Here is a 992,517-nt window from a genome sequence, read left to right as displayed (position 1 = left end):
CAATCCAAAGCCTAATGCTTCTCTCTCGTCTTTTTTATTTCCTCAGTACCCATGAATCCACTCCCTCTCAGTTCATCACGTTCTTAGAAACTCACTGAATGAGCAGAATAAATTACATGCGCTGTTCTTTCACAGAAATTTTATTGAGTAATTTGTCAGCCAGCTCATCTTTCGCAAAAATTCACAGGTTGCTTTCACAAATGAGAATGAATTAACTGCATTAATGTTTCCCTCCTTGTCTAACAATAACATTTAAACCACACTTATTTATTTATGGTTCTGTTTGTTCTGCTGCTTCATAGATTGCACTGTATAAAGTACAGGCCTAAGGAGAGCTACATCTTTCTAAACCCCTTTATTTCAGTGGACTTGGAAGGGGAATCAGTGTTTAGGTTTACGCTGTTAAATACCTGGGCAATGATGTAACATAGAGGCATGATATTACTAGTTTTAAGGCTTACGAGAATCTAGAATAGTCAACAATTTATCGTTTTCAAGCCTGGGCCTATGTTTCTTTTCCTAGATTCACATCTGCCTTTTTTTTTTATAAAGGTAGAAGAACGTGAATTGAATCCAGAGTAGCACTTGCATGACCAGAAAGTACTTGCCCGAGGGACAGAAGAGCATCAGCTGCCATTTTCCCCTCAAGCTTTGCACCCCACTGTATTCCATTCTTTTCCCAAAGGTCTACTTAATCCTCAGTGATAGATTTTCAACTGGGAAGGGGTGCTATGAAAGATGAGGGAGGTAAGATCAATTTCTACCAGCTGTTCCTGGGGTCCAACCCAAGTGCAATAGTGGAAATCTAGAACACATTTTTTTTCACAGAAGATGAAGCTACTTGACACCAAATCAGACCATCCGTCCACTAAGGTCAGTATTGCCTATCAGAGTGGCAGGGGGGCCTTCCGGGTCTCCGGCAGAGGATTTTCAGGTCCCCCATGGCCAAATAAATTCCATTCTGGTTCATGTTTCACATATATGTGGATGTGTTAAAGAAGGCCGAAATGTGTCAGTTTCAAATAGAAATATGTTTTGTTTCTTTAAAAAATGTATTCCATTTTTAACCTTTATTATTTTTCAATGACATCACAGTTTGTAGCACCTTTCATCCCAGCCTTCAGCTCCCAGATCATCTATCTACTAGTAATGTTTGTGCAGCATCGATTAACGTGAAAGTTAGTAATGTCACAGAGGGGTAATTTTAAGCATCTGCCCACTTTATTAAAAACGTACACCTCATTTTCCCGCTAAAAGCTTTCAGTATAAGTCTGGTCGTTCAAATGATGTCATCCTATTGCCAGATGTTAGATTATTTAACCCTATTCTCCCGCCTCCGTCCTTTTTAACCACAAAGCAGCTTGAATCGGGAAGCAGCCAGAATTCTTCTATGAAGTGAGCGCCTTCCTTAAATTACTCTACGACCTTGTGGACAATGTTCACTGGTGTGGAGGAAGCATGGTAGCTTTTACTAACTTGGCTAGAAAGTGCATGGAAAGGCAGATAGATTCCTTTGGCCGCACAAAAATGGCTCTTTTATCCAGAATTAAGCTTCAGTTTTGCTTGTGTATGTCTGAATGGAACAATTGTCCATGCCTGGTGCATTAGAAATAAGACCATTGGAAGGTGTTCAAAATGTAAATAGATGAACATCTCTGATTGGTCTATAATAAATGGGCTAAAAGTAAACAGATCATGTATTGTTCCAAAGTACTAAATGGTTTGTAGTAAGAGGTGCAAATTCCTAGTTGCTTTCAAAACAGAGGGATATGCTGGCACAAGGCACACTGATTACACTTGACACCCACAACCATTGTGGAGGCTGTGCTGATTGCAGTTCTCATCACTGCACTTCAAATGGACTCGCAAGATCAGCAAGGTGGTGTGGTCCAAATCAATAACTGTAACACTTAACCTCCATGTTACTTGATATCCCTTCCTATTGTTGGCTGGGAAAGCTGCTGCCAGGTCTTAAGCCTGCTGCAGTTTCAGGTATCCACCCCAACCACTGTGTCGTCATATATCTCTATTTTGATGCAGGAACTGCTTAACCTTTTCACTGCAGCCTGTCCTCTTTCATTCCAGCATGTATTTGTATCGCTACATTCATTTTTAAAAAAAATTCTTCTCATAATTTATATGCCAAATAATGGCTGTTTAATTATGCAAATGAAATGTAATGGTTAGTTTCAATTTATCCCTGTTTGGCATGTTCTCTCGCTGTTTCTCCCCCTCCCTTAATGCAGGATTAATGTTGGGTCAGCAAGTTAAGCTCACAAGTGTTGGTTGACCTCTCCACTGGGAACAATTACGCTGATGAAAAGTAGTTGTTAGAGCTGACAGCCTTTGCAATAGAGAGATGCTCGTTTGCAAAACAGATTGACAGTATACTAAGCAGAAGCAATTGCTCTGTGTCTTCACAATCAGATTCTCGGATGGAAGTTTGAAAGTGAAAATGGAAATGTAAGATAGCCTTTCTCCACTTTTTTGCCATTGAGAAACCCCTGAAACATTCCTCAGGCTTTGAGAAACCCCAGAAGTGGTGCAGTCGTGCAGAATATGGCTGGGAAGCATAGCTGTGTACATGCCCACTGGTGCCCCCCTCCCTTTCCTACCCCCTCCAGGCCCATCATTGGCCATTTGTGTAGGAGGGGTGGGTGGGTCAACATGACCATATATGGTTATACTACCCAATAAATGATCAACAAATTTAAAAAGTGCATTTTAAAATAATTAACTCCCACCTATTCAGGAAACCCTTTCAGGGCCATCAAGAAACTCCAGGGTTTCATAAAACCATGGTTGAGAAACCCTGCCGTATATGGTCATATCACTGATAAATGTTTAACAAATCTTTAAACTATATATTTAAAAAATTAACTTCCATCTATTCAGGAAACCCTTCCAAGGCCATCAAAATGACCCGGGGGTTCACAAAACCCTGACTTAGAATGTCTGATGTAATGTAAGGAATACGTGCCAAAATAACTGAACAAGCGTAGAGCTGAGGCAAACTTGCCCTGCTATATACACCTGCTATGAGGTTGTGAAGGTAACATGGTTAAGCTTAGCCCTTAAGGAGGAGCCAAGTTAATTAAGGGGAGAGAAATCAAAGATGTCAAACATATGAAGTTATACTATGATTTAAGCATTGCAGGGTTGTGCAGAAAGGGGAAAATATTTTTGTTGAGAGGTAGGTATTGCCATTTATGTCACTTCATGTAAGTAAGTCACATTTTGTTTGAATAACTTATAATTTGAATGAACTTATGTTTAATTTTGATTGAAGCAGTATATTCAATGAGTAATGAATTGTGGAATTCCCAGCTGGTGGATATAGTGATGATCATGAGCATAGATAGCTTTAAAAGGAGATTAGATGGACCATACTTCCAAGAGGTCTGTATCAGATAGGAACAGTGACTTCTGCCACTTCTTATGTGAAAGCCGCTTCTCTTTCCTCAGTTATCCCCAATAGGTAATTTGAAGGGCAGACTGTAAGCAGTAGGATTGTCAGCAATGCCTGTTGTTCCCCATCCATACAGTGCCAAGACTAGAGAAATCAGTAATCAATAAAGCTGTCCCCTGACTTACTCCACTTCGATGTGTTTGTGTAGTCCACTCCTTTCTTGTCCCTGCACTTGTACGATCCATTCAGGACAGCTTGCATGGGGTGCAAACAATCCACATTCTCCTTGTTCCTCCTCTTTCCCTGCACATGCACAACAAGCTTTCCTGCTTATAGCAGGATTTCATGGAGGTTAGGTTAGTCATTGGCGGTTAGGGTTAGGTCCATCATCAATGATAACAAACTGGAACCCACATATTTAAAGGCAGTATTAGTGCTGAAAGTCAATATCAGGAGACGGTCTTGGCCCCTTTGTCCTGTTTGCTGGCCTTCTGGAGCAACTGGTTGGTTACTGTGTGAAACAGGATGCTGAACTAGATGGACCACTAGTCTGATCTAAAAGGGCTATTTTTAACATTTTCATGTGGGTTAGATCAAGCTTCTTCATCCATAGTTTTGTGAAACTCTGGGGTTTCTTGACAGCCCTGAAAGGGTTTCCTGAGTGGATGGGAGTTAATTAATTTTTAACATATTTTTTAAATTGTTAAACATTTATTGGGTGATATGACCATATGTGGCCATGTTGACCACCATGCCTTGAGTACGCATGTATGCAGCTATGCTTCCCAGTCATATTCTGCATGATTGGGCCACTTCTGGGATTTCTCAAAGCTTAGAGAATGTTTCAGGGGTTTCTCAACAATGAAAACGTTGAGAAAGGCTGGGTTGGATCTTGAAAAAGCTGGAAGAAACAATTACCTAGAACCATCAGAGGACAACTGATACTGTTAAAGATGCAACAGTGAATACGGGATGAAGTCTTCATGTAAGGTGTTCTGTAGCTCATCAGGAAACATCCTCAATAATAGCATGGTACTGATTCCATGGAGGCACATTTTGCGGTGTAGGAAAGTTTTCAGAGAGGGCCAAGAATGTTAACAGTCCTTACAAAATGGGTTGGTTATAACTATATTGCTGAAGTCTTAAGAACACTCTCCAAGGAGTAAGTCTTACTTTCTAAAACACAGCTTGCTTCCAAGAAGACCTGTTTAGGATTACTCCAACAGTGTGGCTGGAATACTAGTAAAATAAAAATAATAGTACATGTTTTACATTGCTCCCCATCTTCTTCCCAGATACGATCTCTGTAACAATTGCAACAAGCTTGTCAAGTAGAACAGAACTCCTATTCATCTCCATGTTGCAGATAAAGACTGAAAGATAATGGCTAGCGGAACGCCACTCAGTGAGTTTATAACTCAACTGGGATTTGAATCAGGGACTACGCAGTTCATGGCTCAGGCTTCTAATCCCTATACTATTCTAACTCTCCATCATTATTACTGCACATCCTTTGTGAGCCAAGCTGGGTAAGTCCTTTCTGCTTTACCGCCTCTCTACTTTAATCTCTTTATTAAACAACCGATGTTGCTTGTGTGGGTTTTCTGGTCCCGGTGGAGATGTCCCTGCATCTGCGTATCTAGAGTTTGTCTGTCCAAAGAGGTCCAATTTATCAAGATAAATCAGTGGTAAATTAAAACTCAGGCAAAGGGTTTAAGATGGACGGATGATAATTACATTCATTAACTCAGCTTTTGTAAGCTTAACAGAATGAAGATCCTTTAAAAAGCCAGACTAGACAGAAATCATTTTTCAAAAAAATATATATATACAGACTAGGCAAATCCTTACAAGAGTTGAACCAGAAATATTTATTGCATGGAAAGAGTACATCTTTGAAGGTCTTCCGGAAGGGTGTGAAGACCTGTCTGTTTGAGAGAGTCTTTGAATTAGATTAATTATCTGGATGGTGCTGCAAAAAGAGAGGGGGTGAATGTGGCAAAAATTAGATATGTGATTTTAGTGTAATTTTTTATTGGATATCTCTGAGTATTCAATAAACCGGCCTGGGATAATAAGATGTTTTACAAAGGTAGCCCAAATGATCTTTAAGCGACCCTATCTTTTTGTTGCAATGGCTGAACAAACTTAGTCTGGCATAAGATCCGTGGGACAGAGCCCGCAATAGGAAATTTCTTTTAAGTTAATGAAATTGCAAAGCGATTTGAAATATTTCAAGGATGTATTTAGTTTTTTTAATGTGACTAATTTTGTCCAAAACTGTAATTACAGAAGTGAAGAATTCAATATTTTTAATGTTCTAAAGTTATATTTGATATCCAGATATGCTCCAAGACCTATTGTGACCATATGAGATTGTGCCTGTCCAAATAACATTCTTTTTTTTACTGTAAAAATAACATTGACTGTTTTCAAGGTGTTTTTTTTTCCTTCTCAGATAGCAAGAAGTAAGGTACACATGCTAAGTTAGTCCAGGGTTCAGCAGTTTATGGCTCTTCCTCCCGCTAATATCCAGTATTTTCAGGGGACTCCTACAACCATGTCCCTAAAGCTGGGACACAAGGAAGGCTCTATGGGGGTTCAGCAGCAGCAAAGAGTGGCCTGGGAAAGAGGGCAAAGAGGAGAGGAGTTATCTGGCCCGCTGAAGTGTCAGACCAGAACTGGAGGGACGGCACTAGAGAGAGTAGGAGGCGTCAGGTGTTTAACTGAACCTTCTCCCCTCTCAACCCAGATAACAGGGAAGCTCTATTTCAAAATACAACAACATTTAATCCATGGAAGGGTAGGGCCTCAACCCCAGTGCATGACAGGTATATGCACAATTTTGCTTCTAGAAAACAAAGGCATTTATACTTCACAGTTTTATATATATGCCAAATGGTGCAAGATTATATGAAACTAAGTTACATATGATGCATTTTCTGTTGTAAAATGAGTAAAATAAGTTTGGTTTGTAGAAGAGTATAAATATTCCTTATATTTTAATTCTTCTCAAAGTTTCTGCTATTGTCCTTTTCTTTTTTTATGCTTCTGGTACAATGTCTAAAGGGGAAATCCAGATATATTTCATTCAGAAGGCTGTGTCCACCATACTTTCATATTCCAGCTATAACTTTCACAGTAGGGTGGAGAGATGATACACAGGTTCCCTCTTAGAAAGTGTCTGATTTTTACCTCTGCTGTGTTATGGGCTTTCTCTATCTTGATGGCTTGAGGCAGAGATCAATATTAAAAGCAAGAATTCAATAAAGCATGTGAGTAAATGAAGGTATAAGCTGAGGGCCTGCAAGGTATTGTGAGAGGAGGATGAACAATTGGAAATTTCACCCTAGTTATCAAAATCTTCCCTTCAAGTACAATTTGAGTTTCGGGTGCTTGAGATGGCTAGTTTTTCACCTTCCCTTTTTTTCCTTTAAAAATGTTTTGTTATTGTCAGCCATTGAGTTGTGTCCAACTCTTGGCGATCCCATGGCACAGATGTTGCTACGATCCCCAATCCTGCACCATCCTCCGTGTAATGTTATGGCCGGTGTCTATCCCGTTCATGTCATGCCACCGCACCCTTTGTCAGCCTGGTTTCCTTTTTCCACTGACCAATTTAAGGCCATACGCAGGTTGGGACCCACATACCTGAGGGGCCGCCTGCCACCCTATGTTCGCTGCAGGGTTTGACGCTCTGCGGGTGAGAACCTATTGATCATTCCTGGCCCTAAGGGAAGCGTGCCTAGCCTCGACCAGGGCCAGGGCCTTTTCGGTCCTGGCCCCTACCTGGTGGAATGAGCTCCTAGGTGAGCGGGCCCCTATGGGATTTGCCAGCTTTCCGCAGAGCCTGCAAAACGGAGCTCTTCCACCATGTCTACGGTTGAGACTGGGGGCAGCAAACCAGGGACATCACCCCCCCACCCCCGGGGAGTCAGGAAGTGTACATTGCTCTCTTCCATTATGTCCGTTATTAGTAAGGGGAGGGGTGGGGATTTCTGCTGCCATGTTGGTATGTTTAAAGTCTTAGTGGGGATTTTAATGGGTTTTTAATGGGGTTGAGACTACTGTCACCCGCCTCAAGCCTATAGGAAGAGGCGGGAAATAAATCGAATAATAATATTATAATAATTCTAGCATAATTTCTTTCTTCACTGAGTTGGATTGCATGATATGGCCAAAGTAAGTGGGTTCTGTGATTTTGCCATATCATTTTGATTTTGATATATCAGACTTTATGTAGTAATTTCCTTGTTTGTGACTAGGATTGGGTGCTTCAGTGGCCGAAGCACCCAACCCTATTGTGACTTCTACTGTCCATGGAACCCTCAGGAGAATTCTCCAACATCAGAGTTCAAATGAATCAATTCTTCTCTTGTCTGATTTTTTCATCATCCAACTTTCACAGCCATAAGTAGCTATTGGAAATATGATAGATCTAACTAATCTACATTTGGTAGTAAGGCTTATGTCCTTGCTTTTCCATTTTTGGTTCAACTTGTCATTGCTGAACAACATTTTATTTCCATACTGCAATCACAACACACATCAATTTGTGATCCAAGAAAAATGAATTCTTGAATGCATTCTATCTCTTCACCATCAATTGTTATTGCAACATGTGTGTTTTTTGCAGTGGTCATTATATTTGTCTTTGTAGTGTTTATGAAAAGGCTCAATTTCTTACTTACTTCATTGACCTTTGTAATTAGCTGTTCTAGGCTTTCCTTGATTTCTGACAGGAGGTTAGAAGAAGAAGAGTTGGTTCTTATATGCCATTTTTCTCTACCTGAAGGAATCTCAAAGTGGCTTACATTCGCCTTCCCTTTCCTCTCCCCACAACATACACCCTGTGAGGTAGGTGAGGCTGAGAGAGCCCTGATATTAGCCCTCGGTCGGAACAGCTTTATCAGTGCTGTGTCGAGCCCAAGGTCATCCAGCTGGTTGCATGTGGGGGAGTGCAGAATCAAACACGGCTCACCAGATAAAAAGTCCGCACTCCTAACCACTACATCAGGCTGGTATCAGTATACCAAAGATTATTTATATTCCTTACGCCAATCTTAATTCCAGTGTTTGATTCTTTGAGTTCAAACTCATCATGATCTCAGCATACAAGTTAAACAGGAAGGGGGAAAGAATACAAACTTGGTGCACTCCTTTCTCTGTTTTGAACCAGTCAGTGTCATCAAATGGTGTGCCTACAATAGCTTCTTGGTTTGCATAGAGTGACTGTATCAGTTTGATGAAATGCACTGGCGCCCCCAATTTTGCAGGGCTTTCCAATATTTGTTGTGATCCACACAATCAAAAGGTTTTTTGTATTCAATAAAGCAGATATCCTTCTGATATTCCTGCGACTTTTCCAAAATCCAGCACAAGTTTGCTACGTGATCAGAAGTGCCATACCCCCATGGAAAGCAACCTTGAACATCTGGTAATTCTCTTTCAATGGTTGTTGCTATGCATTGTTGTATGATTTTGAGCAGGATCTTACTAGCATAAGAAATGAGGGAGATTGTACAGTAATTGAAACAGTTTTTGAATTGCTCTTTTTTGGTAGTGGGATGACCAGTTATTAGACTTTCTAGCACAAAGCTGTAATGGTTTTAATTGCTACACATCTCAGCAGTTCCACAGGTATGATGTCAATGCCTGGGGCCTTGTTGTTTGGCAATTGTTGCAAGACTCATTCAACTTCTTCCCCAAGAATGGCCTGTTCAAGTTCTGTTTCTATTTCTTTTTCATTTTAAAGAGATATAGTCAATTTGGTTCCTGTTTAGTCCATTTGGTGATGTCTAAGTGTATAGGCGATGTTTATGCTGTTTGATCCAAGATTTCATGATGCGAAACTGATTTTCAAGACAAACCGTGCCAGACGATCACTTGCATCATTCTCTTCTCCAAGTCCGAAGTTGCCAGTAATGTCTCTCTCTGCTTGCATGCCAACTTTTGCATTTTTATTTATTTATTAATTTATCTTTACATTTCTATCCCGCCGCTCCCACAAGGGCTCGCAGCGGCTAACAATATAAACCCCCCAATACATAAAATCCCAATGGCCAAAACCCCCAATAAAAACTTATCAAAACTAGTAATTAATCTACGCATAACAATCCAAACACGGCGGTAAAAACGGGGAAGGATCCCCTTCCTACCAAACACTAACCTCGGGATGGATGGGAGCTGATGACCTCAGTCTGCCTAGTTGTCCTGCAAGATTTCAAAAAGTGGGGCGGGGGGCCAGATGTTCTCTTGCGTGCCAGCCTCAACCATAGACCTAGCGGAAGAGCTCCATCTTACAGGCCTTGCGGAATGCCGAAACCTCCCACAGGCCCCATAGCTCTTCTGGGAGCTCATTCCACCAGGCGGGGGCCAGGACTGAGAAAGCCCTGGTCCTGGTCAAGGCCAGGCGCACTTCCCGGGGGCTGGGAATGACCAACAGATTGGACCCTGCAGAGCGTAAAGCCCTGCGGGGGGCATAGGGTGACAGGCGGTCCCTAAGGTATGTGGGTCCTAGACCGCGGAGGGCCTTAAAGGTAAAAACCAGCACCTTAAACCAGATCTGGGCAGCCACCAGCAACCAATGCAGCTACCTCAGCACCGGCTGGACGTGGGCCCTCCAGGATGTCCCAGTGAGGACCCTAGCAGCTGCATTTTGCACCAGCTGTAACTTCCGGATCAAGCCTAAGGGCAGGCCCGCATAGAGCGAGTTACATTAAAGTCACCCATTATGTAAATGACATCCTTCTTGAGTACTTGTTTTAAAGTGTCTCGAATGATGGTATAGAAGTCTTCAATTTCCACCTCTGTTGCAGGATATACTTGGAAAGGTGTGATATTTAATGGCTTGGCAGAAATTCAAATTGTCATAATTTGATCATTGATCGCCAAAAAACTTTCAGCTGCTCAAGAAAAATGTTTGCTTACAATGAAAGCCACACCATTCCTTCTTATAGGTTGTGGCCTGAATAGTAGATGGTAAAATCCTTCTATTATCTGTCCAATGTAATTTACTGATCCTAAGGAGGTCAATGTTCAGTGTGATCATTTCTCTTTTCACAAATTTCAATTTCCCTTGAGTCGGTCCTCTAATATTCCAAGTTGCTATTTGGTGCATCTTCGTAAAACACAGACCCTTAAGGAAGTCTATCTGCTTTCAACATTTCGTTGATTTGGAGCATTGTCAGTTCTTGTAATTCTATTCCACCTCCCTCCCCATCTCCTGGCCAAAGATGAGTGGTGGTGGGGAATCTGCATATGTGTTTTGGGAGGACTTTGGTTACCCCTGCCCTTCCCTGTCTTCTTAGCCTTGGGTAAGTTGCCACCACTCAAACTCTGTCCTGTTCTTCTGCTATCTCTGGTGCAGATAAATGATATGTGCATAAGTGGAAGCTGTAACAGACATCCTCTTCCTCTGCATGCTTGTTCACCTTAGCCCAGTCAGGAGTTTTTTGTCTGTTCCAACCAGGCTTTTTCAGTCAGGGTTTTGTGAAACCATGGGGTTTCTTGATGGCCTTGGAAGGGTTTCCCAAATGGGTGAGAGTTATTTTTTTAAACTTTATTGGGTGAGATGACTATATATGTTGACCCACCCACCCCTCCCTAAATGGCCAATGATGGTCCTTGAGGGGGTGGGAAGGGGAGGGGGCCTGGGTGGGAATGTATGTATCAATAAATATCTCAGCTTTCCAAGTACATGTTCAACAACTGATGCAACAGAGGTGGAAATTGAAGACATGCTTCCCAACCATATTCTGTACCAGTGTCCCAGTGGTAAAAAGATTGAGAAAGGCTGTTCTGTGTACAGACAAGCAACCAGATGATCTGGGTGAGATCTCCCATTCCCTGGTTCTTTGGCTTCCCACTTTCATAGAGTGTGTTACGTCTTCTAATGCAGACTATATCAACCCTTTGACTGTGGAAGAACCCCTGAAAAATGTTCCAGTCTTCAAGGACCACTGGAAGTGGTGACATGCCCTTCCAGAGAAGTGGGCATGGAAATAAGATGCAGGAGCCAGCCAATTATTCAATTGTTCATTCACCATTTGTGAAGAAACCGGGCCTGTAGAGCAACAGGAGAAATGGGCTTTGGTGACATCTAGTGAGGTCAGTGGCCATCCAAATTTCTGGGAAATGCCATGTAACCCCTGGAGAGCTCTTGTGTAACCCCAGAGTCCCCCAGAACCCTGGTTGGGAATCCCTGTTCTAATGCTTTCCCTTCCAGCTTGGAGAGTTTCACCCTGACCTATCCTGGAATTTGGCTTCAGTTCCTGTGTGTGCTGCCTTGCACCTTTTTCCAAACATACCATGGCACACATCAGCAATTTTCATGGCCTTAATTCTGGATATCAAAACAGCATTGTGTTTTGCTTCTTCCTGGTGGATGGGCAAATAGTCTATTGACCTGTCACCATAACTAGGAAAGCAGTCTCCTCCCTATCTGAGTTTTCCTGCTCCTTGTACATCCCATTTGCTGAAATAATTAAGAGAAATCAAAGGAGATTGCCCAAGGTAGCATATTGATTTACTTCCCTTGAATACCACATTTCTCTTCCACTCCACTTTATCCTTACAACAGCCCTGTGAGGTAGGTTAGTTCTGGGAGTATGTGACTGGCTCAAGGTCACCCAGCAACCTTCCATGACAAAGTGGAAATTCAAACCTGGGGCTCCCAGAACCCAGTCCGACACTCTTAACCACATACACACCACACTAGCTGACTAACATACATTTTCTAAACATGCTGTTTCTTTTAATGGTGATGGTAAAAGAGGTGTCCTTCTGCAGATTTTAAAATCAAAGTATTCATTGGGAACCGGAATATAATCTGTGTACGTTGAATGCTTTAACAAGCCTTTGCAATCATTGTGTGAAGGAATCACATGCGAGCTGTTCCACTCAAACAATACTCAAAGTCTAATAAGACTTTATTCTGACATTTAGACCAGCACATACTTTACGAGAAAGAAGCTATCTTTGATCTCATTTTCATTGATAAGAATTCATTTTGGACAACATAAAAGATGCATGGCTTAATCCGTTTGCCTAGTAATTGCATATTTTTGTCTGGTGGAAAGCATGTTCAGGAGAAATGGAGGGCATTGTCAGAACTAGCAGTGCAAAAAAGGGAAGGATTTTCTCCTTTATGATAAAATTATGCCTTTTCATTTTTAATGAAGCTCAACTCGATTGTTACTGGGCTTCTGTCACAAATAGTCTTCACTTGTTACAAAATGTAAACACCAGAGTCATGACAGCTTCCAAAATAATTTAAAAATAGATTCTGTATTTCGTCTGAGTCAATCTATTCTGTTTTATTAAACTGTGTTGAAATTTACCAGCCTTACTAAGCTAAATAGCAGTTCTATACTGAATTGTTTGCTCATTCTTTTTTTTTTAAAGATTGCTTATTCACTGAAGTAAGTGAACGTTGCATTATTACTATTATTAAGAAATACATGCCAAAGCTGAACTATAAAACTAGAGAGTTCCAGAGAAAAGAACACCATTCTTGTATAAGCCATCCTATTAACCCCCCTCCCCAACCAAATCTTTAATTCTTGGCTGGTGATCATGGAAAGCAAATGGGTTGACTCTAAATTATTTCCATATTTCAGCCCATCCCTGAAGTGACTTGTAAATGGATTTTTCATGAAGCAAAGTAATGAGCCTTTTGCTTTCAACTGGAATTTGAATGCAAGGATTTTGTCTCACAGCAGCTTGATTTAGTTAGCAACCTACTTTTTGATTACAGCCAGCATTTCAAGATTTCATGACTGTGTCATCGGGTGACTGTTCACCCTTCATCAAAACATGAGGAGTTGACTAGGAAGCACGGTATGAAATTCTGCATCTTGCTTGACTGTTTATTTACCTTCTCTGGCAGCTCTGAGTAGTCTCATCTCTGCCACAGGTCTGTTAGCACAGATATATATACCAGAAGATTAGAGTGGCCATTTTTCACACTGGAAATACGTTTGGAATCGAAGAGTTTGCACGGAAACTGAAAAGTAGGTTGTATATAAGAGGAAAGGTAATTTTGCTCTGAGAGATTTACAGTGCAACCCTAAATAGAGTTGCATCCTTCTAATCCAATGAAGTCAATCAACTTAGAAGGGGGCTGCTTGGGATAGTACTGTCTGGCTGCAATCATCTGAACCTGGGAGTGAGGCCATTGAATAAAGTGGGATTTTGTATATTAAGGTATCTAGCTGGGATAGTAATCTATGGCTGTGTTATAAAAAGAAAAAAAAAGATTTAATCACTCTTGCAACTTTCTGTTTGTTTATTAGTAGCAAAGCCAGGGTCTAACTCAGGCTTTCTCAGCCATGGTTTCCTGAAACCCTGGGTTTTCAAGTGTATATCTAACTAAGTGAATATCAGCTGTCCCAAGCTGTTCCAAAGTAGGTACTTGCACACCTCCTGGGCCTGCAGAAATGATTATATACTACATAAGAGAGTGAAAAGAAGATGAAAATGTTTTTTTTTCCTCGGGGGCACCAGAACCCCTTTCATTCACAACAGCCATTGCTACAATCATTTTGGAGAAGATGCTTTCCGTCCTTACAAGCTCTCCAGTATATAAGAGCGGAAAAGAAGCAAGCCTCAAAACCAGGAGAAAATTCCTGAAATGAGGAATCAAGGGGGTGAAATAGTTTGTGATGGTACTGGAACTGTCGAAAGGACAAGGAACAACGAAAACAGCCCTGGTGAAAACACCCTTGAGGTTTCTTTCGTGCAACAATCATGGTGATCTTCAGGATGCTTGTAGCAAACTGTAAAGTAGTCGGCTCTCAAGCTATTATGAAACTAAGTGTTCTCAAATGTATTATAAAGTGGAAGCCTGAATGTAAGGATAAATCAAGTTGATTTCTCTCCCAATAACTACAAAAAGGAGATGAGAGTAGATTTATCTAGGGATGCTCAGAGCTCCTGACACTGGTTTAATTACAGATTCTGTGTCCATTAATCAGGGATTGACTGAAGACTTTGCAAGTGTATACACCGCTAAGAATGTCCCTTCTACAAAGCCTCTAAACAACTACTTAAATCAAACAAATCCTTGTGGGCTGATAAGAAGAAATGCAAGTTCAAGATAAGGATTTTGCCTGCCAAAGCCACTAAAAGTATTTTGATTTATCTCCATGTTCATAGGGGTCGTTTTCAAGGGCTTTGTCAGCTCTGCATTAAACTGCTAGAGGAACCACAGGAGTGTTGCTAGTACAAAGCGTAAGGCTTCTGAAAGACGCACAAGAAAGCGCCATCCTGACCCCCGTATCGAGCAGAGCTTTAAGCAAGCAAAGGAAAGCCCGAACACAAAACGCTGCTGGGGAGTTGGGTAATACCTCGGATTTTTTGTCTTCCCATTCCTGTCTCCCTCTATAGAGAATGGGAAAGAGGGTGGAGAGTGGAGCTCAGCTTGCTGCCTGCTCAGGATCCAGAAGGATGGGACCCCAGTTAGCACAAGGAAAAGGAAAGAGGAGGCTGCTGAAGTGCAGATCCAACACCATGCAGATTTTTTCCCCTCAGTCCCTAATTGTCTGTTCTTGGGAGGAGTACTGAATGAATGCTTGTTCTGCTTAGGAGCCAACAGGGGGAGTGCTTTCTCCAACTTCTCTGTCTCACTAGATGAAAGGGGGAAGGGGGGGACACTGAGGTATCACGGTTTACTCGTGATCTGTTGGCACCAGTTGTAAAAGTATAGCTCTTCCTGCTACATATGCCCGCTTTCTTTAAAAAAAAAAATTGGCCCAGCCAATTAAACACAGTGAAATTTAGTGACTGGCATGCCGGGTGTTTGAGAACAGTTCCATAGGATTTTCTTGGCAAATTTTTTACAAGGTAGGTTGCCGGGTTTTTCCTTCACCCTCCCCGTTGCTTTGGAAAACCTTCACTGTCTCAATTTCATCATGTCATGCTGATGTTAAAAGCGCATGAGCAGAGAGGCCCATTTTAAACCTGGAAACGCTACTGGGGACCCCAGCAAGGCTTTTACCCATTATTTCTTTACAGGGTTGTTTTCTTGTTCTTTGACTATTTGCAGAGACAGCCAGAGTTGGTGAGGGAGCTCTCCCATTTACAGTCACTAATTGCAGGCAATCAGATGATGAGACCCTGGTGGATAACATGAGCTTTCATTTCTAAAATGGTTGGGCTGAAAGGGGAAGGGAAGGGAAGAAGAGGGGCAGCCTGCTCTAAGCACTGTGGTTCTCTCCACTGGCATTGCCCATTAGGAGCCAGGGTAGCCAGCTAGAGCTGTGCTAATACACTTTTTCTGCATTTCCCTAAAGAAAGGTGGATATTAATACCATTTTCTATCATCACTTAAATCTTCTTACAAAGAGTCAGACTACAAATGTAGGGCCCATAGGCACCTTTAAGGCCAACAAAGTTTTATTCAAGGTATGAGCTTTTGTGCGCATGCACACTTCCTCAAATACAATGTTGCGGAAGAATAGAACACCAGAATCGGACACTGGCATCTTCTATCCAACATTCCTAGGTGCAGGACAACTCCCATTTTTGCAGGGAGGAGATCCAGAAATTTGAGAGATATGCTAGTTAGGAGCCAACTTAGATCCTCTCCAGTAGCACGTAGAGGAGTAGAGGGTACAGCCTTCCCTGCTGGAAATCATGCATGTGGGAGATGTTCCGTTTGTGTTTTAAGACTTAAAACAGATAGGTTCCAGGATTCTTTGGGCAAGAATGCATTTTATGTTAAATCATATGTAAATTGTAACACCAAATCAGTAATTTATGGAATTTCCTGACCATGTCAAAAATTCCATGTCAGATACACTAGTAGAAGTATTAAAACACAAATGTGAGCATCGCAGATGCATCAGACTATGAAGAAAAAACGTTCCTCTGGTCAAACACTGGATTGAACTTGGGCATCAAGAGAACCAGCTACGCTTCTGGGTGTTGGAACAGGTCCAAGTTCCTACGGTTCAGCAGATCAGATGCCTAAAAATGAGAGAACAAAAAAAGGGTGATATGTATGCTTTGTTAGTAACTGAGCATGCACATCAATCATTGAGCAGACTACAAGCCTCATAAATGTGACGGTCCCCTTAGAGCTAGTTTGATTTAGTTGGGAGTGCGGGCTTCTAATCTGGTTCGATTCTGCGCTCCCCCACATGCAGCCAGCGGGGTGACCTTGGGCTGGCCTCAGCACTGATAAAACTGTTCTGATCGAGCAGTGATATCAGAGTTCTCTCAGCCTCACCCACCTCACAGGGTGTCTGTTGTGGGGAGAGGAAAGGGAAGGCGACTGTAAGCCACTTTGAGACTCCTTCGGGTAGAGTAAAGCAGCATGTAAAAACCAACTCTTCTTGTTCATCTTCTTCTAGATGGGCATTGCACTTGTATCATTTGTGTTCTGCTAAGGCCCTGTGAATCCTTAATCTGGCTCTGGTGTTTCAGGACCCACAAATTCTTAAACTGGGGCTGGCAAATATGTCTATATAAAAACTGTTGTCCTTTGACTTTTATAGTAAACCTCTCATGAGAACTGAATGTGTTTATCTGTTTCTCTCCTTAACCAAAGCAATTCCCTGATCTTATAGCATCTTTCCAGAATTTGCTCACATCTCACATATCTTTTTCCTGACCCCAAAAGCAAGCAAAAGTTTATGTATCTATAGTAGTGCAATCACACATTTTAGTGAAATCAACTATTCTGATTGTTACTGAATATTAATTTAAATCAGTCTTGTACTTCTGTATTATGCTTTTTTCTTTTTTTTATAAGACTATTTACTTGATTACAAAACATAATCTAAGATAACAACCAAAATTCTAGGACTATAAACACACCAAGTGCATACCTTCAAGGAGAGATTTAACATTGAGAGGGTGTGTATTTATATGAATAGAGAACTGTTTGTTTACTTTAGCCTTAGGAGAAAACTATACATTTGCATTTTTGTTTCCCAAAGCATTACAATGTTTATTTCTGCAATACCAAAGCATATTTTATATCTAAAGACAGCGTTATGATCCTGGGCTATATATGCGTAAAAACTCCTTATATGCAGAACAAATCCAGAATTTAAATGACAGTTGTTGCACGCTTGCACACTCACACGACGACAGCAAAAATACCAGCTGTATTAGCTGGATAAATATCCTGTGGTTAATTTCTGTATTGCATTTACTGCTAAGCATTCAGATATTTGTAAGACATCTTTAGAATTTTTTTTTTAATTTTCATCCCAACTTTCTTTCAACTAACCTGCCTAACAGGGCTATTGCAACAGCAAAATGGGGAGGGGAGATCTTATACTGAGTTCCCCTCCCCATTTTGCTGTCGCAACAGCCCTGTTAGGCAGGTTAGTTTGACAGAAAGCAAATCGTCCAGTATTGCCCATTGATATTAATGGCGGAAGTGACAGTCAAACCCACTGTAGTGTAACACTACCCACTGCAAGAACTATTCCGCAGTGGAGGCAGTGTGCTGCCACCGGGTGTCCACTCTGGGGCAGGTTGCCCCAATCCTTCCTGGTTCCAGACGGGAGAGCATTTTGCCCGCTACACTTGGTTCACCCTGGATTTATGCCTCTGGGCAAGGTTCCACCTCGCAGTGGAGCTGCCTGGGGGCATGGCTTTGTATTTTTAAGTACCTTTTTAAAAGTAAAAAGAAATGCCCAAGGGAGCTTAACCGTTCAGTGGAGCCACCTGAGACATTTTTTGTCCTTTCTGGGACACCGTATTCATGGCCATGGGTGGGGAGGAGCTGGGCCAGGGTGGCCCAATTCTTCCATTCCTGACAGCCCAGGCCCAACATAGGCCCCATCACTGCCCAAGGCAAAAAAGGAAATGTTGAATTATCCACATTCCTTTGCCACAGGATTTGAGTTGGGCCAGGACTGGGATGGGCCTGGCTCAGCAACGACATCATACGGAACTGGGAATTTGCCCTGACACCGGATGAGCGGTGAGTCGGGGCAAATTCCCACTATAAGAAAAGGCCCCAAACACTGTTCTTCCATACAAAATAGACCTGCATGTTTCTGAAACCTCTTAATAGGTCTGCTGTTTCAACCTTCTTAATAGACTGTAGGAATTTCCAGTAGCCATGCATTTGTTTTCAAGGTAAGCTAGAACTTGGCTTTGCCTTCCCATAAGGAGCAAGGATATTATTTGAACCGATATGCTTATCTCTGCATGATTAGATAAATACATATGTTCTTTGTGGCAATGGGCCAGCATGGAGGGAAGAAAATTGCTTAGCTCACAATTTGAGCAATGGGGAAGGGAACAGAAAGTGTATTCTTTTGCGCTGCCTTTGAGAAGCGTGCCTGCTTTTCATCAGAGAAGCTTTTTTTTTTTTTTTAATGATGCATCCAATGCTCTGTGAAAGGAGCCTGCTTCCTTGTGCTATGAGGGAGGTAGAATTAATGTTCTATGGAAAGCAGCCCATTTTCACACAGCTGAATCGTCAACAGTGATTCTATTTCTGTTCTCTGGGGCACAGTGCTCTAGGGCAATTTCTTTTTAAGCCTGAATTCTTCTTCAAAGGTTTGGGAGTAATAAACACACCAGATCCAGATATCTGAGGGAGTCAGTAAAGACTCCATAGGAGAGGCGAAATGGGGGAGCCCTCCACGGCAGTAGAAAGACTCGGACTTCAACCTAACTCTGAAAAGAAGAATAGGGATGTATATCCTGCTTTCCTCTATCTTATGGAATCTCTAAACAGCTTATAATTTCTTTCCCTTCCTCTCTCTGCAGCAGGTATTTTGTGAGCTAGGTGGGGTTGTGAGAGCTCTGAGAGAACTATGAATGGCCCACGGTTACCCAGCAAGCTTCATGTTAGTTGTTGAATGCATAGTGCAGCCCTTTTCAATCCTTTTATTGATGAGAAACCCCTGAAACATTCTTCAGGCTTTGAGAAACCTTGAAATTGGCACAATTGTGCAGAATATGGTTGGGAAGCATAGCAGTATACATGCCCCTCCCCTCCACACCCCCTCCAGGGCCATCATTGGCCTTTTGGGGAGGGGAAGGGCAGGTCAACATAACTATATATGGTCATATCACCCAATAAATGTTTAATACCTTTAAAAATGTATATAAAAAATTAACTCCCACCCATTCAGGAAACCCTTCCGGGGCCGTCAAGAAACCCCACGGTTTCATGAAACCCTGGTTGAGAAAGCCTGGTGTAGTGTATGGCCATAGGCTGTAATACTATAAAACATTAGTAGCATAAAATAAGTACAAAATATACAATATAAAATGCAAAATTCAGATTAAAACAAAGATATCACAGAGGAAATTTCATGTGGAAGTGTGGAGAACCAAACCCAGTTCTCCAGATTGGAGTCTGCCACTTTTAACCACTATACCACACTGGGAAGGAACAGAGGTCCTTTCTTTAAAACAAGATCCTAAAGTGCAGCCATCCCTGCCAGGCACAGACTGCAACTCTGTTCTTTACATTACCTGAGATCAGCTCTGGCTAAAATATCCATCTGGGTCTAGCACTTGTACCACTTCTTGCTAGCCAGACTTTTGTTTTCTCAAATACAATGCTGACATGTACTGTTAGACTAGTAGTCTATGTTGTTCTGCTTTTTTCTGTCTGGCTGTGGCTCTCCAGCATCTTGGTCCTTGTCTTTCACTGCCTGGTTCCATTTTTAATAACATATGCTACTGAATCTAGATATAAATGCTCAGTAACTGAGCTTAGCTCCTGTCAGGGATGAGTTAATAGAATAGAAAAGTCTTTACCCACTGGTGAATGACTACAGTAGAAGGGGCCAGGTGAATCTCCTTTGGGGGAGAATTCTAGATTTTTGGTGTTACAACCAAGAAGGTCTTCTCCTAGGCCACCACTGTCCTAAACTCCTATAATCAGGGGCACCCAAAGCAGGGCTCTAGGAGGTTACCATAGTGGTTGGATAGGTTCACAAGAGAGTAGGCAGTCTTTCAGGTATGCCAATCCCACATCAACACCATCACCTTGAATTATACCTGAAAACAGTCTTGGAAACCAGCGTAGATGGACCAAGTAGTGATATGCCCCTGCAACTCATTCCAGTCAATGTCCTTGCAGTATTCTGCACCAATTGAAGTTTCCAAACACTTTTCAAGGACAGTTCTACACAGAGTATTATGATGTAGAAATAATTATGATGTAGAAATAAGTTTTAACAGAATTTCCCTTTCAGGCATTACATCTGACCATGAGTGCAGGGACACCATGCAGCATGTGATGCTCCCAACAGTTATTTTGGTTTTGAGTATATCTATTTCAATTTAGGAACACATGTTCCAGAACTGAGAGTTCTGGGTAATGTTGGCCAGAGTTGAAAATATGTGCTCTACTCTTTAGCCAAATTTAAATCACAATATTGGGATTATAGTATGCAGCACATTCCCTCTGTATGCATAGTCAACGATAATGCCTAAAAAATGCAAAGGGTTAAGGCATCTGGAGACATTCTTCAGGAGCTCCAGAAAGACTGGGACAGAGAAATACTGTGCCTTGATGCAACCTGGTATGTTCTACTTATGGTTGAAGAAGTTCTTGGAATTGTCTGCATTTTCCTGGAATCCACAGGGAGCCCTCACCATCTAGAGCCAGCCAAACTAGACAAGACAGCCATTCCTGAGTTTGTTCTGGGGATATGCACCATTTTGTAGAGCGGGTTTCCACCAGAGATCTCCTTTTAGCAGCTCCATAGAGCTTTTAATCTAACTAGAACAGTGCCCAAAAGGCTTGTTGGCAAATAACTCCCCTCAGCACCCTTTCATGTCCGGAAAAAAGCATATAGGGAAGGCTGGAGTGGTCCCAAACAGAATTGGGCCCTATGGCACTGATCAAAAGAGTTGCCTAGCGGGAGCCTATTCTACAAAATGGTGGTGCATGGCAAATGTGGAACCACTGACTTGTCTAGTTTGGCTCTAGTGCCTCTGTAACATAATAGAGTTTCACATCAATAATAGACTTGCACCATGCAGGCTAATATTCGTCATTCTAGCTGAGTATTGTGGGATTTCCCAGGATGAAGTCTCGCAGTCTAGTACCTAAATGGGTATAATACTGACAGATCCCCAATAAATTGCTTGCTTTAGGTACTAAAAGGCTAAACCCTTTAATCAAAGCCCTATGAATGGCTTTCAATGAACAGTGTTATATTCAAAGGACTTACAGTGAGAAAATATAATACTAATTTATTCTTTGTCTTGGTTTCATTTTTGGCAAGCCACCAAGGATCCTTGGGAGCTTTCAAAATGCCGTGTCACCCATAAACCTATATTTCTTCTAAATCTATCTTCTTGACTGTTGACTGAAATTTTTTCTTCCAAATCAGCAACTTCATTCACTGCTTGAGCCCTAGCACATGGAAATGTCCCTTTAGTCCACCTGGCAGTTTTACAGGCCTCTCTATATATTTACCTTTCTCTGTAAATCTGTATGAATGTTTTTCACAAAGGAATGGGCTTGTGTAATTTACTGATTGCTGCTGTAATTGCTAATATGGCACAGTAAAAATTGGGCTTTTACATGGTAGGTTTCCCCACATTTTCTATGTCCCAATCTGTAGTGGCATCCATTTGTCTCCCTATACCACCAAGAGCTTTTCCAGTTTTGTTGTTATGTGCGAAGTCGTATCCGACCCATTGCGACCCCATGGACAATGATCCTCCAGTTTTAGAAAATGGCAATTGAATATTGTTGTAGTATTATATTGCCTCTAATATATTCAATCTATCAGGTTATCTGAATTCTGTTTTCATTTTTTTTAAATTCAGCTCTCTAGTCTCTTTTGTTGCAGAGAATTACATATTCTCTTAAACCTCTGCAATAAAAGGAGATAATCCAGGTGTCCCTAAAGTGTCCCCAAAACTACCCCCAGGAAAGAAAGTTGTAGGATGCAAATGGGTCTTCAAAACCAAGAATAATGCAGAAGGAAAGTGCAGAGATGCAAAGCAAGAGAGGTTGTCAAAGGGTATTCACAAAAGTATAGAGAAGGCTACAAGGAAACCCAGTAGTGAGACATACCTCAATAAGAGTGCTCCTGAGAATAGCAAAACCAAGGAAGACTTACTTACTTACTTACTTACTTACTTATAGTTTGATGGTTTATAGCTGGCTACTTCCAGACAGTGAAGTGCCTATAGATAAAAACCACATTCCTTCACAGAATAAAGGAAAATGTATGCATGGACCAGCCACCTGGATTTGTACAATCCCCAAACAAGCAACTAGTATGCAAACTGCAAAAGAGTATATATGAGCTGAAACAAGCTGCTGGAATGAAAAGTTTCATCAAATGCTGACCAAAGAGGGATCTGAACAAGAGAAATGAGAAAAATGCCTGTACTCCAGATGCAGAGACAGCAATTTGATTTACATTCTTTCTTATGTTGATGACTAATTGTTTGTTATGAAAATGAGGAAGACTATGATAATCGTCCCAGCATCTGACCAAGGAAGTGGGAATGAAAGAATTGGTTAATCTGGGAATACAAATAAAGGGAGAAAGACAGAAGTTATTTCCTCAACCAAAACCAGAGAATTCTAGAACTTCTGGATTGTATGTATGAGAGAATCTAAACCAGTGGAGATGAACTACCTGAAAAAAGAAGGGTTGGATTTTGTGCCACACTTCTCACTGTCTGAAGGAGTCACAAAGCGGCTCACAAGTGCCTTCCCTTACTCTCCCCACAACAGGCACACTGTCATGTAGGTCAGGATGAAAAAGCTCTGAGAACTGTGACTAGCCCAAAGTCACCCAGCTGGCTGGCTGTGGGAAAGTGGGGAATCAAACCCAGTTCTTCAGATTAGAGGCCACCACTCATAACCACTACACCATGCTGGTTCTGATGAACTTTTAAATGACAACAAACAATACAGGGAAGCAGTTGGGAATGTCATACCCACACCTGCTCCACCTCCGGCTGGGCCTCCTGAGGGTGCTCCAGAGGTTACAGCCGATCTAGGTCTGCTGCCCAGGACCAGCACTCACGAGGCACCACCTGGACATCTGCCCAGTGAAGATCAGGTTGGGGATCGGGGCCAGCCCAATGCCCCAGAGGATGAGCAACCTGGTCCCAGCCAGACTGCCACCCAGCTCTGTGTCTGCATATGTAAAACCCCAGAACAAGACTCCCATCAGCCCTGAAGACTTGCCAGAACAAACATCTCTTTTTTGGAGCAGCAACCGGTTGCAAAATAGCTGGGGGGGGGGGGGGTTGACTCAGAGAGAAAGTTTTCCTACCAATTATTTATATGATGATGAAGTAAATGGAGCATAGCCTTTTTTCAATGAGGATTGTTTGGAGAAGAGTTTACAGAATGTGATGATTTGATACGTTTGTCCCCTGGATAAAGTGTGTATGAAACAGAAGGACCCAGTATCTGTTGGGGAGTTCTTCCTGGTATCTCCTGGGTGTCCCAGTCAGGAGTTTCCTGGATTGTATTGGAAGATTCAACAGACACAAAGTCTGGAAGTTAAAAGATCATGCTCTTTTTATGGGACTCATTCTGTGATATGCGTGTTAAAAATATGTCAGTGACAGATGTGTTATATTTTTTTTGTATATGTGAATAGTGGGTGTGGTTGCTGTTTTGTGTCATTCATATTTAGATTTTGTGTACAATTGTAGTGAGATTTGTTTTCTACAAGTGAAGAATTATAGTGATACAGTATTTAATAATTATTGGTGTTGCTTGTACATTACACGTTATATATTTTTGGTTGGCCTTTTTGTATGTTGGGCATTTTGTATTGTCTTAGCGTGTCTTGGCACGATTTGTTAGACTGTCATTCCACAGAGCAGGCAACTGCATGTTCCATTCAAACTCTGCTTTTCACAGACTGCTTTTCCTCACATTTCTGGATACTAGATGTGTGTCTCCACCGCTCTTTATCTTTACAAGGAAGGTTAATTAACACCTTCAATTATCTGTATTCCTTTTTAATTGCTCAATTAATCAGTGGAAATACCAAATGCAAAACAGCATCTCACAAAGTTTTATAAAACAAAAAATGTTTTCAGTAAAGTTTAGGAAAAACTCTGTTCTTAAACTTGATACCGTTTATTCAATGGAAATGATTGAGATATTAATAATCTTCCATGTTTCTGTAAGTCTCTTTTTCATAATAGGTCTGTTTCCATTGCGGGCAGATGCTGTTTCCATGAGTATTGCTGTGACAATATGGACATTTTGCGCAGCCCATGTTAATAAGTCCCCCTCACCCAGGCGATGGATTCATGCCAACTCTGCCCCCCGCCCAAGCAAAATCCTGGCAAATGGATTTCTCCCCCACAGATCCAACTAACCCAGACCATGGAAGGAGACGTGAGCCTCAGCTGTGGATACTGCAGGAACCTCAGGCTGGGCACAGGAGCATGCCTACAGGCTCAGAACCCTCACAAGTGGTGGCCACAACAACTTCGGGCTGGGCACAGCTGAGTACACAAAAGGTCCCAAGAGAAGGCAGGGTTGCAGCAGCGACAAGAATAGCCCAGTGGTCTCCACCACAAGTGGGGTAGCCCTGGGCAGAGCCTGTAGTGAGAACCCTCCAAGGGGTCTCCCGCACTCCCAGCTTGCTGGCTGCAGTAAGCCCCCAGGTGGGCATGGGAGAGAGAATACCTGCCACCTCTTGGAGCTGGCTTGGTCAATATGGTGAGAGGAAGCAAGGACAGAACAGGCAGGGTGCCATGACAAGGCAGAGGTAATCAGAAGCCTCCTGGTTCATCCTCCATCCAGGTGAGGCTCAAGGCTGGATGGGCTTGACCTATGAAGTGAAGGAGGAAGCCAGGAGGAGGATATCTACAGCAGGCCAATGGAGGTACCAGGAGCGAGAGAACCAGGGAGAGGAGCCCCAATGGGGAGGCACAGAGCACAAGACATGAGGGGGAGGACAATAAAAGGAAGATCTTGTCAACAGGCCAAAGAGGAGTACAAACCAGCAACCTAGGCTGCACAGAAGAGGAGTACTAAAGTGTACAAAACCCTCTTCCCTCTCATCCTGAGACCTGGAGTTCCCCACCATGGTCATGGTCAAAAGGTGGCATTTCCTCAGGGGCAACTGTGCATCATGACTCTCTTTGGAGAACCAGTGTGGTGTAGTGGTTAAAAGCATCAAAAAAGCATCCCTACTGCACATGCAGCCTGTTGGGTAATCTTGGGCTAGTCACAGTTCTGATAGTCCTGTTATCACACAGCAGTCCTGTCAGAAGCTCTCTCAGCCTCCCCTACCTCACAGGGTGCCTGTTGTGGAGAGAGGAAGGGAAGGCGACGGTAAGCTCCTTTGAGACTCCTTCGGACAGTGAAAAGCAGGGAATAAAAACAATTCTTTTTCTTCTACAATGCAACAATTGATTACGGACACCTAAAACATACAAATCATTCTGTTCGAAATGCCTTCTAAAATGGAGCTGCTTTGTATGCCTCCCTAAATGTAAGTAGTGAAGACTCCCTCCATACCCACGTAGAGGACAGGGACTATCAATGACCATGGTGAATAAAACTCCCCATATTGGGAGGCAGAGAACCTCTGTAACCTAGTGCTAAATAGCAACATCAAGGGAAGACCTTGACCTCTGTGTCCTGCCACTGGCCCCTGCAGAGCAGCCGGTTGGCCTCTGTGTGAAACAGGATGCTGGACTCGATGGACTACTCGTCTAATCTAGCAGGGCTCTACTTATGGTCTTACCCACTATAGTAAACCTTTCCAAGAGACTTGACCTACCACAGAGAAAACCCGAGATGTAACTTGCTGGAGGGACATTCTAAAGAGAAGCAAAAGGCTTTCTGAGGAATGCATCTGTTTGATAAGCTGTTTGATAAGCATGAAGGTCCCAGGCCATGAAGAGCTTTAAAGATAACCAACACTTTGAGTTGGGCCCAGAAGTAAACAGATAACGAGTGCAATTGATGTGAAGTGACAGGTTCCCAACAGCTGACCCCTGAGAGGAATCTCACCCCTGGATTTTGTACAATCAAAGCTTCTGAGCCATCTTCAAAGGCAGCCTCACAGAGAGCACATTGCAACAGCCCTGGTTCTTTCTACTTCTCAATTATTTGTACTGGGACTTAATAGAGCTTTTACTGCAATAAAGAGCAGCCTTGAGACGCAAGGCTGATAATTTTTAACGCTTGATGCCGAGAGCATCTGCTCACCTTTGGCTCTGGGCTTTCTTCCCTCAGTGCATGCATCTGCAATCAATATCTATATTTCCTCACTGTGGTGTTTTTAGTCTCTGACTAGATTAAACGCTTGACCGAGTGCACAGCTATTCAGAAGAATCTCTAATATTCCACGTGATTGAAGATTCTGCCTTTGTGGCTTCTGTATTCCTGAAACCATCCGATATTTTTTTTGTTTTTCATCGGTTCTGCTCAGAGTTGCCAGCATCCTTGTTAGGTCCTTCCCTAAGTCAGAAAAGTAGCTATCATCTCTTCTCTGGAAATGAGAGGCACCACAATGGCACTTGCAGAAGCAGAGGAAGGGTTGGTTTTTATACCCCACTTTTCACTGCCCGAAGGAGTCTCAAAGCAGCTTTCCCCTCCTTTCCCCACTACGGACACCCTGTGAGGGAGGTGGGTCTGAGAGAGCTCTGACAGGACTGCTCTGTGAGAACTGCACTATCAGGACCGTGACTGGCCTAAGGTCACCTAGCTGGTTGCAAGTGGAGGAGCAGGGAATCAAACCTGGCTTGTCAGATTAGAGGCCGCCGCTCTTAAGTCTTACGCCAAGCTGGCTGTGAGATTCAGTACTATTTATTTTAATATTGGCTGATCATCAACCCCAAAATTTAATCCAAGTTTCTTAAGTTACTCTATTTTTAACTCATTGGTTTTATTCACTTGATTCTACATTGATTTTGCTAATCTTGAATTGTTTAGATCAGGATTTTTGTTCTAGGGCGGTTGTGTAAAGTTTTCCAGGTGCTGTCAAGTTTTCCAGGTGAGAAATGACTAGAGGCAGTTTGCTATTGCTTGCTTCTGTGTAGCAGGAGACCTTAATAGTCTCCCAGTCAGGTACATACCAGGGCTGAACCAGCATCGTGTAGTGGTTAAGAGTGGCGGCTTCTGGGTTTGATTCCCCACTCCTCCACATGCAGCCAGCTGGGTGACCTTGGGCTTGCCATGGCACTGTTAAAGCTGTTCTGACCGAGCAGGAATATCAGGGCTCTCTCAGGCCCACCTACCTCGCAGTGTCTCTATTGTGGGGAGAGGAAAGAGAAGGTGATTGTAAGCCACTTTGAGACTCCTTTGGGTAGAGAAAGGTGGGGTATATAAACCAGGTCTTCTTCTTCTTAGCTTCCAAGATCTGGTGAGCTTGGACGAGCCTGATTGGACTTAGCCATCTAGCTCAATGATATTTTGTCTTGTCTAAAAGCCCACGAACTGCTTAGACAAACTTGTTAAAAAATGAAAATAAAGCCGCCTCGAGCCTTCGGGGGGAGGCGGGATATAAATATAATAATAATAATAATAATAATAATAATAATAATAATAATAATAATAATAATAATAAAGCATGTTACAGTAATCCCTTTCCCCTTCTTGCTTGTGTAGTTGCCCATGTTCTTCTCTCTGTCAGGCTCTCAAACTCTTTGCTACACCCACACACCCATGCACAGGTTGAAATCCTGTCCTTACCGGTGAATGCTCACGGCATATTGTAGCAATCAAGAGCTGCTGCAGAGACATATCCCACCCATTGCTACCTATTAAGTAGCACCAGCTGGTCAAAACTGATCATTAGTAAGCAATGAAGTATTCAGAAGAGAGTCACTTAACACCATGTCTTTGAACTGCTCTACCTTAGCAACAAGGTTCTGTTCTCCCTCTCATTAACCCGAAAGAATGTAACTGATAATTAATGTAGGTGTGGGTGTTTTTCTTCCAGAATAGAGTCAAGGCAGCTTTCACCCCATGGTATACGACTACATAGGATTTTGTACCCCTTAGCCAGAGATATTATAAACTAAGTATGTACATCAAGCTGTCTCAACCAGGGTTCCTTCACAGCCCTGGAGGGGTATCCCAAATGGGTGGGAGTGAATTCATTTTTAATATATATTTTAAGATTTGTTAAACATTTATTGGGTGATATGACCAGAATACAGTTATGTCAGCCTGTCCCCCCTCCCTAAATGGCCAATGATGGGCATGGAGGGGGTGGGAAGGACGGGGGCCTTGGGTGGGCATGTCCACAGCTATGCTTCCCAACCATATTCTGCACAATGCTGCCACTTCTAGGGTTTCTCAAAGCCTGAATAATGTTTCAGGGTTTCTCAACCATAAAAACATAGAAAAAGAAGTAGAAAAGTTGGTTCTTATATGCCGCTTTTCTCTACCCGAAGGAGTCTCAAAGTAGATTACAATCTTCTTCCCTTTCATGTCCCCACAATAGACACTCTGTAAGGTAGGTGAGGCTGAGAGAGCCTGATATTACCAAGGCTGATGCACATGGACTTGAATGACCCAGGCTAGCCCAATTTCTGCAGATCTTGGTAGTTAAGCTAGCCCTGGTTAGTATTTGGATGGGAGACCAGCATTGAAGTCCAAGATAGCTACACAGCAGATTTGTGTCATTTTGTCAGGTTCTGGAATTATTTGTGTCCATTATTCAGTGGCTGTTTGTCAAACGTATGACCCCAACATTTCAGCAGAGCTGATGCTGCCAGCCCCCAAGATTCAAGTAGACTGGATAAAGGGCTCCAATCTATGGGTCCCTGAGCAAGGGCCCCCCACCCATTGTTTTCTATGGGGGGGGTGGAAAGCCATGCTTTCTTCAGACCAAGAGCAAGCAACCATTGTCTCCCAATGCAAACAGAACCAGCATCAATCCAGAGAATCCCAGCAAAAGCACATGTCGGCGTGGTAGACCCAACACATTCAGATAATCCAAACCAACTGAAGCAAGGGGCAAGCCCAGCAAAACCAATCTGGCAAGTTCTGTCTAAAGCGTGAACCCATTTGCCTGTGAGAGCTTCCTCCCTCCCTCTCTCCTGTTGCCTGGAAAACCAGAAACAAACAAACAAAATACATACATTTGGAGCTTTAAAACACCAAATCAAAATATTCCCATATGCAGAACTGTAAGTAAAAAACATCGACAGTTACAGAAAATAATATCTATAGAAAATGGGCAGTGCTAAAGCATGCACAAATGAAACAAAACTCCATATTGGTAGAGAAAGCGCTAGATAGTGGAGAGAGGAACCATAAACCATCAGACCTTATAAACATACTTGAAATAAAAAGATGGCGACCTGCTGACCAACATAATGCATACTAAATCTAAACAGTAAACCATTAATTGCCATTCAACTTCCTTTCTGTCCTTCCGTTCCCTAACAAGCAAGCTGGTGCAATTTCTTAGCTATCTGTTCAAGGATCTAGGAAGATTGAAGAGGGAGAACTCTCGCAGGCTGGTGAGCCTCTCAACCCTCAAACTCCTGAGAATTAGTAGGATGGAGATAGTCCTTTGGGGGCCTCAAGGCCTCCTCAGAGCAAGAGAGCCTGAAAGAGAAAAGGCTAATACAACCCAAAAAGAAAGGCTGATCTAAAAGGAAAGCTTCTTCCAGAACCAGCTTGGTGAAGTAGTTAAGAGCTGCAGCCTCTAATCTGGAGAACCAGGTTTGATTCCCCACTTCTCCACATGCACCCACTTGGGTAACCTTGGGCCAGTCAGTTTTCTCAGAGCTTTCATAAAATGTCTGTTGTGGAAAGAGGAAGCTAGGAGATTGTAAGCCACTGTAAACTCCATCAGGCAGTAAAAAACAAGGTACAAAAAACCATATCTTCTAACTCTGGCTTCCTTGTAGCCTTATCTTCATTTTCCTTGGGCAGTGGTGGTCCCATAGTGACACACCACTCTTCAGAGGACGAGTCAAAGGCATGACTTCATTTTCCCTTCATTCATAATGTACTTTGGCACCCAAGGGACACATAATATCTTTCCAGCATCACAAAACAACACATTGGTCTGGGCTTTTCTTAGGGAACTTGAGACTGATCTTCTTGGCCTGGTGACCAGTCCAAAACAGTTCCTTTCATCCAAGCTCTTGATTTAAAAGATGGCCTTTTTACATTGTTTTCACAATCTACTCCCAGCCTAAGGACAGTTATAAGGACTGTTTAGGCTTTTAAGAGAATGAACCTAAGCAGGTCTTCTTAGAAGTAAAGTGCCATGTAATCAGTGGGGCTTACTCCCAGAAAAGTGCCCTTAGGATTGCAGCCTGAGTGTGTTATGATGTGTATTCTTTGTGCTTGTGTGTGTGTTTTAATGGTTTATGCTTTTGTATATGATTTTATGTTTGAAATGCCTTGAACGGGTCTCTGAAGAAATAGCATATACATTTTCTTTTTAAAAAATCAACCCTTAGAGGAGCAGCCACTGTGAGGATGGGGCCACCACATATTTTATCACCAGTGTAACACCCTGCCACTCAGATATATGCAGAGGGTCTTCTTGGGTGCACAAAGTATGATTTGGTACTGAAAAAAATAACACCAGCACCAAGTATCATGAAACAGAAAAGAGAAAGATTCTTACTGAAGTTCTCTGTTGCATATATCCAGCCTGTGGAAATAACCACTACCACCGTAGTAGTAGTAGTAGTAGTAGTAGTAGTAGTAGTAGTAGTAGTGGTAGTAATTTTATTTATATCCCACCCTTCCAATGCTCAGGGTGGGTAACAACATAAAGCAAAAGTTAAAATGTAGACATTATAATTTATGCTTTCAACTAAAATCCCAATGTGGAGGTTGTGGCTGGAGCCAATCTTCAGCATTCCTTCTCCTAGTGGTGAGGCCAACCTTATAAGGTAGATGTTATTTCTGGCCTCGACCAGAAGCCTGGTGGAATAGCTCCTTTTTCATACCCTGCAGGGCCTGCAAGACGGAGCTCTTCCGCCAGGCATATGGTTGAGGCCAGGGCAGCTCTCCCACTAATCCATCAGAGGATCCCCTCCAATATTGAGATCTCTAACATCAAGATCATTGTTAGATCTATTGTATTGGTGCCACCCTCTTCTGAACATTATTCTCTCCACCAGGCTGAACTTGGGGGGAACTCAGGTACCGAAGATCAGAACTGTGACCACCGCCGCTATATATGTGACTTGTTGTTGATGTTAATTGGGGTTTTTATGGGGATTTTATTGTGTTTTAACTATTTATGTTGTAAACCGCCCTGAGACCTATTTGTAGAAGGGCGGTCTAAAAATTAAATAATAATAATAATAATAATAATAATAATAATAATAATAATAATAATAATAATAATAATAATAATAACTGCTTTAAGCCCCGCAGGGCTCTGATCTCTTCTGGGTACTCATTCCACCAGGCTGGGGCCTGAAAAGGCCCTGGTCAAGACCAACGTCACCATGTCTTAAAATTTCTCCAGATGCTGGCATTCTGAAACTAGAATTAAACATGGAGTAGATGTCTGAATATTACAGTGATCCTTTGAGCAAGTGGGTCCCAGGTAATGAAAAGCATTAATAGTAAGCACCATTTCACTGTCTAGAACAGGGAAATGTATTAGCAGCCAAAGTAAAGATCTTAAAACGGATAAGTATGAACGTGAGGGTTTATTTCTGATAACTAACACGGCGTCACATTCTGAACTAACTGTTTAATGGACAGACCCATGCAAAGGGAATCACAATAGTCCAGCCTCAAAATTACTGTGGTGGCTGGCATGCAGAATTCCGAAATCCAACCTGCAGTTAGAAGGATCAGAAGCCGGTAGTTAATGTGAAAGACCTGGAAAGCCACTGACAGTCATAGCAGGCCATACTGACCAGTGGTCTGGCTCAGCAGAAGGACATCAGTGCGCTATACGGAGCTGGAAACAACGCAATCCTACCCATTCCACCAATGTACTTTTCTGAAAGAAAAGAATGTAGCCAAAACTCCCACCTTCACAGAGTCAGAGAGAGAGTGTCACCACATCTCTCCCTGGCAGAACAATCCCATCGAGGTCATCTTCAGGATCTTAATATGAACTATGGCACATGCTCCTATGTTCAGCGTATGTTGCTAGGTTTACCGTACACGACAGTAAGATCCATACTGAAAAAATCCCTCGTCATCTATACTGCTTGTTGACTGTCAAAGTCAAAATAAACTGGGCAGGCCTTCCCATGAGCACATTTCATTTATTCAAGGCATTGCGAAAGGGAGAACAGAAGTTCATCTGAATGGATTTACACGCTGTCCTGTTTGCAGAGAGAGTCATTTCTTTTTAATATGGTGTCTTTGCCAGAAGGGGTGACGGTGAAGGTGATTAGAGAGAGAGAGAGATGATGATTGCTAATTAAATGTAAAGACCTTGCTAGCAGCTGACTTTGTTGCATGTTTATAAGGCAAGGAAGAATATAGTGCACAAACCAGAAAGTCGCCATCTTCCTCTTCATTTCTGATCATGGACTTTAATTGTGATCTGTATGCCACCTAGAGGTAAATGCATAAGATGCAGGGGCCATCTACAGCTATAACATTTAAGTGGCATCTCTCCAATGAGGCTCATGGACTTGCTACACGTTATACACAAATGCACAGAATAAAGACCAAGTGCTCTTTTTTTGGGGGGGTGGGGATGGATTTCGTTTTAGAAGAATAGCAAATAAACAGGGAAGGGGAGCAGTTCCTTTATCTGGCCTGCTTCTCGACTCACAGTAACCCCTTCCAGGAGTACTTGGAATATAGGTATATACATTCTGTGTTGGTAAAAATGTTATTGAACAACGAGAACCCTAAGGTGTTCTGTTCATACTGCAGAGTTTTGTCCTGTTTTGTCCTGTAAAATCCATTGTCTTATGGTAGGGTGATTTTGACGTTGGATTGTTTCCCCCCCCCTCCTGTTTTATGGTTTTGTTAATACACTTATCTTTTTTTTGTTTTTTTTAATGCTCTGGTCTGTGACAGTTTAAATCAAGATTGATTGATTATATACATTTGAGCAAAATGTATAGTCCGCTCTTTAAAACAATCTGCTATATCAGTGCTAATGCAAAAGTTACACAGGCCAGCAATATCTTAAAGACCAAATTTTTTCAAACTTTGGTGAGTCAAAGTTTTTTTGATCAAATGCCTAAACAATTCACCACTACTAGGACACATCAGGGCCAGTTTATCCATGTAGCACATGCTACAGCTCCCATGCTTCCAGGAGCACCATGCAGTGCCTTCTCTCCCCCACCCCAATGAATCAGTGCCATAGCCTCTCTCTTCCCCTCTTTTCCCTCTTTAAGGGCACTCAGAGTGACTCCCCTTTCTACTGTGGGGGCCCCCTCTGCCCCCAGTCTGGCTGTTCCCATCACAATTGTACTCTGCTAGAGCCCCAACAGAGTACAATTGTGACGGGAATAGCCAGACTGGTGGAAGTGGGTCCCCCACAGTAGAAAGGAGTGAGCTGGCTCTGGTGTTATGGGCCCCATAAATCCTTAAACTACTCCTGGGACACGTGCTGATTCTGCTTGTTTTCAAATATCTGCAACCCAGTCCACATTACATTGTCTACTGGGTGTCCTAACTAGTGGTCATATTTGACTTACAACGTGTAATATGTCTTGAGTCCCAGGGAGAAAGGTGGACACACACCCAAGTCAGCTGCTAACTAGGTCTATACATTTATTTTAACCCTGTAGACATGTAGATAGATAGGTTATAATGGTCATCATTTGTCCACAGTCAAGGGCTTCAGTCCAGAAGAAGCTTTGAGACCTTATTGTAGGATATAAGTTTTCATGGGTTGATGCTCCCTTTGTCAGATACAAATAAGGCTTCAGGCAGACACAGACAGCTGAAGCATAAGACTACTGAACAGGAGAAAAAGTGAGTCTTGAGTAGTATTGTAATGACAAAATATGTAAAATAGTCCCACAAGGCCTGCTTTGCCTAGGTGATTTAAGAATGCTCTGCAGTTGTCCTGGGTCTCCACCTAGCAATCTGATTCTACTGCATTCCCAACTATGCTTTGCTCTCAGGAGGGTAAGTACCTTTTCTCTGGGTATTCCTGCTGCCACCAACAGATCTTGGAATATCTCATGCTAAACTGACCAGTACACTAACTAGCCTATTGCTTTTTAAGGTTCTTAGTCCCTGTGTTTCCTGCTTGAACCAACTCATGGTTCAAGTGGAACTTTCTCATGGTTATGGAGAACAAACATCCAACTCTTACAACATAAGGAGTTTAATAATGTGTTGGCATGTTCAACAGTCAAACAACTGGTTGAGCAAAGATACAAAGAAAAGATCCTCTGTGACTCATGCTACTCTTAAGGTATGCAATTTACTCTTGCTGTTCTGCTGTTCAAAAATCCTGAGAGCCAGTTTGGTGTAGTAGATTTCAGAAAATAACACTGAATCATAGCAGAGTATGAAATAATTATCACCCTCTAGATGGTTTCAGCTGGTAGCTGTGTCAATCTTCAGTAGAACAACTAGAATTGAGCCCAGGAGCAACTTAGAGGTAAACAAGGCTTTTAGGGAATAAGTTTTCGAGAGCCGAAGCTCCTCCCTGATGAAGGGAACTTTGACTCTTGAAAATGGATACCTTCAAATTCTTGGTGCCTAAGGTGCTACTGGGCTAGAATCTTACTATCAGTTTGGTGTGGTGGTTAGGAGTGTGGACTTCTAATCTGGCATGCCAGGTTCGATTCTGCACTCCCCCACATGCAGCCAGCTGGGTGACATTTGGATCTTGTTTATAGAAATTTGTAATATTGTGTGTTCTAATTCCATTGCATACCTCTGGCATTGCAAATAGTAAAGCAATAGTAAAGTGGTAGTAAAGCAATAGTAAAGTGGTAGTAAAGCGGTAGTAAAGCGGTAGTAAAGCAATAGAAAAGTGATAGTGAAGTGGTAGTAAAGTGATAGTAAGTGATAGCAAAGTGGCAGTAAAGCAGTAGCAAAGTGGTAGTAAAGCAATAGTAAAGTGGTAGTGAAGCAGTGGTAAAGCGATAGCGATGTAGAAGTAAAGCGATAGCAAAGCAATAGCAAAGTAGTAGTAAAGCAATAGTAGAGTGATAGTAAAGTAGTAGTAAATCGATGGTAAAGAGATAGTAATGTAGAAAAGTGATAATAAAGCAATAGCAAAGTAGTAGTAAAACAATAGTGAAGTGACAGTGAAGTAGTAGTGAAGCAATAGTAAAGTAGTAGTAAAGCCATAGCAAAGTAGTAGTAAAGTAGTAGTAAAGCAATAGTGTGGTGGTAAAGCCATGGTAAAGTAGTAGTAGAGTTGTGGTGAATCAATAGTGAGGCAATAGTAAAGTAGTAGTAAAGCAATAGTAAAATGATAGTGAAGTGATAGTAAAGTGATAGTAAAGTAGCAGTAAAGCAATGGTGAAGAAGTGATAGTGAAGCAGTAGTAAAGCAGTAGTAAAGTGATAGTGGAATAGTATTGACCTGATAATAAAGTAGTAGCAAAACAATATTAAGTTATAGTAGAGAAGTAGTAAATTAATAGTAAAGTAATAGAGTAGTAGTAAAGTGGTGGTGGTGGTGGTGGTAGTAGTAGTAGTAGTAGTAGTAGTAGTAGTAGTAGTAGTAGTAGTAGTAGTAGTAGTAGTAGTAAAATGAAGCTGTGTGGCTTCATCTCTGTCCCCACTCCTGTTCTCCGCCAGGAAGAAATACTATCTAGCACTTTGTGTCTCTCATCTCTGTCCCTGTTAGCTCTTGTCCTTTGCCAGTTAGGTCTGTTAGCATATCTTAAACACAGCATACCTTAAACACTAGAGTACTGGTTCAAGTGGGTAGCCGTGTTGGTCTGAAGTAGCACAACAAAAATTGAGTTCAATAGCAACTTTAAGACCAACAAAGATTTATTTAATGTGTGAGCTTTTGAATTCAAAAGGACTCATTAGCTGTTTTAGCAAAGAATTATCATATGGCATACTTTTGCGTTATATCGGTATGCTTATGATCCTTGTTCCGTTTAGTCTGAGGAAGTGTGCATGCCCTTGAAAGCTCACGTCTTGAGTAAATCTTTGTTGGTCTTAAAGGTGCTATTGGACTCAATTTTAGAGTACTGAGTACTTGTGAGAACCAAGGAGTTCCTCCCCATAGTTTTCTCTGACAATCTTTTACCAGTTGAAAGGTTTTTGTAACCATTTGAAGCATGCAGCTCCAAAGCTTGAAATATTTTTGGTGAATTCTAGAGTGAAGGACATTTCTCCATATTGACTATTTTAATGTAGGGCGATATTTATCTCTTCTTATTGAGCCTTTTCTAAATTACAATCACCAGTTAGCCCATTATGATTTTTCAGCAATGCCTCCTGCAGGATGTAGGCAGATCAACTGAACTGCAAAGACTGACAATTATTCAATTCACCTTTTGATGGGGTAAGATTTGACTGGATGGGCCAGTTGGTATGTCTTCAGCTGCCAAGATTTATTCAAGTATGACTCAACAGAGTTTGACTGCCTTGGTCATGTTGCCTGTTCTAGATGAGATCCTGATTTGTAAGCAGATCCGGAAAAAATGCAGTGAGATGAGATAGCTAGGACCTCCAATAAACAATGCAAATAAGGCCTGGCTTCCAGAAATTTGAAAACAAGCAGAACCAACAAATGCGTCCTAGGACTGGTTTACACCATGGAAGAATAATTTGGTCATTAAGGTTCTACTGCACTACTTGAATTATGTTCAACTTCTGCAGACTAACACAGATACCCACAACAACAGTGACTACATGCTACTAGGGTTGTTAGTGGCCCTATTGTGGATTTCCCCCCCTGGATATTAATCCACCAAATAGCATTGAAGCAACTGAAGAACTTACTAACCAAAGCTAATACCTATGATACAGTATTATGCTGTGGAAGAGCCAGTCAAGCAGAAGCTAGTTTAATATGATTAAATGTCTTCTACTCTCTACCCATCTTGTCCTAGGTACGTTGATCAGAGACAAGCTATTTGCACTACAATCCTAAACAGAATAGAGAGTGCTTAGGGCGATTCTGCTGATTTCTGAAGCAGCAAGAATTCTTTAAATTTGAGGGTTTTTTCAATGCCAGTCTTTCAATTCAGGGGGAAGAATTTTGCAGAGGTGGAAATGAGGAAAGAACAGCTCCATTAGATAACATTCTGAGTTCTAAAGTATGCCGATTAAATATACTCGCACTAGGTATGCTATTGTGCTAAGCATTTCATTTAATTGTATGTTGCTTTTTAATTCACTCATAAGTTAGAGCATTTGCTAGGTTGAAGGCATATTGCCAATTATTCACTCTTCTCTGTATTTGCCGGCATATAAGATGACTGGGCATATAAGACGACCCCCCAACATTTCCACTCAAAATATAGAGTTTGTTACATTACATTACAGTACTATGGGCCACTATGGGCAGCTACGTCTATCCCAACTGAAGTGCACCCGGCGTATAGGACGACCCCCCCACTTGGAGTCCTGTTTATCAGGGGGGGGGGAGTAGTCTTATATGCCAGCAAATACTGTACATTGATAAACATGCTTGGATTGTACTAGTGGCCAGCATACGTATGGAGAGAGAATAAAACTGTTTCAGCTGTTTATCTGTGACCTCCTAAAAGCCCAGTTATCTGGATCACTATGTTATGATAAGGATGGCGCATGAAATGCTTGTAGTGTTCTAAGAAGCTGTATGTCTCAGTTCTTATGCAGAGGAAACTGACATGAGATTGTGCACAATGAATGCCAGAGGCCTTGATCACATAGAAAGTATAACCAGCAAATATTGCTTAGACCTTAGCAGGAGTGTTTTAAGGAATAGCGGGGCCCATAACACCAGAGCCAGTTTGAGAATTCAGAGGGCCCTAGCAGAGTACAATTGTGGCAGGAGCAGCCAGACTGGGGGCAGAGGGCCCTCCACAATGGAAAGGGGTGATCCTCCACATGCCCCTTATTTGGAACATCCACATAAGGGGCGAGAATCCTTGCTCCCTGCCCCCTCCCTCCTCCCCCCACCCCTCCTTACCTGCTTGTATGTCTGCTGGCAGAGGCAGGGCCAGTCCAGCGTGACACAGTGCTGTGCGTCACTATGCTGGCCCCGCCCACTCCAGTCTGCCGAAGCTGCCCCCCTCTCCAGAAGGCAACGCCAGAGCACTGAGCGTGCCTCAGTGATCTGGCAACACTGCCCATCTACTGGTGTGGTCCCTGGGGCCAGGACTACGGAAGTCATGTCCATAGACATCCGTTGGAGAGACTGTGCCAGTAGATGTTCCACATCTAAAAGCGGCACATAAGAACCAACTCTTCTTCTTCTCCTCCTTCTCCTTTGTCTTCATCTTCTTCTGTAAACCAGCCCTGGACTTTAGTGTAATAGGGGGAAAAGGTCGAGAGATCTCCAAAATTGTGATATACATCATCAAAACCATAGCAGATGCATTAAAAGTAGTCAGATAGCTTCAGAGTAAAGGTAAAGGTATCCCCTGTGCAAGCACCGGGTCATGTCTGACCCTTGGGGTGACGCCCTCTGGCGTTTTCATGGCAGACTCTGTACAGGGTGGTTTGCCAGTGCCTTCCACAGTCATTACCGTTTACCCCCCAGCAAGCTTTACCCAGAGTACAACATGTACCCAGAGTACAACAGAGTACCCCCCAGCATTTTACCCAGAGTACAACATGACAATTCAGAGTACAACATTACAGTTAGGAAGCACAGGTTTTCTCTGGGTAAGGATTCTAATGGCTTGTGAGAAATGAATAACAGATTTACACAAAGATCAATGCAGCAATCAGGATGCTGTGGTTATGGGACTTTAGCAGAGGACAGTTTCTTTCTAATTTGCCTGCGATAATACCCAGCAGTGGTGATCTCAGGCTTTGTTGAAAAGAGAGAGGCCAAGGCTGCATTGAGACCCAGAATGCCTCCAAATGAAAAGGGCACTTATCCTGGATATCCTAACTATTCTCACTCTACATTTAACAATATAGGCAAGAGGGTAAAGGTCTTTTTAAAAACATGTGCCAGTTTAAGAAATCCTTCTCACATATGTCATTCAAAGGGAACCATGTATTTCATTCCAGGAGACTTAACCATCTTGGGCCACTATGGGCTTAGGATCAGAAAATATAACAGCTTATTGTTGGAACATATAAAACTGGTTCATAATGAGTAAAAGCATTGGTCTTTCTAGCTCAGCATTATCGTCTCTGTTAGTGGCTCTCTAAGATTTCTGACCAGAAATTTTAACCAGAGACTTAGTCTGGGTGCTGGAGAAAGGGAGGGAGTGCCCGGGTTTGTAATAACTGAGTTTTAATAAAAATTGGTTTTAATAATTTTAAATCAAAGTATGTTCCCCAAGGACTCAGGGTGGCATAGAAATTAGAAGAAGAGTTGGCTTTTCTCTACCCGAAGGAGTCTCAAAGCGGCTTACAATCGCCTTCCCTTTCCTCCCCCCACAACAGACACCCTGTAGGGGAGGCTGAGAGAGCCCTGATATTACTGCTCAGTCAGGATGCCTGGAGCCTGGCATCCCTACACCTCCACGGGATCCAAAGCCAGAGAATCCCTCCTCCAAAGTAGCCCTTTTCTCCAGGGGAATTGATCTCTGTTCACTGGAAATGACTTTCCATTCCAGCAAATCCCCAGGTTCCAACTGGAAATTGGCACCCTACAATCTCTCTAGGGCAGGGGTAGTCAACCTGTGGTCCTCCAGATGTTCATGGACTACAATTCCCATGAGCCCCTGCCAGCAAACGCTCATGGGAATTGTAGTCCATGAACATCTGGAGGACCACAGGTTGACTACCCCTGCTCTAGGGCACAGTGCCACAGAGTTCCCCCCTCCCAAGCAAGTTCTTTCATCTCCAGGAGCCTGGAGATGAGTTGTCATTGTAGTGTCCCCCCTCCAAAACAGCCATTTTCCCCTGGGGACCTGGGCTCTATAGTCCAATTCCAGGAGATTTCCAGGCCGCACCTGGAGGTTGGTGACCCCTGAGTCAGGAATGTTCCTTGAGGTTTGGAGGTGGGGTCCCAAGAGTCCAAGCGTGGACAGGAACATTTGCCATGTAGCCAGTCCCCAGGAAGGCTACAGTGCAGGTGTGCATCCCAGCACCCATTGTTTCCCTGGGTACAATGGGCTTTGCCTCTAGAAATATTTTTATGCGACTGCTAAAATCCTGTGCTTGTAATACTTTCTGGCCTATTGGTAACTTAGCAGCCCAAAAGAATCAGGAGTTGAGTACTTAGCAGGATAGCCTGAACTACCATGGTGGGTCTTTGTCCTTACGTTCAGTTTAACAATAGATTTGGAATGCCACTGGCAATTGAAGAAACCAAGTGGTTTATATTTTTTTCCCCTTAAAGCCTGGAGGAGAACAATGCTGGCCTGTCAGTCACCAACAGAAATGTGTCCCCTGGAAATGAAATAACAGATCTCTCTCTCTCTTTCTTTGAAAAAGAAAACCCACAAGCAAACACAAACCTATCAGGAAGATCGCGGCAGCGCATTGAAAGCAGAAAGCCAAATGTTTTCTTTTCAGCTGGGAGGTTCTGTGAATGACTTCTCCTCCTCTCCCAGATGAAAGAGAGAGAAATGAACTGGGAAAAATAATCACACAGACATGTTCTCATGAATGAAGTAGATAAATAATCGGTTCGTGTGTATAAGGGAAACACAGGTATTCAAAATATTCAGAAACACCCCCATGGCTGGCTGTGCTCTTTTTCTCCACTGCAGTGCAAACGGTGGCATGATTGGAAGGTGGGCAGCCCTTTGGATGTAAAAAGCACTTTGCAATTCACCCAAAGTACGCATGTTTCCCTACAGCAGGCTCTCCTGTGAATACGTCCAGGCACAATGTCTATGGCAAGGGTGACCTCCTTGCTTGGAAGAGGCAGGATGTCTGGCAAGGCACAGCATCTGGGGATTTGCTCACTCCTTCGTCTCTCACACTTACCTGTCGGTATCTTTCCTCCTTAGAAAGACACGGGCAAAGGTGGATGCTGTGCCATACCTGTCATAGTTGTGTGAAAGCAAACGTACTTTTTCGGGCGGATACAACTTGTCATGCAAAACGGGCAGCGATTTCTTTCAAGAAACAAAAACAATAAGAAAGCAAATGAGAATTTTAACAAGAGAGAAGAAGAGCTAGGTGCTTTATACCCTGCTTTTCACTACCCAAAAGAGTCCCAAAGCAGCATACAATTGCTTACCCTTCCTCTTCCCGCAACACATGCCCTGTGAGGTGGGGGCGGGGTGAGAGAGCTCTAATAGAACAGTTCTGCAAGAACAGCTCTGAGAGAACTATGATTGGCTCAAGGTCCCCCAGATGACTGGCTGTATGTGGAAGAATGGGGAATCAATTTGGTTCCCCAGATCAGAGGCCACCGCTTTTTACCACTACACTACGCTGGCTCTCCACAAGATGAAAAGTAAAAATATATGCTTAGAGTGAAGAAAAAATGATGGATTATAGCTGAGTGATGATGCGTGGTGGGGAGCGACCCAAATTTGCCGTGCAAATAGAGATGAAGTGAATGGCATCCTATACTCCTTCACTAGCTCAAGGATCACAGACTGTTTAAGGCTGAATACTCTCCAAGGAAGAATATCTTGGTTAGGGTGCTGTAGCTGTTGGCTAGAGAGAGCAATCATGTGCAGTCTTGGCAGCATCTAATAGTGCAGGGGTGGCCAAATTGTGGCTCTGCAGATGTCCAGGGACTACCATTCCCACAATCCTTTGTCAGCCTGGTGCTGGCTGGGGCTTATGGGAATTGTAGTCCCTGCACAGTTTGGCCACCCCGTTAGAGTGCCGGAGTCGAATCCGGGAGACACAAGACACAAGCTGCCGTGAGCTCATGGGGAAGGGTGGGATATAAATGTAAAAACAAACAAATAAAATGAATAAGAATGGCAATGAATTTGAGAGGATGGAGGGATTGGCAGAGGACAGGGTACTCAGACACTGTTGCAGCCCCCTTTCAAGATGCTTCCGGTTGCTTCTGTCGTGAAGTCGCCTTTTCTCGATCCCATACAGAAGCCAAGAAAAAAAATCTGCATCTTCTAGGGCTCTGCTCTCCTTTATTACTCTGTTCTGCTTGCATTGCCCGTTTCTGCCTATATTTCTTTTGCAAGCCCTGTGTTTCTCCTTCAGCTGTTTTAACTGAGCAGGGGAAGCAGGTGCTTTAAGGGTGGAATTAGGACAGGAACATCTCTCCCTTTAACCTGTTGCCCTATTAAGGCTTCCCTAACCAAAGGGAAATGCTTAGAGCCACCCACTGGGATGTTCCTTCACAGAGCTCCCAGGCAGTGTAGCCTCGCGGACTCGGCAACAGCATTCTGCTCATTCCACCTTATTTATTATTATTATATTTATTTATTATATTTATATACCGCCCTCCCCATATGAGCCTCTTGTGGCGCAGAGTGGTAAGGCAGCCGTCTGAAAGCTTTGCCCATAAGGCTGGGAGTTCAATCCCAGCAGCCGGCTCAAGGTTGACTCAGCCTTCCATCCTTCCGGGGTCGGTAAAATGAGTACCCAGCTTGCTTGCTGGGGGGTAAACGGTCATGACTGGGGAAGGCACTGGCAAACCACCCCGTATTGAGTCTGCCATGAAAACGCTGGAGGGCGTCACCCCAAGGGTCAGACATGACTCGGTGCTTGCACAGGGGATACCTTTACCTTTACCTTTTATACCGCCCTCCCCAGAGGCTTAACCAAGAATGGCTTGAATATTACAGCTGCTGGCAGATATCAGGCTGCAGCTGCCTGGTGGGCCCAGATGAGCGTGACATAAATGAGAATGTGGGGAGCATAAAACAGTGTAACCTCCATGGGAGATAAAGCTGTAGCAACCAATGCGGGATGAGCCATTCTGCAAAAAGGGGCATCCTTTCATGAGTGACAGAAACAAACTGCGCCGTTGAAAGAAGTGGCTATGCTGAGAACCCCTCCTTTTCTTTCATTAGCTGCAGCCAGGCATTAAACTCTCGCTGCCCAATACTGGTTTTTAGTTTACCCCAAGCCTTGTAAAAATGAAATCACCTCCCAGACATTTTTCATAGCTGTTCATGGGAGGCAAAGTCACACTGCAGGCAAAGGACTGTAGGAGGATGTGGATCAGTCACCGGAGTTAATAATTACCCTGAATGGTTAGATTTACTGTTGTAGATTAGAAATCTTGAACTCCTAGAAGAAGTGTGCGTTTTGGAGAATGCAATCAAGGGGGGTGGGGTGTTGACAGCCATTCAGCAGGAACATCAGGAGAGCCACTGGTTGGCCACCCCTGGTCTAAATTCTCTGAGTTCTCTACAGCAGGGGTCCTCCAGATGTCCATGGACTACAATTCCCATGAGCCCCCGCCACCATTTGCTGGCAGGGGCTCATGGGAATTGTAGTCCATGGACATCTGGAAGACCACAGGTTGAATACCCCTGCCCTACAGGATCCAGAAAACCACAGCTACTGATACCTCTGCTTCTATATCCATTTTTTTTACTGGGGTAATTGGAGGGAGCTAACATGTATGTGGCCTTTACGTTTGAACTTTCCAACCCTGGCTCAAAAATCTGTGTATCCACGGGCACTATCTTCAAGTAATATTTCTGGGGACAAACAGAGAGACAATTTAAGAACAGCTGTTTGAGTGATGTATAAATGGTGAACTGAATGGTCAGTATGACCAAGGTAGATGTCGATGACCAATGGGATTCTTTTAATCTATAGTCGATAATGTATTGCTCTCCGAATAGATGTATTATGAGAATTGTAAATACAAAACAGTGAAGGCTAGGTTTATCCCCTTACCACTGAGTGGCCTATTCCATGCTTGAGTTGACCACTTTTACCAAATGATCTGCTTTTTATTTATCCTTGTTACAACTGGGAACTCTTTTGATCTTGAGGAGGCTCAATTGCAAAGCTAATTTCCTTCCCCAAGCTCTTTGCACACATGGAAAAAGGGGATTGATCTCAATTAGACAGAAGTGCAAAGACAACAGGCTGGGTTCTGAAAAGGCTTACAGTCAGGTAGTTGAAGGGTGAGCAATTTGCTGACTGTCTCCTAAAATGATCCTGGCTGTAGAGTAATGCTAGAAATCAGCTCTTGTGTGGTCAGAGGACTGAGATCATCTCTGGGAGGGAATACTGAATATTTTTGAGACTAAGAGGGGAGAAAAGGTCAACTCTAACAGATAAGTGATTGACATGGGAACAAAACATCAGTTTCTTTTTATTTGGCTGTACTTCCTCCTCCCTATAGTGTTCTCATTGATCCAGAGCGTATTCAAAGCTGTCAATCATATTGAAATAGGTTAGTGTGTTGCCATGGTCGATGGTGATGCTTCTAAGCCCAGGTTTTTATACAGTTATAATTTCAGGCAATGAGATAAGCATAGGGCCATTCATCAGCTGTCAAGGAACTGCATAAGACTGAATCTGCCTGGTTGTTTAATAGATATCAAAATCAGTTCACTGAGAATGTATTCATTATTTATTCCAGTTTCTCCAACATTTCCATCATCAGAGGCCTTGGGCAGTTTACAACTTCCTTCAAGAATCTATCAACTTTTACAAATACGTTAATTATATTCAGTCCTGGTCATGAGTTAAATTTTGCAAAGCAAAACACCTATTTTGCCACAAGGTTTATTTGTTCCTTGAAGACGGCAGCCCCCCACCCTTATCGAATAAGTATTGTTGGGAAGTATGGAAGAGAAAAGGAGAATAATTCAAGTAGTGAATGCGAGGTTGGTAATAACTTCTTCCTGTTGCTGAAAAAAATGCATTCTATCTGAAATTATAGTAAAGGTAAAGGTAAAAGTATCCCCTGTGCAAGCACCGGGTCATTTCTGACCCTTGGGGTGACGCCCTCTAGCGTTTTCATGGCAGATTCAATACGGGGTGGTTTGCCAGTGCCCTCCCCAGTCATGACCGTTTGCCCCCCAGCAAGCTGGGTACTCATTTTACCGACCTCAGAAGGATGGAAGGCTGAGTCAACCTTGAGCCGGCTGCTGGGATCGAACTCCCAGCCTCATGGTCAGAGCTTCAGACAGCATTTCACTGCCTTACCACTTTGCACCACAAGAGGCTCTTTGAAATTATAGTACTAAAGACAAAAATTTGATCGAGCCTCCCAAATGACTAGTTGTTATCTAAAATAGATGGTTTTAAGATGCGGGAATTGCTGAATTCTAGAAGATGGAGTAAGCGGGGTAACAAATGGGATTTCCATCAATGTTTATGAGGGTATTCCCTATAGAAGAACTCTCACAAACACCAAATTGAAAATAAGTAAAAATAATCTTTATCTTAAATATTTTAAAACTAAAACACACTTTCATGTGTTAAACTAACACACACAAGAGGGAAAGACAGAGTTGAGATGGTGTAATAGGGGATAATAATTTGGAGGGGGGGAAGAAAAGTTATAGCTAACTTTCACAGCATGGTGAAGTCCAGTAGAAGAAGCAGCAGGATGACCAGCATACTGAATGCACACATGGATCCAAGGATATGCATAAGAAGAATGAGAGAGTGTATTTCTTAAGTACCCAATTTTGTATCTGGAGCCTAGCGCCAGGCTGCTAGCCCCTAAAACAATGGACTTGATTGACTGCCAGTATGAAGTAAAGACATGGAAACCATGTGATGGTTCCGGTATGATTGAATTCTGACATGATAATGAAATGGAGAAAGAAATGTGAATGACCTTTCCTTTCACCGTTATAGTGCTGAAGTGCAGAAGTTCTCAACTTCATTGAGCTTGGACACTTTTGGAATTCTGAGAACAGATAGTCAATACCACAACAGAATGGCTTCCATGGAGTGGAACCAATCACAAAATGGCTGCCATTTTTACATATAATCACAAAACATTGAAGGGTTTTGCAAAATGTTAGGAGGTTCAAAGGCAAACATATTCCTATAATGGATGCACTTGTTTCCAGTTGGATGCTCCCTGAAGACACAAAGGGCTTTTTTGAAGCACCTCTTACTCCAGTGTGGTAGAGGGAAAGCAGAACAGGAAAGAAATGCTTTGGGAAATAAGCACGTGAGTGGGACCCAAGGCACCTATGGGCACCATGTTGGGAATCACTGCCACAGTATAACATCCACACTGGAGGTTACTGTGTCTTTTCTGAGCACTGTATCCCACTGCAGAGAAGGTATACAAGTTCTGACAACAAGTTATCAAAAACACAAGAGAAAAGGAGAATTAACTGAAAATGAAGGGCCCTTAAACCAAATGTTTGCCATTAATTTTAGTGCACTACATTGAAAGAAGTATTCCTATCTAGGGATGGTCACAAATCAGCTTTTAAATGATAGTTTGTGATTAATTTTGGTTGGCTTGTGGTTCATGAAGTGAAGTTTGTGACTGGTGAATGAAACTTCCAGAAGTTCATGGTAGTTCATGTTGCTTTTTGTATGGATACATTTCCAGATAGACTATCTCCACTCAAACAAAAACAAAATGTTTACCAAATTTCAAAGCAACTGGAAGGTCGGTGGGGGGAAATCTCCAATCTTGGAAACACCAATAGATGTGTTTAGCTTGCATTTTTTAACTTGCCCCTGACATTACCCCCAAAATCACTTTCCTGGGGCAACTTGGGGGGGCGCATAATTCAGACTTAAGTCTAATCTGCACATAACTTGGAGAGGTCCCCTGCAAGTTTGAGGTCTCTAGCTTGCACAGATTTCATTCTGTACACTCTTGAACTGTGTTTGTCATCCACCCCCCCCAAAGAACACTTTCCTGGGGGCACCTTCTTTGGAAGTGAACCTCATATATCCATTCCCCACCAGACTTGGAAGGCAGATAGAGGTGAGTCATTTGGAGATTCCCTATATTTGTCTTTAGTATGCCAGGCGGTATGTGTTCTACCATATCACAAACTGAACCGGTTCATTTGGTGGCTAAAAGTTAGTGGTTCATGAACCGGGCATGCTACAAATCACGAATTGAACATTTCCCCAGTTTATGCCCATCCCTATTCATATCAGATACCAAAATGTTTAAATATTACAACAGAATTTTGATATGATTGTGTGAGTAATTAGGGCTACAGTCTCTGGGTGTATCTGATGCAGATGTTTCCCGTAGCATCTTTTGACTAGACGTATCAGTTCACTAGGATAACTTGAGCTTTTTTAAAGAACACAGCAGCACAGATCTAAGAATTTCTTTATTATGTTGCTAACACTGTTTAAAAAGAAGCCCACCTGACAGAACCAGATGCCAGATTGAACTGAAAGGCAACAAGCTTTATCAGTTCATCAAAGAGCAGTTTTGTCAATTGACTGAAACACATGTAGTTCCCATTCATCCCCTGCTACGCTGATAAACAGCTACCAGGACTCTGTTGGGAGATGCATTGCCTGTCACTGCCAGAACTTAGAGGAATGGTAATGGGAATTCATGTTTCAAGTTTGGGATGACAGCATCTGTAATGCTGGCCGGGGACTAGTTGTTGTTTAAGAGAGTTGAAGGTGGTGAGAGAGGAAATACCATATTGTCAACTCTCTTTTACCCCTGGCAAATAGGTTTTTGCAACTCTACATATTTTATTTATTTTATATATATTTCAGTGTTTATACCGACACTCCCCAAATGCCTCGTGGCAGTTCACAAAGAAGTTTCCCCCCAATAAAATCCCATTGTATTGTTTTTATGTGAGGTTTTTTATTTTTTTGTGAATCACCCTGAGCCGGCTTTACCCGGAGTGGCGGTCAAGAAGTGCAAAGATAAAGGAATTTAAAAAAATCATCATCATACAATTCCCCAGTTAAAATCATTTAAAAAAATCAGTGGCAACCATCCCCTGGTGACGACCTCTCCCTCCTACCCTTGGTTCAACAGACCTCTTGGAATAAATAACTCAGGAGGACTATCTCAGAGGAAGCGAAGGTCTTGCATTTCTATGCGGGGCCCAGATCTTCCTTGTCCTGGCCTCAACCAAAAGCCGGACAGAAGACCTCCATTTTGCAGGCCCTGCAGAACTGTGAAACTGGCTTGAAAAGAGTGGGACAAGCAAATGTGCATGTGAACCACTGGAAGAGACATGTTTTTGTTGAACCGCCTTCAACTGTCTCCAGTTTCATTTCAAATATGTATGGGGATTTTTTTAAAGTTTATAGAACGTTACAGCCCTAAGGGAAATTGGCCAAGGTTGGTTAACTATCGCCTCATGGAAGACCTGGGACTGAACTGCTTGTTTATGTTAGTATGTTTGAGTCTTTGCATAAATGAGTTTTAGTCCTAAAGAATTAGAATCTGTTTGCATAAGACAGGCCACCTGCTTTGCTGCTCATTGCTAATGGGTGGAATTACCAACATTGCCTGTGTTCTCCGAGTGACCACATTTGTGATGCGGGCTTTTTATTTAGTGAATTTCTATCTAGACCGTCTTCCTATACCTGGTGCCTAAGATGTTCCATAGTACAAATTTTAGAATGTATGCAGTAAGCAGAAAATGCCAAAACCTCTGGAATAATTTGAAACGTGCAGGAGATAAATTCCTTTTTCCCAGCATGAAAAGGAGGACTATCTCAGGGGAAGCGAATAGACTCAGGTGGGTAGCTGTGGTGGACTGAAACAGCAGAACAACGTTTGAGTCAAGTGGCACCTTTCAGACCCACAAAATGTTTATTCTGGGTATAAGCTTTTGTGTGCATGCACACTTTCCCTGATACATTGAAAAAGATGTCACCAATCATTACATTTGGGTAGAGGGTGAAGAGGGTGTTGCCAGGAAGGGCCAATTAGAATGAAGAGAACCAGCTTGGTGTAGTGGTTAAGAGCAGCGACTTCTAATCTGGCGAGTTGGATTTGATTCCCCACTCCTCCACATGCAACCAGCTGGGTGACCTTCTATCAGTCCTGTTAGCAGCTGTTCTCACAGAGCAGTTTGTCTCAGATCTATTATTATTATTATTATTATTATTATTATTATTATTATTATTATTATTATTATTATTATTATTATTATTATTATTATTATTATTATTATTAATTACATTTGTATACCGCCCTCCACTGAGGCTCAGGGCAGTTCACATATACCCTGCTTTTGAAGGGGACAGTGCCCCCTTTTAAAAAATTCCCCGGCCTTCCCTTTATTTCAATAAGAATGTCACTTTTGTCCCCTTTTTAATAAAAAGTATATACTTGCTGTAGCGTTAGCTTTTGTTTTGTTTTACCTGCACGTTAATATAGGCCAAGGAGAATTTGGGCCTAGGGTGCAAAAGGTCATGGAGCATGGGCAGTTGGTAAACTTGCAGCTGCATGAGCCCCACCCCTCAGTTCTTCAGAGAGAGAGAGAGAGAGAGAGAGAGAAAGCCAGAACTTTAAACTGTTCATTTATTTGCAAGTTTGTAATGGGCCCAATCACCAGATATGAAATTTTGTTTTCTGTTTAGGGGCTGGTTTAGGAAAGGATTTTTGCGATTAAAGATATGGTTAAAAACCCTTTTCCCTACCTGAGTTCTTCTGGCCTACGTCCACACATTTCTGTATAGGTCCTGTCACTGAAGAATAATGGTAAGCTCAATATGTTTATAAAACTTTTCCTTATCGTCTTCCTTTCACGAATACAGAATATTTAACCCCCCTCCTGTTTTTGCCATCCCAATGTATGGTCAGCTGACACAGAGCTCTTTCAAGCCCCCCTACTTCCCAGGATGTCTGTTGTTGTGGGGAGAAGAAGGGAAGGTGATTGTAAACTGCTTTGAGACTCCTTAGGGCAGTGAAAAGTGGGGTAAAAAAACAACTTTTCTTCTTCATTATTATGAAATATAAATGTCATTTAAAAACCTCATTAGCCAAAATCAAAGCCCCTCTGGAACATAAAGTTGGCAGTCCAGTCCAGAAAACTTTCAGGGATGTGATCATTCTTGGCTTCTGAGGATGACACAAGATGTAAAGGGTGGGGGGAGATGGTATTTTTCCACACTTCCAGTCTGAAGGACCAGAGCAAGCTGAGGGAAGATCCATGTGCACATACCCTAAAATATGGTATTCATTTGTTTTCATTTTTGATTTCCAAAATGATACATATTTTGTTTTAGTAATAAATTGGGTATTTCATTTTTACAATAAATTGGGTCCTTCTAGCAAAGGGGCGCCTCAGATTCCATCCCATTGCCCTCCTGTCCAGTTCATCCCCATGCTGCACAATCATAGTGGCTGAAGTTTTTTTTTAATCTGTTCTTGAATCATAGAATTGGAAGGGATCTCATGGGTCATCTAGTCCAACCCCCTGCACTATGCAGGACATTCACATCCCAATCGCTCATCTACTGTAACCTGCCACCCCTTGCCTTCACAGAATCAGCCTCTCCGTCAGATGGCTCTCCAGCCTCTGTTTAAAAATCTCCAAAGATGGAGAACCCACCACCTCCCGAGGAAGCCTGTTCCTCTGAGAAACTGCTCTAACTGTCAGGAACTTCTTCCGGATGTTTAGATGGAATTTCTTTTGAATTAATTTCATCCCGTTAGTTCTGGTCTGTCCCTCTGGGGCAAGAGAGAACAATTCTGCTCCATCCTCCATATGGCACCCTTTTAAATACTTGAAGATGGTTATTAGATCCCCTCTCAGTCGTCTCCTCTCTAGGCTAAACAGACCAAGCTCCCCCAACCAGCTGGGTTTTCTTGAGTATCCCTTCTCTTTGCAGTGTCCATTCCACCTGTCCATTGAGAAAAATAACATTTTCTCAAGCCAGTCTGGTGGTAGTCTGGTGGTAGTCTGTATCCAGTATAGGCAGAGGACTGAGGATTGAGTGCAATGGCCGAATCCCATCCATTTTCATTACGAATTGCTTGTACTTCACAAGAGTGTCTGTAAGATCGTCTTAGCCTGGCTTGATACGTAAAACTAATGGCCAATATTGTTGCCAGCTATTTTTAGCTGTGGAAAGATTTGACTTCAATGAAAAAACTACTCACATGGGAGGCATCCCCTCCTGATAGTTCAAACATTAGGAAATTCCATTTTTGTTAGACTCAGTACCCCTATAAATGAAGTATTTTTCTATGTTTAATTTACTGATTTTTTAAATTGGAAAACCTAGCTGGAAGCTGGCAAGGAGGGGAAACAAATTTGCAGATTTTTAAATATGTTGCTTCGGTAGCAGCTGCCACAGGGCACAGCCCAACGATGGTGCCCCTCGGCTATACTATACTATACTGTACTGTACTACAGTGGTCCCCAACCCCCAGGCTGCAGCACGATGCCGGGCCGCGAGGGCCTCAGCAGCGGGCCGCAGCTCCCTCTCCCCACCCCCACCACCCGCAGCGATAAGCTCGCCAGGCCACAAACAAATCGGCTTCTTGCTGCGGGAGGGCGCGGGAGAGGGAAGCGTGGCTGCCGGCGCAAACACGCATGTGCGGACCTGCCACTCATGCGCGTTTGCACCTAACGGGGGCGCAAACACGCACGCGGGGCAGTTTCACACATGTGCAGAGCTGTCAAACATGCTCGTTGTAGGACTGCAAACGCGTACATGCGGCAGGTCAATGCATGCGCGTTTGCGCGGGCCCTGGGTTGCCCTCTCCCCCCACCCCTTGGTAGCGGTCCACAACATAAAAAAGGTTGTGGAATGCTGCTGTACTGTACTGTACAATACTATACTATAAGTTGAATAGTATAGCACTAATCCGATATAGCACTTCAGTGTCACATTGTTTTATCTCTATAGCAGAATTTCTGCCCCCCCCCACCCGCTCCGAAAAAGTTAATAGAACACAGAATATTGCACGGAGTAGGGGGAGCAGCATTGTAGGAAATGTGATGGACATTTTAAATGACACACCACAACAATTCAGAAGCACAACGAAGGGGTAGATAAGAAAGCAATTCCCTTAAAAGAAGCTGCACTACACTTTGCTAACCAAACACAAGGAGGTTTGTATGAAGAGGTAAACAAATAACTCTATCAGACGGTTACTAAAATGGGTCTGTCTGAAATGAAAGAAAAATTCAATTAGTGGCCATGCATTTTGAACATGACCAGTGATTGGTCCAAAGTCATGCACTGAGTTTCGTTGTTAACTGGGGATTTAAATCTTGGCATCCCAGATCCTGGTCCACTACTGTAATGCCACACTGACTCTCGTTTAGAAAACAACTGCTATGTTTGTATGTGACATTTGTGTTCCACCATAGTTATACAGATAGAGCCTCTTGTGGCGCAGGGTGGTAAGGCAGCAGAAATGCTGTCTGAAGGTGTCTGCCCATGAGGCTGGGAGTTCAGGCCCAGCAGCCGGTTCAAGGTTGACTCAGCCTTCCACCCTTCCGAGGTTGGTAAAATGAGTCCTTCTAAAGTACCCAGCTTGCTGGGGGGTAAACATACAAGAACCAACTCTTCTTCTTCTTCTTCTAAACGGTAATGACTGGGGAAGGCACTGGCAAACCACCCCGTATTGAGTCTGCCATGAAAACGCTAGAGGGCGTCACCCCAAGGGTCAGACATGACTCGGTGCTTGCACAGGGGATACCTTTACCTTTTACTATAGTTATACAATTTCAGTCCCACCTTCCAGATCCTTAAGCATTCACGAACAATAAATAGCCTGATCCTGTACCATGAATGTTTGCTTTGAAGTAAGTCCCACTGAATTCAACAGGACATATTCCCAAGTAAATGTGCACATAGATGACAGTCTACAGACCTCTCTTGAGATGAATGCAGTATGCAACTCTTTAACATCAACTTCACAGTCACGTCCCCTTTAATGCATCTGCATTGGCCCTTGATACTTTGATCGTGTAATAATAAAAGGATTCAATTCTCCAGTCCACCCTGTAAACTTTGATTAGGCTTTTATTGAATTAAAATTCATGACGCTATCTTGACTGCCTCGTGAGATCTGCCTCACTGTTAAAAGTGTGAGATAACTGTTTGCTTGGCAGCTTAATAGAGCTAAAGGAAATAATCAATAATAAGCATGGACTGTGAAATGATTAGATGGAATTTTGCTGGCACAAACCAGCCTCCTGAATGCACTGAGGTTTTCGGAGTACCACATACTGTAGGATTAGGAAGCCCATTTATCTCCACCCAGGCATGTAAAATCAAAGCATTAATTGAACCAGGTGGGGCCTCTTGTTTTGTGACTTGCATAATAGGGCTGGTTGGGGGGGGGCTACCTTGTCACTTAGTCTGTTACAACAGGCAATCATAATAGTGTATTTCATAGACTAGCTGTCAAGAGAGATTTTACAGCCACAACTTAATAAGCAATCAGTTCATACATATATACACAGGCTCAAAAGCAGAGAACATCTTATGGCACATACGGTAAAGGAGGATCTGGATTCAGAACTACATATGCAAATATCATACCTTACAGGGTGTGTGTGTGTGTGTGTGTATGTGTAGAACCCAAGGCTGCCTTGTTCAAATTTCCTATGCTGCTTTGATTGCATTTTTATATTGCTGCTTTCTGAGAGCCAGCCACATCTAGGGATTAAGAGGAAGGGCCTCTAATCTGGAGAACTGGGGTTGATTCCCCACTTCTCCACATGCAGCCAGCAGGTTGACCTTGGGCCAGTCAGAGCTCTCTCAGCCTCACCTATATTAGATGAAGGGTAGTCTTTGAGACTCCTTTGAATAGTAGAAGAAGAAGAGTTGGTTCTTATATGCCGCTTTTCTCTACCCGAAGGCATCTCAAAGCGGCTTACAGTCGCCTTCCCTTTCCTCTCCCCACAACAAACACCATGTAAGGTAAGTAAGGCCAAGAGAGCCCTGCTCGGTCAGAACAGCTTTATCAGCACGTGGGGAGCCCAAGGTCACCCAGCTGGCATGTGGGGCAGTGCAGAATTGTACCTGGCAACCCAGATTAGAAGTCTGCACTCCCAACCACTACACCAAACAGGGTTAAAATAAAACAACAACCTTCAATTCTGATATATTTTATCTTTATTGGGTGAGATTGCAAGGTGTGAACAAGATGCACTCAAATGGTAGAGTACATGATTTCTACTAGTATGCAACCTATGCTGTTCTGAAACCCACACTGTTTTTGATGGCCCCTGTTCTCATAACCAATTTCCAGATGTACAAGGGGCCACAGAAGGCAGAGAGAAATGAAATGATCCATTTCACGTGTGGAACTCCTGTTCAAGACTCTTAGAATTCAAAGCCCTGTGCTTTCTTAATTTTACCTGTTCATATTTGAAGACTATTGGTAGCATCCTTATGATGACAGACTATGCTACTTCAAGTTTCATACTATGATGCAGCCTTTCTCAACTTTTTTTGTCATTGAGAAATCCCTGACATATTCTTCAGGCTTCGAGAAACCCCAGAAGTGGCGGGATCATGCAGGATATGATCAGAAAGCATAGCTGTGTACATGCCCACCAGGGTACCTCCCCTTCTCATACCCTCCATTATGGGAGAGGGTCGATGTGACCATGTATGGTTAGATCATGATAAATGTTTAATACATTTTGGGTCTATCTGGTGAACAGTGGCCATAATTTTACCCCACCAAATCACCTCCATACATTAAAATTCCCCAAATACCATAGTTTTTATTTTGGCCCATTTTAATGTTCTTGAAGGGAGATGTGCCAATTACATCTAAATACTTAGACCGGACGCTTTTTATATTGCTTCTGTTCTTGTTGATGAAACTACCTTCAAAGGAGCAAGATTTTACACACAGTCATGCTCATTAAGATTCTAATACTGGTCTGGTACTTTAATAATGATTTTATTATTGTTGTTAATTGTATGAATTGCAAAGAATTGCAAAGAACTATGATGATGAATGTTGGCTGCAGAGCCTTATAGGCACCATCAGGAATTCATTCTGCTCAGAAGTAGCTGAAGCAGGCCTGTAGCCACAGAGGGGTTGACAGGTGATGCCCCACCTATCAGCTTTCCTCCTGCTGTAGAAGAAGCCTAGACCAATGTCCCCTTCCACATGGAGAGGCTTCCTCTATTCTGCAGTGCACTGGCTGGCTGGATGATGCCTGTTGCCTGCAGTGGAGTCTCCTTTGTGTGGTGCTCTGGGCTAGAAAGTTTTTTGCCTTGAAAGCCTCCTGCTGATTTTTCACTGTTTTGACTCTTCTGCAGCAAGCCTTGTGCAGCCTGCTTTGTACAACCTTCCTTTTTCAGTAGAGATTGATGTTTCCACTGTCCCCTTAAGTAAAAAACTGCCCCTCCAACAAGACATTTCTGACTATGGGCCTGTGCTGAAAACGTTTAGGGCCCAAGGCCATGAAGACCAGCTCTCCCATTATACCCCCTGAGAGCATTAAGATGTAGGGACCAAAATACGCTTAGGGTCCCCAGCCCGAAAGAAAAGTGTCCTCAACCAAGGCCCTTTCAGTTCTGGCCCCAGCCTGGAGGAATGCTCCACCTAGTGAGATCAGAGCCTTGTGGGACATTAAGTTGTTCCGGAGGGCTTGTAAAATAGAGCTGTTCCACTAGGCCTATGGTAAAGGCCTAAAGATAGCATCAAATATTTTTGACCTCCCTGCACAAACCCACCCAAACGCAGGCGCTGAAGATCGTACCCATGTCTTCCTCTTTCCATTCTTCCGAATAGGAGACAAATCATGCAGATGCAAGTTTACATTATTATATACTTACGTAGTATGTTTAACTTGCACAAACCACCATGAGTCTTGGGGGAAGGGCAGCATATAAATATAACAAATAAATAATATGTAACAGGCAATATTTTAAGTTGAGTTCTGCATTCGTTATTGGTGATATTGGTGACTGACGTAACACATTGTCCTCATGGTTACAGGGTGGGATATAAATAGTTTATTTAAATAAATACATAAAACAATCAATTCTACTTTCCTTTTAAAAGCCACTAAGAACATCAATCCTTCTTTTGCTTTGGCAGGCCTCAGTGTCTCAGCTATGCTGACAGTGATATTTTCTGAAGAATGAACTGAAGCAGAGCTGTCACATCAAAAATATGTTCATTGGCCTTTCTAAAAGGGCCCCGTGACCTTTTTCCTCAACAGTCCTGTGGCTGAAATATCTTAAAGTGTGAATTATGGAACTGAAGGCCATCATCTTTTTCTGCACTAGAAGGATTTGTAAATGAGTCTCGGAAAGCTATATAGTAAGCAAGAATGTGTTTTCTTCCTGCTGGTAAGATCACCTCTGCCAGATAGAGTCACTGTGTCCTTTATAAATTGCATAAATACCTACCAAGACCTCTGCAAAGTCATGTGGAGTTTGTAAACTGGCCCTCTGGAGCAGCCTTTCTCAACTTTTTTACCCTTGAGAAACCCCTGAAACATTCTTCAGGCTTTGAGAACCTCCAGAAATGGTGTGATCGGGCAGGATATCATTGGGAAGCATAGTTGTGTACACACCCATCTGTACACACCCATAGTTGTGTACAAACCTTCCCTTTCCCCCTTCCATGCCCATTGGCCATTTTGGGAGGGGCAAGTATGTTGCCACGGCCATATATGGTCATATTCCCCAATAGATATTTAACACATTTTAAAGATATAAAAAAATGAATTAACTCCCACCCATTTGGGAAACTCTTCCAGAGCTGTCAAGAAACCTCAGGGTTTTACAAAACCCTGGTTCAGTATGCCTGCTTTAGAGTCCTGTTGACCCATTCGCATCCCTACTGTAATCAAACTTAAATATGTGGGTTCAGAGGTGGACATGGACACCAGTAGTGATTTGCGCTCTTTATTAGAAGTGGAACTGAAAACTGAACCAACCAAGCCCTCCAAAACATATACACAAGTCACACAATAGATCCTCCCGTAAGTGTGCTCAACTGGTCAGTTCCCACTTAAACTGACTGGATCCGGAAGTCGGGATCTTGACGCACGTTGGTCCTGCCTTGGACCTCAAGCATGGTCTTTGGCAGGGCTACAGACACAAAACTAACCACGATGCTCTGGCAGCTTGCTGGTGACTTTGAGCCAGTCACACGCCTCGAACCTAACTGCCTCACCAGGGCTGTTGTTATGATAACACAGAGGAGAGAAGAATGATGTAAGGCAATTTTGGTCCTGACTGGGGAGAAATGTGGGGTGTAAATTAAGTAAATAAGTGAGGATCATCCTCAAAGCCCTAGATCAGGGGTAGTCAACCTGTGGTCCTCCAGATGTTCATGGACTACAATTCCCATGAGCCCCTGCCAGCAAACGCTGTCAGGGGCTCATGGGAATTGTAGTCCGTGGACATCTGGAGGACCACAGGTTGGCTACCCCTGCCCTAGATGATACTCATCCAGCGGCCTCATACAAATATTGAAGAGAATGGGCATCACCTGATGTCCCTTCCAATGTAATAGTTTTCATTACGCCCATTAACCTTTCAGTCACTAAATATTCATTTATCTATGAAACGTGCATGTGAACCAGTCCTTGGTCATATTAGGATCGGGGTTAAAAAAAATGCACATTGATTTGGCTATGCTGATAAATCCAAGCAAATTTAAACTTAATTCAGAAAAATAACGCCCTGGGACAGAAGTAAAACAGATTCAAAGTATACAAGCTGTTCTGGATTCTATTTCTGCTTTAGGATCAAGCTCACATTTTAGAGGTGTTCTGAGGATGATAGAAAGACAAAGCGTTTGCTGTCTTTAGCATGGGACTAAATCCCATGCTAAAAGTGCTCTTCTGTCAATGCGAGTTGTCTCCATTCTTCCACTGAAACAATTTGCCCTTCCAACTGTTGATGGATTATCCCATGCTGGGAAGACAAGAATGAACACAGCCCACCCTGGATTAAAGAGCTCAGCCCTGGGAAGTCGGATTGTCTACACAAATGCAGCTTTACAGCACACGTTGAGTGCCATGACACTACCGGTCTTCAGCCAAATTTTTCATAACGTTCCGTTTCCTACTGTTGTCTGACATCACTGGAATAGCATTGGCGCTTGGGAATTCAGCAGTGATTTCTACAGTCCATGTCTGAAGCCCATTATCTCTTGGCATGCTTCCAAAAACCTTTGCACCGACCTTCTAGAAATAAACTGTACATCTGCTTACATGGCAGGTGTAGCAAGACAATTTTCTAGCTGTGGGATGATGTAAAGTCTCAGCAATTAATAGAGAAACTATGGTAGCTGGTAAAATTAGAAAAATAACTCACTGCAGCTGAAACAAGAACAAACTCTTTGGACCAAGACTGAAGCAATAAATAATCTCTGGATGGATATCCATGTGCTTATATAAATTAAGCTGATACAGTTTGTCTAAATTAATGGGGCATGCATAAGATGCATTTTATTTAATTGCTGAATAGTAAACCAGTCCTCATATATAAATCAAATAAATGAATATTTTTGTATTATTTATGTAGATACGTACCTATCCACGTTTAGAGGAGAAAACGTTTTAAAGCATTTTTACCACTTGTTACCTTTGGAGTAAGGGCTGTGGGTGCACATTTCCCTGCCCCCCTCAGTTTTTACTATCCGAGTTCTCTAAGGTCAGAGCAGTGTTAATAATTATGTATTATTTACTGTTCTATCTGGATTGGACACTGTAGTGTTACATGAGTAACTCTATGTGATTTGATCATTGCGGTTAAATTTAATGTCCAGCCTTTCTTCTGCAATGACTTTTTTGCTCAATCCAACCAGCTGAGGGAAGTTTATCTCATATGGCCACAGACCCAAACACGGTTTTTAAAAAATTATATATTTATGTTGCAATCTACTGTTCAGATTTCTCTAAGCTGAAATACTGAACATCACCAAATGGATCCTTCGGAACCAATTCCTTTCCTTTGTATGTCACTCTGGAAATGTGGAATAGTATAGCCCGATCTCTTGTGGTGCAAGGTGGTAAAGCAGCTGACATGCTGTCTGAAGCTCTGCCCATGAGGCTGGGAATTTGATCCCAGCAGCCGGCTCAAGGTTGACTCAGCCTTCCATCCTTCCGAGGTCAGTTAAATGAGTACCCAGCTTGCTGGGGGGTAAAACGGTAATGACTGGGGAAGGCACTGGCAAACCACCCCGTATTGAGTCTGCCATGAAAACGCTAGAGGGCGTCACCCCAAGGGTCAGACATGACCTGGTGCTTGCACAGGGGATACCTTTACCTTTTATAGCCCTATCTCAGAAGGTAAACAGGGTTGGAACTTGGATGGGAGACCACCAAGGAAGACCTAGCAGAGGAACGCAATGGTGAACCATTTCTGCTTCTCGCTTGCCATTAAAATTGTTGGGTATTTTGTATATTAGAAGTAGCAGAGTTTAATATAGATGATGAGACCAGGCATGGCAATGTTAAAGTTTTTACTAGCACTATTAGGGTTGGGGAACTGGAATGAAAAACAAGAAAATGCATAGCTTCCTATAACTCATGATGGAGCTCTTGACTGTAGCTTTTACATGGTGGAACACCAGGATGGATCTCCCTCTCTGCCTAAAGCAGCGTAGAGCAGGGGTAGTCAACCTGTGGTCCTCCAGATGTCCATGGACTACAATTCCCATGAGCCCCTGCCAGCAAACACTGGCAGGGGCTCATGGGAATTGTAATCCATAGACATCTGGAGGACCACAGGTTGACTACCCCTGGTGTAGAGAACAAAGGGAGGAAGGAGAAATCCTTCTCTTCCACTTACAGTTGCATACGTTGGAACACGACATGCAGACAATGGCATAAACTCTTAACATACCAATAAATAAATCACATGAGCCACTTTGCCTATTCCCACTAGCAACAAGTGTCAATGAACAGTTAAATCTTTTTCGGACAGTCAATGGCTTGACTCTGCTAAAGACACAGTCTAACTAAAACCCTACCCTAAATCAGCTGCCGCTTGATGACACTTTACACCAGGCGTAGTCAAACTGCGGCCCTCCAGATGTCCGTGGACTACAATTTCCAGGAGCCCCTGCCAGCGAATGCTGGCAGGGGCTCCTGGGAATTGTAGTCCATGGACATCTGGAGGGCCGCAGTTTGACTACCCCTGCTTTACACACACATATGTCATCTATATGGTCAGAGCTCTCAGGTACCAAAAGAGCTAAGCCGTATATAATTCCATCACCACCTCTTTCCCCATATACCTAAAAGAGAGAGAGATGATAAATCAAGTCCAGGTTAGGTCCTTTTTAGTCTCATGCTCCAGCTACATTCCTCAGGTAAACAATTATCCAAGGAGATAGAAGAAGTTAATTTTTATCCCACTCTTTTTTTAAGGAGCTCATGACAACTTAGAAGAAGAAGAAGAGTTGGTTTTTCTACCCCGCTTTTCACTGCCCAAAGGAGTCTCAAAATGGTTTACAATCGCTTTACACTTCCTGTCCCCACAACAGTCACCCAGCGAGGTAGGTGGGGCTGAGAGAATTCTGACAGGACTGCTCTGTGAGAACAGTTCCAACAGGACTGTGACTAGCCCAAAGTCACCCTGCGGGCTGCATGTGAGGATCAAGGTAGTAAACCTTGCTCACCAGAGAGCCAGTGTGGTGTAATGCTTAGGAGTGTGGACTTCTAATCTGGCGAGCTTGGTTCAATTCTGCACTCCCCCACATTGCAACCAGCTGGGTGACCTTGGGCTTGCCACGGCGCTGATAAAGCTGTTCTGACCGAGAAGTATTTACAGAAGTGTTGGATTCATAACTATCTATGTAGATATGAAGAGGGAGATTAAAGATAATGCATTATAGAAGACCCAGGTGCTTCTGGCCATTTTTTACATAACAGGAAAATGTTTTTAATGCTTTCAAATCCCATTCTAAGCTCTGAATTGTTGTTACTTTATGGCTACATTCAGAGTTAGTCACGTTTTCAAAATAAGGAAGATATGTAGATTGGACATTTGAGTATCAGAACAATAAAAATATTATGAACAGCTACTGACAGTTCTCATTTCATATGGGGGGGGGGAGGCAGAATCCAAATACTTCTGTCTACCAGAATGAAAAGATCTCTTACTAATTTCAATGGACCAAATTTCCCAGAAAATGTGCATAAACTATAATCCTGTACTTTTGTCTTGTTTTAATAACAGGGCCTTTTATACCCTAATTTTCACTACCTGAAAGAGCCTCAAAGCAGTTCACAATTGCCTACCATTCCTTCCTCACAACAGACACCCTGTAAAGTAGATGGGACTGAAAGAGCTCTGACAGGACTGTGATTAGCTCAAAATAATCTATCTGGCTGAATGTTGAGGAATGGGGAATCGAACCGAGCTCTCCAGATTAGAAGCCACTGCCCTTAACCACTACACCCAGCTGGCTCTCAGAGGAGACCATCTACAAATTACTCCTAAAAGGGTCAGACTGGTTTACCTATTAATGCCTATTAATGCCTTGCTGTGGTATAGACCGGCTGCCCTTAAACAGCTATTCCGAATGTAGATAGAAACTCCAATATTCCAGTATTCTCAGAGGACAAGTATTGGCATGAAGCAGAATTATGTAAAGCTGAGCTTCTCTTTGCTAGGTCAAATGAACAAGACTCCTCCTGAAACAAGAATGACTGGATAATCCTCAAATAATCTTGCTGATTAGTTCTTTGCTTGCAAAACTGACAGGAGGCCATGGCATCAGTCACTATGAACTGGTGTCTTATAATTAAGACAGCAATTAGAGAGAGAAAAAAAATCATGCTGACTTGGAAAAGCTTTTTCCCTAGCTGTAAAGGGATTGTAGTCACTGTTGGCTATTATTCATTCAACAGCATCCTAAAAAGCTTTTCCACATATCTTCACGCACCATTTACAGATTACATCCAACGTGTTCAGGTGAACCACGCCAAAGCTTGCCTGGCAAGGAAGGTTAGAAGGAGGTGGTTGGTCCCAGTTGTGGCTGTGACAGGCTCCATCCTGCCTTGCTTCCTTGCACAGATTCTTTAACCAAATGTGAGGGGGAGAGAGAAGCTAAAAGTAATTAGGTTTAGGCTCCAGTCCTCTGGACCTGGAAACAAAGGCCACTGGATTCAGTGGGACTTACTTCTGAGTAAACACCCATAAACTCTGGAGGTAACATGCTCAACAGTGCAATCCTAAACAGTATTCTATCCAGCTTGGTCTAGTGGTTCAGAGTAGAAGACTCTAATCTGGAGAGCTGGGCTTGATTCCCCACCTGCAGCCAGCTGAGTGCCCTTGGGCTAGTCACAGTCCTGATACAACCATTCTGTCAGAGCTCTCAGACCTCACAGGACGTCTGTTGTGGGGGAAAGGAAGGGAAAGCGATTGTAAGCCGTTTTGGCTCCTTTGGCTCCTGAAAAGCAGGGTATAAAAACCAACTTTTCTTCTTGTCTACCCTTCAAAGTGCATGTACTTCAGTGAACTTACAGTAATATAACTATGCTTAAGGTTGCACTGTAAATTTCTTAATACTTTACGGGGGCAATTGTAAGAACATATTCCCTAAGTAGACCATTATGCATACATTGGATAATGCACTTTAGAAATCCAGCTGCCAAAGCACACTGAAAGTGCATTATTCAACATGTACATAATGGGCCCTGCTAAGGATTGCTCCCCAAAGCAGAGTAAAATCCTGTATTTCTAGGGCAATTTAGGACCAATGATCAACGCATCTATGTATTGTCTCTCATTTCCCCAGGACTTTACCGTCCAAGGAAGGCAAGGGCATGCAAATACGTAACTGGATGACCACAACTATATTACTTCTAGTTAAGTAGTGGAAATACAATGCAGGAACTGTTTTGTGTTTGCAAGACTACCTGCCTTGCCCACTGGGTTTCTCTGAAGGAGCATGAATATTATGCATGAAACAGACAGTATAAAAGGAGCTTACAGTAGAATGCATTACTGAGTGAAACGCAACGTATGTAAGCAAACAATCAAGTGGTAGAATAGAACAGAGCAATCCTAAGGAGGGAGGCCAAATCGGAATAGGGATCCAACTGACCCCTGTGCTGGCCTAACACAGAGGACGCGACGGGCGCTGTGCTGATGAGTCCCACCAGTGGAAGCACCACAGCCTCATGTGTAGATGTGGGCATCTTAGGGAGCATGGCAGCAGTTAGGTGGCTTCCAAAGTGTTTTCAGCATGCTGCAAAGCTGCACCTGTAAAAACGGCATCATAGCCCATTGATAACCATGGTTACTTCCAATTCACTCCCCCGCACACAGCCTCAACACATCCATGGGACCCCAAGAAGCTCAGGGTGCGACTAAGTGCACATATAATCAGCACACTCTCCTACTCCAGCTGTGCCCTTTCTCAGGACCCGATCACAGGTGTCCTGCCCTACAAATGGTTCCAGGAGGTTGCCCCCGCATCCCAGAGGGACAGCACATGGCGGAGAATGACATCTGACACTCGCTGCCGTGATGGCTTAGAATGAATGCATGTGCCCCCCCCCCCACCACCACCAGTGGCAGGCATCTAGCACCGCGGGGCAAGCCACTGGAGGGCGTAAACTGCAGGGAAGGCAAAGTCCATACTTTGTCCCAGATCTCAGCCCACACAGATACACCAGGCCCACAGCTGGGATCCCAAGGAGCAGCTGTGCATCTAGTCACCTCTAGACTAGATTTCTGTAACTCGCTCTACACCGGCCTGCCTCTGGGCTTGATCCGGAAACTGCAACTCATCCAAAATGCGGCTGCTAGAGTCCTCACAGCTACACCATGGAGGGCTCACATCCAGCCAGTTCTGAGGCAGCTGCATTGGTTACCGGTCGCCTTCCGGATCAGGTTCAAGGTTTTGGTTTTGACCTTCAAGGCCATCCGTGGTCTAGGCCCAGCATATATGAGGGACCGCATTTTGCCCTATATCCCCCGCAGAGCTTTACGCTCTGCGGGGGCTAACCTACTGGTCGTTCCCGGCCCCAAGGAAGCCCGCCTGGCCTCGACTAGGGCCAGGGCCTTTTCGGTCCTGGCCCCAACCTGGTGGAATGAGCTCCCAGAAGAGCTGAGATCCCTGCAGGAATTACCAGCATTCCGCAGGGCCTGTAAGACGGAGCTCTTCCGCCAGGCTTATAACTGAGGCAGGGCGGAAAGAAGATCAGCCCCCCCCCTCACAAACTGGAGGTAGAGAGCGTCACCCCCCTCCGTAGTTGAGGATGCGGAGAGCAAATGAGTAGATTACGCCATCGCTGTTGCCATTACTGTAAATTATCGGTTTTTATTGTCATTTTATGGTTTTAGGGGACGGGGTTATGTAAGCCGCCTCGAGCCTTCGGGGGGAGGCGGGGTATAAATATATTAATATTACTATTACTATTACTATTACTATTACTATTACTATTACTATTACTATTACTATTACTATTAATATTAATATTAATATTAATATTAATAATAATAATAATAATAATAATAATAATAATAAACAAGTAAGCAAGGCACTAATTTCTCCTGGGCCTACCACAGCGGCATCAAGACATCTTCCCCTCTTGAACTGGTGAGCAGACACACATGGATGGTTCACTGGGCAGGTAGGTTCCTTGGAGCCTGCCTGAGGCAGCTGCTGGGGGAGGAGGTCCTCTGTGACATCTATGGACTAGGCTGCTCACCTAGCCAGGTGGCAACAACCCCCCGGGCCAAAGCCCTGTGGCGGCTGGCAACCTATGCATTGGACGATTCCACATGATGGCCAAACCTTTCCTCATGCAGGAGAAGTATGCCTAAAAGGTGCCTCCATTACAGGGTGGCATCATCTCAGGTGAGGAGGGTGCAGAAACCACTGCCTGGAGGGCCCCCTTGTGCCATCAGCCATGCTCACCATACTAATTCAGGAGCCCTCTGTTGCCTTCTGGCCAAGAGGCAATTGAGGCCAGATGCAGTAAAGATGTGGCAATCATAAATGCCACCCAGGAACTTGGCAGTGGTCACAGGAGGCCTGAACATTGAGGCAGTGGAAGTGGGGGTGATTGTCTTATACTTGCAGCTCCTCCCAAGGGGGAGGGTTGTGATAAGGGTTATGTGGGTGCAATCAATGCCCTCGCCAGAGGATGCAAATCCTGTCCTGATGAGCACGCAGTCACCTTCCTTTATGCTCCTGAAAATGCACCAACATGAAATCCGGAAAGCAGTGTAGGCAGTATCTAGCCAAAGACTGTGACACCTTAAGCACCTTTTCAACAATTCACTGGGAGGATCGAGGTATCAGGAACCATGGGTTGGAGTGGATTTTCTGCAAGATGGAGATGGCACGGGGAGCAGAAGCTTGGTCTTGGAGAGCTGGCCCAAACTCCTTGGACAGACTCAGAGGTTTTGTTAAGTTTTTAATGAATCCTTAGTCTTATAATTTATTTACGTTTATGTTTCAAACTAGGCCCATTACTGAAATGGAAATTTCAATAATGGGCTTAGTTTTATTAAATATATATATCTGTATCTCAAACTTTAATGATAATGGGTTTTGGCTATGGAGTTTTGTAGGAGAAAGAAGGAAAAATGGTTCATTCTAGTGCATACAGATAACAAACAGGGACAGATGGAATGTATGAACAGTTAGCTTTTTCTCACTGCCTCATCTAAATCCTTCCCTTACAACACCTCCTGACCCACATGCAGTGTGGTATAGTGGAGAGCCAGCGCGGCGTTGTGGTTAAGAGCAGTGGCAAGCTGGGTTTGATTCCCTATTCCTCCTCCACATGCAGCCAGCTGGGTGACCTTGGGCTAGTCACAATCCTGATAGTGCTGTTCTGACCGAGTCAGAGCTCTCTCAGTCTCCTCTACCTCACAGGGTGTCTGTTGTGGGGAGAGGAAGGGAAAGTGATTGTAAGCTGCTTTGAAGCTCCTTTGAGCAGTGAAAAGTAGGGTATAAAAATCAACTCTTCTTCTTCTTCCAAGGCAGAGGCTTCTTGGCTCTGCAAGGGGACCCTCTTCTCTCTTTTCCATCAACAGAAAAAGTGGTCGGGTCCATCTCTTTGTGTTCTTTTCAACTTTGGCTTACACAGAGTTTTACATTTCTGCTTTGCTTGTGAACATTTGGAAGAAAAGTGAAAGTGAGCAAGAGAGAATGAAAGCATGCACAAACTCCACATAGAATGAAAATGCCAATGAAGAATTGGACAAAGTCTCAGGAGAATTTTTTAATAACAGAGAAAGAAAACCAAAGAAGGAAAGGAAATATGAGGCAGTAAATATGAGGAAGGCCAAGCTTGCTGACTGGTGAGCACTGCCTTTTGGCAAGATGGAGAGGCTTAGCTTAAATGTAGGGTTATCTGTTTTGGGCTCTAGCCGTGGTTTTTCATTGGGGGGGGGCAATCATCTTCCCCTTGGTTGAATGCAGTAATTGGCCGCTTACGACTGGTACTAACAACACAACATGCGGTTAGTAAGGGATCTCTCAATCTAAACATTTACTATAAAATCAAGCACACAATCTATGTTAACTGTTTTTGGGGTGGTCCTAATGAAAGGTATTGAGTGGATGCTGTTCTTGTTTTTAAATTCTGATTTTAGACCAACGCAGCTATAAACTTATTTCAACCTTTACCACACCATCAATATCTATATAATGCTCCATATGGCCTCATTTGTGGATAATTCAATCCAGAGAATGAGCAGACAGGGCAGATCTTTTTACAGATCTGAGAAAGTCTGCAGTGAAATCTGAAATCTTAAAAAAAAGCATACATCCAACTTTTCAGGATCCAACACATGATAAAAAGAGCACCTGTAGCTTTAAGAAACGAATATTTGAGCCAGCATGCTGTAGCGATTAAGAGCAGCTGCCTCTAATCTGAAGAACCAGGTTTGATTCCTCACTCCTCTACATGCAGCCAGCTAGGTGACCTTGAACTAGTTATAGTTCTCTCAGAATTGTTGTCGCAGAGCAGTTCTCTTAGAACTCTCTCAGCCCCACCTACCTCACAGGGTATCTGTTGTGGCGAGAGTAAGAGAAAGGTGTCTGTGTGTCACTTTGGGACTCCTGGTAGTGAAAAGGATATAAAAATAAGCTTATATTCTTGATTTCTGTCAAGAAAAGGTGTGTGTGTTGGGGGTCAGAGCTAGGCTTCTAAACATATTTTATTAAATAATAGGAACTTACAAAATGCAAGTAAAAAAAACCCAAAACAATATAGCCAAATAATCCTCAAACAACAATTCCCCATACCCTAAATATGACCTGATCTGGATAAGCCAATCTAACATGATCTTATCAGATCTTGGAAGCCCTGGTTAGCATTTGGAGAGATCTCCAAGGAATGGGAAACCTCCGAGGGTCACCACACAGAGGCAGGCAATGGGAACCCACCTCTGAATATCTCTTCCACTGAAAATCCTACAGGGTCATTACTAATCGGCTGCCCCTTGACAGCAGTTTCCACCATCACAGCTACCATATCAATTTATATAATTCATTCAATACATATTATCTTCATATAAAATCTGCATGCCTACTTTACCACTGTTCACTCTGAACCATTACTTCGCATACCGTTGAGAATCACAAGCTACTCTTCAAGTTCAATGTTGTTCTCGTACTCAGGGAACAGAGATGATCTTTGAATAAATAATGACTTTAAGTTTTCTTAAGTTTCCTTCCTGTTCATATTTACATGCTGCAGTTTTCTCCACCACCATAGTTTACCAATATTTCCTCAGTCAGATTTTGATAGTGTTGACTTTTGTTTCCCATGGCCTGCAATCAATAACCCCCAGATTCCTTAAGACATGACCATATTTCTTATGCAATGAGTGATCCATTGGGCCAAATGAGATTAACCATGGTGAGCCTTCTACTCTACAGGCTATGATTTCACTTAGTACTTTATATAGTCTCCTCAATAATTGTTTTATACCAGAGCAGGTCCACCCTATAGGGTAGAATGAACCTTTCTCCTTAAGTAGAGATTCAAATGAGTAGCCGTGTTGGTCTGAAGTAGCACAATAGCACAGAATCCAGTAGCACCTTTAAGACCAAAGATTTATTGACCAAGAGTGCTTGCTCTCGAAAGCTCTCACCTTGAATAAATCTTTGTTGGTTTTAAAGGTGCTACTGGACTCTGATTTTATTGTGTTTTCTCCTTAAGACATTGGTCTGAGATGTTCTTAAATACTTTTGCTCATTTAACAGGTATAGTGCAACCTAAGCATTAATTTCAGGCTACACTCCCTTATATTAACGAGCCTATATGTCTAAGATATTTTAATAGATTTTCCCTCCCCAGTCTTTGGTGATTTCTTGCATTAAATCACTGTCATCTTTGCATGTATATTGGCTCCTTAAAATGTGATTCTAGAAGAATCTCATGGAGTTTTGCTAATAGTTTTTTGGGCAATTTGGGGTATATCATTAGCTTACCAAAAATGTCTACACAGATGTCTACTCTTTGGGCTCAATTACAGATACAGTTTTGAATCTGCTGTTGCTGCAATAATATCAAAATATTATTTCTCATCTTCTTCCTTATCTGGCTCTATGAACAATGTCTCCCTTCTTTCAGGAACTCTATGATTCAGCTGAAACCAGCCCACTCCTACAAAACACCAGTCCCCGTTTTATTATCTCTAAAAAGGAATTGTCACTTCATTTGGCTTAATTTGATGTTTTGGGCACCCTTTGGAGCCAGGCCTGACAGCTGACACCATATGTCCTGCTCTCTGCAGTCAGGCACAGTTGGGTTTTTGCTTAAATAAGACCTTAAGTCCTAGACTGGAAAGGCTTAGGAGGCTGGGGGCTAAAAGATTGGGGGTTTGTAGAGCAGGAACACAGATAGGTTGCCAGATCTGGGTTGGAAAACACCAAGAGCTGGGAGTAGCTGGGATTTGGGGTGGGGGCGGGAACATTAGTGGAGAACAATGCTGTGGAGTCCAGCCTCCGAAGCAGCCATTTTTTCCAGGGGAACTGGTCTCTTCAGTATGGAGAGGAGTTATAATTCCAGGAAAGCCCAGGTCCCACCTGGAGACTGGCATCTCTAAGCGCAGAGCACAATACTTGCACCTATTGGACTGGTTGGTCCATCAAGGCTGTCCTCCCAGGCCTCAGCCTCAACCTCAGTGGAGAAGTGATTGATCTTCACTGTATTGTAAAGTACTTGCAGGAGCTCCTGAGAATGCACTTCCGTCTGGCCATGATCCTGCAAGGAAGTACCAAATTAAATGCTCTGTTCTGATTCTTTCGTTAGGCAGTATGCAGCCAGTCTGGCACTGCACCTCTGCTATGCCACCTTGGCCTGCTGCCACTATTTCTGCAGAGTGAGAGTCCAGGTGAGAATTGGGAGCTATCTCCAGAGCTATCTCCAGCTGGCAAATTTTCCCTTTCAAGTTCTGGGAGGGTGGGTTTTAAACAGGTAGCTTGCCAACTGCTGCACAGTAGAAGAAGAGTTGGTTCTTATATGCCGCTTTTCCCTACCCGAAGGAGTCTCAAAGCGGCTTACAGTCAGCTTCCCATTCCTCTCCCCACAACAGACACCCTGTGGGGCGGGTGAGGCTGAGAGAGCCCTGATATTATAGTTTTATCAGTGCCGTGGCGAGCCCAAGGTCACCCAGCTGGTTACATATGGGGGAGCGCAGAATCGAACCTGGCATGCCAGATTAGAAGTCCACATTCCTAACTGCTACACCAAACTGGCTAGCTTATGCATTTCTTAGAAGGCCCAGGAAACAACTGAAAAAAGATTGTCTCTATGTTTTTTTTAAAGCTTTTATTTCATAAGATTTCCCCCCTGTGTATAGCTATATTTTACTGCTCTCATGTCTGCTCTGAGAGAATATAGGAAAGGATGCTGTCTAGAAATGTAATAAATAAATTTCTGGTTTTGGGACAGAATAAAAATTGGTAACATTACCTTTTCCCCTTATTCAGAAGAAGCTCATCATGAGACATCTCTCCTTATGAGGAACTCATAAACTAAGACTGCAGGGATTGATGTTAGCTTTTTAGCAATTTTAATGTGTTCATGTGTTTTTACTCATTTATAATGCTGGTCACTGCTCCAAGATGATGGGTTCAAGAGGGGCAGCTTATAAATCTGAATTATAAATAAAAATAAATAAATTATCATCACTAGATCTACAGGATAAATGCTTTTGAGCTTGCTTGTCTCTCTCAATGAAAGCAATTCACTGTTTTAAAATAAATTTGGTTGGAGATGATACCTCTGACCATGTGCAGAGTGCTTTGAGCCTCTGACAGGAACAGGTAGAGGGGCCAGAAATCAGGACTGAGCACAACAGAATTCTGTAGCTGGAAAATGCAATTTTTAAAAAATGCTTTATGAAAGGCAAAGGAATCACAAAAGCAATCCCAGATTTTTGTTCTGGGCTCACTGTCCTTGGTGTGACAACTTGATACTTGATAACTCTTATCCAGGCACAAGATCTCATCTATCTGCAGCATTTAAAGGAACCAAAATGTCTGGAAATAGGCACGGGATGCTTTCCCCTCGGAGTCAAAAGACGGTATACTGATTAGGGGTGACAGCCTCCAGATGTCGGCTGGAGATTTCCACCACAAAGACCCGTTCACCTGGAGAAAAACTCCATGGCATCATACCCCATTGAAGTCCCCCCCCCCCCATGTCCAGGTACTTCCCAGCCTGGAGCTGGCAACCCTAATCTTGATCCTTATCGGTGAGAAAAGGGCATATCACATTCTGGTGCTGATTTGGGCCGAGAGCAATGCATTCTGGACGGACTCTTTGGGCCATTCCGCACGAGTTCAAAGTAGCAGGAGTTTCCCCCGCAACTTTCTATGCCGAGCTGGGTCACTGGAAGCCAATTCTAGGGCTGGGCTCCAACGAGGCTCGCGTTAGGCCCCTTGTCCCGACACGCCTGCCCGAACGCGCTCGTTTCTTGCCAGCCCTTCCCCGCCTCTTTCCCTGGGCAGCGCCGCCCCTTCTCCGCGGACGAGAAATAAAGGGACGACACGCAGCTCCCGCGGGGTAAAGAGTCGCGTTCAGGGCTGCCTCCTCCTCGGTTCCTTTCTCAGCAGCAGCAATAGCAATGCTGGCGAAGCCCGACGTCCCGGCGCCGCCGTCTTCCCCCTTGAAAGGGGGGCGTTTCCCTGCAGGTAAGCCGCCGATGCTCGTGGCGTCCCCTCTCCGCGCAGCCCAGGTAGGGCTTGAAGGCCAAGGCTGAGGAGAGTGGGGGAGCGCCGTCCTCCTTGGGAGGTACCGCTTTTTGAGCTTCCTCCGTCTGGTAGTCGCCCTGCGTCTAAAGGGAGCCACGTCTGGAAGACTTTAGGGGGAAAGTTAAGAATTGGGGCTGAGGGAGCGCATTGGCGCCCTCCTGGTCTACTCAAGCTGGCTACTCAGGCTGGTTTCCCTTGCTATGCTGTCGTGCTCTCCTGTCACGCTTTAAGTCGCTTTCAGGGTGTCGTGAGGCATTTCTGCGCACTTGCTAGAAAAGGGCATCCTTTCCAAATGTCTGCTCTGGCTCAGTTATGCGTGTTGTTTCTCTCAGGCGCCTGTGACGGGCTTGTTTTGGCAGAAGTTCTGCACCGCTGGAGCTCCTCCCTTTTGGAAATTCCCCAAAAGCAGCTGTAACAGGGCTTCTTTCTAGCTTGGTAATGCCGCTGTTCTTTCCTGGAACTAACCTTCTGGCTTCAAAACATTAACATGTGGTTATGCCTGTATTTGAGAAGTTAACCATGTTTCTTGTGGGTTAGAAGTGGGAAACCACTAACCTGTGAACTGTTGCCAGGCCCTGTGGTTTAGTGGGTTTATATCTGTGGAAAGGCTGTTGTAAATCAAGCTCAGTAGCCATAAAGTCTTAAATTATTAATATGAGACATTGGGGGATTATCTGAATCACAGCAGAGAAAAGTTTGCTCTGGCCAAAAAGAGTAAGCTCAGTTGTAACTATTTGAGGTGGGGGGGGGGTGTTCCTTGGGATATAGAAAATGCCTTTTTATTTAGAGGAGCCTGGGATTGTCCTGTGCCAAAATGTATGTTCATTTGTCAGGGGTTAATAAGATGTGCTGGGGGAGGGGGCTCCATTATCAAATACATGATGGTTTTTCATCTGTGTCCATTCCTGTGCTTCAAAAAACAGTTCTCTGAACACAAGTTCTTTTTTTATAAATGATACTTTTCTCCTGCTTTTTTCCAAAGTGACACAAACTCTTTAATTTCTCAGTGTGAGTTAGCTTCCAGCTCAATGCTGCAAATCAGGTGAATTTGGTCCTCCTAGGCTAGCTTGTGCAGTTTCGCCTTATAGGACTGTTAAACACAGCCCCAGGCAGTAGTTGTTTTTCAGAACTAAGCGGTCAGAGGTGGGGCTGAGGAGTGGGGCAGAAGCTCAGGCCTCACGGAATGTTTTGCCCTGACAAACTGATTATGTTTGTCAGCAGCCTGGAGATTGATTTGGGTTTTAGTCAACTAATAGGTTATCTAAAGCTGTCACAGGAACGTATACTTACTCAGAAATAGCATCTAGAACAGGGGTAGGCAAACTGCGGTCCTCCAGATGTCCATGGACTACAATTCCCAGGAGCCCCCTGCCAGCGAACGCTGGCAGGGGGCTCCTGGGAATTGTAGTCCATGGACATCTGGAGGGCCGCAGTTTGACTACCCCTGATCTAGAAGAAGAGTTGGTTTTTATGCCCCGCATTTCACTACCCTAAGGAGTCTCAAAGCAGCTTAAGATCTCCTTCCCTTCTTCTCACCACAACAGACACTAGGGCAGTGGTTGTCAACCTGGGGGTCGGGACCCCTTTGGGGGTCAAACGACCCTTTCACAGGGGTCGCAGCAGGGGGAGCAGCTTGGCTGGGGGGGCCGCCAGCTACTCCAGCAGCTCCTCCAGTGCAGCACAGGACAGTCTCCCACCAGGGGCTCCAGGTGGTGGCGCAGCTCGACGGGACAAGAGGCAGAACTGAACTGAGAAACCCCAGGGGGGGAACCAATTTATATACAATCATGAACAATGGATCTTCACGCCATTAGTCAGTTTTGGTTTAATTTCTGTGAAAGAACACATGTATAATTTTATGGTTTGGGGTCACCACAACATGAGGAACTGTATTAAAGGGTCACGGCATTAGGAAAGTTGAGAACCACTGTTCTAGGGGATCTAGCCCTGTCTTGGTCAATTACATTGTAAGCCAAAATTCCGCCTCAGTCCCTGGCAGGTCTACAGACACAACAAATCATTAAGAATATAAGAACACGTAGACAAAACTTTGCTCCTCTTTGTGAGATTTTATCCAGCATGTCGTCAAGTTTGAGGATTATGTTAAAACTACCTTCAAAGCCCGTTCCTAAGAACGGGCCCTGGCCCTTGGCCAGGCAGCTTCAGGTGGCTTTGGACGGCAGCTCGCAGCCGCATCAAGTGGGGCAGGCAGGGGCTGAGCGGCTCGTTAGCAGGGCCGGGACAGAGCTCCTTACCAGGCAGTCAGCAGGCCAAGAGGCCCTCGTTAGCAAGCCCTCCACCATGACCCTTTGCCCAGGGCCCTCTCCCCTTACCTGCTGCTGGCTCCAGGCACTGAGGTGTCTGAGAGCAAAGAGGCTAGAGTCCAGGGACACAGGGCGAGAGCTGCAGGGGCAGGGCCAATCAAGGCAAAGCTGGCTGCACTCTGATTAGTCCTATTCTAACCTGGACAGCCGGGCACATCCCACCCCCTAGGCTTTTTCATAAATATATAGAGGAACAACAATGGATAAGGATGCGTTTCAAGACAAGCAAGTTCAAGGACCATCAATTGTTGAAGTTGAGAGTTTAAACATGTGTTGACACTGATTTTGATTTAGATGCCAGCCATGTTGGATAAGAAAAAAAACATCACACAGATTACTCTAGATAACAATCCAATGGCAAAGCTGGTATATAGTAGTGCCTTCACTCAAATGCTATTTTTATTATCAAATGTTGCCGAGGGAGCAGAATTGCAGTGAAACTTTAATGGTCATAGCCCTATGGTAATATTAATATGCTGTAATCCTTCAAGCGTCTCTACCAGAGCAGGTCAGTATTATCTCTATATTGCACAGAAGGGGGAACTAAGAGAATGATGTGTCTGGGGATGGAATGGCATGTTACATTTCATCCTGTGGTCCTTAAACCTACATTGTTGAAATACTGTTCTAGTTGGTATGTTATTGTTATTGTTATATTGATATTGATAGTGTTCTATGTAACTGTTCCAAAATGTTTTATGTAAACCACCCAGAGCCGTAGGGAAGGGTCGTATGAAAATCTAAATTAATTAATTATAGTGCTGTTACTGGGGCTTCAGTTTAATGGGGACGATTAATGGCGGAGGTAATTAGTAGCGTAATGGTTAGAGCCATGGACAGGTTCCCAGAATTCTAAAGTGCACTCAGCAAACTTCATGGCACCTTGAGCTCTATCTAACCTCACTCAGAGTTGTTGTGACAATAAAATGGAAGAGAGAGGAGATGCATAAGCTGCTTTGGGCAGAAAGGCCAGGTAGAAATGAAGGCAATAAGTTTAATCTTCAAAGGCTTGGTCTCCATTGCTCTCTCCCCCACCTCCACACACTTTCTCCTGCGCACTTTCAGCAAATTAATAATATTTTTTTACGTCTGTGGATTTCAAAACTATGTGCTGAATGTATTTCTACCCCCAGGCTATTGACTGAGCCCATGGCAGAGTCTCAAACCAAGGGATTTCTGAACTGTTAGTAATTGTGCTGTACTACAGGGAAAAGAAACTTTTAAAATTATTAATCATTAACATGCTTATGCCACTTGTCAAGTTTTGGAGAGCCGTTTCCAAAGGTGGCAAACAATATTTAATAGTTGGTTAAACCCTCCCAAATGAACAGTTAAGAACTCGATATGCAAAAATTCCAATGGGATTTTAAATCAGTGCTTGGAAATATCGCACTTGGAACCTCACCATGGCTTTCTTCACAAACCTCCTATGGAAGAAGGTTGCTGAACTTGAGTTCAAAGTTATAATCTTTAAAGTCCTTTACAATGTGGCACCTGCATATTTGAAGGAGCATTTCTTTCCATATGCATCAACTCCAGTCACCAGGCAGCTACCTGTTGGCTTTTCTACCATTTTGGTTGGCCCATCAGGGATCAGCCAAAGTCTGGTCCTTTTCCATTGTGGGTCCAGCTCTGTGGAATGGGCTCCCTGAAGAGGGGAGAAGGGCCCCCAATCCTTGGATATCTTCAGGAGGTGCTGCAAGGCCTGCCTGCCAAGGCTTTTGAGGGGATTTGAATACCAGGCATCTTTTAAGAGGAGAGGGATTTGAGGCTTGTTGTTGTATCTTAGGTTGAAGACTGGGGTGTTTTAATTATTATTGCAAGTCACCTTGCCCAAGGCGAAAGGCTTGATAACTATTCTAATAAATAACTGGCTATTTCTGTACCTCTCCCTATAATTTTAAGGGAACATATTGTATTTGCACAGATTGAACCTAATTTCAACTATGCTTCAAACAAAATGACCTCACACAAGCCCTCTTCTGCCTCTTAACCTGATACTACACCAAGAGCCAGCTTGGTGTAGTGGTTAGGAGCATGGGACTTCTAATCTGGTGAGCTGGGTTTGATTCCCCGCTCCTTTTCCACATGCAGCCAGCTGGGTGACCTTGGGCTCTGATAAAGCTGTTCCAGCAGTGATATCAGGGCTCTCTCAGCCTCACCCACCTCACAGGGTGTCTGTTGTGGGAAGACGAAAGAGAAGGCGACTGTAAGCTGCTTTGAGACTCCTTTGGGTAGAGAAAAGGAGCATATAAGAACCAACTGTTCTTCTACTTTAAAAATTGAGGAATATTTGGATAATTTTATCTGAAGCATCTTAACATGCTGTTAAAACTGAATGTCTTTGACATTGCTGAATGCTTAAATTGTTGTTGCTAGGTCATCTGTACCTTAATTGGTGCTAACGGGTTGGTGACTGACAGGCATGTTAACAGGACCTAATTGACAGTTAATAGAATGCAAATACATGACAGGATTTCTGCATCTTTAGGGACAAGAGGACCCTTTTGTTCTGGACTACCTGTAGTAGATAAATTATATGCAGCAATTTGAAGGCATCACACAACAAAATGCTCGTGGTATCTTTGGATATCTCAGTGTATTTATCATTTGTATACTGCCCACCGGGCTCAGCGTGGTTTTCAACAGTGGTTAAAACGTATTGTATTAAAACAGCAAAATGCTATTCATACATAATAAACACAGTGATTCTTCCCCCCCCCCCGCCATATCTTATGTAACCAGTTGGTTGTGAGTGCGATCTGGCTGCAACATCTGTCACCCATTGCCAGGGTTGATTCAGCTGATCTGGCTGTCTAGGCGGGTGTCCCCTGCCTCCCTCTCTGCTCCACGTACGTCCCTCCCAAAGCTGCCTACTCAGTGAAATAGGATGAGGACCCCAGATAGGAGTGTACTGCTGCTTTTTGGCCAAAGGTATACAATACGATGTTACCAGTTTTTAGTACAGGAAAACTACCCTTGTTTCCAAAATTTAGTTAGAAAGACACTTGCAGCCACCAGCATTCGCAAATTAAATACCCTTTGCATTTGCCTGTTCTGTTTGCATTCTGCATTCTGCTTCGGCTTTTTATCATTGTAAAGCAATTTCAAAATCGGAGTAAAAAAATCTATCAAGGCACAGGGTACTTCAAAGAGAACTAAACATTCTTTCTGAAACATTTTCTCCCCTATCTTTTGGATTCTTAACCATGTATTTTCATGCTAGAGTTAACTTAAAAGTTTTGAATAAATCTCAGCAAGATGATTTGTTAACGCTGTCACTAATTCAGACCTTCACACACCATCACTCTGCTTAGAGGTCACTGTAGCTTTGTGTGATACCTCTGTGCAGGGGTAGTCAAACTGCGGCCCTCCAGATGTCCATGAACTACAATTCCCATGCACCCCTGCCTCTGTGGAATGATACCTATATAAATACTGCAATTACTCAGGCCTTTCATTTTTTAGGCATCCCATCCCCCCATCAGTTCTGGCTATGTGATTGTGAAGGTGGTGTGTACCACAGCAACGTAAGATAGTAGAATCATAGAATAATAAGGTTGGAAGGGATCTCATAGGTCATCTAGTCCAACCCCCTGCACTATGCAGGACATTCTCAACCCTGTCGCTCATCCACTGTAACCTGCCACCCCCTTGAGCCTTCACAGAATCAGCCTCTCTGTCAGATGGCTATCCAGCCTCTGTTTAAAAATGTTCAAAGATGGAGAGCCCACCACCTCCCGAGGAAGTCTGTTCCACTGAGTATCACAGGTAAGTTATTTTGAGAGGGTACAAAGAAGAGCCTGCATTCATGGACAAATGCCTTGTGAAAAACACAGACAGCATGAACCAGCCTGCAAAAGAAACACGTACAAAAAAAGTCTGTGTTATTGTAGCAAAGGGAATAGTGTTGGACTGCTTACTGTACTTTCAAATCTGATGTGTGCCAGAATATGTGGAAAGGGAAGTTCAAACGTTGCAACATAGAGGACATGAGGATTTTGCTCTGGCTGGGTCTCTTACTTCATGGCTTGTGAAATACCTTATCCTATTTTCCCATCTCTCCTATAGTCAAAGCTGGAGGTATGAGAGTTTCTAAGAAGCTGGAGAATGCACCTGTTGAAAGGAGTCCCAAAGTCCATGGGAGAGAAAGGGCCAGGTATGTGCGTTGTTGAGACTTGTGTGTTTGTAATGTTAAGAGTTCAAAAAGAAAGCAGTCTTCAAATTGTGAATGGTGCAATCACTGTATTACTGTGGCAAGTAATGCAGCAAAAGGTAACGCAGTATCTGTAGTGCTAGAAAAACATCCATGAGAATGTTTAAAAAAAACAACAAAGTTTGTTAGAAAATGCAAGCCAGACTTTCTGGCTTTATACTTCTTTTTTGATCAGGAGGGCACTGTGGCTGTAGAGGTAACCAGAGTTTTAAATTGTCCAGCAAGCTAGAATGTTCTACTATTGCAGCCTGTTCCCCCCCAGTCCACTGTCTGCCTGTGCTGTTACCTCTATTGTTCGATTTGTCTTGATATTCTGTTCCCACTGAGATGCTCTGTCTTGCTTTCGGCCTGCATAGCTTCACTTGTCACCCTGTGTGAGACTTCAGAGCCAATCAAATTGATCCTTCACAAATTGGGTGGTGATCCGGATACCAGTTTTTAATTACCATAGTAGCTAGACTGGTTCATGGCATCACAGCAGTTCAGCCACTGAACGTAGCTAACAGGCCTGGAGGGGAGAAAATGTCCTGTCTCTTTAATTGAGACAGCTGCTGATGTTTTTTGTGGCATGGAGTAAACAATGTCTGGTAAGCACCTCATCTGAACCCTCATTTAAAGAGACAGGACTGTCTTTCTCCAGGTGATCAGAGGCCATAGTCATAGACATGAGTAGAAGGGATTTAGTACTTTGGGGCAAAGTTCTATATTCTCGTGTAGTTGCCCCAGTGTTTGATCACAGCGCAGTTAATAAATATGTATGCTCAGAAACAATCCTACCGCACAAAATAGAATGCACTCCCTAGTTAAGGGTGCCTAGGATTGCAGATGTAGTAGCTTTTGTATTTCAGCACCCAACAGGGATAGGTATGTGGCAGCAGATGTTGCAGAGTGTTGTGACAATGGTGATAAAACCAAGCTGTGTAAAAATAATATAGGGCAAAATCCTATATTATGTAAGGCTTTGCTTTTATCAGAGAGGTGGTATCTAAGAAATTCAACACTTCTTAAGCAGTTGCCCTTAACTGACAGTGTTGAAAAATCTTATTTTTCTCCAGAACAAATGTTTGCTATATATGAGAACATCACTAAAAATATAATAAACATGGTGGGCTTCAACTGCTTGAAGTATTTCTGGAATTGGGCTGTGCTCAGGTTACTGGGTTTTTTTCCATGCAAAATGAATAAGTGAAACACCTGGAGAACAAAACCCATAAAGCAGTTAGCACTGGAGTTAAACAACACAGTAAAGGCACAGGTGGATTCAAATCAGCATAGTTGCCTGGTTTAGTAATTGCTGCCTAGTAAAGGTAATCCTTGGTCTCTTTATAAGTTTGGTATTTACAGAACTGCTGGTTATCCTGGGATGACCATCTTGATTTGGTTTTCTTTAGTCTTGATATGCCTGCATCTTCAATAGGTGAAGCAAATGTTTGAGTCACCCTTTTCTCCTAGAAGAGGTAACTTATGTAGCAAGAACAGGTACTTTGTATAGTAGTGGTGAAGAAATAAAAAAAATCTCTCTACATGTTTCTTGGGCTTCTTCCCCCCATTTCAACAGCAAGTATGAAGGAGGACATTTTAAAAATCTTTCTGGAATGCAATATTGTACTTTCAAAGAGTCTGAATTACCTAGTGGCTTTTCTTCTCACATTTAATGTGTTGCACTCATTGATTTTAGACATTGGCTTGGATCCCATGATAAATATTTTAACAGAAGGTGCTTCCACCAGCAGAACAGTAATGCTTTGCTCCAGGCCAAAATGTTCTCCAAAATAAAAATCTACTTCCCAAAGTTTACTGTAGGATCGAAATGTGATTTGCCAGGGGGATATGTTGCCTGGCTCCTCCTGTAACTTGTAACATTGGTATTGTTGATCAGCAGAGTTCCCACTCTGACAACCATGCATAGAACACTGAATGAATGAATTGCAGAACCAAAGCTACCCTGCATATTGGATGGAGAGAATTCATCAGCAAACATGTTGTTTTTTTCCCCCCCAAGACCAAACCTCTGGCTTAACCCTTTTTTTCCTCTTTCGCAGTACGGTTAGCATTGCAAAAATGCAAAGCATGAGCATCTTGTTAGCAGATGCATTGGAGAAAGTAAGTACACATGAGTAGACCTCCACTTGATTACGAATCTGTGTCAAACCATTCATGTATGCATACAAGAGCTGTATCAGAACAGGTGTTAAAAGACATGTATAACGTGTGGGAAATATCAACAATTTCCCCTCTCCTTTTCACCATGTGAAAAGGGAGAGGTATACAGAATACTTAAAGCTGCCTTTAACTTGGAAAATATTGGAATGCTATTTTCATCCGATGTGCAACATGCTGGAACAGGACTTCTAATCATCCCAGCACCTCTCAAGCTGTGCTCTACATTTAAGCCCTCCACAGGATGTTTCCTGCCTATTCAGTATGAATAAATAGGACCAGCCCTTACTGAGGCACCTGAAATACTGAAATGTTGCATCAGGAAATAATTTTGCTGCTCTGCTTCAGACAGCAAATGCAGTTGCCCTGTTGAGCTACCCACAGACCTTGTCTTTTGCCTTTCTCATCTGCACACAGCCATCGCAGAAGGGCACGAAGATTGTGGATTCCAGAGCGGCTGTTTAAAACAGCTTGGAGATGAATGTTTCAGAAGGAGCTGCTGCGGGGTTGGCTGGAGGCACAATTTGCTCCTTTAGCAGTAGGATAAATAGCTGGCCTGAATTCAAGAGAGATGCTGCTGCTTAGACTGAGGGTACTGGCCATAAGGTTATGCACATGTATAAGGGGAGGTAGAGTAAGTGTGACTGTTTTTTCTCTCTCAGTCATCTCCATAATGAGCTCTTAGGCTTGGCCTACATATTCAACCTGGTGGTGTAATAAAAGCCCTGAGGCACCTGAATGTACCTCTTTAGAATAAAGGTGGAGGCATGGGGACACCTTCCAGTGGTCAGTGTAAAACAACCTTTTGACTGTGGAGAAATCCCTGAAATATTTTTCAGGCTTCAGAGAGCTTCCAAACTAGGCCCAAAGTGATTTGGCCACACCTCTTGAGGGCTGAGAGGGAGGGAAAGGAGGCAGTTTTGAGGCAGGAGTAGTCATCCAGACTCCACCCCCTTTCCTAGGCACAGTAACTATAGGAGAACACCTCCCCCAAAACAATGGAAGCCGCCGGTTCCCTGCTTTTAAGGCAATGCCGGGAATTGCTTGTGGCTGAGTGCATTAAGGCAAGATATAGGGGAACGGCTGGGGGGGGGGGGACTGGGCAGTTTTCACGGAGCCCCAGGGAACCCTGGTTGGGAATCCCTATTGTAAAATCTCCCTGCCGGAAGAAGTAGTCATAGCTGATCTAGCATTGGGAGAGCCAGCATGGCATAGTTAATGGTCATAGTAGCAGACTAGGATCTCAGGTTTAAGTCCCCACTCTGCCATGGAAGCTTGGTTGATCTTGAGCCAGTCATTTGTCCCTCAATCTAACCTACCTCATGCTATTGTTGTGAGAATAAAATAGAAGACCACAATGTAACAAGCTGCTTTGGGTCCCCATTGGGTATAAATAAACAGGCTCTAAACTTGTAACTGCTGTGGTGGATGAACCATCTGTTGCATGTTGTCTGTCTGTCTTGGCTTAACTTGAATTTTTATTTTGTTGTAAGCTGCTTTGTTATCCTGAAAAGTGAGATACAAGTATTCTAAATAAATCCTGCTGCATGTGTTGATCAGACCTACAGTGAGATCCCAGGCAGCCTGTTTGTAGTTCAGTGAATTCACATGGTCTGTTTTATTGTTTGCAGTCTTCTCTTATGTAAGCATTTCTGTTCTGGGCATGGTGCACTTTCTTGCCCAGCAGTTGCTGGAGAAAACATAATTTTGTCCACAGTCAGAATGGCATTTATATTCTGGAGGGATGTCTGGAACACATATGAGAGGCTAGCATGGGCCATTCCTAACGCAGCAATAAGTATAACACAAATTCTGTGCTGCCCACCTTTGATTGCTGTTTTGTGGTGCCAACACTTGTATTTGGCATGGAAACAGACAGCTCATGAGGGGCTTTGAATGACTCCATTTTAAATGGACAGAGAGCTCTTTAGTTTTCAGTGGTGCTGAGACCAAATCCAGCAAGGCTTTTTATGGGAGAGGTGGCACAATTCACTTGAGAAGAATGTCCTGGAGTGCTGTTTCAGTCATGGGTGAATTGCTGTCCACATACAGGAAATGCCAACATAGGCCTTACACTGTGGTCAGTCAGAAATGTGAAGGAGCAGTCTGGAAGTGCGATGAGAACAAGGGAATCAGTGGCTGCTGACTCTAGAATCATGTAGCACAGAAATAGGCAATCTAGAATCTGCATCACAGCTAAGCATCCTTAACTTTCACAGAGGGTTCAGACTTGCAAAGCTGGTGCCACCCAGGTTGTGAGTTGCAGTTGGGACACATGTCATGAGCGGAACATTTAGACACGGTGTGAAAGGGCTGTGGTTTACACCAGCGGTCCCCAACCCCCGGTCCGGGCCATGGCTCCTCCTCATCCTCCTCCCCGGCTGCTGCCTCAGGGTCTGCCCTGCCACTCTGCTGCCGTCTCACCTTTGGTGCTCTCCAGCAGCTGCCATGGCTGGGGCTCCCCCTTGGCATGGCACTATGCAGCTGCTGCTGGCAGCGCCACCCAGCGGGTGGCGGGAAGTCGAGTGCTGGTGGAAAAGCAAGCGGAGCAGGGGCTCAGGTGGCAGCAACGTCCCTTGGCAAAAGACTACTGCCCCTGGGCCTCAGTAAAATTGTCAATCATTTACCTGTCCCGGTGATAAAAAGGTTGGGGACCACTGGTTTACACCATGAACTGGCATGTTGTGCTGGAGGCTCTTCTGTGATGCATGAAGGGGGACAGGGAGATGATAAGTTTTACCACAGAAGAGCCTATACACTGGAGGATAAGTCAGAACAGGGAGTATCTAAGCTTGGTGACATGAACTGTCCTGTGTTAAATCCAGGATAAGAAAAGGAAGACAACCTAGATGCTGTGGCCTTCTTTGGCTTATAGTTGCTGATCCCATCCATGTGGAGGCATTCAATGTAATTAAATTTCCTCCATTCTTAGTTTTGGTCTGTTCTTTTTCTTTTGCCCTCCTCCTCAGGGGTCCATTTATCTTATGATTAATTTTTGAATCTCAGAGTTTCTAATGGAATTTGTGAAGAAACACATTTTTGCTGAGTTAAAAAAAACAGAACAAGCTGGGAGGAGGGAAGTCCATTTGGTTTCCAGACTTATTCAGCCCATCTTCATAGAAACAATAATAGTTGGAGATATACCGGCTGCCAAACCAAACCAGAATTTCCCCAAGCCAGCGAGTTCAGATCTCCCTTTCTCCCAGCTGTGACTTGCCAGGAGAAGGTGGGGGGGGGGGGAGATTACCTGGAAATAGTAAAATGGCTGGCAGCCATTTAATTCTATCCCCCACTTCCCCATGCTTCAAAATCCAGTAAATGTTGGGAGCTACAAATTCATGCCGAATTTTAGCTCGTGAACCAGTTTGTGCTCATCCCTACTAGAGAGACTTCAATGGGAAATTTCTGGAGACTTCAGGAAAAGCCACTCTATCCCAGCCAGACCTGGTCAATGAGTGGGGAAAAGACAGCTGATGAAACTAAGGAGGATTGTCTCTTTGATGCTGAGACAGCTAAAGGAAGTTCTAAGAGAAAGGAAACTGTGGAGATTTGCAGCTTCCTAAACTAAGGCACCAGTCTTATATTTTAACATCTTATAGGACATGTATATATAAAGAAACAGAGGAATTGCATTTTACCCATGTCTTTTGAATCCCTTGCTCTGTCTGTTGCTGTACTAAAAGTTGTGAACATTTTCTTGTTAATTAATACTTTATACATTTTGATGCTAGTAGTGGTTCTTTGTAGCATGTAGACCTCCACAGTCTTGAACACAGTATTGTAAAAGGGGCACCATGGAAAGGCCAAAAGGTGGCAAATAACTATTCCTCCAGAGTCTCACAAGACAGTAAACTGTCCCCATGGTAACTAGGCACTGAGCAGTGAGAGATACAGAGGCAAGGCCTCAGATCTGGGAAGGGAAGCTGGGAGTCCTGACCTTCCAAGTGTTGAATTCCTTTCAGAGGTCATAGGGCGGTGGCAAGTTACTCAACTGAGGAAGAAAAGCTTTTCTCACGTGTTGGGGAAACCACGGAGGGGAAGGTGGAACAGGACCTGTGGGTCAGAGCAGGCTCATTCCTCCACAATTTGGTGGTAGCGGTGGGTTAAGGACAAACAGAACTTGATTGGCCAGGGATTATGAATTTGATACATGCACGTGGAAGTTTTGCTTTTTTTTTTAGGTTGACTGGCGTGTGGTCAGATCAGATTAGCTAGGATAGAGTTAGTAGAGCAAGTGAGAATATTTAAGCTGACAAAGCAAGAGTTGCAGGAAGAATGCCAGAAGAAGTGGATACATTGTGAGAACTGAACTGGTGATGAAATGAAGGCTCTTCTGCTAAACAGAAGCAGGTCAATAGGGGGGACTGAGCACTCAAGCCAGTAAGACAAGGTCTTACTCAAGGAGCTAGAGCTGTTGAAGTTGCGTTTGCAAGCAAAGAATGAGAGAAAGATCCAGTGACTGAAGATGCAGCAGGCTTGAGAGGGAGCAAAAGCTGCAGGGGAGAAGGGAGAAAATGTATGTATTTTTTATTTATTCAGTTTTTAGGCTGCCATTTTTCAAAAAGGTCTCGGGCCAGTTTACAACAGTTTCATAAAAACCCCAAATACAAACTACATATAAAACCCACGTATTTATCTGTTAAAAGTATTCTCTCCGTCCATAGTTATTCCCCAACGAGCCAAGACACACACAGCCAATGAAGTTTTAATTTCTGACCTGGCTGGGATGGGGCCAAGCAGCCTGGGCAGGATCCAGGCGGGGGGACTAGGCAGGGAGCCCTTGGCCTGATGGACGAGTCCCTGGAGGAGGAGCAACAAAAGGCACAGGAGCAGTAACTAAAACATGACCTGGAAACAATGTACCCACAGGCCGAGCGAAGCAGGGAAATAAGCTACCCCCAAAGATTGTCTTCCATACTAGGAAGAGGAAGACCTCTCAGTATAGCTTTCAACTTCTGAGAAAGCAACTGTGCAGTGGGGAATTGTGGAAGCAGACTACATGTCCTGCCTCTGTAGTGTTCCAACCAGGGAGCCGGCTACAATAGCATTCCTAGTGTGGAGGAAGGAGGAATTTTTAAAGATTTCAAACCACAGTTTTTAAAAGGTTCAAACGCGGGGCTGATTACTTTCAGAAGTGGTTTTGGGGCTTATTCCCACAACAGTTAATGGTGCTAGGCCAGTTAGTGGTGCTAGACCAATTTTATTCCACCAAACTCCCCAAGGAGCTAAAATGGCTGATAAAGAACAAAGGGCAAAGATTCTAAAGATTCCACTGAGGCATCAGAAACTGCCGATCAGCTGCTGTTAAACAGGGAGGACTGGAGGACCTCAGTTGGGAAGGGGAAGTATCCCAGAGGGTTGGGAAGGTAGATGCTCATCCCAAAAGGGAAGAGGTTTCTGCTCAGGCAAAGGTTAAGAGAGCCCCTGATTTGGCTATTGGAACAGGCCCCAGGTTAGAAAACTGTGGAGGGTCCAACCACTTGCTGTCTGTCTTTTCTAGTTGTAAGCAGAAACCTTTAAATACACCAGCTTCCCAGAATGTGAAAGAGAAGCAAGTAGCTATAATTAACCATGAGTGCCCCTTTACCACTATGGAGCCAGAGGAAGCCTGGGGTAACTATGTAGAACCGGTGTGGCTGAGAGACTGGTTGGTTTTGGGACATGCTGACATGAATTCCTCTGATCTGAAGTCTGATTCTAATATTGTACCTTCTGTGCCTAATACTGGCATTCTGGTTCCAAGGGGATTGTGGGATGCTCAACTTTCTGTGGCATGGATGTCTCTGGAATGGAGAAGGCTGGTTGACCACATGGAAATGGAGGTTACGAAGGAGCTCCCCTATCTTGTGTTACATGGCCAGGAACTCCTTGGTGGCCAGTACTCAGTAAGTGTAGTAATGTGCAGCCAAACCCTAGAAGGGGGATGGAGTGAGAAAAATAGCTCCTCCTCCACTGGCCAGAGGAGAGGAAGTAGCTCATGTTAAGTGCTACAGGGTGAAGTCTCTTAAGGCTGCTGCGTATAGCCCCCAGTCAAACTGAGAAAATCAATGGGACGCTAAAAGTGATGCTCAAGGTGTATGTTGACACTCACCCCCCAGGACTCAGATGAGAAAGTGCAACAGTTATTGGTTGCCTATAGGGAATTTCCTCAAGAGTCTATGGGGTTCTCACTTTCTGAGCTCCTGTATGAGAGGAAGGTCAGGGGACCACTCGATCTTGGAAAGGAAAGGTGGGAGGAGGAGATTCTGAAGGCAAAGAAGTCAGTGGTGGATTATGTCCTGCCCTTTAGAAAGTGGTTGAAGGGGATGATGAGTGTTGTCAGGGAGGATCTGGCAAAGGCCCAGGCCATGAAGCAGCTGGTATGAAGACAGGTAGATCTTACCAGAGTTTGCAGTGTCTTATGATGGCATTGCACTTATGAGCAAGGACTTGGATTGACACTTGGAACATTTGGCATTAAAAGGATGCTCTTCTGCATGGAATCTTAGGAGGGGGAGGTGTGAAGAAATGCATTTTTATTTGGAGGTTTGAAATGAGCAAAATCTTTACTCTGAGTTTTAAAAGGTTTCCCCCCCCCCCTTTTCTGGGCAGAGGGAGAAATCAGTTGAATGGCTTTTCAGATTTAACCTCAGCCCACCTTCATTTAAATGCTAACAGGTCTAGGTCAAGCCCCCACCAAGCAAGTAACGGATATTTGGAGGAATTAAAGTCTAGAGAGACTTCAGGAAGGAAATTTCTAGAGACTTCAGGAAAAGCCTCTCTCCTGGCCACACCTGGTCAGTGGGTGGGGAAAAGAGAGCTGATAAAGCTTGTGGAAACAAGGAGGAAGGTCTCTTTGGTACTCAGACCATCAGAGCAGGCAGAACTCCTAACTGAAATCTGGAGGAGGCAGCCATTAGCTGTATCTTGGCCTGGACAGCTGAAGGAAGCTTCAAGGTAAGGGAAACTCTGGAGATCTACAACTTTCTAAGCTAAGGAGCAGGTCTTATATTTTAACATCTGGTAAGACATGCATAGAGAGAACAGAGATATTTCATTTTACCCAATCCTTTTAAATACCTTGCTCAATCTATTACTGTGTTAAAAGTATGCTTGCGAACATTTTCTTTTAAACTTTTGATGCTGGTAGTGGTTCTCAGTACCACATAGACCTCCACCATCTTGGACACACTATTATAAAAAGAGCGCCAGGGGGAAGGCTGGCAGTTGGCAAGTAGTTATTCCTCCAGAAGTACACAAGGCAATAACCTATCTCTGCGGTGACCAGGTGCTGGGAAGTGGGTGATGCACAGGAAAGGCCTCAGATATAGGAAGGGAAGCCTACTGACCCTCTCAGGTGGTTACCTGAGAAAGAAACGCCTCTCCAGGTGTTGGAAAAACCTTGGAGGGCTGGGTGGACCAAAGCCTGCAGGCCAGAGCAGGCCTGTTCCACCACAAATACTTTATTTTATAAGAGCTATGAACACTGTGGAATAAGTTGGATACAAATCTAATTAAGCTTGAGCCTTCAGGGAAGGGTGGCATACAAATCTGAATATAAATAAATTAAAGGTCTTTTGTGCTAGGTTGGATTTTAATGCTTATGATTTATAGTTTTTTTATTCTTTTTTTTTTTTAATCTTACAGCTGAGGCACAAATTTCCAGCAGCAGCCACACAAGGAGCACATCAAAAGCCGCGGCCAACTCTGGAAAAGATTATACCGCCCAAAAGAATGTGCATTATTCAGCAGCCTCGGAAATGTTAAAGCTGTAGAGTAAAATATTCATATATCTGGCAGACTTGCTCTTAACAAAACAGCACTTATCTAAGCAAGCGGTAAATGGACCGAATGTCTTGTGCAGTTTCTAATTCATATTTTTCAGGCAATAAAATCAGCGTATATGTTCTGCAATTTTTTTCTTTGTTTTTTTTTTCCAAAGCACTATTTTGCAAGAGGAGATTAATAAGACTCTCTCGTATGTCATTGTTCCCAAAGCCTTCTGGAGGGTTATAACTTGGAATAGGTGGGCCATTTCTTTAAGTGGTATCCTTAAGACCGTTTATGCACTGGGAACTTCACGGACCCACCCCCCTGTCAGGAGCACAGATCAGGGGCTGATGAGGTGCACCAGGCCACCTGCTCCCCCATGTGGGTGCAGGAAGAGGTGGGGCAACCTGCCATGACTAAAACTCCAGCCTGCAGCCCAGCATGAAACCTCCAGTGCATAAACGGTCTAAGAGAGGCAGAAGCTGTCACACTTCTTATGAGCCACAAAGCCTGATGCAGTTCACCACTTCTGTTTCGACTTAATGACAGATTCATAACATGCCTACTTTGGGATCCCAGAAAGGCAGCAAAACCAGAAACTATGTGGGGATATTTGTAGGATACATATACATTTGCCTTGTACCATACCTGGGAACATTTTCACATCTGAGAAAGTGGAGGAAAGTAGGACAGTTGCTGAACTTTCCCAATTTCTCTCTCAGTAACATTTGAAGAATGTCAGCTTCATCTGTCTTGGTATAGGGGCCTTCTGCATGATTGGGACCAGTTCATAAGGGACTTGAAATGTCATGAGCCCATACTCAACACCTATGTGGAGATTCTCCCAGTAGGCATAGTCACCATGTTGTCTGCAAAGGACGTGTGGAATTTATCACCTCTAATGCATATGAACCAGAACCCTGAAAAACCAAGATTCAGAGTGATATGAGAAGAGGAAAACCAAAAGCATTGACAACATGGGAGCCATACCTAGCAGGAAAATCCTGAGTAGTTTGTACTGTTGATATTCATGAGTTGGCAGCTCTGCCTGTTCCAAACCAGAATATCTGTACAGGCAAATACACAATATCCGTGTGCTTGGGAGTTCACTACTACCTTGGAAAATGATGCCTTCTGACAGGGAAGCACTTCCCCTAATAATAGAGGGCAGTCAGTGGTTGCATATTTGTGGAAAGGCACTAGTATCTTTAACACAGGAAGAGTTTGGCTTTCAGTGTGATTCATGATTAAATCTTTCTTAAACCTTATATACTAATATCGTATGGGTTTGCTGTAACTGGAATGTATTTGCCTACATTAATCCTTGTCTTTCCTAGAAAATCCACAGTAACACCATGGCTGTGACACCATGGTGGCTTTGAGTATGTAAAAAAAAAAAGCCAGTTCTTTTCCTACCAATATTTAATCCTTAGGTGATAACTGCATATATTGTATTGTTCTGGACAGGGAGCAGTGATCATATGAAATTTAAAGAATTTCTGGTATGACACGACTTTAGCTAATGTAATTAGTTTAATACAGACCTTATTAAAATAGTCTGATTTACAGAAGGCACTGAAAGATATTCCCACTATAGCATCATATATCAAAAATTGATTGTAAGTTCCAATTTTTGACACAGGCTATTTTGGTATTGTAATAGGGAGTTGCTCTAGTTGAAATTCTGACACTCCGAAGGAAGAATTCTGAGAAACTTTGCTGAAGAAGTCCTAATAGGATGAGATGAGGAGATGAAATCCAGACACTCATTTTTCAAAGCTTTTTATTATTTTGCTTCAACTAATTTATGTGATTTCCAACCCCGTATCTTAACTATGACAGTGCGGCAAAAACTGGGATTTACAATCAATTCATTCTCTATTGATGCATGATATATGAAAACGTGTGTTTGTAATACAATATTATTGATGTGCTTTAGTGTATAGTAGGGAATACCTTTCAGAGCTTCCTATAAATACAGACTATTTTAATAAGGTCTAGATCAGGGGTATTCAAACTGCGGCCCTCCAGACATCCATGGACTACAATTCCCATGAGCCCCTGCCAGCGAATGCTGGCAGGGGCTCATGGGAATTGTAGTCCATGGACATCTGGAGGGCCGCAGTTCGACTACCCCTGGTCTAGATTGTTTCCATAACGCTTTTTCAGTATGATCATAGATACTAGTTCCCTACATTGTGATCCATGTCTTTTGATTACTGTAATTAGCATATGAATTAGTTGGCACAGGTGAGATCTCATAAACAGGTTTTTATGGCTGGTCAGTACTGTATGTATTTTCCTATCCAGTGGCTTATGACCGGGAAGTTATGTTCAGATGGCTGTGACTAATGTAAGATAGCGAAAACCATTAAATCAATGGACTTCCCAAGTTACGAGGCATTGGAAGATAGCAGAAACCTTCCGAGGTTAATTCAAATGTATATGCGTGTCCATGAAGAATTCTTGTGCCTTCTCAGGATTTGATAGACTTTTCACAGTGAAACAGTGAAACAGTGAAATGCCCTTGACTTCAGAGCTCTTCACAACCTTACATACTGGACCCCATCTCTATTTTATCAGAGTTCATGACTCTGACACTTTCAGTTTGATAACAGTCCAGACGGGCGTCTCATGCCTTACACATTTCTGACCATTCCCCAAGATTACTTGGTATGCCTTTCAGTACTCTGCAAGATACCTTTGTTCTGTCACATTTCTGTCTGCCTATGCTTACCGAAATATAATTTTTGCTACATTCTGTAGTTTAAACTTTTTGTAACTGAAATTTGCCAGCACTTCTTTTTGTTTACTAGAGAAATAGACCCTATATTCTAGAGGAATATTTTAGAGCTTTAGGATGCTTTGGGCTGATCCTGCGTTGAGCAGGGGGTTGGACTAGATGGCCTGTATGGCGCCTTCCAACTCTATGATTCTATGAATAGAACCCTATATTCCATGTTATTTATGAATATATTTCATTAAACCATCTTCTGCAGTGCTCTTTTTGCCTGACTCTTGAATTTTATGAAGTAAATTATACAAAAATTGGGGGGAAAGGGTTTGTTTGGTTTAAATATATTGCATTAGATATTTTTACTAGTTAGCTGCTTTGTCTCTGAAGAGGTGGCATACAACTATCCTAAATCAGTTTTCATTGAAATTATACTAGTATACAATTATACAAGGGACAGCTTGGCATAGTGGTTAAGAGTGTGGACTTCTAATCTGGCATGCCAGGTTCGATTCTGCCCTCCCCCACATGCAGCCAGCTGGGTGACCTTGGGCTTGCCACAAGACTGATAAAGCTGTTCTGACTGAGCAGTAATATCAGGGCTCTTTCAGCCTCACCCACCTCACAGGGTGTCTGTTGTGGGGAGAGGAAAGGGAAGGGGATTGGAAGCCACTTTGAGACTCCTTTGGGTACAGAAAAGCGTCATATAAGAACCAACTCTTCTTTGTCTTCTTTGTCATAGTCTGTAACTTTGTATTTGGAGAAGCAGCATATACGTAGTTTCCTAAATTGGACCTTTTTGATGTAATTTACAATTTTAAAAATCATAACATCAATTATGAATGTAAAAAAACTGTGTTGCAAATTGTATTAAGGTCAGAACAATATTGATCACAATTGTTGTAGCATAAGCGTTTGTTACACAAACCCAGGCTGTTCACATTTTATTTAGTCCATTATATATTTTATTACATTCTGAAAACTATTTATTCTTCTATGCCACTCTCTCACGATTGGATGTCTCAGAGCAGTTTACAACATGGCATTGAACAGTATAACAATATAGAAGCCAGAAACATAGAATTGAATTAATTTAAAATAGTTAAACATTTAAAACCGCTATCCCCACAATGGAGCAGAAAGGAGGATGAATGTGGGAGGCCCTGATCAATGGTATCATTACTGGCCCCAACCATAAGCCTGGAAGAAGAACTCTTCATTTCAGGGCCCTGATTTCACCAGGGAGCCAGAGTTGAGGCCAAGCGTATTTCTTTAATGCCAGGCATCACTAGCAGATTTGCATTTGCTGATCACAGGGCTCTCCAGGGGACGTGTTCAGGTAGGTGGTCCCTTAGATCAGGGGTAGTCAACCTGTGGTCCTCCAGATGTCCATGGACTACAATTCCCATTTCCCAGCATTTGCTGGCAGGGGCTCATGGGAATTGTAGTCCATGAACATCTGGAGGACCACAGGTTGACTACTCCTGCCTTAGATACACATGGCCATTTGTCTCCTCCAGATGCTTTCATCTGCCCAAAAATGTTTCTGCCAGAATATCCCTTCACATTGCAAAGGACCCCTCAGCAACCTCTAGGATTCATACTCTATTCATAAAGGATAATAACCACCATTGTTGTGCCTCATTCCATGGCATTTTGGATGCCCTAATTTTGTATCTACACATTATAGGGGAATGCCAGCAATATGAAGACATACAGTCTTTCAGATAATGGCCCACTATTCTTGATAGTCTCTGATGACCCAAGGTGCCATGGAATTTTTGGTTGTTGTCAGCTATTTAGTCGTGTCTGACTCGGTGATCCCATAGCAGAACTGCCACCATGATCTTGAATTCCGCACTGCCTCCGCCATGCAATATTCTGGCCGTCTATTCCGAGCGTATCCATTGAATACAGTTTGGAAACCATAATCTAATGAATACTAATTTCCCAGTCCTCATTCAGCCATTCATCTATGTATAGCTAATGCTTAAAATGGGTACTGTCATCTGTGTTACTAAACTCCAGTTCTCCCTTATCTTGATAGGCCTGTAGAAACATGTTTTTGACTTCACAATTTAATTTTCCACATCTCTTCTTAGTACTTCCATGTCAAAGAATAGTATTACTGATATCCAAATATATTGTCCAGTTATCCCCAGTGTGTCTGTTGCCATGGAGTCTGCTATTTGTTTCCTGATGCCTATTTGCTTTCATCCTCAAAGTCAGGAGACAGTCCTGGCTTCCTTCCACCTCACTGGACAAGGAGGTGTTTCAGAAAAACTCTGGAGGCATCACATTAGTTTCTGACTCAGAAACAACTTATCATAAAAGGATGTTTGAATTTTGTGATTGACCCCAGGTTCCCACCTTCTAAAAGTGCTCATAAGTTTAACATTATTAGGCATCTTCCATTCTAAATTACAATACATGCTAGAAGAAGAGTTGGTTTTTATATGCCATTTTTCTTTATCAGGAGTCTCAAAGTGGCTTACAGTCGCTTTTCTTTTCCTCTCCCCACAACAGACATCCTGTGAAGTGGGTGAGGCTGAGAGAACTCTGACAGGACTGCTCTGTGAGAACAGGAGTGTGACTAAACCAAGGTCACCCAGCTGGCTGCATATGGAGGAGCGGGGTATCAAACCCAGCTCCCCAGATTGGAAGCCACCACCCTTAACCACTACACCACACTGACTCTACTACTATTCATTATGTCCCTTCCCCCAAAACAGTGATGTTGTGGAAAACCTTCACATTTATTTATTCAATTATACCATTTTTCTTGCCAGTGGTCTTAAAGGTGCAATTGGACTCGTTTTGTTCTGTCTCTTATGTCTGTCTCTTTACGATCATGTCTGCACACTCACACCCCGCACAGTTATTTAGGATAGCTTGATCCCTTACTGCCCTCGAAGGACACCAAAATACTAGCCAATCGGAAATTATCTGTGAGGCATTTGCGAGTCATTTCTCAGTCAAAATCTCGACTCTCTGCCACGACCTCCCTCCAACCTTAGACACAGAAAGTGAACTAGAGGCCCCTTGGCTGTCTCTGGAGAGAACACTGAGTTACTTCAAATGACTCTCACTAGCTGAAGTGGACAGGGATGCTAACAGCAATGAGGCCAACCACCTGGCCTATAGACCCATGCCCATTGTGGCTCCTGTAAACAACCGACATAAGAATTGGGGGTCCCCTCCAGGAAATAATCAACCTCTCCCTCTCAACGGGAGAATTCCCAGAAGAATTAAAAGAGGCAGTGGTGTGCCCACTGCTGAAAAAGCCAATTCTGAACCTACAGGAACCTGACAACTACTGCCCCATCTCACACTTAGCATTTCTGGGGAAGTTGGTTGAAAGGGCTGCTGCAGACCAAATACTGGAGGAAACTCCAGCCCTTGACCCATTCCAGTCAGGTTTCTGGCCTGGCCCTGAGGTAGAAACAGCGCTAGTCACCCTGATGGATGACCTCCGTGGCCAGCTGGACCCAGGTCAGCACTGTTTATAGTATTAGATCTTTCAGCAGTGTTTGACACAGCTTTATTCTTTAATAAAGGAATTTATTAAAATACAGTGTTTCTATTTGGATTGTTGATCTTTTAAAAGTACTGGACTCTGATTTTGTCAAAGTTCAAGGTTTACCCAGATAAAGGTTTGCCATTGCTGTCATGATGAGCTGACCATTATAGCTAACTTTTTTGCCACTAGAGGGTAGCATATGCCTACAAATTATACAGCTGAAGTCCACTCAGTTGCCAGAATGGAATTTCCGTATAGTTGTTTTCAGCTCAGGAAACAAAGTACGGCTGCAGCATTTAAGGGAAATGGTAAATATTTTTAAGCTGTAGGAAGCAAAACCATTAGGACAAACAAATGAAAAACTAACACTGTGCACATCTTCATGCACTCAGCCCAGGAATTGATATATGCATTATGTAACTCTCTTGATAAAACAAAAAGAGATAATGGGAAAGGTTGATAGCTCTGCCCTTGAACTAAAATAAGCAACTGTTGGACCCTTCTGACTTTATGGTTCAGCTTCTTTTAAGACCTTCACAGTTGATACCATACTCTCACGATAAGGACTTTTTACTGTGGTACCTGTGTTCTGACATGACATCTTCAGTTATTTTGGATGGGTGGAATCTAAAGATGACAATTTGAGTGTGAAGTATGGAGTGGGGCTGTGGAGATAGGGGAGGTAAAGTTCCCAGGTCATGAAGCTCTGAGAAAATTGGGGATAGAACCTGTGGAGGATGGGGGCCTCAGTGGGGTACAGTGATAGAGTCCACCCTATAAAGCTGCCATTTTCTCCATGGCAACTGATCTCTGTAATCTAGAGATGAGCTGTAATTTGGGGGAATTAGTTTTGATTCAATGTGTTTGGGCTCTGAAATTAGGACTGCCTGAAATGTCCTTCATCCATGTAGTGACATTTTAAAATAGTTTTTGCCAAATTCCAACTCCCTTGAAGCAAAGAGATCAGTGGAAAAACCCAAACCCTTGAGAACATTACTGTGTTATTTATATTGAGGGTAGAGGTCAAAATAGCAGTGTTCTTAAAGGTTAAATGACAAAATATGCAAACAGCATGAAAAGATACATTTACATCACTGACTGCAATCCAGTGCACAGCCATTCTAATTAAAGCCCTTTAATATCAATGAACAGATGGGGAAAATTCGACATAGGATTGCACTGCTGGTCATACGTGGTCAATCAACTGGTGCAGCTATAATTTTAAATGTCTCAGATGACTGGCATTTCTCACATGCTGATTTGATTTTGAAGCTTGTTCTGCTGGATCAAGGTGAGCTTATTCATTCCTAAAATGCCTGTATTGTTTTTAATAGTTAAGTGAGTTAACTGAGCAGATTGGAGTTAGACATTCTTTTAGAATTCCATGGGTCTGATTCTTGGATGGATGGAGGCAAGTGAACTGCAGCAGGACTCATGCAAACTAAATTATGGCCTTTGTTATAAAAGGAGCACCTTTTATTGCTGAGACAGTGTCTGTTTTGCTCATTCTGATGTGCATTATTCTGGGCCTCTCTCATATTTAGCTGTTAACTATCTACATTTTGGTTCTGCCTTTCCTCCAATGAGATTGGGATAACAAATACTCTGTTCTTCCTCTAGTTTGACCTTTGCAAGGTTTTGATGCACCCACTGCTCTTGTCTTCAGCATGGTAATTGTGCTGGCCAAGAATATTGCAACAGAGTGCTCTTCAGCCTTTTCAGAATTTAGACTCTTCAGCTGTAAGCATGTGGCATCATACTGTTATGACAGGAAGAGTGGGCAGCAGACTTATGACTCCAAAAGAGATGGAGGCAGAAAATACAAGCTGACCTCCAGGAAGTATACACTAGCAAATGACAAGCCAAGGATCAGAACCAGGTAGGAATCTTTTCCCCAGCAAAGTAACTTCGCTTCCCTGTCCTCCAGTTCCTCTCAAGATGGCATGCAAAGACAAGCAGAAGCCACAGTGTCATCATTCTGTATACAAGTGTGTTAGCAGCAGGTCTGTTCAAAAGGAAGGGAAAATATAGCAGCCCTGGGGGGGGGGGGTGGCAGATCCATGATCCACACAAGGATCTTTTAACCTGTATACAGAGAACTGCTGCTATATCACACAATAATGTTTATTCGAAAAGAAAGACTACATTTGAGATATATCTACTTTTTACATAACTAATCCCCCCTCTTCCCCTGTATATATAATGTAAATGAGTCACATTTAAATATGATATAAACTGGAGGATAATGAATTCCAGCTTTCCGATTGACCCAGTGAGACACACGCAGAAGCACAGTTTGGTAAAAGTAGGTTTTCAGAGATTCAGGTGGGTAGCCATACTGGTCTGAAGTAGCACAACAAAAATTGAGTCCAAGAGCACCTAGAAGTCCAACATAGATTTATTCAAGGCGTGAGCTTTCGAGTGTCTGAGGAAGAGGGCATGCACTTGAAAGCTCATGCCTTGAATAAATCTTTGTTGGTCTTCAAGGTGCTCTCGGATGCAATTTTTGTAGGTTTTTAAAGACAGGGTGAGGACTCATCGGCTCTTTTCTGGATAAATACATTTGCAGAAGCTGGGGGAATGGTGGACTGTAGGCCCTGGAGATCAGGTGTTTGGAACCAGGGTGAGAGTGCAAAAGGTAGCCCAGGACTGAATGTACCCTTGTTTGTTCATTGGCCTAGTAGTGATTCCATTCCTGTTGGCCCATGACACACATCGGCCTGAATGGCTGCGTTACTTTTGTCCTTTACACCTTTTCCTAAGAGATATTAGACCAAGAAGACCATGGGAACTGAAGCCACCATTAACCTGTTCCTTGGGCAAGGCTTCGTTTGCTGAGGAAAGATTGGTAGCTAGCTAAGGTCACAAGAGCCCAGGCAGCCTCAGGAGCTGAACAGAGACACCGGAGGAATCCCTACAAGTGATAAGGATTAATTTGCATGGTAACCAGTGAGTCACACAAGGAGGTGACCAGGAATGGGCTAAGATAAGGCACAGAGCAGCCAGAAGACTGCAGTAGAGGGGCTGCAGAAATTCCAGAAAGTACTGAAGGTTACAGGAGCCCTGGTACACGTTCCTATCTAGTATTAGAAGCTAAGAGAGGTGGCAAAAGGGGGGGGGCGGCAAACCTGAGATTTCCACGCGATAATTTATCTTACTGGTCTCTTAAAACTGTTATTCCTTGTCCTGTGCTTTAATGCATTAGAAATGTAATAAATAACAAATCCATCTGCCTTGAGTTTGGCTTTATGCATCGGGTGGCAGTAAAACCTTCTTAAAGTTTGCTTTTGTTGATGCATGTCCAAGTGCCGCTCGAATGCACGCAAGAGGTTTACATGGTTAGTTCCTAAGTTAGGACAGCTGCTTCCTCTGTTTGTACCAAAGCCATGGTGAAACTCTGTGTTTTATATGCTCTGTAGGATTAATAATTCCAGTCCAGTGGTTTTAAAGGCTTCTCGGGTGAGCTGGGAAGAACATCGACCTTGATGCATGACCGTTTAGAAGGCCTGTGTCAGCAATTGACAGGGCCACCCTTCCCTTGCGAATGAATCCAGGCCTAGATTTGTCTCCGTAGGGCAATATAATCTAGAGAGGGCATGGTCTGCGGTTGGCTTTCCTCCCCTGCCAGAATGATACAAGGACCATTGAACTGATGGGTCAGAAGGAATAGTGCAATCATCCTGCAACACAAGCCCGCCTGGAGTTTAACATCTGTGTGCAAGTGTGATGTGTTTTGCAAGAGTATTTAAATCAAAACAATTAAAAAAAATCAGGGTAAATGCTTTTTTAGAATATGCTGCGGCTACTTTATATTTCATATAGAAGTCACCTTTCCTGAGCGCGGAGTTCATTGCTTTTACATCAAACTAGAAACATGTGGGCAGCCCTGTGGTGGTGGTGGTGGTGGTGGTGATGCTAATAATATACATATACGTACGTACGTATGTATATATTTGTTTGTTTATTTGTTTGTTTGTTTTTAACGCATCCTTCTGAAATGATCAGGACAGGTGACAACAGTAAAGTCCACATACAAGTTAAAAAAAGAACATTAAAACAATTACAATATACAAAGGACCCCCCCCCTGATCTTTTCAGATCCGCAAGGGAGTGGTGGGATATAAATCTAATAATAATAATAATAATAATAATAATAATAATAATAATAATTATTATTATTATTATTATTATTATTATTATTATTATTATTATTATTATGGCTTCTCCTATAGCAGCAACAAAAATTTTCATAGAACACATAGAACGCAAAAATTGTATTGTAATATATATATATTTTTAATTTCAACATAAGTACAATTTGCCAGGTGCCCCCAGATGTCCTCCCAAAAGTGGGACAATCTGGTCACCTTAATGTACACCCAACCATATTCTGCACAATCGTGCCACTTCTGGGGGCTCCTTGAAGCCTGAAAAATGTTCCAGGGGTTTCTCAAAAATAAAAAAAGTTGAGAAAGGCTGCCTTCACTTAAAAAGTAGAGTTTTCCCCTCTCCCGCATTTGATACCATATTCCTTTTTTTAAAAAAAGAGAGAAAGAGCAATCAAGAATACTTGTCATATTTTCTTTCTGTGCTGTGTGTGGCCAGGTTCAATCTTGTCTGGATGGTTCTGTTTTTTAAATGTGACATGGGGGGGGGGGGAAACATGTCTTTGTGGAATCCCTTGAGCTTTCTGACAATAATTAGTTTCACAGTAACCACCCAGCAGCATCAAAAGTGATTGACAAATAAATTAACTCTGACAGAAAGCAGCCTGAGATAATCAAAAGCAGATAGCAATTTTTGTCAAGCAGCAGACAATAAAAAACGGAAGAAAAACTCCTACATCACATACAGGAAAATTTCCCTGTCCTACTCTAAATCAAGAGCTCTCTCTACTTTTACAACATATCCAGTTCTGTCCTGTACCCAACTGTTGGCTTTAATAAACTGTGATCAAGCTTGTGTTCTACGTGGCGCTCATTAGCCGGAATGGATATGCTACTTTGGTCTTTTACAGCCTTTTCTAACAGATACTGAGCCAAGGGGAGCAGAATCACTACTGGAGAAATGAAGCACATAAGTGTACATTGAATCGTGCAGGATGCATTTGGGGGAAAGTTTTATTTCTAGGGCTGTCGTTTCCCAGGTAGGGGCTCAGCACATCTGGCCCCTGCAAGCCCCACCAAAGGCAAGTCAGCAAGTCTCAAAGCTTGTCTGCCAAGTTGCAACAGGGCGTGGCTGTGACAGAGTTTACTCAAGAATCAACCAGCTTGAAGGAGCCCAGCTGGCTCACAGTGGCACTCTCAACAGCAGAGATCAAGCCAGCTGGGTTTCTACCAGAGAGGATCCTGGCACTGAGAGCCAGGAGAGCTCTGAGTGGGGCGAGGGCAGCAGGAAGCACTGAGGAGGCTGGGAGGTGGGGCAGCCAGCTCTTTAAAGAAGGTCAGGGGGAAGAGCCAGTGAGCTCAAGCAACTACCTCAATGGCCTATGGGTTGTCAGTCCCCCGGACTGGGTTGGGGAGAGGGGACTAGCTGGGCCCAGTGTTGGCCCTCCTTTAGGGAAGCATTTGAAAGGCATGCCAGGAGCAGCCGTGGAGGAAGAGCCAGATGTGAGAAAAGGTACTAGGTAGATGGATATGGGGATGCTGGGTGAAAATAGCCTCCCTCCTCTTCTTGTTCTGCTCTGTGGCTTTTTCCTGGGCACTTGCCCAACTAAAAGCGATGCTAGAGAGTGAGATAGCTCTAGTCTCAGGCAGGGCTCCTGAAACTTAGCCCCCCAACCCCAACCCAGTTGCTCCTGATTCCATTTATAGTTATTAAGGTGACCAGATTTTAACATTGGTAAAGCGGGACACCATTGACCGGGGAGGTTCTTGATTAAAATTCTGGTCTATATGGAGCAACAAAAAGTTTCATAGAATGCATAGAATGCAAAAATAGTATTGTAATATATATTTTTAAATTTCAACATAAGTACAATTTGCCAGGTACCCCCAGATGTCCCTCCAAAACTGGGACAATCTGGTCACCCTAATAGTTATGTAACTACAAGTGACATTGCTTGATGCTCTAGCATTCACCCAGAACTCTCTTCTCTCTGTTGTTAACTCTCTCTATATATGAATTAGTTGCTATCCACAGGTCTTACCAACTGCTTTAATCCCATTTTAGCTATACTTATTACTCTGTTACTTATGTGTCTTGACTCTAGCTAGCCCTTCCTGGCCACTAACACCCTCCTACATAGAATGCTTGAGGAAGTCTGTTTTTAATGTATCTGAAGATGTGTGCTTCTACACAAGCCAAGTTCTCGCTTTTATGCAGAATTAAACTTTGTTGGTCTTAAAGGTGCCACTTAAACTTAGTTCTCACAACTCTTTTTTTGTTTGTATGCAAATTTGCTGCTATTCACAGGTCTTACCAACTGCTTTAATCCAGTCTTATCTATACATGTTAACTGGTTACTTATGTGTCTTGACTCTAACTAAGCCCTCCTGGCAACTAATCCTCTCTCTAAGTATATGTAAGGTTTGAGGAAATCAGTGTAACTGTGCAGGCAAGCAAAGGCTTATACCCAGAATTAAATTTCAATAGGAAGAAGAAGGGAAGGTGATTGTAAGCCCTTTTGAGACTCCTTTGGGTAGTAGAAAAGCGGGTTACCAAAAAACAGCTGCTCTTGTTCTTCTTGTTCTTCTTGTTCTTCACCACTGGATTCAAGCTCTGTTCAAAACTCTGTGGTTAGAGTTTCAAGTGAATGTTAGTGGTTAGTTAGCAACATGATCACAGAAATGACATAATGATGCCAAGTGACACCATTTTGGTGTGTCTCCTTCCCCCAGCTATTCTATTTTTGAAATGAATTGAAAGTTATAATTTCAGCAACCAAAAGTATAGAGGCCCTATATGTTTTTGTGTTCTGCTTTAAGACTGTATAACTAAATACATAACAAATGGAGGCCCTATACTTTTACAGATTACTATACCTGGGAAAATAAGCTTTCAGTGGGTCTGCAATCATACTTCCCTAGGCAGACTTCCGCATCTTAGAGAGAATTTAGCTTGTGAACATTCAGTCCTTCCTGATTCTATCAGAGGCCTGCTCTGCAGTGTACTGATTGGCTATACTTTGTGACAATCATGAAGCCACCTCCATCCCACCACAATCTAGCTGTTGTCAACTGATGCTTGGTTGACTCTTGTGGCAATCATGGGGCCATTTTCCTCTATGCAGGGAGAGGGTTTTTCCCCTGAATTAAAATAAATAAATAAAACAAAACAAAAAACCCCACAGCTTGCCATTTTAAGAAAAAAATGCTGTATAAACTGTTACAAGAATAAATGAGCCTGTTGACTAAAATATTTAATGAAGGTCAGAAGGAATTTTGGGGAAGGACAAAAATTCACGCTGAAGCCAGCATTTGTGTAAGTGGAAATAAATGAAACGAAAGCAGTGAGAAACGGCACGTCCTCTCCAGAACGGAAATATATGCAGGACATTCTTGAGAATATGAGATCATGGGCATGGTCAAAACATTTACAGTTTGATGATAAGGAAATCAGAAAGAGTTGTGATGCATATCACCAAAACATTAAGATAAACAATTATTTAAATACATAAGAAGGAGAAACACAGCCAGATGATAGGTGATGAAGTGGTGAAAGATTACTAAAGGAGGATAGGAAACTTACAAACAGCTGAATAATTTTTCTTCAGGGTAGAGGACAGAATACCAGAAACATTATTTTCAGGGAAGTATCTGGAACAAAAGAGAGAGCCAGTAATTACAAAATTAAATATTGGGGCTAATGGACAAGTCACAGACTCCACATGACATACATCCTACACATATAAACCAAATTGGACTTCCATGTAAAATTGTTGCTCTCCTTATAAAAATAAGAAACTTGTAAATAAGATATGTTGGAGTTCTTTAAAATGTGTCTCATCCAATTAGGCCCAAACTTGACAGAAGCTATGATTAAATACAGAATTATTAAGCATAAAGAAGAACTCCCATAGTGGAAAAGTGATTTGAGTTGGAAAAAAAAAAGGAAGACCTCAGCTCCTTGTGAAGCTCTTCAGAAGTGCTAACAAGTATGCAGATAAGGATGATCCAAGATATGTTACATACTTGGATTTCCAATCTTTGTTCAGACAAAGTCCTAAACTAAAAACGTATGGGTACACTCAGCTTCCCCAGGATTAGAAAAAAACAGTCAACCCATGGATTTGTAAATGACTAGACAACAGGAAGATGTTAGGAATACCTAACCGTTCTCACAAAGAAAGCCCTGGGATCGTCAGGCATCTACACTAATCACAAAGGATCTGGAAAAGAGGAAGATCAATGAAATTGGTCAGTGATAAAGAATACATAATTTTTTAGTGTTTTAAATATTCAAAGTGTTCAACATATAAGAAAACATAAAGCAGTCACAGGGAGGGCAAGGAATCCTCAATGTCCATATATACTCTTGGGATGTGAACTGGCACTTTGCTTCTCATTTACCTTGAAAGCCCCTTTCTGGGTTCACCATATGTACATAACTCCTACAAAATACACACACACTGAGGCTACACTCTCTCACTCAAGTACTGCCAGGGCATCATCCTTCATTTGAAGGACTATGCACCTTCAAATATGCAAGAAATATGCAACTAACAAGGGTTGCTGAATGGCAAAACATTAGTAAAGGTAAAAGGTAAAGGTATCCCCTGTGCAAGCACCAAGTCATGTCTGACCCTTGGGGTGACGTCCTCCAGCGTTTTCATGGCAGACTCAATACTGGGTGGTTTGCCAGTGCCTTCCCCAGTCATTACCGTTTTACCCCTCAGCAAGCTGGATACTCATCTGGTTTCAGGTGCCTCTTGTGGCGCAGAGTACTAAGCAGTAAAAATGCTGCCTGAAGCGATGTCCATGAGGTTGGAAGTTCGATCCCAGCAGCTGGCTCAAGGTTGACTCAGCCTTCCATCCTTCCGAGGTCGGTAAATGAGTACCCAGCTTGGCAAAACATTACAACATGCTAATTGAAAATCTCTCCTGTGTTTTGATGTGTTTTAAGCAGTTTGCATGCTTCTTAAGTAGGAAGTGGTGGATAGGTCAAAGTTGATGTTGATGGCAGTGGTATGAAAGGCAAATTTACTCTATGGCCTATTAGGAAAGTGGCTGATAATAAAACAGCCAAAATTATAATGCCCTTGTATAGATATGTGAGACTGATTTGGAATACTTCTGGCACCAGGTGCTATATTAAAATAAGCGTTTCCTGAGTATAAGAACTGCCAGACTGGGTTACTAATATTTCCTAGCTCAGCTGCTGCCGCCAGTATATAATATATCACAGAAGCACCCAAGAAACTGTACCGTTTGTAGTGAGCTGTTCTCTCACATTCAGCCCTAATTTCTAGCAAAAAAGAGAGAGAGAGAGAGAGAGAGAGAGAGAGAGAGAGAGAGAGAGAGAGAATCTTTTGACTGGGTATAAATGCCATGCCCTTCATACAATAGATATTAGTTTATTTAATACATGATTTATATACTGCTGGTTAACAGTGGTTATTTTTTATTGCTTTGGGGCAAGGTGATCAAGCAGGTGAAGGCCAAGCGACTCCAGATACTCTTGGATGAAATGTCTGCCTTTGAACCATTTCTGTTTGGTTTCAGGCAAAGCTATGGGGCTGGGACTACCCTGGAGGCATTGGTAGATGGTCTCACACTGGCAGGCAGAGAAAGGTAATGCCTCCCTGTTGCTCCTTCTTGATGTGTGTTTATGTGTGTGTCTTTGCAGCTCTTTACACCGTAGATCATGCCATTTTGCTTTGTCCCCTTGAACAGCAGGTTGGAATATGTGGAATGGTATTGCATTGATTTTGCTCTGTGGTAGGATGTTCTTAAGGTGCTCACAACAAGGTTGTTGTCATTCCCTTCTTTAGAGGCAGTGCTGTGACTATCAAAGTAAGAATGTTTTCTATGGTGGTGAGGACAGTATGGAATAGGTCACCAGCTGAAGTAAGATCTGCCTCTTCTCTTGTACAATTTAGGAGGCAGTGTAAATCTGCATTGTTTAGACGACCTTTTTCTTGATTTGGTTTTTATGGTTGTTTTGTTGTGATCATATTTTTTATAAGTTCCTGGCCAGCGTTAATATGCGTGTTTGTTTGTAAACCACTTTAAGCAATGAGAGAAAGTTGTGCAGAACTATAGTATAATTAAAACAGGTTTCTTGTTGAAGCCATAGACCTCGGCAACTATAAGAACAAATAACATAAGAATTCAACAGCATGCATCATATACTAAAATGAGGGGGAGGCTCAAACCTCATGAAATGCTGTCAGAAACTGGATGATCAAATGGATCAACATATAAAAGCCTTTTGTGACACTCAGCCCTTACTGGAGCTGAGAAATCATCTTATTGAAGGCCGCTCAGATGTTATCAATTCCTTTATGGCACTTGCTTCTTTGCTGAACCCCTAGTCAACAACCTTTAAAGTTACCACCCATGTTGCACAAGGGAAGTTTTGATAGACACCTAAGGCAAATTCTTTGTTCAATTCAAAATGATGTCAGATTAACAAAATCGGCCTGTTCTGTCCAGTCAGTTCTCCAGTTTTGCTCTTATTATAAACCCTTCTTGAAAAGGAAGACATTCTTTTATATCTTTCTGGGAGGAGCTGAAACTTTCTCTCAGAAAAATGACAAGAAATTATGGGAACTGATCACACAAGTCATGAAGACTGGAAATCTCAATAACCTTGCCTCAGTTCAATCTTGGCACAACTATTTCTCCTCGCTCTATGACCATTCTACCTCAGATTTGTCTCCTCCACTTTTTGGCGATGATACGCATTTGGATCCTCTTCCCTCCTGAATGTATACAGCTGACTTTGAAAATCTCAGAATAAGGAAATCACCCAGACAAGACTTAAAAAAAAAAAAAAGATGTTTAAGCAAGCGGCAGGCATCAAGGGATCTTGAGACTATAGATCAGGGGTAGTCAAACTGCGGCCCTCCAGGAGACCTGGGAATTGTAGTCCATGGACATCTGGAGGGCCACAGTTTGACTACCCCTGCTATAGATCATGCCATTTTGCTTTGTCCCCTTGAACAGCAGGTTGGAATATGCGGAATGGTATTGCGTTGATTTTGCTCTGTGGTAGGATGTTCTTAAGGTGCTCACAACAAGGTTGCTCTCATTCCCTTCTTTAGAGGCAGTGCTGTGACTATCAAAGTAAGAATGGCAAAGTAAACAGGCCCCCACCAGCAGGACACTTTCACAGAGGAGCACTGTGCCCTTCCTCGGGGCTGCAGTGTTTGCATAGGCATTGCATACCGCCATTCTCCACCCACAGGGGCACCCTGGGCTGCTGGTGAGCCTCCCCCACATGGCAAGCCCCCACCACTAGCAGCAGGGAGGGCATGGGTTGCTTTCTCCCTCACCCCCCCATGTGGCACCTAGGGCATGTGCCCTGCCTGCCACCCCTAGATATACATCTGCTCAGTGGGCTGTAACAAGAGACGGGAGTGTTCTATTCTATCCATGAGATTCCACTTATGGTATTTCACTGCTTCCCTAGAATTTGATCAATAACAAAGACAATTGATCAGTTCTCTCCAATTTTTACCTTGCCTTTTACCTAAAGATCTCAAGGCAGTTTATGTGATCTACCTATCCCTATTTTATTTTCACAGCAGCCCTGCGGGGTAGCTTAACCTGAGAGAGAGTAACGGGTCCAAGGTCACCCAGTGTGTTGCATGATTACCTGAGGATTTTAACCCATGTTTTCCAATACTTCTACTACACGACATTGGCTCTCTGCGAGCTGATGGAATATCAACCCAAATTGTTACATTACCTCCTCCTGTGGCTTCATGTAGATTGTGAACAACCAAGGGACAAGACAGATCATGGTGTCATCCAAATAAAGTGCTACCTCATCCAGTCCCCATGGTTAGTGGCATCACAAGCTGTTGGTTTAGAAACAATGGGGCTATATTCCTATCATGCTTCTCCCAGTGTGCCTCATCCACTAAGGTACCTAAGATTGTTTTTGTCCCCAAACCCAAGCTGGAAGTTAGATGGAAAGGGATCCAGGTATGCAGTTTCATCTGGGAAACTGTAGAATTGACCTGCTTTTACATGTTCTAAGATACTGCTGAAACATGGGGTGAAGACGACTGCTTACTGGGGCGATATCCCATGGCGTAATGTTCCATGTGTATAAACAAATTATTTTTTCGCACAAGAGGACAAGTTTCTTCCCGTTCTTGATTAATGGCTAGTAGTAAATTGCATTGTGTACTTTCTTTTTACCGTATTCTGTGGTTCTACAGCCATTTATTTTACACAGCATTTATGGGCTTACTAGACATCAGAGCTTGGACTCTGAAACTGATGCCTTTCATGCTTTTTGAAATTACGTGTTACAAGCAATAACTGCAAGACTCCTTGAATAATTGTAAGCTGCTTTGAACCACTAGGAAAAGTGGGATATAAATATTTAAATATATGAAAAAAGAAATATGTGATCCAATTTTGATATGGTTAATTCTTTGCGTTATCAGATTGGAGATTAAATCCAAGTGTAGTAAGTCAAAAGTCAGCAACAGTGGTTAAGATTTCCGTGTAAGAGAAAGGGACGTGTATCTAAAACGTCTACTTGTATTCATTATGCACTTGCATTATCTTCTAAATTAGTATTTTAGTTTTGTTTTAGTTGTACTGAAAAGAGAATTTTCCCATTTTGGCATAGAGCTTTTAACTCCCAAACATCTAAATTCACTGGGGAAGAAGTCAGAAAGAAAATAAACAAGAAACGGATGTTTCTGTCTGATTGCATTGCTTTTTACATTTTGTAATCCAAGAGTCTCAGTGGAGCTATAAATTAAATCAATAATCACGAAAATATTGAAAGGGACACAGTGATGGAGGGATGAGGCTGCTATCTAATATATAGATTCCCTGCTACCGTGACCATTCTTAGAGCTCATCAAAGGATTCTGGATAAGTGAGCCAGATTTTATATTTGTCAGAGGTATTCCTGCATCACCTTGTTCAAATATGTGTATTCTCCTAATCCCGCCATTAAATTCCTAGAAGGCCATCCCAGTTTGCATTTATTTATATATTTGATTTTGTAACTGTACCTATGGTATACACCCAGGGTTATTTATTTTTTATATTTGATTGAGTTAGAAATGCGAGTCCTTTTTGTCACAATATTCACACCCACACACAGGTTTGAACAAAATAAAGTAAATATTTAAAAAACACAGAAACATACTATAAAGCAGCGCAAACAAACACTGTTGTGAAGTTAAAAACTGGATCCACGATTTTTATGGAAATGACTTTGAATCTCTTGCAATAGAAATTAAACAGAAACACAGATTGGGGCAGGAAATGTCCAACAAGTGCATAAAACAGGGATTCCCAACCAGGGGTCTATAGACCCCTGGGGGTTCACAGGAGCTCCTGAATGGGTCTGTAGCCTTTTCCCTACCACATTAATGGACTCAACCAGAAGCTAGGGAACTGGCCACTTCCATTTCTCCCCCTCCCCCCTCACAAGCCCAAGTGAGTCCTCTCATGCTTCCTGCAACTGGGAGGGGGCGGAGCCTGCACACTTACTCCCTCCTTAAAGCACCTCCTGGCTCTCCCACCTCAGCCCTCCTCAAACCTGCTTGTTGTGCGGCCAGGTGGTGGTGCCGAGACAGAGGGTTAGCCAAAGTCCAGAGTCCAGTCCAGGAGGTCGGGAGCCAAGGGAGACAGAGTTCACAGCACGGGGGATGGAGAGCAGAGTCAAGCCAAGCTGAGGTCGATAGCCAGGGAGAGAACGGGGGTCAGGAACGGGGACATGGTTGAGGCCACGTCAAGGGTCTGGAACTGGGTGCACAGTCAAAGCCAAGCTGAGTGTCTGGAACTGGAAGTTCAATGAGCAGAGCTTTGCCATGGCAAACCAGAGCAGGAATCATCTGGAAAGATGGGCAGGGTAATGCACTCATTGTCCCCATAAAGGACCTTGTTCCAACGTCCTCCTAAAATACGCAGAACTGTGTGGAGCAGCCCACAACCAAAAGGCCTGCAGCTGGAGCTAATCCTTATCAGAGGAAGGAGTTGCAGCTGGGCCCCATCGACCTTGACAGCGAGCTGGCAAGCATCCTGACCTTCTGACAGCTGTCCAAATAGACTGCTGTTGCTGTTGCTGCTGCTCTGGCGAATGCCCAGGGCTTGGTCTGATGCCAGTGGTGCTGCTCCTCTGGCAAGTCCCTGGAGCTCGGTGGGGTCTTGTCCCGGGGCTCGACATAAGACAGCAGAAAGGATTGCATCTCAACCTGGCTGAGCCCAGGCTGCTCGTCATCTAGGCCAGGGTAGTCAGCCTGTGGTCCTACCAGCGTTTGCTGGTAGGGGCTCATGGGAATTGTAGTCCATGAACATCTGGAGGACCACAGGTTGAGGATCCCTGATCTAGGCAGTCTAGGACTGGATCTCCTGATCGCTCCAGGAGCACGCTGAGTGACTCCTCTGAAATTACCAGCAGTACAGCTGGTGCTGGCCTGGCACTTATTACTGCAGGTAATGATGTCACTTTCAGTGACATGTCACTTCCAGGGGTGTGGCAGGGAGGCGTGGCCAGCTGACATCACTTCTGGGCCTCCTTGAAGCCCGAAAAATTATTTCAGGGGGTCCTCTGTGATCAAAAGGTTGAAAAAGGCTGGCAAGGAAACTTGTACAAAGTGAAGGATATGGAGGAGGCCCAACCCTAAGAATCTTGATTGACTCTGCTTTAGAGCCCAAGCAGCATTTCCGATTTTCAAGTTTGAAAAGGTTTAATTACATCTTTACTAATTAATTACATTCAGCGAGATGTGCAAATTAGTTACAGTGATCGGTTTCATTTTGCATTGGCCATATGTTTCTCCATTCTGAACAAGCTACCCAGTCTTGTTTTAATCACTGAGAGGAATTAGGTAACGTTTGCTTAATTGCAGCTCTCCCTACTGTGATGGAAGATGGTGGTGTTGGAGGAGAGTTTTAAGGATGTGGGCCATGAAAAAGACAAATAAGTGGGTTCTAGAGCCAATCTAGGCTGGACTAAATCAAATTCAGCCTAGAAACTAAAATAACCAAAGTAAAGCTATACTTTGGTCACATTATAAGAAGGCAAGACTCACTGGAAGATACAGTAATTCTGCAAAAATAGAAGCCAGCTAGAAAAGCTACCTGCAGACTCTGAAGTGTTTTCAAGGGTAGCCCTACATAAAGCAATAGTTCCATCTGGAGGAGACTGTCGCATGGATCAATGTGGCAAGGTCTAATATGAGACCACGGCAAGGCTGTTAATTACATTTATTATTATTATTATTATTGTTATTGTTGTTATTATTATTATTGTTATTATTGTTATTATTATTATATTTTAACTTTTATCCCACCCTCTCTCGACAAAAAACAAGTTTTAAAGATCATTAATTCATAGAGTTTCCATGAGTTGGAAGTGACTTGACAGCACTTAACACATACACAAGTATCTTTCAATGCCATCCTAAGAAAATTTTCCTGACAGTGAGCCCCATGGAGTAGGCCAGGTTCACTCAACCAGGGTTTCATGAAGCCCTGAGTTGTCTTGATGACTATGGAAGGGTTTCCCGAATGGGTCTATATATCTATTAAATTTAATACATTTATCAGGTTATATAAACATATATGGTCATGTTGACCTACCCACCCCTCCCAAAAGGGCCAATGATGGGCCTGGGCTCCTGGAGGGGGTTGAAAGGGGAGGAGCCCAGGTGCTTGTGTACACAGCTATGCTTCCCAACCATATTCTGCACAATCTTTGTACTTCTGGGGTTTCTTGAAGCCCAAAGAATGTTTCAGGGGTTTCTCAATTATAAAAAAGGTGGAAAAACGTGGAGTAGACATTTATTATATTATTTATTTATTTAGACTTTTTTGTCACCACTTTGCAGAAACTTACTACATTAAAACCATATAAATAAATTAAAAACAATATAAAAGCAGGTAACATAAAATAGCAACATTATAATGTTAAACTATTAAAATATGTGGCTAGCATCATACCACTAACAAAAACAATCTCATTTATTTTTGGATGACCTGCAGAAACTAGAAGGCCAACAGGGCATTCCACAGGGGAGGGGCTGCAACTGAGAAGGCCCTTCACTTGTTGATAGCTAACCAAGCCATCCTAGGCACCTGCAAGAGACACCTAGAGGATGACCAAATGGAGCATGGTGTGTGTGTGTAACAGAAGAGATAGTCCCATAGGTATGAGATCCCAGATAGTTAAGGAATTTAAAGGTTAACAACAAAACCGTGAATTGGATCTAGAGACCAATTGGTAGCCCAGTGCAAAATTGGACTAATATGAATTGACCATGATGTTCTGGTCAGTAACCTGGCAGCTGAATTCTGAACCACCTGCAGTTTCTGAAGCATTCAAGGGTAGCCCTATGTAGAGTAGCCTTTCCCCTCCTGCCTTAATGGACTAAACCACAAGCTAGGGAACCAGCCACTTCCATTGCTCCCCCTCCTAAGTACAGGTGAGTTCTCTTGTGGTTTCTGTACCTGGGAGGGTAAAGCAGTCTATTCCTACCATAAACTACCTCCTGTCTCCCCTCCCCCCTCAGTTCTTCTTGAGCCTGTCTGTTGACACTGGCAGTGATGTCACGTCTATGGACATGTCACTTTGGGGGGGGGGTGTGACAGAGAGGTGTGGCCAGCTGAAATCACTTTGCGGGCTCCTCGAAGCCTGAAGAATCAGTTCAAGAAGAAGAAGAAGAGTTGGTTCTTATATGCATCTTTTCTCTACCCGAAGGAGTCTCAAAGCGGCTTACATTTGCCTTTCCTTTCCTCTCCCTGCAACAGACACCCTGTGAGGGAGGTGAGGCCGAGAGAGCCCTGATATCACTGCTTGGTCAGAACAGCTTAATCAGTGCTGTGCAGAGCCCAAGGTCACCCAGCTGGCTGCATGTGGGGGAGTGCAGAATCAAATTTGGCTCCTCCATGAAAAAGGCTGCCCTATCCAAATATGTACCATATCAACATGGGTCTTGGCTACAACAGCTGCTTAAAGTCAAATGACCAAAAAAGGGGCAATAAATCAGCCAGTTTTCTCCTTAAACCCAGCTGTCTGCTTTAACAAAGTTGTTTACTGTAGTGTTCGTTTTCCAGAGAATCAGTATTTCCATTTCTTATACATTTGCAAAACATCAGGGATTATTTACATCTGTAGATTTTCTGGAAGAATCCTCTGGTGTTTTCTCCTAATCAAAATCACTTGGTTCTAGTGAAACCTTGTCAAGAATTCTTATACTTGTGGGCACTTATTCCCATAAGTCCTGTCAAGACAGGAATCCTCAGAATATCTGATATGAATGTATAGGTCCTGTTACTATTTCAGTCCCCACATGCTAGACTGGTTTAGCACAGTGATCAAGAGACTGAGCAGAGAGTCTGATGTACTGGTTTGCGTGTTGGATGAATAGGACTTGGGGACCAAGGTTCAATGCCCCACTCTGCCATAAAGCATAATGGGGTTATTGGAGTGAACAACGAAGCATGCCTGGACATAGGGGAACACTACATCACTCTGAGCCTCTTGTGGCGCAGAGTGGTAAGGCAGCCGCCTGAAAGCTTTGCCCATGAGGTTGGGAGTTCGATCCCAGCAGCCGGCTCAAGGTTGACTCAGCCTTCCATCCTTCCGAGGTCGGTAAAATGAGTACCCAGCTTGCTGCTGGGGGGTAAATGGTCATGACTGGGGAAGGCACTGGCAAACCACCCCGTATTGAGTCTGCCAAGAAAACGCTAGAGGGCGTCACCCCAAGGGTCAGACATGACTCGGTGCTTGCACAGGGGATACCTTTACCTTTACCTTTACCTTACATCACTCTAAGCATGTATTTTTCCTTGAATGAGATGCTTCTCTTAGAATCACAGAATCGTAGAGTTGGAAGGGACCTCCTGCGTCATCTAGTCCAACCCCATGTACTATGCAGGACCCTTACAAACCTTTTGCTCATCCACTTTGTCTTAACCTAGGAGCTGCCCTCTGAACCTTTCTCTCTCTTTCAGCCTCTCACACCTTCCATGGTGTCAGAGACCTGAGACTTGGTCATCGCTCCTTGTGCCTTGAGCAATACCCAGCCATGTAGGTCCTCAAGGTTAAATAAAGAAGACCTTTTCAATATATAAAAAGGTTTATTCAAAGAATAAAAACAGATATCACTACCTATTACAGTCCCTATAGCTTAGAAACAGAAAACAAGACAGCTAACTGTTCTAAGACATTAGATACCTGGTATGAGGTGACACATTTTCTTGCAGTATAAGAATCCAAGCTGGACCATAAATTCACTCATTGCAGGTCATCATTATGAAGAATGACATATAAAAACACACCAGCATGGCATGAGCATAAAATTAGCATACTTTCCCCCTTTCTTCTTTCTATTCTTTAGCTGGTGATTGGTGGAGCAGGTTGTCCTCTCAGCCAATACACTGCTGTGTAGGTGCCACTGGATTTTTTTTGCCTTGTTTATGTTTCCACTCCTGCCGATTGGTGACAGTAATTTTGGCCATGTGGATAGTCAATCTCTGGTTTCTAAGGTCTTCTTCTGTCTTTTTCAACCATGTTTTCATTCCCCCTGGTCTACACCCTTATTATAGACTGTGCTTTGGGGGGGGGGTTGCCTTCAGGTAGGCCTTCGGATCCAATCAGGAATCTCTCTTGATGGAACTTTCCAGAAGACTTTAATAACGGATCCTAATCGCCCCCTCCTATCTGATTGTACAGCTGAGCACAGGTTCTTATGGTTAACCAATTACTTCATTCCTGAGTCCAGTCTTTGGAAAAGGATGGTAGCTGCAGGAAAGCTCAAATCATCAAAGCCTGAAAGCTGGACTAGGCTCTGTCATGTTAACCCTTGAGGGAAGTTAGAGTGCATTGCCTCACACATGGAGACACATGTCTCTCCTGTGGAGACAATGCCCTCATACTCCTGCACACACGATGCTGGACAAGCTGGCCACTTGTGATAGGGAAAGTACTCCTTAGATTAGGCTTCTTTCTCTTCTTTTGACTGCAACCTGAATGCCAACTGGATCTTCTTGAATAAATGTGCATTTATCTTATTTGGGGGATGGGGGTGGGGAATTTACTGCACTCATTATCAGGCTCCTATGACTCAGCAAAACTCTGTTATCTTAACTAACCATCCCAACCTTGGATTGGTCACTTCCAACTAGCCTGTTTCACGGGGTCATTGTGAGAATAAGTGGAGACTACAAGAGTCAGGCTAAAAGTGTTTGACTCTTACCTCTTCTGGAAGCTTATTAAGGAGCCATAGTCAAGCTGTGTCATGGATCACTGTGATCACGAAGCTGAATCTAGAGTGGGGAATCAGAGAATCATAGAGTTGGAAGGGTCCTCTAGTCCAGCCCCCTGCAGAATGCAGGAAATTCACAACTACCTGCCCACCCACAGTGACCCCAATCTGATCCAAGAAGTCAGAGGAGGGAGGAAAAAATCCTTTCTTTTCTTGAAGGGGTGTGTGTGGGGGGGAGGGGACACACACGAAGAAGGCACAAAAAGAAATCCAAGACTAACAGAAGTTGAGAGAACTTAGGGGCTTCTCCTTTAAGGCTTCTCCTTGTCACATGACCACCTGTAGCCAATCACGGGTCCTCTACCACGCAGGAGAGCCCTGATTCAAAATAATGCGATTTTCTGAATATATTCAGTCTTAAAAGCACAGGAAGATATCGCACAATAAAGGTAGGGTCACTCTGGATCAATCCTTCTTGCTGCAGAAGGAAAATTTAAATCGCCCCAAATCCAAACTGAAATCGCATTCTGTGTAGAGGGCAGGGACTGAATCGACCTGGGGTTGGAATAAAAGCTCCATGCAGTTTACACCCTAGTCAGTCTGGTCTGGAGGAAATTCACCTTTTGACCCCAAAGAGGCGATCAACATTTCCCTGGGCATGCAAGAAAGGGCCACAAGAGCCAATCTCAGATTTCTGTGCCGAATGCTGATAAACATAAAATGCACTCTGGGCACCCCCCACACATCGGCTTTTCTATCAGGATGGTAGGATCCATCCTTCCCCCCCTCCCTGAATCAGATACTTTACACCCAGAAACACATGCTACAAGCCCAGCAGTGGTGCACGGTCAGGGGGCCTTTATACTTACACAGCTTGTGACCTGCAAGAATAGAAAGGGCAATACGTATGCTCTGTTAGCAACTAAGCATGTGCATTGCTCACTGAGCATGTATGCGGGCCACAAGCCACCTAACTGGGAAGGTCCTCTTAGATTTTGGGGCTTTGTGCTTGTGCATCCTGCCAGGGTTCAAGAAACAAAGAGGATAATACCGGCCAATCTTTTCAGCCAAATCAGTTGCTTCCAAAGTTTCAACTATACCTGGGAAGGGTGCCCTGCTGTTACTTGTGCAGCACGAGTAACAGCCAGTTGTGCCCTACGAATCATAATGGCTCTGGTGCTACAGGCCCCCAGAATCCTTACACCGGGCCTGTTTACACCAACGAATGCCAGAAGGTTCACATCCCCCAACACCTCACCATTCCTGACCAGTGTCATCTCCATCTTGTTTCAATCCTGCTTTAGTTTGTTTGTCTTCCATCACTTGACCACAGCTGCCAGCCTCCCTTTCCTTGAACTCCTTCTCCCCTGCCTTTGCCTTTCCCCCCCTCTCAATGCATGCAAAGCGATTTCCTTGAAGTACGCATCTGAAGAAGTGCGCTCTGACTCACAAAAGCTCATGTTGGAATAAAACTCTTTCAAGTTACCACTGGACTTCTGTTTTGTTTTGCCAAGCATTGACCTGGGACGGAGCCTGGCCACCTCTCCTAAGGGGCAGAAGGAGACAGTGCACATCTGTAAGCAATTGCAAATGTTTTATGTTCTCCAGTAATGTTGCCAGCAGCAATTGGGGAGAGCAGACAGCAGCGGACTGTTCCTTTCCTGTGCTACATGCACACATCCATCCCTTTGCTGACTGTGGAAAGCTTGTTTGCTGTCATGGATCAGTGGTCCTGCACCAGCTAAGTAGCAACATTTTATTTTTATAGATAAAGTCTACTACTCATCCCCTTTTTTCCGGATTAACTGGAGCAACAACAACTCAGCAGTAAATAAGACGCCCCTAGCTATCCTTCCTCTTGTCCGTTTTTTAAAAACGACAAAAGATAAACGAGGAATTAATACTAACTTGCCACTGACCCATAAAAATGAAGGACAGTGTTTGATGTATTTCCTAGATCTGTTCTTGTTATACAGTAAATCTTGTGCATTTCTTGAGGCCTTGGAACCCATTGACGCTTTGTGACCTCTGGTATCGTAGATCTATTTGTTTCTGTTTTAATTTACATCAAAAATATGACTCTCCTCACCAGCTGGTTTTGAACGTGGCTCACAAAGGGGTTTTTAACACAGAAAATGTAAGGAGCTGCACGGAGGCGAGTTTGGACTCACTGAAAGTAATTTTTTCCTCCCATTTCTGTAGCATAATAGTAAGGATTTATTTGTTATTCTCCCTTCCAATGCTTCAGAGGTGTGTTCTGCTCATAGTGCAGCATGCATACAGAATTTACCAGTAGCCTGATTTCAGAATCACCCCCCACCCGTCTAGGAAAGGCATATACCGAGGTCAGGTTTCTGGTGAATTTCACTCGGCTGCCACACTTCTCGAAAACACGTTATATATTTCACACGCCTACCGAAAATGAATGTATAGATGGAATTATTGGAGACAGAGAATACAAAACAGGAATGGAAAGCAGAGAAAGGTTAGCACAAGGGGCATAATAAAAGCAAAATCTGATTTAGTGAAACTTTATATTCTATGACATTATTATTATTTTAGTTTGTGCTACTCTTGCTAACCGCTTGCTTTCTTGTGAGGAAGGCATATGACGGAAACTCAGAGGTGCTCAGAGGTATATGACTATTTCCCTGGGAATTAAAAAATGGAATTGACTTCTGAGTAGACCTGCACAGAATTGCTCCCTATGTCTAAATTCATTTCGCTTTCTCCAGCTTCCCGTGACCTATAGCAGGGATCCCAGCTGGGCTATGGGGAGCCCCTAGAACTACCATTCATCTCCAGACTCCAGTGATCAGTTTTTCCGGGAGAAAATGGATGTTTCAGAGGGGAGACTCTCTAGCATTGTACCCCACACAGGTCTTCCCAAGCTCCAGCCCCAAATCTCCAGGAATTTCCCAGCCTGAATCTGGTCACCCTTCCCCTCTTGCCCTCTTCCAGTGGCCCGAGGGGACCTGGCAACCCTAAACTAGAGCCAAGTAAAGCTGGATGAAGAACAATAATTATTTGCTAGAGTCTGACCGACCCAACAACACCCATTGGTCCCCCCTTAGACACCCCTCCTTTACCTTCCTGGGGTTTTTGTCTAAGTTGTCATTCTATTTGAAGCCATTATTGGATGATGATTGATATGTTATTATGACTGTGTTATATGTTTAGGCTGCTCTATGTATTAACCCTGCAATGTTTTATGTGAACCGCCCTAAGGCATATGGGAAGGTGGTATAGAAATCAAATAAATTGATTTTATTTATTTATTGTGTAGTATTTATACTACTTTTAGCCAGACTTTTAAAACTGAGACTCAAGGCAGATTTCTCACAGAGACTTAAGGGTAAATCAGTACAATTAACCATAAGCAATGCAAATAGGATTAGGACTGCAGAAATCTGAAACTAAGCAGAAATCTGAGCTGAACCAAAGCATAAGTATTAACATGACCCATGAAATAATGCAGATATTACATAATAGATTAACACATATAATTACAGGTAGTGGATACTAGAGACAATGATATAGTCCACAGTCCCTTTCTTTTATTTATTTGTTTATAGTTTGATTTATAGACTGCCCCCTCGGTCTAGCCATCTCATGATAGACTGCCCCCTCGGTGTAGCCATCTCTATGTTAACTTGCTTCTCCTGCACTGCCTATGTAAAAATGCCCACCTAAATAATTCAGTTTTGCATAATTGTGGAATGTCAGGATAGCGAAGCCTTCCCGACGTCATTGGGGAGGCCATTCCATGAGATTGGGGCCACAACAGAGGATGCCCATGTATGGGCAGTGGTTGACCTTACTCCTTTTTAAGCTGACACCTGCAAAAGGACCTGCTCAGATGAGTGAGGCTGTCATGATGGAGCATAGGGGGAGACCCAGATATGAGAGTCCAAGGCCATGAATAAGTGATACCCAATCCCTTGGCTATTGGGTATCCCAAGCTGATACCCTGAACTGAACCGGGTAACTAATGGGCAGGCAATGGACAAACTGCAGAATGGGAGTAATATTCATGCTCTGCCTAGCTCCTGATAATCCCAAATTGCAGTACTCTGCACCAACTGAAATCGGTGCAGTCATGGGGAGACCTGTGTAGAGTACCTTACAGTAGTCAAGTCTCAATGCTACCTTGACATGGATCCAGCTAGGCAGATGAGTCCAGTTTGGGGAAAGGGCCATCTTCTGGACTAAACTGAATGGAAATAAAGTTATTTTTGCAGCTACATTAACTTGCTTCTACATTAACATGTGTTGTCTACATTCTAGGGTTGCCAGCTCTGATTTGGGAAATACCTGGAGACTTTGGGGGTGGAACCAGGAGTGGGTGAGATTTGAGGCAGGGAGGGACCTCAATAGAGTATAATGTTATGGCGTTCACTCTCCAAAGCAGTCATTTTCTCCAAGGGAAAGTGATCTTTTTGGTCTAGAGATGAGCTATAACTCCAGGGGATCCCCAGTTCCCACCTGGGGACTGGCATCCCTACAACATTTTCACTAGACTTAACTAAACTAAAGCTACCAGGGCTGTCTCTGTCTCATAGCTCAGCCTGAAAAGGGTCCAGAACAAATGACTTGTCCAAGAAGACCTACAGTTGGTCTGCTTCTGAGCTTTGAGTCATTTTTCCCTGAGAAGGCAGTGGGTGATAATTGCGGTGATAACTGGCTGCATCATTTTTCTGAAGGGATAGTTTTTAAAGGTGTGGACACATGTCCGCCTTTTGGAGTGGCTGAATTAATGACTGATTTAGGATAGATACCAAAGGTTCATTGGTGTGGTTCATACTTGATTTTAGCCGCCAGACCTTAAAGGCTCAGAGCAACAGATTAAGTCCATGCGTTAACAACAGAAAAAAAATATCCAGAGCAGGGCAAGTACAGCAGAAGCTCTGATAAGATAAAACCGGACTCTTGCAGCCCCTTAACCTATAACAAAAGTTGTATTCTAATAAAGCTTTCATGTACCAGAATCCACTTCCTAGCAGCTAAAGGTAACATCTCTAGTTCACAGAAGCTTATGCTGGAATAAAATTTAATTGGTACCTGAAGACTCTTGTTTATTTGTGCTGCTACGGAGTGACACAACTACCCTGATGGAATTGCAAACAAAATATAATCCACAAAATTTATTATTCAGTTAAATCCGAGTTGTCAACCAGATTTTAAAACTCTTGTGACACCATCAGTAGTACTTACAACCAAACAATCAACAAGGAGTAAAGGGTCAAAATAGCTTGGAATCAGAATAAGACACCTTTATTAGCATGCAAAAATACCCAGTGAAGACACCAGATTAAAAAAACACATCCCTTCCTCCCTGTGGTTATGATTATAAATGTTGGTGTGAAATTTTGCTTTCATGTTTTTTATTGGAAAAAGTGAAGCCTGACTCACAAAGGTTCATGGTGAAGTAAGCTTGGTTAAAAGTGCCGCTTGAGATCAATTTTATTTGGCTACAATGGATTTCTGTTTAACTAAGAGCCAGTTTGGTGTAGTGGTTAGGAGTGTGGACTTCTAATCTGGCATGCCGGGTTCGATTCTGCACTCTCCCACTTGCAGCCAGCTGGGTGACCTTGGGCTCTCCACAGCGCTGATAAAGCTGTCCTGACCGAGCAGTGATATCAGGGCTCTCTCAGCCTCACCCACCCCACAGGGTGTCTGTTGTGGGGAGAGGAATGGGAAGGCGACTGTAAGCCGCTTTGAGCCTCCTTCGGGTAGGGAAAAGCGGCATAGAAGAACCAACTCTTCTTTTTCTTCTCTACAACAGATAACACACCCTTCTGAAAGCCTTATCAACTAGAGTTAGGAAATATTCTCTAAACGTATTCTTCAAAACTGTCTTTTTAATCAACTGGGTTGGAACAGTCAAGGACAGATTGAATGTACTTTTAAGCTTCTTCTAGATCTTGGGTGGGCTGATGTCCAAACCTGAAACTCCACAAGTATTCTGCAAGAGAGATGAAGCTGCAGGATTAGTGCAGATGGATGAGATCTCATGGTAGAAAGATCTACAACATCATCACTTCCACAAATGTATTCTTCAACCTTTAGGACTATTGGCTCTCTTTCCAGTTGTGTTTAAAGGAACCAAAATCATGAAACGGTGGGAAGCTTCTGTATGAACATGCTCCCAAGAAGCAGCTGTATCTAATGAAAGAAACGATTGTTCTAAACTGTACGCTATTCTCTCTGATTATACCATAAAAAGCTAGAAGGCAGCTGCTTATACTGTACCAAAGCTGGTAACAATTTGCCATCAACTGCAATGAGTTCTGACCATCACAGTCTCTTGTATGGCATGCAATAGGCTGGTATCGCACAAGAATTCTATTAAAATAGTCAAAGCAAATATACATAACTTTTAAAAAAGAGGCACTGCTAGCCATGCAATCCTAAGAAGAGTGCATCTTTCTAGGTCCCTTGAAGTCAAGGGTATTTGAAGCATGTAACTCTGCTCAGGGCTGCACTATAAATTATGTAACCAGAAACCATAGTAGAAACCAGTGAAAATATATGTCTAGAAACAAAGATGGAGGAGGGGGGAATACTTTCTGAACTCTCAAGCTGCCTTTTGCTGCTGTCATTCCTAGCTCAAGCGCTGGCTGGTGATAACTTGAACAGATCTCTCCAAAAACTTCTGAATCGTTGCAAGGGAAATTTGAGAATCTGAAAGCAGACACAACTCCCATTAAAGAAATCTTGGAAAGCTTTTTGGCTCAGACAAATTATCTGAATAAATCACTGGAAGAAGCAGAGGGGGGAATCCTAAATGGAAGAACAGCTGCGGATTCAGATCCTCCCAGGAGGAAGCTACTGAAGATAGCAAAGTCTCTCTTTTTTTTTGTTTAATGTTGCCATCAAAAGTATTACAGCACTGTGGAGACAGGCAGGATTCGTTCAGAATCAAATTATAGCTAAAAATATCCGGATTCCAGGCTTTCCTGTGGGGCTCATGAACCTAAATCTCACTGATGTTTCCTACTCCGATGGTACCCCAGGTCTGTACTGTATTCCTGTTCTCGTTTATTTTACATGCCATGGACTGTTCTTTCATCATTGAAAGGTAGCAATTTCCCTGACCAGTCTGCTAGATTTGGAATCCTCATTGTGAAAACTCTCAGGTTTCAGACGCAATACAGTAAGAGGCCAGATGCAAGGCAGTCTAGTCACCTAGAGGCTTAATCAGCCTGCTAGCAGATAATTTATTCTCTTAAGAAAGTTGTTTTAACAACATTAACCCAAACTCAGTTGAACACGTGTATAAAAGGCAGCCAGCAAGGCTGTGATGGTTGGCATGTCAGATTAAGATCTGGGAGAGGTAGATTCAAGCCTCTGTCATGGAAGCTCGCTGGGGAGGGTTGCTTACTTCCAGGTGCAATTGATCTTTAGATCAGAGATTCCCAATCAGGGCTCCCTGAGAGCTCCCAGGAGCTTCCTGGCCTTTCCTGTAAACCCTGCCTTAATGGATTTGGCCACAAGCTACTCCTGGCATCAACATGAAAGCAGAGAACCAGCCACTTCCATTAACCTGGGGGTGATGTTCTTGGTGGTAACAGTGCCTGGGAAAGGATGCAAAGCCTAGACCTCTATTCCTGCCTCAAACCGTGTTCTTTCTCTCCCCACTCAGTCCTCCTCAGACGTGGCAGGGCGGCGGGGCCAGCTGACCACTTCCGGCCTGGTTCCTGCACAGTCAAAAGGTTCCTTCAGGGGCCTCCTGCACAGTCAAAAGGTTGAAAAACACTGCTTTAGATGGTCAAGGAAGGCTGAATCAACCTCGAGCTGGCTGCTGGGATCGAACTCCCAGCCTCGTGGGCAGAGCTTCAGACAGCATGTCAGCTGCCTTACCACTCTGGGTTCTCTGTCCCTGTCTCTGTCTCTCTCTATACACACACACACACACACACATGCTGGCAGGGGCTCATGGGAATTGTAGTCCATGGACATCTGGAGGGTCGCAGTTTGACTACCCCTGCTCCAGAAGCATTAAGCGCCTTACCATAACTAAGAAGTCTGCAACGCCACCTCTTACAACTATATATATACATTGTGCTTGCTTTTGTGCTCTGCTTGAAAACATGATTATTGCCGGTATTTCATAGCCTTTTAGCCATTGTTCACAACCCCACTCTCGCCCTGTATATAATTCTGCAGACTCAGGCTTCATGCCTCTGAAAGCCTGCACTTCAATAAAACAGTTACTCTTTTGAGATGCTGCAAGATTCTCTTTCTGTTTTACTGTGGGGTTGTTATCCTGAGAGACCTGTCTGCTGCCCCCATGAAGAAGAAAGCCGAAAGCACTTTAGACACACCCTTTTGGGTTGATCATTGGTCTAAGATAGGGACATGAAAACTTTCTCAATGACTGATAACTGCTCTTCTATTGTTTATACAGGATCTCTTAAGGACAGAATGAAAGGAAGACCAGGGAAGAGCTTTTCATCTTATCAGGGATTCTCATGACTCTTTCAGTTCCGATTCAGCCTCTTAATCCGTAAGCAACTCAGTGGGTCCTTTTATAAGGTAGATGGTCTTGTAAACACTCGTTTTGCTATTCCAGAACAGCAATCTCAAGCTGGTTGTCAGCAGTACTTTTTCTCTACCCTGCAGCTCATTCAGAGCGGAAGTATCATACAATCATATAACATGTTAGGCTTCGCATGGACTGCCTATCCAAAGACTGAGGTAGTGAATTTAAGGTTGGCGAGTAGACTAAAGATCATGTCTCTTGCGTTCTTAGGTACGGACAGAACTTGTGTAATGCACTGAGTGCTGGACTTTGGCTTGCTTAGCCCTGAGTTCAAATCCTTGACTGGCAATCAATCTCACTTTGATGAATCACTTTCTCTCACCTAAGCAGTACAGAACTTTTATTAGGCATTTAGTATAGCTCTCACTGAAGCCACCTGATAGGGTTACTGGGAAGGTAAACGAGGGGCGGGATAGTAGTTGAAATATCTGGAAGAAGGGCAGGACGTAAGTATGATATATTCTGGCTACAACTAGACATTCTCAAATAGGGGTTCTTTTCATCTGCTTTCAAGACTACCACCACTAAATTTGTGTTATTTCTAACTCACTTTTCCCATGTGGACTAAAGCAGGCTTAAAGGTAAAGGTATCCCCTGTGCAAGCACCGAGTCATGTCTGACCCTTGGGGTGACGCCCTTTAGCGTTTTCTAGGCAGACTCAGTGCAGGGTGGTTTGCCAGTGCCTTCCCCAGTCATTACCGTTTACCCCCCAGCAAGCTGGGTACTCATTTTACCAACCTCGGAAGGATGGAAGGCTGAGTCAACCTTGAACCAGCTACTGGGATTGAACTCCCAGCCTCATGAAAGCTGGCTTACTTGATTTAATTAAAAGCCATCATATGATCATGTTGTTGTTAGGTGCGAAGTCGTGTCTGACCCATCGCGACCCGGTAGACATAAAACTACAATCACGACATGCTAAAAATAAAGGAATCATGGCCATTCTTTCCTTCCCTTTAGCCAAGACAGAGTAAAATATAAAGTCTGTTCAAGACTACATACATATTACATAGCAGCTACGTGATGTTGAAAAGAGCCTATTGTGGTGCAGTGGTAAGGCAGCGACATGCTGTCTGAAAGTTCTGTCCATGAAGTTGGGAGTTCGATCCCAGCAGCTGGCTCAAGGTTGACTCAGCCTTCCATCCTTCCGAGGTCGGTAAAATGAGTACCCAGCTTGCTGGGGGGTAAACGGTCATGACTGGGGAAGGCACTGGCAAACCACCCCGTATTGAGTCTGCCATGAAAACGCTAGAGGGCGTCACCCCAAAGGTCAGACATGACCCGGTGCTTGCACAGGGGATACCTTTACCTTTTATGTGATGTTGAAGAATAGTGTTCATTTTGATGCTTGCCCATAAGTGAATAAGGCACAAATATTTATTTATTTTCTTAGATGTTTATGCCACCTTCCCATACGGCCCATACTCATGATATAACCAGGAGTTTTCTTTTTTCTTTTTGTTAAATTCCCATACAATGCAACGTTTGATTTTCAGCATTTGGTTTTGTGAGCATTTGTGAATCCACAGTCAACTACCAGGATTGTTTGGCTATGCAAAGCTTAATTAAAAGTAGTGATTTAAATTTGTGATTAATTGTTGAAATAATTATCTGCATAATATAACTGTGCCAGTGTTTCAGTTACATTATTTGCTGGTGATACCTTTAGGCCTCAGTGGTTAAGGGGAGTCTGAGGTGGGAACGCACATGAAATTACTTTATGATAAAACCATCTGCCCATTAGGTTCAGTACTGTCTACGCCAGGGGTAGTCAAACTGCGGCCCTCCAGATGTCCATGGACTACAATTCCCAGGAGCCCCTGTCAGTAGGCAGGGGCTCCTGGGAATTGTAGTCCATGGACATCTGGAGGGCCACAGTTTGACTACCCCTGGTCTACACAGATGGGCAGTGGGTCTCCCAGATGGCAGGTGGTGTTATTGTTAGGTCTCTTAGGGTTGGGTTCTTTGGTGCCCCAAGTGGCCAGTCTCTCCCGGTGCAGCCAGTGCTGCACTGCGGTGGGGGTGAGGAGAGGCGTGGGCATCAGCACAGCTCTGCACCTGCATGCGTATGCCCGCCAGTGTGCTGATGCCTGTGCCTCCCCTCCCCCCTGCAGTGCGGTGCTGGCTGCGCCAGGAGAAACTGGCCACTTCGAGTGCCGAAGCACCCTGGTAGTCAATGGTGGGAACACACATGTAGCTGCTTTATACTGAATCAGTCCATCGATCTTAAGATTGTCCACTTAGACAGGTAGAGTCTCTCTCTCACCAGCTACATGGTCCTTTCAACAGATATTGAGGATTTAACCCAGAACCTTCTACATGGTCTGCCCTCCCCCTCAAAGAAACTGAAAACACTGCACTATAAAAAGCTCAGGCTACCACTTGCAGGAGGTGGGGCAGCCCTGATTTAAGCCGTGTCCCTTAGGGACATCTTTGGGTAACCACCATGAGGAATGGTCCCTCCCTGCCTACTGCTGATTGGAGATGCTTGGCTTTTTAAGGAACTTCCATTTGCCAAGCATCGTTTGGCAACAGACTATTGGGAACAGAAGGACTGGAGTGAGGCAATGCCTAGGAAGCAGGAAACAGCTTCAGTGGTGCTTTCATGAGAAAGGAAAAGCAGGGCAAAGGAAAATATCTCAGAACTCAAGTGAAGATATAATGCCACTTAGAAGCCAGTTTGGTGTTGTGGTTAGAAGCGTGGACTTCTAATCTGAGGAGCCGGGTTTGATTCCCCGCTCCTTTTCCACATGCAGCCACCTGGGTGACCTTGGGCTCGCCACGGCACTGATAAAGCTGTTCTGAGTGAGCAGAGATATCAGGGCTCTCTCAGCCTCACCTCCCTCACAGGGTGTCTGTTGTGGGGAGAGGAAAGGGAAGGCGAATGCAAGCCGCTTTGAGACTCTTCTTCATCCTCTGTAGCTTCATTTTCCTGCAAGGGAATTGATCTCTGTAGTCTGAAGATTAGAGCTCCACTAAACATTATGTGCGGACCAAGTTGGATTGGGGCATGTCTTGACACAACTCATAGTACTTATAACGTCTGGGAACAATATTTCCCAAGAGTTGTAGGGTCAGTTACTGCTTACAAGTATAGCATGATGGGAGGGGCTTCAGCTTTCCTGATCTGTTTTTATAAACTGAAAGCCCAGGACAGGGGCTGTTTTACCTGTTATTGGGTTTCACGTATACTAACTGCAACATCTGAATCCATGGAATGGAGCAAATTATTATTAGTATATGGAACTGTGAAATTATTATTATTATTATTATATTTATATTTATACCCCGCCTCCCCCCGAAGGCTCGAGGCGGCTTACATAACCCCGTCCCCTAAAACCATAAAATGACAATAAAATCCGATAATTTACAGTAATGGCAACAGCGATGGCGTAATCTACTCATTTGGTCTCCGCATCCTCAACTACAGGAGGGGGGTGATGCTCTCTACCGCCAGTTTGTATGGGGGGGACTGATCTTCTTTCCGCCCAACCTCAGTTATAAGCCTGGCAAAAGAGCTCCGTCTTACAGGCTGTCTTACAAATGCTCAATCAAAAGCAAAAACCTTAGTTTGTATTGTTTAATATGCCTAAAATATTCAGAATTATATTGTTTAAAAGCAAATTATTAAAGCAAAAGAGAGGAAGTGAGCTTCATCTTATTTTAAACAATGATCAACAATGTTGGTGTTTTATACATAGCTTTTTCCTTAAGTAGCAGGGTTGCAAGTTGAACAAACTTTGAGTCCAGTGGCACTGTATGTCCAATTCATGTGCATCCATATTTCCTCAGACACAATGTCATGGAATGAAATTAACCATTCATACTTAGACAAAACATAAGCAGTAAATTAACATACAGCAGAATGAATGTTTAACAGATTCCAGAGACAAATATGAATAACAAGTTATTTGGATTTTTTTTGGATTCAATTCCAGGGGATTGAATTTCAGGGGGAAACAGTGGGCTCGATAAATGTCTAAATGAAAGAGGAATAAGCAAATATATAATCTATAGTGTAAATTGTGAGTCATAGGTTAGTATCACCTGCTTGAAATTATCACAATGATTTCATTCTGGCAAACGTTTTGAATTCTCCGAGTAATATTGAAGCAGTAATGTTCCCATTCCTGTAAAGATAAAGATCAGTAACAGTGCATGCAAAAATCCTGCAAACGTACCTTTTTTAAATCATGACAAATGGCTCGGTAAAGTTATAATAAGAAAGTTATAATAAGAAAAGTACATAAAACAAATGGGCTTTAAATAGTTGGAAAGTTGTGTGAATAATTTTTCAACAAGTCTTTTAGCTGAAAACAAAGTCAATGAAAATATTGGTTAAGTGAAGGCAGACTGTAGCCCATCAACCCTGAATGTCATAACAACCGTTTAAAGATTCCTCCAACAAATATTTTTATTTTTTTTGCATTATATATCAAAAAATACCTCTGAGAATCTCCTTGGTTTTTAAAAACCCCAACAATTTCACACCTCTGTGATACTGTAAACCCCTCAGGTAAAAAAAAACCCAAACCCAAACAATACTAATGATTGCGTGACACGGTGAGCTGTACGCCTGCAGAGCATGCAAGCCAAGTTATAGCTGGTTGCAACACGCAACACAAACAGGGCAGGTGCCCTTTTCACCAATAACACGGCTCCGTTGCTATAAACTCCACACGTCCCGCTCAGAAGCAGGCACACAATCCCCAGCCCGCAGGGCATCCGTCTAAAGCACCAAGAGTCACAGGTCGGCCAGCCTGGCCAAAGCTTTATCCTGCCGCCCGCCTGATGACTCCAGGCAGCTCCCTGACGCCTTCGGCCGCCGTGCCCCCAGTCGCTCCCCTTTGACTTCTGGCTTGATCCTGCAAGGGGAGGAGGCAGAAGCAAAGGCCGAGGCCCTCCGCCGGGCTCGCCCGCCAATCCTGCTGAGCCCCTTGCAGCTAATTGGTCCCAGATGGTTTGTGCCTCTTTCCAAGCAACAGGAACTTTGCCCGCTCGCGGGAAGGGGGGAGGCTGCGAGCAGGAACGGGGGGGGGGGGGGGGAGGACAAGGAAGGGGTTGCCACCGTGGGCCGGCCGCGCCCAATCGGGTCTCGGGTCGAGCTGAGGCGGGCTCTAAGCCCAGCCCAGCGCTTGAGAGCAGCAGAGCCGGGGAAGGGGAAAGGGAAGCGGCGCGACATCCATTGCAACCTGGCGGCTCCCCTCCCCCCACCCACCCCAGCGTGAGCTCGGCTGCTGTGGGAAGGCGGCCGGAGGGAGAAATGCGGAAGGCGGGGACTGCTGCCGCCCGCTTCCAATGAGCTCATCCGGCTCGCTTTGCCTGCCTGCCTGGCGCTGCGCGGAGAGTCGCGCTCGGGACGCACCCCGAGGGACCCCGAGGGAGCGCCTGGCAGGCGCCGCACTCCCGGCCGCGGCGGGTAAGTGGTGCCCGCTCCCCGGGGGGCGTCGGAGGGGGGCGCGGGGAGGGGGTTGCGGGGACTTCGCCCCGCTTGCTTCCCGGGGTGGAAACAAAGTGCGACGCGAAGTTTCTGCCTGGGGAATGTGCATGGGCATGTCTGCCTCCCTCGGCGCTCTGGCGGCACACTTTCTCCTCACCGGCGCGCCCGTGGCTGGGTGGCTGGGTGGGCGCAGTGAGGGGCGCGCGGGGGCGTCGGCTCGGTGGCCGAGTGCCCTCCGGAGCATGGCGGTGGGGTGGGAGAGGGAGCTTCCCGGGGTGGGGTAGGAAGTGCTGGGAGTCGCCGCTGCCACCCGGCAGCCTGCAGGAGTGAGACGGTCTGGAATAGCCCCGTTGCGCCCACTGGCTTGTTTTACACCGAGTGACCTTAGCAAATGGGTCCGCTGGCGGCGGTGGGGCTGGGGGAGAAGCCTGGGAGCAGACGGGAGCCTTCAGCGCCTCGCTTGTGAGGCCGGTGGCCGCCCGAAAAGGTGCCTCCGAGGGGAAAGGCGGACATGTGGTGTGCGGTGTGCCTTGGCCTTCAGAAATAGATGGCTTTGGGGGATGGGGGGGTTGCTTCGTATTTGATGCTTCCGAATAGGCGTTTCTGCAGAGGGAGGAAGGCGTGTGTGATCATATGTGACCCATTCTTTTGGTGCTTGACAATTGGTGAGCGTTTTGCCCTTGGCTTTTGCATATGTGAGGCAACCGTGGGAGATGAGCGAGGTCTGTGGGCTGCCAGACGGAATAGCACGAGGTTTAAACTCTTAACTAGTCAGTTCTCATTTTAACCAACGCTGAAATTTGGAAAACTTTGCGGAGGGCCTCTGAGCATGTGGAATGTATTTCCCTCCGCAGAATGACAGCAAAAGCTGGGATTAGGGGAGAGGGAGGACTTTGATGTCAGAAAGTGTAATTTCCTGCCAGGTTTATGCCTTGTAGCTTTCTCTTTGGAATTAAAGGGTGGTGGTATTTGGCTTGGCCTGTATTTCCCACCTTTTGAGATCGAAGTAGTCAACATATCTGCTTGTTTCTAAAGGAACCCAAGTTTTTTGATACTGTCAAGAGATTACATTTGTTTACCAAGGACAATGTGCTAGATTTTTGTAGGACAAGACACATTACTTTGACAGTTCGGGATTTGGTGAGGGGTGACAGGCGCTTTAGAGTCTTTCTCCAACTCAATGCAAATGTTGAGTTGGCATTAAAGAAACCTAATCAAAACATGATGTATTTCTTTTGTCTTTTCTTCCCCTCTTTGGGAAGTGTTTTGATACTGAAGGAAACCAGGAATCTGTAGTGGGAGGTTTGAAAGACTGCAAAGTCAGATGGCATGTTCCAGCCTTGGATGGGTTGGCTCTTAGAAGAATTAGAAAGGATGACCGTGAGAGAGGAGCTGCCCAGAAAAAGGGTGGAGGAATGTTACGGGACAGTATGTGAGGGAATATTCAAGGTTAGTCACTTTCTCAGGTAATCATGGCCTTAAGATTAGAGCCCTGAGCTAGGAAGAGATCCAGGGGCATTCTTCCTTTGATGTTGCATGCTCATTTGCTTAAAACTATTGGAGTACGCTTTTTAAAAAGCAGTTATTTCTCTACCAATCTCTCTCTATTGTTTCCCTTTTATTCTTGTTTTCTGCTTGTGGCGTGCAGTTTGGACATGCAGTGGTTTTGAGATAGGTGCTTCCAAATTGGTCTCTGTGATTCTTCCTTGTCTGGTCTGACCTGTGATTAGTCAGCATGGTGTTGTGGAGAACCAGGTTTGACTCCTCACTCCTCCACATGCAGCAGGTTGGGTGACCTTGGGCCAGTCACAGTTTTCTCAGAGCTCCCAGTTAAGGTTGTGCGTGGCAGTGTCTGAATCGTCCGTGGGTTGTGTGTGGCGGTGTCCAGATTTGCCGTTCCAGGCATGGGGGTACGGCGCTGGCTGCATCAGCCTCAGACGGCCCATTTGGATTCCGCTGTGCACAACCCTACTGCCAGCTCTTTTTCTTCTGAAGCTACTCAATAGGGATTGGTGGAAATCTATTTGACACTATTTGACAGGTTTATACGTTTTTTGTAAGTCATTTTTAAAAAATGACAGCATATCCTCTGTATTTGCCAGAGGAAGAGGGACAGACTGCCTTAACATAGAAGATTTATATTATGACAGTTCTAAAAAAAAGACTAACATAGCCTGGGTATAAACGTAACAATAGTGTATCGGAAGTAATTAGCAGTTTGTAAGGTAAGTATATTCTCAGTCTTGAAGGTGGTGTAGTTTACTATGCCTATCAATCTATTTTTTTAACATTCAATGGCGGATGAGATGCAGGAGAATAAATTGGTAGACTGGACGGGTCAATTTATTGACTACAATTCCACTTTGTGATCTACCACTAGTTTTTTATTGTAAGTAGGCTACGAGTAAACAAAGAAAGGTATAAAATCTTCTCTATTTGCATGGATTTTTATTACTATTTTTACATGAAACATTCAGAGCTGTAAATCCCATATTCGTTGCCCAAAATGGTGAATTCTGCACTAACTCCCCAATATTCTGCTACCTCACTGTCCTGCATGTGTGAACAGGCCTGGTACTTAATATACAACCAGTTGCTGGTTATACATGTAAGAGAATATGTTCCCATGCTATAGAAAGTGTGCTACTATGTTGTGTTAGGTGGAGATTCAGCTGTCCTTGACTTTTCTTGGGCAGATAACTGACAAATGAACAGAAAATAATTGGATCTAGTTTTGATAGTGTGCTGAAAAGTTATGTGGTTGTTAGAGACTAGCAGAAAAGCCTGCTGTAAAAAAAAAAAAAAAGACAACGGGTACTAGATTCTCTCCCCCCCTCGACCTGAGCAGGTCTACCGAGGCCTCGAGAGGCTGCAGTGGCCCTTTTTGGGGTGTGGGGAGCATTGGTGGGGGTCATGGTTTCCCTGCCCCCCCACATGCCAGCAAAGCCAGAGCGCATCCCTCCTTCCTCCCAGGCCCTGGTTGTCAGCTGGGTGATGTTCTGGATGTTCTACTTGATTGGCTGTTTGTTGGATGGAGGGCCGATCAGTTATACAATGAGTCCCAGCTCCTCCCACCACCCCTTTCCTGTTTTATTTATGTTACAGATACAGATACAGATACAGATGGGAAGAAGGGAGCTCAGATTGCTGCCCCCCCATTTCTTTTCTGTTATGTGGCAAAGGCAGGAATAGCCTTTGAAAGGAGAGTTTTCTGCTTGACAAAAGATTGCGTGTAACTACTTTGCTAATGGGGCATTTGACATTTCTTTCTAACTTCAGGGCTCCTTTGATTGCTAGGAGGCCAAGAATTTGCAAGTGCTGGGGAACTGCTTGTTATTGTATTTTTAAATGTGACTTACTCATCCAGTCACAAAAAGTCCTGTGAGTGGACTAGACGGTGAATGTCAATTGTTTGCGAAGTTTATTTGTCAGCCAAAAACTCTTTGGGTGTCTTTTTAAAAAACAAAACCATGGCATAATATCCAGCTTGTGGTAGAAAAGGAAATAAATACGGTATCTTATATCCTTCAGAATTTCCTCTGGAGTGTTGATTGCGGTTTTTGCTGCCAAATACGGATCTATTCTGAGACTTCCCTAATTGTTATGATTTGACTATCAGTAGTGGAGGAAAATGGGTGTCGTGATACTTGTTTACAGTTGTTATAATATGAATAAACAAATGCCAAAAATGTCAAAATTGTTCTCAGTATGTCATGTAAACCTATAGCTTTGCCAATGCATTTGGAGCTTTACTTTGCTTGACATTATAAACTGCCAGTTGTTCTGCTTTCTTGGTTTAGCTAACCACTGGAATGTCCAAATGATGATAAATTAGGTCCACTCCAGAGCCAAAGCATACTTGGTTCTTATCCAAACTTGCTAACTTCCCATAACTGCTTGTAGGAAAGAGACATTGTGTGTCCTTAGCTGGAGCCTTGTATAGCTGGTGCCATGGCAACTCTGAATTGCAGGGCATCACTTAAAGCCAACCAAGGAATCTTTACTGAACTGTATGGCTTTTAGGATGGGGTTTAATATGGTGCAAATGTCTCCTTCTAGATTATTTTATGGTGGGGAAGCACAGTGCACGCTTGAATTTTTAAAATTCTGCTTCAGACTCTGCATCCTGTATGTGTACAGCCTACAGATGAACTGGTGTAGAGCTTTAAAACACAACTTCCCTAGACCTTCTGCAGGGAATTGTAGAGTGCAGTGGCCAAGTGTCAAAATACCTTTGGCATGAATATCAACAGTACACGTCATTATATTTCTTGTTTAAATTATTCCTAGACAGGAGGCTCTGAAGACAATACACAACTCGGTAAACAATACACATTCTCTAAAAATAAATCAATGGAACCTACAATCCAAAACCAGCATCAGTAACAGCACAAAAATAAAATAAAAGTAGCAATAGCAGAAGTACAGTGCAGCAGGTAAATCATGAATTGGTAATGTTTAAAACCAACAGTGTATATAAAATCAAGACAATACTCCCTAAGGAGGCATCTCTGCAAGATCTGCTTAAGAGATGACCAAGGGAATCTTTGTTGCAGGTGTAGTATTCTTATTCTCCTCCACCCTAGGGAATGAATGTTTGAGAATGTCATGAATGTATGCATACAGGAATATCTCTAAATCTGTTCCCTACTCCTGCGATGTCAAATGAAGCAGGCATATTTTCCATATCCTTCCTACGGACATACAGAGGTCTATCAGATGACTGAGCAGCTGGCTGAGATATGGCCATCACTCATTTTGGCTAAGGTGTGCTCCAAAAGGAACTGGTCTAATGGCTGTTCTTGCCTTGGTTGGGGGGAGATGGAAGTCTTCCTATGACATGCAGAAATCTGTCAGTCATTTGACCACTTAAATGGATCATGGATCGTTCTTGTAGTCAGTGGTGAGAAGTCAGAAATATGTCTAGCAGAATTCCATATCAAATCAAATTTGTAATATAAAAAAATAAGCCCTAAGTTTCTAGTCCTCATGGGAGTTGACAATGTGGCAAATTCTAGAAAGGTTGGTAATAATGTATGCTGGTTGGTAGTAAGAAGTATGTTGACGTCTTACTGCTATGTAATCTGCCTCGTTATATGTTTATATTTTATATTAACAACTAAATGTTATGTAATGGTTGATTGTTATGTTCTGTGTTCTTGATGTTGGCTGAGCTGAATATAAGTTTCAGATACTTAAAAAGTGAATTTATATGTATGTCCAATTCCTTCCCTCAGAAGCCAGATTTTCCCTCTGTTTTTCTTTTCCTTTTTGACTGTGCAACCCTAGTAGTCTGTTTTCTTCTTTCCTGAAGAACTTTGGCTACCCCACCCTGTATCAGTATGGTATTTTACTGCTGGCTCAGCCCAGGAATCTGAGAGAAGGGTGGGATCACCCTTAAATCACTGAAAATGGCACTTGAGACATTTTGAAGTTCAAAATTAACAAAATATTTTATTCAATAGAGGGGAGAGGTCAGGTGACATCAAAGGTTGAAATTTCTACGATAATTCAATATAGGTAACTTTGAAGTAAAACCAGGATACACACAGACTCTTGTATTTCAGGCTAATGAGAGTTTCTTAAACTATTGATTATTACTTACATTTTTAAAATTTAGAGGCCTTTATTCCAGTGTTCCCCCACTTTTTAGCAGGCATTCTTTCCAGTACCCAAAATTTTTCTCTTAAAACACCAGACCAGTGATGTTTGCGCACTTCAGAGCTAACTCAGTATTTGTCTGGGTAGGGGATTTTCTTCTCACTTCCCCTGTCCTTGGCCTGGATGGGAGTCCCCATCTGCCTATCTACTCATCCTTGCCAACTTTGCCCAGGTCTCCTGTCTGTATTAAAATACTCTCAATCAGGGCTGAATTTTGAAACTCAGTACTTGAGTCGTCTCAGCTAGGACTGAAATCACACTGAATTCTCTTCAGCATTCAGTTTAGAAGTCTTTCTCTGTTCAGCTGATGCTAACCAATCAGATGTCTTGGAACAGCCTGTCACTCGAGGTTCCCTGGCTCTATGAAGAATTAATCCTTCATAGTCCTTCAGTGGTTTGTACAGTTTCTTAAAAGTGCAGTCTGTCACAGTAGGTTTCACTATTGGCATGGGAGCTGATGTGCCCTGTTACATAATTTCTTTTAAAAAGAAAGGCAAGCTAATAAATAAATAAATAAATTGATAGAAGACAAATGTTTAATAAGGCTGAGGTTTAAGGACATGTTTTGAGGCGTTGATGTTGGTGTGTTGACATAGAGAATGAAAAATAACAAGTTAGAGGCCTTTTCTTCTTGCAACATGGGGGTTGCTTGTTAGTTCTTATACTTCAGTATCTTAGATGCATATACTGAAGGTTTGGTAAAAAAATCAAAACTGAACTAAAACAGTCTGCAGGGCCTCCAAAAAGGAGCTCCTTCACCAGCATTTGTTTGAGGTTGACCGAAACTAAACAATGCTGACTGGGCCCCGAACCTCCCTCCCTTGAACCCATACGGTGGCCAACCATGGCTCTGTTAGATTGTTTACTGTTAGAATGTTATTTTCTCTTTTTATTGCTATTATTATTATTACTATTACCTTTATTTGCTATAGTCATTGAGTTCAATGTATTATTTGTTTACGTTCCATGTGAACCACCCTGAGACTTAGGGGAGGAGGGCATAGAAATGCAATCAATTAATCAATAAAGAAACAAACAGTAGGCAATTACTTGATTAAAATTTTGACTAGAGCAGGCTTACAATGTAGTTCTAAGCAGAATTATACCTTTCTTAGTTCATTGACTTCAGTGGATGTAAGAAGAGCCCTACTGGATCAGATCAGTGGTCCATCTAGTCCAGCAGCCTTCTGCACACAGTGGCCAACCAATTACTACTGAGGGCCAGCAAGAGGGCATAGAGACCAAGATCTTTCCCTGATGTTGATGTAAAAGGGTATACTATGCCTAGGGGGTTGCACTGTCAGTATATTCGGATGCAGAATAGCATGTGCCAGATAGACATAGGACAGATGAATTAAGTATCCTTGGCTTGGATCCAACACTGTTTTTCCATGGGTAAAATAAAAGTTGCTCACAGAGTTTTTTGTCTCTCCCGTTATGGTACAGTCTAAAGCATCTCCTGGGAAATAATACCTAGTGTTCTGTCCTCCGAAAGTAGCATTAATTCCTGAAAGGATCCAACGCAAAAGTTACCATTGGCTGGAGGAACTGTGGACTGAAGGCTAAGTGACTGATGATACAAAATGTTTGTGACAGGGAAGCTGATCTTCTGTGCTACCTCAGCAAAATACTGTCTTTTTCTTTGATCACGTTATCTTTGAATTTTATTTTCACATCTCAGCTGAACATACTGTGCTTTGATTATTTTTGCCATGGCTTCATAAAGGGGACGCATTCTGAAAATCTTGCTTTATAATTCCAAGTTTTTGAATTGAATGGATAAATAATTTATGCTGTTTGTTTTAAACTCCATTTCTGTTCCTGTTCTGTCTAGGCTAAACCTGTTCTCCAGGATTAACGTTATGTAAAATTCATAAAGTGTTATAAATGATTTGTGTTCTGATAGCTTTGTATCTTGCCTGTGTCCCTGGCAAAATTACAATACCACAAGGCTAAATCCATGTTTGACCTGAGTAGTAAATTATTTTATATTTAATACCCAAAGTTAAGCACTTTAGGTTTGTGGATTGCAATAGGAAATATTTATTTAGATTTCTTTTAAATCTTGCTTAAGTATTACTATACTGTTTTTTTCTCCTAAAATGGACGTGCAGAGGTTAAAGAAAGATAAATGTGCACTTTATGCTGGTCAAATTGTGCCCTATATACTGCTGATCACTTGCTTCTTGAGAATCACTAAGTGAAGATGAGAGTACTGTTTATGTCTGAATTTGTCTGGTTTAGTTTGTATTTACTGGTAGTTCTAATTGGAGTTTTTAAATTGTGACTTATATAGGATTTTATCATTATAACGTTATATTTGTATTGTGTTAAAATAATTACAAAACTCACCATTTCTATTGTTAGCTGCCATGAGTTCCACAAAGCAGAAACGTTTTTTTTCTTTTTCTAACAGTAAATAAATCATTTACAGTCTTGTATTTTAAAAAATTGTAAGACCCTAAAGGCTAATGTCACCATATAATTGTACTCACAAGAGAACCAAAGAGTGGTCAAAGATGGTTTAAAGCTCTAGTCAGTGATCAGATGTGTGCCTGGATAATTTGGATACAGGCAGACCGCCGAAATTTGTCCATGGGAAGTGAATTGAATGATATCGTAACCTATTCCTGATCCTTACTCAATATGCTGCTGCATCTGGTCATATAAAGTGATGCTTGTCTCTTCGCTAGAATAAAAAACTGCATTCCTCCCATTTCAAGCTGTGATTGCAAAAATGGGGTTTTTCTAAGTATAAACAATTGGTCCACAGTAAAGCTCCTTTAGGTGAGTAATACACATAATTATGTGGAAGAAATTAGGACTACTTTTTTTTCCTTCTCTTTCCCATCCATCATCCAGGTTACCTTTATTTTCTTCCCTGTCTTCTGTTTTACATTATCATGATCATCATCATCAAATAATAATTTCATTTAATTTAGAAATAGATCCAGATATACAATATAAAATTCGATAAAATTGCAGTTACATAGTTTAAAATAATTTAAAATCTGATGTCCATTTCATCTGAACATCTCATATTTCAGGGGATGGGGGTGTGGTGGCCCTGTAGTCGTAAATGGGTGGGTTTGGGCGGAGAGACCAGCAGATGTTGACATTTGTTCCTGGCTTCAACCCAGCTGGAGGCCTGGCAGAACAGCTCTGTCTTGCAAGCCCTGTGGAACACTTTAAGGTCCCCCAGGGCTCTGATCTCCTTAGGCAGAGCATTCCACCAGATTGGGGTCAGGGTCCAAAAGGTTCAAGGCCAATTTTAGCAGTTTAGGCTTTGACTGCAGTTCCCTCAGAGGGAAAGGTGGTTTCGCAGATACTATGGTCCCAAACCGTTTAGGCTTTAAAGATAATAACCAAAATCTTGAGCCAATGGAGCTGGGAGAGTACCGGTTGTATATGCGCTATCTTTTGGGTCCCAGTTGGGACCCACACAGCTGTATATTGAAACAGGTTAAATTTCCAGAGCAACTTCAAAGGTAGCCCTATGTAGAGCGAATTCCTGTGATCTAGGCTTGAGGTGACTGTTGCATGCATCACTGTGGCTAAGTCGCATACCAACAGGTTAGGTGCCAGTTAGGATCCCTGGAAAAGATGATAAAATGCCTGAAGTGCTACATGTGTCTCCTGAACTTTTGTATATGAGATATCCAGGAACATACAAGGCTCTTGTATGTTGTTAGTTGGACCCTGTCAAGAGTCAGAAGTGGCATCGACTTACCTGGGATCCTGAATCTTGACTGGATTCAACTTCAGCTGACACTACTTGAACCAATCTACCATGGCCTCCAAACATTTGGCCAAGGAATCTGGGCTTGAAATTAGATCAACATAAATAACTGGGCATCACTCGCATATTGGTAACTCGGGACCAGCTGAGAGGTGCAAGTAGATGTTAAATAACTGCACACAGAGAGAGAACCTCTGTATACCAAGGGTGAGGGGGAGACTTGCTGGTTGGTGGGCCTAGTTGTGATGTGGGGAATCCTCAAGGTCTTGTGTTGGGCTACTTATTTTCCTCTTTGTTCCCTTCACCATGCTGTTTTATCTCACCCTGCTCCTGAAAACGCCCATATCCTTATCTTGCTTCCTTTACTCCTTCCTACCCATTCACCAATCTAATTTGGACCCATCTATAACTATTGTTGCTGTTAGGTCCGAAGTCGTGTCCGACCCAACACGACCCCATGGACAATGATCCTCCAGGCCTTCCTGTCCTCTACCATTCCCCGGAGTCCATTTAAGTTTGCACCTATTGCTTCAGTGACTCCATCCAGCCACCTCATTCTCTGTTGTCCCCTTCTTCTTTTGCCCTCAATCGCTCCCAGCATTAGGCTCTTCTCTAGGGAGTCAGTCCTTCCTTCTCATGAGGTTGCCAAAGTATTTGAGTTTCATCTTCAGGATCTGGCCTTCTAAGGAACAGTCAGGACTGATCTCCTCTAGGACTGACCGGTTTATTCGCCTTGCAGTCCAAGGGATTAGCAAAAGTCTTCTCCAACACCAGAGTTCAAAAGCCTCAATTCTTTGATGCTCGGCCTTCCTTATGGTCCAACTTTCGCAGCCATACATTGCAACTGGGAATAGCATAGCCTTGACTAAACGCATTTTTGTTGGCAGGATGATGTCTCTGCTTTTTAGGATGCTGTCTAGATTTGCCATAGCTTTCCTCCCCAGGAGCAAGCATCTTTTAATTTCTTTGCTGCAGTCCCCATCTGCAGTGATCTTGGAGCCCAGGAAAATAAAATCTGTCATTATCTCCATTTCTTCCCCATCTATTTGCCAGGAATTGAGAGGGCCGGATGCCATGATCTTTGTTTTCTTGATGTTGAGTTTCTAAAAAGTGGATAACACTGAAAATCTTGTTCATCGCTAAAGTGCTACTGGACTCAAATCTGTTCTATTGCAGATTGACACAGCTACCCTCTGAAAATATATCTAGTTTATATCTTTTTATAGAAAAGTTGAGTTTATTGAAGTCAGGAATGACAGGTTGCACTAGACTGAACATCTCTTTGAATATAGGGCTAGGCTTGTGCGCTTTGGCCACCAAAGTGGCATTCGAGCCCGAAGCGGCCAGCACCATGGCACGGGGGACGCTGCCCCTCCCTCCAAGTTGCGGCGCTGGCTGCTTCGGGCTCTGATGGCTGCTTTGGCGGCTGAAGCGCACGACCCTATATAAAACTGTGTGTTTGATCCACAGTGCATTTCAGTAGTGTCCTGTGGTTAGATTCCTGTGTGGGTCTGGCACAGCTGGTCAGGTGCAGCCACATTTTAATTGGGGTAGGTGTGTTTCATAGAGGGACATAGATTTGGGTTTAAGACATCTTTATATTATATTCAGATATTTAAAGATATACGTAAATTGCAAGATTTTTAAAATCTTAAAATCAAAATACTGATTTTTACTCATCCTCTCTGTTGTTTTCCCACATTTCTGCTTACACTTGTGCGTGTTTGTCCTTTGGCTTGGAAGAAACTGTCTTCCTGTTTATAAAAGCTTCCTTGCCTGGAGATTATCCTTTAATTTAGACAATATCCTTAACTGGCTTGCAAATACTTCCTAAAGTAGACTATGTATTTGAAGAATTACCGTTGAGAAGTTATGGTGGCCTTGGGGAAAGAATGGGCGGTCTAAAAATCCAAATAAACAAAAATACAATAATATTCCACAAAAAAGATTGTGGAATACTTGTATTGGAAGCTGAATGGGTGCATGGCTCTTTTAATCTTCCTGGTTGTGCTTATTTTTGCTGTGCTTGCTTCCTCGTAGCCATAGTAAAGATTGTAGTTCATGCAGTCCATGCAACTTGCCTATTAGCTTGTATTGGAAGACAAGCTTTTTTGTTTGGAGTGCTGGCAGCCTTCATAATTTGTGTAAGCTTAAGATTCATCTGTCAGCTTTTCTTTCCTACTGTATTTGGCCAACATCCACCTGTTGCTTATAGGCTCCAGCTTTGGTGACACGGCTGCATATATTTATGTTGATATAGTAGTTCGGTCTTAGTATTCTGTGACTGAGCTTTCTTGTTTTCACTTAGATCAGATTTTCCATCATAGTCTTCCTGTTTTTGCATGGATGCCACGAAGATATCTGCTTCTGACAGCTTGTGATCAGCACTTTTTATACTACTGGTTTGCTTCAGGAACACCTAAAGTTCCCCTGTAGCTGTAGAATTTTTTTTACTTCCCACACTGCAGCTTTTTTACATTTAAAACCACATTGAGTTGCTGCTGGAAGATTCAGAAGTAGATCCAAGAGTGTGAGGAGAGCGTATTTGAATTGTTCATGGGACCAGAATGATTGCTACTTTCTTCTAAGGCAGAAACAGCTGGTAATTCTTTATTATTGCATACTCACAGCATGGCTTTTTCCAGCATGAAGTGTGCTTTGGGAATGATTAAAGGGGTCAGTCAAGGCTTGGGACGCAGGCAGCAGCTGTAGAGAAACTTAGATTGGAAGTGGGGAGGTAGAATTCAAATGCTACCTTTAGTGCCACTGCTCAAAACTAGTTCAGAGTCCCCTATGGCTGCTTCTAAGTGAAAATCAATGTCAGGATTATGGATCTCTCATGTAGGTCTCTCTTCCCTCAATTCCCCCAAGGCAGTGACTGCATTTATGTTTGGAGTGGAAGGAAAGTCTAATAGGCAGCCAGGTGTCAAGCTATGAAGCTTGGGTTGGGAGGAGATGGAATTGCTCTGTGATCTCGTCAGATCTCAGAAGTTGAGCAGGGTGGGCCCTGGCTAGAAGGGGAGACCTCCAAGGGATACCAGGGCCATGATGTGGAGGCGAGCCATGGCAAACTGCCTCTGAATGTCTCTTGCCTTGAGTTGAAGAATCGGGTCATGTAGTTGTCTAGTTACATTTTACTTGTTGTATGAGACACACCGTTAGCTTGGTGTCAGGATTAGATGATGTGGAGTTGCTATTTTCTTACTACAGAATAAAATGGACAAAGAAGTGGATGTTTGTGCCTCCAAGTCAAAATTACTTTGGAATTAGATTCAGGTGGGTAGCTGTGTTGGTCTGAAGTAGTAGGACAAAGTCAAGAGTCCAGTGGCATACGAAAGCTTATACCTTGAATACAATTGTGTTAGTCTTAATGGTGTCACTGGAGTCTTACTTTTGAAATAGGTTTTTAATTGCTATTGAAATTCTACTCTTTCTTAAAAATTTTCCCATTAGATGAGGATGTGAGCCAGACGCTTATGCATAAGCAGAGAATGTGTGCTAACATAACTGTTATAAATATCTTTTGCGGTTTTCCAGGGCAAACTTTATTTCAGTAATTTGTGCCTGGAGATGAAATGGGACCCTCTCTAAAAACCAGGTTTCTTGTCCTTTACAAACATCAGCTACTTGCTAATTTTGTTGTCTTGTGTTCGTATGGGTTTTAGATGGCAGACTTATAGCAAAAGAGAGTAGCATGGGGGGGAGCCGTTAACAAAAAGTCAAATATCTAGATATAGCAAATTGCTCCAAGTAGTTCTGTGAGATAGCCTTCTCATGGGGACTAGAGGGAAACCTGTACGTGACATGGAACTATGGTATACCAATTTAGCAAGCTTAATATTGTCTATTCCAGGTTTCTTCAGTCATGTTGAACCTTTCTGGAGCTTCTGCAGTTTTGACAAAGTAGTGTGCACCACTATAAAATGGCTGCAGTGGCAGGTGGGACCACTTTCAAAATGGCTGCCACACGTTGGGAGGTTGCAAGCCTTCTATGGAAGCTGCTGCTTTCAAACAAGTGATTCCTACAGATTCTTCCATGTCCTCTTCTGATGCACCTCCTGCACAAAGCACACAAGAAAACTAGGTTCAGTTCTCTGTGCGTCTACTCTACACAGCCGTTGGGGTACTTGTTTGGGATGTATTTTGAGCAGTCAGCTGTTAGGGAGTGTCCTAAAGTTCCCTCTTTATTTCCTGTTTTCGAGGACCCATTGGATTTTATCCCTAAGAATCAAGTGGGCACCCTGGTGGGGACTTCTGGTCTATTTCTGACTAGCAGTGATTGTCAAGCAATAGACATCTTTCCCCCATTAGCTAGCCAAGATCAGCCTGGGGTTGAATTTGAGGCTGTTCTGCATGAAAGCATGTGTGTTTCCATTGAGATATGGCCCCACTCTGACCCCTGGGTTCTTATATTTAAATTTATCTATATTTAAATTTATTGACAGCTGCTCTCAGACATAAAGGCTCGAGGCGGTTCCCTCTTCCCTCTACTTCTTGGGTTTTGAGTAGTCAGAAACTTTCCAGCTTTGACAACAGTGTTCAAATACATAGCGGCTTGCTGTGAGATTTCTGTTGCATATCTCTAAGACCAGCAAAAATGTGGATGGGTTACAGGGCTTCTCATTCCACTGAGGGCATTAATTCCTCTGTGCAGAAGCACTTTAAGCTGTCACATGCCATCCAAAGGCAAGTCCACCACATGCTGTGCTATGTGATGGCATTTTAAGAGTATGACCAGATTCCTCCTAAAACAAATTTACTAATGAGGAGCCCACTGAGTGTTTCCCATAGGCTACTTTAATATGTAAGTTAGAATCATAGAGTCATAGAATAATAGAGTTGGAAGGGACCTCATGGGTCATCTAGTCCAACCCGCTGCAATATGCAGGACACTCGCATCCCAATTGCTCATCTAGTGTAACCTGCCACCCCTTTGCCTTCACAGAATCAGCCTCTCCGTCAGATGGCTATCCAGCCTCTGTTTAAAAATTTCCAGATGGAGAACCCACCACCTCCCGAGGAAGCCTGTTCCACTGAGAAACCACTCTGTCAGGAACTTCTTCCGGATATTTAGATGGAATTTCTTTTGAATTAATTTCATCCCATTTGTTCTGGTCTGTCCCTCTGGGGCAAGAGAGAACAATTCTGCTCCATCCTCCATATGACACTCACCATTTTAAATACTTGAAGATGGTTATCAGATCCCCTCTCAGTCGTCTCCTCTCTAGGTTAAACAGATCAAGCTCCCCCAGCCTTTCTTCATATGTCTTGGTCTCCAAACCCCTCACCATCTCTGTTGCCCTCCTCTGGACACGTTCCAATTTGTCAACATCCCTCTTCAACTGGGGTGCCCAAAACTGGACACAGTACTCCCAAGTGAACCAGAGCAGAGTAAAGCGGTACCATCACCTCCCGTGATCTGAACACAATACTCCATTTGATACAGCCCAAAATCCCATTTGCCTTTTTAGCCACTGAGTCACACTGCTGACTCATGTTCAATGTATGGTCTACTAAGACTCCTAGATCCTTTTTGCACATGCTCCTGCCAAGACAAGTGTCCCCCATCTTATATGGGGGTATTTGGTTTTTCCTACCTAAATGCAGAACTTTACATTTGTCCCTATTGAACTTCACTGTATTTAGTTTAGCCCACTTCTCGAGCCTATCAAGATCATCCTGTATTCTGTTGCTGTCTTCAGTTGTGTTTGCTACCCCTCCCAGTTTAGTATCATCTGCAAAGTTGATTTCCTTTGAGTCAAACAGAGAGGTCAGTTGGTTGTCTGTTACTTTTCCATATCTGACTTTGAAGTGTGACGCTCCATTTGGAAAGTTTTATAGCATATAGATGAATACTCTTGCTTGGACAGTGGAGATGCCAAATCATCTTGTGCATTTTACACTGCTAGAGTGCTCAGTAGCCAAGGGTGCAGGAGTGGTTTAATGATTTGCAGGGCCCATAACACCAGAACCAGTTCAAGGATTTGCAGGGCCCTAGCAGAGTACCGTTGTGATGGGAGCAGCAAGACTGGGGGTGGAGAAGCCCTTCGCAGTGGAAAGGGGGTGTCACTCCAAGTGTTGGTAAGAAGGAAGAGGGGGAGGAGAGAGACTATGGCCCTGATCCACTGAGGGAATGCACTGTGCAGGGCCCCTGGATGCCCAGGCCCATATCACATGCTGCATGTGCCACATGGATAAAACTGGCCCTGCAAGGGTGGCTTTATATGCTGAAAGTTAAATGTGAGCACATGCACACATCCTGTGAATACCTGAATGAGAAAGACTTGTATATGACAGAGATGTACCAGAACTGGCTGGTGGAATAAGCATGTGTGTTAACTTCCATTCATGTTTGCTTAATTAAAGTGTTGCATTCCACATCTGCAGGTATGGGATACAACCGAAATCCTGGGAAAGTTGGCTCTGGCAGTTAAAAGTGCCGCTCAAAGAAATTTTCAGCATGCGAAATGTAGGAGGTTGGCTGTGTGTGGTTTGGTTATTTTAATTGAATGCAAGTCTGTCAGGAGAGAAGCTGGAACTTGTTAGTAACTCATGAAACACCCTTACAGAGAGGCGTGTTTGTATAAGATTGTATGTGAATGAGATCTCTGTATTGCTGGAGGTAGTCTTTGGCAAGCCTTATTTGCTTTGAGCATACATGTGAAACATTTTGTGTGGCATAGGACTGTGCCTCCCATACTGGTTTAAAAAAATGCTATACAGTACAGGTAAGAGTCTTTATATGCCAGCTAATTACAAACAAAAAATATTCTGAAGACACACTGGTTTTGATTGGGCTTGCCTTGTTTCCTTTGAACCCCTCCAGTGTGAGGTTTATACATGCTGGCTTTAGTAAAAAAAATAAAGACCTAATAAGGCTTTCAAACAAAACTGCTTGTTAGCATTGAAGTTATCAGACAGATAGCTGAATTTAGGCTCTGTAGCTATCATCATAGATCAAGCTCTGTTTTAGTGGAGTTGTGAAAAAGACCCAAGGACATAATTGATATTGGAAATTAGTTGAGAGTATCTTGGGTAGTCTTTGAAAAATTACTGACTCCCTCCAGGTACTTGCTTGACAAAACAAAAGGCAGTATATTTGTGGTCTGGTACTTTTGAGATTAAGACTATAACTTCAAAGAGCAAGCCTTGAGTGCTTTTAATTCCGTAATCTAACCTGTACTGTAATATTAGTCCCTATCACATTCATTAACCTTCAACTCCTTAAAAAGTAGATTTGGCACAGCAGCAACATTTTCTCTTTCTGGAAAATCCTAATAGCTGCTGGGGAAATATACGTATTATGTATGAAAATGTAGATAGTAAAAATGAAATTATGTCCTTGTTCCTAGCCTGACTCCGTTCCGGTTTGGGAGCCTAAAGGTGAGAAAAATGCTTAAAGCCAGGGAGTTGCATAGTATAAAGCAGGAGACCGGCAGCTTTTCGACTTGCACATATTCTGTAGACCCCTACTTGTGAAAGAAAGTCACGTGAATTAAAAAGCGTGTTTTATGTTTGGTCTTGAGCTTACAGTCCTGTGCATGTTTACATAAGAGTTAACTGTACTCTGTTGGCGTTGCTTGAATGAGCATGTATATTCATCAAACTGTGATAGCTCCTGAAAAACTGGTCCATGACTGATTCAGTTCCAAATTATCTCAGTAAGATGTAGGGTGCTCAGTGGGTCCACAGTGAACAAATAGTTCCTTATCAAGGCAGCACTGCCCCTGTCTGGCTAGAGCTGGTGTCATGGGAAGGAATGATCTTACATGATTCATAGCTTCCACCAAGCCATTGGTTGGAACCAAGCACCCTACTAAATCTATGGGTCCTCCTTAATGAAATGTCCCCATAGAGACATCCAACCTGGACAAGATCTATATGTAATGCCAATCTCTGCTGCTATTGTTCCTAAATCCTGCTAATTTGTTAATTTTTATACTGTTGATATTTAATATTGTTTTATGTTGATTGTTCTTGGAAGGTCAGCCAGCATGAACTTCGATGCTGTTCATGGAGACTTATGGTGGTTTGTGAATCGATACGTTTTCAGACGAACTGTATCCATTCAATTAAAATGTTTACCAAACTTCAAAGAAAACAAGGAGGTTGGAATTCTCCAGCCTTGGAAACACTCAAGTTCGTTTCCAACTAGTCATGTTAGTTTCAAGATATTTTTGTTTTTTTTCCTTTGCCTGTATTCCCTTTCCTGGTTCTGCTGGGGGAGGTACTAAAGTGAACGGAAAGATTGCCCATTGGAGTTAATGAGAGACATTTGAAGACCCATTAGAGATAATGGGACCCAGGAATGGTAATTGACTTGCATGGGCTTCAGTGAAATACATTTCACTTCTTTGCAGGGGCATAACTCGAATACCATAAATGCAATCTTCACCCAACTTGGATGGCAGATAGAGGCATGTCAGGTAGCAATCCGTGGCATCTCTATCATACTGGGGGTGGGGACATTCTACCACATCATGAACCTCACTGGTATGTTTAGCCTCTAAGTTTGTGATGGTACATGATAGACGAACCAGGTATGCCACAAACATACACTTTTTCTGATTTGCACCCATCTCTATCATCATCATTATTCATAAATTACCAAGAAGATGAGGAACGAAATGGAAAGATAGGAGTAATGTTTTGGCAGCTACCTACATGGTTCAGATCCTAATTTCATTAGCCTGATGCTGCTGTTCTCACTTAAAGTTTACAAAAATCTTGTACTTTAATTGGTCTGTATATCTGCTAATTTCCATAAATTGTTAAAACTTGAGACAGTACATTGTGTGCCTGTTTCCTTTTTTAAAAAGGATTCTGTCCTAGAAAAAAATGGATTTTAAAGAACTGTAAGGCTGCTTTTTGTTTGACAGATCTGTCATGCACACCCACATGTCAGCTGGACTAATTTTTCCATCTGAGCTGTAGGAATGCTGTAGTATATTTGCCGCTAGTAGCTGACTGACTGTATCCAAAACAGTCAGTACTTCTCTTTGTCCAGTTCTCATGGAAGACTTGTATCGGGTGCTGTGCATTCACGGTACAAAGCATAAGAAGACAAGGTAAAGGGAGCCAGTCTTTGGGTGGCCAGGAATTACAATCAGGAGGCCTTCAATGAAAGTAAGTGTAGCTAGGATCACAGTTTTGAAGCTGCAGGTTCTTATCCCATTTTTCAAAATGATTAACTTAATTTATAGCCTATTGTTCTCACCAAGGCTTGGTGTACTACAAAATATGAAAAGCAATTCAATTAGTCCTCAGACTCCCGCTTAAACAATGTAGGAACCTGCTTTTTGTGATGCAGGCTTTCTCAACAGGGGTTTTGTGAAACCCTGGGGGTTCTCGATGGCCCAGAAGGGTTTCACTGATTGGGTAGGAGTTAATTAATTTTTATAATGTTTAAAAATTTATTGGGCAATATGACCTTATATGATTATGCCAACCCACCTACCCCTTCCAAAATGATCAATGATGGGGCTGGGGGGTTCAAAAGTTTGCAGTCATAAAAATCCTTGCTGGCCAAGGCTCGTCACGCATGGTAGCAACTGGAGTCCGAAGAGGTAAGTTTTAATTTGGATGTGTTGGGGAGGTGGCAGGGGGTGACAGAGCAGCAGATGCCTGCCCCAGCCCTATTCCTAGCCTAGCAGATTGTGGCTGCTGGGCCATTTCTGGAGTTGGAGGGTAACTGAGCATGATGTCACATCTGGTGGGAGTGTCTGGGTATGTAACTTCTGGTGACATGTGAGCTCTGGGGGTGTGGCCTGCTGACATCTCTTCCAGGGTTCCTTTAAGCCTAAAGAATGTTTCTGAGGTTTCCCAATGGTCAAAAGGTTGAGAAAGGCTGTGCCCAATGGCATGAATGGAAGGGTTTTAATTATCAGCAGGGCCGGCTTCAGCATGTCCTGAGGTGAGGCTGCCCAGGCCAGGTCTTCCGACAGGGTCCACTGCTACTGACTACATGAGTCTTCTGCCTATTCATCCTTCATCCTGTTTGCTTGCATGCTCTGCCATCCATGCTGTCTGGCGGCATGCACTGCTCAGCATCTTCAGGGAATTGACATGTGGATGGTGCAGTTGTTTGAGTGCAGGTGGTGAAAGGGATTGTGAAAGAGTGTGGGGGGGGCGAATACACAGAGTCAGAGGATGAGAAGGGACGTATGAGAGGGGGCCTGGTGGTAGGCAGAGGAGTGGGGCGCACTCTGCTCCCCCCCCCCAAATCCTGGAACTGGTCCTGATATCAGTATAAAGTATTTTGGTTCTTTCACGTAAGCACAACAAAAGAATCCGAGATACTGACTTCAGGTTGTCACACTTGATCTACAGATCTCTGTATATATACTACCTTCTAGTCCTGCTGGGTGAGCTAGAACTGTCTACCAACCCCCACAAATCACACGCCTACAGACTGTACTCCGTTCTCTAATCCCTTTATCCTCCACCCACCTGCTGTATCCAGAATTGCCAAGCTTACTTGCTTAATGTTCTGTAACTTCTGTTACTTTGGGATCGGGCGTGTCTGTCATTTGCATGGAACGTTATGCATGGAAATAACAGACAGGAAAGAAGCTACCTTGTTTTAAGAGGAAAATATTAGAAGTTAATAAAAGGTAAACAGTATATATTCTGCTTTCAAGTAGCGTCTGTTTGATATCTTTTAGGTGATACCTGTCAAAATTGATTTCTGGCTAAGCAGAAAGTCAAGACGTACTTGTGTGACTGTATACCTGAAGTAGCCACAAGTCTATTAGCTTTGTAAAAATTTAGGACATATGATATGTCCTAGTTCCTATGTATGCCTTGTATACAGATGTAGGTGGTCTCATTAATAGATTTACTCTAGGGATTAACTGTTTTAAAAATGAATTCTTAACTTTTGCAGGAAGAAAATATAAGGACCCAATTTTGCAAGCTCCAAAAGTTTTAAATGCAGCTACAATAGCTGTCCTTGGAAAATCTTAATTAAGGTGCCCTAATATATCATGAGAAAATTGTGGATTGTGTGATAGGGAAATACAAGATGCAAGCTGTTTATAAAGTAGGTAGTGAACTTAATATCAGTGGAACTGGATCATTATTTGTTGCTTCAGGGCTGCAATCTAAAGTATATTTAAGTTGTATCCTATCCATCACATTTCTATCCTGCCCTTTCCCCAAGTAGCTCAGAACACCAAGTTAAGTTTATGGTAAAGTGGGGATGCAAGACCTCGTCTACCGAGCTTTAATATTGTATTCTATGATTTTAAAGAATCATAGAGTTGGAAGGGGCCATACAGACCATCTAGTCCATCTCCCTACTGAATGCAGGATCAGCCTAAAGCTCATTAAGTTAGCTATTTTATGGACATTAGGCTTACTTCTAATATGATTGAGGGTACACCTTTCTGAGTGGGGAGAAGGCTGTGTGTCATACATGTTCTGTCTTGGTGATATTTGAGTGTGGGAGGTGGGCTTGGATGCAATCTGACTGGGGATACACACGGTTTTGTATATTTGTGAGGCTTTATTTCAGGCATTGGAGAAGATACATTGGGCTCTGAGAATGGCCACTTTACAGCCCATCCTTAAACTGAATGTTAGTTCCTTTGAGAAGTTCGACACACACAATATTTGATGTAATAGGCACAGTTGATGACTTGAGGCTCAGTTACAACAAACTCAGACAAAAAATTGAAAAAAGCTCTGCTTTATAACTCGCTTTGAGTACCAGTGGGAAGGCATGAGCAAAAAGTATAGTACACTTATGAAAAGAGAGAATAGATTTGTGGTGACTGTGTATGTAGTTTTATGGGGGAGGAGGGAAAACAGGAAGGAGGTGAAATTTGAAGTTAAACCTTTAACATGAGGTAATATGGGAATGCTTTTGATGCATTTTTGGAGTGAGATGTTCAGTTAAGTGGTGCTGGCATTGGAAGTGTTGCATAGGCTAAAGTCGACTGTGATTCTTCACAGTATCTGCTGCCATAATTGGTATCTTCTACCTTCGGATTCCTTTGAGAATTCATCATACCCTAAGCTGGTCTGTCTTGCCATCACTCACTTCAGATTCCAAAAGGAATCCCAAATAAGAATGTCGTAGGCTGACAAAAAGCACAACCGCCTGTCAGTTATTGAATCTACAAGCTTTGCTGGGTGTATAGGGTTGTTCTGTTTAGCTTTCCTACTTTTTGGTATTAGGGTACTGTGATTTCAGGAGAGTAGATTCATGTTCCCATTGGGCAACCTTTTCCAACTGTTTTACCGTTTAGAAGCCCCTGAAACATTCTTCAGGCTTCGAGAAACTCCAAAAGTGACATGATCTTGCAGGATTTGGTTGGGAAACATAGCTGTGTACATGCCCTTATGGGGCCCCTCTCCTTCCCACCTCCTTCAGACCCAACACTGGCCTTTTTTGTGGGGGAAGGGTGAAACAGGTTGATGTGACATATGTGGACATATCACCCAATAAGTATTTAACATTTTTTTTAAATGTAAAAATTTACTTCCACCCATCCAACAAACCCTTCCAGGGCTGTCAAGAAAAATCCTGAAACCCTGGTTGAGAAAGCCTGTCATAGGGGAACAGTGCACTGCTGGTGACTACTCAGCATTCCCTGCAACTAGGAATTCTGCTGTAGGTTTATTTTTGAAGATTAGCTACTTGTGTTCCAGAAGTTCACAATTATTTTAGTTGAAGTGTTTATACTTTTTAAGTAAGGCAAAAAGGCTTATAAATGGCTATATATATACCATTAAAATATAATACGTATACATATGTTTGGCTTGAAAATAAAGAACACATTAATTATGCAGTTCTTGTAAATCATGACATTTATTTAGAGGAAATATAGCACTGAATATAGCATTGCTTAAATCCCATCTCCTCACCACTGCCTGCTGCAGCCACAAATATTCTCCAAATGCTGCTTCTGGGTGACAGGAATCTGCAGGGTGGAGGATTTTAGGCAGTACCTAATGACACGTTTTATTTGTTATATATATCTATAGCCAGTCTTTCTTACTGATACCTGAGGCAGATTATCTATATATTCTTATGACGTACTGGCCCTCTGATTGGCCCTCGGAGAGTGAGGGGAGACTGGTGCAATGAGGCCCAGTTTGTGGCCTAGGAGCTGCCCCCCCCCAGCCTGCCAAGGGGAGATCGGTAGCTCCTAGCCCGCTTTTAAAATGGCTTTCATCGCAGTGTCCTCCTTCCCGCTTTGAGACTCCTAGTAGAGAAAAGTGGCATATAAGAACAACCTCTTCTTCTTTTGTTGTTCTGACTGAGCAGTCCTGTCACAGCTCTCAGCCTCATGTACCTCACTAGGTGTCTGTTGTGGGGAAAGGAAGGGAAGGTAAGCTTCTTTGAGACTCCTTTGGGCAGCGAAAAGTGGGGTATAAAACCAACTTGAATTTAAACCTGATGTAAATTGAGTGTTGGCAAGGGAAAGAAATGTCCCTGTTTACCTTTTCATGACTAATATCAAGTTGTAATCTAGGTGAAACCAACTTTGTGTGCTTAATTAGCATGATAGCGCAATACTGTCCCCAAGATATGGATTTCCATTGTGTTACATAAGCGTGTATAATGGCGTAGCCCAAGTTGCTGCACATGTATGAATTCACATGTCTAATTTTGTCTTGCCTGCGCAAAATTTAAGTTCAGCCTTTAGATATCTCAAAGAATAACTTCCTTTGTTATTAGTTCTATGGAGAGTGGTCTAGGGCTAGGCGTCTTACCCATTAATGCAAAAAAGATGAATAGAAAACAGATTTTGGAGATCATATCAGGGGTTTGGGCAGGAGGAATGGTAGGAAAGAACTTGCACACATTCATCCTTTATTGTCCTTAAGTTACATATCTTGCTGTGGATAGTACTAGCATCTTCTGCCCCCTCCCCAAGAAAAGCAGATAGTTTGGCATAGCGCCTACGACGCAGGGCCTGTGACTTTACAGAGAAATAAATGTCCTTGGAATTATCACCACATAGTTACTTTCCAATCAGGACAGGTTTGGCTACCCTCCCGGTACCTATTTCTGTATTTTTAAAACACTGTGCAAAAAAAAAAAAAAAAAGGTTTCAGGGAGGGTCATTTTACATTTGTGTGATAAGCTGTCCTGCTTAGCTATGTAGCACAGAAGGACATTTCTGAGCTCACCAAAAATGGATGTGGGAGTTTGCATCCTGCATTGAAAGGGACATAGACTAGCCCCCCCCCCTCCTCTCCTGTCATTTGGATGGGAATATGCTTTCTGGTGCAATTTCCCCCCTCTTTGCCCCTCTGTGGCACAAAAAGACCTTTGTGCAAAAATCCTTTTAGGCTTATTTCAAAGCTCAGCTTGAGGAAGTGTGCCATGCAGAAGAGAGACTCCTCTGATCGACTGGACATGACCGCTTGCCATTCCGTGGAACTGGCATTTCTGTACAAAAGAAAAAGAATTTGTTGGAGCTGGGTCCCTTTTTTGAAGTTCAGCGATGTGTATTTCAAGAATTCACAATACTGTGCTTCTTCTAGAAGGAGCGTTTTTATCGTACAGCTTTGTGGGTTGTTTTTTTTTTACTACTTTTATGCGTTTTATCACTTTCCTGTTATCTGTACATTTTTTGTATTGGTGAAGATCAAAGAAGACTCTTTATCACTTTCATTTTTAATCTGTTTCAGCTGCACCAAGATTAGTAGAGACGGGGCACTAAGAGACTGTTTTCATTCAGGCAATGTAGTAGTTTATAGGAGCAGTCTAGCTGTCTTACCATAGCATCTTCAAACAGAGCTGCTTTTGCTCACAATAATTCGGCAGAAGGATTGTCAAGCTGTCACACTGCATACAGCAGATGCGCAAAACATTGATTTAAATACATAAACACACCCGTCCTTCTGGAAACTACCAGTAGCCATTTGGATAGTTTGTTTAGAGTCCTACCCATGCTTTTTTGGTGGCACAGTAGGATAATGTGCTTCTGTTCTGTTGCAGTGGTATTGGGCCTATCTGGGAATTGACAAACTAATTCCAACAGACTTCGTTTCGTGCCATGGATGGTGTCCATCCAGGAGACAGTTTGCATTTTTATCTATGGCTGCCCTAAGGGATATTCACTATTACCAGGAGGTGAATGTCCAGTATCCCTGCAAAAATGCAGACAGAACACCAGCTGGTTGCATTAAGATTTTTCAAGCTAAGTTTAATTCATTTAGGCTAATACATTAATTCTCTAGGGAAGGGGTCATTTCTCAGTGGTAGAGCATCTGCTTAGCACGCACAAGATCAATCCCTAATCAGAAGGATCAGGTAGTAGTTAATGTGCAAGACCTCTAGCTGAGACCTTGGAGAGCTGCTGCGAGTTATGTACTGACCATGGTGGACCAGTGTTCCAATCCTTAACACTATTTCGCTCCCTTATATATTTGGGAAACAGCCTCCTGGGAGGAGACTGTCCAGGGCCCTGTCCATCCAGGTTCACCCTGATTGGCCCTCCCCCTCCAGCTCCCACCCTCCCTCTTTGCCTGCTAGAAGTCGTGTGGCTGAGGCCTCCATTGTCGCCCACAAGGAGAGAGACAGCGACAGGGCTTTGTGGCCTGCAGGTACGCTCCTGCTGGGAGGGAACCGGAGAGGGGGGGGGGAGTTTACAGCCTCCCTGTGGGCCGCAAAGCCCTATTGCCACTGGTGGGGGGGGAACCTCCCGTGGCAGTGTTGCCGTGGGGGGGGCTTTCTACTCCCTTTACCCCACTTTGCGGGCCAAAGGGAGCCGTGGCCACCCTCTCATGCCCTCCTGCCTGCCGCCCCTTTCAAAGCCCATATTTAAAATGGGCTTTAATACTAGTTAAGTATAAAGCAAATTCATTCATTCATTTATTCACTTTCATCATCCTTGAAATTATGGGCATGATATCCTCTTTCGATTGGATGATGTCATGATCATTCAGGGCAGGACAATACAAAAAGCTATACAGAAAGAAGTAGCCCTGCTGTGGATATGAGTTGAGTGCTATCAATTTTTGCAAAGGTGGAGCACACTCAGTGGGTTCACGGTATTCAGAAGGACAAGCCACCCAGCATATCGACCACAGCAAGTAGGTATTAAAGACCCATTAACCTGTTGACCTCTTCTTGCTTTTCTATAGAATCACAAATGATCTTCACACATTTCAGGTGTCTGGTAGTGGAGCAGACAGGTATCTTCTCTTTGCGAGGACAGATGTGTTCCTTCCCACCTTCTCCTTTCATTGACAGAGTAGTGAGATAAATCAGGTTAGGCCACAGAAAGCAAATGTGATCTGCATGATGCCACATTTACAAAGGAGACATTGATTTTTTTTCCAGCACAGTGGGATGTCAATTGTGTCACTTTGAAATATCCCAGGGGACCCTGAAATATTGACTAGAGGGTTGATTTGTCTTCCAGAAAGACTTCACTTGTCTGTTTGAATATTGAGTGGCAACATCTTTTGATTCTAGGCTATGTAGAGGAAGAGGTTAAAGTAATGCTTTCTTTTTTTGCATATTATCCACCTTGATAAATTAAAATGCTAACTGCAGAGCCATTGTGTGGTACTGTAAAAAAAAAAGCAAGTGTTGAGCTAGAAGCTACAGTTCATCAAATGTTTCCTACTATTAAGTGTTGATAATGTTTGAAGACACACAATGTAGACAGCTACTTTGGCTACTCTCTTGAGAGCTACTTGTGATCATTAAGCTATAGAAAATTGTGATGTGGAAAATTTCTATGTGGAATTTCTCTGTGGCATCTCCTAGTGATAGAGATTGCGGTCATGGAAAACGTCTGATGTCACAACATCTGTGAAAGTCTGTTTTGGGAAATTTCACTGAGAATGCTGACCTCAGCATCAGTGTCTCAGAAATGGGGTATATTGTCCATTTGGAAAAAAGCTATGCTTCCATTTGTGCCCAGTTTAACTTTATCATTTCATTACTTACTGAAGATATGCCTCCCATCTTTTTTGTCCAAATCCATACCATCCCAGAAAAATGTCTCAATGTATCGTTGACATGCATAAAACTTTGGGAATCTAGCCATGGAGAGCATGTACAATGACAAAACCAGTGTTACTGTTTGTGGCCTTCTAAAGCTATCAGAGGGTATAAGGCCTGTAAGTCAACTCTAAATGGGTGGTTCCGTAAATGTCAGGGCTGCAAGATTCAGTGTCATTAAGTTCTAGAAGGATTTATGGCACATTGCATTTGCAAAATGCAATTGTCATGTTTTGTGGCAATTCTCAATATGGCAACACCAATTTATAGAAAAAGAACTTTCAGTTTTTTTTAGGAGAGACATACTAATGGCTACATAGGTTCTTGTGTTGCTGAAAATTACCACATACAAAGTTCAAGACAATTATAGAGCTCAGTTTGCCTCCCCCATTGCCATTTGGTTTCACACAATGTGTGTGATTGTACAGAATGTGTCCCCTTCTCTTCAAAGAGAAAGTCCGATTTACAACTTAGCACGTAGAGCAGGAAGAACAGACAAAATGTGATAAAAAGCCAGATGACCCCAGGGGGGCGGAAAGCACAGAAGGTGCTTGGAAAAATGGGAGGAGGGAACTCAGAGGAGCAGAGAGGCTTCACTGCCTGGTAGGCATCATGGGACTCCAATCAAAGTGAAATTTTATGGGCCAGGGGCAAACATGAAAATTGGTATGAATTCATATGTAGAAGGTAACTGGAGAGCTTTAGCATGGGCCACCATTTCAATTTTTTCATGAAACATTAAAAAATTGTGCCTTGAAGGAACCAAGAGACCTGGATATGTGGGGAACTCCCTTCTCTCCACTTTTGGCAGCAGGAAGTCGAAGTTTATTATCATGGAGGGGAGGCATTCCCCCATCTTCCTTTGTCTTTTCATCCTACCTATGGAGTAGGTGTTGACCTGAAGCAGCAGAACAAAGTTTGAGTCCACTGGTACCCTTACGACCAGCAAAGTTTTATTCAAAGGATAAGCTTTCGCTTGCATGCACACTTCTTCAGATACAATGAAATGGAAGTTCAGAGGAGGGGGGGAGGGGTGCACAAATGAGCATGAGTGTGAGTAGTAGTAATATTCATAGAGTAAAAGAAGAGTCCTAAGAACTACTATAATTAGTACAATACAGATAAACTGAAAGAAGATGCAGTACATGGATTAGAGAAACTAAAGAGGTAAGAGAAGTTGTACGTTGAATAAAAGACAGGCGCAGCATCTGTCACAGGTATGTTTGCTTAGGAATCTTGCCTCCCACCTCCAGATCTGGACGGGATAGAACAGTGATAGGCTAAAGAAATAGGACACATTCTCTGAAGTGTGTTTGGGTAGGGTGAGGGGGGACGACGACTTAGAACTGCTGCTAATACAGAATGGGGCATTTAATCCAAAGTGATAGAATTCCTCAGGAGTTACTGCTCCAGTTGGGTAGGTAACATGTGGTGGGGAACTAGAGTGAACTGTAAGTGCAAGAAAGGACAAAACAGCTTGCAGTAGAAAATACAATTGAGCAGAGGGATCGAGTAGGGAACTGAGAATGTGAGAGTAATTGTGAATATTGATCAGCTAGATATATAATATCCCTCATGGCATTGGACATTGCAGAAGTAGGCCGGAACAGTCAGTCAGCAAACACATGGTGAGAGAAATTGGTTACTGATAGCAGAGCAGCGATGACTTACTAAATGTAACAACAGCGAGATCTTTGGGTAAAATAAGGTAGTGGTAGTTTTTGCTTCATCATATTAGGATGAAGAATGCTTTTCATTAGTGTATCTTCTCCTTGTCTTCATTTATGCATTCATAAATGTTAAATTACAAAGAGAAGCTTGGCATATGTACGCTTTATTTTTTTCACCACTTGGAGTTCTGATAATAGTACTGCTAACTATTTTAAAAGAACCTCTTGTGGCGCAGAGTGGTAAGGCAGCAGACATGCGGTCTGAAAACTCTGCCCATGAGGCTGGGAGTTTGATCCCAGCAGCCGGCTCAAGGTTGACTCAGCCTTCCATCCTTCCGAGGTTGGTAAAATGAGTACCCAGCTTGCTGGGGGGTAAACGGTAATGACTGGGGAGGGCACTGGCAAACCACCCCGTATTGAATCTGCCATGAAAACACTGGAGGGCGTCACCCCAAGGGTCAGACATGACCTGGTGCTTGCACAGGGGATACCTTTACCTTTACCTATTTTAAACGCTTGTTAACTCTGTATACATTCCTGATGATAACACACTTTATTCTACTAACTGCCTGTGTACTCAGTTGCATCTGTTCATCTGTGTACAAAAGTTTTGTGAATAAATTAGGAAGAGTTAATAATGTGATATTTCAATAGTTTAAATGTTCTAATACTATATGCTAATATACCACAGGGTAAACTGTTTAATTATCATTTTTTATACTTGCAGAGCTCTGTGCCTATGTGTTCCTATAAAGCAGTATATCCTGATGACTTATTCCCAAATACTTGTTAATACAATAAGCACTGTGAAACAATGGATTTAACATTTCATATTTTCAGGTTTGTATGCTTGCAGGTTATATCTAATGTGAGGGATGCCGTCTGTGTAGCTTTTATTGTTATTTGGGACTTTTAAAATTGGGAGCACTTAGTGTCATAATTTACAGAGGAGATTTGAGTTTATTGCTAATGCTGAACAAGAAATAAGCTGGCTCTCTAGAAATTGCAAATTTGACCTCAAGTAACTGTTTGCGGTGCTAACACAGATGCACATGTGGTATTAAAATCTATTGGACTGTTTCTCAATCAAAACATTGCCCTTACCATAAGAACCTAGAAGGTATCTTTTGTAGCTAGAAATGTTGATATACAATTTAGGTAATAGAATATTGACTTGTGGTGGGAGACATGACAACTGTTAAATTGTTTACCCCAATTCCTTGATATTTAGTTTTGGTTATAAGCATGGCCTAGAAGTTCCCCATTCAAACCACTTCAGCTATGGACTTATTGGATGGCCATAAGAAAGCTGCTGCCATCATTTCTGACCCTGTATCTGAAATATGTGCCTGATTTCAGTGTTAGACATGTTACTGGAATATTGTATGTGAAATACTTTGAGTCATTGGGAACATCACTGTATAAGTACAAAGAAGTAATATAAAATCTGTATGAAAAGAATGCCAAAGATCAATTGTAATGTGATTGTTGCCATTTTTGTTTGAGTTTTAAACATTTTGATTTATTCTGAGAAAGTATAGTCTCAACTAATAAATAAATATATCACCATGTTTACTTCCTTATCAGCAGTGTTCTCTGTGTGAGATATTAGGTTAACATGATAGTATTCATTAAATAATTTGTCCACCTAGTTATAAGCAAGTTTACTTATAAGTATATTCTACTGGCTAAATTGGGGCTCCCTCTCAAATAATAGCATCTTAAATCTAGCCTAGATGACTATAAATACTACTGAAGGTAACTATGCTTACTAGTGTTTTCTCCCAAGGATATCCTCTGGGTGAATTCCACTGTTCCATCAAGGAGGCAGGACTCACTGAAATTCTTCTTCCTATTTGAGTCTGGTGGGAGTCACCCAAGCTCAGTTCATTTCCTGCCTTGCACAGGGAGACAGCTAGTTAGGCAGCGGGCAGCCTATCTTCTATTTCTAATCTAATCTTTACCTAAATGCTATTCTACTTGTATCTAAATTCTAAATTTCCTGACTGAACGCTATTTCTGGCGATTCAAGCTAGCAGGAGGAGACTGGGGAGAGACAAGTCTGTAAAGGCACTCTCTCCGAGAAACAAAGGAGCTCGTGGCCATTTTAAGCCTTTAGGGGTTCAAGTAGGAGAGCGGCAAAGAGGAGTCTCAGAAGATGTTCTATCAGAGATGGAAATGGAGGCTCGAATGATTGAGGGAGAAGCAGCAAAGCTGGTGGGCCCATCCTTTTTGGACTGTCCCTTCCCTGACCAATGAAGAGGCTTCCCAAATGGCGGCAAAGACATGGAGAGGGGAAAGATCGGCCAGGAAAGCTATAAAGCACACCGAAAAAGACAGTGGCCATTTTGGATCTGGTGGAGCTGCCGAGCAACAAAATGCCCCTGACGACATTCCTTCGGAGGAGAAAGACACACTAAGCACCTCCGGGCAAAAATATCTTTCTGGCTCCTTGTTACAGAAAATAATAAAAATGGTCAGAGCAGAATTAAGAGAAAAAAGCACTCATAAACACCATGAGGTGGGGAGGTGCAGTAGATCCCCATCACCAAGCTGCTGCTGAGACTGTGAACAGGTAGACCAATAGGAAAGGTCTTAGAGAACCAAAGCAGCCCAAAAATGAGTGTATTACAGTCCTTCCAGAGACAGCATACAATCAAAGGGGTAGGGATCCTCAAAAGGGGATAAGGAATTTTTATCTGATGAAAAAATTGTGGAGAAAATGGAACTACCGGAACAAATTAAAAGGTTTTTCAGCCCAGATGACTACCAATACTTATTGTGGAGAAATATGGTAGCATTAGATATTAAGCAGTCGTTAGTGGAAGTGGAGGTGAATCCCAAATAAAAGTAAAAACTTGCTGAGGGTAATGCAGAATTTTTTCCTCTAAAAGATCAATTCCCAAAGTTGTTTTCTTTGCTCCTACATTTTGAGAGATTATATAGAGTGGAATGTGTAAAACCAATGGCAAATAGACAATTACCTTAGTCAGCAAAGAAATTGTATGCTATGCCTAAATATGCCGAAGAATTATTTCAAACGCCATTATGGCATTACAAACATGGCTTATCAGAGGAAGGTGAATGGTCTGTAAAGGACTATTTAGATAGAAAAGTAGACTATGCTTTAAGTAAGTCCTTTGATGCAGTGGTAATGGCAACAAAAGCAACCTCTATTTATTGTGGCAGGGGTTTGCATACAATGGATGTGCAAGGTGGACCTGGAGACCGGAGACTTTCGGAAGGTGTTCAAAGAGTTCTGAAAGTGTCATTGTTAGCTTATACATTTCTAGACACTTCTATCTTTACAGCTGGAGCCATGGCAACGACATGCAGTAAGACAGACACTTTGGCAAACAGATCTAAAAGCCAAATCGATTGTGACTGCGTACCCATTTTATGGTGCGAAGTTGTTCGGGGAAGCATTGGAAAGGGTGTTGGTGAAAAAGAAGGTATTGCCTAGGACCTTGAGAAGGTCAGATAGGAGGTTTCAACTGGGTTCATCTTCCACTTTTAGAACTCAGAACACACTGCCTAGGTTTCACCAGGAAGGCAACAGTCCTTTTGTGGAGGTTACAATAACAGGAAACCCAATTATGGTTTCAACAAAGGAGACAAGTAAGATAGAGAGCAGAAGCAGCCAAAACAATGACTGCTTGGCAGTGCTGGTGGGAGGCAGGTTAACTTTATTAAAAGATCGGTGGATAGGAGTAGAGGTGGACAGATAGTCACAGGAGATTGCCCACAAAGGTTATGCAATAGAGTTTCGATGCTTCCCACCAGACAAATCTGTAAAGTCTACAAATCCAAAATCAAAAGAGAAAAGTTTGGCAACAAAATTGGCACTAGAAAATTTAATTCACATTCAAGCTATAAAAAGGGTGCCACAGGAAGAAATGAAACAGGGAGTATATTCAATACTTTTTCTAGTCCCAAAGCCAAATGGAGATTGCAGGGCGGTGTTAGATCTGAAATATCTAAACAGGTTCATAAAGACAAAGAGATTTTAGATAGAAACATTAAGATCAACAAGAGAAACAATTCAGATAGGAGACCTGCTTACTTTCTTCGACTTAAAGGAAGTATACCTACATGTGCTGACATTGGAAAAACACAGGAAATATCTCAGAACTAGGAGTTAAGCCCACTGTGCTTGAAATACAGCGGGCACTAGGAGGCTCTCCGCGCCCCCTCCCAGGCCAGCTTGCCTGTTTGGTGGCCGGGAAAAGAGCTCTTTCCCCAGCTGTGAAGCAGTCTGCCCCCCTCCCAACCAAGCCTCTCCCCACCAGCCTGCCTGTTTCACAGGCGGGGAAAGAGGTGGGCCGGCACGGTGGCAACGCGCCGGCTCAGCTCTTTCCCCACCCGCGAAGCAGACTGCCCCCCTCCCCACCCAGCCTTTCCCTGGCCGGCTTGCCTGTGTTGCGGGCGGGGAAAGAATTTACAATTCTACATGGAAGGTCTTCGTAAGGTGGTGTAGGAGCAAGAAAGTGGAATATTCAAGACCAAAAGCCAAAGAGATGCTGAAATTCCTTGAAGACGGAGTGAAGCAGAGATTAAAAGCAGCAACCTTACAGAGACAGGTGGCATTAACATCAGTACTGCCATTAGTAATGGGAAGTATTTATTGAGACATCCACACATCAGGTTCCTGAAGGGAGTGGTGGTGACAGAAAGTGCTACAAGTACAACAAAATAGTTAAACGATGATCCCGCCCAGAAGAAGGAACACAGTACGGGGAGGTTCCAGAAGATGTCCTCACCTCCTCAGAGGGACAACAACAATTAGATACTTACCTTCCCGCTTCATCGTTGAAAAAACAAAACAGAAAAGGAATCAAAGAAAAAGAGTGAGAGAGAAAGAAGCAAGAAGAATTACGGAGCCACGATTGGGTTTGCCATATCTGCCATATGTATATGTCATATATGTTCACTAATTATTTCAATTTCTTCTTGTTATCTGTTGAATGGTTAAAAGTTTAATAGTTAAATGTAGAAGCTGCTGGAGTTCTCAAACTGAGTTTGGGTGACTCCCACTGGACTCAAACAGGGATACGAATTTTCGTAAGTCCTGTCTACCTGATGGACCAGTGGAAATCGCTCAGAGGACGTCCTCTTTTTCCCCTCAGAGGAGAAGGACTCTTAGAATCATACAATAGAGTTGGAAGGGACCTCATGGGTCATCTAGTCCAACCCCCTGCACTTACTTCACAGTAAGTATCTAATTGTCATTCTCTTTTATGATTTGTAGCAGTGTTAAGGCTAGGGAATGCACAGGTTTGGTTCAGTCGGAGTACCAAACTGTAGTTTGCTGTTGTGTGAGCAATTTCTGTCCTCTCATGCAGTTTCTCTTCCTCACGTAATCTCAGGATAATAAATGAGGCTGAAACTTCATGTACAGATATGAGACTACTCATAATTAGTGACTCACAACTATTTAGAAATAGTTGACATTTCTGATCTTTTTGTTCCAACAAAGTCCTTTTAGGAATATGGAGGATTTTCTGAAACAAGGCTGCTGAGTATAAAACAATGAAATTCTTTTGAGTTATATCTAATTTCTATATTGTAAATTGGTATAAGCTTTCATTTTTCATTCATATGGTATTTAACTTCAGAAGAATAATGTAAAAAAATCTGTAATTCTTTAAAACTTACAGTGGCAAATGCTGATTCAAAGAAAGGCATAACTAAGCTGGTGTGCCGTTCTTTATGCTACGCTTATGATAAGGACTCTGCTAGTATGGTATTTCACAATTTTTTGTTTGTCTGCCATATTTTACTTATATATAAGGGATTTTGAAGCCCGGACTTCTATAAGGAACAGCTTTCAGGGAAGGCTAGAATACAAATGATTGAATGAGCAAGCTGATTTTGTAAGTGCTTTGTCTGCCGTAGCTATCTTTGTGGTTTCTACTATACAGATTGAAAACTGGTACTTCTAGGCTATATTGTCTGTATTGTCTTTAGGCTTCAAATTGAACCATCCTTGCAAAAAATAAACATTTGAAACAAAAATCTAATCAGTGTCGTAGCCCCAGCATGAGGGAGCCATATTTTTTATATCGGGATCTTTATCAACCGGTTTATGGAAGGGTTTTTTTTAAGGGAATTAAATATGGTTAACCTATTTATTACAATGTTAAATTATAGTACAGCATGAATAAGTAAAAATAGGAAGCAGGAGGGCCAGTGGACTGGTAAAGGACAAGAGTAGGATGTTGAAACAGGTGGCTAGTATAGCAGAGAGCTCAAATTAAAGCTTATTGTTTATCAGAAGAGCTGAATTTCTTTACATCGTTTTAAAAGAGAGAGAACAGTAAATTGGACAAGGGCATTATGTACAGCAGCTGAAATGCAACTGTTTTAATTTAGATTGAGAGAGTAAGAAATTCACAATAAACTACTTCTACTAAACAAAATATAAGTAGTAATAACCACTATTGGTTGTTTTTTTTAGTATTTTACATGGCAGGGAAGGCAACCATGGCATAAAAGTTGGTAAGCTAGTTTGTGTGGGTTTGTGAGAGAGGTGCAGCTTATTGCAAAACTACTCTTAAATTTTCTTTGGCACTGACATCTGGGATTTCAAGAAATGTCAGGTATAAAATATTATAGGCAGGAATATGAGGCAGAGGCTATAAAGTATAAAGCTGCGTTAATCCATTTAAGAGTTACTGAAAGTGCCCCAGTGTATTTCATGGTATTTCATGGACATTAGCTAAATTCATTCCATAATTGTAGCTGATCCAGCTTTACACCCTTGTTATTAGAACATTTTAAAAGGTGAAAATGGATAATGCAGATTTGGCTGCATGTATCCTGCTTTCAGCTGAAATCATTTATTTGAGAGAAGAGATGGTTAAATTGGAGGAAGACTTTAAACTCTGTTCAGTACAGTGTCTCTAAAGACTGAGGTAAGATGTTTCACCAAGGCTAAATGTGTAGTAATTTGGCTTGTTGCTGGTTTCACACTTGTCATTCCTTCCCTTCACATGCTGAGAATCACAATTAAATGCCAGCTCTGGTTATGCCTGACATACAATGCAGGTGTACATATCAAGTGGGGGAAAATTAACTCTGGTTGATTACTCTGCAAATTTCCCCCTTAACTGCAGTTATTTCTCCTGTCAGAGTGCAGGGTTCATTTTATTCACTATTGAATACCACAATATTGAATAAGTAGATTGCAAGGCTGGGCATCGGGGGGGGGGGGGAGAGCTCCCCCCAAAAGATAATAAAATAAATAATGCTAAAACTACCCAATGAATCAATGAATACCTGTTAACAATGGTACAAGACAGAAAAATAATAGAAAAAGTGTTGTAATTAAAAAAAAGAGAAAGTGAGAAATAACTAATCAAGCTGTTTGGTGAAGGTTCTGGGATGTAGTGTACTCCTCCCCTTAAAAAAATCCTGTCTGGCTTTAAATCAAAGCCACTTAGACCAGGGTTTAAATCAGCCCCCCCCCCCACTTACTAGATATTTCCTAAATAAAAGTTTATATATTTTACTCAAAAAATTGGATGCTAAAATCATGAAGGCAAGATGATTGTAGAGATTCAAATAAGCTCTATGTTAGCAGTTGCTTAAATAGTTAATTAAATATTTTTCTATAGTAGAAAATGATATGATACATTGTTTAGCCTTAGTTAATGTGCTTATGATCCCATGAATTTTCTGCCTTAGAACCTGCAACTGTTACGAGGTTTATTCAGAGTTGTTGGTTGGAGTTGATGATAAGAAGATGCTGCCGCATTTTTCTTATCTTTGTATTACCACCTTTTCTACCCAATTGAGTAGAATACACACACAGACCCATTCCGCACACATAGGATAATGCACTTTCAATGTGCTTTGGCAGCTGTATTTTCCTGGGCGGAACAGGAAAATCTACTTCTAAAGTGCATTGAAAGTGCATTATCTGTTGTGTGCAGAATAGGCCACACAGACACAGCCAAATGAATGGGCCAACGAGAGTGACAGGACACCACACAAAGTAAAGTCTTCATCTGCTGACAGAAGACAACAATAGAGGGAGACATATGAATTTCCTTGGGGAAGGCAGTTCCAGACTTTGGGCATGATGTTCAAGAAGATACCTTCTTGGTTGCTACCTGTCTGACCTCAGATGGTAGAAACTAGGGGTCTACATTTGGATCTACCCAAGCTGAAAATATACCCCAAAATGCCTTATCAGTATTTTCCTGGTATATTTCAGATTCCCAAATATATCTGGATTTTTCTCGGGAAAACAAACAAAAATCTCAAGAAAATCCCTGTGTAAAGGGACTGCTAAAGACCACCTGAGGAACAGCTGTGCCAGGAGGAGCAGACTGTTTCCACCAGCTTGGCTTGGAGCTGGCTTCTTCTGTAGCCCAGTTTAAACTAGTACTGGCTACTAGGTAAACCAGCTCATCTAGATGGATCAGAGGGAAATAACTGCAGAGCTTGTCAGTCCTTATTCCCCAGTATCAGCTTGTATGGTGACTGACAGTTCCTTCTTTTCTTTGTAATATAGCTGTTCATACATTCATAATATAACATCATAAGTTTAATTTTGCTGTCAGTTCAGATTTCATTTAAGGTTCTTAAAAATAAGCCCCTTTCAGCTTCTGTAATAAACGGTTTACAAATTTTAATGAGAGCTTTTCATCCAGAGAATAGGCATACATGGACACTATGTTCTATAATATCTGAAATTTAATTTTAGAGATTTAAGCACTGCTTACAAGTGAGCATTTGAAGTAGCATTTGAAGTAGGACCAACGTGTATTATTTGTACACATATATATGTATATTACTAGACTATATTTTAAAACATCTAGACTTTGTAAATCGTCTTGGTACATATGATTAGATAAGTGACTGTTTTCAGACCCGATTTAAGGTGAGGCTATGAGAATCTCTGTAAACTAGTAGTTCACATGAAGAATTTGAGGTTGAGTAGGAAAAGTTGTGAAGACGTAAGATAAATTCTCCCATAATCTGTTGATTAGGTATTTGAAGTGGGGAGAAGGATTGTGTCAAAGTTTTCCACCTAAGATTTGGCTACCTGACTCTAATATTGGAAACTGTGAGCAAGCTTGAAGATTTGAAGTGGAAATGCCAAAATTTGCTTCCTTTTCAGCTAATTGTTTTTGAAAGTCCGAATTGTGGGGAAATGGGTAAAATGTTTCTCACTGTTCCCAGCAACCTTATCTGTCTTTCTGTCTGTCTGTCTGTCTGTTCGTCCGTCTGTCTGTCCATCCCATCCATCCTACATACTGCCCAGCCCTGTGGCTCAGGGTGCTTAACGTGGAACAACAAAGAACAATACAGTATAACTCGGTAGTAACAGTGATCGCAGGGAGAACATAGTTTAACAACATATCTTCTCTCCCCCCGTCCTGGGCAGGCTTGCTGAAGCCTGGAGGGGCTGTGGTGGGCCTTCTCTGGACAGGGAGAGTGCTGCCAGAGATTGTGGCCTTCTGTCCCCCCAATACACCGGCAAGGCCAGGGCTTGCCCCCCTTCCTTCCCAGGCCTTCTCTCCTCCCGCCCCAGGAGGCCTGCTGATGCCTGGAGATGCCGCAGCATTAATGTACCAGGGCCTCCCAGAGGGCCATATGTCCCCTATTGAGAATGGCACTACTAGAGCAGCAAATGACTGTCTTAAACAGCTTTTGTCAAAAATATATACTATCTTTTCATTTGCTGCTTGGCAAGTGTTGTTCTGTAAAATGTTTTCTAGCATTTCTTACCTGGTTAGTTGAGATAGGTTCAGATTTAGTTTGGAATCCTTGGCAAGTCTTTCCATTATCCTGCACCATTTCCAGTATTAAAAACTCCATCATGACAGACTTTTCATTATCTTTCAGTATGTGTCTGACCAATATAGCCCTTTGAAGTAGAAAAAGAAATCTGACATCACTTTCTAAGTCCTTTTTTTTAAATCTGACCACCATATTTAAAGCAGTGACATGAATGCAGTGTCATAAACCAGGGTTAGTTGTTTGTTTGTTGATGTAATGCAGCCTTTCTCCACTTTTTAACCATTGAGAAATCCTTGAAACATTCTTCAAGCTTCAAGAAACCCCAGAAGTGGCACGATCATGCAGAATACGTTTGGGAAGCATAGCTGTGTACATGCTCACCCGGGGCCCCTCCCCTTCCTACTCCCTCTAGGTCCATCATTGGCCGTTTTGAGGGGCTTGGAATCCCTTCCAGGATTGTCAAGAAACCCCAGGGTTTCACAAAACCCTGGTTGAGAAAGCCTAATCTAATGCTTTAATTGTGTTTTGGCTTTCCTTTATCAAAGAAATAGCATGTTGTCTCATGTGATTCAAATGCAAATTAGGTGTATTGGATTCTGTCTATTTTACAAGTCATTTCTGTGCAGGGATGAGATGAAGATTGACATGTTCTTTGGAAATGAAACTTTAAATGTAATGATGCCACTGCAGGCTAACTGATCCGTTTATTAATATCCTTAGTAGGTGGGATAGCTTCTTATTCTTCAGATAAATTAATTAAAAAGATGCCATTATTAATTCATTAAGGTGGCCATCTAACTACTCATCCTACAGTAAAGTTTTAAAACAAAAAATTAGGCAAGCCTGTTGAATGCACTGGTCTGTTCTATCAGTAGACTGAAGCTTAAGTCTTCCATTGATATTGTGAAGCAGGTGGAAGCCAGACTGAAGGACCCATTGTATATAGGGTATACCTGCCTAGCCTGTAACTTCTAATAAAAGGTAGAAAGTATAGTCAGTCACATGATTGTGTTTAGGGGGCAGTTTGTACCTGCCCAAAACAAGAGTATGATCAATTGTAAATAAAAGGTATAGCACTTTCTTTTAAGGAACTACTTTTAAAAAGTATTTACAGTTAGGTGCTAGTTCTATGATGGAGCATAATCTTAAGTTTAGGGATAGCAGGGGTGTGTGTGTACATACAGGGTAGATCCTGATTTTGGATTATATAATCAAATTCCAAAGAACTCTTTAATGCTAGTAATACCCTAGCGAGCATCCTTTCTATTATATTTTGCATGCTCTTTAACTGCTAAATCCCATAGATCATCTGTGCAGGTTTCAATATAATGAAGCATTTGCTGTTTTCCAGTGCTGTGGTATTAGTCACATGGCTGTCATAATCTGTTGTTACTTAAAATAGATTTTGATTTATACAGGATATTAACATTGACATGATGGGGATGTGTGGTGAGATATAGCTGAGTGTCAGATAATAGAAGTTATGCAATCAGGTCTTGTACTTCATAGAATGCTCTTACAAGTTATCCCACAATATAAGATTTAATTTGTTCATGTGCACTTCTTAATACTGGTAATGATAATAATACATTTTTATTTATAACCTGCCCTTCCCTGAAGGCTCAGGCCAGGTAACAACTTATAAACAAACAATAATACAATATACACATTAAACAGTAACATTATCATCATAATCAATAATTAAATTAAAACTGATTTCCTAAGCCGCCTTCTCTCTTTCTGATGAGGTGGTGATATAAACATAAAGGGGTGATAGCTTAGTTTTTAAATGTACTGGAGTTTGGAGCAGAGAGATCAGATTTCTGGGTTGACCTTGGCCGCTACCACAGGCCTTGCAAAACTGTCCGAGCCCCACAGGGTCCTGATCTCATCCGGGAGAGCGTTCCACCAGGCTGGGGCCAGGGCTGAAAAGGTCCTGGCCCTGGTTGAGGTAAATTTAACATCTTTGGATCAGGGACCCTGAGCAAGTCTTGCTCCCTTGATCTTAGTTGCTATCATAGTTTGAGAAGCCATGTCCCACTACAGCAATTCCTTTAGCATGACACACCAAGTGAGCTCTTGAGGATGACTTTGTGATCTTCATTCAGTAGACCATAATACCTGGACCCTGCAACACAGAAGTCCTTCAATAATAAGAGTAGAAGTGAATTTATTGGAAGATGCTATGTCCAAGATGTGCTAAGTTCTGGGGGAAACTTACTGTTTAATTACTGGGGGAAGTGTAAATGCAAGATAAAACCTTTGCTTATTTAAAAAGCTTCTTTAAACATATTTTTTCTTGGGCTTAACACTCAGGTTTGGCAGTCACATAAGCCTGTTGTGGATGAGATTAAAAAACAGCAGCAACAATTTTTCATTCTGTCGTTCATTTATCATTTGGAAATGCATTGTGGTGATTTATCTAAGAGATCTTTTCTCTTAGATTTTACTTCAATGATTATTTTAGTACCGATTGACTTATTTGAATCTGTGATTTTATTTGGAAAATTCCTTGGAATCTCCTATCTGAGGGGTCGGGTGGAAATCTTTTAAACTAATGACTTAATGAATTTTACATTTTTATGGAATACCAAAACAGTTAGGAATTTTACATTGGTCTCTAACCCACAATATGGGCAAAACTTGACTCCAGACTAAGCCCTTTTAAAGCTCAGGGGAGAAAAAGATGATTTTATTAGTTTGGGAAGAGATAAGTGGAATGTGCATTCCAATCTAATGTGAATAGTTTGTTGTAGAGCAGAAGAGGGGAAAAGGATTTCAGCAGTATTTTTACCTCCATTTAAGATTTTCAGACTCTGTCATGGGTCTTTTGCTCTTTCCCGTATCAGTGCAGCATGTCCAGCTTTTGACAGTAAGCACTGTGTCTAGACAGGCTTGGCAAGAACACTGTTCTTCTAATAAATTTTTCATGCAGAAGCACTCCGCGCAATTAGGTGCAAAAGAATGGAATGAACACAAGAACAAATGGTTGAAATAGAATAATTAGATTTCCAGCTGGCATTTTTCATAGGTGCAACCGTGTTGGTATGTTTCAGTCAAAGTTTTTGACATATTAAATATCATGCATGTTGTGATGCACATGATTTCATGGTTGTCTGCCTTTGTAGACATAGCACAGAAAGACCACAGGTAGTTTTTATGTTACACCGTTCCTCTTTTACTATTTGTGTGATTGTGTATTTTGTAACTAGGCATTTGTGGCAAACAAGACTGAACTGAAATATGTTCCATTACATTAAGCTAAGACTAAACCCACCCTTTTATTTAAAACACTGATGATATCATTTTAACTGTGGGTGTATGTGTGAGTATTTACTCAACACCTGTTGCAAGTCTTAAGTGAGAGATAAGAGATCTCTAATTTGGGAAGAGTAAGAGAAAGCAAGCTGTGTTGGGAGTAGTTCATGGAAAAAATAATAGGAAAAGGAGATGCTTAAAATATTTGAAGCCGTAGATTATAATGGAAAAAAATGGCAGGAGGCGTGATTCTGCCTCCTCCCAGTTCTTCCCCCTGAGTGGTGGGAGCGCTGAATAAAACTCCTGTGAAATGTTTTCTTTGGGAATAACTGAAATGATTTACTTGCTCAAAATGTGTAGGGTAAAGATTTTTACGCAATACAAATCTGTAACATTATATGAAAGTTGGACCATAAGGAAGGCCGAGCGTCAAAGAATTGAGGCTTTTGAACTCTGATGCTGCAGAAGACTCTTGTGAATCCCTTGGACTGCAAGGCGAACAAACCGGTCAGTCCTAGACGGGATCAGCCCTGACTGCTCCTTAGAAGGCCGGATCCTGAAGATGAAACTCAAATACTTTGGCCACCTCATGAGAAGGAAGGACTCCCTGGAGAAGAGCCTAATGCTGGGAGCGATCGAGGGCAAAAGAAGAAGGGGACGACAGAGAATGAGGTGGCTGGATGGAGTCACTGAAGCAGTAGGTGCAAACTTAAATGGACTCCGGGGAATGGTAGAGGACAGGAAGGCCTGGAGGATCATTGTCCATGGGGTCGCGATGGGTCGGAAACGACTTTGCACCTGACAACAACAACAACAACAACAACAAAAACATTATATGAATCACAGAATCATAGAGTTGGAAGGGTCACACAGGTCATCTAGTCCAACCCCTTGCTCAACGCAGGATCAGCCCAAAGCATCCTAAAGCATCCAAGAAAAGTGTGTATACAACCTCCTTAGGCAGCCTATTCCACTGCTGAACTACTCTGACTGTGAAAATGTTTTTCATGATATCTAGCCTATATAGTTGTACTTATAGTTTAAACCCATGATATATAATATTTTCAATAAATAGTTTAAATAGCCACAATGAAGATGCTATGTTATCTATGGTTTCCTATGGTATAAAGTTGAGTTCTGTGTATTGTTTTGTGGACTTCAGCAGGAACACCCTTCATTTCTTACAAGCAAATTATATGTTAAACAGATGGCAGAAATAAGATGCATGTGATGAAGTAGCTGTTTGCAGCTGATGTTCCATAATACTGTATATAGTTTTATTTGCACAACACAAAGATACTCACACTTCGGATTTCATAATTATGCCAAATAGCACTGTGTTATCTGCTAAGTGTGCATGCACATGAAAGCTTATACCTTGAATAAAACTTTGTTGGACTTAAAGGTGTCGCTGGACTCATTTTCTGTTCTGCTGCTTCAGACCAGCATGGCTACCCACCTGAAACCATCTGCATGTTAAGAAACTTAAAGTATTTTATAGTTGAGAACCATGCTGCATAAGTATAAGGCTTTTTGCCCCAAACTTTTCTGATTTTCCTAGAGAGACATTTTTTGGTTCAAAATTTCCAGAAATTGCTCCTAGTTTGCTGAGCACATTGTTGATCCAATCAAGCCAGAGGTGGTTGGAAACTGCGCAACCCTCATGCATCAGCAGCTGCCCCAGACCAAATGGCAATGGATCTTTGTGGCAGGGGTGCGATGCCATGTGTGTGGCAGAGGCCCCAGGACACTCATTGACCAGTATAACTGCAGATTGCTGGCACTCCCCATGTGGTGGCAGCTAACTAAACATGTAGGCTGCCGGGTGGTCCATGGCAGAGGGAGGCCTGACTACTAAGTCACAAGTTTGATTACCAGACTAAACCCTCAATATGTGAAAGAAACTGCCAAAATTCCCTCCATGGGCCAGAGCATTGTGTGTGCGTGCGCACGTGTGCAAATATGGAGATGCCAGCAGAGGTTCAGTTGCACCCTGCCATGTGCCAACGTCGACCCTTGCAGTTATTCTGGACAATGTCTATGAAGCTGCAGACTGAGCTTTAGAGCTGTGTGACCTCGACTTGGAAACTTGAGCTGGTATGAATGAGGCTGTGGTGGCTCCCAACCTCCCAACCAGTGAGGCTGCCATTGAAACAAAGAGGTTCTGCTTGACTGCTGCAAATAAGGAAGCCACAGTCAGTGGCTTCACACACTCACCCTCCCAAGTAGTCTCCTGTTTCCTCGTTTGCACCAGCTGCTCATGGGCTGGACAAGAGCCCTGGACAGGCTGGTACGTGCTGCAGAGCCTAGGACACTCAGCGACCAGCATAACTGGAGACCGCTGCCCTCCCCTTGAGATGATGATGTCTAGATCCAAAGTCTATTGTGAACGACTGACCCTCCAGCTGTGGAACTCCCTTTGGAAGCTTGCCAAAGCTCAAATAATTAATTTTCCTATAAAGCAATGTACGATTAAGGGCCAGTTTTAAATGGCTGCAGTATAGTTTCAGTTTTGAATCATTTTTAGCTCAACGCATCTACAAATAACAATTCCCTTGCCAACCAGCATTTAGTCTATAGTTTTGTACTTTGACCAGGACCTTCCTTCACAAACCTAGATTAATGTGTTATCTTTAAACCGCCCGTGGCGCCACGGGCGCCACGGACTAAATAATTCGCTAAGGGGTGTAAAGGTGGGATTAGTCCGTGATGAGGAAGGGTCCGGATAGGACCCTTCCTCACGACAGACAATCGCGCCTGCCGATTGGTCCCTCCGATTCCCAGGTCCAGGAACTGCGAGCCGCGCGCAGCGCGGTTCGCAGTTCCTCCCGGCCTGACGCGGTGAGAGGCGCGAAGCGCCTCTCGCCGCGTCAGGCCGCCAACCCAGGAGTTCCCTGCCTGGCGGGCTGACGCGGCGAGAGGCGCAAAGCGCCTCTCGCCGCGTCAGCCCGCAGCCAACAAAAGAAGCTCACCGCCGCTGACCAGCCCGCCGACCAGCGCGCCGACGACATCGGTAAGGCCCTAGCGCCCGCTGCATTCCCCTGCAGCGGGCTTGATTACTAGTCTAACTATATTTCTCTAAGGAAATGGTCAGTCTTTGAAGCAAATTCTGTAGTTGACTGTAATTCAGTCCTTCCTTCATCAGTGGATGCTGAGGGAAGCAAAAGAGCATTGGAAAATTATGATAGTTAGTTGACCTTTCTTCAGTATTAAATCCCCCTTCATTTACAAGGCTGTTATTAGTGGTTACTTCTTTGCTGAAGTAACTCTATAATCTGCTGGCTTTTCCCTTTCTTCAAAATCTTGCCACACCAACTTTGAGGGTGGAACCCAATGCTTTTAAGTTTGAAAAGGAATAGTATTTTACCACAAATGGAAAATGGTTTCAGTTATTTTTTCTCATCTCTTAAAACTATTCCATATCCTTCTTGAATAATACGTTCAGTGGTCTTCAGTCGTCTTTCTGCAATGAATACTAACAGTCTAGATTCTTTAAGTGTGATGTTCAGAATCTTAACTCTGTTCATGTTGTATTAATCATTGCCTGCTAGAAGAACAATCTAATAAGCTGGGAACCTGCAGAGAATTTTGGGGTGATGGTGAACAATGTAAAAATTATACCACTCTTCAGTATTCTCGTCCAGGGTTTTCTTAATTACTAGCAGGTGATTGCCCCACCCTTTCACTCAGTTCTCAACATTCTGTGCTTTCGGAGCTTGTTTCCATTTTCATTCTATGTCTTAAATCAGTAGGCTGTTTGACCTGGAAAAAGACAGCAATATTACAAAAAATGATTCTTGTTTGATATTAATTAAAAACAAATAACATTTAATTGTTGCAACTATATATTTACTCACATCAAACATTATAACCAAGTCCAAGTATACTAACAGTGTCACTAAATGATAGATAAAAAAGCAAACAGGCTTCTTACTCAGATGAAGATCCAGATTCTCAGATCTGAATAGATTACACAGAAAAAGAATAAATGCTCAATAGGTTCTACCAAAGACCAATCACAGATTGTCTGTCTGTCTATATTTGCATTTTTAGGCCGCCTTTATTGAACCAGTCAACTTTGGGTAGTTCACAACAATATATATAATCAAACATATATAAAAACATACTTATAGAGACAATAATAGATTAAAATACAAAATCAAATGATACAAATTCTAAATTCCCTGCCCTGTAGATCATCTATGTAAGACAGCAAGTGGAAGGTAATTCATTATTACAAGAAAAATAAATCTCTGAAAGTATGGTACTATCATATGATAGAAATAACAATGTGATATAGATTAAAATATGAATATCCAAAGTACATGGGCGAACAGACATGCCAATTTAGAGAATATTTAGTTCTCCTCAAGTTGTTTTTATTCTTTTTCTTGTGGTTAATTTACAAAGTCATTTTTCAGCATACCTGAGGAGTTCCCAGCAATGTAGAATGCTACCTTGTCTGTGTGTGGTCTAGGTTTGCTCCTTTTATCATCTGTGCAAGGGCCAGCAAGAAATCTGTAGGGCAGAAGCAAAACAACCTAAGAAGAAGAAGAAATGTGTTGCTTATTGCTTATTTAAACGGTTTATTCAACAATCTGAACTTTTTATTGATAACTGAAAGGATTATACTGTAATTCGGTTAATTCAACAGAAAACAAACCGTTTCAGATGATCATGTATTTCAGAAAGTGTTGTAATTTTCTTAAGGTTGGCATTTATAGAAATGTACCTAACCAGTCGAACCACTTTGTGTGCCCAAGTTAAATATTCTTTTTCTCTGTGCCATGGTTTATATTGGGTAATAGGCCAAGATAGAATTCTTAAAAAAAAAAAAGTTTTGACAGTTGATTTTTAAAGCTTCCCATTATATAGAAGTTACAGACGAAACTGATCGTATAGATCAAATTAGTGCCTTAATTTATAAGTCTACATGAATGTGTTGGAATTTAATACATTACATTAACATATAGTAAGATTTTACATTTTGTAAATTTGATGGGAAAGACTCATTGTTTTTTATCTACAGGAAGAAGTGGGCTGTCATACCCCTCAGCCTGTGTCACAGGGTTGTTATGAAGGTAAAATGGGAGAAAGATCATATATATACCCCTGAGCTCTTTGGAGTGTTAGAGACCGATTATGTACAGCCGTGGTTGTACCTGGCCATCAACAGTTCTGTGCAGCAGGGCAGCATGCCCTGCTGCTTCTCTTATACACATAGGGGATGAAATCCCCCGGCACATAGTCCATCCGGGAGTTGTGCATGCACACACACACACATACACCTCCAGGGCAGACAGGGTTTGGCATGTTGCGCAGTGGTGGCAGCAGGAGGGGATGTCCCTGTATGACAGTGGGATAGTGTGGCAATGCTACCCCACCATGACACCGCAAAGCCAAAGAGGCAACGTCTGAGGGCAAAGAGGCTAGAGTCCAGGGCTGGAGGGTGGGAGCCGTAGGGGCAGGGCCAATCAGGACAAAGCTGGCTGCACCCTGATTGGCCCTATCCCAACTTGGACAGACACGTCCCACCCCTAGGCTGTTTCAGAAATATATAGAGGAACAACAATGGATAAGGATTTATATCATCCTTTTTCTCCCAAAGGAACTGAAACTAACTTAAAAAAAATAAGAAAACACACAATATAAACAAAGCAACATACTATATTTTGGCAGCCTATTCTCACTTCTATGCAATTACTTCTTTATTGATATTCTGCAAGCATTTATGAAGGAAATCTTAATCTTTCTGTCTTTTAGGACCTAAAATTTAGGTCATCAGATCAGTTTGTGGCAACTAGCAATTATCAAGCAGTTTTCACCCAAATTTCCAGTTCAAATAGTATTTAATGACACTTCATATAGGAAAAAGTCAGTTTATTAGATTGTGATTCTGCTCAAAATAACAAAGGGAGAAAAAAAGGATTGCCACTGTTTTTGCAATGAGAGGGAGCCCAGTTCATCCAGTATGAGCATTCAGCAACTTAGAAGGTTGGTTCTTTGACCTTTAAACAGTAGGATTTGAATCTAGGAACTCATTTGACATCTTATTAAGTATGACTGTCTGGGAACTCTGTATGTAGTACTGTTGAGAGTACTCTGTTCTTAAAATAGTTAAAGTTTAGAGCTGCAACATGCAAATATGTAGATAAATGTTAATAATTATATTAACTTTAAAATATGGTTGAGTGATGTTTCTTCTAGCATGTCTTTATCATTATTAGATAATCACATCACAACTGGCGTAATATTTCAAAATTATTGCTTCAGGCATATTTCTGTTGTGGGAACTATGTTCTGGAAACCAAAGTGGTATCTTTTAGTCTTCCTACTTACTCAAGTATAAAACTGATTCTGTATAAAATTAACCATGCAGGTATATGGCAAGGTTTTAAAAAAGCAACAAAACTTGTCAACTGCTTCTAGCCATAAGCTAAAATAATGAAAGCATTCAGGAGCCTTCATTGGGGCCCTCTGATGATGGTTTATTCTTGATTTAATGAGGCCAATTTCTTGCTGTAGCCTTCCCAGCAATCTAGGAAATGATTTGTGTGACAATTTTTTATATATCAAAATGTAAATATTGCTGATAGTCACAGCAGATTCTTCCTTCCACTGGGGGCCTGAAGTGACTTGCTGTATCCTTTTTTTAAAATCCATTTTATCTTCTGCACAACTTGGTGAGATAGGTTAGGCTGAGAGAGTGAAACTGATCCACAATTACCCAATCAGGTTCCTTGTCAGAGTGGGGATTCAAAACTGACTCTCCCAAATCCTAGTGTAATACTCAAACCAGTACAGCAGGGGAGGTCACAGTGTGGCTCTCCAGATGTCCCTGGACCACAATTCCCAGGAGTACCTGCCAACATGAAGTCAATGGACATCTGGAGAGCCACAGTTTGGTCACCCCTGCACCACACGATGCTGGCTTTATTCCTTCGTATTAAGATATCCTAATAACACTGCAGCATTTTTTTCAGTTTCATATTGGAAGCTCTTCAGGCACTAGGGTAGGCAGCTCTGGGTTGGGAAATATCGGGAGACATTGGGGATGGAGCTAGGAGTGGGCGGGATTTAGGCTTTGGAGAGGGACCTCAGTGGAGTATAATGCTATGGAGGCCACTCTCCAAAGCAGTCATTTTCTCCAGGGGAATCTCTTAGTTTGTAAAAGAGCTATAATTCCAAGGGATCTCAAGGTCTTATCTCGGATCTGGCATCCTTGTCAGGCACCCTCATCTATATTCTTATTCTTTTCCTTTGAAAAGAGACCTGCATATCCTTTATTGATGCTTCTTCCCACCTGTAATCTGTAAGAGATCTTGTAGGTTATACTGTTTTTCCAGTACTTTTTGATATTAGGGTAGAAGTCTCTCATACCATCCTTGTATGTATATGTAGAATGGTTACCGTCTCCCCTGGCTCTAGGACTTCATTCGTGATGAGTGGTTCTCACTGCTGTTGCTAGGGACAAACTTCTTCCTCTTCCTGTCTCCACCGCTGGAACCACTCTTCGTCCTTCACTTATGAAGCCGATGCAACATTTGGCAGATGTGTTCTGCTGCATGTGATGGATGGAGCTGACACTGTCCCATCTGGGATGAATTGATTGCTCTTTCATGTCCTAACAGAGATGGAGTCCTAGAGCCAGGGGAGAGCAACCATTGGTTACTCACCATGACAGGTCCTTCTCCCACCCTATGTGTCGTCTGCATATACCACATCTGTTCCTCCAAAATTATATCACTATCTATGTACCAGTCTTTATTTATGATCTGCCTTTCTCTCAGACTCAAAATGGATTATGGAAAGCTAGAAAATCTTATATACAAAATAAAATAAGAATAAAAACTAAGCTGACATAACACTAAATTTTAAATGTAGTTTCTTTTAAAATTTAGCTTCTGAGTCATGTTGAATATCATTTTGTTAGTAAGAGAGAAATATATAGCTCTTGTCAAGGAACAGGGTACACTTCTAAATGAACTGCCTTAGGTGGAGGTGTCACGCTAGAAGAAGAGTTGGTTTTTATACTCTGCTTTTCTCTACCCTAAGGAGTTTCAAAGCAGCTTACAATAGCCTTCCTTTCCACACCCCACAACAGACACCATATAAGGTAGGTGGGGCTGAAAGAGTTCTGAGAAAACTGACTGGCCCAAGGCCTGTGGAGAAATGAGGAATCAAACCTGGTCCCCAGATTAGAATTCACTGCTCTTAACCACTGAACCACACTGACTCTAGGCCAGTGGTAGTCAAACTGTGGCCCTCCAGATTTCCATGGACTACAATTCCCAGCGTTGGCAGGGGCTCATGGGAATTGTAGTCCATGAACATCTGGAGGGCCACAGTTTGACTACCCCTGCTCTAGGCAGTCTCCAGATTGCGTGGGGGGGGGTACGAAAGTTGTCTGAAAGAAGGATAGAGCACTAGATTATCTGACAGGGAAGGTGAATTTCAAAAGACCTTTGAAACTACAGCAGTTTTAGGGATGGCTCCCTTTTTCCTCTGCCATCTCATGTTTTCCTAGGACTTAACCAGATGTATCCTCTAGGAAACTCCAGCTAGTGCAAAACGCAGCTGCCAGGGTCCTCACTGGTACACCTTGGAGGGCTCACATTCAGCCAGTGCTGAGGCAGCTGCACTGGTTGCCAATTGCTGCCCGGATCCGGTTCAAGGTTTTGGTTTTAACCTTCAAGGCTTTACGCGAGTTGGGACCCACATACCTGAGGGACCGCCTATCACCCTATGCCCCCCGCAGAGCCTTACGTTCTGCGGGAGAAAATCTGCTGGTCGTTCCTGGCCCCAGGGAAGCACGCCTGGCCTCGACCAGGGCCAGGGCCTTTTCGGTCCTGGCCCCTACCTGGTGGAATGAGCTCCCGGGAGAGCTGCGGGCCCTGCAAGATCTTCCATCATTCCGCAGGGCCTGCAAGACGGAGCTCTTCCGCCAGGTTTACGGTTGAGGACGAGGCTAACATCTATGCCCCCCCCAGGGACCCGGGACCCAGGACCTGGGATTGAGATTGGGGATTAGTACCATCAGTATCCCCTCTCCACCTGCTTGTAGTAGGAGGGGGAGGTTGATTAGCCTATCTTGCCAGGTTAGCTTGCTAACCGATAATGTTTTATTGTAATTGTTGCTGAGGGTTTTTAATGGATTTTATTGGGGGTTTTAAAATGTTGTAACCCGCCACGAGCCGTAAGGGAGTGGCGGGCAATAAATCGAAAGATAATAATAATAATAATAATAATAATAATAATAGGGGCCTGCTTTTAAAAACAGGTTTGATGAGCGGCAAAGCTGTATGACTCAGCTGGCTGAAGGGAAGGGATGTTTTCTGTTGTGTAGCAGCACTTCCCTTTTGTCCCACAAGTCCTCCCAGTGGAGAGTGTGAAGCTGCTCCTTTGCTGGGGCTAATATGAATGTTTAATGTTTAACTGCTGTTTTGGCATGCTGCCAATGGTTGATGAATGCAGCGGGAAAACACACCAATGGCAGCTCTTTCAAGTTCCACAGCACGCATGAATAAAATATAATGGGTCACCCCTGCCCCTGAAAGAATTCCGTTGCTGGATTTCGAAGGTCTGCTGTGCCTAGCAGGGGTATGGCAGAAAAGCCTAAAATCAATGTCTATAACAAATGTGCAAAGAGAGACAGAGAGGTTATAAAAAGGGAGAGTGGTTATGTGAGAGATAGGTTTATAAAAATCTATGCTGCTTTTTTTTGTTACTTTAGGTATGACACTTCAGATGCACAAGTGGAGATATGCATGGACAATGTATCTGTGCCTAGTAAGAACAGCTAAGGCAGCGGTTCTCAACCTGGGGGTCGGGACCCCTTTGGGGGTCAAATGACCCGTTCACAGTGGTCGCGGCAGGGCGAGCAGCTTGGCCGGAGGTAGATCTGTCAGGAGCAGCAGAAAAGAGCGAGGTTGGCATGGTGGGGCAAGAGGCAGAACTGAACTGAGAAACCCTGGGGAAAAAAACAATTTACATACAGTCATGAACAATGGATCTTCACCCCATTAGTCAGTTTTGGTTAAATTCCTGTGAAAGAACACTTGCCTAATTTTAAGGTTGGGGGTCACCACAACATGAGGAACTGTATTAAAGGGTCACGGCATTAGGAAGGTTGAGAACCACTGAGCTAAGGTATGTTCCTGACTATATACTATGTAGAAAAACACACGATTTGTGCTAGAACATTAGCACAAGGTTGATTGGAGAAAGGGCATATGTAGGGAGAATGGAGTCTCTCTTTATCTTGTGTTGACTCGCTCATTTATATGCATCTGTGTATAGGCAAGGATCAGTTTGACCATAAGTAGGAAGCTTTTTCTAACGTGTCCTTAACTTTAATTTTGTCCTTGGTGATCCGTTCTGGACAGACTGATTGGAAGAGAGAGGGCTTTTTTAGAAAGCAAAACCTGAGGTCTATATATGACTTCTTTTTAAATACATTCTAACATTACTTTAGAAAATGATAATTAAAGCTTGGTGTTTATTTTGGAAAGACATCTTTGAAATTGTTGCTTATTTGATCAGTCGACACATATAGACAAGGTAAAACTCCCAAGATATTTAAATATAAATGAACAGAAAAGCCTCACCTTTCTCCTGGCTTTTGTTGTTGTTGTTGTTATTATCATTCCAAAGTGTTTGTTTTATGTAATGCTATTTTATGAAAAGTGAATGCAAACATTTGCACTTCTGAAGCAACCACAATGCTGGGGTTCTGTATTATACAGAAAACTTCTAGAGTGCTTGCAAAGACTTCTGTGCCAGTGATGCTAGAAAACTGGCTTCAAATATAACTGTTCTGTGTTATACATTAGCTTCGGCTACAGTTGAACTCTACTGTCTTGAGTGTGCAGATCAAGTGTTACAAGGAAGGTAGATGTCAAGTTCCCCAAACATGCTAAACCTTTCGTAGTTCAAAAATTTCAGTTTTTAAACCATAGCCTGGAACTTTCTGAATGTACATGTTTACAACACATTTTGACTATGGGGGTTCTGTGCTGTACTTCTTGGTTTTCTCTACCCATAGTTTGCCATGTTACCAGCGTCTTGTCTCAAAACCATTAATTTGAACCCAGTTTGTTGCATCTTTACAGAGTTTTTTTTTAGAAATCTTGGATTATGTAATTAATATCTTGAATCTAGCCTTTCCAAAGGAGTTTGTCTGTGCTTATTGTTTCTCTTTGCCTTGGTAGTATCTCTTTGTTGTATATTATACATTTTATTAGAAACAATTACATGTGTGTATAAACAATAAAAACGCTTCAACAAAACATGGACCCAACAAAACATGGACCCATGGACATTGTACACATAGAAATAAAAGTCACTGAGGCAATCTCTGTGAGGAGAAAATTCTACAACTTCATTGTATTGTATAATGCTATCTAGAATGTCTACCTTAATACCTCAGTTAGGGCAGAGTTTCCCAACCAAGGTACTGTCCAAAACTGCAAAGGCCCCTCAGTGGTACCATGGTGTGGGGGTTTTCAAAATGGTGGCTGGGAAGAGCCCTCCCTCTTCCTGCCATTTCCAGCTCCAAGCGAACAGGAAAGAAAAAAGTTTTAAATGTTAAAAAAATCTACCCTTATTTGGGCAAGTTGATTCCACCTCCTCCAATGACGGGCCTGGAGGGGGTGGGAAGGGGAGGGGCCCTGCCCATTTAAAACTTCATTGACTGAGTCTCCTCTCACTTCTGGGAGGGTGTGGCAGGGAGGCGTGGCCAGTTGAAATAACTTCCTGATACATTGAAGCCTGAAAAATAATTCAGCAGTACATTCACAGTCAAAACGTTGAAAAAGGCTGGGTAAGGAAGAGCAGTGTGCGAATTGAGAAAGGCCTATCATTGTAACATTCGTGACATCCAAAGGTTTGGTTGACTTGTGCTAACTCATTTTCCCTCTCCTCATGTCACTCCACATTTTGGTGAGAGAGCTGCAGCTCTTGAAGGGTGCAGAAGAATGGAAATTTGTAATAAAGCCATGGATACTGCAAAGTGGATGATTCCTTGAAACTGAATGAGCAAAGAAAGATTCTGGGGTTGGGAATATTTCTGAAAAGGAACAGCTATAGAAACAAAAGAAAAACTTGGGACAAGAGGCAACTTTAGATTTTCAAAGGATTGGCAAGTTCTTCCTTCATAGACTTCCATCTGATAATCACATCATAAGTTTTGAAATGCCACTTTGAAAAAATAAAGATGTTTAGGTAATCAGTATTTTTAAATGGTGGTACCTGTTAGAAGAAATCTTTTGTTGAACTTGCACTACATATTTGCCAGGCTCCTTCTTGCAAACCAGCTTTTCTTTTATTTGAGTATCTTCTCAGTACTTTGTTCTAAGCTGTTGTGTTGCTACTTCAAAGTCACCTTCCAAGCCTGCATTCTGCATGGAATACCAACTAATTATTCACCACATGTCCTGATCTCACAGTAGATCAGTTAATATTTTCATGTTAAACTATAAATCATTGCCCCATCCTGTTCAGAAATACCCTTATTGTAGATGCTATTTATTGCCAGAGGTTCCCCCCTCCCACCAACAGAGCACATCTGTCAGTCTCATAATTTAGGGCATGTAGTAAATTAAGGATAGAAAATAATTTCCTGTGTCCAACTTGTAGAGAGCTGCTGATGCAGTACATAGAGTGATTGTCTATATATCTAGTTGTTGTTTTTTCCTTCCTTGGTTTCAAAACGGTTCACTTATCAAAATGTAAGACACAGAGTTCAGACCATATAATTTCTTTTGGAATACAGTAACTAGAGCAGCCTTTTTCAACCTTTTTACTGTTGAGGACCCCCTGAAACATTCTTCAGGCTTTGAAAAACTTCAGACGTGGCATGGCGACACTAGGTCTTTTGCAATTGGTGGTTGGCCCTACCCATCAGGCAGGCCATACTCTGGATCTCATTTTTGGCACAGGGCTAGAAGTGGTTCTGGTTGCAGCCAGTGTCGTGCCATGGTCAGACCACTATGCTCTGAAGGCCTGGCTAAGGCTGCCATTCCCTCCTCGTTTGTGTGTCAAGCAGATTTTAGCCCTCCCACGGAGACTTGTGGATCCAAATGGATTTCTGAATGCTGTGTGGGAACCAGTGCCTCCTGGTACTTCTCTAAATGGACTTGTCAGCGACTGGCATGACAGAATGTAGGCAGCCATTGATGAGATAGCTCCCCGATGTCTTCTCAAGCGGGTTCCCTGGTATACCTAGGAGCTCTGCAAGAAGAAAGAGGAACTGTGATGACTAGAGTGAGTTTGAAGGAAGACTTGCGATTAAGAATCCAGAACATCTTATAGAATGCAGATGTAAGCCTATGAGATGGCTGTGAAGTCAGTAAAACGCAACCTTTACTCAACTGCCATCACATCTGCGTACTCACGCCCAGAACAGTTATTTAGGATAGTTTGATCCCTCACTGCCCTTGATGAAGGGCACCAAAATATTAGCCAATGCGATATTAGCTGTGAGGTATTTGCGAAGCATTTGGCAGACAAAATCTCAACTCTCTGCTCCTTGGCCGTCTCTGGAGAGAACACTGAGTTACTTCAGACAACTCTCATTAGCTGAAGTGGACAGGATGCTAACAACAGTGAGGCCAACCAGTTGCCCACTTAGACCATTGCCCATCGTGGCTCTTAAAAGCAACCGACATAAAAATAGCCCCCCCCCCATCTTGTTTGCAAGATAGTTCATCTTCCAGAATTCTCAAGGCAATACCCCTGCACCTATGCAGGCTGGCTGTGGGCATTTTCTTTCTAGCTCAAAAACTCCAGAGTGCCTCCCCCCCCCCCGCGCTCCTTTTGTAGCAGGTGAATGTCCAGGGTTCCCACTCAATGCATCAAGTGTTCTGAAGACAGTTATTCCCTTCCCTCAGCCCCATTTTCACTGCGACAAGGACAGGAAAATTTATAGCAGTGCTCTGTACTCATCATTTAAGTGAAGATTAAGTAGCATGTTCTGCTGCAGAATGTTACTTTTCAGGCTTCAAGAGCCTATTTTCTTGGGAGGCGAGCCTCACTGTAAACTGGGTTTTCATTGATCATTGTGCTTGTGATCCCTTGTTATGGAGTCTAAGGCACTATTCAAAAAAGGTTCCAGGTGTGGAATGAAGATGATGCCCAGTAACAGCATGAGCTCTGCCCCCTGTGTTTAGGAGAAAACGTTGGCACTTGCCCAATTTGTCAGCACTTTACTTCGAAGACGCAGATGCATAGGGCCTCTAGAGCAGGGGTAGTCAACCTGTGGTCCTCCAGATGTCCGTGGACTACAATTCCCATGAGCCCCTGCCAGCAAACGCTGGCAGGGGCTCATGGGAATTGTAGTCCATTGACATCTGGAGGACCACAGGTTGACTACCCCTGCTCTAAAGTTAAGACTGCACAATGGGAAAAGGCTTTTTTTTGCCTCAGGTCCATCCAAAATTATTCTAAATTTTGGGCCTACTGTTTTGGGTCTGCTTGCGCCTGGCTCTGACTATTGAACCATCAGTTTGTTGGTTTCAGTGAGTCCGACTGTCAGGATGACTGTTTCCTTCAAAGAGGGCGTCATCAGTTCCTTGGAGGCAGAATCTAGATGGCCATATTCACCCTCTCCAGTACCATCAGCTAAGGTCCGATTTCATTCGGAACCTCCTGCGAAGAAGCATAAAAAGTCAAAGCACAAGGAGAAGACTAAGGCAGCACCCAAATCAATAGTATGTACTGTCCAGTCCAAAGATCCGGAGCCTGACCAAGATGGTATTCTGGTCCTTCCTGGTCCCTTGTCTCCTCACCTAGCCTCCCTTGCTGATTCCTTCTCTGACACAGATGACAATCAGCCTAGCAACCCTGTAGGACAACTGCTGCCATCCAAATAGAGGCCTTTGTCATGACAACTGATGGACCTGCCTCAACACTCTTACCATCATATTTTAAACTGGAGAATTCCCAGAGGGGCTGAAGGAGACAGTGGTCTGGCCTTGAAGAAACCATCCCTGGATCCGTGGAAGCCCGCCAACTACCACCCTGTCTTGCACATAGTGCTTCTAAGGAAGGTGATGGAAAGAGCTGCCATGTACCAACTAACAACATTCCCCGAAGAAGCTTTGGTCCTAGACCCAGCTCAGTCAGGCTTCTGACCTGGCCATGGAGTTGAGACAGCACTGGTTGTCCCGATGGATGACCTCCGCCATCAGTTAGATTGAGGTGGATCAGCACTGCTAATACTACTTGATCTCACAGCAGCGTTTGACACAGCAGATCACGAGCTACTAGCTCGCCTTCTTTCCAACACTGGGATCTGATGGACAGCCCTTAAAAGACTCATCTCTTTCCTCCAGGGTCGCAAACAGAGGGTAGCAACGGGAGAGAACCAATCACATTGCTGGCAACTCTACTGTGGGATGCTGTAAGGAGCAGTTCTCTCCCCAGTCCTATTTAACATCTTTCTGCTTCCTCTTGTCCAGCTGATAAAGAGATTCGGACTGGGAAGTCATCAGTATGCTGATGACACCCAGCTCTTCCTCATGATGGACTCATCCCAGACTCATTAGCCATATGTCTGGAAGCAGTGATGAGCTGGTTCAAGCAAAGTCATCTGAAGCTTAACCCTGCAAGGCGGAGGCCCTGTGATTCGGTAGGAAAGGCCAAGTAAGGAAGCATGACCGCCCAACCTGGATGAGGTGCAGCTGTCAGTTGCACGCTCAGCCAGGAACCTGGGTGTGATCTTTGATACCTCCCTCTCCATGGAGGAACAGATAGCAAAAGTAGCACGGTTGGCATTCTTTCACCTGTGCAAGCCAAGCTACTTGCGCCCTACCTGGCCCCAGAACACATAACAGGGCTAACAAGCAGGGAGGCACAGGATCCCAGAGGCTTTGCTTAGAAGCAACTGCAGCTTGTGAAGTACCTTTAAGTATTGGGGCAATTCCAAAAACCATTCATATAGCAGAAATTTTAAACACAGAAGCAGACAGTCTGAGCAGAGTCTGTCAGACCAACTAAATGTTCAGTGACGCAACTTCTTTGGGGAATGCATTCCAGAACCCTTGGTCAGGCACACTTTTCTAGTATTCCCCCCTTCCCTCTCCTGAACAAGATTAGAGAGAAAATGATAACAGATTGAACTGCTCCTTTCTGGCTCACCAGACCTGACAGACAGGGACTACATCCCATTTCTCCCTCTCATATCTCTTGATGCACTGCATGCTTCTGCATAATGATGTAGAGGATTTGGTCATAGTGGCTTCTTCTCCCAGAAGTTCTAGATATTCTACTACAAACCCATAAACTTCAATTATATATTCATATTCTGCAGAATCTGTTCCAGTGAGAGACTTAACCCACCTCCTTTGTTGAGAAACTCTCTAATGGTCCCAATGTGGGACCGCACAAGAAGCTAGAAGATGAAAACAGAGTTACACTTTTCTGTAACGTGTTAATTTATGTCTTCTATTCAGACAGACATTTCCTCCCTCCTACCCCTCTGATTTCTCACTGGGCCTGTTGTGCCATGATGGGGGCTTGCATCAACTTAGAAGGAACGGAGGGAAGGGGGTGCCTGCAATGCATTAGGCAGAAATCTGTGCTCTGAAAGGGGTAGAGTGCCTCAAGTTTGGCGTTTTTGGGCAAGAAATAATATGTCTGTGATCTGCCTGTACAGATACAGTCCCAATTTGTGCCTACACAGAAGATGGCTTCCCCCACCTCCCACAGCCACTTTTCTGGATGGTGGTGTCACCCTGTGCCGATCTTTCTAATCCCTAGTCTATGATTGAAATGCGAAGGATGTACAAAATGCACCTTAAGCCTGAAAAGTCCATTGGAGCCATGTTATAATTACTTGTAGTGGAAGGAACTGTGCCAGTATGGCATGCAAATTCAGGTGGGATAGAATCTTCTGTAATAGAGCTTCCATTCTCAAGCAATATAAGTTTATACTGTATAGCAGGGGTAGTCAAACTGCGTCCCTCCAGATGCCCATGGACTACATGGACGCTGGCAGGGGCTCATGGGAATTGAAGTCCATGGATCAATAACTGGTTGACCAATCGTACCTAGAGGGTACTTATTAATGATTCAGCATCTTCTTGGAAAAGAGTGACAAGTGGAGTACCCCAAGGATCTGTCCTGGGGTCTGTGTTGTTCAACATATTTATAAATGATTTGGGTAAGGGATTAGAGGCTAGATAGCCATATGACAGAGAGACTGATTCTGTCAAGGCAAAGGGGTGGCAGGTTACACTAGATGAGCGATAGGGAGGTGAGTGTCCTGCATAGTGCAGGGGGTTGGACTAGATGACCCATGAGATCCCTTCCAACTCTTATTATTCTATGACATCTGGAGGGCCGCAGTTTGACTACCCCTTATGTATAGTGTGAATACAAAACTTAGGGTGTTTTCATGTATGACAAGAAAGAATATCTTTTGAGCCTTTTTGTACGCTGTTCCTATACATCTTGGTTAATGTGCCCTAGCAAATTGAGGATATCAGTTTTTAAACTGAATATATGTTCTGTTGGCTGCTGGACGTAGCCTTGAGTTTCCCCTCAAAATGAAAACTGCTCTATTCAAAGCACTGGTTTGAGAACATGGAAAAGGGAACAATGGAGATTAAGAGGGCAGTGTTTGCAAGAGGAAGTAGCAACAATGAAGTCTCCTAGTAGTTTTTGGCTGGAATGTAAGAGATGTAAATCACAGCTGTCTCATTATCTTACAGTACTTGCACAGCTGTGGGGCTGAAAACATCAAAGAACGCTGCTGCTTCTTTGGGTAGAAAGGGTATGCACAACCCCGTGAGGAAAAATTTGATCCTGCTTAGAAGTTATTATGCCTAGTATGCGTCTTGCAGACATGTAATTGTTAACGTACGTTAATTCAAGAAAGCATTAAGGCTCCCTACACCTTGGGGATAGATATGCTTGTGCGTTTTAGAAGTTGCCCACCTACCTTTTAAAACCAAGGATAGTAATTTTTCTGTGAGCTAATTTGGAAAAAAAAATACATATTGTTCTGGTTTCTGAAGTATAAAAGGTATGTCCTGTATTTCAGTTTATTGCAGTTAATAGCCATTGCATGTCTTGATCGGAATGGCCCCAGCTAGCATGGTCTTGTCAAAGGTATGTACCAACCAGAGAGGAAATTCAGGGTCGCTACATGGACGTAGGCAATGGCAAGCAACCTCTGTGTGTCTCATCTTGAAAGCTCTATAAAGTCAATATGAGTTGGCTGTGAAGTCAGCACTACACGCACACACATGCATACACACAATACATATGCCTGATAGTGCACATTTAGGAAAATTTCCTGTTAACTATTATTAAAGTGCCATTTAAGTAAGCAACCTCTCCTCTTCTTGCACACATTTTAGAATAAAGGGTTCATGAAATTTATGTTTCTTGTATCCTGTTCCTCTCTTTGAATACTTCCAGAAGATAAGTGGATGTTCCCCATTCTCAGGGGTTGTAGCTTACTAGAAGAGCATCTACTTGGCATGAAGATGGTCCCAGGTCGAGTCCTCAGCATCTCCAGTTTAAAAGGATTGGATAGGAGGTGATGTGAAAGGCAACCTGAGATCCAGTAGAGCTGCTGGTGGCCTTAGACAATACTGATTTTGATGGACCAAGGGTGATTCAATGTAAGGCAGCTTCATGTCTTCATGAGTTCTGCAGACTTGGTGGCAGGCTTTCTGGGGACCCTGTTTAAACAGATCCAAGATCTAAAAGTCTGGGAAGTATTGAAGATATACTCCAGATATGTGGTTGGGGCAGGCTTTCTCAACCAGGGTTTTGGGAAACCCTGGGATTTCATGACAACCCTGGGTTTCCTGACTGGGTGGAAGTTAATTATTTTAAATATATTTTTAAAAACTGTTAAACGTTTATTGAGTGATATGACCATATATGGTCACGCTGACCCACCCACTCCTCTGTCCAAAAATGACCAATGATAGGTTTGGAGGAAGTGGGAAGGGGAGGGGCCCCAGGTGGGCATGTGCACAGAGACAACTCCAACAGTGCCCTTAACTCTTCTGGGAGCTCATTCCACCAGGTAGTGGCCAGAACTAAAAAGGCCCTGGCCCTAGTCAAGGCTAGGTGTACTTCTTGTGGGCCAGGGACCACCAGTCTGTTCAAACCCGCAGAGTGAAGTACCCTGTGGGGGGCATAGGAAGTTAGCCAGTCTCTCAGTTACATTGGGCCCAGACCACAAATGGCCTTTAATGTCAGAACCAATACTAGATCTGGTATACAACTGGCAACCAATGCAGTTGATTCAAGACTGGCTACATATGAGCTCTCTAGGAAGCTCCTGCAAGAACCCTTGCAGCAACATTCTGTACTAGCTGCTGTCTTGGAAGAGTTGAGTTTCAGGCAACTCTGCTTGAGCCAGACTGTCACCATCTCCAAACAACTGGCACATGGACCTGGTGGGGGAGGGAGTTGGGACAGCTGTCCAAAAGGAGATAGAGCTGGGTGTCATCAGCATACTGATACCTCAGCCCAAAACTCTGGGCCAGTTGACCCACAGGATGCATATAGATGTTGAATAACATGGGGAGAGTACCAAACATTGCCTGAAGGAGTCTAAAAGTGGATACCAATCACCTTCCATTCCTTTCCCCACAACAAACACCCTGTGAGGGAGGTGGGGCTGAGAGAGTTCTGACAGAACTGCTCTGTGAGACTATCAGGGCTGTGATGAACCCAAGGTCACGCAGCTGGCTCCATATGGAGGAGCAGGGAATCAAACCTGGCTCACCAGATTAGAAGCTGCCACTCTTAACAACTGCACCATGCTGGCTCCAGGAATTTTCCAGGGAATGTTTCAGGGATTTCTCAACAGTAAAACAGTTAAGAAATGCTGGGTTAGGGCAAGGCTTAATTAAAGAGCTGTAGATCAGAGAAGAATGAAAACCTTAAGACATGACTTAGTTGAGGGGATTGTAATTGAGGGGGGAATGAAGTGGGCTGAAGGTTAAGTCAGGGGAAAAGTTAAGAACATAGAAATAGGATTTTAGGAAGCAATTTAGACACTGTGGTTCCTCTAGGGGCCATGGTACCCACCAGCACTTCACCTTGTGTCTAACAAGTGTCTTCAGAAAGTGGGTGGAGCCAGGTGGTAATTTTTGTCCAGCACAGTTTCTGATAGGCTATTGGATGCAAAGTCTTATTGGATTTCATTCTTATTGGATGCGAAGTGTAAAATAATGTTGCTTTAGTAACAGCTGTCACCACCATTGGTTTTATTCTCTTTCTCACTACTCTTTTGCACTTTATTTTTAAAAGTAGCCTTCTCCTCTTTGACTTCTTCTGGGTGTATGTATCGCTCCACCTTCTGTGGCAGCCACTTTGTGACTGCTCAGCATCCTGTGTCAGAAATCCAAAGGTGCCTGCAAACTGAATCAGGATGGGGGTCCCCTACTAAATACTATGTGTTGGATCCAGGTTGGAGCCATTGTAAATAGAAGTATTGTACAGCAGGGTTGTACTAAAACCTTCTGGTTTTTATCTTATATTACATTACCAGGACAGTGTGTGTGTGTTTTTTTTAAACATGAGAGTGTATTTGCAAAAAAATGCATCCCTCACTTGTAGTCTGAAATTTTTAAATCTCCTTTCTCGAATTCTGACATCTGCTTTTGCGGGAGAAGTAGATGAAAAATGATGATATTCCGTGGATGATGTCGTAATACTCCAGAGGGGTGGGAAGATTATTTTCATTTTAATATATTTTACTTTTAAGTGGTCCAGGGCACTAATTTTTAAAAAGTATCAGATGGAGCTTTAAATGCCTACCAACAACAGAAATAAAGCTGTTTTCAAACTATGTACCTATGTCCGGTGCGTGGTATGAATCGGTAATTCCTGCAGGAAAACATTTTTTTTCTTTTGAAAGAGCATCACCTCTGGGGAATTTTAAAGTGTCTTTGTTACACACCGTACAGGTGGTTCTTTTAGTTTTAGGATAAGGTAGGAGTTTTAAAACGTATTAAGGCATATTTCTTTCAGTAGTCAGTTCATTGTCCCTTACCCAGCTTTCTGTTAATTCTTGATAAATACTGTGGAGTTGTAGCTAGTGTTTAAATTTTCCTGTCTTGATAAACTCTGGTCAAAAGCCAAACAATCGTGCCCAGAGAGTGCCTAACAGTAATTTATCCAGGTTTAGCCTCATAACCTTAATTATACGAGGAATGTAGAGAATGTTGTATGCTGTTTTTCTTTATAACAGGACAGTAAACCTTGAGCTACTTGGTTCTAGTATTAAAACATTCCTTCTAGCTTCAGTATGTGCTTTAACAAATACAACAAAGTCATGTAAAAATAAAAGTAAACCCCCTCAATGTGTTTTGAATTAATCTTCTATTATCTGGTTTATTTCAACTTGTGAAAAAATTGCCTGTGCGGGTATCCTTTTATACGAACCATAATTTAAAACTTTTATCCCCTCTCTCTTTTTTTTAAAGGGAAAAGAACAGTGTTAAAATGTTAAAAGCAGTTCTGAAGAAGAGCAGAGATGGTGCAAAGGCCGGCAAAAAGGAATCTGGTAGGTCTGTTCACATGTTGGTGAGCTATAGATTTAGTTATGACTGTGAAAAAGTGTTTCTTAGGCAAAGTTGAACTGACCCATGTTTAGTTAAGGTGGAAACACCTAACTTAGCATAACAATGCATTGTTTAATTTCCATAATATATGCTTTGGAATATTAGCTTACTTGTTAGTTAATCCAGTCCAGTGCAGGCAAGGTCAGACTTCACGAGTCATATATCTATACTAATAATATTCATTAAAATTAACTTAAAGAGTGAGCAATGGAGCAAGAGAACAATGTGATCTTATATCAAAGACTGTATGTATGGACTGTATAGATGTCTCGTAGAATTTAGTTTTGCCTTCAGAATTCAACTTTCTGGCAATCTCTTTTCATTATGGCTGTGAATAAAAGTTGAAGTATCTGAATGCTGCTAGTTGTGGGTGGCAGGTCTGGCCCCAGCGCCTGTGGATACCAAGGCAGCAGTGGAGGCCAGCCAGTGGAGGGCACGGAAAGGGAGGCAGGGGCGGTGGCGGCTTGGATGGTGAGGTACCCCGGTGGGCGAGAGGGGGGATGAGGATGACAAGGCGGGGGCCAATTAGCAGCGGAAATGGAAAGGGGAGGGTGGGACAACACTGAAGAGACCATAGCGCATTTCCCCATGTCTTATCCCTGGTTGCTCACTGCTTGCTCACTGCTGGGATGCACGGTAGAGGGTGGTAAATCCATTTTCCTGGATTTACTGCATCACACTTTAAAAATGGCCGAATCTCAACCCGTCTACTGGACAACTTCGGGATGGCAGCATCGACATGAGAACAGGGCTCTAAGAGGCTGTCCAGGAAAATATTCCTCATGAGGAAATGACCATGAAGTTCCTACTCGAAAAAGATCCCAAACGTATTATTTGATCAAGCCACAATACAGTTTAGCAATTCTAGTGCTCAACTATACTTTCATTCTGGGAAAATTTAGTCATAGAAGTGATTACTGAGTCTTATCATGACTAAAGGTTTTGCTTAGAAAGATTGTATTTGACCATCATAAGCTGAAACTGTTTTCAAAACCACCTCATACCTCCCCCCTCCCCGGGATGGTCAGATTATTTACAACTGGAAAAGGTTTTAAAATGAAACTGGGGACATCAGTTTCTAAACTTATCCTGTAATTGGAAAATATATGGCCCTACATCTGCCCCTTTTATGGACCCAAGCACCCCAGTTGCTAAAAGTGTTGTCAGAGCCGATATGACCTAGAGAGGGGTAACATCACAGAGTCTTTGAATGGAAATAGCTTCACTAACCAGCAATACTGATGTTCATTTCTAAGTATATTTTATTTCTGATTGCCATCTGACTTTTACAGAGTTCTAATTGTTAAGTATAGCTGTTATATGAACCTTAAAATAACTGAAATATTTGCCAGAGGTAACAGATCTGCCACCTGGAAAAAGAATTGTTGAATAGATTTAATAATAATTACACATATTAGCGTGTCTGTATGTGTATATGAAATACTATTTTTGCTGATTACATATATAAACAATGTTTAACTATATATATACACACACACACACACACACACACACACACACACATACATATATACATATATACGCGCACACACAGACTGTTTTTACTAATCTTTAAACCGCTCCTGTGGAGTGGATTGAATAAAAGGGTAAGGGCTGTTGGGAAGGAGTTAGGGCCGGCCCTGTCCGGGATAAAAACTCGGAGGGGCCAATCAGGAGCCGCAAAATGGCTCCTGATTGGTCCCTCCGAGTGTCTATCCAGGGCCGAGCAGCCAATGGGCTCCCCATTGGCTGCTTTGCCTGGCCGGGGACTCAGCGCACAGACTGGACTGCCAGTCCACGCGGTGAGTCCTCCGACCAGCGTCATCCTCCTCCGGCTTCTCCCGGCTGAAGCCACTCTTCCCCACCCAACCATACTTGCCCCTTCCACAACTGCTCCTTCCCCCCTTCCTCCTGCCCTTTACCCTCTCATGCCACCTTTACCCTCTCATGCCCTTTACCCTCTCATGCCACCCTCTCATTCCTTCCTTCCTTCCTTCCTTCCTTCCTTCCTTCCTTCCTTCCTTCCTTCCTTCCTTCCTTCCTTCCTTCCTTCCTTCCTTCCTTCCTTCCTTCCTTCCTTCCTTCCTTCCTTCCTTCCTTCCTTCCTTCCTTCCTTCCTTCCTTCCTTCCTTCCTCATTTTCTGTCTCCTCTTTGCCTCTCTCTCTCTGCCTCTTTCTCTCCCACTTGCTTGCTCGCTTTCTCCATTACTCCCTTTCTTCCTTGCTTTCTCCCTTTCTTCCTTTCTTCCCCCCATCCATCCGCCCACCCGGCTAGCGCCCGCTGTATTTAGCCTACAGCGGGCTTTATATCTAATTATATATATATTAGAATATATATACTAAATAATATGACCCTTCCTATTCAATACCATACCGGATTTATTTATAGTAAGGTTATCTTCAGTTTAGATTAGCCAAATATATTAAAATCTCAGTTCTGGAAAGGGTAAGAATTATTTTGCCAATAATTGTTAAGAATGATCTAAATATAATGAATAATTCTCTAGGCTTAATTGAATTTTAATTGCTCATGCCAATCTCCACGTTCCAGTCAGAGATAATATTAAGGAACCTCAATCATTTCCAGGTAAATATTCAGTGTATGTGAAGTCATTATAATACAATATTTATAAAATATATAAACATTAGGAACTCCATGCGTTAACTTGCAGTCTGGGACTTTATACAAAAAGATAATCTTTTGGTACATGGATAGAATAATTTACTGGCAGTAAAAGTTTACTGGTGTAGGCAGAAGGAATTTTCATCCACAAAACTCAGCTTCCTCACCTGCCTCCTCTCACTCCCCCTGTGCCCCTTAAAGTACCATTCTCAAGCGACAGGGGATCCCCCGCTCCACCCTCTGGACAGCTGGAAGGAAGATTTAAAAGTATGCCGCAGGGGATGGGAAATCGATGGAACTGCCCCACATTTCTTCATTTTGAAACTGCTCATGTTTGGAGGCAGAGCCCCTTAAATTGAAGGCAGATTAGGACAGGGGAAAGCATCAGACTCTACTTAATGGCACAGTAGGATATAGGCCATTGTCATTATTACAACGGTTCATATGTGAATGATGCTTTATAAAGTTCAAGAAAATAGGTACTTGACCCCAAAAGCTTTCAGGCTAACATTTTAGTGGACCAGCTTCTTCTAATAGCCCCTCTTTTGACCCACGTTGACCTATTTAAATAGTTTCCTTGATAAAGCAAGGGAAAGCTTTTTAGCTTGTGGCTTTTTATTTAAAACATACATCTGACCCTGGCCTTTCTTTGATGGTGCTCTTTAAAAGCAGGTATTTGGACTAGTTGCAAACTAAGTTATTAATGCTTCCAATGATGTGCTTCCAGTGTTTTTTTTTTTATAAGCTTGAGATTTCAAAACCGTAAAATAGATTTTGACATCTTAAAGCTAAATAGAAAAATCCATTTGGCCCTTTTTGTGTGTGCAAGCCTTTTCTTGATAACCTTTGAAATTTTAAATGAAAAGAATTTCTTGGCATGGGAATGTTCAGAATTGCTAGTTTTAAATGTTGAAGTTGCTCTGGAACCTTTTCAAGTTTCAGTTTGAATTTTTGGTCATTCTTCTGAATACATCCCTCAACAGAAGATCCTTTGTTTCACACTTAAACATAAGGGCCTGTTTTTGATTTATTCTATATTGCTGTGCCGATTTTCTGTGGTTCTTGATAATTATAAAAGAGTTTAGTACAGTGGCATTTTTTGCTGACCAAGTAGGTATTTGGTGTGGTATTACAGTATTCAGGGATTGTTTTTTACAGACTTCTAGTGAGATGTTCAAGCACTAAAACTAGTGTTTCAAATTGAGATTAACCACAAGGAATAATTACATCCAAAGGTCTAATAACTTCTAGTGCTGGAAAACTTGGTGTTTCAAAAAGTTATCTTCCACTTAGAATAAGCTTATTTTGCTAGTAGATAGGCAAGAGTAAAATTTAGAGGTTGATTGTATTACAGGAGCATTACTTGTATGTGGTAGCGTTCAAGTGTGCAAAATATTACAGTGAAGAAAACATTGATAGTTTTAGTCGGAACATTGCCATCTGGGGAGAGGCTATGGCTCAGTGGCAGATCATCTGTTTGGCATGAAGAAGGGCTCAGCATCTCCAGTTAAAAAGGACCAGGCAGGTGATGTGAAGAATGTCTTGAGACACTGGAGAGTCAATGCCAGTCTGAGTAGAGAGTTTTGAACTTGATGGAGTATTGGTCTGATTCAGTATAAAGCAGCTTCATGTGTTCATTTGTCTGAGGATGATTACAGCATTCAGCATTGATGGTTGTACCATGGAAACAAATTGGAGACAGCAGAGGAAGAAACATATGCTTATTACTATTTGCTGCTCATTCTTTTTGCAGAATTTTTTTAGTGCTTGCTTAGTGAAATATTCTAACCATTCTTGATAATAATGTTTGAAACTGCTCACAACATAAAACATGGCTGTGCTAATCTGTGCTTTAGTAACCTTGAGGCTAGATTACTGCTACTCACACTACATGGGGCTAGTCTTGAAGACTATTTAGAAGCTGGAGCTGATGCAAAATTTGTTATCTAGGACTTGTTGCTGGGATCTTATTGCTCCTATTCTATGATCCCTTTACTGGGTGTCAATAAATTTCTAGCCCATTTCAAACTGTTTATGCTCCGCTTTAGAGCCATTCATGATCTGGGCCCCAGGACTGCCTATCCCTGTCTATTCATGTATGGCAGTTCCAGTCTTCCTAAGAAGGTTTATTATTTTTTAAATTTATTTTATAATTCAACTTTTCTACTGCTCCTGTCAGACTGGCCACTGCCTCTGTTGTCTAAGACAGTAGTCCCCATCCTTTTTGTCACCGGGGACCGGTTAATGCTTAACAATTTTACTGAGGCCCGGGGGGGGTAGTCTTTTGCCGAGGGATGTCGCTGCCGCCGCCTGAGCCCCTGCTCCACTTGCTTTCCCGCCAGTGCCCCGACTTTCCGCTGCTCACTGGGGGGCGCTGCCAGCAGCAGCTGTGCAGTGCCATGTTGAAGGGGAGCCCCAGCCATGGCGGCTGCTGGAGAGCACCAAAGATGAGCCAGTGGCAGAGTGGCAGGACAGCCTCTGAGGCAGCAGCCAGGGAGCAGGACGAGGAGGAGCTGCGGCCCAGTACTGACTGATCCATGGACTGGTACTGGTCCCCGGCCCAAGGGTTGGGGACAGCTGGAAGACATATTATCCCAGGGTCTAGGTCCAGACTTTTTGAGTGACTGCCTCCTGCCACTGAAATAGCCTCCCAGATGTGGACAGGGTAGCTTCTTCTAGTTGCCTTCCCAGTCTTGGAAAGTTTAATGGACCTTACTGCCCCAATTTGTCCAAGCACTCGTCAGCACAAGCCAATCCTCACAAGATTGAAAAATATTACAAAACATTTAGACCATGCCCATTTCATGGCTTCAGTAGTAGTGATCCAATAGCACTTCTGGCTCCAAAACACAGCTTTGATGGTGGAAACAAGATGCAGGGCTGAGAATCTACCTTTTGGGGGGCTGTTTCTCTTCTCACAATCTGCTAATATAATCTTGATGGATATAAAAAAAGATCTGCCGGGCAGTGGAATCGGGAATATCTTTTGGACTGCATTGGGACTCTCATGCTTTGAGAAGCAGCATAAGAGTGGCAAAGTCTAATCTGAAGAACCGGGTTTGATTTCCCAGTCCTCCACATGCAGCCAGCTGGGTGACCTTCGGCTAATCACAATTCTCGTAGGGCTGTTCTTGCAGAGCAGTTCTGTTAGAGCTTTCTCAGCCTCACCTACTTCACAAGGCGTCTGTTGTGGGGACAGGAAGGGAAAGGTATTTGTAAGCTGCTTTGGTACTCCTTGGGAGAATGAAAAGTGACGCTTTTCTTCATACCGAGACAGCATGGATTCACCACGCTCTTTTTATCATGGCCAGAATCAATTCCAGCGACCATTCCAAAACCATAATAGGCTTTTCAACAGTCCTAACCAAATCCTCCTCAACCATTTCAGTCCCCTCACAAAAGGGCAAAGGGGCCCGACATCTACAATTCCACCAGAATCCTCAAAGAGAATAACGATCCCAGAAACAAAAAGGCGGGGGGATGGTGGAGCCCACTAAACAGCTGATAATGAAAAGCTGCCTGCGAGGCTTGTGGGGAAGCATTTAAAAGGCATGGCTCGCCAAACAGCTGATGATTACAGGTGCGCCAAGCCCTTTAAATACCTCCCCAAAGCCTTTAAATGTCTCCCCAAAGCTGCCTGAGGGTTTTGGGGAGGGATTTAAAGAGCTTGGCATTCCTGTCAATATCAATTGTTGGTGTGGTTCATCTGACCCTACACAGTGTTCCTCACGTACACCTCATGGCTTGGAGGATACTGCTATAAATGGCTTTTTCCAAAGATGTACATGAGGTTTTGGTACAAAGTGATAAGCCTTCATGTAGGTACTCTTATGATCTTAAGTTGTTATGTTTCAAAGGTCGGGTACTGCTAGGGGTATTTGCCCATTTACATGCCCATTGAATATGTTTCTTGAGTACCTATAATCTCTGTTCTGAGTACCTATTATTTCTGGGCACGATCATTTAATTGGTTCAAACACATTTGGTGGCTATGGCCGCCTTTCATGTCAAGGAGAATTTTCCATTTTTGCCCAGATATTTTTGATGGGTCTATTTATATGTTTCCACCAACTCCTTTATTGATTCCCCAATGGTTATTGCAGTTAATTTTGGCCCAGTTAATGAGACCATTGTTGAACTTCAGTTTCCTAAGCCTTTTTGTCAAGAAAGGCGGTCTTCCTGGTAGCCATCATGTCCACCAGACCCGTGAGTGAGCTGGCAGCCCTGTGGGTTGACCACCCCATTCCTTAAAACAGTGATCCCCAACCTTTTTGAGGTGCGAAAATGCAGCGCATGCGCGATTTCAGCCACGCATGGCGCATGTGCGCATGCGCGGCCCGGCCCTGATTCCCTCTCCCCCCCCCTCCCGCAGTAAGAAGCTTCCCGGGCTGCAAGCTTGCGGCCTGCAAAGTTTTTTACTGTGGGGGGGCGGGGAGAGGGAGCTGCGGCCCGGCGACATGGCCTTCGCGGCCGCGGCCCGCGGGTTGGGGACCACTGCCTTAAAGCATTTAACAAAATTAGTCTTACATCCCATGTAAGGGTTTTTCCCCAAGGTGGTTTCTAAATTTCATTTGACCTGGAGTTCTTTCCATCCACAACATCCGAAACACCTAACACTAATTAGGTGTTAGAAGAGCTGTTCTTTGTTTCTTAGAAAGAACAAAGTCTTTTTGAAAGGATAAAACACTTATTTGTTATTGGGGCCCCAGAAAGGGGAAAGGTGCCTCTTCCCAGTCTATTTCTAGATGTGCTGGTGACAGTACTTTCCTACTATGCAGCAGCAGATAAACAGGGGCAGTTGGTTGGAAAGTACATCCCACTAGGTCAATGGCTGCATTAGCTGCATCACACAGAATAGTGTCCCTGCCCAACATCTGCAAGATGGCTACCTGACCAAGGAAGAGACACTCATGAAACATTATGCATTGGCCCAACAAGCTAGAAGAGACACTAAGGTTGGAAAAGCAATTTTGCAGTCATTGTTATGCATGAAGATTAGTAGCTCGCTAATGGTCCCAATGTGGAATTGCATTAGAAAACAGAAGATGAAAACAGAGTTGTTGTTCATCTATGTCTTCTGTGAGGACACACATTCCCTCCTGCCTTGCTCTGAGGCAAAAAAACCCTGAGTGGATAGAGTAAAGAAGGGAATCAGTGTTCAGGATTTTCCTGTAGTTCTGTATTTTGTGGTTCTTATGCATAAATGAATTTGTGGCAGTGAAGGGGAACTAACGGGAGGAGGCAGCACACTTGTGGAACACGTGAACCATGTGGTGTGAAAAAACTCACATGTGTTGGCTCCAAAAGGTCAGTTGCCCCATTTTAGGAGTTGTAAAACTAGGAACAAAATGTGTATGGCCAGTCTACACAGAACAGTGAAACACTGTTTTCCCCCCATGATTCTGTGCCATATTGATTTAATTCTTACTGCTTTTTATTTCAAAGTTTCTGTTAATAAATTTTTATCTTCTCTCCCCTTATCAGTTGGTGTTCCGCAGGAGTCTGTTCTTGGTCCTCTTCTTTATACACTTTATACTCTCCCTCGTGGTAAGATTATTGCTTTATTTATGCAGATAACATCCAGTCTTATCTTTCTTTTTCCATCTCTTTCATCATTAGTTCATTGTAATGTCTCTAACTATAATGCTGTAATTGCCATGTGGATGTCTGACTATTTTCTTATTTTCAGAGTTCAAAAGTGTTCGGTTTTCTGGTCTACTTCACCTTCTTTTCCATTAAAAAAAACCCTTTCCCTATTTCATCCTCTCCTGAAACACTCAGCTGGCAGATACTAGTTTTGATTTTCCTTGTTTTCTGTCAAGTCTTCTCTTAAGTCTTAAAACGTTATTTCAACTACAGTGAAGATTCTTTTTGCTGGGACAACAGAAACTTTTGGTTTTAAGTTCTTTATCACCTATGCCTGTATTCTTTTTACTATCTTCTTGTTCCTTAACTTGTGCCATTTGTTTCTGTCCAAACATCTGCCCATTTTATATATCTTGATCATTATTATAACCATTTCATTATTTTTGTTTGATCTTAAGTGACTTCATTTATCACGTTCATCTGAAGTTTTAGCTGTTTCTTTGAACTTGTATGTTACTTAATGATTTTTCTTCATTTTATGTTTTCTGATGGCTTTGTATTTACTTTGTATTCCTTATTTGACTAATGCTGATATTTCATGTGCTCTTTAAGGTATCCATTCTTCTTTGTTTGCGCCTCTTTGGAATTTTTAATGTGCACTTGATTCTCCTTGCTTCTAAAGAAGTTTTTCATGATAACCTTTTTTGTTTCTTTCCTCTGATGCTTTTATTCCCCTCTTCTGGTTTTCCAGATGGATCAGAAATCAATCTTCCTGTGTGTAAATTATTGTTTCTCATAACCTTTTACATCTGTTGCTCCTAGACTGTACACCTGCAGGCAGATGTTGTCTTTTTTGTACAGTATTTAACAGATTTTAGGCCCTTAAAATAAATAATAAATAAAAATGTGTACAATCTCATGATTGGTAGTATCATCATTCACTACAGATATAAATTCACTTGTGGGGTATTAGTTTATAATACAGAGGAGCTTAGCCCAGGAGGGGAAAATAAATAAATAAAATAAAAATAATTGCCTCTTTATTGGTTATGAAGATGTGCAGGAAAGTTCAAATACAGAAAGTAATGATAATTTAAATGTATACCAAGAGAAGTTTCTTGAAATGCTTTCAGTTAGTCAGAGCCTTATTTTCAGGTGCTTATTAAGACAGAAATCTTAGGACTGACCCGATAGATTTTTGAACAGTATTTTCTTTGTTTCGGAAAAACTCATTGGCAAAGTTTTAAAAAATGCTGGTATTCCCTGGACTATAGAGAGGTTTGTGAAGATATTTAGCTTTTATACAGCAGTACAACTGGTATCAAATTGGCCTCACTCTGTGGAATTAAAACTCTTTTTGTCACTATTTCTGAGCTGTGAAATTAAATTATGCAAATTTATTACAGAATTCAGATGTGGGTAGCACTGATTGCAGACCCACCAATCACATCCAATTCTGAAGCAACCTTGCAGTTGTTTTTTAAAAATGTTATAGAGATCTCATGCATAGTAGTGACTTTTGAGGGGAGGAGTTAGTCTAAAATAATGTGGCCATAGTATACTAATCTGGGGCGAGGGGTCCTAAATAACATAAATCAGCAGATTTCAAATGGCTTCTATTCTGCTAGCCCGTATATCACAGGTCATGCTCAGAACAGCCTCATTGTGTCCCCTTATCCTTTGCTCAGTCCATCTCCACCTTCGGTACCCTCTCACCATTACCAGTTATCCCACATCTGAGGGGATGGGATTTGCCGTCAATCCAGAAGTCCTTGCATTGCCCCCCTTTCTTATGAAATCATGTAAAACCAAAGATAGCAGAATACACACACAGTAAAATACAACAGAAGCAATGCCCTCTCAACCCAGTATATGTTCTACTTACTATTCCAAAGCACACTTGAATGTAGCTGATAATATGACTCCTGAAAAGCAAGAGATGGCTGAGAAAGAATTTGGACAAGGGAGTTCCAGAGCCCAAGTTCTATATCTTCAAAGCTTTCTTCCCTGGTTATCACGCAGCTGTTTTTTTTTATGTAGCACAGGCAACTGGAGCAAGAATTCTTTAAAATTTTCGCATATTAGCAGGTTTATATGGTAGAAGATGGTTCTTTGTTATGTCGAGTAGAACTTAGCATATGCGGAACAATATGCATATCAAATTAGAAGGTGGTAGAGAGCAGGATTACATAGAATTTAGTAATGGGGGGGAGATAGGTCATGTCAGATGCTTCTTTCATAGTGTAGAATAAGGATTTTTCATTTATACAGTAATATTTTTCTTTAAAGGTGAGTTGTAAATATTTATCTTGCTAACTTGTTAGAGATGATTTGCTCATTTACTTTAGAATTTGATAATTAAACTCTTATAAAATAAATAGGTGTGTGCAGAAACAACAAAACTGATCGATCAGAACTCTTAAAAAAAGAAAAATTAAGGCTATTTCAGAAGTAGTTTTCCAAACATCTACTCTGATGGTTAAAATTTGAATAAGTTTTCTTGTGGTTCTCTAGACATTATTTTTAGTTCTCTTTAACATTTGACAAGATGGTAAAGATAATCAAACAACCAAAATACAGCAGATCACTCCATCATAGCTTCTGTTCTTGTGAACAGTAGCTTATGTTCTTGAAATTTAGTTGAACTTCATGTCTCATTCTTTATTTGGTTTATCTTCTCTGCTACCATCTTTACCATGAATAGTTAACACTCACATGAAGCCCCAGAAAAAGAGCAGAAAAATTGAGGTGTCTATTCCTTTTTCCCCAAAGCACTTTTTAAAAAGCACTTCTTTGTTTTTTAAAGGATGTTGGCAATTTTTGCATTGAGGAAAAAAAGTATCCTCTTATACTGTAGACATGTACAACATTTTCAAGAATGATTGTTTAAATCCATTATAGCAAAGTTATTTAATAATAATGTTATTAAAAAGTTCACTGTTTCCAGGATTATAAAGTTTAGTATAATATCCAGTTGATACTCCTTCTTATTGTGACTATGAATGAATTTCTATTCAAATAATATTTAAAAAAAACTTCAGCTTTTATTTTTCTTACTTATTGGATGACAAAAATTAATTATACATGGGTTATCGTGGCATTAGGTGCAGCACTGAAGATTTTCTCAACTATTGGATATATTGTAAATGGGCTATGACTGTGCCCAACAGTATAATTATATATGCTAAATTATTTAAAATTATGTGTAACATATGACCATCATATGTAGCTCTTGATGATTTTGCAACTACTGAAGTCTTTGATGGCTTGAATGGCTTGTTAAACACTCTTTGTGCAGCATTCTGTGTTGAAGAAGAGGAATTGGTTTTTATAAACCCCCTTCTCAATTCCTGAAGGTGTTTCAAAGTGACTTATAATGGCCTTTCTTCCTCTCCCCATAACAGACACCCTGTGAGGTGGGTGAGACCAAGAGAGCTTCTGACAGGTCAGAGCAGGACTGTGAGGTACCCAGGGTCACCCAGCTGGCTGCAATTGAAGGAGCGGGGATTAGAAGCTGCCACCCCTAACCACTACACCAGTGGTCCCCAACCCGCGGGCCACGAAGGGCTTGGCGCCGGGCCGCAGCTCCTTCTTCCCTCCCCCCCAAGCGAGAAGCTCGCCAGGCCGCGAGCAAATCGACCACCAAAGTGGCCGATTAGCTTGCGGCCCGGCAAGCTTCTTGTTTCGGGAGGGGAGGGAAGAGAAGCTTGCCGAGCTGATTTGCTTTAGCGGCTGATTTGCTGGCGGCCCGGAGGGGCCAGGAGGGGGAGCTGCGGCCGCCGGCATGGCATGGCGCAAACGCGCATGCGCGGATTGCCGCACACGCGCGTTTGCGCCCCTGCCAGGCGTAAACGCGTGTGCGCGGCAGTCCGTGCATGCATGTTTGTGCTGGGGCTGCTGCGCGTGTGCGGGCTCCCGGGCCGCCCTCTCCCCCCACTCCGGAGCGGCGGTCCGCAGCAGGTGAAAGCTTGCGGACCGCTGCACTACACCACAAATGTGATATTGGTTGATAGAATTCCATGCTAGATAGCATATGACTGATTTGAAATGCATTTGGCATAACTAAAACCAAAAGGGACAAATAGGTTTGCTTGTATATATAGTCTTATTTTGGTTATTTGCTATAGGGAGGGGGAGGAAGCGAGGTTGCATGTTTGTATGTATGAAAGAGATATTTCTTTTCAATGGTGAACTAAATACAAGAGCTTTTAAGGTCTTGAATTTCTTGGGTAACACATTTTAAAATATACCAACTAGCAAGTCTTTTGCATTGTAGTTTCCTAAAAATAGCTGTCCATTCTTGTAGCATCTCTGACCCCAGTTTATAAGGAAGTGATCCTCTATTTTTAGCAGGGTGTGAGAGAATTTAAATTGTATTACAGTCACAGTGAAAAATGGCAAAATCTGCTAAAAATGTGGTCGGTTGCCAAAATAATGACTACTGCTGATATTTGACTAATACGTAGTTAAAAGTCTGAACTACAAGAGATACTTCCATGTGCGGTCACAGTGACTTTTCTGACAAATACCAGATGCTTAAAATTGATGTTTGATTTTTTTCCTCTCTCTCAGAGGCTGAAGTGTTTCACATGCACAGAAAAGAATCCCATGTTAAGATTCTTGTCTTTGAGGCAAGCAATTAGTATGCTAATAATCTGAACGTACTAACCTTGTTGCTAAGGTTTTCTCAAGACATGTTAGTGAAGCTTCAGCTTGAAAGCTGTGCAAATACTGGGCTGGAATGTGCATAACCTTCTTTCCTCTTTTCCTTGTGTATGTTGAGAATTTAAGCTTTTGAGAGCACAAGGTCAGGGATTGTAGTGTTTTGAATGGAGCATTGCTTGGAGGTTTGAGCTAGGACCATCTCTGTGTGCTATTTTTGAGGTACACCTTCTTCCAGGATGTTGTTAGTTTGATGGTTGAAATTCTGTTCTGTGGAAAGTGGAGCTGAGAATGAAATAGATGATTCTTCATTTTTTTAAAGGAAAAAAACAAAATTCTCATAGCAACTTTTTATGTTTACACTTTACCCTTTCCTCCAAAAGAGAGCAGAGCAGCTGCTTAGCCTTACCACAGCCCTGTGAGGGATTGAAGCTACCCTTCACACCAGTCGCAGGCTCCACAATTTGGATCAGGACTGTGGCATTGAGGAAGAGAGTAGCAAGGTTAACCCTCCCCCGGCCCCTGAACTCAAGAAAGATGGTCTGGAGCAGTGGTTCCCAACCTTTTTATCACCGGGGACCACTCAACGCCTTTTACTGAGGCCCGGTGTGTGGGGGTAGTTTACTCCTCTACTCTCATGGTAATGTTTAAACATCCCTTCAAAATAAGATACAGACACGCCACAACCATGAACATAAGGAACATTTTATTTTCATGGAAATTTTAACTCATGACAAGGACAAATCAATGGGAACCCTGAGCTTGTTTCTCTGCAACGAGATAGTCCCATCTGGGAGTGATGGGAGACAATGACACCCAAAGTGTGTTGTAAAGGGCCGGGGGGGGGGAGGGGAGAAGGTGTCCTTCGGGGCCCGCCTCCAATTAGTCGAAGGACCACATGTGGTCCGCGGCCCACAGGTTAGGGATCGCTAGTCTGGAGGGTACCCAAAAATGGCATCCATGTTCCATCAGCGAGAAGAGGGTTTTGTCACTGCTTTTTTTTTTTTAAGTAACAACCTGCATTATGAGCTACCAGATACTAGAGCGCCTAAGATGTACCTGCTCTAATTGCCTTGTGTTATCTTGCTGCCAGAGCAGACAGGCCTTTGTGCAGTAAGTAATAGGACATACCATTTGAGTTATGTGTTACGACTGGGTGTTTAGGAGGAGACAAAACAAAACTTGGCAAAGAACTATGTGTGGGGGCAGGAAGAGATTTCTATAAAAACCCATCTTGGATGACTCTATTCACCTAGACTCCCACTTACAGAATCGTAGTGCAAGAAGGGAGCATATTTAGTTTCCTTACTCCTGGCGAACTCCTGACAGCTCGGTAGTATCTAGATATGTGGAAAGGCTTGTTTCAGGAAAGCCCCTGGCCAGTAGCCAAGCACTGAAAAAATGGGTGCGGTTAATTGTATTTATATAAAAGGAAGTAGACATTCTAGATGAGAATTGCTAATTCGGAAAGAGATTGTCTGCTTCAGTCCCTTTTAACTTGTGTGAACTAGTGCTTGTTTTAAGAATATAGTTGTGTTCCATGCAAACTTAGTAGTACTTTTATAATAACCCTTCATTTTAACATAGCTTAAATCTAGGTTCAGCGGTCTGCATGCATTGCTTGTAAAGCACAGTAACCTCATATTGTGGATGTTATTGTTAGGCCAGGAAATAGTGGGTTGCTTCAGGACTGGTTTATCCATATAGCACATGTAGAACCTGCTACGGGACCCGAGCTTCCAGGGGCCCTGCATTGTGCCTCCCCCCCCCCGCCCCATAGAACAGGGTTGTAGCCTCTCTCCTCCCTCCTTTTCCTTCCCCCTTCCTGAAAGAGGTATCAGAGTTTCACAGGGCCTATAAAACAGCATTCTTCTGCCAGGCTTATGACTGAGACCATGGCAGTCTGAACTTATACAGGCCTCCCTCCTTGTGTTTGGCTCCCCCTTTATTTTTATATCATCTCTAGGTTGGGTAGTCAGCAGAGTGCATTTAGGGATGGTGAGGGGCGGAGGACTGGTTTTTAAATTGTGTTTTATTATAACAGGTAACAGAATATTTCACTTTGAGAAAACGTCTACTTTGGGAGGTGGACTCTATGGCATGATACCCCATTGAAGTCCCTCCTCTCCTTAAACCCCACATTCCTTAGTCTCTTCTCCCCAAATCTCTAGATATTTCCAAATCTGGAGATGTCAGCCCTGGTTGTCACCTATGGTTGTCATCTATGGCAACCTACGTGATTGCCTAGATCCGTGGTTCTCAACCTTCCTAATACTCATATTTATTTATTTTATTTTATTTATTGTGGTGACCATAAAACTATGCAGGTGTTCTTTCACAGAAATTAAACCAAAACTGACCAATGGTGTGAAGATCCATTGTTCATGATTGTATATAAATTGCTTTTTTTCCAAAGGCGCTGCTGGAGCGGCTGGTGGCTGAACACGGGCGCCTGCAGGAGGAATAGCAACAGTGGCGGTGCCCCCCTAGCCAAGCTGCTCACCCTGCCGCGACCCCTGTGAAAGGGTCGTTCGACCCCAAAGGGGTCCCGACCCCCAGGTTGAGAACCACTGGCCTAGATGTACCTAGTGAATGTGCAAAGTGTTGGTTTTTTCCCAATAATTTGCAATTTATTCATATTAAAACTTTTTTTCTTTCTAATAGGTGATTCATGTTCAGAAAGTGCACTACAGATAATTGCTTCATCTGGTCACAGTGCAGACATTCCCGGTGGTGTACAGCCTCTATCTGAAGATGCCTACAGAATGAACTTAACCAAAGGAGTCTCTATGTCTTTGCCATCATCACCTTTGCTGCCTCGTCATGCTTACTTGATGCAGTCTAGAGCAAGCAAAAAGTCTCCAGGTAGTTTTTAAAAACAACTTTCTCCATTTTCGATTTTGAAACAATAACTTTGCACTTAGTTCACGATGTACTTCCCAAACCAGTGGTGTTTGCCAACCAACAGTTTTACTGTCAGTCACATTCTGTCATTTTTGTGGTTCATCTGTTCTCATGCCGATTTTCTCAATGTTGCGGGGCGTGTACTGCAAAGGGATGTGCCTCCTAGGATTTAGCTGGCAATATGCGGGTGATCAGGACATTAACCATTATTGCAACTCTTTGGCTATGTTTAGAAAAATATTTGTTTGGGAAATTAGACACATACCTGATTTAAGTTTTTTTTTTTTTTAAAGATCTCCCTATACTGCTTGCTGGATGAACAAAATCAGGGGCAAAATGAATTCTAGATTTCCTGTGTATGTGTGTGCATTCTCATTCACTCTCAGGATGAGGAGATATCAGCAAAGGAGGGGAAGCAGAAAGGAAAGCCAAAAACAGCTGCTTTGAAAGCCTGAGTTGAAAATGAAAGGAAAAATCAGTTGTGAGTCTTGTGCTGCAAAGCTCTTATGGCAGCCTTTTGCAATTTTTTTACCCTGAAACATTCCTCAGGCTCTGAGACATCCCAGAAGTGGCACAGTTGTGCAGAATATGGCTGGGTAGCATAGCCACACACCTACCTGGGGGCCCTCCCCACTCCCTCCAGGCCCACCATTGGCCATTGGTGGGGGGGGGGAGGTCAACATGACCAAATATGGTTATATCACCTGATAAAATAAAAAATATATTAAAATTAATTAACTCCCACCCCTTCTGGAAACCCTTCCAGGGCCATCAGGAAATCGCAGGATGTCATGAAACCCTGGTTGAGAAAGCCTGTCTTAAGAGCACAGAAAATTCCTTTGACTTACCAGGCAGTTGCCAAGATGATGGTCATCATTGCCTTCGGTAAACTGCTGAGTGCTTTTGTTCCATAGTGTTCATAATATATTCTGAATATCTAGCCTTCAAAATACGCTTTTGCCTTTTGGGCTTCAATATTTCATAAAGCATCTGTCAAAAGCTCACTTAAGTCAACTCTGCCTTGTGCCGCCTGTTGCACAATACCAACTCAAGCATCTTTTTTCGGTAGGTTATATTTTTCATAGCAGTGATATTTTTTTTAAATGACCTTTTCTAAAATGGTTGACGCTTCTTCCCCTAAATGCATCAGCTAGCTTCATCAACCAACCCTTGAAATTATTTCCAGTATACTTTTTTAACAAGCAGAAAAAAAGAATAATCTGTGAGATTTCCAAGAGATTCTTGCTCTTTAGGCTATTCTCATTTTCATTAACGGGCAGGCATAATATAATCCTTATAGAGCATCCAGTGTACATCTGTCTTAAGTGACATTTTATGCTAGCTCTAGATCACAAAGAAGGTTCTCTTCCGTTTTGAAATGTCATAATAGAAGGAGGAAGGAGTCTAAAAATGCAGAATCTTCTTATTCTAGTATGATCTGTGCTCTTAATTGTCTACACAGATATTCTCAGGGAGAAACCAGAATATTTACTCAGTATGAGAATACCGAAATATTGCATCATTACTATTTAGTAGTGACTCTGGTTATACAGGCTAACATCTCAGAACATGGTATATCTAGTTACAGTATTTGCTGGTGTATAAGACTACTTTCCCCCCCTGAAAAACATGCCTCCAAGTTGGGGGGTCGTCCTATATGCCGGGCGCACTTCAGTTAGGATAGACATAGCTGCCCATAGTGGCCCATAGTATTGTAATGTAATGCAACAAACTCTATATTTTGAGTGGAAATGTTGGGGGGTCGTCTTATACGCCCAGTCGTCTTATACGCCGGCAAATACGGTAGTTTTTCATGTATTTTTTGGGCTGCTTAATAACGAGTATTTACCAGGGGCATAATATGACAAAGTTAACTTTTCAGTCCTGTGAAATAAAAAGCATTCATTTACAAAAGAAGTTTGACAGTATCTTTTCCCCATTAAAAAGCATGCTTTAATATATGCATTTTTAATTACTTGTTCTGTGTATAGAACAAATCTTATGGTGGTTGGTTGTGAACTGTGAAAGGTAGTTGGCTTCAGGCATTTGCTATTGGTATTTTGTTTATGAGCGCTGTGTGGTTGGTAATCAGTTAATTGATTCTGCATCTGCGTGTTGCCTGGGTGAGCATCAAGATATGCACATACTTGTTCAGACATAGATTGGTATTTGCAAATGCTCGCTTTATCAAAGAAAAAATATAATAGCAATATAACTGTGGCAGCGTGGGGGGAGAGGAGTGTGAGATTTTGAATGGGGAATCAGAAGATGAACAACAGATGGAAGAGGGACAGGATGTAGAAGATATGTTGAAAGTAGGGAAACAGGAGGAGCAGGAAGGGTGTGTATTTAAAGTTGCCAACCTCTAGGTCAGGGGTAGTCAACCTGTGGTCCTCCAGATGTTCATGGACTACAATTCTCATGAGCCCTTGCCAGTGTTTGCTGGCAGGGGCTCGTGGGAATTGTAGTCCATGAACATCTGGAGGACCACAGGTTGACTACCCCTGTTCTAAGGCAGTGGTTCTCAACCTTCCTAATGCCGTGACCCTTTAATACCATTCCTCATGTTGTGGTGACCCCCAACCATAAAATTATGCAAGTGTTCTTTCACAGTAATCAAACCGAAACTGTTTTTTCCGGGGTTTCTCAGTTTAGTTCTGTCCCACTATGCTGGTCTTACTCTTTTCTGCTGCTCCAGACAGATGAACGCTCTATCTCAATCTACCTCCCACCCCGGGCATGCTGCTTGCTTTGCTGTGACCCCTGTGAAAGAATATTTGACCATCAAAAGTGTCCCGACCCCCAGATGGAGAACCACTGTTCTAGGGTTACAACTGGTCTACATGTGACTGAAATCAGTTCACTGGGAGATAATGGAGGCTTTTGAAGGTAATCTCTATGGCATTATACCCCATTGAGGTTCCTCCCCAAACCCCACCATCCTCCGGTTTCACCCCCAAAATCTCAAGTATTTCCCAGAGTGGAATTGACCACTCTAGGTATGTTGAAATAGAAGAGTAGCAAGATTGGCAAATGGGGAGGGGTAAGAGAAAAAGCAGCAAATACCCTTTTGTTGACTTCTTGACAGATTGGTTAAGAGCAGCGGCTCCTAGTCTGGTGACCCAGGTTTGATTCCCCGCTTCTCCACATGCAGGCAACTAGGTAGATAATGCTGTTCTCACAAAGAAAAAGAAGGAGAGTTGGTTTTTATATGCCGCTTTTCTCTACCAGGTGTCTCAAATCGCCTTACCACCACCTTTCTTTTCTTCTCCCTACAACAGACACCCTGTGAGATTGGTGAGGGTGAGAGAGTCCTGATATTACTGCTCGGTCAGAACAGCTTTATCAGCACTGTTGGAATCAAGCCCGGCTCATCAAATTAGAAGCTGCCGCTCTTAACCACTGTACCAAACTAGTCCTGTCACGGCTCTTTCAGCCCCACCTACCTCACAGGGTATCTGTTGTGGTGAGAGGAAGGGAAGTCGATTGTAAATTGCTTTGAGACTCCTTTGGGTAGTGAAAAGCAAGGCTCAAAAACTAACTCTTCTTAACTCCCCCACAATTCTTAATTCCCCCTGTAGGCACATATTTTGCTTTTTTGGGCTTCTCGGCAGAAGATGGAATATCTTTTTAAAGTATCTCCTGAATTAAGAGTATTAAAGTACATAGAACGAGATTACAGGATCTCATTGTGGTTAAGGGAAAAGTATGGCGTTTTCAAGAAGAATTCAGAACCGTGATGAAATTTGATCCTAGCACCCCTTAGAAACCAATATTAAGAAGAAGAATGTCAATTGTTGAAGGCTTTCATGGCTAGAGTCAACTAGCTGTTGTGGGTTTTTCAGGCTCTGTGGCTCTGGTCTGGTAATTTTGACCGGTAACTGTCTTCAGAGGTAGGACATGGCAAGATGGAAATCTCTTCACCCACTTTGGCATAAAGAGAGAGATTCACATCTTGATGTTTTCTACCTCTGAGGATGCCGGCCATTGTTACTGGCAAAATGTCAGGGACCAAAATTACCACAACAACCGTAATAATTGAATGTGTATATGTATATACATCTGTGTGCGTGAGCTAAATTTGTAGCTCATTGGTAGCTCAGACTGTTCTAATGTGAGAGGAAGTAACTTTTAGTTTTAGTAATTAGAAATTGAGGTTTTTATTAAGAACCCTCCTCTTTTCCATTAATAGTATTGTTAAATTAAAAGAACATTTCCCATTAATTGTACCGTGTACTGCTTTGTCTACAAGACAGAATATGCTTGAAGATACTTTTCATTTAATTGTTCATTCATTTGAATGTATTTTTCTGTTTATTATTGAAAATTTTGTTTTCGTATGAACAGAATTCTCTATGAGTACAAACCAGCCTACATTTTGTGAATATATTTTAAAATCGGGAATCAAAGTGGATTTGAGAATCTTGTTGAAGAGGGAATCCAGATAATGTTAATTGTGTGAAGATGCAACATTTCAGTGTTGTTAAGGCTGATAGGGAAAGAGGATGGAATTCATACTAGAGAGAATTAGGTGAGCTGAAAGTATGTTCTTGATTTCTTCACTGTACTAAAGAGGTCAGTAGCATGACATCTGTACCTGACCTATATAAGAGAAAGAGGGCTCTTACAATACGTGGATAAGCCTTCAGAGAAAATTACAGTATTCTCTTTACAACTTGCTTCTCTTAAAATAGTTTGCAAAATTCCAGGGGATATTGTAAAATATAGGCCATTGGTTCTCTTGGACGACATTGTGTTCGCACTTCCTTTCATCCCACAAGTGTAAGATGAAAAAAATCTTTTGCTTTTATTTGAGTGCTGCTCAATGTTGCAATCAAACAGGATGAGGGAAATCCACCCACATAAGAGACAAAGCATTACAGTTCCTGTTCCTGCAAATAATTCCTCCATCTCAAAGGTTTCCATATGTTAAGTCTTTTAGGAAATTAGGGACTGTTCATGTGCCTGTAGTTAATTTTATAAAGACATACTTACATAGTCCTAGAGACATTGCAGTTTCTGAACCTTGCCAGATTATCTTGCAAAGATCTCTAGAGAACAACATCTGGCATATGGAATTGAATTCTGACTGAATGTTCTTTTATTTATTAACATTTATACCCTGTCTTTCTGCTGCAAAGAATTCGAAGTGGCAGGAGGGGAGGAATTGACCCAAATCTTCTCTCCCTTCTATCAGCTGAAATTTTCCACAGCAAGCCAACCCAAAGTCTTGAAACTAAACTCTGCTACAATCCCATAGTATGGTGGGTAACCCAGACTTTTTGGGATATAAAGCCAGAATTCTTTTGAATTTTGTGGCTAATATTGGTTTGGGGAAGGGATTAGGAATATGGAAGAGAAATGGGAGGAAAGAATAGAACATACAATGAGTAGCTTTCCAAATATATGGTCGTGCTCTGGAAAAAAATCAGCAGAGGAGGGAAAAGGTTACTGGTTCTGCCTGGATCTTTTTCTCCTTGTTGTACTTTGCCTCTTTTTCCTGTTTTCTCTCACCTTGCTTAACTTTGTTTAACCTCACCTTTTCTTCCCCCAGTTTTTTGTGTCCATGGAGAGGCCAGTGAGATGAATGAAATGAGGAGGGGTGGTGGAGGACTGGGACAAAGGATAAAACATGGGAACATAGAATACTTTCACTCACACTGGACACACACATCACAAGAAGGCTGAAATATAATTGTCAATTTATTTAAAGAAAAGAAGGATGTGAACAAATTTAAAACTTGTAAAAGACGAATTCAGCACTTCATCAGACACTATAGAATTATAGGCTGGTGTCAGCATAACTTGAGGTGGGGCAGCTGCCTGGCCTGGGGCTTCTGGTGGGGCCCACTGCCATTAGCCTCTTGCTCACAAGCTTGCCCTTCCACCTACTGATGTACCCTCCCCCCTTCTTTTTGACACTTCACCATGTGCACTCCCTGCCACATGCACCACCCAGTATCATTGGGGAAGGTCATGCAGAGGGGCATGTTTGAGAGCCAGTTTGGTGTAGTGGTTAGGAGTGCGGACTTCTAATCTGGTAAGCCGGATTCGATTCTGCGCTTCCCCACATGCAGCCAGCTGGGTGACCTTGGGCTCGCCACGGCGCTGATGAAGCTTTTCTGACCGAGCAGTAATATCAAGGCTCTCTCAGCCTCACCTCCCTCACAGGGTGTCTGTTGTGGGAAGAGGAAGGGAAGGTGACTATGAGCCACTTTGAGTCTCCTTCAGGTAGAGAAAAGTGGCATATAATAACCAACTCGTTGTCGTCGTTGTCGTTGTCGTTGTCGTCGTCTTCTTCTTCTTCTTCTTCTTCTTCTTCTTCTTCTTCTTCTTCTTCTTCTTCTTCTTCTTCTTCTTCTTCTTCTTCGTCTTCTTCTTCTTCTTCTTCTTCTTCTTCTTCTTCTCCTCAGCGGTGGTGCTTTTGGCACTGATAGCAGCATTTCTCACTTACATGCTGCCTGCTGCCATTGGTGAAAGAGCACCCAGAAGGACTTGTGGCAGAGGAAGGAAGGTGTCAGTGAGGAGGCAAGTGGTGGTAGATAGAAGAGGCCAAGGGCTTCTGGGAGTCTCTGCCCAGCCTTCCCCAAACCTGAAACCACTTTTGGTAGACCTACTCTTGGCCACAAAGATCAGTCCTTTGAGTTTCTTTCTGGTGACTTTAAATCTCTGCAAGAGCAGTGCAGAGACCCGTGGCACCAATGATTTTATTTTCACATGAGATTTTGGAGGAAAGAGCTTCCTTGACTAAAAGTGACAACTTGCTGCAGACTTTTGATTCCTTAAGTAAAGCACGTGAAGCCCAGATGTATTTCCTGGAATAAGGTTTAGTGTTCGGTGGCTGAAATAAGAATCCTAAGCAGGTTTGCTCACAATCCTACTGAGATCCTTATCCTTACTTTTAATAAACTAATAATTTTAGCTTTAATCCAGCCAGACTTTAGTTCTCTTTACTTTCATTTGTATAGAGGATTAAGCAGTTGCTTAAAGTTTGAATTGGATTTGGTTGGAATTTCAAGTGTTAGTTTGGTTTCATCATTTATTTTGGCTTAAAGAAAAGGTCCAGCTATGGGCCTTATGTCAATAATTTCCTTTGAGTTCAGGCTGATTGTTTATTCTGGTTAGTGTGTGTGTGTGTGTGTGTCTTTCCCCATAGTAAATGACTGAAATCAGGATTTGGGGGGCTGTCCTTGTTTTTATTGCCTCTCTTTTGGTGCATCTCCCTCCCTACTTCAGATAAAATGAGCTAAATACTTTTGAAGTTGGAGGACAATGAACGACTTTGAAAAATTCAGAATGGTTGGGCTCCTTAAGTGCTCTGTAATCCTTTAAGACTTTTCATTTGTGAAGATCCTTTTTCCCTCCCTGGAGTTGCATTTTGTTGTTGAAACCCTGAAAGCAGAATAGATGCAATTCTCATTTATATTAATGTGGTGGTGTTTATCTCTGTCCTTGAGAAATGCTTGTGATTAACTTTCAATCTAGCTGATAGAAACGGTGACCTCAGCATTTGAGTTTTACCTATTCCTATAGCTATGAGAAATATTTTAAGTGGGCACTGTGTACCTTCAAATGACACAAGTGAAGGTCTTTCCTTTTGAAAGTAGACATTTCACCATTTCTGGTTTATTAATCTGTTCTTGATTTAGAATGCTTGCCCATTATTGTTCTCGTATACTGTATCTAATTATAGTATTGCTTGCCGTAAAGAGAACAGAACAATTGTCTTTTTAAAGGATGTGGTTTCTGTTTATATGGAGTACATTTTGGTATTGTTTTTATTCTTAGCAGGCCTTGCTATTGCCTTTATTTATGTTCAAATAAAATACTGAAATAGCACCCTCTGCTGGTATATTAAGCTTATTTTTAAATGTACATATCACTTTAGTTTCTCCTATAACCTTTCACGTACACTTCTGCAATGTGAAATGTACAACCAATAAAACAGAACGCTTTCCTGAGCGCTATAAAAACAATTAGGATAACCTTCAGCATTGCTAAGGGGTCAATTTTCACAGAATGCACCCTGCCACCTGAAAGCCAAGAACTGAATGATGTTACGATGTCTACTCATAATCTCTTAGTGCAGATGGTCATTCTTAACCATCTATTCCCACAGCTCTTCTGCATCAGTAATTTTGCTGATCAGTCTTTCTGAACTAGCTAACAACAAGGATAAAGGTGTGGTTTTGTGTATGTGATAGTGATGACCTCAGGTGGCTTATACCGTAATGGAAAATTGACGGACAAAGGAGTATTCCTACTATAAAGGTTTATCTGTTTGACAGCCTCTTGTGCATTAGGAAACCAGCTGGGAGCTGGCTAATAAGAACTTACCTATTAGTTAGCCCCAAATAACACTTCGTAGTTTTTTTTAGCCTCGATTTATCCTTTTGATTATGCAAAGAAATTTAAATGGCTAGAGAAAAAAAACAAGAGGTGGCCTTACCTGTACTTGTCAGAGGAAAGGGCGGGGGGGGGGGCACAGTGAGTTGGATCCTATCAGTTTTTGCTTTGACCTGACCTGAATAGTCTTGTCAGATTTCGGAAGCTAAGCAGGGTGGGAGACCTAATGTGGAGGCAGGCCATGGCAGATCACCCCCAAACATCTCTTGCCTAGCAGCCAGACAAGCTTAAGATCTCCTGATTGATACTATGTACATGCCATATATGATGAATAAATAAATGAGTTTTTACATACTCCCTCCAAATTATGCTGGGAATCATGGAGATGGAGGTTCAGGGAGAAAGGAAATTGGGTGAGATCATCTCTTCTTGCGTCAGTGGAAAAGCTGGTTGGATTCAATCTACTATTTCTTTAATCCCATCTCAGAGATTGCAATATTCCCGGACTGACTGCATTAATGATGTTAGACTTTACTCCAAAGCACCCTTAACAGCAAGTGGAGTTTGAATCAACAAATACAGCATCCCTTTCCCCATGCTTTGGGTGCATGAATATAAGGGTGAAAATACGATTCTTTTTCTTTTTGGTGACTTCTGTTTATCGGGTGAACCATGGATTTTTTTCTTTGGAAGCCAAGCAGCAACTTTAAAAGAGACAAACAAACTCAAGGTAAGGTGTTGGATTTGGGAAAGGAAGTCACAAAATCTGTATAGCTGTACAATTTTTCTGTTTTATTGGTTGTACATTTCACATTGCAGAAGTGTACATGATAGCTATACAATTTTTCTGATTTTGTAAACTGCTTATTTATAGTCCTCCTTTCTTGCTTCAGGGGCTCAGGGCAGATTGCAAACAGTGGTAATGCAGTAAGAAGAATATGAAACTTACTATAAACAATGCAAAATTGGGTTACTAGAACTAGAAAGCAATAGAGCAAAAGGCAGGTAATGATATAATAAGCAACAGTACAATAAACTGTTATTGTACCCTTGTTCTTTATAAGTGCCTTCCTGAACAATTCTATTTTACCAGAAGCTCTTTGTGCATCTCCTATTGTTCTTATAGAGTGAAATTGCATAGACAAAAAAGTTCCCCAGAAAGCAGACTTCCTTTGAAGTAGCTCTCCATTGGATATTTAAGAAACAAGTGGTGGGCTGGTACATGTGTAAAAAGAAAAGAGCTGTGTGTAAAATAATTTTTAATATTGAACTTGAACTGGCCATATTTCAGTGTGCTCCATAATTGCCCCTCAAAAATCCTCAGAAATGTTGTCCTCTGATTTCTTCCATATCTCTAATCCTTTCCCATGATATTCAAGTACTATGATCACAATCCAGTCTCCACATGTGTTTGTTCCTATAGAGGACTGCAGCTTTATTAAATGCAAAGTTGTGTGTCTTACACTTGTGACTTTCACTTGGGTTCCAAACATGTTGTGACAGACTACGTCACACAGCATTTTTCCCTCCATCACAATACAATTTCACAACCACCCTGTTGCACTGGGGTTCCCCCAGGAAATGAAAAATAACAGATTAAGTCATTTGGCACACCACAATAAACCCACCCAAGCCTGGATTGATAACTGAGGTAAACTAACATGATTGTTGTGTTTTTTTAAGGAGTAAATCAAACCAAAATTTTATTTCAGGGAAAATCATGCACAACAAAGTAAATACTTAGAGTTGTGGGATGTTAAGCTTTGCTTCAGGAAAACACTTAGACAGCTTTATAACATATCAACAAAATTTCTCTGAGGCAACTCAGAGTGTACTAGACCCAGCAAACCTCCATCATAGGTGAGAATGAGGAGTGCAAGCAACATTGGAAAGCTGTGATGGAGATAACTGTTTTCACTGAGATCCTATAGAGCAAGGGTAGTCAACCTGCGGTCCTCCAGATGTGCATGGACTAAAATTCCCATGAGCCCCTGCCAGCAGTTTGACTACCCCTGCTGTAGAGGAAGGAATGGAAACTGAGCTTCTGTGAGATCCAATCTGTGATTTCACAACTGAAGCCCTGCCAGGAATAGAAGGAGATAAGAACTAGGACCCCTTGGGCTTCAGAAGAGGCAGGTCAGGGCTCAGAAAATGGACAAGTAGGCAATTTGGGATTAAGCATACTGTCCTGGTTAGTGTAAAGGCTGACAAGGAGAGTCACTAAACAAGGGATTCCGAACCAGGGGGTCTGTGGACTCCCAAGGGGTCCACGAGAGCTCTGGAGGGGTTTCATAGCCTTTCCATTGCTACCTTAATGGACTCAGCCACAAGCTACAGAAACAGCTACTTCCATTGCCCCCCTTCTCCCCTCCCAAGCATGAGTGATGTCTCGCATGGTTTCTGGGAGGAGGCGGAGCCTGCATGCTTACTTCTGCCTTAAATGGCCTCCTGTCTCTCACCCTCTCAGTCCACCTTGAGCCTACCTGTTAATGCAGGTGGTGGTGTCACTTTTGGTGGTATGTACCTTCCAGGGAGTGTGGCAGGATGGCCAGTTGACATCACTTCCGGGGATCCTCGAAGCCTGAAAAATTATTTCAGAGGCTCCTCAGATCAACCAAAATAAGACTGTCATGCATAAATCAGGATTAGTGGCCATTGTAAATGTATTCGGGTTCAAGTTTTTATTGTGATAGTAAGCTGCCTCCTCTGCATGCATTCTTGGAGTCAAATTGAGCAAAATGATGGTAGATCTATGATTGAATTTCCAACTAGTAAATATTAGCTTTCCCTCCATAACCTTTTAACCTTTTTTCTCAGGGCCTTCTCTTTAATCTCAAATGTTTCCCTGGAGCTGCAGTTTGTACTGCTAGGGGAGCCATATAAATTATACACATTTTTCATCCAGATGCTGGGCTGGTATGTTTGAGGTCTGGAAAATGGCATGGATTAAACGAGTTTTGACCCAGCTTGCATTTGTCATTCTTGCATGGGATCAAATTACAGATCTCACAGCTCTGCCTAGTTTGCCCCCGAAAAAGAGCACACTGAATTTTGTGAGGGGTCATACAAATGTCCAGTGGTGTTGTAACATGTTAATGAGAAGTTTGGTATTTAGGTTCATCATTATCATAGCACTAGCAAGAAAGCCCATTGCAACCAGGAATGCAATGGGTGTTAGGACCCAGGGGACACCAGCAGGTGCAGATCTCTCTCTCTCTCTCTCTCTCTCTCTCTCTCTCTCTCTCTCTCTCTCTCTCTCTCTGTCTCTCTGTCTCTCTCTCTCTCTCTCTGTCTCTCTCTCTCTCTGTCTGTCTCTCTCTGTCTCTCTCTCTCTCTCTCTCTCTCTCTCTCTCTCTCTTGCCATAGCAGGTAATCAGGGCTCATTAGCAGGGCTCTCTGTGTCTCTCTCACACACTGTGGCTCCTGCAGTGTCTGAGAATAAAGTAGCCAGCGTCCAGGGAAGGAGGGTGGGAGCTGTAGGTGCACAGCCAATCAGCACTGCTGGCTGCACCCTGATTGGCCCTATTCCAACTCTGACAGCCAGGACACTCTCCACCCCCAGGGCTGTTTCACAAATATTAAGAGGAACAATGGATAAGGATAATTGAATGAGGGAGAATTGTCAGAGGTTTTTCTCTAAAACATGAAATTCTACACATTGATACTGAACATATTGATTAGGTCATGCCTATGCTTGTGCAGGTAGGGCTATGTAAATTTGTGTGGCTTCCTGTGGGAGTGAATGTTAGCTGACCTTCCAGTTTGGATAACCCTACTGCTAGAGCCCTGCTGTTAGCCAACTTGGCTAGCCTAGCTTTTAGAAAGTATTAGAAAATAGAAGCTAGAGAGAATAAAAACCAAGGAATCCAGCATTTAAAACCTTAGGACTTTTATGGAGTCCCATTTACCAAAAAGAAACAACAACAAAACTCTTCATAGGAAGCCAGGAAGAGGATTACTTCATGGAGAGAGAAAAAAGAACAACTTTTGGGAGCTCCAGCAGTGGCCGCAAAGAAGATCACTCCAGTTAAGAAGCTGAAGCAAAAAAATCCCGTCTCCCCTTTCAGATGCCTTGGTAGGTGGTAGAGGGGAAGCATTGCAGGCAGTAAACCTGGAAACTATGTAGGAGCAGCCCAAGGTTTCCCCTGACAGTTGGGCCTTGGAAGCCCTGGAGAGAGCAGCAGAATGTGACGCAAAGAGAAGGGAGCAGCTCAAAGCCCCAGGCTGGAACTTTCTCAGTGTATGGATCTCAGAGGCCCCAGTGAGAAGAAACCAGAGAGAGAACTTGGCACAAGCTGAACATGCACAGAGTACTGCACATTTGCTTGGATAGAACCATGGCCTTCAGATGCTCTCTTTGTGTCACAAAACAATCAAACCTGAGTAGAAAAATATCATTGCCTTCTGAATGAAACAATGCATTGCCAAACTTACGGAGCATAAGGAAGACCACCATCCATTAAGATCACAGCACACTTCACCAGCGCTGTGATGAAAATGGAACCCTTTTCAACAAGAGCCTCAGTAGAAGAGATTTGCAAAGCAGCATTATGAACATCATTTGCAACATTCATCAAACACAAACACATCGACTAGCCGGCTTCTGTGGAAGCAGCCTTCCGCAGAGTACTACAGCAGGTGATCAAGACATGACGGGGAGAAGTAGAACCCACCCCCCACCCAGAAGATCAGCTTCTCTCCACTGAAGGAGAATGAAACATTGGACTTACCTGAAGGTTTTTTCTCTTCAGTGTGGCTAAGTTATCCACTTTCCTCTTGGACACGGACAAGAAAGAGGTGTGGCACGACACTGTACCAGGACACATACAGACCATTTCATGCCAGACTGCAGGCTGGAGTTTTAGTTGTGGCAAGTTGCCCCACCTTTTCCTGAACCCACATGAGGGAGCATTTGGCCCAGTGTGCCTCATCCGCCCCCAATTTGTGCTCCTGCACGGGAGCTGGGGCAGTGAAGTTCCCAGTGCATAAACGGGTCATAGAGACACAGCAGTGCTTGAAAATGGCTGAAGGATCAGCTGATGATCACTCCCATAATAAGCTATGTAAATTTGCATAGCCCTACCTGAGCAAGCAGAGGCATGACCTAACCAAGTTAGATGACTTTGCCCCATTGAAGAGAAGAAACCTTCAGGTAAGTCCAGTGTTTCGCTTGTAGGCCCTTTTCTAGATAATTTACCATTGATAGGTTTTCACCTATATTCAATTTCTCTTTTGTTCTGGTTGTTTTGGTTGGCAGGCTAATAGACTTCAACAGTTTTCAGTTCCAGTTGCAATATTGACCATGTTTGTAAGAAATGGTAACATTTATATTACTTCATTTCTCAAGTTGCATTTCATGTTCTTAATATAAAGGAAGTGTAGTAAGAAATTAAAGTGCCCCCCCCCAGATTTCATTAAAAAACACACACTATAAAAGCCCACCTCTACCTCTCTATACTTGCCACATGCTTGTCATTGCAGTACCAGACAAGCAGCAGAAAACCAGGTTTATTGAGTTCCTATTGAACTTCCATATATAAATGATTGCTTGTCCATGTTTGGTACAATGAGTAATAAGATATGCAATAGCTTGGGATTTGTACTGTACTGTGACGTATAGTATGAAAGGCACTTGCATTCTTGTGTTGGATTCCAAAATTAATGACATGCTTAGATAATAATATACCAATCCATGATCAAGGATTAATAGTTTTTCTTTATGCAGCTTCTAAAAATATGCAGATCAAGGTAGACTGGTACTAGCAATAATGAGTAGTGGATGTTAAATTGGGAGGGGGGTTTCTCCCCTATATAATGAAGAAAGGCTTGCCATCTTTAGATTAGTTAGTGTTTAGCATAAGACAGGAGGGAGGGCTTGCATTTTTAATAATAAATTTACTAGCTGTCTGGTTGGCTAATAGATTAAAAACTGTTTTACTTTACACCTTGGGAGTAACATTTGAGTTCCGGAGCAGAAAAGTGCTACCATAAAATCTCCATGTACTTTTAAGAAAAAAAAATGTTTAATAACTCAAAGACAAGAATGTAAGAACACAGTGTTCAGTATAATATGAATTCAGAGTACAGGAGGATTATGGATTATTTAATTTTTAAATCCTCTTTGGTTAATTCCAGCTTGTCTTTCATGTTGTATGTGTAGGAGTTTTTGGGTGGGGGTGAGTGTACTATGAATATTAAATACTTCTAATAGAATTCTAGAGTGGTAGGAGTTAAAGGACAGTGAATCTCAATACAGTTCAGTTTACCCATATGATGTAGTCTCTAATCTGGAGTTTGATCCCCTACTCCTCCACTTGCAGCCAGCTGGGTGACCTTGGGGCCAGTTACAGATCTCAGTGATCTCTGAGCCTGACCTACCTCATAGAGCAGTGTTTTTCAACCTTTTGACCATGGAGGACTTCTGAAGTATGTCAGGCTTTGAGGACCCCCGGAAGTGATGGCAGCTGACCACACTCCCGGAAATCATGTGTCACCGGAAGTGACATCATTTGACTTTCACACATTGCAAACCTGGTTCTCTGCCTTCTTCCTTGCCATCAAGGCATGCAGCAGGAGAAGAAGCAGGGGGAAGGGCTATGGGCTATTAAGAGCCTGCCTCCCCTCCCTCCCCCCGCCATCTTCCCCACACAAACCCTGGATCCCTTTCTTTTCCAAAGCTCATAGTTTTAGGCAGAAAAACAGAGCCTTCCAATAGTGGTGCAGGAAACGAACATTCTCCAACGAGCATAAATACTAAGAAGCAGGCTTGACGAGGACTGTGGGCCAGGGAGAAACAGTAGGCAGTTTAAGTTGGGAATAAGTATGCAAGCTCCACGTCCTCCCAGCCAGGAAGACCATCAGTGGACTAAACCAGGGGTATAAAAAAACAACTCTTTTTCTGCTACCAAAATAAATCCTAAAAGTTAAGGAGGGACAACTCCTCTTCTGCAACTGAACAAGTAAGAAGTTATGACTGATACCCCACCCCTTAGTGGACAAAGTCTTTTTTGTGGTATTTTGTTCTGTTTTTGTACACTAATCTCCTTTTTAAGTGTGCCTTTTGAGCGATTTATGGTTATATATATTTGTAAATCTGACACACATTTCCCCAATATGGTTGCCATTAAGCATAACCAAAAACCAACTGTAAAGATCATTTTATGGGGAGTGCAACTAGCTCTCTCGTTCTGATAGTCACTGATGATTAAAGGAGAAATGTGGGACTTCCAAGAGTCAGATTGAGGGACGGGAGGGTGGGCTTTCTCATTCCAGTGGAATACAACTGTCGTATCGGCTAGGATTCCCACTAAACCCCGTTGCAGTGATATAATATGACCCAACCTGGGAGAATGAGCTCCCCATCGAAGTCAAGGCCCTATCAGAACTCAAACAGTTCCTTAGGGCCTCCAACAATGGGGACTTTCCCACAATTGGTCCCTCTACCAGGCAACCTGACATCCAGTTGTCCCTGATGGTTGCTGTTACCCCTTAAATTGTTCCAAATTACCTATATGTTGTGCTGTTAACCGTTTATAGCTTTCCTGTCCATACCGTTCAATGTATTTTCCCCACTCCCTCACTGGTTATGTGTACATCGCCCCAAGATATCACAGTGCAGGATGGTATATAAATTACACGAATAAATAATAAATAAAAGTAAATAATGAAAAGCAACACAGGCTAGTACATTTACATCAGCGTCTCACTACTTTTATATTGACAATAAACTATGCTGGTAGGACACTTGCAGCATAAGGAGAGCATTTGAACTGTACTGAGGTATGGTGGGAGAGACATTGCATTTAGCCTAAATCCTGCAATAGTGTAATTACATTTGGGAGAGGCCAAGGCCTAGTGGTAGAACAACTGCTTTGCATACAGAAGGTTCTGTGTCCAGTCCTTGGAATCTCCACTTTAAAAGGACCAAATAAGAGGTGTTATGAAAGACCTCTACCTGGGACCCTGGAACACCCCTGCTAGCTCAGGGGTAGACAAACTGTGGTCCTCCAGATGTCCATGGACTACAGTTCCCATGAGACCCTGCCAGCAAACACTGGAGGGCCACAGGTTGACTACCCCTGTAGTAGTCTTTTCCAGTATAAGACAGCTTAATGTGTTCACGTGTGACTTCTGTGAAAAAGGGGACATGTAAAGAACAAAATAACAAAATACTATTTGAGTCAATAGAAAGCCTGAACATGCTCCTCCTCCCCACCTCTACCCCCCATTGAAGGGCAGGACTCCAGTTATTTCTACTGCCAAAGAGTAATAATTAAAAGCTTCAATTATTCTGCTGTCTATGTTCTTATGACGGTTAGCAGACACAGCTCCTCTCTGTTTTGGTACTCATCTCAGATGTCTGCACTGATAGGGAACAAAGCAAGTTATTAAAATGCAAATCTATCAGAATGTAATGTTGCACAGCACCCCTCCAGTTTTAATCTTTGCAGTAGAGATCCTGGAGCATGGTTGTGGTTGGAGGAAGCTGGAGATGGCAAATAGATTTCTTCCTTGTCCCAGGGGTTGTGTAGTTAGGGATTTCTCTGTGGTATGTAAGGCTTTAATCTTTGTCCTTGTTCCCCTCGTTTTCCAGTCTAAAATTATTTATTTAGACACCTCTCTGGAGAACCGTGCACAAAGTGGCTTAAAAATAATGAAAACCTAAAACAACACAAGTCATTAACCATTAAAAACCCATCCAGAGCTTTAAAGCCACGTATAATATTGTGAAGTTTAAAACAAATCTCATAAAGCAGTTCAGGCTAGAAGCGAGACTGTATAGAAAGATGAACCCCTTAATTAAAATCTTAGGTTAAAATAAATGCTTTAGCCTGGTGCCTACATAGCAGCCCAACAAGCCTCAAGTTGGAGGGCATTGTTCAAGCAAGAGGCCACCACTGAAAAATCCCTGCCTTTTCTTAGGTTGGACGCAGTAGCCAGGGCTTGCAACTGGAGTGCTTAACAAGATAGGCGAAAACAATCCTTATTGTTGCCATAAGACCATATCCAAGAGGATATACATGTGTATCTTCTAGAGTGAGACTTCAATCTATGAATCCTATTTGTCATTGTTTTGTTTAGATGTGTGCAGTTCTGTTCTGGTTTGGTTTGGTTTTTTTAAAATTCAGGTATATTGAAACACCTCCCCCCCCCAAAATAAAAGTATGTATGTATGTATGTATGTATGTATGTATGTATGTATGTATGTATGTATGTATGTATGTATGTATGTATGTATGTATGTATGTATGTATGTATGTATGTATGGGGTTTCCCAGAAATCCCAGATCCCAATACTGGTGTGGTAATTGTATTCTGGATTTTTTTTGGAAAATCCAAAATTTGGGGAGTTAAACAGACTGAGAAGAAAAAAAAATGCATCTAGAAGCTGTGCCAGCAGGGCCAGCCCATAGTTGGGTTTATGCTGCAAAAGAAGCCAACACCAAGCTCTCAGCTCCTGCTGCTGCAGCTGATCCTCAGCTAATCCTCTCTTGCAGCTCAGTTTAAACTGAGTTCTAAGAGGAGCCAGTCCCAGCCAAGGCAGCCCAGAGCTCTCAGATTCCACTGCCCCAACCAATCCTGAAATCAGGCCAGAATCAGCTGTGCTCGGGGGAAGCAGACTATTCCCTGTGGGCACAGTTTCTGCTGTGCAGTTTTTTCTCCTTCTTGGGTCTGTTTGACCCCCCCCCCCCAAGAATTCAGGTTTTCTGAAAAATCCCAGATTCAAATATTACACCAGTATTGTGATTCGGGGTTTTTTGAAACCCCAAGATTTTTTCAGTTCAATATCCCTGAATCAAAAACAAACAAACACACACAAAAAAACAGAATATAATGTTGTTGTTATTGTTGTCAGCCATCCAGTCGTGCACAACTCTTGGTGATCCCATGGCACAGTTGTCACCCCGATCCCGCACTGTCTCCCTCAGCCTTGCAGTGTCCTGGTCAATGTCTACCCTGAGCGCGTCCAGCCATCGCACCCTTTGTCAACCTGGCTTCTTTTTGCCATTGACAAATCCTAGCATAATTGCTTTCTCTATTGAATTGGATTGCATGATATGGCCAAAGTAAGTGAGCTGGAGTTTCGTGATTTTGCCTAGCAATGATACCTCAGGCTTTATGCGTTGTAGTATTTCCTTGTTTGCAACTTTTGCTGTCCATTGAGCCCTCAGAAGCCTTCTCCAACACTAGAGTTCAAATGAATCAGTTCTTCTCTTATCCGATTTTTTCATTGTCCAACTTTCACAGCCATAAGTGGCTTTTGGAAATATACTAGATCTAACCAATCTAACGTTTAGTAGTCAGGCTTATGTCCTTGCTTTTCCATGTTTGCTTCTAACTCATCATTGCTGAGCAATCCAGAGCAATTTGACCTTGCATTTCCATATTGCAATCGCCACTCACATCTATTTGTGATCCAAGAAAAATGAATTCTTGAATGCATTCAATCTCTTCACCGTCAGTTGTTATTGTGACATGTCTGATTTTTGCAATGGTCATTATTTGTGTCTTTCTAATGTTTAAGAAAAGGCAACATTTCTTGCTTACTTCATTGACCTCTGTAATCAACTGTTCTAGGCTTTCCTTTGTTTCTGACCAGAGGGTGGTCATCAGCTTACCAAAGATTATTTGTATTCCTTCATGCAATCTTAATTCCAGTGTTTTATTCTTTGAGTTCAATCTCTCTCATCATGATCTCAGCATACAAGTTAAACAGGAACGGGGGAATGAATACAGCCTTGGCACACTCCTTTCTCTGTTTTGAACCAGTCTGTCACCAAATGGTGTAAATACATTGGCTTCTTGGTTTGCGTAGTGCGACTGTAACAGTTTGATCTAATGCACCTGGCAACCCCAAATTTTTCAGGGCTTCCCAAAATTTCTTGTGATCCACACAATCAAAAGCTGTTGTTTGTAGTCAATAAAGCAAATGTAGACATCCTTCTGAAATTCCGGTGACTTTTCCAAAATTCAACTCAGGTTTGCTATGCGATCACGAGTGATTACACCCCCATCGAAAGCCAGTTTGAACATCTGGTAATTCTCTTTCAATGGTTGTTGCTATGCGTTGTATGATTTTGAGCAGGAGCTTACTAGCATGAGAAATAAGGGCTATTGTATGGTAATTGAAACAGTTTTTTGATTTACTCTTTTTTGGTAGTGGGAGGAACACAGATCATTTTCAATCCTCTGGCCAGTTATTAGTTGAATAGAATTACACTCCCCCTCGACAAAACAATGAAGAAACAAGCTGCAAGAGGAGCCATTCCCAACGGAAGTGGTGTGGAGGTCACTGCCCCAGGTGATCCTGTCTTGCAATTCAGTTTAAACCAATTTGCAACATGAGCCAGCCCAAGCTGAGGCTGACTTTTCTTGTAACCAGGTTTAAACTGGGCTGCAGGAGAAGCCAGCCAGCCCCAAGCTCATCCACCGGGGGCTATTCTCTGCAGCTTCTTTAAAGTTTAAAGGGCACGTCGAAGCCCGACAAACAGCTGAGAGGCAGGAGCAAAGTTTTCTGATCTACTGGCAATTCCCAGATATATCAGGGATTTTCTCGGGATTTGTTTTCAATTTACTTGAGAAAACCTGGATACATTTGGGATGCCGGAATATTGGTATTTTTAGGATTTATTTTCTGAATGCACACCCCTAACTTTGTTCTTTTCAACTTGGCAACTGTGGAGATCATAAAATCTAAGAATGTATTATTGTAGTACACATCTTTGTTCTTCTGTCTCTCATCCATTTCCCTCGCAAAATACTTGTTCCGACGCTATAGGCATCATTTAAAAATCTCATTAGTTGTCTCAAGCGATTGATTCACCTGGATTATGAAAGCCTTTTCTCTGGGTACTTTTATCTATACGGACTCAGCTTGCAAACCTTCTAAGTGCTGGGCATATGAAATCATGTTTAGTGAGGCTTTGCAAGGTGTGCTTATGCGTCACGTGAAAATTAGTTGAACTGTGTTCTGTGGTGACCTTGTGATGACCCTGTTGCCTTTGCATGTTGATTGGTGCCTTCCCATATAGGTGCTGGGAGTACCAGGTTTTGGTAGCACAGAAGGTTAGGACAGTTAGCACCACTGGCCTAATAAGGCAGTATGATTGACTTGTTCACATAAAACAGTTTCCATTCTGTTTGACGTTTCTCTCTCAAGGACCCTTAGATGGCACTGTTGGTCTCATTGTGGTGTTATTGCAGTCACGACAAGTTCTGTTATGCATTTGATAATTCCTGTGATTGTTGCTGCCTTCTGTAGTGCATGCTAACACAAATAATTTAAATATGTTGAATGAAACTAGCAAATTAGGCCGTGATTTGTGTACATTAGATGAAACATCTACCATCCTCATCATACACCCACAGTGATTGAAAGAGATTATTATAAAATAGAGAAACGTTTTTATTTAATTGGCAAAGATGCTAAGAAGAGGAGGAAATGAGAACAAAAATGTATAGAGAAAACCTCCAGAACATCTTTCTCTTCTTCCCCTACATCATGTTGTGTATCAGTTGCTCGGGCATATATATACAATAATATCAAACAGCCAGGACTGAAGTATTTAGAGTGTTAAACATTTCAAGCTGTGTCTCCGCTATAATCCTTGCCCTCTCGGCTTCAAAGATTATGTTAGTAAACAGGGTTATCTCCAAACTGAGGAGGAAAACAGAAAGTTCTGCCTAGAGAGGCCACCTCAGAGCTGTGTGGCTTTTGAACATGTCAAAGTTTCCCTCTCTGCATATGCCAGAGGCTGCTTCAAGAACATCGCAGCAAGCAAACTGCTTTTGTTCTGCCTCAGAGTTTACATTCCAAAAAGTGAGCCTGACTAGACCTTTCTCTTACTGCCTTTCCTCCCGCTCCCCCCCCCCTTCCACTCCCCGACAACAGATTGCAAGAGTAGAAGTACGAGAGAGTTTGGTGTCTTTACAGTAGCACTCATAGTGGTGTACTGTCTGCATCAAGTCGTGTGTGTTCGGGTCCTCTGTGTATATTCTGAAACTTGCTTTCCACCTGGAAAAATATTAGAGATTTTTCCCATTTCAGGTCCAGTCAGGAAGCCCAAGTATGTGGAAAGTCCCCGGGTGCCCGGGGATACAATCGTCGTACCGGTGAGGAAAGTGTCAGAGCCGGCAGAACACAGTCAGAATGGTAAGTGTGTGTGTTTGTGTGTGTGTGTATGTGTGTGTGTTTTGGAGTGTTTCCATTGGATGTCTGACTAGGAAGGGAAGCAGCTATTAAAAACACTGTGAATGGAGCACTTTTCAAGAGAGTGGTCGTGCGGATTCTATGATACAGATTGTTATGTGCTGCGTCTGGCAGTCTGCAATTTCAGGACAGTGTATATGTGCACAGCGAGCGGAATTAAGTGTCAGAGCGGCACTTTTAGTGTGAGGGGCCTGTTGGATTTAGTTTGTGAGCTTGCTTTCGGGTTTTCTCAAGTGAGTGTGTTGTTGTTTTTGCCTTGTTACATTTCTGGTCTTGCCATTGCAGGGTTTTTTCTTTTTTTTTTAAGCCTGCTAAATGAGACAGCAATAACAATAGATGTCTGTGTTTGCCAAAGCTGGTAACAGCCTCGACCCTGGAGTTAATTGGTATTCTTAAAAAGTTCCAAGATCATTAAATTTGACTACCGCATAAAGTGCAGCTTCAGTGAATGTGTGTGCAAAATAACAGTCCAGTTGCTCTGTAAGTATTTTTTACGGCAATTAGGATTTTCATATTCACTGGGAGATAGATAGATAGATAGATAGATAGATAGATAGATAGATAGATAGATAGATAGATAGATAGATAGATAGATAGATAGATAGATAGATAGATAGATAGATAGATAGATAGATAGATAGATAGATAGATCATATTCAGTCTAATTGACATGAACAAAATAATCATATTACTTCAAGCTAAATTGGATGTTTCCTAGTTTTCTTGTGTTCTGAATATAAGGCCAGATGGCAGACATTTGCTAGAAGTACAAACTTCTTGTCTACCATCCTTTCTTAGTTTCTTGTTACAGGGAAAAGTATGGCCCTGCTTCTGTGTCAGTCCAATGTGCGCAACCTAAATTTTGTTATCTGATCTGTTATTTTTTAATGAAACTTAGAAGCCAAAGAAGCTACTCTGTTCCCTTTACATCCTGATTTGCACAGCAGTAGTTTAAATGTGTTGCCTTTTAAAGTCTTAAGTAGTTTCAAGTTAACGCATTTGGTATCTTGAGAGGTAAGTTTATCCATACATGGGTTAATAGTCATTTTTTCTTTTCTGCTGTTGAACTGTGAACTGTTTTTACTTGAAACTTGGAAAGGGATAGTTACACGTAATAGTTGTGTAGGGGATGCTCTACTCTCCCATCACTTCTCATGCCTCACTGATTAGTGACTCTCCTTTTAGCAAAGTGAATCTAGGGTTTCTAAGCCAGAGAGGTTACTACAGACCATCTCTGAAAGGCCAGAATCATCAATAACAGTTCCCTAGGTTGGGCAGTTCAAGAGTCTGCACTTCTTTCTCCCATTTGGGAGCAAATTTTGTTGCTCCTTGGCTACGGCAAGCCTGACACACGATACAGTTTAATAATTAAAACAACAACACTAGAGAGATGGCAGAGCAGTAGGATTATGTAACCTTTTCACCACTTTGTGGCTGATTAATATTAAGAAGAATGAAGTGGAAGTATTTCTCACCAGTGAGAAAGAAATAGCTCTCAAAATGTGGGGCTCTTTTAAAATTAGGGAGGTGTCTTTGCATTTATACTTATTCAGCAGTAAGTGACATTATCACATGGTGGGGCGCAGTGCACGGTGGTGGATCGGGCAAACATAAGATGGTGGAACCCTTACAATGCCAGGCAGGAAACTGTCATGAATTTCCTGGTTGTGCTAAGTCAAGTAATGGAATCCGGGTTTACATTGTGCTATTTTTGTATCCTACTTTCTCCCCCAGTGAGGACTCAAAGCAACTTACAGTGCAAAACACACACACAAAACCAAAAACAAACAGGAGAACACTTCTGGATAAACAACAGGTCTAGGCTAAGACCAAAGGAAAAGGCCCTTGTAAGGCCAGAAAGGCGGAGTATAAATTTTGAAAATAAATTGGGTTCATGCTCAACAACTTGTGCCTCTGCTGCATCTCCAGGCCTCAGAGCAGATGAAACCAAACTCAGCAAGATCTTGTTCAGCTGCTGCTAGCCATTTAGCAGGCTGTTTGTGTCTTCCCCTGCCATTCATGGCTCATACTATGCTTCAGAGTTTTGATATTCACAAAGGCTTGATACCCATAAAACCCTCTTAAGCTTGTAACTGCAGCCAAGTCCATATCTGCTGCCTCCTCTCGTTCTTCAGAGACTAATGGTGGCAGGGGGAGAGAGGTAGCTGTTGCAAGAGCATGCTGGATCTTCATCCTGATTGGACCTTCTGCCAAGAAAAGAGCCACCACTGCTTATTCACTCTTGTCCAGTTCAAGTGGCTTTGTAGGTTATAGGAAACTTACTGGCTTGCTTGTTCTTGTCTGCTGATCAGCATAGAAGTCCATAATTGCTATGTCTGCAGGCTTGAGCATAGTTGTTCCGAACACATAGAAATGCTGGATAAAAAGATGCTGCTTTTAAATGTGAAATAGCTTTAGCCATTATGGTTTCTGATGGACTTCATTGCTTACAAAGGCTGAGAACTGGAATGTATTAATTATTATTTATTAATTTCATTTCTATACTGCCCCTCCCTGCAAGCGGGCTCAGGACAGTTTATAATAAAAACACTATTAAAAATCTGTCCCCCTCACAACAACCGCTTATACACCCTCTGCCAGTTACCTGGACAGTGATGGGATGAAATAGAAGATGATCTAAAATTATGGGGGGAGCCGAGGAGGAGGATGGAGGCCCGTATAACTTCAGACAGCCATGGCCTGAAATGTAGGCTTCATGTGCCATTTTGCAGGGCCTGCAGAACTGTAACAACTCCGGCAGGGCCTGGATTTGTCCATTTAATTTATTTAAACTTGGTTGTAAAATAGTGAGGCATATGAAGCATGTTGCATAAATCATCATGTATTAAAATATAAACTATATGTGAACTAATTGCAGGGCCGTTAACAGGGGCCCGTTGATGTTGTTTTATTTCCCACCTCCCCCGGAGGCTCAAGGCGGGTCACAGTCAAATAAAATCCCCAAACAGTAAAAACTAATACACATAAAATAGCCTACCAGCCAAGGTTGCAGCAAAAAAACTCATCTTAGACTAAATCCCACATCCCATCTATAAGGGAGGTGGAGGGATGCTGCTGGGGCTCGCTACCGCCATTTTATGAGGGGGGGGGCATGATCTCCTTACTGCCCGGCCTCAACCGTAGACCTGGTGGAAGAGCTCCATCTTGCAGGCCCTGCGGAATGCTGGAAGTTCCTGCAGGGCTCGCAGAGCCTGCAGTTATATGTGTAAATCCATGGTTAGAAAATTAGAAGAAAACTTCCTCTATGTTTTATTGTAAAATATCACACTGTAGCATTTGTTTCTGTAAAAAGGAAGTAGATACATTATCTTATTAGTGAATTAAAGGTAAAAAGGTAAAGGTATCCCCTGTGCAGGCACTGGGTCATGTCTGACCCTTGGGGTGACGCCCTCTAGCGTTTTCATGGCAGACTCAGTACAGAGTGGTTTGCCAGTGCCTTCCCCAGTCATTAGCAAGCTGGGTACTCATTTTACCAACCTCAGAAGGATGGAAGGCTGAGTCAACCTTGAGCCGGCTGCTGGGATCGAACTCCCAGCCTCATGGGCAGAGCTTTCAGACTGCATGTCTGTTGCCTTACCACTCTGCGCCACAAGAGGCTCTTAATTAGTGAATTAGGTAAATATAAACATTGGTTCTTAGAACCAAGTTAATGTTTCACTGTTTCTCTGATGACTTCTGCATATTGTTATTTTTTTAACAGCATTTTTGGAGAACCTCGTGGCTCTCTGTGTGCTTGATAAACACCTTTTGAACTTGTGGCTACAATGCATAGGAAAGAGGGGGTTGGAGGTTACCAACATTTCTGCTCAAGCTCACACAGTTACCCTTGGAACTCCTGTTCCTGTTCCCACAAAATGGCTTTTCATGCAGGCCTCATGATTCGTGGAGGGGTGTGTGTGTCAATGGGTACTACTACTTTATCCATTTTTTCAGCAATGGAAAAGCCAGTAGAACACACAGTGACAGGGAGCCCTATCTACACCCTCGATTATATGTTTCTGCTTCCATTATCCTATTGTTGTCCATTAGCTGTACTCATGGAAACTGCTGTGGCCACATTGGTGACTGCTCGACTTGCCAATACATTTGTCCAAACAAATATACTTTGGGAAGAATGGGATTGCTTGCTTGAGGGTGGAAATAGTGTATGAACTCCTCAACTACTCCAATAAAGCTTTTGAAGGCAATCTAATGTTTTAAGCACGGAATAACATTCTTCTGTCTTGTTTATTCAGAAATATAAACTTTTGAATTTGATTCTTAACTGTGGTCCATATCATGTTTTGAATTTAACATAATCAGCTGTGTGTATTGAAGAGTTTGTCAGCTCAACGAGTTTCCCCTTTTTAATATGCTGTTTAGCTGCTTACTGCTGTCAGCTTTTAAAGCAATTTATTGTCCCTACTGCTTAGTTTGACAGAGAACATAAAGGCTTAGACTCTTGGGAAATACCAAGAATGCCCTGTTTTTCTATTCACATTCTAAAGAAGGCATATGCATTTTTTACATGTTTCATTTTATTTAAAATATATTACCTGCCTTTCTCCCAAACATCTCAGGACCCATGGTGAGTAAGAACAATATAAAAATATTGCAATAAAACAAATATTCTGTTCAGGCTGCTGTCAACGCTCTCCCGAATAACTGTGTCTTAAAACCTGGCCAGCAGAGGTGCATGCTGAGGCCTCATAATATAACCAAATTTATTTATTTTATTCTAATTTGAGGCCATAATCTGCAGTTTCCTTAGCTGTGCATAAATCCAGCTCTGGCTCTCAGGAAGGCCAGGAGCATAAGAACAAGCTGACCTCTGCTGGAGGGGGGGATCTTTCCACAGCTTAGGGCAGCCACTAAAAAGAACACACTTTAGATCAGCGGCCCCCAACCTTTTAAAGGCCTGGGACCAGCCTGTGGGGTTGGTGGGAGAGCTAGGTCCAGCCACCACACATGCACGGCAACTCTGCGCAAACGCGCATGCGTGGAGCTGCCGTGCATGGCCGTTTGCACCTGCCGGCGGCCGCACCTCCCCCTCCCCCCCACAGCGCGGCGTTCAACATGCCGTGAGCGAATCGGCTGCTGAAGTGGCCGATTCGCTCAAGGTCCGGCGAGCTTCTCGCTGCGGGGGGGAGGGAGGCGTGGCCACCAGCGGCCCAGTGCAGAGGCTTTTGCGGCCTGGTACCGGGCCGTGGCTCAGGTGTCGATGACCCCCACTTTAGATAAATTGGATTCTGCCATTAGAATCTCTGCACCAGAACAGGCAGGAAGAGATAGTCCTTTAAGTATATGTATATTCTAAACTGTAAGTCAAGTATATCTTACGCTAGCACAGCATGTGAAAGTTGATAATTCCTGTTTGTTTTTTTTAATTTCATTTACACTCCACCATTCCATGGAGGCTCAAGGCAGTTTACAAAAGCTTTAAAATATACAACAAATCAAATATTTAGGCTTTAAAATTTTAAAGATCAGTAATTAAAATTAATAATCAGCCCAATTAATTCAACGCCTACAGACATGACCTCTTTAAGAGGAACTCATAGGTGGTTACTGAACAGACGGGGGGCACGTGGAGTCCTTGGGGTTTGTATAGGGGTGGACTTTCAAGCAGGGAAGTCAGCATCTTGGTGTTATTTCTCGGCCTCAACTACAATGGATGATAAAGACCAGTGGGAGGTGTGGGAACTATTATAGCAGGGATTTTGTGGAATAGCTGAGGAAGAGCCTCACTCATGATAGTTTATATTTGGTTTCCATGAAAATTGGTTAGTTGAGGGTAACTGTAGCAACCCACAGGGTCTCACAGTATGCTTTTTTAAAAAGTAGTATGAATAGGATTGGTATCCATGGTTAGGGATGGGCACGATCCCGCTCACAAACAAAAGTTCATGACAAATTTGGGCCAGTTCGTGGCACAGCAACCAGCATGAACATTCCATGAACTTTTATGCTGCCTGTGGTGGTTCATGAACAGATACATTTCTGGACAGACTGTCTCCTCTCAAACTGTTTATGAAACTTCAAAACAATGGGGGTGGGGTGGGATTTCTTCAAGCTTGAAAACACTATTAGGGGCCCTCCAAAGCTTAACAGAACTGCTGGCTGCCAGTAACAAGAGTTTCTATCCTGCTCTATGGGATCAGAAAGCTATATATACCCTCAGCCGAGATCCATACCCTCTACTTGATTTATTTATTTCTGATGATGATTGTGATCGCCTCTCCCTGCAGGGGTTTGGGTATTAAGTGGACTCAAACCTCTAGTCACTTTGTCTCTCCACTCATGGGAAACAGCGGAGGCTTAACTACTGGGTGCTTTGGCTGAAGAGTCACATTTTATACCTTCCTGTGAACACCTCTCTGCTGCTGTGGTTGTCGTGTTAGGTAGACTCAGGGCTCCATACCATTGTGAAGCAAAGCACCTCTGATGCCTTTCAAGGGTTAATGTGAATAATACCAGGCTTATTCCATCTCACAGGTGTTATTAATTGGGCCTCTCTGCCTAAATGGCCCTTATCTCCAAGGCCAGAGCTCAGAAATGTGATAATTAGCTTTTCTTGAGAAGCTGTAGTCCACAGGATGGGAAGGGGAAATCAGGAGTGATGAGGTAGCTTTCTAGAGGGTTCCAGCAGGAATGTGTCCTGATTGTATTGTCATCATCACCTGATGCTGTTTGGGCAAGAAACTATAATTGGACTAAAACCCTGGAGAAGAGAACTAGCTTGAATTCTGATAGACTGAAAGCCTAGACTGCAATATACTTATATTGCAATGGACAACAACATAGAAGAGACATAAGTTACAGTTGTTGACTTTTGGGACTTTAAGTTTGTATCACCTAATGTAGGTTTCAAATGTGTTAGATAATTAAGCAAGTTTTCTTATTTTTCTTTTGCTGTGTGATTCTAGTGTGGTGTGTTAAAGGTAAAGGTATCCCCTGTGCAAGCACTGAGTCATGTCTGACCCTTGGGGTGACGCCCTCCAGCGTTTTCATGGCAGACTCAATACGGGGTGGTTTGCCAGTGCCTTCCCCAGTCATTACCGTTTACCCCCCAGCAAGCTGGGTACTCATTTTACCGACCTCGGAAGGATGGAAGGCTGAGTCAACCTTGAGCCGGCTGCTGGGATTGAACTCCCAGCCTCATGGGCAGAGCTTTCAGACGGCTGCCTTAACACTCTGCGCCACAAGAGGCTCTAGAGTGGTAAGTTGCCTAGAGATAAAACTTGGTGTAATGGTTAAGAGTGGTAGCCTCTAATATGGAGAGCCAGGTTTGATTTCCCTTTCCTCCATATGCAGCCAGCATGATGACCAGTTATAGTCCTGTTAGAACTGTTCTCACAGAACAGTTTTGTCAGAACTCTCTTGGGCTTGGACTCCTTGACATCCACCCTGGCTGTTGGTCTGTAGCCTCTGCACGACTTTGCAGATTTCCATTACAAGAATTTTCCATTTAAGAGAGCAACGCTGCCTTTTATTTGTGGGTCACAGATACAGGCTACTTTATAACCCCTTTATTGCAGAAGGATGCAAGCTGGTGGTGATGCCCACCTGCCAGCTCTCTGCCAAGACCCTGACCCAAGGGAGAACAGACAGCTCCAGTGCAGAGACTAGCCCTTGAATCAGTGGGATTACTTGTCCCAGGCTGGCACAGAGCACATTGGTGGTGTGCTGGAAGGGCTTGAGTGCATGCACCATTTGGAACAGAATCAGACAGTCGGAGCTGATACTGAGCTTTCTGTTCCACATGTAAGATGGTCATGGAAGAGATGACATCCTGTGGTGTGCCCCACCAAAAGGACAACCATGGCATAGGTGTAGTTCCTCATTCCCTTCCCCATGTATCTCACACAGCAGACGGGCATACTAAGCTGCATGAAAAGTGGGCAGCCATGCATCAGCAGGTCTTGAGCAAGGGCCATAACTTGAGGTGGGCAGCTTCCAGGTGCCTTTGACAGTGTTCCTCCATATTTAGAGTCAGTTTGGTGTAGTTGTTAGGAGTGCGGACTTCTAATCTGGCATGCCAGGTTCGATTCTGCACTCCCCCACATGCAACCAGCTGGGTGACCTTGGGCTCGCCATGGTGCTGATGAAGCTTTTCTGACCGAGCAGTAATATCAGGGCTCTCTCAGTCTCACCCACCTCACAGGGTGTCTGTTGTGGGGAGAGGAAAGGGAAGGCGAATGTAAGCCGCTTTGAGACGCCTTCGGGTAGAGAAAAGCGGCATATAATAACCAACTCTTCCTCTTCCTCTTCTTCTTCTTCTTCTTCTTCTTCTTCTTCTTCTTCTTCTTCTTCTTCTTCTTCTTCTTCTTCTTCTTCTTCTTCTTCTTCTTCTTCTTCTTCTTCTTCTTCTTCTTCTTCTTCTTCTTCTTCTTCTTCAAGCCAATGGAGTCCAAGGACAAGTCTTTAACTTTCTTTTTGATAGAATCTTGGCCAATTCAGAGAAACAATATTTGTTTGCCTAGAGAACAAAAGTCAAACTGGCAAACATTCTCTAATCCACTCTTTGGGAAATATTCAGGGTAAAAATTAAATTTGGAGTAATGTGGATAAACATATACATGTGTGCTTTGTTGATGTATGCTTGTAGACAGGCAGATGGGAAACCCCGAAAAGTAATATCGTGCCAGTCTCTGCTATTTGTATTAAGTAAATAAAGACAGGAACGATACTTGAACGAAAGTCTCCTTATGGATATCTTCTCTCTTAATGGGATTAAGGAATGGCAGACTGCTTTCTGTAGGGATTTGATGCTGTGTTTAATAAAGACCCAAATGCCTTGAATCAACTACAAGACATTTGGCTTAAAAGATGGAACACCTCCTTATTTCTTTTTGATAGATACTGGGAAAACTGTTAAATCTCTGCTATAGAAGGCCCAAGCTATTTGGTAGTATATCTCAAGATTAAACAGCTGTCTGCTATGGGCAAGCATATTGTATTTGATTAATTTCTTCAAGACTTGATTGTTGAGATGTCTGTTAGGGTTCCAGTTGTCTTCTTAGAAGGCTCTGGCCATTTTAAAAATTAGGTAATGTTCTCATTTCTGGATGCTACTTGCATTCTATACATGGGAGTTAAAGGGGGAAATATACAGGTCCTTCTGACCAATTCCACACGAGCAGAAAAAACTGGGCCAGAGCTAATCCCCGCATCCTCATGACTTCAGATGGCCCACTTTAGGCCCTCCATTGTGTCATGGGAAGCGAACGTGAATATTGCCCTGTTCCGTTTTCCCTGTAGGCAGCATTGGCACCCATGCTGGGCCAGGATCCTGGCAGGGACAAGAAATGCCCCATTTGGTTCTGTGGTGTCAAGGGGCTGAATGGGGCATTTAAAATTTTTTCACAAAGGTGAGATTGTGTTGTTACACAATCCAACCTATGTGCAATTTTTTAAAAACCCTCCCACCCACCCCTCATGCGGTGGAATCTTCCTGTCTCTGCTGCGTCATGGGGACACAAAAATCCAGGGTGAACAGATTCTGCCGCTAAAATCAGTCCCCCATGGGGACACAGGAAGCGGTGGAGGATGCTGCTCCACTGCAACGCACCATTAGCAGCTTGGAGTGGCACCACTAGAGCGGAATCAGTCTCTTGCTTGACAAAATCCTTCTTGAAATTTTCCTGTAGAGCACTGATAGATTATTTCATGAATGTGTGAAATCATCTGAGGGATGAGGTTGCTCTAAAGCAGTGGTTCTCAACCTGTGGGTCAGGACCCCATTTGGGGTCGCCTGGCCCCTTCTGGGGGGTTCCCAGGTGTGTTGCCGCTGTGACAGCAGTGCCCGGTGGCGGCAGCAGGCAGCAGGTGGTGGCTGCCGCAAGCGGCGTTGTGCAATGGCGGCCACAATTGGTGGCGGGCGGTGGCAGCCGCAAACAACAGCCGGCAGTGGTGGGAAGTGGCTGGTGGAGGAGGAGCCCTGGCAATGGAGTCGCCAGCTAAAAGCGGTTGAGAACCACTGCTCTAAAGAAACCAGAGTGATTTCCATAGGCTGATTTCGGTGTATGCTGAAATCTCTCCTGTTGGAATGAATAAACTTAAACATTTTTACTTTTGTACCAGTGTCCTAGTTTCTAAACTGTTGTATAGCATTTGGATGAATGTAGTGATTGATGAATGTATCCAGCTATGCTCTTCACTCTAACAAAGTGTTTTTTTCCATTGGTGGGAGAGGGGTGGTAAATTTCCGCTTATTCCTCCTCTCATTGCTGACCCGCACTTTGCCCCTTCTTCTGTTCCGAAGAGTATGTTGATCCCCCCAAGATGGTTTTGGGCTCAGTATAGTAAGCTGCAGCAAAGACTGGATTCAAATCTGTCTTTATTACTTTGTGCAAAATATTTGACTGTTGTTCTTCATATGTTATCTTTCTGCTTTTACAGAAACAAAGTCAGAGAAAGAATCGAGCTGCTCACCGGCAGCTCAAGAACTGATGACAAGACTGGGATTTCTACTTGGAGAAGGCATCCCAACCTCTGCCCATATCTCTGTAGAAGAAAAACATGAAACTATGGTATGCTTCAAGAAATAGTTATAAATAGCAGTTTGTGATGCCAGTATCTTTGCTGCTTTCAAAATATTTAATAACAAACACATCTCTATATAGTAACTCTTCCTTATAGAAATATATATACATTTGACTTTTGCAGCGAGAGCTGAAAATAAATGAAGCTGTGACTTGATCTTCCGTCCCTTACAAGGGAATTGTTTAAAACTAAGATGGATAGAATTATGAGAAGACCATTGCTTTAAATCTGATGCTTATAGTAACTGGAAGGATTTTTAAAAACACGCTTTTGAGTATTTCTTTACATCCACTGTTGTTCTCCGTGCCAAAGAAAGGATCACAGACAAATGAAGGATTTGGTATCTGACCTGGTTGACCAGATTATTTGCTTTCACTTTTAAGGTTAGGGTTGACTGGCAATCCAGATCTTGTTGCCTCTTTGAACAGGAATTAATAGGGATAGTTCACTTGCTTGTCTTGTGGGTGTTTTTGAGTGAGGGTACCACAGGCCTTTCTGCTTGGAGCAGGGGTCCCCAAACTTGTTGAACTGGTGAGCACTTTTGGAATTTTGAGAACATGTAGTTGATGCCACAACAAATTTCCTGCTGAGGGGAGGGGGCTAATCACAAAATGGCTGCCACAAGAGCCTGGTCAAATAAGAGGAGGTTAACAGGCTCCAAGCCAAACCCTTTCCTGTGATGGAAGCATCTATTTCCAAATAAGTGTGCCCTGCAAGCACAAAGATGATGCCTCGTGGGCTTTTCTGAAGCATCTATTTCTCTAAAGTGAAGGAAAAATAGCACTATTTCTTTCCACTGGGAAACACATCAGTAGGCATCATGCATCTGTGTACATCATGTTGGGGTTCATAGGACTGGTTGACTTCCAGGACACTAGGACTCAGCAAATTATTTGGCTAATGTCTTGGGGAAGGTACACTTTATTGTCGGCAAATTAATAGAGATAGTATATTTCTTTTCTATTCTGGAGCAAATCAAAGTGTTTCTAAATCATATTTGTGCATGCCTTCGCATTTGAATAACTGATGAAATATAGTCTGCATTTGACCACCATCCTGAATAAACTCCTTTTTGCATGGCTGCTTTTCAGCATGGTGGTATTTTCCTCCACCAATTTCTTGCTTGAGATATAAGACATTGGGTAGAATCCTACAAAGCATTACCGTGTACAAATAGAAGCACTAAAAATAAATTTGTCAGGCTACTCACACTAAGTTGAAACTGTTTTATTCAAACTATTGCTCATGCATAAAGTATAGCACAATTTCTTTTTAATTGTGTCAGTACTGTAATGAAGCGTTGCAGTAGGCCTTGCACCACTATTTGTGCTACCAGATCATCACTACATAGATTTTCCTTCCTGCTCACCCTTTGTTGGATCCATCCTACTTGAATATCTAGGCCATGGATTCCCAACCAAGGGTCTGTGGATCTTTGTGTGTCCACAGGAGCTCTGAAAGTGGTCTGCAGGAGTTCTGAAGTGGCATGGTTGGGTGGGGGCAGGCTGTCTTCTTACCTCTTACTCTTCTTTCCAGCCTACATGAGGCAGAGCCCCCATAGTAGTAGTAAAGGTGGGGGGAGGGAGCAAAAGGAAGGCGAAGGGTGCAGGCAGTGATGTCACTTCTGGAAGTATGGCAGGGGGCTTTGCCAGCTGACATCATTTCCGGGGGTCCTCAAAACCTGCATTTTTTTTTCTGGGTCCTCCATGGTCAAAGGGTTGAAAAAGGCTGTGGTAGGCTGTTGGGCACAGTAGCCCCTTTCCTCCCCTTTAAGAGTCTCAAGAAATCATTTTTGGAAACATTCTTGGGATGGTTTGGGGCTGGGGGGGATATTTAGGTTTGCTTTTTCCTTGAATATTAAAATTGTCTTCATCACAGCTAGAAATGCGATGCTCAGTGCATTAATTCTTTTTGTTTCTCTTCATGTTTGTAGTGTGCAGTAGTGAGCCAAGGAGTCAGTCCCTGTTCTACGCTAACCAGCAGCACGACATCACCTAGCACCGATAGTCCCTGCTCAACTCTGAATAGCTGTGCAGGCAAACCAGCAGCCAACAGAGGTAGTCCCTGTGGGACCATTAGCAGCCCAAGCTCCACATTGGAAAGCAAGGATAGTGGTATTATCGGTAAGCAGGTTTCATTCCTACTCGTGGAGCGACTTGCATCTATCTCTTTGTAGCCTGCTTTTCTGCATCAGCAGGTGGGCCAGTAAAAGACCCCCAGGGGTGCGTAAAGCTTTAGCTCTCTTATTGGATTTTCATTAGTACTTGGCTCTGATTCCAAAATCTCCATGCTCCAAAAATTCTTCCACTGAAATAAGTATGTCATTCTCAGTGTTTCTTTTCTCCTATTTCAGTACCAGATTTTCTATAATGTAAGGTCTTAAGATGGTGGCGCTGGTGATTTTTCTAGTTGATGGGAGAAGATGGAAGAAAAACAGATTTAATTAATAGGCTACATATATATGCATGGTTAACTTCATGCGAAACTGGGGATTTATTAAATATATATATAGTAGCTGTAGGTTGGTTTTCTATGGCTCTAGTCTTAGTTTCTAGTTAACTGTGTATAAGGGGAGTGATTTGATTTGTTAGAAATTGGGGATTCAAACTCTTATACAAGCTACCATGCCCTGGGGGTTAGGCAAAATGAAGGCATGTGGAAGAAAAATAGATATTTTGGATGATATGTTTTTTTTTCCTGTGAGCAACCCACCTACTGTTCTCAAGGGTATTATGGAAACTTATAGGATGTTCTAATGAGTGACATGGTTGATTAAAATACAGCACTCCCTCCCATGCACTTCTCTATGGATCCTGAAAGAGGGTAATGAATCTGAAGGCTAGCCTTCACAGCATGCAGTTCAAACTTGTGTGCATAGGGGAGAAAATGGAATGGAAATGAGAATGAACTTGCACACCACTAAATTATGTTCAGTCCATATCTGTTGCTTATAGACCCAATCCTTCTGTGTTAATTTGGAGTGGGAGTGGGATTCCTCAGTAGCTTTTTGTGAGCACAGTGTGAATGGCTGCAAATGCAAATTTAAATAGCATTTAAAAGCTCATTCATGGTAGAGTTTAGCAAGTATATCTTTTGTAATACTTTTGGCAGATTTTGCCAAATAGCTGGTCCTTCCATACTGCTTAAGTAGGCTTGCATTGTATTTCCATTCCTACTCTGTTATTCTGGGCCAGTAGGCCCTTTGAGAAGGGGACTGCCCTTTCCCTCCCTCTCCCACACTTTCTGCTGGCTCAGGCTTCGTTCCTCCTTTTTTTAGTGTTTTATTGCTTTAGTTGAAATTGTCTCTGCCTCCACTGACATAATAGAGTTGAGGGCAGATTTTCATCTTTTGGAGTGAGCTAAGTAAGAGAAAAGTCTGGGCTAGTAGCCAAAGAGAGGGGGAGAGAGTAATTTGGCGAGATTCTTTCCCCTCAGTATGAGAGTGGAAAGTGGAAATCTTCCCTGATCCTCTCCTCTCCTCCCTCCCTCCCCCAATTAGTAAATCAGAAGCGACATTTAGTTCATTACATATCAAAAGGTCAAGCTTTTTCTTTAATAATTCTGTCGCAACAAAGCCACTGTAGAAGCCCCTCATCTTTTGTCTGGTTTAGAGCCTTATAACCTTTACAAGTGTTTTGAGTTGTTAGGATCCTTAAAATAGGAGGTTGTGCGTAAATCGTTTCTCACGAGACATTGATAGTAGCAACAAATAGTACGCACATGGTGGCTGTCCAATATGCATGATTGCTGAAACTGCTCCACGGTTGCTGTCAACAGTACAGATCTCTTTATTGGTGATAAAGAACTTCACTAGTCCCCAGGGGATTTCCAAATACAAGTCAAAGTTCTGGTTTTGAGTCAAAGCTCTGAACTGGGGAGGGGCCGTGGCTTGGTGGTAGATGCTGGCTTTGCATACGGAGGGTTTCAAGTTTGGTTCCTGGCATCTCCAGTCAAATGGACGTGAAAGATTTGTACCCAAGATGCTGGAAGAGCCGCTGCCAATCAGAGTAGACAGAAATGACCTTGGTACACAAATAATCTGATTTAATAGCCCGGTGCACAAAACAGCCTTGTATGTTCACTACAATGCGCAGGCAGGGAGAGTGGGAATGAGAGTGCAGGACATGCCTCTATGCCAGGGGTAGTCAAACTGCGGCCCTCCAGATGTCCATGGACTACAATTTCCATGAGCCAGCATTTGCAGGGGCAGGGGTTCATGGGAATTGTAGTCCATGGGCATCTGGAGGGCCGCAGTTTGACTACCCCAGCTCTATGCCATCACTTGGCCATCTGCAGGAGCGATTGTGCATAGGAAGTGTCACATGGACTCTCTCCATGATAATCTGCTCTGGTTTTGGAATTTCACTGGTTGCAGGGAAGGGACAATTGCATAGCCACTTACTCTCCATGGTTGATCAGGCGATCTTGCAGAGGCAGGAACTGGGACCAGTGTGCCTGCTTCTACTCTTTCTCCTCATGCAGTCATTGAACATGTATAGCTGTTGTATGTACCGGGCTAGTATAATGGCATTCAGACTGCTTGGTAACAGGGTATATGGAAGACATTTGAACTTGCCTGTATTCAAAGCTTGAGACCTTACTCCAGGTTCCCCTGTCTTCAAAATTTAGGTGGGCAGAAGTTGGAGTGTTGGACTTGTATGGCAAAAGTTGTAATGATCTCTAAAGCAGTCTAATTTTCCCCTTTCTGCTGTTATGTTATGTAACGGAGGTTTATTATTTTAAATTTTAATACGTTTATTGGATGTTATGCTTGGTTTAACAATTTATTAGCCTTCTTCAGATGTTTGTGTTTATGAAAGATGGATGTCAATGTTTGAAATAAATCTGTTTGTCTTGAATGACCTTGCCATCTTGCACAATTGGTCACATAACAACACCTCATACCATCGCCAGTATTCTGTTACTCAGAATTTATTGGTTTTCTTTCTTTTCTTTTTAGCAACAGTGACAAGTTCGTCGGAAAATGACGATCGCAGTGGATCCAGTTTGGAATGGAGTAAAGATGGTAGTCTCCGAACTGGTTCGCATCAAGGAATTATCCACGAACGAAGGACAGATAATTGTTCCCCAGTTGCTGAAGAGGAGATAGTTGGCTGTTCTGAGAGTTTGCCAAAAGTAGAAGCATCTTCCGGAGATGGTCCTGTTACTTATACTCAGAGTTCCAGCTCATTAGTCATGCCTCGGCCCAATTCTGTTGCAGGTGAGGAAAACTTGAGAGGAACTACTGAGTGTTTTCTAGATGCTTAAAAGAAAAGGAAGAAAAAACTTCACAGTGCTTGGGTAGAAACCATGGCTCAATGGTCGAACATCTAGTTAACATGCAGAAGGTGCCAGAGTCAGTGCTAGGCATCTCCAATTAAAGGGTCTGGCGGTAGGTGATGTGAAAGAGCTTTGCCTGAGACCCTGGAAAGTGGTTGGGCAGTCTGTGTAGACTAGGCTTTTTAAACCTTTTGACTATGGAGGAGCCCCTGAAATAATTGTTAAAACTTCAGGGAGTCCTGGAAGTGATGTCAGCTGGCCATGCCTCCCTGCTACTTCCCCTGGAAGTGACATGTCGCCTGAAGTGGCATCACTACCAGTGCTAACAGGCAGGATTAAGGAGGATTGAGGGGGGAGAGACAGGAGGTGGCTTAAAGCAGGAGTGGGCATGCAGGCTCTTCTCAGGTGCAGAAACCACAAGAGCCGTCACTGATGCTTGAGAAGGGTGGAGAGGAGCAATGGAAGCACCTGGTTCCCTACCTGGTGGCCGAGTCAATTGAGGAAGGAGGGGAAAGGCTGTGGACCCCTGGGGATCCGTAGAACTCTGGTTGGGATTCCCTGGTGTAGGCAATACTGATGCTCAAGGACCAAAGATTGGGTTCAGTATAAGGCAGTTTGCTGCTTCTATTTCTGTCCTTGTGTTAGTGTGAATACACTGAATTACATATGATCTCTACATAATGGAAAGGCAGATAGAATAGACAGCATAGCTGCATTAGAATGCAAACACTTTAAGAGGACTTAAGTTTTTCAAAATCCATACCCCACAGAGTTATGGGTCATTAGTTTATAAGGTGCAAGGTAGACTTTTATTTTGCTCATTACCACTACATCAGCCATATAGCAGGGATCAGTTAGCTTCTGGTGTAAATTAGAAACAAATCCTGAAAGTCGTAGAAAAGGAAGAGTTCTCTCCATGGTCATGTGGTAGGTCGGCAACCACATACTGGAGGCCAAACTAGATGACGCAGCTTCCTTGGGGGACACCCCTGCTATTCTACCCATAGAATTCTCTCGCTGTACAAACACTATGCAGACATAAACCTTTTTGGGTCACTTGGGAAAGGCTCCTGTTTCCTCCCACCCACCCACTGTTTTCAAGAGCCTAGCCTGGGGTCATTTGATCTCTTGAAAATGGTGCATGGGGTAGAGACAGGTCCTTCTCCTCCCCATCATGCTGTGGTTCTGAGCAAGATCAACCCCCCCCCCATTTGTAAGGTGAAGGAATTCCACTGGTAAAATGATGGTGTCCCCAGGGATAGCGTATTGTCTAGTCTGACCGCAGGAGCAATAGATATGCTAGCTGCAAGATAGGTGACATTTTCCTAGTAATAAAATATTGCAGGGTAAAAGCCAAGGAAACTGATATCCAAACTGGCACTTAAAGTTTTCTCCAGTACAGATATTTGTGATATCTCCAAATGTCTTGAGCGCTGCCTTGTTTTGTTGTCTTCATGCAAAAGCAGAATCGCCAAGAAAGTAAAGCTAAGGGATTAGTTTCTCTAGACTGTTTGTTTGTTTACTGTGGTTAGAAATTTTCTGTAGATTGAGTTCATGCCCATGCTACTAAATTGATTTTTACATAAAATTAACGTGGAGAGGGGGGAGAGACTGCGTTACCTATCCTATCTACTTGCATAGGCATGATGTTTTATTTTCTCAAAGGCTAGCAGTTGTTGAGAGTTCCTGTATTTCTAGGACGTGATTTCCATCCCATTAATGGAACATAGAGGATTGTCCCCACTGCAAGGCCATTTTTAGCCCATTTGTGTGGTTTATATGCAGGAATAAACATTGACTGCTATTTATTCTGATGTGACCTGGCAGCTTTCAGGCTTCACAAGTTGGCACTGTCTTTTAAAAGCTGTGCCAGGACAGCTTCTGAGCCTCTTGCTCCGGCCTTGAAATCTAGATCTGCCATTAAATTGGCTGTTAAATATCTAAGGAATGTGATTGAAAACAAAGTCCTTGCAATCCCTTGGACTCACTTCCTTCTTGTGAGTTCACGAATAAAAAACACGGTACCAAAGGAATGAATGTGAGTAAATCACCAACGTTGGTTTTAAGAATTCTGCTTCCAGAGTATTTAATTCCTTCTATCACTCATTTCAATGTCAGTTGAACAAAACTAGTATTTGAGTTTTTTTAATGCCTCCATTTCTTAGATTTGCATTTTCTGTTTTCCATCTAAGCTTTAAAAGCTTGTGTAAAAGTGATCCTGGACCTGCCTCTGAGCAGGTCTCAAGACCTGGTGAGAGATGTAGTGGTTGTTGCACCAATTGGAAACAGTGATCACAGTGCTATTAAATGCTGCATTCAGGTCAATAGAAGGTTACCCCTAAAGCTCAAAACTGTCACATTTGATTTCAAAGGAGGGAACTTTACAGAAATGAGGGGAATAGTTTAAAGGAAGCTTAAAGACAATCAAATCCCTAGAGCTATTTAAAACCACTCTGATTGAAGCCCAGATAGATTGCATTCCACATGAAAGGCATTGCCAAGGCTAAAAGAAGACCTGCATGGTTAACAACACAAGTCAAAGAAGTTATAAAAAGTAAAGAAATTCATTTAAAAAGTGGAAAGTTCGCCCCTGGGGGGACAACAGGGTCTATAAATAGGCATGCAAAAAAAGATGCTAAAATCATCAAAACAAACAATATTTTTTTAAAAAACACACACACATTCATAGCAGGAAACCAGCCAGAAAAGCAGCGGAGCCTTTGGATGACCAAGGAATAAAATTGCTAAAGGAAGATGGGAGGTGACTGAGAAACTAAGTGATTTTTTTGAGTCAGTGTTCACTGTGGAAAGTGTGGGGCACCGTACCCATGCCACGGCCATCATTTTCAGGAAGAGAGTCTGAAGAATTGAGCCAAATGGAGGTTCTAGACCTGTTGATGTAATTAAAAACTGATATATCTCCAGGTCCTGATGGCACACACCCTAGGGAACTCAAATGGGAAATAGTTGATCTACTAACCCATATATATAACCTTCCATTAAATTCAGCCACTGTACCAGAAGATTGGAGAGTAGCAAATGTTACACAATTTTTAAAAAGGGATCCAGAAGAGAAACAGGCCAGTTAGCCTAACATGTGTTGCAGGCAAATTAGAAGAAATTATAATCAAAGCCCCCAGGGCTATTCTGACTGTTCATTTATCCCTTCCCTCAGGATTTGGGTGGAGTTATGTAGAGCCGCCACCACTTGGGTTGGGTTGGGTCAGATTGGGCTGTTAGTTTTTACGAGGATTTTATTGTATTGCGGGTTTTAATGTGTTTTTACTGTATGTGACCCGCTGCGAGCCTTGTGGGAGCAGCGGGCTATAAGTCCAATTAATAATAACAACAACAACAATAATAATGAGAATTATCAGGCACATGGAGGAGCAAAACCTGCTAAGAGAAAATCAGCATGGCTTTTGCAAAGGAAAGTCCTGCTTCACTAGCCTTTTGAAGTTCTTTGAGAAAATGAACACGTAGGTAGACTGTCTTGGGATAAGAGCACAGATTCTTGAATGGATTAAAAACTGGTTAAATGGCAAGAGTAGGTGTAAATGGACAGTTCTCGCGAGGGAGGGTAGTAAGTAGTGGGGTCCTATAAGGATCAATATTGGTGCCAATATTATTTAATGTATTATCGTTGAACTGGAACTAGGGTGAGTAGTGTAGTCTGATGGCCAGGCTTTCAGTACAGGCTGATGGGGACTGAACTTGCTGAGAAGGGAAAAGATTTTAGATTTTAAGTTTTTGACCCATGTTGTACACCATCCCAGTGTGCACCTGCAGTGAAAATGATTAACTCTAGGGATTATTAGAAAATGGATTGAAAATATAATGGCTGATATTATAATGCCACTGTATGATACAGCCTTATTTTGAATATTGTGTATAGTTCTGATCACAGTATCTCAAAAAAGACTTTGCAGAACTGGGAAACATAAAGGGGCAGCAGTGATTAGTAGGTTAGCACACTTTTCCTTTGAAGAAAGGCTGAAATGTCTGGAACTTTTCAATTTAGAAAAAAGACAACTGGTAGAGGTTTATAAAATTATGCAAGGGGAGAAGGAGTTGACCAAGGGAACTTTTTCTGCTTGCTTGCTTGCTTGCTTGCTTGCTTGCTTGCTTATTTATTTATTTATTTATTTGTTTATTTATTTATTTATTTATTTAATTTTCTAGCCCGCCACTCCCACGAAGGCTCGTGGCGAGTTACAATGTACATAAAATCACCAATAAAAATTGCCCCTAAAACATTATAAAATACAGCATAAACCAACACAGAAACCAAGATGTATAGTATTCCAAAATACTATGGCTACTGTTCAGTAGATTCAGGATAGACAAATACCTCTTGCTATGGAGAGTAGGTACAATAGGGATTAAAATGAAGAAAGGAATTTCCCACCATAAGTATCACAGGTCCCCACATGTGAAGACTACACCTTAGGAAAAAGATTGTGTGTTCTTGGTAAGCCCTCCCCTTTGTCCATGTGATTGATGATGATTTTGCCCCAACTCCCCCTGGATCTTTCACTAATCTTTGCAAAGTGCTTTGCGCTTGGGTTCTCTTGTGATCATCAAATCAGAACAGCTCTTCTAAATATCATGGCACCTGCTTGTAGGGCAAATGAACTGTTGGCTTTTGTGTTACCTTCCTTTCTTGAAGATTCATAAGAATGCTAGTCATTCATCCAATCATCTCCAAAGATCGTTTGCCTGTTTTCCAGGAGATAAATTTACATATTTGTACACCCTGGATGTTTATCAGGGTCTGCTTGCATAGGAGTAGCAGTTTTTGTAAAGATGATAATCTAAGCATAAAGACAAGTGCATTCATTTTCAAAGGTTCTATTGTAGGATCACTTGGATCACCCTTTATCAGTTGGCCAAACAACCTGAACTCATCGATATCAAGAAACATCTCAGTTGAGGAATTTAGTCATTCTTGCCATATGTTCATGATATCCATTGACTGAATCTCTGCAGGTTGACTATTTGCATGGCTCCTTCAGCATTTTAATAAGCATTATGCTTTTGAAGCCAAACCTTGGCTTGATGCCATGTTTTAAAGTAGGGGTAGTCAAACTGCAGCCTTCTAGCATTCGCTGGCAGGGGGGCTCATGGGAATTGTAGTCCATGGATATCTGGAGGGCCGCAGTTTGACTACCCCTGTTTTAAAGAATAACACTGCAAAGAAGCCCTGGATGATGAATTCATACACAAGCAAATTTGTTACAAAAATGTTGTATTTGGCTTTTTAGAATTTTTAGTAACAATTAATATACAGTTAGAGAATTAGTATTCGTGCCTTGTTTCAGATGCATTATCAATAGTAATTCTTTATGTACATTGTTACTAAAAATTCTAAAAACAATTGTGTATGAATTTATCACAGTGATTTCTGGTCCATTGTGTTGTCTCCACACACTGTGAAACCCCCCTTGGTCTTTTGCTGTGTTTAGAAGAATAGCATTTGCACTGATGTTTTAGCACCTATTTATAGGTGTGTCACCTTCAGTCATCTGATTGTGAGACTTCTCAGAGACCACGAAGAATAAAGAGAAGCTACTTACCTGTGACCACTGTTCTTTGAGTGGTCATCATTTCAGTCACACAACCCGCCATCTTACAGCTAGTTTATTTAGGCTGTTGCCCAGCATTAATATTATTTTCTACAGCTTGACAGAAGCCGTTGAGATGAGAAGGAAGGTATTTGCTTTAACTTCCAAGGTCTGTGTGTGCCCCCCGATCTTACACATTTCCACAGATATTTGTAGATGCAGAACCTAGTCATGTGACATAGATGGCTAGTCAGAGAACAGTTTCCAGTAAGCAATCTTGGATTTTCCAAATTAATGACTGTATTTAAGCTCTGCTATGATTGCGATAAACTGTCAGCTGTTGAAATACGTGCAGTGTGTGTGTACATGTAATGATGGCCGTAGAGAAGCTTCCGGCCAACTCTTCGTGAAAATAAATACAGAGAGACAGACAAGGAAGCTTCAAACACAGGTGTAGGGTTCAGAAGGTTTATGAGGATTTATTAGAGAGTTGACATTCTCAGGAAGAGGAACTGAGAAATGCAAACTATAGTTCTGAATGGCTCGTATGCCCTTTCATTACACAGTTAATAACATAGCTTGACTTTCTGCTGCATTTTGTAGGAAGTAACATAGTTCATGGTGTGTGTACGTTTAGACAAGAAAGTGAATGTCCTCCTTTGAAGACTGCTGTTGGTTACCAGGAATCACGAACTCAAAAAGTTCTATATATTTACACAAAATAGCATGTGCAGTTTATTATAACTGAGGTTTCTTCATGTGCATCGTGACTCAGCAATAATTAAAAGTTTCTCAGAGAACCGACACTCAGATCTGCCTTCTGTAACAATCAGCATTGCTGAATCATTGGAGGCTAATTTTCATTAAGCCTTTCCAGTTAGGCTGTTTTACCATCCAATTAGTGTAACGGATTATAATCCTAGTCCACGTACTATAGCAGCTGCTAAGAGTTTTTAATTATTGAATTAAGAAAAAAAGCATTCTTGATTGGAATTCTGAGTCCAGGTTACAATCCGCGTGTATTTTAATTTGCCATATGTACAAATACCCAAAGGGTCGCCATGTCAGAACCAACTTAACATTGTCACATGGACAAATACACATTTCTTTAAGTTCGTTTGCCGCTACCCCCATAAGGCAATGTAGAACAAACTTCAGTTCAGAAAATGAATTGTACACAATAAGATCTGCATTTCCCTTGACAGGTCAATTTTCTTCCTTATTCTCCTTGTCAATTCCCTTTACTGTTTTAAGGGAAGATAGAATATATCGATATGAAATATGTATTCCGCTTAGCACGAATTACAGTCAGCATTAGGCTATTAAAAGAAAGATTTCTGCCTGAAATATATATGATATAAAATTGGTGATTTACTGGGGGGGGGGCCCTGTTTGTGCTTTTGTGGTTAAATATTTTGAGCTGGGAAAAGACTGCTATGCAAAGAACAAGATGTATTTTATTTCCAGTTCTGTAACTGAGTGTGTATTTCGAGATGGTGAGTTCCCCTTGATACTGACTTTAAATGATTTTGTATTTTCATGGGAGGTATGTGATATGTTGAATGCAGAATTCCAGAGAAAAGCTAGAAGAGATAAGAATGCCTTCTTAAATGAACAGTGCAAACAAATAGAAGAAAACAATAGAATGGGGAGGACCAGAGATCTTTTCAAGAAAATTGGAGATATGAAGAGAACGTTTCATGCAAAGATGGGTATGATAAGGGACCAAAATGGTAGGGACCTCACAGAAGCAGAAGAGATTAAATGGACTCCGGGGAATGGTAGAGGACAAGAGAGCCCGGAGGATCATTGTCCATGGGGTCACGATGGGTCGGACACGACTTCACACCTAACAACAACAATGTGATATGTGATGAACGGTGTCACTTTAAAGTGTTAATAAGCAAATAAATTGTCCTGTATGAAAATATGGTTCCCAACTGGCCCGGGGAGGGGGGGAGGGTGGCCTGTCCTTTTAATCAAGGTTTATGTGTAGAAATGACCAATTGAAACTTTTCTTGTCATAGAGGTAAATTGCTTCACCTGTTAAATATCAACCAATTAAATCTCTATTAAAGAGACAATACATTTTTTTCCTAAGCCAGCTGACAACCCTGAATAACAATATTGGTTGTTTTAATTTTGCCATCTTTGTTTGCAGTGGAACTATATTGGCTGCTTAGCCCTGACCTGGATAGCCTAGGCTTGTCCGATCTCATCAGATCTTGGAAGCTAAGCAGGGTCGGCCCTAACTAGTCTTTAGATGAGAGGCCTCCAAGGAATACCGAAGATGTGACATGAAGGCAGGAAATGGCAAACCGCCTTTGAACATCGCTGCCCTCGAAAACCCTGCAGGGTCACTATAAGCTGTGACTTGATGGCATTTTCCACCCCATATTGGCAGCTTGCTAGAGTGGATGTGTGTTAATCTTCAAAATACCTTTGGAACTTTCTCTATTGAGCGGTATAAATGCCAGGGTGTGACCATGTGTGGAATCCTCCTTCCCCGGTCCTTTTGAGAATTTATTTTACTTTGCCTTGCTTAGTGCTTTCTCAGTATTCTTTGTTGTAATGAGTCATCAAACTAGTTAGATTATGTAAGGACAAGGATAAATATTTCAACACTCTTAAAATACTTTAACACACTCTTAAAATGGTTAAAGAGTCTTCTATATATGAACATTTGTATGAACAAATGTACCAGTATCTGATAGAGAAGATTACTCTCCACTCGCCAGCCCAACATAAATCATGGTCATTGAACCATAGAGTTGGAAGGGAGATCCAGGGCAATCTAGTCCAACCCCCTGCACAATGCAGGAACTCACAACTACCCGCCTACCCAGAGTGACCCCAGTTTCATGCCCAAATGATTCCCCCCCACCAAAAAATCTCCAGAATCCAGCCTGGCCTGGAGAAAATTTATCTACCATCCCACAGTGGCAATCAGCAATTCCCTGGGTAACCAGATAACCTCTGGTTGTTTCCTTCCTCCTTATAACCTTTGTAAAGAATGTGGAATATATTACAAAGGCTATTTGTAGGTCTAGAAAATAAGATTGGTGCCTCTTTTCTTTACTCATTTAGGAAACAATCTAACGATATGAATGATCTAAGTTTCTTATAAGAAATTTTCTGCCTGTTTAAAAACAATGCTAAATTGCAGAATATAGAAGGTGGCAGAGACCTGGGAATTACAGCTGGTTTTTATCCAGCATCTCGAACTATTCACAAAAGCAGAGATTTGCCTATATAGGTCATACACTTTGTGTAAGCCATGCATGTTTTAAAGCAAGGTACAGGGAAAGATTTGTTCATCTCTGATACCTGAATCTTTGCTATCCCAAACTGTGAAAAGGTTTGTATCTTGACATGAATCTGCAATTACAAAAAAAAAAGCTCTTATTTTAGTGTTGATTTAATTCAGCCTATGATAATAGCTGTGGGTTAGAGAAAAAAAGAGGGAGGGGCAAGAATGTCAGCTTGTGGAACTAGTTTTAATGTCGGTTTACCTTTCTTTCTGGACTTCATCCCTCTTTCCATTTCCTTTTTTAAAAATTTTGTATTACAGCATTTTTGTATAGTACTTTAACAGCTGTTTGAAATGTTGACCACATCTTCAGGGTCACAGAGCAAAATAATTGACTCTCTTAAATAAAGATCCCAGATAAATAAAAGATTAGAAATGGTATTCTCCAGATTAAGATAAGCAGATTGTTCATGTAAACGTTTCCTACTTTTCCCTCCATCTCCGGAATTTTTATCATAAGGAACCAGATTTTCAGCTAGGGTGGTCTTAGGAGACGATGGGGATCCAATATAGGCCTGGTTTAAGAATTCACAGGACCTTTAGCACCAGAGCCAGTTTAATAATGTGTGGGACCTTAGCAGATCACAACTGTTGCTGCTACTTGTGCTGCACAAGTAACAGTGGGGCACCTTTCTCAGGAATAGATGGAATAATTTCTTACTTAACGTTCATCAGTAGCTCACCATATACAACTATAAATAATCACACAGTATTTGTAAGCATGAAAAGTCAGCCATGATTACCTAGAAACTTCCTGTAGTTGGGAAAACATGGTGAAGGAAAGTGGGGTCATAGTTGTCACATTCATCCCATTCGTTTCTCTGACGTTGGCAGGATGCTCAGGCCAAATATCCTGATATCTAAGGGGTCTTTTGCACTTATGCAGCTTGTGGTCTATCCTTCAGCATGCAAATTGCCCTTTTTTTGTTCTTACAGTCCTCAATCCACATAAGTATGAAGATCCCATAACAGTGTGAGCCCCACAACTGCGGGCCCCCTGGAATCAAGGGGCCTGTAGCACATGCTACATTGGCTATTAGGATAAACCGCTTCTGATCCCATATCTGAGTTGATGGCATTGGCAAGTCTCTTAAATTCATGAATCGTTGCTTCTTTTGCTATTTGTACCAGAAGACTTAAAGCAAGGGTAGTCAAACTGCGGCCCTCCAGATGTCCATGGACTACAATTCCCATGAGCCCCTGCCAGCAAATGCTACCCCTGACTTAAAGGGTTAGATTTTGTTAGAACAATTCTTTAAAGATGAATTTCCTCTTTGAGGTATTCCAGAAGTACAAATACCTTGCTGACAGTGGTGTCCGTTTCATTGAAAACTCACTAGCAAATGAGGTGTGATAGGCAAATGGGAAAAGCCTATCAAATGGATGTCCTTTGCATATGTCATGTAAACAGTTCTTAGTTTTGCAAGCATTATACATACATACATTATACATACAAACAGTAATGACTGGGGAAGGAACTGGCAAACCACTCTGTATTGAGTCTGCCATGAAAACGCTGGAGGGCGTCACCCCAAGGGTCAGACATGACTCGGTGCTTGCACCTTTACCTTTACCTTTATACATACTTTAATGTGATTATGATACTGGGGCTTTTCTTTGCTCATGTGTACTACATACACTTCTGTAAATGCATAGAATTTTAGCCACTGAGTATAGGCCACTCCCATTCATTTCAACAGAACATACTTGGGTGATTTCTCTTGGTACATTAGATCAAGACGGGTAGCCGTTTTAGTCTGTCAGTAGCAGTAGAAAAAAGCAAGAGTCCACTTCTTAAAGATCAACAAAATTTGTGAGTCACTGCTGAAGAAGTGAGCATGACTCATGAAGGCCACACGTTTTGTTAGTCCTTAAGGTTTGACTGGACTCTTGCTCTTTGGTGTGTTGTTTAGGAGTGTGGACTTCTAATCTGGCGAGCCGGGTTCAATTCTGCACTCCCCCACTTGCAGCCAGCTGGGTGACCTTGGGCTCGCCACGGCACTGATAAAACTGATCTGTCTGAGCAGTAATATCAGGGCTCTCTCAGCCTCACCTACCTCACAGGGTGTCTGTTGTGGGGAGAGGAAAGGGAAGGTGACTGTAAGCCACTTTGAGACTCCTTCAGACTCCTTCAGATGGAGAAAAGTGGCATATAAGAACCAACTCTCCTTCCTCTTCTTCTTCTTCTGTTGGTAGATTAGGTTAGCCACAGTTCAGCATTTACATATATATGGAAGGAGAGTAGTCCGTGAACTGCTAAGGTTGCCTTTGAGATTCATATTGCACATGCTGACACCACTGAAGAGACAATTCTCTCTTTAATTTCAGATGTGGCTTGCCTCTTTAGCAGTGCAAATATGTCAGCAAAAAACCTGCCTATGTTGCAGTTGTCATACGTGTTCATGACCATTGTTAAATCATGCATATCTGTTTCTGTATCTTTTCCTGTTAGTGAATTCTGGTGTTGACTCATTCCAACAAAGTTCTCATGCTATTGAAGGTTTTATAGCTGAACGGGTATACATCTTGGCAAAAAGAGAGACAGAAAATCCTACTATTAATGGAATGATTGTTGATTCTTGATGCTGTGAAATATTCCACACAGTGTTTGCTTGTCTGCCTGTAAGCTGGACTGCCAATACCTCTGACTTTAATCATTGGGGCAGAAGATTCATCTCGGGTATCTTGCTGTGTTTTGACTTAGCAATATTGAAGCTTTAATGTAATTTGACTGCCAAACTAGCTGTAAGAATTCAGTGAAAGCCTTGTTTCCTTTTAGTTACCAGCAAACAGTAAATCAGTTTTAAGTTTGTCCTTGATGTAATTTCCTATTTTAAATAACACACAGGCGGGAGGATAGATCTTTTTAATGCAGTCTTGAGCAAGGCTGAGTATGGTACACAAAGAATGTTTAAAATGTCTTGTATTTTTAGACTAGTGATATGAAATATAAGAACTCTTGGCTTTCTATGTATGGAATTGTTTCTCACTGTGGAATGATTGATTTGCATGTTTTAGTTCATGTGATGTTTGTTAGAAATGTAGTAATATGTCCTGAATACATAGTTACTTTGAATGCTTAGCAATGAAAAATGGCCACATGATGTATAATACATTTCAGGAATTTTATGGCTGTTAAATGTCGTGGTTGTGATTAACAAATTCACAGAACACAGTAATTTAACTGTTGATGTTTATGTAAGCGCAAGGCTATAATTTTTGAAGTGGCAGGTCTGTGGGAAAAGGTGGTTTCTCGCTTTTTGTGTGATGTATTATGTTTTGCACCACATTTTCTCCAACAAGCTCAGAAGGGCATTTTAGTTTGACATCTTAGTGAAATTTGCTTTGTTTGACTCTTGGCCCAGCTGAAACTTTTCTTGGTGCTATAGAATGTATACTTGCTGTTATGATACCGTGACTTTTAGTAGCTCGATCTTGTTGATTCTTGCCTATTTTTTTATCTAGAGCAACCTTTCTCAACCTTTTTACCACTGAGAAACACCTGAAACACTCTTCAGGCTTTGAGAAACACCAGAAGTGGTCTGATGGACCAGAATACAGTTAGGGAGCATAGCTGTATACATACCTACCTGTGGCCCCTCCTCTTCTGATTATTGGCCATTTTTGGGAGGGGAGGGCAGGTAAACAAATTCAAAAAATATATATTAATTCCCACCCACTCGGGAAACCCTTTCAAGGCTGTCAAGAAATCCCAGGGTTTCACAAAACTCTGGATGAGAAAGCCTGATGTAGATATTAAGAATGATGCCTTAGGCCAAGTCAGACCACACACCTGGTTTAGCAACTCCTGCCCTAGGTCAAAAGCCCTAGGTTATATATATTTTTTTAATGGTTGTGCAGACCACGCCCTTTCTCAAGCAATACCATTATCTGTCCACTAGATTTACTTGGCTGAGATGTTATAACACATTAATTTGGAGCTTCCAGCTCATTCTTATTTAAATATACACAGACAGATTGTTTGGTGTTAAGAAGGCAATTGTACAACTGTGTGTAATAATGAAGATGTCATCCTGCTTCTCTTCAACACTGAGGGCTCAAAAGTGGCTTACAAAATAAAATGCAGGAACAGTACAAAAATTACAAGTCATCAAGCCCTCTGTCCAAACTCAAATAGGTAGTGAGCCAGGAGAATTTCCAAGGCTTCTCTTGATTCCACTGGCAAGGTTTATGAGTGTTTTCAGACTGCAAACTATGGATTAAGATCAAAAGTCCTTTGACTAGTCTCTTCTGGCCAAACTCTGCAAAAGTTTTTAGGGACAAATGCTCAATCCATGTCTTATTCTGCTGGCTCATATGTTTCCAGTTCCTTCCTTCGGGTCAAACTCTGAATTTAGGGGCCAAACTCGATAACACAGCCCCAGATCAACCGTGAGAATGTGGTATCATTTCACTCATTCACCCCTTTTTTACTTTTAAAATCACTGTGGAGTCTGCAGTGTGGGGAAATGAAGGCCTTCTTTGTCATCGTCCCCAAGTCCTCAGGAACCAAACTGTATGAGGCATGATCTGGTCCCAGAAGCTATTCTTTTTTTGAAGGCTTTAAAATGGTGCCGCATCCCTGTGGTTGACGTAGGGGCAGATTATAATGTAAGTTGACTACAACAGTATAAAGTTCTGTAAAGCTGCTTATTGTCTTTCACATTTTTCTGCCTTTCTGTCTTCAATAGAATGGTTCTGTGCTAGTTCACACATGGCATGAACACACCATAATCCCCAAATAGCATAGGTCTGTATTCCAGGTGTGTTCACCTAAGTGTAAACACACATATAAATGTAGATTCAAGTGGGTAGCCATGCCACTGGACTCGTGATTTTATTTCATTGTACATATATAAATGTCTTACGTGTTTGGATATATGTTTGGTTTAACCAGCAGGTCTGCTTTGTGGTTGGTGCTACTAGTTGTACCAAAACACAAGCCAATGCAAGAACTCAGGTATTTCGTATTCTGTTTCATGCTGTACAATTATTGACAACCACTGTTGGGGACATGATATTGGGCTCTACTACTGATGTTTCTCTGAACAGATGACATTCTTATTACAGCAACCAGTTCCACCAAGTTGGAAGACCTGAGCTATTTGGATGGTCAGAGGAATACTCCCTTAAGAACCTCAATTCGCTTGCCATGGCACAACACAGCTGGAGGGAGAGTTCAGCAAGAAATCAAAGGTATTAATATATTTACCCTTTCTTATGATATCTATAACTCATTAACCCTTAGGAGCAGATGTACCATTCAGGAAGAAGCAGCACAAATTCCACATTTGTACAGTGTGGGTTAGACATAATGCATTAGGTCCATGGTCACATCCTTTAGGGCAGTGGTCCCCAACCCCCGGTCCAGGGACCGGGACCGGTCCATGGATCAGTTGGTACCGGGCCACGGCTCCTCCTCATCCTCCTCCCTGGTTGCTGCCTCAGGGGCTGCCCTGCCACTCTGCCGCCGGCTCATCTTTGGTGTTCTCCAGTGGCCGCCATGGCTGGGGCTCCCCCTTGACGAGGCACAGTGCAGCTGCTGCTGGCAGCACCCCCCAGCAGGCGGCAGGAAGTCAGGGGCGCTGGCAAGAAAGCAAGTGGAGCAGGGGCTTAGGCGGCGGCGACGTCCCTCGGCAAAAGACCCCCCCCCCCCCGGCCCTCAGTAAAATTGTCAAGCGTTGACCGGTCCCTGATGATAAAAAGGTTGGGGACCACTGCTTTAGGGGTCATGTTAGAGGCATTTAAGTTTCAAGGCAGATAGGTGGGATAAGCTACTTTGTTGGAGAAGAGAATAGTTTGTAAACCTTTCTTCTCAGGCCATCTCCCTGATTTAAATCTCATTCTCCCACAGACACTTAAGTACCTTCCCCATTCCAAACTGCTATTGATTGCGGAGTGATGTCATAAATGAGAAATATATCACCAATTCTTCATCACATTAGCAGGTCTATAAGGCTGCTTTTGAAGTTTAAAAAAAGCAGAAAAGGAAAGTTATAAGGAAGTTAAGAGGTCTTGCTATTCAATGTCAGGTTCCTCAAATCATTCATGGAGGGAGGGAGTATTTTGATTTCTAGGCTGTCCCCTTCTCGGGGAAGGTTTCTCTAGGCAGGCTCAGGGTGGCTTAAAACATACAAAACTATATTTACAACAATAATACAATTTAAAATTTTTTTAACATTCTATCATTTCCGTAGTCCCTGTTGTGTCATTTAAGTTCTCTTCTCTTTTTGAGGGACTCCACTAGGCCCTGACCTGGATGGCCCAGGATATCCCGATCTCAGAAGCAAAGCAAAGGAGGTTCACAGTTGTTAGGCAGAGGCTGGCAATGCCAAGCCACCTCTTTGTCTCTTTCCTTAGAAACTCTACGGGGCGCCATAAAATGACTTCATGGCACTTTACATATACACAGGCTCACTGGCTGAAAGCTGCTTTAACATCCAAATCATTGCCTAAAAGAGCTCCTCCACTGTGTGGGAAATCTACAGCTTCTTTTTGCTGATTAATACTGCTGGCTTTGTAGGTACTGTCACATGAAGATGGCTAGATGTCCAAAAAGGAGCCAGTCCTATTACTTGTTTAATAGTTTGAACTTATCTTGTCAGCCTAGCCCACCCTTCTCAATGTATTTTCTGTAATGCTCTTCAGGCTTCAAGAAACCCCCAAAGTGGTGCAATCGTGCAGAATATGGTTGGGAAGCATAGCTGTGTTCATGCCCATCCAAGGTCCCTTCCCACCCCATCTAGGCCCTCTGGCCATTTTGGGGGTGGGTTGGGTCAACATGACCTGATCTGGTCATATTACCTGATAAATGTTGAATGCATTTTTAATATAAAAATATATATAAAAATTAATGAACTACCCATTAGGGAAGCTCTTCCAGGGCTGTCAAGAAACTCCAGAGTTTCTTGAAACCCTGGTTGGGATAGTCTGGCCCAGCCGTAAGAACAAGAAGAGCCAACCCCAATGCCTAGCCCAGCATCCTCGTTCACAACAGTGCTTCCAAGAAAGCTACATCGGAATGAAAGGGGGGCAGCCTTTTCTCAGTTTTGTCTGGCTGACAACAGTTGGTATAGAAATATAGCCACATCTGAGCTACAGGGAAGCGCTTCATGCTGTGATGTGTTTTATGTTTTGTTTTGCTCATCAGAGCACATGTTAGGGCTCCACCCAATCCAAGTCCCATAGAAACACAGTCATTCACACTTGGATGAAACGTTTCTCTGAGTGCAACAAAAGTACATAAAACAGGTCAAACAAAAGGCGATCAAGTGCTAAAACCGTCTATATCTGGAGGCAGAGATCAGAAATGGAAGCTACTACGTCTGTCTAGAATGTCGTGCATAACTATTTTAATTAATCCAACAACTGATAGGAATAAAATATGTCACCAGATATCATGTCAGAAGCTGATCCAAAGCTTATCCAAAAAGAATTTGTGTCTAATATTTAATATGTTTCTCTACTCTCTCATTTTACAAAAGTAAAGAATTACAAGTTCACACATTATCACTGGCCATATGTGAGTTCCAGTGAAATGTATTAAGGAATCTGGGTAAGTGAGAAGGCATCTGTGTAAATGAGAAGGCACATCGTGTTAGGAGCTAGGATAGCTGCTTTACACAATGCTTCTGGAGCCAGCCATTCTGCTTATATCTACGATTAAGGACTTCTTTTCATGTTCTAACAGAGTAGCTGCCAATCCCTGTGGTTACTTCTCATGCCAGCCCCATAAAAAGCAAACTGGAACTTTGTGTATAAGAGGGACCATCTTGGTTACTTTTTACATGATCTTCTGGAATGACATGGGATGGAGCCATACCACAATGAGAGTCTTGTGACTGGCCTAAAGATACCCAGCTGTATGTAGGGAGGCTTTATTTAGAGACCCTCCAGGCTACAGGGTAGTGCATTAAGGCAGGGGTAGTCAGCCTGTGGTCCTCCAGATGTCCATGGACTACAATTCCCATGAGCCCCTGCCAGCAAACACTGGCAGGGGCTCATGGGAATTGTAGTCCATGGACATCTGGAGGACCACAGGCTGACTACCCCTGCATTAAGGGACATTGGTAACACTGGTGTGAAGGAATAGGAATAGGATCCAGTTGTTTACCTTCTGATGACCCACATTACATGAAGCAGTGAGTTCTACGTATGTAAGCTTCTTTATGAAAATATGTATACCCTTCAGTTCCTCTTGTGTTTTGAGCTGCTTTACATTTTGTGCAGAAAAAAGAAAAAGAAAGGGTTTTGATTCCATGCTCAAAGGATGCATCCTATACCTTGCAGTTCTGCTCCTGCCCAAAATGGTTGGAAGGAGGACCATGCTGTAGTCATTGTCTTACTGATTTGGTTTCTGTCTCAGCCTTTTTGTGACTTCTTTAACAGGACTCCCTGTCTCTTCACAGCCTGACGGATGAGCCCCCTTAGAACTTGTAGATTTGATTATCAGAGATAAATCAGACCCTTACGAATATAAGCATGTTGATTTGAAAAACAGTGTTGATGTGTTTTGCATAAACTCTGGATGGAAACCATTTAATGTTTATAGGCCAGCTTTACAAAATTAGCTGTGTCTATTCTGCTCTGACAGTTTTGGTTCAGGGCTGAATTGACAATGCATGATCAAAACCAGGTTATTTGCAGCTTCTAAAACTGTTCTTTCAAGAGGAATACTTGTGCTTCGAATCAACGCTTTTTAAAAGGCATAACATATTTTCGTCTCACCAGTACTTTTCCTTCTCTCCCCTCAGCACGTTTTGCCCCCTATAAGCCTCAAGACATTTTGCTAAAGCCACTATTGTTCGAAGTGCCCAGCATAACAATGGACTCTGTGTTTGTCGGAAGAGACTGGTTGTTTCAAGTTATAGAGGAAAAGCTGAAGAATACAGAGCAGGCAGAGACCAGGGGAGCTGCCATCATTGGAAATGTGGGATTTGGGAAGACTGCTATTATCTCAAAACTTGTGGCCCTGAGCTGCCATGGGAGTCGCATGAGGCAAATCGCTTCCACCAGCCCAAGCTCTTCTCCTAAAAGTACGCTTCAGGTTATTATTTCGGGGACTCGGAAGAAGGGTTTAAAATGCTACGTTATATTAAAAAATATTTTTAGAATATATTTGCTACCTGAATTGCAGTTTTATAGGATGGAAAAGTTACAGTGCTATCTGTTACAATGCTGATAGCCCCTTTTCTTTCCTTCTATCCTTTCTTTGCTGGTGTCTGGGAATGATCCACGGTCCTTCACCCACACCCCCATCGCCTTCTAATGTACACCTGTGTAAAGTGCGGCATGTTTATTTACCCCTTCTCATTGCACTGATTTACTTTCTTGGTAAAGTCCTGCCTGTGTCATTGCTCAGCTTCATTTCAAAAACACCGAGTTCTGTCCCAAAGCGTGGTTTCAGCGACTGGATTACACACATGCTTTCATGCTTGTTGTGGTTTCTTATTTGTTAGCCAAGTTTCCATTACAAGCAGTTCAGATAGGAAGATGATGTGTTCTCCCCCCACCACATGACTTGAATGTTTGGAGTTCTTTTTTTTAAAGGGCCTCCTTTATAGTTAACATTCTGGATAAAAGCATTTTTTAAACCCACAAGACGGTAGGTCAAGAAGCTAAACCCGGATCGTAAAAGCCCACTTTGAAGAAAGCGATAGAAGCCTACCAAGGCAAAGTAGGTGAAAGGAATGGCGCACTGGCAGACTTGCCTGCTGTTACATTTGGTGACCAGTGGGTGGAGGCAGCTAGAGACAATATCTTCCTCAACTGGTCAGTGCAGCAGAGAGAGAGAAAGAGTCCCTGAGTGAACCCCAGAATCTATTCTGAATATATCAGTGCCCTTGGCTTCCTTCTATCCATGCGTGCAGCATCCACAACTAGGAGTTGTGACAGGAGGTGTTTCCCGTGTTATGGAGTAGGTGTGCAATCTGTGTGTGAGCGGCAGAAACGGATGATTGAAAGGAAGCTGGAATTCAGGGAAGGAAGTTTCACCTGGAACTGTAGCCATGAGAGTCTTCCGGCTGCGAGAAGGGTCATGAAGTAATATATGAGGAAGACTGAGTGAAGTAATATGGCAAGCAATTTGTGAAGAGAGCAGCAGTCTCTTACTAACTGTATAGCTCATTTATAACCCCACAAATTCATACCTCCATTTGTTACCTTAATTGCTCTGCCTAGTTTCAGGGCTGGATACAAAATGTGCCTTCATTTTTACCTATTACTTCCCTATGTGTATGCTCTGATGTCCTTTGACTTCTGATTTTACTGCAGACTCCTTTTTGTCCTTTGGGGGACCATAATAATCCCAAGTATTCTGTGTGCAGGATTAGTGTTAAAAATTACAGCGTTTCTGGAGGTGAGGTTTTGTGTGGCAAAATGTGGCAGATATATTTTCACATGACTTAAGTCAGGGGTAGTCAAACTGCGGCCCTCCAGATGTCCATGGACTATAATTCCCAGGAGCCCCCTGCCAGCGAATGCTGGCAGGGGGCTCCTGGGAATTGTAGTCCATGGACATCTGGAGGGCCGCAGTTTGACTACCCCTGACTTAAGGTATAAAGAACAAGCATATTTCGATATGAAGGTTCCAGCCTTGATGAGAGGAAGTAGATCAGTTTATGCCCTCACATCAGCCAAATATTTGAGAAGTGCCTGTTCTGTAGATACGTATGCATCTTTTTATATTGTCATATTCAGCAATAAAAGGCTCACTTGAGGTACTTTAAGGAGTGCGGGTGAATGCCATTTTATTACAAAGCGACTTCAATGTTTTTCTTCTGTTTTTGAGTTGAATATCTGATGTCATGGCATCCTTGCACTAGTGTGGTAGATAAATATCACCTTCAAAATACAGTTTTCAGTAAATGCAACTCCAGGGATGAAGTCATAACTGGTAACACATGAGGGCAATCTAAGGAGTTCAAACAATGTTTAGCTTTCCCCAGAAGACTAAACATTTCCAGTATTACATATATTTGTAATCGGTACCACAAAATGATTATTGCTAGTTATAACTTGGGACGTCTGCCTGTTTTTTCCCCCCTCCACAGCCGGTGACCCCTGTCAGGAGATCCCTCTCAGCCAGTTGTCCCCTTCTATTGTTACCTCAGGTGGGATCAGTACAATCAAAAACTTGAACTGCCCCTCTGCTCAGGAGCATCAGAACCAAATGAGTGATTCAGTTAGACGGCTTGCTTCAAAGGTAACATGGAATATTTATCAGTTTCTTCAACAGTATGCAAAAAAAAACAGAATTTGGGAGGTTTGTGCCTTTTGTAGTGCTTGTTGTGAGCATTCAGGATACTTGGTAATCATAGCTATGTGGTCAGGACCATGTGGGCTCTCTCTACCCCCCCCCCCGTCCTTCCCGGTTTCAATAAAAAAAGCAATTTACTTTACTCCTGTACACAGGTAATCAGAAGCCCTTGTATAACCTTGTATTAGGTTTCTGGATAATCTATTCCTTTTCTTTTTCTCTCCCTTTTCTGGCTATAGAAGGCAAAGCCACAGTCTTGTTTAAGAATTATGGGGCTATTCTTTTTCTATCTGACTCTGGCAGATGGTGATCACTAATTCCTATGGAAGCTACAGCTAGTTTGTTCCGTGTAGCTTCCTGCAATGCATGTAATAAGACGGAGGGGAGGATAAAATATTTGATTTAGGCAGCTTAGAGCACTTCCGTCATTGATGTATCTAACAGTTATATAAACTGGAATTATCAGCAAATTGCAGTGGGGGGTATTCGAATGCATTTCTGCAAGAAGGATTGTGAAAGGAGAAAAGCTTTGCAATGCGTCGTAAATAGGAGAAGATTTGGTCTGATATTGAAATATTACATTAAAGGGGAGAAAATTCCCTCCTAAAAATATCCAGTACACTGTTTATGTAAGAACTGCCCCAATGTTGACATCATCAGAGCAGTTGTTATATTTAGAATGTATTAATCCCGGTCCATTTGACTTAACCTACAGACTTATACAGTCAGAAAGCTTTGCCCTTTGTCCTGAAAGACAATTTCGGAGGCCAGTACATGTCTCCCTGGAATTATTGGATCTGAAAAGGTCTTTGAGTCATGACCAGTTCTGCTTTTTGGTTATACGCAGCATTCTTTGCTGGCACAATGACTGCATTATGAACTTAGCTGTAAATTAATTTGTGTTTGCAAAATTGTGTCTGCTCTTTTTCTAAAATGTGTTGTTTGACACTGGGGAATATATTTGGGAAAGGAGGTCATGCACCTTGTAAGGACAAGGAATCCCCATCAGATGTGGAAAACAGTCACACACTTCTCTCTACATCCTTTCTCCATTTCTGAAGCGACTTTCTTTTTCCATGTATGTGACCTTTGACCTTGGTTTCATTTTACCCTTGTGTCAGCACTAACATAGTGGTGACTGTTAATTTGAGATTGAGGAATGTATTACAGTTCCCAGATTTGCTTATAAGGATGTTCCATTTAACCTTTTTAGCACTGGTATATACGTAACATTAAATCATCAAGTTAGAAATTATTTTCTTCTTTTTTTTAAGTTGAGCATTCTCCTTCTCTCCCCTTTCCCTCCAAGATTCTGAGTCAAGACACTGAGGAGTGAATGAATTGGTTAGTGGTTAAATTCGGTACTTTTTAGTACTTTAGTCTGGATCTCCCAAACTTCTGGTGCTTAACAAGGAGCAAAAGTCTTAAGTCCAAAATCTCATCCTGCTTCATGGATTTGAGCATGCCTTTTCTGTTGTCTGCACATATTTATCTTGTGACATTTGTAGAGTGGGTAAAGATGACGAGGAAGGAAGGGCTATATGGTATAGCCTGATCTCAGAAGCTAGACATAGAATCATAGAGTTGGAAGGGACCTCATGGGTCATCTAGTCCAATCCCCTGCACTATGCAGGACACTCACAACCCTATCACTCATCCACTGTAATCTGCCACCCCCTTAAATGGTTGGTACTTGGAAGAGAGACTAGCAAGGAAGATTCTGCAGAGTTAGGTGGTAGCAAACCACCACTGCTTCTCACTTGCTTAGAAAGCCCCTTGCTTATGGGGTTGCCATAAGTGAGCTGTGACTTGATGGTACTTTAGGTGCATACAAAACTGATGTGTATGACATTTTGAAATGGAATTCCATTCATATACATTCATAAACATTTCAAATTAAGAAATTCTTAGTTCTTCGTCTTTTAAACTGAATATGTCCTATAACTTTAAACCACTTGGACCATAGTAAATCAGAGTTCTCATTCCTTTGGTGAGATGTAAGTTATAGCATTAAAAAACCCACTTTACTGAGCCATTCTCTAACTTCAGGCTTTAAAAATTTTCAGTAACATGCAAAATGTGCCGCAGTAATTAGATACAAAGATGTATCTTGTAGCCTAATGGGAATTCTAGATACATAATTCAATAACAGGCATTTGGGTTATTTTCTGTGGTTCTTTCCAAACCAGCATTCACCAGAATGGCAACCTTTCCCAAAAAGAAACAGCTCTTGGGCACAAATACTACATACCATCAAAATTCAGACCATGAGTCATATACTTTGACAATTGCTTTTGAGGTTAAATATAACTGATGAATCTAGAGTTCCTAGTTCTGGGTTGGGAAATCCCTGGATATTTTGGGGGTGGAGCCAGGAATGGGAAGGATATGATGTGGGGAGGGACCTCATTGGAGTTTAATGCTATGGGGTCCACCCTCCAAAGCAGCTGTTTTCTCCAGGGGAAATGATCCCTTTAGTTTGGATATGGCCTGTAATTCCAGGGATCCCTAAATCCTGCCTGGTGACTGGTATCTCTCGATGAATCATTTCCCATCAATTTTCCCTGAAAGTTAAGCATATAGAAAACCAATCAATAAAGCAAATTCCCAAACTTCCATTAAAACCTTGTGTCCTAGTGTTGAGCTCCATTTTAGATTATGGATTTAAGAATCTCTTGTGAAGATCTAGTGCAGAGGGTCACAAGACATGTTATAGCCAGGTTCTCTTTAGCATACTAAAAATTGGTATATAAATCCAATTATAAATAAATAAATAAATAAATACTGTTCTGTAAGTTTACTGTTTAATAATAACTGTTTTGTGTCAGCATGTAAAATACTATACTATATATGAACATTTGTTTTTGAAAGAAAAGGCAAGCTACTTTACTTTAAAGTAAAAGTTAAATATCAATTGAGAGAACAATATGTGTCCAACAGTCAATACCACTCAAGACAGATTATTCCCTGAAAACACTCGAAATGCAATGTTCAGACCAGAGATGTAGTACTGTTGTTAATCTGTTGTAGTATAAAAATGTCCTTTGTTCATGGAGTATATTTATCGTGTGTATCCAAATTCTTACTGATTAAAGTGAAATTATATGTTGGAAAAGGACCATGAGATCTGCACTTTAAAAAATGTGCGCGCATGTGCGTTCACTTTCCTTTATTTTGTTTTGTGAGACAATTTAAAAGATCCAGTTGAAATGCACATTCAGCATGTTTTCACATTGAGTGTTACAAAGTTAACCACTGGAATCTTTCTCCACAAATTGTAAATCGTGTTTTTTCCTTCTCTTCAAAGGTTGTTGCCTATCACTACTGCCAAGCTGACAATACATATACATGTCTTGTCCCAGAATTTGTGCATAGCATTGCAGCGTTACTGTGCCGGTCACATCAGCTAACAGCATATAGAGACCTTTTGATTAGAGAACCACACCTCCAAAGCATGCTTAGCCTTAGGTCCTGTGTTCAAGATCCAGTAGCCGCATTCAGAAGAGGAGTGCTGGAACCACTTACTAACCTTAGGAAAGGTAAGGAAAAAGAAGAAGAGTTGGTTCTTATATGCCACTTTTGTCTACCAGAGTCTAAAAGTGGCTTACAATCCCCTTCCCTTTTCTCTCTCCATGAAGTAACTGAGGCCGAGAGAGCCTGGATATTACTGCTCTGTAAGAAGAGCCTTATCAATGAGCGTCTTGTGGCGCAGAGTGCTAAGGCAGCAGACATGCAGTCTGAAGCTCTGCCCATGAGGCTGGGAGTTCATGTCAGCAGCCGGCTCAAGGCTGACTCAGCCTTCCATCCTTCCGAGGTCGGTAAAATGAGTACCCAGCTTGCTGGGAGGTAAACGGTAATGACTGGGGAAGGCACTGGCAAGGCCACCCCGTATTGAGTCTGCCATGAAAACGCTGGAGGGCATCATCCCAAGGGTCAGACATGACCTGGTGCTTGCACAGGGTATACCTTTACCTTTAAGAACAGCCTTATCAGTGCTGTGATGTGCCCAAGGTCACCCAGCTGGCTGCATGTGGAGGAGGAGCAGGGAATCCAGCTCGCCAGATTAGAAGTTGGCGCTCCCAACCACTACACCAAGCTGGCTCTGTTTCTTGAATGATACATCTCATGGTGCTCTGAAGTGTGTCAGACATTTCCAAAACAGATTGTGTTCGTTTGTTGATCTTAGGAGGGCTGCTTTTGGTCTTGTGCTAAATATGATAGCAAAACTCACCTAGAAAATATTTCAAACTATTGATAATTCAGCTGCATTTCATGTGGTGAGAACATGTTTAGAAAGCTAAATTGATTTGTTAGTCTTAAATGAATAATGAACACCTACATTTATGCCAGAACATTATTAGACTATAACCTTACACATTCACTGATGTGTTCATAAACCATCTGTAGTGCATGGCACATGGTTTATTACTTATGCCGGAAGTTCTGAGAGTCCATTTGCAAAATGGAACCTTAACAGAAGTTTGCAATGCTAAATGGTTCAGTAACATCATGTACTATTTCTCTATAGCACTGGCTTTATTAATGTAGCAGCTATCATGGATTTGATGAACTACGGTTGTCGCCCACATATCTCAGAATGTTTGATTAGTAAATAGAAGAAACTCAATATCAGCAAAGATGGATTGGAAAGCTAGGCTACTATTACTCTGCTGCAAAATGTGTGTGTGTGTGTGGGGGGGGAGATGGTTTGCTGGAGGAAAAGTATACCGCTGTTCCCAAGAACCTCCTAATTTGGATGCTTTTCTTCCAATTGCTTGAGGAAAAGTTGAGGGAGCGTGGTCTGTTTAGCTTGAGGAGAAGACTTCTAAGAGGTGTTTGGATAGCCATTTTCAAGTACTTAAAGGGCTGGAGGATGGAGCAGAGTTGTTTTCTGTTGCCCCAGAGAGTCGGACCAGAACCAATGGGATGAAATTAATTCAAAATAATTTTCGGCTTAACATCTGGAAGAAGTTCCTGACAGAGCAGTTCCTCAATGGAGCAGGCTTGCTTGGGAGGTGGTGGGTCTCTCCTTTTTAAGCAGAGGCTAGAGAGCCATCTGACAGAAATGCTGATTCTGTGAACTTAGGCAGATTGTAAGTAGGTGGGCAGAAGGGATTGTGTCTGAGCTTGGCTCTTGCGGCTCAAGGAAGTGCTGATCACTACTTTGGGGTCAGAAGGCGAATTTCCTCCAAAGCAGACTAGCCAGCCATTCTGGTTGTTGTTGTTGTTGTTTTGACGAGGGCATCATCTGGACATGGAATTGGGGACATGGTGGGTGAGCAGGTAGTTGCGAATTTCCTGCATTCTGTAGGGGGTTGGACTTGATGACTGTTGAGATCCCTTCCAACTCTATGATTTTTAGAGAAGAGCTGGGTTTTTATGCCCTGCTTGTCACTATCCAAAGGGGCTTATAAACACCTTTCCCTTCCTCTCCTCACTACAGACACCCTGGGAGGTAGATGAGGCTGAGAGAACTCTAAGAGAACTGCTCAGTGAGAACAGCTCTAAGACAACTATGACTAGCCCAAGGTCTCCCAGCTGGCTGCATGTGGAGGAGTTGGGAATCAAACCTGGCTTTCTGGATTAGAGTCTGCCTCTCTTTATCAACTACACCAGGGGTAGTCAAACTGCGGCCCTCCAGATGTCCATGGACTACAATTCCCATGAGCCCCTGCCAGCATTCACTGGCAAGGGCTCATGGGGATTGTAGTCCATGGACATCTGGAGGGCCGCAGTTTGACTACCCCTGAACTACACCATACTGGTCAAGGTGTTTTATGATAATGTCTGAACTATGCTCTTGTAAAAAAAATTAAATATCTGGTGTATAACTGCTGTTCAGAAATCCAAAATGCCCCCACAGCTTTAAGAAATTCAAATCCACACCTCAGTTCTAAATATTTGGAATCAGTGTGTCAGACTAGGATGCCGTAATATAGTTCCTACAATGCATTTTTTTTTTATTTTCTGGAATTTCTATACCGCCATCCCATAAGGCTCAGGGTGGTTGACAGAAACTGTTGTGGACATACATCACAATCACAACCCAAACACATCAACAGTAATCATAACAGTGGTTCCAAAATTAACAAAATATTACAACAGATTCATTTGAAGAACAACTTTAACAAGAACCCCCTAGGGAGGTCAGTTTTGTTCAAGTCATGGAGAGGGGGGTCTGCAGGGGGGGAGCAGATGTTGCGGGTCGGTCAGCCTGAACCAAATGCCTGGTGGAGGAGCTCCCTTTTGTATGCCCTGTATAATTATGGGAGTTCAGGCAGGGCCCTGATCTCTTCAGGGAGCTCATTCCACCAGGTGGGTGCCAGGACGGAGAAGGCTCTGGCCCTTGTTCATGTCTGATATGCTTCTTTGGGGCCAGAGATCACCAGCCAGTTGGTGGTGGCAGAGCGTAGGGCTCTTCTGGGATCGTAGGCAGAGAGACGGTCTCTCAGGTACACTGGGCCCAAGACTGCATATGGCCTTGAAGGTGATTACCAGAACCTTAAGCCTGATCTCAAATTTGACTGGGAGCCAGCTGAATTGTTAAAGCACAGGCTAGATGTGGAATCTCCACAGTGTATTCGTGAGGATCCTGGCTGCGGCATTCTGCACCAGTTGCAGATTCTGGATCAAGGATAAGGGTAGGCCTATGTAGAGCGAGTTGCAGAAGTCTCGTCTAAAGGTGAGCATCACATGAATCAGGTGGCTAGGTGTTCTGGAGCCAAGTAGGGCACTAGTAGCTTGGCTTGGCATAGGTGATAGAAGGCCTACCACGTTACTGTCGTGACCCGTGGCTCCATGGAGAGGGAAGCATCGAGGATCGCACCCAGGTTTCAGGTGGAGTGAACTACTGATAGTTGTGCTCTGTCCAGGCTGGGGAAGCACGCTTCTTTGCTTGGTCCCTTCCTACCTAGCCACAGGACTGCCACTTTTGAAGGGTTAAGGTTCCGACAACTCTGCTTGAGTCATCTCATCGCTGCTTCCAAGCATCTGGCTAAGGATTCTGGGGGAGAATCAGTGCAGTCGTCCATCAAGTATTTATCTCTGCATAGGTTCCTGTCACAGATTTGTTAGAAAATAGAATCATCATATAATATATTTTTGTGGGAAGGTATGAAATGACACATAAGGAGACAGAATCAGCGCTGTGTTATTTCTACAACAGTAACAAAAGATTCTGTCAGTGGTGTACTCAAATTGAATTATTTAAATGGGGTAGTGGAGGGGTACATGCAAGATACTGGAAAAGGTACACATCTTAATTGCTTTTTCACTTTATTGCCTTCCAGAACAGAAAATTCCACAAGAGGAATGCATCATTTTGATAGATGGCTTAAATGAAGCTGAGTTTCACAAACCTGATTATGGGGATACAGTTTCTTCATTCATTACAAATATTATTTCTAAATTTCCTCCCTGGTTAAAACTAATTGTGACTGTGCGAACAAACCTTCAGGTAATACTTTTTAAAATGTGTTGCTTACAAGCATTTAAAGTTGACGGAAAAGAAGTCTCCGAGTAAACAAGACACTGAAGCATTAATTATAACTGGAAATGATAATAAGGAGGTTTTAACAATTGTTACTATGATGCATATGTAGTTGGTGGGTTGAAGAATACATTAAGCATTAAGCCCATCTGATCCAAACCTGCTCAGAATCCCCAGCCCAAAGGAAATGAGATTGGCCTCAATCAGGACCCTGCAGGACCTTAGCCAGTTCCACAGGGCCTCTAAGACAAGAGGTGTTCCATCATGCCTATGGTTGAGGCCTAAATAGACCTTCCAGAAGTTCTGGCATCACGGCTGAAATGCAGAGTAGACTTGCCCTCCAAAGATCTTGAATCTCCCCCACCCCGGTTTAAATGAGTTAGGTGTTACTGTAAATTACAAATATGTTTTATGGGTTATATCCTATTTTACTATGCGATTGGTTGTTTTTAAACCATGCAATTACCCGTCCTGAGCTACCCAGGACTAATAACATTTATTATTATTATTTGGAATTTTATATGTATGTATGCTTAGTGAAATATAAAGATGGAAAATTAGGCTAATTTGTGATGGCAGCAATATGAGATACCTTTTGATAGGTGCCATGGTTCAGTGGCTGTGACTGCTTTATATGCAGAAGGTCCAAGGTTCAGTCCCCAGAATCTCTAGTTAAAAAGATCAGGTAGGAGGTGATGTGAAATATCTCTGTGCCTTTGGAAGGTAGCACCTCTGCCATTCTGATAATGTATGATTGGCCATTAGCTACATTATTAGGGAGAGCCCGTGACTCTGTGGAAGAGTCTCTGCTTCGCATGCAGGAAGTCCCAGGTTCAGACCTCAGCATCTCCAGTTATAGAGGACTAGGGAGCAAGGGATGTGAAAGGCCTCTGCCTGATACCCTGGAGAGCCACTACCAGTCTGAGTAGACCTGCACTGATGGCTTGATTCAGTGTAAAGCAGCTTTGTGTGTGTTCATACCTGATGACCCAAAGAAGAATTTCCAACCTTGTTGAACCTTGTGGACACTTCCAGAATTTTGACAACAGGTAGTGGGCGTCCAACAAAATAGCTGCCACGACTGAAATGAGGCTTTGTTGAATTGAAAGATTTCAATTGAAACAATTGAAAGATTTCACAAGATGTTAGGATAGTCCAGTCCCAATACGATAGAGGTAAGCTCATTGCAGGTACCAAAATGGTACTTCCTGGGTTCTTTCTACCCTGATGAAGTGGAGGAAAGCCAGGTTTGGTCTGTGCTTTGGGTAAGAAGCAAGTGGCCATCAAGAAATGCATCACTGGACACTGTGGGCATGGTGTTAGGGATCACAGACCTACAGGAAGGCTGTTACAGGAAAATAAGTATCCCCGATATGCAGATCTCTTTTTACCAGGTTGGCATTTAGATTTCTGGCGGCCCTCAGAAGCCTTCTTGTCTATCTACAGTGCTACTGAGCTCCTTTTCTCACCCATAGCAGTTCCTGAAACTGGCATCTGAAGGGATTTGGAGCAGCGGTTCAACTTATGCACCACTATCCCTCTTGGGTTAAAGGAGGGAACTGCAGAAAAACTAATCTGGCCAGCAGGCAAAACTCTCAACCACAATAGACCAAAGCAATCAGCATGCCAATTAAGCCTGCAGGTGAGGGTTTCATTAAGATAGAGGTTCTTGGTGCCAAAAAATCCCGGCACTTTGGACCCAGATGTTGGAGTGGGGGGTTTTGGCTTCGTTGTCTTCACAGCAAGCAAGGGTGGAATCGAGAGAGATAATTTTTCCCCACGAGGAAGCATTAAACCATGCCGTTTTCCACCCACGGTCTGAAATGCTACAGTCCAATTACAGTCCTACCAGCACCATATCTTGTGTGATCTTGACCAGTTGTTCACTCATTGAATTCACATCTGTAATAGAATTTAATCTTATTCCAGCATTATCTGCCATAGCAGCTTGCCTTTTGGTTTAACCGCGCCTCTACAGCTAGCAAGTTTAAATGCCATTTATATCCCTATGAAACACGTACCATACTAAATTATTTGTATTTCTGTCTCTCGTTTATTTAATACAGGAGTTAACCTGCTCACAACCTTTCTTCATGATCTCCCTAGATGATTTCCCTGACAACAAAGAAATACAAGCTGATCTGAATGCCTATATTCAGTACAGGATCAATGCAAGCCAGGATATTGTAAACAACATATCTCTGAATGGGAAAGCAGATGCAGCTATCATTGGGAAAGTGAGCAACCACTTGATCATGAGGAGCATGGGATCGTATCTCTACTTGAAACTGACCCTAGATCTCTTTCAGAAGGGTCACCTAGTAATCAAAAGTGCCAGCTACAAGGTGGTCCCAGTCTCCCTCTCAGAGCTTTATTTGCTTCAGTGCAACATGAAATTCATGACTAATTCGTCCTTTGAAAGAGCCCTGCCAGTGCTCAACGTGGCTTTAGCATCTCTTCATCCGTTGACAGATGACCAGATTTTCCAGGCTATTAACGCTGGCCAGATACATGGTGAACACGAGTGGGAAGAATTCCATCAGAGGATGGAGGCCCTTTCAGGGTTTCTGATCAAAAGGCGCGACAAGACACGTATGTTTTGTCATCCTTCCTTCCGGGAGTGGCTTGTTTGGAGAGCAGACGGTGAAAATACCGACTTCCTGTGTGAACCAAGGTAAACGGCTGCATTTATTTACTTATTTAGGAGAGTTCTGTGGGGCTTCTCCAGAGTTGTGTTTAGCATGGCTTGCAGTTAATATAGTATCAATATTAAAACAAGCCTGATACAGAAGAACAGAATAAAAGGAACATCATACCAGAAGATAGCCATAAAACAGCCTGGTGTCAGGTAATCCTCAAGGACAGAGGCAGTCAACCTGTGGTCCTCCAGATGTCCATGGACTACAATTCCCATGAGCCCCTGCCAGCAAACGCTGGCAGGGGCTCATGGGAATTGTAGTCCATGGACATCTGGAGGACCACAGGTTGACTTCCCCTGCTCAAGGGGAAAAGAATGTTACATCACAGAGAATGACCTGCCTCTAACATGGAAGTGGATTGTCCTGTGATATGTTTCCTGTATATCAGTGGTTCTCAACCTTCCTAGTGCCACGACCCTTTAATACAGTTCCTCATGTTGTGGTGACCCCCAACCATAAAATTATGCCAATGTTCTTTCACAGAAATTAAAATGAAGCTGACCAATGGCGTGAAGTTCCATTGTTCATGACTGTATATAAATTGGTTCTTTTCCGGGGTTTCTCAGTTCAGTTCTGCCTCTTGTCCCACCATGCCGATCTCGCTCTTTTCCGCTGCTCCAGACAGACAAATGCTCTGTCTTGATCTACCCCACAAGGTTATTCTGTGGATGGCGCCCCCCCCCCCGGCCAAGCTGCTTGCCCTGCTGCGACCCCTGTGAAAGGGTCATTCAACCCTCAAAGGGGTCCCGACCCCCAGGTTGAGAACCACTGCTGCAAAGAAATAGGCGGTATAGAAATCTAAATAAATAAATACAATTATACAAACAGCTTCTGTGAGGTTTTTTTTTCATCACTGTATCAATCAATCAATTTATTTACGGTCATAGACCAGCCAGTAAAAAACATAAAATTACAAATATAAAATTACAAACATCACTGTATAACATTGTGACAACAGAAAAGCGTTTGCTTAACAAGATGAAAGAAAACAGCTGTTCTGCTATAGAGCTGGGTTGCTTTTCCCCTCTCCATTTCAAGCACACGTTGTACATTGCACTATAAAAAAAGAGATGAGAAAATAATACCTGTAAAGTGAAATTGTATGTAGGCATGAAGCTGTTATTTATATATCTGCTATTATTTATGTATCTTTATTCTAATTCGTTGTGGGATTCCCTTACACATGATCTCTCCATTACTGGAAACACTTTTGATTCTTATTTCTTCTTGTGTTACAACAAATCCTCCTGAGGCTTACAGAGATTACAGCCACTGTTAGGGATTGGATAAATATAGTTGGTGGATCCCTTAAGAAAGCCTTTATATTCCTCAATTTCAGATTGCTTGTTTCACTGTGCTTTGTACCTGTGATTCTTTCGCATAAAATGTTTGTGAATCCAGTAAGTAGAATTTCTAATGGACATCCTTATAATTTGAAAAGAGTTCAAATATTTACCCTTCCAGATCTTACATTTTTTGGCTCCTTAAAATTAGAGACAGTTCTAAAATTAATCAAGAGATAAGAGTAGGTTGGCTGCGGGTAGTTGCTTTTATCTTCTGTAGCTGTGCTGCCAGGCGCTTTGTTGGAACGCTTGCAGTTGGAAAATATGGACCCCATAGGTACGAGTCAGAGGACTGTTTGACTCATGTGATATCCCCAAAGCATCTTTGGATTTTATTATTTTTAAAATAGCGATTTGTTACATCTTTCCCCATAGCATTTCAAAAGCAATTTGAGATTCATCTTAGGAAAAGAGCTAGTGTCAGAGTAAAAGGTAAAGGTATCCCCTGTGCAAGCACCGAGTCATGTTTGACCCTTGGGGTGACGCCCTCTAGCGTTTTCATGGCAGACTCAATATGGGGTGGTTTACCAGTGCCTTCCCCAGTCATGACCGTTTACCCCCCAGCAAGCTGGGTACTCATTTTAGTGACCTCGGAAGGATGGAAGACTGAGTCAACCTTGAGCCAGCTGCTGGAATTGAACTCCCAGCCTCATGGGCAGAGCTTTCAGACTGCATTTCTGCTGCCTTACTCTGCGTCACAAGAGGCTCTGTAGTGGCAGAGAGGGGACCTGACCTTGTGTTTCCTAGTGTCAGAGTAGGCACTAGGAAACACAAGGTCAGAACCTCCCTCTCTGCCACGAAACTCACTGGGTAACCTTTGGGCCAGTCACTCTTTCTCAGCCTAAGCTACCTCAGAGTTGTTTTGAGGACCAAATGGAGAGGGGAACAATCTTGTGAGAGCTCTTACATGAGCCTCAAGTAGCTTTTGGCAGTATGATTTGTAGGGGGCAGCACCAAGGCAAGTATTGTTGTATGAAGTCCATTTTAAAGACAACAGGGGTAGTCAAACTGCGGCCCTCCAGATGTCCATGGACTACAATTCCCAGGAGCCCTTGCCAGCATTCGCCAGCGAATGCTGGCAAGGGCTCCTGGGAATTGTAGTCCATGGACATCTGGAGGGCCGCAGTTTGACTACCCCTGTGCTAGATGGATTGGTTCTACCTTAAAATTACATTAGATGATACATTATTTTTATTTTTTCATAATCCGTGGAGCACTCATTGGTGTACAAAGTGCTCTACAATTTTATTGCACATTTTGTAGTTTAATTTATATTTTAAAATCTGTAAACATCTAAATCTGCTATTTGGTGTAGAGCCAGTTTGGTGTAGTGGTTAGGAGTGCTGACTTCTAATCTGGCATGCCGGGTTCGATTCTGCACTCCCCCACATGCAACCAGCTGGGTGACCTTGGGCTCGCCACAGCACTGATAAAACTGTTCTGACCGAGCAGTGATATCAGCGCTCTCTCAGCCTCACCCACCTCACAGGGTGTCTGTTGTGCGGAGAGGAATGGGAAGGCGACTGTAAGCCGCTTTGAGCCTCCTTCAGGTAGGGAAAAGCGGCATATAAGAACCAACTCTTCTTCTTCTTCTTCTTCTTCTTCTTCTTCTTCTTCTTCTTCTTCTTCTTCTTCTTCTTCTTCTTCTTCTTCTTCTTCTTCTTCTCATAAGTCATGATGCTAGTGTAAGAAACTCTGCCCCCCCTCCCGAATCATAGAATAACAGAGTTGGAAGGGACCTGCACAATGCAGGACACTCACAACCCTATCGCTCATCTGCTGTAACCTGCCACCCCCTTGAACCTTCACAGAATCATCCTCTCCATCAGATGGCTATCCAGCCTCTGTTTAAAAATCTTCAAAGATGGAAAACCCACCACCTCCCCTGTGCCTATTATGAAGAAATGCTTTCATTTGTATTGGCAACAGAATTGTGAAAGCTTTTTTTCAAATCTTCATTATGTGTCTACTGTTTTGAGAGTAAAGTAAGAAGCTATGTGGTTTAACAGTCCTTCTTTAGTAGTTCTTCATCCTCACCGCCTCTTAATCAAATCCAGATATGCTGTATGGTGACCCTGACAGACCACATCAGACACTAGTTTACATTACTCAGGATTAGATTTGTCTTCTAATCCAGAAAACCACAAGTAAAGCTCATGGGACCGATCTTGGCCAATTCTTGCCTTCCTACTACAGCCTGCTGTGTTCTGCAAAAGAAGTATCTGAGGATTGGAGGATTATTAAGAATGGTGTGAGATATGGCTGTTTACATAGTAGGAAGAGAGGGCTGATTGAAATCTCCTGCTTACACCAGGGTGGGAGGGTTGGATCCAGCAGGAACTTGTGTTTCTATGGTGACTGTGGAAAGCTCTGTCAAGTTGTAGCCATCTTATAGCAATTCTATAGGCAGCCTTCCTCAACTTTTTTAGTGTTGAGAACCCCATGAAACATTCTTCAGGCTTTAAGAAGTCCCAGAAGTAGCATGATAGTACAGAATATGGTTGGGAAGCATAGCTGTGGACATGCCTACCTGGGGCCCCTGCCCTTCCGACCCCTCCAGGCCCATAACTGGCCATTTTGGGAGGGTTTTCATGAAACCCTGGTTGAGAAAGCCCCCAGTAGGGTTTCCAAGGCAAGAGATGAACAGAGGTAGCTTGCCATTGCCTGCCTCTGTGTAGCTAGGATGGCCTTAATTGGTGCTCTCCCTTTCAAGTAATAATCAGGGCCTACCCTGCTTAGCTTCTATGATCGGATGGTGTCCGGGAAGCCTGGGTCATCCAGGTCAGGGCTGTATTTCTCTAGGCAAGGCAATTAGATCTGCAAACATTATGCTGGAAGAGTTTCCTGTCATCCTGGCTTAAAAATGAGGTGCGGGGCCAGGAAGGGAGAATGAAATCAGTTCTTGTTTTCAGAGGACAAGTGAGAGGCCACGACATTGATTAGGACTGTTTTAAATCCTCCCTGTTTTGTAACTCTCTTTCTACAATTAGGAATGGGCATGCCCTCCTGGCATTCATGTTCTCTCGGCAGGAAGGGAAGCTTAACCGTCAGCAGACAATGGAACTTGGCCATCACATTCTAAAAGCTCATATTTTCAAGGTAGAAACCTGCAATTTATTTTGTTCTCTTTGCTTTTATATATTTATTTTGAATTAAATCGGCCTGGGGTGAAAGGAGTCCCCCTGCCTGAGACACCCTTCAGTGAGCTGGCAGAATAGGGACAGGTTGGAAACCTTTATGGTTGCAGTATCCCCGAAAAAGGTACCAAGGGTGTGATGGGAAAAGGTTGTAGCCACGGTGTGACTTTGTATGGGGTGACTAGGATGGAGCTGGTTGGCTTGGGGCGTGTCTCCCAGTATGCAGGATTATAGCCTTGTTCAATTTAGGATGGTAAGAACCCATGGGTACCAGAGTATGGTCTCTTTAAAAGGTGGAAGCTGGAGGATACATGGTTTGGAGAAGGGCGTAGGAGTGCAGAAGCTGCTTTCCTATCTGTCCCAGGTTCCTTTGTTACCATGTGATGAAAAGTAAAGCAGAGATGCCCAGCAAAATCACTTCCCTTTCCACCCCCATCTTTTGAGGACAGTCCACAGGATATATGAACTGCAGGCTACTCCCCAGACTACCGCAACTGGGGACGTGGACCCTCCCCTCCCTGCATGGGCCCAATCTCTATTATGCTGCTCCAATACAATCACAACCCCTGTTTCTCTTCCCCTCCCCCACCTCTCTGAAACTTAATTTCAGGAAATGTAGAATTTGAGTTTTGCAAACTCTAAAATTTGAATGTTACCATTGATTTCTTAAGAACACAGTCCTATCTGTTGTTATCTGACTGGAAAACTGTGTCATATTTTCTCTTTTGACATAGGCTTATAAACGTCGAAGAGTAATTTAGTGCAGTTTTTGTTAGGGCATGAAGTTCTTTTGAGAGGCGCTTTGTAACCTTGTCTTTTATTATCACTGTTTGATGTTTGATGCTGTCTCCTAGGGACTCAGTAAGAAGACTGGGATGTCTTCCAGTCATCTCCAGGCCTTGTGGATTGGCTACAGTACTGATGGTTTATCAGCAGCCCTTGCATCTTTGCGAAATCTCTACACTCCTAATGTAAAGGTGAGTGAATAAAAATGTCAGAAAAAAATACGAGCTGAGCAGTCCTGCTTAACCATGTAAGACTTTCTAATCTTGGTGAAATTTCCTCTAAATTTCAAAGAAAAACAAAGTTTGCCAGGTTTTTCTGACAGCAGCGTAATGTCTGCATTCAGTAGCCATTTTCCTGTGATAACTTTTAAGTTTCTGTTGTCCCCAAGAGAGTGAGGGGTAGGGGGAGGGCAGAGTCTTCTTGTATATGCCAGGCCAGGCACACCAGCCAACCCAGGACACTTAGCAGCCGTTTTCATCAAGCCTATAAGTGGTGTCTCTGTTTCAAAGCACTTTTCCCAATTGCATTGTAAGCATAGAGCCTTGAAGAGCATTCAGACTCTACATAACCAGGCTGTTCTTCTCTAGACCGGTTCTAGCTACTGGATGTCAGTTTAGTGGTAGAAGTGGGAAAATGTTAATTATTGGCAATGTGGTGGAAGTGGAACAGAGGATAAAGGTTTCTTGGCTAAAGTCTGATTTATATATGCAGGTACACGCACACACAAACTCACCATTGCCTTGGGAAAGAAGCAAAAAAATGTACTTTCTGCAAGGGTGGCAGGGCTGCTGTGTGCTTCTTTGGGGAAGGGGAAAGAACAAAGAGGCTGAGACTGCTCTGGCTTTGTTTCATCGTCATCATCTCCGCTCCCCAGTGAATGGCAGCCTGCAAACTTTGCAGAATAAGACCAATCTATCCCTGTAATACAGGCTTTCCTGACCACGGTTTTATGAAACACTAGTTTCTTAATGGCCCTGGGAGGGTTTTCCGAATAGGTGGGGGTATTAATTTTCTTATAATTATTTATTAATTTACATTTGTTAAACATTTATTGGATGATATGAGTATGCATGGTTGTGTTGACCCCACCAAATGGCCAATGATGGACTTGGAGGGGGTGGGAAGGGGAGGGTCCCCAGGTGGGTGTGTACATGGCTATGCTTCCCCGCTTCAACGCCTGCACCTCCCCTCCCCCCACCCCGCGACACAGCGCTGGCTGCTTCGGGTGCAAGTGGCCTCTTCAGACACCAAAGCACCCAACCCTATACCTGCATGATTGTGTAACTTCTGGGGTTTCTCAAAGCTTGAAGAATGTTTGAGAAAGCCTGCTCTAATAGTATTTTAAAAATTAAAAAGCAAACATGGATGGAGGAGGTAAGAGAAGGAACACATCTCTTTTTCTCTAAAAGCAAACCTTAACCATGATGATTCATCTGTAAAGCAGGGTAGTGATACTTGTATGTGTGGTTTTTTTTAATATATTCACTAGCAAGGAAGCCCATTGCAATCAGGAATGTAATGGGTGCTAGGACCCAGGGGACACTGGGAGGTCCATATTTCTCTGTGTGTGTGTCTCTCTCTCCCTCTCTGCTGTGTGCCTCGTAGCAGGAGGCATGGCAGGTAATTAGGGCTGGTTCTTAGGAGAGAAACAGGGCTGGTCAGTAGCTTGGGGCAGCTCTCTCTGTGTGTCTCTCTGCCTCCCTCGCAGCAGGAGTGATAGGAAGGAATGAGGGCTCGTGTTCCGTCTGGCAGGACTCTGTGTGTCTGTCTCTGGCATGGCTGAGGGAAGGAGGGCAGGAGCTGAAGGGCCAGGGCCAATTAGGGTAAAGCCAGTGTTGCTGGTTGTACCCTGACTGGCCCTATTCCAACTCGGACAGCTGGACATGTTCCACCCCCCAGGCTGTTTGACAAATATATAGAGGAACCATGGATAAGGATGAGATAGATACAATGGTCTCCATGCTTTTATTATATCTACTACATCTTTAGATGACCTCTTAAACACTATATGAGAAAGGGAAATATGTCAACCATGTATCTTTGAGAGTTCCTACTATCAGGTTCCTTTTTATAGGAATAGGTTTTTCATAATTCATTACCTGGCTTTCTCAACCAGTGTTTCATGATACCTTGGGGTTTCTTAACGGTCCTGGAAGCATTTCCTGAATCAGTGGGAGTTCATTAATTTTTAATACATTTTTAAAAAATTGTTAAGCATTTATCAGATACTATGACAATATATGGTCATGTTGACCTGTTTCCCAGCATCCCCCCCCCCAAAAAAAGGCCAATGATGGGCCTGGAGGGAGTGGGAAGGGAGGGTCCCAGGTAGACATGCACACAGCAATGCTTCCTAACCATATTCTGTACAATCGTGGCACTTCTGGGGTTTCTTAACAGTAAAAAAATTGAGAAAGGCTGCTCTATATATTGGCTATGCTTGCCTTTGTACAGAAACTTTGTGAGGATCTACAGCCTTCTTGCCAGTTTTTGAGATAAAATTTCCTGCAGCTAGCAAATAAGAGGGATAACTGTGACTAGCCATATCACAAATGAGAGCAGCAGGGGATAGCACAGTGCATGAGATTTATTTACTTTTAGTTAGCAAGTACAATTTTATTAATCCATGCTTTCTATTTAGTAAACGTCTAGATAAGTGAAGGTGCAATGTATTTGTAGCAATGATATGAGTACAGAGCAAAGGAGAGGAGGAGGAAGATTTCAGGCTGCACGCATCTTAAATGCTGAGGGTACTTCTCCACACATTTGTGATTTAATCAAGGATACGCAGGGTGTTTCAGATGTGCAGTGCATTTATATTGAAAAGTATGAGTTAGTTTAATTACAGTTAATTTGCTTGGTCTTTGGAGGGCATTGTATTAGGCTTTTCCTCTGAAGTATCTGTAGGAAATCATTTTTTAAGTGGCACATGAAATAGATGATCAAAATAAATTTCCCAAAGAAATATAGATAATTAGGAACATGTAAAGACAATGTTATTGCCTTGGTCCTAAATATCTCAGTTCCTTAACTTCCAAGTTTGCATCAGTGTTTTTAATTCCAGCTTTATTTTTCTTTAAGGGACTACCCTCAAGGGGTTAATTTGGGAAACCGTTAGGAATAATAATTTTGCTGGCAATTTTCATTGTGATATATAGGCTAAGAAAAGAAGATTTTGATTCATTCTTGTTTTCATTGATTGGTTTGGTTTCAGTAGAAAAGGGACCACCAACGTTTTTGACCCTGCAGGCACCTTTTGAATTTTGACACAGCCTGGTAGGAACAGCCATGAAATGGCTGATGCAGAAAACAGTGCCATCCACAAAATGGCTGCTGCTTCCCTTCATTCAAAAAGAGAATATCCTTGTGTTGTAGTGATGCCAAGGCAACTTTTTAAAAAATCTGCACAGCCAATTAGATGCCTAATGGCCATTCAGACATCTTGCTGAGCAAAAGCCCCACTGTTGCATATGGCAGGACCTCGCTCAATAGACTGGGATACTGTCCCCAACAACCAGTGGCACCCTTCAACCGTCTAGGTTTACGCAAAGCCAGACACTGCTAAAGTCTGCCGAGACCCAGCTGGGCCAGACTCCATCTTCTCTTCAGCTTGTTCTTAGCCACAGGTTCGACATGTCAGCTGTAGCCTGAGACACAATCCCACCTTCCTCTCTCCCCCACCCCACCACATTGTATTGCTGATCAAAGGGCCGGCAGACTCAAGTTTTCCTAGATGCTTCTAGGCAAGTTCCTTTGTCTTCTCACCTCTGACTCTACCTAAGCCAATGTGCCAGGGGAAACCACCGCCCCACCCAAACAGCTGGGCTTATTGAGACAGGATGGTTCCCTTTCTTTGTGCGCATCAGCACTCATCTCCAGACCGAGCCAGGCTTCTCAATCATGGACAATTCCATTGTCTCAATTGTCTCAATCATGGACAATTCCATCATGCACTCAACTTGCCCCTATCACGCTCCCATCATGAGCCAAGCATGACTCCATCCTCCCAAAAAGATACAAAAACTCTAGCTTTGCCAAGCCACAGTGTGCTTCTGATCCGGGACCCATTCTGATCACCCTTCATGCTCCTGGCTGGCTGTGTTGTACCTCTGCCTCTCCATTCTCCAGGACTGGAAAATATACTTATTGCAACCCTTTTCCCTCTTTGAATTTCTATCCAGTTGACTGTTAGTGTGCCTGATATGTTTGTCTATTTCTTTTTATTACTCGTTGTTGTCTGCCATGAATTCTAAAAGGTTAAATTACCTTATAAACATTGGCAAACGATCCTTTCGCCACCTTATCAATTTCTTGCAAGCCATTCCCCACTCTATAAATATATGCGTGTCTTGGACACCACCAACTTTCTAACATTTGGCAGGCATCATGAAAGGTACCTCTGAGCACCATGACACTATTGAGCAGTACATTGGGGGCCCCTTCAGTAAAATGATGCTGTGCTGTATTTAGAGGTAAAATTTTGAATTACAGCCATAGATAAACTAAGCTGCATGTGGAAGAGTGGGGAATCAAACCTGGCTTGCCAGTTTAGAAGCCGCCACTCTTAACCACTGAACACCAAGATTGGAGCATCATTTTCTATATTTTCTTCCACCTATTAAGTTCTAATGTTATATTTATATACTCCATGTAATATAAATGCATTTTAACTTATGTGACTTCTGAGGAAGATCCCCTAGGGTCAAAATATGTCTGGCCTTTGCTCCTCATATGTTACGGTTGATTTTGTATTTACTGTATTACACAGTATATATAACTGCGATTTTATCAATGTTTGTTGCTTTTATTCTGTGCATATAATTGTAATAAATATTTGTATTTAAAACAGAAAAAATTGCATCTCAACCTTTAGGTTTCTAACTAATGCTTAAAATACTATCAGGAAAACACAAGCAAAAGCCGTGTATGCTTGATCGGTGTCTCCTGTTCCCTTACCAGAGGCTCTACAATAAGCTTTAAAATGTTGCATCTGTGTGTATGTGGCATTGCCATTGTGGTCACCATAAGCGCCAGCAGCCTGCAGCAATAGTCTGGCATGAATGGGTGACTCATGACAACACAGAAATTGTTGTTTATGAAATTGCATTGAAGAGCAGTCGGATTCAAGAACAGGGACAGTTTATCCATGTAGCTCATGTTATGGACCCTGCACTTTCAGGGTCCCTGTGTAGTGCCTTCCTCCCTATTGATCCGGGCTATAGCCTCTCCCCACCCCCCCTTGGCCTTCTTTAAGGACATGTGGAATGATACCCCTTTCCATAGTTGGGGACCCCTCTGTTCTCAGTCTGGCTGCTCCCATTGCAGTTGTACTCTGCTAGAGCCCCATGAATCCTTAAACCACTCCTGTTCAAGAAATATTTCACTGTTAAAACAATACAGTAAGAACAATAGTCAGCACTGAATAAAACTGGTTTAAAACAATAGATAAAATGTGCTAAAAACAGTACAAGGCAGACAATGTAACAGCTGGAATTAAAAACCATGGAATAATGCAGTAAAAAACAGTGCAACATATTCAAGAAACAAAGCAATGAAAACTAAATTTTCTCAGCCACTGGCTATAACCTTATTTTCTATTATAAAAATGTTCTGAACAATTCTCACACATTTTGCAGAATGATAAAAGTGTGGCAGGCCAGTCATCCATTTAGGAGAGTAATGGCGGTAACAATTTTTGCTAGACAGTATTGATTTATATGAAACCAAATTGACTGGCATACCTAAGGAGGTAATGCATCTGTTCTATTTGTTGTTCTGAAATTTGTTACCTCAAAATTTAGCTCAAACCTTACTGAAAAACTTGTCTCTTGATTCTGTAAAAGGCGGTAAGTCAGATTTCATTTGTCTTTCTAGGTGAGCCGTCTGCTGATTTTGGGTGGTGCAAATGTAAATTACAGGACCGAAGTTCTCAACAACGCTCCCATCTTGTGTGTTCAGTCTCACCTCGGCCACGAAGAAGTGGTCCTTCTTCTGCTGGAATTTGGTGCTATGATCGATGGTGCATCTGAGAATGGAATGACACCGCTCTGTTGTGCAGCGGCTGCAGGCCACATGCACATAGTTTCACTACTATGCAAAAAGGGAGCAAAGGTATGTTAAATGGACAGCTTTTTGTATCCTTCATAGGACCATAGAGTTGGAAGGGGCTGTACAGCCCACCTAGTACAACCTCCTGTTCAGTGCAGGGTCATCCTAAAGCATCCATGCTGAGTATCTGTCTAGCAACTGCTTAAAGACCGCCCATAAAGGAGAACTCATCACCTTCATAGGCAGATGATTCCACTGCTGAACTACTCTGTGGAATTTTTTTCCTGATATCTAGCCGTAGCTCTGAGGGGTCCTATTCTCTACTGCCAACAGAACCTTCTCCCTGGCCTCCTCCAAGTGACAACCTTTCAAATGCTTAAAGTGAGCCATCATGTCCACTCTCAACCTCCTATTCTCCAGGCTGAACATTCCCAAGTCCTTTAGCCTTTCCTCATGGGGCTAGGTCCCCAGGTTCTGGATCATCCTCATCACTCTCCTCTGCACCCTCTCAATTTGGTCCACATCCTTTTTGAAGTGAGTCTTCCTGAACTATACACAGTACTCCGGGTGTGGTCCGACCAATGCAGCATACAGAGGGACTCTGACATCTTGTGATTTCAGTGTGATGCCTCTGTGGATACAGCCCAAGAATGCATTTCCCTTTTTTACTTCTGCATCCCATTCTGTAGTTGTTGGTTCATTTTTAGACTTTTTCTAAGTAAAGAGTGCATTTTCTAGGAAAAATGGTTCATCATTCTTTTAAAAAATACTTAATGTTTATTAATACCTATCAAAACTGTGGTTTATTCAGATTTGCTCATTGACCTTTAGGTAATATGTCTTCAGTTTTGATTTTCCTTATCTCTCTTTTCTTCCCTCTCCCCCACTGGTGCTTTAGATTGATCACTTGGACAAAAAGGGCCAATGTGCTTTGGTCCATAGCGCTTTAAGAGGCCATTCTGATATCCTTGAATATTTGATGAACCTGGATTGGACAGCCTCTTCCCATTCTCAGAGTTCACTGACAAAACGTCAGGCACTTCAGCAGGCACTGACAGCATCTTCGAGCATGGGACATTGTCAGGTAGAGTTACTGGAAGGACATTACCTTTTGAAATTGCTTGGGGTAATTCAGTGACTTGTATAAACTGCTGTAGAAGCAGCGTAGATGTTAGAAGGACAATATTTTCCATTAAGTGAGGCTGTGTACAGTGTGTAAGCAGAAAGCGAAAATATGTTATTTAAAAACAAAGACAAAATTTCTTGTTCTCACAAAGACCATTTCGGCACTGGGGATATTTTTTGGAGTTGCAGTTTTAAAGGGTCAAGTTTTTAATCAATTTCCGCACTGAAAATCTTTTCAGGCGCAGATCAGGCACACACCCAAATTACCTTTTCACTTGCCCAGCAGCAAAGGAATCCGTTTTTCACTTTTTGAAGCGAGGTCTGACAGGGTCTATTTCGGGGCTGTTCAGTGTGGAAATGTGTACACTTGGTTTTTCATGGCACCTGCCATTTTAAGAGTTTGGGCACGCCCCTTTCCTTGTCCTCCCTCCCATGGTTAAGTTGTCCTACTGCTCCCCTCTTCTATATGCCCTGCACCTCCCCCCCCCATAGCGTCCCTTCATTTTATGTTCCCTTGCCTCCCCCTTCTCCCCCCATGGTGTTTTTTATTAAATAAGGTAATCGCATTGTAACACCGTTTTTTTATCCCTAGAGTGTTGGAGAAGGCAGGCAAATCCACAGCCGGCTTCTGAAGGATAGGTGGGGGAAGGGGAGGGAGAGAGAGAGAGAAAAGGAAAAGTGGGATTTTTCTGCAATAGACTACCCTGGAAGAATTTTGGGAGAATATTTGGGGAGGAGATCATTAATGGAAAGAGTAGGAGAGTCCCTGCTGCACACTGGTCAGGGGGGGAGGTCCTAACTTGAAGCAATTTCAGGTTTCGGGAATGCAAGAAGCATTTGGAAGTGGGGGACGACAAGAAAGTGTTTCTCTATCCCGGGTGGTGGCAGGAGGGTGGTTGCTGTGTGTGCATGCATGACTGAGGACTGCCCCTTCTCAGTTGCTGCTATAGCAAGGAGCGGATGGGTGGAGGGTTGGCACCTCTTTCACACAATGCTCTTTGACACTGCACAGGACAGCTGTCAGAGCGCCGAGGTCCCCTTGCTTCCCCTGCCCATCCAAGCTCACACTACACGAACTAATGGGGTTAAAAACTGCTGTAGGATTTCTGTTCTCAATGTGGCTATAAAGAATTATTTAGCCATGATGGAATGTATGACTGCAGTTTATTTCTTGGAATTAATTATGTTTGTACTATTCTCCATCTGCCTCTGCTAATGTATTTTTCATACAATTAATCTTAGCTTGCAAATTCCGTGCTCCATAATGAAAGCGAGTATATCTGCGTTTTGAAAAATCATGTTTTATTGCCATGGGCAGGGGGTGGGGGTGTTATTTTACAACGTGCACTCCTAAAAGCAGAACATTTCTGTATAAATGGAGGATTTGTCTGGATTGAAAGTAAAAGTCCAAATTTAAATTAAGCTTGTTTTCATATTGCCATGCTTCAGTGAGATTTTTTTCTTAATAGAAGCTGAGTTTGGAAGAAACATGGGCATTGATATAGCTTAGTCTGGGTTAAAATATTACAGGTTTTGGTATTATCCCTATTATTATTATTATTATTATTATTATTAGCACTAAATATTTTTGACAGGCTTTATGCCAAATATGCTTGCTTTGTTTGCATTCCCTTGATTGTATTGTTGTGTTTGGGTCTTGTGGAAGCTCATTAAAATAACTTTCCATGTAAAACATCTGAAACTTAAGATAAACAAGTTCTTGTTTGCTTAAACTCTTGTTTCTAGTGAGGCCGAAAATTAATTTATATTGGAGTAATGTACTAGTAATGTACTAGTATTAAGAGATTATATGCAAAATTAACTCTGCATTTACAGGATAAAGATATGTATTAATAGTTATTTCTGGTTTTTCAATTATAAAGACTTAGGCTGGGTACCACTACTGTATGTCAAAACTACATCCACAAAATGCAAATAAAACACATTTTAAAACTATAGTTTTAAAAACTGTTCCCTACCCCCACCGAATGATCTCCAACCACCAGCAATCTGTCCAAGTTTTTGTTTTTAATTAAGCATGTCTTCGAGGAAGAGTTTTATATTCAAGAAATCTTTTCCACATTGCCTCATCTCTTTAGTACGTCTGAGTATCAGTCACAGAAGAATTCCTAAGTATAGAGAGAGATTATGTAGCATATTTTAGAGGCACACTCTGTGCCCTCAGAGGTAAATATTCCCTTGCAGCAACATGTGGCAGAGGAATCATATAGATCAGGGTGGCCTTCCCTTTCCTCTCCCCACGACAGACAGGTGGGTGAGGCTGAGAGAGTCCTGATATCACTACTCGGTCAGAACAGCTTTATAAGTGGTGTGGTGAGCCCAAGGTCACCCAGCTGGCTGCATGTGGGGGAGTGCAGAATTGAACCCGGCATTCCAGATTAGAAGTCTGCACTCCTGACCACTACACCAAACTGGCTCTCCCCTCCCCAAAGCCCCTGCCAGCATGCGCAGGTCAGTCAGTTGGTTGATCAATCAATAGTTTCATTGAAAGACTCCTTTGCCAAAATAACTCAGAATGCTGTATATATATACACACACACACACTGTTTACAGAACTTGTTTGAGTGACATGGGAAAAAGATGCCCTCTAACAAAGTTCGTACCCTACTTCAACTTATATTGACATTAGTATATTCAATGAATAGCCTTTGAAGTTTACTATGCCCATTACATGTCGCTTGTTGTTTATGGATCTATCCACCACTATTGAGGTGCTGTAGAGATCAACCTGATAACTGTCCAGTTATTTGTTTTGTTTTTCTGTATTGCTGATTAAATGCTTTCTTTCTCCTTGACAGGTGGTTCGTTTTCTGATAAGGATGGAAAAGGAGCCTGAAATAGACATCAATGAAACTGATACCCTGTGGGGTGAAACTGGTATGTATATGTGGAGGGCTTCCAAACCAATTGGGTCATGTAAAATTTATAGTAAAATTTAGACCAGATGCCATTGCTGATATTTTTCATTGTGAATGGAACAGCAATTATTGCAAACTTGAATAGGCATATGGCTTTTGAAAAGGTATATTATATATACATATATATTATTGTTACACTAATTTATTTCAAATATGCAGAAGTATGGTGATGCACATTTCTTAATTTTTCAAAAATATCAGACAGTTAAAAAACGTGCTTGAAGGAAATAGGAATGGTACAGAAAATGCTTGTGGATTGCGAGGAAGTACAGTGATAAGGACATTCAATGCTGTTTGATACTTTATTGGGGGGACACATGCCATAAAAATGGGCGAATATTAGATCGTAGTGAACATAGAACAGATAGTCACTTTTAGATGGTTCATTCGTTAAAAAGAATGGAAAAATTGTAAATTATGGTTGAGTGGTGACTTCGTCATCATTAGTAGAATACAGCATAAATTAATTTATAAAGCTGTGGGATTTTTTTTGAAATTTTTTAAAGGGAGGGAACAGGCTAGGGATGGGCACGAACCAGTTTATGAGCCAAAATTGGTTTAGAGCTTCTGAACCATTTACTTGACTTCTGTCCAGTTTGGCTGTTCAGGCCATTTAAACCTAAAAAAGGAAAGAGGAAATAGTGGGGGAGGAAGGAATGAGATGCCTCCTGCAAGTTCTTGTGGGTCCCCACTTGTTTATACTTAATTTTAACCTCTTTTACCTTCCTGAAATCATTCCTAAAAACTCCCAACCTTGAAAAAACTGTATCTGATGAATCATATATGTATGATACTAGCAGTTATGCCCGCTGCACAGAGAAATGCAGTGGGCGCTAGTGGTAAGAAAGTGGGGGGGAGGCCCGTGGAGGCCCCCCCCACAATAGTGGCATTGGGTGGTGCGCAGGTGGGCCCCTAGCCAGGTAACCAATGACATAGCAGGCAGCAGCGGCTGGTGTGGCCCCGCCTGTGCAGCAGTAGGTCCTTTTGAAGAGTCCCCTGTGCCACCGTCTGCCATGTGCTGCTCGGAGCGAAGGCTGCTGTCTGGGCCTTGTGTCGGTGGCACTACTTTTGAGCATTGGCGTGGCAGCATAAGCAGTTTCCAAAATATATGGGCAGTTTCCAAAATATATAGAGGAACCATGGATAAGGATGCATATGTAATGAACTAAAACTAATTTTTATCTGAAATTGCTTTAATGAGCTGGTAGCTCTAATTTGTATATGAACATTCAGTTATGGGGCTTTTGGGGGGAAGAGAAGGCCACTGTGTTTACAATAATGCATTATTTTTAAAAATGTAGACTAAACTGTTCAGTTTCAAAACTGGCCCCTTGCATGATTTCAAGAGAAATTACTAGGCCTGAATAGAATGAAATGCAAGGCTATGTTTTTGTGTAGAAAGCATCTGTGGAATAGAGACACTCCCAAAATAGCACCTCAAATGCAACAAAAATGTATGAGGCAGCTTATCGCATTATATTGTGTTACAGCAACTTCCAACCATTGTATTTACTCTGTCTTCAGAATTTCCTCTCCCTCACTCTGAGTTACCACTTCCCTCAACAGTCTTGGCAGTGGACCAAAGATCTGACAAAGATTATTAGTTTCCCTTTAACCTAATGGGCTGCTCTCATATTTTCCATTTTGATTTGATAAGTTGGTTGTTTAGCTTGCTCATTTACATTCTCTATGCCTTGAGAGAGAGAAAAAAACACCTCAGAGTAGAAAAAGCTTTTGCTGAATGCGTTAGACAAGTCAGAAGTGGGCCCTTTCAGCGGAGTAGTAGGCATTCCTACAGAGTTTTGTCCAGGGATCTGGTTTGCTTAAACCCCCTGCAGGCAATTCTTCAGTCCTGGTTATTTCCAAACATGGTGTATTTGGGACACATTGTTTGCTATATCTTAAATGTCCCCCAAGAATTCGGAGAGCTGTGAGTGATAGTGAGATAAAAGGCAAGAAGGTTTGGGGGATTTTGTTTTTTAGAAGAGTGACAAGCTTGGTCTTGCATTAGGTAAAGGTATCCCCTGTGCAAGCACCGAGTCATGTCTGACCCTTGGGGTGACGCCCTCTATCGTTTTCATGGCAGACTCAATACAGGGTGGCCTTGCCAGTACCTTCCCCAGTCATTACTATTTACCCCCCAGCAAGCTGGGTACTCATTTTACCGACCTCGGAGGGATGAAAGGCTGAGTCAACCTTGAGCCGGCTGCTGGGATTGAACTCCTAGCCTCCTGGTCAGAGCTTCAGACAGCATGTTGGCTGCCTTACCACCCTGCGCCGCAAGAGGGTCTTGCATTACCAGTACTTAAAAACAAAGAATGTAAAAATCAAAATAAAAATGGTGAGACTGTTTGAGTCTAAATGGTCAACAAAGCCCTAATTGTACATATAAAATGCCATTTTAAAAAAGAAGCAAACTACTTTTTATAGTCCTGCTTTTTGGAAAGACTATCCAGGCATTCAGAGTAAATTATGTAGGAAATTTGTTACTCTCCTTTTCTCCCCAATGGGGACTTAGAGCAGTGTACAAAACATCCAAATACAATTAAAAACAAAACAGCAGCTTAAACAAACAAGACACCATTTAAATGAAGAAAATGGACAGCATGATAGCAACATGAGCAGGTTCTGAACCCCATGGGACAATTCACACAATGGCCATGCACTGTGAGTCTGGGCCGGAAGCCAGAGGGCCAAGAACCCTTTGGCTCTCACCCAAAGACTCGTGCCGGTAGCTCACCTAGGCTCCAAGTACCTGCAGACAGGAAAGAAACAGGTAGTACCTGCAGAAATAATCTAATTGTAATTGGGAGAGAGGTAAATGCAGGCCAGTGGCCACCCGAATGGGCTGCTTTAGTTATGACCCCACCTCTGAGTGTTTTTCCATTTGCTAGCGTATAAGCAGTATTGTTTCTGCAACACTTCTACCTACTTGACTGTGTCTGTACACAAAGGATTCCAGCAATGAGAAGCTGTGTTAATTTTAGCTGCATGTAAAAGATTTAAAAGCTAATGTGTGCCTAATGACCAAGAAACAATTCATGATGGGAAACTAAAATAAGTATATTTTCAAGCTTCATAGATAAAAATTGAGAGCCTGGTAATGGAAATACTTGAATGGGTTGATTAATTTTTTAAGTGATACAGTGGACATTCACCCATTTTGAAGGGTTAATTTCTTCTCACCTGGTCATGGTGCCAAGACTGTGGAACTCCAAGAGCCAGCTTGGTGTAGCGGTTAAGAATGGTGGCCTCTAATCTGGAGAACTGGGTTTGATTCCCCACTCCTCCTCTACGTGCAGCCAGCTGGGTGACCTTGGGCCAGTCACAGTTCTCTCAGAGCTCTCTCATCTCCACGTACCTCACAGGTTATTGTGGGGAGAGGAAGGGAAGGCAGTTGTAAGCCACTTTAAGACTTCTTCGGGTAGTGAAAAGCAGGGTACAAAAACTCAACTCTTCTTCTTCCCAAGAGTTATTTCTCCGTCGTCTTCTATCGCTGTCTTCTGCCAGTGGGTGTAGGGTGTTTTGGTTCTTGTTTTGATTTGGATGGTGTTCCCATAGTGATCCCTCTTTCCTGCCTTATGTTCAGATTTGCTTTCCTGTGTTTTATATATGTAATTTAACTCCAGTATCTAATTGATTGTACAAAGAATGTTCATTATGCTTATTTCAGTTGTTAGAGTGAATGTTACAAAAAATTATTTCCCCATTTTTAAACAATCTCCTGAAAGTATAGCACTTAGATTTTCTTTCTATAATACAAAATCATCACTTAGGCTTAGGGCATAAAACGACCCCACAACAATTTTTGTGTGTATGATTTTGTGATTAAGGTATTTGCCTCCCCGCAAATAATATAAGCCACAAAAGGTTTCCCATAAGATCCCCCCCATCCAGAAGAAGCATCTTTAAGTGCTGTGAAGAGAACCACCCCCTCACTCTCTCCAAATGAAAGTGACCTAATTACACACACCAGTTATTAAAGATGCAAAAAGAGGACATGGAATCTAAATAAAAGAAGCATCCCATGATGCATGTGTATCAAGTTGTGAAACATACAGACTTCTGCCACCAAAATCAGATTTTATGTGTGTGTAGGATAGTTAGGTACCCTGAGACAGGGGTAGTCAACCTGTGGTCCTCCAGATGTCCATGAACTACAATTCCCATGAGCCACTGCCAGCAATTTGGTGTCATCTGTAAACTTGATGAGTAGTCCTTCCACCCCCTCATCTAGATCATTAATAAATATGTTAAAAAGTACCAGACCGAGCCCTGAGGTACCCTGCTACTCACCTCCCTCCAGTCTGATGAAACACCATTGACAACAACTCTTTGAGTGCGGTTCTCTAACCAATTCCCTATCCACCTATCTGAAAATCCAGATTGCAGTCCTTCAATTTATGCATCAGAACATAATGGGGAACCTTATCAAAAGCTTTACTAAAATCCAAGTAAACAAATCTTAAGTTTCCAAGGGACCAAGCCCTATGAAGATAGGTTGAGGGACTTGGGAATGTTCAGCCTGGAGAAAAGGAGGTTGAGAGGGGACATGATAGCCCTCTTTAAGTATTTGAAAGGTTGTCACTTGGAGGAGGGCAGGATGCTGTTCCCATTGGCTGCAGAGGAGAGGACATGCAGTAATGGGTTTAAACTACAAGTACAACGATATAGGCTAGTTATCAGGAAAAAAATTTCACAGTCAGAGTAGTTCAGCAGTGGAATAGGCTGCCTAAGGAGGTGGTGAGCTCCCCCTCACTGGCAGTCTTCAAGCAAAGGTTGGATACACACTTTTCTTGGATGCTTTAGGATGCTTAGGGCTGATCCTGCATAGAGCAGGGGGTTGGACTAGATGGCCTGTATGGCCCCTTCCAACTCTATTTTTCTATGCTTTGGTCAGTCCAGCTAGGACAAGAGGCTATAAGAGGTTCATAGGTCCAGAATCAAAACCACCTTCTCAGTCGATCTGGCTCATCCATAAGTGATGGCAGTGCTTGGCTAGAAGCAAGGGAAAGAATTACCACTGGCAAAAGACTGCTATAATCTCTGTGCTATTTCCAGAGTAGGAATAAGAAAGCTGATGTTGTTGTGTTAAAGATGAGTCAAAAGAGTCAGCAATGGAAATTCAAGTGGAGTCCGATGAGATGGCATTATAAGCACAGACTTGGGTGAACTAGTGGGTAGGAATATCTGTCTTTTTAATCTCCAGTCATTAAGACTAGTGGCATTGTGTGTAGAGTTTTAACATTTCTAGATATGTGTCTATAATTGTATAAGACAGGTACAAATGCTTCCACAATTTGTTGCCACGTCGTAGAAGTTGGTTTTTATATCCCGTTTTTCACTGCCGGAAGGAGGCTCAAAGGGGCTTACAGTCACCTTCCCTTCCTCTCCCCAAAACAGACACCCTGTGAGGTAGGTGGGGCTGAAAGAGCCATGACAGGATTGCTCTGTAAGAACAGCTCTATCAGGGCTTTAACAAGCCCAAGGTCACCCAACTGGCTGCATGTGGGGAAGTGGGGAATCAAACCCAGTTCAGCAGATTAGAAGCCACCACTCTTAACCACTGTGCCATGCTGGCTCAGAAAGTTCAGCCATCTCTGCCATCTGCCATTTTAAGTAATGCTAGTATCTGAGAATGACTAAGCTTTTGGGTATGAACAGGCTTATCTTTCAAATTAACATTGCTAATAAACATACGTGGAAGTTTTGCATCGTAATCCTTTTTCATGGGCTTAAAGTTGGTAGACTGAATGCTTTTCTTTCTCTCTTAGCTTTGACAGCTGCTGCTGGGAGAGGAAAACTGGACACATGTGAACTTCTTCTCGAACACGGCGCTCTAGTCATGAGAAATAACAGGAGAGGGATCCCTCCACTCTTCTGTGCTGTGCGCCAAGGACACTGGCAGGTGGGGCAACCTGATGAATAGAACAGCCTAACTTTTGGAATACGGGGAACGTCTATGATGTTAAGATAGGGTTGGGTGTTTTGGCGCCCGAAGCGGCTGGGGGGGGGATGGGCGGCTGTCAGCGCATCGGCAGGCGCACACACGCAGGTGTGGGGCTCCACTGACACCCACGCCTCCCCCCCACACACAGCACAACGCTGGCTGCGCCTGGAGAAACCGGCCACTTCAGCCGCCAAAGTGCCCAACCCTTGTTAAGATGGAGTCAGACAGGCATTTTTTTTATTATTGCTTTTGGAAGATCTGCAAAGCCCGGGGTATTTGAACCAACAAGAACAAGAAGATAGCAGAGCTGGTTTTTTTATACTCCCCTTTTCACTACCCAAAGGAGCCCCAAAGATGCTTCCAAATACCTCTCCCTTCCTCTCCTCCTAACAGTGAGGTAGGTGGGGCTCAGATAGCTCTGTGAGAGAACTGCTCAGCAAGAACAACTCTAAGAGAACTGTGACTGGCCCAAGGTCATCCAGCTGAGAGCTTGTGGAGGAGTGGAGAGTTGAATCAGATTCATCATTAGAGTCTGCCACTCTTAAACACTACACTATGCGGACTGGTTCTTTGCTTGTAGAATGTAATAGGAATAGATGGATTCATTCTGTACAGAGGGTGATTTTCACATTTCCAGAGAGAGAAAATTCCTGTGTCCTACCTGAACGAACAGCATGGGTTTGCTGCTGGATGTGCCTTCAAAGGATATGCATATGCAAGAGTGCAATGGCAATTTATGTACACTTCTCTTTTTTCAGATTGCAAAACTTCTCCTGGAACATGGGGCTGATGTAAATCTCAGTGACAAACAAGGCCGGACACCACTGATGGTGGCTTCTTGCGAGGGACATCTCAGCACTGTAGAATTTCTAATTTCCAAAGGTAAAACAATTCGCTGCTCAAATGATCTCTGCTCATTTTTCTCAGGCATTTCCAGCCACCTTGAAAGGTCAACAAACAAGCTGCTTCAATGCATATTTTTGATGTGAAACATCTTACGTGGTCACCACAGCCAAGCTGTGCAGAGGAAGTACATGATGAAAGCGTGAGGGGGGGGGGACTGGCACAAGGTTTGGGCAGGCACCAGGATTACCTCAGCTGTGGTGAGGAGCCAAACTCCTCCTGGTCGAGGTTTCCAGTAAGGGAGGCCACAATCTCTGGGGCCTCCTGTGACAATAAGGATTCCACGAAGCATCTGAGAGAGGGAGGTGGCCATTTCAGCTGAGGCTAGCTGCCACTCCCGCTCCGTCCATTGCTTACCTGCTTGATACTATGCTGACTGTGGGTCGCCCGTCAACCACATGGCCCCAATCCTGCCTGGGAGCTTCTGCTTTGTCCCGTTGAGACGACATCTCCTGGGCACCTTCCTATGGCTCAAGGAAGCGTGGCTGGCAGTGGGGGAAGTGTTCAGACACTGTGAGAGGCCTCTGGTGAGGACAAGTATGGAGTGCCCTGTCTCACTGGCACAGACTATCCCTCAGCCACCTACGACTTCTGTTTTCTGTTTGATTTTATTTATTTTGGTTCATTTCAGATTACGAGCAGATCCTGCATCAGATTATTCAAGATAGGCGAGGTTCCCGTTCCCGTTCACCAGATGTTTGCCCCAGAACCTAGAGAGAGGCGTCAAGCATGCCCATTGTGCTCTGGAAGCGGAGGGATCTGGGGATGTTTGGAGGATCATTCCCCTCCCCATATCCTAGGGTTCCTGCTCCATTGGAAGCTCTCCACCCGTGGGGCCTCCGGATGCTGGGAGCACGGGCATCTTCCTCCCCCTGCTTTAGCAAAGCCTCCTCTGCTTTGGGGGCAGACCAATTGTGCCAAGTCCAAAGCAGATCCTTTGCTCTTGAGTCGGGCTGCAACCATCACGTGCCCCAACTCGGGGAGAAAGTCCCTTGAGTGGGCCAGAGACTAGAGAGAACGACCTCCCCTCCCTAGGCCAAGGCTGGTGGCAGCCCACTGAAGTCACCCATACACCAAGTGGGCACATCAGGACATCCTTCTCACCCTCTCAAGGGGCCTCAACAGAGGCCTGTAGCTTCCCCGCCTCCTGTCTGCCCCTTTCCAGGAGTCCTTTCCACTGCTGAAGCTGGCCACCCCAGAGAGCAGCTGCCATCCCTCCACCTGCCCTTCAGGGGTTTGCAACAAACTGCTAGGCCTGGCTGGGATCCCCCTAGTCCTTGACCGCCTACATGGCCTCTTCTGCGTTCCAGCTCTGCCCACAGGCCAACTTTGAGTGGCCACAGACCACTCAAGGCAGGCCATTCTGTACCCCTTACTCAGGAATCTCTCACTCATCCTGCCTCTGAGCCTACCTTCCCCCAGGAGAGGAGGCCACCCCCCCCCCCCCCCGTCTTGAGAGCTTTGGAGGTGGAGGGAAATTGCATTGTTTGGAGAGTTTGGAGGCTTGGTGGAGAGGGAGGGGGGAATCTACTCAGAAGTCACTTTCCGGGGGCAACCTTTGGCCGGGATCACGCACGCTTTGACTTTGAGGATTGTGAAAATGCTTCTATTAATACAAATTAGCAAACAATAAATGAATTAAATCTAAAGCATTCATGGATGAAATGAGTACATAGAAGTGTTGTTTAGCACCTTCCTCCAGGATCCTCATACCCTCCCCATACCAGCTGCTGCTGGGAGTTAGGAGGATTCTGAAATAGTATGCCATATGGTAGGGGTTCACAGCCCCCAGGTAGCACCTGGAGATCTTCTACTGTTACAACTAATCTCCATAGGACCAAGATCAATTCTCCTGGACAAAATCTTCCCTGAAAGCATGACTTTCTCCAAATCATGCCACAACATGGAGCTTTAACATTAGACGTTTTTGTGTGCTACTTACATGAGAATCAAATTCTCACAACTTTTTTTGGTCAGTTACATAGAAAACTAAGAATGAAAAGTTGGCTTAATTATTAGAGTTAGGACTGTGAATTTGTGCTTAGGGGACTTTTTTCTCTTTTAAAAATGCTTTTGTGTACTTGTATTTTAAAGGTGCAGACATTTCGTTGCTGGATAAAGAGGGTCTGACAGCACTGAGCTGGGCTTGCCTCAAAGGACACAAAAATGTGGTTCAATGTTTGGTTGAAAAAAATGCCACCATCGACCAGACCGACAAGAATGGAAGAACTCCCTTGGATCTGGCGGCTTTTTATGGAGACTCTGATATTGTAAGTCAGGTTGAACATCGAGTTTGCTGGAAGCTTTCACTACCTGATACCAGGCCAAAGCACTCGGATTGCTTCCGTTTGAATGTTTATGAAGCAAATTCAAGCAGCCTTTGTAGAGGACCTGTTTAACAAAGAAAATATGTCCCCCTTTTTTCCTTGAGCATCTAGGAGTCCTCCACAGCTAGACCTGTGTACTTCACTGTGTAGGGAATATTCATAGGGAAATCTTTTGACTCTCCCATGTTTCCTCTAAACTTAACACAGCCTGATAGTAGGTCATGCTGTCCAGTAAAGCTTCCATAATAAAACAAACCAAGCCAGTGTTTAAAAAGATTTAAAAATTAGTTACTGCATTTGACATTTACTGCCACCATGCTAGGAAATTACGCCATTCTACTGTGAACCAACAAGTAATTGCTAAACCCTGGTAAGAAATTGTGACCTATAGAGCTGTATTCAAATTATTTGGACACCAAGAAGCATGGAAATATGCGAATTAAGGCTTTTGGGTGCCAGGAAAGCAATGACAACATTGTATAATCTCCCCTGTTCTGCCTGCTTATAACTTAGGTCTCTGTGCACCCACAATTGGTCCCTCAGTCTGACTCGTCTTCCTTTTTAGGTTGGGAACCAGCACTGATGCTGGCACCAGAGTTGTGTAAATTGTTAATAAGATGAGTTGAAATGAATGATGTAGATTCTGGGGAATATATACCACTCTCCTTTGCTGGTGACGTTCAGGCACTACATCTTTGGAAAAGGACTGAGCAAAAAAAGTGTAGAATAATGACATAGGCACTCTGAGAACAAATGGTTGAAATAAAAGTGAAGAATTTACAGGGGGGTCAGATGCAGCCATGAAGAAGTACATGGAATGAAAGGGCAAATTTTGCAATTTTGCCAAATAAGTCTTTTCTGAATAAAAAGGGAAGTGCGTTTCCTGCATCCTTTTCCACTCCTAATTCTGTGGCTGCTGCTTTGCAGCTTTAAAATAAAAGCCCACTGATTTCCGTTATTGAGTCAGGTCCTGCAACAGGTGGCCCAGGATTTTTTCCATTTTTAGATCCGCAGCCTTCTGAGAGCTCAAAAGAAAAGCTGATACTTGTAGTAACTGGGGCTCCAGGGAGAAATGCCACAGGGCATTGTGGGGAATTATAGCTCAACTCCAAGTGACAAGAGGTCAGTTCACCTGAAGAAAAGGGCTGTTTTGGAGGGTGGGCTCCATAACATTATACCCTGCCCCAAATCCCACCCACGCCCAGCTCCACCCCCAAGGTCTCCAGGTATTTCCCAGTTCAGAGCTTACAACCGTAGGTTGCTGTGTTGAAAGACACTTTTGGGCTCACGGGGTGTCTGTTGTGGGGAGAGGAAAGGGAAGGGGACTGTAAGCCGCTTTGAGCCTCCTTCGGGTAGAGAAAAGCGTCATATAAGAACCAACTCTTCTTCTTCTCTTCTTCATTCTTCTCATCCGGAAGTGATGCAGTCTCTTGCCTTAGCAGAAACTCCGCCTGCCGGAAAATAAGGACAGGAAATGTCACCCAGTTTACCCCCTCTTCACCGCAGCAGTCTTCCACGCTCTGTTGTGTTTTGCTCACTGAACTCCTTTGGCTTCAGGGGACCAGCGGTTCAGAAGTATCAGGAGACTGCTGTGCAGAGGAGGAAACGGGAAAGAACTGCATTGGCAGGCATGCTTGCAGTCCGTGGCATCCGGCCCAGTTCTGATTAAGAGATGCATGTCAGGGGAGCTATTGCCCCCAATCCTTCTGATACAGGTCAGCAGCAGCCCACTTGCTACTGGCCATGGGCACCCCTCCTGTGTAACAGCTTTGCTAGAGCAGAGGGACTGGTGAGGAGGGGAAGCCAAGCTGCGCCACTGTTAGTTACCAGCTCTGTGGAATGTCCGTGGGCAGAACGGTGGCTGTCACCAAGCGCTAAAAGCAGTGGAGTGGAATTGCCTGCACACAGCTCTGTTATACGGAGTCTGTCAAAGTCAGCCTTCTCTTCTTGGACCAGGAGCCTCAGGCTCCAGGGTCTCGGGCCTTTCACATTCCCTGCAGCCTGGTTCTTTTAAGTGGAGATGTTAGGGATTGAAGTCTTGCCAGCAGGGTGAAGTCAACTGATTCCTGGCTGGCAAGACAATCAAATCATGAGGTACAAGAAGGGCTTGGGGAAGTCCAGGGAGAGCTAGATGGGCTGACACTGTCCGTGTCGCCAGTAGCGACTGCCACGGTGCTCACCTGATGGAAACGTCACCTGCCTCCTGTTTTCAAACTACTGGGGTGCAGAGATCTTTCAACTAATTTTTCTGAAGTTTTGACAGGTTGTAGCACCCTTGACTCAAAACTTCCTTCGGCTCAAGCCGAGGTACACAAATTGGACATGACTCAGTAAAGCAAGGTTAAGCCAAATCAGCAGAAGTGAAAGAGACTGCTATAAATATAGCTGTAACATTGCGATGCCTCTTTAAATGAGGGCTTTCTCTAGGCTTGGTTTACCACTGGCTGGAGAAAATGATGAATCTGCTCAGGGAGCGCAGGGAGCCTGTAGCAATTTGTTGGGCAAATATAGAATCATACGGATGCGCCCCCTGTGCTCACATTGCGCTGGGAATAAGATATTGTGTGGCTAACGATTTCAGATATTTGATACTCAGCAAGCCATAATATTCTGTTTTTGTTTATTCTTTGAAACAAGACAGTGAGAGCTAACTTCTTATGTTGCCTTGCAAGAAGGAAGCAGTAAAAAAGTCCACTGCAAGGCTATTGTTCCATTAAAAACAGCTTGGTGTAAAGGTTAGGAGCGTGGACTTCTAATCTGGCGAGCTGGGTTTGAATCCCCACTCCCCCACGTGCAGCCAGCTGGGTGACCTTGGGCTCTCCATGGCACTGAAAGCTGTTCTGACCGAGCAGTGATATCAGCGCTCTCTCAGCCTCACCCACCTCACAGGGTGTCTATTGTGGGGAGAGGAAAGGGAAGGCGACTGTAAGCTGCTTTGAGCCTCCTTTGGGTAGAGAAAAGTGGCATATAAGAGCCAACTCATCTTCTTCTAAATTGCCAGTTTCTAGTCCTCAGTGCCACAGCACTTTGCACCACATGTGCACCACGTGGAAGTAGATGGGGGGAGGGACTATGCTTTTTGGCACTGTTCCCTCATCACCACAAACCCATTTGTAATGACCAAGGTTCCTGAGCTTTGGGGAATTCTTTTTTCCCATTTCCTTTCCATCACTCCCCCCCCTTATCTCCTTATTTTATAAGATTTAATTATCTTGTTTATTGCTTTTATATAATATTCGATTTGCTACGATGCAGGACATTTATTGATGAGTTTATATTTTTGTTTACCGCCCAGAGAGCCTGTCAGGTGTGGGGGCATCAAACAATCTAATCTGTTTTTATTATACGTTTCTTTTGGGTTGTTTATGAAATCAAAATTAACACAATCCTTCTTAAGTTTGCTTTAACATAAATAGGCCGGTGATTAAAGTGTGTAACATTAAAGGAGCTTTTGTAAGAACTGCCTGGTGGAGAATCCTTACTGTTGCAACCGTTTTTAAAACTTTCAGACTTTCAGAAAGGAGTGCATGTTAACAGTACTTCAATACCAGGGAAATACGTAACAATCCTAACCTCTTTGGGGGTTTTCTTTGCGTTTGTAGGTGCAGTATTTAGTAGACAAAGGAGCAGTGATCGAACACGTCGACAACAGTGGGATGCGCCCCCTGGACAGAGCCATTGGGTGTCGAAATACATCCGTTGTGGTGACGCTGCTTCGAAAAGGAGCCAAATTAGGTTAGTGAAGCGCATCCAAAATAAAATGGCTTCATTTAGAGAGGAAATTATTGTCTTGAAAACAACCAGATAAAAATCGTCGTTGTTTCGTTATCGTGCTGGTCCATAAAATGCAATTTAGTGCTAATAAATAATGTCTATTATTATGAAACTGTTTAGATGTTCCCTAGCAAATCTGATGGTTATCTGCTTTAAACTGCAGCATTTTGACATTCTCTCTATATGCCGTAATATTGGCAGCCTTAGTGGAGACAGAACAGCAGAAGGGTGAGAGTCATTTGGTCCAAGAATTTGGGGAGGGGTGGGCAATCCAGTAGATTTTATGGTGCTCGATTTAATGTGTGGTCCCCCCTACCAGCTTTTGGAGAAGAGCAGTGGTATGCATGTTGTTTCCTTTAAATCGGGTGGTCTAACTTCAGACCTGTATGTCTGGGGACAACATTTTGCTTTTACATCCTAGTAACTAGTGTTTAAAGCAGGGGACATTGAGTCTAGATAAGGAACAGACTATTCAACCGTATATGGAGAAAAATGTGGGATGTGACTCAACAGGGTCACATTTCCCTCCATATAAGGTTGAATAGTCAGTTTCTTGATCTGGACTTAATTTCCCCTGCTTTCTCATGGACCTCTCAGCTCTTTTCAGCACCACTGGCCATGATATCCTGGATGAGGAGGCCAAGATGAAAATTGGAAATATGGACTCCAGTGATTCCAGCCCTATCTGGGTTAACAAATCTAGAAGTGGCTGATTTAGGGCAGGGGTAGTCAACCTGCGGTCCTCCAGAAGTTCATGGACTACAATTCCCATGAGCCCCTGCCAGCAAACGCTGGCAGGGGCTCATGGGAATTGTAGTCCATGAACCTCTGGAGGACCACAGGTTGACTACCCCTGATTTAGGGGACAGCTGCTTGACTCCACAGCATTTTGAGCAATGGAGTTGGTTGTTTACAGTGCAGTTCAACGTATCTGTGGAACTGCTAGGAATACAGCACACCCAGCTTTGTTCCTCTGGCCATCAAAATCAGATGCATCCGTGAATGTCTGGAGGCCAGTAATAGGCTACAGGAGAGTCAACAAACTGAGGTCAGAAAATATTTAAGGGCTTCTGATTGGTAATCAGATCTTAATGAGTCTAGACTAGATGGCCTGTATGGCCCCTTCCAACTCTATGATTCTGTGATTCTGAGTCAAGGCAGTTCTGGATAAGATTGCCCTTTGCCTAAAGAAGTATCTCAGTTTGCAGCTTGAGATACTTCTAGGCCTGTATGTAGTGATGGCCGTGAGGCATTATCTTTTTGTTTGGCTTGCTAGCTGTGGCCCTTCCTAGAGGAGCAAGATCTGGCTAGAATTACACATGTTCTGATCCCAGTCAGGTTAGATGACGGTGACAGCAGGCATGGGCAAGGCACTCACCTGGGCCGTTTGCAGGATTGGGGACTATGTTACGTCGGGCAGGGCATTTCTTCCATGCATTGTACCTTTCCTTCTCTGACGAATGAAGCATATACGATGTCCAGAAAATCCAGATTTATTCTGATGCTGCTGTAACCGTGATACAAGGTTTGACCTTTAGTTGCCTCATTCTTGTACATTCCATAACCTCTTTTCTCTGCTGCATTCAGCAGCCGCCCCCAAATCTGTTCCGCCAGCTTTAAGATTCTGTTCCTGGATTGGGAGCTGCCCGCTTGTTCCAGTCTCTGCCCACCTACGCCATGGGCCCCACAGCCTGAGTAGCTGGCCCTTCTGTTGCCGAAAGTAGCTACGGCCACTAGTCAACCTTTTCCCACAGCACTGCCTCCAGACCAAACACACCACAACAGACAGTTCAAAGCCTCGGGCCCCTGCTTGCCTTGTTGCCCATCCAGCCTCCTTCCTGACGTGTGCCGGGACCACTAGACAACCATGCCACAATTACTTTAATGTGTTCGGTGTGCCTTTGAGTGCAATTTAGAAACTCCAGGTGGTACAGAATTCATCAGGAAGACTATTGACTGGCATGGGCTAATTGTACTCTGCCAGTTCTTAAAAGACTTAATTGGCAGCCAGTTCCCTCTGGGACAGGTTAAAAATGCTGATGTTTAAAGCCCTAAATGATCCATGTCACAAAAATGCCGGAGTGACGGCTACTGAGAGGGCCTCTTCCTTTCAGCAGTTCTTCCAATATCTGGTCTACTTGCACATCAAATGAAAACATCCGTTGCCCAATTCTATGTGGGTAGCTGTGTAGCGGAACAAAATTTTAGTCCAGTAGCACCTTAGAACTTTGCTGCCAAGGAAAATCTTATTATTTCCTCAGGCATTATGGTGTTGTCATGGTGTACTCCCATGTGAATGCTTAGAGAGGTTTACCTGTCTTGTGCTGGTCTTGCTGATAGTGCCTAGATTTGTTTGTATGGGTGCTGGACTTTTAAAATTAGGGATGGAGTAAATTTATCTCAATTTAGATTATTTTTTTACTCCTGAGGTTTTGCTCCAGGAATCTTCTGCCACATTTTGTGGAGAAACAGAAAAAAAATATAGAATGCCCCTCCCCATTTTCCTGGGTAAATTTTAGAATTCCGGGCAAATAGATAGGGAAGAAATGGAGATAGTGACAGATTTTATTTTCCTGGGCTCCAAGATCACTGCAGATGGGGACTGCAGCAAAGAAATTAAAAGACACTTGCTCCTGGGGAGGAAAGCTATGGCAAATCTAGACAGCATCCTAAAAAGCAGAGACATCACCCTGCCAACAAAAGTGCGTTTAGTCAAGGCTATGGTCTTCCCAGTTGCAATGTATGGCTGCGAAAGTTGGACCATAAGGAAGGCCGAGCGTCAAAGAATTGAAGCTTTTGAACTCTGGTGCTGGAGAAGACTCTTGCGAGTCCCTTGGACTGCAAGGCGAACAAACCGGTCAGTCCTAGAGGAGATCAGCCCGGATTGCTCCTTAGAAGGCCAGATCCTGAAGATGAAACTCAAATACTTTGGCCACCTCATGAGAAGGAAGGACTCCCTGGAGAAGAGCCTAATGCTGGGAGCGATCGAGGGCAAAAGAAGAAGGGGACGACAGAGAATGAGGTGGATGGATGGAGTCACTGAAGCAGTAGGTGCAAACGTAAATGGACTCTGGGGAATGGTAGAGGACAGGAAGGCCTGGAGGATCATTGTCCATGGGGTCGCGTTGGGTCGGACACGACTTCGCACATAACAACAACAACAATGACTGGGGGGGGGGCTCCAATACTGCAAAACTAGCCCTTTCTGTGCCAATATAATAAAAGAAAATGGTTAAGAGAGCGGCTTCTAATTTAGTGAGCTTGGTTTGGTTCCCCAGTCCTTCACATGCAACCAGCTAGGTGACCTTGGGCTCATCACAGCCCTGATAGTGCTGTTCTGACCAAGCAGACCTCTCTCCGCCTCACCTCCCTCACAGGGTGGGGAGAGGAAGGGAAGGCCACTTTGTGACTCCTTTGGGCAGTGAAAAGTGGGATATAAAAATAACTCTTCTTCTAAAATTATGCTTTAAGCTAAGGAAAAATTATAAAACCCCCCTCAAAATTAGGTCATGTGCTAGAAAAATGATTGGTTAATTTGTTTTTTTGGGGGGGGGGCTACATACAAGGGTGAATTCTGAAAATATTCATTTTTTCTTCTTCTCTGTTGTAGCACACAGGTCCTCTCTGCTAGGCTCCCCACATCTCTGATTCATGGAAGTTCATGCCATGAGTCACCTTTCTGAAAAAAAATCCCAAATGTTCATAGTCTCCACAGACACTCATGGGTAGAGAAGCACAAACATGCAACCCCCTATCTGACTGTTCATCAGACTTTGCACAATCTTGAGAAGCAATATAAAGAGGGAGAAAAAAAGATCTGATCATGAGATGCATCTTAATAGGATTTTGTGACCACGCCTGGCATTTCTTATCTTGCTGGTTTTTATCTGCAGTTTATGGTTTTATTTGTAAGGTGTTTTATGATACTGGTGTTACATTTTTAAAAAATCTTTTAAAATCTGTGAACTGATTTGAATAATGTTGCTAAATACAGCTAAGAAGTTCTTTATAAAGTGATATGTTTATCTTGAAATTTTTAGCACACAAGTTTCAGCATGATGCATTTTTAATGATACATTAATTAAATTTCAGGAAACGCAGCCTGGGCAATGGCCACTTCAAAGCCGGATATTCTGATCATTCTTCTGCAAAAGCTAGTTGAAGAAGGAAACATAATGTACAAAGTATGTCTGCCTTTGCTTTTATTTATAGCACTAATCTCCAAACGTGTTGTGTATGGACTCGTTACACAATGGTCGATGCCGGTACCTCAGGTTGCTGAACAATTATTGGAAATTGGCTGTCTCGTGGGAACAGTGTGCAAAATAAGACACTATTGTAAAACACAGAGAAAAGACATGTGGGTCAATTTCATAAAAATCCAGATCTTTGCAAAAACAATGGGCTTCGAGCACTTCTAGATGTTACAGTGTTGATGGGTCCAACCTGTTTCAACACTTGAAAAGGGGGGCAGGGTACAAGAGTGCCTGGTACGATTACAGTGCAGGTCTGATCCAGCTTGGATTGTTGTGGCATTTTTAAATTGATCAAATTCAGCTGTAAAATGACAACAGCGGTGTCCACGGGTTTGATCTTTGGCTGCAGTCATGGCTAGTTGTTGTTGTTGTTGTTATTGTTATTATTATTATTATTAATTAGATTTATTTCCCGCCACTCCCCGTAAGCTCGTGGCGGGTCACAACAGTCCTATCCCCATTAAAATACCCATTAAAAGACTTTAAAAACAATCCGAACATGGCGGAAGCTCTCATTATTCCTACCCCCTGCTATCAGAGCGGCAGGGAGGGTGGGGAGGAGGTCTAACTTACTAGGTCCGGGGGGGGGGGGGATGCTGGCACTCGTTCGCTGACCCCGGCCTCAACCAAAAACCTGCCTTTATGGGATGCTTTATTTATACAGGCGAGGTAGGCCCATATGATTCAGTACAGCTGAATCTCACTATTAAATCAGCTGCAAAATTATTCTTCGAAGTCCTGTTGGAGACACCTGCGCAGTCCAGCAAAAACCAAAAGACCCAACCATGCCTAGCATGGCATGATTCAGCATATATTTTTCTCGGTCAATATCTGGGTCAAGCATTACTCCTTGGTTCTCCGGCATTCTAGCTTTCTAGTTTTCTCTCCCACAGAGCTCATTAACATGTCAGATGTTTTAAAGATGAAAGCAGCATTTTAGAGCAAGAGTGTCAGACTTCTGTGCTCTTCACCTTGCAGAAAGGGAAGATGAAAGAGGCAGCACAGCGGTACCAATACGCTTTACGGAAGTTTCCTCGGGAGAGTTTTGGAGAAGAAATTAAAGCGTTCAATGAGCTCCGCGTCTCACTATACCTAAACCTGTCACGGTGCCGAAGAAAGACAAATGTAAGCTCTTGTCGTGCAAGTTTTAATACATTGTGGCAAATAATAAGGTTCTAGAAACAAACACGCAGGGAGAGGGATGGGATGGGACTTGCTAGAAACGGCTCACTAATTTTAAAAATGTACGTGCCAGCTCTGCAAAGGCCACTTGCATGCCCGTCCAGCAGCCGTGTCCTGTCCTGACGCAGAATGGCACAGCAGGTGTATGAACGTGCCGCAGAATTCTCCAGCAGTCTCAAGGCAGCACTTTGGTTATCAGAGTCCTGCACAAGGATTAAAGGCTTGGCTTGCAGGATGGGCTAAAAGAGTAAACAGCAGAGATTTGATCAAGAAGCTGTTTGACGGATCGCAACAGTCTGTTCTAGTAACTTTGCAAATTAAGAAATTGCTTTCTTGTTTTGATAGGATTTTGGCATGGCCGACGAGTTTGCTACTAAGGCACTAGAACTCAAACCCACATCTTACGAAGCCTATTATGCGAGAGCAAGAGCCAAGAGGAACAGCAGGTACTTAAAGACATATGCGTGCCACAGCCATTCCTTGCTAGCGTTGTTGTAATAGTAAGCTGGATCTTAGCATTCCCTTCTTAAAAGGCTACTGGGAAGAGGAAATATCGCAAAAAAGTATAGCCTTGTTATTTCTCACCTTCCCTAGCCTGTTCTCATCTGTCTCTGCCAGCCTCCCTGCCCATACATTTATATTGATGCAGATGAAAACTGTAGTCTGTGGCCAGTAACTTGGGAAGAGTTTGGAACTGAGGAATGAATAGGGTTGCCATCTCTGGGTTAGGAAACACACGGGGATTTTGGAGGTGGAGCTTGGGGAAGGGAGGGACATCAGCAGAGTATAAGGCCATGAAGTCTGCCCTCCAAAGCAGCCATTTTCTCTAGGGGGAACTGATCTGGGTTGCCTGGCAATCTCTTGTAGTGGCAGGAGGTCTCCAGGTGCAGCCTGGAGGTTAGCAACCCTAGCTATGAATCTTGTTAACTACTGTAACATTAAAAGCAGGGGACCTGCAAGGACTCATGGAGTAGAAGACGTCCCCTCCCCCTTGCCCCTACAATCCCCTCCCCCTTCGCCATTTATCTCTCCATTTCCCAATGCACACACAAAAGCCTATGCCTTGAATAAAACTTTGTTGGACTTTAAGTTGTCACTGGACTCAAAACTTGGTTCTATTAGAAGCGACATGAGACTCAAGCACCAAATCTTAAGATAATAAAGGGGCCTGGAGAGGGGCTTGATGGGATGCAGTTGTTAAAGTGCAAACGTGCCCAGTTTATTGAATATGCCTTTTCCTCCGCCAGGCAGTTCCATGCATCCCTCGTTGATCTGCGTGAAGCCATAAAGTTGTGCCCGGGCAACCAAGAAATCAAGAGACTGCTGGCCCGAGTTGAAGAGGAGTGCAAGCAACTCCAGCGGACGCAGCAGCAGAAGCAGCAGTGTCCCCTGCCAACCCAGCAGAGCAATGACTCTGACAATGAAGGGGAAGCTCTCGTGCAGGACCCCTTCAGCTTGGGAGAGATAGAGGAGGAGGGATCGTTGCACGAGGAGGTGCCTGGCCCATCTGCACAGAGGCTGCCGCTTTCCCAAGCTGCGGCCTCTTGCGGCCGAAACCCTCCGGAAGGGAATCCCCAGAAATGCAGGCCCATTTCCCCCCCAAACAGAGCAGGTGGTAAATACCTGCGAGAGCCCGGCTTGACCATGCAGCCCACAAAACAGGCCCAGATAGTGAAAACTAACCAGCATCTGAATTCCGCCCAGTCTGGGACGAGAGCCGGGCCTGGCCAGCCTGGCCCCAAGACTCAGCCCCTTCAGTACCTTCCTCCAAGCCCTGTGCCCTCCAGACACCTGACCAACCTAAGCAACAATAAAAGCCAGCATGTGGATGGCACAAACACGCTTTCTGCGAGTATTGCCGCAGGGAGTAGCTCTGCAGTGTTCAATGAGAGGCTAGCAGCTGCCGGACAGTTTTCATACTTGCAGCACAGCGACAAAGGATCTTCTCACATTTTCTTAACTAAATCCAAAACTCACGAGAGACTAGCTGTGCACGCTCCCCCGGGCATGGAGAAAACAGGTCCGTTTCCGTCTCAAGGAATCAGCGAGGCCAGGCAGCCGAGCTCTGCCAGCTCTAGTCCCGTTCCTGGCGGCATGGTCGTTTCCAGCTCAACAAGCAGCTTATCTTCGAGCAGCAGCTTCTCTGAGAGCCTGAAAGGGCAAGGCCCTGATGTCCGACTGAAGGAGAGCAAAGCGAACCAAGGTCAAGGCGGAGCAGCGGAACACAGGCCTCGAAATACTCCCTTCATGGGGATCATGGATAAAACTGCACGGTTCCAGCAGCAAATGAACCCGTCAATTCGCAGTTGGCACGGCCAGACTGCGGAAGGATTCCTGAAAAGTGTCGCCACCACCGGAGGAAATCCGTCTTCGAGTTGCGAGCAGTTCCCCGCGAAGCAGTTGGTCAGCTATGGAAATCAAGCGTTCTCTTCTTCTTCTTCCGTTTTAACATCCGGGGAGAGCATCCAGAATGGGATGCAGTCTAGAGACCTGGAGGAACTCAAGTGCCAAGCATCTGCCTCCTCCCAAGACAGCAGGATGGCGAAGCCTGTGGCTCATTTGTACCAGGACGTTCTCTCTAAACAGCACTCTCCGCTTAATAAAGACATTCATTCAAGTCATGTCACTTCTACAAAGCCAAAGCGATCTTTTGTAGAATCTAACGTGTGAATAGTTCTGCCTACTTGATCACAAACCGTGTCTCTCTTTGGTTGTAAAACTTAGCACGTAGTGGCATATAACTAATATTAATAGCTGATGATATCTTGCAGGGTGTATAACAAACTTGATCATCCAGCCACTTCTTGACCATTAAAACAGGCTGTCCCGTAAGCAAAATACGGGCCGCCACCACGTAGTTAAGGTCATTGTGTATTAATGCAGTGGAGGTGGGATTTCATCAGGGGTAGTCAACCTGCGGCCCTCCAGATGTCCATGGACTACAATTCCCAGGAGCCCCTGCCAGCATTTGCTGGCAGAAGTTCCTGGGAATTGTAGTCCATGGACATCTGGAGGGCCGCAGTTTGACTACCCCTGGATTTCATGGTTAATGTTAAGAGAGGATTTAAAGATGCTTGCCTGATTTAACTATATTAGTAAAAATACCAAGCAAAGTCCTTTGAAATGTTTTGTACAGCCATGTATATAGCCTGTCAAAAAAGGGTGTAACTCCTGCAATGTGGTGGGATCCGTAGCACGTCCAGATCTGCCCATGACTGTTTGTCTGTCAGGAAGTTTAAGCATTACGCTCCCAGTTTAATAAAGATACTGGTGTCATTTCAGGAAAACTTCTGTCACTTCCGTGCAAGTCATTCAGCAGCCATATATATATATATTTTTTTGATTGTGTGAATAATTTTGACTTTAGTTACTATAAGGCAGCAAATAAATTTACAAAGGGTGGAGGGATTTGCATGCATTTTGTTTCAACATCCTGGTTATTGCACTGAGTTATATAGGAGATGTTAACAACATATAACAGCACTTTACATAGTTTATCTAAACACCTTTTGAGGTGCTATGTAAGTAACAAGATGGAGAAGAAGGAAGAGGACTGCAAGTTTTTGCTGTGTTTTTATAGGTCTCCCAATAAGCATTGGTGGGAGGAATATGTGGATCCACTTTTATAGGAAGGGCATCTGACACTTGGCCCTCAGTGCTTCAGTGGGAAACGTCTTAGTTGGGAAAATGTTTTCAAGATGACCAGTTTGTAAGGACATTCCTGTAAGTAACAAAGAGCGACAGAATACTCCAACTTGTACAAGCTCAACCTTAACAGATTATTCCCTTGTGTACAGTATGTATGTACATTGTAATGACATTCTCGCACGATTTTTAAAAATTCCATAAAAAATCGCAATTTCTAAATGAATTGTTACTCCTTAGCTTATTTATTGTTTCTCTTGGTATTTATACAGTCTTATTTTATTCTCTCGTTCTGTAGATCTATTTTTTTGCACAGCTACTGTATTTTTCCCATATGAAATAAAAGACTATTAATATAGCTTATGATCCAGCAGCATGCAATTTTTGGCTACGAAATAAAAGTTTTACCAGTGACTGACTTCTAGGGGTTGGTCAGGAATTTAATGGCCACGTAACCAGACACAATGGTTACTTTTCAGCCGAGAAGAACCTTTTGAGGTGGGCTTGCTGTCTTCTCTCAGGTGAAGGGCTCAGTGCTGATCCTCTAGTGGCCAGGACAATCACTGCCCATCAGACTGCTTGTGAATGGGGGCATACCACACAATTTGTGCAGCATATTATAAGCATATAGCCATTGTAGGAGACAACACTGATGTGCCCACTTAACTGGCTTCTCAGCATAGTTTGAGAGGTTTGTCATCAAGGACTCAAGGATGCTCCATGGAAGCTGTGTAATCGCTAATTAAAGACGCATTATGTGAGTGCTGGTTTCTAGCCAGAATGCTCTAGCCAGAGCTGTCCCAGGCCAGATTCAAAATCTAAAATACCGATGATGAAAATTCTTCAGACCCCTACTAGGCTTCCTGCCCCGCAGGACTTCTTATGCTTAGCTGCAAAAGATGTCAACAGCTTTAATTCTCACGTGAACGTTTTTTAATGATCCTTCAGTTTATACAGTCTATAATTCAGTCTACAGAAGTTTCCACACACACACACACACACCCATGTTCCCAATTCAGTTCATATTTACAGTCATGATAGGTCCCTGACCCAAGCAGCTTACTGTGACAGATTGCACTTTTAAAATCTTAGAAGTGCTGTCAAACAGAATAAAGGATTGTGAAGGGTTAATTCTTCACAGAAACCAGAGGGCCTTGAGTGACAGGCTGCTCCAAACAATCTGACTGGTTAGCATTAGCTGAGCAGAGAAAGACTTGAGAGCGGCATGTTTTGGAGACAGATTTCTGCCTTGATGGAGTTAACTGACAGTCTGAATTCAACCTTAGCTGTGAGCGATTTAACACAGAGAAAGGGGGAGGGGGGAGAGTAGGCAAGGAATCTTAGGAAGTAGGAGAAGACTCCCATCCAGGTCAAAGAAAGGATATAGATCTAGTGTAAGGAGAATTTTTCTTCCCAGTCAAACAGGATGTCAGCTCTGAAGAGTACAGAGATCCCTAGTCTGGTGTGGTTAGAAACTGCCTTTAGAGACCTTAAGACTAAGTTAAAAACTCAAGACGAGTACTGATGTTCCAAGAGAAGGGGGTTGGCTATTGGAAAGAGTGTACCAGTCTTCTGGTAACTGAGTTAGAGAACATTCAAAGACAGTGTACTGAAGTATTTGAGGCAAACACTGGAACAAAAGCCTCTCAACATAAAGATTTAAGTCACTGTGAATAGCTTAAACTCTCATTAGCCTGCCTTTCTCTTATTTATTTATTATACCACCCTACCAGCAAGCCGGCTCAGGGCAGTGTACATCAATTTCCTCTGGACATACAAATAATTAAAGCAATTATATTTACATTTAAATGGAATTAAAAACCAAGAAATGACAATCTGGATTAAATATCAGCATCAGCAGATTTGGATTTTTCCCATTCTCTTGAATCAGATTGCCCCGAAGCGCCCAACCCTAACCCCAACCAAAAGCCTGGTGGAAGAGCTCCATCTTACAAGATCTGCAGAACTACCAGTTCCAACAGGGCCCAAATCTGTTCTGGGAGCTCATTCCTCCAAGTAGGGGCCAGGATAGGTCAGGGACTACCAATTTAGGGTTAGCAGACTGAAGCACTCTTCCAGGGATATAGATAAAAAGGTGTCAGGTATGCTGGGAGCAATTGAGGGCAAAAGAAGAAGGGGACGACAGAGAATGAGGTGGCTGGATGGAGCCACTGAAGCAGTCAGTGCAAACTTAAATGGACTCCGGGGAATGGTAGAGGACAGAAAGACCTGGAGGATCATGGTCCATGGGGTTGCAATGGGTCAGACCCAACTTCGCAAGTAACAACAATCAGGTATGGAGGGCCCAGATTGCAAATAGCCTTATGGGAAAGTTAAAACATTTTGTTATTTTGAGTTTCAAAACACTTCAAATGTTATTTAAGTTGTTTTAAGTTAAAATAGATTCCTGACCCTTCTTTCAGTTTCTTAGGCTGAGCCAAAATATCGCACTGTGACAGGTTGGGACAGCCAGAGTTCTTCAGCAAGAAGAGGACAAAGAAGAAAAAAAAAGATCATCAGTAACAAATCCATTACGAGGCTCAGTCAGTAAAGGGAATAGAAAATGGAGAGGAAATCTCAGCACTCAAGAAGGGAAGTGGTAGGAGAGTATCACACTCTCTGATTTACCCACCTCCAATTTGATTTCCTCTAATCTGAATATTCAGGTTATTTAAGACAGTGGATTTTGAGTGTGCACTGGCTGTGTCTCTAACCAGCGACTGATAGCCATTTTCAAAGTTCTATTTGGGGTAAGGACAAGTCTCTGTAGAGGGAGGTTGGTCATGGGACTTGAGCGCCTTTTAACAATCCAGTTTTCCATTGCTTCCTTCTCGTAGGAGTAGCCATCTAAAGAGAAATTGTAAACATATCCAAATCACTAACAGGAATGTTTTACGAAATGCTAAGGTAACACTGCATTTTAGGAAGGGGTCCTAACAAGTATTTCAAGACCATCTGGTATAAGTTCTTTAAAGGACTCCCTCGATACCCAATAGGATGGGGGGAGAGAAATACTCAATAGAACCAGGGTGAATCTAATACCAGTAGCCTCTCATCTCCCCCCCACCAATGAGTAAGGGCACATATTTTGTCCAAAGTACACCTTGGTGCATTGACTGGTCTGCAACAAGCTGTCTATTCATATAGGTTGCGGTGCAACCTATCTATGGTATTTCTGCATCTCACCAGTTGAGAACCACTACTCTAAAGGAAACAGCAGCCAGTCTTGACTGCTGCGCTCGTGTGCCTGCATATCTGCAAACATTTCTGCATTCATACTCTACAGCAGTGGTCCGCAACCTTTTCCAGGCTGCGGACCAGCGGCGGCGGGGAGGACGATTGCCCGGCCATATGCGGCACTCCCGCGCATGCGTTTTTGCGGCCACACATGGCACAAACGCGCATGCGCGGCCCGGCACAGCCCTGCGGAGGCAGGGAGCCGCGGCCCAGTGCCAGGGCCTTCGCGGCCCGACACTGGGCCGCAGCCCAGCGGTTGGGGACCACCGCTCTACAGAAAGCCTCTTCCCTGTCTGTGAAAGCCAATGGCTTCTTTTACCTCTTCATCTAGTATCTATCCTACTGCTAATTTTGTTAATAAAACTTCTATTAAACTCTATAGAGCAGGGCTAGTCAAACTGCGGCCCTCGCTGTCAGGGGCTCATGGGAATTGTAGTCCATGGACATCTGGAGGGCCGCAGTTTGACTACCCCTGCTATAGAGACTTACTAAAATTTCAGGTAGCTGGATTGAACCACTGGATTCCCCCCCCCCCAGAAAAAAAAGATCATCAGTAACAAATCCATTTTCACCCATAGCTTGCAATTGCACATCACTGGAAATAGTTGGGGTTTTTTTCCCCTCATGGAAAATCAGTAATCTGAATTTCTTGGAATTAATAACCGCTACGGCAGAAGATAGAACATTAGGATCCCCTGAAAAAGAAATCCTTCTTCTCCAAGAATTTGCTAAATGCAAACAGTTGTGATTCTCAGCTCATCTATTCTATTACTGATTTGAATGCTGGCGTTAAAATTGCTTCCCAAAGTTCATCACGGAGCTGTCAAAGGAATCATCAGAGCTGCTAGGCAAGGTCCCTTGTGCCCACTCCCTTTCATGTATAAAACAGCAGCTCCAAAACAGTGACGTGACTAGGCAGTAAATTACAACTGATAATCTGCATTTTAATAGCCCTCATTCAGTACTGCTAAATAAGAAGTCATGTCCGTAAAGCCACTCTCTTGTTCAAAAAACAAACATTGCTAACTTATGTTTGGGTTATACACAGCTTCTTCGGAAGCATAAATACTTTTTTTTTTAATGTTGAGGTTCAATTACCACTTAATAAATGCAGTTTGCTTGTCTTTATCACCTATGAAAAACACACACACACCGGAGGAAGTAATGAATCCCAATGTTTGTTATTTAGCACTTTTGAGGCATGAGATGGATATCCAAAGAGGAAGATATAAAAGGCATAGAAATAGTAATCATAGGTTTACTGAAGTGTCTAGTGCGCCTCATAAAAGTATTTCTTGTCAGGCAAGAAACGAAAAGAAATAAGGTAGAAATTATGAGTACGTGGCAAGACAGAGCAAGCTCATGCTTTCAGATACTAGTAATTTACTCCCACGTTCAATACAGCACTTCACTTCTGAGCTACCCCCACTCTATTGTTAAGGAATGGTGGTGAAAGAGATGTGCTGTTCCTTTTTATTGTCTGCAACCAGCAGAAAAAGGGGATCAGCAATCTCACAATCTTTTGCAATGAGCATGAGGATGCTGTTTGGGAAAAGGTCATGCTGCCTAACTTGTCTGCCCAGGAGGACAAATGCAGTCACATTACTTAAACCAACCAAAGAGATATTAGACCTAAAGGACAGGTTTAACAGTAAAACATCGTTGCAAGTGTACTCCAAGAGAGTGTAGCGTCGATTTCAGACTTTATATGACCTTCACATAACTACAATTATTTCAACAAAAGCAGTACCTGTTTGGTTCTTCAGTTACTTGCACTGGCACTTCGAGCAAGCCTCTGAATGCGATCAAATGGTTATGGGAGAACAAACAGAAGCTGAATCCAGGTGAGACAGTGGCAAGGTTATTTGGAACGGCCACTCCTGTAAATAGAATTGTTCTCCCTCCCATAAGGAACTATTTTTTGCTGAAATATCCTGTAAGAGCTCAGGAGTCTTGTTGGAGCCTCCTACTGGCGAAACATGTAGAAAACTCTTTCTACCAGCTAGCTCCCTATTTGCAGGTGCCTTTTCTGGTCATGGTGGTCCCTGCTTTGGTAAGCCTGTGGCTGGATTAGTGTAAAATGCTGTACTTGGGGCTGTCCGTGAGGACAACCCAGAGGATTCACCTGCAGAGTGTGTATGTGTGTGATCACAGTCCGGCAGTCAGAACCATAATGCTTGTACCGTGAGGTCCCATCGCCGACTGTCAGTTGCCAGGTCCAATTCAAGGTGCTGTTGCTTATCTTTCGAGCCATTCATGACCTGGGGCCATATACTTGAAAACAGTCTTCCCCTGCATATGGGTATGCAATTGCCAGGGTGGTATAATGACTAGAGTATGGAATCAGGCTCTGAGAGACACAGGCTTAAATCCCAATTCTGTCATGTAGACTGGCTGGGCACATATCTGAACTATCTCACAGAGTTGATGCTGGCAGGGGCTCATGGGAATTGTAATCCATAGACATTTGGAGGGCCGCCGTTTGACTACCCCTGATTTGGCAGGATTCAAATATTTATCTTTGTATTTAAAGACGCCCAAATCATTCTGGTTCACACCTACCTGCGGCAATGACTGGATCTTTCATAAGTTCCTTTGTTATAGGACACAGGAATTCATCAGGCACAGCTTCAGTGGCAGATTTCCTTTCCATCTGCAGTTCTTCAATATTCCTTAACACTTTACTGCGGAGGCCTAGAGATTCTGGAAAGGAATTCACACATAAAACACATTAGGCTTTCATTGACAGCTCAGCCTTGAAAAATGACTATGATTAAATATTTCATTCAGGTCACCACCAAAACTTTCTCCTCCTTGCTCTGTAACACAACTAAACACAACGGCATTACATGAATAACAGGCTTACTACTAGCTTCAACAATAGCTTTAAGTGAAAACACAAACAGGGTAGGCCTAGTTGAAGAACATATACAGGCATGTAGAAGGCCTCAGATTGAACTTCTGGTTAAAAAAAAAATCATGTAGTAGCCAATGCAAAAGACTTCTAAGACCCTGAAGAGCCACGGTCATTCACAGTAGAAAACCTAAACCACTAACCTTGATAAACCCATGGTCTGATTTGCTCAGAACAGCTTCACAGGCCAAAAAAAAACCCTCTGTGTTAAAAACCATCTATATTACCTCAAAAAACCAAAAACCTACCCTAAACTGAACTCCTTTATGGACCATTACTAAATATAAACTGCTATATGTTCTGTGGTAATAATCGGTCATTAATCGGAGAGAGACCTCAAATAGCCCTAACCCTTCCCATATAAGCAGGAATGGGTTCACAAAAAGAGTTTAAAGTTTGCAGAGCACCTGCTATATCCCGGTCAAGCCTTAGAGTTATTTTTCATAATTGGTGGGGAGGGAGGTGGGAACAAGCGTATTCTGGCAGGGTGTGTGATGCAGGACATAGCCTATCGTGTAACTGCTACTAGTGGGAAATGGCTGTTCCAATGGGCCTTGCTGTCCTAATTTAACCATTGTTTATATTGTAACATGGCAATTAGCTTGGATAAGAAACCGGTTCCATTTGCATGGTAATGAAGCATTCTTCCACAGAGGTGTCAAAAACAATCAAACAGGCTAATGAAATGCTATGCGAACCACCTGCTGGTCACCTTCTCCTCAATTAAATGCCTCTGGGAGCAAAGAAAACTAACATAGCAGGACAAGAACCAAGCAATTAACACAAAGCAGTTCAACAGGTCCACATCATCATGGCTCTTTAATTTCAAGGACATCCATTTACCTTCACAAAAGACTATTTATATCATGTAAATACTATAGTCTTCAAAAGACAACAAAGTTAGGCACACTGAGGGCCATCATGAATCTGACAATGAAAGAATATGCGTCGCACACTTGCAAAGAAAGAGAGCTTGCTAGGATATGGCATCCAGTCTGGTAGATGCTGAAATTAATACAGAAAGCTAGAAATAGATTTTCTAATACATAAGGTTAATATTTTTCAGGCTTTCTAACTCAAACCTTTTCCAAGCCGCACCTCTTCATCCTCAAGTTCAACATATTCTACCAAAGACTTGTAGAAGATCAGCGGAATATCATGAAAAATACTAAATGACATAAAAACGAGATGGTCCATCTATTCCAAAGGTCCATCTAATGCAGCATCCTGTCTAATTGAGAGGGTTGCCCTGTAGACACCACAAAGACTCATGATTTGTAGAAATCAGAATTCTTTAATGGGAAATATCGAAGCAACACTATACACGGTTCTTGTTTGAACTGGGGAGATACCCCCAGTTCAGGTCTTAAATACCTTTTGGGTGGTCTACCCCTCTCTCCCTCACAAGGCAACACTTTGCCTGGGCCTGCAGGTGGTCAGCATGGCAATGGTGGGGGGCTGGTCAGTAGGAAGTAGCCCAGGTGCCAGGCTAGCCTGGGGTGACATGACTTACGAGAGGATGTGACTAGGAGGATGTGGAGAATGTGCAGGAGACTGGAGGCTGTGAGTGACGTGTGAGATGAGAGAGACATGTGAAAAATGTAGGGTTCAATGGCTGCCTGCCTGCCAAACCAAATCAAAACAGAAATACAGCATATGACAAATACCACAGGGTTTCGACACTAATCCAGTGGCTAAGCATTTACATTGGAGATCCAATAACAGGACACCTTCCCCTGATGTTGCTTCCTGGCACTTGTATCAGGGGTTTACTTCCTCTGAAAATGGAAGTTCCTTCTAGTCACCATGGCTAATAGCCCCTTATAGACCTATCTAATCTGTCTAATTCTCTTTTAAAGCTGTCTGTGCCTGTGGCCATCACTGCATCCTCTGGCAGTGAATTCCACACTTTAATCATTCACTGTGTAAAGCAGTATTTGCTTTTGTGCATTCCAAAACTACCAACTATCAGCTTCATTGGGTGCCCTCAAGTTCTAGTATTTTGGGAGAAAATGTTCTCTTTGTCAACTCTCTCCATGCCGTACATACTTCTATAACCTTCTATCCTGTCCTCTCTTAGAAACTGTCTCTTTTCTAAACTGAATAGCCCCAGAATCTCCAGCCTTTCAGCAGTTCAGTTTAAGGGGGAAGGGCAGTTCAGCACCTTGTACAGAATAAAACCTCTGGCTTGTCTAAGTCGAGAATAAGATGGAGAGAGAGGCTTCTGACACAAGGAAGGTTCAAATGAGAATTGATCTTGTTTGGAAAGACCTTGACAGATCCAATTCAGATGGGGAAGGAAAAGAATGGATTTCAAAGGGAACTCACTCCCACTGAATACACTTTAACTTTCGGGCCTGCCTTTTGAGGATAACCAGAGCAACGCGGTTTCTGCTCTATTTGAACGGGACAATGCTTTGCCATGGTGCAGTGGTTTTACACAACAATGGCTCTCCAGTTACCACAGTTTGCAACTCTATTTGTTTAAATAAATAGAACAATGTTTGGGGGGAGTCTTTCCAGACCTAAATTAAGCATCCAATTGGGTGTAAAATCACCATCATGGCAAATAAATGCATATATTTGGGAGTCATAACTGTATCTCTCTGGAAAGCACTCTGTGTTGTGATTATAATCTGGAAAAGGGAAGACTCCAGCCTGCCTATTAGCGATCCTGTTACCTTTTCAGAACTGTGGGGGCCAGCACCTACGCTAACAAAAATATTTTATATTTGTTTACCTAATGGAACATACGACTTGCCTCATTATGACAAGCTCTGCCAAATGTACGTCTATTTTCTTATTTGTGGCTTATAATTAGTTCTCAGAGGTATCATTAAAAAGAACCCAGTACTCAGGCAACAACCTATTATGCCGATTTTTCCCCCCACAGAGCATTTGTGTGTTCACTAGAGGTCACCTTGGCTGGGGAGTCTGCCTTCAGTCCCACTCCTTCAATCAGCACTATTGGGTTGGTCTCAACTGATGGGAAACTTTGGCCTATTTGAATATTTAAGGAAACACTGGCTTCTCTTGTTATTATTCTTAAACGGACTAGACTGCAACTGTTATGGGGTTCAAGCTACAAGAGTTCTTTATGGGTTCCAGCTTTTGAGTGACGGAAGATGAAAACAAGAAGCAAGCGCTAAAGTCTGGTAAGAATGTGTAATGATTTTACAGTTCCCAATGGTAAATGGAACAGCACCGCCTACACTAGGCTGAAGAAACAGAGTTACATATGAACATTTACCCAATATAATTGCAACTAAAGCAAAAATGGCACACAGAAGTGTTTCGGAACCCTAAATTCAAGAAGGCCAATCACAGCACTGCAGGACAGAGACAGCTGTCCCTCTGCTCTATGGCAGGATTTTCCACATAACTTAATTTACATCCAGAATATAGTTATAGCTCAGTACACTTTAGTAAAATAAATGTATTCAGAAGTCGAATTGAATCTGGATTGTTCAAACAAATGGAATAAATCACATGCTGCAGAAAACGCAAGATCCAAGGATAACTTGGAGAACTCCACATGCTGTGTGATCGGGGATACTCCTAAAATGTTTGAAATACGGTTGTCAGACCACAGCAGGCAGACACCAGTAGCATTTTGTGAGCAGGGTCATAGAATCATAGAATCATAGAGTTGGAAGGGGCCATACAGGCCATCTAGTCCAACCCCCTGCTCAACGCAGGATCAGCCCTAAGCATCCTAAAGCATCCAAGAAGTGTGTATCCAACCTTTGCCTGAAGACTTCCAGTGAGGGGGAGCTCACCACCTCCCTAGGCAGCCTATTCCACTGCTGAACTACTCTGACTGTGAAAAACATTTTCCTGATATCTAGCCTATATCGTTGTACTTGAAGTTTAAACCCATTACTGCGTGTCCTCTCCTCTGCAGCCAGCAGAAACAGCATCCTGCCCTCCTCCAAGTGACAACCTTTCAAATACTTAAAGAGGGCTATCATGTCCCCTCTCAACCTCCTTTTCTCCAGGCTGAACATTCCCAAGTCCCTCAACCTATCTTCATAGGGCTTGGTCCCTTGGCCCCAGATCATCTTCGTCGCTCTCCTCTGTACCCTTTCAATTTTATCTACATCCTTCTTGAAGTGAGGCCTCCAGAACTGCACACAGTACTCCAGGTGTGGTCTGACCACTGCCGTATACAATGGGACTATGACATCTTGTGATTTTGATGTGATGCCCCTGTTGATACAGCCCAAAATGGCATTTGCCTTTTTTACCCCTGCATCACACTGCCTGCTCATGTTTAGTTTACAATCCACAAGTACCCCAAGGTCTCGTTCACACACAGTGCTACTTAGAAGCGTATCCCCCATCCAGTAGGTATGCTTTTCATTTTTCTGACCCAGATGCAGAACTTTACACTTATCTTTATTAAATTGCATCTTGTTCTCATTTGCCCATTTTTTCATTGTGTTCAGAGTCTGGTGTGCTGATGTCATGCCAGGGCACTAACACGATGTAATGCAAGGGGTTTTGGAAGCTATGTCATGCCTCCAGATGGCCCATTATGGGAAGTGAAGCAAACCGCTTATGCGTGGGATGGGACGCAACGGCGGCAAAACCCAAAGTAACCGATTATGCACGCTGTGACCCTGGCGCCGCTTCTGGTTGCGCCCCAGTCACCTGGAAGCTGCGCTTTCTTCCGCGTTTCGCTAACGCGGCTTTTTCAGCGGCAAGCACCGAAACTGCAGCCGGTAGCAGCCGGCGCCGTGTGTTATCAGTGATTTTAGTCACCGCCATTCCACCCCGAATGCGCGCTATCCCCCCCCCGTGCATAATGGCCTGATGTCACGTCTGGTTTTCACCTAAAACAATATGTCAATGTGATAAAGAATGTTTTGTCATCTCAGCATTCTTCTTCCTTGTTTAAAATGGGTATGATTTTCCTTTTAGAAGATTAAGGCTTTTGTGTATTATTTTGGAATTGTATACCTAAGGATTGGAAAGGATTGTCTATAAACCGCTCTGAGCCTCTGGGGAGGACGGTATATAAACAAAAAAACAAAGAACAAAGGGGAAGGGGGGAAAGTGGTCCCCCTTTCCCAACCAATTGCACTTCTGCACCAAAGGTCCTGCAAAATTTTGGGGCATGAAGTCTCCCATTTTGAGGAGTTTAAATGGAAGAGGAGGCGTCTCTTCTCAGGAAAAAGATCAGATGCACAAAATTTGGTATTAAAATTGACAGTTAAATATTTTTATTTGGAAATATGATGTATGAGAAAAGGCCGAATATCTTAAATTGAGTTCATATCAGAATTTTTAAAATCGTCTTTAAGTATTTTTTAAAAATTGGGATAGATCATGTATGAGGAAAGGCAGAATAATTTAAATTCAGATTTTACTGGAATTGAAAGAATTGTTATTAAGCAATTAGAAGAATGGGTGTAAATGGAGAATGTAACTATCAATACTATAATGCACGTTTTATTCTAAGCCGTATTTTTATTTCTTCTTTTGTTCTCTTAAAATAAAAATTTATAATAAAAATGTTTTGCCATCACACTATTGAATGAACACTCTAGTAAGAAATATAGTTTGTGCCAGTGTAATGGGTGAAATGGCTCCGACAAAATCACTGAATGTTCACAAGGGAACGTTTCTTCACTATCAAGCAAATATCACCCTTTTCCTCCAATAGTTGACCCACCAATCAACCTAGAAGGGCAAGATCTTTTGCCTCCAGACCACTGACCCATTCCCTACCAGTTCTTTCAGGCTGGCAAAGGAAGAATTTCATCCCTATATGTAATATCCTATATAGACTTTTTGAGGTCAACACGTTACAATTAAAGAATAGAGAGACTGGAGAATGAGCAAGGTAAAAAGGTAAAGGTATCCCCTGTGCAAGCACCGAGTCATGTCTGACCCTTGGGGTGACGCCCTCTAGCGTTTTCATGGCAGACTCAATACGGGGTGGTTTGCCAGTGCCTTCCCCAGTCATGACCGTTTACCCCCCAGCAAGCTGGGTACTCATTTTACCGACCTCGGAAGGATGGAAGGCTGAGTCAACCTTGAGCCGGATGCTGGGATTGAACTCCCAGCCTTATGGGCAAAGCTTTCAGACGGTTGCCTTACCACTCTGCGCCACAAGAGGCTCTAATGAGCAAGGTAACTTGCTCTAAAAATGCATCAATTCCTTCAAAAACTGAGAAGCCCACCAACCTGATCACCATGCTGTGAATTCAAGTAGCCTGAGACTTAAGGTTTTTAGCTTAGATAATGACAACTACATCCTCAAATTGTTGTATTTATTTATTGTCTCTACGACATCTAAACTTTGTTTATAAGAACAGTAGCTAAAGTATAGCAAGATATATTGTATGAACAAAATTAAAATGTCAAAAACTTCCTTTGAACAATCTTACCAATCTTTAATTCATCAGCCAAACTTTCTTTTGTGAGACTCAGCAGTTCTTTACCATCAATGTTATTCTTTTGGAAAATCTCAACTAAGGCTTTTAAGCCATGTTTACATAGCCAAATTGAAACTTCATCCTCTGACCAGTTTTCAATGGACGTGTTTGGCCTCTCTTTAGGTGTAGTTTCTGAGTAAATAACAAAAAGAAATCAAAAGAAAATTAAACATTTTGGATATATGAAGAACATTTCTATGTATCTAGCTAAGGATCCCACTCCATACCAAAAACTCTACACAGGCCTTCTCATGGCTGCAGAAGAGGCTTCTGCAAATCTGAGAGAATCTCATTTTGTTACCAGTCAGCCTGACCACCACCTGATGTCTCAGGAGAGCAGAGTGAAGGGGGAGGGGCCATAAGGGGCAAGGGGGGATCAGAGAAGGACTGAGAAAAAATAAAGGAACTGATATGCAGAAGGTGGAAGAAGAACAGAGAAGCAGGAGCCAAAGCAAGCTGTGAAGAGAAGAAAGGGAAGGGGAAGAGAGAGAAAGAGAGAGGAATGGACATGGAGGGGGGCTGATCTGAGGAAGTAGGATTTTGCATCCTCTACCAATTCTTACAGGTCCCCATTTGTACTGTATTAATAATAGTAAAATAAATCCCCAAATTCTGAAGGTTTCTTTTGATACAATATATTCCTAATAAAAGTTTGTGACTGCTGCTCTCCACTGCATATTCTCCTCAGAGAGACTGACCCTAGACTGCATTAAGGATTTTCTATTGGTGGAATTGATCAGCAAGTAATCTTACAGGAAAGCTCATATTTCAGAAGGCCTTTTGTTGATATTTTCCATTTTCTGCAGACTTTGTGGTTGGCTTGGCTTTTAAAAATTGAAATGGATTTTGTAATCTGTTTCTATACTTGGCAAAAGGTCAAGAAACTAGCATGAACTTCTAGTGAACAACAATGTACAAATGTGTTCAATAAATAAATACATTTGTTCACAGCAAGCTTCAAAAAGGGCTAGTCAACATACAATTACTTGACTTATTATACACTTAGGTAAAGGAATCCCCTGTGCAAGCACCGGGTCATGTCTGACCCTTGGGCTGATGCCCTCTAGCGTTTTCATGGCAGACTCAATATGGGGTGGTTTGCCAGTGCCTTCCCCAGTCATTACCGTTTACCCCCCAGCAAGCTGGGTACTCATTTTACCGACCTGAAGGATGGAAGGCTGAGTCAACCTTGAGCTGGCTGCTGGGATTGAACTCCCAGCCTCATGGGCAGAGCTTCAGACAGAACGTCTGCTGCCTTACCACTCTGTGCCACAAGAGGCTCATATTATGCACTTACGAAAAGGCAAACCACATTTTTGTTGTTGTTTGAATGCAGAACTACAGTATCCTGGGAAAGACCTACCAGAAGCCTTGGAAAGGCATAGCAGATTTTCAGAATAAGAAATGGACTGATTTAGTGGCTTCATCTGTGTGTGCACATGTGTGCATAACAGAGAGTGAGTCATATTAGGTTAATAAGTTAACAAGCAATGAATATTTGAAGACATGAGGCAAATACCGTTCTGCACTAACCTGGGAAAAGTTGTTTAGGTTCAAACTGCCAAATGTTCACACATTTATCCATAGAACCTGTGGCAAATAATGGAATATCTGGTGCAAAGGCACAAGTTGTAACATACCTAGAAATAAAAACAAGTTGATAGATATTACAGATGAAAAGCTCCCAGTAGCTACTATTATGGGGGGAAATATGCTAATATCACACCTGGTATGTTGAGTCAAAGTATGTAGGATGTTCCCAGTGTTCTGCCAATGACAATAAAAAAATGTGTTAGGGCTAGGAAAAGGTCAGTTATAACCAATGATCAATTTTTTTTTTACTGGAAGCTTTAGTCTAAAGAGCATTTGTAACCAAGAAGCATTTAAACAAATTTTCTAAAAGCGCAAATAGATTAGCTGCAGGAAAAAAACCAACATATAACAAAATTGCTTCCAGGAATAAAATGTATCTTACAGTTGTAGCACTGAAGCATGGAATATTTCGGATGGAATGCTTCAACAACTGGTTAATATTTTAAATACTTTTAAAAAATCCTGCTGATGAAGCAACTCTCAAAAATTTAAGTGGTAACAAAGACTGACAATTCATCAGTAGTGTTTTTTTTATGTTACAAAAATCCTGTGCTTAGTGTACTTGGCCACTAGATGCTACTCTTCCCAAGCATATTTTTGTATACTGTATGACTAAGGTAATGTAACAGGACTATCTCATTAATGGGGGCAAAAAAGCTTCTTTAAGCAGAATTTTTGAAACATTTAATTGACAAGAATTCCTAATAAAAAAAATATCCACTTTGGTGCCAGCTTCAGATTTTCAACATTTGCATAGAAGGAAGACAACGCTGGATGTAATATGCCTCCATTAAAAACGTTATGCCCACACATTGGACATAACAGAAACATGAAAACAAACTACTTTTGCCTTTGAATAAATAGTGTAAATCACTTCAGACCATAAAACCTGGGTCACAATCTTTTTTAAAGTCTTTAAGGGCAAAATTATATGTGATGTGGAGGGGAAACCACATGTGCATGTGTGTGTGGGGGGGATTATTTTTAATGATTAAGGACAACCAACCTCCCCTACCCACTCCAGTACAGTTTAAGGCAATCTGGATTCCAGCACAGTTTAAGGCAGGGGTCTCCAGTGTTATGTTTATGGGCATTATGGTGTCTGCTGACTCCTTTCCTGGTGCCCACCAAGTGCTTTTTAAGAAGTGGGCAGGACCAGGCAGGGCTTCTGATTATCTACTGTAAATTTGATTGGCTGTGCAGATTTTTTTAAAAGGTTGTTACTGCAGCAACAGCTGCCACCCCATCACAAGGCTCTTCACTGTGTGACTGAAGGTAGGCTGCACTACCCATTGTATGGCTGGCTCCACCTCCTGTACCAGCAGCTTTGTGGCTACGCCCATCATGTTGTATCAAAATTTCAAAAGTGCCCACAGGTTTTGAGTCTAAGTTTATGAGGGACTTCTATGTCCAAAAAAAATTGCCAAAAGATACTAGGACTCCCAGATCTAAGGATGCCAGGATTTAAGGACAGGCATGCTGGAGTCATCACTTTTGCTGAAAAACCACAAGTGTTGCCATGACACTGGAGGCCACCCTCTGGAATATGACAAAGCACTATGGTTAAAACATAAATCCTTTCATTTCTGCTTTTCGTTAGAAGTGATCTTGAATGCCAGTTGCACACCTTCCTTTCCTCCCAGTCTTTGAGGGGCCAGACGACAATGGGATGGATTGCCAAGAGACCTGGCAAATATCTCTTGCCCCCCAGCAAATAGTAATCAGAGATATACTGTCTTAATCCTTATCCATTGTAGTTCCTCTATATATTTATGAAACAGCCTAAGGGGTGGGACGTGTCCGGCTGTCCAAGTTGGAATAGGGCCAATCAGGGTGCAGCCAGCTTTGCCCTGATCTGCCCTGTCCCTGCAGCTCCTGCCCTCCATCCCTGGACTCTAGCCTTTTTGCTCTCAGACGCCTCAGTGCCCGGAGCCAGCAGCAGATGGGGAAAGGGTCCTGGGCAAAGGGTCATGGTGGAGGGCCTCCTAACGAGGGCCTCCTGGCCTGCTGACTGCTCGTTAAGGACTGCTAAGGAGCTGACTAGCTGACTGCTAAGGAGCTGCTAACGAGCTGCTCAGCCCCACCCGCCCCACTTGATATGGCTGCGAGCTGCGGCCCAAGGCCACCTTAAGCTGCCAGTCTAGGGGCCAGGGGAGGGGGGCCCTTTCAAGGCCCATTCTTAGGAACGAGCTTTGAAGCTAGTAGTAGTAGTAGTAGTAATAATAATAATAATAATAATAATAATAATAATAATAATAATAGTTGGTTCTTATATGCCGCTTATCTGTACCCGAAGGAGGCTCAAAGCGGCTTACATTCGCCTTACCTTTCCTCTCCCCACAACAGACAGCCAGAGAGGTGGGTGAGGCTGAGAGAGCCCTGATATCACTGCTCAGTCAGAACAGTTTTATCACCGCTGTGGCAAGCCCAAGGTCACCCTGCTGGCTGAATGTGGGGGAGTGCAGAATTGTACCCGGCATGCCAGATCAGAAGTCCGCACTCCTAAACACTACACCAAACTGGCTCTCTACACCAAACTGGCTTTCTGGTTTGTTTTTTTTAGAAACTTCACCCCATGAGGTTCACCTGGCACCAACCTTCATTTCTTTTAGATGCTTTTAACCCAGGTTTTTAACTAAGGAGGTTTTTCTTTCTAATGTTTTATGATCTGCTCATGACCTGAAGATCATTTTTTCCATGCCATTTTAGGTTGTTCAGTGTTGTAACTGTGCTCTGGCTTGTATTAAAAAATGGCCGGCTTTTTAAAAAAATGTTTGTTTAACAGTGTCAGTCTATTGTTCAGCAGAGGTGTTTTATTGCCTTTTTCCTTTAATGGTTGCGTTTTAATGGATGTGTTTTATTATCTTATTAGTTGTAAGATGCCTCTAGCAACTCTCTGTAGAGAAAGCAAATGAATTATCTAAGTAAATAAATAATTTAACCATCACAGCTAATAGTTATTGATGGCCGTATTCCATGCACCTGTCTAAATCCATTAGACAGGAAAATTGATCTTTCAGTGGGCAGACATACTGAAAAAATTATTTTTTTGCAGAGGTTTATAATTTTTAGCTTTAGGCAATTGCCTATATAACAGACTGGGGAAAACAGATTCTTAATCCACTTATGCTAAACATATTGATGAGAAACAAAAAGAGGACTGTAACTCATCTTTTTGGGCTACTACATGATACGACCAGGGTTGGGCGATTCAGCCACCGAAGCGGCCATTCCCGCCCGTAACAGCCTGCACTACTAATCACATATTGATGAATATCAAAGTCTATATCACATTATACACCAGCAACATTCATTATATTGACTATAAAATATAGAACATGATTGAGAGCTATGGACATACCTGAGGTAACTCTGTTGTAACAGCTTTTTAACCTCAAAATTCACAATGATAAAGCTGAATCCTATCTCTCTATTTTGGCAGGAAAAGTTATATCACTGTCTTACTGCAACAAAACCATGATAGGACGATACTACTCTGCATACTACAAATAATGAAACAGCTCTGATTGCCTAAATCTGTTGAAAAGCTGGCTAAATAAGATTCAAGTCTTAAATGGTTAAATACTTACAGTTTCAAAAACAATAACTGTTTTGTCCACAGATCTAACAAAAATAAATGGTACATAAATGTTTAAAAATGGCACAGAAAGAAATATGACAAAGTATGTGGGGAGAGGGATCCAAGAGAGTTCCACCACAAGTTTGATTCCTCTAGCTTACACATGGCCGATTCTATATACTCTTGAATCTACATGTGACATCTCCCCCCCAAAGCACTTTCTGGGGCACCTGTTTTGGAGGTTCCTAACTCAGACCACCCCCCCAGCCCAACCTTCACCAAAGTTGGTGGGAAGGCAGAGGAGAATCAGCTGTAGATGTCCTGTGGTTTGGGGGTCTCTAGGACCCCAAGGGGAACCCCACCACATCCCAAACTTCCTGAAGTGGTTTGGTTTGCCAGAGTGGCTGGGTTCAGATTTGGAACACATCTCATACCCAAACTGGGTTTTCTTTCTTTGTGCCCATTCCTAATGGTTCTGTATATAGCTTTTAACAGTTTCAACTGAATAAAATATTCTGATTATATCAACTCTTAGTGCACCACTGTTATACAATAATCCAGCGATCAGCATCAAATATTTATTCATTTCACAGTAACATATGAAGTCTAGTCTGCTTTGAAAATTCAATAGAATGAAAAACAGGTGGAAAGATCTATAAAAGAGACAAATTGTTCTAAACATTAATACTTTATGGTTTTGACAGAAAACCTGATAGAAAAACTGCGGTCATGAGCTGTCTCTTGTAACCTTTCATATGTGAACATTTCAGACAGATATATCCTCTCATGTGTAGACATGAGTGCTTTCATAAACTAGCCAACTCAAGACTTCCCATATGTTTCCTTCCATGCAACATACACAGGAAACTTAGCTCTTGAGAAGGTGTGTAATTTTCACATGTATAAGATATAGTTGATATACCCTTCAATAGGTCCATTACACATTGAGGACAAAACTGTACATTAATTTTTTGTCAAGTCAGATTGTGGTTCCCTGGACCTGACTCACTTTCTTTCCCTTCATGCCATTCCCTCAAGCTGCAATGAACACTACAAAAAGCTGAGCACTCCAAAGTTATGCAAACAACTTACCTCAAGAATTCCAAAGAAATTCCCATACTAATAAGAACAGCTATTATTCAGACCCTGCAGATCACCTTTCATGATACCATAACATAAATCAAAATTTAGAATGAATTTAAATCTTAGCAGCGTCTTTTCATTACAAAAAAGAGGACACTATACGGCTAAGTAAACAGAACTGTAAAAATTAAACCACATAAATAAAGCTGTAGACTTACCCAGATATAAGTGTTTGCCCATCACAGGAAAAAGCACAAGATAGAACTGGAGCAGTATGTCCACTCAGTATATGTTTACATCTTAATTCCATGCCTGTAGATAGAACAAAAACTTAAATGTAATTATAAACACTGTGAATGAATGTAATTTTAAACATTTTGAATAAATTGATAGTTTTACAATACTGAATACAAGACAAATATGTAGTACTCTTTATCTTGTCTTCTAATTTCAATATTGATAAACAAAAGCATTTTAAGAAAGGTTCTTCTATCCTGGTCCCCATTAACCCCAAAGAACTCTGAAAAGCTCTGGAAAAGACTGGAAAAGCAATATGAGCAACATACATGTGTGCCATTTTTGTATTCTAACTCCGCCCAACATGCAGTTGGCATGGCAACCCAAAGCTGAGGCAGGCCTGATCCTCCTAGAACAGGCCAGATTGCATGAAGCTTATGGTGCTTTTCCCTTGACAAAAGAAAATTTTAAAAGGTTGCTTTCAACTCAAGCCAATAGCTAAGAAGTACAGCAACATGAAGATTAGTAGTGTTGTGGGCATGGGTTTTGGGCCGGTTTGTTTTATTATACTTACATATGGGATCAGCAGATGAAACAATCCATATCTTGATTACATTATCCTGCCCAGAAGAAGCCATCTGGAATTCTTGCTTATTACCTGATTAAAAATGTATTTTGAAATGCATCAAGAATACAACAAAACATGGTTTCTTATCTTTCATTAACATCTCATTCAATAAATTGAACAAAATTAACAGTTCTTTAAAATATGTGAAAATACAAGCCACTATATTAAGGTGACCAGATTGTCCCACTTTTGGAGGGACATCTGGGGGTACCTGGCAAATTGTAATGTTGAAATTATATATATATATATATTACAATACTATTTTTGCATTCTATGTGTTCTATGAAACTTTTTGTTGCTTCATATAGAACAAATTTTTATTCAAGAACCCCCCCCCCCCCCGGTCAATGGTGTCCCGCTTTACCATGTTAAAATCTGGTCACCTTACACTATATGTAAAGAAAAAAATGTCATGCCATGTACAATTTAAAGTATTGGTGATCATCTCATATAATCCCATAGGCTCAGCATATTTTAAGAGTTGGAAGCGGCCATACAGACCATCTAGTTCAACCGCCTGCTCAATGCAGGGTCAGCCTAAACAATCCAGGATAAGTATCTGCTCACCACCTCCTTAGATAATTGATTCCACTGCTGAACTACTCTGGCTGTGAACATTTGGGGGGCAGAGTTCCTCCCATATGCCACCCATTGCTGTACAACACCATTAGCTTCACAATGAATTCCAAAATTCTCAGAAATTAAAGGGCCAGCATGGTATATTGGTCAGAGTATCAAACTGAAATCCAAGATACCTCAAATCTAGGAGAGTACCATTATACCATGATGAAGCTTGATTGGTGTCCTTGGGTGAATTCTTTCTTAATTTAATACAGCTCAAAGGACTGTTTGTCAAGATAAAATGGAGAAGAGGAGATGGTACACTGCCTTGAACTCCATGGTACAAAATGTACTAAATAAATGATAAACCAGCTAAAAGGTGGTATATAAATGTCTTAGAGAAATGAAATAATAAATACATCTTGTTAGAGTTTAAATCAGTGTGTGACTGCCTCTATTCCAGCATAGTGTTTTTTATCCTCATGGAAATTACATGCAACCCACCATTTCCTCTATCATGACATTTTTAAAGAGAATGATTGTTGTCAATAAATAAAACACAATTTTCCAAGTTATCCTCTAACAATTGCTACATAGGAAGGTGGGGAACCAAGTTATTGATGGAAAACATTTGATTCTAAGAACCCAATTAGTACACAACCAGAGGGAAAGGAGATGATTTGATGTAATTGGCAGGATGGAAAAAGAATAGCTTTCTGTAGCTTTCCCAAAAGAGAAGGAAACATCTAAAGCAAGTGCATCACTGTCAGACTCAAACAAGGAAAACTATAATAATTGTATGCACCCCCCCCCAAAGATGACTAAAAAATAGCAACATTAATTCTGTATCAACAGAAAATGGGGATCTACCAGGGGACTGTTACTGAAAGAAGAAGGGACCATTAATACATTCAAATCTATAGGAGAAATGCCTAAATCAATTACTTACTGAAATAAGCAACGTGAATGATTTACAATATCCCAGCAAATAGTATTTTAAAACAATTAACACATATGCTTCCTAGAAACAGATGTGTTATATTACCCAACTATACCTGAATCCATTAAAAAAATTAAAAGCACATTTGATTTTTATTTAACTTTCACTTGATAGATTCTATATCTCTACAAGGGTCTTTTAGACTGTGTTAATCATTACATTTATGAAATTAGTAACTGGTATATGTCGCAAATATTCTCAGTTCCAAATTTCTTTTAATGAAATTGTTTTTAAAAACATAAGCTTTAACCAGTGGTGTCCATTAAACAATTACAGTATTTGCTGGTGTATAAGACTATTCCCCCCCCCCTGAAAAACATGCCTCCAAGTGGGGGGGTCGTCCTATACGCCGGGTGCACTTGGGATAGTTGGGATAGACAGTCAGTTGGGATAGACATAGCTGCCCATAGTGGCCCATAGTACTGTAATGTAATGTAACAAACTCTATATTTTGAGTGGAAATGTTGGGGGGTCGTTTTATACGCCCAGTCGTCTTATACACCGGCAAATACGGTATTTCCCCCCTAAAGTTACAGACACTTCTCCATGATTGGAGAGTCCCCAGCATGTCCGAATAGTCATCCCCACACAAAATTGATGAAGACTTTGGTCATCTTTTATGAGTACTGAAGAGGTATCAAATGATGTGGTTAGCACACAGAGATTGGCGCATTGATACAACAAAACAATAGACTTCACTAATTAGATTAGTTATTCTACAAAGGAAGGTGCTTCACTGTGACCCAGTTTACAGATTGTATCACACATCAAAGTAGTTACAATTGGTGAAACTTGTGTAGAAGGAATTTGTTTGCGTCCTGTGTTCAGTTTGGCCTAGACAGCCTAGCTGACTACTATCGGAGCAAGAAACCATTCTATCACTATGTAATATAAGTATTGCCTTCCAGATTCCTCAAAAAGGAGCAAGAGCATGGAGGTATAATTTACAATGTGTCCACAGATGTGTAATACTCAACAATCTTTCAGGAGGCAAGTGAATCCCCGCCCACTTCATTTGACATAGCTGAGGGCATTCTAACGTTGCTGGAAGAAATTTAGATCTATCCATTTACATCTAGCTAGGGACGTTGAAGCCTTAGGCATTTAAGGTCCTGAGGCATACAAGAGCCTTTCCAATCAGGAGGAGGCATAGCCTTTGTTCAGGTAGTAATATTTGGGGGATAAAAGCAAAACAACTGTCAATGCTTATACAAAATGTCTGCCTATACTGTGTCATTAGTTCAGATGCTGGAATGCCATCACACCAAACAACAGATTGAAATTACTGAACAAGTCCTGCATTTCTTATCCCACTTTGCTACTGTATTCAAATGGGCAAATAATGAACTGGAGAGAACGTGCAAAGCAGAAATGCAAACCAACATCAATCCATGGAGTGGAAGTGCAAATCATTATTTGCTGTTCAGATATAATGGAAAACTATGCCTTAGTTCAGACACAATGCAAAAGCATATTTCAAATGAGCATTAGTCTGTAAATATGCTTGCCAACCTCCAGGTGGTAGCTGGAAAGCTGGGATTACAACTGATCTCCAGGCAACAGGAACTTGGAGAAAATGGCGATTTTGGAGGTGGAGTATTATTCTCTACTGAAGTCCTTCCTCTCCCAAACTCTGCCCTCCACAGGCGCAAAATCTCCAGGCATTGCCCAACCTGGAGCTGGAAACTCTATCTGTAAAACAGGATTTGGTCCACAGAAAACCAATCAAATCTTGGTTGGTTTTTAATACCACGTTTTTCTTATTTTTGCTTTCCCGTGCCTCCCCTACATTCACTTGAGCAATATCTTGACTTACACTTTAGCGAAGATGGTGCCAGGAATAAGCTAGGATACCTGTGTCCAACATAATATCAAACCATCCTTAAGGCTGCAGTTGAACCAAGAACGAATTGCAGCCTCGTATCCTGGTTTGATACATTTTAACCAGCCATAGATAGCCAAGTGCCCCACATTCAAATTATTAGTCACAACTGAACTAAGGTTCAAACCAGAAGAGACCGAGGAAGACAAACGCACCAAAGGAATTGAAAAATCAAGTTTGAAACAGATACAATTCCCTAATACAGGCCTTCACACATTTTCACTGTTATGAGCTGCCCAAAAATATAGGAATAAGACATATTTTTGAGACACTGCCCAAGTGTCTAGCCCTCATGAATCATCATGCTATTAAAACTCACAATGTTTTAATCTGCAAAAGATTCCAGCAGTTAAGGGATGCTTCTTTATTTGGTAACAATGCAAGACTTTCACTAGTGGCTTCTGGTTACTTTCCTTTAAAATACTGCTCTCTTGGTTCCCATTGTTCTTCTCCACCCTTTCCTTCCCCAAGATTCAAGATTCTACATAACACAAATATTGATTGCTCAATAAAGCATGTACATTGAGGGTATATATTTACTTGCATAATGTGTTCTAAGAGAAAAAACGGTGTGGGATGGATTCCTAGTGTCAAAACACCTGTCTTATGGGAGTCATTACTCTTATTGTAAAATCTAAGCTATGGGAACCGTAGCTATAAATAGGCTGTACGCATCAATGCAGAATTTAAAACATTATTTTAAAATATATTTGGTCTCATGGTTTTGCTCTTTTTTCAAAAGCTAGACAATCTTCAAGTACAATGAGAAAAATGGCATACTTCTTAGCATAATTCTCCCTATCACACAACTTGGGCTTCCTTCGCAGAGTATTAGCAGCCTTCTTTTACAGATGTGCCAATCATCAAGATACTTTCTGAGACACCTTCTCCATAATCACAACCAGGGCAAGGGCAACAGCAGAGAAAGGAAAGCACTCTGAAACATCAGGAACAGTCTGCTTCTGTTCATGGATCTGATGGCAAAAAGACTATGAATAAGATATATAGAACATAAGATGAAAAAAAATATTTAAAGGAATTATTTAAATAGCAAGTTAACTAACCTGAAACCACCTGTGAAGAAAAGTCACAGCAGGTGACTCCAAGATCATGTGCTTTTTCATTATACAAGCACCTCATTTTGTCATCCCAGACAGTTAAATCTCCACATGATGATCCCGTCACAAAGAAGCTCCCATTAGGAGCAAATGCACAGGCCACTAAAGAGCCATCCTTAACACTCCCAGATCTGAAAGACAAGAATAAAGGAATTTGAACTTTGCAAGCTCAGTACCCTGAGAATGTTATGTAAAATAGTTTCATATCATACCAATCCCATACTATTTTCCCACAAATTCTTCTATCTGAATGTATCTAGTATTTTCATTTAAAGTAGCAGGTACTAGGAAATGCTTTTCTCAGCCTAAGGCCCTGGAAAGACCCTGAAAAACTGGCAAGGCAGACAACTGAGGTAGTTGGGTTAAGATATGACTCAATATATAGCAGCTTCTTATGTTCATAAAGGTTTCTTTCTAAGATAAAAGGTTTAATGCTTGTACCACTGTAATAAACACCGTAAAGAATATTTGTGTCTTATCAATTTCAAGTAGGGCAGCCAGGCCTCCCACCCAGATCTCCTGCTGACAAGCATTGCTTGGAGCAGTTGTAGGAGAGAAAAAAAAGTCACTTTTGAGGAAGATCCAAAAGCAGGGTCACATTACTCTAAGACTGTGGTTCTTAACCTTCCTAATGCCGCGACCCTTTAATACAGTTCCTCATGTTGCGGTGACCCCCAACCACAAAATTATGCAATTCTTTTACAAAAATTAAATTGAAACTGACCAATGGTGTGAAGAACCATTGTTCATGATTGTATATAAATTGGTTTTTTTCTGGGGTTTCTCAGTTCAGTTCTGCCCCTTGTCCCACCATACCGATCTCGCTCTTTTCTGTTGCTCCAGACATATGAACGCTCTATCTCGATCTACCCCACAAGGCTGTTGTATTGATGGCGCCCCCCCCCCGGCCAAGCTGCTTGCCCTGCCGCGAACCCTGTGAAAGGGTTGTTCGACCCCCCAAAGGGGTCCTGACCCCCAGGTTAAGAACCACTGCTCTAAGAATTGTCGGTGCCCCCAAATCAACGTGATGGCACTTCTGTTTTTCCCCTGAAAGTGACATCATGTCACATATGCCACCAGCACCTGCCATGTCCTTGCCTACCCCCCACTCCAGTCCAGCAGCTTGCCCAGGAATGTTGTAATCTTTCCAGCTATAGGAAGGCAAGATACTCACCGATAGACTTTCAAAGACTGAACGTTCCAAAGAATTACACTGCCATCAGCTGCTCCTGAAACTAAATACGAGGAATCAGGAGAAAAGCGACAAATTCTTACAGGGTTTCTTGAAGGATGTTCTAGAACTGCTAGCTTCAGTCCATTTTGAGTATTCCACAGAATGGTGTTGCCGTCTGTTGAACAAGAAGCTAAAATATGTCCTGAAGGAGAAAAGCAGCAGCAGTGAACTGCATAAGTATGGCCTTTTAATGGGGAATAAGGGAGCTGTTCAAAATTGCTCAGGAAATACAGACGGATAGTTTTGTCCAAGGAACAAGTAGCCAAGAAGGAAGAGGAGAAGGCACAGTAGTTGACATCGTCACTGTGATCTGATAAAGTACAAATTAATTTCACCATTTCATGAGGTTACCTGTAACAAAGAAAGATAAATGTTATAATACTTCACCAATGTCTTGATTCCAGTATGTGTGCTGCTTAAACAATAGTCAGTTATGCTTTATTAATAATTCTACTATAGTCAAAAAGCTTATCTGTTCTCAAAGATCTATTGGCCCTTTTAAGAAAGTGTATATAAATATTGCCACCCACTAGAACAAGACTGTGCCACTGCAAACGGCAGTACAAACAAAATTATCGATATATGCTATTGTCACAATCTCTCTCTCTCCTGAATCCTGGTAGGTAGCTATGTTGATCGGAAGCAGGAGAACAAAGTTTGAGTACAGTGTCACCTTTAAAAAGTTTGTTGGCCTTAAAAGTTTAACTAGACTCAAACTTTGTCCTCCTAAATTCTGTTTTAAATTCTGAAAGCCCAAACCTTAACCTTTAAAAAGGTTATCTCAGTATATTTTAGATGCGTGGTTTTTTAAGGTTGGGGTTTTATGAGGATTTTATATGTAACCTGCCCCGAGATCAAGGAGGAAGGTGGGCTAGAAATCTTATATATAAAATCTAATATATCTATAAGCTTATATATACATATACATATACATATACACACATACATATACATCCATCCATCCATCCATCCATCCAGACAGACAGACAGACAGACAAGATTTTTATTCTTATGTTTTGTAATAAATGTAATAGGTTCCCAGCCTAAATGCCTTTCCCCAAATATATACTACTCCTGGAAAATATTTAATCTTCTGAGCAACATTTCCAAAGGATTACCATATTTAATGTTAGACTGTAAACCTTTTACACGTCACAAACTATACATGTTATATGTAAGATTATTTAGTTTAATATAAACATTAAAAAACATAAACATATAGATATATAAGGGGGGATGCTTTTCTTCTCAAATATTTAGTGCAGAGAAACTTTTCTACCTTGATTTTCACATCTTCACTACAGATATTTCATCATAAATATACAGGGAAAAAAATAGTGATTCCCCTCTAAGTTAGGCCCATTATTTGCTGATGCTAAGAATCTTCACTACACTAAATTCCTGTAAAATAGCATAGTCAAAATTAGCATGTTTCAATGGGACCTGCAGCCCTATTCTATCCAAGTTTATTCAGTTCAATGAGCCTTAGTTCCAAGTTACAATGATGCAATGTTCTTAATATTCCAAATAAGTGATAGTATAAGGATAAAGGTCTAACAGCGTTATTCTACAAACATCTACTCAGAAGCAAGATTGACAAGAGTTCAATTTTACTTAATTTCAGATTAATGGACACAAAACTATAGCTCTTGATGTTCAGCTGTGATGCCTTACTCTCCCTGACCATAGGGAGTCATGTATGTTTAAAGTAATGTTGCAAACACATATAGCAGTGGTCCCCAACCATTTTTTTGGGGGGGAGAAGGAGGCCCGAAGATCGAGGGGGAGAGGGAGGCGCAGGTGCCGGTGCGCCAGCAGGCGCAAATGCGCAGGCACGGAACTGCCGTGCCTGTGCATTTGTGCCTGCCAGTGCTCCGGCACCCGTGCCTCCCCCCTGCAACACGGCGCTCACTGCACTGCGGTGAGGAGGGAGGCATGCCCATTGGCGTGCCCGCGCCTCCCTCCTCCCCACGACCTGGTACCAAGGGCTCCACACCCCAGTACCAGTCCGCAGACCAGGGGTTGGGGAACACTGACATATAGGACTGCGCTTTGGCAGGACTGCAACAAAGAAAAGCTGGCAAGCTTAAAAAAAACATTTTTAGATCCTGGGAGATCCCTCATAGATATGACTTTCCCACCCAAAAGTCATGTGATGTGAGAGGGGTAAGCACTCCTCCCACAATTCTCTGTCTGCCACTGTAGGAAGGTAAGTATCAATCCATAAGCATAAGTGGGGAAAGGAGGGAGAGATGTGTGCCTGCACAGAAGACCATTCAATGAACTACATTTACAGATAAGTGCAACCTTGTTTAAATCTTTGTGGCTTCTGCACAGTCCCACATGGGAGAATAGTAAGATCACTCACTGAAGAGGAGGGTGTGGGCTTATACAGCAGATAAATAGATTGAAGTACTACTCTACCCTCAGCAACCTCTCTCCAGGAGTGGACATTTATGGCATAATGACAGACGAATGTGGCTCATTTGACTAGGTCACCCCACTGCAGATGTCTATCTGAAGCAATCCAGCTGTGAAGGCTGTAGAAAAAAACTCTGAGCACATGTGTAATGCAGAGAGATTCCTATAGGGCCATCAATGAAAGCCTAGTTGAGAAAGCCTAGCTTAGGTAAAGGAGGCAAAAAAAAAAAAACCAACACAATACAGCAATGCCAGCAGATATTGTAATGCAACTTCATTCTTGGCCAATCATTCCCTGCGGTACCCAGAATCAGGGCTAAAACATTGGGGTCTTCCCTTTGAGGGTAAACTGCTATTTAATATTCAGACATATGATACGCTTGGGCACATTAAACGTTCAGATTGATGGCCAAAACATTGGTAAAGGTTCCACATAGTTTGGATCTTTTGGTATTCTAACCAGATCTACCAACCAGTCCTGCCCATTCAAAGACAACCATACACCCCTTAAAATAGAGGATAAAGGGACTCTAGGAACAGAAATTCCATTTAATCCCGTGAGAATATGCAGCTCCAGCATTGGGGGGTCCATTGTATATTTTCTGGAAGCTTATCCTATTGTTCTTGTGTTTGGGAAACAGTGATGCAGAGCACTTGGTGTAGCCTCCATTTGGCCATTCATAATTCCTGATCAATGAAGTGGCCCCCATCCTCAAATAAAGTGTTTCTGTATACCTGTGAATTTGTGTTTATATGTATATAGATAGATATAATAATAAGGAGTGTAGGCTGAAGGCCTGTGCTGTATCTTAGGTGACTTACTAAGTACAGAGAGGTCCAGGATTTTGGAATGTCACCATGATTCTCCCTTGTTTATCAGGAAACTTATAGTTTGCCATAATCAATCCTAACGGGTGCTGTTTTTCATGCATTTGTACATAATGTTGTTCATTATATATATAACATGTTGCTTTTTGGCCTAGTGTCTGCAGCTGGGTTATTCATGACTTATACTGCAACTAGGGGCCAAGCCTGTTGCATTCAGGAATACCATGGGTGCTAGATTCAGAATATTTAGGGGTTTCTTAACAGTAAAATTGTTGAGAAAGGCTGCTCTAAGCATTCTATTGTCTTTTTTCCCATCTGAGTCATTCAGCCACTATGGCGTTTGCTGATGGATCCTTATAGGAAGGCATCAATGACAGATGACAGCCCGTCCCAAAGGAACCTTTGATACATGTTCATTAGGATATATATATTGCTTTATATATATTGCTTGCTGGGGGGTAAACGGTAATGACTGGGGAAGGCACTGGCAAACCACCCTGTATTGAGTCTGCCATGAAAACGCTAGAGGGCGTCACCCCAAGGGTCAGACATGACCTGGTGCTTGCACAGAGGATACCTTTACCTTTACCTTATATATTGCTTTAGGATGCTTTGGGCTGATCCTGCGTTGAGCAGGGGGTTGGACTAGATGGCCTGCATGGCCTTCCAACTCTGATTCTATGATTCTATTACTGACTTGCAGTTCACTGCTCTTATGCCCATGGCACCTAACAAGTAGGTCTTATGTGCCATAAAATGTTTTTTCCTTCCCTTCATTTCAAGGGGGGGGGGGGCAGAGTGACAAACATACCTAACCATCGTTAGTTGTACAACCAAAATAACAAAGTTGGCTCTGGGATGCTTAATGTAATACCATTTAAAATAAACACCATCTTCCCTCCTGAGTCTATACATCCCACTTTCTGCCAATGCAGGTATGGATGCAAGTTTAGTTAGAGCCTTTATAGATGGAAAGGTATAATATGTTTGGAGTATATTAAACAAAATTAATAACTGGGAAACAAGCTCTGCAGTAACTTAACCCAGAGGGTCTCAGATCCTCTGCCAGCAACTGCCAAAGTTTTACTCACAGCAGCAGCAGGCAATGACATGTATATAGCCTAGTCTGACTTCTTTCCCAATCTGTCATGCATGTTGGGAATGTGGACAGAGCTGATGCTCAATGCTGGGGGGGACGACGATCATTGCCTAACCCTTGAATTTCCCCACACTTGGCGACAACGCTTGGCAGTGACAGTAGCACTACTTGGCAGCTGTTGGCACCAATGTTCAGCAGCATCGAAGCTTGGCAGTGACCCTTGGCATCAATTCTGAGGTCATTTCCCTGAGTGTTTCCAGACAAAACACTCTTCCGTCCCTCAATTTCCAGGGGTGATTTGGTAGTTAGACTGAGATATTATTGCAGTCTACCTTCTATCAAGCTATTATTAAGGACAGACTCGCTTTCTCTCAAACGCTTCACATTTGTTATTGATTTAAACAGGGGCATGTCCTCACAAATAGTAGAATTATAAATTGTTTACCTCTCATTATATATCTGATATAAAGCTTAAATATTCTTTAAGCTTACTAAACAATCCTCTCTCATCGGCAGCAAAAGTAGAACTGAGGGAGGAGTGTTTGCTCCTGCCACAGCCCAGCACTCTTGGGATCTAAAATATCGCTTTAAAACTTGCCTCCATGGCAGGAGTCTGCACAGAAGCCACAAAGATGTAGATTACACTTCCATATCCTATGTAAAACAAGTATATGTTATTTAAAAGAATTTTGGAGAGCTACTTCTGCATACTCTATGCTTAAGGTTGCCAACTCCAGTTTGGGAAAATCCTGAATATTTGTGGGTGGAAAGGTCAGAATTTGGGGATGTGCTGCCATAATACACACCCTGCGAAGCTGCCTTTCTCTCTGAGAATCAAAGTGGTTTACACAAAGTAAATCAGTACAATCAACATGAGACACCTAATAAGCAATATACTAGGACTAGGATTACAGAAATCTGAACACGGGTAGCATATTAGACATGATGCAAAGTGCGGGTACAATTAAAAAAAAAGATATTAAATCACTAGAAAATAATCTGTGACAACAGAATGCAGAAAACAGATATACACAGCAGTTTAATCCCAGAGCGCATTCCCTAAAGCAGAGGTAGTCAACCTGTAGTCCTCTAGATGTTCATGGACTACAATTCCCATGAGCCCCTGCCAGCAAATGCTGGCACAGGCTCATGGAAATTGTAGCCCATGAACATCTGGAGGACCACAGGTTGACTACCCCTGCCCTAAAGCACCTTCATAAACCATTCCATTGTAGTCTATGCACTACTGTAATAGACTAGCTCACTGGAACAACTGAGTTTTAGTTTGCAGAATGACAAACACAGGAGTTCATGCTCAGTGGCCAAATAAAACAAGGCAGTGTGCAAAGTTTCAAATTCTCTCCAATTCCTCATGAGATTGTTAAAAATAAACAGGGGAAAGGCCAGACAGGAAGAAGAGAACTGCAGTCCACGACTCTTTTCTCATTTATTTATTTGATTTCTATAACTGCCCCTCTTGGCACAGCCATCTCGGGGCTGTTTACAAAAAACAAACAAACAAAATAAACAACAACAGTTGACGAAATCAAAAGTTAACATTAAAAGATCACTGTAGCTGCCAGGTTGCCAAATCAAACACTTTTGCCCTCCACGTGATATTTTTAATAATCTCTCTCCTGATTTTAATGTTTATGACGGGGAACCGTGATCTGTCCAGGCGGGCACCCTGGGCCGAAAGGTCACGAGTGCTCCCACCATCCACGACCAAGCGCTGCCGCCGCCCCCTCACGCCCCTCGCCCGCTTAGCCGCGACCAAGCCGTGACCGGCCGACCAAGAGAGCTGAGGGCGCCACGGAGGTCATCCTCGGCCCCCAGAGACTGACAGGCGGCCCCGCCCACCCGACCGTTCCGCGGCGCGAGCCTCTGTGGCAAACGGGTTCTCTCCCTCGCGCGAAGCTGGGGAAAGACGCTCGCGCGCCGCCGCCTAACGGCCCTGCGGAGAGAACGAGACGGCGCCCCCTAGCGCGGTGAGACACCCACCCTAGACTGAATGGGGAGGGGGCAGCCCCGCCCTTCTCCCGAGCCTACCTCGTTCCTGCGGCTGCGCTGTCGGTCTCAGCTTCCTCACGGCGGAGCAGGAGCGAGAACAACAGGGCTGGGCGCGGAGTCACGTGACGGCCGCCGGCTCTCTGCCTCGGCAGGAGGCAGCCATCAAAACCCGGCCGGCCTCACCTGCACGCACGTGACCGCGCTGGTCGATAGGTAAAAAGAGGGAGGGGGGAGCTCACCGCCGTGGTGACGTCACTGTTCTCGGTCCCGGCGCTGCAAAGGGCGGCGGCTGGTCCGTGACGAAGAGTTGTGGCGTCCGCCTGTCGCTCTTGTGATGTTGTCCCCCTCGTTTGGGATAGGCAGTGGGTGTCCCAGCGTGGGTTGGAAATGAGGGGCGAGAATAATGCAGAAGGATATTAAGAACACCACGCGTCGGGCTGGTCTTGCAACCCTCCCCGCCATTTGTCGCGGAACATTTGCACACATATGCAAGCCTGTCCAGTACTCAGAATTAAAAACCACGGTGTTTAGCTCTTCTTACTATAATAATAGGTTCAATGTTTTCACACTTTTTTTTGCAGGTTAATAATAAAATTTTATTTCTAAACCCTAAGGCTTAGGGTGGGTAACAAGATAGATAAAAACAATGATAATATAATAACGATTATTTATTTATACACCACCCTCCCTTTCAGCTCAGGGTGGTTTACATTGGAAACTTTCATAAAACAACAATATGATAAACCTCATGACTTAAATATATAACGTCGTTAACAAAAGAAGTTGTAATTAATAAAACAGTTTATAGTTTAATGTTTAGCATTCTGCATTCAACACCTGCATTTTTAACTGCACTGTAATGTATTCCCCCGTGGGTGCAGTTGATGGTAGGAGTGGCCTCTGACCGGTATGCTGTCAAAGACGATGCCCTTCAAGTTCAACACTGTATTTTTAGAACAAAGTTTGAGTCCATGGGTACCTTTAAGACCAACCAAGTTTTATCCAAGGTATAAGCCTTTGTGTTCGTACAAAGGTCATCAGATACCTTTATAGGTCTTAAAGGTGCTACTGGACTCAAACTTTGTTCTGCTGCTTCAGACCAACATGGCTACACACTCAAGACTTTATTTTTAGTTATGTCAACCTCATGTGAATTCAGTGATCATCTTCAACAGCACAGATTGAAACCAGTCTGTCATTTCCTGATGACATACAGCTTAGGTCATAACACTCATGAGGAGAGGGTCAGTCAGTCACACGTTCCACACTCATGTGCTTGAGGGAATACATTCCTATGTGCAAGCTCATTGGTAAAATTTGCAAACAGATGTAATCATATCAGGATTGTTATGTAACTACACTGCTGCAGGCACTTAGAACAAATAAATTATTTTAAATCTTTTCCAATGGGAGATAGGTGAAGCTTGAATTTTAGGGGGTTTGGAGAAATGTGGTGCAGAGTGGTAAGGCAGCAGACATGCAGTCTGAAAGCTCTGCCCATGAGACTGGGAGTTCAATCCCAGCACCCGGCTCAAGGTTGACTCAGCCTTCCATCCTTCTGAGGTTGGTAAAATGAGTACCCAGCTTGCTGGGGGGTAAACGGTAATGACTGGGGAAGGCACTGGCAAACCACCCCGTATTGAGTCTGCCATGAAAACGCTAGAGGGTGTCACCCCAAGGGTCAGACATGACCCAGTGCTTGCACAGGGGATACCTTTAGCAAATAATTCTTAATGTAAAATGGCAGCAGTAAAATTCACAAGTAGCAAATTGCTCGCTCGCTAAATTGATCAGACCCATGAAATGGACTGTCATCCTATCAACTCAAAATACAATCAAAATGAGGCCTCCAGATACTTATTGTGAAGCCCCCATTCTCAGAATGCTTCGGGGCATACAATGACAGTTCAACAAGGCTTGCTGCTTAAAAATGCTATCCTGGCCACAACCCCAAAGGCAACAGCACTCAGTTAACAGCACTGTTCAATGCTACTATCTCGTTTTCCCGTCTACCCACTCTACCACATCTCACAGCTCCCCCCTCAGGATCTAGAGGCACAAACACCAACATTACCTCTTTAACCCTTCAACAGAGAATGCAAGAACAATGTATCCTGCACCATTAAGAGTTGTAGCATCCCCTGCCTCAAACATCTCTTCCCTGTGACACATACAGCATCAAACATTTCTTCCCCTCCCAAGAGTTGTGAATACTGCCTCTCATAGGAGGATAGATTCAAGTGGGTGTTGGTCTGAAGTAGCACAATAAAATCAGAGTCCAGTAGCACCTTTAAGACCAACAAAGATTTATTCAGGGCGTGAGCTTTTGAGTGCAAGCACTCTGTGTCAGACTATGAACTCCTTACATGACAGGGAATATCTAGCTTAAATAAATTCTGTATGCACAGTGCAGAAAGCCCCAACTACTAGGGATATGCTGACAGAATATCACCATGGATTTGATGTAATGTCATACTTATGCAACCCCACATCTAAGCAGAAGAAATAGGAAGCACAATTACATGTCTGAGTGACTATCAGCTGCTTCAGCCATTGTTATTAATGGCCACATACACAGGACTGGTAGCATCATGCGCAGGCAATCCAGAGCTTGTTTCTGGTTGCCCTTGGTGAATCACCTCTAGGTAATTGACAGGACATCTTTCTAACTTGGCAAAGTTAAGAGAAGACTCTGGACCCACACTATTTTTTGCAGTTCTTTTGGCCAGTAGCATGATTAAAGGAGGTTGGGACAGCAGACCTAGGGGTTGGTGGTTTCCAATTTGGTTGACGCTGCATATTTAAAAGAAAGAAGCTGCAGACAGTTGGGCATTTGGATTCCCCTCCTAATGAATTATGTTGGTTTATATGGTTTAACTTTTGTTGCAATACATATTATTTTTATTCTGTTGTTGTTTGAAAAATAAACCTGTATTGTTCATAGTCAGTAAGGAGACTTCATTGGGATGCCTTTCTCTTTTACCGGATCCTGCAGTGTAAGAGAAAGATAATTGCACAAAAAGCACCACAAGTCTGTGGGCTCATGGACAAGACTTACCCAGTGTTATCTAGCAAGTCAGTAGCTTAGAACATACTGTTCAGTCCTCATCCAGTTCTTCTAATTCATTGCTTTGTGTATCACTCAAACAGGAGTATGCAGAAAGAGGCATGAATAATATAACAGCCTATTTTACAGTAGTCTTTTGGATGAGTTCAAATAAAATAACTGCAGCTTTACAAAGCTTGTGCACCATTAAAATTCCAGACAATCAAGGTCCCATCTCATATTCGTTAAAAGTGTACAACTCCTTTCTGTTAGATGGGCACATTCATAGTTGTTCATTGAAAAATTATTGGTGGTTATCTTTTAGTGTCAGGGTGACCACACTTCTGCTACTGGCATTCTCACTCTGGTCTTTAAAATGTTCATGCATCCTTTCCTATTTATTTCCTTCGAAGTGCACATCTGAGAATGACAGCAGAGTAGGGACCAGAGTAGATCAGCATCAAAACCATCAAAATACATGAATTTAGCCCGTAGAATTGTACTGAAGTGATTGATTCCTACTATACAGTAGTGAAATTGTATATATTATGTTCATTTTAGTAGTTTTACTATGTGTTCTGTATTATGTGAAGTAATTCTTTTGCCTCTCTATTTCTCAGATCAAAATTGTTGTTTACTGATAACCAGTTACAAATTCTTGAAGAACTTCTGGTCTGTGGTTTTCCTATGCTGTGAATGAAAATAGTGAACAGAGCGAGGGAATCAAAAGCTGAAATACTGTGTGTTAGAGCAGTTCATCACAACTTTTAGTAACGAGCTTGGCTATAAATGCGGCTAAGTCAAGCTGAACAAATCTTCTTGTATACCAACTAGAGATACAAGACTGATCTCTAATTTGGATAAATGTAATGAAATATTTCTGAATAATTTATAGAAACTAATTAGCTACACTTGAGTCATGTGTTGTAGGGCAGGGAAACTTAGAGATAATCTTATTTTGCTGGTATGTAGTTGAGATTCTAGAAGCTTATTAGCAAAATATAAAAAATCCGTTTCAATAAAATACGGAAATTGGACACTGCTGGGGATTTTGTTTTTGATAGTATGTAAACCCTCGTTGTACCAGTAACATTTAAATGAGTATCCCAGTTTGCCACTTTAATTCAGTATCCAGGATATTATAAGTCCCTGTTGCAACACTGTTGTGCAAAGCTAGTGACAGTTGCCCCTGGTCCACTAAGGAAGAATTTAGCTTGAGAACTGCAGCAGAAGTCAAGACCTGGAGAACATATATAAGCATGCAGAAGGGAGCTTTTTCAATCAAGATTCTCTGAGCAGGTGCCCAAGTATGAGAAGAATTTACTTTGTTCTGCTTTGGCATTTGATCATCTACTGGTCGCCTTGAATAGTATAAAGTTTCCATCTGACATCAGTGTAGTTTGGTATGTTATCATCAAACATATAGGATTAACACCCCAAATAGTGTTGGTACTTCAGATAAATAAGTCCAACTCTAGTTTCTAGAACCTTTTCACTAAACTCTTAACCACCTCAGTGTTTTCCATTTTGGTGTTCAAGGGAGCAATCTCTGCAAGTTACTTCAAGGCAAGTTCCAATTTATTCAGTGGTGCTTGTTACCAGGGACGCTTCTTTATGGTTATGTTGTTAGTGCAAGTGGACAAAAGCAATTATTGTTAAGTTCTCATTGTAAAGTACATGAACACCTTCCCTAAACAAGAACCTCCATAAGTTACCTCTTGCTTTAGTTAACATTCTGCCACACACGTCACATGCGATCTGACTTATGAAAAAATGATGGTGAATAGGAGGAACCTTGGCTGGACGTAACTGAGTGGAAAAGTTGAGCAGCATTTAGAACCCTCTTGCTTTTGGGGCTGTCAGAGCCATTCTTTCATTATTATTTTTTTCACCAGAAATTTTCACCAGAAAACTATCAAAAAGGTATTTTTGCATACACTGTTTTCTAGATCCTTATGCCTCTATCTCTTACAATATGTATTTTTTTCATTTACAGTTGAAAAACAGAAAAACAAAAACCGGTGGGGTGCAGAATTCTCTTATAGGACAAACACAGAATTAAAATAACAGAGGGAAAAAAACTGGTTTGCAAAACAATCTTTTATTGTATCCGTGCCACACATACTAGTGAAACACTCCTAAAAAAAAAGAATGCTACCTTTTCCACAACTTTTTGTTTTAAATGAAACTTCAAGTACTCTTAAATAGGTACAAAAAAAATCTGGTCTATCTGCCTCCAACAGGCCACCACAACACACAGTAGATAAAACACAGTGGTTACAAATGTCTTTTTGTAATTTTTGTGGCAAGGCAAATGGAGGGAAATGTTTTTTTATGAAAAAATACTGTGTGCGTAGGAAATTGTCACAATTTTTATTCCATATGGATACAAATGATTATACTTGAATTTTGAGGCCCTGGTGGCTTGAAATTATATAACAAAATAGAAAAATGGAAAACTAATATCCCCTACACCCTGTTTTAAAGGCAGGCACTACAAAGATTAAGGAGACTCCACAGTGTTGGTAGAGGATAGTTACTGTACAAGCCATATAGCTATAATTACCTTAAAACTAAAATAAAATGCTACAATCCTTCTAAGGCATAAACAATAATGTCTGCAAACAATATGTACACATCATACATATTTAAAACAAGACTTAATATAAACAATAATGAACAGTATATACATATGTCTCTTTTTCTTCACTGTCTTGAAATACAATTTAACTACACAAGTGATGCAGCAACATATATATAAATGTACTTGTAACTCTACAGTAAAGTTTAATTTTTCGTGCTTATTACAGCACATCAGTGTAAACAGTTTTACTTGGCTTTGTTTTATATTTTAAAACATTCCTTGTTGTATTTTCAAGATTTAAAGCAATTTTTCCCTAATTCTTCCTTTTCACAGAAAACGAAGAGTCTGGATGCTATTTAATCATAAATAATTCATAAAATTAAATACATTTACTAAAAAATAAACTACAAAGTAAAAAAAAATGAAAAATAGATATTTATTGAAAGGGAAAACAGAATCTTTTTCCCCAAGTAGAGCTCTGGTGGTTGAATATTCAGTGCGTTTTGATATATTTTAAATTGCTATTGCACTATAACACCCCTTACTTTTAAATTCTTTGGGTGTACTTCCCTGTTCTACCTAAAATAGTTTGATAAAACACACAAACCAAGAACCAAGGGCTGTGGTTGCCATAGGAGTGAAGCCTTAAGAACTAGTATCACACCTCTGTGATACTTTAAAGGAGAAAATAAAACAGTCATTAGTTATGCATGTGCCTTGTACTTTAATGTAAATACAGTTCACATTGCTGGTCTCATTCATCCTCATTTGAAAAAAAATAAAGAAAACATGTTGGACAGTGATTACTTCAGCTCACTTTGAAAATCTCTGTCCATTTTTTTTCAAAATGTTTCCTCATATTGTGGCCAGCTCGGCCTATGTCAGAATCGTCTTCATTAAATGTTTCACAGTTGTCAAACACCAGCCTGACATCTACAGCAAAGGCTTCAAGATTAGGGTACCTGGAAGAGCAAAGAAGATGCTATTTGGGGGGATACAGAATCAAAAGAGGGGATCTAAAAGTCTTTCAACAGATGAAACACTAGCAGAATGAATTTAAAGCAGTGTACTGAGTATTATTTATTTAATTATTTTTAAGAAGAAAAGTTGGTTCATATACGCCGCTTTTCTCTACCAGGAGGAGTCTCAAAGTGGCTTACAATCGCCTTTCCCTTTCCTCTCCCCACAACAGACACCCTGTGAGAGTCCTGATATTACTGCTCAATCAGAACAGTTTTATCAGTGCTGGCTGCATGTGGGGGAATGGGAAATCAAACCTAGCTCGCCAGATTAGAAGTCCATGCTCCTAAACACTACACCATTTATATTCCGACTTCCTCAATGGGGACCCAAAGCGGCTTACATCATTCTCCTCTCCTCCATTTTATCTGCACAATAACTATGAAGTAGGTTATGCTTAGAGAACATGACTGGCCCAAGGTCGCCTAGCAAGTGTCAATGGCATGAGTGGGAATTCAAAGCTGGGTCAGATATTAGTCCATCATTCTTAACTACTACATCACACTGGCTGTCTGCTGTGTATTTTTGCAGTACTTCTCCACTATGGTCAAACTTAAATACAGCAATCACTAGGCATTAATTTACTAAGAAAAGTTTATTCAATTTACATTGTTTTCTTTTTCTTAACATGGTTTATGTAAGTATTTACTTACTGTCCACTACTTAGTTTCTCTCGAATGGTGGAAAAATCCATGGGTTTTTTAATAACTTTCCGATAACCAGGAACGAGTTTCAAGTTTACAGGAAGTAGGAAAGGCCATGCATCCTCATGAGTTTCCAATTCAGAAAGAATCACACTAAGAAAAATAATTAAATTAATTTCTATGTCGTTTTGTGCTTCTCATAGCATCATTAACTGTGGCTGCTTCTACACAAGGGCCATACACGAACAGCAGGAAACTACCAGATTGACATAATTGTGTGCTCATTATGAGCATGACTTGTGGCATTCCTGGGGATTTCTGCTTTTGATCGAGGGGGAGAAATATATTTACTTCCAGTTTAAAGGGAATGCTGCAGAATGTCTTCAGGGGCACTCATGGGACACTCCCTCAATCATTAGTACGAGGACAGAGCTAAGATGTGCTTTTAAAACCATTTGAAAGAAGACTTGCCGAATGGAATAATCCAAACTAGAAAAATTCAACGAGTTGGCTGGTACAAAATGTAATCTTTTTGGTTATAATTATTCCAATTTATTTTGTAGATATTGGTTTCATATCTATGATATACAAACGTAAACCTGAACGGGTTCCGGATAAACACATTTTTTTTCCTTTTTCAGTAGCCCGTTTTCAAAGTTGTTTTCTTCCTCAGTGGTTTTTATCATATAAATAGTCCCTCAGCCTCAGTGTTTCATGCCATAGAGTAGTGGTCCCTAACCCCCGGTTCAGGGATCAGGACTGGTACGTGGATCAGTCGGTACTGGGCCGCGGCTCCTCCTCCCCGGCTGCTGCCTCGGGGGCTGCCCTGCCACTGCGGCCGGCTCACCTTTGGTGCTCTCCAGGGGCTGCCATGGCTGGGGCTTCCCCTCAGCGTGGCACTGCGCAGCTGCTGCTGGCAGCAACCCCAGCGGGCAGCAGGAAGTCAGGGGCACCGGTGGGAAAGCAAGCGGAGCAGGGGCTCAGGCACCGGTGGAGATGTCCCTCGGAAAAAGACTACCCCCCCGCCCGGGCCTCAGTAAAATTGTCAAGCGTTGACCGGTCTCCGGTGATAAAAAGGTTGGGGACCACTTCCATAGAGCAGTAAAGAAACCTCCATGAAACTCTGAGCCTGAGGGACTATTTATATGATAAAAATCACTGAGGAAAAAAACAACTTTGAAAACAGGCTATTGAAAAAAAAAAAAAAAGTGTTATCCAGAACCCGTTTTGGTTTATGTTTGTACACCATAGATAAGAAGGCAATATATATACAAAATAAATTGGAATAATTATAACCAAAAAGATTACATTTTTGTACCAGCCAATTGGTTGAATTTTTTCTAGTTCAAGACCATTTGAGGCAGCATGATACAAGTAGACTTCCAAGCACTTCAAATGCTGATGCTGTCATTGCAGGGGTGCATTTTCCTTTCCCTGTGAGCAAGCAGCCTGTAATTCTTTATACAAACATCTAGATTCTAAGCATTTTTTGGGTAATAATCCTAACGTCAAATGTCTATGACAAAAGCAGTAAAACAGCCACAGCCACTCATAATGACAGAATTTCTTTATAGGACTCCATGTCCTACACAGTCACGGGGACTACTATGTATAATTTGAAGCTCAGTTTGACTTCCAAATTCAGAATAAGTAAACTAATGTGGGTTGTACCTGCATAAAGCCAGGTCCTTGGATTCATCTTGTTTAACTTTCTTCACAGGGGAAACACTTTCTTGCTTTGATGAGCTAACAGAAACATTTTCATCAGCTTTTCTCTTTTTGGGGTCTGTTTTCCCTTTTTTTATTGAGTTGCTTGTAGTTGCAGAGTCCTCATCCTCCATCTCTACTGTTAAGGGCAATTTCTTGCCTTTCTTATAGTCAGTACTCTTCTTCCCTTTGATTGGATTTTTTTTCACTTTTAAAGTTTGACCACTTGCCTGCAGCAGAAAGAAAAAATTAGAATAAATTAAGGAAAAACGCAAGAGGCAAATTGATGTTGTATCCTCATTGACAAAATGGTTCTGTATTTTCTAGAATGAGATCACCAGTAGTGCTTTTAACAGAAAGATCTAAGAGGCAATTCATAACAAGAGGCAGGGAAACATTTGTCTGTTCAGTGACTTTAACTGCCATTTTCATTGAGGGCAGTGCTTATTAGCCATCCTAGCTTGCCACAAAACTATATGTTGCTATAATGCAGGCACTATGGAGAAGGAACAGGAACATGGGCTTTAGGGCCTTTTGAACAAGATGCTAGGCCACGTGGAGCTCTGCAATGGGAAGCGTTTTCTGCTTCGTCTGCATTTCACATAATGAAAGTCACTGGAAAAGAGAGATAATTACTTAACTGGGATCAATTAGAAAACAATTGGACTGGATCTAAAACACTGCAGGCTAGTGCTCCATTTGTGCATGGAAGCTCAATAGCTCTCCAGCAGCCCCCCACTTCTTCTTGAGAAGCCCAGTCAAAGTCGCAAATTTTCCTTCTATCAGCATGGAAAGAAGCTGATTTCCTTTCTTTAAAAAAAGTGGGACACGAATTCTGGCCTCAAAATCATGTGGAGATTTCAGATATCGTAATATTTATATACCAGTGAAATGATTTTTAGAAACTAACTAATCCATCCTTTTACAAACAAGGCCACTTGAGCGTTCTATAGACAACATTAATCTCCTGTCTTCTCATACTATGCTTGTCTTGAAAAGCTAAAAATTAATCACTGTAATTGCTGTGATGATTCAGCACTGCTCTATCAGCATTAAACAAAAGCTGTAAAATTACAATAAACAACACAGTGTAGCAAATGAAAGTATGACTTCTTAGGACACAGTCTATTTAACAGTTTTACTTTGTTCCATGTCTGAAGAGCACAGCAATTAAATGGACACTGATACAGACTTGTGAGAAGTTGGAAATGAAATGGAGATGAAAAGGGAAAACTGCTAGCGGGACCCATACAGATTACAAAACAAATGTCTGGAGAAAGTAAAAGTGAGATTCTATATGAGAATCTCATATAAAGCACTGTAGTCACTGGAGTATAACTCATTCCATCCCCTTTATTGGCATTCCATAGTTTTACAACGTGTAAGTGAGAAAAAGTCAACCAGCTGGAGAGAGATATAAAGAACAACAGAACAATTGAAATAAGGTACACTAAAAGAGCTTAGTTCCAATTTTTAGAACTTCCACCAAAAGTTTTGCAACCGTGGATGTAATTTCAGGTGAATAATAGCTTAATAAGTATTGAAATGCACCTTCCCCATTTACAAATCCTTTCGAATGCAATAAAGGGAAAAGACGTCCTTCATGAGGAACCTCATGAAGCTGGTTATCTAGAATGTGTTAGGTTGAATCTGGTACGTTTGCCAAGCATAAACATAACATCTCCTGAAATGGAATCTTCTGATATCTCCCAGCTAGCACCTTAAAGGGGACAACATTCATCCTAGCCATCATGACAGCTCTACGCTGGCAAGCATCAAGACTGTAGAAACAGTGGGCCATCTTTCCATGATGAATTTGAAAACCAAATTTGATAGGAAAATATATATGAGGTTGAGCAGGAAAAAGATTTGAATATTCAAGATCTAATAATCTCTGTTTCAACGCTCAAAATATGGCTGATTCATTCGAGAGTAGAAATAAGGTGACTGAAAATCTAATTTGGGCGATTTTTTTACTCAATAACAAAACAAGTTGGCGCAGTAAGAGTCATTTTTTATATGTTGAATTAGATAGCTTGGCCCAGTTCTAAAATGTATTTTAAGCCAGTATTTGAAAGTTATGATCCAGGCCTTAGACCAATTATGCATAGCGGCAGTCCTTGCAGCAGGGTGGCATGCCCCATCACTTCCCGAGTACGCACAGCGGACGGAATCCCCTGACGCACGTGGACTACCCCGATGTAGTGGCATGCCGCTCTCCCACCATCGTGGGGTGAGAGAACACCCCATCCGGCAGCTGTCTTGCCCCTGAGTGCCTCCTCCTCCAACCGGCTTGCCTGTCTGTCCAACGGTCAGCCAATTGCCTTCCACCCCCACCCCTGACCACCCCCTCCTCCTTCCACTTCCCTCCAAGGCTTGAAGGCTGCAGATCCCTGATGCCTGAGAGCTGCCCCTGCCAGTGAGTTCCCTAACAGCTGCCTGCAGTCTTTCCAGGTCCTGGAGGGAGGGCCAATCTAGCACCCATTGTATTCCTGAATGCAACGGGCTTGGCCCCTAGTATTGGATATAAGATTAGGTCAGTAAAATCATGATTGAAGGCAAACTTTCTCTAAATCCTACCCAATGAACACTAAGCAACACACATACAATGTATAGACATTACAGAGGCAGAGCTATCCTATCTCCTGAACAAATGTACCATCATGATAAGATGGAAAAACACAGGCCTGTTTGCAGTATAATTTTTTTTAATTGGTAATTTGTCTCCTATGTTTTGCCCAAAGAAAGTGGACATCTATCAGGCTATGGGATTACATGAAGGTCAAAAGCCGTTACACAAGTAAAAGTAGTCAAGACATAGGTCTTGACTACCTGTGTCTTGACTACTTCTACTTGTGAAACAGCTTTATGTGCTATTGCTGCAAACACAGCTAAGTCAGGGTTCAGAAGGATATGCACTGATCTAAACTGTTTTACCGTTAATTGTCCCAGTCTTATCGATGAAGTTGCATTAAAGCAACATCAAATGGCTTTGTAACCATACAGTCACTGTGTAGGCATCTTGGCCTATTCCTCACATGCTGAATAATACACTTTCAATATGCTTTTGCAGCTGTATTTTCCTGCGCAAAACAGGAAAATCTGCTTCTAAAGTGCACTGAAAATATAGTATCCAATGTGTATAGAATGAATCCTTGTCAGCTGTGCTAAGTAACTTTCACATCCAAGCAATCAGATAGGGATGCTTATGTGAACCAGACATGTTTTTTCCCCATGACACTTTCAAGTCCTCTGCATACGTTGAATATTCTTGAAGTATGCATCTAATAAACATATACATTTGGTTGAATCTCTGTGCAGGACTATATTAATGGTTAATTGCTGGAGACTGAGAAAACATTAAAATGTAATGTTCTGTGAAGCAATATTTGCAACATGTGCAAATGGAAAGCCTGTGTTTTTCAGCTAAATTGCCAAACAATTTGGATTCACATTTCAGTTAGTATTACCTTTGCTATGCAAGCAGGACAAAACCAGTCGCCATCTGGAATTGTATTGATCTTGGGCCTATGGCAGTAAGTGTGACAACCTTTGTCACACCCATCACAGAGCAGCAGCAGTTCTTCATTGTCCCCTTTGCGACATATTTGGCAGTACTACAAGACAAGGGAATTATTTCAGATAAGTATGTCCTTAACATGCACTGGAGGAAATATGCATTTATAATTTAAAAGCTCATATTCAGAGTCTGCAGTTATATGGTACATTTACACTTAATGCAGACTCTCAGAAGAGAAGAAAGAGCAACATTCCTGTCTGTTTCTTTTGTATTTCTTTCTTAAACGCATAGCTGGTGTTCATCTAGAGAGACTGCCTGCTTAGGACTACTTCACATATTACAGCATTCTTACACAAAGGAACTTCCATGAAAGAATTAGTATGAAAGTGTGAAACACATACAGCATGGTGTGGAAAAATGGTATACCCCACTCCCTTTTTGTTCCATGTACAAGCACTGAGGAATGTGCTGGTTGTCATTTCAAAATATGCACATGAGGCAAAAAACAAAAACAGTTCTGCAAAATCATCCTTTGAAGCCTACATGCAGCCTTCAAATTACTGTACAAGTTGGGACCCTGAAAAGACTCACAGAATGGGAAAACAATTAAGAACACTCATCCATCCCCAACTCTGCACTGACAATTCTCAGATGTGTGGCTTTGTTTTCCTCTCATCTCTTTTATTTAACAGGCACTCCTCTGCATTCACTGTTCTGTCTTTTCTAAAGCATATTTATGTTTAATAAAGAAGGTTTTTTAATCCCCCTCCCCTGTTTGGTTAAATTACAAAGTCAATTTTTTCCCCACAAACCTGGGTGTATGTAGAGACCTTCCCTTCAAGCCACAATTTTTATGGCTTTCACCATCTACACAGATAATGAATTTACTCTCCAGTTTACCATGGAATTTACTTGTTAGATATGTTAAATAAAAGTTGCATCTGTGTAGGATTGAGTACTATATGAAGCAGTTCTTAAAAGAAAGACTGACATACTTATGATCTCTAGGACACCAGATCCATGAACTAGCTATCTTTTTTCTGGTAACACTTCCCAAAGCATTTGATCAAATTTGTGTGTGTGTGTGTGTGTGTGTGTGTGTGTGTGTGTATGAGAGAGAGAGAGAGAGAGAGAGAGAAAGAGAGATTAGAAACTGCTGTAAGGATTTGGAGGAGTAGAGAGCCCATATACACACTCAGATTTATACATCATGTATTGATGAAATGTTAATGAAACAATTAAAGTTATGATCATCCCTAAAACCAAACTACACCAAAAACTAACATCAGCTGGGGAAGGGGGAACAACCTTGACTAATAAAGCAGTGCCACTGGGGGACAACCAAGAAAGAAATTATCTATTAATTAAAAGCTTGTTTAATGGTTTTAAATCTTAATTTATGGCCTGAAGATGGTCAGAAAAGAGGGCCTGGTAAAGTGAAAAGAAAAGGATTTTCAAAGTTCAGATGCTCCTACTGAGAAAGCCCTATCCTTCATAGCAATCCACCTTCTGACCAAAGTTAGGGGAACATGAAACAGGGCCTGCAATAATAATGATCTGGACAGAAGGTCCTTCAGGTATTCTTATTCCTGATGATAAAATACTTTAAGGATTAAAACAACCTTGAATTAGATCCAGAAATGGCCAGGCAACTGTGAAACTCCTTAAGAACTGGTGCAATATGCTGCATATTCTGAGATAACTGAAGTTTCTAAACAATCTTCATGGTTCTAAACAATCTTCAAGGTCAGCATAAGGTAAAAATGCATAATATGAAAACTGGACACTGCTTGTTTGGGGGGGAATTAAATTAGGGTGGAATGCAGTAAATGATATTTTTCTCAGAACGCACAACTCGCCTAGAAGATGTAACGGCCACCAAAAATGCAATTTTGAATAACAGATGTCTGAATGTACAAGTTATCATAGGTATGCCTCTTAAGTTTGGACAAAAGAGGTTCCAAGAGAGAACCATGCTTTTAGAAGAAGGGTGGACATGGATCATCCCTTTAAAAACATTTAATAATACTCTGGGAAGACACCGAACCATATTAACTGTCAATATGAAATAAAGAGATAGCAGACCAGATAACAGAAGTTTAAGGTGTAAAACATATGCCAAAATGCCAGGAATTGAGGCTGATGTGGGAAGAAAGCTGTGATGTTCAGTATTAGGAACAACCCCCCCCCCCACTTAACATAAGACCATCTCATTCCTCATAGATGATATTATTGCCTGAAGGGATGAACTCTCCATAGATTCAGTTTTGGAGATACTGGCTATGGCAAAGTATTCTAATGCCAACTCAAGATCCAATGATCTAGGGGGTGCACTATCATTTGGGCAGTAGATGAGTAAGGTTGCCAACTGCAGGTTTAGAAATACCTGGAGATTTGAGGGTGGAGTGTGGGAGGGTGGGCTTTAGGGAGGAATCTCATATAATGCCATAAATGTTATCTTCCAAAAACAGCCATTATCTCCAGGAACAGTGGAATATGGGATTTAAATAAATAAATAATATGCAATCTGTCATCTGGAGATTAGTGGAAATTCCTGGAGGTCTCTAGTCCACACCTGGAAGATGCATGAATCATGGCTGATGTAGCCAGTAAGATGCTGCTAGCATGCCACTGTCTCAGTCCATTATTAGATTCCACATCACAGTAGGGGCAGAAAAGCATACATAGCAGCCTACTTAGCTTCCCACTTCTTAGTTATAAGGTAAAATCCAAGGATCCTCTCTGTATCCTTCCTCTGTCTTAGTACAGGGGAGGGAACTTTCCAGAACCAATTCTGAACCACTGTGCCTCCTCTCTCTGCAGAAATGTTCATGCCCCAGGAAATGTATGGCTCTGAGGAAAATGTCCACAGTTCTGATGCTACAGTACACAGGCTGCAAGATGCTGGTCCATGTGGTTTGTTTACATCTGTTGCTACCAACACAACCCTGATAAGTAGAGTCCATGCGAGGACATTTCATACTGCAATGTAAATTAACATGCAGTCTCTAATGTTTCCAAGTTCAAGCACAACTGACTTTTACAGGAAGCTCTTCTGTCCTGAAGGGGTCACTATAGTAGTGAGAACTTGCTGATGGAGAGGCATTCTTCTTAATAGATATATCTTGTCTGTCCACCAGACATGAAATTAGGATTAGCGCCAGAATGGTGAAAACCATACAGTGGTAATCCCAAGCAAACTGGAAAAGGCTGAAAGCAGTGACTGTAGATGTGCACATGAAAACATGCAGTTTAAAGACATGCATATGAGATGACTGCAATTCTAAATACCATTAGTCCAAGAAGACACAGGCTGCAACATGGGTTTAACAGCAAAGATTGTATAAACTCTTGTCTTGTAGAAAGAAGATGCAATCTATAGTAGCTATGAGAATAGCTCAGATAAAATGGAGCTTACATTATGGGCATAATGGCTGATTTCTCTGGGTTGATGCCCAGACCCAAAGATTAAAGGAGCGTAAAAGTGGTATATATGTTGGAGTTGGTATTCAACAAGCAATGCATTGTCAAAGAATGGGAAGCTTATGATATTTTGTAATTTGAAGAGAACTAACTGCTAGACATTTTGTGAAAACTTTTAGAGTTGGTGCCAACCACCAAAGAAAGACATTTTCTATACTTTGGCCTGATAGTAATGTTCCTGAACTACTGGGCAAACTGTGTTCCAGTTTTCAGGAGTAGAAGGATATTTGATAGGGAGACCATCCTGTTTTTGTTTTGTTTGGGTTTTTTGTGCAAGAAAAATTGGTACCTCTCAGAATGATTATAGATGGTAGTGCTCCATTTAATTTTGTGAGGTGTCTTATCTTGTTGCTAGTGACAGGGATAGTGTGGACTAGAATGAGCTCTATCTTTTACAGGCATGGGAGGGGGAAAAGGCACAGCCCAGGTTCAGCCAACCAACTTGTCTGAGGATTTGGGATAGCTCTTGGTATTAACAGTCCCATCAAAGTTCAGCAAAGGGACTACTGAAGGAAACTTTCACTGTTCGTTAGGATATATCTTATGTGGCTTTTCTCCTCAGCAGGAACCCAAAACTATACTGTGTGTGTTTGTTTACTAGAAGATGCTTTAGGATGCTTAGGGCTGATCCTGCGTTGAGCAGGGGGTTGGACTAGATGGCCTGTACGGCCCCTTCCAACTCTATGATTCTATGATTCTAAGAGCTAATGCTAGAAAGGCAAAAACTAATGCTAGAAAGGCTAATCTGGCATTGAGCAGTGTTGGACTAGATGGCCTCTATGATTCTATGAAAACTGAGGTACATTCTAAGTGAGCAATAAAATGGCAGTTTGGAATGAGTAGGGCAGGATGGCACTTGCCTCTGTACTCAGGCCATGAATAAAAAGGCAAAACTCTCCTGCAGGAGCAGGTTTCGTAAACCAGCTTTGGGGGCTCGAGTTTTTAGAACTTTCTTGGTCATGGCAAAAGGAGAAGGGAGGGGAAGATGGAATGTGAAGTCCCCTATTTTATCCTTGCATCAATCCTTGAAGTATGTTAGACTGAGAGAGAGTGATTTGGAGTGTCCAAAGTCACTCACAGTGCAATCCTAAACACAGTTACATCCTTGTAAGCCCACTGGCTTCTATAGACTTAGAAGAGTGCTCCTCTGTTTAACATTGCACTGCCAGTAGGTTTCATAGCTAGTGGGGATTTGAACCTGGCCCCCCTTTGTCTGAGTTGGGCACTCTAATCACTGAGAAGAAAAACATGAACTATCATAGAATAAGTTCTTCACAATATAGCTGCCTTTGGGAATGTAGCAGAATCTGCTTGATTGTACCTTATACTCACTTTGGAAATACCATAAATATATATGATATTTGATAATACCACTGAAAACTCATTTCAAGGAAAGGAATAGAAAGGAAGATACTTTTGTCAGAGCCTACAGCACAGATATAATATACAGGTAACGAATGGGTCAGAACAACGGGTATAAAGAAAATCTGGAAGTTCAAAAAAGCATAACAGTAGGAAAAAGAGTTAGTTATTTCAGCAATAACATATTCATAGTTTAAATGTTAGCATTTCCCCACTGAATGCTATAGTATAAAAAAGCTTAATTTTCAGAAATCTGATGCCCAGGATTCATGCAAAATCATGCAAAATATGCAATTAACACAGCAGTGCTTGTTAATTTGTCATTTCTATGCGGACATGGACATTTCAGCCTATGCGCTTGTACAGTTGTCCAATCTGCATGTACAGCTGTATTAAGTGGACATGCAAAGAAGCCATGCACATCTTTTTAAGCATGTGCTTTGCATCTTATCTTTCTGAAAAAGCCTTTAATTGCAGTCTTTGACACTGAATTCCCATAACAATGACACAGGAAGGGTCTCCCCCCCCCCCCCGTTTGTACAGTGTCCTTCCCCAGAGAAGCCTAAAATTACCCATTTTGTTTGTTTGTTTGCTTATTTTAGGGGGAGGAAAGGAATACTATGGTCAAAATATACCAGTAAGAAGGGCTATTTCTCATAAGAAAGTTCAGAATACTGAATCTGGTAAAAACCCCTCAAACTTTATGCTAACCAATGTGTAAAAAAACAAAAAAAAAGAGTACAAAGTTCAGTTTTCTAATTTTCAAGAGGCAGAAACGAAAGATACACTATCAGTTGAGGTGTCTGAAAGGAGGAAAATAGGATACAGAAAAAAATCAGTTCACAACACTTACAACTTTCATAATAGATTTTTCCCATGCTATTGATTTCTGTAACTGCTGAATGCACAGAGCTACCTGTGCAGCACTGCGGGCTTCTGACAATGCCCTTCTCCATACCCTTAGCCCTGGAGCAATATCCTCTTCCATTCTGCATTGAAATATAGAGAAATTAAGCAGGTCACATCCATTTTCATCAATTTCTGAACGTGGAACAATCATTGTCACATTGAAAGCCAAGCAATGACAAAAAAAACAACAACAACAACACAAAAAACATACACAGCCAAGTGAGGGTAATAAGGGCTGAAGCAACTAAATTTGATGTAGTGCACAGACTGCGGCTACGTGCCTCAAAAGCTCAGTCACAACCAGTTAAATGTAAGATAAAAATTTTTTTTGCGGGATTAACATAAGTAACGGAAAAGAAAATAACAAGACAAAACGAAGCCTTTACAAAGCACCATGCATAAATAACGTGACCCGTGTGGATCAGAAGACACACAAGAAGGTACGTAGATAAAAAACACACAATAGAAAATAGGCTCCAATTAGCAAAGAAGCACAATAATTTTTCAAGTTAATCTCAATAACCTACCCGTCACCATCACCACTAACGGATGGTGCAGGAGCAGGGACAGTAACTGTGCCCACATTATCCAGTTTGATCTGAATGGTGGTACTTAAGGGGCTCTTCAGATACCTTCGCTCTATGTTCCGCTCCAAGTCAGCAAGTCTGGTTACTGCTATATCTAGAGGGTTGTCACTCTTCCGCTCTAGAGTACCGCTACTGCCTTCTTCTCCACCAGCACCGTCACCGTCTCGCTTCTTATGCAATTTAGTAACTGACTTATGTTCATAATATACCAGGTCTTCCCTTTCCGATGCTGGCTCAGGGCACATCCAACCCTACATTTTAATAGAAAGGTTTGCACAGGTTTGTTTGCTACTGTAAACAACATTTGGACAGCGGGCTTTGAGTTAGCCCCTTGAGAAGACCAAAGAGTGTGTAGGCCTCTCTTTCCCATACCACTTGGATTCAGTAGTAATAAGCATTTAAGCTATGAGTTTTGTAGAAACAACATTGAAATCTCCCCCAGAGTGTTTTTGCAGATGGAAGAAGTCCCATCGGCAGAATGACTTTCTCACCCTTTTCCACTGGAGCCTGTGCAAGTCTCTATTATTAGTTCAAAGATAGGTGGGTTCCCAAAACCCATGCTGCTTTCTCCTTAATACAATAGATTCTTGAGTACCACTTATCCTTCCCCTGTTATTCCTGAAGTTTATTGTGGAGGGGATGAAGTAGGAAAGAGAATTCTGGGGAAAACAAGCCCCCCCCTCCCCCACTGTTTGCAGGACCAGAAGTTCCTTTCTGTTTGTATCCTTTATTCTACTTGTTAATTTAATCCAGTTTTTAAAAAAATCCACTGATCATCTCCAAAAGACCACTAAGAACCACCACTACTTTTTTGTTTTTTGGCAACAAATGATCATTGTCAAAGCAGCTGGAGGGTAACGGTTGCCATGGTGAACTTGGTGAAACAGAAAGCGGTGCTATAGATATACCTGAGGGCTGGCTCTCTTTCATCCAGTAGGATTTTTGGGTCTAGATTTTTGGGACAAGTGGTTTGTCATGTGACTCCCATTTGAGGGAAAAAAGCAACCCAAAAGACTCCAGAGATGTACCTTAGAACTGTGGGGGACACATTTGGTCTACACACATAGAGCAAAGGTCCACGACCTTTTTCAGCCTTTGGAATGTCTGAAATTCCGACAGTGCTTGTGAGGCACAGGCACCAAACAGCTGCAGGAGGAGGCAGAACCAGCCACACCAAGACTACTGTCTCAGCTTATTTCCAGTTACACAGCAAAGATCTTTGTGTTGAGGTGGGAGCTGCTGCCAAATCAACATTTAAAAAAAAACCCGTGCAGCCAATCAAATCTCCAGTGCCTAATCAGAATTCTGGCTGGGAAACCCCCTAACCAGCACAAACCGCTTTCTAAAAACACTCGGCAGGCACCAGTAAAGGTGTTGGAGGGTGCCATCGTATCCACGAGCACCACGCTGGGGACCACTGCTTTAGATCACATCATCACATTCAGGACTCCTTTAACGACTGCTAGAGGCACCCAATTCATTGGAGCAGAGACATGACAATGCAGAATGTGGTGATGCCACGCTCCGCGGTTCTTTTGCTAGAGGTTAATTATGACATGTTCAGTACCATATCCCCTATAACCTCTAGTTGGGTGGGTTGCAATCCAGATTCTCATTTCTTCTCTGAAGATCTAACCAGAGCACCATGCCTACTGTCTACTTTGTATAAAGATCTCTCATTTTCTTAAGGAAAGGATTTATTCATTTCAACCTAGGCAATACTACTACACTTATGAAACCATGTTGGCTTTCTCCCCACTCAGGACTTTATTGAGAAGGGCCTTATCATTAACTGTGAAAGAACCACTGTTAACACCCTTGAGTTAGAATTCTTGCAATAACATTACTGAACAGACAAATTGAATGAAATGTTTGTTTGTCTTAAAGGTGCCACTAGACTCAAACTTTATTACTGAGTAGAATTGTTGACGTTTACTACAGCACATTTTACCTTGATTTGCAAACTGGCAGATGCCACTCTTCTTTCTAAGTCTTCTACCTGCTGAAGAATAGCAATATCCATCTCCATGGCTTGCTCTTCTGTGGACCAGTTCTCCACAATATCTCGTGTTACCTGGTTTTCATCATTTTCATGTACTTCAATAATTGCAGCTGTATTTGGGAATCAGATTGAGTTACTTTAGTACAACTTTCAATTTAACCAGACTTTGCAAGGTCAGGAGTGCTATTCTTGGGTGAGATATAATATTACAGTGAGGTCAAAGATGATGAACTTTTAAACAACAATTCAGAACAAAACAGTATTTTGTAGCCTCTGAGTGAAATCAGTAAAGAAGTTTGGCATTTAAGAGGCTCCAGTTAGCTGGAAAAAAATGCATCCATATGTGTATGAATGCAACAGTACTTGTATTTTTCTAGCTTCAAACAAAATCTGGGAAGTCATTAATTCTTAAAAGACTCTTCTGGGGGAAAATGTATTGACATGGCATGTTGGCTCATAGATGGTATTCTTGAAAAACTGCTACTTTCTAGTTGTCCTTAAGCCACTGGAGTCAGGTGTGTGTGACATGTCAGTTACATACCATCTTTATTCTTGAGGCAGGCTACAGTAATATAATCCATATGCTTTTGTATTTGCTTCTGTAAGGCCTTTTCTCTAATTCCCCTGAGATGTAATACTTTAAGCAAAGTTTTTAGATCCTCTGGGTCAACGATTCTCCACCAGCCAAACTGCATCTCTGAATCAAAACAGTGAGATTTTTTTTTAAAGACACACTTGAAAAACATTAATATAAACAATAAAATCTCTGGCCTGTGTCCAGAACCTGCTTTATTGGTACGGAGAAGAAATAACAATGCAGCTGACAGTGCATGGTTATTTTCCTTTCCTTCTATTTATTCCTTGTATCAAAGCCTCTTTGATAAGGGAAATAAATACAAGGCCACTTGCTTCTTAAGAGAAATCAGTTGTATAGATCTCAGGTTCTCTTCAGGATATTTGAAAAAGATATTCTGGTTACTAAATTCAAATCCAAGCACTGATAGCCGAAATTCTAAAATTAAAAATGACTCCCCCGACCCGACCCGACCCCCCAGCCTTGTTGCAAGGAAGTGATACTTACCTTCTGGAATGGGCTTTGGACTAGGATAATCAACTGGTTTGGCTACTTCAACCACTGTACAAGGTGTAGAAGTTTGTTTCTCTACTTGTGGCACTGGTGATTCACATTTACTAGCTGGAGCACTGGGTGTCAAGAATGAATTGCCATTTCCCTCAGACAATCCTAGCCCTGACCCCATGGGAGGCATGGGAGATGAAAATGGAAGATTTGATGTTATTACTCCAGTAGGCCATCCACAGAACTGAAGTCCCATTACAGGCAATCCTGTCTTCATCTGCGAGATCAAAAGTGGATTAAAAAAATGCATCATCATTAGTCCTACTACAGCACTCTAAGGAAAGCTGAAACCACAAGACAATACTTTCAAACATATAAAACATGTCAGAACTCTGGGTTAGTAAACAGCTTTAAAAGTTATGACAACTGACCAAAATGAAGGATTTTGTTAGGTTTTAAAAAATATTTATTCTTGAATTTATAACCCACCAGTCCCACAGGCAGCTCATGGTGGGTAACAACATTAGGCCCAACAAAACCCCATTAAAACCCTTCCATACAAACAACCACACATTCTGGCAGCAGTAGAAACTCTCCCCTCCACCTTGTCCTGCTCCAACCCCACCTAGGGTATGAGGGTTAACCTAGGGTATGAGGGTTTGAGCTCAGCCTGGGGAGGGGCTCATGATCTTCCTTGCCCTGGCCTAACCAAAGATCTGGTGGAAAAGCTGCGTCTTGCAGGCCCTGTGTAACTGACAGCTCCATCTTAGCTCTCCCGGGAGCTCATTCTACCAGGTCAGGGCCAGAACCAAAAATTCCCTAGCCCTGGATGAGGCCAGGTGAACTTCCCTTAGGCCAGGAATCTCCAAAAGATTAGCGCTCGCAGAACAAAGGGCCCTGTGGAGGGCATAAGGCGGCAAGTGGTCCCTCAAGGATGCATGGCCCAGGAAGGTTTTCCATCATGGTACCATATGAAACAGGGATCAACAATAGGGTTATCCACATCAAGGATGGAGAGCTCCCAAATTACAATTGATCTCCAGAACGGAGATCAGTCCCCCTGGGGTAAAAAATAGCTGCTTTGGACGGTGGACTCCATGATGTTATATCCTGATTTGCTCCTCCTCCTCCCCAGACCCCACTGTCCCCAGGCTTCCTTCCCCAAATCTCCAGGAATTCTCAACCTGCAATGGGCCACCCTAGTCAGCAACCTTTTATAATTAAACAGCAAACTATCAAAATACAGAGTAAGAGATCAACAAAAAGCCAGTGCAAGAAAGTCAATTTACGTACGTGAAAATGTACAGCTTAACTTTGCTGATAATTGACATGCTGATTAATATGCCATAAAATTTCCACAGCCCACACAGTAGTTGTTGTGAGTTCCTTATTTGGAAGGACCCACATATGATATTTCACAGTAAGTATATCCAGGAACACCCTGCAAGATTATTTTAGAGCACTGTGCGTGGCTGCTGGCCTCCTCTATCATTTCCTGTTCTCTAAAATATCTCTTAAGAAGCCGTTTCATCCCATCAGAATATTTTAGTACACCACTTTTTACTACTGAAAGTGGCTTACAATCGCCTCCCCTTCCTCACAACAAACACCCTATGAGGTAGGTGAGGCTGGGAGAGCCCTGAGAGATCTGTGACTGGCCCAAGGTCACCCATTTGGCTGCAGGTGGAGGAGTGGGGCATCAGACTGAGTTCTCCAGATTAGACACTGCCATTCTTGACTACTACACCAAGCTGGCTCTCCAGATAAACACTTCATGTTTAATCTATGGTTGTCAAGGTGTCCTTGATTTTTAAGTGACTCTGGAAAGGGAAAACAGATCTGAAGAAGATGAACTCCTGCTATTGCTCTGAAAAGCCTGCCACTTGTAAATTTCAGAACAACGGATGGGCCAGATGGCCAATTTTGAACACAGTCTACATCCTCCTGAACACCCCTTGCAGTCTTATGTGTATGATTTTAGCAGGAAGAATATATTAAACTCGTTTCAAATCACTTTAGATAATGTAATATAACAGCCAACTTGCCAGAGCCAGCATGGTGTAGTGGTAAGAATATCATACTAGGGATTGAGGTTTGAATCCCTAGTGTGTTGTGGAAGCTCCCTGGGTGACCTTGAGCTACTCACCCTCAATTAGCCTGATCTGCCTCACCCAGTTCCAGTCCCCCCAATCAGGGCCCAGAGAGGCTGACTTTCATTTAATCCTCACAACAATTCTCTGAGGTAAATGACAGGCTTGAGATCACCCAGTGAACTTCCATGGCAGAGCAGTTATTTGAATTTAGGTTTTCCAGGTCCTCGTATGACACTCTAATCTGATAAAATGGAGCATGGGAGCATGATGTCATAAACTACTTTGGATTCCTATGAGGCAGGGCATAAAGATCAAAATAATGATAATGTCAAACCATTTAGAACCTAAGGTAGAGTTCCATCATTTTAAAACCTATACCTTGATGGGCTGTCTATGCATCTCAAAAATGAAGGAAGAAAGAAAGACATGGGTACAAAGAAAACAACATTGGACTCTTCTAAAAATATAATGGGATACGAACCTGAAGAGGTGATAATGTGAAAGGACTCAGTCCCATTGGGCTTGGCGAAGAGGCAGAACCAACCAGCGGAGATGGGACAGGTGAAGGCGACTTGGATGGAGGATGAGAGTGAGGAGTGAGTGAAGATGCGGCGGCAGCCGGTAGGTCCGTATGGGTCACCGATGTGTCATCACAAGGAGTCCTGGGCAGAAGACTGAACCACTGCCTGCTCTTTTCCGTAAGAGTCTTTAACAGCTGGTCATTTGAAATCAATGGAGAACTGTAAAACTTCCCTGGCCCACCAGCGAGAGGGTTGAAGAGGTTATTTGGATCGGACTTTTCGCCACCGCTTTGTGATACAGAGGGCTGGTGGCTACAGAGTGAGGTTTTAGAGCTGTTTTGATAAGATAATGAGCACCCATTGGCAGCACTGCCATTGGCTTTCTGGGATATGATGTCAGTCTCGGGAGGCATTTTTGCCACCTCCAGCAGCTTGCTCAGCTTTGAAAAAGAGCCAGGTTTTTGCAGGAACAGATTTGTGCTGTCTTTCTCTTTGAGATCTTCTTTCTGATCACACTGACTTGGGCTTAAACAGCTTATTTTTTCCTCAGAAGTTTCAAACATCTCTTCTTTGACGTGAATGCTTTTGGCCTTTTTCAGTTTCTCTTTTTCTTTTGCAATTTCTTCCAGACCTGAGGGCACATAAATACACACATGTGGCAACCTAACAAGCACTTAATGGAGCATGTTATGAGAGGACCAATCACCACCCCCATGCACATATGTGCTCAAGGTTTAGAAAATATACCTGTGGGAAGAGATAGTTGGATTCTCCAAGCTGTGAAAGGAAAGAGATCACTGAATTGATCTTTCTCCATTTCGCTTGCAACCTCCAGTGCCTCCCCCAAAGTAAGGATGACCCACATGAACAGAGTAGGATGTTGGGGGGGGGGAAAGGAGGGATGCTACAGAAAGAAAGGGGAAATGGCAAAGATAACCCCCTGCTTCCTGTAGTAGAACTTGACTTTTATAAGCTCACGCAGGAGATTTCCCCCTCAAACTGAAGCTTTCCCTATGCTGCCCCCCCTGTTCACAATATGTCTTCCAACCCTCAGGATTAGAAGGTGCAAGAGGCTACAGAAGAGAGGGAGAGAGAAGGAGGAGACATCTACAAATGATTCAACAGATTTGCTCAGACACTTAAACCAACAAGCATAAGGGACTGAAGGAAACACAATTAGCTTTGTTTAGGAGAAAAATATGAAATCAGCTTTTTGACAATGTTTTTGGTTTGGAGTAAAAAAGCCATTCTATACACTACCTAGAATGAGGAGACACACTGAAGTAGAAGCATTCTGCCTTGAGGTGGACCCTCCATTTCTGAATGCTGTCCCACTTCAAAAGAAATCTCATTGCATAAACTGAGAACACTGAGGAGAGGGCAATGTTAAACTTTTCTCTCTAGTTTATTGAATAAATAGAAGGCTATTTTATTCCTATGGAAGCTTAAAAAAAACTAAGCACATACATCATACTTGTGCTCAGAACTGGCACAATCTGGAATTTCACCTAACTTTGCCCTGTCATCTCATCTCATTCTACATAATGCATAACTCCTATTGTCGGACTGGAATTCTGCTCTTAGGGGATGGGAGACCCTCCCTCAGAAACAGTATAAGGAGTCTGAGTTCTGCAGAAGAAGGATGCTGCAGTACAAATAAGCTTTTGTATGCGATAATCTAATGTTACTAAAAAGTGTCTAGTCTTCAACAACGTCCTAATTCATGTAATTAATTAATCAATATATTTATGCCCTACTTTTGCAGCCAGATTGGCTCCCAAAGCAGCTTAAAGTTGAAAGCTATCACAATTTTAATTAAAGTCAGATGCAGATGCAGAGTTCCACTGGGTTTCTGTTTTTCCCCTATGCCATGAAGGAATCTGCATCAAATAATGCAGTATTTCCTAGGCAGAATACTGAAAAGCTGTGCTTGCCAATTGTTGGGGTAAAGATAGAGGGAAGCATACCAATTTTAATCCTCCATTGTAGACTGCATTGTATAACTTTTGGTGGTTTTAAAAAGCTGGGCCCTCTGCTGTCCCTGCCTTTTGATAAGGATTCCCATCTAGAAGGGAGCTCTCCACAGATGTGAAGCAATTAATTTAAATTTGACTTGATTTGATTTAATAAAATTAGGACTTTTAATTTTTTAAAAATTTGTGGTCACTGAGAATATCTGGTCAGCATAGGAACTATAAATCTGTATATATAGGCAAACACTGCCTTCATCCAGTACAAGTAACACAGTTACATGTGTCTAATTCTGCTGAAATGTGGGTAGGGAGTTGCAACAAAATGCATATACAGTTGAAAATTATTCACTGCAGATGACCAATGACTTGGATCACTCCCCAAATTACTGCTGATGGGAAAATTTCCATCAGCAGACCATGACATTATTGCCTACCACTGCAGCCCAAAACGCCCTCTCCCAATGCTACTCCTGGGGGACAGGAGACCCCCCCATGAACATTAGGGGGGGAGGAATAGCTGAAGAAGAAAAGAACTAGCAAAATCAGCTTCACTAACATCAGAGGGAATCAACCTAACAATTTGTACTTCTTGTTACAGGGAGGCATTGTGGCTCAGTGGTAGAACATCTGCTTGACATGCAGAGGGCTCCAGGTTAAAAACCCAGCCTCTCCAGTTAAAAGGATCAGGTAGGAGGTGAGGTGAAAGTCCTCTGCCTGAAACATTGGAGAGTTACTGCCAGTCTGAGTACACAATAATGATTCTGGTGGATCAAGGCTCTGATTCAGCATAAGGCAGTTTCATGTGCTCAAGAAGACCTGTGTGTCCAAGATGCTTCCATGTACAGACCACCTTTTCTCTCAGCTGTGGTACTTAAATTTGACGAAATGCAAACCATCAGAACAATATTAGCCACCAGTTTAAAGAGCAAAGGTTTTCTCTTTCAGAGAAGACGGAAGAGTTCCTGTTTTAACTCAGTTCCCACATTTTCTTTTCCTCAAGGCCTATTAGGATGTGTCAACAAAAATTATTTAAAAATTGTCACAAAGAACAAAGGAAAACAGACAGCAGCCGAGACGGGAGAGGACTTCAGGGACAGCAAGTGCTCTGCATGGCAGTCATTTGTTTGCTTAGTTTCCGCATCACTTAGTGCAGCTGCATAATTGCAGATAAGTGGAGGTCAGTGATTATGGTTGTGACTGCTAGCACCTCCACGGATGTTTGTACTTTCTGCAGAAACTGAATTAATTTCCATAAAGGGGGGGGGGACAGCAGTGCGCTAGTTTTCAGTTTATTCTTCTCAGAAATTTTGGAAATGTTCATCTTTGTGGTGATGTCACGTTTGGACATTAGTAACAGAGTTCAGGAAAACGGTGATCTCACAAAGTTGAACATTGCTGTGCAGTATATTCATCTTTATCCCCTACTGCAGTAGGGGATACATACTAATCCACGTACTAATTATTGTACCTAACAGAGAGACCATTTCCATATTAGGTTGCTGAGAACTAAGGATGTCATTTAGAAGAAAAGTTGGCTTTTATACTCCACTTTTCAGTGCCCAAAGGAGTATCAAAGCAGCATACAATTGCTTTCCCTTCCTCTCCCTACAACAGACACCCTGTAAGGTAGGTGAGGCTGAGAGAGCTTCTGACAGGACTGCTCTGTGAGAACAGCACTATCAGGGCTGTGATGAGCCCAAGGTCACCCAGCTGGCAGCATGTGGAAGAGCGGGGAATCAAATGCGGGTCACCAGATTAATAGCCACTGCTCTTAACCACTACCCCATGCTGGCTCTAAAGAAGTCCCTTCCCCTGCCCAATGTCCCTTGTGGTATCTGCCCAGGTGACCCCATGAGAATCATTGTCCCCTGAAAGTACAAAGGGCTTGCAAAAAGGCCACAGAAACTATCCTAGCCTGCCAGTGTTAACCCCAGTGCTTCACTCTGCAATCCAGAGAAGGCCCCCCATTAGACCCAGAAGTATTCCATTCTAAGGTCAGCAATCTTTCCTAACACATCATCCAGGGATTATCCTCGCCCATTCATTATTGAAATAACTTCTCGACAGCAAAAACAAAACAACAAAAAAACTCACCCCTCCCCAAAACACCCGCCAAGCTCCCAAGCTTGTGAGAAGCCTATAAATGACCGAACCATTCCTATGACTACCTCATTACCTTCTCCGCTTTCCATGCCTTCAACAAAAATACCCCCACATTGCGGCAGAATCCAATATCGACGTCTGTAACGATCCTGGCCAAACATCATTGAACGTAAGGAGTGAGAAGCTTCAAATAACTTTCTTCTGTATTGGTTCTGTTGCTGTTTGGTTGTAAAGAAACGCATTGTCATAATGTGCTTTATCACCTTCTCCCCTCAATTTCTCCTTCATTATTTATTGATCGGTTAGATTTCTATCCTGTTCCATCATAGGGACTGCCGGCATCTTACAGCAATTCTTCCAAATGGATTAAATGGCTTGAAACTGGTTTTTCTTTTTAAGGCCAGATTAGTAAATATGACTTTTTATAGACACAAAATAGAAAACCGGCACAATTAAAAAACAAACAAACACTAACACAAAACCCTTAAAAACCTAATGCTAAGGCAAGCAGTAGCTGGAGATTCAATGGAGACTTTCTAGACATATTGGTTGTTTCAGAAGAAATGCCTCGGTTCTCTCTGCCCATACCCTTGAGACAAAGAGCCAGACTGGTTATAAAATATCACAGCTGATGGATTTGAGCCACCTTAAACACTTCATTTTCTCTTAAAAGATACATTCCGCAATGCTGCCTCCTGTATTTTTTGGTACCAGATTTGCAGGGGAGAAAGAGATCAATAGTTCCCATTGCACAACAAGAAATGAAATCTTATCAATGACACAACAGAGCAAATTGCATACGTAGCGATAAACTAGCCAAGACATAAAAGATATTATAGCTTCTGATGGGAAATTAATGAGATATTCCACATGGCTTTGAGAGAAAATCATCGGCGGTATTATCTCTCAGAGAAACACACAAACACAAGCGTAAATTTAGGCCATGCCATCACACTTGCGCTGTGTTGATGTGTCGTCATGATTTTGGCTACTACTGAAGTGAGAGGATCGAAACGGCAAGAAATCATTGCGCACTGCAATGACTGACAAGGGGCAATCACCTGTCAGTAGAATACATGAGCTGGAAGCAAGATGCATCGCAAAAGGCAGCCCACTTGAGTTTACCAGCTCCAGGTTGGAACATTTCTAGAGAACTAGAGGTGGAGCCCAGGGAGCAGCTACTTTCACCAGAGGAATTGATCAGTAGTTCAGAGATACACTGTAATTCTGGGAGCTCTCCAGGCCCCACCTGGAGGTTGACAACCTGACTTGAGAAGGATGGTGCATTTAATCCTGTCAATGTGCAGGCAAGCAGAGCTTTTGGGGGTGGGTGGGGGGAACAATAGAGAATTTTATGAAAGAGGCATAGTTGAAACTGGACTTCAAATAGCTGTCCCATTTCCTAACAAACTACCTATTACTAGGGGTTTTTGTTTGGCTAATCCAAGCTGAAATAAGTCAGATTGATTGACTGATTGATTGATATTTTTTTTCTGGCCACCAAAATGGCTGACCTAAAAATATTTTCCGGATTTTTTGGGACTGCTTGATAGCCACAGTTAAGGAGTTTAAAGGAACCGAGATCCCTTTAAATGCTTTTGGACTCCATTCACCCCAAACCTTGACTTCACAGCTTGAATTGGAGAGGGCATTTAAATGGATCTCCATCCCTTAAAATGCCTTGGAATCAGAGTTCACTCCAAGCTGATGTTGCGGCCTGGAGTGAAGTCTGACGTGCAGAGGATGGCGGGAGAGGAAGAACTCTCTGGCCTTGGAGGAATTAAAAGAACCTCCTAACTCAGCTGATCCAACTCTTGAGTCGCGCTGTAGGCAGCTGGGAGCTGCTGGTCTCCTTGAACATTTTGGAGAGGGTGCATTCAGAAAGGTGGGAGCCGATTCAAAACAGTTTATCTGGCTTTGATTGATTTGCTGCTGCTATTCAGGGTGAGCAGTTTCTCTCTTTCCTCCCCTCACCACACCACAATCACGCATCTTTCTGACTTGAAAGATCCTGATGAGCCACTGCAGGTAGTCTCCTCCTGGCATCTTCTGAGACTTTGAAAAATACAAGTTTTTAAATTCCCAATGAAATGAATTGGCAGAAATCTCACACACACACACGCATGTGGGCACACATCCCTTCCTTTGATTTGATTTCACTGGTTTTGACCAGGTTCTCTCTTGCGCATCCATGCATTCACATGCCAAATGCATCAAAGGCCGGTTTTGAATTGGCTCCCACCTTTCCGAATGCATCCTCTCCAAAGCAAACAAGAAAACCAGCAACTCCCAGGTGGCTGCAGCATGACTTAAGAGTTGGACCGGTTAGGTTAAATTCCCAAGCAGCGTTTATAGTTTTTTAAGTCTAGTGACTTCAGCATACTAAGAAAGGTATATGTCTGTTGAGAACTGCACTGTAAGTCAGATCATCTGCTGCGGGGAAAAGCTATTTGGATGAAGAGCTGAACTCCTGCACTCCTATGATTTTTCCAAGGTTCAGCACCCCTTGAAGCAAAAAAGTCAAAATGGCACAACCATCTCTTTCCTTGTCCTTCCCCAGAAACGGAAGCCCTTTTGTTGCTTTGCTTCAGTTGTAAACCTGGCCTGCTACAGGAAGTCCAATAAATCTGATGAATACTAAAGCACCCATTTAAGAACATTTTTGGGGAAATAAACAACAATCTAGATTAGCACATACTTAAATAAAAAGGATATAGATATGATAGAGGCATCTCACCTTAGTCAACTTGTCAATTTGTTTCTCTAGTTCCTCCACACTTGCTGTCTGGTCCCCATCATCCTACCACCAATAAACAAAATGCAGTGGTTGCATTATTCTCCAGAAGTTAATCAGGCTCCTTATACATTATTAAAGTTATCACAACTTAATGCCTTGTAAATTAATAAAACACAGCAAAAGTCATGTGTTTGTTGTGGAATTTGGAACCCAGACATTTTTTCATCCAAGCAGTCCAAACTCAGATTCATTTAACTAAGCACAAGGACAGAAACCAAACAGAGCTATTCCAAGATACAAAGACCTCCCAGCTCACTGGCCTGCAGTACCCCCCTTACAAGTAGTTTGCCCCTCAGCTACACACTATGACTGTTGACCAGGATTAAGGATGGTATTCTGTATGCAGGGGCTTGACAGCTTCTTTTCCTCTTTATTTAAAAGTGTATCAATTCTCTGCCAGTAGGCTTGCAAGCACCCACCCCCATTGAATTTATTTCCCACTGCTGTTGGGCCAACAGTGTGATGTTACTTCCCAAAAACTCTAGAAGTGCCACCTGTCTACTTTAGGAGCCACTAGAAACTCTATCCCCCTTCAAGGATCGCTGCCTTGTTGTGGCAAGGGGGCTTGCGTAGTTCAGTGAAGCTATGAGCTATACCGTGCAGGGCCACCCAAGACGGACAGGTCATAGCTGAGAGCTCTGACAAAAGGTGATCCACTGGAGAAGGAAATGGCAAACCACTCCAGTATCTTTGCCATGAAAACTCTATGGACAGTTCCAATAGGCATAACGATATGACGCCGGAAGATGAGCCCCTCAGGTCGGAAGGTGTCCAATATGCTACTGGGGATGAGCAGACGGCTAGTACGAGTAGCGCCAGAATGAATGAAGCGACTGGGCCAAAGCCGAAAGGACGCTCAGTTGTGGAAGTAACTGGTGGTGAAAAGACAGTCCGATGCTGTAAAGATTTTTATTCCATAGGAACCTGGAACGTCAGATCCATGAATCAAGGTTAGCTGGACGTCGTCAAACAAGAAATGACAAGACTGAACATCGACATTTTAGGAATCAGTGAACTAAAATGGACAGGAATGGGTGAATTTAATTCAGATGACCATCAGGTATACTACTGTGGACAAGAATCTCGCAGAAGAAACGGAGTAGCCTTCATAATCAATAAGAGAGTAGGAAAAGCAGTCTTGGGATACAATCCCCAGAATGATCTCAGTTCGAATCCAAGGCAAACCATTCAACATCACAGTGATCCAGGTCTATGCCCCAACCACTGCTGCTGAAGAGGATGAAGTTGATCAGTTCTATGAAGCCCTACAACACCTTCTAGAAGCAACGCCAAAAAATGATGTGCTTATCATCATGGGGGATTGGAATGCTAAAGTAGGAAGCCAAAAGATAACCGGGATAACAGGCAGGTTTGGCCTTGGAGTACAAAATGAAGCAGGGCACAGGCTGGTAGAATTTTGTCAAGAGAATACAATGGTCATAGCAAACACTCTTTTCCAACAACCCAAGAGACGACTCTACACATGGACATCACCAGACGGTCAACACAGAAATCAGATTGACTATGTGCTCTGCAGCCAAAGATGGAAAAGTTCTATCCAGTCAATAAAAACAAGACCAGGAGCTGATTATGGTTCAGATCATGAGCTTCTTGTTGCAAAATTTAGGCTTAAATTGAAGAAAGTAGGGAAAAGCACTAGGCCACTCAGGTATGAACTAAATCATATCCCCGACGAATACACAGTAGAGGTGACAAATAGATTTAAGGAATTAGATCTGATAGACAGAGTGCCTGAAGAACTATGGACGGAGGTTCGCAACATTGTACAAGAGGTAGCAACTAAAACCATCCCAAAGAAAAAGAAATGCAAGAAATCAAAATGGCTGTCTGAGGAAGCTTTACAAATAGCTAAGGAGAGAAGGGAAGTGAAAGGCAAGGGAGAAAGAGAAAGATACACCCAACTGAATGCAGAATTCCAGAGAAAAGCTAGAAGAGATAAGAATGCCTTCTTAAATGAACAGTGCAAACAAATAGAAGAAAACAATAGAATGGGGAGGACCAGAGATCTGTTCAAGAAAATTGGTGATATGAAGAGAACGTTTCATGCAAAGTTGGGTATGATAAGGGGCCAAAATGGTAGGGACCTCACAGAAGCAGAAGAGATTAAACAAAGGTGGCAAAATTATACAGAACAACTATACAAGAGTGAGCTTAACATCCCTGATGACCACAGTGGGGTAGTTACTGACCTGGAGCCAGACATCCTGGAATGTGAAGTCAAATGGGCCTTAGGAAGTCTGAGCAACAATAAAGCTAGTGGTGGTGACAGCATTCCAGTTGAACTATTCAAAATCTTAAAGGACGATGCAGTAAAAGTGCTACACTCAATATGCCAGCAAATTTGGAAAACTCAACAATGGCCACAGGATTGGAAAAGGTCAGTTTACATTCCAATCCCAAAGAAGGGCAATGCCAAAGAATGTTCAAACTACCGCACCATTGCACTAATTTCTCATGCTAGCAAAGTTATGCTCAAAATCCTACAAGCTAGGCTCCAGCAATATGTGGACCGAGAACTTCCAGAAGTACAGGCAGGATTTCGAAGAGGCAGAGGAACTAGAGATCAAATTGCCAACATACGCTGGATCATGGAGAAAGCTAGGGAGTACCAGAAGAACGTCTACTTCTGCTTCATTGACTATGCTAAAGCCTTTGATTGTGTGGAGCACAACAAATTGTGGCAAGTTCTTAAAGAGATGGGAATACCAGAGCATCTTATTTGTCTCTTGAGAAATTTATATGTAGGTCAAGAAGCAACAGTGAGAACTGAACATGGAATCACTGACTGGTTCAAAATTGAGAAAGGAGTTCGGCAAGGCTGTATACTGTCGCCTTGCCTATTTAACTTGTATGCGGAGCACATCATGAGAAATGCGGGATTAGAGGAGTCACAAATTGGGATCAAGATTGCAGGGAGAAATATCAACAACTTCAGATATGCAGATGATACCATTCTAATGGCAGAAAGTGAAGAGGAACTAAAGACCCTGTTGATGCGGGTGAAGGAGGAGAGTGCAAAAGTTGGCTTGAAACTCAACATCAAGAAAACAAAGATCATGGCATCTGGCCCTCTCAATTCCTGGCAAATAGATGGGGAAGAAATGGAGATAGTGACAGATTTTATTTTCCTGGGCTCCAAGATCACTGCAGATGGGGACTGCAGCAAAGAAATTAAAAGACGCTTGCTCCTGGGGAGGAAAGCTATGGCAAATCTAGACAGCATCCTAAAAAGCAGAGACATCACCCTACCAACAAAAGTGCGTTTAGTCAAGGCTATGGTCTTCCCAGTTGCAATGTATGGCTGCGAGAGCTGGACCATAAGGAAGGCCGAGCGTCAAAGAATTGAGGCTTTTGAACTCTGGTGCTGGAGAAGACTCTTGCGAGTCCCTTGGACTGCAAGGCGAACAAACCGGTCAGTCCTAGAGGAGATCAACCCTGACTGCTCTTTAGAAGGCCAGATCCTGAAGATGAAACTCAAATACTTTGGCCACCTCATGAGAAGGAAGGACTCCCTGGAGAAGAGCCTAATGCTGGGAGCGATTGAGGGCAAAAGAAGAAGGGGACGACAGAGAATGAGGTGGCTGGATGGAGTCACTGAAGCAGTCGGTGCAAACTTAAATGGACTCTGGGGAATGGTAGAGGACAGGAAGGCCTGGAGGATCATTGTCCATGGGGTCGCGATGGGTCGGACACGACTTCGCACATAACAACAACAAAGAAACTCTATGGCTTTACTATAGAGTTTCTGGTGATTCCTAGAGAGGTTGCTGGGTTTTTGCCATCACCAGTGGCCACCCCCATGCAATGACCCTGCCTTTCTAAGTCTCCTGCTGGTTGCCAGTCATGGCAACCCTACCTACAAGCAGGTCTCTCTATTTTGTCTCTGACTTTGGTAAACTATGGTGGAAAGAAATGTTTGAATTGCTATTCAGATTGGCACTACCTCCTTCCACAAAAGCTATTTTCAGCCATTACAGTTCTAGAAAGTATGACATGTTAATGAAGTCTCATCTGACAGAGCCCCCAGTTTAATCTAGTAGATTCTTCCTTACGGGAATTCTGCCCTCTGCTTTAACTCATCCTTCCCTATTAACATATTCATTAAAACATCCCCATAAGCTGCAAAACAATACGATCAAGCATATTTATATGGCCCAAACAGTCCTTAAGGTTTGCCCTGGTGATTCCTCTTAGACTGCCTATACCATCTGGCAGCCAGTTAATGTGTTGAATATAATTTAATCTATTAGTATGATAATATTTAATACTCCTTGAAAGTTCATTTTGAGTGTTTTGTAATAGGAAGTAATGGAACCTGTCAGGTTGATCAACCAGTCTTTGGGAAGCATTTTTAATTTTATTTCAACACTGAAGTAAAACCATAAAGCTACATCATGAGCTAAAAAAAAAGTGGCACAATGAATATTATGTACTGTTACTGATCCAAAATTAATAAAGTCACAATTTTTCTTGATGCGTCCATAATCTAGAAGTTTGTAAAAAAAATACTAGCTGAGGCCAGAAGAGCCATGAACTAGATCCAGAGGGCCACAAGCAGAGTTCTACTTGCAGAATTGATTTGTTCATATCTTCCAGCTTCATGAACCCCCTGAAAAGCTGCTCTATGATATGAGAAGGTTAATAGGGGTAGGCAATGGCAATGGGCAACATAGGTTGCTGCATCCAACCAGGCCCCATGCAAACTTATTAAATAAATGCTAGGGGCAGCCTGACTGCCTGCACTCTCTCTTGGCCGCCACTTATATGCATCCCACCTAGGTCTCAGGCTGTCTGCTTGCAGGAACTGGTACCTGTGGCTCTCCACCCCATTTGGGGCTTGGGCAGCCACCTCAAAGAGCCACTTGTGCCCACTCTGTCTTGGGCTCAGGCAGCCAGCTTCTGGTGACAGCTCCCACTCACCTCAAATGGGGCAAGGAACATCCTTTGCTGGATGGCCAGTCAGGCCGATGATGATCCTGGATCCCTCTCCTGAATGTTGGCCTAGGGACTAAAAATCACTAAGACCGTCCCTGAGGATGAGCAACAACATAAAGATAGCCTGAGGACTGTCAAAAATGAGGAAATGGGAACCAAGTGAAAGTACCCTGCTGTTTGTGCAAATCAGTGCATCTGAGGGATCTGCAAAATAAACAGCAGCCCAGCAAACTCTTTTTGAAACGGAAGGAAATTTCAAAAGCAGCTGTATGAAATAAATAAATTTTTTTTAAAATGCCACAGGCAACTGCAACCCTCTTGTGTGAAACAGCTGTTCAGGTCCCTGCCCTGGTTTTCAGGTACAGCGTCAATTTCCAAAAGAATTCAAGCAAGGTCTGGGAATTTTATTTACTCTTTGCACGTTCACAATAAAAATAAGTCAGTCTTGGCGTTCATTATAGAAGACTTAGAGCTTTCCTGCACGCCATGAATTTAGCATCATGCTTACCATCTGAAGACGCTATATTCTGGCTGCTCCACATGACATCGCCAACCTCCTGCATGTGGCCAGCAAATTGCTTGTTACGTACGCCATTTTAAAGCGTGAGTTGGTGAAGCCCAAAAAGTAGATTCACCAGCCTAAAAAATGCTATCCGCGGCGTACAACCAGCAGGCAGCACAAGAAATATATGTAGACGAAGAAGCGCTACATTCGCCTTCAATGTCCTGCCCTCACACCCACCTCCCTCTCCCCTCTTTCCGGGTGGGAAGTTCTTTTTAAAAATGGAGAATTGCCTGGAGCAACGAAGAGACGGACACGCACCTCAGCTGTGATTTTCTTTGCCTCCATGAAGATTCGGGTAGGCATTTAAACGAATAAGTCTATTTTTTTTTAAATGTCGGTGGTCGCCGGACGCTCATGTGTCATTGGGTTGGTTGTTGACAGTGGTAGGCAGGCCAAAGCGCAACAAGACTAAAGCACCTTGCTCTCTCTTCTCGCGTTTCTGGCAGTGAGTGAGGAGTGCAAGACACGCAAAAAGCACCCAGAAACACTCGAGACAGCTCGAGAGGTGTGGAGGGCCGGTGAATCGCCATTATTTCTTGCTCTTTGCCATGCAGCAGGCTTCACGCAATAATGCCCAATGTGCGGAAAAGCCCTTAGTAAAACTATCACTTCTTCTAAACAGTAAACTTGATAGCCTCAGGCATAGCTGCAGGATGGTGAACTGGGGCGACTACACACCTCCAAGGAGAAAACACACATCATTTGTGCTCTAGAATAGCGGTCCCCAACCTTCTTGTAGTTGGGGACCGCCTCTGAGGGTGGGAGAGAGCCGGTGGCCCAGCCGCCGCCGCGGCACGTAAACGTGCATGCGCAGTAACCACGCATATGCGTTTCGCCACTAGGTGGCGCTAACGTGCATGCGCAGAGCTGCTGCGTGTGCGCGTTTTTGCCAGCAGGGGGCGCAAACAGGCATGCGCGGCAGCTCCGCGTGTGCGCGTTTGCGTCGCTGGTGTGCCGGCGGCCACGCCTGCCTCTTTCCCCCCTCGCAGCGAGAGGGGGGTAAGAGGCAGGCGCGGCTGCTAACGGCCCGGTACCATGGCCTTCGCGGCCCGGTACCGGGCCGCAGACCAGGGGTTGAGGACCCCTGCTCTAGAATGTCAAGAGTTCACAATAAATGTCAGCAATAGAATTTCAGCAAAGAAAAACAGAAGGTAAGGTGTTGAAATTAGTCTGCTTTAGCCCCAAAGAGTTTTAGTATTGTAGGAGAGATTATATAGCAGCCAGCACTCTATACAGGGGGTGTATGGAGGATTCAGAAAGGTTTGTTGATTGTGTGGTATTTCCCAATTCTCTGCCTCCCACTGTGATCACTTTTCGGTGCCCAAAATAAATTCAACCTAAATGTACATATTAATCATCTGAGATAGACAGATATTAGAATTCCCCTACCTCATCTTCACAAATGTCTGCTTTCTTTCCTTTTTTGTCATCTTTGTCCTCCTCATCCTCATCGTCTTCATCTGCTTGATCATCACTATAATCGTCATCATCATCGTCATAATCGCTGTCTCCTCCCTTCCGCCTCCTTTTGCGGCCTGGCGTGGGTGTACCCATTGAATGCTGCTCTTCTCCTATATCACCGCCTCCTGAAACATCTCTTTTGCCTGTTTTCTTAGCGTGAATTATTCTAAGCCTTTAAACACATGGTAGACAAATGGTGTTACTGAATATTTGCCATAATATATAAGAAAGCGCCTCTACCTAGGCTTGCCAACCCTAGACTAGAAAATTCCTGGAGATATGAGACTGAGGCGTGGAGAGGGTGGAGTCCGGGGATGGGAAGGAACTCAGCAGGGATGTGATGTCATAGATCAGGGGTGGCCAAACTGTGGCTCTCCAGATGTCCATGGACTACAATTCCCATGAGCCCCTGCCAGCATGCTTCCAAAATTGCCATTTTTCTCAGAGCAGCCAATTTCCATAGAGTAGAGAGTAGTTGTAATTATCTGAGTCTATTCTCTGCACTTCACTGAAAACAAATAATATCTTTCTGGCTTCCATTGTTTAGCAATTGTCAGCTATCTTGGTTTTGTTACCATTGACTCAGTAAGTAAGAACTGCCATTTAACTACCACTGATTTCTATTTGTCATGAATAAATTCAGTTTGTTATGAATGTTCAGGTTTGGGTAGATTTTCAGCTCTTCAAAACATATGTAATCTTTCTGCAAATACTATTGCACTGGTATGAATTCTATTGAACATACCTAAAGCCCCACATAAAACATCTTAAACACAAAATAAGGTTTTATTAACTATTTTGTAAACTCAAGAAACACCTATTAATCCTTGTTTCACCTTTTTGTCACTTTTGAAATTTCTATTATCTACTTTTCCCATTCACATTTTTAAACCTCAGTGTCTGCCCTTTGCATCTAAAGACCCAAGAGGTGAGAAAATCAATTTACAAATAATAATAATAAACCAAAACACTTGATCCTGGATTATCCCAGCATTATGCAGGAGATTTTGAAGATCTGTGGGCAACAGATACCTTAGTTTCATTTTTTTAATGAAACGAAAGAAACTTACATACCAGTAAGTACAGTTGTAGTAGCCCTTCCTCATCTCTTACCCTACAAAAGAAGATTCCATACAGCAGATGTTACAGCTCTACCTACCAGGAATCTAGCAGGCAAATATATTGAAACAATCTAGGAAGTGTCTCAATAGCCAGGCTCATCACCCCTTTTTAATATTCTGATATACCAAAATCTGAAGAGGTATGAAAATGGATCTGGAAAAGGCAAAGACTTTATAAAGGAAGAAAAAGTAGGAAGAAAGAGTGCGAATCAGGATGGTAAAAAAATGGGAGAAAAATTGCAGTAAACCAATGCTGCGATGTAATTTTTCAATGTCTTATTCTTCCTTTCTTCTCCCATCTTACAAAATAGCATTCCATACAGCAAGTGGATAAGAGGCAGTGTAGGCACCTTCTTAAAAAGCAGCCTTGGGAAAGTCTATGATCAAAAGAAGAAACTGGATTTTAGGATGCTCATCAGACTTCACAGAAAGAAAGAAATGAGAACGAGCAGGTATTTCTAGCTGACCTCTATTAATAATCTGTGCCTCTGTCTTTCCAAGACAAAAGGTCTTTAAGACTTTCACTGACTGGCAGTAGAGTCAATCACCTGACAGAGAATATGATAGAATAAAAGTGAATTGGCTATAAAACTCAAATATGCTCTATATGTCAAGGAACATAGTGATCGTGTATGCCCAATTTCTAAACGTTTGCATCATTGCTTTTGGTCACTGCAAAAATGCCTGAATTCGCATTTTGTGATCTTGTAATGGCATAACTGCTAGGCTTGGAATACTAAATCCTAACAATTATGTGCTGGGAGGGAAATCCTTGGACTAGGTAGTTAGACTAAAAAAATTGACAAGAAAATTTAACTAGAATGGGGTGGGGGGGGGAGAGAACCTCTGTAGCCAGGAAAATTCCCTGTATCTTTGGTGCTTTCTTCATACAGGGCGGGGGGGGGGGGGGAACAGATGAATATGCAAATGTATGGACTAAAAAGTCAACAAGTACATTTTCAGAAATAAACCAGAGACTGAGATAGTAATGGTACAATACTAATCAGAGTTCACCTCTCTAAGTTTACAGAAGGCCATGGGCTTGGGAGATTGTACCTGTGTTTAGGGTGGCATTATAACTCCCATTGGCAGCCATTAAGTGTTTTGCAGTAGCTAATACTCAGATTTTCAGAAATATCCAGATGTCTGTCTAGAAACTACTTTCCTATACAAAACTACAAGAAACAACCATAAATACAATTCTGCCAGAATATTTGTGTCTGTTATCAATCATATTACTGAAGTTTCTAGCCTCCCTAAACTTGAGCTGAAGAACAGCTGGGAAATCTACGCATTGCCCCAACAATGTTCAATAAGAAAAACAGATTTTAGAATGGATTAGACCATGATGTCAACACAAGACAGCCTATCACTTAATTGATTTCCTACACAATGCTGTACAATGTATAAATATATGAATTAAGAACTTCCGACATCTTTAGCAAAATATAAAGGTAAAGGTAAAAGTAAAGGTATCCCCTGTGCAAGCACCGAGTCATGTCTGACCCTTGGGGTGACGCCCTCTAGCATTTTCATGGCAGACTCAATACGGGGTGGTTTGCCAGTGCCTTCCCCAGTCATTACTGTTTACCCCCCAGCAAACTGGGTACTAATTTTACCGACCTCAGAAGGATGGAAGGCTGAGTCAACCTTAGCAAAATATAAGTTGTCTCTAATACTGAAGCCATTGTCATAATGACAGATGTCAAATATATTTTCTTGTCAAGCTTATTAATCTTGCTTACTCAAGCAGGATGGCCTTGGAATTCCTTCATAATCCCATTATAAGAGGGGGTCCTTCCTGTTACCTGCCGTCCAACTGTGAAAGAGGCAGTATAGTGGACTTAGTGAACTTGGCCCAGTCACCAAGACAATTCTACCTCTGTAGGCCCAGATACAGGCAATCCTTTTATTAACCTGGAGCTTCTTGAAGGATAAAAGAAAACACAATAAGTCAATCAATCAGTAAATGTATCCAAGAGATACACATAATGTGTTTATTTTGGTCTTCTGGTCAGTTGCTGCTGGCCTCTGTATCAAGTTATGGTGCGAGAGCTATGGCAGTACCTTGTAGGCATCCTTTCCTTACTGAAGAAAGAGTCAAGGAAGCTTTTAGAGAAGGTCATAGAAAAAGGAAGACTGAAAAGTGCAAAAGGGGCACCAGAAAATCCAGGACCTGATTAAGATACATCTCTGGAGAGTAATGCTGCTTGAAGGCCTTAGCAATAAAAGTGCTTCATGCAGAGCACCTGCTATGTAGAACATTTACTGACACACGTAAAACTGGTGACCATGAGATAAACCAATTTCTGTGGTCAAGAAGAATTTCCTGTTGAGTAAGTAAGAGTCGTCAGCTAGTCGAGTTTTATGGCACAGTGGATGAGGAGAAAGTTATCAGGTTTATCAGACATTATGAGAGTAGGACGGGAAGCCGAGAAGAGTAACCAGGAAAAAAGATTCAGAAAAGAAAAGGAACCAATTGCTTGCCAGAAGAGCCATGGGATTTAAGGGGGGGGGGGAGGGAGATGAGAACAAACCCCAAAATCTAGTACTTACATTTTCTGAAAGGGCAGGAGAGAGTAGTCTGACTTGCCCCTAAGGCAAGAGGCAGCAAACAAGCATCTGCCTGTAGAGCCAGCGTCACAATTTTCATTAGCCCTTTGATAGAACAGATTATGTATAGTATATTCTATTCTATATAGGAAACTAAATCATTAGAAGTGCCTCACAACAAATACAGCCATTAACCCTGCATAATTTAGGAACCAGTAGTGTTAATAACATTAAATAGTTTTTTTTTCTTCCTGCAGTTTCTTTTAATAGTCTTTTTATTTCTTCTGTCTCCCTCTTGTTGTTCACCTTTAGTTCTTCTTTCTTTCTTCTAAGATACATTAGACAGGTGGGAGGGAGAAACAGAATTAGAAACATAAGTACCTGAAGCAAAGAGCTCAGAAGGGACTCCTTCCTTTGCTAGACAAGAGAGAAACATGATTTGAAGAGAAGGAAAAGGAGCCTGAGTATGCAATACCACCTGGCTACACATATCTCCAGCGATTCACAGTAATTTCAACTTAAATTTCTATGGTAGATAGAGCCGTTATACTTGCTGTATGGAATTTTATTTTGTACAATGGAAAAAATAGGGGATGTAAAGTTATGATCTTTAAAAACTTGACTGTTTGCTCCATGGCAAACTGATGAGATTTACCTCAGAAACAGAATCATTTCCCAGATCTACCACAGGAAATATTTACTTTATACAGCAAACTCTGAGGTAATTTTAACTAGATCACTTTGTTTTCTGCAAGTTTTTAAATATAATTAGAGCAGAAAAGCCTTAGCCTGCAAAAAATCTTTCAGAAGGATGCTAAAATATGATCATTCCAAACATCTTTGACTACTGCATAATAATGTGACAGCTTTTCCTTTTTTTCACACCAAACAAAATGACTTTCCTCCAGTTTGAAGCCCTATAATTTTCATATATTTTTAATGGATTTTCAGCAAAAAATCATGGGTCTTTAAAAATTAATTCCCCATATTTTCAGAAAATAAAAGCCATTTACTGTGTTTATTTTTACATGTTTTGTTTTGTTTTTGTTTTTGAAGCAATCTTTATGACAAATGTAAAACAAAAGTAAAACAACAATAAAAAAAAGAAATATCACTTACTTTCGAAGTTTGCCTTCAACCATCCACTTATCTCTCCTTAAATTAGACATATAATCTATATTTTTATCAATTTCACTGTAAAAACAGAAAAAGCCCCAATGTTGAGGTCATTCATTCTAAAACAAAAATATTTGAAGAGTACCTCTATTTGCATATATGCCTGATGCATATTATATATGTGATTACATAAAGTAATTAAATGATCACCTCGAGTGCTTCTGTAAGAAAGAAACCCTTTGGAGAATTACTGTTCATGGATGACACCTATGGAAAATTCATGTGGGTAGTTGTGCTAGTCTAAAGCAATAGAACACAGTTTGAGTCCGGTGGCACCTTTAAGACCAACAAAGTTTAATTCTGCATACACGTGAAAGCTTATATTCAGAATGAAACATTAAAGGTACCACTGGATTCAAACTTCATACCAAAGGAAAAATGCAAGCAGACCACTATAGGAAATTCAGATATTCAAATGCCAAAGCACACCTTTCAAGTGTATTTGTCATAAATTCTGAAAGGGCTGAAGTATTGCCTACTCAACATGAAGTTACTCTATAATGAGTCAGGCGATCAGTCCGCCAAAGTAAGTACTGCCATGTATTTGGCAAAGGCTGGCAAAGGCTCTCCAGGATTTCTAGTAGAGATCTTTCATATCATCTGCTACCAGCCCTTTTAGCTAGAGGTGCCAGAGACTGAACCTGGGACTTTTTACATGACAAATAGATGCTCTAATGCTGAGCAACAGCCCCTTCCCATTGTTGCCTATGTTCTTAACTGTTGTAAGCTGCGTAGTGTCTTGAAGAAGCAAGGCAAAAAAGGCTTAAATGAAACAAACAAAATATTTAAAAAGGGATGGGACTTGTGACTATCTTCCACTAAGTGACAAAGCTGCAAACATCTCATTCCCTGGAAGGGAGTCTTAGGATCCAATCCCCCTAATGAACCATTTGTTATTACTTCACAGTGATTAGCCTCTTCAGAAACTAAGAAGTAGAGTAGAGTCCAGTGGCATTTTAGAGACCCACAAGATTTCTTTCTTCTAAGATACATTAGACAGGTGGGTAGGGTGTTTTCAAGAGTAAAAAGTCTGACAAAGGGAACTTTGAATCGTGGAAGCTCATACCCCCCCAAATCTCATTGGTCTCTTGGGTGCTACTGAATTTGAATCTAGCTGTTCCATTGCAGATCAACACAAATACCCACTGAGATGATCAGAAACAAAATGTACACGTACAGCCCCCCAATAGATGAAAGTGCTGTAATATGCCTTACCTTATAACACTTTTGCTACATGCTAACTCGTTAATAAGGAAAGCAAGTATGGATGCTTTTTGAGCTGGAGGGTGTGCCTGGAAAGCTTTGGTTTTCAAGCTTTCTGTGAGCTCAGTTTGCCCACAGTGGCCTTCCATAAAAATCTGCAGAATTTCAGACACATTGTCTCTGTTGATGCCAACGTTCAGCAAATGATCCCCAAGGATGGTTTTGGCCTATGGAAAAAAAATTCTTGTAAACAAGTGGTATGTAAAATAGTGTAATACTGACAGCATAAATGAAATGGACCATTGGATTTATCATGAAGGTTCCTTCTTCTTGAGGATGAGGAGGATGCTCTGATCTGCTTGGGTTCCTCTTCCCACAATCCCTGGAGGCAGGAAATTGAGTCTTTGCATCTATGGGGGCAGGAGGAGCCCACCCTTGGTATGGAGACTTCTGAAGCTAATAACAGTCCATAACACATGCCAAACAGACAGACAGACAACAAAGCTTACAGGACCCTTTGAAACAAACCATACAGGTCAAGATAAACTGTTAGAACAGTGAAAGAACAATGAACATGGAGATTCACAGCCAGTCACTCTTTAGGAAGCGTAATAAACTGAACAAGCACCCTCCAATTAGGATGGGTCCAGAGTGTCCTCCTTACCCTCAAGAAGAAAGAACCTTTATGGTAAATCCAATGTTTTAGAGGGGAGAAGGACACTCTGATACACTCGGGGTGTTACAAAGTGCATCTGATCCAGGAAGGGAAAAGGTGATGAGTTGGCTTGCTTTGTTGATGGACATCATCCTCAGTCAACTGGCTCTCAATTCAGCTCTATATCAGAATCCTCAGAACCTAAGAGGGATTTCCTATATTCAGACCTGTAGTCCAAGAAATCTGAATAATTCCTCCTAATGGAGAAGGTGCTTTTACGGACAGCCTTTGTTGTCCAAGAGTCCTGGCATTTCTCTGTGACTAGAGGCCTTTTTTAAAGATGTTTGACCAAAGAGAGAGAGGGATTGGGGTGGGTGGGAGACCCAGTGTCATCTTTTCTAGGAGGGTAAAGAAGCTATTTTCTTCTTTGTTTTCTTTTAACTGATTGGTAACAAATTCAGGTATGTTGCTTTGTTGGTCTGAAGCAGCAGAAGAAAGTCTAAGTCCAGGAGCACCTTTTAAAATCAACAGAGTTTCATTCAAGATATAAGCCTTCATGTGCAAGCACACTTGTTCTAGCCAGTTCTGGAAGCATGGTGAGCCAACAAAGGGCTTTCCCCTGTCCTGGCTTCTCTCCTGGTGGGGAACTACTGTCTCCTTTCAACTCACTGTTCCAAGAGCTACATAAGGCCAATCACTAAAGGCTGCAGTTTTGGCATCAAAATTAAGCCTGCTTCTTCATAATCCAAGCCAGGCCATTCATGGCCAATGGCTCTCTCTAGGAGCAATGGTAGGATGGCTGAGCAAGTGGGTTTGCCAGGAATTCCTATTTCAATGCCTGGGAATCACCTCCCTCAACTCTCCCTTAGAGAAGATCCCAAGGTTGGAGAACTCAGTAGCAGACGTCACCTGAAGCAGCAGGCAAAAGACAAACAGCCTCAGAGAAGATGAGGCCTGAAGTACAAAGTTTGTTTTTTTAAACAATGAGAAAGGAACACAGAAGGGCATACACATGGAAAGAGAAAAATGAAGTGCAACCAAAGAAGCTTCTTAAAAATAAATCTCAAGAACTCTCTAAATCCATTACTCTCTCGGGCAGACGCAGGAAAAAGACTGAGGATGGATCCTCCTCCCCTCGGAAATGGAAAGTGCAATCAGTTTCCTGCCTCCAGGGATTGTAGGAAGAGGAACCCAAGTACATCAGAGTGTCTTCCTCTCCTCAAGAGAGAACATGTGTTTCTATTTCATAGCAAAAAATGGGGGGGGGGGAACTTAAGAAATAAAAGAGAGGCATCAACATTTGCTTACATGCTGGAACTTCTTTAATAGTTTGCATCCTCTTCAGCTTTTAAATTTCGTTGTTACAAATAGTCTGAAGGTTTAGCGCAAGAACTGCTAAAAAGAGGGGGGATTTTTTTTGGGGGGGAGGCGAGGTTGCCAGGAGCAGTTTCCTTATAAATAACTTCCCTGGCAAACTCAAAACTGTTTTTTTTTTAAGTAAGTGAATTTAAAATAAGTTTGCCATTACAGAGAATTCATGGGAGACGGGGGAAGGTGTTGAGAGAGAAAAAACATATTCTGGAGCACGATCGCATGACAAGTTTAAAGAGAAACGGCAAAAAACATCGCATAGTGATGTTGGCAACAGGTATGATGGTCTTAAGAAACTTGACAAGCTAGATACTATTAATCTCTGCTGAAATTCAGAAATGAAAGTCTTTAATGTTAACACTAGATTGGCTGTCACCTGTGATATGGCATGAGCCGCAAGGGAGTGGTGGGCTATAATAATAATAATAATAATAATAATAATAATAATAATAATAATAATAATAATGTCTGAGGTCCAAATCTGCATAACTTAAGGAGACTTAACCACCAGCAGCTTGCAGGTGAATGTTTGTTCAACAATTCTATGGAAGTAGTGGAAACCACCCCCCTGTTCTATGGTAGTGTAAGTAGTAGTGAAATATCAAATTAAATTTCCTTCCTTTCCATGGGGCCCTGTTAGTTTTTCTCTGTAGATCCCATGATCCTTAGAATGAACTTTTGGGTAGTCAGTGAACTTCTGCTTCCCATTTTTACCAGCTGCAAGGCTGGTTGGATCCATTATATCTAACGCATAGCAAGTGTTCCTAATAATGGAAGTCAAGGGCAGACTATGAATTTTTTTAACTATAGAAATATTTGGGAGGTTTATTGTGCTATGTGATCACCACGTACTATATAGCGTGGACTTAAAGTTTTCTAGAGAGGGGTGCAAACTATCATCTAAAAGACCAGAAAATTCGAAGACTAAGGATGAAATAAATATAATAGTACAGTTTACAATTAACCTCACTATGCAGGAAATTGGATATCTATTTGGAGTATCTATCTAGTCATTTCCTGGTTTTTGCCTCCATTGTTACATCCAAGTAAAATTTGTGTAAACTAACTTATGAACTTATGAATCCTTAGAGTGCAGAACCCTGCAGAGGTTTTTCATGCACAATGCAGTAAACTATAGACCATGTTAATGCCGGGCAAACTAAAAGTTATTCCTTTCTTGAGATGAATGTATTCTTCAGTAACAACAATAAAGACTGCACCCACACACATAATTGGTATGTTAAAGCAGTCATCCATGACTGGATTTTCCTGTGTGGACAAAACTAATACAGCTGCAAAGGACTGCTATAGAATAACAATAATGCAATGTGTGGAAGCAGGCAAGAGTTTTATTCTTTAAGTACACAATCCTTCCCACATAGAAAACTAAGTTCAAAGGAGATTTCTAGTCTGAATTTCCTAACTGCAGGTCAAATCATGTGAAAGGCCACATGCAATCTCAAACAGAACAGCCCAGAAACAGGTTTACCTTCTTCTGTTGAGGAGAATTAAGGTCTTACAACAATCTATGGTTTGTCATTACAGTCAAGAGGCTTCAGCTTGTTTACTCCTCTTCCCCTCTCCCCTCTCGTGCCACTCAGGAACAGAAAACTTCCACACTTCAGGCCCAACCACGTGTAGTCATTTCCAATCAAGAGGAGGGAGGGGGAGCATTGTGAGCCTAAGGACTTTCCAAGCTCATTTGTGTAATGACAAAGCCTACTGTTGACATTACATCTGAAAAGGCAGTCATGGTTAGCAGAGTATTTTGATCGTCTGGCTAAGGTTGAGAACATCTGAAGAGTATTCGTTACCTTGTATCCTGTTATCAGCCCTGGATCACAAATGGCAGCTGAGAGCAACCTCACGAGCAGATCTTGTACTTCTCCCATGCTGTCACCTATATTTAACAGCCCTTCCTGAAGAACACTTAAACTTGGGACATCCAGGTTTACATCAAAGCCAAGAACTTTCCCAAAGTTCCGCAAAAACTGCACCACCATGAGGCAATCCGAAAATGTACTTCCAGAGAGAACCAGGCCGGGAATGCGAGGCAACTCTGGCAAAGGCTGAAAAGCAGAGGGACAGTCATCACCCATGGATGAGAACCACTCATCAAACTCAGTGCAACATTTGGGATCTATAGTTATAGTTAAGAAAAAGTATGCTATCCTCATACTTTAAGGAAGTTACAAGAAATTTCTAAAGAAAGTTCAGTCTTGCAAAAACCTGACAAATAGGCCAGTTGATGTCAAAACTATCAAACATTCACTACTAGCTTTAAAAACAAAACAAGGAAATCCATTCTTTCATTAATTCATTATTACTTTATAGTGATCATTTTAACAGAGGCAACACTTAAACACCAACGTAACGTCAAGCAGTCTAAAATAAAATGGGAATTATTTTAAGGCAACTTCAGTAAGAAAAATTAATTATTGTAACAATGGTAGGTGAAAAAAAGGGAAACAGTATGAAAAGTGGCAGGGATATAAAAGAGTAAATTTACATTATTCTGATTACCTTCTGGTCTGCTAAGCACATATCTTCATTAGGCTTCTTTAGCTCCTTAGCTATTTCTAATTCCAATCTTCGCTGTTCCAGTTTACGCTCTTTATTTAATCTCTTTTCATCTCGTTTTTCTTGTTTTAACCGTTCTTTCTCCTTAAATAGCACAGGAAGGAAAGAAAATTAAATCCGTACGTTCTTCTTACAAAGGAATAATTTAGGAATTTGGAAAGTACTGGTTATATAATCTTAATAGCCACCACAGCAATTAAACTACTTGGATTAATAAAAGGCAGGAGGTAACAGGCACGCCCTAACTTTAAAAACTCAAGAGGAATCATTCTCTTTGTGTGATAAGGAATCCTATACTGCTGTTTCAAACAGGTGGCAATGTTTACAGGAGACTTGTATTGACTTCAGAGGTCTTTAAGAAGGCTATGTGCCAAGCAAGCTATCCAGGGACTGATTTGTGTCAGGACTCACTAGTTCTCAGTTATGAATTTATGTTTTCAGCTCTAGGGATGAATTCTGAGATATATGAAGTAATAACACCAAAAAAAAAAATGTCCATGAGTACAGACTACTGTTTCTGTACAGCTAAGATACCATGTCCTGCCCCTGCGTACTTAAGCAACAGGTTTTCACAGTTAGCATTACAGCTGGGTTGAGTTGCCGGTATACTTGTCTTTTCAGAAATGAAGCAATGATGAAAAGGTAATTTTGTTCAAAGGAGAGATTTTTGTTTGATATGCAAGACACAAACATCTCTCTCTCACAGCATCATATGGGTGCCTCTGCAGAGTCTGAAGATACTGCTTTGAAAATCAGAACTATCAGTAGTCATCCACATATACTTTAAATACCTAAATCTAGGATCACTTGTCCCAGGCCCCGTGCCATCTAGTCATCATCCTCAACAATAAGATATGCATATTTAATCAACCACTTGCATATGGGGTTATCAGCCTCTAGGCGGGACCAAGAGAGCTTACAGAATTTCAAATGAACTCTAGAAAACAGAAATCAGATTCTCTGGGGAAAATGAGATTTGGAGGGTGGATTCTATGGCATTATACCAGAGGTCATCAGTGTGGAGCCCAGGGGTGTCACGGTTCCCGTGGACACTTTTTCTGATGCCCGCTAAGTGCTTTTTCCCCCTGGTGCCCGCTAAGTGCTTTATAAAGTTGCTGGGGCTAGGTGGGGCTTTCCCCCATCAAGGCTTCTGATTGGCTGTGCAGGTTAAAAGGCATCCTGTTAAACACTGAAGAGGTAATAGTACAGTTATACATAATCTTGCTCCCTGACATTTTGTGGTTGGCTCTACCTCCTGTAGCAGCCATTCAGTAGTTGTCTCCCTTCCCCTCCCCAAGCCCTGTCGTTCCTAGGCTGTACCCCCAAATCTCCAGCATTTTGCAACCCAGACTTAGCAACTCTGCATATATATGACTCATTTGTGTTCACTGAAATAATCACAACTTTATCTGTTTGCAGTTCAAATCATGAAGCACAGTTTGCGTGTTATACAAAACATGGCAACTACTATATCTCTTTGATTATGAAGGCAATTGACCAATATCCTTACATCTTCTTAAAGCTACACCAAAGATTTTGGTAAAGATAGAAAAAGGATTATCAGAACTAGTTCAGAATATTAGCAACTTAGAATAAACATACTGAATCAGATACCAGTGTCGGTATCTCATGAAAAAAAAAATCTTAGTGTTAAAATAATGTTACTTTGATGTTTGACCAGATCCCCAGGTATTTTCCAAGACCAGAACAGAAAGGTCACAGTAATTTTATGGCTTTTGAAATTATGTGGAACAGCTTGCCATTTCCCCTTCTGAATAGGATATTTCAGGATGCTATTGTTGGAGGAAAGATTTTAGCCTAGAATTCTTCCCAGCATGCCAGAAATCTTTCTCACATGGAAATTTCCAGTCATTGAATCCTTCATTTTCAGACTGAAATAAGGCTGTCTTAAAATGCCACAACAAATATCTACTTGTTCTTGAGGGGTATAAATGCAGCTTTTTGTCATGGATTCACGTTCCCCTCCTTCCTTCGTAGCAAACTGGAGTTTGACTATACACTTCCAAAACCATCCTCTGCACATCAGAGGAGGATTGAAAGAGCGAGCTGAGAGGGCAAGCAAGACACTGGCATTTCTGGCTTTTATGAACATATGTTGGTTTGGCATGTCATTCAAACAAGGCCCTAGAACTCTGATACAGGTTTGCCATATCTATACCATATAATTTCTGTATATACCTAAAGATGTCCAGAATGGATTTCATACATAACAGTAGCTTTAGGATCCCCTGATTTGGATTGTGGATCGTGGTACAACCATAGGGGAATTTAACTCTTTGCTCCTATATTAATGTGTCTGCGTCAATAACTGTTTTAAGACTTGGGGGTAGTCTACACGGGGTTTTTTACCCACTGCCAGCTCGAATAAATCCCTGCTGTCTACACTGAATTTGATTTCCAAATCAATCTGAATTCAGCAGGATCCACAACAGAGTTCTGGGGCCAAGTAGGGCTTGGCGATGGTGATAGAAGGCCAACTGTGCTACTCTTGTGACCTGGGCCTCCACTGAGAGGGAAGCATTCAGGATCACACATAGGTTGTTGGCGGAGTGAGCCACTAGCTGTATACCATCCAGGTTGGGCAAATGTGCTTCTTTGCTTGGACCCTTCCTGCCCAGCCACAGGACCTGTGAAGGACTGAGCTTTAGACGACTCTGCTTGAGCCACCTTGTCACCGCTTCCAGGCAGCTGGCTAATGCTTATGGGGGAGAATCAGGGTGGTCATCCATCAGGAGAAAGAGCTGGGAGGAAGGAAAATTTCTCTTTATCCAGATATGGGAGTCTTGTATCTCATTATTTATTGTTAACAAGCCATAGTATATCAGAGCAAAACAGACAGTAACCTATATAGGTTCAGGACAAACTATGGGTCTAACTGAGCTGAAATTAAGCAATTTTAAGTTCCATTAAATGTTTAAGGGCAATTAAAGTGCCAAGAATGCAAGAAAAACCCTCATATAATTGTGTGTATATCTGTTGAACTCAATAAAAAAGTAGACAATTATGATTTTTAGTCATAGAGAAGACACATTTTAAGTTGCAAGCTGAAATTAATTGTAATGGAAGCCATAGGTTACTATATACCACCTAACTACAGTGTTTTCACACTAGAAAAGTTTTCCATCTGAAAACGGTACAAACTATTAGCAGAAGACAAAATAAATTACACCTTTACATTTCTGCTTGGAGTGGGGGGCTACATATCCAAAACATTTCACATTACTGGCTAAAATTACCTTAAAAGTGCACTTGCCTCAAGAAGGGGGAAATGTGCATAAGCTTTTTATATCAGTTAGGCTAGGAGGGTACTGAAAAAATAGGGTAATAAATGTGCTTTCCAGAGGGATACAATTTACAGTGAATAATATAAGATTATAGTATTTGTTTAAGGACAACACAACATTACAGAAAAATATAGGCAATAGAAAAGAAAGTAAAAGAAAGGTCTGTCCAACTGTTATAAAACTTTATAGCATTTATGACTTTATGCCAGAGCGTTTCCAGTACAGATATGGTCAGTGATTTTTCCACCTCTATTTATGATTCTGCTGGAAACCTTAGATTTTTGTTTGGGGCTCAATTAAAAGTGAGAATCTGCTTTCTGTGACTGTGACTTGTACTCAAACTTAAAAGGCATAAATATATTTTAAGATTCAAGGGAATAGTGTAAGCTGCGAAGAAAATAAAAGCCACCCGTAAAGTTGATATTTACACAAAGCAGATACAAAAATGATAAGAGCTACAGAGGATGCTGGAAGATGAAGATAGGTGTGTATGCGTAAGAAATATATTTGTCTTATGCAGACAAATTGGTTCCCCGCATTGCTTTAGACAGATATATTTCTAAACATAACCTTAACAAAGTGAAAACATGAGTGCATTTAGGAGCCTGAATGTTCTGCAAAAAGCACAGGATTGTCCAGTGTCAATGCAAGACCTTCCTTTGATTTTATGTTGGGAGATATTTACAGTACTGTTTTGGCACAAGGAAGATATGATTTGTGCCAGCCCCCCCCCTCTAACTCTCTAACTCCCCATTTATACTCTTCCAGGTGGGGGCCCCATTCTCCAGGAGCAGCATTTGAAGAGTACGATGGTCTGCAGCAGGAGGGTAGAAGTGAGAAAATCACTCTATGGCAGTGGAAGTCCTACTACTCACTGTAAATTTTCATGGGATCCAAGACCTGATGTGATGCAGAAGCTCTACACATTTTAGGGGAGGACAATATTTGGTCTTTTGGGTCTTATCCTGAGGATATAATGCTCCTAACAACAATAACAATTTCTGGGCAAGTCGAACCTGATTTCCCCTTGGTTTTAATGGAAAGTGGAGTTACTTCTCCTTCCATGCAGAGGATATGGCAAGACATGTTGCAATCCAAGTCATCCTTGTACAAGAGTAGCTAATGTAGTTGAGAAGATCAGACTGTTTGCCAATTAAGAATATTAATGTATCAGGGGTAAGCATTTTTAATTGTATTGTGTCTATATAACAATATGATCTGTATAGCACATGTTATTTAGAGAGTGCTTAAACTACAATGCCAAAGGAGAAATATTAAATTGATGCCTTTGTTGTAAGAGCAAATGGGTATAACATCATTAGTTCCATTGTGTTTGTTCGCTTTATTTAGGTGAAAAATAATTATTCCACCCGGGTAAGGCAAAAGAACTAAATTACCTGTTTCAACAGCACAGTTTGAAGCACAGTTACAACTTTCTAAGCCCACTGAGTTCAACAGAAATAGAAAGGCATAACTCTGTTTAGGATTGCATAATAAACAAAACACATAGGTTTGGGGAAGCTTTCATTAACTGTAGGCTGAAACGACATACTTTAGGCCCAAGATGATATGGTTAAAATCACATGTGGATTCCCTAACTGATATTTCAATTGAATTAGGAATGACATCTCCCCCGCCACCCAATGCCCACCATGTGTGGTGGTGTGCCAAGCTCTATGATAGCTGCAGCTCCTATTTATTTATTTTATTTTTCTATTTCTTTCCCGTCACTCCCAAGACCGGCTCATGGCGAGTTACAGAAGCCCAATAAAATTATTGGGTAAAGACAACCATGATGAGAAAAGTGGAGTTTGCATCCCTTACCAAGAGCTGCTGTCTTTTGTGGGATTGAGGTATAGGTTAGCCACACAGCTGACACCCTGAGATCACTGTGCCACCAGCCAAACAATCAGCAAGCCCATCTGTGCCAGAGTATTTATGCATGAGCAGAGCACTGTACCCCTGCAGTCAATGCATCACTGTTGAGAAATTATGATGCTCACTTGATATTATATTAAGGTAAAGGTATACCCATGCAAGCACCAGGTCATGTCTGACCCCTGGGGTGAACGCCCTCTAGTGTTTTCTTGGCAGACTCAATACAGGATGGTTTGCCATTCCCTTCTCCAGTCACTACCGCTTTTACCCACCAGCAAGCTGGATACTCATTTTACTGACCTAGGAAGGATGGAAGGCTGAGTTGACCTTGAGCCGGCTGATGGGATTGCACTCCCAGCCTCATGGCCAGAGCTTCAGACAGCATGTCGGCTGCCTTACCACCCTGCGCCACAAGAGGCTTAATATTATATTATTTAGTGATAATTATATTATTGCTATATTTGTTATCACTGTGTCTATCACTGAATGCTGGCTGGCATCAGTACAGATAGGCAAAGCTATGCAGTGAGGCCAGTCAAAATTATCATCAAGGGTTTTGCAAATCCCAGAAAGCTTGAGCAACATCTTGGGTTGCTGCAGAAACCCACAAAAATGATGTGGAGGATAGCCAGAAGGCAGCAGCTGGAACAAGGAAGCAGGGCTGCTAAGACAGAGGTACTGGGGAGACAGAATTCAGGGGGTCCACATCAACTGGAGGGCCCCTGAAACCACTGTCATGAGGTATGCACTCAATCTATTTGTTTAAATTCCTCATGTAGTTCTGACTGCAGCCATTAGGGGTAAAACCTTTCTGCAAAGTTTACTAAGAGGCTGAGGCAGTGGTCTCCAACCCCCGGTCCGGGGACTGGTACCGGTCCGTAGATCAGTTGGTACTGGGCCGTGGCTCCTCCTCGCCCTCCTGCCCGGTTGCTACCTCGGGGGCTGCCCTGCCACTCTGCCACTGGCTCACTTTGGTGCTCTCCAGCGGCCGCCATGGCCAGGGCTCCCCCTCGGCGTGGCACTGCACAGCTGTGGCTGGCAGCACCCCCAGTGGGTGGTGGGAAGTCAGGGACGCTGGTGGGAAAGCAAGTGGAGCAGGGGCTCAGGTGGCGGCAGCGACGTTCCTCGGCAAAAGACTACTCCCCCCTGGGCCTCAGTAACATTGTCAAGTGTTGACCGGTCCCCGGTGATAAAAAGGTTGGGGACCACTGGGCTGAGGGAAACCATTTGGTGATCAGATCCTGCTAAACCCATCAGCCACGCATCTCTGAAGCAAGGCAAAACCAGCTAGGACAAGCTAGTCATTGTCAAGATGAACATTCCTCATAAGGTCATTATCTCTTTCTTCAGTTTCACCCTGCTCCTGCACAGCCAGATCTTGCAAAGGGAAGTCTTGTCAAGTCGGGTAGTAGCACCTCTTCATTACATGATCCACCATTCGTCTTTCTCCACTTCTAATCCCCCCCCCCCTTATTTTCCAGTCTCATATCTTCATCTATCCTGTTCGGCAACTAAGAACATATTTAATAGTAGTAGTGTAGAAGCAAACCTTTGTTAATATTATGATAGGGTGAAGTTGATATTTTCTCATAATCTGTTGAAGTACTAGAAGCATGTTTCCCTTTTCTTCCACCCTTTACATGCCTAATAATATAATATTAATCTGCCTTAGTGGTGACAAATGAGGAACAGAAGTTAGAATATTTATTTCCTTTATTTATATCCTGCCTTTCTTCCCAAGGGGGACTCAACGTGGCTTACATATTTTTCCGATAAGCTATGCCTGCCACAAACAGACAGACATGGACACGCAGATCCTTTTATTATTATAGAAGAGCCAGCAAAGCTATTTGTTTTGTTTGGATATTTAGTTTGGACCAGAATCATATGATGGAATATGAACTAGATTTGCCAAGATGGAATCTTTATGTGAGGTCTCACGGTGGCTTCTGATAGCCCTGCAAGAAGGGGGTTGGCAGCGGTGGCCAACAGGGAAACGATGCTAGATAGTGACCAAGTGAGACAAGGATGGGATCCCTTTTCTCTAACTCCTTGCAGGTCTCCTGCTTGTGTTCCTACAAAGCACTGTGAGCTTCTGTTTGTGTATTAATCTTGTGTATTCCCATGTGTTTGCATTCTTCAAATAAGGAATCATGACTCTTGAGGTTGGGTGGTCTAGGATGTTAGTGGGCTGACTCAACCTGCAGGCCGTGCATGTTACTTACCTTTAGCTACATTATCCATTCATTCAGCACGGCGCTGCAAATATGACATTTAATCAGCTATGCCATTACTTACGCTAACATTAAATTAATAAGCCATTCTTAGTTCTTGTGCTCGATGCTATTGATTTTAAATGGCCAGCTTATACACGGCCTGTTTAAAGCTGAAAGATGGGTTTTGTTAAGTAAAACTAAGGGCCGCAGTCCTGCATGGCGTTTTCAGTAGGCAATGGAGTGGCATAAATCTTCCATGATGGAATACTCACACCATGAGAATCACTCGGGTGCTGTGAATTTAATTCTGCTTTCAAACTGCTTATTAGACAACTTCCGAAACCTGAGATACTTTCCCATATTATGACTGCCTACAGAACTGCTGACAGGGCTGTTTAGTGATAAATGCATGTTTAACAACCTTTTGTTGTTTATTGATCCTCTGAGAATTATAGAGGAAAGAAGGCCTCTGGTACAATTATGATAGTTTGTTATGCAGTTTTCAGAAGCAAGGCGAATATAAATTTGTGTGCGCGAAAGGGAGAACTCTGAAAGGGAGAGCTCTGGAGAGTCTTGAATAAATATTACCCATGGCATTGCAACCTTTACAAGAAGGCATATGACTATCTCATTGTTACTCATGGTGCTTGTAGGGTCTCATTTTACTTTACATGGTAGTTAGCCATTTTTGGCCTCCAAAATCTGAGATATCACCCCTGACTATTGACTGTGTGCAAAATGTAACACTTTCTGTGACATCATTTTATACCTGTATGCATCACGACAATATTTAAAGCTGGGTTGATAAAACAGTTGCGTAGAGTTGTGACGATCTTTAATCTGAACCTGCTCCCATATACTAGAAAGCCTATCAGTTAAACCTAGTGAATCTAAAGCTTCAAAAAAGGATGCAATCCCGTTAAAAAATTTAATATAGAAGACACCAATTGTTGGTATCTAAAATTCTGGTTTTCATTACAAAAGTTTAAAAGAAAGAGGATATTCTATCTCCTCCTCACTATGCTATTACTAGATTTCTAACATAGGAAAGTTCAGATGGTCGATCACTCCAATGCTGTTGGGAGAGACAAGTTACCAGCTTTTTAGAAGTTGATATTTCATATTGTTTAAGCTTTGCTATTGATTTTTTTGCTGTGTTTTCATTGTTGTTCTCACTGTTGTAACATTTTAGCTATTATTTTACTATTATTAGAATATACATTTCTTACTGCTAGTCACTATGCTGATATAATTGTTTTGTTTAATTTGTAAATCATTTAGATAGATGTGATTTTTTTTAAGTAATACTTTCTTAAAGTATTTCTATTAGATTTTAATACAAACATTTTGCCTTGACAGTAACATCTGGGATTTAAAATTACGTGGATTTTTAAAAAGGCATTTAAATTAATTAATCTAGTTTACAATGACCTGGCCTAACCTTGATGGCACAAGTGAGACTGACCTTCAGTATCATAGGATTTCAGTATCTGATATTTGGCAGTATTTTATAGAAGACATGGCATGTCGTATTTGAAACTCTTATTTGCCAATATGCAGTTTTTGACTTTCTAAATTGATAGAACACTTTCCACAGTGACACATGTTAGGAAGCTTTGGGGATTCTGCTACACTGTGCAGTGCAGGGATTCTGAAGCATGTTCCTACACTTAACAGTTCATAGTTCTTCAATGTTGCCTACTATAAATTCAAAGAGTGTCACATATAGCATACATCCTACTTGTCAGTATTTGAATTATATGTAATAGCCTTAGTATTGGTATCTGATAGGCAACGTGCAGTGCTGATTGGCCTCTGATAGCTGACTACTTATAAATTTCATATTTGCAAGTCTTTCAAAATCAGAAAAATCAAGAGACACCAACAAGTTTAAAGCATTTGAATTCACATTCAGTACGCGAATTCCAGATTTGCTTTGAATTTTGTCATTTAAATAGTCTGCAAGGCGAAACTGGAAAATTCAGTCTAGCTGTTATATTTCATATAATTTTAATGAAGTTCTTTTGAGCTTAACATGGCTGTTTTTTTTTAGTTATACAGATGCTTCAATTTTGATAATATTTCAGATTTATATTTCTAAAATATTGGTATTTTCAATTTTCACAGCTATACAAATAACTTAGTTATGCTTCCCAAGAGCCTGTACAGGAGGGATTCCTGCCTTTTTCCCTGAAGTCTCTACCATTCAAATTGCACGACTATGTGTTCTTTAAACTTCTCACCATTTATAGACTAATCTAACAAATTTTGGATGGTGGCCTTTGCTATCTAATGGTGGTTCAGGTGAATGGTGGTTCACCTGACCTCCAGGTGGAGAACCACTGAGCTATTGGGAGGAGAGCAATCTGACTGCAAGAGCAAAGCCACCACCAGTGAGGTAGCTATTTGGGAGAAAAATAAGCAGGCCACAATGGGGGGTGGGGGTGGGAGTAGTTCTACTTCCCTTTCTCCACAACCAGTTTGTTCTCTTTGGCAATCTCATTCTCTTGCCTGAGCTGCTATGACTCATGCAAACTATGAGCGGATATATCAGTTCCGCTCTTGCTATGACTGAAAGTGGAATCATATTGCTCTTAAAGTGACTTGTGTGTTCCATGCCAAGTCTGCAGAGGGCTCCATTTTGTCACTCTCATGAGGCCAGAAAAGTAGCCAAATAAGCAACCACCTAAGGTGGAAAAGAACGGTCTTATCCCCTAATTGAATGCTTCTTACCATCAGAAAATTCAGCTGTCCATTTTTACAAATTAAGCCTCTATTAAATTAAAAGACATTTTTCTCAAAGTCTGTTGGCAACTCTAAGATACCCTCTTAAAAAATTACTGGTTACCCCAGAAAATTATGCCAGTTTCCATAATCAATAAATGAAGATCAGCCGACAACAGATAATATAAAATTTGTGGGGGAAATTGTATTCACCAGGTAAAATGTAAGAGTTTGGAATTGCCTGGCATGGGGTATGAATGGGATTTCAAATTCCAATCTATTTTTGTTACCTGAACTGTACTTATTAATTCTGATGATAAAACAGAATTAGCTGTATGATATAAGCCTTCTTTTCAAAGAGAAAACACGTGACCAAGTTTCAGGGGTTTTGTACTCACCTCTGCTTTTTTACGGGCATCCATGGCTTTCATTAGCATCATATGCTGCCTTCTCCTTTCTCGCTCCTATTAGAGCAGATAAAATTAGAACAAAGATCTACTAATCCAAGCCAGAATCGCTTAAACAAAATTATTCCAAAGCTCAACAGGACATGTTTAGCATTAATAGACAAGTCAAGGTGTATGCTAAATAAAGGGCAAGAATAGCCAAGTCTGTGCATGTTTTAGTTCAGGTTTAGAAAGCAAATACAAGAACAACTGAAAGCAAAAAGGTAAAGCGATGAACATGGAGACAGTGTAAAACAGAAGCATACAGATTTACTTATGGTCAGTTGTGAGGCTCCTTCAGAAGCTGGCAGAACAAAAAGCATAATGGTTGGCTGGAACAGGTCAGTTACCTTACATCTGCTATAACAGAAAGCTGGCAAATTACTCATTGAGTGGCCAATTGAATAGAAGTGGATCGTTTGGGAAATGATCAAAAGTATTTTTTAAAATAATTTTTTAAAGATCATTTTGACCACATGTCGGTTTTAAATTTCTCTCTTCGTATAAAATTCAGTATGCGGCCAATGGATTAACCTAAACTTGTCAGTCTTAAAAACAAAACAAAACTAGTTTCAGGTAAACTAGCCAGAGTTCATACACAAAGGAAGATGGGCCTCTTTACTGGTACCTGTCCTTTCGCCAAAGCCACAGAAGCTGCACCATAGATCAGGTTTTATATTGAGTGAGTCTTGGACTATAGCAAAATGCACAAGGGAGTAGAAACTAAAATTTCAGACCGAAATAATGTGGATTTATTTTTTAAATATACTGAAAAAGACAGCACACTCAATTCTGCAACCATTTTAAGAAACTAACATGGTCCCAATTGTTGAAGCAATTATATATATATAAATATATAATGAAGATGTTTTTTTGAAAAGATTAAAATGAAACACATTGAATAGGATTTACAGGATGCACAGCCAAAGTTGCCTGGTGAGTAAATAACCTGTGATAGGTTAAGCGCGTACATTTTTTGGCAGGTAAGACTAATTTATCCCTGATTTAGTACAGCTTGATGTCAAGGCAATGGCCTCATGTACGTTTTTGTTGGGGTCAATTTATAATAAGTTTGAGATAAGTTGTGCCTCCCCCCCCCCTCCCTTTTTACAGACAAGACAAGCAGATGTATGCAATGCACTGTGCTGGAAAGCCATGCAGCAGTATGTAATATGACAGCAGCCAGTGCTACATTTTATGCATCGCTATGACAACCATATCACAACCAAATCACAATGCGGTGTTAGATGTACGAAAATAAACATACCCATACCATATCTAGTCTATGCCTCTCCAACTCCTGGTAGAAAGAGTTGGCACAATATTATGAAACAGAAATCACAGAGTAAAAAGAAAAAGAAAAAAAACACTTTATAATTTCCCCCAAAAGACCCCCAATTCCAAAGCAAGGCAATATATAAAATGAAGAGCAATATTAAGCAGCAGTTCAAAAAAAAATTTGTAAAGGAAGATATTCCCACCCCCCTTCAAATATTTTAGGCATAAGTTTAAAACAGCATTTATTATTTCCCGTGAAGCTGAGTGTACCAACCTGATGTTTCAGTAGAACTGCTTGTTGTCTTCTCATTTCCTTTTCCTTAAAGATATGAAAAAAAGCAAATCAAAAGGAGGACTATTTTTCCCCTCTGCTGTGCAAGGCAGATGTACATAAGATAAAATCTAGGGGCTTCCTTGTTCTTTAGTTCTTACTGTTGAAACTTCCCTAACAAACTAGAGCACTGTGCTGGATAGGATGAAAACAGAATGAATAGAAGATGCATAGAAATGAATGTCCAGATCATGGGAAGGTCAGGACTGAGACAACATGCTTTCCAAATCCTGCAGGTATGTCATAAACTCTGTACTACGCAGCAACAAGCATGTTTCGTGTTCTGTATAAAAGCCAAGCGGTTTTATCCTCTCCCAAATCCTAAAAGCAACAACTTGAGCCAGGATCCAAAGAGCCCTTGCATGTGCTGAAGGATCGCTTCAGCTCACTCAGGGAAGGTCACCCAGGGGTACATCTTGGCATATATAATGCGGCACTAGAAGGTTTCGTAGCCTTAAAAAAAATGCAACTTCACAGGGTTTGCATAGAGGAATAGGGAAGAATGGAGGAATAAGTAATTAATACCTATATGGAATACTGCACTGTGCACAGCTGCCCTTTGGATCCTGCCTTTGATCAAGCAATGGATCTGCTTTCCATGACAATATTTAAGACAAGGATATGTGTGCCCTACAATGATTTCAGGACATTAAAAAAAACCTGAACACCTAATTCTAAAAAAGTGACAATTTTTTAGGGGTTATTACATACACACCTCAAACATACCAGTAAGTACAAATAACGGATATGCACAAATAACAGATATGTACACACCAGCATGTATCCTACCTTATGCTGATGCAACATCCACAAGGATAAGCAACCTTTCTCCAGCCTCAGGGGCCTTTCACCAACTTAAGTGGCTCTTCTCTTGGAAGAAGAGCCACTTAAGTCGGAAGGAAGGCTGGAAGAAGATTACAACTATGCTCAGTGGAGTGGTAGGATGCAAGCCACTAAATAAATGTTTTTTTTAATCCATTTTTGTTTTTCCACAATGTAACACACTATCCCATTGGTCATGTGTATTGTCAATCAGCTTTTCATGTTTGGAAGATTTTTAAAAACCAATACTCCGATACTCATCTAAACTAACCTTTATTCGTTTCTCGGCCTCCAATAATTTGGCATTTGCTGCTTCTTCTTTCTTTTTCTTTTTTGCCTGTGCATGCAAAACAGGTCTCAAGGTCATGCAACAGCACCACAGACAACTGGAAAGTAATCTCAGACTAGAAATAAAAGCTTCATGCCTCACAAGGTGCAAAACAATACCACATATCATGTGTAAGTTATAACAGATTTCTTCCTCAGTATATTATTTTTTTGTTAGTGTGTGTGTTTTGGGGTGGTCATGTAAGAAAATATAATTTAACAAAATGTTACTGGCAATAACTGAGCTTTTAAACTTTTTTTCTTTGTCTAAAACACAAGCTAGGACAATTAGTGATTTGTACTTTTTAATTGAGGTGAAGATACTTAATCAGCTGGGCACAATTTCAAGATCTTAATTAAAGCCAACACTATGAATCCACTTATCAGCACTTTATCAGAACAACATTTCTCTTTGCTTAATTTATTAAAACTACTGATATAACAACTGAGACTAAAAAGAAATCTGTTGCCAGACAGATCAGAAATGAAGATCTGAAACAGAAATCTAAATTTAAATATCCTCCAACTTAACTATACATGGCATGGATCCAGTATACAAACCAACTGTTTACAGTGTGAAGACTCACAAAGTGTAAACATGCACATTCTTTAAAGTTGGAATCATGCTGTTCAAATGTCAACTTGAAAAAGATGTTCCTAGTTCTTATTACTCTGATGACAATTCAGTCAAACATTTAAATATTTCTCTTTACTCCACCTGTAATTTGGCTTCCCTAAAGTTACATAGGTTTCTCATATCTGAATAAAACTCCATCTTACAATACAGTGTGTATGTCTGTATACACACACATATGTACCTCCACAACATAAAATTGGTGAATTGGCCACTGCCAAATGGTTTTACATGAGCTATGAAGGTAAGAACACACAAGACGTACAGGGATCCCTACGAATTTGAGACTGTAGGACACTCTGATTATGATTCCTGTCATAGTTCTCCCATCGTTCATTTTTCCCCTGTTACAAGCTCGTTCAAAAAATATATATACCTCTAAAATTTGCTGAGCCCGAAGTTCTTTCTCCATTCTGATTTGCTGGATCCTCTTTATCTTTTCCTACAAAAGAAAAGCTTCCAATTGTTTTAAGCAGCAATATTACCAAATCCAATTCCACCCTCGCACACAGACACACACAGCCTACTGCTAGGGTGGCCAGCTCTGGGTTGGGAAATATCTAGATACTTGAGGGTGGGGTTTAGGGAAGAAGAGGTACTCCTCAGGAAGGTACACTGCCATAGTCCAAAGTAGACATTTGCTCCAGGTCTCCAGGTCTGTTTGGTGATCAACTGTAACACCTAGACTGATTATGCACGACATCATCCATGTCAGGCTGCTGCAGGGTCCTTACAGCAGGGTGGCATTCCTCGCTGCTTCCTGCATATGCACAGGGGAGGGCATCCCCTGGCATAAGCATGCTGCCCTGGCATAGCATAGAAGCGCACACAACACTGGGGTTGGAAGAGGCCAGTGCACTGCATGGCAGCGGGGGGGAGGAGCAGGGGTCACCCACTGCACAATGGCTGGGGAGCAGCATGTTACTCTCCTGACAAGGTGGGAGTGGGGGAACACCCCATCCAACTCCGTGGTTCTGCAGAGCTGACCAGGCCATGTGGTGTCCCTGCAGGGACACCATAGTTCGGGTGTGGATTATGCACGGGGCTGGTGCCAGAGGGCTGCGAATGGCACCCGCGATATCAAGGAGGGCTGTAGATGGCGCCCACGGTATCAAGGAGAACACGGGACTTCCCTCAGTTGCATACTGCGGGCTATAGTTTTTTAAACCAGGGATTAGCCTGCTGCCGCCACCCCCGACTACCTGCCCCATGCATAATCGGTCCAAGAGATCTTCTACCCACTTGGAGGTTGGCAACCCTGCCTACAGCAGATTGTTTGGCCTTGCACACAGATACATTCAGTTGTGGCAAAAAGCTCCACTTTTTGCCAAAAATGTAATAACTTCACATTGTATCTGATTTCAGCTAAGGAAGTCAGCAGCAACTATTTCATATGCCATAAGTAAATAGAGCAATGGCAAGCTCTGCATCACCCACCTGCATCACAAAGAATACAACAAATGCATAAATTTTCATGAGATAAGGATCTTCCTGCTCCAAATAGCTGAGCACCTTACAGGCAATATGATTGCTGTGGCACTGACAGTAAAGTCAGAAGCACAGCTACACTCTCCTACAACGGTTGAAACAAATGGGCTTGGAAGAATGGAACTCTGCTTAAGCTTGCTCTATGAGACCCTGCAAGAGTTGTGGACAAAGCCAGCTTTTTCACTCTATCTTGCCCCATTCCTCTCCTCTCTACCCACCTGACATTTCTCTTGTCTATGCAGATTGCATGATCCAACCCAATACTCTCTTTAGCTGTACAACCTTTTTGCATCAGAGGAAAAGCTGGTTGGATCCAGCCCAAAGTTATTACAGGAAAACTCCAGAAGGTAAGGAAAATACAATCAGTGGTCCAGAATGCAGCCCATAGACTCTAAAGTGCTGAGCACTAGTCTGATAAGAAGTGTAATCGACTCCTCAGTGCAATCTACTGCTGCAGAATAAGCCCTGGGATTCATGCTCTGCTTCATCACAGTAAATGTATCGTTCAACTTCCTCTGCTAACACAGTTTACTAAATGTCTCATTTCCCTATTGCTCATGCCTCTTCCTGGATGAAGTCAAAGTGATGAACTATTTTGTGTACCTACCTTACTGAAGAGCTAGATTCAAGTCCAGTAGCACCTCAGAGGCCAACAAGATTGTCGGAGTGTAAGCTTTTGAAAGGCCAAGCTCCCTCCAACCAAATCCAATGATGGGAGTTTGGACCCTTGTAAACTTAATCCCCCATAATCCTGTAGGAATCTAAAGTACTACAGGAACTCGAATCTAGCTCTTCTACTGCAGTCTGGAATAAGCACTGGAAATTCTGCAGACCAACATAGCTCCCCTCCTAAAACCACCTTGAGCCTCTGATTAAACATCCCAGACCTTCCAGTTCAGCATAATGTACGATTAATGGCTTAATATATGTAACACAACAATAAATACTAGAGCAGCCATTTTTTGACTGGTTCCCCTCCTTCTGTTCTTTTCAACCGTAGCTTGATCTGCAGATGTTATCTGGGGACACTGCTTTTCTCCAAGATGCAACTGACCAGTTTGAATATTGAGCACAGGGACAGATAAGATCTCCCCCCCCCCCGCTTACTTGGCAACTATTAAGGTGCACATAAACCATCCGCGTGCTAGACCTGGTTATGCTTATGGCAGACGCATAAAAGATATGAATTACCTGCTGTTTCATTATCTTGATTTGCTCTTTTTGTTTCCTTTTTTCTTCAGCAGCCATAATAGCTAGGAATGAGGCAAGGGTAAAACCGTCAGCAGTAAGTAAGTGCTGGAGAGCGGAAACCTAATACCTACGAATTTAAACATTCACCCCGGAGGGGGCTATTGTTTTGCGCAAGTTTTACTATTTACCTTGCTGTTTTTTTGCTTCTTTGGCAGCTCGGGCTTGTTCTTGCTTCTGAAGTTTCCGCAAAAGCTTGATTTGTGCTGCTTGCCTAGCGATTTCTGTAACACAAAGCGGGAACACCATGAGAATATCGCTTATTAGTACAAGGTCATCCCAGCACCTTGCGGATGCATCAGAGGAATAACAGAGTCAAGGTAGAGATGCCTGGCCTTGCATATTTTTTTCTTAACAATTCTGACTTAAGGATTTCCTGTCCCTGCCATGTGGCATTTTTATGAAGACCAACCACAAAAAATTATAAACCCTGTAGAAGCTTTCAATTTACCCAGGACAGTTTGCCTCTTCAATTCGCAGGTGATGTAGCAATCCTGTAAGATTTTCAAGGTAAGAGAGGAATAGAGGTGGTTTGTCATCGCCTTCCTCTCCGCAGCAACCCTGGCTTTCCTTGGTGGTCTCCCATCCAAACATATACCAGGGCTAACACTGCTTACCAGCCACAAACTGGCAAGATCGGGCTAGCCTGGGCTAGCCAGGTTTGTGTGCTTTTTGTCATACTGGATATTTAAAACTCTGCAGATGTCCTCGATAAAATTGGTATTGTTTTTTTAAATCATGTTTTTAAATATGTTAATTTTGGCCATTTTGAGTGACCATGCTTCAGAGAAATGGGATGGAAACCATTTAAGCAAATAAATACAGTACTTTGTAGAATCAAACATTTTAACTCAGATGATGGGCTGGTCATACACAGGCTTTTTGTGAGGATAAAATGGAGAAGAAGAGACAATACACGGGGCTTTAGGTCCCCAGTTGGGGAGAAGGGCATAAATGAAGTCACTACAAACAGGCCAATGAATATAATCTAGGCATTGTTTTTGTTACGTTGGGTTCAGATACAGAGAGGGAACAGTCAGTATTAATGTTGAAAAGTAATCAAACCATTTTCACATTTTGGTTTTCTGAGCAGAGAAGTATAAAATAGCATTTGGCAAAGACAGCCCTCCCTAAATTAATATCCCCTCTACTATAGTGCCACTTACTGGGCTACATTGCTCCAGTGTAATAAGGACATGATATGAACCCACCTGAGTTCATCTAGACCAGTGGTCCCCAACCCCCAGTCCGGGGACTGGTACCAGTCCGTGGATCAGTCAGTACTGGGCCGCAGCTTCTCCTCGTCCTCCTCCCCAGCTGCTGCCTTGGGGGCTGCCCTGCCACTGGCTCACCTTTGGTGCTTTCTGGTAGCCACCATGGCTGGGGTTCCCCCTCGGCGTGGCACTGTGTGGCTGCTGCTGGCAGCACCTGCCAGTGGGCGGCGGGAAGTCAGGGGCGCCGGTGGGAAAGCAAGTGGAGCATGGACTCAGGCGGCAGCAATGTCCCTTGGCAAAAGACTACCCCCCCACGGGCCTGAGTAAAATTGTCAAGCATTGACCAGTCCCAGGTCAATGATAAAAAGTCCCAGGTGATAAAAAGATTGGGGACCACTGATCTAGACCATTTATTTATGGTTTGCATTAGTAGCCTATTCTTCCTCCTTAGGAAATCAGGTCTGTGTGCACAGTTGTCATCTTAATTTCATAGTCACAACTACCTTGTGAGGAATGCTAGGTGAAACCAGTATGGTTGTCCCAATGAGTTTTATGGTAGCCAGCACCAATTTGAACGTGGGTCTCTACAAGGCCAATCTAATCACTCCCGCACATCACACCACTATTTTCTGCTGCTTGAGGTCTTTTAACTGCATAGATTGGGGATCGAAACTGGGCCATTCATATGCCAAGCCTGTGCTATCACACTGAGCTATGGGGCCTCCCAGCAAAGCAGCTGCACTTTCTGCAAAAGCAACAGTGTGCAGCAACAGTTGTGAAACCCACAGCTATACACATCACACTTGGACATGGCACAGCAGAATCTCAAGTGCAAGACAAGTTATTTTACAGTATTCCCCCCACCCAAATTATTGGCAAAACATTTATGCCACAGATGCACACTCTTTGGAACTAAACATATGTGCCAGTTTTCAGAATCAGGAGCCATTGAATTAGAATTTCCAGAAGGTTGGCGTGTTGTCTGAAGCATGTGCCAAGTGCTGGGTAATTATCCTTCTCACATAAGTGTTAGGAGCTTGAACTCAGCTCTGTAATGTTTATCACATCATGAGGCACATATGTAAATACACACAGCAGAAATGCTGATGAAAACTATATCTCTTCTTTAAAAAAAATCCATCATACCAAAAACTCAAATTCCAAGATGAGAAGATACAGTTGCTTTCGTCTCTTAACTGATCCACGGAAATTCTCTCAATTAAGGTAATCAAATCCAGTAGTGTAATAGAAATTTCAATTCAGCACTGATAAGGAAAGCACTTTTTTTCCAGTTTTTTAGACTGCCAGTAATTCTGCTTGCTACCCATTTGTCCCCCTGTAGGAGGCAATTATTTCTAATGGTTTAGTATATTATTAAGCTTCTTCATTATCATTTTCAAATTGAAGTTTTGTGCCAGGGCTTGCAAGTTTTAATGATGATTCCTTAGAACAAAGTGTGAGCCCTCATCTAGGCAAGCATTTACACCATGGTCATGTAAATATCTACATATAGATTATCCAAGTGTCTCATAAACCCCCCAGGTAAATTGCCACATGAATAGTTTCTGAAATGCCTTAAATTTTTGGAAGAGCTTAATATAACACAAGTGAAATGAGCCTTGAAGTCCTCTGAGAAATAAAATATTGTTAACTTGAAGACTCTCAGGCCAAACTACCAACATAAATGGAAAATCCTCAAGATAGTAGAATCATCTATCAAATACTTTATAATTGGCTACATGCCCTAATGACGAACCAAAACTGGTGTGTGTAGGTCAATGGTATCTAAGTCATGTGACACTACATTTCTTTAACTAGAACATGGTAGAAAAGAATTTTCATATTTGTACAGCTAATATATGTATCAGAAATAAGAACAAGAGTAGTAAGACATCTACATTACCTCTACTGAAGCTTATCTTTTGGGGGTGACTGCAAAAAGGGATTTATATACAGTATCAAAGAGTCTCATGATATCTTAAACACTAACAAATTTATTGAGGGCATAAGCTTTTGGAGCCAGAATCCATTTTAACAGATGAGTAAATGTTCGCATAGGAACTGAATCACATCAAATGTGTGCTTAAGAGGAAAAAAAAGGAATAAAGATGGCTGAACTAATAATAGTAGAGAAAGGGACTATTATATTAAAGTACTTAGCATCGACTATTTTGAGAAGGACATAAAAGCATATGAGTCTAATTTAAATGACAAAACTGGGGCCTTGAACAGCTGAAACACACACACATATCCTTTCTCAGTGAATGCTAGATGTACCCAGAAGCACAGACCAGAGAACAATACAGATTTCTAAAGATCAATATATGACTAGAGTTTTCATATCCTCCCTCTCTTCTGAATCATGCAAATGTGTAAGGAATGTTAAAATGTGAAGGTATATGGGTATTAAAATACAAAGAATGGGTTGCCAGGATGCAACTTGGAGATTCTTATTGCCTCTTCAATAGCTCTGAAGCATGAAAGAAGCTGCAACAGAGACTTCTTCCGCTCTACACCATCCTCCGTTCCCTCCAGCCAGAGGAAAGAAACCTTAGCAGGCAAAGGGAGGAAAGCATAAGAGGCTACAAGAGGCAGGAGAAAAACTGAGGAAGATGGGCGGTTATAAGCAAGGAAACAGGAAGAGGAAGAAGTTGCTGCAACGGCAGCAAGAACCACCCATCAGGGATGGAGTCCAAGAGTCAGGGGAGAACTTCAAAGAAAGCAGAATTCTTGAGCTATAACGAAGAAATCTCCAGAAACAATGGAGAAAAGTTGATATTCTAGGACCTGGCAATTCTTAAATAGAAGATTAAAAAAAATAATTATTATGATCATTTTATCAGTGGTATGCGACAAAGACTTGCCTTTTGAAACTGTAGAATCAATATTCAATTCATACTTTTTAACCCAACTGGGGGTGGGGGGAGAGCTATAATGGAGCCCTTACCTTGGGCTTGTAACTTCCTCAACAGTTTAGCATCTGTGTTTTCAAGGAACTCGGCACTACCAACGTTTGGAGGCCGACCTTTGCGACGCCTCATTTTTGACTCCTCTTTAGCACGCTGCCTTTCTGGATTTGGTGGTCGTCCTCTACGTCCTTCCATAGCTCTGATACGGGGAAAGACTTCATCTTCTTTCAGTAAACACCACTGCATCCCCTTGTAACCAATATATTTCACAGAAAGGCATTATTGACATAAAATGGACAATTAAAAGGTGCAACAATACATCATAAATACACTGAAGCATATGCCTACATATCTGTAAATATTAGTGCTGCAAGCTTAAAGTGATAACTGGTCAGACAGGAATCTTTCCATTATTAACAGATATTGGATCAAAGGGCACAAAGACATACTGTCTCCCTTATTGTGTTGCATTTTAGGAAAAGAAGTTTAATTCTCTATGTCCAGGTTCCAACACAAATCAACTGGTATTTTGTATTCCTGAGTGCAATCTTTATAGATGTTTTTGTAGATGAAATCATTAAAAAGGTCTTTTAAATGTAGATATATAATACTAAAGGAAGGTTCCTTTAATCTTTTGAACTGTAGCATTTAAACTGTAATATGGAAATTTAAATATTACAGATGTCTAAATGTGTTGGAAATTGAAATTCTTAAACGTAGTTACAACTTTCAAAGTTAAACATCACCTGACCAACAAGAAAATACAATTTTTTTCAGTTTCCTCAAAATGATCTTTGGTGAAAAATGAATTTAATTATTTTCTTGCATCTTTAATCACTTGACATTACCTAGAAAATATAAATACAATACAGCAGATAAATATAACTCCTGTATATTGATAAAACTTGTTACATTTATTTTAAATTTGCAAGGTCAATTTTATAAACCTCATGCTACTTTTATCAATCTCTCCTACTTAACAATTATTTTCTGTGAGCTGATGTTTAAGGAATTTTAGATGTTTTCTTTGAACCTCAGAACAAAATTTGCTTAATGATCAGCTATTATATAAATGCTAGCTTAAATTATTTGCTTGTATGTCAATATTCTGTTGTATACGACTAGGCTTTGACAGCTCTGGGAGGGTTTCCTAAATGAATAAGTGTTTTGTTATATATTTTTTTTAATTGCTAAATATTTACAGGGTGATATGACCTTATATGGTCATGTCAACCATTTCTCCCCCTTCCCCAATGGGCCTAGAGGGTATAGAAAGGGGAAGGTCCCAGGTGGTGTACACAGCTATGCTTCCCAACCGTATTCTGCACCATCGTACCACTTCTGGGATTTATTGAAGCCTGAAAAATGTTTCAGGGGTTTCTCAATGGTAAAAAAGTTGAGAAAGGCTGTATTAGACTCTGCGTTACCTAATATCTCCATTTGAAAGGTAACATTTAGACAGGAAAAAATCTTTATTAGTGATCCATAAAGTAAGTGAATACCAAATCCATAGGTCAGCAAAATGAAAATATATTATATATTCTCCATGAAATCATCTGTTTCTCAGGAGCATACATAATATATGCTACATAATTTAGAATAGAGAAGGAGGACATTCAAAATTTCCAAAGTATTCTATGTACATCTCTGACATCAGTTAAGAGTACAGTTTTATAGGAACTGCACTAAAATCCTTTGTTTCTGTTTCTGTATTATTTAACAATACATAATTGTCATCTACTGAGATTAACTCTCACCTACTATTCAAAACACATGCACCTTATAATAAAGTTTTAAATTTGTTATAATCCCCTCTTTAACCTTCTGCATTATTCCATGCTGTGGAAACTTCAGGTCGTCACTGAATGTAACTAAATCTTCTTAAATCTTGCTATGTGGCATATGTACTCTTTCATCACAAATTCCTGACTTTTAGGCACTGCCTTTAGTCATAAAAGCTCATTTCATTTTAATTTTCACAGGAAGACATTTTCAATATGTGTCTTTATCTAAATAGGTTAAGAACCTAAAAGGTTGAGCAGCAGCAGAATATTATTAAATATTAAAATACAAATAGTGATTTCAATACATATGCACATATAAAACTTAAAAACATCAACATGTATCAAGCACTATTTCACAAACCCAAAATATTCTGACACATGGATAAATGGCAAGAAACATTTCATGAGACATATGAGAATACACTCAGGCTCAGAGAGGACTTTGCACTTTGCAGAATAAATTATACACACACACACACACATATATATATATACATACATACATACACACATACATACATACACATACATACATACACACACACATCCATGTGTCAAAATGTTATGGATTTATACAATAGCTTGATATATGTTGATGTTTTAAAGTTTCATATATGCATATGTATTGAAATAAATATTTGCATTTTAATATTTAATACATATTCTGCTGCTACTCAACCTTTTAGTTTCCTAGCTTGTGTACACAGGTTGGGTTACTTTGTTCCCTTTTTTGTTGTTTCATTTATTTAAATAGACACAGCAGTCAAATATATCTTTGTTGTTAAAGAAATGGGTCTTGATAGATGTTGTATATAACTGTAGTTAAGGAAAAATGCACATAACCTCTAGTTGTTTCTGGGCATGCACATATTCCTTCTTGCTCTGAACATCATCATCACAAATAAATAAAATTCTGGTTACCCATGACATATGAATACAAGTGCTTGGGTTAACTGGAACATACCAACTCACTAGGATTCCAAAACTGGATTAAGGCTTAGTGCAAACTAACTCTGATTAACCTGTGCACCTAGATTTGTCCATCATAGGAATCAGAATTAATGTTATGCTGTGACTCTTGGTATGAGAAGGGAGGTGAAGAAGAAACAAGCAATGTTTCTGTATGAGACAGGCAACAACCCAGGGAAAGACATAATTGCTTAATTTATGGCAATTAACTATATTTTCTTTGTTTTTGTTCTTTTATAACTCCATAATCTGCCTTGACTCTCAGAGCTAAAGGCAAATGACAAATGAAGTTAATTAATTCATTAATAATTCAGAGAAAAAATAAGAAAAGGGGCTTGCAGGAAATATATTTAGGCAGTATGAGTCAGGAGTAGAACACAGGTACCAGATCCCCAGCCGAGGTGAGTATCCCCTGCTAAGGGGCCCTGCCCCCCAACTGCTGATGAGCTTGCCAGCAGGAGACATTAGTAAGAAGTTATATGCCAAGTTGCTGTTGTAGCACAGGAAACGATGTCATTACAACATTAACTTCCTGGTGACCCTCTGATATTTTGACAAAATCTCTATGGTAGAAGCCAGTTACAACATAGTATTTTTGCCCTAATTCCAGGTTGTCACCTGGAAGTTGCTGACATGATGATGTCACTTCCTGTGTGATGCTGGCAATGTCATCTAAGCATTTTTCTTTCTAATGGTAAATCCCTCCATCCCCCACCAGTTGGCAGAGGAACCTGGCAACCATAGGGTACAGAAAGAGATAAATTCAAGTGGATAGCTCTGTTGGTCTGAAGTAGTATAACAAAATTTGAGTACAATGGCACTTTTAAGACCAACCAAGATTTATTCAAGGCATGAGCTTTCATATGCATGCACACTTCCTCAGACAGACGTAATAAGAGTACAGACACAGTTAAGGGCAGAAATATGGAATACTTTAAAAATAGGGGACAATGCACATAAACTACTAATTGACTCAGAAAGACATTCAGAAGCAACTTAATTCATGAGATATTTTGATTCACTTTTGTTAGTATTCTGTTGATAGAACTGACAACATGAAGAACTACAGTACAGCAGTTAGAGTGCTGGACTGGAATCTGGGAAATGCAGGTTCAAATCACCAGTCTGCTATACAAGCTTCCTGGGTGACCCTAGGCCAGTCACTCTCTCTCAGCTTAAGCTATCTCACAATTGGGAGAATAAAATAGAGGAGGCAAAAACAGTTATCAGCTGAGGAGAAACACGGGGCACTGATATCTAAACGAATGCATGACTGACTGGACAATGATATTTTAATTTAGATTTTTGAATAACACTATTTGAAATGTTTGGATCACAATCTACAGTCAAATGATTCTGGCTATTTATCATAAATTTTACAGAAATTTGTTGGATTAATTGCGATAAAACGTCATTTTGTAAAGGCCTATGGCTATAAACGAATTCTACTAGTAGTAATGCCATAAAATGTACTTATAATTCAGGCAGAAAGGTAAATATATCTTATTTTCTTAACTAACAGTTTATACACAAGATAGTGTGATGTGTCTTGTCTTCAAGAGAACTATGAGGAACAGAAAGGAAATTAAAGCACAGTGATAAAAAAAAATTGCCTGAAAAGATAAAATTAATAACAAAATATTTTATCATTTAGTTACCACAGCATTCTGCTGTATCAACTCTCAAGGTGTCTCACAAAGACAAACATAAAATACAATGTCTAATAGTGTGATGTTGATTAAAAAATCAATCTTTAAAATTCTGCATAAACAACAGTCAAATTCCCTCAAAAGACTTCTGGTACAAATGTGCATTAAAAGCAATAAAAGAGGGGTCATAATTGTTTTAAAAGGCATAAAAAAAGCATTAATGTTGCCCATGCCAATTCTACTCATGCACAACGAAAATGCTAGAAGATTTGGTAGGAATGCATATTCCTCATTTACACTCAAAATTGCACAAGCCAATTCTTGAGGTGAACAGTATCAGATCTGACCACTGAAAAGCTAAACGATGTATAATTACAACCAGGATGTCTTTCCTTTCCTTTTACATTTTAAGCTCCTTTGATCCAATGATCTTGAGCAGTGGATAAGAAGATTTTATTGCTTTAAGGAAAAATATGGCGGAGAGATACATGGCTACTGCCAGCATAGTCCTTGGATTCCTATCTGCCAACAGATATGAGGCTTTTTGTTTTTCAATGCAGCATACAGTAATTTAATTAAAGCAGGGGGCAATCCACAGTTCATGATAAAAGTTGTAAAAAGGGCATTCCAATAGCATGTGAGGCAAGGAATTGACCTTTTTCAGATCACACTGGCAAAGCCTATCTGTGTAAGGTAAATTACAGTATCTCCCATGCAGGACTGCTGAAGAGGCAGTGTTTAAACATTTGAGCAAAGAACTGTTAGGTATGTGGCATAGGCTGGGATGGTTGGAGTTTGAAGAACATAAAAAAAAACTGGGAGGAGCATACGCTTTGAGCTCATAGAACTGAACTGAAGTAATCTACGTCCTCTATGGGTTTCAAAGGTTATCAGTGATAAAGACCAAGGGCCATTCCGCACATCGAACAAAACAGCGTTATGCCAGCCCAATGGAGTAATACTATTAAAAACCCAGCTGGGACGTTGGATGCTGACGACATCGTGTAAAACGCCAAAAACTAGTGTCAGCAAAAGGTAAACCTTTCACTATATTTTCCAAGTGCAGAATGGCCCCACATATTGTTATTGCTTCACACATAGTAATAGTGTAGGGGATTTGCAAATACAAATAACATACATGAAAACATTATAAAAAAACACATTTATACTTATTAGTATAAGAATTATTTCAATTATATTAAAAAGATAAAGCTGCAACTTTGATATAATATATTGCGGTGGTCAATAATGTTTTTCAAAGCATACTTATGACAGTAAAAAACAAAAGTTGTCCTGACACTGAAGAATTACTTACCTTTATTGAGCACTCTCCAGGATTCAATATCCTGCATAGCTCTACACTCACTAATGCAACAATGTCTGTGCTCTTGAAGGTTCTTAAATGTCTTCTAACTCCACCCCAAATAGAATAACAAATTTAGAGCTAACTCTCTGAATAATCAGATGGCTTGTCTTCTTTGCCTGGCTAGGACTAATCTCAGTTTGCCCTTCACAGAATCTAACCAAAGATGTAACAAGAACTAGACAGTACAAATCAGGGACAGTAAAACTGCATCCCTCTAGATGTTCATGGACTACAATTCCCATGAGCAACTGGGAATTGTAGTCCATGAACATCTGGAGGGCCGCAGTTTGACTACCCCTGGTATAAATGGTATGGAGGCTCCATAACTTGTTTATGTTACCAGTACATATGTCCACTTCTAATACATGTGAAGTGCCTTCTATAACAGTATGGAACAGAATAAAACAAAGCAATAAAGAACAATGATGAAGGACAAACACAGTTTTACATCAGAAGCCCTCCATGCCCAACACATGACCAATAACCACCAGCAGAAGAAAAAAGACAGCAACACAGCCCTATCAGCAAAGGAATTACACAGCAAAAATGTTCAGTAACAGAGCAGCTAAAGCTTGTTGGAACAAGGTTGCCATGCACACAATTTCTAAAGACTGTTAAGAGCCAGCATGGTGCAGTGAAGAGTGTGTCATATTACATGTTGATGTAGCACTCTCACTAAAGCCATGTGATAGATCACAGAGTAAATCTTGATTTTACAAGAGATTCAGGACTGTACGTTGCTTCACGGACTGAGAGATGTTGAAAGAAATAATCAAAAGGAAAAAAGGGAAAAAAAGAACTTTACATAATTATGACAATCTAGATCAGGGCTTTGGCTTGGATTCTAGGAACCATGAATGAAATATAGCTCACAGAAAGGATTTTTGCAGCCTTCCCCTTCCCATAGGAGTTCCCTAAAAAAACTGCTATCTAGGCCATCTAGTCCAACCCCCTGCTAAAAGCAGAACCAGCCTAATTCGTGTAAGAGTTCGTGCATACAAGAGAGAAAAAGGGCAATTCCCAACAAGTCTTCCTTCCAGTTGCAGTTCATACCATGCAATTCTCAAGCCCTCCAAATCTAAGGAGTAGCGTTGGAGAGAATTGGGGGTTCCAGCATTAAGTGGAAGGAAAAAAATAATTCCATTGCATATATAGTTCTGATTACTCAAATATTTGAGTATATTCTACACTACAAACTTATACTGGAATACCTATCGGCCATCCACCTCATCCTTATTTTTACCAAACATTTGCCGAACAATGACTTGGCTCATGCCTGCAATTTCTACACATGGAATGGTTTCTGTCCATAGAACCTCAATTTCCCCCTTCCACAGCAGCTTGAAATCTCCCCAAATCCTGTTCCTCGGATATGGGGGATCCCCATGAATAGCTTGTGGGGAAATCAAAGAGTTGCATGGGAAAGGGGAATAAGTGAAAAATCAATCCAGTCTTTGACAAGGTAGACATTTTAGGTGGAATCCAACCCAATGATCAAACATTGCAGAACCAAACTGCAATGTCTAGGATTTCTTGGATCAATCTGTGACTGTAAAAACAGAACAAAGCCAATATATCAAGTAGTTATACCCTGAAGGAAATCATTAATTATATATCGGTTTCAGTAAGATAGCTTCTCTTACAAAATCTGGGGATTTTTGTTTCAGGAGTCTTCTCAGAATTTTTCCTTAGAGATATACAGTCTTCTTCCCAGAACCATCTTACCCATTAGTCCCTGAGTAAATATAACGACAACTGCAGAAGTTCTGTTAGATACTCCAAGACTTACTTCTCCTACCCAGTAGATGAAGTGGTAAAACTGTTTTGGTTTGTTACAAATCCTTTCTGACATGGCAGTGAGAATATGTGCTGTTTGTGAGACCTACGTCTTAAGTTTCAGTTTTAAAAGTTTTAAGTTTTAAAAATATGATATAGGTCCCCGCTTTCTGTGATTCAGCCTTTGAAATAATGAGCATAATCCTCTAGCTACTGTATAAAAAATGAATACAGTTCCATTTGCAAAACATTATGCATTATTTCATATTTTTGTAGGCAGTATGGGTAGGATATAAAAGCTTCCACAAGGAAAGTTTTGGGGAATATTTGATCATATCTACATACACTTATTTTTTAACTGTGGCAACCATTAAACACACACACACACAGCCAAACAAAGACCATCTTATAGGAATAATCTCAACAGCAACTGACTTTGAGAAGGATCTGAAGATGTAAAGGCACATCTAAGATAAGTAAAGGTTCTAGCTAAAGAAACTAAATTTTAATACATACTCAGATAAGAAAGGAAATTAATAAAATAATGTGAGCCTCTGTTCAAAATCCTACTAATGCTTATTCTGTAGAGTTTACTCTCAAGAATGTGCTCTTAGAGTTGCACTGTATGTAGCAAAAAGAATAGAAATTGGGACTCTCACAGCTATAACATAATACAAATATTCCCCCTCCCTAAAAAACTCATAAACATTTATCATATTCTCCCAAGGGCTGATAGTTTTTTTTTAAATCTCAGTTATGTATATGGGATTCCATAATACATTCTCTGCACAAAACAAATATTTCTATGTTTGACTGTATATTTCAGCAAATGCCACAAAGACAATAGAATGAAAAAAATCTATGATATATGAACACAACTACCTATGACTGCTACATATATAAAAGGAGAATAAAGTGCATCTAAGAAATATTTAAATGATTATACTGTATTTGCTGGCATATAAAACTGGGAGTATAAGACGACCCCCCAACATTTCCACTCAAAATATAGAGTTTGTGATGTACCCAGCCCGTCCCCGCATCTCCCTGTGACCGGCACTATTGCGCAAGTGTGCATGCGCGAGCTCTGCGTAGACAAGGGGCAGGCTGGAGTGCCGCTGCTTCCTGCCGAGCAGAACGGGCCGGTCACGCCGAAAAGGCTGGCATCCCTGTCTCGCTGCAGATACGCTGATGACCCACCATGGGAAAAAAGTAGTCTTATACGCCAGCAAATACAGTACTTAATTTCAAAGGCCCATAATATTAGATGACTGCAGCTTCCAATCTGACTGTGAGAGGTTCTGAACACCTGGCACATGCTTCTGAAACCACTGGGGTTGTGCAGGTTTTCAGCACGCTTGCATGGGGAGATGTTCAGTCACTCTTGATCTCTACCGTAAAGTCAAGTGTACGACTGTAAGAATGAACCAGCTAACAATAGCAATGCTCCAGAGTGTAGTAAATATATATATATATATTTTAACTTAGATTTATGATACTACTCCTCGGATCAAAGACTTTACTTTTTTTAAAAAGCGGATACCTGCGGTCCATCTCTGGCTTCATAGAAGTCACCCACTCCTATTTTTGCACTGAAGCTGAAATTGTCCCTTGAGATATCCATTATTCCATTTCTGCTGAGATACTGAAAAAATCACATATTTTTCCACTTCAGCTTTTTAGTCATTACAACCCAGCTTTGATGTACAGCTAATATTAGAGAAGTCAAATGTTTTTTTTTTTTTTGCATATTCTGGCAAGGGGAATATGAATTTACAAGAGGTCAATTTAGAGGCAGGTTAAGGTACATTAGCCTCACATCAGAGGACATTTTGCATCAAGGAATTTTTACTGGAGGAAAAAGTTCATTTTATAAAAGAAATAAAAATAACCCTGTATGCATGCTTAATAACTACCAGGCGGTATAACATTTAAAATATACCTTCACTACTTCAGGGTACTGCCGTAGCTTCTTTCCACACGGTGCGTAATACGCTACTTCTCCTTGAAGGCGGCCACCAAAGTTCCTTATTCTCGTTTCTCTTTGCCAGCTACAGTAAAATACAGTTATAGGTAAAGAGACATATCCTAGCTTGTTTGCTAACCACAAGCAGAGCTCTGCTCATGGAACTCTCCCTGATCTCAGACAGAGGTAGGTCTTTCCCGGCTTCTGCAGCCTGAGATATTGTAACTGGAGAGGATAAGAGTTAAACCTGGGACCTTCTGCTCTATCTCAGAGCCACACTTCTCCTCTTCATTCCTCCTCTGCAAATGCCCCCTCCAGCCTTCCTGGCTACAGCCGAGCGGGGAAATACCTGAAGATTTTGGGGTGGAATGTGGGGACGGGAGAGATCTCAGCAGGGTAATATTCCACCCTCCAAAACAGCCACTTTCTCCAGGGGGACTGATCTGCAGGTCCATTGTAATACCAAGTGATCTGCAGGCTTCACCTTAAATCTGTGTTTCCCAAATCTAGTGGATTCCTGCCCTCAGTGCTGACAAAAAATAGAACTCTCTATATCTCATTAAGTATTGTAGTTAACTTTTGATCCTGATTCAGACCTACAATGCTATTTCAAAGTCTTCGCCTTATAGAGCAGGGGTAGTCAACCTGTGGTCCTCCAGATGTTCATGGACTATAATTCCCATGAGCTCCTGCCTGCATTTGCTGGCAGGACCTCATGGGAACTGTAGTCCATGAACATCTGGAGGACCACAGGTTGACTACCCCTGTAGAGGATAAACACACTTCAGACAACCAGTTGCTAACATTTAACACAAAGATTCATTTTACATACCCGTATTCCAGAGGAATGTGCAATTCTCGCTCATCTGTTACTCTTCGCCTTTTTGAAGTACCTTGAACAGAATGTATTGATTTTTAGAGAGGAGAAAACAGAAATTATAATTGCACAATCACCTCTTGCCATTTTAGACCACATAATTTCACCTTCTCTTATATCCTTTCTTCTATTTACTTGTTTATCTGCTTCTTTTACCCAGCTGAAATGATAGAGGAACGTGCAAGGTATGTGTTTGCAATCTCTGACGGCCAGGACAAAAGTCATAATTAAAACCTCCCTCGGTGACTTGCTGTCTCTCTCACAAAAACTCAAGCAGGAATATGAAGAAATGGAATTTGATTTTAAAAGAAGAGGCAGCTTCAACAGTGCTTTTGTAAGCTTGATTCAGTTATCACACAAAAAACACCGTTCATTTTACGTATAGTTTAGGAAGCTTATGCATAGTCACTTAGATCGCAGTTTGCCTTCTCAAATGCTTCTCTTTTGTCTGGGAGGGTGTCCTGAGAGAACCACCAAAAACATCAGTCTTCAGAACTCAAGTGAAACCATAGTTAATAAACCAGCTTCAGGCCCTGGCTTGTCAGCCCCTATCTCACTATACTTAAGTAGTCTGCATGTAGACGAACAACCACCCTGAACATTGTTAGTTAAAATAAGCTATGGTTGTGTAGTGCCTGAGTCAAGCCGTAGATTGCATCTGCACTTCCAAATATTAAAAACTGCCATGAATCAGATGCAAAAAGAATAACACAGGAAATCTTATAACGTGGTAGGGTACCACTGGTTTCATATCAGTTCTTCATTAAATCTGAGCAAACAAGTTATATTTTTCTCACTCTAAGAAGCGTGCCTGGCTAGAACACTAAAAGAACTTGCTTGTAAGTAAAGCTATATATTTACAGATAATGCTGTGATCCTCAGCAGGTCTATAGCCAAGGCAACTCAGTATGCATGTGGCTTATTGGATAACTGTCATGACATGAAGCATATTATTGATTTTGAGAACTTTTTGCACAACTAATGCACTTTTTTGGGTCTGTTTCCTTTTCTCCACTCAAAGCTCCAACCCAACAGTGAGCTCCCCCTCCCTGGCAGTCTTTTAGCAGCAACTGGACAGGTACTTATCCTGGATGCTTTAGGCTGATCTTGCATTGAACACAGGGTTGGATTAGACTCTATGACTCTATTATTCTATTCTATCTGAATGCTCCCTGCTCCCCCACCCACATCGTAACAAAAAGTCACATGTACAGAACTGGTCAATTCACATTCAATGTACAGTAAGGTCTAGTAATAAATTACAACTCTCTAGTGCAAACCCTAAATTTTAAAAAATCCTAATCTAAAGAAGTAGAATTTTTCCTAATCTGCAGTTAGTAGGAAAATCAAAGCTTTGTGAATTCTGAATAGTCATTAAAAAAAATCAAAGCTACATGGATATGTGGAATTTAATCTGATATGGTTTTGTGGGTAAAATTTTGTAGGCTATTTTGCAAGATTGTCAATAGTGTAAATTGGAGGAAGGGGTGTCAAGGCTGTGGAGACCATTTTCCTTAAACAGATAGCAGCTATCAGGAACTAATGTCCCAAGCACTTCCAGGCCCTGATTCAGATTGGGACTATGATGCAGGTGGGGACTTCAGGTCCTCCATGCCATTTCCCAGGTTTAAAATGACCCCATGGAGTGTGATTTACCCCTTGGGGAATACATGTGCTTTGCAGGCTAGTCCACATGTCTAGTTTGGTCTTATTTTTAAAGTTTACTCCATGTTTACTTAAAATAACTTGTTCTCTTGCAAATTCAGCCACTAGCATTACTTTTGCTGAAGGTCATTGTCTGTAGCAGCAGTAACAAGCAGAGAATAACAACTCAAAGCATCACTGCTCAGCTTTTACCTAAAAAAGAAGCCAGTTGAAAGGCTGAAAAGCAGAGAGAAAAACAGAGCTTAACATATCATTAGAAGGGGGAGCATAATAGCATCCACCCATGGGTTGGGTGGGGGCGGAGCTTCTGCACAGAGGGTCTGCCCATTGTCACCCCACCTTTCTCCTTTAAGTCAGGGCATTTCCCCCCTCTGCTTTGGTTTAACAGAGCTCCACGTTAGGAGAATGATGTTAGGTGGAAACTCCTCCCACAAGTGAGGGTATGCTGTATTCCAACAAATACCCCCATGCAGAAGCAACCCTAAATATTTTTTTTTGCCTGTATGATCCTAGCACAGAGATCAATGTGTGATTGAGAAAAAGGAACTTAATGCCCCAACTTAAATGTAACAAAATAAACTGAAAGTTGGAGGTTAAATCCTGAGAAGAACTGAACAAGTGCCCTCCCTTTTTAGATTTCGACAAAGCCTCTCTGATAACCGCGTTTTGTTAGATAAAATCATTGCAATACCACAGTGTGTGCTTGGCGTAAGCGGAGGAGGAGGAGTGCCCACAAAGACGGGTGAAGGGGACTTGGGGCATAACGCTGCAGGAGCAGAACTTGGGGTCTTTGCTACTTGGAGGTTAAGTGGAGTCGAGCAAGCGGCAAGATTGATGGAAGAGCTTTTGGCAGAGGAAGCTGTTTTGTTCAGTTTCACTGCAGACTTTTCTCCCTCTGTGTCGGTTTCAGATTCATCTGGGTCTTTATCATCTTCCTCATCTCCTTCAGATCCTTCAGTGTCAGAACCTTCTGAGTTGCTATCGGATTCTTTGGGAAAACAGAGAGCACCATGAATTAAGAAATCCCAAAGCATAAGAAGGAAGAATCTATGGATGTTGGCCATCAATTGGTTTCACATTCTAATCATTACTGTGTATTTTTGGAACAGTGACAAATTGCTCCTGCAATTCATTTGGGATGAATTTTCTGTCCTTCAAATTCTTGGTATCTGGCTTCCTCAATCTGACATCCAAGTAACTGGACTCAACCCACAAACCAGGTATTGTGGCCTCCCAAAATGTTTAAGATTGCTTCTATTTTGTTTTACATCCCAGGTAAGCAGCAAAACTCTGAAACGCACTGAGCTCCGCATGAGCCATCATATGTGGCTTGTCATTTCATAATTTGTTCAGACCAGTTTTGAGTTTTAATAACTCTACAGTTCTTTTGCTGCCGGGGACTGCACAAAAACTGAACCTAGGGCAAAGTATACTAGCCTTCACTCTCATAAGCATGAACACAACCCCACTTTTGTTTAAACTTTAAATTTAGGGTTCTAAGTTTGATTCTGCACTGTTTTCCATCAGAATGATACCATCGAGCACAAATGCATACAAATAAATCAATTCTCTCCCCATTATGGCTGCCACAGACTTTTTATGTACTTAGCTTTAGAAATAACATTGTAGGTCATTTTAACACTAAAATATTTTAACTCTCCATCCCCCCCTCCCACCCTCCCATATCTACTTCTTCTCAAAGACTTGGAAGCCCTTGGCATGATCTAACTGTAGCAGGAATAGCAATACTTCAAGCAAGTGAGCCTATTATGCCATTTTATGCTGACCCATCAATTAATCACTGTGTAGTTCTTATCCCATAAGTTACAATTGTCATAGGAACCAGGACAGAACAATAGTTCCCTGCATTATTACTCATGGCATCTGAAGGAGGAAAGAGATGGATGGATGCATTTGGAAGGCAGCAAGACATGCATTTAACACCATTTCTTTAAACTTCAAGAAACCTGATTGACTGTCATCCGAATCCTCATCTTCATCTTCATCGTCTTCATCCTCCTCATCGTCGTCGTCGTCATCCTCATCATTTGAGTCTTCGGAATCTTTGCTGCTGAGAATGTCTGAATCCGGTCCTCTGAACTGTTGGACTAACGATTTTGTGGAAGGATGGTTGTGTTGTGTTTTTACCGATGTTATCGCATTATTGCTGACAGCCTTTTCCTTTGCTGGACCGGGTAATACAGGAGAGGTAGAAGACATAACAGGTGTCCGGTTGCTTGGTGTCTTTTTTCCACACGTGCTTAAATTTACTGGTGAGGAAAAGGTGACATTGCTGGAAGTAGGTACGTTTTCATTAGCCTTGGGCTGAGATTTGGATTTCGTGGTAAGTGCTAGTGGAGCCTCCTGAATGACGCTCTGAATAACTCCATTGGGTTGATGGTTACCTAAAAGTGCATTGGTCAGGAAAGGATTAGAATGGTTGTTTTCTACAGACGTGTGTTTCTGATGAGCTGGTGATGAACTAGTTGGCTTTGGATTTGATACTGTTGTGACAACCTTCTTTAGGTTCTTGGATGATTCATGTTGTTTCTTTAGCTGTGCTGGGAATGCTTGTTTGTACTGTTCCTGCAGAAACACAAAGACAACCAAAGATATAACCAGACATCAAGGCAGATAACCTTATCAGTCTGCCAGTCTATTTTAAATAGATGGGAAAGCAGATAGGTACCTATCCAGTTCATTAAGCAGCTTTGCCCCTTCTAAATTAAGATAACTAACACTGCCTTGATTAATATAGGAAGAAAGAGACATAAAGGAACTAATCCAGGATTGACGCTTGATAGGGTTGTTGTGGGTAGCAAAGAAAACTGATTATGCTTTTTATCATTCTGGAAGGTCACTGCAGAAGGAATGGTGGAGGGCCTTTGCTATATATGCAGAAGAAAGGATAAGGGGATATACCAACCATTAGCTACTGAGGGGAGGCTTCTAATGTCCGACCTCTGATAAAATTAACTTCATAAGGAAAAGAACAAAGCCATGCTGGTGTTCTTCAGGTATTTATTATGAAGGAAGAAAGATCAAGAGGCTGCAGCCCTACCCGTGCTTACCTGGAAGGAGCGCCCACTGTAATTATTGGGATTCACTTCTGTATAGACTGGGTTTAGCAGTGGGGTGAAAATAAAATATCATAAGCATTATAAGAGGTATAATGTAACCTCTAACCGGTTAAATGCTGCTATAGTGTTTCAATCTCTTCTCCTATATTATGTCTATTCTGTAAACCTGGCAATTCAAACCTTTGTTCACAAATCTCCAATGAATACACGCCGCAGGAAACCATGGGAAACCACATTAATTCACCACACTTAAATTAGAATACATGGATTACTGACTTCAAACTTTTTGTTAAACAAAAAGCATTCGTTACTAAACGTCAGCCATTAAGTATATTTACTGAAAATCGTAAAACATGTATGAACCATGCTAGCATTCCACTGTCTGCACAAGCACTTCACCTTCTATTCAAAAATCTAAAAGGTGTATCAACACACAATGTCACCATGCCACCCAGTTCTCCTTGACTATTAATATGAAACTTGCACTACTTTGATGCAAGCATAAGTGGTATAGTACAGCTCTGCTCACTCTTTGGATTATCTCAAGGGCAACAAAAATGCAACATGTTCTGGAGGTAGGTAACTGAAAATAAAAAGCAATGCGCCTGTAGAATTGCCATGCCAAATTTATGCGCTAGGTATAAGAATATCAAAAATGTAAAAGAAACGAATATAAATGAGAAAATGTTTGGGTAAGACACTTTACAAGGATGCATTTTCAGTGGTGATCCACTCATCCTAAACTGAGTTCTACATTTATTTTCTTCATAGAATGTCTATTTTCTTTCTAAGTCCATACTTCAGTGGACTTAGAAGGGTATAATTCTGTTTACGATCCCACTGTGAACTTCTTAATCAGTATCTAAATAGCAAAAATCCTACATTACCCATATGGAGATGTAATAGTGATTACTCTATTATCTGAAAGGAAGACTAGGTTGATTTTTCCCCAGGAGTGCCATCAAGTTGTCTTAAATTCGCATATAAGTTACAAATATGTGCCATAATTTAAAACGTCATGTGTACGACCTTTTTCTGAGGGAGCTGTCAAACCAGGATCATCTTCCTTTCAGCAACACAAAAAAGGCATACTGTAACATATCCAAACCTTTCTGCCGGCTTGCACATTTTAAAGCCACTAGATATTTCATTAATGGAATAAGCTCCTAATATTGTGAGAAGATGTGGTAAAAAAAAATTATAGAACTGCCAGGTTTGGGTTGTATGTGTGTGTTTTTGTACAAGACAAGTTTTAAAGACTTTTAAAAATATGAATACAGAGGATGTTATCAAGCCTCTTAAAATCCTGAGTTGGTACTGCAAGTCTTAATTAATTTTTTGCTCCAGCTATTTTTCAGGGGCCCTGAAGTTTAGAGTTCTAACATATGCCTAGGATATTCTGAGGAACAAGCAAGAAGAAAAGTCTGAAGGATGTATGCCTATGCTTTTAGATCTCTTCTAAAGAGAAGAAGACAGGCATCTTCTCTTCATATTGTAAAGATGGGGTATAAATTTGGAATAATGATATTAGGATTCTGAAAAAATATGGCATTGCACTTCCTCTCTTTAGCTGTTGGGTCTCATTTAAAGGGAGAGATACATATTCTTCCTCCATACCGCAAATGCCATGCAAATCTCCTGCCATTTGTAAGAGAGTGTGGAGATCAGGAACCACAAGAGTTTTGGGAGAACAGTATGAAGCAGTTCATGTTTACCAACTGTCACTGTCCAAACTTCACTGCCCTTCACATACTCATCTGTTCTCATAAGCCGAGCAAAATGTTTTTTGTTAAGGCAGAACATACACAATTCCAAATGATTATGTTTTTCATGATGTAGTGGCAGCTTTGAAATTCATTTGTGAGGCCCCTTAGTAAAACTGGTTTAGGTGGGGATAAGGATCCTTTCCTCATAGCCATTTATTATGTAAAGCCCTTCTCTTCAGGCTGTAGTTTTTCAGAACAATTCAAGTCCTCCCACTGAGTCCACGCCTATTGCCCAATAGACTCATTCTAGATTCTTCTGTGATGTGTAGTGTTGCCAGGTCACCTCTGGCCACTGGTGGGGGATGGGAGGTAGGGTTCTCAGATCCAGACTAGGTAACTCCTGGAGATTTGAGGATGAAGCCTGGGAAGGACAGGGACCTCCCGTAGGGTACAATGCCATAAAGCCCACCCTTCAAATGATCAATTTTCTCTAGGAGACGGATCTCTATCACCTGAAGATGGCATCCCTAGGGACTTGGGCTAAGTTATGAGGCACACAGCTTCACTCTAAGCCCACACAACAATTCTTCCCACTCACAACGGGAGAGGAATAGGGCTATCATCAGGAATCAGCATAGAAAGTTATCTATCAAGGTCCATGGCCTAGCAGAAAGCACACCACCAACTAGAGAGGTTTGGCCCATCCATTATTTCCAGGAAACTATTGGTTGCTCAGTTCTGCAAGGATCTCCCATTTCCTCTCAACTGTGGAGCATAGCTCCTTCAGATCTGAGTTGTACTTTGCTCTCTCTAGACATCTCCCACACCAGAAAATGGTTTACCCCTAGTCATGATACTGCAGAGGCCTCAGGAATGATCTCCCATTTCCTAAGGCAAGGGATACCGTGTAAAAAGGCAGTGAGGCTCGCTTAAATGAGTCGCATTCCAGCACCTTCCTGAGTCAACTCCACAACCAGGAAATGGGAGATTACCTCTGAGGTTCCTGTAACGTCACAGAAGTATCTGTGGCAATATCCCATATCCTGGTCAGTAAGAAATTAAAGGGAGTGGAGCAACTGCTCTCCTGTTCCCTTTATTCCTGTCTCATTAAATAAATGGGTAGGTAGGGCAAGCATGGAGTGAAGGCAGCATGGAATCGTCCTAGATCATCGGATCTCAGAGGTTAAGAAGGGTTGGTACTTGGAAGGGAGGCCATTAAGGAAGACTGTGCAATGGAAGACAATGGTAAATCACCTCAGCTTCTCATTTGCCTTACCCTCCCCACACCCCAAGTTGCCATAAATTGCTTACAACTTAATAGCACTTATGAACATACATGTGAGGGGCAAAGGGAGAATGGAGAAGGAGTAGACATACTTCATTGGGGGATGTGATAGTGGACTGTAATGTGCCCATTTTCACCCCAAACTAGAAGCAATGGAAAAAGCAAGCTGAATAATTTGGACTTTTTATGTTAGTGATATGTACAGTTGAGAGTGGATGTTATCTGCATGATGGGGGAGAAGAGGATCAGCAAGATCTTTCGCCATGTAAATGCCTTCTTTTATGGCATTTGAAAACAACGCTCTACTAATTACAAGCAAAGAAGAGCTGTTTTTTATACACCACTTTTCATTGCCAGGGGGAGTTTCAAAGCAGATTACAAACGCCTTCCCATCCTCTCCCCACAATAGACACTGTGAGGAGGGGGTGCTGAGAGAGTTCTGACATTACTGCTCTGTGAGAACCACTCTATCAGGACTGTGACTGGCCCAAGGTCACCCAGCTGGCTGCATGTGGAGGATCAGGGAATCAAACCCAGATTGCCAGATTAGAAGCTGCCATTCTTAGCCACTATACCAAGCTGAACTCACAGGGACCCATCATTTTAATACTGTCTTGATTTTTAAAGCTGCTATTACATCATGGGAGCAATCCTTGACAAATCTGCTCAATATAAACCCCATTTAATCAAATCAGGCTTATTCCCAGGAAAGTGCATTTAGGATTGCAGCCTATAGGAGGTAAGAAAATGCTTTGTTTCTAAATTCCTATATTTAAAAATTTACACTCTGAAAATTTAAGACAGTCCACACAGGCTTTTACAAATTCCAAAGACAACACATTGTCTTAATCCGAACGAAAGAACAAACCCCCCCCCCACCCACCCAATGTAATGTGCACCCAATGAAAAACAAAATCTGCTCACCCGGTTTACTCTTACATCAATGGTCAATGGACTAGGTTCTTCAGAGGTATTTTTATTCCCTGCCTTGAGTAGATCAGGAGAAGGAACTATAAGTTTTAAGAAAGTTTCCTTTTTGGCTTGATTTACCAAAGACAAAGGGTTCACATTGGGCACCAATCCCGTAGACTGTATTACGCTTGTATGTTTGTTCACAGATTCCTCCTTTGCCTGAGAGCTTTGGAAAATAAAGGGAAGCTGCTGTGACAAAACCTGAGGCTGCTTCTGCTGGGACTGGAATGATGGGTGAGTCTGGATATCAGACACAAGAGGTATTGGCTGGTGTGTTCTCTTTTCCTGGGGCTTTTCATGGGTTTTCTGTCCATCTGCTTTCATCTCTGGTCCACTATGCAATAGCACCTACAAACACAGAAAAAATGTATATATGTACACGCATCTGGACTTAAGAAGAAGAAGAATTAGTTTTTATATGCCGCTCTCTACCTGAAGAAGTCTCAAAGCAGCTTACAATCACCTTTCCTTTCCTCTCCCCACAACAAACACCCTGCGAGGTAAGTGTAAAATCTGTGAGTTCATAGGAAACACACCAGGCTACTGGGCAAACAAACGGCTCTTTATTGAGGATCTCCGCAGTGAGTATATGCTGTAGCAGGTGCCAAGACTGAGAAACCCTTCAGAAAACCCCAGTTTATATATACAAAGCAGACAATAAGTCTCTCCACCCGCACATGCAATTTGTCATATTAGCATTGATTGGTTTAAATTGATTGGCTAGATTAGCACTGACTGGTCAGTTACATGTCCGCTTGGATCCTGCCTCAGACCTCAAGCTCAGTCCTTGGCACATCCACATCCACAACAGTAAGTGAGGCTGAGAGAGCCCTGATAGTACTACTTGGTCAAAACAGCTCTATCAATGCTGTAACAAGCCCAAGGTCACCCAGCTGGCTGCATGTGGAGGTGGAGCGGGGAATCAAATTCGGCTTGCCAGATTAGAAGCCACTGCTCTTACCCACTACACCAAGCTGGCTCTCACAAGCTCAAGACCGGGGACATAATGTTATTAATTAGCTGCTAAAGTAGTCCCAGAAGCCAAATAGTCCAGCCTAGCCCTGTCTTTGTCAGAATCAGCGACAACTGGATGGGAGATCACCAAGGAAGACTGCAGTTGCTATGCAGGGGAAAGCCATGGCAAAACCACCTCTGCTCATCTCTTGCCTCAAAAACCCCATGAGGGGTCACCCTAAATTGGCTGTGGCTTGACAGCCGAAAAGGTGCCACTGGATTCGAACTTTGTTCTGCCGCTTCAGACCGACGCAGCTACCCCCCCCCCAAAGTTTATTAAAGTAGTCCAATCGTCTAACACCAAACAAAAGATTCGACAGTCGCTGGCGTGCACTCTGCCACAGCCTCAGAAGCACACAAACACACACACACATACACTGAATATCTGTCATCTCTTTGTAATAGTCTTAAATTAACCTTACGGCACGCCTCCTTCACACTAGTCTCTGTTACGCCCTCCTTTTACTAAGTTCAGAATAAAAATGCACATTCAAAAATTCAGTTGCTTTTGAATGTGTGCCACACGATTAGCCTAACAGAACACTGAGGTTTACATTCTGGCTACCGGTTACTGGACAGTGTTAACTGCTATGCGAGGAAAAGAGCAGCTGTAAACAGAATTCTGCGGCCACGGCAACACACAGGCTGAGCCACACATGGCTTTTGGGGCCTGGCACCTGCTTTGCATGTTTCTGGTTTACAATACAGTAGAATAGGACTTGGGTTAGCTCCTTTCCTATAATATACTTGCCCCCTAACTTAAGGAGTTGTAACTCTTTCTTGTGACCTTTCAGCAAATGATTAGCAGTCTGAAAAAGATATCCTCCACTAGAAACATTTTTTTTAAAACCCAGCTAAATTGTAAGAAAAAGAATTCCGAAATGACTCGATTTGTGAAGTTAAGCAAAGTTATATCCAATTACTTATTCATCACATTTCTATTACGGATTACTTTTCTGAGAAGATCTGACCACTTTTGTTCATGCTTGCCTTGAACCTTTCGCATGATTTCGCTCTTGTTCATGCCAAGATGCCCTAAAAGAGCATCTATAGTGTTGCTGGCCTCCCTTTTTACCTTGCAAATTAACACTTGGGGACTATTGTTCATCTACTGTCCCTCTCTCTTTTCCTTTTCTCCTCTTATTTAAAGAATGCAGCTTTTAGAGATTAATTTTTAATTTTTTACAGTTTTAAATTTGTTTAAAAGTTTAAATCTCTGTTTTTAATAGGTTGTAATTCCCCCCCCCCCCGAGCCTTCAGACAGGGGCAGATTAAAAATCTAATGATATAATAAATAATAAAACAAATAAAACTGAGGGGTATGCTGCTAAACTCAGGTTTTAACTGTTGCCAAAACGTTTTTACACAGCAGTGTTGTCCTTCAAGGCAGCTGCACAAAACTAAAAAGACCAGCTTAAAAAAGACTATACCCAGAAACTAGCATTACCATACCTTGTTCTTAGTTTTCGGCTGTGCTTCACTTTCTGAATCAGAATCGTCATCTTCACTTTCTTCAGGACTTTGATCCTCCTCCTCTTCCTCCTCCTCATCTTCCTCTAAATCATCTGAGTCACTGCTGCTAATGCCTTCACTGGAAGTGTCTGAAGAGGAGCCAGAATCACTTTCGCTGTTGCTGGAACTATCCACTGCTTTTTTTCTGGGTTTCTTAGGAGGAAGAAAAACATGTGTGCATATATACATCTTTTATCACCTGAACTACCCAAGTCTTCCTGACTCAACAATAAACTTCACCTTATTACCCTCTTGTGAACATAGGCTTGGATCCACCAGACATTTTCCATGGACCTCCCCATGCTATCCAAAGTGCCCCTCCACACGCTGCTCCTGGGGGAGGGGTGTAACTGGCAAAAATGTCATCCCTTACACAAGCAGAAATCCTCTGATGGATCCAGCCACTGGCTAGTGGATAGAGTTTCACGTGACTCTGCAAGACCTAGATACTGATCCTGCTTCCACCATGGAGTCATCCTGTGAACTTGGGCAATTCTATCCATTCAAATTCTGTTCAATGGGATTAACGGTAATCTATTCACAGGACTGCTGTGAGGTCAAGCAAAACAAGCATTTTGCAAATTGGAAGTGCTGTATAACTGCTATATATGATGATCCCCAGGGTAGTACCCTTTTCACAACTTCCCACTGAAAGCACATGCTGTAACTGTAATTAGCACAAGCGGATAATCTGGTCACTAAAAACATTGGAGTGAATCCAAAGGTACTTTTCTTTCCTTCCAGGGATGTAAGGGAGATTGATTTCCACCAGCCCTCCCCTGCCACTCAGAAAGCTCCCTGAAAATCTGGTGCTAGAATAGAGAACTTTCAGGAACAACATGGAGGGGGTAAAGTAAGGTATGCAATGGGACAGGAGAACTGGCAAAAGTTCCCTCTCTTCCACTGGCGGAAAATTACCTGTAGAATCAACTCACTATTATAATTGTGTATGTGATTATGCATGTTGTTGTTCAGATATCTGCACAGACAGAATATAATTAGACATAATATTCTAATTTTCAATAGAGGTCATATGCCACAAAAGGAAGCCCTGCATATGGAAACTGCTTCCACACACAAATTAAACTGATGAATTTGGCACCTTCTACTCAAAATGGATGCATACGCATATTTGAATGCAAATTATTCATTGCAGTACTACAAGATGATGAAGGGACATATTTCTATCTGCATGTCAATATAGAGGGCATTGTGTATGTGCAATCAAAGTCTTAGACTGTGCTTGGGTTTAATTAACTGCTGTTTAGTACCAATCAGCTAGTGGTTTTCAAAAGGACATCAAGATGGAAAAGGCAAAAATGTGCTGACTGGAGCAGATTGTAAGGACCATATTATTCTAGTCATATTCATCCTAAACAGGTTCCCAATTTGCTCCTGGCCCCTAGTCAAAGAACCAGAACAATTCCACAGGGCATACAAAATGGAGCTCTTCCACCAGGCTTTCCACCAAAACAAGTGAACTAAGCACTAACCAGAGCCCAGAGACCACTTCCACCATCAACCGCAACCACAGAAGAACTGAACCTACAGTGCAGTAAAACCATAACATCCATTGTTGAACCTTAAATTGCAGACTGTTCTATAAGTTTTTTTTTACTTTAGATCCAACTTATTGTTAAAAATGTTAGCTATTCAAATCAGGTTGCTATTGTATTGTATTATGAAAGGTTCAGTGTAAACCACCATGAGTTGCAAGGGAGGGTGGTATAGATAAGATAATGATAAAGATAAAGACAGGCAGATAGAAAGACAGACAGAGTTGTAGAAATTTGCTTAACACGACTGCATCTTGACTGACCGTACATAGAGTTTTCAACCCAAGATACCTTGATTTAGCCTGAAGCTAGATGAAATATGTCTTACTAGACTAGATGGAAAGAAAAATGGCTAAAATTAAGGTCCTTTACTCTTTTTTTCTTTTTTCTTTTTACCTTATCTTTAATCTTCTCAGCTCTGGCATCCAGAATCTGGTTTTTATTTTGTTCCTGGTTACATTTGTGACTTCTTCCTACTGAGGTTATAACCTTTGCCTGCCCTGCAGAACTTGCAGTGGTGGTGGATAATACAGATGTATTGATGCCTGATACTGATGTGGTACTGTTCCCATTTACCGATCCATTAACACCTTGAAAAACAAGGTTTAAAAATAGAGTGTTAGCAAATACTGTATACAAGAGTCACACACACAATACCTTTATTGGCATAAAGCAGATTAGCAAGATAAACAAAGACAGTCAAGATACATCAATCAGTTTAAATTTAAAAACTGAAGACAGAAATTGTAAATTTAAAAGTGACATCGGCATCCTTATCACTCAATAAAAATTGGCTGATCAGGTCTCTTGAATGGTTTCTCCATTTCGGTATAAAAGGTATAATGTGCTTTCGCTGGACAAAGAACAAGGGACAATCCAGTAAGATATGTTGGATGGTGTCAGGAGAATTTGATTCACAAGTGCATAGTCTGTTTTCGAAAGGAATCTTGGCAAATCTCCCTTGTAATACTTTGGATGGAAAGGCGTTGAGCATACAAGAATCAAAATAGGCCTGTGCATGGACTAAAGTATTTTAAAATAGGTATTTACACACATAAAAAACAATATGTCTCCAACCAAGTAGTTTCAAAGATTTGTTTTTCTACTAATTTCCCTCTCCCATGGCTTTTACTTTCCTCCCAAAGGCATTCCCAAGGATAGATTGTGGGTAGGCGTGTTGGTCTGTATTCCTGAGGAGAACAAAACCTTGGTGAACCAAGGAGGCAACTCCTGGTCCACGAAGTCTGTGGACGGATACAACACATATTTCAAGAAGAATGGACATTTCAAAATATTAAAAGTTATAAGAAACCAAATAAACAAAACAGCTATAACAGCAGTTTAGCCAAGATCTGTTAGCTGCAATTTCTATATCAATTTTTTTTAAATAAAAGGCTAGTATTATGTAAATAGGCAAAATATTGCACATGGAACGGATGTGCGCTATGCCTATATTCCTGTTGTTAATTCAGCAGGTGTAAAACTAGAGAAATCTGTAGTATGTCTCCTTAAAAATAAAATAATCCTTAGTTACATTGTCCAACCGCTAGGTGGGACGTAGAGATCTCCCATTATTACAACAGATCTCCAGATAACAGAGATCAGTTTCCTTGGGGAAAATGCCTGCGTTGGAGGGTAGACTTTATGGCATTGTCCCCTGCCAAGGTCCTTCCCCTTCCCAAGGCTTCGCGCCTTCCGATTGGGCCCTCCGCTTGTCAGTCCAGGGGAAGGGGCCAATGGGCACCCTTCCTCATCCCGGACAGGGCCCGCCCTCAGGGCCCTTACTCTTTTATTTTATCCGCTCCGCAGGAGCGGTTAAAGATGGTGTGATTCAGTACACGTGCATATGTATGGCTTTGTACATAACTCAAATGTGTTGTCTTAATGGCAGAAGGTCTAAAGCAGAGACTCTCTTTTGAGGGTCAAAGCTCCCTCCATTCTATCTAAGAAAGGGAACTTCAGTTCTTGAAAGATTATATCCTGAAAATCTGGTTGGTCTATAACAGCCTTTTCCAACTTTTTTTTTAACTTTGAGAAACCCCTGAAACATTCTTCAGGCTTTGAGAAATCCCAGAAGTGGCAGGATCATGAGGGATATAGTTGGGAAGCATTGCTGGGTACCTACCTATCTGGGTCCCCTCCCCTTCCCACCCCTCCAGACCCATCATTGGCCATTTTGGGAGGGGGTTGACATGACCATATATGGTCATATCATCCAATGAATGTTTAACAAATTTAAAAAATATTTAAAAAATGTATTAACTCCCAGCCATTCAGGAAACACTTCCGGGGCCATCAAGAAACCCCAGGCTTTCACAAATTCCTGGTTGAGAAAGCCTGGTCTATAAGGTGCTATTGGACTCGAATCTAGCCATTTTTATTAAATCACATTATGTTTATGCGTACAACAAAATGTCAGTGTTGCTACCTTAAAAAGGTTTAAGTAGGGCTGTCTGTCTAATCTTGCAATAGGCATGACCTCCATTCATTTTCACAGGTAAATGAGGCTATTAGAATATCAGGCTTTCCGTTGCTCACGGCATGCTCAAAGGATTCACAGACTGTGTAATTTATTCACAAAATTGGATGTACATTTTCTAGAAATACTGCATGTTCAGTTACATTCCAGTTTTAGAACTTACCTTTCTCTGAGCTACTTCGATTACTTTTTCCTGCAGTTCTTGAATGGAACGAAGTGGTGTCGTGATTCTGAGCAGGAGGAGCAAATAGAGGAGAAATTCCCAGAATTGGTGGGAAGAAAGCTGCTCCGGTACGGGAATGTACATCTGTATTTCGCCACCATTCTGCCCAAGAGTAAAAGAAAATATTGAGACAAAAATACTAGCAACTCTGTTTCTGTTATTTTACCTACTATTCTAGTGCAACCAGAATGCCCATACCATCAAGTGGACACCTGTGGTTTCCTAGCTCTGCTGCTGTTCATTTAAATAGAGATCAGTGCACATTTATTATGTTTCTATTAAGTAGCATCTACTATCTGGAGTATAAAATGGAAGCACCAGCTGATAATGCTGTTCTACCCCCCCACCCCCATCCTCTGAGAAACTCAGGACACCACACGTGTGTTTCCCCACTTTTCTCACTGCAACCTGTAGATAAAGATTAACTGAGAGTGAATGACTCTCCCAAAGTCACCCATCAGCAGTGCAATCCTGAACAGAACAACTCCCTTCTAAGTAGAAGGGTGTTAAGTCTGGTCAGGATGACACTACAGCAAGCCGGAATTTGAACTTGCATCTCCCTGGGCCTAGGCCAGGATTTCTCAATCAGAGTTTTGTGAAACCCTCAAGTTTCTTGAGGGCCCTGGAAGGATTTCCCAAATGGGTGGGAGCTAATTAATTTTAATATATTTTAAAAAATGGCTAAACATTTATTGTAGGCTTGTGCGTTTCGGCCGCCAAAGCAGCCAGTCATGCCTGGAGCGGCCAGTGCCACGGTGCAGGGACGGCACCAGTGGTGGTGCACAACCCGGCGCCTGCACGCAGGTGCAGAGCTCTGCACCGGCATGCGTGCACTGACTGGCATGCTGGCATCGGCACTGCTCCTCCCCCCTGCACCATGGCATTGACTGCTTCAGGCATAAACCGACGCTTTGGTGGCCAAAGCACAGAAGCTTAATTTATTGTGTGGTATGACCATATATGGTCATGTTGACCTCCTTCCCCAAATAGCCAATGATGGGCCTAGAGGGGGTGAGAAGGGGAGGGACCATATTGTGTACAATTGCACCAGTTCCAGAGTTTCTCTAAGTCTGAAAATGTTTCAGGGGGTTTTCAATGGTAAAAAAGATGAGAAAGTCTGGCCTAGTCTAACACCCTAAACCAGGGGTAGTCAAACTGTGGCCCTTCAGATGTCCACGGACTACAGTTCCCATGAGCCCCTGCCAGCAGTCACTGGCAGGGGCTCATGGGAATTGTAGTCCATGAACATCTGGAGGGCCACAGTTTGACCACCCCTGCCCTAAACTAAGCGCAGAATAATTTCCATGCTGCTAGTCAAAGTTAAAATCCTGTTCTTTCCATTACCTATAGCAACAAACATGAACAATGTTTTGCAAACAATACTGAGCTTCAAGCTTAAACCTGCAAATGTGATTCCTGAGGCATAAATGAAACTGGGTCTAAAAAATTCAGATTTCACAGCAGAAGTGTGCGGAGGCAGGGTTTGATGTACCTTGCCTGAAAACTTGTTTTTTTTAGATTCCGATTTCATTAGATTTATCATTATTCATAAGTTTCTGGGATCAATATCTGACAGGGAATCCAATTCATTCTAAATTCCCATAATAACTTTAAATGTATTTACTCTATGCTTCACAATAGAATTAATTAATAAGCCTAAAGTTACAAGTGAGACTTCAATTAATTGTTCTGTATCTATGAACTGAACCAAAAGGTTACACTAATTAAATCACCACTGGTAATACAATCCTAAACAGAGTTAACCCTTCTAAGCCCAATTAATTCAATTCATTAAGAATGGTATAGCTCTGTCTAGGATACTTTCATGTCCAACTTTACCAATGCACTCCAGATGAAGGGGTGTTCTTTGCATCATCTATGAAAGTGTCTTATGAGTGATTTCTAGTGACCAGCACTTTCCTATTAACCCATTCTTTCTAGTGGGGGAAAGTGCCATCAAGTCACAGCTGACTTATGGTGACCTTGTGAGGTTTTCAAGGCAAGAGACATTCGGAGGTGGTTTGCCATGGCCTGCCTCTGCATCAATACCCTGATATTCCTTGGAGTTCTCCCATCCAAATACTAGCCAGAGCTGACCCTGCTTAGCATCTGAGATCTGATGAGGTTGGGCTATCCTGGGCAACCAGATCAGGGTCTCATTCTGTCTACACAATAACTGTTAAAACTATCTCCCCATCAGTTTCCTTTGATCCCACAAGAATGAGTATGAATATCTTATATCCAATATCTGAGTCTTGTCATAAGGCAGCCTGACTGATACTTATATTGTTATCTACTATCAGAAAGTGAAGATTTCCAGAGTTTCTTGGCAAAGAAGTCTGGCCACAACGCTCACCTGGGCTGCCATTGCTCAGGTGGGGTGGGTACTGGCAGAACAAATAAGGTGCATGCCACGTCCCACACAGCTAGAGCCGGGCGGGAGCTGGCCTGTGGTCCGTGAGCAATCCTAAGCCTTTGGGGGTAGGATTTCAAGTGGCACGGGGGGCTTAAAAGGACAGCCAGATTGGGAGTTTGCCACTTGCTGAATTGTACCAAAACATCTTACAATGAGACCATGGAACCTCATATCTTTAGAAAATAGAGGTGAGTATCTGGTCCTCTTTGGCAATCTGTAAATCTGGCAGTGTACAATAAAGAGGTCCTATGTATGACCATCACCAGAAATTTCCAAGAAAATAACTAAATTGGTGTCCCACTATCCCTACAGATTAGTTTCTTGGCTAATGGGCCTTTAAGATGACATCAGAATGGACCTTCAGAAATCCATAAACACTGACTGCCAGTAATCTGCTTGGTGTATCAGTTTATAGTCATCTGTTTTCTTTGAGCCAGATTTACACAGAGCTACTGACAAAACAACATCCTTTGCCAAGTTCTCCTTGCTGTAAAATTTACAGTAATTTATATTTCATCCATGATGTCATCATGGCAAGGATCCTCATGGCAACACAATTTATTTGGTACATTTTTATCCCACCCCTTCCTTCAAGGAGTTTATGGAGGTAAGGATTATTCTTCCTCATTCATTTTGTGTTCACATAAACTCTGTGAGACAAAAAACTGAGGGAGAATAATTGGTCCAAGGATACCTACTAGGCACAATGTTAGGGTAAGAATTTTAACCCAGGGGACCCTAGTTTTAAACATGACACTAACCACCACACCACACTAGTTGTGTGACGACACACATATGTTAGAAGATTGAAAATATAAAGGGAGAACAGAAGAATGTGATGTTAGTTTGGTGACCTGGTATTTGCTCTGTAGGCAAAAGGGTTCATGTTCAATCACGTGCAATGATCTAACTCAGTGTAAGTTTCATTTATATGTGATGGCAATTTTAATAGGGGTTATTTATTTATAATGTGGCATGTGTGTAATGTAGCCAGGAGACTCTAAGATTGTCTGGCAACCAGGCAAGAGATGCTCAGAGGTGATTTGTCATTGGTTTCCTACACATCACGACCCTGGTATTTCCTTGGAGGTCGCTCTTCCAAGTGATAACCAGGGACAACCTTGCTTAGCGTCTGAAATCCGACAGGATCAGTCTTGCCAGGGCTATCCAGGTTGGGTATTTAATAGGAGTCTTGTGTCTCAGTTTCCGCCTAATTTGTGTGTTTCATCAAGTCTTTGCTTGCCTCAGCCTGAGGGCCTTGTGATAGGTGGAACAGGACAGGTGGAACAGGACAGTAGATGGGGTTCCTTAGTGAATGGAAAAGGAACCTGATCCTTTCTTCCCTGTACCCTAAACAATTGCCAAAACTTAATGCTGCCAAAGATCTTTTCACCAAGGGCTATTTTGCCCACAGCAACATTCACACAGTATGACACTCTTGTAGTTAGTTCTGTGGACTTAGGCCACGGTGAGCTTTACTGCACATGCAGATTAATGGTTTGAATGGAAATGTTTGCAGTATATCAGAAGTATGGTCTGTGCACTTCATAGACACTCATTATAGACAGCATTCTGATAAATATTTTGGAAAATGAAGGGCACTCCTTGTGTGTGGGGACTTTAAATACTGCCTCATTTTATTAGCTATTTCACGTTAAAGTATTTTTAGGTTCTAGTTACTAATTTCACAGTAAGAGGCTTTGAGAACTGAAGCTATCAACCTTCACTGACTTTAATAGAAACTCTTTTTATATAAAGCTGAGCCTTAATAAAATTGCCAATCAGTTAATATTTTAGAAGAATTATGCTGGCTTGTATTCAGTTGCACACATCTTCCTCTGTTTGAGAAGAGGGGCCACCAATCCCCTTCCCATTACAGATCCCCCTGATCCCCAGGAACAAAATTTCAGCAGGCTTAGCAGGCTGCAGCAAGAGGGGAAAGAGCAGAAGTCCCCGCCCCTTAAAGTCCATGTGGACGACTAGATACATGCCACTCAAAGGTCCAAAGAGAGCCACAGGCTTGAAAGCCGCTGTTATGGGAATCAGAAAACCCTACAGATCAAACTGACTTAAGTTACATATCGTTCAGAATGTATACAAATTGAAACAGATTAGGTAATTATGCTTTGATGGTAAAAGAGATTAATCTATGGAAAATGCTGGTTCTTCTGCATTACAATTCTTTTTTTTTAAACGTTAGGAATTTTTTATTGTTAATAAGCAGTGATAAAACAGATTTTAAATATACAAGGTCTGGTGTATTTAAAAAAAAACTTCTCAGAAGTACTCATTATTCCACCTGGAGTACAAATTCTGGAATAAACTTCTGAGGGAAGGTACAGGATTTCTATTACCCACCTTGATTGGGCAGAACACTAGAAAATACACAGTGGGGAATAATCTATACAGGAAAGTCTGAGGAACAGAGAACAAGAGGTTCTCATTTTAGAAACTGGTCCTTTAAAGCAGTGGTCCCCAACCTTTTTATCACCGGGGACCACTCAACGCCGGGGACCACTCACCGGGACCACTCAACGCCTTTTATTAAGGCCCGGTGGGGGGGGGGTAGTTTACTCCTCTACTCTCAACCACTGCCCTAGCGCTCTCTGATCACTATGGTAATGTTTAAACATCCCTTCAAAATAAGATACAGATACGCCACAACAAGTGTGCTGTAAAGGGCTGGGGGGGATGAAGTAAAGGGCTGGAGGGGGGGAAGGCGTCCTTTGGGGCCCACCTCCAATTAGTCGAAGGACCACATGTGGTCCGCAGCCCACAGGTTGGGGATCGCTACTTTAAAGAATCTTAAGTGTAATTGCACTTTTTTTCATTTAAAAAAATTTAAGAAGTGATATCATTCAAAATCTGTATGTAGTCTTGTTTTCTCTAAAGCACCTTCTTTCTCTCTACAGGAGGACTTACTAAGATGTATACATCAGTTTCAGTGGTGAATGAAGACAGAAATAGTGCCAACCACAGTCTGCTATTATCATGCCACTGTGAAATCAGTATTTGATGATTTCTGGCAAGGCAATGGAATTAATTCATCTAATTCATATTAGCATTTTTAATAACAGATTTTAGATGACCAATCACTCAACCCTGCAGAGGGGTGACATGGAGGGGGGAAAGCTTATAGCAGATAAGATAACATAGTCTGGACTGCTACATAAAGAAATTTGTACCCTGGGAGCTTCCGGCTTTCCACACGGCCCTGAAAACGGAGCTCTTCTACCAGGCTTACAGTTGAGGCCAGGGCGAAGAGAAGATCTATGGGCTTCCCCAAAGGAGGAATACTCCACCATATCCTCTCCCCTGATTTCCCAGCGAGGTGGGTGGGTTGGTTGGCACCAGGTGTTGGTAGTTTATTCTAATTGCTGGTTTTAAGAGAAAATAGGAACTTTAGGGGATTGTATTGTTTTATTTTCTAACCCACTACAAGCCGGCTTTGCCGAGAGTGGCGGGTAATAAATTTAATAATAATAATAACAACAACAACAACAACAACAACAACAACATGGAGTTCTGTTTTGACTAGAAAGAGGAAGACAAGCAAACATAAATATAAAATAGAGAGTGCAAGAAAATGCCAAATATGGTATGAAAATGTTAATATTGTTACAGAAAATTAATAAAATAAAAAGGAAATTGATCTGTAAAGAACACGTAGATAATCTCTTGGAGAGTAAACAGATGGCTCAATCTAGCAGTTCCTTGTGCCCCACTCCCCTTTGCTGACATGGATATCTCTCGTTTCTACCATTGTACTATGTGCAGGTACGTTCAAGTCATCTAAGGAGAGGTAGATTCCTGCCCAGTTAAAAAGAGGAAATCAGGTGTGAGGATTTCCTTGGACTTCTGTGTGAGAGAAATAGTGCTTCAGACAGACGGCAGAATGATACTGGTATTCCTAGGAACAGAAAATTGGGAGTAAGAGCTGAAGGGTATCTGCCTTCTAGAAACCAGGGGAGTTCAAGGAACTCATAAACCCCAAAAGACAACAAACAAACAAACAAAAAACAAAAAAACAACATCTAATTTCTTTCTCTTTCTCTAGAACTGGACACAGAGAAGGGCTGTGGGGGAAGAGATATTGCATCCCTATCGACTCCCTTGCAGGGTCCCACAGGGGACGGTACTCTCCCCGACATTATTTAACATCTTTATGTGCCCTCTGGCTCACCTGGTCCGCAGTTATGGGCTGGGTTGTCACCAATATGTGGATGACCACCCAGCTATAGCTCCTCATGGACAGCCCCCCGAACTCCCCCCCCCAGAAACATTCGCTAGATGTTTGGAAGTGGTTGCTGGATGGTTAAGAGCAGAGTCGCCTGAAACTGATTTGTCATGACATTTGATTCTTGCATACATATAAGGATTCTAACAGAACAGGCCTAAACAGTGTTTCAGCTGAAGTTGGCAAATCTGGCCTCAAAAGTCCTTGACCTTGCACTCTCTTTCATGTTTTAACTAAGGTACTTAGCTCACTGTGGTTCATTTCTTGCCTACAAACCAGGTTTTGTCAGTATTTAGAACTATGGATCAAACCACAATGTACGGGGCAATTCTAAAAAGAGTTACACCTTCTGAAATCCATTGAAGTCAAGGTACTTAGATGGTTGAAACACTGTTTAGGCCTGTTCTGTTAGAATCCTTATATGTATGCAAGAATCAAATGTCATGACTAAACATTCATTGCTATTCATGGTAGCAAATTATATTTATTTGTTTGTTTGTGTGTGTGTTTATTATTTCTTATTTTAATATACCACCCTTCCCTGTGGCTCAGGGTGGTTTACATGAAACATGGGAAAACATGGAACAATGCAGTATAATTCGGTAATCACACTGAATGAGTAACAGTAATAACAGTGATAACAGAGATAACCCTAACTAAGATATATTCAAGGTGATACTATATCAACATGAAAGCAACCTAATCCAATTTATCGTGGCCAGCAGTATTAAGCATTGGAATATAAAATTGAACAACTGAACTGCACTATCTACATATAAATCAATTTACTGATCAATAGCACGGGAACTTATAATTTATAAAACCCTATAGGTACAGCATGTCAGGAGCTTTTATGGAAGCCTATTGCTCTGCAGCAAATTAGAATTGCTGAATGGACTGCTCCTATGAAAATCCTAAACTACAATTGTCACTGAAGCAAAGTCAAATGTTTTCTTAAATAGAAAAGGATTTCTCCTCTCTGATTGAAAGATAAGATTTCTTATTAACCCTCAGAAACTGTACGAACAAATAAGCCCTGATCCAACAGTAACGGCTATTACAGACAAAATTGGTACAACCGCACAATCCATTTGGCATAACAGAGAAAAACCAATGAACCAGAATGCTGTTACAGGGTCAACATCTAGAAAATAATTTTCACCCCTGAGATTTCTATGGTTATTAAATAATTGCATTCACTTGCAGTCATTCTTAGACAGTTACAAGTGGACCATAACCTCATTATTGTTCAAATGAAAACAATATAATCTCTTATCTATAACTGAAATATGGGAACATTAAGCACAAACACAGTACTGGTGTTCCCCAACCACCAGGCTGTGGCCTGGCTATGGCGGGGGGAGGGAGGCATGGTCGCAGCTACACCAGCAGGCACGCCTCCCTCCCCCCGCGGTGCGCGCTCGCTGTGCACACGACACCCGCGCCTCCCTCTCTCCTCCCAGTCCCGAGCCTGAAAAAGGTTGGGGACCACTGCATTAGACAATACTCCACCATATGGCTGTCCTCTAAACACTTTGCCATAACTTTGTCAAATACGTACAACCATCCCTGGGTGACAACATTCCATCCATTTGCCTTTGGCATGGTATCGAACCACAAATATCTGAGCCCCAGTCAGTGGTGTGTTTCATATGTATATTGTTTTCAGGGTGTGATAGAATTTGACTGTCTGTTGGTGGACAAGCTGCATTTAAACTGAGTGTGTTTATTACCCCAAAATGTTGGTTTGTCTTTGAAAAATATTGCTATATGTGCCAAGAAATCAATAGATTTCCACAAGGTTTGCCTTTTTATTGTTTCTTTCATGCTTCTTAACTTTATGTCATCACATTGTTAAACCTCTCTCTGCAACAATGACATCTACAAACTTTTGTTTAAATCAGGAATTATCATGTTTCCATTAATTAACCATGAGATGCAGAACCACAACCACAGTGGCAATAGCTAAGCTGAAGTCATTGTCACTTGGAAGTATGTACTTGAGAGTTGAAGTTAATGGGAAATAGGGCTAAAATAGACACAATATTTTCCATCTCTTTACATATCTCTTAAAAGCAGCAGGCGATCACCAAACTTAATTGGGAATACAGCAATAAGGGAAGAGGGTTAATCCCTTTTCAATGCTATTTTCCCACTGTAAACCTCTTCCCCTCCCATCTGCCATATACTCCACTTGGGCAGCTTTTAAAGAAAACAAGAGATATAAAATCTCATCATAAATCTCCAATTGTTTCATTCATTTGGCCTGATTCTCACAAAACAAGCCAGGCTCCATCAGATACCCAGCATTTCTGGGTCTTTCTTATGTTAATTCAGATAAGATATGAAAGTACTATAAAATAAAATTTTATAAATCAGCAAAAAACAAGCATTTACTACCATGCCATTATTGGAAGTGAGCATCACTTATTTTCTGCTAAACTTAATGAGCACAACTGGGAATTTGAGAGGCTGGATGGAAACAGTAACACTTGATGGAATCATTTCTCAGGTCACTAATATGTGATTTGTAGGCAGACCATACTTGGTCACTCCAAAAATCTATTTGTACTACTGCCATTATCTTTCACTTGAATAATAAATTATAAGCAGGAAGAATGTGAATATTGACTACTTCCTAATTTTATGGTTACCACAGAAAAAGAAATCTGGACTTCTTTTCATCACTCAATTTTATATAATTAGCACCTGTTTGTTTTCATTCATGGTTGCATCTTGGCATACAAGGTTACCTGGAAAAGGTGCTAGTTGGGGATGTGCTGCTAAGGCTGTGGGTGTACCAAGTGTCCCCAAGCCACCAAACTCTGTATGCCCTGAGCTGGCTGTGTATAGACCAAAGACTGGGTGGCTGACCATTGGGAAGGCACTCGACACTGTGGACAGGTTACACGGTTGATCCCCAGCTGTTCTGAATAAATGTCCTGAAGGGGAAAAAACAACACGTGAAAAGGAGCTGTAAAGAACACATGCTCATCATATAATGTTCTGCCCTGCAATGTAAATATACCGTATAAAATTTTGTTTTTCAAACGAGAAGAACAATGTTATGTCCTTCTTTTTACATTTATTACCTGAGCTTATCCAAATACATTAGCAAGCTCAACTGTCTTGAACTAATATCAACATCATAATTTTGATACTGTAGAGGTGCTGTAATTTTTTATTATACATCTGTGCAATATTAACCACAGGTGCTTTCAATGCTATTTAGAAATCAACAGCAGATTTCTTCTCCCATTAGCTTACACACAAATCTCTTGTTTGTCTTCAATGGGACAAATCAAAGAATGATGTCTATTACTAAGAGAAAATACATCTATAGTGAATCAGATTTCAGCACATGGATATAAACTGGCAAAGGGGTATTTGTCTTCTACAGATTTGCTATTAATGTATCAGCTGTTCTCACATCTACTGTTTTGGTATCACAATAAAAACATTTAATATACAGGAGAGTAAAAGGATTTTAATATAAATGTGTACATAATATCTTGTATTCTAATAGCAAGGTCTGGATATATTTGGATACTTAAATCCAGTGACTGGAGCTGTGAACAAGCGAGACTGATCTTTCTACAAACCTGAAAAGGGCCCTAGATTTGCCTTTTTTCAGTTTGATACAGAAAAATTAGTTGAGGTTTAACTTGTACTTTTAGACTTATTCATTAAGTTCTTATTGTGAAGCACTGAGTAAATAAATTTAAAGTTATTAGGGGAATTTTAAAAGAACTGGATTAACTCGAGTTTCGTATCATATGAATGATGATAATTCTAATATCTAATATAATCTAATATAATCTTATATTCTAATAGCAAGGTCCGGATATCTTTGGATACTTAAATCCAGTGATTGAAGCTGTGAATAAGCAAAGTTCTTTCTGCAAATCAACGTTTACAGAAAAATGTGGAATTGGGGGGAAAACATACACTGGGTTACTTAAAAATCTGAAAATGATAAAAGGAGTGCCTGTAACTTTAAGCAACACATTATGTCAGTGGCTGCTGCTAGGCAATCGCAGCATTCCAAGCTTGGCTGTGTCAAGAAAGGTAGGAGGAAGGGGTGAGCCCTTTCCAGGACTGATTAGAGTTACCATATCCAGGTTGAGAAATTCCAGGATATTTTGTGATGAAGTCTGCGAAGGGAAGGGTTTGAAATGGCTCAGCATAGTAGAATACCACAAGGTCTACCCCGCAAAGCAGACATTTTCTGCAGTGGAATAGAGGTCTGAAGATCAATCGTAATTCTGGGAGATTTCCCACCTGGAAATTGGCAACCCTAGGCCTGGCAGCAACCTCTAGGTGTCTAGACAGCATCTGACTTGCATGACTCAAGTATGTGTGTCTTCTTGCTACTGTTCAACAGCAGCCACCCTATGAAAGCCAGTATGTTATACTAGTTATAGTTATGGTCTATGAGACCCATGTTCAGCTCCCTATCTTGCTGTGTAAGCTAACTGGGAAGCTGAATGCTCTGCTGCTCTATGTGTCCCCACAGGGGTCCTTTTACAGTGAAGGACCTGGCTCGCCCTGGATTTCTGTGTCCCAACGGATGCAGCCAGGGCAGAAATGTTCCGCCACACCAGGGGGGTAGGGGTGCCAGGGGGGTTGTAGAAATCCCACCTCCCTGCTAAAAATAATTGTCCTATTTGTCCCTGCAGTGCCACAGAGTTGAGTGGAGTATTTTTTGTCTCCTCTGGCCCTCTTCCATGTCCACATGGCCGGCAGCTGGACAGGCCCCATTAGCTCCCATGGTGAAAAAGGGAACGTGGAAAAAGGGGTGGGTGATTTTGAACATGCTTTCAGTATAGCATACTTCACAAGGTTGTTGTATAGATAAAAAGGAGGAAAAGAGAAAATTGTATGCTACTGTGGTGAAAGGTGGGTATAAATAAAGTAGATAAAAACTAAATATATCTGAAGATGGGAGGCAGATAAAAGATGGCTAAGAAGGAGAGAATAAGGCAGGGAGAGGATGTGGGAGTTGCTAAGAGAAGAGAAAAAGGCTAGGCAATGTCTATATTTGAGGAGTCATTTCTTCCTGGGGAACTATGATTGCCAACCTCCAGGTGGGGGCTGGAGTTTACCAAGAAGTGCACCTGCTTTCCAGATGGCAAGGATCATTTCAACCTGGAGAAAATGGCGACTTTGGCAGGTGGGCTGTATGGCATTGTACACCACTGAGGTCCCTGTCCTTCCAAGATTCATCCCCAAAATCTCCAGAGATTAGCCAACCTTGATCTGGCAACCCTAGACTTTCTGGGAAGAGAAAATAGTAGGGGAGCAGGAAATAAAATGCCTCCTGCAAGTCTTTGTGGGTTCCCACTTGTATTGAATTTATTGTTTCATAAGTCCCTTGTTATTTATAAATAATGTTCAGATTCCTTTCAACTAAACGTTGCATTAAGGCAGAAACTATGTATAGTTTTCATCTGGTTGTTACCAGTATTCCAGTACATACTGTGGTTTATTTATACTTTACTTTCTAGACTGCCCTTCCCAGCAAGCGGCCTCAGAGAGGTTTACAACAAAAGTTAAGCATTTAAAACTATAGCAAATTAAAAGCACAATACAAACTCAGTAAAAAAAAAAAAAAAAGCAAGGGCTTTGCCATTCCATTTTAATGCATGCCATTTAAATGTGCATCTTCTCAAGTAAGCAAATTCCTTCCCCATTTTGGCTGTTTAAATATGCTGTGGTGTAATGCTTGTGATGTTTATAATTTGTCACAAGGTGGTACTAATTGGATCATTTCACCCTTTGCTCATAGAACAATCATGACAACCATTCTTGAAAATAGTCGTTACTGTTGGAATTGTCTGTAGCAGAGACTGGGAAGTCATTTAAGTGCCATCAGTTGAAACTCCATTTCCTTTAAAAACACAAGCAGTCATCGAGGAAAACCCATTCAGTCACTCATAGCAGAGGAACTTGAGCAAGGTATAATATTTGTCACAGGAGGTATTTCTCTCTGGGACTTTGGAATTTTACAGACCTTTCTGTGTGCATCTACAAATATTGTAATAAATATAAACTCAGATTGTATGAAAATGCTTGTATGGAGTTCTACACAAGAAGTTTTCATGGCAGAGAAATGATTTCTAAAAATAAATAATTGACATATGGTGATATACATTGGATTTTTCACAGGGGGATTGTAAAACGAAAACTAGCTGGATGAAAACTTGATGGCTGAAGGACATTCCTGTCAATGGTTCTCTTATGTACATTAGAAAGGTTTATAAGGCAGATAAAAGTGCATAGACTTGATCAGGCTAAGACTGTTTTTGAAATACAATTATGTACAAATGATGAGCATGTTATTGCTAATATGTATAAAATGTTGAAATTTGAGACAGAAGAAGAATCAGTGAATCAGCATGGTAAAAATGGGCAAAAAATTGAAATATGTTAATGGAAAATATATGGCTGAAGTGTCACAATTTTACAATAAACTCTAATATTAAGGATATAATTTTTATAAAATGATGTATCAATACTTGTCACTCAAAAGATTATAAAAATGTATAAAAAGTTGCCTTGTTGGAAATGTGAACAACACAAAGAGATATTTTTCAATTTTGGAAGACATGTACAAGGGAGAAAAATTGGGTATAATTACATGCCTTAATTAAGAGGATTTTAAACATTAAGATACAAATGAAACCAGAGACAATTCTTTTGGGTTTAAAGGAGAAAAAAGGGGGGGGCATGGAATTCCATTTTGTATTTTAAAAAATAGAAAACTCAATATTGATTGAAGAATGGTGGCTAAAGATGGTCGAATTGACTGAAATGGCTAAACTCTTAATTAAGGAAAACTGCAGTATTTTTAGAGGAGGAGGAGAAGAAGAAGAAGAAGAGTTGGTTCTTATATGCCGCTTTTCTCTACCTGAAGGAGGCTCAAAGCGGTTTATAGTCGCCTTCCCTTTCCTCTCCCCACAACAGACACACTGTGAGGTGGGTGAGGCTGAGAGAGCCCTGATATCGCTGCTTGGTCAGAACAGTTTTATGAGTGCCGTGGTGAGTCCAAGGTAATCCAGATGGCTGCATGTGGGAATCGAACCAGGCATGCCAGATTAGAAGTCCGCATTCCTAACCACTACACCAAACTGGCTCTAAGTTGGAAACCTTTTATGGACTTTCTATGTGATGTAAACAAAATTGAAATAGTAGTTTGTGGCTTTGAAGACTATGGAGAAAAATCAAAAATATATAAAAAGGAGTGATTTAGATTTTTTAAAAATGTATTAGCATAGTATAACACAGCCTTTTTCAACCTTTTGACTGTGTAGGGGCGCCTGAAATAAAAGTTCAGGGTTTAAGGACCCCACACACCCCAGAAGTGACATCACCACTTGCACCTTTCACCCTCCTTTTATTCTCTCCCCATGCCTTTACTTCTACTACAGAAGCTCTGCCTCATGTTGGCTAGAGAAGACGGCAGGAGCTGAGAAGGCAGCCGGACCACCCATCCAACTCCCACCATTGATTTTTACACCCATGACCTAACCACCAAGACCTTTGGGTTGGGGCAACCAGTTCCTGAGCTTTGGCCAAATCAAAGTAAGAGGTGAAAGGCTGCAGACCCCCCTCTGGAGCTCCCATGGACCCCTGTTTAGGAATCCCTGGCATACCGGGTAACAAATGGATCCGAAATCATCCTGGATAAGATTGGAAGCCTCTTATATTTTTAATTTTATTCCATTTATAAGTTTTTCTTTCATTTTCTTTTTTTATTTTTTGTTTATGTTGTAATTAAAAAAAAAAACACTGGATGAAAGTGTTGTTTTTTTTAATTGGTCTGCCAGATTTTGTTTTAGTGCATCTAGAAGGCACCTAAGTAATTTGCATCTGGATTAGTTTTGATACCCCCCCAAGCCACCTTGTCAGGACAGCAGCAGCCCGTATCTAAGGGATGCAGAAGTATCATTTTGGAGAAAGAAAAGTAGTTTGGGAGAAGTATAGCATCCAAAGTTCCGTGTAAACGGCCACCAGTACTGTAACAAAAGAGGTCTAGAGAGGTACGAAGCAGGTAAAAAGTCTCATGTAAATAGCAAGAAATCATTCTTTTTGTTTTTCATTCAGGCTGCAGATCAACTAGCAATAATTAACAACCAGATCTTTATGGGCAGATGGGTTAGTAACTTTTTTGCATGACTGGATATTAATAGGTGTGACTTAGCATTACACTGAATGAACTCATGGGTTAAGTTTCTCACTCTTTAAGTCTTCCACTGTGTTCATTAGATTGATATGTATATTTACATTTCTTTATAATCAGCACTGAGCTGGACAGCAGAAAGTAATCAGGTCTCCAATGGAAGACGTGGCATCCTCCATTAAAGCTCTTACAAAGACCGTTTACGCACTGGAGGTTTCATGCCTGGCTGCAGGCTGGAGTTTTAGTCGTGGCAGGCTGCCCCACCTCTTTCTGCACCCACATGGGGGAGCATTTGGCCTGGTGCACCTTATCTGCCCCCAATATGTGCTCCTGCACAGGAGGTGGGGCAGTGACGTTCCCAGTGCATAAACGGCCATAGTGGCACTTGGAAAGATCTCTTGAAATCCTGTGTTAGACCGTTTATGCACTGGAGGTTTCATGCTGGTCTGTAGGCTGGAGTTTTAGACATGGCAGGTTGCCCCACCTCTTCCTGCACCGACACAGGGGAACATTTGGCCTGGTGTACCCAGTGCATAAAAGACTAGATGTACTACCATTCCTATTATCTTAGGAACTAACAACAATAAAATCTGAGCCTTCCAATAATTACCTTGTTTATCTTACAAAATAGTTTAAAGTATTTAGATGCATGAGGTTCTAGATGGCATCCAGCCTGTCCAGATATAATCAGTTTGAAGCACCAGTCATCAGTCCACTTAACAGGGAGTAAGGACTGCTGATCATTCTGCACAGTTATGATGAATCAGAAATAAAACCCATGTATCCACAGCTGCTAAAATAAACTTAAGCAAAAATTAGATTTTACTCCGGAAAAGGGTGACACTGAAGCTTTTGGCTTCATGAACAATACTCAGGAACAATAAAATCAGAGTCCAGTAGCACCTTTAAGACCAACAAAGATTTATTAAAGCTTTTGAGTGCAAGCACTCTTCCTCAGACTATGAATTTCCATCATGATAGTGAGAATATAAAGCAAAAATTAATTCTGTTAAATTAGTAAACTATGTCACACATCCAAATACAGCCATATGATAATTCATTGCCAAAATAGCCAATCAGACTCAAACTCATCCAATGGACAATAAATTTTGTTCCATAAAATACTGGACCAAATCAGTGGACCATTTTCTTGTACACAGTAGCTAATCAGATGTTCCCATTGTGATATCCCTTTTCTTGGGCCACAGAGGAGAGGCCAAGAGAAGAGGGAAACTAGGGCAGCAAAGATTCAAGGGTATCATACTCTGTGACATTCCCAAATTCTACTTGCATCCTGTCACTCCGCATGGTTTTACTTAAAATTCCTGTGAGCGAACATTTCAAGGAATACTTGATGAATATCTAAATGCATTCTGCAGCTGTTTGTAAAAGCAAAACCTTTTGAACTACCTCTAAAAGGAGTTCTGAACTGTCCCAATAAGTCCATGAAAGGATTCAGTCCCTCAAAAAAAAGCTATTTAGGACTTAATGGGTCCAAATTTATGCTCTCAAAACCAAATCAGATACAATGTACGTATGGAGCTCCCAAGGCCCATTAAATAATTTCTTCTTTATTTAGAAGAAGGAGAGTTGGCTCTTATATGCTGCTTTTCTCTACCCGAAGGAGGCTCAAAGCGGCTTACAGTCGCCTTCCCTTTCCTCTCCCCACAACAGACACCCTGTGAGGTGGGTAAGGCTGAGAGAGCCCTGATACCACTGCTCGGTCAGAACAGTTTTATGAGTGCCGTAGCGAGCCCAAGGTCACCCAGATGGCTGCATGTGGGGGAGTGCGGAATCGAATTTAGGGAATTCATATGCCACCTTCTCAGATAGCTGTACAAGATGAGTCAAAATACTATGAAATCCTAAAACTGATAAAACAAATCATCAGTATTAAAAACAAGCAATTAATCATTCAAGGATTTTTTTTGGGGGGAGGGTGTATTCCATTTCATTCCTTAATAAAGTAAATATTTTAACTCTGTTTCAAGAGACTAGATTATACCTTTCAAGAAAACCTAAATATGGGATCATGATGACAGATGATCTAGGAATTGAAGCCCCAATATTTTCTGATACACGTTGTCTTTACACAACAGAATTCATGCTGAAAGTGACAAACTATGCAGAAAAACCAGATGTCATTATGTTGGGTTGCCAGCTCCCGTTTGAAAAATACTTGGAGATTTTGGGGGTGGAGTGTGAAGAGGGTGGGGTTTGGAGAGGGACGGGACTTCAGAGGAACATAATGCCATACAATCCACTTTCCAAAGTGGCTGTTTCCTCCAGATGAACTGATTTCTGTTATTGGAAATCAGAAAATCTCCAGCCATCACCTGGAGGCTGGCATCCCTATCATGATGACACTCCAGACTCAATGAAGGGTAGCCATGGAGTCTCCCATTCAGATAGAGGTTCTGATGATGAGGAAGGGGGTTTAACCTTTTTCTCTTCATGGTTTTAGTTGTAGTTATCTCAGTTATCTCAGGTGCCCCTATGACTTGTATATTTTACCTACCTCATAAACAGAATCTCTGTTTACATTAGATCCCTCTCCCCTCCATGATGCTATGGAATGCAAAATCCATTCAGTTTTGCTACTTAGTCTAGTTAGGAGCAGTTGTCCCACTTGCTTGGCTATGTGAAAAGAATTTACTTTAGCAGAAAACTCTTTTATCACACTTGTGTGATGTGCAGAGAATGCTGCTGCTACGACTACCCTCGTCCACCGCACTATGCAGCTTAAACGGGAAGAGGTCATGGCATTGAAATGTTTTTAAAAAATATTTCCCTTTCTTGCATTTGCTGTGTAGAGGGGGAAAGACAAATTTATCTCCGATCAAGGATTGATAATTTGCCATTTATTTTTTGCTTATGAATGCATTTTGCCTTCTGTGTATTAGGAATATGGAAAGTTGCTTTTTGCCGTCTTAACACTGGGCTTGCCATACACCGTAGCCTGCTGTAGCACAAATCATAATTATAGCACGAATTTCTGGCAGTTTACGGAATTCATATTGCCTTTAAGTTCATTATACTGTTTTCAAACGGTTGCAGAATTATGTATAACTTGAAGTTAAAGGTAAAGGTAATGGTATCCCCTGTGCAAGCACCGGGTCATGTCTGATCCTTGGGGTGACGCCCTCTAGCGTTTTCATGGCAGACTCAATACGGGGTGGTTTGCCAGTGCCTTCCCCAGTCATTACCGTTTTACCCCCCCAGCAAGCTGGGTACTCATTTTACTGACCTCGGAAGGATGGAAGTCTGAGTCAACCTTGAGCCGGCTGCTGGCATTATGTTCCTCTGAAGTCCCTTCCCTCTCCAAACCCCACCCTCTTTATACTCCACCCCCAAAATCTCCAGGTATTTTTCAAACTGGAGCTGGCAACCTTACATAATGACATGCGGTTTTTCTGCATAGTTTGTCACTTTCAGCAGAACTTCTGTTCTGTAAAGACAAAGACCATGGATCAGTTTAAAACAACATTTCATAAATATCAACTCTTGTGACTGATTTAGTACATCACATTAGTAGAATATGGTACTTGTTTTCATGTATTTCTGTCTCTCTTTTAGTTTTACTTGGGTCGCTGACACATACATACCTAACCTCAAGCGATACCACTAGGAGACACGACTGGGAAGTGAAAATGGCCCTAGAGCAAATCAATCTGAGCATCCCTGATGTGCTACAAACCAACACTGCAGTGCTACTCAGCTCAGTGGGCTGACAATGAGCATCAGCTCACCCACTGCAGCATCTGTCAAACTGGAAGCGGTGAAATTGATGAAGTGACAAGAAACCGCAACGGCTGATGAGGGGTCTCACCCAAGTGGCCCCTGGGGTTTGAGCAGAGTTGCTGGGGCTTGGCTTTACTTGCTCCTGGCCACCGGTGTCCCTCTAGGGCAATGGCCCACTCGGAAATTTCCCTGGAAGTTAAATGGCTGGTCTACCCTTGAGTGACACCAAGAATTATTCTCACTTATTTTCAGTGTAAGCAAAGCAAGTCAACTGCTTTAAGTTAATTCAACTTTCCAAACTGACCCAGCAAGCTAAGGTGCATTAAATCAGCCTTAGATTTAATGTCTCCCGCATTTAAACATAATTTTTTAAGTCTATTTGAAATCCAAGCCTGAAATACATTTAAAAGGGTGTTTTTCATGACCATGCAAACGAGAGCTGGGAAAAAAATTCAATTCTAACAGTAACGTTAAGTAAGAATATTGAATCCTATTTCATTCCATTGAAAAAGACTCATAAAATAATTCTGTATTACATTAGCAATCTGGCTCTTGAAAATACTTTTATGCAAAATACACACACGATTCTAATGCACCTAGGAAACAAAAGATATTAATTTTAAAATATGTGCTTAAGAAAACATGTTCAAAAAGGAGTATGTTTGGATTTTTTTCCTGAAAGCAAGTCATATGCTGAATAACACCAAGTCTCTCCTTTGACTCATTATCTTTTTTGTTTCCCAATACATTAATATTCTGGCTAGAGATGAATATTTGTATTTCCTTTCACTTTTCCGTTTTAGTTTTCATTCCCGTTTAAAGGTGCCAGCTTTCTGTATGCATGTTTTGCATAATGAAATTTAATACAAAACTACATTGCTTAAGACTCTTGACTTACATTATAATAGGTTGAATATTTTTCAGCAGAGCTTTTGAAATTCTACTAGCCAGTACATAGATAAATGATTGAAAGTATTACCCAAAAGGCCAGCATCCATTTCGACAGTGCTGGTGTCTTAGTAACAAGGAATGATAAAGGCAAATGCCTTTATTAATATTAATGAATTTTGTGCTGCACTATAATAAGCCTTTTCAAAAGAACTAAAAGGGATAAATACTTAACTAATGCCTTAAACATAAAACATTGGTGAACAAAATCCTTTGCAAAGCGAAAGAAACAGAAGAATGATCAGCTAGATTTTTACTCCGATGTGTAAAATACTGGAGATATGCGGGCAATACCTTTAGTTGAGGGTGCAAACAACAATTTTCACAACTGCATAAAGGAGGGGAAAGTGGTATCTTTCACTGGGGTAACTTTCACTGGGGTATGACTGAAAGCTTTACATGGATCTGAGATGGGCATAGCAACAACACTTGAAAGTATGCATGCTTTCCTTTCTATGTTAAAAAAGTATATTATTATTATTATGTAAATTATTACCCACCACTCCCAGACAGCTGGCTGGTGGCGGGTTACAATAAGATATCCCCACAGTAAAAGCATAAAATCCCCAACCATTAAAATACCGAGCATACAAAACAATGGCAACAATCCCATCCCCAAACTCTCCCTTGCCCCGGAATCTTAGAACCCGCTCAAACTTTGACAGGCCTGTTGCAACATGTCTCCCAACAATGAAGATGAGGCAGATGAGCCTAATCATCAGCAAATAAAGATCTCTTGCTTTAATGCTGGTGGCAACTCAATGCAATATTAAAAGGTTACGTTCTTTCAAAAAATGAAAAATGACGGTTATTTAAACACACTACTTGTACCAAAACAATGTGTAGCTGGTTTATTATAAAATCTAGGCATACATTGTGATGAAGTCTATTGTTATTATTTTTTCCTTCATATTCATAATAGTTCCAAAAAATATGTGCACCTGATTCTTTTCAAACTTTGGTTAGAACGCACTAATGGGTAAATATAACGTTGGATATTAGAAACTAAATCCTGTAACTTTAGTTAGAGGGCAGTGTATATAAATATAATAAACAAACAAATCCTGTAACTTAATCCTGCAATTTAACTAATTTTTGGGTTTGAGTCCCACGCAATAATTCTAAGCACAAAATACAGCCCTCTTCATTTAAAGACATCTTTGTGTATGTACAATATTGAGGGAGAGTGAAGGTGTCCAGCCAAGGGACTTCTATGGGGCCAATACTCTGATCCATTTAGCTTATTTCCCAAACAGCGTACCTAAGCTCAGGAAGCATGTGAGGGAGTTTAAATCAAAGCATGTGATGTGCAACACAGAGTGCATATTTTTTTAAAATATATATTAACTAAAATACACAACTCAACACTAAAATATTACCTCTAGAGCCCTAGGCTAGAATCCACAAATTGCTTATTCCAGAGAGTCCTGGGACTGATTCAGTTGTTCAGTCATTAAGCAAGGGCTTGTACTAGGGTTCACTTCAGTACATCAGTTTGACTCTGGGTGAAATTTGTGTGTCAGCACTTTAGAGGCTCCATACGCAGAAGAGATTCAGATGTACTTCTGTAATCACTGCTAATAACATATCCTCTGAAAAAGCTCTCGGGGACGTTCCACCTGAGTGCATGGGAATACGGACTGCTCAGGAGCAAGTGGCTTGTGATTCAGGCGTGTAATGATTTTAAAAAATGTAGAAAAAGTATGAAACATAATTACTGTACTCAAATTACATACACTTGGAAGAGGGGTCACCCCCCCTCCCGTCACTCTATATAGTTATAGCTGATTTCAGAGTACCCATAAATAACATATTATCTGTAATACAATCTCTCTGGCACAACACCTAGGGCTCCAGGCTGGGCCCGGTTTGTGTCTTGGGAGTTGTGCAGCAGAAGTACTAAAGTTTTTACAAGCCTACTTAATAGACTATTGATTACTGCAAAGAAAATAATTATATTGAACTGAAGGAAACCCAAACCTCTCTAATTGCAAACTGAGAGGAAGGTGTTTTCGACTTTATATCACTGGAAACAATATTGCTAATACGGTAAAAGATAAATGGTCAAGCATATAAATAGAATTTCCTTCCCCCCCCTTTTTTTTTCTTTTTTGGCACATAGTACTGGGAGACTGGTAAAAGAACAGATTATCATATATTTCTCCAAGGCCGTGTGAAGAATAGAATTGGAAGTTGAAAAGCAAGGGAAAGGATGACATTACTTTTCATCTTGGTATTGCAATATCCTGTAAATGTAATGTTTCCTAGATTTTATTGAACCATGCAGAGTAAAAAAAAAGCAATTGCATGCGTGTAGCTGCAGGGTTGCAGCAATGAAGCTAATATTTAGCTATTGTTCAGAAACATAACTGAATATCTGTGAACATTCACTGCCACATTATGCGGTGTGACAAAGGAATGAAAGTGCTATTCAGAATGCATTACAGGTATGTGAGTATATCACATACGTCCCAGCCAATTTTATATTTTGTAATAATAATAATGAATACAAGAAGGTGTTTAAAGCCTTTCACTTTTTTGGCCATTGGTGGATCCAGCAAAGCAAAGAAGGAAAAAGAAATCTACTTAGCATAGTATTACTTGTGGGAAAAGTTTGCACAAAATTTTGTGCAACATCTGCTGCTGTCCTAGTTTATTCTTATGTCCATATTGGACCTTGGGAAGACATTTTGAGAATGAAGCTGCTAGGTTTACTTCTTGAACTTCTGAGATTAGTTGCACAAAATCTTGCCCAGGTGGAAATCCAAGGAGATACAACTGGTTTGACTTAGTGCAAGTGGCTGCTACTGTCTTTTTCTTGTGTTTCCACTTGTACAAGAACTCTGTTGCAAGAGAAAATTTTGTACTGGATCTAGCCTCATAACTGAAGGATTGGTGATGCCCACCAAGGAGAGAGGAAGAATTTTAGTCCTGCCTCCCTGAGAGTGGTGGGAATCACCCAATCAAGATGTCCTCCTGACTCCGAGGGAGAACTGCTGATAGCAAAACATAGAATGTAGATCGCAACCTAATACACACAACATTTTATATATAAGGACTCCTTGGCTCAGCACAGCTACTATGCCCTTCTGTTCTGTACATAGGACAAACAGGATAAACTCTGCACCAAAGTATAAATTGACACAAATCTGACATCAGGAACCACAAGTCTGATAAAACTTTGGGAGAACACGTCTGCCTTCCAAGATATTCAGTAGATGCCTTCAAAGTAGCTGTTTTAATACAAAGGAACTTCAATAACAGAATGGAAAGGGAAATTGCTGAAATGCAAGTTATTACAACAGTCAGAACAATGGAATCCTCAGGACTCAACAGGGACTCTGGTTTCTTAACTCACTATATATGCTAACCTGCATTCTTAACAAATGCTCAGGAAAGCTTAATGTCCTCAGTATTTTAATTTATCTCTTAATTGGAACAATTGATTTGAACAAGTAGATTATAATGTAACTATGACTAGTATAATGCAATGTAGCTTTTTTCCCCCCTCAACATCCACAAACAGAGGCAGTCAAATGCTCCAAAGTAGATGATACCAGTAGATGCTTCCATGCTTGAGAGGACAGGCAGAGGGCAAAAGGGCAAGATCTCAGCTAACTGCTGTCAGCAATTGACTATTTATATTCCCATTATTCTTTTAACTAGAAATTAAGCCCACTGTGCTGTGAATATAGCGGGCGCTAGCTGGTGTAGCGTGGGGGTTCGGCTGGCTCTCCGGCTGGGCGTGGGTGCCCCCGCAGCAGAAGCTGGCCAGTGTGCGCTTGCTGGCCTGCCACCCCGTGGCGGCTCGTACCTGAGAGCATTGGCGGGCACGGCGTCCGGTGGTTCCGGAGAGTCCTGGGGCAATTGTCGCGTCTTTCGGCGGCTCAGGCCGCTCAGAGGCAGCGCGGGGGTGGGTGGGGGTGGGTGGGGACGGGGTGATGGGGACGGGACCAGGCATGCACCGCGGGGCGGAGCAGGGGGCGGGCATGGGGGACAGGAACCAGGCATGCGAGGAGCTCCGCGCATGCGTGGTTCAGTGTGAGCGAGGGGCGGTGGCCGGGCAAGTCACACAGTCTGTCCGTGGCCGTGTCATGGCATGGCCGGGACATGCGGAAAAGGGGTAGGCAACTGGACAGGTAAGTAGGGGTGAGGGGGCGGTCGGGCGCAGCAAACAGAGGGTGGGAGTGGGGTTGCGGGTCGGCGATGCATGGGAATGGATGAAGGGGGTGTTTAGAGGGTGGGAAGCGGCAGCCAGCGGGGTCATTGGAGGGGTGTTTGGTGGGTAGGCTTTGCGGCTCCTGATTAGGCCCCTCCGAGTTTTTATCCCGGACAGGTCCCACCCTAACTCCTCCCCAGGAGCCCTTACCCTTTTATTTAATCCGCTCCGCAGGAGCGGTTAAAGATGTAGACATTATATTTTTATTGTAGCCAAATGTTTCCTGTGCAATTCAATTTCAAGTGAATACAAACAAATCCAAATTGATGTTTTTTCCTAATTATCTCTAGGACCTGTTAACCATTTTCATTCTGCTGTATGTTAATTCATTCTCACACTCTACTTCTAAGTTTGAACTGATTACTTCCATTCCATGACATTGTATGACATTGTATCTGAGGAAGTGTGCATGCATACAAAAGCTCATATATCTTGAATAAAAATGTGTTGGTCTTAAAGGTGCCACTGGACTCTAAATTTGTTCAGCATAGCTACTACTTAAAGGATCGGGAGGAAGCTGCAAGGGATCACATACATCCCACCACCTTGATGTACAAATTTCCTCTGCTGACCTTGATCATGGTAAACACCTATCCAGGTCAATTTGTTAATATCAGGAACTGAAATTAGTATTTTAAATTGCTTAAAATGGTTTAGCATTTAACCCTGGTTAGTGTTAATGAGTTCATTAATCAAAAGTCAGTTGCAATGTACAGTCAGTCAGTACACATGATGCAGCATTTACCTGAGAATTCTAAACAAGTCCAAGTTGCATATGCTTTAATTATTTTGGTAAAGTGGGACTGTACTGTCCCGGGGATAATCTCCGAGAAGTTCTTAAAAACATCAGCTAGCTCAGCCCATCAAATGCGAGGTTAGGGTTGCCAGCTCTGGGTTGTAAAATACCTGGAGACTGAGAGTGGAACTAGGAGTGGGCGGGATTTGGGGCAGGGAGGGACCTCAGTGGAGTATAATGCAATGGAGTCCACCCTCCAAAACAAACATTTTTTCCAAGGGAACAGATCTCTGTCTCCTGGGGAAAAGTTGTAATTCCAGGGATCCCAGGACCCACCTGAGGTCTGGCATCCCTATATGAAGGATTAATCACCAAGAGCATATTGTAGCAACTTTAACCCAACTTCACTTCTTCCAGTTGCTTTCAGCTTCATATTCAAAATTCTGAAGGCTAAAGATGTAACACTTAAGGACTAGAGTATCTGAAAGACTTCCAATTGTTGTTTTTTAAGATGTATAGTGGCTACTACCATTGCAAGCTGCTTTTGATATATATGCGACCATGCTGTTGAGCCAGAAAAAGAGGCTCCCTGCCCCCTCAAGCCCTGCTGCTGCCTCACACATGCAAACAGCCACTACGGAGGCGACTGCATCTACTTACCCCACCGTTGTCTCCATCCCTCTGCCACCTCCCGGCCAGCTGCCACCGCCAGCTGCCAAGCAACCCACTGCCCCCCTTGCCTCTACCACGTCCACCTCACCAGCCCCAAGCGGCCTCCCTTACTTATGCCCAGCCTCCAACTGAGCCCAGCCCCGCAATGACTGCCGAGGGGGGGGAGCGGGCTGGGAAGCCCAGACACAAGGACTGCGCTGCTGCCAACGAGCACCCTGCCTTGTTCCCACAGACCCACGTAGGGACACCATGGCAACCAGCCCCAGGGGAGAAGGGCTGGCCACTGCAGCGGCACCAGCACTAGTTCTCGGGGGCAAGGTCGCCCGGCTCTCCTGGCCATACACAAACCCTTCGCATCTGCTCTTTCCCTCCAGCAGCCTGCACATGTGCTCTTGGGAAACCTGAGGGCTTGCCATGTCCTATGCCTCAGTTTGCGCAGGGAACTCTGTAAATGGACCAACCCCCAGCCACGCATGTGGGAGTGCTGCCTTTTGTTTGGCTTTCCTTCCCTACAGCCCAAGGGGTTCCCCCTCCTTTCCTTGCCTTCTGATACACAGGGGTATTCACTTTGATTCCCCCTCCTTACCCGCCCCTGTACCTCCTTTTATTCCTTCCCTTTCTCTGCCGTTCTCCCTCTGTCTTTCTCTCCCTCTCTTCCTGCCTACTTTTGTCTGTTTTCCTTTCTATCTCTCTTATTTTCAATCTACCTACATTTCTTTCTGTCACTCTCTTTTCTTATCTCTCTCTCTTTCTCTCTCTTCCTTTGTCGCTCTCTTTCTTTCTACCTCTCTCTTTCTAGCGCCCATTGTATTTCAAACTACAATGGGCTTTAATTCTAGTCTGATATAAGATGACTCTGGAACAACAAGGTGAACAGCTTTCTTAAAAGCCACTTGGAACTAATTATTAATGTTATAATAGCAGCTGAAAAAAAACATTTTGATCATGACCAAATCCTTGAAAGGGCTTTTCTGATACTTCTACAAAATTTGTGACCGTTGCTATTAAGTTAATAAATGGATTTCTTAAAGAAAAGGTGGGGAGAGACCCTTAAAAGTTCCCCCATTTCCCACAGCATTCAGTACTTTCCAGACAAGAATTCTGAGTTCTAATAATACATTTTTGTTGCATCATTGTTAATACAAAACTGATTTCACATTAGTCTTTGTGAACCCTGACCACTGAATGACCACTCATTTTCCCTATTGCCTAAAATGTGAGCAAGCATCTGTCTGACATCAAAGTGAATGTGTGAGAACTGGACAGAAGGAACACTGGAGTTAGCTGTTGGAATAGCTACCAAGTGAATGGAGACACAGATCTAATCTGGACTATGGGGGGGGGGGTGGATTTTACAGCCTTTTACTGTTTGTTTCCATGTCTGCTCAAACTATAAATAAATTACTGAGTAGTTGGCTGAGTATGTAAGATGAGTGGGTAAATGCTTCCTTGAGAGTGGGAGCTGTGCCACTCAAGCTCAAGGAGTCAGTGATTATATCTCTTTTGAAGAAAAAAAAAGTCCTTAAACCCTAGTATGTTGGAATTTTTTTAGCTAGTCTACAATCTTTCATTGTTGCACAGGGTTGTTTCTTCTCAGCTCCGGGGGCTCTTGGAAAAGACTGGATTTCTAGACCATTTCAATAGGGCTGAAGGCCAGGATCTGGAACAGAGATGGCTTGGGTCACCTTGGTTGATGACTTCTGTCAAGAGCTAGACAAGGAGAATGTAATCCTGCTAGTTCTGCTGTATCTCTCGAAGATATTCTATAGCATTGACCATAGTATCCTCTCAGAGCTGAGTCTAAAGGGCACTGTGTTACAGTGGTCCAAGTCCTAAGGGGAGGAGCATTTCAAAAGATAGTATGCATGGGATTCCTGCTCTGCTTCATAGCTGCTGTGGGGTGCGTGTGGAGTGCCACCTTATCCCCCATTCTGTTTAATATCTATATGAAACCATTGCGAGAGGTCATCAGGAGGTATAGGCAGCGGCTGTGGTGTCACCTATATGCCAATGATACCATTGTTTTCTACCATTGTTTTCTGCTGAGATGCTGTTCGTGGTGTGATGGTTAAAAGCAGTGGCAAGCCAGGTTTGATTTCCCACTCCTCCACATGCAGCCAGCTGGGTGACCTTGGGCTTATCACAGCTGTGATACTGCTGTTCTGACCAAGATGTCTCGTCAGAACCTCTCTCAGCCCAGCCTCCCTTCATAGGGTGTCTGTTGTGGGGAGAGGAAGGGAAGGCGATTGTAAGCCACTTTGAGACTCCTTCGGGCATGAAATCAGGGTTTAAAAACAAATTCTTCCTTTTCTTCTGGATTGGCACTTGGAGTCAGTAATGGATTGGATAAAGGAGCACAAATTGAAACTTAATCCTGTCAAGACAGAAATTATCTGGTTTACTAAAAAGACAGACCAGAGATTCAGGATGTCTCCTGTCTTGGATGGGATTATGCTCTCCCTGACATAGTACTCACCTTAGAAAACAAGATGGCCACCGGCAGTTTACTTTTGCCCAGCTATGGCTGTTGCGTCAGCTATACCTGTTTCTGGTTAAGTCAGATGTAGCTACGGTGATCCATTCCTTAGTTATACTTGGGGCTGCCCTTGGAGATAGTTCGGAAGCAGCAGCTAATGCAGAATGCTGCAGCTAGACTGCTGGTTGGGGCCAGCTACCAGAAGCATATGATCACAATGCTACAATTTCACTGACTACCAATATGTTTCTGAGCCGAATACAAGATGGTTTTTTTTTGTCCGTTAAAGCCCTACAAGGCTTAGGACTGGGGTATCTGAAAAATAATCTTTTTCCATTTATTTCCCCCTGCAATAAAGACAGCAGGGAGAGGCCTTCCTGACTGTCTCCCCAAGCATCTGGTGAGCACTCAAGAGAGGGCCTCTTTGGCGGCAGCCCCACAATTATGGGACAACCTCCCCAGGGAGCTGCACCTGGTTCCCTCAAAGTCAATCTTCAGGAGACAGTTTTATTTAGGACAGCACTTGACTGCTTTCGGTTTTTAGTTATTGGCAGTCCTTATTGGAGTTTCTAAATTATGACCTTTATGAGATTTATAACTGTTGTTCTACTCATATTGTTTTTATTGTGTTTTTATAATCATTTAGTGGAGGGTTTTCAAGGCAAGAGACTTTCAGAGGTAGTTGCCCATTGCCTGCCTTTTCATTGTGACCCTAGTATTCTTTGGTTGTTCTCCCACCCAAATACTAACCAGGGCTGACCCTGCTTAGCTTTTAAGATTTGACGAGACTGGAAAGAGATGCCAGCTCCCAGATAGGACCAGGGGATCCCCAGGAATTATAGCTCACCTCTAGATAACAGAGGTGGGTTCCACCGGAGAAAATGGCTCCTTTGGAGGGTGGTCTCCATAGCAATATACTCCACTGAGGTCCTTCCCTGCCCCACTCCTGGCTCCACCCCCAGAATCTCCAGGTATTTTCCAACCCAGAGCTGGCAACCCTACCCTGGAATTATAGCTCATCTCCATACTAAAGAGATCAGCTTCCCTGGAGAAAATGGCTGCTTTGGAAAGTGGGGTCCATAATATTATACTCCACTGAGGCCCCTTCCTGCCTCAAATCCCATCCGCCCCCAGTGTCTCCGGGTATTTCCCAACCCAATTTGGGCTAAATGACTGTAAATAAACAAACTTGAACTTGAACCTGGGTTATCAGCAAGTGGAATCAACTGCCTAAGGAGGGGGTGAGCTCCCCCCCTTCTTAGTGAGGGTCTTCAAGTAGCAGCTGGATAGATATCTATCCTGGATGCTTTAGAGTGATCCTGCATTGAGCAGCAGGTTGGACTAGATGGCCTGTATGGCCCCTTTCAACTCTATAATTCACAGAATCACAGAATTATAAAGTTGGAAGGGGCTCCAGGGTCATCTACTCCAGCCCACAATGCAGGAACTCACAACTTCCTGCCCACCCACAGTGACCCCAATTTCATGCCCATGTGATTCCCCCCACACACCAAAAATCTCCAGAATCCAGCCTGGCCTGGAGGAAATTCATGTACCCACAGTGGCAATTAGCATTTCCCTGGATATGCAAAGAAGGGCCACAAGACAAACATGAGCACATCCCTTCCTGCCCACTGACTCACAATCTGCCTAAGTTCATAAAATCAGCATTTCTGTGAGATGACTATCTAGCCTCTGCTTAAGAACCTCCAAAGAAGGAGAATTCTATCCAGGTCTGAGAAGATACCTTATTCCCTTTCCTAGAACCAGTTTGGTGTAGTGGTTCAGAGTGCAGACTTCTAATCTGGCGAGCCAGGTTTGAATCTGCGCTCCTCCACATGCAGCCAGCTGAGTGAGTTTGGGCTCGTCACAGCTCTGATAAAACTGTTCTGACCGAGCAGGAATATCAAGGCTCTCTCAGCCTCACCCACCCCACAGGGTGTCTGTTGTGGGGAGAGGAAAGGGAAGGCAACTGTAAGCCACTTTGAGACTCCTTCGGGTAGAGAAAAGCAGCATATAAGAACCAACTCTTCTTCTTCTAATCTATAAAGAGGCCTCTCACTGCGTTAAGGATTTATTGTGGCTAGGTGGAGAGAGGAGGGAACTGAAGACCATGAGCAATTGTGGTTGGCACTGGCTCAGCCAGAAAACTCCACACTGCTTTGTGAAGCCCACCCCAATTTGGCCAGCTCTACATCATTGTGTTGAAGGAGCCAACAGGCCTGATGGTCAAGCTCCAATTTGGTCCATATAGCATGTTTAAAAGAAAGAGACTGGAGGCTAGTTTGAATATTCCTCTGGACACAAGGTATCTGACACTCAAATATATCAAGGGTGCTCCTAAGCATTTAAAACTGATTCTAAGCACAAGAAACCAGCAAGCTCAGTTTTCAAATTGCTTAATAAGGAGTAAATGCTCTTCTACCTTGGGAAATGGTAAGATTTGTTAAACTAGTATTTACAGCTAATCTGTATATAGTGCTGTCAAATCATAACCAACCTGTAACAAGCCCAGCAAGGGGTCTTCAAGGCAAAAGTAGTTTGCCATTGTCTTCTTCTGCAGAGCTTTCTTTGGTGGTCTCCTATCCAAGTACTGACCTTGCTTACCTTCTGAGATTGTACTACACCATGATGCCTTCCCCCCCTTTACAGCTTATAGTGTGGCTAAATTGATTTGTTATTGAACTCCCTGACTCAGAGCTCAACAAAATATTAGAACTTCTATTATCTGTTTAAAGTCCAGATAATAAATACTAAACAGAGTTAAGTATCTTCAACTAATTGACAAAACTGGTTACGGTTACGTGAAAAGTATCTTACCCTATACATGAAAAAACAAACTAAATATCATCAATTAATTCCAAGCACAGCAAACACTTTCTCAGTGGTTCATAATAACAACAAAAAGTTGAAACCGGGATCCCTAGCCTTTTTGAGGTTGCAGGAACCTTTAGTATTTGGACACTGGATAGTGGATGCAACCACAAAATGGCTACCACAAGATGCAGAACCAGACTCAAAATCTCAGAGAGTGAGGTCATGTATAACTCTATAAGTAACTCCAAGACTTTAGGCAGAAGCTCAGTTTAGCAGGATGAACATATCAGTTAAATCTAATTTCTTGCATACATAAATCTTCACTTCAGCCACACAGCAAAGATTCTTGTGCTGTAATAGCAGCTGCTGCTAAAACAACTTTTGAAAAATCAACACAGCCAATCATATCTCCAGTGGCCTATCAGAACCTCTGCTGGGGAAAAGCTCCATCTGGCCTTGCCCACTTAAAAAAAACACTTGGAGGGAAGCATAAAAGATGTCTTTGGACACCATAGCATCCATATGCATCATGTTGGGGAACCCTGATCATGAAATGTTCATAAAATCAGAAGCTTGATATTCGTTCTCTTTATTTAACACAGGGAAAGACTACCTGCTACCAAGTGCTTGACAGACGAGTGCTGTCTTTACCTGTCAATAGAATAATGCAGACTAATATCTCAGGGAGAGGAATTCCCAAATGTTGGGGCAGCCACTGAGAAGGCCATGGTGCTTATAGATCCCAGCATTGTACCCACATGAGATGAAATCATGAGCACTGCGTTTCTGACATACCTTAGAAAGTTGGAAGATTTATAATGGATTCTAATATTTTTGTTTATGAAACTGTAAAATGCCTTCTCCATAAATCAACTAGTATAATTAATCAATAATACCGAGATCAGTTCTAAAAATACATGTGGCTTATATTATGGGGTATTTAAGATTCTTCATTTAAAAGATTCTCCCAGGCCAATTGGGACAGCATAATTAAAACAACAAGGCAACCTCATGGGTATTGATTTATTTCCTATCACCAAAGTGAAAGGCAAGGCGCAGATACTGACTGAAAAGAAACAAATATCCTGAGTTGGATAGTTTTATTCAGTATCTAAAGGCCCAATTGCCCTTTATCTCATTTACTGAAGGCAATTTGAGGTGCTGCAGCACACTCAAGTGCCCTGAGAAGCTTTAATGCAGCACTTCGGGGAAAATCCCCGATAACGCTTGCTGCCGCCACCAGCGCAGGAGCCTCCCGGCCCAGGGCTACGGAAGGACGGCATTAAGCAAAGGCGGGATCTTCCGTAGCTTCCTGGGTAGGACGGGGCTGCGGCGGTCCGGCGCTGTCCATAATTGCCAGCACCATGCCTGTCGGCCTGCCCAGCCCCAACCCTACAGTGTCCCTTAAGGCAGGGGTAGTCAACTTGTGGTCCTCCAGATGCTCATGGACTACAATTCCCATGAGTTTGGCAGGGGCTCATGGGAATTGTAGTCCATGAACTTCTGGAGGAGCACAGGTTGACTACCCCTACCTTAAAGGGCACCACACGCCCCTGCGGGCTATGTGGAGTCACGGATCTGGCAGGGGCGACCCCCTGGCCCCACCAGTGTGTGTGGAGGGGGCCTGCCCCCTCCCCACCTCCCCGACCCCCGCTGTTTCACTTACCTTGGCTGGCAGCAATCCGGCCCTCCTGGCCCCAGTGTAAAATGCGCGCGGGTGCCCGCGCTACACCGGGGCCACCCAGTATGCTCTGCTCCCGTGTATACACGAGAAACAGCAGGGCATCGTGCCCCTCCGCAACGGCAAGGCGCAGGGAAGCTGCCGCCGTGCATAAAGGGTCTAAGAGCTGCAAGTTTCAGAAACATACCCAGCTCATGCATCTAATCTAATTCCCCCTTTAGACATTATGGTAACAAAGCAAAAGAAGGAGTCACAAAAACATTTTTGATCTATAGTAGCTGCATTTTTTAATACTCTACAAAGCCATCCTGTGGCTAGAACAGATTAGGGTGATGGCCTTGGGTCCTGAGCTTTCCCAAAGATGCCACCAGTCACATGGATTGTGATCAGCACTAACTTGGAAGCTCACGAGACCCAGAAGTCTTGTGAGTGTAGGAAGAGGTTGTGCTGGTTACAGACCACACACCATTCAGGAACAGCCTGAATACGGCAACCTCTCATTCTACCTGCTGGCCTCTCATTCTACCTTCACCCCCAGCCTAGAGAGGATATATTAATTTGCTCAGATTTTTAAAATTGTCAATGTCTCTAAAGTGCGTTCCAGGAGAAAAGCCCTCCAGAAGAGGGCCCCACTGGAATAAATAAAATCTGAAGGATTACAACATCAGCAAGCTGATTATGCTGAGCACTGACATCCTAGGCGTTTTTTTATACTTGTTTAAACATTTTAATTGTTCATTGTTTTATTGGCTACGATCAATCTTTTAATGTATTTATTGTGTTGTAAACTGCCCCAAGCCGTCATCCGGGAGGGGCAGCTACCTAAATCTAAAGCAATCAATAAATATAAATATGCAATAAATAATACAGCACGCATATAGTTGGTTTAGAAATATCCTCCTTATTTAGCAAGGCATCCATTGCAGTATCTTGGGCCTACAACTAGGTACAGCATGGGTTTTGTGTATGTGTATAAAACTAAACAAAGTTCCTTTTACCAGCACCAAAATATCCAACTGTTTCAAAATAAAGTTCTCCAATCCAAACAAACTGCATTGACACCAGCAAAGCACATTGAGCAATATAACCAATAAGACATGTTTACCACAGGCGTTGATTGTGGAGCTAAGTGATGCAGCTCCAGTGGAAAGGCCACCTTTAGAAACTGCCAAAACAACAGAAGATGTTGAAGACGCAGGAGATGATGTAGCTGTAGTGGAGGAGGCTGCTGTCGTCAATGTTAACCGTTCTCCAGACTCCATGTCTGCAAGAGAAAAGGACACATTAACATGTGCAGTGACAGAGAGCTTCAAGGATTATGAAAAGTAGGTTCATTGTTTCCATTTCAAACTTTAAAATTACAGCCACAACACCTGAACTAACAGGGCAACCCTGAACAGATTCACGCCACTGTTAAGACCATCAAAGCGGAAGTCAAAGCTGGTGGGGTTTGAAGGATGTAACTCTGCTTCAGATTGCACAGTAAGAAATTGTGGGGAGCTGCAAAACCTTTCTTGTGGAGTTGCCTTTACAGCTCTTGTCCCCAAGCTAGTGAGCTGCAGGGACAACATACCTGGTGCTGTGCTCCCCACTCCGCCTTTGTTTGATTCTGAGCTGTCAAATCTGACTATCAATATTCTCTTTTATGGGAGACAGAGAAAGAGCTCTGTTAATTAAGCTAAGAGACATGGATCTCTGGGTTACAGCTGAAAGACGGCTGTTTGCATCCAGATGAGTGTTTCAATAAGCGCAAGGACTACCATCCATAGAGCATGATTCCCTCCTACCAGTAGCCCAAAACATATCTCTAATCCTGTTCCTGGGAGTTCGGGTGAGGGATGATGAGAAAATTGTAATTCAGTTTGGTGTAGTGGTTAGGAGTGCGGACTTGTAATCTGGCATGCCGGGTTCGATTCTGCGCTTCCCCACATGCAGCCAGCTGGGTGACCTTGGGCTCACCACAGCACTGATAAAACTGTTCTGACCGGGCAGTGATATCAGGGCTCTCTCAACCTCACCCACCCCACAGGGTGTCTGTTGTGGGGAGAGGAATGGGAAGGCGACTGTAAGCTGCTTTGAGCCTCCTTCGGGTAGGGAAAAGCGGCATATAAGAACCAACTCTTCTTCTTCTTCTTCTTCATCTGTGGAAAAACTATTCTGGATCCAAGCTAAGGTAACTGTGAATTCTGAAATATCCTCCCTTCTATAAGTTTAACAGTAATGCAGATTTATAAGTTTTTTTTCATATTAACATTTCGTTTGTACAAAGATACCTAAGACCTACATTAATTTGCTGATACATAACTTTTTAAAACCCAGAGATGCTTTTTTTACCTTTATTTGGGGTTAAAATTGGGAATTTTATTGTCATAAGATTATTTTTAAGGTAATATGTTTTTATACATATGTTGTGAACCGCTGCAAGCCGGCTGCTGGGAACGGCAGTATAGAAATCAAATTATAAATAAATTCCCATCATTTTAAATCTTTAACATAAAATAAACAGTGTGTTCTGATTTGTAATGTAATATTTTAACACGCCATGTAACATTTTAACACACCAAACATATTGAACACATTCCAACGAAAACAGCCTGCACATTCGGCCCTAGCGAGAAGCAGAACGAGGTAGATATAGTGGATAGATATAGCGGGATAGATATTGCTTGGAGCACTACAGTATATGTGCTCCGTGTTAAGAACTGACAGGAAAATGCAAAGAATAGAAAGGGGTTATAGGACAACAAATCATACTTATGGGGTGTTCCTTCTACCATAGAGCACCTCGATTTTGCCTGTATTCTATTTGTATCCTAAATGCCTTGACCCGGACTAGCCTAACATGAGATTTTTGAAGCTAAGTAGGCTCAACTCTGGTCCAGTACTTGGATGGGAAACCAAGTGTTGCAGCTCAGAGGCAGACAATGGCAAACCACTGCTGAATGTCTCTTGTCTTGTAAGCCCTACAGGGTCACCATAATAAAATCAGTGTCCAGCAGCACCTTTAATTATTATTATTATTATTATTATTATTATTATTATTATTATTATTATTATTATTATTATTATTAAATTTTTAGACCGCCCTTCTCCAAATAGGTCTCAGGGCGGTTTACAACATAAATAGTTAAAACACAATAAAATCCCCATAAAAACCCCAATTAACATCAGCAAAAGTTACATATAACATATAGCGGCGGTGGTCACAATTCTGATCTTAGTTCAGCCTGGTGGAGAGAATAATATTCAGAAGAGGGTGGCACCAATACAATAGATCTAACAATGATCTCGATGTTAGAGATCTCAATATTGGAGGGGATTCTCTGATGGATTAGTGGGAGAGCTGCCCTGGCCTCAACCAAATGCCTGGCGGAAGAGCTCCGTCTTACAGGCCCTGCGGAAAGCTGGTAGATCCCGCAGGACCCTTAGCTCTTCTGGGAGCTCATTCCACCAGGTTGGGGCCAGGACTGAAAAGGCCCTGGCCCGGGTCGAGGCCAGGTGAACATCCCGTGGGCCCGGGACAACCAGTAAATTCATACCCTTAAGACCATAAGGGTCACCATAAATTGGTTGCGTCTTGACATAAATTGGCTGTAAGCTTCCACCATTTACGACCTTGGTGATATGATGGAAATACACAGCATTATATGGTCGTATATGATAAATACTTGACTGTCTCCAAGACTCATTGGAATACCTTGTTATAAATGCTAAAATATACATTCAAATCACTGGTATGACTTTTCTTCACGATAATGTGAAGTGCATGATATTCTACAGCTGCCTTCAGTCATCGCAAGTCTTGGTTTGTATGTGACAGACAGTTACTAGCATCCCTATGTGGATGCCTTCAATCAAACTCCAAGGATGTTTTGATGTCTGAATGTGGGCACCTGGATAAACTCGACTTTGTTGCCTTCCTCCCCAGATAATCAAGATTCTAAACTACACTTTAATTTCAGCCTAGAATCCCAATGTGTGGAAAGGAATTAAGTTTAAGTTTACTGAGACGCCTGCATCTGGATGTCACAGCTCATTGGACTCTGACTGAAGGCATCCAAAATCAAGAAGCTTTCAACTACTCAGCATGTATCAAACAAGTAGGGAGGGAGCATGGGAGCATGGCTAATAAAACATGTTCCTGCCTGTCACAAGCAGAGGTTTGTTGTGACATCTGAATGTGGCTTATATAATGGCTCAGAGGACTAACTTAAAACATTACAAACTAACATATTCTTATTCATATTTTAAAATGTAATACAATTAGGTTTTGTTTTTTTTAAATCGGAGGGGAAGGGAGTTGTTACTGGGAAATGATGAACTATTGTGTGAAAAAGGAAATAAAATAAAAACACCACCACTATCTATAAAAACCTCTTGTGCATCATAAACGGAATTGAAAATATACGTATTCATACAGTTTACTAAATGTAGCTCAATGGCCTTTATCCATAGTGCCTGCCATTGCCTGGTGAGACAGAGACATAAGACTTTTGTTTTGAACTTAAGACAAACCCTTAATTGTGCCCACTTAGTTCATTACACTAAACCACAGCAGATGGCTGACACTGGAAGAGATAATCCCTGAAAGAACCATTAGCGAGGATCAGCAATAATTAGACTGTAACCCCAAAGGTTCATGAGACAAACTAAAAAGTATCAATAAACATACAGGTCTCCTATGAAAAGCAACAAGTGTTGTTGTTTTTTAATTCTTTCACTGATGCACTGCCAGAGAATACATTGATTTCAGAAAAAAATTAAATAGCCTGGTAAAAAATAAAGCACACTTTTCTAATGATTCCACCACCACCCTCCGCGGTTTTCTATGTTCTAGTTTCTATGCTCTGGCACAATGAACATTTGGTGTGCCAGTGAACAACATTTGCAAAGAATATGACCATCCAGTTGAAAAAACAAAAACTGGACTACCTGCCATTTCCAAAATAGCTAGCAAAAGTCTCTCTCTCTCTCTTTTTTTACTAAATACTGTATAAATATTTCAAGGCTAACTGAAATGCACTCAAGCAAGCCAATAAATAAATTATTATGTATTTCATAAAACAAACATTCCAATCAAATTAAAAACTGCATGTTCTTTTGCTGTCTGGGGTCGGGCCAGCCAGCCAGTGGCCTTGCCCCCTCCCCGGTTGTGGCCCTGACACCCAAATTCTACAGGGCCCAGAGGACATACCCTGCCCATGGAAAACAATGTGGAAGTCGTGCCTCAATGGGATACTCAGGGCAGCAGAATTTGGGGGTGCAGAGACCCAATCCACTCTCGGCCACAAGAGAAAGCCAGAAAGCGAGGGCAGTCAGAGCACTGCTTCTGGACAGGCTGCAGTGCAGGGCAGGGCCCAGGAAAGGTCAGAGGGTGGAGAAGCCTACATACTTCCTGGTGACAGGAGCGTTGCTCCCTGACAGCTGAGCCTTTGACAGGGCAGATCACTGGGAGACAGGAGCAAGGGTAAGGGAGAGCAGGAACCTCCACCCTCATACCTAATAAGTCTCCCTCCGGGGAGAGGAAGGCCTGGGGAAAGGATCCTTAGATGATTCCATAGGGGTACCCTGGGCTAGACAGTCAGGGTGGGAGCCCAATGGGTAGGAGCAAGAAAGGATGGGGTATATAATGGTGCTCTTGATAACAGGCCAGGGAGTCAGCAGAGCTGGCAGCCAGGCCAAACAGAAGGGTCAAAACAGCAGGGAGGAAGAAGACCAGAGTGAACCAAACTCCCTCTCCTTCCCTTTCTGAGGCCTGGGGAGCATCTCACAGTGATGGCAGGAAAAAAAAAAACAGTGGAAGGAAGCGTTACCTTGGGGGTGGCCACGGGGTGTAACACTTACAAACGAATTTCTAAGGGAGTTTAGAGAGACTGCTCCAAGATGCACTCCCATCTGTATCTGAAGTGAACAGTGACTCATGAAAACTCATACCCTGCCACAAATTTTGTTGGTCTTTAATGTGCTACTGGACTCTTTATCTTTTCAACCGCTACAGACAAACTAACACAGTTACCCATCTCGATCTTGCAAGTTCCTGAGTAAAATGAACGCGCAGAGAAAAAAAAAATTCCAGCATAATTCTGGCATTTTTCATATACCGTATATACTCGTGTATAAGATGAGTTTTTCAGCACTCCTTTTCACATTGAAAAAGTCCTCCTTGGCTTATACACGGGTATATACGGCAATTGAAATAATAGCCTTCTCCGGCTGTGGAAAGCAGCCAGCCAATTATTGCATTGCCTTCTGCAAAGTTGAGCTTGCCCTGGCAGCTTGTAAGACATCAATGGTTTGACTGAGGGACTCTAATCTTTTTTTCCTTTTCTTCTTCTCTTTCTAGTAACTTCTTCCAAACTATTATTTTGGTTTCTGGGGGTGGGGTGGGTTTTGGGGGTGCTTTGGGATTTACTGTTTCTTTCTCCTAGTGTTTCTTCTTTTATCTGAGGGGCAGCATTGTTTGCCTTTTCTTCTTGGGGTTGTGTTTCTTTTAAAAGTTGATGTTTCAGTGTTGAATTTTACAGTTCTTTATTTCAGTGTTTTGTTCTTGGGGGGGGGCACTGTAGCTGTAGTTAGAGTAGTCCATTCTCCCAGTTTGGTAGCTGTTGTACTTGTTGTAGGAGGTTGGCCAACTTCAGGTGTTGTTGTTCTGCTCTGGTTTGCTGGCCCTCTTGTGCACTTACAGTGCGAGTTTACTGTTTTTCTTTGAAATAAATATTCAAAAACATTTAACCTACTGATGCCTCAATTAATGTAGAGTTACCAGTAGCTGCTGCATTTCCCACCCTCGGCTCATATGTGAATCAATAAGTTTGCCCAGATTTTGTGGTAAAATTAGGTGTCTCGGCTTATATGCGAGTTTATACGGGTACTTTTTAAGTTGAACAAGTTCACTGAGATTACAGGTTTCCTCATTTTAACATCCAGTTGAAGCCCCACTTTATTTTTTGGATTTTTGGCACACATCCTGCAATATGGCTTTTAAGCAAGGATTAGACATGCTTAATGTGTTCTGCAGTTAATTTGGAAGTGGTTTGTGCCACCTCCCATCACAAAGTTCATTTTCTAATGAAGGGCTGCTCTGCTTGGGAAAGGAGTGCAGTTGGGATGGTTGCGAAATGAAGCCAGCTGCTCGCCTGCCAACCAGGGCATTGGTTGGCCAAGATGGTCAGTCAAGAACCTCACCACAGCTGCTGCTGAGGACGCTGGTGAGAGAAAGTCCCCTGCAACCCACCCGCCTTCCCAATTGTCCTACTTTTAACATTTTTAAGTGCTTCCCAAAATTAGCTATCCTGAGCTCAAATATCCCTTGAAGAAAAATATAGGAACAGGATGCTGGGCTAGATAGATATACGTGCAGATATACAGATAATTGTATTTTTTTGTGTGTATGTTTCAGAGCACTACTGCTTTCAAATTTTCTTGGATAGACTTTCCAACTTGAGGACATTTTTCTCAAAATCTCTGAGCAGGTAGCAAAAAAATGTCTTCCAGGACCAAATGCCTATACTCAACTTAGTGGGGAACAAGTTGTGCAGAATCATAAAAAATGATTATCAACACTGTGACACCTTTCACTTCATCCTCCTAAGAGCGATAGCAAAATCATTGCTAACGTTCCAACAACAGGAACACTACAATTATGAGTTGTATGTGTAGATAAGATAGGTGTCACAAAGTACAGATTGTCATGGGAATTAATACAAGGTTTTATTTGAACCTAGAGGCAACCATGTCAAATATCATCCAGGATTGTCTCTTGGATGTGGTAAATGCTTTCAACAGAATGGAACTCCTTTTACAACGGGAGTCCTGAAATATGGATTTGGATTAACCATTCAAACATGTGATGGTGTGGTTGGTCGCGGATGCCTCCTGCAGGGCCATTTGCCCAGTTCCTAGTCTGCATGGTTCCCCTTAGGGCAGGGGTAGTCAACCTGTGGTCCTCCAGTGTTTGCTGGCAGGGGCTCATGGGAATTGTAGTCCATGAACATCTGGAGGACCACAGATTGACTACCCCTGCCTTAGGGAATGGCCTAGTGCGCTGTCCACAAAAAGATGGGAGGCTATAGTCAACGCTGTTAACTGCTTGGTATGTAGAAGGTCCAGTTCAGTTCCTGACATCACCAGTTTAAAGGATCAGGTAACTGAGGATGTGACAGGTGCCTGACTACCTAAGACCCTGGAGCACCATTGCCAGTAGAGCAATATGCTGATGGCTAGACCTTTGTTGTGTATACGTTGCTCTACTGAATTTTAAACATTTTATATTTTTAGACTACCTACTTTTTAATATGTTTCTCTACATCACTTTCAACACTACTGGTGAGTGGATAATGTGACTCATACATTCTATAAATAGATAAAATTTGCTGTTAGTGAGAAAATCCAGCCGGTGCATTAAATCGGAAAAGACACAGTTTTAGTACTTGAGTTTCAAATACGCAACAAAATCACTTGGGTATAAAGCTTTATTTAAATTATATTAATACTGTTACAAAGAATGTGCTGCAAAAAAACAAACAAAAACAAAACCTCCTCCCCCTCAAAAAAGAAAATAAAAGAAGAGATGACATATGCTGTCTTTGTATATGTTTATGAGAACAGAAATGGTCATTATGTGTATTTGTCCAAAATAGTTTTTATATCATTTGACGGTTCCACTTAAATGTTTTCCCCATGATTCTTTGTCAAATTAAACATACTAAATATGCTATATATGAGGGATAAACTGTCTGTTTGGTTGCTTTGCGCACACTGAAAACATCTTGGGCCACTGGAGCATGGGATTACCAGATCTATATTATTTCATATTCCAAATACAACCTATCATGGTGTAGTTCAGCTTCAGTAACTTTGAATATACTCCAGAATGGGATGACATTGAGTAGATCATTGCTATGCCTTTTCCATATCACAAAAAAGCTGCCCATATTCTTGTGGGGGGGGAAATTAGAGGGGAAGTCTGCAGTAGATCACAATGCTATCCACTGTAGGCAAACTCTAATTTAGGCTCATACTAGATACATAATGAATACAGTTTAAATTTAACTAAGTTATGCCCATACCAAACCTAGAAATGTTCTTATTCTGTTAAAATATGATTCAACCAAATTTAACAATACATTCCACCCAGAACTCTACTTAGGATGGCACAGCTAATCTGTTTTATTACTACTAATAAAGACAGTTTTTATATCCCGCCCTACAAATGACTCCATAGCAAACAGTTTAAAACACAAAGACAACAATCTAAACACTATTAATAAAATTTGAAAAATACTAATAGTCCCAAACCCCAATACAAAACTAGCCAACAGAAAAACAACATTGCTCCCTAGAACCCAACTGCTAAGTAAGACTGGAGTCATTGTAAAACAATGCACATACACACCTGAACGCACCACAGCCAAAAAACCCAGAATGATGCAATGGCTAATAGTAATAAAAGTCACTGACAGGTCCAAAAGGACACCAGTAGGGACATTACACATCAAATGCCTGCCAAAGATTGCCACGTTAGTCAACCAAGGCCCTATAACTAATCTGAAAAGGGTCTTAATTTCAGTGAAATAAGTTACAGTTTTTTGTGTGTAAAATATTTATATCACACTTTATCATACTAAAGTCAAAATGTAAATTAAAATTCTTTGCTTAACTCTACCCAGTTTGGGGTGGCCATTACTGAATCTAGGATTGCAGAGTAGGAGAACTGGAAACACAAGGACCTGGTAGCAGCTGGAAATTGCAGCTGAAAGGCCGCAAGAATAGTCATTCAGACCTGATCAGCCCATACTGGTGTTGCCAGAACACCAATTCTGGAATGCCTCCTACTAATTGTTGCTGCTGACCACTGCTGCTATGACAGGCAGTTCATGTTGCTATATCAGTTCTGGGTACAACACAGAATCAAAGAATCACTGGAAATGCTATGATAAAATCACATACCCCCACCTGAAACCCTTCCACTGGTAGCTAGGCTTGGCCAGACTTGGCTTGGCCTGGCAACTGCAGTTCAAACTCTGCTGAGGCAAGAGGAGGATCCTAGGTCTCTAATGAGCTACCTGGACCTGATCAGAGGGCACTATTACAAACTTATGTTCTACTTGATACCACAGAAGAGTTCCAAGGCAACAATCCAGGGTAGCTCAACAAGCCAGGTCATTCACTATAAATTACCTGCCTGTGTCTTGGAGGTTAGGTGATGGTCAACAAAAACAAACTTTTTGTGCCCTTAAAACAGCTAAAAAAATACATACTATAACATTAGAGAGATAAATCATCACTTCCTGTAAATCAATCGACTGAGGACCATACAACTTCATCAATGCTTGGCATATGGACGACATATGCATATGAACTCATTTTTTGATCAGGAAATCCTGTATAGAAACTACTTTGCAGATTTGCCATCACCATTGGTATACTGGTGTTTCTACATTATATTATTTCACTTTTTTTATTAGCTGACTTTTGAGGGTTTTTTACTTTTTTGGTCTTTATTTTTTGGGGAAAAAATAATTTTGTTAAAAAAAAAAATCCAGACCCTGTCCTTTGGTCATGAAAATCCCAACTGAAGTTCTGGAATGCATGCTACCAACATTATTTGCAGTTATACATGTTGTTGTTGTTAGGTGCGGTCATGTCTGACCCATCGCAACCCTATGGACCCCATCCTCCAGGCCTTCCTATCCTCTACTATTCCCCGGAGTCCATTTAAGTTCACACCGACTGCTTCAGTGACTCCATCCAGTCATCTCATTCTCTGTCGTCCCCTTCTTCTTTTGCCCTCAATCGCTCCCAGCATTAGGCTCTTCTCCAGGGAGTCCTTCTTATGAGGTGTCCAAAGTTATACATAGGAATAGCTATTGCAAAGAAGGGATTTTTTTTCAAATATCCTTTTCTTTTTTGTTAAGTAGACAATTAAAATGAACATGAAAAAGCTAACCCTAAGCCTTGCTATTTGAATTGATGGAAATATTGCCCGGTACTCTGACATTATTTTAGTAGTAAATCGAGCTTTTTTCCAGGACAGAAAAATCATTAAAGATGTTTTATGAATTCTGCCTTTATTCTGGAAAGTTACTCTAAAGACACAGTTTGCCTGCCCGCCCTTGGCATACTTAGCAGCAGCCATCGTTGTGATCTGAATTAAAATAAAGATTGTCTCTTTGAAAATGACACATATTTAGTGCTCACAGTAAGATAGCTCTGAAAACTTGGAACAACTTTGTTTTCCAATTTTGTGAAAACAATCGGGGAAGGACCTATTTTCACTACGGTAATGCGGATTTTTAAATTTATGATGAACTCTTAGTAACATTATGAGCCTCTTGTGGCGCAGAGTGGTAAGGCAGCGACATGCTGTCTGAAGCTGTCTGCCCATGAGGTTGGGAGTTCGATCCCAGCAGCCGGCTCAAGGTTGACTCAGCCTTCCATCCTTCCGAGGTCGGTAAAATGAGTACCCAGCTTGCTGGGGGGTAAATGGCAATGACTGGGGAAGGCACTGGCAAACCACCCTGTATTGAGTCTGCCATGAAAATGCTAGAGGGCGCCACCCCAAGGGTCAGACATGACCCGGTGCTTGCACAGGGGATACCTTTACCTTTACCGTAGTAACATTTCTTGAAAAAAAAACTGTCCTAGTTTTCCAGTGTGTCACACTTCCATTCTTGTTACAAAGGTGTAGCATCAAGTTCTTTGTTTTATCTGCCTGTTCCTTTAGGCAAGTACGCTTAACAGCACCAGCATTAGGAACCAGTCTTTCTACTCTGTGAGACTTCACAAGGGCTAGTCACGCAAAGAATGGTTGCACCAGGCGTTAGCAGTGTTTTTGTATCATGGCTACTTCCATTATTGTAAATTGTGAGGCAACAATGATTTTTTTTTCCATCGCTAGAAGAACGAGGCGGGAGGTGCGGGATGATTAGAAAGGCAAAACCTCTGGAGAAATATGAGCTAAATGTCACAACACATCTCTACCCTTGCACAATAGACCCTGACTCTCAGGCGCATGTGGCTGTCTTCTGGGAACAAGAATTACAGGTAATTAATTTTATTCCTTGACACAGTGTCTTCATAATTGGCATAATGGGAAATGAAGTACATAAAAGCGACTGGAAGATGTTTAATGAAGTTTTGCTAAAACATATTATATTTCAAGTTTGCCAAAGAGTTGAAGAGTTTAGTTACCATCATAAATGTAGGGCAATCTGCCTGTTCATATTTTGCTCCTATTCCATTCCTTTGTTGCTAGAGATTGCCAGGGACATTACTATAATTCCATAGAAGATGTGGGTGTTTAAACTTGAATTCTGAAGGGATATCAGGACAAGACAGAATCTAATAACCTTTTACTTTTTTCCTTCACTTATTTTCCTTCACTTATTTGACTGGCCAGGCAGAAGACTGGAGACCCAGGAAAAGAACGTGGAGGGTCATGCAGCACCCTGGATCTGTTCAGGCAAAAGGCCAGATGATGTGCAGTTGAACTCTTCCCGTTTCCCACCCCCAAATGTGTGCCAGCTTTTCCCAGCAAATTAATGGCACTGTAGGGTGGGGAGAACAGTCCACTACTATGCCATTATCTTGTTAGTCAAACAGTGAACAACCTACCAGGAATCTGAGAGCCAGAGTGGTACAGTAGTTTGTGTCAAGACTAGGACAGCTTCAAATTCCCACTGAGCCAGGGAAACTTGCTGGGTGACCTTGAGCCAGTCACACTCTCCTGATCTAATAGGGAGGATGAAATGGAGGAGGGAAGAAGAACCCTACTTTTCATTACCTGAAGGAGACTTAAAGTAGCTTACAATTGCCTTCCCTTCCTCTCCCCACAACAGATATTCGGTGAGGTCGGTGGGGCTGAAAGACCTCTGAAAGAACTGAGACTGGCCCAAGGTCATCTATCTATCTATCTATCTATCTATCTATCTATCTATCTATCTATCTATCTATCTATCTATCTATCTATCTATCTATCTATCTATCTATCCATCTATCTATCCATCTATCCATCCATCTATCCATCCATCTATCCATCCATCTATCCATCCATCCATCTATCCATCTATCCATCTATCCATCCATCCATCCATCCATCCATCCATCTAGCTTTGGGCGGTTTACATAAAATGTAAAAGGGTAAAGTATATAGATCATCATAGCAAATATAACATATCTAGAACAATATTTCAACAGGGACAGTGACTTTGACAGAGCCCTTAGGTAGGTGGAGGGGCGAGACCAGCGGATATTTTTGGGTCAGTCAGCCTCGAGCAAATGTCTGATGGGGGATCTACCTTTTACAGGCCCTGCAAAATTGTGGGAGTTCAGGCAGGGCCCTGACCTGTTCAGGGAGCTCGTTCTACCTGGTGGGGGCAAGGACAAGTAGGCTCTGGCCCTTGTTGAGGTCTGGTGTGGTTCTTTGGGGCCAGAGATCACCAGCCAGTTGGAAGTGGTGGAGCATAGGGCTCCTTTGGGGGTATAGGCAGAGAGATGGTCTCTCAAGTACACTGGGTCCAGATTGCATATGGCCTGTACCAAACCCAGCTGGCTGCATGTGGAAGAAGGGGAATCAAATTAGGTTCTTCAGGTTAGAGGCTGCCACTCTTAGCCACTACATCATGCTGGACAAAGTTATACTTACAGACACATTTCAAAAGCTGATCTGCTCAGTCAGCACAGCTAAAGTTGTCATAATTAAAAGTATATCAATGTAACTTAACACCTGAAATTCAACTGTTCACTTTGGAGTAGTCTCACAGTAAAGAATTCATTAGTATACTCTTACAATTCTATGCAATATTTTTTTCTTCTTAGAGCTTCTCACATTAGGTTAAAATATCTATTATATAAAAATTGGATAAAATCCAGTATAACATCAGCCCATCCCAAAAGCCTTATAGAATCAAAAGGTCATAACCTGGTGCTGAAATTAAAATAATACAGGTGTGGCAAAATCTGGCTGGGAGGGTGTTCCATATATAAAGAGCTCTTACTGAAAAGTAACTCCCATGTCACCACCCTCCTTACCTCTGAAGGGACGGTCCTGTCATGCATTAGGGAGGGGCCTGTCCAGACCTGTAATACAGATGCTAAAGTGTGGGCAGGTTTGTCTCAAATTAGGAAGTCCATGAGTTATCCTTATCCCAAGCCGTTTGAAGCCTCGAAGGTCAAAGCCAACCTCTTAGCACAGGAAAAATATTCTGAAATCAAAGTGCTCCAATTATTAGAAGAAGATGAAGAAGAAGAGTTGGTTCTTATATGCCACTTTTCCCTACCCGAAGGAGTTTCAAAGTGGCTTACAGTCGCCTTCCCATTCCCCTCCCCACAACAGACACCCTGTGAAGTAGGTGAGGCTGAGAGAGCCCTGATATCACTGCTCGGTCAGAACAGTTTTTTATCAGTGCTGTGGCGAGCCCAAGGTCACCCGGCTGGCTGCATGTGGGGGAGCGCAGAATCGAACCTGGCATGCCAGATTAGAAGTCTGCACTCCTAATCACTACACCAAACTAGCTAGAGTTCTTTAATCATAACCGGTTACAGTTTCTGAACAGTTTTCAAGGCCAACCCCATGGAAAACTCCCTACAGTAATCTAGTCTAGAGATTGCAAGACCATGGATAACTCTGGCAAGGCTGTCCCTGGGATGGTAAACCCTACTGCTGTTACATCATGGCTGTAATTTTTAATGACGCTTGGCACACAGGAGACCTTTGCATCTATGAAAGGCGATGATATCATCTAACTGTGCTTCGATGTTTAGCATCTCTTTGTTTTGCTATATTATCCTCCGTTCTCCAGATTTATTCTATCATTCATCACAGGAAATAATATGGGGTAAAATAACTAAAACTGTATTGTCACAAAGCTGATATAAACAAGTGCTTAAAGTTTCTTCCAATGTCAGCTAAGAAATCTTTGTGTCAATATAGATCTAACCAGATGGCAAGCCCGTCCGTAAGGACAGGCTTTGAAGGCCCCCCCGCGTTGAACACTGCTGCCTCTGCTAGGTGGCGCGTGTGCTCCCCAGGACCTGGGGAGGGTGCGCCAGTTCCCTTCCTTCCCCACGGAGTTCGCCGTGTTTCCAGGGGTGGTGGAGCACGGCCGCCGCCTATGTGAGGCGGCGGGTGTGCTCCGCGGGGCCTGGGGAGGGTGTGCCGGTTCCCTTCTCCCCCCGTGGATGCCACTGTGTCTCCAGGGCCGGTGGAGCACGGCCGCCGCCTCTGTGAGGCAGCGTGCGTGGTCCGCGGGGCCTGGGGAGCTGTCGGCGGCCCCTCCCCCTGCGGATTATGCCATGTCCCCAGGCCCCGTGGAGTGCACCCGCCGCCCATTCTAGTCGGTGGGCACATCCGCGGGGCCTGGGGAGTGTTCATTAAGCCCTCCCCCCCGCGCCTTCCAATTGACCCCTGGGGGTTCTGTATCCCGGACAGCCCGGCCCCCTTAGTGAATTATATAGTGTTACAGATAAAGTCTATGGCGACTGTCAGCAGGTCTTTTCAATCACTGATGCTAGAATGCTGTTTCACATTACTGTATCTTCAAACAAACAAAAAGAGATTCCTCCAAATATCTTCAGTTCTAACAGTATATGTCAGAGACATGTCACAGCGACAATATTTAACCAGCCAAAGACCTAAGGGGAAAGAATCTTCTTTTGTCTAGCAATTCCACATTTAACATGTGTTCTTGATTAAGCAAGCATTTAAAGATCATTCTATCAACATTCTACTAGAGCAGTGGTTCTCAACCTGGGGGTTGGGATCCCTTGGGGGCTGAACCACCCTTTCACAGGGGTCTCAATAGGGCAAGCAGCTTGGCTAGGGGGGGCACCATCTACACAAGAGCCTTGTGGGGTAGATCGAGATAGAGCTTTCATCTGTCTGGAGCAGCAGAAAAGAGAGAGATCGGCATGGTGGAACAAGAGGCAGAACTGAACTGAGAAACCCCGGGGGGAAAAAACAATGTATATATAAATGAACAATGGATCTTCATGTCATTGGACAGTTTCGATTAAATTTCTGTGAAAGAACACTTGCATAATTTTATGGTTGGGTGTCACCACAACATAAGGAACTGTATTAAAGGGTCACGGCATTAGGAAGGTTGAAAACCACTGTAATAGAGATATGCTTAAAGCAGGGTAGCCGTATTTCTAATCCCTGGCCATCGGAATAATTTCCATAGGTGGTGATCTAATACAGAGATGCTATTTAAAAAAAAAACAGATTCCCAGGAACTGGCCCCAGGTACCTAGAGCAGAAGTATAGCATTAATTTATTTAAACCATTTTTACCCTTCATCTCCAGTCATGACTCAATGCAGCATACAGGGTTTTTTTTTAAGATCATGATTTAAAACAATACATTAAAACAACCCGTGATATGAAATTCAAGTATGAGCTATAATTGAAAAATTGTTTAATTAAAACAGCACATCACACTACCCCCTTATCCATCAGAAGCATTGCAAAACAAGTTGCTCTGTGTTCCTTTCTAAAGAGTCGAGAGAAACACATATAGATGCATAACATCTAGGATTGTTCCACATTCCTGGGGCTACAAATAAAAAGGCCCTGCTCTGTGTCATTGTTTCTTGAAAAGAGTGAGCATACATTCCTATCAGAAAATCTGTTCGTGTGTAGGGGTAGGAGTTTATACAAGGAGAGGCACTCAGACTGTGCTGAAGAGATTTAGAAGTCAAGAGAGTTCACTGAATTGACCCAAAAAGCAACAGCCGTTATATTTGCCATAATACTCTTTTAATATTCTCCCACCTTCCTATACCGGCTAGGTATAGCCTTCAGATCATCTGTAAGAGCTATCTCACATAGGTAAAGGTAAAGGTATCCCCTGTGCAAGCACCGGGTCATGTCTGATCCTTGGGGTGACGCCCTCTAGCATTTTCTTGGCAGACTCAACACGGGGTGGTTTGCCATTCCCTTCCCCAGTCATTACCGTTTTACCTCCCAGCAAGCTGGGTACTCATTTTACCGACCTCGGAAGGATGGAAGGCTGAGTCAACCTTGAGCCGGCTGCTGGGATTAAACTCCCAGCCTCATGAACAGAGCTTCAGACAGCATGTTGGCTGCTTTACCACTCTGCGCCATACTCTATCTTACATAGAATCCCTTATAATAATCAGGTCTAGGGGTTACAAAGGCAACAACACTCCAGGAGTCTAACAACATTGTTGTTTGAGTATACACACTCATGCAAAACACCATTTCTATCACCTGTTTTTCCAAAAAGGCTACTGAATCCAGCTGCACACCTAGAGAATGAGGAGATCTCCCCACTCAAAGCTGACACCGCTTCACTAAGTATCTCATTTCACTACAAAAAAACCCAAAACAATTCTAGCTCTCTGGATTCAATTTCTGTTTATAACTTCAGCCACTTAACAGTCACTGGTTTACTGAGGAAGCCAAAAAATGGCAGCTCAATGGTGATTTCCTATCTTCTTCCCCCAATGACACATAGTACAATTTGCTTCCCGCCCTGATGTCATTGCACTGTCCTTCTCCTTGCCTCCTCTTCATTGGCTGATGCTTACAAGGACAGGGAAACACTCTGCATAAAGACGTTTGGACCCCGGGTACACTGTAATGCATTACAGAAAAGGAGGAGCTGAATTCAACGTGGGGTTCCTATTTTAGGCAGCAGCCTCATGTTTTTTGTGACTTTTCCTCCCAAGCTCAACCTTGGAGAGGAAATAGATGTTTGCACAGAATGTAGCCAGGGCATTTCAAAATCAGCCACACTGCTCAAAAGAAAGGCTGTGTCTGTCTTTTCCCTCACTTACTTATGCAATCAAAACACTGCCTGAACTTCGTAACAGGGATGTTCTCTTTGGGAAGCCAAGTGTTTAAAAATGTGCATGTAAAAAACCATATAACAAAAACAACCTTACGAGTTCATTTCACATCCAGTTTTTGCCTCAGAAAAACAAGGAGAAGCATTTACACCACAAAACTAAATAAGTATTCTGTGCCCATATTCCATAGGATCAGCCCCTTTCCCAATTCCCAGACATTTAAATTATAAGAAATACATTTCCTATTTCTATATTGCTGCAACTGTTGGAACATTTCCCAAGGCCAAGAACCTTGGTGCTCAGTCCAGGAGTTGCTATGCCTGCAGAATATGAATTTACCAACACTGCCCTTACTGTTAATCATCTGCATACAAGACTGACACCAGAACAAATTTTCTTTACAAAAAAAATCAGTAGGGGTGCTGAAATTATGTAAGAATATATTATACTGGATAGACAGGTTGAATGTGAACGTAAAAAATGATAGTTTACACGGTTGCTTACATCCCTAAATTTTTCAAAGTCTTTTTACATCCCTTAGTCCTTAACAGCCCTATATCCATCTAATCTACAGGATCTGCATCTAGGGTTACCAGGCTTCTGCCCACAACCACTGGGATATGTCTGGAGTGCAGATAAAAATATTTTGGGATGGGATATGGGTAGGGTTGCCAGTCTCCAGCTGGTAACTGGAGATCTCCCAGGTTACAGAGATCAGTTCCGCTGGAGAAAATGGCTGCACCAGAAGGCGGACTCAATGGCATCATAACCCACTGAGATTTCCCCCTTTCCCTAAACCTGCCCTTCCTAGACTTCACCAGTCAAATCTCCAGTCAATCCAGAGTTGGCAGTTCTAGGATGGGGAGGGTCATAAAGTGGAATCTCTTCTGGATGATGCTCTAAGAATACCCCCAGATCTCCACTGGAGTATTCCAAAAGGGGAACCTGAAGGTTACATTGCTTATGGGCCTGATAATGTCTGTCCACACATTTTCCTCCCGCTGTGATCCTTAGGGGCAGCGGAAAAGCAAGCACACTGGGAGTTCCCCCTCTGGAAACCGGCATGTGGTTATTGTTATTTTCCTTTTGCGTCTTTCTCACTGGGACCCAAAATGCAATCTGTATGATTAAAAAAAAAAAAAAAACAACTTTCTGCAAGTCAGTAAACAGATTACAGAATATGATAATATCAGGGAATTAGTGAGCAGATTACAAAACACGATAATATTTAACAGCAAAGTTTTCTAAGAAGGACAAAAATAATACAGTTGGGCTGGGATTGTAGAACTGGGAGTGGGGGGAATCCTGAACAATGCATGCAAACCTGTTTAAGGCAAAATGTCGGAAAGACCTTATACTTAATTTTAAAAATCAGTATGTTACACAAGTTGGGACTATAGAACAGGGAGGAGGGGGAATCCTGAATAACGAGTGTAAACCTATCTGTTTAAAGTAACAAGAAAATCAGTGCTGGAAAAACTTTACCCTTGATTTAAAAACTACCTGCTTGAGACCAATATGTCTCACACACAAGGTGTGAAGAATGTTTTTTTTTAATTATATAGGGCATTAATTATTATCAGTGATTTCTATAGCAAATCCCAGTGAACAAAGGCTTTACCATTTTTAGCACATTTATCTGTGCCCTGCACCGTCCAATCCTATCCACGTGAGCCCCAGTGAATTCAGAACAATTTGTAAATGTAAATAAGATTTACGTAAGTGTTAGCATTTTCCTATTTCTGCTTCCCCAGCAATTTAATAATATCATAAAATGTAAAGAAAATAAAATCCATTTCCCTCTTTTATATTTGTGGCTGCTTGTTTCTGCACTGAAAGGGGTTTGTGTGAGAGAAATCTCACAGAGGATTCAACAAGCTTTTCTAATGAACGTTTGGTATGTCCAGAGGACAGTGGGAAGAGAAGCAAGATGTTGTTTTGAAATATTTAGAAGGTAAATAGATTTGTTTGTGTGTTGCATTGTACCAGCCCCATGGGCACCTCCCAGTTTTTTCAGGAGCTCAAGTAATATTTAAAGGGTTATCGGCTAATTCCCAGTACTGCATACAATCTTTTTCCTCTTGACATCACTGAATATGAGAGAGTGCCAGAATAATGTGAAATATAATATTTCAACAACTTAACTTAATTGCGGAACTCTAGAATATATCCTAGCAAAACTCCCGCAGGTGAGAGACAAACAATGGGTACTAAATGTTTCAATAAGGTTTTAACTCATTCTTCAAAGAAATCCAATGCCAGTGTGTTATCACTGTGCCATATAAAGCGTTGTCAGCGAACAAAGAAAATCCTGTGAAATATTTACAGTGCAATGCTCCACAGAATTACATTGTTTTATGCCCATCAACTTCAATGTTACTACAATTTAATTAAGACTGCAAGTTACCCATTGTGGGCAGGAGATCTCCCTCTCCCTGCTCTTGTTGCTAGCTGCCACCTCAGTGGCCAGCAGAAGAAAAATAATCACCATCAGTGCTTCACCACAGAATTTGCTGTGATCCCTAGAGAGGCATGATTCCAAGAGAGGCAGATCCCTAAAGAGGCATGACATTACTATGATTTCACCATAGAGTTTCCAGCAATTCCTAGAAAGGCTTGACATCACTTCCAGGTTTTCTTCGGAAGTCACATAACCCATCATGTTGACAGCACTCCCTAGGTCTCCCAGTCTCCCACCAATGGCAAGCAACCCTAGAACTGACTCTGTTTAGGAATAAAATAAAACTTTACCAAGAAAAGATATCCTTGGAAACATCGATTCAAGAGATAGTGTTTTCTCCTATGTCAAAATTACTAGGAGTGAGAAGGACCAGATAGGCATTTTAGGATTTAGCATGAAAATAAATTGTGAAGCCTTCAAGTAAAAATTGGACCTTGGTGGACCTAACTACAAATGTATCTAAAGTTGCAACAATCACAGTTCTTCGCAGTAACACATTACGCAATTATATGCATCACAGATTCATGTTGCAGCAAAAAAGCAAAAGTTGTACAAGGACAACTTCAGCAACTGAGTTCTGTCATTTTATACCTTTCAAGTTGCAGTTATATTGCTATTTGGCAGAGTATGCCCAAGTTCAAGTGGAGAAAGATGTGCTTTAAAAAATAGACATGCCTACAAACCATATTATTCCAATTCTCTTTTTGATAAAGCTGTTGGGATATGGGCCTATGAGGCTTGATAAATTCTTTAAGCACAACCACTTACCACATATATTAACTGTCTTTACCCATTGGATTTGAAACAAAGAAGCAATAAATTGCTCCAAAATTCCGTCAGACCTTCTGATTAAAATTTTAATGCATTTGAATTTTTTTTTTTTAAAAATTAGTGCCATAGGACATATTATCCTTTAATATAGTCTAATTCTTATTTTACTGCTTGGAGCAATTTATTTGTTATTCAATGAGAAATTGTTGAGAAAAACAGAAAAGCAAGCAAGCAAATATTGTTCTGGCAGTGACTCCCAATGCACTGCTTGTGAGCTCCATGACACCCACTGCTGTACTTCCTGGTTCTCACTTCCTTCCCCAAAACAATCCTGCCTTCCTCTACCTCCCTGGGCAGGTACGGCTTCAGAAGAGTCCGGGTGGCACCAATTACAGAGAGTATCCATTTGGAAACAAAAGTCTCCATCACAGGAGGCTCCTTCACTTGGAACTTCCCAACGCTTTGTGACTGGACGCAGCTCCGCATAATAGAAGCACAGAGTTGGAATGTACCTCCAGGGCCATCTAGTCCAAACCTCTAGTCCATGATACAGGAACTCACAACTACCTGCCCACCCATAATGATTCCAATTTCATGACTTCCCCGATAGCCGCCATTTTGTGGCTGGCTGCACTCTTCCACCTTAGCAGCCATTTTATGGTGGCACCAATGACCTGTTTTCAAGGTGCAATAATGCCAAACAGCTCAACAAGATTAGAACTCTAAGACTAATGCACAATTTTTCCTGCATTCCTTCTTTCTGACATCTTTCATCCAAACCTGCTATCAATTCAGAACGATACATATCCATTAATATGGATATAATTATAATTAGGAATACTATAAATAATAACCAAAAAGGTTTCTATTCAAAGCATACATCTCATAAACGTACACCAGGTGGAATTAGAGGGCAGAGACAGGCATGCCAGCATCATGCCACGATGTGACTTCACTTCCAGTGCAAAACTGGAAGTGACTCCTTTGCATTGGGACATCACCCTAGAATTTGCCCCTGAGAAAATGCCGGAGCATCATCCGGAAGAGATGACATCCCTTCTGGCCAGGACAATGTCAGTGTGCCCCTCCCTCATCTTCTTCCCACTAGCATGTCAAGCACCGGTGGGGAATGGGGGGGGGCTATTGTCAGGAGACCTGGCAACCCTAGAAGTGGAATGTGGAAGAAGGCAATGCTACGTATTAGAAATTTATCAGTGCAATACTGAGACTTTTACTTTTCCAAATCTACTGAAGTTGATGAGAAGGGTGTAAACTCTGTCTGTTTCTGCACTGTACATTTTGTATACTCCAACCAGATACCATAAGATTTGGCATTGTTTTCCTGCCTATTAAAAGTTCTTTGTCCATTAGCTGCTACGTCAAGAAGAACCTCAGTCGAAGTCTAAAGTGGCAGGATAGAAATTCAATAAAAAATAAAATAATAAATAAATATGCAGGGAATAAATAGCTTTGGTGTTACTACGTTTGTCCCTTTGCAACAGTTGCAGTTCTAAAAAATGATGATTCAAGCATTCTGGTTTTAATAAACAAGGCTGACGTGTTCTGATGATCCGAAATCACAGTATGCCCGCCTTTGGACACACCGGACAGGGAAGTAATTCGGTATCCAAATCACTAAAGAAGGCTCAATATTAGATGTAATAGTAAATATAAAATACTGCAAGAGAAAAACGGGGCCCAAAGGGAAACTGATGTAGAAACTGACAATAGCAACCAGCTTCAAAGCCCTCTCACCAGCCGAATGATAATCATTTATTGCTCTCACATTCACCACTCATCTTATTTAAAGAACAAACAAACAAAACACCCAGACACAAAGAAAGGAAAGAAGCAAAAAAGTGCTTCTGAGTTGAACCTCCAAAGCAGATTTATAATATCAAATAATTCAGCTGTTAACTCTTAAAATGCATTTAAACGACTTGTTTTTATCAACGCTAGCATAATGACAAAGCTAAACACAAATGTGTAACATACTACGTGCTACACATTTCCTATAAAGCCTACTATTAGGATCCTCTTGCATCTGGATTAATGACAGTTACCCACCCTTATTGCTCTTTTATGAGGAAGACAAGCAAGACCTTTCTTTCCTTTTAATTGCAGGGAACAATATCTCAAAGCTTATTTCATAGGTGTGGACCAGATTTTGCAGAATGATTATATTAAGAATGTATGTATCCTGCAAAACCCTAACACTTGCTGTATACAAAATAACTCCTAGACGATAGTGTAGTGTAGCCAATCACAGCCCTTTTTTTTTGCCACAGCCATTTTAGGAGCTCTTCTCAGGTTCCAGGGCAGGGATAGTCAAACTGCGGCCCTCCAGATGTCCATGGACTACAATTCCCATGAGCCCCTGCCAGCGAATGCTGGCAGGGGCTCATGGGAATTGTAGTTCATGGACATCTGGAGGGCCACAGTTTGACTACCCCTGTTCCAGGGCATTCATTTTTTGTCTTGAACACATTAATTCAAGCACACACAAGGGAATGGATTACATGATTTCTTTTTCTTTCCCTTGATGAAGGTCGGACTTTCCAGCAATTAACGATGCCACATGTGACAAAAGGGGTATTTCACAGGTTCAGTTACTAGAGCCCCCCCTTTTGGGCTCCCTTTCTCATATTTCTTAGTCCCTCCAAATGTTCCAGGGCCCCTCAAGGGGCTATACTGTCCACATTGAGAATAGCATTTAATATGGCACAACAGATGCAGCTAGGAAAGGGAAATACAACACTGTTTCATTTCTGAGGATTTTTCTTGATGTTGCCATTGTTAAATGTCCATCATTACTTAAGATCTCAAGGTGGAACTTCTTCCTATAGTCCCTGATTGCATGGGCTGGATGGAGTGATACTGCATCATGGGTAATAATCTATGGTTACTCAGGTTTCTGCAATACTAGTCCTATTTATTTGTTTTTATTTATTTGTTAGACTTATAGCCCACCAATCCCAGAATGGCTCATGGCAGGTAGTCCTAGTACACATAAACATCTCTTTGTACTGATTGCACCAACTTGCACTGCATATGTGAGGTTTTTCAGGGTACCCCCGAGTAGCCATTCCTGGCCCACCAACCTCACGCCAACAAGAAGGTTTGGCGTCACACTGGAGCTTGCGTTGATACAACAGGTGGTGTAGAAAGAGCCAAGTCAGGGTTTTCTATCACACTCCCAGTTGACCCCTCCGAAGATCCTGCTGAGTCTGAGCTATCAGAGTCACTTATATCTTCTGGGAATCTCTCCTTTCCCAACTGCTGACTCTTCTGCCCTCCACAATGCTCTGGCTGTTCCGGATTGCCAGATGCCTAGAAGACTCCTCTCTCAGGTCTCTGTTGCTTTGCTTTTTTTTGCTGCTCCTTAGTCTCCCTCTCTCTTCCAACCTTTACCCACCAACTCTATCTCTCACCTGTTTCCTTTTTATACCCTTTCCTTATCCTAACTCCTCCTCCTTCCTCAATCACCTGAAGTTAACTTTAACTCCGCCCCTCCTAACAGCTTCTCTTCTCGGCTTGAATCCAGTCCTGTCGTTCCTGGCTCCTACTGCTTCCTTGTTGGCTTCTTCCTACAAGGGTATCACAAGTTAACCTCACAGTAGACTGGTCCCTGGGTTTCTTATTCCCCCAACCTGTGTCTTTCCCTCCTGGAGTTTATCTCTTTTCTCCTCTGGGGTCTGCCCTCTGGGGTTTCTCCTGCCCTTGCATGCGCCGAACCTAGCCATGCCCACTGAGCCAGCTCTTTGCTCTCAATCTTGGACAAGCTGCCTGTGGGTCTGTCTAGAATATTGCCCACCCGCCCTGCAGGCTGCCATGGAGTCAGGATGGACCCCTTGGGTGTAGCAGGGCTGTTCTCCTGTCCTTGGCCAAGCCCCCACATTTCCAACCCACCTGGGAGAGAGCCTGTCCCACCTGGGAGAGGGCTCTGCCAGGGGTGCTTGGGATGACATCCTGACAGCGTAATTTCCCTTGAGTCTCACAGAAACGAAAAATGTAGTAAATTAATAAATAAATACAATATTCATTTGTTTACTGTTCGAATCCCAGTCTCCAAGTCTGGTGGGTTTCACTGAAAGAATTTCAGACCTGCTCTGGTTCAAAGTGCTAAAGATATGCTAACTTTCTCCTGACGAGATCAATGGGACTGCAAAGTGTTTAACTAAGACTGGCCTCTTTTGCTAGTCAGTTTGTTTTGTGGCAAAGAGGAATAAATATTGTAACTGTAGACTTTTAGTTGAGAAAACTGTTTTGACAAAGAAACCCCTAAACATTTGTCAGTGTTTTGAGCATAGCTCTCCCACTATACATTTGAAAGTCTTCATGTTGCAGTGCAGCATCTGTCAAAGATTCTGAAGTGTTACTGGCAGAACTCATTCTTCCAACAAGGACTTTAAACGAAACTTGACATTTCAACATAAGAATTTTTAAAAATATAAAATAAATGCATCACTGTATACCAGAAAATATCTTATTTGGACACTGGCCCTTTCTGCACTCCCAGCTTAATTCTGATTATCACTAAATTTGAGTTGGTATTCTTTTAATTTCAATTCTGTGCCTGCACTCTATAGATTAATTAAATTAAAATCCAATTTGGGAATCACGGCACATGTTATGCTCCCCAATGAGAAAAAGAGGATGGTGCAGTACTGAATTTTTTTATCCCATCACATGGTTGGTCTCACCTTTGTTCCCAAAGGACCGGCCCACCTGGGAAGACTTCCAACCAAGATGGATTTAGGAGCTGGTGGGAGGAGGCTGCTTCACAAATGTGGGGCTGCTTCATGAACACTGGGGGTGGAGCCTGTGGCCAAGGAGAATGTAGAGAAGGGCACACTGAGCAAGGGGGGGCAGCTGTTCAGCAGCTAGCGCCACTATCCAGGGAAGTCTCCCTGCACTTCCCTGTCTGTAGCCCACAGAACCACAGCCAGCCCAGGGCCTTGAGAAAGGGGTTTCTGTCACGTTATATTGATTTAGAAGGAAGGACTGCCAGTGTTTTCCTCAACCAGTAAGAGAGGATGGCAATGGAACTGTGGCAGGAGGAAGTTGCTGCCTAAATGCAGGGCTGCCGCAGCTGCGGTAAGAATGGCACATGCGCTTAAAAGAGTGTGGAGTTCCATCTCACCAACCACACCAGCAGCCCTTCCACACAACTCAGTCCCCTGTGACAGAGCCCCCTTTTCAGAACCCCAGGTTGACTGGCCCCCTGCAGGCTACTTGCCAGATGGGCACAGGAAGTCTGCAGCTATGTGCTGCAGTACTCACTCCATCCCTGGACTTAACAAGGAGCAGAACAAGGAGCTGGCTCCCAGGTAGCTAACAGCACCCAAACAACTCTACCCCACCTTAATGGACATCATTGGGAGGAAGGGTATCTTAGAAGTTGTGGACTGAAGACTTGCAAGCCAAAATTGGTGGCTTATTTTTAATCCTACTCAGCCTTGAAACTCTAGGTAAACTTTGGCCCCAGTTACTTTCTCTCAGCCTAACCTACATAAGCTGAAAAGAGGGGCTGTGATAAAGAAGGAAAGACAGGGGTGTTTCTTTCATGCAAACAGAAGTTTGTACCTTTCCTTCTGGGCACATAAAGAAGATCATCCAAACTAATCAAAGCCCAGATCTTTTTTTTTTTCAGGTTTTAAAGAAACCTCAGTTTTTAACATGGAAAAAAAATGGGTCATTCATATCTTCAGCAGAAGAGGAAGATGAAGTCATGTGGAAATGAAAAGAAAAAGAAAACACAAGTAATGTTGCTGAAATGTCCAAGGTTCCTAGGGTCATCCCCAATGCAGCTGCAGCAGTCCTGCATTTGGGTATCAGCCTCTTCCTGGCAAAAGTTGGCTTGAAACTCAACATCAAGAAAACAAAGATCATGGCATCCGGCCCTCTCAATTCCTGGCAAATAGATGGGGAAGAAATGGAGATAGTGACAGATTTTATTTTCCTGGGCTCCAAGATCACTGCAGATGGGGACTGCAGCAAAGAAATTAAAAGACGCTTGCTCCTGGGGAGGAAAGCTATGGCAAATCTAGACAGCATCCTAAAAAGCAGAGACATCACCCTGCCAAAAAAAGTGCATCTAGTCAAGGCTATGGTCTTCTCAGTTGCAATGTATGGCTGCGAAAGTTGGACCATAAGGACGGCCGATCGTCAAAGAATTGAGGCTTTTGAACTCTGGTGCTGGAGAAGACTCTTGCGAGTCCCTTGGACTGCAAGGCGAACAAACCGGTCAGTCCTAGAGGAGATCAGCCCCGACTGCTCCTTAGAAGGCCAGATCCTGAAGATGAAACTCAAATACTTTGGCCACCTCATGAGAAGGAAGGACTCCCTGGAGAAGAGCCTAATGCTGGGAGCGATTGAGGGCAAAAGAAGAAGGGGACGACAGAGAATGAGGTGGCTGGATGGAGTCCCTGAAGCAGTAGGTGCAAATTTAAATGGACTCCGGGGAATGGTAGAGGACAGGAAGGCCTGGAGGATCATTGTCCATGGGGTCGCGATGGGTCAGACACGACTTCGCACCTAACAACAACTCTTCCTGGCAGGACTCTGCCACTGACCTCTCTTTCTGATGAGGAAAACACCAGCAGCCCACTCTGCCAACCTACTCCCACATGACAGTATCCCCTCTCCAAGCCCAACCAGATCAGTATGCCCTCACCCAATGTCACCTCCAAGCAGGACAGGCTCCCTACACCTGCCTGACAGTAGTCCACAGAAGCCCAGACATCAAGAAAGGGGCCTAAGGAATGGTGTTGGGAGCCACCAGCTCCTAAGATAGGCCTTGGCTGGACACCACCCCACGTGGGCTAGTCCTTTGGGATCAAAGGGGAAGGCTGCCAAGATCTTTCTGCACAGTTCAGCTACCTCTTGTTCCCTCATGAACCACTTCTTTGGGGGGGGTACATTAACATTGATATACCAACTAGGTCAATAGCCTTCATCCAGGCTTGCATGTACCAAAAAGCCTAGCAGTACTGGAGGAAGAAGCACTAAAGTTCAGTGTACTGGCTACCTGATTGTAAAAGAAGAGGGAAAGTTGGTTTTATACCCTGCTTTTCACTGCCTGAAGGAGTCTCAAAGCAGCTTACAATCGACATCCTTACCTCTCCCTACGAGAAGCATCCTGAGAGAGCTTTTGACAGGACTGCTTTGTGAGAGCAGCACTATCAGGGTTGTAACGAGCCCAAGGTCACCTAGCTTTCTGCATGTGGAGGAGCAGGAAATCAAACCTGGTTCACCAGATTAGAGGCTGCCACCCTTAACCACTACCCCAATGCAGCTAGAAGAATCCTTACAATTTCAACAAACATGCCCTGCCTGAAACTGACCAACAGGGTGAGATCTACCATGCAGCACAATCTAGGTAGTAGAAGAGTGGTCTCCCAGGGTGAGGAACAGGGTGGGGAGAAAATTCAATGGGATCCTTATGCTTCTGAATTACCTTTGCCTTGGGAGTAAAGCAAAGTGAAAAATTGCAACAATAGCACTCCTAAAACCCATGGAAATGTTGTGAATGGAAAATGAACTGAATGCTGAAGGGAACAAAACCCATGCAGAAGGAAAAAGGAAGTCCAACACACCTGTGAAGTGAATGTGAGTTCGCATGCCGAAAGAAAAAATACACTCAATTGAAACGCACAGTAAAAGTGAAGGAAAACACCAGTGCATAAAAGGCCATCTTAACATTGTAAAATATGGGTTGGATCAAGGGATGCCAACCTCCAAATGGAACCTGGGGATCCACTGGAATTACAGTTCATCTCCAGGCTACAGAGATGAACTGTACCCATTCGAATCCCTATCTTCCCCACCAGTCATTTGCTTGAGGATGACCTTCAACATCAACATCTGCTGGTCCCCACTCAGTCACCCCCTCCATGACAGACCACCCTAGGGGTTCTTGTTAAAGTTCTTGTTCCTGTTAAAGTATTGTTCAATCAAACCTGTGGTAATTCTGTTAATCTTAGAACCACTGTTGGAACGGTTACTGATGTGATATGTTATCACTATGATCTGTTTTTATGTTCCATGACATTTCATGTAAACCGCCATGAGCCACATGGGAGGGTGGCATATAAATCTAAGAAAATAAATAATGAAAGAAAGTTCAATTCACAAATCTCTAGGAGTTTCCCGGCCATGGATCTAGCAAGTCTATTATCCCATCACTGCGGAACTTGTAAGACCTATCTGAAGGCAACCAAGATTTGTTGCTTATCTAATCTTATCAAATCCCCTTACCTTTATTACAGCTGCTTGTCCCAAATGACTTTTCTCCATGCAGGTTCTATGATGCCCAACATAGCCTTTAAGTGTTCCAACCTCCAGGTGGGGCTTGGAGATATTTTGGAATTACAACTGATCTCCAGACCACAGAGATCAGTTCCCCTGGAGAAAATGGATGCTTCGTGGAGTGGACTCTATGGCATTATATCCCACTGAGGTCCCTCCCCTCCTACCTCTCTCATTATTGAAGGCACCATCCTGAAATCGCTTACTGTACAACAGGTGTTATGTTACAGGAAAGATTAATTTTACATTGGTCTTATATTAGAGATTTCTCTGTTATGGATTATTACCTATTCATGAAAAACAAAAAGGGAACAAAAACCCAACCTGGGAAAACAAGTTAGGAACCCAAAGGTTGAGCAGCAGATAAATATTAAAATTAAAATACAAATATTTATTATTAAGTCCACATTAAGAATATGAAAAACAACTTTAAAACATGACACAGTCTGTGCAGTGTTGCACATACTGTCTCAGTGGTGGTTCACGGTATGCCCATGGACCAAACACATTTCAACCCAGGGGGTCTTAATGAGTGGTCATTTAAAACTATATGCATACATATAATAGTACAGTATTACAATGAGACCAGGTTGGTGGCATAGAAATAATAAAAACCGACACTCCCAACAATATATAATAATTTCAGATGTGGAGCTCAAAATCAAAAATCAAAATAGCCACGAACCACCAAATTTGGCTCTTAACAAAAACCTTAGGTAAAACTGATTCAAGAAAGTGCTTAAAGGTATAGAATTTCTTGGCTCTGACAACATAATCATTTTTCTAATATATCAGATAGTACACAACATATATATTATATACACAGCATCCCTAGTATTTTCCCTGAGGTGCTTGGGGGGGGGGTGAGCAGGAAAGGAGGGGGTGAGGGTCTTTTCTGCCGCTGGGTAAATTCTAGTAATCATGGGGTGTTTAATTGTTTTCGTTTTTATCTTGTGGGGTTTTTATGATCTGATTGTAACCTGCTCCAAGATGACCTCAAGAGTGACAAGATATAAATCAAATAAATAATAATAAATAATAATAATCAGAGTATTCTGTTATTTTGACTTTCACCTATTATTCAAAGGCAATAGCCTGAAGAAGGATGCCTACTTTAAATTCCCTGGCATTGTGGCTCCCAGCTCCTGGTGATCCTTTACCTTGCACACCTACCACATTCAGAACTGGATTTCTTTGCACACTGTGGCAGAACTACCAGAACGAGAGTTTGTAATACAAAAAAAGGGCTGTGAGAAGGAGATGTAAACACAATAAAATATTAAGGTCCGCTGTAACATGGAATTGATAGTGACTGCCAGGAGATGTAGTGAATTATTCTTCAGCAAAGCTGGTATGACTCTTGTGTTGAAATCTTTAGTAACAGTAGCAGCTTAATATTTATAACAAAGGGATTTTTGCTTCAATTAATATTTATATTTCACATTAATCATAAACATGTTTCATTTTAGTAAACATTTTCCCTGCCAGAAATGCTCAGGTTTTATAGCTGAATTTTCCTTCCATGTCATCACTGAAAGAAAAGCAACATTCCTGAAAATGTGTTACAAACTGGATTAAAATCACAGAATTCCTTTAAAGTAGCGATCCCCAAACTGTGGGCTGCGGACCACATGTGGTCCTTCGACTAATTGGAGGTGGGCCTCGAAGGACGCTTTCTCGCCCCCCACCCCCGGCCCTTTACTTCATCCCCCCCGGCCCTTTACAACACACTTCGGGTGTCATTGTCTCCCATCACTCCCAGATGGGACTATCTCGTTGCAGAGAAACAAGCTCAGGGTTCCCATTGATTTGTCATTGCCATGAGTTAAAATTTCCATGAAAATAAAATGTTCCTTATGTTCATTGTTGTGGCGCGTCTGTATCTTATTTTGAAGGGATGTTTAAACATTACCATAGCGATCAGAGAGCATTAGGGCAGTGGCTGAGAATAGAGGAGTAAACTACCCCCCCACGGGCCTCAATAAAAGTCGTTGAGTGGTCCCCGGCGTTGAGTGGTCCCCGGTGATAAAAAGGTTGGGGACCACTGTTTTAATGCATCTTGAGTCACGAAAATATTTTTTCTCTACTTTACTCCAGTGATTAACCCTACAGCACTATTAATTATTTGTTTATTTTAAAAGCATTTTGAAACTGTCCACAAAGGTCACAACTGATAACTGTCCACAAACTAATGACTGCCCACAATACAATATTTACTTACTAGGGGCAAAGCCTGTTGCATCCAGGAATACAACGGGCGCTAGAGCTTGGCAGTGGGAAAAGGAAGGGGAGGAGTTGTCCAGTCTGTAAGGGCATCGGGTTGAATGTGTGTGTGGCATGGGAGGTTGTGGTGGCGTGGTGACATATGAGGGCGTGGGTGTGGAGAGATGGGTGTCAAGAACCTGTGGTTTGGAATGTTCGTTGAAGTGTCGGAGAGGACTGACCTTTGGGAATTGTGACATAACAGTTACAGATGAGCTTTCCAGAGGGGAGAAGCCAAATGACAATTGGTCCCAGGCAGAAGGCCCTCATTGTCCTATCTCTGCCATAGTTGTTGCAAGATAAAATTAGAGTTGCAGGTGAAGCCTTGGAAGGAAAGGAAATCACTCCAAATAAATTCCCTTTTGTGGAAGGGGTAGCACAAAGTCAGAGCATCAGCTGGGGGTTCAACTTGCTAGAAAACAGCAACAACACCAAGGGGCAGAAAAAGTATAACAGAGGGGAAAACCCAATGCGGTTCAGAAGCCAAGCTGCAGCAAAAGCCTGATGAGGAAAAGCCCTTAGTGTATGTAACAGTAATTCAAATTAAATACAAATCCAGCATTTCACAAGTTGTGGTCATTTTATTGACATATTATAAACAACAGATAATTTATGCCAAGGGAAATCACCAAACTACTACTAAAAGGTGGCACAAATTAAGGTGGGAATTTTGAAACAGAATCTATCCTAGCAATGCTAAACAGTTCACTGTCAAATGGCCACAGGGTTTTAAATATTTGGCATTGAATCAACAGATGTTTTGCATAAAGATTAGTGAGCAAGCAATTCAGCTGAAGACACCAACTGCAAGCGCATTGCATTCTGCATGCTAGCAGCAGCACATGAAAGAACTTACTCCAACGACTGTCTGAAGTCTGTTGACAAGTGAAGGAAATAAGTGACAAACAGGTTGTTTTGTAGACTGTTTAGAGCAGGGGTAGTCAAACTGCGGCCCTCCAGATGTCCATGGACTACAATTCCCAGGAGCCCCCTGCCAGCAAACGCTGGCAGGGGGCTCCTGGGAATTGTAGTCCATGGACATCTGGAGGGCCGCAGTTTGACTACCCCTGGTTTAGAGGCTGGCTATTTTAGACAAGACAAAGAAAGAAGTCACATCCCTTGATAGTTCAGACAAAAATAGAGCCCCTGTACTGTTTAAGGGCATGGCTCCAGAGCTAGGACAGACTTTGAACTGGTGACATGAAGTTGTGTAAAAAAAAAAGCGAATCTTTCAAGTTATTTCATTCACCAATCCGGAATGCCCATCCCCTCATTGCTACCACTATTAAGACCAATTTAAATGTAACCATTTCCTATGATGGATGACACTTTCTGCTTTCTGTGCAAATTTCAAATGTCCACTGATAGTACTCTTGGTCAAGAGGTTGTCTTTAATCCCTTTTATATCTGTGCCCTAGCGTCTAATCTTTGAATATGTCTTTTTCTTGTCTCCTGCAACTAGGGAAACAGTGGTTTACGTGGTAACTGTGGGCGCCGTGGCAAGGAAGGGAACACAGAAGAATATGTGTTCCCTTGCCGCAGGCCACCAGAGGTCCTAAAGCGGGCCAGGGCCGGAAGGGAGCCCAGACAGCACCAGCGTCGTGCATAAGCGGGGATTAGCCCCGCTGTCATGCAGACGCCGGCCCACCCTTCCCTGCCAATGTATAATCGGTCCTGAAGTCACAGCTCATCTCCAAACTACAGAGATCAGTTCCCATAGAGAAAACAGATGCTTTGGAGGCTGGACTCTATGGCACTGTATCCAACTGAGGTCCCTATCCTCCTAAAATCCAACCCCCTCCATTCCCCAGGGGGACCTGGCAGCCCTACTCTGCTGACAGTTGGGAAAGCCAGTAAATGGGCAAGATCAGCAGCATTATGGCTAGTATAAATTAGTTTCATAAGATTAAGAGATCACGGTTGCAGTTCCACTGACAGAATTTCCTACTGCAGCATTCAAGAAATGGGGCTTTAGAGCCTAGAAACAGCATGCCGCCATTTGTGAACAGTAAAATAAAACAGGCTAACCGCAACTCAATGAGTCTGAGTTGAACACATAAAGCTGCCTTATACTGAAACAGCCATTGGTCTAGCAAGGTCCATATTGTCTAGTCTGTCAGTGGTTCTCTAGGGTCTTAGGCTGAGATATTTCACACAGGGTTGCCCATTTTGCTGCTGGAGGTGGGGTACCTCCAGCCTCTACAGGGCCCTTCCCACCACCACTCAGATGGGTGGCTGGGGGATGGGATGGTGGTGAAATGGGGTGGATTCCCAGAGTCATGTTGCACTGACATCACTTCTTGTGCATCCAGAAATGATATTAGCATGTTGCCAGGAGTGCTGGCATCGCTTCAATTTTCACAGGAAGATATTTCAGCATGCTGCCAGCAACATCACTATGTTGCCTGCCAAGTACCACCCTTCACTGGGCACTACCTGATCCTCTTAATTGCAGATCCTGGGAATACCAAGCAAATGTTCTACCACTGGGCCACAGTGCAGCGATTTGTTACTAGAGAGCAACTTTTTCTTTGAAGGAGACAAAACAAACAATATATTGTTTCTAATAGAGAACTCACCTATCTACCGGCTGACCCTCAAAATACACCAGATCTTCATGGCCTATTACCTCAATTCTAAACTGTCGTTGCTAGCATCAAGGCGTAGTTGACTTATGGTGACCCCAGTGGGGTTTTCAAGGCAAAAGATGTTCAAAGCTGGCTTGCTACTGCCCGCCTCTACATCACAACCCTCATATTTCTTGGGGGTCTCCCATCCAAAGACTAGCCAGGGTCAACCCTGCTTAGCTTCTTAGATTTGATGAGAACATGCTAGCCTGGCCTGTCCGGGTCAGGGCATTTAAACTGTACCCAATCCTTAAGAAATAAATGTGCAGCTTGAGACCAATATATCAAGAGTTAAAAGATTCCTTCTTCTACTTCAGAAAGGTGAAGCAACCTAAGAGTCGTTATTGCACTGCTATTTATTAGCATATGCCAGCTGGAGTTAAAATCAAAACCAGTTCTAAAATGTCAAGAGAAGCACAAACAACACACCAGGGCTTGTTTGACCGCGTGACACAAAACTCCCATTGCAAATCAGAATTAGTGTTCTTCTCAGAAAGTAAGGCTGCACACAACAAAATAAAGCAAACAGAGCAGGATTTCACCCTCAGAACCACTTACTCAGAAGTAGTCACAGTGACTTTACTGGAACACTTCCAGAGTCAGCAGACTGAAGAATGTGGTCTGTATCTGTTTAACTGTAATTTAAATTGTGAAACATTTCAACAAAAATGATGTGCTAACAACTTAGTTCTGTTTTCCTTTGTCTACAAGTTTAGCTTCCTGCATTGGAAACAGAAAGCGGTAATGCTCTGAATCAGTTGCAACAAATCTAAGCTGCATGCCTTTTTATTTTCTTCAGATTCTTCAGATGCTTATAATAAGCACAGCTATACATCCTTCTAGTTCCCTAGGGTCTAAAACAAGCCTTCCTTATATTGATAATTAAATGAATCCCATGTTGTTCAGCTACAATGGTTAGTCAGGACAGAGCTATACAAAATCCAATTTTTTTAAAAAAAAACCCATAATTAACACATCCAAGGAAATAAAGTATGGACAGAGATAGGAAGATACATGTCTCTGCTTGTTTGCTTGCTGCTGGTACTTGGTCCTTAGGTATATATTTGTTATAGTCAAATGTGCGGCAACACAATTGGCTGGATCCTGCTAAACATTCTCCTGACAAAAATTATTTCTGTCAGGGGGAAAACAGAAAGCCCACAGGTCCAATGCATGGATGCCGATGCCATTTCCAAGATGAACTCAGCTATTTCCCAAAGCACTACATACCCCCAAACCTGAATGGGCCTACAACACAGTGAGTCCAACCCCCTGCTCAACGCAGGATCAGCCTAAAGCAGCCACGGTAAGGATCTGTAAAGCGGCTGCTTGAAGACTGCCAGTGAGGGGGAAGCTCACCACCTCCTTAGGCAGCCTATTCCACTGCTGAACTACTCTGACTGTGAAAATTTTTCTCCTGATATCTAGCCTATATCGTTGTACTTGTAGTTTAAACTCATCACATTGGGCTCATCTGGCGTTTTTAGATGGCCAAGTTCAGCTTGAAAATGGCGTAACTGTTCACAGGCCAAATCCGTTATCACTGTAATGTCCAGTTTGGCCCTCAGAAACAGCTTTCCTAGTGGAACAGAAAGCTGCGGAAGAGGCAGGAATTATCAGTATTGTGAGCAGCACACTATTTATAGTTCTTTGTATCCATCTCCTAATGATGAAGCCAGTTATGACAATCTGACTGAGCATGAGGCTTATATTGCCCTCTTACCTCCTCCTCTTGTTCCTTTCTTTCTCCTTTTGCATGCATAGGAGCAATTACTTACTTCCTGGGTTAGGAAATAACTTTAATTTGTTGTTTTATCCAAACAGACAAACGGTAGTTACTAACTGCTTCATACCAGGGAGCTTCTAAACAGGCTTGTGCCCTGAGCATCAGAAAAGTTACATACGATTCAAGACTCAGCTGAGCAATGCCTAGTTGTAAAATATAGAGAGGCCTTTTGGATGAATATATTGACTATAATCCAACCAGTCACTTATGGAAAAGGTGAATGTCTGCCTTTTATAACATCTGAATGGTTGGGGAGGGGAGGGGGAGGGATCACATTTTAAATAATCGGTGTCACAGGAATTCAGACTGATCTAAAAGCCCAGACCATCCCAGTTTTCTGGAACTTCCACCCCTTTCAGAAGAAACATTTAAAAGTGTTGGGCAGAAGCATGTGGTAGATTTATTAATCTATTTCACTCAGCTTGTTAGGCATTCCAATCTCTTGAATTTTATTATGTATTCTAGAGCAGGGGTAGTCAACCTGTGGTCCTCCAGATGTCCATGGACTACAATTCCCATGAGCCCCTGCCAGCAAACACTGGCAAGGGCTCATGAGAGAGATGTCATGAGAGAGATGTCACCCAGAGAGATGTCATGCCCTAGCATCTGGGAACTACCGCTCAGCCTACAGTTGGAAATCCCTTTTGCAGTGCAATCCTAAACAGAGTTATAACTTTCCAAATCCAATGCAGTAAAAAGGCTGAAATGGATATAGTTCTGGTCAGGATTGCACTGTCAGTATATCACATTGTACTTAGAAAATAGTTGCCCAAGCATCCGCAATATGAAATAAGCAGGGAGAACAAGTTTCTTCTGCAGTATTCATGCTTGTCCTTGCTTAAGAGATAAGTAGTTTAAAAGAACAAGGGAGCAGGTTCACAACACATATTTTAAAATAATACATCTAGAAGCTGGGGGGGGGTTATAGTTGGTCTTCTGATCCATCCCTATCCAAGGCTGCTGAGAACCATCATGACCTCATCTCATGCCATCAAGGCAGACAGCATGTGGAAACAAATCACATAACTTTCCTGACTTTCTGGGCCCCCTGGTATTTTGTCTTCCTGGTCACTCGTCCTGGTAATCTTTGGCAACCATCCCAAGAGTCAGCATTCCTGGGGGGTTTTAACTTCTATTTTGCTCAGATAAACAGTAATGTTGTAAGGATTCTGATTTCTTTACCCAATTAAGACTTCATGAATGGGAGGCAACATAAAAACTAAGCATCCCTTTGCAAGTGCTGCCACGGGCGTAGATCAGTCTCAAACTATAACAACTATCCCAGGCATGTAGTAAACATTTCTTACCCCAAACCAAAGGACGCTATCGCAGGAAATTGGAATATGACTTCATTAAGCCTTCTTTATAAATCCAAATCATAAATAGTATGAAAAAATTAATACAGCAATTCATAGGGCCTAGTGGCTGGATTTCACCGGTACAGTATATGCTTATTTTCCTAAACCAGTTTGGTAGCAAACAAAAGTTTTATCTATTTATTTTATATTTTATTAAAGCTCATGGTAGTATTGGAAAACCACCTCAGCTGGGGGGACAGGAGGAAAACTTTTTAAAAAGTTAATATCCTTAAATACTTAGGCTGGGACCCTGGTGGGAACACAAAGGACTTCTAACCACACTGTGGAAGGGATTGAAAATGGGTTGATCCCTCTATCTCCTTGCAGCCCCTGGGACCACATTCTTTACCATTCTTTGCCAGTCACAAGGATCACCCAGTCCTCAGGAGTGCCCTCCCCAGAGACATATGAAAATACACTTTTCTAGGAACAGAACTCTACTCATAGTGCATTGGATTTAAGTCATAATCCTACTTCTCTGTCCGGGCTCCAGAATGTAATGGTTAGCATTCTGGATTTTGGAAAGTAACTAAATATTATACAATGTTCTTTTTTTCCCCATTCTAGATTTAGTTCATTAGTTGGATGCTAGGTGTAGATTGTATTGTGATATATACCAGTATAATTACCAACTTTTATTTGCAAAAACAAAACAAACCCCACAACATTTCTCGTAGATGCACGTGAAGCAGAGTGAGACTACCCCAAATTCACTGGACATATTTAGTCTTGGAGCCTTCCTATAATGCACTGTTCCTCAGCACCTCTTGGGATTTGTCCTTCTTTTATTTTAGCTGAAGTACCTCCAACATGGCCCTATTTACTTCTGATCCATCAAATTTGGCAACTGATGGGAGCAATCCTCAATCTTTTGTTCAACAGGTTTTCCTGTTGGGAAATTACAGTCATTCATATGGAGAGTTTTGTTCAACTTAGTTTAATGCATTCACTGTGTTTCACTCTCAGGGGGAAATCCTAAGAAGATCAACTCAGAAGTATGTCCCATGTTATTCAATGGGTCTTACTTCTAGAAAAGCATCATTAGGATTATGCCTTTAGTTAAGTAATAAGAAAATGTTATTAGTTTTCATCTGATGTATATCATATATGATATCCTCAGAGGTAAAGTATGCCCTGTTTTGTACCATGTACACTTTTTGTTCTAGTAATTCCATCAACTTTAGCGTGGCTCAAAGTGGGTATAAAAGAACTGACATTAAACACTCAAGACTTTTTACAGCGTTAATTGTTAACCAAAATGTGAAACTGAGGGTTCAATCCAACAAAAGAAGAGGTCCTATTGATGAACATGAATTCTCAATTGTATTCTATTTAAGCCAACAGAATGAACATATTAAATTAAAATTAAAACTTTGACTAGATTGCACCCAGTTTTCATAGACTAGTAAAATAGGATGACATTTTGCAGACAAAAGTTGTTTTATATTTATTCCACCCTTTCGCCCAAATCTGTACCTATACAATATATACCACTGGCTATGTGAGAATAAGTATGATAAAACACAATAGAAATCAAATATAATTTTTATAACCGACGGTGCTTTTCGCCCAGGACTGTAATTGATCCACAATTTCCCCATGGATGATGATAAAACTTAGCGTCTAAAATTGCTCATGCAGTGTTAAAAACAGAGCTCAAATGCTCATATTGTTCACACACACGCTGTAAGACAGACAGATTTTAAATACTAGGCATAAATGAAAATCCAAAACATGCACACATTGAAACGTTTCCCCCAGCATTGAAGCATTAAAGAGAACAAACAATTCCCTTACTTGAAGAAGTTAAATCTTCTGCTGTAGGTAAGCTTTTAAGCCATAGCCCATAAACATTTCAAACTGACGTTTCCCTTGTTAAAAATGTTTTTAAAAGAAAAACATTAAACACTCTTCCCTTCAAAGGCAAACAGAGATGTAATATGAAGAGCTTACTGTGGATAGTGTTTTAATCAGGAAGTAGCCATTATCCTTTCGATACAGCACAGTGACAGCACTCCAGAACAACAAGCCGTGATATTTCTTTCTCTCAGTTGAGAGGAATGAAAGAACACATATTACTGTGTCCCAGCTTCACTGACCCCAGAGGTCAGCAGATGTCTATTATCAAAAGCTATCAAGGAAGCATAATCCAAGGCAGGCGTTCAGGACGCTCTATTTGTGTAAACACCTAAAAATCTCTCTTAACACAACCTCTCTCTCTCTCTCTCTCCCTCTCCCTGTGTTACTCACAAAACATGGCTGTCTTATTCAGAGATTAGCAATTATTGTAATGAGATACTGCCGGAGAGGGTCAAATAGTACTTCCTGCAGTTTACACATCTTGATTTCCTGGTAAACAAACTGAAAGGCAGGTGGAGCACTGAGATCACCGGTAAACATGTCTGTTCACGTGACCAAAACCAACCCAGGTGAAGTATGTGACTTGCAAAATATAAGACAGAAATTGTTCTACCTGAGACGTGGCAACACCCTATCTGAAAACAATAAAAAGCACTCTAACAAGCAAAAGGCTCCTACTCCCCTCTTTGATAATCAGATTGCTAGAAATGTTTGGTTTGCCTTATCTTTTTCTCTTAAGGGAAGCCAAATCTAAGGACATTTTAATTAAGTATAAATGTTCACCGGCAATAAAAAGAAACCACTTTCATATTCCTCTGAGAACCAGGAATCTGCATCAAGTTACGATAAAAATCATGGCAAATAATTATATATCTTTCTTGGTGGGGGAAACATTGCAGAAAAATATTTACCAGTTCTATCTGAATTTATTACAAAAAGTTTAATCTTTTATTTTTCTGGAGAAAGAGCTCCATCCATTGCCAAAGTTGTCAATGAAACAGAAATAAAACAGATATATTCTCAAATGGCATGGAAACTAAAATAAACTTAGCCAAAAAGCATTTGTATTTGAAGGATACCTGAAGATCACCTAGTCCAGCACTTTCTGGACATTCATCTCTATTTAGACAGAGCAACACAACAACTTCCTAAATATAACCTCACAGGATTCCAACTATGTTGTGCCACACCAAGCTTCAAAGCTGCACCGTAACAGAAATGGTTACCGGTTAATGGAATGTTTTATTAAAGCAATCTATTACTGGTCATTCAGAGACGTCACACAAAGAAAACTGTCTGACAGACTAGCACCAATTACAGCTGGCATTGAATCACCAACATTTGCCTGGGAAATGTTTACCTTCCTAACTAAGCATATCCAATACTTCTTTCTCCTTCCACCCTATTACAACTGTCAAAATATAAATATTAGTCACAATAATTATACTAAAAAGTTTAGTGGGTGAAAATATCTTCCTCAATTTCTCAAGGTTACTGGAAGAACCAGTAATTCCTTTAGCGGGGTGGGGCATCAAGCTGCAGCTAACTTTTGGTAAGCGATTGTAAGTTGCCCTATAGATAGACCAGCCCTGGTCCCATCTTCAAGGCATGAAAGGACCAGGAGTGGTTTGCCATTGTCAGACTCTGCAATGACCACAGTTATTCCTTGGCAGTCTTCTTTGCAAATACTGACCAGGTGACCAGGACCGTTTCCGCACTGAGAACTTCATCTTCCTGGCTCTTGTGTGGGAGCACAAATCCAGGGCAGATGAGGTGCACCAGGCAAAATGCTCTCCCGTGCAGGAGCAAGAAAAGGCAGGGGTAACCTGCCCCAGATCAAACTGTAGCCTGGCGCAGAGCCTCTAGTGCAGAAGTGGTCCGGGACTGGCCCTGCTTTGTTTCCAAGATCTGATGAGATCAGGCTAGCCTGGGTTATTAAATTCAGGGCGTACCTTATTACTAATGATATAAAATTCTGCACTATATCTAATAAAATATTTTTTACTGACACTGGGGATAAAAATAATCTAAATTCTAATGAGTTTTAAAGAGCACATGGGTCCTGCATTGCACTATAGAGGGATTTCCACTAAACATAGCATTTTTAATACTCATTTTTATGCAAAGAAATAAATGCAGGTATGCAACATGCAAGTATGCATCCTGGTATGCATTTTTTTCCTGCCAATATAAGCTGCCAAGTAAGGTGAAATGCAATTGATAAGGTTGCCAGCTCTGGACTGGAAAATACCTGGAGGTTTGGGGGGAGGAGTTCTGGAGAGGGTGTGGTTTGGGGAGAGGAGGGACCTCAACATGGTACAATGCCACAGAGTCCACCGTTCATAGTGGCCATTTTCTCCAGGGGAGCGGATTTCTGTCAGCTGGAGATCAGTTGTAAAAGTGGGAGATCTCTACCTGGAAGGTAGCAACCTAAGGATGCAAGTCCCCATGTGGGTCCTGGAAATTCCCATTTTACAGTTCATCCCCAGGTGACAGAGATCAGTTCCCCTGGAGAAAATGGCTGCTTTGGAGGGTGTTCTCCATAGCATTACACTCCACTGACATCCCTCTCTGCCTCAATCCCACCCTCCACTCCCAAAGTCTCCAGGTATTTCCCAAGCCAGAGTTGGCAACCCTAGCAACTAATGATGTGACAAGAATGGTGTACATCAGTGGTCCCCAACCCCCGGTCCGGGGACCAGGACCGGTCTGTGGAGCAGTCAGTACCGGGCCACAGCTCCTCCCCATCCTCCTCCCCAGCTGCTGCCTTGGGGGCTGCCCTGCCACTCTGCCGCCGGTTCACCTTTGGTGCTCTCCAGCGGCTGCCATGGCTGGGGCTCCCCCTCGGCGTGGCACTGCACAGCTGCTGCTGGCAGCGCCCCCCAGCAGGCAGCAGGAAGTCAGGGGCACCGGCAGGAAAGCAAGTGGAGCAGGGGCTCAGGCGGTGATGTCCCTTGGCAAAAGACTACCCCCCCGGGCCTCAGTAAAATTGCCATGCGTTGACCGGTCCCCGGTGATAAAAAGGTTGGGGACCACTGGTGTACATTACAAAGTGGGGGAGAACTCAACACAGAAATGCCATTTTCAGAGGCAACCTGTGTCAAATGTACCATACAGATTTACTCTGCGATTGACAAGAGCATAAATGTTCTTAAAAGGAGGAGGCAATTGCTGCCAATTCCCCACTATCACTGCAGACCTTCACTATGTTCTTCCAAAGGATGCAAGGATCCCAAGAACACAAATTGGGGGAGTTTTAGTCGGCTGTATTGGGAAGGGAGAATCAGCAGAACTTGCCCCTAAATGGAAGGAATGTAACCAATAATCAGTTAAGGATATAACTCCCATATGCTTGCTAACCCTGCAGACAGGAAATATACTAAAGGCTGGCAGGGGATAAAGGAGGCTTCCTCAGAGAGGGTGGAGTCTTTGCAAGAAGAAAACATCTATCCATCTTCATTATTTGCCCTAACAACAATTACAACTTAGTACCGAGTGAATAATTTTGCAAATCATGTCATCATATAGTTATGCTTCAGAGAGACAGAACTAATTAAGCAAAGTCCTTTACTAGTTAGGACACTGATGTACTTCTTATAGTAGACATTAGTTTTGCACACAGAAGTACCATCCTCCTTCCAAGTTAGTTTTCACATCTCGGCACAAACTATAGCCTTTGGCTTTAAGACGGAATTAGATAAACTAATGGTGAAGAAGTCCATGAACTGATACTAGTCATGGTGATGAAACAGAACATCCCTATATAAAGGTCCATGAGGCACGCCCCTTTCCTTGTAGCTGTCCTCCCTCCCCCCTCTGTTCCAAAATAAATCTGCTTTACAACACTTTTTCTAAGTTTAAAAAAAAGCAGTCTTGCAAAGCAGTGTAATAATGTAATAACTTTATAACGGTATAACTCAGGGTTTAAAAAAATTACATTCATGACACTTTGGGAGGAGGCAATCAAGGGCACAGAATGGTGGGATTAAGGGACACAATGAAACCAAAGTAGCAAGCAGGAACCATTTTGCAAAAACCCACATTTTAAAAAAAGGGGACATTCTCCTTCTGAGTCAGGAGGACATCTTCATTGGGTGATTCTCACCACTCTCTTAGGGAGGCAAGACTAAAATTCTTCCTCTTCTGGATGACTGTCTCCTTGGACTCAGTGCAGAAAGCATGTCACAAATCTCAGCCTGGGAAATAAGGGGAGGAAAGCCCAAAAGCAGAAAGGCTAGAGTCGACTCTCAGCATCCAATGAAATCCAAAGTGAAGCTAAAAGAAGGTATGTCTCCTAATGTGGAAATGGTCTATAAGGTACCATCTGGGTTTGCCTTGGCCCCAGTTTCTTTTTAGATGTCGTACAATGAAAAATTTTAGTACATGATATGACAGCATTGCATAATAATTCCTGTATACATTGTAGACATATAGAACATTTTCAGAAATTTTATGTTTAAAAGTCAAAATTTTGGCTATTAAAATGCTATAGTGTATTGAATTATAATGCATTACTGAACTATTTCAGTGCTTTCAATGATTAATTTATTTACTACAGAATTTATTTTCTACCTTCAATTTTTATTTTTCTTCCCTCTCAGATGACAAAAATTAAGATATGTGTTATGGTAGCATATAGTGCAAAACTTTGCTACTCTTTTTCACATATTGGTCTATTCAAAATTTTTCTTATACAAAATGAAAAAATATATATACTTTTAAAATCCATAAATTTGCCAAAAAGCACAATTTTATATTTCATCAACTAATTTATAAAAGATGAATTTCAATTAATTTTATATGTCAACTAATTTCCCCCAACATTTCCATTTTTCCCCACCCCCCAAAATTCCAAAATGTTTACATCTTGTGCTGGATTAGATAGATGACTGGGTCTGATCTATTAGGGCTCTTCTTATGTACTGATTAATAATTAAACCCTGAATGTCTAGGGGTGTGGCTTGCTGCCATATGTGTTCTTCTTCAGACAGACAGTTCATTTGGAACTCTTGTAAGATGTACACATTGGAAGGATCTGCATATGTGAAATCTGCACCAATCCTAGGGCTAATCGTCACCCCTGATTTACATCTGCTTAGATTATGCCAGGGAATAGACAAGCTGATGAATGGGAGTCTATAAAGTGTTGTTATTGCCGCCATCTATGTTCATTTTACTTGTTATGTATTGTATTGTAGTTGTCAGCAAGCTGGTATAGTTTGCCATCTTACAGGATTTTAGTGTTTTTATTGTCATGTTGTGAACCACCATGAGCTGGCTGGCTGTGAGGGGCGGTATAAAAATTTAATAAAATAAATAAACAAATAAACATTTATCCATGATTAATTTATGTACCCACTTTTTTTTGTCATGTCATAGACTTCATAAGATTTTCAAGGCCAACGGACACTTAGAGATAGTTTGATATTGCCTGCCTCCATGTCACAACCCTGGCATTTCTTGGCAATCTCCCATCCAAATATTAGTAACAACCGACCCTGTTTCGCTTCTAAGATCTGATGAGATCAGGCTAGGCTGGATTATCCACATCACGGATATATTTCCTACATACACTTAAATATATTCTACCATGACTTTTACCAACACACGGCACAAAAACAGCAGTACATTCACAAAAGGTTGACATGCCCAAAGATTCCACTGAAATAAGATTGCCAACTGGGGATATTAGGATGGTGTATATACATGTAAATGACCATTCATACAAAACTACTTAAGTCCTGCATTGAAACATTAGGAATATAGTTTTCTAGCATTTTCCTTGGACATTCCAAACCTCCATGTGAAATATGATATCCAGGAGACTGGATAGCATAAGCTATCATGTGCCAGCAACTGTTTCCTCTAAAGTTATGTGATTGGGGAGGATATATAGACCAGTGTTTGCATGTAGAGGATCTGAGGTTAAATTCCCAGTAACTCCAGTGGAGAGACTCAGGGAATAGATGATATGAAAGACCTCAAACTCAGATTCTGAAGACCTGCGGCCCTTGATAAGACCAATGGTTTGACTAAGTAAAAAAGCACCTTGTTCAGGACAGTTGATAGGATACTGTTTTGTACATGTAGATTTTGGAACAAAGGTTGGTATACCAGAGCACTGCCACAACAGTACTAATACTGTGAAATGTCCCATAACATTATGATATTAGTTTGATGCAATGCGTCTATACAGTACTTTTATGCAAACTGAATTTCACATGCCTGAAGTACAAATGCAATAAAAGATACTTGCATTGACACTTTTTGTTCAGTTCAGTTAAGCACGGACAGACAATGAGACTGTTGTATGCAATGTTTACTTTAAAAATGGAAACATCACCTATAACAGAAAATGTTTATGTACGTTTTCTTTCATCTTCTGGTTTTATAGAAATTAAATGGGAAGAAAGTCTCTTGTGGTTTCTACTCAAGACTCTTCTGTCTGCTGATCTGAAAAGGAAGAAATGGTCACTGGACCATTCACCCATCTATCAGTTGATAAAAACTGCCAGATTCAATTTCTGCCAGAATCTAGTGTGACCTTGTGGCAGAACCCAAGATGGAGAACTGCAGATGCAGGGATATGGTAGTAAGATACATGCATATGGTAGCAAGCTCTCTACTACAATGTTAAGACTCTATGTATGTTGAAACGAACACAAAGAAGGCACGAGTGCTGGCCCCGCCCCCCGCCTAATACACAATCTCTGTCTTGTAAGCATGGAACCAATTCACATAGGCTCCCTTCCCATGATAGGGAACATGTAAAAAAGTTCCCAATGACCGTTTACGCACTGGGAACTCCACTGCCCCAGCTCTCATACAGGAGCACAAATCAGGGGCAGATGAGGCGCACCAGGCCAAATGCTCCCCCATGTGAGTGCAGGAAGAGATGGGGCAACCTGCCACAACTAAAACTCCAGCCTGCAGCCTGGCATGAAACCTTCAGTGTGTAAACGGTCAATCACAGGTATAGAATCTAAGGTCAAACACTTCCTACAAGCAGAGAATCTGTCCAGCGTCCATGCTCATGAACTAGTGTCATACATAAGCATCGGGTAGATCAGAGTACTCTGACTGCTCCACCTATGCACATATTGATTTCAGTGCGCATAAGATACACATCTACAAATATATTCCTCCAAGTATGACCCACTGAATAAAATGGTACCTTTATGAAGAGTTAAGAATTGCTCCTACCATGTCATACATTGATGGCAGAGCACACTGTTTCTTCCATATAAATGAATGGTTTCTATTTAGTGTCACAGAGGGAAATATAAATGGTATACATTTGAAACAGTGATGTCACAAAGCCAAAGACTGCCCCATAGTTCTGAAATTGATGACTCATCCCTTACTGACAGAGTTCCTTAGAATCATAGAGTTGGAAGGGATCTCCAAGGTTATCTAGTCCAACTCCCTGCACAATGCAGGAATTCACAACTACCTGCCTACCCACAGTGACCCCAATTTCATGCCCAAGTGATCCCCCACACCAAAAATCTCCAGAATCTAGCCTGGGATTCACCTACCATCCCGCAGTGGCAATCAGCAATTTGCTGGGGTCCCTTCAAGAGGAACAAGTGTATGTAATACACACAGAAAGATGCCACTTTACCATTTGGGGTCCACATACATAAATCTGTCATAGTGATTAACAGGATTTTCTCTGTCATGCCTTTTGATACTAGCATTCAAAACAATCAGGAAAACCCATGTGGTGGCAGAAAGGTGGGAGCACAATGGTCAACTTCCATTGTCCTTAAGAGTATCATGTTACCTATCCAGAGAATTGTGAACAAAAATCATTAAACTGCTAATATTTAGGCTTGTTTATAAAAATCTCATAAAAAACATTGAATCAAATGACTTTACCAGGACATAAATCCTAATGTGCTAAGTGGGATTTACTTATGCTGCTTATTCCACATGATAAAGCTTTGTTTTTTACAATATATTTTAAAACTTGGCAATTCGTACACAGAACATTTCAAGGCTTGGGCACTTTATGGCTCTGAGTGGATAAAAATTCTCTTGATATACAAAACCTTAGTACAAGCCTGCTAACCTCCAGATGGACCTGGGGATCTCCTGGAATTACAGCTCATCTCCAGACTACAGAGATCAGATCCCCTAGAAAAAATGGATGCTTTGGAGGGTGGACTCTATGGCCTTGTACCCCACTGAGGTCCCTGTCATCCCCAGGGTCCACACCCAAATCTCCAGAATTTCCCAATCTGGGGGTGGCAACCCTACCACACCATTCCCTACTGGTTTGCCAGGGGGTACTTTACAATTACACCTTATAAATAATTCAAAATAAATTCAGATTTCTGCTCTGTCTGCCTGGTAGCACTACAGCCTCTGGTTTTTAAAGACCTATTCTAACACATCTAATCTAAAACAGCAATAATTTCCTTCTTCCCCCTCAGTAGAACTATTTATGGTTAGTTTTGCTCTATCGTATTGTCTTTCCAGGTATTTTAATATTTGTTTAACACCTATGAAACCAAATCTCAATTCAATATTCAGACAAGAGTGATAGAAGTAGAGAGGCAACATGATCTCAACAACATTCAGGACCCACTTTTTAGGAAAGATCTTCTAAACAGGAATGCCCTGAGGCAATATCTAAGAAAAGTGGTAAATCCTGAGCAAAGGAGATCCTTTATCCTCCTTCGTCACAATGCCCTACCCTCTGCTTACTTGAGTGGAAAATTTGATGGACTCAAGGATCGGCTCTGTATCTGCAATAAGGGTCAAGTAGAGAACACAGAACACATCTTATTTGAGTGCAAGCTGTATAATCATATTCGCACAGGTGCATTAGTACCACAATTCAATATTAGTATTAGGAAATAATTTGTTTATGCTAGGAACCCATTAATGTTTTACTAGGGTTCCCATTGCTTAAACAATTCTGATAACTATTTGATCAAAGTGGATGACAAACCAGGACAGTATTTGTGGTTTGCAAAGCTATGCTAATAGCACTTGGAAAGCTCAGAATGTTAATACTCTTGCCCAAATGTTAATACTCTGGCACTATAGGATTTAGAGTTTGTTTTAAGTTGGGGTGATCTTAGCATTATAGTATTGTATTTGTATTTTTATCGAACTGGAAACCACCATGAGCCAGCCTTGGCTGGGCATGATGAGTAATAAATCCAAATAAACCGCCCTGAGCCTCCGGGGAGGGCGGTATAGAAATATAATAAATAAATAATAAATAAATATTTGTTCCACTTAATATTGCTGGTAAGGGGTTCAAGGAGGAGCTAGTCTCATGGCTTAAGTGCCACTCAGTGCTTAACACCCACTCAGGGTGGCAGCTGTCTCATCCCTGAGTGTCTCCTCCTCCAACCAGCTTGCCTGTCTGTCCAGCAGCTAGCCAATCACCTTGCGCCCCCACCCCTGACTACCCCTTCCTCCTATCACTTCCCTCCAAGGTTTGGACGCTGCAGATCCCTGCTTCATGAGAGCTGCCCTTCCAGGTGAGTTCCCTTACCGAGGGCCTGCAGCCTTTCCAGGTCCTGGGGGGAGGACGTCTTCAGAGTTCTTCTACCCCAAAACACTAGTTCACATTGTATTCCTGAGTGCAATGGGATTTGCCCCTAGTACATAATAAAATAAATAAGAAAGTCCTACATCTATTGTTGCATTTAGAAAATCTATTGTGCTAGAGAGTCTAATTTTAACGTTTTAAATTAGTTTGATTCTCATGCAGAATACATCTTTAAGCTTGTTTTAAGTCTTTATTTATGAATGCAATCTAAAAGAAGCTCTATTCATTTGGTTTGGTGACTAATATTATTGCTCTTCTGTATTCTAGTGTTACAGTATGGTGGTTAGAGCAATTAAATTTGATTTTAATCAAATGCTAATTATTTGATACAACTTGCATTGCCCTTTAACACACTATCAGGAAGATGGAATCCCAAATAGAGTACTTTTACGCTAGTTACACACATTAGTGCCACCAAGTGGAGAACACTTTAATCGTTCCACAAAGTAACTATCACTGTGTGGCATTTGTAGCTGGACTGAATCAACCAATGAGCTGCTATACATGAACCATGTGGCATGAGCTGCCACATGGAAGACTTTATCCTGGCCAACAATCAGGGGTGTAATCGATCAGCCGATATTCCAAGGCACTTTATAGCAAATAATAACTTTTAAAACTTTTAAGACAATTTTAAATAATAGCCAGCAAGAAATATTGCCTCATCTAATTAGAGCTCTAATCTTTGTGACCAGACCGAGGGGGGAAATTCCTAGAAAAAAGACAGTCTTCTATTGACTTGGCATGATACCTGTTATAGCTTACTAGTATACAACTTTTGGGCAGGATTTGAACAGAGAATATAACACTGAATTTTCCAAAGCCACCTCCAGCTGCACTTCTTTCAAGCTATAGCCCATCACAAAGTCAAGACATGGTAGCATCAACAATTTGACACAGGCTTCCAAAATTACATTTCCTTCTCTGTATTGTCGTTAGTTACAGTATCACTAGATTCAGAAGAAGCATTCAAGTTTCCAGTTTGTTATAATTGTGGGCATTTTATTTTTTGCTTATTTTGCTGGCTTCAAGGAAAACACACCCCTGCATCAGCTCTATACCAAGATGGTAGGAAAAGATGTTATCTGATTTTTTTCCTATAATGTAACATTAATAAAGCTCGCCTTTCTCAAACTGACAGTTTTCAAGTTTTTAACCTAAAATTTTCCCCCATTATATGCGAAGGAGGGGGGGAGGAATTTAATTTATACAATCTCCAATGCAGTGCCAGCTAATTTGTTCTTGGTAGTATCTAGTAAAATATTCATTAATACACAGCTTTCAAAAGCCTTAAGTACCCAAAAAGGAAACTAAAAACACCGTTTCCGAAGCCTTGTTTTTTTCCCCTAGAAAAGACATACACAAAAGACCGCAAAGCGCTGTAAATATGTATCCTTTCGTTTATCTATCAACTGAAAATAGACACACAGCCTGTGAGAATACAATATTCATTTTGCTGCAGAAGAACAGACATTGCATAACAATGAGATTTGCTAATGAAATCAACCATCAACCTGGAATACATATGTATTAAACCAAGACCTCAGTGTCATTTCCTTTTTTGCATCGTTTGTTCTTTCTCCGTTCCCCCACCGCCGCCACCACATACGTACTCTTTTCAGTATTTCGTACTCTTTTCAGTTTTCTCAGCTTCAAATATGGCACTGCTGCAAAATATTGTATAAATATTAGAGATGCAACGCTTTTGACTTTAGCACTTTCCCTCCCTGCTCAATGTAGATGCTAACTGCATAGCTTCTATCAGCATTGTTAATGCACCCTTGAAGGAAAAATCAATGGGTGCTAAGGAGACAAAGGAGGTTATTTCTCTGGAAAACAGTTGGGAGTATTTCTCATCAAAATTGTTTGCCATTTAGATGGTGGAGGCGTACAAACATTTATGAATATACAGGACAATGCAGAAAGTAAAAACGGCACCTCTCTTCTTCCATCCTACTTTGATGCAGTCCTTCCAGTTCCTCCAACTGCTATTAATGGTTATAATGGGCAGCTAAAACATCCATTAAAATTAAACCGTGTCAGTAGGCAAGTCGACAACTATCGTGTTAAATACTGTCAAATAATCCTAAAGACCTTGTAGCATAGGAAGAATAGAGTCTGTACACTGCGTATTTATACAACTGTGTACCTGAAAACCCAAATTTCCAAATGCTTTCTTCAGCAATAATAGGTTAGCTTTGTCACAACAACGTTCTTTTACAAATGTGAAAGCCGGCGCTCTCTCTAACGGGGAGCTACTCATTTCAAATACAGAACAATGTGTGTTTCAGTTTTCTGAAATATATTACCAGACTGCATAAATTGGGTTTAATTAACCTGCACAACGAAGAAAATTATCAGCACGTCCTTCTGTTGATGTAATTAATCCTAATTCACGGCACCAATAATTTCTCAGATAGCTGTATGCTACTAACTAAAGGAGTAACTCACAAGCACTGCTGCAGTACACCCTAATTCATACTGTCATAGCTTGTGTGGGGAGCCATGCACAAGCTCCGCTGAAATGGATGGAGCAGCTCTGCTTGGTTAACTGTACCCTAATATTACAGCGATTGTCTGTTGGCTGCCGTTAATTCCATTGCTACTGATTCACACTTTAGTCTATTGCCCAATTTTAAAAAGGCAACAATAACAACTGAACAGGCTTTGCTGGAACTATAGTTTAACTACATTTCACACTTACACAAATGAAAATTATCCTGATTTCACTGGCATGGAATTCACAGCCTGGCCTCCCGGTCCCAAACATTTGTCCAGGAGCATTTGACAACACAGCATAACATGTTTTGTATTTCTAGGATCTACCAGTTGCTTATTACGGTGGTTTTCAACACGAGGGTAAGTCATAGAACCATCAGGTAGATTATGAAGCCTCTTCTGCTTGTTGCAAGAACCTACCTTCTTCTTCAACTACACAGGCAGCAGAGGGCACTATTGCTATGCCTCATGCCTTTCTTTGCATGCACATGAAGAACTGAAGTACAGTGATACGAGGGCAGTCTTACTCAATGGGCACCAGGGGGAGCTACCATGTGCCCTGTGCTCAGGGTGTCTCTTACACCCATGGCCCCTCCCACCTTGAAGTGAGGGAAGAAGAACAGGTTCCTGCCACATACTGTTCCTGTGCTGTTTGTGCAGGCGGCTTATTGTGGCAACTTCTTGAACCGGGGTAGCACAAAACCTTCATATTGGCCCACGGCTCATCAAATTCTAGCCAAATCTCTCCTTTGACCACAGTGGAGCGGGGGGAGGGGGGCAGGGGAACAATGATTATGAGGCCCGATCCTGGACTTTTGCCCAGGGCCCCAGAATCACTAAGGCTACTCCAATTGTGAGGTGAGATCATTCAGTGGTAGAGAACTTTGGCTTGTTCATCACCATTGGAATGTAAATTTGCTTCTGTGCTACTACAGAAAACTAGGAAAAGTATATTTCATTTTCAGATAACAACGAATTAATGCTTAATAGCTTAACATTTCATACAGGAAAAATTAAGAGTCAATAATCTAGCTTTAAAGACCAATATCAGAAAAACAGTGTACCTTGTTGCATGAACCTAAGGGGCCTGATGCTACAAAGCACGCTACTTGTGAAACTGAAGGAGAAATTCAAAAGTAGTTTGTAACACAGTGTAAGGATTAGCTATTCAAATATTTTAAAATTGTAAATTCTAATGGCTAGCACAAGCTCTTCAGATCCTAGCGGATATAATTAAAGGATTATCCATAACTGATTACCTTCGGTTTCAACTGGAGTCAAATGTGAAATAATTCTGATGACAACTCTTTATTCAGCTGCAAGACAGTTCTTCTAAATTTGCAATACAATCCAGGTTGGATCCAGACCAAATTTTCTGCTAATGAAAAAAACTTCCATCAGCAGAACAGAACTTCCCTGACTCTCGCCCTTCTGCTGAAGCCCCCCCCCCCCCCGATCTCCCTGAAATGCTGCCTCTGGCGGACAGGGACTCTCAGAAATGGCAGTAGAGGTTAAATTGTAGGGCTGCAGCAATAACATGAAACCTCCCATTCCATTTGTAGAAAATTTAGTCTGGATTCAACACTTCATGTCAAAGTAATCATTAGATTCTAAATTGTGTGAGTGACTAGACAAATTCAACAGTTGTACATTTCTGAAGCTTTCTCAGATCAGCAAACTGCAATCCAGACACGTGACAAAGCATACCATGAAACACCATGAACCATATCATTTTATTAACTAATTGGATTTCTTAATATAATGGCCTCAATATATTTCTTAATATCTTAATATTTATTAATGCCTTGGATTTCTAATCTGGCCTTCCCCAAAGGCTCAGGGCAGATTATAGCATATAAAAAAAAATACCAACCTTTAAACAAGTATAAAAGTTTTTAAAGATTAAAAATAATCCCTAGAAGCCACATTCACAAGGGATGAAAAAGAAAAAAGAGGGAGGGGGCCAATGGATGAAATATAGTCTCCAGGTGTAAATCAATAAGGTGGGTTTGGACAGGGAGGCCAGCAACTTTATAGATGTTATTCCGAGGCCTCAGTCACAGACCCAGTGGAACAATTCCATTTTACAGGCCCTGGTTTCGGACCAGTAGGCCAGAGCCAGAGCTGAAGAAGTCCTGGCCCTGGTCGAGGCCAGTTTAATTTCTTTGGGAGCAGAGATCTTGAGCAGATTTTGTTTGCTTGATCTTAAAGTTCTGTGGGGGATATAGTGGAAGAAGTGGTCCCGCAAATTTGATGGTCCCATAGGGATTTAAAGGTATTCAGAAGAAAATCCTGTATTTCTCACTCATCCAAAATTTCTTACCAAACTCCAAAAAGATTTTAGTATCAGTCCTATTTCAAACCTGAACTTCCCCCAAAGCTGACAGGAAGCTTCCAAATAGGTATTGTAAGGCAAGTATTTTACCTGAAATGCAGCAGGCCCTGAACAAAGGCCACTAAGACGCAAATAATTCTTTACAAATAATCCCAAACCATCTAGTTTTATTTCCCCCCCAAACCAGCTGCAATTACATATACAAACAACTGTAAGAAACAGAGGCATTGAAATGTACAAAGCTCTCTTTCCACAGGAAAGGCCACGAGCATATGGATTTGAGAGAGAACAGATTTTAATGCAACAACTTTGACCCTGGAAAGCATGGGGTCACTGTTCTTGGTGATGAACTGTGATTGCTTTCTATAATTCTAACAATTGTCAAGTAGGAGAAACAGTAACATGCGCAGGTTATAGTCGTGAAATAGTTGCAATTTTAATTTTAACAATTATTTATTGCTTTGCAATACCGGTCAACTGTCCAATTGAACATTCTTTACATCATGTTATATACTCTTAAAGCTACAGGCCCTGAAGGCCTCAGGACTTCCATCTGAAATTAAGAATGGCGAGCCACACACACAATGGGTAGAAGTAACACCAGATCATAAGATAATTTCTTCGAGAAAAGAAAATTCTAACTTGGCTAGCTAAAGCTCAAAGTTATACGGACCTGTTTCATGCTTTAAAGAATTAAATTTTCTCAGTGTTTAAAATGGGCTGCAATACTAAACACACTTACTAGGGAATAAACCCCAGCAGGGAATAACCCCCTCTCCCTAAATATAGTATATTTCTGGTAGGTGAGGAAATTAAAATAATAAAGTTGACTTCTTAAGCTCAATTATTTCTAGATAGATGGGTTTTGCTGTTAATAACTAGACTTAATATCAGTTTCCCTTAAAGGGTTAAAGAACAGATTTTGATTGCATATTGTCAGACAATGATTAGCTTCTGTTAGAAGGAGTAAGTAGTTTTATTAAGCTTTACTGTACAGATGGCAATTGGAAGGATTCAGATACAAACTGAATTTTCTGTAGTATCATTTTATTATTAAGACCAGCTGTTTTTTATCAGTTAAATAGCAGTAATGTTTGAATAAAAACCCTGAGAATTCACACTAGCTGCTATTACTTAGTAAAAGCGGAAATCTTCTAAAGCGACGCTTGTGTGGCTTGTGTAAGGGATAAGTATGTTAAATAGAACTATAAATACCGGAAGACGTTTTTAAAAACTTAATTTACTCAGCAGCAACTGGAATGTTCTTTCTGTCATATCTTTAGATCAAGCAACCGCTACATCAGTTCTTAAAGAAATTTTTCTAGCTTTTTCTGTATGTAAATGGGAGTGATATAAATTGCACACTGAAAGTTGTTGCTAAAGAGTTTTATTTGTATCCAGAGTGGAATACCTGAACAAAGACAGATTTAAAAGTGATTGAAGGAACTGTTAGGATGGTTGGGGGTGTGGGCACAGTATTGTAAGAGATTTTTTTAGTAGCCTCATGTACTTACCAGAGGTTCTTCCCAGAAATGACAGAAAGGATACCTCTAGGAATCTCTGGAAGCTCTATGGTAAAAACAGTTTCGGGCGACTCCTAGAGCTACCGTTTGTAATTTTTGCTAAGTAAATAAAGTTGCCTTTAAAAAAATTCTTTCACTGCCACTCCAAGCAGCGGTGGGCAACAGGACTTGGGGGCAGAGAATCCCCGCACCTACTGAGGGCTTGGCAGCCCTACAAAGAAAATAACGAAATAAGCCATAATGGATCGATGGTTGGATCTCTCAGTGCCTTTTGTTTTCTTTAAAGGGTCTAGGGAGGAGACCCAGTTTTTTGGGAGCCCGTAATCTCATACTGTTTTTCAACTTAGGTGTTCCCTCCATATAGTTGGAGGAAAAAAGACTTTGCCCTTAAAAGGAAATATGTGCTGCTTTCACACGGGAAGCAGGGATTTTTCTCCTGTATTAGAAGCAGGGAGCCCCCACAGTAAACGGGATAGCCCAGACAACAGTATGCCCGATCCAGTTTAGCCTTTTCCCCTTCCTGAGCTGGAGAAAATGTTTTTAAACTTCTTTTTTTTTCTGTTTCGGGGGGGGGGGGAATGTGAGGCGGTTGTGAGCGGAACATCCTTCTGGTTACTCAATTTGCAACCATCACAGAGAGAGAGGGTAGAGTGAAGTCCCTTGTTTAGTCTTCCAAAGATCTTTTTTTCCCTCCTTTGGAGGATATCGTGTTGTAGCGTTACAGTGCAATTTGATAGGAGAGAGTGAGAAGGGAGGAGAAGGGTTTCCAGGCAGCAGGAGTTACTGATATAAGTACCATACCTATAGTTTAGTATGAGCTAACCAAGAAAAGGGAGGGAGGTATAGGAAGTATTGGCAGGAGCAGGTGTCCCAAAATCAGGGGTGTGTGGATGCTGTTTCTGCAGTGCTGCCATTGAGGAATAGTGTTTGTGTGCCCCCATGTAGATTTAAGAATGGGAAGAAAAGGTTCAACTCCTTTGCCTGAGTATCTTAGCCAGGGCTGTGATGGGTTGCTTGCTGCTGCTCAATTACAGTTGTGGGGGCGGGGAGAGAAGAGAATAAATGGAAGTCTGATGAATGATGCCCCTTCCAGCACAACTTCAGAAGTAACATCATCATGTCAGCATGGGGGTCTAGGACTCCTGTAAAACAATAGAGTTTGGAGGGAATCATAGAACATCGTGCCTATGTGATAATGTCACTTCTATTGTTACTCCAGACATGACATTGCAGAATGGGAATACTGTGTATTTAGAAGAAGAAGAAGAGTTGGTTCTTATATGCCGCTTTTCTCTAACAGAAAGAGTCTCAAAGTGGCTTACAGTCGCCTTCCCTTTCCTCTCCCCACAACAGACACCCTGTGAGGTGGGTGAGGCTGAGAGAGCCCTGATATCACTACTTGGTCAGAACAGCTTTATCAGCACCGTGGTGAGCCCAAGGTCACCCAGCTGGTTGCATGTGGGGGAGTGCAGAATTGAACCCGGCTTGCCAGATTAGAAGTCCACACTCCTAACCACTATACCAAACTGGCTCTTACATGTCCACACCCCATCCATTTCCCACTGGTTTACCAGCATTTGAATGGCAACCCTAGTCAGAGCCCCGATTCAAATTGGGCTCTTGTTTTAAAGTGAATTGAATCCGGGGAATGGTAGAGGACAGGAAGGCCTGGAGGATCATTGTCCATGGGGTCGCAATGGGTCGGACATGACTTTGCAACTAACAACAAACAACAACAACGGAGAACCCATCATACAAATCCAGTATTTGGTTGAGTTGAGCCAACAGTGGTTCATTTAATTTTGATTGTATTCCTTCCAACTGCTAATATAGGGGCTGGAGGAAGATTCATAAGACAGTATTGGAAACTATTTGTAAGAGATGGCAGAAAGAATGAATTTTTCCTCTGTTTCCCTTAACTGTTCTCCAAGAATGGAAACAAATCTGGTCAGCCTGCTACCATGACTAATTTAATTATGCTAGCATTATGAAAAACCTAGGTATATTACACCAGGGGGGAAAGGACACAGTAGTTTGGCATAAGCGTAGTTGGAAGCAGTCCCCAAATCACAATGTTACAGCAAAGTCAAGAACTAGTTGGGGCTCAATGACTTGGCACTATAGTGGCATTTGGATCACTGCAAAGCCAGATCTGTTAGCACATTGTTTGTATACCTCCAGGGAGATTTGTCTGCTCTACCATTGGCTTCTGCCTGCAGCTGAAGACTTTTCTGCTTGATTTGGCATTCTCTCACTGAACCTCCTTCTCGCTTATGTGTTTTATTTAATAGTTTTTTATATTTTATATACGTCTGTCTGTCTTTTTAATGTTGTTTTAATTACTTTTTTGCCGCCTTGGGGACCCCAAGCTGGGCAGAACAACAGCATTAAATTGTTTTAACTAAAACAAAAATCAGTCTGTCTTTTAAGAGCAGGTGTAGAGGATGTTGTGATCACAGTGATATATGCTGCCGCGGATCCTTTTTTCACCCAGCCGCAAAATGTGCCTTAAGATTGTGCTGATGGTAATATTTTTGGAGCTTGCGTTACCATCTTGAAGGACACAAAAGCATCAGAGCTTTCAAGGTGATTAAAGGGAGGCTAATACTTAGCATCTAGCACTTCCAGTGCTTCAAGTGCCTCTCATCCATTACTTTATTCAATTTTACTTATTTATATGTTTGCCTTTGTCCTGGGCATCCCAGGTCCCAAGGCGTGCTCCTTTATCACTTCCACGTTTCCTCTTATCCCTTACTTCATTGTAATACTTACAACAGCCCTGTCAGGTAATCCAGTTTAAGGATCAGAGGAAGTGGCCACCTAATAAGTGAATGGTTGAGATAAGATTTGAACCTGCAGCCAGTGCCAGTCTCTAAGCTTCTGTGACACTCTAATTCTGGGTCTAAAAAACAAATAACCCCCCCCCCCCCACCCAAATGCAACTCAGTCTAGAACATCAGTTTCTGAACCAGCTACATCTTTTTGAGTGGTACCAAATGTTAACAAGTAAATGTTAAATTTGCAATAATCATCAATTCCTTTGAACTGAATTACTAGTTTCCGCTCTACTAACTGTTGAAATTCTGTTAGAAGCAGTAGCAACAACATCCGCAATATTAATTAAAAAAACATTGGCAGGAGTAACGAGGCATTGCAAAAGACATCAGCCAAGGTAGGCTGAGCCCTGGCCAGATGGCCAAGGCTCGCCTGAGCTTATCTGATTTCAAAAGGTAAGTGGGTGGACACAGACTAGTATTTGGATGGGAGACCTCAGGGTCTTGACATGGAGGCAAGCACATAGCAAACCACCTCTAGAACATTTCTTGCTTCACAGAATGTTGTCACAGGGGTGGCCAAACTGCAGCTCTCCAGATGTTCATGAACTACAATTACCATGAGCCCCTGCTGGCATGGGTTCATGGTAACTGTAGTCCATGGACATTTGGAGAGCCACAGGTTGGCCACTATGAGGTTCCTATAAATCAGCTGTGACTTCATGACACTTTCTACCCCCGAGGCAAGTGGACTACAACCCTGGTCACAGTCCACATAATACCTTGTGTCAAGACCAACCACAAGACGCATAACAGTATGCAAGCTTTTGAGTTCCCCAGAAATCTTCTTCAGGCTGCATGTCCAAGAGTCTGGCATGGGGCAGCGGTATGGTAAAAACCACAGCAAAACTGGTCAAGGCTGTATCTTCAGTAGTGAGGAAACTCTATGATTCCATAGAGCAGGGGTAGTCAACCTGTGGTCCTCCAGATGTTCATGGACTACAATTCCCATGAGCCCCTGCCAGCATTCACTGGCAGGGGCTCATGTGAATTGTAGTCCATGAACATCTGGAGGACCACAGGTTGACTACCCCTGCCATAGAGTATCCTCTCCAAAGAGACCAGGTTGACTACCCCTGCCATGGAGTATCCTCTCCAAAGCTCACGCCTTGAATAAATCTTTCTTGGTCTTAAACGTGCTACTGGACTCTGGTTTTGTTGTGCTACTACAGACCAACACGGCTACCCACTTGAATCATACCTTAAATATGTGTGGGAAGGAAGGCTTTTCATGCACATAGTGTTTTGATAGCTATATGTGTTTTATTTCCTTGTTTTTAGATTTGTATTTTAAAAGCATGTTTTAATATTTTTGATTTTGACTGGTTTGGGGACCCTCTGCTGAATGAAAGGCAGTGCAGAAATTAAATAAATTAAAATATATCTCTGGTTGGTATTTTGAACATTTATGATTTTTGGGTGGTTTTTTTTTACATTTCAAAGGCAAGTGACTTCCGCTTTTAAAAGAGCAGAGGCAAAACAAAGAAGGAGAAATCTTTTCCCAGTTTTAAACTTCATCTTTTTCATGTCTGGCAAGAAGGAAATGGGTTGATTGGACGTTGGCTTGAAATGCCTGTCGGTTGCATAAAGCTTGAGTGTGGAGCTTGTGGAAGGGAACACGCATTCCATGTGTTTTTAGCTTTATTACAGAGGTGATGTCAAGGTGAAAGCCGACTTGCAGAATGGTTGGAAATCATTGATATTCTGACTCTGAGGCTGTAAATGGCTCTGTGGCAGATGGAGTCTTTGTCAAGGAAGAAAAATGGCAGCTCGGGTGCATCGGAGATTTCCCCCCTTTTTTGCTAGCAGCTCGAATCACAGGCTGTGACCTTCCCGTGTTCAGGAGTTATGCTCTCGCTTTAATAAATTGTCCTCTGCTTTTATTCCTTTAAAAGTAGATAAATAGTAGTCGTCATAATTCAGGACAAATTGAGTTGTTTCATTATAAAAGAAACATAAGCCTGTTTTATTACCTAAATGTTTAAAAGGACAGCTTTTAGGTGCACTTGCTTTCCTGATTGAGGGAGAAGGGAGGGGGGGAATTAATAGAAAATTGTTTTATCTCTTTGTTCTTGTGATTAAAATTAAAAGACACAGCACTCCACAGGAACGGAATCCATGCTCAACCCTGGAAAAGCCCCAAATCTTAGGGGGCAAAAAAAAAGGGGGGGGAGTATAAGAGTGAAGTTGAGTTGCCAGTCTCCAGATGGGGCCAGGAGATCTCCCGGAATTACTACTGATCTCTAAACTTGCAAAGCTCAATTTCCACAGAGAAATATGGATTGATTTGGAAGGTGGATATGGTATCATGACCCTTCTCCTGCCTTTTCTAGGCTCCACCTCAGATCTCCAGGGATATTCCAACCTGTACCTGGCAACACTAGAGTGAAGGTATTTAGGGGTAAAGGGACTGCATAAATACATGCACACCACTGCCAGGAACTGCTGAAAAAACAGTTACTGTGAACATTCTCAGATAGGCTTGCCAACTGGTCTGGAAAAAAAATATCCTGTTTTGTTAAACAGGTTAAGCCAAATGAAATTTGTACCCCCATGCCAAGGAAAATTTCAGCTTCAGTCTCTGAAGAACCATGCATACACAAGAAAACTTATACCACGCCTGCAACCCTGGGGTTTCTTGACAATCCTGGAAGGGTTTCTTGCATTGGTGGGAGTTAATTTTAAATATATATATATTAAATTTGTTATTTATTTGGTGACATGCCCATTTAAGCTCATGTTGACCCCCCCCTCCCAAAATGGCCAATGATGAGCCTGGAGGGGGTGGGGAGGGGAGGGGACTCAAGTGGGCATGTACACAGCTATGCTTCCTAACAATATTCTGTACAATCGCACTAATTCTGGGGTTTCTCGAAGCCTGAAGATTGTTTCAGGGGTTCCTCAATGGTAAAAAAGTAGAGAAAATCTGATTTACACCTTGAATAAAACACTGTCAGTCCCACTGGACTCAAACTTTCTTCTTTAGCTTTCGTAGTCCCACATGTTAAGCCTCTGTTAAAGGGACCGGATATATTTCTCCAGGCCTTCTGCCAACCTTATTTCTCAAAACTTTGCCATCATTTGAGAAGCTTTGTGTATTATAGCAGACTATGGCTGCAACCCTAAAGGCTCTTTCCTAGGCATAAGCCCCACTGAATAACACATAGCTTACTTCTGAGTAGAGGTATAGGGAGAAATCCTGTGCTTCTTAAACATTTATAGCTCTTTAGGATTGCTCCCTGAATTTATAGTAGATCAGAGCCTGAATGCTAAATTAAGTACAGGCAAATGATAGCTAATGTTTAATCCTACATATAAACCTCCAAGCAGAGTCAATACTTTATGATAGTTACCTTGTGTAAGCCAGCTGTAATTAATTTAGAGTGTTACCTAGAATTATTTAATATATATACGGCGGGGGCTGCCTTCTTGAAAATATGAAGATATATTTTCTGTAAATGCAGATATATCTTCACAGCTTCAAAAGGTACTAATTAAGCTTTGTGCAACCACAGATCTTCAAAACCAGTAAGTTTGTCTTCAAGCTGTATATTTTGGAGTTGTAGTATCTATTTTTGAATTGAGTAGTTTTAGGATTATTCCTTAATAGCTTTGTATAGGGTTGGATCCCATGCACAGTAGCTTGATTTCCCCTTTTCCATTGCTGCCTGAAATCTGCCCCACCCCATGCTGTTCCTGGAAGATGGAGGTCTTTTTTCAAAGGATCCAGCCTGATCGATTGAGGAGGGAGATCTGCTGAGCTTCCAGAACCCCAGCACCTAGGAAGAAGATGCATCAGCAATGGGAGGGGGGGGGACTGGAGCAGGAAGGGGGGAAGTTTATAGGGTTACTGTTTTTATTCTTATTGATGTCGAACATCAGAAAAATCTGGAATTGTAAAAAAAAAAATACACTAGAGGATTTAAATCCCCCTTCCTTCAATGTGATTGGCGCCTAGGAGTTACAGCGGGACTGTTGGTGCTGAAGCAGCCCAGGGGTTGTAGGGGACGGGTGGCAACAGCTACAGGAAAGCCCAAAAACTACACTGGTTCTGGCAAGATGATGGGAGATGAGATTTCTCCCCAACATCAGGGGTAGTCAACCGCTGGTGCTGAAGCAGCCCAGGGGTTGTAGGGGACGGGTGGCAACAGCTACAGGAAAGCCCAAAAACTACACTGGTTCTGGCAAGATGATGGGAGATGAGATTTCTCCCCAACATCAGGGGTAGTCAACCTGTGGTCCTCTCGATGTTCATGGACTACAATTCCCATGAGCCCCTGCCAGCAAATGCTGGCAGGGGCTCATGGGAACTGCAGTCCATGAACATCTAGAGGACCACAAGTTGACTACCCCTGCCCTACATGATTTTCACGGGCCCATACTTCAAGTCTGTTGTAAGTAAGGGAGAAGAAAAGAGAATTCAATATTTTTACTATACCATGCTCTATGCAAAATGGTTTCATTCTCCATTGCCAATTTCCTCCTACGACCTAATCTGTATTCCTCAATCACACAATGCAGTTTTTACTTAATCTTTACTGCTGATTTGCCAGCAAACGAGTCTCTGAATTACAAACACCAAGCAACTCCATATTCATTTGCCGTACTTCAACTTTAATATTTGTCTCTTTTTTAATCTGCATGTATGTTTTGCAAAACTACTTTCCTTTAAAAATAATCTTGAGATGTGTAATTACTTCTTGCCTTCCATTTTAAACAGTTTTGCTTATTGCAAACACTTAAAACGGTGTGTAGAGATCTTATTCTTTTAGGTTTTTCACTTATAATTATTGTTATTATATAGAAGCAAAGGTTTAATTAAACCTGCAGGTGCTGAACACATACAAAGTGAGGAATTTTAAGCTTCCTTTCTGAACTGCATGTAGAAAAAAAAATAACCATGTTTCCATAATATTTCAGGACATTAAACCAAAATTCATGATTTCCAGCTGAGTCTGAAAACACTCCATAACCAGAGTCATCCCCTTTCAGTGAGTGGAGAGAAGCCGTAATTTGGGGGTGTTTAAATGAATAGACTCCCTACTGAGAAATGACAAAAAATTCAAAAAGATTACCAAGACTGCCAGGCAATAATTTAATTTTAAGATTTAAAGATCTTCCAACAACCACTCCCTGATATTAAAAATATCAAAAAAATCAGAGATGTGGTATACAGGTGTGGTATTCACATACACACACAAACATAATTTTCAAATAAACTGGTATGTGGATGGTTTTGAGCTAGGCATGAATAAAAATGATGAATCATCTATATGATTCTACTTAATAACACCACCATAATACCATAGTACATGCTGAGTGAATCAACTGAAAATATCTATTCCCACCTTTGCAAAGATGTAATTCATGCCTCATACTAGGGGTGTGTATTCGGCTAATCGGATATTAATTTTTTTGCTATCCAAAATTACTGAAATAAAAAAAATCTGAAGACTATTCGGGATTTTTCTGAACCATTGGATAGCCACCACTTAAATGCATTCATTTATTATATATTTATATACCACCCTCCCCAAAGGCTTAGGGCCGGTTTACATAAAACAGGAACAATACAGATAACTCAATATTTATACAATAATGATGTGGTAGTAACAATAAATAACATAGTAGAATCATAGAATCATAGAGTTGGAAGGGGCCATACAGGCCATCTAGTCCAACCCCCTGCTCAACGCAGGATTAGCCCTAAGCATCCAAGAAATGTGTGTATCCAACCTATGCTTGAAGACTTCCAGTGAGGGGGAGCTCACCACCTCCTTAGGCAGCCTATTCCACTGCTGAACTACTCTGACTGTGAAAAACTTTTTCCTGATATCTAGCCTATATCGTTGTACTTGAAGTTTAAACCCATTACTGCGTGTCTTCTCTGCAGCCAGCAGAAACAGCATCCTGCCCTCCTCCAAGTGACAACCTTTCAAATACTTAAAGAGGGCTATCATGTCCCCTCTCAACCTCCTTTTCTCCAGGCTGAACATTCCCAAGTCCCTCAACCTATCTTCATAGGGCTTGGTCCCTTGGAACGGAAGAACAATGGGTAGAACATTAAGTCAACTAATGCATACTGATGACTCTGTGGGGTGGGGGATGGAAGACAGTGGCTACCAGAGGAGGGAGGCTTGGGGGCCAGTGGGAAGCGGTTGGTTCAGGCTTACCTCAAGCAAATGCCTAGCAAACAAGCTCCCTTTTGCAGGCCTTGTGGAACTGTTCAAGTTCTGTTAGAGCCCTGGTCTCCTCTGGGAGCTCATTTCACCAGGTGGGGGCCAGGATGGAGAAAGGTTTGGCCCTGACTGAGGTCAAGCGGGCTTCCCAGGGGGCAGGGATCGCCAGGTAGTTGTAGGTAGTGGGGTGTAAGGCCCTTTGAGGGGTGTAGGCAGAGAGACGATCCCTCAGGTACACTGTGCCCAGACTGCGTATGGCCTTAAAGGTGATAATCAGAACCTTAAGCCTGATCCGGAATTCAACCAGAAGCCAGCCCAGCTTCTGGAGGATGGGCCAAATATGGGACCTCTGTGTTGTTACTGTGAGGACCCTTGCTGCTGCATTCTGCACCAGCTGTAGTTTCCAGATCAAGGTTAAGGACAGTTGCAGAAAGATGACTGTCGCGTGGATCACTGTGGCTAGATATTCTGGAGCCAAATAAGGTGCTAGTAATTTGGCTTGGCGAAGGTGGTAAAATCAAACAGAGAGAAACAGACCTATCCACTGGCAATATGATAAATATATTCATAAAAGAAAGAAAAATGTCCTATTTTTGTAGTTTTCCTTTTCTTTCTTTTATGAATATATTTATCATATTGCCAGGAGATAGGTCTGTTTCTCTCTGTTTGGTTTAATTATTAGACCTTCTTATACTCTTGTATGAAGGTGGTAAAATGCCAGCTGTGCTACCATTGTGATCTGAGCCTCCATTGAGAAGGAGGCACTAAGAATCACACCCAGGTTCCTGCCAGAGTGGGCCACTGATAGCTGCACTCCATCCAGGTTGGGTAGGTGCGCTTCCTTGCTTGGACCCTTCCTGCCCAGCCACAGAACCTCTGTCTTTGAAGGGTTGAGCTTCAGACGACTCTGGTTGAGCCACCTTGTCACTGATTCCAGGCAGCTGGCTAATGTTTCTGGGGGAGAGACAGAGGGGCCATCCATCAGGAGGAAAAGCTGGGAGTCATCAGCATATTGGCTCCATCCCTTTAAATGTCCTCAGAATGATCTCTCAGCTTGGATAAGGCATTGAAAGGAACTGCGAGCCCTTTAAATGCCTTCAGAATTCACTTACACTGCCATGGCTTGCAAAAACAGTTCCCTGGATAAGGCCAAACAAGGTCAGAGGCAATGTCTATACACCCATGCAGAACTAAACCTGTTCCAACTTCCTTACATTCACTTGCAACGACAACAAAATTAAGCAAGTATATCGAGCACTACTGTCATAAGGATTAGGGTAACCTATTATTCTAGCCATCTTGGGATACTGATCCACCAACCCAGATGCTGCTCATAAACCATGTATTGCTGTCTGTCAGGTGCCTATCATATCTCCTACTTTGGTATCTGAGGCAGGCAACAAAAATGACCATTGGATACTCATCAAAGAGGGAAAACCTGAACGTTTATCATAGTCCTGTTGCAATACTATATGTAGCAGGTAGGTTGTGCTTAAACTTGGTAGATTAAATGTTATACAGGCCTGCAAATGGAATAAACCTTTTCCAGTTTGTTCCCAACAACAAGACCTTATACTGTAATGTTGGAACATGCTAACGGCAACAATCATCCTTGGACACAAGTCACATTTATTCAGGAATACAACAGGAGCTAGATTGGGAGGGGGGGGTGGAAGAACTCTGTGGATGGCCTCTCCCTCCCCCCAGGACCTAGAAAGGCTGCAGGCTGGGGGCCCCTGGGCAGGGAACTCACGGCAGGGGCAGCTCTCATGCAGCAGGGATCTGCAGCCTCTGAGCCTTGGAGGGAAGGAGCAGGGGGTGGTCAGGGGTGGGGGATGGAAGATGATTGGCTGGCTGCTGAACAGACAGGCAAGCTGGTTGGAGGAGGAGGCACTCAGGGGCAGGACAGCCATCCTAAGTGGGTGTTAAGCGCTGAGTGGCACTTAAGTAAGGTGACCAGAGCTGAAAGGAGGTAAGGCGGGGATGTGCCACCACTGCGGCGGTGGCAGCAGCAGTAGCGGCCCCCCTCCCTCTGACTGGCCTCACCGGCGGCAGCCTCCCTCCCTCCGACTGGGCTCACCATCGCCTCCCGAGTGCTGGCCCATCTGTTTCCTGCCTGGTCAGTTGGTGCAGGTCAGGTTGGGGCCAAGGGCAGGCCTCTGCCTGGTGCGCCTGCGCAGGCCAGCCCCAGAGGCAGCCAGGGCAGAGTGCCACTGCTGGCCATCCTGATGGCTGGGGGGCAGGGAGGGGGCTCTGGCTGGGCCATGGCGCCATGGGAAGCGGGATTTTAAAGGACCCACGGGAGTCGGAACGGATGGGCAGCTTACACTTAAGCTATGAGGCACGCTCCTCCTCCAAGGCCTTACCAAATATATTATGTGGAACAGATAAGCACACCATTTGACAGCGAATCCCAGAAATGTAGACTTTGGTCAGAACAACAAAAATACTGCAAGTATCTGTCCCATCATGCCTCAAGTAGTTTTCATAGGGTTAGCCACTTACAGAAAAATTATAGTTCTCCTCCACCCTCATCTTGTTTGGATTCATCATTACAATCCCGTTTTCTAACTTGTCTTTCTGTAGCTGCTTCACACTTACCGGTTATCTTATCATCCTGTTTTGCTGTCACATCATGGGCACCCTGCTAAGGAATGTATCCACTACGAAATTGTTCTTTTGACCTTTAAATCACTTGTTCCCTCCTATTTAATAGATTGGCTCTCTCCATACAAACCTGGCTGTTCTCTGAATTCAGCAGATGCTGGTCCCTTTCCCATTTCTAAATATTTTTAAGGTTTCATGGCGAGGTTTTAATAGCTTCACATTCTGCCGTGGAACATGCTGTCAGTTATAAGCGGAAACCATTCCCAACTTGTAGGCTTTTAAAATCTAACCTTAAAATGATTTCTTTTAGTCAGCATTTCTAAAATGATTGTTTTAGCAATTTTTTTTCCTGTGCTACCAGATCTAATTTTAACTTTACTGACTGTAAAGCACCCCTGGGATGCAGGCATGAAGGTCGCTACTGAAATACAAGATTGCATAGTATCATAAAATATTCCGCTTGTTCTGAATAAGGAAGCTAAGCGTTACCCAATACAATGTTTCTGGATATAGTTAAAATAGACCAGCTCAAAATAAATGCCTACTTTATCTTTGACTACCAAAGGTAGAGATAGAACTGATTTAAAATCATTTCAATTCCCTTCTGGAAGTAAAAAAAGAAAAAGAAAATTATAGCAATCAAAATAACAACTATAGACCATTTCAATAGTCTGTCCCATATAACTAATTCACAGGCACAGAAAGAGGCAAAATATTTGTTTTTCCTGTACATGACTGATACCTGTACCTTGCAACCATACAGGTTGGCAGCTAAGGAACTGAACAGTTAGTTCCAAACATGCAAGAGTGTGTGGAACCTTGACGGAGTACGGGGTAAAATAATGTTTTCTTAATTATTGTTCTGTAAAAGAGAAGCTTGGTGTACCAGACTGTTTCATAATAGAAGGCCCAGAAACTTGTTCTTGACTGTATTTTGAAATGTTACCAAGGCTGATATGTTCTATTCTCAAGGCCGGATGCAATTGTTTATATTAACAAGAGACATTTTGTAACCTTTTCCTGGTGACTTACATAATGGCAATGGGGTGGTCCTGTGGGATGTGCAAGGGGGTGGAGACCTCAGGTTATTGGTTTGACCCAAAAAGCATCATCTTTCCCTGCTGTCAATGGAATATTATACAGTCTCATGCAATCCTTTGTTCTACACACAGGCTATTTTGGGACCAAGCCACCTGTGTCATTTTTGTTCTTCTGCAGTTGAATAAAAATCATAAACGGTTTTCCAGTCTAGTGGTCACTCTATTTGGGTATTGCACACTAGACAAACGATCCCAAAACACCCAGACCAGACCCTGGGCTATCACCAATTGGCAAGCCATGTGGGACTCTAAGGAGGCTTTCAAAAGCAGGTTTGGATACAGTTTAAAGGCCTGCTGTTCATAAACTTTTCACCATGTCCTTCTCTACTTTCTTCAACATGTGCCTTACAGATTTATTTAGATATTTATACCCTGAGTCCAACAGAGATCCATAGTAGCTTAGAACATCATTTCCCTCCTCTTCTTTTCTGTTTTATCTTGACAACAAAAATTCTGTGACATAGGCTAGTCTAAAAGAGAGAGTGAGAGGCCAAGCTCATCCTGTGAGCTTCCATGGCAGAAAAGGGCACTGAAACTGGGATGTCCCGGATCCTAGTACAATACTCCACCTACTGTAGTACCATGCTGCACTTCAAACATCAAAACCAAGAGACGCTGACCCAATCGGTGTTCCAGAATAAAAGATTCTCCCAATGTAAATATCTTCTGTCTATTTCAATTTATTATTCAAAGTTTATGAGTCAAATCAATAGGTCAAGGCAAAATCATATCTATCTATTTATTTATCTTGGATTTCTAGACCACCCATTGTTTGCGGCTCTGGGCGGTATCTAAATAATCTAGATAATCTAGATATCTAGATAATCATGCCCGTTTTCAGAGACCAAGCTTTTCTTCAGTGGCTTGTCTCAAAGTAACACAAAGTCATTAATACAAAATATTAATCATAATATTATCCAGATAATACTCATAAAACCATATCTGAGGGATTAATTGTCTCCTTATGCCCTCCACAGAGCACTCCACTCTGCAAGCACTAATCTGCTGGAGGTCCCTGCCCCTAAGGAAGCACACCTGTTCTCAACCAGGGCCAAGACCTTTTTAGTGGTGAAATGAGTTCCTGGGAGAGCTGAGGGCCCTGACAGAACTGTTACAGGGCCTGCAAAACAGAACTCTTCCCCCAGGTCTTGGGTTGAGGCAAGTGATAAGAACAACATGGACCCTCCTCAGGCTGGGTACTACATCTACACCCCACCTTTAGGGAGGTCTGCTCGGGAGAATAAGGAATTTGGCTTCCAATCTTCTGGCTTGTAAGGGGTTTTTATGGCCTTAGGACTAGAGGGTTTTATGGCCTTAGGGACTTTTATGGGGGTTTTATATTTGTAAGCTGCCACGAGTTTTTGTAAAGCGATGTGATATAAGCTGAATGAATGAATGAATGAAAATATACAAGTCATTCCTCATCTTTGAAGAGGAGCTGGGATAGTCAAGGACCATCAGTTGAATATATCCGCAAATGAGCAGAAAGTATTATTGAAACTGGAATTATTGGACAGTTGGGATGGCAAACTCACATTCATCCACAGATGAAAAAATAACTTTCTCTTGTATTTTGTGAGAGCAATAGATGAATCACCACTTTTGAGAATGCTCAGATGTACTCTCCAAAGGGAAAAAAAAAACGTGGTTTCCACGTTGGGAATGAAATGTTTTGAACTAATCAATGCCTGCTATTTACCCCAGCAACTCTGGTTTTTCCTATTATGAAACCTGCACAGTTTATCACAAATCAGCAGTGATCAGGGTCACTGTGAATCCAGAAGATCCCCTTGATAAAACACAGCTGTGCAGACATCAGATGAGATGAACCACTCCTGCCAAGTGTGAGTCCCATGCTGAAGATTGTTGAGGGCAGACCCCCCCCCCCAATCTATCCAAGCCCATTGAAACAAGGACATAGCTGTGAAACAATCCAAACATTTATTGGACAGGAATAAAAGTCAGATGAATGGGGCTACCACTTCTCCTGTAGTAAGGTTCATTCTTGTAGTGAGACTCCTGTGCCTTTGAAAGCTGCATTGACAGTGGTGATCAAACAACTGTCCATTAAACGTCTTGCAGTTTGATGGGAGATGGGCATAAGAGTACTGGCGACCACACAGCAGAACAGGTATATGTACTCTAGTCACAGCAGGTATTGGTTGTGTTGTAGGTTCAACATGTGGCTGGTACTACACTCTGAATGGAGTCCATCCTTGTCTCTCCCCCTGTGGATAGCATAAGAAGAAGAGAAAGTTTTGATTTCTTACTTTTCTCTAACTTAAGGAGTCTCAAAGTGGATTACCATTACTTTTCTCTTCCTCGCCCCACAACAGGCACTCTGTGAGTTAGGTGGGGATGAGAGAGTTCTGAGAAAACCGTGATTGGCCCAAGGGCACCCAGCATGCTTGAAGAAGAAGAAGAAGAAGAAAAAGAGTTGGTTCTTATATGCCGCTTTTCTCTACCCAAAGGAGTCTCAAAGTGGCTTCCATTCACCTTCCCTTTCCTCTCCCTGTGAGGTGGGTGAGGCTGAGACACCCTGTGAGGTGGGTCAGGCTGAGAGAGCCCTGATATCACTGCTCGGTCAGAACAGCTTTATCAGTGCTGTGGCAAGCCCAAGGTCACCCAGCTGGCTGCATGTGGGGGAGTGCAGAATCGAACCCGGCTCGCCAGATTAGAAGTCTGCACTCCTAACCACTACACCAAAGTGGCTCTTTCCTTTCATGGGAAAGGAGCCCAAAATCAAACTCGGTTCTCCAGATTAGAGTCCGTCACTCTTAACCACTATACCACCACATTAAGTGGGCTCAAGCATATTGTGTGAGCTCTGGATTTGAGAGAGTGACACCACCAGAGAGGTCTTACGTTCCTAGGTCTCCCACCTTCCCCTTCAGTGTTTCCCAAAGTGGGTAGTCACTGGACCAATACTTACTCATCCCTTGTAAGGACTTGCATTGGAGCCCTGCAGCTTCTGTTTCCCCACAGAACTCTTATCCTGCAAGACAAATGTGATCATGAATGTTTGGCCCACACTAAGAGTCTCATAAGATAGGGTGGAAAACAAGCATAATTATTTATTTATAAATAAATAAGCAAGCAAGCAAGCAGTGGTGTGAATGGAGGGGCATGTCATAACCCAGGGAAGTGGCTGTCCTTCCTGGTTCATGTGGGATTAACAATATACCCTTTGTGTGGGAAACAGTGCTAGCAACTGTTGATAGAGGAAGTGTCGGTGAGCTGACATCAAATCCCAGCAGAATTATGGCAATCCCTTAGGGTTTTCAAGGCCAGAGATGCTTGTATAAATGCCATGTGCCTGCCTTGATGTGACATTTTTGGATTTCCTTGGTGGTCTCCCATCCAAGTATTACCCTACCGAGCTGCCAAGATCCAATGAGATCAGACTAGCCTGGACTTATCCAGTGAGCCTATACACGGTGCACAAATGTTGTGAGAGTTGGGGGAGAGAGACATTGACAATAGTCATAGTTTGAGGCAAAGGAGTCTCATTCCGTGCTTACCTGTGAAAGGTGCGTTGTTCTTGAATCACCAGCAGAAGGGGTAGAAGATCCAGAAAGGTGTTTGCACCTTGAGACAAAGCACCTATAAGAGTTCTCAGCACAGCTGTGTTAGAAACATGCTACAAGAATTATGGCTCCCATCTTCAGTTGCTTGTGCAAAGTGTTCCTTTTTTTCTAAATAAGATATGTGATGCCCATGCCCATACACCATAGAATATGAGAAACAGCTGAACTGCTGGGATGGATATAATGCCTAGGAGAGCAGACTTAGTATCCTAAGCTACACAGTCGTTATATTGGCCTGGCAGGAAACCATAGAGGGGATTTTTAAAAATTAGAATTCACTGGGAGTATTCATATTTTCTGAGGTCACGTCAAGATCTGTGTGAGGCTTGGGAGGATACCAGATGAGCTCTGCTTCTCCCCAGCATGTGCCCAACACTGCCCATTTCTGGTCCCTACACTGTTATGGTATCAATGGGATGCTACTTCAGTGTACCTCAAGACACACCATGAATCTTTGAATTACACCTACATGCAGCTTAATTATTAATCCTAAATCACTAATACTCAGTAGCTCGAGAGCCACATGTGACTCTCTCCTGAGCAATGTTCCCCAATGTGGACAAAAGTGGACAAGGACTTTGCAAGGTGGGGCCCGTGGTAGACAGTTGGTTTTTCACCTTGAAACAGACACTGCCAGAGGAACAAGTAAGGCACTAGACTACCTAAGACTCAGGCCTCAAGACAGGGATTAAAGTTGCCAAACTCCAGGGGCCAGAAGATCACCCAGAATTCCAACTGATTTCTCCTAGAGAAAATAGCTACTTTGGAGAGGGGATTCTATGGCATTGTACCCATCTGAGGTCACTTTCCTCCTCAAATGCCACCCTCCCCAGGCTGTACTCCCAAAGCCTCCAGAAATTTCCCAACCTGGAGCTGGCAACAGTACCACGGATGGAAGTAAATGTGCCTCTTTTGGTTGATGGTAATTGTGAATGTGGCTCTCTGTGGATTTAGAACTGCAGCTGAACAGCTTCAATTAACGTGATAAATTAACTCTTCAAGTGTATGACAAATATGCATCAAAATGTCATTGCTTTGTCATTGCTTCAAGTTCTACTATCTGGCATCTTAACTTATAAAAAACTTTTCTAGTTTAAACAGCAGCTCATTTTAGAGATTTGCACCAAAACACAATATTTATTGAGGTCATGAAGCATTTATCTTTTTATATGTTTGGGTTAAAATATATGTGGAGATCATCGATTAGTACCTGCCAGTGGAGCAGACTACGATTTATACAGCTTCTGTATCAAACAACATGTGAGTTCATATCAAGGCATTCGATATAGCTGAATGCATACCATACATTTTGTGGGAGTGCCATGCCAAACAGGCACATAGCAACAACAGTGTGAAAATATACTATTTGAAATCTTTAAAAATTGCTTTTGTTAGAGCTTGTATCAAAATAAGGATACCAACACAGAACCAGAAATTGCAGTAATCTCCCTGGATGTCACCAGAAGTAACATCTCTCTGAATACCCGCTGGTGCTCTGTAATGTCTAATTAAACACACCTTATGTCCTGGTACCATGACACTGAGTCATGGTACCATGACTCCAGGCAGAGCTGTAGAGCCAGGATGGGGAAACGGCCAGAATCATTAGACAGACTAGAGGTATGATAGTGATATGTTACTGGAAAATAGAGAGATATGCCATGGGGTTGTTGTCGCATCTCACCCTGCCCTCAGGTTCCCAGCTTTACCATTCCAATGCTAAACACAGTAGTGTGGTGAGATCCTACCATGAGCACTAGAGGGAACTAACAAACGTCGTTTTGTGTTTAAAACAGGGAGTGTTGTTCAGTTGTCCTTAGATTCAAGCTGAAAAGAATGACCATTGCCTGTGAAAGCTTCCATTATATCTTGATCACACAACCACCATTTGAAATTAAGTCTTATTCGTTTTGGCGAGATTTGCTTCAGCAAAGTATTCAAAATGTCAGAATCGTATTGTCTGTGTGTGTGTGTGGGGGGGGGGGGGGATCAGATCCTAAATTCTTTATCCTCACTAGCCATTCGCATTCAGTTTAACAAAGCACACCTTGTTAATGACCAAGAACTCTGCAACCAAATTCTGCGAAAACCAGCCATTATTATAATAATAACATCAAACCGTACCAGGGTATAATTTCTCATAGAAATGAGAACAAGCCACCATTTTCAAATGTGACAACACTGAACGCAAAGGAATGAATAAACTCTACAATACAGACCTTGCGGTTTCAATCCCACAAGAATGATTCATTGGCAGAAACAGGGTGCTGCTCATGACAGCCCCAAAGACACTGGGGGATGAAAAAAAGCCTCTTCAGCACCTGGCACTGTGCATGCATTATCACTTCACACAGTGCTCATCCTTAGAGGCTGGAGAATCAGTCTCCTGGCATGATGCACCTATTGCTTCTCTTTCACACACACACACACACACACACACACTTTTGTAAGAAATATGAAACTGTTGATCCGACTCTCGGCATTGTTGTGTAAGTTCAATGTCGTCATTGTGTGTTTCAAAACTGCAGAATCAGCACCTCTCTACTTCTGCATTACAAATCGCTCCCTCCTAAAGCTACTTGGCGTTGGAAAGAGCTGTCAAGTCAGAGCCAATTTATGGTGGCTCCCTTGGGGTTCTCAGGGCAAGAGACATTCTGAGGTGGTTTGTCATTGCCTGCCTCTGTGTCCTGGACCCGTACTTCCTTAGTGGTCTCCCATCCAAGTATTAACCCGGGCTGACTCTGCTTAGCTTCTGAAATCTAACAAGACTGTGCTGGCCTGGACTATCCAGATCAGGGCAAACTACTTATCTGGAGGAAAAGTGTGCGTGTGGTGGGGGGAGAGCTGTTAGATGTGCTTGTGTAATACATGAATTATGCCCTTAAAAATACTCCCTGAATCAACCAGTATGAGTAATCTGCCCTTGCATCCAGATGATACATTACATACACAACAGAAATAATATATAGCTACACCTAAGTCCGATTGATATTAACAGAATTTATACTCATTTGCACTTATTTCAGTGCCCCTTTGTCTTTCTCTTGAGCCATTTATTTTTTCTGTGGTCTAATATCATGCGCACAACATTATCCAGACGCCAGTTACTGAGGGTGTACTCACTGTGATCAGATGGTCAGTTCTGGGTCATCACTGTTTTAAAAGCTGAAACACACAAAAAGGACGACACTTACTTGAATGCTAAAACAGTTTTCTTTAAGCAGATGCATCAAATGCAATATTAAGTAATACAAAAATTCAGGAAACATCTCTTAACAACAAATATGTAACAACTAGACAACCTAATCACAGAAGCCTTTTCAATAAATTTCCTTCTGGATTTGAAAGGTACTGCATGCATGCAATGTACTTCGAGGACCATTCCTTTTGCAGCATGGCACCACAGACCAGGGCTGAATCTGCACGGAGCTTTTATTCCAATCCCAAATCGATTCAATCCTTGCCGTCTACACTGAATGCAATTTCCATTTTGATTTTGGGCAATTTAAATTTTCCCTCTGCAACAAGAATGCTTGATCCAGAGTGACCCTACCTTTCCCCCACAATATCCTAGAGTGCATACAAGTCTTGATATTTGAAAAATCAGCATGAGTAAGCATGCAGCTGTCTGCTTTCCCAGAAATAACTTGCTGCAGAGCCTCCAACTATAGAAAAGCCCTGCTTGGCCAACGCATCAATTCCTGGTTCCCAGGTTGCAAGGCTTCCCTTAAAGGGGAAGACCTAATTTCTCTCAGCAGAAGTTCCAGAAGCCCTAACTTCTCTCAGCAGAGATTTTCCCCCTCCTCTGCTGTCTCCAATCCTCCTCCCTCCTGCCCCCAGTCAAGAAAAGAAAGAGGCTCCTGCTGCACTAGGCTCTCCCCCCCTTTGAGCTTCCCTAATCACGTGCAGAACACTTTCTGTTTCAAGGGTGAAGGGGGGGGGATAGAGGAAGACCCGAGTTCAAATTGATCTGAATTCAGCAGGATCCACAACGGAATAAACAAAGCAAGTGCAGAATCAGCCCTGTTCACCATTACTCTGTCATGTATGCCGTTCAAAGCAAGCTGAATCCTTCCCCATTTCCCACCATGAAGTATTTAGGCACTTGCTCTTCTCCAGATGGTACCTGTTTACTAAAGAACTGGTACCCACAGATGGTACCCATTTTCTAAAGAGCTGGAAAAGAGCAGGCTACTGAATGCTCCAAGGCACAGTGCTGTACACTTCAGCACACATCTATATATATTTCGATTAGACTGTCGTAGTTTTTCGGAAACTAGATCTTTACTTTACAATTCATCCCGCGAGAGTAAAGCACCAGAAGTTCCTGTATCTCTAAATAGCTGAGTAGAAGAAGAGAACTGTGGCAGATGAAATCTGTCACAGAAGGATGAGGGGAACGTGTTCTTGCTTAAATTCCCTAAGTAAGTTGCGAAAGGTTACAGGGGGGGACTGTTTCTCCAAACCGTAGCAGAATTTGTAAATGCTAGTTGTATGCACCTTATGAAACAAGGGGAAAGGAAGTAAGATCAAGAACAGTTTCAAGAGGAAAGGGAAATAGCCAATGAGATGTAGAAAGACTAAAATATTTTCAGTATATTTTACTGAATCAATGTGAAGCACTGGGTAAGGGTGAAACACGAGCTGGACAAAAATATTTTAAAAAGCAGATTTGGAAAACAGATGAATGTCATGGTCTAGATGAGATCCTATTCTCCTTGAAAGCTCAGGCTAGAGAGAGCCTATTCCCCTTGAAAGCTCATTGACACATTGGTTAGGACCACTTTTGACCAGCTTAACATTTTACAACAGCTCTTGCTGTTCCTGCAAAAAGGCGATCACACATGCCATGGTTTCAGCCACACTAGTCTGCTGTAACACCTTTTACTTGGGGCTGCCTTTGTAGATGATCTAGAAATCTCAATGGGCATAAAATATGGTAACCAGAATGCTAAAAGTGGTCCCTTGCAAAACATGTTATCAACTGTACTTTCTCCTACTCTGTGTTCATTTCAAAGTGCTGCTTTTGACCTTTAAAGTCGTAAAGCTCAAGGACCACCTCCATCTCTCTGAATTTCAGAGATCATCTGGACCGTGGGACACCATGCTGCCAGAAGTTCCATGGTTGGGCCTTTTTAGTTACTGCCCCTAACTTATGGAACTCCCCAGGAAGTAGGACCTGTACCATCATTACAGGCATTTTGGTGACATTTGTTCTGGAAAGCTTTTTAAGAAACTTGCCACACCCAGGGATTTAACTGTTTGCAGCTCATAACTGAACTCTCATAATGTCTTTTCTACAGAAGGCAGGCTAGGAGAAATAAGCAAATAAAATAGTGTCTCCATGGGGTTCCCTTGTTTTGAGAGAGAGCAATCATGAAAACAGGATATCTGGCCTTCCCTTCCCCCGTACCACTTCTGGATCATGTCTTTAAAACACCAGTCCAAGTCCTTTAAAAAATTTAAATAGGCAATAGAGATTTTTAATACCCTGCTTTTTATTACCCAAAAGAGTCTCAAAGTGGATTACCATCACCTACCCTTCCTCTCCCACAACAGGCAACCTCTTTCCATGACAGACATGCATAGACACAGGTGAGGCTAAGAGAGTTCAGAGAAAAAACTATGAGTGGCTCTTTTTTTTGTGTATCACTGGCAACATGGGCTAGATCCTGCTTTCTGCTAGTAAGTCCCCCCACCCCACACACACACACACACACCACAATCGCTCATGGGTTACCAGGAGGGATCAGGCAAACCTAATCAACTTCCTAGGTTCTAACAGTGGACACAAAAAGAACAAACGTCAGTTCATGATATAAGTGAAATATAATGGACATTTATTGTATTATATGTATCTCATTTATACCCTGCCTTTCACCCCAAATGGGAACCCACGGCAGCTTACATATACAGCTCGTCTCCATTTTACCCTCACAGAGACCTAGTGAGTCCATGGCATAAATAGGGATTTGGACTCAAACACTCTTAACCATGAGACCATGCTAGCTCTCAACATGGAATATCCTGGTGTTTGGGAGGAGTCACTACAGAAATCTGTTAGCTTGGTCTCAAGACCTCTCTTGTATGATATAACTTGATTTTCATGGTTTATAGTTCAAGCTGTTAGCATATTTTATACACCACCCTGAAAGTGCCAGCTCAAAGATCTCCTGAAGGTCACCTCTGAAGTCAAAGATCTCTTCTAGATAATGTGATCCCTCTGCTATGCAAAGATGAATTGAACAAAGCCAACCTTGCGATGAAATATAGCTCAGTGATAGGAAGGGATAGATGGCATAACAAGAATATTTTAATAAAACCTTCCTGGAAAGAGAACGGACTTTACAAGACCATCTACTCTGACTAAAATCTTCCTACAGAAATTGAAAGATGCATCATCTGTCACCCTTACAAGAGTAAAGGTGACACCTGAATGGTAGAATTACCGAGCAATGTAATTCCCCAAATGCTGCTGAAAAGATTCTAACCTTAAAAATTCTCAACAGGTTATGTCTGCAATCACCAAAAATGTATTTCCTCTGTATGGCATCAAGATCATAGATCACTGCTAAGTATTTTCCATTCAACAGGGCACAATAAGAACTAACAGCCTAGCTTTGTAAAGACTAGATATATAAAAAGGTAGCATAAGGAAAAAAAAGAATATAAAACACCTATCTCCATCATGCTGTTTCCTGAAGGGCAAAGAACAAATTGGCTTTACAGAACCTCAAGGCAACTCATTTTAGACCAGATCTACACAGTAAGGTAGCAGAATTCTAGTCTTGCTGACAAGCCTTTGGTTTCTCATCACCACACTGATGTGAGAGAAGTTTCTTTTCTCCCAGTCTTTTCATGGGCCAGTAAACAAGTTTGGGGCTATAACCAAATACAGGAGACACAGCAGGGTTAGCAGTACTTAATAGACCCCCCATCTCAACCCCACTTAAGAAAACATTTATGCCATAAAGTAACCAAGTCTCATGGGGTCAGTTGTCAGACCATGAATGAAGACCTCTCAGTGATTAGCTAGTATGCCTTTGGCCACAATAGCATCATACTGTAGTTAGCCAAGGAAAGAACTGAAACTAGATTCAGCACTGTCCCCAGCATCAAATGACCTCGGACAAACTCCTCCCACTTCCCCCGCACTTCCAAGTCTCACAAGACTTCCATGAGCCTCATCACTCAAATAAGTGGCATTGGCTTGGGGCTAGAACTGGGTTCTGAGCAGTCACTGGTGTCCACTTAATAGGCAGCTTCTTCTGGGAAGCATGAGGCTATCCCAAGATCCAATATCCATGGGGTGCTCTACACACATCTGCATTTTTCACAAACAAGTTTAACTACCCTGATAATTTAATAATTATTTTGTTGAAAAATAACTCTGGCTGGCCTAGAGCACATATTTCCATGACTGCATATGGTAATGCCATATAAAACCCCACTACAAAAGAAGAAGAAAAAAAGGCACATTAGGAAGAAAGATTCTACCCCAGCCCTGCATAAACTAAGCTGGAATTCTGCTCACAGGGAATTATTAATGTGGTGGAAGTTTGAACAACATAACCCTTCACCTGTAATCTGAAGTAGTCCATTCTACCACCTCAGCATTCTGTCACCTCATTATCACCTCATTCCATTGCATACATAAGACAGGCTCCAGCAATTCCCATCATGAGTATCATTTTTTTTAAAGGGCTCCTGGCCTCCTTTGCAACAAAATCAGCAGCATTCAAACCACGACTAGTTAAAGTAAATTGGTTTCAACACAAATTTAACTACACTGTAGATCAGACAACCAGAAATGTAACTGATGAACTAAGCATAAAAATGCATCTAACGTAGATCAATTAAACTGTCTTTATTTGAGCAAACTGTAGCAGACAACAAAGAAGTTGAAAGAACAGTTGGAAAGACAGAGTAGAAAATGGAAATTTGGAAAGACTTGGGGGGGGAGATCTTAATGCTAAATCAAAAATGATCTAATTTTCTGTCAAAACTCAATAAAACATTCTGCCAACATAAAAAAGAAGGTGGTACTGGCCCTTTAAAATTATCTTTGAGTATTTACCAGTATATTAAGATGGCACTTGGATGGGTCCACCAAACATTTCCCTTCGAAGAGACACATGATCTGGGACCAAAGCAGTCTCCTTTCCTCAAGGGTTTTTGAAGTCTGCTGGGGAATGAGAAGGCTTTCATGTTGCTGCAATGCCACTGAACAGGAGATATTTCCCATATGTGGCAATTATTAAGAATTTGTGAACATTAAGCTCTCTCTCTCGGACATCATGGCAGGTAAAGCAAGAATTATCTAGCCCACATCTCGTGTAACCAGTTTACATACAGGCCTAAGTGTAATTATCACAAGGTAAATCCCATAGAAATCCAAGAGATTTGCTTCCGAGTAAATACTGTTGACATTGGACTGAGAAGCTGGCTGACTGTCTTCCTGCTGACTTTGTTGTTATGATGAGATTCATTTTTTCTCCTAGCTAAGTAATCTGGATACTTTCATGCTTCCCTGCAAACATTTTTGCCATCGCTGCTCATGAGGAATCCACCAAAACCAACACTATGAGCAAAAGGGAGAAGAGAGGTCAGCATGGCTCATTATATTTGTCCCTTATTTAAAAAGGAATTTGTCATTGCAAAATGTGGCTCAACCTTCCAGGAGATATCTGCCTACACTGCAACCCAAAACTAATCTTTGGATGCTATGATCAAGTGGATAAGACAGAACAATCTAAAGCTGAATCAGGACAAGACACAAGCTGATGGTGGTAGGAAATATATGTTCAGAACATGGATTATTGTCCTCTTTTATCGAATTAAGAACCCTGAACATTCCTACACCAAGAACTGCTAAGTAGGCTGGAGCTGGGGCCTTAAATACTTTTTCAGAGGCTTTCTCTCCTTTAGATAAATTAGACCCAGTTTGCTGGGGGGGTAAAAAGTAATGACTAGGGAAGGGAATGGTACACCACCCCGTATTGAGTCTGCCAAGAAAACACTAGAGAGTGCCACTCCAAGGGTCAGACATGACTTAGTGCTTGCACAGGGGATACCTTTACCTTTACCTTTACAATGAACTAAGATTCAGCAATTTCCAGGCCTGATAAGGACTCATTAAAGTAACTTTGAAAATAACTCAGAACACAACTGCCCACCTTTTATTTAGTATGTGAATAGTAAGATTACATTTACCATGCCTTGAGTAATCTGTAATAGAACTCTGGGCTGGGAAATACCTTGAAATTTGGGGGAAGAGTTTGCAGAGGGTTTGGTCTGGGGAGGGGTGGCACCTCAGCCGGGTATAAAGTTAAAGAGTCAGCCCTCCAAACCAGCCATGTTCTCCAGGGGAACTGATCTTGGTTGTCTGGGGATTAACCGTCACACCAGGAGATCTCCAGGGGCCACTTGGAGATTGGCAACCTTAACCGGCAATCAGGTTGTAGTCAAAGTTGATGTCCCAGAACCTTCAACAGCCTGGAATCTACATGCCTTGAGGAGTGGTCAGGAGATCTGATGATCTGATCAATTCCTCAGCCAGCTGGAACCAGCTTCTAGAGGAGGTTAAGAAAGTTATGTGGTTCCTCGGCATTTGCAGTGGACGTAAAGCTTTTTATTTATTTAAATTTTAGTTGAATTTTAATTATACGAACAATGTTGTCCTACTTTATCTTTCTACTGTAGTGTATTTGCTGTTTTATACACACACGGACACACACACTCACATACACACACAGTATATTTGTGAACACAGGGCAGGTGGTTTAAAAATAAATAAAATCTGTCAAGACTGTACTAGTTGAATGTCATAGCTAGTATATTCTCTTTTAAAAGTCAGTTTTGTTATATGTCTTCTACTTCATTTCATTCTCCATGATTCTCCACTTTAGCAGGTGTGGAAAAGTAAAAGGAACAAACCAACAGAAAGGCATATAATTTGCATTTAACATTGAAGCTGAGAAAAGTCTAAAGGACAAAAAGCATTATTTGCATTTAAAATAACATTTTTTAAACTAATTTGTTAAAGTTCCGTGGGAGATTACACTTCTGTGATAGCCAATTACACTGTTTTTGGCTTCACCATAAAGTAACATATAAATGTAGAGGTTATATATAACTTCAGTGCACAGCTTTACCTATCACAAATATGCACATGCAGGGTCACATATAATACACATAAAGGAGGGCTTTTAAGATTGTGGCCAAGTCCTTCCCATTTACATGGAGCCTCTTGCCAAATTTGCTGAGGCTAATGGTAAATGACAATATTTCCGATTTCCACTGCAGATACAATTCAGTGCTTTGCAGAACAGACTAGCCATTTAACTTGCATGGAAATTTCCCCCCGCGTGGAGGAAATTCTTCCCTCCACGGGTACCACCTCCATATCTCCAGGAATTTCTCACACTGAAATAGGTAGCCCTAGGCTAGGGCCACTTGGCTCCAACCTTCATCACCAGTGTTAACTGGTGTCTGCTCATCCACTGTTTCCACTCTCACGGTTGTGTTTGCAGGAGGGAGCAATGGCTGAGCTAATGCCCATTGCTGCTACCCCTCAGTGGCACCTGTCTCCCAGGTTGTAGCACCACGGGGGCCACTCAGCTTAGGTTGGCCAACTGAGTTGAGAGTGCAGCTTGGGGATGGCAGGTTTGCGGGAGGGGACCTCATCAGGGTAGAATGTCACAGAATCCATTCAAAGCCGCCATTTTCTCCAAAGGACCTGATCAACTGCAATACTGGGAGATCGCCAGGCCCCACCTGGAAGCTGGCAACCCTAACTCAGATTGGTTTGCTCCAGGGCCATTTTTAATTCTCAGTCTGCTCCTCCTGTTTAAACTCTGTCTGATGATCTCTGCACCTATGGTGTGATTTCTACGTGTGTGGTTTAGATATTTGCACAATATGCTTCAAGCACATACATACGCTTCTTTATCTGTGCGTGTCTAGTCCGTCTGTCATCTGGCTGGTGTGTGAGGATGGGCCTTTTGCTCATGCCTGGTTTATAGGCTCTATACAGATGGGGTTTGTTTGTTTGTGTTTTGTACATACATGGGACTGGTGAGGACACTTGTGCGGGAACTGTTCTCTATCGTTTCTTGAGGATGCCAGCACACACTGAAAACCAGCTATTTATTCTTTGTCTACAAGAGGCCAGCTGTCTCAATTAACCTGTTTTATATTACTGGGATTTGTTCTTTCCTTTAGATAGACTATAGCAGGGTTCCCTTCCCACCCCCCCACCCCCCTAAACACCTTTGGTTTTCTGCTCTTGAAAGCTGCTCGCTATACATTGTTAATCACAGCCAAGGGCATTTTACAAATAATCCCGCACTTCAAAGACAACATGTCCATATTTCACATTTTTTAAGAAACTGCTCAGCTATGTTTAGAAATTGATCATTTTCCTTGCGCTTTTACCCATTGTTTCCAAAGCAATCTGCAGCACTCTTCAAGGTCACAAGTTAAAAATGATTGACGAATGACTGTTAACAAATGTCTTCTAAGGCAGAAGTTAAATATATTCGAGACTCTCACCATAATTAGTAAAAACCGTCACGCTCTTATTATATTCTTAAAATAACTCTCTTTAAGAGAAATGATCATGCCGCATAGGCTCTGGTTAAGATTTCAAGTGATAAAGATTAAAGCTACATGATATATTTGCATTATGCCTTGCATTATGCATGAGAAGACAGAACTTGTTCTCACATAGTTCAGCTCATTGTGGCTTTCGGAACCCTCAGAATCTGTATTATTCATTCTTGCAAAGACCACTCTGTTTTAGCAGCTGCTTCCTCAGCTCTTTAAGCAATACAGACTGATCTTAGCTCTCCACCCTGATGGCTTTGCTGTGATTCTTCTGGCCATTGCTCGACAGCAGGAATGGCCAAACTATGGCTCTCCAGATGTCCATGGACTACAATTACCCCTTGCCAACATACTAGTTCACGGACATCTGGAAGCCATAATTCATCCACCCTGTCCTAGAGTCTCTTGATGGTCAGTACCTAGGGAAGCCAGCCTCCAGGTGGGCCCTGAAGATCCCCTAGAACAGGGGTAGTCAAACTGCGGCCCTCCAGATGTCCATGGACTACAATTCCCAGGAGCCCCCTGCCAGCAAACGCTGTCAGGGGCTCATGGGAATTGTAGTCCATGGACATCTCGAGGGCCGCAGTTTGACTACCCCTGCCCTAGAATTACAATACTACTCCAGACTAACAGACCATTCCCACTGGAGAAAATGGATGCTCTGGAGTGTGGGCTGTTTGGCAATGTACACCACTGAGGTCCCTGTCCTCTCCAGGCTCCTTCCCCATATTTCCAGGAGTATCCTAACCTGGGTGTAGTCTGCACGGGGCTTTTTACCCAGCTCGAATAAATCCCTCCCGTCTACACTGAATTTGATTTCCATTTTGATTTTGGGCACTTTAAATTTTCCCTCTGCAACATGCATGATTGATCCGGAGTGACCCTACCTTTCCCACGCAATACCCAGAAGTGAATATAGCCCTCGATATCAGAAAAATTGGCATCAGTAAGTGTGCAGATTTCTGTTTTTTGCAAATTAACTTCCTTCTCCTACATCAGTACAACAAAAACAGATATGAGTAATGTTTCATGAACGACATGTGTGTTTGAAGTGTTTGTTGACATGATAGAGAATGTAGGCCCAAACAGACTACATTTGAGAATTTCTTATCTTTGTCCTTACCATTCTCTGCATTGTACTTCTCTTGAGGCCATCAGCCTTAGAAGTTTAAAGTGCTCACATTTATGGGTGGATCCCATTTGAATCAATGAAATTTACTTGTGAGCAAACATGAGCAGAATTAGGACTATTACTTGCATTGATTTCACCTCATCGAATCCCAGTAAATATGATGGTGCATAGGTTGTTTTTTTCATACACATTCCCTTTGCACATAATTTAACTTTTGGGGAAACTATTGTACTCTAGATCTGTATAATCAGTTTTACCAGAATGTCCACCAGGGTTGGGTTTGCAGGTGATGATCAAGCAAATGCATTCGGAGATATGAGGATTATATTTGAAAGAGTAGAAACAGCAAATGATTTTAAGACTTCGAGCGATATTACCCAAGAGAGATGGGAAAAAATGCATTATGGAAATCTGGATCAGTATTAAGAAATTAAAAGTAAATGAGCTCTTTAGGGTGTTCGTTTCCCCCCCTCTGTCAAATACTTGCCATACATTCCACTGCCAAGGCAGCCATTCCTCTGCCATGTCCAATTGCCCCGACTTGGAATTTTGCCAGTTTTATTGAAAAACTACTTTGACGCCATTGTAAATCTCTGCGTGCAAAGGTTTGCCTGATATTAGACCTAAATTTCTCTGGGTCTTTTTGTCCCATTATCTCTGCTTTTGCCCCCTGTTACTTTGCCAAACACCACCACTCCACCCTTCCACTTAACGGTTCAAAAAAAAAAAGAGAAAGGCCAACGGAACCCTCTTACGCTCTCAATGTCTTTGAAAACACAGGCTGCACGCTCCAAAGAAGAGCGTTTGAATAGCGGCCTGTTTGTTCACACAGCTGCAATGAAGGCTGCAGGAGGTGTAAGGCAGCAAAGCCATCTGCAACCAAGCAAGGACAGTCTGTTCAATTAAAAGACACGAGAGGCAAATTATATGCTAGTGCAGCATTTCTGCCCATGGATGTTTCTACAGCCAGCTGGGTATATAGACAAATTTGTTTTAGCTTTACAATAAGAAAAAAGGTTGAACGCACAAAAATGTTCAGTAGAAGAGACTTGTTGAGATTTTTCTGACACAGGTACACTGGACCCTTGCCATTCACAGATTCTTGATAACATGATTTCATGGTCCGTGATTTGATTGTGTGATATGGTCTCCAATCTGTGTTTTTTCCCCTCCCACCTCCACTGTCATCATCAATCAATTCTTATATATTTTAGAAAACAAGGTAATGGTATAAAAGGGATACAAAAAGAAAAGGTGATTATATATTACAGGATATATAGAGCAGAAAATATTTCTCCCCTTCATTATAATCCCCTTCATTATAATTTTAAAGACATTTTTATACAATGCAATAGTCCTAACATTTTAAATTCATAATTGATTGATTTCGCAACTATATTATTAGTTTCATTATTACTACGTATTCTATATCACATGTTTCAAAGTTTAAAGGAAAGTCTATGATATATCTCACAACAAAAATTAGGATATTTTTGTTCAAAATCCACTTAATTATACATTTATATCCAACACTTGTTCTCATTCTACTTTTACATTGCAATACATTTATATGCATATATATATATGCATATATATATATATATATATATATATATATATATATATACATACATACATACACACACACACACACACACACACACACACACACACACACACACACACATATATATATATATATATATACACATACATACATACATACATACATATATACATATATATATATACACGTTTCTCATTCTAGGATGGATTTCTGCAACTCGCTCTATGCGGGCCTACCTTTAACCCTGGTCTGGAAACTCCATCTGGTGCAGAATACAGTAACCAGCATTCTTACAGGAACATCATGGAGGGCCCAAATCCAGACCACGCTCCAATCGCTGCACTGGCTACAAGTTGATTACCAGATCAATCTTAAGGTTTTGACAATCACCATCAAAGGCCATACACAGTCTGTGCCCTGAGTACCTGAGAAACCTATGCCCCCTGGAGAACACTGCACTCTGGTAACATCTACATATTGGTGATCCTTGACCCTTGGGAACCTCATCAAACTTTGACCAGAGCTAGGGCTTTCTCTGTCCTGGTCCCCACCTGATGGAACGAGCTCACAGATTACATCAGGGACCTGCTGGATCTTAAACAATTCCACAGGGTCTGCAAACTGGAGCTCTTCCACCAGGCCCACCACATAAGGTTCATCTATATCTTGACATTTCCAACATTTTCCTTTGTAGTTTTTGTCTATTTTCTCAATATCCTTTGGAGTTATATACCATCTGAAAAACATTTTATACCCATTTTCTCTTAACCTCTGGCTGGTTGTGACCTCTTTTTCTTCCTACCCATTCCTATTAGTTCATAGGCATTTGGTCTCTAAAGTTCTGCATCCATTTAATCATACATTCCCCCACTTCTTCTGTTTCTATCTGAAGTAATAACTTATATAGACATCTTACTAAAAGATCATTGTTTTGTAATCAGTTGTTTGAACTCAGTCATCTCTCAGAGCTTCACCTTCCATATTGATAATCTTTTTTTAATCTTGAAGCAACATATGCACTTATCAAATGGTGTGGGCATTGTAGCCAGGAGACCTGAGAATGATCTGGCAGCCAGGCAAGGGATGTTTGGAGGTAGTTTTCCATTGCCTACCCCCACATCATAACCCCTAGTGTTCCTTGGAGGAACTTCATCCAAATCCTTGAAAGTCCAAATACTAGCCAGGGTTGGGCTATTATCCAGGTCAGGGACATAATAATGATAATATAGTAATCAATGAATGTTGATTCCTTCATCTCTAATATCTTCCCTGGAGTTTCCCCTGTGCATTTGTCAAATTGCTGTACATTAAGAAACCAATTTTACTTCTTGTATTTTTATTATGGTATCTATCGGTGCCTTGAACAGAGAATCTGTAGGACTCAGTAAGTTCCAATGTGTATACCATATTCTTAAAATCCACCTCTTAATTTTACTTATTTATTTTTACATTTATACCCTGTACTTCCATTTCTAACATATCTAATTGATTTTTAGTTGTCTGGTTTCTGGTAATAGATCCTCATTGAATTTCTTTCTGCACTTGCTCCAAACCCTGATATTTTTCTACTAATGTCTTGGTTTGTTCTGTTTTTTATTGTTTCTTCTTGGCAATAGCTGCTAACAATAAGAAAAGAACCGTACCCCACTTTTTATTACCCAAAGGAGTCTCAAAGCTGCTTACAATCATCTATCCTTCCTCCTCCCACAGGAGTCCCACAACTGCAAGGGAGATGAAGCCGAGAGATTCCTCTATTGAAAGTTTTACTTGCTTCCTAATTCCTTTTGCACTAAAAAAATATTTTAGACCTTTTTTACATTTATTTATTACATTATTTTGTAATAAAACAGCATTGTTTAGTCTTCATCTTCTTTGTTTTCTAATCTATTGCCAAAATCTTGGTTGAATCTCTGCTTTATTGAGATTAATTGTTAGACTTTTTGACATCCAACACATGTCTATTTTGAGTACGTTTGATGTCTATCTAGAAAAAAAGTGAAAACTCTGTATTAAGTCCATGCTTCCTTCCCATATTTAGGATTTCTAGATCTATCCTTTTGATATAAAACTCCATTCATGTCTCCAAAAACATTATATCTTAATCTTGAAGTTCTAATATTCATGGATTTCACTGTTTGTTAATGGATCCGAAGAATGGCCAGGTTCTACTGTACTAATAATTAGACAAGACAAGTATGTTGCCATCTTGGTCTGTAGAAGCAGGTACTTGTCATTGTGTTAAAAACTGCAGAGTCAAAAGAATTTTTGATAAAAAATAGATTATGCAGTATGTGTCAATTTGCTAAGTGTCCATAGTCACATGAACATTCACAATGTCAGACAAATCTTATGCATATTCAAAAACTCACATGCCCATGAATAAAGGCTGACAGTCACATAAATGAGATTGTCAGTAGTTACAAATGTGTTCTAAAACTGTTATATAATGAAGCAGGTAAGACCTAAGGTAATAAGATATTCTCTGAGAAGTTATACATATCATAGGAGATCCATGAGCAGATGAATGGGATGCGGTAAGTATTTAAAGCCTAGCATAGGCAGGAGAGGCACACTAAACCATAAACAGTTATACTGTCAAATTCTTTTTATTTTAAAGCTTTTTTGTTCCAGTGGTGTTCTTCGGCTACAAAACCCCCCACAAAAAAACCACAGGGAAAAGAACAACTTCCACTTCCTGTCCACTAAAATCACAGCATACCTCAACTTTGTAGGAAACTAATCCTGCGTTGAGCAGGGGGTTGGACTAGATGGCCTGTATGGCCCCTTCCAACTCTATGATTCGATGATTCTAAACTGGTAGGTGCTGCAATCACATCTGTTTGTACACTCAGGCTCCAGTTCACACATTACAAAGTCCTTGTGGCAGTTATGAGAATCTTCAACCAGACTACTCTGAGAGTTTTGGGTTCAGAACCATGTATAGTAATACCTGCTCTTTGAGGATACACCCCTCAAAGAGCTTTTGTGGGTTGGAGGGACATCACAAACTTTGGGTGGGTTGGAGGGACATCACAAACCTTGAACCTGAACTTGCACAGCCCCACTGTGTTCTAGGACCAGTTCAGTTCATTGAGTTCATTATGCATTAGGCTGACTCCCAGAGAGCTAGAGATGCAAAAATCACTATGGAGCCCCCTGAGTGCATAACCTCGCCACATGGTTTCTGGGTGTGGGCGACCCTTTGTGCCTGGGAGGTAGTCACCCACCCACTTCCCCATGTTATGGATCCAGGCATTAGCAGCATGGGCTGATGATATCTCCCATGTAAGAGAACACCCATTTGCTCTGCATATTTGTGGGGGTAGAGGGACAGCAGATTCATGGCAAGATTCAAGAAGTCAGGCTACATGGCAGCTTTGAGGGTCCAGTACTCAACGGGCTTTGAGTTGGGGGGGGGGGCTCAGCTAGGTATACTGTCACGACTTCAGCTGAATCTTCCTCAAAACCTGGCAGATGTTCCTTCTCTACCACACCTTCTACCCCTCCCACCTCTTCCAGGAAATGCCCCCCCCAATCTTGTTGGGATGCGTACATCCCCCACACCTTCCTCTGCCACCCCACGATGAGCATCTCTCATCTCTCATGGAGTGGAGGCAACCTCCCAAGGCACACACACAGTGGAGGGTCACAGAGAGGGCAGTCAGTCACCCTAACAGTGCCCTTCCAGTGACTACTCTCGTGGGACATGATTGCAGAGAGCTGAAAGGGGCACTTAGGGATCTACCCCAATTCAATCCAGGTGTCAGAACAGCAGGAGCAAAAAGGCTCAACAGAAACCACCAAAACGGTCTCCAACAAATTTGCCTGGTGTTGGCATGTGACTTTTCAATTCAGACAATATTTTGGAGAAGTTCCAAAAGAGGGGAGCCCAAAACATCAGAACCCAGAAGGGTGAAACTACAGGTGTGTTGGGCCTGGTGGTGGCAGCCACACAGCCCAGGATCCACTCTGGGCCCAGGTGCTGCAGCCAGGGCAGCTCAGAAGTCATATGGGATATGCCACCGGATGTGGCAGAACCTAGGAGTTGTGCTGGGCCTCCTGGCAGGGGTGTCACAGCCCCTGACTTGCCAGCCCAATAAGAAACTGGGGGGGAGGAGTCCTCCCTGTGAGCCCCCACCTGTAAAACAATGCCCATTGTAGATTCTACATTTAATTGTGAAGCATTTAGCTAACAGCGACTGTTTACCAGCTACCTGTTTTGGGGACTACATAAACCGCTCAGCAAATGACCTACAGGAATGAAACAGCTAGATCTAAAGGTGACTGCAGTTCCATTCAGAATTCATTCTCATTCCTCTCCATATTGCTTGTCTTGAAGGTCTCTCACCTTGATACTCCCTGACTAGAAAAAGTTGTAACTTTTATTGGATGGCATACTGAGGTTTGCAGTGCTGCTATAACCCATAAAAGTCACAAGCCACAGCAAAGCATCCAGGTGACTATATATTTATGGGGGCGGGGGGAGGGGGCTTCCTCTGATGACAAAATAAACTGTAAGTGGCAAGCATGAGTAGCTGCTGCATATCACCAAGAACAAAGACAGCTCGGCTTTACGCTCATGGCATGAGCCACGGCAAATGTCAAACCATTTCTGAAATTTTATACACACACTCACACACACAGAGCTATTTCTCAGTTCTTCAAAGCAGTGGGGTATAAAGCAGCTGTACTTATCTCCCACGGAAAAAAAATGCACTTGTATTCTTCTGTTCACAAAACACCTCTGAAGTACAAACAAGCACAGCCGTGTCTTAATGAACAATACAACTCTAAGTCCCTCCCTCATTAAGTTTCAGAAGCAATACTACCCTCAATTTGAAGGGAACTTTAACTCGCGAAAGCTTACAACCCTGGAAATGTTGTTGATCTTTAAGATATTACTGGACTCAAACCTTGCTCTACTGTCATTACAGTTCTACCGTTGAGAGCCAGTTTGGTGTTAGTGGTTAGGAGTGCAGACTTCTAATCTGGCAAGGTGGGTTTGATTCCCTGCTCCTCCTCCGCATGCAGCCAGCTGGGTGACTTTGGGCTCACTACAGCAGTTTCCGGGCTCTCTCAGCCTCACCTCCCTCACAGGGAGTCTGTTGTGGGGAGAGGAAAGGGAAGGTGACTGTAAGCTGCTTTGAGACTCCTTCGGGTAGAGAAAAGCTGCATACAAGAACCACCACCTCCTCCTCCTTCTATAGGTTAGAACAGGGGTAGTCAAACTGCGGCCCTCCAGATGTCCATGGACTACAATTCCCAGAAGCCCCTGCCAGCGAATGCTGGCAGGGGCTTCTGGGAATTGTAGTCCATGGACATCTGGAGGGCCGCAGTTTGACTACCCCTGGGTTAGAAGGATTCCGAAAGTTTTTGGACTGTCTCTCAGTTTTGTTTCTTACCACACATCAACCTTTTACACTCTGGAGGTTTCATGCCAGGCTGCAGGCTGGAGTTTTAATTGTGGCAGGTTGCCCCACCTCTTCCTGCACCCACACGGGGGAGCATTTGCCCTGGTGCACCTCATACGTCCCCAATTTGTGCTCCTGTATATGCAAGTCCCATGAATTTAGGGCTCCTAGATGGGTGGGAGAAATCCTGCCAGCAGCCCTTTTCCCTCACCACTGCTGGGCGGACCAGGATGACAAAAGGGGGGGGGGGAGTACACATCACCACAGTGATGGATTGTGCAGAAAGTAATGTCACCGGCAACATCATATCACTGGAGAAGGCCGCCCTGCCAATCTAGGACTAGCAACCAAGTCCACACTCTCCAGTGAAGCTGGTTTGGTGGTAAAAAACCCAACACAACAATATGCATTATTCCCCCTTGTGGTTCCTTTTTATAACATTCAGAAACCGGCATTTTGGAAAGTATTTTTATGTTGTTGTTTTTGTTGTTAGGTGCAAAGTCATGTCCGACCCATCATGACCCCATGGACAATGATCCTCCAAGCCTTTCTGTCCTCTACCATTCTCCAGAGTCCATTTAAGTTTGCACCAACTGCTTCAGTGACTCCATCCAGCCACCTCATTCTCTGTCGTCCCCTTCTTCTTTTGCCCTCAATTGCTCCCAGCATTAAGCTCTTCTCCAGGGAGTCCTTCCTTCTCATGAGGTGGCCAAAGTATTTGAGTTTCATCTTCAGGATCTGGCCTTCTAAAGAGCAGTCAGGGCTGATCTCCTCTAGGACTGACCGGTTTGTTCGCCTTGCAGTCCAAGGGACTCGCGAGAGTCTTCTCCAGCACCAGAGTTCAAAAGCCTCAATTCTTTGACACTCAGCCTTCCTTATGGCCCAACTTTCACAGCCATACATTGCAGCTGGGAAGACCATAGACTTGACTAGATGCACTTTTGTTGGCAGGGTGATGTCTCTGCTTTTTAGAATGCTGTCTAGATTTGCCATAGCTTTCCTCTCCAGGAGCAAGCATCTTTTAATTTATTTGCTGCAGTCCCCATCTGCAGTGATCTTGGAGCCCAGGAAAATAAAATCCGTCACTACCTCCATTTCTTCCCCATCTATTTGCCAGGAATTGAGAGGGCCGGATGCCATGATCTTAATTTTCTTCATGTTGAGTTTCAAGGTAACTTTTGCACTCTCCTTCTTCACTCGCATCAAGAGGCTCTTTAGTTCCTCTTCGCTTTCTGCCATTAGAGTGGTATCATCTGAATATTTGAGGTTGATATTTCTCCCTGCAATCTTAATCCCAATTTGTGACTCATCTAACACCGCCTTTCTCATGATGTGCTTTGCATACAAATTAAATAGGCATGGCGACAGTATACAGCCCTGACGAACTCCTTTCTCTATTTTGAACCAATCAGTGATTCCATGCCCGGTTCTGAGCTCTGAGTTCAAGAGCTCTGACAAAAGGTGATCCACTGGAGAAGGAAATGGCAAACCACTCCAGTATCTTTGTCATGAAAACCCTATGGACAGTTCCAAAAGTATTTTTATAGTTTTTCCAATTGATAAAAAGATGCTGATTTTTTTTTTCATCTACAACATTATCTATGCACATGCAAGTCCTGGTCTAGTGCCCACAGCTTGCATCTTGTTCCTGCATACTGTATGGAGTGGCAAAAAGGAAGGGGGAATCACTGCCTCACTCTTTTTTTGAGAGCCTGGCCTATAAATATACCAAATGAATAAATAAAATTATTGTAGGCTGAATAGCCTGAGAGCAAGCCAAATTCACATTCCCCTGAAATTACTGGAGTCCCGGGTCCCTGTTCTGAATAGGCATAGTCAAAGATCTAAATACTATTCTTATTTATATTTATTTCTAATAATAAATTCAGGGGGGGGGAGAGAACCCAAATTCAAAAAGTGTGATAAACACTAAGGACCTGCATACTGAAAAGTTTCACTTAATAACGTATACATTTTGAAAATGGCTTCAAAAGCCAGCATAGTATAGCGGTTAAGAGTGGCAGACTCTAATCTGGAAAACCAGGTTTGATTTCCCACTACTTCACATGAAGTCTGCTGGGTGACCTTGGGCCACTCACAGTTCTCTCAGAACTCTCTCAATCCCACGTACCTCACAAGGTACCAATTGTGAGGACAGCAAGCGAAGGTTATTATAAGCTGCTTGAGACTCCTTAAGGCAGAGAAAAGTGAGGTATAAAAACCTACTCATTTTCTTATTGAAGTACCATCTTTTTGGAAATATCCAAGGGGAGAAAAACACATTTGGTTCTGCTGAGGGTTATGGACTTCAAAATTTACAGAGTTTTTTGTATGTTAGCTTAATTGCATTTTTCACACTTGGAAATAAGAATTTGAATAATGTCTGGAAGGAAGTTACTGACTTCATGAACATTCACTTTTAAATGACAAGCAGAACTAACACCTGGTACCATAAAACAACATTATCTTAAAACAGTTCCTCTAACTTCAGTTGTCGATATAAGTAGGACGATATCCCCTTCACCTTTGATTTATCAATTGGTTCGGTCTACGATGGATCAGCACGGCAGATCCCCTCGTTTGAATCATTTCTGCGTACAATCTGACCAAGCCTGTGAAATCTCCTGCATTTCTCCCTACTCTTCACGTATGTAGATGGTTGTTATTCATGGGTAGGCTCACCAAATAATTAATCCTAGACATACAAGCTTTTCAGTAAGGTTGCTGTGTGGCCAATTTTGCCTCAGACCATGAAACAATTAAGGGGTAGGGTTTTTTTTAGCAGCCGCTGGTCAGGCCTTTAAAAAGCCAGCTGAAGTTTTCCCCAGGGGCAGGGAAGGGAAAGGTTGGCTGTGCTTTTTATACGATTTTATTAATTTACTGCACCATCTGCAGGGCTCAGCTCACTTCTTGACATCGGAGCAAACCATCAGGTGGTAACTAAGTGAATGTAATCAGCCCAATCTGCAAAGAGGTTTGAGGGATCTCCCCCTCCACGCACGTACCCCCTCTCATGTGGCTAACTGCTAGGTTTCCAAGGAGGAGAAACATTTGAGATCAAGGGGAAAAAATGTGGATGCTGCTCCGTGTTGTAATTTTGATTTGGCTTTTTTGTACAAAGCAACAATAGTCTCTCCCCACAACAGACACTTTGTGAGGTAGGTATGGCTGAGAGAGCTCTAAGAGAGCTGTTCTGTGATAACAGCTCTAAGAGAACTGTGATTAGCCCAACGTCACCCAGCTGGCTGCATGTCAAGAGTTGGGAATTCTACCTGGTTCTCCAGATTAGAGTCTGCTGCTCTTAACGACTACACCGCCCTGTTCAAATAATTGCATGTCCGAGACAGTACACAAATATAGAGAGATAAGAAGGTATTGGCAAAAAGATTTTCGTGGAAATCCTCATGTGGCATAAAAGGCATTTTAACTACTGTTAATGAAGAGAGGTGTTTTGCCAAAGCCTCAGTAGATAATGCCATATTCATATGGCTTCTCCCCTGAACAAATATAGCAGGAAAATACAGTCACTTAGTTCCATGAACTTTTCCTTCACCAGATTGCACTTTGGCTGCACAGAGCAAAATCAGATTAAGGCAATGCCTCTGGTAGGTAGACTTTTTTAACAAATGGAAAATGAACTAAGACTCAACTGGGAAGATGAGATCTGGCATGCCATTGAGGAAGTTACACAATACCAACATGTTTATGCAATAAAAACATCAGTCAGAGGCAAAGGGACTTTTCAGATTAACTCGGCATTTCTCCTCAAAAAGGCTATTGTGCCTATGCACGCACATTTTAATGTGAACATTTTCCCAGTACTAATAAGAATCATACGCTCATGTTATTAGTTCCTTGTCTTTGCTCCCCCCCTCCCCCATTTCTCCAGTGTGTGCACTACGTTATTTCATTAAAAGATTGATGTAGTGCTATTTATTTTTAGGCCTCATTAGCAGGAATGAGCACATAAACTGCCTAATGACAACAAGAAAGCAGTTCATGCAAATCCAGCAGTGAGGCCGCACAATCAAAATTCAGGGAAGAGAAAAAAAAAAGAGGTCAGTTTCAAACCACAACATCTTTGCACAGACGAAGCCCAAAATGTTTTGTTTTAGAACCTGCATTGTAATTCGGAACCCACATCTGTTGTACTTTTTAATACACTGTGTGATAGCTGCCTTGGATTATTAACCCTCCCCATCATCACTTCCTTAAGGGCTATGATCAAATTACAACTTTGGTTCTCAAATTCCGTTCAGAATAATGAGAGTTGCAGTGTTGTTGTACCGTTTGGATAAAGAGAACAGAATGGTTAAACAGATTACCTGGCTGGGGCCACAAGTTAATGTCACTGCTCCCACCATAACACAGGTTTGCAGAACTAAAACCCAATTGGTTCAGAATCCAGTACTGAACTCAAAACATTGCTTAAAATCCAAGGGGAATCAGGAGCAGAAACAGCACAATAAATGATGTGACTTTAATTTGAGATCATAGACCGTGACGACGACTACATATTGAAAGAATGGAAAAATAAATGAGCAACATTTGAATGCCTTCCACTTTTAAAACGCCGTTCATAAAAAAAGTTATATACATGTGAAGTACCATATTATCAGTTTATTTAAATAGGGATAGCAAACCCATGTTTTCCACTTTCTCTGTTTAACAAGTCCAAGGTTCAGTCAATCCAATGGGAGGATATGAGTCCTTAATGTTAGAAGTTTTGAAATCGCCCTTAAGGGTGGTTCCAAACTTGGGTTTCCTTAGATTTGTTGAAACAATGGAAGAAAACAAAACGGCAAGTTCCTATACAAAGCCTTTTGGATTATTCTTTGAAGAGAGCACAGTGTCAACAGGGTGGAAAAACTCAAGTTTATGGCTATGACTAACTTTACTGGAAGTGTGTTTGCTTTATATCTGATTGAGCAAGACTACTATTGATATCATAACTTTAGAGAAACCCACATATCATATTTGATGAATCTCAGGAGGAAAGCAAGCAGATGAGAGATCCCTATTTTATTTTATACACAGAAAAGTATTTTCGCTCTGGAAAATATAATGTGCAAGACATTTGGATGTAGTATAGATCCTAGAGCAAAATTAAAAGAACTATTTTATATGTCTTCAGCTGTATGGTTTCATCTGAAATGTCCGTTCTTCCACTCTATTCCAACAACAACACTCCCTGAAAGGATGACTTATATGAGTTGAAATTATAAGAACACACCTTGGAACAAGTAAGCAAGCAAAAAGAACTGGAAAACAAAACCCAAGAAACAGTGGCAGACTACCTGCTAAAAACAATTAAAGGAAAAACTAAAGCACTATCATATCAATAGTTTGCTCAGTGCAAACTATTCTGCAAACTGAAGTGTGCGCGCACATGATGAAAGCCAGAATAAAACTTAGTCTTAAAGGTGCCAGTGGACTCAAACTTTGTTCTGCTGCTTCAGGCCCACACGGCTACCCACCTGAATCTATTTTGCAAATTATCAAAGACCTTTCTATAGGATGTGCATGAAAGGAATCTATACCACCCCATACCACCAGGATTGCCCCGGTGTTACTATGGCATGGTTAGAGTGCAAGACCGAGATCTTTTGGAACGGTGGAAAAAAAGGGAATCAGGCAACCTCAACCTATTTGAGGCCAATTACTGTGCTACTGATCAAAGAACAGAGACAGAACTCAGTTGCTGGCACTACTGCGACTCCAACTGTATTGAGAATGGAGCACATTCTATTCTTTGTAGTTACCACAGATGAGTGATGGCACAAACATATACACATTGGCAGCTCTGGAATCAACCACCTGAAGAAATGCCTGGTGTGGGCAAACACAGCCGCTGAGTCACATCATTTTCCTTCCAATTTTATAAAAAAAAACACCTCAAGCTCTTTCAAAAGACAGAGAAAACAAAAACTATGTTCCTCCCCATCATGGAACAATCAGACCCAATGACGTCCTGAAAAAGAAAAGAAAAAGGCCTTGGGCATCATCAAAGCGCCGTCAGCACTTTATCAGATGCAGCCAAAACCATGAATCTTGCCCCGTCAAGACCTTGGGTGGTTCCAAGGGATGAAAGTAATGATGTCAGCAACGACAAGAAGGTCGACATCATAATTAAGTATTTTGATCAGGATTCATAGTTGGAGAGCAACAATCTTTCAGCCAGCCTTGTCTACAAATCCTGAAAGGCTTTCTTTGCATCGCTGAATTCTCATTTCACCGATTCCAAGCAAGTCAGAAAAAGGGTCAAGATTAGATCCGCCAGCTCTGCACTGGGAAAAATCTGGAGATTTGAAGGGTAGAGCCTGGGGAGGGTGCAGTTGAAGGAGAGAAGGGACCTCAGCAAGGGTATAAATGCCATATAGCCCATTTTCCAAATAAGGTGTATCCTCTTGGGTAACTGATCTCTATTTTCTGGAGATCAGTTGTAATTCCAGGAGATCTACCTTTTGGCAGTTAGCAATCCTAATTTTTTTCTTTGACTTAGTACGGGATTATCTGCTGGACAAAGCATTCCCAGTGCTAAACAAAGAGAAGGTTCCCAGTGCAATTCCAAACCAAAGGCAATTCCACACATCGGAAAAAAAATACCTTTACACCAATGCAATGGCATAACGCCATAAAAAATTGCGCCTCCGGCCATTTCTTACCTCCTGGCTCTCTCCGTTACCTCTGCCACTTTATTGCGCTTCTTGGCACTCTGCACACTTGCTTGAAATGGCAGAAGAGAGGAATGCACTATACATGCGACTCTCCTCCACCTGTCAATCAAGCCAGGTAGCCAATCACCTTTTTCCATGTTTTAAAGGGCTCACGATGCAAGGTATTTTTTTTTAAGTAAAACTTCTCCATTGCTTTGTGAATGCATCTAATCACAGATGCATAGTGCTTATTTTACTGCCACCCCTTTTGGAATTATGAGCCTTGAAGCTTTAAAAAAGTAACCTTGTTCCTGATTTTTTTTGGGGGGGGGGTTAGAGAGGCATGCTTTGTGTGTTAACTGGTGGGGATTTTTTTTTTTTTTTGCTCTGCCTGGACAGTTTAAAGCATATTCGTTGCTCCAGGCCATTGGCTTAAAAAAAAAAGCATCCTGTCCCTGGGAGAAGGGAGAAGGAGGCAGGTGCGAGGAAAGGTGCTGGAAGCGGAGATAGAGCTACTTTGCCTCCACACATTTCTTTAGCCTGTGGTTGCTGGTTGTTCTCGTCTCGCTCGCACTACATAGTTGGGGGAATCCATTTTTGCAGATTCCCCAACTAGCGCTTTGAAATGGAGGATGTTGCTGCCGGTTTGCTGCTGGGACGCTGGATGCTGACGACGTTGTTTGAAACACCAAAAATATGATGTCAGCAAAAGCCTTTCACTATATTTTCTGGGTGTGGAATGGCCTCGAGTCATAAACCTACTGACTTCAATGACCTTAAAAGGGTGTTAACTCAGCTTTGGATTCCGCTGCTATCTCTTTAGGAGGTCTTCCACAGAACAGATGCCCAGAAGTTACAAAAGACAACTGGTGAAGTCAGCCACAAGCCAATGCAAACTGCTGATGACCAATACAATAGTACAAAAACTAGTCCAAAACCAAGCTAGAACACAGATTGCCTTGCCTTCCATGTTTTTATTTTTGATTTATAGGCCACCCTCTCTAGTCAGGATCATATTACTATTGAAATAAGGTTACAAAACACAAGGTTGGGCGGAAAACATTTTGTTGCTCACGTTTACTTTTCTTAATCGAAGGAAAACTGCCTTCAGTGGTCTAATTCCTGCACTCTTTTGCCCAAAGGCGTGTCAGAGGGTCTCCATACCCTAGACACAAACAGGCTGGGAATTTCCTTACAGCCCTCACACAGATGCAGCAACATTACTTCTTTATAAAGGGATGGTGTTTGTGTGTGTTCTCTTTGTCTGTTGGAGCTTGAGTGGAAAGAGAACCGGAATGCCATGTTTTTAACGCTGGTTTAAAAAGGATGCTATCAAATTTTATGGGCATTTCAAGTTTAACTGAAAGGTAAAGAGTTCACTGGACTACTAGTTAAGACTTGCTAAAATTAATTTATCTTCTGCTTTAGAGAGACTCAGTGATTCCTGCTGTAATAGCAACGAGAATAATAGGACTATGATCTGTGAATAGCAGATTCCACCATTAAGATTTCTTGAGGAGAGATTTCTGATCTCGGAAATTCGATAAGCAGCAAGAAAGCCAGACTGGTGCAGTGGTTAGAGTGTTGGAATAGGATCTGGGAGAACCAGATTAAAATTTCTGCTCCACCACTGAAGTTTGCTGGGTGACCTTGGAACCAGTCACATACTCTAAACCTAACCTTCCTCACAGGGTTGTTGTGAGGACAAAATAAAGGTAAGAAGAGCAATACCTAAGTAGATCCTAAGTGGATCTTCCCTTCCCTCTCCTGGATGCCTGCTGGTTGCTCTCCTGTTGCTCACAGTAAGTAGGTTGAGGAATCCACTTTATGTGATTCTCCAACTAGCACTTTAAAATGGGGGATGTAGCCAGCTGGTTACTACCCAGACACTAGATGTGGGAAACTTCATATGGAGGGGCTGGAATGATAATAGGTCTGCAAGTGTTACAAACTCTTTCTTTGGGTACCCAAAGTGGTTTACAACTAGGGATGCCAGCATCCATGTGGTTCCTGGAGGCACTCCAGAGTTAAAGCCCATCTCCAGACTACAGAGATTGGTCCCTTGGAGAAAAGAGATGCTTTCGAGGGTGGACTCTGTGGCCATTTCTGCACCCATTAAATGTAGTGAAACGCTTACCTTACGTAGTCTTTATATTCTCAGCATTCCAAGTGAAATGTTAAATAAAACACAGTGCTTTATAAGAAGACAAAGACACCAGTAGTTGTATATGAAGTCACACCAGTTTCCACCCATCCATCCCTCGTAAGAGCCCCTTCCTCAAGAAATGGCTGGTACTGAGTACTGACAGAAAAGAAGCCCCAGATTTTTCAAAAGTTTGTAACATAACAAAGAGGAGAAAAGATGACATAACTCACTTAGTGGGACTGAAAAACACGAGGAATGTGGGCAGCAAACCTACCAGCTTGGCAATATTTCTTTCAGTGGGTTGGCTGTTCTTTTTTGAGCCTGTTAAAAGAAAATACTAGGAAGAACATGACTCCCTCTTTACAATGTTTTACCGACTTTCAGTGAAGGGAAATTAAAACCCACTCCCCTGACCGATGAGGCATTAAGCCTACATGTCCTAACAGATTTCAGCTTCCCCACCTACCTATATCATTTCCTTCCTTCTTCTCTGCTGAAACTCACATCTTCCCAAGTACAACCACAGCTAGTCAGAAGAATGAAGTATTGAAGTAATGTACATGTGTGTTCATCAGTGTAAAGACCACAGAAGAAACAAAATGTTGAAATACCTACAGATGTATGGCCTTTTCCATTCCACCCCACTGCATATACCTACTGAGTGCCAGAAAACAGAACCCATGATATGAAAACACACCTCCGACGAGAGTGACTGGTGCAATTGCATTCATCCCTCTTCTGAGAGAATGTTGAACCATCTTTTAAAACCATGATTTAATTAAATTGCCTACCATCCGAATGCAGGTCAATCAACTAGGTGTGTCAGATCTCCCAGTGGCAGCTGAATGACCCTGCCACTGCTTGCTAGGATGGCACAGAGAGTCAGTGTCCTCCCTGGTCACAATATCACTTCCAGTGTGAACTGGAAGTGATGTCAGCATGTCGGGAAAGCATTGGGCAACTGGTGGCAGGGTTTTTGGCAAGGAGGGGAAAAAGGCCTTGTTTACTTACAGGAATTTCTTACTATAAAGTTCCTACTGATTTCTAAAGCTACCCTGAACTGGAAAGAATAATCACCAGAAACTCTACAGGAAAACTAATGGCATAGCTCTAGAGCAAGAGTTCCCAACCTTCTTGAAATTTTGAGAACACACAGTGGGTGCCACAACATACTGGTTGGCATGGGCTAGATGTATTCACAAGGCACTGGAAGGGTCCAAGCCAAGCATCTTTTTATGACAAGAGGCAAATGGTCAAAGCCTCCTGAGCTCTCTAAGTGCCTTCTATTCCAGTGAACTGGGGGGGGGGGACAGGATTGGCCCTCTGCTTTGAAGAAGATCTGTTTTTTGGGGGAAAGTAAAAGGATACCAGGAAAAACTTTGGTGTTTTGCCACAGCACCCATAGGTACCAGAGGCCACTGTGCAAACAAGCCATAACAATATTACCTTGCTTATTGTATGATAACTTCTTTATGGAGGAACAAGTACATTTCCTCAATAAATAGTTATGACAGAAGCTCATAGAATCATAGAATCATAGAATCATAGAATCATAGAGTTGGAAGGGGCCATACAGGCCATCTAGTCCAACCCCCTGCTCAACGCAGGATTAGCCCTAAGCATCTTACATTCAGCATACTCTCACTTCTAAAAACATGGAGATAAGCCTCACTGATTTCAGTGGATCTTGCTTACAAGTCTGCTTAAGGCTGTACCAACATCAGTAAACTTTACAGAAGAAAACAGCTGAAATCTTGGATTTTATCATGGTCTGCACTCTATTTCTGCTAATTTTTCTCTCAGTTACTAATCCTTTTACTCTCTCTTTCACTATAATAGAAGATAAAAGATAATATCATGGAAAAATGTCAAGAATATGCTACATTACTACAAATTGGCTTAAACATATGGCACTAGCATATTAAAAGTATGAGAAATACTATAAACTGAATGAAAGACATTTAGTTGGAGAGTAATTCTCTGTTTGTTCTCATTGGTCTTTTAAAATAACATGTTTTTAAAAACAATTACTGTTCTCTTAAAATAATGTCAAGTGTCTTTTGCTCCAGTGAGAATGGCATTTATTTATTTATTTTTTATAGTTACATTTATATACTATCATTTCCTGCAAAAGCAGGCTTGCGGTGGTTCACAATATAAGACAATAAAACATCAACCATAAAACCATTTAAAACATCTAACATTATCACAATAAAACCCAAAAACCCAATAAAATCAATATGGCGGTCAAAATCCCTATGCATAGATTCATAGTGCTTTTTATAATGCTACCCTTTATGGAATCACAAGTCTTTAATCTTTAAAAAATTAATCTCGTTCCTGATTTTTTGGAGGGGAGGGACTTTTGAGAGGAATGCTTTGTGTTTAAACTGTGGGGGAATTTTTTTTTTTTTGCCTGCATGATTGAACACCTGTTCGTTGTTCCAGGCAGTTTGCTTAAAAAAGAAAAAAAAACATCCCCAGGAGAAGGGAAGCTGGTGCGAGAGCAGGACACTGGAGGCAGAGATAACGCAACTCCCCCTCCATACATTTCTTTAGCGTGTGGCTTGCTGGTTACTCTCCTCTAGCTGGCACTGTTTTGCTTGGGGAATCTACTTCATAAGGCAAGCATATATTTATCGGGTGCAGAATGGCCCTGTTTTTCAAAAGGGACACAACTGCCAACTGGTCATTTTGGCTACAATCCCACAGATAGTTGTGTATTCAGAGCTTCTGCTGGACATATGCCTAAGGCAGAAGCCAGAGTTTGAATAGAAGAAGAAAACCTAGAAAGGATGTTACACCTCTCTATAAATCACCAGTAACTGTATGGTTTCAGTCTAAAATTTCTAGTGATTCCTAGAATGCTGTGAGGCCACATCCAAGTTAGCCCTGAAAGTGACATAACGTCAGCATCCAAAGCCTTCTGCCCTCATTGACTGCTGGAGGGCCAGCAGGCAACAGGAGTTAGTGCAGGAGATCTCCTGCCCCCAGCAAGCAAATATCAAACCTAGCGTAGAAAATAGCAAATAATACCAATCGACTGCAATACAATAGTAGAAAGCCTTTATTAAAACCTTGTTAAAACAGTAAAACAAATTTTTGCAGTGGTTAACAGGAAGTCACATTGATTTCAGTGAATCAACATGTTTATGACTGGGCTGTAAATTGCAGAGTTTATAAAAGTGACATTAATTGAATGTTGGGATATGGGTAACATTTATTTTATTTATTTTAACATTCACATATTGCCTTCCTTTGCAGAAAGTACCCATTCTGAGTTATCCTAATATTTATCTTGAGTCTCCCAGTATTTTCTGTAAATTAAATTTGAATATTAAGTGGCTTTCTGGGCCTATTTGTGCCGTAATATTTAGTAAAAAATTACAAACAACAGACAACAGATTACATGGTTTACAACTGCTAATCACATATTGCTAAAAATTTGAATATCAACATCCTTATTTTGGTCACAAATTACAGTGTACATTGCATTACAGCATGGTTCTTGATAAAACTGACATGTTGTTTCACAAAGACACAGTACTTAGGAATGGATGGAATAAAAAGAGTTTATTAGCTAATATGCCTGTTATAAAAATATACATTTGAGTCTACACATTTCTATTTCCCAACCAAAACAGCCACTAAGGTTTCAAAGCTATAATGGCAAAACATACAGACAACTGAAACAGAATAAGAAAAATATCCCACAGTTTTCTTCAGGATTGCTTTTCATTTCTAGCGGTTTCTATAAAGACACACGGACTATAAGGTCTCCAAAATTAATGAATAGGAACTGAAGTGTTAGCAGTTAAGATTATCTTGGTAATAAATTTGGCCATGACAAAATCTAGTTGTTTCAAAGTAGCTGTCAGGTTTTTGAAGCTTAAACTGGGATCACATGACTTCAAAGGTAATGGAAGGTTTCAGATGGATGAAAGTACTAATAAACATGACAATTAAGGAGAGGAGAGGATTGTATATGATGAAGGGTTTGGGTACTCTGCAGTTGTTCAGTGGGTTAAGAAGGAAGGTGGCCATTTTCTCACTGCAACTCTTGTTATCTTCTCAGGGTGGGGCAACTGCTGTGAGTACGAGAGGATTTAGGTTTCCCCTTGGTCATGAAAAAACAATGGGGAATTTTCAAGAGAGCTATACTGGTAAATGGGGATACCAGGCAGCTGCCTAGAGGTTTGGGGGTGGGGCAACGGGGTGGATGTGTACATCAGCCAACACTCTGGAAATGTACTGTCATCACATCCAGCTTTTCTCCTGGACGCAATGTTCATATATTACATGATGTCATGTCTGTCCCCGCACAGGTCTCCTTCTAACCCTAACACAGGGTAGAAGAATGCCCACCCAAGGAAGACAAATGGAATGCCTGCAAGTAGATTTTTATATTACTATCACCTGGCTGCTACTGAATACTGTTTCCACTCAGGATTCCCATATATTTGCCATACATCCTAAATAAGGCTGCCAAGCTTCAGGCGGGGTCCAGAGTTCTCTTGGAATTACATCTGATCTCCAGATTACAGAGATCACTTCCCTGAGAGGAAATGGCACATCCCCACTGAGTTCTCCTCCACCACAGAGAACAGTTTCTTGAACTAACAAGAAATCCCACATGTACCTATTTCCAGCAACCATGATCTTCTTAAGAAATATCTGTGTAATAAAGCAGACCTTTGAAACTACAATAAGCATTTAAAACCTAGCCACATATTAACTTCTACTTCATAATAGTTCATCCCAATAAATTGTATAAAATGTTGACAAAACATAGAACATTAAGGGACCTATATACCTACTTTAATTAAGGTCAAATATCAGTATTATTTACATAAATATCTCTATAGAAGAACACAGTTTGAATCAGTAGAATTTTTCAGTTCAGTCAATTTATTTTTCTGACATGGGCTAATTGGTTCTTTCCCTATTTATACATGTACTGGTGACCATGGCCCTCATTTTTACTTCTGATTCTTCAAAACAAAGAACTGAAGCTCAGATATTTTCTAGGTCAAAAGAACAACTAGACATCTCCTGGAAAATCCCATTTCTTCCCTTGTACCATCCCAGGATACCTCTAAATATCCTCTGAAGTTCTACCTGATTATATTATCTGAACTGTGATTCTAAAACTTGGAGAAATAACAATGGACCAATGCTTTATTTGGTCTCTCTTCTCTTGTCACATGATACTAGGGAATGTAATGACCATGCTGCTTGTGAAAACAAAATCCAGGGGGACTCTTGCTTCCAAACTCTTGATGTAAAAATCTTGAGATATGATTCTTCACGGAAAATTAGATGAAATATTGATTTATTTAGTTCTTCAAAGTGGATACATTTTAATCACCTTTATGATATACAGATTATTGGGTTGGGGAAGTATCAAACAATTAAATGCTGATATTAACATGTTGACGGGCCTGTCTCGATCATCCATCCATAGGGGTGGCCAAACTGTGGCTCTCCAAATGTAAATGGACTACAATTCCCATGAGCCCCTGCCACCTGGCAGGGGCTCGTGGGAATTGTAGTCCATGTACATTTGGAGAGCCACAGTTTGGCCAGTCCTGGGAAAGTATACAAAATTCAAGACTTCAAAAATGTGCTTACCTATAAAACTGATTTGATTTTGCCCTTTAGTCTAGGTCCGACATCAATCAATGGGCAAAACCTAATCTGTTGTATTATTGTACCACCCAAACTAATATTAGCAAAATATAAGAGCAAAGAAATATAACAAATAAAATATGCTGCGATGGAAGTTTTGATAAATAAGCCATCTACTGGTGCACCTGTCTGAAGGAAAACTGGAAAAGAAGCAATGACACATCACTACCATAAGTGGTACAAGTAGATAAGAACAGCATGTACTGGATTAGGCCAAACAGGGTATGAAAAGGACAATTTTCCCTGTTAATTGTTCTTAGTCCTCAAAGTGATGGTACCTCTAAAAGCAGAGGTTCCATTATCATTATTGTTGGCTATCATGACTAATAGCCATATGCTATATGTCAGTGATGATAGATGAGCCATGGAGGCAAGCAGGCATAAGAAGTGTTGGTTTTTACATGCCACTTTTCTCTGCCGGAATGAGTCTCAAAGCAGCTTACAATTGCCTTCCCTTTCTTCTCCCCACAACAGACACCCTGCGAGGGAAGTAAGGCTGAGAGGGCTCTGACAGAACTGCCCTGTGTGAACAGCTCTATCAGAACTGTGGGTAGCCCAGCTGGCTGCATGTGGGGGAACGGGGAATCAAACCCAGCTCGCCAGATTTGAAGCCGCCACTCTTAACCACTCCACCACACTGGCAAAGTGTATGGTCTATATTAATTCCACAGACAAATCCAAAGAAGAGAGAAGTCATTGTGACTAATGCACTGCATTATTAAGGAGGGTTTCTTCCATTCCTTCCTATAATTGGCAGTAGGATGCTGCAACAACCTTGATGTACAAAAGTGAGAACACTGATTGTCTTCCAGGAAGCTTTAAGATTCAAAATGAAGAAGGAATGTAACTGATGGATTAGGATCCTATTTGCCTATTTTCATCCCTCTTAGTTATGGGACAGTACCAAAGGGCGGGGCGGGGGAGGGGGGGAATCAGCAGATGGTTTCATTAGCAGAGTACAAGTTATTAACAATGAACTTCACTAAAGTTTAAACATGCGGCAATTTGTTCTTGAACGATCTACCAGTACATGGCACAGGCAACATTTGCATGCTGTAATCTATCACCTGCTGTTTCTATTACTTTACTTTTGCATGAAAACTCCTGGATTATTTTTTTTAAGAACCAAGGACCATTTTGAACTCTTTCTTTTTGGGTGTAGTTCCACATTTCCTCTTCTATGGATATTCTGAATTAGGAGGGAAACATCTTTTGGCGCATAACGTTTAATTTACTGGAATGTATGTGGGTGCATCCACCTACCACGAAGATCTGGGGAAAGCCCCATAATTTTATGACTAATAAAGTTATTGTCTGTGCCATGCTAGTTAAGATTAGGAGAAATGTGGAACAGATTAGAACACAATATTTCTCTCAAAATCAGAGTTGGGAAATAAGGATGGGAAATCAGCTTTTTCAGCCAACAGAGGTTGGGAATCTGGCAGACACTCAACGCTCAGCTGCCAGAATGGACAATGTTTGTTTTGCTTCCCTAGGAGCCAATTCTTGGAGTGGTGATGATGTAAGGCTTGGCCATGTACAACAGAACTAGACTGGCTGTCTAGTAAAGTGGGCAAGAGATGAAGGGGAGAGCTAGATAAATAAAGTCTAAACGAAAAGGCTGAACTGTAAGAGCTCAAAGACAGCCATGAAGTTTTATTTCATGCTGCTTACAGGATTTAAACTTATGGCCCAAGAAGTACGTCAAAGCTCCTAGCATATGTCATTGATTATAACTGAGAGTGAGTGCTCATGTTACATACCAAGAAGCCTGTTGCTGTCATTAAGGAACACTTACTCAGGATTTGTACTGTTACAGGGTTTCGCCTTGTACTTCTATTTACTTTTTCCGATCTGTGACTGCACAGTCTGCAAATGCAAGCATGGGCTAGACCAGGAGTAGTCAACCTGTGGTCCTCCAGAAGTTCATGGACTACAATTCCCACGAGCCCCTGCCAGCATTTGCACAAATAACAGTGCAGCACAAATAACAGTGCCAGTTGTGCTCTGCTAGGGCCCCGCTGGCTCTGGTGCTATGGCGTTTGCTGGCAGGGGCTCATGGGAATTGTAGTCCATGGACATCTGGAGGACCACAGGTTGTCGACCCCTGGGCTAAACCCTGGGGGTTGCAATGACAAAGGCAAGGTGGTTAAGTCATCTTTAGATATAATGATTCCTTCCCAATTACCTGTCATATTTGGCAAGTCAATGAATGAAAAGTCATTAAAATAATCTGCTGATGTCTGATCATCATAACTTCCTACATTTGTTTGAAATGGTATGGAATAAATCCAGCACCAAATTATCATTCCTCTTTAAACCTACCAATCCCAAACACCATAAAGATTATTTAAGATACAGAAATTTCAAAGCTTTATTGGACCAAATGTTTCAGGTTTCTAAAGGCTGCAGAACGTTCCCAATAAAGTTTCACTGAGTTTCACGTTCAGTATCTCATGATGGCTTTACCAGTAGTGAAAAAGTTACTGACATCTTTCCAGCTGTTAGCAAAAGTTAGTTGGCTTAGGCATGTATTAAGAATGTGATTTAAATGATATTAAACCATCAAACAGGTTTGAATCTTGCTAATCTAGTTTACCATTTGAAATATGAAAATGAAAAGAAAATCCATTGTAAGCTTGAAACCCAGCCAAAAGCTTTAAAAACATTTCCTCACATGCATTACAATGAATGGCTATAAAAAGGTTTTATAATCTGTGGCTTTCATCTGAGTCAACAGTGACTGATTAAAATAAAAATCCTACTTTTATTAGTGAAATTATTATCATCTGTGCATATGGCAGGCATGCAGATGAAACAATTTTACAAGACATAGGCAGATTTTTTTTCACTATGAAACATCTAAAACAGAATCTTGGCAAAAGTGAAGTCTTGGAAGCCCCTTTCTCCAATGCGACAGAAAGAGTTAAAGTGAAAGGAATGTGTGACCAAATTACTCCTTCAGTGAGCTGTTCTAGGTTCTATATCAACCCCAAAACACAGAATAAGTATCAGAATAACAGTATCTCAACATACAAACCAACCATACTTCCTGTTTAAAACTGTAAAAGTGGGGATCAGAACCACTGAGGGGATACAAAATTCTGGGAAATTCTGGAGGACTATTTTTTATTTATTTTTATTTATTTATTTAGATTTCTATATGTTCTATGGAACCAGGCAAGTCATGTGATTTGATTTTATGGGATGTTGTGTAATTTTTTTTTACTTTCAGCTGACTTGGACATGGCCACTGAATAGCAGCTTTCCTCAACCCCATTGGTAACATAATAGATGTACACTGTGGACAGAGAAATTCACTACATAATGTCAATTCCTGCAATGGATTTTAATAAACATCATGTCAAGTGTGATGAGAATAAAATCATAATTGTGCCTTTAAAAACAGAATTCCCATACACAGAAAGAAATTTCCCTCAATCCATGAACATTCCTCTTTTCAGATATTTCAGATATTCAGATATCTACTGACGCACATAAGAGATCGTACTATATACAATCCTATAAATACGTGTGATTAGTCACTATTTTGTATGAACAGAGAAATACGTATGTTTTCCATCTGCAGCAAGAATTAACCAAACACTACATTTTCAGGCTATGCATCTGTGCATACTAAAGCCATAAATTCATGTTGTCTTAAAAGGGCTTGTGTAGGAATGTTAGACAAGGAATTCTGTATGAAGAAGACCTGGTTTTTCTCTATGAGCAGAAATTAGAATCCTTAAACTATGTTAAATTGTAGACTCATGATCGAGTTACAGTGATCTAAAAGGTAGCAGAAGTCAAACTATTTCTATTAGAACTAATGCAAAGACAAAAATGATTGCCATCCATCTTTTCACATTCTTGCAAAAGATTTCAGTTAGATCTGCCTCCATTCATAGCACACCTATATAAGGTATAAAGCCCAGACCCATCATTCAGTTGCCCCAGACAAAGCGCTATAAGCGCATGCCACGTACGAAATGCAGAACACAGGGTATGGTGATGGAACCACTGTTGAAAGGGCAGCCAATGATGGTGCAATACAGATGACACAAAGATGAAATTCCCAAAGAAGTAAGCAGGGGAGAGGTACAGAGATATCTGATGGTATGATTGCTGCATATGTTTTCCAGGCTTGCTTCCACAATAAGCACAATAAGTAGCATGTGTAAGTAACTACAATACATATGCCTAACCAACTTTCCCCCCTCAACATCTGCTAGCAGTGTCCCTCACATAGGAAACATACAGTAACTATTTATAATACAGAAAATGGGAAGTACGCTATAGCCCATGAATTCCCACCAGGTATTAATGATGGCCATGGGTAGCATAGTGGGTTTTCTGGGGGAACACCAGGAAATCTATTTCAACCATTGTTATGGCTCCGTTGCTATTGCTGTGAATGTTCTTGACCTCTTTCACCTTACAGGAACACATATTGACCGTATGGAACAGAAAGAGGTCCATTGTACCTCCCTATAGAGCAGGGGTAGTCAAACTGCGGCCCTCCAGATGTCCATGGACTACAATTCCCAGGAGCCCCCTGCCAGCAAATGCTGGCAGGGGGCTCCTGGGAATTGTAGTCCATGGACATCTGGAGGGCCGCAGTTTGACTACCCCTGCTATAGAGGATGAGGGGAGAGTATTTTCTTATCAATTATATTAACTTCTCCAATAGGTGAATATCCAACACAAATATCAAAAACTTATTCTCAATGTGTGGGAAATACCCAGGGGGAAGGAAAAGGAGACAATGACAAATGGAATACTACTAGTCCTTTGTTCATTTGTTTAGGGCTGCCACCTCTGGCTTTGAAAAATCCTGGAGGCTTTGGAGCAGTACCTGGGGAGGGTGGAGTTTGGTGGGAATGTGATGGCATATCCTATTCAAGTCTTATCCCCTTGCTATGAGATTGCTTCCTCCCATCAAAATTCAAACTTAACATTTCCTTTTCAACCAAGAAAAGCTCTCAAAATTGTCTTCAGGTAGGTTTTTCGCAGCCCTGAGTGTATTCAAATTTTAAAAAAATTAGGTTGTTTTCTTTTTTTTATGCTAAGGAAGTTTAAAGTTCAGGATAATAGTAGTAAATGTTTTCAGTAAAGTGAAGGTAGCAGTTGCTTCCAAAGTTTCAAACTATCCCAGGGAAGAGTGCCCCGCTGTTACAAATAACAATGCCAGTTGTGCTCTGCTAGGGTCCCACTTCTTGTGGCGCAGAGTGATAAGGCAGCAGACATGCAGTTTGAAAGCTCTGCCCATGAGGCTGGGAGTTCGATCCCAGCAGCCAGCTCGAGGTCAGTCTTCCATCCTTCCGAGGTCGGTAAAATGAGTACCCAGCTTGCTGGGGGGTAAACGGTAATGACTGGGGAAGGCACTGGCAAACCACCCCGTATTGAGTCTGCCATGAAAACGCTAGAGGGCATCACCCCAAGGGTCAGACATGACCCGGTGCTTGCACAAGGGATACCTTTACCTTTACCTTAGGGCCCCGCTGGCTCTGGTGCTACGGATCCCACAGATCCTTAAATTTGGCCTGTGTCTCCACCATTGCCCACCCTCATTCTGGTGAACAGCATGTGGAAATTGAGGGGAGAAATAACATCCCTGACATTTCAATATCACTTCAGGGCCATGACTCAGAGGTGAAGCCACTCCTCCCTCCTGACATTCTAGGAACTATCAAATCTATGTGATTGTGATACCAAAGCACCAACAACTCTTACCCAAACATCTCCTGGGGAGCATGGACATGGGCCTGGCATCCCTATTTGAACACTGTTGGTAGGATTCACCACAGCAGTTCACACAGCTTGGAGAGTATCATGTTCCATTCCAGGTTCCGTTTTAAAACGGCAGTGAGATCCGGTGACACCATGGCATTGCTTCATGTGAGCTGGCTTCTTCGATGCACATCTAACAGAAGAAGATTGTTGGAATGCCACTCTGATGGGCAGGGGTTGCTATACTCTCCGTTCTTTATATTAATTCTTTTCTTCCAATTTCTCTCGTAAAAAGAGTGTAGAATATTAATCAATGTACACTGGTATTCACGGCCACCAATGAAGCTTGGCCGCAGAATGATGAACTGTTATAATGGTAAATTGACACTGTGAAAACCTCTGTTAACAGCAGGTTTATTTTAAACCTCTTAGTATTTTTTTAAAAATCACACTGGCCTCCTGCTGTGAAGGAGAAATATTTAAACATTACTACGATAGCCATTTAGAGATGGGACCTATTTTTTTTTTAAGACAACTACAGTTACCATGCTGCTGAATTTCATAGCCATTCAAAAATATTTTTTAAAGTGCTGTCGTAGAGTTATCAAAACAAAGCAGGGGAATATGAATAATAAACTTCCCTAGTTGAAGGAAGTTTCTGCAGGCAACTACTTTTCTATTTCAGCTCACAGCTGTAGAGCATTACCATGCTTCTGCATTTGACAGTTCACATAAAGTAAAGCAGCATGCCCCCGGTCTGCTTGCTCAATTCTGAAAATCCTAAACTTGTCAAAGAGCATTTCATATTTCCACTACAGATATATACAGCATTCAACTACCAATCCAAAGAATGTTTCCGAGATAGACCTTAGAGAAGATAAGTGGGATTGTAAGAAATGACATGTGATTAATATAGTGACAAAACTATAAGACATTGTGAGGAAAGCAGCCATACCTAATGAGAATTAAAAAAAAAAAAACTCTTTTTACAACACATTTAGGGCACTGTAATCTATCTATTTTTTTTCATTTATTTTAAAATTTTCTATCCTACCTGATCACCTAAGACTCAAGGTAGCTAGTAATACAACAACCAGGTTACAAGAACACAAAATGCACCAGTCCAACTAGTAAGATTAATAACACAGATGCACAAATTACAAATTTGAAAGCACTCAAAACTTTAAAGCACAAGAATTAATACATACACATTACATGCATAGCTTTGCTCCCCTATTTTATCGCCATAACAAATCTGTGAAGTAACTTAGGTCAAGACACTATGACATTCCAAAAGCCACTTAGGGGAGGGCAAGGACTTGAACCACGATCTTCCCAGTTTGACCCTCTTAAACCACTTACTCTATTAGCTATCAAGAAAACAGGAATGCTTGAGGCTGGCTGTCACACAGTTATATTGCACCCAATTGATATAATCTATCAACCATTTTGGGACACTTGCCAGGCCTGGTTGCCAGATCTGGACTGGGAAACACCTGGAGGTTTGGATGGTAGAGCTTGGGAAGAGCAGGGTTTGGGACGAAGAAGGATCTCAGAAGATTTTAATGCCATAGAGCAGTGGTCCCCAACCTTTCTGAGGTTGGGGACCGGCAGGGCATTGGGGCGCGGCCTGTGGCCCGCGTGCGGGCCACGCCCACGCATCGGCTGCGCCCCCGCATCGGGCCGCGCCCGCGAGCCGCGCCCGCACATCGGGCCGCACCCGCTGGCCGCGCCCCCGCATCGGGCCGCACCCGCTGGCCGCACCCCCGCATCGGGCTGCGCCCGCGAGCCGCACCCACATGGGCGCGGCGCGGCCCCGATTCCTTCTCCCCGCCCTCCCGCAGTAAGAGGCTTCCCGGGCCGGAAGCTTGCGGCCTGGGAAGTTTTTTACTGCGGGGGAGGCGGGGAGAGGGAGCCGCGGCCCGGCGCCATGGCCTTCGCGGCCCGGCACCGGGCCGCAGCCCGCAGGTTGGGACCACTGCCATAGAGTCTACCCTCTAAAGTAGCCATTTTCTCCCGCAGCACTGATCTCGGTTCTCTGGAGATCAATTGAAATAATGGGAGATTGCCAGGTGCCATCTGGAGGTTGGCAACTCTACCTGGTATTAACATTCCACATGATTATAAAGGAGTCCCAGAAGAGTCCCTCACTAAAGATTCATACAGTAAAGGTAAAGGTAAAGGTAAAGGTATCCCCTGTGCAAGCACCAGGTCATGTTTGACCCTTAGGGTGACGCCCTCTAGCGTTTTCATGGCAGACTCAATACGGGGTGGTTTGCCAGTGCCTTCCCCAGTCATTACCGTTTATCCCCCAGCAAGCTGGGTACTCATTTTATCGACCTCGGAAGGATGGAAGGCTGAGTCAACCTTGAGCCGGCTGCTGGGATCGAACTCCCAGCCTCATGGGCAGAGCTTTCAGACTGCATGACTGCTGCCTTACCACTCTGTGCCACAAGAGGCTCATTCATACATTAGGAACATCCAAATAGTCCAGGATGCACAGAGAGATCATATCCTCAGGGCTAACCATGTCATGTGGGTCAGGCCACCGATGATGAATACATGAAATGGTGACTCGCAAATCTATGCACTATGAAGGTATATTCATCTACAGGACATCAGCTGCTGAGAGCAATATACATGAATAAGTGAACTAGCTCTCTGACTAGTGATGCCAGCTTCCAGGTGAGACATGGGGAACCCCCCTCCCCCAAAATATACAGTTCATCTCCAGACCACAGAGATCAGTTCCCCTGGAGAAAATGGATGGAGTCTATGGCATTGTAACTCACTGAGATCCCTGTCCTCCCCAGGATTCATCCTCAAAGTACCAGGAGTTTCCCAACCCGGATCTGGCCAACCTATCCCCTCAGCCCCCTTTGGTGGTCAGTACCTGTCAATTTGTCTGACAACAAAACGGATATGTCCAAATTGGAATAAATCTGCATAGATCTATATCACTAGTTTCATACTCTCAGCCAATACCAACCAGCTAGCAATCCCTGGCCCCAAGAAAGCCCATTTTGCCTCGACCAAGTCCAGGTTGTTCTCTGTCCTGGCCCCCACCTGGTGGAGTGAGCACCCAGAAAAGATCTGGGCCCTGCCAGAACTATCACAGTTCTGCAGAGCAAGCAAAATAGAGCTGTTCTGCCAGACCCCCCCCAGCCCCCTCCTAGCTAGATAAGCATATTCTATGGGATTGCAGAAGAAATGTTACCTGAAACAAGTTGTCAAGTTATGAGTGTTGATAACACTAAGATGGTTGATATAGTTACCTGAACATGCTATGTTATGACTGTTGTTAAAATTGTTGACACAGTTATCAAACTTACCTTGTACTCTGTTACTCATCTAACATTTTCTGTAAACTGTCCTGAGACACAGGGGAGGGCGGTATCTGGACAGATAGTCATATACAGACCAATCCTATTTATGTATGGTTAATAGTCAGTCTGAGTTCAATGGGACCTACTCTCAGATGAGTGTGCACATTACCTTCAAGGCCATACATAGTCTGGGCTCAGTGTACATGAGAGACTGTCTCTCTGCCTATACCCCCGAAACAGCCCTTGACCACCTCCAACTTGCTGGTGATCCTTGGCCTCAAAGAAGCATGTCGAACCTCAACAAGGGCCCGAGCCTTCTCTGTTCTGGCCCCCACCTTGTGGAACAAGTTCTCTGAAGAAATCAGGGCCCTTCCTGAATTCCCACAATCTCACAGGGCCTGAAAAAGGGAGCTCCTCCATGAGGCATTTGCTTGAGACCGACCGACCGAACAACAACCGCTGGTCCCCCTCTCAGACACTCCCTTCCATGACTGAAATAATCTGACTTACCTAAAGACTTCATCAAAGTTACCGTTACTGTTGAAATATTGTTCTAGTTGATATGTTATGATTGTTATGATGTTCTATGAAATTACCCTATGACGTTTTATATAAACTGCCCAGAGCCGTATGGGAGGGCAGTATAAAAATCTAAATCTAAATAAATAAATAAATGATTAGAACACACATTTGTAGTTATCCTAGTTTATTAAATTTCTATACCACCTATCCCAGAGGCCAGCTCTACACAGTGTACAACATATTGCATATACAAATACACAGATGATGCTAAGCTTGCTAATATAATTGCAATCCTAAACGGAGATGTTTCCAAACCCTTTGACTTCAATAGACAAGCATAACTTGGTTTAGGATCACCTCATACATTTACAACATAACTAGCCCTCAAATGCTTCCACCACTCTGGCTACTGATGCCAGTCTGTAATAATCGTTGGGACACACCAGCAGCTTCCAAAAAAAAAAAAAAAAAAGGCCCATTCTGTAAAAATTCCTCACCTGTTTGCCTGCAGTGTCTCTGAGTTGCTTATAGGCAGTCAGACAAGCATCTGCTTACAATGCAGGATTGCACTGGAAAGCCTGATAAAATAAACACTGCTGAAGTGTCCAAATTACATGCCTCTCAACACAAAACAATTCACCCATACTGAAAAAGAGTCTGGCACTACCCATTTGCCTGCAGTAGGGGCCAGAATTAAGGGTGGGGAATCTGAGAGTGGTCCTAAATTGAAAATGTTGATGTTCTTATCTTTATAAAACCATGAGAGCTAGACCTGTCAGCTCTGGGTTGGAAAGGACTTGGAGATTTTGTAGCTGGAACCTGAGGAGGACATTGTTGGGGGAGGAGGGACTTCAGTGGGGCATAATGCCATAGAGCAGGGGTAGTCAAACTGCGGCCCTCCAGATGCCCATGGACTACAATTCCCAGGAGCCCCTGCCAACAAATGCTGGCAGGGGCTCCTGGGAACTGTAGTCCATGGACATCTGGAGGGCCGCAGTTTGACTACCCCTGCCATAGAGTCTACCTTCCAAAGCAGCCTTTTCCCCCTGGGGAACTGACCTCTGTAACATGGGAGCACAGTTGTCATTCCGGAAGCTCTCCAGTCACCGCCTGGAGGTTGACATTGGCAATACTAGTAAGAGCCCACAAGTACCTATTATTGATTCACAAAGGACTATCTTCCCAAGAAGGATTTTTCTTAAATCACCAAGTAGATACCGACAGCTTTGCGATACCTGGAGCACCTGAGATGGTCCCGATTAAACGGCCACTTCGAAGTTCTCAGGGCCCTGGAAGCTGCTGAAATAGTCAAAAAGAAAACCATGCTCAGCTTTCTTTTGGAAGCCGAAGCAGCAAGAGTTTCCAAGCCTTCGGTTTGTTTTTATGAGGCTAGAATGCTGTTTCCCCGCAATGAGAAGCAGAAACATGGAAAACAAGCAAAGGGCTGTTGATTTCAGTTGCAGGCCCTGCTTCCATTTCTGTTTCCAGGGCAACAAAGGTAGTGTCAGGGAACATGGTACAAAGTACAGTGGCAGGGAAGAAAATACTGGTTTTATCAACAACTTCTTGCTCCGCTGAATAACTGTCTGATCTTTCCTCAGTTAATAAGCAAAGTATTCAACGGGACCCTAAAGCCTCCGGTTGTGAGCGTTATTTTTAAGATATATAAAATGCATTGAATAATCTTTGGCACTTTCTCTGAAGTAGCAGAGACTGAGAGTCAGATTAGACACGATGGTGTTGCCAGGGGCTAAAATGGCTGCGAGATCAGGGCTGGCAATTGAAAAGGCATGGGGGCGATGACACAAGAACACCTCATTTGCGTTAGGCTTTAAAATTGTGTTGTCGTCCCTGCATTGGACTCAGGACTCTGTCACATCTAGTTTGATCCTGAGTTAGTAAGTCACAAACACGGGCCGCTCCACCAGGTAACCCAACTGGGTCGCTCATGTAATTTCACGTTACAGTTTAAAAACTGTTGATTCAGGGGAAACTGTCACTGCAAGCAAGGTTTAGTTGTTTGTGTTTGCCCATCTGTCCATTCTAGACAGACGCCCTCATTCTCTCCTGTGCTCTAATGCTGGAGAACTCATCTCTCTAGTTAGCTACTTAAAAACAGAAACACCTGCCATTCCCCACGCCTTTCCAAAAACTGGAGACTAGATATAGTGCTGCTGTCCCTGGAACAGAACTTGCAGTATTTTAGCACTTACAATAACATAAACATTTTAGTCACATGGAAAGACTGAATTATGTAAGGTCTCTTACAACACATTCTTTTCATATGCATCCCGTTTTTGTCCCAAGTACCATCCTCTCCCCCCCCCCAGCAGCTCAGGGGTGGTATACCTAGCCCTCCCCTTCTTTTCTGTTAGGCAGACAGGGGATGCATCTCAAAAGGCCTCACACCAAGGGTCTGAACAACAATACCGAGATAGAATCGAACACCCAAGTGAACAGAAGCTGGGAGGAATCCTGCTCATAGATATTTTCTTATAAATCCATGTGACTTTTCAATTTAGATGCAATTTTTTTTTCATGCGTTTCACAGCCACAGGAGTAATTTGAAAAGTATTGCCATGAAAGAAAACGTCACACCGTAAACTCATTCTCAAGAACCAAGGGTCTGAAATATACAAAATGCACAGTGTTGCTTCTCTCCTATCACCAGTCCCTTAATTTCCCCCCCTACTGCTGCTTCAGTCATAGTTAGGCCCAGTGGCATTTCATAACTAGTTTTCTCTGTAACTACCATTTGAATTTGAAGCATTAGCTAGACTGGATTGGTATCAGTTTTACCGAATCTCAGACAAAGTCACCTTTCCCAGCAACGGCTACTTGAGACTTCTTTTTAACTCAGTGGTTCTCAACCTGGGGGTCGGGACCCTTTTGGGGATTGAACAACCTTTTCACAGGGGTTGCAGCAGGGCGAGCAGCTTAGCCAGGGGGCAGGGGTGTCACCACTGTTGCCACTCCTCCTGAAGGCGCTTACCAATTTATATACAATTTATATACAATTTATATACAATCATGAACAATAGATCTTCACGCCATTTTGGTTTAATTTTGGTATAATTTCTGTGAAAGAACACATGCATAATTCTATGGTTGGGGGGTCAACACAACACGAGGAACTGTATTAAAGGGTTGCGGCATTAGGAAGGTTGAGAACCACTGTTTTAACTGAAGATGCCAGGCAGAATTGAACTTATTAAACACAAGGCACCACTCTGTCACCAAGCCAAAGGCCCCTCTTTATTTTGGTGTCCTACACCAATTCCTGGAATAGTCATATAGCCTAATATAGGCATATAGCCTAATAAGTTATACAATCCACTAATACAATAATTCCTATGGTTCATATAGTTACTGAACAGCAGAATAATAAGAACTGTTCCATGTAGGATTTAAATTTACTCCATTTGGAGAGGCATTTAGGCTGTCTGTTTGGAGGCATGAGGGGTCATCCCTGCTGCTGAACAAAAAGTGAGTAGGATTGAGGCTCACAGAGGTGGTATCTATCCACCATGACCCTGCGCTGGTTCCAGCTATCGCTGTCCTGCCCCTTTGCCATTCGCTGTGCCAAGGACACAATGAGAATCTTACCAGTCGCCCCTCACACACACACAGCCCAACAACATTCTCCTGCTCCATTTTCTCCTTCAACAGATGGTCAGTAGTTCCCAGTAGCTCCTTCTCCTTTCATCAATCGAAAAAAAGGAGTTTCCAAGGCCACCAAGCTGGAGCTATAGCAATCCGAACATCTGAGCATATGCAGAACTAATGACACTTTCTTGAGATTCCATGAATACATTTCAGTACCTAAGCACATATCACTATCCTACATATCCCTTCCTATTTTTATTTACATTCCCACACTTCAATTTTCTCCCCAATGTGGCTTATAACATCATTCTACTCTCCTCAGTTTTGTCCCTATAACAGTCACCCTGTTCAAGTAGTGTAGGCTGAGAGAGAGTAACTCGCCCAGGGTCACCTAGAGAGCTACCATGGCAGAGTGAGGACTTGAACATCAGTCTTGCAGATTCTTAAATTTGCACTAACTACTACCTCATGAGAAGGAAGGACTCCCTGGAGAAGAGCCTAATGCTGGGAGCAATTGAAGGCAAAAGAAGAAGGGGACAACAGAGAATGAGGTGGCTGGATGGAGTCACTGAAGCAGTAGATGCAAACTGAAATAGACTACGGGGAATGGTAGAGGACTGGAAGCCCTGGAGGATCATTGTCCATGGGGTCGCAATGGGTCGGACACGACTTCGCTTCTAACAACAACAACTACTACTACTACACCAAGCTGAGCAGGAAGATACTTTTTTATACACTGCTTTTCACTACCTGAAGGAGTCAGAAAGCACCTTCCCTTCCTTACAGGAATATGGGGAAGTGAGCACAATGCTATAAAAAGCTACTCTTGAAACCTCTGTAGTAAACAGTAAGCAAGCTACACAAAGATATGTTTTTTAATTGAACATATCATTTAAGAAGTGCACTGACTACTCCAGAGAACTGAATATCTGATAATGCCTCACTGAAATCTGGTAAAAGGAATTCTGACTCTTGACAGCTTATAACCCAAAACTCTTGTTGGTCTCAAAGGTGCTTTCTTGGCTTTAATCTAGCTGTTCCACGGAATGGAAGTTTATCACTCAACTCATTTAGCAGTCAAATGTCTCCTTTCCTGAGCCTCTGGGAAGGGTGGTATAGAAATATAATAAATAAAATAATAAAGGTCATGCAGCTAGTTAAACAGAAACTACGGAAGCATGAACACTAACCAAACATAAAGAATACACACCATAATAAAAAAAATACCGCAAACCAAAGTTAGGAGAAATTCTGGCATAACTCCAAACAATGAACAGACGAAAAGAGAGACAAGCTTGTTAATATACTTCTGAACAACTTCACACACACTCCAATACACTGCTGCACATGGTTGAAGGCTCTACTTCAGTGGTTCTCAGCCTTTTCTTCGCCGTGACCCCAACTTCGGTCCTGAAGCCCAGTGGGGACCCAGCCAGAGGAGCTGCCAGCTAGCGCTGAGGAGGCACTTCCCCTGGCCCCCCAGCTGTGGCCCTGCCTGGGGGAGGGGGCTGCTGCTGCTGCCACCACATCCACATTGCTCGCTGTCCTGCTCTGAGCCAGGCTTGGGTGCACATCTTGCTCCCTTGGCTCACCGCTTCTCTCCTTTCTCCCTTCTTTTAACCACGGGGGGGGGGGTCCGTGGCAGCCTTGCTGCAGAGCACATGAGGCTTGCCGGATGGAGTTCGGCGGGTCCTGACCCTAAGGTTGAGAACCACTGCTCTACCTTTGTATGCTGAGATTATCCAGCAGAGACTTTCTGTGGGCAGGATTGCTACAGTAGAGCAGTGGTCCCCAACCTTTTTATCACCGGGGACCGGTCAACGCTTGACAATTTTACTGAGGCCTGGGGGGCATAGTCTTTTGCCAAGGGACGTCAACGCTGCCTAAGCCCCTGCTCCACTTGATTTCCTGCCGACGCCCCTGACTTCCCGTCGCCCACTGAGGGGCACTGCCAGCAGCAGCTGCGCAGTGCCATGCCGAAGGAGAGCCCCAGCCATGGTGGCTGCCAGAGAGCACCAAAGGTGAGCCGGCAGCAGAGTGGCAGGGCAGGCCCCTGAGGCAGCAGCTGGGGAGGAAGACAAGGAGGAACCGCGGACCGGTACCAATTGATCCACGAACTGGTCCCGGTCGCCGGACTGGGGGTTGGGGACCACTGCAGTAGAGTACAACATTCTTGCCTCCCCCTTCTTGCTGCAGCCCCAAATGCATCTGCCCCCAAAATGCTGTTCCTAAGAGACAGGGGAAACTCTTCCACTCAGTAAACCATACTATGGCCCTGTCTCCTCCCTTGTTTTAAGGGTCAAGAGAATAAATTGTTCTGTGGGATGAAGACATACTGGGGACAAATATAATGTCCATATGATTTTATCAAGAATTCAAAATATTGCAGAGCCTGAAACAGCAGTCTGTGTACATCAGGGTACCTTAGGGCAGTGGTCCCCAACTACCAGGCCGCAGGCCGGTGCCGGGCCGCAAAGGCCCCAGTACCGGGCCGTGGCTCCCTCTCCCCGTCCCCCCCCAGCAGTGAGAAACTTCCCAGGGCGCAAGCAAATCGGCTGCCAAAGCGTCCAATTAGCTTGCGGCACGGCAAGTTTCTTTTTGTGGGGGGGAGGGAAGCAGGGCCGCCGGTGCAAATGCGCATGCGGCCGCAAACACGCATGTGCGGCAGTTTCCACACATGCACATTTGCAGCCGCGCATGGCACAAACGTGCATATGCAGACCTGCCATGCATGCGCGTTTGAGCATGCGCGGCCGCCAGATCGCCCTCCCCCCACACCGGTCCTCAGCCTTAGAAAGGTTGTGGACCACTGCCTTAGGGCATGGGAATATATGACTGGGATCCCAGCATTTTGGAGACCCTGGCAGATGCTTTTTCACATTAAAATATGAAAACTAAAATATTAAAAGAGTCACTGCAGGGGTTTTCAATTCGAATTTGAGCTAGAGCATCGAGAAGAAGCCATACTGCTTCCCCTTCCCATGATATTTTCACAACATGAATCAGACCCTCTAAGCAGCTATTCACAGGGTAGTCAGATCCCCCCCCCCCGGTCATCAGTAGGGGATTGAAGGTTGGGTTGCCAGCCCCAGGTTGGGAAATTCCTGGAGATTTGGTGGTAGAGCTTGGGGAAATCAGGTAGGGGTAGTCAGGGTAGTCAGGGTAGTCAGATCCCCCCCCCCGGTCATCAGTAGGGGATTGAAGGTTGGGTTGCCAGCCCCAGGTTGGGAAATTCCTGGAGATTTGGTGGTAGAGCTTAGGGAAATCAGGTACTCTAGTGAGGTACAAAATCAAAGATTCCATGCTCCAAAGCAGGCTTTCTTAACCAGGATTTCGTGAAACTCTGGCTCTGGAAAGGCTTCTTGATGGCTCTGGAAGGGTTTCCCGAATGAGTGGGAGTTCATTTTTAATATATTTTTAAAAACTGGTTAAATATTTATAGTGTGATATGACCATATATGGTAATTCTACCCCCCCCCCCCGCAAGAAATGGCCAGTGATGAGTCTAGAGGGGGTGTGAAGAGGAGGGGCCTCAGATGGGCATGTACACATCTATGCTTCCCAACCATATTCTGCATGACTGCGCCACTTCTGGAGTTTCTCAAAGCCAGAATAATGTTTCAGAGGTTTCTTTCTCAAAAAAGTTGAAAAAGGTTGCTCCAAGGGAACATATTCCTGAAATCTGGAGATGGCTGTAATTATAGGGGATTCCTAGGCCCCACCTGGTGGCTGGCATCTATAGGTATTCATCTTGGAAGGGAAAACATAATGGTATAATACAGATAATGTATTTGGATAGTATATATAACCAAGCCCCCACCCCAGATTTCTCCCTGAGAAAAAAAAGTATAGAGGAAAAGGTTAATCTCTCCCCCTCCTCCAGCACTGTAGTCTTAATTCAAAACAGATTCACCCATGGTTGCTTATCAACATTAAAAATACATTGGGATATCTGATTACCTATCTTTCACTAATATGTGGCTTTGTCTTTACTGTTCATGAATAAGCTTCACAAGCACTGGAGACAGCAGACATTGTAAAGAATGACAATTCTAGCAACTAAAACTCTCCAATGATAAAATTAGGGCCATTGTACGAGGGACAGATACTCAGACAGACAATCCTTGGCATATACGGATAATTGGTGCACATGGCATCCTTGCCTCTTTGGGTACTATTTCCTTGTAATCAATGCTTAATTTTTTTTTCCTGAGCTTGGTATCTAATTAAGACACCGGTTTTTCTTCTTGACAAGCTAACACTTGCAAGTGTTCAACATGTTGCAAGTACTGAATAGGATTTTCCTTCTTCTGCGCACCATGATGCTCCTACATTGTGGTCATAAACCTATGAGACAGAAAATTGTAACTTATGTTAATCATATTTCATATAGCACTTAAAGAAGCTCACTCGAAACACATTTGTTCCTGCTTCAGCAAAATAGTTTCCTCCTCAAAAGTTATATCTGGAGGTAGAGTGACAAATTAAACCATGATGTCCTAGATTCACCTTCTACACTGCACCTGAGCATGGGAAAATAATCCTATTTGTCACCCTGAAATGTCAACTTGTGGATGTCAATCTCCCCGAAATAGATCAGCAAATTCATGGTTAGGATTGGGCTGCAGTTGTCCAATTGTTAGTCAGTTTTTCACATTTATCACCCACATTTTCCATCAAGGTTTTGGATAGACAAGGATGCCATTAGATGTGGAGGCACACCATTAAATGGAAGGACCAGAAATTTTAAACATGGCAAGTTCAACTAAAAAGGATACTGCAATTTTGAAATCTTTTAAAAACAACACATTTGCCAGAACCAATGCAATTCAAAGAACACAGTAAAAGCAAAGCTAGTTTATTCATCTTATATTGCAAAATCCCAAGCAATGCCTTCTTTGCTTCCATGTGCAAAATAAATGGGTGATATGTAATGCACCTTCATACACAAACAAGACAAAACAAAGTCTTCCTGCATGACTAAAGCACAAAAACACAGCACTGTATTTTAATAGCTGTAAAGCCAGGAGGGTAACCTTGACAAAATCCAGCAAAAAAAAGCCTTTGCCCGAAATAACACACAGAGCCAACAGCTCTGAATGTTGCAGAAATGTACGATCCATCAAGCAGGCTTGGGAGGGTTTATTTTTGCATTTCAGATTTGTGACAATGCTGATTCACCCAGCGTGTTGCTTCAGAGCCTGCACTTTACCGTTTTTATTCTGCATTTAGTGAAAATTAAATATTTGAAAATCAAGGCTCTTTGGTGTTTGCAAGCGCAGCTAAAAATGAAAGGCCTCCTTGACAGCAGTGACCAGATTTTAAATGCAGGTAGATCAATAAGCAAGAGGATTGGGGGGGGGGGGGTGTTGTGGAGCTCAAGACCAGGTTCCATGTGTGAGCAGAATGGGCTATAATAGCTTGCAAATGACTGTGCGCTGGCTGTAACCAGCTGTTCTTAAATTATGAATATGCAACCAATTCCTGTTAAAGCCAAATCCCAGCACTATTTCGACAGAGAAATCCCGGTCATTTTGCCTTGTTCTACAATGCTAGCTCTTGTTAAGGATACAAATAGCAGTCAGCTTCTGAACAAATAGGGCCCAACTATTGGCATTCTATGCACAGGGTCCATTATCACAGCAGGGGCTGTCACTCACTGGAACATTCCTATAACAGCTCAGGCAATATGACAATGATCTTCGGGGGAGGGGGGGGTCAAAATCTCTGCAGCATACTCCAAGACCCCTTGCAAGCCTACTGCCCCCCCCCCTCTTTTGCTTTGGCCAATCAGACTGTCTGCCCTGACCTAGCAGAAGTCTTGCATCAAGCTTCAAACATTTAAAAACATCAATCATAAAAACAAAGACAGGACATTGAATTATGCAGTATTAACCTCCAGGGTTTGCATACAAAGACCTTAGATTTATTTATGTCCCAGCGCGTTAAGAGCTTCAGTACACCGTTCTTTTGCACCAAACCGGCTGCCAGTTTGATGAACCTCTCCGCCCTCAGCAGGAGTGCAGCGTCTTTGATTAATGAGTGCATGCTTGTGGAAAAGTGCAAGAACAGAAAAACAGGGTTAAAAACACACAATTATGGCTCTGCACATCCATTGGACCAATGCAATAATTATCTTCCACCTGAAATTTCCTATCAGAGGGGAAAGAATTAAGCATTTATTGCTTACAACATAGATTTAGCTAGAATACTACAGCTATAACAGCTTTCCTACATATCTATACATCTCTTACAAAATACTACCTTCATCTTGAGCAAAATGTGAGTGTGCAGTTTTATAATTTTTTTAAAGCAAGTGGAAATCCGTTCCATCGTATTCAACAAAATATCACTTCCATGTGAGGTGTTTAGGAGTGTTTCATGAAAAGAAGTTTCTCATCATTCAGTCCCATCCAGAAGCTCACTATTCAACCACTAATCCCAATGGGTGTTTTTTCCCATACTTTAATTATCAGTTCATAGTCAGTCACTAAAATGGAGTAGAGGGGACATGTATGCTGCCTTCAGCTCCTTGGAGGACGAAAATCAAATAAATGAAAACCATAAAAGGAAAAAAACAGGAAAAAAACACCGGCATTAAAATCCTCAAAAAGAAAATTATAATAGAGTGTCTATTCTTTTCCAATTTTTCATCACCAGTGCTATTACTTTTCTTAACTTCTCATGTTTTAAAGCAGGGGTGGTCAAACTGCGGCCCTCCAGATGTCCATGGACTACAATTCCCATGAGCACCTGTCAGCAAACGCTGGCAGGGGCTCATGGGAATTGTAGTTATAGACATCTGGAGGGCCGCAGTTTGACTACCCCTGTTTTAAAGTAACATAGTCCCAGTTGCTACAGAGGTGACTGTGCAGAGCGCACGCACTGGATTTTTACAAAGGGTTAAGAAATGTAGTTGCACATAAAGGTTTGGATCCCACCTACAGTATCTGTGGGCACAAAGAGGGAAAGAATTTTTGCCAATTGTCTCACTCCACAGGAGACCCCCGATTCCCTTAGTCTACTCCTTGGGGGATGCCTATCTCACAAGTAGGGTTATCAGCCTCCAGGTAGGGCCTGAATATCTCCTGGAATTACTACTGATCTCAGTTAACAGTCAAGGTATGCCCACCATTTCCCATTTCAGGGGAATCAAGGCTATGATAGGAATGAACAATGAAAATAACCCTCCTATTTAAACTTGTGGAATTTCTAGTACAGACACCATTATTTACCTGATCCTATAAAGGCTAACAGATCAAGTGAAAGTGAGGCAGCATTGCAGCTTCAATGAGGCAGTTTACAGCAGTAAACAATTTTAGAAATGAATCTAAGTGTTCTCATGTTGCCATTTTCACAGTTCTTTGTGAACTTTGTTCTGAAGTTAAGCAATATGAGTTTATTTCTATAGCCTGGAGTCCATTCAGAAGAAAAAGAAGAGTTGGTTTTTATACCCCGCTTTTTACTGCACGAAGAAGTCTCAAAGCAGCTTCCCTTCCCTTCTTCTCCCCACAACAGACACCCTATGAGGAAGAGTGGTTTAAGGATTTGTGGGGCCCATAGCACCAGAGCCAATTTAAGGGTTTGCAGGGCCCTAGAGCAGGGGTAGTCAACCTGTGGTCCTCCAGATGTTCATGGACTACAATTCCCAGGAGCTCCTGCCAGGAATTGCTGGCAGGGGCTCCTGGGAATTGTAGTCCATAGACATCTGGAGGACCACAGGTTGACTACCCCTGCCCTAGAGTACAAATGCAGCAGGAGCACCCAGACTGAAGGCAGAGCCCTCCCCTCCACCAGAAAGGTGGAGCCCTCCACTCCAAGCATCCTTAAAGAGGGAAAAGTGACCTTAAAGGTGCTACAGCCCTGATCTATGGAAGGAAGGCACTGTTCAGGGCCCATAGCATGTGAGAAAGCTCTGACAGCACTTCTTGGTCAGAACAGCACTATCAGTGCTGTGACAAGCCCAAGGTCACTGCATGTGGAGGAGCGAGTAATCAAACCCAGTTCAACAGATTAAAAGCTGCCGCTTTTAAACGCTATACTGTGTCTCTTAGCCCTTTCACTCAGCCCTTTTGTGAAATTAAATTTGTATGATGCTCAGAGACCATGTTATGAAGTGACAAAAAAATCAATAACATTATCCTTGAGATGTGCATGAAGGCTAAGGTTACCAGCCTCCAGGTGGGGGCCGCATACATTTTGGAATTACAGCAGGTCTTGATTACATCCATCATTTCCCTTAGGGAAAAGTGCTCCTGTGGAAAGTGGCCTATATATTATTATAGCCTGATGAGGTCCCTCTTCTCAGTCCCCAGTTTCCCAAGGCTCCACTCCCAAATATCCAGGAATTTCCGAAGCTGGAGTTGACAACTCTATTGAAGGCAGGCCATGGTGCTGATAACATTATATTGACTTTTCAAAAATATGCCAAATTTAACATCTAATATACATTTGTACATTTTTTTCAGGAAACATCACCCCAAGTCACCACTCAGCATTTTTATTTGCTTAAATGTTGCAAAGCTAAATGACCATGCAATTTAGGAGTCTACATACTTGTAAATTCATTGATCTTATTAGACACATGCTTAAGTCTGTGTAGGACTGTGACCCTGGATTTTGGACAAACCGTTCCCTGTAAAACAGGAAAGGTGTCTTTTATGACATTAAAGGTCATCTGTATCTGTAAAGGTATCCAGTGGCACCTTACCTTTATTCTATTGTAAGTCTTCGCAAATCAGACCTACAAAGTCAATATCTATTACAAGTGTCCGCTATGGCCACCATGGTACCTACCAACAACCTTCCTGGTAGCCACCAGGTGTTTTTAGAAAGGGGATGGAGCAGGGGCTCCTGGGAATTGTAGTCCATGGACATTTGGAGGGCCGCAGTTTGACTACCCCTGGGATCGAACTATTGCTTCTAATTGGCCACTGGGTATTTGATAGGCTGTGAAGATGCTTTGACAGCAACTGGTACCACAGTCCAAAGGACTTCATTGTGTTACTGAAGGCAAGCGGCATTAGTCATTTTGTGCTTCCCTCTGCCTCCTGTGGCAGCCATCTTGTGGTTGCCCCCACCATGCTGTGTCAGAACTCCAAAGGTGCCTACAAGTTCAAAAAAGTTGGGCATCCCTGATCTATTAGGGCAACACCAACAGAAAGTGGGTGGAGAGATGTTTTAAATTGGTATTTTTTAATTGCAAGATCTAACCTTAGATCCCTGTCTGTCTTGGTTGCTCAAATTGGGCGACCAGCAGATAGGAGGCCCTTTGAGGGAGATGGTGAACCTCTCCTTAACATCTGGAGAGTTACCCAAAGGGCTTAAAGAGGCAGTAGTTCATCCTATACAGCTACCACCCAGTCTCGCATCTTGCATTTCTGGGAAAGGTAGTTGAACAGGCCGTGGTGGATCAGCAGCTAGCATTCATGGAGGAAACTTCGGCCCTAGATCCATACTAGTCTGGTTTCCGTCCCGGCCATGGGGTGGAGACCATGCCAGTTGCTCTGACGGATGATATCCAGTGCCAGCAAGATCGGGGCAGCTTGGCCACCCTCGTGCTTTTAGACCTGTTAGTTGCATTTGATGTGGTCGACCACAAGTTGCTGGCCCACTGCCTTGCTGGGACCAGGATTAGGGGGACTGTACTGCAATGGCTGGTCTCCTTTCCCTGGAACCAGATGTGGAGGGTTGTGATGGGGGAAGAGATGTTGGACCCCTTTGAGCTCCCATGTGGAGTTCCACAAGGGGCGGTACTCTCCCCTGCACTTTTTAACATCTATATGTGCCATTTAGCCAAGCTCATCCGGGGCTATGGGCTAGGTTGTCACCAATGTGTGGATGACACCCAGCTCTACCTCCTAATGGACGGACAGACTTCTCCCCAGATACATTTGCCAGCTGTTTGGAAGCAGTGGCTGGATGGCTCAAGCAGAGTCGTCTGAAACTCAACCCCTCCAAAACAGAAGTCCTGTGACTGGGCAGAAGGGGGCAGGGCCAGGAAGTACACCTCCCCTGCCTGGATGGGGTGCAACTGACACCTGTACCAGCTGCCAGGAATTTGGGGGTGATTTATGATGCCTCCCTATCAATGAAGGCTCAGGTCACAAAAGTAGCCTAGACAGTGTTTTTCAACCTGTGCCAGGCTTGACTACTAGCACCCTACCTGTCCTCAGAACACTTGGCCACAGTGATCCATGCAACTGTCACTTCCAGGTTATACTACTGTAACTCGCTCTATGCGGGCCTGCCCTTTTCCTTGATCCAGAAATTACAGCTGGTGCAAAACGCGGCTGCAAGGGTCCTCACTAGGTCATCTTGAAGGGCCCATATCCAGCCAGTGTGGTGACAACTGCACTGGTTACCAGTTTGGTTCTGGATCAAGTTCAAGGTATCGGTTTTGACCTTTAAAGCTATATGTGGCTTAGGTCCTACCTATCTGAAGGACCACTTACCTGCTTATGCTCCCAGCAGGACCCTTCATTCTGTGGGTATGAATTTGCTGGTTGTCCTGGACCCCCAAGATATCCGCCTGGCCTCGACCTAGACCAAGGCCTTTTTGGCCCTGGTCCCAACCTGGCGGAATGAGTTCTTGAAAGAGCGAAAGACCCTGACGGAACTCTCTAGGTTCCACAGGGCCTGGAGAACAGAGCTCTTATGCCAGGCATTTGGTTGAGGCCAGGACAGTGAATTGGAGTTGCCATCTGCGGATCCCACACACCTTCCTTTTTACATTCTGCCTTAAGATCAGGCTTCTGGCTCCTATCTTTTTTGGAGACCAGCATAGGCCCTGGGAGCTGACCAATGAGGCTGCGTATTAAGAATGTTTTTAGAAGGCCAGAGACTCGGATTATGATACCATCTGTTTGCTTGTTTATATGGGGATTTGAGAGGTTATATTGTATTTTACTGTTTTATTGTAAACCGTCGTAAGACAGTACTCCCGAGAGCGGCAGTATATAAATTAAAATATAAATAAATAATCAAACAGACATTGTTTTTTAACTTGCCTCTCTTTGTAATATCTCCTCCCCTGGCTTTCTTCTATGAATATGTATCAACCTCATGGATGTGTGCCTCATGAACCTGATGAAGTGAGCTGTGACTCACAAAATCTTATGTTGCAATCAATTTTTTTTACATCCCCTGAACTGCCAATAGTCTTTAAAAAAATTTTTTTTGCTGCTACAGACTAATACAGACCCATCTGGAATTACTTCTCAACAAGATTCTTTCTTGTAGCTATACTATCTGACATATCTGTTTTGTATCAATACACTCAAAACACGAAAAAAGAACCAACTGAGGTATTTCCCACTGCTAATAACTAAACCTATGCAAATGACGGAGGAAAAATGTTATTCCACTTGTTGTATTTTATGCACACAGAACTGCTTGTACAACAATGGACAGAGAAAAATGTATGGTGAACTATATCATTTTAGATTAGCCTTAAATTTCGCTGTTAACTTGATTCATATATTTTAAATCCATTGAAGTACATGTCAGAAAGTATTTTTCCTTTATAAGTATCTCAGACACTATTTGTTTTGCAGTGCAATTCTAAGCAGAACAAAGTTTGAGTCCAGTGCCACCTTTAAGGCCAACAAAGTTTTATTCTGGGAATATACTTTCGTGTACATACACACTGTTAGATATATTGCTACCCACCTCAATCCCAAGCATAGCTACTACATTATAAGCCAAATTAAATCAATAGGCTTAGGTGGAGTAATGTTATACATAAAATAGACACAGGTGTATATGCAACATATTATTTTAAATTATTTTAAAGAAACCCATTTAAGAATTTGTTGTATTACTTCAACTTATTTGTTCCGTGTAAGAGGTACACAAAAAGGTACACACCTTTATGAAAGAGGTACACAAAAAGATAATGCCTCTAATGAAAGCCCCATATTTATTGCCAATTGAACACAGAACAGCTGGGATTCCATATATAAAACAGAAAAAAGCAGTTCCACGCATATATTCTCTGTCAAAGTGAACAAGGAAGTCTTTTCAGGGAAGAATGCAAAAGACCACTGATCTAGGGTTGGGCATTTGAAGATGTCCCTCAAATATACACAAAGCTGTTAAAACCACTAATACAGATAAAAGTGTACACCAATTAAGGGAGAAGCAATTTGCATAATATGGATCAGGCAGTCATGCAAAAACTTTTTCCGTCATCAAAGTTAGCAAGAGATGCAACTATGCTTGAAAACTTTGCATCATTTTACAGGACAATTTTGGTATATGTGCATGCTTAGTATAGGAGCCCAACTTTTGCATGGCTTGTATGTTTACTTTGATTTCCAGGTAAGCATACATACATAAGATTAGGCTGCATATTTCTGAATCAATCAGAAAACCTTGAGTGACACCCTATTTCCACTGAAAATGGAGTTTCTTGTTTTTAACACAAAACCTGTATATCATGCAGATGTAAATCTATTTCCATTGCTTCTACTGACCACAGTGCAAATCTAATTGAGGTTGCCAATCTCCAGGTGGGGCCTGGAGATCTCACAGAATTACAACTTGCTTTTAGGCTACAGAAATCTATTCTCCTGGAGAAAAATGGCTGATCTGGCAAATGAACTCTATGGTATTATACACCCAGCTGAGGTCTTTTCCCAAACCCTGCCCTCTCCAACTCTAACCTCAAATCTCCAGGAATGTCCCAACCCAGAGCTGGCAATCCTAAATGCTAAAAAAGAGTTACATCCTTCTAAGTCAATGGATTTAGAAAGCCGTAACTTCATACAGATAGAATAACATTACATGGAAGCAAATTTACACTGATTCCAAAGCAATTTATTTGCAGGTGACTGGGCTTAGAATCAGCATGCTGAATAAATTCACTGCAACGTAATTTAATGTTATCATGGGCATTTTTGAACAGATTACTCATGGTCACTTTGGGAAATGTGTTGTATTTGCAAAAGCATTAACAGAAGTGGTTGTCTGTGTATTAATATTACAAAAGGTTTATTTTTAGATTATGAGCTGGCTATTATAGTGTATTTTCAGATTAGAATTTCAGGTTAGTATCACTGATTCAGAAATCTAACAAGGCAGACATAACAAAAAGGAAACAATATGTATGAATCCTACTGTGATGCTTCAAATGTAGGAAAATAAAATTGAAGCAACAGTGGACAGAGCATCCTAGTTGGCCAGCTAGGTCCAAAACGTGAGCGACAAGTCTACAGAACACTTCTGCTACTAAGTTTGTGACACTAAGGATACATTCTTGGAAGTAAACCCTGCTTCCAAATGAAGATCTGTTTAGGATTGTTCCCAAGCTCTCTAATAGTACAATACTAAATAGATATGGGCTTGAAAGAGTGTAACTCTGTTTAGGATCACACAGTTAATGACTTTACACAATTCATCTTTTTCTTAGCCTTCATTTGCAATACAGGGAAAATAATACTCAGGAAAATAATACTCGGATACATAATAGGACTCTATCAAGTATTACAGAGAAAATTTAAGTGAAATGCTTTGAACACTTTAAACGTGCTGTTAAAAAAAAAGTCTCAATATTATTATAATGATTAACAGTTCCTTCCACTTTTCCCACTAACTTTTAGACATACAAAATAGGGGTTGCTTTTAACAGTCTGTCTTGGAGAAATGTGCTTTCCCATTTATACTTGGTTTCATTAAAGCACATATTAATTTGCAAGAGATCAATTTTCAACCAGCCTGCCAATGTGAATACTTAATTGTCTGTCTGATTAACTTTGTCAGCATTTTCCTTGGCCATTCGATCAGTTTATAAATACATTTTTTTCTTCAAGAAAAAAGGTTGTAGGTTGCTGCAGAAAACTATAAACAACCAGCAGGAGCGTTCTGGGGCAATAAAATTTGAGAACCTCAGCTACCTATTTCAAATATAAGTTGGACCTTCTCCTTTCCCCCTGCTCACTGAAACTGTATGTAACAGCAGCGTCAAATGTACAGTTCATTTGAGTAATAGATAGATTTAAATTTAACTCCCAGACACAAAATATTGATGAACTATATTGTTCCACAGGTCAAAATCCACTACATAGTTAAACACATTGTTTTCAGTGGTATATAACTGTGAACAACTGCGTGCTGGGTTATGATATTCCTTTTAAAGTTGAAACAGGCACAAGACCTTTATTATATATATATATATATATATATACAGCAGCATAGGGCCTGTTTTAACAAGGGCAGCAAAAAAATGCTACCAGATTATAAGAAGCATGGAGCCAGTTATGAAGATGCCTTTTCCATGTTTATTTTCCTTTACAATAAGTGTCCTTCCTCCCCATGTCTTTGGAAACAAATCAGATTCATTCTAGTTCCAGATATGGCATAATAAGAATATTTAGAATTCAGAGAAAAATCACACCCTAGCACATTCTTTCACTAATTTAGAGAGATCAGACAGAAAGCACGCACTTCTTTGCAACTGTGATATTCTACATCTTCTATGAGGAACACAGAAAGTAGCAACAAAGACATTAACAATTGCAGTTCAAGCTGGGAGTGACTGTTCTGTTTCAATTCAGTGACACCACTAATGGCTTCTTAGCATCTCCATGAAATCAACCAGCTGTCAAGCCGATGCATCAGAAGGAACAGTTACGCACTCCCCTAAGAAAAAGCAACACATCAGGATGTTTGGCAAAACATCTGCTCCTTTACACTGCAGTTCTATAATAAACATGCAAACAAAGAAATGAAGAGAGGGGCTAAAGGCAACCAGAAATCTAAGGCTCCCATTACCCTTTTATTTGCATCTTTAATATGTGTCATGTAGTTACAATAAAAAGGCATTCATTTGGGTGGCATGTCTTATCTTCACCATAAACTGGGTAGGAATGAAATCCTCCACCAGATTCAACTAGCAATATAAAAGGCACACTATTTTGTCTTTTTCAACAAGTAACCTTTATAATAATTGTAGAAGATATCTCACTGTAATGAAGAAACAGAAATCCAACTGTTATCCAGAGATCTCTCGCTCTCTCACATGCACACATATAAATAAATTAAATTAGGAAACAGTGATTTTTAACTGAGTCACGATCCAAACTATTACACCAAGTAAGAACTTTTTCAAATGAATTTCACTCTGTTGAAATATCCACATGCAAGTCACTCAGATTGTCACTTTTAAGATACATTTCCAGGAGAGATGTTAGTATTGCAGCCCCGTAGTTGAGTAGTCCAAGAGAGCCATTGTTCATAGACCAGTTCATTTGCTAATTTCAGGGGAGTATGAGCAATAAGAAACCATTATCTGATCCTTTTAAAGCAGCACTGAAAAGCCTCCCACCATACTTGCTCCCTGAAATTTACAAAATGAAGTGCATATGCCTCTATCCTGCTCTTATGTACTAATTTTTTTTTAAATCAGCAAAACCCAAGGCATTTTTAAATTCAAAAAGCTTTTTGCTTGGTGAACTTTGTGTAAAATTACCTCCATGCCCAAAATGCCCCATTTAAATTTAGATATCCCCACAGCTGCCCATTCACATATCTAATACAGAAAATTATTTCCACTACAATTTTCTTGATATTTCATGCTTTATTGATTAAGGCAGTATTATGACTAAATTGTGTGCACAGTTTACAATGGGTGTGAGGTATCAAATATACTTAACTACCATTTTCTTAACACTGCTTATCTTCTGTTGCTCACCATTTATAATCTGCCAAATCTTCCAGGCCTTTGTTGCATGTATAATTTAGAGCCATCTGTTCTAGGCGCTTTTAACTATTTCAACATTTTCATCTACCCTAAGAATCACAGAACTGGCAGCCATTCATTTCCACAAGCCTTTCTAAAGTGGCTTCTTCATGCCTTTAAAAAGGAACAAACAAAGGTAAACGCTTTACTTTTGTAAATATGAAAGCAGCTTTCTGCCCAAGGATTTAGAAAATATATATATATTAAACCTGTCATTCCGTTTGGACTGTACTGAAGAAAAGAACATCTTGACATTCTAAAACTGTGCCTATTAGTTTCCCATGTTAATTGTAGACAATTGTAGTCTCCCCCCCAACCATGAAGACAAAGAGAATGCAAATTAAACGCAGGCGGTTTCATGTTGTTAGCGCAAGTGTAAATAGGTGGAAAGAAAAACAAAACAAAGCACAATAAGCAGAACAGAAATGCAGGATTCTGTTTAAAGATGTTATCATTTATGGGGTGATCAATGTTTCATTAAGTTTTGCCCTGTGACCAGGAGAACTTCTATTAAAAAGGGGGGGAGGGGGTAATCTGTGGAAGAGGAGTAAGTTAAAAGCACAGTACTCTTTATTGTTTCCCTTTTCACAACTGGAGACATAAGAGCCTATAGCCAGAGGTAATGCGATTCTGGGTTTGTGGGAGCAATTTAGAACTTAGCATACCAACTACACTTGGAAAGCCACAGAGTCGAAAACATGATCCACAGCACATAGAGCATCTACAGGTCCCTCGCTAACACATGCTGCGCTGTCCCAGCAAATAATACCATTTTCAAAATCTAGAAAGATTTTAAATTTTGAGGAGCAGGGATCGCCAGCAGAAGTTTGCTCTCCTGTTTCCCCCTCGAACACCCAAGTCTTTGGAGATGCTTCCCAAACAGTACCATCTCCTAAGCCAGTAACAGAAGACCAATGGCAGAGGCAATTATTTTCCTCCATCCGTCAGTTACTACACCACCTGACATAAAAATGAAAATGACAGCTCCGGCACTGGGGGGGGGGGGGATTTATTTCTGTACCCAAGAAAAAAGGATACTAAAGAAAACGCTGTGTATAAAGCTCAGGTATTTCTCTACCTGTGTGTGTGTGTGGGGGGGGGAACCACTCCACAAACCAGCAATCTCAGACACTATTCCCTTCTTCACTTTTTTAATGCACAAACCTACAACCGATACAGCTTTAAAGAGAAACAACACGTTGGGTCAGAAATCTCCACAGGAAAAAAGAAAATGTTGGGAAGAAGGGGGGAGAGACCCTTCAAAACTTTACATGACGTCACTGCCCCTGAAAGATTTCCTAAACTTTGTGCCCTATCCGGTAAGGCTTTGAAGGATTTCACGCAAAAAAAAAAAAATTAAGGAGGGGGGAAGAGAGAGAGAGAGAGAGAGAGAGAGATACACAGACTTCGGGGGGGAAAAAAATTAAAAATGCCCAAGATGGCGAAAGCCTTGTTGTTTAGAGGGCAGAAAAATGGAGGATATTGTAATATACACAAAGGGATAAATTTCAACAACTTGGCCGAGGGCTGCAGCTGCTTCTCGGGCTTTATAAGGAAGCAACCCACACAAAAGATAAAGGGAGAGAGAGAGAGAGAGAGCCAGCCAGCGAGGGGAGAGAAAAGAAAAGCAGTAAAGCCCCCGCAAAGCACAGACCCCCGGGTCCCCCCCCCCGGCTCGCTCTCTCCCCCTCTCCCCAAGACGATGCCGCTTTTCCCCTCAACCCCCCGAAAGCGGGGCTCTCTGGATCCACTCGGGCAACGCAGCATTTTGAGAAAGAAAAGCGTAGGAGAGAGAGAGAGAGAAGGGAGGGAGGGAGGAGAAATGCACGGCGTGTGGGGGGAGCTTACTAAGAGGAGAAGGGGGGGGGCGGGACACGGGCAGGAGTCCGTAGTAGAGAAAGGCGAGATCCTCTTACTTGGCAGATTACACCCTCTTGGGTCCCCTCCCCTCCTTCCCACCCACCAGCAGGGGGGGCCAAAGGGAGAGGGGCGCTGAAGGGCAGAGGTGACAGGCCCTCGGGCGAGGGGGGGGGGCTTGGGGCCGGCTGTCAAGCCCCGGAGGGAAGAAGCGGGCAGGGGTGAAGCGCCAGGGGAAGGCAGCGGAGGGCACAGAAAGCCCAGGAGATCCCGTGCCCGGGACTGGCGGGTGCCAAAGAAGACGTGGCTCTGGGAGGAAACCCCCGAACTCGTGGGGGTGGGTTAGAAAGCAAAAATAGCCGGGGCAGTCAGCTTCCCCCACCCGCCCGCCCGCCCTACAGAGAGCTACGACCCCCCCCCCCCAGTCTCCATGCCAAGCACGCGCCGGTGCCAGCCCACCCGCCCCCTCCCGTCCCGAGTGCACAAGGTCAGTTTCACTTTCCAGACTTGGATCTTCTACGACTTTACTCCAGGCGCGCCGAAGCCAGACAGATCACTGGGGTGGGTGGGTGGATGAGTGTGGGGTATGTATGTATGTATGTGTGTGTGAGTGTGTGTGTGTGGGGGGGGTCTAGGTAAGACCTCCACCCTCTTCCCAAACACCCCCCCCCCCGGTTCCCCGTCCGGTGCACAGGCGAATCCCACCAGCCCCGGCAACAAAGAGACGAGCGAGAGGAACCCCCGCGAGCAAAGGCGCACACGCCGAGGAGCCCGGCCCCGACCCACCCCGAGGGCTCTCCCGACGCAGGTATCCGCCAGGGGAAAGTCGGCCACACACCTCCCAGATTATCCATCCCCCCCCCCCCCATCATCACCCGCCGTCCCTGCCGCTTCCAACTCACCTTCGCAGTTTGGGGGAAGCGAGAGAGCTCACACGCCCCCCACCTCGGCGGGAGGGGGCTCGCAAGGATGGGTGCGAGGGCTCCGGAGGGTGGGAAGCGCTGCCTCCGAGGAGGGGAGCGGAGAAAGACTCGGGGGCCAGGCAGGGCTAACTAGGAGGATTCATGACAGTGTGCAAAAAGCCTCTCTCTGTGCGCGCCCGGCTCGCGCGTCTCCTCTCTCTCTCCGTCTCCCTCTCCCTCCTCTCTGGGTCTGCCCGCCTGCCTCGGCTGAGTCCCTTCCAGCGGCAGCAGATTGAAGCAGATTCTCTTCTCCAGGTTTATTCAGCTTCACTTCCAGGCGAAGGGCTCCGCGAACCAAAAGTGACGTCAACCAACTCGGCTCCTCTCTTTCTAACAATGAAAGTTGCTGTTAAAAGGAGCGAGAGCGAGAGAGAGCGGGGGGAGAGAGAGAGAGAGAGAGAAAGAGAGAGAGAATTGTTTATCTCATTTCAGCCTCGGTAATAAATGACCCCATCAGATCCCAAAAGGCGCATTTCTGCTCCTCCAAAAGTTCACCACTATTTTCACTCCTGCGCCTGGAACAGGCAGTCTTTCTGAAGGGGGGGGGGGAGAGAGAGAGTTGAATGCGTGTGTTTTAGGGGAAGAAATAGAGACCCACCACGACTGGGAATCTTAGCCACGAAGGTACGCTTCCCAGTGAAAGCATGGCCCCTTTAAAATGTAAAAGAAACACGGGGCTAATGAACCTAACCCCCGCGGGGGGGGGGGTGTCTTAAGAATAGGCAAGCTATCCAGTTACACAGAACGCTTCAAGCGGCAGACAAGGGGAGGAGGGCGTGTGGGACTTCTTCCTCAAATAATCCGAGGTCTTGACGGAGAATAAAATTATGCCCACAGATTTTTTTAAAAAAATAATTAAACCTAAATTGCTTTAAGAAGGGCATTCATGGTGGTGATCCTTAAAAGACTTGCCTCCCCCCTCCTCCCCAAACAACAAGAATCAACAACTTGAGTCAAAAAGATTGGGAGCCACCCATATTTTAAAAGATTTCATACGCCATTGTACTGGAATTGGGATAGATTTTTTGTACACACGCACTTTCTGTGTGAATGGAACTAATGTGCCAATAGTCTCCTGAGTCCATAGTTTATCCATGTGATCTCTCGATCTCTCCTCTCCATCAAACTCATTCCAAGTTAGGGTTAAAGTCCACTGCAAACGCAGAAATGCTTCCTGCAAGCTATCCAGAGTAAAGGCTTAAAATACAGCCAAGGACATAATTTGTCTTGAAAGAGGGGTGTGGGTGGGTGTGGGGTGGGGGGGAGAGGAATTGTTTGCGAGCCGGCTGTTTTCTTGCACTCTGAAATTAGAGCGTGTAAGTTGCTGACGCCGCTTCGCACCGTCAAGGGCCATTGGAAACGTGAAGGTTTTTTAACAGCAGATCTGAACAAAAAGCTGGTTGCAACATCAAAATAATATGCGCATGGAGAGAGATGCTATTGTTTGGTGTTTCCTCTTCAGCCACTGGCTGTGATTTTAATTGCGCTGGAGGATCTTCATTAGTATTAGCACATGGAGAGACTTCACAAAGCCTCTTCATTAGGGGGAGGGAAAAAAAAAACAGCTTGGCAGACTAGGTCTTTTTGCATGCAATGGGAATGTCAGCCTTACCTCGGTCATTTGTAACATAATAAGTGTAAGCACAATGATTGCAATGCAGGGACACTGGGGGGAAGGGCAGAAAAAAAAAACTGCCTGTCTATAACAAGGATATGTGAAAAGCTCCTCGTGACACATTAAAATGCATGCGAAAAATTATTAGAAATTATGTCTTGGGAAGCTGGTGGGGGGAATCACTTAATGGGCTATGATTTTAATTGTAATTTTGGTCCTAGTTTGTTTTTTATTCCTCGCATTCACATTCAGCGGCAAAACCGTGCTCGCGTTTATTGATTTTTTTTTTCACTGCCACATTCCCGGAATACAGATTTTAATCATTTCACTATACCACACTCAGTAATTTCATTAAAAAACTGGAACCTTCCATCCCCAGAAAAGCATTTAATTTCAATGACACACAATTTCTCTTAGCAGCAAACTGTCTCAACAGTAAAAGCTGGCCTGAGGTTCAAATGCATAATTTAATCCTGAGTTTCTCCATGCTCTGCATTCCTTTGAAGCTATAATTTGACTAACTACCTAATAACTGTAATAAGGACAATGATTTCCTTATAATATATTATTAACCCATATTTAATTAACTCAGAGGCCAAGCTCTGTACATGTTTGATTGGGTCAGTAGTTCTGTAACCTCAAAATTTACTAATAATAATCTTGGAGGAAAATGTGGCATCAGAATCTAGCTACGAATATACCCAATTAGCTATTTCACTCAGAATGCTACACATCAAAAGCTCATACATTTTCCAAGAAGGCCAATATTGTTGCTTGAAAGATAACAGGATTTTAAAAATATACATAAAAATAAACAATGGATTTAATGTGCGCAGTAAACTGTGCGGTTGTTATACACACTTAAAAATCAAGACTGTTACTTTAAAAGTCTGTTAATAATAATTTAGGGAAAACTAAAGAACAGTCATTTGGTTAAGGATAGTGAGTAAGAATATCTGCAAGTACTGTTAAGAAAAACCACATCATTTTAATATGACGGGGAAGGACTTCTATAGCCTAGGCCTAAATGGCAAATAAGTCCATTGACAATTGTTAAATCTCAGGAAACATGATCTGATAGCACCATTCATGAGGTTTCACGTGGCAACAATATGCCAGTTCATCTAGATATATATACGACTATGATGCTGTATATATACCTGCACATACCTATTTTCTGTAAATACCCATTCAGTACTCTCCTGTACTGAAAAATTGGACTACACTCAGCCCAACTTTCTACAAACCTTAAGTGATTTTTAGGACAATAAACTCTCTCTGGAATCAATAAAGAATTTAAACAATACCTGTCTCAATTCACTGGAAAGTGATCTATTGATTGTGGCTTCAATTAGCGCTTTAAAAAGTGGTATGATCTGTTAAGGGCATTTGTTGCCCAGTTCCCTTAAGATCAATGGCAGAGGCTTGGAATTCCAACAACTAACACTAAGAAACCACTTACGCTAAAAAAAAATTGCATAAGTGTGTGAAGACATACTGTCAGGTTCTTAGGTTACTATGTTTATTCAGTAGAAGTCCTAGTTTATAAGATCCTTTTGATAGATTTTGCGATGAACAAGTCTCACATCTGAAGTGTTCATAAACTGCCATCTAAATATTATTCCCTTTCCCCAAGATGGTGTATTTCTGATTTAAAAAACACAAATGCAACACATATACAATTTAAGTAAGGTTGCTGTTTCTTTTATCTATATTGTTTAGAATAAATTCATTAAAAAAAAACATAGACATTCTTTGTAGGGTCGCTTTGTAATCTGCCAGTTCGGAAAAGTTTGGTAGAACAACTTTATGGCATGGAGCCAATACAGACATAATTTGGTTCTTTTTCTTTAAGGAACATTTTTGTTTTCTTTCTTATCTACAAGGGGGCATTGATAATACTATCAATGCAATACTGTCTTCAGAAGAGTTACTGATTTAATGGAAAACACTTGGAGAAGACACCAGTGAACCTTAACAGTTGTAAGTTTAAAGATGTGACTTTATAAAGAAGATCAATATTGTTGTGTATAGGAGTAGACATGCAGTTAACACAATAGTTTTCAAAGGCTATACCTCTTAAAACCTTTTTCGTCACAATGAATTTGTCATATTTTGCATGTGTGTGTGTGTTTTTTATAACTGAGTGCTACAAGTGACTGAAGAATTGTTTTAAAATGGCTGCCTGTTAGAAGACCACAGCCACTGGCCTTGGTCAATTTGTCCCAGGAAGGTTCAGAAAGTCATCTTTGTAGTTCCCCTCATAAAGGTCAGGAAAAGGGCAGGAAGGGCAGCTATTGGCCTGTTGCTGGCCCAAAACCTTTTGGCTTGGGATTGGCGAGAATCCTCCAGAAGGCAGGAAGACCTTTGTGTGTGTGTGTGTGTATACAGTACTGTCAAGTCACAGTTGACTTATGGTGACCCCAGCAAGGGGCTTTCTGGGTTTATATATAGGTTGAGGGAAAATAGACTAGTAATCCAGTCTGGGGGGAAAGGGAAAGCTATAAGAAAGCATTCCTGGAGAAGGCTAAAACAGCTGAACCTTGGAAGCTGAAGTTACTGCCCTAAACCAAAGTGGAAACAGCTTGCAGGAGTCACCAAGCCTGACTGTAAGATCTATCTTGAATCTGAAGCCTCTGGGAGATTGACAGCACAAATCTAGATGCACTAGGAGATTGCATTTATCTTCTTTTATTTCCTTTAGGCTCACATGCTTGATTGGGGGGGGGGGGGAGTTTTATTTCTTTTTGTTTCTGTGTGTACAACTTATTTTGCCATCTTTTATAGAAAAGGGCAAATTCTGGTTATTTTAACCTGAATTGGTGTTCTGGTTATTTCTCCTGTTGCCTACTTGCTAAACTGCACTACTGGATTGACTTGAGATTTCTCTTGCTTGCTCTTCAGCAGGGACAGCCAAACCTCAGTCTTCCACATGGGAGTAATAATGAGTAGTTTCTTATCAGTTAGTGAATAGGGCAGGTATTTGGTATGAGCAGCCTTGCTAACTTCTTCCAATCACAAAGCAGGCCATGGAACATACCAAGACAACTTTTCAGCAATAATCTTTGTTTCAAGAAACTCCTGACTATCTACCACAGAATAACACAGCACTGCAGAAGATTATGAGATATATTTGCTCGTGCACAGTCAATTCAACTGTGCTACTGCATAGGCCTGGTGTATTTCTTTATTGATGTGCTTAACCTAGCAGAGCACCTAGAACCTACACAATGCTCCTTTGTAATTGTGCATTGCAGGAGATTATATGTTGTGTTAGGGAAGCTTGTGTTACCCCCCCCCAAAAAAAAACCCAACAAAAAAACAAAACCAACAACAACACTTCCATTACTCCCCCGAGCTTGTGGCAGGAGCTTTGGGGTTGGGGATATAGGTAGGACATGGCATCATGGGCACCACTATGTCACTTCTGGGGAAAACTCAGGTGATGTAAGGCTGGTTCTAGGAATTGTCAGTGATTCCTAGTGCTACCCTACATCACTTCTGGGTGTTTATGTTTCTCCTATTACCATTCTGAAGGCCCTCAAATGGGCTAGAATATTTAGCGACCCATTTTTCAAACTCGGGGTTGCATACAGTTATCTGTGAACCTACAGATTTCACTGAACTTGCAAAGTTCACTGAGAGAGATCTTCCCAGCTATCCCCTTCTCCTAGCAGTCTCTGTGACCCAAAAATGATCCTCCGAGTCCAGAAATCCTCTTAGATCAGGCTTTTTTTTATTGCTTCTTTTTTTTGGGTGAAACCCTGGGGTTTCTTGACAGCCCTGGAAGCGTTACCCAAAATGGGGGGGGGGATTCATTAATTTTTAATATATGTTTTACATTTGTTAAACATTTGTCAGGTGATATGAGCATATATGGCCATGTCAACCCACCGCCCGGCTCCCAAAATAGGCAGTGATGGGCCTGGAAGGGGTGGGGAGGGGAGGGGAAGGGCCCTGGGTGGGTGTGTACAGAGTTTTGCTTTCCAACCACCACAATCCTGCCACTTCTGGGGTTTCTCAGAGCTGAAGAATGTTTCAGGGGTTTCTCTATGGTAAGAAAGTTGAGAAAGGCTGTCCTAGACAAAATGCCATGTCACCCAAGAAACTTCAGTAAGCAGGGGGAACTGGGCTTGTGCAATAGGGAGCAAGGCAAATTCACCCACTACCCCCTTCTTACAGCATTGCCTTACATGTTGTTTTGTCCAGCGCCCGGGAGCTGCTAACATAAAGCACAAATCGAGGAAGTTGAAGAGTATCCATCTCCACAAACTCCTTAAGTTTACAGATACTGGGATCCAAGGCATCATAAAAATGAACAGGACACAATAAACCTAGACTGGAGGACCCTTAATGTCCATTTCCATATGTTTGGCATGATGTTCTGAAATAAACCACATGTCTGCTGTAAACACTTCTGTTTACTCACAAAAGAACTTCCAGGACATCAATTGGAGCAGGTCACATCATAACATCTATGAATTGGCTATTGGAATTTATCTTATGCGCTCAAGATAGACCAATTAAAAAAATCTTTCCATAAGGTTCTCATTGTCCATACTTCAGGTGAATGATGGAAGCATTAGCGCACTATTAATAAAAAGCGCCAAAACTGATTTAATAAAAAGCTAAATATTTCATTCAACTATGATCTGCAATCTATACTTGGAAACATTATGCTTTAAAAGTAATACCTCGGTAGAAAGCTGTTAAAAGCATAACCTTCAAGTGCAGAATTTACTCTGGGTTTAAGAGGTTTATTCTTATCACAGATACTTGTTGGCACAGAAGAGCTTATGCTATCACTCTCTGAGGGCTATTTATTCAGTTTAACATGCCTTAAGTACTCCTGCCTTTATGCTGTTAACACGCCCTGTTTTATGATGTCACCCTAGAGTAGGCAAATGAACGAGGTGCTACTTCATTTGCCCATAATCAGAGTACAGAAGGACAGAAAGCTCTTGAATACTTAAAAACAAAATGCAGCTTAAATACAACATGGAGCCCCCAGATTTAATAGCTTGGCTGCTGGATTGATCTGTTGTTGATCACTGCGATTTGCCTGCTCTGAAAAACGACAATTACTCTGTTGGAAATCAGCCTGAAACACATCCCACAGGAGATCAGGTCCCAATGAATGCCAGTCATGATTAGCATAACACTAAGGGTGTGTGCACGGATGCTTTTGCCAGACTTGGGTACACACGGGATATGCTGCCATGCTAATCTATCACTCTCTTACACACACACACACACACCAAGGAGTCTATCCTGCTCCCATCTTCAGTGCACTGCAAACGGAAGCAGTCCTTGCACTAGCAGGGGAAGGGGCATAACCTGTACATTGCTGAGAACGTAATCAGGCAGGATTGTTCCACGCCGTCTTGTTCTTATATAAACTGTATTGTCTCATTAGTGATGACATGCCCTGACCTGGATAGCACAGACTAGCCTGATCTCATCAGATCTCGGAGGCAAAGCAGGATCGGCCTTGGCCAGTATTTGGATGGGAAAAGACCAAGGAATACCAGGGTCATGACCGTGATGCGGAGGCAGACAGAGACAAACTACTTCTTGCCTTGAAAACCTCACGAGGATGACCATAAGTCAGCTGTGACTTGGTGGCAAAAAAAAAAAAAGGTGATGATGGGAAACACTATCTAGTAGGTGTCCATCATAATCACACAGCCACATACACCCAACACTCTTAGGGCCAAAATGAATTAAATGTTCTATATGAGTCGGGGAGGGCTAGCACTCATATGTGCTCTTGGGTAACTGAGTTCTCCAGGGCCCAATTCAGTTGAGGAGCTGCATTGTGTGTATAGAGAAGGGGTTTCAGCTTTCCCTTCTGGATGGTTTTCTTGAGCCAAAAAAAAGCCATGGGGGTGGTCTTCTGTGCAGACTGCAGTGGAGCTCTAGAGTGGGCAAGCAGGGCCTCCCACAGCTAGGATCATGGCATGAGAAGGAAGACTTGAAGACCTTGCTCCCCACGTGCGGCTCTCTCAATCTGGATTGGGCCTGTTGCCCTTGAGAGTGGCTGCAAGTCAGGCTGGGAGAACAGGCCAACTCATGCCAAAATATCACCTTGTTTGGCCTTCAGAGGCAATGCAGACAGTAGGCTGGGGGTGAGCAGCATTTCTAACCAGCACTGCTGAAATTTTGTTTGAACTCTTGATTCTCTACCGCAGTGGTTCCCCCAAGGAAAAAATATCACTAATTCTAGCAATAGAAGTATGCCCACCTCTTCCAGTAAGTCACATTTGAAGAAGTTCCTGGCATAATTTAGTCCCGAACAATCTTCCTTGTCAAGAGGAGGCTACCATACCTTAAAGCTGCTAGTTATTCAGCGATGCCATCATCCTATGGTCTCACCCACAGCACAGTACTGAAGTTTGACTTGAAAGCTATGAAGGCACAATTGTTGTGAAGCTGCATGGGACCAGAAGGTCTACAAATGGAATTGTGGGGAAACAGTTCAGGTCATCACAGTAACCCAGAGCATAGCATGTGGAAGGCCAGTTGCTGCAGCCATGGGGGGGGGGGGGGGGCGGGGGGAATGACATGTAATCTGTTGTAGCCACACTGGTGCATGATAACAGTGATTGTTTTTATATAGTTATGATGTTTAACGAGCCGCCTGGAGCAGGATTCTGAAGATGTAGCATGGAAATATCCTAAACAAAATAAATGAATAATGAGGTTCTCTCCCATATCAGTGGTAACCATACAGACACATGTGTTGGAGCCATGGGGCGTGGCAGGCATGGCTGTGCATCAGCGGCACAGGATCCACATCCTTATTGGAGCTGCTGTCACTTCATGGAGTGCACTGCAACCGGCAGCCCCTCCTGCAAGGCACGAGCGAATCTGGGGCGCAGATGGTGGGGAGAGCCAGCTGGCGGAGGCGCAGCCTTGTCCTTGCAGGCGTGGTCATGTTGTCCTGGCATCCATGGGCGCTGCTTCCATGGCATCCTCCTCGTGGGCGTCAGCAGCTTCAAGCTGGCCCAGGGGACGCGTGCTAGTGGTCTGCTGCGGCATGGGCACTGGCTCTCTTGGAATGCGCAGGCCGTGGCTTCCTTGGGCCGCTTACTTTTCATGGCGGGTGCTTCCGCCTTCTCACGGCTGGAGTCGCTGGTATGTCCTGGTAGCTGGCAGCGTCTGTGTTGAGCGCAGCACGCACAGGAGGCATGGAAGGTAGGCTCGGGTGCATCCAGGCTGTGGGCAGCTAGGGAGAAAGGGCTGCCTTGGGGCCGGGCCAATCAGCTTTGTTGGCCGCACCCTGATTGGTCCTATTCCAACTCAGACACCCCAGACTTGCTCCACTCCCAGGCCGGTTTCACGAATATTAAGAGGAACCATGAATAGGGATTATAAATAATAAATGCTCCATCTTCTTGTTGTTGTCAACAAACTGTATTATAAATAAAGCCCAACAGGGGTGGTGGAAGGAGTTAGGACTCACCTGTACCTGATGGGCTGTCTGTCCAATGAATGGCCAGTCGGGCCATTCGGCAGGCTGTCCTGTCCTGAATGGCCAATCGGCAGGCTGTCCTGCCCCAGCCGCATCTTCCTCCAGTGCCAGCCTGCTCTACTCAACTGACTGTGAGCCTGCAAACGCAAGCTGGGAGGGTGGGGCAATCTGGGACTGCAGTTGGTGGCCTCCAGAAGGTCAGCTGGCAACCGGGACACGGGAGGGAAGGAGGGGGTGAGCCCTGGCCTCACCAGCACATGGGGGGCAGGGAAGGCTGAGACCCCCACCAGCGCTCCTTTGCCTCGAAAAGGGCTGCTGTGGGCTCTCCAGGTCTTGGCGAGCCTGCCCAGGTTGGGGGGAGGAGAAGGAGGGAATCACTGCCAGCACTTCCCCCCCCCCCACACACCCTGAAAAGGCCCACTGTGGCTGTTGAGGCTTTAGCGAGCCTGTGCAAGTCAGGGGAGAGGGAAGGCTACTGCCTGTTGTATTTTTTTTACAACGGGCTTTTTTGCTAGTACAAATAAGACGGAGATGGAACATTTATGCTTGGGCAATTTTAAATATGTGAACCAGAACTCAAAGCTGACGATGATGGTAGGCCTTGTCCCTGCTCCTGAACTCAATCAGATTTTATTTTAATTTATTCATACCTAGTGCCTAGGAACTCATATACCGAACAAGCACTGAGTGTGGGAGAACTGAGATGAAAGAGAAGGAGAACATCACAATACTCAGATTTCTACATAATCTCATCTAGCAGGTTCATATATTTGTTATGATGAATAGTAGCACACAGAGAAATATTGGGAAGACTACAAACAATAATGGTGTGTATGTACACAAAAACTCATACCTTGAATAAAACTTAGTTGGCCTTAAAGGTGCCACTGGAATCAAATTTTGTTCCACAAGCGATAATCCATTCTTTTCCTTTTGGATTTACTCATAAAGGTCCCTCTTTGTGATCAATGACATCAAAAAGACAAAAGAGTAGCTTTTTTTCCTATCCGTATTATGGCTACTGCATACAACAATTTAGGATGGGAAGTGAAAACAATACTGTATACAGTTAAAACTATTGGGGGATTAGATTGGGCAAATATAATTAAGCAAGCAGAAGTTTAGCTGGGTCGCTGGGATTAATAACTGTTCCTGGAGGAAATCCTGCAGACTTCATTAATTACTACATAGTAGGGCTAAAAGCATAAATTAATTAACTGATTGACCAATTAATGTTTTGATTTCAGATTTAAAGTAGAGCTCTTACTAATCGGGGCCAGCAATCTGTTCTTTCCCATTCATCGAGCCTGAACCTATGATTCTTCTGCAGTCTGTTCATCTTGCAACCCATTGCATTCGATATTTCCTTGTTGATAAGATGTCCATATGCAGAAAAAAAATCCCACAATGCTTTTGCCAGGCCTACATGGAAAACAAAGCGAAGAGGGGGAAATTATATTTATTTTCTTTTAACATTTTTATGTCAACTCTCCAGGGAAACCTACCCTGGGGTGCTCACATAATAAAGCATAATAAAAATTTAAAACATTAAAAGTTATTAATTAAAACCTAGCATAAAATGAATTGCACTCGTGTTTTCTGTCCATTAGAGTTGATATACCACATGAACTTATGAATCAGGCCATCGGCCCATAATAATCAGTACTGTCATCTATAAATAAATAAAATTTTATTCTTATAACCCACCCTTCCTGTGAGGCTCAAACAGAAGGTCCAAGGCTGGCCTCTCCAGCTAAAAGATCAGGTAGCAGGTAATATGAAAGACCTCTATCTGAGACTCTGGAGAGCCACTCCTGGTCTGAAGAGACAATATTGACCTCAATTGATCAATGGACTGATCCAGACCATTGGCCTGTCAAAGTAATTCCAGTTAGTACTGCTGTGGCTCAGTGGTGCAGTATTTGCTTGGCATGTGGAAGATCCCAGATTCAATCCCTGACATCTCCAATAAAGAAATATCAGGTAGTAGATGATGTGAAAGATCTCTGCCTGAGACTCTGGAGAGTTGTGTGTACTCAGAGTGGCAGTGACTCTCCAGATATTAGGAAGAAATCTTTCATACGACCTAGCACCTGCTCTTTTTAGCCAGGGATTGAATCTGGGACCTTATGCATACCAAGCAGATGCTCTCAGGGATAGTCAATCTATGGCCCTCCGTTTGCTGGCAGAGGCTCATGGGAATTGTAGTCCATGGACATCTGGAGGACCACAGGTTGACTACCCCTGCTCTACCACTCAGCCACAGTCTCCCTTCAAACTAAGGCGACTTCTTCCTAGAGAAGTGGGTCTTTCTCCAGATGAAGATCCACTTTCATCAGAGGAAGTTGTGAGATGGAACCTGGTGACAATGAAGCTTGCTGGGTGACCTTGGGTCACTCACATTCCCTCAGCCTAACCTACGTCACAGGTTTGTTTCAGGATGTTCTAAGGATGATGTTCTAAGCCATTTTGGATCTCCCACTATGGACAAAAATACAGGGCATGAAGATCTACATAAACAACCATATATTAAGACAGTTCACACAGACTAAACCTCTGCATGAGTCAGCTGAGATAGGGTAGAATAGACGTCAAGTAAATAATCAAATGACTGGATACTCATGTGAAAGGCCATCCTTAATCAATTTTAAATAGCCCAAACTCCCCAAATTGATTTTACTCAATCCTGGAATGAAAACCAAACTAAATTAAGCACCATAACCCTCCCCCACCCCTCCCTCCCCACCCACCCCTCATATGGACATGAAAGTGCACCCCCCCCAAAAAAGAAATAAACACCAGACTGGACATTCCTGAGAGGTCACAGAAGATGATCAGGGCCACCCCCCCCGGGAAAAGCTCACCCAATCCAGCCACACCACTCAACCCCAAACCCGCCGATAATCCAAATTCAAGAAACTAAGCAAGAAAGCCGGGGTACAGGGTTCCCTTGAAATAAAACTGTTAGCTACCCAAAGAAGAGCCAGCAAAACATCAGACATGGATGGCCCACAAGCATCAGGCACAATCACAGTCACAATATCAACAGAAGACCCAAGGGGGTCAGGGATCCCAATAATAAGGGGAAGAGACAAAAAAAAAGGGGGGGGGGTTGAGACATGATCATGCTCAGGCTCCTTCTAACCTCCACCCCATCTCTTGGGCCACTAGGGTGGAGGCAATGGTGAACAACCCAACTATGACACTGATGCTGTGCAATGCCAGGTCAACAACAAAGCCTCCACTCTGCAAGCCTATTTTGCAGAGCAGGGGGTAGGATTGGTGTGCATGACAGTAACACGGGATGGCAAAACAGTTGCCCTTAAAGAACTAGCCCCTGCCGGGTTCTCTGTCTACCATCAGTTGTGGACCATGGGGTGCCAAGGGTGAGTGGCATAAAGATCCACTATAAGACCTCCTTCAGGGCTCTCCCTGCGCTGATAATCCTGGGAATTGAATGTGTTGGCACAACTGGGAAAGTGGCCATCTGGCTGGTGTACCACACCAATGCACCTCCAGATGCCCTGCCGGCCCTGCTGGAGGCAGTTGCCACCTGGACGTTACAGTTCCCTAGACCAGTGGTCCCCAACCCCCAGTCCGGAGACCAGTACTGGTCCGTAGATCAGTCGGTACTGGGCCGCGGCTGCTCCTCGCCCTCTTCCCCGGCTGCTGCCTCGAGGGCTGCCCTGCCACTCTGCTGCTGGCTCACCTTTGGTGCTCTCTGGCGGCCACCGTGGCTGGGGCTCCCCCTTGGCGTGGCACAGCACAGGTGCTGCTAGCAGCGCTGCCCAGTGGGCAGCAGAAAGTCAGGGGCACCGGTGGGAAAGCAAGCAGAGCAGATGCTCAGGTGGCAGTGGCAACGTCCCTCGGCAAAAGACTACCCCCCGGGCCTCAGTAAAATTGTCAAGCGTTGACCGGTCCCCGGTGATAAAAGGGTTGGGGACCACTGCCCTAGACTGTTAATTAACTTTAACATCCATGCAGAACTACCTTCCTCTGGCAATGGGCTGGATCTGGTGTCAGCCATGGCGACACTAGGGCTCTCACAGTTTGTTGTTAGCCCTACCCATCAGACAGGCCACACCCCAGACCTTATTTTTGGCACGGGGTTGAATCTGATCAGCCCGTAACATTCCAGGGGACGGGAAGCAGGGGCCGGACCGGCTCCGCCCAGGAGGACTCTGCTCAAATATTAATACAGCTAAGTGTTAAAGATGTGGTTCAGGACAGTTTACATATAACATCACGGGGTGATACATGGAGCGACCTAAACATAACAGTCAAAAGTATCACCCCGTGATGTTATATATAAACTGTCCTGAGCCATATGGGAGGGAAGTATAAAAATCTAATAAATAAATAATAATTAATTAATTTCACTCTGTGGGCTATCAGCATATCAAAAGCAAAGAGGCACATTGTTAATGCATCGTATTTGTGCCTCACAAATAGAAAGGATTTGAAAGGCAGTTCGAGGAACTGGAACTCAAAATCAGGAACCATGGGAGTGGAATTTAGTTTGTAGAGTAACAATGCTGGGTGACGCAGAGCTACACCCTACTAAGTCCATTAACTTTGATGGCCTTAGAAGGGTATAGCTTTGCTCAGGATTGTATTCTAAGCTTCCTAGGAGCAGAGTGAACTCCTGTTGTGTTGAGTTATTTAATGATACTTAACATTTAAAACATTTTATGTGCCGGGGAGTCAATCTGCTGCCTAGGCAGTATAAGTTGGCGGCGTGCTTGGGCAGAAGAAAGATCTATGGATGTGACAATGGCACAGAATTAGATCAGTGCTGCTGTGGCACTGCTCTGTGGGCTGCCTGTGTGCAGAGAAAAAGGTAAAATTGCTCCAGGCACAGAAGGATGCCTATGTATTGTAGAGCACTTAGTAAGGCACTAATTCATCCTTTGGATATGACTTTCCACATACTTAACACACAGGTTGGCCACTGCGGCTGAGAGTATTTAAAGTGCCTCAGGTACATTATCTCAGCAATTTCTCTAACAGCCTTGTATAGCGGGTCAGTATTAGCATCTTGATGCTGCCGATGGAGGACAAGGCTGATGGAGAATGACTTCCCACCTAGCGAATGTGCCGCTGAAGAAAGCTTTTAAGTAGAGACTTCCCAGCTTGCCCCTCTTAGATACTATTTCACCAGCTACGAGAACACAAGTTTATTCCATGGCTACAGTGTAAGAAATAAAACCTTGTACGTTAGTGTTGCTAAATAATATGGAGGACTTAACTGCACATTATGTTGCGGTGGGGGGGGGCTGTGGTAAGGTGCCCCCATATGTTGCGTAGAACAGGGGTAGTCAACCTGTGGTCCTCCAGATGTTAATGGACTACAATTCCCATGAGCGTTTGCTGCCAGGGGCTCATGGGAATTGTAGTCCATGCACATCTGGAGGACCACAGGTTGACTACCCCTGGCTTAGAAGCTGGATGAGGAATGGCAATATGGATCCGGTGCCAAGAAGTGCTATTTTTTATAATCCTTCGACTGAGAAATATAGGAATATATATCTGAGGATTTGGACCTACATTTGTGATATGCAACTGATCAAATGAAGCTCCAAATCCTGAGCAGAGGAACAAACATTTTGGGGAAACCTTGAAGACACGGTGGGCAATTGTGCAGTTTATGAAGATAAGGGTTATATGTAGAGTTTTCTGCTAGTGTTTCTGAGACCACAATCTCTGTGTTTCTAAAGGCCATACTTAATACTCCCTGCCCCAGAGTTATTCCCCTTTTATATCCAAACTGTTTAAGGCTTGCATTCACAGCTTTTCCTTTTGGGGATTTGTTTCTTTGTTTTGTTACGTTCATTTAAGAAAATTTGCTTGTGGGTTTATTGGCTGAATCAGGGCCAGTTTAAGGGGGGTTCTGAGCAGAGAGTTCCCTGGATCCCCCTGTCTCCTGCCCACTAGGAGCCCCCCCCCTGCACTTGTGCCCTCTTTCTCACCCACCTACATGCTCTCCACCTGCTTTTGTGTTCTTCCATTGTCTGCTCACAAAGGGTCCCATTGCCCAAGCACACAGCTGCCTGCAGCCTTTTTCTCCGTGGCACTGGGCAGTGCTTGCAGCAGGGTGTACAAATGGTGGTGTGCCAGTAAGTGATAGTTCAGGGGACATTGGCAACAGTGGGCCCTGGTAGGGACTGGCCCTGGCAACTGCTCCATTTTAAGGGATGCTGGATGGATGAAAATGAGATGCAGTGAGGGATACAGGCTCTTCCAGGGGCTTTATTGGAGTCTGGAACTCATGGGTCGATATGCTAGGGGGGTGATTTGTTGATGGGTGCTTGTAGGAGCTAAATCTGCTGGCACATGTAAGGCCATTGTGTGCACTAAAAGCTACCATCCAGGTCTCTGGTAGAGCGGCAGGAGAAAGGGCAAAGGAAGTGAAGTCAGGATTTGCTGAAACAAGTTAAGATGCGGTCATTGTCTACAGACTGAATCCTGGTTTCACAACCTAGCTGCAGTTAAAATGAACCATACTTCTGCATTGCATCAGGACAGACCCGTTATCTTAAATACACAGCACAGGAAATGTATCCAGTGCACAGGAATCGGGAATTACTTTGCACAATCATTAGAATAATATATGAAATTATAGAGTAGCATTTGTTGTTTATAACTGCATAATTATTTCACAAATGCTTAGAATGCCATGAAAGCGGCATCCACCACTCTGTGAAATTAATTTGCCATTTGTATAAACAAGCTGATCAATCAAATGTCAGGTGATGGCAGCCAACCAGGTGGTTTAATCTGAGTCGACACCAATCACATATATGCTATGCAATGGTTCAAGTACAAATCCCCACTGACCCTGAGCCAGTCTTTCTTTTAGGTGAACATTTAGGCTTGTGGTGAAGATAAAATGGAGAATGGGACTCTGTAGTCCTTGGAGAAAGGGTTGGATAATAATGGATGGGTAGTCAGTCTACACTTTAGAAGTACTTACTTTAGGTGTGCTGAATCTTATCACAGCTGCCTCCTGGTCTATGCTGGTGGTGGAAAGTACTGTTAAGTCTCAAGGTTTTCGAGGCAAGAGACAGTTTGCTGTTGTTTGCCTCTGTGTAACAAACCTGGACTCACCACGTCGTAACCAGGGCCAACCCGGTTTAGCGTTCAAGATCGGAAGAGACTGGGCAAGCCTGGGCCATCCAGGTCAGGGTATTATCTTTCCTATCTTCTTCTTCCAGGCATGTCCAGGTGGAGAGAAAAGTGACACTGGAAGATAACCGACAAAGAAGTAAGTCCCAGGAAGAGGTAGATTTAGCACACTCCTACCTGCATATTTGTTTTGCTTTAAAATCACCATTCCTGGGTTTAAAGAGAACGGTCTGCCATGACCATATGAGAGTGCGGAAAACAACAGGAATAGTAGAACCAGTGTAAAAAACGCAAAGTGTCAATATAGCACTACAGGAAGAAAAGCTCAGCTTTCTACAAACATTTAAGTTGCTTACTACCCATTCCAAAAGTTGTTTTCCGAGGGATTAAATGTACTCTGCAAGACAATATGCCTAAGGAGTTTGGAGGTACTTGCACATTCAGAGGCCCCTGCAAAACGTTAACAAAAATATTGTTTGTCCTACCATCCACGCCTTCAGGAACTCATGCCAATCTGTTATTTCTTAATCTGAGCATATTTTCCCACCCCATCAAGTTGATGTTTCAACTTTCAGTAGACTGTTAGCAATCCTGGGTTAGAATGGCGTCATGTAAAATTATGTGGTCTTTCTCCCCCATTGCTTAACAGTCTCTTAGGACTCTTAAACCCGTTAACCTGCTGCAGCTATTATGATTCCAACCATTTTCAAGCAGTTACTACGATGTCTTACAAAAGCAAGACTTACAAGTATTATATTTGTTACTTTTGTTGATAGAAAAGGACATGTATAACAAGCTATGTTCCCACCTAGGAGTGGTTTAGAACAGTGGTCCCCAACCCCCGGTCCAGGGACCAGTGCCGGTCCGTGGATCAGTCAGTACCGGGCCGCAGCTCCTCCTCATCCTCCTCCCCGGCTGCTGCCTCAGGGGCTGCCCTGCCACTCTGCTGCTGGCTCACCTTTAGTGATCTCTAGCGGCCGCCATGGCTGGGGCTCCCCCTTAGCATGGCACTGTGCAGCAGCTGTTGGCAGAGACCCCCTCAGCGGGAGGACAGGGTGCTGGCGGGAAAGCAAGTGGGGCAGTGGCTCAGCTGGCAGCGGCGACGTCCCTTGGCAAAAGACTACCCCCCCCCCGGGCCTCAGTAAAACTGTCAAGCGTTGACTGGTCCCTGGTGATTAAAAGGTTGGGGACCACTGGTTTAGAAGTTTACATGAAACCTGGGTTAGGTTTAAGGATTCTAGAACTTCTCAAAAGGCCAGTTTTCTGAGAAACTCCTTCAAACAAGGAAAAGAGGCACAAAGTATACATGATCAACATTCTGAGCTGGTCCACAGGCACCTCTATACTCTCCCCATCTTCCCTACTCCCCACAATTTGCTTTGTTTTGAGCTGTATTTCAACCATGTACATCCATTATTATCTCCAACAGAGAATTTTTGACACATTTCTGAGACAAAACCTTGCCTAAAGCATTTTTCTGGCATAGAGTAACAACTAATTTGTGGTTCTGTGAAGTCACAGACATTCTCACAAGTGTGTATGTGAAAGGATCGTGTTCTGCTTGAACTTCATTGTAACTATATAATACCCATTGTCTTCTCAAAAGCACATGTTCCAATCTTAACTTTGGTTCTTTGCAAAAGTTGACCTTTTGTTTTTACACTTATGGATTGAAAGGGAGGAAACTCCAGACACTGAGATCTGCTTGACATATATGATGTCATTATTTGTTTACACAAACCAGGTAAGTTATCAAAAATGTGGGGGGAGTTAAGCAATAAGCTTAAACATCAGACATTTGATATGCTGAATTATAAGGGGTGAAAGAAATGTAATGTTCTTAACCTATACTGTGTCTCTAGGAAGATTCAGAGCTGAAGATGGGAATTGGCAGTTCAAGAACATTTTTATTGGTACTTCATACTGACAGAATCATAGAATCATAGAGTTGGAAGGGACCTCATGGGTCATCTAGTCCAACCCTCTGCACTATGCAGGACACTCACATCCCTATCGCTCATCCACTGTAACCTGCCACCCCTTTGCCTTCACAGAATTAGCCTCTCCGTCAGATGGCTATCTAGCCTCTGTTTAAAAATTTCCAAAGATAGAGAACCCACCACCTCCTGAGGAAGCCTGTTCCACTGAGAAACCGCTCTAACTGTCAGGAACTTCTTCCGGATGCTTAGGTGGAATTTCTTTTGAATTAATTTCAGCCCATTCGTTCTGATCTGTCCCTCTGGGGCAAGAGAGAACAATTCTGCTCCATCCTCCATATGGCAGCCTTTTAAATACTTGAAGATGGTTATCAGATCCCCTCTGTCGTCTCCTCTCTAGGCTAAACAGACCAAGCTCCCCCAACCTTTGTTCATATGTCTTGGTCTCCAAACCCCTCACCATCTTTGTTACCCTCCTCTGGACACGTTCCAGTTTGTCAACATCCCTCTTCAACTGGGGTGCCCAAAACTGAACACAGTACTCCAAGTGAGGCTGAACCAGAGCAGAGTAAAGTGGTACCATCACCTCCGGTGATCTGGACACAGGAGCATTTTGGAGGAACCTGTACCAGCTTACCTTCACCCCTATGAATCATATTTTATGAATTTATTATCAATCAACTATCACTATTTTCTGGGATTATTTTAAAAAGTTTAATTATATTTTGTCTGTGTCTCCCACATTCTTTGTTCCCACAGCCCTGGTAGGACTGGGGTTTCCAGAATGGCCATGGTCACCTGAAGTCATGTTCTTCTGATCTTCTGCTTCACCTCTCCCATCAACTCTGGTATCTTCCTGAGTCCATATGGCAGAGGTCCCCAACCTTTTGGAATCTGTTGGCACTTTGGAAATGTTGGGAACAGGTAATGGAACCAAAACAAAGTTGCCACCACGGAGAACAACCAGCAGTAAAATGGCTGCCATGGGGTCTTTGTCCAAAGACAAAATGTTAGAGGGATTCATAAAACATTAGGGGGTCCAATCCAAGCATTATGGAGGAAGCTGTTTCCAAATGGGAGCTCTTTTCAATCACAAAGATGATATTTAAGTGAATCTTATGAAACATCTCTTACTTCTTTGAAGCAGAGTAACATCAGAATTAGACCTTCACTTTGATTATGAAAATTTTAGAGAAGAAATAAATGGACACAAAAAATCCTCAATGGGGAACAACAAGCATGTTTCTCAGCCCACTTGTTATTTTCAATTAGTGTAAGGGGTACCAATTGATCTGAATAAACCACAAATGATCTGTACTTTTATATATTATCAATGAGAGATAGTAGCTACAGACAGAAGACCCAGTGCTCTTGTAATTAAATGGTTCTCATTTCAATGCAGGGACTATGTACGTGTGAAATTGTGCTGTATGCTAAAATTAATGAGGAAACACTTGTTCCAATAAGATGTAGTGCTTCTTTTGAAATTATGGACTTATGATAAAGCAGTTGCTTTAAACAGTAGGTTCCAGGGTCAGCATAATTGTGTCTAGATCTCTGAGTGTTGTTAAAAATTGCAAAGATGTCTGGGGTTAGCATGGTTTAGGATGGGCTCTGCATGAGATTTTAATTCACAGTGGGCTCCCCATAACTGATTATGCACAGGGCAGTGGGGCCAATCCCTGATTATGCACAATGTCATCACCATCCCGGCTGACTCCCAGCCCTGGCCCAAATCAGGGCCTCAGATGGCCCACGGTAAGGGAACGCAGATACTTCCATGTTCCTTGTGTTGCTGTGGTCACCATCTGTGGCCCTGCTGGGCCAGCCTCCCCCAACCTACAGTGTCCCCGCAGGGACAGCAAACGCCCCAGTCAGCTGCATGGTGCAGTGGAGCCAAACAGGCCGTTGTCCCACCCCCACGATGGTGGGTTAGTGGCACGCCACTCTTCTGCCATTGTGTGATCGGACCCCAATGCCCCCTGCTCCCCCCCCCCCCGCTGCTGCCTCTGCCATACAGCACAACAGGCTCTTTCAGTCCTGGCATTGTGCGTGTGCACAAACAATGTCGGGGCAGTCTGCGTGCACCAAAGTATTCCTTCCCCCAAGTGTTCTTGGGAAGTGGCGGAGCATGCTACCCCACCACAAGGAACTAGCAGCAATCCAGCATAGCTGCTGCTGTCCATTATTGGTCCATGAAAACCTAGTTCACAGTGGTTGAGAAATTATCAATTTAGAGTGTTTTTGCATGATGGATATGAAATGCCTGGGATATTTCTCCTTGTTGATACCATAAATCAGCAACATTGGTAATGAGGTAAACATTTGCCCATCTCCCTCCTTGCCCAAGAATACTTATGAAGCTGGATTAAAATGTTACATATAGAAATAAACTATATTTAAATAAAACTTTATTTCTGTATATGTGGATATAGCACATCCCCATCTTAGAGATCTCTGATAATGCTGGAAAGAAGAGAAGAATATGAAAAACCAGCTCTGCAAGGTACAACAAGCCCCAGCAATGGTGAGCAAACAAAGCCAAACATAGAAAGATGTTTTATTATATTATAATCTTTAAACCATTCACTCAGTAGCATTTCAGAGGAATATTTGAATGAGTGGGTTGAGAACATTAGGCCTTGTTTAAGTATTAGTAGCACAAAATTATACCCTACAGCAGGGATCCTCTACCTTGTTGAGCCTGTGAATACTTTGGAATTTTGAGAACTGTTAATAGGCACTTCAGCACAATGTCTTTCATGTTGGAGGTCACTCACAAAATGACTGCCATACAAGCTAGGTTCAACTACAAAACGCTGGGAGATTGCGCTATATATTAGGTGGTTCCAAGCCAAGTATTCTCATATGCTGTTAGCTACTGAATGGATGCTTCTCGCAAACCCAGGGGCAATGGGTCCCTGGATTTGTTTGATATACCACCTATTGCTCTAGATGAGTGGTTCTCAACCTGGGGTCAGGACCACTTTGATGGTTGAACAACCCTTTCACAGAGGTCGCGGCAGAGCGAGCAGCTTGGCTGTGGGGGGGGGGTGCTGCCACTGTTGCCGCTCCTCCTGCAGGCTCCCACGCTTAGCCACCAGCTGCTCCAGCAGTGCCTCCAGCGCATTTTCCTGCCAGGCGCTCCAGCTGGTGGTGCAGCTCGGCGGGACAAGAGACAGAAATGAACTGAGAAACCCCAGGAAAAAACAAATTTATATACAATCCTGATCAATGGATCTTCATGCCATGGGTCAGTTTCATTTTCGGTTTAATTTCTGTGAAAGAACACGTGCATAATGTTATGGTTGGGGGTCACCACAACATGAGGAACTGTATTAAAGGGTCTCGGAATTAGGAAGGTTGAGAAGCACTGCTCTAGATTTAAGCCAGGATTGCAAAGAGATACTTTAAAGAAGAAACAAGTAGGCACGAAGAATCATAATGGAAGGTACCATGGTGCTTGTGGGTCTACAGCAAACAAATCTTACCAGAGAACTAAGCTTAGCTATACTGTATAGAGAACGACTGTGATGTAGTGGCTAAAGAATGAGATCAGAACTTAGAAGACTTAAATTCAAATCTATACTCTGCTATGAACATAATTGCATGATCTTGGGCCAGTCACAAACTCTCAGGGGCTTTCCGCACCGGGATCTTTGTAGCAAATTGGTTGCTGAATGAAAAATCGCCATTTAAAATAGTGGAATTCGTCGTTATGCATACCTGCCTTTGTAGTGGAATCCAGTTGCGTTTTGTAGCGTTTCCCACAGGCTTCCGGTCTCGGCAAAAATCGCTAGAAAGGAAGTGCTATTGCCAAGCTCGTCCCGCCCCTGGCCGTCAAGCAGCCAATGGGCAGCCGTTAGCATGCTCCCAAACAGCCCCTTTCCCTTTAAGAAAGTTTAAAAAAAAAAAAAACAGACCCATTGCAACGAATCTGTGTTGATTCGTTGCAACGGAGAGACCCATCCAGCTGCCTGGTGTGTTTGAGCTGTCGTTTGATCGTTGCCACGCTCCCTCCGAGTGAAAAAAAAAAATCCCCCCCCCTCTCACGGGCCAGATTTTCGGCTGAATGAATGTGTAAAAAATAAAGGGAAAATACATCAGCAAACGGGCTTTTCTGTTGTTTGTGCTTAGTGACTCTGTGGAGGGACTGAAGCCGGGGAAGCCTCTAAACAGAAAGAAGCTCGCTGGTGTGTTTATCCCCGCTCGCTCGGAGAAAAAAAAATGGCGATCGCTTCGCCGGAAGATCAGAGGAGAGAGCCAGGGGGAGGGACTTTGTAGAAACCGCAACAATGTTAACGCACAGGTCTTTTTCGCTAGTGTTGCAGATTGGTTGCAGGAGTGTATCGCTTTCCGGAGGGTGAATCCACTTTTGGGGATTTCCCTGAAAGCGCTACAAGGAAGCGCTTTTTGCAGATCGATTTCAGGTGTGTGGCAGATTGTCAACGACGTTGTGCATAACGGCAAATCAGTAGCGTTTTCAATTGGCAACCATTGTGCGATTTTGAAGGCGTGCGAAAAGCCCCTCAGTCTAACCTGTCTCACAGAAAATAAGGTAGCCAAGTAAGTCTGTTGCAGAGGATGGGTGCCCTCAAGAACAAACAAAATTTATGAGCTTTTGAAAGTTACTGTTAAATTCATCCATAATTATTTATATTCTAGTTAAAACTAAGACAAAGATGAGAATTGTTTTGAGGGGGAGCTTAAATTCTTTGAAGGAATGGTTGGATAAAAACATAATGAATATATTTGTTAGTAAAGGACTGGATTTTACCAGTTTTTTTTCTGATTTCTCCTCCTAATGGTAGCTGCTGTCCTATGTGGTTATGTGCTCCCAGCATAGCCTTTTTGGGTGATTATAAAGGATTCTTTTGTCCCTTTTTATTAAAAGAAAATCTGGTAGGATCCTGACCACAGGCTCTTTCTATGTCTTCGTGTGAAAATGAAAGAGCCAAATTACAAAACAGACAAACAAACATTGCAGAGAAATGAGATAACTTGAAATGTATATCTTTAGAAAACTGAAGTTTTTTTTTAAGGGTTTGTAAGAAACCTAATATAATATATTGATTTAACTAATCAGCTATCTAGATTGGGGTTAGTAAAATGGTTCTTAAATTATCATCCACAGCAAATTTAAATTCATGACAACCTGCTATAGAGTAATTCAGTGTAATTACATTAACATACAATTAATTTATGTAAGAGCAGAATCATGCAACTGAGTTGGAGATTTACACAATTGCCATTCATTATATTATCAGTTGACTAACAGTTAAGAAATCACTCTGGTAAATGTACATGCCTTGTCACCTGAAAAAGCAGGGAAGTGGGAGGGAGAGTTTGTTGGCAACTTTGATCTAATCACAGTGGTGTCTGAATCCATGCTGAACAATCACTTATGATGGTCACATTTGTATCTGGTAGATGTGGCATATGCCTAAGAATTCTGTTCTGCTTTGGGGTTCAGGGTGGCCCTGAATCAAACAAACCAAATTGGCCTGTTCAGATCTACCTTTCTCCTGGCCGCAGCCAAAATAAAAGCAAGATCACCTGTGGACCCAATCCGCTGTTAAGTTTAAATGTCTACCAGCCCTTTTACCAGTCTGCTTTGCTTTCTTCCGCTCCACTTCCAACAGGGGGAAGAGAAACCAAGCAATGAAATGGCTTGTAGTTATTTCAATCTAATAGCAGGGCAGGTGTGCTTATCAGGCTAAAATGGCTGTGAGCCATTTCACTGGTCAGTTTTCACTTCTCCTCTCTTCAAAGCGCGAAACCAACCAGTGAAATGGCTGTGAGCATTGGTGTTCATAGGTCAGACCTGTGGACATTATAACAGTTTGGCCCTCATTTAGAAAAAAAAATGTACGTCATTTCCTGTATGAACCTAGAAGTGATTTTACCATGTTTGGGCAATGCTCTAGAATTCTCCTGATATTTTATTATACAGTCTTCAAGTTTGGAGTGAATCCTAGAGGTTCTCTCTATTGCAGTGACATCACTTCAGGGTTTGCAAAGGATGTGACATTACAGTATTGTCACATAGCTGATTTTGTTGTTCCTACCCCCAGAGTTTGCTGTTACATTTGAGATAAGTTACATAACCTTCAAAGAGGGAAGGAAGTATTTGGCAATTTTCATTTGACTTAACCTATAATGTTTTATTACTTGCAAAATGTCTTGAGTCTAGAGAAAAAGTGGTATGAATATTTTAATAAATGTTCAAAAACCTTGGAAAGCACACTATCTTATCCATTTGGTGCCTCTTAATAATAATGAAACAGCCTTGGGAGACAGACTGTCCGGCCTATGCAGGGCCAATCAGGGTGCAGCCAGCTGCACCCTGATTGGCCCTGCCCCCACAGCTCCCGCCCTCCCTCACCAAGTATTCACCCATTGCCTCACAGACATGCCTGGCTGCTACAGCCAGCCAGTCGGTGACTCCTCTGCTCCACTTGAAGGGCCCCAGTTAAGAGGCCCAGCCGGGGGGGGGATGCTTCCCAAAGGCCTGCAAAGACATCGCTGCTGCCCCGGGTGTGACCGTTTCAAAGCCCATTCGTATGAACGGGCTTTGCCACTAATTTTTGATGTTTTTCAATGCCATTCCATAATTGCCTGATAAGGATGCTGCCATTTCTGACTTGAATCACCCCACCTTGAAAAGAGGGATCTATGTAGCTAAAGCTCTACTGGGCTCTGTAAGGATAGAATATTGCTGCAGATGGTTAATACAAGTATGGGAAAAGATCTATTATCTGGAAATAGCCTCAATGACCCTTGCTTATATATATCGTGCACCTGTATCCTGAGAGGCTGTATAATCTGTAGAAATGAGTATGTTGTATAGTTTCTAGCATTCTCCTGAGACCATTTTCTTCTTTCTGCTAAAAAAAACACTTTCTAGGCCTTTGGCAATAATTTCACATTTAGGAAGTAAATTTCTTTAAAATAAGTAACTTTTATTGGTCCTCTCCTTTTTTGTGTTTTGTTTTTCTTGCGCATCATTTATTTATTTGTTTGTTTGTTTATGTTTCGATTTTTATGCTGCAACTCTCACAATTCCTTGTGCAGGTTCACAGAAGAGTTTCCCCACAATAAAATCCCATAACAATAATAAAATTCCCCACTTACAACCACCTCCTGAGAGCGACATGTCCCTCCCACCCCCAGCTCAACAGACTTCCTGGAATAAGGGGGACTATCTCAGGGGAGCCAAGATCTCACGTATCTATGGGCAGCCCAGATCTTCCTTGCCCTGGCCTCAACCAAACAACTGTTTTAATGTTTTGCTATTTGCTGCCTTGGGGACCCTGCTTAGGTAGAAACATGGCACAAAAACATTTTAACTGTAATAAAAATAAATAATTGTGACAATTTTTTACCCTATACAACTGAATATATAAAGATGGCTTTGTTATACAATACATGATGAAAAACGACATTGAAAAGGAGGGCAGTCTCCCCTTTTGAACTGGGAAGAGCAGATAAGAGGTAGCAAGTATAGCCTAACCCAGAATTCCCCAACTTTTTAAAGCCTGGAGGCATATCTGGAATTCTGACACATGATGAGCATAGCAGCAAAATGGCTACCACAAAACAGCTGCTGCAGGAGGTACAACTGGTCACAAACCGATTGCCACAGCTTAACTTCATCTACACAGTATAGATCCTTGTGCTGTGGTGGCACATGTTGCCAAAGCAACATTTACAAAAGCCTGTACAGCGAATCAAATCTCCAATTGTCAATCAGGGGCGTTACTGGCCCCACCCACTTTCTAAAAGCATTTGGTGGGCACCAGAAAGGATGTTGGTAGTTGACACGGTACCCACAATATCCATGTTGGAAAATCCTGGTCTAGCCACAAGCACAAAAGACCTCGTAACATTTGGGAGATTTCAATCCACATTTATTTTTGGAAGGGTGAATCGGAATCAAATATTTATTTATTCTAGATAAGATGGTTAATCATAAAACTATAATCTGATCAACACTGTAAGGTGTGCTCAACATTCTGTAAATAAAAGTTACAGCAGATTAACCTAATAAGGAGATTTTTAGGAAGTGGGTATAATTTGCAACCATAGATCAGCACTACTGTGGTCATAAACTTCATAAACACTTTGAGGCAGAGATCAGACTCATGGAAGAAATTTGAACAGGAATTTAGGGTGCTTGTAAAACAAAAAACAAAAAGATCTGCAGAACCAGCTTGTGTCTCCTTCAGAGTTTCCACAAAGAACTTTCTTACTCTTGAAAACTTTTTTGCCAGTTCAAGGCCCGACATTGCTATCCACTCTCTGATTTCCTTTGGGATTGTAAACATATTGAGAATACATGAATATTTATTTATGACATGAGATAGATCGCTCCCTAAACTAACTTTTAAACTCATAGACCCATTATGCACGGGCCATAATGTGTGCACTGGCAGCAGCAGCGCTTCGGGGAAAATCCCTGATAATGCTCGCTGGCGCCAGCGCGGGTGCATCCTGGCCCAAGGCTACGGAAGGCACGCGTTAAGCAAACACGAGAACATCCACAGCTTCCTGGCTACACTGGGGACCGGCAGGGGCTGAGGCGGGCCAGCGCTGTGCATAATCCCCAGCGCCGGGTCTTTTGGCCCGCCCAGCCCGACCTGCGGTGTTCCTGTAGGGATACCGCACGCCCCTGCGGGCTCTGTGGAGCCGCAGAGCTGGCAGGGGCAACCCCCTATGCCCACTAGTGTATGTGGAGGGGGACCTTCCCCCCTCTACCCAACCCCAGCTTATTTCGGCCGGCAGCAATCCGTCCCTCCCGGCCTCAGCGTAAAGCGTGCGTATGCGTACACGGGGAACGGCATGGCGGCAGCGCAGGATAACTGCCGCCATGCATAAAAGGTTATCGTCTCTGAATGTTAAGACTCTTCCTGTGCCTTCTGGGTTTTATTGAGTGAGAAGAAAAATCTTTTGATAGGGAAAGTAGTAAATTCCTCAATGTTACCCCTTGTAGCCCCCCCCCAACCAGGCTGTGGGTTCCATGGTTAGAATACTCACTCAGGCATCCATTCTCAAGTCCATTCTGTAGAGACAAGCTGGCTCAAACACCAACAGTTTGTTTACAAAGAGAAAAGTCCCAAAACAATAGCTTCCGCTAACATGAAAACTGGAAACAAAAGCTCTAGCCAGTAGGACCAAAATAAGTCACACAAATATTAGGGGAGAAACAGACTGTTCTGCTATACACATATTTAATAAATATACCACATCTCTGCTGAATGATTTTAAGATCCAACCACTCTTTGCTGATGTGTTTTCCATGTAGAAGAAGTGATGTATCGTGCCTTCATTACAATATTAGGAGGATGGATGCTTCTTCTACTGCCTAGACCAGTTAAATTGATTTGCCTGAGGGAACACTGAGAACTCATACCCTGCTGCCTTCAGAAACTGAAATTGATGCTTTAGATCAGTGGTCCCCAACCTGCGGGCCGCGGCCCGCTGCCGGGCCGCAAAGGCCATGGCACCGGGCCGCGGCTCCCTCTCCCCGCCCCGCCCCCGCAGTAAAAAACTTCCCAGGCCGCAAGCTTGCGGCCCGGGAAGCTTCTTACTGCGGGAGGCGGGGAGAGGGAATCAGGGCCGGGCCGCGCCTGTGCGGGCCACGCCCGCTCGGCCCGATCCGCGGGCGCGTACCGTGGGCGCGGCCCGGGCGCGGCCCGGGCGCGGCCCGATCCGCGGGCGCGGCGTGGGCGCGGCCCGATCCGCGGGCGCGGCGTGGGCGCGGCGTGGGCGCGGCCCGATCCGTGGGCGCGGCCCGCGGGCGCGGCCCGATCCGCGGGCGTGGCCCGCGGTCCGCGGGGGCGCGGCCCGATGCCCTGCCGGTCCCCAGCCTCGGAAAGGTTGGGGACCACTGCTTTAGATCACAGGTTTATGAACTACCAGTGCCTGAAGTCTCTTGGACAAATAAGTGTTTCTCTAAGGAAAAAGGAACCAAATTCAATCTCCTTGTCACTGTTTGCTTCTTGGAGACAGAAGGCATAGTCTTGCGTTTATCCTTTGCTCAGTCACCTTTTTATAAGGCTCTACATAGCATTATAGGAGCCTCTTGTGGTGCAGAGTGGTAAGGCAGCAGACATGCAGTCTGAAAGCTCTGCCCATGAGGCTGGGAGTTCAATTCCAGCAGCCGGCTCAAGGTTGACTCAGCCTTCCATCCTTCCAAGGTTGGTAAAATGAGTACCCTGCTTTCTGGGGGGTAAACGGTAATGACTGGGGAAGGCACTGGCAAACCACCCTGTATTGAATCTGCCATGAAAATGCTAGAGGGCATCACACCAAGGGTCAGACATGACCCAGTGCTTGCACAGGGGATACCTTTACCTTACAAAGCATTATACAGAGAGTGGGAAGTAAGTGGGAACTGGAATATGTGCCCATATTATTAATTATTTATTTGTACTATCTGGAAGAATGTTCTGGTAGTACCAGTTTTTCAGAATAAAGGGAAGAGGCAGGATTTGAAGAACTATCACGCAATTACCCTCCACTCAGTTACTAGGAAAATAGACAAGGCTTATTTAAACAACACTGAAAAAATGGATGAAAGAGTCAGAAATTTGTGAGGAACAAGGTGGGTTCTAACAATGATGCTTTGTAGTTGATCACTGCCTGGTTTTAGCTTATTTCATTGAGAACTTTACTTTCTCAGTAAATCATCATCTATAAGTATCCTTCATGGATTTACACTCAGCATTTGATAATATCTCTAGAACTAAACTATGGCAGAAGCTAAAGGAAACCATGATTAGCAGAGGTCTGCCATGGTTACTGGCTAGATTATATCAAGGCACAGATATGAAAATCAGATGTAGCCGTGAAGGCCAAACTACAAATTCTATCTCAACCTTTAAACATTATCAACAAGGTTCTATTTTATCCCATTACTTATTTAGTCTATATATCAATGATATCCTCAAAGCAGTTTCAGGAGCTACTCACAATGTACCTATCCTTAATAATCAAGATCTTTCCATTTTAATTTATGCTGATGGTTTTGTGTTATTATCTCACACAGTGAGATAGGTTTAAAACACATGTTGTGGCTCCTACTGTGGTTCCTACTAAATGCAGAGAAATCAAAAGTAGTTGTTCTTGCCAGAGAATGCTGACCAAAGAAAAAGAACTGGATGGCAGTTACATTGAACAAGTAACAACATGCAGATAATTTAGGAATATTCTTCCAAGAAAAATCAATCCCAATGTATTTCTTATGAGACAACCCCAGATTTAAATGCCTTATTGTTGTTGTTTTTCACATGGAAGAAGAGAAGTATTACTGAGTAGCTATAAGGACTTTATGGGGTAACAGGTATATGCGGGATTATCGAGTACTTATTAAAATTCCTGAAAAAATTAACCAGGTTACCAAACTGTGTATCCAGTACAGCTATTCACCAAGATTTTGCAATTCCTTTATTGCAATCAGTAACTCGGCTGGATGCATTTAGACACAGGATTAAAGTTCTTTTTAATGATAGATCAAAACTCCTTTTAAGACTAGAAGATCCCTTTCAATGGGAAGCAGCTAGAGAATGGAACAACTAAATCTTACTCCACATTTACTGTTCGTGGGTGGGAAGCGAGAAAGCTGCATTCCAAAGGGTGAAAAAGCAGTTACTGATGCTGGATTTCAGAAGGACGAATCAGCAAGCAAGAAGGATGTGTTCCCTTCCCGACAATGGACTTGAACCTCCAACTGCCTTACCAGCATATTTAAAGTCCATGATGATTCTCTGATATCGTTATTGATTTCTTTTTTGGCTGCTGTATTAACCCCAGAAATCAAAGGTCGCTTTTTGGTAGTTCCCTTTCCAAAATGTTGGTGTTTCTGCAATATGGGGAAGATAGGTGCCTTGGCTCATCCATTTATCAAATGTCCCAAATTAAGTAAGGATGTGTTACCCTGATACTTAAGAAGACTGCATTCACAAATATTAATCAGAGCTTTTATTTGGTTTTACAAGGCAAGGACCCTACAGGGTGAGAGGCTCTTCCCTGCCCCCATCCTCCCTCTCGGCCATGCTGCTTCCCAGCACTTACAAGGAGGAGGGAGAGCCAGCACCAGGTGAGCTGGGGAGTTAAGGGCAGCTATCCAAGCACCCTCTACCCATTCATCCCCAGCTATGCCACTCTCCCTGGCCTCCTGGCTGCTGAAAACAGGGGCAGAGTTGAGAAGGCATGCTGTGTGTTGGCTTCACCATTCTCCTTGGCCTCTTGCCACTGAGACAGATAACCAGATGTACCCCATGTCAAGCATGCCACTTTTCCAGGCATCCTGGCCATCAGGGGAGCTGGAGTAACCATCTGGCCCTCTGTCTGTTTTTTAAAAGGGCTTTATTACTAGTATATCTATACATATATATTACCCAATTTAAAATTAGCAACCCAGCTTAAAATTAAAAAAAAAAACTTCTGTGACTGAGCTTTCCCACCCCACCTCTCCATGTGATTAGGCTTAAGGCTGTGGACAAAAGAGCCTGATCAAAGCCCAGAGCCGTAGGGAAGGGCGGTATAAAAATCTAGATAGATAGATAGATAGATAGATAGATAGATAGATAGATAGATAGATAGATAGATAGATAGATAGATAGAAGATTCTATAAACAATTATACAGGAAATGGTAGATAATGGGGAACTGGAATACTTTATCATTAATTTATTATTATTATTATTATTATTATTATTATTATTATTATTATTTCATTTGTATTTTGCCTTTCTTCCCAATGGGGACCGAAGGTGGCTTATGCCATTCTCTGTTCCATTTTAGCCCTGAGATGCTTACTAGCGATTGGGGCCATCCCTCCAAAAAGACATAATTCCCCAAAATGAACCAGAAACCAATCCGCACACAAGAAAGAGCCCTAGTAAACAAGAAGAAATAAGGCACCTACTGAGACCCACGAGGAAGTAGAGTGATCTAAAGAAACTAACAACCACCAAATATGGAGATCTCACACACATCGGCTATAATGGAGAAATAACAACGGGGGGGGGGAATGGCAAGGGAGTCAAGGATTCCAATATTGAGGGGAAGGGGCAAAGACAGCGGTGGGAGGAGGTATGACAAGATAAGGGATCCAAGATACAGACATGTTCAGATTCCTTCCAACTTCCGTCCCATCTTTCAGGACACTAGAGTAGAGGCAAAGGTGAACAACCTGCCTCCAACACTGATGATGTGCAACACCAGGTCAAATATAACAAGACCCACACCTTGCAAAATTACTTTGTAAATAACAATTTGGACCTGGTGTGTGTAACGGAGACCTGGGTCAGGAAGGGTGAGTCACTTGCTCTTAAAGAGCTAGCCCCTGCCAGGTTCTTTGTCCTCTATCAGTCTCAGACTGCGGGGCATGGAGGAGAGGTGGCAATCCTAATCCGAGAGGATTTCTCCATTAGGGCTCTCCCTGCTTGGTCAATCCTAGGAATTGAATGTGTAGGCCTCAGGTGAGACTCAACAGAGAGCATGGCCATCTGGTTAGTGTACCACATGCCCCATGCACCTCAAGATGCCCTTCTAGCCATGCTAGAGGAGGTGGCAGACTGGACACTACAGTTCCCTAGACACTCAATTCTGGGAAACTTTAATGTCCATGCTGGAAATGGACTGGACCTAGTGTCAGCCATGGTGATACTAGGGCTCTCACAATTTGTTGTTGGCCCTACCCATCAAGCAGGCCACACCCTGGATCTCATTTTTGGCATTGGGTTGAACGTAGATCTGGTCTTGGCTAATGTGGTGCCATGGTCAGACCACTATACCCTAAAAGCCTGGCTAAGGCTGCCACCCCCTCCTCAGTTGGGCACCTAGCAGATTTTCGCTCATCCGCAGAGGCTTATTTATTATTTATTTATCTATTACTTAAATAATGTATTATTTATTTATTTATTTATTTATTTATTGCATTTCTTTGTGGATCCAATTGGATTCCTTAATGTTCTGCAGGACCCAATGCCTCCTGGCACTTCTCTAAATGGTTTGGTCAGTGACCGGCATGACAGAATGCTGACTGCCACTGATGAGATAGCTCCCCAACGTCCTTTCTGCCCCCGTCTCAAGTGGGCTCCTTTATACACCGAGGAGCTCTGTGAGAAGAAACCAGAGCTGAGATGACTAGAGCGTATCTGCAGGAAGACTTGCAATAAACTTTCGAGAACATCTTATAGAATGCAGTTGAGAGCCTATGAGATGGCAGCGAAGTCAGTAAAAAACATTTTTTACCTGACCACCATCATGTCTGCTAACTCATGCCCAGGACAATTATTTAGGATAGTTCAGTCTCTCACCACCCTGGAGCAAGGGCACCAAAATAATAACCAGTTGGATATCAGCTGTGAGGCATTTGCGAGTAATTTTGCACACAAAATCTCAACACTCCGCCATGACCTCTATCCAAACTTAGATACAGAAAGTGAACTAGAGCCCCTTGGCCATCTTTGGAGTGTTCACTGAGTAATTTCAGATGATTCACACTGACTGAAGTAGACAGGATGCTAAAGGCAGAAAAGCCAAACACATGCCCCTTAGACCCATGCCTATCATGGCTGCTAAAGGCAACCGATATAAGAATAGTGCCCACCCCCATCTCCCATGAGATAATCAATATCTCCCTCTCAACAGGGGAATTTCCAGAGGGGCTAAGAGAGTCAGTGGTTTGCCCACTGCTCAAAAAACCCTCTCTGGACCTATGACAACCTATAAACTATTGTTCTGTCTTGCACTTAGCGTTTCTGGGGAAGATGCTTGAAAGGGCTGTTGGAAACCAACTGTCAGCATTCTTGGAAGAAGCTTCAGTCTTAGGTTTCCAGCCTGGCTATAGAATAGAAACAGCGCTAGTTGCCCTGACAGACTACCCTGAGCCTCAGGGAAGGGTGGTATATAAATATAATAAATAAATCTAATCCTCACAACTATCCTGTGAGGTAGGTTAGGTTGAGAGAATGTGTCTGTCCATAGTCACCTAGTAAGCTGGCTTTCCTTGGTGCAGTGTGTCTTCTGCATACAGTATCACTCTAGTGACCTTCTACGGCACAAGTGCGGATTCAAACCCAGGTATCCCAGATAGAAGTCCGACCTTCATAACCTCTACACCACTCTGGTTCTCCACTGATTCAACCCGAGAGGACATTTAAAAATAAGGTGACCATTTCATTCCAAGTAAAAGCTCACCTTAAATGTATATAATAGCATAAAGATATTGGAGGTTTTAATTTCAGTGGTTTTCCTAACAATGCCTAACAAGGAATCTTTTGCACTGTGCACACGTTTTAATGAATTAATATATTTATTAATGATCTAGATGAGGGGGTGGAGGGACTACTCATCAAGTTTGCAGATGGCACCAAATTGGGAGGACTGGCAAATACTCCGGAAGATAGAGACAGAGTTCAACGAGATCTGAACACAATGGAAAAATGGGCAAATGAGAACAAGATGCAATTTAATAAAGATAAGTGTAAAGTTCTGCATCTGGGTCAGAAAAATGAAAAGCATGCCTACTGGATGGGGGATACGCTTCTAGGTAACACTGTGTGTGAACGAGACCTTGGGGTACTTGTGGATTGTAAGCTAAACATGAGCAGGCAGTGTGATGCAGCGGTAAAAAAGGCAAATGCCATGTTGGGCTGTATCAACAGGGGCATCACATCAAAATCACAAGATGTCATAGTCCCATTGTATACGGCACTGGTCAGACCACACCTGGAGTACTATGTGCAGTTCTGGAGGCCTCACTTCAAGAAGAACGTAGATAAAACTGAAAGGGTACAGAGGAGAGCGATGAGGATGATCTGGGGCCAAGGGACCAAGCTCTATGAAGATAGGTTGAGGGACTTGGGAATGTTCAGCCTGGAGAAATGGAGGTTGAGAGGGGACATGATAGCCCTCTTTAAGTATTTGAAAGGTTGTCATTTGGAGGAGGGCAGGATGCTGTTTCCGTTGGCTGCAGAGGAAAGGATGCACAGTAATGGGTTTAAACTACAACGATATAGGCTAGATATCAGGGAAAAAATTTTCACAGTCAGAGTAAGGAGGTGGTGAGCTCCCCCTCACTGGCAGTCTTCAAGCAAAGGTTGGATACATACTTTTATTGGATGCTTTAGGATGCTTTGGGCTGATCCTGCGTTGAGCAGGGGGTTGGACTAGATGGCCTGTATGGCCCCTTCCGACTTTATGATTCTGTGATTGTTTTCACTGAATGGTGAAAGTCATTCCAGATCCCATCATTACATAAAAGCTTTGGATATTTGCCCCAGTGGGCATCATGTTGCTCTTATTCAGAATAAATGTTATGCTCATTTTTGTCATCCATTTGTATGGCAAGATCCTTTCAGAGCTCTTCAACATTTGTTGCATTTTTCATTATCCTGAATAATTTGGTGCGTTATGCAAAGTAGGCTAATACACACTGCTTATGCTTGACTTTTCATCATTTATCAATAAATTAAATAGTACTGTCTCTGTACAAGTCCTTGGGGAAACGCTTTATTTCCATTCATTGTGAAAACTGTCTAGTTATTCCCACCCCTGAATCTTGATTTTTAACTATTTTTGATCAGTGAGGACCTGTTCACTTACCTCATGACTATGGCATTTATTCAGGACCCCTTGGTAAGGGACAGCATTAAAAGATTGTTCAGAAGTTCCAACTATATAATATCTGATGGATTATTACTACCTATATAAAATAATAAACAAACATATATCTGAGGATTACCTCAAAGAAATTTAAAAGGCATACATGGCAGGACTTCTCTTTGCAGGTGCCATTAAAACTTTTCTCAGCAAGATTTCTGTTTAATAATTTGAGCTCTGATAATTGGTTCCACCAGTTTACATGGGATTCAAGTTAATTGTACAGGTACATAATTTTTGGCTCTGATATTAATTTCTTTTTTCGTTTGAATTGTCTTTACATTTTCCACCTTGGAATTTTCCAGTTAAGAGGATGATTTTATTGATATTTTTGTTTAAATAAGACATAGGTTTCTTGACTATTGGTGATATGATGTCAGAATATACTTATTTGGTACTTTCTAGGGTTTTTAAAAAATGAATTCTGCAATTCTCTTGCCACTTTTATTTGACTTTGTTCCCCAGGTGGTCTTCTAAAAACACTGCCTCTAGTGTGGGTATATATCTAATCTTTTATTTATTTATTTCTATAACTGCCCCTCCTGGCATAGCTGGCTTGGGGCAGTTTACAACAATATGAAGACCAATAAAAAATAATCAATTTTCCTTTTTTGCAATAACTTTTGCATTCTTTTAGTAATCCTTTCTTACCTTTGTCATCTAACAGCCCAGCCTTTAGGTATTAAAGAGATGTCTGACCTTAGAAATATATTGTCTTTCAGGTAAGCCTATGAATGGTTACAGAAACAACGCTCAATCCTATTGAAAAAGCAGTCAAGGATAAACTGTCAGCAGTCCGTAGATGTCACACCACTTAGGAGAACCCCGTTCAAAGGACTAGATCCAGCAGATGTGTCTCTTCTCAGCGGGGAAGGCATTAGCAATCTGGAGCCAGGTATGGGAAGATCAAGAGAAGACACAGTCAGGAGAAAAAAGGCTAACAATTGCTAAGCACACGTAGGGCTGCTGTTAAGAGGCTGGAATTAGCAGCAGGGAATAGTACTAGTGCAAAGTTCCTGTTGTGACAGACGCACAACCTTGTCAGTCACCAAGACCTTTTAGTCAATCTTGCCCTTTCTTTCGAGGACACTTTTAGGAAATGTGTTTATTATGAAAACACCACATTTTTCACCATGCCTGATTTAGTAATCTTCACATGCACTTACCTAGGAGGACGGCTTATTTTTTAGGCCCCAGACCTTGAAGCTTGCCTTGATTCCACATGCTTTGGTGAATTGTTCTGATAAAATACTGTTGTTACGTTTGTTGTCAAATATTGTGCAGCTGTAATTTTGATCATTTTTGCCCTTAGCTGAGCACTGTAGGCAGACTATAGAACTATTTTGATGGCATCCGTACATTTATAATCTATGCCCCTTGTGGCAGGGAAGCCTTAGGGTGGTGATAGGAAGGCTTTGTCCATGGCAGACAATGTCACATCCCTTTCAAAGGACATGACAATCAATCTTGGTCTATTGAGATATTGGAATTTCACAGTTCTTATTATATGGGTATAGAGAAAGTTCCAGGAATCTACCGTATTGCAGATTATGCCTAAGAACTTTGGTCTGCATGAAGTTCAAGAAATACTTTACTAAAAAGCTTTCCAGTCTTATTTGCATTTATTGTCTTGTTCTGGTTCTCTAAAATTAAATAGGTATATAGGAATAATAATACTGAAACCAGTGATTCTTAAGGAAAGGGGCATATGACATCTTGGGGATAATCTATAAATGTTGGGGAACAATCTAGAAATGTGGAGGATTTTAGACAGCTTTTTCTCCCCACTTGCAGTGCCTTTGAATAACTAGTTAAAGACAGTCATTTTATATTGCTTATCCTTCCCTCAGGATAGATTCCTAGATCAGGCATCCTCAACATGGTGCCCTTGAGCACCATGGCACTTTATGAGGGGTTTCCTGGTGAGCGTTTGCTTTCTGTAAAGCAAAGAGCCAATTCTGGTTTTTTACCACCTCACTTGAGCATAAGAACTCAGAAACAACTGACTTCACAGTAGAAGGATGTTTAGCTTGCAACTTTCCCAACATCTCTGGATTGGCTTCAAGCCACATGGTAGCCCTTTTCTGTCTGGCACCAGCCCTCCACGGAAGATGTTTTGTGGTAGTGCAAATTCCTCAAAATTCTAAAATTGCCACAGGTTCAACAAGATTGAAGACCTGGATTTCTCCCCCAGGACCTTTCTAAAAAGTGACACATTGCAACTGGAAATGAAACTGAAGGACTTGACTAATGACCATCAATAGGGTGACACTTCATTTGGGTGGGTGTTCAGGCTGGTGTGGCTGCAGTGGCAATAAAGGCCTCTGAGGCCTCCAGTGCAATAACCGAGAGAGGGCTACACTTCTCACAAGACTGGGCGTTCACAAGAGAGATTGGCAGTTTCAGGTAAGATACATGATCCGCTGCTAACTAGCGACAGATGAAAAAGCAATTGACTACCTGATCCACAGGATAGGGGATCAGCAAAGGAAAAGGTACTAGGTTGAGGTTATGTATGTATGTATGTATGTATGTATGTATGCATGCATGCATGCATGCATGCATGCATGCATGCATGTATGTATGTATGTATGTATGTATGTATGTATGTATGTATGTATGTATGTATTCAGCCACAGCTCTCCCCATGGTCTCAGGGTGACAGGGGAGAGCATTATCCTCAACTAGGGTCCTTTTCCTTTGCTGACCCTCTACCCTATCCTTGGTTGACCCTCTTAATCTATCCTATCCACAAAAATACTGTCACCTTATTTTTCTAATTCTCAAGCTCATTCACTGACAATCTGCCAGAAGAAGGAAAACTGGCCGGTCAGGTTGGAAGTGGGGGGAATAAGCAGGCTGGCAACCTTATGAATAATATTACACATAAGCTATAGCTACTGTTTAAGAACAAGTGTAACAAAATGTTTCCTTCTAAAACAGGCTTTCTCAACCAGGGTTTTGTGAAACCCCAGGGTTTTCTGACGGTCCCAGAAGGGTTTTGCCAACTGGGTGGGAGTCAATTCATTTTAAATAAATTTTTTTATTTTGAAAAAGTATTGTGTGATATGACCATATATGGTCATGTTGACCCAGCCCCCAATGGCCAATGATGGGCCTAGAGAGGATAGGGAGGGGAGGAGCTCCAGCCATATAAACCCTTTTTGGCTGAGGATCATTGCATGTGTTAGCAACTAAGTCCAGAGAGGTAAATACTCTCATTTTAATTTAGCATATCCTTGCCCCCACTGTTATTTAACTTATATCTCAATTATTTAAATTCTCATATTTCTAGAGATGAATTTCTCTCAGTTTGCCTGACTCGTGTTAAATTACCTTGCCTCTTATATACAGAGATACCACTGTTATACCAAGATCTGTGCTTGGGCTTTTCAGAGTATTGTTCCAATGAGGGCTTAGCTATTAATATTATAAAGTCAAGGGTTCTTCTCTTCAGTAAAAAATGAGGGATAAAGAAGTACAAGTGGTCAGTAGCAGGTCAATCCATAGAGCAATTGGAACATAAAATATCTAGGAATTTTTTCAAGTAAGCCTTTTTTGGAAGGTGCACTTGAACTCTGTTGTAAGAGTTGCTTATGAGTATTGGAAAGGCCATCTCAAAATTTTATTACTCCACTGGTGGCCAATACGTTCCTGCAGCAGTCTAAATATTTAATGCTAAAGTCTCCGGGCAGATGTTAAATGCTGCTGGAGTTTGGATCAGAGGCATAACAGACTACGCCAATAGACCACTATTATCATTCCTATATAATATTGTGTGAAACCCTTGTTGTGCATCTGGAATACCTCTGAGAGCCAGGGTTTGGGAGATGTCCTTAGAAGCAGAGGCCTGGGGCAGAGCATTCAGTCTGAAAATCAAAATCCTGACATAAAATCCAAAATCAAGCCGCCTTGAACTAGTATAGTTGGGCCAACACGCAAGTGATTGGGACAGATTACTGGATCATAAATTATCATTTATTTATTTATTTATTTAGATTTATATACCGCCCTCCCCGAAGGCTCAGGTTTGGGCACTGCCCCGAAGGATCATGTTTGGGCACTGCCAATGATGTGACAGAAACAATGCAAAGACAGAAATCGATCTAACTCATTGGAAGATGTCTGAGAGACCTTGATTATGATAGTATAAACATATTAGAGACTACAGAGTGTGCTCGTCTTTCTCAGAAGGTATTCTCCCCCCAACAAAAATGCCACACTATCTGCCCGACTGAACTTCCAAAGAATAGAAAGTATTTGTGCTTGCACACCTAAATGTCTTACTTTCAGCTGTGATGTTAGGAAGATTAAATGGAACTCCATATTCAGATAGATTCTGCAACTGCAGTAACAGGATCTATTCTGTGGATCATATACTTTTTGACTGTCCCAAATTTTCAGATCAAAGAGCTACATTGATCTCTCCATTCGTTGACCAGATATCTCCTCAGAAACTAAACCGTCTTGGCTACTCAATGATAAAGATAAACAAGCCAATGTGTGAGGCAACAATTCTGGCAGCTGTGGTTACATTACGTGATAACTTTTGTAGTAATTTTTAGGCTTTTATTTTGTGGAACTGAGGTCTGCTCTTTACAGTTTTGGCTGTGAAAACAATGATCAAGAAGTTAGTAGGTATACAAAACTAGGCCTCTATTATCACATTATTTCCAAGATCAGAATACTTCTGGGTTATGACAGTAGCTTGGTTTATAACTATTACTATACTCCAACCTGAAGCCATACATAAAAAAGGGTGAAGGAAACAACTGACCTAAAAGCCTCTTGTTTAGGGAGCCACAAACCCTATAGTTGCATTTGGATGACACCATAAAGTGCGGTTTGCAACACAAAAACTAGCAGACATACACAACAAAGCATAGTTTATTCCTAAATTCCAGTTAGTTTGCTTCCTTGCTCACCTACAACTAGAATCCATTAATGATATTGTAAGCTCTCTCACATTTCAGGGTAAGATAATGCCTTGCTACATTAATGGTTGGCTCATTATTGTTTGCTTGCATTCCATGGAAAGGAAATCAGAAACCCTGGACATCCAAAGGATCCCTACTTTTGATTAAAGATGATCAGCCACCTTTCCTGTTTCCTCCAGCCACTTTACTGCACTCCCAAAACTGTAGCATGAAACAAATCTTTTACAGACCTCTCACTCTCTTTTTGCCATTTGGCTACATTTTTAAATTTTGTCTTCTTTCAGAACGAAAAGCTAAACTTGAAAAGAAGTATATGGCCATGGCACAGTCCCTTCCTTGGAGGAAAAGCTCATTTTATGAGGTGGAAGGTATAGAAAACTGAATAAAAGCCTGTGAATAAGCATCATTTGTTGTACTGCTTGCATTTAAATCCTGCCTGATGTTACCCAAATTAGACTGAGTTGGGGAATTTTAGCTTGCGAGGGGCAACAACAGGAGACTCCACGTGTGCAGAGCAGGGTCCTTCCCATAGAAAATTTGCACAGAGACCTGTTTAAAATAAAATAATGGTTATTTACAACAAATTTAATATATAATTAACACCCTTCCACACACAAGAGGAAAAATAGAGGTGCGGTGGTGCAATACTGGATATAATTTGGGGGAAAGAAACATTACATCTACCGCTGTAATGTGTAGAAGTCCAGAAGAAACAGCAAAAGGTATGCAGGATATCCAGAAGACAGACACACAATGAAGAAAAGTGGGTTTACACCAGGGGTAGTCAAACTGCGGCCCTCCAGATGTCCATGGACTACAATTCCCAGGAGCCCCCTGCCAGCGAATGCTGGCAGGGGGCTCCTGGGAATTGTAGTTCATGGACATCTGGAGGGCCGCAGTTTGACTACCCCTGGTTTACACCATGGTGTGTGTGTGAGAAGAATCCCAAAGCACACACACATAAAAGAGTTCTGGCATGTGCTTTAAATCAGCTGTCCCCAACCCCCGGTCCAAAGACTGGTACCGGTCTGTGGATCAGTTGGTACCAGGCTGTGGCTCCTCCTCATGTTCCTTCCCGGCTGCTGCCTCGGGGGCTGCCCTGCCACTCTGCCGCCGGCTCACTTTTGGTGCTCTCCGGAAGCTGCCATGGCTGGGACTCCCCCTTGCCGTGGCACTGCTTAGCTGCTGAGGCGATGTCCCTTGGCAAAAGCCTACCCCTCCCCGGACCTCAGTAAAATTGTCAAGTGTTGACCGGTCCCCAGTGATAAATAGGTTGGGGGCCACTGCTTTAAATAACTAGATGTGTGTTTGGAGGCTAAAGTTTAGGGGCTCTGTAGCCCCTAAAACAATGGACTTGATTTTATTGCTGGTGTACATAAAGAAATCTGAGGAACAGGTGATACTCTTTGTCCAGAGTGGACAAAGCATAGAGTTTACATGTTTGTAAACTGCCACAGGCCAGTTCGCTGAGAGCGGTGGTCATATAAATTCAAATAATAAATAATAATAATAAGGTCCCAAAGGTTTCCCAGGACAGTGATTTATTTAATACCAGTGATTACTCTGGGTGGATCCTTGATGATTTTCTAAGGTAAAGAATAAAAACTTAGTACATTGATCAAATTAGGCAAAATGCAAATAGTATTTTGACAACCCTAGACAAGAGGATGGGAAATGAGTTTAGGCATGGTAGACAAGTTACTCAGGGCTAATGCAGTTCCTTAGGTGTGATGGGAAGGAAGGAGCATTTAGAGGGTGATGGGATTCTTAACTATTCCTAGGTATGCCATTGACCTGTAAATAGGTATTATCTCTAGGGAGGAGAGAGAAAAGCTAGCAGCTGAGAATCTCTGAAGGATGACGATGATGTCACCTGAGGAATCCAGAGAGCTACTAGAAAACATGGCATGTGGCTGGAGAGTACACATTTGCATTTCTGCAGATGTTGCTGGTCAGCCTTTTGCAAAATTGGCATGCATATTTGTATATTTTCAATACCAAGATACAATTGCAGAACAATATATTAATAGGATGCAGACAACATTGACAAAGGCTATTTGTGGGCAAACTTCCCCTCAAACTGAGGAGGGTTCTGGCTGCTAACAGTCAGGTAACTGAATTTCCCATTTGATGAATCATTATTAGCAAGGATTCGATTTGTTTGAGGACAGGTAGAAGATGGGGTTGACCTTAGCATCACTGATAGCTGAATTCAGCTGGACTAGTGAAATTTTCCATTGATCTGAGTTTCCATTTTTTAAATAGAGGAGCTGAAGAGGACTGGAATGACAAACCACAGTTAAAAATTAAGTACAAAGTGTCATTTAGGAACCCACTTTAGCACCCACAATTTGTTGGGTGGCATGCATACAGATGTAACATTCAACTGAAGTTTAAGCAAGGTGTGGTTTGTGGACTGCAGTTTATCATGATCTCTGAATGTAACCAGGATTTGGCTTTTTCTATTAGAAGTACTTTTTATTTATTAAACAGCTTTCCAATTGCCGAGATTCTAAAGATGTACACAAATAATCTGGATTTGCTGGCTTTTCAGTAGTATCTTTATGACTGTTTCTGTTTTCTTTCTTTTGATTGTTGTTCTGCTTTATTTCTGTTGTTGTATTAAATGGCATGTTATGTCCACAGCGTTAGTTAGCACATAACTTGCTCCTGGGTCTTTGACAATGACTGCGATGACTAATAATGCACAACATCCCACTTTAACATAAACGCGCTGGATTAAAATATTTTAAGAGATGCATTTCCATTGACTTCTGCTATTATTTTCCTTACCCTAAAATATATTTAGCCCAAGGTCTTAAACTTCACAGATAAGCAATAATCTACAACTCAGTGCAGCTACTCTCAAACATACAAAGATGTCCCTCCCTCACTGTATAGCGCATTATTTAAATTCAGTCCAAATATTCCTTGTTCAGCAATATGCTAAGTTCCTCTATTACAACCTGAGCTGAAGAAGAGTGATGATCTTGAGAAAGAATCAGTGGACAACTGAAAAGCCAGTGACGGATTTCAAGGCTTACCAGGGCCTAATTGATTGAGACCCAGAAAACGGTGGGGGGAGAAGAGATGTCAACCATTATGATTCTTCCTGGATAGAATGTATTTTCCACACTGCAAAGACAATCTTCAGAGACGATAATGACATACAAACAAGGAAAGTGGTGTTTTTGCCAGAAGCAACATGGTTACATACTTTATATGTGCAAGGCAGTAGGGGGGGGGGGGAGAAGAGGGGGGCGAACTCTCTAGATTTATTAAAAGACAGAAGCCTGGACATTCAAGTAAGCAAGACAGTATCTTAACCCCAGAATATACACTCAATCATTCAACTGATGTAAAATGTGACCTTGTCCTCTGCATGTTACACTGAAAAAGAATGCATAAATTACACAACACAGGCAGTAGGATGTTTTTGCAACAAAGCGATTTCTCAAGACGGTATTAAAGTCAGATTCAGATGGCTGGGAAGAGCTTGGCCTGCTTTGTTTGCCGGTGGCTTTGTCAGCTCTTTTTAAACTAGAACGCATATTTAAGGCGACATAAAATTAAGACGTACATTGTGGTGTGTCAAGGTGCATGTGGAACAGACCCCTCAGATGGATGCTTTCTTCTAGACCAAATAAAACACAGCAGAAGGAGGTTCAAAATTAATTTTTATAGCTGCGTGAAGTTGCTGATTCCCCTATTCTTTTCTGTGTCAAGTTGGTGCTGATAAGTCCATTCAACCAAGAGGGAAACGTGCTGCAACAATGAGAAAAATAGACACTGAGAGACGAAAAAGAAAACAAAAAAAGGCTCTAAATTGTATCGTGCAGCTCACAATAGGTTCACTAAGCGTGGGTTTACTTTGTTTCTAACTGTGAATAATGTAATTATCTTTATTTTCCAAATCGCACAATTGTGTGGCAAGGTTTTCTTTAAAAGGCACATTTCTATATTAGTGATTCACCGTTGTTTGTCTTACATTTTTTGGCAAGATGCAGTTTCAGCAAAGCCGAAACATGCAACAAATACTATATTGTTTACAACCCCACCTAGTGGTCTCAAGTTTCAAATTTCCGCAATATTTTTTATATTTAGTATATACATAACCTCCTCAGATTTTTTTTTTGTCACTCTCCATATAATTTTACGACATTGAATAAACATTGCAGAGCTGAAACATTACCTGGATATTAGTGCTAATATTCTGCTTAATCTCCTCTGATCATGCTAGAACGATTTCCTAAATTTGTATTTAGCCTTAAATTATCGCAATAGCTTTTTAATTTAATAAACTGGTCTACAAGCTAGAAAAGAAAACAACCTAGGACAGAAGACTGTCTGCCTCTGGGGATGGAAATTATAGCGGTCTAATAATTTGTTATAGATTGGGAGCATTACAAGCTTAGTACAATTATTAAAATCCAATGTAAGCTGAAGTTTCATGGGGTGTGGAAATTGTCACAAAGAGAGGTCTGCCTGGAAAACTTTTCATACATTTTAGTACTTATTTTCAACCACCATTTGCTCTTCACCATTGTTGTTGAAGGTTTTATTACACTTCTTCATTATATATTCCCACTCGTTTAAGGGTTACATCGTGACCATGATATCATGGTACTGTGTAGCCCAGGGGTAGTCAAACTGCGGCCCTCCAGATGTCCATGAACTACAATTCCCAGAAGCCCCTGCCAGCATTCGCTGGCAGGGGCTTCTGGGAATTGTAGTTCATGGACATCTGGAGGGCCGCAGTTTGACTACCCCTGGAGCCAATCAGATTCAGCTGTGGGATAATATTGCTGAGAGCAAAACCAAAACCAAAACTAATTGCCATTTCTCTGAAGGTGTGTGTGTGTGTGGGGGGGGGGTCCTTGTTTAGCAAGTGGACTGACCTCTTTCCCTTGGTATGTTGTATTGGCGATTTAATTATTTGCCAGTACTGTACAACAAAATTCTCACCCAATTTCAAGTCTAATTGACAGTATTATTCATGATTAGTTAAGGCAGAATTTGGGAGAATACACTCATTTGCATAAGCATCCAGATGTGCATCCTTCCCAACTCAACCAACTGCGAATATATCTAGATGAAAGAATGTCAGCCCAGTCTGTTTAGTAACAGGGACCTGCTCAGACACCTTAGATTCAAACCTTGTCACAAAAAGGTTCCCAACACTGACAAAAGGAGGACCCTATTTCACAAGAATGGTTGTAAATGTCTCTCCTCTTCCTTCGGCTCAGTACTTTTGTGATCATATTTATCAAGATCCACTCACAAGCTAGACCAGGGGTAGTCAAACTGCGGCCCTCCAGATGTCCATGGACTACGATTCCCATGAGCCCTTGCCAGCGAATTCTGTCCATGGACATCTGGAGGGCCACAGTTTGACTACCCCTGAGCTAGACATTACAGAGTGGTATTCTCCTGTTCCCCCCTTCCTGGTGCGGCAACGGGGTCCTCAAAACCTGGGTTCCTGGAAGTCCATGGTACTGCAGGAACAATGTGAGGAGAGTCTGCAGTGTGCATGTGTGTGTGTGTGTGAATCGTCATTAATGAAGATCCTCTTTGTTAGGTGATCCACTTTTTGCAGAGAGCAATTCTGATAAGTTTATGTGTATGTGCTTAGTGTTGTTCCCCTCCTTGGGTCTTCAGTTATTTGCAGAAAAGTGGCTTGATGAATATTTTACATTAATGCATATCTGTGGCTATTATTACTTATTAAAAGTACAGATCAGGAGCTTTTTTCTTTATTCCTTAATCATGGAGACACTCCCAGGGAAGGCATATAAATTGAAATATAGGCAGAGGTAGTTCACAGTAGATCACTCGTTTCACTATTCACTCCTCTGGACAGTGAAATCTCTGTAATCCATTCTCTACTATAACACAACAGCTTTCAGAGGCCTCATCTTATTCTGGGATACATCCTACCCTCCAGTCTTCTTCCAGGAGGCAAATTTCAGGAAAGGAATATGTTTGCTATGGTCATTCTATATTCTCTATCTTCATGAAGCAAAAAGACTTTAAAAAGATGTTTTTGAGATGCCAGTCCAAATGGAATCCCAGTGCACCTCTGTGTGGTTCTTAATGGTCACATGTTAAGACTACGGTTGCCATTCCCCCCCTAACCACCAGTGGGGAGGTGAAGGGGGAAGTAGGGTTGCAAGATTCAGGCTGAGAGACTCCTGGAGATTTGGGTGTGGACCCTGGGGATGACAGCGGGGTGCAATGCCATAGAGTTCACTTTCCAAAACATAAATTTTCTCCATGGGACTGTCCAGTCCCCCTCAATGCCCCAAGTGCCCATAATCAAAGAAAAAGCAGGGGACACAAGCTTTGATAAAGGTTTGGTGGCATGTAAGCTACATGCTCCCTTAAGGTTTCTTATTCAGGAATCATCTCAACCAAGGCTGTACTTATTTGTGAAGTAAATAGAGATCTCTTTTTGGTAGATATTTGACTCGACAGACAACACACAGATGGAGTTGAACACCAAAGGTTTATTAAACTGAAAACAAAGTATTCAGTAAGGTAACTGTAATATGTGGATGACTTTATCACTTAAAATTGGCTCTTGAGTAAAGTAAATAAACCCTGAAGACAGATTTGATCCTCCATTCTCCAGTTAGGTTAAATTGGCAGTTTCAAGGCTGCTCTTTTACCACACGGAGTGCCTTTCCACAAAACTTATACAACCAGTTAGAAATGATGGGCCCTTAACAGGAATGCCTTTCCACAGAACTTACACAACCGGTTAGGAATGATGGGCCCTTAACAAGATGCTGATTTGTCACACAAAATAAGCTTTCTTCCCTTAGCCAATCCCCTGGCCTAAACCCTAACTAAAAGATAAATGAAAGTTTAGGTAAGATGACGCTCCTTTCCAAAGCCATGAAATCCCTGTCCACAGGAGGAGGGGAGAGGTTTCTTCTCCTTTCTCAAGAGGAGGCTGACTTAACTCCATCTATGCAATGGAGTTCCCATTGGGTTTGATTAGCTGATGCTCACAAGAAATTACATGAGGCCTAAAGGCTCATGTAAAGATCGGTTCAGGACCCCTGAGGAAAAGTAGGACCTCTGAGGATGATTGTCACAACTTTTCTCTTGTGCACCCTCCTCTTCTGTGGCACAAGAATCTGCTCTGCTCACCTTGGGGTCAGGGTACTTTGAGATCCTCATATTGCATTTTTAAAACACCAATGGACCTCCCAGTTGGTTGGGAAGTGGTTCAGCCAGTGCATGTAGGCTCTAAGGCATGTGGCGCTACTGTAAGTACAGAAAAAGAATCTGATGAGCGTTTGACCAAGTCAAGTGCCTTGTGGGGAAGAGGGGCAGGCAGGCAATCAAGCTGGCTAAAAGGAAATCCTGTTTAGTGGTTAAAGCATAGGGGAAAGCTGGCTAGAGCAAATGAACAAATGCTGAGCCAAAGATCAGCCTTCCTTCCTCAGTCAGGAACATAGCTACAATGTCATGGAGAAATTCTAGCAAGCGGATGGTAGTGTGCCCTTGAATAGAAAGACATGGGCCATATCATACCTTAATGGACCTTTCCAAATAGTAGCACCCAGTGTGCTAGGGTGGGATGGTGGTTACAGTATTGGACTAGGATCTGAGAGACCCAGGTTCAAATCCCACACTGCAAGTGAGCTTACTGGGTTTAGAGCGATTTCCCAGTGGAACAGGCTTCCTCGGGAGGTGGTGGGTTCTCCATCTTTGGAAATTTTAAAGCAGAGGCTGGATAGCCATCTGACGGAGAGGCGATTCTGTGAAGGCTTAAGGGGGTGGCAGGTTACAGTAGATGAGCGATTGGGATGTGAGTGTCCTGCTTAATGCAGGGGGTTGGACCAGATAACCCATGAGGTCCCTTCTAACTCTATTATTCTATGATTCTATGAGTGACCTTGAACCAGTCACACACTCTTGGACTAACTATTTTACAGGGTTTCTGTGAGGATAAAACAGAGGAAAGGAGAGCTGCTTTGGGTCCCCCACTGGGAAGGAAGGCCAGGTATAAATTAGGTAAATTAATGCAAATGTAGGGTGGTAGGACTTCTGGGCTCCTCTGTAATTGAAGCCCTAGCCTCATTTTTTTTTAAATACTCCTGTGCAGCCTTCAGAAGTGGTGTCAGATGCTCAGTGCTACAGACTGGCTTAGATCTCTCTGCTATTCCAAACTTGTTTGCTAGTTGTTGCTTCTACCCAGAGATGTTTGATCACCTGACAGTTCAGTTTGCAAGCTGTCCTCAAGTTGTGATCCGCACAGTCGAATGTTCAACAAACGATTCGTTTGTATCCCAACAGTTTGCATATGTTCCCAATTATGCAAAAAAGCCGATTGTACGGGCACATTCTCATACTGCTTTCCCATGGCTTCCTCCCCAGTCTGCTACCACCACTTCCTTCTCCCCATCTGTTGTTTGCCACATTATTTCAGAGCATAAAGCATATTTCGCGGTGAGCAAATGTACAAATTTGATGTGCTTCCCTCCTTCTTTTATGGCTGTCTGACCCAGGTGTGTGTTAATTTGAAAGGCAACTAAACTGTCTTGAGTTGGGAGTAATTTTTGTGTGTGTATGCTTCTAAAGTTTTTCTATGATGGTCCCCTCTCTAAAATAATTTCCCTCCCAAAGGGCAAATATATAAGGTCATAAACAGGCTGTTTCTCCACTAGGAATGAGCGAGGACCCCTTCTGTTGGAATATGCAAGACCTGTAAATGTGCATGGTTCAAGAGCATATGAGGAATATTCTACAGGGGGCATTGGAGGAGGTGTATATTTAGCTTAGTTTGAATGAGAACTTTAGGATATTTTTCAAATAATTTCATCCAGTGTACTAATTGGCTCATTTCATAGAATCATAGAATAATAGAGTTGGAAGGGACCTCATGGGTCATCTAATCCAACACCCTGCACTAGTCAGGACATTTCAATACTGTAACCTACCACCCTCTCTGTCAAATGGCTATCTAGCCTCTGTTTAAAAATTTCCAAAGATGGAGAACCCACCACCTCCTGAGGAAGCCTGTTCCACTGAGAAACCGCTCTAAAGACTTTGAAAGACTTCCTGGTCCTTTGAGCACACTTCTTCCCAGATTACCTCCAGAACAGACAGTATGAATAGAGAACAGACAGTTAGTCAGGACTCTCTTTTCTCTCTTTCCATATAAAGTTGTTGCTTTTCATAATAAAACTATTGTATTCTTTTAAGCAGGTCGGTGCTCTGCTGTCTTGCATGTCTAAACTCTGCTCACTTTCCTCTTTGAGTACTTTGGCCTTTCCTGAAAATGTGCACACTCACAGCTAGGAAAGCTGTGGTCAGCAGGTTCCCATGCCCAGAGCCCCGCTCATTCCAAGGGACCAAGGGACCAAGCCCTATGAAGATAGGTTGAGGGACTTGGGAATGTTCAGCCTGGAGAAAAGGAGGTTGAGAGGGGACATGATAGCCCTCTTTAAGTATTTGAAAGGTTGTCACTTGGAGGAGGGCAGGATGCTGTTTCTGTTGGCTGCAGAGGAGAGGACATGCAGTAATGGGTTTAAACTTCAAGTACAACGATATAGGCTAGATATCAGGAAAAAGTTTTTCACAGTCAGAGTAGTTCAGCAGTGGAATAGGCTGCCTAAGGAGGTGGTGAGCTCCCCCTCACTGGAAGTCTTCAAGCAAAGGTTGGATACACACATTTCTTGGATGCTTTAGGATGCTTAGGGCTAATCCTGCGTTGAGCAGGGGGTTGGACTAGATGGCCTGTATGGCCCCTCCCAACTCTATGATTCTATGATTCTATGATTCCCGCTAATACACTTCTGGCTTAGATTCCATGGGCAGTCTCCAGTAATGGAAAGGATTTCTATCAATGGAACAGAACTTTCTAACCTTCCTTTGCCATCTGCAATCCAAAATGCCCTCCCCAGAGCTTCTCCTGGAGGACTGGAGATACCCAGGAATAGCATGAGGGGGATGCTGGAATTCTGTAGGGAAGGGGATCTTTAAAAACTGCCTCTCACCTCCATTAGGAGAACTTTGCTTTGAGATACAACCCAGAATACTGAAAAGGTTTTATTAGACCAGCCTTTCTCAGCTTGTTTACCATTGAGAAATCCCAGAAACATTCTTTGAGCTTCAAGAAACCCCAGAAGTGGTACAATCCTGCAGAATATGGTTGGAAATCATAGCTGTTGCATGCCCACTCAGGGCCCCTCCCCTTCCTAACCCCTCCAGGCCCATCATTGGCTATTTTGGGAGGGGAGGGCAGGGCAGGTTGACAAGATCATATATGGTCATATGACCCAATAAATGTTTAACTAACTTAAAATATATATAAAAAACAATTAACTCTGGCCAATTCGGGAAATCTTTCCAGGGTCATCAAGAAATCCCAGGGTTTCACAAAACCCTGGTTGAGAAAGCCTATATCAGACTTTAACATATATTGTAAAAAACTCTTAGTGTATTAGTGAAGTGCAGCTTTGAGGATAGGAATTTGTTGAAAGCTTTCTTAAATAGGGATATGTGAACATTCAGGATACGTAGAACACAAAGTGGGAAAGAAGTAAAGGAAAAGATCCTGACTGTGAAAAACTAGGGGAGAAGGAGGAGCAGGATGCATACGGTCAGTTGCACAGGTGAAAAAGCAGCAATCTGACTTGGCCACTTTTTAGAATGATATCCCACGATCTGGACAATAATATGACACGTATTTCAGCTGTTACTTAGATATTGTGTTAAATAATGCTGCCTTTGTGCATAAATCTTGCAATTCTGCTTGTGAGCAAGCAAGGCCTGACTCAACAAACCATCAGCATTTCAAACAAGATTCCTTTGAAAGTTGGTCACAGTTTTCGAACAGCTCTCATGTACTTGGTTCTATCTATTTCATGTTAATCTGCATTACTGATAATTTTTCTAGACCGCCCCTCCCCATGAGTGAGCTCAGGGGGTTTTACAAGAATAATTTAAACATTTAAAACTATAGTAGAATAATCCTTATCCATTGTTGTTCATCTATATATTTATGAAACAGCCTAGGGGGTGGGACGTGTCTGGCTGTCCAAGTTGGAATAGGGCCAATCAGGGTGCAGCCAGCTTTGTCCTGACTGCCCCTGCCCCTGTGGCTCTCGCCCTCTGGCCCTGGACTCTAGCCTCTTTGCTCTCATACGCGCCTCAGAGCCTGGAGCCATCAGCAGGTAAGGGGAGAGGGCCCTGGGCAAAGGGTCATGGTGGAGGGCTTGCTAACGAGGGCCTCTTGGCCTGCTAGGCTGGGCCTGGTAACAAGGGCCTCCCAGCCTGATGACTGCCTGTCAAGGAGTTCTGTCTCAGCCCTGCTAACGAACTGCCCCGCCCCTGCCCGCCCCACTTGATTTGGCTGAAAGTTGCGGCCCAAAGCCACCTTAAGCTGCCCGGCCACGGGCCAGGAGCCAGGGGAGGGGATCCTTTCATGGCTCGTTCTTAGGAACGGGTTTTTAAGCTAGTAGAATATAATAATATAATAAAACACAATAAAATTATATCAGTGCTCCACTGTTTCACCAACTGCCACTATTTGGCTGGCAATTTTAAATTGTTAGTGGTGGAAAATTCTGGGGGGATTCTATTACCTCATTCATTACCTATGGATTATATAGCCACATTAATGACAGTGATACAGAGTGCCTCCAACTCTGCCATTTTAAAAGGGACACAGGCAAGTAAATTAGTCATGCCTCAACTTTAGCTGTCCCATCGTTTAGAAGAAGAGTTGGTTCTTATATGCCACTTTTCTCTACCAGAAGGAGTCTCAAAGTCACCTTCCCTTTCTTCTCCCAACAGACACCCTGTGAGGTGGGTGAAACTGAGAGAGCCCTGATATTACTGCTCGGTCAGAACAGCTCTATCAGTGCTGTGGCAAGCCCAAGGCAATCCAGCTGGTTGCATGTGGAGGAAATGAAGAAGAGTTGGTTCTTATATGCCACTTTTCTCTACCAGAAGTCTCAAAGCAGCTTACAATTGCCTTCCCTTTCCTCTCCCCACAACAGAAACCCTGTGAGGTAGGTGAGGCTGAGAAAGCCCTGATATTACTGCTCAGTCAGGACAGCTTTATCAGTGCTATGGTGAGCCCAATGTCACCCAGCTGGTTGCATGTGGAAGAGTGGAGAATCCAGCCTGGTTCGCCAGATTAGAAGTCCACGCTCCTAACCATGACACCAAGCAACAATATCTTCTAGAAAGCCAGTGGAGTACAGTGGTTAGAGTGTCACACTAGGATCTTGGAGACATGGGTTCAAAATCTCATTCTGTCATGGAAGCTTGCTTGGTGATCTTGGGCTGGTCACACTCTCATAGCCCTAGGTACGTGGTGATGATAAAACAAAGAAGGGGGAAATTTTGTAAACTGCTTTGAGTTCATGTTGGAGAGGGAGGAGCGGGGGTATAAATGAAGTACGTGAATAAATAAGCCTGGGCTACATTATAATAATCTATTTCCTGCGAGTGGCCCTGCTGAGCTAAACTTTAAGATAACTTTATTAGAATTGTATGATTTTTTTTAAAATTAGCAATACATAAACTTGAATGATTGGTCTGACTGAAATATGTAAATAATATTTAGAGAACTTACTAAAATAAGGCCTTCAGTTAACATAGCAGCCTGATAAGAGTTTATATTGACACCAGTAACTTTGCCAGTTGCATGTATAGCTATCGTTCACAGTTTTATTATCCTAAAACAAACTCATACTGCACCAATTGAAAGGAAGTTTGTAGGACTTGCTGTTCCTTCCCTGCCTTGCTAATCATACCTTTCCTCTTGATTGTTCTATAGTTTCCCCAATAAACAGGGTATAAAGGGTGTGGTCCATGCCTGATTGGATTAGACACCCTTCAAAGCTGTTCAGAAGTTCTGAATTGGTTTCAGAGGGGTTAGGAAAGTGACTCCAATCCCAAATTGCTAATATAAGTAGGCTTTTAAAAGTAAAAGTTACTTAAATGGTGCTTTAATGTCTAAGTCAGACTTTCTCAACTTTTTACCACTGAGAAACTCCTGAAACCTTGTTCAGGCTTCGAGAAACCCCAGAATTGATTGTGTACATGCCCACCCAGGGCCCCTCCCCTTCCCACTCCCTCCAGACCCATCATTGGACGTTTTGGGAGGGTTGAATGGGTTGATGTGACCACATATGGTCAAAATCACCCAATAAATGTTTAACAAATGTTTAAAAACTTATAAAAATTAATTAACTCCCACCCATTCGGGAAACCCTTCCAGGGCCAGCGAGAAACCCCAGGGCTTCACGAAACCCTGGCTGAGAAAGCCTGATTTAAATCATCCACAACTGGACAAGTTAACATAATGAGACATATGTTAGAAAGCTCTAAAGCTTTATATTCATGCACTGTGTTGTGATTTCTCCCCATCAATGCTGGCTTTTGAGATTTAAACAAAAAACTGTCGGTTTACAGTATTGCTATAATATTATAATCTCTTGTCTACTAATTATTTTGAATACCTAGCTTTCATTTTATAGTGTATATCTTTAGTCCCTTTGAGTTTCCCCTCATATCTCTGCAATGAAAAGGGCTGGGGACTTGCTTAAAAAGAGAGAGCTGGGAATTCAGAGGATCCTTGACTTGATCTTTGATGCTGGGGCTGAGGTGGATCTGATGGCGACTGATGTTGTCCCATGATCAGACCCCTAAATCCTGAAGGCCTGGTTGAGGATACGACACCCTCCCTGCTTGGACGGCAGGCATATTTTAACCCGCTCGTGGAGATTTATGGATTTGATTGGATTCCTGAATGTCTACGGGACCCAACACCTCCTGGTGACTTGTTGGCGGCACCGGTGAAGAACATGCAATCCTGCCTGTCGGCTCCTATTGTTAAGATTGCTCCCAGACATCCTCTCTGACCTTGCCTCAAACTAACTCTGTGGTATATGGTGGAGCTGTGGGAGAGGAAGAGGGCTGTGGGATAAGTAGAGCGAGTATGGAGGAAGACTTGTGACAAGGCGGCAACAGCATCCTATAGCCCCCCTCTCCTATTATGACCGCCACTAATCTGCCTAACGCACAGGGTCCCAGTAAGAGTTGAGCTGAGGCTCCTTTGCAGTTCTAATATATTATTATTGCTGTTATCATGTTGGTGTTATTGTTGCTGTACTGTTATTGCTGTTGTCACATGTGTTACCTCATGTTATCTGTACCTGTTTCCTGTTCCCTGTAAACCACCCTGAGCCTTCGGGGGAGGGCGGTATATAAATATAAATAAATAAATAGCATGTTTACGAAGGCCTATGAGATGGCAGTGAATCTCAGCTGTCTATATACAGGTTGCATAGAGAGTTTCAATCTCAAATAAAAGTAGATATTTCTGGGTTCTAATGTCTTTAGGTTAGGTTTGTGAAAATTATACTGAAATTCCCAATGTATTAAGCCTCAAATGTTTGCAGGCCTTCATCTCATTGGAAACGACAATGCCCTAAATCCATTATTTTTCAGTGACCTCTATTTTTGTAAGGGAATATGTCTTACTTTATAACATCCGCACTAGTAACTAATGGATATTCCTTTTCAATATACCCCAGTTCTGCAGCACTTAACAGAACTGAATTTATTGGACTGTCCCTTAACTACTATTATTTCTTAAAACAAAGTTGAATGTAGTACAAATGTATTTCATTCACACCAAGTGTAACAAATCAGAATTGTAGTGCCAAGTAGAAGAGAAATGGCTTAGTAATCACAGAAACAGCACTGGGTAGAAGGATAAGAGTATCGTGTGCATGAATTCTTCTGCATATCCTTATATTACAACCAGCATCCGACTTAACCTTTTAAAATCTTCTACACAAAATGGCTTAGCGAGCTACAAACACATTTGTGACTGAACAGAAGGATAAATGTAGTATATTTGCATGTATCTATGTACGTGGAGTCTGAGTTCCTTTTATGTATCTTTTTCTTTAAAATAATTGATTCAAATTACCATCACAATTGCACGTTAATCCTATGCAGCATGCCTTTCTGTGAATAAATACTAGCGTAAAAAGGCTGCCCGAGTGCGGAATCATTAGCTACATTTTTTTTTGTATCATGCATATGTTAAAACGTATGCTAATGAGATCTAAGAAGCTTTGGAAGTTTTATGCATGAACTTTGAAAAGGCTGTTTCCCAGTTCAACACAGACAAAAGAACAACACAAGCTCTTTACTATTTGATATTTTTCACGCAGAAAAACACTTCAGTTAATTATGAAAAGTAATAATCATGCTGCTGCCACTTTGTATTTTAATTTGTACAGTTAAAAATGTTGAGCGCACTAAAGACCTCCTTTAGTTCATATGGGAGGAATGCTGATATATGAGCTAAGGGAGGTCTTTACGTAAGATTTTAACATTTAAGCAATCTCAAATCTGACTGCAAATGTATTTATGATAAGATGCATGGTTAAAGTCTCTGAAATTCAATAAACAACATGCATTTGCTTCTTTTGTCTTCAAAGATTGTGTCCACACCAAAAGCTACTACAACTTATAGAACAGAGTTCATGATTCTGAGAGGGCCAATACTTCAGAATTATTAGCCTCCAAATTCAGCCTCTCCACATCTGCCATGTGCTGTCCTTCGCACACAGGGTTTTCCTAGTGCCATCACACTCTCTTTCTTTGAAGAGAGATTCAGGTGGGTAGCCACGTTGGTCTGAAGCAGCAGAACAGCAGAAGTTTGAGTCCAGCGTCACCTTTAAGACCAACACAGTTCTATTCTTTTGTGTGCACCTAACACTTCTTCAGAAACAATGAAACTGAAATTACCAGCCCATATATGTATATAGGTAGAGGGTTAGTCGTAAATTAGCAAACAGTGTAATAAGGATGTTTAATATTCTGTCTTTGATGCATTTCAAAGGCCAGGTTGGTAAACATATACATGTGTTTATTGGCAATGTCAAATTGGCTAATATTGATTTGGCGCCTAAATAACAGGGAATTCTATTTTGGAACAACTTTGCGCTCTGGTTTCTATTTCTGAACTGTGTGTTGAATCATGAAAGGACTTGCTTTCTGTTCAGTGTCTTTAGCATGGAGCAGGAAAACACTTACAGACTGAAATCCACTGCTAGAACTCCAGTAAACTACTTTATTACGTATGGTTTACTAACCTGAGTGCAAGATTCAGGGACTAGCTCATCAACCCTCAACAGTAGACCCCCCCCTTCCCCCTCGAAGACTAGACTAGCAGCTATATTTGGAAAAGAGAAACAAGAAAAGAATTTGCTGCTCGAGCTTCGCTGACGTTTAAATAAATGTCATGGAAAACATTGGTATTTAAATATCAATGTCATTAAAATGTGTTCATTTTTAATATAATCTCATAAATATTAATGTCTAGGTAATGGCGATATTGAAAGCGCTGAAGTAATGCTAATCCTGTCTTATTTGTGCAAAGATTTAAAAGATGAAATATGTAAATGGCTTTCAGAGAACTAACTGAAATAAGGCATTTAGTTAACAGGCACAACAGTACGGGAGAGTTTATGACGACACGGGTAAGTTTTCAAGTGGTGTTAAGCTAATAATATTTTGATTGCGCACAAAAGAAAAAGTGATCGCTGCTCCAGCAGGGATCTAACACATTTTCTAAATAAAACTCTATTATATCGTTCTAATCAACAGCAAGTGGGCAGAAAGTGAATACCTCCTAGGACTCTTTCTCCAACTGTTGTCTGTGTCTGAGATCCAAATGCATTTCTATGCTGGCCTTTGTTAACAGCAGTAAATACCTCATGGTTGCCAGGAATACCTTATTTTGCATGAGTCCTGCCAGCTTTGGCACTGTGGATTCCTTCTGTGCATAAAAGAAGTTAAAAAATATTGCAAATGATGGTTGGTGGAGATCTTGCTCTCTGACCTTTATCTGCATTTAACAACAGCTTAAATTCCACATTTTCTCAGCGCAGCAGTCACACAAAAGTCTTCTAAATAGGCCCCTAGAAGCTGCTATTCAGACCCTGAGCGTTGCTCCCATTGTAAGGTTTTTCTCCCACATCGGGCTGTTTTAGGAGTAAAGTGTTGCAGCATCTCTAACTTTATTCTGTTGAGGCTTTCCCCCCTTTTCGAACTTTTTAATGGGAGGGGGAGCACTACAAACGCTAGTCCTCTGTTGTGTGTTTTCCTTCTGTTGCCTTTCTTCTCTGAAAAGATAAGTTACCAACTGGAATGCCCAGCAATATTTATGTTTCAGTCATAGCAACAAGTTTAAAAGTACTTCTTTTTAACCAGTTTTCTTAATATTTTAGTAGACTTACCAGTCATCTGCCTAAAAGTTTATAAAGGATCACTGGTCCTATTAGTTTTTTTTTAATGTGTCTAGTCCTATTCCTTCTTGTAAAGAAGAAATAGCTATAATGCTAAGCAACAAAACAAGTTCTGAGGAAAAAGTTAAAATGCTGGCTGTTAAATATATATCACCTGCTGAAATTTTTAAAAACAACAGTAATGTGGAATTATGTGGAAATAAACTGACTTCAGGTTATGGATAAGCTGTTAGGAAATGATTGATAACTGAACACAATCAAAAGAAGGAAAGATAGGGAGTGGATACAGTTATAGCATGGTTCTCTAGGACTTAGTTCAAACATAACACGAAATCATGGTTTACAATAATGTCAGGTTATTTGTGAACCCAAGATTCAATTTGCAGATTATAATGCAAATCCTTATTTGCCTAAATAAACAGTTTCACTTTGTAGTTTAGGGAAGTATTTCCAAGAATTAAACCCAGTTTACAAAACTGCAGTTAAGACTAATTGAAGTTAATAAATCAACTTTGAACCATGGTTTCAGATTCTGGCATTAAAAAACTGCCCAACTAAATCATACTTAGCAGGGTAGCCAACATTCAGACAACACACTAACCCTAGTTAGTGTCATTAAGCCACAGTTTTCTTTGATGTCTGAACTGGGCCCAAGAATGGATAATTTTTGGCACGGAATACCTGGAGATTTTGGGAATGGAGTTGGAGGAGGATGAGATTTAGGGAGGGGGAGGACTTCAAAGGGGTATAATGTCATAGAGTTAGGGTTGCCAAGAGGAATCGGGCTGGTGTGTGTAGGGGACTTGGGGGTATGATGCAGCACGTTGTAGGCATTGGGGGCAATGCTCTGGCTTTGGGGCAAAACTCTATGGTAGATTTTTGACCAAAAACAAGAGTGGCACCACACCTCATGCCTCAATGCTCAATGTGCGACTCTGCCACCTGCAGATGTTGCCTGCCACACTCTCCCCCCACCCAGAACATGTAGAGCCACTGTAGGTGTGCGGTATCTGCAGTGGAGTAACAAACAGTGGCTTTGCAAGTTTCAGGTGGGGGGAGCTGGTACAATGGCAGCAGGCATCATCTGCGGGTGGTAGATGGGGGTATTTCCCCCACTTTCTTGAATCCCTGGAGCAAGGGATGAGAGGTGCCAAAGCAGGGGATCCCCAGCCCCCAGTGGTGGTCTGGCATCCCTACATAATGTCCACCTTCCAAAGCAGCCATTTTCTCCATAAACTGATCTCTGTTGCTTGGCAATCAGTTACAATAGCAGGAGATCTCCAGCTTCTACCTAGAGGTTGGCAACTCTAGTCTGAAACCCGAGTGAAGGTTCTGGGCTAAGAATCCTCTGCTGAATGCTGAGTTCCACTGTAGTCACTCTATACATAATTTTGTGAACATCTGTTATGTTTTTAATATTTCCTAATATTCCTTCACAATAACCATATGAATGTTATCAAACACAACTGAGGCATCCCTTTTAATCAAATGAATGCATATATACCTAGAACACGGGGTGATTTAATTGTTTAGAAAAACAGTTTCTCTGCAGAGAACCAATTGTTCCTGGTGAGTTTATCACGTGGAATTTAAAACCCGGAGAAAGGCAATATTCCTGGTTCTCCTTAAATGGCACATGTGTAAGTCTACTATTCTAAATCCTGCCAAATTCTTAGTTTAAAGGATTAGTAATAGGTATTGTAGCATAGTGCTAGGGATATATTGTATTTTTGTATGAAGACAGAATCTGATGTGATTTTTTTTTCCACGAGGACACTTAAGAGTCATGTCCCTCTGGGTAGACCTATTACCACCATTAAAGATGAATCTATCATCAGTCAGCAGCCAAGGCAGCAAAGAACTGCTGTCACCTTCTCTGAGTGCCAGAAGGAGGATGGGGGGGGGGGTACGTGGTGGTGGTGTGGAATGTGATGTCACTACATCCCTTCAGGGTGGGACTTAGAAGTGACAGTGAGTAACACCAGAGTTCCCAATGATTCCTACAGCTACCCATTGCCTAGGAAGTACCTGGAAGTGACATACCAGGACCGAGACTGGTAGCATTTTAATTCGTTTATTTATTTGTTTTTATTTTATTTGAATCAAGCCCTCCCGGCAGCCTGGCTCAGGGCAGTCAACAACAATACACACTAGCAATAACATGAATTAAAAATTAATAGACATTATAAAACCATTAAAAACATATTTAAAACACATTCCGTAACGAGCAGCAGCATCAATCCACATATTTCCAGCATCATTTCTACTCTGTGATGTTTCTGTGGAGGACGTTTTTAAATTTTTGTCCTGCTGCTGCTCGGAGTAGTAGCAGGTAAGAGCAGTGATCTTTGATAACCCTATTGGAGCACAGATCCTCAGGAGAGGTTTAAGGATTTGTGGGGCCCATAGCACCAGGGCCAATTTAAGGATTTGTGGGGCGGTAAAGGTAAAGGTATCCCCTGTGCAAGTACCGAGTCATGTCTGACCCTTGGGGTGACGCCCTCCAGCGTTTTCATGGCACTCTCAATATGGGGTGGTTTGCCAGTGCCTTCCCCAGTCATTACTGTTTTACTCCCCAACAAGCTGGGTACTCATTTTACCGACCTTGGAAGGATGGAAGGCTGAGTCAACCTTGAGCCAGCTGCTTGGATTGAACTCCCAGCCTCATGGGCAGAGCTTTAGACTGTGTGTGTGCTGCCTTACCACTCTGCGCCACAAGAGTAAAGTACAATTGCATTGCAGCAGGAGCAGCCAGACTGGGGGCAGAGCCCCCCCCCCCACAATAGAGTGTTACTCTGAATGTGCTTAAAGAGGGAAATGGGAGGGGGGTGGAGAGGCAGGCTATGGCCCTGATCCATGGGGGGAAAGCATTGTGTGAGGTCCCTGGAAGCACAGGGCCCATAGCACGTGCTACATATGTGCTACAATGGATAAACCAGCCCTGCAGATTCTCCCAAGACTCCTTTGCAGGTGGACTGCCCTTCAGAGTTGCCCATTTGGCCACAGCACAGGTACTTGTGTGGAGTTGTGGCAGCTTGAGCATAATGCAATGCACTCCCCAAAGAGTTGTGGAGGGTCCTTATGTTGTCCACCATGTTTTTTAGATGGACAGTTAGCAATTAGTTTTTTGTTTTGTTTTTAAGAGGGTATTATTTTGAGATAAAACCTTTTTTTTTAAAGCGATGTAATTCTTTTCTTGTGGGCATTTGGTGGTTAATTTCAAAAGGAGGGTATTATTTTGAGCGACATTTTTATAGCGGTCATTTTCTTGACTTTTTAATTTTAATTATCTGTTATCTGTGGATCAGGATTTTTTTTTAATGCAACCCTCTGTGAACCACTGTGGTCACTGGGAAAGATGGCATATAAATATTTGACTAAACAGATAAAAAATATTGTAAGGAAGCGTTTGATGATCATCATGTTGTATAATTTGTAGACCTAAAGTTAAGAACCACTGCCTTAGAAAGATAGCAATGCAAGATCAATGGTTTGTTCAGGCACTCAGGGGTAAGCAATCTCTGGAAGATTTAAGTGCAGGCAGGAAAAAAATGGTTTTGATTATTCAGGGGACACTTAGACCAAACGTTCAGAAGCACAGAGTTCAAACAGAACTGAACAGTATCAAGGGATGGAGCAGAAAGGCATGATGCAAGTCAATTAGCCAGCTGGGGATTCTTAAATGGTTTGGGAGGGCGGTCCCACAAAGAGAAGCTTCACAATGTGGCCTGAAGAACAAAGGAGCTCAAGCAGCAGGCTGGAGATCACTATGTTAGCAGCATGTTGAATCCAGAGAAGAAAGAGAACCAAACTGATCACTAAGCACCATCAACTAGTGGTGTATATGTGTATTAATTTATTTAGCAGATGTTTATCCTGCCTTTCTGCCATAGGAAGAGCTCACTGTAAGACCTGGGAAATGGCAGTGACAGCAGCCGAGAAAATTTACTTCTCAACTATTATAACATCTGCTAATTTGCATTCATTCCAACTTTTCAAGGTAGCCCTGTGTTTCAGAGGACCATAGATGATTCAATTTGATGCTACCTAAATCTGAGCTTCTAATGTCTCGGGCATCAACAATCGGCTGTGATACATTTGCGAAGTTTTCTGCTGATAAAATGTTGAGAAGACATCCTGATCTGGATGTCATGACATAGAAGAAAGGCCTAGAACACCACCTGGGCTACTTATGGATCATTTTGACCCAGTTTCTGTGACGGAGATGAACAAGATCCTAGGAACTGTGAAGGCCACTACTTGTACCTTGCATATATCCTGGCTGATAAAATCATGTAAGGCCTACATCAACAACTTCTGAACAACTATTAAAGGTAAAGGTATCCCCTGTGCAAGCACCGAGTCATATCTGACCCTTGGGGTGACGCCCTCTAGCGTTTTCATGGCAGACTCAATACGGGGTGGTTTGCCAGTGCCTTCCCCAGTCGTTACCGCTTACCCCCCAGCAAGCTGGGGACTCATTTTACCGACCTCGGAAGGACGGAAGGCTGAGTCAACCTTGAGCTGGCTGCTGGGATTGAACTCCCAGCCTCATGGGCAAAGCTTTCAGATGGCTGCCTTACCACTCTGTGCCACAAGAGGCTCATAACTATTATAAACCCGTAATTAACTCAGGGCATCATTCCTTGACCACTCAAACAGGCAGTTATTTGACCACTATCATCTCTTCAGAAAAATTATGTGGCCAGTTGTCACCCGATCTCTAATCTACCCTCTTTGGACAAAGTGATTGAGACAGCAGTAGCGAACCTACTCCAGGTCTTCTTGGGTAACTCATTTGCTCCAGACTCTTTTCAGTTTGGCTTCAGGCCAGACTATGGGATAAACGGTTTTCCCATCCTTAGTTGATGACCTCGCCACCAGGATCTACACCACAGTAATATTGCAACTAGACTGTTGTTGTGCACTATATGTTGGTCTCCCTTCAAAATCAATTCCCGGCAAGATTTGTCAGCTTTTCGTAGGGCCTGCAGGACGGAGCTCTTCCACCAGGCATACGGTTGAGGCCAGATTGGTTCCCGGTGTTGTCAGTTATGGATCTCTAGCTGAAACTGAGTTCCTCGCTCCCAGATAGGGGATGATAGACCCATGCTGAACGGGAGGGGAGTGGGTTATATATTTATTATTCTGCCATCTTGATATTGTTTTAATTATGTTTTAATGGGTTTTATGGGATTTTATTGTATTCAGGAATTTTGTAAACCTCCACAAGACATTTGAGAGCGGCGGTATATAAATAAATAAATGCAGTAACTGCAACTGATCTAGAATGCCACAGCTTGACTATGAGCAGGAGCCAGACAGAGCATGCATATTACTCCCATTCTGGAAACCCTCCGTTGGTTGTCCATTTGTTACTGAGCTCAGTTTAAAGTATTAGCTATCACATAAAAAGTCCCTCCTGGTCTCGGTCCCTCTTTTTTACAGGATCGCCTTTCTTTCTATGCTCCTCCATGACAACTCTATGTTAACACCAGCTAGCAGCTGGTCGGATTGTTTTGATTGTTTTAATAGCTTTAATTATTATGTTTAGAATGAAGTTGTTTGATCAGTATTCTTACTCCATTTCAGCGTAGCCCAAGTGAGACTCGTGGATAAACAAAGACTAGAGGACACAGAGCACCTGTTAGACCTTATGAGCTCCCAAAATTTCCTTGCTCCTCCCAAGCAGAGGCTAAATAGCCACATCACCTCACAGAAATGCTGGTTCTCAGAATTTTTGAGATTATAAGTGGTTGGAAAGAAGGGCTTGTGTCTATGCTTGGCTTTTGTGGCCCTTTCTTGCATGCCCAGGGAAATGCCCATTACCATTTTGGAGTCAGGAGGCAAATTTCCTCCAGGTCAGACTGGGCAGGGATTCTGGGTTTTTTTGGGGGGAGGGGGACCATCTGGGCATGGAATTGGGGTTATTGTGGGTGGGCAGGTAGATGTGAATTTCCAGCCGAAGAAACAAAATCTCATAAAGATTTTCAAATTCCAAAATATTCTTTATATATGGTTTAGTTCCAAAGTGATAAATACTTGTTGAAGTGTTTTAACAGAAAGAAATGTGGGCATGCATATGAATGGACCCCAATATATGTGAGCAGTAAGCCTATTTGTTATTTTGAGATTAATAATTACCTGTTACTGAATTGTATAAAGCCATCCATTGAACTGCGGAAGTAATCACTGAGGAAGATTTCCTGGAAAACGGGTATCTTACCTAGGACTCCGTTTTGATTACTTCAAACATTTGTTCTATTAATACACTTCAACAAGTGTAGGCAGGGGGAGCTGGAGTTGCTGGAGCACGTGCTTTTTCAGATGGTCTCTGTATGAGGCACCTCGCTCGAAGATAATATTTCCTTTGATTAGGGATGTAAGTTGCAACACTGACCAATGGGAAGAAAAACCTTTATTGGCATAGATAAGTAAATGTATAATGAGCAATGTTCACAGGCAGGGTCATATAGGATAATAATAATAATAATAATAGTACCTTATTTGTTACTAACAATCTCCATCAATAGGAGATTTATTCTTAAACTGGCCAACAAAATTTTGGCTATCCCAAAAATAGCTGATGGGTCTTGAAAATGCTACTATATGCAAGAAGATAGCTAAATTCTGTGCAGTGGCCATTAGGTTAAGACAGGCTATTTATGGAAGCAAATAAATGAAACCATCAACCACAGCGACCTACCCTATATTCTATTTCAAGATAGAATAGAAATTCTGGTTTTGTTTTACTCCTACATTAATATGCTTTTATAGCCTGTATGTGTTTTATAGCACCTGGTGTTATGCTGTATTTAAATAAAGTCAATCAGATCTGTATTGTACTGTATGAATTAATTGTATGGTTTTATACTGGATTTTGTTGGAAACCGCCCCAAGCCGGCTAAGCTGAGAGGGGCGGATAAGAAATCACATAAATAAATAAACACTTTTTTTAAATGATAGAAGACCGTGCTGTGAGATTGCTGCCTGATCAATGAGAATATATATGGCTTAAAGGGACTGTAGCTGATGAGGAAGAAAGTTAATATTCCTTAATGACTATGGATGTTTACTCTGTGAGAGATAAGTGTTAGAAGATGGTTCTTTGATGGCTTTCTTCAAGTATCCATCAGTACCTGGGGAGCAAGAAAGAGTTTTTATAGGATAATGGAATAACACATATGGTCGAATGCTAAAAACGCAGATGGTTTTCCGTTTATGTGGAACAAAAAGTATATGATTGATTCATTCAGTCCTGCCAAGTTTATTATTTACAGTATTTACAATCCACGCTTTGCAATGTGACTCAAGTGTTTCTTTCTTTTCTTTGCAATAATGTATTACCCAACACATTAAACAAATGCCATGTTAAAACAAATATATGCAAAGATTTGGCATCAACATCAGAAGTGGAAAATTATTTTCAGTTTAATGCTCAAACTAACCTTGAGAGGAGAGGGGATCTAGAAGAAGAATTGTTTTTTTATGGGCTGCTTTTCACTGCCCAAAGGAGTCTGAAAGCAGCTTACAATCTCCTTCCCTTCCTCTCCCCACAACAGACACCCTGTGAGATAGGAGAGGCTGAGAGAGCTCTGACAGGACTACTTGGTCAGGACAATACCATCAGGGCTGTGATGAGCCCAAGGTCACCCAGCTGGCTGCAGGAGGAGAAGCAGGGAAGCAAACCCAACTCATCGGATTAGAAGCTGCTGCTCTTAACCAGTACACCACACTGGATAGTACTTTCCCCTCAAATATCAATAAGTGAGGAGGCTCTTCAATCTACAGAGATCAGTTTCTTTGGAGGAAATGGCAGTTTAAGAGGGTGGACTGTATTGCATCACCTTCCCATTTAGCTCCTTCTCCTCCCCAAACTCCACCCAAATCTCCAGGAATTCCCAAACTGGAGTTGGCAATTCTAGATTTGACATCACATTTTAATAATTAAAAATCAGAAATGGGAATACTTGCTTTCAAGGTCTGAAAACACAGCAAACATTCATTAAATGTATGCATAACAAATTTGGTATCATATTTATGGTGAAAAATTCAAGCTATCATTTTAGATGAAATAGGCATCAATGCCAGATAACGGTTGAATGCAGCATTTGACCCTCTAAATGTAAGAGTATGTAAGAGTAAACTAAATGTAAGAGTAAACTTCTTTTTAAAGTATACTGTTAAGTAGCTTTTAGGATGCTAATGAACATGCCCAGTTCTCCCAAAACAGATTTTTTTTAAACTGTGAAGGCAAAATTCCAGAACTGCCAGAGCTAACACAGTTCCACAATTCTCCAGAGCACAGCTCTGCAGAGCTATTCTGCCAAACTTTTGGTTGTGGCCAATGAGCAGATAACATCTACTGGGCCCCCACAGAACCACAATTCAACCCACCAGATACATTGCAAGGCTATTCCCAGCCCAGCCAATCTGTTAAACAATAGTTACATATTAAATTGCTACGGTTTAAATGTTTGATATTGTTAATTCAATAAGTTTGACTTTCAGAGTACTGCATTTCATATTGCGATGGAAACTGTACACTGTCCTGGGCTGTAACCCCCCGCTCTGAGTTGCAAGGGAGGGCAGTATAAATTCCTATAGCTCTCCATTCTGCCACATGTGCTTCTTCCAAACACAGGTATGTTCCTGGCTGCCACTGCATATCTTTTAATCCAAGACTATTCTAAAAACGTCAAGAATGTTAAAGGGAAACACCCCCACAAAAACATCCTCTCATTTTAAGGCTTGGTTTGATGTTACTAAAGCAACTGTTCGTGACGTGGTCCCTCTTGTTCAACATTTTCAATGTTTTTTGCTACATTTTGTTTGTGTGGTCATCAGGGTGTCTGTTATGACATAATCCCAAAACAATGCTTTCTATTTGTTGTGAAATTATACGGACAACTACAGGCCAAGCCCATTGCATTCAGGAATACAACAGCGCTAGATTGGGGGAGGGTGGAAAAACTCTGCGGACAGCCTCCCCCTCCTCCCAGGACCTGGAAAGGCTGCAGGCAGCTGTTAGGGAACTCACCAGCAGGAGCAGCTCTCACACAGCAGGGATCTGCAGCCCGGGGGGGGGGGGAGTGGAAGGAGAAGAGGGTGGTCAGGGGTGGGGATGGAAGGTGATTGGCTGGCTGCTGGACAGACAGGCAAGCCGGTTTGAAGAAGAGGCTGCCCTGAGTGGGTGTTAAGTGGCACTTAAACCATGAGACACACTCCTCCTCCAAGGCCTTACCAGAAATATTAAGTGGAACAAATGGCACATAGCCAACCCTATAGATTCTCTGGCAGAAAGGCATTTCTGCTGTGTGGATGAGTGGTTGGCGAGTACTGCCACTTTTGCCTTCCCACTGCTGACCCCTAACCTTCCTCTCTGTGTGTGTGCGTGCTGTTCTTTGGTTTAGAGCAGGAAATGAAATGGGGAAGTATAACTTCTTTAAGTCCGCATTTCGCTAGAGCAGCCTTTCTCAATTTTTTTACCATTGAGAAACCCCGGAAACATTCTTCAGGTTTCGAGAACCCCCCAGAAGTGGTCTGATCGTGCAGAATATGGTTGGAAATCATGTCTATGTACATGCCCACTTGGGTCTCCTCCCCTTCTCATCCCCTCCAGGCCCATTGCTACCCATTTTGGGAGGGGAGGGGAAGCAGTTTGACATAACCATATATGGTCATATCACCAGATAAAGATTTAATAAATTTAAAAAATATATTAAAAATTAATTAACTCCCACTCACTCAGGAAACTCTTCCAGGACGTCAAGAAACCCTGGTTGAGAAAGCCTGGGTTAGATATATTCCAGTTCGGATACCTCCTGATTTGCTACATTTTTGCCAGTCCTGGACCTCTAATGCAAATTGAATATATGAAGCTGTTCACAGAATGGAGATATATTTGGGGAGACTTTTTGTGTTGTGAAAAAACAGTAACAAAACTGGCCATCTTACTAATGATTTAATAACTGAGGTACCAGTGTCCTTTATATCAGGGGTAGTCAACCTGTGGTCCTCCAGATGTTCATGGACTACAATTCCCATGAGCCTCTGCCAGCATTTGCTGTTTCTGCTGGATGTGAGGGGCTCATGGGAATTGTAGTCCATGGACATCTGGAGGGCCGCAGTTTGACTACCCCTGACACACCATGTAGTACAATCTATGTCATGTAATACAATTTTATTATTGTTTGTCATGCATATAATAGATCTTTCGAAATGTCTAATTTTAAATCCCCCAAGAATCTTGTAGTAAAAGTGTTGCAAACTTTCAAAATCAGAAGCCTGCTGAGACAGTGGTTGAGCTTCAAATGGAACTTGGCTTCTATAGAGCTCTTCATTGTATACATCCCATGTTGGAGTGGTTTTACATGGAATCTGGAGTATTTATATTCATTCTTAAGGAACCGAAACAAAACATTACTGTCTTCCCCCCTTTCTGTGGTTAGTAAAAGCCAGCTGTGTTTTTAATTCCACTTATCTGGCACTATCACTTTAATCCAAATTCAGCCACCTGCAGCGGTGTTTAAAGGCTGGATTACACCAGCCAAACATATAGCTTGGCCCTCCATTCTGGAAAATCAGGTTTGGTGAGAACAGGGCTAATCAGTCACAGTATTTTGTTTATCCACCTTCCATTTTGTGGGTTGGGAGGAAATAAATTTATCTTTCCTAACAGTTTCCCCAGCTGTATATAAGGACAAATTTTCTACTAGCTTTTTAGAGATGTTTCTTGGTAGCCATAAAAAAAAACAAAGCTATTCTCACCAACAAAGGAACTTAGGGAACAGTTCTAAGCAGGTCTTTTAGATTCCTAACAAAATATGAGTCCAATGGCACCTTTAAGACCAATAAAGATTTATTCAAGGCGTGAGCTTTTGTGTCTATGCACACTTCCTCAGACATGTCTATTCTGTGAGGCTTACTCCCAGGATGTTTTTTAGGACACTGTTAGGATCTCTAGATCAGTACCTTTAAATGTTCTGCCTCTAGGAAGGCACCCAGCCTAATGTCTAAGAGGAAGACTTGATTGTCTACTGGACAGTTTCTGTGTTGCAGAAGATTTCCAGTCCATATCCTAGGACCTACATTCACTTCCCTGCAAGAATTGAGACTGTATCTTAGATCAACCCCAAGGAAGAACAGTATAGGTAGAGATCTCTTTATCTCAACTTACTAATCTTTGCCTATCTTCTCAGTGAAGAATCAATGTTAGGGTTGCCAGATTCCCCCTGGCCAGTGGCAGGGGTTGGGAAAAGGTTGCCAGATCCAGTTTGGAAAATACTTAGATATTTAGTAGTGGAGCTTGGGGAGATTAGGGACTTTAGTGGGGTACAATGCCATAGAGTCCACCCTCCAAACCATCCATTTTCTCTGGGGGAACTGATCTCTGAGGTCTAAAGATGTATAATTCTGGAGGATCCCAAGGTCTCAGTTGGAGGGTCATCCGTTACCAATGTACAGTTTCAGAGGACCACCAGAGCTCCAGGGAAAATAATTTCAAAACCACTGCCCAAGGAAACAAGTTGGGAGACTGTAGGGATGCCAGTCCCAATGTGGGAAAGTGGGGAGACTATAGAGATGCCAGTCCCCATGTGGGACCTGCGGGTCCCCTGGTTTTATAGCTGGGACTCTGGAGCTCCTGCTTTCCAACCCATGCTGTTTTCTCAAGGTGAAACAGTACTCGGGCAGGGGAGCTTATTTATAATATGGCTGCAATTTGTGGCATATTACAAATTATTTATAATATTTAGCTGTGTCAAATTTCTAAATGTTTTAACAAGTATTTCTCATATGTACTCTCAATTGACATGAGTGTTGATTACTAATTACCTAGTAATTCTAATGTATGACTACATGGGACTTTTCACAGTGAAATAATCTTTTTTCAATGTTGTAATGACTGGGGAAGGCATTGGCAAACCACCCCATATTGAGTCTGCCATGAAAACGCTAGAGGGCGTCACCCCAAGGGTCAGACATGACCCGGTGCTTGCACAGGGGATACTTTTACCCTATGAATAGACATCGTCTGAGTGTCTAGAAAAAGAAAAGCTATTTCCCTGACTCCTCAGATCCTCTGGCCTAGACCACTTCTCTCTGGATCCAGTCTCTCTTCATATTTCTATATATTAGTGGCAGCTGTAAAGTTGGGTGGGTGATATTTTGCAAACTGAACAATTTATGAAGGGGTGTATGCGTGTTTTAAACCTCTCTCTGTCTGTTTTGAATATAAATCTGGCTCTCTCCTGGGAAAACATGAGTACCACATATCTAAAATGTTCATTCAAGGAAAAGCAACTTTTACTCAGTGGTTAGAAATCCTGGGTAGTGCCGATCCTTGTCAAACAACCCAAACAACAGTAGTGTAGAACAAAGTTTGAGTCCAATCGAATCTTTAAAACCAACAAATTTTAATTCAAGGTGTGAGCTTTTGTGTGCACGTACACTTCTTCAGAGAATGAAATGTTAATCACTAGACTACATATGTAAGGAGTATATTAACAGTAAATCAGTTAACAGCATTGTGAAAATATCCTACAAATACATTTACCAGATTCAAGAGCTTTGCTAGAATAACATCCTGAGCTTATAAGGTTATCAGTCCTTTGGGTTCGACTCCAGTGTGAAAAACATAGCAGAGGTAACAAAAATTTCAGGACCAGCGATTAATGGCAAGATGCATTCGCAGTTGTAGAGCTGAGTAATTATGAGACCCCTGGTTTTGTTTTCTTAAGAGACCCCTAGTGTCTCTTAATTTAAGAATCCCCACCCAAACATTTCAGCTCTAGCGTATGGATCACCCTAGCGCAGGGTAGTCAGCCTATGGTCCTCCAGATGTTCATGGACTACAATTCCCATGAGCCCCATGCCAGCAAACGCTGGCAGGGGCTCATGGGAACGGTAGTCCATGGACAACTGGAGGAACACAGGTGGACTACCCTAACGGATGCCTACAGCATATGCTGAGGCGAATTCCGGCTGCTGCAGGTTTACCTTATTCACGTCCTTACTTACTTTATGTGAGGCTCGCCCTCCTGGCTGAGACGCAAGGCGAATTACCACATGAAATCACCCCTCGCCCCTCCCCCCCCCCGAACTACGTCCTACCAGCGGGTGACGCACGCCCTTCGTCAGAGGCTCTCAGGCCGGGCGAGTAGGAGGAGCGGCGGTTGCCGCCCGCCTTCCGCTTTCCCGGCAGCCTCCGGGCGGCGGTTTGTTGCCCCACCGACGTCTCCTCCCGAGATGAGGTTCGGGCGAGGCGCAGCCTTTCGCTCTCGCGAGAAGCGGGGAAGGCGGTGACGAAGGAGGCCCGCGGGCTGCGCGGCGATTGGCGGGCGGCGCTGGGGCGGCTCCCTCTTCCCCTCCTCTCCTCTCCCTCCCCTCCCTAGAGCGGCCGCCATTGTCGGCTCAGGCAGCGAGCGATCAGCTGGAGGAGGAGGAGGAGGAAGAGAGGACGGCGGGGGAGCCGGAACGCGGAGCGACGGGTGCGAGCAGGTTATGCCTTGGCGGCTGGGGGGACGCGGAAGGAGAGGTGGGCTTCGATGCGCTGACGGGGGTGCGTGTGTGGCAAGTGTGTGTCTTTTTCGGAGCCTCTGAAGTCTCCATTTTGTCGCTTCCAGACTTGGTCTCCCTCCTCCCTCCCCAATTTCTCCCCCCCCTTCCCTTCGCAAGCTTCTGAGAGCCAGACTCTGCCCTGCCCGCCTTCCTGGCTTGTTGGGTCGTGTGGCTCATCCCGTTATTTGTTCCCTCCCCCCCAGGTCGGTTGGCAACGGCACCCGCTTGGCTCGGGGCTGGCCGTTGTGGGGATGGCTGAGCCCGCGTGTCCCCAGGTGGTCCCCAGGTCGCCGTGCCGTTGGGATGATTTTGAGTTTTGGTAGTAGCCCTGAGCCAGACGCTATTCTTTCAGGGGCTCCCTCGACCTGTAAAGCGGATGAAGCTCTGCAAGCTTCGTTAGAGAGTGTGAACTTGAACCCCGGGCCTCCCGTGTCCAAATCCTGGTTTGCAGGCGATTTAGCCCCATCCCATCCTTACACCAGTCCTGGAGGATGTGCTGAAGGATTGTGATTTGAAGTTGTTTTCCCTATGACCTGTAAGAACTGGTCTTCCCAGGTCTTTCTCTTGCCGAAAGTTGGTGGTGGATAACCACCACTTATTGTCTCCACAGCCCTGTAAGGTAGGCCAGGATTGTAACCATTGAGTTGTAATAGTAGACATGGCAAATCAGCCTGTCCTTTCACTGTTTCTGCTGGATGTGAGACAGAAAGCAAACTCTGTCAGGAGGATCTTATTTACTCTCAGTATTTCACAATTAAGAAGGCCCATCAGCCTCCAATCTTGATATATTTATTTCCCTCCCTATTCCCCCCCCAATTAAACCCAAACAAACGGTAATAATGTAAATGAAGTTTGTTATCCATTGAACCTGTTAAAAATCATTCTGTTGTGTACTAATTTGCTGCTCACCTCTGTGTACGGACTGGTAACTTTCATTTCAATGTATCTGAGAAGTGTGCATGTGGATGGAAGCTTATACCTTGAAAAAACTTTCCTGGTTTTAAAGATACCTTGCTTAACTTTTCCCATGCAAAATTTTACCTTTACAGCAAGCCAGCCCCATGAAATGAGGCTGACCCAAAGTGACTGGCCTGACATCTCCCCTACAGATTTGAACTTAGGTCTTCCTCAGCCCTAGTCCAATACTAACCACCATACCACACTGGCTCTCCATTTCCTCTTGTCATATTGCTGGTCCAATTCTTTTCCTGTAAGAGGGGAAGAACTTCTCAGCACCCTCATGCAAGTCTTGATGATGCATGATAGATATAGATGTGTAAACTTGTTCTATATTTAGAGGAGCTGACTCACTAACATAGCACTGATACCTTCTCCCATTGGAACATTTGGCTTGTTTTGAGAAGTAGGCCTGAGTGTATTCTACTTCTTTCGACTCCACCTAGAGCCAAGGCTTGGAGTAGCTTTCTGCCTAGCCTTAGACCAACCTTCTGTTTTCTAGTAAAAACCAGTGAGAAAGTAATTGTTTCAAAGAATACTTTTCTTACTTGTAATAATAATAATGCTTGTGGTGAGAAATATATTAGAATAGGGAAGGTGAATCATATTGCCTTCAGTAGAATTTGTGTTAACTCACCAAGCTTAATGGCAGCGCTTTATTTAGGTGGTGTCCATTATCTGAGTTTAGCAAAATTAGTGCCCAGCTGCATAGTTTCTTGGTGGTAAGCCTGTTACGAAAGCTATGATTTGCCTGCTATGAGATGGCCCTGGGGTTAGCAGTTTCACCAAGTTACTGCTGCCCATTAGTTGACTGAAGAAGGATGAGGTGCAAACATGCGCTTTTGGGAGAAAGCAGCTGACATCTGTTTTGCCTGGAAGAGCAGCATTGCTCAATTGCCTGTTGCAATAGCTCTCCCCTGCGCAGGGCAACCAAGTCTAAATTTTTGTTCAGTTGCAACAACAAAATTTAAACAGCTGTGAAGAAGTTATTCAATAGCCCAGTCTTCCATGGTAAGTTCATATCTACTTTTTAGAAGATTGTCCTGTGGAAGCCAAAGTCCAAAGCTCTCTTCCAACAAGAGAAGCTCTTTCTCCATTAGGAAAACCACTCAAATTAGAGGAAGGCTTGTTAGGCTGGAGAAAGTTCCTTCAACCTGAAGATGGATCCACACAAATGTATTTGTGGTCTTTTTTTAATGTCTGTTTAGCTGGGCATGTTGACTTGTTTAAATCAATTTTTCTTTCCCCTTCAGCCATGCTTAGAGTGAGAGGCAAGGTAGGATGTTACCAGTACTAATTAAAATAGTTAAATCTCATCCTTTCATCATAGCAGCTAACAGTGACACAAAACTTACAATTTGACAAAAAATAGAAATCCATTATCTATAGTAGGTAACTAGAAGTTTACCCCTTGCATCTTCCCCAGTAGACCTTATTAATAAGTTGCCAGTCAACAGGTGTAACAAGCATAATAGTCTTCGGATTGCTTCAGTCTACTAGCCAACTACACGAGCATTCTGGAGTAGCTCATTTCAGCCAAGTTTCTGGAAGGGTAAAGAGAAAGGATCAGATATATGCTATTAATAATTAAGGGTGGTAGTGGTTTTTTGACTGAGGCCAGCTGGACTCCCCATGATAAAGGGGTGGTCAAGAGAGGTTTTTGGGTTGATCAAAAGGGGTGCATGAGTTCATATTGTGATGGCTGGTCCTTCAGATGTTGTGGCCCTGTTTGTGATGGACTTTGAAGGTAATAACCAGCACCTTGAATTGAGCTTGGAAGCCTATTGCAATTGCTCTTCTGTTTGGTGGTAACCTTAAATTGCCCCACACATTAACTAGATGAGCAGCTTGGTTTCATACCAGCTGGAGCTTCTAAGTTGTCTTAAAGGTCACATAAAGCACATTGCAGTAGTCCAGCCCAAAGGCTGTAGTAGCATGGATTAGCCGAATCTATAATTCCTTATCCAAATGCAGCTAAGTAAAAATGCAGTTGTTAATACAACCTCTACTTATTTTTCAGTGAGTGACTGTGGGTTAGAAAGCATCCTTAGGCTGTTCACGTGCTTTGGTAAAGATCGTTTGAGGCCATCTAAAACAGGTAGGTTGGGCCCACTAGAGAGCATCACCTAAACCAGCTGACATCCAATCTGGATTCAGCTTCATCTTGTGCCCTATGGGAAGGGGCAGTTTAAAGTATAGCCTTTCTCTTCCAACTGTGGACATTCTGATGAGTGGTATGTTTGTTCTGGGAGCTTGGACAGAAAATGGCAGCCCCCTATCCGCCTGTGGTGTCCTTGCAATTGCCTGTGCCCATATTATATGAATTTGACAGTAATCCAACTCTCATTCATAGGCTTGCAGTGTTTAGTTTGGTCTTTAGATCTTTATTAGATTAGTATCTCAGGTTGTCTGGAGAAGGGTGATGGAAACTTACTGACTGTGAATTTGGTATGATTTTGGCAGTGCTGACTTGCTGAGACCCAGTGGCTTCATTGCTCAATTACAGTGTGTAGTTACATCACTAAGATCTGCTGAAAGAGAAAACAGTTTAATTTCGTCCCAAATTTGGTATTGTGTTTATTGAAATACGGGGCTAGCTTTTCCCCCCAGATGTGCTATCTCAAAAATGAGAAGGTTGTCTTACACTCACATAGAAAGGTACAGTTATGTCTGGTAGTGTATATAGAAAAGTTGTCTTATATTCAGGATCCCCTTCCTTTTGAGTAAACATAGTGATCATTTTTCTGTATGTAATACAGTATATAGCTCTAATTTTGCCGAAACACTAGACTGGGCATAGTGTGAGTACTCATGACTGAGATGACTTTAACTTAAATAAAGTATTGTTAGGATCTGAGGCTACTCAAAAGTTAATATTTCCTCTACAGTGATTCAGCCAAGTGAATCAGCTCATGCTGGAATCCTGTTGGATGACAGCGGCAAAAAATCTGTACTTGATCAAGCAAATGTGAAGGCAGGGATGATCTCGTGTGCTTGAATTTCCAGGAAGCATTTAACACGCATCAAAGGTTCTTAAGGGAACTTAGCAATCATGGGATAAGGGGACTGATGGATAATATGTGTCAAAACAGGAAACAGAACATTGAAATATATGCATTTTTAATTATTTAGGTATTTATACCCTGATTGCTTTCCCAGGGAAAGCAGGTTCCAGTGTAGTTCTTGCTACCTCCATTTTATCCTCCATAATGTGTTATCCTTGTGAGGTAGGTTAGGCAGAGAGAGACAATGTGTGACTGACCCAGGGTCACCCAGTGAGCTTCTACTGCATATTGGTGATTCAAACCTGGTTTCCCTAGTCTTACTTAAACCACTGCACCAAGAAATTCCTTGGATATTTAATAGAATTCATGGCCATCTAACTTCATTGTATATGACTGGGAAGAAAGTGGAGAGTAGTCAAGGTTGCTGACAGCGATTTCTGGCATAGTGAAATTTCTAAGAATCATAGAGTTGGAAGGGACCTCCAGGGTCATCTAGTCCAACCCCCTGCACAGTGCAGGAACTCACAGCTACCTGCCTACCCACAATAACCCGAATTTCATGTCCAAATGATCTTTCTAAACTTGGTAAATCGACAACAAAATGACACAAACATGCAAAAGTGATACACAGTAGAACATATTTTTTGAAGTGTATGAATATACTCATGGAATTGAGCTGGTTGTGATTTGGCAGGAAAAGAGTCTGGAAAGCTTGTTGGCATCTATGCGGTGACAGTTAAAAAAGGAAAACTTGCTAGTGGGAGCCAGAAGGAAAAAAAATGGAAAATAAAATTAGTGGTGTCATCATGCCATCATTTGAAGCCACATTTAGGAAATTCTCATTATTTCATTTTAAAAATGCTATTGTACCCCTTGAAAAGCTACAGAAAAAGGGAAAAATCTAGAGGTTGGTGAACTGGACAGTCTACTTTGAGGAGTTCTTGGAGGTGGGATATAGAAATAGTTTTTTGAAGAAATCCTAAATGTTGGTGGAGAACTTACTTTGAAAATATTAGAACTGAAATGGCTATTAAGTAGTTTAGGACAAACGATGTATGCATTGCTTAATTCACTGAAGTAATTCTCTACACAGCAGGGACGGCTTAAAAGCAATTGGGACAAGTTCCATAGGGCAGGCGAGGCCTGTTAACAGATGCAAGCAACAATGGGAAGAATGGACCCTCCATGTAGAAAAGCCCCTTCTGGATAGAGAGACTTGCAACAGGCGATGGTGGCAGAAAATCATCTTGTTTTCAGACAGGAGTCAGTTTGCTTTAAATGATCTGTTAAACACACGGTTACGTTTGTTTAGTTTTAATGCAAATGGTAACACATAGCAGAGCAAGGACTATAGTCATTTTTGAAAGGCACTTAAAATAGACGTAATGAACTAGTTCAGTTTCAGTAGTCCTCTGCTACTAACCTTGGCATAGGGGAAGATGACATGACATTTTTGAAGTCGGTCAGGCAATTTTATAGTGTAGAGGATATCCTTGGCAGGAGGAAAAACAGCAAATGAGGTCAAATGGCATGGAAAGCTTTTAGAGAACCTCCTAAAGGAACAATACCATGCTATTCCAGTTCAAAGGTAACGTGAAACCGGTTACGAATTGTAGCTGAAAGAATTATTATGTTTACAGATACTCTTAGAGAGAAAGCACAAGCTGTGAAGAACAACTAACAAATGAACTGGAACTTAAGTGATGATAAGGTGTGCAGTAGCTATTTTCCATGAGAAACTTTACTAAATGGATAAATGCCTTACTAAAAAGCTTTTCTCTGGGATGTTAACTCTCTTTTTCCATTGTCAGCTCATGATTTCCCCCACCTTAATCTTTCTGTCATCTGGATTAATTTCTATCTTGGATTAGGTGCAGAACAGCTAGTTCCTAAATTATGATTCTGTGTTCCTCTTGGTGTTTTGCTCAAAACCATCCTTGTGAAAATTGCCCCTGGCAGTTTGGGTTTGTTTTCCCCTTTTGCTTCAGACATATGTTATGTTGAACTTTCCCCTGGGAAGGTTATCTAGGTGTGGACTCTTCATTTCTAGTTCTGCGAAGAATGAGGAAGCTGCTGGGGCTAAAAACAGGAAAGAACTGGTTTGCCATCAGGTTGAATGTGTTCAAACCAGAAAGTCTTGACTGATGAAATTTGTCTTGTGTATATATATTTATATATAACGGTAGCACCATCATTGAGACTCTTAAAGTCCAGAATAAAGTTATTGAGAGCAGGTAATTAGAGAGGCAAATCCTCATTCTTAAAAACCTGAAAGAGGAACTTGGCAGATTCTGCCTGAAATGTTGATGGCTTTGGTCTGATTTGAACACAATTCTGGCTGTGTGGGAATTTACCTGCACAGCATTGCATCTTCAGCATGTTGCACACATTGCTGACTCACTTCAAACTGGATTGCCTAAACTGCATAAGCCGTAGTAGTCCCGGAGTCTGTAACATAGGTGGGCATTACCCTGGTGTGCAGGCATTGCATAGATAGTGGCTGAGAGCCAAGATGAAGTGAAATGCTAGACTTGGGTAATGTCATATGGAGGCGAAGTTCTTCCTTCATACCTGGAACTGCCTTTGAATCAGGCCTGTGCAATAACAGCTGCAGAGAGAAGATTGCATCTTAACTGAGACTGCAGTTTTGGAACTTGTTTAGAATTTTTGAGCTGAGTGCCAAACTGAATTACTGTTCCGTGTGCTTTTTAACAGCGGCCTTGCTGTCAATTTCACTTTTCAGAGTACCAAGAATCTAGGCCACATGTCTTTATGAACAGTTATTAGGAGGAAGTTTTTTTTTACAAACTTTTTGCCCATTAAACAGTTCTGAGTGGGAGGACAGTAATCTGAATTTGACAAATACTATGTAGTCATTTCTTCTGAGTTTGAGAAGAGTCATAATACTGTGGTATCAATTTACTAAGCTACTTAGATGTTTAAAGGTAACTGGGATAATGAATGCAACCATTCATCATGTTGCCAGAATAAGGAGTGATTCAGGCCAGTGTTAGGCTTTTGTCATGGAATGTATGTTGCAAAGTAATATCCACAAGCATGCATGGCTGTTGGTAATTCCCTGTAGTAAACTGGAGTCCTTGCTCACAGTACATTCCTTAATAGCTCTTAATTAGTTGTTAATAGTTACATGGATTTAGTATTGTGAGCAGCTGTCTTTGAGTTAGAATTGTACACTTCTCCCTTTCATGCCCTCGGACTGGGCCGCTTGTTTGCGTTGTTAGCTCGCAACTAGAAGAAGAGCTTAGAGGATGGATGGATGGATGGGGTATGCATTTCTGTTTAATGTGGAGAAAACTTAAGAGGCCAGTTATTTTTATCTTTATTTTGAAACTAAAACTTCATGATACCTGCATCATATTGGATGCTTTTTTCATGAATTTTAGACCCCGGGGTTTCTGAAAAAGTTCACTATTGAAGCCATGTACAAATCATAAAATCTGAACTTCATTGTTCAGTGTGCACGTCATTATCTGACTGGGGAACTGTAATATTTGTTTCACAGTGTTTAGAGAATGGAATCGAAGCCTTCCAGAATTCCACGGAGGGTGCCCACTCAGCCATTGAATTCTCGAAGTACTAGGACGGGGGCTGGAAGTGGAGGAACCAGATTTACTGACTCATATTGTACAAGAGACTCTTCGCTGAGACTGGAACCTGCGTGCCAGGTAAATAGCATTTGTCAGTGGTACTTAACTGTATTGCTCTTCAGCAGTATTTAATGCCTCAAAGTTATTGACATGAAAGAAAAATAAAATTTCCCCTCATAATTCCTTTGTAGATTAATTAAGTATTGTCCTATTTCAATATAGTTCCTCTGTGTAATGTTTTCTGCACCCATGCTAGGTAGAACTTAATATCAATTACATTAGAGATTTCCTAGTTCATGGGGGGGGGCGGGGGAGTAACAGTCGTTTTTAAGGAACTCCACAGCCCAAAGATTTTCATGGACACTTAGCAGTAGGGAATAGCAATAACTGTTTCCCTTGGTTAAATTCTGTGTAGCTTTGTTAGCTTTGAATAGACCTTGAGGGCATGAATGCTTGTGTTCTTTCCAAGTGTGCCATTTCTTTTGCTCTGACCAAGTTGCTTTTAGGTTGAAAGTTTCAAATGCATGAAAATGAAATAAAGGCGTTCATAGGAACTTACTCGCGAGGGGGGAGGAGACACAACTTCAGTTCAAGTTCCAAGATCCCTGTGGTAGTAATCTGTTTGAAAAGTTAGCATCTGATCACAAATTTTGTGGGAAACCTATCAAAAGAATACTCATTTAAATAGGAGCTTCTGCTGCACACTTAAGGTGAGAAGTTGAACTATCCCCCATTACAACAGGAGTCCATTTGAAATTGTTTAAAATATTATAAGAAACTTGATAGTATTTCCAAAAACCTTCAGGTAAAATATTGATTTGGTACTACAAGGAAGGGAACCAGCAGTCCAATTTGCTGTCCTCTATTCTGCAGAGGTTGTAAAGCTTTGGGACCTAAACAACATTTGTAATTGGCTTTTTGAACAGCACCCATTTGGATATCGATATGACCTGACAGTCTAAATTTTCTCTGTGGTTGCCTCAGATTAAGAAAAACAAATTCTTCTCTTGTTACTTAAGTGACCTTTCTGAAGTTACATTAAGACATTTACTAGTGCACATTTTCAGACTATACCATCTGAGTATTTACAGGGGAGATTTCAAAAACTACTTTGAAACAACACCTCTACTCTTCTGGTCTTAATCATGTGAGAGGTGTTGTACACTATGATCTGCATTGCTCCTTCTATGGGTACCTCGGAAACAAATTGCTGAATCAAATGTAAATGTTTCTGACTGAAATGAGGAATGTATTAATTTTTTATTAACTGATGTTACCCTCAAAATGGCTACTTTTATCTTTTTTTGATACATTTAAGGAAGAAATTAGTATCTGCTAATTCTGCAAGAATTCTAGCTAAATTGTAATGCCATAGTATAGATTTGTATTTCTTACCATCATAGTTTTAAGCTTTTGAAGTTTTATCCTCTTATGTAAAAATTGTTTTAACCCTTGTGTTGTGGCACACTGTTATGTAATTGTGTATATTCTGTGATGTTAAACTGAATGGTGTCTCACCTGGTAGTGGATGGAGCCTAAGACATTGGATACATTTTGGATACGTTTTATTTTTCCAAAACTTCCTGTTCTGCGAGTTCATATAAGGCAGGTTTTAATTAAAGACATTTTGAAAGTGAAATGCTTTATGAACCAAAACCATATAGAAAAAATGCTACAGATCTAGCCAACATATTTGCTGACTTCTTCTAGTGTTTTAAGAACTTTTGTACAGGCCACTCCTTGCTAGTCATGTGGGGTAGGTTTTCCTGTTTACTCAGAATAAATTTGCTTTAGTTCTTTAGACAATGTTGAAACCATTGCATACATTCTCTCGGAGTATCCTTTGTGTGTTAGCCTTAGGAGACGCTATATTTTACCGTGTTTGTCAGCCTGTTCTGATTTATATCCTTATGAGATGGCACAGGCTTTCTCAGCCAGGGTGGGAGTTAACACATGTTTAAAAATATAAATAATTCAAACATTTATTGAGTGATACGATCATATATAGTCATGTTGGCCTGGCCCCCTCCCAAAATGGCCAATGCTGGGCCTACAGGTTTCTAGTGCAAAACATATTCTTTTTCAAGACTGCTAAGGCATTTTCCAAAAACATTCAGGCTGTCTGCCTGTCAGGACAGCTGTTTCTCTTTCTGTTGATGTTCTCCAGGCCCCTATCAATGCTCTCTACCAACATAAGAGTCAACTTGAATTGAAATCTGCCACTGCCTCCAGTACTACAGCTTCTAGACACTCATTAAAAGATTGTAACAGCAATGTCTAGTTCAGTGGTTCTCAACCTTCCTAATGCCACGACCCTTTAATATAATTCCTCATGTTGTGGTGACCCCCAACCATAAAATTATGCAAGTGTCCTTTCACTGAAATTAAACCGAAACTGACCAATGGCGTGAAGATCCATTGTTGTGATTGTGTATAAATTGATGAGCGGCAACAGTGAAGGTGTGACCTCCCCAGGAAAGCTGCTCACTCTGCTGCAGCCCCTGTGAAAGGGTTGTTCGACCCCCAAAGGGGTCCCAACCCCTGGATTGAGAACCAGTGGTATAGATACTCTGCCAATGAAGCATGAAGAAATTGCTCTCCCATAGCAATCTGGAGATTTGCTAGTACATTATCAAGATCGTATCCCTTGACCGAGCAGGATATTGGAGTAATGGCCAGGCTTCTTACCCCCTTTCAGTTCTTGCTGCATGTATGTGCATACCCATTCTAAGGGAACACTGGCTTGCTCTGTGCCCTAACTGATGTCTCCACAGACAGTTGGTATACAAAACATTGGCTCAAATTGGGGGCAAATTATACAAGTAAAGTATAGTGTAGCTAGATAAATCATTGAGCTAGGAATACAAAGCAATAAAATTAAATAATAGCAGGATACTTAACCAGAAATAAGAGATTTAAAACTCTTGTAGTTTAAACCCTTGCATACTTACTCCAGTTAAAGCCTATTAATTTCAGTGGGCTTTGGTTAGAGTAATTCTGTATAAGATTGTGCAGTTGGGATCCTTTCTGTTATGGGGATACACAACTACGTATTTAAGAAAAGAACAGTGTATATTTCCGGAGGTATCGTGCTAGGAAGAGGCTTGGTTTCAAAACTACGTGAAGATTTTAATTATTGCTGCATATTCACAGATCAGTTTAATAACTGATTGAACAAAGTATATTGTGGAAACCTGGGAAGTATAAAGATAAAATCTAGGTGATCTGTCTGCACACCTGGTCAAGAGTCTGAAAAGTAAGTAGCAGGGAGAAGAATCGAAAATAGTCGAAGTACAAGAAATGTTAGAGTAACTTACTTTTATATATGAAACATAAGATGGAAGAATTTAGTCTCACTTGAACATCAGGTAAGGCAGAAATATCTGGGAGATTAATGGAGACTTCTTGTATGAGGTCAGGAGCTATCAGCCATGTTCTTCTTGGCTTCCTGCAGATACTCTCTTGGAGCCTTATTCATTTATATAACAAATGTAGCACTCAGTTATACCTTAATCATCTGCTGCTTTGATCACACAGAGTTCCATTGTTTGGGATGACCTATAAACTGGGTCTGTGATGATGCTGATATGTTAGATGTGCTTTGCATGTGCTTTGCATACTTGACTAAGTATCTCTGGGATGATGACACTGCCTGCCAACACAAAAGCCCCATATTGCCCCCCACCCACCAGGAACATATGAATGTGTGATCTGATTGTCTGGTAAATAATGGTCCAGTGATAATAGAATAGCAGGGAAGAGTAACAATGCATGGCTTGAGCTACTGAGAAGAAAAAACAATGCCTAGAAAGGAGGAGGGAAATCCAGTGTGTCCCTTTCCTGTCTTCATATTATGCTGTAATCATGCTGTAGCTGGGAGGAAAGAAGATCTAGTTCCTTGAGGTAGTATGTTCTTTATAAAAGGCATGGAGTATAGCTAAATGGAAGCGAAGATTCAGCTGTATCAGTTATGTAAAAAGTCATCTTCAGTTAGCCAGAGGGAAATTTTTCCAAGGATCCTGGAATTTCCTCCCTCATAATTTGATTTAATTCAGTAACCCAAATGTTCAAAATAGGGAACAGATCAATCCCAGCTTTATCCTAATAGTTGGGCAATAAGGTCCTTGACTCAAATCAAGTAACCTGCCCAGCCAGATACTAATGTCTTCTGGTCAGATAGACTAATCAACCCTAGGTTGATAAAACCATACATTATTTAGAGCAGTGGTCCCCAACCCCTGGTCCGGGGACCGGTACCGGTCCATAGATCAGTTGGTACCGGGCTGCGGCTCCTCCTTGTCCCCCTCCCCGGCTGCTGCCTCGGGGCTGCCCTGCCACTCTGCTGCCGGCTCATCTTTGGTGCTCTCCGGCGGCCGTCATGGCTGGGGCTCCCCCTCAGCGTGACATTACACAGCTGCTGCTGGCAGCGCCCCCCAGCGGGTGGTGGAAAGTCAGGGGCGCCGGCGGGAAAGAAAGTGGAGCAGGGGCTCAGGCGGTGGTGACGTCCCTCGGCAAAAGACTACCCCCCCGGGCCTCAGTAAAATTGCCAAGCGTTGACCAGTCCCTGTTGATAAAAAGGTTGGGGACCACCGATTTAGAGTTCCTTCCTCCTCCCACTCCTAAAATCCAAATCTTCCAATAGAATTCAAAGCTGCTAGATGGAATCCATTCCCATCACAGCAGACACTCAGTACAACTGCAGATGCCTAAAAGCCACCCCTCAAATCCTCAAACCTATGTCGTTGGCTTGGGATCCATCCATATATCCCAGCGTCTTGGGCGGTTTCTCTGTTATGCTTTCTTGTGCTTGGTCAGTTTTCCTCTCCAAGATCCACATCGCTGTCTTCAAGAACAGGCTTGTATGTTTCTTGTTTTCCTGTCCTTTTCTTAGCTTCCCCCACAATAGGTCAGTAGCTTGGCAGAGAAAGATTTCCCTTTTTTACAAACACCCTTGTTTTCGCCATTCTGTAAAATGACCTTTTCTTTGCAAAAACTGCTTTAACCTTTGTTCTTCGCTTTTGGTTAAATAAAAATGCATTTTATTTTGAAAAGTTTATTCTTATTCTTTTGTGTGTTGGTCTGAATCTCAGCCTCAGTATACATAGAGTTGAGGATCTTGGTGTAGGACACCCTGAAAGACACCTCTCTGCGCTGTGCCAGCAGAGGGACACCTTTGCTTGCTACTGGGCTTGCATGTGCATAGCAGTTTGGGTAACGGATGACGTGAATCACCTTCACTTTGCTACATTTGTGGTAGATCACAGCTAAGTGCAATTTAATGGGGTTTAAGTATTGATACTTTAAAAAATAAAGCTGTTAGTCCAGTGCTTTGGTTAAAGCTGCAATGTTAAGTACCTGTTATAGAATATAGTGTTTTGAATGGAAGGGTAAGAACTTCTTACACTTCTATTCAGAGCACTTGAGAGCCAGCTTGGTGCAGTGGCTAGGAGTAGCGGCCTCTAGTCTGGAGAACTTGATTTGACCCCCCACTCCTTCACAAGCAGCCAGCTAGGTGACCTTGGACCAGTCATAGCTCTCTTAACCTCACCTATCCCACAGGGTGTCTGTTGTGGGGAGAGGAAGGGTAGGTGATTGTAAGCTGCTTTGAGGTAGTAGAAAGCAGGGTACAAAAAACGAGCTCCTCTTCTTTTTTTTCCTCAGGAATCCAGTCGGCTGCATAGTTCTGGTAGAGATTGGGCCATTGGAGAAAGAGAAGCCTATGAAAGCCCGTGGAAGCTTCCAACTTCTTCTCCAACTCGCTACTCAGGAACACTTGACCGTCCATGGTCTGGAAGATTTTTGGGAAGCAGAAACAGATTGGTAGGAGTTGTTAAAGTTTCACATTAATTGTTTTCTGAGTTAATTGTTATGGGAGCTGCTTTTGAACGCCTTCCTCATAAGCATGATTCAGACCGGGGTAGTCAAACTGCGGCCCTCCAGATGTCCATGGACTACAATTCCCAGAAGCCCCTGCCAGCAAACGCTGGCAGGGGCTTCTGGGAATTGTAGTCCATGGACATCTGGAGGGCCGCAGTTTGACTACCCCTGATTCAGACATTCATACCTCATACAGATAAGCTGTACTTGTTTTAAGTGTCTAGAGGGGGATTGTAGAACAGTAGCTTAATCTCAGAAAGTTATAAGGTAGGGGTAGTCAAACTGCGGCCCTCCAGATGTCCATGGACTACAATTCCCAGGAGCCCCTGCCAGTGGGCAGACTCAGCAGCCTGTGTATATAGAAGACTCAGCAGCCTGTGTATATCCATGTTTAGGTGTGGGTTTTCTCAAAATCTTATGTGTTTAGTGACAGCACTTTCTGTGAATGCTTCATATTTTGTAGTCTTTATGTTTCCCAGTTACTTTCTGCTTGAACACTCATACCTGAGGGATACAAGTTCCTTTTTTAAGACTAATACACAGCCTTGCCCCTCTGTATTATATTTTCAGGAAAACTTGGCACGTTTACTGTAATAAAAAAACATGTTTTTAAAAGGCTGAAATCAAATATCCACCCTCTGTTTGTGCTTATGCTTTTATTGTGTCACTCATAACTAGAGTAGATGAAGTTGCATAACATGAAATATTGGTGTCAGTAGGGAGGAGTATTGAAATAAGGGCATGAGACCATTGAGAAAAAATACAAAATCCTCAAAGGTTCCTTACCAGGTCTTAGGCAGCGGGGAGAGAGAAGCTCCTCTTTGTGAAACACTCCCATGCCTGCAGCTACACTGCTGTGAAAAATGGAAGGATTCTGACCTTGTCTGTTTGTTTCTCAGTTGTCATCATTATTACTTACATTTTATTTGGATTTGGCTGTATGGTGAGCAAAGAATGAGATGAATATATCCCTTAAGTTCAAAATGTAGCAGTCATAATGGTAGGTCAGGCCTGCGGAACAAGCTTGAATCCAACTAATGAGTTGAACAGTCAAAATGATCTAATTGGGCATATCTGACATTTCCCAATAAGGAAGGAGTTCCAGAGCACAAGCGCCACCTCTGCACATGTCCTCTTCCTAATAGATGAAAATGTCACTTCGTGATGGTGGATGAGGGAATAAGCAAGGGTGAAGTTGCTCTCTGAAAATCATTAGCAACAGATGTTGGTACCTGGGGTTTGCAATCCCTTCCCTTTTTTCCCAGTTTGGATTTATTGGACTGAGAAAAGTTTTGGGATTTCTGAAAAAACCTTGAATCCCAATACCAGCTGAGTATTCAGATCTGGGATTTTTCAGAAATCCCAGTTTTTTTTCCAGGTTCAATAGACCTAAGATTTTTAAAAGGAGGGAGAGGAATCACCATCCAGGAGTGGCAAACATGCAAAAACTCATCCAAAACTCATCCATCAGTTCACTTCTCGATATTGTACTTATGAATGGCCAGTTTCTGATTTTTATTACCTTATATATAATATATATAATATATGTATTTATATGCAGTTGTTGTAATCCAGCCTGAGCCTTCAGGAAAAGGTAGAATAGAAATCCAATGAATAAATAAAAATAAATAAAAGTTGTGCTTGTAAAACTTGCCAGTGGTAGTTTAGAAATAAATGCTTTTAGCAATGAATGTAAGGATAAGATACGCTTGAAGGTTTTGACATCTCAAATCTTATTCAGTTTTTCACTTTATACAGCTGTTCTATCTGCTAACTTAATTTTGTAGTTAGATTTGATTTTTTTAATATTGAAGAAATATTGAAGAATATTGAAGAAAACACGCAACTCACCCCATTAATTTTTTTTTTTTGAGTAGTCTGCATCGTCGTCTTCGCCTCTCTCGCAGTCTTGGTTTGGTGAATCTGAAAGTACTCAGGGAGCATATTCGTCAAGGCTGCATAATCAGCAGCAGGACAGTGATTCAAAGAGACCTAAACTTTCCTATACATCTACCTCTGGTGTGAGAAGTAGTGGTTTAAACGCAGTTTCAGGTAAGGTTTGAAGTGTATCTTTCATGTTGCTATATGTTAAAGCCTGTTTCTTGCTCTTCTGCATACATTTACAAAATCCAGACAGTAAAATACAGAATAGCGTGCTTCTCTGCCTGAATGAATTTGCTGTTACAGTTTATGAAATATAGATATGTGTACTAAATCCAATCCAAGTTTAGCAAGTGTGTGGGATATCTTTGTTGCAGATGGACAGAGTGAAAATTTTGTTATTTGCCCATGAGATGCATTGAAATCTTGGGTTAATGTTTTGAAGAACTACTCACTTTCCTTTCTATTCCGAGCACATTTCGTTCAGTTTGCATTCATGGTTACTGGAATCAGGAATCTTGGGTGTTTGCTTTCTCGCCTGCTCATTTCACATTGACCGTGTTACACCTTAATATACCGAAGTGTCATGCAAAGAGCAATCAAAATGGAACTTTTCAGTGTTAACTCTGCTGTTTTAGATTCCCCATGGAGGTATAGCAGTGTGCCCAGATCTTCAACTATGGTCCTTGGGTCATTAGGAACCGAACTTGTGAGAGAGAGGAGAGAGCTAGAAACAGCAGACCCACCCATTGGTAGTCTTGTGGATTACAGTCACAGGAGTGGTGACTTCCCGTCTTCATCATGTATGTATTGGAAATCTGAAATTTTGGGGGAACATGTTATGTGCTTGGTTCCATTTTTAATGCTCATGAAAAGTCTGACACTTCAATTTTGCTTGCATGAACCCTGGAATCAAATAAGTATGGTTTTATATTATGAATCAAGGTACAACAGAAAACTTTAGAAAGTTGCTGTCTAGCATTGTTCTCCATAGTAATATTTAGTTTAAAATAAAGCCAAATAAGCTGTTCTTGCTGACTGTAAAAGTTGCCATTAGCTTATGTAGTTGAAAGAGCCTCTTGTGGCGCAGAGTGGTAAGGCAGCCGTCTGAAAGCTTTGCCCATGAGGCTGGGAGTTCAATCCCAGCAGCTGGCTCAAGGTTGACTCAGCCTTCCATCCTTCCGAGGTCGGCAAAATGAGTACCCAGCTTGCTGGGGGGTAAACGGTAATGACTGGGGAAGGCACTGGCAAACCACCCCATATTGAGTCTGCCATGAAAACGCTAGAGGGCGTCACCCCAAGGGTGCTTGCACAGGGGATACTTTTACCTATGTAGTTAGTTTATGTAGTTAACCAATGTATTGGACCTTTCCTGCTAGTAACCATGAGTCTGGCTACTTAATTCTAGTTAATAAAATAGACTAATTTAACCAACACTAAGTATGGAGCCCAGAAGCAGATAAAAAGACTTTCCATTTAGGCGTGGAAAAATCTTGTCCATGTGATTTACATTGTCCTGTACCATTTTGTTATATCATTGTGCCACTCTAACTTTTACTAAATTTACATTTCTGCTTTTCTCAACTTGCTTTCCTTAACACTATATTTAGAAAAACTAAGAAACTGGGTTTTAGATCTCTCAGTCATTGAACGCAAGATTTGGAGATTGTCCCCAAAATTCCCTCCCTCCAGCAGTTCTATTCAGCCCTTAGAAAGTTGATTCCCAGTGTTCCAGATTTCTTCTATCAGTAGAACTCTGAGGTGTAAAAGAGGCAGGAAGGAGTGAGTGATTTTGTTCCCTCCTTGCTGTAGCTTCCTTACCTGTGTTGATAGTTCACGTGGCCTGTTGAAGCTAGAAAACAATTTCCCTGAGATCGGGTAGAACTGTCGGTTGAAAAGATATATTCATCTGTTTCAGTCATAACAAGTCGGTTGAAACTGAATGGGATACCACATTCCTTTAGAGCTCTTGATGGTTCTTGAAAGGTTGATTCTAATAAAGGGATGTGTGTGCATGTATAGTGTTAAAGCTGTTAGGTTGGTTGGCTTGTATGCAACTATTTATATTCATGTTGCAGTTCTAAGCATACTTGCTTCACTTAGAATTCTAGAGACATATTTCTGAATAAAAATGTGCAAGACTAAAATGCATAATGTATTTCCTAGGTTCTTGTTAATCCTTATTATGGCAAGTATAATCAGTTTGGCCCAGCTAACAATATCATTTAGTCAATACATATCTTAAGAGTTAACTTGTTTTGCTTATTTTTTAAAATTCTTCCATTGTAGATCTTCAGGAAAGATCTGCTGCTTCGTATGCACAAGGAGCAAGACCAAAAGACAACTCAATAAGCTCTTTGAGGCTGAACACATCCGTGAACCGCCAGTTGCCTTCTGAACATCAATCATCATTACTCTCTAGAGACCATAGCTGGAGTTCAAGATCCAACTATGTCCCAAGAGAAGTAGAATCTTCAGAAAGGAATATACAGCCAGAGTTTACCCATGGTGCCCTGAGAAGTGGAGCCAGTTCCTCTAGCAGTTCTGAGAGGATCACACAGTCCCAAAGGTCACTAAGTGAACCTCCTGGCGATACTGAAGGAAGGCGAACAACAAGGCAGCTGTTGTCTCGTTTAGCCTCTAGTATGTCCTCCACATTTTTCTCGAGAAGGTCTAGTCAAGATTCTTTGACTTCCAGACAATTAGGTCCCGAACATTCATCTGTTTCAAGAACTCTTTCTGCTCCTCAAGCCAGTGCTGCTAACAGAGCTGAAGGCACAGAAGCTCAGTCTCCTGACGTTTCTCAGGGATTTAGCTTCCTTAGAAGACGATGGGGCCTGTCTGGTGTTTCACTAAACCCTAGTTCTGATTCAGAAGCTGAGAGTTACAGACCTGAGTCTGAAAGCAGAAATGCCGGATCTTGGCTGTCATCATCTCTAAGGAATAGGTGTACACCTTTGTTTTCCAGAAGGAGGAGAGAAGGAAGAGATGAAACTGCAAGAACCTCTACCTCTGAAACACCGGCTAGAACACTGCATCTTTTTAGGAGAAGAGAATCAGGTGGCGAAACAACTCTTGAAGCACAAAGTGATTCCTTCCGGCCTGCTGTGAGGCCACCAACACCCGCAGTACCGAACAGTGCTACATCTGCCTCATTGCCGGAGTCTGGGCATAGTAGAAGAAATTCAGGAATGTCCGGAATACTTCCTGGTTCATTTTTGCGGTTTGCTGTGCCGCCAACACTGGGGAACAACTTGTCTGACAATGTTATGATAACCGTAGACATTATTCCATCTGGCTGGAATCAGTCTGATGGACAAGATACCGACAAGTCCAAAGTACCTCCCTCAAGAGATCCTGAAAGGCTGCAGAAGATCAAAGAGAGGTAAGATGTTATCTGTATATACTAAATAATTCACTGGGGGGGGTGGGCTGTCCGGGATAGAAAACCCTCAGGGGCCAATTGGAAGGTGTGCGCGGCACGCCGCCCGATTGGCTCTTTGGCCCCGGACCACAGGCCCCAGACTCGACCGGCTGCCTCCATGCCATGAACGCGGAGGACCGCGCACCTGCCTCCTCGCCCGAGGAGGAGACCGCAGCAAGGAGCAGTGGACTGGCCCCAAGGGGACGCTGCCATGGCCCAGGCCACTGCTCATCACTGCCCCGGCCCAGACGACGATGCGTGGGGCTGCTCCGTCGCCGGGAGCGCCCAGGACCGTGGAGACACGAGCCACCGCTTGGAGGGCCGAGGAGGCCCCATGCCCACGAGTGGCTGCCTGGCCGCAAACAGACTGCCCCACAGAGGGTCGTGCAGCCACCTACTGCCCACCAGACCGCCCCAAGTGAGGGGCCGCTGCCTTGCCGCAATGCCAGGGCCCCGGGGGCCGGCCCATGGGGGGTCCTTCCCCTAGCCTGCGGAGTGTCCACGCCACCTCCGCACTCCCAGGAACGCCGTCGGGGTGGGTGGGAGCTTCCCGGTACCCCCCTTTAAAGCTTGCTCTTAGAAGCGGGCTTTGGAGCCTAGTTTAAATTATAAAATCTTCAACTTAATTGCAAACTTTCTTCCTAGTACAGTGCTTAGTGGCAACTTTTAATCTTATTTGTTACATTTATAGCACCCTTCTCTCATGGACTCTGGATGGTTTATAACATAAATAATAAATCATAGTCACAATACTAAAAATGGGAAGTTTGCAATTGTTAAAATTATTACAGTTGTAAAATCATGAATTGTACTGTATTTCCTGGTGCTGGTTTGCATTTGCTTAGGAGTGTATGCCTTTCTCAGGAGTAGGGGGTAAAGCACCTATAAAATACTTCAGTGGCATACAGTCTTATACTCTTATCTACCAATGCAGGTAAGTGTGTATGTAGGGAAGCCAGAGCCTTTGATTTTTATGTGCCTCAACTATAGGCCTGGCAGAACAGCTCCATCTTGCAGACCCTGCAGAACTGTTTTAAGCCTTGATGTGATTCAAGTGCAGTAAAAGAAATGCCAATACAGTCGGTTTACCTTGATGACTCTTCTTCTTCCCCTAGTCTACTTTCAGAGGATTCTGAAGAGGAAGAGGGAGACTTGTGTAGAATATGTCAGATGTCATCTACATCCCCTACTAACCCTTTAATAGAGCCATGTAAATGCACTGGAAGTCTACGATATGTTCATCAGGAGTGTATGAAGAAGTGGCTACAATCCAAGATTAACTCTGGTAAGGTGGCTTCTAGCTGTTTGGGTGAAAGCCATCTTTATGTAATGCAGAAGTTAAAATTCTGTTTTGAGACCGATACCTAGAAATTGTAAACAAAAAGTAACAATTCAAGTTCCACCATACATTGTGTTTACTTTGACATTCAGGACCTAAAAGCAAGTTATATCTCCATCACAAAAGCCTTAACAGATGTTTTGCCTAGGAAGAAGCAGATTGAAAGCAATATGGAATAGTCAGGGGTGAAGCACTCAAGTTTCATTGCCACAGCATCTCTGCTCCAAGTCCCAATCCTGAAGTTTTACATCAGGATGTATTACTGTTATTCTACTGTTGGAGTTGTCTAGTCTAGGGTCTCCTTCTTATGATGCTCAACTCTACAAGAGTATGTCTGGAGCACTTCTGTCCAGAGTAATTAGCATCCCATGAATTGGTGCATTGGTATCATTCCCCCTCATTAGAAGAAGAAGAGTTGGTTCTTATATGCCGCTTTTCTCTACCCAAAGGAGTCTCAGTGGCTTACAGTGGCCTTCCCTTTCCTCTCCACACAACAGACACCCTGTGAGGTGGGTGAGGCTGAGAGAGCCCTGATATCACTGCTCGGTCAGAACAGCTTTATCAGTGCTGTGGCGAGCCCAAGCTCACCCAGCTGGCTGCATGTGGGGGAGCGCAGAATTGAATCTGGCATGCCAGATTAGAAGTCCGCACTCCTAACCACTACACCAAACTGGCTCTCTCACCAAACTCACCAAACTGGCTCTCTTGGTTATTATTAGCATAATAACCGAGGAGAAGGTTGGAAAGTCTCTCAAAAGGACCCTGTTCATGGCTTCTGTGCAGCCCTACATGTATGTCTGCACAGAAGACCACCCAATGAACAACGGTTACAGGTTAGTGCAACCTTGTTTTTTCCCTCCTTACCAGTCAAATGGGTATGAAGTAGACATTTCCAGGTGGTTGTAAGGGCCTGTAGGCGGTGTGTTGTGTTTCTTATGTTGTCAAGGAATGTTGGCAGTGGAGAGCAATATGTATGAGTGAGCTCTGAACTGGTTAATGCTAGGAGATAGGCTGAAGGTAACAGGGGAGCTGTTGATTGCTTTTTTGGGGTCTAAGAGTATTTGTGTGTAAATCTGCCTAGAAGGATGTATGCCTTGGTCTCTCACTCTTAATGCTTTTCAAAGCTGTTTATTAAGGATGGGGTTCAAAATTCTGAGGACATACTTTTGTCTGAGACAAGTTCTTCACCTATAATAGGTTTCCTTGAGGTCTATCTGTACTATATAGGTATGTCAAGGCTTGCTAGACAAAGTTGAAGGCAGCAGAAAAAGAGACTCAACATGATAAGGATTTCCTCAAAAAAAGGAAGCCACAGCCTTCAGTTTATAAGACCTGAGTAGGGTTGTTAATGATAGTACATTTTGAAAACCTTTAATTCATAAGGACTCCATAAGTTGGAGTAACTTGGCAGCACTTACACACACACACACACACACACACACAGAGCTAGGTATGATAGAACAACTTCATTGTAGAAACTTGCTATCCATGTGACTGTAGGTGGGGCCTTGTATTCTCTGATCTCTCAGCGTGTGGATCTTGAAGACTGTGCTGCACCTATCTTGGTCTTTATTGACTATCAGGGTAGGAGATGCCGCTTACATCTCCTGCTGCCCACTGACTTCTGAGGACAAGGAGGAGTAATTTGTATTATTATTTTTTTTACAAACCTTTAAAACATTCTTGGCCGCAGTAGCCATGTGTTCCCTCACTTCTGCAGACCTGTTTGTTTAAAAGCCATCAACGCAATTAAAAACTTGGCAGCCAAACAATTTTGAGTTCAGTTCTTGTGATTATGCAGCTACCACCTCTGACTCACATATTATTTTTATAACTTTATTATTTTTTTAATGGCTTCATTATTACATGTAAGGGTATTTTTAGGGCACTTTCATACACACACTGAAAAATGCGCCATCAGTCTACGTACAGTACACTTTGCAATTGTATTTAACTGTGTAAAATGGCAAAATCCTCTTACGGGGGGATCTCAAATGAGTTGAAAGTGTGAAAATGTCCTTGATCTGTTTTCAGAGATTCAGTGTTGGCACCCTGCTTTTCCGCAAGTCTTCCAGTCTTTGCCCACTAAAAGTGTTAACTGTCTTCTTGCCCCAGGTTCTTCATTGGAAGCAGTGACTACTTGTGAACTGTGCAAAGAGAAGTTGCACCTCAATCTTGATGATTTCGATATCCATGAGCTTCACAGAGCACATGCAAACGAACAAGTTAGTATATTTTGGCTGATTTGGTAAGTGTCAGTTTAGTGCTGTGAAGGAAAGTTTTCTTATAGGAGAAACTATCTATTCAGGTCAAATTTGGTATTTCTAGTTATTTCTGTCCTGCTTTTGACCCCCATGGGGACTCAAAGCAAACTTCCAAATAAAAAGAAAGAAAGGAAATAAATAAAATTGGGAATACAGTGGAATGTTTCAGATGCTGGGCTGCTCCTGGATCCACTAGCTGGGCTCACATCAGGGCCACAGGCTGTGTGAGCTGAGGACAAAGAGGTCTTTGGCCATGGCAAGGCTAAATATCTTGACGTGGAGGAAGAATGGTAGCTCAGCCAAGACCTTCTTCAGCTGGCAAAGATACTGTGTCAGCCCCTCCTTCCCTGAGATGTGTATAAATCTACTAGATTTAAGAAAGTCCCATGCCTTAAGGCTTGGGAAGAGGTACAATGGGCATATGGGCAAATTGATCTTTTTTGCTGATTTCTCTTAAGCATTCTGCGGGGTGATTGGAGAGGCACAGGTTTTGCAGCTGCTAAGCAGAAGTAAATTATGGATTAGAGCTGGTAGAAGAAGAAGAGTTGGTTCTTATATGCCACTTTCCCCTACCCGAAGGAGGCTCAAAGTGGCTTACAATCTTTCCTCTCCCCACAACAGACATCCTGTGGGGTGGGTGAGGCTGAGAGAGCACTGATATCACTGCCCGGTCAGAACAGTTTTATCAGTGCCGTGGCGAGCCCAAGGTCACCCAGCTGGTTGCATGTGGGGGAACGCAGAATCGAACCTGGCATGCCAGATTAACCACTACACCAAACTGGTAAAAAAGTTGAGCTTTCCTGCCGCAGCCCAGAAGAACCTTGAGAGATGGGGGGAGAACCCTTGGGGGGAAAAGGCAGTAATAACCAAATATGCAGGGACCACAGAGAACTTGGTAACCTGGCATCCTTTCTTGATTGTTATCCAATTTGTCTATCAGTCTCTCCCAACTCAGATTTTCAGACAGTAGGGGGCTTGGGGAAGTCAGGGATAGAGCCTGTCTGCCAGTTGCTTTTGTGATATTTCTCTGGATCCAGCTCTGAATCTTTCAGCAGTAGATACTTTTTCCTCTTGGAGGATTCTTGAATCGTAGAATTCCATGGTTTTGCTCTATGATTCTAAATAAGCAGTAATAAATGTTTGGACTTGCTTGAGGCAGCTTAGGTAGGTAAAGGATGCTATATGTCACAGAGGAAACCTGAGCCTTCAAGCCGTTCACCAGAAGATATGTCAAACCCACCGTGTTGGATGTTAGTAGTACTTGTGAATGCTTCATCCAGCATCCTATAACGTTATCCAGCTTCTCTAGCTGTTGGCTCGAGAAAATTTTGTAAACAATTGAAAGAGGGAACAAAGTAACCAAACTTGTGTACACAAGTTACAAACCTGAAGGGTTGAGCAGCAGTAGAATATATTCAATATTAAAATGCAAATGTGTATTTCAATACTCGTGTACATATAAATTTTTAAAACATCAATAATACATCACACACTTGCACAAGTCCAAAACATTTTGACACAAGGATAAATGACAAAAGAACAGAAAACAAAATGGGGTCTTCTTCAGTGGTCTAATATTTAAATACTCTTATGTGATATAATAATAGGAAGTATAAACTGGTAAACAATATTTATTTCTTTTATTAGATTTTTATACTGCCCTTCCATGTGGCTCAGGACGGTTTACATATAATGTCTTGGGGGGGGGGATACATGGGATGATATAACATAGTCAAAAATAACATCAACAGTAATCCAACAGTGGTTCTGAAACATAATTAACCACAATGTAACGGGAACAGTAACTTAAATAGGCCCCCAGAGGTCAGACAGGTTCAGGGCATGGTTGTCTGAAAGGGTATCTATGGATGTTGTTGGGTTTGGTCGGTCTCAGACAAATGCCTGGTGGAGGAGCTCCCTTTTGCAGGCCCTGTGAAATTGTGGGAGTTCAGGCAAGGCCTGAAGAGGCTCTCACACTTATAAAATGTATTCAAATATATCTTTTGGAGCCCCCCCCCCCCAATTAAAATATTCAAAGTTGACACCCTTGTTGAAGCCCTCTCAACCTGAGTGTATTCTGAGACACATGAGAATATACTCAGGGTGAGAGAGGGCTTCAATAAGGGTGGCACTTAGAAGAATTTATCTTCTAATCAGAGGACTCTAAGAGATATATTTTATTAGTGTGGGAGCCTCTTCATTCATATTGTTTACCATCTTATTGTCCCCATTGTTACGTCACATGAGTGCATTTCAATATTAGACCACTGAAGAAGACCCCAAGAGGGGTTGAAAGGTGTTTGGTTTTCTGTTTTTTAAATTTTTTTGTCATTTGTCCATGTGTCAAAATGATTTGGGTTTGTGCAATAGTGTGTGATATATGTTGATGTTTTAACATTTTTATGTGCACATGTATTGAAATAAATATTTGCATTTTAATTTTTGATATATTCTGCTGCTGTTCAACCTTTCAGGTCCCTAACTAGAACATGTGATGTAACAAGAGTTTAGGATTTCGACATGCACATAGCTGCCCCACCTCAAGACAGACCTTTAGTCTGTCAATAAGTTGGCATTGTTTACTTGGACTTGCAGCCCCTTTCGAGATCTTTCACATCCTTAACTACCAGATCTTTTAAACTGGGGGTGCAAGGGACTGAACCTGGAACCTAACCACATGCAAAGCAGACGCATCACTGAACCATGCCCCCCCCCCCGATTTTGTAGAGGTGTGTGGTAAACCTGGAGCTTTTTTGGAGGGGGGGAGCAGAGGTACAGTAGAAATGAAGACTATGCCACTGCTTTGAGGTGTCTTGTGAACCCATTGGCTACAGTGTATTTATCTTTTTTTACTAATTACTCATCTATAAGCCCTGCATCTTAATATTTGAACCACTCGTGTGCTAAATTAATGCTAAGAAGAGTTAACACTGTACTTTTGTCCTTTAATGTTGCCATTAATCACTGTAACTATTCAAAGGAGTTATTGGATTTTGAGATTTGGCTACTTGTCAAGGACATTCTTTCTTGAGAAAATAAAAAAATAAACTCTTAAAGCTTGCTGTCGATTAGCAATGCCTCTTCAGCTCCACATCTGAGGCATCATATTTGGTTTTCCAAGGGAGCAGCTTTCACACAGATTTATTTTATTTTATTTATTTAGATTTCTATACCACCCATTTCTTTGCAGCTCTGGGTCGTTTACATTGAACATTAAGTAATTTACATGGAAATGTAGCCAGGTTCTATGCAGAGGTACTTGAGCATGAGTTCCATTGTGACCAAGCCCTTCTTTTCAAAAGAAGAATGAGTCTCATGAGAAATCGTGGTTAATAAATAAATAAGAATTCATTGGATCATGCTGAGAGCTTTTTCATGGATATCACATAAGTAATGTTCCTGGGTGTATGTGCTTGGCCACATATAACTAGTACAATGTAGAACTAGTTGTGAATTTCTGTCTGTTAAAGAATTAACAATAAATTTATTTTTTAATTTACAGGCAGACTATGAATTTATCAGTTCTGGGCTTTACCTTGTAGTATTGTTACACTTGTGTGAACAGCGCTTTTCAGATATGCTGGGAGCGATAAGTGAGGCCAACACTCGTGTCCGGGTAAGTATGGTTGATGTCCTTTGACTGGAGAAACAGATTGAGGCTTGTTTAGCTTGCTTCCCCTCAAAAAGTTTTATGTTACTTGAGACTGTGTATACAGAAACGGGGGGGGATGACCAAAATTCCAGCTATAGCCCCTCATGTTCCCTGAAGAGCCCCAGATGGGGGGGGGCAAGGGGGCCTTTGGAGCAGGGGTAGTCAACCTGTGGTCCTCCAGATGTTCATGGGCTACAATTCCCATGACCCCCTGCCAGCATTTGCTGGCAGGGTCTCATAGGAATTGTAGTCCATGAACATTTGGAGGACCACAGGTTGACTACCCCTGCTTTGGAGGACCCCTCTGAAATGTATTGTGGTTAACTTAGTTATGATGAAAAAAACAGTGACCTGCCTTGGCCACACTAAGTGGTTTCTGCTAGTATGTGATGAGATCCTACCTATGTACTGTCTTCCACTTAAAACTAGGGTTAGGAAGAAGGCTAAATAAATGGACCTTGGCTGTTCTACTGTTTTAACTTTAGAACTACAGAATATTCTCTTACATTCTCCATTAATGGCAAACTGGGATAGTATGCCCTTAAGTACGGTGAACCAACATCAAATTACTGGGGATTACATCCTGCCCATTTCCAAGTATTTTCTCCACATTTTAAGTCTTTGTAATGTGTATACTGCTGGATTTTTCAATTCAAGCAGTTCTGCAATAGCTGCTGCTCTTTCCCTAGTCTCTGTAGCTGGAGAAATCAGCTGCCTCCATCCTTGACCCTTCTTGTCTCTGCAGTTTGTGAATTTGTTTGGGAGCAAATGGGCATGTCCCACAGATAACTGAAAAACCAACTGCTTGAAATTCTAAAGCCACCAGTGTGCTCCTAGGTTGTGTTAAGAATTTTATAGTCCTATGGAATTTTGCAACTTTTAAACTGCCTTTTTTCTGTATTGCTTCTAGTTTATTAATCTTGCAAGAACTCTTCAGGCACACATGGATGATATTGAAAGTAGGTGGCTTCTGCTTGTTTGCAGTGAAACAAAAGTTAAAAGCTACAAGGGATCCCCGGTCTTAAGGGGTCTTGATGTACAGTCTGAGGAGCTAGATCATAATTGTTTGGTTTGACTTGTAATCTGTACACAGCTTACCCAATACAATGGAGCGTAGAGTTGTAATAAATCATAAGGATCGAAAGGAGACTGATATATAATTAAGTCCCCTCCATTGAGGAAAGATCTTCCAAATCCATCTATAGTAAGGTTGCTCAAAACCCACAGACCTTGCTTCAGGCCATGAGGAGCAGGGGAGAGTGCTGTGTGCTTGAAAGGCTGAAGGGCAAACAATGCTTGTCTGTGTCTGGCCAAAGTTATTTGCCAGTCTAGTGCTGGAAGTCAAGTCAAGTGCTTGCCCCTTCTTGAAATAAAGATTGGAAAGCCATTCACAGCTGTGTCTGGAATTCAACTGGATTTTGTCTAGATTGTATGGATTTTTTTAGCTCATTGATTCAAGCAACTGAATTAGGAATAATATGGCTTGCTGCTGTTTTTTTAACGAATTTCTGTCAAGTTGGCTGTCTCAGGACAGTTTTTGCTTAGGAGAGGCATTGTTTATCTTCCTAGTGGCGTTTCCTTTTTTTAGACTTCTCGATTGCTTGCAGAGATTTCTCTTCCCAGAAGTAACTTCCATTTAAGGAAGGGCTGCTGTTGCTGGGCAGGCAGTGACTAACTGAGCTGTGTTTGCTGTTGGCCGTCTGGCTTGCCTTTTGCATTTTTGGGCCATGCTTGCACGGCCCTAAAATAACATGCTCGAGGAAGCGCATGTGAGAAGCCAGGGTATCTGCTGCGCTGGTAGTTCTGTCTTGTGTCCAGTGTTTTTGAAGGGCAGCCCGCCTCTCTAAGCATTGGCCTACCATTACTTTTAGGGAGGTTGGGAAGAGAGAAAACATGTGCTGTTGTGAGAAGCTTGGTGTTCCCTGTAGGTCTGTTTTACAGCTGTTTTCCCAAAAGTCCATAGAAATCCCAGGATTCCTGGGTCCTGACCAACATAGTCAGGGTAGCAGAGTCCCAAAGCAGGATTGTTTAAGCAAGCTCAGAGGGTACAGATTGACCCACTGCCCTACCCCCATTGTCTCCATGAAGGACGTTAAGGGGATACTTCATTTCTGTCTTTATTTCTCAGTGGAAGAACACCCCTGTCCTTATTAGTTTCCAATAGTTTGCCATGTTTTTTTCTTCCTTGTTAGTTATCCTTTCTCCAGACATTGTTTTAAAATAACTATTTATTGAGCAAGTCAGGTTATAGTTGTATTATTTTATTTGCATTATTTCTTTACACTTATGGATTTGGGCTCCCTGCCCAATTGAGGGATCTTGAGATCAGAATACTTGCCTTAGGAGCATGTATAGAGTACCAGTAAACACTCAGATGTGTCTAACTGCAATTATGTGTTCAAAATCTGTGCTGTTGCTTTTTTGGGGACATTAAGTCCCAGATGACTCATGGTGACCCTGTAGGGTTTTCAAGGCACAAGATGTTCAGAGGTGGTTTGCCATTGCCTACCTCTGTGTTACAACTCTGGTATTCTTGGAGGTTTCCCATGCAGAATCATACCGGGGCCAACCCTGCTTAGCTTCCAAGATTTGACTATCTTGGGCTATCCAGGTCAGTGTTGATATAGGTGGCTCTTAGAGGGGTAGAATTCTGTTCTAACTGCAGCAAGGAGCCAGCTTGGTATAGTGGTTATGAGTGGCAGCATGTAATCTGGAGAACTGAGTTTCATTCCCCACTCTTCCACATGTAGCTAGCTGGGTGACCCTGAGCTAGTCACAGTCCTGTTAGAGCTGTGCTCACAGAGCAGTTCTGTCAGAGTTGTTAGCACCACCCACCTCACAGGGTGTCTCTTGTGGGGAGAGAAAGGGAATGCGACTGTGAGCTGCTTTGAGACTCCTTTGAGTAGAGAAAAGCGGCATATAAGAACCAACTCTTCTTATTCTACATATGGACTCGTGGATGCAGCTGCAGGTGGCAGGGGGATTACAACTGGGGCCGTCTGTCCCGGGCCTGCACATTACACCTCCACACCTAAGCACATTGTTGACCTTAAAGGTAAAGGTAAAGGTATCCCCTGTGCAAGCACCGAGTCATGTCTGACCCTTGGGGTGACGTCCTCCAGCGTTTTCATGGCAGACTCAATACGGGGTGGTTTGCCAGTGCCTTCCCCAGTCATTACCGTTTACCCCCCAGCAAGCTGGGTACTCATTTTACCGACCTCGGAAGGATGGAAGGCTGAGTCGACCTTGAGCCGGCTGCTGGGATTGAACTCCCAACCTCATGGGCAAAGCTTTCAGACGGCTGCCTTACCACTCTGCGCCACAAGAGGCTCTTGTTGACCTTAGCTACGTTTATTGCCAGATTCCTTTTCTTAACGCTTTCATTTTAAAGAGGAAATTATATATTTGAGTGTAAGGTGATGCTGAATCTGCATAAAATTACAACGTTAAAGGATCTGTCCCCAATTACATGGAAGAGAATAATATGCTTAGTACCTGAATGAGATAAATCAGTCTTTCTCAACTTTTTTACCATTGAGAAACCACTGAAACATTCTTCAGGCTTCGAGAATCCCCAGAAACGGTGTAATCATGCAGAATATGATTGGAAAGCATAGCTGTGTACATGCCCACTTGATGCCCCTTTCCATCCCTTCATTGGCCATTTTGGGAGGGGAGGCTGGGTCAGCATGACCATATATAGTCATCTTGCTCAATAAATGTTTAACAGATTTTTAAAAACATAAAAATTTAACTCCCACCCATTCAGGAACCCTTCCAGGGCTGTCAAGAAACCTTAGGGTTTCACAAAAACCTGGTTGAAAAACTCTGGGATAAGTACTAATTTGAGCTGAAGTGTGTTGCTTATGGGATTGACCCATATGTGTCTAGAGCAGGTTAAATGAACTATTTTTGCTTGTGATAGTATTGGCAGACCCACAATATCCACACCTGTACCATGTCCCTTAAAGTCTCTAGGTGGCCCTTAATGGGAAAGTGTTTCATATACGGATATAGATTTGAGACTTATTCAGGCTGAAACGGTCAAGATACTTTTTAAAATGTATGTGTATCAGATGGCAAGTATGTAGTCTCTTCCGAACATTCTTTGTACATTTAGAGTTTATGTTGGGAAGAAATGAAATATCTAATTAATGAGAACAACCAGTTCAACAAATTGTCTCAGAAATGTCTGATTGTAGTATGTTTATTCCATTAAAACCAAGCTACTAATACCCCTCATTACTATGTTCCTTGATGTCCGTACCTGCCTCTTCATTAAAGGTCAGTTTGTCTTCAGCAGAGATTTGTGGCTGCCTGCCTGTCCACCAGACATAGAATTTGGGCTATACGAGGTGAACCAGGAACTCTTTTCCCTAGTTGGAAGCACTCCCATTCTGAAGTGTTTAAATAATTCTGTTGGTTGTGTGTCCATTTTTTCTGTTAAATACGTTAGTTATTCAGGTTTTGAAACTCGTGTCTGCATGGTGGATTTGTCCCAAGGTGGTTTTGACTTGTCTCCTGTACTTCCAGCAGCTTCAGACGACGATTCTGAAGACGGTGATCCTGGTAGACCGCTTGATGCTGCGTAAACGCCACCAGAAGCTTGGATGGGCCACTGACCCTTGGTACCCATCAGTATGCATTTCTTTAGTAAGGCACACCGGCTACTGTTAAGAGATTTCTAAAGCATTGCTGAATTCAGAAACCTGCTGTTGCACACTGGAAGCATGGAGACCTGAGCATTTGGTCTGTTGTTGGGAGTTGTTTCTCTATTGAGATTATGACATTGTATGCCTTCTTCTAAAAGACTAGATTTTTATGTGGCAAGAAACATTGATTTCCTTTTCTTACCTTAATCAGTTAAAACTTCTGGAAAAAATGTTTCTCACATTTGCTCTTCTTCTGGCACTAAGTGGTAATGTTAAGTACATTTGCAAGTCATGGGGGTGGGGCGGGAAGGGATACTTCTGTTCTAGCTTTCCATTTTGAAAACACCTTTGGGGGAAGTCTTGTTTTGCTTTCCAGTGTTTACACCATAGGATGAATGAGAGGAATGAATGGGTTCTGTGAAGTTTAATATTAAGTTTCTATATTTTCCGTGAGGAACGTTTAACTTAAAAGCAATAAACTTGCAAGGGGCTACTAATAAGTGTTAATGATGGCTTTTTATAAGTACTGATTTCAAACCTGCGGATTATATTTGATATTATGTAGATGTTCCAATGAGGAATTACAGCCGTGTAAAACACTTGCATTTCAGCATTCCTGGCCGGAATACAACGTAATGGTTTAAAATCTTAACTGAGCTATTTATCTTAAAGAACCTTTTCTAGAACCCACATTCACCGCAAAAGAACTGGTTATGGACGTGTTTTCTAGTGTTGTCATTTGTTTGGTAAATAAAATACAATGCAAATTATTTGTCTGTCTTATTTATTAAAAATATTGTGGCTGCACTGTGTAAATGGGCATCAACGCTGAACATGGCAGAACATGATGAATGTAAGCTGCTTTGAGACTCCTTTGGGTTGAGAAAAGTGGCATATAAGAACTCCAAAAAATGACTTACTCTAAAACTGTGGGAAAAATCAGCTTGCTGTAGTGGTTAGGAGCGCTGTCTTCTAATCTGGTGAGTTGGGTTTGAATCTGCGCTCTCCCACATGCAGCCAGGTGAGCTCGCCACAGCACTGATAAAGCTGTTCTGCCGGAGCAGTGATATCAGGGCTCTCTCAGCCTCACCTACCTCACAGGGGGTCTTGTGATGGGGAGAGGGAAGACTAGGTGATTGCAAGCCATTTTGAGACTCCAGGTAGAGAAAAGCATCATAAGAACCAACTTCTAAAATGCAGTGAACAGATGATAAAAATGAAATAACTACATTTACGAGCATTGGTCAAGATCCAGATGTTACTGATACGAGTCTAATAGAGTTCCAAAGTCCAAGACAAGGTTCCTAGTCCATATGATCCACACAGTCTGGAAGTGCCTGAGGTCAGATATAATTCAGATACGTAGCAAAACTAGAAAGAGATCTTTCCTATATGCTCCTGGACCTGCGTTGGCCTGAACTCTAGTTAACCAATCAAATGTGTAGCAAATGATATAACTCAACCAATCGGATATGTTGCTAATCAGGTGATCTGACCAAATGGATAGGTTTGCCAATTAGGCCAAGTGCCCTGCAGTTGTATTGGGTCCAATTAAACCCTTTCTTCAGGAGCTTTTGTCCTTGAAAATGCATCTGGGTTACTTCCCACCTTCTTTAAGTTTTTGCAGCTATGAACATTTTGACCCAAGTTTCAGAGAAAGAAACCTCCATCTTTTCTAGTCTTCAGCTTGAACCATTGTTTGAATGGAAGAAACCTCATCCTGGCTCTCTTGGAAGACTGATACACTTGCCAGCTAGGGTGAATGGAAACTGTGGTTTAGAGATCTTCACTTGGATACCAGGCAAGCAAGCTCAAAGCTCTTCAGAGTTAAGCTACCAGTAGCCATGGAACTACCAGATCTTTCCCAAAATAAAGTTTAGAAGTTAGTGAGGGAAATACAGGAGTGCTAGAATTGGAAAAAGTACTCAATTAAAATAGTGAAATTGTCAATTTTAAAAGGGTGTGTGCATCAATAGTTGCATGAGAGGAACAAAAGTGAGCGAGCCAAGCTGCTGGCAGAGTGAGATTTCTGTACTGGCAAACAGGAGGAAGAGGAGACAGGGATTTTAAAGAAGGAGAAAGGAAAGCTTTTTAAGAGGATGAACAGAAACGTTTACCTATCAGACTACAGAGCTGGATAGATTAAGACCCATTTTTAATGATCCAGAGATTTGAAGTTGGAGATTGGAAGCTGGAGTTAGGCAGAGCTTCCAAAGGTTACAAGGAAATAATGAGAAAGTCAGGCACTGGAGGGATTCTCCTGTGTGGCAAGGAAACATCCCTTAGTCCCAGAGAAATAAAAACAGCCTCTGTGCAAGGAGATAAGAAGAAACCTTTGGCTGGTGCAGCAGCATCAAGTTACAGGAGCCAGCCCAAAGGAATAAGTAAATGATTGTAACATACAGGCATTAGGGGTGAGTCTAGATTGAGTCTCAGTGGATTTCCTGTTTTGATCTCCAAGTTGGGGGAGCTCCCCAGGAAGGCAACAAAAGGTGATTGTTTTGAGGCAGGGGAATAGGCTGAATGAACAAGAGGGCTGACAGGGTATAGTCTTCACCTATCCTTGGGGCAGGTTGATAAGAGACATTCAAGCAAGGTTAGTAAAAGTAATCACACCCACATTTTGCAATCAAGAGGACTTGCATTTGTTGAAGAAATTATCCTGCTGGACTGAGGTGGACCCTATGTGAACCCTTGCAGGGGCAAGCAGATGTCCCATTGGTGAATCAGGGTCCTGCTCAAGCTTTTGGTCATTCCTCTGAACAGCCTGGAGGACAGTCATGGCTGCACCTTGTCCAAAGTGAGGCCTTGGTAGCTCATACAATGGCTGCCAATGTGAACTTAGCGAAGCTGGTGTCAGGCCAGGCAGTCCACATCTAGCCCTGCATCCCATGGCTGGCCATTACAGACCTCAGGAGAGCTTGCAGAGCAGCCTTTCCCACGTGATAAAAAGTTGAAGTCAATGGGACAGTCCAGAGGTTTGTGCAGAATTAAGTAAACCATTTAAAAGTACAATAAATAAAAAATGTATGGTGCCACACGAAGGCTATGGAATCTGCCCTGAAGCATTCAACCATCTGCTAATTAGTCTGACCAAATACTTGTTTAATTTATATTCCGGTTGCAATTCATAAGTAATCCGGTTTTCATTTATCATGTAAACAGTTCTTGGAAGGCCTGTTTCAGTTGATTTCCTGAATCCAGCTATGTGCAACGACTGACCTGTTGGGTTCTCAATAATACCAGAGCCCATAGAAGACAAAGGTTTATTTAACAATATTAAAAGTATTAAAATGCTTATAAAAATATAGATGAGATAATTATGGCTTTCCCCTATCTGTCTTAATACAGACATAATTGACATTTAGTTACAAAATTCATTAAATACATATTTGCAGAGTACACAAGACTTCAGTAACAAAGTGCAGCCCACAGGTTTTAATATCCAAATGCCATGCGCTTTTAGAGACGGAGGACAGCAGCGCAAGAAGACCAGATGCCTGTACAAGGGCAGTTGCTTGGGCAAACTTTGTGCTTGTACTGCTTTGCTTGCCACAGCTTTGGGTTCAACCCAGGTAATGTGAACTGATGCGGAAGGAACGAGCTCACTGGCTCTTGTGGATGGTTCTAATCAAATCAAACATTAAAGGCAATTCAATAACAAATAACCTCTGTCTACTTGTCCTTCTTTCCCCAGACCACTTGTTCCTGTGATACTGACTTGCAGATTTGACCTGAAACACCTCCCCTTTCAGGTGTGTAACTTGTCTGAAGTAAGGTTAGCACAGTAATGCGGGATGGAAGATTGTTGTTCACACACCTTGATAAGTGGAAGAGGCCTCTGCTTTTGTAATCAGGGCAGATTCAAAAGGACTTCTGTACTTTGCTGGATTGGAGTTACTGTAAACACTGAACATGGCCCAGGCAATTCTAAGTGATGGTGATGGTGGCGGTAGTGGTGGGGGAGCGGTGGGCTGTGGAAGAACTGGGAATGTGTGAACAGTCATGTGAAAGTAGCCCAGCAAACAAAGTAGTGGCTGTAGTGAGAAGGGAAACAGAATGGCAAAAAGGGGCCTCGCTGGGTGAAGAATGGTGAAAAAAGGGATAGAGGGGGAAAATGGAGAACAGGCAAATGAGCAAAAATCCCCCTCCCTGTGAGTTTGCCTGTGAGTGGAGGTGTACCTGCAAGCTGAGGGCAGGTTTTACTTCCATGGGAAATGAGGATGAGCTAGCAAAGGGGAAGAAAGATGGGATTTCCCTCCTCCACCCGGCCAGTGAATCTTGCATGTTCCTGCTTGAGAGAGAGAGAGAATCAGAGGGGAATCCCATCCACCTACGAAAGGGGAGGTGTTCCAGTTCAAATCTGCAGCCAGTATCACAGGAACAAGTGGTCTGGGGAAAGAAGAACAAGTAGACCGAGGTTATTTGTTATTGTCTTTAATGTTCAATGGATTAGAACCATCCACAAGACCTAGTGGGCTTGTTCCTTCCATATCATCACCTGGGTTGAGGCCCCCAAATACATATTTTGCAATATGACTTGCTGTATCCGTTTCTCTCCCCCCACCCCATGGACAGCCTCCAAGTGTAATCACATAGAGTTTCCACAACAGCTATTTTATGTGCAGGGAATGGCTTCCTGTGAGAAAGCACAACTCATTTCATGAAAACAATTGCACATTTCAAACTACCTGGCTGCATACAGAAGGTGCTTCGACTAGTGTTGTCCATTCCTTTCGACTCCTTTCAATTTCCTTGTAGGACCGCTGCCAGTTGTTCCCTTATATTGCCATGTCTTTATAAATTAATCGCAGTTTAGGCCGTATATTCGTTCTCCTCGTCTATGAGAATCAATTCATCGTTACACAGCACTTGCCTGGAGAAATTCTGTGTTGTAGAAGGAGCAGAAGAAACCTTCCTTTGGTACAGGAACCAGAGAAATGCTGCAGAGACTGATACAATGACTGTGGAAATTATTACTAGGACTGTTGTCCAGGTTTTATCTGAAACAAAAGAATTATTCTATCAGAGAGGAGCAAGGATTGTGTCCTCTGGGCATTATTCCATTACAGTTTAAGACGCACGTTTAGCATCTGTCAGACAAGCCAGATAACATCAGCAGTCACTGGACCTTTTTTCCTCATAGCTTGATGTTTATTAGCATTTGACAGCCGTTTCCATTCTGCTGTGCAAGGCCAAGGGGCAGCTTAGGGCCCACATTGGTGAACAGCTCAGTTGATAACTTCCAACCAATTTTCCATAATGTAGGTATTACTGAGTGGGAAACTGCTCCTGATGTGCCAGATCAGAAAGCATGGTGAGGCCAATAATATTTTATGGTGCTTTTTTAAAATTGCTTTTTCTCCACGTTATTGTCTACTAGCACCGTGGGAAGGAGCTGCAAGTTCCCTACAAAGCAGTCTCCTATCACGATGTGTATTATCTGTATCAGATTTCCTTTCTTAATTGTGTTGGCCCTTTCTGATCTTGGCCTGGGTGGCCCAGGCTAGACTGATATCATCGGATCTCGGCTGCAAAGGAGATCCAGCCCTGTCTAGTATATGGATTGGAGACCTCCAAGGAATACCAGAGTTGTGACTTGGAGGCAGGCAATGGCAAACCAGGATGATCTTGATAGGCTTGAGAACTGGGCTAAATTAAATAAAATGAAATTCAATAGGGACAAATGTAAAGTTCTGCATTTAGGTAGGAAAAAGCAAATACATCAATATAAGATGGGGGAGACTTGTCTTGGCAGTAGCAAGTGTGAAAAGGATCTAGGAGTCTTAGTAGACCACACATTGAACTTGAGTCAACAGTGTGACTCGGTGGCTAAAAAGGCAAATGGGAGTTTGGGCTGTATCAGACGGAGTATCGTGTCCAGATCACGGGAGGTGATGGTACCATTTTACTCTGCTCTGGTTTGGCCTCACTTGGAAGTACTGTGTTCAGTTTTGGGCACCACAGTTGAAGAGGGATGTAGACAAACTGGAGCATATCCAGAGGAGGACAACAAAGATGGTGAGGGGTTTGGAGACCAAGACATATGAAGAAAGGTTGGGAGAGCTTGGTCTGTTTAGCCTGAAGAAGAGACGACTGAGAGGAGATCTGATAACCATCTTCAGGTATTTAAAAGGCTGCCATACAGAGGATGGAGCAGAGTTCTCTCTTGCCCTGGAGGGGCAGACCAGATCCAATGGGATGAAATTAATGCAAAACAAATTCTGACTAAACTTCCGGAATAAGTTCCTGACAGGGAGGTTTCTCAGTGGAAGAGGCTTCCTCGGGAGATAAGGCCTGAAAGGGAAAAGTAGAATGCACTTACCAGGTAAATATTTCTTCTCATATACAGCTAGAAACACACATGAAAATAAGAAAATAAAGATAAAATTAATGTGTATTCATATTTAGCAATATAAAACATCCAAGAGATATCAGTTGGGACTCAATTTAACTTTCAATTGCAAAAACCTTTAATGGCTTAGGAATAACCATCTAAGTGCATAATCACAATCACTATTTGGAATAAACAGATTTTAGTGATAGTAGTAATAATGAAACCTAAATAATGGAATGATGGATATAACAAGACAAAATTAAAATATGAATTGAATAAAACATTTATAGGATATTTAAAATAGGAATTAAGAGTTAGTTGCTAATAAAATCAACTAGGGCAGCGGTCCCCAACCTTTTTGTGGTTGAGGACCGCCTCCGGGGGTGGGGGAGAGCCGGTGGCCTGGGTGCCACGCATGCGCAGCAGTTGTGTGCAAACGCGCATGTGCAGAGTTGCCGCGCATGCTCGTTTGCAGCAGCAGGGGGCGCAACGCATATGAGCAGCAGCTCCGCGCATGTACATTTGTGTCCACCGGCGTGCCAGTGGCCGCGCCTGCCTCTTTCCCACCCTCACAGTGAGAAGATAGCTGGGCTGCTTCGCTCATGGCCTGGAGAACTTCATGTTGCAGGGGGGGGGGGAGGCAGTTGCGGCCGCTGCCGGCCTGGTACCGAGGCCTTCTCGGACCAGTACTGGCCCACAGACCGATGACCCCCGAACTAGAGGGGAAAACACAGACATCCTAAAAGAGAGAGACAAGTTATGTCATGCAGGTGCAAATCTTTTCTTACAGAACTGTGGCCAAAAATTCAGCCACCTTCTCTGTTACAATGGGAAGCTTGTCTCCTAGTAAAAATTGTGTATCCCTACCGCAAGAAAGCACAGAATCACTCAAGATTAGGTCTTTCAGTCGGTGACGAAGCTCAGAAAATGGTGGGCAGTGCAATAGCATGTGAGAGACAGAATCGGGCTCAGATGAGCCAAACTTGCAACATGTGCCTTCTAAAGGAATACCTTTATATCTCCCTGATAGCACCGCAGATGGAAAAATGTTTAACCTGGTGAGCATGAATGCCCGGTGGTGAGATCGGTTAACAAGGTTTGAGAAATAATGGGCCCGATAACATGAACTAGGGGATAGGCCAAGAAAAACAGGGCAAACGAGTCTGGTTTATCCCTGCCTCAATCAGCTGGATTTCAATGTCCCAGATTCCCTGCCAAATAATACGGGTTGGGATTCAATTATTTGTCAGTAGAAGGAAGCGACCTTTGAAAATTCTTCCCACGTCCCCTCCCCTAGCAGTCCGTTCCAGCCTTGGGAAAGTTTCTTTACGGGGTTGTGAGACCTGCATGGAGTAATAATCACTCTGATAGGGAGGCTGCCATGGGGAGAGGAGGGGAGGGAACGAAACAACTCATTCTTCTGTTGGCAGAGCTGTGCTACTAGAAAACAGAGGAGGACCATTTCACCCCCTTTCCTTTCCTCACTGCAGTCTCTTGATCCATGTGGCTATTATTTGATGTGGGTCTTGCGTAGCCACATTGTTTTGTGGCATGCTGTTTTCCGTAGAATGCTGGAGTCATTACAGGAATGAACCCCATCCTTTTAAAACACTTTCCTCAAACACATTTGTCATTCATCAATGATATTATTTTAATTACTGTAACACAATTTCTGTACAATCAAATCAGAGTCCAGTAGCACCTTTAAGACCAACAAAGATTTATTCAAGGCATGAGCTTTCGAGTGCAAGCACTCTTCCTCAGACTAAGAACTCCCTACAGGTCAGTGGGAATATATAGCGAATGTTAATTCTGTTACATTAGTAAACCGTGTCGCACATCCAAATACAGCCATATGATAATTCTTTGCCAAAACAGCCAATCAGTCCCCTGGAATTCAGTTTTAGTTTACAAAAACCTAAGAAAAATAAAACTGTCTATGTCAGTGATCAAAGGCTCCCTCCCCACCATTTGCTGCTGGCCCCATCTGTCTCCATATAAGTGTGAAACATTCCTGCAAAGGATTTGCTGACAACTATTTCATCCCAAGACCAGGGAGTTAAACTCAAAACTCTGTAATTTTCTGTAATTAATGATAAAGGAAAGCAAAGTTAACAATAAATCCCTAACACAGAGATTCCCACTCTGCAGGCTCTTATGAATAAATGGAGCTCCTGGAGAGCCAGTTTGGTGTAGTGGTTAGGAGTGCGGACTTCTAATCTGGCATGCCAGGTTCGATTCTGTGCTCCCCCACATGCATCCAGCTGGGTGACCTTGGGCTCCCCACGGCGCTGATAAAACTGTTCTGACCGAGCAGTGATATCAGCACTCTCTCAGCCTCACTCACCCCACAGGGTGTCTGTTGTGGGGAGAGGAAAGGGAAGGCGACTGTAAGCCGCTTTGAGCCTCCTTCGGGTAGGGAAAAGCGGCATATAAGAACCAACTCTTCTTCTTCTTCTTCTGTACAAGCAAGATTTCCTATTAATTTCAGCAGCCACCAGCTCTGCACGTACAATCAGACTCTATGAAGCAGCCTCCGCATTGAAGGAACCAGGAAGTTCTTGTGCCTGTGGAAGTCCTGTGTGCCTATCTGAGTTCTTCTCTGCTCAAGGAGCTGAAATCAATAAGGCTTAATAGCATGCAGCAGAATGTGAGCAGAATCATATATTACTTCACAATGACTGGTCCGGTTAAGGCATTTAAAAAATGAAGTAGCGCCCTTGTCTTCTAACCAGACGTTCCTGCAGCTGGGAAACCTCACCGATTTCCCAAAAAGGTTCTTCCGTAACTAATCATCTCATCAGAAATGGTGGACTAAAGTTGCAAATTTGTTCCTGATAGAGGCTTGCTCTCTGTCAGAACAAATGTAAAAACCCAGGGATTGCAACAGTGGCAATTCTGTGACTTGCCTGATCCTGTTCGCATCTTTCAACATGAAATATGCCACTGTTTATTCTTGGAAATGCCTGCCACTTCCCTGAATGATAAACCAGATAAATTAGATTATGTTCTGACTGCAGAGTGTGGTTTCATTTAGCTCTGTTTCTCATTAAGTTTCAGTGCACATTATTTGAACAGCTGAAATACTAAAAGAAAATTAGAAAGTACGTAAATGGGAACCACAAGAGAGGGAAAATTGTATTTCCTCTTCCCCTTGCTCCCCCGTCTTGCCTCTTGCCTCACTCATTGTCCAATCTCCTTCCCCTTGTCACTGTCTGTAACCTTCAGCTGCCGCTCGTCTTCCTTCTCCCTTCTCCTCTCTGCTTGTGTATATATCCATTTCCTCCCCACCCACCTTCCTGCTATGCCTAGTTTCTCCATCCCCTGCGTGCTCTTGATGCTTCCTGTTCTTCCTTTTCCCACTTTGTGTTCTCTCTCCTGCACTCTCAAGTGACGTTGGCCCAGTTTTACATATTTTTGATCTATGATGTGTGTGTGTATCAGTTACAAGATGCACTCCACATTACAAGTTACAAGATTAATTGAGCTAATTCCAGGAGGGCAGTATAGAAATCCAATAAACAATAGTCATAATAATAATTTAAGGTAAAGGTAAAGGTATCCCCTGTGCAAGCACCGGGTCATGTCTGACCCTTGGGGTGACGCCCTCTAGCATTTTCATGGCAGACTCAATACAGGGTGGTTTGCTAGTGCCTTCCCCAGTCATTACCGTTTACCCCCCCCCCCCCCCCAGCAACCTGGGTACTCATTTTACTGACCTCGGAAGGATGGAAGGCTGAGTCAACCTTGAGCCGGCTGCTGGGATCAAACTCCCAGCCTCATGGGCAGACAGCTTCAGACAACATTTCTGCTGCCTTACCACTCTGCGCCACAAGAGGCTCTTATAATAATTTATGATTATTGTTTATTTGATTTGTATCTCACCCCTCACTCGCGATCTCAGGGCGGCTAACAACATATTTAAAATACAACTTGAAGTACGTTAAAACAGTAAAACATAATTTGATCAATAAAATCAATAAAACTAGGATTAATACTTCAGCCACCAACTGACTGCCCAATACCTATCAGAGTATTTCCTAATAGAACAACAGGAACAGGGTGTATGTGGATATATATGGAGAGAAACCTTAAAAAATCACATCCATAGCTTCCAAAGCATCTGCCCATAACCCTTCAACTAATCCTGAAATCTAGTCATTCCTAGGACCAGGCAGGCATGACTCTTACGTACGGGTGGCTTCACACAGGACCTCAGTTACTGGGAGATGTTCACAGCTTGTTTTTCTCCATCCACCTGAGGCAGTGTGCATCGTAGCACAGGTGTCCAGGAGCTCACTGCTACTGTCTTCTTCCATCCAGTTTGTAAAATTCACTTTAGATTCATCATACCATTTGAAAACATCATCTGTAATAACAAATTGGATAAAAACTAAGTTTTAATAAAATATGTACCTATGTTCAAAAGATGGTCCAATTTACATAACCATTTTAACTACATGGCAACTCAAGCATCATTCTGCAACTAGCTGGTGTAGCAAAGCCGTGCAAACTGCATTCCTGTTGCCATGAAGAACAGGTGCTGTAATAAGCTAATGGCACAATCAGCATATCCCACCAGAAAAGATTATGATGTATGATATTTGTTCAATGTATGTATCTCCTGCCTTCATCCATCATAGACCTCAAGGCAGCTTTCGTAGGATTTACTGGAGGTCTCTTATCCACGCGTTGACCAGATTGCTGGCTTTACAGCTTCAGCAAGGTTTTCTTATGTGCCCTCCAACCACCACTGGGACGTATCAATACAGGAGACAGCAGGAACTATTTTTGCACCTGTACTGGAAACAGGTCTTGTTTCTGCCAAAAGGACTCCATAGGACTGGCTTGCAGAAGGCCCTAAGGGCAAGTAGTAGAACTTAGAAAGACGTCAGAAAACATGCAAAACTACTGCCAGTCATAGCGGACAATACTAATCTAGATTCATATCCTGATTTAGTATGACGGTACTTAGTATGATCTAGATCGAGTCATCAGCCTTTCCTCTAATTATAGTGATGCAGAGTATCTTAAGCTATGCAGCCCTCTGTCCCAGGTCTACAAAGGTTTGTTGTCTTCTTGAAAGAAAACGAGCAGAACAAAAAAACATCAAACAGTCCCTTAAACAGCACAGAGAAAAATCCTATGAAAGAAAAACTTTTTTGTTTTGTTTTGAGAAAAGCGAATTGCAGATTTTATTGCAATTTTTTTCTTAATCTGATGGGATGCATGATATACTCTGCAGCAGTCAGCAAGCTATCAATAACTCACAACAACCTGTTGGAGACTCCAACTGAGATTTTTTGAGCAACAGGCTGTCATCCCATTTCCTTTTTCCACCTGATCAATCCAATACTGAAGGTTGTTCCTTATTCTTTACTTTGCTTCTCAAAGATTCATCCTTCTTGAGAACATTACAGGTACCCAAGCCCAGGGGAAAGGTGAGCAGTCACTAATGGAAGGCCTGTTTTTGTTTTGTCTTCAATACATTTGGAAAGCTTGAAAAGACTCAGAGAGAGCCAGACTGCATAGAGAGACAGAAGGCATCTTTCCATGAAGAAGTCATTCTTAATGGAGACAGAGATTCAAGTGGATAGCCATGTTGGTTTAAGTAGCACAGCCAGATTTGAGTCCAAAGGCACCTTTAAGATCAACAAAGATTTATTCAAGGTGTGAGCATGTCTGTGGAAGTCTTCATAAAAGTTCACACCTTGAATAAATCTTTGTTGGTCTTAAAGTTGCCATTGGATTCAAATTTTAATGGAGGCATGTTCTCACCAGAATTTCTTTTTATTTTTTTAATATATATAAAGCTTTATATATAAAGCATTTACAGAAAGATGAAAAAAGAAAAGAATGACCAGCTAGTAAAGTAGTTATTGATACATTTGAGAATATAGTCTGATATTATCTTAAGAAGTATATAGTCAGTTCCCATCGCATATTAACCCTAACCCAACAGTTACTGCTGTCTTTCTTAAGAAAGTCCAGGTAATTGCTCCACTGTTCGTCATATTCTTCCGGTGGTTTCTTATTAACCATGTTAGTGAGTCTTGCCATTTTTGCTAAGTCCACTAATTTGTCTAGCCATGTAGAAATAGTTGGGGTCTCAGTCACCTTCCAGTGCTTCACCCACACCAACCGCGCCGCTGTAGTTGCATGGAAGAAGAGGATTCTAGAAGAACTTGGTAAAGCACTTGGATGAAAACTTAGCAACATAGATTCTCACCAGAATTTTGACTGAGGCCAAGCCTGTACCTGTTCTTGGATATGAAAAAAATAGAAGAGCTATTTTTCTGTACCCTCCTTTTTTCTACCTGAAAGAGTCTCAAAGCAACTTGCAATTGCCTTCCCTTCTTCTCTCTTATGAGGTAAGTGAGGCTGAGAGAGCTCCAAGAGAACTGACTCGCCCAAGATCAGCCAGCAGGCCGCATGTGGAGGAGCAGAGGACTCAGACCCAGCTATCCAGACCAGAGGCTGCTGCTCTTAATCACTACACCAAGCTGGCTCTCGGGTTACGATTCAATCGAGTCACTTACCATCCGTATCAAAGAACATGCCCAATGAAATATATTGAGGACCGTGCCAATGGGTCTGGAAGGCTTTCAAGATAAAAGTATTTTCCTCTTTATTATTTATGCTAATGATATCCGCTCCGGAAGCTGCAAAGGGAAGACAGAAACCAAAAACCATCGAATTCCAGCTAATTACGAGCTTAAAAGCAAACTGAACACAAACAGAGCTTGTGTAGGCAACTATACTTAGGACGCGTTTGCTGCCATTAAACTATGCTCATGCACACTAGTTGCCACTGAGGCATAAACTTGTAGGCAGTTCCTGCTGCTTTCTGGGAGGATTAGACACACACAGGCTCGCAGCCTAGGCATAAAGGCACCAAACGCATTCACTTAGAAGCATGTCCCACTGGGGCGAGCAGACATCCGTAGAGACTGTGAGAGCTACACAGCTTGTGAGCCTGATTTCTAACTGCACAGCAGAACGGCAATCAAGCTTTTCGCAGAACATTTGGACAGCCTATAATTGGACTAGATCAGTGGTTTACAAACTGTGTTGTGGGGAACCCTGGGGCTCCTTGGAGGTTCCCTGATGAGGCAAAATCAGCAGTGGGGAGAGAAGCTTGCCTGAAAACCAGCTTGCCTGTGCGGAATAGTGCTCAGTGTTTCTTAAGTACGTTTCTTTGTTCATGTGAGGAGACTGTGAGCTCCAATGGTAGGCCAGATGCACTGATCCCAGAACAGGCCAGAAAACCTTCTGCAACACTTTTTTTTTGGGGGGGGGGAAGGGGGTGTCCCTGGAGCACACTCATAGGTTCCTCAGCAGACCAGTGAATATCAAAAGCACTGGCAGTACAAAGTTTGAAAATGACTGGCTTCAGTTTATTAAAAAGCAATGTTATCCACCCCCCATTCCCCCAGACGTGACTCGAAGGTATAGCAGTAAAGCTTGCTAAAATCAGCCTAACCCAATAGTTTTGCAATGGTTTTGCAGTGCTCTTGTATATTATCAGTGGGCCAAACTGAATCTGATCACACCCTGGAGCAACAAAGGAAACCATCTACCTTCCTGATCAAGATAAAGCATTAGGCCTGCCAGCTCTGGCTTGGGAAATACCTGGAGTTTCTGGGGAGGATGGAAGACCTCAGTAGGGTATAATGTTGTACACCCCACCTTCAAAAGTAGCCATTTTCTCCAGGGGAATTGATCTGTATTGTCCCCTGTTGTAATTCCAGGAGATCTCCAGCCATTACCTCCAGGCTGGCGACCCTAATTATGCATTTATATCCGTAACCGTTGTTATATAACTGTCATGATTACCAATCGTAAGTAAAATGTGCAAGTAGCCCTTCTTGACACCTCACAAAAGTGTGAACACTTCACAAATGAAGCAGAAAGGGGCGGCATTAATGGAAGACAGAACTGTTGCATTACCCCTGCAGAGTTCTCTGGCATCGTCAATGTTCTCCAGCGTTGACTGAAGTAAGGCATAGCAGCTGCTTCCAAATGAAATCCACGAGGAAGAAGGACATGCTGTCCAAGAAAGAGGATCATAATCACTATAATTATAATTCTCTCTGTGTATAAAAGGACTGTCCAGTTGCAGCTGACTTATGGGGACCTCATAGGGTTTTCAAGACAAGAGATGGCTTGTAATAACTAGTCTCTCTGTGGCAACCGTGGCCTTCCTTGGTGGTCTCACAAACCAAATACTTACCAGGGGCAACCCTGCTTAACTTCTGAGATCTGATGAGATTTGGGCAAGCCTCAACCATCCAGATCAAGGGAATTATGCTTCTAATAGAATTGCAGGTTATTCATTTTATTTTTTTTATTTATTCTTAAATTTATATCCCGCTTCTCATGACTTATGTCACCTCAAGGCAGCTTACAATTAAAAACATAAACAATTGTCCCATAAAAACCCCATTAAAACAATAACAATACATATAATAACCCACAAGATGGCAGAAGTAACTATCCCAACTCAATCGACAGAGTCCAGCCAAACAATTCAGTATTAGATGTTATTGTATTACAAGGGATGCTCAGCTAGAGTGGGACCCCAGAGTGAACTCCAGTCAACCCCCCCCCCCCCAGCCTCAACCAAATGCCTGGTGGAAGAGGTTCATCTTGCAGGCCCTGTGGAACTTACAGCTCTGTCAGGGCCTTTGGCTCTTCCGGGAGCTTGTTCCACCAGACAATGCCGAAAAGGCCCTGGCCCTAGTTGAGGCCAGGCGCATTTCCCAGGGACCCAGGACAACCACCAGATTCCTCCCCGCAGAGCGGAGAGCTCTGCGGGGGATATATGCAAACAAGCAATCCCTCAGGTAGGCAGGACCCAGGATCCATATAGTGCAAGGCACTGGCAGTCAAAGCCAAAGGGTTTCAGGAGATAAAATACAATCCAGTTAGCACTCCCGGTATTAATATAAAAATGATCGTTGTTCAATAGTTGGACTCCCACAAGAGTCGGACATACTACGTTTAATTTGAAATTAATGGGGGAAAAGTGATTGAAATGTTAGGTGCGTGATTTTGGGTCTTGGACAGTAGTGTGCCCCAAAACCATTTATTCTTTGTGCTAATTTTTTCTAAAAGTACTTTTCAATGAAAATGAATAAGCATTCATTTAATAAACATGCATATCAGATACAATTTAGATATACATCAAAACACATGTCATTCCTCTCATGGAGATATACATCACACTATATTCATTTCCAGGCCAGTACAGGATTGCACCTTTGAAGGTTAGTTTAATTGGAAGGTGTCCCATTGAGTTGGATGGGACTTCCCAATAAATGTGTTTTAGAAACATAGCCTTATTCTCTCATTTGTAAACCGAAGTCTTTCACTTGTCCCTCAACACAGAACAAATTTATGGGCACTGACTGCTTTTGCTCAAAGAACCCATCAAATGTAAGGCGACCAGATTGTCCCACTTTTGGAGGAACATTTGTGGGTACTTTGCCCACATCTGTGGGCAAATGGTACTTATGTTGAAATTAAAAAATATATATTACAATACTATTTTTGCATTCTATGTGTTCTATGAAACTTTTTGTTGCTCCATATAGACCAAATTTTTAATCAAGACCCCCCCCCCCCCCCCCGGTCAATGGTGTTCCGCTTTACCAATGTTAAAATTTGGTCATCTTAATCAAAAGAGGACTGTGCCATACTTTTCATTCTGCAACAGGGCTACTATTAGAAAGAATACTAATTTCTGCAGGACTTATAAAACAGAGCTCTTCCACCAGGCATTCGGTTGAGGCTGGGATGCATGGGACAATGATGTCCTTTTTAGAGAGTTAATAGATTTGGTTTTAATCATATTGCTTTTAAACGGATATATACCGCCCAGAGACGGCTGGACCAAGAGGGGTGATTCTACAAATCCAGTTATTATATATATATAAATAAATGGATAAATAAATAAATAAAACACTTGAGCCAGAAACAGAATGGAAACAACTCCCCAACAGTTTGCAAGAACTGCAAAAACAACAGTGCTTCTCTGAAAATCAGTCAGTTAAGGCAGCACTGAAAATGCATTCTCAGCTCAGCTGAAGAGATCCATTTGTTCCTCGTCAAAACCGCAAAGAGTAACTTAAGAGGGAAGCACAAACTGGATGTTTTAGTTTTGGTGTTTTGTTTCGTTTCTCCAAGTCAACTGTTTTAGGAAAATGCTGTGAAAAGAAAACTCACATATGGTTTTTAAAATCCATTTTAGTGCCATGAATGGAAATAATAAGCCACTGGCAGAAATTTGCTTCGACAATTAGTTCTGACTGGGACAAATTTTCCCTACTACAAATATGTCTTATTTATTAATTTATTTAGAATATATTTCTATGCTACCTCCTCAGGGTCCTGCTTGAAGTGGCTTACAATTAAAACAACATAAGAAAAAAAAACATTAAAAACAGTGCTAAAATTATGCATAACAAATAAGCAAACCATTAAAAAAACTGGTAAGGGAAACCCTCTAATTAAAAGCCTGAGGTAAAAGATGTGTTTTGGCCTGGCACCTAAACACGACTAAAGTAGGTATCAAATGAGCCTCAAAGGGAAGGGCATTCCTGAGCTGAGGTACCACCACAAAAATTGCCCTGTCTCTAGTCACCACCAGCCTTCTGAAGGCAGAGCCATAGAGAGAAGGGTTTGGGAGGCAGGCTGGATAGTACCAGGGGGGAGGAGGGGAAGAGACATCTGAATACATTTAAGAATGTATCCAAGTCATAATTATGCGTTATTTTGTTCACTCTATGGTGCTTCCGTTTTTCTGACCTCACAGCAAGCCTCAAAGTGACAAGCCCAAAGCTAACAACCATCTCAGCCCATTTCAGGCTGTTTAATTGCAGGAAGAAGATTCATGCATTCATATGTGTATGGTTTTGTTTTCTTTGTTGGTGAAGACCCGGGAAGCCGGCACGTGCAAGAGAACTATGCCCTCTTAGATGCGTGCATAGATCTTTCTAGTCAGAATGATAACAGGATGAAAAGGATGACATCCTAATGACTTACAAAAATATTTAAATGTTTGAGAAATAATAATCTACTTGGAAATATTTATCTGCAAGTGATGCGGCAAACATATTTCCATTATAACACTCAAAGAACAATTCATATTCATGGTCAAAGGTAACTGTCATTAGAGTCCCTGAATGTGTTGGCCTTGGGTGGGGCACAACCAAGAGCATGGCCGTCTGCCTGGTTTACCACGCACCCAACACACCACGAGATGCCCTGCCAGCCCTGTTGGAGGTGATGGCCACCTGGACACTACAGTTTCCTAGACCAGGGGTAGTCAACTTGAGGTCCTCCAGATGTCCATGGACTACAATTCCCATGAGCCCCTGCCAGCAAATGCAAATGGTGGCAGGGGCTAATGGGAATTGTAGTCCATGGACATCTGGAGGACCTCAAGTTGACTACCTCTGCTCCAGACTACTAATTCTGGGGGGCTTTAATGTCCATGCAGAGCTGCTGTCCTCTGGAAATAGGCTGGACCTAGTGTCTCCCGCAATTTGTTGTTGGCTCTACCCATCAGGCAGGTCACACCCTGGGCCTTATTTTCAGTGCAGGGTTGAACATGGATCTGGTCGCCCCGTCATGATCAAACCACTATGATCTGAAGGTTTGGCTAAGGCTGCCATCTCCTCCTCAGTTGGGTGCTGAGCATATCTTAGCTTGCCCACAGGGACTTATGGATCCAATTGGATTCCTGAACACTCTGTGGAACCCACTGCCTCCCAGCACTTCTCTAAATGGACTGGTCAGTGACTGGCACAACAGAATGCTGACTGCCATTGATGAGATAGCTTCCCAATGTCCTCTCTGTCCCCATCTCAAGCGGCCCACTGGTATACCTAGGAGCTCCACAAGAAATGGGAACTGTGATGACTAGAGCGAGTTTGGAGGAAGACTCGCGATTAAGAATCCAGAACATCTTATGGAATGTAGATGAAAGCCTATGAGATAGCAGTGAAGTCAGTAAAACGTAACTGATCTCCTTCCTCTGTGGTTGCAGAAAAAAGTGTAGCAATAAGAAAGAGACTATCAAGCTGCCACGTGGTCCTCCCTCCAATCCTATTTATAACATCTTCATGGACCTCTTGCTCAGCTAGCGCAGAAATTTGGGCTGGGATGTCATCAATAAGCAGATGACACCCAGCTCTTCCTCCTGACTCTGCTTGAGCCACCTCATCACTGCTTCCAGGCATCTGGCTAAGGATTCAGGGGGAGAATCAGGGTGGCTAAGTCCTTCAAAGATGGAGGGCCTGTGGCTGGGCAGGAAGGGTCCAAGTGAGGAAGCGCACCTACCTAACCTGGATGGGGTACAGCTATCAGTAGCTCACTCCACCAGAAACCTGGGTGTGATCCTTGATACCTCCGTCTCTATGGAGGCACAGGTCACGTGAGTAGCACAACAGGCTTTCTACCATCTACACTAAGCCAAGCTACTAGCTCCCTACTAGGCACAGTGATCCATGTCTCAATAGCAGCCATTACCCATTCTGGTGGGCTTTTTGTTTTTTTTAAATATCAGTGGTTGGTTGCCACTGTGCTGTATCAGTGACAGTGGCTGAAAACACTGATGTTGTGTGTCACACGTTCACGTAGGCCTGAATTTGAAAGAAAAGGGGGGGGGGAACAGACCAACAGTAAAACACTAGCAAGGCTTGCTTTGACGGTAGCAATGTTTTACCATTTCAACAGAACAGTTTAAAAAGTACATCTTAAAAATGTATCTTCTTACCCTGGAATTAGAGTTAATAACAGGGCAGGAGAAAGGAGATGGTGCTTGGCCACTTACTCCTACATTTTAACTGAGGTTTGAGCTGCAGAAATCAGTGGCTGAAGCTTTACACAGCATGGAGCTAATGACTTACCACTCACTAATTGCTGTGGATTAAACCTGTTCAAATGAAGCTACAAGACCCATTCAAAACATCCTTTCCAGTTAGGACAGGTTAATCTTCCATATTTCTAAGGAGCAAACTGGTCTGCACTAAAGGTAAAGGTATCCCCTGTGCAAGCACCGAGTCATGTCTGACCCTTGGGGTGACGCCCTCTAGCGTTTTCATGGCAGACTCAATACGGGGTGGTTTGCCAGTGCCTTCCCCAGTCATTACCGTTTACCCCCCAGCAAGCAAGCTGGGTACTCATTTTACCGACCTCGGAAGGATGGAAGGCTGAGTCAACCTTGAGCCGGCTGCTGGGATTGAACTCCCAACCTCATGGGCAGACAGATTCAGACAGCATATCGCTGCTTTACCACTCTGCGCCACAAGAGGCTCTGGTCTGCACTAGACCTATCAACAAAGGACTGTAGTTAGACCCACAGCACATCTTCAGATATACTTTCACACTGGCTGTGGCCCTCCCATTATTTTTCAAAAATAAATGGTCAACCTTGCTTGCTCTAACTGAGCTCACCTTTCTGGTTAACTATTTAACCCTGATTTTGAAAATGTACACATAACTGTATTTATGTGCACTACAAAAACTGGATTTTATATATGCTTCCACTCAGCACCTAGATATATGACACAGAATTCCAGCTCCCAACTCAGTTAAAGCTTTTGCCATGTATCTGGAAGCTTTATTTGTTTTGCATCTTGTTTCTCAACAGCACTACACTGGCCAAATGGACTTCAAACTAAATGACTTCCCAGCATAATGCAACTTCCTTATCCCCTTATGGAGAAAAAAACCCAGGAAATTAATTTGCCCATCATCTATTTGATTTGATTTCTAGGATGATGAAGCCTGGAAAAAAAAAACATAATGAGATCACATGCCACATTTTAACATTAATTAGCTCATCACTGTTAACTCCAGGCTGTGTTCATCTTTGGGCAGATGAATGAGATCTATTACCTCCTCCCCTCAGGATACAGAGCTGCTAGTAGTCTGACCTAAGAAACCATGGGTTTCTTTAAAAATATATTACTTTAAATGGCCAATTTTCTAGTTTATACTGAATATAATAATAGCTTTCAAAAGGGTATCAATTGACAAATTGACAAATATATCATTCTACATTAAAAACATTAAACATATGCTGTCCTCCCTTTGCACTGCGACTGCTATTCCCTCAGAGGAGAAAAATCAATGGTGTGGAATAAGTTTATAGAACAAGGCTAATTTATCTATTGACTAAATGTGATACTAGATCCTAGAGGTCAAATAGAAATTGTGCAGAAATCTTTTGGTAAGAGTTCAGAGGAAACAAAACAGGGCAGAAATTATCCATTGTGATATTCTGATCCCACAACGTTGCTGCTGTGGCTTTTAATAAATAACTGTTATTTCATGGACAGTACTGGATGCCTGGCAGGGGTGCCAAGTAGGGAGGAATTGTACCCCCTCCCCAAAATAGGGACATATGGTTTTGATTATTCATTGCATACATGCTGTATTTGCTTAAAGATGCAAATTATTTTAATGTCTTCTTAGATTGAGCAGGCCACTGTTCCTTTCACAGTGGCAGGTGAGGCAGATACCCAACAGGCAAAGCTCCCCCTCCCCCACACATAGAGGGGGGATTTCAACTGTTGCATTTTTGCCTGGCATAGAACTATTATAGCCCAAATTTATTTATTTAGATTTCTAAGAGCTTTGCCATGAAACTGTGGGAAATATATGGTGACTGCAAAACTGAGTAGTAGTAGTAATAAAACCGACAGCATAGATTCCATCGCTGTAGCAAAATTTAGCCTTATGGTCTGTAAGAAACGAAATGATCCATCGAATAAGGGGTTGGCTAAATAATAACAACTTTATTCTTATAGCCCACCCTTCCCGGTTGCCTCAGGAAGGATTCACACAATTAACATTACATTGATAGTTTTGAATTGGGATATCTATTTTATCGTGTTGTTGTTACTACTATTTTGACCTAAAGGCTGTCTGTAAATACTACGACTACTTGCTTTCCTTTCCTTTCATTCTACTGCTTATTCTGGTCAAAGCCTGTAGCAAATCCACTCGACTAACTAGGAACAACAGAGATTCTGGGGTAGGACCCTGGTTCTGGTTAAGCCCCAAGACCTCCGGCTCCGACGCCAGCCCCATGCCTACCGTGCACAGGCACTGCCTTGGCTTCTCGGCGGCGGGGCGCGGGCGCTTGTTTGTGCGGGGAAGCAGCCCGTCTAAGGCGGGGCCGGGCGGGCCAAGCAGCCAGGCATTCATTGCCCGGAGAACGGGCCGCGCGCGAAGGAGAAGCTGCCTTACCGTCTGCTCCGGCGGAGGGCAGCGCGGCAGCCAGGAGGAGGCCGCCCACGAGGCAGGCGCGGTAGGGGGGCAAAGGGCCGCCCATGGCCCAGGGAGGCTTCGTGTGGGCCGCGGCGCGTCTGCTCGGGACTCGGCGGCCGCTCTCAGACGCCACCCACTGACGGCTGGTCATGGGGGTGGGCGAGCCCCAGCCATTCACGAACCGGCCCAAAGGCTTTTCCGGCAGGGGGAAGGCCGGGGAGCGCGCGAAAGCCGGGAGTCCCTCGGAGGGCAGGAGGAAAACGCGGCCACGCAGGTCCCTCCGGGGTCCTTGCTTATGAGCCTTTCCCTGCTGCCACCCGCAGAAATGCAGATGGGGCAGCTACTCGGAGAAGTCTCAAGGCGGCTTACAGTCCTGTCCCCAAAGCCCGTGAGGTAAGTGGGGCAGAGAGAGCAGTGAGAGAACTGTGAGCAGGCCTAGGTCACTGAGCAGGATGCATGTGTCTCTAAAGGGATTACAATCGCCCTCCTTTCTTCTCCCCACAACAGGCGCCCTGTGGGGTAGGTGGGGCTGAGAGAGCTCTGAGAGCTCTGAGAGAACTGTGACTGGGCCAAGGTCATGCAGCAGGCCGCGTGTGTCTAAGAGGGGTTTACAATTGCCTTCCCCTCTTCTCCACACAACGGGCACCCTTTGGGGAAGATGGAGCTGAGAGAACCTGTGGCTGGCCCAAGGTAATCTAGCTGGCCTTGTGTCTCAAAGCAGCTTACAATTGCCTTCCCTTCCTCTCTCCACAATAGACATCCTGTGAGGAGGGTGGGATTGAGAGAGCTCTGAGAAAACTGACTGGCCTGAGGACATTCAGCTGGCTGCATGTGGAGGAGGAGTGGGAAATCAAATTAGGGTTGCCAGCTCTGGGTTGGGAAATACTTGGGAAACTTTGGGGGTAGAGTCAGGAATGGGCAGGATTTGGGGCAGGGAGGGACCTTTAGTGAAGTTTAATGCTGTGGAGGCCACTCTCCAAAGCAGCCTTTTTCTCCAAGGAAACTGATCTCTGTTGCCTGGAGATGAGTTATAAAACTGGGGAATCTCCAGTTTCCACCTGTTTCCCCAGATTAGAGGCTCCTGCTCTTAACTGTCTCGCCAAGCTGGCAGGGTGCTGAGGGGAGAAAAGAAGAGCCCTACGGAATCAGACAATTGTGGTCTATCTGGCAGAGTGCTGAGGAGAATAAATAAGAAAAGCCATACAGGATCAGACCACTGTGGTCCATCTAGTCAGTATTTTCTTTTACACTGTAGCCAACAGTTGTTCTGGAGGTAGTTTTGCCGGACTCCAGGGGAGCCTGGAGTTCTCCTGGAATTACAATTCTGTCTCCAGACCACAAACATCAGTTCTGAAGACGATGCAGTTTTTGAAGGCAGATTCTATGGTATGTTATGAAATTCTAGGCAAAACCCCTTCCATAATTCCCCTGCCCGGCTCCATCCCCAAATCTCCAAGAAATTCCCAGGCCAGGTTTGGCAACCCTGTGGAGTCAACAAACAGAGCCTTTGATGTTGCCTCCTAGCATATTTTACTGCCCTGGATGTGGAGGTTCTGTTTAGTCACTCAGACTAGTAGCCATTGAGGAATGCACACACCAGTACACAAATTGCCATGTGCACTTGTGGAAATCAAGAGATGATTCTGTATACATATATGTATATCTTTTTGAGCAGAACTAAATATTTTCAGCCTGTCAAAGTAATTATCTAAGTCAGTGGTCCCCAACCTTTTTCAGGCTGGGGACCGGCGGCAGCAGGGAGGGCGATTGCCCGGCCGCGCATGTGCGTTTTTGGCCACGCATGCGCATTGTGAGTGCGCGGCCCTGCTTCCCTCTCCCCCTCTCCCACAGTAAGAAGCTTGCCGGGCTGCAAGCTTGCGGCCTGGGAAGTTTCTTACTGCGGGGGCGGGGGGTGGGGAGAGGGAGCTGCCAGGCCGCGGCCCGGTGGTTGGGGACCACTGATCTAAGTGTTTGGTTTGGCTGAAGGGCTGATTCAGAGCCTGCTCCTGTGAATTTTGACTGCTAAGTACCAAAGGAGTCTACTTTTTGAGCATGAGTACAAATATAATTTTCACATGACAGCCAAAAATGGAGTCCAGTGCATATTGCTGGATACTAATGCAATATTAGACTCTAATATGGGCAGCCTTTTCATAACTATCCTAGTAACTATCATATTTACATTCTAAAGAATTATTGGCCTAACAAATTAGAAAGTGAGATAGCATGCTAGGTGAATAAATGAGAGCTGAACCTGGCTACACAGCGAAGTAGTCATGTGAACTGCTTTTCCCTGAGACCAAGCCCTTTAAAAGTATACTTTTTGGATTTTAAAAAATGTTCACGGTGCTGTTTACTATTGTAAAGGTAAGCAATAAAATATACAAGTGTAATATAGTATTGGAGAAACAGATTGTATGTGTATTTTATATTGAATCTGAAAATTAGGGGCAAACTTGTTCTCCATAGCTTCTTTTACCTGTAAATAAAATTGTCCTTTAAATATTTTCCACTAGTAATCAAAGATCTATGTTCACATAACTTTTTGGGTGAACACTCATTTTGAAAGGGGTACCTAAACTACTCTGCTGCTTCTTTCTCTCTCTCTTTCTGACCAGCAGGGGGTATCAGTGTTGTTCCATTAGTATAGTACATGACATCTTTTCAGTGGAGTTGGTTTTTACTACATAAAGGAGTCTCAGAGCGGCTTACAATCACCTTCCTTTCATCGCCCCACAATAGACATCCTTTGAAGTAGGTATGGTTGAGAGAGCTCTGAGAACTGTGACTAGCCCAAGGTCAGCTGGCTGTTTATGGAGGAGTGGGGAATCAAATCAAATTCTTTAGATTAAGATGCCACTGCTCTTGACCACTACATCATGTTGGCTCTCAGTGGGCACTATCAAGCGATTAAAAAAAATTATTTTAGTTATTGTTTTGTAAATGGGATTTAAATGCATGTAAACTTGACAGCATTATTCTCTTATGGCGCTGATCCAGTTTTAACTATGCGGAAAATTAGTTTAATATTTTTCCCTACCTGTTTTGCACCATGCTTTCAAATAATTTATGAATTGTAGTCAGTTTCTCTTGGACTATTGCACGAGTATTTATTAAAACTGCAAAGATCCCCCATTGCCCACATATCCATATCCAGGAAGAGGAGAACAGGAAGAATGAGAAATCATAAATGTATTATGTCTAAAGCATGATCTTTGCCTTTGTTCTCACTAGCAGTGGATCCTTTTGCACTTTCCCTTCTTATATTGTACTTTTATATGCTATTAAAGGCTTGTTGTTGTTAAAAAAAGGAAGAATGGTAAGGAGGCAGGAAATGCCCGACTCTCACACTTCATTCCTGTCTGGGGGTAATGTATGAGGCTGCCTGCAATGAAACAGGCCCACTTCTCATTACACAAGGCTGATTCCTACAGAGCCTTGTGTCACTTGCTTTACTCATAAAGGGTTATTTGCCCTGTTTTGCGGTGCACCTGCTTTGAGTGGCACAGTAAGGCCTGGATTGTATAGGCTAGATCAGTGGTCCCCAACCTGCGGGCCGCGGCCCAGTGTCGGGCCGCGAAGGCCATGGCGCCGGGCCGTGGCTCCCTCTCCCCGCCCCCCCTGCAGTAAAAAACTTCCCAGGCCGCAAGCTTGCGGCCCGGGAAGCTTCTTACTGAGGGAGGGCGGGGAGAGGGAATCAGGGCCGGGTCGCGCGGGCCGATGCGCGGGCGTGGCCCGTGCGGGCGCAGCCCGCGTGTGCGCGGCCTGATGCCCTGCCGGTCCCCAGCCTCAGAAAGGTTGGGGACCACTGGGCTAGATGAAATAACACATGAATTACTTAGTCTCCAACAAGAGAGATTAGAGTGACCTTCTTGGACAAATTCAAATGGGTAGCCATGTTGGTCTGAAGTAACACAATAAAATCAGAGTCTAGTAGCACCTTTAAGACCAACAAAGATTTACAGCTTATCTGCAGAGTATAAAGATCAGCTCCCCAGGCAGAAAGGGCTGCTTTGGACAGGGTTGTGGAGAAGAAACATTTAAGGCCTCACACACAGGTTGTTGAGTTGAAAGACTTGAGGCCTACTGCATAGGGTTGTTGTGCAGATGAAACAGGAGACAAAAGAACCTCTGCAATAGCATCCAATTTTGTCTGCAGAATAACACTGTGCAGTAGGCCTCAAATCTGCAGAGAGTCGCAAAGAAGAAATACACATGGCTTGGCTGTGTCTTCCCTCTAGCCACAAGGCCAGCCAGAGCAGTATTTTAAGTGAGAAGGGGCTTTTCTGTGGCCTCCCTGTCAGCCAACTGTTTGGTAGAAGGGGGAAGCTCCCCCCCTCAAAAGGAAGGCCCACACCCATGTCCTTAAACTCCCCTGTATTGCTCTTGGAAATGCCTTCCTCCCCTCAGTCAGGGGCTGTCAGTCGCTTCTTTGCAGCAGGTCAGAAGGGAGGGGGGAGGGAGAACACTCACCAGCCACTTGCCAGTTCTGTTAGTGTTCTGAGGGAACTTGTTGGATTTGACAGGACAGCCTTGGGGCAAAAAGGGCTGACATGTCCTGTCCAGGCCTCCATTCACACCCCTTCGGCAGCCCTACTGACCTCCTCTCCCTGCGTTGGTCAGGGGCAGACTGGCAATTATATCTCCAGATTGTCCCTGGCTGGGTGGGCCCTGTCAGAACCTTGGCCCAATGACTGGGCCGAAGTCCTGAGTGGGCGTGGCCTGTCTGAGGCAGGGCCAAATCGGGACGCACTTTGCGTGTCCCGATTGGGCCCTCCCTCGGACAGGCCATACCCAGTCTCCGCCCACCCCTTAGGATGTTTACTATCAGGCACTCCAAACACGTTTAGACATAAATCAGACTTTACTCGAGTGGTGGAGGACACTTTCATTAAAATTTCTGAAGAATTGGCCCTCAGGTACATAGATAATATTGAACATAAAAATGGTGCAATATTAAGAATTTAAGTAAGTATGAATGGGAGGCTCTGAGGAACCTGTGGGCATGGCTACATTGGCAGCAGTAACAGGCACACCGGAAGGCCCACCTGGAACAAGCACTATAACATGTCACAGGCATTGGAGCAATAGTTCTGGTGCCAGAGGACCAGCACTTCTGAGGCTTGTACTCCATCTTCTTCATGGTTCTGAAGAAGTCGGGCAATTGGAGACTGATACTCAATCTAAAAGATCTGGACCTGTGTGTCAAGCAGCAAAAATTCTGCATGGAATCCCTTCAGCAAATACCCAGCGCTCTTCAGTGGGGTGACATGATGCCCCTAGACCCTACAGAGACCTTCCTACATGTCTGTTTTTTCCTGGCATCCTGCAAATATTCACATTTTTTCTTCCTGGGCTGACACGACCAATACAAGGCCCTGCCCTTTGGTCTGTTAGCTGCTCCTCAGGTGTTCACCAAGTTTATGGTGGCTTTGGTGGCACATTTGTGCCAGGAGGGGATATATTTCTGTCCTTACCTCGATGACCGGCCCATGGCAGAAAGACTAACAATGCATACTGTCTCCTTGCTGGAGGCCCATGGTTTCTTGATAATTTTTTACCAAGCGTCATCTCACATTGACTACATACCTGGTTCATTGGGAAGCATGGATAAATACTCTCCAGGCCATGGCGTTTCTGCCCTTCGAGAAGCAGTTCAAGATTGCCAGCCTGATTCAGGACCTCTTGTCGGCCTCTACAGCACCTCTTATGCACTTGGCAGCATTGCAGGGCCTCCCAGTTTCTACAATCAACGTGCTACGAAGGGGATGTTTCCATGCTGCTGCAGTGGGTACTCCTCCCATACTAAGAAGCAATAGCATGGAAGGTGTGCAAGGTGGTCTAGTTGTCGGAGGGTCTCAAGGCTCAGCTTAGATGATGGTTGCTTCCAAGCCATTTGGCACATCGTTCCTCCTGCAATCCTGTGGTAGTCCCCATGGATACCAGCAAGAGGGATCTTCAACAGCACTTGGCAAGTTTTTCAATGATGGGAGGTGCTGCACAAGGTGAATCCTCTGGAGTCTAAGGACACAGAGGTAGTACAATTTCTGTTTGAAGCCTGGACGAAAGGTCTGTGATCAAATACGTTGAAGAGACAGATTGCTGCACTCAATGCAATTCTAGGGCAGAGATGCTGCAGGAGTTCGAGCTCTAGCAAGTACATCCGATGATTTGTCAAGGGAAAGGTTGGGGAAACTTGGTCTGTTTAGCCTGGATAGGAGATGACTAAGAGGGGATTTGATAGCCATCTTCAAGTATTTAAAAGGGTGCCATATAGAGGATGGAGCAGAGTTGTTCTCTCTTGCCCTGGACCAGAATCAGTGGGATGAAATTAATTCAAAAGAAATTCCGTCTCAACATCCATAAGAAGTTCCTGACAGAGCGGTTTCTCAGTGGAACAGGCTTCCTCAGGAGGTGGTGGGTTCTCCATCTTTGGAAATGTTTAAACAGAGGCTGGATAGCCATCTGACAGATAATCTCCCATTATTACAAATGAACTCCAGACAATAGAGAACAGTTTCCCTGGAGAAAATGGCTGCTCTCTATGGCATTATACCCTGCTGAGGCCCCTTCCCTGCTCAAACTCCACCTCCATAATATGGAGGTATTTCCCACTCCAGAGTTAGCAGCCTTACAGGATACCCAGTTTGAAATCATGCATCCTTGGGATTTCATGGGATTGGGTGTACCTATTAGTTACATATGAATGCAGCAGCAAGCTTCTCCACTAGACTTTTTGAATTTGATTCCAAGCAACGACGTCACCATGATATTAACTTTCTTATGTTAATGCTTATGAATCTTCTGGGTTAAAAGGAAGATGCATGTTGAAATTATATTGTACTGAACCATAAGGGAATGAATAAACGGCTGTTGGAATATTGTCTGTTGTTGTATTGCCTTTCCACTTTTGTCTCAAAATTCAATGTTCTCTACTTTCCTGTTTAAATAATGACTTTGCTAACTAAATTTTAATATGTATTCAATGGATAAACCTTTTACTGAAGACAAAAGGTTTGAAGCTTTTATTGTCATCCACTAGTACTGAGATATCAGGTGTACAATTGGATTAGGAGAGAATATCTGTGATAACACGTGTGGGAAGCATAAGAGGTAAACATCAAATCTATTGAAACAAATTTAATTCAAGGAATTCTAGTTTTTAGATCATTCAGGTGTAACAAGTATATCTAAATTATTTGCTATGCGAAATTGTCTTGAATAATCTGTGTATCACATAAAAAAACACCAAGCCACGTCTGTTATTCATCTGCCTTCCTAGCATTTGAATAATACCTTTAGTTAAAAGCATTCAGCAACAACACAGTTTCTTAAGTGTATGTAGGATCTTTTTAAGAGGCTTAAAAAAGGCTTCTGAAATGGCAGGTTGTAATTGGTAACCTATAAGAACGCTTCCAGCACGTTTCTATGACATGGGAATTGTGGTAGACACCTTGAACTGATTTTGGGTAGATAGCCATGTTATTTTGTAATACAGCAAAATTCAACTCCAGTAGACCAGGGGTAGTCAACCTGTGTTCCTCCAGATGTTCATGGACAATAATTCCCATGAGCCCATGCTAGCAAACGCTGGCAGGGGCTCATGGGAATTGTAGTCCATGAACATCTGGAGGACCACAGGTTGACTATCCCTGCAGTAGACCCTTAGAGACCGACAAAACTTTCCAGTGTACAAACTTTTCAAAGTCAAAGCTTTGCATTATGGTCTTATGATTAGCTACCATGAATGACAGGGTGGGAAAGGAATACGTTTCTTCTATATTGAATCCTTGGTTGCCAAAGACAGGAAACGGAGAAGTCTTCCTTCAGCAGTAACAAAAGAACAGAAAGGGAGGTGCTCTTCCTTGTTTTATAGGTGTGGAATGTAGGAACGCACCTCATGCCATTAGAAGCTTTTGCATTATTCATAGCAGGTATATACATCCTCAGATCCCATGCCCAACTGCACAGGAAAATCAGTGATGGACAGCAGTTCCCCAGTGCTACTTAAAACCAGCCATCCTAAGAAGGAAACATACTATCACTTTTGAGATTTCTAAATGTCTCAGAACTGTAGCAACACTACTGGTTTTAAAAGGAGTCAGGGATGGAAATAAAGTACAATTCTAATCCTACAGAAATTAAAATGCAGATACGAATAGAAGAAGAGTTGGTTCTTCTATGCTGCTTTTCCCTACGAAGGAGGCTCAAAGCAGCTTACAGTCGCCTTCCCATTCCTCTCCCCACAACAGAAACCCTGTGGGGTGGGTGAGGCTGAGAGAGCCCTGATATTACTGCCCGGTCAGAACAGGTTTATCAGTGCAGTGGTGAGCCCAAGGTCACCCAGCTGGTTGCATGTGGGGGAGCGCAGATTCAAACCTGGCATGCCAGATTAGAAGTCCGCACTCCTAACCACTACTGCAAACTGGCTCAGACATTTCACTGCATTCTGCAGTGAAAGGCTGCTCCTAAACTAAAAATAATCCACCAATAACACATTTTAGTCAAAACATACCAAACAGCTTTATTTATTTTATACAAGTAAAATAAAATAAAAAATCCTTTATTTTAACACACATACCTCTAAGCTTACACCCATTCACTTGCGGGTATCTTCCAGCTGTTGTATTTTATAGGCCTACAAAACAGTTTCCAAACACGGCCTTTTGCTTTTTCATGGTCTGTAAACATTTTCCCAGATCTGTAAAGTGAAAGCTGGAAGGAGAAATAAGTCGCTGCTTTTGGATGCCTCCGGCTATGAAGATGTGCAAAAGGACTGCTCTAGGAAAGAAATTGGGAGGGGGGGGATAGAAAGGCATACAGAACCTGCAAAGTGAGTAGTATGGCAGTTCTGCAGAGAATCCACCATTGGATAGATGATTACGAATTGTCACCTCTTACTACAATGACTGCTTTTTAAGCAAACAACAGGGCAGAAAGTACTGGACTCAGTTCAAGTGCTCCCCTTCCTACCTAAAAAAGTATCAATGATGCAACAGCCAACAGTGCTTGTCATCTATTTGATTTCATTCTCCCTTTGTGATCTGCTTAATGCCTTCCTTTCCCTAGTCCCAACAGAGAAAATGCATCCGAATACAAGAATACACCCTGCTTTTTTCTAACTTTTACACAGAACTTCATGTTGAAAACAATTCAAATTTTTGCAAACAATGTATTTAAAATTCTCTTACACATACAAATCCAGCTTTTAAAAAATAAATCTATAACAGCATACTCAATATATATTTAGTTGTGAACTCCCAACAATAAGGCTTAATAGTTATATTAAGGCATTTGTACTTATTCACATAATGTCATTTCTCAGCATGTCTAAGTAGTAATATTTTGGAGAAAGAAAACCCCACAGGCCCCAAACCATTAACTCAAAAAAATCTGTGTAATTTATAACATTATATAAATAAACACTTTATAGAAACACTGGAACATTTTGTGCATATTTCACTGTTATCTTGCGTAATCAAATAGCCCTAAGAATATTTAAACTCTGTGTGTAATCACCTCAAAAAGAGCCCACATGTGCAAATAGTCAAAAAAATCAGTAAGGCAGAGCACACTGCACTAAAGAATTCAAAATAACAGAAACCCCTTGTTACTGCTGCATGCACGGGACAAAACTTCCCACCATCCTTTGCATTTGCCCCTATGCCACCTAGTTTTCCACTGACAGCTATCTGTACAGCTCCATGTCTTCCCTTTGCCACCTGCAAAGGATTAGCTCACCCTCTAAAGATCACAGTACCAAGCAACACTTTGGCAAGCATGGAACTAGATTTGTGGACTGGGGCAGTGATCAAATGCAAATATACAAAATATTGAATAGATTCCATCCATTACTAATTAAGAATGATGAAAGCTTACCAGGGTATTTTATATATTTTAATCACACTTTCAAGTAAACCAAAGTGCATAATATTTTTCTCTGACTACAGATATATAAATCTACTCCATTATTCTGACCCGGGGCATTTGTGTACAGGCACTACATTAAAGGTTTTTTGGTACAACTAGGTTTCATGCACCTCTTTTTGGCCCACTTGATGCATATAGTCCCTGACAGTAGCACTTTTATTGCCAAATTATCACAATTTCAAAGAGTTATATTTGTATCTTGGGCACAAATGTAATTCCTCTTCTCAGCAAATATACTGCTTTGTGGATTATCTTCTCCAGGTATCTTAACTACCTATGGGATAAAGTTTGTGAAGCAGTAGTGGAAAACTTGGCACCTCTCATCTTCCTGCTTGTGTTTCTTCATGAAATTTTATTTGGAATTCTTTAATTTTTTTTGAAAGATGCAAATTTCCTTAAATAATAACTCCTGAACACATGGCCCTAGATACTTTTTAAAATGGGGAAAAGAATACATCCCTACCTGCTCTGTCACAATAATCTCCTTTCATTATTATTTTCACAACTATATACAGATATTTTTGTACCGTTGTCACTGAAGATATGGTATATATCTTTCACAATGGCTAATTGCACAGATAGGTCCCGAAGAAAAAAGGGAACTATGGCATCTCCAAAAATATACTGTGCACCATATTGACATGTTGAGTTTTCCGATAGCCTTCCAGAAACTATGATTTCTGTTAACAGGCACAACTGGTTGACTTACTGTTATCTGTGAAGAGGTTCATTAAAAAATCACTAATTATCAAAACTCTGCATTAAATATTTTCCTGCAGTGTTTTTTATTAAATTGGGAATGTTATACTAAAATTAAGGCTGTCCTTTCTGTTATGGAAACCAACTTAACGTGTGTGTGAAGGGCGGTCAAGTCACTTCCAATTTATTGAGACCCCATAAATTGATTACTTCCAAAATGTCCTGTCGTTAACAGCCTTGTTCGAGTCTTGCAGATTGAGGGCAGTGCCTTCCTTTATTGAGTCAGTCCATCTCATGTTGCTCATAATTTAGTGCTACTCTTTATGCAACATTTTTTTTTAGAACAAATACATTTCCAAAGCTTGTTCAAGAGTAGGCTTGTAAAGGAACAGGGGAAGTGGGCTCCAGTGATATCTAGTGATTTTATCAGCCATCTGAAGCTGGGCATCTCCCCTCTTCCTGCTTCTGGGAAAGACTGTGGAACTCTTTGGGAGCTGTCATGTAACCCCAGGGTTCCCTGGATCGCTGGTTGGGAATCCCCAAATTATGGCTTCAAAGTGCTCCATGTGACAGCTGATAAAGCATACAGACTTTAAAGAAAAAAAGATTTGTGGTAGTGGTATACTATAGTTCAACTGTAGACAAAAATTCTAATGTATACAGAAATTTTCAGATTCCATTTCCAGTTAAACAGAGTTCAGATAGTAACCCTGAGACCTTGCAGAACAGCTGCCAATCATACAGCCAACTGCAGGAGGGGGACAATAAAACCGTATTTCGTGGGTGCAAATCCTACAACCCACTGTGCAATTTGGCAGTTCTCAATGTATTGGGTCTTTCAGAAAATTATCTGATGCAATATATGAAGCTACAGTTTGAGGGGGAAAACATTATGGAATCCCTAGTGGGACCATGGACTATTGGAAGCCACGAAGGGTAGACCTTTCCAATCCCTGTGACAACCCATTCAGCACATATATTTCTAGCATCTCTTTTTAGGGTGCATAAATATACCATAGGAAATACAAATAAACAACTATTTGAAGCTGTCATCTTACAGCACAATTTTCATTTTGGCATGTCACCTTCCATTCACTACAAAGACAGTCAAACCGCGAATTCAGCCCTTATTTTCAATTTGGCTGTTTCCATTTTTTATCTGTGAGGGATGGGACACATTGCTTATTCAGATGAATCTATACTGATAACTTGTTGCTTTTTTTAAATTAAGAGTCTCAAATTTTCTATAAATAAAGTACCTGAGAAAAAGATAAAATTCTATCTTAGCTGGAAATCTTTGGAGCTTTTATCAAAAGGCCACCAGAAGATTGTTGAAAACCCTGTACCCAACAGATTTCAAATAAATCAGAGCCAAAATTACAAGCTGTCATTAAATATTTCCTGTGTAATAAGTTAATTGGAAACAAACAATTGGGCATTTACTGTCTTTCTTCATACGTATCCCAGTGTTAACATTGGGATATAACATTGTGCCTCACTGCATGTGCAAATCTCAAGACAGTGAAAAGTGCTAAGCTTGATTAGCTGATGCGTGTATTAGAAACATTTTACTCTTAAATTTAGAGAGTTGCTGTTGAAAAAAACTTATGATGAACAAAATGTACATTGCACCCAGAAGTCACAATTTAGCTCTGGGTCAATATATTCCTCATAGGCTTGCTAAAACAAAACCTATATAACAAGATGCCAAAATAACCCAGAAATTGTACAAATGCAACCAGCAGATACAGTTGTTCAGTCGTCATCTCTGGTAAACATGCTATGACTTTCATCTTCGTATATTCCCCGTTCGTAACGTACTGAGGAGAAGCCACCCCAGTGCAGTCGTTTTTTCTTATACAGGAACCATACCAATCCAGCAATGCAGGCCAGACCAATGATAACAGCAAAAGCTATCACCACTCCTGCTTTATTGGAACCTGTAAGAAGAATAAGGAAGTTCACCACAATAAGTTGGATTGAAATTCTTATTCCATTACAGGATGACACAAGGTTATTTTCATATTTACTGCCAGAAAAAAACATTCATCCCACCACTCATTTTCAGAAACCAAAGCTCTTTTGTCCATCCATACTCTGAAAATTGTTGCCTTTCATTTACAAAACTGTTTACAATGAATTCCCTTACTATGAGTGGAAGGAAGGCTCTGTAGGCAGATGGATTCCTATCACTTCTATGGAAGCTTGGTCTGAAGGAGTGCTTATCCCTTCATTAACCATTCTGATAAGAATATTGACAGCAAGCTAGATCTTTACAATTTTAAGAGTATTAACAGCAGATCTGCTGACACTAATACTACTGGAGGGGCACTTCCTATGTAGTCCAAAGAATGGCACAGTCATATTATCAAATCAAAATTATAATAACCTAAGACACTGAGAGCCTCTTGTGGCGCCTCTTGTGGCCTCTTGTAGAGCCTCTTGTGGCGCAGAGTAATAAGGCAGCCGTCTGAAAGCTTTGCCCATGAGGCTGGGAGTTCAATCCCAGCAGCCGGCTCAAGGTTGACTCAGCCTTCCATCCTTCCGAGGTCGGTAAAATGAGTACCCAGCTTGCTGGGGGGTAAACGGTAATGACTGGGGAAGGCACTGGCAAACCACCCTGTATTGAGTCTGCCATGAAAACGCTAGAGGGCGTAACCCCAAGGGTCAGACATGACTCGGTGCTTTGCACAGGGGATACCTTTAAGACACTGAGAAAGCTTTTCGCAGTCACAACCATCCTTGTCTCAGAAAACAAGCACTCACCATAAGACATTAACAAGTAGGGAAATTTATGTGGGACAAATAAGTCCTTGGCATAACACTGAAGCCTCCAAAACCAAAGCAGACGATTCCATCTGTTCAGATGTGTTTTGCAGCAGACTAGTTAGTACATTGGCAGAATTCCTATTCCTACTCTGTGCCCCTTGCATGTAGCACCACTTAGACCGTTTATGCACTGGGAACTTCACTGCCCCAGCTTCCATGCAAGAACACAAATCGGGGGCGGATGAGGTGCACCGGGCCAAACGCCCCCCCATGTGGGTGCAGGAAGAGGTGGGACAACCTGCCACGACTGAAACTCCACACTGCAGCCCAACATGAAACCTCCAGTGCGTAAACGGTCTTACAAATACTCTGATGCTCTAATTATATCGGCAACTAGATAAGGAAGACAAAGCTCCTGCATACTATGACAACTATGAGGTTGAAATTATCAGTGCCATGAAGTGTAATCTCATCAAAGAATCTAATTATTGTTGTTAGGTGCGAAGTCGTGTCCGACCCATCGCGACCCCATGGACAATGGTCCTCCAGGCCTCCCTGTCCTCTACCATTCCCCAGAGTCCATTTAAGTTTGCACCTACTGCTTCAGTGACCCCATCCAGCCACCTCATTCTCTGTCATCCCCTTCTTCTTTTGCCCTCGATCGCTCCCAGCATTAGGCTCTTCTCCAGGGAGTCCTTCCTTCTCATGAGGTGGCCAAAGTATTTGAGTTTCATCTTCAGGATCTGGCCTTCTAAGGAGCAGTCAGGGCTGATCTCCTCTAGGACTGACCAGTTTGTTCGCCTTGTAGTCCAAGGGACTCGCAAGAGTCTTCTCCAGCACCAGAGTTCAAAAGCCTCAATTTTTTGACGCTCGGCCTTCCTTATGGTCCAACTTTCGCAGCCATACATTGCAACTGGGAATACCAGTTATTAGCTGCTAATATTTGTATTGCTTTAAAGTAATTAAACTGAAATGTTTACATAAATTAGTAAAGGCTGGATTCCTCGTAGGTGCAACTTGTGCAGGAAGAAACCTGTACAGCATACAAAGGACTCTTATCCTGCCCTCTCACTTCTGGATTTTGGCTAAATGTACATTCTAGGGCCCTCTTCCCTACTGGACTTCATCCTGTTGCCTGTAATGGACACTGCAGCATTTGGAACAAACAGCCAACAGCTAACAAGGGAGGCAGAAGAGCCTTACTGTTGATCATTATGCCAATTCCTTTCCTGCACATTTTTGCATGGAGAGAGATGGCTCAGTCCATACTGACTGAGAGAGAGTGCCAGAGGTCCACAGCTAGATTAGAGTCCAGTAGGAAGAGATCAACAAGATTTTTCAGGATATAAGACTTTGAGAGTAAGATTTCCCCTGGTGAGGGGGGGGGAGTGAGAAATGATCTTTTCTGAAATACGTTATTAAATTTCTCAGCTTCTGCTTGACCTAATAGGCCCACAACCCAGCTGACTAAAAAACAATACCAACCTGCACTCTTCAATCCCATTTTGGGCCAAACTACCCATTATCTTAAAAAAAAGTTGTCACACAGGACTTGAAGCTGTCCAAACTTATTAATGTGTGGCGTGACCTTAACATAGAGACCCTGTATAGAATAACAACCTTCCCCCCCCCATTTCCCATAAATTTCATACAAACCTTGCTAATATATCACTATTTGGTGTATTTTTTGAAGTAGAAAAATCTATTAAAGCTAAAATTATACGTACCTCGAGGAACCTTACAAACAACTCTGCTTTGGCCTTTTGAGCAGTCAGTTTTGGTCCATTTTCCACTTGTGGACAACATAACAACACATTTAGCACTGGCATTTTCTTGTCCTTCTTCCCAGTTGGCATACTTAATATCAGAGTCATCAAGCCATTTTAAAGACTCACCTGTAAATAAAAGTCATAAGAATTTTGTTCTTGGTGTATAAGGGGGAAAAACATTTTAATTATTTTAAATTACACAATACAATACAATAAACCTTTATTAGCATAGATTACCATCATTACATAAGGATATATTCAAATGAGTAGTCGTGTTGGTCTGAAGTAGCACAACAAAATCAGAGTCCATTAGCACCTTTAAGACCAACAAAGATTTATCAGTTCTGAACTCTTCTGAATCAGCACTCTTCCTCAGACTATGAACTATGGTAGTTCATGGTGCTTGCACTCGAAAGCTCACACCTTGAATATATCTTTGTTGATCTTAAAGGTGCTACTGGACTCTGATTTCATCATTACATAAGGTTAAGATACAAGGTGTATAACACAAGCTAAAAAACAGAAATAAGATTTTCAATTTAAAGCCTTCACTTAGCACAAACTCATTATCATTAGGAAAGAAAATGCCCAGTTCCTTATTAGTATAAGTTTGTGTTCTTTCTCGAAGCAATGATGGCTAAGAATTCTACTACACATTTCGTCACTGCAAAAGATGCGTCTGCTAATAACTTGGAGACCGTTGTAATAGTAAGGCAGGAGACCTTGACCAGAGTAGTGCTGTCCTTAGTATTGGTTCGAACTGAGGTTGATATTGGTTGCCCTACTCCTGTGGGAACAGCGAAGGATAAAATAAATGAGTGCTGCCAAAATCTTGGAGGAAAAGCTTGTAGCCACAGCAGAGGCTGAGCTGCAGCCACAAGTGGGCTCTCATGTAAATCTACTTGTTCTACAACCACTTCACCTTCGGAGAGTGATGGAGCTGGGGAGTGTAAAACTGGTGAAGGGTACGCCGTATGGGCAGCTCAGTCGGATACTTAGAGGCACTGGATCCAAATGTCCCAACGGTTTCATCGAAACTGAACTATGCCGTAATTTCAAAGGTCTTGTTAGATCCTTTATGTTTCACCTTAGCTTTATTCTTCTTAGGTGGTATTTCCAAAGAGAACCTCACTGGGCCTCCTTCATAAGACCTTGATTTTCTGCATATTGCATCTGATTGGAGTCAAAAGAACAGAGGTCATGGGGGCTGGATGGGAAGGACAATCCTCATGTATAACAGATCTTGATGTCAAGGGAGGAGTACATTCCACGGCTCAGATGATTTAACTGACAGGTCAATGGAACCTGATAAAACTCCCCCATAAAGTAGTCTTAAGGCATGATCCATGAGGGCCTTGGGGGTGAACAGTTGTTAGAACCTGCAGGCTACCACATGATGGCTTCTCTCCAGACATAAGGAGTGTTCATCTATGCATGCCATTTGGGTGCTATACGATGGGATTCCTATGACATAATTTCAGATGGAGAAAAACAAGAATAGAAGATCTATGCCCCAAAGAAGAGAAGCTAGAAAAGTGGCAGAGTGAACTGAGGGGAAGGGGGAGCAGCTCCTCTGGAGCATGTGGCTGTCTGAGCAGAAAAACAGCCTCAGAGAAGCTCTAAATTGGAGTGGCTCCCCCTCCTCTGTTGCTAGGCTAAAGAGAAACTAATCTTCCCAGCAGCTGGCCTGAATGTGTGCAGTCCCAATTCGTGATTGCAGAGAACTACAAGGAACAAGCAGTACTAGAAGGGAATTTGACAAAGATTGTGTGTCCCCCACACTTCCCTTCTGCCTGCAGGACTTTGAGGTGCGATACAAGACAAAGTCTGGTTCTTCTTCAGTTTACTGTCTGTGTACTCCATTTACATAAAATTATTTTGAATGGCTGGTATAAAATTTAGGAATATTACAAAATTCAAGATGAAGTTAGACAAATGTATATCACATCAATCTTGTACAAATACACGTTTACAGGCATCAGATTATTTTGGAAAGAATTAAGCGTGTGCCAGGACAGTGGTATGTTCTCAGAAAAAGAGCCACAGTTAGTGGCAACCCACTTGGCATTAAACTCTGAATGAAACATGATGAGATTAGTGGTTGTTGGCATATAATATAAGCAAAACAGGGACAACATGACCCACAAAATGCTACTTTAGCTAAGTTGCTGTAAGCCATTTTTTTGCAATTCAGTGTAGCTACATCACTCTGCTGCTTAATTGTAATTATTAAGGAGCTGTTGATGTCCCTGCCCTCATCTTCAATACTCACAAAGCTGTTGTGGCAAGCAGAACATACACACTAAGAGCAATAACCTGAAAAAAAACGGGTGGTCAGGGGAAAGTAGCAAGCTTGGGGTAGGAAGCTGCTCCAGTAGGATACCATGACTGATGGTACTGAAAACTGCTGAAAGATCGCAGAGAACCAACCAGGTCGCATTGCCCCTTTCCCCTCTCCCAAGGCAGTTTTCTTGCTTGAAATAATCTGAAATGGACCTAGATCAGCGGTTTTCAACCTGGGGGTCCATCGATCCTTTCAGGGGGGTTGCCGAGGTTGCCGCCACCAGCACGTCAACCCAAAGGGGAAGGCTGAGAATTGCTGGTTTACCTGCTTCTGTGGCCTTGGCGACCCAAAGGGGGTTGTAGGGTTGCACATGTGCTGACGATCATGGAAGGCCGAGGCAGCCAGTGCCGCGACATGGAGGTGTGCTAGTGCTGTCTCGCCCCTCCCCTCCATACCGCTGGCCTTCCATGATCACTAGCATGCAAGAGCGTGCAACCCTATGACCCCCTTTGGGTAGCCGCTGCCGCAACAGGGGTCATGGCGGCGGGAAGGTTGAGAACTGCTGATCTATATAATCTATTTCTTTCAAATATGCCTGTAGTTGGGTAGCTACAACCTTCTCCAACATCTTGCCCCAAAAGGGATTATTAGTTACTGGGCAGTAGGAATCTAATACCTCTGGATCCATGGATGCCCTCTTGAGGTGGGGGAGCACCACAGCATACTTTAATGCCATTTTATGTCATTATAAGTATTACATGAGTTTGATAGCTATGTACGCCTTACCTTTAGGATTAATTCCAAGCCATACTCTTTTAGTGACGAAATAATGTTGATTCAAGTATGTGGTAACAAATGTATTTTCTTTTTCATCCTTTATAGTCAAGAGTGTTGCAGAACTGTCTAATGGTAAAATATAATTCAAAACAAAACAAACATGTTTAGAGCCATTCCATATTTAAATTTTCTAAAATATTTATGCAAGTAATCTAAGGAAGACTAAAGTACATTGAAATACTCAGTTTATTGGCAGGAATGTAAACCATTTTTTTTCATTTTTCCCTTTAAGAATGTTGTTTAATTATTAAAGTTATTACATGTGTCCATTTTTCTTATCTTTTTTCTCTCTTTCCATTTATTTAAAATTTTATTTTTACATTTTTGAATCCATAGACATCATAGTGAGGGGAGGTATATAAGCTGCATGAATAAATAAATATGGATTTATTATTGGATTTATATTCTGCCCTGACTTCGGAAACTCAGGGTGAATTACATATTTCAGTTAATACAAATCCCAGTAAAATTCATAAAATTAATTACAGTTAAAACAATTCTGTAGTCTATACACTGCTGTGTGTGCTTCCAATACAATGATGGTTGGAAACAATGTACACAGAAACATCAGTGCTAACTTCATTTGATGTCAGCATCAGTAGACTGCTAGTTAGTCAAGATATCACTTCTCATCAGCTGAGTCACTCTTAATGCTTTTCTCTTCTTGCTTTGTATCATTTTGTTGATTTGTTAACTGCATCATTGAGATGATATTATTTTGGCTACCTGGTGGAATGAGCTCCCAGAAGAGCTGCAGCCCCTGAAGGAGTTATCAGGGTTCTACCGGGCCTGCAAAACGGAGCTCTTCTGCCAGGCGCTTGGTTGAGGCTGGGTGGAGGCGCCGGGGTGTAAGATCGGGTCTCCCCCTGGTTCCTGTTACTGGTATTGGACCAGGCCTGGATGTTGGTCATCTATCCCCTAGTTTTTTCCATCAAATGTATTGTGACCATAACCTGCTGATGACCATGGCTATGAGCGATTGGGGTGGCGTTGTATGTTTTTATCACCATCTTTTGCTTGTTTTTATTGTTTTTGTTTAGCTATTATGTTATTGTGGGAGGACTATTATTATGGATACAATTTTAAGGTGGTTTTATTGTTATTGTGGGAATATTGTATATTGTAAGTTTTTAATGTGTGTTATATATATGATGCTTTATGTGAATTGCCGCGAGCCATTTCTTGGGAGCAATAATACAAGTATAATAAATAAATAACCAGAGAAAATCATTAATTCTAAGACTGTTAATTTTGGAAGCAAAACTCTGTATATTAATGACTAAGGGTGTATTTGGTTTGGTTTTTTATTACTCTCTAATCACACATCCTTATGGTTATCATCAAAGAGCATTTTATCATAAGAGACAGTTCAGAATCAAAAGGCTACACTGAAGCAAACATTCTCCCCTGGCTCTAGGACTCCATCCCTGATGGGTGGTTCTCGCTGCTGTTGCTAGGGAGGCAGGACCAAAAAACTTCTTCTTCTTCCTGTCTCCTTGCTAGAACCGCCCATCTTCCTCAGTTTTTCTCCTGCATCTCAGGGAGTGCAGTTGCTCTCCACCTATTTTTTTACTAAAAATCTAATTCTACTTCTATTTCTATTCCTAAATTTTATCTAATAGCCGAGTCTCTCCCCCCACCCCCATTTTCTCCTTTTCTCTTTCTTAGAGAGTGGGGAAAAAAAACCTTGACAGCTTGAGCTTGTTGGGTTGTGATTGCTTAATGAGTCCAGTAGTGTTCCTTATAGCAACTAATTTGTTGAGGAATGACTATACATCCGAGTCGGACTTGCAGGCCACAGAGGCAGTGGGGTGCGGATCAACAGGCCTGGTGGACAGCGCCCAGTCAGGGGCTGTAAAGTCAGAAAGTGTTCTATCTGATATGCAGCCAATTCGGCCATCCTTTAGTAGATCTGTTTGCGACGCTCAAAAATGCTTGTCTGCCCAAGTTCTTTTCCAGGTTTCACTATCCAAGGGCGGAACAGATCAATGTGCTATCTGTGCAGTGGATGAAACACCTCTTATACACATTTCCTCTCTTTCCCATACATCCCAAAGTGTTGAGGAAAATTCGCCAGCAAAGAGCATAGGTCATCTTGGTGGTTCCATATTGGCCATGGTTCCATAAAGGCCTTGGTGGTTCCATAAAGGCCATGGTTCACGTTATTCCTAAGGTTAGCAATGGGGAATCGTCTCTCCTTGCAAGTGGAACCAGATCTGTTAAATCAAGGACCTATCTGGCACCCCGATCCAGGTCGGTTACATTTGACTGTTCAGCGAGTGAATGGGCAGCGTTACTGAACAAAGGTTTGAGTGAACTGGTCACCAAGATGATGTTGGCTTCTAGAAAAGCTTCCACAATACGTATATACAATTCATCATGGAAGGTCTTTGCTTCATCGTGTAGAAATAGGCAAGTCAATCCCCTGAGTCCAGGGATCAGATATATTTTGGAATTTTTACAAGAAGGTTTAGATAAAGGTTTGAAACTGCCAACTCTGCGCAGGCAAGTCGTGGAGCTGGCCATGGTTATTTCTCCCCCTCAGGTTCATAGGTTCCCTACTTGGAGCCTAAGTGTTATTTTGTCTGCATTGTTGAAAAGTCCTTTTGAGCCTATTCAGGATATTTAATTGTCCTTTTTTGAGGATGCAAGTAATTTTCTTAGTGGCAATTACTTGGGCCCGAAGAATTTCGGAGTTAGCGGCCTTATCGGTATGAAAGGATCTTTGTGTGTTTCACAAGGATAAAATGGTCCTTCATACAGATCCCACCTTTCATCCTAAAGTGAGTTCTCCATTCCATAGTTGTCAGGAAATTAACCTTCCCTCATTTTGCCTGGCACCTTACCTTCCCAAGGAGGTGTAATGGCATAAATGAGACGTGCACATGCCATTAAAGGTCTTTCTTATCAGAACAGAGCCATTTAGAAAGATGGACTCCTTATGTGTTTCTGTCTCCTCTCCTAATAAGGGGAGGACAGATGTCTTCAGTAGCAATAGGGAAATGTTTAAGAGTTTGTATTTCAGAAGCTTACAAAGCAGTTGGTAGGAGTTGGTAGGACTTTGCTGGAGGGAATTACTACACGTTCTGTCCATGGGGCAGCTACTAATGTCTGGATAGGTTGAACAAATTTGTAAGGCGGCCACCTGGTTGTCTATCTTGACTTTTATTTAGCATTATAAGCTGAATGATTACAGTTCAGCAGATGCTGCCTTTGGAACAAGTGGTTTATTGCATGTAGTGGATGCAGACAACTGTCACACCGGGGACTGACTGACTGCTTTTTTATGTCCCATCAGGGATGGAGTCCTAGAGCCAGGGGAGAACAACCATTGGTATTCACTGTGAAAGGTCCTTCTCCTTGGGCTCTAGGACTCCATCTGGCCCACACTGGGTGTCGTCTGCTTTTCTTATATGCACCTTAATAGCAAGTTTTGGGTGTTTGTCTGAATTGAAATTAAATGTGAGGAAGGGGGAAAATATCTTTGGTTATAGTCTTTAGTGTGGGTTCCTTTTTCTGTTTTTTGATGCTCTTTCTTCCTTTAAAAAAAAAAGTGATTTGTTAGGTTGCTGTAGAGGTTTACTCCTGAGCTACGGAAGTTTCAAAACTGAGGAAAATAGGTGGTTCTAGCAAGGAGACAGGAAGAGGTTTTTTTGGTCCTGCCATCCTAGCAACAGAAGCGAGAACCACCCATCAGGGATGGAGTCCGACAGCCCAAAGAGAATAAGCTTTCACAGTGAGTACCAGTGATCATTCTAAAGAAAACTCTGGGGGGCTTTACGCACCGGGATCTTTGTTGCAAATTGGTCACTGAATGAAAAATCGCCATTTAAAGTAGTGGAATTCGTCGTTATGCATACCTGCCTTTGTAGTGGAATCCAGTTGCGGTTTGTAGCGTTTCCCACAGGCTTCCGGTCTCGGCAGAAATCGCTAGAAAGGAAGCGCTATTGCCAAGCTCGTCCCACCCCTGGCCGTCAAGCAGCCAATGGGCAGCCGTTAGCATGCTCCCAAACAGCCCCTTTCCCTTTAAGAAAGGTTTAAAAAAAAAAAAACAGACCCATAGCAACGAATCTGTGTAGATTCGTTGCAACGGAGAGACCCATACAGCTGCCTGGTGTGTTTGAGCTGTCGTTTGATCGTTTGATCGTTGCCACGCTTCCTCCGAGTGTAAACCCCCCCCCCCCTCACGGCCCGATTTTCGGCTGAATGAATGTTTAAAAAATAAAGGGAAAATACTTCTGCAAACGTGCTTTTCTGTGGTTTGTGCTTAGTGACTAAAGGGGAGGGACTGAAGCCGGGGAAGCCTCTAAACAGAAAGAGGCTCGCTGGTGCGTTTATCCCCGCTCGGTCCGAGAAAAAAAAAATGGCGAACAGTTCGCCGGAAGTTTGGAGGACAGGCTCAGGAGGAGGGACTTTGAAGAAACCGCAACAATGTTAACGCACAGGTCTTTATCGCTAGTGTTGCAGATTGGTTGCAAGAGTGTATCGCTTTCCGGAGGGTGAATCCACTTTTTGGGATTCCCCTGAAAGCGCTACAATGAAGCGCTTTTTGCGGATCGGTTTCAGGAGTGTTGCAGATTGTCAACGACGTCGTGCGTTATTGCAAATCAGTAGCGTTTTCAATTAGCAACCATTGTGCTATTTTGAAGGCGTGCAAAAAGGCCCTGGATGTTCCTTAACAAATACAGTAACAGAAATGAAACATACCAAGCTTCTGGCAGACTTTTTCAGCCTCTTCAGCAGTGTATATTGAAAAATTGTAAAATTCTACATTGAATGCATAACAGTAATCATTATATTGTATCCACTGTGATGATCCACTAGTAGTTTTTGGACAAGTTGTGAAATCTTCAATTTGCTTTGATGGGCTTTCTGCATGAAATACAAACACTATTATTTTCACCACTGCCATACATGAGACCTGTTAACTGATTAAAGCTTATTGTTCAAGGTTTAAAACATATTAAAAAAAAAACCCTGTGATGAACTACAGTTCAGTCCTCTGAGACATCATATGACCACGTCATAGGAAATCCTGATGCGTTCTTTATCTCAGTTGGAAGCACTTACATACACAGAGTTGTGTAGGAATTTCTGCAGCCATCAATGCTAGTGCTTATCTCCATCCCCATCTAACTCCCCACCACACAAAGGGAAAGACGTGGCTGTGTAGAGCACTCAAATATTCATAAGAACATAACATAAGGATATAAGAATATCTTCCACTCCTGCTGTATGGGGAAAATATGTACTGGATTAACAACAGTCCCTAACTCAACAGGACATAGCAATATGTCCCTATTGGCCTTTAAACTGAGCTTGGCTCTTGAGATAAACTAGTGAAAACAATGAAGTGCACAGCCATCTAAGTGAGTGAGCACAAGGCACTCTGTTCAACTTATTGGTACTGATGGCTGAACTCATGATGTATGATCCTGAAACTCAACCCCTCCAAGACGGAGGTCCTGTGGCTGGGAAGTAGGGGGCGGGAACAGGAAGCGCATTTACCCACCCTGGCAAGGGCGCATATTACCATCGCGTCCCAGGCCAGAAACTTAGGTGTGACCATTGATGCCTCCTTGACTATGGAGGCGCAGGTCAGGAAAGTAGCCGGCCAGGCATTTTTCCATCTTCGCCAAGCTCTGCTACTAGCGCCCTACCTGTCCCCCGAACACCTGCCACTGTGATCCATGCAACGGTCACCTCCAGATTAGATTTCTGTAACTCGCTCTACGCGGGCCTACCCTTGTCTCTGATCCGGAAACTCCAGCTAGTACAAAATGCAGCTGCTAGGGTCCTCACCGGCACACCTTGGAGGGCCCACATCCAGCCTGTGCTGAGGCAGCTGCACTGGTTACCAATTGCTGTCCGGATCCGGTTCAAGGTTCTGGTTCTAACCTTTAAAGCTTTACGCAGGCTGGGACCCACATACCTGAGGGACCGCCTAGCGCCCTAAGCCCCCTGCAGGGCTCTGTGCTCTGCGAGTGAGAATCTTCTGGTCGTTCCCGGCCCTAGGGAAGCACGCCTAGCCTCGACCAGGGCCAGGGCCTTTTCGGTCCTGGCCCCCACCAGGTGGAATGAGCTCCCGGGAGAGCAGCGGGCCCTGCAGGCCCTTTCAACGTTCCGCAGGGCCTGCAAGACGGAGCTCTTCTACCAGGTCTATGGTTGAGTCTGGGGCTGCTGTGGTACATCGACTGCTCTCCCCCGGGCTTCTTCTTGAACATCGTTGACCTCCTTCTCCTCCACCCCCTCTTTTTTTAGGAAGGGGGTAGGAAGGGGATCTTATTATTGTGCCGCCATGCTGTGACATTTTAAAGTCTGTTAATGCCGAGTTTTAATGGGGTTTTAAGACACTGTAACCTGCCACGAGCCATTTGGGAGTGGTGGGAAATAAATCAAAATAATAATAATAATAATAATAATAATAATAATAATAATAATAATAATAATCATCATCATCATCATCATCCTTGTACTAAAAAAAAACCCTGGCAAGTAGCAGGCCACACAATAATAGAAAGCTGCATTCTAGTGCAACTGCCTACAAGAAATGTATAAATCCTGGGTTGAATCTAAAAATCTATCAGAGATCTTTTCCCCTCCCCCCTCCTTCCCAGCAGCCATTTCTGACTCCAGAAAAGGTAATTTTCAAGGTTGTTGGACCTGAGTGGAAAAGAAGCTGCATGAATTGGTGGGTTGCAATGAGAAGGGAGGACTTGCCCTGGATGGTCCAGGCTAGCTCAATCTTGTCAGATCTCGGAAGCGAAGTAAGTTCAGCTCTGATTAGTACTTGGATGAGAGACTAGCAAGGAAGTGCAGGGTTGCTATGCAGAGGCAAGAAGTATAAACATCTCTTGCCTTGAAAACCCTACAAAGTTGCCATGCCTTGGCCTTGACCTGACAGTACTTTCCAGCACCAATGAGGAGGGAGACAAGATGGAATCGTCCTTCCTGCCTCTCCTCTCAATGGAGCTTCCACACAGAACCCATATCCCTGGAAATCCGTCTTCCTGATTCTGAAAATCACTGGTGGGTCACACACACAAAATGACACACTTTCAATGCACTTTGCAGCTGGAAACTGGAAAATCTCCTTGCAAATAGCTGCTGAAATGGATTGAAACTGCATTGTTCAGCATGCATGGAAGTGCCAATCCGTCTACAAGTAACCAAGCAACCCTTCTGACACACAAAGAGGAAAAGAATGTTTCAAGTGACATTGTGGTTCATGATACAAAACCAGTATTGAATGCAAACTTACTTTCTAATGGGAAGTAGCAAATAGCTCCATCAAGAATATCTGTGCACTTCTTATGACTCCAAAACCCATTAATGTTCAAAAAAACACAGTTTCCAGGAGTCTGTGAGGACTCATATTCCCAGGGTTTGTAATCAAATGAGCTTCCATCAGACCATTCAAAATCAGACTCATTCATCTGGAAAAGAGGTAGTAAAATTCAGTCTGAATGAGGGTTGGTATTACTCTTTCTTTTAAGAAGCACTAGGATAAATGGGCAGCATGGCTAGTATTGTTGAATTGGGATTGCCAACACTGAAGTTTGTCAATATATAGGGCTTGTTACAGTCATAGTCACTTTAACAGATGGGCACAAAGTAGACAGCAGTGTAGGGATAATGCATTAAGACCCAATCTAAACAGACTTCACTATTTAATAAAAAGGTAAAGGTAAAGGTATCCCCTGTTCAAGCACCGAATCATGTCTGACCCTTGGGGTGACGCCCTCTAACGTTTTCTTGGCAGACTCAATACAGGGTGGTTTGCCATTCCCTTCCCCAGTCATTACTGTTTACCCCCCAGCAAGCTGGGTACTCATTTTACCGACCTCGGAAGGATGGAAGGCTGAGTCAACCTTGAGCCGGCTGCTGGGATCAAACTCCCAGCCTCATGGGCAGAGCTTCAGACAGCATGTTGGCTGCCTTACCACCCTGTGCCACAAGAGGCTCTTCACTATTGAATATAGTTTATTATATAGTTTTGGATTTAATAATCCAAAATGACTGATTGATTAGGGTCAGGAAGACTAAATACAGCGAGGATGATGAATCCAAAATCTCTCATTATGTCATTCTATAAAGGTATTACTGGAACATTTTCTACATAGGCCACCTCCCCCTGAGCACTGGTAGGGAAAAAGGCAGATATCCTCAATTGGGACGCAAAACAGAAGTGGCAGGTTATGCTTAAATAAAGAACATGCTTGAGGGGAGCTAATATGTTGCCAATCCTTCCTACATTTTCTTCCCAGCCTGGCTGTGATCCAGTAGCAGAGCCAGGCTGGGTAAAGGGTGCTTTTTTGTTATTGGTGTCAAGTCACAGCTGATTTATGGGGACCTGTAGGGTTTTGAAGGCAAGAGATGTTCAGAGGTCTCAATCCTTTTCCTGCCTCCAGGGCTTAAGCACCAAAATGTAGCAGAGCAAGCTGTGTGAAAGGGCAGACTTTAGCTCTTCTCATTTGCATGTTCCATCCTCCTTCCCATTTTAGACAGGCTGAAGTTGCAGGTGTGATAGTGAGGGGATATTGATCCAGGCTGCAGTCCTGGACTCTGTTCTTAAATTCCACTTATCATGGAGAGACTTCCAAGTAAACATGCATCAACACCAAGCGCAATCCCTTGACGACCACACTAAGTGATGTGAGAATGAAATAGAAGGGTAAAAAAAAAAAAAGTGTGTGTGTGTGGGAGAATCCTAACCAAAACTGAGTTGATTTCTACTTCAGGACTAATCTACAAGTTACATTGGCAAACTGGGTTGAGGTTCCCTTCCCTGGATCATACACGCTTTCTCTGCAGCTATAGAGCAGCTGTTGGAAACAGTCAATGTTAAAAGTCTTCAGGGGCTCAATTCTGTTCAGAACTGGAGTGCAAGTGGAGGAGAATGGTGTTTTTCCATGGCAAAAAGGCCACAAGCTGGAAATCATTCACCTAATTTTGAAGCTGCATGTGCTCAGAATATTCCATTTATAGCTTCAAAAGTTATTATGCAAATAAATCCCTGTTGGGGTCATTTAGGCTCTGGAAAACACCAGGACGGAAGGCAGGATACCTGACACCACAATTATAAGCAGAACTTGGCTTCTGGTTTTCCACTGTGGTTCCATCTCTGTAGAATGGGCTCCCTGAAGAGGTGAGGGAGGCCCCCTCCCTGGAGATATTCAGGAGGCACTGCCAAACCTGCCTATTTGTCAGGGCCGGGGGTAGGTAAGCTGGCAAGATGGCATCAGGCTAGTAGCATTTGCTCATCTCGCTCCCAAACCCTGTGTTTCATTTCCGTTATTTAGGTCCTATTTAGGTATCTTTTATCTTTATATGTATCGAACTAATTAAATTAAGATGGCCTTCTGGAGATGGCTAATTTTAACAGCTGGCAACTTAAGAGCTGAGACATATCAGGAGATACTAACAAGCATTTGCTCTGGGCACCTGGACTTACTAGCTTACGTTTAGCACACTAAGCGTCTGACAGGGTTTTTGAGGGGGTTTAAATGGCAAGGATCTTTTAATGGGGAGGACAGGGGTAGGATTTGAGGTTTGTTATTCCATTTTTGGTTTTAACTGAGAATTCTTAATTATCTGTGGACTGTAAAAATGCTTTTCTCTGCAACTGCTTTGTCAAGTCCCAGGAAGCTCAGCCCAGTTTGCCCCAAAATGTAACATGTAGGTTAGCCCTCACTTATAGCAAATTTCCCACCCCCCTTCTATTAGCACAGGCCAAACTTACATCATGACTGGATAAACCAAGCCACAGGGGAAATCCATCGTGCTTTACCACGTCTTCTAGAAACAACTGTTGCGATTCACTGTGTATGCTAGCTAAATCGCTTCCATTTTGCTTGCACTCTTTCCATGCGTCGTACCAACTGAGCTTCTTTTGAAGAATCCAGTATATATTGTTTTTATATAGTTGCTTCTTAGGTTGCGGAGATTTGTTCTCTTTGGGCCCTATTTCAATATGAAAAGTATGACAAATGTTACGTCGCCCCTGTGCTCGCTCAATATGTTTTGCTGCCTGAGGCCAGTTTTACTTCTACCTTGGACCTTATTTATTAGTTTTACATTTATACACCATTCCCTTGAGGCTCAGGGCAGCTTATAGAAAAATATTGAACAATTATAAAATAGGTTTTAAAACTCTAAAACTTCAAATCAATCCCACTTATTCAACCTCCAGACTACCTCCTCTTTATGGGAGCTAGATAGATGGGGGCCATATAAGTTCTTAGAGAAATCATTTGTCATTTCTAGGCTTTAATTGTAGGCCTGGTGGAACTGCTCTATTTTACAGGCCTTGTGGAACTGATTAAAATCCCTGTAAGAAGGAGGGCCCTGATCTCATCAGGTAGAGCATCCCTTGGAAATGGGACAGCTAATTCTCCACATCTCTGGTCTCTCCCAAACCTCCAAAAAATCCCCTCCTTCTTACAATTGGCTCCTATTTTTGTTGTGCTGTTAGTCAAAATAAGGGCCAAGCTCTTATAAGAGAAAAACCCGATAGAACGTGTGTGGCTTGTCACTCTGTTTTTGAGGGCCAGGAAAGAGGGACCAAAGAGGACTAGCTTCTATAGCCCCTGGGAGATGAAGGAAACAGAAGAGATGGGTGGCTGGGAGGCTAGCATGGATGGGCGGGTGGGTTACTGCCCTCAAAAATCCACCACTTGAGGGAATGGTTACAGCTGGCCTCATGGCATGTCAGTAGGCATTCTGAAATGCAATCCAAAATTCATACACCACTTACCCATTTCCATTTTACAGACAAGAACACTGTAGTGATGAAATCGCATGGGAATCCACTTGTCAGTGTAATTGTAAATATCCCATAAGCCATCCAAGTTAACGCCGGCAACAAAATTATTACTCTTTATATAAGGTCTCCCTTCTCTCCATTTATTGAAAGACAGGAAAGATTCATCATACCACTTTAGAAGTGTATCTATGGAAAATACAGATTTAAAATTCAGCTAGTCCAAGTAGAAAACCTCTTCTTATACATATCTGCCGGGGGAGGCATATGGAATCCTTAAGATATTGTCTGCGGGTGGATTTTCAGACAGAGAGGCCAGGATCATCTAAATATTAACTCAACCATAGGTCTGACTAAACAGCTCTTTTAAATCCCGCAGGGCCCTGATGTCATCAGGCAGAGCATTTCATGTAAGCGGGAGGATATCCCAGACTCATTCATAAAGCAGCGACCCAAGGTTCACCATTACATTTATTTATTCAAACTAGCTTTTCGACCATGGACCCCCAAATGGAGTCCAGTTCCTCATTTAAAATAATGTAATTGTAAAACAAAACACAAACAAATGAAATAAAACCCTCAAAACACAGCAACCAGGTGAAACTCAATACGATATAGAATAGCATGATTCATTCAGTTCATTTCATGAAAACCCTGAGTAAACAGAACATTGTTTAACCCAGTGGTCCCCAACCTTTTTTAGGCTGGGGACCGGCAGGGCATCGGGCCGCGGCCGCAGGGCCCGCGGCCGCGCGGGCCACGCCCACGCTTTAGGCCGCGCCCGCGAGCCGCGCCCGCGAGCCGCGCCCGGCCGCACCCGCGGGCCGCGCCCGGTCGCGCCCGCGGGCCGCATCCGCGGATCGGGCCGCGCCCGCGAGCCACGCCCGGCCGCGCCCGCGGGCCGCGCCCGCGAGCCGCACCCGGCCGCGCCCGCGAGCCGCACCCGGCCGCGCCCGCGGGCCGCACCCGTGGATCGGGCCGCACCCGCGGGCCGCGCGGGCGCGGCCCGGCCCTGATTGCCTCTCCCCGCCCTCCCGCAGTAAGTAGCTTCCCGGGCCGCAAGTTTGCGGCCTGGGAAGTTTTTTACTGCGGGGGGGGCGGGGGGAGGGAGCCGCGGCCCGGTGCCATGGCCTTTGCGGCCCGCTGCCGGGCCGCGGCCCGCAGGTTGGGGACCACTGGTTTAACCGATGTGCCCTTAAGACTGTGTTTCTGTGTAATGGGTAAACTACAGCAAATTTCACAGCAGGAAGCATTCTAGCTATATCAAAGTGAAATTCTCAGCGCCTGTTACTATTATAGAAGTTCTGCTAGAATTGCACATAGCGCCTTTGTATTACATACTTAGCTTAAGAAATAGCAACTAAATCATTCTGCAGCAAAACAAAATTTGGAAGGTTGAACAGTTTTAAATTTAAACTTTTTGGTGAAAAAACTGTATTCTGTGAAAACTCCTTTAGGATGTCAAAAAGTCAGTGTGGTATAATGGTTAAGAGCAGCGGCATCTAATATGGCGAGCCAGGTTTAATTCCCCACTCCTCCACATGCAGCCAGCTGGGTGACCTTGGGTTAATCATCACAGCCTTATAGTACAGTTCTCACAGAGCAGTCCTCTCAGATCTCTTTCAGCCCCACTTCCCACACAGGGTGTCTGTTATGGGGAGAGGAAGGGAAGGTGATTGTAAGCCGCTTCGAGACTCCTTTAGGCAGTGAAAAGCAGGCTATAAAAACCAACATCTTCTTTTCATTCTTGTAAGAACTATTTCTGCTACAATTTAGACAGCCTTGAAGAAAAGGAAATTTTCCAGAGCACTTCAGCATAGCCTCTATTTCTGCTAACTGTTGTAAAAAGCCATTTATTATATGCATATTTATTTTCGCTAAACCAAATACAATCATTTCTCTCTGCAAACGGAAGCTAGCTAGAAATACTTTTATTGCAATTTAGTCTCTATATGTTTAAGTCAGACATGGACATAACAACAGATATACAAATAACTTAAAACTTACCATTCTCATCATAAAATAGACCCAACCATACCCAGTGAGCAAGGCCACTGAATGTCTGAAGCTGCTCAGCAACAAAAATATTCTCTTTTTCATTCTTGATACTCAAGACAGAGGCATTGACATCTAAGGGGAGGAATTTTAAAGAAGTCATAATTGAATAATTTACAGTGAACTTATTGACACTTTATAAAGTTAACTGTCTTGATCCTTTGCTTGCTTTGTTAAGTGATTATGAATTTGAGAAAAGAAACAAAAAATATCAGAATGCCATTCGCTTTCTTACTTCTGTGGCTGTAGGATTGCCCATCTATCAACCAAAACAAAACTACCAGGGAAGTGCAGAGAGATAACTAAGAACCAAACTAGGAGATATTGTGGCTGTGAGTCCACCAAGGAGATGTGTCACCATTTCAGATTTCTTTTTTCATTTAAAATTGCCATGGGGCCCCAAAACTGCAGGGGATGAGGTCTCATCTAATTTAATCCTACGAGAGCATTGCCACTGGGAGACAGAGGGGTGAGGGGCTCTATATACCTACCAGTAGAAGCTAGAAGGCAATGAAACCCAATAGTTGTTGAGGCATGCCGGCTCACTAACTACCGTTTCCACATTGGAGGTTTTGTGCTGGGCTGCAGGCTAGAGTTTGAGCCCGGGCAGGTTGCCCTGCCTCTTCCTGCTCCTGCATGGGGAAGCATATGGCCTGGGGCACCTAGTCCACCCTGGGTTTGTGCTCCCACACGGGAGCCAGGGTAGCGAAGTTCCCAGTGTGGAAACGGTCTAAGCGTAGTTAAAATAGATTATGGATTGCTATGAGTCCTGAACTGATCCAAAAGCAGGATTGCAAGAGCAGCAACCAAGAGAAAGCTGCATGCGTGACTAGCAATATAAAGGCTAGAAGGTAGTAAGAAGCCATGATGCTCAAATGGGAAAGAAGTTTGTTGTCCATACAAGAGGGGCAGACTGTCAGCAGTGATCAGATGCTTTTTGGCTGCCTCCCCAACACTGGATACTGCTTTCTCCCTGTAGGTCACGAGTGTTTCACTGGGGAACAAACTAGAACTTGAGTCCATATGTCTGCATTCATACATCCTATGAAACTGCAGTTAAAATTATGCAAAGTTAATAAATCAACTTTAGATTAATCACATATACTATAGTTAGTTTAATGAAATCATGGCTTTGTGTACTGTCTGAACTGAGCCTGTACAAGGAGTGCAAACAAAGCCTGAGAAAACTAAACTAAAAAACAATCGAAGTGCTACAGCTCTCTTACAATAAATGGCTTAGTCATATATTAGAAAAAAAAAACTGCAGGGCTTTCAGTCAAGGTATGTGGTACACAACTGTGTGGAAAAACAGGGGCTGTGTGACCAAGGTGCTCAATGAAACAGGTGCAGTAACACCCATGACTATGTCTCAAGGAGAGAAGAGGAGAAGGCTTGGCTAGTAGAACTGGCTGCTTGCTACCTCCAATATTCTGTACAGAGCCTGTATTTGAGAACATTTGTCTATAAGCAGATCTGCATCTATCCTCAAGTCTAAAAGCAATTTGAAATATCATACGACCTACAGAAATACAGAGGGAAGAATGTAAATAGAAATTACTTACTCATTGTCTTGCACAAATGGTGGATTTCGTTCGATTTCATTTCCTTCCATCTATCCTTTGTTATTATGAATGCGTAACAACTGTTTTGAAATGGTATCCATGGCGTATTTTTAACCTTGTGTGGACATTTAATAGAGCTATTTACTTCTGTTTCCTTTGCGTTGGCTGAAAAACAACAACATATCTCTAAGGCCCTTTTTAGCAGCTCAGGCATCTGTCAAACAGAATAGGTTTGTGTAGGATGCACACTGATGGATATATACTGACCGGATTTTTACCACTGATGTCAGTGAGGTTCCTAGTGCCGTCTTAGGCGGTATGTGATCTTTGCCAGCCGGTGGAAATTCAGCTGGTTTGGTTAATGCAAATAGGAATGCAAATTTAAATTGAAAAGAAGCTTTCAAATGTGCCTTGTGAATCAATTTTTGAACTAAAAAATGTTTGCCGACTGAACTAGAGGACCGCTTTGCACTTCTGCAGGGTTTTCTGTCTAGCTTTCATTATGACACCATGGATGACACACTACTACTATTTCCTGACAGACGTGCTACATCTGATGCCCATAAAAATATGGTAATGCTTTTTGGATTGCTAAGAGCACTCCAACCTCTTTAATTCTTGTTTGAAGTGAACAGTTAGGTGCACAGAAAGGGTTGGATCTGGGCTAAATTGGCAATTTCCACTAAATTTCTTTCCCTCACTGTAAATCCCCTCCCCCCGTTCCTTGGGGTCCTGGCTCAATGAGCTGTAGAATGTGAGAAGGGAAGCAGGAAAGTCCCACTCTACTGCTAGATGACCCTTGAATGTATCTGAACAAGGCCACTCAGTGCCATTTGTTCTCTCTTGCCCCAGAGGGACAGACCAGAACAAATGGGATGAAATTAATTCAAAAGAAATTCCATCTAAACATCCAGAAGAAATTCCTGACACTTAGAGCTTCCTTGGGAGGTGGTGGGTTCTCCATCTTTGGAAATTTTTAAACAGAGGCTGGATAGCCATCTGACGGAGAGGCTGATTCTGTGAAGGCTCAAGGGGGTGGCAGGTTACAGTGGATGAGCGATAGGTTTGTGAGTATCCTGCATAGTACAGGGGGTTGGACTAGATGACCCATGAGGTCCCTTCCAACTCTATTATTCTATGATTTCTTTGTCCCTCTTTTTTCATATTGGACATTTCCTACCTTCCTTCTCCTCTTCTGGAACCTGGATGGTGGATGAAGACTATCTTTTGACCCGGTTACTAAGTTACATTCCTAAATCCCCTGTGTTCCCACTGCTGCCGACTACCATCTGAAAGACGCTTAGTCATAAAAAATACATGCTATGTCAAAACCCAGAAAATGTGTGCAGTTTTGACACTTCTATTACCTTCTACCCTTTACAGGTTCTAGCAGGGATAGAAGTCTCTGGAATGCAGGAAAGTAGGAGAAAGGGGTGGGGGGGGGTGACCCCAATCTTTATAGATCAATTAGAGGTAACTGACAATCATCTCATTAATTTCAATGTTCAACTTCAATGGTGTGGGGAGAGGGGCTTAGGATGGCAGGTTTCTTCCTTGGCAGGGCAGACTGAAGCGCTAAATTGAAGGTGTGCTTAGTCCAGAGCAACAACTGTTTTGTTTCTTTTAAAGGACGAACATTGCCTGGACTTTTTGAATAGGAGGAGATTCATCAATTATTGTTAGGGCAGAGAGAATTTCACTTCAGTTTCTAACTATGATATCGCTTTAACAATGTAGGCATTGACACTGGCTATGGGTAACAAACCCGGTTTCTTCATTCATTCATTCATTCATTTAGATTTATATACCGCCCTCCCCGAAGGCTCAGGGTGGTTTACATTAAAACTAGTCAACGATACATGAAACGATACATAGCTGTGGCTTGCAAGTGTTTTCTGAGAGAACCATTAGTGTAACCATGATTTGATGTGCACATGCAACTTCAAACTCTGGTTGATGCTGACCAGATAAGGTAAATCAGAATTCATTTCAGAGAATTCCGGGAGAAGGGGGAGTTGCGAACCACGATTTGCAGAACCAGAACTAAGCCTGAACTTGTTCTCAGTAGTCCATTGGAAGCTGTGTATGGACATTTTAAATACATGTAAAACCCACATATTCTATATCTAGTTGAACATAATGAAATAATTTATTCACAGTTTTTCTATATGATCTCTCAAAGTACTTTCTGTTGTCTGTAACTAACTAATTAATTATTGGGCTTATATGCTGCCACTCCCTGCTCTTGACAGATGAAAATGCAAATTAAACTTGATTAAAATAATGTAAATTAAAAATTGGACGATCCCTACTTCCTGGTGAATAGCAAACAGCTCCTGGTTTTTCTGCGTCACATTCAGTAGTTTTCCAGAATCCATCACTGTCCAAATACACACAGTCATCTACATCTTCATCTTCTTCTTCAGACCAGTTACTTAAACTAACATGTTTTCCATCTGCCCACTGATAGTGAATTCCATCCTAGTGGCAAAACCATAAAGACAAACCAATAGCACCATAAAACAACACATTACTCCAAAACTATTTTGTACATATGGACAGTGAACCTTACACCAACCCAGATATTTCACCTGTAGATTGCAACAAAGATCAATCAAAGTCTGCTACAGGGACACATTACAGGTGTTTATGGAGACCTTACAATGATGCTGTGAATGGCATTGGTTCTGAACACAGGATGCCTAAGTTCAAATCCCTGCTCAGGTATGAAGTTTGTAGAGTGGCCCTTGGCCAATCTCCATTGATTAGAGCATAAACAAACATGATGACAACCAGCGAAAGATAAATCATGTGGATAAGTGACAAATTCAGATCTGGGTTACGCTAAAAGGGGAGAGAGGAAGTAACCTTTCAGTACTTGCTGTGTTTTTTCTAACACAGCTATCAGTCATTATGATTTCAAAAGAAATAAAGACATGTCTTTTAAAAACAACTGTCTTTTCCCTTATACTGCTGATGGAAATGAGAAGCCTAACTTTCAAGGAGAAAAAACCAAGGTGGGGAGGGATTCAGAAGGTTAAATGCTGACTCTATTCCCTCACAAAGCCCAAATTAGGATAATTGCTGCATGTACAATGTACAGAAATGTGAGATTATGATGTTACATCTGTTTATGCCCGTAGCCTATTCTACCTTGCAGGGCTACTATGAAAGTAAAATCACCACAGGTTGGCTCTAACCAGCTTTCCACTCATGAAAAAAGAAGAGGGAGTCTCTTCTGATCTCTAAGAACGCTATGTTGGAGGTCATGAGGGCTGCACAGATAAAAGCTCTGCAGGACGGAGGGTGCAGTGAGACCAAAAACAAATATTAGCTGCATCCAACCTAGTATGAGCCTCTTGAAGGGAGAGAGGCAAGTAAACTGAGTATCTTCTATTAAATTATATTGTTCATAATTGCTCTTGGAAAGTTGTTTTTACTCTTGTGGGTATAAGGTAACAGATCTATGCTTGTGGGAGCCAGTCATATAATGATATATGTCTAAAAGGTAAACTCTGCAGTTGCTGCCACTGTCACAGTGATCCACTGGGTCCCAACACTGTTTTTCCACACAGTTGTGTACCAGGTATCTGGTTATAAGCCCTGCATGAGTTTTTCCTAATGTATGGCTATGCAAGCTTTCCATCTGCAATTAAGAGTCTCTTGAGATTGTTACGTGCTGATTTAAATAGGACCGAATTAACTTTCTCTGGGTTGCAGCCATTAGCTTATCTAAAAGAGCAACATGTTTATTATTAGCAGCATCGTACATTTTAAAAACAGAGAATGGCAGGAGCAGCAGTATGGTGGCATTTAAAAAATCTTAAATGTAAAAGATTTTCCTACTAGGCTGGGTCCAACAATCTGCTAGAAGATGAATTTTCCTTGTTTTTCTTTCCTTCCAGCTGTCCTGAGTCCAGAAAAGTTAACCCCAGAGTCATGGGTTCTAAATGGAGGAATAGCCACTTTGGTCTGCAGGCTGTATTGAGGAGTGAAAAGGGGTCTAGATTCATTTAGTGGAGTGCTAGAGTGGATGAGGCTAGAAAGCTGATTGCACCCTCTTTCCACTCTTCAATTCGTCCCTTTGACCTGTATGGCTATGATTCTACCCGGGTATTTCAGCTCCCAAAGACAAGAAATGTGGGAGAGAGGGAAAAGTGTGATGGCTGCACAAATGAATCACTGGGTACTACCCAATGTTTCCTTTAGCATTTAGATTATATGGGTTGAAAAGAAGAGATAAACCTTACATCTTTGCTGGACAGTCCAATCCACAGCTGATAATTATGCTGGGCAGCTTTAGCAGCAAGAAAAGCCTGCTGATATTGTTCAGTGATGCTAACCAGCTGCATATTGTTCAGCTGGCACTCCTGTAGGGCATCATACCAGGTAAGGTTCTTCAGAATTATGATATATGAGACGTTTAAGTAGCTCACAGTGATATTAGACATTTCTTCTGTTTGGTTCTCGGCAGGCACGGCATCTAATAAGAAAACCAAATATGTGAACAAGAAAATGGCACCACTTGTCACACCATTTTCTGTGGTATTTTACATATTACAGCATTTCATAGCAGTACTAAGTACATTTTATTTTCTGGGAGCGTGAAGGAATTCAATGCGTATTAAATTTACTTTGGCAAATACTTAGCAAAAAATTCAGAGCTGGTTTACTTAAATGCCAAACTATACAGTTAAATCCCATCACTTTTTTTTACTCCATCTCATCCAATTTGCCTCCTTATTACAGCTCACATGGATTTTGCTCATGGTCCCACAAACCCCCAGGATAGCCTTTTTTAAAAAAAGGTATTCAAAGCCCCTTTTCTCCACAGAAGAGTTGGCTGGACCCAAGCCACGGTTTGGTGTTCTATAAGTCTTGGTTTTGAGCATTTCCTTCTTTCCTCATTTGGATTGGTTCTAGGGCCCTTTTGTTTCTCCCACAGCATACTTAATAAGCTCAAACAAAATGGATCTATGTGCCCTGTTGGAGAAAACAGTGTTGCTTAGAGAGTGTAACATTGTTTTCCTTACTTGCGCTTCTCATCTGGTTTGAATGTCCAATGTGTTGTGGCAAACAAATGTTTCTGCTGAGGCCATGCTGCTGCTCCCCAACAACGGAACAACCAGAAAAGCCATGGATGACATCATTGCCCTTGTGGCATGTGCCCTAACCTCCAATGGGACGCTCTTTCCCCGCCTCACTATAACATCTTTTAATTGTAGACCCTATCCAACTAGACTTTGTCTGCAATACCGTCTGTACCCTAACCAAAGCTTCTTAATCTGTGTGTTGTGAACACATCCAGGGTTGCATAACTGAATGTGGGGGTGCAAAATAGGCCTACTCATGCATACTCCCTCCCATGTGTTCCTGTACAGAAGATTGACGATGAATTATATAAGTGCTGTACAGGCTCCTAGATGCTCTCCTCCACAAGACAAACAAGCCCAGGAAGAAGAAGAATTGGTTATTATATGCTGCTTTTCTCTCCCGAAGGAATCTCAAAGCGGCTTACAGTCGCCTTCCCTTTCCTATCACCACAACAGACACCCTGTGAGGTGGGTGAGGCTGAGAGAGCCCTGATATCACTGCTCAGTCAGAAAAGCTTTATCAGTGCCGTGGCGACCCCAAGGTCACTCAGCTGGCTGCATGTAGGGGAGTGCAGAATCGAACCTGGCTTACCTGATTAGAAGTCCGCACTCCTAACCACTACACCAAACTGGCTCTCTCAAGCTACACAGGGCAAAGGTTTAACCCTGCCTTACAACTATAATCATCCTTCTGCTTCCCTGCCCTGGAGCGGCTATCTCCAGTTTAAAAAACAATGGAAAATATGTGGATTTTCTGTCCTCATATCCTGTTTGATCATACTAAGTATGTACTGCATACACACCATGAAGGGACTGTGAGCCTTGTTCCCAACTCACTGCAGATTTCTATTTCATCCTTACACAGGACATTCAATTAGGAATGCTCACCTTTCTTCCTCTGGCATATAACCAAAGCTTGGGTATCTGCACAAGAAGTCAAATTCCAGGCCCCAATGTACAATGAGTCGGGGTTGTTCAACAAAACACCACATTGGTTGGTCACATCTTCATTAAATACCTGGAGGGGAATATAGTACTCTTTGTCGACAATCCCAACTTATTCCACAACCATATGGTGAAGCAATATTGCATTCATTACATAAAATGAGCAGAATACTGCCGGCATTATCAACAGAAAAACAAGGAACCTATCCAAGGCAATATTCCTGTTCTAAGAATATATATATTCAATTTCAATGCAGTTTTTATATATATAAAGAATCAACCATAACGGTTTCTAGATCATTTCCATTTTCAATATATTTTCTTCAGTGGTTGAGACCTCCAATATAAGATTGTTGTAACAATAGTGAAAATTAGTCAGTGTGGAAAAATCCTATAGTATTTCCTTATATTAGTGTTTTAATAATATCAATAGGCCACCGGCTCAAAGGAATCGGGAAATGTTAGTCAAATACTGACTAACATTCCCCAATACCTTTGAGCCGTTGGCCTATCTGAGGATCTGATAACCATCTTCAAGTATTTGAAAGGCTACCATATATAGGATGGAGCAGAGTTATTCTCTCTTGCCCCAAAGAGATGGACCAGAACTAATGGGATGAAATTAATTCATAAGAAATTTCGCCTAAACATCTGGAAGTTCCTGACAGAGCGGTTTCTCAGTGGAACAGGATTCGTTGGAAAGTGGTGGGTTCTCCATCTTTGGAAATTTTTAGAGGCTGGATAGCCATCTGACGGAGAGGCTGATTCTGTGAAGGCTCAAGGGGGTGGCAGGTTACATTGGATGAGCGATAGAATTGTGAGTGTCCTGCATAATGCAGAGGGTTGGACTAGATGACCCAGGAGGTCCCTTCCAACTCTATGATTCTATGAAATGTTTACATCACTGCCCTCAATAAAGGAGATGAGGCAGCTTTAGAATTATTTTAATTGTGATAACTAATTTATGATTGCAATGCTAGGATGATAATGATTGTGTTGTGTATTTCATTGTTTATATATATATATTGTTACCTGCCGTGAGCCACTGGGGAAGGGCAGGCTACAAATAAATAATAATAATAATAATTAAAATGATATGTGAATATAAAACAAAGCAGTCAGAGCAAGGTAATATAAACAGATAATACACACTATATACAATGGTATAGCTCACAGTCTGATTCCCTTTATAAAAGCAACTTCCTGAACCCTTTCATTATAACAGAAAACTATTGCCATTAAAAATGTCCTTCTGAACAATTCTGTTTTGTATAGGATAGGATGCAGCATGGCAGAACCTGACTACCTTAGGCAGGCCATCCTACAAGGCAGGGGGTCACACCAAAGAATGTAAGCAGGTATTTTACTGAAATTATAATGAAAAAACAGAATCCCAACAACTTACATCGATTAAAATCTTCCTCACCCTTCCCCGGATCAATGGGTGGAAATTGCTGTACCGTAATTCACTGTCATCTGCCCACTTGCTTGACTGTGCCTTCACCACAAACTGCAAACCAATCCAAATGTCTTTTGGTAAACCGGGAAGCAAGGATGTTATGAAATCTGTTGAGTAGAACAGATCTGCACATTAGTATTAGGCAGACAGAGGCTGCACTGAGTGTCTTGGGTCCTGTCTAGGATTTTTGCAAGTACAAGGAGGAGGCACAATGCCGGCAGAGAGAGGAATCAGAGAATATCGCCCTCCTCTTATACCTATAGAAATTCTAGCAGGATCCAAGCCAACGTATTGGTCTCAACCCCTTAGGTTCATGCAGGGTCTCTTCCTCCTCTGCTGCTGACAGCCATAATCAAAGCAAACATCCTGGTTTAGAAAATCCCCAAGTCCTGTCTCCAATTTCTTGTGATGATCAATTTTGGCACTATGACACATTCCTTTCCCAATAACAGATACTGAAGCAGGATTCAACCTTTCAAGGCCATACTTAGCTAACTTGCAAGACTAAGTCCATTTATGCACTGGAGACTTCATGCCAGGCTGCAGGCTGGAGTTTTAGTCGTGGCAGGTTGCCCCACCTCTTCCTGCACCCACATGGGGGAGCATTTGGCCCCGTGCACCTCATCTGTCCCCGATTTGTGCTCCTGCATGGGAGTTGGGGCAGTGAATTTCCCAGTGCATAAACGGTCTAAGTTGTTCTCTGTTTCTCTTTTCTGAAATGTTTGAAACTTTCTGGAAATTTTGGAAACCAGGGAGAGAGAAAGACTATTTGGAGGGGGAGAAAATGAAACCTACTTTCCTTCATACTACACAGGTGGATAACTTTGTCCTAAAAAGCAGTTCATATATTTCCCAAAAGAGAAAATAATCCAAAGGAATCTTCCTCCTTGATGCTCCAAAAGTTTTCCAATTTCTCCGTTGGTAAAACTGGAAATACTTATTTCCAAATACTTATTTCTTGGTACTTCTTCCTCAACTCACAATCTGTCTTCTTCCTCAACTCACACACTACCATGTCTCCATACTGTATCACTGTGATCCCTAGTTATGTTCTCCTAAGAATGGTAGGTTTGTTTGTTTGATTTAGAGATGGACAAATACTTCAAAACGTTTTTCTCATTTGCCTCATGAACAATCTTTTGTGTTAGTTTTTCTCATTTTGGTATTTTTATGGAGGATGTAGACCCAGGACTTCCCCAGGACCGTGAAATTGGTACTTGGCTAAGTGGGGCATTTCAAACCAACTTCTCCAGAATTCAATCCGTCTCAGGTACAAAAGGAGATTGGGCCAAATGCCAACTGAGGCAAGGATTAATTGGGTAACTAACATTCTGTTAGTCTTGGCTCTTTAAAATGGAAATTACAAATCACCCACGTCATAGGGTTTTGTGGAGGTAGTAATGATCATAAAACTGGACTGTGTGATAAAATGAAGAACAGTAAATCATCTTCTGCTTGGCTGCATCGAGTGGTAACATTTATCTTCAGATTTTCACGATTAAAAGCCAAGTGATTATAGCAGTGGTTCTCAACCTTCCTAAGGCCGGGACCCTTTAATAAAGTTCCTCATATTGTGGTGACCCCCAACCATAAAATTGTGCAAGTGCTCTTTCACAGAAATTAAACTGAAACTGACCAATGGCATGAAGAGCCATTGTTCATGATTGTATATAAATTATTTTCTCAGTTCAGTTCTGCCTCTTGTCCCACCATGCTGATCTCGCTCTTTTCTGCCTGCAGGAGGAGTGGCAACAGTGGAGGCGCCCCCTCAGCCAAGCTGCTTGCCCTGCCGCAACCCCTGTAAAAGGGTTGTTCGACCCCCAAAGGAGTCCCAACCCCCGGTCGAGAACCACTGGATTATAGGTATACTAGTAACAAAGCCCATTTTAAAAATGAGCTTTGAAAGGGGAGGCAGGCAGGAGGGCTACCACAGAACGTGGCAACACAACATGGCACTGAAGCTGGTTGTCTTCCTCTTGCTCCCTGGCAAGCAGGAGGCCTGTAAGCACAGGAGACCAATCATGGGAGCTGGATCACTAGGATCACCACTACGCTCACAGTAGAGCGTAGCCGACTGGCCTTCTCATGCTCTCTGGAAAGTGGGAGGCCTGGGAGTACAGTGGCCCAGCCGGCAAGCTGCTCAGGACAGTGCAGCTAGTCTTCTACTTGCCTACAGTCCCAGCTTACCTTCTGCTAGCTCAACTTGCAGCCTTTCTTGGGCTTGGCAAACCCGCCTAGGGGTGATTGGGAGCCTTGGCTGGGACTTGCCTCCTCCCTTCCCCCGACCCCCAGAAGGTACACCATGGCATTTCCCAGCCTTGGTGAGCCTGCCTGGGGTGTGGGTGGGAGGAGGGTCCCAGCTAGCACTCCCCTTCGCCCCAGGAAGGGTTGCTGAGCCTGAGAAAGACTGCACCAGCCCTGGGAGCAGTCAGGCTCTGAATGGCGGTGAGCGCACCAGAGTGCTCCTGAGCTGGTCTGTTGGGGGCGGGTGTGAGCAAGGCCGGCCCAGTCAGGACCCACACAACTTTGCTGTGTGCGTCCTGATTGGGCTGTAGTGTTCCAGGGACCGGAAGCAGAGGCTGGACTAGCTCTGCCCAGGAGGGCTCTGCGCAAAGACTTATACAGCTAAGCGTTAAAGATATGTGAACCAGTTCTTAGATGAATATTTACTTCATGTCAAGAGTAATCAAGTCATTGGGTTCACAAAGATGTGCTTGATCCCGTTCTCATGGCAGCATACCCTATTCTTCAGGGTCTGTGGTAGTTCTAAGGAAGCTTTAAGAATGCCGGTGTCTGCATCTCTCTGACAATATTTAAAATACCCAATGCATACCTAGGTTTTTAGGATGGAATATGAAACTTTTCCTCCTACCTTGTTCAGCTTGGCTTTGAATTGAAGGAAGAAACCCTCCAAGACTTTCACATCGTTCTTTTGCTTCTTTAAATGTGACATACTGAGGGGTTATGGTTTGAAAGCACTGAAAAAGATTTTTGTTTTTTGAAAGACACTGTCATGATGGTATTTTTTGAATGTACTACTAACTTAGATGCTTAACATGATTCACAGTTCATAGCACATAAATTAAAGAAAAATACTGTGCCAAAATCTAACAGTTGCAATTCACTGCACTTCTGGCAACACTCATCAAATTGACTTAATGACTGTGGTATGACCATGCTACCAGCCGTAAATGGAAGCATACTTTCTCTCCAGACTTCCTCCAGTTCACAGTCCAGTCAGGAAGCTGGGGCAGAAAGTTGCTAAATGACCCTTTCTGGTAGCATGCCACAACCTCCAGGTAAAATATGCCCACTCCCTCTCTTTGTTTTACCCGAGGTCATCACTAAAAGGACGTGCTTCATTCACATAGCTGAATGCAAGGCTATAAGGAAGTATGCGGCTCCTTAGTTAAACAACTGCATTTCATCAAGGCACAAACTCAAAGTAACTAAAAGACAGGTACTAGCAAAATAAACAAGTGAGAAGTTACTGGCTTACAATCTTTGGCATCAGGTGTTTGTGGGTTTCATGGTGCCCCACCTCAGGACACACCTGCAAACATCCTCCAGTGTCCTAGGGTTCAAGCCTGCCAGAACATAAAGCTTTCAATCCTTGCGGGAGCTCTCAGCATTCCGCAGGGCCTGCAAAATGGAGCTCTTCCGCCAGGTCATGGGGTGAGGCTGCATGGAAGATCTGGCCCCCCTGACAGCAGCAGTAGTGTACTCCATCTGGCACCCTCTGTCCTGCCTCCCCCTAGAGTGGGTTACCAAGGGGTAGAGTAGATATGAACTGACTTTTCACCACATCTTGTTCTATTGTCTGGGGATTTATGTATGATATGTTTTATAGTATGTTTTTATTGGGGTTTTATATGTCTGTAACTCGCCTCGGGCCTCCGGGGAGAGGTGAGGAATGAATGAATGAATAAATGAATGAATGAATCCAGAGGTGTAAAAAGTCAGCACATTCCCCCTCTAAATGGTAAATGATTTAAACAGCATCTTTCCCATCCTCTGCTCCATCACAGGGATGCCAGTGCACCCTTCCTTCACCATAACTGTCACAGCATATTTTCAGGTGGGTAGTTGTGTTGGTCTCTAGCAGCAGTTTGAGTCCAGTGGCACCTTGAAGTTTTATTCAAGGTCTATAAGTTTTTGTATATATGCACACTTCTTCAGAAGAAATATGCATGCACATGAAAGCGTATATTAAAACGTTGTTGGTCCTCAAGGTGTCTCTGGACTTGAACTATGTTCTACAGCAGTGGTCCCCAACCTTTTTGAGGCGCCCGTGCATTGCGCATGCCGGCTGGGCGCAAGTGCCGCGCATGCCTGATTTTGGCCTCACATGGCGCATGTGTGCATGTGCGGCCTGGCTGGCATGCACAATGCGCGGGCACGGCCCTGATTCCCTCTCCCCCCTCCCGCAGTAAGAAGCTTCCGGGGCCGCAAGCTTGCGGCCTGGGAAGTTTTTTACTGCGGGGGGGGGCGGGGGGGGAGCCGCGGCCCGCGGGTTGGGGACCACTGTTCTACAGCATGTTTTGCCTAGTTGCTTCTTATCAACAATGACTTCACAAGCAAATTTTCAAATACAGTTTTGAAACGCAAAAAAGTAATAGTCTCAATGGATTACGTTTTCTTTTTTACCTTATTCTGAAAAACTTGCCAGTCACCAGGGCACTTTTTTTTAGGCGGTTTATAATCTGGATCATGTCTTTCCAAAAGTGATGCGTTGTATCTCTCACAAATGAAAGGGAGTTTCAAATTACAGTTTATACTGGGGTCTGTGGGAGTAATAAATAATTGAATTTACCCACATTGATAGTATTTACATTAGCACTCGTGTCATTGCCCACACTTTCAAAAAACCCACTTTGGTCCAACTATAAGAACACAAGCTTTGCATGTAGACGGTCCCCTTGCAGGTATCAGGAAACACCTTTCTCTGCCCAAGTCTCGTTGAGATTTATTGCTAGCTACAGTAGAAGTTTAAAGAGAAGGCAAAAAGGTACAGCCTGATCTTGGCAGCTAAGCAAGGTCAGTACTTGGATGGGAGACCATGAAGGAAGACTCTACAGAGGAAGGCAACCTCTGTTTGTCATATGCCATGAAAGCCCCTTGTTGAGGTCACCATAAAATGGTTGTGGCTTGATAGTAGACATTCAACTTCACAGAGAGGAGGAAGAAGACAACGGACACAAGTCCCCCAGGTCTGGGCTGCTTGGGGGGAGGAGGGGGAAACAAGAGAGCTTCAAGTCCACTTGCATTATTTTACTCCAAACACAGTGCAATGCAGGCTTGCCCTGAATCCCATGGAGTACAAAAATTTTATAAGTGAATAAAATCATACAGGGTGTTGAGGTGGTTCTGATTAATTCTGGATCCAATTTCCAGATGCTGAAATCCAGTGGGGGGTATTCTTGGTGAGCCAGCTTGGTGTAGCCACTTCCCCACATGCAGCCAGCTCAGTGACCTTGGGCTTGCCACAGCACTGATAAAACTGTTCTGACCGAGCAGTGATATCAGGGCTCTCTCAGCCTCACCCACCTCACAGGGTGTCTGTTGTGGGGACAGGAATGGGAAGGTGACTGTAAGCCGCTTTGGGACTCCTTCGGGTAGAGAAAAGCGGCATATAAGAACCAACTCTTCTTCTTCTTTCTTCTTCTTCTTGAGGGGAGCCCAATGATGTTCCATTTCTTATTATTGTAGGAATTCATTAACTGTACTCCGCAACTCGTTGGACCCTGTGTGAAACAGGATGCCGGAGTATTGTGCCACTGATTTGATCCAGCAAAGCTCTACTTATGCTTTTATATACTGTTAGGGGATGTGAAAAAATATGGGATGTCAGTGCCTCAGGTGTTGAACTGGCTGTACACAGTTTGGGAAATTATATACACACACATATAGGTGTGGATCTTTAATAGCTTTTCTATGGAATGCTGCTTATTTGCTGCTTACTGTTCTTGGGGCCTCCAATCCCTCCAGAAAAGGATTTGGGGGCATTTCCGGTTCCTGTAGATGGAAATCCTTACATTTATGAGAACACTGCTCTATATTTAAGCCATTATTTTCTGAAGTAGGACAAAGAAAGCAGCATCCAGATAATGTCAATGTTCCTTTTAACTTAAAAGCAAACCTCCAGTGTTCATAGTTGCAGGTATTATGTTTTAAAATATCTGGGAAGTTAGTGATTTGACAGTGTGAGGTTGCATCTGGTAAAACCTTTGAAGAGAAAAAGGCACTCTCAGTAGAAGGGGGCCATCTTTAGATCTATTACATAGTTCCTTGCTTTACCCCATGACTGGCAGAATTATGCAGAAGTCAGAGCTATGTGCAAATTTATCTTTAATTTGCATACTTTGTGCAGGTCGTAATTCAGTTTTTCTTGGCACAGAATATGGGTTACTGTAGTAGAAAACCAACTTTAACCTACTGTGTTTTTAACACACAATGTAAAAAGCATATACAGTTAGATGAAAGTAGTTAAGGCACATTCCATGTAAACCATCCTGAGCCTCAGGGGAAGGCAGTATATAAAAAATAAATAAATAAATAAATAAATAAATAAATAAATAAATAAATAAATAAATAAATAAATATTATTTCTAACTGAAAGTGCACAGCACTGGGGACCTATTTCCCCCCTATGCCCTGCAAAAGTTGTGTTTGTATTGAAAGGCTGTGCATTCCTGGTGATGCACAATCATTCCTAGCCACCAAAGACCACCATTGGCGTCCCAGTTGTGGTTGTCTGAAATCTGAAGCAGTGCTCCACTTCCATAAAACAAGATCAAGTATGAGTCTATTTGCATCTTCCTTTAAAAAATTATCCTCAGATTAAAGCAATGCTAAAGATTACAACAAAAATTTATGGATTATGAAAAAAAACCCTTTCGCATTCTAAAATAAAGCAGAACTCTCTTACCTCTGTACCTGGTTTGATATGAGATATGCCAACAATCCCTGAATTGTTGGTTGTAGGAATCTGAATATATTGGAAACCTAGACATAATGAAGAAATCAAACACACTTTGTCTCATAAAATACAGTCTATAACACAAGAATTGAAATAACTGTTGGTCGGGATAAAAACAGAAAAACACAGAAAACAGATTTTATTTCCAGTTTGTCCCAGATCTCCATACTGAGCTTTGTAACTACTAGACACTACAGTCCAGTCGTTCTCGTTATTTCTCAGTGCACTGATAAACACTAACCAAAAACTGACCAACACTAAGCTTACGATAAGTCTACAATCTTGAATTTCATTTTATTCTCAAATTTATATTTTGCCTTCCTGCCTTCAAGTATCCTTCAAAGCCACATACCTAACACGGTGAGACAAGTTACACAATGCTAAGAAACTCTCAGTGGAGCAAAGAGTAGTAATTTTCTTTTTGTTTAATTTATACATTTGATTTTTATTGACATTTTTGTTGTTGTGGGTTGGTGTGCTACGGATAAGTGTTGCTGTGAATTCTTATTCAGTGCCTTCTCAGTGCCTCCTCAGATGATTAAATGGGCTCCATTACATGAAAGTTTATTCAACCATAAATGTTGGATGCAGCGTAAAAGGCAGGCGAGTTTTGCTGCAACCAGCAAATCTTCTTGGAATTAGTCTTCAGTTGGCTTTGTATTGGGTGAGATCCAGGAGTAAATTTCCACAGAAGAAAGAGGATAGCGATTTTCACCAATTTTGCCTTCTTGCACTAGACCTTTGTCTCCTGTTTCATGATCTTTGAGGGTTCTTTGGTGTAGTGGTTAAGAGTGGCAGCTTCTAAGGTTTGACTCCATGCTCCTCCACATGCAGCCAGCAGGGTGACCTGGGCCTATTCCGCACGCATAGGATAATGCACTTTCAATGCACTTTAGAAGCAGATTTTCCTGTTCCACACAGTAAAATACAGCTGCCAAAGGACATTGAAAGTGCATTATCCTATGTGTGCAGAATGGGCCCTGGGCTAGTTACAGTCCTGTTAGAACTGTTCCCACAGAGCAGCTTCTCTCAGGGCTCTCTCTCAGCCTCTCCTACCTCACAGGGAGTCTGTTGTGGGGGGAGGAAGGGAAGGCGATTGTAAGGTACTTTGAGATTCCTTTGAGCAGTGAAAAGTGGGGTACTAAAACCAGCTCCTCTTATTTATAACCAAACTAGCATTACTGAGAGAACTATTATGGGTTGCAGCAGGAAACCCCGCTTTGGTGACAGAAATTACTACTGTCAGCAGGGATTCTGCATGAGATCTAATCCATTGTTTTTGAATCCACCCCTTCAACTGAGCCATTCATGAGTGGTAATATAGTCCAACAAAAATATTAGCATGGCGGTTTATTCTGAGATGCAGGGCCTAACTCGTCAATATGCTTGGAGATACTTTCATATTTTTAAAACGTTATGAAGCACAGTAGGCACAACTCAAGTTGTGGGAGGGTGGTGGTGGTCAAATCTTCTCCTTGAAATAGTTTCTAGATCTAAAATTGTCTCAGTGTTTCACAATCAATACATGTACTGATTGTGGAGGAGGGGGAGGGGCTGTTTTTTATATCCTGTTTTTCACTTACAATCACCTTCCCTTTCCTCTCCCCATAACAGACACCCTGTGGGTAGGTAAGTTTTTAGAGAAACTGCTCTGTGAGAACAGCTTCCAGCAGGACTGTGACTAGCTCAAGCTCACCCAGCTGGCTACATGTGGAGCAGCAGGGAATCAAAACTGGCTCACCAGATTAGAAGCTGCTGCTCTCAACCACTACATCAACCTGTGTCATAATAGGACAAACATGAACCACTGAGGACCCACATAACTGCTCATAAGCACCCACACCCTTCCCATCAGTTTAGATCCTTGCCTTGGGCAGGGTCCTGATCCAAAGCTGGTCACTGTAAACCTTATAAGCAACACTGGAATCTCCTGCCGCGGTAATTTCAGCGTATCATCTAGTTAAGGATACCCAACAAGTTGATAATGTTTTTGAATGTATATTTCCCACATTCAAGCCTAACACATTTTATGTTAAGCATTAATCTCCCCCTTGCAGACCTTTAGCATCACATTGCCTTTGATGGTTCACATACCATGAGTAGAAGCGAGTCACAGGAAGTGTAGATTTCAGCCACCAGTTCTGATTCACGTCTGATAACTACAAAAGCAAATGGATAAGTTAGTAAGCTGCAACAGCCACTGTTATAGACAAAGTGCTGGGAAAAGGTTCTTAATTGTAGCAGGAAGCTGAACATTTTTTCCTGAAAGTGTTTCATCCCTTTTCCATTACAAAAAGATTTTTCTGATAGAGCTTGGATCTAATTAAATTACAGTGTGGAACCTTTATATCAGTTTATAGTACATGAAGAAAAAGAGATTGTTTTTATATGCTGCTTTTCTCCAGCAGAGAGTCTCAAAGTGGCTTGCAATTGCCTTACCTTTCCTCTCTCCTGGTGAGGCTGAGAGAACTCTGACAGGATCGCTCTATGAGAACAGCACTATCAGAGCTGTGACAACCTCAAGGTCAACCAGCTGACTACATGTGGTGGAGGAACAGGGAATCAAACACAGCTTGCCAGATTAAAAACCGCTGCTCTTAACCACCTGAAGCTGGCTCCCAAAAAAGGGATATTTTTTCTTGCTCTAATGTTCAAGAGATTTTCACCTTCAAACCCAATCCTGACGCAATTCCCGCCGTTTTCTTCAATAAAAACCAGCACGAGGATTGTAGCAGCATGATATAGAGAAATCAATAATACTGAAACAACTCACAAACTTAAAAGTAGAATTACTTTCTTCATATGTCTTGGTCTCCAAATAGCATTGTACAGAGTCTGTCTGTAACACACACAAACTTGGCTTCTAAACTACTGGCTAAGAGTTGGTGTAGTGGTTAGGAATGCCGACTTCTAATCTGACGAGCTGGGTTTGATTCCCTGCTAACCACAGCACTGATAAAGCTGTTCTGACTGAGCAGAAATATCAGGGCTCTCTCAGCCTCACCTCCCTCACAGGGTATCTGTTGTGGGGAAAGGAAAGGGAAGGCGACTGTAAGCCGCTTTGAGACTCCTTTGGGTAGAGAAAAGCAGCATATAAAAACCAATTCTTCTTCTAAGATCATCCAGAGAGAGAGAGAGAGAGAGAGAGAGAGAGAGAGAGAAATTAGTTTGCATCCTGTCAAACATGATGAAATATTTCCATATATTTAAAATAACAATCTGTTACTACCTATATTTTAGGCCTTTTGTAGCATATGGTTTTTCCATGATTACTTAACAAATTTTACTTAAAAATAATAATTAGTCATAACTTTCACCAAATCACTACTGCAAAAGCAATAATTTTCACCATCTGGTCCTTACATTAGCTCAGATTTGTGAAAACTTTTAAGTGGCGCAGATACAGATTGCCTTTAATGGTATAAAGTTGTCCTTCTTTTTCAAATGCCAAACATTTTGTAAAGCTTTTGAAAATGTTGTGATGTTCGTCTCATCACAGTGGTAGCCCACTCACTAAATCCACTGGATCACCATGACCACTGAGATTAGAGTTAAGCGAACTGCCTGGAGCAATTTAACTGAGCACTGCCCTTTTTTCCTGTAAGCAAACTATCTCTTGATCCAAAGGTTTACAAGATTCTTTCTAAACTTCTCTCTGTCCCCCTACACTCAGGACAGAGTAGCATTTATTAATGGACTACAAGCAACCAGAGTTATTAGCTTTCTTCAGATGTGATAGACACATTATGGCTATTCATGTCTTCTTCCTCCCCATACATGTACCCAATACTGAAGGCTCCCAAAACTGAAAAGCCAATTTGTTGGAATATCTGAAACAATTAAAACTCTGAACTATGGTTTGTTCTCTTGACCATGAAGAATCAACAAGATATAATTTGGACCCAGTTTGTGGGAAAGAGAACAAGCCCTAGTTTGCCATTTCTTTCATTCTGGATTTCACAGCAAGCTGTACTTAGTTCTTAACCAAGAAGTCTTCAATGGCCCAGGGCTACAGGGGGATGGGGGAGGAAAGGAAGTATGCTAAAGTCTGATATTGTCAGATCTCAGAAGCTAAGCAAGGTCAATATTTGGAAGGGAGACCTAGAAGGAAGAATGCAGAAAAGGCAATGGCAAACCACCTCTAATTCTCACTTGCCTTGAAAGCCCCTTGTTGGAAGCACCAAACATCAGTTGCGATTTGACCACACTTTACACACACATATCAAGTAGACCTTATTCAGTGTTTGCTGCACTGTTCTATATATGGCACTATTTAGTCAAAATTAATCTTAATGTTAACAGATTTCTGGCAGGGACGACGATCATGTAGTGTTTCTTTGGGCAGATGCTTTCCCATTGACGGTTGCCAATTTTATGGTCACTTCTGTCATTATTTGCAAAAGATTTGTTGACAGTGTTACCGATGACTTCTTCCATTAACTGTCTGTACTTAATTTTAATTAATTAATTAAATTTTATTATATGCGTTTGCCTTCCCCTGTGGCTTAGGACAGTTTACATTGAAATTCATGGTGCAATAAAAGGAACGTCATCATTGGGAACATGCAATAATTGTAACTGAGAACATATAATACCTCTGATGGTAGAGCTCATAACAACAGAATGTTCAACATTCAACTATTAGTTGTGAAGCCCGCATTAAAAGTGAGCAGGAAAGAGGCAGCGCCCCCCCCCTCCACCAGCTCTTGCAGTGGGAAGGTGGGGTCTGGAGTCAGCCCTCCTACCATCAGGCCATCACTTGTGGTGCCCCCAGAACCTCTTGCTCCATGGGCTGGAGGCGAGCACATTGGGAGGGAGGTGGCATCCCAGCAGCAGTGCCACTCACCTCCCAGGGAGGCAGTCGGGCAGCTGGTGCAGAGGCTTCTTGTGGCCCTGGCCCCACGCAAAACTGGGAGCCCGTGGAAAAGGCTCGAGCATCCCCATTGCCCCAGGCTTGTTGCTCCTCCCACCACAGGGATGTGGGTGGGCAGGCAGGGTGGAGGTCCCTGGTGGCCCCTGCCCTGTGCAAGACCAGGAGGCCACACAGAAGCTTCCCCTGCCTGGCGGCTTTAACCCTGACAAGCTGGAAAGTGGTAGTGGCCCATGCGCTGTGGTAGCATCACTCCTTGCCCCAGAGGAAAGTGGACAGGCAGTCAATGTGGAGGCCTCTGGCAGCCCTGGCCTGTTGCATGGCTGGGAGGCTGCGCCCCGTGTGGGACTTGGAAGGGCACAAAGGGGCCGTTGGCGCCTCGTCACTAGGTCACTCTTCCCGGCCCCTTCAGCTTCTTGTGGTGAGAGCTGGGGAGGAGTAGGCTGCTAGCGGCTCACAGACCGCTTGTAAAGCATGCTTCTGCAGAGTTTGTGGCCTGCAGCAGAGGGCTGGAAAGGCCCCGGATTGGTACTCACTGGGGGAAGACACCCTCCCTGAGAGGGCCAATCAGAGGCCCATCAACATCTCTGAGTGGCCCTTGGGGGGGGAAGGATGGCATGACATGAGAAGTACCCTGCACTTTTATTATATAGGATAACATTTTGACTTCACAGTTTACTATCTGATGTTATTTCAGTGCTATGGCTTGGCACACCAGTCTGCGAGATGTAGTTGGTGGTGAGAGGGGTCTCTCGCCTCTGAGTGGTGGAATGCTTCATTGGCCTTGACCTAAACCTAATTTTGAATCCTACTTATATTTAAACTGTTTTAATTTCATATTTTAATACCTTGTATTAATATGTGCTGCTAGATGGCTTCAAAATTAAACCTCTACTATACTATTACTATCTCTTCTACTCCTCGTACACATGCACACACAAATAGGATGAAAGCACATAGACTTAAGGGCTGTTGCAGTGAACAAATTCACAGAATAAATGCAAGATAGGCATATGCTAGTTTACCCTAGATTCTTATCCTGTCTTCTTTGTCCTAAAAAAAAAATGAAAGCTGGAAAGACATTAAAGGAAAAACTTTCTTCCATTTTTTCTATGTGTACTCAGATATAAGCACTACACTTCCCATACGTTTTACTAAGTAGCTTATAATTAGAAGGGAGGACGCATTAATGTTTTCTCACAGTAAAAGTTACAAGATCATAAATTACATTTTTCATTCTGTCTAGGACTGCACTTAGTTCTGTTAATGAGGTCAGAGAAGCCAAATCACTTCCATTATTAGAACAGTAGAGAGCAGCTTCTTGATAGCTCAGGTTCTTATTTGACACAAACCAGAATTCAGACCCATCAATAACCAGTGGAAGTCCATGAATTCCATCTTCGTCTAGAAGGAAACAGAACCATACACATGTCTTTTTTACAAACACATAGCCAAACAATTTAAGTTCCACATTTAATTAATAGAACCTGAACACTAAGGCAGATTTTATGCCGTTATCTTACGGTCATCCTAGTTTGTAGACAAGAAGACAAACCATAGTTTCATTTCATCTGATTTTAATTTCATAACCAACTGTGGTGAATTCTGAACCGGGCAGTCTTTACTACCATGTGACAAAAACAAAAGGGGGAGGGGATTGGGAACACATAATCTCAAATATTTAGAGACTTGTTTTTGTAATGAGCAGAACTGCACAATTTAGGTTCCTTTTAGGATAGAACACAGATTTATATACAAACAAATAGATTTATATCAAAACAAATAAAATACATAAAAATGATTAAGTAGTATGTCTGGTCTTCATATAGGACAAAACTCAATGGACAGAACTCAGTGTATTCACTTAGGGTGTGTGTGTGTGTGTGGGGGGGAGGTTGCCCATTGCATCTAGTCTGGGTGCTGCACAGCCAAATCAGTTTATTGATTTTCAGCATTTAAGCAGATAGAATAATCTCAAACACAATCAGACCCAAGACCATCCACAAATCCAACGAACTTCCATTTTCTAGGTATGTGCCCACCTAGAACTGGGTTTTATATCCTGCTTTTCACTACCTGAAGGAGTTTCAAAGTGGCTTACAAGTGTTTTCCCTTCCTCTCCCCACAACAGTTACCCTGTGAGATAGGTGAGGCTGAGAGAGCTTTGAGAAAAATGTGACTGGCCCAAGGTCATCCAGCTGGCTGCATGTGGATATGATCTTACGAGTCCTGAATTAGCAGTTGTGGTGGATTTATAACAACTGTTTCACTGCCATTATGTTTTCATTCTTGAAACTATCTGTTCTTCAAGCTTCTTTTGGTTTAATATTTGGCACACTGTGGTTATAAGTTTATTCCCTCCCTTCTTGCTGTATTTTCATGATGAATAAAGCAAAGAGCATGAGCAAATTGGCTTGTATCCTGCTAAACTGACCAGTGCTGAAAGGTCAGATGGGATCTTCCTGGCCCACCACATAATCTGATCCACACTGGGCTGAAAGCTGCAGTGCCTTCTTGGCCCATCAGAAGGCCAACACTGAATTGTAGCAAAAGCCAACAGTTCCCTCCATTTGTGAATGATCTCAACGGTGTGTGGCCCCAATTCTGATTTAAGGCTACAGTTTGTGGATTGCTATTGGGCTGTACTTTACATCATGCAATCACCTTAATCAGGAGGCTGAAGCATATATCAGAGGAGAGAGTCACCCTTCCAGGGGTCCAGGAGATTCCCAGTCAAAAACAAGCCCGATAGTCATCAACAAAGTCTAGGGAGTTTTCAGTCCTGGCCCCAACCCTCTGGAATGCCCTTTGGCAGAGGTTTGGGCCCTGTGGTCTCTCGCAGTTCTGTAGGCTCTATAAACCTGTCCTCTTCTGTAAAGCATCTGAGCAAGGAGGGACCTTGCCCTGGTAGAATTTTATCTCCTCCTGGCTCTTTGACTCCCCGTTAAGGATTCTGATGCCTTACTTCTTTTAGATGGTCACCATATTGGGTAGGTTGGGTGGGAATGGGCTTTAATGCCTTTCTTGTTATTTATTGTACTTATGTTTAATTGTGTTTTTTAAAACTCTTTTAAGCTGCCTTGCACCTGCCTCTAGGTAAGATGCGTAGGGTAAAAATCTAAAGAAGAAATAAATAAAGACTCAGTGAGAAAGACAGACTATAAGTAGTAGTAAGTAAACAAATATAACCCAGTGTGGGACTACCATTAAGTCAACGCTGTGTAGCAAAAACATGTTATGCTTACCTGGTTTGTACCACTCTGGATACTTTATCTTGGTACCTGTTCATAACAGAGGGAAGAATAACAATATTAGGTATGCTGCTGTGTGCATCATAGAAAACAAAATTCTCTTTCAAATGACAGAGAGAAATCAGGGGGCAGGGGAAGAGACCTTTTCAAAAGAATAATTAAACACAGGGCTAGGATTGTTTCATTCTTGTAACTAAAACCATCCAAGTCATATAATCTACCCTACTTGGTGGAATGAGCTCCCGGAGGAGCTGCGGGCCCTGTGGGAGCTTTTGGCTTTCCGCAGGGCCTGCAAAATGAAGCTCTTCCACCAGGTCTATGGTTGAGGCCAGCATGGCAAGGAAGATCTGACGGGCTCCCCCCCCCCCCCCCCCAGGATTAAGACATACACTTATTGAAGATCTGCACTCCTCCCCCCACTCCTATATTAGTTTTGGTCGGGTCAGAGGGGTTTTCCGTTATGGTTTTATTGTTGGAGTCCGATAGGTATATTGTTCATCTGGATGGTTTTAATGGGGTTTTTAATGGGGTTTTTAATTTTGGATGAATCTGTAACCTGCCACAAGCCAGAAATGAGAGGGGCGGGCAATAAGTCCAATGAAAATAACAACAACAACAACAACATCGCTTATGTAATTATAATAGCAACTTAAATAAGAATGTAATTGAGAAAGATACATTGGATGTCTGACAAAGAATGCAAGCAGGCTAATGATTTTACAAACATTTTCCCTTTCTTTCCTTGTTTCCTCTGCATCTTTATTTTAAAGGGAAGTAATATATATTTTTACATTCTTAGTTCCTGTCTCATAGAGTAGCAAGAAGTTCCAACAGCAGCACTACATGAGCAGGTCCCCACTATTCTAATATTTTAAGTTTGAGAAGAAGAACTGTTTCCCTTCCTTTCCCCACAACAGACACCCTGTGAGATAGGTGGGTCTGAGAGCCTGCGTAGATCTTTCAGCACAGAAGAAATGGAGTTTTTTGTACCCCACTTTTTACTACCTGCAGAAGTCTCAAAGCAAATTACAATCGCCTTTCCTTCCTTAGAGCCTCTTGTGGCGCAGAGTAGTAAGGCAGCCGTCTGAAAGCTTTGCCCATGAGGCTGGGAGTTCGATCCCAGCAGCTGGCTCAAGGTTGACTCAGCCTTCCATCCTTCCGAGGTCGGTAAAATGAGTACCCAGCTTGCTGGGGGGTAAACGGTAATGACTGGGGAAGGCACTGGCAAGGCCACCCCGTATTGAGTCTGCCATGAAAACGCTAGAGGGCGTCACCCCAAGGGTCAGACATGACTCGGTGCTTGCACAGGGGATGCCTTTACCTTTACCTTCCTTCCTCTCCCCACAACAGACACCCTGTGAGGTAGGTCAGGCTGAGAAAGTTCTGAGAGAAATATGACTGGCCCAAGGTCACCCAGCTGGCTGCATGTGGAGGAGTGGGGAATCAAATGCAGCTCTCCAGATTAGAGGCCACTGCTCTTAACCACTACACCAAGCTTGCTCTCCTATCTAAGCAACTAAGTACATATTATGTTTTCCTCATATCCTCTCTGCCCTGGGTCCTTCTGCTCACATTTGTATGGCAAGTACCAGGCTTGGAATACCATTTCAAGCATGTGGGGGCCCCATTTAGATTAAGAATGTGGGGAGGAGGGATTGAGTCTCTATTCTCACTGTTTTCCAAGCCTGACTTGGCTCTGGGGTACACAATCTGCCACACTTGGCCAAAAGTAAATATTCTCAACCGAGCAAATAATGGCTTCCCTCAGACATTACAAGTCAGGAAAATAGTGTCTGGGGAAGGCATAGCTTCTTTTTCCCTGCAGTCCCATGCTGAATCAGGGGCTGGAATGAACACAGTAGGGAATGAAGTACTAGCATGGAATTCACATCGCATATGTGATACTAAGTGCACATCAAGCAATGAACATAATGCATATAAAATGATTTAATCAGCAGTTGATGCTAGTCAATGAAAAAAAAAATGCTTTCAACAAAATGAGAAACCAAACATACGAGTCAACACTAGTGGCCAATTTTACCTTTAGTGATCTGGCAGACCCATTCCAGTTTAGCATCACAACGGAAAGGTTTTAAATAGAAATGTTCTGTGTTCTCAAGAAGATAAGGAAGCCAGTATGGTCTCCGTTTTCTTCTGAGAGACTGCAGAGATTTAAAAACAAATGTATTTGTGCTCAGCATCAGTTTCTGCAATCAGTCAAGAGTTAGTAAAAGGTACTTTCTTACTCCTTTTTTAAAAAGGCGAACATTTAACGGAGAGGTACAGCCGCTTGCTAGGTTATATATTAGAGCAGGGGTAGCCAACCTGTAGTCCTCCAGATGTTCATGGACTACAATTCCCATGAGCCCCTGCCAGCAAACATTTTTTACTAGCTGCCTCTACACACCTTAAAGGCAGCACAGTCTCTAACGTCATAGTCATCTTCTTGAAACTCACGGGACATAAGAACAGTAGATACCTAAGGAAGGAAAACAGAGAGGCAAAGCAGAAATCATTAATGAGTTGCAATTTCATCATAATAAGTAGCAGTTATAACAATAGTTGATGCAGTAGATCAGGCTTTCTCAACCAGGGTTTTGTGAAACCCAGGGTTTCTTGATGGCCCTAAAAGGGGTTCCTGAATGAGTGAGAGTGAATTAATTTTTACATAGTTTAAAAATTTGTTAAACATTTATCAGGTGATACGATAATGTATGGTCATGTCTACCCTCCCAGAATGGCCAATGATGGGCCTGGAGGGGGTGGGAAGGGGAGGAGCCCCAGATGGGTGGGTATCCAGCTCTGCTTCCCAACCATATTCTGCACGATTGCACCACTTCTGGGGTATCTCGAAGCCCGAAGAATGCTTCAGGGGTTTCTCAATGGTCATAAAGTTGAGAAAGGCTGCAGTAAAAAGCAGCCTCATGATGTAAGGTAGAAATTTGGGAAAAAAACAATGTATTCCATAATCATTGTTTACATTTAGCATTGAATTCCTTCACAGAAGAAAGAGTCATTGCAAGTGAAGTACTCATTTGGTACAGATCAGGTTCTGCATTGAAATTATTAGGCTATCCTAATAATTTCAAGCTAAGTGGGATTGGCCCTCATTAAGAGCCAGTTTGGTGTAGTGGTTAGGAGTGCGGACTTCTAATCTGGCATGCTGGTTTCAATTCTGCACTCCCCCACATGCAGCCAGCTGGGTGACCTTGGGCTCGCCACAGCACTGATAAAACTGTTCTGACCGAGCAGTGATATCAGGGCTCTCTCAGCCTCACCCACCCCACACAGTGTCTGTTGTGGGGAGAGGAATGGGAAGGCGACTGTAAGCCGCTTTGAGCCTCCTTCGGGTAGGGAAAAGCGGCATATAAGAACCAACTCTTCTTCTTCTTCTTCTTCTTCTTCTTCTTCTTCTTCTTCTTCTTCTTCTTGTTCTTCTTCTTCTTGTTCTTCTTCTTCTTGTTCTTCTTCTTCTTGTTCTTGTTCTTGTTCTTCTTCTTCTTCTTCTTGTTCTTCTTCTTCTTCTTCTTCTTCTTCATACTTAGATGGGAAGCCACCAAGGTTGTCTGGGATTGCTACACAGAGGCTGGCCATGGCAAACCACCTCCATTCAGCTCTAGTCTTGATGAACAGAGAGATTACCATAAATTAGCTATGAAAGCACTTTCTACCCCCACTTACTGATGGGAAAGTTCCACATTTGTTCCTTGCAGCCCTTGAACATGTAAGAAATGACTGGGCTGTGCAGGTTCATTCTAGACAGGCCAAAACAAATGCTTTATGGTCCACTGATAACTGGATAGTGGCCCAATAAAATGGCAACTCTCTCAGAGATTTTAAAACTCCCCAACATATATCAAGATATCCATTTTTTTAATGATTATATTTAGCTTATTCTCTCTGTATGTAAAATGCATTTTAAAGAAGTTGTCCAATTTCACCAACAAGGATACAGGGTTTTTTGTTTGTTTATTTTGGCCATCATTTAAACTTACAGGCTTATTGTCACTCCACTGCCATGATCCCAAGTAGTCTGGATTCCTCTTATTTAGCCCAATCCAGACCCATCGGTCATCACTGAAAAGAACACAACATCTCAATCACATAAAAGTTTCATTGTTTTATCTGTATCATCATGTAAATCTATAGCCTGGTACATATAGTCAAGCTATACACAGGGTAAGGGAATTGGGATTTCACAAAGATTGTATCATCATCATCATCATCATCATCATCATCATTATATCCAGAAAGCTAATATAGGGCAAGATCCAAAACGTTACTTTTAGGTATGGACAAAGGCTTGGGCATATCCATACTTTTAAAAACCTTTGAACACTATCGTGCTGTATCAAGAACTGATTTTGAAAGTACTCTCTGTTCAAAAGTAGGTCAACCTATGGCATGATGGGATGCTGAACACATTCAAAGATCACAATAAACCCTTCTATGCTTAAACTCTGGTTAGCCTCCCAGCCATAAGTAACCATTCTGATTAACGCATAAACCTGTTTGTCTGCCTCTGTCTCCTGTCCACCAGTATTTCATGTATCCTAGTCCCTCCGCAGTCAGACAGCCACAAGGATCAGTTCTCAATACATTGTGATTTCTGAATGCAGACATCACAACAGAGCACCAATACAAGCAGTAGATGACAAACCAGCAACAGACCATAGTCTGAAATCTAGGTTTCATGCCGTTCAAGAAGGCCCAATTTACTGGACTGTTTGCTTTCAGACATCATAACTAAACAAAGTTTTGATCAAACTGTGTTTTATTGTGAAGTGTGAATGCACACTAACTGTACAATCCTGTGGAGGATGATTCTACTCTAAGATCAATCAACTGGACAGTTATTTCAGGTTAAAAGCAGCTGACCTAGTGTGGAAGTTACCGCACAAGATTGCACAGCAAGAAACAAACCCAAAACCTCCTAGCCATATAGAATTTCTTGTCCTGTGTTGTCAACAAATAACTATATCTCAGAATTGCAAAAAAAAAAAAAAAAAACTGAAAGGAATATTTAAGCATAATGATTCATCACTGAAGTCAAGATTAAAACCAAAATGCAAATATATTTAAACATGAGAAAGGTTTAGCAATTAATGACTGTTTGACGTGCTCCTTGTGTGGTATTTTCTGCAGGCTTGAAATTAACTTAAATATTAAAAAATTTAAATGTCACAATTCACTCAAGGGGATTTGCCCAGAACACAGTTCTCTCGAGACACAAATGTTTGGATCCACCAGCAGTTTCCCCAACAAGGATATGGCTGAAAAAGGATGTGTCTCAAAAGACACCCAATAATATAATCCTGTCCCAAATACCCCTTTTGGGGTGCAAGCACAGCATGAGGTGAGAACAGGAATACTGTGGAGGGGGGACAGGATGGGGTGGGACACCGAGAATCAGCAAAATCAGTTCTCCCTTTCCATTTGTGGAAATCCAGTGCTGGACCCAAGCTAAAGCAATAATACTGGCATGTTGAAATCTTTTCCGTATTCAAGCTAAGATGTATGATACAATTTCAGTAACTAACAGTGCAATCAAGTATGCTTTCCTTAAAGCAAGCCTGGAATAGGATTCTGAGTGGATCTGCTTAGAATTGCCCTAAAAAACCCTTTTTATCAGTCGTTCATCTAACCCCCCAAAAAACTGTGATGTTTATGTCAACAATGAAGATAGATTTTAGACAGAATCAGGTTTGGAATTCTAGCAGTTCCAAAGCTATTACCTGATGACAGTCCTCAGCATATCATGGAACTCTTTTGTTTCCTCCTCCTGGCTAAAACTAGGAAGATGTCCACCAAGAGCCTCACAGAACCTTTCTGCTTCTTCCCAGGTTCTAGTTCTCAACACTCTTTCCTTATGGAATAACTTAATAAGAAAGAGAAACAATTAAACTCTTAATTTTTCATCTTTGTGCTGGAGCTCTACTGAACTTCAAGACACTTGGTTGGCTTTCTAGTCTATTTATTTTATTTTCTTATGTCAAAAATATCATGTTCACAAACAAAAGGCTGACCTGAAAAGACAGCAACTTAAGTATTTTTACTCTGATAACAGAGGCCGATAAAGTTAATCCCTGGTACGAAACTCTGATTGGATGATACAGTCACATTCTCAGGTCATGCAACTTACTTTTGGCCAGGAAAAAAAAACACAAGACAATTCATGTCACAGCATGTTCAGGAATAACAACTGCAACCAAAAGTAGTTCATGAACATCATCAGTAGTAATATACCTTAAAAAGGCTTTTTTTTGTTTCTTTGATCCAGAACATGCATATGTATAAATCTATAGACATGTGTACAGACAATGCAGGCAGTTATCATGTCTGTTTTAGAATTGTCATCATTACTTTGGGGGGTTGGTCTTTGTGTCAGTCACAAAGCCACTTCCTTCTCCTCCCTCACCAGAGCTGGGCTGTGCACAGTACCCTTTTTGCTACACTATCTGACAACAAGGTTGTTATTGGTCCCCTTTTTTATTCATTTTTGGTCACTAATATTGTTCAACCTCTGGAGTCACACAACTTCTTTAACTCCTTCCCTCTTGGGAACATAAATATCTCAGTGTTGTTATATACTGATAATATGGCAATTATGTCTTTTGCTGAGGTTGATCTTAGAAGGATGCTGTCAAGTATTACATGATTTATATCTTATAACACTTCATGATTTTCTGAATTCAAGATTTCTCTGGAAGAAGGATCCTGAACTAGATCTTCAACCCTCTAAATACACATTTGATGACAGACCTTGTAGTTCTGTGTCTGGAAAAGCATTACTTGAAAAGGAAGTTGTAGGTTAGTTGGTATGGCTATCTCACTCCCTTCCGTCCTCCTGCACAGGATTTTCCCTCTTCTTTCTTTCTGAGCAGCCCCTATATCTAGGGTATCTTCGCACATCAGTAAAAATAGCATTTTTCCAGCTGAATGGCAAAGCGCTAAATGTTATCTTGCTTCCCAGCCATTCCTCACCTTTTCTGCTGTCTTGCCTTGTCTGCCACTGTTTCATGTTTCTTACACTCCACATGTGCTGCTGGAAATGGCAGAAGAGAGCTACGTGCCCTATACGTGACTCTCTTCCACCTGCCAATCAATCCAGGCAGCCAATCCCCTTCCTCCATATTCTATAATAGGAATTTTAGCATTCCCAACTTTCCTGGGTCCTGGGGTGGTTGGGTTGGGATATGAGGTAGAGCCTCCAAACCATCAGGATAGCTCTAGGAGGCTCTTCCCTGATTCCCCTCCAAATTTCAGAATGATTGGCCCAATGAGTCCACATCTCCTGAAGAGGGTGCCCCCATCCCTCCGTTATATCCTATGCGATGGACTCTCCATAGTATATAATGGAGGGACGGGGGCACTTTCTTCGAAAGCCCTAGAAGTGGACCTCTTGGACCAATCATTATGGAATTTAGAGGGCACCATAGACTTTAATGGGCGCCAAAGTCCAGGCGGCCAAATCGGGCCCTTAGTGATTCGAGTCCTTTGATGGGGGGAAGGGGGAAGAATCGTTCCTGATTGGGGGGGGGGGAGAAAACTTTAAAGAGGCATACTTTGTGTGACAACTTGGGAATGAATTATTTTTTGCTTTGCCTGCATGCCTGAATGCCTATTTGTTGCTCCAGGCAATTTGCTTTAATCTTGCTTTAGCACTTTCTTAATGGTTTTAAACTTCATCAGTAGTCGTTTCAAGTCTTCATGGTTTCCTGCCAGTAATGTGGTGTCACCTGCATCTCAGGAATGTTAATGAAAATTGGTGTTAATCCACCAATTTTCACTCCACCTTCATCTAAATCTTTCCTTATATGTTCTGCATATATATTGAAGAGACAGGGAGATAAATACATCCTTGCCTGACACCTTTGCTAATAGGAAATCATTCTGTTTCTCCATATTCTGTTCTAACTGTCAACCTTTTTCACTGTCGAGCATTTGCATTCATACATAGTAATGGGGAATACTATGGTATGAATTAGCATGATCACCTGTAACACATACTTATACCAAAGAATCTTATTTGGCTCCTTCATGGCTGCCCTTCCCAGTCTTAGTCTCCTTCCGATTTCTTGGCTGTGGTCTCCTTTTTGGTGGATGGTGGAGCCAAGGAATAGAACTTTAACAATTTCAATGTTTGCATCATCAACCTTAAAGCTGTGTAATTCCCCACTAGTCATTACTTTTGTCTTGATGTTCAGCTGTAATCTTGCTTAAGCAATTACTTAATAGCTTTAAATTTCATCAGTAGTAATTTCAGGTCTTCATGGTTTCCTGCCAGTAATGTGGTATCATCTGCATCTCAAACTGTTAGTATTTCATCCACCAATTTTCACTCCACCTTCATCTAAATCTAATCTATCTTCCCTTATGATATGTTCTGCATATATATTGAAGAGACAGGGAGATAAATACATCCTTGTCTGACACCTTTGCCAGTGGGAAATCATTCTGTTTCTCCATATTATGTCCTCTGTAATCTCTTCTTTAGAGTATAGGTTGCACCTCAAAACAACCAGATGTTGTGGCACACCCATTTCTTTTCAAATAACTTCATGATGTCAAAAGCTTTGCTGTAAGTGAAACACAGGCTGATTTTCTCCTTAAAGTCTCTCTTATGCTCCAGTTACCAATGCAAATTTGTCATATGATCTTTAGTGCCTTAAACGCCTGGCATTTCTCATTCCATATATGGTAAAAATCTTTGTTGAAGGTTTTTTGAGCATCACTTTACCCGCATGAGAAATTAATGTGATGGTGCAATAGTTGCTGCACTTTTTGTTGTCTCATTTTTTGGAATTGGAATGGATTTAGCACTTGTAGTCTGTGGACCACTGTTTTGTTTTTCATATTCTTTGGCATAATTCTTGTTAAGATTTTGATGGATTCCACTTCCGTCAGTGAAACAGCTTCACTGAAATCCTACTACTGGTGATTTGTTTCTCCCAATTGCTTTCAGCACAGCTTTCACTTAAAAATCCATTTAAAAGCTTTAATAGCAATTTATTGAACAAGGAGAAATAAAAACGGCTGCACCAGTTACTAAGAGGTAAAAAAAAAAAAAAAGACCAAGGCCAATGGTGCATAATAAAGTAAAAATTTACTTTATAACTCAGTTAACATTCTCAACATTCCCTATGCATTTTGCCAACAGGGTTCTTCTGAGGGCTCTGTCTTGCAGTGTTTTTTCAAAAAGATTACAAGATCAGCAACAATACACAAACCATACATTCAAATGGGTAGTCATGGTGGTCTGAAGTAGCACAATAAAATCAGAGTTCAGTAGCACCTTTAAGACCAACAAAGATTTATTCAAGGCGTGAACTTTCGACCGCAAGCACTCTTTGTCAGACTAACCATACAGCAACTGTAGTAGTGATCTCTCTGTGCTCTTACAGACCTGCCTTTATATGAAAAACAGCAATCTCAATTCTAACTCTCTCAATCTATAAAAGGAATTTATGAACACATGATGCCTACATCACATGTGGGTTAAGGACACAGCTTCCAATCATTATGCACTCATATTCTAGTCCCTTTTTGTAACCTGCAGACTCAGGAACATACACATGAAGATCCTCTAATGCAGAGTTGCTGCACTAGCAGAAGAACAAAAATGATGCAAGAACAGCACAAAGAAACAAGCACAGAAGAGATTTCAATGCTTGCAACTAGTGCAAGTGTCATTTATAAATGACCTTGGAGAATTTCACACAAATGCTTCATTATATTTTCCTAATCACAGAACTGCAATTTCAACAGTGAAGGAAGGACATACATAAGGCAAAGAGTGTTTTGCACAGAGGATTGAGAAATACGCTCCATTTTTGGTGAAGTGACATCTGTCTCAGAAAGACAACATCCTGCAGATACAAAGGACAGCAGCCCACATGCCAATAAAAGCAATGATCTCACCAATGATTATGCAGAGGACAAGAAGCTCACATGGTGTATTGAGAAGCAAGGCAGGGACACCTCCAGTAATGACCAAAGAGCAAGAATTGTCTGAAGTATACACAATTTTGAGGCAGTAACACCAGCAACAATGAAGGGGAGGCCAAGAGTGCAGAACTGGGACAAGAGATTTCCCCCCTCATGGACAGATAGAAAGGGTTTTAATAATATCAAGTCTGCAGGAGCATCTCTGGTAGGATGCGCTGCTCACATGAAATACAATAGATTTGGATACTAGTATCTCACATTCTATCAAGCTTTCATGAGCCGACAGCAGAAAATCTGCAACCAGCTTGCAGCTCAAAGGGCGGGGGAAGGAAAGGATGCCAAGATGACATGCTAAACATTCATTTAGGCTACATGCACATAAAATAAATGTTAACATGGCAAATGGGTTGGATCCAACCATTAAGTGGCTTTTCTATTGGAAGACAAACCATTTAAGTTGGAGGAAGGGCTCCCTAGACTGGAAGAGAGCTTCAAATTTTGCTCAGTAGGATTAGAAGGGGCAGTAATGTTTATTTTATATCTCTTCAAATGACTTTATCCAGATCAGGGCAGATAAGCACTTGCACGAGCGACAGTGCAGTTGAATGTACATTTGCGACAGCAGGGAGTAAACAAGAACTACAGTTAATTAAAGAAATGTTCTGCACACCCTGCATAGGATCCAAGCCCTAGCCCAGCATCCTGATTCCCCACAGAAGCCAACCATGTGACCTGAAAATCCACAGCAGGGGAACAGTGACAAAGCCTTCCCCATTTGCTGCCCCCCAAAACATCCATCATGTACTATATAGTTTCTCCAGGCATCAACAGAGTTCTAACCCCCCACTCCTCTTTCTCAGGATCACTTCTTGAAAAGTACAATAAAAACTGTAAAGAAATGTTAAAATCTTTTTTTAAGCATATAGCACGTATATGATCAGATAAACTTGTAAGATTATGGAAGGAAGGGGGGGGGGGAGAAAACTCTACTCATCTGATTCATGGAGAGAGGGATGTAAAGAAAATCAGCACTTGATTTGAAGCCTGTACACATGTCCCATGAAAGGGAAAACCAGGGGAAGAAGCAGAGTTCGGTCTATAGCAGAAAAACACCTGTTCTTATTTGCGCGCATGCCCGTACACAGCCCATATGTATATATACATGAATGTCTGCATAGATGTGTATTTGACACTGAAACATTTAAAATAATTCATAAGAATGACATAGTACCTTATAGCAGGAAAGACCTGATCCACTCTGCCATCCTGCAGGACAAGGGTCACTTTCTTTAGGCGGCACCTCTGTTGGCCTGGGTGGGCCAATGTATTTTTTGCAAATAGAGTAAGCTTTAAATGTACTGCAAGACTGGACTTCCCACTTTCCGAGGTGTTTTCTGCTTCCCATAACCACACATCCTCCAGAAAATTCTAGAATGTTGACCAAAGATTCCCAGGATTTCAGTATTTATCTGACATTTTCACAAATAGAAGACTGTTTCATGAAATAAATACTTCACAAATTTCAAGTATTTACCTGGCTGAAGACTACCCCAGTTGGTATATGTTAGCTTTTCAATATTTCCATCTACTGTTCCCCATCTATACTCTCCCAAAGAGTCAAGGTCTTGCAAGCCAGTCCAGAAATATTTATCTTCAACCTTGCTGTGTTTTCTAATCAAGCTATTTATGAATTCTTGTTCAAATCTGTAAGAGTTAGAGTGTCAAAATTAGAGGGCAACTTGGCATCAGTGTGTTGTACCGCCCACCCAACGTCCAACCAGATGCCCTTTTGGGCCTACTGGAGACGGCAACCGCCTGGGCATTGCAATTTCCCAGGTTTATAATCCTGGGGGACTTCAATGTCCATGTGGATTCGTTGTCCCAGGACTTGGCCTGGACCTGGTGTCAGCCATGGCAGCACTGGGGTTCTCACAGTTTGTTGCCAGTTCCACCGATCAGGCTAGCAACCCCCTTAATTTGATCTTAGGTGCTGGGTTACAGGTAGCTCTAATGGCGACAGATGTCGTCCCATGATTAGACCACTATGCCCTGAAGGTCCGCTTCAGAGTACCACTCCTTCCCTGTTGGGCAGCGGGCATATTTTAGCCTGCCTCTGGAGACTTATGGATCCAGTTGGATTCCTGCTCTGCAGAACCCGATGCCTCCTGGTGTTGGTGGCACTGGCAGAGCCCTCTGGCTCAGCTGGTCCAGAGTTTTGGGCTGAGTTGTCACCAGTATGGGGATGACACACAGCTCTATCTCCTGATAGATGGCCATCTGGATGGTTGGAGCAGAGTCACCTGATAATCAGTCCCTCCAAGATGGAGGTCCTGTGGCCGGGCAGCAGGGAGGCAGACAAGGAAGTGCGCTTACCCATCCTAGCCAGGCTGCAACTTAACATCGCACCATCCACCAGGAATCTGGGGTTGATCCTGGACGCCTCCTTATTGATGGAGGTGCAGGTCATGAAAGTAGTCCGGCAAGTGTTTTTCCATCTCTGCCAGGTGAGACTACTAGTGCCCTATCTGTCTTCTGAGCACTTGGCCACAGTGATCCATGCAATGATCATCCTTCAGGATTGACTTCTGTAATTCGCTCTACACGGGCCTAGCTTGGTCTTATGACCTGGAAATTACAGCTAGTGCAGAAGGCAGCTGCTAGGGTGGAATACCTTGGAGGGCCCATATCCAGCTAGTCCTGAGGCAGCTGCATTGGTTGCCAGTTGTATACTGGATCAAGTTCAAGGTTTTGGTCTGGCCCCACATATTTGAGAGACCACCTGTTGCCCTATGTGTCCTTTGGCAGGTATGAATCTGCTGGTGGTTCCTAGCCCATGAGAAGTTCACCTGTCCTCGACCAGGGCCAGGGCCTTCTCAGTCCTGGCCCTGACCTGGTGGAATGAGCTCCCAGAACAGCTAAGGGCCCTGGTCAGGGAGGAGTCTCAGAACAGGTGGGGGGGAGGGTTAGTGCTGTCATTGGAGGAGGATTAGTTTTTAATATAGGGATTGTTTATATTTTATTGTGGGATTTTTAATATAACCCACTGCGAGCCAACTTACTAGGAATGGCGGATGATAATCTAATTAATTAATTAATCTTTTATCACAATCCTGAAACATCTGAATTAGAAATACTTCACATCATAAGAGTACAGTGGAATTTATGTTAAACATGCATACACTAAAACCTGGTTTCTTGCACACCAAGCATACTACTTATAATACTACACAATACCTGTTTTCTATAGTGAGATTGCACTTCGTTCCAAAGGACACTTTATTGTTCAGAACCTGGTAGCAAAAATTTCCATGTCTCTTCCATTCCTAGTTTAAAGAATGATAACTTCTTTACTCAGCAGTAGAACCAATACGTACTATACAATCTGCCTCCACTACAATGTTACAAAGATATGATGGTGAAATTAAGGGTTACTGAATGTCACATTATTAAGTGTCCACTCCAAAATTGGCCACACTTTAGATGTAAAAATTCAGAAACACCCCCCCCCAAATGCTAGACAAATCCTCAATATTTAGTTTGAAAATTCGAGTCCTGAATAATAATAAAAAAGATGGATGGTAAGCAACAAATACATTTATGTTAATAAAATGTTTTTTATTCGATTAAAATAGCATTAATGGCACTTTACCTCATTTTGAGGACAACCTTTACTAGACGTTGTTTCATTCAAAATCTCTCCTTTTTTCATGCATACATATTTAAGCTGATTTTCACAAGGAAGGACTTTCCATCGACCCATCTGTTATCCAGAGGAAAGAGCAAGGTCGTTCATATTTGCACATATTATCTTGAGGAAGCCCTTGCAATGGCCTGTGCTACCCCCAAATAGACAACACAACACTAAGCAATAATAGCTTGTCCAAAGGGCATCTAGCAAGAATGAGACACATTCATTCTCTTGCTTCGAGATTTGACCAGACTGGTCCCAGATTATACTCCCCCCTCGCCCCGCCTGACCTCCAACACTATAATCCCATTTGGAGTTTCATTTGAAAAATTATTTTCTGTACCAAACTACAGACACTAACAGATTTAATAAGCTCCACTTTTATTACTTCTTGCTCTTTTGAGACAGAATTGTTATTACAGTAGACTATAGTTGTGTTACCTTTTATCTTCCCATTATTGTCTGACGAGAAAGATCATTAGCATATAAATATCTTTACCCTTCTCTCTAAGTATCAGCTATTTACATTTAATATCAAACAGGTCATATGCTCCGTTCTGTAGCTTTCAAAAGACACTTTGGACATTTTATTATAATTTATAATTATAAAACTAACTAGAACACATAAGCCGCTTACCTTTCCTGAATAGGCCACACAATTAGGAGTGTTGTTGAAAGGAATATTTGGCTCATTCTGATCCCAGTAAGTGAATACTACATCCGAACCATCTGCCCACGTAAATGAAGCTGGTATGTCCGTATTCATGAAACCAATCCACATTTTGTCACCCGTGTCTAGGTTCAACAGTAAATAGAATCATTCCACAAAATGGTAAGAGAAATCAAACAAATTATCAGGAGAATAACTATCTGATCTTTTCAGAATGCATATTAAGAACCCCCAAAATTTCTTGTAATTACCATCTTACTGTGCAATTTAACCAAGGCTATCTTATATATACACTGCTGTAGATGGTGTTTGGCCACAGACAAGGGACACTAGTCAAAGATCTGTAGCAAATTTCTGCTACATCAGTGATCTTCAGACGTTCAAGAAGACTTCCCCCCTTCACCCCCAAGGTAGCTTCTAATCTGGTGAGCCAGGCTTGATTCCCTGCTCCTCCACATGCAGCCAGCTAGGTGTCCTTGGACTAGTCACAATCCTTTTAGAGCTGGCCTTATAGAGTAGTTTCTCTCAAATCTTTCTCAGCCCCGCCTACCTCACAGGGGGTCTGTTGTGGGGAGAGGAAGGGAAGGCAATTATAAGACATAGCTTTAACTCATTTAATGATTTGGTTTTATTCTGCCTGCTTTTAACCGCCTTGGTGGTCCTGATTAAGCTGCACTGGAGGACAAAAACTTGTAAATAAAGTGAAAGGTGTTTCTCTGAATCCATCAGTGCTTAAAATTAAAGATTTCTCTTCACTGAATGACCTGATCTTGCCATCCTGTCTTTCCTCTCAGAATGTGTGCAAGAGAGGCTGGAGACATGGAGAACTAGTCTTTATGTATATATGCTATATCCTTTCAAAAAAGCAGCAACTCTCCCCACCCCCGACTTTATAGGGACTTGCAACCCAGTATGTAGAACTTTCCAGACCTCTGGAGGGTCACAGGTCAAGGGCTGAAGGCCTTCACAGTTCATTCAACCTCCTAACGGCAGACCTTCATTCTTTGATCCATGCCTAGCCAAACTTACCGTTGTGAAGTTTGGTCACAACCAATTCAACATCTGCTAGTGAATGTATGCTGATTAGGTCACCATTCCTGGCTTTACAAGACTGCTGTGCAATTTCCCAGGAAGCAGAGTTGTTCATTTGCGAATAACAAAACCCATTGTGTGGAAGCCAGTCAGAATCGCACTGAGTCTCTACGTAGTCTTGAACTTCTGAAAGATGAAGAAACGAATCACATGCCAGGTGATTTACAAGTTGGGGGTGGGCACAGTAGTTCTAACTACTAAAAAGGAGTAACTAGAGAATGACTGAAATTATACATATTTGTGTGCATCAGGCTTTCTCAACCAGGGTTTCATGAAATCCTAGGGTTTCTTGATAGCCCTGGAAGGGTTTCCCAAATGAGTGGGAATAAAATTTTAATGTATTTTTTAATTTGTTAAACATTTATCAGGTGATGTAACCATACAAGGTCATATCGCTCTCCCACCCATCCCAAAACGGTCAATGATGGGCCTGGGGAGAGTGGGAAGGGGAGGGCCCCCAGGTGAGCTTCCCAACCATATTCTGCAGGATCATGGCCCTTCTGGGGTTTCTTGAAGTCTGAAGAATGTTTCAGGGGTTTTTCAACTGTAAAAAAGTTGAGAAAGGCTGGTGTACATCCATGTGTATGTATGTATAAAATACGTTCTGTGGGAATTAATCCCATAAAAATGTATACAGGATTGCACTCTAATGACACATCTGTCAGGAACCAAATCCACAATGATTTACCTGGAAACTCTGATTTGGTACTGTTCAGTTGTTTTTTGCAAACATAAGGAAGTGGAACCTCACAAGGATAACTCATCCAAAGACCTGTGTAAGCATTCATAACTGCACAACTTGTCCCATCTAGAGAATTCTGCATATCTGTGGAAAATGAAAGACTTCCGTTTACAATACCATATGAAATCCAAAGTAACCCCACTGGGCTCAACAGGACTTGCTTTTGTTTAGTTTTGCATTATATTGAATACAACTATACTATCCACCTTGGAGACCCTGAGTTGGGTGGGAGGGTGGAAGAGGAATGTTATAAAAAGATATATATTTTATAACTAGAGGGCTGGAAGAGATGATGTGAACACAATTGTTTCTTCTCCCTTTTGCAAAAATATTTCCAACAATGCATTGAGGAAGATCCAATGATATATTTATTTATTAGAATATTAATAATATCCAGTTTTTCAAACCCAGAGGGAATCCCCTTAGAGCACCTTCCAACCATAAAACTAGCCAAAGTACATCAAATCAACAGAAATAAACATAGCTAACAGCCCTATCAAAGACCACAATAAAGGTGGACAAGTACAGACAATGGCTCTGGGTTATGGGTTATAAAATAATGTGATCAGATATAGTTACCAGGACTCCAGTTCACAACCTTCAGGGGTGTGTGATCTGACCACTCCCAGCCTCCATAATTGTCCAGCTGGTTTAATCCAATCCAAAATATTTCTGCAATGTCAGCTATAACTATAGATGACAAAATTTGTATGTTAATAACATTTTTATCTGGTGGAAAAAGAAGAACGTGCCATTAAGTTGCAACTGACTCCTAGTGAACCTATCCACAGGGCATTCCAGGCAATAGACAAGCAGAGGTTGGACTTTACTGGTTTGCCATTGCCTTCCATTGTGTGGCAACCTCATTCTTACTTGGTGGGCTCCCATCCAAGTGCTAACCATGGCTGATCCTGCTTAGTTTCCTAGACACATTCAAAATGACAGCTTTTCAGGTAATACATTCCCAAAATTCAGCACAATTCAGCACTGAAGATGGGATTGTAGGTGTTAGAGCAGGGGTAGTCAAACTGTGGCCCTCCAGATGTCCATGGACTACAATTCCCAGCAAATGCTGGCAGGGGCTCCTGGGAATTGTAGTCCATGGACATCTGGAGGGCCGCAGTTTGACTACCCCTGTGTTAGAGGGATACAGTGGACAGGAGCAAAAAAGCAACAAGCAAGAAAATTGTTATTGTGGTTGTATACATATCTTTTAAAAACTCAGAATGACTAAGGTCCAAAGAATTTGCCCAATACATTTTCTCCTCCTCCAGGGTTTGGGATACAATATACAATGCTGACACAGACACTGAAGCATCCTGCACTAACGTATTGGTAGAACTACTGTCATTAATTACATTTATTCTCAATGTCCATATGGAATTTAAAAGTAATTTTAAAGTTATTTAGAAAGCTGTCCTTGCTTCTCATACACCCTATAGGCCAGGGATGACCAAACTGCAACTCTCTAGATGTAAACTACAATTCCCATGAGCCCCTACCGGCATGGGCTATCAGAGGCTTATGGGAACTGTAGTCCAAGGACATCTGGAGAGCCGCAGTTTTGGCTACCTCTGGTCTATAAGCCAGTTCCAGCATGCCCCAAGAATTACAGCTAGACTTACCTCTAAAGTACCTGAACATAAATGTGTTGTTAATGCTCAGCAAATCTCCACCTTGCCTTTGACACGAGATGTAAGCTTCTTTCCAAGAAAGAGCAGCCTCAATGTTTAGCTGGTAGCAAGTCCCAGAAAACTTATCATGGTCCCATGTATTCTGACAACCACTCTCTAATGAAGGGAAATAAACAGTTAAGCCATTGGACTCAATACTGCCAAGCCTGGCAGTGTCCATACACAGTTGCCACATAGACGGTTTATGCACTGGGAACTTCACTGCCCCAGCTCCCATGCAGGAGCACAAATAGGAGGTGTATGAGGTGCACCAGGACAAATGTTCCCCCATGTGGGTGCAGGGAGAGGTGGGGCAACCTGCCACAACTAAAACTCCAGCCTACATCCCAGCATGAAACCTCCAGTGCATAAACGGTCATATAAAGAACATCAAAATGCTGTTTTCCTGCCAGGGTCCATCCTCTGTGCACCAAGGAAGAGAAAAGACGTTCGGTTTTTTCAGAGATTGGGATGACCACGCACCCTTCCCATGCCCACATACAGCTTCGCCTCTTTCCAAGATGCAAATTAGAGAAGTGGAGGGAATATATGGATGAGTGTGAATGTAGATATGGCATATGTACACAGTCCTATTTACTCCAATTCCTATTTGTACGGTCTGCAATCATTTTTTTTTACAGCCCACTTTTTTCACTGAAATTTAAGGGGAATTGCACAATCATAGAATCATAGAGTTGGAAGGGGCCATACAGGCCATCTAGTCCAACTCCCTGCTCTACGCAGGATCAACCCTAAGCATCCTAAAGCAACGCAAGACAGTGCTATCACACAATGTCAGGCCTACCACAAGTGGGCTCTATCCCATGCCCCACAGTGACAACATTGATCCAAATATGTTTTACATTGCAAACTGAGAGTATGCGGAAGAATCATTACTTCTGAAATTCAATCACAAAAACTGTAATACAGCGATTATTTAAGGTTAACAGACATGGTGTCCTCCTCATCTGATTTTTGCATATACAGTACAAAAATAAACAGCCTAAATGCCACTCACCTGGTTTTAAGCAGTATCCCCATTTTCCATCCTGATCAAAATTGTCGGTAGTGGAGCACCCTTCACCATCTGCAAACACGGTATTTTGTATGCAGTCGTAATGCCATGTGTTATTAAACAGGAAGGGGAATTCACATGGCTTTCCATAGGAATTACCTATCCTGGTATATGTCTCTGTAGAAAAGCAGCAAGAAATAAATATGAATTAAATTAGATAAATGATATATATTATATACACACTCATACATGCTCTACTTAAGATTTTGGAAGTATTTTGTATAAGAAACTGAAATAGTCTTCACCCACTGTAAACGTAAACTTAAAAAACAGCAAAACATGTTATTATAGAAAAACTTCCAGTCTTTGTGGGGAGGGCGGTATCTTTAAACCGCCCATGGCACCGCGGGCGGCACCAAGGACTAAATAAAACGCTAAGGGCTGGTGGGGAGGAGTTAGGGCGGGCTCTGTCCAGGATAAAAACTCGGAGGAGCGAACCCTTCTAGCGCGAAGCGGCTCCTGATTCGCTCCTCCGAGTGTCAATCCTGGACCAAGGAGGCAATGGGGAGGCGCGCAAAGCGCGCCTCCCCATTGCCTCCTTGGCCGCCATTGCCTCCACCTCAATGCACCTCAATGTGGGTTCTACCCGCGCACCCACACAACTCTGCCTTCTCCCGGCCACTGGAGCAGCCGCACCGCCTCGCTGACGCTGCGACGCCGCTCCAGTGGCCGGGATAAGGATGCCGCGAACATCGAGGCCGAGAAAACGCGCCCGCCGCCCCCACCAAACCACCGCCTCCAACACTCCTACCGTACCCACTTGCGCCTCGCCACCAACCTTCAACGCTTCCTCCCCTCTTCTGCGACTTCGCCGCATCAAAAGCCTCCCAAGACGCACCAAGATGGCCGCCGCAGCAACGCCGCCGCCTCTGACCTGCTCCGTGCCGACTGGCCCCACCAAACATCGCCGGCCACCCTCTACACCGACGTGGACACAGGGTGTCCCCCGCCCCGCTGCTCCGACGACAGGTCGCCACGCCGGACTCGCTCCCAAGCCAACACATCGATGAGATCCAAGGAGCCTGCCCCCCCGTGAGTCACACCCCACTCACCGGCTCCAGCCCCGCTGCGCAACCACACCTCACCGCACACACAGAACCCTGTGGCAGTCCCCCAGGGGAAGGCTAAACCCTTCTAGCGCCCATTTTATTTTCCTGTAAAATGGGCTTTAAATCTAGTATAAGTATAATCCTTATCCATTGTTCCTCCTCTTAATATTTGTGAAACAGCCTGGGGGGTGGAACGGTCCGGGGTGTCCAAGTTGGAATAGGGACACCCTGGAATAGGGCCGCACCCTGATTGGCCCTGCACCTACAGCTCTCACCCTCCCTCCCTGGATGCTAGCCAATTTGCTCTCAGAGCTGAAGGAGCCAGCTTGTGAGAGAGACAGAGAAACAACGAGCCCTGCCAAACTGCAAACCAGTCCTGATTACCTGCTATGGCTTCTGCTGTGAGGGAGAGAGAGAGAAAGACAGAGAGAGCTGCCCAAACGAGCCCTCATTCCCTGCTACAAACAGACCTGATAACCTGCTATGGCTCCCGCTGCAACAGAGAGGGAGAGAGAGACACAAAGAGAGATCTGCACCTGCCAGTGTCCCCTTGGTCCTGGAGCCCATTGCATTCCTGTTTGCAATGGGCTTTCTTGCTAGTAAATATATAAATGAATGAACAAATAAATAAACATTTGATCTGAATATATTGATCAGGACCATTTTATATTCAAGTGGGTACCCATGTTGGTCTGAAGTAGCACAACAAAAATTGAGTCCAATAGCACCTTTAAGACCAACAAAGATTTATTCAAGGTGTGAGCTTTCAAGTGCATGCACTCTTCCTCAGGCAAAATGGAATAAGGATCATAAGAGTACAGATATAAAGCAAAGGTAAATTAGTGGCAAATTAGTAAACTATGTCATAATACCCAGTATTAGCTGTTTTAGCAACGACTGACCATACTGCATAATTTGGATATTATGACACAGTTTACTAATTTGCCACTAATTCAGTTTTGCCTTATACCGATAGTCTTATGATCCTAGACCAATTTTATGTCACTTTCACTGTATTCCATAATATTCTTTGTGTAACATACATGTTAAATCAATAAACGCAGTAAACAGTTTCATATTTGGTGGATTCCAGGCGGAGAACACTAATGAGCCCCCAAACTGCTATGGTAGTACTGTCTCCAAAGCATAGCAGCTCCCGCAATCCTTTATCTGACTGCAAGGAAACACCACCATGGCTAACTCATAGAGCCTTCCAATACTGGAGAGTTTACTGGAGAGTAAGCACCACTGAACCAAATGCCCAGAAAGTATGGCAGTGCTGCAGTCTAGCAGTTTTTCATTAAAGTGTGGAGGATCAAGACTATGTTGTTAGAATGGGGTGAGCAGCAACAGTGGGCTCCCGCAGCAGCTGCCCCACCTCACTAACTTCGGATATCAGTCCTGAATGCATGAATCATATCTACAGCCCTAAAGCCAGTTTGGTGTTCAGCATCTTCTTGGAAAAGAGTGATAAGTGGAGTACCCCAAGGATCTGTCCTGGGGCCTGTGTTGTTCAACATATTTATAAATGATTTCGATGAGGGATTAGAGGGGATACTTATTAAATTTGCAGACGATACTAAACTGGGAGGGGTAGCAAACACAACTGAAGACAGCAACAGAATACAGGATGATCTTGATAGGCTCAAGAAGTGGGCTAAACTGAATAAAATGAAGTTCAGTAGGGACAAATGTAAAGTTCTGCATTTAGGTAGGGAAAACCAAATACACCAATATAAGATGGGGGAGACTTGTCTTGGCAGTAGCATGTGTGAAAAGGATCTAGGAGTCTTAGTAGACCATACATTGAACATGAGTCAGCAGTGTGACTCAGTGGCTAAAAAGGGAAATGGAATTTTGGGCTGTATCAAACGGAGTATCATGTCCAGATTAGGCTTGTGTGATTCGGCCGCCTCGGCGGCCGTTCCCTCCAGGCGCAGCCAGTGCTGCGCCGCGGGGGGGGGGGGGGGCGGTACCAGAAGTGGCGTGACAGCGGGCGCAACCACGCAGGTGCGGAATTCCATGACTGCGTGGTTGCGCCCGCTGTCACGCCGTTGCCGGTACCGCCCTCTCCCCCCGCGGTGCAGTGCTGGCTCCGCACGGAGGGAACGGCCGCCAAAGCAGCCGAATCGCACAAGCCTAGTCCAGATGTTACCGCTTTTCTCTGCTCTGGTTCGGCATCACTTGGAGTACTGTGTTCAGTTTTGGGCAACCCAGTTGAAGAGGGATGTTGACAAACTGGAACGTGTCCAGAGGAGGACAACAAAGATGGTGAGGGGTTTGGAGACCAAGACATATGAAGAAAGGTTGGGGGAGCTTGGTCTGTTTAGCCAAGAGAGGAGACAACTGAGAGGGGATCTGATAACCACCTTCAAGTATTTAAAAGGCTGCCATATGGAAAATGGAGCAGAATAGTTCTCTCTTGCCCCAGAGGGACAGACCAGAATGAATGGGATGAAATTAATTCAAAAGAAATTCCATCTAAACATCTGGAAGAAGTTCCTGACAGAGCGGTTTCTCAGTGGAGCAGGCTTCCTCGGGAGGTAGTGGGTTCTCCATCTTTGGAAATTTTTAAACAGAGGCTATATAGTCATCTGACGGAGAGGCTGATTCTGTGTAGGCAAAGGGGTGGCAGGTTACAGTAGATGAGTGATTGGGATGTGAGTGTCCTGCATAGTGCAGGGGGTTGGAGTAGTTCAGCTCTATGATTCTATGATTCTATGTGTGGTGGTTAGGAGTGTGGACTTCTAATCTGGCGAGCCAGGTTCGATTCTGCAATCCCCCACATGCAGCCAGCTGGGTGACCTTAGGCTAACCATGGCACTGAGAAAGCTGTTCTGACAGAGCAGTGATATCAGGGCTCTCTCAGCCTCACCCACCCCACAGGGTGTCTGTTGTGGGGAGAGGAAAGGGAAGGTGACTGTAAGCCGCTTTGAGACTCCTTCAGGTAGAAAAAAGCGGCATATAAGAACCAACTTTTCTTCTTCCACATATTAGACCTAGGGGCTAGGTACCAGGGTAAATAAAAATCAATGTTTTTTTTACAAATCAGATGTTTAAAATTCTTGGTATTTTTATTAGAATGCTTTTTGAGGTAAAATTGGTCTAAAGGTAGTTTTCTACTTGATACATTATAGTCCAAAGGTTATTATGAAATTTGTATTAGTTTTTAATTATGTAGCGAGGCCTGTATATTCATGTAACGTTTACATTTTTTGGTAAATGAATTCCATTAATACATTTGCAATGTCATGCTCTCCTAGAGGTTTCTGAACAACTATTTTGGGCATTTTTTTTCTATTTTAACAAAATTTGAGCCCAATGGCACCTTTAAGACCAACAAACACTAGGATGACTTCCAGTGGAACTTCCGATCCAGCCGGCTGACTCTGAATCAACAGAGCTTCAGAGAATGTAGGTGAGAACTCTTTTACCTACAAATTAGAGTTCTCCAGTACAAAGGAGAAACGAGGGATCTGCAGTGCCTGAAAAAGGTAAAAGCTGTGTAATAGAAGCAGTTTCAAGTGACTAACTTGAGAGAGCAGCGTCTCACCAACTCCCTATCAACACGTAAGGCCCTGAGGGGACTGAGGCTGGAGCAACCTTTCATTTTGTTAAACTAGGTGATTAAACAATTGAAATGCAAAGTGGAGTCTGAATTGTCGAAGAAACTATATAACTCCTGTGAACTAATCCCCCCCCCCAGGCTGATTGAAACACCCCGCCCCTAATTAAGATGCTGAAGGAAAAGCTGAAAGGGGAAAGGGAAAACTGGTGTATAAAGTCACAGAAGTTACTGAAGATTTTGGTTGTTGTCTTATTAATTTTCAAACAGCGTTACTACTTATTAAAAAGGAATAATGCCACCTAGTAGGAAAAAGGAGGTGCAATCTCAGTTTGTTGTCTCCACTCCAGATAAAGTGAATATGCAGGTGACGATGACAAAAATAATAAAAATGGCAAGACTTTGAAATATATGAACAAGAAGCCCTGTTTACAGGGCAAGCAGAAACAGAAACTAATTGGTTAAATTATAGGGACATAATACTTTATTTATTATATTTATTTATTAATTATATTTAAACACAAGAATGATAATGCAGTTTAGAATGGAATCTTACCAGAAATTAGAGCAATGTAAGTGTTTAGTTTGGTGGTTATATAGATTAAGGATAGACTGGAAAGGGATAGGAAGGGATGGGAATGTGAATTGGAAAAATCACAATTAGCTATGTTTATGAAAATATGATAATCATTTAATTAAGAAGATATATTAATTATACTTATTACTATATACCGAGGATGAGGTGGTCAAATATTTTATGATTATTTAGGCAAGGAACCTTGGTTATAACATTCCATTGGAAACCTGGCAAAAAAATGTGGAGTAAAGATCTGAAATTTATGAATAACTCTTATATTATGGAAAACTATTATGAATTGCATTATTGTTGGTACATGACTCAACATAAATTATCAGAAATAAACAAAAGCATATCAGATAAATGTTGGAAATGCGGGGAAGCAAGAGGGACAAATGTTTTATATGTGGTGGACCTGCAAACAAGCAAGACAATTCTGGCAGGATATCGATAAAGAAATTTCAAAAATCCTTAAGGACTCCATCGCTTTAAATCCAGAAGCTTATCTTCTAGGTTTTTTGGTTAATGAAAAACATAAAAAAATATGGAGAGATATTTAGATACTTGACGATGGTGGCAAGGATAGTACGGGGGGGAAAATTGGAAGTTAAAGGAGATACCCGCTATGTTTGATTGGCAGTTAAAAATGTTAGAACTTGCCCAGATGGTGAAATTGACCATTTACGTTGAGGATAAATAAATATTGGACTTCAAGACAAAATGGAATCTTTGGCTACAGTGTACCAGAAAAAAATATATAATTTTGGATTTCTATTAGCTATGATGAGCCTCTTGTGGCGCAGATGAGCCTCTTGTGGCGCAGAGTGGTAAGGCAGCGATATGCTGTCTGGAGCTGTCTGCCCATGAGGTTGGGAGTTCAATCCCAGCAGCCGGCTCAAGGTTGACTCAGCCTTCCATCCTTCCGAGGTCGGTAAAATGAGTACCCAGCTTGCTGGGGGGTAAACGGTAATGACTGGGGAAGGCACTGGCAAACCACCCCGTATTGAGTCTGCCATGAAAACGCTAGAGGGCGTCACCCCAAGAGTCAGACATGACTCGGTGCTTGCACAGGGGATACCTTTACCTTTACCTTTATTAGTTATGATTTATAAGGTGAAATGAGAATGGACTTAGAAATTTTGAGCAGGAGATTTAGTGATCTTTTTTGTATACTGAAAGTTATTATTTGTAAATGTAATATAACCTATTATCATTTTACTTTCTGAGGTGGTTAAATGTTTTTTTTTTTGAAGTGGAATATAAAATCTGGAGAAAAATGAAAGACCAACAAAGATTGATTCAAGGCGTAAGCTTTTGTGTGCATGCAACTCTTCCTCAGACATGCACACAAAAGCTCACGCCTTGAATAAATCTTTGTTGGTCTTAAAGGTGCCACTGGACTCAAATTTTGTTGTGCTACATCAGACCAACATGGCTTCCCACTAGAATCAGTTTTTCTATCTGTCACAGATGCTTGGTTTTGCAGTTCTCAAAACTATGAATATGTAGAGATAATGTGCCTCTTCTTCAAAGCAAACATGTTAAAAATAAATATACCAATAAAGGCTGTTAGGAACAAGGTAGCAGGCTTGAGCTTTTCCCCTCACTCTGTTTTGAAAATTGGGGATGAACAGGCAAAGCATTTCTTAAAGCAGAGGGTGATGGATATGGCAGCAGGCAGATTTAGAAAGGACATCAACTTTCCTGTCTATTGAGACCTCTAGGTACATAGTCTCTCCAGTTGCACATCTTCCCCAGGCTTTAGTTATAGGAAGGCTTTTTCTGTGGCTGGATACCAAGCACCCCCTTCAATGGTTTTGGAGGTGTGATACACAAAGGCAGACAGGCTATATCCCTGTGGATCAGGGGACACAGAAATTATGGAACATTTTCTTCCCCACTGCCCCTTACACCAAGAGCCTCATTCCAAGTTTGTTCTTCCCTCTATTGGGAGGTACCCTGGGTGATCAGAGCCACTCTAGACAAAATCCAGATACCAGTACTCACTGCAACGTTTTGAGCATCAGTTTTAGATGTACCTCTCACTGAATGTTATGCATGGGACTAATTCATACTATATTCTGAAGGACTGAAAGATGTCTGCTTGTCTATCTATGACCATAATAATAAAGGCTGGCATGCAGAGTTGAGAGAACTCCACACTACGCTGCTGCTGATAAAGTGGCATCGATCTGCCCACCCCACAATGGGACTCAAGCCATTATTAATACTACAATTATTAAATAGGTTGGGACACATGGTAGCTGTTTTAAATTCAACAGGACTCTGCACACAAAGAACTCGCCTAGAAATGTTTAGCTCATAAAGACTTTCAATCAAGATCCTCCACACCGGCAACAGACAAAAGAAGCCACAAAGTAATTTTCTCTTGTTCAGACATGCTTATCTCACCCCCCACCAAAGAACTTCACAAAGTGTTTTTTGCCTTGTGAGCTGGAGTGTAACAAGGGCTGGGCAGAACAGACTCCTTATCACGCACACATAGAAGAATGCAGAGATAAAAAGGAACCAATATATTACTTGTAATAACAAGTGACTTTAGAAAATAATTCCTTGGGTACCAAAATTTGGGTAAAAGGATCTGTCTGGGGGGGGGGCAACTCAACAGTAACATCACAACACATGTGACTTCATTTCCATGGATATCTTGGAATATCTTATGCAGAAGAACAAGAAAACACCCGATGGGTTGGATATAGCAGCAAAATCCCCTCAAGAGGACAGAAAAGAGGCTCCAGGAACAAGGCTTCTTTCCCTTCCTGGCTGAGGGGGGGAGAGGTGAGCAGAGCACAAGTCAAAGGGCAAGAATTAAAGGGCCCACTCACCGGGGACCACTCGACGCCTTCTACTGAAGCCCGGTGGGGGGGTAGTTTACTCCTCTACTCTCAACCACTGCCCTAGCGCTCTCTGATCGCTATGGTAATGTTTAAACATCCCTTCAAAATAAGATACAGACACGCCACAACAATGAAGTGTGTTGTAAAGGGCTGGGGGGGGATGAAGTAAAGGGCCAGGGGGGGGATAAGGAGTCCTTCGGGGCCCACCTCCAGTTAGTCGAAGGACCCCATGTGGTCCGCAGCCCACAGGTTGGGGATCGCTACACTAGACTACACATGGAGGGCCCATATCCAGCCAGTGCCGAGGCAGCTGCATTGGTTGCCAGTTGTTGCCCAGATTTGGTTCAAGGTTTTGGTATTAACCTTTGGTATTAACCTTTAAGGCCCTTCGTGGTCTGGGACCTGCATATCTGAGGAACCACCTTTCACCCTATGCCTCCCACAGGCTCTACGGGTTCTAATATATCCCCAGCCCCAGAGAAGCGCACCTAGCCTCAACTAGGACCAGGGCGTTTTCGGTCCTGGCCCCTACCTGGTGGAATGAGCTCCCGGAGGAGCTACAGGCTCTGCTTTCAGTGTTCCGCAGGGCCTGCAAAATGGAGCTCTTTCACCAAGTCTATGGTTGATAGTGTGTGTATGGTGGCTATGGTTCCATCTATCCCCTCTTCCCACTTCCCTATGAGTTAGTATTGGGAGAAGGGATAGGTTTTTGTATTTTTTCCTCCGTTCTCTTTTATATTATGTTCACCGGATTGTGATGTTTTAATGTCTGGGGTTTTAATGAGGTTTTTAATGGGGTTTTGTTCAGACTGATGTAACCCACCATGAGCCACTGGTAATGGCGGGCAATAAATCAAAGTAGAATTAATAATAATAATAACAACAACAACAATAATAATGTGGCATTTTTACTAGATGTTACATGCTTAAGTAAAAGAGGCAGGCAGTACAAAGATGTGTATGAGTATGTGGGGGGGAGAGACTGTCAAGTTATAGCTCACTTATGGCAACCTCATGATGTTTTCAAGACAAGATTCTAGAGTTCGTTTGTTTTTTCCATCTGCCTTACTCGCTGGAAGATTCCAGCACTGGCGTGTAATGCTAATGCAATTGAGACTGTTTTTCACATTTTACTTTATAGTGAATTCTATGGGGATATCAGGAATTGTCTAATCTTGCTCCTGTTGACTTTGTATTTTGGACATGTCAGTTATTCTAATTCCCCTTATAACTTATTAGTTACTTTTGTACTTGAAAAGAATGTTTCCAACATCTCATGCTCAGTAGCTAATTTCTGTTATGTTGCTAGTAGAATTTGGAGATCTTTGGTGTCTGGTGGAACTGTTTGTTAATATTATGCCTTTTTCTTGTGCTTGATTAATACTTTCATTTTTTCCGTTTTTGCTGGTCAACTGACTGAATAAAGTTTGATGATGATGATGAAGACAAAGGCAAGATATGTTCTGAGATGATTTGTCAATGCTTGCCTCTGCATTGTAACTCTGGTCTGTGTTGAGTCTTGTATCCAAGTACTCTGGTTGAGAAAACCTGTGTTAAAGAATTCCATTCAGCCCTGTTGGGTCCTACTCAAGTATTGTTTCTTCCTTATCCAATGATCTCCTGAACACTTTATGTCACTTCACATTCAATTTGAGTTAAGAAGGTTTGCAAAAATCACAGCATGACAACTTTTAAGCTATGAATGCGTGTGCACGTAACACATTGTTGGACTTGAGTAGATGTATACCTTGCTCTTCTAGTGCAAAATGGAATGAAGGAATCCTTGTTACCTGTGTGCACAGAATTAGCATTCCTCTCCTACACCAGGATTCTAAGCCTGGATTAACCCAGAATTCCAAGATGCGGGGAGAAAACTAACTCCAGATAAACCATACAAATGCATTTTTATTTCTTGGAAACCAGAGCAAGCTTTAAACCAGGACTCCTTCATTACACTCTACAGAAAGACAGAACAGAAAGGAAGGGCAAGACATACGTACAAGCTTGGCAACAAGTTGTTTCTATGTATATTGATGAGGGGTTGATATGGCCTCTGAATGCAGCCTGGGCCAAGACTACATCTGAAAAGATTTTTAATCACATTACTCCTTTTGCGATCCCTTCCCAACTTTCATCCCCAAATCTCCAGGAGTTTCCCTACGTGGATCTGGCAACTTGATCCTCTCATTCCCCACTAGCGGCCAAGGGTGGGGGAGGGGGGCTGGAAACCCTACAATTGTTGATATCTTGAAATAAAGCCTATTGAAAAGATGGGTAGTAGTTAAGATCTGATTTGTCCAGTCTTTCAAATGCTTAGGACCTAGTTCAAACTGGGCTCTCAACAGAGGGTAGCACTAGGAGAGAGCTCATTAAGCTGTCACCCGCTGGCTTGCAGAGTGCCTCGGGGGCAGTTCTCTCTCTAATCAATATCTCTATGCACCCTCTTGTGGCGCAGAGTGGTAACGCAGCAGTCATGCAGTCTGAAAGCTCTGCCCATGAGGCTGGGAGTTCGATCCCAGCAGCCGGCTCAAGGTTGACTCAGCCTTCCATCCTTCCGAGGTCGGTAAAATGAGTACCCAGCTTGCTGGGGGGTAAAACGGTAATGACTGGGGAAGGCACTGGCAAACCACCCCGTATTGAGTCTGCCATGAAAACGCTAGAGGGCGTCACCCCATGGGTCAGTCATGACCTGGTGCTTGCACAGGGGATACCTTTACCTTTACCTTTATGCACTCTCTTGCTCAACTGGTGTGGAGGTTTGGGCTGGGTTACCACCAATATGCCGATGACACACAGTTATTCTGATGGATGGCCGCCCTGACTCTCCCCCAGAAACGTTAGCCAGCTGCCTGTAAGCAGTGACAAGGTGGCTTAAGCAGATTTATCTGAAACTCAACCCTTCAAAGACAGATGTTCTGTGGCTGGGCAGGAAAGATCCAAGTGATGAAGCGCACCCACCCAACCTGAATGGAGTATGGCTATCAGTGTCCCACTCCAACAGGAACCTGGGAGTGATTCTTGATGTCTCCCTCTCAATGGAGACTCAGATCGTGACCGTAGCGCAGATGACATTTTACCACCTTCACCAAGCCAAACTACTAGTGCCCTACTTGGCCCCGGAACACTTAGCCACAGTGATCCACACACCAGTCACCTCTAAACTGGACTTCTGCAACTCGCTCTATGCTGGCCTGGCCTTACCCCTGATCCAGAAACTACAACTAGTCCAGAACACAGCTGCCAGTGTCCTCACAGCAACACCTCAGAGGTACCACATTCAGCCCATCCTCCAGCAGCTGCGCTGGCTCCCGGCAAAATTCCGGATCAGGCTTAAGATTTTGGTTACAACCTTTAAAGCCACACGAAGTATGGGCCCAGTGTACCTGAGGGATTGCCTCTCTGCCTGCACCCCTCAAAGAGCCTTACGCTCCACCACCTCCAACTGGCCCCAAGGAAGCTCGCTTGGCCTCAACCAGGGCCAGAGCTTTTACAATCCTGGCCCCCACCTGGCGGGACGAGCTCCCAGAGGAGATCAGGACCCTGACGGAACTTGAACAGTTCCACAGGGCCTGCAAAAGGGAGCTCCTCTGCCAGGCATTCAGTTGAGGTTGACTTGAACCACCGCTTCCCATAGCTCCCCCCCCCCAAGCCTCCCTCCTACTACCATCTCTGCAGACTCACCCATCCCATCGGGCCATCAGCATGCACTCACTTATTGCCCTCCCCAGTGTTATCATTCCATAATGTTGTTTATTGTTATTATTGTATTATTATAAACAGAGTTTTTTGTATCGTTCCTGTTTGATGTAAACAGCCCTGAGCCTTCAAGGAGGGGGAGTATATAAATATCATAAATAAATAAATTTAGCTCTCATTTTAGAATGAGAAAAGAATAGAATCTCCCACCCCCCTTTCTCCCTATTAGTTCTGCATCATTTTAGAGTTAAGTTATAGAGCACATTTGTTTACAAGTTGTCTCTGGGCTCATCACTCCTTTTAGCATGCTTCCTCCAAGCTTGCCTCCCTGAACAGACTGAATGCATACAGAACAAAAGAACAGTAAGTTAAGACTCTCTCTCCACTCCTCTTTCTATATAAAATTTATTTCTCTTCTTAATAACACTACTTTACTTCAAGCAGCCTGGTGTTCCACCCTCTTTGCAAATTTTAAATTTGCCAACACTTGCGGCGCAGGAAAAAGGTGGCGGGAGGGGGGTGGGAGATGGGGAATGACAACTAGGAGCCACCCTCCTTCAGCCATACCATCTGTTATCAACAAAATCAGCTTCTGAAGCCTTTAGAGCAGCCCTTCTCAGCTTTTTCACTTCACCTCAGAAGTGGTGCGATGGTGCAGAATATGGTTGGAAGCATAGTAGTGTACACGCCCATGCGGGGCCCCTCCCCTTCTCACCCTCTCCAGACCCATGGGGTGGGAGGTTGACATGACCACATATGGTCATATCACCAGATAAATTTTGAGCAAATGTAAAAAAAATATTTAAAATGAATTAAAATGAATTTCATGAAACCCTGGCTGAGAAAACCTGCTTTAAAGCAACATCTGTGGAGCTGATGACATGCTACTCTGATCACACAGGTGAAGCCAAAAACTATTCATAAACTAGTTCATCATCTTGTTTAACTCTAACCAACCCAATTTTAAAAAATTCCTAAAGATGTTTATACAATTCTGAATGTTAACAGAACAATAATAATTTCTCAAGTTTCCCAAAATAATTATTCTCCCAATTAATATTTGTTTAATCCTAAAAGATAATAATTTATTATTATTATTTGGGGGAGTTAGACTGTTAACCTTTCTCCATTTCCTAAGAAACCAGAAATTAATGTGAGCAAAAGATCTTTGATATAGAGTGCTATATTAAAGAAAAGAAGTTACCCACCGGTATTACTACTATTTTGGTATGGTGATTTAGAGTGCTGGACAAGGATTTGGGAGACCCAAATTTGAACCCCAACTTGCCCACGTAAGCTTGCTGGGTGACCTTGGGTCTCCCTTAGCCTATCCCAACTGAGAGGTCTGTAGTAGTGATAAAACACTATCTGAGGGCAAGGTGTGAAATCTCCCTCCCTTCTGCTTTCTGTAAGTCAGCACTAACCCATGTTTACTTAACAAGTCTCACTGACTGACACCTCCGTCCCCTCCCACCAAGACAGACCAATGGCGCAAAGGTAACACATACCATGGTAAGGATATTTACAAATAACATCGCTGGAATTGTTTCTTCTCCATTTGTCCGAAGAGTCTTTGCTTGCAGTAACGTGTTCATCCTTTAGAGCCAACTTGTTCTCATTTGCAGTCAGTATTAAGTCATCAGCACACTGCCACCACAGAATAAGGTTTGAGTCACACTCTACCATTTTTAAAGATTTACTGGTAATATCTAATCCAAGGCACCGTCGGGATCCCACGTTAAAGAGGCGATGTCGGGAGACCCACGTCCATAAGGCCTCTTCCGACTGCTGGCAGTCCCCTGCCAATATCTGCAGGTTTTTAACTTGAATGCATTGGTTGGTCGTTTTATGTTGAATGGTAAAGACATTGTCATCTGCATAGAAGAGAGAAACATGTATTAGCTATCTGTTTTCTGTGGCTTGCACTAAGACCATACAGAACTATAGTGAAACCCTTCTTCTAGAGAATAATTTACTTGACAGTATTGTAAGACATAAGAGCCTCTTGTGGCGCAGAGCGGTAAGGCAGCGGAAATGCTGTTTGAAGCTGTCTGTCCATAAGGTTGGGAGTTCAATCCCAGCAGCCGGCTCAAAGTTGACTCAGCCTTTCATCCTTCCAAGGTCGGTAAAAATGAGTACCCAGCTTGCTGGGGGGTAAATGGTAATGACTGGGGAAGGCACTGGCAAACCACCCCGTATTGAGTCTGCCATGAAAACGCTAGAGGGTCAGTCATGACCCGGTGCTTGCACAGGGGATACCTTTACCTTTTCTTGTAAGACATTTCAGTTCACAATACTCAACCCTTTCCTTCAATGCAACAGTTGTACTCTACTACCTCTGTAAATGACTATAAGAATATGGCCCTTAGCATACTAACACTGCAGTCTTACACAGAGTTACATCCTTCTAAGCTCATTGACTTGAGTGGATTTAGAAGGGTATCTCTGCTAAGAAATAAATACTAGCGGCACCAATGGATTTTACTTTCAACTAAACATGCTCTGGATTGGAGTGCAAAAGCATGTAAAAGTTACTGACAAATGGAGCTCTTCCACCAGGCTTATGGCTGAGGCCGGCGCCACCTGGCGAGATCGGGTCCCCCTCTTCTGCAGTCCTTTCAGGCTATCTCTGGTCTCCTCCTTGGGTAATGCCGTCGTGTTAGGTTGGTTTATGTGTTTATGTATTAGGATGGTTTTTATGTATTAGGGGTTTTTATCAGGGGGGTTTATATGCTGTTACCCGCCATGAGCATTACGGGAGTGGCAGGCTATAAATAATAATAATAATAATAATAATAATAATAATAATAATAATAATAATAATAATAATAATAATAATAATAATAATACTCAAATTCTGCAAAGTGGCCTTCCAAAATCAGACTTTAAATTAACATACCTTGGTTCTCCAGAAACGACCACCACTCTATTTCCATTAGAAGTCCTAAAATAACTTTAATTAATTTGGAAGTTAAGCTAGGCATTGTCAAGCCCTTCCAGAGGCTTTTAAAAACCCACTTCTGGGTTCTGAGCCACAGGTTGGGAAACACTGGTGTAGGGAACATCAGAACTTGCTTAACAGCTGCCAGTTCTAGAAAGGGGAAGATAATTTACCTGGTTCTGGGAATATGTGGGGAATGGTGTCTAATGTGTTAGTGTTAAGATAAACATTGGGGCCAACTTATCCAGGAGGCAAAGCAGGCACAGTGCCTAGAGTTCAGAATACTTTTAGGGGCCGCTGAAAATGTTTCAATTTCTTTTGAAATCAGAATTAATGAACTTTTAGAGTCAAAGAAAATGCTTTAATTTTTTCTCACATCAGAAAAAAATGAAATTTAAGGGCCCACAAAATCTATAGCATTTTGCCTAAAACAGGAGAAAAAAATAAGTTGTTCCCAAAATAATTTTTAATATTAATATTATTATAGTGGGAAGGGCTCACAAAGGCCAAAGTGCCTAGGGCCCACTTGGAAAATAAAGTAGGGACAATAGAAGAGCCATTTTCGCCAGTAAGACCCATTATGCACGGGGGTTTTAGCGCACATTCGGGGTGGAATGGCGGCGACTAAAATCACCAATAACGCACGGTGCCAGCTGCAACCGGCCGCAGCTTCGGTGCATGCCGCCGAAAAAGCCGCGTTCTTTTCTTTTCCCCTTTCCTCTTTCTCACGTATGTTGTTCTTCTTCTCTGCTGTCTCGCTTATTTATCTTTTTATGTGTATGCAGACATGCATGGCATTTGGATATATTTTTAAAGGCTAAAAAAGCTAAGATTTTAAACAAAAAAGAACATTTTTAGAGGATTTAAATATGCTTGGGCTATATGGAAGGGCAAGGAATTAAATTATTAAAAGTATATGCATAATGCCATTAGTTTTAAATAACACTGCTTGACAAACGTTTAGTAAAACTAATCAAACGTAAATTTTACTAACATCAATTAATAGTTTTTAAATTTTCATTTTTAAATAGAAAAATGCTTGAAACGAAGCTTTAATTAACTAAAGCATCTTTTAACTGGGGTTTGAAGTATGTATTGAACAAGTATTAACTTCGCTGCTGCTGTTTTGCATACAAAGCTGCTAGCTAGGGGAAAAATGTTTGTGGGCTCACAGCCCACTCAGGACATATTCCCAAGAGTCCTACTCGTTAGCAATTTTCAGGAAGAAAACAATTGTGCTTTGTTAAAGTGCTCAGCCAAAATGCACTATGCAAGTTCCATTTAATGCCACTTGGAACACTCCAATGAAAAAAAACAATCCATCATCCATTGAACCCCCATAGATAGCTCTATGGGGAATGTAAGAGTGGTCAGCTTTCAGACGGTTAACTTGAATGAAATGCAGAGAGCACAGCAAGAATTGGACTGGGGGCTTGAGAAAGTAACAGACCAGTAGGGATGCCAGCCTCCAGGTAGGGCTTGGGGTCTCGTGGAATTACAGAGATCAGTTCTCCTGGAGAAAATGGAGCCTTTGAGGGTGAGCTCCATGATATTGTACCCCAGTTGTTTTCCTCACCCCCAGATCTCCAGACTTTCCCAACCAAGAGCTGGCAACTTTCCCCCCCACAGTGGCCAGGGAAGGGGGGAGGGAAACACACCTGACAAACCTGATTTAGGCTTGAACTAGTGCTGCTTCATTAAACATGCAGCCATTTGGTTAGTTTTATCTTTGATTTATTGTCAGCCGATCAGAATTTCTATTTTAGAACAAGACACCTACACTGTCTTAAGATACGCAGCTCCCATTTTGCAACAGATGATGGTACATGAAAAAAAAGCCATAAGTGAATGCATAACAGTATTCACGCTTATTGATTATACAATCCTATCCTTCACAATGTATATAGCAAAACTTCCTCTATTAATATTGAATGAAGAAAAAATGCAACCAGGAAAAAACGATTTCAAGAAAGCCATCTAAAACATCTTGCGGCTGTCGATGTGCTCATAAAATGGTACCCACAAAGGCAGAGAACAGCATCATGAAATTCCTATTAACCTTTGTGATCTTTCTTCCATCACAAAAGAATCTTGTTTTCTTATTTATTATGATGATTGTCTCTCCAAAGAGCTCATTGACCCCTATTTCATTGTTGCTCACAAAACCTCTGTGAAGTAGGTTAGGATGAAAGGCACTTATTGGCCCAAAGTCATCCAACAAGTGTTACTTTTTTATTTCCAGTACTTATACTTATGATCCCTTGAATCTCCATGCATACAAGGCAGCTAATGAAACAGCAGAAACTGCAGGAGGCAGACCAGACAAGTTTCCAACAGGTTAAAACCAATAAAGTGTTAAAATAAAGTTAAGCTAGTATGAAACAGCACTGACAGATAAAACACCTAGGTAGTGGAAAGCACTGTCCAATCACAGGCAACGTATGTTGACATCTTAGGAGACTTCTTCAACCTTTTGACCATGAAGGACCACCTGAAATAATTTTTCAGGCCTTGAGGAGCCCCAGACATGATGTAATCTGGCCACAATTATCTGCCATCACCCCAGAAGTGACACGTCACCGAAATGATATCCCCACCCATGTTAACCAGGCAGCCTCAAGGAAGACTGGGGGAGGGGGGAGGGGGGGGGAGAAGTGGGTGTTCAGCCTCCATCGCCTCCCAGGTGCAGAAACCACAAAAGACTCACATGCTTGGGAAGGGGCAGGGGGAGCAATGGAAGTGGCCAGTTCCCTAGCTTGCAGCTGAGTCCACTGAGGCAGGAGGGGGAAATGCCACAGACCCACTCTGAAGCTCCTGTGGACCCCTGGTTGGGAATTCCTGCCGTAGAGTTTTGAAGGCAAGAGATGAATCAGAAGTGGAAGTCTTCCTTACTGAATGAAGCAATTTGTCATTGAGATACACTATGCTGTGGTAACAGTTAAAGTGATAGACTAGGATCAAGACTAATGCAGGTTCAAATCCGCACTCTGCCATGGAAGCTTGCTGGGTGACCTTGGGCCAGTCTCACACACTCGGCCTAACCTCACAGGGTTGTTTTGAGCAGGGCCAGTTTATCCATGTAGCACATGCTATGGGCCCTGCGCAATGCCTCCCCCCATGGATCAGGACAATAGCCTCTCTCCTCCCCTTTTCCCTCTTAAAGGGCACTCAGAGTGACACCCTTTTGCACTGTGTGGGGCCTCTCTGCCCCCAGCTTCTTTGCTTCTGCCAAAATTGTACTCTACTAGGAGTAGGGTTGTGCGATTCGGCCGCTTCGGCGACTGTTCCCTCCGGGCGCAGCCAGCACCACGCTGTGGGAGGGGAGGGCGGTGCTGGCAGCGGCGTGACAGCAGGCGCAACCATGCAGGCGCGGAATTTCCCCCACACACACGGCGCGGCACTGGCTGTGCCCGGAGGGAACGGCCGCCAAAGTGGCTGAATCGCACAAGCCTAACTAGGACCCTGTGAATCCTTAATGTGGCTCTGGTGCTACTGGCCCTGTGAATCCTTAAGCCACTCCTAGTTTTGAGGATAACATGGAGGAGAATGATGTAGGATATTTGTTCTGGTAAGGGTTAGGAGGAGGAGCTGGTCTCATGGCCAGGTCTATGGTTGAGGCTGGCACACTGAGGAAGATCGGTTTGACCCCCCTCAGGACAAAGACATCGCTATTTGAATAGCGGACTTGGAGCTATTTGCCCTTCCTTGCCTTCTCTGTGGGGACAGAATTGAGAATTAATGGTTTTGCTGCATCTTGTTGTTCTTATCTGATGTATTTTTTGTCTGTGGTTTTAAGGGGTATTTTATTGGGGGTTTTATGCAGACATTTGTAACCCGCCACGAGCCGCTTGGGAGTGGCTGGTAAGAAGTCAAATAAATAAATAAATAAATAAATAAGTGCCACTCAGAGCTTAACACCCACTCGGGGGGGCTGTCCCACCTCTTAGTGCCTCCTCTTCCAACCATCTTGCCTGTCTGTCCAGCAGCCAGCCAATCACCTTCTGTTCCCCCACCCCTGACCAATCCCTCCTCCTTCCACTTCCCTCTGAGTCTCAGAAGCTGCAGATCCCTGCCATGTGAGAGCTACCGCTGCAGGTGAGTTCCCTGCAGCCTTTCCACGTCCTGGTGGAAGGAAGAGGCCATCTGCAGAGTTCTCCTAAACTAGAGCCCACTGTATTCCTGAATGCAACGGGTTTTGTCCCTAGTAAATAAATATTTGCCTGCACAGGATTCACAGCAATTGCTCCTGTGCAAGTCACTGAGTGGTAACTGGACCAGAGCGTTTGCCAAAGTCAGGTATGGTACAATCCATACTGAACACATGAAGCTGCCTTAAAGGGCAGCCATTTTCCAGAATACCAGACAGAGGTCTTCTTCATCCCCAGCTACCCGATCCTTTTCTAGATAGAGATTAAACATGAGGCCTCTTGCTGCCAATCATATGCTCGAGTAATGAGCCATTTCCTGTTCCCCCCTGTATACTTAATTTCCGCCCCCCCCCAAAAAAAGTTTGCTTTTTACAAAGTCCTCACCAGCTATTCCCACTTGAAGGCAGCAGTCATAGCATGATAGGACACATCAGTTATGGCTGATTTGCTTCTGCCTTTTTAACCAATTTTCACAGAGAGAAGATGGATGTGAACAAGGACATTTCCAAGGATATGTGTTAAGATCTCTGCTATTTAGCCTCATCTGATATCAGTATAGTAACCAATTTTCCAAATGAAACTCTGAGCAGGCTGAAACACTCTTCAAGAACAGCCTGAATTCACAGTAAAAAGCTCACTGGAAATATTAGCTTAGGTATACGTTGAAAATCAATACATCTACTTTTAGAGAGACCAGGGTTATGTATTCTACATGGAAAGTGGAAAGAGGGAGGGGGGCACATTTGAGAGATGTTCAAAGAAATAAAATATTATGCCACTCTGAGGACTCTGGAAGATGGAATAAAACAATGAAATGAATTGATTGGAAGTGGATTCATCTAAGCAGAGAGATTAGGGTTTTGTTATGCAGTACTAGCTTAACTAGTCAAAAAGCACAATCAAACTGGCAAAAATATATAACTCTCCAAATTTTATTGGTTGTCTTTCTTAATAACCAATCGGTCAGCGACCAAAACGGGGTCCCAGGTATTTTTATCCCGCTTTCTGGATCTTCATCAGTGGTTGCAAATCATTATCTAAAATAAGGTAGTATTGTAATTAACATACATATTACAGACATATACAATAATATTCAGACCCATCAATCAACATACCTGAGTTGGTAAATTAAACTTTGCAATAATCACATATCACTTTGGCTTAACTCAAAAAGTACATATGTCAAGTCCATATGTGAGTTCAGTCCTTTTGGTGCGATCGTATCCAAACTGAAAATAAAATAAATTTCCACTTTATTGAAAAGTGGTTTGGGAGTCATTCCCAAAAGACAAGCCTGATCTCAAGGTTTCCAGTCCAAAAACTTATCTAAATTCCTCCATCCATGCTTTTGCTCCATCCAATGTTGGACCAGGAGCGTATCCGGGATCATATTTCTTAGGCAGCATCTGTGTTCTTGGATCTTAGTTTCAAAGCCCGCATGGACATACCCATATATCCTAAATTGCACTTACATAAAATCAAATAAATGACTTCCTTTGTATTGCAATTTATGAATCTGTTAATTTCTACTCTAAAGCCATTTGTGTGTATATAACTGTTCACTTCCTGAAGATACCTACAAATGGCATTTGCCACATTTGTGGTTCCCCCCACCCCTGTTAAAGAGGACTCCATTTGTAATTTAGGTTTGATTAATTTTTGTATATTTCTGCCTCTCCGCCAAGCCAACAGAGGTTTGTCCTCGCAATCTGGAATAAATTCCACAAGGTGCCAATGTTTATAAATAATCCTTTTAAGTTCCCCTGAGTAATCGGAGAATTCAAAGGAGCTAGTCAATCTAGTATTGGTAGGACGTTCTTTGTATTGTAAACCGGTGGTTCTGTCCATGTTATCAGCAGATTCCTTGGCTCGGTCAATAGCCCATTGCGGGTAGCCACGTGTAATCAAATCAAAGCGGTACAAGCCTGCTTAGATGTCTCCAAAGTGGAATTATTTCTTTTCATCTGGAGAAATTGGCCTTTTGGTAAATTTATTTTTAATGGCCAAGAATGGAAAGACTCATAATGTAATAGGGTGTTTCTGTAAATCTCTTTGTGGCAAGGAGAGACAATTAGTTTATTATTATTTATATGCACTAGAGCAGTGGTTCTCAACCTGGGCGTCAGGGCCCCTTTGGGGGTCAAACGACCCTTTCACAGGGGTTGCGGCAGGGCAAGCAGCTTGGCCAGAGGAGCACCATCCACACAACAGTCTTGCTGGGTAGATTGAGATAGAACGTTTGTCTGTCTGGAGCAATGGAAAAGAGCGAGAGCAGCATGGCGGGACAAGAGGCAGAACTGAACTGAGAAACCCCGGAAAAAAAACAATTTATATACAATCATGAACAATGGATCTTCACGCCGTTGGTCAGTTTTGGTTTAATTTCTGTGAAAGAACACTAGCATAATATTATGGTTAGGGGGCACCACAACTTGAGGAACTGTATTAAAGGGTTGCGACATTGAGAAGGTTGAGAACCACTGCATTAGAGTGTCCAGATAGCGAATACTTCATGAAATTGTAGAGTAAATTTAATGGTTGGGTGAATTAAGTTCAACCACTGTTCAAATTTTGCAATCCATTCAATTGGTTGCTTTTAATAAATTGTATAATTGATTAATAGAACCGTTGACCTCTAATTAAATACATTGTTAACACAATTGTGACATTGAGGTGAGCTTTAAACAACAGGTTTAGGATAATTTGGTCGGGTACATGAGAGGAAACGAACCTGGGACTGAAGAGCTTATGCCAAAGTGATATGCTTTATATTCAAGAGTACTTTTTGAGTTAAGCCAAAGTGATATGTGATTATTGCAAAGTTTAATTTACCAACTCGGGTATGTTGATTGATGGTTCTGAATATTATTGTATATGTCTATAATATGAATGTAATATGAATGTTAATTACAATACTGCCTTATTTTAGATAAATAATGATTTCCAACCTCTGATGAAGATCCAGAAAGCGGGATAAAAATACCTGGGACCCCGTTTGGTTGCTGACCAATTAACATTAAGAGAGACAGCCAATAAAATTTAGAATAAGAGATATATTTTTGCCAGTTTGATTTCACTTTTTGACTAGTTTATCTTCCTGTGGAATCTACAGTATATTTCTTGTACTAGCTTAACTATACAATCAAATGGTTCATTAGATCAGAGTGTTGTAGTGCAGTGGTCCCCAACCTTTTAATCACCGGGGACTGGTCAACGCTTGACAATTTTACTGAGGCCCGGGGGAGGGGGAGAGTCTTTTGCGGAGGGACGTCACTGCCGCCTGAGCCCCTGCCTCACTTGCTTTCCGGACGGCGTCCCTGACTTCCCGCCTGGGAGGTGCTGCCAGCAACAGCCACTCAGTGCCATGCCCAGGGGGAGCCCCAGCCATGGCGGCTACCAGAGAGTACCAAAGGTGAGCTGGTGGCAGAATGGCAGGGCAGCCTCCAAGGCAGCAGCTGCAGAGGAGGATGAGGAGGAGCCGCATCCCGGTACTGACTGATCCATTGTCTGGTCCCGGTCCTCAGACCGGGGGTTGGGGACCACTGTTGTAGTGTACTGATTTCATAGAATCATAGAATTATAGAGTTGGAAGGGGCCATACAGGCCATCTAGTCCAACCCCCTGCTCAACGCAGGATCAGCCCTAAGCATCATAAAGCATCCAAGAAAAGTGTGCATCCAACTTTTGCTTGAAGACTGCCAGTGAGGTGGAGCTCACCACCTCCTTAGGCAGCCTATTCCACTGCTGAACTACTCTGACTGTGAGTGGTAAGGCAGCCGTCTGAAAGCTTTGCCCATGAGGTTGGGAGTTCAATCCCAGCAGCCGGCTCAAGGTTGACTCAGCCTTCCATCCTTCCAAGGTCGGCAAAATGAGTTCCCAGCTTGCTGGGGGGTAAACGGTAATGACTGGGGCACTGGCAAACCCCCCCGTATTGAGTCTGCCATGAAAACGCTGGAGGGCGTCACCCCAAGGGTCAGCCATGACTCAGTGCTTTCACAGGGGATACCTTTACCTTTAGCTTATATCAGGGGTAGTCAAACTGCGGCCCTCCAGATGTCCATGGACTACAATTCCCAGGAGCCCCTTGCCAGCATTCGCTGGCAGGGGGCTCTTGGGAATTGTAGTCCATGGACATCTGGAGGGCCGCAGTTTGACTACCCCTGGCCTATATCATTGTACTTGAAGTTTAAACCCATTACTGCATGTCCTCTCCTCTGCAGCCAACAGAAACAGCATCCTGCCCTCCTCCAAGTGACAACCTTTCAAATACTTAAAGAGGGCTATCATGTCCCCTCTCAACCTCCTTTTCTCCAGGCTGAACATTCCCAAGTCCCTCAACCTATCTTCATAGGGCTTGGTCCCTTGGCCCCAGATCATCTTCGTCGCTCTCCTCTGTACCCTTTCAATTTTATCTACGTCCTTCTTGAAGTGAGGCCTCCAGAACTGCACACAGTACTCCAGGTGTGGTCTGACCAGTGCCGTATACAAGGGGACTATGACATCTTGTGATTTTGATGTGATGCCCCTGTTGATACAGCCCAAAATGGCATTCGCCTTTTTTACCGCTAAAATCCAAGTAAATGATGCTTCCTCCTTTATCAGAGAAAAAGTTAATTTTATCCATTACACAGGAAACAGAACGTTTTTTGGCACGGTTTACAGCTACATTTCTGCCAGCAGCTTTTGCTTTCTGTTTTGCTCAAACATAGCTTGCAGTCAAGTCTCATTTAAATCTCTCTTCCCAGCCACTAAGTTCTTGAAAGGAGAACTAGCCTATTTTTTAAAATGTGATGACTGTGTATAAATAAGTTATTCCCTAAGAAAGTAAGTCTTTTGTGCTATGAAATATGCTGTATAAGAGGTACCTTGCTGGATCAGACCAAAGGTCCATTTAGTTCTGCATCTTGTCTCACACAGCAACCAACTGGTTGTGCTGGAGGTCCAACTAACAGGGCACAGAGTCCAAGCCTGATGTTCCCCTTGGTATTATTTTATTTACTAAAAGCCCATTGAACCCAGGAATACAACGGGCACTAGGATGCATATCTGCATTGTGACCTTCCTGGGGGCTATCTACATGGCAAAAGCTTCAGCCTACCCTTGGACTCTTGTGGCCCCGCCTCCAAACCTCAAGGAACATTTCTGACCCGGGAGTCACCAGCCTCCAGCTGCAGCCTGGAAATCCCCTGGAATTGGATTATAGAGATCAACTCCCCAGGGGGAAAATGGCTGTTTTGGAGGAGGGACTCTACAACTCATCTTCAGGCTCCGGATGAAAGTGCTTGCTTGAGAGAGGGGAACTCTGTGGCAGGGAGGCTGCATGATGGGAGAGGTTGGGACCTGGGGATTTGCTGGTCATTTCCAGACTGCAGAGAGCAGTCACTCTGAAAAAAAGCCTTGGCTTTGGATCCCATGGTGGTGCAGGGATGCCGGGCTCCAGGTGGGAAAGAAATAGAAATGCTGGGTGGCAGTAATTGCTAAGAACAATAAACATCAAATAATTCATAAAGTTGTCACAGTTTCCTCCTTCAATGAAAACATTTTAATTGAGAGGAATTTTGCTTAAAGAATTGAAAACCTTTCAGTCAGTACGTTCTTCAGTTCAGAGAGAAATATCAGAGAGAGAGATTCCCACAAAGCAGTTTCTTTCAGAGCTCTATCAACCTCACCTATGTCATAAAATGTCTGTGGTGGGGAGAGGAAGGGAAGGCAGGAAGTTGGTAGGAGATCCCTCTCAATTGGGTCTAAACTACCAGGGCTGAGGGCCCTCATGATTGGGGCTAAACTATCCTGGCTGACGACCGTGACATACTCATGAGTAAACATTCCCAAGGTAGAGGCTCTTCCTGGCTGTCTGCATGCAATTTGACCTGATTGGCCCCCATTGGCAGAATGCAATTAGAATTGATTGGCCCTCATTGGCAGAGTGTTCTCTCCCTACTGGGGACCTCCCAAGGGAGGTCCAATCAGGTACAGAGTGAGATGGCTCCACGCAAGTTCAAGTTTATGTTTAGTGATAGTGATAAGGCTTTTATGCTGCTGCTCCTAGCCAGCTAGCCCGCGGAGGCTTACAACTAAGTTTAAAACAATAAAATCAAAGCAATAAGAATCCCCTCCCACCTCAACCCTCCCTCTAAAATCCTCCTCCCTTACCAAGCTGCCAAATTTTTGCCATATGTGGCCAGAAAATGTAAATGACAGGGTACCAAAGGCACTGGAGAGCATTATTGAATACCAGTAGTGGTATTCAGAGGCTTACTATTTCTCTCTCATGGTTCCCTTGAGTTTTCTTGACTCGTGACCATTGTTGGACCTATCCTTCATGGGTCTGTCTAACCTCCTTTTAAAGGCATGTATAAGAAAAGCTAATTACCACTAAGCTTCCCCAGCTCTCCTCTGGATGTGTCTGTATCTGTCCTGAGTCAAGAGAGGCTCTTATATCTGCTATGCTTGGGAATCACAGTTAGTGCTACTGGCATCAGCACAGATAAAAACAAAAGAGAAAGAATCTCTTTTTAGCATGCTTGTTATCTATTTTTGCAATTAAGGGAAAGTTCAGCCAGGATTCACTGGTGATAGATTCCAGCGATAGAACCCTTTTTAACATACAAATTGTTAGGATGTGTCATAGAGACAGATGCATGTTTTCTGCAAATGTAATAACCATATCTGGCGAACACAGTTTTATCTGCATGTGAGATCTGCAAGGCAGAATTTCACACCCTTGGTTGTACTTATGCATGCAGAGATACAGCATTGTAACTTCACTCTGTAGGAGTTACTTGGGAGTACATATTCACCAGCTGTCAACATGTTTTTTTTTCCTCTTGTCCCTTTTTATATCTAGCCACCACCACCCCGCTCCCTGTTTTTTACCACACCACAGGATTACAGGCACTTTCAGCTAGAAAGCATCCTTCCCCCCTGAGCAGGATGTGGGTTCTAGTTATACCTAGCAAGGCACCTGCAATTGCAACATAGCAGAAAATCTAAACAACTTTCTGCTGTAAGGCCTATAGACTGACAGCAGGCCATGATAAAGACCTTCCTATAGTCCTGCAAGTTATTTGCCACCTCCCTGGATAGAGGAAAGAGTCCCAAAAGTTCCCAAGGTTGCCTCATATTTCATCATGGCGGAACCTGTTGTAAATTCAACTGACTTGCTACCATTATGGCTCTAGGGCAAGGAGCATAGTCCAGTTTAATATCTGGCTTGGCAAGTTTTGCACAAGCACTTCAGTATATGGATTTTTGCAGTCATGTTATTTAATGGTGGAAAGTGCTCTCAAGCGGCAACCAACTTAACAGCAAACCTGTAGGGTTTTCAAAGGCAAGAGACTTTCAGAGGTGGTTTGCCACCACCTACTTCTGTGTAGCGACCCTGGACTTCCCTGGCGCTGTTCCATCCAAGCACTAACCTTATTTAGCTTCCAAGATCTGGCTAGGTCAGGCTAGTACATTATTTGGTATTATAAACCTGGCATTAAATCAATAGAGAGCAAAAAGGAATCAAGTTCAAGATTGCACATTTATAGGCATAAAGTGTGGATAAGCACTAAATGGAAAAAAATGAATGGAAAGAAAATAAGCCCCTGGGGCATGTCTGTGAAGTAGCCAGTATGCGCTACAGATTCAGTACTAATCCAACAGGTGCAGAAAATGGCATCCAGTATCACACAGCACAGAGCCGTGTTTCATACAGGGAGTGGCGACTGTGACTTCTCCCTGATCTGCTTTGTAGACCAGCAGACGTCAGATCAAGCAGCACAACTGCCATGCGTATGAATGATGTAATTCCTCATGGGAAGGCATGGCACCCTAGAGATAAAAAGAACTGATTACATTCACACCTAAAGGCAAAGCTGGATGCTTGCCCTCTGGCCTAAACGAAACAATAGCTTTTCTGTTCACCTTGGAAATAACCAGGGGACAGCTTTTGTGATGAGTCTCTGCTGCAGCACCACAGGGAGAAAGCGAAAGTCAGAGGAACCTCAAGTCCCAATTTATTTTCTTTTGAAGAGAGAACTTTTTTTATACCTTGCTTTTCACTAACCAGAGGTGTCTTCAAACGGCTTACAAGCACCTTTCCCTTCCTCTCAACACAACAGAACAAAATCTGAGTCCAAAGGCACCTTTAAGACCAACAGAGTTTTATTCAAGATGTGAACTTTCATGTGCATGCGCATTTCCTCAGACAATGAAACAAGGATCATAAGAGTACAGATATGAGGGAATAAATTAGTAAATTAGCAATCAGCATCACAACAAATATGAAGCATGATCTCCCCACAACAGACACCCTGTGAGGTAGGTGGGACTTAGAAAGCTCTTAGAGAACTGTGACAGGTCAAGGGTCTTCCAGCTGACTGAATGTGGAGTGGGGAATCAAACCCAGCCGTCGCTTTTAGGCCAGCTTGGTGTAGTAGTTAAAGAGTGGCAGCTTCTAATCTGAACCAGATTTTATTCCCCACTCCTCTACATGCAGGCAGCTGGGTGACTTGGGGTTAGTCACAGTCCTGTCAGAGCTGTTTTACAAAGCAGTCCTGTCAGAGCTCCCTCAGCCTCACCTACCTCACAGGGTGTCTACCGGCTTGAGCCTCCTTTGCGTAGTGAAAAGTGGGGTACAAAGCCCCTCCTCGGTTTCTTCACCACCATGGCTAGCTGCTGTGGTCTTACAAGCGTCTAATCTAATATCTGGCGGAGCAGAGGTCAGCCCTGAACACCCTTCGATAAAGCCAACCGACCTCCACCTAAATTTAGCCTCAGGCTGAAATCCAACAGGCTCAGCGGCAATTTGCGGGGGGAACGACGCCTGAACTTCTGCTTGCTTGCTTGCTCTCGCAGACCGCAGACGGGGAGAGGAGGAAGGAAGGGCCGATTTCACTGCAGCAGGAGCGCCGGTTCCTTCGGGCAGGCCTCGGGGAGAACAAAGCGCTCGACCTGCCTGTGCTCCGCGCCCGGCGGCCACAACCGCTCGGTGGAATTCCCCCGCCGCCGCCCTCGCCCTCGCGCCTTCTCTCCCCAGGGAGCGCTCGCAAGGCAGGCGGCCGCCTTCTGCCCAGATAAACAAGCGGGCTGGGTCAGGTGGCGGGAAGCTGCTTTCTTCGGGCCCAGGAAGTGGGCGGCGGGCGCTTCCCTATGGCCGGCAAGGGGGACGCGCTCCTCCTTCCCTCCTGGGCTGGCGGGGGGCCTGCGCATCGCTCCGCCGCCCCTTCGCCCCGGGGCGCGGCTTCTTTCCGCGGGACGGTCTGGCTGCAGCGCGGCAGTGCCTTGACCTTCAACAGCCGCCTACTCCCGCTTCCCCTCTTGCAAGGGCACTCTGCACATGCTCTCCCTCCCAGCTCGTTATGACTTGCCGGAATCGGGGCTGCAGCCCCGCCTTCGCAAGCCAAGAGGTGGCTCATCCGGGCGCCTTGGCACGGGACGTCGGTTGGACCCCCGTTCGCCGCCAGGAGGCCCCCGGGGGCCATTTCAGCCACCCTCGGAGTGGGTCCGGGGCGTCGTTTCAGTTTCGCATTCAAGGGAACTGCGCGCTTTCACCTTCTGCAGGGCCCTGGTCTGGGAGCTGCCTGGCGCCACGCGCTTCCCGGCAAGGAGTGACTTGCAGCCAAGACCGCCGGCCTCCATGGCGCGGCAATGCCCTCCTTTCCCATGCCCAGAGGAGCCGCGACGGCACAAGCCCAGAAGCGCCACGGCTTCTTCTCCCGCCGAAAACGCGCTCGGGTCACAGGGAGTCTCTCCCGACCCGCCCCCCCCCCGGGTCTAGTTCGGGGCGAGCGCGTGGCCCGGCGCAGGTGTTACCTGAGGCAGCCCCGCGCGCGCCACCGCAGCCCAGCGCGGCCAAGAGAGACAGGCAGCAGGTGAGCAGGCAGCCCCGGAGCGCCCGCGTCATCCTCGGGGAAGCTGATGGGCGAGTGTGCCGCGCCGATCACAAGGGCAAGGGCGGCCGCCTCCTCGCAGAAATCCCTACCGGGCACTTCCCAGACTCTCTTACACTCCCCGCTCCAGTTTCGATGACAGCGAGCGCAGCCTATTGGTGGAGACGCGGGCCAATCACCTTCCCCCCCCTTCGGTGTTTCCCCCCCCCTTTCTTCTTTGCCTTGCTCCTGTCTTGAAAGGCGGTTGCCAGGTACGGCGTTTGTGTTGCTGGCTTCGCATGGGGACAGCTCCTGTGATCTCATCCCTCATGGATCCGGCGCCTGCGCTAGAAGCCCAGGGTGGAAGCTCGCTCAGCGCAGGAGAGGTTTGATCATGCAAGCGCTGGAAGAGACAAGCGCTTGCTGCGGCCTCGCTTCCCGGATAAAACAGGAATCCAACAGCAATCTGAAAAAGACCAGTAAAATGTGTTCCATAGGTCGTATCACCCAATAAATGTTTAACAAATTTTAAAGATATTTTTAAACTTAATTAGCTGCCACCCATTTGAGAAAGCCTGCCCCAGAGTTTTTCCAGGCAAGAGAGGTTTGAAGGAGGTTTGGCATTCCCTTAAAAATTCACCTTGTGTGTTCTTTTCACTGTAGTTCCAAATATTCTCTCTGACTCCACCCCGTTACCTCTATTTCTGATGAAACAAAGATATTTGGGAACCCAAAGAAATATCATTGGCTGCCCTTTGGCCTTTTATTTTTTGTAGGGTTCCCCCCCCCCACACACACACACCATTTTCCTGCTTTCAGATTTTTCTGCCAGTTTGTACAAATGCCAGTGCTTATCTCTGCACAGCTCCCCCTTGCGGGTTTTTTGATCTTCATGGTGGAGTCATTATGGGTATTAGACATATGATTCATGTGCAAGTTTAGACTGAGATTTGGGTTGAGTTTCCCGTAAATATGTGAATGACTCTCAGCAATATTTCAAGGTTCAGCAGATCCCAAGGAAACAATGGAAATCCTGAATGGCTGTTTTTGGGGATAGGTGAGGGCTACAAACTGAAACTTAATCCTGAGAAAACACAGGTGCTACTTGTGGTCAAAAGATTTGATCCAAGAACTGGTATATCTTTCTGGATGGGGTTGCACTCTCCCTAAAGGAGAGGGTTCATAACTTGGGGGCTGTTCCTGGAATGGACCTTGTGTTGGATCAACAGGTAGCACTGGCGGCTAGGGTGCTTTTCACCAGCTTTACTTGGTGAGCCAGCTGCAGCCCTTCCTACAGATCTAGCTGTGTGATGACACCCTGGTTATATCTAGATTAGATTTTTGAAGTGTGTTCTATCTATGTGGGGCTGCCCTTGACGACTGTCCTGAAGCTATAGTTGATACGGAATGCCAGAAGGTTGACTGCAGTGAATCATATATCACTCAACTCTTTTTTCATCTGCACTGGTTATCAATTTGCTTCCAGGCCAATTTCAGGGTGCTAGCATTGACATGTAAAGCCCTATATGGCTTGGGCCATGCATACTTGAAGGACTTCCTATTCCTACATGAACCTGCCAATCTACTCTGGTCATCCTTGGAGGCCCTACTACGGGTGTTCCTGCCATCTGAGGCTAGACAGTCCACAACCCAAGAGCTGCAACACGTGAAAGCTAATAGTGACCTAACATTATCAGTCCTTAAGTTACCCCTGGACCAGTCCCTATGTTTTGCATCAAAATAAAACAGGAGTGATGAGGAAGGGGAAAGTACAGAGCTTTCTGGATCCTTTCCCCTGCCCACCTTACAGTGCACGGGGGTAGTGTGCAACTCCAAAGATGGAGGTACTGGTCAGGGTTCTGAAATGAGATATATTGGTGATGCAGCCCCCTTGGTAGCACGCAGTGCCCTCTGTGTATTTCCCTCTACCAAGGTGAAGCACTGATGTGGGAGATATGTGCCACCTACCCTATCCTGTTAGGTATGAAGCATCTTGTCTCAGGTTTATGCTGTACACAGGGAGGCTGTGACTGGGTATAAGGAAGGGGTGGGGAGAGCTGTGATTGGCTGCAGCTTTATTTAATATTCTAACTACACCAAAGCTCAAGGGCAGGACTATGTTCACAGGAAGGGAGGTATTTTGCCATTGCTGTTGCATGGGTGTCTATGGGCTATGTTGTGCATTGTGCTGGCTTTACATTTTGGTAGTTCTGGGGGTTGTTTCTAGGATGGGATGGCTTAAGGAGCAGAGTAACTCCTGTCACGTTTTCAGGCTCACTCTTTCCCTGCTGGTGCAGAGGTTTGTACCAGTAGTGTTCCCATGGGGCTACCTCTGTTACTGTGCTAGCACATGGCCATGGCACCACTGTTGCTGGATACTATACCATTGAGATACACCAGTGTAGCAGCTGGTCAACTCCATGAATATCCCCCCCCCCTCCAAGGATTGTGTGGTTTACATGCTTAATTTATTGTGTCAGGTTAATTGAATGAAATCAGTTGTGGTTAATTTAATAGATAACACAATCAGCATCTTAATTAAAATCACAAACCTTGAAAGGACAACATGTTTCAACGTATAAGCATTTTTAAATGCTCCATAACTTTAAAATATGTTCAGCAGTCTGTTGGATTTTTCTTTTCCATTCTACAATCCACTTACACTTAGTTTAGAAAGATGGTAAAGAAAAAACTAATGATATATGTGCATTTAATGGAGTTGTGATAAAGTGTACTTTTAGAAGCTTAAAAATGCTGTGCAAACAGCTTTTGAACAGTGAAGGGTTAAATCTTTACAAAAAATGGGGAACCTTGAGTGACAGGCTGCTCCAAGCAAACTGATTGGTTAGCAGCAGCTGAGAAGCGAAAGACTTCTGAGCTGAATGCTGAAGAGAATTCATTCAGATTTCAGCCCTAGTTGAGAAGAATCATATATTGACAGTTTTGGAATTCAGCCCTGACTGAGAGCAGATTTACACTGACAGGAGAACTGGGGAGAGTTGGCAAGGATGAGTGGGTAGTTTAACAAAGACTTCCATTCGGGCTAAGGAAAGGGGATAGATCTTCCCGAGAGAGAAGAAAGTTCCCTATCCAGAGCTGATAGTTAGCTCTGAAGAGTGCAGAGTTCCCTAGTCTAGTGTGGTTAGAAACTGCCTTTAGGGATCTTAAAAGTCAGTTAAATACTTCCAATGAGTACTGGTGTTTCAAGAGAAGAGGTTTGGGTGCTGAAACCAAAAGGAGAGATATTACTCAAAGAAAGCATGCTACAGTGCTTGGGGAAAACACAGGAATAAAGGCCTCTGGACATAAATATTTCAGTCACAATTGCTTAAGAAACACTCATTAGCTTGAAACATAAGAACTAAAGTCTGTATGTACTGGTTTTACCTCAGAATTTTCAAGCCTGATTTCACCTGTTTTTTCCCTTCTATATTAAATAAAACATTTTGTTATTTTTGAATTCCAAAAGTGCCAGTTGTTTAAGTCAAAGTGTGCTTTGGATCCTTCCTTCAGGTTCCTGGGCTGGGCCAACAGCTAAAATATTATACTATGAGAGGAAAGGATACCTAGAGTTCTTTAGGAAAAAAGAAAACAGATAACAAGGACAGCTCAGTCACAGAAGGGAAAGAAAACTAGAAGGAAAATCTTGCCTCTGAGGGAGTAAGTGGACAGAGCCATCATAGGAGCAAATATCCTATTCTTCTGCAAATCCAGAAATAGCGTTTTGCATGGATGTAAAATTAAATCAGAAGGAACTTTTAAGCAGAAGCCCTGTTTGTGATATATAAGGGAGGGGAAGTAAACTAGTGAGAAAAAGAGCATACAAAAACTTACTGAAAAGTACAAATGAAGTGGGATAATTTATGAATTTCAGAATAATGTAAAATTATGCTTGTGTGTCATTAGTACTACTGTGATTCTCTATGGACTGTTTATGCCCTCTCAATTTCATAAGACTGGAACTTGGAGAAAAAGGAAGTTAAAGTGGTTTTAAGATGCATTTCATACAGTTTATTTCACCATAGCTTTTATAAGCTTTAGAAAACAACATTGAAGAAACAGTTCAAAGCTTAAGAGATTCATGTCTCAATTGATTGCATTTTATAGACTTCAAAAACAATTTTATATTTTAATTTAATTTCATCCTAAACATATTCTACCCAAAGAATTATGCTGTTTACATTTGGAACTCTAAAGGAAGACGCCAGCAAACTTCTGAGTTTATTTAATTAAATTTAATCTTCAGAATATTCTGGCCTGATGGTTGTGTTGTTCGTTTTATTTATTCAAAACATTTTTATGCCACCTTTCCCCTCTGTCAAGGCGAACGTTAAAATTTAAAAATTGAGCAATTAATAATGCATTTAAAATTTTAAAGCAATTCAATTAAAAACACAAACAAATATGAGTGGTCGGCCAACAGATGAAGAAGGGAAGATGTACTTTGTTTTTTGAAGCCTTCCTTCTTGTATTATAAGTTCCCTTAAGTCTCCCGGGGGGGATTAGATATAAATAAAACAAACATACAGTATGGAAAGGCTTATTTACATAGCATAGATCATTAGTGCTGTATTGCCATCCCCTTTCTGACAGGAAGATGCTACCTGGATTCAGTACTCTCAGATGATATGATATGATCAAATCATAGATTGCGATCCATCTATGCAGCACTGTTCCTGTGGTTGCATTCCAGCGAGAGGAACTGCTTATGCAGCCTTAATTATCAGAGAAAGGCATCAAGCCACATATGTGTGGATCCCAAGCCACGAAAAAGATCCATGTGAAGATGCCTGATTCTATGCATGGTTCTCTCTGGTTCAACGTATTGTCCCATCACTGATGATACAGTTGTTGCTCCTATCCCTGTGGGCTTCGCCTAGTTCTAGTTCAGGAGGTGTAGAGCTTGTGAGTCTTCTTTTAAGTAGTGGAGTGAGTAGCCATTACAACTTCATATACCTTCCAGATTGGAGGGGACCCTATGGCGCAGAGCTCAAAATACAGTGGCTATTACTGAGTGTGGATTCACAGAATTTTAAACAGCTTTGATATTCTAATTCCTACAGAAACTTATTACGGTAGACCCCCTTCCTTAGCAAATCTAGCATTGTTACTCAATCCCTACTTGACACTGTTTCTCCTTACAACAACAACCCCATTAGGTAAATTAGGTTGAGCCAGTTTCTAGGTTACGGTCACCCATCAAGCTTCCATGCACTGTGGAGGATATGAACCTGGGTTTTGTCTGGTGTTCTAACCATTATACATCGCTGATCAAGCTCTAGTGCTGAGAGTCTTGGCTATCAAACTAGGTTGTAGGATAAGTTCTGGCTTACAGTTAAATCTTTGCCCCTCAGTCAGATACCAACCATCCTTATCTAACCTCAGTTCTTCAGTGTCGAAATGATTACAGACTAGTAGTAAAGCTCATTGTATACTATAATACAACGGGTATTAGCTCATGGCTTGGTGTGGATGTTGTACCTCACTTGGAAGCTGGCAACCCTAAGAAGAGGTCTCTCTGTGCACAAAACTCCTGACCCAAAGCAATCACACTTAGGAAGTGTGGCATTCCTGAACATGAACCTATATCTATCTGGCAACCTAACCTCCTTTCTGCAATGTTTTCTTGATCTGAAGTAGGCCAGGGACACCATGTGGCTGACTGGAGGTATTATACCCTTTTGAGGATCCACTTTCATGAAATATTTCCAACCCTGGGGTAGCCAACATGCAGGTGGGGCCTGGGTATCTCCTGGAATTACTGTTCAGCTCCCCAGGCTGAAAGGGCTGCTTTGGAGGGTGGTAAGGTAAAGGTAAAGGTATCCCCTGTGCAAGCACCGAGTCATGTCTGACCCTTGGGGTGACGCCCTCCAGCGTTTTCATGGCAGACTCAATACAGGGTGGCCTTGCCAGTGCCTTCCCCAGTCTTTACCGTTTTACCCCCAGCAAGCTGGGTACTCATTTTACCGACCTCGGAAGGATGGAAGGCTGAGTCAACCTTGAGCCGGCTGCTGGGATCGAACTCCCAACCTCATGGACAGACAGCTTCAGAAAGCATTTCTGCCGCTTACCACTCTGTGCCACAAGAGGCTCAGAGCCCTTTTGAAGCCGCACTTCACAACTTCACTTTCACTGGGCTTAGCTAACATAGTCTGTTGCTTGGCTGGTGAAGTTTGCCCTTCTGAAGCCTGGGGCCTATTGCTGTCATCTCCAGTTCCTGTTGTCAGCAAAGCCAAGTTGTTGCCTAATAAAACTGGAAAGCCTAGTTCCCCCCCTCACACACACACACACGCACACACACACCAAGTCTCACTGTCTACTTTCCTGTAAATCCAAGCTAACTCCACTTGAAATCCTGGGCCACATGCCTTTTATTTCCTTCATGGCAAATTCTGATTTTTATCAGGCCAGGCTTGAGCAAAGTCACTTCAGCCCCTGTGTCTCTCCATTCACTTACTTGTTCACCATTTGCAGTTACAAGGTCTAAATATTACTTATTTATATCTTCTTATACTTTCCATGCTTGCAGGACCCTTGCTGGTCTGTCTATCTGTTTGTGCTAAAAATCTCCAGACTTTAAGGATAAGCTCTCTAGGCAATAATGGATGCTTTGGAGAGTGGACAGGGCTGTTGTGCAAAATAAACATTTGAGCATCCCACACAGGTTGTTGTGGAGATGAAACACTTGAGGTCTGCTGCACAGGGTTCTTTTAATGATGAAACAGGAAACAAAATAACCTCGCAACAGTATCTAGTTTCATCTGCACAACAACCTTGTGTGGTAGGCCTCAAATGTTCAGAGAATGGTGGAGAAGAGACATGAATGACTTGGCTGTGTCTTCCTTCCAGTAGCGAGGGCCGCCGTGCCAGGGCTGTCCGCAGCCAGTGCGGGCGCATCACACAACGCTCCCCTGTGGGGGGGGGTGGGCGGTTCGGGAGGCGCGAAACTCCTCCCGACTGGTGTGAATTGTATCTTCGCGCCTTCCAATGGGCCCCTCACCCGGACCGGTCCCGCCCACTCTGCCCTTAGCGAATTATGAAGGAGAAATGATAGAAGACAGACAGATAGATGACAGTACCGTATCTTATCAGCTTAGAGGGAGATAGTGAGTAATTTCCATATCCTTTTAAATGACTTAGATATAATTGCTCTAGTCTATCACTATGAATAGCAATTGTCAGACACTATATAGAAGTTTGACAAAGGTAAGAAGGAAATTGTGAAGGAGAGAAGGTTGAAAATGATATGAAAAATATAATATAGAAGCAGCAGCTAGCCAAAACAAGATGATGGGTATAAAGGAAACTTAGGAAAGTCAGCAGGGAATTCTTTTCCTCAACCTGTATTTTTCCATTTCCATTTTGCCAATTCCATTTCTCAGCATGCAGGGCTTTCTAAATGTAATTAAAACATTTATTTTCCACCCCTCCTCCCAAAAGGGTCCTGAAGGTGGGATGCACTGATTGTAAACACAATACATTGTTATCCATATTTTTCTTTTATGGGGCTAAATATTTTAAGTTGATCCTTGAACTTCATATACTGAATCTATAAAAATAAACTGGGCAGAATACTGTTAATCAGCTAAATGAGAACAAACAACAACCTGACGTTTATAACCCCCTGAATTACAGAGCATAAAATCCAGAATTAATGTCTTTATTTAAACTGCTGATGAGTTCCGGTCATAAAAAAGGTCTTTATTTAGCAGATGATAATTCAGTTGGTAGAGTTTGTAAACATTGTAAGCAAACTTCATAAATAATGTGTCATAATATTCATTGATTATGGATATTATTTTTTGAGGGGAGTTTTTAAGCTTTCATGATTATTTAAATTGGAAGATAATTACATTGGTGAAACGCATGAAGACAATTCATTAACTCCAAGAACGCTTTCCTGGAGGTGTGCCCCACTGAGCACACTTTAGGAGGGTTCCAAGTAGATGGAAGCTGTAGAACAGGGGTAGTCAAACTGCAGCCCTCCAGATGTCCATGGACTACAATTCCCAGGAGCCCCCTGCCAGCATTTGCTGGCAGGGGGCTCTTGGGAATTGTAGTCCATGGACATCTGGAAGGCCGCAGTTTGACTACCCCTGCTGTAGAACAATGGAACCGACTACTGCTTTTGCTGCTGCCGTTTCAGACTTCCTTCCTTGGAAGACTTCCAGCTGTTGCCTCACCCTGACTTAGCAGAAACAGGCTGCTTTCAGCTTTTGTGGCATTTCATCGGAGGGACATTGAAACAGGCGGAACAAGCCCATAAATCAGCTTATAGATAAGTGTCCATTTTCTTTGCACATTCTACATTTGCCTGCATTTTAGTAGTTTCATATGTTTCTCTTAATCACAGAAGAATTTTATGTTCTGGTCTCACAAAGCCTCATACTGTTGCCCCCCCCCCCGCCCCCGGTCTCCCGCATTTGCTATGAATGATTTTCTATAAAGACCTGAAAAATTAATAGTTTTTTGGGGATGCTTCTTATGCCCATTTCAGAATCATTTGTTCTTGCCAGGTACCCCTGGTAACTAGTGTGGGGGGTGAAGAATCGGGGTGGGGACTCAGCAGGAGCAAAGAGAGGCCCAGGCCAGTCTCATTATAGCAACACAGTGACATCACTTCTGGAATGCACCCAAAGTGATGTCATTGTGACACAGGGATACTCTGGGATTTGGGCAAAAATTCTGTTAGAAGTAATTTTTAACTGAATTTTTGGACCAATATCAGAGCATCCATGCATCACTGGGGACATGCTGATGCAATTTCCGGTGTGCACAGGCAGTGACATCACCACATTGCCTGTGACACAGGCTTAGATCTGTTGCTGGAAAGCTTCCTGGGTGACCTCGGGCCAGTCACATTCTCTTAGCCTAACCTACCTCACTGGGTTGTTGTGAGGATAAAATGGAGGAGAGAACAATTTAAACCACTTTGGCTCCCCAACTGAGATAAAGGTGGGGTATAAATGATTGAAATGAGATAAAATTCCCTGTTGGCCAGCTGATTATACGGGGGGCAGGGGGATGGAGCAGGGGCTATTCTGCTCTCATCTGGGGCCACCTAGTCTTTCTCAGAGTTAACAAAACCAATCCCAACTTGTTTCTAGAAGCGAAATGTGGTCAGCTTGAATTTAATGAAGATTCATCTGGAAACGGCAGCACCCAGGTTCAAATGCCCACTCTGTCATGGAAGCTGGCTGGGTGACCTAGGACAAATTAGGTACCTTCTCTCAGCCTAACCTACTTCACAGGGCTAGAACAAAGGAAATGAGAATGTTGTAAAGTAATGTATTCACTGGGGAGAAAATTAATATAAATGAAGTAAAAAAAATAAATTTGTTTATCTGCAGGGACTGTCTTGCAAAATGCTTCTATTTATGCAATATCTAACCAAGCCTTGTTATTTTTCATAGCAGCTTATTTTCCCCCCTTGTTCCAGTGGAGAATTTTCTATTAGATGGTTTCTTCAATAGACTGCTAATTGAGTTTTCTTTAGTGAACGCAAATGTTAACATTTCTCCATCTACTTTCCCCACACCATTCATATTTTATAAGCATCTGTCATGCTAGCCAATAATCTTTTTTTTAAACTCAAAATCTGCAACTGCTTTCCCTTTTCTTTGCGGGGAAAGTGACCCGACCTCTAGATTCCATTGGCTGTGCTTTTCAACACCTTTTCGGCTCTATGCTTTCTGAGGGTATCCTGAAGAACTGGGCACACTGCTCCAAACGGGGCAGCACCAGAAATTTATTGACTTATTTTTGTATTTGTACGCTGCCCTCCCCTGAAGATATTATGACATTTTATTTTTCTGCCCCTTTTGTAGTAATCAGTAATGCAGAATGCCCTTTTAATCTTCAGCCACGAGCTTAGTATTTTCTTTGCCATGGCTTGGATCCTGTGACATTTTCCTCCCTACACTCTTCCCTGCAGATGCTACAGAGGCCTTCGTCCACAGAGCTCCTTGAGACACTGATCTTGTGCACGTTGAAGTGCTAGCAGCATGGGGAATAAGTGGCCCTCGGCAGGAAAACTTTGACAGCACTCAGAGAGAGTGCAAAGGTGTGTGACAATGTCATGTTCTCCGTCCTGGAGAATCTCTGCTGCTTCAGGACATATACCATTGATTGATAGATAAAAGTTCGGAATTTTGCTCCAGTATGTATTTTACATTAACACTGAATTGCATTTACTATTTTGCTGCCTATTCAGCTAGTTTAGCGAACTCCTTTTCAAGCTCTTTACAATCTGTTGGATTTTCCACTGTCTTGGATAACTTGACGTAATCTTTAAACTTGTCCAATTTATTGCTCACTCCACGATTTAGATTGTTCAGGAATATGTTGAGTGGTGCTAGTTCCAGTCGGATCCCTTATTTACTTACCTCCCGTTTTCTTCCTGGAAGAACTTCAGTGTATCAACCAGCTTTGGCTCACAGTTCTGTGGCCAGTGGCAGACATTTTAAAATTATTCTTATATAACTTCTATCCTGCCAGTCCCATTGACTGGCTCGAAGTAGATAACAATTCAGAATACCCCCCACCCCATTAAAACTCATTATAAAACCCCTTACAATGGACATCACAAACCAAGGCCAATTGGCAACAGTTAACTCTCCCAATCCCCCTGCACACAGAGAAGAATAGCACCTCTGGGGCGGGGGGTATAAAGGAAGCCACAGAGCTCTTATTCAGGGGAGCCCAGCTCTTAATAGCCCTGGCCTCACCCGAAGACCTGGCAAAAGAGCTCCATCTTGCAGGCTCTGCTGAGAGTTCTGCATTCCCTGGCATTCAAATTAATTATGGATGTGTTGAACTTTCTGGTTAGATTCCTGCTTACCTGTGTACCAAATGTGATGGTAAGTGGTCTCCATCAGTCCCTGGGCACTCCTCAGGATTAAATCAAGTGTTGCTTCCTTTCTTGTCAACTGCACAACTGACAGTGGCGAAGCACAGCAAATTTACTGCATCTGGAAATGCCATTTTTGCTGTGATTCTACATTAACCAAGTCAGTGTCATGATAGTGGATGTCAACTAGGACTGTAGCTATCTTCAGGATTTCTCTATTTCAAGATTACCATATATACTCGCATATAAGCCTAGTTTTTCAGCCCTTTTTAAAAGCTGAAAAGTCCCCCTCGGCTTATATGCGGGTATTAATAAAAACAGCTTCCAGACAAGACTGGAGGGTGGGGGTGGGAGACAAGTATACTTGCCTGAAGAAACAGGAACAGCAGAGACTCAGCAAGCCTGGGTGGGAAAGAGCAATCTCTGCATCCCCTCCTCACTGCCTTAACGAGGCTAGCACGAGGCTAGCACATGCTGCAGGAAGCTCTGAAGCCTCTGTCTCAGAGGGAGAACAGAGAGCAGAAGGAGGAAACATTCCTAGAGGAAAGAATAAAGGCACGAGGGATCAGAGGGAAAGAGGAGGCAGGAGGAGAGTGGGAAGAAAAGGGTAAAAAATCCTGCCCAAAACATGTGGGGGGGGGAGAGGAAAAAGTCACTATCCAAACACCACCCTCGGCTTATATGTGAGTCAATAAGTTTTTCCAGCCTTTTTTGGTGTAATTAAGTGCCTCGGCTTATATGCGGGTCAGCTTATATGTGAGTATATACGGTACCTTTTGGATTTTAATCAGAAGGCTGGTAGTTTGTCCCTATTGCTGTTACTTTTTGAGTATGGTACTTCCAAACATTCTCAGTCCTGGATTGCCGGGCTAGTCCAATCTCACCTGATCTTGGAAGCTAAGCAGGGTCAGCCCTGGCTAGTCTCTAGATGCCTGACTTCCTGGGAATACCAGTGTTGTGAACAAGGGAGACAATGGCCAACCACCTCTGAAAGTCTCTTGCCTTGAAAATCCTATGGGGTCACCTTAAATCAACCGTGATAACAACCATTTTTTTTAAACCCACAGTGATTCTTTGAGGGAGTTTATTCTCCTTATTCTCTGTGCAGATTGACAGCAATTTGGGCCAGGTTTAGAGCATACAAGTCTGGGAGACCCCAAGGTCTGCAGAAAAATTTGAACACTTTGCCAAACTGGGGTTTCTCCGCCCTGCAAAAAGAACATGTTTGTGCAACGGCGGACAATAGCAACTTATCTCAGTGGGGAGAGGAGGAAGAGCCATGAGAGCCCATGTGCCCTGACTCTGCTCACCTCCACCTGTTGTCTGGAGACTAGTCAGTGTTGGGGGAGCAGAACACCACAGTGAGTTGAAAAGTGAGAAGCAGGAGTTGCTGCCATTCACTACTCTGCCTTCACCTCACACTACTGAGGTCAAGCAGTTGGCTGGCTGGACTGATGGATGGATGGATGGGAGCAGGATCAGCTGACCATCACCACCTCTGTGTAAGCCATGGAGGGGTAGCAGTGCAGTCAGGCAATGGAAACAACATCTTCCCTCCCTCCCGAACCTGGTCAGTGGATGAGTGAACTGGGCAGGAGGCACAAATGGTGCATGGGAGACAGTGGTACTGCTGACAGGTCAATCAAGTGATTGGTCTGGTAAGCACATGCAGGGAGGAAGGTGGATTCTTCCCCCATTAATCTTGTTCCCCACTTGTTGGATATAGATGGAGAATTCCCCGGTTTCAAGTCACAACCGTACATCTTTCTATAGTATTACCATATCCTGATGATGCCTATTGTTCTACCCGATTTCCAATATGCCAAATATATTTTTGTTCTCTCTAAGGATCAAATGTTTAAATTCTCCTAGTTTGGCTTCAAGATATTTTAGCATTACCGAGTAAACCTTCGGTCTCTCTTCAGGTTTCCCTTTTGTGTACATTTTAAATGTGGCTCTTATGGGATGAGAAGAGCATTATGGGATGAGAAGAGCATTATGGGATGAGAAGAGATGTATTGCAATTTATGTACAGGTAATTGTTACTACTCTTGATGTTCCTATGAGATGAAGCATTTCTGTCATTGCAATATACTATGTTTATACAATCATGCTTCATCCAGATGTCAGCATTAGCTGTGAAGGCTTCAGCTTGGTGCTACCTGATACTCACTTTACACTTGCCAGCATCAAGCTATCAGAAATTAACCATGAAATTAAAATCCGTGGAAGCTGTATGCTAATGGACACGGACTAAGGATAGTGGCTATTTTCTTTAGTTCATGTTTAACATATGTTGCTTAGCTTTGCAGTAGAATTTCATTTCATTTGGAGCTTGATTGGGTCAAAACATTGTTCAGCACATTCCTTAGAACACTTCACGGGGACCAAAACATAAGAAGATCCTTGTTGGATCAGACTAGTCCATCCAGTCCAGCATCCTGTCTCACACAATGACCCTCTTCTGAAGGGCCAACAGGACATAAAGGCGGAGTCTTTCCCCCGATGTTGTCTCCTGGCTCTGGGATGCAAAGGATTAGAGCCTCTGACTATGCGGCGTCCCCTTAGTCACCATGGCTAGTGGCCACCGATAGATCTAGCCTCTGTGAATCTGTCAAATCCCCTTTTAAAGCTTTGGCCATTCACTGTCAGTGCATTCCACATTTTAATCACTCTCTGTATAAAGAAGTAATTCCTTTGTCTGGCTTGAATCTGCTGCGTATCAACCTCATTTGATGTCATTGATTTCCAAGTATTTTGGGAGAGGAAGAAAAATGTGTCTTTGTCAACTCTCTGTACCCTTTGCATAATTTTATAAACCTCTAGTATGTCCCATACCCCACTTGTCTTTTTTCTAAACTGAAAAGTCCCAGACTCTTGGCCTTTCCTCATAGGGAAGGTGCTGCAACCTCCTTAACCATCTTAGTTGCCTCTTCTGGAGACGACTCTCCATTGGATATAATGGAGGAATGGGAGCACCCTCTTCTCCCATTTGAGTTCCTTAAGAACACCTGGGTGTATGGCATTAAGATCTGGAGATACATTAGTTTTTAATTTCCCCAGTAGGCCTAGAACCTCGAGAATTTCATCTCTTGTCACCTCAATTCAGCTCAATTATTCAGACTCCCTTCCTGAAAAAAGTGACACGTGTCCCTCAATTTCCACAGTGACCACGGAAGCAAAATATTTATTGATCTATCACTGAACAGACTTATGTAGGATTCTAAATAAAACTGTTTAGATTTGCTCTCTAAATGTTCTTGCCTTTCCCAAAGTGCTGACATTAACTTCTGTTTTGCTCCATGAAGTTCATAATAGCCAATTTCCAGCTAGTGGAATGAAATAAGTAAGTGGTGACTTTCATGTTATGTAACGGTTTTGAACTTGGGCCACATTCTAAATTTAATCTTGATTCTTTACACAAAGTCACAGCATTCTGTTTAATGAGCCAATGCATGCACCAAATTTTCACAAACAGCCATGTGTTCACTGCGGTATAATTGTTGGATGGGTAAATTGGCCTGTTTGATCTGTACTCTAAATAGTGATACCCTTCCAAGCCATTTCAAGTCAGTGAGCTTTGAATGGAACTTTGTTTAGGGCTGCATTGCTAATCTCATAAGAGTTTATCTAGTTGGGAAAATTTTCCAAATATTTATCCTCCTGTAATTCTACCTAGGTCTCCAACTAGTCTTCCTTGTCATGTGATTAGTAAATAGATAACAGACTTACTTGTCTTTTAACTAAAGATAATAATAATTCTTATACAGAAGAATGTGACAAATAGGGACAGGGCTATTTAATTCATTCAGTTAGTCTCCTTCCTGGAATATCCCTAAATAGCTTCTAAGATAAAAATTACAACTAGAGTATTATAAAATTCTGTGGTGCTTAGCCAGTGTTTTAGTGTTCTTGTCTCACTTTTATTTGAGAGCCAGTTTGGTGTAGTGGTTAGGAGCGTGGATTTCTAATCTGGCATGCCGGGTTCGATTCTGCACTCCCCCACATGCAACCAGCTGGGTGACCTTGGGCTCCCCACGGCACTGATAAAACTGTTCTGACCGAGCAGTGATATCAGGGCTCTCTCAGCCTCACCTCCCTCACAGGGTGTCTGTTGTGGGGAGAGGAATGGGAAGGCGACTGTAAGCCGCTTTGAGCCTCCTTCGGGTAGGGAAAAGCGGCATATAAGAACCAACTCTTCTTCTTCTTCTTCTTGAAAAGTAATAATAAATAAACACAAAAGCTGTAGTCTAGACCAGGGGTAGTCAACCTGTGGTCCTCCAGATGTTCATGGACTACAATTCTCATGAGACCCTGCCAGTGTTGACTACCCCTGGTCTAGATACTGCATTTGCAGCTGTTACCTCTGGCTATGCATCCTGCTTCTATCATGCCAAATGCCAAACTTCCTTATATTGGTACATGTGGCTATTAGTTTGACAAATGTAATTGAAGCTATTTTACTGCTACTACATGTGTGGGAAGAGAAGAAGGAGTTGGTTCTTATATGCCACTTTTCTCTACCCGAAGGAGTCTCAAAGCGGCTTGCAATCGCCTTCCCGCACAGGGCACAGCTTCTTGAAAAGAAGTTTAAAATGCAAGAATTCTATTTGAAGAAGAGAATTTGACCTAAATAAAATAAACACACAGAATTGAAAGACTGGAGCTCTCTCTGATTTTTTTCCAAATTAAATAGAATTAAAAAAACTTACATGAAATATCACTAATAGTATAAATGTAATTAAAAAATTTTCACTGGCTATCCAATTACGAATAGAGGAAAAGATATCACTCTTTAATTATAAAAAGCAAGGTGAGGAAAGAATTCTGAAAATGCTACTAATTGTGCATGCAGAGACTAAGCAATACATGCCAAAGAAATTAAAAATCTTCCCACTCTTGTAATTATTTTGAATAGCCTGCGGCTTTTTAATTATAATTGTAAAACAATTCTAAGTTAACTATAAAAGCATGGTTTCACATGATGGCTTTATTAAGCTCACGAGTATGGCTGAATCTAGCAGAAAAATTCTGCTAATGGAAGGGGGTGATGTTCACTGATTCTTCAGATAGGGTTGCCAGGTCCCTTTTGGCCCTCTGCAGGGGAGAGGACTGTTGCCAGCTTCAGGTTAGGAAGCTCCTGTAGGTTTGGAGGTGGAGCAAGGGGAGGACAAGGACCTGAGTGGGGCACAATGTCATAGAGTTTACCCTCCAAAGTATCAAGTTTCTCCAGGACAACTGGTCTCTGTAGTCTGGAAATGAGCTATAATTCTGAGGGATCCCCAGGTCCCACCTGGAGGCTGGCATCCCTTCTTTCAACTGTGTCCACATACTGTTCCTGAAGGTCCCCTGTACATATGTGAAGTCCCAGAAAGCAAAAGAAATGGGAAATTTTTGGAGGAGACACCCACCCTTTTTCCCCAAGAACCTTTTTAAATGGGGGAATTGTGAAATTTTGAGGACATTGAAAATCCTCCTATGAAATATTTTCTCTCTTAGAATGAGTGAAATGATTCTCAAGGCAAGATTATTCACATTCAATATGTCTAGTATGAAAAATTAGGATCTTTCAAATTTCCCAGCAGAAAACAGTAGGAAATGTGGGAGAGCACTGGGAAAAACCCTCTTATTAAATATATATTATGTTTCTCAGAGAAAATTTACACGTATAATTCGCTGTATGAAAAATTTACATCTCTGATCCCCTGTCACTTAAGCATGGCATTTGAGGGGGAGACAAGAAAATCTCACACAGGTGACAAAAATTGTTGATACCAGTAGAGATTTACCAAGGAATCCAAGCCTGTGTCATTCTGATTATATGGATGCCAGTTCCCAGGTGGGACCTGGGTTCTCATCTCCAGACTAAAGAGTTCCCCTAGGAAAAATCACTGTTTTAGAGGGTGGACTCCATAGTATTATTATTCCATGAAACATCACCAGTTCCCACCCTATGAGTCTCAGGTCAGAATAATCTGACTGTGAATCCTGTCCTACAGTCTGATTCACACATTACTGAGTATACAGATTAGGTCTGGGGTACTATGTATTCCCAATTGCAATGTATGGCTGCAAAAGTTGGACCATAAGGAAGGCCGAGCGTCAAAGAATTGAAGCTTTTGAACTCTGGTGCTGGAGTAGACTCTTGCGAGTCCCTTGGACTGCAAGGCAAGCAAACTGGTCAGTCCTAGAGGAGATCAGCCCTGACTACTCCTTAGAAGGCCAGATCCTGAAGATGAAACTCAAATACTTTGGCTACCTCATGAGAAGGAAGGACTCCCTGGAGAAGAGCCTAATGCTGGGAGAGACTGAGGGCAAAAGAAGAAGGTGACAACAGAGAATGAGGTGGCTGGATGGAGTCACTGAAGCAGTAGGTGCAAGCTTAAATGGACTCCGGGGAATGGTAGAGGACAGGAAGGCCTGGAGGATCATTGTCCATGGGGTCGCAATGGGTCAGACACGACTTCACACCTAACAACTATGTAACAGTCAGTGAGTTGGGGTTCTCCTCAATTCCCATGTGCATGGCACCCAATTCAGATCAAAACTGCAGTGAGCATGGAATAGGGTTTTCTACTGCCATGTGAACCATTTTCCCAACCTTGAACAGCAAGAGGCTGGTGCTATTCAGTCCACTAGAAACCCCTAAATCAGTGGTCCCCAACCTTTCTGAGGTCCCCAACCTTTCTGTGCAGCCGCGCCCGCACAGGCCACGCATGCGCGATGCGCGGCCCGGCCTTGATTCCCTCTCCCCGCCCTCCTGCAGTAAGAAGCTTCCTGGGCCGCAAGCTTGCGGCCTGGGAAGTTTTTTACTGCGGGGGGGGCAGGGAGAGGGAGCCGCGGCCCGGCGCCATGGCCTTCGCGGCCCGGCAGCGGGCCGCCGCCCAGCACCGGGCAGCGGCCCGCAGGTTGGGGACCACTGCCCTAAATGAATAGGCTCGTTCTTAGGAATGGGCTTTGAAGCTAGTTCCAACATAAGTTAGAAGACAAATCATTTCATCTGTGTCCGATATGCATATCCAAAAATTCTGGACCATGATGCAATGTGCCCAACAGAAACTCACAGTGTCAGCCTGAAAAAAGGACTATCCTATAGAATATAAGGCCCAAATCAAGCAAACATTAGACAAATCCAGCTTGGTGTAGTGGTTGAGCATGGAGGCTACTAATCTGAATAACTGATTTTGATCCCCCATTCCTCCACACGCAGCCAGATGGGGGATCTTGGGCTAGTTACATCCTGTTAGAAGCTGTTCTGACTGAGCAGTCCTATCAGGGCTCTCTCAGCCTCACCGACCTCACAGGATGTCTCTTGTGGGGAGAGGAAGGGTAGGCATTTGTAAGCCACTTTGAGACACCTTTGGGTCTTAAAACCCAGCTCTTCTTAAAGGCCACAGTATATATAATTACCTTTCAGAACTACATCTTTATTTCAACTATTTCTAAACTTTGGTGGCCATTTTGCTAATACTGTCACTAGGAAAGGCTACAGATGAACAGGACAATACAGAAAAGGCTGAGCCTGAAATAAGAGTATAATTGACACCATAAACAGAAGTAACCCCAAAAGAGATGGATGGAGAGAGCAATCTGAAAGGGAAGAAGTAGATTAAGCCAGCTGGGAAGTTAAATTGGGGCTGGGGCTCAACCATCTACTTAGTAACAATGATATTTATACTATATTTTTACCACTTGGTGTGCAACTTGCTTGTTAATCTTTAATGCACATAGGACCCCCTTGAAGCTGGCCTGCTGTTAGGAATTATTTTTGGTTATTACCAAATAAAAGTCACTAAACCCCTGGGATGGCAGGATGTACTAACAGCCCATTTCACAGGTTATGTAATTAGAAAGAAATGTTGGTGGCTTGATTAAAGGTTACTGTGGAAATCAAGTGTCTTCGGCTCAGCACATTTTAACAGGTCATTTTTTGCCCTATTAGCCACCATATTCTCCTCATGTAATTACAGGCCCGAAAGGCTTCATAAAGAGAGCTATGACTCAACTAAAAATAGCCACAGACTTTTCTGCCAGGGCAGCACTAATATAAATATCTCCATCAACTTATGAATAAGCTTTTGCTCTTTAGCAACATGAAGTGATCTCTTCTCAGGCAGGGAGAATTTAAAAGACAAAGCCTGGGAGAGTGAGTCAGAACAACTATCAAGAGCATGCTGTTATAAAATAGCACATTCATAAAAAACATAAGTCTTACAATATTAGTTTGATTCCTTTCAAAGAGAATGTGCTAATACAAAAACTCAAAAACATTTCTGGCAAAAAAAAAATGAACCTGGAACATGTCTTTCACTTTCTCAAAGAAAGGGGAAATAGGTTTTTCTTATGAGTTGCGTAGCGGAAATTGACAGTTCTTTACAATGCAATAGTAGTATTGGTAGGGTCAGACAGGGGCTATTGCCCAGCAGGGCTTCTGATTGGTCACTGGTGATGAGATTTTCTTAAAATGTTGCTTTGGCAGGTGCTGTCACCACAGCACTGCAGGACTGAAGAAAAACTCCATGCATTATTTTTAAAACATCCTGTTAAACTGAGCCTCTGCCTAAAATGATGAAGATTTATTATTCAGCTCCTGAAATTCTGTGCTTGCCTTCAAGTTTCACCTTCAACTCCAATACTCTTGTTCCCTATAGGCCCAAAGTTTATGAATCTATATAGGAGGAGCCACTCACTGAGATCTTCTCATAGTTTATTGGATTCAGTGAACTCATATTGATTGGCAGGTAATTGTATATTCCAGTCATGCCAAACAGGTAAGCACTATGTCAAGTAATTAAAAAAACACATGCAAACCTCATGCACCCCCTTTTATTAGTCTATCAGTGTTAAACTTAGTGAAAAGAGGAGATCCAGGCCTACAAAGGAGATACAAAACCTACAATGTGAGAATTTACACGTCTAAGCTGAACCAGATCTTGACAGTTCATTCAATTTGCTATTACCTGTTGTTTTTTCCCGACAGGTTGTTTTTTGTAATGTTTTGTATTGTTTTAATGTTTTTTTTTAAATTGGATTTTATTGTTGTGGGGTTTTTATGTTGTAACCCACCATGAGCCAGCTTGTTGAAATTCAATAAATAAATAAATAATAGTGAGGGAGCACTACAGAGAAGACGAGGAGCTACTGGAAAACCGTCACGTGTCTGTATCTCTGCAACAGTCTTTTCGGCTTAATCAAACCTGTCTGCACTACTCCAATACAGACAAAGTTTGTTGAATACCTGGCTATGTAGATTGCATCTGGGGAACAGAACACAAGCCAAACTGTCAGGCAATTGCTTATCCCTGGTTAATACAAAGGAAGGTGATTGAAACTAGTTTAATTTGACTTATATGCCATCTTTCTGTTCAACAAACAGTCAAGACTTCAAAATAGACTTCAACATAGAAATACAATAATTATTTTAGTTGAGTGTGGAGACAATCTTCCCGAAGGTGCCTCTGGTTGTAGAACAAGGCAATGTTTCAATGTTGTGGTGTTTTTTTTCATTCATTCATTCATTCATTCATTCATTCATTCATTCATTCATTCCAGGCGGCTCACAATAAAAATACTAAAACGACAATCCAAGTATATCAGCAATTAAATGTCCCCAACCACAATTAAAACAATCCAGCAATATTAAAACAATATCAAGACGGTGGTAGGGTACAAAAAACCCCCCATTATTCTGTTGCTCCAGCCACCGTCGCTTACCACAGTTCTCATGTGGTAATATCTGGTTGAGATCATCCAAAGGATAGCTTACCATAGGGTGGGACCCCAAGGTTGTAACTCCAGGCACCCTTTCCCCAGCCTCAACCAAATGCTCCATCTTGCAGGCCCTGCTGAGCCTTGATAGCTCTGTCAGGGCCCTTAGCTCTGTCAGGGCCTTCTACGGGAAGCTCATTCCTCCAAGTTCGGGAAAAAGGTCCTGGCCCTGGTTGAGGCCAGGCGGATTTCCTAGGGACCCAGGACAACCAGTAGGTTCATACCCGCAGAGTTAAATGCTCTACGGGGGGCATAGGCAGACAGGTGGTCCCGCAGATAGATTAACACATTGAAATTCGTAAGTTGCCTTTAAAAAAGAATTTGGTGCTCAGTGTAACTTTGCAGTCCCCCAAACCTCCACTGAGAAGGGATTGGTTGCAATCAGTGATTGACTGGCTGAGGACTGGTAAGTAAAGTTCATGGTGCTCTCTCTTCTGCCTTCTCCCCTGCCTCGTAAGGAGGGGAAAAAACATGACACGGTGGTAGAGCAGCATGGAACATGTTTCCTGTATGGAGGGATGCAAATGCAAGGGTTATAATCCTGCATTTGCAAGCCGGAGGCTAAGCATGTTTTAGCCCCCCATGCAGAATTGGTCTGATTTTATTTTGGGCACTCCTGAAGAATCTTAACCATTTGGGTATGTGTACTCTGAGCCCTGTATTTGATCAATAGGAGGACAAATATTGTATTTTCTGATTTTTAGTGGCAGCGTAATTGCAGTATCTTGGCATCTTTTCCTCATTTAAGATCTCTTAATTCGTCAGGAGTGCTCCAAAATTCAATATACCATGAGTGAGTGAGTTACAGCACAGTCTTAAATACACCTTTCTATGGCCATTGCCTTCAGTGTACTTAGGAGGGTGTGGCCTGTTTAGGATTGGAACGTTAAGAACCACTTGAGCATTTTTATTGGCATTGCTGTTAGCTATGTGACTCAGCTATATAACTGGTATCTTGTTCCATGCTCTGCTTCTAAATACATTTTAGCGGTTTCAGTTCATAAAATGTATAATTCAAAACCCGGTTTTATTGATCTGAAACAGCCTTTTTCTTCAGCTACTGATGAGTTACATTTAATATTCTGATTAAATCACATTCTACATGTAGAAATACTAAATACTTACATCTGGGATGGGATGAACAATCCCCAATCCTGTGAGTGTATCCAAGTCGATTAATTATGACACTGAGGCAGGCTTGGTGATAGTAATCTGTAATCCTGACCGGTTCAGACCCATTTGCTATGTAGGTGTTTAAAGCCATGTACCAAGTCATATCCCCATGGATTATTATATAGGTCCTTCTTATATATTTTAAAGTCTGTGTTTGTTTATTATTTAATTTTTTAGGCCACCCTTCTTGAGCCTGTCATCTCGGAGTGGCTTATAACATTGAGAAAATACATCATAATAAAAACAATAAAAACATATATAGTTTAAAATTACTTAATTACTAAAATATCTGGAGGTACCTTGGAGAAGAAAATTACAGCAAAAGAAAACTCCTGCTTGGATCACACCCATAGTCCATCTAGTGTAGCAACCTGTGCTAAAAGGCCAGCAAACATGGCATACTCTTCCCTGATGTTGCCATCCTAACAATGGTATCCAGATATTATTTCTGGAATGTGGAGGTTCCCTTTACCACCAGGGTTAATAACCATTGATAGACCTACTATCTATGAATCTATCCCCTTTTAAATTTATCTGTGTATTAATAACACTAAAGTAGCATTTCCTGAATCTATTGGCCATTACCATCATTGGTTATCCCCAAGTTCTAGTATTAACAAGAAAGGTGGAAAGCTTTCGCTGTTATTTGAAATGACATGGAAAGCAACAAAATTTTGCATCTTAACATCACATGCCTTAAGAAATTTAAGCATTCAAAGACATCCTGTGACAGCGTAATTAGTATTAACTAGATTTGTTTAATTAGACTTAATTAGACTATTATAAGAAAAGAAAATCAACTAGAAGAAGATGATCCTAACTAAAGCTATCACTACCCAGTGGTCCAAAGTTCAACCAACCAAAGAACTATGAAATAATGGTAAATAATAATTATAGCACAATTTGCACAGACACTTCACATTAGGGGATTAAAGTAGTTTAGGATCCATTCTTCACAGAGTCTAATTCCAGTGCATTATCATTCCAGAAACAATCATGAATACAGAGATATACAAGCTCAGCATAATCTTTATGCTGTACAAGAGCAAAAGCTTCAAATGATGCTGTTTCATTGCAATACTGTTCCTGGAACTTTTACAGATATATAGCCTTGAGAAGCAATCAGGTGTTATAAAGAAAACACAGCATGATGCTAGGCTAGTTGAGAAACCTGTTTTAAGACCACTTTATAGAAGTTAGGTTAAAATTTAACTGAGGGTTGGTTTGGGTGTACATACTTGTATACGTATATATACTTGTTAAACATTTTAGGTGATATAACCATAGATGTTCATGTTGCCCCCCGCCCCCCAAAAAAGAGGCCAACGATGGGTCCGGAGGGGGTGGGAAGGAGAGGAGGCCCAGGTGGGTATATCCACAGCTATGCTTCCCAGCCATATTCTGCAGGATCACACTACTTCCGGGGTTTCTTGAAGCCTGAAGAATATTTCAGGGGTTTCTCAATAGCAAAAAGGTTGAGGCTGATGTAATCCATTTTGAGCCTCCACGAGGGTGCAGGGCAGAGTATAAGTTAAAGAAATGTACACTGAAACCTCATAAGCTGAGGTAAATTGTCTGGAGGAAGGGGAACCAAATGTTACGTCAATGTTTATTTTTGTTAACTGAGGCTCAGTTATAAATCATAACTGCCATTTGGAAAGTTTGTAACTGCTGGGAAGAAGTTGAGTTTCTGTTTATAAGCAGAAGTATTCCACACAAGACATTTACCTTGTAAAATGGTGTTTTTTCTATGAAATACATTTGTTCTTTATCTTCATCTGCCACCTCATTCTCTGTTGATAATATGTCTATTCAATCCCAATTCAATTTCCTTTATAAATATGAAGAATCAACCTTAACGGTTTCTAGATGGTCTTTGACTAACATTCCCCGTTACCTTTGAGCCAATAGCCTATTGATATTAAAACACTAATATAAGGAAAGGCGGTAGGATTTTCCCACTATTGTTATAACGAACTTACATTGGAAGACTCAACCACTGAAGAAGTCATTGAAAACAGAAACTATTTTAATATTTATAACATAAATTGTATTGGCATTGAATAGACATATTATCACAAGAATATTGCCTTGGAAAGGTTCTTTGTTTTTCTGTTGATATTTTAAGATTACAGTAGTTATATTCTGTTCAAAATATGAACTGCTTCACTCAGTAGCGGGGGAAAATTAAGGGGAACATTGCCTTTAGGGGTATGCAGCTTACACACTACCAACACCGTAAACCAAGTATATGTCACTCTATCTGATTGTGGACATTATGGATTAAAAACAGAGCAGAGACCAGATTTATGGGATTGAACATTTTAAGAAAAGGACCCATGTACCTGCAGATGTACCTGACGTGTATCACTATATTGTAGTAATAAAGATAACAAATACGTAGGTACACCATGCAGCTGCCTCAGAATTCTGTTCCCTTTCTTTTCCTACCCTTTACCTGCCACAGGAAAATATGTTTTGTAAAAAAAAACAGAGCCTACAGAAAATTAATTGAACAAGAATTGTGGTAGAGCATCTGTCTCTTGACTTTTTGCAAGTAAAGCCCAAACTGCATGTTACATTGGTTGTTGTGGGTTTTCCGAGCTGTGTGGATGTGGTCTGGAAGTTTCAGTTCCTGACATAACTGCTGAAACACCAGGAACTAAAACTACCAGACTATGGCCATACAGCCCAGAAAACCCACAACAGACAGACAGATAATTCCAGCCGTGAAAGCTTCTGACAATTGAATGCATGTTACAAAAACCATGCAAATGCCATAGGACAGCCTTTCTCAACTTTTTTTACCATTGAGAAACCCCTGGAACACCCACTCCAGTCCCATCATTGGCCATTTTGGCTTTGGTGGAGTACTGTTGACTCCCATACAACAGTGTCTATACAGGTCCCTCCTGTCCCCACATTCCTATCAAAACCCCACGTCTTCCAAAGGCCAGGCTGGGCAGGCCATGGAGAGGTGGGCTGCCACCTTCCCACTCTCTCACATCTCCCAGAGGCCAGCCTGCATAGGGAAGGCTGTGGGAGGTGGGTGGGCTTCCTTCTTCCCACCTACCCCAGGTCTCCCAAAGGCCAAGTCAGGCAGGAAAGGTGGTAGGGGAGCTGCCTCCTTCCCATCCCCCCACATCTCCCAAGGACCAGGCTGGTGGGGAAGGGTGCTGGATCCCCCCAGCCCTTCTGAGGAGAGGGAAGGTGAGAGAAAGAAATGAGTGCTCTGATGGCCAGCTGCAGGGCCATGGGGAGGTGTTATAAGCCCAGGTCCTGTTAGGAAGGCCTCCTCAGAGGAAAAGCTTTGCCAGGAGCTCCCAGCTTTAGTTGAGCCTCAGTTGGATGAGCACTTAGCCCAGCCAGATATTCAAAAGCTAGAGAGCTCTGACCAGCAGCAGGGAATAGAGCTGCAGATAAACCAGAGCTTAAATTATTCAGCTGGATGAGAGCTTAGCCCAGCCAGGTATTCAACAATCATCTCCCTGCCTTGTCAGCCCACCTGATTCACCTGAATCAGTCTAAAAGGCACCATACCATGTTAGCAAGACAGCTGCTGACTCCAGAAGACTGTGAGTCATCACAGAGTGAGGACTGAGAGGCTGTTGACAGCATACATTAACTTGAGGCTTAGAAGTCTGGGTTGTGGAACTGCTCCTTCTGCTGATGCCCTTGGACTGCTAAACAAACCTTTGACTCACTGGACTGAGTGAAGACATTCATTGTATTATGTCTGACCCTTGGCATTCCATTTTTGAAATACCAATTCTCTCTGCCTTCCTGGCAGATCATCTGTGCTTCATTCCAGCAGAGAGCTGGAACCTGAGACCAACACAGGAGGCAAAGGAAGCAGCTAGCTTCCCTTCTTTGCCTGGGGGAGATGGAGGGCGAGAAAAGGCTGAGGATGGGACCAGCAGCAGGGTCTTTCAGAGAGGCCAGCACCTATCCTACCTTCCAAGCAGCAGGAAGAGGAAGAAGAGGACAGATAAGCCCCATAATTGGCCCTCATTAGAAGAATGCATTCTCCCTGTTGGTGGCACACCCCCAGGGAGGGCCAATCAGGTAGCTAGTGAGTTGTCCGCACACAATTTGAACTGAGTGGCCCTCATTGGCACAATGCTCTCCCTATTGACAGCATATGCCAGGAAGGGTCAATCAGGTAGGAAGTGAGTTGTCTGCATGCAATTTGAGCCAATTGGCCCTCATTGGCAGAGTGCTTTCTCCCTATAAGCAGCACATCCCCAGGGAGAGCCTATCAGGTAGGTTGTGATTTGTCTGCATGCAATTGGAACTGATTTGCCCTCATTGGCAGAGTGCTCGGTTATTATTAGAGGCACACCCTCAGAGAGGGCCAATGAGGTTGGAAATAAGTTGTCTGCATGCAATTCAACTTTATAATGTTTAGTGATAATATTTAGTGATTGTAAAAAATCCTAAATTTACTATGTAAAGATTTTCACAATTATTTCACAATTTATAATTACATTGATTTATGTCTCATATATTGTTCAAAATGTTATTGATTACAGGCAATAATTATTGGGAAGTACAGCTTTGGTAGAAAAGTGGAGTACATGTGGAGTTCCAGTTAATTTACCAGCCTATTAGTCTAAATTAATCGTATCACTGTAGAGCAGGGGTAGTCAAACTGCGGCCCTCCAGATGTCCATGGACTACAATTCCCAGGAGCCCCCTGCCAGCATTCGCTGGCAGGGGGCTCCTGGGAATTGTAGTCCATGGACATCTGGAGGGCCGCAGTTTGACTACCCCTGCTGTAGAGTATATTGGGAATTCTTGTAGAGTATATTAGAAGTTCATTATAGTTTACTGAACTGTATCATAATCTCACTTTGGTTCTTATTTTTTTAAACTTCTGGTGCTGTTCATTAATATAGGTGGCAGATTTTGGGGAAAAAAACCCATAATCTTAATACTTAAGATACTTCCTTATAAGCAGATTGAGTGAAGCTAAGATAACTGTTCTGAAAAAAGAATTTTGGTTGTCATTTCCCATAGCTAAAATATTTCAAATTTTTCTGGAGATGGACAGATGACTTCCCAAAGTTATACCAGAACTAGGAAGGGACAGGACAGGGATTTAAGTATGAAATACATAATCATTATGGCATAGAAGCATGTGGTTTTATCTCTTCACAAACAGGTATATTTTGTATTCATATATTTCTACCTAGAAATTTTATAAAACTTTTTGTATCAGCAGTTTTTGTCTCAGGCCAAAACAGTTACGGCAGCATATCTTTCTGTCAACAATGATACAGAATTACCCCAGAAGCAGTATAACATAATTTTTGGCATGTCAGAGTGCCCTGTCTCAATATTTATGTACTGACTTACAGTTAGGCTGTTAAAATTCCTGCGCTCTGTATCACTTCTTGCAGAGGTGAGGTGGGTGGTAACTATATAAGGTTTTTCAGTAACAACTCCTTTCCTTCAAACTGGCCTCCACTTTGAGGCCCACCTGGTGCCTCCTTCTGGTTCCAGACCAGAATATTTCTCCTTATCCAGGCTTTGAACTCAGGTGGGTTGGATCTCAAACTGCAAAAGTGGAATTATGACTGATTATACACAGTGCCACTTCCTGGGTCCCAACGGGAGACCTTGTACCCTGTCTGCCCCGGATTACTGTGTCTCCACGGGTGTAACCAGGGCAGAAAAGTTCTGCCATGGGGGGGGGGGGAGGTTCTTTGCAGGAAGAAACATGCCAATGCAATCCTATCTTCCTGCAAACAAAAGAAATGCCTCACTCAGCACCACTGCACCGTCAAGCGCAGTGGAGCTGGCTGAGGCATTTTTTGTCCCTGCTGAGACACTGTAGGTCAGGGAGAATCATGGGCACCGATGGCACCTGCAGCAGGAAAAGGAAGCCAAAAAAAAAAAAATCAGCATTCCCTTGCCACGGAGCATCAGAGGCCCTAAAGCGGACCAGGGCTGGGAGGGGACCAGGCCAGTGGTGACATCATGCAGAAGCGGGGATTAGCCTACTACCATGCGAACACCAGCCCGGCCTTTTACTTATCTTACTTCTTGCTGCAGCACTCTGCCTCCCCTTTAAAAAAAATAGTCCTTGATATATATGCTGTATAATATATATTTCTGCTGTGTAATAGCTTATATTTGAAGAGTTACATGGCCTCTTGCCAGATATCTTGTTTCCCCAATATGAAAATAATCCATTTTCAGAAAATATAGTACATATTTATGAAGAACATTTTGCCAGGTTTTTCAAGCAAACTGAAAGTGGCTTTGCAATAAATAATGCATCTACACTGCATTAAACAAAGCCAGAGTTATACCGAGTGTAATGGAAAATATGACCTTGTAATTTGGTGTAGACCTTGGGGTGCCATTGTTTTATTTATTTCCCCCCTTTTCTCTTACTGTCAATGCTCTGATGTTCCCTTTACTTTGACAAAGCATAGAAAGGTCCTATGCAGGCATTTATGGAAATCCGATTGTTATATCACAGTCTGCATAGTTTCAGTGCAATGCTAAGAAGAATGGTACCATTCTAAGGCATTAATTTGAATTGACATAAGAGTATAATTCTACTTAAGACTGCACTATTTATAACAGTGATAGCCACCAATTACCTTAAGAGAAGGGTGCAGTGAAGTGAAACATGCTCTAATTTTTAAATTGTTTAGCAGGAAAACTCACTGTTCTTTGGTTAGCATTATACTGAGTATTATGGTAACATGTCATTGTTAGTTGCGAAGTCATGTCCGACCCATCGTGACCCCATGGACAATGATCCTCCAGGCCTTCCTGTCCTCTACCGTTCCCCGGAGTCCATTTAAGTTTGCACCGACTGCTTCAGTGACTCCATCCAGCCACCTCATTCTCTGTCGTCCCCTTCTTCTTTTGCCCTCAATCGCTCCCACCATTAGGCTCTTCTCCAGGGAGTCCTTCCTTCTCATGAGGTGGCCAAAGTATTTGAGTTAATTTTTATCACACACACACACACACACATTTTAATAAACCCAGAGAGGAGTCAGGGGGGACAGAGTGCCTTTCTGATTATCTGACTAGTCTGCGGTGGCCTCGTTGAATTCACACCCAATGGAAAAGGAGCAGGAGGGAAGAGGTGAATATGCTGCACTTCTGTCTCCCCCCAGTTGCCTCATCCCATTTCTCCCCTCTCAGAATTTATTCTCAGAGCCCTGCCAGCATAAACTGTCTGGAGGAAGGCTGTTGTAAGCAAAGGGATTCAGATATTCTGCCTGGAGATCTCTCAAAGTTACAAGTGATCTCCAAATTACACAGATAATTTCCCCTGAGGAGAATTGTTGCTTTGCATGATAGTTGAAATGAATGCTTCCTTGTTTTGTTCAGGCAAAGTACTGTGCACACAAAAATGAAGCTAACTTCTTATTTAACAAGCATTTTATTTTATTAGTGATGCCACTAATGTGACGTCTGGTGGCCTGGCAGGGAGGCATAGCCAACTGATTTTACTTCAGTGGTTACTTGAACCCTGAAGAATATTTCAGGGGTTACTCCATGGTCAAAAGGTTTCAAAAGGCTGCTCTAACCACTATACCAAATTGACTCCATGTCAGAGCTAGGCAATGGGAATATGTCTTGCCTATGCTAAAAAAATTACATGACTTGCCAATTTGTTTCTGAGTTCTATTTAAGGTGCTGATTATGGCCTTAAAAACGCTTCATACTCTAGAACCCTTATATGTCCCTATATGTGGACCAGCTATGGCTGGCTACAGACTGCCACCTACTGGCTGTTCCCTCACCTAAAGCTGCCAAGCTGGTTATCAGTTGGCATGTGCAAAATCAAACACCCACCCATGGTATTTTGGGGGGGCTGGGTATAATGGACTCAGGAAATATCAATACTGGAATCCAGAAAATATTTTGGAAAGCAGAATGTTTTCATCTCTGAGGCATTTAAATGGACCAATATAAATTTAAATGCCTCTGCAGCACAGCCCACCAAACAGCTGAGCCTGCAGAGAGAACTCTCCCTGCAGGATGGTTTGGGGTATGCTGGGGGGGCACATTTGAAGCAGGCCCTGTGCAGAGGACAGCTTATAGCTGCTCCTGTGGAGAGAAAGCAATGCCTTTTGCTTCCTTCTCATTGGAAGGGGGGAAATGAAAGGAAGTATTTAAATGGCTGCCCTCATTTAATCTTAACAGCAGATGGGTGGACTCATCAAGCTGCTAAGTTTAAATGGCCAGCAGTCGTTTCAGGGATCCCTTTCCTCCTTCCAAATGGAGTGAAATGAAAAGGATTGCTGGAATGGCTTGCAGCCTGTAAGGCTGAACTGGCTGCAAGACATTCCAGTGCTCCCTTTCTGTTTCCCCCATCTGGAAGATGGAGAAGAGAATGAGAGGGCTTAAATGGCTGCTGGCCATTAACATTTAAGAACTGATGGGCATACCAGTCAAACTGCTAGGTTTAAATGACCAAAAAATGAAGACCTATCAGTCTTGAGAAGAAACAAACTGAAAAGGCTCATGTAGATGTCTGAACATGTAACCCAAATCTTTATTCTTAAATTGTAAAAGTCAAGGAGCTAGAACAAGGTCCAGATTTACACTCGTTTTCAGCCACTTTCCTCAGTAGCTCTCTCCTTATTTCAAATTAATGTCTTGTAAACCTCTGTATATGTATGTCATTTCAATAATTCCGCAATGGTTATGTAGTGGAGGCTTCCACATCCCAAAGTCAGCGTCTTGTTGAGGTCTTCCACCAAGAGAACCTATTGTCCGCTAGTTATTGATAAGCACAGACAGAAGATTAGCACAGAGATAAAGGACCTGAAGTTTGACTCAGGATCAGTTTATCAGTTCATATGCCACATTTAAGAATAGCTACATGAAAAAAATGCAAAGTTACAGTTCTCTTAATATAGATGATCACTTCATTGGGGATAAAATGCAACCATTCGGTAACACAGATTAAGAAAATCTCAAGTGACCATCATGAGAAAAATGGTTGTCAGAATCAGCCCTTCCCCTCTCATTCTTCAAGAGCTCTTTCCTGTTCATCCCTGCTTGGCAAAGTAATTCTAAACGTTTTCCAAAAAAATCATATAGGGCTTGTGGTGGATAATGATGTGCCCTCTAGTGGTAAAAAGTGTTATCTATGATTCTATGTAACTGCAGTGTCAAGATTTTCTCTACAATTTTATTTTGAAGTGATATTCTAAAATACTTTGATAATCCAAGTAAAACTTGTAGCTACCAAATTGACTAGTGATATGCTTTTGGACTGCTCTTATGAACATCTGTTAAAATCAAACTGGTCTAGAGTATGAAAAACAAAAACACTGTTTTTTTTAACATACCATTAATATACCACGGTGGAATCTTTGGTTTCACGCCTGAAACAGAAACCCATGTGCAGAATTTATACCAACTAAGCAATAGGCTCTGTCATATGCAAAGAATAACTGTCTTGTGTCAGATATGAGGTTGTAGAGCAGGGGTAGTCAAACTGCGGCCCTCCAGATGTCCATGGACTACAATTCCCATGAGCCCCCTGCCAGCAAATGCTGGCAGGGGGCTCATGGGAATTGTAGTTCATGGACATCTGGAGGGCTGCAGTTTGACTACCCCTGTTGTAGAGTCATTTTCCAATTTCATATCCAGACTATAAAGATCAGCTCTCCAGGCAATAATGGATGCTTTGAAGGGTGGACGGGGCTGTTGTGCGAAATAAACATTTGATCCTCCCACACAGGTTGTTATAGAGACTTGAGGTCTACTACACAGGGTTGTTGTACAGATGAAACAGGAGGCAAAATAGCCCCTGCAACTGTATCAAGTTTCATGTGCACAACAACCTTGCATGGTAGGCCTCAAATGTTCAGAGAGTGGTGCAGAAACGCACATGACTTAGCTGTGTCTCCCCTCCAGCAGCGAGGCCGGCCACAGTATTTTGAAATGGGGCTTTTCTGTGGCCTCCCTGTCAGCCAATGTTTAGGCAGGAGGAGAAAGCTTTCCCCCTTCAAAAGGAAAGCATACCCATGCCCTCAGACTCCTCTGCAATGCTCTCGGAAACATGTTGCTTGCCTCAGTCAGGGGCTGTTAGAGGCTTCCTTCACAGCAGGCCTGAAGGGAAGGGTATGTGTGTGTGTGTGTGTGTGAGCAATCCTGAGCGAGAGCAGCAATTGGCTATGAGTGGGGAAGATTCCACCAATAGGAGTCTTCAGAACCTTCAGCATTTTGTCAGGGTGTATGGTCATGTTTTTTTGTATATAGATATTAAGTTTTATTGCGACAGTAGTAATGGAATTCGAATACTAATATATTCAAATCACTGTATTTTTCAGTAAGATCCACTCTCATCCAGGGATTAAAAGGTTCTTTAAAATGTGGTCCCTCAAAATCAGCCTTATTCCGGCCATGGAATTTGGCTTCTTCCTTGCACAGTGGCATAGCCTTGAAGCTAATGCACTTTTTCACCTCCCTCATGCCAACAGGTTTCTCCAGCCTCATTACAACACACCCTCCAGGTTATTCTACAGCGAAGAAAGAAATTACATTCAGGTAAAATGATTTTGATCCCTTGGGGACTTCTTCTTATATGGTGATAAACTTTCCCAATTCAGTGGAAAGATGAAAACTGTCTTGAAATGATATATTTGTGATATATTGTTTGGGACTAACAGTTCTATCACTAAACATTATAAAGTTGAACTTACATGAAGCGAACTTACTCCCTACCTAATTGGCCCTCCCTTGGGGTAAGCCACCAATAGGAAGGGAGCACTCTGCCGATGAGGACCAATCAGTTCAAATCACCCTCTGCCAATGAGTCCAAATTGCATGCAGACAGTCAGGAAAAGCCTCTACCCGGGAATGTTTACTCATGAGTAAGTCATGGCCCTCAGCCAGGATAGTTTAGCCCCAATCAGGAAGGAGCTCTCAGCCAGGAAACGCTTATAAGCCAGTTTCAGAAGTCTGCTGGGTGGAAGAGGAGCTGGCTTTAGAGCATACCCTGCTGCCAGTAAGTTGCCCTGGCCTCATGGACTCTTTTAATTTGGGAGGGGAGCAAGCCACCTCCTGGCACAGCCTCTGTGTGCCATCTGAAGGGGGGCTGTGGAAGGCCCAGAAATGCCCTTTCTGCCAGCCCCCTGGAACCCAGGACAGCCAGGAAAAGCCTCTGCCTTTGGAATTTTTACTAATGAGTAAGTCATGTGAGGTTTGCAATGTGCAATCAGAAAAGGGAGGAATGTTTTGGGGGTGGCCATCACAGGAAATTGCAACAGGGAAAATAATGCTGATATGGGTGGGACTGGGAAGATACAGGATTTCCCTTTCCGTATGGATACTATCTTGGTATAGCTGCAATTTTTCCAAGGTCATCACAGCAAAGCAATTTGTAGACCAATAGCATGGAAGATGGGGAAAGTGTAGACAGGGCACAGAAGCACCATGAGGCCATGGGGACATTTGGGTGGGTGGGTGGGGGGAGGGACACTGTTTCCCAGTGGCATCTTCCCAGTAGAAGAGCTGTTTTGTATACCCTGCTTTTCACTGTCTCAGAGTGGTTTATAATTGTCTTCCCTTCCTCTCCCCATAACACAGCTTGTGAGGTAGATGAGGCTGAGAGAAACTGCTCTGTGAGAACAGTTTCTAACAGGACTGTGACTAGCTCAAGGTCACCCAGCATGTGGAGGAGCAGGGAATCAAATCCTGCTCATGCATTAGAAGCCGCTGCTCTTAACCATTACACCAAGCTGTACAAATTGCCCTTGCCTTAAAGCAGGGGTAGTCAAACTGCGGCTCTCCAGATGTCCATGGACTACAATTCCCAGGAGCCCCTGGGAATTATAGTCCATGGACATCTGGAGGGCCGCAGTTTGACTACCCCTGCCTTAAAGAGATGTAGCTAGAGCACAGGCAGAAGAAGCTGTTGCAGGAGGATGGTGACTGCTAGGGGATTCTTTTCCTTTAAATTTGGACCTTCTGGCCAATGATTGCTCAGCGCAATCTAAGGAGAGAGGTACTCAGAGATTTCCTACATGGAGAGGCGATTCTTCCTCCTGATGGATGGCTGCCCTGACTCTCCCCCAGAAACATTAGCGAGCTGCCCGGAAGCAGGGATGAGATGGCTCAAGCAGAGTCAATTGAAGCTCAATCCTTCAAAGATGGAGGTCCTGTGGATGGGTAGGAAGGATCCATGTGAGGAAGAGCGTCTGCCCACCCTGGATGGTGTGCTCCACCAGGATGGCTTACTCCACCAGGAACCTGGGCATGATCCTGGAGTCTTCCCTCACAATGGAAAAGCAGGTCACTAAGGTAGTGCAGCTGGCATTCTACCACCTCCACCAAGCCAAACTACTAGCGCCCTACCTGGCCCCAGAACACATAGCCACAATGATCCATTGTCACCTCTCAACTGGATTTTTGTAACTCGCTCTATGCAGGCCTGAACCTTTATCTGGAAACTACAGCTGTTCCAAAATGCAGTGGCCAGGGTTCTCACAGCAATACCATGAATGTCCCACATTTGGCCCATTCTCCATCAACTACAGTGGTTGTCAGTTGAATTCTGGATCAGGCTATAGGTTCTGGTAATTACTTTTAAGGTCATATGTGGTCAGGGCCCAGTGTACCTGAGGGACGGGCTCCCTGCCTATGCCCTTCAAAGAGCTTTACATTCCACCACCATTAACTGGCTAATGGTCCCTAGCCCTAAAGAAGCCCACCTGGCCTCGACCAGGGCCAGAGCCTTCTCTGTCCTGGCCCCCACCTAATGGAATGAGCTCCTGGAGGAGATCAGGGCCCTGACAGAACTGAAATAGTTCCGCAGGGCCTGCAATGCCTTTCACCAGGCATTTGGTTGAGACCAAGCAATACCAGCAACATCTGTAGGGTTGTGCGCGGCGGCATCCAAATCGGCTGTTCCAGGCCAACGCAGCCAGTGCCACAGGAGTATGTAACACACGCAGCGCTGGCTGCATCGGCCTGGAACAGCCAATTTGATGCCACTGCGCACAACCCTAACTCCCTGCTCTCTCCCTCCCAGAAATCCATTCATGCGTTCTGCCCCCGGACCTGTTTGCACTGTTATTGTCCATTACCTCCATTTTAATTAATTATAAAGCAGTAAGGTGGGTTGGGGTGGGCTGAGTCTGGGATCAAAACTCCCGGATTGGCCCCGGACTGACAAGTGAAGGCAAAGCGCCTTCCGATTGGGCCCTCACCAGGACAGACCAGAGTTCCAGCCAGTAGGGAGGTGCAAAGCCAAAGTTCTGACAGGGCCAAAGTTCTGACTGGGGCTGCCCACCCATACAGCTTCATTTTACGATGACTACTACTACCACTACTACTTCACTACTACTTCAATATTGTTTCACTATTGCTTTACTATTATTTTATTAATACTGTACTATTGCTTTACTACTGCTTTACTATCAATTTACTAATACTTTACCATTGCTTCAATACTACTTTACTAATACTTTACTATTTACCATCACGTTACTATTGCTTTATAATAGTAAAGCAATAGTGAAATAATAGTAAAGTAGTAGTATAGTAGTGAAGTTGTAGTCATCATGAAATTGAATAGTAAAGTGATAGTAAATGATTAGTAAATTAAAGTGATAGTAAATCAGTAGTAAAGTGATAGTAAAGCAATAGTAAAGTGTTAACAAATACTTTACTATCACATTACTATTCAATTTTACGATGACTACAACTTCACTACTATGCTACTACTTCACTATTGCTTTACTATTATTTCACTATTATTTTAATACTGTAAAGCAGAATTAAATACAGTATTTTAATACTGTAAAGCTTTACTACAGCTTTACTAGTGTTACTATTAATTTATAAACTTTGCACTCACGTCACTATTGCATCACTATCACTTCACTACTGCTTTACTATTACTTTACTAATAATTTACTATCACTTCACTACCACTTACTATCAATTTACTAGCACTTTACCACTACTTTACTAGCAGTTTACTACTGCTTCACTATCATTTTACTATTGCTCACTATCAATTTACTAGCGTGTTGCTACCGCTTTACTATCATTTTACTACTACTTTATTATTACTTTAATAGTGATTTACTATCACTTTACTAATGCTTTACTCACTACTGTTTTACTATCAGTTTGCTGGCACTTCACTACTACTTTACTAGCAGTTTACTGTTGCTTTGCTGCTGCTTTACTATTAATTTACTAGCACTTCACTACTACTTTACTGGCAGTTTACTACTGTTTTACTATAGCTTTACTATCGCTTTACTGATCATTTACTAGTACTTTACTACTGCTTTACTATCACTGTACCACTTCAGAGAGTGAAAAGCAGGATGTATAAAAACTACTTCTAAGAAGGGGTTTTGGAATACAGACAAAGCATCTCATCTTAGTTAGAGAAAAAGGTGATGTGAAGGAGGGATGCCTAGCAGATAAAATAAATACACATTAAACTCAAGAGCATCCAAACAAGGACAACAACAGAACAATACGTCAACAATATACTAATGCTAAGTGAAACAGAAATTTCAGCTCCAACTAAGCCTGTAAGGGGAAGCTATTCCAGAATCATCACACACCACCTTCAAAAAGCTCTCTCCCATCTCACCTCCCCCTAACTCATTGGAGGCACAAAGAGCACAGTCCCCATAGATATATTCAATGACCAGAACTGGCTGAACAATATGGAAGCAGATGGTTCTTCATATATCTTGGCCCCAAACCATTATGGGATTTAATGCTCAAAACCCACACTTCAATGAGAAGTGGTATACAAATTGAATAAATAAATAATATACTAAAAGGCAATCAAAATCTCTCAATACAGAAATAACATGCTCACTGCATGGGGTGCTTATCAACACCCTAGCCAAAACATTTTGGATCAGGTATATTCTCTAAGTCATTTTGTGAAAAATGCACGTTCAGCAAGTTGTGTTAACTTCCATGAAACCAGGATGTCGTAAATGCATGGATGTCATAAATGCATGAGTCACTTTGCAATGCCAGAAGTATGCAATGGAATTAGAACACACAATATTACAAATGTCTATAAACAAGATCCAAAAGATGTGGGCTCTACTCATTTATGATTTCAATGGTGTAATCGTTAGAAAACTAAAATGAGATGTACAGTTAAGAAAATATGTTGAAACTAGTTTCAAAGCCCCTTTATAAAAAGGGGTTTTGAAAGGGGGGTTGCCTTGTGCGGCGGTCTGACGTTGCGCGAGGCGCTTCACGCCTCCCGCAGCGTCAGACCGGCAAGGAGGGAATCCCCAGCAGCCGCGCTTCGCGCGACTGCTGGGGGTTCCCTCGGGCAGCGGTCTGACGCTGCGCGAGGCGCTTCGCGCCTCCCGCAGTGTCAGACCGGCAAAGAGGGAATCCCCAGCAGCCGCGCTTCGCGCGACTGCTGGGGGTTCCCTCGGGCGGCGGTCTGACGCCGCGCGAGGCGCTTCGCGCCTCCCGCAGTGTCAGACCGGCAAGGAGGGAATCGCCAGCAGCCGCGCTTCGCGCGACTGCTGGGGGTTCCCTCGGGCGGCGGTCTGACGGCGCGCGAGGCGCTTCGCGCCTCCCGCAGTGTCAGACCGGCAAGGAGGGAATCCCCAGCAGCCGCGCTTCGCGCGACTGCTGGGGGTTCCCTCGGGCGGCGGTCTGACGCTGCGCGAGGCGCTTCAGCCTGGGAATCGGAGGGACCAATCGGCAGGCGCTTCGCGCCTGCTGATTGGTCCCTCCGATTGTCTGTTGTGAGGAAGGGTCCAACCCGGACCCTTCCTCATCACGGACAAAGCCCACCTCTAGGGGGCTTAACGAATTATACAGTCCGTGGCGCCCGTGGCGCCACGGGCTGTTTAAAGATACTGAAGATGGAACAGACATTAGAAGGTGATAGAAGAAGAAGAAGAAGAGTGGGTTCTTATATGCCGCTTTTCTCTACCCGAAGGAAGCTCAAAGGGGCTTACAGTCACCTTCCCTTTCCTCTCCCCACAACAGACACCTTGTAAGGTGGGTGAGGCTGAGAGAGCCCTGATATCACTGCTCGATCAGAACAGCTTTATCAGGGCTGTGGGGAGCCCAAGGTCACCGGGCTGGCTGCCTGTGGGGGAGTGCAGAATTGAACCTGGCACGCCAGATTAGAGGTCCGCTCTGTTAACCACTACATCAAACTGATAGTAAGATTCTAGTCCAGTAACACCTTAGGCACCAAGAATTTGAAGGTATACATTTTCAAGAGTCAAAGTTTCCTTAATCAGGGAGGAGCTTTGGCTCTCAAAAGCTCATTCCCTAAAAACCTTGTTGACCTCTACAGCAGTGGTCCCCAACCTTTTAATCACCGGGGACCAGTTGACGCTTGACAATTTTACTGAGGCCCGGGGGGGGGGGTTAGTCTTTTGCCGAGGAATGTTGCTGCCACCGCCTGAGCCCCTGCTCCACTTGCTTTCCTGCTGGTGCCCCTGACTTCCCACTGCCCGCTGGGGGGCACTGCCACACCGAGGGGGAGCCCCAGCCATGGCGGCCGCTGGAGAACACCAAAGGTGAGCCATCGGCAGAGTGGCAGGTCAGCCCCCGAGGCAGCATCCAGGGTTGAGGACAAGGAGGAGCTGCGGCCAGGTACCAACTGATCTACGGACCAGTACCAGTCCCCGGACTGGGGGTTGGGGACCACTGCTCTACAGTGCTCCTGGGCTCAATTGGCCCCTCACCAGGGCAGAGTCTGCACTTACTTTCTTTATCCCATTGTCAATCCTGTTGAATTCATATCGCTTTGAACTCGATTCTTCCCCCCCCCCCCATTGAAACAGGAAAGTCTTCTGCACGTGGTTAGGGTAGTTCAGAAGGGGGGAGGAAGCCAAGCCTCTTTATTTCTTTTATTTTCTCATGGCAAGATATAAAAACTTTGCTACTGGTTCAATTATATCAGAGTTCTGGGGTGTCAAAAGAAACTGAGTCTTTCGTTCATCCGAATGCAGTTCTCTTTCACACAGCAGTGAGTTAAGAAATTTGGCTCGGATCGAAGAATAAAATGGACAATGGAAGAAAACATGTATAATTGATTCTATACAACATTGCCCACATGGGCACAGCCTAGCTGAATACGGGATCTGTTGAAATCTCCCATATAGAACAGCAGAAGGTAGAGCATTAGTTCTAGCTAACATGAATGCTCTACGTTGTTGTGGGATGATTAGATGGTAGAAGTACGCAGCTAGGGGCTGAGAACTTGGTGAGATCCCCAAGCTCAATGGCGAGCAAACATTTCTAGCTTTACTGCTAAGTTCCTGCAGTTCTATGTCTAACAGTCTGCGTTTAATTAAATTAAATGCAGTCTTTTCAGATATCAGATACAAGGAGTCTAAAGATATCCCTATAGATTTAATTTTTCCCTCAATATGTCCTAACCAAGTAGATGACTCATGTTCAGATAGCATGAGGGAAATTAGACTATTGGAGTCAGATCTAAAATTAATGCAAAGCCAGAACTTGATTGTTAACAACCATGCTCTGGTTTCCAATAGTCTTTGGCTGGTTTCTAGACATAGGACTGTGTAAGAGACACAGTTCAGGGTCCCAAGGATTTTACAAAGGAAGACAGATTGGAGAATTTTGACTGCTTGGTTAAAAGCGTTGATCCAAATAGGGATGCCATAGAACAGTTGGGCACTTAGTTTCCCATTGAATACTTTGAGGGCTGCTGGCACGTACTGGTTACCACTGGTGTAGAAGAAACGTGTAATTGCCAGGGCACTAGTTTTTGCCGATGTGATTGCATATTTCCTCTGTGTAGCCCAATTTGCATTATGGTGAAAAAATATTCCCAAGTATTTGAAGCTTTTAACTTGTTCAATGTTGTTACCTCTTACATTCCATTTAAGAGGCTTCCAAGGCTTTCAAAAAACCACAATTTTTGACTTCTCAAAGTTCAGAGCAAGTTTGTTTACTTCACAGAAGTCCAGGAATTGAACCAGTAAGCGTTTTAAGCCAATTTGTGAATGGGACAGCACTACCGCATCATCTGCGTATAAAAGTAGTGGGATGTGAAGAGAACCAATTTTTGGGCTATGGCCAGAATTGGGGGATAGGGACGGAGCAAGGTCATTTATAAAAAGGTTAAATAGGAGGGGAGCCAAAATGCATCCTTGTTTTACCCCTTTGTTGATTGGTATTTTAGGAGTAAGACTCCCAAGGGGGGTGAGTTTGACTTGGCAACAGGTAGAAGAATTTCCTTATAAGATATAGGAGCCTTTTATCTATCTTCATCTTTAATAGCTTATCCCAGAGAAGATCTCTAGGGATAGAATCAAAGGCCCCCTTAAGGTCCAGAAAAGCTGCAAAGAGCTTTGGACCCTCTTTCTTACTATATTTATTGACAAGGTGGGCAAGGATGGTGCAATGATCAAGGGAGGATTTCCCTTGACAGAATCCAACCTGCTTAGGGCCTAGAATCTTTCCTTTAGTCAACCACAAGGTAAGTTTATTTGATAGCAGTTTGCCATATAGCTTCCCAACAATAGAGAGAAGGCTGATGGGTCTATAATTGGTTGGGAGCGAGCGGTCACCCTTTTTAAATACTGGAAGAAGGATTGCATTTGTCCATGAGTCAGGCATTAAGCCTGTTTTGTTAATTACAGTAAAGAGAGCAGCCAAGAGAGGAGCCCACCAGTCTGGGAAGGTTTTGAGCAGCTCAGGAGGGATCGCATCAGGTCCTGGTGCTTTTCTAGGCTTTAGTTGATCAATACAAGCCCTGACTTCATCAGGCATCACTGGGGCCCAGTCTGGGATATCTGACAGGTTGATCTCGGGGAGGCTACAGGAGCTTACTCTGTCCTCATGGAATAGGTTTGAGAAATATTCATACCAAGTAAGGGAGGGGATGAAGTTTGTTAAAGAAGATTTCTCATGAAAAGCTCCTGAAACTAGGACCCAGAATTGTCTTGTATTGTTGGTAATTGTAGCCTGCACAAGTTGTTCCCATTGTTTTTTTAATATAATCACTTTGCTTTTTCTTTGTTAGTTGATATAATTGATTTTTCAAATGGAAATATTCTGCAGGCATAACCTTAGACCTGGATTCCCTATAATCACGATAAATGGCATGGATTTGAGATTTTAATTTGCAGCATTCATCATCAAACCAGGGATTTAAGGTTCTTCTTTGGGTTATTTTCTGTGAGTTTGATTGGGGGCTAAATCGCTGATGAATGCGAGTGATTATATTACTGTAATTTTTTATAACATCAGAAGGATTATCCTTGATGTTGGGTATGGAGTTAAATGTTGTTAAAGTAAAGGTAAAGGTAAAGGTATCCCCTGTGCAAGCACCGAGTCATGTGTGACCCTTGGGGTGACGCCCTCCAGCGTTTTCATGGCAGACTCAATACGGGGTGGTTTGCCAGTGCCTTCCCCAGTCATTACCGTTTACCCCCCAGCAAGCTGGGTACTCATTTTACTGACCTCGGAAGGATGGAAGGCTGAGTCAACCTTGAGCCGGCTGCTGGGATCGAACTCCCAGCCTCATGGGCAAAACTTTCAGACGGCTGCCTTACCACTCTGCACCACAAGAGACTCTTGTTGTTAAAGTACTGGCAGTAAATAGATGTTTGATCTTTCCAGCAGTTATTTGTGACCACGGGATCTTACATAGGGTACCTTGGACATTTTCAGAGCCCATAAATGGTGGAGATGGTCCGGACAAGGAGGGAAATAAGCATTAATTACTATTAAAGCTATGTTGGAAAATTTTAGGAAGAAGGCCTGAGCAATGGGATTACAAACAGATAGAGCAGTGAGTTCTATGCTTGCCTGTTGGGAGCATAAGAGGGTTAATCCTGCTCTGTAGCGCCCCTTGGACTTGGATTTGTAGGCTAATACTGAATGGGATTCATATCCCTCTAAGCTAATTTCATAATGTGACCATGTCTCCTGTAATAGAACCACATCAAAACCTTTGATAAAACATATGAAATCTGGATCATTCACCTTACTTTTCCAACCAGCAACATTCCAGGAGAGGATTTTGATTGCTGGGAGAGAGGGGTCCTTTAAGAGTCAATCAGTTTCAATTAGCTGCTCAAGAGATTTGTTAGGGTCAAAGAAAACACTGCCATTACCTTTTCCTGGACAATTGTGTCTATGTGCTGTCTCGATATTGTCCCTTTTATGGCAGATTTCCTCCCCCTGAGTCGTAAGAGCATTGGTTGGTGGTCCTAGATGTTTATTTCTCTTAGGCGCTGTTTCCGTTGGTGAATCCTTGTTATGAGGGGCAATAATAGTCATGTTGGAGTCATGGTTAGGCGCATCCATATTTGATGGGTGGGTTGACGGAGTAGATAAGGGAGTTGTGCTGGCTATGCTTTTCAGTAAGCTGGTTCTCAAGTACTCCAGCCTGTCTGTGATCAGTTGCTGATCCATGGGAGATAAGTCTTTAAAGGAGCCCAACAATTTTCCCCTCTAAGATGTTGTTATCTGATGAAAGATCTGAGGAGGTCTTTAAACCAGGAGGCAGGTCTATCCAGCTGATCAGGTCAGTTGGGGCAGTTGGGTTTTTTTCTTTTCTTTCTTTCCTCTTCTCAGAAGACTCGATACGCTTGTGCTGTCTCAAAGATTTAAAATTAGGAAATAAAGGCAAAAGGGTTGTATTATTAAAAACACGTGCTGGAAAGACCCCCTTTGCACTTAGAAGGGGTTTGTTACAAAGCAGCAGGGATGGTACTTTGGGGCTGCTGAATGATAGTAAAACCCTTTGTGTGTGATTGGGATTGTGTAGCGTTTCCACTGCAATTAGGTCAGCATGTTTCACTTGATCACCCAAAAGGGCTCTCAGGTGTCTTTTAACAAGTAGCTTGGATCTCCAAGAGGGAATGTAACCCTTAAAGCTACAAACAGTTAAGCTGACCTCATGTGGCTGCAAAACCAGGTGGTAGGTAGCTTCACTTCCTCTATCATGCAGCCGTGAGGGAGTATTGGTGATTTTTAAAGCAAAAGCACCCTGTTGTGGGGCAGTAGTTGTACCTGGTGAAGGCTCTTTATGTAGGGTGGACTCTTTTGATTTGGAGCTCTTACCAGCTAAGTCAGAGACCCTAGCAATTAGGTTGTCCACTTTCTTGTGCAATGAAGATAGTACTTTGCAGATATAGTCTATTGTTTTAGCAGTCAGTAAGAGCAAGTCAGCCGGCGCGTCATCAACCCCCTTCATGCTCCCATCATCTGGAGGGGGGTCTGAGTTCTCCAAATTTAAGACAACCTCTCCTCTAGCAATATCCAAAGCAGAGTTTCCAGAGGAATCAACCAGAACATCTGCCAAAGGTGCAAATTGATTGGAGGCAGGGATTTGTGTGAGTAAGGAGCCTGTTGCTACAAAATAGTCTCTCATCTTTGATTGTTTAGAGGCAGGGAGAAAATGATCCTCAGACTAGGTATCTCTTGCTCGTTTATGCACCCCCATTTTAAGCTACTTCACCTCTGGTGTTTTCCCTTTCCTTACACCTCCACTCCAAACCCACAGCTGTCCCAGCTACTGTTTTAACTGTTCTTATGTAAGAAGCTGTGGAAGTCCAAGGTCAGGCGATATAAGCAGGTGTAGCTGCTAATTGTTAATTTGCTGCAGCTTATCACAATTTGTGGAGGCTACTTGGTTTAAAAGCTGAGTGCAGCAGCTAATAAGATAAAATGAAACATGTTTAAAACAATAAAAGAACAATAAAAGCACTTAACTAAAAGGTTACTTGCGGAGCGTGTCTCTGCTGCGTCTGCCTTCCTCTGCGTCTGCTCAAGCTCCTCCAACTGAGGTTCTCTACCATGGAACTTTCTTTCCCAAATGGATATTGAGGATTTTCAGCACTCTGAGATATTGCACAATAAAGGTAGGGTCACACCGGATCAATCCTTCTTACTGCAGAAGGAAATTTTAAATCGGCCAAAATCCAAACGGAAATCGCATTCTGTGTAGAGGGCAGGGACTGAATCGATCTGGGGTTGGAATAAAAGCTCCGTGCAGGTTACACCCTGGACACACCAAAATTCCATCCAGTTAGCCCAGCCAGAGGCAGTCTGGACACATGGCTGCCAGTCTGCTCCTGGCAACTCAGGGGAACCTGAGGGCATTCCTTTGGAGGGCGGGGAACTTTCCCCTTCTGCCCCTTCCTTTTAGGGTTGCCAGCTTCCACGTGAGGCTTCCTCCTTCATGGGAAGTCTGCTATGGAGAGAGGAAGGGAAGACGATTGGAAAATGCTTTGAAACACCTGAGGCCTGCTGGTTCACTGTGGCCCATTCCCAGTTCTCTCAGACCTCTCACAGCCCCACATCCCTCAGAGGTTGACTATTGTGGGAGACGAATGGAAAAGGTGTTTGTAAACCACTTTGTCCGGCTGTCCAAGCTTTGAGACTCCTTTGGGTAGTAAACAACAGAGTACAAAAATCCGTTCTAAGGAGCAAGCATGAAAGAAGCATGTGGGCACATAACATTTTATCAACAGTGAAAAAATGGAGAAGGAGGAACAGGGTGGACACCTGTGTACTGTGACTACCCCATGTGTATTAGGGCAGAGGGGCATTTCGGTGTCTGTGGCCTAATTCACACAAGAAGGGAAATGATGCAGAACTGGGGGGAATTGGTTGCCATGTAATCTTCCCCTAAGAAGAGTCTCCAGTCTGATTTTCCCTTCACATATCTGAGGACATGGCTCTGGAAAGCTCATCTGTAGCCACTATGCCACAATTCCCAAAGGTCAGTCCTCTACCACACTCAACGAATATTCCAAACCACAGGTTCTTGACACCCATATCTCCACACCCACGCCCTCATTTGCCACCAAGCCACCACAACCTCCCATACAACACACATGACAACCCCATGCCTCAGGTGTCTCAGGTTCCATGTAATTCCCATGGCACATTCCTTCTCACTGGCAGTCTTCAAGCAAAGGTTGGATACACACTTTTCTTGGATGCTTTAGGATGGTTAGGGCTGATCCTGCATAGAGCAGGGGGTTGGACTAGATGGCCTGTATGGCCCCTTCCAACTCTATGATTCTATGATTCTATGAACATTCAGCACCATCTAAAGAAATCTTCCTCACTACCCTACTCAAGCCTGATAATAATTTTTCTTTATTCAGCCAGTAGAGGCCACTGTTGAAGGACAAGAGGAATCATCCCCTTTATAAGCCAGGCAGGGCTGTCCTTAGATTTCATATGAAATGGCTGGGAAAACCGCAGAAGAGGAATACGATGCCCCATGCAGGCTGAAAACATAATCACACTGCCACCCTAAGCAAGTAGATGCAAATAAACAAGTGCATATAAATGCCTTGCCAATAAATGCCAAAAGCCTATCACCTGTGAAAGTACATATAAGCCAGTTTTTGCAGTTAGACTAGCAACATAAAACAGTTGTAAGATAAGGTAAGCAATAGTTGTACAGGAGTTGAATATAGGCAAGTGCACAGTTGGGAGTCGAATGCAGGTAAGAGCAGGGGTAGTCAAACTGCGGCCCTCCAGATGTTCATGGACTACAATTCCCATGAGCCCCTGCCAGCCTTTGCTGGCAGGGGCTCATGGGAATTATAGTCCATGGACATCTGGAGGGCCGCAGTTTGACTACCCCTGAGTAAGAGTATATGGATGATTCCAGAGATGAACTATGGGGTTATGTGATCAAAATCTGCTATTCTATCTAACAGGATATCTTCCCTCCTCATGTTTTCAGTATTAAAGGTATGTTAAACATTTCATCATAAATCTTACAATAACTCTGAAAGGTAGACCAGGGTTATTATCACTATATAGCAGGTAGGGAATGGAGGCAGGAAACAGTGGCTGAACCGTGTGAGTTCATGGCCGAAATGAGGTCTGACACGGTTACCTTCTAGATCACAGCTTAGCTGGAGGTAATGATAGACATCTACAGAAAGAGAAACCGATCTAGCTGAGATCCAGTTTGATATAGGTGAGAAATCACGCTAGGGGCTTATCCGCACTGGGTTGAGTTTGGTTAAACAAACTGCATCTGAATCCAGTCTCCACTCTGATCATGGTGGTTTTTTTCTGCAATGTGCACAGCTGAGAATTGACTCTGAAGTCAAACTATTTATTTCCTGGCATATCCAAGAGTAGATTTTCTCTGTTTCATCAGAGAAGTGTGAGCCCATGGCACTCTCTTCTGGATGCAGATGGGCTGCCTCTCATTTGGATTTTTCCCTCCTCACTCATTGCAGCCACACCTCTAGCACTGATGTTGTGCTGAGGTTTCTGCTGATTGGCTGCTGTGTGGCAGGAGCAGCTCCTTTGTTCTTGTTCCTCCATTTCAGCTCCAACTTGATACTGCTTAAACCTTTGTGCTGTGGAAGTATTTTTCTGCTTTTCCTGGCCCTTTAAGTAATGCAATAAGCACTCATATCTGAAGGAGTTAGATGAACCTGTGATTTCCTTCATCTGCTGTCCCTTCTCCCAGTCTGCTACATGTGTTTGGAAAGGTGGGTGGGAAACTGCTTGCAAAAAGTCAGTGAATGCTCTGAATAGATCCATAGGCAGTTAGCTTTTACAGAACTGAGATAGTTTAGATAGTAAAGTGCTTTCCTTGTTACCATAATTTTACGAGTTCAAGGCTAGCTGTGGATCTTTTTTCCTCACAGAGCAGTTTCAATTTTTTTACTTTTGAAAAAGTGGGGGGAAAGGTAAAAATGGTGCATTTTTAAAGCGTGCTTTTCAAAAGTAAAAAAAATTAATTTAAACTGTGTGTGGGGAAAAAAATCTCAAGATTCACAGCCAGACTCAAACTCATAAAGTTATATTTGCAAGGCAAGCACCTTACTATTTGAGCCATCACACCTCAGCTGAAGCTCATTGCCTGTCAGCTGTATTCAAAGCTTTCATGTCTGGTTTTTAATCTTTAAAAAAATAATGAAATAATCAAACACTCGGTCCTTGAGCAGCTGGAACTGAGAGCTGTGATTTCTAAGATTCAGCATGAGTTTCGCAAGAACAAGTCATGTCAGACCAACCTTATCTCTTTTTTTCGAGAAAGTTACTACCTTGCTGGATCAGGAGAATGCCGTGAACATAGTTTATCTGGATTTCAGTAAAGCTTTTGATAAGGTTCCACATGATATTCTTGTTCACAAGTTGGTAAAATGTGGTATGGATCCTAATTCTGTCAGGTGGATCAATAACTGGTAGAAAAATCGTACCCAGAGGGTACTTGTTAATGGTTCAGCATCTTCTTGGAAAAGAGTGACAAGTTGAGTACCCCAATGATCTGTCCTGGGGCCTGTGTTGTTCAACATATTTATAAATGATTTGGATGAGGGATTAGAGGGGATACCTGTTAAATTTGCAGATGATACTAAATTGGGAGGGGTAGCAAACACAACTGAAGACAACAACAGAATACAGGATGATCTTGATAGGCTCGAGAAGTGGGCTAAACTGAATAAAATGAAGTTCAGTAGGGACAAATGTAAAGTTCTGCATTTAGGTAGGAAAACCCAAACACACCAATATAAGATGGAGGAGACTTGTCTTGGCAGTAGCACGTGCGAAAAGGATCTAGGAGTCTTAGTAGACCATACATTGAACATGAGTCAGCAGTGATTCAGTGGCTAAAAAGGCAAATGGGATTTTGGGCTATATTAAATGGAGTATCGTCTCCAGATCACGGGAGGTGATGGTACGGCTTTACTCTGCTCTGGTTCAGCCTCACTTGGTGTACTGTGTTCAGTTTTGGGCACCCCAATTGAAGAGAGATATTGACAAACTGGAACATGTCCAGAGGAGGGCAACAAAGATAGTGAGGGGTTTGGAGACCAAGACATATGAAAAAAGGTTGGGGGAGCTTGGTCTGTTTAGCCTAGAGAAGAGACGACTGAGAGGGGATCTGATAACCATCTTCAAGTTATGGAGGATGGAGCAGAATTGTTCTCTCTTGCCCCAGAGGGACAGACCAGAACAAATGGGATGAAATTAATTCAAAAGAAATTCCATCTAAGCATCCGGAAGAAGTTCCTGACAGTTAGAGCGGTTTCTCAGAGGAACAGGCTTCCTCGGGAGGTGGTGGGTTCTCCATCTTTGGAAATCTTTAAACAGAGGCTAGATAGCCATCTGACGGAGAGGCTGATTCTGTGTAGGCAAAGGGGTGGCAGGTTACAGTAGATGAGCGATTGGGATGTGAGTGTCCTGCATAGTGCAGGGGGTTGGAGTAGTTGATCCACAAGATCCCGTCCAACTCTATTATTTAAGGGTTCTATGATTCTATGAATTAAATAGAATTTTTTAAGAACACACAAACACAAAGCCACATACACAAAGACAAAAATATACCAATGTAAGTTTCTAGAAATGGTTTCCAAATATAGAATAATAGAAACCACGGTGGCACCAGTCACTTAAACAACCAGTCCTCTCCCCTTGTAGCTCTATTCATAGAATCACAGAGTTGGAAGGGGCCATCTAGTCCAATTCCCTGCTCAATGCAGGATCCGCCTAAAGCACCCAGTATAAGAATCTGTCCAGCTGCTACTTGAAGACAGCCAGTGATGGGGAGCTGACCACCTCCTTAGGCAGTCAATTCCACTGCTGAACTATTCTGACTATGAATTATCTAAAAAAAAGTCCATATGAAATTGCTTTCTTTTTTACCATGTGTTCAAATGTTGATAGAGTTCTATGCTCCTCAATCCACTGATCACCGGAAGTGGGCTTTTATCATTCCAGTGTTGTAATAGATTCTTTTAGTTGTAATAAGGGTATGGAGGGTCCATTTTTGTTGATATGTCAACAATGGCATCTTTAACAAGTGTTGTTGTTCTAGTGGAAGTCATTCACAAGAGGTTGTTTATCAGGTAGACTTTCCTCAGGTATTGTAGTAGTAAATGTTAATGGGACGATCGGGCTTCTTGTCGGACAGAATGGTATTAGAAATTATAGGGACAGAAGAAAGCAGTGACCTCAAAAGGCAACGGACAATAAAAGCTACAACTCACTGGGCTGATACTTGTTCCAGTTTGCACAGGACATAAGATTAGGCTTTCCATCTTCAGTTAGCCAAGTGTTTTCTCCTGCATTGTCCTGTCGGCAACCAACTAACAGCAGGAAATACAAAATCTTCTTTACAGAGTTTAAGTTCAAACAAAGAGAAACAAAGATGGATATTTTATTTTTGCCTTATATTTTCCACCTGCTGAACAAGTGGATGCTAATCCTTCTAACAGTCTGTAGTTAATAGCGACATGTGGAATGAATCAGGGCATATCTATCAGTATATCGTTAACAAGCAATCTTCTGCTTCCTGTAATGCAGATCCTGTACGTCAGTTCAGACAGAATTAAATGTCAAAATCTCTTGCATCCACAAATAAATGCCTGTCACTAAACATTCCAATCCAGCCAGCAAACCCATAAATTCTATTCATCTTTATTTTGACTCATCACAGACTGAAAGCTTTGACTTAAGCCAGTCTTAAACAATTGATCTGAGATTTAAACTAGCATGATGCCTGACAGCCCCTGCATCTCCTCCAATGCAATTGGACAGTGTGTGTGTGTATATATATCATAACATTTGTATTTTCCAGCAGAATTAGCTATCTGCTTTGGATTGTTGCAAGTGACAGGCAGGTAATAGCCACTGAATGTGTGTTCAAAGCTTTGAGAGGTTTTACTGATACTATAAAAATATCCACTGTGTGTTTCTCGTCTCTTCAAAAAGGAATATTATTATTACGTAGAAGACATTACTTGGAGGTAACTCAATCAGATGCCAGAGACTTTCTTTTCTGCACGTAGACCTCACACAACTATCATAAATACACACAGCATATATTCTGACAAAAAATAAGTAATTTTAGGTGTTCGTTCTTTCAACAGAAGAGTGAAAATGCGGGTATCACTAGAAGTAATCTGTCTTTGACTAGATCTCATTTTACTTCTGATAGAAGGCTCTCAAGATTGGATACACATATATGATCCATATTGCTTAAAATATCATCTAGCCCAGGTCGAATTCACCCTTTTTTATTTTGTTAAGTGCTTAGAGACATGTGAACGCTTACAGAGTATGGAAGACTGCAATTCCAACATCCTTTCAATTGTGTCAGCCAGGTCATGACCTCTGTTCAGTCAGAAATTCTATAATCTGAAACAGCCCCAAACCAAAGTATAACTAAATGTGTCAAATGAAATGTTATTGGATCTCACTGAATTCATTGAAGCAGATCTTGTGGGGGAACGGTGTTCAGTGCAGTATGCACTCAACCTCCCTTTCGAGTAACAGGAGACCCATTATTGAATCAAACATCACACGTTGTATATTTTAAGACAGACACTATTTTAAATTAAAGGCTGTGGAATTTACATCTGGCTGCACTCTGGTAATGACCAGAGTCCTCTAGGGAACATGAATCAAGCAGGCCTAAAGCTCCTCTGAGGATTTTCGGTTGCAAACCTAGATTTACCGAAGTAACTTAGTACAGTATTTCCCCAAATTATTCCAAAGCAAAGAATGTCAAATTTCATAAAGTTCACTTAAGTTTAGAAGAAGAGTTGGTTTTTATACCCTGCATTTCAATACCTGAAGGAGTCTTAAAGCTTTCTTTTCTCTCCCCACAACAGACACACTGTGAGGTAGGTGGGGCTGTGAGAGCTCTGACAGCATTGCTCTGTGAGAACAGCTCTCATAGGACTGTGACTAGCCCCAGGTCACTCAGCTGGCTACATGTAAAAGTGTGTGGAATCAAACCTGGCTCGCCAGATTAGAGGCTGCTATTTTTAACCAGTGTGTGTGGGGATATATATATTGTTCTCGGTGCTTGAACAGGGGATACCTTTACCTTATTCTTACCTTAAGAATATGGTATAAGAAATACCATATTCTTAAAAAGATGCTTATGCCATATCAAGTCTCTGTAGAACAAATCTCTATAATTTAGGAGATCCTGATGCTGAAACTCAAATACTTTGGCCACCTGATGAGAAGGAAGGACTCCCTGGAGAAGAGCCTAATGGTGGGAGCGATTGAGGGCAAAAGAAGAAGGGGACGACAGAGAATGAGGTGGCTGGATGGAGTCACTGAAGCAGTGGGTGTGAACTTAAATGGACTCCGGGGAATGGTAGAGGACAGGAAGGCCTGGAGGATCATTGTCCATGGGGTCGCGATGGGTCGGACACGACTTCACACCTAACAACAACATAATGTAGAAGCTGTGTGAATGGTGTCTGGTTGCCAGTTAAAATGTCTTCTTAGTCAAAGATTTACCAGGTGCCCTTAGGGTGAATGTTCCCGATCTTGGTAAACTTGTGGATGCTCTGGGAACAGTTACAGGATGTCGCAACAAAATGGCTGCCATGGGGCTGATTCTAATCACATAAAGTTAGAAGGTGTGTAAACTATTACAAGGTTCCAAGCTAAGAATCCTCTTGTGGTGGAAGCAGACACAAAGCAGACACAAAGGTGAAGCTTCCTTTGGTTCTTCTGAAGCATCTCCCACGCCAACAACTGAAATTTAAAAAGCAGGCACCAACACTTTTCAGTAACAGTTCAATACCAAAATACAGACGTGATTTAAACTGATCTCGTTGATATCTTGTTTTCTTTGAAAATTAATGCGTACACATCTTTGCACTTACTGCATGGGCTTCGAGTTGCTATGGGCCGCTGACTGGACACATTTTTAAAAGGTATTTCAAGCTCTAAGGCAGGGGTAGTCAACCTGTGGTCCTCCAGATGTCCATGGACTACAATTCCCATGAGCCCCTGCCAGCGTTTGCTGGCAGGGGCTCATGGGAATTGTAGTCCATGGACATTTGGAGGACCACATGTTGACTACCCCTGCTCTAAGAGAACAGATACCTTTTTCTGGGGACAGAAAACACAAACTCTTCCACATTCCTTTATGCATTTCTAGTACCCAGGTCTGCTCCTAGCCTGAAATCCCAGTTGATCATAGTGCCTACATAAACATCCAATCGAGGCTGAGTACTGTCTGTGAACTTTCCACTGATGACCTATTATTGATTGCTTTCACGTACATGGGAATAAATGTGAGAATAATAAGATTCCAGTCTGTCTTGCTTACCCTTTGGGCTACTTTTAAGCGCTATCTCAGATGCTGATTTCCTGCCGTACTGGTTTTGCTTCACTCTTACAGCTGATATGCGAGTTTCTTCAGTCCCAGCTGACATACCTGCTTACTTCATTTCCTACACAGGTGCCTTTCGGCTGGACAATCTTCCAGATTCATCTCCTATTGCATACTACATATTCAGTTACTGAACAATTCAATCAAGTCTAATTAAAGTATCTCACAAATTGGTGCCGGGATGGATGGAGTACAGTTAATACATGCTTTAAAACTTAAAGGTGAGATTATTTTCTTCTGTTCATTTAGATGCTAATTTGCGGGAGTAAAAGACTGTCACTCTTTTATTTGTTTTCTCTTCCATGTTATAGACTGCCAAATGCAGAAGAAGGGCCAAATAGCATCAGGCCAGAAGTACTGGTGGCTTAAGGAAGAAATACTGTTACGTTTCTTTCTGTTCTGTCTGGTAGATTTGCAAAAAAAAATGCATGACTAAGTGGAAATATGAGGCTGGCTAGAGAGGTTTTAAAAGATGCAGCTGAATATCAGTATATAACCAAAATGAATGAGGAAGAACAGCTCACTAGAAATATTCCTTATCAGTTCATGAAACAAGATTCAACAGGCTTCATCATGTGGTTGTAATGATGACTGGAGACAATTGACGATTTTTTAGTATGCATTCATGCCACAGTTGCATGAAACAATCCACGAGACAAAATCAAACTCTAAAGATTAGGGCACAGGATTTGATTTCTAGCATTCCTTATCATCTCCTTAAAAAAAAGGAAAGAAACCGAAACCCCAGGCTGAGACTGAGACCAAATAAAGTCTATCGTACTAGACGTCAATTTGTCTCTATATGAGGCAGGTCTGTAAAATGCCTGTGTCCTACCAAAACAAAGTGGAAATCGTCTCCATGCTTTCTCTCTGTGCTGTTCAAAAGATTGTGGATATTGGAATCCCACAAAAGCAGCTGTAGCAGCAGCGAAAGAGTAGGTTTTTATATCCTGTTTGTCTCCATTTTAAGGTGCCTCAAAGCAGCTTATATTCCCTTCTGCTGCTGAAAAATGGATCATTCACTAAAATAAATATGTGTCATTTAAATCCATTCAAGTAATTACTTTCCTTTGGAATCTATAGCAATCTAACGGATTGTGACCTGTATTATGGGGCCCATTCCGCACCAGGATCAATGTTGCAAATTGGTTTCGGAAAGAAAAAACGCAATTTTAAATAGTGGAATTCGTCGTTATGCATACCTGCCTTTGTAGTGGAATCCAGTTGCATTTCAATAGTTTCCCACAGGTTTCCGGTCTCGGCAAAAATCGCTATCCAGGAAGCGATTTTTTCTGTGCTTTGTCCCGCCCCTGGCCGTCACTCAAATGAACAGCCAATGGGCGGCCATTATCATGCTCCCGAAAAGCCCCTTTCCCATTAAGGCAGGTTTAAAAAAAAAAAAAGCACACGTTACAATGAATCTGCTGAATCTGCGTTGATTCGTTGTAACGGAGAGACCCATGTAGCTGGCAGGTGGCATGTGAGCTGCCGTTTCATCGTTGCCACACTCCCCCGAGTGAAAAAAAATCCCTCCCCCGTGCAAGGGCGTGATTTTCGGCCGAAAATAAAGGGAACCAGCAAACGGGGCTGTGTGGTGCTTGGTGACTTAAAACAGCTCTAAGGAGGGACTGCAGCCGGGGAAGCCTTGCTGGGTGAATGAAGGCTCGCCGGTATGTTGCTCTCCGCTCGCTCCGAGAAAAAAAAATGGTGATCGCTTCGCCGGAAGATCAGAGGAGAGAGCCAGGGGAGGGACTTTGCTGAAACCGCAACAATGGTAACGCACAGAACTTTTTCGCTAGTGTTGCAGATTGGTTGCAAGAATGTAGCGCTTTCCAGAGGGTGAATCCACTTTTTGGGATTTCCCTGGAAGCGCTACAACGAAGCGCTTTTTGCTGACTGGTTTCAGGAGTGTGGCAGATTGTGTACGACGTTGTGCATAACTGCATTTTAGTAGCGATTACAATTTGCCACACTTCTGCTACAATGAATCTGTGCGGAATGGGCCTTGGTATTAACTCCCCCCACCCTAAAAAAAACCCCTACTTGACCTTCCAAATGATACTATATAGAGGTATTGTGACCCTAATATAACCCAAACATTGATGACTTCATAAGCAACACTGCTTCCTTCCTTTCTTTTCAAGCAGCTGACAGCTTCCTAATGCCATTCCAAAAGCCCGCTTAGGGAAAGTGCTTAGATAATCACTGCTTTAGTGTTTAGACAGCTAGCTTAAGGAATTTGACCTGAGTTACCAGCCATGTGCCCTCTGTTAGCAGTTTACAGATTAGGAGAGGAAAACAGTTGTTGAGTTAGTAATAAAATGTGGCACCAGGCCAGCTGAACAAAAAGCACTCTTCTGCAATGTCTAGTAATAGAGGGAATCATCAGATTTTGAGAGAGACGGGAATGATTTAAAAAAAAAAACATACACACACAAAAAAACAAATAAAGCAGGATAATTTTCTAAACTGGAAGCCAAGAACTGATGAAAGGATCCATATGCTACAAAAAAGGAGAGAATCAAAGATGCAATGAAGTACCTCTCCTCAGCACCAATAAAATAGTTTCTAAATCTGAATATTGGTTTTTCAAAGCAGAAAAAACAACAACAGAACCTCTAGGTAGCAGTGCAGTGACATGTTCGTAGTTTAAGGGAAGCTACTGTTTCGATGCAACAAGCAGTTTGGTATAGCAGTACCAAATGGAAAGAAAACTTTCACCCAAGCTCACAAGCTCCGCTGGTGCTGACATGGCATCTTGTCATATTTCACAGTTCTTCCATTTAGAGCATGGGATCTGTCCCCAAACTGCAGCGAGGCAGAAAGCGCAAGTGCTGCAGCAGATGTTGTGTGCATGTAGCAAGCCATGGAATTGGCTGTTTCTCCCCAATCGCTTGATAGGTGTTGTGGCTAAAATATATTGATTGGTATTTAACTTTTGTGATATTGATCATGCCTATAACCGGCTGCACAACTGGAATACCATAACTGTGCATTGTATTATATTTATTAACAGGCCGTTAGAGAAGGGACGCAAAATTAATTATGTGCATCAAAGATATCTGTTTTCAATCCAGAAAGTCATCTTTGAAAAACCTATAAATTGCACATGCAGGCCATGGCATTATGTACAAAGTAACTGGGTTAGGTCCAGATTAACTTTTCCAAGGGCACAATGACTTCCACTCCCTACTCCTCCTGAAACAGCCCCCAATGTCCTCAGTCTTGTTCCTGGGGGAGAGGGGACCTCCCAAAAATAGAATTTCAGGGGACATTTTGAGTTGCCACACTCCTTGGCCAGAAATCCGTACACCTGCGAAAATGTCTAGTCTGGATCCAAATCATTATTCAGATAGATGTCATTTCAAACACGTTGCCTTTTGATTGATGACTTTTGACAGGATGCTGACAAAGGAAGTGGTCCACAAAAGAGGAAAACTTTATCACTTCAAGTGCTGCACTGTGCACATAGAGCTACCCAAATATAGGACTTCTCCATTCATTTCAATGTATAGTCATGTAAGGTTCATTAAAACCAAATAAACAAATTAGCTTGTTCCATGCTAAGAAAAGGAGGGGAAAGTATTTTACAAACTAGTTCATGGCACTACTTCATGTAGTCCCAAATTGAACTACCTCTGAACCAAGCCTAAAAATGTTGTGAACTCTTTACGACAGGTTTTAGAGAAATCAGATTGAATGTATCATAAAGTTTCATCACCCCTTCAGATTCAGAGTACCTTTATTGGCATCAAAATCACTTCTTTAAAGCAAAAAACAAACAAACAAACAAACCTGCTTGCTGCTTTGCATATACTAATGATTTTAATTTAATTAACTATTGACTAGTTTTAAAGATGAACTATAGGAACCTACTCAAGACCAAAAAGAAAGGAGGAAAAATCCATCTTAGTCATGGACCACAATCTAAAGGCTAAATAGAACATTTATCACTCTTATCAGTAAAACATCAGGACACTGTTGTGCTCATGGATTTGTAGACTGCAGAAATTGGGGGGGTTGTATTTGTATTAATTTGCTATTGTTCTATATTTCAGGGGTAGTCAAACTGCGGCCCTCCAGATGTCCAGCAAATGCTGCCAGGGACTCATGGAAATTGTAGTCCATGGACATCTGGAGGGCCGCAGTTTGACTACCCCTTTATCCTGAGCATATATCATTTTCCAATTATATTAAGTGAAATGGTTGCAATGAAGGTGGAATCCGTGCTCCAAAGCATGAGTTTAGATGGTCCTCACTGTCAGATAGCTCATGCTGCATGTGTGGGTGTGAAGCCACCTTCTAGACATATCTTATTTGTGATAATAATGATGGGTTCTCCATTAGTCCCGCCAATACAAGTGTATATCTGAAAAAGTGTGCTTGAACACAAAAGGTTACATATCTTCAATAAAACTTTGTTGGCCTTAAAAGTGACATTAGGCTCAACCTTTGTTCAGACAATACAAGTTATGTCCAAGTAATATTTATCATATATGTGGTGTGTGTAGTGTTAGCCAGGAGATCTAAGGATTCTTTGACAAGCCAGGCAAGGGGAGGGGGCTTGCCATTTCTTTCAGCCACTATTTTTATTTTTATTTTTATTTTTATTTTTATTTTTATTTTTATTTTTATTTTTATTTTTATTTTTATTTTTATTTTTATTTTTATTTTTATTTTTATTTTTATTTTTATTTTTATTTTTATTTTTATTTTTATTTTTATTTTTATTTTTATTTTTATTTTTATTTTTATTTTTATTTTTATTTTTATTTTTATTTTTATTTTTATTTTTATTTTTATTTTTATTTTTATTTTTATTTTTATTTTTATTTTTATTTTTATTTTTATTTTTATTTTTATTTTTATTTCCTGCCTCTCCCTATAGGCTCAAGGCAGGTCACAAGAGTCTCAACCCCATTAAAATCCCCATTAAAAGACATAATAATTCTTAGTGTTCCTTGGAGGAACGACCACCTAAATCCTTGGAGGTTTCCCATACAAACCGTGCTTCGTTTCTTCTGAGATCACATGGGATTGGGCTTCCCTGGGCTAATCGGGTCAGACCTATGTTCAAGTGAATTCTGAGATCAGATCGACCCATGAACCAGACACAGGCAATAGGTTGGCACACTCATGCCTGAATAGCAACTAGGCTTCTGTCTAATCCCCCAAATAACAGTATTGAGTGTAAAAAACAAACAACCAGACAGCTAACCAGCACCTATGCTATGTGCAATTTTACAAGGCATGTAGCTTAATTTAAGCCTTGCATCAGGTACTATGTGTCCTGAAGGGCATCCCTGGCCACATCCCTGGATATTTGGCAGTGGCATGGCCAATCCCCTGGCCAATGGAGGGGATCAGAGCCCAGGAAGCTGATCTAGGCTTTGATGTTTGCCCAGGGGCTCTCCTGTAGCTGGGAAGGGTGGGGCGGGGTCAAAGCCTAGGATGCTGAGCCAGGCTTCAGCACTCACTCAGGTGGCCTTCCCGTAGCCTGGGAAGGGCAGGGCACGCAGCCAGTGTCTTGGGTCCTTCCTGCAGCCCATGACTGATTCCTCACCTGGCAGCAGACCTGGCAACCAACAATGCCGGGGGGGGGCAGACATGGGCTCAACAAATGCTCGCAGCTCCCTGGACCAGCAGGGCCTGGTGTGGAAGCACAATGCCAGAGACCAGAAGAAGTGAAGGAGCTGCAGAGGCTTAGAAGCAGCATGGCTGCAGGAGGAAGCAGAGGAGGTAGGAGAGCAATGGAAAGGGCCCCCAGACTTATTTGGAGGGTGGGAGAGGAAGCTCCAGCAGGAAGCCCCCACCCAGACCAAGATGCTTTCGGGACAAGTGGTTGATGGGGGTCGATGGTCTCAGCAAGCCCAGCAATGGGGGTGAGGAGGAGCAAGATACTCAAAGCAAACTAGCCCCCCACACCCATTTAAAAAAAAATTGTCTTCACAGTTTTGACTGTTTGCTATCTGTTTGATATCTTTTCTTTATAACTGCTTTTTATGTGCCAAATTTGTTCTGAAGAGAGTGACTTGGTGTCTGAGTCTTCAGGAACAGAGGTTAAGATTGGACAAGGGGGTCCAATTATAGGTGCTCCGCATCCTCTCTCTATTATATCCAATTATAAGAAAAAACACCATCTGGAAGTAATGGGCTCATTAGGGCCTATGATGTTTTCTCGCCGTAGGATATAAGGGAGAGGATGGGGGCACCCTCTTCGGGAGCCCCTAGAATTGGACCTCTGGTTCAATCTTTTTGAAACTTGGGGGAGAGTCAGAGACGAGCCTGCTTAAGATACCCTGAAAGTTTGAAGCCTGTAACATTAACCACCACCACCACCCCCAGGCCTTGGGAAAGGTAGAAACCTGAAAAAAACCATTATAGTCAATGGCGCCGTTGACTTTAATGGGTTCCGAAGTGGACTGAAGCAGCTTTCCCCAAAGCTGATAAGGACTGTGGCGGCTTCCTCTGAAGCAGAGGCAGTCGGATTTTCTCATCCCTAATCCAGTTAGTTTATATTTGCAACTCTTCATTTTATGTGTCAAGTTGGGCCACAAACTTTGTGTTTTTAAAGTATATTAAGACTTCCAATATATAATGTCATAAGTTTTGTCTTCAAACAAAGTGGATACTTCCTCCTACAGTTTGGAAGGAATTGGTTATGAAAACAATGTACTGTTTTCATTGCAAAAACCGAAACAAGTTTCTGTCCCAGGAAGAAGCTATGTTAAACGCAGTGCTTGCTTCAAACCTAACTCTTTACCATTCTTATCCCCAAACATTTGATTCAGTCAGATCTGAAGAACCACCTCTGCATCCTAAAAATGGGGAAAGCCTGAATACAACAAGTTGTAAACTACTAACAATTGTCAAAGGCCAATTTACAGTGCAATAGCTTTGCCTGCTAAACATTCTCCTCACCAGTAGATGGCAATACTTTATATAAACAAAACTGGTTGCATTGAAACATCCCTGAAATACATAAAACCATATTTTAGTAATGTTCAGCCCAGAAACACAGTGCAAAACGGGCACATGGAACTATAAAGGACCATGTAAAAAAAGATAATGTAAGACAATGAAGAAAAAAGAAAGTATCTAAATTGTAACAGGACTGCTCTTTCCCTCACGATCTTAATTGTCTTCTATCTTAGTACATGATGGTATATTCCACTGTCTTAATGAAAGGTGTGAAGGCACCCCTGGATCTAACCCTTCAAATCCCTTGAGAAATTTATATTTTCCTTTCATTATAACCCACGCATGGAAACATTTCTCATTGCCTTCTTTTTGCTTATGTTATACGCTGTCAAGTCACTGCTGATTTATGGGATCATTGTAAATTAATAACTTCCAAAATGTCCTGTCATTAACCTCCTTCCTCAGGTCTTGCAAACTGAAGGCCATGGCTTCCTTTACTGAGTCAGTCCCTCTCGTGTTGTGTCTTCCTCTTTCCCTACTGTCTTAATTTTTTTCCTAGCATTATTGTCTTTTCCAGTTACTCTTGTCTCCTCATAATGTGACCAAAATACAATAGCCTAAGGTGACCAGATTGTCCCACTTTTGGAGGGACATATGGGGGTACCTGGCAAATTGTACTTATGTTGAAATTAAAAAATATATATTACAATACAATTTTTGCATTCTATGCGTTCTATGAAACGTTTTGTTGCTCCATATAGACCAAATTTTTAATCAAGAACCCCCCTGGTCAATGGTGTCCCGCTTTACCAATGTTAAAATCTGGTCACCTTACAATAGCCTCATGTTAGATTCAAGAGAGAATTAAGGCTTGATTTGAACTGTGAACAACTGTGTGAAATAGTCTCTGTGTAATAGTACTGCTTTGTGTGAAACAGTCTTAAAAACCTGAAACTTAATACGTTAGAGAGAAAGCTAAAAGTTTAGTATTTACTCCAAAGTGGTAATAAGTATTCAGAACTCTACACAAGAAAATTCTGCTACAGAAATAACATGTACCAGTATTATATGCATATCCAGATATCTGGCAGAAAGTACAATTTCCTGTGACCTTATGTCTCAGCCACAGGTTGAATTATGTGGAATTTGTGAACATACAGAAACTCATTAACCATTGATCTTCAACTAGCGGGTTATGACCCAAAACTAAGAAGCATCATAAGATGTCCGAGTCCAGTGGCACCTTTAAGAACAACAAAGTTTTATTCAAGGTATAAGCTTTCGTGTGCATGCACACAAATATTCCTAGATTATATGTTTCTGGGAAAATTGGTGATAAAATCCCTTGCTATCAATATGCCAGGACTGTACTCACCATTCATCAAACTGAAGACAGCCCACCAGCTAACTTATGACAGCTGGCCAGGGATTCAACAGGCCTTTTGGTTTGGGACTGCAAACAGAAAAGATTGGAAAGTACCTAGCAGGCTACCGTACATCGTTGGCTCCCTACAGAGCTTGAGAACCACAAGTTGTGTGAAACAGCTATGAGAATAATGCTTCCTCTTTCCTGCCACCATCCCAAATACTCTGATATCTGTTCTTATGCATAATAGATAGTCAAAGTTGTGGACTACATATATAAAAAGGTAAAGGTATCCCCTGTGCAAGCACCGGGTCATGTCTGACCCTTGGGGTGATGCCCTCCAGCGTTTTCATGGCAGACTCAATATGGGGTGGTTTGCCAGTGCCTTCCCCAGTCATTACCGTTTACCCCCCAGCAAGCTGGGTACTCATTTTACCGACCTCGGAAGGATAGAAGGCTGAGTCAACCTTGAGCCGGCTGCTGGGATCGAACTCCCAGCCTCATGGGCAGACAGCTTCAGACTGCATCTCTGCTGCCTTACCACCCTGCACCACAAGAGGCTCTTGGACTACATATATAGTATTGGATTAAAGCTGAATCCAGCCAAGAATGAGGGGTTGATAGTTTGCATGTGTTGTCATGCCAGGATGGAGATCACCTATTGTGGGTGATCTTCCCTAAACACGGAGGCTTATCATGAGGAACTTGTTTTCAAGCCAACGTTTAGTAGTGGGATGTGGGAATTAACGATGGAATGGCCAGCATTTTTAGCTCTTCTTTTCTTTCATTGGGGACCAGGACTCCCCCCAAAAAATCAAAACTCCTGCTGCTTGCCTTTCTAAAAAGTGAAGAATGGCATACAGGTATGTTAAAAAGATGGTCCCTGAGGATAACTGGCCAGCAAAACCCATGCATGTTTGTACAGATCTTGTTTTGAAACAGTCAAATTGTGTCTCATGTACAAACAGTGGACTGAAAAATCTTTTTTTTTTCTGTTTTATACTCAGTGATGACTACTCTGTTTGCCAAGGGCAAGAGAATGACTGGCTTTTTTCTCCTTCTAGCTATGATAAAACAAAAAGAGTTACACTTCCTTCAGCTCTATGAGTCATCGCTCTTTGAAGGGTGCTTGCACTTGAAAGCTCACGCCTTGAATAAATCTTTGTTGGCCTTAAAGGTGCCGCTGGACTCTGATTTTGTTTTGTTGCGATCTTTCTGCAGTTTCCTTCAGGGGCTGTGTTGCATGCCACTCTCCTAGGACTGCTAGCTTTCCTAGGAACCACTGATTCTGAGATTGGGGACTTCTGGTTGGTGCCAGGCCCCTAGACCCCTAGAGCTTTAGTCATTTGGCATCTGTCTTATGACAAAACAGTGAGGCCAATCTTTTCTTAGTCAGTTGGCACCTCTTCTTACAGGCGCAGCTGTTCCTTTCAATAGTATGAAATCACTGCTTTTCCCACTCTACCTCTCCCCTTCTGTGCTTGCCCCCACTTCCTGACAGGGAATCAAAATAGCCACCTTCCATGACCAGTCACATTCTAAGCAGAAAAGCTGGCAAGGCCTTTGGTGAACTTTGTTGGATGGTGGGACTCATATAGTAACCAAACGGCTGCACTTAAGTAACTGCAGCACCGCAAGCGTTACGTTCACAGCTTGTGCTCTGTGTGAGACAAATGCATCCTGCAGGGGTTGCCGGATTCATGCTTGGGGTTGCCAACTCTGACTTGAGAAATCCCTGGAGATGTGGGGGAGGTGTCTGGGGAAGGCAGGATTAGGGAGAAGAGGAAGGCCTTCAGGAAATGTGATCCAGTCCTCCCATGGATGCTTCTGGATTCTCCAGAGGATCTCTGCAGTCTGAAGATCAGGTGTATTTTTGGAAGAACTTCAGGTCCTGCTTTAAGGTTTGTGGCTGTGCTTCAGTTGAGTTCTTAAACACGGAGGAAGAGTGGGGAGCATTTTCTGTATTTGGATCCCCATTCTTATAGCCATGTCCATTTGTTCAATAGCCCCCCTTCTGTTTTTACCCTATTGGCTTCTTGTAATGTTTTGGCCTTTCTTGTGTGAGTTGATCTGTGAAACTTCGATGAGTTGTTGGTAGCGGAAATGGGCTTAATTTGCTTATTACATTTATGTCCTAATTTTCAGACAGTCCTCTACCAAATTTACTTACATCTCTTTTACCAATGAGAAACCTCAATCTTTACTGTCTAAAAAGACAGGGAATTCAAAGGGATGGGCATGGAGGTAGGTGAAGGAGGTCAAGTACAGACAGCCCAGTCTGATTTTTCTTCCCTGGTCCTATTTTGTGGATGGAAATGGTACCCTACAACTCTGATTCCTCTCCTCTGGCCAGGGATAGTGGCTACAATATAGGCTACAATAGTGGCTACAATATAGGCTAGATATCAGGAAAACAATTTTCACAATCAGAGTAGTTCAGCAGTGGAATAGGTTGCCTAGGGAGGTGGTGAGCTCCCCCTCACTGGCAGTCTTCAAGCAAAGGTTGGATACACACTTTTCTTGGATGCTTTAGGATGCTTTGGGCTGATCCTGCGTTGAGCAGGGGGTTGGACTAGATGGCCTGTATGGCCCCTTCCAACTCTTTGATTCTGACAATGTCTTTTTGCTCTCTTCTGTGGTCTCAGAGTAATCAAACTATGTGTTACCGTTAACATGAGTTCACCATGGGAACTTGCAGGCATTCTGCCACTGTGAGTTTAATTGCGCCCCAGGGCCCCCATGGCACATTTGGGCCATGGCACATGCCACCTACTGACGGGGCAAATCAGGCCTTCAGGAATGTTTTGGTTTGGGAAAATGGAGTGAGGGCTTCCTCAAGGAATGGGAGAGGACAGCCTGGAGGTCTCCCCATCCATGTTTCCGACAACTTCAGAATTGCCTGTGCTTCTCAGTACATACCAGTTGCATACTTAAAAGTGAAGAGATGTTGCCCCCACCCTACCAAACCATGAAACAGAGCCCCGGTTTGTCTCAGATTTAAATTGAATTTTGTAACTGATGTGCAAATACTTCTTTTCTTTTACCTTTTACTGAGCAACTTCTTAAGGGTTTGCTTCTGAGGCGATGACCAATTACAAGTGAAATGTGCAAAAGAAAGTCTCAAATGAGGGAATGTGTATTTGTTAAACTGCTAACATAATATTCCTTCGTTCTGTATATTTATATATTTCCCATATCACCCTTTGGATGTACAAGGTGCCACCTAACTTTAACTTCAAAATTGTCCTCAGAAATGCATTAACTAACACAAATCCTTTACTATGCTTCTCTCCCCCCTCCCTCCCTCCCTCTTCTGCCTTGGTCTGTTTTAGATTGTAAGCTCTTCTAGTTTTTCTAGTTTTTGCTTATAAAATTCTGTAAAGTGACACACATAAAAAAATTTTAATATCATATGCCCCATGTTAAACACATCTTAATCTCACAAACAGTGACAAAATGAAGCATATGAAACCAATGGGTCTTACAACTGGGTTGGACGGCTTGTGTTCATAATATCCCAGCATCTTCAGTTTCAGGATTGTAAAGCGGTCTTCATTTCTGATGAGTAACTGTGCTCTTTCTGGGGTGGCATTAAATCAATGCATAAAACGAGATGGTGCTTGTTAGGAAAGCTTCACAGCACTCTGGAAAGAAGAGGCCTTTTAAACAAACAGTCCCTCCAGGGCATACTTTGGTCTGGTATCTTCTGACCTCACCTCAACAGAGACCTACAACTCTTTGTGGAATTATTTGTAGTAGACAGGATAATTATTGCTGACATGTTGCCCTTTTAGTGCTGTTACTGAACTATTTATGCATGCCAGGCAAGATTGAGTTGCAGGGACTATCCCCTCTAAATGCCCCTCTGAGTGACATGATACTTAGCATGACTTTTACCCCTGACTCACATCCCTGCCATTTCTATAAAGCCAGATTGCCCTGACTGAATGCACAGAGGCAAATGTCATCTGCAGGGCTCATCTCCAGCCATTCAGTCCTCTTTTGGTAAGTCAAGAAAGTCTGACTTTGCGGAAACAAGATAAATACAAAAGAGACAATTTTTTGGGGGGGGGACTGAGCAGCCTTGAAACTAAGCAACTGGTCTGCACTCGACTTAACGTTTAGGGTGGAGAGGTGAATTTGCGTGGGCAAAGAGGTGTCAAGAGGATTCCGCATGGTTGAAAGTTGAGCCTTTTATGTGATTTTGACATTTTGAGCTGACCACTGCCTGCCAGAACCAAACAGGGGCAGTCTTCACCCCATGTGAAGTAGCTGAGAGCCATCCCTGGAAGTCTGCCTGAACCCCACACAGACCAGGCACAGATTCTGTTGAGACCGATGTCCAACAGGGCCAGATGTGAATGGCTGTCTCTGACAGCAACTGGTCCAAGCCTTGGGCAATATGAGTGGGAGCCTCCTCTTTTTCTGTCCTCCCCCCCTCAAGAAGGCCAGGGGCATGGTTGAGCAGAGTCCCCAAGAACAGGGCCCAGGGCAGCTGCCCCTGTTGCCCAGTGGTAAGACTGCCAATGTATCTAGGCTAGTAATCCCCTAGATGTGCAATTAAAGTACTAGTGTGCTGTGTGGAATGAATTAAAGGGCTTATGTGAACCCAATCTATTGTTCACAGAGGCACCTCGTCCTGTTTCTCTGGGTGGTCTACTGCTCAGACTGCATTCTTCCACTCAGGTTCTCTTATGATCTGGTATGGGTACATCTATATCTACATCATGTCTGAGTAACTGAAATCTCCTGTTCCTGCCCATAAAGAGGCATAGGGCAATTGCCCCGGGGAGATGTCTGTTGTGTCTCTGCTGGAGTCCTAGGCTTAAATCCTTTTGTCAATTGGCATAATGAGACTAGAGACTCATGTAGGAACTGGTGAGTAGGCTCTTCTAATGTAAGTCCTTCTGAGATAGCTGTCAAACATAATTTAAAAGTAAACATTTTGGAGTGTCACAGTGAAGGGTGCTCCCAGTTTTAATCCAGATAAGAACAATTTATTATGATCATAGACCAGCAGAGTAAAACAGACATGAATGTAGTAGCTACAAGAACATATGTACAGTCAGAAGAAAATAAGGGTTTCTCAGCAGTTTGGGAAGTACAGTTATAGGATCATGTACTTGTTTTTGGTTATATTTATTCTTTGTGAAGCACTAATGAGCTCATGGTACATATATATATATATATATATGGAAAAAGAATCATATGACTACCCCAACTCTTATATAGTTAGGACAAGAGCATAGAACAGTTGCAGTAAAGATGGGTGTTAAGAATATTTATTTAAGATATATGGGTTAAACCATTCCTTCTAGTACAACGATATAGGCTAGATATCAGGAAAACATTTTCACAGTCAGAGTAGTTCAGCAGTGGAATAGGCTGCCTAAGGAGGTGGTGAGCTCCCCCTCACTGGCAGTCTTCAAGCAAAGGTTGGATACACACTTTTCTTGGATGCTTTAGGATGCTTAGGGATGATCCTGTGTTGAGCAGGGGGTTGGACTAGATGGCCTGATGGCCCCTTCCAACTCTATGGTTCTATGATTCTATGATTCTATAGTTCTAAAGCAAGATTTCAGTGTGTAAAGCAAGGCACAGTATCAATAATAAATAATTAGGTCATACTAAAACAAAGACGTAGCAGGCATCTGAACATGTTTTCTGCTCATAGAAGAGGGGGAAGGGTCTCCTTGCACTCCAAGTGTTATGTGGGGCTTGTGTGACCCACATTGACAAAAAGGTACCTGGTGTGAGATTGCAGGTAGGAGGAGGATGGGGTGAGCTCTCCCCTGCTGCATTAGTGGAAATGTTGATGTGATGTAGCAGTAAAAATGCAAGTAAAGCAGTTCTAAATTATGGATATTGCTGACAGTAAAAGGGGGGTGGCGGCAAACTGGATGGCCTTGACCTGACATCAGAACTCTATGATTAACCTGGCGAATGATGAGATGTTATGCAGGTAGTGATTCCTAAGGCTGAATCACTAGGACAGAGAAAGTGTATTCAGTTTTCCTTGGGCTGCAGGGCTGACTATGTTTATCTATCACAGCGTACATATTTGAGGGTGACGTAGCAGCAGTCACAGACGGTACATGTTTATTGGATCACAAAATGGAAATGAGGACCGACAACAGATGTTACAGGGTTTGTGGGAGGCTTTTTTTAAAGTGTGAAAATTGGAGATGGCAAGACACTCCTTTTCAAAGAACTGCCACGCCTTTCCGTGGGTTGGATTACAAGATTTGTTGGATCTATTTTTCAAACTGGGTTTCAGAGATCTCCGGAAGTAATGCCCAGAAGTAATACATACAATTACTGATTTCACTGAAGGATATTGTTGCATCCTTCAAGAAGGATATTGTTGCATAAGATGCCGGAAATCATTGGAAATACCCCAGGAAATTTGAGATTCAGGACTGGAGCATAAACCCAAGCAGTTTTTTTTTAATTGTAAGACCCAGCCACTGCTCAATCAGGAGGGCAGAGTCTGAAGTATGGATGGGCATGAACTGTCTAATGAACTAAATTTTGTCATGAATTTTGGCCTGTTTTGGATTTGTGAACTGAAGTTTGTAAACTGAAGAACTGGGATGAACTACCATGAATTTTGGCACAATTTGTGGAGGCTCGTACATTCTGCTCTTCATGAGAAACAATTGAGAAATTTGGAGTTCCCTGCTGCTCAGCCGTTTGTTTTAAATGGCTCAGAGCCATTTAAACCCTGCTTCCAGCTCCTCATGATTCGTTGAGGGAGCAAAAAGCAAGGTTTAAATGGCTCTTCCACTGCTTTCTGCCCCTGCAGCTTTCCATTGGGAGTAGAAAGCAGGGTTTAAATGGCTCCATCACTGCTTTCTGCTCCTTGCAGCTAACCATGGGAAGCAGAAACATGGGTTTAAATGGCCTTGTTTTCTGCTTCTCTTATAAAGCCTGGTACTACTCAGCTGTTTTAAATGGCTCAGACCCTTTTAAACCTTGCTTTCAACTTCCCTTGGCTTTTTGCAAGAACAGAAAGCAGGGCCATTTCCTGCAAAAAGCCCATGGGGAGCAAAACGGAAGATTTAAATAAGACCTTTCTTCACCTCCATTTTTCTCCTGGCCATGGCTCATCACAGTAAGTATAAAGTTGGGAAAGAAGGCCCTTCTCAGGAGATCTTCCTCCCTCTTCTTGCTGGCTATGGCTTACAGCTTTCCACTGGCTAGGGTAATAGAAAGGTAGAAGGAAAGTTCTGCTAAATCATTGCTAGACCCACAAAACCTCGCCAGTTACTGCCCAGTCTCTCATTTTGTGTTTCTGGGCAAGGTGGATCAGCTACTAGCATTTCTGGAAGAAACTTCTGGAAGAATGTGCTCAATGGTATCAAAAGAGCTCTACGCTCCGCCGCCACCAACCAGCTAATGGTCCCTGGCCCTAAAGAAGTCCGCCTGGCCTCAACCAGGGGCAGAGCTTTCTCTGTCCTGGCCCTCACCTGGTGGAATAAGCTCCCAAAGGAGATCAGGGCCCTGACGGAACTAAAGCAGTTCTGCAGGGCCTGCAAAAGGGAGCTCTTCCATCAGGCATTTGGCTGAGGCCAGGCACAATCAACAACATCTGCAGGGGGCCTGCCCCCCTCTCCCCCCCCCAGAAATCCATCAAGTCTCCTGAACATGTCTGTATTATTATTGTTTAATGTTATACTATTACCCTGTTATTACCTGTTATTATCAGTTAATAATATTAATGTTATAGTTATTTATATGTATGGTTGCTTGTATAGTTTTCAGTTCTATGTAAACCTCTCTGAGCCTTTGGGGAGGATGGTATATAAATGTGAATGAATGAATGAATGAATGAAGTTGACAGGTCTGGGAGGTTATCAAAATGAGCCCTAAACACACAAAGAATCTATCATCCAATAATGCCCTCAAGCCAACCTATGTTGTCCTCTCTTTCACAGACTCATAGAAAAGCAAGGCAAGAGAATTAGTTACTGTTTTTTACATGTGTGAATATTGCAGACTATATAATCAAGGTGGGTCTTTCGCATCAACAGGGAAAGTAACAGATGGTAATCAATCCTTTTGTGGTTGCCAACAATGCGAAAACATAATAGAAGTAGCTCCTACACCGCTGGTTATATTTGAGCCCAGTATCTAACTCTTTTACTGCAGACCATCATGGCTACTCCGTGAAGCAATGCCCACAGATATACGTGTAGAAGTGGCATGAGCCAATTCCACATTTCAGCAAGCAACCAGCATCATGTGAATGAACTGTTGAATCATATTTATAATGTATGCACATTTGATGTAGATGTTCTAATGCCAAAAAGCTCTATGCACTCTACAGGTATAATTATGGATGCCTCTGCTCTTGACTGGGATAACACAATGTTGATAATTTCTCTCCCCCCCCCCCCCCAGATTCACAAGGTTCATTTTCAAGGAAGACGTTGAGTGGAAAATGGAAATCACCCACCATCTCAGGTACTTTTGCCCATTTCATCATTCATCTAATACATGTACCAAGCCTGGCAAAACTGTAAAAAGATGTGTCTGGAAGAAAAACAAAGCACTGTACCTGTATGAGCTGCCCCACCTTTGTCTGACTGTATTACCTGTCTTCCTTATAAGGAGAACAAGGAAGTGGGATAAAGAGCTGTGTTGAATTCCATAATCATGCTGCAGCTTATTCATAGCTTGCTGTCTACCTATCCAGGTGCCTGTCTGTTTACATGAATGCGGTGGCTTGAAAGTATGTCCTAAAGATTTTCTGAGCCGAAGAACTTGAAAGCATATGCTGGAAGAACTCATGACTTGTGAAAAGTTTCTGCACTGCTCTTGTTCATTCCGGATGTAATTAATTTTGGTATGTTTTGTATGTGCAGCCAGAACTGAGAGCGAATGGGGATTGAATTGCTTTGCCTCTTTTTATTGCTGCTAAGAAATAACCATGTACAAGGTAAGGCTAACAGGTGATAAGCTTCTTTCTGAACCTGTGTTTTCACTGCTATCTTGTCCACTTTAGATAGACTAGCTGTTTTCCTGCTCTGCCTGCCGCTGCACCTTTCGTCCTGACGAACGTTTTGTAACAGAGTCTGGGTTGTATTTTTTGTTTTTCGTACTGAGGACACAGGCACTGCATAGACCTTGGAACTGTTTAATTGGGCAAATACGGAAACACAAGCATACCCCAACTACAATTCTATTGCATGTTTTCTGGAATAAGCTACATTTTAACTCACTGAACAAACAATTTGAAAAAAAGGGGAGAAATGACATGAAAGTGTGAACTTTACTTTGGCGATCCGGTGGCATTGGCAATGTGTCAGATATCAAGTATAGGAAACAGTTAATGATTAGTCAACAAACTTCAGTGCTTTCCTTGTGCCTATTACCATTTTGAGCAAGCTAAATATTAATTCCAATTAAAATCATGGGTATTAGTTGATAATTTGCACAGCATTTCTGCCGCCTTTTTTTTTTTTGATTGTCAAAAGCATTTGAATTAATATCTGAAACCGAAAGGCTGCTTTCCAAAAGTTTCGATGTTACCTAGGACAGCTTGTACTTGGAATAATTATATACCATGTGCTAATCCACGGTACTTTCTTGATTCGAAATACAGGAAATTGTGATTCAGGGAGTGCAGTGAATTGTGAAGACTGTTTGCTTTCTGGACCGCGCTGTGCCTGGTGTTTTCAAGCGGTAAAGTACATTCTCTGAAAAGTAGGATGCAAATACTTGAGGTCATTATGGCAAGGACTGAGTTTTTGTTTTGTGCCCTGAAGTGAAGGCAAATTCTTCGCTTCGGGTCTGGATTGTGACATTGGATTGAAAGTCGAGCCCGAGGGGCTTGAGAAAACCTGATGGCATTTTTCTCTGGTGTTTTTGTTGTTGTTGTTGTTTGAACGACTAATCTTCAGCCCTACCTTAGACCTCACCTTAAACAGTTATTTATAAATCCATCTTATTTCAAACACAGTTTCATGTTGATGTGAGAAAAAGGGCTGTAGTTCAAAAAAATATGAATGCAGAGCCTGCTTAAAGTAGGGACCACAGAACTAGTTGATTGATAAAATCCTCATCGGAATAAATTATGCATGTTAATCACGTTTGTTTTTAAACGTCACGTTAAAGTAGCAATGCAAGTAGGCAGTCTTAGTTTTTGCAGAAGGTAGAGGGTTTACTTTTGTGAAGTATAAATGTTAGTACAGAAAGAGAGAGAAACATCATGTTCCCTTTCATCCTGGTATTCAAGGAGATTTTTGTGGGGTTTCTTTGCTATCTCCTTTCCTGTACTAATCAGGCCCCCTTCACTTCAGTAAGGCTAGTGTATTGAAGGGCACCTTCAAACTGTACATGAACAGAGAACTCGATAAGCTATAACAAATTGCAGAAGCCAAATGGCATGGGCAGAAACAAACCCCGAATATGCATGCATTAAAAGGTGCCCCTGTAACACATGGTTGGTATGTCCAGATTGACCAGCTGCAAGGGCTCTAGAAAAAGGAAAACTTTAATCCAAAAACTGAAGGATAGCTCTTCTCATGGACAATCTCTATTCTACATTCAGTTTTGGTGCACCAGCCTCACCTAATGAGAATATATGCTGCCCAGGTTCCTTCCAAGAGATATGTGATAATTTTGTGTGAATAAGAAAATACATGTATTCTCCATGTATATAGTCAATGGAATACCTGTAAAATTCAGTGTTCCATTCCATATACAGTATTTGCTGGCGTATAAGACTACTTTCCCCCCCTGAAAAACATGCCTCCAAGTGGGGGGGGTCTTCCTATACGCCGGGTGCACGTCAGTTGGGATAGACATAGCTGCCCATAGTGGCCCATAGTAATGTATTTTGAGTGGAAAAGTTGGGGGGGTCATCTTATATGCTGGCAAATACGGTACTAAAGTTGGGAAAGACATGTGTGGCACTATTGACTGATAACAGCCAGTGTAAATTTGGGGTGGACTGCAGGTAGTCTACTCCCCTGTTCAGTGTTGCTGGTACATCAAAATTAAACTTCTGCGAAGGGCTCTAGCAACAGTGGCATGTGGGAATCTCTTGATTAGAGACTGGCAGTTCCCAAGTAAACTATATTCATAGTTTGAAATCTGTCTGGGCAATCAAAAGGCTAGAAACCAACCAGTTAAATATTCTTCAATGCCGTTGGTTTTCATGGGAAATTTATGCATGAGCTTAACTCTGTCCCAATGAAAGCAAAAGGAACTACACAACCCTAACTTTGATGACCCAAATTTCCATTTATATTGAAGGGAAGGCTAGGTGTATACGTGTATTGTGCTAGATTCCGAGTTCCATGTGGAAACGTACCTTCTCAGAATGGCAGTGAATTAGTACCTTTGGTTGTGGTTGACAGTTTCCAGCTAAGGACATCAAATGCTGTTTGTACAACGTATACAAGCAGGCAGAGAAAACAATTCTGAGAAATTTGTTCTTTATTTACCAACGTGCCCAGTGAAAGAATGAAGGCCTATCAGGCATTGTTCCGTGTTCTTTTCCTTACATTTTATTGCCAGAGTGACAGATCCTGGCAGGTGTTTGTACTTGTTTCAAGGAACTGTAATATTTACTTTCAGAACACTGTCTTTAGCCTGAGACAGCCCGCTGAGTAAAAAAGTATAAATCTCACTGATAGACCAAAGGTATGAGTGAAAGGTAACTGCTACGTTCCTAATAATTCAATCTTGAGCAGAGTTGCTCCCTTCTAAGCCCTTGACTTCAGTGGATTTAGAAAAATGTTGGAAGCTTTTTTGAACACATGGCAACTTGTCTGTGGCAAGGATTTTTATAATGACATTTCCTTGCTTCAGAAGCATTGTTGGGTGTTTAACTTGTTACACCAGTGAATGGGGAAAGAGTAGGGCAGTCAGAAATACCAAGGGTTATTTATGCCGTCACTTTCCCCTGGCCAAAATGCAGTCATTCCTCGTCCTCATCCCTGTATATGGTCTTCTGTAGCACTGGAAAAGACTAAGGTGAACCAGACATAGCATGGATAACATGCCACCAATTTATTCAATGGTGTTATCCCTTTTTGCAACCCATGGACTGATTATGCATGGTAGTGGGCACGCTGGGCTGCTGCCTGTTTCTTGTGGCAGTGCAGCATGCCCCGCCACTTCCCGTGTTCTAACAGGGGAAGACATCCCCTAGGGTTCACTGCACTTCACCACGGTAGCAGCGGAAGGGAGATTAGGGCGGACAGGGAGATTTTACAGCACAAATGTGGGGGTGAAAAAACACCCCATTCAGCTTTGCGGCATTGCGAAGCACCGTGGAGCCGAACAGGGCATTTTTGTGTCCCTGCAAGGTCATCGTAGGTGGGGGGGAGAGCTGGGTCTGGAAGTCCCAGCTCTTCCCTGTATGCACAGTCCCCCGACATAGCCGCTGATGGTGCTCACGTTAAAAAAAGGGAATGCTGAAAATCAGCATTCCCTTAACACGGGGTTTCAGGAGCCCTGAAGTGTGCCAGGGGCAGCAGGGGGCTGGGCTGGTGGCAATGTCATGCCTGAGCAGAGATTAGCCTCACTTGTCATGAAGGCACCAGCCCAGCCTTTCCCTCCTGTGCATAATCAGTCAAGGTGATCATGGGAATGTATTTGTGTACCATCCAATGCTGGCTAATATTTTTCCATGTGACTATCTTGCGGGGGAATACATTTTACAAATCTGAAAATTCATCACATTGATTTAGGGGGAGGAAACTGAGTTTGTTCCTGTCAAGTCTAGGTGCAGTGCCTGGCATGAAAGAGTTCCACTGAATTTGAGAGATCCCTGCATTAGCCCCATCCACTCCAGCATAAACGCATGTGTTCACATGCAGTGGTATGCAAACCATTGCAATGAGAAGTCCATGCACATTTCCACTAACCCTATTTACTGTTCTGTCTCTGTATCATGCTGATTTTCATGCTCTTTTGCTTTCCACTGAAAACTCTGGTACATTTCCATTGATTTATCTCTATGATATGATAGGAATCTCAGCCTGCATACTGGATTACTTAGAAACTGAGTCCCAAAACAAACATGATCAGACTTAGCCAGACCATTGGTCTGTGCAGGTCAGTATTATCTACTGTTATGGCTGGCCAAAGGTATTTTGGTCCCATAGGCAATCTCTGACCCTCCTTCCCCCTCCCTATTCAATAGAAGAAAAGTTAGGTTTTATACCCTGCTTTTCACTACCCAAGGGAGTGTCAAAGCAGCTTACAATTGCCTTCCCTTCCTCTCCCCACAACAGACACCCTGTGAGGTAGTTGGGGCTGAGAGTGCTCTGACAGGACTGCTCTGTGAGAACAGCTTTAATAGGACTGTGACTATTCCAAGGTGCCCCAGAGAGCTGCATGTGGAGGAGGAGCGGGGAATCAAACCTGGCTCTCCAGATTAGAAGCTGCTGCTCTTAACCACTACACCAAGCTGGCTCTCTAGAGAGAAAGGTGAGAAGTCATGAACTGCCTGGGCCCCTAAGGGGAGGGGCAGTATAGAAATAAAATATTGTAGTTGCTGTTGTCTAGAATGAACATTGAAAATGAAGAATATAAAAATAAAAACAGATAAAGCTCTTCCAAAGCCTTCTATGTTCCATCATGGCAGCTATAGAAGACCAGAGGTAACAGCTATGGAAGTATTAGAACAGGGGTAGTCAACCTGTGGTCCTCCAGATGTCCATGAACTACATTTCCCATGAGCCCCTGCCAGCGTTTGGGAATTGTAGTCCATTAACATCTGGAGGACCACAGGTTGACTACCCCTGTATTAGAAGACAGAATGCCAAGTTTCTCTTTAACTCAGTAGAGAAGGTTCCTCTTGTGTGTGTTCCTTTTTTAGTGCCCCTTAAAATCTGGCATCATAGATGAGCTCCCAGGTTTGCCTAGAGGTTGAGCTATCTCTGTCTCCTCTGACAGGCAGCAACAATCCAGATCCAAATCATATTTTAGATGTAAATAGATCTAAATAATGTTTGGTGCTACCTGAAATTTTTACGGGGCAGAAACTAATGGATCGCTTCGTGAATCATCATCTTAACCTGCCTTTACCCAGCTATAACTTTTATCTCCAACCCTCACTTTGTTAAATTGTCCAGTCCTAACGAGTCCTAACAAAAACAAGCTCATTCCTTTGTAGCCTTTAGTTCTTTTTGTTAAAAGTATTAAGCAACAGCTGCTGCTCGATTTCCCCCCCCCTACCAAAGCAATGTAGTTTCAAGCGTCTGTTGTCTCTTAGATAAAAATACAGACTGTAAGCTTCACTAAAATATGGGCTTACATTGCAATACTTCTCCTTCAGCAAATTCAGGGTATTTGGCCAGAGATGATCATATGTTTCTGCCTCTGAGCCTTAAATAGTAACAGGTGATTTCTGTGTATAGTGGGTTTGATTCTACTATGAGAGTTTGGGTCTGCCAGAGAAAACTATGTTCAAGTAATTGAATTAAGAATATTTGATGTCATAAAAAATACAAGGAACAGAAACACAGATGTACAAAAATTGTTTGTGTTTCAAAGGCTGTTAATTCTAGATTTGCACCATGGCCCATTTTGCGAATTTCCTGCTGGGGGCAGGGCACCCCATCCCACAGCCCCATTTCTCACCATTGTTCCTGCTGCAGGAGAAAAACAGACGTAAAGAAATTGTTCTGTGTTACAGAAGTTGTTAACCTCTGTCAGGCAATGGTGCGATGTTACTTCCAGTGGAAATCTAGGAGTTATGTCAGTCTGCTTTAGGTATCCCCAGAAAATTTACAGCAGGTTTTCTGAACCAGGGTTTCATGAAACCCTGGAGTTACTTGATGGCCCTGAATGGATCAGAGTTGATTGATTTTTTATTTTTATTTTAAATTTGTTAAATATTAATCAGATGAAATGACCATATATGGTCATGCCAAACCCCCTGCCCACAATGCCCAATGATAAGCCTGGAAGGCGTGGGAAGGGGAGGAGCCATATATTGGTATGTACACAGCTCTGCTTCCCAACCATATTCTGCATGATTGCACTACTTATGGCATTTCTCGAAGCCTGAAGAATGTTTCAGAGGTTTTTCAATGGTAAAAAAGTTGAGAAAGGCTGATCTATAGTTTTATCATAGTGTTCCCCAAAATTCCTAGAGTGGATTGATGTCACATCTCAATTTTCCCTAGCTGTGATGCCATGTTATTGCCCAATGGTGTGCCCCCAGATGCCCTCCAGTTGCCAACCACTAACTGGAAACCCTAATGATTGTGCTTGCTTTAAGTTAAACAAAAACACAGGGAATTTCTAATTCAAACTTCAAATAGGATTTTTTCCCATTTTATGATGGTTTAAAGACTGCAAGTTACTAAATTATTTATTTATTATTAACACCTCTATGTGCCATATTCTTGAGACAGTTTCCAGATTATACAGTTAAATAAAATTAAAGATAAAATACCAGCAATAAAACATTAAATGAAAACAAAATTGTAATAAAATTAGTCACAGCACAAAACTGCTATTAAAATAGCATGGCCAATATCCTTAAATAATAACAAATCCAATATTAGCATAATTAAATAATTAATAGGTGCCATAAAAATAATAAAGCCCCAAAAAGAAAAACACTTCAGAGACTGCAAAGGACTGAGAAATCAATGATAATATTATTTGAAAAGCCACACTGGAGGAAGACTCGTTTTAAAAACCCACTTAAGTAAAGGCCAGAATAAATGCTTTGGTTTTAATCAGGTACCAAAAGCTCAACACACTTGATACTATATGAAGAGTTGTGGGAAGAGAAGGGCACAAGTTAGGGGCCACCACAAAGGAGATCCTGTGATTGTCCACCTATGACACCTACCTATGAAAACAGGATGGCAAACAGATAATTGTTTATGGGAGCGTGCTGTCTTTTCTGCATTATATGGGCAAAACATGCTTTAGTCTGATTTTTAAGCTTAACATATGGTAGCCACTTATTTATTCCGCTGCCAGGTCATACTGCTGTATAATTGTCACTTAGCTGGAAAATATCATAGTGGGGAGAAATGAAGGACGCTTCTATCCATAATTAATAAAAATTAGATTATGATATAAAACATGTTTTTATTTTTATTTTTTAAAGTCCTGGTAAGACCACCATTTAGTGAAATTTCATATAAAGAAAGTAAATCAGAAGAAAGACATACAAATAACATGGATTGACACAGATTATTGCGTTGCTATCCCATTACTACATTTGTTGGCAGCCTATCTCAATAGTTCATATAATAGCTCCACAGTCCCAGGAATTTTTCTGTAGGTTGGTTATTCAATAAACCTGTGAGCTTTGCCATTCTAGCCAGCTCCCCTAGTTTCTCAAAGCAGTCTGTCATTTTTGAAATGTCCCACAGTTTCCAACATCTTGCAACTATCATCCGGGCCGCCGTTGTTGCATGGAAGAAGAAATCACCGGCTTTTCGAGGAGCATTGTTAGGCAAGACATAAATTCGGGACATAATGGAAATTTAATTTTCAACATCCCTTCTAAAATGTCATGTATTCTTATCCAGAATTTCTGGATTTTTTTTTACATGTCCACCTCTTGTGGTAGAAAGAACCAACCTTCTCCTTCCATTTCCAGCATTTTATATCAGAGTTTCCAGATATTTTGCCCAATAGCTTAAGTGTTACATACCATCTATAAAACATTTTATACCAGTTTTTTCTTAACATTTGGTATGTTTTACAGTTTTGTTCTACAATTGTTCCCATTCCTCTAGTACAGTTCAAATTCAACATCCATAAGCATGTTTTTATAATTAATCCCGTGTAAGTTCTTCCCACATGTAAAACAGTTACCAGAATTGTTAATATTCATGGCTTCCCCAGAAAATGGCTGAGGGTGAAATTGATACTAGGACTTGTCATCTACTCCTACTCATGAATCTTCTTTGAAAATCTTCACCAATTACCGGCTGACATACTGTTTTTTCACATGGTTGCTCCCGTGTAAATCTTCAAAGACCCTCTTCAAAGATAAAATATTTTATCAGAAGAATCTCAGAAATCCATGTAGTTTAATATTGGCTTGCTTCCCCTGTCAGCTTCAGTTTCCTTGCAGAAATGATAATGCTTACTATGCTGATTTATGTCAAGGATAAGATTCAGAGAAAAATGTCTTTAAATGATTACAAAACAAAAGCTAGAGTTTGTGTCTCAGATATGAATAAACAGTTGCATTGCACATGTATTTGAAATGTCACTACAACTCTATTACTTCAGCTGAACTCAGTATCAAATACCTCAGAAATGCCTCATTGCATGATCTTTTCCTCATTTTTCACTTTTTGCTTTTGGAAACCAGAGATTAGGTACACCTTGAGGGTTAGATTTAAATCATAGGGATTATAAGCACCACCACTCAGAAATTCTAAGTTCTTTAATGGGCATCGAAAACATCAGTGACTGATCTAATGTGCTAAGTAAAAGGATATATAATGATTATGTGATTATAGCATGATGTACTGATTTTATCTATTCCAGTGAGTGCATGAGTTTCTTGTTCAAAAGCAAAGGTACAGCCAAAAGACTATTCTATGAACTAAGCTAATTAGTAATAATACACTTAAAGCATGTTGAAATGGGTTGTTTTTATACCACTTTTCTATGTACCCCCACTTATTCACAAAGGTAATCTGTGACAAAAAAGTCAATCAAATATATTTAACGTTTTCTATTGTACAGAATTTTATTCTTTCCCCTTTGGTTTGTTTTAGAATTTTACTGACACGTCTGAAATTCATATACGATGTGACACTCCTGAAAGGCTTGTGTCAAAGGGATGCCAGGTGAATTTAATTGAATTTCCCGTTTCTAAAGTAATAATCCACAAAAACAAGCCCCTTAGTGAAGGGCCACAAGAAAACAACTCAGATGTTACCCAGATCTCGCCTCAAAAACTAACTGTTCTACTTAGGCCAGGTACGTTACAGAAATGTAAACCTTTTGTATCTTTCTTTTTTTTTAAAGATTTTTATTTTTATTTTCCAAGATTAAAGGTAATAGAATACATGTAATCTACATTATTAATACAGAAAAAAGAAAGGTTATGCTCTTCATTTAATACATTTAGTTCCCTGTTTCAGTCCCCTTTTGTATTATTTTCTTAGATAGTTCAGGTAAGGGCTCCATTGTTATTGAAAAGCCTCTTCTGTTCTTCCGTTGACTATCAGTGTCAGTTTAGCCATCTTGGCAAAGTCAGCTAATTTATTCAGCCAGTCTTCTATCTAGGGTAGTTCTTGTGTTTATCTTTCGTTTTGTTTAGCTTGAAACCAGGAGGTTGAAATGAGCAAACATATTAAGCATAGCAAAAATAGTTTATTAATTTCAATAGCAAAAGAATGGTTGATGTGTAAGGTAGAGGGTTTTTTTTAGACACAGAATTTTGCCTTCATGCAATGGGCAAATTGGTTCCTGTTGCAATATTCATATGGTTCAAAAGCATCGAACTCACTTATTTCATACAAAATAAAGATGTGCCCATCATTAGGACAGCAGACACTACAGATTATAATGTTATTTAATGCTAAGAAATTGTATTGGATATGACCATACTGCATTGATCAATAAATTCCAGAATTCTGCAACGGTAGTTTGTGAGAAAAGCTGGAATCGTCTAATTGTCCAACTTTCAGACATAGCATATTCAATATTATGCCCAGGTTGAATTTCAGAATAACAAGCAGACATCATAATTCACATGTTCACATAATTCACATAATTCACAGCTTTGATCTCAAAGTATTTACCTTTTGGTGCTTTTCTCATGGGACTCTCAGGATGTTTCGCAGACTTTATTCAATGACTGAGGAGTAGTAAGTTTTATCACATGTTGACATAATCTGATATAAATCTAAGGCAAATAGAAAGCCAAATAACCTTGGAGTTAAAATAATTCTAAGTCATCAGACTATGCTGTAAAAAAAAAAAATCAAGCATGTTGGTTTAACAATGATTTGACCATAATTTATTATGAGAAATATTTCTTTGGGGCACACTGTGGTCCTCTGGATTTGTATGGCAAGGGCAGGGTAAACAGATCCCTACATGTGGCCTGACCTCCTAGGAGACAGGTATTTTTCTTCATAGCATCTATGTATTTATTCATTTATAATTATATTTATATATACCGCCACTCTCAATGTCTCGTGGTGGTTTACAATCAGCAAAACACATTAAAAACCTGCAAAACCCCTTAAAATAACACAACAAGATGGCGATCATCCTTTGGAATACTGGGACCATTTCTGCATGAGAAATCTACACCTGGACAGCCTTCGAATGTTGGCGGCTTTTAGAGCCCCCTCCACATGACATCGCCTGCATCCTGAGGCTGTCAAAGAGCTGGATCAAGTTTTTGGCTATTTTTAATTTGCAATGAGGGAAATCAGCTGGGAAAGAAGGGGGGTGGGTGATTGGGCATTCTTCTCCTAATCATACAGTAGTCTGAGCTCCTTGTTTTTAAGCCAACCATGACTTTTTGGGATCCAGGGACCATGTTCAGCATCTCAGAGATCCACCCAGACAGAAATAAAGTCCAAAAGAACATGAATCCCAAAAATGTGGGGGGAATGCTATATCATTCTGACATTCCTCCATAGCAACACGGCAGTGTTGATTTTTATTTAAAATGCATTTGTGTTGTGGCATTACTCACAGCAATGCAGATGTACCTTTTAAAAAATTATAATTTCAGGGCTGGGGAGGAGAAAGTTTCAGTCTATGAGAGAACAGCTGTGCTATGATTGGTGGCTTGCTGTGATTGACAAGCCAAGGAGTGGAGGGAGACGTTCATTTTGCTCTCCCTTGCAGCCTTGTCAGGAGGCAAAAAGCCATGACGGTGCAGAGGGAAAACGCAGGAGGGGCCTCTCATGAGGAGGGCTGCAAATGTGAGGTTTACCATCCCACGTTTGCAAGCAGGAAGCCGCTTGCATTTTACCCCTCCATGCGGAAATGGTCTGGGAGATTTCCAGGTCTCACTTGGAGGTTGCAAAAAACAAACAAACAAACAAACCAAAAAAACAAGGGGGTTGTATAGTGCGTGGAGATAACCCAATAGACAGGAATCACTGAAGTAGAGAGCCTCATATAAGCAATCCATACACATTCAACAATATGTTTTACAAAAATATATTCAAAACCTTTGGGGGGGGGACGGGAATCTTGTCTTAAATGTCACACTGTAAACCTCAGGAAGATTCGGTACACTTTATTTCACCAGACTTCTGCTTCTTTAGTGGATTAAAAAAAAACAATAGGAACAAAGGCTGGATGGTACCCAAAAGAAAGGACCTCACAACATTTTGTCGAATGTGTATGGATTGATTAGACAGGGCTCTCTAGCACAGTGATTCCTGGTATATTGTATTATCTCGCCTGGAAGTTAGCAACCTTAGTTCCAAAGTGGAAAGGTTTGCGGTCCTTATTATAGGAGCCCATAACAGGCAGTGGCAGAAAGCAGGGAGAGAAAGCCTTGATGATTTTTCTGACTTATTCCCTTTCCTTAGGCCTTGACCCCTTTGCTTATTCTATATGTCAGTATGCAACTTCACTTTTGAGAAAAACCAAAATATTAACAATTGTATCGAATGGTAACATATAGCCAGCAATTTCCAATATAATTGCCATGACTATTAACTCTGAGGATACCTATATATATATGTAGGTATTTAGCAACAAACTTGATTTATTTTATTTATTTATTTTTCCATTTTTATACCGTCCCCTCTCGAGGAAGCCATCTCAGGAATTCAAATTATGTTATCTCTGTTGTGTTAAAGGCTTATAAGAATGTGGCTTTATCATTTTTATCAGTGCCATGGAATCTCAACACAGCCAGCATAATGTGTGAAGGAAGTTTCATGAAGACCGATTATGCACGCAGTGGCTGCAACTCACTGCCAGTATGTTTGGGGGAAGAAATTTCCTGCACGCATGGTCCACCTCGGAGTTGTGCATGTGCATGCATAACTCTGGGGCAGGAAGATTCGACCATGCCTTGCAGCAGTGGTAGAAACAGGGGGTGGGGGGCATAGGGTCCCACCACATGATGGTGGAATGAAGCAGGATGAAGCAGGCTGTGTGCACAGGCCTGGCCCAGCCTGGCCTCTGAGGGTAGCCACGCCAAAGAAGGAATGCTGAAAAATCAGCAGGCCCGGGCCAGGAGGGGGCTGGGCCAGCACTGACATCATGCATAAGTGGGGATTAGTCCTGCCGGCATGCAGGCACCAGTCCGCCCTTTCGTATCTGTGCATAATTGGTTGAAGAGTATCAAAAGGGCTAGTAAAATTGTCAAAGTCTACTTTGTGACCAAAAAATCCCAAACAAACCTGGGGAAACATTTCTGTGTCAAGAATAAACAGGTTCTATCAATACCAAATTTCTCTTTTCACTCTCTAACTGCAGGTGTGTTGATGTGTTTTTTTTGTTTTGTTTTGTTTTTTATCTCCTCTGGTTGGTTTCTCAAGGAAATGAAAAAACAATACAGATCAACGTTCGCCAAACTGAAGATTATCCAGTTGACCTCTACTACCTCATGGATCTTTCGGCTTCCATGGTTGACGATCTGAAAACGATAAAGGAATTAGGTTCTACGCTTTCTAAAGAAATGTCTAAACTCACGAGTAACTTTCAGCTAGGTTTTGGGTCTTTTGTAGAAAAACCAGTTTCGCCATTCATCAACACTGTGCCAGATGAAATAGAGAATCCTTGCAGGTTGGCAGAACAGACACCCAGATCAATTACTGCTGAGGCCATAATCTTTCTTCTGTCTTATCTTCAAGTATTTCCTCTGAACTTCAGTGCATTTTTCTGACAACATAATTTGATTGATTTCATTGCTTTAATCATTTTGACAAGGTTTTGCCCTTTTCTACTTGCTTTAGAAACTTTTCTTTTCTGGTGGAATTGCGTTTGTTTTTAAAAATCTTTTGCAGTACAATTTATCTGAATAAGGAGTGGAATATAATCCAAAGTAGTTATTAATTTAGGGCTTAGATGAACAGCAAGGCTAGAAGAAATATTATAGGGTGGTGGATAATTTACATTAGTCTTGTATCTGGGGGTGATTGGTTCAAACCCCCATTCACCTGTAACATATTGGGTCGACATAGAACGTGCTTGTAACAGTGAAGTCTTTGGAAAGCTCTATTAACCTTGGCCACATTAGGAGTATTCTACATCAGGGGTAGTCAACCTGTGGTCCTCCAGATGTTCATGGACTATGGGAATTGTAGTCCATGAACATCTGGAGGACCACAGGTTGACTACCCCTGTTCTACATATAAAGACAGCAAATATATGAATACCATAATGAAAATGCTAAAGATCTCAATCAATCATGTTGCTGACAGAAAACATCTCAAGGCTACAGTGTTTCTTGGGCCTATTCAGGCACCTATGCAGTCACTCCTTAAGCACTTATAGTCCACCAAACTTTCCTATGATGCATTTTTAATTCTGGAGGTATTTCGTGTGATTTTCAGCCTTACCTCAAGGTGTACATGCCATTTGTTTTACAGAGGTTTCACAGATGAGTGCGTACCCACCTTTGGATACAGGCACATTCTGTCATTGACAAATGACTCGGAAAGATTTAATGAAATGGTGAAAAAGCAGAAAATTAGTGCTAATATAGACACTCCAGAGGCAGGCTTTGATGCACTTATGCAGGCAGCTGTTTGTAAGGTAAGGAAATGTATGTATTTAATAGTTATCGAAGACTGATAAAAAATAGTTGAGCACGTCATGTTTTCCCCTCAGTCAAGAACTACCCCAGAAATTCCAACCATGAATTAGACCAAGAGATTCTATTTGATATAAGAATCCTCAGGAGAGCAGAGTATCCTTCAAACTCGATTGAAATCCATAGCTTTAGAAGACTGTAACTCTGTTTTGGATTGCAAGAATCCAAGATGGAATCTTAGAATCCAAGATGGAACTATCTATTACAATTCCAACATTAATATTAATATCACCATCCAGGATTATTTTGAGCATGAAAGTATAAATACTGTGCATGTTCAGAACACTTTCGGATGGTGGGTTCATGTTGTTTTTTCCATTCTTCAAGTCAACACAGGCAAGAACAACAATCTAACATTTCTGAAGCCATATCCATACAGTTGTCATTTCAGACCATCCCTAATTAATGTTTTAAATGCTTCCACCTTCATGAGCAGCTTTCTTTTCCCAACTTTTTCCTTTCAGCTCTGTAAGGCAGTAGGGCATCAGACATTTAGTAGGATTTTGAGCATCTTCCTTCAGAGCAACTAGATTATAGTTTTGAAGAGAATTGATCAACACATGCATACGTGATAAATCAAGTCACAAAGAATCATGACATGACTAAATATATGTAATAATTATTTTCTCATATATCTTAAGAGCATAGATGTTGTTTATAGGCAGTTTTGCACTGTGCCCTTTATCATTATACATTTTATTATTTGGAGGGATCGGCTTTTATAAATGCCGAGTGGTGATGAAAATAGTTAATCCCCTGAGTTCAGACATGAGTGGGAATAGCTTTCCTCTAAGAAATGGAGGGAAATCCCCTTTACTCTTTCTCATGCTGTTTAGGAGACTTCTCAAATCACAGCAAACTCACTGATGAAAAATTATTTTACAAGCTATTTCATATCCTTTGTCATGGAATTACTTTCTAGTAAGGTAATTACCACATAATTACTCAGAAACTCAGGTGGGACTTCAACAGTACAATAAAATGGAAGATTCAGTGTTGGGTTTTGCCATTGGGTCTCTATTTGATTTACACCAGTCTATACACCTGCAGTGAGTTAATTAGATACCACTGAGCAACCCAACTCTGTGAAAACATCAAGTATGAGTACTTAGCAGACATTAAAGGATCTAGGCCGTAGTGACTGAATTTGTACTCTCTACTTTGCAGTTGCTTCCCAAACAGCTCCTATAAAACACTAGCTCATCAACGAAAAGGAATCAAAATTACAGCAAGTACTTCAGAAGACCAAGACATTATTTGGTTTCAGGAACAGAAATGGGCCTATTATCAAGAAGCATTTAAAGAAAATCATAGGAAATAATAGGAAGTTATTGGTTACTTTGTACACGGTTGAAGCTTTGACATCTGTTACAAAACACAGTGTGCTTAGCACGCGTAGCTACTGGTTAAATTTCCAATTATATATGTCCAAACAACATAATCAGACCAGTTTGGGGTTAGAATCCTGGTTTCTCTCTGCTTCCAGAAAAAAAAGCTCACAGGCAGAGTAAGACCCATCTGTTTAGACTGCTTGATATGCAAGCTGAATCTCATCTCCAAAGCAGCCTGCAATCTATCTCTGTATGTAACTTCCTGGCATCATTTCTGTCATCACGGATCCTTCTTCATCTATGACAGTATCTGTGTTTCTTGTGGTACTGAAGTCCTAGTTGAAACAACAGCAACACAGATTTTGATACGCGAGCGGTAGCAAAAACATCCTTGGAATACGCATAAATAGACAGGCCTGTCAAAAGTCAAAGCACGGCTGATGGGCTCTTCTATTTTGTGTTCAACAGACACAGTGATGCAAAAGGATTCTTTAAAATATTATTAAAGGCCCAACAAAGGAATTGCTGTTAATTCATATTCCTTGGGTTAGGGTTTTGTGATTCTTTAGTGTACAAATAATTGTGTGGCATTATTCTTAATAGAAACAAAACACATTTCTTTAGCTCAGGGTTTCGTGAAACCCTGGGATTTCTTGACAGCACTGGAAGGGTTTCCTGAATGGGTGAGAGTTAATTACTTTTAAATATTTTAAAAATTTATTAAACATTTATCTGCTGCTATGACTATATATGGTCATGTTGACCTGCCCGCCCCCCTCCAGGGCCAATGATGCACATGGAGGTGGTGGGGAAAGGAGGGGCTCCAGGTAAGCATGTACACAGCTATGCTTTCCACCTGAGTCACTTCTAGGGTTTCTTGATGCCTGAAAAAGGCATCAGGGGTTTCTCAGTGGTAAAAAAGTTGAAAGCTTGCTTGATATAAGTACCATACACATTAATTTATATCATATCCAATCATCACATATTTCAGTATTAACACAAACTCTTTACATTTTTATTCCAGGAAAAAATTGGTTGGAGAAACATGTCGTTACATCTCTTGGTGTTTGTGACTGATGCTGATTCCCATTTTGGGATGGATAGTAAACTAGCAGGGATTGTTATTCCGAATGACGGAGAGTGCCACTTGGATCAGAATAATGAATACTCCATGTCAGCCTTTTTGGTATGCAATTATTGGTGACACCTTATCACAGAAATCTAAGGAAATCTGTTCCACTTAATATTTCTGGTAAGGCCTTGGAGGAGCAAGTCTCATGGCTTAAGTTCCATTTAGCGTTTAACACCCACTCAGCGCTTAATACTCTCTCAGCGCTTAACACCCACTCAGGGCAGCTGTCCCACCCCTGAGTTCTACCTCCTCCTCCAACCAGCTTACCTGTCTGTCCAGCAGCCAGCCAATCGCCTTCCATCCCGCACCCCTGATCACCCCCTCCTCCTTCCACTTCCCTCCGAGGCTCAGAGGCTGCAGATCCCTGAAGTGTGAGAACTGCCCCTGCTGGTGAGTTCCATAACAGCTGCTTGCAGTCTTTCCAAGTCCTGTGGGGAGAGGGAGGCCATCTGTAGAGTTCTTCCATACCACCCCCCTAATATGGTGCCCACTGTATTCCTGAATGCAACGGGCTTGGCTCCTAGTCTGTTCTACTTAATATTTCTGGCCTAGGAGGAGGAGCCAGTCTCATGGCTGGTGCCACTCAATGCTTAACACCCATGCAGGGCGGCTGTCCTGCCATTGCCTCCTCCTCCAACTGGCTTGCCTGTCTGTTCATTGCCCAGCCAATCACCTTCCATCTCCTACCCCCTGATCACCCCCTCCTCCTTCCACTTCACTCTGAGGCTCAGAGGCTGCAGAACCCTGCTGCATGAGAACTGCCCCTGCTGGTGAGTTCCCTGCCCAGAGGCCTCCAGCCTGCAGCCTTTCCAGGTGCTTGGGGGAAGGAGAGGACATCTGCAGAGTTCTTCTACCCCCCCCCCAAAAAAATCTAGCACCTTTTGTATTCTTGAATGCAACTGGCTTTGTCCCTAGTCCCATATAACAGCTGAAATATTTGATACCTATTTTCACACATTTATATCAAGACACCTGTTTTAAATACATGGCACCTGAGTATTAAAGATGACATCTCATAGTAGCTTTGTGAACTCATACCTCAGATACTTTGCTCCATCATCATTAGAGTTCTTAATTTTTTTCCCTTTCACAAACCTGATTTTGTAGCTTTATCCTGAAATGTAATAGGTACTAGATTCAGATTCAGAGTACCTTTATTGGCATAAAATTGCAAAGCATAAAATGAAAATTCCAAACAGTTTCAGATGCAAAATAGGTACTAAATTCTAGACATGTAGATAACTGAGGAAAGTTTCACCTAATGAGTACCAAACTGGATTGCCCAGGACTGAAAGCAAGGCCATGAAAAAAAATGTGACCATTCTCACAGAAGGCATTGGAAGATCTTCCCAGGTGCAGCTTGCCATCATATAGGATGTGAATACAAAGAAGATTTTACAGCACAGTCCTCAAAGCTCTTTTCTGGAAGTAAGGCCTATTGAACAGATCAGAGGAGGATCCTGAGTTGATTTCCAGTAATGCCATCCTAAGCAGGTCTGCTCAGAATCCTACTCGGTCCAGTCATAGAATCACAGAATTGGAAGGGGCCGTACAGGCCATCTAGTCCAACCCCCTGCTCAGTGCAGGATGAGCCTAAAGCATCCATGATAAGTATCTATCCAGCTATTGCTTGAAGACTGCCAGTGTGGGGGAGCTCACCACCTTAGGCAGCCTATTCAACTCCCAAGCTACTCTGACTGATTTTTTCCCCCTGAATTCTGGTCAGTACTATTCTACACATAATTTAAACCTATTATTGCAGGTCCTATCCTTTGCTGCTAATAGGAACTGCCCCCTGACCTCCTCCATGTGACAGCCTTTCTAGTTCTTAAACAGAGCAATCATGTCTCCTCTCAACTTCCTCTTCTCCAGGGTGAATATTCCCAAATCCTTCAGCCTTTCCCCACTGGGTTTGTTTCCCAGCCCCCAGATCATTCAGTGGGGCTTACTCCTAGGAATATATGCTGAGGTTGACAGTGAATATGTAATATTTAAAGTTTATCCATTCTCTTAGAAATTATCTGTTCTTTATATTTGTCCTCAGGAATATCCAACAGTGGGTCAATTAATAGATAAGATTGTTCAAAACAACATTTTAGTCATTTTTGCAGTAACAGAGAAGCAGATTCATTTATATGAGGTAAGCACATAAAATGTATTTATTGAATGACTGTGTATCTCATAAAGAAATTTATTAAATCTCCAGAGTGGTTCTTGGTAATTCAAATGCAGTACAAGATGGAGGTCTCAACTTGACTCAAATACTTATTTAAAAAAAAAATTCATGAACTTTACATAGGAAAAGGAATGTGTAAAGGTTCCAGCATCCTCCAGTTAAAGATCCTAATCTCATTATAGTGGGATGAATTCTGCTCACACAGGAACAGTCTCGTTCAACAGAAAAAAAATGCAACTAAGAGTAAAACAGATGCATATTCTACAAATCACGAAAAGTAGCTGCAGCAGTTTTAATAAGAGAACAGAAATGGTTTCAGTGATGTGTAAATAGAATGGGAACTTGGTATAAAAACTTGTAATGTTCCTAAGAAATAAAGCCTACTTCGATAGTAGGATAAAATAGAACCACAAATACTAAAATATGAAGCCTTTTATAATAACAGTGGTAGACAACTCAGGTAGCAAAAGATATCAAATTCCAAAAGAAAATTTGATTTTGTAGTGATTGAGGATAAAAAAAAATAACCCAAAGACAAAACAGAAGTAAACTATTCCTTATCTCGGAATTTCTTAGCCCAACATTCTTCTTTGCAGTTCTGAATGCAGTATATGTTAAATATGTACCTGAACAAAAGAAATACAAAACTAAATTGGGCTTCTGTCACAAATCTAGTACAGATGATTTATGAGAGGGATATGTTGATGTGTAATAGATTCAGATAGTGACATTATGTCGATTTTGTTTTTAGTTTTAATAATTTGTTCCATTCATTTATTTTTGTAAAATCTTTCTGTCCTATCTCTCTCCCAAAGTCCCCCAGTGAGTAAAAGAAAAACATATATTGATAGCTAAATGTTGACACGAGGGCAAAAGAAGAAGGGGACGACAGAGAATGAGGTGGCTGGATGGAGTCCCTGAAGCAGTCGGTGCAAACTTAAATGGACTCCGGGGAATGGTAGAGGACAGGAAGGCCTGGAGGATCATTGTCCATGGGGTCGCGATGGGTCGGACACGACTTCGCACATAACAACAACAAAATGTTGACAATAAACACTGACAGCTAAAAGTATAACCAACTGTAAAAATCGAGGTGATTGTGAGGACCGAATTGCTTGCTTTACAGATATTTCAAAAGCCTGTTTAAATAACTCAACCTTGCAGTGGCACCATAAAGCCATCAAAGGAGATCTACCTCACCTTGTCGGGAAGGCCATGCCACATCCCAGTACCACCAGAGAAAAGGTTTAACCCAGGTAGTCAGACTTGTAGGAACTTGCCTGAAGTTGGAAACAAATACTAGGCAACAATTGGCATAACATAACTGGGGAGTTAACCGGGGGAGCCTCAGGCTATGATTAGTTTTGAAGATAAAAACCAACACTTTGAATTGTGTTTGGAAACAGATTAATAGCTTGTGCAATACTGACAAAATAGGTGCGATAGGTATATTTCACTGGCTCCAGCCTCCAACTGATCTGAGGTATTTTGCACCACCTGAAGCTTCCAAGTAGAAAAAGAGCTGTTTTTTATAACCCGATTTTCACTACGTGAAGGAGTCTCTCGGGAGATATAGTGTCTGTAACTATTTAGAATTTTACGTATGCATCTCGATTTGATCAAGGTGGTTTCCCCTCCACCACCATTTTTGTGGTTCTGTACTGCTTCAGGAGAGCCTCTTGTGGCGCAGAGTGGTAAGCAGCAGAAATGCTGTCTGAAGCTGTCTGTCCATGAGGTTGGGAGTTTGATCCCAGCAGCCGGCTCAAGGTTGACTCAGCCTTCCATCCTTCTGGTAAAATGAGTACCTAGCTTGCTGGGGGGTAAAACAGTAATGACTGGGGAAGGCACTGGCAAACCACCCCGTATTGAGTCTGCCATGAAAACGCTGGAGGGCGTCACCCCAAGGGTCAGACATGACCCAGTGCTTGCACAGGGGATACCTTTACCTTTACCTTACTGCTTCAGGTGACTCTCGCATTTTTCCTAGATGAAGGAAAGAATACAGTGCAACTGTAAATAATAGTATTTTTTCAGGAACTTGAATTCCACTCCATATTACCAGCCAGTTTTGCAGATTTATTTTGATATGACTTAGATAATGTATGTGAAACATATTGAGCTAATTGAAATAAATCATTCTTTAATTGTTTTGTAATAAAAACACATGAGTTGCCTTGTACAGAATCAGATCACTGTTCCATCAAGGTCAATACTGTGTAACTGCCCATAGGCTTTAGCTCTACAGAGTCACTTACTGCCTGGTCTTTTTGGGTGTACTTCCATCAGGACAAAGCAGGCAACTAAGATATAGCAGAGAACTAAGAGATAGATTCATGTATAAAGAAGCAGATGGGGACATAAGATAGCATTGTTGTTGTTGTTGTTACCCCTGTGCTCTGGGTCATGGAAATGAATTCGAATTTTGTAAACCAAAAGAAGCAAGGGTTTCTTGAGCTATTTCTGTTCATAGGCAACAAACGTTAAAGACCCTTTTGCATCTGAGATATTATATCTTCTTGACAGATGGTGTGCTGAAAAATCAGAAGCAAACCTATCCATTATTTATGAGGTGGATTTGGGGACAAATTAATGAAAACTATATATGGAAAAATGAGACCTTGGGAACTCGGCCATTTAGACCCAGACTGTGATATTAAGAAACTGAAATCTATAACCCTTCTACTGCCAGGCATGAAGATCCTTTGCTGAATAAAGGACTCATTATTCAGTAAAGGTACAGTAGCAGATGCAATTAGACTATAGTTGTCACTCCAGATGTAGAGTGATACAATGGAAGCCCTCAGCGTATCTATGTGAATAGATTTAGACCACCATGTATGAATGTAAATTGTAACACTTTCCCCCGAAAGCTCAGTTTCCAGTTAATGTCAATCAATGCACATTGTCCCTTTGCAGGAGTTTTGTACTTAAAGAAGGCCATCATTATAAAGGGCCACAGGTTCTTCCCATTTTCCTCAGCAGCCAATGCAGACCAAAGCAATCCAAGGGTCTTGAATCTCAACAGCTTGAAAACGTACCATTCGGAACACGCTTTAAAGAAATTGTAATTGGAAACAGAGCGGATTTTGTTTTCTACCAAATGGTAGAGAGTGATGTTATAGTATAGGTGATACTGAATCCTTCACAATAGTCTGCACTCAGTTCAAATGTACAGTTGGATGCAGTCACTACAGCTGTTCCTTTCACTGAAAAGCGGAGGCTGAATCAGTACATTCAGATATTACAAACAGAAATGTGTTGTTCATAGAAGATGACACAACTCTAGCTTGTGACTGGCTTGTTCCAAGTACCACTTCGCCATGAGCATGACTGAAGGCTTCCTGGTTTTGGAAATCTTTCATCCAACTCCAGTTTATCATGACATCCGAATGCAGGCACTTGGACACATTTTTGTCCCCCCAAACTGGGAAGTCTAAAGTAAGATTCAACCATAACTCCCTTTGTAATTGTTTTTGGTATCTCACTATAATCAAAGCTTTGTAGTTCAGACTCTCTTACATGCTTCAGACTTGTTCCGATAAATCCAATGATTCATATGACGAGCTATGCGCCTTCGGTGGTCTTCAGTTGAACTCAGGGAGGAGACTTGTCAAGCGAAGCTCTAATTACAATCTATCTGATTTGCTGTGCTTTGTTCACAGAATAATTGTTGACCTGCCCGGGGCTAAATGATTTTTGTGTCATGGCTTAAGATACGTTTCCCCTTCTGTAGATTAATATTTAAAATTATATCATTTTACCCTCCTACACTTTATTTATCAGCCTTTAGAACAGACTTTCACAATTTTTTTACCATTGAGAACCCCCCAAAATATTCTTCAGGCTTTAAGAACCCCCCAGAAGTGGTGCAATTGTGCAGAATATGGTTGGGAAGCAGAGCTGTGGACAAGCGTACCCAGGGCCCCTCCTCTTCCCACCCTCTCCAGCACCATCATTGGCCATTTTGGGAGAGGGAGGCAGGTCAACATGATCATATATAGTCATATCACCCAATAAATGTTTAACACATTTTGAAAATATATTAAAAATGTATTAATTCTCACCCATTTGGGAAACCCTTCCAGAGCCATCAAGAAACCACAGGGTTTCACAAAACCCATGTTGAGAAAGCCTGCTTTAGACTATCCTTTTGTTTCTGCACTTTTAATCTGACCTACCCTTGGTTGTAGTTAGGCATGACATCTTGGAGAAAATATTGATAGTATATCGGGTATATGAAACTGACTTCTGTGTAGTCAAACAGTTGGTCTATCAAGGTCAAGGTGATCGACTCCAGGGGTAGTCAACCTGTGGTCCTCCAGAATTTAATGAACTACAATTCCCATGAGCCCCTGCCAGCAAATGCTGGCAGGGGCTCATGGGAATTGTAGTCCATGAACTTCTGGAGGACCACAGGTTGACTACCCCTGATCTACTCTGATAGCACTCTGGGGCCTCAGGTGGAAGCCTTTCACATCAGTCTCTATCAGACCCTTTTAAATGGGTATAGTGGTCATTACCAAGCAGATATACTGTCACTGAGCTGCACAGCCCCAGTGCTGGTGGCTGCAGGATGGTATTTAGTGGGGCATTGCCAAATAGAGCTCAAGCAGGTAAGGTGAAGATGAAAATCGTGTGATGGTTCTGACCATAAAATGAAAATTATATAATCATGCAGTCTCCATGTGTTTTGGGCCTATGTAGGGAAGGGACTTTTACTTTTACTTTTGAAAACGAGGCTCCCCACTTTCTTATAAGCATTTTAAAAGAAATGGTAAGCTGTGACTTCTTTGGGTAGTAAAAAGTTCCAGCTCTTTAAGACAAAAGCATTTTAAAGGAGGAAAAAATGCATCCCTTCCTTTTAAAACGTTAATGAAATGAAGGAATGGCCAGAATGATCCTGGCATGAGATCTATATCAGCCTGGCTGGACGAACTTGCGGATCTTTCAAAAATGGCCTAATTAACTAGTCAAGTCAATGGGAGACCAACACAAGAATTTCAGGAACAATGGCATTAGTATTTGGATTTTCGTAGTTAATAGAACTGAGGGTGGGACAGGAAAAATTATAACCTTCAAAGTCCCGCAAGGGAGGTTCATTTTACTTGCTATACTTTATCTAGCTCTTTTCTGTTTAATATAACCAATAAAAGAATATTAAAAAAAATAAAATGAAGGAAGACTTGATTGAAATAGTAAAAGCAAGTGGAAATGGAAGGGTTAAAAATCTTTTATCATTTCTGCATGCCCTTGGGGTACATTGAGGCTGCGGGAGCCTGGAATTTATCTTTCAAGTTCAGGATGACCAGTTTTCAAAGAAGTACTTTATGCCCAAATTTTGCATATGTGCAGGGGGATTGTTCTGTTTGATTTTTTTTTTAAACAAACTTGTTTTGGAATTCACTTCAAGCAGTTTTTCATGTAGTATGTAAAGGCTATAACTTAGGAAATATTGTTTATTGTCACTGTTAAACCAATGAAATGTATTGCATGGTTCACTGGATCCTACCCCACAGACATAGAACAGGGCAGAACACTGATAAACTGTTTATGCCAGTTGTACCATTTTCACAAATGGCTTTCAACATGTCCAATATGGATATTTCAGATAGTGGATTCCTGTGCGGAAACACTTCAGCTGTGTAAGCTAAATAAGGTAAAGGTAAAGGTATCCCCTGTGCAAGCACTGGATCATGTCTGACCCTTGGGGTGACGCCCTCTAGCGTTTTCATGGCAGACTCAATACGGGGTGGTTTGCCAGTGCCTTCCCCAGTCATTACCATTTATCCCCCAGCAAGCTGGGTACTCATTTTACTGACCTCGGAAGGATGGAAGGCTGAGTCAACCTTGATCCGGCTGCTGGGATTGAACTCCCAGCCTCATGGACAGACAGCTTCAGACAGCATTTCTGCTGCCTTACCACTCTGCGCCACAAGAGGCTCTGTAAGCTAAATACCCCTTATGAATTGCTGTATTTTGACAAAGTACAGATAAAAGGCTGCCATACTCTTTTATTTACAGTTAATCAAGTCACTGTCTGTTGTAATATATGCAAGTAGCCTTTAACAGGGCAGGTCTTAGACTCCAAGAAGGTCTAGCCAGAGAGCTGAATAAAACCCTTTGCAAAGCTGATGAGTCCTATGTTCAGGATATGGCACTGTGTAATTTTCCAGAATGCAGCTCCCATATAAGGATTGTCCTTTGGAGTGCTAAGTGACAAGATTTTGGCATGCACAACTGTCTTTTAGCACATAAACATGTAATCCTGCCGCCTCAGCATAGCATTTTAGCAATGTAATGTATGTCAAGTATTTCCTAGCCTAGATTTACAGTGCAATCATAACACTGTCAGTAGTGCTAAGTGGACAATGAGGAAACCAAGTCTTCCATGTTTTTAGATATGTTTAGGACATTTTCTCATTCTTATATCATTTGTACTTGAAATGTGGATATAGATCCCATGTTAGCTAACACGCATGCAAGATTTTAGCTCACACTAACCACGTTCGCATATGAACAAGCAGCATACAAGAGGGACTAAAAGTGTAAAAGTGTTTACTGTTAAGTGTAAAAATTCTCATAGAATACCTACTTTCTTAAGAAGTTTTCCAGTAAAAAAAACCCCACGTCTTTACCACAGTACTGAATCAACCACTTTGGGCCGATCAATCTTAAGTTTACTTGCCCGTAACTGCTCTGCTATACAGAAAGAATGTACATCAGATCTGTGGATAAAAAAAAAAGATGGGGGAGATTACCTGATGGATAGAAAAACTGTTACTATTCCAGCATTTACACCATTATATAATAGTTTATGGTAGTGTTTCCTTACATGCTGTCAATCTTAACCTCTAATCATTTCTTGCTTTCCTATACAGTTTGGATTGAATGCTCCTAAACGTCAGTTATATTAAAGTCTCCAACTATAACCATTTTTACTTTGGAGTAAATATTATGAACTTCCTTAAATTTCTACTGACAGAAGGAATTTTCATCAGTACAGCTGACCTTTCCTACTTCTGCAGTTCTAAAATATTCCTAGGAGGCAGGAGATGCCCAGGAAAACAGGGGAGGGTTCAGAAGGCTATAGTGTAAGGGAGGAATTGGTACAAATCACCCCCACCTGAATTTATGAAATCTTCCATGGGATCCAACCCATTGACTTAGTTGGACTTCTGATTCAACATTTGTAAGATCAGGTTCTCACCCCATGGTAATTGGAATGGTGCTTCCTGTGATTAATCCCCCCCAATTAATTTCATTGATGATTTAGTTACAATTAATTATGGCTAAATTAGAACTTACATATATTTTTCAAATCATACACGGTATTCACTGGAATAAAAAAGTCTCCAGTCTTTTATCAAGCGATTTGTTCATACCTTCTGTTTACCTTTTACATTATTTTTTTTAAAATGTAGAACTATGCTGATCTTATTCCCGGGGCTACTGTTGGATTACTTCAGAAGGATTCTGGAAACGTCCTCCAGCTGATCATCGATGCATATAAGGTATGATAACAATATTGTTTTGAATGTGACTTTCAGGACTTAATGAAATTCCAGTTTTGTGTATGGGACATTTATTGCATACAGATATCAACTGAAGAAATCAGGAGGTGAAAAGTTTTAAGCTGGAAAAAGAATTTAATGTGAAAGAAAGTCATGATCACTGATGACAAAAAAATTCTTGCTCTAGCCACGTATTACACTTCTATACATCTGTTTTCATGTTTTTACTAGGAAGAATGCAAGCAGTTATTCAGAACTTTGATAGTATTTGTATAGATAATGCCCGGAAATTATTGAAAATCACATGAATATAAAGTTGGGGCTATCTCTCAATCATCATTCCTGATACAACACAGTTTGATTAAACTTTACCATATAGGCATTTGAAAATAAGTGAACAGTAGTGCAATCCTAAGAGCTAAATCTACTTAAATCCTTCTATCCTCCCATAGTACTCCAAGTGAGGCCGAACCAGAGCAGAGTAAAGTGGTACCATCACCTCCCATGTGTAGGTGCACTTCCCCGCTTGGGCCCTTCCTGCCTAGCCACAGGACCTCCTTCTTTGAAGGGTTGAGTTTCAGATGACTCTTCTTGAGCCACCCTGTCACTGCTTCCAGGCAGCGGGCTAATGTTTCTGGGGGAGAGTCAGAGTGGCTATCCATCAGGTAGAAGAGCTGGGTGTCATCAGCATATTGGTGGCAACCCAGCCCAAACCGCCGCACCAGCTGGGGAAGAGGGTGCATAAAGATACTGAATAGAATTGGAGAGAGCTGCCCCTTGTGGGACTTCACATGCCAGTTGGTGACAATTTGATGCGCTGTCTCCTAGTGCTACCCTCTGTCCGAAATCCTGGAGGAAGGAGGTTAGCCACTAAAAGGCAGTTTCTCTGATCCCGGCATCTTGAGTCATCACATGGCCCAGACTAATTTAGAGGATTGTTGTGAGGATAAAATGGAGAAGAAAATAACAATGTCAACTTGCCTGGGTCCTCAGTGAGGAGAAAGGCAAGATATAAATTAAGCTAATAAGAAATCATAAGTAAAAATATGCCAAAATCCTGACCAGCGGTAGCCAATTGAGCAATTTTATATCAGTATTCGCCTTCATTTCAGTGAAGTCCAAATAGAAATACGTTGTGCTTTTTTACTTCCCCCCATCTCACCCCCACTTTCCCCAGATCACTGCCATCCCTATGTAGTTCAATAACATGATCTAAGGAATATAACATTTTTCCGTATCCCCCTCCCTTTTTTTTTTTTTTTTACAAAATGGAATTATAATAATAATTTGCCCTCTAGAGGATAATTATACCAAAGTTTCTTAAGTAGTTAGGGCTTTCCACTTGAAAACTTTGGCACAAATCCAAGGCATTATTATTCACAGATGTGCTAGCTTTTAAATTCTTCGGAGGAAGTAAGCATATGAGGGAACTCTGAGCTGTCAAAATATTTGTTGTAAGATGTTCTCATATTCTTCTCTAACGTGACTCACAGCCTTCAGCGAGCGTGTCGGTACGTGCCTTGAGAGGTTAAGAGCTGTAAAATCCTCAACGAATGTTTTGCGTCTTCAGACTCCCTCGTTTCAATCAAAGTCGACGTGTGGGGAAGGCTGGGAAAACAAGACTCTATTAAATAAAGGTGGAAAGAGATTCATTCTCCAGCAATAGGCCCTTCAGGGAATCCTTCCTCCTTCAGGATGAAGAGGGATATGTTAAACTGAAAACCCAAGCCTTCCATGTTGTTCATTCAAGAACTCTTTCAGCTGTAAACAGTCTCCCAGGAATGCTGGCAAGCTTATGGAGCAACATTTTCCTCCTGTCTGATAACTTTATATCCAGGAAGCCAGAAAAGATCCCAGTGTCTTCCCCACGGGCCCACTAAAGCTACTCAGAAGTAACAAATTTACATTCAAAAATTTCTGGCCTTTCTCACCATAAAGATTTTTTTTTTAAATCTTAGGATAGTACCACCACCCCTATGACCAAGCTACGATCTCATTGAGCAGCAAAACAATTATCCCAATTAAAGGTGTTTCTTTAAACAAAATGAGAATGCATTTGGCCCATTTTATCCTCATAATAGCAATCTGTGTGGTAAATTAGGCTGACAGAAAATGACTGGGCCAAGGGCACTCCCACCAAAATTTAAGGCAAAGAGAGATTTTAAGGTGGGTCTCCCAGATCTGGCTGTCAAACCACTACCACACTGGCTTTTTCACACAAATGACTCTTGTTTCTTCACATGTCCATGAACTAATTTCTGACACAGTGGAAGAGACAGGTCTCAACAGCTGTGGTTCAAAACAGGCCCTGACTATATCTCTAAACCCCTCAAACAATGTATTGTTAATTACTGCGAATGGTTGGGCCCAAAGTGATGGGGTATGACTAGGGATACCAGCCTTCAGATGGGACCTGGGGATCCCCCGGAATTACAGTTCATCTCTAGACTACAGAGATCTGGTTCCCCAGAGAAAACGGATGCCTTGGAGGGTGAGCTCTGTGGCATTGTACTCCACTGAGGTCCCTGTCCTCCCTAGGTCATATCCCCAAATCTCTAGGAGTTTTGCAACCTGGATCTGGCAAACCCCCCCCCCCCCATTTATTCTGCTGGCCAGGGGGGACCTGGCAACCCTAGGTATGACTGTGTATGACTCCATGTTCCTTGATGGTGTGTAGTTTTTAGGAGATTTTACCCAGCAGAGGTAACTCCTCTCCTCTAAGGAAAGGGGCAGGTATGTGGGACTAAACAGAAGATCTCAACTATGAGCAGAGAGAGAAGGATGTGGAAAGAACCAGCTTGTATACTGGCTGAAGAGGTGGAGATCTCTCTTTTGGGGGATCTGATGTGGAGAATGTATATGTTATGTATATGTTACCTTATAGGATTATAGTGCTGACCATGGTGATTCTTACTGATTAGAGAAGTGGGACCATGTAATGATTATGTTTAATTCTAAACATCAGCTTGAGCATGTGAATTCACAAAACTAGGCCATGCACAGTGCTTTTTAAAAAAATGTGGAACACATCTTCTGGTGCACCCCTCTGAAATCGAAATGGCTATGGATGTGACATCCATATTCCCGCCCAAGGGAGCACGCCAGAAGAGGCAGGGTGGCGGCTGGCCAAGGATGCCAAGGTAGCAACCACGCCAACACCACCCATCTTCCAATGCTGGTTCCGCCCTAAGGAGAGTGGGGATGGCCTTGGAAGATGGCCAACGATGGTGGCACGGCCAGTGGGATCCAGCGTTGGACCTCACCAGATGCCTCCTTCGCCATTATGTGGCATGTGTCCCATGTAATGGCTGAGAAGCTGCTTATCAGAAAAAAAATTCTACATGCTTAGGGGAAACCCCAGGTTTGCAGAAAAGTGGGAAATGAGAAAGAAAACTCTAAAAAATATATCTTGTTTCTATTATTTTACCATTTTAACTCCCCAGTGTTGTTTATATTTTATACATTTTATACTATTTTGCATTTTGGATTTTATACTTTTTTAAGGAAAGAAAACCACCAAAGTCTCACAAAATGACACTGTGAAATCTCGGTGGTCATTTTGCAGTTTACTTGGCAGCTCTGAAGTAACACTGCCAGGATTTCCAAGCTTCAGTTTGTGTCACTGTGGCAGAAGGAGAGAAAGTCACATTCTTAAAAAAAGGAAAAACATAAGAGGAAAGGAAGGTGAAGCTGGAAGTGAGAGGAGCAAAAATGGGAAGCTGAAGGTGGGGGAGAGAAGAAGAGATAGGCTATGTAAAGAAAAAGAGAAAGTACTGAAGAAAAAGAAAAAGAGGGAGGGAGAGGGAAAAGGAGAAAGTCCACAAGTACTGCTGGGTTTGGCAAAGAAGAAAAGCTAAAAGAGCGTGGGAATGTGAGATTCCCTTTCTCTCATTGAGTCCTTCTGGGTTCTCCCCTTGTACTCTGACATTGAAAGCCAGCTTGGTGTAGTGGTTAGGAGACCTGACTTCTAATCAGGCGAGCCAGCTTTGATTCCCCACTCCCCCACACGCAGCCAGCTGGGTGACCTTGGGCTCACCACAGCACTGATAAAGTTGTTCTGACTGAACAGTAATATCAGGGCTCTCTGAACAGTAATATCAGCCTCACCTACCTCACAGGGTGTCTGTTGTGGGGAGAGGAAAGGGAAGGGGATTGTAAGCCACTTTGAGACTCCTTCGGGTAGAGAAAAGCGGCATATAAGAACCAACTCTTCTTCTTCTATTAGCAGTGTTCTTCTCTGATTTCATTTTGCATTCCAGGATGAATAGTTAAGAGGGTAACTGCAGGTACCGTCAGACCAACTACGAACTGTTAATTTCCCAGTGATATTTTGTTATTGTGTCTTTAAGGAAATCCGATCTGAAATCAAGCTGGAAACATTGGGAAATACGGATGGGCTAAACCTTGCTTTCACTGCAGTCTGCACCAATGGCACTGTGTTTCCACACCAAAAGAAATGTTCTAATGTTAAAGTGGGAGAAGCAGTAAGTAAATTATATTTCCATATATTTCCATGCTGTTTCTCATTATGCATCGTTACAGGTAGGTTCTATAAATGTGTCTCCTACAAGGGAGCTACATAAGCAATCTTATCAAGCCAATCTTAAGGACGCTGTGTCGTTCTGGTTTGTGTTGGGGGACAATTCTGCCACGAGGGCAGTATCTAAACTGAACAAATAAAAAAACTATTAAAACACATACTATACATCCCATGAGTTACAATCTGCCTCCCACAACCTGCTCTCTGTACCCCCATCTTCAGAGGTGAAGTGGATGGCCGCTAGACATAGGACTGCGGTTATTTTTAAAAGACAAATGTTTTGCTGGGTTTAATAGTAAAGGGACTGAAAACAAATCAGTTGGTATCATAATGCTGCTGTACAAATCTATGGCACAGCCTCATTTGGAATAATGTGTACAGTTCTGGTCACTGTACCATCAGTAAAAAATGCAGTAAATCTGATCCCCTCCCCCCACTGCCTTCCATCTTGTCTGCTGGACTGGCCATATGAGATGGTTTACATAAATAAGGGAAGGAGCCAAGGAGAGGAGGGAGGCCCATATGATTTCAGGCCTTCAGGGCCTCAACCAAAGGCCTGGTGGAAGAGTGTTGCTCTGCAGGCCCTGCAGAACTTTGACCTCATGGCCCTGGCAATCTGCCAACTACTCCCTGGCATTCCCTCCTGCTGTGCTGCCCAGCTGAGCAGCAGTAGGCAAAGCAGGTGAAGGGTAGAAAATCACCGTTTCTCTTCCATGCCCTTTTCTCAAATTAAAGCCCATGGACATATTGTTTGCCCCAACAGGAGGAAAAGTATGGGGAAGTATTTCCCTTGTAGAGAAAACACAATTTTTAAAATATGTTTTCCCTTCCAGGGTAAATAGTGTTTCCAACGTACAGAAATACCATTTGTGGGGACTTAGTTTTAGGTGGCACACCAACATACGTTGGCCTTATCCAAATCATTGATATTTCCTGCTACAGGGCACAATCACAGACATCCAACAGCAATCCTCAGACATGGACTGGAATTTTCAACATAGTACATATAATTTTCTAACTTCCAAGTTATAATTCCTCCTTTATTTGAAAAAAAAAAGGGTTTCGTACACACTGGTTACCACATTTGATGGTTTTTAAAACTATGTTTCCTATCTAATGAGTGTGTTTTGTCTAGTGTTTAAACAATCCCTTTGGTAGTCCACTCTGATTTAATTCACAATGATTTTTTTTGTTCAGATTTTAATTTTTTATTCTGATGTCTGCATCTTGTGTGCCCAAAAAAAAAAAAAAGATTAAATACATAAATTGCTCATTTTCCCCCCTTAGGTGACTTTTAATGTGACCTTAAGTCTTTCTGCTTGTGAGAAAAGCAGAAGGAACATCATAATCAGGCCTGTGGGCTTGAGCGAAGCTTTGGAAATTGAAATCCAGCCAGAATGCAGCTGTAATTGCCAGAAGGAAGCTGAGGCCAACAGTTACCTATGTAATGGCAGTGGCTCTCTGGAGTGTGGAGTGTGTGTTTGCAACCCAGGTTACGTGGGACCTCAATGCACATGTGGCGAAAATGACTCACTGAGCTCAGATTCCTGTAGAGGTTCTCCAGAGCAGAACTCTTGTAGTGGCCGGGGTGACTGCTACTGCGGGCAGTGCGTTTGCCATCTATCGGCTTATGGACGTATTTATGGGCCATATTGTGAATGTGACAACTTCTCTTGCGTGAGATTTAGAGGACTGATTTGTGGAGGTAGGTCACCTTATTTGTAGTTTTTTAATGCAAAAGTTTCTCATAATCACAGTTTAAATATATTGGCTGCACGGGTTAGGCATGATGACCTCCTCCCCGGGCATCAGAAGAAGAGAAAGGAATTTGACAGGCACCAACCTCCCTTGCTGTCGGGCAGGTCAGGACATTCTCTTTCAAAGCCTCTTTCTGCTTCTTAAAGGCAGCTGTAGATGTATGTGCCTCTTGTACATCATCCTATTCGTTTTAAGTAGCCTCCATATCTAGAGCCCACTGAAGCAGGCCTTTGGACCACTGCATCACACTGCCAGGAAGTCATAGGCTCATATCCTACATGTATGACATCTTCCTCTCTCTGGTGAAAGTAGTTTTTCCTCCAGTGGGAGACCCACTTCTGTCTGAGGAAGTTTCTTTGAGGTTGGAGGCAGGTTTCCAAGCTTTGCTGAACTGAGTAGTGGAACACAAGCCATAGCCCCATCATTCCTCTGTACTCTGCCTGCTATTAATTATACAGTTCTTCTGAGCCATCTCTTGATCTCCTCCACCCCTTTCCCCTGGCATGGACCACATCCCCATGTCCCATGGACTTCCTGCAGCAGAGTAGCCTCCAAGCCTCCCAAAGACCCATTCCCTTAAATAATATTGAAGAGACTCCATCAATTGGTCATAATAAATTCTCTGTAATGCAGTAATGCAGTGGAGGTCATGTTTCTCCATGTCTCTTTTGAATGCTTCGGTACTTTTTCATAAAAGGATTTACTTCCACATTTTAGAAAGAAGAATGATGCTCAAGTGGTTTTCAGTTAAAAACCATTCTTAAGAAAACCCCTGAAATCCTGATTGGTGCAAACTGCTGCTATTCTATTCATAATGTGGTTCTTAACATGGCAATTCAGGAAGCATAGATGTATGTGCCTCTTCTATATCATTCTATCTGAAAGGTCCCACCCAAGCCAGTATTTGTCAAAGATTAAGTGTTGTTCCAAGGCACAGAGTGACAATGACACAATGGCTTCTCTCCATTAAAAAATATACAAATCCGTAATTATTGAGATCTGTTATTCACCTTCTTAAGAATTTAACACATGAGGTACCTATCATATTTCTATCAACCCTATCTTTTTAGTCTCTCCTTTAGGGTTGTCAACCTCCAATTAGAGTATCAAGTTCTCCAGGCGTTACAGTTGAGCGCCAGGCTACAGAGACCATTTGATATACCTCATGTCCCTTCCTAATCTCTACCTTCCACAGGCACCACCCTTAAATCTACAAGAGTTTCCCAGACTGGAGCTGGCCACCCTCCCTCCCTCTCACTTTGTTGTTTTTAACATTGAGCCTCTTGTCAAACTCAAGATCCCATTTCTTGCTTTGTGATCTTCACATAGGATACCGTTCCTGTTTGGATCTCATCAAGTATTGTAATGTCTTGAACAGGTAATTTTTAAATTATTTGCAGAGGTATAAGTGACAGTACAACAGCCTGGAAGCCTGGTGTAATAGAGAGGGATCAGGCAGCATCTTGGAATGGACTAGGATAGAAATACTGTATAACTTCCATGGTTTTCTGCAGGCAATGGAGAGTGTGACTGCAGTGAATGCATCTGCCACAGTGGCTGGACGGGTGAATATTGCAACTGTACTACTGACACTGAAGCATGCATTTCTGAGGATGGCACCATTTGCAACGGGAGAGGCAAATGCATTTGTGGGAAATGTGTGTGCTCAAATCCTGGAGTTTCAGGAGACACGTGTGAAAAATATACTACTTATGTTGATCCTTGTAGTTCCAAAAGGTAAATGTATATTCTAAGGTATACATACATATTTTGTTTGTCTCATGTTTAAAGACTTAATAATGTTTTAGAGCAGTGGTCCCCAACCTTTTTATCACCGGGGCCCACTCAATGCCTTTTACTGAGGCCCGGTGAGTGGGGGTAGTTTACTCCTCTACTCTCAGCCACTGCCCTAACGCTCTCTGATCGCTATGGTAATGTTTAAACATCCCTTCAAAATAAGATACAGACACGCCACAACAATGAACATAAGGAACATTTTATTTTCATGGACATTTTAACTCATGACAATGACAAATCAATGGGAACCCTGAGCTTGTTTCTCTGCAACGAGGTAGTCCCATCTGGGAGTGATGGGAGACAATGACACCCGAAGTGTGTTGTAAAGGGCCGGGGGGGGGGGGGATGAAGTAAAGGGCCGGGGGGGAGAAGGCGCCTCTTTCTTACATTAATGTCATTGATTATTTTCTTTTATCAGGAAGCCATCCTATCCCAGATGAACCATTCAGATACTTTCTAATTTATTTGGGCATTAAATCAATCCGTAGCTTTTGTGTTGTTTTAATCTTTTAGTCATTCGGTTAATTAAATTTGCTATTGCAAAGCGGTTTAATCCCCACTGAGAAGAACTTCCTAGGATCAGAGTAGTTCAGCTTATGATAACTCTCTGTGGGTGCAATAAAGTTGCAAAGAAATATATTCCATTGTAGCTATCTTCTGTTTCATTAAATATTTCTGTATAAACCAGTTAATAATATAAAACCAGTTAATAATATAAAAATGTAATGCAAATTTTACGTCCATATAACCACATTATATGTTACGTTCATATAACCACATTCACGAATGATGTTGCCATGAGTTTATTTTATGACTAATGGGAGTCTGGAGAGACAAGAAAGAGCACAGAAGATCTGGACCACAAGACATTTATTCTGCTTTTTAAATGCAGTTCATGTAACATAACTGTTCCTGAACACCCCCCCCCAAAGATCTTCTATAAGGTACTTCTTAAAGATGGAGACTGCGTATTTATTCTCTCTTTGTTCCTGCAGCCTCATAACTGAGAGATGATCTGTTGAATAATTTTTCACAGGAGCTGCATAGAATGTTATTTAGGTACTAATGATCAGTCACAAGAAGAATGCACTGAAAAATGTAAACTGGCTGATGTGACCATCAGTAGCAAAGAAGGTCAGTACATTTGTTTGTATATATTTTATATTGCCCTAGCTATGATAAGAGGATTTTTCTGTGGGATGTGGAAGGAGTGTGCAGTTCTTTTGCTGTGTCTTGTGCTTTTCACTGTTTTAATTAATTTCATGTTTTATATTTTTAATGTGTATTCTTTTATTTGTGCATCCTTTTAAGCACCAATATGATGCAAGCTAAAGCAAGGTCAAAATGTTATAAAATAAATAATACAAATGCAAATGTAAGACTTTTAATTTAGTCTTACGTAGGACACGTGCGCAGTATGCTAACTAGCTTACTAGACAAAGAATAAGTCTGAGGTGGGAGTGGGCAAATTAATGCTCAACAATCTGATCAAATATTAAGAAAGACAGATAAACATTTTAGGGATTCCTTTTGAAAAAAATCCGGAATCCATAAATATCAATCCCAAGTGAATAGTGGCTGAGTTCTATCCATCAACCAATTAATTTAAAACAGAAGTAGGGCAGCCAGATTTTACTGGCCCTGTTCCTGTCTCTGACTGCTGCCCTGCAGATAAAGATTAAACCTCTGAATCTGTAACTTTTACATGTCATAAAAAGATTATTAATTTAGTAGTATCACCACTCCTTATTTTGTATAATGGACACAGCTCTTTGATATACCAAGAGAAAAAATCCATCCTATTACACCCCATTTTTGTTGGAGTGTACTTGTGTAGAACACTTGGACAACTTTTTGCTAGTGGCCTCCTGGCAGATGGCCGTCCTACTGCATTGGCATAATTCCACATTTTAAGAACTGTATAACTCAAATACTTTGGCCACCTCATGAGAAGGAAGGACTCCCTGGAGAAGAGCCTAATGCTGGGAGCGATCGAGGGCAAAAGAAGAAGGGGACGACAGAGAATGAGGTGGCTGGATGGAGTCACTGAAGCAGTAGGTGTAAACTTAAATGGACTCCGGGGAATGGTAGAGGACAGGAAGGCCTGGAGGATCATTGTCCATGGGGTCGCGATTGGTCGGACACGACTTCGCACATAACAACAACAACAAGAACTATATTGCCTGCTTAGAAATTTATTCTTTAAGTAATACCCACCTTGTGGCATACTCCGAAAGAGCCATCAAAATAACATCCTTTCTTTCCTTCTTCACGCATTTGAAAACACTTCCGTGATTTCCGCTTATTGGCTGACCTGTTCAATTATTTTTTTTTAATTCTTTTACTTCATGGTCTCCAAGTATTATATATTTTTGTAGGTTGCCATGAATATTCTATAGAGTAATGAGTAATCATGATGATAATTATGATAAACTAGGAATAAAGACCATTTTAAAGGTGAATAAAATGGGCGCTAGGGTGGCCAGGAGAAGGTGGCGCAGACCCCCTCCACCGGCAAGTCTTCGGAGCCTTCTCCCGGGTGCTAGAGCGGCCTGGCCGCGTGCTCGACGCAACCAGGCCGCTCCAGTGACCGGGAGAAGGCGGCGCAGCCCCCCCGGCAGCTCTTAGGAGGCTTCTCCCGGCCGGTGGAGCGGCCGGGAGAAGGCAGCATGGCCCCGCATAGGACTTACCGCATAGGCTGCCAGTCAGTTGATGTGGTGATTCCGTGGCTGGGCAAAGCAGGCAGTGGGGAGCCGCGCGAAGCGCAGCTCCCCGTTGGCTGCTTGGAGCGAGATGGACACTCGGAGGCGCCAATCAGGAGCTGCTTCGCGGCTCCTGATTGGCCCCTCCGAGTTTTTATCCCGGACAGGGCCCGCCCTAACTCCTCCCACACAACCCTTAGTCAATTATTAAGTCTGCGGCGCACTGTGCCGCAGGCGGGGTTTAAAGATAATGGGTTGGGTCCAAAGATTTCCTGTGATTAATCTATTACTGAAGACGGTATTAAAGAAAGAATTCCAGCTGAACAGTCCTTGAGGTTCTGCTAAGTAAGGAGTCTTCTACTGGAGAAAATATAAGTAGTTTTTTCAATAATAGACAATTCCACACAAGGGAAGGGAACTACCGGAACCAACCAATTTCCCCAAAAAAATATATATACACATAGTGAAAAATAATTTGGAATAGGGCCCTTTCCTCCAGTTTCCCATCGTCATTTTGACTACTGTTCACTGCTCCAAAATGTCACTGATACAAACTCTGAAAAGTAAATTGTTACTATTAAACCTGAAGTAATGTTTGATCAAAAACTTTATTGGAAAATATTAGAACACTAAATTTTATGAGACACAATATTTTCAGACGATCCTAAACTTGTATAAAAGTTTTTATTTTTTTAATGGAATTGCTGTAATAAGATAATTTTCCTAGTTTGACTGTAGATTTCACAGGAACTTCAGTAATCGCTGTCTTCTAAAGAGTTTATGGATCGAAGCCTCAGAAAACACATTGTGACTCTGGTATTCCTGGCATTAGAGACAGCAGTTTCAGATTCCATCCTTCTCATTTCCTTTTTGTAGTCAATCACAGTTCCCCCACATATATCCCATCCCTTCCAGGGCCTCTTGAATAAACATCAAAGATCCTCTACCTGGGAAAGTTTAGGTGAAAAGTTTTCTTTGCTGAATGACATTCAATTCAGTGAAGAAACTAAAACTGGGAAGTTTGTCGTCTTTGTTCCTTTTTATCTACTATTTGCTAAATAGCATTACCCAACAGGTCTCATTTTAATTCCAAAAATACATTTAATTATTATGAGAATTCAGGTTGTATAGCCTTTTATAACAGCATTTTGGATTCCCTAAGTGGCAGATTTTTTTTAAAAGGGATCAGTATCCATTTGATGTGGAAATACACGACACTTAAACACAGTCTAGACATTCTACCAGTACCAAAAGGACAAAGAGAACATATAGTTTACTTTGTAGTATAATCACAGCTATTATATTCCTTAGACAGCCGTGACATGTCTTTTGGAAGTATTTCTAATTCATTGAATTTCAAATTACTGCAGACTTGATAGGTACTCTTGATGGTCAACGTAGATTGACAACACCTGGGCCTTCTCATCTGAAACTTAAGTGCAAGTCTAACAAAAAAAAAAACACACACACACACAACACAATAAAACCCTGAGGCAAAAGCTTTTCAGGATAGAAGTATTGTATGGAATTCTTCTAGGTATTTTAGCTTCTCCCCCCACGCACCTTTTTCTGTCTGTTGAACACAAGCCTCATGTTATAAATCCTTTCATCTTCATGGTTACTGCTTGATGAATTGAGTTTGACCTGCAGGATGGGTTTCTTCCTCCTTCACAGATAGCACGAAAGATAAATCTGTCCAGTGTTTGATACAAGGGGAGAATGAATGTGTCATTACATTTGTAATGGAAGATGATGAAAAAGGAAAAACAACCATTCACAGCATAACACAGAAAGGTAGGTTGTTTGGCCTTGGTAAATCACCTCTTATATATACTACCAACTTGAAACAGTCAGGTCAACGTATCCCACGTTGACCGATCTTAAACTTTAGAGGCAAAACACTCCTGAAATAGTTGCTCTTTGTAGCCCATCATGAACAAGAATCAACAGCTCGTGTCGGGCCTAAAATTTCCACAGATGCAGTGGAGGATTTTCACCAGTTTTCTTCTACTGAGGAAAACCCAGAATTCCTCCCATTCCCTAGGAACAGTATTTGGCAGGAGGGGTGCTGGACTGCCACAAGATGGCGGTCAGCAACACCCCCCCCCCGTACCCATAGCGCACATAATAAATCTAGGTGCAATCCTAGCCAATGTGGAGTAGTGGTTAGTATGTCAGTCTAGGATCCAGAAACCTGGGTTTGAACTCCAGGTTAGGCCAAGGATCTGTGATGCCCAAGGCAAATTAATTTGCCACCCTTCTTGTGTACCACGGGGAAGATGCTGCAGGCCTTCCTCTGCCCCCACTGGGGCCAAGGCTGTAGCCCCAATTGCCTTGCCTCTTAAACTGAACTGACTGAAACAAAGTAGCTCACCCCTGCCCTTTCTCCTCCAGTAGAAGTAGATGGAAAGGAACAAGAAAACCTACATCTTCCAATGTAGGGTGGGAGGGAGAGAAGGAGCAGTCTCACTTCGGGCTGCCAGGTGGGCTTGGGGTTATCATCCAGTGCTGCTGTTTGCTGTGGCAGACATTGACGTGGGAGGCTGGGGAGGAAAGAAGGCTAGTTTGAGTAGAAAAGAAGAGTTGTTTTTTATATGCTGCTTTTCTCTACCAGGAGTCTCAAAGTGGCTTACAATCGCCTTTCATTTCCTCTCCACACCACAGACACCCTGTGAGGTAGCCCTGATATTACTGCTCTGTCAGAACAGCTTTATCAGTGCTGTGGTGAGCCCAAGGGCACCCAGCTGGCTGCATGTGGAGGAGTGGGGAATCAAATCCAGCTTGCCAGATTAGAAGCCACTGCTCTTAATCACTACACCAAGCTGGTGCCCCACCACCTTGTCTGGGTGCAACTAATGGACAGGCTGGCCCAGGTTGCTGGGTGACCTTGGCCCATCACTCTCTGAGAGAATAGTTATAGTTTTGTTCTGAAGAGTAAATAACACATTGTGTTGCCCTAAGCTCCTTAGAGTAGCGATCCCCAACCTGTGGGCCACGGACCACATGTGGTCCTTCGACTAATTGGAGGTGGGCCCCGAAGGACGCCTTCTCCCCCCCCCCCCGGCCCTTTACTTCATCCCCCCCAGACCTTTACAACACACTTCATTGTTGTGGCGTGTCTGTATCTTATTTTGAAGGGATGTTTAAACATTACCATAGCGATCAGAGAGCGTTAGGGTAGTGGTTGAGAGTAGAGGAGTAAACTACCCCCCCCCACTGGGCCTCAGTAAAAGGCGTTGAGTGGTCCCCGGCGTTGAGTGGTCCCCGGTGATAAAAAGGTTGGGGACCACTGCCTTAGAGGACCAGTGGGATAAAATGCAGAAAATGCTCTAGACTGAAAGCAGTATGTAGCCGAAATAGAGAGGATGCCAAGCTTATTTATTGTCATATATTACAAATATGCTACCATCAATGTATATGGTACTTAATACAACACAAGAATGTAGGTTGTTTTCCTGCAGTACTATCTATAATTTGACACAAAGAAAGAGAAGAAAGGGAAGGGAGACAGTAGTTAATATCCGTGAATTTCAGTCATGTGGGTTCAATATGTGGGTTGTGCCGCTGGCTGTATTCTGTTCTGATGACTTACTGTGGGTTCCTTCAAGGGCTTCTCCATTGGGCATGCTTGCATAACTTTCCTCTCCATTGAAATTAATGCATTTGTGACAATCCTGGGGACATAGCATTTAAGACACAGGAATCTAGATCAGTGGTTCTCAACCTGGGGGTCAGGATCCCTTTGGGAGTCGAACAACCCTTTCACAGGGGTCGCAGCAGGGCAAGCAGCTTGGCCAGGGTGGGCCCAATGTACACAACAGCCTAAATCGAGATAGAACTTTCATCTGTCTGGAGCAGCAGAAAAGAGCAAGATTGGCATGGTGGGACAAGAGGCAGAACTGAACTGAGAAACTCTGGGGAAAAAACAATTTGTAGACAATCCTGAACACTGGATCTTCACGCCATTGGTCAGTTTCGGTTTGATTTCTGTGAAAGAACACTTGCATAATTTTATGGTTGGAGGTCACCATAACATGAGGAACTGTATTAAAGGGTCGCAGCATCAGGAAGGTTGAGAACTACTTATATAGATCAAGGTGTGTTTCTATAAATGAAAATAGTTTAGAACTTCTGGTCCATTCTGAAGACATTCTATAATTCCTTTGGAATCCCCATTACAGCTTTTCCTTTCTTTCCACAGACTGCCCACAACCTCCAAATATTCCAATGATAATGTTGGGTGTTTCTATTGCAATATTTCTCATTGGGGTTGTTTTGCTTTGCATATGGAAATTGTTCATTTCATTTCAAGATCGCAAGGAAGTTGCTAAGTTTGAAGCAGAGAGATCTAAGGCCAGATGGCAAACGGTATGTAAAAAATGTGCACTTTTACATTCAGTCAAAAACTCATGACTACCACATATTTAGATTAGATTTTGTATTCTAGAAAATACTACATATTCTGTGTCGTAAGCATATGACTTCCTAAGCAATAACTCAGTGTGGTAGTATGAACTGGCACACAAACGTATAAAAAATATGGATTCTTGTTGGGATCAATTTTAGGGTGAGGGTGAAGGTTAGTTTAGGTATGGTTCAGGTTGGAGAGTGGAAAGGTTTAGAGTTAGGGGGTGGGAAAGAGTTAGAGTCGTGTTAAGGAAAGGCTATGAAATTTAAAAAATTACATTATTTTACATGGAAGAAATATCTTTAAAATGGTTTTATATTGGGGTCAATTTTAGGGTTAGGGTCAGGATTAGCTTAGATATGGGTTGAGTTGGGCAGCTGTAAGGTTTAGAGCAGGCTTTCTCAACCAGGCCTTGGAATTATTTTACACATTAAAAATATGTAAAGAATTATGGATTCATATTGGGGTCAATTTTTAGGGTTAGGGTTAGCTTAGGTATGGTTTGGGTTGGGGAGTTCTTAGTTTTAGAGGAAGTGTTGGGGTAAGGAAGAGTTAGAGACATGGTTAAGACAGGCCATGGGATGTATATATATTTTTACATTATTTTACATGTAAGATTGTTGTGGAAAATGTGGATTCATATTGGGGTTAATTTTAGTTTTGGGGTTAGGGTGCAGATTGGACTTTTGGGAAGGGGAAAAGACTGACAGTGTTACATCAGGAAAAAGGACTAGGGGTGGCAGGTGGGAAAGAGGATGATGTCCATACAGGACTTTAACACTCTGTTCCCTCTGTTCCCCTGTTACAACCCTATAGGGCAGGGGTGGCCAAATCATGGCTCTCCAGATGTCCATAGACTACAGTTATTCATGGTAATTGAAGTCCATAGACATCTGGAGAGCCACAGTTTGGCTACCTCTGCCATAGGGAAAGCTTTCAAGAGTTGCATCCCCCCCCAACAATGAGGTCTAGATACTTGGTTGTCAGATAATATATATTTTAAAGAAGGGAGTGGGATGAAGGTTTGTCAGAGTTATGACACCCCCAAATAACGTTCCCCCAAGAAAGTGCTTTTGGGGAAAATGTTGCATATGGGTTCAAATGTGCAAGCTATACACATCAAACATATAGGGAACATTGGTTTTTCCAGGACTGGTGAATTCTGCTCCTGCCCCCCATTGCTCTTAAGTTTTTAAACATTTTGTTTGAACAGAGGCAGTCTTTCTGTAAATGTATCCATTCACAAACTGCCATAAACTATCACAAACTGCTTGAAAGATTGTGAAAAGTTCATCCTGGTTGACCTGCCATGAACTTCAGTTAGTATACCACAAACTGGCCACAATTTATTTTTAAAATCCAGTTTGTGAGCCAATGTGTTCCCATCCCTAGTCTTTTCTGATCACATTTGCCCTTATCATAAATTATATGCCTGTGGCTTACCAGGGACCAGTAGTTTACCAGAATACCAAACCTAGCTTTCTTCTTTAATCAAACAAACAGATTGGGCCCAGACTACAGCTGTAGAGTTATTGTCTAGACCAGTGGGCCACAACCATCGGTCTGGGAACTGGGACTGGTCCGTGGATCAGTTGGTACCGGGTCGCAGCTCCTCCTCGTCCTCCTTCCCAGCTGCTGCCTCAGGGGCTGCCCTGCCACTCTGCTGCCGGCTCACCTTCGGTGCTCTCCAGCGGCTGCCCCTCAGCTTGGCACTGCTCAGTTGCTGCCGGCAGCGCCCCCCAGCGGGCGGTGGGAAGTCAGGGGCGCCGGCGGGAAAGCAAACGGAGCAGGGGCTCAGGCGGCGTCCCTCGGCAAAAGACTACCCCACCCAGGCCTCAGTAAAATTGTCAAGCATTGACCGGTCCCTGGTGATAAAAAGGTTGGGGACCACTGGTCTAGACTAAATGGCTGGATATTGATTGGCTGAACCAGTCACTGGCCCCACATGCTGAAGTCACAAACATAGGGGCCAAACACTAACAGCTTACTCACATTTCACATAGCAGGCTGGCTTGCAGCAGTGTACAATATATCACTATACGTTTTCAAGTAAGATGGGAACAAGCTGTGAATATGCATTGGGGATCCACTGGCCAATCAGAGCTTTTTAGAGCATACAGACACCATATTAGTATGTATTAATAAAATCTCATTTCCATGTCATTTATTTATTTATTACCTTTATATTCTTCATTTTATTTTTTCCGGCCTTTCCACGTGCTCACCAAAAGCTTATAGTATGCTTCTTCCCAGAAATTGTCAACAGGGCTATAGTGACTCATCCATGACCTAAGTTTATTTCTAAGAAAATAACAATCCTCTTTTTTAGTTATTTGCTTTTTCATTGGTATTTTTACTAAATCTATCCACATTTATGCTTACATTGCAGGTAGCTTCATTTTCACCTTTCTTCCTTCCTTTCTTGCTAACTTTTGGAATGATCTGCTACTAGTGAACGCACAGAAAAAGGAAGCTATTTCTCTTTTGCACATATGTTGACGGGAAAAGCAACATTAGGGTTGCCGGCCTCCATGTGAGAGCCAAAAATATACAAAATCCCCCCCCCCTCTCTAACACATACGTAGCTTGTAATGCTACAGTATTCCTTGTGGTCTTTGAATTGTATTTCTTGTCCTGGCACTTTTGATTTGCTGTCCACAGTCCCCATAATCCTGGCTTTGACACTGTGCAGTTAGAACTCTTTTTATGCCGTATGATTCTATTGTCATGTGACTGCCTTCCATATGCTTTGGATTACAGGTCTGAAAAGAAACCACTGTTTTAGACATTTTACTATGACCTATAGAAGCACCGACTGAACATTTAGTCAGCATATTATGAATGATTTAGGTCACAAAATAAATGATCCCTCATTAAACTTAAAAACCGTAGCAAGTTGTCTTAAAAACTGCTGAGATATGCACACCACAGAATCAAAATTTGAAAATAATCTGTTGCATGCTGTTTTTTGCCTTTTCTAGGGAACAAACCCACTGTACAGGGGCTCGACGACAACGTTTAAAAATGTAACGTACAAGAACAAAGAAAAACAAGCAGGATCTGCCACGGATCTTTATTAGCACTCAGGACACTTCAGAACTACCAGTTCAGGGTGGAAAATTAGTTTCGGAAATATTGAATTATTAAAAGGACTTTTAAATGAAGATTGGTTAACATATTGTGAATGGTACTATAGTTCATGTTCACAGAGTGTAGGATTGGAAGGCTGTTGGAGCCAGAACATCCTCTGAGGAAGAGAGCCAATTTTCAGTGTGTTATTTCAGAAAAAAAAATGAATATTAGCATTTGGCAGTGACAAGAACAAACCTGGAAAGAATTCTTCCTCCTCCTCTCAAATGTTGCAATCCAGTTACTTTCTGGTTTGCAGCAATATTTACCTTGCCAGTGTGGTGTATTTGTTAGTGCAGGGGTAGTCAAACTGCGGCCCTCCAGATGTCCATGGACTACATTTCCCAGGAGCCCCCTGCCAGCAAATGCTGGCAGGGGGCTCCTGGGAATTGTAGTCCATGGACATCTGGAAGGCCGCAGTTTGACTACCCCTGGGTTAGTGTATCAGACTGGGATCAGAGAGACATGGGTTCAGATCTCCTCTCTGCCACAGAAGGTTGCTGGGTGACCTTGGGCCAGTCACATGCTCTCAGCCTAACCTACCTCACAGGGTTGTTGTGAGGGAAAAATAGAAGAGAGGAGAATGATGTAAGCTGCTTTGGTCCCCATTAGAGAGAAAGGCAATGTACAAAATAAATTAAAAGCATTTAATCCAAAATCTCAAACAATAGTTTGTACTTGCTCTGAAAATTTACAAATTGGGCAAGAGTTCACTATGGCAGATACATGCATGTCGTCTGAAAGCCTCCCAAGAAAGATGCTAATTAAAAGCTGTGTAAATCACTGCAGCAGATAAATTAAACAGGAGACAGCTTTACCTAGCTATGCTGTAAGTTTAGCACTTTTTATTAGCAGGATTACTATGACTTTTAAAGTAAGGTGACCAGATTTTAACATTGGTAAAGTGGGACACCATTGACCGGGGGGGTTCTTGATTAAAAATTTGGTCTATATGGAGCAACAAAAAGTTTCATAGAGTTTGGAGATTTCCATGTGTATAAACTTTCTACCAGAAGCACTAAAATCATTCTTCTTTCTCTGCTTGCACTAAGTGAAAACAATTGTATCCTCATGTAATTTTCTCCATGCATAAAACACAGCATGGGGAATTTCTTCTGATAAAATTTCAAAACAAAATCGAAATTGGGGGAGCTGTCTGTTGAACATTCCACTGCTCCATATCCACACTGTTAATTTGTTTTAAGCACTACGAGTGCAAGTGGAACTATGTTAAGTACATTTCTTTTCCACTGACATATCATTGGACCCATTCCTATGATTCACTGATTAACTATCCAACAATTAACTGTTATTTTAAAAATCCCAGGTACAAGCTTTTAGTACTTTTAATACATTTTAATACATTGGCCAGAGAGGAGGCCCATCTATTGAATTTAGCTAGAGGAAAAAAACATATGGCTTTTAGCCAGATACTAATATTTCATACTATGAAGATATGTTAAGGCAAGGTTTCACTGTAATGTTACCCAAACAATGAATGTAGATGCTGGAGACACTGGAAAAGTTTTTTGGTTATTTTTATTGAATTTTTTTTTTAACCTAAGGCTGGACCTTAAATATACGGCAAAACATTGTCAATAGATGTACTGGTACTCATTGGAATCTTGGGCATTCTTTTGGAGCACAAAAGGAAGTTTATGTAAGTGTGAATAGCATATATTAAATTGAAATAAAAACTGATACGTAATTTTTTGTTGTGAGAAAAATTATATTTAAGCAGTCATTTTAACTGAATGAGTCACACATACATTATATATAAAAGATCCTAAAGGCAATCAAGTAATATATCCTAATGTATTACTTTGTCCTTTTCCTCTTGTTTTCATTTCCCACAATGCTTAAAACCAGAATACATGAGATCTGCTACATGAATGCTACCTAAGAAAGTCTCTGCACTGAGGAATATTACTTTATGCTGGATAGGCACCATTGTCTAGACCAGTGGTCCCCAACATTTTTATCACTGGGGACCGGTCAACGCTTGACAATTTTACTGAGGCCCGGGGGGGGGGTAGTCTTTTGCCGAGGGATGTCGCCACTGCTGCCTGAGCCCCTGGTCCACTTGCTTCCCACTGGTGCCCCCTACTTCCCGCTGCCCACTGGGGGGTGCTGCCAGCAGCAGCTGCACAGTGCCACGCTGAGGGGGAGCCCCAGCCATGGCGGCTGCCTGAGAGCACCAAAGGTGAGCTGGCAGCAGAGTGGCAGGGCAGCTCCTGAGGCAGCAGCCGGGGAGGAGGACGAGGAGGAGCTGCGGCCAGGTACCGACTGATCCCCAGACCGGTACCAGTCTTTTGGTCTAGACAAAAGGGACCAGGTACAGCGTCACTAACCTGAAAGAGTGACCAGACTAACACTCCCAGTGGAGCTTTTCCCCATAAGTGAGGGAAGATATGAGCAGCCCCAGTAGCATTGTTTCTTAGCTATAAAATAAAGCTGACTGTTGCACCCTGCTACTGACAGACATCTTGTCTTTACTGAGCCTGGAACTTTTTGGGAAGTTGTAAGAGCCCATTTTTCTTATACCCTTTCTTGGCTGTTAACACCTCAAAGGTTGATTCTGCACTGGCAGAAAAGGCCAAGAGGGTGCTCATATGGAAGCGGGGCTAATCCCTGCTTCCATATGACACAGCCTCTGGGCCTGCAATGGATTGGGCCAGTTGCCCCGTGCTATAGGAGGGGGCCCAACAGGACCTGCCTGTAAAATTCTTCCTTTACTCCAAATAAAGCAAACTTTTTAAATGAAAAGTTTCATTTATTAGATTATAACAAGCTGCTACACCAAGGCAAAGTTAGACCTAACATTCAAACTACAGGACCCTATATATAGGGTTCAGCAGGGCTGCCCCTCTTCCTTGGAACATTGAACAGATGCCACACATTTGAAGTCACAACATCATGATAATAACCTCAGAGTAAGACCCAGAGGGTGTTGGGGCAGGGAGGGGGAGGAAGAAGAAAGGAATGTAATGGGCAACTGGAACCTACAAAGGCTTGTCCTAGGGATGACATACTGAATACCTAAGCATCACCCCTAGACCAGGAGCTATCAGTCATGGCAGAAAGAACTGGAGGGTTTCTTATTTATTTATTCTTTACAGCTCTGCCCCGCAGCAGGCCCGTATTGACAGGCCTACGATGGCCCAGAGGGGGCTAAAAATGCCCAGTAAGTTTCATGACATTTCACTGCACTGTTTTTCACTGCACTGCACTGCACTGCACCTTCCCACAAAAAATGTTTTTAAATGCTGCCCCCCCCCCCACGCAGCAGAACCTGTCCCATGCTGCTGTGTTTCCCAGGGGAACTTATTTCTGTTCTGGAACAGATCTACTTAGTTTTTCCATTCATGAGTTCCTATGAACTCCCACTGGTTTCTAGAAAGCTGGTAAATTATACTAGTACCTCCACTTTTCCTTCCTAGAAGTACCAGTATTACTGAGAAGACTGACGCAAGTTTTCTCTCACACGTGTCTAAGGAAATCCTCATACCTGATTTCCTTTTCCACTGGGCAGGGTTCCTCCTCCTCTCCTTAGAATAATTCTCCACGCTCCCTTTGGCCTGAATTGAGCGTATCAACTGCCCAAATTCCCTCTGCCATGATATCTGTCCCACAGACATTGTGCAGATCAGCTTTCAGTCTTTAGTAAGGGTACTTTCCTTTAATGAAAATTTCTCCTCAGAGCCAATGTTCATTTAAGCATAGACAAGTTCTAACAGTATGCCAACCAGAATCAAAATGAAATCTCTCCAAGCCACAGCTACTATATCAATTCCCTTTCAGCTGTTGCTAGTCAATCAGAACACTCAGTTACATGCACAGATTTTCTTTGTGTTCCCTGCAAACAGGAAGGAATATTTTCTGCTTGTGTAGCTTGTGTTTACTGCAAACAATGGAACTGACTCCTCTGCTTGTCATAGTTTCTCTTTGCACAGCCATCAGGTGGACAAAATTACACTGAAGCAGGGCTGGTTTATCCATATAGCCCATGTAGCATGTGCTATGGGCCTCACACTTTCAGGGGCCCTACGTGGTGCCTTCTCCCCATGGATTAGGGCCATAGCCTCCCTCCCCCCATTTCTCTCTTTAAGGACACTCGGAGTTACACAGCATTTCTACTGTGAAGGGCCCCTCTGCCCCCACTTTTACTGCTCCCACCGCAATTGTACTTTGCTAAGTCCTGGCTCTGGTGCTATAGGCCCTGCAAATCCTTAAACCACTCCTGCACTCAAGTTCACCCACAAGTTTATGCCTTCAGTCTAGCATTCCATAAAACAAGGTTGATAAATACACCAGTTATATTAGGTGCCAGCAAACACTGCTTGTTGGTCAAAAGAAAGTACAAGTCAAAATTTTCAAGAAAGCATAAATTCAGTAAGCTATTAGCTCAAAACTCCTCTTAGATTTTCACATGGTTAATTAGTCTATACTCTGGATCTCTATATCCTGCTCCAGGAATGTAAAAATTCTTACATAAGATGGTCAAGTCCAGAAACCGTTGATTTACAAGTAACTTCAGGTACATTTAATACTTGCCATGGGGAAGCTGAGACCAGTGACATGACTTTATTTACTACTTTTGGAATTGGGCCATCTCCATGGACATATGGCCCCTACTTCTGCAATGTATACAACATAATGTGTGATGTAGATGCTCCACTCTTCCTGTCACAAAGGGAAGAGGAAACATTAGTTCAATCTCGTTTTCATACATGAAGAGAATCCATATAATGAGTTAAAATATGAGGTAGGGTCACGTAGCCATTCATTATAACATTGAGACAGTTGCTGCCCCTCTGGTTCAAAATGAATCTTTTCCTCACACTAGTATCACATCAAATATTCACCTTGGCTCTTCTACTGGATATTTCATTCCATTTTCTTACTAAGGGGGAATTAAACCTTGAGTTAACTTCTCAGTTAACTTCTATTGCTTCACAGTGCTTAATTTTTCTACAAATGTTATCAATTTCAGATGGTGTTCTTGCTGGGCAGAGAATTATTATTATTATTATTATTATTATTATTATTATTATTATTATTATTATTATTATTATTATTATTATTATTATTAATTGCCTACCACTCCCAAGTAGGCTCATGGCAAGCTACAGATGACCAGTTAAAACCCCCATTAGAACCCTATTAAAATGGACAAAAAATACAAATACAGTGAACCAACAATCCAACAACATGGCGGAACTCCCCTCCTACCCCAACCCCTACCCCTACCTCTAGAGAGAGGAAGCAGGAGAGACAAAGTAATTGAGTTGCAGCTTAACACCAGGGGGGGGCATCAATCTTTCCCCACTGCCCTAGCCTCAACCGTAGACCTGACGGAAGAGCTCCGTTTTGCAGGCCCTGTGGAATGTTAGAAGGGCTCACAGGGCCCACAGCTCACCTGAGAGCTCATTCCACCAGGTTGAGGCCAGGACTGGTTGAGGCCAGGCATGCTTGTTTGGGACCAGGAACGACCAATAAATTACATAATCCATCACCCCTCCTCCATACTTCCATGTGTTTCTGTCCTAAAGGATACTGTTTTTTCCCCCTTTCCCCAACCCCTGAATCATATGTAAGACTCTACACCTGTGATTCCCAAACTTTGTGGAGTAGCATCCACTTCTAAACTTACTACACTTTTCAGGACCCACATGCAAAGTGACTCGATGTTATTTTCCTCCCTCCCCAACATAAAAAGAAGAATCTAGCCTCAACGATATTTCATAAATATCTAACATTACGGAGCAACAGGCTGTTTTTCATGGTCATTTTGCAAGCATTAATTTGTAATATTTTAATTTGTAACTATAACATTTTAATTTGACAATTGTGAACTGTCTACAGCCTGCTCGAAATAGTGGGAAGGGCGGTATTTACAAACCAATATATACATAAAATAAATAAATTATGTAGAGAGGCAAACTCCACCTTTTTCAACTTGTGACTTCACTCCCAGGTTACTCTGTTCCCCGTCCTTGAGGGAATTACACCTTCAACTCATTTTGGGGTCCCAACATACAATTTCACAACCACTAGTGTATGCTTAGGATTACTTTAGATAATACTGAAATTGATACATGCTTAAGTTTTTTTTTTTACTATTGCAGCTTATTCATTATCTACTTTATGAAGGTATTTCAAAGAAATGTAGATTTATGTAATCTACTTTCCTTCCCAATTTAATACACAGTTATGTGTAATCGCCAGCCAGAGAAGACTCTGAATTATAATAATAATTTCTACAAAGTCGTAAAATACTGCAGAATTCCCCCCCCTCCCCTTTTTGCATGTTGGTTCTCATTTTTCTTTTATAATATGAATTCATCTATATGGTTATTTTTCTTGCTAATGCCCTGCTGTGATGAAGAGCACATTCCTTCTCGTTCTTTGACAGGGCCTATATTGCCACTTTATCATACTTCACAAGCGCACTAAGAGAATGTCTGCTTATATTTCACAGTGGGATGTGAAAGCTGAAATTGATTTCACTCTATAGTGGCTATCTGTAGTGTGTAATTTATAGTAGCTCCTGCCTTTATCCACTTCTCTGTAAATCTTCATTTTCTACATTTCCAGAAAATGATCCATACTTTAGAATCCTTTGTCTATCTTTACATTTTGTCTAAGATTGGCAAAGATGGATAGACACCTACCCCAAAAAAAAAACATGATTATATATGTCAAGGGTGATGAAGAAGGATAAGTTTGTGAAAGAATCTGGAACTTCTAATATTTAGTTGTAAGGACCAAACAGAGTCCATTCCGATCAAGGACAGTGATTTAAATGAAAATTTGCCAGAAAAATCCTCATATCAGCCACCTCCACTCTACCCCCTTCATAGTATTTCCATGAGGAGATCCAAGTGAGCCATCAGAGAGCTATTCTGCCTGTCAACTGAGTGGCATAGATCACCCATCAAGACAACCAAGGCTATTTCTGTGCCATGCCTAGACCAGCAATCAGCCACAATAGAATCTCTAGGGAATTTATAGCATCCTAACATACTTGGAAGTTTAGTGGTCTCCACTTTTCATTAATTTTGCCTGCAAAAGGCTGATTGGATACCAAATGAAAATTACTGATATACCCAAAAATCCCCCCTTCCCAAAAGCACTTCTTATAAAGCCTTTGTGAAGAGGCATTAATAATTTATACATACATTTGGGGTAGGTATCCTCTAACTGATTTACCAACCAGCACAGGTATGATTCCAAAATTCAGAGGCATAGGCACTGTATTCCCAAGGGTTCTATATACATCCTCAGTCTAAACTAATTCAGAAGTATCCAGTTGTGCACAACTGGGAACCGCAGGAACATTCAGTATATCTGTTATTAATATAGAGTCCAAGTCATATAATATGTAATCAAGTGTACTGGCAAAGTGCTTACAGAACTGGTTGCAGAGCATTGCTTTGTATGCTATGTTTGTATGCTACAAGGCCAAGTTATTAAAGGCCTATTACCATCATACAAAATAGTGTTGCTGGACAGCACTGTGCTGAATCTATAGTGGTAGAAAAACACTTTTGGGGGTTGCCATTTGCACCAGACAGCAGGCTCTAAAATGACCTTTGCCATATATTGTATCTAAGTCTGCAAGAGTCTTCTTCCACCAGTTCTCTAGCCAACTCCACCTTTTTCAACTTGTTTACCATTTTGAAATCCCTGAAACATTCTTCAAGCTTTGAGAAACCCCAGAAGCAGTATAATCATGTAGAATATGGTTGAAAAGCAACCCAAACCCCTTCCCTTCCCACCTCCTCCAGGCCCATTGTTGGCCATTGGGGGGGGGATTCAACGTGACCATATATATGGTCATATCGCCAATAAATATTTAACAAATTTTAAAAATATATAAACCAATAATTAATTCTCACCCATTTAGGAAACCTTTCCAGGGCCATCAAGAAACCTCAGGATTTCACAAAATCTCATTTGAGAAAGCATGCTCTAGCCACTGTAGTAGAGTGTTAATGTACTCTGGCATTTGGATGACAGTAGTTAGGACCAATCAAACCTACGCATACAAGGTCTTCTGATTCCAGAAGCCCAACAGATTATCAACACAATTGCCAGCCATGTAGACAGGAAAATTCCCAAGTCATCAATTAGCCATTCAAATAACCTTTCTGTGGGAGTGCACCATTCTTGTTATTTCCACAGCCCTGCAGGTGCTCTGGGGACCAACACAGAGGGTGTTTCCGCACAAGGACCAATGTTGCCAATTGGTTCCCCAAAGCGGAAACGCTATTTTTAAAAGTGCAATCTCGGTGTTACGCATACCTGCCTTTGTAGTGGAATCCAGTAGCGTTTCATTCGTTTCCCACAGGTTTCCGATCTCGCAAAAATCACGAGAAAGGAAGCTATTTTTTCTGTGCTCGGTCCCGCCCCTGGCCGTCAATCAAACTAACAGCCAATGGGCGGTTGTTATTATACTCCTGAAAAGCCCCTTTCCCTTTAAGCACAGTTTTTTAAAAAAAAGAAAAACACACGTTGCAACGAATATGCCTTGATTCTTCCTAATGTAGAGACTCATCTAGCTGGTGTGTGAGCTGGCGAGTCATCGTTACCATGCTCCCCCCGAGGGAAAAAAAAATCCCCCCCGCACAGGCGCGATTTTTGGCCGAAATAAAGGGAACTTGCAAACGGGGGACTTAGGGGAGCTTTAAAGCACTTCTGTGGAGGGACTGTAGCCGGAGAAGCCTTGCTGGGTGAATGAAGCCTCGCTGGTTCGTTGCTTTCCACTCGCTACGAGGGGGAAAAAATGGTGATCGCTTCGCCAGAAGTTCGGAGGAGAGAGCCAGGGGAGGGACTTTGTTGGAACCGCAACAATGGGAACGCACAGGTCTTTTTCGCTAGTGTTGCAGATTGTTCACAAGAGTGTAGCGCTTTTCGGAGGGTGAATCCACTTTTCCTGATTTCCCTTGAAGCGCTACAATGAATCGCTTTTTGCGGAACTGTTGCAGGAATGTTGCAGATTGTGTGCGACGTGCGGAACTGCAAATTAGTAGCAGTTACAATTTTATATGATGGGGTTTATACTGTGGTCCATTCCGCACAACTTTAATGTAGCAGAAGGCTTTTCTGCTACATTAAAGTTGTGCGGAATGGACCACAGTATAAACCCCATCATATAAAAGTCTATCCATGATGAAAGATAGAAGAAGAAGAAGAAGAAGAAGAAGAAGAAGAAGAAGAAGAAGAAGAAGAAGAAGAAGAAGAAGAACACAACAGACACCCTGTGAGGTGGGTGAGGCTGAGAGAGCCCTGATATCTCTGCTCAGTCAGAACAGATTTATCAGTGCTGTGGCAAGCCCAAGGTCACCCAGCTGGCTGCTTGTGGGAGAGCACAGAATCGAACCCAGCTTGCCAGATTAGAAGTCCACACTCCTAACTACTACACCAAACTGGCTCTTCAACACCTCAGTCAAAATCCCCACATTTCCTGCAGCTGATCATTATACGTCTGGCTCTATGTATAGGCACTTAGGTTGAGACAATCCCATATTGGTCATGGAGGCTACAAAGGATTTCTAGATACCAGGCGGGAGGTAGAAAATGCTGCTTCCCTCCTTTCTGCTGCAGAGCTCCAGATTCCCCCTGCTGCAGTTCTGGGGGTCTTTAGAAGCAGCATTTTGGGATGCATGTGGGAGATGGAAAGCAAGAAAGTCAAACTCTGTCCATTTAGATCCTCCATGGGATCGCACCCAATGACTGCATAGAGCCAGCATGCACAGAACTCTATATAATTAAGGCTCTCTGGGCACAAAACCTGTAGCTATCTGAGAATACTGTGGGTTTGTTTGCTCCTCACATATATTCAGCTTACACTCTGACTGTGTCATTGGAACACACAAGTCAAGGGTTCTGCTTTTGCACTTGAATGTGAAGATATAATCCTGTGCCCCTGGGAAGAGCCAGCTTTGTGTAGTGGTCAAGAGTGGAAGCCTTGAATCTGGAGAACCAGATCTCATTCCCTACTCCTCCACATGCAGACAGTCCCAGTTCTCTCAGAGCTCTGTCAGCTTCCCCTACCTCCATTCATTTATCAGTAGGGTTGCTGAAATTAAATGATCTCCAGACTGTCAGTTTCCCGGGAGAAAATGGATGCTTTAAAGAGCAGAGAGGGATGCTCAATGAGAGCCCCTCAGGGGCTCAGCAGCCTTTCCCCTATATCCTGCCTTAATGGACTCAGTCACAAGCTATTTCCAGCATTGGCATGAAAGGAGGGGACCCACCATATGCATTGACCTGGGGTGGTGTTCTTGTTTGGAGAGCCAGTTTGGTGTAGTGGTTAGGAGTGCGGATTTCTAATCTGGCATGCCAGGTTCGATTCTGCGCTCCCCCACATGCAACCAGCTGGGTGACCTTGGGCTCGCCACGGCGCTGATAAAACTGTTCTGACCGGGCAGTGATATCAGGGCTCTCTCAGCCTCACCCATCCCACAGGGTGTCTGTTGTGGGGAGAGGAATGGGAAGGCGACTGTAAGCCGCTTTGAGCCTCCTTCGGGTAGGGAAAAGCGGCATATAAGAACCAACTCTTCTTCTTCTTCTTGGTTACTGCACCTGGGAAAGGGGGCAGAGACTAGGTGACTACTCCTGCCTCAAACGTTTTCCTTTCTTTCTTCCCCCAGTCCTCTTTGTGCATAGCAAGGAGGCATGGCCAATTGACCACATCTGGCCTGGTTCTGAGGCTCCTCAAGGCCTGGAAAATATTTCAGGGGCTCTTCCACAGTCAAAAGATTGAAAAAGGCTGATACACTATTACCTGCTGGATTATCACAGGTGCCAGCTGGATAAGGGTGGTTTGGCTATCCTCATCTGATGTGGTTGACCATGAGTTGTTAGCTCACCACTTCATTGGGACTGGGATACATGGGACAACCCTTCAATGGTTGGCCTTGTTTTTCTGGACCCAGACACAGAGGGTTGCAGTGAAGAAACTTTTAACTTCCTTGGTGGGTTCCACAGGGGGCAATTCTCTCCTCCACACTTTTTAACATCTACATGAACCCTCTGTCCCAGCTGGTTCAGAGTTATGGGCTGGGCTGTCACCAATATGCGGATAACATCAAGCTCTATCTTCTGATGAACAGCCACCTGGACTCTTTTTGCGAGATGTTTGGAAGCTGTGGCTGGATGGCTTGAGCAAAGTCACCTGAAATTCAACCCTGCCAAGAAAGAGGTCCTGTGGCCGGGTAGGAAAGGGACTGATCAGGAAGTGTGTTTACCCAGTCTGGCGGGGGTGCATCTCAACATCTCGTCCTCTGCCAGGAATCTGGTGGTGATCCTTGATGCCTCCCTGTCAATGGAGGTGCTGGTCACCAGATTAGCCCGGTATTTTTCCATCTGTGCCAGGTGAGGCCCTATCTTTCTTCAGAGCACTTAGCTACAGTGATCCATGTTATGGTCACCTCCAGGACTGACTTCTGTAACTTGCTCTATGCGGGCCTACCTGGTCCTTGATCCAGAAATTGCAGGTGGTACACAATGCTGCTGCTAGGGCCCTCACGGGAACATCTTGGAGGTCCAATATCCAGCCAGTGCTGAGGCAGCTGCATTGGTTGCCAGTTGTGGTCCAGATTAAGTTCAAGGTTCTGGTGTTAACCTTTAAGGCCATCCCCAGTCTGGGCCCCACATACCTGAGGGACCATCTATCACCTTATGCCCCTCACAGGGTCCTATGCCCTGTGAGTGTAAATCTGTTGCTGATCCCCGGTCCACAGGAGGTATACCTGGCCTCAACTAATGCCAGGGTATTTTCGTTCATGGGCTTGACTTGGGGGAATGAGCTCCCAGAAAAGCTGAGGGCCCTGACAGAGCTGTCACAGGTCCACAGGGTCTGCAAGATAGAGCTCTTCATCCAGGTATTTGGTTGAAGCCAGGGCAAGAAAGATCGTGGACACTCCTCGGAAATGGCCGGAACTTTGGCATCAATATCTCATAGTGCCGAATGCTGGAGATCTGTTGGCCCTCTGTGTGGCCCTCCAGATGTCCATGGACTACAATTCCCATGAGCCTATGGGAATTGTAGTCTATGGACATCTGGGAAGGTAGTGTGGACACCCCCTGATTTAGACTATCTTCCTAGGTACACAGAGAGCCTCTTGTGGCACAGAGTGGTAAGGCAGCCGTCTGAAAGCTTTGCCCATGAGGCTGGGAGTTCGATCCCAGCAGCCAGCTCAAGGTTGACTCAGCCTTCCATCCTTCCGAGGTCGGTAAAATGAGTACCCAGCTTGCTGGGGGGTAAACGGTCATGACTGGGGAAGGCACTGGCAAACCACCCCGTATTGAGTCTGCCAAGAAAACGCTGGAGGGCGTCACCCCAAGGGTCAGACATGACTCAGTGCTTGCACATGGGATACCTTTACCTTTACCTTTACCTAGGTCCACAAGCAGCTCACAAAAGACCCATGCATCTCCCTGTCACCACTCACAAACATTCAGAAATATACCACCTCCAAATATGGAAGACTCATTTAGCTACTATTGCTTTTATGGAGTTATTGTCCATGTGGAAGTCAAAAGTGCTCTTAGTTTGAAGCCAACTTGTGGTGATCCCCAAAGGTTTTCAATGCAAGTGATGTTCAGAGGTGGCTTGCCATTGCCTTCTTAGCTTCTGAGATTGGGCTAGCCTAGTGCATTCAGGTCACGGGGTAATTTCCTAGGCATCTGTCTAATCTGATATAGTCAGAATCTCAAAAAACTGCTCTGTGAAAACTTTGTGATTCATAACTTTTACAAGAACCCATATGTATATTTAATTCAAACTGCTATTCATTTCAGTTCAAACCACTATGTGGGTAAATTGCTGCATCCTGTAACAGCTGCAGTTTTTAAATCATAGTTCTTCAGAACTACCCTAAATTGGGTCATTTTCCTCCAAACCTCTGACACAGCAAGGCATAATTTTTTCTCCACCTGCTTCCATTGAGAAAAAAGATCTGATATTATTTCATTGGACCTGAATGTATGCCTAATTAGTTTTCCTTGTTAGAATTTAGTGTCCTTAATTTCAAGTTCTTAAACACATTTGAACTGCGAGATAATAATTCCAGATGAGTGTTACAAGCACAGTAAGGAATTTGGCTTCTTGGTTCCATGAAAGCAAAGAATCATGCAGACCAGTATATTTTTTACAAGCAGAGAGTTCATAAGGACTTATGTGGGCATCTAACTTTGCCCTATATCCACCCTTTGCCCTATATCCTAACCCACACTGAGAAGAAAATCTTTCCCTTCTCCTGATAGTTCCCATATCTGCTGTCCTTTTCCTGAGTACTTCTGTCCTTCACAGTCATCAACCAACCTACATTTTATCAGGCCTCCAAGTCCCCAATTGGGGTCCAATGCACCTCACTTCATTCTCCTCTCCTTATTTTTATCCTCTCAACAAACTGGAAATGTAGGTTAGGCTGAGAGAGAGAGAGAGAGTGACTTGCCCAGGATCACAAATCAAACTTCCTTAGCAGAGTTGAGATTTGAACATTTGTCTCACAGACAAATTTCCACATTTGAGATATATCCTGTTTTAGCTTCCCTTTGAATTTTGATTGGTATGCTGCAAGTTGACACTTTGCTTTCCACATTTGGGCTTTCTTCCCTTCGTTTCCCAGGCTGAAAGTCACCATATGCTTTAGGATGCTTTGGGCTGATCCTGCATTGAGCAGGGGGTTGGACTAGAAGGCTTGTATGGCCCCTTCCAACTCTATGATTCTATGATTCTATATGTTTTCAACACCGAGAGTCAGAAAGAGGCAGCCTCCCATGATGCTTTGTTCCCTTTCTTTTTTTTCTCCCTCTTCTTTTTTGCAAAATGGTGCCTGCTTGCACCCTTCTTCTCATTGTGTCCCTTTATTCCAAAATTCTGGGTCCTTGATCGCCTCCCCCCTTCCCCCCCAAGTATATTGTGTGATTAAAAAACAAACAAACTAGGCTATCACATTACAACGCTACTGCATTGTAACATCCAAGACTGCTTTTTTAATACTGAGAAACAGTGTTGTAATGTGATCATCCGTTTTTGAAAGAGACAGATTTTGAGGACAGAGGGAGAGGAAAGAAGGGATGGGGGAGGGAGGATGACAACAAGGAAACAGGCATTCACAAACTACTCAAAATGGTGGCCAGGGGATAAAGCCCGAATGCAAGCATTTCTCCATTGAGCAACCCTAAATTAGATTACACCTTTAAAGATGAAATCACTGTAACTGGGAATGTCCTAAACGTGTGGTAAGTGAGACGACAATTCAGGTCTGTACCTGGAAGGGCAGATTTTAATGTGGAAAAGGGCAGGAAAGTCAGCCCTTTAAAAATGCAAATCCAAGCGATATCGGTAGTGCAGAAATGGTCCCAGATTTCAGTTTGATAGTCTAACTGCTATACCATACTGGTTCACAGCTTTCCCTTCCTCCTGGCAGCCTCCCCCAAAAACTCTGGCCAAGCAACAATTCACTCAGATGAGTTATTTGGTGGCCACTACTGGGTCTGGTCAAATCACACAAATTGTTTGGAGGCTGTTGTTCTGCCCATGTGAGCTGTAGCAAGGTGCTAGGTGGTTGTTCCAGTCCTGACTGAGTTTGTTTATTCATTCCTTTATCCACACATTTCTCCTCAAAGGGGACCCAAAGCAACTTGAAATAATCCTGTGAGATAAGTCAGGCTGAGGGAGCGTAACTGATCCAAGGGCACCCAGATGACTTCCATGGCATGAGTTGCACAAGATGCAGCAAGTGATGGACTGAGTTAGAAGCTGCAGCTGTTAAGGGATGCAGCTATTTGCCCAGTATTTGCTGTCCAGCCTGGCCCAGATAAATTGTCCCTCTGGAGCAGCAGGTGTCCAAACTCAGGGGTGCTGGCAGGGGCTCATGGGAATTGTAGTCTATGAATATCTGGAGAGCCACAGTTTGGCCACTCCTGCTCTAGAGTGTGCATGGGAAGGGAGGGGGAGCAGAGGTAGACTGGGAAACCAGAGTACTCTGGAAAGTGCCCTCACTCCTTCCCCTCCCTTTTACTTAAAGAAGCCAAGCCTTGAAGGCTGACAACAGTGGCATACATAGCCTAATTGATGCCCAGGGTAGGTGGGACTTGGTGATGCAGGGACATGGGGTGTGCCTGGGAGGACTCAGCAGCTGAGCGAGTGCATGCCCAGACGCCTTATCACAAGTTTCTGGCAGCCATCCTCACTGGCTCAATCCGCCACAGTGACAAGAGCCCCTGTTCTCTTGGGAGACTAAGTTCTACTGCAGCTGTGCCCTGGAGCAGCTGGAAAACCCTGGGCAGGTGGTGGTGGGAGGCTCGAGGTTGGAGGTTGCTTTCTTTATTTCTGTTCTTTCTTTATTTCTGTTCTTTCTGAGGTTGCTCAGGATGGCGGGGCTTCTACCACCTGTGATGGCTTGATGAGGCCCATGGGGGCAGCTGCATATTCCCATGTTCTACAGGGAGGTGAGCGATATGATGTTAACCAGGGCATAGGCCATGACTGCCATACCCTGGATATGCTGCTGGCTGGCAATATTGCTGTGATTGAATAGCAACCACCAAAATGGCTGCTAAGATCTCAAACAACATTCTCTTCTTAGAGCTACAGCCTCTTCTGCTGCTTCTTCATAACATTTCTAGACTGCTCCTATTGAACCTGTCATATCGGGGTGGCTTACAATATCCAATATTTTTCAGGGTTTTAGATTTCAGATTCTTCTGCAAACTTTACATCTTTCTTAGGTTTGTAACAAAATATATCCTGGTCCTAGTCTGTGAATTTCAGGATTTGTATGTAGGGTCTGGTTAAAAATTAGGTATAATTATTAAAGACATTTGCCTTAAAAAGTCATATGAATGCTTAGTCATCGAACTCCAGGAGACTTGCAACAAAATCTGCTTTGAATAACACGGTTAGCATTACTTCTTTCCATCTGAAGAGTTTGTTTTTGAATTGAAAGCGTGTATATTGATAAACGTCTTATATTTGCATCAGTGTTTTTATCTTGTAATCTGAGCACAAGAAATGTATAGATTGTAAAGATAATAGATGTAAAAGCTCATTAGCAGGCTCAACACAAAGAAGGCCATTGCTAATTAAAAGCGGCTTCACACTGCTAAACTCCATTGTGCAAACGTTTAGGCTGGTACACGACAGCATGGAAAAACTGTAGTGACAATAATGGTTCTCTGTGTGTGCGGTTGTTCACACTGGCGTCTTCTTATGTGGCACGTACACAGACATGCTTAGGTGGAACAAGTGGGAACTGTGAACTGCTGCATAGATAATGAGGTGCATCTAGGGGAGAATGCAAACCATACAAAGCTGGGCAGATTGCGCTGTAAATCAGAAAGGTAAGATATGCTGCCAGTTAAATATTTTTTATTTGGAAACATGATGCATGAGAAAAGGCAGACTGTCTTAAATAGTCTGTGCCAGCTTGGTGTAGGGGTTAGGAGTGCGGACTTCTAATCTGGCAAGCCGGGTTTGATTCCCCGCTCCTCCCCCACATGCAGCCAGCTGGGTGACCTTGGGCTCCCACGGCACTGTTCTGACTGAGCAGTAATCTCAGTGCTTTCTCAGCCTCACCCACTTCACAAGGTGTCTGTTGTGGGGAGAGGAAAGGGAAGGTGACTGTAAGCCGTTTTGAGACTCCTTTGGGTAGAGAAAAGCAGCATATAACCAATTCTTCTTCTAAATCAAGTTCAAAGCAGAATATCTTGGACCAAGTTCATAGCAGAATTTCAACAATTGTCATTAAGGTTTTTTAAAAAATTTGGATGGATTATGGATGAGGAAAGGCACACTTTAAATTAAGATTTTTTTCAGAATATTAAGAATTGTTATTAAGTCATAAGAATGGATGTAAATGGAGAATGTAACAATCAATAATACAATGCAAGTGTTATCATAAGCTGTGCTCTTATTTCTTCTTTCTTTTAATATAAAAAGTATATTCAAAAAAGAAAGCAATTCCCAACTTCAGAAGGACATCATAGTTTTCATTAGGCAAACCCTATGTACTAGTTACTATGCACAATCCTAAATTAACCAACAGAAAATAATTTCTGGTGTTAGTTATATGATGTGTAAAGTGGCACCATGAAGACCTGTAAATAAACTTGCATTATCAAATGTTCCGCCATTAGATTCTAGGACATGACATTTTTTTTTTATTTTTACAATAATTACACTGAACTTTAGAAGACAGAAGCAGGAGGATCTGTGAAGACCGGTAGGGGGCATCTTATTTGCCCTTTTCCCATTATTTCCCCTTTCCTTTCCCTGGCAGCCTGCCTAGTCTCTTCCCATTTCCTGCTTCAGGCTCTCCTCTCTTCACCTATATCAGCTCCCGTGACCTCAGCTTTACTTCCTTCCCCTAACAGCCTCTATCTGGGAAAAAAGAAAATGGTTGAGTAGTGCAGAGTAGTGCACAAGAGCCTCTTGTGGCGCAGAGTGGTAAGGCAGCCGTCTGAAAACTTTGCCCATGAGGTTGGGAGTTCGATCCCAGCAGCCGGCTCAAGGTTGACTCAGCCTTCCATCCTTCCGAGGTCGGTAAAATGAGTACCCAGCTTGCTGCTGGGGGGTAAACGGTCATGACTGGGGAAGGCACTGGCAAACCACCCCGTATTGAGTCTGCCATGAAAACGCTAGAGGGCGTCACCCCAAGGGTCAGACATGACTCGGTGCTTGCACAGGGGATACCTTTTTAGTGCAGTGACAGCCTTTCATGGCAGAATAGTGACTTAAATTGGGTCTCCCAGATTGTAGTCTGAAATTCTCTTCAATATATCATAGTGGTTATCGTTGAACACTAGAAAGCAGTCAGTCCTAGAAGAGTCATACAAGTTGTCTGGTATCAAGTCACCTAAAGGTTGCTGTTTCTGGCCCCAATGAACCTCAAAGATCAAAACAGTCCAGAAAGGCCCCTGCCACTGCCTGACAGAAACCAAAGCTTGAAGGCTGACAATACTGATGGTTATTGAGAGGACATTTTTCTCTTAAAGCTACAGGTGCTTCTATTATTTTGAGGGAGTTACGCCCTAATGTTTTTTCCCAGATTTTTCTCTAAACCTAAGGCTTTTTTTCTGGTTTGTATAAAGATCTGTCTTGTCTGTTCGTGGCTTAGATATCTGGATCTAAATATCCACATATTTTGGGCATGCTGATAATTAGATATTTTGATGAAGGCAATTTTAATAAAGTGGAATCATCACAGGTATTTAAAAAAAACTTATCAAAGCTGTAGTAAAGATAATGATTCCTTTCCCTTCACTTTCCTATTGTATCCTTGTGTAATGTTTCACCAATTCTTCCTGAATGCATGTTAGCCATTTACGGTTAATCATTAGCTGACACTATGCGGAAAAATCAATTCAAAGCCAGTATTTGTAAGGCAGGAAATGAGGGCAGCCAATTGAGTCACAACTTCCAGCTAAACAATTCACATATAATTTGACATAGTGGTTTTGGGTATTGTTGTCATGTTAATTTGCATAATTTAATTTTATGCAGTTCAAATTTGCTTGTATTGGTATTCACATTTACTTTTTCAAACCATTCTAGCAGTTCTTACAGACTTGTACCACAATGCTGCCACGACTTCATTCCAAGCAACCTACTAGCCCCAGGGCTGGTTTGTCCATGTAGCATATACTTCTATGGGCCACGCATGGCGCCTTTTCCCATGGATCAGAGTCATAGTCTCACTTCTTCCCCCTTACCCTCTTTAAGGACTCTCAGAGTGGTACCCCTTTCCACTGTGGGGGGCCCCTCTGCCCCAAGTCTGGCTGCTCCCACTCTGCTAGGGCCCCGCAAATCCTTCAACTCACTCTGGTGCTACAGGCACCACAAATCCTTAAACCACTAGCCCTCATTGCTCCTCCTCCTTCTCTACCCATGGCTTATCTGTAGCCAGTTCTATACTAACAGCTAATACTTCCTCCCTTCCAGCTGATGAATCAGAACACCTAGAAGTGTATCTTTATGTTAGGGTAGTCATGGAATTACACATGAACTGCTTAGGAGTTTCCAAGCTACTACAGTTTAGTGATTTCTGATATGTCATAAATAATGGCTTGAGTCCAACAGAAATTTCCAGTAATGGAAGGGGTTTTCTAATGTCACTTAGCCATTAAATTCACTGACCTTGGGCCAGTCACTCTCATTCTTGACAGTTTGGTAAGGAGAAAATAAAAGGGAGATAAACTCTGCATGTTTTCCTGAACTTTGAAGAAAAAATGGAAACAAAATATGTTAGGTAAATCCGGGGAATGGAAGAGGACAGGAAGGCCTGGAGAATCATTGTCCATGGGTCGGACACGACTTCGCAACTAACAACCACAACAAATAGAATTAGTGCTCATCCTCTGGAATGTCATGGGAAGACTAGGAACTTTTGAGTGTTTTGCTCTGTGTTTGAACACTGTTAGTGTCAGAGAGTCACAGGACTTTGTGGCCAACTAGTAAAAAATGTGGTGGAAAGGGCCATCAAGTCATAGCCAATTGATGATGACCCCATAGGGTGGCCAAACTGTGGCTCTCCAGATGTCGATGGGCCACAATTACGTTGAGCCCCTGCCAGCCTGAACCCATAGGGTTTCAGTATAAGAGGCAAACAGAGGTGGTTTGCAGCTGCCTCCATCTGCGTGGCAACCTTGGACTTCCTCGGAGGTCTCACATCCAAGTACTAATCAGGGCTGACCCTACTTAACAGCTCAGATGAGATAAGGACTAGTAAAAATAAGTAAAGTTAAAAAATGCTTATGGTGTTCTTAAAAATATCTATTAGTTAAAACAACAACAACAGGACACTGCCTTGGATACATCATCATTGCTTGTTAGGATTTGTCTTGAACTGCTTTAAAACTATATAGCTCCTTCTATATCATTGCGATGCATAATTTAGGCAGAAATCCATCTGTTGCTAAATTACCTTTGCTGATTAGTGAATAGCATACACTTGGCCCCTAATCACTAAACTGAGTTAAGAATGCTTTACGCTTTCTTTCCAGAAGATTTCTGAAAGCTTTCCGTGGAGTGCTCGTGTACAAAAATGGACATTTGCAAGGAGAAAGGTTATTAGTTTCCTTAAAGCATTACAACCTGTTGTCTTTTGTGACTTGGGGATAGGCTAATTTAGTTCAAATCTGCCAGTTCTTCAAAATTTGCTGGTAATGAGACTTGGCTTTCTGCCTCTATTCTTCTTCTATGGGATGATAATTTTCAGGCAATCACAAGGGATACATCCTGATACACTTTAATGTCCCAGAATCTGTGCTTCATTAGTTGTTATGGTGATGTGCTGTTAAGAAGAAGGAGAAAAGAAACTTGAGTAGCTAGTTCAGGGCTCAGCAGAGCCAGCCCCCACTGAGATACAGGATCCAAATATAATTTCTTGGCCAATTTCTTGTGCTCATGCAATGATTTCTTATGCACTCACACAAACTATGGATGGAAAGTGATGGAAAGTGCTGTGAGATTGCAGCTGACTTATAGTCACCTTGTAGGGTTTTCCAGGTAAGAGACAAACAGAGGTGATTTGCCATTGCCTGCCTCTGCATACGACCCTGGACTTCCTTAGTGGTCTCCCATCCAAGGACTAACCAGGGCTGACTCTGCTTAGCTTCTGAGATGAAGCTAGCCTGGCCTGTTGAAGTTATAGATTCTGCCCTTGACAGAGCTTTCCTCAAGTGAGAGAGTACTTGTTCTCGGAGCTCATTGGTAGGTTGTGGTCAGCAGCATGTGGCAATGCCACAATAAAGGTAAAGGTATCCCCTGTGCAAGCACCGAGTCATGTCTGACGCTTGGGGTGACGCCCTCCAGCGTTTTCATGGCAGACTCAATATGGGGTGGTTTGCCAGTGCCTTCCCCAGTCATTACCGTTTACCCCCCAGCAAGCTGGGTACTCATTTTACCGACCTCGGAAGGATGGAAGGCTGAGTCAACCTTGAGCCGGCTGCTGGGATTGAACTCCCAGCCTCATGGGCAAAGCTGTCAGACGGCTGCCTTACCACTCTGCGCCACAAGAGGCTCTCAATGCCACAATACAGATGCATTTTTAATTTTAAAAAATCAACACTGCCACATTGCTATTGAGAAATGGCAGAACCATACATGATCCCCCCCCCTTTTTTTGGGATATGTGTTCTTTTGGACTTTATTTCTGTCTGGGTGGATTTCTGAGATGCTGAACATGGTCCCTGGAGCCCAAAAAGACATTTTGTATAAATGGTTGGCTTAAAAACAGAGTGCTCAGACTCCTGTATGATTGGGAGAAGGCTGCTCAATCGCCTGCCCCCCCTCTTTCCCAGCTCATTCCCCACCTACAGAAAACAGAAAAGGGGCTGTGTTTGGCCTGCCTGATCCCAAAAAGACTGTGGACACTTTGCAGAAGATTTTATTTTACCTTTGACAATGTAGCTTTGCAGTTGCACTGCAACATGGACCATGCCATTTATTAAAAAAGTTTAATCAGAGCACCATCCAATCATAAGACTCTCCAGTTTTGCAGTTTACTTTTGTTGCATTATCTGTATTTATACTGTTTAGCATTTTAATTTGTTTAGCATTTTAATTTTTCACTGTTGGTTGTATGTTCTATAACTGAGGTTCCCAAACTTTTTCAGGCTGCCATCCCTTTGGCTCCCAAGCCACTTCCCTACTACCCCCCCCCACACACACACACGAACACACACCTCATTCCTGTTGTTAGGTCTACTACAAATTCAAAACACATAATATTACCTACACTTCTTTTTTGGTTGTTGTGCAGGGGCCTGGGAAAAATATTTATAAGTTCCTTGTAAAAGTCATTTGTAAAAGCTACTTTGGGAACAGGAAGAGGGGAGAGAGAGAGAGGCAAGCAATGGAAAATCCCATGGCCAGGAGCAAGCAGGAGATGGCTTTTTCAGCCTCCCAATGATGGAAAATTTTGGGGAAGAGTTGCCATTGCCAACCCTGTGTTAAGAAATTCTGGGAAGTCTGGGATGGAGCCTGGGAAGGACAGAGTCTGAGGAGGGGAAGGAGCTCAGTAGGAACGTGATCCTATGCAACCCACCTTCTGAAGCTGTTCATTTCTTCAAGAAGCTAAGAGGATTGGCCCTGGTCAGCACTGGGGTGGGAGACCTCCAAGGGGTCACTGCTACCCAGAGGCAGGCAATGGCAAACCACCTTGTAATCTCTTTCTAGGAAAATGCAGCTGCAGCAGGAAGAATCAGACTGCTGCCCCCTATTGCCCCCCAAATTCCTCACTGCTCCCCTCCTGTCCCAAAATTTCTCATTGCCACCCCTGGATCCTTCCACCCCACCTCCAGGGAACTCCTATTCTATAACATTCCTATTTCACTGTTTTAAATTGTGTGATCCCTGTTGAATCTCAGGAAAATCAGTGGACAACAAATAAAGTAAACAAATTCCTGTCTCCCAGGCACAGGTGGGAAGGAGACATGGAAGGAGTGAAAGAGCAGTGGCTATGGGGACTGCACAGTAAGGAAAAGAGGAAATAGTTGGAGAGCGGTTACAGCTGAAAATGAGAGACCTCCCACAAACCCTTGCAGGTTCCTTGCTTGTTTGTCATGTGCTCAACATTGAAGGCTTTCTGGGTTTGCAATCTTGCTTCCTGGATGGACTACAAATGTCAACATAGGTGCTGACTCAATCCTACTCCACATCATTATATAAAGAGGAGTCAGTCAACCGGAGTTAATGCTTAACCTGATTAATGGGAAATAAATGTCTGAATAAGTAACACAGATAAAACGGAACAAGCAGAGCACTCTTGGACCAAGATCGATTCGGGCAAGATTGTCAGACAACTGAGTCAGTTTCTATGAAAGTCAAATGTGATTTTTTTTGTCCTTTTGGTTTTATACAAAAAAGTCAGACATGAAGTCATTATACAAATACACAAATGTTCTCATTGTATCACGATGCTCTCGTAGACGGTTGTGTTTTTTTTAAAGAATATTCTTTTCAGGCTAATGACTTACTATCAATAACAGTGCTCCAGAGGGAAAGTTTTCTTGAGTTTCTGAAGACAGGCCATGAAAAGCATTAATTAAATGGCCTATTTTTCAGGTACATTAAGTATAAGGACTACAAAACATCAGAGAATTTTACTGCTAGCGGTAGGTGTAAGTGTACTTCATTAGGTATTCAATGGGGGCTGTAATGTTCCACTAAAATCTCAGGAGTTTATCTATGGGCTTAGCCATGTGATACTGAAGAATACATCACTTTATTCTTTTGTGGAACACTCCTGATATCCTTAAAGCCCATGGACTCAAAGGACAAGAAATATATTGCAAAGAGATACCATAATGTGAAGGGATGTTGTCAGTTTCAAACATATTGTCATATACAGTTCAAGGAAGATATTGCTGGTATACTGGGCAAAAGAAAGTTTCATTTAATTCCTGTCCCTGGCCCACGGGATGTTCACCTGGCCTTGATCAGGGCCAGGGTCTTTTTGGTCCTGGCCCCATTCTGGTGGAATGAGCTCCTGGGAGACCTTAGGGCCCTGACAAAGCTAGCTCAGTCCCGCAGGGCCTGCAAGATGAAGCTCTTCCACCAGGTATATGGTTAAGGCTAGAACAAGGTAGATCTGGGCCCCTCCTGGAGTCAGCCATTTCCATCTGGCTACCCTGTCCCCCCCCCCCCCCGAGGCATTTTTAAGGAGTCTGCTGAGTGGAGGAAGATTTGTAGCCATTTAGGGTGGTTTTTAGTGGGGTTTTAGACTGTTTTAATGGGATTTTATTGTGAGGATGGATGAGTCACTGGGTGGGAGTGGCGGGATACAAACTGGAAAATAAATAAATATTGATGAGAAATGGTAGGGGACTATTATCAAAAAGGGATACACAATTATGGCTGAGCAGTGTCATTCCTTGGTTCTCATGTCATTTGCAGGAATGGCATTGGTGGCACGTACAGCTAAATCCAAAATCCTAGCAGGTGGGTGTGTCTGTCATTCCGTGGTCATTCTCGAAGGTGACTCTAAGAAGCTAATGTTCCTGAGCTGTGATGTATTCTACTCAGATACGGTTTGTGTTCCCAAGTCAGTTCTTCTGTCTGGATACTTTTGATATCAAGAAGCTTGCTTCCGGTGAATCTTTTTTCTTGTATAAAAGGTAAATACTTATAGTTTACTATGTTGAAAAGATGCCAATGTCACAAAGATTACTAGGTGAAAGATTGAAAATACAAAAGAACTGCATCAACCTGCCCATCTTCCTATGGGGACCCTTTCTGTGGTGGCATCCTGACTAGAACTCTCTTCTTAGGCTATTTTGCTTTTCTGCCCCTGGTCCTTTTATCCTCACAACAAGCTCTCTGAAAGGTTAGGTCGTGAGAGAGTGATTAGATCAATGTTAACCAGAGCATGAGGATCTGAACCTGGGTTTTTACAGAACCTAATCTGTTACTCCTCTACAGCAGGGGTAGTCAACCTGTGGTCCTCCAGTTGTCCATGGACATCTGGAGGACCACAGGTTGACTACCCCTGCTCTACAGCACTGGCCAAATTTGTCCTATTCGCTCATGCCTGCAACGATGCCTGAGATCCTTTTATCTGGTTTTAACAGCTGTTCTTGTATATGTTTTATTGGCCCTACTTTCACTTACAATATACAGTGCTGATTGAGCAATAACAGCATGAGGAGTCATTTTATCACAGTTAAATCACTGCTTTAACTTTCCCAATTTCTTTCACTTGTTTAAACAGATAGCCATTTAATTTCTGCTATTACCTTATGAAATATCTACACTTAGTGCATAATCTCTGCCACATTCGTGCAAGAGGACAGCACAAGATACATGTGAAAAGAGGCACAGAACAAATATATCAGGGTCACTGGAACAGTGTGGGAAAGGTGTGATGGAAACAAACCAAAATAAATTCTAAGTCGTCCCCTCTTGCATATAGTAGGACAATAAACTGTATCTGACCATTTTTGTAATAGTAAAACTTCCACCTCTTTTACTTTTGCAGATTTGGAGCTCTAAGCGCTAACCCTCAACTTTAAGATATGTCCTATGTCCTTCAGGGTTTCTTGGAGAGGAGGGTTAGTGACTAGAAATGCTTAAACATCTGGTAAGTTTTCAAAAAGTTATGAGCCTTTGAATATTGTATTTTACACATGGGCAGTTTATCCAGATGTTTCTTTTCTGACTACCCCAAGGCTACTCTATCATATTTTCTGGCAGAGGATTCCTTTCCTTCTGTTTTCACAGATGTGCTCTCACAAAACAAAACTAAAATATCTGCTGTGGTCTATTAATATTCGCCCTCACGTCCCTATGTCTCTTGGACTTTTTTCTTTATGCCAGCGGTAGGAAAGTATTCAATGTTCAATGATAAATATTTAGCACCAGGGTGGCTGTTTTTATTTATGACTTTAAAAGATCCCTAGGTAATATTTGTGGACATTCCAGTTCAAGACTCAGAGAAGAAATTGGAGTAATATAGGTAACGGGGTATTGTGATATTGTAGCACGACAGCAGTCCTTCACAACTGAATTATCATACACACTCATTAAGCTGCCTTATCCTAAGTCAGACCACTGAAGAAGAAAAGTTTGTTTTTATATCTCAAAGCGGCTTACAATCGCCTTCTCTTCCTCTCCCTACAACAGACACCTGGTGGGGTAGGTGAGGCTGAGAGAGCTCTGACAGGACTGCTCTGTGAGAACAGCACTATCAGGGCTGTGACGAGACCAAGGTCACCCAGCTGGCTGCAAGTGGAGGAGCGGGAAATCAAACCCGGCTGGCCAGATTAGAAGCTGCCCTTCATAACCATTACAACATGCTGGTCAATCTTGTCTACCCTGACTGGCAGCCATTTTCTTGGAACCCAGATTTCCTGGGCTTCTATTACATCACCTTAATCACTTGAGATGCCAGGGATTAAACCTGAGGCCTTCTGCATACCAAGCAGTTGCTCTATTACTGAGTCTGTTTTGGGTGGACAAATGAGTCAATAGTGACTGATTGCTGTAATGCTTTAATAATATCCAAGGATATTTGGATGCCTTGGATGTACATAATTGGGGGACAGGTTTTACTGCCAAAGTCTTGCTCCCTACTTCAGTTTATATCGCCATAAGCAGCTCAGAGAAGTTATTACCACAGACTGTATGGAAACGAGAAAATGTAAGCAATAAGTAGCATTCAAAAACAAAGGCATCATTATAGTGACATTCTGGGAAAATAAGATGGGGAGTAGAATGGAAGACAGATACAAGAGCCTGGGGTAAAGCAACTAAAACAATATTACAATAATCTAAGAAGAACAATTGGAATGTTGTGGCTGGCTCCTCCTTTTGGGGCAGCCATTTTGTGGCTGTGAATATAGACTTCTAAAGGTATCCACAAGCTCAACAAGGCTAGCCAACCTCTAGGCTTACTTATAAAATGAAAGCTATGAATTCAGACAACCAGATAGACTCATTGCTATAATGATGTAACAATATGTTTGTTTTTTAAACAAAGAAATCTCTCTGGTGGCATAGAGGAAAAAGCTGAAGCTAGGGAGTGAACTGGGAAAATGCAGGGAAACTCACCAGGTAGAAAACCCATTGCTGCTGCATTGTATTAAATGGGGTATGAAATCTATGGTTCTTCAAATGAAGTACACTTAGGGGAAAGAAAATGCTAATGAAATACCAATTTGTGCATCCATATATTTAAAAGTGTAGACAAATGTGATGATCACTTACCTTTCTGAATATTTGTCATTATTAACGTTTCACACAAAGTCAAACAGTACTTTTAGATTAACCCCCCCCCCCCAATTATGCAGTGGCTCCTGGACATGCCAGTCAATCAAATAAGCTGTTCAGTCTGGAATAGCACTGTGTACTCCTCTTAATTTTGAGTGAGATTTGCATTTTAAGTTAAATTAGTTTGGCACACATAGCTTTAGAACGTGCTGCAACAAAGAATTTCTACACAGATGAAAGGTTTAAATTATACATTAAATTGATTTTTCCAACATTGCCTGGAAGACCATCATGAATTTTTAGCTGCCTCATAAACTATTTCAGATCGAGAGGCAGCAGAATGCCCCCTGGCTTGCTAGAGACACCAAACTCTCATGGGATCTCCAGCTGATACTCCTCTATTTGTCCTACAAGTTTGGTGATTGTAGGATTCATGGGGTCCCAGTTATGCCTTCCCAAGAAGATGCCACCAGAAAAGTGTTTTCTAGAGAAATGACCACTTGTCATTTCCACAGAAAGCACTTTCCTGGGGGCACCTTCTTTCAGGGACCATAACTTAGACCCAACAAATCCAATCCTCACTAAACTTGGAGAACATGTAGAAGAGGATCCAGGGGGAGGTCCACAACATGTCCAGTGTCTCTAGCTTGCCCAGGATCTGTTCTATTTGCTCCCAAATCTGACCTGTCAAAATGACCAAGGTTCAGGAATTTAGAATGGATTCTGTGACAGCCAGAGACATCAAATTATTATTATTATTATTATTATTATTATTATTATTATTATTATTATTAATTGGATTTATATCTTGCCACTCCCCGTAGGCTCGTGGCGGGTCACAGCAGTCCTATCCCCATTAAAATACCCATTAAAAGACTTTAAAACAATCCCAACATGGCGGAACTTATTATTCCCACCCCTGCTATCAGAGCGGCAGGGAGGGTAGGGAGGAGATGCTAGGTCTGGGGGGGGGGGGGATGTTGGCACTCATTCGCTGACCCCGGCCTCAACCAAAAACCTGGCGGAAGAGCTCCGTCTTGCAGGCCCTGCGGAAAGCTGGTAAATCCTGCAGGGCCCGCAGCTCACCTGGGAGCTCGTTCCACCAGGCAGGGGCCAGGACCAAAAAGGCCCTGGCCCTGGTCGAGGCCAGGCGCGCTTCTCTAGGGCCAGGAACGATCAGGAGATTCTCCCCCGCTGAGCGTAAAGCCCTGCGGGGGATATAGGGCGGTAGGCGGTCCCTCAGGTATGTGGGTCCCAACCAAAAAAGCTTCAGGAGACCTCCCCCAGATGCTCCTATCTAAATTACCTCCTTGGATAGTTCCCATGGAAGGACAAGAGGTAGAAGGGGTGTGATACATGAGAACTAGTTTGTCTTGAGAGGGGAAACAGGAGGAGAAGAAGAGTTGGTTCTTATATGCCGCTTTTCTCTACCTGAAGGAGTCTCAAAGTGGCTTACAGTTGCCTTCCCTTTCCTCTCCCCACAACAGACACCCTGTGAGGTGGGTGAGGCTGAGAGAGCCCTGATATCACTGCTTGGTGGGGGAGCACAGAACTGAACCCGGCATGCCAGATTAGAAGTCTGCACTCCTAACCACTACACCAAACTGGCTCTCTAGAAATGAAGTGATGCTTGATCTGAGGTGATGAGAAGTGACAGAGCAAATTCTGAGAGCACTCTAGGATATATACCTGAGTATGGAACCTATTTCTGCATTCTTGTTAACAAAGAGACTGTGGACTAGTGCAGAAATATCTTCAATACGAAAAAAATATGCAGAGATGCTATATAGATAATCACATGATCTGAGCAAAGAAGAGGTGCTTCAGTTGTAGAGGCTGCATATGTGGCTACATTCAATTCATAGGCCTCTTTTCTATGACATTGCAAAGTCAGAGAAATATAATATACATCAAAGTTGACTTGGGAGTGTATGTGTATATTTTTTTTGTCTACTGAATATGCCTATAGTTTTTTGCCCCCTTCAAGGATCGCTGCCTTGTTGTGGCAAGGGGGCTTGCGTAGTTCAGTGAAGCTATGAGCTATGCCGTGCAGGGCCACCCAAGACGGACAGGTCATAGCTGAGAGCTCTGACAAAAGGTGATCCACTGGAGAAGGAAATGGCAAACCACTCCAGTATCTTTGCCATGAAAACTCTATGGACAGTTCCAATAGGCATAACGATATGACGCTGGAAGATGAGCCCCTCAGGTCGGAAGGTGTCCAATATGCTACTGGGGATGAGCAGACGGCTAGTACGAGTAGCGCCAGAATGAATGAAGCGGCTGGGCCAAAGCCGAAAGGACGCTCAGTTGTGGAAGTAACTGGTGGCGAAAAGACAGTCCGATGCTGTAAAGATTTTTATTCCATAGGAACCTGGAACGTCAGATCCATGAATCAAGGCAAGCTGGACGTGGTTAAACAAGAAATGAGAAGACTGAACATCGACATTTTAGGAATCAGTGAACTAAAATGGACAGGAATGGGTGAATTTAATTCAGATGACCATCAGGTATACTACTGTGGACAAGAATCTCGCAGAAGAAATGGAGTAGCCTTCATAATCAATAAGAGAGTAGGAAAAGCAGTCTTGGGATACAATCCCCAAAATGACAGAATGATCTCAGTTCGAATCCAAGGCAAACCATTCAACATCACAGTGATCCAGGTCTACGCCCCAACCACTGCTGCTGAAGAGGATGAAGTTGATCAGTTCTATGAAGCCCTACAACACCTTCTAGAAGCAACGCCCAAAAATGATGTGCTTATCATCATGGGGGATTGGAATGCTAAAGTAGGAAGCCAAAAGATAACCGGGATAACAGGCAAGTTTGGCCTTGGAGTACAAAATGAAGCAGGGCACAGGCTGGTAGAATTTTGTCAAGAGAATACAATGGTCATAGCAAACACTCTTTTCCAGCAACCCAAGAGACGACTCTACACATGGACATCACCAGACGGTCAACACAGAAATCAGATTGACTATGTGCTCTGCAGCCAAAGATGGAAAAGTTCTATCCAGTCAATAAAAACAAGACCAGGAGCTGATTGTGGTTCAGATCATGAGCTTCTTGTTGCAAAATTTAGGCTTAAATTGAAGAAAGTAGGGAAAAGCACTAGGCCACTCAGGTATGAACTAAATCATATCCCCGACGAATACACAGTGGAGGTGACAAATAGATTTAAGGAATTAGATCTGATAGACAGAGTGCCTGAAGAACTATGGACGGAGGTTCGCAACATTGTACAAGAGGTAGCAACTAAAACCATCCCAAAGAAAAAGAAATGCAAGAAATCAAAATGGCTGTCTGAGGAAGCTTTACAAATAGCTAAGGAGAGAAGGGAAGTGAAAGGCAAGGGAGAAAGAGAAAGATACACCCAATTGAATGCAGAATTCCAGAGAAAAGCTAGAAGAGATAAGAATGCCTTCTTAAATGAACAGTGCAAGCAAATAGAAGAAAACAATAGAATGGGGAGGACCAGAGATCTTTTCAAGAAAATTGGAGATATGAAGAGAACGTTTCATGCAAAGATGGGTATGATAAGGGACCAAAATGGTAGGGACCTCACAGAAGCAGAAGAGATCAAACAAAGGTGGCAAAATTATACAGAAGAACTATACAAGAGCAAGCTTAACATCCCTGATGACCACAATGGGGTAGTTACTGACCTGGAGCCAGACATCCTGGAATGTGAAGTCAAATGGGCCTTAGGAAGTCTGAGCAACAATAAAGCTAGTGGTAGTGACAACATTCCAGTTGAACTATTCAAAATCTTAAAGGATGATGCAGTAAAAGTGCTACACTCAATATGCCAGCAAATTTGGAAAACTCAACAATGGCCACAGGATTGGAAAAGGTCAGTTTACATTCCAATCCCAAAGAAGGGCAATGCCAAAGAATGTTCAAACTACCGCACCATCGCACTAATTTCTCATGCTAGCAAAGTTATGCTCAAAATCCTACAAGCTAGGCTCCAGCAATATGTGGACCGAGAACTTCCAGAAGTACAGGCAGGATTTCGAAGAGGCAGAGGAACTAGAGATCAAATTGCCAACATACGCTGGATCATGGAGAAAGCTAGGGAGTACCAGAAGAACGTCTACTTCTGCTTCATTGACTATGCTAAAGCCTTTGATTGTGTGGAGCACAACAAATTGTGGCAAGTTCTTAAAGAGATGGGAATACCAGAGCATCTTATTTGTCTCTTGAGAAATTTATATGCAGGTCAAGAAGCAACAGTGAGAACTGAACATGGAATCACTGACTGGTTCAAAATTGAGAAAGGAGTTCGGCAAGGCTGTATACTGTCGCCTTGCCTATTTAACTTGTATGCAGAGCACATCATGAGAAATGCGGGATTAGAGGAGTCACAAATTGGGATCAAGATTGCAGGGAGAAATATCAACAACCTCAGATATGCAGATGATACCACTCTAATGGCAGAAAGTGAAGAGGAACTAAAGAGCCTGTTGATGCGGGTGAAGGAGGAGAGTGCAAAAGTTGGCTTGAAACTCAACATCAAGAAAACAAAGATCATGGCATCCGGCCCTCTCAATTCCTGGCAAATAGAAGGGGAAGAAATGGAGATAGTGACAGATTTTATTTTCCTGGGCTCCAAGATCACTGCAGATGGGGACTGCAGCAAAGAAATTAAAAGACGCTTGCTCCTGGGGAGGAAAGCTATGGCAAATCTAGACAGCATCCTAAAAAGCAGAGACATTACCCTGCCAACAAAAGTGCGTTTAGTCAAGGCTATGGTCTTCCCAGTTGCAATGTATGGCTGCGAAAGTTGGACCATAAGGAAGGCCGAGCGTCAAAGAATTGAGGCTTTTGAACTCTGGTGCTGGAGAAGACTCTTGCGAGTCCCTTGGACTGCAAGGCGAACAAACCGGTCAGTCCTCGAGGAGATCAGCCCTGACTGCTCTTTAGAAGGCCAGATCCTGAAGATGAAACTCAAATATTTTGGCCACCTCATGAGAAGGAAGGACTCCCTGGAGAAGAGCCTAATGCTGGGAGAGATCGAGGGCAAAAGAAGAAGGGGACGACAGAGAATGAGGTGGATGGATGGAGTCACTGAAGCAGTCGGTGCAAACTTAAATGGACTCCGGGGAATGGTAGAGGACAGGAAGGCCTGGAGGATCATTGTCCATGGGGTCGCGATGGGTCGGACACGACTTCGCACATAACAACAACAATAGTTTTTTGAGGATGCAGGGAGTTTGTGTGTGCCGTCCAAAGAAGTTATTATGTTATTTAATGTGGGTTACTTACAGGAAAAGAGCTTCTTGTGGCGCAGAGTAGTAATGTAGCAGAAATGCTGTCTGAAGCTGTCTGCCTATGAGGCTGGGAGTTCAATCCCAGCAGCTGGCTCAAGGTTGACTCCGCCTTTCATCCTTCCGAGGTCGGTAAAATGAGTACCCAGCTTGCTGGGGGGTAAACGGTAATGACTGGGGAAGGCACTGGCAAACCACCCCGTATTGAGTCTGCCATGAAAACGCTGGAGGGCATCACCCCAAGGGTCAGACATGACCCGGTGCTTGCACAGGGGATACCTTTACTTGCAGGAAAATGCCCTTGCAGGGAAATGCACAGGTTGCAGCCTGTGTTGGGAGCTAGGCTGGCTGATAGACTGTGTTCTGGCAATAGTAATGAGGACACAGTTTAAATATAGAACACATATTTTTATAGAGGGTGTTCCATATTATTCAAATATATTCATTCACTAAGGGCTCTATCCAGGGAAAGATGGTCTTCATTCTGATTGGATTTCAAGTGAATTTAGGTATATCAAATGCTTTCTGGATTTTGCCCTGACATCCTTCAGTATTTCATCCAATTAAACAAAATTCTTAGATTACAGAGAGATTAATCAAATCTGATCACTGGAATTAAAGATTTCAGTTGCGGCCGGCTAGTCTTCTGGTGGAAGTGCAACAAAGCTACAGAAACCCTTTGATTTCAACTGCATCTGTTTAACATCAGAAGCAGCTGAACTATACCATTAATAGAAGCCACTACAGTTCTACATAAGTCAGATTGTAATATTCTTGAGAAATGAGCTTTCATAACCCACATTAACAAAAACATATTTGCGGAAAATTCGGCAACCCTGAATTAAATAGGCCAAACTTCCATTCACTATAGTAATGCCAGGAATGTATTCTGGACTAAAATAAACTGAAGTGGAATTATTTATTAATGCATTGATGATTTCCTCTCCAATGACCCCACTTAAAACACTCAGTAAGAGAAGAACATGGATCTAGCATTTGTGCTGTGAGACTGTTAGGGCATGCAACTTGAAAAAGTCCTTCCTTTCAAGGTAGGCAGGCCTTTCCTTTTGGAAAGTGCGTAACCCATTAGCTGCATCCATGAGTTCATTTATCCTTGCCGTCGTAATAAACACATCCCCAACATTCGGGCATTAGCCGACTAGATTCAGTTTGATTTTCGTTCCACCGGCTGAAAGGAATATGTTTATCAAGCGCGTGAAGTTTCTGAAATGGATGCAATATGTAAGGAAGACTACTACGGGAAGACAAAGACATAGTGAACGATGGGCTGTCCGACTGATTTGCAAGTGCTTGCAAGAGAAAAGGTTCAAATTAGATTGATGAACAAATGTGTGAGCAGACTCCTTCCTTGACAAATGGCAAAGATATGCCAGGGTGTTACTTATGCTGGGGAAATCAGGAGGAGGAGAATATCAGAGCTGAAACTCGCTACAAACAAAGGATTGATTGGGTGGGCACAACAGACAACTGCTGGAGGGGCATACTTTGAATGTCAGTACAGCAAGACATAATTGAATGAGTAGCTGACTGGACAGAAAGATTACTCATGTTTTGTGGACAAGTCAAGCAAGATGGCTTTGTTATCAGACTAATGGCAAAAATTCCTTTTGGATGAGTTTACAGCATCTTGCAGACAAACCTGTTCCATTGAACCGCTATGACTGTACCCTTCCCCACTGTTAGAGGAAATACTTAAAGCAGTGTGAGTGTGTGTGTTTGTATAAAGTGTCATTAAGTTGCAGCCAACTCACCCTTTCTTTTTAACCTTTATGCAGAGGTGATTATGCGGAAGCTTAATCTGGAAGAATCTACGATCAGAGTCAAAATTGGAGGTCGTAACATCAATAATCTCTGCTATGCAGATGGTACAACACCCCTTGCTGAATCGGAGCATGATCTGAAGACCCTGATAAAGAGACTAAAAGAAGAAAGTGAAAAGATGGGACTATACCTAAATATCAAAAAGACCAAGATCATGACAACTACTGGCAGTAGCACCAAAGTCACGATTGATAACGAGAGCATTGAATGTATTGATGATTTCATCTTTCTTGGCTCTATGATCAATCAAAGTGGTGGATGCAGCCGTGAAATCAAACGGCAAGTAACACTGGGCTGGAACGCAATGTTAGGCATGAACTGAATAAGGAAGAGTAAGGATATCAGCCTTAATACAAAGTGCCGGCTAGGCAACGCCGTTGTCTTCTCCATAACAAGCTATGGATGTGAAAGCTGGACCCTGAAGAAGGAAGACAGAATAGATGCTTTTGAATTATGGTGTTGGAGACGAATGTTGTGAATACCATGGACATCCAAAGTTACCAACAAGACAGTTTTAGAGAGGAGCAAACCAACTATGTCATTAGAAGGGGAGATATTACGGCTAAAGCTCACTTACTTTGGACACATCATGCGATCAAACTCGCTAAAAAATTATTAATGCTCGGCATGGTCAGCGGCAGAAGGAAACGTGGTCGCCAAAGGATCCGCTGGAGCCGATACAGGGATGACCATGAACCAACTAAACGATGCAGTCAGAGTCAGGGGCGCATGGTGAAGAATTTCCTATAGAATCGCTGAGGGTTGGACATGACAGAACGGATGACATCACATCACAAATCACAGTGATCCCAGAGGGCTTTCAAGGCAGAGATGTTTTGCTAAGGCCTTCCTTTGCAAAGTCTTCCTTGGTGGTGTCCCATCCAAGGTCTAACCCTGTTTAGCAGCTGATATCTGATGAGATTGAGCTACACTATACCATTCCACATCCTTTAAAAAAAAAAAAAAAAGGCACAGGACAATTAAAATTGATCATATCTGTGCCTCTTCTTCATGCCTACTTGTTCAGTACCACCATAAAAAGCTGACTCTCAACATTTTCTCTTGTTCTGTCGAATGGAATTTAGGGGCCACTTGTCTTTTGACATAGAAATGTCAATACAGTCAGTCACTAATACTAATACACAGTAAGAAATTAAGATCTATCAATATTGTATTTACTACTTTCTGGGCCTCTGGTAGGGAGGCAGATTTCAGCAATGAGAAACATATACTTAGTTAAAAGAGCAATGTTTTCACATTTGAGTTCCTTGGATTGAAGATAGAGACAGAGTTCAACAAGATCTGAACACAATGGAAAAATGGGCAAATGAGAACAAGATGCAATTTAATAAAGATAAGTGTAAAGTTCTGCATCTGGGTCAGAAAAATGAAAAGCATGCCTACTGGATGGTAACACTGTGTGTGAATGAGACCTTGGGGTACTTGTGGATTGTAAACTAAACATGAGCAGGCAGTGTGATGCAGCGGTAAAAAAGGCCCATTTTGGGCTGTATCAACAGGGGCATCACATCAAAATCACAAGATGTCATAGTCCCATTGTATACGGCACTGGTCAGACCACACCTGGAGTACTGTGTGCAGTTCTGGAGGCCTCACTTCAAGAAGGACGTAGATAAAATTGAAAGGGTACAGAGGAGAGCGACGAAGATGATCTGGGGCCAAGGGACCAAGCCCTATGAAGATAGGTTGAGGGACTTGGGAATGTTCAGCCTGGAGAAAAGGAGGTTGAGAGGGGACATGATAGCCCTCTTTAAGTATTTGAAAGGTTGTCACTTGGAGGAGGGCAGGATGCTGTTTCTGTTGGCTGCAGAGGAGAGGACACGCAGTAATGGGTTTAAACTTCAAGTACAACGATATAGGCTAGATATCAGGGGGGAAAAATTTCACAGTCAGAGTAGTTCAGCAGTGGAATATGCTGCCTAAGGAGGTGGTGAGCTCCCCCTCACTGGCAGTCTTCGATGCACACTTTTTTGGATGCTTTAGGATGCTTAGGGCTGATCCTGCGTAGAGCAGGGGGTTGGACTAGATGGCCTTAATGGGCCCTTCCAACTCTATGATTCTATGATTCTCTGGACTGGGAGATGTTTTGCTTTTTATTTTACCTAGTAATCCTAGAAAACAGACCACATGAGAGCGGGTGATAAGGGAGTACTTACTCTAGAGTAAGCAAGTAGTAATCTTTGACTCCAAAAATCATCCCCACCCTTAGAGGCTAACTGATGATCAACAAAAACAGACCCTCTGTGCCCTTACTACAGAAAAAAAAACCTTTTGTATTACAACATTGGAAACATAACTGCCCACCTCTGCTAGATCAATGGATTGAGAACCTTAGAACCTTATCAATATTTGAATGCATGGCATGGCATATCAACAACAATTGTGCATAGTTTTAGATCTTTGGAAACCTTTTACAGAAATGTATGTGCACATTTGCCACCAGTGTTGTTATATGTTTGTCTGCATGCATATATTTTTTCTTTTTAAAAATTCTGTTTAGTTGCTGGATTTTGAGTTTTTCCCTTTTTGTTGGTATTTCCCCCAGTTTGGGAGGGGGTAATAAATAAAACAGCATCACAAAAAGTAGAGTGTGTTGCTATAATCCACAAAAATTCCTCATTTTTCTACACGGGGTGCTCTTTTAATGGGTGGGGAGTACTCAAAGATGTGTAATCTAAGTCCACCCAACTCACTGTCAGGATATTTCCATGTCATTCTGTTGTGAGAAGCCCCCAAATTAAGCCTTGATTTTGATGTTGTATAGGCCATGTGTGCTGCATGGTAAAGATCTCCCTCATTGTTGACACAGATGGTCCAGTTCTCCTAAACCGAGAGAACACACACACATACGAACTTTGGTCAACTACATGTCCAATGTATTATTAGACATAAAAGAGCAGCTGCTGATGTCTTTTGAGCACGGAATTATATTTCAGTGAAACTCAGAGCTGTTGCTATAGTGCAAGTATCTGAAAGTTTCCCTGTGTGGCTGATATACCCATGATGATCTCCGAACTGGCCTCCAAATTTTTTTTGTATAGTCCCGAGCAGAATGCCAGTAACTCCTGTATAGTGTAGATGAAAATGGGGCCTTTCAGCAGCCCAGCAAAAAGAGAAATCAAGGTGCAGGAAATTTCAGGGCAATAACACAAGAGCAATGAGATGTACAGATGATCTGTGTGGAATATCAAAAGGCTACCCAGTGTGTGAATGACAGAAAAGGGGGCAGTGATCAGAAGTTATGCTTGACCCAGTACAGAATTCATGACAGACCCTTTGTGCCTCTGCCTCCCATGTCCCCTCCAGTTACATTACATAATCTTCTTTTTTGGGTTGCCATCTCTCCCTTGGCAACTGGCAGGGGTAGGGGCATAGGGTTGCCAGCTCCAGGTTGGGAAGCTCCTGGAGATTTTAAGGTGGAGCTTGGAAAGGACAGGGGCCTCATAGGTACAATGCCAGAGTCTGCCCTCCAAAATTTATGCCATTGGCTCCTTGACCTTTACCAAATAGGGATTATGGTGCTATGAAATCTAATACAGCCATACCTCATTCTAACAGCAGGGGCACCAAGCAAGATTTACCAGAACCATTTAGTGTTCCTAATTTCATCCTATGACAACCAGTTACTCTTTATACTCAAATGATCTTCATGGTTATGAATATCCTTAACTAGACAAAAGAAAGGAGTGACTCACACATCGCTATATGGCTTGCTACCGCAATGTATTATGTATCACTAAACATTATAAAGTTGAACTTGCATTTCCACAATAGGGAGAGAGTACTTTGACAATGAGACCCAATCAGTTTAAATTGCACTCTGCCAATGAAGGCCAAACAGGTCAAATTACGTGCAGACAGCCAGGAAAAGCCTCTACCCTATGAATGTTAACTTATAATTTATTTGTTTATTTAGATTTATATACCGCCCTCCCCGAAGGCTCAGTAAGTCATGGGCCCTGCCCTTGGAATGTTTACTCATGAGTAAGTCATGGCCTTCAGCCAGGATACTTTAGTCCCAGTCAGGAGGGCCCTTAGCCCTGATAGTTTAGCCCCAATCAGGAGGGAGCTCTCAGCCAGGAAAGGCTAATAAGTAGACAGCTTGCTGACTTCAACTACCTGCCAGTTTCAGAAGTTTACTGGGTGGAAGAGGAGCTGGCCTCAGAGCATGCCCTGCTGCTCTCCTGACCTCTTTCAGTTTGAAGGACATGGGGGGAGCGAGCCATCTCCTGGTGCAGCCTCTGTATGCCTTCTCTTTGTTTCCCACCTGGAGCCTGACATCCCTGCACCTCCATAGGATGCCAAGCCAGGGCTTTTCTCCAGGGGGACTGATCTCTGCTGCCTAGAAATGACTTACAATTCCTGCAAATCCCCAGGTCCAAATCTCTCTGCCACAGAGCTCCCCCCTCCCAAGCAAGGTCTTCATCAGGAGCTTTGAGATTAGTTGTTGTTGTAGCATTCCCCCTCTAAAACAGCCATTTTCCCCTGGGGAGCTGATCTCTATAGTACAATTCCAGGAGATTTCCAGGCCGCAGCTGGAGGTTGGTGACCCCTGGGTCAGGAATGTTCCTTGAGCTTGGAAGGCTACAGTGCAGGTGTGCATCCTAGTGCCCATTGTATTCCTGGGTACAACAAGCTTTTTCTCTAGTCCAGGGGTAGTCAACCTGTGGTCCTCCAGATGTTCATGGACTACAATTCCCATGACTACCCCTGCTCTAGTCCATACATAATATCTTGCTTTCACATTCATGATTGAAAAGTTTTTCTTAAATGCCAAACCCGCTGGAACCGTTTTCATTTGTTTTAAAGCATCTTGCTGAGTTTTAGTATTAACCGTGTGGAAAAGCATCATTGATGCATTTCTTTGGGAATCTACTGAGTTTTCACTGAGGGATTGAGAAGACACCTGAGAAATCACATGCCAGTCAGCTTGAAGTAAATAGGTGAATCTGGGTCTATTGGTGGGGGTCATTATTAAAGACAGAATCATCAGACCGATAGGCTGCCATTTTAAGGGCCGTTTCCTAGAGTAAGCTTCCTTGAATAACTTCTTATAGAGAGCAATAAAGGTTTCTCTCATACAGGACAACACTTGGCTCAGGACAGATCAGCATGGCTTCTGCATTATTAATCTTGGAGGGAGTCATTAAATACTTGGAACTTCCAAAATGGTTTTGACAAGGTCCCTCACCAAGGGATTCTAAGTACCGTATAAACTCGCATATAAGCCGACCTGCATATAAGCCGAGGCACCTAATTTTACCACAAAATCTGGGCAAACTTATTGACTCTCTTATAAGCCAAGAGTGGGAAATGCAGCAGTTACTGGTAAATTTACATTGAGGCACCAGTACGTTAAATGATTTTGAATACTTATTTCAAGCAAAAAACAGTAAATTAGCTCTGTAAGTGCAAAAGAAGGGCCAGCAAACCAGAGCAGAATTACAGTACCCAAAGTTGATAATCTATTACAGGGGTAGTCAAACTGCGGCCCTCCAGATGTCCATGGACTACAATTCCCAGGAGCCCCTGCCAGCGAAAGCTGGCAGGGGCTTCTGGGAATTGTAGCCCATGGACATCTGGAGGGTCGCAGTTTGACTACCCCTGATCTATTACAACAAGTACAACAGCTACCAAACTGGGAGAATGGATGACTCTAACTACAATTGCAGTGCCCCCCCCAGAACAAAACACTGAAATAAAGAACAGAAAAATCAACTTTTAAAAGAAACACAACCCCAAGAAGAAAAGGCAAACAATGCAGCCCCTCAGAAAAAAAGAAGAAATAAACATTAGGAGAAACAGTAAATCCCAAAGCACCCCCAAAACCCACAGAAACCAAAAGAATAGTTTTGAAGAAGTGAATGCAAAAGAAAAAAAACACATCAGAGTCCCTTAGTCAAACGTTGCTGTCCTACAAGCAGCCACAGCAAGCAAGCTTCAGCTTGCAAGAGGCTTGCAGATGCAATGTAATGATTGGCTGGCTGGAGCAGGGTTTTATTTCAATTACCATATATACCCACGTATAAGCCTAGGAACAATTTTTCAGTGTGAATACTGTGCTGAAAAATTCGGCTTATACACAGGTATATACGGTAAATTTAACACAATGCCTAAGTGCTTCACACAATTCCTAATTGCTTTGAATCATTGAGTTACATTACATAATGTAGTAATGGATACTAGCATACATGGCTCTGAGGACAGCTTCACTGAAGGAACTATCAATAGATACTAGGCATAATGGCTGAATGGAACGTCTATGTCAGGGATTCCCAAACAAGGGTCCATAGACCCAGGAGTCTGTGGGAACTGCCAAGGGGATCAGTGGCATTTCCCCTCTTGTCTTAATGGCCACAAGTTAGGGGACCGGCCACTTCCATTGCTCCCCCCCCCAGAGGATGATGGTGATGTCCTTTTTGGTGACATGTAACTTATGGGGGTGTGGCAGGGAGGCATGGCCAGCTGACATCGCTTCCAGGGCTCCATGAAGCCTGAGAAATTATTTCAGGGCCTTCTCCATGCTCAAAAGTTTTGTTCTGCATTTTTATGCAGCAAATCTCATAGCTACTGCTTCAACAGAGTGCTCCTTCCATGGCACCAGGCAGACCTGAGAGAAACTGGATTTTTGACCTTTAGTGTGATCCAGAAAGATAGTTCTTATGATCTCATTTTGGGTAGAGATTTCAGGCCTCCAACACACTGAACTTGATTTTCTTGCATTAACTATTGTTGAACGAATGCAAAAGCATGACCACTAGAGGGCAATTTTTGGCTTTGCTCTAAAATGAAGCATAGAACACAACAAGACATCTCGTCAAACTTTTAAAAATGCGTAGTCAGAGATGTATGAAGTACATTTAAAGAAATAATTCTCGTGTTTTTCTCATTTGAGTTGTAAAAACTAAAATTCTAGTTTACATGTTTCTGATTAGGATTACAACCCCCACCTCGGCATTCTTCAGAATCTGTAACTCAAAGATCGTGTCTTAAAATTTCTTCTGCCTGTGTTTTGTTTTGTTTTACGGCCCTTCCAGTAAGGAATTCCGGGTGGTGCTTCAGATACTTCTGATACTGTGTTTTATTCTTACAACCACTGGGCAAGAGGTTGGTTAAGCTGAGAAAAGCCAGCAATGAGCATGAGTGGACATAGAAACTGAAGTCTCCCCAGTGCTAATGCAAACACTAACCGCTCTGTCGCAACAAGCTTTTCTTTAAATATGGAATCTCTAAAATCAAAATGTGATAATGTTCAAGAGGCAAAGAGCCTACCTTGGAATTCTAACACGGTGCTGACTTTCAAATTCGTCCAAAACTTCCTTGCAAATATATCAGGCTGCTGCAGATGGCTTATTCCCACAGCATGGGACAAAAACTATAGTTTTTGAATGGGAGTGCTAGCAACTGGGGATTCTGTGAAATTATGGCTCCTCTCCTGGCTCAGTTTCCTTGCAGACGATGGATGTTTTAGAGGGTGGAGCATCTTACTCCACTGAGATCCCTGTCCCCTCCAGGCTTAACCCTCTGAATTTCCAGAAGTTTCTCAACCTGGAATTGGCAACCCCACCCACCATGTCCGGCTGGGGGTCCTGGCAACCCTAGTTTGGAATCTAGTTATACAATTATTATAACTGTATATAGGAGAAGGAAAGAATGGCAGTGTTCCCCAAGTGTAACATTCCTATTTGGTATGAAATCTTAGGTTAGGGTGCCTTGTCTGTGCAAGCATATGGGCATCTTGCTTGCCTATTTCATGAAAATTAGACCCATGGGTTTGCCAGCGCTGGTGTTCTTGTGAGTGAAATAATTATTGCAGGGCGGCCATTTTGAACCTTAAGCCTCATAAACTGTGAAGACGTTCCAGTCTTATGATGCATTGCTTTAATGTAATTGTTTTTCACAGGTTGTTGCTGTGAGATACAATTTCCGCCGGCAACTTTAAAATGCAGCCTAAAATGCTTTAAAGAAACCTCAAGGTGGAGGCAGATAAGTCTTTAAAAATGGGGTGGATGTTTTTGTAAGGTTAACAAGATACTTCTATTAGCATGCATTTTGAAGCTTTTTGCATGATTGAATGACAAGCGTTAATAATTTTCCTAAGGTTTTGTATTTCCTTGATTTGGGTGGCATTTTAAAACCCACACAAATTTCATTTTACGAGGACTGTAATTCAGAAACAAGCGCTTGGCTTCTTGAATTGCAGAACCAAAAATCATGACAGAAACAGCAAGCAAGCATCCCAAATTAGTTAACGGCAATTCTGACACATCTGATCTCATGGTTGTTGGTTTTTTTTTTGAATGTCCCCCTTTTCCATTCAGTTTAAGATGGATAAATCATATTTTGGGAGCGACTGGAAGATGACACTCTGCCCCCCTCCCCAACTAACAAGGCACTAAATATATATTCCAGACATATAAATGTACAAATAGCTTCCCTGTTGAATTTTAATAAAAGGCAGTTGCCCTCTAGTGGTAAATGAGTATAAAGACTTTCAGGCCTATTCCCTTCTGGTGAAGAGGAGAATGCGTTCCTTCCTGCTACTTTCCCTCCTCCCTCTTCCCGAAATAGCTCAGAGGAAAACCTGCACTGCTATGAAAACCCAAGACAGTTCTGGGATATGCAGCCCTAGAGGCAAAGGCGGCCTTTTGAGAAGAGGAGCTTTTACACGTCCCCTGAGAGCTCCCATGTTTATGTGGAATTCACAGCAGCTTTCATAGAAGGATCTCTCTTTGTGCAGAATGGTGCTAGTCACATGACTACCATCTGGAATCAATGAGATTCACATCCACTGGCTGAAATACAGGCCATGGTGTGTTCTCTTCGTCCCGAACCGTTTTCCCAGAGATAGCTGGAAGTATTATTTCACCAGCAAAATATTCCTATCGACTGGAACTGATTAAAAAACAAACAGCCCTTCCTTTTAAAACCAAAGCAATCTCCTTCCCCACCCACTACAATCCCTTCACTTTTCATATTATCTTAAGAATCTGAAGTGGTTTGTCTTTGGGGCAGTTTTTAAGATGGTTGGGTGTTGAGCTCCAGACCACATGACAACTCCACGACAGCAGAGCATTTGCATGTGTTTTCCTCGCTAACAAATGGTCACTGTGAACACTGAGAAAGCACAAGCCTGTTTCCCTTACAATGACCACTGAGGTTCAGTAACAGCTGCCTCCACCTCCTTCAATCAGACCTACCTTATGGTTTCTTCTATGGTTACTGTTTTCCTCTGCAGCCTACGGTGCCCCTTGAGCCCTTAGTACTGGATGTGAGGGAGGAAACATACCTTATCATACTCCGTAATAATTATATCTGCATTCTGTACAGGCTCAGAGGTAATAAAGATCCTTTTTGCAAGCTGTCTGGTCCATAAGGGAAGAGACAGGTCAGTGTGGAAGAGTCTATTCACAAACAGACACGACCCAACACCATGGTTGTGGTCAGGACCCTGGCCAGGACAGAAGAAAGACAGTCAGAATCTTATCTAGGCTAGTCACACCAAAACCACAGATTTTCGGAGGTTTAAAGGGGTAGGACAGACCTTCCTTTTGGGGGGCAGGAAAAAAATGAGGGCCTACTTGCAATCCACAAAAAGGAGACTTCAGGAAGAAGCTCACTTGTTCAAGTTATTCTACATTCACCATTTGTCTACCATTTTAAGCAGGCTCCAGCTGTCAGACCCAACAGAAGCTACAGAGAATGAAGTGGGACATGTGGAAACAAAGTGGATCCTTTAAATGGTAAAGGGTGGAGAGGGCTTGGCTTCAGAACATTAGGTGGAATTCCCCCTAGTTCATGGTCTGTGGTGGCAGCAGAAATATTCAGAGGAGAGGTAAACCTGGAGTGTAGGAAAGAGAAGCCTTGCTGGCCAGGTACCCAGGGTGGATGAGGAACTTTCCAACACAGGGAGAAATGACCATTGATTACTTACCAAGAAGAGCCCTTCTTTCTGAGATATGGAGATATCTTGACAGATTTTCCCACCAATCACTCAGGGATTGTCCCTGACCCGGAAACTCCAACTGGTGCAAAATGCGGCAGCTAGGGTTCTTACGGGAACACCATGGAGGGTCCATATTCAGCCCACACTCCAACAACTGCACTGGCTACTAGTTGGCTATCAGACTTAAGGTTCTGGTAATCACCTTCAAGGACATACGTGGTCTGGGCTCTGAGCCTCTTCCCCATAAGAACTTTATGCTCCTCATCACCAACAAACTGGTGATCCCTGGCTTCAGAGAAGCTTGTCTGTCAACGACTAAAGCTAGGGCTTTCTCAATCTTAGCCCCCACGTAGTGGAACGAGCTCCCAGAGGACGTCAGGGCCCTGCCAGAGCTAAAGGATCATTTACCTATCTTGCAGTGCAGTTGAAAGAGTTGTCTGTCATTGTCAAAGATTCTTATTTAATGTAAAAAATAAAAGGAAGTTTCAGTGTTAAGTTCTTACTAAGGTGCTATAGCATAAGCTCCCTAGTAGCTTGTGTCATGGAGGAAAAGGTTACAGTTCTGCTTTGTTTGCCAAACCACTGACCTCCAAATGACTCCCCCCCCCCCCCCAATATAGCTTTCAAGCTGTAAAGAGATGTCTTAGTTTTGGAGCTGATTTTGGAATAAAGTATGCCTGTGGGGAAGGCACTGGCAAACCACCCCGTATTAAGTCTGCCATGAAAACGCTAGAGGGCGTCACCCCAAGGGTCAGACATGACTCGGTGCTTGCACAGGGGATACCTTTATGCCTGTGAGAACAGTTAGGATTTATTGTTGCAAATATTCATTTGGGACTGCTTTATGCATCAATGGGCACTTGTTAGGAAACAGGTGGCAATAAGAATCCTTGGAACATGAGTTGCAAAAGAATGCCTTCAAAGAAGCAAAATCTTCAGCAGGTATTCCCAAACCTGTGGTGTACGGATGGGCGATTCGGTTCAGATCTGGTGAACAGCATGCATTATTCAAAGCATGCTACTTGGCTAATTCATCAACACTATTAGTGTTCACACCCAACTCAAGTGGACCAGTTATTCCTTTGACTGGAGATGGTTTTCATGTGTGCTCTACTCTACAGTGTCACAGATCTATGTTATGGAAAACTAGGTTTTTGGAACCTTCCTCCAAGCACCTCATGGCACTGTGCCTGCTTGGTGTAGTGGTTAAGAGCAGTGGCCTCCAATCTGGAGAATCAGGCTTGATTCCTCACTCTTCCACATGCAGCCAGCTAGGTGACCTTAGTCCTGTCACAGTTCCTCTCAGAGCTCTCTCAGCTTCACCTACCTTACAGAGGTTGCACTGAGAGGAAGGGAAGGCAATTGTAAGCTGCATTGAGATTCCTTCAGAGAGTAAAAAGCAGGGTACCCAAACCCAGTTCTTCGTTTCCCGTGATCCACTTATTCTCATAACCCTATGAGGTAGATAAGATAGAC

At 42.5% G+C, this 992,517-nt stretch overlaps 8 protein-coding genes and 5 long non-coding RNA genes across 54 annotated transcripts; 8 read left to right on the top strand and 5 right to left on the bottom strand.

The window, feature by feature from the left end:
• Window positions 1-71,046: 71,046 nt before the first annotated feature.
• On the top strand, window positions 71,047-87,899 carry DAPL1 (death associated protein like 1). Its single transcript, XM_077319931.1, has 4 exons — window positions 71,047-71,246; window positions 77,702-77,789; window positions 79,889-79,949; window positions 87,633-87,899. Exons 1-4 carry the CDS (start codon window positions 71,180-71,182, stop codon window positions 87,750-87,752), a joined length of 336 nt encoding a protein of 111 aa, XP_077176046.1. The 5' UTR covers window positions 71,047-71,179; the 3' UTR covers window positions 87,753-87,899.
• A 39,075-nt stretch (window positions 87,900-126,974) lies between these two features.
• TANC1 (tetratricopeptide repeat, ankyrin repeat and coiled-coil containing 1) lies at window positions 126,975-311,233 on the top strand. Of its 7 annotated transcripts, none has more exons than XM_077319955.1 (27): window positions 126,975-127,321; window positions 189,848-189,927; window positions 198,093-198,155; window positions 205,521-205,721; window positions 227,155-227,259; window positions 237,718-237,848; window positions 239,795-239,984; window positions 242,822-243,082; window positions 257,086-257,211; window positions 260,769-261,050; window positions 263,067-263,218; window positions 266,580-266,811; window positions 270,562-270,728; window positions 272,828-273,435; window positions 277,794-277,902; window positions 278,795-278,917; window positions 284,601-284,837; window positions 285,673-285,858; window positions 288,719-288,797; window positions 294,613-294,746; window positions 295,547-295,670; window positions 297,786-297,961; window positions 301,621-301,753; window positions 305,885-305,976; window positions 307,027-307,173; window positions 307,576-307,676; window positions 308,478-311,233. In XM_077319955.1, exons 2-27 carry the CDS (start codon window positions 189,867-189,869, stop codon window positions 309,898-309,900), a joined length of 5,643 nt encoding a protein of 1,880 aa, XP_077176070.1. In that variant the 5' UTR covers window positions 126,975-127,321; window positions 189,848-189,866; the 3' UTR covers window positions 309,901-311,233. The 7 variants fall into 7 exon arrangements, with proteins under 7 accessions (XP_077176070.1, XP_077176071.1, XP_077176067.1 ...); XM_077319952.1 differs by lacking the exon at window positions 126,975-127,321 and adding an exon at window positions 160,542-160,594 and having other exon boundaries at window positions 263,127-263,218; XM_077319951.1 differs by lacking the exon at window positions 126,975-127,321 and adding an exon at window positions 160,542-160,594.
• A 1,341-nt stretch (window positions 311,234-312,574) lies between these two features.
• WDSUB1 (WD repeat, sterile alpha motif and U-box domain containing 1) lies at window positions 312,575-343,003 on the bottom strand. Of its 3 annotated transcripts, none has more exons than XM_077319979.1 (11): window positions 342,983-343,003; window positions 336,326-336,736; window positions 335,098-335,282; window positions 330,537-330,620; window positions 329,944-330,037; window positions 328,653-328,686; window positions 325,196-325,236; window positions 325,003-325,109; window positions 323,422-323,601; window positions 316,675-316,815; window positions 312,575-313,722 (listed from the first exon to the last, which is right to left on the bottom strand). In XM_077319979.1, the coding sequence occupies exons 2-11, from the start codon at window positions 336,721-336,723 to the stop codon at window positions 313,547-313,549; spliced, it is 1,440 nt and encodes a 479-aa protein (XP_077176094.1). In that variant the 5' UTR covers window positions 336,724-336,736; window positions 342,983-343,003; the 3' UTR covers window positions 312,575-313,546. The 3 variants fall into 3 exon arrangements, with proteins under 3 accessions (XP_077176094.1, XP_077176091.1, XP_077176093.1); XM_077319976.1 differs by lacking the exon at window positions 342,983-343,003 and adding an exon at window positions 342,783-342,960; XM_077319978.1 differs by lacking the exon at window positions 342,983-343,003 and adding an exon at window positions 342,735-342,777.
• A 4,868-nt stretch (window positions 343,004-347,871) lies between these two features.
• BAZ2B (bromodomain adjacent to zinc finger domain 2B) lies at window positions 347,872-608,519 on the bottom strand. Of its 17 annotated transcripts, none has more exons than XM_077319933.1 (38): window positions 608,010-608,519; window positions 545,244-545,285; window positions 471,743-471,901; window positions 447,919-448,107; window positions 438,453-438,614; window positions 436,207-436,400; window positions 434,195-434,407; window positions 431,681-432,076; window positions 426,653-427,271; window positions 425,377-425,673; window positions 422,976-423,036; window positions 422,120-422,228; window positions 421,721-421,822; window positions 412,672-412,882; window positions 408,642-408,734; window positions 408,454-408,515; window positions 406,151-406,216; window positions 405,085-405,150; window positions 403,935-403,979; window positions 403,650-403,682; window positions 402,335-402,400; window positions 391,757-391,897; window positions 391,048-391,302; window positions 387,220-387,434; window positions 385,948-386,022; window positions 381,083-381,326; window positions 374,113-374,175; window positions 371,449-371,593; window positions 367,260-367,930; window positions 364,689-364,962; window positions 364,149-364,304; window positions 363,557-363,717; window positions 361,546-361,856; window positions 360,963-361,098; window positions 355,215-355,361; window positions 351,709-351,974; window positions 350,047-350,190; window positions 347,872-349,335 (listed from the first exon to the last, which is right to left on the bottom strand). In XM_077319933.1, the coding sequence occupies exons 3-38, from the start codon at window positions 471,897-471,899 to the stop codon at window positions 349,182-349,184; spliced, it is 6,699 nt and encodes a 2,232-aa protein (XP_077176048.1). In that variant the 5' UTR covers window positions 471,900-471,901; window positions 545,244-545,285; window positions 608,010-608,519; the 3' UTR covers window positions 347,872-349,181. The 17 variants fall into 17 exon arrangements, with proteins under 17 accessions (XP_077176048.1, XP_077176057.1, XP_077176051.1 ...); XM_077319942.1 differs by having other exon boundaries at window positions 361,651-361,856; window positions 608,010-608,408; XM_077319936.1 differs by having other exon boundaries at window positions 403,656-403,682; window positions 608,010-608,408.
• Window positions 429,867-438,649, top strand: LOC143829323 (uncharacterized). The gene is made up of 4 exons (XR_013228073.1): window positions 429,867-430,716; window positions 431,875-431,962; window positions 434,999-435,112; window positions 438,489-438,649. It is a non-coding gene; the product is annotated as an uncharacterized LOC143829323 (long non-coding RNA).
• On the top strand, window positions 449,756-459,283 carry LOC143828645 (uncharacterized). Its single transcript, XR_013227787.1, has 4 exons — window positions 449,756-450,338; window positions 450,954-451,123; window positions 453,272-453,322; window positions 456,924-459,283. It is a non-coding gene; the product is annotated as an uncharacterized LOC143828645 (long non-coding RNA).
• Window positions 607,540-648,619, top strand: LOC143829322 (uncharacterized). 4 transcript variants are annotated; one of them, XR_013228070.1, is made up of 7 exons: window positions 607,726-607,915; window positions 611,571-611,667; window positions 624,373-624,422; window positions 626,980-627,144; window positions 628,656-628,747; window positions 643,616-643,788; window positions 648,115-648,619. It is a non-coding gene; the product is annotated as an uncharacterized LOC143829322 (long non-coding RNA). The 4 variants fall into 4 exon arrangements; XR_013228072.1 differs by lacking the exons at window positions 607,726-607,915; window positions 648,115-648,619 and adding an exon at window positions 607,540-607,594 and having other exon boundaries at window positions 643,616-645,180; XR_013228071.1 differs by lacking the exons at window positions 607,726-607,915; window positions 648,115-648,619 and adding an exon at window positions 607,589-607,672 and having other exon boundaries at window positions 643,616-645,180.
• LOC143829325 (uncharacterized) lies at window positions 617,908-678,402 on the bottom strand. Its single transcript, XR_013228075.1, has 4 exons — window positions 678,238-678,402; window positions 651,411-651,595; window positions 624,132-624,400; window positions 617,908-618,580 (listed from the first exon to the last, which is right to left on the bottom strand). It is a non-coding gene; the product is annotated as an uncharacterized LOC143829325 (long non-coding RNA).
• Window positions 678,403-678,426: 24 nt separating this feature from the next.
• On the top strand, window positions 678,427-710,113 carry MARCHF7 (membrane associated ring-CH-type finger 7). Of its 10 annotated transcripts, none has more exons than XM_077319972.1 (12): window positions 678,430-678,614; window positions 681,662-681,739; window positions 686,170-686,332; window positions 691,916-692,074; window positions 694,009-694,183; window positions 694,651-694,815; window positions 696,302-697,397; window positions 698,552-698,721; window positions 700,891-701,000; window positions 704,542-704,655; window positions 705,602-705,650; window positions 709,225-710,113. In XM_077319972.1, exons 3-12 carry the CDS (start codon window positions 686,180-686,182, stop codon window positions 709,281-709,283), a joined length of 2,250 nt encoding a protein of 749 aa, XP_077176087.1. In that variant the 5' UTR covers window positions 678,430-678,614; window positions 681,662-681,739; window positions 686,170-686,179; the 3' UTR covers window positions 709,284-710,113. The 10 variants fall into 10 exon arrangements, with proteins under 10 accessions (XP_077176090.1, XP_077176087.1, XP_077176089.1 ...); XM_077319968.1 differs by lacking the exon at window positions 678,430-678,614 and adding an exon at window positions 683,740-683,909; XM_077319974.1 differs by lacking the exon at window positions 681,662-681,739 and having other exon boundaries at window positions 709,228-710,113.
• Window positions 710,114-712,595: 2,482 nt separating this feature from the next.
• On the bottom strand, window positions 712,596-731,182 carry CD302 (CD302 molecule). Its single transcript, XM_077319980.1, has 6 exons — window positions 730,942-731,182; window positions 723,631-723,729; window positions 722,220-722,342; window positions 719,876-720,049; window positions 715,669-715,695; window positions 712,596-714,346 (listed from the first exon to the last, which is right to left on the bottom strand). Exons 1-6 carry the CDS (start codon window positions 731,111-731,113, stop codon window positions 714,159-714,161), a joined length of 783 nt encoding a protein of 260 aa, XP_077176095.1. The 5' UTR covers window positions 731,114-731,182; the 3' UTR covers window positions 712,596-714,158.
• Window positions 731,183-739,460: 8,278 nt separating this feature from the next.
• Window positions 739,461-833,959, bottom strand: LY75 (lymphocyte antigen 75). The gene is made up of 35 exons (XM_077319958.1): window positions 833,750-833,959; window positions 818,368-818,733; window positions 805,058-805,231; window positions 803,992-804,156; window positions 802,946-803,056; window positions 802,313-802,450; window positions 801,562-801,750; window positions 800,500-800,657; window positions 799,824-799,934; window positions 799,409-799,497; window positions 797,709-797,878; window positions 797,406-797,602; window positions 791,962-792,104; window positions 790,222-790,303; window positions 788,634-788,705; window positions 788,268-788,388; window positions 786,221-786,256; window positions 784,204-784,379; window positions 780,200-780,264; window positions 778,055-778,131; window positions 775,774-775,910; window positions 773,999-774,104; window positions 771,073-771,233; window positions 769,611-769,740; window positions 767,880-768,112; window positions 765,942-766,110; window positions 763,630-763,794; window positions 762,020-762,142; window positions 760,007-760,201; window positions 758,993-759,213; window positions 756,512-756,686; window positions 753,958-754,122; window positions 749,200-749,316; window positions 746,088-746,255; window positions 739,461-743,531 (listed from the first exon to the last, which is right to left on the bottom strand). The coding sequence occupies exons 1-35, from the start codon at window positions 833,838-833,840 to the stop codon at window positions 743,347-743,349; spliced, it is 5,181 nt and encodes a 1,726-aa protein (XP_077176073.1). The 5' UTR covers window positions 833,841-833,959; the 3' UTR covers window positions 739,461-743,346.
• Window positions 833,960-841,959: 8,000 nt separating this feature from the next.
• LOC143829324 (uncharacterized) lies at window positions 841,960-887,035 on the top strand. Its single transcript, XR_013228074.1, has 7 exons — window positions 841,960-843,025; window positions 843,740-843,868; window positions 846,580-846,689; window positions 853,306-853,395; window positions 866,062-866,128; window positions 885,783-885,934; window positions 886,025-887,035. It is a non-coding gene; the product is annotated as an uncharacterized LOC143829324 (long non-coding RNA).
• Window positions 887,036-893,784: 6,749 nt separating this feature from the next.
• On the top strand, window positions 893,785-947,269 carry ITGB6 (integrin subunit beta 6). 6 transcript variants are annotated; one of them, XM_077319959.1, is made up of 17 exons: window positions 893,785-893,905; window positions 902,404-902,466; window positions 902,699-902,941; window positions 903,608-903,687; window positions 911,724-911,928; window positions 915,474-915,720; window positions 916,527-916,692; window positions 919,106-919,267; window positions 921,258-921,353; window positions 928,811-928,900; window positions 933,250-933,384; window positions 934,728-935,145; window positions 936,713-936,935; window positions 938,032-938,129; window positions 941,372-941,491; window positions 943,899-944,065; window positions 947,087-947,269. In XM_077319959.1, exons 3-17 carry the CDS (start codon window positions 902,884-902,886, stop codon window positions 947,183-947,185), a joined length of 2,364 nt encoding a protein of 787 aa, XP_077176074.1. In that variant the 5' UTR covers window positions 893,785-893,905; window positions 902,404-902,466; window positions 902,699-902,883; the 3' UTR covers window positions 947,186-947,269. The 6 variants fall into 6 exon arrangements, with proteins under 6 accessions (XP_077176074.1, XP_077176076.1, XP_077176075.1 ...); XM_077319961.1 differs by lacking the exon at window positions 893,785-893,905 and having other exon boundaries at window positions 902,868-902,941; XM_077319960.1 differs by lacking the exons at window positions 893,785-893,905; window positions 902,404-902,466 and having other exon boundaries at window positions 902,702-902,734; window positions 902,868-902,941.
• Window positions 947,270-992,517: the final 45,248 nt, after the last annotated feature.

This window comes from Paroedura picta, chromosome 2 (genome assembly GCF_049243985.1).
Source record: "Paroedura picta isolate Pp20150507F chromosome 2, Ppicta_v3.0, whole genome shotgun sequence".
Taxonomy (NCBI): Eukaryota; Metazoa; Chordata; class Lepidosauria; order Squamata; family Gekkonidae; genus Paroedura; species Paroedura picta.
The sequence above is the reverse complement of the archived record's forward strand: the minus strand, read 5'-3'. Positions and strand labels throughout refer to the sequence as shown.

Bases quoted from the DNA above. Each gene is read 5' to 3' on its own strand.
- CD302 (XM_077319980.1), bottom strand. From the start codon at position 731,113: ATGACCAGCCGTCAGTGGGTGGCGTCTGAGAGCGGCCGCCGAGTCCCG. The intron at 722,343-723,630 runs GTAATGCAACAG...TTCCCTTTGCAG, and splicing joins TGCCAGAGAACTCTGCAGGG to CTTCCGGAGCGGATATCATT. The intron at 715,696-719,875 runs GTACGTAAGAGT...GTGTGTTTCTAG, and splicing joins GGTCCTGTGTGAAGCCACCC to CTGTATATGAGAAGAAATAT.
- BAZ2B (XM_077319933.1), bottom strand. From the start codon at position 471,899: ATGGAGTCTGGAGAACGGTTAACATTGACGACAGCAGCCTCCTCCACT. The intron at 406,217-408,453 runs GTAATTCATATC...TTTCTTTTGTAG, and splicing joins TCAAGATAATGAAACAGCAG to GAAAAGATAAAGAGGATCCA. The intron at 361,099-361,545 runs GTAGGTTATTGA...ATTTCAATGCAG, and splicing joins GTTAGTGGTGATGGTGACGG to AATGGAAGAGGATATTGCTC.
- MARCHF7 (XM_077319972.1), top strand. From the start codon at position 686,180: ATGGAATCGAAGCCTTCCAGAATTCCACGGAGGGTGCCCACTCAGCCA. The intron at 704,656-705,601 runs GTAAGTATGGTT...TATTGCTTCTAG, and splicing joins AGGCCAACACTCGTGTCCGG to TTTATTAATCTTGCAAGAAC. The intron at 705,651-709,224 runs GTAGGTGGCTTC...CTGTACTTCCAG, and splicing joins ACACATGGATGATATTGAAA to CAGCTTCAGACGACGATTCT.
- LY75 (XM_077319958.1), bottom strand. From the start codon at position 833,840: ATGACGCGGGCGCTCCGGGGCTGCCTGCTCACCTGCTGCCTGTCTCTC. The intron at 799,935-800,499 runs GTAAGCGGCTTA...TCTGGATAACAG, and splicing joins GTGTGGCCTATTCAGGAAAG to ATGGGTCGATGGAAAGTCCT. The intron at 756,687-758,992 runs GTAAGTTTGGCC...CCTCTTTTCCAG, and splicing joins TTGGTTTATCCAGTCATGAT to ATGAATGAGTCTGATTTTGA.
- ITGB6 (XM_077319959.1), top strand. From the start codon at position 902,884: ATGGGGATTGAATTGCTTTGCCTCTTTTTATTGCTGCTAAGAAATAAC. The intron at 911,929-915,473 runs GTACGTTACAGA...TGGTTTCTCAAG, and splicing joins AACTGTTCTACTTAGGCCAG to GAAATGAAAAAACAATACAG. The intron at 919,268-921,257 runs GTATGCAATTAT...ATTTGTCCTCAG, and splicing joins ACTCCATGTCAGCCTTTTTG to GAATATCCAACAGTGGGTCA.
- DAPL1 (XM_077319931.1), top strand. From the start codon at position 71,180: ATGCTGGCGAAGCCCGACGTCCCGGCGCCGCCGTCTTCCCCCTTGAAA. The intron at 71,247-77,701 runs GTAAGCCGCCGA...TCTCTCCTATAG, and splicing joins AGGGGGGCGTTTCCCTGCAG to TCAAAGCTGGAGGTATGAGA. The intron at 77,790-79,888 runs GTATGTGCGTTG...CCTCTTTCGCAG, and splicing joins CATGGGAGAGAAAGGGCCAG to TACGGTTAGCATTGCAAAAA.
- TANC1 (XM_077319951.1), top strand. From the start codon at position 160,557: ATGGGTCATCTAGTCCAACCCCCTGCACTTACTTCACA. The intron at 237,849-239,794 runs GTATGCTTCAAG...TCATGTTTGTAG, and splicing joins AAGAAAAACATGAAACTATG to TGTGCAGTAGTGAGCCAAGG. The intron at 297,962-301,620 runs GTAAGTCAGGTT...TTGCGTTTGTAG, and splicing joins TTTATGGAGACTCTGATATT to GTGCAGTATTTAGTAGACAA.
- WDSUB1 (XM_077319979.1), bottom strand. From the start codon at position 336,723: ATGGTGAAATTAATTTGTACTTTATCAGATCACAGTGACGATGTCAAC. The intron at 328,687-329,943 runs GTAAGTCTACAG...TATTTTTGTTAG, and splicing joins GGGCAAACACTTATATCTGG to ATCTGTGGACAAAACAGTTA. The intron at 316,816-323,421 runs GTAAGATTGTTC...ATTCCTTTCCAG, and splicing joins GGCTGATGAATTAAAGATTG to AATCTCTAGGCCTCCGCAGT.